At 35.4% G+C, this 1,153,433-nt stretch overlaps 4 protein-coding genes and 1 pseudogene across 25 annotated transcripts; 3 read left to right on the top strand and 2 right to left on the bottom strand.

Annotated features, from left to right (window-relative positions):
* PONPYGV1R-PS1872 (vomeronasal 1 receptor ponPygV1R-ps1872 pseudogene) lies at positions 81,078-81,807 on the bottom strand (annotated as a pseudogene).
* PPFIA2 (PTPRF interacting protein alpha 2) lies at positions 200,231-693,539 on the top strand. Of its 22 annotated transcripts, none has more exons than XM_063711627.1 (31): positions 200,231-200,481; positions 281,700-281,753; positions 499,909-500,010; positions 511,361-511,525; positions 516,699-516,773; positions 543,608-543,724; positions 565,175-565,396; positions 573,554-573,700; positions 574,727-574,861; positions 580,289-580,372; positions 580,628-580,759; positions 582,322-582,384; positions 586,838-586,929; positions 591,368-591,503; positions 596,240-596,460; positions 601,782-602,019; positions 604,892-604,921; positions 608,285-608,415; positions 610,161-610,315; positions 623,918-624,011; positions 650,499-650,580; positions 654,862-655,062; positions 665,551-665,613; positions 666,823-666,852; positions 668,428-668,603; positions 672,475-672,572; positions 681,575-681,750; positions 682,643-682,711; positions 686,247-686,406; positions 687,596-687,687; positions 689,974-690,200. In XM_063711627.1, the coding sequence occupies exons 1-30, from the start codon at positions 200,233-200,235 to the stop codon at positions 687,652-687,654; spliced, it is 3,756 nt and encodes a 1,251-aa protein (XP_063567697.1). In that variant the 5' UTR covers positions 200,231-200,232; the 3' UTR covers positions 687,655-687,687; positions 689,974-690,200.
* On the top strand, positions 257,532-259,126 carry LOC134759469 (collagen alpha-1(I) chain-like). The gene has a single exon (XM_063711973.1). The coding sequence runs from the start codon at positions 258,138-258,140 to the stop codon at positions 259,107-259,109; it is 972 nt and encodes a 323-aa protein (XP_063568043.1). The 5' UTR covers positions 257,532-258,137; the 3' UTR covers positions 259,110-259,126.
* ACSS3 (acyl-CoA synthetase short chain family member 3) lies at positions 692,873-870,266 on the bottom strand. Its single transcript, NM_001131409.1, is given in 16 exon segments — positions 692,873-694,780; positions 695,971-696,146; positions 696,236-696,335; positions 713,727-713,849; positions 716,049-716,130; positions 727,119-727,182; positions 730,211-730,306; positions 747,325-747,428; positions 776,992-777,143; positions 799,811-799,906; positions 799,983-800,063; positions 809,054-809,194; positions 810,466-810,600; positions 814,631-814,819; positions 840,001-840,145; positions 869,926-870,266. Coding segments are annotated over 16 exon segments (2,061 nt in total). The 5' UTR covers positions 870,237-870,266; the 3' UTR covers positions 692,873-694,714.
* Positions 870,267-1,009,087: 138,821 nt separating this feature from the next.
* LIN7A (lin-7 homolog A, crumbs cell polarity complex component) lies at positions 1,009,088-1,152,115 on the top strand. The gene is made up of 6 exons (XM_002823547.5): positions 1,009,088-1,009,698; positions 1,059,986-1,060,104; positions 1,101,144-1,101,215; positions 1,103,524-1,103,733; positions 1,137,694-1,137,912; positions 1,151,781-1,152,115. Exons 1-5 carry the CDS (start codon positions 1,009,617-1,009,619, stop codon positions 1,137,910-1,137,912), a joined length of 702 nt encoding a protein of 233 aa, XP_002823593.1. The 5' UTR covers positions 1,009,088-1,009,616; the 3' UTR covers positions 1,151,781-1,152,115.
* The last annotated feature ends 1,318 nt before the right edge of the window (positions 1,152,116-1,153,433 follow it).

Raw genomic sequence — 1,153,433 nt, 5'->3', positions numbered from 1 at the left:
GGGGGTACGGGGGAGGGATAACATTAGGTGATATACCTAATGCTAAATGACGAGTTATACATATGTAACAAACCTGCATGTTGTGCACATGTACCCTAAAACTTAAAGTATAATAATAATAAAGAATTCTTATTTAAAAACATCATAGAGTAGATCTAGTTTCAGGCCAGCTGAACCCGTGATTTTGACACTTCTGATGTCCAAATTTTTTTCTCTTCATCTCTCAGCTCTTTTATCTGTGATATTTTACAAGCTTGTAATTTAGGAGTCAGATCTGTATAAGGAGTACAGATTTAGGAGTCATCACCAGGTAACTCTTAATTGTTTTCTTGGGAAAAGATGAAATCATTCATGAGAGGGTCCAAGAGAGAAGAGGACCTCGAAGAGAATCCCAAAAAACTCCAGCGTTTAGGTGGAAGAGAAGCCTAACAAGAACAGAAAGAACTACCGGAAAAGGAAGAGTACAAGGAGCACAGAGGACATAGGGAAAGCTGAGCATGCCATAGATATGCACTGTCTGGTTATTTGACTTATAGCAATTTCCTCATTTCCAGGAGTAGTCTCTGTACTCAGGAATGGCCATTTGGACCATAGGATGCTGACTTCTGGCCACAGCTGCATGTTTTACATGGCTCCAATTGAGTCAGGCTGGCCCCATCAGACTCCCATTTCTTTTTTGTTGTTGCTGTTGTTTGTTTATTTATTTATTTTGAGGCAGGGTCTTGCTCTGTCACCCAGGCTGGAGTGCAGTGGCGCAATCTCGGCTCACTGCAAGCTCCACCTCCCGGGTTCATGCCATTCTCCTGCCTTAGCCTCCTGAGTAGCTGGGACCACAGGTGCCCGCCACCACGCCGGGCAAATTTTTTGTATTTTTAGTAGAGACGGGGTTTCACCATGTTAGCCAGGATGCTCTTCATCTCCTGACCTCGTGATCCACCCACCTCGGTATCCCAGAGTGCTGGGATTACACGCCTGAGCCACTGCTCCTGGCCCAGATTCCCATTTCTAAGACATTAAAATTTAGAACTGAGAGACACAGAAACCACAGGCTTAGTTAAAACAAACAAAACATGCTAAATAGAAATAAAATAATGGACAATTCAGGAAGTAAAGACAATTAGAGTCATAACAGCAGAAGAGAAAGACAGTATCTGTTGGGGAGCGGTAAGGAAGAGAATGGAATGCTTTTGCTCTACTTTGCATTGATTTAAAGTCTTAATGATTTGAGTATCTATTAATGTATTTGCCTCCTCATTCTTGTAAGATGAACTGTCTTCCTAATTCACAGAGAAAATGAAATTCACAAAGCAGAAAATTCCTCAATTCCTTACCACCAACAAGAGTCCTTTTCCTTCTTTGCGTTGTTTCACAATGGAAAAAAAAAGGAACTCTCTGGTAAATTTCTCCACCATAATGTTATAAATAGGTTCCAACAATTAAATAACCTAATATGTGGGGTTACTTTATTGCAAAACTAGTGAGATGCAGTCTGAGTCTTCAGTTACTGATACTGAATTCCAGGGGTCTGTCTGCAAGGTCCCAATCCATCTTGTTCTTGCTGCAGTTTGTCACCATCTAGTAGTGGCTCTTCACCCTTGTGTAAATATGTTCGAAAATGATTCTAGGACCTAAAACTGGCTGTGACTTCTAGGACAGCACTTATCATTCCAAGGCTGCTCCTAGTTATTTAGACCTTCACCTATTGGGACTACTAAATACTAATAACACAAAAATCTTTTCCACTGTCTGCAGTTTTCTTGCCTGTTTACAACCCCCTTCTATTGTATTCCCTTCCTCCCAGAAAATGAAAGCTTTGATCTGTTCCAGATTAAATGGAGCTGGAATGGAAGCTAGGGGCTGATTGCCCTGTGTGTTACACTATATGTCAAATTTCTCCTATCTTCTCAAACGTGTTCCTTAGGATTACCATATCCTCAATGCATATTTAGCACACTGCTGAGTACATTGTAGGATGTCCATTCAATTTTGTAAATTATGTGAATGGATGGATACATAAATGAATAGATGGATAATCTGTACAAATTGGAAGAGGCCATTATCCAGAGTACAAGAGGACAGATAACTTTTAGGGAAGAGGAACTTCTTTCTCTATTGAAACATGTCTATTCTTCAGGGAAGGAAACAATATGCCTTGGCATGGATTGTAATATATGTCACATACCACAAAGAAAAAAGAAAATCAGATAATAGGTATTTAATGTTCTTTCTTTAAAAGTATTTTTTTTGAGCAATTTTAGGTTGACAGTAATAATGAAGAGGAGGTACAGAAATTCCCCATGTGTTCTTGCCCACACTGAGGCAAAAATCTCCCCTACCATCAAAATCTCCCACCAGGGTGGTTTAATTGTTACAGTTGAGGAACATACATTGTTAAGGTTCCTTTAAATTTTCAGGATGGTGTCCTGGGTGAATAAAGAATTATAATAATTGGGAATATGTTTAAATGTTTACTTCCAATTTTCATTTCCATGTGAATTAATTGAAGTAGTTTGATACAATTTTCTTATTTTGGAACAACCAGCATTATTAAAGTAAGTTATCATGGATTGAACAGCTGCAGGTTTTAAATTGAGCATGACTATTAAAGCAATGTTTCTTAGGCTTAAAAACACAGTGCTTTATTTACATTGCTATTATTTAAAATGGGGCTCTGTTTGCTCAAAACCTTTGGGATTTTTTTTAAGTGTTAGTCTTTGACTTCTGCTTCTTTCTTTCTTAAAACAAACAGAGAACAACAAGCAAGAACAATTCCTATTTTCTGATTCTTTTGGAAACCCAGAAGCAACTCTCTAGAATAGGCATTTTATTATATGTCTGATAGATTACTAGTTCACCCCAATTTTTTTCATGCTGTCTGCTTTTATCCCCTGTTATTCTTAAAACATCCTGGAACCCTATTTCTGTTTGATACATTCTTTTTAATGAATGGGAAAAAAAAAAGAAAAACTCCTTGAAATGTGTTTTCAGATTGTCAAGGGTTGGAGATACTTTGATATTTAGGGAAATTGATGAAAAGAAGTTTAGCTTTGTTATGTTAATTGTACTTGGCCTCTATATTTATATAACAAGACAAAGTTATCCTAGGTAATATTGTTTTGTTTACCTTTATCTTTCTTAGAGGAAAAAGATGGAGATAAGGAAAGAAGCTTGCAATTTGAAAAAATTTAGTAATATTGGAGACTCTCTAGAGGCTCAAGTGATCCTCCCACCTTTGCCTCCCTAAGTGCTGGGATTAAAGGCATGAGCCACTGCAGCTGGTCCACAGTGTTGTCAGGAAAGTCTAATCTGCAAGATCTTTGAAATACTTTAAAAATGAGTAACTGCTCTTTGACAATAAGGTCTTAAAAGAGGTAGATATATATGATAAATGGAAGGAAATTAGGCAATATTAAATGAATGTTATTAAGTTTTAATATTAAGTTTTATTGTGATTTAATATTTAATATGATTTGTGGAGATTTTCTTATTGTTCTAAAATTAGATTAGGCTACTATGATGACATCTCGTGCTATTTATCAGTATTTCTGGTTCTCCTTTTTCTGGATACAAGGAAGAATTGCATCTTTCAGCTTTTTTGAAGATGGGCATGGCCATGTCACTTTCTTTGGCAAACAAAGTGTGAGCAGAAATGGCATGTATCACCTTTGAGTAGAAGTCTTTGAGGAATAAAACATAATTTATCATGTTCTTTTCTTCCTGTAGTGGCAAACCACAATATTTCAGGAAGTGGAATCTCTAGCAGCCTACAACCCTAAAAGAGGTTAAAGTACAGAAAAACAACTTGCTGACGCAAGATGAATGTGTAGCATGAGTGAAAAATAAGCCTTTGCTTTAAATTACTCTGATTTTGGCTTCATATAAAAATTAGTCGATTTTCACATACACAGGAATTAGCACAAGGAAGTAGAGATCCTCCATAAAAACTAAAAAGTAATATATGATATTCACTTATGAGCTGATGGCTGGATAAAAGGCAATATATTTTATATGGTAACTGTGATAGCTAATACTGAGTGTCAACTTGATTGGATTGAAGGATGCAAAGTATTGATCCTGGGTGTGTCTGTGAGGGTATGGCCAAAGGAGATTAACATTTGAGTCAGTGGGCTGGGAAAGACAAGCCTACCCTTAATCTGGGTGGGCACCATCTAATCAGCTGCTAGAATGACTAGAATATAAAGCAGGCAGAAAAATGTGAAAAGATTAGATAGGCTTAGCTTCCCAGCCTACATCTTTCTACTGTGCTGGATGCATTCTGCCCTCGAACATGATTATCCAAGTTCTTCAGTTTGGGGACTCAGACTAGCTCTCTTTGCTCCTCAGCTTGCAGACGACCTATTGTGAGAACATATGATTGTGTAAGTTAATACTGAATAAATTCCCTTTGTATATGTAGCTATCCTATTAGTTCTATTTCTCTAGAGAACCCTGACTAATACAGATTTTGGTACCAGGAGTGGTTCTAGAGGAATAGAATATTAAGGATGGAGTTCCTTTTGTTGGTTTTGGTTTTCTGGAGTTGGCTGCTAAGTATGATTAGACCCCAAAACGCTAAGGACTCTACTTCTAATATTACGGAGAACACTGATAGTTCTTGGCATTAACTGTTTAAAGAGTTATGCAATATAAGTGCATTTAACACTCCTGATTCACTGCTCATGAGAGGCAAGGAGTTTAGTGACTCTGTACGTAATGCCTTTGACCATATGTGGAGAACCAAGGAATATAATGAAGCCGGTTGGTTGCTCCTAAGTTCAGTGGACAAAGTGATGAAAGGAAATGATGAACTCAGGGATTCTAACTCCTGACTTTAGAAGCAGATACTGATCCTCAATTCTATTAAGACTGCCCTGAGTGAGAGTCTCATCTCCTGTAAAGAAAGAGCTGAAATTGTGGGAAAACAGACACATGCTCTTATCATGCGAGTGGCTGACCTGCAACAAAAGGTGCATGCACAGCCTCATCAGGTGTCTACTGTTAAAGTGAGGGCATTGATTGGAAAAGAATAGGACCCTGCAACTTGGATTGGGGATGTGTGGGAGGACCCTATGAAGCTGGAGACACTGAGTTTGTAAACTCTAATGAATGTCTTTTGCCAGAAAAACAGCTGCCCCATCCCCAGTAGTGGCAACATCCACTCCTCGACCCATGCTGCCATCAGCCTTTCCACCGTTGTCTGAGGAGATAAACCGTGCACTGATTGAGGCAATAGTTATGGCCTCTCCTGAGGCAGTCGCCAGGCAAGATAATGTTGATTCTCCTCAGGAACCACCCCCAACACACCTGTTTGCTTCTAGACCTATAACTGGACTAAAGTCCAAGCGGGCCTTTAGAGGTGAAGTTGAGAGTGTGACCCATGAGGTGATACAGTACACTTAAAAAGAGCTCCATGAGTTTTCTAATTTATATAAGCAGAAATCTGGAAAACAGGCATGTGGATGTATATTAAGGGTGTGGGATAATGGTGGAAGGAACATAGAGTTAGATCAGGCTGAATTTATTGATTTGGGCCCACTAAGTAGGGACTCTGCATTTAATGTTGCAGCTCGGGGAATTAAAATAAGTTTCTAATAGTTTATTTGCTTGGTTAGCTGAAATATGGATAAAAAGATGGCCCACTATGAGCAAACTGGAAATGCCTAATCTCTCTTGGTTTAATGTAAAGGAAGGGAGCCAAAGGCTTAGGGAGATTGGGATGGTGAAGTGGATTAGTCACTTTAGACTTACTTATCCCAGCTGGGAGGGTCCAGAAGATATAACCTTGACCAATGCCTTGCAAAATAGAGGGCAGCACCTGCATCTTTGAAGAGCCTTGTAATAGCTCTTACCTGTATATCAGATCTAACAGTGGGAACCACAGTCAATCAACTACAAAATTTAAGTACAATGGGAATAATTGGATCCTTAGATGTCAGGGGCCAAGTTGCGGCACTCCACTGTCAAAGGCAAGGTGGACATAGCTACCATAATGGACAGCAGAGGCAAAGTGGCACCAGCATAGTCTGACTAGTGTAGAGCTCTGGCATTGGCTAATTAATCACGGTGTTCCTAGAATTGAAATTGATAGGAAGCCTACTGCATTACAACTTAATATATATAAGCAGAAAATTTCCAGGTCAAATGGACAAAAGGCTAATTTGAATTATAAAAAAAGAGGAAGCCGTGTCCTTTGAGGAAGAACCCCACTACACTACCTACAATTTATGCTGCTAATCTTTGTCCCACCCTACCCCAAAGACAGCTGTGCCTTTTTACTAGGGTAACTGTCCACTGGGGAAAGGGAAATAATCAGACATTTTGGGAACTACTGGATACTAGCCCTGAGCTGATGTTAATTCCAGGGGATCCAAAATGTCATTGTGTTCTTCCAGCTAAACTAGGGGCTTATGGAATTGGTATGGTTTGACTGTGTCCTCATCCAAATCTCATCTTGAATTCCCATATGTTGTAGGAGAGACCTGGTTGGAGGTAATTGAATCATGCGGGCAGGTCTTTCCCATGCTATTCTCGTGATAGTAAATAAGTCTCAAGAAATCTAATGGTTCTATAAGTGGGAGTTTCCCTGCAAGATCTCTCTTTGCCTGCTGACATTCATGTAAGACTTGACTTACTCCTCCTTGCTTTCTGCCATGATTGGGAAGCTTCCCCTGTCACATGTAACTGTAAGGGTCCATTAAACTCTTTTTCCTGTATAAGTTACCCAGGCTTGGGTATGTCTTTATCAGTAGTGTGCAAATGGACTAATACAGTAAATTGGTACCAGTAGAGTGGGGTGTTGCTGAAAAGATACCTGAAAATGTGGAAGTGACTTTGGAAATGGGTAACAAGTAGAGATTGGGACAGTTTGGAGGAATGAGAAGGAGGGAGGAAAATGTGGGAAACTGTGGAACTTCCTAGAGACTTGTTAAATGGCTTTACCCAAAATGCTGATAGCAATATGGACAATTAAGTCCAGACTGAGACGGTCTCAGATAAAAATGAGGAACTTATTGGGAATTGGAGTAAAGGTGACTCTTGCTATGTTTTAGCAAAGAGACTGGCAGCATTTTGCCACAGTCCTGGAGACTTGTGGAATTTTGAACTTGAGAGAAATGATTTAGGGTATCTGGCAGAAGAAATTTCTAAGTAGCAAAGCATTCAAGAGGTGACTTGGGTGCTATTAATGGCATTCAGTTTTATAAGGAAAGCAGAGCATAAAAGTTTGAAAAGTTTACAGCCTGACAATGTGATAGAAAATAAAATCCCATTTCCTGAGGAGAAATTCAAGCCAGCTGCAGAAATTTGCATAAATAATGAGAAGTCGAAAGTTCCTCACCAAGATAATGGGGAAAATGTCTCTAGGGCATGCCAGAGGTCTTCACAGAAGCCCCTCTCATCACAGGCCCAAAGGCCTAGGAGAAAAAAGTGGTTTCATCAGCCAGACCCAGGGTCCTTGTGCTGTGTCCTGGCTAGGGATTTGGTGCTCTGCATCCCATCTGCTCTAGCCATGGCTGAAAGGGGCCAGTGAAGAGCTTGGGCCATGGCTTCAGAGGGTGCAAACCTCAAGGGTTGGCAACTTCCATGTGGTGTTGGGTCTGCCAGTGCAAACAGTCAAGAATTAAGGGTTGGAAACCTGAACCTAGATTTCAGAGGATGTATGGAAATGCTTGGATGGCCAGGCAGAAGTTTGCTGCAGGGGTGGGGCTCTCATGGAGAACCTCTGTTAGGGCAGCATGGAAGGGAAATGTGGGGTCAGAGTCCCCACATGGAGTTCCTACTGGTGCACTGCCTAATGAAGCTATGAGAAGAGGGCCACTGTCCTCCAGACCCTAGAATGGTAGTTCCATTGACAGCTTGCACACTGCAACTGGAAAAGCTGCAGACACTCAACACCAGCCTGTGAAAGCAGCTGGGAGGGAAGCTGTACCCTGCAAAGTCACAGGGATGGAGCTACCAAGACCATAGGAACCCAACTCTTGCATTAGCATGACCTGGACGTGAGACATGGAGTTAAAGGAGATCATTTTGGAGCGCTAAGATTTGACTTCCAGCTGGATTTCAGAATTGCATGGGGCCTGCTGCCTCTTTGTTTTGGCCAATTTCTCCCATTTGAAATGGTTGGATTTACCCAATGCCTGTACCCCCACTGTATCTAGGAAGTAATTAACTTGCTTTTGATTTTACAGGCTCATAGGCAGAATGGACTTGCTTTGTCTTGAATGAGATTTGGGACTGTGGGCTTTTGAGTTAACACTGAAATGAGTTAATACTTTGTGGGACTGTTGGGAAGGCATGATTGGTTTTGAAAGGTGAGGACATGAGATTTGGGAGTGGCCAAGGGTGGAATGATATGGTTTAACTGTGTCCCTGCCCAAATATCATCTTGAATTCCCATGTGTTGTGGAAGGTACCTGGTGGGAGGTTATTGAATCATGGGAACAGGTCTTTCCCTTGCTGTTCTTGTTGTAGTGAACAGGTCACAGGAGATCTGATGGTTCTCTAAGCAGTAGTTTCCCTTTACAAGCTCTCTCTGTGCTTGCTGCCATGCATGCAAGACATGACTTGCTCCACCTTGCCTTCTGCCATGATTGTGAGGCTTCCCCAGTCATGTAGAATTGTAAGTCCACTAAACCTTTTTTTCCTGTATAAATTACTCAGTCTTGGCTATGTCTTTATCAGCAATGTGAAAACAGACTAATTCAGGAGGTCAGGTAATTAATGGAGCTTTAGCTCAGGTCCAACTTACAGTGGGTCCAGTGGGTCCAGTGGGTCCCCAGACTCATCCTGTGGTCATTTCCCTAGTGCCAGAATGCAAAATTGGCATAGATATGCTTAGCAGCTGGCAGAACCACCACACTGGCTCCCTGACTGGTAGGGTGATGGCTATTATGTTGGGAAAGGCCAAATGGAAGACATTAGAGCTGCCTCTACCTCAAAAAATAGTAAATAAAAAAAGATATCACATCCCTGGAGGGATTGCAGAGATTAGTGCCACCATCAAGAACTTGAAAGGCACAGGAATGGTGATTCCCACTACATCCCTATTCAACTCTCCCATTTGGCCTGTGCAGAAGATGGATGAACTTTGGAGAATGACAGTGGATTACTGTAAGCTTAACTAAGTGGTGACTCCAATTGCAGCTGCTGTACCAGATATGGTTTTATTGCTTGAGCAAATTAATACATCTCCTGGTACCTGGTATACAGCCATTGACTTGGCAAATGCCTTTTTCTCTTTTCCTGTTCATAAGGCCTACCAGAGCAATTTTCCTTCACCTGTAAGGCCAGTAATATACCTTTATTGTCCTACCTCATGGGTATATCAACTCTCTGGCTTTCTGTCACAATCTTATTTGGAGAGACTTTGATTGCTTTTTGCTTTTGCAAGATGTCCCACTGGTTCATTACATTAATGTCATGATGATGATTGGATCCAGTGATCAAGGAATGCAAACACACTGGACTTATTGGTGAGACGTTTGTGTGCCAGAGGATGGGAAATAAATTCGACTAAAATACAGGGGCATTTTAACTCAGTAAAATTTCTAGGGGTCCAGTGTTGTGGGACCTGTCAAGATATTCCTTCTAAAGTGAAGGGTAAATTGTTGCATTTGGCCCTTGCTACAACCAAGAAAGAGGCACAGCGCCTCGTGGGCCTATTTGGATTTAGAAGAACACACATTCCTCATTTGGGAGTGTTACTGCAGCCTATTTATTGAGTGACCCGAAAGGCTGCAAAGATGGCTCTGCAACAGGTCCAGGCTGCTGTGCAAGCTGCTCTGCCACTTAGGTCATATGACCCAGAAGATCCAATAGTGAGTGAGGTGTCAGTGGCAGAGAGGAATGCCATTTGGAGCCTTTGGAAGGCCCCAATAGGTGAATCACAGTGGAGGCCTCTAGGGTTTTGGAGCAAAGCCATGCCAACTTCTGCAGATAACTTCTCTCTTTTTGAGAGGCAGCTCTTGGCCTGTTACTGGGTTTTGGTGGAAACTGAACATTTGATTATGGGTCATCAAGTCACCATGTGACCTGAACTGCCTATCATGAACTGGGTGCTTTCTGAACCATCTAGCCATAAAGTGGGTCATGCACGCAGGATTCCTTCATCAAATGGAAGTGGTATATATGTGATCAGGCTCGAGTAGGTCCTGAAGGCACAAGTAAGTTACATGAGGAAGTGGCTCAAACGCTCTACTCCTGCCACTCTGCCTTGTCTCTCCCAGCCTGCACCAATCGCCTCATGGGGATTTCCTTATGATCAGTTGACAGAAGAACAGGAGACTAGGCCTGGTTCATAGATGGTTCTGCATGATGTGTTGGCACCACCTGAAAGTGGACAGCTGCAGCACTACAACCCCTTTCTAGGACATCCCTAAAGGACAGTGGTCAAGGGAAATCTTCCTAGTGGGCAAAACTTTGAGCAGTGCACCTGGTTGTGCACTTTTCATGGAAGGGAAATAGTTAGATGTGTGATTACATAAAGATTCATAAGCTGTAGCCAATGGTTTGGCTGGATACTAAGGGACTTGGAAGAATCATGATTGAAAAATTAGGGACAAAGAATTTTGGGGAAGAGGGATGTGGATGAATGTCTCTGAGTGGTCAAAAACTGTGAAGATATTTGTATCCCATGTGACTGCTCACCAATGGGTGACCTCAGCAGAGGAGGATTTTAATAATCAAATGAATAGGATGACCCATTCTCTGGACACAACTCAGCCTCTTTCCAGCCACTCCTGTCATAGCCCAATGGGTCCATGAACAAAATGGCCATGGTGGCAGGGATGGAGGTTATGCATGGGCTCAGCAACATGGACTTACACTCACCAAGGCTTACCTGGCTACTGCCACTGCTGAATGCCCAATTTGCCAGCAGCAGAGACCAACACTGAGCCCTCGATTATAGCATCATTTCTCAGGGTGATCAGCCAGCTACCTGGTGGCTCATTGATTATATTGGACCTCTTCCATCATGGAAATGGCAGAGGTTTGTCCTCACTGGAATAGACAGTTACTCCAGTTATGAGTTTACCTGTCCTGCACACAATACTTCTGTCAATATTACCATCCGTAGTAGACTCATGGAATGACTTATCCTCTGTCATGGTATTCCAAACAGCATTGCCTCTGACCAAGGCACTCACTTTATGGCTAAAGAAGTGCAGCAGTGGGCTCATGCTCATGGAATTCACTGATCTTTCCATGTCCCCCATCATCCTGAAGCAGTTGGGTTAATAGAATGGTGGAATGGCCTTTTGAAGTCACAATTACAACGCCATGTTGGTGACAATACTTTGTAGGGCTGGGGCAAAGTTCTCCAGAAGGTCGTGTATGCTCTGAATCAGCGTCCAATATATGGTACTGTTTCTCCCATAGCCAGGATTCAAGGATCCAGGAATCAAGGGGTGGAAGTGGAAGTGGCATCACTCACCATCACTCCTAGTGATCCACTAGCAACATTTTTGCTTCCTGGTTTCACGACATTATGTTCTGCTGGCCTACAGGTCTTAGTTCCAGAGGGAGGAATGCTGCCACCAAAAGACACAACAACTATTCCATTAAACAGGAAGTTAAGATTGCCACCTGGACACTTTGGGTTCTTCCTACCTTTAAGTCAACAGGCTAAGATGGGAGTTACAGCTTTGGCTGTAGTGATTGACCTGGACTATCAAGATGAAATCAGTCTACCACTGCACAATGGAGATAAGGAAGAATATGCATGGAGTACAGGAGATCCATTAGAGCGTCTCTTAGTATTACCATGCCCTGTGATTGAGGTCAATGGGAAACTACAACAGCACAATCTAGGCAGGACTACAAATGGCCTAGACCCTTTAGGAATGAAGGTTTGGGTTGGTCCACCAGGATAAAAACCATGACCTGCTGAGGTGCTTTTGAAGGCAAAGGGAATACAGAATGGGTAGTAGAAGAAGGTAGTCATCAACACCAACTATGACCACATGTCCTGTTGCAAAAACGAGGACTGTAATTGTCATGAGTATTTCCTCCTACTTTTGTTAAATACATGTTTGTGCATGTATACATTTGTACGAAGAAAATATCTTCATTTTATTTCCTTTTTCCTTTATCGTGTGATGTAATATTTATTGATTTCATATCAGCATTTAAGTATTGTTAACTTTTTGTAATAGTATTTGGGCTGGGGACTGGGGCATTTCTGGTTGTATGAAGGATAGTTGTATTATGTTAGGTGTAATTATGACCTTATTTTTGTCTTTATTTGAAGATTATGTTTGATGTCGAGACGTGAATGGGTTCAAGTTGACAATGGGTGGACCTGTGATAGTTAATACTGTCAACTTGATTTCATTGAAGGATGCAAAGTATTGATCCTGGGTGTGTTTGTGAGGGTGTTGCAAAAGGAGATTAACATTTGAGTCAGTGGGCTGGGAAAGGCAGACCAACTCTTAATTTGGGTGGGCACCATCTAATTAGCTGCCAACATGGCTAGATATAAAATGTGCCAACATGGCTAGATATAAGATAGAAAAATGTGAAAAGACTAGATTGGTCTAGTCTCACAGCCTACATCTTTCTCCTGTGCTGGATGCTTCCTGCCCTTGAATATCAGACTCCAAGTTCTTCAGTTTTGGGACTCAGACTGGCTCTGCTTGCTCTCAGTTTGCAGATAGCCTATCATGTGAGTTAATACTTAATAAACTCATACACACACACACACACACACACACACACACACACACATATATATATATACACCCTATTCGTTTTATCCCTGTAGAGAACCCTAATAAAGTAACAATCAATGTTATGTTATGTTTGTTATGTTAAGTTATGGGAAAAAATATTTGGCAAACCTGTCTTCAAAGGTAACATGAGAGGCAGATCATGTACACAATGAACTCTTACCTTTAGGGGATGAAGTTGGAAGACAGGCTACTAATGTGTATGTTGGTCGTTGACTGCGTTTGATCAGTTGTTGTAGGAAGCAATGAGACTAAAAAAGGATTTGCTGGGTTTGCAAGGAAGAGTTAACAGCACTAGAAACTGCAGAAACTTAAGGACATGAAATCTTGGCAGAGACAACTAATTTTATACTCAAAAGAGTGGAGATAACAATGAAAAACACGTTGAACAACAACAACAACAAAAAACTAATTAAAATTCAGTCTTATCAGTCTTATCTCTACACATCTATTAGAATGGTTAAAATCCAAAACACTCACAATACCAAATGCTGGTGAGGATGTGAAGCAATAGGATTTTTTTTTGTTTTTTCGAGATGGAGTTTCACTCTTGCCCAGGCTGGAGTGCAATGGCACGATCTCAGCTCACTGTAATCTCTGCCTCCCAGGTTCAAGAGTTCTCCTGCATCAGCCTTCCAAGGAGCTGGGATTACAGGTGCCTGCCACCACGCGTTGCTACTTTTGTATTTTGAGTAGAGACAGAGTTTCTCCATGTTGATCAGGCTGGTCTTGAACTCCCGACCTCAGGTGATCTGCCCGCCTCGGCCTCCCAAAGTGCTGGGATTATAGGTGTGAGCCACCGCGCCTGGCCAGCAATAGGATCTTATTCACTGCTGTTAGGAATGCAAAATGTACATCCACTTTGGAATACAATTTGGCAGTTTCTTAGAAAACTAAATTTAGCCTTAATGTATAATTCAGCAATTCCACTTCTATGTATTTACCCAAATGATTTCAAAATTTATGTCCACACAAAAACCTGCACATGAATGTTTATAGCAATTTTCTACGTAATTGACAGAAATTGGAAGTAATGAAGATGTTTTTCACTAGATGACTGGATAAACAAACTGTTGTACATTCATACTATGAAATATTATCTAGTGATAAAAAGAAATAAATTATCAAGCCATGAAGAGATGAAGACACCTTAAATGTATTTTGGTAAGTGAAAGAAGCCAATCTAAAAATGCTGCATACTGTATATTTCAATTATATGACACTCTAGAAAAGGCAAAACTATAGAGACAGTAAAAAGATCAGTCATTGTTAGGGGTTCAGCGAACGGACACTCACACAAACAAACACACACACACACCCATGACAGCATTTTAGCCATTAAGATTTTGAGCATGTATGGACAATAATTTCAGTTTTGACTGGAATTTACTCTGGCTATTTGAGTAGCCTTGAAGAGGATGAGGCTTTGTAATTGGCTTTTTGCTTATTCTCAGGAAGGCCAAGGAAGTACTAGTTAAAATGAGAATGAGAATCTAAGACTGTTATACAAATAATTTGCATAATTATGATTGCTAGTTTCATGTACATTTTGGGAATCTTGAGGTATATATTTCACTTCTTATTACTGTACTGTTTTTTAAAATAAATATTTACTCCTTGGAGTTTTTGTGTATGTGAGTATATGTATATGTATGTGTGTGTGTGGAGGGGGAGTAATGTATTTATGTGTATTTGATTCAGAGTGCACGATGGTAAAAATTATGAAAAGTCTGTGCCAAGCAAATCACACTGAGGAGAGAGCTGAAAGAAAACTGGACTTTGATTGCATAAGTACACGTAGATATTGTAGTATGGTTAGAAGAAACCATACTTTGGAGTCAAGCAGACTGAGGTCTAATTTAGATTTTGCTACCATAAGCCTCTAAAGTTTTGTTAACTTTAAGTCTTGATTTACTAATCTGCAACATAGGATTAGTAATTTATAGCTCATAGTATTACTGTGATAATTAAAAGATGATGTATGCAAAAGGCTTGGCTCATAGTAGAAGCTCAGAAGTAGGAACCATTGAAAGTGCTTGAAAAAACAGTGGAGCAAGTGAGAAAGTAGATCTAGAGAAACACACCCTTGCGTAGGGGACCATAAAAATCTTGGTCCAAGCTCCATGTAAATTCTTAGATATAAATGAATGACATTTTCTTATGTTTAGTCTTCATGAATAAATATTTACTAAGCAATTTTGCATTCCATACTACTCTAAGGTATATGTATTCAAAAGCATCTAATTCTTTTCTTTGTGATGTTTAGAAGAAGGTTGAGAGAGTGATTATTCATAAATCTAACAAATAGATGATACATAACAAACAGTAACAAAAAAGGGAGTGCACATTGACAAGTGAGGCCAGATTGCTATGATCCAGGAATGTTGGCAAAATCCAAGTGGAAGATGAAAGATTTGATCTCCATTCTCAAAGAGGAAAATGGCTTAGATATGAGAATGTAGGACCAGAACACAGTGGAGGAGTAGGTGACTGATATTTGTTGAGTGATGCCATGTTTCAGGCAGTATCAGCAAGTATCAACATATTTTGATAGGGTCTGATATAATGTTTGCAAGCAAACAGATGGATAGATGGATTATATTGCTTTATCAACAATAAAATATGGTTATTTTCATTTTAATAAATTTATATTTGTTTAGATAATTAGCACTTTCTTTTTGTTCTGGATATCGTATGTCCTACAACATTACAATACAATTTTATCATTATATCCTGTATAATATTGAGGAATGCCAGTTTGCATGGGGATCATTGATAATGAGCAATTTCTGTTTTGTCTGTCAAACATTTATTGGAATATTACCAAAGTCAGTATAAGTAATTATTATAATTTATTCTTACAGTGCTTGAACACATTTACATGGCTTTCATTTCTATATTCTTTAATGAGACATCTTCAAAAGGCGAGTACATGTAGGTTGAGAAAAGTTATTGATTTTCCACATCATGAGTTTTTTTTCAATTTTGTGTACATAGTTGCTTAATACTACCTATCAACGGTGCTATAAAAATACTGTTGGAGTCTCTTTTTGCATCCTCTTGAAGGAAGATTTTTGTAACTGTCAAATTAATTTTCTATAAGATGCATGTGACATACTGTCTTTCACACGAGGCTTATACAAAATTTGTTTAGATCATCAATGGTTTTTCTCTAATTGGCTTAGCCTATTATTTTTACATGAGGTTATTTGGTTGTTTAAGTTTGTAGTTAAAAGCTGTATCTGTTTATTATTAGATGTTCCTGGCAGTTGGCCAACTGTCTCATGTCGTATATATTAACATTTTAAATTAGTCACAATATTTACTGTTAGTTAAGTGTCTTAAGTAAAAAAATAGAAAATATATCCACTGCATATATTTATAATATAGGCACATGTAAAGAAGAAAATGCGTTACTCATAATTACATGACAGGGATAAGTACTATTAACCTTTACATGCATTTTGAAAGTTAGATAGAAAATAGATAAATAGATGAAAAAATTACACTAAGAAGTTTAATTTTCTTGGTGAAGTCACATTCAGACACAGTTACTGGTGTAAGCATTAAAAGGTTAGCCTTGCAACAGGATTTATCATCTAAATAGGATCATCCCCCAAAATCGCAGTCAAGAAAGCAGTAGACATACAGCTTTAAGCAAACATAAATGATCAAAACTGAATCTAATCTTATGTCCCCAAGAGGAGATGGATGTGTGAATATTCCAGTTGTAGTGGCAGATACATAATTTTCTAAATCCTATAATATTCAAATTCTCAGATAATACAGTTAGTAATCTGGCTTTTAATGGTATTATCATGTGATCTTTGAATTGCCAAGGTTGATAGGAATGAATGGCCTATCCAATAATATTTGGACTATTATTCAATAATTTCTTTCTAAAAATATGCTCCTACAAATGTGGAGATGTGCAGGTGCTACCACATGGATGTAAGACAGAAAGAGAACATGTAATACAGAAAGAGAAGAAGCCATGTAGGGTGGATAGCTATGAGCCTCCTCTTCTGCTCTAAGCAGAGCCTGTCCACTTTTTTCTGCCTTTCATGTGTATTACTGTATTACATTGTTTTGAAGAATGGGCTTTTTTGCCAGCAACAAATATTTGAAAATTTTTGCATATATAGTTCGAATAGCTTTTACCAGTTCCTAAGTTCTCAAGATTTATTTTCGTTGCTGTTGTTCCACTTCTTTTATAGAAATTTTGTGGTAAATGTCAATTCAATCTCTTTTCCAGTAAATATACTTCTAAACTCAAATTGGTGTATTTTTAACATGGTATATGGATGAGATAATGAGCCATGGAAGATGAAAACATGTATATACTCTTCCCTTCTATTATTTGGGGGAAAACTCACACCACCATAAATTAGTGTTAATAACATATTCATCTGGGGCTTCAAGGCATTCACATAGTATTTTAGGCATGGGAAAAGGGTGATCCTTTTCCTGCTCATGGAAGAAGTTCACAGTCAACACTCCTATAACAAAAAACAGGTCAACAAGAGAAAAGGATAATACATTTACTACTGTTACGTGTACATGTGTGCATGGGAGTCATACAAAAAATGAACTCAAAGAGGGGCCAAATAGTTGAGGCTTAAATGTCCTCTTCATAAGGGAATAGGAAGTGGTTGGTGTACAAGGGAATGATTTTCAGGAAAAAGAAATAGACCCAACGCTCAGACAATGGTTCATTGGAAAAAAGTTTGTCTTATTATGAAGACAAAAATGTTTAGTTTATCTCTTGGAGCTGCCTTCAGATTAGATGGAAAGTCTGTCTGGGCATGATAATGGCTTCCAGTGTCTTCTCTTCTCAGAGGATGAATGTTTTCTGCGTATTTAATGAAGTCCCAAGGGAGGAAATCATCAGACAAGTGCATTTATTTTGGAAAGAAGCTTTCTTGGCCAAATAAGAAAATTCCAGAGGGTCCCTGCCTCTGCTTGGAAAAGGGTAACAAACTAGGTTAGAGGGACCTTGATTTTGAGGTAGCTTCTAAGTCCTCTCAGAATGCTAATGTGCCAGTCTTTGAGGCATTGCTTTCTGAGTCCCATCAGTATATATATGTGTGTGTGTGTGTGTGTGTGTGTGTGTGTGTATGTGTATATAGTTTGTAGTTAAAAGCTGTATCTGTTTATTATCAGATGTTCCTAGCAGTTGGCCAACTGCATATACATATATATATATATACACACACACACATATATATTTATATATATACAAACACATATATACTTATATATAAGCATATATAAGTATATATGTTATATATATAAGTATATACTTATAAGTATATATGTAAGTATATATAACTTATATACTTATAAGTTATATATACTTATATAACATATAACATATATACTTATAAGTATATAAGTATATACTTATAAGTTATATAAGTTATATATATATACGTATATATTTATATATGTTATATATAAATATATACATATATTTATATATGTTATATATAAATATATACATATATTTATATATACATATATAGGTATATACGTATATATAAATACATATTTTTATACGTAAATATATATATTTATATATATTTATACACACAGATGTATATGGTTCTCATAATTTTTATCTGTGATTTTCCCTTTTTTGTCTGAAAGCATTTCAAATTTGTTCTGAATTATCTTTTTTCAATAATAATTCTTTTCTGTTTATGTAATTTAGACCTAAACACTTCTATTCTATTTTAACTACTTCCATTTTCTGGTCTGACATATTAAGAACTTAAATGTCATCGCTCCCATCTTCACAACTAGAAAAACACGAAAAACATTAAATTTCTTAGAACCATTAGAGAACAGAGGTCACAGGGCAAACCACTGCCCCCACAACTGGAGAGACACACAAGAACAGAAAATCCCAGTTTACTAAGATTAGAAGCTATTGCTTGAGCCAGCAACTGGTAGGAAAACTTAAAGGGTGTTGAAGACATGCTGGACACAACATGGACCAGCTTGAGAGATAAAAAGTCCTTAAAGAGGACTCACACTTTCATGAGTTTTACCTCCAGGAGTTCCACCAAGTTCTCTTAAGATGAAGGCAATAATCTCCTCATGCTTCTCTGGCAGGGAAAGGAGAAAAGTAATCATTTTTAAATATTCTGAGAGCACTCTGTTCTTAACAAAGGCTTGCCTTCAAGGGAAACTATTTTACCAGAGCCTAACCTATTTGGCCCACAATGGAGCATAACTGACCTGGGGGAAGGGAAATATCCAACTTCAGCCCTGTCTAGTCTTCCTGTCTCACCTAAAAGGGCTGAAGATAGCTGAGAAAAACTTATGCAGGTCACATCCCTGGGATGGAAGCTCACTGAAAGACTGAGAGACTAATCATGGCACACTTTACCACCAAATCAATCAGGCTTCTGCATGATAACAGGGGATTATAACGGAAAGAACTGCCAGCCTCAAATGTTATTTAAGAAAGAGCCCTGAGAATGATGGTTTCCAGCTTCATCCATGTCCCTACAAAGGACATGAACTCATCGTTTTTTATGGCTGCATAGTATTCCATGGTGTATATGTGCCACATTTTCTTAATCCAGTCTGTCATTGATGGACATTTGTGTTGGTTCCAAGTCTTTGCTATTGTGAATAGTGCCGCAATATCATTCTTAGCAAACTATCCCAAGGACAGAAAACCAAACACCACATGTTCTCACTTATAGGTGGGAATTGAACAATGAGAACACTTGGACACAGGAAGGGGAACATCATACACCGGGGCCTGTTGTGGGGTGGGGGGAGGGGGGAGGGAAAGCTTTAGAAGATATACCTAATGTAAATGACGAGTTAATGGGTGCAGCACACCAACATGGCACATATATACATATGTAACAAACCTGCATGTTGTGCACATGTACCCTAGAACTTAAAGTATAATTTAAAAAAAACAAGAAGAAGAAAAAAAAGAATGAGCCCTTAGGAAACCCAAGGAAGCAGAGAGGATAAATGTAGGGACTCTAGAGGAGACTTTGGACTCTGACTCCAAAGTTATAGCAGAAAGCTTAACTCTTACCCAGATCAACATAAAATCTCACACTAAGGCCAATTTATCTGAGTGTCTTTTCCACTAATAACATGTTTAGCTTTCAAGAATAAAAATTAACAGGAATGCTAAAAAGCAAAAACACAATCTGAAGAAACAAAGCATGTATCATAACCAGACTCAAATATGGCAGAGATTTTGGAATTACTAAACCAGGAATTTAAAATAACTATTAATAGTAAAAAAATGTACAAATGATGAGGAATATAAGCAGCGAGAGGGAAACAAAAATGAAGAATATCTTTGAAGGGCTTTTCAGTAGACTGAACTCAACTAAGAAAATAACTGGTGAGCTTGAATATGTCTATAGAAACTTCCCAAACTGAAAATCAAAAAGAGAATTAGATTAAAATTTGAAATAGAATATCTAAGAATTGTGGGACAATTACAAAAAAAAGTTACATATGCATAATGGAGAAACTAGAAAGAGAAGAAAGAAATGGAAGTAATATTTGAACCAATAATGACTGAGAATTTTAATTAATAGCGCACACCAAATCACAGATCAAGAAAGATCAGAGAATACCAAGCAAAAAAGATATCTACCAATCTGTAGGTAGGCATATTCCATTCAAATTGCAGAAAATCAAAGACAAAAATATAATCTTGAAGGAACCCACAGGAGAGGATAAAATACCTTATCTATAAGGACTAAGAATAAGAATTACATTGGACTTTTCCTCAACAGACATGCAACTAAAAACAATATGAATGACCACCAATATAGACTTATATATTCAGCAAAATTATCCTTCAAAAGTGAAGGAGAAATAACGACTTTCTCAAACAAACCAAAAACTGAACCTATTTGTCACCTACCGTGCAAGATATATTAAAATATGTTTTTCAGAGAAAAAACAATATAGGTGAGAAATTCAGGGCTACATAAAGAAGGAAGAGCATTAGGGAAGTAATAAATGAAGGTTAAAAATAAATTTTTAAATTCATCTAATGGATAATAACTTGTTCACGGTAATAATAGCGACACCTTATTGGGTGGTTATAGCTATGAATAAGTGAAATGAATGAAAGCAAGGTAGTAAGGAATAGGAAGGAAAATAGAGAATTCTTTGTCATAGGTTACCTGAACCACTCCTTATGCAGTGTGGTGCTATTTGTCTCCCATACAAATGTTCATCAAACAAAGGAAAGCTGGAGACATATACTTCCTGACTGCAAATTATGTTATTACAAAGCTATAGTAATCAAAACAGTATAATACTGGCCTAAAAATAGACACATACAACAATGGAACAGAATAGAAAGTTCAGAAATAAATTTGCATATATACAGTCAGTCAACTAGTCTTTGACAAAAGAGCCAAGAATACACAATGGGGAAAATAATAGCTTTTTCAAGAAATGTGTTAGAGAAACTTGATATCCAAATGCAAAAAAAAAAAAAAAAAAAAAAATTTGATCGTTATCTTACATCATACTCCAAAATCAACTTAAATGAATTAAATATTTTTTTATTATTATACTTTAAGTTTTAGGGTACATGTGCACAATGTGCAGTTTAGTTACATATGTATACATGTGCCATGCTGGTGTGCTGCACCCATTAACTCGTCATTTAGCATTAATATTTTTAAACCTAAGACCCCAAGTAGTAAAACTCCTAGGAGAAAGCAAAAGGAAAAACCTCTATGACACTCATCTCCACAATGATTTTTTGGATATGACAACAAAAGCACAGGCAACAAAAGCAAAAGTAAACAAGTGAACTAAATCAAACTAAAAATTTCTTTTCAGCAAAGGAAAAAAATCTACAAAATGAACAGGCCAACTATGGATTGGGAGAAAATATTTACAAACCATATATCCATGAAGTGGTTAGCAGTCAAACCATAGAATTAAACTCATACAACTCAATAGCAAACAATAAAACAAACAAAAATAGAATAATCCAATTTTAAAATGGGCAGAGAACCTGAATAGACATTTTTTTCAAAGAAAAGTTACAAATGGTAAACAGGCATATGAAAAGGTGCTCAACATCGCTAATTGAGAAAATGCAATGCGAAACCATGAGATATTAACATACACTTGTTAGGACGGCTATTATCAAAAAGATGAAAGATAAGTGTTGGTGAGGTTGTGGAGAAAGGAAACCCTTGTGCATTTTGGATGGGAATGTAAATTAGTACCACCATTGTGATTTACAGTATGAAGTTTCTGCCAAAAAAAAAACAAAAAACCACACAATGAAACAATAGAACTACCTATGATCCTGCAGTCCCACTTTTGGGTATATAGCCAAAAGAAATGAAATAAATATGTGAAAGAGATAATTGCATTACCATGTTCATTGTGGCAGTGTTCATAAAAGCCAAGATATGGAATCAACCCAAGTGTTCTTTGACAGATAAATGGGTAAAAAATGTGATACATATATACACAGACACACATATATATATACAAAATATTATTGTGAAATATTATTTACTCTTGAAAAAGAAGGAAATCCTATAATTTATAACAACATGGATGAACCTGGGGGACCTTATGCTAATGAAATAAGCCAGCTACAGAGGGAAAAATAATGGACTATTTCACTTTTATGTGGAATTTTTAAAAATCAAACTCATAAATGGAGACCATCCTGGCTAACAGGGTGAAACCATGTCTCTGCTAAAAATACAAAAAATTATCCAGGTGTGGTGGCACGTGCCTGTAATCCCAGCTACTTGGGAGGCTGAGGCAGGAGAATCACTTGAACCCAGGAGGCGGAGGTTACTTTGAGCTGAGATCATGCCAATGCACTCCAGCCTGGGTGACAGAGCGAGACTCCATCACACACACACACACAAAAATACTTATAGAAGCAGAGAGTAGAAAGGGGGTTACCAGGAGTCAGGGATGGGAAAAAATGGGATGATGTCAGTCAAAGAGTACAAACTTGCAATTATAAATTGAGTAAGTTCTGTAGACCTAATGTACAGCATGTTCACTATAGCTAATTATAATGTGTTACACATTTGAAGTTTGCTAAAAGAGATCTTAAATATCTTCACCAAACCCACACAGGTAACCAAGTGAAGTGATGGATATATTAATTAGCTTGATTGTGTCAATTATATTGCAATGTACAGATATATTAAAACATCTTGTTAGATGCACAATTTTTACTTGTCAATTATATCTCAATAAAGCTGAAAAATCAAAACCAAATGAAAACAAGACATAACAAGACAGCAATATCCACTCCTCTTTGAGTTTCCGGCTGGCCAGCCTTCCCTAGAAATTTTAGACTTGCCAGTCCCCACAATTGCAAGAGTCAATTTCTTAGGATAGATCTCTCAATATGTATGTATGTATATGTCCTATTAGTTCTATATCACTGGAGAATTCTGACCGATACAGCAAATGTTAAAAATCATGTATGTATGTATGTATGTATTTGTTTATTTATTTATTTTTGAGATAGAGTCTCACTTTGTTACCCAAGCTGGAGGGCAGTGGCACGATCTTGGCTCACTGCAACCTCTGTCTCCTGGACTCAAGTGATGCTCCCACCTCACCCTCCCCAGTAGCTGGGACTATAGGCACCCACCATCATGCCTGGCTAATTTTTGTATGTTTTCGTAGAGAAAACGTTTAACCATGTTGCCCAGGCTGATCTTAAACTCCTGAGCTCAAGAAATCCTCCTGCCTGGGCCTCCCAAAGTGCTGGGATTTAAAAGTTATTTAGGTGTAAGTTAAATTATCTCTAACATGAGAATAATAAAAGACACCTAAATCATAGTATTATTATGAGTATAAAATCAGAGAGTGCAATCAAATCACTTAGAAAAATATCAGACAAATCATAAGCACTTTATAAATATTAGCCTCCATTCTTTTTACAGTATTCTGATTTCTAAAGCTAAAAAAAGTCCTAGTATAAGTTTATTATTTTAATCTCTTTCTATATCTCAATCTATTTTAATGTGTAATAATTTCACTAAGCTTTTTCTATAGCATGGCTCATGATATGGTTAAATTTTCCAGATACTGAGGGACTGATTCTCTTTTGACGTGTTCATTGATTATCTTAACTCCTCAGGTAGACTGAACTCACATTTTAAGTCTTGAAACTATTGAGCGACTATAATGATTGTCTAGATAATGTTCACAGAAAATCTATGATCGAGGAAAAAAATGATAACGGACTCACATCTTACTCCAACAAGCCTTTGGCCATTTTAGTCAAAAGTTTGGCTTATTGTTAAAAAATATTTAATGAACATCTACCGTGTGTCAGGAGTTGTTTTACCAGCTGACTAAATAGCAGTAAGCAAAGCAAAGTTCCATTTTCATAGAGGCTGCATTCTATATGGGGACTTTGTAAGGACTTTTGCTTTCCTCAGAAGGAAATCAGTAGCTATTGGAGGGTTCTGAACACAGGAGATCTGTGTGTGGAAGCATAATTGGCAGTGTGTCCTGCTTCCATAATGAATAAGTTTGCCTGTCTAAATTTTACTTATGACATCGTGTCTGCCTGTTATAAGTAAAATAAACTCTTTGCACTCTAGATAAAGCAACAAACAAAAATTGGTCACCCTTTCTAGTTCTAATCCTCCAAATAAATATAATTTTTTTTGCACAAGTTACAAACTCCTTAGCAAAAAACAATTTTATCCCTGACTTGCATTGCTAATGTCTGAATATATGTGATGATTTTATCTAATCCCCACATGCTTGAAAACTGTTTTACTATCTTGAACAGATTAATTAATATAAATTTGGTAAACATACTCATCCTGCATTTTTCATTAAATCCTTTTTTTATTTGATTAAAATTGCATGATGAGGAGAAAGAAAAATTGATGGAACAATGTCCTTGAGTAAGTGTTGGAGCTTTACGATGTGTGCTGGTGCATAGTAACAACCAGCTTCCTGGGAAAAACCCCTGATTTGTAGCATTTGCAAATATTTGTGGTGTAAACACTCCCTCCCAAATTTGTGTTACTTTGTTTGATTTAACAATGACCATAACCAGGAAAGGTAAATGAATGTATCTACATAAAAGTTCTTATTTATCCAGAATGAATTCTTTCCCAGCATTTTTTAGGAACATGTAAACGTCTGTCATCAACATTACTGGTACAATACTCACCTCTGCTAAGATGAAGCAGTGTGCATGCTCGCATCTTCTTTTTTTTTTAAGTTCCAATAACTTTCCTCTCCATTCAAGTAGGAATAATATAATATAACATAATAATAAAGCTATTATATTCATAATAAAGGCTCTAAGAGAATTGAATGAAACAGAACCATTAAATTCAGAGTCATTTCCACTCCAGCAAATCAGAATCTAAATTGATTGAAATAAAGCATCACAAGCTAATTTGGGGATTCTTGACATATCGGTCATTTCTAATGTGGTGCAAAATTTATTCAATCATCTTCCCTCAGTTTAAAATGAACATCATGTTTTATGTTTTGTACAACAGTAGTAGAATTATAATAAATTTAGATGCTGATTGAAACAATTTCTGATTCCTATTTTTATGAATAGAAATTTTAACTACTGGTGGTAACCAACTCTAATGCTTTATTTTATTTATTTATATTCATTTATTGAACATATTATACTCCAGATGTTGTATGTGTCCCTGAGATAAAATGGTACACCACATGGATATAGTCTCAACATTAGAATACACTGGGGATTACAGTCTTACTATTTCATAATGGGTTTTAAAAGAACACACAAAATGTATTGTTTATGTGTGTTTTAGGAAGATAAAGAGAATATTGGGTCATGTTACAGATTGAGCTTCCCAAGAGTGATATTCTGAGGAAGGATTTGCATGTAAAGTTTATTAAAGAGTATTTTCATGCCTGAGGAAGAAGGCAAGAAAGTAATATTGCTCAAAGTAAGATTTGCAGTCTCAACAAAGGCTTCTGTCAACCAGGAAAATTTTAAAGTTGATATGACTCTTCAGGGTTTTCCTGAGTTGAAGCAAGGGAGTGAGGCTTTAATGGACCTGCACAGATCAGTCATTAAATGCATGGTGGTCTGGGAAGGGGCCATGGCCATCCGTGAGGAGACTCTCTTCAACCTAGGCGATTCTCAAAGCAGACTATGTGATGGTTAGTTTTATATATTACCTTGTCTGTGTTATAGTCTTGTTATGCAAACACTAACAAATGTGTTGCTGTGAAAGTGATTTCAGTTGTCCTTATGTAAGAAAGATTACCCTGGATAGTCTGGTCGAGCCTGATTCAATAAAATGAAAGACTTTTAGAACAAAACTGAGGCTTCCCTGAGAAAAAAGACATTCCACCTGTGAATGTCAGCTTCAGACTATGCCCAGAAGATCTGGCCTGCCTTTCCTGACGGACTGTCCTACAGATTTTAGACTTGCCTTGACAGCCCCCACAATTGTGTAAACTATTTTCTTGAGATACGTGTGTGTGTGTATATATATGTGTATATACATGTATGTATATGTGTATATATATACACACACACACATATACATACATACTGCTGATTGTTTCTCTGGCTCAATCCTGACTGATATAGGCTGACAACTGAGAATTATCTACTAACAAAACATAGATACACACACACACACACATACACACACACACACACACTACTGGTTCTGTTTCTCTGAATCCTGACTGATATAGGCTGACAACTGAGAATTATCTACTAACAAAATGCCCAGTAGCCAGCTGATTAATCCTTCAGCCCAGAAGGTGTATCTGAGTTAGATATCACAGGGTTGCCTACCTAGTAGTTAAATTACTTCTTGTTTTCTGTCTCTTGCATTCAAATTCATACTTTCCATCACTTGCCAAAAGGAGAAATATGAGGGAAGACTGAGAATAGCTATTATGCAATTATACTAGATAAAAGTTTCATATCCAGGTTGCAGAAACCCAATTCAAACAGACTTCAACTCACATAAATTGAAAATCCGGTGATTCAGGTATGGTGAACCTAGGGGCTCAAATAAAATGGTTTTTTAAATTTTCATCCTTTATGTTTCTTCTCTGCATCCATCTATGTTAACAATATTCTCACAATTTGCTAGATCCTCCACTGCTCATGGCTTCATCAGCCTCTTACTAGCAAGTTCAATGCAAACAAAGAAAACCAATCTGTGCATCAAGCATTCTGATGGTAGAATTAAGTTTTATTTTTCATGCTTAGATGACAAGACTTAACTCTGAACCAGTCACTATGATCAAGGAAGACAGAATATACTGATTGGCTAACAAAACCTGAGTCATTTGCCTACTATTGAAGATGGAGGTTTTGAATTTAAAGAAAGGGCAGCACCTGGAGCCTTGGTGGGCAGGTGATTGTAAGACAAATGCCTACACCTGGAAACAATCATTATAAACTAGAACAACATCCTCTCCAGCATAAAAAGATGACAGGAAAGTGTGTCTGTCTCAGCCTGAACTCTAGAAGAAAAAAAATAGATCCTTTATTCATAATAAATACTGTTCAAATTTAGCTAACTCAAATCATCCTGGGTGAAACCAAGAAATTAATATTAAGAGTGGTCTTGGCCAGGCACGGTGGCTCACGCCAGTAATCCTAGCACTTTGGGAGGCCAAGGCGGATCACGAGGTCAGGAGATCGAGACCATCCTGGCTAACACAGTGAAACCCCGTCTCTACTAAAAATACAAAAAAAATTAGCCAGGTGTGGTGGCACATGCCTGTAGTCCCAGCTACTTGGGAGGCTGAGGCAGGACAATGGCGTGAACCCGGGAGATGGTGCTTGCAGTGAGCCGAGATTGCGCCACTGCACTCCAGCCTGGGTGACAGAGAGAGACTCTATCTCAAGAGAAAAAAAAAAAAAAAAAAAAAAGAGTGGTCTCAGGGCACCCAGACAAAGCAAAACCAAAATTTATCTGTGAGGAATTCAAGGTTGCTCAGTGTTTCAAATATGAAGCCCAAATGAAGTGAACTCACTCTTAAAAATTACAAAACTCAAGAAGAAACAACTACATATGAGTGAGAGTCAGTCAATACAACAAATCACAGAATTACACATGGGAAGTTCAAATAATAGAATTACCAGGTGTTTATTATTAAATAAGTATGTGTAAAATAAAGACAAAATTTAAAGTAAAACATTAAGGTCGGGCATAGTGGTTCACGCCTATCATCTCAGTACTTTGGGAGGCTGAGGTGGGAGGATCGCCTGAGCTAGGATTTCAAGACCAGCTTAGGCAACTTGGTGAAACCCCATCTCTACAAAAAATAACAAAAGTTAGCTGTGCGTGGTGACATGAACCTGTGGTCCCAGCTACCTGGGAGGCTGAGGTGGGAGGATTGCTAGAGCCTTGGGAGGTCAAGGCTGCAGTGAATAGAGATTGCACCACTGCACTCCAGCCTGGGCAACAGAGTGAGACTCTGTCTAAAAAGGAAAAAAAAATGACAATGTTTCATTAAAAAAGATGTATTTTTAAAGGAACAAAATAAAACTTGTATAATTGAAGTATATAGTAATTGATATTCAAAGCTCAGTAGATGGATTGAACAGCCATTTAGTCACAACACAAGATAGAATTAGTGAATTGAAAAATAGATTGGAGGAAGTTACCTAAAATACAGAACTGAAAATTAGAGAATTTCTGAGAAATTAATATAAATAGACATTTCAATGTATATTGAATAGAAATTACATAAATAGAAACTAAAAGGAATGAGAAGCAGTAAGATTTGGAGGGATGATTTCCTAGTATTTATGAAAGACATTAATCCTCATATTCAGAAGCAAAATTGGTTCCTGAGGAGGAAAACCAAAAAATCAAAGTCGTACCTAGACCCATTGTAGTAAAAATTGAGAGCATCAAAACCAAAGAGATCTTAAACTCAGAGGGAAATCAGATCAGTTACAAATGAAGGATAGCTTTTAGACAGTAAACTCTTCTTCTTAAAAGCAAAAATCAAAAGAAAGTATAAAAATTAGCTTTAATGTGCAAACAGAAATACACTATATACATAGAAGTATATTCAGTGGTGTGCTGGAACCAGCTTTCTGGCTTATAAAAACAAATTGTTAAATATTTAAAAATTTTGCAAGGAAGTCATCAAACCAGCTTCAAATGTGAGCCACAAAATAGAAAAAAAAAATTCCCAGGGACAAAAAGAACCAAATATATTCTCCATAATATTAGCTAAGAATTTTCCTGAATTGATCAAAGACTATTTCATATTCCAGAAACTCAACATAACTTAAGCAGAAAAAGCAAAAGGAAACACACTTGCAGACACATCTGAGTGACAATTCAGAATGCTAAAGGCAAAGACAAAATTATAAATGCAGCTGGCGGGGAAAAGGAGAAAAAGGAGTGTTAATCAGTTTAAGACTTTTAACGTCACAAATGGAAGCCATGAGACAGTGGAGTAATATCTTCAAAATTGATACTATTTAGAACTGTATGCTAGTTATATATTTGCATTTTAGATAACCCTATTTTAAAAAATACTACCTTTTAATTTGAACTAAGGGCTATATATTTTATACACTTTAAAAAAATAGAGATAAATTATATGATTATTTTGGTGTCACACTAAGCTTAGGGTGGGGTTTGGATTTTTAAAAATAATTTATCTCTTTATAAAATATGCTGACTTATTTTTTAACTTCTCTTTTAATTTGATTACATATAATATGTAAGTATATATGGTATACATAATATATAAGAATATATTATAATTTATAAGCATGTATTATATATGCATAATATATAGAGTTTTACCTCTAAAGAAATCATTGAATAAAAATCCTGTAATTATGTTCTCAAAGTAAATATAATCTCAAATTTTATGTAAGCTTTTTAGATTTTGCTACAAATATCCTAAAATGTACCACTACATAATATATTTTTAGTATAAAGAAGTAAAGAAGGTGTACAATGAATGATAAAGAATTCAGTTCTTTTTTTTGTTAAATCCTTATATCATCTGAAAATACAAAAGCAACCTGAGGTTGCTAGCTAAAAAAAGTATTTATCGCATCAAATAAATTTGGCTTATTTGAATCCCTAACGCTTTCTGGAAGTCTTTCTATATCTACAGGCTTTAACCAATTGGTCAACCTGGTAACTGGAGTGATGTATCCTACAGAGTAAATTCTGATGGGCATTATGAACACATTATACCATCTTCTCTCCATATCTCATTTTTGTCTTTAGCTCTAAATTGCACTTTTCATGATAAACTACTGCTTTTTAATGATCAATTATGTGCATTTCATGATTGTTTTTTACTAATCCTCTGGTTAAAATTGCATATGGAAGGAATTTCTGAGTAGAACTATGGTACTCAATTCATATTTATATTCCCCTTACTCTGAGAAATCTAGAACATGAAATCTTCAGTGTTTATTTGACCTTAATTACTTAAACATAACAAAATCAGTTTTTTGGAGATGAGGTAATCTATTATAACTTTCAGTAGGACTTTGCCCAACCCTAGGCTTAACCTAACCTAAAAAAAGTTAATAGTGTATAATTTATTCATATTTTTAAAGAAAATCATAAAATGCTTAATTTTTAATTAAAGTTAAAACATTATTTCCTGACTAGGTTTAGCTAAAATATAAAATTTTATTAGAAGCATTGTCTAATTTCACCAGATATAGAAAAGTGATATTAGCATAAGGAAAGTACTGGAGTATTGAAGTATGTTTTACATAAGAAATGTTTGAAAATAAGTAAAGATATTTAATGTGAAAAAGAAATAATTAAAAGACATAATAGCTGTCATCAAAGATTTGAGAGCTTTCATATGGAAGAGAAATTAGTATGGATTATAAGAAGAAAATTTTTAATTACTTTATGGAAGAACCTTTTTACAACCAGTCATTCAACATTGGAATCAGCTACCTCAAAATGAATAGTTTAAATGATGGCTGAATATCTGAAGTTATGATATAAAAAATTAGATGAGGTATAGAATTATAGATCAGCAAGCATATGTAGCAAGTATAGCAAATTTTTGGAGTGTTTGCTCTACTAGAAAAAATAGAAATGATACAGAAAAATAACGTGGGGCAAGATAAATTTGTTTTTTAAGTTATAAAAAAGCAAGATTATATGTTAAGAAGAATGATAGTCTGGGAGGAAAGGGAAATACAGCAAATGGAGAAGGAGAAGGAGAGAGAGAGAGAACAATTGTAGGATAAAATGTCTATACTATGAAGCCAGCATGGTAAAGTGTGCCTGCGCCTGTAGTGTCATCTACTACAGAGGCTGAGATGGGAGGATCACTTGAGCCCAGGAGTTAAAAAAAAGAAAAAGAAGACAATAAAAATAAAAAGCAGATGGGATGCAGGGCACAAGTGACAGATATATCTTTGATAGAACTGCAAGGAGTTCATTTCCTGTGATTGGCAGAGAATAGGAGTGGGTGCAGTAGATGGAGGTACACCATGGTGAAAGAACGAACATGCTCTAATGGCATCCGAATATCTATCTGCATCCTATTCCCTGAAAATTCTGAAAAGGTCTAATTTTAAAAAATTTTTTATTTCACAAAAGAGGAATAAAAAACATCCGAAAACTTGCCAATATTTACTGAATATATGTTACATTCGAGATATTCATAAGAAACTTTACTTATGTTATTACATATTATCCTCATAAAGCCTCTAAAATAAAGGCATTATTGTATTGTTTAGGTACTACATTAAAAGCCAGAGAGCTTAAAATCTTTGCCTACAATAACACAGTCCTAGAAGTGACAAAGTAAGAATTTAGAATAAAAGTGTGACTGGCTTTAGATTCCATGTTCTTGCCATAACTCATCATTGCCTGAATACTGGAAAATCACATGCAAGAAACCCCATTCAAACTGATCTCAAAGAAAAATGAATACTAATATGTTTTTGAAATTTTTCCTAGGGCGTGAGTTTCATGATAATGACTTGAAGAAATTATTATAAGTTCTCTATTTTCAGTTTTCAAGAACTTGAGACCACATTGGCATTCTGGAAGTATTTAACAGACAATTCCTAAGAGAAAGAATTTAGAAGCTAATATGTATTTTTACTGTTCAATTGGTCTTAATTTGCTAACTCCATCATTTTGTTGCACAATTTTGATGCCTAATAGTTATTCATAACTTTTGAAATTGCCAACACACCATATGTTTAATGTCAAATGGCACTAACTTCACAAAGTTTTGAATTTCGGGTAAAATATCTTGCATTTTAAAAACTGTGCAGGCCAGACACGGTGGCTCATGCCTGTAATCCCAGTACTTCAGGAGGCTGAGACAGGTGGATCACTTATAGCCAGGAGTTCGAGACCAGCCTGGGCAATATGGTAAAACCCTGTCTCTATGAAAAATACAAAAATTAGCTAGGCATGGTGGTACACCTGTAGTCCTAGCTACTCAGGAAGCTGAGATGGGAGAATCATCTGAGCCCTCGAGGTTGACGCTGCAGTGAGCCATGATCACATCACTGTACTCCAGCCTGGGTGACAGAGTGAGACGCTATCTCAAAAATGAAACAAAACAACAACAACCAAAAAATAACAGTGCTGTGTGAAAAATTAATTACCTACATTGTGTAGAATACTAGTAATTCTTTTTCTATTGGTCTACAATAAGAATATCAGTTGTGCATTCTGTCATTTTATTAGTACATGGTCATTTATAAACCAACAGCTAAGCTTTAACAAAAATTGATTAATATTTTTTCTGCAAATTATCAATAATTTTCTTTTGTCCTCTTAAGTGCATAACATATTCAACATCTGTGAGCTTTCTTCTGTAATGTTAGCACATACATATATGATATTATTTGTATATGGGAAATTCAAAAATACTTGAGAAATCATTATAAATTGAAGAAAAGAAATCTCTACTCTGCTTTGCCTAATTATTATTAATATTGATAAATCTCAGTAAAAAAATCAGAAATATATACATCATGAGAAGAGATTTTGCTATATGTAAAGTTAGCAGGTTGCAAAATAATTTAAAACAAATAACAGAAAGATGCTTACTAATATTATACATAACCCCAGACCCTCACTTTTTTTAGTAATCAAAACAAGTAACCAAGACAGAACAGGCCTTTGAAAATGTTAAAATGTTAAAAATGCTAAAGTTTCTCAAGAATAAAATGTTCATATATATATGTATATATATATATAGTGATATATGAGACCATATATAGTGATATATGAGACAAGTAGACATGTTTTCAAAAACACAAGCTATAACAATTAGAAACATTCATATAAATTATTTTATGCTAAACATTCTAGATGACACATTATAGGAAGACTGGATTATGCTGATTTTTAGAAAAAAAGAATATTGATTTTTGTTCTGGCAAGCAGTTAGGTGGATCCTTTTCAACTTATCAGGATTTTATTTTTTACTGGGCAGTGTATTTCAGTTTTATTTTTACTCCTAGGGTGTAGTCTCACTCTTTGCATTGTCCCTACTCTTAAGATTTAGACTTTCAGGGGTCTAAATCTTTTCTGGGTGATGGTGATGCTATGGAGAGCTCCTGATTCTATTTTGTTCAATAATATATCTCTACAACTTTCATTTCCAGCTATGTTAGGCTAATTGGATTTGTACTAGACCTATTTAGAATAATAAAGATTTCTGAAACTAGACAAAATACACGAGTAACAGTTTTCCTGAATTGAGGATCACATGTTAGAATTAAAGCTGCTAAAGTGGCTGAAAAGTCAAGGTTGATGATGATAATCCAGTATTCTATGTGGGGGTCGCCAATTGGTCTTTCATCCATGGCTGGGCTACAAATACAAAGGGTAAGACCTAGTGCTGCAGGGCTGAATTATGATGCCAGTTATTACACCACAATATTTCAGCTTGACCAGATTGAATCAATACAATTATTCTCAAACTTTTAAAAAATAGGAGCAGTAGGAATTCTCTTTACTCATTCTACAAGGCCAGTATTACCCTGATAGAAAAACCAGACAAGAACACAAGAACAAAAAAATAAAACTACAGACCAATGTTCTTGATGAACATACATGCAAAAATCCTCGGCAAAATACTAGCAAATCAAATTTAGCAGCACATTAGAAGACTTACTTACCATGATCAAGTAGGATTTATCCCAGGGATGAAAGGGTGGTTAAATAAAAACAAATGTATAAATGTGATACACCATGTTAACAGAATGAAGGACAAAAATCATATAATCATCTCATTAGATACAGAAAAGGCATTTGACAAAATTCAACATCCATTCATGATTAAAAAAAATCTCAACAGATTTAGTATAGAAGAACTCTACCTCAATACAATAAAAACCATATACACATGACAAGCCAGTAGGTAGCATTATACTTAAAGGTAAAAAGATGAAAACTTTTCTTCTAAGGTCAGGAACAAGGCATGGATGCCCATTCTCACCATTTCAATATACTACTGAAAGTCCTTGCCAGAGCAACTAGGCAAGAAAAAAATAAAAAGTATCCAAATAGAACAGAAAGAAGTGCAATTGTCACTGTTTGCTGATGACATGACCTTATACATAGAAAACCCTAAAGACTCCAAAAAACTGTTAGAATTAATACATGAACACAGTAAGGATGCAAGATGCAATCAATATACACAAATCAGTTGTGTTTGTATACGGTAACAATGAATACTCTAGAAAATAAATCAAGAAAACTATCCCATTTACAATAGCTACAAAAGTTATAATACTTAGGGATAAATGTAACCAAGGAGATAAAAGATCTGTACACAGAAAATTACAAAGCTTTATAGTAGAATGATTTATAATCCTTTGGGTATACACCCAATAACGGGATTGCTAGGTCAAATGGTATTTCTAGTTCTAGACCCTTGAGGAATCGCCACACTGTCTTCCACAATGGTTGAACTAATTTAAACTCCCACCAACAGTGTAAAAGCATTCCTATTTCTCCACATCCTCTCCAGCATCTGTTGTTTCCTGACGTTTTAATGATCATCATCTTAACTGGCATGATGGCATCATTGTGGTTTTGATTTGCACTTCTCTAATGACCAGTGATGAGCTTTCTTCATATGTTTGTTGGCTGCATAAAAGTCTTCTTTTGAGAAGTGTCTGTTCATATCTGTTGCCCACTTTTTGATGGGGTGGTTTGCTTTTGTCTTGTAAATGTGTTTAAGTTCTTTGTAGATTCTGAATATTAGTCTTTTGTCAGATGGATAGATAGCAAAAATTTTCTCTCATTCTGTAGGTTGCCTGTTCACTCTGATGACAGTTTATTTTGCTGTGCAGAAGCTCTTTAGTTTAATTAGATCCCATTTGTCAATTTTGACTTTTTTTGCCATTGCTTTTGGTGTTTTAGTCATGATGTCTTTGCACATGCCTATGTCTTGAATGGTATTGCCTAGGTTTTCTTCTAGAGTTTTTATGGTTTTAGGTCTTACATTTAAGTCTTTAACCCATCTTGAGTTAATTTTTGCATAAGGTGTAAGGAAGGGATCCAGTTTCAGTTTTCTGCATATGACTAGCCTGTTTTCCCAACACCATTTATTAAATAGCAAATCCTTTCCCCATTGCTTGTTTTCATCAGGTTTGTTGAAGATCAGACAGCTGTAGATGTGTGGTGTTATTTCTGGTGTGTTCCAATGGTCTATAAAGACACATGCACACATATGTTTATTGCGACACCGTTCACAATACCAAAGACTTGGAACCAACCCCAATGCCCATCAATGATAGACTGAATAAAGAAAATGTGACACCTGTACACCATGGGATACTATGCAGCCATAAAAATGATGAGTTCATGTCCTTTGCAAAGACATGGATGAAGCTGGAAACCATCATTCTTAGCAAACTAACACAACAACAGAAAACCAAATACCACATGTTTTCACTCACAAGTGGGAGCTGAACAATGAGAACACATGAATATGCGGGGTAGGGGGGTCATAACACACTAGGGCCTATCAGGGTGTTGGGGGTCTGGAGGAAGAATAGCATTAGGAGAAATACCTAATGTAGATGATGGGTTGATGGGTACAGCAAACCACCATGGCACATGTATACCTATGTAACAAACCTGCATGTTCTGCCCATGTACCCCAGAACTTAAAGTATATATATAAAAAAGAATAAGTTTAAACGGTAAGAGAGTAAGGTAAATAAATTATGCAAAAATATGAAAAAAAAGAAAATTACAAAACTTTGATGAGATTGAGAAAGATACTAATAAATGGAAAGCTATTTTGTGTTCATTCGTTGTAAGAGTTAAGATTGTTAAAATGTTCATACTATCAAAAGCAATCCACAGATTCAATGCAATCTCTGTTGAAATTCCAATTTCTCACAAAAACAAACAAAATTCAAAAATTCATATAGAACCAAAAAAATAACTAAGGCAATTTTGAGCAAAAAGGACAAAGCTGGAGGCATCATGCTAATTGACTTCAAACTGTATTACAAAGCTATTGTAATTTTAAAAGCATGATACTAGAATAAAAACAGACACAAAGACCAATGGAACAGAATAGAGAGCCCATTAAAATGCATGAATTTACAGTCAACTGAATTTTGACACACACAAAAAAATTTGGTAAAGTTTCCAAGAACACGCAATAGGGAAGAACAGTTTCTTCAATAAATGATATTGGGACAACTGTATATTCACAGACAAAAGAATAAAATTGAACTTTGATCTCACATCATATACAAAAATTAAATCAAAATGGATAGAAGACTTAAAAGATCTGAAACTGTGAAACTACTAAGAGAAAATGAATGGAAAATTATGACATTGATGTAGGCAATAATCTTTTGGATTTGTCCTCAAAAGCTAGGCAACAACAACAAAGAACTAGACAAATGGGATTATATTAAATTAAAAGGTGACTGCACAGCAAAGAAAATAATTAACAGATGTGATGGTTAATACTGTGTCATCTTGATTGGATCAAACGATTCAAAGTATTGATTCTGGATGTGTCTGTGAGAGTGTTGCCAAAAGAGCTTAACATCTGGGTCAGTGTTGGGGGAAGGAAGGCAGACCCACCCTTAATCTGTGTGGGCACAATCTAATCAGCTGCCAGCATGGCTAGATTATAAGCAGGCAGAAAAATGTGAAAACAGAGACAGGCCTAGCCTCCCAGCCTATATCTTTCTCCCATGCTGGATGCTTCTTGCCCTTGAACATCACTGGACTCCAAGTTCTTCAATTTTGGGACTCGGAGTAGCTCTCCTTGCTCCTTAGCCTGCAGATGACCTATTGTGGGAACCTTTGATCATGTGAGTTAATAATGAACTCCCCTTTATATATATATATATATATATATATGTGTGTGTGTGTGTGTGTGTGTGTGTGTAATATATATAAAATATATAAATGTATATATTATATATAAATATATTATATATAATAAATATATAATATATATAAAGGGGAGTTTATTATATAAAATATATATATACTTTTGATCATGTGAATTAATACTTAATAAACTCACCTTTATATATATATTTCATTAGTTCTGTCCGTCTAGAGAGCCCTGACTAATACAACAGGGAAAAGAGGCAACCTATGCAATGGAAGAAAATATTTGTAAGCCATTCCTCTGATAAAGGGTTAATATCCAAAATATATAAGGAACTCAAACAACTGAATAGTAAAAAATAATAATAACTCAGTTGAAAAATGGGCAAAGAACATGAATAACCATTTCTCAAAAGAAGACATATAATGGCCAAGATATATATTAAAAAAGGTTCAACATCAATAATTATTAGGGAAATGCAAATTGAAAACACAATATCACCTCAAGCTTCTTAGAATGGCTACTATAAAAAACATGAAAAATAAATGTTGTCAAGGGTGTGGAGAAAAGGAAACCCTTATACATTGTTGGTGGGGATGTAAATTAGTACAACCATTATGGTAAATAGTTCCTCAAAAAATTAAAAATAGAGCCACCATATGACTTCTGAGTGTATATCCAAAAGATTTGAAATCAGCATGTGAGATATATCTGTATTCCAATGTTTACTGCAGCAAAATTCACAATAGCCAAGTTATGGATTCAAACTAAGTGTCTATAAGCTGATTTAAAAAAAAAAAAAGGAAAAAATTGTGGTGTATATACACAATGGAATGCTACTGAGCCTTAAAATAAAAAGGAATCTTTGTGGCACATATACACCATGGAATACTATGCAGCCATAAAAAAGGATGAGTTCATGTCCTTTGCAGGGACGTGGACAAAGCTGGAAACCATCATTCTCAGCAAACTAACAAAGGAACAGAAAACCAAATGCCACATGTTCTCACTCATTAAGTGGGAGTTGAACAATGAGAACACATGGACACAGGGAGGGGAACATCACACACTGGGGCCTGTCAGGGTGTGGGGGCCTAGAGGAGGTGTGTCCAGAGTTGGTTCCTGCCAGTGAGTTTGTGGTCTCACTGACTTTAAGAATGAAGCTGTGGATCTTTGCGGTGAATGTTACAGCTCTTAAAGATGGCATGGACCCAAAGAGTGAGTGGTAGCAAGGTTTATTGTGAAGGGCAAAAGAACAAAGCTTCCACAGCATGGATGGGGACATGAGCAGATTGCTGCTGCTGGCTGCAGTGGCCAGCTTTTATTCCCTTATTTGTCCCCTCCCATGTTCTGTTTCTGTCCTATCAGAATGCCCTTTTTTTCAATCCTCCCTGCAATTGGATACTTTTAGGATCCTGCTGATTGGTGCATTTTACAGAGCGCTGATTGGTGCATTTTACAATACCCTTGCTAGCTAAAGAGAGCTGATCGGTGCATTTTACAATCCTCTTGTAAGACAGAAAAGTTCTCTGAGTCCCTACTCGACTCAGGAAGTCCAGATGGCTTCACCTCTCAATCTCCTCTCTAAACAGGACACCCCAACTGCTGTTGGTGATTGGGCAATGACCACTCTAGCTACTTCCTGCTGGATAGGGGTGAAGAGGGGGCCCTGCAGTTATAGTGTCCTCCAGAGGGGAACTCTTGAGGCCAGTGGGTTGGTCCAGGGTCCTTCATAGAAGTTGTGGGTTGGGCTCATTTGGGGTTCCATTTGTAAGACCATCTATACCTTGATGGCCTCAATGCTGGAGGAAACAAATTTGACAAGGAGGTTAAAAACACAGGGCCTAAAGGTGAGTAATAGCAAGATGGCTGTCATGGGACCTAGAAAGGGGAGAAGCCATGTCGCCCAACTCCAGAGGTTGGTATAAGAGTTTGAAAGGCATTGTCTGATTTCACAAGCCTTTTCCTGTAAACGCTGGGTGGTGTCTCATACTATCCCTGACTGGTTAGTGTAAAAACAATACTCTTCCCCTAAGAAGGTACAAAGCCCTCCTTTCTCAGCAGTGAGGAGGTCTAGGCCTCAGCAGTTTTGGAGAGTCACTGTTGTCAAAGAGTGTATTTGGGATTGTAGAGTAAGGATAGATTTTGTTATTTCTTGTAAACTGTCTGAGAAATCCTTTGAGAGTTTGTGGCAGTAGGATAATGAAGTAGATAAACTGGCTATTCCAGTGCTTTGAGGGGCACTGATAGGGCCTGATTTCCTGGGGCAATGTCAATGTTGGGACTTAGGAAGACTAAGGTGCAGGTGCCTGTCCAGTTGGTGAAGAGGCAGATATAGGTTGAAGTTCCACATAAGAAGAACATGTCTTGGCTGTGTAGACAGAACTGGTTGTGTATGTTAAAAAGGGGTGTGAGTTTGTTGTTTTCATTTTCCCATACTCCTAGAGTACTTGCCAAGGTAGCTCCAGTGAGTGGCTGGAAAGGCGTGTGGGGAGCAAACTGAGTGGCTCCCTGTGTTCTATTTTCCCATTGGAGAAAAAATGGTTTTGTATCTACTAGGAACCATTCAAGAGAGTGATTGAAAGAAGGTATGAGAAGGCATTCATTAGTGGTGGGGGTGCTGCTGCAGGGGTCCAAGGGTGAATGGTCATGCAGGGAGTATATTTGCCATTACAAAACCCAGACTGTTTGTTAAGCAGGGAGGAGGTGATGATTTTTGGAGGCCCTGAGAAGCAGACAAGCCATCTGAATGGAACTGTTTGGGTGACTTGGAAGTTATTATGATCAGTTAGGGCTTGAAGTTGTAGGGTGTAATTACACTGATGGGATAGTAGGTGCCCCACAGGCCTGATAACATGTTGTGTTGGATGCATAAAGGGGCTTGGAAAGTTCAGGTGGTATTCGTGGTTGCAGGGCCATGTATGGGCTTTTTATTGCTCATGTAAAAGGTGAGGTTGAAAATGTAAGAGCATAAAAGCTGGATTTTGCATCCTGTTAGGGTATTTTTGGTCCTATCAGAGATGGGAAGTCAGCTAATGATTGCATATTTAGAAGTTGGAAAGGGTCTCTTCCTTCATAATGGGGGTGGTAGGTTAAGATAGTAAAGACCCAGTTTTTTGCAGGAACAGGAGTGGCAACGTAAGCAGTGGCTGATAGAGAGATACAAAGCCAACAGTTGTTTGCCAGGGAAGGACTGGACTGTTTTAACAGAGAGTGGGTTAAGCTGAGAGACTTGTAGAGGAATTAGGAGCTAGTGGAAGGGGAGAGGCAACTGTATGGGGTATCCAAGGAATCAGAAGGGATAGATAGGCAGAGAGTAAGTAGGAAGGTAAAGAGGTTGCCCTGGAAGGTGAGATCATTTTATACAGTCTGAGTTAAAGGTAGGAGTAAATTGCTGTCGGAATGAAGGATGATAGAAAAAAGGTTGATGCAATTAGGATTTGTGTCCTGGCAAAAGCTGCAATACATAGTCCTGCTGCAAAGAGTATGGTTAGTATACTGCTTAATAATGTGATGAAACAGTAAAAGGATTCTGTTAAAGGGTCAAGGAGAGTTGTTAAAGATTATGTAGGTTTTCACTTATCTATTTTAAGTAAGAAGGGGTTTTTCCTCAGGATCAGCTGTAGGAGCCTTTTCAGTCTGGGATGTTTCCTTCTGAAATAGGAGGCACAAGTCCTCCAATGGTTCACAGTTGTATCGAGGCTGGTCTGGCTGATCTTGTGGCTCCTGAGCTGACGGTGCTGCAGGTTCTTCAAGCGGTGTCCAAAGTTTAACTTGGGTGTGGTTAATCCAAGATTCCACCCCTGCCACCTTAACTGCAGTGGGGGTAGAGAGGATTACCAAGTATGGTCCTTCCCACAAAGAATCCATTGATGGGGAGGTAGAGTGGAGGGATTTGACCAACACTGGATCTCCCAGTTGAAATAACTCTGTCACCTTTTCTCTGTGACATCCTTCAGGTAGGTTTTTAAAGTTTTGTTGATATTTTGCCAAAGAAGTTATATCCTCTAATCCTAGATTAGACCAAGTTGGCCGTTTCCTGATCAAGTAGGAAGTCATTTGTGAGTAAAGGTCATCCATACAGCATTTCATATGGACTGAGCCCTATTTTGTGAGGAGAACTTCAGATTCTCAACAAGACCATGGGCAAAAGAGTAGGCCATGGGAGATGAGTTTCTTGTATTAGTTTCCTTAAGTGCCTCTTGAGTGTTTCTTTTGCTTTCTTGACCTTCCCTGAGGATTGTGGCCTCCAGGTGCAGTGAAGGTGATATTGTATCCCTAGCACCCAGGAAATTCCCTGAGTTATCATGACTTTAAAAGCTGGACCATAGTCACTTTGTGAGCTTTGGGGAAGCTCAAATCTAGGAATTATTTAATGAATTAGGACTTTAACCACTTCCTGAGCCTTCTCTGTCTTGCAGGGGAAGGCTTCTATCCAATTTGTAAAGGTATTAACACAGACCAACAAGTATTGAAATCCCCTTGACTTAGGCATATGGGTGATGTCTAATTGCCAGTCCTCTCCTGGATAGTGTTCTATTCTTTGTTCCCCGAGAGGTGCCTTATGATGGACCAAGGGATTATTCCTTTGGCACACCTCACAGGCTTTGACTACTTGTTGGATGGTCTGGAGGAGATTTGGCCCTGTAAATAGGGCCAAATTTGATGAGTGTTCTTAATACCCATATGAAAAGTTTGGTGGAGAGTCTTAAGGATTTTCCACTGCCTGGCTTTGGGTATGAGTACCTTTCCCTTTTCAGTCATTAACCACCCTGAGGGGAGAAAACTATGCCCCTGTGAAAGTCCCAATTCTATTTAGGTCAGGGAATACTGGGGTTTAATCTCTTGGAGAGGGTTATTCCATACCAAGGGTCTTTCCATAGGTATTTCTAATGGGAGGTTCTTCCTGGCAGCAATTTTGGCCTCAGTGTCTGCACCATAGTTTCCTTCTGCCTTTTCTCCTTTACCTTTTTGATGCCTTTGGCAGTGTAAGACTGCCACCTCCTTGGGTTTTTGCACTACGTGCAACAACTCCATGATTTCCTTGTAGTATTTAATGGGAGTTCCCCCAGAGGCTAGTAATTCCCTTTCTTTCCATATTGCAGCAATGGCATGTAGGATTAGAAAAGCATACTTACTATCTGTATACACATTTATCCTTTCCCAGTTCTAAGGCTCGGGTAAGTGCCAAACATTCTGCTAACTGGGCACTGGTCTCTGGGGGAAGAGGCTTAATTTCAAGTACTGTTACATCACTATCTATGGCATAACCTGCCCTTCATATCCCATTCTCCACAAATGAACTTCCATCAGTATATAGGTTAAGGTCAGGATTAGCTTAGGGGACTTCTAAGGCTCCTCTTGGGCAGCATAAATCTGGGCTACAATTTGTTGGCAGTCATGGTCTATTGGTTTTCCATCCTCTGGGAGAAAAGTGGCAGGGTTGAGGGCCACACACATGTGTATTTGAAGCACTGATCCCTCAAGGAGGAGTGCCTAGTATCTAAGAAGGCAGTTGTCTGATAGTCATGAATTTCCTTTGGCACCTACTATACCATTTACATCATGAGTAGTCCAGACAGTGAGGTCCTTTCATTGTATTATTTTGATAGCCTCTGATACTAAGAAGGCCACTGTACAAATACCCATAAACAGTGAGGCCAGCCTTTTGCTACTACATCAATTTCCTTAGTTAGCTATGCCACTGGTTGTGGGGTTGTCCCATGAGTCTAAGTAAGGACTCCAAGAGCTATTCCTGCTCTCTCTGTGGTGTATAAAGAGAAGTTTTATCCTGTGGGAAGGCTTAAGGCTGGAGCTTGTACTAGGGCCTGCTTTAAGGTGTTGAAGGCTGTTTCTGCCTCTGGTTCCCATTCTATTAGACGAATATTTGCCCTCTGGGTAAATACTCCTTGATTAGAGTATAGTGTGGCCTGGCCATCTTGCTGTATCTGGGGATCCATAGTCGGCAAAAGCTGGTGATCCCAAGGAACCCCTGCAACAGTTTTAATGTCTTAGGGTGAGGACAAGCCAGTATAGGCTGTATTCATTCTTTGCTAAGGGTCCTGGTTCCTCTGGCTAAGATTAGGCCTAGATATTTGCTTGTTGCAGGCAGAGCTGGGCCTTTGATTTAGACACCTTGTACCCTTGATTAAGTAGAAAGTTCAATAGATCTAGAGTAGCCTGCTGGCATGAGGCTTCCGAACTGGTAGCCAAAACTAAATCATCCACATACTGAAGGACCAGAGTGCCTGGACTTGAGAAATGGCCTAGATCTTGGGCCAGTGCCCAATTAAACAGATGAGGGCTATCCTTAAACCCTTGAGGCAAGACCGTCCACATAAGTTGGGATGTGTGGTCTGTGGGATCCTCAAAAGCAAAGAGAAACTGGGAGTCAGAGTGCAGGGAAGTGCAGAAGAAGGCATCCTTGAGGTCCAGAAGAGTGAACCATTCTGCTTCCTCTGGTATTTGAGAGAGAAGGGTATAGAGGTTGGGTACAGCTGGATATAGAGGAATAACTGCCTCATTGAGGAGTCTAAGATCTTGCACTAGTCTCCACTGATCTTTCGGTTTTTGTACTCCTAGAATTGGGGTGTTGCAGGGACTGCTGCATTTTCTTACTAAGCCTTGAGCTTTTAAATGTGTAACAACATCCTATAATCCTTTATGAGCTTCAGGCCTTAAGGGATATTTCCTTTGATACAGAAAAGTGGTGAGGTCTTTTACCCTGATTTGAACAATGTGGGTATTTTTTGCCTTTCTGAATTGTCCTTCCAATGCCCAGACTTCAGGGTTGATTCCTTCCTCAAATAGAGGACAACAAATGGGTAACTTGTTTCCCATATTCGTGTAGATAATAGCCCCAGCTTTGGCTAATATGTCCCTCCCTAATGAGGGTGTGGGACTTTTAGGCATAACGAGAAAGGCATGTGAAAAGAGCAAAGTCTCCAATTACAACTGAGGAGGTGGGAGAAATACCTGGTTACAGGCTGTCCCAGGATTCCTCGGATGGTAATGGACCTTGAGGACAGCTGTCCAGGGCAGGAGATTAACACTGAGAAGGCCACACCAGTGTCCAGGAGGAAGTCAGTTTCCTGACCCTCAATGGTTAAACATACCCGGGGCTCAGTGAGGATGATGACATGAGCTGGCGCTTGCCCCGGACACTCTCAGTCCTGTTGTTGGATCATCTAGTTAGGAGCTTCTGACCCAGAGAACCTTTGTCCTCTGGGGCAGTGCAGCTTCCAGTGATTGCCTTGGCATAGTGGACATGGGTGAGGGGTCAGCTTGTTTCTCATTGGACAATCTTTTTTAAAGTGCCCTTGCAAACCACACTGATAACAAGCCCTATCAGGTGATTGGCCTGCTCCATTTTCTGTCCCCTCTGAACCTCCAAGGTTTGTTTGCCTGAGGGCCATGACTAAGGCTGTGGCCTTTCTCTTTTCTACCTTTTCCTTTTCGGCCTGTTCCTCTTGGTCCCTATTATAGAACACCATGGTTGCCAGGTTTAATAATGCCTCCAGATTTTGTTCAGGGCCCAGGGCTTGCTTTTGGAGCTTTCTCCTGATATCTGCAGCTGATTGGGTAACAAACTTATCTTTTAGGATCAATTGACTCTCAAGAGAGTCAGGTGACAGGGGAGCATATTTTCTTAGGGCCTCCTGTAACTGCTCAAGGAAGGTAGAAGGATTTTCTTCCTTTCCTTGAGTTATGGTGGATGTCATTGAATAATGCATGGGCTTTTTCCTAATTCTCCTTAGTCCTTCTAGAACACAGGTCAACAGATGTTTGTGGCTCCAGTCCCCATGATCTGGGTCTAGGTCCCAGTGGGGATCAATACTGGGAATGGCTTCCTGGCTGGTAGGGAATTTGTCCCTTTCTTTAGCTGTCATTCTATCATTTACTTGACTAAGATACAAGGTATCTCCAAACTCTCAGGGTGCAGCTAAAGCTGCATTCTTTTCATTAAAGGCCAGGGTTTGATCTAACAAAAGCATGACATCTCTCCAAGTGAGGGTGAAGATTTGCCCTAGACCCAGTAGGACATCCACGTACCTATCAGGACCATCTGAAAACTTCCCCAGGTATGCCTTGATCTGCTTTAAATCAGAGAGGGAGAAGGGGACATGTAGCCAGGTTGGGCTAAATTCCCCTCCCCCTACAGCTTGAAGGGGACATAAATGATAGCCCAGGAGTTTTTGTGGTCCCTTGGAGATTTCTTTACTTCTTTCCTTCTGGGTGGGGGAGATTAGAGGAGGCTTATCATTAATAGGAAGGGGAGCTGTAGGGAGGCTAAGATAAGGAGGTAAGCTGAGAGATCCTCCTGTGGAATGTAAATTGCAAGATTTGAATAGTTGTGGATTATCCTTCAATGAAAAAAAAAAAGCTTGGACATAAGGTATTTCACTCCATTTGCCTTCCCTCTTATAGAAAACATCAAGCTGCAGGATAGTATTGTAATTTATACTTCCCTTAGGTGGCCATTTTTCCCCATCAGAGAGAGAATATTGGGGCCAGGCTGTAGTACAGAAAAAAGTAAGCCACTTCTTTTTCAGGGTTTGTGGGTCAAATTGGTCCCAATGGCTTAGGATGCATTTCAAGGGTGAGCATGTTGATGCCTGAGTGTTTCCCATCTGAAAGAAAAAACCACCCATGGTTTTAATTTGTTTGTTTGTTTCCTGCCCAAGAACCCACAATGGTCCCTGGACCCTGCTTTTCAGAATAGTTTCACTCACTGAAGCAGCAGCAGAAACACTAGTTTTCCTCCTAGACCACAAAGAGGACTGAAGAAGGTCAGATTTAGTGACCCCTACCAATGCATCTTGAAAACCTGCACCCTTGCCTTTCCTCTTAGGCCACAAAGAGGACTGAGAAAAATAGGATTTAGGGATTTAGTAGCCCTTACCGACGCATTCTCGAAACCTGTTAGAGTCCTAAGCATTTTCTTCTGTTGGTATTGGCACCTTACCCTTGTCCTATAAATATGATATGCCTCAAAATGGAGTGGAGGGCCATACCTTGAGAAGGAAGGGATCTCCAGGGTTGGAAGAGTGATGCTTTTGTCCTCACTTCTCATCATATGAATAGGAAGGACATCCCCCCCAATTTTGGAGTCTATAATTTCTGAGGGTCCCCATATCCTAGCTTTGGGAATAGCCTTTGTTAGGCCTGCTAGTCTGAGGAGGGATCCTAAAATTCCAGATAGTCCCACCCTGATGAGGCTTTGGGCAAAAATTATGTCTTTCTGATTGGTGAGCTCAGGTGCCTAAAGAAGGGAACAGAGTCCTGAAATTTATACTAGAAATCATTCTTATAGGAGAAACTAGAAGAGCACCAGGGTCAGGGAGTGGTTTTTAGAAGCAGGACTAGCTTTGGAAAAGAGAGGTGGGAGGAAGTTTTTCTGACAGTCATTAGGACCCAGGAGGCAAGGATCAGGCTAGATAGAATAGATGGGCAAGTCTCACTTGGGTGATGTAACTCTGAGAGTTCCGCTCATGGCTGCAGGGTCAACCAACTTTTTGTCCAGACCCCAGAGGTGAATGGCTTTCCTCTCTGTTGACCCTCGTTCGGCTCAGCTCGGAAGTGACCCAAGGAAAATTGGTTCCAGGCAAACCAACACTCCTGACTCCAAAGAGTTGGGGGTTGTTAGAAAGCCCTTTCCCAGAAAGTCTGACACCCATGTCTTTAGTCCAGCAGCCATGCTAGTCACTTTTAACTGGCTGAGAGATGCCTGGTGTTTACCCCCGAACTCTAAGAAAAAAAAAGCACAGAATAGCAAGCAAAAGGGGTCTGATGGTACTCACCATGTGGTGCTATCCTGGACAAGCCCCCAAGATGTGTCCAGAGTTGGTTCCTGCTGGGGATGCTTGGTATTGCTGACTTCAAGAATGAAGCTGCAGACCTTCACAGTGAGTGTTATAGCTCTTAAAGATGGCACAGACCCAAAGCATGAGTGGTAGCCAGGTTTATTGTGAAGAGCAAAAGAACAAAGCTCCCACAGCATGGAAGGGGACCCAAGTGGGTTGGCACTGCTGGCTGGGGTGGCCAGCTTTTATTCCCTTATTTGTCCCCGCCCATGTTCCATTTCTGTCCTATCAGTGGGCCCTTTTTCAATCCTCCCTGCGATTGGCTACTTTTAGGACCCTCCTGTTTGGTGTGTTTTACAGAGCACTGATTGGTGCACTTTACAGAGCGCTGATTGGTGCGTTTTACAATCCTCTTGCTAGCTACAGAGCACTGATTGATGCATTTTTACAGAGCACTGATTGGTGCATTTTACACTCCCCTTGCTAGCTGCAGAGTGCTGATTGGTGCATTTTACAATCTTCTTGTAAGACAGAAAAGTTCTCCAAGTTCCCACTCAACCCAGGAAGTCCAGCTGGCTTTACCTCTCAAAGGGACAGCATTAGGAGAAATATCTAATGTAGATGATGGGTTGATGGATGCCGCAAACCACCATGGCACGTGTGTACCTATGTAACAAACCTGCACGTTCTTTACATGTATCCCAGAACTTAAATATAATAAAAATAAAATAAAAATAAAAAGGAATCTTGCCATTTGAGACATATGGGTGAATCTGGAGATTCAGAAAGACAAATACTGCATGCTCTTTCTTATGTCAAAACCAAAACAATCAAATTTACAGAAGCAGAGAGCACAATGGTGTTTTTGAGAGGCTGGGGGATGTGGGAAATGGGGAGATATTTCTCAAAAGTTACAATATTTCAGTTACGTGGGAGGAATAAACAATTAGTATTTGAGGTGACAGATTTGCTAATTAGCCTGATTCAATTATTCCACATTATATAAATATATTGTAGCATGACTTTGTGTGCTATAAATATAAACAATTATAATTTGTGAATATTCAATACAATTATTTTAAAAGTCAAGGAAAATATATTGAAAGAAGCACAGCAAAATTCTATTTTTGAAGCTAAATGATAGAGGTAATTGAGTTTATTTTCCTGTACTATTCTGCATGTTTGAAAATTTTATTAATATGCATTTATAAGGAGACAAGATGTCCATGAAGCTATATTTCACTGTCTTTGAAGAGAAAGGATTTTTAAAAGTCTATTTTAAAACATAATGTCAATATCCCCAATCATCCAAGACAGGAACTTGAACTCAGTTTACATGTAATATTGATGTGACACATACCTTGTCTGGCAGAAAACAGATGGCATGCTCAAAATGATTAGCTGATGAAAGTTTAATGGCTATACTATTCAGAGAGGTGAGTGTACGGGGAAGTAAACCAATGGATGGTGAAGCCTAAGGGACTTATGGAAGCCATGAACACCCTTGGCCTGAAAGGACAAGGGCAGGAAATGGGTGAGTGTTACTGGAACCTATGAGAGTTGGAGCCCTGGGAATGGACCAGGGACCAGGAGCCAGGGCTGAGGAGGCAATGCACATGCAGAGGAGACATAATCTAATTGCCTGCTGGTGTCTTCTGATGCCCAGCTGGAAGTCAGTGTCAAAAGAGTCTGCAGTCTGCAGACTTCAAACTGCAGGAACACACAGCTGTGCAGAGACAGGTAGAAAATGAATGTGATTGGGGGGTGAGAAGCCATGAATGGAGAAAATGATTAATTTAAATGTTTATTCCACTAAAAGTCTAATTCTGATTGGGAATAAATTCAGGTAATGTAAATTGAAATTTTATGAGTATATTAGTCAGTGTTCTCTAGAGAAACAGAAAGTCCTGGATGGTAGTCTTGGAAGTACCATTGTGTAAAGGATAGGCAAACCCATAACTGGAGTAAGTATCTATTCCAGTGAGGACAAACCTCTGTCTTTTTTATGACAGAAGATGTCCAAAATAATCAACCTGCCACCAGGTAGTTGGATATCATCCCTAGAAATGGTGCCATATGGAGGGCTCAGTGTTGGTCTCTGCTGCTGGCAAATTAGGCACTCAGCAGTGGCTGTAGCCAGGTCAGTCTTGGTGAGTGGAAGTCCATGTTGCTGAGCCCATGTGTAACCTCCATCCCTGCCACCACGGCCACTTTGTTCATGGGCCCATTGGGCGATGACAGGGTTGGCTGAGAAAGAGGCTGAGTGGTGTCCAGCGAATGGGTCATCCTATCCACTTGATTATTAAAATTCTCCTCTGCTGAGTTCGCCTATTGGTGAACATGAGATACAAATATATTCAGTTTTTGACCACTGGGAGAAGTCAATCCACATACCTCTTCCCCAAATTTCTTTGTCACCAATTTTCCAATCATGCTTCTTCAGAGTCCCTGACCATCCAGCCAAACCATTTGCTTCAGTCCATGAATCAGTATATAATCGCACATCTGGCCATTTCTCCTTCCATGCAAAGTGCACAGACAGGTGCACTGCTCGAAGTGCTGCCCACTGGGAAGATCTCCCTTTACCAGTGTCTTACAAGGATGTCCTAGAAAGGGACAGTAGTGCTGCAGCTTTCCACTTTTGGGTGGTGCTTGCATATCATGTAGAACCATCTGTGAACCTGGCCCTAGTCTACTCTTTGTCTGTTAACTCCTCATAGGGAACTCCCCATGAGGCCATCAGTGCATACCATGGGAGAGAAGGCAGGGTGGCAGGAGTGGGGACCTTGGGCATTTGAGCCACTTCCTCATGTAACTTAACTTGTGCCTTCAGGACCTACTTGAGCCTGGTCGTGTATATACCACTTCCATTTGATGATGGAATGCTGCTGTACAGGACCCATTTTGTGGCTAGATAGGTGAGAAAGCACGCAGTTCATGATAGGCAGTTCAGGTCACAGGGTGACTTGATGACTCGTAGTCAAATGTTCACTTTCCACCAAAGCCTAGTAACAGGCCAAGAGCTGTCTCTCAAAAATATTTTAGTAATCTGCAGAAGATGGCAGGGGCTTGCTCCAAAATCCTAGAGGCCTCCACTGTGATTTGCCTATGGGGACTTGCCAAAGGCTTCAAACAGCATCCCTATCTACCACTGACACCTCAAGTAACATTGTGTCATATGGCCCAAGTGGCAGAGCAGCTTGCACAGCAGCCTGGACTTGTTGCAGAGCCTTCTTCTGTTGACCCTGCTCAAAACTGGCAGCCTTTCAGGTCATTCAATAAATGGGTGGGAGTAACACACCCAAATGAGGAATGTGTTGCCTCCAAAATCCAAATAGGTCCACTAGGCATTGTGCTTCTTTCTTGGTTGTAGGAGGGGTGAAATGCAGCACCTTATTCTGTACCTTAGAAGGATATATTGACAGGCCCCACATGACTGAACCCCTAGATATTTTACTGAGGTAGGACCCTGCATTTTAGTTGGATTTATTTCCCATCCTCTGGCATGCAAATGTCTCACCAATAAGTCCAGTGTGTTTGCTACTTCTTGCTCACTGGATCCAATCAGCATAATGTCATCAATATAATGGACCAGGTTGATATCTTGTGGAAGCAAAAAGCAATCAAGGCCTCTTCAAATAAGATTATGACACAAAGCTGGAGAGTTGATATACCCATGAGGTAGGACAGTAAAGGTATATTGCTGGCTTTGCCAGCTGAAGGTGAATTGCTTCTGGTGGGCCTTATGGACAGGAATGGAGAAAAAGGCATTTGCCAAGTCAATGGCTGCACACCAAGGTACCAGGAGATTTGTTAATTTGCTCAAGCAATGAAACCACATCTGGTACAGCAGCTGCAATTGGAGTCACCACTTGGTTAAGCTTATGATAATCCACTGTCATTCTCCTAGGTCCATCTCTCTTCTGCACAGTCCAAATAGGAGAGTTGAACCGGGATGTAGTGGCAACCACCAGCCCTACATCTTTCAGGTCCTGGTGGCACTAATCTCCACAGTCCCTCCAGGGATGAGATATTGTTTTTGATTTACTATTTCTCTAGGTGGAGGCACTTCTAATGGCTTCCATTTGGCCTTTCCTAACATAATAGCCTCAACCTACCAGTCAAGGAGCCAGTGTGGGGGTTCTGCCAGCTGCTAAGTATGTCTATGCCAATTATACAATGTGGCACTTGGGAAATCACCACAGGATGAGTCAGGGGACCCTCTGAACCCACTGTAAGTCAAACCTGAGCTAAAACTCCATTAATTACCTGACCTCCATAAGCCCCTACTTTAAATGGTGGATCACAATGATTTTTTGGGTTCCCTGGCATCAAGATCAGCTCAGAGCCAGTGTTCAGTAGTCCCCCAAATATCTGATCACTTCCCTTTCCCCAATGCACAGTTACCATGGTAAAAGGCCAGAGGTCTACTTGGGGAAGGATGGGAGAAAGATTAACAGCATAAATTTTCAGTAGCGTAGTGGGATTCTTCTTCAAGGGGACCCACCCTCATCTTCATTCAAGGGGTTCTGGGTCTATAAACTGGCTGAAATATGGAAATTGGTTGATGGGGGTGTGATTCTGTTTTTATAATTCAAATTGGTCTTTTGTCCATTCGACCTGGAAGTTTTCTGCTTATATAAATGAAGTAGGAATGAAATAGATTTCCTATCAATTTCACTTCTAGGAACACCATGCTTCATTAGCCAATGCCAGAGATCTACACTAGTCAGATTATTCTGATTGCTGCTTTGCCTCTGCTGTCCATTATGGTAGCTATGCCCACCTTGCCTTTGACAGATGAGTGCCACCACTTGGCCCCTGTCACGTCAGGATCCAATTATTCCCAATGTATTTAAATTTCTAAGTTAGTGACTCTGGTTCCCACTGTTAGATCTGACATACAGAGAAGAGGAATTATGGGCTTTTCAAAGATACAGGTGCTGCCCTCAAAAATCTATTTCACAAAACACTGGTCAAGAGGATATCTTCTGGACCCTCCCAGCTGGGATGAGTAGGTCTATAGTGACTAATCCACTCCACCATCCCAATCTCCCTAAGCCTTTGGATCCCTTCCTCTACATTAAACCAAGGGAGCATTTCCAGCTCGCTTACAGTGGGCCATCTTTTAATATGTATTTCAGTTAACCAAGCAAGAAAATGATTAGAATCTTTTTTTATCTCCCCAAGTTGCGACATTAAATGTGGAGTCTCTACTTGGTGGACCCAAGCCAATAAATTCAGCCTGATTGAACTCTATGTTCCTTACACCATTTTCCCACACCATTAATATACATACCCATGTCTGTTCTCCAAATTGCTGCTTAAATAAATTAGAAAACTCAAGCAGTTCTTTTTGAGTGTTGCACACCTCCTTATGGGTCCCACTCTGAACCTCACCTCTAAAGGCCTGCTGGGACTTTAGTCTAGTTGTAGGCCTGGAAGCAAACAGGGATGTTGGGGGTGGCTCCTGTGGAAAGTCAACATTATCTTGCCTGGCAACTGCCTCAGAAGAGGCTATCACTATTGCCTCAGGCAGTGCAGGGTTTTTTTTTTTCCTCAGACAAAGATGAAAAGGCTCTTGGCAGCATGGGTCGGGGAGGGGATGTTGCCACCGTTGGGGATGGGGAAGCTGTTTCTTCAGGCAAAAATGATTCATCAGAGTTTACAAACTCAGTGTCCCCAGCTTCATCAGGGTCCTCCCACATGTCCTCATTCCAAAGTGCACAGTCCCATTCTTTTCCAATCAATGCCCTCACTTTAACAGTAGACATCTGGTGAGGCTGTGCAGGCACCTTTGGTTGCAGGTCAGCCACTCGCATGATAAGAGCTGGTGTCTGTTTTTCCACAATTTAAGCTCTTTCTCTGCAGGAGATGAGACTCTCACTCAGGGCAATCTTAGTAGATATGAGGCTCAGTATCTGCTTCTAAATCTAGGAGTTAGAATCCCTGAGTTCATCATTTTCTTTCATCACTTTGTCCACTGAACTTAGGAGCAACCAATCAGCTTCATTATGTCCCTTGGTTCTCTACATATGGTCAAAGGTATTGTGTATGGAGTCACTAAACTCCTTGCCTCTTATGTATGGTCAATCAGCAGTGTCAAATGCATTTATTTTGCATAACTCTCTAAACAGTTCATGGCAAGGACTATCAGTGTTCTCCATACTATTAGAAGTAGAGTCCCTAGCAATTTTGGGCCTAAACATATTGAGCAGCCAACTCCAGAAACCCCAGAACCAACAAAAGAACTCCATCCTTAATATTCTATTCCTCTAGAACCACTCCTGGTACCAAAATCTGCATTCATCAGGGTTCTCTAAAGACACAGAACTGATAGGATATATATACATATGTTTATTAGGAGTACTAACTCACACCATCAATAGGCTGTCTGCAAGCTGAAGAGCAAGGAAGCCAGTCAAAGTCCCAAACCTGAAGAACTTAGAGTCCAATGTTTGAGGCAGGAAGCATCCGGCATGGGAGAAGGATGTAGGCTTGGAGGCTATGCCAATCTAGCCTTTTCATGTTTTTCTGCCTGCTTTATATCCAGGCCATGCTGGCAGCTGATTAGATGGTGCCCACCCAGATTAGGGGTGGGTCTGCCTTTCCCAGCCCACTGACTCAAATATTAACCTCCTTTGGCAACACCCTCACAGACACACCCAGGATCAATACTTTGCATCCTTCAATCCAATCAAGTTGACACTGAATATTACCATCACAATGAGGTTCCCAGAAGTTTCATAGTATGGCCAGTATCTGTCAAATTGCCTAGGGTAAAATTACTTCTCTTATGTTATAATAATATTTGATCGTTATGTTTGTATTTTAGAGCATATTAATGTGTCTTTATTTTCAATTTGTGCTTTCTCTTTTGTTTGTGAAAATTTTAATAGCATCTTTACCTGTTTTTTTATAGCTGAGTCACTTACAAAAACTACCCAAAGCTAAAATAATTTTTAATTTTTGATTCAATTGATAATTTTTAGAATGCTGTAATCAACATATCCATGAAAAAAATTGCATGTACTTTGTAAAATATATCATGCACGTGGCAAGAATTTTAAGAAAAGAGGGTTGGACACTATATTTAGAAAAAATACATGGATCAAGGTCACAGTATTGTTTTTAGTTTTAAAACTGCAGTGTGACCATGAGAGACCAATGAATTTGGTCAGGAACATTTTGAGAATCATAGTCCCATTAAATTTTGCACCTGCACTGCTTAAATGAGGGGCAGAAAGCTACAAGTCAAGATAGGATCTTTGCTGATCTGACCCAAATATTTGTGTAGTTTTGCCATGTTAAAGAGAAATTGGCTGGGTGTGGTGGCTCACGCCTGTAGTCCCAGTATTTTGGGAGGCCAAGGCAGGCAGATCACCAGGTCAGGAGTTCCAGACAAGCCTGGCCAAAAAGGTGAAAGCCCGTCTCTACTAAAAATACAAAAATTAACTGGGCATGGTGGCAGGTGCCTGTAGTCCCAGCTACTTGGGAGGCTGAGGCAGGAGAATCGCTTGAACCCAGGAGGCATAGGTTGCAGTGAGCCGAGATCGCACCACTGCAACTCCAGCCTGGGGCAACAGAGAGAGACTCTGTCAAAAAAAAAAAAAAAAAAAAGAAGAAGAAGAAAAAGAAAAATAGAAATTGCACCAGACCAGTTAAACCAGACCAGTTAAACCATCACAAAAGACTCTATTCAAGAGTTTTACAATAGGGGAGATAGACAATTGCTGTATAAGAGAAGGGCTGAACTCAACTCTACTGAAGCAAAAGGTAGAAGAGTGAAAAAGTATTGAAAGACTTGGAAGGGGTGGGGATTAGTCAATGTGATTAGACCATCTGTGTTTGCTAATTAGCACTAACAGTAGTTAGGCTTCTGCCTGCCCAGGGAGACTGGGAGGTGGGAACCCTATCTTTCTTGATGATTATCTTTCAGAAGGATGACTCCAAGGTACTTGAGAGAGACATTTCTGGGTTGTAGCAGATTTCCAGCTTAAAGGGACAGAGAAGAAATGTACAAGGGCAAGTTTTCCTATAGCAAATGTCCTAAGAAGGGAGGTCAGGGCCCTACATCCAGGAAGAAACCTTATCTAAAGTTTAGTCGAGCTGTGAGGAATGTTAGGGAAAGGCAATCTTGGTCAACTATATATGAACGTTCTAATTATTAGGCCTGAAATGAAGATTTCATAAGACAGCGGTACATTTTGTAACAGATGTTCTTAATGTGTTTAGGGACAAGTAACTTATTACCACCTCAGAGTTAACCCTCTGTTCTAGTTCTAGTTCTTTGTTCTAATTCAAAACATCACACTTTCATAAAACTATGGCTCCCATTTAAATGGAAAAATGCTTTGAGGTCTGTTTATCCCAGGTTGAGTAAGCAGCCAATCTGTATTCTTACATAATGAGAGGCAATGAGCAGCCCAACTGTTGAAGAAAGTAATAAATTTGTCTGTTAATAAGAAACGAACTCTACACACAAGGATTCTTTGTGGGAAGGTTGGCATAACTAACTGCAAATTGTTGTAAACTAAGGCATAAGCAACCACTGCATGACAAAAAATTCTTTCAGGCAATTTAGTGAAGAATATCTACATCTATCATGATTGATATGCAATTTACATTCCAAAAGGCTCTAGCCCTTTTTTGGCTTAAAACTTTATACTTGCTGCTTCTTGAACCCAGCACTTTTGTTTTATTTTGTTTTGTTTATTTCTGGGCAACAGTACAGAAGGGAATTTCTTGGTATAACTGTCTAAGGAAAATGAGGTCTGTAAAATCCCTTGGAAGAGAGAAGCAGAAAAATGAGTGGTATTTTTGAACAAAGAAAAGACAAAATATAAGATTGTCTTTTTCTTTTTTCTTTCTTTCTTTTCTTTTCTTTTTTCTTTTTTTGAGATGGAGTCTCACTCTGTCATCCAGGCTGGAGTGCAGTGGCGTGATCTCCACTCACTGCAAGCTCCACCTCCTGAGTTCACACCATTCTCCTGTCTCAGACTCCTGAGTAGCTTGGACTACAGGCACCCGCCACCGCGCCCAGCTAATTTTTTGTATTTTTAGTAGAGACGGGATTTCACCATGTTAGCCTGGATGGTCTCGATCTCCTGACCTCGTGATCCAACCGCCTTGGCCTCCCAAAGTGCTGGGATCACAGGCATGAGCCACTGCACCCGGCCTGTCTTTTCTTATATATGACCGAAAGGTTGGAATTGAAGATATTTTAAAATAAATATAGTTTTACAAGATAAAAGAATACCTCGTTAGGTACAGAAATTATTTCTGCAAATGTCTGTGATAAAAAATAAGAAAGCAAACAAAGGACTATGATTGGAAACTTGCAGAAAGCAGGGAAAAAAAGCTATTTTCTGAAAAGACTGAGATCCAGTCCACATCTCAATGAGAAGAAACAGAACAATGATATCGGAATCAGTCAAAAGGTATAGCCTCATATTATTTATAATTTTATGGACATTCAGACTTAAGTTAATAGACTATTATTTATAGTTCATTCTGGTATGACAGCACAAATTTGAAAAATATCTCTCATGTATGTATATATATGAGCCTTTTCAAACTAATTCTTCTCTATCTGTTACTAAATTTGAAACTATTCAAAGTGAAGCTCTTCAAAGCTTGGCTCTAATTCCACTCTTAGCTTCTCACTATATATATATACTCTGAATCCAGTTACACCTATGCCTGCAGTTTATTTACCACACAAAGGAAGTTGACTAGGTGACTCCAATTTATATATCTGATCCAGGCCTCTTATTTAAGTTCCAGAGTAAATAACAACAGTTTACCTGGTGTCTTCTCTTGGGGGTCTGAAAAATTCAACACATTGGAAGATGAATTAAAGGAAAATGTAATCTTTTCCAAGTGCTACCTATCTCATGACAGGCAGCCTCCAAATCTAGTATTTTATGGTGGCACATTACTTTCCATCTTATATATTTTTGAGGCTTCTTCCATCTATCCATCTATATTGCCACCACCATTCTCCAAGCTGCCATCATTTAACAGTTGCACGACTTCAGCCACCCAGACTACCTACATCTCTCTCCCTTGTTCTTTCCTCAGCTATCTGCCACCTACTGAAACCAAAATATTCCCATCTCTTATTTTGCTACAGCTGGAGCAATCTTTCTGGAATGTAGGTCCAATAATCACATCCACCTCCTCTTTCAACTTTTCAGTAGCTTTTCTTTGCTTTTAGAATAAGTCCTTTACAAGACATGCAAGGTCTTGCATTGTTCAGCTTCCACCTATCTTGCCAGCCTTATCCCATTCCAAGTTGCCCCATATTTTTTCTCTATAGCCACATTAGTTTTCTTTTCTCCTTCACTGCTTCACTAACATATTATCATGTTCTCACCCAGAAATTTGTCCTTGTTAGTTCCTCTACTCCAAATGTTTTCTCCTAAGAAAAGAAAAGAATTTTTATCTGAGAAATGTAAGCCCTTTCAAATTATCAGGTCCAGAGAGGCATTAAAATGAGACAGTCCTATTTCTGCTCTTTTAAGCTACGTAATCATCTATTGAAACTTCTTGCTATTGCCACAAGTAGCTATGAATTAACCTAATAATGCTGCTCTATAGCTTAATAATGTGTAGCTGTATCAGTCCCTTTTCACACTGCTGATAAAGTCACACCCAAGAATGGACAATTTACCAAAGAAAGAGGTTTATTGGACTTACAGTTTCATATGGCTAGGGAGGCCTCACAATTATGGCAGAAGGCAAGGAGATGCCATTCACATCTTACGTGGATGGCAGCAGGCAAAAAGGGAGCTTGTGCAGGGCAACTCCTGTTTTTGAAACCATTAGATCTCATGACACCCATTCACTATCACGAGAATGGCACAGGAAAGACCTACCCCCATAATTCAATAATCTCCCATTGAATCCCTCCTATAACACATGGAAATTATTGGAGCTACAAGATGAGATTTGGGTGAAGACACAAAGCCAAACCATATCAATAGCCAATCATGAATCAATGTTATTTCTGTAAACCAATGAAAATTCTTGATCACTTCATATCAGCCTACTCCCTGTCCTCTTCTATCTTTTTTTTATTTTTCATTTTTTTGCCTGAAAAACTCTTCATGTAACAAAGGACAAATGGAGCTCATATCCAAGGTTACTTGGCTCTGAATCTTCTGGGCAGCTGTCATCACTTTGGCTCAAATAAATTCTATAAATTATATTTTGTGCCTCGGCTTCTTCCTTTTAGGTTGGCACTCCCTGGATGGTTATATAACCCCTTCCTTCAGTTCTTTGTTCAAATATCACTTCCTTAGTGAGACCTTTCCTGATTATTCTATTTAAAAACTAGTCACCTACCCCCAATTTCTGCACTCCCTATTCTAGCCTTTATTATTTTAGTTTTTTAGTTTTTCTCCATAAAACTTATCATCTTGTTGCATATTACATATTTTACTTATTTTGTTTATTTTCTTCACAAATCTATTAGAATATAAATATCCTGCTGCAGGAATTTTTCACTCTGTTTCTTTTTAACACTGCAGAACCTAAAAAATTACCAGGAACATAGTGAAACCACCTTTGCAAAGATTCTGATAGTAGGAGAAATCTGACATAACTGGATCCATCTTCTTTCTTATCTCATAAGCTGTCTTTGCTTATTCCAAGTTAACTAAGCAGGATTTAGTCTATACTTTAACTTTCTTTTCTTTTTTTTTCTTTTTTTAAATTTATTTATTAATTTATTATTATTATACTATAGGTTCTAGGGTACATGTGCACAATGTGCTGGTTAGTTACCTATGTATACATCTGCCATGCTGGTGTGCTGCACCCACTAACTCGTCATCTATCATTAGGTATATCTCCCAATGCTATCCCTCCCCACTGCCCCCACCCCACAACAGTCTCCAGAGTGTGATGTTCCCTTTCCTGTGTCCATGTGTTCTCATTGTTCAATTCCCACCTATGAGTGAGAATATGCAGCGTTTGGTTTTTTGTTCTTGCGATAGTTTACTGAGAATGATGATTTCCAATTTCATCCATGTCCCTACAATGGACGTGAACTCATCATTTTTTATGGCTGCATAGTGTTCCATGGTGTATATGTGCCACATTTTCTTAATCCAGTCTATCATTGTTGGACATTTGGGTTGGTTCCAAGTCTTTGCTATTGTGAATAATGCTGCAATAAACAAACGTGTGCATGTGTCTTTATAGCAACATGATTTATAGTCCTTTGGGTATATACCCAGCAATGGGATGGCTGGGTCAAATGGAATTTCTAGTTCTAGATCCCTGAGGAATCGCCACACTGACTTCCACAAGGGTTGAACTAGTTTACAGTCCCACCAACAGTGTCAAAGTGTTCCTATTTCTCCACATCCTCTCCAGCACCTGTTGTTTCCTGACTTTTTAATGATTGCCATTCTAACTGGTGTGAGGTGGTATCTCATTGTGGTTTTGATTTGCATTTCTCTGATGGCCAGTGATGGTGAGCATTTTTTCATGTGTTTTTTGGCTGCATAAATGTCTTCTTTTGAGAAGTGTCTGTTCATGTCCTTCGCCCACTTTTTGATGGGATTGTTTGTTTATTTCTTGTAAATTTGTTGGAGTTCATTGTAGATTCTGGATATTAGCCCTTTGTCAGATGAGTAGGTTGCGAAAATTTTCTCCCATTTTGTAGGTTTCCTGTTCACTCTGATGGTAGTTTCTTTTGCTGTGCAGAAGCTCTTTAGTTTAATTAGATCCCATTTGTCAATTTTGGCTTTTGTTGCCATTGCTTTTGGTGTTTTAGACATGAAGTCCTTGCCCATGCCTATGTCCTGAATGGTAATGCCTAGGTTTTCTTCTAGGGTTTTCAAGGTTTTCGGTCTAATGTTTAAGTCTTTAATCCATCTTGAATTAATTTTTGTATAAGGTGTAAGGAAGGGATCCAGTTTCAGCTTTCTACATATGGCTAGCCAGTTTTCCCAGCACCATTTATTAAATAGGGAATCCTTTCCCCATTTCTTGTTTTTCTCAGGTTTGTCAAAGATGAGATAGTTGTAGATATGTGGCATTATTTCTGAGGGCTCTGTTCTGTTCCATTGATCTATATCTCTGTTTTGGTACCAGTACCATGCTGTTTTGGTTACTGTAGCCTTGTAGTATAGTTTGAGGTCAGGTAGTGTGATGCCTCCAGCTTTGTTCTTTTGGCTTAGGATTGACTTGGCGATGCGGGCTCTTTTTTGGTTCCATATGAACTTTAAAGTAGTTTTTTCCAATTCTGTGAAGAAAGTCATTGGTAGCTTGATGGGGATGGCATTGAATCTGTAAATTACCTTGGGTATTATAGCCATTTTCACAATATTGATTCTTCCTACCCATGAGCATGGAATATTCTTCCATTTGTTTGTATCCTCTTTTATTTCCTTGAGCAGTGGTTTGCAGTTCTCCTTGAAGAGGTCCTTCAATTTAGCTCTCTGTTTGTCTGTTGTTGGTGTATAAGAATGCTTGTGATTTTTGTACGTTGATTTTGTATCCTGAGACTTTGCTGAAGTTGTTTATCAGGTTAAGGAAATTTTGGGCTGAGACAATGGGGTTTTCTAGATATACAATCATGTCATCTGCAAACAGGGACAATTTGACTTCCTCTTTTCCTAATTGAATACCCTTGATTTCCTTCTCCTGCCTAATTGCCCTGGCCAGAACTTCCAAACCTATGTTGAATAGGAGTGGTGAGAGAGGGCATCCCTGTCTTGTGCCAGTTTTCAAAGGGAATGCTTCCAGTTTTTGCCCATTCACTATGATATTGGCTGTGGGTTTGTCATAGATAGCTCTTATTATTTTGAGATATGTCCCATCAATACCTAATTTAATGAGAGTTTTTTAGCATGAAGGGTTGTTGAATTTTGTCAAAGGCCTTTTCTGCATCTATTAAGATAATCATGTGGTTTTTGTCTTTGGTTCTGTTTATATGCTGGATTACATTTATTGATTTGTGTATATTGAACCAGCCTTGCATCCCAGGGATGAAGCCCACTTGATCATGCTGGATAAGCTTTTTGATGTGCTGCTGGATTCAGTTTGCCAGTATTTTATTGAGGATTTTTGCATCAATGTTCATCAAGGATATTGGTCTAAAATTCTCTTTTTTGGTTGTAACTCTGCCCAGCTTTGGTATCAGGATGATGCTCGCCTCATAAAATGAGTTAGGGAGGATTCCCTCTGTTTCTATTGATTGGAATAGTTTCAGAAGGAATGGTACCAGCTACTCCTTGTACCTCTGGTAGAATTCGGCTGTGAATCCATCTGGTCCTGGACTTTTTTTGGTTGGTAAGCTATTGATTATTGCCACAATTTCAGCTCCTGTTATTGGTCTATTCAGAGATTCAACTTCTTCCTGGTTTAGTCTTGGGAGAGTGTATGTGTCGAGGAATTTATCCATTTCTTCTAGATTTTCTAGTTTATTTGCGTAGAGGTGTTTGTAGTATTCTCTGATGGTAGTTTCTATTTCTGTGGGATCGGTGGTGATATCCCCTTTGTCATTTTTATTGCATCTATTTGATTCTTCTCTCTTTTTTCTTTATTAATCTTGCTAGCGGTCTATCAATTTTGTTAATCCTTTCAAAAAACCAGCTCCTGGATTCATTAATTTTTTGAAGGGTTTTTTGTGTCTCTATTTCCTTCAGTTCTGCTCTGATTTTAGTTATTTCTTGCCTTCTGCTAGCTTTTGAATGTGTTTGCTCTTGCTTTTCTAGTTCTTTTAATTGTGATATTAGGGTGTCAATTTTAGATCTTTCCTGCTTTCTCTTGTGGGCATTTAGTGCTATAAATTTCCCTCTACACACTGCTTTGAATGCATCCCAGAGATTCTGGTATATTGTGTCTTGGTTCTCGTTGGTTTCAAAGAACATCTTTATTTCTGCCTTCATTTTGTTATGTACCCAGTAGTCATTCAGGAGCAGGTTGTTCAGTTTCCATGTAGTTGAGCAGTTTTGAGTGAGATTCTTACTCCTGAGTTCTAGCTTGATTGCACTGTGATCTGAGAGATAGTTTGTTATAATTTCTGTTCTTTTACATTTGCTGAGGAGAGCTTTACTTCCAAGCATGTGGTCAATTTTGGAATAGGTGTGGTGTGGTGCTGAAAAATATGTATATTCTGTTGATTTGGGGTGGAGAGTTCTGTAGATGTCTATTAGGTCCACTTGGTGCAGAGCTGAGTTCAATTCCTGGGTATCCTTATTGACTTTCTGTCTCGTTGATCTGTCTAATGTTGACAGTGGGGTGTTAAAGTCTCCCATTATTAATGTGTGGGAGTCTAAGTCTCTTTGTAGGTCTCTCAGGACTTGCTTTACGAATCTGGGTGCTCCTGTTTTGGGTGCATATATATTTAGGATAGTTAGCTCTTCTTGTTGAATTGATCCCTTTACCATTATGTAATGGCCTTCTTTGTCTCTTTTGATCTTTGCTGGTTTAAAGTGTGTTTTATCAGAGAGTAGGATTGCAACCCCTGCCTTTTTTGTTTTCCATTTGCTTGGTAGATCTTCCTCCCTCCTTTTATTTTGAGCCTATGTGTGTCTCTGCATGTGAGATGGGTTTCCTGAATACAGCACACTGATGGGTCTTGACTCTTTATCCAATTTGCCAGTCTGTGTCTTTTAATTGGAGCATTTAGTCCATTTATATTTAAAGTTTATATTGTTATGTGTGAATTTGATCCTGTCATTATGATGTTAGCTGGTTATTTTGCTCCTTAGTTGATGCAGTCTCTTCCTAGTCTTGATGGCCTTTACATTTTGGCATGATTTTGCAGCGGCTGGTACCGGTTGTGCCTTTCCATGTTTAGCGCTTCCTTCAGGAGCTCTTTTAGGGCAGGCATGGTGGTGACAAAATCTCTCAGCATTTGCTTGTCTGTAAAGTATTTTATTTCTCCTTCACTTATGAAGCTTAGTTTGGCTGGATATGAAATTCTGGGTTGAAATTTCTTTTCTTTAAGAATGTTGAATATTGGCCCCCACTCTCTTCTGGCTTGTAGAGTTTCTGCCAAGAGATCCGCTGTTAGTCTGATGGGCTTCCCTTTGAGGGTAACCCGACCTTTCTCTCTGGCTGCCCTTAACATTTTTTCCTTCATTTCAACTTTGGTGAATCTGACAATTAATGTGTCTTGGAGTTGCTCTTCTCGAGGCGTTCCTGTATTTCCTGAATCTGAATGTTGGCCTGCCTTGCTAGATTGGGGGAGTTCTCCTGGATAATATCCTGCACAGTGTTTTCCAACTTGGTTCCATTTTTCCCGTCACTTTCAGGTACACCAATCAGACGCAGATTTGGTCTTTTCACATAGTCCCATATTTCTTGGAGGCTTTGCTCATTTCTTTTTATTCTTTTTTCTCTAAACTTCCCTTCTCACTTCTTTTCATTCATTTCATCTTCCATCACTGATATCCTTTCTTCCATTTGATCACATCAGCTCCTGAGGCTTCTGCATTCTTCACGTAGTTCTCGAGCCTTGGTTTTCAGCTCCATCATCTCCTTTAAGCACTTCTCTGTATTGGTTATTCTAGTTATACATTCTTCTAAATTTTTTTCAAAGTTTTCAACTTCTTTGCCTTTGGTTTGAATATCCTCCCATAGCTCGGAGTAATTTGATCGTCTGAAGCCTTCTTCTCTCAGCTCGTCAAAGTCATTCTCCGTCCAGCTTTGATCCGTTGCTGGTGAGGAACTGCGTTCCTTTGGAGGAGGAGAGGCGCTCTGCTTTTTAGAGTTTCCAGTTTTTCTGCTCTGTTTTTTCCCCATCTTCGTGGTTTTATCTACTTTTGGTCTTTGATGATGGTGATGTACAGATGGGTTTTTGGTGTGGATGTCCTTTCTGTTTGTTAGTTTTCCTTCTAACAGACAGGACCCTCAGCTGCATGTCTGTTGGAGTACCTGGCCAGCCTTGTGAGGTGTCAGTGTGCCCCTGCTGGGGGGTGCCTCCCAGTTAGGCTGCTCGGGGGTCAGGGGTCAGGGACCCACTTGAGGAGGAGGAGGCAGTCTGCCCCTTCTCAGATCTCCAGCTGCATGCTGGGAGAACCACTGCTCTCTTCAAAGCTGTCAGACAGGGACATTTAAGTCTGCAGAGGTTACTGCTGTCTTTTTGTTTGTTTGTGCCCTGCCCCCAGTGGTGGAGCCTACAGAGGCAGGCAAGCCTCCTTGAGCTGTGTTGGGCTCCACTCAGTTCGAGCTTCCCAGCTGCTTTGTTTACCTAAGCAAGCCTGGGCAATGGCGGGCGCCTCTCCCCCAGCCTCGCTGCCACCTTGCAGTTTGATCTCAGACTGCTGTGCTAGCAAACAGCGAGACTCCGTGGGCGTAGGACCCTCTGAGCCAGGTCCGGGATACATTCTCCTGTTGTGCCATTTTTTAAGCCCATCAGAAAAGCGCAGTATTCGGGTGGGAGTGACCGATTTTCCAGGTGCCGTCTGTCACCCCTTTCTTTGACTAGGAAAGGGAACTCCCTGACCCCTTGTGCTTCCCGAGTGAGGCAATGCCTCGCCCTTCTTCGGCTCGTGCACCCACTGACCTGCGCCCACTGTCTGGCACTCCCTAGTGAGATGAACCCAGTACCTCAGATGGAAATGCAGAAATCACCCGTCTTCTGCGTCACTCATGCTGGGAGCTGTAGACCGGAGCTGTTCCTATTCGGCCATCTTGGCTCCTCCAATATATACTTTAACTTTAAAACAGAAATGATAACAACTTCTTCCCACAACTAATCTGCTCCTTGCTTGGAGACTGAAACCACCTTCATAAAATTAAGAAAAGCCACCAGGCTAGAATTGTGATAGGGTCTAAATTCTGCTAAAATATAGACATACTTAAGGTCTAACCAACTATTGTCTTTTCTGCTAAGATGGAGATATAAATTCCTACCAGCCATTGTCTCTTCTGCTAGAATGTAGGCATAATTTAACCAGTCACTGTTTAACCAGTCACTGTTTTATAACTTGCCTTCTTTTTACTAGGTACCTCTCAAAAGTCACATAGCCAATAGCTGCAAGATTTATAAACTCCCCAGTTTCACTTATAAGTAACATTGGTATGTAAAACCTAAGACTAGCCTGGAGATATTTTTCAGACTTTGCATTCTGTACAGACCAACTGGCAGCACATGGACCAGTAAACCCCTATCTAGAGACTGAGTATAAGAAGAGAGCTCCAATCTCCTATCATTTCATCCTTGACTCAACCAACCAGCATTCTCCATTCCCTAGCCCCCAGGCTCACCAAATTATCCTTGAAAAACTCTAGCCTCTGCATTTTCAAGGGGGCTGATTTGAGTAATAAGCTTCTGCTTTTTCACTTGTCTAGCCATGCATTTTTTAAACTTGTTCTCTACTGCAGTAGCACTGTCCTAGTGAATTGGTTTTATCTGTACAGCCAGTAAGAATAACCTGTTGGATGATTACAATAGTGTTAGATATTCTCCATTTACCATACTAGATCTGTTCTATACCTGTCTGTTCTGTGCTTGCTATGGAAGGCTGGATTGAATATCTGAACTCCCTTCACTCTGGCTATCTACTGTCTGAAATTTGCTAATGAGAGGCACTGTCAGAGCATCAAGGGAAAAGGAAACGTAAGTTAGGTATTTGTTGCTCTCGCAGCACCTCCTTAGCAGCTGTGTTTGTCTATTTAAAGCCACAGCTGTCCCATAACATTTCAAACGTTTTAGGATCCCCAGGTTCTGGTAACTGCTTCCTTGCTTCCTGTTCTTGCTCTTTAGGGATAAGTCTTCTGTTTTGATTCCTAGGCTTTCACCTTCTTCCTTTGAGTCCCTCAGTCCTTCCTACACCTTTGTAGTTTGTCCTTCACCAAAATCTCCTCAGTTACTCACTTGAATATGCCATCTATTTCCCAGTGGAACCTTGACTGATACAGTAGGCATTCAATGGTAATTTTTTTAAAAGTGTCTTACAGGAAAATCAGATGTTTAAAATAGTATGTATCTGACATATTGTGAATGCTCAATAAATGGTACTTATTATTTGGCTAAGATTTATTATCAATATTGACATCCTAATACAATTGCATATGGCATTTTGTATACAGTATAACATTTTGACAAATACTAATAGCACATAATCTATCATTTTGTTACATATATCTAGCCTTTCCAGCTTCAGCTTTTTCTTCAATAACTAGGAAATAATATAGTAATAATTTTTTTAAGATGTGGCTCTTTATGATTAATTTATTATCATTTCATAAAAATTCAAGTACATCTTCAAAAACCTACTATGGTAGTAGAAATACATTTACTTTGTTTTATGTTAACTGAGTGACTTCTCTGTGTACAATAGTGTAGTTCAAAGATAGCTCAACTCATGATGCAAGCCAGAAGACAAATTATAGAACAAGAATTCTAAAAATAGCCAGTGATTACCTGTCAGCTCTCTGAGTTTCAGACTGCTATGAATGGGCTTATTTTTGCTAAATTCAGGCAATAGTCACAAAATCCAAATAGCCAAATCTGAAGCTGTGGGGTGTTCAACAACTAATTTAAAAGTAGGCTTTAAATTCTGTGTTGCTTTAATTTATGCTAGTGCATATAATTTTTAGGAGGGTAAATATGCATGATGCTATTAATGATTTTAAAAAATTATCTGCTGATAAATAGGCCAGCATTTCAGTCTTCTGTTTGGGATTCTTCTTAGGCTCACACCTAAGCAAGATGTAGTCTCTATAATGACCACATGGCATTCCAGAAGATTCTTAATGAGCTGGAGCAGAATTACTGGGAAAATAATTACGCCAATGTCTACACAGAGTCCTGTGAGCTCTCTGTTGCCAGGAAGATAAAACTCAAATGAGGAAATAGGCTTTGGTCAGATATAAACTCAAAAAGAAGTAATAATTTTTATTTTTATGGGCACATTATGTAATTTATTTCAAACCATAATTATACTTTTTAAACTGCATAATTAGTAATTTTAGTTCAATACTGTAGTAATTTGCCTTATCAACAGTACAAAATACATAATACCAAGTCAAGCTGATGTTGTTAAAGGCCAAATATCCCTTGGGTCATATAAAATAAATTCAAATGGAATCTACTTTTCTCTCATTTATACCCACCATAACTGTGAAAGGTGAAAAAGCTTACATATTCCATGAATTCATTTAATTCAAATTTTTCTGTGTCAACTATCTATGACATTTATCTTCCAGATTTATATTTAAGCTGTTTGTCAGACATCTCTTCACTCCTGGCATATAGTGTGCAACCAGCTGTTTTCAGTTTTTATCCCTTCCAAGCCTTTTGGCTCAGTGACAATATCTCCCCTCCAAAGATCTGCAGACCCATATCCACACTGCACAATTCCAGGGCCTGCTTAGTGCTCCTGCAGAGTTATGCAGGATAGGAAGTAGGATTTCCCTGTGGATAGGAAAAAGAGGTAACTTGAAAACCTTACAAAAAAGGTTTGCTAAGAATACCTCCAATGTTATTGTGAAATTAATGTATCTGACTACAACTACAAAGAAGTCCAAATGAATACCCTTAATATCACACCACAAAAGAACACTTCTGGGAATGAAAGGCTATTACAGTTCCCCAGTCCAATGATAAAAATGACCAGAAGTACAATTTGTTCACAGATCACTTAGGATAAGGAACTGCCTCATTATGCTTCAGGGAGTTCAAATATGAACAACATTTCCCACTCTAGAGTAAAATAAAGATTGCTCTACTAAATGTTGTGGGTGTTCATTTTAATTTGTCTACTCTAGCTGCATTTTAAAAGGCTTAACCATGAGGTTTTTAAAACCTAAGTTAAATGTGAACACAGACACAGGGAGGGGAATACCACACACTGGGACTGGTTGAGGGGGCAGGGGAGGGAAATCATCAAGAAAAATAGCTAATGCATCCTGGGCTATTGACTATCTGAACTCCCTTGCACTCTGGCTATCTACTGTCTGATGGGTTGATAGGTGCAACAAATCATCATGACACACATTTACCTACATAACAAACCTGCACATCCTGCACATTTACCTTGGGTCTTCCAAATAAAATAAAATAAGAAAAAAAAGGAAAACATAAAAAAGAAAACAAAACAAATCTAAGTTCAATGAAAATCTATGGAAGGTTTTAAAGTTAATTTAAATGTGTTGGTATTTAAAATAGCTTAAAAATGTAGTCATTAAGAAAATCTGACATTTTTATTAACTCAAAAACACTTTATTAGTGAGATCACTTGATTTTCTCCTCACAGAATTAGGATTCCCTACTTTGGCTATTCCCACCTGCCAAATGATAGGCAAGTCAGTGAGGTAGCAGTTGGGTACATCCCTTCTGCTGTACTGTATGTCTTCATGCCTCTGCCTCTTTGTGCTATAAAGGGAATGGTAGATTGACTGGAAAGTGCAAAGAAAAATGAATAGATGATCTCTATGGCGCCTTTCAGCTCAAAGAGTCTGAAGCCTGAGATTATAAATGAAATTACTCATTTAATTCCATTTCTGCCTAGAGAATACTCTTCGTATATAACCAGCCATTATAATAAAATTAAGTGTTAGAATGATTGCTAGGTCAGGCATAGTATAACACTTAATTCCATAGATATTTACTGGATTCATAGACTGTGGCATTTTTCTCGCCAGTGATTCTTTCCACATTTTTACTTTTACATAAAAATGTTTATCAAGGTAATATGCACATACAGTTAATATATAATATTAAAAATCCCGCTCGCTACTGCTAATCCCCATTGTCAATCACTTCTTACTCTTTTAGCTATCTGTTATGATAGTTACCTGCATATATTCATGTAATATGCTAATGCCATTATTTAATTTATAACTTTGCATAACATGTATTGACCTCCTTTGATGGCAGATAAGGACATTCCCTTTTTTCTATGCAATATGGAAATCATAATTTTGAGTTATTAATCAGTGTTTAGATTATCATTACTGTGTAAATATTCATTGTTGAAGATCATTTATGTTTTCTTTTTAAAATATATTTTCATGCAGTTAATTTGTTTTGCATACAAATTTTTTTGTTATGATGTAACATAACATCTGATATAAGCTTACAATGGCAAAGATATGAGAATAAGAAGGGAAACACTGAAGAAGGCATACCAATAGAAAATTTAAAATGTTGAAAGTTCATGATTTTATAAAGCACAGGAATTATATTTAACCATCTATCTCCTAAATTATATGTCATCCCAGTATGCATAGCTTAAATACATTTTGAGAAGGAAAATTGTCTGCTATCTATATTATTATTTATTTGAAATAGTGATTCATTTTGCTAACAAAAGCTGTTCTAAGTTAAATATCACTTGTTTACTATTTTTATCAGGGAATTCAAGAGGTCGCATAAAAAAAGAGAGCATGGGCTTTCAGTGACTAGGAAAGAAACTATCTGTATTTTTAAAATTCCTTGTGCTGCTCTCTCTCACCCGTAAGTGCTCCTTCTCCTTTGTTAGTTTTTCTATGTTATACTTCCCTAGACCATAGCTGTACAACATGAGAGCCTCTAGTCACTTATGGCTCTTTAGATTTAAATTGGTTAAGATAATATACAATTAAAAATTCAGTTTCTTAGTTACACTAGCTACACTTCAAGTGCTCAACAGCCGCATGTAGTTACTCTACTGCACAATGCAAATATAGGACGTTTGCATCATTATAGAATGTTCAATTGAACAGCACTGCCTTAGAAAAATATAGAATTATTACTCATGAACAAATAGATGGCTTCTCTCTTGTGAGGGGATTAAAGTACAAGTTGAACTTACAAAGGCTACCTGACTCTCTTTTCCTATTAATAACGGCTGTTTGAGCTCCAAAACAAAAACTTGAAAGAAATATTACCTTTAAAACAGTCCATTAGGACTTCCTTGTTTTTATAACTCGACCTGTGATTCAATCTATAATAAAGGCCAAGACGTGAGAGAAACATGGTACATTAGAGGAAGAGCAACATGTTTCATATTTGGAAACATGGCACATGAATGGAGAGTATTAACATATTGGGGCAAGTGAAGGGTTAGGATCTGAAGGAATATGTAAAACATGTTTAGATGTTAATTTTAACCCCAGGACAGTAGAAAAGATGTTCCAAATTTTTTAAGAGGGAAAGTGCATAAACATTGTGTTAAAAAAGCTTTTGATTTTATGAAAAAGGAAAGCTAGAAAGATGATAAAATTTAGTATCAATCTTATCTAGATTCATATTATTTTTCTGTCTGTCACAATCTAAATGGTCTAGTACAAGTTAATTTCTTCTGGACAAACAAAGGCATAACAATAAGCAAGAAAATGTGGGTTGACAGCAATATCAATGGTTCACTTTATTAGTTATTAAAATATTCTGTGTATCTGAGTTTTCATTTACAAAATGGAGTTACTATTACATCATAGATTTGTTAAGATAAATGAATAGAATGTGAAATGTAACATGCCTAGTTGAATGCTTGACATTTCATAGGAATTTTGTAATTTGTTACTGCGTAGTCTTTTTCTTATATGTTTACACTGAAACTATCAAGGGACATGAAACAGAAATTGTGCAAGTCAATACAGTATTTGATCCCATAGTTCAAGATGAGGTATACATCGTTTAATTGTTAGCAAGTATAAGAAATTTGAGATCTGGAAATGGCTTATCAATCACCCAGTGACATATCTGAGTACAGCAATATCAGAATAGAATTAAACACCTAGTAATCAAGTGGTAGCAAGCATAGTGCAGGCATACCGACCACCTAACTTAACAGCTACTCTGAGACCCATCAATACAGCATTAGGTGTGGCCATAACAAATGCAAAGAGGAAAGTTCATTTTCTTCATATTATAAACATTTTTCAGTTAGTATTATGGTTCACTGGGATACTACAATTGTTCACAGTTGTACTGCTAATCTTCAAGAGATGTTTGTAATTTGTATTGTTTACACCTGATTGTAGATATTATGAAGACACTTATTTTAATGCTTGTATGCATAAAAAGCTTTCCTTCCAGAGTATCATATAACTTTATTTTTCACTTTGTTCAGGTATCTGCTCAAATGTTATCTCTTCCCATGGTACCTCCTTGCCCATAGCATCTAAAATAGCTATTTTCCAAAGGCTTAAGTTTTACTTGAAGGATCAAATTTTATCTTTGGCAACAAATGTTGTCAGTTGTTTTCTTGAAGTGACAGGCTTACTCCATTCATTTTCAAGTAATTATCTGCCAAGTACCTAAGTCTGAATAACCATAGTTTATCTGCCAGTTGTTTCATCAAGTGAAAATGTTGTTTTGATAATAAAACTGCTAGTTCAGCTCTCAATTCAAATAACTGTACAAGTTTTCTTTTGCTTGAGACAACCATAGTATTTTCGGTATGCAGCAAAAATATTTTATGCATTTATGCATACTTCACACAGAATATTAGGAAGATGTACGTTCACTAATCAATATTTAATAAAATTAATAATTTTTACTGCTTCATTAAAGACATTCTTAAGTGGAACTGACTTTTTTTTGCAAGTACATTCCAGTAAAGAATGCATAGATTAATAGCACAGTTTGGTAGCAATGTCTTCTTTCATACTAAAGCACCAATAATTTTACCTACCATTACTTTTTCACTATCTAAATAGCCTACAATAGATACTTAGCACAGGGAATAATATTAAAGTAGATTATACAATAAATAATTTTATTTATAATTCATAAAATAAATGATAAAAATCTAAGCTTTCAATATACCTGAATATTAAATGAAAATTATATAATAAAGAAATATGTATATATATTAAAGAGATAAAACAGAGGCACAGAATTTAGAATCAGAAGGAAATATAATCACATAAGATATTTTAACATTATAAGAGATTACTATTTCCAACAGTATTCTCATAAATTGTAAATAACTTGAGTAATGAATCATATTGTAGAAAAACACAAGTTACCACAAAGTTCCTAGTTGAAAATATGAAAAACCTGAAAAAAACCATTAACCATGTAGCTTAATTATCTTCAATTTCTTCTGGACAAACAAAGGGGCAACAATAAGCAAGAAAATGTGGGTTGATATCTATAGCAATCATTCACTTTATTAGTTATTAAAATGTACACGAATAGAGAGCTTAATTAAATTTAATGTATAGTGCAGAAATAGACATATCCCTTTCATCATCATAGCTGACATATATTGAGCACTTGCAATAAGCCAGACACTGTCCTAAGCAGTTAACATGCCTTAAACCAAAATCCTGAAAACAATCCTGTCAAGGAGCTGACCCATAGTTGCATAGTTGTACAACCTGGATATGGTTTGATCACTAGGTAAGAATATTTTCTACGATAAAGTATTTTAAAAGAGTAGAAGATGGATAAATTCATTTATAATATTGATGTGAAAACTGGTTATATGTTTTTATATGTTTTAAATTATTTAAATCCTCTTTTGATTAGATTATTAAATTTAAAATGAAATAAAACTATTCGAAAAAAGTAAATGAAACCCTGATAACTATTTAACAGGTTCCAAAAGTATAGTTATACCCACACCTCAATATTTTCAAGAAAATTAATTATAGAGAGAATAAAGATTTAACTGCAAATATAATGAAAGACATAAAAGTGAATATACAGCCAGATATTTGGGGGATGGAAAATTCTAATTATCCTGCAAAGACTGTATTTAAATGAGAACTGATGAATTTGATTACATGCACATATAAATCATGTACGGTGAAACAACACACATAAATAATAAAAGACAAATTACAACTTTGGGAAAGTATTTGCAACATATATGACATGTATTGTATGGATAAACTAAATATACATAAAGAGCTTCTATCAGTAAAAAGACAGCCCATGGAGACTCAAGAATTAGAGATTTATAAAAGGTCAGAGGCCCAGTGTGGTAGCTCATGCCTGTAATCCCAGTTTTCGAGGATACTTTGGGAACCTGAGGTGGGAGTATTGATTGAGCCCAGGAATCTGAGACCAGCCTGGGCAATATAGCAAGACCCCCATCTCTATAAAAAATTTAAAAATGAGCTGGACATGATGGCACTTGCCTGTAGTCCCAGATACTCCAGGAGGCTGAGGCTTGAGCCCAGAAGTTCAAGATTGCGGTGAGCTATGCTCACGCCACTGCACTCCAGCCTGGCCAACAGAGCAAGATCCTGTCTCAAACAAACAAAAACTAAAAATAAAAGGTCAGAGACAATGGCCAATAAATATCAGGAAAACTTTTAGTGTTACAGAATCAAAGATGTGCCCACTGAAACAACATTAAGATCTTGGTTTTTACATATTAAAAAGCCAATGATTAAGAGTAATGTCAAACATGGGGAAATGAGTACTTCTGTTGTCAGAGCACTTAAATTGGTAGGAATTTCCATAAGGAAATTCGCTGTGTATCAAAAATTTTCAAAATGCCCATACAAATGCCCATGAAATTCGGTTTACCATATTTTATGCTAAAGCATATACAAGTTTATACATATTGAAGCACTATTCATAATAGTAAAAGTTAGAATGTAAATGTATATAAGTTAGAAACTCTGTTTTAAAATGATGGTATATCTGGATACTCTGCCATTTCAAAAAATGTTTTGTATTTTTATTTGCTAACCTAAAACAATATTGATACGTGTGTATATCTCTATAGATTAACCTGGCAGTTTAGGGGTTAATCTAGTTACCTTAAATTTTTCTTTATTAATTTATGTTCATATTTTCTGTAATTAGATTTTATTCATTTTATATAGATAAATAGTGTTTAAAATATTGAAAGATAAAAGTTAATTTGTAAGGATTATAACTGTACTTATTACTGACAAGAGATAATGTCAGTGATGATTAAACTGGTGTAAACTCTTAAGAATATTAGATAACATTTGTTAAACATTTTTCATTTCCAATTAAAGTTTAGACATATAATTTAAGAAAGGTGAAGATAACCTATAACTATTTATGCAGGAGCTGGGAGAACTGATAATTCAGATTATTGTCAAATACACCTCTCTGATTTTTTTAATGTTTCTCTTCGACTGTTTTAAAATTTCTGTAGCAAAACCTCTTTTTCATACATTTAAAACAAACTTTGAGCCTTTCCATTATCCTTTAAATTCTTATATCAAACTCAAACTTCTTACCCCTAAATGGCTACAAATAATCTGACATGGTACTGGATCAGATTCCTAACTTGAGCACTTCACCTGGAAATTTCTGAACCCAAAGGGTACATCTGACTAGGAGTTAGAATATGTTCTCCCAGAAGCAGAATATGCATGACACAGTTTATGTCCTAGAAGTTGCAAACTGATGCTCACTTGTCACATCCATCCGAGAGGTACCTTTTCTTTGGTTCACACAAAATCGCAAAAATATTAAATTATTAAACAACAACTTTAAAATGTTTGATTTTATACAAAACTTTAAAGTTGGGATTCCAAGCTTCATGCTTGCTATCCTGCATGGCAACATCTTTTGGAATGGAGCAGCTGCAGGGTGCCCTAGATGTGGTCTTCACACTCAAATCTGCAACACAAAGTCTGCATTGCTCATATATATTCCTTGCCTGACTTCTTTGTAAAATGTGAATTTGTGATCACATCTTTAGGCATGTCCAAAGTCTTACCTGACACAACATGATTGCTCAACATGCCTACTCTACTATCAAATTTCTGTAAGGACTTTTTTGTTTATATAAGGTTGAAAGTAATGGCAAAACCTGCAATTACTTTTGCACTAACCAACAAAATGACCTCTATAATATTTCTAGGCAGATAGAAGATATGTATCATGTGAGAGATTAATAATTTCATTATCACATTAACGAAGATTGGATAGGGAATAGAGTTCCGAGTGCAGGTGGCACATAGGATATTTAAGTGTTCATAGAAGTTGCAATCAGAAGCAACGGGTACCAATTTTCACAGAAGTCTGCGATTGGGCTGTGGAGAGGAGAATAAAAATGGACATTTCATAGGAAGCAACAGAAGTAATTTACTTCCGAAGTTAATGTAAAAAACTTTCCTTACCTGAAACAAACACTTAGCTGCAGTTTATAAAGCTATTCACATTGACTTTTGAGCAATTGAGCCTGTTGAAGACTCAATATGTGCTTACATATACCTCTTTTTTTTTTTAAAAAAAGAGACAAACATGTGCTATGTTTGATATTCTAAGGTAGTTTAATCTCAAAAGTGCTTTTTAATTCTTGTGCTATCCTTGATAATTTTGAAATCCGTTGTTATCTCTTCAAGACAGATGTTCTTAGTTGATTTTGGGCATTGTTCCAACAGCAAACGTGACTAAACTTGTAATGGAAGCATTCATTCAGCCCCTAATAAGATGTGAATTAAATTCATATTTTAAAATTCCTCATATTTTTTTTCTATAAATTCATTCAACTTTTTGAATATTGTCTCAAATAATTTTGGAGCTGAGATTTACTACTGTTAGCACTTATCTAAATGGTCTGCTGCCCTAAGTGATGATAAAAACTGGGTCAGAGAATTTAGATCTAATTTGGGGAAAGAGAGTATATGCTCCTTTTACTCACTCAAAAACATTTATTAAGATTGGATTATATGTTTCTTACACTAGTCTTTGCTGGGGGTTTAAGGTGAAGAGGACATGGTTAATGCTTACAAGAAACTGGCAACTTAGCCAGGCAGAAAAACAGCTAACTAGTACAATGTGATAACTGTACAAATAATCTGAGGCAACCGCAAAGGGAACACAGTGGAAGGGTCGATTAATATTGCCTTGGGAATCAGAGAGATTCCCCAAAAACAGAGCGAGAAGTAACAGTGAACTGGACTTTGAAAGAGGACAGTGACTTTATCATATAGGAAAAGGATATATGAAAACAAATATCAGGTTCTGGGGGCCATAAGTAAACTCACAACATTAGAAAATAATTTTGAGGAAAGATAAGGCTGCCAAAGGATATTGGAACCAGATGGTGAAATGTTTTAAATTGAGGCATTGTCCAAGGAAAATCAAGAGCAACTTGGAAATATATACCAAGAGTCTTAGAAGTTATATACATTTTGAACAATTTTATGTTCAGGACTTTATTATAAGAAAATAGTGTGGAATAGACAATATACTGTAGTAGAAAGGATGTTTCTCACAGCATTATCTAGAATACAAAAAATAGAAAATAGCTGAAATGAATAGTGATAGAGGACTGAAACAGGACTAAATAAAAGGAATCATTTCCGTATTTCACCATTGGATATGATGTTTGCTAGGGGCATATACAGAAATCTTTGTCCACTTAAAAGGTAGTTTTCTATTACTAGTTTTCTGAAGATTGTTATTATTTATTTAGGTTTTTTTTTTTACTAAGAATGCATGTTTAATCATGCTTAATATTTGTATTTATTTATTGAGATTATTATCTTTTTTCTCTTATGACTCAAGTAAAGCAGATGAAGAGACATTCAGAGGTTAAATTATTTTGCATTACTTGTTAATAATGAATTGCTAAATAAGATTTTCTTCTGTTTTACTGAGAATATTTCTTCTATGATTATATATCAGATTGGTCTGTATATTTTCTTTCTCATACAGTTATTTTCTGGTTTTGGCCTCAATGCTATGCAAGCTTCGTGAAGTGTGTTGGACTCACTCAATTTACCATCCTCAGAAAGAATCTGCATGTAATTGAAATGATCTTTTTCTTGAATATATTATAAGACTCATCTTTAAAAATACTCTTGACCTTTAAAACCTACCCAGTAGGTTTGGATGTGTATGTTTATATGTATATAATTTAAAGTATTAATTTAATTAATTTAAAATTTTCCCTTTGTAACAAGAGATGTAGTCCAAAGAGATAGGAATAAACGTTTAGCAAAATATGAACTACATGGATGTATTTTTCTTCTATTCCTCTTTTCTCTTGAGTAATATGTGAGTCTTAAATGCTTACTTCCTACAATCAATTTTACTTATAACACCAATCAATGTGCCAGTGACAATAGCCCATGCCACTTTTTATGCCAGCTGATGTCCATACAATATATAATTTTATCACTCTCCATGATTGCCAAAAATTGAAAAAGTTATTTTATCACACACTGAACTGACAGTAAGAGACCAGTGGCCATTTTAAGCGATAGTCTTTTGTTTCTACAGAAAATAAAAAACTATATATTTGATCCAATTGAAAAAGGCTTCCACTTCTACAGATAGTATAAAGCTGTACCTATTTTTTTTTTTACTGGAATTGTAAATCACTTTACCATCAAAGTATCAAAAACTTCTGAATTCTCTTTTTGACAGCACCCTGGAGGATAGATAGTGAACCATCAATAATGACAAAAAGAAAACTATGCAGGGAAAGACATTGACAACCTGCTCCAGCCACCATAAGATGAAACCGAACTTTGTTAATACTTAGAGTATTGCTAGGTATGACTCAGCTGGTGATGTGATTACGCTTTGTGTCCCCACCAAACTTTTTATTTTGAATTGTAATCTCCATAATCCCCACATGTCAAGGGAGAGGCCAGGTGGAGGTGATTGAATCATGGGGGCAGTTTGCCCCTTGTTGTTCTCATGATAGTGAGTGAATTCTTACAACATCTGATGGTTTTATAAGGGACTCTTGTCCCTTTGCTCGGCATTTCTTCCTGCCACCTTGTGAAGAAGGTGCCTTTCTTCCCCTTCACCATCCTCCACGATTGTAAGTTTCCTGAGGCCTCCCCAACCATGCTGAACTGTGAGTCAATTAAACGTCTGTCCTTTATAAATTACCTAGTTTCGGGTATGTCCTTATAGCAGTGTGCAAATGGACTAATACAGCTAGTATATGCCAATACAGCATATCATCCGAGTTTCCTGATTATTCAGGCACTTACCCTGGCTGATCGGTTCTCATAACACACCATTAAATAGTATTATTGTTTAAAACTCTTTTGCTTGTTTTTAATTGATATGTTGTTAGGATCTAGGTACTACGTGATGTGAGACAGAAGGAGGAAATTTTGTGAGAAATGTCTGCTGGCAGTGATTGATAGACTCGATGAGGAGAGGAAACACAGGATGGTTTATGCTCAAACTTGCTCCCATTTTCTACTTTGGAAATTTCTAGAAAGAATACCATTGTTTAAAAGTGAAGATGAATGTTTCAAAGGGATTTAGGAAATACAGCGTATAGACAGTGCTGTCTCAGGACTTAGGGACCAGTGGGATCTCGAGTAGGCAAAAGCATTATTTCAGTTTCTGTGAGGAGCACAGTGAAGTTCTGGCTCCCTGTGAACTGACACATCTTTAGTGTCCAACAGAGCTTTGCGTCAAGATGCAAATAAGCAAGACGTTAGAGGATGTCGTTAAGATCATATACAATACACATTGGTGATCTCTAGAAATAATTGGAGTTTGTGGAAGGGTGGAGTGGGTGCTGTGGTTCTAAAGTCATTTTCCTAAGGATAGAAAGTAGCAAAATGGACAGTAATAGTAACCAAATTTGCATAAATACCAGTTACACAAATATGAATGGATGATACCTCATGATTTGATCTTAATATCAGATGGTGTACAGGGAGAGAATATTTTAGATGTTACATTGGGTTAAGGAATTATCTCATATTTGTAATTTGTCGAGTACTAAGACAAATAAACAAAAACAGCAAAAAAAAAGTATTTGTTACATCTTGTTTTTTATTTTTATGTTTATTTTTTTATTTTTTTATTTTTTTATTTTTTTTTTAGTTTCTGTCATTTATTTCTTTTTTTTAAATTTTGTTATTATTCTACTTTAAGTTTTAGGGTACATGTGCACAATGTGCAGGTTTGTTACATATGTATACATGTGCCATGTTGGTGTGCTGCACCCATTAACTCGTCATTTAGCATTAGGTATATCTCCTAATGCTATCCCTCCCCCCTTCCCCGACCCCACAACAGTCCCCAGAGTGTGATGTTCCCCTTCCTGTGGTCCATTTATTTTTTTTTTTTAGACAGAGTCTCACTCTGTCACCCAGGGATGGAGTGCAGTGGTGCGATCACAGGTCACTGCAACCTCTGCCTCCTGGGTTCAAGCAGTTCTCCTGCCTTAGCCTCCCGAGTAGCTGGGACTACAGGCATGTGCCCCCATGCCCAGCTAATTTTTTGTATTTTTAATAGAGACGGGGTTTCACCATGTTAGCCAGGATGGTCTCGATCTCCTGACCTCATGATCTGCCCACCTTGGCCTCCCAAAGTGCTGGGATTACAGGCGTGAGCCACTGCGCTTGGCACACTTTGTCTTATAATAGGGAATTTAACCAAGTTACATTCATGATAATAGGGAAAATTTTTGTCCCTGTTCAGGTTATTTATTTTATGCCTAATATATTTTCACATTTTCAACTTTTGCTTTATGTTTGAAACCATCCAACTTCATATTTTTAAAGGTAATTTTACTGGTTATATATTCCTATGGCAACACTAATTTACTGTGAATATTTGGAAACTTTTTTTCGCTTCCTTCTGACTTCCATTCTTAATCTTGTTGACATAACTGCTTAGAAATGAGCTGTTTTCTCTTTGCAAGTGATATCTTCTTATTTTAGATAAAATGTGCTTCCTGGATATGTATTTTGTTTTTTATATAAAATCAGTTCAGGAAACACAACCATTATTTCTTGAAATATTGCCTTTTGTTTAGTATGTGTTTAATATATTTTTTGAATATTTTTTACTTTTCCTACTTACTTTTTTTATTCCCTGCTTCTGGGATGCCAGTCAGATGCTCACTAGACTTCTCATTCTGTCCTATATAAATATTAATGTCATTTTAATACATCTCTTTAGCTGCATGACATATTTTAGTCATTTCTTTGGATATATATTCCAGTTTATTAATTCTCTTTTTGACTCTTTGTAATCTACTGTTTAAGCAATTAAATGGTTCTTTTCATTTTGAAAAATTACATATGATTATTTCTAGATGTTAATTCCTCATTGTTTTGTTATAGACTAAATTAAAAAATATATTTCATCTGTAGCTGTTCTCTAACATCTGCAGTTTCTATATCTCTAAATTTTTGTGTCTAAACCTTTTTAAAAATTTTTACTTTTACTTATGGATACACAGATAGCACTTGTCTATTTTTATGGGATACATGTGATATTTTTATACAGGTATACAATGTGTGTGATAAAATCAGGGTTATTGGGGTATTGATCACCTTATGCATTTATTATTTGTGTTAGAAACATTACATTTTCACTTTATTATTTTAAAATATACAATAAATTATTGTTAACTATAGTCACCCTATTGTATTACTGAATACAACATCTTTTCATTTTTTAATCAAACTCTTAGTTAGTGGGTGGACTTCTTTTGGTGACCTTTGATAATTTGGTTATCTTTGATATATTTTATTTCTTTATTTTATCCATTGAGAATCTAGCATTACAAAAATTGGAAAATCTTTCTTTCAGAGAGGATTTGCTTCTGCATTTGCTGGCATCCAAACTGAGATCATTTCAGCCTTCAGAGATTCATGGTCAGTGGGGAAATCACAGACTCTGCTGCCCTACTTCATCCCAACTGAAACTGAATATCCATTCAGCAGTGTTATCAGTGGTAAATGTTCTCAGAGCAACCCATTTCTTTAGAGCTATGTACTGTTCCAGCACCAAATCACACTTTTTGTCTTCACTGTGAGGAGAGTAATTAGAGACCTCATGACCTCTTACAAAATCAACTGTGCCTCATGATAAAATTCTATTTAGGATGTACTATAGTAGACTTGTAGTCAGAATGGTCTATCAACACTCCTAGTCACTGATAATGTGGGAAGCGGAAGGCCACATTAACTATATATAAACATTTATCATTATTTTCTACTGTAATCTTTATTGCTAGAATCTAAAAATTATTGAGAATGTTGGTGAGCTATGCTTCCTTCTTTACTGGACATTATACTTTGCCTCTTTTTCAAAAATATAAAAGAATTTTTGCTTTATGATTTCATTTATATACAGCACAAAACAGGCAAAAGTGATTTAATCTCTTAAATATTAGAATTGATGTAAACCTGTGTCTCAACAATTTCAATCCTACAAATATACTCAACAGAATTACAGCCTTAGGGACAGTGACTTAGAGGGGACACCAGGGGTTTCTAGCGGGCTGGCAATATTCTGTTTCTTGATCCAGCTATCGCAACAGAGGTGTGTTTTGTTTGTAAAATTCCACTAACTTGTGCACTTATAACTAGAATGTTTCTTTAATAAAAATATATTTCACAAAATAAATTAACTTTGGAAGAAGCAGCTGGGGAATAGGTTGTTCCTGTGAATGTATCTGACCTGCTGCTTGATTCTGTACAGGATAAAACTTATGTAGCCACAAGCCTAGATCATGAGTCCAGACATGAAACCCGGGAAATAATAACAATATTGTATATTGTAAATTGTGATTTTTTCATGAAGCTCAGCAAAACAGTATCCCTAATCTGTTTTTTCTTCTTCTATGATGTTTTTGCTGCTCCATTGAGCAACCATAGACTTAGGAAAAGAGATCATTGCTAGCATGCACAGAAGCAGCCGAGAAAAATTAAAAACTAAATATATTTGGGAGTTTCTTCTTAGTATTCTACCCACCTGGAGTTCTTGGGGCTTATTGAGATGGCTAGAGATGCTCAAGAGGACACTCAAATGGATATACCCTGTCTAATCTATGAAGATAGAAAATAGATTTGCATTCAAAATCTCTGAGGAAATGTTTCAACCTAAAACATGTCATTGTCTCGGGGATTGGGGGCACCTTTAAAAAGAATGAACAAGTGGCTACAATGAGGTGCTTGCAGGTCAAACTTATGGACCTCAATCTTCATTTAGTACAGTAGAGGAAGAAATAATGGGGAAGAAGAGAAAAAATGCCCAATATTCTAACTATAGTCTGAGATATGTAGATCATGTATATTGCCAAATATCTGGTGGTCATTCTGCCAGTTTCCATTGACTAGTATTTTCAGAGCCAAAGGCTTCTGCATAAGATCATGGAGGTGTGGGCTAAATTTATCATATCAACTGAAATCCAACATTATCATTGAGAAATATTTGCTTAAGATTTTTGTTTTGTTTTTTGGGGATTTTAATTAATTAATTTTAGATACAGGGGTTGCATGTTCTTATTTGTTACATGAGTACATTGCATATTGGTGATGATTGGGCCCCTAGTGTGCCCATTACCCAAATAGGGAACATTGTACCCAATAGATAATTTATGAACCCTCACCCCTCCCCCACACTTTCTTCTTTTAGAGTCCCCAGTGTTTATTATTTCCATCTTTATGTCCATGTGTACCCATTGTTGAACTCCCACTTAGAAGTGAGAACATGCACTATTTGGTTTTGTTTCTCATTCCCCTTGGGGCAATGGCTTCCATCTTCATCCATGTTGCTGCAAAGGACATTATTTATTTCTTTTTTTTTTTATGGTTGTGTACACTTTACCCTGTTTAAAATTCTTGGAGGTCACTTTTTAAACGTGGTAAGGAATTTTGTTTCCAGTACTTTTTTGTTGTTAATTTTATAGGTTATATTTTACTCATTGTGAGAAATTTGTGTGATTTAATATTTCTTTGGAAAATATATAAAATAGGAAAATAAGTTATAATCTTCAGGTTATCTAGGAAAATATCATTATCATTTTAAACTATCTAATTCCAGCACTATACATATTTACTGATATATTTTCATTTACTCTGCTTATTGATAATCTATTTTCATTTAGGAAATATATCTTTAAAATAAATGTAAATGATCAATCTAGAAATTCAAATAAGTTTAAAAATTGGAAATTAGAGAAAAAGACATAAAATTTTAACACCCTGATGTAACTACTAATACTTTGATGAACCTTGTTCAAGATCTCTAAGTATACACACGTGCACAGACATACTATTTTCATAAGAGTATATTGTGTAATATCATGTTATATGTGCTATTCTATAACTACATTTTCCCCTTAACAGTATGTTCTAAACTACACAGAGGAACCCCTTTTAAAATAGTATCTCAGAATTTTGAAATAAAGATAAAGCTCAAGGGAACAGTTGAGACAAAGTTGAGATATACAGATAGAGTTGATGAGAATAAATCTATTCATCTTTTCATTAGTTTTTTAAAATTTATGTCTTTATAAATTATCACTTTTCATTATTTGGTTTATTCTCATGTATTCTTGCATACATGTATACATCAGGCATTAAAACTGCTATTGAGAGCCCATGATTTTTAGTGCTAGAACTAGACATTGGAAAATAAATGCAGCCTTGCCCTTGAGACATATCAACCCAGTTAAGAGGAAACAATTAAACATATTAGCAACCTATACAGAAAACACCCGGGCTACAAAGAGGAGTTAGCAATTCTTTCTGAGAGGAAAACAGTCCAAAAATCTTAAAGAAGAATATCTGATAGTATCTGTTAGTCAAGTAACAGCAATTTATTAGATTCAGTAAATCAAGGGTATAAGAGTATTAAATTATAGATAATGGTGGTAGAACTAAGTTAACCTAATTAGTGAAACAGTTAAACAACTAAAAAAGACATTTTTTTCTAATCAACAATAGGGAAAACAAATAATCTCATTAAAAATGGGCAAAGGACATGAATAGACAATTCTCAAAAGAAGACATAGAGATGGGCTACAAAATGACTGACTAGATGCAGCCAGTGAGCACTGCTCCCACAGAACGAGATGAAGTTAATGAGTAAACCAACATAATTTGGGCAGATCTACAGAGAGAAAACACCAAGAATAGATAGAGAGGTGATGCTGATGTCAAGGCTGAAGAGAGAGGAAGCTAGGAACCCTGTACAGCCCTAAACAACTCCTGGGGAAGGAGTGAGTGAGGAGAATGACAGTCTACTCCTGTGGCAAACCTCTGGGATCTTAACTATAGCAAACCTCATACACCCCAAGGATGTATGCCCAGGAAGTAGGTAGACATCAGGCTTTGGCTAGTGCAGAGCCCTAGGGCTTTTGTTCTTGAGGCAACTCCAGTAAATTGCAGCCATAGGCACTCATTCCCTGGAGATCCCCATCTCCCTCCTAGAAGCTCTAGCCCCAGGTGACCACAAAGGCAGGAGAGAACAGCACAGTCTTTCCTGTGAGACTGGGGCGTGTCTGTCCTGCAGGCCCTTCTGCATGCCAGCCCCTCCCAGGGATCCTGCCTAGCCATCCCATAGGAGCATGGGCACAGTGCAGCATCCAATGCCCATCCTGAGTGCTTTGCTCCATCTGAGTACTTTTCTGGTGACCTAGGAGCACTGCAGATACCCCAGTGTAGCTGGAGCCAACTTCGTGCCCCAGGGATGTAATGTGCAGCTCAGGAGTGCTGAGTGGAGATCTGTGGCCAGCAATCAAGCGAGGGAGGAGCCCTCAGTCTAAGAGCACTGAGAAGGGTAAGAAATGGGGATTCAAGGGCTGGTGCAGGAGCAGGGTATGCATTCTACTGCAGGGATAGTCCAGAAAGTATGAGACCTATCTCCCTGCCACAGCCTCTGCCCTAGGGAACCCCATAGCCCAGAACACCTAGTAAAAGAAACACGAGCATGGCACCAGTGATCAGAGGGGGTTCCCTGAAAGCCCAGGAGAAGAGCTGATGAGGGAATCATATCTCCCCTCAGCCCCTGCTACAGAGCATACCAGCAAACACAAGGAAATACAAAAGAGCCACATGGCTAAGAGCCTTTCTACTGGCCATTACTCTTAAATACCATTTAGTGTATCACGGCCCAAATCACAACACCAAAAATTATTCTGCTAACATACACCCCTGAAAACAAGTGTAAGAATTCACCCACAAATAAAGATCCCGTATGAACCTTGACCCTCTGAAAACATTCAGAAACAAACTGAATTGACTATGCTCAGCTTACATCCCAATTAAAGAAACACTAGTCCCCTCAGATAGGAAAGAATCAGCACAAGACTCTGGCAATTCAAAAAACCAGGGTGTCTCCTTATCTCCAAATGAGCCCACTAGCTCCCCAGCAATGGCCTTTAACCAGACTGAAATGCCTGAAGTGAAAGGCACAGAATTCACAATCTGGATAGCAAGACTTAACTATCATAAATATATAAGCACCCAACATTGAAGCACCCAGATTCATTTAAAAAAAGTTCTCCTTGACTTACAAAAATACTTAGATAGCCACACAATAGTAGCAGGAGACTTCAATACTCCATTGAAAGCATTAGACCAATCATGAGGCAGAAAAGCAACAAAGAAATTTTGGACTTAATACTTGAGCAATTGAACCTAATAGACATCTATAGAATACTCCACCCAACAATCACAAAGTATACATTTTCCTTATTTGCACACAACATATTCTGTGATTGACCACATACTTAGTCATAAAGGAAGTTCCAATAAATTCAAAAAACTTAAATAATACCAAGCACACTCTCCAATCACAGTGCAATAAAAATAGAAATCAATATCAAGACGATCTCTCAAAATTACACAAGTACATGGAAATTAAATAACTTGCTCCAGATAACTTCTGGGTGAAAATTGAAATTTAAGTCAGAAATCAAAAAATTCTTTGAAATTAACGAAAAGAGGGGGACAACTTGCCAAGATCTCTTGGATGCAGCTAAGGCAGTATTATGAAGAAAGTTGTAGCCCTAAACAGTTTAATCAAGAAGCTGGAAAGATCTCAAATTAACAATCTCACATTGCACCTTGAGTAAATGAAAAAATAAAAAAATAAAAGCATACCAGAGGTGGGGAAGGGTGTGAGGGTGAGAGGAGTGAGTGAAGAGAGGTTAGTGAATAAGTATAAGCTGACAGTTAGGTAGAATAAATAAGTTCTAATGTTTCCTATCAGACTAGGATGACTATAGGTAACAACAATATACTGTATATTTTACAATAGCTAGAAGAGAGGACTCGACATACTACCAACACATATAAATGGCAAATACTTAAGGTGACGGATACCTCAAATATCCTTGCTTGGTCATTACACATTCTATGCATGTAAAAAATCCTCACATGTACCACATAAATATGTAAAATATTGTGTATCTATAAAAGACTTTTTTCCAAATTCAATTCATTTCCAGTGCTATATAACTCTTTATATTATCAATTATATCACATGACCTCTTGCTATGATGGTTAGATTAGATATTCATTTCAGTAAATACAAATATGTCTTAATTAAAATGCCTTATGAGACAATGGAATGTCACATTTTTAAATGGAATTTCAGGTTGCTATAGTGACTAATAAAACTGTCACTATTTATTCTAAATAACATAAAAAGCATCCTTAAAGATAGTAAATCGTTTTCAAAATAGCCTAATATCACTTAATATCTTTAGCTACTGATATTAAATTGAATTACATTAACAATTAGATGAATATTTCATGTGTGAGAAATTGCAGAGTATGTATAGGAAAAGAGAGAAAATAGAGATATCCTTAAAAAGCCTTATGGGTTAGTTGAAGACAAATGTTTATTGTACTTTCTGCAAAAGAGGAGACAGTTTCTCTTCACAGATCAGATCATCTGTTAAATTCAGATTATCCCATAACAATAACTTTTGTTGTTGTTGTTCCCATGGAAGTCTGCAAACCATTGAAGCATGAGTGTGGTTAAGTGAGGGAAACAGAGAGCATAACACATTCTGGAACTATGTGGCTCCTGGGGTCAAATCCCTGCAGGAATCCTTGTCTCTTTGTTTCAGACCTTGTGACGTGGGAAATAAAAGGCCAACTATAAAAGAGTGCAAGTATTTTTAAAAATGTTTTATAAAATGTAACTAATGCAGTATAGAATCTTAGAGTCTTCCTGATGTCTTTTGAAACATGCTCTAATAAAATTTTAAAACATGTAATCATGCCCTTACTACTTGGTAGTGGCAGAGATTCCCCAGTATATTAAAAGAAGCAAAGTCAGGAGCTTATGATCAAGAATCCCTTTAAGAGTTAAGAAGAACGCCAGCTAAAGATCTCCAAGGCAAGTTCAAGGCCTAAAAGCAAATTTCAAGTTTTACTAGTAGACTAATGGACACCATCATGCTCCTTCTTATTTTTAAGGAAGCAGCATAATTGCTATATTATCCTAGTTGATATTTCTCTGGCCTCAGTTTACTTATCTATAAAATGGAGAAAATATCATCTACAGCAAATGAGGAAATGATTTCAAGGATTTTAGCGCCGTGCCTAATAAACTTTGGTTCTCTTCTTTTGCCATTCTTTTTTAAGCTTTTAATAAATCCTACCCTGTCATAGAAATTTACAAAAGAATGTTTTCAGTTATGATTACAATTTTGCAATAAAGGAAGAGTTAAAAATTCTTGCTTTTTTTTTTTTTTTTTTTGTCCCCAAAGGAGAAGACCACCCATGGCAAAGCTAAGTAATTGATTTTGTCCATAAAAAGATGCAAAACACATACGTGTGCATGTGTCTTTATAGCAGCATGATTTATAGTCCTTTGGGTATATACCCAGTAATGGGATGGCTGGGTCAAATGGAATTTCTAGTTCTAGATCCCTGAGGAATCGCCACACTGACTTCCACAAGGGTTGAACTAGTTTACAGTCCCACCAACAGTGTAAAAGTGTTCCTATTTCTCCACATCCTCTTCAGCACCTGTTGTTTCCTGACTTTTTAATGATTGCCATTCTAACTGGTGTGAGATGGTATCTCATTGTGGTTTTGATTTGCATTTCTCTGCTGGCCAGTGATGGTGAGCATTTTTTCATGTGTTTTTTGGCTGCATAAATGTCTTCTTTTGAGAAGTGTCTGTTCATGTCCTTCGCCCACTTTTTGATGGGGTTATTTGTTTTTTTCTTGTAAATTTGTTGGAGTTCATTGTAGATTCTGGATATTAGCCCTTTGTCAGATGAGTAGGTTGCGAAAATTTTCTCCCATTTTGTAGGTTGCCTGTTCACTCTGATGGTAGTTTCCTTTGCTGTGCAGAAGCTCTTTAGTTTAATTAGATCCCATTTGTCAATTTTGGCTTTTGTTGCCATTGCTTTTGGTGTTTTAGACATGAAGTCCTTGCCCATGCCTATGTCCTGAATGGTAATGCCTAAGACACATGCACACGTATGTTTATTGCCGCATTATTCACAATAGCAAAGACTTGGAACCAACCCAAATGTCCAACAATGATAGACTGGATTAAGAAAATGTGGCACATATACACCATGGAATACTATGAAGCCATAAAAAATGATGAGTTCATGTCCTTTGTAGGGACATGGATGAAATTGGAAATCATCATTCTCAGTAAACTATCGCAAGAACAAAAAACCAAACATCGCATATTCTCACTCATAGGTGGGAATTGAACAATGAGAACACATGGACACAGGAAGGGGAACATCACACTTCGGGGACTGTTGTGGGGTGGGGGGAGGGGGGAGGGATAGCATTGGGAGATATACCTAATGCTAGATGACGAGTTGGTGGGTGCAGCGCACCAGCATGGCACATGTATACATATGTAACTTACCTGCACATTGCGCACATGTACCATAAAACCTAAAGTATAATAATAATAATAATAATAATAATAAAAGAAAAAAAAAAAGATGCAAAAAAGCTTATGTTGCTCAAGCTGGTCTAGAATTCCTGTGTTCAACTGTTGCTCCCACCTTGTTCTCACAAAGTGCTGGGATTACAGAGATATTCATTTCTTATTAAATATATCTCTGTGAAAATATTTTGCATGATAATTTGAAATAGGAACTTGGTTTTTAAATATACATTTCCTGGATTAACTTTGTTAATTAACATTAATTTTGGCAATACTTGCTATAAAGCATGTGCTTTCTTAGGGAAGATAAAGTTTGAAATATGATCAAAAGACAAACAACAAATCCAGCCAAGCATTGGAAAGAATTGCTATGAGAATGAAAATGTTATTTTTACACTAGGGCTTCACATTATATTAATATTTTCATAGTATTAAAATGAAATAAAATAATCTCTGTTAGACAAAAGTGACCTAAGAAACAGGTGAAAAAATTTAAAATTTGTATATATGGACAATTAGTCCATGTTAGTTTCGGTATTCTAAAGGGAAGAAAAGCTCTTTTCTTAAAAATTATTTTCTGGGCATGGCACCGTGGCTTACACCTGTAATCCCAGCACTTTGGGAGGCTGAGGCAGGTGGATCGCTTTAGCCTAGGAGTTTGAAACCAGTCTGGGCAACAGGGCGAAACCTTGTGTCTACAAACAAACAAAAAAATACAAAAATTAGCCAAGCATGATGGCACGCGCCTGTAGTCCCAGCTACTTGGGAGGCTGAGGTGGGAAGATCACCTGAGCCAGGGAGGCAGAGGTTGCAGTGAGCCTAGATCTCACCATTGCATTCTAGTTTGGGTGACAGAGCGAGACTCTGTCTCAAAAAGAATTATTTTCTGCAATGTTAAAGGTAATTATTCAGACATTGTGAGGTGATAAAGTATAGAGTATAAAAGTCAGATGCTAGAGTTAGAAAAATTTGAATTTTAATCCCACGTCAGCTGCATACATATTGGGTATATTACTTAATTTTTGTAACCTCCAGTTTTCTCAGCTGAAAAATGGAGATAGTTAACTGTAAGTAGTTAATTAAATAAAGGAGATAATACAAGTGACAACTTTAGCAAACACTGCATATTGCTGATGGTAAGCAATCAATAATTGTTATTATTACACTTACATTTCTTTTTTATTTTTTCATACAGTAGTAAGCTCAATAAAATTAAGTATGTAATTTACTTTATACATCTATGTCCCTTGCAGCATTAACTTGTAACTGATGGAAGTAGAGCCAGAAAGAAGGCTTCAGGAAAAATACAAAATTTTCATCTCCGCTTCTACATTGATCTGAATGAGTATGTATTCGTTTTTAATAACCATTAGAAAAAGATAAAATATGTACTCATACCTTTCCTAAGGAATATTATAGTATATTACATAATTAGCTTTTGGCCTAATATTATATTTAAGTTATTTAGGGTACTGGGGGTGAGGAGAAGGGAACGAAATGCCTATGATTTCCTTAATTGAATACCTCAGTTTTAAAAATATCTATACATCCTGAGTGCACATATATTGAAGGCAAAATACTCTACACTTACTCTATAAGTGCCTTGAAGAACATAATAGTAATATCCAAAGCTTAAAATATCAAAGGTAATTTCACCACAATATTGAGATATTTCTAAATACCATGTACAGATGGTGTCAGACTTATGATGGTTTGACTTACAATTTTCCACTTTACGATGGTACAAAGCGATAGACATTCAATAGGCTCCTTGACTTAAGATGAGGTATGTCCAGATAAACCCACCCTAAACTGAAAATATTTTAAGGCAAAAATGCACTTTCAATATAGTATATTTTCAATTTAGGATGGGTTTATTGGACTGTCACCTTATCATAATTGAGGAACACCTGTAATTTGTAATTAAGTACTGATACCATGTAATATAAGTAATTATATAAGGTCTTCTCTAGATTCATATAATAACGATTTTTTCTCTGCATTTATATGACTTAGCATATAAGGGGAAATGCTTACAAAATGCAGAACACTTTAATCCATAAATTATTTTGGAAAAGGCTTGGTAAGAAATCAGAAAGCTTTTTAAGTAAGGGTTTACCATGCATTGTTTACTGCAGGTGATCTCTCTCAGCATGCATTCATCACAGTGGTTTACCTGTATTTCTATTTACAGTGCTGTGTCCTTTAAAAGATTTTTAAGCCTCAGAATGAGTTTGTGAGTTATATCATTAAATTTGTAAATTTCTTTTCTCAAACCAGATTATATATTCCCAAAGCATAAAGTTTCTTTTCACCTAACTTTAAATGAACATCAGTACCTGATACTCATGGCTGCTTGATTGGAGTAAACTAAATTGAATGAATCGCGTACTCTCCTCCTCAGGAGCTTTCATTACCAGCAGATACTAAATTATAGAGCCCAGATTTAAAATGCCAAACTTTGGTGGCAAAATAAATAATCCCTTTCTCCCTACTTTTTTTTCATTAGAAACAAAATAAACTTATGCCTACAAATACTAAGTCATATCCATTTCTATAGGACCAGTTATCTAGTAAAATTTGGTAGAAAAAAGGTTACCAAGGACAGGAGAACGGCTATGTCCGCTTGTGTTTTGAGTATAATTTATAGATCTGGATAGTTTTGTTAATTTTATTAATCTTTAAATTGCATTGTGCTTTATTAGGCCTGATCCCTTGCATGTAAACTGAATATTTACACCTTACCCTGAATTGGATTTGCATCTCAATTTAACCGTGTGTGTGTGTGTGTGTGTGTGTGTGTTTAACACAAGAAACCTCATAAGCCAACTACAATTTTTATTGATGTTTTTATCATGCTGTTTCCGGCAAGGAGTTCTTCATTATTTTTATTATAATACCTAACATGTATTTGACACTTCTACTAAACTCTCCACAATTATCCAATGTGAGTGTACTGTTTCCTGATGGACCATGGCCAAGAGTATTAAGGAAGTAGCTTAAAGGGGAGATAAGCTACGGATTGCAAAGGATTTCCATTTCTTAAAGGAGTATGCTTTTATTCTGTCTGTAATAATAGGGCCACTAAAAGTTTTTAAATAGATGAGTCCCATTTTCAAATTTTCATGCTTATCCTAATAGTAATACCCCTGAGCATTGTGGCAGCTCAATACATCAAAAGATTCTGCAATTTCAGAATTGAGCTTACTCGGGTCCATTGGTTTAATACAATAAAAAATGAAGAAACAACTAGCTTGCTTACATGAGTTTACGGACTGCTGTCAACCTATATTTAATCCAGATGAGGCAAGATATATGGAAGAAAGCTTATCAATATTAATCTCCCCTCAAAAATACTTCAGACTCCTCACACAAACATTCATGAACCTCTATTATTAGATTACTTTGACATAGCAGCCATTTCCATCCTTTCCTTGTCCTACTATCTCAAAAGTACTATCTGTCATGCTTTTGGTATTTTTACCTTCATCAGATTTGCGATAGTGTCCTTGTTTCTGAGGTGAAATCTCAGGAAGCTCTCAATGATCTCTTTTCATGCAATTTTTCTTCCTTTCTTTTATCAAAGGGGATCCTAAACTCAAGGTCATAAAGTTAGAAAGAGGAAAAGCAGAGGCTTAAAAATTGATTACCTGTCTACTGCTTTCTTGCCAAAGGCATTGGTCCTACCATGATTTTTCCTGCCCTTTAGGACTTGCATCTCTCTTGCTTCTTATTTAGTGTTTTCAAATTTCTTTCATTCTTTTTTTTAACTTTAAGTTCTAGGATACATGTGCAGAACATGCAGGTTTGTTACATGGGTATACATGTGCCATGGTGGTTTGCTGCACCTATTGACCCATCCCCTAAGTTCCCTCCCCTTGGCGCCCATCCCCAACAGGCCCTGGTGTGTGTTGTTCCCTTCCCTGTGTCCATCTGTTGTCATTGTTCAACTGCCACTTATGAGTGAGAACATGCAGTGTTTGGTTTTCTATTCCTGTGTTAGTTTGCTTAGGATGATGGCTTCTAGCTTCATCCATGTCCCTGCAAAGGACATGAGCTCATTCCTTTTTATGGCCACATAGTATTCCATTGGTGTATATGTACCACATTTTCTTTATCCAGTCTATCATTGATGGGCATTTGGGTTGATTCCACGTCTTTGCTATTGTGAATAGTGCTGCAATGAACATATGTGTGCGTGTATCTTTATAATAGAATGATTTGTATTCCTTTGGGTATATACCCAGTAATGGGATTGCTGGGTCAAATGGTATTTCTGGTTCTAAATCTTTGAGGAATCCCCACAGGAAGACCCTGAAACGGCTGATCACTGAAGGCTATGTACTGACCTCACACCTCGGAGTTGGGGTAACAAGTCAAATTCTTCATTGAAGTGAGACTGGTACTTCACAGTGTCCATCACAGAGGTAAAAGATAAAGTCGCTGAAGTTAGAGATTGTCCTTGGAATCATGACATAAGAAGCTGAATCCATTGTTTGTCAATTGCCAAGATAAATTCAGATAGAAAAAGTGAAGACAACATTGGGAGGACACATTTAAAGGCGTGAAAAAATCACGGGCATCAAGGACAGAAATGGAAACATGTCTTAGAAAAAAGAAAGGACATATTTTTTTCTGAAAAATAAGATGACTTGAAGATTGTGTAGAACTGTATTTATGTTAAAAAAAAAAAAAAGACAGGAGTAGAGTAAAATGAGGGTCAGAGGCTAAACGGGGGTCTATAAACCCAAGGTCAAGAAGTTAGTAAGAGGCGTAAAACTTCGTTGCCTATCTACTGCTTTCTCGCCAAAACATTGTTTCTATCATGACTTTTCCCGCCCTTTATAACTTGCATCTCTCCTGGTTCTTACCTGATCTTTCAAATTTCGTTTATAAATGTTGCAACTCCAGTAATATTTTTGCTAATTTACAAATGTCTTATTCCAGTCTCCATCCCTCTAACCAGTATTTCTGCATGATTCTGAATAATCATCTTGTTCATCTAGTTCCACATTCACAACTTCAGTTTGAACATCAGCTTCAAAGCTTTGTCTTGTTTCACTCATGCCTGTGTCCATCCTCTTTCCTAAAATATGGTATGATATGGTTGAGGCTCTTCTACTTCCACCTCCTGGGAAGGAAGAGAGAAAATAAATATTTATCAATCATCTACTTTGTGCCTGGTAGAGTAGTAGAGTTTCTACAATAGTTGTGTCTTGTTTTTTTTTTAATCATAAATCATAACAATGATAAAAGTTATGCTTTATACCCTATTTTACAGATGAGAAATCTGAGATACAAAAATACTAAATAAATTTGACCTACACTATAAACTTTCTGCTTATAGGAAGTTACATCTCAGATTAAAATGATAAATGGCATGACTATTTCTGTCATACCATGCTGAATCTCATATCCTGTTGGTGAAATTTTAAACTGGTATTTCTTTGCTATCATTCCAATTAGGCTTTCATTTCTATTACTTCAGTGAAAGTATTCTTGTCAAGGTCATCAGTGACTTGTGTATTGCTTAACCCTGGTGGTAAATTCTCAGATCTCATTTTATGTGACCTATCAGCAGCATTTGACAAAGTTAATCACTATATACACCTTAATATACTTCTGTCATCAGTTTTCTGGACACCCCACTCTTCTTTTTTCGTACCTCTCTATTCACTCTCTTTTTCACTAGTCTCTCCTCTACTCCTTGACCTTTTAATCTTTAAATGCCCAAATTCCTTAATTCTATTTTCTTCTCTACCTACATTCACATCCTTTTGGCCTTATCCTGGATACTCCAACTTCTCTCAGATTTGTATTTCCAGCCAAGACATCTATTTCAAACTCCAGATGTGGGTATAAAACTGTGTACTTGACATGTTTACTTAAATTCTAAATAGGTATTTTAAAACTTGAATAATCAAACACATCCAAAACTATGCTCTTGATTTTCTTCAACTAACTTTTCATCCTAGAGTTCTCATTTCAGGTGATGGCAACTCAAATTTCTAGTTGCTCAGGCCAAAAATATTGGAGATGTCTTTGATTTTTTGAAAATCTGGATATACCACATACATTCTCTTAGGAAATTTTTTTCTGTCTACCTTTCAGATGTTCCAAAAATCCAATCATTTTATACAAAGTCCAGCATGAAACCTTAGGCCAAATCACAATTAACTCTCACCCGAATTATTGCAAGTCTTCTTTCTGGACTCCCTGCTTCTTTCCTTGACCCTTCGTGGTATATTCTCAACATAGTATCAGGGGTGGTCTTTTACAAACATTAGTTAGATCATGTCTCCTATCTGCTGAAAACCCCATTTTATTCTCAGTAAGAACCTCAAATCCTTACAATGACCTACAAGTTCCCGTATGATCAGTGCCACCACAGACCACTATTTTTCTGATTTAGTTCCTACATAATGACTCCTTCAACTACAATGGCATTCTTTGCAGAATATATTTTGCTTTGACTGCTCCTTCTACTTTAAAAGTCCTTCTACTAGATATCTGCATGTCCAACATCTTTACCTCCTTCAAGTATTGCTCAAATAAGTTTTCAATGAAATTTAAAAATGCAACCTGCCTCTGTTCAGCAGTTCTCCTGATCCTTTTAAACTTATTAGTACTTTTCCTTTCTCCAATAGTGCTTATCACCTTCTAATATGCTATGCAATTTACTAATGTGATTGTGCTCTTTACCTAAAATGCAAACTCCTTGGAGGCAGTACTCTGTTTTCATTCTTCTATGTATTCCAAGAATCTAAAACAATATCTAGCACAATATATTTTCAATATTTCCTGAGCGAATAAATTATTTCACACACCATTTTGGTATTGTATTCTGACATTGAAAACTGACATATTCAACAGTAATTAGATTTCAAGGCGTATATACTCAAAAGAAATATTAGCGCACAAGGAGACATACACAATCCAAAACATCTAAAGAATTCTTACAGCTTGATAGCAAATAATCAAATTAAAAAATGGGCAAAGGACTTGAATAGATATTTCTTCAGAGAAAACATACAAATGACCAACAGATGCTCAATATCATGCAAAGATGGTCAACATCACTAATCATCAGAGAAATGCAAATTCAAACCGCAATGAGATATCACCTGTTAGGATGGCTATTATCTAAAAACAAAAGATAAAAAATGTTAGCAAGAATGTCGAGAAATTGAAACCCATGTACAATGTTGGTGGGAATGTAAAATGGTGCAGCTGCTGTGGAAAACATTATGGAGGTTCTTCAAAAAATTAAAAATAGGACTATCATATGAGCCAGCAATCTCACAATACTTTTTATATCACTTTCAAATAAACTCGGTTTATTCTCAGAGAATATTATAAAAATAACACCAGATTCTCTGGTCTGAAATAATTTACAAAAAGTAGAAACATGAGTAATCAACTACATGGATGAGTTGAAATGAAAATAGCTAGCAATACAGTTGAATAACACTTAGAATCAACTTATTTGAAATATGGTCAAAATATTTTGGCCACTAAGAACTCTCATTTGGCTTTCCAAATGGAAATGTTCAGTTTCCTGCTTTTAAAATATTTCTGTGAGTTTGAAAATTCAGCAGTATCTTGGATTCTGGGTTTTGTTTTACCTCATAGGCATAATAAAAGTGTGATTAAGATGGTGATAATTTCCTGTGTTAGCTATGACACTTTCTAAAAGCAAGAATTTTCATGATAATATTATCATGAATGTGAGCACCAGAATGCCATGAAAAATAAAATTAGAATAAAATAATTGGCATAGTGTAGGAAAGAGACTAGAGTTTATCTTTGTTAATAGTAATATTTTTCTTACTGGAAGAGCCTTATGAAATATACATCTACTATTCAAAACAGTCCCAAGAGAACAGTAGAAATTTTGCATTTACAAACATACTTATGAATACATGAGTAATATTATGCTGTAAATTTTATAGTAGCAATTATAATTACTTTGTAATCAAAGGGTGGATGATAAATGTGGAAAATAAAATTTTTGGATATGAAATATTTATTCTTTCCATAATGGGATTGAAAGTTTATTCTACCACCTCCTGATTCTTCACCTTGTAAAAGGACTAGATAAGATGAAGAAGAGAAAACAGTTATTTCTACTAGTAACAATATAAATGCCATCAATATATACTTAGTGAAATTTCTAGTAAGGATATGGTATGATTTTATTAAGTATGTCATTTTTTTTTTTTTTGAGGTGGAATTTTGCTCTTGTCTCCCAGGCTGAAGCGCAGTGGTGCAATCTTGGCTCACTGCAACTTCTGCCTCCTGGGTTCAAGCAATTCTTCTGCCTCAGCCTCCAGAGTAGCTGTGATTACAGGCACCTGCCCCCATGCATAGCTAATTTTGTATTTTTAGTGGAGACGGGATTTCACCATGTTCGCCAGACTGGTCTTGAACTCCTGACCTCAAGTGATCTACCTGCCTCGGACTCCCAAAGTGCTGGGATTACAGGTGGGAGCCACCGCTTCTGGCCAAGTATGTACGTTTTTATGTAAAAATTTCCATCTTGATTTTAGTCCACTAGTTAAATAACAATTATTTCATTTTTAAAATAAATTTAAATCTTACATTTCACACATGTCAATACCAAAAATATACGTTTGTTCATTGTACTTTACTAGAAATGTTTGCCACAGTTGGCCTTAATCTTTATTATAATGCAATTAATTTAGATGACAGAGTTAAGCAAGTCAGCATTAAAATCATTTATTGTGTGTCTAAAGTATTGTCCTGTGTTTAAGCTAAATATATCAAACTCAAGTTCTTATAATATGCTATGAGTTCTTATTATTTTATCAGCTCAAAACCCTCTATAGCTTATTACAGAGCATAATCTACCTGATTATTGATAAACAAACTACTGATTCTTTCTTATATTGAACATAATTCCATTTTGGAGCAATAAAAAGACTGCAGTCCAATTGAAAAGAGAGAAGAAAACCTAATCATAGTGGTTTAACTGATTTGCATGCTCTGAGATGTTACCAACTGCTGCTCTTAATAATAAATGAAGTCATCACATTTAGCAATCTGGAAAATAAATGGAAATAATTATGTTTTCAGTTTTGATTTAACTGAAAAACAGCTAATGGGAGGGGGCTCAAAATTCTCCCAACTGAAACAAGCTATAATTCACTGACAACCAGGTCAAGTGTGTATTTTTCACAGTGGCCTAATTTATTATATGTATACCCACTGAAGTGAAGAAGACCTCAGAGGCCTTTAAGGCAGAGGCCCAAGAATAAAACTGAAAAAGCTCTGTATTCAAACAAACCAGATATCATTTAAAGGCACTGTTTTGAGATTACTATTGAATTCTGGCCTTGTTTTACATTAATAACCAGCATTTATTCAACACTTAATCTCTAACTTGTTTTCTTACTACATTAAATGTCACATATAATCCCCAAAATATAACTGAGAGAAGGTGGATTTCTTATCCCTATTTTAAACATAGGGAAACTGAAAGGTATTTACCTGCTCAAGGACACACAGTGACAGATTTTGGATTTCTAGTCTTTCTAATTCAAAATCTTAGTTTTTTTTTTTTAATCTCTGTGATACTGATACTTCCTATGGGCTTATTATTAAATTCACTATTTATATAGAGGAACTAATATTTACATTGCATATTTGGTTTAAGAAATATTTTCAAGAGAAACAAAGCAATTCTCTATGTCTTCATATAGCATAGAAACCACAGTCCAGGACCACGCATATTTAAGGTCTCAATAGCACACATGACATCACTAAAAGTACCTAATAGATAAGCTACAACATTTATTTTATCTGATCTTATAAGTTAGTAGTTGGATATAAAATTATACTAACATGCATACACATATATTAACATTGCATACATACAATGCGCAATTGTGGTGTTGTGTGTATGCAAGGCTAGTGGGTACTATTCATGTTGCATACTATGTAACTGAGATGATGTGCTATTACATAAGTATCTAACTACTGTATACATGCTTCCAGAAATTGGTAGAGTTTAGATTTTAAAGAGTTATAATTTATTTATATTTATTTATTTTCATTTTTTCGGGGGGAAGACAGAGTCTCGCTGTATCACCCAAGCTGGAGTGCAATGGCACGATCTCGGCTCACTGCAACCTCCGCCTCCCAGGTTCAAGCAATTCTCTCAGCCTCCTGAGTAGCTGGGACTACAGATGCGCACCACCATGCCCGACTAATTTTTGTAGTTTTAGTAGGGATGGGGTTTGCCATGTTGGCCAGGAATTGTAACATTTTTTAAAAATATATTTCACAAAGCAGAAAATTATTAGAAATTAGTAATTCCCCCTTCTAATCACAGTACAAAAATATAAATTAAGCACAATGGAATTCTTCATAGAGCCTTAAATAACTCTGCTCAAAGATAAACCAAAGGAAATATATCATTGTAAGGTGTTAGATTTTTTTCTGAGGAACTAATCAGAGCTTGAAAATCAATCTGCTTGATTTTGGAATCCGGCTTTCTTATTGTTCCTTGTTGTATACCTTAGTTTCCTATCTATGAAATGGGGCTAACAATAGCACCTGTCTCATAATTATTGTTAAGAATTGAGTGAGCCAGTGTATATAAACCTGTTGTCATGGTGCTTGTGACATAAAATAGTTCAATTAGTGTTCAATGTGTTAACACATTTTAAGACAAAATTGCAAGTATGGTAGAAGTAATTGCTTGTCTTTAAAATAATTTTTACAAGTTAGTGAGGAAAAAAATAACATGATGAATGGGAAATAGACAAACAAAAGAGGAAATATCATTAGTACTAAAATGTATAATTTTAAAAATTCTATTTAAGTTGCACAATGATACTAATGCAAAATAAAGGAAAATGAAAAATCATGTTCTATGCATCCATTAAATAAGATATAGTGAATAATATTTATATGGGAAAATGTGATATACAGTGGTTTATCCTTTATTAATGGTGACTTTGTAATTGTACAACTGTATTGGATGTACATTAGGCAATCTGTATCAACAGCTATTTTAGGTTAATTATCTTTGATCAGTAATACCAATACTGTGAATCTTGTGTAATGAAATAACACCAATATGAAAACAAATGCACAAATAGACTCTAATATGGAAATTCTTACATAATTAATAGTTTATTTACATAAGAATATTGTATACAATTCAAAACTAAGCACTATAAAATTTACATTAAAAAGGAAGATACTTATTTTAAGTTGAAAAAAGGAATAGATACTGTTAAGTATGGAAAAAAGGACAAAAGAAATCTTAAAGAGGAACAGCATCACATCACAGTGTATTAAATTGGTAGCATTTTGAGTGACTTTATTTATTGTTCTTTCTCTCTTCTGTAAAATGATTATAATATTTTTGTAATTTCAAAAATTGCTTAAAATATACATTATACCATATGAATGATATTAAATAAATTGGTAATTATGTACATTCGTTTGTATTGGAAAGTCATATTGAGAATACACTGTAGCAGACCAAATGAGAAATATAACCAGAATTGTCTGAAAATTAATTTTTTAAGCCTCATAAACAAACACAAGTTTAAATCACAGTTCTTGTCCTGTATTTAGGTATAAATTGTTATAAACTGAAATTATTAAGAAATACAGGACTGTCATATGAGCTTGAAGTAGAAGGATTAGACAGGAACAACAAGGTATATATATATATAAAGTATTTCATATATGAACAATAAATAATGTAAAATTATATGTTATTATTTGGGAATTCTGTAATGAAATAATTGCTACCTTCATCTAGAGTGTATCACAAATCAGGCATTATATTCCACCTAAATTTTAAAGCTTTAAAACACAGTATCTTTTGAATAAACTTTTGGGAGATATAAGGGGAATGATTACGCTCAATTTAGGAGTTCAGATAATACTTCTAACAGAAGTTGATATCTTAGCCAAAACTTGAAGGATGAGGAAAATTTGCCAAACCAAAAATGCTGAGGCAAATAATACAGCATTATAATAGAGAAGAGATATTGAAGAAAGAAATATCAGTGTATTTGGAAAGAGATGAGGCAGTTCAGTATTATTAAAATGTAAATTACCAGGCAGGGATATTAAGAGAAGAAAGCAGAAAAATAACCAGGTCATGGGAAAGCATGTATAAAATATTTAGAAATATAAGCTCAATAGTTCTTGCCTCACTTTGGGTCACAGACCTCTGATTACCTGATGACAGTAATGAACTCTCTTCCCCTTAACATTGCATACATAAATAAATGCACTCAATTATTTTTCATACAATTGTAGGGAGTTCACTGAACACCTGAAATCTGTTAATTGATTCCCTGAATCCTGTGACAGATGAAAAACAAACTATAACAGAAAAATAAAAAACTGGGCTCATTAATGAGGCAACAATTATGACAGAATAAAGGAGCTATGACTTCAGTAAATCCTTCTTGTTTCAATTTTGGAAATATATTCCAACTGAACCCACCACTTCACATTTCCAATACCCCCAACCAAACGGAAGCCACTGTTTAGCTATCTGCTTATTTCACTGTTTCCATTCTGCCCCCCCATAATCTGTTATTTGTATTGTAGCCAAGGTGATGCATCTAAAAAAGATATCAAATAATGGTACCCACTGATTAAGACTCTAATGGCATTTGTTTTTCCACTTAGATTAAACCCATAGTAAGTACTATGTCCCCAAACTCTTGTGCTCTGGCCAGAGTCAACTCCCAACCTTACTTGGAACCATGCTCTCCTGCTGTATCTACTTTCTAGCTCATTGGATTCTTCCTCCCCTTCACCTACCTAGATTCGTTCCCAACTCAGGTCTTCGCATCTACTTTTTCCTCTGCCCCAAATACTTGCCCCAACTTTCTCATTCATTCCCTATCATTAAAATTCCAGCTCAAGTGTGACTCCTGTGACAGGAATTCCTTGACAACCCAGCAAAAGTCTGCTACCTTTAAGTCACTATTTCAATAATCTATTTTTATAACAATTACTAATAGCTGATATGTCATGATTATTCAGTTATGTACATAGTGACTCTTCTTCTGTCTTTCTCTACATGCATCCCCTAAGTAGAATTTGACTGTTTTTCTTCTCAACATCCCTAAATGCTCAGCACATAGTAGGTAGTCAATAAATGTTAGATAAGTCAATTTCTCTGAATAATTGTGACTCTTAACTATTCGGTATTTAGATCTAAGTAAAAAGAAATATTAGATTGCATATATGTCCTGAACAAATGTGTTAAGTGAATGGATTATATCTTTTAGCAATCATTTTATGCGGACATTTCTGAGAACAAGAAATCTTTGCAATAGATATAGTTCCTATACAGACTTAAGCAATTTTATCTTAAAGTTTGCAATTTCTGTACATCTAAAGGGAACTTAAAATTATCTGTATTTTTCTTATCTGGGTCCTCTGCCAAATTTTTTTCCTGCTTATTTGAAGTATAAAACAAACATTGCTGAAAATTGTATCGACACTACTACCTATTGTGAATAATGCTGCAATACTACATAGTCCGTTTCAAGTATTAGAAACTAATAAAATAAAAATTCAAAATTGTACTAATTTTTAGAAGTCAAAAGAATATTTATAGTGTCACTTCTATTTTCTTAAAACCGTTATTTAATACAAGCAGGATGATCATATGTTTTGGTTTGCCTGTGACAGCCCTAATTAATATCTGTCCCAATTACTCATACTTTCGTTCTCAAAGTATTTCAAAATAGATGACAAATTCTATGCTCTCTGTAACTATGGGTAATATTAACTTCCATATTATTTCATATAATATTATCTGTTAAATGGTGAACAGGATAATAATAATTTATTCTATAGGCTCCTGCAGAGATTAAATAATTTAGTGTATTTAATGTACATTTAGTGTACATTAATTTATTTAACATAAATTAATTATCTGTTAAATGGTGAACAGGATAATAATAATTTATTCTATAGGCTCCTGCAGAGATTAAATAATTTAGTGTATTTAATGTACATTTAGTGTACATTAATTTATTTAACATAAATTAAATAATAATTTAGTGTATTTAATCATAGGCATATGATGCATATGAAATAAATATTAGCTACGATTATCTAGTTCAGATGGAAAGGCCAGACTAGCAGAAGCTGCCCATTTATGTGGAAGAGCAAGCATTGAATGAATTCAGAATCACTGTTCCATCAAAGGTATCTTTTCATATTTAGTTACATTTTATTTTCTCCCGATATTTTCATGTTTCCTGGTTTTCTTCTGTAAATTGAAGCCAGATAAACACTCAGGCCCCATGTAGTTCTTTAAAATTATTGCTTTCCTCATAGGTGTTTTTTTTTTTTTTTTTTTGTATTTGACTACACTAGGAACAGGCTATGCCGAATAAAATAATATGACAAAACAGCATGCAGACATTATTTGGTCAGGAACACAATTTTCCCTTCATGTTGGGAAAGAATTGGATTTTGGAATATGCAAGAACTGGAAGACTAAGATAATGTGATTGCATGTATTGTGCATTAACTACCCTAACTCTTCTAGATATCTAGTTTTATAATATGTTTTCTTATATAAATCAGTTTCAGATGTAATAGACTCACACTGAAACACCAAAAGGCTGTATTAGTCATGCATTCATGAACATTGACTTGCATTTTATGATAAGAAGTGTTTTGGGATTGCTTTCTTTGTGATCTTCAAGACATTAAGCAATATTTAAGGCCTACAACTCTGTTGTTGTTCTTTAAGGGATACATGATTTTATCTCTGTGACTTATATATGAAGATTTCAGTCATATTAAATTTGAAGATGTTTAATTTTCCAGAAAATATCTCTAGTGAAAACAATTGGTCAGGAGCCCCTCATTTATAAATATGCCTGTGTGGAAGTTTATAATTTATTTTTGAATGTTAAATTACCAAAGTATTTGTAACTTGATTATTTTATTTAATTTAAATTAATGTTACAATTAATTTTTACTTAATTTTTAAATTAATTTTTACTTATAAATTAATTACAAAAATCTTTGGAAAACAGTGTTGATTTATATTTGCTTTTTATTAAACTGTACTGATATCCATTGATCCTTGGTTTATGTCGCGATTTAGGTTTAAATATATTCTTCCATAAGCAGATCATTTTGGGAAATCTACGGAACCATGTCAATCCTTGACAGAAAACAGAGATCCCTAACTCCCAAATTTGACTCAGGAAAAAAGAAAATTTTACTACTTATTTTTAGTTCACATTTCCTCAGATAATTGTCTTTCATGAGTATATTCATAAGAAATGTTTTAATATTATTTTAATTTTTAAATTGTTGTATTTATTTTTTATTGTGTATATATTATATGCAATGTGATGTTTCAATATAGGTCTATATTGTTGAATGATTAAATCAAGCTAATTAACATATCCATTAACTCACATACTTATTATTTTTTGTAATGAGAACATTTGAAGTCTACTCACTTAGCAATTTTTAAGTATACAATATGTTTTGTTAATTATACTCATCGTAATGGACAACAGATGTCCAGAACTTATTCCTCCTGTCTGACTGAAACTTTGTACCCTTTGACCAACATCTCCTCATCCTCTCTGTTTGGCCCCCATCCCCTGGTAACCACCGTCCTACTCTCTGCTTCTATGAATTCACATTTTTTAGTTTCCATATATATGTGAGATCATACAGTATTTATTTTTCTGTGTCTGGCATATTTCACTGAGCATAAAGTCCTCCAGTTTCATTCACCTTGTCACAAATGACAGAATTTCCTTCTTTTATAAGACTGAATAGTATTCTATTGTGTGTATATACCCATTTTCTTTGTTTATTCATTCACTGATGGATACTTAGTTTGATTCGTATCATGGCTATTGTAAATAATGTTGCAATGAACATGGGAGTGCAGATGTCTCATCAACATACTAATTTCAACTCCTTTGTGTATATACCTTAAAGTTAGATTGTTGGATTATATAGTAGTTCTAGTTTAAAATTTTTAAGAAACTCACCTTCTGTTTCCCAAATTGGCTGTACTAATTTTCATTTCCACCAACAGCATATAAGTGTTCTTTTTCTGCATCCTCACCAACATTTATTTTTTCTTGTGCCAACTGTGCATTGAACAAAGGTCTAATATCTAGAATCTGTAAAGAACTTAAACAGTTCAACAAGCAAAAAACTAATAACCTCATTAAAAAGTGAATAAAGAATATGAACAGCCACTTCTCAAAAGAAGACATACAAGTGGTCAATAAACATGAAAAAATGCTGAACATCACTAATCATCAGAGAAATGCAAATCAAAAACACAACGAGATACCATCTTGCACCAGTCAAAACGGCTATTATTAAAAAATATTCACAATAGCAAAGACATGGAAGCAACTTAAATGCCTATCAATGGTAAGCTGGATAAAGAATATGTGATACACATACACCGTGAAATACTATGCAGCCATAAGAAAGAATGAGACCACGTCTCTTGCAGCAACATGGATGGAGCTGGAGGCCATTATCATAAGTGAACTAACGTAGGAACAGAAAACCAAATACTGCATGTTCTCACTTAGAAGTGGGAGCTAAAATATGTTCTCAAATGGAAATGATGAAGGTAACAATAGACACTGGGGTCTTCTTGAGGGTGGAGGGTGGGAGGAGGATGAGGATTGAAAAACTGTCTATCGGGTACTATGCTTATTACCTAGGTGACAAAACAATCTGTACACAAAACTCCTGAGACATGCAATTTACCTATAAAACAAACCTGTGCATACATTTTTTTTTAAAAAAAAGAGAGCGAATAGAAATTTTTAAGACCATTGCCTTAAAGCTGTTACAATTTTTTTTAATTGGGAGGTCATTAGGCTGAGATGACCCCAACACTTTGGGTTCCTATATAAGCAATCCAAAAGCCCAATGTAAACAGTAAAACAAAACTAAAGACTTTGCCAATCAGAAACCACCAACTAACCTCTAACTAGAGAATTTCCACTCTAATAAATCAAATATATTTTCTTAAAAGCACATTGCCCACACTATTGCAGCAGAGCTCTGTGAACTTATTTTGATTTTGAATGCTGCCCAGTTTATGAATTGTTTTTGCTCAGATAAACTCTTTAATATTTGAAATAAATAAATAATAAAAACGTTAATAGCAGATGTTGGAGAGGTTATAAAGAAAAGTGAAGGCTTATATATATACTGTTTGCAGAAATGTAAATTAGTTCAGCCACTGTGGAAAGCAGTTTGGATATTTCTCAAAGAACTTAAAACAGAGCTACTATTTGACTCAGCAATCCCAGTACTGGATATATACCCATAGGAAAATAAGTTGTTCTACCAAAAAGACACATATATTCGTGTTTTCACAGCACTATTCACATGGAAGAGACATAGAATCAGCCTACCTGCCTCTCAACCGTGGATTGGATAAAGAAAAAGTGGTACGTATACACCATGGAATACTACACAGCCATAAAAAAGAATGAAATCATGTCCTTTGCAGCAACATGGATGCAGCTGGAGACCATTATCCTAAGCAAATTAACACAGGAATAGAAAAATAAATACTACATGTTCTCACTTATAAGTGGGAGGAAAACATTGAATACATATGGATATAAAGATGGGAAAAATTGACATTGAGAACTACTAGAGGGGGGAAGTAAGGTGGAGGATGAGGGCTCAAAAAGCACCTATTGGGTAATATTATTTTTTAACTTATAAAAAGGATCAAGGAGCAAATACGATGCACTTAAATATTTCATTGTTGTGCAAAAATACATTCTTATTTTAGTCAAATTCATCATCTGTTTCAGTGGCTTGGATTTATAATACTTCCCACAGAATAAAACAGAAAGTAAAGATAATTTGCCATTTAATTAGTTGTGAAATACACAGAAATCCTATATGATTTTAAAGAGTTGGGGAATGATGGCTTGTGAAGGGGGGTTGTTACTGTATAAAACAACAATCTGATGACTGATATTGTGGAAATGACTGAGAACATGTTAACCAAGACAAAAAGAATTTCTAAGAAATAATATTTCTGATATAGTCTGTCAAATAGTAATTTTTACACTAGATTATATTTATACATCCAATACAATTCATAGCTTATTTATTATTGAATGGATTACTAAATATAGCACTACCAGTTTATCAAATTCACAGCTGGGCTGTTTTAGTTATTGACTCCCTTCGACATTAAAGAAGGCTGGAAAACAATTGCTGAACCTCTATACATTCATTTTTACTGCATTGTCTGAGACCAGTATACAAAGTTGCTATAAGCTGGTTTTAAGACGATTACTATTTTGGATCATTCATGTATTCATGTATTAAATAAATACCGTGATAAATATAAAAGAAGCAGGCACTTATTGTGAAAAACTTTGGAAGTTCATTATTGACAGAATAATATGTTTACTTCAGATAATATAAAATACTTTTTGAATCAAATAGCATGTTAATATTATGGGCTTAACAAGTTGGATTTAGTGTTTATACTCTATCAAGTTGATTGACATTTCTTTTAGCTTCTTATAGAAGGGACTGATTGTTAACAGAACTAAGTAAATATCAACAAATAGTTCCCAGTAAAGCATTACTAATAAATTGCTAACATTTACTAAGCTTTTACTATCAGTGAGGCTATGTGTTAAAATGTTCTTCACAATAATTCTAGATCAGTTGTTAGTATATGGTAAACTACGGTAGCAAATGGCGCAAAAACAATGACTCAACTATATAGTCAAAGGGGATTATTCCTGTTTCATAGGCAGCTTTCCTTCATGGAGAGAAAACATGCTCTTCTTAACAATCTTAATTTGAAAGAGACAAACATCACTTCTATTCAGATTTCATCAACAAGAACTAGAAACATAACCACATCTGACTGCAGTAAGAGCTGAGAAAGAGGGCCCATTAATGAATAAATGCTTCCTAGCAAAACTTGATTAAGAAGGGGAGAGCAGATTTTGTTGAAGAGATAACCAGCCCTGTCTAATATATGTTAATGTTACTCACATTTTACTGATGAGGAAACTGAGATATAGAATCATTAAAATCTTGCCCAAGATTACACAATAATTAGTGGCATATTTGGGATTTTCACTGAGAATGCACTGCCTTTTAATTTCTCTTCTCTTCTCAACTGCCATTTTAGTTAATGCATGTTGAATGGCAAGCTGCTTGTTAAATTCCCTTAAAGTTTTCCCATGCTTATATTTTGTGTTTCTTGAAGTAGCATTTAAACACTTAATGGCAGAGACTCTGCCTCCTTCTGTTTTTTTTTTAACACTTTAGTATTTTTTTGTGACTCTGAGATTGCTTCAATTCATAATTAATGTTCAGTAAATTTTATCTGAATGTCTGCTTGCAGGTTAATGTCCAACCCAATTTAGAAGCATAAGGCATGATGTAGGCATTAATGTAAGAAAGGAGTGAAAGTAATGGTTGAGTTGTGTCTTGACAAGCTTTCATAAATAAATCACAATGTAGCTAGTATTAAAATGTTAGCACAACCTTCATTCTAACCAAGCAAATGATGTACATGAAGTAAAACACAAGTGAGCATTTTTTAAGTGTCATTTGAAAATATCCTTTATATATACGCAGTTAATATTGCATGAAAATAGGGAAACGGTTGCTGCAGAATGCTTGAACTTATTTTTGAATGTATAAAGGTCTGAAGTAAATAAATAATAGCTATACTTTTATGTCAATAAAAAAACTGTAGAAAATATTTGTCCAACCCAAAGTAATCAAATTCATTATGGCAGGTATTAATAAAAAGACACCATAGTTAAAAGTGCTCTTATAAAAGTCAGATACAGTTAACTTACTAAATATTCTCTAAAGATATTTTATATAACATTTCTCCTCTAATTTCTGTAGAATATTTTGAGAGAAAATCCAAATAAGGATATGTATAAAATATGTTCAGTTGGAAGGGTGAGGTCAGATAACAGATATGATCATGTAACAATTGTAGAATTCATGAACAATGTTTAAAAAAATATGAACTACTCTAAAATTTCCCAGGTGGATTTACATGTTAAAGATAAAGAGATAAACTTTGGGATTAAATATTGCATTTGAGAGGACACCTGGAAAACTGTTGTCTTTATAAAACAAATTTAAGTGGTCTTTATATTCATACGTTTAAATGTCTGGTCACTGTTCTGGTGAGCTCAAAATTTTCTTCTTCATTGCTTCCGAATCTTCAGCACACTCTTTCCCCAATTCAAATACTTATATAGGACCTTTATATTTTTTGCCATTTTGCAAATTACATTAACTAAATTTTGTATTTAAGTCAACTTGCTTTTTTCTTAAGGAAACTTATTTAAAAATAAAACTCTACATCACAACTTTAAATAAAAAAGCATCAGTCTCCACAAATAAAATGTAATGCCTAATATAAATAATTTTATTTTTAATTTATTGAAATTAATAAATTGTATTAAATTTATAATTGAACAATTATAAAGTTTTTGCCAGTTCAGTGTTACTTGAAAAAATATATTGTCAATTATACAAAGGTATAGACAATAGGTAGCAGAGTAAGATGTTCTTTCTGAAGTAATTAGAGAGATTGAAGAGAATACTTGTCTTACTACTTGGCTTAATTATTTACTATTGTGTTTTCATACATAAAATCATCTTTTGCCAACAGTGGTATTATCCTGAATATTGGAATGCATCAAGAAAATGCATGCAAGGTTTTTTTTTGGTATGGAAAGCATCAGTGTTTTTTAAAACGTTTGATTACATCTTGAGCTTTTGTGTTGCTACAGAGACCAAGAAAATTGGTTTGCTTAACAGAAATACAGATTTTGAGTTTTTCTTATAGCCATCCTCTCTGTCTGCAGTATCTTCACTACCATTTCTGTCTTTTAAACACTGCTGCATCTTTTAAATCCAAAATGTAGTGCCACCTCTATGAGGAATCTTTCAAGATCACAGTCAGAAACATACACTTCTTCTTGACTTATAGTAATCAAGTAATCAATAATCCTGTAATCCCATCTGGTTTAGTATATATCTTAGAGTTTTCTCTTTTTAAAGAAGTACTACAATTTTAGTTTAGGAGACTAGGAGGTATTGTACCAGTTAATGGCCATGATTTTAGAGGGGCGGTGAATATGAATGGCAATGGTGACAGACAATGAATGTTTCAAAGTCTAGATTCTTAAAAATTACAGCTCAAATCAATTACACTTAATTTCTATATCTTGGTAAGATCTTTGACGTAGTAATAGATGAGTATGATAAATGTTAAGAATTAATTTTGTATTAATGTCATATTTTAAACTTTGACTAGAACAGGAAACACAGTTTGAAGAGAAGACAAATAAGACAAATAGTGAGAAAAATCATTTTAAAATGATAGTAATCTTTAATGATATTTTAGATTAATGAATTTTTATGCTGGCTCACAAAACTAAAGCTAAATTATATGCCAGTTGGTTAATTATTTTTGCTAAACTCAATCAGATTATTTTTGGTATTCAAATGAAATTGCTCACATTGCTCACAATTTGTAAATTATAAATTTATTGCTTATGCTTCTATTCATCTCATGCACATTAACACTGAATAAAACTAATGTTTTAAAAGAAAAGAATAATTAACATCCTTTAAATTGTATTTATAGCTTTAATTATTTTCACAAAATTGTTTTATTATTCAAAACCTCTTGTTTTGATTATATCAAAGAAAAAGACTTCTCAATACACAAATTTCTTAAAATGAAGAAGCATAAAGAATCTCTTGAAGGTAATGAATACGTTTATTACCTTGGTTGTGGTGATGATTTTGCAATGTATAAATATGTACAAACTCATCAAATTGTATACATTAAATGTGTGCAGTTTTTGTGTATTAATTATACTTCAATGAAGCTGTTTTAAAAAAAAGATAAAAAAAGATTGAACCATATAACTATATGAGATAGAAGATATAGATTTTGCATAGGTTTAAGAAATTGAACACATTTCACTTAATGATTGACATCATGATGCTAAAAGCTTTTCTTACTTAACTGTGCTTAGAAAAGTAAGTACAGAGCTGGTCAGGGTGGCTCATGCCTGTAATATCAGCACTTTGGGAGGCCAAGGCAAGAAGATCATTTGAGCCCAGTAGTTCAAGACTAGCCTGGACAACACAGTGAGACTCAGTCTCCATAAAAAATTAGTAAAAAAAAAAATTAACTGGATGTGGTGGTGTGTGCCTATAGTCCCAGCTACTTGGGAGGCTGAGATGAGAGAATTACTTTATCCTAGCAGGTTGAGACTGCAGCAAGCCATGATTCTGCCATTGCGCTCTACCCTAGGTGACACATAGAGACCCTGTCTCAAAATATAAATAAATAAAAAATAAATATGAACTTGATTACATTGTCTTTTTATTTCCAGTTTTATAGAATAACAGATTCTTCTTCTCTAATTTTAGCATTAAGTATTATGTTAACTATATTTAATTCATTCATTTATATAATTTAATTAGGAGTCCATTAGTACTGAAAAATTAAGCATGCAAAAAATAAATTAATGTAAGCGTTTTAAGAGAGATCAATAATATGGGAATAAATAGGAGAATCATAGGTATCCTGAAAAGTAGGTTTCTGAAGATATAATCTCTGCACTAATTTCCTATTTGAAAACCACATCCAGGGCAACAACTGCCTCATTATTTGAAGGAAAAGGAAATAAGATTTAAGAATACTCATGTTATAGAATAAATTAGTAATTATTGTGCAGAAAGGAGATAATTTATTTAAAAATTCTTCCATCTTCAAGAGTAATTCATCATGTCATGACACACATTTAAAAAGATTCATGGTCTTGTCAGCAAAGCCTTACAAAGCATGAAGGAACTAGAAGGGAAGTCATTGTGTATCAGCATAAAAAATTTAACCAGACTGAGTGTTTCTTGGACTTGCTTATGCTTAGTCTTACAGATGAAGCATGTGATGAGGATGGGCTGTTTAGCTAGGCGCTTCTTCAGCTGGGCTTACTAAGTGTCTACGGGCCAAAGGAATGGTTGTCAGCTCCATATTTTCAAAGCCTTTTGATCATACCTAACCTTGTGTTCATGTGTAGGTGTTTACTTTTAAATTGAGATACACGTATGAATAATTAATTGTGCTAATTTAAAGTATATTGCTAGAGTAATTTTAACATAAAAATGTTTACGTATTACTATGTCAATTTAACATCCATGACCCAGATCAAGATACCAAGCTCCAGAAGGTGCCCTTGTACTGAGATCCATCCCAGTCAATACTTTCCTCCAGAGATACTCAGTATTCTCCTATTCAACAACATTGATTAATTTCACCTGTCTTCGAATTTCATATGAATTGAATCATACGGTATATATTATTTCTTTTACTCAAAATTCTGTCTGTGAGAGCCATCTATGATGTTGTGGTTATCACTAATTTGTTCTTTTTTAGTGCTGTATAGCATTACCATGAATTTGCATGTGCATAATCTGTGTGTTTGTTCTCTTGGTGGTGGCCATTTATGTTTTTACAAGTACATGGCTATTCTAAATAAAGCTGCTAGGAATAAATCATATGGTACACATATGCACTCTTACGAATATCTAAAAATAGAAGTCATGAGTCTAGGGTAAATGTAGGTTTTACCTTTGCCAAAAGTTTGCCAAAGTGGTTGTAGCAACTTATACTAACACTTGCAGAGTGAAAGAGTTTTACCTATTCCATCTCTGTTACAACATTTGGAATGTTCATTCCTTTTCATGTTAGCTACTGTGATGGGTGTTTTATCATTTCAATTTTAATTTCTTTGATAATAAATGATGTGGAACTTTTCATGGTTATTGAACCACTTTTGTGAAGTGCTTGGTCAGTCTTTTGGCCATTTATTTTTTGAAATTAAGTTATTTATCTATTATTGTTTAGATATAGTTCTTTATGTATTCTAAATATGAGTCCTTTCTCAGGTACATTTATTCTAAATACTTTCTTATATTCTGTAATTATAAGAGTGTCTTACTTATGAACTCTGTTGATACTTTTTGAGTAACAAACATTCTTAATTAAATGTTGAACAGTTTGGCAATTTTTAATTATTTTTGTATGTCATGTTTAAAAAATCTTTGCCTATCTTATAGTAATAAAGATATATTCCCATGTTCTTGTCTAGAAGTCTCATGGTTTTACATTTGCAATTGAATTGACTATGCAAATTGAATTTCTTTTGGATTATGGTGAACGTAAGAATAGAGATTCAATATTTCTTATTTGTATCTAATTTTCTAGTACCATTATTAAAAAGACCACCCTTTCCTCACTGACTGTCATTGGCCTATTTATTTATAAATAAAATGGCCTGGTATGTATAAGTCTACTTCTTAACTATTGTAGTTATTGTTTTATTTGACTATTCTTAGGCCAATACCACATTGTCTTAATTATTAAAGCTTTATAACCAGTCTTGTAATCTGATGGTGTAAATTCTATAACTTGTTGAACATATTCAAAATTGTCTTTGCTATTCAAGTATCTTTGGGTTTCCAAAAATAAAATTGTATTAATTTTTCCAAAAATACTTACAGAAACTTTGACTGGAATTTTATTAAATCTATAAACTAGTTTGGGAAGAATTTCTGTTCTAGCAGTATCGAATCTTCTAATTTATATTTGCCTCACTTCATTTATTTAAGTCTCTTTGTCTTTCTCTCAGCTCTTCTTTGTAGTTTTAAGGAAACGGGTGTTATCTTGCATTAGCTTTAATCCTAGGTATATTGTTTATTTATTATGGTAAAGTATGCAGAAAATTTATTATTTTAAGTGTATAGTTCAGTGGCATTAAGTCTATTCACATTGTTGTGTAACCATCACCACCATCCATCACCAAAATTATTTTCATCTTATAAAACTGAAACACTACAACTCTCCATTCTCCTCTTCCACGGCCCCTGGAAATTACTATTCTACTTTCTGTCTCAATAATTTTGACTTCTCTGTTTTTCTGTGGCTAGCTTGTTTCACTTAGCGTAATGTCCTCAAGGTTCATATATGTTGTAGCATATGTCAGAACTTCCTTTTTTAAGTCTGAATAATATTCTATTGTATGCATATACATTTTGTTATTCCATTTATCTATCAATGGACACTTGGGTTACTTCTATGTTTTAGCTTTTGTGGAATAATGTTGTTATGGACACGGGTGCACAAATATCTTCTCAAAACTCTGCTTTCAGTTTCTTTGAGAAGCAAACCAAATGCCCACAAAAGTGGAATTGCTGGATCATATGATAATGCTATGCTCATTTTTTTGAAGAACTACCATAATGTTTTGATAATGGCTGTACCATTTTACATTCCCATCAGAAAAGCAAAGAAGTTCTAATTTCTTTATATCTCTGTCAACAATTAATTTTTGTTTGTGGTTTTGATTTCATTTTTGTAATGCTTAGTGATATTGAGCATTGTTTCACATACTTTACGTCATTTGTATATCTTCTTTGGCAAAACACACATTCAAGTCCTTTGCTCATTTTTTAATATGGTTGTTTGTATTTTTATTGTTGAATTGTCAGAGTTCTTTATATATTCTTAACATTAATTCTTTATTAGATAAATGACTTGAGACAATTTTACCCCTTTCTGTGGATTGCCTTTTCACTCTGTTAATAGCATCCTTTGATATAAAAAGTTTTTAATTCTGATGATATTCAATTCATTAATTTTTTTTTCTTTTCAGCACAAAAGCCTCTGCATTAGGTTTCATATCTAAGAAATAATCAACAAATCCAATGTCATTGGAGCTTTTCTTCTATATTTTCTTCTAAGAGTTTTATACTTTTTGTTATTACATTTAGGTCTTTGATCCATTTTAAATTAATTTTTGTATATAATGTGAGTTGGTACAATTTCATTCTTTTGCATATTCTGGTTTTTCAAAATGCCATTTCAAATAGTGTTTAAGATTTTACTTTGCTTCCCAGTTATTTATTCCAAGTATATAGAAATACAATTGGTTGTTGTATATTGAACTTGTTTCCAGATACTGCAAAGTTTAATTATGAATGAGATTAATTTTATTTCTAGATTATCTTGAAATTTTTATGTATACAATTACATCAATTGTAATTGAAGAGAGTTTTACATGTCATTGTCCAATTGCAATATTTTTTTTCATCATTCCCACTCCTTTTTCTTTCACTCCTGGGCTCAGGAATTAAAATTTTTACCACAAAGTATAATGTTAGCTATAGGCTATTTGCACATTACCTTTTTTAAATTAAGAAAAGCCATTCTATTTCTAGTTTACTGGAAGTTATTGATCTTTAAGAGGTGTTGAATTTATCAGAAAAAAATTTTTAATTCAGTAAAAAAGCTGTATATTTGTTTATTCTGTTAATATGGTAAACTTTTAAACTTTAAACCCACATTGTATTCCTGAAGTAAACTTCATGTAGTTAAAGTTTATTATCTTTTTAATATATATCCTGAATTCAATTAGCTTATATTTTGTTCAGAAATTATATCAGTCTGTTCTCACGCTGCTGATAAAGACATATCCAAGACTGGATAATTTATAAAGGAAAGAGGTTTAATTGACTTGCAGCTCCACATGGCTGGGGAGACCTCACAATCATGGTGGAAGGTGAATGAGGAGCAAAATCATGTGTTACATAGAAGCATTCAAGAGAGCTTGTGCAGGGGAACTCCCACTTTTAAAACCATCAGATCTTTCGAGACTTACTACCACAAGAACAGTATGGTGGAAACCGTGCCCATAAGTCAATTATCTCCACCTGGCCCTGCCCTTAACATATGGGAATTATTACAATTCAAGATGAGATTTGGTTGAGGAAACAGTGGAACCATATCACTCCACTCCAGCCCCTCCCAAATCTAATGCCTCACTTTTCAAAACCAATCATGCCTTCCCAACAGTCCCACACAGCCTTAAATCATTTTGGCATTAACTCAAAAGTCTGCAGTCCTAAGTCTCATCTGAGACAAGGCAAGTCCTTTCTGCTTATGCGTCTGTAAAATCAAAAGCAAGTTAGTTACTTCCTAGATATAATGGGGTTACAGGCATTAGGTAAATACAACCATTCCAAATGGGAGAAATTGGCCAAAATGAAGGTGCTACAGATCCCATGCAAGTCTGAATCCAATGGGGCAGTCAAATCTTAGCACCAAAATGATCTTTGACTCCATGTCTCACATCCAGGTCACACTGATGCAAGAGGTGGGTTCCCATGATCTTGGGTAGCTCCACCACTGTGGTTTTGCAGGGTACATCCTCCCTCCTGGCTGCTTTCCCAGGCTGGCATTGAGCGTCTGAGGCCTTTCCAGGGGCACGGTGCAAATTGTCAGTGGATCTACTGTTCTGGGGTCTGGAGGATGGTGGCCCTCTTCTCACAGCTTCATTAGGCAGTGCCCCAGTAGGGACTCTGTCGGGGGGCTCCAACCCCACATTTCCTTTCTGCATTGCCCTAGCAGAAGGTATTCATGAGGGCCCTGCCCATGTAGCAGACTTCTGCCTGGACATCCAGGCATTTCCATACATCCTCTGAAATCTAGGCGGAGGTTCCCAAACCACAATTCTTAACTTCTGAGCATCTACAGGCTCAATACCACATGGACGCTGCCAAGCCTTGGGGCTGACACCCTCTGAAGCCACAGCCCAAGCTGTACCTTGACCCCTTTTAGCCATGGCTAGAGCAGCTGGGACACAGGGCACAAATTCCCTGGGCTGCATAGAGCAGGGGGACCCTGGTTCCAGCCCATGATACCATATTGTCCTCCTAGGCCTCCAGGCCTGTGAAAGAAGGGGCTGCCTTGAAGGTGTCTGACATGCCTTCAAGCTATTTTCCCTATTGTCATGGCGATTTTCATTTGTCTCGTTGTTACACAAATCTCTGCAGCTGGCTTGAATTTCTCCCCAGAAAATGGGTTTTTCTTTTTTACTGCATCATCAGCCTGCAAATTTTTCAAACTCTTATGCTTTGCTTCCTCTAGAAAACTTTGCTGCTTAGAAATTTCTTCTGCCAGATACCCTAAATCGTATCTCTCAAGTTCAAAATTCCGCAGATATATGGGGCAGGAACAAAATGCCACCAGTCTCTTGGCATATTAAGAGTAACCTTTACTCCAGTTCCCAAGAAGTTCCAACCTTTACTACAGTTCCCAAGAAGTTCCTCATCTCCATCTGAGACCACCCCAGCCTAGACTTCATTGTCCATATCACTATCAGCATTTTGGCCAAAGCCATTCAACAAGTTTCTAGGAAATTTCAAATGTTCCCACATCTTCCTGTCTTCTTCAGAATGCTCCAAACTGTTCCAAGCTCTGTCTGTTACCTAGTTTCAAAGTTGTTTCCACATTTTCAGGTATCTTTACAGCAGCACCCCACTCAACCTGTACCAATTTACTGTATTAGTCTGTTCTCATGCTGCTAAAAAAGAGATATCCAAGATGGGTAATTTATAAAGGAAAGAGGTTTAATTGACTCACAGTTCCACATGGAAGGGGAAGCGTTACACTCATGGTGGAAGGCAAATGAAGAGGAAAATCACATCTTGCATGGCAGCAGGCAAGAGAGCTTGCGCAGGGGAACTCCTACTTTTAAAACCATTTGATCTCATGAAACTTATTCACTACCACAAGAACAATGTAGTGGAAACTGCCCCCATGATTCAATTATGTCCACCTGGCCCCACCGTTGACATGTGGAGATTATTAAAATTCAAGGTGAAATGTGGGTGGGGACACAGCTAAACCATATCAGAAATTTTGCTTCTATACTTATTAGAGATACTGTCATATAAATATGACAATAAGTTTTCTCATTTTCTGAAACAGTTTATATAAGAATGGTATTAATTTTTTATCAAGCAATTTTTAAAAATCAGGCATGAAATCAACTGGATCTGAATTGTTCTTAGTGGGAAAGCTTTTATTATTATTATTATTATTATTATTAGTTAAATGTATTTAGCTGCAATAGGACTATTCAGAATTTTTATTATACCAGTTTTGGTGGACTCTTTTCTTAAAAATGTGTCAATTTTATCTGAATTGTCAAATTTATTTGCATAAAGTTATTTATAAAACCCTCTAATTGCCTTTTAAATGTTATCAGGATCTGTGGTGATGTTCAGTTATTTTATTTCATTTGTTTAACTAGGTGTTTATTACTTTTATAAATCTTAACTATCAGTTTATTACTTTTATTGGTCTTTGTAAAGAGAAAACTTTTGACTCTGTGGATTTTCTCTATTGTGCATCTCCTTTTCTATGTACTAAAACTGTGTTCTTCAAAAATTTGTATGATGAAACTCTAACCACCAATGTGATGATATGTGAAGATATGGCCCTTGCTCAAGTCTCTTATATAAAGTAGTGTAGTGTTTGCATACAACCAACATATCTTCTACTACATACTTTACATCATCTCTAGATTACTTATAATACCTAATACAATGTAAATACTATGGTAATAGTTGTTATAATTTATTTTTCAGGGAATAATAAAAAGAAAAACATCTATACATACTCAGTACATATGCAATATTAATGCTTTTAAAATACATTTTTTATCTGCTTACTTGAATTGGTGGATGTGAGACCCATGGATATAAAGGGCCAAATGCATACATTTTTATATCTGTATCTATAAGTCTGTCTATGGAGATAAATCAGATAATAATAAAATTTGGGTAACATATTAAAGATAGATGAATCTGGGTAGAGGATTTATTATGTCCTTTGTACTTTTCTTATTCTGTATTTTCTCTGTACATTTCTAATTATTTCCAAATAAAACATAATAAGAAAGTTGCATTCTGCAGTTATTATACCACTTTTTCTGTTATTTAATTCTATACTCAAATTTTTAATGTACTTAATATTTTTGGTTTTCTGTTCTTATTTTATTATTTATTCAAAAATGTGAGTTAAAAATCTCTATTTTCATAGATTTATGTACTTTTATTTCTTGAGTTTTCAGTTTATATGTGCAATCTATATTATTAAATCATGCACATTAAAGTTAAATTAATAACAAAAATTACAGTAATAATTTTTATACTACTTTTTTGTATTAATATAGCAACAGCAGCTGAGTTTTGTTAGTGTCTTTATGGTGTATATTTTTCCCATTCTATTTTTTAAAATTCTGTATATTCATTTATTTGAGTATAATTTTTCAAGAATATAGTTGAATATTTAAAAATAATTTTAATGTTTTAAAACTAGTCTAATAAACCTTATAATTTAGCTATTGTGTTCAGTCCATTTAAATTTTATTTAATTTTTGAGATATTTGGATTTAGTATACCATTTACTATTTGTTTTGCTATAATTGTCTATCCTCTATTCTTTGTTTCTTTATTTTTCTTTTATTGCCTTCTTTTAGATTAATATTTTTATTATCCTATTTTTAAATTATCTGATAGCTAAAAATTATATTATTTTAATGGTTGCAACAGATAATGCAATATAAATCTTTGACTTAATAATAGTCTAATTTAATATTTTTTCCTACTTCCTGTAATATGAAAATTTTTAAAGCAATTGATCTTCATTTACATGCTTCTGCCTCTGTGTTCCACTGTCATATACATTTTTAAAAATATCTTATAGCCACATTTTCTGCAAGTAATCAAACATATTTTCCATTTACTCCATGTCTTAGTTTTGTTTATCTGAAAATGTCTTTGTCTTTCTTAATTTTTGAGGGATAATTTTAATGAATATAGAATTCTAGACAGGGAGAGTTTTTTGTTTTTGTTTTTGTTTTTTGTTGTTGTTTTTACCAGTTTCAACATTTCTTTTTATTGCCTTCTGGCTGCTGTAATTTCTTCTTCTTAGATTCAGTCATCAGTCTTATTGTTTTGAAATGTGAGCCTAGGCTGAATTTGAATACATTAAGGTTAAAATTTTATGTAGTGAGTATAACTGTGAATATAAATGAGATTGCCTAGGGAGAGAGTAATGCGTTAAACAAGAAAGCGTTGTAAGTTTTGAGGAACTAAATAGACAATAGTCAAGTAGAGAATGATAAGCAGATCCAGAAATAAAGTCCAGAGAAGTAAGAAGAAAATTAGGAAGTGTGGTACCATGGAATCAAGAGGAAAAAAAACATTTGAAGAAGCAAAGTAAGCCAAAATTATAAAATATTTGTAAAGTATCAAGTAGCATGAGGATCAAAGGGCAAGTTTTGAATTTGTCAACATGAAGCACACAGATTATCAGATAATTAAAAGTCATTGAAAAGTAAATTCAATTTTTTTCTCACCTACTCAGAATTGGTTATATAGGGAGTTATATTTCTATATTTATCTATCCATATCTTTATACCTATATCTCTATGTAGATATATATATATATATATAGAGAGAGAGAGAGAGAAAGAGAAAGAGGGAGAGTGCCCTATTATACAATTGTTAGGTCAATTTCTCTGCCATCTTCGGTTCTTCATATTCCTTGTAATTGTCAGATTTTGAACTGTTAACACCTTAAATTTGGATAAAACTTTAGAGTTCACCAAGTATTTTCTCCTCTTTTGTCCAAATTCATGCAACTAAGCAAAACTGCTCTCTGGAATTGCCACATATCTACAATTGCTAACTCAGTTCTTCTGATTCTTCTTCTAGTGCCGTTCTCACTATACTACAGGGGAAATAGTAATGCACTTTTAGTCAGACTGATTTAATTGTACTGGGATTCTTCAGTTGTATTTATTTCTACATATGTTGTAATTTGTACATAAAGAAACACATAAAATCTTTTTCCTTTCATGTGTCATAATTTTTTTTAAAAAAGACTCAATATTAATTAGTCAAATGATGATTGAATCCAGTGGATAAATGTCTTAAAAGAATCCTGTGATCATTTTTTCTACTTTTTTGACAAAAGAATATTTTATACTGTATATATTTGTGTCCTCTTTTTTATTAGTATTAGAAATGTAGATTCTTTTATTCTGTTTTTTTTTAAGTGAGGCATACCTGAGCATCAGAAGGAAATTAAACATATCGCTTTGTGTAACCAAGAAATTGAATATCTGCATTTCAAGTACGCATATCTTTTAGTGAACAGCTTTAAGTTTCAAAGACATCGTTTATACTTCAAGGTTTTATATAAATCCACACTGGCAGAGATCCAAAAATAAATAGCATGATTAATAAAGAAAAATTCTTTCTATTTCCCCACAACCACTGTTGCAGGAAAAATTCTCTCAAAATGTGCTGTTACCCCTACACAACAACAATCAACACAGAAGACTTCTGTGACCTCAAAATACATGGTGGTTTCTCCTGACCAATAAGCAAGCAATCAGTTCTGCAGCAGATACCAACTGGGTGTCTTCCAGTTCAATTCTGACACTATCTACCTGGTGATAGCATTTTATCCCACATGTTGAGGGTGCAGTCTCACGAGACTGCTCCCACACATTACCAGTGGCAAGTCCAGGCCTCTGCAACTTCTGACCAAGTGGCTTCACTTCGGGATTCCCAGGACTCTTATCTCTGAGTTTGATTAATTTGCTGGAGTAGCTCACTGTACTTGGGGAAACTCTGACTTACATTTATCTGTTCATTATAAAGGATATTATAAAGGAAACAGATGAAGGGATGCATAAGGTCAGGTATGGGGGATGGGGCCTGAATTATTCCTCGCTGGTGCATCCAGGGACCTCCATATATTCAGCTATCTGGAAGCTCCCACAACCCAGTCCTCTTGGATTTTTATGGAAGCTTTTTGACATCAGCATCCTTCCGGAATGACAGTCCTATGACCCACAATTAGAAAGGTGGGGAAAAGTTAGAGTCCTGCCTTGGAGCAGAAGAAAGGAGGGTAAGAGAAGGTCAGAGAGGTTCCATTTCCTGGGACCTGACACACCCAACATTATAACAAAAGGCTGCAACAGAGGCTATGTGAGTTATGAGCCAGGAACAATGAAATGTATATAATAACACCACAACTACATCAATTTCTTGTTTTATTATTTTTTTTTGCCACGCACGTAACGGCATTTACATGACAACTGAAATATCCTCTTGAAAATTTCTTTGAAACTTGAAAAGTTAAGGTATGATCATATTAAATTTGAAACTTCACTACTGAATATTCATCCAAAAGAAAGGAAATCACCTATTCGAATAAGCCTGAAGAAGTTATAGAATATGGATCTTCGTCCCTCTGCAACCCTTAGGATAAGGGTTTTCTTATAAAAGGGAGTGGGGAAATTGGTCAGAGGCGTTTGAACCAGAGCAAGTTAATCTTAATTAGGGGCTGGGTAAAATGAGGTTGAAACCTATTGAGCTGCATTCCCAGACGGGTAAGGCATTCTAAGTCACAGGATGAGACAGGAGTTCAGAACAAGATACAGGTCCTAAAGACCTTGCTGATAAAACAGGTTGCAGTAAAGAAGCCAAGTTACCCTATATGGTCTAAAAAGGGGAGGCATGAATAATCCACCCCTTGTTTAGCATATCATTGAGAAATAACCATAAAAATGGGCAACCAGCAGCCCTCGGGGCTGCTCTGTCTATGGAGTAGGCATTCTTTTATTCCTTTGCTTTCACTTAAAAAAAAAGGAAAAAATACTATTTGACCATAAAGAAGAATGAAATCCTGTCATTTGCAACAACATGGATGGAACGAGAGAGATCATTATGTTAAGTGAAATAATCCAGACATAGATACATATTGCATGTTCTCTCTCATATTTAGGAGCTATAAAAGTTGATCTCATGGAGATATAGTGGAATGAAAATTACCAGAGGCTGGAAAGGGTGTGTGTTTGTTAGGGTAGGGGGAATAAAAACAGGTTGGTTAATTGGTACCTAGATAAAAGAATAAGCCCAAATGTTTAATAGCACAGTAGAGTGAGTATAATCAACAATATAGTGTATATTTAAAAATTGCTAGAAGAGAGGATTTGAAATGTTCCCAACACAAAGAAATGATAAATGCTCAAGGTGATGGAAATCCTAAATATTTTGACTTCATCATTGCACATTCTATGCATGCATCAAAATATCACATTCACCCCATAAATATGTACAAATATTATGTATCAATAAAAATACCATCTTATAACGTATTTTAATAGGCATTTCTCCAAAGAAGATAAGCACACCGAAAGGTGCTCACTTTTATTAGTCATTAGGAAATAAATGCAAATCAAACAACAATGAGATGCCAGTTAAGATCCACTTGAATGGCTGCAATAAAAAAATCCAAATAATAACAAATGCTTGCAGGACATGGAAAAATTAGTACCTTCATCTATTGTTAGAAGAGTGCAGTCACTTTGGATTTGGCAGTTTCTAAAAATGTTAAAATTGTATAACTATATGACCTAGCAATTTCATTACTATGTGTATCTCCAAGGAAAGTGAAAATATGTACATTCAAAACTTGTACATGAATGCTTATAGCAGTATTTTTCATATTAGCCAAAAAGTGAAAACAACCCAAATTTGTACCAACTGCCAAATGAATAAACAAATATATGTGATATATATACATATACACCCACAAACATAACAAAATATTTGGCAATGAAAAAAGGAATGAAGTACTGATACATGCTATAATATGGATGAAACTTGAAAGCATTTATGACAAATGAAAGAAATCAGTAACAAAATACCACATATTATATGATTCAATTTACATGAAATGTCCTAAATAGGCAAATATATCGAGAAAATAGATTGGAAGTTGTCCTTGTCAAAGGAAAATTGCACTGGACGAGTTAAACAGCCAAGGAAGACTTTATTCAAGACTATTGCAATAGGGGAGAGAGACTGATCTCAACTCTGCCCAAACAAGAGGTGGGAGGGGTGACCTAGTGGGAAAGTATCGTAGAACGTTAGTGGGAAAGTTGGTCAATGTGTTAAGGCCATCTGTGTTTGCTAGTTGGAGCTATTAAATTGAGGCTTCTCTCTCCCACAGAAGCTGGGAGGTAGTGGTGATATCTTCTTCAATAATTATATTTCAAAGAGAAGACTACTGGATTATTTTACTTTTCCTAAGTTGTAAAACTTGCAAGAGGCTGGGAGACTTATCTACATTTCAAAGAGACATGGACAAATAATAAATAAAATATATATATATTTTATATATTATAAGATGGTAAGTACTACGGAGAAAAATAAAACATAGCAGAGGAAATAATGACTTAGCAGGGGCTGCAATTTTTTAAATGACAGTCTGGAAGCACATTTTGAAAAGAAAACATTTGAGCATATTGCTGAATCAGAAAACATAAACCAAGCACTTCAGGTAAAGTGCATTCTAAGTAGAGGGAAAAACCAGTTCAAAGGTCCTGAGGTAAGAAATGCCTGAGTTTGAAAATAGCAAGGGGAGTCAATATGTCTTGGAAAAGGTAAATAAGAAGAGTAGTAGGAAGCGAAATAAGAAAGGAAATGGCTTATGTTGGGCTTTGTAGGCAATTTAAAAGTTCTGGTTTTTAGTCTTTATATCATGGGTAGACATTATTGGAAGGTTTTGAGGACAGAAGTGGTATGATCTGTCTTACATTCTTCAAGGATCACTCTCACTTATATCAGGATTCAATTTTCAGGGAGCAAGGGTGGAAGCAGGAAGACATGTTATAAGGTCACTGCAAAATATAGGCAAGAGATAGCAGTGGTTGTTAGGAAGTGTTGAAAAGTGGTCAGAGTTTGGATATATACCAAAGGTAGATGTATATGGATTATATGTGAAGCATGAGAGAAAGAGAAGTGTTAAGCATAATGCCAACGATTTTATTATATGAATAACTGGAAGGATAAATTTCCTTTAACTGACACGGAAAGAATGTAGGATAATGGATTTGGGAGTAAAATGCAGAGTTGGTAAGAGCCACACTAATTTGAAATGTCTATTAGACATCCAAATGGAGATGTTGGGAATGCAATCACATCTATGAAACTGGAATGTAAAGAAAAGCACTGAGTGGATTTACATTTGAGAGTCATTTCTGTAGATATATCACTTTAGATATGTAGATATTTCACTTTAGATATGTAGATATTTAGATATATAAACATATATAGATATATCTCTCCTTCTCCCCTTCACTTGGGGCCAGATTTGCATTCCAGTCTGACAATTTTCCCACTTTTCCCTAGCTACCTCGCTCTTTCTTCAGAAAGATTTCAAGAAGTGTTGCAAGCAGGATCTGAGCTGGCATTGATACCGAGAGGCCCAAAGCATTATTATGCTCTCCTTTCCTCTCCCTGGTTCAAATGGGAACCTATGAACCCAGGTAATAAATGGAGTTTTGGTAAAATATGACTCTCAGTGTGTCCGGTAAGTCTGCACACCTATTCAGCAGCCATTTATCAATTTCTGAGCACATAATTGCAATTTATATACTTGGCAGTAGGAGTGACTCCACATTGAATCCTTTATCTATGGAGTAAGAGGTACTGTACTGGGAAAACCCAAATAGAACCCTTTAAAACTACCTCTTCATCCAACCCTATCCAAGAAAACTATATTTTTTTGGGATATATAGTGAAGATTAATGCCACCATTACAGACTTAAAAAGATGCAGAAAGGCCGGGCGCAGTGGCTCACGCCTATAATCCCAGCACTTTGGGAGGCCGAGGTGGGTGGATCAAGAGGTCAGGAGATCGAGACCATCCTGGCTAACACGATGAAACCCCATCTCTACTAAAAATACAAAAAATTAGCCGGGCGTGGTGGCGGGTGCCTGTAGTCCCAGCTACTGGGGAGACTGAGGCAGGAGAATGGTGTGAACCTGGGAGGCGGAGCTTGCAGTGAGCCGAGATCCTGCCACTGCACTCCAGCCTGGGTGACAGAGCAAGACTCAGTCTCAAAAAAAAAAAAAAAAAAAGATACAGAGATAGTGGGCCCTGATCATATATCTATCTAATTGGCTATTGTGGCCCCTACAGATGCAAGAGAAATTTTAAAGACTATTGCAGACTTTACCAAGTAGTAGCCCCAATAGCAATTGCTATGTCAGGCATAATGTCATTGCAAGAGAAGATTGATAATAACTCAGGCACACAGTATGTGGTCTTTTATTTCACAAATGCATTTTTTTTCATCATACCAATTTTAAAGGACATCAGAAACAGGTTTCTTTCACATGAGCTAGACAATATGCATTTACAGTTTTACCATAGGGCTATGTTAACTCTCTCACCCTGTATCACAATAAAGCCCAAAGAGATTTGGATAATGAAGAAATCACAGAGCACCATACTGAACCATTACAATGATGGACCTAAGAGTAAGACGTTAACTCAAGTCATTTCTTATTCAAAGTGACATAGTAAATGAAAAATGGCTTGAGTTAATGTCTTACTCTTATTGTGCTGCTATAGCTAAATAACATAGACTGGATAAATTATAAAGAACAATAATTTATTTTCCCACAATTCTGTAGGCTGAGAAGTCCAAGATCAAGACACTGTCAGGTTCAGTGTCTGAAGAAGGCTGCTCTCTGCTTTCAAGATGACACCTTGATGCTATATCCTCCGGAGGGAAGGAGTTCTATGTCCTCATGTGGCAGAGGAGCAAAGGAAAGTGAATCCACTTTCACAAGTCCTTTGTATAACAGCATGAGTTAATTGATTAATAGATTAAGACCCAAACACTTCTTAAAGGGCCTATCTCATAACACTATCACACAGACAACATGTGAATTTTGGAGGGGATACATTCAAACCATAGCCCCATACTAATGAACCCTGTCAAGAAAAGTTACTGGCAGTGGGTAAGGAGAATATGGATTGTATTATGGATAAGGCAGGATCACCAACCTAGGTCTTTTAAGTAGCTAAAGAAGTAGCCATATTTTGCATTAGTTAAGTCCTGTTGGTCCCCTTGGTTTCTTCTGCTTTCCTTTCTTAATCACTGATTATAATTAATATTTTAGGTTTCAGAAGGAAGTATTATTGAATTGATGTGCTGTGGGACTTTATATGTCTCCTGTATGGGAACACACCTATCACCTAGGACAAAGACAGAAGTGTATGCTGAGAAACAAAGGGATGAACTGTGCTATGTATCTTCTATTTGTTCCCTTAGATTCAACCTCTACCTGGCTCTTCTTCCTCAAAGAAGAACTTGCATTGACTGTTTCAGCAGACTCACTTGTCCCCTGACTTCCAGTTGAATTTGGACAAAATAATCCCCAGCAGATGAGTAGTGGGAAGGAAGACAGAAACATTAAGTATGCAGCACAGCAGCTCTTTCCCTAGAAGTTTCTGTATGAAAGGTGGTCACACTCCTAACCTTTTAAATAGCCTCTTTAAAAACAAAAAAAAACCCTCCTCAGTTGATTCAAATTGATTGTACTTTCTGTTTTTGGTGTCAATCAAATTTGTTAAAATCCAGAAAATTATCCACAAAATTGTTCAGTTTACTTGAAAAAAGAGAAATGAGGATTATAATACAAGATGTCACAAGTGCATCCAGTGAGATAGAGGTAAAGGAAAGCTTTTCTTAGCAAAAAGGAAGAGGTGCATTTAAGCTGTTTAGAATGCTTAGAAACATTGTTCATTGGCTCCAAAGAAGCAAACCAAGTCGTCCTCAGTTCATTGGTGGAGATGACATTACTGGGAAAGTGTCCTTTTGAGAGCATTTTATCTCAATTATTACAGTCCTAAAGAATGTTCAGTGATAAATTTTGTCATAGAAATTTAAGTACCTGTGCAAAAATTTGTAAGCCTGCATAGCAAGAGATGTGTAAAGAATGTCAAGGGATTCCTTATGGATTTTAGAAAGTCCTTGGAAACAGGTCTTATCTAACACATGTAAGCACTAGCCTCCTCTGCTTGATGTCTTCACAGCCCTGTTTAGTTTGGGCCTTCTAAAAGTAATTTCATCCTGATATCTGCAACTTTCACACCTTCTGGGACCCTGACTTACACACTATCTATTATGTATTTTTGTTTATTGTGGCCTAATTCCAAAACTATATGTCCATGCTAATCATATGGTCTACAGCATAATACTTAATATGAAAATAACTGAAGGAATTTTTTTAGCCAAAGAAAGTAATCTGAAGCTTATAAGCTTTGAAATTAATTGCTAGCTTAAAGAAAAATGAATACAATTTGACCTAATAAGGTCAGCTATAATATAAGGTAAGTTCTTCCACTGAAAACCAAGTTTGTTTTCAAAGCAAGTAAAATTATGTTTATATTTAATGTGTCATTACTGTATTTAGCACAATATCCAATTATTTTAAAATTAATAATTCTGTTTATAGGTTTTAATCCCTAAATGTAAAACTGAAACTCAATTAAAAATTTTTTAGTGATTATTAGGATGATGTTCCTTTTTGATTAAATATATTATATTCACTATTTTATCTTTGAATTTAGCACAATGAGTGACCTACTTTCATTGAATTACAATCAACTATCAGTTTTGATTGAATGAATGAAACCTAGCTAAAGAAAGTACTAAAAATATTATATAATGGATCCAGGACTTTGTATTATAATCTTATGCAAAATCTAAGCTGAATTTCAAATAATAGAAAATGCATTCAATGTGAAATTGTTGATAATTCTTGAATTTCTTTAACATTTTTTAGAGTTATAAAATACAGGAAAAAATTTATGGTTCATTTTAATGACAGAAATATGAGATATATTCTTGTATATTAAGTAAAATGATGAATGGTTCTGATATTAAAATTAATAATCACAATTCCCTGGAATGTGTTAAACCAATCCTGTTTTCCTTAATCTCTCTAAGTCTAATAAATTTTGTTGGTATTGCCCTTTTTTGAAGTCCAAATCTTTCAAATTTGATATGCAAGCCATCAAGTTTAAAAGAAGAAATATTTATTCCAGGATTCAAGGTGACCTTTGTTCATTGTGATATATGTCTACATATATGAATGTGTATACTTATCGAATCAAGCATTGAGAAATTTCTGTTCGTTTATAGTGTCTACGAAATTCTTGTTTATACAAACTGTGTCCATGTCATGACTTTATTGTCCACAAATCGGAAAGATAAACTATTTAGAATTCAAATAAAAGGAAGTATCTAAAATTAACAAGGCAATCATCTAACAAACACTGTAAACTCCTTTTTTATTTTAATGAACATTGTTAAGTATCATAGAGGAAAAAAGAAATAGAGACTCTAACCCATGTAGTTTAAATACTTTCATTCAAATACAGGTGGTAAAAGTACAGTTTCCTCAAGGCAGTCTAAGTACAGTCAGCCCCCCATATTTGCAGGTTCCACATTCAAAGTTTCACCCACATGGATACAATCAACTACTGATTTAAAATTTTTGAAAAAAATAAAAATAATACAACAAAAATAATAGAAAATTTTAAATGATATAGAATAACAGCTGTTTATATAGTATTTACATTGTAAGAGGGATTATAAGTAATCTAGAGATGATTTAAAGTATAGAGGAGGATGTGCATAGGTTGTATGTAAATACTATGCCATTTTTATATCAGGGACTTGAGTATTTGTGAACTTTGATATCCACTGGGGTCCTGAAACCAATCCTCTGTGGATATCAGGGAATAATCGTATATGCCTGCCATCCTGGTTTAATTAAAAAGCTGTCTCTTTTATTATCAAAGGTGGCCTTAATAGTTCAACAAATTATATGGTCACCCTAGAGATAATGCAAATAAACCAATAACTAAAGTAGAAACGGGCAAGCAATTAGTATCAGAAAATTGATACAAAGCATTATCATTGGAATTCATAATTGGGTGAGTTCAATTTTCCCTGGTGATCAGGGAAGTTTTCAAAGAATTGGCAATTATGTCAGATCTTAAAAAATAAAGAGTACGATTTTAATGGAGATAAGATGAAGGGCAGATAGTTTATTTAAAAGATGTATTTAATGTTTAAAATCATCCACATTAAGGATAAAATGTAAATTAAAACCGTAATTTTTTTATAACAAATGTAGTTTTCTTACTGAATGTACACTCATTGTTCAGTGAGAAAATGTTTCATTTTAGATTTATCTAGTTTTAACCTTCTTCTGTTTAGATAATCTAAAAGAAGTCTTCAAGAGACTGATATACTATAGAAAAAAATAAATGCTTAGTCTCTCATGTGTTTTAGACTTTCACCCAGAAGAGTATTTATTGCAAAGTATTGGTAATATTTTCATGTGGTCTAAATTTATTTTTTTTAAATAAGAGTAATGCATTTATTTATTTATTTATTTACTTTTATTGTCCTAGATTTAGGAGGTGTAAGTGCTTGCACATTTTTTCACAGGTACTTACATTTCTCTGACAAAATTTATTGCTGAACATCCAAAAATGGATATATTGTGTAGTGGTGAAGTCTGGACTTTCAGTATACTCATCATCCAAATAGTATACATTGTACCCAACAGATAGTTTCATAAATCACATCCCTCCCACCCTCCTACCTTTTGGAGTCTCTGCTATTACACTGTGTATGTCCATGTATACTCATTGTTTAGCTCCTACTTGTGAGAACCTGTGGGTTTTTACTTTGTTTCTGAGTCATTTCACTTAGGATAATGGCTTTCAGTTCCATCCATGTTGCTGCAAAAGACATGATTTCATCCTGTATTATGGCTGGGTAGTATTCCATTATATATATGTGTGTATGTGTGTGTGTGTGTGTGTGTATATATATATATATATATATAATATTATATATTTATATCCATCATTGTTCTGTCATTATCTATCTACATTATATATCAAATATATAATATATATTTATATCTATCTATCTATTATCTATCTATCTATCTGTCTCACAGTTTTCAATCCAGTCATCCTTTGATGAACACTTAGGTTGCTTCCATGACTTTGCTATTGTGAGTAATCCTGTGATCATTATACAAGTGCTGTTGCCTTTTTGATATATTAATTTCTTTTTTGGAGGGGTAGATATCCAGTAGTGGGATTGTTGGATTGAATGGTAGTTTTATTTTCAGTTATTTGAGAAATCTCCATATTGTTTTCCATAGAAATTGTACTAATTTACATTCCCACCAACAGTGTATAAGTCTTCCCTTTTCTCCACATCCTTGCCAACATCTGTTGTTTTTAGACTTTTTATGAATAGCCATTCTGACTGGTGTGAGATGGTATCTCATTGTGGTTTTGATTTGCATATCTCTGATGATTAATCATGTTGAGCTTTTTTTCATGTTTGTTGGCCACTTGAATGTCTTCTTTTGGAAAATGTCTGTTCATGTCCTATGCCTACATTTTAATGAAGTTATTTGTTTTATTCTTGTTAGATTATTTGAGTTCCTTGTAGATTCTGCACATTAGCCATTTTTCAGATGCAGAGTTTGAAATATTTTCTACCATTCTGTAGGGTTGTACATTTACTCTGTTGATTTTATTTTTCTGCACAGATGCTTTTTAGTAAAGTCCCACTTATCTATTTTTGGTCTTGTGTTATTTTTGAGGACTTAGGACTTAGTCATAGACTCTTGGCCTAAGCCAATGTCCAGAAGAATTTTTCCTAGGATTTATTCTTGAATTTTTATAGTTTCAGGCCTTACATTTAAGTCTTTAAATAGTCTGGAGTTAATTTGTGGATATGGTGAGAGATAGGTGTCCAGTTTCATTCTTCTGCTTATGGCTATCCAATTTTCCCAGCACTACTTATTGAATAAGGTTTCCTTTCCCCAGTGTATATCTTTTTCAACTTTGTTGAAGTTGTGGCATTATTTCTGGGTTCTGCATTCTGATTCATTGATCTATGTGTCTACATTTATACCAGCACCATGGTGTTTGGGTTACTATAGCCTTGTAACATAATCTGAAATCACAGCAAACATCATATTGAATGGAGAAGAGTTGAAAGCATTTCCCGAAGAACTGGAACAATACAAGATGCTCACTTTCAATACTCCTATTCAACCTAGTACTGGAAATCCCAGCAAGAGCAATCAGACAAGAGAAAGAAATGAAAGGGATCCAAATTGGAAAAGAGGAAGTCAAATGAGATCTGTTCATTTAACATATGGCCTCCTACCAAAGAAACCCTAAAGACGCCTCGAAAACACTCCCAGCTTTGATAAGTGACTTCAGTAAACTTTCAGGATACAAATTCCATGAATAAACTCAGTAGCATTTCTTTCTCTTTTTTTTTTTTTTTTTTTTTTTGAGACGGAGTCTTGCTCTGTCACCCAAGCTGGAGTGCAGTGGCACTCGCTCACTGCAAGCTCCGCCTCCCAGGTTCAGGACATTTTCCTGCCTCAGCCTCCTGTGTAGCTGGGACTGCAGCCATCCGCCAACTGCCCAGCTAATTTTTTGTATTTTCAGTAGAGACAGAATTTCACCATGTTAGCCAGGTTGATCTCGATCTCCTGACCTCGTGATCCGCCTGCCTTGGCCTCCCAAAGTGCTGGGATTACAGAAGTGAGACACCGCGCCTGGCCTAAACTCAGTAGCATTTCTATACATCAATAATGATCAAACTGAGAACCAAATTAAGAACTCATTCCCATTTATAATAGCTACAAATATACCCCTAGGAGTGTGTTTAACGAACAAGGTGAATGATCTCTACAAAAAGAACTACAAAACACTGATGAAAAAAATCTAGATGACACAAATTGTAATATATTTTAATGCAATAAGTTAAGAACACTGTATTTTTCTGCTCCAACAATACTTCCAATATAGCTTGTGTGAAAGGATAGTGGCTAGGTGTTACAGAAAAGGAGGAGTTGAATTAGAACTATGTTTAGTTTGGGTTAGATTTGATGTATTTTTGAGCTTCATTCTCATTCCTGTAGAAGGTTCTCTTTTTCTTTTCTTTTCTTTTTTTCTTTTCATTTCCTTTCTTTTCTTTTCCTCCTTTCTCTTCTTTATCTCTCTTTTTCTTCTTTTCTTTCATATCCAACAGTTATTTTAAGTTCATGGGTACATGTGCAGAATGTACAGGCTTGTTACATAGGTAAATGTGCATCATGGTGGTTTGCTGCACAGATCATCCCATGACCTAGGTATTGAGCCCAGCATGCACTAGCTATTCTTCCTGGTGCCTTCCCTCCTCCCACCTCCCATGCCCCCACATTCCAACAGGCCCCAGAGTGTGTTGTTCCCCACCCTCATGTGTCCATGTGTTCTCATGATTCAGCTCCCACCTATAAGTGAGGACATGTGGTATTTGGTTTTCTGTTCCTATGTTAGTTTGCTGAGGATAATGACTTCCGGCTCCATCCATGTTCCTGCAAAGTACATGATCTTGTTCCTTTTTATGGCTGCATCTATTTCATGTCGTATATGTACCACATTATTTTAGCCAGTCTGTCACTGATGGGCATTTAGGTTAATTCTATGTCTTTGCTATTGTGAATAGTACTGCAATGAACATACACATGTATGTATATTTATAATAGAATGACTTATATTCCTTTGAGTATAAACCCAGTAATGAGATTGCTGGGACAAATGGTATTTTTGCCTCTAGGTCTTTGAGAAATCACAACACTGTCTTCCACAATGGTTGAACTCATTTACACTTCCACCAACAGTGTAAAAGGATCCCTTTTTCTCCACAATCTTACCAGCATCTGATATTTTGACCTTTTATTAATAACTATTCTGACTGGTGTGAGATGGTATCTCTTTTTTTTTTTTGAGATGGACTTTTGCTCTTGTTGCCCAGGCTGGACTGCAATGACGTGATCTTGGCTTACTGAAACCTCTGCCTCCCAGGTTCAAGCAATTCTCCTGCCTCAGCCTCCTGAGTAGCTGGGATGACAGGTGCCCACCAACATGCCTGGCTAATTTTTTTGTGTGTTTTTTTTTAGTAGTTTTTTTTAGTAGAGATGAGATTTTACCATGTTGGCCAGACTGGTCTTGAACTCCTGACCTAAAGTGATCCACCCGCCTCGGCCTCCTAAATTGCTGGGATTACAGGAATGAGCCACTATGACCAGCCTCTCATTGTGGTTTTGACTTGCATTTTCTCTAATCATCAGTGATGTTGAGCTTTTTTTCATATGTTTTTTGGCCACATATATGTCTTCTTTGGAGAAGTATCTGTTCATATTTTTTGCCCACTTTTAATGGGGTCATTTTTTTCTTGTAAATTTGCTTAAGTTCCTTGTAGATGCTGGACATTAGACCTTTGTCAGATGAATGGATTGCAAAAATTCTTTCCCATTCTGTGGGTTTTGTTGTTTACTCTGCTGATAGTTTCTTTTGCTGTGTGGAAGCTCTTTAGCTTAATTAGATCCCATTTGTCCATTTTTGCTTTTGTTGCAATTGCTTTTGGCATCCTTATCATGAAATCTTTGCCTGTGTCTGTCCTGAATTGTATTGCCTAGATTTTCTTCTATGGTTTTTATAGTTTTGGGTTTAACATTTAAATATTTAATCCATCTTGAGTTGATTTTTGTAGATGTAAGGAAGGGGTTCAGTTTCAGTTTTATGCATATGGCTAGCCAGTTCTCCCAGCACCATTTATTAAATAGGGAATTCTTTCCCTGTTGCTTGTTTTTGTCAGGTTTCTTGAAGATCAGATGGTTGTAGGTGAGTGGTCTTATTTCTAGGTTCACTATTCTGTTCCATTGGTCTATGTGTCTGTTCTTGCACCAGAACCATGCTGTTTTGGTTACAGTAGCCTTGAAATATGATGTGAAGTCAGGTAGTATGAAGCCTCCAGCTTTGTTCTTTTTGCTTAGGATCGTATTGGCTATTTGGGCTCTTTTTTGGTTCCATATGAATTTTAAAATAGTCATTTCTAATGCTGTGACGAATGTCAATGGTAGTTTAATGGGAATAACATTGAATCTATAAATTGCTTTGGGCACTATGGTCATTTTCACAATATCAATTATTCTATCCATGAACATGAATTAGCTGGGCATGGTGGTGTGCACCTGTAGTCCAAGCTACTTGGGAGGCTGAGGCAGGAGAATCACTTGAACCCGGGAGGCAGAGGTTGCAGTGAGCCGAGATTGTGCCACTGCACTCCAGCCTGGCGACAGAGGGAGACTCTGTCCAAAAAAAAAAAAAAAGGAGAAGAAAGAAAGAAGACAGGAAGGAAGGAAGGAAGGAAGGAAGGGAGGGAGAGAGAGAGAGAATATTTATTTATATATGAAAAGAGAAAGTTAAACCATCTTTCTTTGCAGATGAGATGATCCTATATCTGGAAAACCTCATTGTCTCAGCTCAAAGATTCTCAGCTCAAAGATTTCCATTTGTTTGTGTCGTCTCTGATTTATTTGAGCAGTGGTTTGTAGTTCTCCTTGAAGAAGTCCCTTACTTTACTTGTTAGCTGTATTTCTAGGTATTTTTGTGGCAATTGTGAATGGGAGTTTATTCATGATTTGGCTCTCAGCTTGCCTGTTGTTGGCGTATAGGAAAGCTAGCAATTTTTGCACATTGATTTTGTATCTTGAGACTTTGCTGAAGTTGCTTATCAGCTTAGGAATCTTTGAGCTGAGACAATGAGGTTTTCCAGATATAGGATCATCTCATCTGCAAAGAAAGATGGTTTAACTTTCTCTTTTCATATATAAATAAATATTCTCTCTCTCTCTCTCCCTCCCTTCCTTCATTCCTTCCTTCCTGTCTTCTTTCTTTCTTCTCCTTTTTTTTTTTTTTTTTGGACAGAGTCTCCCTCTGTCGCCAGGCTGGAGTGCAGTGGCACAATCTCGGCTCACTGCAACCTCCGCCTCCTGGGTTCAAGAGATTCTCCTGCCTCAGCCTCCCAAGTAGCTAGGACTACAGATGCACACCACCATGCCCAGCTAATTTTTGTACTTTTAGTATAGATGGGGTTTCACCATGGTGGCCAGGATATCCTTTATTTCTTTCTGTTGCCTGATTTCCCTGGCCAGAACTTCCAATACTATGCTGAATAGGAGTGGTAAGAGAGGGCATCCTTGTGTTGTGCCAGTTTTCAAGGGGAATGCTTCCAGCTTTTTCCTATTCAGTGGGTCTGTCACAAATGGGTCTTATTATTTTGCAGTATGTTCCTTCAATACCTAGTTTACTGAGAGTTTTTAAAATGAAGAGATGTTGAATTTTTATTGAATGCCTTTTCTGCATCTATTGAAATAACCATGTGGTTTTTCTCTTTCCTTCTGTTTATGTGATGAATCACACTTCTTTATTTGCATATGCTGAACCAACCTTGCATCCTGAGGATAAAGTCTACTTGATTGTGGTAGATAAGCTGTTTGATGTGCTGCTGGATTCAGCCTGCCAGTATCTTATTGAGGATTTTCGCATCAATGTTCATCCAAGATATTGAAGTTTTCATTTTTTGCTGTGTCTCAACCAGGTTTTGGTTTCAGGATGATGCTGGCCTCATGCAATGAGTTAGGAAGGAGTCCCTCCTTTTCAATTTTTGGGAATAGTTTTAGTAGAAATGGTATCACCTCTTCCTTGTGCCTCTGGTACAATTCAGCTGTGAATCCATCTGGTCCTGGTCTTTTTTTATTGGTAGACTATTTATTACTGTCTCAATTCCAGAACTCATTTTTTGTCTATTCAGGGATTCAGTTTCTTTCTGGTTCAGTCTTGGGAGGGTGTATGTGTCCAGGAATCCACCCATTTCTTCTAGATTTTCTAGTTTATCTACAAAGAGGTGTGTAGAGCATTCTCTCATGGTTGTTTGTATTTCTGTGGGGTCAGTGGTAATATTCCCCTTATCTTTTCTCATTGTGTTTATTTGAATATTCTCTCCTTTGTTCTTTATTAGTGTAACTAGTGATCTATTTTTTGTTTTTCAAAAAACCAGTTCTTGGATACATTGATTTTTTGAAGGTTTTTTAGTTGTTGTTTTTATGTGTGTGTGTCTATCTCCTTCAGTTCAGCTCTGATCTTTGTTATTTCTTGTCCTCTGCTAGATTTGGGGTTTGTTTTCTCTTGGCTTTCTAGTCCTTTTAGTTGTGAAGTTACATTGTTAAATTGAGAAATTTCTAGCTTTTTGATGCAGGCATTTAGGGCTATAAATTTCCCTCTTAACACTGCTTTAGCTGCATCCCAGACATTCTGGTATGTTGTCTCTTTGTTCTCATTGGTTTTACAGAACTTCTTTATTTCTGCCTTAATTTCATTACCTACCCAAGAGTCATCCAGAAGCAAGTTGTTCAATTTCTATGTAGTTGTGTGGTTTTGAATGAATTTCTTAATCTTGAGTTCTAATTTGATTGCACTGTGGTCTGAAAAATTGTTTGTTATACTTTCAGTTCTTTTGCGTTTACTGAGGAGTGTTTTACTTCTGATTATATGATCAATTTTAGAGTAACCACCATGTGGTGATAAGAAGAATGTATATTCTGTTGTTTTTGGGTTGAGAGTTCTGTAGATATCCATCAGGTGTATTTCATCCAGAGCTGAGTTCAGGACCTGAATATCTTTGGTAATTTTCTGCATCAATGACCTATCCAGTGTTGTCAAAGGGATATTAAATTCTCCCACTATTATTGTGTGACAGTCTAAGTATCTTTGAAGGTGTCTAAGAACTTGCTTTATGAATCTGGGTGCTCCTGTATTGGGTACATATATATTTAAGACAGTTAGCTCTTCATGTTGAATTGAACCTTTACTATTACATAATGCCCTCTGTCTTTTTGTTATCTTTGTTAGTTTAAAGTCTATTTTGTCAGAAACTAGGATTGCCACCCCTGCATTATTCTGTTTTCCATTTGCTTGGTAAATTTTTCTCCATCCCTTTATTTTGAGCCTATGTGTATCTTTGCATGTGAGATGGGTCTCTTGAAGACTGAATACTGATGGGACTTGTCTTTGTATCCAGCTTGCCGTTCTGTGTCTTTTAATTTGGGCATTTAGCCCATTTACATTTAAGGTTGGTACTGTTATGTGTGGATTTGATCCTGTCATCATGATGCTAGCTGGTTATTTTGCAGACTTGTTTTTGTGGTTGCTTCATATTGTCACTGGTCCACGTACTTCAGTGTGTTTTTGTAGTGGTTAGTAACAATTTTTCCTTTCCATATTTAGTGCTTCCTTCAGGAGCTCTTGCAGGGCAGGTCTGGTAGTAACAAAGTCCCTTAGCATTGCTTGCCTGAAAAGGATCTTATTTCTTCTTTGTTTATGAAGCTTAGTTTGGCTGAATATGAGATTCTGGGTTGGAAATTCTTTTCTTAAATAATGTTGAAGTTTGGCCCCCCAATCTCTTCTAGCTGGTTGAGTTTCCATTGAGAGATCTGCTATTAGTCTGTTGGGCTTCCCTTTGTAGGTGACCTCATCTTTCTCTCTGTCTGCCCTTAACACTTTTTCTTTCATTTTGACCTTGGAGAATCTGATGATTATGTGTCTTGGGGATGATCTTCTTGTGGATATTCTTGTAGGGGTTCTCTGCATTTCCTGAATTTGAATGTTGGCCTGTCTTGCTAGGTTGGGGAAGTTCTCCTGGTTGGTATCCTGAAGTACATTTTCCAAGTTTGTTCAATTATCCTCATCTCTTTCTGGCACCCCAATCAGACATAGATTTGGTCTCTTTACATAATCCCATATGCCTCAGAGGTTTTGTTCAGTTCTTTTCATTCTTTTTTCTCTATTCTTGTCTGCCTGTCTTATTTCAGAAAGATAGTATTCAAGTTCTGAGATTCTTTGCTTGTGAATTAATGCTTGTGATTGCATTGTGAAGCTCTCATGTTGTATTTTTCAGCTCTAACAGGTCGGTTATGTTCCTTTCTAAACTGGCTGTTTTGGCTATCAGCTACTGTATTGTTTTATCATGATTCTTAGCTTCTTGGCATTGAGTTACAACAAGCTTCTTTAGCTCAGCAAAGTTTGTTATTACCCACTTTCTGAAGACTACTTCTGTCCTCTTAGCCACCTCAGCCTCAGCCCAGTTCTGAGCCCTTGATGGAGAGGTGCTGTGGTCATTTCGAAGAAAAGGGGCACTCTGGATTTTTGAGTTCTCTGTGTTTTTGTGTTGATTCCTTTTCATCTTTGTGGGCTTATCTACCTTTAATCTTTGAGGTTGCTGACTTCTTTGTGGGCTTGTGGTTGTTGTTATGTTGTTTTCTGTTTGTTTGTTTGTTTGTGTGTTTGTTTTTCTTTTAACAGTCTGGCCATTCTTCCATAGGGACATTGCAGTTTGCTGGGGGTCTGCTCCAGACCCTAGTTGCCTTGCTTTTTCCTGTACCTGGAGGTATCATCAGTGAAGGCTGTGAAACAGCAAAGATGGCAGCCTGCCCCTTCCTCTATAAGCTCCGTCCCAGGGGAGTACTGATCTGTTGTGAATCCCAATGCACCTATAGGAAGTGGCTGGAGACCCAGGTTGGGAAATCTCACCCAGTCAGGAGGAACAGGATCAGAGACCCATTTAAACAAGCAGCCTGGCTTTTTGGTAGAGCAGCTGTGCTGTGTTGAGGAGTCCTTCAGCCCCTGATTGGTTTGGGCTCTCCAAGGCCCACAGGCTAGACTAGCTGAGAAGTCCAAATGGCCAAGGTGGCGGCCTGCTCCATCCCTCAGACGCTTCATCCCAGGGAGAAATTAGAGCTCTGTCAGCCTGGTAGAGCACAAGTCGGGGTGGCCAGAGTCCCTGGCTGGGAAAACCTGCCTGGGAGGATCTGCCCCATAAGGAGGAGTGGATTGGGGTCCTGCTCAAAGAAGCAATCTGGCCATGCCTCGACACAACAGCTGTGTCATGGTGGGGAACTGCCTCTTGTCAGCTTGGACTCTCCAAAGCATGCAGGCTGGAACTGCTGAGTCATCTAACCAACCCAGGTGGTGACCCCCGACTCCCCAGGGCACTCTCTCCCAGGGAGAGATTATAGCTCTTCCCCTGATAGGTGTGGGCAGGTGTGGCTGGAGGACTGGGCTAGGAGATCCCACCCAGTGAGAAGGAATGGATGGGTGCCCCACTTGAAGAAGCAGTCTGGCCATGATCTGGCAAAGCTGCTGTGCTGCGCTGCTCTGGGGACCCTTCCTAATCTGGAAAATTTGGACTCTCCAAAGCCTACAGGCAGGAATGGCTGAGTCGATCAAACAGCAGAGATGGTCCCTGCGCCTCCCCCCAGGGGCTCCCTCTGGTCTCAGGCATGCTGTATTCTGTTGCCAGTGGCTGGCTGGAATTCCAAGCCAGTGGGTCTTATCTTTTGAGGTGTTGTCGAATTGGGGTCCACAGAATGATGCTGCTCAGCTTCCTGAATTCTGTCCCCTTTCTGAGGGTTCAGACCTCCTGACTTGCCTGAGTTGTAGACAGTTTTTTTGGGAATCCCAGGGCTGGAGTACATATAGCTCCTGAGTCTCTGTGTGTGCCTGAGCAGCTACTTTGCCAAGACTCCACACAGCTTTGTGTGTCAGACCTAAGGCTCTGGTGGATTGGGTTCACAAGGGAATCTCCTGACCCATGGATTGCAAAGATCTGTGGAAAAAGAATGGTTTCCAAGGGTTGCACAATCACTCACCACTTCCCCCAGCTGGTGGTGGGTGTTCCCTTGGCTCCCTGTTGCTCCTGGGTGGGCAGTTACCTCGCCCTGGTTTTTTTCATTCTCTGCGGATAGAGTTGTTTCCCATTGTAGGAATGGCTTCCCAGAACTACTTTTACTGTTCCAGTAGCAACTTACTCTACTCGTGATACAAAGATACAAAGCAAAGGGACTTATTATAAAATAAAGATGTTTTATGGCATCAGAAACCAGAAGTATTTGGTGGGTAGTGGTGGAGAGAAAAAAAATGTATAAAATATTCAGAGCCAGAAACTAATTTTTGAAAACATTCTTCCAATCTTAAAATGTGTTTATATGTATACCTAAACACTATATATATATATATTATATATATATATACACACACACACACATATATATATATATATAGAGAGAGAGAGAGAAGAGTAGTCTCACTATAGGTTTATGGGGCATAATAATACTGAGAATTAAGTCTGAAATCAGTGACCAATTAAACTTATCATCTGTTTACTTCCAGTTTTGTCAAAGCAAGATGGTACTCCCTGGAAGACTTAGTTTCATTCCAGGCCTCCGTGACTTCCTACTTGGGTGGTTCATCTGCTTAAATGACCTCCCAACCTACTCCAGGAAAACTCAGCAGCCAGCATCTTCATGTGCTTTCTGAGTTCCATCTCAGTTCATGAAAGAACTTTGGAGAGTCAAACTCTAGCTACATTGCCTAACCACGAAGTATGATCACTTATTCTGCTATGAGCACTCCAAGACTGATGTGAGAGAGAACACCCGTGAGACAGTTTTATTCCATACTTCAAACAGGAAATGGAGTAGGATATCCTCTCTGTCTCATTTATTTGACTCTCCCTTCCATGTAAATTCTAGAAAGGAGAAATTAGAATACAAATTTAACTAATTTCACTTCCTTCTCTATCTCTTTCTTTATTATGCTTTCATAATCCCATGAGACAGAGAAGGACTGGCTTATTGCCATCCTCTGTGTTCCAGCTTCATTCTACTATGAACAAAAAGCCTTAAGGACTAGCAGTCAAAGGACAAAGTGGTATCTTCTCGATGCTATGGCTACGCCCCTTATGATTGTCCCTTAAAATATTAAATTGGCACTCAAAAGGCCTGATAATTTTTCCTCTCTCCATAGAGCCAGGTCTTCAAGTCCAATGTTTTGCTAAAGAGAGTAAGGCCCTACCCTTTTTTTCCCTAGAAGTAATAAATTTCCTGGCTTGGCTCTAGAGATGGGAAATGGAAAACCAAACATGATTTAAAGGGAAAATTAAAATGCATTTCGGTCACTATTTGCAAAAGATTAACCACAATACACAAACTGTGTCTTTCAATAGTTTTTCTTTCCCCTACCTTATTCCCAATCCTTGTTTTCAGGTGGGAACACAGAAGAATGATGTAAATAAACCCTAGGATACCTTAAAGGGATACAAAATTAATATTTTTAATTTAAAAAGTGAAAATTTGTCCCACCCATCATTAGTACCCTTGAAACAATATTAGTACCTTCAAATCTAATTTTATTTTCTGAGACAAAGAAACTCTTCTGAACGAAGTTCAGGAAGAAACCATATTTATGTGAGTATTGAAACTCTTATGCATGGGTAAAAACAATGGGAACTATATTTTTATCATCACTCTGATAACTTACAGCCTAACTTTCAGACGATAACTCTGATTCATTTTAATACATATTTAACTAAGCGAAACTTATGTTGGTTATACTATAGCAAAATTCTGTCATTCAGGTTTCTAAAAGTAAAGTAACAATAACAGCCTTTAGTTAATCACATTTCCTATGATAGGAAGAAAGGGAAATAATCTGCCTTATATTAAAAACACTTTTTCAAACATTGCTGCTATTTCTAACTATCACACTTCTATAATGTTTTTGCTTCATCATCATAATAAGGTAGTTAAATTTCTTCAGTCAAAAATCTGGAAGGTAGGTGGTCAGGGCTATCAAAGCTGCTTAAGGGTGTCATTAGGAAACCAGGCTTCTTCTGTTGTCATTATCTTCCATCTTTAACATACAGCTTTCTTCCTCATGGACTTGAGAAAGCCGCTGTACTTCTGGTCATCATGTTCACATTCTAGACAGGAGGAAAAAGAAAGGGGGAGGTCAAAGACAAAGCCATTTTTCAAGCAACTTTGACTTTTCATTCAGGAAGTACAGCTTGCAGTGTCCTTCTACATTCTACTGGTTGCATCTGTGTGTCCTGGCCGACTTTGTAAGACAGTTGAAAAGGATACCGGGATAAAGTGTTCAGCTTTCCAGTGTCCAAAGAAGAAGAAGACAGGAGAGGCTTTCAGGGAGTTGTGAGTGAGCCAACTGCCAGCATCTGACACACTGACGTGAGGTTATCTTTCAGCATGAGTTCAAAAGTAAAGGAACTTTGAAACTATCCTTTCCTATCTACATTCATAATTATAAATTACATTGTAATTCTAAAACTTCCTGTAGAGCAAATGTTTGTGATTTTTGAATAAACATATTAACTAGTAATGTACACTTTTTACATACGATGTAGCATCTAGTACAGTCAAATATTAAGTTTGATCTATCGTGACAGAAGTTTCTTAAGGATTGGGATAATAATTCTTAGTCAAAATCATGGTAAGCAGATAATATTTTCAATTATAATATAAAGCCATAGTTTGCATTTATTATTTCCCCAAAAAGCAAAAGAAACATTATTTTTCAACTGAAATTCTATTTAAACCTCAGTGAAAAAATCCTTTTGTCATCACATCAGAAAGAATACAAAAATAGTAAAAGGCAAGACTTATGAATGAGAATGAAGCCGATTCAGGAAAATGTCACATTTAACTCTTTTCTACAGGTAATATTCTTAATCATAAGTAGTTTAATGTATTATCATAGATCTGATTATGTACTGTAACTATTTCAGGATAAGCAGAACTATGATAAGGGTCAGTTGGCATTATATTGAATTTTCATTTAACAAAATAAAACATTGTGGTCACTCCTAAAAGAAACCTAGCACCCATTAGCAGTCTCTCCCCAACTTCTTCTCAAAGCCCTCCCCTCTCGGCCCTAGGAAACCACTAATTACATTGTATTTTAAGGGTTTCCTTATTCTAGACATTTATTAAAAATTGACTCATACAATACGTGGTACTTTGTGACTGGCTTATTTTACTTAACATAGTGCTTTTAAGGTTCTTCCATGTTGTAACATTTATCAGTACTTCATTTCATTATAATGCCTCATAATATTTATTCCATTGTATAGATATACCATAGTTTATCTATTTATCAGTTGATTAACATTGGTCTTGTTTTCACTCTTGCCTATCATAAATCAAATGCTGCTATGAGCATCTGTGTACATGTTTTGTGTGTATGTATGTTTTAGTTTTTCCTGGGCATATACCTAGGAGAATTACTGGGTCATATGGTACTCTATGTTGAATCTTCTGAAGAACTGCCAGACCATTTCCCAAAGCTGCTGTAACATTTTAAATCATACAAGCAGTGTCTGAGAGTTCCAGTTTTTCACAAGGTAAATATTTAAATTTTAGCTTTTCAAATTTAAAAAGTAATCTTAGAAATAGAATAGCACTTCATAGCCTCCCAAACTTATTACTAACCTCAAACCCCTATTTATTTGCGATAGTCTGAACTGACCTAACCAGTTTCATCACCTGCTATAATTCTAAACAGTATGCAATATTTTGTCTCCCATTCTCTTAGGCTTTTATTTGATTTACTATCTATTATTCCTAAAAATAATCACTGTTCTGAGATGTGGTAGGCTGAATAATGATCCCCAAAGATAACCAAGTACTTATCCTTGGGAAATTTGTAAACTTATATAGCAAAATGGACTTGCAGATGTAATTAAAATGGGAAGATTATCCTAAATTATGTAGATGGGCCCTAAATGAAATCCCAAATTGGGATATAGAGAGAGATTTGATGCAGAAGAAGGCAATGTGACCACTGAAGCAAGATGGTACACAGGTGGCTTTAAAAATTGAAGAAGGGGCCATGGGCCAAGAAATACAAGCAATACAGCTCTAGATGCTGGAAAGGTCAAGGAAGGAGATTGTCCTCTACAGCCGCTGAAAGGAGCATGACAATGCCAACACCTTGATTTTGACCAAGTGAAACTGATTTCAGATTTCTGACCTCCAGAATGTAGGAGAATAAATGTGTGCAGTTTTAAGCCATCATATTTTTGGTAATTTATCATAGCAGCCAAGGAAACTACTACATCAGGTAATATATTTAAATTTTAGTAGGATTCTTAGGGGAGCTGTACTGCATTACCTTATAGGACAAATTCTAATAGTAATATCATACATGGAGTATGTAATTGAAGGAGATATCTGAGGGTAAACAAGCTTTTTATGTTCCATCAAATCACACATTCTATATGATAGTTTATTCTTTAAGTTCCATAACTGGGAAAGTACAAAAAGATCTTTGTATGGATGATAGGATTCCAGGGGAAGAAACCTACATTCTATCAACTCAAGGATCCTGATTTACCCTCATTGCTTTTCTTTACTTAAAGAAAATCTATGAGCACTAGGGCTATGCTCTTGATTCTCCTGTGGATTAAGTGGAAGAAAGTATAGCTAAATGGTTTACAAATTCAGGCTTTGATATTGATAGTCATTAAATTGTGCTAAAAAGTACAGGTTGAGCATCCCTAATTTGAAAATACAAGATCTAAAAGGCTCCAAAATCTGAAACTTTCTGAGTGTCCACATGACACCTCAAGTAGAAAATTCCACACTTGACCTCATATGACAAATGACAAATCACCATCAAAATGCATATGCACAATACAGTTTATTCAGCTTCCCAAAGGAAAAAAAAGGAGACCTCCAATTTCCCTTTAGCTGTGATGTATCTTTTTCAAACATGCCAAGATTTCACCTACTCATGCACACCCACAACAAGTAATAAAATGGCAAGTGTGTGGGTTTGACATGCCAAGAGCCAGTTCCCATGATGCCCTGCATGGAAACAAGACCTATGTGCATTATTCACTGGGTGCTTTTGCTTATTCTCTGCTCTGTGGCATAAAGATATTGTTGAAAATATCAAGAAAATCTATGGATACCCCTATGGGTAACAGAAATAAGGAAAAGTTAAAGCATTTATGTTTATCTATAGCACAGAAAGTGAAAGTGTTAGACAAAGTGGACAGTGGTGTAAGTGTGAAACATCTTACAGAAGAGTATAGTGTTGGAATGACCACCATATATAACCTGGAGAAACAAAAGGATAGACTATTGATGTTCTATTTGGAAAGTAATGAACAGAAGTAAATGAAAACTTTTTTTAAAAAACTTAATAAAACTAAAAAGGAAGATCTTAATCATGTATTGAAGTAGTAGATTCATCAGTGTTGCAGTGAACATATGCCACTTAATAAGCTGATAATGAAACAAAGATCTACCACAATGAACTGAAAATTGAAGTGAACTGTGAAAATTCAACAGGGTGGATGCAGAAATTTAAGAAAATGAATGACATTAAATGTTTAAAGATTTCTGATGATGAAGCATCTGCTGATCACAAAGCAGTAGAGCAATTCATTAATAAGTTGAACATCATTGCTGATGAAAATCTGATGCTGGAAGAAGTGTACAACGCTGATGAAACATCAACTGTTTTGGCATTATTTTCCCAAAAAGACACTAGCTATAGCTAAGGAAACAGACCCTACTAGAATTAATGCCAATGACAGAATAACTGTGCTTGGATGTGCTAATGCGGCAGGCATGCACAAATGTAAACTTGCTATGATAGGCCAATGCTTGCATCCTTACTGTTTCCAAGAACTCAATTTCTTACCAGTCTAATTATTATGCTCATAAAAAGGCATGGATCACTGGGAACATCTTTTCTGATTGGTTTTATAAACATTCTGTACCAGTGGCTCATGCTCACTGCAAGGAAGCTGGATTTGATGATGACTGCAAAATTTTGTTACTCCTTAACAAGTATTCTGCTCATTGTCTAAAATTCTCACCCAAAATAATGTTTATGCTATGTATTCTTTCTCAAATATGACTCCATTAATTCAGTCATGTTACCAGGGTATGCTTAAGTCTATAAAGATTAAATATAAAAACACTTTCTTGAAAATCATGCTAGCAGCAGTAAACAGAGGCATGGATGTGGAAGATTTTTTCAAAATGAGTTTAGCATATAGGATGCTGTATAGACTGCTGCCAACATTTGGAACACGGTGACTAAAGACACAGTTGTGCAGGCCTGACACAATCTCTGGTTTGTGACTATGTTCAGTGATGATGATGATGAATAAGGTGGTGACTTTGAAGGATTCCATATGTCAAGTGAGAAAAAAAATGCTGTCTGACCTCTTCAGATACGCAAAAAAATATACCTTCAGGGTTCCTCAGTAAGCTGGAAGAAGTGAATATTGAAGTTTTTAACATCAATAATAAAGCTTCAGTTGTTCTTTCATTGACTGATGGTGAAATTGCTAAAATGGTTCTGAATCAAAGTGATCATGATAATAGTGATGATGAAGATGACATTGTTAACACTGCAAAGAAAAGTGCCTATAACGTGTGATGAGCTTATTGAAGGACTAGAGCAGTGTGCCTTTATAACAGGTTAAGAAACCATGTCATTTTATAAAATCAAAAAGAGAATTCTAAGACAAAAACTCTTGTTAATGTGGCAGATGACACATTTTAAAAAGCTACCCGGTAGAATGCTAGACATCCTTAGAAGACTCACTTCCCGGTCCTTCAACTCCTTCTGATGTTTCCATTCACCTAAAACAATAAAATACAATATATGGTAGCTTTTTAGTCAAAACACAGCTTTGTAGGTAGAGGCTGAAAGCCTGCCATTGTTTGTTGTTGGTGTTAACAGCTGCTATTCTTGTGATGCTACTGCACTGCTTAGCTACCCTGAACACATTATTTTCTCACTGTATTAATTGTGTGTCTCATTTTTTACTGCTAAGTGTTTATGACACTTATGTGTGATTAAGTGTAATAAAATTATTGCTTTTCAGTAGCATAAAAATTCAGAGTCAGGGGTAATGGTGATACCAATCAACCACAGATTGTCGACATGGGTGGCTGAGATAGTGACACTTTTGCTTTCTGATGGTTGAATGTACACAAACTTTGTTTCATGCAAAAAGCGATTAAAATATTGCATAGAATTGTCTTTAGGCTCTGTGTATAAGGTGTATATAAAACATAAATTTATTTTTTGTTTAAACTTGGGTACCATTTCCAAAGCACCTCATTATTCATATTTAAATATTCCCAAATCTGAAAAGAAAATCTGAAATTCAAAACATTCCTGGTCCTAAGAATTTTGGATTAGGGATACTCAGCCCATATAGTACATATATATCAGAATTTATTATGTAGAAATTTAAGAAGGTAAGTTTTGTAAGGTACTCAATACAGAGCCTAGTGCATGGTAAACATTCAAGAGTGGCTACTAGTTGTTGTTATTATTATTATTAACATGGTCATGGCTTAGCCAAACAAACCAAACAAACCAAACAAACATTAGGTTTATGGCCTTGGATAAGTCATTTGTCAGCTCTGTGTCTCAGTTTCTTCCTGTATAAAATGGTATTAATAGGAGCAACTGAATTAGTTAATAAATGATAATTTGAAGAGTCATTCCTATCACAGTCTGAGTAAACATAAATTCTTCATATTATTTATTAAAGAATTGCTTTCACTAACCTATCTTCCACATTTGAGAGTCTCACTCTTTCAGTTATGGAGTCATGTTTGTTTACAGGTGGGTAGAGAAAACCTGGATAAGCTGATGTTGTGTTTCTGTGTCTTCCAGCCTGTCATATCCCTTTTGTCACTACACTATTCATGCCAAACAGTGATGCCCAGCTCTCATAAACCAACAGGGAAAAAAATCCCTGTTAGATGGCCTCTTTACTCAACTCACTCAAACAGTACTTGGTGATAAAGGGGCTTCTGTAATTCTGCATGCTTCCCTGGGGACAACATTCCTATTTCCACTTGTGTGCAAGTTTGTTTCTACATTTTAGAAAGTTGCTTTGTTTGTGATGATGACTCCCAGCCAAACACCTGATGGGGCTCAGTTTACAGAATCCAAGCTCCAAATTTAGGTTAGATACAGGGGAGGAACAATGAATGCAGAATCAAGACCAGAAGAAACAAATAATAGCCTAAATTTTATAAACAAATTTTCTTCAGAAACGTTCAGACCAATTTACACAATTGGATTCAGATAAACATTATGTTGATAACTTTTCTTAAGCACGTCTCACTTTAAAATTATAATCATATTAATATTTGCTCTCAACAAAAATATCCTAGGATGGATGTTATTAATCCCATTGTGAATTTGAAGAAACAAAAGCTGAGTTAAATAGTTTAGAAAAAGCAAGACACAAGAAGGGAGAAGATCAGGACTTAAATCTTTGCCAAAGCTCATCACCCAAACAGCAGGTGGATGTGCCAATATGCATTAAATCCCTTTCCAAATGTTAAACATGTAAGTTGTTTCTAATATCCGGCTATTAAAAGTAATGGCACAATGAATAGATCAGTGCATTAATCTTTGTTGGAAATTTTATTGCCTCTAAATAGATAGAATACTAGGAAGGGGCACACTAGGTCCAAAGGGTATGTAATATTTTTAAATATATATTTTTTTTAGTACATGAGATGAAATTGCTTCCCAGAAAAGAACAGGAATGAGTGCCAAATTTGTGTATTTTCACCCACATTATCAGTCTTTAATCTTTGAGAATTTGATAGATAATATAAAGTGTTAATTTATATAATTACATTAAAATGAGATTGAAAACTATTGTTTCTTAGCCATTTATATTTATTCTATGAATTTTCTACTAGTATAGATATATTTTTTAAAATTGGAGATATTAGTGGGGTTTTAGCAATTGATTTGTGGGCACTCTTCGTAGATTAAAACATCTTTTTGACTCTGACATATTATTGCATTTCCCTTGGTTAGTTTTTGCTTTTAAATTTGTTTATGGTGGTTTTATTGTTTTTAATAGATAATTATGTCTAATACATATAATAAAATGTTCATTTTCCCATTATAAATTATCTTATTGTTTTTGGCTTTTCTCCTTCCCCGTAATCACATTCACATGTTTACTTTTAAGCCATCTAACCCTTTTGCAGTAATATACCTCACATATAATTCTTCAAACTTCTTGGTATTATTATAGAATAATAAGGTTAGGATATAACTTTATCTTTTCTCAGAAAGCTAAAAATTTTAACTATTTTAACTCTGTTATATATAGATCTTCTCCTGTCACTTTCTTTTAGAACTTTTAAACCTCTAATAGGTATTATCCTGTCCTTTTCATTTTGCATTTTTGTACTATTTTTGTAAATGTTAGCATTATTTTAGTTTCCGTATATTGTCTGTGAGGAAACTGAGGATCCTATAAAGACAAATGGTGAACTGCATCATGGAGTTGATATGCGGTATGGCGGAGACTGGATTAAACCCAAGTTTTCAAGCTCTAAATGCTGTATAGTTATCATCATGCTGATCTTGCCTGTTTTATTTTTCCTCCTTTTTTTCTCCTCCTCTTAATTCAGATAGCAGATTTTTTTCTTATATTTTAGTGATAGTGCATAGTAAATGCTGTCTGACATCTTCTTACATCTCCAGTGGTGCTATATTTCTAGAGTAAACTTTCTGGTATATTTTTAAGGCAATGTCCCCATTATGTTTACGTAGTCTTTTCATTAGCCTAAGGCCACTTCCATGTCTCAATACCCCTGCCGGTTTCCTTACTCTGGAATAATAAGTGCTCTATTCCAGTAGTTTGCTGTGCAGCACAGATAAGATGTGTGCTTTCCCTTTGGAATCTCTCATGGTACACCTGGATGCTGCCAGAACACTCCTCTCAGATCTTCAGCTTGAGGACAGTTCAATGTGCAAAGTCTTTGCCAAATTTCCATTTTCTGGCAGCCTATAGCTAATGTGGTTCTGCAAGATTAAGGAATGATCTCTTATCCTTCTCGTTTTTGCCTGTTCTTTCAACTCTGAAGGGTGGAATTTTTTGGAACTAAACGGTAGTTTAGTTCCCTGAACATTTGGAAATAAACGGTATTTCATTTGCCAGCCTCAAAATCACTGCCCCAGTTTACAGTGGCATTCCTATCCCAGGGCTGGCTTCCTTATTTGGAAATGTTCTCACCGGGGCAAGCTACATTACTGAGTGCTTAGCCTCCAGGTCAAATGCTAAAAGTACAGAGGGGGCTAGTAATGACATGAAACTGAAGAAAGCAGGTTCACAGTTTTGGTGCAAATCCTGTCTTTCTGAGGTCACTGTACAGTGGGACTGTACCCAAACCTTATACTCGTGACCTTCCTATGTGGCTGTGTTTGGTTTACTTCTCAAAATATGGGGCAGGTCAGAGTATTTGCTGAATCTGGCACATCTGTGTGTAGCAGAGGAAATTATTCCCGGAATGTGGCAAATCACAATCAGTACTCTCTCTTCTACAGCCCTGGAGATTTATATGCTTGTGATTTCATGAGTAATTTGAGAATTGGAGGTGAATGAGTCTATCATTGGGAACTGTTAGTCATCAACATAAGACAAAAACCACAAACTTGTTTAAAAATCTACTATCACACAAACTTGGAAAATTTATACACTTGTGACACATCACATCCAACCCTCTTCCTGAAAATGCCTGTTTTGTAGCACATGATTTCAGGGAAGTTAATGGAAAAGATCTTTCCGTTCCCTTGTCTTCAGGCTTTGTGCTATTTCTGTATCTCTTTCTCTTTGCAGAAACCAGCACTGTGAAGCAATTGTGAGACACATAGTAAGTGGTTTTAAGTTGTTTCTAATTAGATTTTCTTCTCTTACTGTTTTGCTCCATAGTTTCCATCCACTCCTTCTTCATTGCTATGCGTTTCTTCATGAGAATCCAGACAAAAGCTACAGTAGCTCTGAAAAAGGACTGAATTATTTTGTATTTATTCTTCTACTTCAATTATTTTTAAGAACCGCACATAATGAAGTCCAGTGCTTCTTATCTTGGGTCAACAACTTTTTGTTCAAGAGTATTTTCTACTTTGTTTCTTCCTCCTCACTCAAACATGTTGTGCAATTACCAATACAGACAATTTCTCATAACTTACAGGGCAAATTGTTACAGGTAGTTTCAAAGGCTTGCCCATAGCTGTAAACATGATACATCAGTGGTAGAGCCCAAAGTGGATATAAGGATGTTAATCTTACGTGCTTATAGTTTAAAATTCTAATATGCCCACTGTCTCATTGGGGGTTATTATTATTCATAAATAATAATTATAAACTAATATGAAATATATTTTTGATGAACTATGATATTGTATAAATTCTTCATAAAGCTAATAAAATGTTACCTTGATTATATTCACTTTTATAACAATTAAGAGGAGTAATTGAGACAATAAATGTAAAGTGGTTAGCAGTGCCTGGCACATAGTAAGTGCTAAATAAGACTTCATTATCTTTATTTATTAAGTGGCTAATAGGTGCCAACTGAGCTGCTCTTCACAGCTAAGGAAGCCTTTATAGCAAATCATTTAATTATCTAAATTTCTTTTTGGCTTTTCTATATTCCTTGTGTCTATTTTATCTACCCAGTATTATTTCATTTACAGTATAATTTAAATTGCAGTATATCATTAAGTAATTTAGAATTTACATATTAGAGAGTGCTGGGTTTTTCTTCATCTATTTAATTTCCTCTAGTTGTATGCTTCACTGAAATATCCAGGTCCAGAGTTCCATTTGTTGAAAAGCAAAAAAACACACTCTCATAAGTCTACTTGTGATTGTTTGACATAGCCTATGCTTTAAAAAAGTTTAAAAATAAAGAAAAAATACTTTAAAAATGTTTTTATGCCCTAATATTTTTTACATAGTGAGTATATAAGAAGGAACCCTGTAATTGAAAATAAGCAACTACAAAAGGAAGACAGGCAGTTACACAGATGACTGCCATAGGATGGGTCAGGAAGGCAGACAGACACAGTCACTACAGCAGCAAAATACTCTTCAGGTCAATACATGTGACTGGGGTAACATGTCGGGGGAGGTCTGTATGTTTAAAACGAAAGACAGTAATGATCCATTTCACAGATACAGTTAGGGTTTTGTTGTTGTTGCTGTTGTTTTAAAATGAAGAGTTCCTAACAAGTTACCTGTAGAAAACTATTGGGCTGTGTCTCCCTTAGCAGCCTAGGGTGAAACTGATCACCGCAGTGATGTTTACTTTGTGTTCACGGATGTCATATTTATGGTTATGGTTGGGATGCCCAGAAACAGATCCTTCTCTTCATTGTCTTCAAAGACAGGACTTTCTGATGCTATGTTCCTTGCTTACAGGATGGCAGCAGTAGTTAATCCTCTCATTTTTCCAAAGTTAGCCTTCTGTTTCTTCTGGGTGATTGTCATGTTGGTCTCTGTTCTTCCTTTGTTCCAGGTAAATAATTGGGAAATGAGAAGAAATTGAACGTATGTGGTTTTATTTATCATCATTCTGGGCTTTCTGTCTACTCAATGTCCTCTTCTGCCCCAACATAAAGCAAAGCCCAAGTCAGAAGAGGTATTATGTCTGGACAGGAAGAAAGAAAAATCAGAGCGGCATAATGTGTAGGATTTGACATATCCCTTGAGGGGAAGCAGAGGCCCAGTTTTCTTTGAGAAGGAAAGGCTGAACCAGCCAGAAACACCCACTTTCTGCATTGTCTGGCTGCCTGCGAAATGCAGATGGAAAAGCTTGACTGCGTTCAGGAAGAAGCAGCTTCTCCCCAGGTATCCACACTTACCTGTGGTTAATCAACCTTTCTTCAGTACCTCGTGTTTCTATTTTCCTGCTCCGTCTTGTGTCCCCCTGTAAAGAGATTCTCAGTTATCTGTAGTTCAAACCCACTAAGGTGTGATTTGATAGTGTTTTAAGGGAAAGGTTTTCAGAGTAGGTGTGTCTGACAAGAGACTAAGAGAGAACTTGAAGCTACTTAAACACTTTATGTTTAATTAGGACTGCCACCGGTTACTTGTTAAAGAAACTTGCCTATCTAGTTTAACCAAATAGTGGTATAGGTGTAATTGTGCCATCTAATAGAATGACCACTAGCCACATGTGGCTATTTAAATTTAAATTTAAAAATACATTAAGCATTTATTCCTCAGTCTCACTAGTTGCATTTCAACTGCTCTGTATGTGGCTAGTGGCTAGTGTATTGGGCAGCACACAATATTGCAGGAAGTTGCATTGAGCAGCATTAGATGTGGGTAGTCACATGCTGGTGACACTCAAGGTACTTCTAGATTCTTACCAGGTTATTCGTTATGTACAGATGTCCAAGAATCCTCAGCTCAAAGTGACTGTTCCTTCTCCAGGCCTCATGTCAATGCTCCACGCAGGAAAGAGGGAAAGAGCAAGAAAAAGATGATAACAGCTCATTCCCTTCCCACTTTCTGTTTTTCAGAAAAATAATAGCTTATTCAGAATTCCCAACTGTTAAATTACTTCTTACAGCACATGAAATGAAAATTGGTTGCATGGCCTTCCCTGACTGGGAGGACCGGGGTAAGTGAGTATTTTTAATTGGCACATGGCTACTACAAACAAAGTCAGAGTTGTGTTGGAAGACAGAAGGGAAGAATCAAAACTGAGTAGGAAACATCAGAATCTGAAACACATGGGATACCTTTTTTATAGCATCAATTGTGCTCAATTTAAAATATGTGCTTTGAATTTTTGGTAAGTAAATTTTAAGTAACTTAAAACGGTGCATATTTAAAGAAACACGGATATGCTGTACAGTAGAATATTTCCAAATTACAAATTTTTGGTAAAATATGATGATACAAAGAAATGTTGTCCCTTGGCAGGGCCAGTTTAATATATACCTCCACATACAGTTAGGGTACTTAGCCTTCTTTTGCCACTGGGGGGATTTGGGTTTAATAGTTTGAAGGAAAAACATACATTAGGTGCTTCTTTTATTAGAACAGTTCTCATTTTCATGGGAGGCTCTAGGCAACTGATAAGTCTTCAGGGTCTCAAGGAATAATGGGATCTCTCACACTGTTAGAGCTGAGAAGCTTTTGGTTGTTTGGGGTCGTGTGGGTTTTACAGCTTTTTGCAATCCCTCAGATAAACCCAAAACAATTGTGTATAAAAGGTACATTAGTGCCTCATCTGCCTTACACAGCTCTTTAAACTCTTCCTAAGGTCTTCTTAAAATGAAAAACTGGATTACATTTATTGATTTGCGTATATTGAACCAGCCTTGCATCCCAGAGATGAAGCCCACTTGATCATGGTGGATAAGCTTTTTGATGTGCTGCTGGATTCGGTTTGCCAGTATTTTATTGAGGATTTTTGCATCAATGTTCATCAAGGATATTGGTCTAAAATTCTCTTTTTTGGTTGTGTCTCTGCCAGGCTTTGGTATCAGGAAGATGCTGGCCTCATAAAATGAGTTAGGGAGGATTCCCTCTTTTTCTATTGATTAGACTAGTTTCAGAAGGAATGGTACCAGCTCCTCCTTGTACCTCTGGTAGAATTTGGCTGTGAATCCATCTGGTCCTGGACTCTTTTTGGTTGGTAAGCTATCGATTATTGCCACAATTTCAGAGCCTGTTATTGGTCTATTCAGAGATTCACCTTCTTCCTGGTTTAGTCTTGGGAGGGTGTATGTGTCAAGAAATTTATCCATTTCTTCTAGATTTTCTAGTTTATTTGCATAGAGGTGTCTGTAGTATTCTCTGATCGTAGTTTGTATTTCTGTGGGATTGGTGGTGATATCCCCTTTATCATTTTTTATCATTTTTTGTTGTGTCTATTTGATTCTTCTCTCTTTTTTTCTTTATTAGTCTTGCTAGCAGTCTATCAATTTTGTTGATCCTTTCAAAACACCAGCTCCTGGATTCATTAATTTTTTGAAGGGTTTTTTGTGTCTCTATTTCCTTCAGTTCTGCTCTGATTTTAGTTATTTCTTGCCTTCTGCTAGCTTTTGAATGTGTTTGCTCTTGCTTTTCTAGTTCTTTTAATTGTGATGTTAGGGTGTCAATTTTGGATCTTTCCTGCTTTCTCTTGTGGGCATTTACAAAATTCAACAACCCTTCATGCTAAAAACTCTCAATAAATTAGGTATCGATGGGACATATCTCAAAATAATAAGAGCTATCTATGACAAACCTACAGCCAATATCATACTGAATGGGCAAAAACTGGAAGCATTCCCTTTGGCACAAGACAGGGATGCCCTCTCTCACCACTCCTATTCAACATAGTGTTGGAAGTTCTGGCCAGGGCAATTAGACAGGAGAAGGAAATAAAGGGTATTCAATTAGGAAAAGAGGAAGTCAAATTGTCCGTGTTTGCAGATGACATGGTTGTATATCTAGAAAACCCCATTGTCTCAGCCCAAAATCTCCTTAAGCTCATAAGCAACTTCAGCAAAGTCTCAGGATACAAAATCAATGTGCAAAAATCACAAGCATTCTTATACACCAATAACAGACAAACAGAGAGCCAAATCATGAGTGAACTCCCATTCACAATTGCTTCAAAGAGAATAAAATACCTAGGAATCCAACTTACAATGGACGTGAAGGACCTCTTCAAAGAGAACTACAAACCACTGCTCAATGAAATAAAAGAGGATACAAAGAAATGGAAGAACATTCCATGCTCATGAGTAGGAAGAATCACTATTGTGAAAATGGCCATACTGCCCAAGGTAATTTACAGATTCAATGCCATCCTCATCAAGCTACCAATGACTTTCTTCACAGAATTGGAAAAAACTACTTTTACGTTCATATGAACGTTGAAAACAGCCTGCATTGCCAGGTCAATCCTAAGCCAAAAGGACAAAGCTGGAGGCATCATGCTACCTGACTTCAAACTATACTACAAGGCTACAGTGACCAAAACAGCATGGTACTAGTACCAAAACAGAGATGTAGATCAATGGAACAGAACAGAGCCCTCAGAAATAATGCCGCATATCTACAACTATCTGATCTTTGACAAACCTGAGGAAAACAAACAAGCAATGGGGAAAGGATTCCCTATTTAATAAATGGTGCTGGGAAAACTGGCTAGCCATATGTAGAAAGCTGAAACTGGATCCCTTCCTTACACCTTATACAAAAATTAATTCAAGATGGATTAAAGACTTAAACATTAGACCTAAAACCATAAAAACCCTAGAAGAAAACCTAGACATTACCATTCAGGACATAGGCATGGGCAAGGACTTCATGTCTAAAACACCAAAAGCAATGGCAAAAGTAGCCAAAATGGACAAATGGGATCTAATTAAACCAAAGAGCTTCTGCACAGCAAAAGAAACTACCATCAGAGTGAACAGGCAACCTATAGAATGGGAGAATATTTTCGCAACCTACTCATCTGACAAAGGGCTAATATCCAGAATCTACAATGAACTCCAACAAATTTACAAGAAAAAAACAACCCCATTAAAAAGTGGACAAAGGACATGAACAGATACTTCTCAAAAGAAGACATTTATGCAGCCAAAAAATACATGAAAAAATGCTCACCATCACTGGCCATCAGAGAAACGCAAATCAAAATCACAGTGAGATACCATCTCACACCAGTTAGAATGGCAATCATTAAAAAGTCAGGAAGCAACAGGTACTGGAGAGGATGTGGAGAAATAGGAACACTTTTACACTGTTGGTGGGACTGTAAACTAGTTCAACCATTGTGAAAGTCAGTGTGGCGATTCCTCAGGGATCTAGAACTAGAAATACCATTTGACCCAGCCACCTCATTACTGGTTATATACCCAAAGGACTATAAATCATGCTGCTATAAAGACACATGCACACGCATGTTTATTGCGGCACTATTCACAATAGCAAAGACTTGGAACAAGCCCAAATGTCCAACAATGATAGACTGGATTAAGAAAATGTGGCACATGTACCCTAAAACCTAAAGTATAATAATAACAAATAAATAAATAAATAAAACAAAAAAATAAACAAATATAAAAAAAAGAAAAAAAAAGAAAATGTGGCACATATACACCATGGAATACTATGCAGCCATAAAAAATGATGAGTTCATGTCCTTTGTAGGGACATGGATGAAACTGGAAATCATCATTCTCAGTAAACTATCACAAGGACAAAAAACTAAACACCACATGTTCTCACTCATAGGTGGGAACTGAACATTGAGAACACATGGACACAGGAAGGGGAACATCACACTCTGGGGCCTGTTGTGGAGTGTGGGGAGGGGGGAGGGATAGCATTAGGAGATATACCTAATGCTAAATGACGAGTTAATGGGTGCAGCACACCAGCATGGCACATGTATACATATGTAACTAACCTGCACATTGTGCACATGTACCCTAAAACTTAAAGTATAATAATAATAAAATAAAATAAAAATGAAAAACTGGGTTTGGATTTCTTAATGGGATGGTGGTGGAGAGGAAGCATCAATCTAATTTTTCTGCTTTCTAATTTTTCAAAGTATACTTTCAAAATGTGAATATCCACTTACAAGTGAGTTTGCTTTGAAAGTGCTGTGGCATATTTGCTCTATAGTAGGATTCTTTGGCAGTGGGGACTCCTTAATGACCATAGACATAGGCTTACTGTACCACAGGGGTGGCCCCCTCAAGAAAGGTTTTAGTGGAGGTTAACTATGATTTTGCAGAATAAATGACCAATAATAGTGTATCGATTTTCCATAATTGCCCTGACCTTCTCTCCTACATCCCAATATTTTTAATAAAACAAAATGGGATTTTGGTACATCTTGATTCTTTGATGCGTCCATCCTAAAATTTGCAAATTAGCTACAAATATTAAAGACAGAAGTAGTCTTACACTTTTTCTTTGTGAGTAATTTTTTAATCTTTAATTTAATGGTTTTAAATATGTAATATTTAACATTCCTCCAGATATACCATTGTGTTTTATAGCTAGGACATACTCCTATGTGCTTATGTGTTACTATGCTCATCATCCTTCACGAAAGCAAGAAAAATAAAATGAAATAAAAAAGACTCTACTCTTTCCTTTACAATTACTTATAAAGTCAGATTAATATGAGAGCATAGATAAACACAGCCAAATGTAAATTTTCACATAGGGCTCACAGCAACAAGTGAATAAATTGATATGCTTATGTCTTGGACACAGAAAACCAAGGCAGCAGACTTTATATTTGGTTTTGCTGGAATGACAAGATTGGAAAGAAATGTAAAAGATTATTAAATTAATTTTTTGAAACTTTTTAAACAAAACTATATTGTACATATAAAAGAAAGCAAGTCATACTATACTGCCTGATTTACTATTAAAAGGTAAACACATTTTTATAACTACTACCTCTATCAGAATATAAGAGAGACCCGGCGTCTCGAGAAGCCTCTCTCATGCCTTCTCCTAGTGTTGCCTCTCCACAGGTAATTACTATTCTGAATTGCATAATCATGATCTATGTTTGTCAATTTTTTTGCATTTTATAGGAAGGGACTCATACAGTATGTGTTGTTTTGTGCCTAGATTCTTTCAAGCAACACAGCACATCTGAGATTTATCCATGTTGTATGTAGCACTGATGCAGGTTATTTCTTCTTGATCACTTTGCAAGCCAGAAACCCCTGGTCAGTGATGCCCTGCTCAGGCCTCACTCAGCCATGCTGGCGTGCCCCAGCTCACCTTTGTTATAGCTTGTACCCACGTTTGGCAGTTCCCGAACTTGTACTGTGCCCAAGAAGAATGAGGATATGCTGGACACTGAAGGGTGAGGAGGGCCGAGAAAAATTTTATTGAGTGACAGAACAGCTCTCAGCAGAGAGGGGACGCAGCAAGGTAGGGGAGGGAATCCCCTACCCAAAGATGGGAAAGTTCCCCTCTATGGCTGGATCTGGGGTCTTTTATCGACTCAGAATGGGGGGTGTGTGTGCTGATTGGTTTGTGAGTATGCAAAAAGGGTTAAAGCGAATAAACCACTCAAAGATGTACATGACAGTGTAGAAAACCAATTAGGAAAGAGTAGGTATATGTAAAATAGGTGAAGGGTGGAGATCAATCAGAGGAAAGAGGAGGACAAGTTCTCAATTCAGTCCAAGGGTTTAACTTGTAGCTTGATTTTCAGGCTTTAAACTGTCTTTGGCTTGGCGGTGATGTTTCACTGGGGACCCGCCCCTGTCTGCCTAGGCATTTGGCTGCCTCCTGTCACTATCAGTAGTGATTTGTTCTTTTTCATTGATGTGCAGTTCTCCATTTTAAGGATGTAACACTTTTACCTTTCTACTGCTGATGGTTGAGTTGTTTCCAATTTAGAGTTCTTATGAAGAGTGCTGCTTTGAATATGTAGCACTAATCTCACATTACAAATTTCTGTTCACTTTTTAATTTTATGTGTATACTTTAGAGTGGAACAGTGGAGATGCAAGGTATAGCTGACTATAGTCAGCTTGTTAGATACTGCCAGTTTTCCAAGAAGATTATAACAGCTTATGCGTCATCATCAGTGTTTGAGAGTTGAAGTTATATTCCTTGCCCTCACCAACACTTTTCATTGTTGGCTATCTAAGCCATGCTTTTGAGTGTAAGATAGTATCTCATTGTTAATCTGCTTTTCCCTGATCAATTGGAATATGCAACAGCTCTTCATATTCTTAAAGGCCATTTGTAATTTCCTCTTTTGTGGAGAGATGTTTTGTCATTAGTCTCCTTTTCTAAAAGGGTCATCTATCATTTTCTTGGTAGATTTTTTTTTGAATTTTAAAATATTCTGAACATCAGTTATCTTTTAGAAATAAGTATTACAAATATCATCTATCTGAAGCTTGGCTTTATACTCTTTAAATTTTTTTTATAAATAAATGTTATTAAAATTTATTGAAGATGTGGAAACATTGCTACCACGCAGCAGAACTTAATAAAGATTCCTGTAAGAAATTTTATATCTCATTCATCAGTATTTCTGAGTTTTTTGTTTTGTTCTGTTTTTGTTTTTATTTTTTGTTTAACCAATCTGTGCCCATAAATTTCTATAAATCTGTCCTATAAATTCATTTTTCTCTCCTGTTCAAATGCTTAAACATTTTTGTTTTCAGATAATTATTTTATTTGTGAGTTAAAATGGCTTATTTGTAATATAAAAATATTTACTGTTTCAAGCCGCAATAAGGAACATGCTTTATTTGCCGAGCTGGCTGATAAGAATGAGGAAATTTGCAAGACTCTGGAGGTCGATGGGTAACTGAATTATATTATAAAAAGAAACCATGAAACAATGAAGGCTGGCTGACAGGTTCTAGAGTTTGAAAAGCTGTAGCTTTAAATGTTGGAGATGCCTGTAGGAACGAGAAAGTTAGGGGAAAAGGGTGGAACAGAAAGTGCTTAGATTTTTATTAATTTCTGCTGTATGGCTACAGTGAATCTCCCAATAAAGTCTACATTGCAAGCTGTTGCTTCCTAGAATTGTATCTAATTTAGGGGAAAATGTGCAAAAATTTCTGAAGATGATGCATGATGGGCACAAGTAAGTACAAAGGTGATCATGAGGACCCCATCACATCTGTGAAATCCACAATTCTAATGTATCTACACAGTGCAATTTTCAGGTGTATTTTCAGTTAATTATAGAAAAATCATTTATTATTCTTTATAATATCATACTTTACAATGAAAAGTTAGCCCAATTATTTTAACTGTTTTTTCTCACTTTAATAACATTTTATTTAAATTTTCTATGTGCCGTTTATTTCAGAAGTTGATATAGTCTTGCAGCAATATGTTTATTAGAATAAATAAAGTGATATCATATTTTCAACATGCTATAATTCTCTAAATTGTGGCCTTGTAAGAATTATGCCAGAATATATCCAAACTGGGTTAGTCATTGTTCTCTTTTTGCTCAACAAATTCATGTTATTGTTTCGATTTACATTAATAATAGAGATAGTAAATTGCCATCTGTGTTTACAAAGTAGGTTTTGTTTCATTTGACACATTTTAGCCATGCCCTTGGTTTTTCCTCTCACTAACATAATTTGGCTGGGGGAATCTAGTTTTTATTGTTTCCAGAAAAATTAATACTGATAAGAATTGATAGTAATATTGATAATTGCCTGCCTTAAATGTTGACATGTATTACCGAAAAAAAAATGAATACTGCACCCTCAGAAGGATACTACTGGTGCTTTTACTCACAATCAAAAACTGTATTTGTTGCCGTATACCACTAGATTTTCTTCTCCTGCTTCATTCTCTGTTTTCTCTCCTGTAGTATTAGAAAGTAATAAAATTCACCAAACTACTATTCTTGAAAAACTAATCCTGCCCTGACAAAAGAAAGACCTTAGAATAAAACCAATCCTGCCCTGACAAAAGAAAGACCTTAGAATAAAATTTCTATAAAGAGAATTTCAAGACTTCTACAATTTTGACTGCATGCAAAATTCACGTAACATTTACATTCACAAAGGTCATCCACGTTGTTATTATCATGGGTGATAACTGATCTAATTAGAAAGAGTGCCAATGCCTCTGCAGGTGGAGAAGGGGTGAGAGGATTGACACAGAGATTTTGAGTGTCAAAAGTAGAGTGCTGATGTAATACTTTGTTTAGACTTTCAACAAAGGTTTTCAAAATCAAGAACTTTAGATGTTGTTAATTCAGACATTTTATAAAATGACAGATAACTTATTCTGTGTGGGATCTTCTAACCAAAAAATTAATTTTTGCCTTTGCCTGGCTGTCAAGGGCTGATTAGGAAGTATAGAAGTTGAATAATAAAGGAGTTATATTTTAAATAGAGGAATTTTTGTCTGCCACGTTCCAGCAGGAAAAAGAAAAAGAGGACAGGCATGGTGGCTCATGCCTGTAATCCCAGCACTTTGGGAGGCTGAGGGGGGCGGATCATGAGGTCAGGAGTTCAAGAACAGCTTGTCCAGCATTGTGAAACCCCGTCACTGCTAAAAATTAAAAAAAACAAAAAAATTAGCCAGGCATGGTGGCGTGTGCCTGTAATCCCAGCTACTCAGGAGGCTGAGGCAGGAAAATTGCTTGAATCTGGAAGGCGGTGGTTGCAGTGAGCCGAGATGCTGTCAGTGACTTCATCCTGGGAGTCACTGCATTCCAGCCTGGGCGACACAGCAAGACTCCTCAAAAAAAAAAAAGAAAAAGAAAAAGAAAATTCTACCCTATCACAAGTGGGGATTAAGGATTTTTTTTTCCTAATGGATTACCCAGGAAATCAGGCACAATGCTCTATAAACATGTAGGAAATGTGTATTGAGCACCTCTGTGATACAGTATGAACCTAGGACTTCAGGGAAATTCTTTATACATGCTGCCTTCCATGTGTCTATGAAAACAAAAAAAAAAAACCACAACCTAAAATTCCTGGTAAGCATTGGTATCTCCTGTTGGAAAAGTTATTCTGCATTCAAGGAAGAGGGTTTCAAGATATTTTTACTTCTTCCATTAGCCTGGATACAATGTTAATGATTAGGTGACAATTATTTTTGTTCTTATTTCTCCTCAATTTCCTTATAAACTGGTATGTAAATTCAGCAGGCTTATTATTATTATTATTACTTGTTCTGTATATTTTACTGAATTATGGGAAATGTGTCACATAAGAGCAATGTGCAGTGTGCACAGTTCTGCTGAATGTTTTTCCTGCCATCTGCCTCAATTCTTGTCTTTGCTTCTCCTACCTTGCTCTAATAAGCAAGAAAACAGAGAAAGCAGCAGTAAACTTGGTAGTTTTTCTTTCATCCTCTTGTTGACAATGTTTATTTTGACATCAAATATCATCAACACTAATACAGATTACTAGGAGGCAGTATGTAGTGCTGTGGGAAAAGAGGGCTTTGTAGCCAAGGGTTTGAATCCTGGCTTTGCCACTTACTCGGAAATGTGGAATTAGATAAGTCATATATTTCTCTGTGACTTAGTTTCCATTATATAAGATAATGATAACAATACTTAGCATAAGGTGCTGTGTAATTAGAGATAATGTTCTTAGAACACAGCAGGCATGATTTAAATGATAGCTAGAAATCAAAAGAAAAATCTACAATCTCTTTCCTTAAGTAGCTTGGTATATATTGGGAGATATATGGAACAAAGAAAATAATTCAATATGTTCGTATATAATTTTTCCAAATGATTAATCAGGATAATCAGTGCTAGAGAATTTTAGAAGCCAAGTGAAAGATTCAGTAACATTCATAAACTAGTGCCCTTTTTTCAGCCAAAAGCACCACAGTGAAATCATTGTCTTAGGCAGTTCCCCTTAACAGCAGTTGCTGCAATACACCAGGAGTGGCTATTGGAGGTTAGAAAGATATTGCAAAAATTTAACAAGCTGGAATTGTACAGACAGATAATGCTGTTCACGTTGGAATTAAAAGCACTTAAGGACTGAAGGGAGCAAGCAGCACAAATAGGTAATTCGCTCACCAAATGTTAAACAGAGATAAGCATAATGTTCTTCCATAGATAGATAGGTATCATCACTGATTTGAAATAAATTAAATTGCATTGAGCTACCTATTAATCCAGAGAAAACCAATTGGAGCTATGAATAAGAATCTTTCCAAATTATTTCCCTAGCCACTTCACACCCTGATGCTAGGGTTGAATTTAATAAAACAGGACCAAAGAAGCTGTGTCAATTGAAGCATGTAGCTTAGCTGCAGAGCTGAGAAAGGGTATACACAGCTTTATCCAGGCTGTTTCACAGGGATATATAATATCCACAGAAAGAACCTCAGGATTTGCTCCCTTCTAACACCCTAGCCCTCCCCCCACTCAAGGCCTCCTATATTCACAGATATAGAAAAGATATATATTCTAATGCCCAACAGAGTAAAACTAATAACTGCATATTCTATATTTGCATAATACTTCATAGTTGTCAAAGTGCAGCGATACATATTTTCAGTAAGTTTTTATTGGCTCTTTCCTATATTTCCAAATATATACTTTAAATATGTATTTCATTTTCTCAAAAGTTGCAATCTCTGTGTATTAAATTGAAAAAAGAGGCCAGGTGCAGTGGCTCACACCTGTAATCCCAGCATTTTGGGAGGCCGAGGTGGGCGGATCACCTGAGGTCGAGAGTTCAAGACCATCCTGACCAACATGGAGAAACCCTGTCTCTACTAAAAATACAAAATTACTTGGGCATGGTGGTGCAGGCCTGTAATCCCAGCTACTTGGGAGGCTAAGGCAGGTGTATCGCTTGAACCCGGGAGGCGGAGGTTGCCGTGAACTGAGCTCACCCCATTGCACTCCAGCCTGAGCAACAAGAGTGAAGAAAAAAAAAGGAAAAAGAACTTTAAGAATGTCTCTATTGTCAAATCATTTTAAAGATATCAGATGAATGATGGAAATACAAAAACGGTGGTCAGAATAATTCTATCTTTTGGCAATATTTTGTTTAAAGAACCAAAATGAAGTATTTGACGTAGAGCCTTGAAGGTTCCGGGCAGTAAGGAAAAACAGTAAATATGTCCTCAGTTCAGCCGCTTGAATGCATCAGTTTAGTATTAATATGGTTATACAAGTCTTCACAGAAAGGGATTGGAGTTTCCAGAACTCTAAACTCAAACATTGAGAATAAAAACTATTATCTGAGTATTAAAAGTGACCCTTACATGGTGTGTTCGAGGACATATGCCCAAGTCAGCAAATGTGAACTGCTCATTATCAACTCTAATAAATATGAGCCCTGCAAGTCACAGTCTATCCCCCAGTGGTCCTGACAAGGAGATAAATAATTGTAAATCGTATGTGGATTTTTCACTTCTTCTATTATAAGAAATCAGTGGTAAAACATAATAGGCCCAAAACAAGTTAACTAGTAGGGTAGCCTTTTAGTGTATGTGTGGCAGAGGATGTAAGAGAAGTAAAAGCATCAAAGCATATAGTATAGATAGAAAGTTCAGAGATAAAAAGCTTGGAAAATCAATTTTTAAGTCCCTTAAAAGCACGCACATTCCAAAGCAATGATTTTTGAACATTCAGTTAATACTATGTTTTCTGAGAATTTAAGCTTCCTATTGGGGAGGGCACAGAAATAATTAATTAGAGACTAGTCATGAAATCTCCATCTTTTGTTCTATTCAAATAAGTAAATTTAGTTTAAAGTTTACATGAGACGATGTTCAAGAATATTTTAATATGACAATATCATAATAATAATGCTTAACATATTATTAAAATGCGAATGCTGTCTAATGTACCTATTTTTCATATGTCGAGCGAGATCGTAGCAGAATCTGGAAATTTTAAAGTACCAATTTACCAAGTGAATCTTGCCATATTTAATGTAAGAGTTAACAGTTACCTTTTACTTCAAAATGAAAAATCATGAACAAATATAAAACTGGATATGACACCATGTCAGTAAGCATAATCCAAGACTCTCTTTAAAAAAAAAACCCAAGAAATATCGGCACTCTGTGTTAAAGTCAGAGAATATGGTTTTAGGAAATCCAAAGGAAGAGAGAGTTGTGAGAAACAGTATTTATTAACTGTGTCAAATGTTTCTGGGAGCTTAGTTTAGAGGAAGCCTGTCAAGTGCCCATTTGGTTTAGCATCATGAAGTCCAAGGATGGGCTTGATTAGAAAGTGTTGATGTGAATTACGGAATGAGAAGGAGCTAATGAAATGGAGATATTGCAGGTAGTATATCAATAAGATTGGCTATAAATGGGAAGATATGGAGTAGTAATTGGTAGAGTATATGGATGGCAGGAAGGGCTTAAAAAGATGGATGAGACTTGAGTACGTTTACATATTTGTAATAATGAGGCAAAAGAAGAGGAGAGGTTGATAATAAAAATATGGTTGAGAAAAATCAACAAAACAGGAAAAGAGCTCTAGAGAACAGGCATATATGTGAAGCTGATGTGATATTCAATTGTAAATACTCTGTAAATAATACATTTATACATGTGTGAAGCAAGCTAAAGTGAATCAGAACCAACAGAAAAAAAAACTTATTAACAGGGGATAACATAATAAGTTATGAAGGCAAACCTTCAGTAATTTGAAATGAATTTCATTACAAAATGCATTAAATAAATGAAAAGTTGATCATAGTAGTAATGGGTTTTAAGTTTTATGAAATGCTGCTATAATTAGGTTAGAATTTTCAAGCGGAATTTAAGTGATCATTGTTGGAGATGCGAAATATTCATGGAACCTGTAACCAAGATGTTATTAAAGTGTTCAGATAAATATAATTCTGGCACAAAATAATAAGCTTTCATTTATAATTCTGAATCTCTATAAAATTTGCACCCAAGTGTTTTTATAGAATCTAATATTCTAACAATTTTTACAGTTTCTGAATAAGAACTTTTGAAAGTCAATTTAGCTTGAATTTGTTTTATATTTGAAAACCCATAAAACTGGATATATAGATATGAAATGAAAAATTAATCTGTTTAAACACTTTAATTCCATTCTGTCATTACTTCGTCTTTTATACAGCAGTGTAACTCCACAAAGTTTTATTTTATTGTCTATAGTTGACTGTGTCATTCTGTCTGTCCATTACTTATGCCTACTACTGAAGTCAATATGTTTATATGCCACAGCAGATAAAGGCAAGGTTTCTTTATTATTGAGGTACATAATGTGATGACTCTAGTGAAAACCTAAAAACAAAAAAATCCTCTATATTCCATTTTAGAAATGTGACATATTAGACAGGCATGGTGGCAGATGCCCGCCTGTAAGCCCAGCTAAATCAGGAGGCTGAGGCAGGAGAATTGCTTGAACCTGGGAAGCCAAGGTTGCAGTGAGCTGATTGAGCCACTGCACTCCAGCCTGTGTGATGGAGACAGACCCTGTCTTAAAAAAAAAAAAAAAAAAAAAAAAAAGAATTGTGACTTTCTCATCATGTAACAATACAAACATTAGTCCATGTCTTTTCTTCAAGTGAAACTGAATGAGATACAACTTTCAGTACATTAACAAGAGAAAAAATTTCATAGACTAGCCATCTGATTCTCCATGACTATTGGTGATATATTCTATTCAAAGGTATTATTTACCTAATATGTCCAAACATTTTTAATGAAAGAGTTCACTTCTCTTTAGATAGAATCACAATAATTTAACTTATGTTTACAGTTATATAGATATAACCATACAATATGGTTCACTTCATACTTGTGAAAAACCATATGGACAGAAACTAATATTTTTCTAATGCAGTGAAAGAACGGATGTGAAAGATACTATATCTGCACACCTATTAAGAATAAAGATGGCTTTTGAATTTATACATGTCTTTTAATTAAACTGAAATATTTTAATGTGTTATTTCAGTTTAATTACTAAAAATAACTCCAAAAAATGACGAAAACTAAAGGAGAATAATTTTTTCTTTGTTTTAGTCCTTTTCTTATATACTAATTATCCATGTATGCAAGCTCTTTGTAAACTATAAAGCCCTATACAAATACATTTTTATTGATTTTTCTAGATCACTAGAGTGATTCTATTTATCAAAACTTGTGACAATTAGGAGAGCAAACATAAAAGATGGGTTTTATAAAACTGTAAAATTTTATTTTGATTTGTCATAAAGTTTCATAATGATACACCTACACATCCCAGCCCCAAAGTCTTTTTGTGAGCAAATATGTCTTTAAAATTGAAGTAGAATATTCTAACAAAAAATGCTAATTAACCAACTTGATGGTTTTATTATCCTTATAATAGACTGGGTGCTATGTAACATATGAATTGTAGCTGATCCTTTTTTGGTTCAAAAACACTTAATTTTGTTTTGAAAATCCTAATTACAGAATGACTCAGTGACTTAGCACAGAGCTAAATAATTGTTTTTGTAATGAACAAAACAAATATTCTCAAGGCATATTTTTGTTCATCAGTACTGACTTGTCGTACAATAAAGGTAAAGGCAAAAAAAGTAACTTGAAAGATATTTCAGTATGACTTGGGTTACAGAATAATTAATTCTTCCATTCTACACTATATTAAGAGAAATGTCCTATCTTAGATGAACTCGAGTGTGAAGTATACAGGAAAATTAATTGGTATAGAGGAGAGCATCTATCCTAAGAGGAGATGAGGAATGAAGGGTGCTTGTGAACCGAAAGTGACTGGGAATGGTGATGGCTTCCAAAGGGCAGAGCTTGTCAACAGGAATTTCTGGTCCATAGCAATGCTTTACGCACCAGGCAAGGGTCATTTTCTGGCTCCTAGGGCCATCTAATTCCCTGCAGCACAAAGAGCTGCTGGTGTCAGGGATCAGGAGCCACTCTAGGAGAATAGAAACTGAAAATACTAGACAAAGTGTCTGGGCACCCTGGGCACCAGCCATGTGGTTAGAGTTTCAGGAAAGAACTCCACCTATAAAGAGAATTTGAGAGTGCAACAAAGAACTGGAGTAGAAAAGACAGAATTTGGGGAGAAGGATGAAGCTCAGAGAGCTCCATGATATTTGGAAATCTCTTCAAAGTACTAGCTTCAAAATATGCCTTGATAAGCCTGATTCCAGAGTCTACGTTGCTGATTTCCCACATATTTCACTGGAGGAAGTGAAATATACAATGCCTATAACTGAGTTGTGAAAAGTTTTCAAAAACTTTAAAAAAAGAAATAATTGTACAAAATCTATACTCTAACCAGAGTGTGTGTGAACATTTATATGCATATATTTTTAATATGAAATAAAATATATAATAATATATATAGAATCATGTAAAGAATAAAATCAACAACATAGGGGGTTGAGATCTGTTGGTTCAGAGAGGAAATCAACATCAAAATGAGCAAATCTCTATAAAATAATAACCAAAGTTAAAAATCCATGTAGATTTCTGCTCTGGTCAAGATGAAGTTATGAGACTAGATGTACCTTCCCATCCTAACCACTAAAAAATAAACGTACAAAATCTATAAAACAATGGTATTCAAAACACTGGACATTAATCAAGGAAGCACAAAGATCCCTAAAAGTTGTGGGATAAATAAGATACATTCTTCCCCAGCTTATTGCCTTGATAGAGTTTTTGTGCTGCGCTGCACAAAGACAGGGTACTAAGTAGAGCCTGGCATGTCCCCTAAGTTGAGGTGGATGGAGTCCGGCAGGTCAGACACCTAACAGGAGAGGGTTCTACGGTGGATTCCCCTGGAGTATTCAAGAGAATACTTATCAGCATATGCCTACAAGAAAACTACCCAAAGCTGGAAAAAGAACTACACAAAGTGATGGGTAGGTTCTTGATAAGCACGACATAAAATACAGGAACCCTCAAGTAAAGATTGATACATTTATTTACATAACAACTTAAAATACTCTGTGAAAAAAGGCAAAAGGCAAATAACAAACAAATAAAAATATATGCAATACATAAGACAGATGAGGATCAGCTTCCTTATTATGCCAAAACTCTCATACAAATTAAGAAAGAGACTAATAACTTGATGGGAAAATTAAAACACTGTAAAACTGCAGTTATATGTGTAAAAATGACAATTTCAGGATTGTTTATAACTGAAAATGTTCTATATCCTAGCAAGAATGGAGGCATTAAAATATATTTTGTTACATATATGTTTTGTTTCTATACTATTTTGATCAATCAGAACTGAATAAGTTTGAATCCTTCATTTGCATAAATCCCAAATATATATTGAAATTTATGCAAATAATGATTTGCATAAATAATAACCCAATATATTCTATCAAGAACAAAGCCATTAAATCTATTTAATGTGTTACACAAAATAGATTTAATGGCTTTGTTCGTGATACAATATATCGGGATATCATTTAATATATAGAAAGAATAAGGGAAATCCATACGTCTTAATATGGGCAGAAGAACAAGACAGGTTATGGTGGAAATAAGTCAGAATTGTAGAATAATAATATCATATGATCCTACTTTTATAAAATTAAAATAAATACATTGTATGTTTATGTAATACAAAAAGAAAATAAAGTGATACAAGTCTGTGAAAAGACTTATCTAATGATTAACATAAGAAAATGACATGCCAATGACCAATAAATCTATGAATATATAGTTATGTTAAATGACACATTAAAAAAAGTTGAAAACATCAGTGTGGACAACTGCTAAGTAGAACAGAAACTCTCAAATATTTGGTTTTAATACAACAAGATTGAACACCTTTGGTAATCAATAAGGCAGCAAATATTAAAACTATTTATTTTCTTTTTTTTTTTCTTTTTTTGAGACAGAATCTCGCTCTGTCACCCAGGCTGGCGTGCAGTGGTGTGGTCTTGGCTCACTGCAACCTCTGCCTCCCAGGTTCAGGCGATTCTTCTGCCTCAGCCTCCCAAGTAGCTGGGACTACAGGCCTGCACCACCATGCCTGGCTAATTTTGTATTTTTTAGTAAGAGACAGGGTTTCACCATATTGGCAAGGCTGGATTTTGAACTCCTGACCTCAAGTGATCTGCCCTCTTCATACTCCCAAAGTGCTGGGATTACAGGCGTGAGCCACTGCCCCCAGTCGAAACTATTTTTTTTTAACCAGAAATTCTGCTTGTAGAAATCTATTACATAGACAAGTGAGGAAGAACAGATGCGTACAGGTAGCCAGTACTTACAATAGTCAAACTAACGTGAAATAAAACTGTAAAATAAGACCCAAACCTCCCCAGATCAGAGAGACTCCCTGTGGCTAATAAAGATGCTCTAAATTTAACAGCATAACCAGGTAGCAGAGCAGGAAGAGATAGAGTCCTGGCATATACTTGGGTTCCTAGCAAAAGCGGCTCTTGACAAACATTCTGCTTTACCTTGCAGAGTCAGAAGAGTTCTTGTAACCAGAGACAAGATAAACTCAGGCCAGAAACACAACTTACTGACCATTTGAAATAAGTACCTGACAGAAACTTCTGGTTTGGGGCTTAGAAGCAACTCAATTAGGGCTTAACTATTTTGACCAATCAGAATTGAAAGGTTTGAATCCTTCATTTGCATAAATGAACCTGGTTAAGTACTTAGGTGAGAACTTTTCCTATTTAAACCAGACCCTTTCTTTGTTCATTTACATTTTCACTTGTGCTGAAGGCTCTGTCTCCCCAATCTGCAGATTTTTTTTTAATGGAAAATAAAGCTCTCCGTTTTCCTTCCACAGATCTCATGGACCCTTGTTAACACCAAAAACAAGTTAATGACCATTCATAAGAAACTACTTTAAAAATTAAGGTTTTAAAATACAATTAATATTCTTCAAATTTTTAAAAAGATGTGGTATAAGGAGAATTTTTTGATGTCACTTTGCCTCTCCCGTCTCTCTCCACCAAGTTTTGTGCTACCTAGACTTGTAAATAAGCTTTCTTGACCTCTGGACCCATAAGCTTTCTTGACCTCTGGCCTCTTATTGAGTGGAAGAGGAAGATGAGCTAGGGTTCTCTGCTCTCCCCACTCCCTGCTGGGCCACTAAGATTAGAGTGGGCAGATGATTTTCATTTCCTGTAAAACAGGCCTATCTACACAATTCTCTCTGATGTCAAGGAACGCTACACATTAAGCCATTGTTTTTTTAAAATCCAATACATTACCTTCAAAATAAAATATGTGTGCATATCTATTTCTATGTATCTATCTTCTCTTATGCATATGAATATACCTATCTATATCTCATTAACTTTCAATTCATTTATTTATATACATACAACTAAAATAGTACATACATTTACAATTATTTTTAGTTGAATTTTGTACATAGATAATATAACTCTTCCTTGTAGCTAATGAGCAATTGTCAAAAGTCTGAAACTTATATCATCAAATAAAATTACTAAATGTGCTTTATGTTTAGAAAATATAAGGTTTTGGTATTTTTAAACAGTGTTTACTTTCTTATGAATATGAAGAAAGATTTCTCTGTATTTGTGAGAAATGTTTTTCTTTTGGGCTATCAGACTGAAGTGATAAGTTTTACCTGGGAAGCTACTATTTTACATGTGTTAAATGAAAGAGTATATTTTATTTATTTCTATTTTACTTAGGAAGCTCCAATATTGTTTAATATAAGTAGTTGATATTCTGAAACCCTCTCACTTATTATTTCTCCCCCAAGATTAGAGGCTCCTTTAAAATACTGGAATATGCTTTATACGAAGGACATAACACAAATTAATAGAATCTCTGACTAATGCATAAAAAACTTCTAATGTAACCATGGTTTCATCATTGAACATTTCTATTGTTAGTTCCCTATTCTAGTGGGGAAAGGCAAAACAGCAGGACCTTTTGATATCAAGATAATTTGAATGTGAAATGATAGAATATAATACAAAACAAAGATAGCTGAACTTTATGTGAGTATGGGTTAAAAATAATTTTTTATTTACAAAAGGTAATATAGATTCCTATACCAAAGCAATGCCTCTAATTTAAAGCATTATTTATTTTGAAGAATGAATTACATGATGACACATTAGGGCAAACCATCAGTACTGATGCTTAAATGTGATTACAACTATTAACAACTATTATTGCTAGTCAGGGGCAGAGATCACTTCGCTTGAATTCCTTGCTGATAATTTATTGCTAAAATGTGATATAAAAGGGATAGCTACAATCAATGGACCTGTAATTTATATATCTGTGATAGATATTTAAGGTTAGGGTATTTATTGTTAAAATAATATGGTCCCTAAAATGTGGTATAAAAAGGATAGCTGCAATCAATGGACCTGCAATTTATATATCTGTGGTAGATATTGTCAGGTTGCTATGTACAAAGACAATAAAGAAGGCAAACCAATGGGAAAAATATCAAAGATTCAAGTTGAATCAATAACAAGGACATTTTACAATAAGGTCTTATTAAGATAAGCTTTAACATTAATAAATGTTAAATTAATAAATTTTACCAAGGGTAAAATTTGGTTTTCTCTCTTTTTTTATTTCTAACATGTTTATTTTAAAGTCCTTTGAAAAGGTTTCATAAGACATGGTAAAAAGTGAAGCAACAAGAACATTTGTGTTGTAGTCTTCATAACTTAATTTGCTCTTTGCAAGCTAAATGTTCTCACAAATTCTTGTCATTTGGGTAATGTTTATATTAAACTTTCATACCAATTAGCTTTTAAGCAAAACCTTTTCCTAGATCATCTATATTTTCTCATTTTTTTTCTTTTGACGTTTATTTTAAGTTCAGGGTACATGTGCAGATTTTTCATGTGGGTAAATTGTGTGTCTCTGAGATTGTGTGTCTCTGAGGCACATGAATAATCCTGTCACCCCAGTAGTGAGCGTAGTACCTGATATGTAGTTTTTCAACCCATGCCTTGTTCCACCCTCCCAACTCAAGTAGTTCCCAGTGTCTGTTGTTTCCATCTTGGTGTCTATGTGTATTCAATGTTTAGCTCCCACGTGTGAGTGAGAAAATAACAGTATTTGGTTTTCTGTTCCTTTGTTAGTTCACTTAAAATAATGGCCTTCAGCTGAATCCATGTCACTGCAAAAGACATATTTCATTGCTTTTTATGGCTGCATAGTATTTCATGGTGTATATGTGCCAAGTTTTCTGTATCCAGTTCACCGTTGATGAGCATCTAAGTTGATTCCATGTCTTTGCTATTGTGCATAGTGCAGCAGCAAACATATCAGTGCATGTGTCTTTTTGTTAGAATGATGTATTTTCCTTTGGATATATACTCAGCAATGGGATTCCTGGGTAGAATGGTAGTTCTAAGTTTTTTTGAGGAATCTCCACATTGCTTTCCACAGTGACCAAACTAATTTACACTCCCACCAGCAGTGTGTTTTCCCTTTTCTCTGCAACCTCACAGGCATTTGTTATTTTTTAAACTTTTTGTTAGTAGCCATTCTGACTGGTATATGATAGCTCATTGTAGTTTTCATTTGCATTTCTCTAATAATTACTGATGACTATTTTTTTCATGTATTTATTGGCCATATAAATGTCTTCTTTTAGGAAGTATCTGTTCATGTCCTTTGCCCATGTTTAGTGGGGTTGTTTTTTGTTTGTTGAACAAGTTCCTTATAGATTCTGGATATTAGATCTCTGTCAGATGCATAGTTTGTGGATATTTTCTCCCATTCTGTAGGTTATCTGTTTACTCTGTTGATAGTTGTTTTTTTTTTTTTTTTTTTTTTTTTTTTTTTTTTTTTTGCTGTGCAGAGCTCTTTAGTTTATTTAAGTCCTACTTGTCAAGTTTTGTTTGTGTAATAGCAGGGAAATTATAAAGCGTATTCCAGGTTCACATGCAGTTACCTTTCTTGTAGTTGGAAGAAAATAAATGTTCTAAAAAGGAGTAAAATTACAAGGGACATTGGCTCCATTAGTAAATAACATTTAACAATATTATATGATGGTGAAATTAAATTGTACATCATTTACATTGATGAATAAAAATGTGACATAATAGATTTAATCAGTAGTTGTAATGTGAAGTCTAAACTTAAAACCCTCCAGAGCAAAATCTTCAAAGATCATAACTTAATCTTTCTTTTACCTGCCAAACAAATGGTGAGGTACACAGCAGAGAATACTCTTTTTCTCAACAATTTTTCCATTAGTCTCAAAATTATATTCAAATACAAAAAAACCTCTCACCTTACTCTCAAAATGCCACATCAGATTTCCCAGGTAAAATGTATTAGATTTTTAAAAAATGTGTATACATTTTATAAACTGGAATATGACAATGATGATCTAATCATAATCCAGCCCGGTGAATAACTTCTTGAAATAGATCCCAACATGACATTTGAAAATTTCCATAATATATTTTGAGCTACTATAGATTTTTCATATCAATTTTTTATTATCTAATCTTGGAAAGTGTTTTTTATCTAATCATAGATGATTCTAAGCCACCATATGAAAATAAAAGTAATTTAATAGTATGGCCTTCTTAATAAGAATTTTTTTTTTTTAGTTCACAATGGTATTACAAATGGTGTCAATTCATGTTAGGCAAGAATTGGCATTACAATGAAGTTCATATAATAGTTTGAAATTCCTTACATGTGAGTAATTATTTGCATATGAAGGAAATAGAAATTTACAAATGTATTTCTACCTCCATCCACCATAACTTCTATTACCACTTCCCTAATAATACTTGAAATTATTTGAAGACAATAAATTTAGCTAGTTTTATTTTCTTCCACAAAACCATAGATATGTATACTATCTGCATAAATACATGTATACAATTATTTGTAATCTAGAATACAAAGATAAGCAAATAAGTTTTTAAAATCGTGTGGGGTTTTTTTTTTTTGCATTTTTAAGTTATTTTTTTAGAATCACTTTACTCTTTTCTTTCAAGGATCTGAATGTAAAAATGTATTGGTAGCACTCAATTTAAAGGTGCCATTTAATATGACGACATTTTAATGCATTTTCCTTTTACAATAATTAAATTGTAAAGTGCATGGCCAGGATGGCTTCTGATATGAAAAATTTGCACTACAGTGATATCATTTAAGAATTGATTTATCTTAGAAAACTGACAGCATAATGAATATAATGTCATTAACCTTGAAACCAAGACTTATAAACAGCCACAGTTGACAAGGAACAAAGGTCACCATCTGAAGGTTAACCTCAATATCTTGATCTAATTTCTAAAGGACAAACTACTTCATCTAACACTAAATCTCCAATTATTACAAAATGATAACTGTAAGTTAGTCTAAACTAAATCAACTTGTCGATCTGTAAAACTCTTTTGTCCTTTGAGAAGTAATTGACAAAGAAAGATAATATTGGATTGTTCTTGTTGATGTCCATAAACGTTTACAGCCCGTTAAGCTAGTGGTATTTTGTTAATCTTAGCCAGATTTGCCAATGGGGTCAGTCTTTCCTAAAACGTGCCCTTTCTTCACCAAGTATAGGTTTTTATTAAAGTTTCTCAAGTAGATGACATCATTGCAACCCAGGATCCTTGAAATAGCTTTCCCACTTAAATAACTTAGTGTCTCCTGGTGACAGAAAGCAATTAAAAATTGAGTCTTTTGAAGGACTTTTAGGCAGAAGTACTGATGGCAATTTACATGACTAAAACATAATTCCAGTAAAAGACAAGAAAATAAAAAAGTATGCATATTACTTAGGAGGCTTTTCAAGTAATGTGAGTTTATAAGATAACATATGGCAAGACTTAACTTTTCCAAATATAAATGTACATGTAGGAAATAACAACTCTTATTCTTATGAACATAAACTGTAGAGAGAGGTGGAGGAAGAGAGGGAGAGATGCATAGATGGATAGGTAGAAAGATATTATATTAAAACAACAATTGTTTAAACCTGGAGTGATTGAGTGTGAACATTTTATGAAGATGGTAATTGATTAATGGGAGCTATCATTCTTTAGCTGCATGCTGATTTTACAATGTTATGACAGTGCTCATTTTATTAGTCATAGTTTCAATTATTTGTCCAATTTTCAAACGTGCTTCATCCTCTATATATGGTCTGAATTTAAAGGACATTCATATGGAATATGATAATTTATTTGTTATAATTAGAACATTTGATATAAAACTAGGACATTTGATTTGATTTCTTGTGTTCTAGCTTATGAAAATTAGAACATGTGATAGAACATTTGATATATAACACTTCTTACAGAAATATTAAGTTTATTCTTATGGTAAGAATGATAAATTAAATTAAATTAAATTTTTCCATATTAGAAAAAGAAACTCCTAGTTCTATTCCTAATACAATTTTAATATTCTGATGATATGAGCCCAAATATTCCAATTATCTTAGAGAACTTTGCTTATCTTCCTATAACATGACTTTTGCATAAAAATTTCATAACATTTAACATAAAAATAGTATCTTGTGAGGTAATCATTTTTGGTAGCCCATGTTTTATTTAAGATTTTTAAAATTGTCCCTTCTAAGGACTTTCAAAATCCCAATACTTGAAGATAAAAATATTTTCTCATAACCATTATCCTTGATGGTATCTGATGTTGGCTGAAGACTATTATAATATTCCATCGAATAAATGGCAACTTGGTGAAGTAGGATAAACAAATAAACAAATAATACTTACCTTGAGGTAAAGAAAAGCAGTCATGAAAAGTTATTCAAGTGAATAACTTGTCTTTGCATATTTCTCTCTAATATCAACATTTTATTTTATTTTTCTTGACTAAGTCTGGTTTGTCAACTACTCTATTGCATTATTAGAGTGCTGTTTCATCATGTACAATTTCTTATCTTTTAAAGTAAAACTAATACCTCAGAACAATTTAAGTAGATATTGCTTATATCTACAGATAAGGTGCTCATCGGAATTAAATGATTATTACAATAATTGCTTAAAGAGAATATATCATATTAATTGCTGTATTTTCTGTGTCCGGCACAATAAATATTTGTTGAATGAAGTAATTTTTGTTTTAAATAGGAGGAAATTTTCCATATATCTAAACAATATATAGCCCTAAATCAATTATATTAATATTTTGCCATGTGTTTTATGCTTTTTAAAAGAGTTTCATATAGCTTTGTGAGAAAATCAATATTACCTGAGGAAATAATTTCAGCTGGTATTGCCTTCTCACAAGTCGTTTTAGCTTCCTACCATGGGATTTAGGTATGAAGTCCAAAAAGGGTAAATGTAATGTATTTTCTCCCAAAATGAACATACAAAGCATTCTTATACTTACTTTAAAAATCTACCCTAAGCAAACACTTAAATCCTGATAAACAGGCAATGAAGATAACTGTATTAGAAAGCACTTATGAATGTATTAATAAACTAAATTTTTAGCTTAGTTTATATGTTGGCAGCTTAAATGTTAACAAAAATTCTATATAATTTAGTTATGTATTTTCTGTATGAAACTGCATAATTGAGAGGTTAGAGGAAGGTATGTTTATCTATCAAGACCATCCCTGACTTTCATCTACTTATACAAATTAGCTTTACAGTGACCTCTAATTTTTATCTCTGCTGCAAATATGAGGTTTTGCCTGGTTTCTCGGGTCTGAAATTACTGATGCTAATAATAGTTGGCATTTATTAAGCCTTGTATACGAATGATCTCCTTTAATCCTACATCCATAGATGTAGATATTATTTTATCCCTATTTTACACATATATGGGTGATACAGAAAGGTTTAATAATTTGCTTAAAGTCAGCTAGCATGTGATGTGGCAGAGACAGGATTTGAAAACAGGCAGTCTGCATAGATGATGCTTTCAGTACTACGTTCTATTCTTTTCATACCCTGCCAGAAATGTTTGAGGCAGGTATCCTATCTTGTTCTTGTACCCCTTCATGGGCTGGAATCCTGTTTCTGTCTATAGCTGAGTAAACCTCACATACTGTCAGGCAACCCAGCCTGCAGCCCCTACTTGCCTGCTTAAGTCTCAGATATTATGTGTGGACATGATGATTCAAATGCTCTTCTTGCTGACATATTTATGTATAATTTACTGTTATACCTCACTGGTGCATCTTCCTATGTTTCCTGTCCCAAAAGCCTCTTTATATCCCAACCTCCTCGTATACTTACTGAATTGCTTCAAGATTAGTAAAGAAGGTTAAATGGCTTATGCAATAATATGGCTTGAGATATTGCGTCCCAGTGGGATATAAAGGAAATTATTGAGAAATATTTTGTAGTTAAAATTCAACAAATCTTACCATCATACTAGTTATAGGGCCAAAATTTATAATTAAGTGGGGATTACAAAATTATGAATTTTAGTTACTCGGAGGATGGATATGGCATACAGGAGGACACCTGGAAGGAGTTAAGGATAAAAAATTACAAAAACTCCATAACTTTGGTTTTAAATACATTGACTTTGAGGCAAATGAGAAACATACAAAGAGAGATCTTGTGGTATCACTATGTCTACAAGTTTGTTATTTCATTATACATGGTATTTTGATTTTTCTTTTAATTTTTGAATATCTTCTACAGTAGGAGTTCAATAAGTTGCATTAAGAGGTAGACAATAGGTATTCAGGAAGTTCATTTTAAATTGAATTGTAATGATCAGACTAAGGTGTAGATTGACATCTAATTTTGCCAATTTCAAGGCCAAATCATCTCAAATTAAATGTGCTATGCTCAATTGTTAATAATTTTTTTTTAAATCAACCGTTGCCACTAAGGCAAAACCTGATTTGCAGATATATTCAGTTAATCTCAAGATGTTCTATAATAAATTAAAAAATACTCAACAAATTTTATTTGTGCCCTTAATAACTTTGAAGTAAAATTATAAATCAGTCCAAAAGTTTCTGGTTAATAATGCTTAAGCTTTAATTGCAGGTAACTTTAAGGTGTTTTAATAAGGTATCTTACCATACAATCCTTTTCACAAGGCATTTTGAAGGAAGAGATTATGAGATTTATTTCTGATAAATTTATTTAGGAAAAGTTATATTGTTAATACCTGTGACATCTAAAATACTTGATGAATTAATAAATTTATATTTTTAGAAAGAAAAAAAAGTTTCTCTTTGTTTCTCTGCACTTTGTGTCTGCTTTCTGAATTATTTAATTAGAACACTGAAATCTAATTGGACAGAAATTAATCTTTAAAATTGACTGCCTTCATTCAAACCCTAGTCACAGGGCAGCAAATAAATAAAACAAAAAAAATTTTAAATGGACTTTCTGGTTCTACAAGAGCTAGAAGTCATTAATAAAATTTTGTGTCTACAAAATTTCAGAATAATATTCCAAGTTATTTGCTTGTCAACCATTAAATGTAGAAGCATCTTAATATAAAGCCATGCATGACTGTAAATAAATCCAACAGGAGCATAAAGAACAGTTTAACAAAAGTGTATTTTGCATTTAAGCTTCTTCTTGATGTAATAGGAACAGAGGCAAAGTGAAGCGAATTTTAAAAGTACAATATTTGTGAAATGTTTCTAGGGTCAAAATTCTCCCTGTCCTTCCTTCCCCACAGGGTTTGTGGTTTTTAAAACATTATATAATAATTGATATTTATAAGTGATAAACCATAATACTGACGTATTGTCTGATGAAAATAAGGTCTGTGGTAAATATTTTTAAATGAGTGAACACTAGAATGTAAGGTTCGTGTAAACAAGAATTTTCTTTTATTCTATTATTTATTGCTGCTTCCTAAGTATCTATAATATTGCCTGGTATATCCTAGATGTTCAATAAGATATAGAGAATGAAAGAAAGGAAATGCAATCACCATTTTACTGAAACTCCTCTTAATAAATATAATATGTTCTTTCTAAATCCAAATTATGTTTTCCAATTTTTATCTTACTTGATTTTTCAGGAATATTTCACACTCATCACCATTCCCTACTTCTTGCCATGATTGCACTCTTTCCTTCCTTCCCCTCCTCGCCTCTGCCTACTTCTTGTTAGAAGCATTTCCTAAATATTAGTGGTCACTGAGGTTCTGTCATCCTTTCCTCATGTCATCTGATTCTACACCCTCTTAATTATCAATGATCCTCTCTTCCATCATTTCAAATGCCAGTAATGATTTCCAAACACTTCTTAACAGTCCAGATTTCTCTTTGATAGATTGGTATTTCAACTGCTTTTGAATATCTCTAATTAGATGGCTCACGGTCAGATAATAACGCTTAACATGATCAAAGGTGGATTCATTTTGCTTCAACCCAGATGTACTCATCTCTGTTTCATATCCCATTGAAAGGTGGTTCAATATTTATATCACCTATCTTTTGTTTCTTATCTCTCAATTTTCATCCTGCCTCTTGCAAAATATACACCACATGCCCTTGATTTAAAACTTTAATAGGCTCCCTGTTACCCACAGGATACATCTTAAAACACTTTAACAAGATTTGCATGTCTTGCTTAGCTTTTTATTCTTTTCTTTCAGTCAAAGCCTCCCTCACCACTCTGCTATAGCCAACTTGGCACCATCCACCATTCCTTATGCAAGCCATAGTTTATCTGCCTGTAGTTATTTGTCCTCACTTTTACCCTTTCATGCCATTCATCCACAAATTTCCTTGGTAACACATTTTCATCCTCATTTCTGATCTTCCACAAATAGATTAAATATATCACCTCCATTATTTTTTTTTTTTATCACAGTGTGGGACTCCTGACTCCCTACATAGCTGGTTCCCACATGATGCAAGGAAACCACAAATTATAAATCAATACATTATTTATATTATCAAATAAGTCTCAATACCCAAGACACATTTTATAATCCCAAAACTCAAAAATTTGATTGGTATAGTAAAAGAAGAGAAAATAAAGCAGAAACACAAATTTATGCTGTAACAAATATTTGCTAACTATGGTAAAATGATCACTAAAATTTAATTACATAAAATGTGAGTTTGCATAATTTCAAGATTAATTAAAAGACCATGATGAGATTTTATTGCTAGCTTGCCAGGAGTCCCAAGCTCCCTCTATCCAAATCTATCCTGGATCCAGTTGCAGGTTGGCATTATTTTGTGATAGTGGTCTGCCGCAGCTTACGTATCTCTGAGATGATTTGAGGTTCTTTGGCTGAATAGGACTTCAGAGATGTCAGGAAGTTGGCTGACGTGTTTGTTTAGCACCTGCTATTCATTTTTTGATTTTGTTTGTTTGTGACAGTTTCTCACTTTGTCACCCAGGCTGGATTGCAGTGGCATGATCATGGCTCACTGCAGCCTCAACCTCCCAGGCTCAAGCAATTTCCCCCCCACCCTGGCCCCTCAAATAGCTGGGACTACAGGCACACATCACCACACCCAGCTAATTATTGTTTTTTTTTTTATTATTTTGTAGAGATGAGGTTCTGCTATTTTGCCCAGGCTGGTCTTGAACACCTGGGCTCAAGCGATCCCCTCATTTCAGCCCCCCAAAGTGCTGGAATACAGGCGCAAGCCACCGCACCCAGCCTTATCTTTTATTTTCTTTTTATTTGCTTGTATTTGTTTTTGGACTAATTCAGGGAGTTCTGAGAAAATATTTTGGGACATAAGAACCCAAGTTTTGCATTCCCACTTCCCAAAATAAAGTGTCCTGTGGGACATCACCTTGATACAATGGAAGCCTCCATGTTCATTACCAGCAAGTACATCCCAGAGGTCACAGAAAAGAAAGGCTCACAGAACAAATTAAAATGATCCAATGATGCATTTTCTCAAGTCTACTAAAAACACGTAGAAACAAGGGAAAAGAGATGGAGTCGGTTAACACATGTAGGATAGGGTACAAACAGTGTGGAGTAACCGTACTACCTAAATTCTGGGATCCGCAATGTTTTTATGTCTTGTTCCTCTCTCTGTCCCATTAGCCTTCCACATGAATGGTGTGGTTACAAGGCCCATAATTGAGGGGACTTGAAACACCTGCTAGGGGTCAAACGGGCAGAAGACATCCTGGGTCAATGGTACACAATCTATTAGAGAGACGCAGGGACAAATACATCTGGCTGGTAGATGTAGCTCTGTAATTAGCTGGATGAATAGTGATGGGTTTTATTTGTGTTACTTGGGCAGAAGATATATATGGTTATAATTAGTGTCACCTATGGATGGCCAAAGACCTCTTGAATGCTAATTGTTCATGTATATCTACTGTATCCTAAATACTTAGAATCTCCTGTGTATTTGTTATCAGACATATTCATATATAATAAATACAAATATATACACAAATATGTACTACTCACATGTCTCATGAACATTGGATATCCCTGGTCTTTCTGTGCTTTTCTGTCTATGTTTAACACACACATGCCCTGATTTTTATTTTATACTTTACAATTCCCATGAATTCTGCCTATGTCTAACAACATTTTGCTTACTAGCTACTTATCCGTTCTTGAAATATTTTAAAAGACTTGGCCCATCTTTTACAAACTACAAACTTATCTATGAAAATTGAATATTTGAAATAGCAAATGCATATTTCACAAAGGTAGCCTGCTGTGTCTGACTTTATTTTCTAAAAATGGCAGCAACAATACTTTTTACCATGCGATTTGGTGCTACTCTCATTAAGAGAAGGGGATTTATGTTCTTCCACTTGAAACCAGGTGGGTTGTGATGGCTGTCTCATAATATGAGTATGGCAAAAATTACATGTGACTTCTAAAGCTTAAGTCACTGCATGTGACCTTGTTCACTACTTGCACTTCTGCCTTGCTCACTACTTGCTCTTGAAGACTTATCTTGTCATGTGTGACTATCCTTGGGCTGCCATAATTGTGAGGAAGCCCAAGCTATCCCATTTTGCAGTACAACATAGGGAATCCATAAGATGACACACATACACAGAGAAAAAGAGAGATTCCTGGACAGCTCCCACTACGTTAGTTGACTCTCACCCCTACACTTCCCAGTCTAGTCACTGTCTGACTATACATGCATAAGAGATTCCAAGCCAGAACTACCTAGGCGAGCTCTGACCCCCTTATACCATGATTAAGAATAAAGTGATTGTTGTTTTAAATTACCAAGTTTTGGCATGATTTTTTACTCAGTAATGGATCGGTAGAGTATCTAACATTTTCCCACCTGGTCTTGACTTATCTTCTATATCTTATGCCTTCATATTCATAATATATGAACTTAAGTTCACCCTATTTATGGTGGAGAAGAATATAATAGCCAATTGCTCAATGAATTATATAAATTTTGGAGAAATTTTTCTACATAATTTCAACTGTCTAGGACTTCTTAAAATTAGTACTAATTTGGGATTGAAGTTGCTGACTTCTCTTTATTGTCCTTGTAAAGCATGCATTTGCATTCTTCATTGTTCAATGAATCTTTAAACTATGTCCAAAGTGAGGATTACTCATATCAGTTATTCTTGTGGTTTAATTTACTGTCCATGACTGCTTGCACATGTCTTTGAATGGTAAACTGTAAGGAAGGGGTCATTGTCATGTTAGTGACTTTTTCCCAGTGATTTCTCATCTAAAAAACAGTAACACTTACTGATCTCAACTTCATACAGTTTATTTGTGTTGCTAGTTAATCAAGTAAAACGTTCACTAGGCATCAACAATGCCAATGGTCAAAGTAATTTAGTAATCATAAATCAGTTTGAGTCATAGCTGAATGATTTATATTTGATAGAAGTTAAAAAGTAGGTATTATAAGTCATGCAGTACCTGTCCAGCTTCTTCAGGTAGTTGAGGTGGAAAATTCAGGAATTTATACTACTGAGTTTTTATTTTACTAATTTGTATGATTGAAATTAGACTAGTACTCTCAGTCTAAAACTTTGTGATTTTTTAATTAAAAAGTGAGGGTCTCTAAATTGGAGTAGAGTGAAAAATGAAAACCTTTATTATAAGCTTCGTGTTAGAATAAATATTCTTTCTGTTTAAAAACAACGATTAATTGTATTTACATCATTTCTCTTCCCTTTTTATCAGACTTTTTATAAGTGTATGGTCACCAAGTCTGAAGATGGACATGAAAAACTTTTTCCTATGAAATTTTATTTTCCTTTAAAAAAGAGAAAATATTTTAGAAGGCATTGTCCATTTTTATTGTTTGTTGTTTCTCTCCTAGTGCTCTCAGATTTAATGTCAGATAGTATTGAGTGATGCAAAACAAAATTCCCTGAAACTTGTCTTCTCCTACCATACTTTGACTTCAAAATATAACTAACAGTCTTTGCTTTTTGAGAACAGTAAGATATCCTTGGTTATGAATTGAAATGTCAGTAAATATTTGTCAAGTTGCTAGAGTTTACAGTAATCTCATATAAATGCATAGATAAAAGCTGATTAATATAGCCTTTCACAAAACTTCATCTTGTGAGAAGTGATGCATGGAGGCACAAGAGTCAGTAACAATGTGCTTAGCATAGCTTTAATATTCTGCAGTTTGCTTTTTTAGACAGGTAGGAAGAATAACGTGTAGCATAAAATCATAAGAAACATGCTAAACTTACATAATAAACAATGCTTATCCTTTGTAATAAACAGAATTGGGTGTTTTTTTAATCCTTATTTTCAATTAATTGCATTTAATATGTTTCTTAAATTTACACATCACAGAAAGTTAAAACATAACATTCTCTAACATACCTTTCATTTCCATTATTATTTTCACAAACAATATATGGGAGAAACTGGCTAAGATACAATCAAAACCTTTTTATTTTTTCTGTACTTAAGTCTAGACTACTTTCCCAGTTTCTCTTGTAATTGGATGTTGCCATGTGAGTTATTCTTACCAGTGGAACTTGAGAAAAGTCTGGTCACGTGTGGGCCAAGGTTTTTTATGAGGTGAGTATGCTGCCTCCACCCTCTTTCCCCTCCCACTGTCTGGCAAAACCCAAGGGGATGGCAAGGCACAGACAAGAAAGGAGCCTGAATTACTATAAAGGAGACAGCAGTCCACGATCAATTCTACCTTGGTATACTGAGAAAGTAAAGAATAAACTTCATTTGAGTTTGACATATTAAATATTTGGGATTGTTTTGTTGCCCACCCTAATAATACAGTGTGATAATACCATATGTCTTTATTTTTAATGGCAATACAATTTGTGTCTTACAAGACTATTGTATGTAAAGTGTATTATGATAGTTTCTTCTATTATCTGTATATAAATCCATCTTAAATTTTAAGTTAAACTTTAAGCATAAATGTAGAAAATTTAATTTGTTTTTAATAATGTTAATAAACTATTTTCATTATAGGAAAATATTTTGGTAAATAGCTAACTATACAGTTGAAATGGTGTAATATTGAGACCAACATGTCTTTTACAACTAACATTACTTGCATTCTATTTGCATGAAAATTATTCTTGTACTTAAAAGGTAAATTATTGCTATTTACTAAATTTTTGTTATTTTAATGGCCCATTTTAATTACCCATTTTTTGGTGCCTGATATCATTAAACTTCATCTTTACAAGTAAATCCACCCTTGATTTAAATAAAAACAAGTGACCATTATTATATTTGTATATTATTATATTACTAATATACCATGTGATATTCAGACTATCTAGAGGGATAGGAGGAAAGGATTACCATAGTAAAAATAAGTTGTATAACAGATTCCATTTAAGGAGTTGTATTAGTCAGGGTTGTCTAGAGGGACAGAACTAATTGAAGATATATATATATAAAATATATATACACATATATAATATATATATAATATATATACACATATATATTATATATATACACATATATATAATATATATACACATATATTATATATATATAAAACTTAATACTTAGTACTTCCCATTTATATATATAAAGGGGAAGCTCCAGATATATATGAAGCTCTCTCTGCATATATATATATATGTAAAGGGGAGCTTATTAAGTATTAACTCACGTGATTACAAGATCCCACAATAGACCATCGGCAAGCTGAGGAGCGAGGAAGCCAGTCCGAATCCCAAAGCTGAAGAACTTGGAGTCTGATGTTAGAGGCCAGGAAGCATCCAGTATGGGAGGAGCTGTAGGCTGAGAGACTAGGCCAGTCTAGTTTTGTCACAGTTTTCTGCCTGCTTTATGTTCTAGCCATGCTGGCAGCTGATTAGATGGTGCCCAACCAGATTAAGGGTGGGTTTGCCTTTCCCAGCCCACTGACTCAAATGTTAATCACCTTTGGCAATAACCTCACACCTCACAGACACACCCAGGATCAATACATTGCATCCTTCAATCCAATCAAGTTGCCACTCGGTATTAACCATCACAAGTCCATCCCCTGTCAATCTGAACCCATACACATCTCCTGAGATCACACATGATCTTCAAATAAAGACAATAGTAAGGTCATAATTATGCCAAACATAATGCAAATATCCTTCAGAAAACCAGAAATGCACCAATCCCCAACTCAAAATACTATTATATAAAGTTAACAATACTTAAATGCTGATATAAAGTCAATAAATCTTATGTCACATGATGAAGGAAAAAGGAAATACAATGAAGATATATTCTTAGTACAAGAAAACATGCACAAACATGTTTTTAACAAAAGAAGGAAGAAATACTCATGGCAGTTACAGTCCCCCTTTTTTGCAGCTGGTCACGTGGTCGTAGCTGGTATTGATGACTATCCTCTTCCACTACTCATTCTGTATTCACCTTGCCTTCAGCAAGCACATCATCAGGTCATGGTTCTTTTCCTGGTGGAGTCACCCAAACCTTCATTCCTGAAGGGTCTAGGCCATTTGTAGTCCTGCCTGGATTGGGCTGTTGTAGTTTCCCATTGACCTTAATCAAAGGGCATGGTAATACTAAGACACACCCTAATGGATCTCCTGTATTCCATGCATACTCTTCCTTATCTCCATTGTGGAGTAGTAGACTGATTTCATCTTGATAGTCCAGGTCAGTTACCCCAGTCAACATTGTAATTCCCTTCATAGCCTATTACCTTAAAGGTAGGTGGAGCCCAAAGTGTCCAGGTGGCAATTTTAACTTCCAGTTTAATGGAATCGTTGTTGTGTCTCCTGGTGGCAGAGTTCGTCCCTCTGGAACTAAGACCACTAGGCCAGCAGAACAGAATGTCACAAGAACAGGAAACAAAAATTTTGCTAGTGGATCACTAGGGGTGATAGTGAGTGGTGCCACTTCCACTTCCACCTCTTGATTCCTGGATCCTTGAATCCTGGCTATGGGAGAAACAGTACCATATATTGGACACTGATTCAGAGTATACACCGCCTTCTGGAGAACTTTGCCCCAGGCCTGAAAACTATTGACACCTAGTTGGCATTGTAATTGTGACTTCAAAAGGCAATTCCACTGTTCTGTCAATCCAGCTGCTTTAGGATGATGGGGAACATGGTAAGACAAGTGAATTCCATGAGCATGAGCCCACTGATGCACTTCTTTAGCAGTAAAGTGAGTGCCTTGGTCAGAGGCAATGCTGTATGGAATACCATCACAGTGCATAAGGCATTCTGTGAGTCCATGGATGGTATTCTTGGCAGAAGCTTTGAGTACAGGATAGGTAAACCCATATCCGGAGTAAGTGTCTATTACAGTGAGGACAAACCTCCGACCTTTCTGTGATGGAAGAGGTCCAATATAACCAACCTGCCACCAGGTAGCTGGCTGATCACCCTGAGGAATTGTGCCATATTGAGCGCTCAGTGTTTGTCTCTGCTGCTGGCACATTGGGCACTCAGCACTGGCTATAGCCAGGTCAGCCTTGGTGAGTGGAAGTCCATGTTGCTGAGCCCATGCATAACCTCCATCCCTACCACCATGGACACTTTGTTCATTGGCCCATTGGGCAATGATAGCGGTGACTGGGGAAAGAGGCTGGTGTCCACAGAATGGGTCACCCTATCCACTTCATTATTAGAATCCTCCTCTGCTGAGGTCACCTGTTGGTGAGCACTCACATGGCATACAAATATCTTCACAGTTTTTGACCACTCAGATCCATCCACATACCTTTTCCCCTAATTTCTTTGTCACCAATTTCCAACCATGCTTCTTCCAAGTCACTGACCATCCAGCCAAACCATTGGCTACAGCCTATAAATCAGTACGTAATTGCACATCTGGCCATTTCTCCTTCCATGCAAAGTGCACAATCAGGTGTAGTGCTCAAAGTTCTGCCCACTGGGAAGATATTCCTTCACTAGTGTCCTTCAGGGATGTCCTAGAAGGGGGTTGTAGTGCTGCAGCTGTCCACTTTCAGGTGGTGCCTTCATACCATGCAGAACCATCTGTAAACCAGACCCTAGTCTTCTCTTCCTCTGTCAACTGATCATACGGAACTCCCCACGAGGCCATTGGTGCAGGCAGGGGGAGAGAAGGCAGGGTGGCAGGAGTCGACACCGTGGGCATTTGAGCCACTTCCTCATGTAACTGACTTGTGCCTTCAGGACCTGCTCGAGCCCGATCACGTATATACCACTTCCATTTGATGGTGGGATGCTGCTGTTCATGACCCACTTTTTGGGTAGATGGGTCAGAAACCACCCAGTTCATGATAGGCAGTTCAGGTTACATGGTGACTTAATGACTCATAGTCAAACATTCAGTTTCCACCAAAGCCCAGTAACAGGCCAAGAGCTGTCTCTCAAAAGGAGACTAGTTATCTGCAGAATATGGCAGGGTCTTGCACCAAAATCCTAGAGTCCTCCACTGTGATTCACCTCTGGGGGCCTGCTAAAGGCTTCAGACAACATTCCTTTTTACCACTGACACCTCAAGCACTATTGGATCTACTTAGTCATATGACCCAAGTGGCAGAGCAGCTTGCACAGCATCCTGGACCTGTTGGAGACCCTTCTTCTCTTCTGGACCCCACTCAAAACTGGCGGCCTTTCAGGTCACTCAATAAATGGGCCAGAGTAACACACCCAAATGAGGAATGTGTTGCCTCCAAAATCCAAATAGGCCCCCTAGGCATTGTGCCTTTTTTTTGGTGTAGGAGGGACCAAATGCAGCAACTTATTCTTCACCTTAGAAGAATATCTCGACAAGTCCCACACCGCTGGACCCCTAGAAATTTTACTGAGGTAGAAGGTCCCTGAATTTTAGTTAAATTTATTTCCCATCCTCTGGTAAGAAAATGTCTCACCAATAAGTCCAGTGTTTGCTACTTCTTGCTTACAGGATCCAGTGAACATAATGTCATCAATGTAATGGACCAGTGTGATATCCTGTGGTAGTGAAAAGCAATCAAGTTCTCTTCCAATAATAAGTTTATGACACAAAGCTGGACAGTTGATATACCCCTGAGGTAGGACAGTAAAGGTATATTGTTCATCTTTCCAGTTGAAGGCAAATGGCCTCTGGTGGGCCCTATGGACAGGAATGGAGAAAAAGGCATTTGTCAAGTCAATGGCTGCATATCAGGTACCAGGAGATGTGTTAATTTGCTCAAACAGTGAACCCACATCTGGTACAGCAGGTGCGATTGGAGTCACCACTTAGTTAAGCTTACAATAATCCACTGTCATTCTCCAAGGTCCATCTGTCTTCTGCACAGGCCAAATAGGAGAGTTGAACAGAAGGAATGCAATATTATTTTTGATGTACTATTTTTCTTGGTAGAGGCAGCTCTAATGCCTTTCATTTGGTCTTTTCCAACATAATAGCTGTCACGCTACCAGTCACAGAGCCAATGTGAGGGTTATGGCAGCTGCTAAGTATGTCTATGCCAATTATACATTCTGGCACTGGGGAAATGACCACAGGATGAGTCTCTGGACCCACTGGACCCACTGTAAGTTGGACCTGAGCTAAAACTCCTGTAATTACCTGACCTCCATTAGCCCCTACTTTAACTGGAGGACCACAATGACATTTTGGGTCCCTTGGAGTCAATGTCAGCTCAAGCTAGTCTTCAGCGGTCCCCGAAATGTCTAATCATTTTCCTTTCCCCATTGCACAGTTACGCTGGTAAAAGGCCAGAGGTCTCCTTGGGGGAGGATGGGAGAAAGATTAACAGCATAAATTGTTGGTAGTGTAGTGGGCTCCTTCCTCAAGGGGACATGGCCTCCCCTCCATTCAAGGGGTCCTGGGTCTGTAAACTGGCTCATATGTGGAAATTGATATAGAGACCATGATTCTCTGTTTTTTGTAATTCAAATTAGTCTTTTGTCCATTCAACCTAGAAGTTTTCTGCTTGTATAAATTAAGCAGGAAAGCAGTAGGCTTCCTAAAAATTTCACTTCTAGAAACACCACGATTAGTTAGCCAATGTCAGAGCCTTACACAAGTCAGACTCTTCTGATTGCTGCTTTGCCTCTGCTGTTATTATGGTAGCCAGGCCTACCTTGCCTTTGATGGTTGAATGCCACCATTTGGCCCCTCTTTAGGATCCAATTATTCCCACTGTATTTAAATTTTATAGTTGAGTGACTGCAGTTCCCAATTTTAGATCTGACATACAGAGAAGAGCAATTACAGAGCTCTTCAAAGATGCAGATGCTGCCCTCACAAATCTATGTCGCAAAGCACTGGTCAAGGGTATATCTTCTGGACCTCCCAGCTGGGATGAGTAGGTCTAAAGTTACCAATCCACTCCACCATCCCAATCTCCCTAAGCCTTTGGATCCCTTCCTCTACATTAAACCTACGGAGATCAGGCATTTCCAGCTTTCTCACAGTGGGCCGTCTTTTAATCCATATTTCAGCTAACCAAGCAAATAAACTATTAGAACTTTTTTAACTCCCCAAGTTGCAACAATAAATGCAGAGTCCCTACTTAGTGAGCCCAAATCAATAAATTCAGCCTTATCCAACTCTATGTTCCTTCCGCCATGATCCCACACCCTTAATATCCATTCCCATGCCTGTTTTCCAGATTTCTGCTTACATAAATTAGAAAACTCAGGCAGTTCTTTTCGAGTGTAGCACACCTTCTTCTGGGTCATGCTCTCAACTTCATCTCTAGGGGCCCCCTAGTGCTTTAGTCCAGTTATACATCTAGAAGCAAATGGGTGTTGGGGGTGGGTCCTGAGGAAAATCAACATTATCTTGCCTGGCAGCTGCCTCAGGGGAGGCCATCACTGTTGCCTCAGGCAGTGCAGGGTTTATCTCCTCAGACAAAGGTGGAAAGGCTGACCACATCATGGGTCAGGGAGCGGATGTTGCCACTACTGGGGATGGAGAAGCTGTTTTTCTGGCAAAAAAAGATTCATCAGAGTTCACAAACTCACTGTCCCCCGCTTTATCAGGGTCCTTCCACAGATCCCCATTCTAAGTTGAACGGTCCCATTCTTTTCCAATCAATAAAATCACTTTAACAGTAGACACCTGGCAAGGCTGTGCATGCACCTTTCCTTACAAGAAATCCTGTATATATACATATATATACACATATATATGTGTATATTTGTATATATATATACACACACTTATATATGTGTATATGTGTATATATATATACACACACATATATATGTGTGTATCTGTATATATATATATATATATATATATATATATATATATACACATCCTATTACTTCCGTCCTGCTACAGAACCCTGATTAGTACAGATTTTGGTACCAAGAGTGGTTATAGAGGAACAAAATATTAAGAATGGAGTTATTTTATTGGTTTCGGAGCTTCTGGAGTTGGCTGCTTAATATGATTAGACCCCAAAATGCTAAGGACTCTACTTATAATAGTATGGAGAACACTGATAGTCTTGACATGAACATATATACATATATATACATATATACATACATGTATATATACACATCCCATTACTTCTGCCCCACTAGAGACATATATATATAATATATACACATATATATATTTCTGTCCCGCTAGACATATATATATCTATATACACACATATATATATGAGTTTATTAAGTATTAATTCACATGATCACAAGGTCCCACAATAGACTGTCTGCACACTGAGGAGTAAGGTGAGCCAGTCCAAGGACTGAAGAATTTGGCGTCTGATGTTCGAGGGCAGGAAGCATCCAGTGCAAGAGAAGATGAAGACTGGAAGGCTAGGCCAGTCTAGTCTTTTCACATTTTTCTGCCTGCTTTATATTCTAGCTACACTATCAACTGATTAGGTGGTGCCTATCCAGATTAAGGGTGGGTCTTACTGTCCCAGCCCTCTGACTCTAATGTTAATGTCCTTTGGCAACACCCTCACAGACACACCCAGCATAAACACTGCATTCTTCAATCCAATCAAGTTGACCCTTAGTATTAACAATCACAGGAGTGTATAGACAAAAAAACTCATATTTACAAAAAAATGTTAAGAAGAAGCATTAGTACCTGTGGCTACTATAATATTATATTCTGGTGTGGACTACTTTGATTGATATTAGGCACTAAGACTAATAATGGCTTTCACTACTTCTACTTAAATCTGGTTGACTATTCAGGAGACAAGCATATCTCATTTTAATAATTCACTGGGCATCAAAAACAGTAGAGTCAGATTTATATTAGTATGGGAGATGTTTTTTCTTTGAATAAAAAATATTTACCCGTTCTTTTTTTTTTTTTTTTTTTTTCCTCTGTGCTTCTTTAGTTCCCAAATTAACCAGATGTATCTACACAGTGTTTCTCAGAGTGGGATCCCTGACCTAGCAATATTAGTACCACCTGGGAACTTATTAGGAATGTAATGAATCAGATGTAATGAATCAGAAACTTGAAGGATAGGGCCCAGCAATCTGTGTTGTAACAAGCCCTTCTGGAGTGTCTCTTGTATGCTAAATTTAAGGGCCACTAAACTAGCGGAACTGATGCAGGTGGTAACTCTTCTCATGTGAATTGGCTCACCTAATGCCTTGTGCAAAATTGCTACTTTAAACAGTCTTTCTCAGTTGCAATATATTATTTACACTCTTTGCAGTGAAGTTAGCAGTGATAATGTCAAGTTTCTCAGCTGAAATTTACTATGAATGCTGTATCTTCTTACCAAAATATCCTTTAACTTGTGATATTTTTTTCTGCCTCCCATTATCAAGGTTTTTCTTTCTGTGATACCTACCATGGGTTAGCCTTTAACTATGCTGTGTCAACTGTATGTGGGGATTATACTTACAATTAAAACTTGTATTTGACATACGAATGGGACTCAAGGAAATCAAAACTCTTCTTGGAAACAGTAGGAACATCTGAGCCAGTAATTAACAAACGTTGATTTCCAAGGAAATTCAAACCAAGGTTTAATAAGGAAGGAATTATTGTAAAAATAGACATAATAGCTATATGTAAAAATAAGAATATCTCTCATGTATAAGGATTTTTATGTTTTGTGTAGAATTCTAGAGAGTGAAAGTTATGAGTACTGACATATGATTAGTATGTTGAAGCTATTACAATATGAAGTTTGTCTGAAAATAGACTAGGCTATCCTATGAGGTGAAGAGTTTCCTGTAGTTAGGGGTATTTAAGCTACATCAAATTGTGGGTTGATTGGGTGGTCTAGACCCTTCCTCCTCAAACTGTAGTACCATCTGGGAGTCATTAGAAGGGTAAAATTTCAGGTTTCACCCCATTCCTGGTGAATCAATATCTACAACTTAACAAGATCCATGGATGATCCATATGCACATTATGTCTGAGAAATAGTGCTCCAGTTGACATCTAATGAATTTTCATATTATTTTTATACTTCTTATAGGATTATGTTGTGTTGTAAAATTTAAATAACAGTCTAGAATAAAAGTTGGGTAAATACATGAGCTTGACCCCACTTTCCATTGTAAAGTCGCTAACTGAATTAAATACTTCCCCCAGAAACAAAGATTGTTTCTTGGATATTGTAGTTAATTTTAAGTGAACAGTTATTTACATACTAGTTCTTTGTTAACTTTGGACTCTTGGCTTTACACAAAAGTAAAACACGCCTTTTGGCTTTCGTGTAGCACACTCAGAATATTTTCAGTAACCCCCCAATTATATTCAGTGTTTAATCCTCCAATTCCTTCATGCATGTCCTCTTCATTTTCACCAAATCCAGGATTCGTGACTCTCCCTCACAGAAACGTTTCCTTTCTGCTCAGAGTAGGTACTGATTTTGTCTCCTGCCTCCTCAGTCTGTAAGAATGGACAGCAGCAACGGAAAGAAAAGAGGGTAGGTAAAGGGAGGTGGAGATATAAGGGGGACTGGAACGCGATGGAGAGACCAGACTCTGCTCAAAGCTAAAATTTACTAGGGCAGGGTATACTTAACATACAATTCTCATTACCAAAACAATATGAATGAAGAACTGAAGAGGCAATGAGAAATGACAGATGCCGCCACACCCTAGATTGGCTCAGGTCCCTACAACCATGACTACCATGCCCTGGCCCAGTGGGAAGAAAGCTGCTTAAAGAAATGACAAGCACAGAAGACCGGGGAGCCAAAAGGTGCCCAAGTCCGTTCCCATCCCCACCAGCGCAGGCTGACACAAGCGAAGGCTGTAGAGCCCATTGTGTGAAAGAAGCCCCCGCGGGGAAGCCTGTGCCCCCTTCCCACTTTGCCCATCCCTGGCCCTCGCCTTCGCAGGGGGCACTGGGAGCAGAGTGAGCCTCGGCAGCCCGGGAGCGGCTCTGGGGGAGACGAGTGTATCCGCGGGCGCGTGTGCGTGAGGAGGAGAGCAAAGACGTGATTACTTCAGAATTTATTTAAGGGCCGGTGGAAACCACTGCAGCAGCTTCCAGGGGAAGCCCTTGTTCCAGAGGAAGAGGAGGTGGTGGCTGCCAAGGAGGAGGAGGGGAGGAGACGGAGGAGGAGGAGTAGCAGCCACTGCACGAGGCAAGTGAGGAGAGAAGATGCTGTAGCGTCCTCACCGGCTCCCAGCAGGTTGGTTCTCCCGGCCAACTGAAGCAAGCAAAGAGCCTTGCAAAAAGGCTGGGAGGAGAAAAATAGGTGTGTGTGTGCTGTGGCGGGGGGTGGAGGGGGGGGAAGGGGGGCAGGGGGACGGCGCGGGGTGATGCTTGCTTTTCCAGAGAAAAAGCGCCTCCTTTAAGTGAAACAAGACACGGGAGCGCGGAAACAGGCTGGGGGCCAGGAGGAGACCTGTCCTGCTTTTTGCATCCCTAGGGACTCGTTTTCCTTTAGGTTTCTAACTCCCAGGGTTAGCCTTAAACTCCAGAGGGGCTCCAGGAGGGGAGACTGGGTGGAGAACTTCTCTCCCAGATACTTCTCACGCCTTTTCTCCAAGCTCTCTTTTGGAGGGACGCCCCACACACCCCGGGTGGCTCGGGCGCGGAGGGGGAGCGGCGCCGCTTGGTTAAGTTTCTGAAAGTCAAACCCAGTCCCGGGTCTCCGGTCTCCGCCCCGGGGCTCCAGCTGCACGCGGGGAGCTGCGGCTGCTCTGGCAAAGGGGCCGCGGCTGCTTTAAGAGCCGCCTCCCCCTCTCTTCCTTTGACAATGGTCTGAACCGAGCTCTGCTTCCCAAAGCAAAATTTGTAATATGCCATTTTTCCGATGGACGCTTCTCCTTTTGGCTGCTGAAGGAGCCACGGGAAGATGCCGAGCTCCTGCCACGCCACCGGGCCGGGGCACGTTCCGGGAGGGCGCCGGGGCACGCGTGTGTCTGAGCTGCCTTTCTCCTCCCGTTGCTAGGGAAATGGTCCAGGAGTGCTGGGTGTGAGCCTCCCTTCTCCTCAAGCCGGAGACTGCGGTTGTCATTGATCAATTGAAGAAGCAAGGACCCGAAATCACAGACATTAGGTACAGAAGCTGTCTTTGAGTTTTACTGTCTCCTTTCGCTGTATTTTTTGACCACCTCCCCGGCCCCACCCCGCCCCCAGGGAAGATGAGATGCAAATTCTTCCTTGTTGATTACTGTTAGGTGCCTTTTGCTTTCACCTCATCCTCTCCATCTCCTATCTCTCTACCTCCTGCCTGCTTGGCTGTGTCCTGTTGGGCAGGATGAACAATTTAGTGTGGAAATGATGAAGTCAACTTCTTCAAGGTGGTGGGGGGTGTGGCTGAGAGAGAACTGTCCAGTAGTGTGGGGTGAGCTGGCTCTTTGGCTGTCTGTAAATGCACTAGGGTAAAGAAAGTGTAAAATGTGTCCATTAAAGGTGATAATCATATTTCCCGAGGACAGAGGCTTTCAAAGAGTTAAATAGGAGGGAGAATATTCATGTAATGTAATCAGACAATGGCTAAGATTTCTCTCACTGAATTACTCCTTGTAGGTTAACTGAGGTGGAGCTGGGATGGTTCTTAAGACTAAATATTTTCAGAAGAAACTCACTATGGAGAATAATTACATTCTTACCTCTAGTAGGGCCGAAATCCTAGTGATATGATTAAATAAAGTCATTTGTTGACAGAAAAAAGAAAAAAAAGCTTTTTGTAGCACTCTCATATCTGAAGAGGTACTGCTTGGATGGCATATATTGTTAAGGAACACATTGGATCTTGAAAGCCCTTGAGTGAGGACTCCAGTGGGCATTCAAACTTTTATTTTGAAATCTGAGAAATTTAAAAGACAGTCAAGGTTATGTGCTAAGAATAAAGGAGTTATTTTCCTGACTTAAAATTCTTCCGGCTAAATTTAAGCACTGGGATAATTAAGCCAATCAGATTTATTACTTTTTTTCTTTCTCAACAAAATTAACAACGTCTCTGACTAGGTTTCAAAACCTTCAGTAATTTAATGAGGAAAGCATCAATATCTAGATGAAGATAACATAATTTATATATCAAATTGACTTTGAGGGGGGAATGATGAAAAAGCAAATATGAAGGCAAATTGTTAAGATGCCCTTTCTGGCTTTTCAGAAATTAGGTAATGAATGCAGTTTTTAGTATTGAAACTGATTATAAAAGTTAAAAGTGATGTATCTGGGTGAAATGCACTAGACATTGAATGACCATAGCCTTCCCGACTGTGCAAGCTACTTCAGATGTCATCCATTCTTTAAAAGGGTGTTTAACTCATATTGAATATATATCTTTAATTGCTTTTAATACTTAAAATGTGCAAAATATGCATTTAAGAAATGTTATACTGCATTTTAAGGTTTATTCAAATATTTTGTAATTTATGTTAGAATCTGAATTCTAATGAAAGAAACTAAGCTAGCTCATGAAAGTGGCCTTATTTTTTTGTAGACTATTTTTTTCTGATTTTGATAAGAAGACTTTGGATTTACTCATTTGGGTTGACTGTAAAGTATAAGCAGCATATATTCATCTTATTTCCTAAGTAAATTTTGCATGATTTGATTTTTATAAATTGAATTTGAAGAGTTCAAAAGTATCTACTAGAATTAAACCTTTAGACAGAGCAGCAGAATGAGTCATAAAGGTAAAATATTGTTTCTACAAAGATTAATGTTGATCACTTTATAATAGAAATTAATACTTACATTTGTAATTGCCCTTTATATGTTTTGCTGTGTGTTCTCAGTCAGGTAACCTATTATATCTTTTCTTTTTTTCCCCTAAGCATAGATTATTGGCCCTCTTTCATGAAAGAGATAACTAAAGTTTTAACATGTAAAGTAACTTGTCCTGGTTCACCTGCCTTAGGAGTGGAATCAAATCAAGTTCTTTTGAGTGTAGATTTAATAGACTTTCTAAGACCCTAAGCCACTTTTCATCATAACATCTTTTGACTAAATCGAAGACTACCTTTAATGTTGATTTAAGACCCTAAAGTTTGTGAATGTTTATGTCCCATGGTAACAATGAGGGATTGTTAGGATATTATATACAGGTGAAAATTATACTGGGGTATTCACTGCTGTTATGCTTTGCCTTGGAATTTAAAGTTGTTCTAAGTGGTTCAGGGTGGAAAGGGATTAATAACTTTCATTCAAGAAGGACGTAATTTAAAATGTGGATTTAAGAATTTAAATCTATAGGTAACCCTAAAATTTAAACCCTTTAGGGTTTAGGTAACCCTAACCTTGTGAGTGTTTGGGCACAAATTGTCACGATGCTATGATTTGCTCTCCCAGTACTTTGTTTTAACCTTGAATGTCAAAAGTAAACACACTGACTCCTGGTAATCATTTCTCAGAATGACATAGCTGCTCAATGTGTAGATTTCATGCATGGCCTGCTAACTAATCGTTTTAAATAATCAAATGTGTTGGAACACTTTTTGTTGTTTTCCAATTCCTTTTCAATTAATATAAAGAAAATTTGGAGCAGCTAAAAAGAGTCTCTATTTTCCATCTTTGTGATAAGTCTTTGAATGAAAATCAAATTGAGATAAATGCAAGAAACAGTTTTATCCATTAAGTGTGTAACAGTAGTATCAAGTGTGGGTATCGGGGTGTGTGCTTATATTCATTTTATGTGTGTTCTCTGTTATATATTTTAGTGTGCCTACAAAATTGAACAAATTAAATTCCTGCCTTCAGGTAGCTCAGTGTTATGAGCAATGAGCAAAACTTCAAAGCATTTAAAACTTTCCTAATATTCACTGACCCCCTTAATTTTTTAATATAGGTTATCAGTCACAAAATACTTTACTTACATACTTTATAAAAGTTTTTCTTAGTTTTCAGGAGTCCCTGACCAGATCATTCACAGATAATTGAATTTCGCTCCTCAATAACCCGATTTATATGAAGACTCACATAAAAAGTAATTAAATATTGAGCTGTTAAATCTTGACATTCTATTTGAAAATATCACCAGAAATATTTTCCCCAAGGACAGGAATGTATAGGCAGAAAAATTAATTAACCTTGCATTATAAAACCAAAGAATGCTTCAGGATCAACAGCCAAACCTGCCTTTCTTTACATCAGCCTTTTGCAAAACCAAGCCGTCTGATTAATAGCTGCTGGCCATAGTACAACAACCAAAATTGAGATGAGTTTGACTTTTCTTTGAAACATTAGCTAGAGGATGAAAGAGAAAATGAGATAATTTCTGATTTTTAAGATGCCACATAATTGTTCAATCATGCACCTAAATGTGTTTTGTCTATTTTAAATCAAATTTAAAAGTATTCTGAAAACAGTTCATTTATTTCATGACTGAGAACTTGTGATTGGCAGCTGAGATGTGAAGTTACTACATTAGCTAATATAATTTATGACATCTGTTTTGCAGAGTATTTGAAAGAGTGCTAGTTTGTATTGTTTGGATGAAAACCAGACCATGCAGTTAACAGGAAAAAGGGAATATTAAGTGTAATGATGAGTATAATGCTCTAAACAAATTTATATACCTCAGTTTATTTCATAAGGTTTTGGTCTAATTCAGTCACTATCACTTATCTGCTCTGGGTAGACCACGTAGGAATTCAGGGAGAGAGCATATAAAAGTAATAAAACGGAAAATATAATGTCAGAAAGCTTAAAACTAGTCAGTTTGAAAAAAAATCTTTTGACTAAAAAACAAAGTAAAAGCTGATTATTATATCACATAAGTACTGAATGATTTGTAGATTTTCTACAAGAGTAAACATTAAATCGTTGAATTACCTAAGTCATTCAAAAGTCATTTACTTCCTACCCATTAAATGCCAGACACTGTGCTTGCCATTAATAATAATACAGTAATAACAAATAAGGGTAACATAAAAGTATTCGCTGTAAGAGATTTGTAAACTTGCAGATAAGAAAGATGATGAAATAATAATAGAAATCACATGTTTATGTAAATTGAATTAGGTGGGATAAATCATGAACAAGAATTTTGAGAAACAGGTGAAACCAAGTTGCATATGGGAGGTGGGATAAATGTGATGTCATGGAAAGAGAAAGCACTTAGGCTGAAGGAAGTAAATGGACCATATTTCATTGAGGTCAAAACATTTTGCTTGGTTGGATTTGGGGCAACAGGTAGGGGAAATAGAGACAAATAGGCTAATAAGCTGAAAAGTATTTAGTGAATTGCTCTCCAAATGACATTATTGGAAATCATTTCTTTACTAAGACTCCTTCCCACTTACTTTCTTTAAGCAATGATGTGTGAAGTGATGCCCACGATTAACGAGGACACCCCAATGAGCCAAAGGGGGTCCCAAAGCAGCGGCTCGGACTCAGACTCCCATTTTGAGCAGCTGATGGTGAATATGCTAGATGAAAGGGATCGTCTTCTAGACACCCTTCGGGAGACCCAGGAAAGCCTCTCACTTGCCCAGCAAAGACTGCAGGATGTCATCTATGACCGAGACTCACTCCAGAGACAACTCAATTCAGCCCTGCCACAGGTATGCTTCCTGGTAGCCTTTGTTTCTCCTATTGTAATTGAACATTCGATAAGATTCACTTTACTCCCACTCTTAATGTTACTTTTCCATTTAACATATATGATACACACTTTTCGATGAGAACAACTTAGGAATAGATGATTAATTCACTTGAAACCTTGCCTCAAACAAAATCATGGACTATTGATGGTGGTTGGGGGTTTGTGTGAGAAGCAAGAGTTCTTATCCGGTCTTTCTTAAAAATTGTATTTGTGTGTTTTAGTGGGGTAGAAAACCACTTGTTGATCAGGTTTTAATGACCAGAATGTGGAGATAGTTTTATCTTTCTTACCTTTTAAACACAATATTGACATTTGGAAATATGTATTTTTCGTTTTCAGTTGTGTGGTCTTTGAAAATGACCGTACTTTGGAAGTCTCGTGTCCAACTATTTTTTTTTTTTTTAAATGCCTAATATCTGCTTTAAAATTCTTGGAATTACTAATATATTATCCTCTCCCTTGAAAAATAAACACTTTAACTGGTTTCTTTTTATTTTTAAAACATTTTGAAGACTGGTAAAAGGGAAAAAGTTAAGCCTCACTAACTTAACATTGTTAGATTAGCTATATTTAAATATATTTCTGTCAATCTTTGTATTTTACAGAAAAAAAATTCTAAGACATTTTAAGAACTGCCAGCCTATTTATATACAAAGTTAATAATGAAAGTCAATATACTTGTTTAAGAAACTCATAGGCTGGCCGCAGTGGCTCAGGCCTGTAATCCTAGCACTTTGGGAGGCCAAGGTGGATGGATTGCCTGAGCTCAGGAGTTCAAGGCCAGCCTGGGCAACATGGTGAAACCCCATCTCTACTAAAATACAAAAAATTAGCTGGGTGTGGTGGTATGCACCTATAGTCCCAGCTACTGGGGAGGCTGAGACAGGAGAATTGCTTGAACCCGGGAGGCAGAGCTTACAGTGAGCCAAGATCACACCACTGTACTCCAGACTGGGACAGAAAGAGACTCCACCTCCAAAAAAAAAAAAAAAAATGAAAAGCATAATTGTGCCTCTTTTAGGTATGAGAAGAAACATAAAAATGAATGGGATTTTTGATAGTCACCCCCATTAAACTAAAACTTTCTTTTAAATACAAGGTTGATTGGCCCTCTCCTTAAAAGACAGTATACTAAATGTTAAAGAGCTGAATTCTCTCCACAAAGTTATGGCTTGTAGCAAAGATATCTTTATAAATATTGAAAACTATATATTCAAAGTTGATAAAATTCTAAAGCTATCTGTACTATTAACTCATAGAGATATTTATGACTCTCAAAATGGAAAGGATCACTAAGAATCCCCTGTCACATCCTGATAGGTAAACCCATAACCCTGTGTGAATAACTGCCATTCCAGTCCTTTTCATTTTCAGTCAGTTTATCTTGTGCTGAGATGAAATAATGTTTTTAATAACTCTCACTTCTTGGTACCCTGGTTTGTGTCATCACACAAAATGTTTTGACTCATTTCAAAAGGCAGCTAGATAGCTACACCAAATATTATATTTTTTAAGGAAGATGTTTTAGTCTTTGCAATTGCTCTTCATAAGGTGATTTCTAGAACTATCACCATCATGCTTACTCTCTTGGAGGATTATTTGGGTTAGTTAATTCTCTTGTTAAAGTGGTCCCAGAACCAGTCACACTCTTCCTTATCTACTGTAACAAGTGGAAAATGGGGCAATCATTTCTTCTTCTGGATACAGTGTTTCATTAGCTTACACTAGGATTTTATTATATTTGGAGACAAGTTCAACATACCTTCAATGTGTACTGGGACAGCAGTCAATTGAAGTTTCTAATTGACTTGCATAGATGCTGCAGTATGTTTCCATTTCCCTTCCACTCTTCTTGGAAGTTGATTCTGATCCTACATGTAAGACTGCATGAATCTCTCTTACATTTGTCTTTCTATATTATATTCAAGCTTGAAGTTTTCAGTTTAAATCCTAACCTTACCAAAATACATCTAAAAGTAATTTGGATTTTTAAATTTTTCCCCTTCTGTAAAAAAAAAAAAAAGGTGACTATTTTACTTAAAAATGTTGTAAAAATAAAGCACTAGAACAAGATACTTCAGGAAAAAAAGGAGAAAACTGAAAAATATTTTTATACATAACTGATTGTGGAGGTAAATCTCTTTGTAAAGGTACAAGAATGAAAATGTTTTATTTCTAGCTATTCAATTGCATGGAGTATCTAAATTATGATTGCCTTTAAAATGTTGTTTTAATTTTTAAATATACCGCCCAGCCTTTTATCTAAATCCCTTGGGGCCAGTTGTGTTTTGGAGCTCAGAAGTTTTCTGATTCTCTCTCTCTCTCTTTCTCTCTTGCTCTCTGTTTCTTCTCTCTCTCTCTCTCTGTATGTGTGTGTGTGTGTGTGTGTGTATGTAGCATATTATAGAACAATCCTCCTGAAGGACTATGGGCAGCACCCATATTTCTGAATATTTCTGAAATTTTTCTGAAGATAATTCTATGAATATTCATACTGCATGGTAAAAAAAAGACTGTAAATAGTCTCATGATAAGTATAGGTCTGATTTTCCCACCCGTCAAATTCATTACATATTCACAAATCAAATATCAATTTCAGAGTGTATGGATTTTGGAATTGTAGATTAGGGATTATGAGCCTATACATTTAGATGGCTATAGTTCCATTCTAAATTAAAAATACTTTGAGGATATCTTTTTCAATATCAATTTGTATGTTGCTATTATAAATATCTTAGTATACCTAGAAATCCACAGGTCCTTAGACAGTGATAATCATCTTATTTTTTTTAAGAAAGTGTTTAATAACCTACTCTGTATCTTTAGGGCTATAACTTTTCTATAACTAATAGAGGAATATTCTTCATCAATTGCTATCATTGAAACTTTATGAATATTTTGTAAATAATGTGCCACTGTTTGGTGGCATTGCACTTGACATTTAGCTGGAAGGTGAAAATAACTAACATAAATGTGAGTTTTGGGGCAGAAATAAAGCATGTAAAATTGAAAACCACTAGAGTAACAGAAAAATGAAAATTATTTCAGCAAACACACGGTAGAATTGAAAGCAGAGATAAACTTTATGACATAGATGTCTTAAATTGCCTGTTCAGTGCTATTAGATCTTGGTGATTGGAGCTTTACTTTAGTCACTTTCTCTCCTATTATTTCTTTATAAAAGAATGCAACAATAATTTTTAACAATTTTAACCATGTAAATTATTTTATAGTCATATTGTTTAGTTTTTCATTATGTCTTTGGGTATATCTGTGTTTAAAAAGTGCTGATAATTTCACATCATTCTACACCTCCAGGCCTGACGTTTCTAAGCTATGCCCTCAATTATCTAACTTATTAATGCACAGATCCATTTGTATGTTCCACAGAACCTCAGATTCAACATGCTCCAAACCCAGTCATCATCTACCTCCAACTCACAACCTAGGTGTGCTCTAACTCCTTACTTAGACACCTTAAGGGTCCTTATAGTTGGTGCTTTCTTCCTCCTCTAAATTCAGTCCTCAGTGGGCCACACTTTTTGTATCTCTTAAATAATTCTCAAATCTCTCTACTCTTCTGTTTTTCTTGGCACCTGACCCTGAAATTCTTTGCTGCATCTCCTAACATTTCTAGTGTTGTAAATATGTCACATTATATGCTTGAATAATATGACACTGTTTGGTGTGTCCCAGCAAACTCCATTCTTTTTCCTTCATGCATGTTCATCTCTTTACCTATAATGTTCTTCCTCAATGTCTTTGACTGGTTAATTTCCTATCCCAGCCAAAAGTTTATCTCTTTCAGGAACTCTTTTCTGAACCCTAAGTACGTTTGTTCTGTGTGCCTTATTCTTATCATTTATCATATTGTAATTAAATTATCTGTTTATGTGCCTATTCCCCAACCTAAACTATAAGCTCCTTGAGAAAAGGAGCAGATCTCAATAATGCAAAACCCTCTGAAGTGCCAAAGTACTAGGCCCATAAAAAAGGCTTTTAAAGTAAATGCAGAACTAAATATGTGTGCATTTTGATGTAGAAAGAACAATAAACTTGAAATAGGAAGGTCAGGTTTGTACCGTGACCCAACTACACATCACCAGTTTGAGTCGGAACTTCAGATTTCCATGCTACAAAAAGTGTTTAATACTAACACCTCATAGGGTAACTTGTGATGATTAAAGAATATGAGACAAATAAAAACTAATTAATGTATAAAAAATTAAATATGGAATTACTTGCATTTGTTTTATCCAGAATGCTAAAAGATGATCATTTCTATACATATATGTGAATAATCATTAGGATAATTAGGATAATTTACTAGGAATATTGACAAAATAATCCTACACATTTTTGAGAATGGGGGAATAATTATCAGTTATTCATATATTTGTTAAGAATGTTTGGAGAAGAGGTAAAGGGAATGTGCTTCCTATTGCAAAATGTCATATGTAAAAGTTTAAAATTTGTTTTCATCACCTTTTTTAGCACACATTGAGGGTCCACTGTGCATTATTAAATAGCTACATATGTTTGCAAAGGGGATAGGGGAAAAAAGTTTGGCTCTCAGACAGTTTAGGGAATAGAGTTGCTTGGAAAAAAATACATAAATGGGTCCAAATAAATAAATATAGTACTAGAAGATTATAGAAGTACTGAAAGTATTTGAATTATGAAGTTGATATGTGATTCACTACTAAAAGTTTCATGTGGAAAGTGATATTAAAGAGGTATTTTTGAGAAACGATTGGTAAAGATTCTGAGATATTCCATGTGGGGCAGTAAAGTTGTGCAGATAGAACTTTGCTGAAGGACATATGGGAAACCAAAATTCAGCATATGCTCTACTTCCCAGGCTAGGCTTAGGGTCCCTACTTTGCACAAAGAAGACTCTTTGGGGAATCTTGTTTGTTTTCTTTTAAAAGATTAAGTAGCAATCAATAATGAAAAAAAGATTTGTTGATGAAAGGTTATAGGATGAAAGTGAAGTTCTATATAGTGGCTGTGAAATGTAGGCTGTTATTATCTGTGGTGCAAAATAAAGACAGGAATTTCTATGTAGGATAATCTGGAGAATTTTGGGTGAACTGATGACCAGATCATGAATAAAAATTATTCTACAATCTTGATTTTGGATGGATTACATAATATTCATCAGTTATCCATTGCTTAAATAATGCTATATAACACCACAAAAACCTCAATAACATACAAAAATATGAGTTTGTGGAATTCGGCTGATCTTGAATTGGCTGATCTTGGCTGGACTAACTTTATGTCACTGGCTAGCTGAAGGTTGGCTGTCAGCTTTATGTCAATTGGCTGTTGTGTGATTCTGATCCAGGACAGCCTTGGCTGAGCCAACTGGGGCCATTCACCTCTATGCCGTGTGTCTAATCCTGCAATGGGCTAGCCCTGGCAGGTTCTCATGATCATGGAAGAGGAGTAAGAGCCAAATGGGAATAAGAAGATGCTTCTTAAACTTCTGCTTAAGTCATTTTTGGTAACGTCCCTTGGCCAAACCCAGAGAGAGTGGAAAGCAGAACAGAATTACATGGCAAAGGGTATGGCTACAGGATAAATGAAACACTGAGATTATTACTGCAACTGACCTACCACAAATGTTACTAAGAGAGTCATTTAGGTCATTTTCATGTTAGAGAAAGCTTATTGTGATAACATTCTTGTGAAGTATGGAGATTTGAAATAGAAATGTGACCAGAAAACTAGAAAAGATAATTGAAATGTAAAAACTATTGAAGAGAAAGAATGGTCAGGAATGGGTAATGTCCTGAATGGCCAAGGCTTTGGACTTGAGTCAGAAGATCTGAATTTGAATTGAGGCTCCTTCCTTTATTAGCTGGAGGACCATTGGAAAGTCACTTGACTTCTCTCAAACTCTGTTTCCTTAATTGAAAAGAGTAAATAATATCTACTCTTAAGAGTGATTGAAAGGAGGTATGAGAATGTGTTTCAGAAACCCTGAGCATTTTAAAATACCAGGTTTTATATGTATAATTTGGGATGTGCTGGTGTACATCTTGATGAGAAATTAAAAGAGGCTGCTTATGGAGGACATATATATCTTTTGACATTCTAAAATTCAAACTATTTGAGTAAATCTTATAGAGAGCAACAGATTATGCCCTGACAGCACTTTTATTCTGAATGCATACTACCTAGGTATAATTGGACTTGCTACTTACTAGCTCAATAACCTTGGTCAAAGGCTTACTTCAAATAATGATAGAAACTGCCTCATAAGATCATTATGAGGAACAAATGAGTTGGAACATGTCAAATGATAATTCCGTGCCTCACAGGTAGTACATACTCAATAAATGTTAAGTGTAGCTATTGTTGCTGTTATTATCATTGTAGATATTGTCATCATTATCTTTAGCCAACCTTAACTGCACAATTTTACTGGGTAATAATGAACACTAGCACAAATCGAGAGCACTAAAAATCCTTACTCTCTTCAATCTTTATCAAATTTTAAAGGTACTTTTGATTTATCTTTTTAAAAAGTTCTTAACTAAATTTTCCTAAATTTTCCACTTCCACCATGGCCAGTCACACATGTCCCTTGATTTCATCAAACATCCCTTCCTATTGTGCTGCGATTATAATTGAATTGAGCTCCTTTGTTTTCTGTGAAACCTAATACCAGCACACTGTTTTATCCCTTACCTGTCAAAGAGAAGAATGCTCCATCTTTTACTTCCTGTTATAGCCATCCTATTTTCTTAATGTGTATTTCTCTCTACTAGTTATTTTTTCTTCTGGCCAAATAAAATCATATCTGCTTGCAGTCTGTATTGCTCATTGCTTCTTTTTCTTTTTTAACCCTTACAATCAGGCTTCTATCATCATTGTTTTCCTAAAATAAAGTACACTCATATATGTCACCAATATTTTGCAAATCTAGTGATGCTTTCATATTCTCCATGTCCCTTGAATTCTTTGTGTTAAGCAATGCTATTAATTATTTCATGTTGAAATTACCATGCTCTTAATTCTCCATAGACATTCCCTTTCTAGGCTAGTAGGTATGTTGTCCTTCAATGCTCATTATTTTCCTCCCACACACTTATCTATACCCATACTTGTCTTCATTTACTTACATTCTCCAGTCTTAAGCATTGCCCTTCTGGTATATGAATACTTATCTCTAAATCCTTGAACCCTCCTTTTTACCTCCTCTTTTGATTATTTTTTCCCTTTGTCTCTAGTGTCTTCAATTACTTTTCCTTTAAGCTGGCTATTTTGCAAGATGTTCAAATATATTTCTGAAAATTAAAATGATGACAAGTACAATTAACAACAAAAAAGTCCCTTGACTCTGTGTTTCCCTTTAGTTTTCAACTTATTTTTTCTTTTTCTATAAACTTATTCTCCAAGTTTATTCTCCAGACTTGCTCTCACTGTCTCAATTTTTTCAACTTCTATACTGCAGTCTGATTTTTCCTCTAACTCCCTGTTCAGAATGTTCGCTGTCACCAATAACCAATTAATAATTGTAGTAGGTTTGTTTTTATTTGACACTGCACTTCTCCAAAAAATAGATAAATGAATCTTATACTGTTAACTTTCATGATACGCTCTTAGTTCTTAAATATTTTGTTTTATTCCTCTCAATTTTTTTTCTTGTGGGCAATTCCTTATGTAGTTACTTCTTAAATGTTCAGTAACAAAGATAAGATTAATTGTAATAGCTAACATTTCTGAACACTCCCGCTATGCCATTCAGTGTTTTATTTAAGCACCCAGATATTAAAATGGGAGTGTTTCCCTCTCTCTCGGAGATGAAGCTAATTAAGTGAGGCACAAGACTTTATTTGCAGGAGATGCTAAGATATAGTCCAACCAGTAAGTTGAGTCTTAACTCAAACTCCACATTCAGACTCTACAAAGATTGAGTTGGAAAAGCTAGAAGAGAAATACTTTTGTTTTGGAGAGCTGTTTGTTTGTTGTACATAGTCTACCACTCCATGTATGAGAAATGAGAGCAGTTCCTGCTCACCTTAGCCAAGTGAGAAGAGCTTCAGGAAAAACATTCAGAGAGCTTAACAGGTTTCCTCTAGAGAGTAAAGGATATAGAGTCTGAAATCTAAAAGCAGCCACAGTGGCTGTGGATGCCCATATAGCAGATGAAGGAGTTGCAAGGCAGGCAAGTCCTCATGGTTCTCCAAGGTCAAGAAAAAGGTTGGCAATGTTTGAAGAGCAACTGCGGTCCTCACAAAGGGAGCTTGCTTAGGGTTATCTTAAGCCCATAGGTGAGTATACTCGCAGAAGCCCAGGTTCCAAGGTGGTGAATTATGAGCAACAAATTTGGAGGATTGATTCCAGAGAACAGACAGAGGGGATCTTTGAGAATGCCACAGATGCACTCCAGAAGAAGAAAAAAAAGGTCATTGCTTCCACATTTGCCATTCCAGAAATCCCAGACAGTGGTGACACAAGGGTCAGCCACATGCCACTGTGGTCTTTCCCCTTCAAGTTTCTTTTCACAGGCCCTGAGTCTGAAGTGGTCGGAAACAGTCGCTGTGAGTGGGTGAAGTGAGAATAAAGAGAGACCACCAGACTCCTATCCTCCAGTGCAGACTTCAGGGCTTGAAGTAAGCCTGAACCAAGTGTAAGGGGAGAAACTTTAGGTTAGATGGGACCTTAGGGCTATGTCTATTTTATAATCCTATTTCGAACCAAAACTATAAAATCATTAGTCCAGACTAGACTTTTTCATTATAAAACAAAAGATAATTAATTTATTGTCTAATCATGCTAGAGAAGCTAGGACGGCTGTCTGAAATTTTGTTTCATATTAATTTCTTAACTTGAGGGAATCAGAGGAGGTAAACTGGTTACTAAATTCAGCTTATTCATTAATCTGGGTAGAGGTATCATCTCAATTAATATTCCGAACATTCCAATGAGGCCGTTATTATTACTATTCCCATTTTACAGATAATAAAACCAAGGAACAGAGAGATTAGGTAACTTCTTCAGCACCACACAATTTGTAAGTGGTATTCACCAGGATCCCATTAATGACATACTTTTGTTTGTACCCCGAGCCCTCTTCTTCATCTTGTTATGTTCATCTAGATTAAAAGAAGTATTAAAGTCCTCTGGAAACCCTGTTTAAGAGACATGGACAATAGAAAGCATTTCTTGTGGCCAGGCGCAGTGGCCCATGCCTGTAATCCCAGCACTTTGGGAGGCCGAGGTGGGTAGATCACCTGAGGTCAGGAGTTTGAGACCAGCCTGGCCAACATGGTGAAACCACGTCTCTACTGAAAATACAAAAAAAATTAGTGGGGCATAGTAGCAGGCACCTGTAATCCCAGCTACTTGAGAGACTGAAGCAGGAGAATCGCTTGAACCCCAGAGTCGGAGGTTGCAGTGAGCTGAGATCGTGCCATTGCATTTAGCCTGGGCAACAAGAGTGAAACTCTGTCTCAAAAAAAAAAGGAAGCATTTCTCATATTTCTCATGACTACCTCTAAGTTTTACTAAGGCAAACAAATTATTATTAATGAAATTTGAAATGATTATTAGAATTCATATAATTATACTGAATTTAATTACTTAAGGATCCCCAGTCTGATATTTATGATACTATAAATTTACCTTTTTATGCACTGAGCATACTTTATAGACTATAAGATCCTTTTTATCAGCCAGAAACTGTAGGTTACGTGAAAGGGTATTTAACTAGAAAGTAGAATACTTGGATTTCAGCTTCAACTTTTGCTAAACCCTGTGACATTGGAAAACCACTGAACTTCTGAGGTTTCTATTTACTTACATACAAAAGAATTTACTATTTTCTATTGTCTTACATACAAAAGAATTATAGTCTCTCTAATCTGTTGTATTATTTTGCTAATTTTAAATGATTATGAAGGGCAAACATTTTAGATGTATTAATTTTATCATAACCATTTCATAAATAATTACTATTTATTCAACAAATACTTTAGGGCCTACTCTGTGTCAGGTTCTATGCTTATGGCATAGAGTTGCTATCTATATTTTATTTTGTCTTGTCTGATCAATTATGGTTTCTAGGAATATATAATGGCAAATAAGAACGCACTGCCTAAATTCTGCTGACTGTCACATGTATTTGTAAATTCACTGAAACTGGCTGTTATTTTTAGTGATCTTATTGCCTTTTATCCTCTACTGTGATGAACTGTACATGTTCCTAGAAAAGGTGAACCTTTTCCCTTTTGTTCTAGATCTCATCCCCCCTTGCTATTCCTGGACAAAACTTTTGCATTATTTTTCCTACATTTTGAATCAGTCCATCTCTAATAAATTATAACTGAAAGCATTAAAATATGTACTTACATTTCTCTTATTTTTTTTTAAAAGCTATTAACACCCCCCCACCACTCTACCAAGATGCCACCCCACCATTTATCTTTCCCTTTACAGCAAAATTTTTTTTTTTTTTTTTTTTTTGAGACAGAGTCTCACTCTGTGGCCTGGAGTGCAGTGGCACAATCTTGGCTCACTGCAACCTCCGCCTCCCGGGTTCAAATGATTCTCCTGCCTCAGCCTCCCCAGTAGCTGGGGCAACAGGCACGTGCCACCATGCCCGGCTAATTTTTGCATTTTTAGTAGAGACAGGGTTTCACTGTGTTAGCCAGGATGATCTCCATCTCCTGACCTCATGATCCACCCACCTTGGCCTCCCAAAATGCTGGGATTATAGGCGTGAGCCACCACGCCCAGCCTTGTTTGTTTTTTTAATTGCCTACATCTGTTCTTGTTTTTCTCCCCAAATTTTCTCTTGAATCAACTCCTGGATTCAGGCATTCAGCCTGAATTCACCCTGAGTGGAGTGGATTTAAGAGAACGTGAATTTAGATGAACTTCATCTAAACTGCTCTGTGAAGATTAGCAATATCCCCCACATTGCTAAATGCAACGGTCACTTCTCAGTCTTTATTCATGCTTACTTTATCAGCAACTTTAGACACAGTGGATCCCCCTTCTTTCTTGAGACACTTACCTCATTTGGCATTAGGACAGCCCACTTGCCTGGTTTTCCTCCTTTGTTTTTGGCCACTTTTCCGTCTTTATTATCGTTCACTTGCCGTCTTCCTGGCATCTTAATGCTTGATTACTCCAGGGCCCGGATCCTGAACCTTGTCTTTTTCTGTCTCTATTGACACTATTGATAATCTCATCCGTCTGCTGGCTTTAAATATCATCTAAATGTTGATGACTTCAGGATTTTCACCTCTTCTCCAGACGTTCCTTTGACTTTCAGACACTTATTGTCTAATGTAGAAACTTAACGTGTACAAAACTGAGTTCATGATCTTAACTTAGTCTTTGACATCTCAATTAATAGCAACATCAATCTTCCATTGGCTTAGGCCCAAAACTTCAGTGTTTTATTTCTTCCATATTCTCTGTGCAATCTAGCAGCAGTCTCTCAGTGTTTCCTGCAAAGTATGTGCAGAATTGAACCACTATAAGCACCTCTGCAACTCCAGCCTAGTCAGAGTCACCATCTCTTACCCGAATTAGATGAAATTTTCCTAACTGTTCTCCTTGCTTATGTCCTTGTAGCTCATCGATATAATTCAGAGCCATAAAAGAGATTCTGATTCGGATAAAAAGTAAGTCAGAGTTTGTTTCATATCTGCTCAAATCTCTGAAATAACTTACCATCTTAATGGAAAAGCCTAGGTCTTTAACCAGGCCTGCAATGTTAACATTTGCAATTCCCCTTTACCTATCTGATAACATATCTTACTGTTTTCCAGCTCACTCATTCTATCCCATCATCCTGGTGTTCTTGCTGTCCAATGGGTCAGGGATTCAACTGCCTTAGGGACTGCAGTGGTTGCTCTCTAGGCTTGGAAAAGTTGTCCCCTAAATAACCATATGGCTTGCTTTCTTTACCTTTTCAGGTCTTTATTCAAATATTTACTTAGTAAGACCATGCCTGATCATCCTGCTTAAATTTATGAAATTATTACATCCCTTTTCCTAATACACCCAACCTCTCTTCTCTACTTTTCCTCCAAAGCACTTATAACCACCTAGTATAGTGTATATTTTATTTCTTTATCTTACTTTTCTCTTTCTTCCTCCATTGGGCTCTATGCTCTCTGAGGTCAGGCAGGGGTGTCCAATCTTTTGGCTTCCCTGGGCCACATTGGAAGGATGAATTGTCTTGGGCCACACATAAAATGCAGTAACACTAATGATAGCTGATAAGCTAAAAAAAAAAAAAAATCACCAAAAAAATCTCATAATGTTTCAAGAAAGTTTACGAATTTATGTTGGGCTGCCTTCAGAGCTATCCTTAGCCACGTGTGGCCTGTGGGCCCCAGGTTGGACAAGCTTGAGTCAGGGGATTCTTTTATATTTGGTTCATAGCTGTATTTTCTGCCTGCAATATCTAGCATTTAGCTGGAGTTTAAAAAAAATACTAAATAAATGAAAACAAAGATTATTCTTTTTCTTGTTGTATACATTCTCCATATCTACTCTATGCTTGTTTAGCAAATCATGCAATCATAAAAAACACTGTCATATATTAAAAATCTTAATGAAAACAAGAAAACATAATTCATGGAGCCTTATGGCTAAAGTGTCTACAACACGAGTGTCATTATGTATGAGACCAGCATTAATGCTGCACCTCAAATCCCCTTCAAGAATGAAGTGGGTTTTATATCAAGAGGTGGTGGTGACATTTTGAATATGTTACAATCATAGCACTGAGGTCAGAATGTATATGATTTGCTTTGAAGGAATTTTTAAGAGATATTGACACAATTTCTGTGGATTTGAAATTCCATTTTTTTCCACATTCTTCATGTTTTTTCACTAACTAATTTATTTCTTAAACTAAGCCACTTTTGACACAAAAAAAGTGTATGGATAGTTATATGACTTCATAATACTGCTACCACTATTTATTATCTATATCTGACTTTCAGTTTGTGGAAGGACAAAATGAACAGTAGAATATTTTGATTAGTTTTTCACTTTGGAATAGTTTATATTTGAATTATTCTATTTTTTTTTGGCCTGCTCTTATTGTTATTCTGTCAGAAGGAATGATACCAACAGAAAAATAGTCATTAGTATTATCAAAATGAGTTTCTATCTAACCTGAGATTTTTTTGCTAAAATTTATAGTCTAATTTGTTCTACTTAATATTAGCATGTTTATGATTAATTTATTTTTATGAATCTTTGATGAGAAATTCTATATGCAGTAACAGAAACACTGAAATTCACACTATTTACTTTTCCTGAATAGTTCACTTCAGAGCTTTACAGCTTGAGGGTAAGGTAGCAACAACCATCACGATTCCTCAGTTTGTGAAAAAGAGAGTTTAGAACTGTGGTTGTGGACATCTTCTTTTAAAACATGACTATCACACTCTAAGTAGATCACACACCTTTGCATTGATCTCTGCAATTAAATTGGTTTACAAAATAGTATCTCTGAATTAGCTAAGGCTGCCTGGCTCAAGTAATACTTGCTGTTTGATTACTTAAGAGTCATAACAATTAAGTTATTTAATAAAAGACTCATAGGCCAAAGGTACATAGGGCTTGAATTTTAAGTTACAATTTGCATTGCAATCAGAGTTTTATTTGTGACACTAATAATTTTAAAAATACCCATAATAAGGCTCTACTATTTTCTCTCAAATATGATTGAATTTATTGAGTAAGATTCTGAATGACTGGCAATTTCTTCCTTGGGCCTTGAATTAGAACAAATTTCCCCCAAAATGAATATTTTAAATCACTTTTCCTTTTCAAAAAGTGGGATTGTTGGCCCTGGAACTTGGAATAGGTGCTACAGGAAGAAAATGAAATCTCATTGATCTTGGCTCCCGGCTCTGCTTTCCCTCCTAGGTCAAGAAGCCCCAGGTTGTCTTCCAAGCAAGTACAAAGACTAATAGTTATTCCTAAGATATTTGCCAGAAGAAGGTTTCTGTTTTGAAGAGGTTTTGTTGTTGTTGTTGTTGTTGTTTGCTTTTTTTTTATTATTATTATTATACTTTAAGTTTTAGGGTACATGTGCACAATGTGCAGGTTAGTTACATATGTATACATGTGCCATACTGGTGTGCTGCACCCATTAACTTGCCATTTAGCATTAGGTATATCTCCTAAAGCTATCCCTCTCCCCTCTTCCCACCCCACAACAGTCCCCAGAGTGTGATGTTCCCCTTCCTGTGTCCATGTGTTCTCATTGTTCAATTCCCATCTATGAGTGAGAACATGCAGTGTTTGTTTTTTTGTCCTTGTGGTAGTTTACTGAGAATGATGATTTCCAATTTCATCCATGTCCCTACAAAGGACATGAACTCATCCTTTTTTATGGCTGCATAGTATTCCATGGTGTATATGTGCCACATTTTCTTAATCCAGTCTATCATTGTTGGACATTTGGGTTGGTTCCAAGTCTTTGCTATTGTGAATAGTGCCGCAATAAACATGCGTGTGCATGTGTCTTTATAGCAGCATGATTTATAGTCCTTTGGGTATATACCAAGTAAAGGGATGGCTGGGTCAAATGGTATTTCTAGTTCTAGATCCCTGAGGAATCACCATACTGACTTCCACAATGGTTGAACTAGTTTACAGTCCCACCAACAGTGTAAAAGTCTTCCTATTTCTCCACATCCTCTCCAGCACCTGTTGTTTCCTGACTTTTTAATGATTGCCATTCTAACTGGTGTGAGATGGTATCTCATTGTGGTTTTGATTTGCATTTCTCTGATGGCCAGCGATGATGAGCATTTTTTCATGTGTCTTTTGGCTGCATAAATGTCTTCTTTTGAGAAGTGTCTGTTCATATCCTTCGCCCACTTTTTGATGGGGTTGTTTTTTTTTTTTTCTTGTAAATTTGTTTGAGTTCATTGTAGATTCTGGATATTAGCCCTTTGTCAGATGAGCAGGCTGCGAAAATTTTCTCCCATTTTGTAGGTTGCCTGTTCACTCTGATGGTAGTTTCTTTTGCTGTGCAGAAGCTCTTTAGTTTAATTAGATCCCATTTGTCAATTTTGGCTTTTGTTGCCATTGCTTTTGGTGTTTTAGACATGAAGTCCTTGCCCATGCCTATATCCTGAATGGTAATGCCTAGGTTTTCTTCTAGGGTTTTTATGGTTTTAGGTCTAACGTTTAAGTCTTTAATCCATCTTGAACTGATTTTTGTATAAGGTGTAAGGAAGGGATCCAGTTTCAGCTTTCTACATATGGCTAGCCAGTTTTCCCAGCACCATTTATTAAATAGGGAATCCTTTCCCCATTGCTTGTTTTTCTCAGGTTTGTTAAAGATCAGATAGTTGTAGATATGTGGCATTATTTCTGAGGGCTCTGTTCTGTTCCATTGATCTATATCTCTGTCTTGGTACCACTACCATGCTGTTTTGGTTACTGTAGTCTTGTAGTATAGTTTGAAGTCAGGTAGCGTGATGCCTCCAGCTTTGTTCTTTTGGCTTAGGATTGACTTGGCGACGTGGGCTCTTTTTTGGTTCCATATGAACTTTAAAGTAGTTTTTTCCAATTCTGTGAAGAAAGTCATTGGTAGCTTGATGGGGATGGCATTGAATCTACAAATTACCTTGGGCAGTATGGCCATTTTCACGATATTGATTCTTCCTACCCATGAGCATGGAATGTTCTTCCATTTCTTTGTATCCTCTTTTATTTCCTTGAGCAGTGGTTTGTAGTTCTCCTCGAAGAGGTCCTTCATGTCCCTTGTAAGTTGGATTCATAAGTATTTTATTCTGTTTGAAGCAATTGTGAATGGGAATTCACTCATGATTTGACTCTCTGTTTGTCTGTTATTGGTGTATAAGAATGCTTGTGATTTTTGTACATTGATTTTGTATCCTGAGACTTTGCTGAAGTTGTTTATCAGCTTAAGGAGATTTTGGGCTGAGACAATGGGGTTTTCTAGATATACAATCATGTCATCTGCAAACAGGGACAATTTGACTTCCTCTTTTCCTAATTGAATACCCTTTATTTCCTTCTCCTGCCTAATTGCCCTGGCCAGAACTTCCAACACTATTTTGAATAGGAGTGGTGAGAGAGGGCATCCCAGTCTTGTGTCAGTTTTCAAAGGGAAGGCTTCCCATTTTTGCTCACTCAGTATGATATTGGCTGTGGGTTTGTCATAGATAACTCTTATTATTTTGAGATATGTCCCATCAATACCTAATTTATTGAGAGTTTTTAGCATGAAGGGTTGTTGAATTTTGTCAAAGGCCTTTTCTGCATCTACTGAGATGATCATGTGGTTTTTGTCTTTGGTTCTGTTTATATGCTGGATTACATTTATTGATTTGCGTATATTGAACCAGCCTTGCATCCCAGGGATGAAGCCCACTTGATCATGGTGGAGAAGCTTTTTGATGTGCTGCTGGATTTGGTTTGCCAGTATTTTATTGAGGATTTTTGCATCGATGTTAATCAAGGATATTGGTCTAAAATTCTCTTTTTTGGTTGTGTCTCTGCCCGGCTTTGGTATCAGAATGATGCTGGCATCATAAAAAGAGTTGTTTTTTTCTTTTTTAAATCTGTAAGCCCATGTTAATATTGATGTTAACTAGAAGAAATTGTTTAGGAATTTATGTGATTAGAATTTGACACTATCTTGTTCTATTGTAAATTAATTTTCATGGATTATTCTTAGCTATGATTTTCTCTTTTTATGTCCACTTTTAGTGTATTCTGCTTCAATTAAGATATGTGATATAGTTCAAAATTTTTTATTAATTCTTATGAGAGTTTATAAGATGCATTGATATGTTGCTGATCGATAGTAGATTAATTGACCAAGTTTTTTTTTAAAAATTGGTAACTGAATTGAAAGTTTTCCATGATAAGAATATTACTTCATGATCTATTTCTAAGATAAAGGAGATAAAATCAGTTCTAAATATCAAAAGTATATTATCTTTGTTAATTTTGTATATAGAAAAGTTTATTTTAAAATGCTTATTAAAAGGTTATTTAAAAGTTATGTTAGCCAATTGTCTGATCCATCATGCCATCAGAATACAGTACTATGTACTATATTCCATCTGGACAAATAATCTGTGGCAGTTGATGTTGCTTGAGTTAGAAAATCTCTTCTGCTAGTATTCCTTTTATAGAAAATGTGACTTCTGAAATCATAAGTTTTAGTAACTGTCAAATATATTCAATTTGTTTTTTTAAAAATGTAACTTCATTTTGCATTTCCACATCTAAAGTTCTGTGTTAGAATAATAACAAGTTTTATTGTCTCATGCTATAATTATAGAATTTCTACTTCTTGCAATTCTTTTATTTTTAGCATATATTTTCAGGCTGCTATGAGTTTTATTTGACTATATCATGTGTATAACTTCGTGGCCAGTTGAGCCTTTTATCATCACGAAGCGACCCATTCATTTCTGGACTGTGATTTTCCCTTGAATTCGATTTAATCTGATTTTATTACTAGTAGTAATAGTATTATAGCAGATTTCTTTTCTGTTAATGTTTGCATTGTGTGCCATTTCTATATTTCTACTTTCAATGGGTCTGTGTTCTTATATATGTTTCCCACAGATAATAAACAGTTTCTTTATTTTATTTGTATGCAGACTGATAATCTTTCTCTTTAAATTATTTGGTGTCTTTATAATTACTGTAAATACTTGTATATTTGTATTTAGTCTACTATTTTACCAAGGGATTTCTATTTTTCCTGTGTATTCTGTGTTTTTTTTTTTTAAATCAACCTTTCATGCTACCATTTGAATTGCATTTTTTTCCTCTGTTATCTAGAAGTTTTGTACTCTTGCTGTTCGTTTGTTAACCTACAAATTACAATGTACATCCTCAGCAAATGTAATGTTAATGTATACTTTTCCTGCCTTATACGTCCATGTGTAGGATGTGAAATATATTATTATATTTTTATCAGGCAATATTCCTTTAGATTTATTCACACATATACCATTTATGTTACTAATTATTCTTTCTGGATCTCATTCTTTCTGGTTTTTCATCTGGGATAATTTTTCTTCTACTTGAAAAATAAACTTGAATATTTCTTTTAGTGTACGTCTGCAGATGAGTTATTTTCCTGGTTTAAGTTTTTCAGAAAATATCTTTACTTCACCTTTATTCCTGAAAGGTATTTCTACTGGAGATAGAATTTTACGTTAGTGGTTATTTTCACTTGGCACTAAGACATATTATTTTATTCTGACTTTCATTGTTGCTGTTGAGAAGGCAGTTGTCAATTTAATTGTTTCCTCTTTGAGAGTAAACTGTCCTTTCTTTTTAATCTTTTTGGCTGCTTTAGAGAGTTTTATTTACAAGAAGTTTTACTATAATGTACTTAAAATGTATTTGTCTTTATTTTCCTTTTTTTCTTCTTAGTGTCCATAGAGATTATTAACATTGTGACTTACTGCCGTTTATTGGTTTGGAAAAATATTTACTTTGGTTCAGTAAATACTGCCTCATCACATTCTGTTTCCCCCCTCATTTTGGAATGCCACTTCCTATATGCTAGTTCTCACTTTATTTTCTATTCCTCTTACTCTTTCTTCTATATTTTCCATCCCCTTATTGCTCTGTGATTCATTTGGAATTTTATTTTTGTACTGACATTTTAGTTCACTAATTTTCTCTGCTGTTTCTAATTTGCTGTTGAATCTATATATTTAATCTTTTGTTGTGATTACTATCTTTTAAAATTCTTTTCCATTTGTTTTGTTTTTAATTTTGTTTAACAGTTGAAACATGGCCATTTTAAGTCTTTCTGATAACTTAAATATAAGGAATTCCTTTTATCTGTTTCATTTTTCTTTTGGTGAATTATTGTTCATTTTTGTCTAGTTATCTCATGTACATTGTTATTTTTGACTGTGTGACAGTCGTCTTATTTGTAAAATCATCAGTGGAAGTCATTTTAGTTCTAGGAGAATATTATCTTCATCTGGAGGGAACATTTATTTGTTTTGGCCAGATGTCTGGAAAAACAATGATCTTAATTACCTCAATCCAGATAATCCCTGGGAAGATCTGTCATCCAGAGATTATTTCTTCTAGGGTGCAGTTCTTGGGAGTCTCACCTCCAAGTGAGGAAGATTCATCAAGGCTACTGCACCTTGAAAGGACTTGATCTCAGTTCCCATCTCTTCAGCCTTGTGAAGTTGCCAAATGTGCTGAGCCAGCCTCTCCTTTTTCCACAACTAGGGAAAAAGCAGGTCCAAATGCCTGAGAGCTTAGTTTTCCCTAGATCCCAAACTCTAAAATCTTCACTGTTTTTTTTTTGCCTTTATTAATTCACTTCAAAAGTGAATTAAAATTTATTTAAAAAATTACCCAATTTTTCTAGTTGTTCTTATCAATAGAGCTGGTCCAAATTACACAGTCTGCCATTCCTGGAAGAAGTCCGCAACTTTAAAAAGCATGATAAATGTAGTAGCCTGATACCAGCATGGGCAACAAAGTGAGACCCCCTTCTCTACAAATTATTTTTTAAATGAGCCAAGTGTGGTGGTACATGTCTGTAGTCCTAGCTGCTGGGGAGGCAGAGGCAAGAGAATCCCTTGAGTCCAGGAGTTTGAGGTTACAGTGAACTGATTACACCACTGCACTCCAACCTGGGTGACAGACAGAGATTTTGTCTAAAAAACAAAGAAAAGATAGCTTAAAATGATTTTCTTAAAATAAATGTGTCCATTTCTGTGACAAAATAAGCAGTTATCATTTTCAATTTTTTTTCTGGTGTACTCCTAGTCTTGTTATATATTCCTGTGAGTATTCTAGATGTCAGTAATTGTCCCAACGGTGTTGAAAAACTCTTCCTTCCTCCGGCATTTCCTCCTTCAAATGCATCCCCTTCACAGCTGCAGAGTTATCTGTTTAAAATACAAATCTGACTGTGCTACTGCCTTTATTAAAATACGTCTATGTCCACAAAGAAACCCAACAGAATGAATAAACCAATTCAGCAAGGTCATAGGATAAAAGATAAACATACAAAAATAAATTGTACTTTGGTACAGTATCAAAGAATGAACAAAAATGAAGTTAAAACAACTCCATCTATAATAGCATCTAAAATAATGAAATACTTAAGAGTAAATTAAACAAAATACATGCAAGGCTTGTATAGTGAAGACTTTAAGAGAAATGTAAAAATATCTAAACAAATGTAGAGACATTCATGTTTTAAAATATTCAATATTATTAAGATGTCATATATGCCCAAATTTGTCTATAAATTCAACACAGTTCTATTAAAATGTCAGCAGGCTTTTATACAGGAAGGGATAAGGTGATTTTAATATTTATATGGAAAGACAAAGGACCAAGGATAATTAAAACAATCTTGAAAAACATTAACAAAATTGGAGAATTTAACATTTACTGATTTCAAAACTTACTCTAAAAGGACAGTAATCAGGTTAGTTTAAGGATAGACATATAGAGCAAGTATAATGATAGAGAGTACAAGAATAACCCCTTATATTTATGGTCAATTGATTTTCAACAAATACACCAATTCAATGTGGAGAAGATAGTCTTTTCAACAAATTAGGCTAGGATGATTGGCTATTCAAATGCACAAAGACTAATTTAGAACCTTACCAGACATCATACACAAAAATTGACTCAAAGTGGCCCACAGACCAATATGTAAGAGCAAAACGATACACTCTTCAGAAGAAAATAATAGGAAAACATTGTTGAAACCTTGGATTAGGCAAAGATTTCTTAAACATGGCACTAAAAGTACAATCCACAAAAAAAATTATAAATTGACTTCATCAAAATAAAAAAAAATTATACTTCAAAATAGTAAGAAAATGAAAAATATTAGGATAACTAGGAGAAAATGCTTTCAAAACATATCTCTGTTAAAGGACATATATTCTGAATTTATAAAGAACTCTCAAGTCAATAAGAAGAGGAAAACCCAATTAAAAAATGGGTAAACAATTTGCATAGACATTTCACCAGTGATGGTAAATAGATGTCAATAAGCAGGTGAAGATATGCTCAATCTCTGTAGTCATTAGGAATTTCAAATTAAAACCGCATTTCACACCATCTAGAATTTTTATAATCAAAAGATAATACCCAGAATTAGAGACATTGTGGTGAATCAAGAACTTTCATACATTGCTAATTGGCATGTAATATGATACAACTACCGTAAAAATAATCTAGTAGTTTATTTAATTAAAAAAAATTTACTCCTAGAAATCTAACCAAGGGAAATTTAAACATATATCCTGTTCACATATATCCTGTTCACAAATGTTCATAGCAGCATTATTCATAATAACAAATATCCCTCAGGTGGTAAAGAAAATATTGTGTATTCATGCAACGAAATGTTATTCAGCAATAAGTAACAAACTATCAGCACTACAAGGAATGAGACTTTAAAAATCATCATGCTAAATGAAGGAAGCCCATCATAAAAGATTACATATTACATGATTCCTTATTCATGAAATATCCAGAAAATCAGAGCTATAAGATGGAAAGGAGATTAAAGTTTGCCTAGGGCTGGAGGTGGGCATAGGAAGTAACAGCAAATGGGTAGGGATCTTTTTGGGAGTCTTAAAAGTGAATTGTAGTGATGATTACACACCTCTATACATTTATTTAAATCATAGCATTCTACACTAAACACAAAGGAATTTTGTGATATGTAAATTATTTTTCAATTAAGCTGTTAAAAAATAACTTTCCATGGCTCCCAATCACCTAGAGAAGTTTTCACAAGCTTGACTGAAAAGCAGAATTGCTCACAATGCTTGTTGACAATTGATATCTTTTCTGGAAATTTTGATTTTATACTTTTAACAATCACCTTAGATAATTCATAGAATTACATTTGTAAAATGCTAATATGGAAAATAAATGATTAAGCTTCTTCTTATGTCTTCAAGCCTGACCTCTAATCTGCCTCTCTCCCCCTTTATATTCTTCTATTCTGTCACATAACTTAAAATACAAGTCTAAACTGGTTATTAATGATGGCTTGCTTAGTGTCATTATATGCATTTTTTTTCTCCAAATGCGATGTAATCTCTCAGAGCAAAGAGATTTTTTCCTTATATGTGCATATCTTCCCAAACTACAAACACAGTGCTGTGTGAGCCTTTATCTAGACTTAATAATTGTTAGGTGTTTGAAGAGGTTCACCTGGGGTTAGAGACAAACTCCAACTGTGAGCTCCACAGCACCTATCACTTTCACCACAGCATTCTCAGATTTGGGCACAGTATGCACCCTGAAATAGGAAACAGTGGTAATATGAGACCATGATTATCTGGGACATGTGCTGATTATCTTATGCATTATCTGTGCTCATTGCTCTTACACATTTTCAGAAGACACAGCCCTCAAATCAGAAGTTTTAAATAAAATATGTATGTAGCAGGCACATTATCTAGTTTATGAGAATACAAAAGATAGACATGTAGGTTATCTTCGTGGCAATGTAACGTGTAGGTTACAGGATAAAATGTAGCTTATCCTGATGGCTTATAGAAACAAAAAAGAGAGATGAAAAATGCTTCTCCCTTTCAGGAATGCTTAGCTTATTTGAGGTGACTGATGATTAAACCAATATTTACACTACTATGTGATAGAAATACTACAATGATAGAAGTATGACAGAAAATGAATAAGAGCAAAGAACTCAGTGTAGTAGAATAGGAAGAAGCATCTGTTGATCAATATATTCATTGCCTCTTTAAATATTTTATTTTATCTTCATAAGAGTTGTAAAAGCAATCTCTTTAATTCCATTTTATATATAGATAAAATCTCAGAAAAGTATGTTTCCTATTCTCACATTACTGGTAAGTGTCAGAGGCAAGATTTAAATTTAAGATTCCCTCACTTTATTTTATTATTTTTCATTGTGGTAAGAACACTTAACATGAGATCTACCCTCTTAACAAAATTTTAAGTGCACAATACAGTATTAACTATAGGCACAATTCTGTACAGCAGATCTCTTGAACTTATTCATACTGCATAACTGAAAATTTACATCCAATGCAATTCTAAAACGCAATCTTCCTTAAAGCATTTAAGATTTTAGAGTCAAAGAAAGTCAAGAACAAGGATTAAACACTTGATGCGTACTAGTTGCTTTATATTTCTGAAGAAGTTATTTAACCTAAAACCTAAAAAGAGAGATATTCTTAAGAACTATGTCTCACACTTTAAAACTGGAATTTTATGTACTTTACCATCATAAACTTAACCATAATATATATATTTCTACTATATAGAGACAATAAAAGATTGCTATATTAATTTATAAAATATTTCAGTAATAAATTTATCAAAAACACAAGGCCAGACGTAACTAAGAAAGTTGTTTTCTTTTTACTGGTCTGCTCTAAGTTAATTTTCAACACAGTTTATAATACCTATTTTGGTGATTTTCTACTTTGAATTACATATTGACTGTGTTTAATTTTGGGTCTGTTCTTGGAAGTTGTTTCCTTGTACTGCTTTTTTTGTGTGCTTTGTAGAAAATATTCAAGTTTCTGCATCTATAATTACTTAAAGTTCAATTTAGGTCGATGGTCTTTATCATCTTTTACACTAAGAGAAAGACGCTATTCTCAAAATTAGAAGCATACTATATGTAATTTTATACACTGCATTTTCACTTAATATATCATGAGCAATTATCTATGTCATTAATTTTTTATTTCCTCTTTTTCCTTCCTTGATATTATTTTGCTTTTTTGCTTTGGCTGTTGAAATGGGTTTTGTTGCCTTTTCTCTTCTGCAGTATATGTAAGAAACACACATTGTTTGTAACTAAACTAGTGGAACCTGTTGTATGTGTGTGTGTTTTTTTAAAAAAAAAAAATCATCCATATTTCTTTATTTGGTATAATCAGGAAAGTAATCATTCCATTTTCTGGTCCAACATATAAAGAGTAAGAATTGAATACTTCTCTGTCATTGCTCTTTTCCCCACACTGGACTTTCAAATTTGTATTAACATAAGGTGTTATTTATTATTAAAAACTTTTATAGCAGCATGATTTATAGTCCTTTGGGTATATACCAAGTAATGGGATGGCTAGGTCAAATGGTATTTCTAGTTCTAGATCCTTGAAGAATTGCCACACTGACTTCCACAATGGTTGAACTAGTTTACAGTCCCACCAACAGTGTAAAAGTGTTCCTATTTCTCCATATCCTCTCCAGCACCTGTTGTTTCCTGACTTTTTAATGATTGCCATTCTAACTGGTGTGAGATGGTATCTCATTGTGGTTTTGATTTGCATTTCTCTGATAGCCAGTAGCAAAGACTTGGAACCAACCCAAATGTCCAACAATAATAGACTGGACTAAGAAAATGTGGCACATATACACCATGGAATACTATGCAGCCATAAAAAATGTTGAGTTCATGACCTTTGTAGGGACATGGATGAAATTGGAAATCATCATTCTCAGTAAACTATCGCAAGAACAAAAAACCAAACACCGCATATTCTCACTCATAGGTGGGAATTGAACAATGAGAACACATGGACACAGGAAGGGGAACATCACACTCTGGGGACAGTTGTGGGGTGGGGAGAGGGGGGAGGGATAGCTGTAGGAGATATACCTAATGCTAAATGACGAGTTAATGGGTGCAGCAAACCAGCATGGCACATGTATACATATGTAACTAACCTGCCCATTGTGCACATGTACCCTAAAACTTAAAGTATAATAATAATAAAATAAAATAAAATAAAAAAACTTTTATACGGTATTTTTACCGCAAAATCTAGTCTAAAGTTGCATTCAGATTTGAAATTAAGCTATCAGCAATTATTTAAATACTGTTTAATAATGTTTAATTTGAATGATTCTATCATTCTTATAGTCACCATTTGTCCATTTTTATATTTTACATTTGATTTCATCACTTTGCCTGAAGGAATGTATTTCTAGGTAAGCATTTTAAGAAAGATACTTGAGTGGTGATACATTTTCTGAGCCCTTACACATATGATATTTTCTAATGACTTAATATATTGTCACAGTCCATGTTATATTCACATGTTTCTCATATCATCCTGTGACATAGATTTTAAGAATTAGCTTTCATCTTTTCATCATGCTTTCTTTAATACAATTATTTAGAACTCCCCACCCACCCCTGCACTGCTGACTCTTTAGTGACTAGAATCAGAACCAGAATTGATAGCTCATGTTTAAGAGCTTGCTGAACTCCAGGCATAGTTTTAAGGACTTTACGTGTATAACAAACTTAATCTGAACCAACATTCTATGACTAGAGGTACTATTATTATTCCCCTTTTACAGGTAAGGAAACTGACATAGAAGGATTAACTCACCTTCTCTAGTTTGCAAAGATGGTATATGGCAGAGTTCCAATTCTGCCCAAGGTTGTCTGTTTTCTGAACCTTCACATTAACCAGCATTCTAAATTGATATACTCATATACTGATATATAACTTTTAATACTATTTCAACCTTATATATTTTTAATTAACTGAAGTGTCTTTAAAAGCAAATGTTCAGATTTTTATGGTGAGATATAAGCACAGTAAGGCTCTTTTGTGAAACTTGAGAGAGAAAATGCATTTGCTCGCAATGTTTGAAGTTTGGGTTTCAAGTTATGTCAACCCACTGAACCTCCCTGTGTCTCAAATATTTATTTTTGAAAAGTAAATGAGACCCACATTCATAGCCAAGAGAAATTACAAAAAATGTGCTAAACCTTCAGATTGAGGTATTTCACACTGTTATGTGCAGAAATGGAAAAAACACTGGAAAGTTACATTTCCATCTCAATCTCTCCAGACAGACCAGATATAGCCTTCCTTTAACTGCTGAGTTCAGACAAGAAAAGAAGAAAATGGGATGAAAGAGAACAAAGCATTTTGAGCAGCCAGCATAGGACCCATAGAACAGCATCCAAAACAGGGCTTCTGAAGACCAAGGCTGAGTTTCAACTGAGCCTTGTAGTAGGGTAGTGTGTAGCAGTGGAAGTGATGTTAGTGTGTAGAAGCTCTGGCAGTTGCAATAAGAGCAGCAGTACCAGGATGGCAGGAGCAACAGAGATGTAACAGTTTTAAGCAAAAACTACTACTTTTTTTTAATAGAGATTCTCCATTCTCTATAAAGGGTACTAATGCACCTAACTCAGACATTTCTAGTTTTTTTTTTTTTTGTCATAACAAGAACTCATTTATACTTCTCTTTTGGTGCCTTCCAGACTAATTCTCGTGGAAACAACTATTACCCTGTAGTTAGATTAACTCAGGTTTAGGGTAATAACATTTAATTGGAACATGGTGAACTTTACATAAAATATTATTTACAAATCTCCTAATTTGTTATCTAACATATAGCAGACATGTCAAGGTTAGTTGCTTTTCCATTTGAGGACAGAATAAATTCTGGTCCAAGTGTTTGTTTTGTGAAACCAGAAATAATAGCTCTGTGTCCCCACCCAAATCTCACCTCAAATTATAATCCCAATAATCCCCACATGTCAAGGGTGGGAGCAGGTTGAGGTAATTGGATCATGGGAGTGGTTTCCCCCATGCTGTTCTTGTCATAATGAGAGAGTTCTCATGAGATCCGATGGTTTCATAAGCATCTGGCATTTCCCCTGCTTGCCCTCACTCTGTCCTGCCACCTGTGAAGAAGTTGCCTGCTTCTCTTTTGCCTTCCGCCATGATAGTAAATTTCCTGAGGCCTCCCCAGCAATGTGGAACTGTGAGTCATTTAAACTGCTTTCCTTTGTAAATTACCCAGATTCAGATATTTCTTCATATCAGTATGAGAGCAGACTAATACACTTGGATTTGAATAGTTCTTAATATTCATTTAATTTAGCCAGGCTCAATTTATCATGGAAAATGGGTATATTCAAAATAGGAGCATAATGTGTAAAACTTTCTCTATGCAAAGGAGGAAAGGAACATATCGTATTAGTTTTCCTTTTGCTGCTGTAACACGTGATCACAAATTTAGTGGCTTAACACATTTATTATCTCACAATTCTGTGGGTCAGAAGTTCAGGTACGCCTTGAGCCAAATGGGTCTTTTGCTTAGACTCTCACAGAGCCAAAATTAAGGTGTCAACAAAGGCTACATTCTTTTCTGACAGTTCTGGGGACAAATCCCTTTCCAAGCTCATTCCACTTGTTGGCCGAATTCAATCCTTGCGGTTGTAGAACTGAAGTCCCGGCTTTCTTACTCGCTATGGTGGGCAACTTTTCAATACCTTAAGTGGGCTGCATTCATTCTAATTTTTCCCCATCTGTCTTCAAACCAACGATGGTCTGATCAGTTCCTTCCCTTGCTTCAGATCTCCTTACTTTTCCTTCTGCTGCAGCTCTGAGACTCCAGCTGGAGAAATGTTGCTACTTTTAAGGCCTCAGGTGATTAGACCCATAATCCAGGATATTCTTCCTATTTTAAATTCCATAACCTTAATTATATTTGCAAAGTTCCATTTGCTATGTATGTAACATATTCACAGGTTCCAGAGATTACTGAGTAGATATCCTTGGGGGGCTGTTCTGTTTACCGCACTTCAGCCTACTTTTAAAAATATCTCCAATAATAAAGTATGTGCTGCATATCTGAAACTATTCACAATATCAAAGTCAGGAATTCACTGCAAAGTACAGTGTAGGATACAGAAAGACAATTGTTTTCAGTATGTCCAACCTTGTCACTAGGGCTTGATGCATTTCAAAAGTATCCAGAGGACTTGCTCTAAAAATAAATCCTGATTTCTTGAATGTTTTATCATTTATGAAATTTTCCTGTGTGACCATGGTTAGTGTGCCTTCTAAGTGCTAATTATTTAAATGAGTCCATTTATTCAAGTTCAGTGATGAAAAGGCTAATGTAGTCATTCTAAAAATGTAGATATAACACTATTTGGACACTGTAAAAAATAGATTTTGTAAAAAGTTTTTTTTGTTTCTCTTCCTAATTTTATATTGTAATACATATTTAAGTTAATAAAATTGTTAACAGTTTTTTGGTCAAGGGTCCATTCACTTCCAAAACAATTTTGATATTTCGTAATGAAAGTATCTTGATGTTTACATATATGTAGTCCATAATTATACGTTCTTTTGGTATAAATATGTGGTTTTATTATCTTTTCAGAGTTGACTACAGATAGATGAGTTGAGAATTTCCTTAAAAATGTCCTTTCTTCCTCCATCCCATTTACCCATCCATCCACCTATCTCTCAATACCATCTATCACATTGCTGAATTTTGTTAAATAGGTCAGAATGTTTTGAAATAAGTTTACTCTTTTTCTGGTAGTCACCTTAGAATTCTTTTTCTGGGTTATCAAATTCAACTGCTTTACTGAAAAGCAGTTTTAATGGCAAGGAAATCTGTCTTCTGCGTTTGTTCAATATTTTTTCTTGTTTCTGCAAAACAACAGTAATTTTATAGCATTTTAAATGTTCTCATTTTTAAAAATTGTAATCTATAGGAAATACAAGGAAAATCTAGATATAGTTACAGAACAAACTATAGTTTTTATTAAAATTTAGATAATAGAAGCTGAGAGAAGGAGAGGGAGATAGCAGGTAGAAGGAAGTATAGTTGTACTAATTTTCTCATCTTGCACTGTTTAAAATTATGCTGTAGTGGAAAATAACAGAAAACCTGGAAACATAAATGATTGAAAGTGGGGAGTGAGACTGAGCATAAAGATGTTTGGGGAAGGAAGATTTTTACTTTGTGTTTATATTGAATTATTTTTTGCCATTGACATTTTTAATATTATGTTTATGTGATTGAAAGTCATGACTATTTTAAATAGCCCTATAAGAAAAGATACTCTTAACCATTCTTAGCCTTTTTGCTCTTGGACTTGGTGGAGAAATATCAAATACAAACAACAAACAACCAAAAGTGAAGGCAATAATCCAAACCAGCAGAGAGCTATGTCAGCCTTTGGCAGTATTTTCCCATAACCTAATATCATCCCTTTGTGTTATTTCTTCTTATTGCATTAGAGTTGAATAGTATTCATTTACTCATTCATCATATTAATCAACACATTTTATTATGCTCCTAATATGTTTCAACTTTGCATTTGTTTTAGTGTCCTTTGCAGTTAACAGTGAGATATTTTGTATGCTATCTGATACAACCTCATAAACCTGTGAAATAGAAATAGGTAGTAACTTCACCATAGATGGAAGAATTGAATTTTGGAGAAGTAGTTTTCACAGCGCCATGCAACTAGTACTAAGTATCAAAACTGGAGATTCAGACATACTCAGCTAAGCCTAAGTTGATTTTTCTCAAAATGTATTATATAAATCTCTTACATCAGGATCACCTGAATGTTTCATAAAAAGAAAAAATGATCCTGGCTGTAACTACTCCAGATCTATGAAAAAGAATATCTAGTAAAAAGGAGAACTTGTTCTTTTATAAACCACAGCCTTTCAAATTTTAATGTGCATCTCAGCTGGAGACTTTGTTAAAATGTAGATTCTGTTTCAGTAGGTCTGGGGTGGGGCCTTGGAGCCTTCATTTTTAACAAGCTCTCAGATGCCTCTGTTTGACTATTTGAGTAGCAAAAGTAGAGATACCCAAAGAAACAGCATAAAAACAAGGAGAAATACTTGAACTATGTTAATAGGATTAAATGGCAATGAAATTATATTACTTTTCTATCATTCTAAGTTTTCTCCTTTTGGTGGTTAGCGAAAAACTCTTTTGTAAATTAATCTTCGAAACAGCCAAGAAGAAGCGAACAGAAGAGCTAAATAAGCCAATAGAAAGTTAAATACAATTGAAAAGAATTTATTTCTGACTCCTAGTACTATGAATTCAGAAGGTACTCATGAACCTTTAGTTATATAAATAAGCTTGTGACAGAGAAAAATAGCATTGTTTTGATTTGATATGACATGGTCTGAAATGTATGGAAGGAACCCAGAATTCCTTGGCCTAATGCTTTTCAGGCACCATTAAATTGGGCTGCATCAATTAGCTTTTGCTAGAATATGTTGCCATAACAACAAAAGCCAAATCTCTGTGGTTTGCAACAAAAAAGATTTGTTTCTCCTTTTTGCACCATATTGGCCATCTTGGCTTTGGTTCTGTCCCACATGTCTTCTTTATTCTAAGACCCAGCTAAAAAGTAGCTTCAATCAGAGACATGCCATTCTTGAAGCAGTAGGAACTAAAAAGAGCAATTGGCAAGTCATTCAATGGTTCTCAGAGATTTTGTTGCATCACAGCAGTACTTCTGCTTACATTCTGTTGGCCAAAGCTAAGCTTAAAGGCAATGGTGTAGAAAGTTCACTTACCCCAAATGCAGATACTACAGTTCACACAATAAGAGGCAGTCCATATAATCTTTTCTGAGCGAATAGCAATACATGGGCCATCTGTGGGTTGTTTTGTTTTGTTTTGGTACTTAGTGGTAGTTTCTCTGTTGATTTGAATTGTTTGTAGTTCTAGGGAAAGTGATTACTGTTTTACATTAGAAACTTCTCAGAAGCAAAGCTGGTGTCTAACTCAACTATGAACATTCCCAAACTTATACAGTGTCTAGCATATTACCCTCCTTCTGCAAGTTTTCAGTAACTCAGGGTGGACAAAATCCAGGTTTCAGTGACTTTAAAAGAAGAGGAGTAGGAGAAAAGATTTCAAGTATAAAGGGTTGTTTCAAGGAATTTTACTAAAAAAAAATGGGAAGAGATAAACAGGTGGTAGCTGATGAGTAAAGTGGGGTTAAGAGAAAGAAAGTTTTCTTTTCCTCCAGAGAGATATCAGGATGTTTTCAAGGACACATGCTGATAGAAATAATCTATTTGAGAACCATACATTTGTGATTTATGAGAGAGGGATGAGACTTCCTGGAGTAATGTCTTTGGGTAGTTTTAGAGGAAAGGTATGGAATGGCTTTAGTAGAAAAATACAGTATTTTTTCAATGATAGTTAATGAGATGTTATAGGATATCAGTAGAGATGGTAATAGATGGGAAGATGTGATTGGGGAGTTGGTGGAAGTTCTCTTCTGGTTGACTCAATTTCTTCAGTGAAGTAGGGAGCAAGGGCATCCATTGAAAGTGAATATGAGAGAGGACTTGGAAGTTTGAGTCTAGAAGAGGTGAAATAGTTTCCTAAGAGAGTGAAAGAAAATATGATTAGGATATAGAGTATGATTACGGGAAAGCACTCTAGGTCCTCTTAAGGTTTTTTATAGTATTCATTACTCGAAAGCACTCTAGGTCCTCTTAAGGTTTTTATAGTATCTATTATTTACCTATTGTCATTTTTCTTTTTTACCTTGTGCTTCCATTCTTTCTCCTTCCCCTTATTTCTTGATTAGATTATTCAAAGGGTTGTCTGCTTGTTTCTTTCAACTTACTTTTATTTCCTTTATCATCTCTACAATGTATGTTTTCTTATTTATCAATTTATATTTTTATCATTTAAAAATACTTTATTCTACTTTCTCTAAGTTTATATATTTTTTCTAACTTTATGAGTTAGATGTTTAACTCATTTATTTTAAATTTTTCTCCTTCATTAACATGGATTTTAAGACCTTAATTTTTTTCTGAGAACTCTTTGGTTTCCTTCTAATAGGTTTGGATAGGTAGTGTATTAATATTCTGCAGTCTAAAAGAACTAAATAATTGATTAACTGTTTTTCCTTTCCAACTGATGGGAATATGTTTTGTTTCTTTTCTAAATTTATTAGTGTTTTCTTTAATGCACTGTGATCAGAAATTGTGGTCTCTACTGGCTCCAATTTTTAAATTGTTTCTTGATGTGTCTTCTATTATGGTAAAATGTATGTATTTTCTAAGGGAGTTTGGGGAAAAAAATTTACTCATTGTATAGAATTTGATATATAGATTATGTAGACCTAATCTTATTATGTAAGTTTTTCTAAATTATGTATTACTTTTGTTCCCTTGATCTGACATAACTGAAAAAAAGCTGAGTTAATTATATAGGCAATTTGCAACATGTGTATGAAAAAATGTTCAACGCCACTAATCATCAGAGAAATGAAAATTAAAATCACAATGAGATACCACCTTACACCAGTTAGAATGGCTATAATTAAAAGTCAAAAAATAACAGATGTTGATGAGGATGTGGAGAAAAAGGACCTATTATACACTGTTCATGGGAATTAAATTAGTACAATTTCTATAAAAAACAGTATGGAGATTGCTCAAAGAACTAAAAATAGAACTACCATTGGATCCAGCAATCCCACCACTGGCTATCTACCCAAAGGAACAGAAATCATTATATCAAAAAACACCTTCCCCCTTATGTTTATTGCAGCACTATTCACAATAGTAAAGATATGGAATGAATCTAAGTGCCCATCAATAGATGACTGGGTAAAGAAAAATGTGGTATATATACACATATCATGGGATACTGCTTAGCCATAAAAAAGGATGAAATCATGTCTTTTGCAGCAACAAGGATAGAACTGGAGGCCATTATCTTAAATTAGGTGAAATAACTCAAAAAAGAAAGTCAAATGTTCTCAATTATAATTGGGAGCTAAATAATGTATGCATGTGGACATAAGAGAGTGAAATAATAGACACTGGAGACTCAGAAAGGTGAGAGAGTGGGAGGGGGTTGAGGGATGAAAAGTTACCTAATGGGTACAATGTGCATTATTTGGGTTGTGGTTACACTAAAAGCACAGACTTCACCATGAAACAATGTATTCATGTAACAAAACTGCATTTGTACCCCCTAAATTTATAAAAATGATAAATAAATAAAAGGCTCAAAATTACATAAGCAATTTAATAACATCTTGTCATTGCTTATAATTGTAGAGCTTTTACGTTATCAGTCAGGCATAACACAATGTTATTTGGAAACTTTATGTAGAACGATTAACAATCACTATTAACAATGTCAAATACGGCCTTTTAAAAGAAGATATCCTATAAATCTTTTAATGTTGTTTCTTAAGATTATTCACATTTAGAGATAGAGCATTGTAACCAAGCCAAAAGATGATTGGGAATATTCTCTTATGAAACAGTGATCTTTCCCTGTTTTACTTTTCTTATATTTGTAGATAGCTTGATTATTTGAAATGAGTGAAGTAATAATCTTTTGAAATATCCCAAAATGTACTTCAATCTCCAACATTTTAGTTGATAATTTAGATAAAATTAACAGATAATACCATTTACAATTTATTTTATTTACAGTCATGAAGGAGAAATGTATCTTAATTTTACCCTCTGATTTATGCTTTCAGATATAAAGCAACTTAAAGGGGAATTATCCCATTATAATATGCAGAGTTTTCTCAGTGAGCTTGCTTTGTAGACAGAAATTCTAGAGTATCTTTATATTCTATAATTTGCATTACAATAGATGTGTTTGTAAGAATTTAATGAACTCAACTGGAAGCTTTTCAATGTGTATAGATAATTGTGTTCTATAAAGTGATGACATCGTTTTTTATGAAAGAAATGTAATTATTTTCATGGACACCTGGGAAGTGTGTTAGAATTAAAATACCAATGACAGAATAGGTGACTATAATGACAGCTAAGAATGTATTTCATTTATTTTCCCCCAAACCACAGTATGGATAGTCTTTACAGAGTTACATATTTGGTCATTGTTTTCATGAATCTTAAGAAAGTTCATTGACTTTTGACTTATTAACATTCTTTCAGCTGTCTGTGTCTGAACTAATTGTATATGTGTCATGTATCATTTCATTTAATCCTCACCATAAATTATGTGGCAGCTTGTGCAGGTTGGCTGTGCATTTTCTGTAGACTGGCAAACCGTGTCCCCTTTATCTTTTATATTTAAATACAGGCAGGAAGAGTGCAGTGAACTGGTTAGCATTTTGATATGTTAATTATAGGTTTTAAAGGGTTTGCATGCAGTTAATAGAGCAGAGAAATATGAAGCAGCAAGGTAAAAACACAGACTATTCTTAACACTAGGTTTCTGAATATATTTGCTTATATGCTTGAATATGTGCACTTGTGCCTTTAGACTTTAAATTGAAGCTAGGCAGATAATAGGAGATTAAATTCTTAGGTTATGTCCTGTTCTTTGGTGTTATATATTGCTAACTGATGTGTTATTCATATATTTTCTGAACCTGACAAGTTGAACAGGTAATTAATATCTTTTATACTTTGCAAAATGCATCCTCATGAACCTTCAGAAGAGAAATTTTGAATAAAAATCATATTGTATGAAGGCAGAACAATGTGCTTAGATAAACATCCCTTGAACTGTTTTTTTGTTTGTTTGTTTTTTTCAGAAGAGGAGTTGTCCTTAGGAGAGTCGAAATGAGGTGATTTGGAACATAAATTTAATATTTTGATAATATAAAACTTCCTTTGTAGGAACTGCAACCTGCCTGAGGTAGCGTACTGATTTGCATTCCAGAAGGCAAAGGGAGGAAAATACAGGAACTATTCCTCAAGGGATTTTGCTGTGGGAAATTGAAGCTTAATATGGAATTGAGATAGGTTTCCTATCTCCTATCTCTCCTGGGGTTCTAAGATGTCAGACAAACCTTTGTTGATTAAGGAGAAATTACTTTTTAAATTTTAGGAAGAAACTACAAAAGCATAACTACGTGTAATTTTAATAATAGAAAGGTCAATGTCAGATCTAGCCTATTTAGATTTGGGGATAAGATACTAGTAATAAGTACATTTAAACTCATAAATATATGACTTGATGGACAGTAAATCTCATTTAGAGAAAAATCTCTGTCAGAGACAAGTTGATATATTTGACATCAAGTTTTTAATGATGATTGTCATACACTACCTTCTAATATTATGGCAAGGTACATGACTACTTGATTTTTTTGTTAAGATTAATCTTGGCTGGGAGAAACATGGGGCTTGGGGAAGAGAGTGAGGAATGAGTCACATTGAATACTCCTAGGTTATATCTACTTTATATATTGCATCATCTGTATGAAGTTGTACAATAAAAAATATTATTTTAGTTCTAAATGCCCTGAAGAAAGTGTCCTATGAGACACTGATTTTTTTTTTTTCTGGACGCTAATAACAATTAGAAATCAGATATCTAAACTAATGTCCTACACCACCACTGCAGATATATTATGATTTTACAGCACATTGTTTTAAATAATAATAATAATATCTATTATGTGCTTATAATATATCAGACACTGTTATATCTCACTGAAATCCTTGCTAAACCCTTATGAGGTTGATGTTATTATTACCTTGTTTTTTCTAGATGTTTAGAGAGAATGCTTGTTTTATCCCAGATCAAACAAACAGTTAAAGATGAAGACAATTTTATGTGACTAAAAAATGTGTGGATGCTATGGTATCAGTGCTCTGTCATGAAATTATGACAAAAAAGGTTGAGTTGCTTTTATAAAAGGCTTGTAAAAATAATATTTTTCTCATCATAAACTTTTAGTCACTCTCAGGTTGAATTAGCATGTGTAGGTGGTGGAACAGGGGTGAGGGGGGGATATGCTTTATGCTTCGTGAGACCCCCAATTCTTTTGAAATCATGTCTTAATAGCAGATAGCTAATCACTGGGAGAAGTTGTAGAGATAAAATTGCCACTAGATGTATGCATATGTGTATGTTTGTGTGTGTGTGTGTTTGTGTGTGTGTGTATTAGGTGTTAATGGAATACAATTTCTGAACAATCACTCTACTAGATATAGAAAAAATAGTAACCATAATCCCTTCCCAATTGGAGTTTATAAACGCATTGAGGAATGCAATAAGCTTAGAATACATGCAAAGCAAAATATATAGTCCTAGAGAGTAGAACCATCATTAAAGAAAATTGGTCAGGGAAATTTTTCTAGGAAAACCTCTGGGATCAACATGAAAGATTCTCCAAACTTGGGCCTTTCTTCACCCCTTTCTTCATTTCACTAGAGGCTTTACACTTCTCCTTTTTTGTAATATTAATGTAGTTTCTGATAGCTGCAGCTAGGCAATAAAAACGGCCAGCTTTTTTTTTTTTTGGCTAGGACGTTATCATTCATCCATTTCATAATCACCTGCCTGTCTGTTGCTGTGCTTCCCAACTTAAGATTTATGGTTCATCTTATGTGCCAATTTTAATTGATTTGGTATTGGAAACATTTCAAACATTTCAATTTAAATGCTTTTGAACATGGAATATTTAATCATTTTTATGAGCTTTCATTAGTTAGGGATCTTTGGTTGTAAGTAACAAAAGTTGATTCTGGCTAACTAAAGCCAAAAAAAAAAAACAAACAAAAAGAATTTATTAAGTGTATACAAGTTAGCTCAGTCACAAAAAGGAAACCCAATAGTTATATTCCAGAAAAAAATGGGGATCAAGGATTGAGCAGGAACTAAGGGACAATTGATAAGGTGTTTGTACATAAGATGAATTACCTCTAATTGTTTTCCACCTTCATGGAACTCTGTTCAAAATTTACTCCCAGGTCAGAGAACTGAGGCTGCCTAATTTGAGTCACAGGGCCATACCTTGGCTAGAAGGGTGCAGTTCTTTAATTGGTGGTCCTATTGTGTATGATGAAGACAGGTAGCATCCCAAAGAAGTTGAGGTCTCTTTACCAAAAGGGGCAAATAAGTGCTGTGCAGGGAAACCAGGGAAAGTGACAGATGACATTCTAACTGAAGTTTTATATTCTATCCATTTTAGGTCCACTTATGTGTGTAGCTCTTGGCTATACAAGAATGAAGTTAGTATGTGCATTTGACATGCAGATCCGAATGTATTTAGTGTCAGTAATTTAAAGCAATTTTTCCCCCAAAGCATTTTACTGTATAATCAGTAAGAGCCTTTTACAGAAACATTTCTTTTCCTAATTAAAGAATTCCATTGAGAGCAAGTGTTTCTGCACAGAAGAGAGTAACAATTAGGGAGTTGATTCTATTTGAAATTTAAAACCTGGGCAGATGTAGGCCATACTTCCTCACCAGTTATATTACAGGTAATTTCACAAGAATTTACACTTGACCTCTTAAGGTAGGGAATGCCAGACTATGTTTAAATTACATTTTTTTTAAATTTACTAACTGTAAATACAGATAGAATGGATACAATTTTACAGGTTATTTCACAAGAATTACACTTGACCTCTTAAGTTAGGGACTGCCAGACTATGTTTAAATTACATATTTTTTAAATTTACTAACTCTAAATACAGATAGAATGGATATAATTTATTAATAAGACAAACATAACCCTTTAACTGTAAGCAAATGGAATAAATGTTCCTTTACACTGAAATATTCTATGTATTTTTAAAAGCTTATTTATGTAAATTAAGCTAAGTATGTCATGATGTTATTTATCAGCAATATGTTGCTTTTTTAAGGTCAGTGAACTTAAACAACACATTTTGAAATGTATTTGTTTCACCTAGATATTAGAATATGTATATATTATTGAAATTTCAGGAAAGAACTGAATTTTTCATCTGTGATCTTTTTAAGATGTATGCTTCAATGCTGTTTTAATTATAGATTTAATTAAACTAAGATATATAAAGATGTTCAGTTAAAACTTTTTAATTCCTCCAAATGCTTCACTTTGGCTTAAATTTCTTTTTGATGTCATTGGTATCTCAACATATTTAAAAGGAGGAAGAAGAAGTATGACACAGGAGACGAAAATTAGGCTTCTGTTTCAAGGACATCTCCTCAGTCAGGGGTAATCACCCCAGAGAACTTTTTAATAGCAAAGAATCAGGAAGCAGAATTAAGATCAGAACTTGCATATAGGAGAATTGACATCAGAGCTAGGATATGGACCATTTAAGGTAGAGCTGGAAATGTAAGAAATTCTCTTTCAAGAAAACAAGATATGGCTTTGCATTGGAACATAAAAATATTTTTGAATTATTAGAAACATTGGGTATAGTTACTATACATTCAACACCACCAACAACAGAGGGCTGAACCCACTAATAAATATTTCTATGAAGTCCAGTACTAACATGAAGTGGAATATTTCTTTCAAACTAATAGAAGTCACAAGATACCAGTATTGTTAATGGGAATTCATATGCGATGTTATTTTTAAATTGCTTTATAACTATTTAATGATTATCTTCTAAGAAGAGTTTTTTGTTCTTTATTTGTCAATTTAAACATAAAATATTTTGCATTGGATTTGGTGGAAATAACAATTTATGGAGCTATAGTCATCTTGGCAGTAGCTGACCACTGTGGGTAAAGAAGATACGGCTCACTTGCTTGAAATTATTATCACTATTTCCCTTTCCCAACGTGCTGAAATTACAGCTAGAATAAATGCCAAGCCAACGTCAGACAGTGAGCATGCATCCTCTTTGCATCAGCCAGCTGTCTCTCATCCTCTCACAGTTTTGCCATTGATAGGATGACATTAAGATTCAGGACTTAAACAAATGAACATAATCTGTAGAAACTGTTCAAATATTTATAGCAGCATTTTCTTCAAATGTATTAAATGGGAAGTCACTTTCCATACATTTTAGAACTCTGTCCTTGTCTTTTATCTTCAAAGAGATTTTCCACTATACAAATCTCTAAAATTGAGAAGTTAGACCAGATGGTTTTTGAGAGCCCGTCTGGGTTCTACAAGTATAATGCACATACTTGTAGCACTTGGTGCTTTTGTTTCTTAGGGTAAGAGCTGAACACATTACAATGTTCTTCAAGGCCCTATATAATCTGTCATGACCCCTTTCATCTAGCTTCAGTTTCTACCTCTCCACTCATCCTTAACACTTCAGCCACATCCCACTTCTCACACATTCTAGAACACTCTAAGGCTAGTTCTGTCTTGATTCAAAACTCCTCTTCCCTCAGATAACTGAATGACTGGGACTGTTTCCTCAGGTCTCTTCTGAAATTTCACATTATCACAGAGGACTTCCTTGGCCACTTGATGTAAAAGAGTAATCAATCCCTCTACGTATATCTTTCTCTGCCTTCCTCTAGCCACAAAGCCATGTCACTACCTGACATATTAAAAATGTTTAATATTTATATTTATTATTTGTCACCCTTCTGTAGTGGATGATGTTAGTTTTATGCCCAGATCTCTCTAATGACCACTCAGGAATGTTCCTGTCTCCCTTGGAAGCATTACCCTCAGGCCAAATAGGAGGTGCCTCTCCAGTGAGGGACAGGAGTACAAAAGTCCAGCCCCCTTGCCTCAAAGTATAGCTAACTGTGGTGCAGTTTCTACTTCAGATTTTCTCCATGGGATCAATTTGACAGTAGTCTGAAGCTAAGTCCATGTTCTTGCTTAGGTTTTTTTTATTTTTTGCCTTGTCCTGCTTCCCCATTCCCCTCCTCCTGAGAGCACTTTGCCATTGAATCACATATACAAGAATCCACATCTCAGATTCTCCTTACATGGAACTTGTCCTAAGACACAATCCTGAAAGGTAAGCTTCTTGAGGTTAATCTGTTTCTTTCATTGACTACCGTCTTCCTAGCACCCAGGACAGTGCCTGGCATATATTGGTGCTCAATTAAGTAATTTTGAATGACTGTATTAGTTTTGAAGGCCCTAACTATTTTAGGAAGAGCAGCACACTGGTTTATTTGAGCTCTCATTATGCATCTGGGTGAAGATAGTCATATAAACAAATAACAAAGGAAAATAAGTACATCCAGCAGCTTTACCCACTTCACTTGCAAGCATCTTACAATTCAATTTAAAAGAGGCTCATTAATATAAATGTACTATTATTATCCACCAGTGTTGGATTTCCTGCAGTTCTATGATAATTTAGGCCTGAAGTTAGCAAACTATGATCTATAGGCCAAATCTGGACATCACTCATAAGATAAGAACACTTGTTACATTTTTAAAGGGTTGAAAAGAACAAAAGAAGAATACTGTTTCATGCCACGTAAAAATTATATGAAATGCAAATTTCAGCATCCATAAAGTTGTATTGGAACTCAGCCATAATCATTCATTTATATAATGTGTATGACTGCTTTCTTGGTACAAAAGCAAATTTGAATAGTTGGAACAGAGAGTATGTAGCCTACATAGACTAAAATATTTGCTATCTGGCCCACTACAGAAAAAGCTTGCTGACACCAGATTAAACTCCCATGTTGTCCCACTATCTCTCAGATTCTTACAATTACATTACTTCAGATCATGAAATGTCTTTAGTTCAACAAGGCCTATGATACCATACCTTGTCATTTTTTTTTTCTGACTTATTCTATTCAGAAAAATCTTTTTTCTTTCCTGGTGGGAACTTCCTTTTTCTGGTTCCCAGCTGCTGCTTGTCTAGCTGGTAACATTTATTTATCCAAAGCATTTGCACCTCTTTCTGAGCACATTTTCTGTCTTACCTAGGAAGACATTTTTAGCACAAATCTGCTAACAGAAGTAATAATGTTAAAAAGTGAAATACATGAAAATGTAACAAAAGCCTCCAAGAAGTTTTTCTGACTTCACAGGTGTAAGTCCAGTAACAAAACTACGTTTAAAGCATCACTTCTAACATGCATTTTTAGGCATTTATTTTTGCTTTCGTGTTTTCCACTGACAATATGAAGAGAAGAGAATGCCCTATGTGTGTGCTCGTGTGTGTGTGTGTGTGTGTGTGTGTGTGTGTGTGTTGGTACTTTCCAAGTATTTTACTATCTAGTTGAAGAACTTTTAGGTGAGAAATAGAATCTCAATCACCATGGATTATACTTGATATTTTAAATAAATATCATGAAAATTTTATGGACTGTTTGGCAATTTTACTATCTCAGTTAGTATTTAGACTATAGTTCTAAAGAGTTGAAAAGCATGAGCTTATTTCCTATGTAGGCTAATTAGCTCTATGCTCTTCTTTGGCAACACAAACTACAACTCATCCAAATGTTTTGCTGATCCAGCTCTTTGTTCACATAGAAAATAAGGCAATACAGTGGATGAAATCAGTAAAATTAATTTTGTAGCTTTGGTTCACATTCTAGAACAAACTTTATGTATTTAGATTATAATTTAATACTTATAAAAATTGTTATTCTACATTATATGTAGATAAATATAAACTTAATGGTAATAAATGAACAATTAGCCATTATTATTAGTTATGATCTTACCTATTAATATTAAAACAAAGTATTACTGAAACTATATCAATATTACATATTAATTTATTTACCTAATAAATATATTAAATATTTGTTACAGAAAATTTAATAAAGAAATTTATTCCAGTTCTAATTAAAGTTTTTAATTGAACTGTGAGTTAAAATTTAAAAAATTTGTTTATATATTAAGGTCAGTCATTTGTAAGAAACTATAATTGTGTTCACAATAATAGTCCAAATTTGATTTTAATTATTTAATTTTTAATAGTAAAAAGGACAAGATAATATGAAATCAAGGGAGCATATGCCATTAGCTTTTCTAAATTTCATGGGAATATACTTTTATCGTGATTGTACAATTGTTTTATGTGATATAGATTTCCTTGACTAAGTTTTATACATCCAGCTTGCAAAACATTCTAAAATTACAAATATATTTCTCATTATTCACCCAAGCATTAAAGTTTATATTCATGGAAACTGAGAGCAAATGTATTCCTCCGACCATTGTTATGGACCTCACCTTAATCTTACTGGGGGAAAAAAGCTGAGAAAAAGCACGTGAAGCTTGACCATATCCTAACCTGCTCATATCCAGTAGCTTTTCTTCACCTGAGGCTTAACCTGATATCATCTGAGAAAATGTAATTTTATTTGTAATCTCCTACTTAAAAAATAAATAATTCTGTATACAAACCATAGAGCACAAGCACAAATTTAAGAACACATACCGGTTTAGCTATTAATACGTTAGTATTAACATGTAGTAGATTCAGCTATTGATATAATTAAATTCTCTTAAGATTAATAAATGGGAAAAGAAGTGAATGAAAATAAACAGTTCACACAGTCTTACCAAATGTACAAAGAGTATTCCTAGGACTAGAATCCTAGGTACAAATTGTGTTATTTCTATTTTGTACTCTGTATATTGAGAAATGTGAATATATGTTCCAGGGTTCTTGTGCCATCTTGTAAAATTAGGACCAAGGAGTACATCTATTTCTTTAACAATTTGACCTCCTCTTGTCTGCCAGTTTAATATGAAGAAGAATGACATAGGGAGTTTGGGACAAACTTTCCACTTCATTAACACCCATTGACTATTTACAGATAATTATATATCAAATCCTCTACCACTACTTCCTCGAAATGTTAAGAGCTGACATGTGCTGCTAGTACAATTCCATATCAAGCATTAACATATATGTCCTCATAAATAGAGCTTTTATTTGCATAAAAGAATACCCTTATATTCATTTTGGTTCATTGCTAAAGTCAAAGGGTCTTACCACAGTTGTAATTAAAGTACAATATCTCCATGAAATCAACCACATATGTTTTATGAAAACTGTTTTTGCAAAACATATTATGGGATATTGTCTGAAGGATACTCAGACCCTCTATTTCTTCAGAGTCTAACAAAATAACCACTTTCATATCTTCCCAGCTTCAAAATATCAACATATCCAAGGCTGGTCTTCTGCCTTTTCATTCTATAACCACTCTGAGGGTGTGCTTATCCATTCCAGGGCGTTCAATATAATTCACAATGTGGCAACCCCAGATGTTTTATTCCTCCTCAAGGAAGACTCACATCGGCAACTGGTTGTTTAATATCTTCCTTTGACATTAAATAGGAATATCAAGCCTAAAATATTTATAACTTGAATACCTAATTCTCATTCACCTTCTAAGAAACTGCTCACTCAGCTGCCTTTCATACCTTTGTAATAGATCCCATTCTTTTAGTTGTTTAGGCCAAAAGTTCGAAGTCATCCTAGAGTTAATTTTCTTTCTTCCCCAAAATATGTCAGCCAGCACTTAATCATCTTTGCTCTACCTTCAATACATAGAATTGAATGCATGAAAGTGTGTATGAATGTATCTACTTATTATATGTATATAAGGACATATTTATGCTTCTATACATATTTACCATTTGGTCTGACCACCTCTCTCTCTCTGACCACATACTGCTTACCTCTTTGTTTTCTTTTCTCCAATTACACTGGTCCCCTGGATGGTCCTCAGAACTCTTCCTAAAATAGTCTTCTTCCAGTGATCTTCACAGATCATTCCTTCATTTCATTAAGGTCTTTTTTCCAAATGTCACCTTATTATTGAGATCTACCCCTATCATTTTGCATAAAATGAAATCCTCTATCTTCGACTTTTTCATCAACGGCATTTACTACTAACAGACAAATTGTCACTGTTCACATTTCTCTAGAATATAAGCTTTATAAGAACAAGGATTTAGTTTTGTTCTCTGCTATTTTCTCAGTGATGGGAATAGTTACAGACACAGTCAGTTTTTTTGATGAGTGAATCAGGTTAACCCAAGAGTAAAATTAGACAGCAAGAAACTTCATAGCAGTGACCTGAACAATATGCTATAGGATAACTACATTAGCAAGCCTATGAGACACCACTAGCACACTGGGACTTCCAGAACTAGGAGTGATTGAATTGGGGTTGCTGTATAACTGTAGAAATTGGCATTCCTGGGTAAAGGAAATGGTGTCTCTTTTATTTTCATTTTGACCCTGCCATAATTGCAGACTATGGAAGCTGTAGAAGAGTATTAGTTATATGAAAGGTACTAAAGCATTTTTTTCATATACAGAAACAACATTATTTGTAAGGTTCTCTTTGAGACCTATCAATAGAAATTATTAAGCACTTTGTATCTAACTAGAGATCATACTCTTCCAGACTATATAGCAGAAGCACTCTTCCTGGCTTTGAGTCCCAATTTTGTTACTCTTAGCTGGGTGGCCTTGGGCAAGTGTCTTAATTTTTTGATGTGTCAATTTTCTCATATGTCAAAGAGGAATACAAATAGTACCAGCCTAATAAGTTTGCTTTGAAGCTTAATTAAATTAATGTGCTTAAAGCTCTTAGCATTCAATCAGCCCCCCCAAAAAAGCTGTATTATTATTGATCATATTTTCTAATAATTTTGTACTAAAGTATTAAAATCATTTCAAAAATATTAATCATGGCTATGTATCACACAGGTAAAAATTTGGCATAATATTTAATTGTATTATGAGCAAAGAAGACAAATAAAATGAAAAAAGTTAATCATGACATTTTAGACTTTGAGATGTAGGCTCCAGCCCTTGCCTTTAGAACAGTTAACTAATAAAATAAAGCAAGCTTTCGTTATTTAGTGAGACTCCAGTCACACCATCACTTCTCTTGGAGTTGTGGTTGAAAATATCAGAACATTTAAGGAGAGCTTGAGAACTGATGGGGTGGCAGTTCCATGATCCAAGTTAAAGACAGAACAATTGAAAGCGTAAGAGTCTTTTTTTGTGCTTGATGTAAAAAAAAAAAAAAAAGTGATGTCCCACTTAAAAAAAAAAAAATCCTTTTATGTTATTGTTAGAGTCAGAGTGAAGGGGCTGAGTCACCCAGTAAGCCACCTGTTGTTAAATCACGATGTTTCAAACTATCTACCTTCAGAATATATTTGAGAGTGGGCCGTTCATTAGTCATGACTAAAAACACCAAGCAATTCTAAAATGCAACCTATACACATAGCCTCTATAACTGATACTTATTACTAAACTCTTACTCTAAGTTTATATTTAGGAGCTTAGGAAACCCTGCTTTTAATGTGCAGCCTTATAAACCAAAATTAATGTCAGCTGGGAAATTCACATTTGCAATTAAGGGATTTTAGCATTTTTCCTCCCATACAGAAAAAATATTCTTTGTGAGGTTCTCTTTGAAACATATCAATAGAAAATATTAAGTACTTTGTGTCAAATTCTTATAATAGCACATTTATATAAATCTCAACATTCAAATTTATAAAATGATTTCTCTAATCTTGTTTGTAGACTTTTGTTGAAAATTCAGGATGAAAATGAGACCAATATTATGTGAAACTCAAATTTTGCTTTATCTTTCAACCAGCATAGTAGTTATTGAATTAATGCCTTTTTAAAAAAGTGGTACGAAGTTGTTTTACACTGAACATATTAGTATAATTGATGTTTATTCTCCTTTAAAATAATATGTTTTAAAAATGTGATATATCTATAAGTACAAAATGTATGAGAATGACTTTTGTAAAATATTCTAATATAGTCCCCTTTCCTTTTGCAAAATGTTGAATTATTATTTTCTCATGCAACTGAAAAATTTTGAAGAATTTTTTTTTCATTGTATCAGATGTGTAAGAAATGATTATTTGAGCACTTACAGTAGAGTTTTCCTTTGTTTGCTTTGGAACTTTGCATTGGGACACTGATAAGGTACCATACTGGCTTGCTGAAGGACATTTGGAAATATTCCTCCTAATTTAAAAAAAAAAAGTAAGTATAGCCCATCCCAAAAGAGAAGCTTCACCACAGAGATGGAAAGATACACTTGTGTGCCTTTTAGTAGAGTCAAGCTGATGTTGGCACTAATAAGCAAGTCTTAAGTAGAAAACCATTCTTATTTGTATTCATTCAGAAACAAAACCTATGTGGAAATGGGACAATTCTGAGTGGTAAGTGTAGAATTGCCCACTACCAGGTATAAAGGTGTTATTTCTATAGCACAATAATTATACTGGGATCAATTGAAAAAACAATGGGAGATAATAGGGAATCTAGAAATGACTACATAGATAGATAGATAGATAGATAGATAGATGGATAGATAGTATTCTATAATTAGTTCATATAGTTTAGTTTATATGGGGATTTACAATGCATGAAAATCTTGGCATTTCATTTCCGTGGGTTAAAGGGTGGATGTGTGTGTTTCTATGTGTATGTGTGTGTTTATAATGATCAAAGCCAATTGAGAGAGATAATACTTTCTATTTATAGCTCCCATAACAATTAATTATATGTTGGTTGAATATTTCATATCCTTTTTATTTTTATTTTTTGGAACAGAATCTCGCTCTGTTGCCCAGGGTAGAATGCAATGGTCATGGCTTATTGCAGCCTCAAATTCCTGGGTGCAAGCAATCCTCCCACCTCAGCCTCCCAGGTCACTGGGACCACAGATGTGCACCACACCTGGCTAATGTTTTTGATTTTTAATGGTGAAGAGGTCTCTCTATGTTTCCAAGCTGGTCTTGAACTCCTGGGCTCAAGTGGTTCTCCCGTCTCGGCCTCCCAAAGAGCTGGGATTTCAGGTGTGAGGCACTGTACTTGACCAAAGATTTTACTTCTAAGTAGCAAAACCTTACTAGTGTTTAAAGAAAATTCAAGTGGATATACATACAGATTGAGCACAGCTAATGCACAATTCTGAAATCCCAAATGCTCCAACACCCAAAACTTTTTGAGTGCTGACTGACGTCACAAGTGAAAAATTCCATACCTGACCTCAAGTGACAGGTTGCAGTCAAAACACAGTCAAAACTTTGTTTCATGCATAAAATTATTTAAAATATTATATGAAAATATCTCAGTTCTATGTGTATAAGATGTATATGAAACATAAATGAATTTTGTGTTTAGACTTGGGTGCTGATCACAGATATCTCATTATGTATATGGAAATATTCCAAAATCCTAAAAAATACACAATCTGAAACACTTCCGATTTTAGGTATTTCAGATAAGAAATACTCAAACTATATTTATACCTGCTTGTATTATACTGTACATCATTTACATGGCATTGTAATTATTACATGTTGATTAAACAAAATTTAAAACTTCTTTATTAAATGTTTAAATCTAAAACATTACAACAGTTTTTGGAAATATAAAATATTTTATAAATACAATATATAGCATGTACATGTGTGATAAGTATTAGATGTACATTGTGTGTGTGTGTGTGTGAGAGAGAGAGAGAGAGTGTACAATTTTCATAGTCTTGGGTGGAAGGTGCCCATTTTTAAAGTTAATACTAAATTTCCCTTCAGGGAAAACAGATTTTGCTATAAAGCAACTAAAGATATATGCCCCAAAATATATAAAATACATATAAATATTGGAAAAATATTTATAACTGAGAGTAATTTTACTATAGATATTAAAGTCTTAATATGTGAATAGATCTTAGAAATCAACAAAAAATAAACTTTCCAATAGAAGAACAGGCAAAGGCCATAATTTATTAAAAAAGAAATTATATATTATCCCCTATTGAATTGGCAAGTATTGATAATTTCAATATGGCCAAGATTTATATAATGTTTATTTAAGAAGAAACTGGTAAAATATTTTGGGAAGACAGTATGGCAATATGAGCCATAATTTAAAATATGTATATTCTTATTTATTTAGCAATTTAATTTACAGAGATTTATCCTGAGAAAACAATCAGGGAAGTGAAAAATATCTATTTAAAAAATAAGAGACAAACTACTGTTTATAGTAGTAAAAAAGTATGGTGCTAATATAAGTATTCAACACAGGAGATTTGATAATCTAGTGTACTGAAATGGTGGAACACCCTATAGCTGTTATAAATTTGCTACAGGGATATGCTTATTGACTTTGAAAGCTCTCATAATATATTTTTAATTAAAAAAACTTGCTAGCAAATAGCAGAAAAAATTAACTTTGTAAAATATATATTATGTATTTACAAATATATTTATTTGTGAGTCTATGTGTGTGTGTATGTGTGGTATGCATGTGTGTGTGTGTGTGTGTGTGTGTACCAGCCGTTTGTTAATGGTAGTTTATGGCAGTCATTATCTAAATAACGGTTTATGCTCTCATGGAGTGTAGTTTCCATAATGGAAAATCCAACAATAAACAAGCAAAAAAAATAACAAAATAAATCAAAATTTGATGATGGATCTGATAAAAAGAAAGGAATAATTCCTTTCCTACATTCGGGGAAGTGGTGAGCACTTTAAAAAAGAACTCTGGAATGCTGTCTTTGAACTGAGACTTAAATGAAAAGGAGCCATTTATGAAAGGAGCAAGGAGCAGAGCCTTCTAGGAAGAGGGAACAGTAAGGGTAAGGATTCTAAGGCTTGAATAGGCTTGCAGAACTGGGCAGAAAGAAGCCCTATGTGAGAAACCTGAACAATAAGAAAGATGAGAGAGAAGGTTTGAAACATTGGCAGTCCGATGGCTCTGGCAGGTTATTAGTTTAAAAAATAAAATAAAAGGGGGTTTTTAATCTGAGTACAATTTATAAATGAAGCAGAGCTTCATTTTTATAGTAACAAAACAAGAGAACAATTTTATCTTTAAAATTACCTTGCCTTGAGAAAATTCAGTTAGAACCTTTAGCGTTGCCTGCCTGAAACAACACTGTTTTGTCTTCCCTAAGAGTTTAATTTAACATGGATTCAGGTTCATTGAATCACAGCTAATTGTAAAGATTTCAAAATTAGCAGAAATCTTCCATTAAGGGCCCAGTGATTATGTTTATTAGTATTTGTGGCCTGATTTGTTACTAGGTAAAGAATGCTATTACAGTGTAATCTCATGCATTTTAACAGCTGTGTTATTCCTACTCATTTGAAGAGGGCTGTAAACTGAGTCTCTTATATTAACAGAGATTCCCTAAACAAAGTAGATAGTAACAGTTTTAAGATACTTCACAGAACTAGTGTAACTATCCAATTAGTTTAATGCTATTGCATGTCACTATTGCTTCATGTTAACTCAGCTACATAAATCTCAGTTATAATTCTCTTACAAGTAATACTTTTTTTTCAAAATAACTTAAGAAAACTTTTTGCATGAAGTTCACTAACTTACAAGTAAATTCTAATTTCATTCTTTAAAATTTTACAAGAATTGGTGGATGGGTCTCCATATCTTTAGTTTGGTTTACAAATAGATGCTGAACATCTGAAGCCATTTTCTATTTGGTTTTAAATTATATACCATCCTCTGTTTTTAAAATTTTTCTTCAAATTAAAAACATAAAAATAAACACAATGTATATTATTACTATACGTTTCTACCTGATGTTTATTGAGACTTTTCTCTTTAGCTTTAACTTATACTAAAGTTCTATTAGAAATCAATAAATTCAAATGGAAAGTATTATACATAAATCAAAAATATAAGCATTTTTGTATAATAATTTTTAAGGTTGTGGAAGCAACAAAAGTAACACAATAAATAGCTTCATAAAAATAAAAGTAAAGATAGTTACAAAGTTCTCTGCTACAGTAGCACAATACTGTAATGCATTTCAAATTTAATTGAAAATATGAAATATAGCCTCCCTAGATGGAACCATATTTTTAAAAGTGCTCAGTGCTTTCCCACATGGATAAGACAATACTTATGCAGTACATAGTGTTAAACTTTTACGCTTCCTTATTTGTATTACATATTGTTTTAGAAAGTATTTTGTGAACTCAGTATTGGACAATGTCTAATCTTCTAAGTTGGTCCCATCCTATTCCTGAAAATTAGTATTAACTTGTTTCATAAACTTTTTAGAGCAGCATTGCCCAGTAGAAATACAATGTGAGATACACATGCAGTTTCAAATTTTTGAAAAGTCCCATTTTGAAATAAAAATAAATCAAAGAAATTAATTTTAATAGTATATTTTTGTTTAAATCAATATATCCAAGATATCATTTCAACACGTGGCAAATAGCCACATTTCATGTGCTAAATAGCCATCTGTGACTAGCAGCTGCTGAATTGGACACTGAAACTTTAGAACATGAAAATGTGTGACTCAAACGATTTCCTATAAACTATAGTTTCTACAAAAGAGAACCTATTTTTCAGTAAAAATGATTACTGCAGTGGAAAATTCAACTGGCTGATGAGACAGTCATGCATCATGACAAAATAATCAACTGAATCACCTTGTTTGGTTTGAGTTTTTGCATTTTTACCTTTCAGTAAGGGTCTTTGGCTCTGTGTGGACAAAATCTTTACTCCCCAAGAATCTATTGTATTAATTCACTGGATATTGTGCTTGTATCTTTTACATACCACCTGTTGCAATGTATATTGATTTGAGGTTCATAGGATTATCTTCCTTCTCCCTCCAACTGGACTATGGACACTCTGTGAGTAGGTACTGTATCTTCCTTTTCTGTTTTTTTTTTTTTGAGACCGAGTCTTGCTCTGTCGCCCAGGCTGGAGTGCAGTGGTGCAATCTCAGCTCATTGCAAGCTCCGCCCCCCGGATTCATGCTGTTCTCCTGCCTCAGCCTCCTCCGTAGCTGGGATTACAAGTGCCCGCCACCACGCCCGGCTAATTTTTTTGTATCTTTTAGTAGAGATGGGGTTTTACCATGTTGGCCAGGATAGTCTCGATCTCCTGACCTCGTGATCCGCCCGCCTCGGCCTCCCAAAGTGCCGGGATTATAGGAGTGAGCCACCGCGCCTGGCCGTATCTTTGATTTTTGTAACAATACACCAGGTAGAGGCTGAACACAAGATGGGTTCTTTTTTTTTTTTTTTTTTTAGGCAGAGTTTCACTCTTCTTGTCCAGATTGGAGTGCAATGGCACAATCTTGGCTCACTGCAACTTCTGTCTCCCGGGTTCAAGCGACTCTCCTGCCTCAGCCTCCCAAGTAGCTGGGATTACAGGCATGTGCCACCATGCCCAGCTAATTTTTGTATTTTTAGTAGAGACAGGGTTTCACCATGTTGGTCAGGCTGGTCTCAAACTCCTGACCTCAGGTGATCCACCTGCCTTGGCCTCCCAAAGTGCTGGGATTACAGGTATGAGCCACCGTGCCCGGCCCACAAGGTAGGTTCTTAAGAAATATTTATATATTATGTTTAAGTTGCTATCCTCAAGTAATGTCTCTTGGCTTTTTAATATAACTTATAGAAAAATTCAGAATTGTGGGTATTAAAACTTCCCAAGGCAAATGAACCTTGTATGTGCACGTATATGGGTAATTTAATTTTCCTATTTTAGTGAAGTCTGCACTTGTCTTTTATTTTATCTGTTCTCATTGATGCTCACTTTCTGAAGGGCCTTGGGTGTTTGAGGTCACTCCAATCAAAGACAAGTTTCATTTGCTATCATTAAGTTTTATTACATATTTCACAGGTGTTTTTCTCATCATGAAGTTGTTTTATAGTTGTTTTGTGTGTTTATACCTTAGCTTCTCTAAGATATTATAACTTTTAAAATCAATGACCATTTTATTTTTTACTCAACCTTCTTCGTAACACCAGACAGTATTTTGGGCACAGAATAGGTACTGGGTTCAATAAATACTTGTTAATTGAGCTATAATATTTTTGCATGACAATTATGTTTAATATTGAAACTCTACTACACAACAACACAGTTTAACCTGTTTAATGTTATAATTTACACACCCTACTTCACTATTTAAGTGTACATTGAATGTCTCTTTCATTCTTGAATTCATTCATTTCACATATTGAGTGCTGCAAAGTCCAGGAAATGTACTAGAACTAAGCATCCCTTAGTGAATACAAGAGACAAGATCCTATGTCTGTGTTATTTGTGTTAGCAGAAATACAAACAACAAACAGGTAAACAACAAATAGATATAAAATAATTTTATCTTAATTCAATGAAGGAACAAATGGTTGAGGAATAGAATAATAAGTCAAATCAAGATACTTGAAGTGAACAAGGACTCTGTGAGTAGGCAACATTTAAGCTGAGGTCTGAAGGATTAATAAACAATTGCCTTATGAAGAGCAGAAGAAAGAGTGTTCCAGAGAGAAAGAGTATCATGTGTAAGACACAGCTTGGTACACAGTGGCATTAGGAAGATGCTTGGTGCATCTAGGGACTCAGTGAGCTCGTGAGAGCCATGAGTGAGGTGAGGTGGAGGTGAGGTGTAGCCAAGGCACGGGATTATGTTGGGATTTTTAGGCCACAATAAGGAAATTGGGCTTTATTTCAAAAGTATGGAGTAATGAAGGGCATGATCCATACTAGCAGAGAAGTCTGCTGAAGCAAGTGGAGAAGGAGGGCAAGAGGGTGAATGTGATAACAATGAGGGACATATTTTAGTTTCTGTGATACAAGTTAGTGGATTGGGACAGCTGAGCAGCAGTAGTGATGAAAAGAAGATGCTATACATTGGATTCTGTACATTGGATTGATAGGACTACTTAAGGGATAGGACTTGGGGATTGAGGAAGAATAAAAATCAAGGATGACTAGCAGTTTTTCTGCTTTTGTTGGAATGATTTTTTCAGATAGGAAAGTCTAAGAAGGAGAAACAATTGGGACTTAATAAAGAGAATTTTTAAACTTATTTAGTATGAGGTGTCTGTGAGATGCCTAATAAGATGTCTGATAAACAGATTGCTATAAAAATCTGGAGCTCAGAGGAGAATTTGCAAAAGTACAAATATGAAACTCATTGACATTAAATAGCCTTTAAGATTATGAAACTGGATAGAAACCCCTCGAGAAGAAGTGTAGAGAAAGAAGACAAGAGGTCTGTGGACTGAACTCTGGGGAACACCAGCGTCTTAGTCTACTTGTGCTGCTGTAACAAAATACCACAGACCAGGTGGCTTAAACAACAGACATTTATTGCTTATAATTCTAGAGCCTGGGAAGTCCAAGATTAAGGGCTGGTAGATTTGGTTCTTGGTAAAGGCTCTCTTTCTGGCTTGCAGATAGCTGCCTTCTTGCTGTGTCCTCACACGGGGGAGGGAAGAAGCTCCAGTGCCACTTTCCTGTTTCATATGGACACTAGTTTGATAATAGGGGCTTCACCTTCATAATCATATCTAAACCTAATTACCTCCAAAACACTCTGTCTTCTAATATGATCACATTGGGGTTTAGGGGTTCAAAATATGAATTTTTAGGGCACACAGCATTTAGTCTATAACAACTGGAATTTAGACTTTTGTTTGACAAGGAGAAACCAGAGAAGTAAGAATAAAGCCCAAAGAGCCTAGTGTCATTGGAGCCTTCCCCTGCCAAAATCCTTTCAGTGGCTTTCTGTACATTTTAATTAAAACCCAGAATTCTTACTGTGATCATCATCCCCACTGTTTTGACAAATAGAGTGTAGACTTCAGTAATTGCTACTGACATTTAATGAAGTGGATTAAAATAATTTGGTGATATAGACAAGATTGATTTCACTGGAGTGATGGGATTTGAAGCTAGGTCAGAGTGAAGTGGGTAACATAGTGGAGAAACTAGTGAAGACAACATTAAAAATTTGGCAGTCAATGGCAATAGAAAAATTTATAGTAACTGGGGAAAGAAAATGGACCAAGAAAAGACACATTTAGGCTGGGAAGTGCTACAACACATTTGTATACTGAACGGATGCATGTGTGGAACTACATCAGCATAATCTGTGCTGTGGCACTAGATACAAGCAGCCACAGTGTCATTGATGGTGGGGGTAGGTCTCAGAACGAGAACTTATGCCCTGGGTGTTTGCTGGCTGCCCTGTTTTCCTCACTCCTCTCCAGCAGCCAGCTGCTAGGAGCAAGTGATGAGAAATGCCAGCTTACATCCCACGTTTTCTCTCACTTTTTCCAGTCTTCAGCCTACTGTTGTTTCTCTTTCTCTTTCCTCACTTACTTAAATCTTGTAAATCTAAGTTGCAGCCACTTTCTTCTTACTTTTTTTTTTTTTTTTTTTTTTTTTTAGTCTTCCCATAAAGTGTATAGTTTACTCTTATGGGTTGATTTAAATGAGACAAAGAATTCAGTTCAAGGTTAATCGGAACAGTTGTGTGACTGACGAAATGAAGCACAAATAATAAGCTTTTATTTGTATAGTTTTAATGGAGAACTGTATTACTATTTTTTACAACATACTGACAGAAAGAATAATAGAATATTAGGCACTGATTGATATTTATTTATTGAGCACTATGTCTCATAAACTAGTGATTTATGTAAAATGTGCTTTTTAAATTTCACAACCCATTTAGTCAGTCATAATTTTTATCTTCATTTTACAGATAAATAAAGAGGTTACATAACTTAATTAAGATAATGCATTTAGAAAGTTTCAGAGCCATGATTTGAGCCCAAGTAGCCTGACACAAAGCCCAGGCTCTAACTCCTAAATTCTACTGTCTCTAACCCCATAAATTCTTCTTGTCTCAGGGATCAAAATTATGTGGATGGATGTATTAACAGTGTTCCAACATTGTGTGGTTTCTTCAAGATGGTGCCCTCCTAACTCTCTCTAAATGCATGAATCAGTTTGACCCCAGCCCTAATATGAAGGCAGCTGGTCAACTTCCCACCTGTAATGAGTGGTAATAGCAGCAGTTATAGCAGCTACACTTAGTTATAGGTGACATTTGCTGAATGATGACTAAATGTCAAGCGCTGTAGCATTTCATTTAATCTTTCCAACAATCCTTTGTAGTGTGCACCATGATGGCCTGCATCTCACAGATGAGAAAATGCAGTTCACAGAGGCTGACTAATTTGCCATATAACCTGTATGTGCAGAAGGAAGCCATTTCATTCTGGAACCCAAGCTGTCAGTCTTAAAATCTTGTACACCTTTACTTATTCAAAGTTCTTACAGAATTTACTCACTTCTCCATGGTTTATTTCTTCTTTATCTTCCAAACCTTTTAATCCAAATTTGGGTGCAACTTGTCAGTGACATTAAACAAAATTTTTTTATAGTATATAAATAAAAGAAATTTAAACTATGAGCATTCCTAGTAAAGTTTATCTCCACATAAAATTTTTATTTTCACTCAATTTTTATAACCAACTGATTTATTTATATCCAACTAATCAATATTTATATCCAACCGATGTTAGTTATTTTGGTTTTTGTTTTCTCCATAGTCTTTCTTGGTAATTGTTCTCTGGAATATTTCTGTGATAATTTTTGGTTATCATTTTATTTTTTTATCCTTCTAAACACTGTATGCAGTCGATGTATAAATTCAGACATAGTGCACAATGCCAGAAGTGGAACTAGTAATCTTTAAATAATGCTAGAAAATTGTTTGGAAACACATTTCCCAGAACCATATGCTTTGGAATTTGTTAAAACAAAACAAAAACCAAACCTATTCTGGTCAGAGAGGGTTTCCAGGTTCCATATTTTATTCTTATAATTCATCATTTAATTTTCTGCATGTTATGACAAATTTTATATTTGGTAGAAAAAAATCTTTGTAAAGCATGAGAATGGGAATTTTAAGTTTTGTTTTTTAATTCGAAAGCTGTAGACATACAGTTGTAGAACTCTGCATTTGATTAGCAACTAATTTAAAAGTATTTTCATTTACATATTTTATATATAACATTGTATTTGATGTGTCTCAGTGAAAATAAACACTAGAAGAGATAAAGGTTTGGTCTTCATCAGTATATATCATTGCTAGTGATTATGACTCTATGAATGGATGAGATCATCCAAAAGGATTACAGAGTATGAAGATATATGGTCAAGGATTAAACTCCAAAGAACACCACCATTTCAGGGGAGGTCAGGTGAAGAGGTATCCATGAAGCAGTATGAGGACAAATGGTCATAGGATATGGGAAAGTCCAATATTTTCATGAAAGATGAAGACAAGTTTCATGGGTTAAAATTTCAAGGATTGAAGAGTCAACTATATTATGTACTATGAACATCCAGTAAGAATTTTATTTAGCAGTATATTAAGGTTATTTTACTCTTGGCAAAATAAGATTCAATAGAAATGTGGATGCAGAGACAGGTTAGGAATTGAATAAGTTTAGATATGGAGAAAGATAAATGTGTATTACTCTTTTAGTTCTACATGGACTAAGATAGGAAGATACTTGGAGGATGATTCAGGGTTAAGAAATACATATTCACAGAGAATAATTGAAATTGCTTAATATTATAAGATAGAGATCAACCATGGTGATGAAATCCACTAAAAGCAAACATTTAGGTTTATGGCATAATCTTAGAATGCAATAATTTGTTTTTTCTTTCATTTAGATTACACTTAACTAACCTAAATATAATTCAAATAGTCAAGAAAGAAGCTATTTTTTTTGTTTTAGAGAGGATATTTTATGTTTATATATCTTCAATAAGAGCTTATAATATTACTATGACTATGAAGAAAGCAATTTTACCACTACATAATTTTGGTTACATAAAATTTTTATGATAAATGGTGAAAAAACCTTTATACTAAGAAGCAAATATCTCTGCAAAAAGTCATGTTTATACAATATTGAAATCATGAAAATTTAAAAATGCTTTTGATGTATTAATATATTTATCAAAATAATTTGGTATAATGTTTACCAGAGTAAAGTCTTTACTCAACACTATCAAATTTTTAAACTCCTACAGAAACAAATCAATTTTAAGTCACCATTAAAGTGATCTTGCTTTATCTTTTTTTTTCTTACATATTATTTTTATTTTCTTTGAAGTCTTAAACAGGAGGAAGGGTTTTAATTCAATTACAGTTGGCCTTTAGAATCCCTGGGTTTCACATCCCCAGTTCAACGAATGGAAATATTTGGAAAAAAATTACAAAATAACAATAAAAATGATAATAATAATACAATATAACTAATTTACATAGACTTTACATTGTGTTAGGTATTATAAGTAATCTAGAGATGATGTAAAGCATACAGGGGGGTGTGCATAGGTTATATAAAAATACTACATCATTTTTTCTATATTGCCCAGGTTGGACTTGAACTCCTGGGCTCAACAATCCTCTCTCCTCAGCCTTCCAAATATCTGGAACTATGGGCCTGGCCCACCATGCCCAGCTTACTACCTCATTTTATATAAGAAACTTGAGGATCCACAGATTTTGGTATCCATGGGGGTCCTGGAGCCGATTCCCAATGGATACCAAGGGACCATTGTATTATTTTGTCATGTTGGCAAAACTGCCTGTATTATCTTTCATGAAAGTTGCCTGAACCAAAAGAATAGTCAAATATGTGATGTATGACAGTTATTTACCTTAATAGTTTGGCACTACCACCCCCAACCAAGATCATTTGAGTCTTCTTTTAGATCTGGAAATTTTAAACCATAGATCCTTCCTTTCCTCTTTCCTTCCCTCCCTCCCTCCCTCTCTCCCTCCCTCTCCCTTCCCTCCTTCCTTCCTTTCTTCCTTCCTTCCCTCCTTCCTTCTTTCCTTTTTTCCTTTCTTCATCCCTTCCTTCCTTCCTTTTTTCCTTCCTTCCTCCCTTCCATTTTTTCTTTTTTTTTTTTTTTATTAAGTATTTATTGATCATTCTTGGGTGTTTCTCAGAGAGGGGGATATGGCAGGGTCATAGGATAATAGTGGAGAGAAGGTCAGCAGATAAACACATGAACAAAGGTCTCTGGTTTTCCTAGGCAGAGGTCCCTGCGGCCTTCTGCAGTGTTTGTGTCCCTGGGCAGTTGAGATTAGGGAGTGGTGATGACTCTTAAAGAGCATGCTGCCTTCAAGCATCTGTTTAACAAAGCACATCTTGCACCGCCGTTAATCCATTTAACCCTGAATTGACACAGCACATGTTTCAGAGAGCAGGGGGCCAGGGGAAAGACCATAGATCAACAGCATCCCAAGGCAGAAGAATTTCTCCTAGTACAGAACAAAATGGAGTCTCCTATGCCTACTTCTTTGTACACAGACACAGTAACAATCTGGTCTCTCTTTCTTTTCCCCACATTTCCCCCTTTTCTTTTCAACAAAACCTCCATTGTCCTCATGGCCCATTCTCAATGGTCGCTGTCTCTTCGGAGCTGTTGGGTACACCTCCCAGACAGGGTGGCCGGGCAGAGGCTCTCCTCACCTCACAGACGGGCGGCCGGTCAGAGGCGCTCCTTACCTCCCAGAGGGGCGGCCGGACAGAGGCGCTCCTCACTTCCTCCCAGACAGGGTGGCAGCCAGGCAGAGGCACTCCTCATCTCCCAGACAGGGGGCCGGGCAGAGGCGCTCCTCACCTCCCAGACGGGGCGGCCGGGCAGAGGCCCTCCTCACTTCCCAGACTGGGCGGCGGGACAGAGGCACTCCTTACTTCCTCCCAGACGGGGTGGCAGCCAGGTAGAGGCACTCCTCACCTCCCAGACAGGGCGGCCGGGCAGAGACGCTCCTCACTTCCCAGACGGGGCAGCCAGGCAGAGGCGCTCCTCACTTCCCAGACGGGGCGGCCGGGCAGAGGCGCTCCTCACTTCCTCCCAGACGGGGTGGCAGCCAGGCAGAGGCACTCCTCATCTCCCAGACAGAGGGCTGGGCAGAGGCGCTCCTCACCTCCCAGACGGGGCGGCCAGGCAGAGGCGCTCCTCACCTCCCAGACGGGGAGCCCGGGCAGAGGCGCTCCTCACCTCCCAGATGGGGTGGCCGGGCAGAGGTGCTCCTCACTTCCTCCCAGACGGGGCGGCCAGGCAGAGGCGCTCCTCACTTCCTCCCAGACGGGGTGGCGGCCGGGCAGAGGCTCTCCTCACCTCCCAGACGGGGTGGCCGGGTAGAGACGCTCCTCACTTCCCAGATGGGGCTGCCGGGCAGAGGTGCTCCTCACTTCCTCCCAGACGGGGTGGCGGCCGTGTTTTATCTTTTACTAATGTTTGAGGACATGAGTAGATCACATGAAATGTGCTATACTCTCTATATCTCAGTAACTTCTTACAATTTCTTTAATCCTATAATGTTTTATTTCTAAAATTTTTCTGTGGTTTTATAATAGATGCATGGCCTAATTATGCATATTACTTGATAGTGAAATATGTGATCTAAGGCTTTTCTGAGTTAGTAGAAATGTCTGCTTTCAAAGCTACTCATAGATAGTAAAAATCTTAGCTCTACCAATGCTTATAATAAAGTCTGTTGTGCTAAAATACATTTTATTACAACATATATTAATTGTCATGGAATATACAATAGATAATTCATATTCAGTCTACTCAAAACCACTACTTTAAAGGAGAAAAATCAATGAACCTTTTTGTTTCCACTAGATGTGTGTGTTTGTGGTGTGTGTGTGTGTGTGTGTGTATAAACGACTAGATAGGTTGAAATTAGTAACACTTCTAAATTGTGCATCTCATACCTACCCTTCTACAGGCATAGGGAATGGCCAAAATATATGGAAACTCATTTGCAACAAAGGGTTTACTTCAAATGATGAACAAAATATTTATTTCCTGAGGCTTCTAATTCTTCATGTTCTTTCCTCTGGCTCTTTATTCACAACCACTCTTCTCTTAAGTACATTTTGTGCTGTGATAACAGCATTAACATAGGCTAATTTATAAATAAGGGAAATTTATTTTTTACAGTTCTGGAGGCTAGGAAATCCAAAGTCAAGGGGTCCTCATCTGGCTAGGGCCTTCTTGCTATGTCATCTCATGGTGGAAGGTAGAAGGGCAAGAAAGCATGTTTAAGAGTGAGAGCATGAGGGGGCTAAACTCACTTTTATCAGAAACTTGCTCCTGCAATAACAGCGCTGATTCATTTATGAGGACAAAACCCTCATGGTTTTACTACCTCATAAGGGTCCCACCTCTTAATACAATCACAATGGTAATTACATTTCAACATGAGTTTTGGAGGGGACATTCAACTCATAGCAATTCTACATGAATAAATCTTCTTTCTTAGAAACAAAGTTTTTCAACTCCTGGCCTACCGAATCAGAAATTCTCAGAGTAAGTCTTGGAATCTTTACTTTTGTCACCTTAATGTTTCTGTTCTTGAATACTTATATCCATGGTGACATTTATATTACTACATTTTAAGTGGCTTCTTTAAAAATATTGCTCAACAAATGTGTCTGTATAGGATTATTCTTATCACATTGGCTATAGTATTACTGCACTCAGGTTCCAAACATGATATCTAATTTGTTTTTTTAAAAATTAATGTTGGATATTTCCTTGATTGATCATTCTAGCCTGACTTGAATTGAAATAGTATATTCATCTAGGCATTCAACTCTACTTATTGAGAGAGAGCCTATCATATGCAGACGCTGATCGATCCAGGTGCCTGTAAATAGACCAGTGAACAAAGCAAAGTCTTGGTCTAGAGGAAATGTTCTGAATAGTGAAGGAGACAGACATATGAGAGCATTTGTAACATTTTGGAAAAGTTTTTCTACTGATTGATTTTCAGTTTACTAAGGAAAACTATGCTATCTTGTAGTTTCTGGATGAATGTTATTACTAAAGAATTTGAATTGTCCTGCTCTGAATAATGTAAATCTAAATAAAATAGTTTGACATATTCCTGTATAGATTTTTTAGCTGTAGTGGCTTATAAAACTTTGATAATCTTAAATATGACTTATTTAATTTCCATGGCTTTTTCCCCTTTCCTTCCTCAAATAAATTATATATACTTCTCCAGTCTGAGCTGATAGTTATTGCAAAGGAAAAGAATTATAAATAGAATACTTAATTTTATTCTCTAAATAAGTTTTTAAATAATGTATCATAAATTTGTGTAATTTCTCATACTGTGTGACATTTAATGAATCAGAATAGCCTAAAGGGCCTAAAAAAGATTTACTGAGAAATATGTCACTTGGAGTGTATACACTTTCTGATAATTCCTTTCAATTGAAAGAGAATGGGAAAGATGTTTTACTTTTTATGCTTAATTCATTACACATTTTAAACATATTAATTAAGCAAAATTTAGAAATTCAGGGAGATCTACATTTTCTAGTAATCCTGCCATTTCTCTCATTAGGCATTTTCTGTCTATGATTCACTTCAACAATGACAAAGAAGCTGCTAGACTCATAACAAACCTGAGTTTAAGATTAATATTCTCTAACTTCACATGTCAAAAAAACCTATTTCTCAAGAGAAAGAAATTAAGGTCAAAAGGTAGGACTCTATTTCTTTTCAAGTGCATAAGGTTTAAGGATCAGAGAATATCTTTTCATCTAGTAGAGAAAAATGTAGCAGGGGATCATATAGGTCAAGACTAATTGGATTGCATTTTAATAGGTTAACTTATTTTCTGCCTATCACCAAGGAAGTGTCAAATAATCTTTAATTCCTTTACTGGGTGAAGAATTCATCACATATCTTAATAAACTGCTCAATCAAAAGCAAAGTATGAACAACTGAAAACACAGCAATATGTTTAATAAAGAAAAAGTTTCGCTGAGGCCATTTTGCACAGGATGAGTATAAGAGACCCTGTTCAATGAGGTCCCCGTTCAATCTGTAAAAAGATTGTCAGATTTGTTAAACTTGGCTTATGTCTTTGCTTCATAAGCAAGACTAGGTTGCTTCATAAGTGTGTAAATTAAATATGCAAGGTTTAAATATGCAAATATGCAATATGTCAGTCTTTTTCCTCACCCTTCACTGGGTCCCAATACTTCCTGATGAAATTATGCTACCACATTCTTCATGACTGGATGATGAGAGTTAAGAGCCTGCAGCCACAGAACCAGTAGAGGAATTGACAAGACCAGATTTCTCCTCCTGCCAATATGCAAATCAAAATTTAAACAAAGCACATCAAGTCAGTATTTCACTGTCTACTACTGCTGTTACTATTGCTATTCGTGCTACTGCCACTTAACCCTTCTTTGCATTTGCTGTGTGTACACATTTACCTTCCCAACAATCATCAGAGGCAGGTACTATTGTTACATAAGTTTTATATGTGGGAAATTAAAACCCAAAACTCTTAAGTAACTAGCCCAAGGTTACACATCTGTACAGTGTCAGAACCAATATTCAAATCCAGGCATCCTAGGCCTAAAGCTCATGTATTAATACCAACACTCAGTTACACAACACAAAAATCACAATATGTTAATATTAAATTAGTCTCTGCTGATTTTCTGATTGCAAAATTCTCAATAAATTTGTCTCATTTTGGGGGGACGCTGCTTATTCAGACAATTATATAACACAGCACTGAGAATTAAGAAATGAGGTCAGGGAATTGCCAAAGGAAACCAGAGTTGGGAAATATAAAGTGCAAAAACATTCAGAAGAAGCAAAAACCAATTGCTGTATAGAGATGATCATTTGAGCAGAAAAGTTTGCTAATGAAACTGTATTTTTAGTTTTTGGCTGGTGTTTTTCTGAACAGAGTAAGGCTGAATCATTTGCAAATGCTTATGAAAAGGGAAATAATTTATATTGTTTTTTAAAAAGTATCTTGTATTAGGCCATTTTTGCATTGCTGCAGAGAAGTACCTGACTGGGTAATTTACAAAGAAAAAAAAGTTTAATTGGCTCACAGTTTTGTAGGTTTTACAGGAAGCATGGTGCTGGCATTTGCTTGGCTTCTGGAGAAGCCTCAGGGAGCTTTCAATCATGGCAGAAGGTGAAGGGGGAACAGGCACTTCACATGGCAAAAGTAGGAGCAAGCAAGAGGGGATAGGGAGGTGCCACATTTTAAATGACCAGATCTCACAAGAGCTTACTACCACAAAGACACCCTCAAGCCATGAAGGATGTGCTCCTATGAGCCACACACCTTCCACCAGGCCCCATCTTCAGCACTGGGGCTACAATTCCACATAAAATTAGGGTGGGGACAAATATTCAAACTATATCATTTTACTGCTGGCCCCTCCCAAATCTCATGTCCTTCTCACATTGCAAAATACAATCATGCCTTCTCAAAAGTCCCTCAAATTTTTAACTAATTCCAGTGTAAACTCAAAAGTTCAAAGTTTCAGCAGAGATAAAGCAATTCCCTTCCACCTATGAGCCTGAAAAATAAAAACCAAATTAGTTATTTCCAAGATTCAATGCAGTTATAGGCATTAGGCAAACATACTCCAATAAGGAGAAATTGGCCAAAAGAAAGGGGCTGTAGACCTCATGCAATTATGAAACCAAAGAGATTAGTCATTAAATTTTAAAGCTCCCAAATAATCTATTATTCCATATCCCATATCCAGGGCAAACTGGTGCAAGGGGTGGACTCCCGAGGCCTTGGAAAGCTCCACTTCTGTGTCTTTGCGATGTTAAGCACCAGGCTGCTCTCACAGGTTGTTGAATGCCTGTGGCTTCTCCAGGCACAGGTTGCAAGCTGCTGGTGGATCTACAGTTCTCTGATCTGGAGGGTGGTAGCCCCTCTCTCACAGCTTCACTATGCAGTGCCCTCATGGGGAACCTGTGTGGGGGCTCCAATCCAACTTTTCCCATTGGAGCTTCCCTAGGAGAGGCTCTCTGTGGGGACTCTGCCCCTGCAGCAGGCTTTTGCCTGGGCACTGAGGCTATTCAATACATCCTCTGCAATCTAGGCAGATAGCACCAAACCTCATTCACTCTTGTACTCTGTACGCCCACAGGCTTAACACCACATGGAAGCCACCAAGGCTTCCAGTGGCTTGTGCACTATCAGTGTCTGGCAGCACTAGCAGTATCTGGAACCCTTTGATCCAAGGCTGGAGCAGGAGCAACCAGGATGCCAAGAAGGCTGCACAGGACAGTGGTGGCCCCAGGTCTGGCCCATGAAACCATTCTTTCTTCCTAGGTCTCCAGGCCTGTGATGGATGTGAGGGGCTGCCACACAGTTTTTTGAAACGCTTTTGAGGCCTTTTTCCATTGTCTTGGCTATCAGCACTTGGGTCCCTTTTAGTTATGCAAATTTCTCTAGCAAGTGGTTGCTCTTCATCCTGCTTGAATTTCTCTCCTGGAAAAATAAAAACTCTTTTCTTTCTCTATCACATGGCCAGGGTGCGGATTTTCCAAACTTTATGCACTGTTTTTTTAAACAGAAATTCCAATCTTAGGCCATTTTTTTTGCCCCTGTATCTGAACATAGGCTATTAAAAGCAGCCAGACCACATCTTGAACACTTTGTTAATTAGAAATTTCTTTCATCAAATACCCTAATCATCACTCTTTAGTTTAAACTTCCACAGATCCCTATAGTAGGAACAGAATGCAGCCAAGATCTTTGCTAAGGCATAACATGTGTGAACTTTGCTTCAGTTCCTGTAAGTTCCTCATTTCCATCTAAGACCTTGACACCTGGACCTTACCATCCATATTACTATTAGCATTTTAGTCACAGCCATTTAACCAGTCTCTAAGAAGTTCCAAACTTTCCCTTATCTCTTTGTATTCTTCTGAGCCCTCCAAACTCTTCCAACCTCTGCCTGTTACCCGGTTACACAGTCACTTCCACATTTTTAGGTATTTTTATAGCAGTGCCCCAAACTCCTGGTACCAATTTTCTGTATTAGGCCATTCTTGCATTGCTACAAAGAAATATATGAGACTAGGTAATTTAAAAGGAAAAGAGGTTTAATTGGCTTTCTGCAGGCTTTACAAGGAGCACGGTGTGGGCATCTGCTTGGCTTCTGGAGAAGCCTCGGAGAGCTTTCAGTCATGGTGGGAAGTGAAGGGGGAACAGGGACATCACATGGCGAAAGCAGGAGCAAGCGAAAGAGAGAAAGTTAGAGGGGAGGTTCCACACACTCTTTGATGAGCAGATCTCATGAGAACTCGCTATTACCAAGACATCACCAAGTCATGAGGGATCTGCTCCCATGATCCGAACACCACCCACCAGACTCCACCTCCAACACTGGGGATTACAGTTCGACATGAGATTTGGGTGGGGACAAACATCTAACCTTATGATATATAAGACTATATCATATTATCTCTTATACACTTTATAATGCTTCCTGAAAAGAGACTTAAACTGCCTCATTTATTCCAAAACACTAGGTAAAAATGAGTTGGATAGATGTTTTCATTATGTGGTCAGAGATATTGACTAAGGAGTACTTATCACAGGAAGGGGAACATCACACTTCAGGGACTGTTGTGGGTTGGGGGGAGGGGGGAGGGATAGCATTGGGAGATATACCTAATGCTAGATGACGAGTTGGTGGGTGCAGCGCACCAGCATGGCACATGTATACATATGTAACTTACCTGCACATTGGGCACATGTACCATAAAACCTAAAGTATAATAATAATAATAATAAAAGAAAAAAAAAAAAGAAAGTATTTCAGGTTTAAAAAAGTATAAATCATCTACTGTGATGATATATTCAGCAACTAAAAATTAGTTGCTTTTTAAACATTATTGTCAACTTGGCCAAGCTATTTATAAATAATTAAAAATAATTGCTTTTTCATCATAGAATTTTATATCTTTATTGATAGTTATATGGCTTTAGGGTATCAAAACTCTGCCTAGAATTTATCACCGCAAAAATGTTTTTCTTAGAAATTTAATGATTCTTATACATTCAAAATTGACCAATACTATGAAAATATGTGTGGAAGTAGATACAGTACAAGTTATGTGTACAATTTTATGATTCATATTGATAATTGTCAACATCAATCAATTGATTGATCATTTAGTGTTGTTTTTCTAACATCGCTTTGCTTTTAGAAGTGTAACTAGAATTATAATACCAGACCAAAAAATCCAGAGCGAGAAAATTGCTTATTTCTTTTATGGATTCATTGGTCTAAAAAGATTCAACCTGTAAAATATTTTTATTTTATAATGAGCACTTGTATGGTGAACATAGAAAACTCAATGATAGATTAGAAATATATGAATATTGACTCTAAAATTAGTTATTTATTCCTGTGTAAATAATTACCTGAACACTTACTGGCTTAAAACAATGTATATTATTTCATAATATCTGTGGGTAGGAATTTGGCACGGTTTAGCTGGGTCTTCAGACTCCAGATCTCTCACAAGCCTGCAATCAAAGTATCAGCTAGGGCTGACATCAGCTCAGGCTCAAACTGTAGGAGGAGCAACTTCTGAATTCACTTAACCTGAGCTTGGCAAGCTTCCTTTCCTGGCTAGTGGTTGGCACGAGACATCAGTTTCTTGCTACCTTGATCTTCCCATAAGCTGTACAGTGTGGCAACTTCCCCCAGACAGGTTTTGTGTGTGTGTGTGTGTGTGTGTGTGTGTGTGTGTCAGAGAGAGAGAGAGAGAAAGAGAGAAAGTCAGTCTATAGTAACCTAATCTCAGAAGAGACAAGAAGACATCCCAACACTTAACCATATTTTTACTAGGCCTAAACATCTACATGTAAGAGAGGGAGATTACACAAGGGTATGAATACCAGGAGGTAAGAATGACTGGGAACCATTTTAGAGTCTTCCTATCACAATTACCAAAGACATTCTAAAGAATATTATAAAATAAAATGTATCTTTTTCTTCTTTCTCTTTTGGACAATTTCTTCCTTGCTAAATACTGTTTCTTGGTGTTTCCCCTGGTCAAAAGTTACTTATCTCCTTTCCACAGCTAATTAAAGTTTGCTTTTAGCTAACTATTATCCATTAATCGGTCCTTGTTGAATTAATCTTATGTGAAAGACACTTGGCAAATGCAATCTGGACAATAAAAGAATGACTAACTTAATGTACTTCCTCCTAATGAGTTTGCAGTGGAGGTTCAGGCAAAATCTGTTGAAATGATTCACTTAGTATTGGTGACTAATTCCAATAAGGTGTTATCTTGTCATTGTGCCTGAGCATTCAATGCCACAGAACAGAAAGCAGTATATAATAAAAAGAATTTCAGGTACTGAAATAGGATACCTTAAGGCAGAGTCCTCCCACACACAGGAAACTGCCCACTGAAACTGTCTTTCCATTTATTTTTCTCGAATCAGCATGTTTATTGAAACATTACAGAATATAGAGAGGTATGGATAAACCTATGCTAAAAGAATTAGGATTTATATGGAAAGAAAGCACATAGAATGATAATATCAGGCAATATATATATGAAAATAGGTATAATGGAAGTTCAGTGGATGGAGAGGTCTCTCCTGCCTGGGCTGGTCAAGAAAGTTTAATTTGGTTTGAATCCAAGGTATTCTTACATTCAGGCCAAGCCTGTTCTGGCTTACATTTTTAATTACCGCTTGTGGTAGGCTGCATAAGGAACCCCCAAAATGTCTGCATCTTATATCCCAGGATGTGTGGCTATGTTACCTTTGGGACATTGTGGGTGTGAAAACATTAGGTTAAGAATCTTGAGATGGAGAGATAATTCTGAATTAGCTAGGTGCATCCAATGTAAGAGTCCTTATAAGAAGGAGGCAAAAGTGTTAGTGTTAGAAAAAGAGATGTGAAGATAGAACTAGAGATTGAAATAATGCTCTTTGAAGATGGAGGAAGAGGCCATAAGCCAAAAAATGCATGCAGCCTTTAAAAGCTGGATAAGGCAAGGAAATGGATTCTCCTCTGAAGTCTCCAGAAGGAACATAGCCCCTGCCAACACCTTGATTTTTAGATTCTAACCTTCAAATCTGTAAAATAATAAATTTGTGTTATTTTAAGTCACTAATTTGTGGAAATTCATTACAGAAGCAATAGGAAATTAATATACTCTTCACATGGAATGGAATTTAGTAGTTTACCCATGAGCCACATTGCTTTACTTTTCTAGCAGTCCTCTTAGGTCAAGCACTTTAAGATGCACTGCCCACTGTGCAGCTCAAATCTGGTCTTCAGGAATATTCACCTCTGTGTGTTGAGGGGGGAGGAGGAGTGGGAAGGTGAAGAGTGAGACAGGAATAGACTTTGGTGCCTAAGTGTAAAGATGCCAAAAATCCTGAAATGCAAATTCAGTATACTTTCCATGAAGAAATTTCCTGCTTAATTTGCCAATAATGCTGTCATTAAGATACAATGTTTATCAATTCTGGCAGAATCTGTTTTACAATATTTTCACATGGCTTGATGTAGCTCCTTGCTTAAGGATATGGAAATACTGGTCATCACCACATTATTTTTGGCCTTTGGACCAAAGCTAAAATTGAGAAAGATTCCAATGTTAATATTGTGTTACATAGCCACTGCACTATGCATTCAAGATTCACAATCCAGTTTAAGGGATACTGGAGGCAAAGGGATGAAGACTTATCTACCATTAAAATGCCACTATATTCTTGCTTTGAGTGGTACTGTACTGTGTTCACTGAAACCAGTACATATCAGAACCAGGGGAGCCATGTCCCTGCTTTATGGTAACTGATTTCATGGAGCTATGAAAGGTAAAGACAGTTAACACTGTACTGTGCTAAGTAAGGACTGTCTGTATTGCTGTTTTGATTGTTGTCAAGCAAAAGAAATATCCAAACTTTGCCACTGCGCTAAGCCCAAGGAACTTAACATTGTATGCACTTTGAAATTCTTACCTGGTGGTGTGGCTCATTTGAATGCTGTCAGTTACATTTGGGAGGAGGTACAAGTAATGAAAAATATGTCCTAGAAATATTAAGGAAAGGAGAGATAAGGATATAAAATATTCTAAATTGATCCCAGTAAATGAAAGAATATTATAAACTTTAAAGCTTTATTTTAGTTATATTTTTGGGGGAGGGAGCTTGAGTGGATGAAAAGGAGAACAAGACTGTAGAACATATAATGACTATAGAATGTTCTGTCATCGACTCTAAATCTCCAGCTCTATGCTGTGCTCTACGACTCCTACATTATGCTATAGTCTCAATTACTTGAATAACATAACATCAATGCATTTTATGCTCTGATTTCAGTTGGTTACATTTCCATTCAATAGTATTATTTGGTATTGTAAACATTTATTCATAATAGAATCCTGGTAGCATCAATTGAAATGGAGCTGCCCAGAAGAAAAATCGATAAATCATATGTTCTTTTGCTATTTCTAATTAACATTATGATCATCACTTATTTCAAAAACTGAACTAAAAAATAAAAAATAAATTTGAAATTCACTTATTATGATTTAGAACTTGATGAATTTCTTTCCCAAAGAAAACAGCAATGCAAAGGGAATTTTTCTGCGTGTTTCTTAGATTCCAAATTAGACTTCCTTTCACAAATTTTGCATATCTGATTTTGGATAGTGTTGCTAATTGCTGTTTTGTTTTTTTTTTTTAATTTAAGATCTCATCTCTCCCCCTAGCTCTATCTAATTCCGCCAAGGCTATTATTTCCAAAATTAATGTATGACCATAAAATACTTAATATTCAGCTGAAAATCCTATGCCAATTTTTTCTATAAGTGTGAACTTGAATTTGAATATAGATCGTCTGTTTTCTTGCCAGCTTATTATGATTACCTTGAAACTGTTTACATTAATTGGCTTAATACCTAAATTCTAGTTAGGGAGAGATATGGTTAAATAAATATGTATTAGGAATATCTATTATTAGAAGTATCTATTTTAAAAACAGATAGATATATATAGATATTTTGTAAACCACTTGCCCTGTTTTTGCTTTCAGTTCACGAAAAATTCTGCCTTGTGGTTATTTATGAATCAGACTGATAAATTGCCTTAAGGTACCACAGTCAGTGGAACTGCAGTTATTAACAGTTGGAAAAGACAGTATTTTATTCTTCCCTCTTATAAAAATCACTTCAGATAGGCTAATCTCCAAGTTTTTTTTTCTAACACAGTATTTTAGGGTACTATTTACTGAGTTGAAAATAAAACCTGATTTTTAAAATTAAAGTATATGGTATTATATTTTTCTAGTTATTTGCTTGCATTTTGTGTCAGATAGGAGAAGATCTAAGCATCATGTAATTGAAGACTTAATTGTAAATTAGAATTACAGTAATTGAGCCTCCGATCCACCAAACAAAAGTGAGTCTCCCATAAATTATGTGTATCTAGGATTATAATATTGATATTCTCATTTAAATGTTTAATTCTTCTTCTCAGTGGCTATAGCACGTTTCTAACCTACTTAAAGCTTCCCACATCATGGTATATAAACCTGTGATATCAAATAACACATTTAAAGAGGAATAAATTTGTATGGGTTTATGATGTACATGTTACCCAATACATAGTTTTTAATGTACAGCAAAAAGAGTACTCATTTTTTTATTAGGAAGAATGAAAATAATATGCTTTAATATGACTGGTGAAAAATGTATAATAACCAAAGCCATGGAAATGCATAAAAGTTATAAGACTATGTGGGGAAATAAAATGAATCTTAGGGTTCCTTCCCTTTCAGGCAAAATAATCTCTAGAAATCTGATGGAGATTTATACCTAAGATTAGTCTATATTTGGGTCTTATTTACATGTATTCTAATGCTTATCTGTTTTAACATATATCTTTATGTAATCTGTATCCATAGCCTATCTTTATTTTACACGTGTGTAACTAGACTGTGCCTATGTGTTATTACATGAATAATAATAATTAATATTAATTGTTAACTGTAAGTTATCAATAGGTAGCTTTCCATGAATTATCAAAACTAATATTAATTATTATAATAAATATTCCAAACCTTTCTAATTTGTGTACTAGGACATAGATTGATTTATTTTATGTAAAGAACATAAAACAATTAGCCTAAGATGACACAGATAGTAAGTAGTAAAGCCAGGCTTGAACCTGTTCTGTGGATCACTAAGCTGTCTATTTTTGCATGTGTCTTACATTTTGCAGGCTTGAAGTAAAATTGGAGAGCTGTTGACTACCCCTCAGGCAAAGTTTCTTGGGACAGTACCTCTGTTGTGCTAGAGTAGAACCCTCCCTTCGGTCTGAGGGACTCAGGAAAGCCTCCCCAGAGGAGATGGTGCCTAGACTGAGTTTCAAAGGATGAATTACATTCACCCACAAGGTAGGGGTGGCTTTCTAGACATAAGAATCTGTGGTGCAGAAACATAAAAGAAAACACTTGTCACAATAAGGAAGTGCAGGATTCATTATGATAAGAGTGCAGGGTTTCTTTTTTGGAAAGTGGTAAAAGGTGAAGTGAGAAAAGTAGTTCAGAAATGTATGATGATGATGGAAAACCACATGTACAGAGGTTTGATTATCTTTCCTTCCTAGAAATGGGGACCTTACTTAAGTATTTTGAGTACGGAAGTAACCTGCCTATATTTGCATTTAAAATACATCACTCTGGGGCAGTGGTTCTCCAACCTTAGCCTGCATCAGACTCACTCAGAGGGCTTGTTAAACAGTTTCAGATGCAGCTGAACTCAGGTAGGGCCCAAGAAATTGCATATCTTATGAGTTCCTGGGTGATGTTGCTGCTGCTGCTGGTGGTAGTCCTCAGGCCACACTTTGGGAATTGATTTGAAGAAAAGATGATATGAAAGTGAGAGTGGAAAAAGGAACTCAACAAAGACACTATTTTGGAAAAAGCCAGGGGTCAGGGGAAAATAAAATGAGGTTTTGAACTAAGCTAGTAAATTCAGTGGTAAATGAAAGAAGGCAATCAACTAAGCAGATATTTATAAGGAAAACTAGACTGGATTGGTATATGGATACCAGAGTAAGGGAAAACTCTATTGACATCCATAAACCTAGATTGGATAACTAACTGCTTATTGAAAACATCAACAGGAATAGGAGATTGGCAGTTGGCCATGGCAATGGCTGATAAAGAAGATGATGTCTTATTTGGATATAGTGAGTTTGAGATAGCAAGGATGCATCAATGTGGAAAAGTTGGAAAAGAGAAATTGATTGAGACTGAGTCAGGAATTAGCAAAACATTCCCTTTATCGCCTCAGCCATATGGAAAGGAATGGACAAGAAAAAGTGACACACAAAATTTATGAAGTGGAAAATGTAGAACCTGAATCTCTGGCACTTTCTCCAGAAAGCCCTATTCTATGCACTATTGAAACACTTGTGCCTTTGCTACACATTGTATTTCCTAGTTAGGTTTGAGTTCAGAGAGAAGACTTTGAAATTAGAAATATATAGCCAAGATTTTGGGAATTTTACTTTTTGGCTAAATCTAATGTTCTCAGCTCTTACATTTACAGATCAATCAAGGATAACCATTCTCCCATCAGAGGATATCAGCCGCCTCAGAATTATTCTGCCTGCAATTTGTTGCATTTCTTTTTCAGATAGTGAATAAGTATTTATGTTTTTTTCCAAGTCACCATATGCATGCCAGGAAGTTCTCCCTATTCTTTTCTCACACCTCAATTCATTCAAGAGAGTGTCATTGTTAAAAATCATTGCCTCTGGAATCAGCCTCTTTGGTTTGAACACTTATTAGCTGTGTGACCTTTGTTAAGTCATTTAAACTCTGAAAGACCCAGTTTCATCATCTTGAAATGGTGGAAATAATAATGGCTAAGAGAGTTAGGATGTTACCTAATGCGGCAGTAGAGCTCTTAGCATGGTGTCTGTTTCAGTAAATGCTTAATAAATGTTAATTATTATGTTACTCAACCAGTTCCTGGAGACACTTACCCAGTATGCATTCAAAAATAAAGTACAATCTGGCAATATGAAATACCCAAACTAATTGTCACACTATAAAATTTAACACCACAACCCTTGTCTGTTATAATTTTAACAACACATTTCTCAAAATTCTTCCTCATGTTGTTCTGCAGATTTATGTGCTTTTGGACTGAAAAATCCTTAAAGTCAGAGAGCATGTCATAACTCTGAATGCTATGAAACCTGTGACCTTGATTTACTCCTTATTGTGTCCTCCTATGAAGAGTACAGTGCCTCAGCCACAAAATTTACTCAACTGCTCTTTTTTGAAGGAATTAATTGTGTGGCTTAAGGAAAATTCAGATTCAGGCTGGCCTATACTCAAAGTAAAGAAATAGATATTTCCCCTTTTTTTGTTTTAAAGAATAATTAAAAAGGACACCTTTTGGCTTACATAGGAAAGATTTATAAAATTGGTCTGTGTGTTTCCTGCTTATTCTATGCTTCCCAGGAAATTTATCCTGTAATGTTGCCAAGGAAACACTAACTGCTTAAGTCTGGTTGAGGAGGAAGATGCCTCATTAACAAACTCAGCTTCAGTATTTGGATGCTTGCCTTAAGGAGCTGGTATTCAGTGATGAAAGATTGTTTCCATTAAGCCTTGTGTGAAAAAGTGAATGATTTGTTTAAAATAAATTTTATCTTCTATTACTTATTCCCAGTACTGTGAACCAACACACTATGAGATGTTACCTAAAAATAAACATTATTGATTTTTAGTTTAACATATTTGAACCATTTATTAATGCCAGACATACATGTTAGGTCAAATTTTCAAGCATTGATTTATTGATTATACAATGATTAAGGTGTCAGACCTTTAATTGGAAGCATTGGCAGTATTTAGCCGGAGGATGAATTTAATGTATTGTTTATTGACTATTAAATAATTTTGCATTTTTCCTTCTGATGCACTAGAAACCATGTAATATATAGAAACTTAGTACCTCAAGAGATGAGAAAATACAGAGTGAGGAGTTTTTCAGGAGAATGTCTCATTAGTGATATATGATGGAACAGAAAATACACTGGGCTTGGAGTTATAACACTTGGGATTTCAAAGCTTCTTTCGAGCATTCACCAGCTGTGTGATTTGGGGCAAGTCATTTATTAGTTTATTCACTCAGGCATTTTATAAAGATTTATTGTGCAAACATTATTGCTTTGAGCCATGCTTTCAAAGTGATACAGTTATACAAAAATAAGACACACTTCACCATATGTACTCTGAGATTCAACTTTTTATATATGTAAAAATAGTATCACATAATTTATTCATTCATTCATTCAGTAATTGTATTATTCAATAAGTATTTATTGAGTCTCCACTGTGTGGCAAGCTGTTCTATAGGCTGATGATAGGTGTTCACCTCTTGCTGGACTCTTGACTACATTGTTCTTACACCTTACTTCTTTAGGTTTAAGGGTGGTTACAATGTCTAGCTGGTCCTAGTTCCTGTGTACCACCATTTCTCTGGACCCTGTAAACTATCCATATCTCTATAAATCATACCTTTATTAAATTGTTCTTCTGTATAGTCTCTGAGTTTGTCAGTTTCTTCAGGTGGAACCTTGACTGACTTAGACAATTAGTTAGGGAAGGTCATTCAGAATTTTGGTATGTAAGCTAAGATCTGAATGAAGTGGGTGAGTTAAATAGGAGGATATCTACTGCTATGGTTTTAATGTTTGTCCCCTTCAAACCTCATGTTGAAATTTGACACCTAATGTTGGAAGTGGTACCTACTGTGAGATGTTTGGGTTATGGGACAGATCCCTCATGAATAGATTAATGCCCTCCCTTGGGGGTGAGTGGGTTCTCTCTTTATTAGTTCCCATGAGAGCTGGTTGTTACAAAGAGCCTGGCACCTCCTCACTCTTTCACACAGCTGACTCCCCTTGGCCTTCTGCCATAGGTGGGGGCAGCCTAAGGCCCTGCTCAGATGCAGAAGTCCAATCTTGAACTTTCTGGCCTCAGAATTCTGCACCAAATAAACTTTTTTTTTCTTTATTTTTTATTACCAAGCCTAAGGTCATCCTTTATAGCAACACAAAATGGACGAGGACATCTAGAAATGAGCACCCTAAGAAGCAGGAAAAGCGTGGGCAAAGGCCCTGAGATAGAAGCCAAATTTTGCATATTTTTTGGAATAATAATGAGGCCATTGTGTCTGAGAAGGCAGGATGGAGGGAGAACGGCAAAAGATATGGTCAGAGAGATAGCCAAGAGCCAGATCATACAGGGCATGGCAGAGCATGGCAATAAGTTTATGTTTTGTTTTAAGATTGCTGGGAAACCATTTAGGGTTTTGGTCAAGACAGCAATGTGATCTAACTTACAATTTAAATGTATAGTTTGGCTACTATATGGAGAATATATAGGGGAGAGGGAGATAACAAGTTCATGGACAACAGTTAGAAAGCTATATATATATTATTTTTTTCAGTTTATGTGATAGATATTATTGATATAGTACAAGGGATTAGGATGACAGGAATGAAGGTAGTGAGATGTAGTCAAATTCAAGTATAATAATTTTATATATACTTGAATTTATATATAGACTTAGTGGGGTTTGCTGATGGATTTGGACCTGAGCAACTGGGTGAATGGTGATGTCATTTAATAATGACAGTGGCAATCACTGGGATGGGAACCTAATTTAAGGGAAGAGTTGTGATGGAATCAAGAGTTTAATTTTTGCATTATTGCATTTTACATGGCTATAATACATCTAAGTGGAGATTGAAGTGGCAGTATGGATCTCAGAGGATAAGTTGAAGCTGAAGATAGAAATTCAAAATTTATCAGCGTGCATTATATTTAGAGCCACAGTACTAAATAAAATCATGTAGCGGGTGAAAATAAATGAAAGCCAAAAGGGAAAAGTATTTCAATAAAGATGGAGTAGTCAGCTGTGTCGACTGAAGCTTAGCGATCAAGAAATATGATGACAGAACATGAAAAATTAAATTTGAATGATAGGATATCATTGGCAACCTTGGTAAGAGGAGTTGCAGTGATGTGGTGGGCACAACAGGGCATATCAACAGAAAGTAGTGGGAGAGGGGAATTTTGAGAAACTTTTCTATAAAGGAGATGAGAGAAATGCTTGATTTCAATATTTTGAATACAATAAATATTGTCAAGTTTTAACATATATATAATACTTCATTAAATACTTTAAAGACTTGAAATAATTTTAAATATAACCATTCGATAGAAATGGTCATTTTACTATTTCACGTTGATTCCACTGATACTGATTTTTTAATAGACTGCTTAATGAACTCTTATGTACTCTATATTGAAATATGATAACTTTTCCCAAAGAATCTATAAACTAGTCCCAAATTACAAATATGCGTGCATTAGTTTGCTAGGGCTCCTGTAACAAAATACCACAGACTGAGTGACTTAAATAATATAAATGTATTTTCTCACAGTTCTGGGGCCGGAATTCCAAGATAAAGGTGTTTGCAGATTTTATTTCTTCTGAGGGTACTCTCCGTGGCTTAGAAATTGCTGCCTTCTTCTTGTGTTCCCATATGGCCTTTGCTCAGTGTGCACACATCCCTGCTATCTCTTCTGCTTCTTATAAGGACACTAGTCATATTGGATCAATCTTCTTAATCACCTCATTAAAGACCTTACATTCAAACACAGTTACATTCTTAGGTACTGAGTTTTAAGATTTCAACATTTGAATTTTCAGGGAACATAATTTAACCCATAACAATGCATAAATCTGAAATTTTAAAATGCCCATAATTGAAAATTATTATAATGTTTTAAGCATTTTCATATTACGTTAAGTGACTTTTCGAACAAGTGAAAGCTTAAAACCTGATATTAACTTTAAATATAACTCTCAGGTTTGAAGATATCTTGGGTCTTGTGGCATATGCGATGCGAGAGTCAACTAACTCTTTAGAATTTTATTTGTTCATTCTTACTGTATTCGATAGCCAAATTATTTTATCATATTTTTATTTAACATAATTGGCTGATCCTGCTCTTCAAGGATAAAAATAAGAATCCAGCAACAGCTCTGAGAAAGACCTGAAATCCTAATATCCTTTTTTTTTTCACTTGCACACAAAGGAAGCAAGACTTACAGTATCTGAACTTGATGGCTTATGCTGAGAGCCACATTATTAATCCCTATAGCTCCATCATTCAAAGTGTTTGTCAAGGGAAAAATATGACAATTCTTGGAGCAGGAAGCCAGGGAGCAAAGGTGCAGGGGAACAACCAGTAGTACAAATGCAGTGCAATGTAGACTCCTCAAGTCTGAGAATGCCCTAAGTCTCACTCTACTTAGAGCTCTGACACTGATCACCTCACTCTTCCTGGAGCTCAACCTTCCCAAGCTTTAAGACTTCTGATTCACTGGCTGTCCTTGGTTTACTAGGTTTTCATGCCGGGACCAGAACTTTCCAGTGTTGAAAAACTGACTCTGCACAGCTATGTTAAGGACTGGCTAATAACCCCACTTAGGTTTTTCACACCTTGGAGAGGAAAATGAAGCTTTCATTATCTGAAATGATGTTTAAGAAATGAAGTTTCTTATATAATTAATAGATAGGAGTTTATTTCATTCGGCATTGATGATAAAAATTCATATGATTGAGGATACCAGTGTGAAGCAGCATGCAGTCCCTGAGCAACCACATGGGGTAGGTGCTTGCTGCACTTCTACAGATTCGAGTGATAAGGAGACGATGAATCCAAATGGATTTATGTTTGTTACTTACACAGTCAGCATAAAGAAGGCTACCATTGTTTCAGCTCCTCAGGTCCCTAGAAAGGCCAGGATTCAGATGAGACAAGTGAGGTGCTTAGGGCACAAAATTTAATAAGGTGCTCACTATCAATATTATACAACTGCAGGTCAGCAGTTGTATGACCCTAAGAACCAGCACCTACTTAAATTTTGCACTATAGGCGCCTCACTTACCTGCTCTAATTCTGACCCTGGTACCAATTTCCACTGGACAACACTGAACTGGATGGGTCAAATGATAGGAAACAAGAGAAGTGGGCTGTATGGTTAGGGAGGAGCCAATTCCATACTGCACCTAAGTGGTTTGATATCCTGAAGATGGACCTGGTGTAGGCAGGTGTGAGGTGGGAAGTCCCATGCCTCACTGGTGTGAGGGAGGCAAATAAGAAATAGCTATGGAAAAGCTCCTCACAAGACTGCCTCCTTTGTCATGTTCTGAGAGGGTCACGGGATATTCCACCAAGATTTACCAGCCTATGGTTTAGCCTTACCTGCATCGCCAACATAGATATGTGCAGTGTCACCAGGGTACCAGGGTGAAACTGTTCACTAGGACTGGTAATTAAAAAAAATACAGGTTTGGAGTCCTACATATATGTTTTATAACCCATTTCTTAATAGCTCTATGATACTGTATGAGTTATGTAAACTATCTAACCTTTTAAGTGAGAAAATAATTAACTAACATAAGTTAATTATGGCGTTAATGTCTACAAAGCACTTATAAGAGTACCTGGCACATAGCAACTGTTCACTGAGTAGTAGCTATTTTATTAGCTATTAGATACAAATGATGACCTCAACATGGTATGCAATATGGTTAAATAAATTCTGTAGCCTAGTTAAAAATAAGATTATGTTTTGAGTGTTTTAATCAAACAAATAATATTTTTACAATAATAAGTCAAAAAACTTTCTAGGAAGTCAATGTTTATACTATTTGATGTCCCCTTTTGTTGTTATCTATATAAAATATATTGAAATAAGAAAATAGACACATTTGTCAAAGATTTTACTTATACTTTGCAGATAAAATATTCAACAACCATCAAAAATATTGACTCACTTTTAGTTATTATTTGAAAGCTATGTAGTAATCATATGTCCAAGAGTTCCTCAAGTATTTGTTTTATCTATTATTTTACAACATAAATGCATCCATGCACACTTATGTTCATTATGCACACCTGAGAAAATTCCTATTGCATGAAATGATAAGCCATGTTTAACTTGGAACTCTCTCCAAGTAGGACACTCTTTTTCAACTTACACTCAAAATAGAACATGAACTCAAACATTTTTTTACAATTAAATGATTTACGTTCAATTTACAACATACCCATTTAGAGATAAGAATATACATCTGTATACTATTTAGAGCCATTAATTCAAAATTTGTTTTAAATTCAATGTGTTAAAAACTACAAAATTTATTGCCCTTTTCATTCATCTTCTACATTCTTCTTTCTCATTTTTTCTCAAGACATGACAATCCCAAAAAGCTTAAAATTTTAAAAATCTGAAACTTGGCACAACTTACTTAGATAAGAAATCTTAATGATCAAACTTTACAAAATATGAGAAAATTCATTGACTAAATTGCTAAAATACTTGTTATCCACATCAGTTTCTGTATTATCCGTCCGATAGCTTCATTAAAATTTGTATCATTAATATAACTTATATGCCTTTCTGCAAAGAAAGACATGTATTAACTCCAAATGCACTTGATATCTTTTTTTTTCATTTTAAGTATAATTGGAAATAACATTTTACATGAACAGAAACTTGTTTCAGTATAGTCATAGCAGAAATATTATCAAACAGTGCAAGCTGTGTGTTTTCTGTAAATCTAATATTTTAGTCATTTTACTACCTAATGTTGTTCATTCCATGAGATTTTAAGACAATTTTAAGTTATGTTTTATCTTTGGATTTGATAAGGATATTAATATTCCTTGCCAATTTATACATGTGTTTGATGTTTTGTTTTAATTATGCAAAGACAAAATTTACTTAAGTGACAATAAGAATGCTAAAGAACATGTAAGATCAGATAATTTAGGTGAATTGATTTTTTTTATGTTGGGCATAATGTTGGAATAAAGCATTTGAACAGGATGGAGAGGGTAGGCCTTTTACAAATAGACCCAAAAATGCCGATATAATTAGGATATTTTTACTTTTCAGAGCCAGAAATCTATCTTAAGCTGAATTGCAGGCAGAGAGAACATCTCATTTCAAACATTCCTCAAATGATACAATCAAGGACTTAAACTCTACCATTATGTTTTTCAGATTCTATATTGCCTTAATTCTCTGGCGGGTCCCTACAATATTTGAAGCAATTTTTATTAGCCTCTTTTGTAGCTAGAATGGGAGAGGGAAAGGAGTAGTTCCTCAAAAGGATTCTAGGTAGAGAAAAAATATATATACATTTCCATTAGAAAGGAGACCATTTAATAATTTTCTTGGTAAGTACTCCTTGTCATTTGTGACCTTTAATAGACTATGCATGAACAAATTCATTACCCATTATGTTCCTGTTCAAAGTTAGCATTTCAGATAGAAACAGTTATAACACCATCCTTCCCTGTCCCCTTCCTTGAATGTTTCCATCACATGCTCATCCCAGCCCCATATTGTATTATTAAGAGTCCTCGCTTTTTCAATATAAGGGGAAAATCATCTGATTAAGTCCTAAGTGAATTAGTAGCATAAGTCCTTTTAATTATATCAAAGTATTGGCCTTTTTCCTCATCATAGGCGTTTAAATTTCTATTACTTCAATCAGGACTTAATTATCCTTCTTCTTTGCTTTCTTAATGCAACTATATTTCCCCCTTCTTCATCCCTGTCTTTCCAACTAGATGCAAACAGATAAGAGGTGATCAGAGTCATAAGAAAGAACATTTTTAGCCAAGAAGTGTAACCATTCGTTTTAACCCAAAACTCCTTTCCAGCAGCCTTTTAGCAGAGAGTTGTGTTTTTTTCATTTGGGAGGGATGCGGGACGGTTTACAACTTAAATCGGTTGCAAACACTAAAAACCTGGGTGATTTTACTTTAAAACCTAGAATTGCAACTTCTTTTGAATAAGTCATATAATCGTTAGTAACCCGGGAACCAAAGCCTTAGAACTGATAAGGCTGAGTTGTAGTTGTCCCTATAAACAGGTTACAGCCTCTACAGCTTATCACACCATTACCTGTTTCTCCATTTATAAATTTAACAACTATAGTCATTACTCAAGCATGACCTTCTGTAGTTACCTATTAAAGATTAAAAATCGATCTTTTTATATTTTTATACTCTATGTGTAGAAATAGAGTAGACCATAGTTATAATTTTTAAAATTTGCAACAACATGGATGATCCTGGAGAATATTAGGTAAAATCAGCCAGGCACAAAAAGAGAAATGTCACCTGTTCTTACTCATATGTAAGAGCTATAAAAAAAATGATCTCATGGAGGTAGTGAATAGAATGGTGGTTACCACAGACTGGGAAGGCTAGTTGGGAGGTGGTGAAAAAAGAAGATTTGGTTAATATTTTTATCTACAGTTAGATAAAATGAATAAGATATAATGTTCAGTAGCACAATAGGCCGACTATTGTTAACAATAATTTATTGTATATTTCATAATAGTTAGAAGAGTATATTTGGAATGTTTCCAAAACAATGAAATGATAAATGTTTGAGGTGATGGACCTAAATTTGATTATTATACATCAAATACTTACATCAAAATATCATACGTATGTCATAAATATGTACAACTATTATGTATTCATAAAAAATAAAAAAATTTTAAATTTTTTAGGTTAAACATTTTCCATGGGTTTAATATTTTTGAAAATAATACGTTAAACTGAAGTTTTCTTAAATTTTCTTTTTTCTGCTCTCACTTCAGCTCTTCAAAGATGAAACATCTGCATATTTAAAAAAATCTGTTTATATGTTTTTCTTTTTATAGACTGTCCAGAGTTGGAGAGAATATCTAGATCATTAGATGTAGACTATTTGTATAGTATTACAGTGTCCAAGATTGCAAAAAAATAATAAAATACCTGACGTGCCCTAACTTTGCAGCTAAATAAAGTATTACACTGTGGGACTGGGGGATTCTTCATACTGTTGAGTAGCACTTTACAATCAACACCTCTCCCCTTTTCAGGATATCGAATCCCTAACAGGAGGGCTGGCTGGTTCTAAGGGGGCTGATCCACCGGTAAGTTAGATTCTTCATTAAATTTAACTGTTGACGAATTGAATTGTGTACACACCAGATCATCAGTCGATTGCTTGTATATTATTTGTCATATGCAGGTACTTTTTTATAAATACAGTTATTATAGAAACTAATAACAGAAGTATGAAATTGCTTTGAGGTGTGGTCTGGTGTTTTTATTAAAAAGTTTTAACAACTCATAAAAATTATCTCAATTTATTGGCTTTAAAAATAGGAATAAAATCTTTATTAGAATATCTCAGTAATTTATGTTCTACTAACTGGAGAGTTTATTTTTCTAAATATGAGTATAGTATTTGGGTTGCAATATATTTTCTAGTTACTGAGAAAAATTATGTCTATGTGATAAATAGTATTGACTCTTGATATTGTTCTTTTCTACTTAATTCAGGAAGCTTCCAGGAAATTAAAGTTTATAAAGTGTTCTAAAGTTTCTATGAATTATAATTTATAAGCAGTAACAAAAGCTTGATGTTCTATTATTGGAACATCTTAGTCCTTTCTGTGATATCAGATTTCAGAAAACACTGATAGAGATGACATCCCTATGACTTCATGCTTGAGATCCAAAATAATTTCAAAGAGTATATCTAAAATAATAAGACAGATTCAACTTATATCAACAAATAGTCAATGCATACATTTTTATCATTACTTGCTTTTTATTTAGCAAAATGAAATTTAATGAGGAACTTGCAGAACTCAGTGTTATCATTTTTTAGCTATTCTTCACATAGGCGTGTAGGTGAAGTACTTCAACTCCATTAAAACACCTGTGAGTTGTTCAAGAGATAACTTTCTGTTCTAGGTCTTTCTCTCCTGTCTCACTCTGATGTGTCTCATGGTGTTATCTAATTTTCATCAAGTTGCTCCTAAAGTATGGCTAAAAAACATATTATAGTCCTTTTCCTTCTTTTTATTTTTATCATAAGTATTTATGTGGAAAAATGTATTGGCTGCAGACAGCTGCTTATATTTATCCCCTAGACCTATTACATTACAATGTAAGGCAAGATGAAATGTAAGTCAACCCGGAAAGTATATTGACAGGATTAATGGCCAGTCTTTTACTTAAGTATTGTAGGTGAGTGCTTATGTGATGTAATTTTACCCTTCTGCCTTGCACAGTGCTTGCCCATAGAATTCAACTTACATCAGAAAAGTAGATCTACTACTTTCAAAGTACTTCCCTCAACTGTTCACTGATTCCTGGAAGAATTCTACAGTTAGAGATTAGTCGGTTTCAAAGGATTTGTCCCTTGTTCAAAGCAAAATAAAATATCTGTCTTCTGCCAAGTACTGATAAAGATCTTATCCATTATTTACATGTTAAAATAAATTAGTTTGTCATACCCTCTAAGAAAGCATGTTTCTAAACATGAAAGATTGAATGGGTATGTGGCCTAGTTGTTGAAAGAATCCTTTTGCAGGGAGAAAATAAAGGTCACAGAAAGGAAAAATGGTATCCTGAAGGCAAAGCACATCAATGTCATTCCCCATAAATAAAAGTGAATAGGCATGAGTTATACAACTTTATCTCTCTCTCTCTCTCTCTCTCTCTATATATATATATATGTATATATAGTATATCAATCTATATATGTATACTTAGATAGATAGATAGATTTTTTTAAAAAAAACAACTTATAATATTGTGAAGAAGATAGGAGTTCTTTCTTGGCTGTGCTATACCATGATGATTATTTTATACTTATGGTTTCTGAAGTTTCAATGATTGTGCTTATTTTATAACATTTTGTAGAGTGGAAAACATTATGAACATTTCAGAGTGCATAAGGGCTTAGGCAATCTAGGGGTTCATTAGTACACATTAATTCAGTGTCTCCCATTGTTAAGGAGCTATCTAGAACATACTGCCGGGAGCTATGTAATAGTCATTTTCTTTAGCCCTTATTATCTAAGGTATGTAGGTATCTAGCCCAGTAGTATCTAGGGTTACTTCCATCATTTAAGAATAAAGCAATGAATGAAGCTATTGTTTTTGCCTCCAAGTTAGAAAACTGAAAGTCAGATTAAATTATACATAATCTAAATAAATTTCAAGTTTTTAAAATAATTTTTTCCTTTTTAAAATTAAAAATAATTTTTTTGAGACGGAGTCTCGTTCTGTCTGTCACCCAGATGGGAGTGCAGTGGCATGATCTCGGCTCACTGCAGCCTCTGCCTTTTGGGTTCAAAGGGTTCTCCTGCCTCAGCCTAGCGAGTAGGTGAGATCACAGGCGTGCGCCAACATGCCCGACTAATTTTTGTGTTTCTAGTAGATACAGGGTTTCACTGTGTTGGTCAGGCTGGTCTCAAACTCCTGACTTCAAGTGATCTGCCTGCCTTGGCCTCCCAAAGTGTATTTTTTCCTTTCTTTAAAAAATGTCATTTTAATAGATCATCAAAATACTATTGTCTACTTCAAAAGCTATGCTTTTTCTGGAAACCATTCTATGATGATGTTTTCATTGGTAAGAAATTCAAAGTCTTATATTTTTTCATTTATTGAACAGAATACATCAAGTATTGAGTGAATGATCTCTCATAAGGATGCATAGCTGTCGAGTAATTTCTTTGTCAGTATAATAGAAATCTCAGAGTTATCTTGAAATGTTAATGGTATGTTTAAAATTGCAAATTTTGCTGTGGGTACACATAAATGTTATTTCTGAAGCATTAGAAAAAAGAGTGAAGTTTGTTATTTCAAATGGTAGGGCATATATAGAAGGTTGTGTCAAATTTGCAAATGTCATTATAAGTAAATTTGCATATCTGGTAAGAATAAATTTGAGAACTCTAGGAGAATATTGTATTAATATTTTTAACAATAAGTGTTAAATAGATTTTATTGAAAATTCAAGCAGTCTCAGTTTTAATGTTAATAAAGAAAAAGAAAATCACTCATTCATGGTTTTCAAGGGTGATTCAAAATTTTACAAATGGCCTGTTTCTGAAAAGGATTTTAATTCAGAAACTGGAAATTAATTGTAGCAGCAAACACAACTTGCAGATTTTTCCAAATCACATGATTATCTTAGAAAATAAATGCTTTTATCATTGGAGAAAAAAATAGTATCTGTTAAATATTAACTTAAAGCTGTCTTTGAAAATTACATGAAAAGATATTCTATATTTGGCATATGTTTCCCATTCATAAAAATTGGATCACAGATTAACCTCCAGCATGACAGCATAGAATTTATTTACATAGAAGTACAAAGGAAAAGAAACTAGAGAATCAAAATTAAAAGTGTAAAATTCATTATTAAATTAAATAGTGCTTTGTAAATATACCACTTTGTCATAGTGTTTTATGTTTTAAATATGAGCAATATTAAAATGTAAAATACTTGGGAACTGTAAAGAATCAAAGTGCCCCACATTGTCAGCCAACCCCTGGCAAGGCCAGGGTAAAGTATATCCATGTCTGCTACCGATGGCCAAGAGGACTTTGAATACTGAAGTACTGGGGTGCAATGCATGAACTCTGTTATATATCTCTAAAGCATGAACCTGCTATCTGGAGAGCTGTAGTTGTGCAGATCAGTGTGTAACCAGCGGTGTGAAGGATCCCTTCCTGTGTTGAACCCATGAGCCAGTAGGAGAGAGGTGTAATTTTTAAGACAACCCCTGCCCTGGTGCCAGAATTGTCTGTAGACTGTGGACTAGGTATAAGTCAACAGGTAGGATTTAGTGGATCAGCTTGGCCATATGAGTTAAGTTTAGTGATAACAGACTCAAGCAGAGTCTGTATATACACAATGAAAGGTGTTTCTCTTTGCAATTTGGCTTAGGAAAATATTTTGATTGTTATGTAGCTATTTACTTTCTTATTATTTCTGACGTTTTTTAAGGGCTGATATTGACAAAAATCTAATAAAGAGACTACATGAGACATTCCAGAGCATGTTTCATTGTAACATACATTGGTCAAATGTGAAGATGTTTCATTGTATTTTACAAAATGTTATTATCAGGATTTAAATTAAATCTACTTCATTGCCTCATGTAGTAATTATAGCAAGAATACCACTGAAGGTATTCAGTTTCTTCCTTGTTTTCTTTCTATTTATTTCTTTGGAATAATAATATCTATACATTTTGCTCCCTATAGAATTTAATACTTTTAAATGTTCTAAGTTTTTTTTTTTCCTAAATGCTAATGGTTCTCTTTATTTCTAGAGTGTGGTGAATAAGTGATTACCCATCTAATTCATAACCTTGGGCTTGATATACACACTGTCCTGAACATTCTTAAGCTCTATTAGTTTTTTTTTTCCCCACCGAGGAAACAGAATTGTACTTTCTGTTCTCATTTTAATTGTCTTCCTGCTGGTCCTTAGCAATTTAGATAAACACACCACAGAATTTAAAACAATTTCCATTTTCTGAGTGTGCTGTTTAGACCAAATTATATATATTTTAAATTGTAAATGGTCTTAGAGTTTAAAAATCTACAAAACTGATTTTAATTTGATTATTCAAAAGTGACAATGTTCTACTCATTTACTTCAACAGATAAGATAATAAAATAATATTAATCTGAATCGTGTCCTAATTTAAATTATTTCAACCTTATTATATGTCAACCTTATATTGTTATATTATTTCATTTTCCTATTTGTTTATTTCAAATTCAATATATATTTGAGTGTACACTATGTGCTAGGCTATACTATAGCATTTGATTAGGTTTTGGAGACACTGTGATAAACAATACACAGTTACTCATTTCAGAATCTTACAATATACTTGAATGGACAGTTTGGCAAAAACCAATTATAATATCATGTAAGCAAAGGAGAAGATGAAAGCAAGTAAGAGTATCACATAATCCAATTGATGAGAATAGAAAGGGGCTGGAGAAATAAGCAAGGCAAATAGAAAAAAATAATTTCTTTCTTGCCAATTGTAGAATGAATTGAAGTTTGCCAAGTGATGAGGGGACCATGGTATATTAAGCAGAGGAAACAGCATCTGCATAGTAAAAAATGAGAAAATAACATCATGTAGTAAAGTATAAAATAACCTGGGCATGGCAGATAAAGGTGAGATAGAAGGCTAGAAAGTTAAGCCTGGGCAAGAATATGATAAATTACATGGAAGGAATTTGTACTTTATACTAAAGACCAAAGGGAAGCATTGAAGTCTTTAAACAGAAGAGTCAAATGAGATCTTCCCTTTAGAAACATTTTCTTGTTACCAGTTGGAGAGTGAATTAGAGAAAAGACTAAAGCAAAGAGACCTATGAAAAGATTTGCAGTCATTCTTCCAAAGGATAGTGATGAAAATGATCATGGTGACTTTTTTTGTCTATCTCCCTAGATTATAACAATAACTGAGGGCAATATCACAGGAGAAACTCAACATTATTTTTTTAAAAATTAGATGATTAATAAAAGCCTATAAGGTGACAATAAGAATGGAGAAGAATGGATTGACACATGAGATACTGAGAACATGGTGAACATACAAGAATAGGTGGTTGTTTGGAAGCAGACTGAGGCCAATTGAGAAGTCAAGGCTGATATTGGAACTTTCTGGTTTGGCAATTGAGTGGATGAAGGTACCATTCATCATGACAAGAAACCAACGAGATAGAGCATTTTCAAGGGGGAAATGAGGGATTCAGTTTTAGACATGTTAAGTTGAGCTGAGTTGGGAATATCTGAGTGATTTGGAAATGTAAAGGTGAGATCTCATTTAAAGCTATTTATTTGGACATGTAGAAGACCTAATTAAAGCTATTGGAGTTGATGACATCATCCTCCCAAAAAACACGTATATAGAGTTATAAGATAAGAGAGTTCAGAATAAAGCCTGAGAAAGAAAAGCACTTAAGTAAAGGTCAGAGGAAGAATGTGCCTCAAAAGAGACAAAACAGAGATGGGTCCGAGGATGGGATACCAGAAATGTGAGAATTATTAACGCCAAGTTAAAGAGAGGATGACAAGAGGGTTATTAGCAGTTTCATGATGTTGAGAGTTCACAAACTATGTTCGTTGTATTTAACAAGAAGAAATTATCTTGGTGAGAGTAATTGTAGTAGAGTAATTTAGGTAGAATCAAGTTTCCAGGGGCCTGAGAGATTAAATGGAAGACTAACAACTGTATTCAGTGACTGTAGAAAACTATTTTAAGAGCTTGGTCATGCAGGAAGTCAGAGGAAGCAATAGCCAGTAGAGGAGATGGGGTTGAGGCACAATTATTTTAAGGAGATAAGATTTGAGTGAGTTTTGTCATTACCTGTGTGCTTGGTTTAAGCATTTCAGAACCAAAACATTTCCAGGTACTAGTAAATTCCAGATTGTGGTCATAGACATGGGTGATAAAATAAAGACGGACTGAGGCTAATTGGAATAGATGATATTAAGGAAACAGGAGGCCACAGTGTTGGATGAATCATTTTTGTGGGCCCTGCAATGTTTTCTATCTACATTCAGGCCCTTGATGGCCCAATCTATTTCACAGCATAAGTTCTGCTTAAATAATAATAACTGAAAAATTTATATTTCCAGGTTAGATCACTCCCTTGAACTTCAGATTTGTGTATATGACTAAACATTTGACATGTCCACTTGTATATCTGATAGGAATTTAAAACATAACAAGTTAAAAATTGAACTTCTGATTCCTTCTATCACTCTTACAAACCTCCTGATATTTTCCCCTCTCAGTTAAGGGCTACTTCATGCTACCCTTCTCAAAAGCCAAACACTTAAAGTCATAATTGGGCTCTGTCTTCACAATTTATTTAGGATCCTCCAAAACTACCACTGTGTTTAAAGCCACCATTCTTTCTCACCTGTCCAGTCTCTATGAACCAAGAAGGACAGGTTTTATGAAATGTAAATTGCAATATGTTACATTTAGCCTTAAAGCTGTGTTAGCTTCCCATCACAATAAAATTCCCAAAGCTCATGGAGTGGTTTCTGAGACTCTTCATTACTTCCTTCCCTTACGATGATTCTAGGAACTCACCTTCTACCTTTTTCTCCATAGTTCATCCGCTTAGGCTGCACTAGCCATTGCTGTCCCTTTACCCAGGCAAGTTTATTACTGGTAAGGGACAATACAATTGCCATTTTTCCTTCTTTGTGCCATGCTGTTCCCTCAGATATCCTCATAGCTTACTGCCTCACTTTCTTTAGGTCTTTGTTTCATTGTCACTTTAACAGAGTTTTCCATGAACACCCAATATTATTTTTTCTGACCCTATAGGATGATTGTTTATATTTTTCTACTAGAATATAAACTTTACGTAGTTACAGGCCTTGTCCCTTTCTTTCACTATTATAGAATAAAGATTTATAATACTTGGCATATGAGTTCCTCAATAACTATTGGTTGAATGAATGAATTAGAACAAATGTTAATGAGCACACGATTTACATGGACATATTTGTGTGCTCACAATGATAACTCTAGCAGCATACTGCATGGAAAAGGGAGATTGAGGTTATTATAATAATTCTGGAATAAAATTACAAAGGTGAACTTCAGACTATAGTAGTGGTAGTAAGAATGACAATAGCAAATGAAAAAAACTTACAAAATCAGTATTAATAGAATTTTATGGTAGGGAAAAAAATAGGACCCAAGGAAACCTTTAAATGTTGACTGCTGGAAGAAATAACAGTAGAGAAAATCAAAGGGACAAATTTAGAATGCCGTATGTCTTAGTTATGTTGTTCAACATCATTGGAATAGAAACCCTATGAGAGCAGAAATTTCTGTCTGATTTACTGCTGGACCACCAATGCTGGCACATAGTATGCCTTCAATAAGTATTTAATAAACATAAATTAAACAAGAATGATGATGATAACAGGTCTCAGATTGTAATAGTGTGAACCAGTAATTGAAAACTTCAAAAGATGCAGGAGTTAAAAAATGTGAAATGAGGTTTCCATTGTTGAATCAAAATTATCCTTAAAACCCCAAAACACAGTGCCATTGATGATAAGTATCCCCACATTCTTTGGAGAAGTGTTAGACATATTCACCACAGACTTGTAATAATGTCAGCATCAGTCCTTCCACTATGAATCACCACTATTATCCTCTCTTAGAGAAGACCAGATGACTCATTAGCAGAGAGCTGTCAGCTGGTAGGGAGTACTGCAGGGTTTTTACTCTGTGGAGAGAAGTGTGTGCTTCTCCTTAGCCAAATGAGGGCGGACCCAAAGCAATGACTCACAGAAAGAAGCAGTGGTATTTTCGTATTTCGATATTTTTTCAGCAGTATATCATCAAGTACTTCCATGGGTTAGATGTAAGGTAAGGGAAGAAATAAATTAATGTGCATTCCTTGGAGTTTGCAGACATGTATGGCCACTGAATCAGATGTTTGTTTCTTCTCCAGTAAATTTGGGAGGTGGAAGTCTGGTTAAGCTAACCTAAATTAGGCCAGTGAGAAGAATAGCAGTAAGAGTGGTCTTTACAACAAGAATTTGGTGTGTCAAAGGTACATGAGCTTCCCATGGGCCAGACTGATGAAGTAGAAGAATAATAGAACCCTTTATATGATGACTGCCTGCTAGGGCAATGGGATCCAGTATTAAGAATTAATAGGATGTCAGCTGTTCTGCCAAGAATATAAACTGAAATGTGAGGTGGTGGCAGGAGGCAAATGGTTAGTCAGAAAGCAAATAGCCATTGCCTATGTCAACGATCTGTGTAGCATGGGATGTCCCCATGGGAGGACCTCCAAAGAATCCTCTAATGAGTCCCAGTTTAGAAGTCCAGTATTTTGGCACCTGGAACATAGAAGTCACCAGTCTTATAAAACTTTGCCTTTTTTCCCGTAACCCGCTTCATATCCCTACCCCAACCTAGAATAAAGACCTGTGAAGCAGATAGAATGCAGGTGAAAAAGTGGATCATCTTCCTCTTTTCTAGTAGTTCAAGGTGGGGTGATCAGAAAAGTTCTGTGTTAAATAAGTAACTTAAATTTTGGTGGTAGGCTGTACTGGACATTCTGAACTCGAAAATGCTCTGGATATCCATGATGAGATTTATTATTGTAACTCTAAGTGACTGGAAAGTTATGAATCTGCTCAAGCTGAAGTCCAGACATGTAGAGGGAATATATGACAAAGCCTGTTTAATGACACGATTGATGAAAGATGAAGGTATTATTTATTTGGGATTTGTTACTTGTTTGTAGTTGCTTGTTTGAATTGAAGTCATTTCATTAACTAACCTCATTTACATGTTAAAAAGACCATGCTATTTTTAGTTATTAATGATGAGGAGGAGTAACAGGAAGAATAGTCAGATGGTGTGAGCACCAAAGTAGAGATGGTTCTACTTTAGAATGGAGGAGTAATGGGTTGGAAATTCTAATGGTTTTCAAGAAAGGTGCTAAGACTACTTTCTGAAGTTAAGTGAGCTGAGGAATTTGGAAAAGCATCCTATTGGTGCAAACTATGAAGCCATTTAAATCTATTTTCGTTGAGGTAAAGTGATGTTGGGCTCCTTCAATAAAGTGATAAAATAGGAAAGATAGTTTTATGTAAAATAGAGGTTTCAAAGGCACAGTGAAAAGTTTGAGGGGAAGATATAGTGGAAAGCAGGTAAAAGAGAAAAAGCACAGAACACTAGGATAAACATGCTGGAGAGGCTTGGTGATGTAGAACGGTTAACATTTTGTATATCCCCCAAATATGATAAAGGGTAACTGGTAGGAAAGTTTCCAAAATAATTAGTGTCAAGTGTACACACAGAGTCAATTCAGACTACAATTTAATGAAAGTTAATAAAATTATAGAAAGTATACAATATTGTGTGCAAACCATATTTTATATAAACCTTTGATTTCAATTTCTTGTAATCCTTGCAAAATAGCATAAGATGTAGTGGCATAGAGTGTGGACTCTGGAAAGTCAGCCTCAATTTGATTTTTGACTCCACCTCTTGATAGCTGTTTGTAACCTTGAGCAAATATGCTTTCTTCTTTGTGCCTCTATTTCTTTTTCTTTTTTTTAAATTTTTTATTATGCTTTAAGTTTTAGGGTACATGTGCATAACGTGCAGGTTAGTTACATATGTATACAAGTGCCATGCTGGTGTGCTGCACCCAGTAACTTGTCAATTAACATTAGGTATATCTCCAAATGCTATCCCTCCCCCCTCTCCCCACCCCACAACAGGCCCCAGTGTATGATGTTCCCTTTCCTGTGTCCATGTGTTCTCATTATTCAATTCCCACCTATGAGTGAGAACATGTGGTGTTTGGTTTTTTGTCCTTGTGATAGTTTGCTGAGAATGATGGTTTCCAGCTTCATCCATGTCCCTATAAAGGACATGAACTCATCATTTTTTATGGCTACATAATATTCCATGGTGTATATGTACCACATTTTCTTAATCCAGTCTATCATTGTTGGACATTTGCATTGGTTCCAAGTCTTTGCTATTGTGAATAGTGCTGCAATAAACATGCGTGTGCATGTGTCTTTATAGCAGCATGATTTATAATCCTTTGGGTATATACCCAGTAATGGAATAGCTGGGTCAAACAGTATTTCTAGTTCTAGATCCCTGAGGAATCGCCACACTGACTTCCACAATGGTTGAACTCGTTTACAGTCACACCAACAGTGTAAAAGTGTTCCTATTTCTCCACATCCTCTCCAACGCCTGTTGTTTCCTGACTTTTTAATGATCACCATTCTAAGTGGTGTGAGATGGTATCTCATTGTGGTTTTGATTTGCATTTCTCTGATGGCCAGTGATGATGAGCATTTTTTCATGTGTCTTTTGGCTGCATAAATGTCTTCTTTTGAGAAGTGTCTGTTCATATGCTTCACCCACTTGTTGATGGGGTTGTTTTTTTCTTGTAAATTTGTTTGAGTTCTTTGTAGATTCTGGATATTAGCCCTTTGTCAGATGAGTAGATTGCAAAAATTTTCTCCCATTCTGTATGTTGCCTGTTCACTCTGATGGTAGTTTCTTTTGCTGTGCAGAAGCTCTTCAGTTTAATTAGATCCCATTTGTCAGTTTTGGCTTTTGTCGCCATTGCTTTTGGTCTGCCTCTATTTCTTAAACCGTGTGATTATGATGAAAACAGGATCTTTTACAAGGTGGTTCTATTTAATGAGCCAGCAATGTAGAGTGCTCCAAACCTGCCTGGCAAATGCAAGTCCTCTCTAAATGTTTACCACTGTAACTGCTATGCTTTAGAACTATTTAAGCATCTATATTTCAACACAATCAAACTACTTAGAGGGCACATGCAAATGTAGTTTTCTGTAATCAAAAATTTAAATTATGTTAAATATAGAAGTGAGCAAAGAAATAGGAACTTTCAGACTAACACCTGAAAGACCTGAAAGTTAAGTTTATGATAACACTGAGAGTTATGTGTTAAAAATGTGGGAAGCATTTTGGAAACATCTTAACATATTCTTTCGTCATTCTGATGATTAATGTGATAGAAAACATTTTAGAAATAATTTTTTGCTGTATCTGTCAAATTATTTCAGAAGCTATGAGTAATGAAACAACTCTGAGTTAGAAATAGAGTCTTCCTTTTGATGTACTGTAAATTTTTTTATTTTTATTTTTATTATACTTTAAGTTTTAGGGTACATGTGCACAACACGCAGGTTTGTTACATATGTATACATGTGCCATGTTGGTGTGCTGTACCCATTAACTCATCATTTACATTAGGTATATCTCCTAATACTATCCCTCCCCCCTCTCCCCACAACAGGCCCTGGTGTGTGATGTTCCCCTTCCTGTGTCCAAGTGTTCTCATTGTTCAATTCCCACCTATGAGTGAGAACATGTGGTGTTTGGTTTTTTGTCCTTATGATAGTTTTCTGAGAATGATGGTTTCCAGCTTCATCCATGTCCCTACAAAGGACATGAACTCATCGTTTCTTATGGCTGCATAGTATTCCATGGTGGATGTGTGCCACATTTTCTTAATCCAGTCTATCATTGTTGGACATTGGGGTTGGTTCCAAGTCTTTGCTATTGTGAATAGTGCTGCAATAAACATGCGTGTGCATGTGTCTTTATAGCAGCATGATTTATAATCCTTTGGGTATATACCCAGTATTGGAATAGCTGGGTCAAACAGTATTTCTAGTTCTAGATCCCTGAGGAATCGCCACACTGACTTCCACGATGGTTGAACTAGTTTACAGTCCCACCAACAGTGTAAAAGTGTTCCTATTTCTCCACATCCTCTCCAGCACCTGTTGTTTCCTGACTTTTTAATGATCGCCATTCTAACTGGTGTGAGATGGTATCTCATTGTGGTTTTGATTTGCATTTCTCTGATGGCCAGTGATGATGACCATTTTTTCATGTGTCTTTTGGCTGCATAAATGTCTTCTTTTGAGAAGTGTCTGTTCATATGCTTCATCCACTTGTTGATGGGGTTGTTTGTTTTTTCCTTGTAAATTTGTTTGAGTTCTTTGTAGATTCTGGATATTAGCCCTTTGTCAGATGAGTAGATTGCAAAAATTTTCTCCCATTCTGTAGGTTGCCTGTTCACTCTGATGGTAGTTTCTTTTGCTGTGCAGAAGCTCTTCAGTTTAATTAGATCCGATTTGTCCATTTTGGCTACTTTTGCCATTGCTTTTGGTGTTTTAGACATGAAGTCCATGCCCATGCCTGTGTCCTGAATGGTAGTGCCTAGGTTTTCTTCTAGGGTTTTTATGGTTTTCGGTCTAACATTTAAGTCTTTAATCCATCTTGAATTGATTTTTGTATAAGGTGTAAGGAAGGGATCCAGTTTCAGCTTTCTACATATGGTTAGTCAGCTTTCCCAGCACCATTTATTAAATAGGGAATCCTTTCCCCATTGCTTGTTTTTCTCAGGTTTGTCAAACATCAGATGGTTGTAGATGTGTGGCATTATTTCTGAGGGCTCTGTTCTGTTCCATTGGTCTCTATCTCTGTTTTGGTACCAGTACCATGCTGTTTTGGTTACTGTAGCCTTGTAGTATAGTTTGAAGTCAGGTAGCATGATGCCTCCAGCTTTGTTCCTTTGGCTTAGGATTGACTTGGCAATGTGGGCTCTTTTTCGGTTCCATATGAACTTTAAAGCAGTTTTTTCCAATTCTGTGAAGAAAGTCATTGGTAGCTTGATGGGAATGGCATTGAATCTATAAATTCCCTTGGGCAGTATTGCCATTTTCATGATAATGATTCTTCCTATCCATGAGCATGGATTGTTCTTCCATTTGTTTATATCCTCTTTTATTTCATTGAGCAGTGGTTTGTAGTTCTCCTCGAAGAGGTCCTTCCATTGCTTGTAAGTTGGATTCCTAGGTATTTTATTCTCTTTGAAGCAATTATGAATGGGAGTTCACTCATGATTTGGCTCTCTGTTTGTCTGTTATTGGTGTATAAGAATGTTTGTGATTTTTGCACATTGATTTTGTATCCTGAAACTTTGCTGAAGTTGCTTATCAGCTTAAGGAGATTTTGGGCTGAGACAATGGGGTTTTCTAGATATACAATCATGTCATCTGCAAACATGCACAATTTGACTTCTTCTTTTCCTAGTTGAATACCCTTTATTTCCTTCTTCTGCCTGATTGCCCTGGCCAGAACTTCCAACACTATGTTGAATAGGAGTGGTGAGAGAGGGCATCCCTGTCTTGTGCCAGTTTTTGAAGAGAATGCTTCCAGTTTTTGCCCATTCAGTATGATATTGGCAGTGGGTTTGTCATAAATAGCTCTTATTATTTTGAGATATGTCCCATCAATACCTAATTTATTGAGAGTTTTTAGCATGAAGGGCTGTTGAATTTTGTCAAAGGCCTTTTCTGCATCTATCGAGATAATCATGTGTTTTTTGTTGTTGGTTCTGTTTATATGCTGGATTACATTTATTGATTTGCATATGCTGAACCAGCCTTGCATCCCAGAGATGAAGCCCACTTGATCATGGTGGATAAGCTTTTTGATGTGTTGCTGGATTCGGTTGGCCAGTATTTTATTGAGGATTTTTGATATTCATCAGGGATATTGGTTTAAAATTCTCTTTTTTTGTTGTGTCTCTGCCAGGCTTTGGTATCAGGATGATGCTGGACTCATAAAATGAGTTAGGGAGGATTCCTTCCTTTTCAATTGATTGGAATAGTTTCAGAAGGAATGGTACGAGCTACTCCTTGTACCTCTGGTAGAATTCGGCTGTGAATCCATCTGGTCCTGGACTTTTTTTGGTTGGTAAGCTATTAATTATTGCCTCAATTTCAGAGCCTGTTATTGGTCTATTCAGAGATTCAACTTCTTCCTGGTTTAGTCTTGGGAGGGTGTATGTATGTGTCGAGGAATTTATCCATTTCTTCTAGATTTTCTAGTTTGTTTGTGTAGAGGCGTTTATAGTATTCTCTCATGGTAGTTTGTATTTCTGTGGGATTGGTGGTGATATCCCCTTTACCATTTTTTATTGCATCTATTTGATTCTTCTCTCTTTTCTTCTTTATTAGTCTTGCTAGTGGTCTATTGATTTTGTTGATGTTTTCAAAAAACCAGCTCCTGGATTCATTGATTTTTTGAAGGGTTTTTTGTGTCTCTATCTCCTTCAGTTCTGCTCTGATCTTAGTTATTTCTTGCCTTCTACTGGCTTTTGAATGTGTTTGCTCTTGCTTCTCTATTTCTTTTAATTGTGATGTTAGGGTGTCAATTTTAGATCTTTCCTGCTTTCTCTTGTGGGCATTTAGTGCTATACATTTCCCTCTACACACTGCTTTAAATGCATCCCAGAGATTCCGGTATGTTGTGTCTTTGTTCTCGTTGGTTTCAAAGAACATCTTTATTTGTGCCTTCATTTGGTTATGTACCCAGTAGTCATTCAGGAGCTGGTTGTTCAGTTTCCATGTAGTTGAGTGGTTTGAGTGAGTTTCTTAATCCTGAATTCTAGTTTGATTGCACTGTGGTCTGAGAGACGGTTTGTTAAAATTTCTCTTCTTTTACATCTGCTGAGGAGTGCTTTACTTCCAACTATGTGGTCAATTTTGGTATAAGCATGGTGTGGTGCTAAGAAGAATGTACATTCTGTTGATTTGGGGTGGAGAGTTTTGTAGATGTCTATTAGGTCCGCTTGGTGCAGAGCTGAGTTCAATTCCTGGATATCCTTGTTGACTTTCTGTCTCATTGATCTGTCTAATGTTGACAGTGGGGTGTTAAAGTCTCCCATTATTATTGTGTGGGAGTCTAAGTCTCTTTGTAGGTCCCTAAGGACTTGCTTTATGAATCTAGGTGTTCTTGTATTGGGTGCATATATATTTAGGATAGTTAACTCTTCTTGTTGAATTGATCCCTTTACCATTATGTAATGGCCTTCTTTGTCTCTTTTGATCTTTGTTGGTTTAAAGTCTGTTTTACCAGAGACTGGGATTGCAAACCCTGCCTTTTTTTGTTTTCCATTTGCTTGGTAGATCTTCTTCCATCCCTTTATTTTGAGCCTATGTGTGTCTCTGCACGTGAGATGGGTTTCCTGAATACAGCACACAGATGGGTCTTGACTCTTTATCCAATTTGCCAGTCTGTGTCTTTTAATTGGAGCATTTAGCTCATTTACATTTAAGGTTAATATTGTTATGTGTGAATTTGATCCTATCATTATGATGTTAGCTAGTTATTTTGCTCGTTAGTTGATGCAGTTTCTTCCTAGCCTCGATGGTCTTTACAATATGGCATGTTTTTGCAGTGGCTGGTACCGGTTGTTCCTTTCCATGTTTAGTGCTTCCTTCAGGAGCTCTTCTAGTGCAGGCCTGGTGGTGACAAAATCTCTCAGCATTTGCTTGTCTGTAAAGTATTTTATTTCCCCTTCACTTATGAAGCTTAGTTTGGCTGGATATGAAATTCTGGGTTGAAAATTCTTTTCTTTAAGAATGTTGAATATTGGCCCCCACTCTCTTCTGTCTTGTAGAGTTTCTGCCCAGAGATCAGCTGTTAGTCTGATGGGCTTCCCTTTGTGGGTAACCCGACCTTTCTCTCTGGCTGCAGTTAACATTTTTTCCTTCATTTCAACTTTGGTGAATCTGACAATTATGTGTCTTGGAGTTGCTCTTCTTGAGGAGTATCTTTCTGGTGTTCTCTGTATTTCCTGAATTTGAATGTTAGCCTGCCTTGCTAGATTGGGGAAGTTCTGCTGGATAATATCCTGCAGAGTGTTTTCCAACTTGGTTCCATTCTCCCCATCACTTTCAGGTACACCAATCAGACGTCAATTTGGTCTTTTCACATAGTCCCATATTTTTTGGAGGCTTTGTTGGTTTCTTTTTATTCTTTTTTCTCCAAACTTCTCTTCTCACTTCATTTCATTCATTTCATCTTCCATCGCTGATACCCTTTCTTCCAGTTGATCAAATCCACTACTGAAGCTTGTGCATTCGTCATGTAGTTCTTGTGCCATGGTTTTCAGGTCCATCAGGTCCTTTAAGGATTTCTCTGCATTGGTTATTCTAGTTAGCCATTCGTCTAATCTTTTTTCAAGATTTTTAACTTCTTTGCCATGGGTTCGAACTTCCTCCTTTAGCTCAAGAAGTTTGATCGTCTGAAGCTTTCTTCTCTCAACTCATCAAAGTCATTCTCCATCCAGCTTTGTTCTGTTGCTGGTGAGGAGCTGCATTCCTTTGGAGGAGGAGAGGTGCTCTGATTTTTAGAATTTTCAGTTTTTCTGCTCTGTTTTTTCCCCATCTTTGTGGTTTTGTATACCTTTGGTCTTTGATGATGGTAATGTACGGATGAGGTTTTGGTGTGGATGTCCTTTCTGATTGTTAGTTTTCCTTCTCACAGTCAGGACCCTCAGCTGTAGGTCTGTTGGAATTTGCTGGAGTTCCCTCTAGACCCTGTTTGCCTGGAGCAGTGGAGGCTGCAGAACAGCGAATATTGGTGAACAGCAAATATTGCTGCGTGATCATTCCTCTGGAAGTTTTGTCTCAGAGGGGTACCTGGCCGTGTGAGGTGTCAGTCTGCCCCTACTGGGGGGTGCCTCCCAGTTAGGCTACTCAGTTGTCAGGGACCCACTTCAGGAGGCAGTCTGTCCGTTCTCAGATCTCAAGCTGTGTGCTGGGAGAACCAGTACTGTCTTCCAAGCTGTCAGACAGGGACATTGAAGTCTGCATAGGTTTCTGCTGCCTCTTGTTTGGCTATTCCCTGCCCCCAGAGGTGGAGTCTACAGAGGCAGCAGGGCCTCCTTGAGCTGCGGTGGGCTCCACCCAGTTCAAGCTTCCCGGCCACTTTGTTTACCTGTTCAAGCCTCAGCAATGGCGGGCGCCCCTCTCCCAGCTCCATTGCCACCTTGCAGTTTGATCTCAGACTGCTGTGCTAGCAATTAGCGAGGCTCCATGGGCGTAGAACCCTCCGAGCCAGGTGCAGGATATAATCTCCGGGTGTGCCGTTTGCTAAGAAAGTGCAGTATTAGGGTGGGAGTGACCTGATTTTCCAGGTGCCGTCTGTCACCCCTTTCCTTGGCTAGGAAAGGGAATTCCCTGACCCCTTGTGCTTCCTGTATGAGGTGATGCCTCGCCCTGCTTCGGCCCACACTTGGTGCACTGCACCACTGTCCTGCACCCACTATCCGACAATCCCCAGTGAGATGAACCCAGTACCTCAGTTGGAAATGCAGAAATCATCCATCTTCTGCATCGCTCACGCTGGGAGCTATAGACTGGAGCTGTTCCCATTTGGCCATCTTGGAACCGCCCTCTGATGTACTGTTAATTTATAAGTAATCTATAAGGAAAAAGGTATTAAAAGAAAGGCTTGTGAAGGAAAATCAATGTTAATGAAATAGGGCAAAATATGCGAAATAAATATTAATGTATATTCAATTTCCTCATCAAATTATTTAAAGTGCAATATAAATTATTTTACTTTAAGTGTTTTTGCTCCCCAGAATTCCATAGTTTTGTCAAAAATGGAAATATCATTTTAACCATAGAAATTGCAAATGTTTGTGTTTTGTTCTTTTTTTCTCCCTTCCTTTTCTATTTATGTTTATTAGACATACATTTGTTTCTTTGTATATAAGTTGGAAGGCATTTTTATACAACCCTTAAACATATGTAAAACATATGTAACATATTTTTATATATCATATATGTATATGTATGCACATATAATATACACACACATATATACGTATATTCTTCTACAGCAAATAGAACAGTTTTCTTGATCTTTTAAATTCTTAACTAAACAGGAGACTGGTTTCTAATTAAACTGTTCTCATCTAACACAATAAAGTTAAACTATTTTTACTTTTTATCAAAGATAGATGTTTTTCTGGAAAAAAACAGATGAATGAATACAGCTTTATACATATAATTACTCATTAAAATGTGAAAAATATGAAGTAAAGATAAAGGCTTATAGAGAAAGCATTTTAGTAATGACTGTTGTACACTTAGTACTATTCTTAGCACTTTATAAAAAATAAAAAATATTGACCCTTTACTATAAATTTTTGCACTCTAATTCATTAGCAATCATTTTTTTTTCTTTTCTTTTCTTTTTTTTTTGAGATGGAGTTTTGCTCTAGTTGCCCAGGCTGGAGTGCAATGGTGCGATCTGGGCTCACCACAACCTCTGCCTCCTGGGTTCAAGCAATTCTCCTAGCTCAGCCTCCCAAGTAGCTGGGACTACAGGCATATGACACCATGCCCAGCTAATTTTGTATTTTTAGTAGAGATGGGATTTCTCCATGTTGGTCAGGCTGGTCTCGAACTCCTGACCTCAGGTTACCCACACGCCTTGGCCTCCCACTCCCTGGGATTATAGGCGTGAGCCACCACACCCAGCCAGCAATCATTTCTTTTTAAAATATGATTAACAAGTGTAAAAATGAGTACATAAATGAATGATTAATTTTGCATTATATGGAAATAATCATGATAATTTGGGTTTGGGGAGGTTATTTTTATTTTTTTGGAAGACTTGTTTTGAGAGGTAAATGTTGAACCAGGTCTTAAATAACTAATTTGCATTAAATTAAGATCTTCATTATGAATGGAAATAAATCAAGGATCTTTCTTTTCTTGGTCCAAAAGTATTTCAATTCTACAAACTTTAGCAACTACAAAAGCTAGCTACTGCAACTGTTTAAGGTACATCAGTTTGCATTTAATTGCCAAATTTATTTAGAAAATAAAATTGAAATTGATTCTTAGAAATCTTTTTCAAAATTATTTACTTTTTCTAGGGAACCCTAAACATCCTCCCTGTGACTGTGTAGCCTAATAGCCTGTTCAATCTCAATTAGATTAGGGTTGATACTTGCTTAGTCATTCCAGAAAGAATGAAGATGGCTCTCTAAGAAGGTGAGTCTGAAGGCCAATCTCCAGGATAGCCCAAGGCAACAGGACATGTACAGGTCCAGGGTAGCTTCCGTTGCTTCTCCATGGACCCCAGTAAGTTGGTACTGCATTCTATCTCTTTTGGCAAGATAAGAAATGAGCTAGTTTTCCAAGGATCCCTGTTCTGTCATTAGTATTCATTAAACTCAAGTGCAGGGGACCCTGCGCCACTGCACCGAGGTACAGTGGAGATCTCAGCACCCAGGTTCTGAGATCCTGAGGGGCTGGGTGAGCTTCTCTGGGCCCCTTAGTGAGCCAGAACAGCAGCATGCCGGGTGGAGCTGAGCACACTGACCCCTGCGCCAAACTGCCCGCTGCCCACCCCACTCACCCACCTCGTGCTGGAAGCATCTGTGGGAGCAGCCCTAATGCAGCTCCTCAGAACCACTGGCTGGTCTTCCAGAACTGTCCCCTGCACTCGAGTTGGGGCTGCAGCCAAGCCAGGGCCAAGGCCACCATCCTCCGGGTCACGCTTGTCACCTGCCCACGGTGCTCCACCAAAGATCCAGGCCCTTGCCAGCCACATTCACCTGGTCGGCTCCACCCCTGAACCAGAAACCATGTCGGGAGGGGAGAGGTGGCGGGGGAAGGGCAGGCTTTGTAGGAAATTGCAAACCTCTTTGGCTTGAGATTCTTCCTTTTCCCCTCTCTGAGTCTCCAGAAGATTGGCGGCAGCATTAACCTTCCCAGGGGAGCTGCGTCTCTGTGTTAAGGAGCACTCATCTGGAAGGAAAATAACTTGTTCTAGCTTTTCTTCTGTAACTAGACAGTCTTTTCAAATGCTTATAGTCAGGGAAACATTAATCAGCAAAATGTGAAATTTGTGCATTTTTTTCACTTAACATTAATTATAACCACTACAGGCACTTTAAAAATGGATCTGAGTGTATATTCATAATAAATTAAAGTTGAGATTCTGCAGAAATATTACTTACAATTAAAATCTATGTTGATTCAAGAATACCACATAATAGGAATATGCCCTAAAGATTTTATGATAGGCTATTACATTATTTTTCAAAGAGATATTTTAATCTATTAAAGTACATTTAGAAGATTTATAAGTATTATAGGAAGAGAAGAAGAGTTAAAATTATACGTATTAAATATGTAATATTTTACCAAAAGAGTTCACCAAGGTTCTCTGAAAGTAACTAAATCATTTATTTAATAAATTCTCTAGATATTCTTATATTTAACTCATAGAAATAATTTATATTTTGATTGAAGCATGGTGAGAACTTTTATAGAAAATCCTATTTTTAAAAATTTTTCTTTCCTTTATCACAGATTACAATGGCTAATCTACATGAATGACTATTTTTCTTCTATTGACAACTCCTCCTGCAAAAAATTATTTTTATTTATTTTCTTGAGTTATAGATTTAGAGGGTACAAATGCAGCTTTGTTACATGGACATATTGTGCATGGCGAAGTCTGGATAAATCTTCCTCATACACCTATTCAGAAATACTAGATTTCACCTAATTTAAATCACCATTCTCTAACAGGTCAAGAATTTAAATAAAAACTGATTACAACCAACATCATCATTCTAACTTTTAAACAAAAGCATGTAAGAGATTACATTAAATATAAGTAGAAAAATGGTCAAGATAAAATTCAAGAATGTTTTTGAAACCATGTATTTACAAAAAAATTCTAAAATATGACTCTACAGACAGCTAGATCCTACAGACAATAACAGATAAGAGAGAACAAATATGATAATTAAATAAAGGTTGAAACTAAAATGATAGAAAAGGTATACCATAAAATACTAACTAAAAAGCCTGCATAACTACATTAATGTCAATAAACATGGTCTTTCAAAAAATAATAAATATAAAAAGAGAGCTTTCAATATTGAAATTGGTGTACCAGGTAGGTAGAAAAATTTTTAATGTTTATTCATCTAATAACATACATTTAAAATATACATACAAAAATTAACAGAATCAAAAGGAGAATAGAAAAGCCTCAATCATGGTAGAACATTTTATTTTACTTCTCCCCAGCTCTGATTGGACTAGAATATAAAGTCTGTAAAGATAATAATCTGAGCAGTGTGATAAATAAGCTTGGCCTCGGTGATACTTTATTTCCCCAAATTGACCAAATGAAGGCCATATACAGATAAACACAATAATTGTCGAAGAATTGAAATCATATAGAATACATTTTCTTTTAACAGCAGAGTTCAGCTAGAAGTTAACACTAAACATGAAAATTTTAAAAATAATAGGTGCTAAAATTTCGGAAAACAAGATAGACACTTCTAATTAGCCCATTGGCCAAAAAATAATTCAAGTACAAATAAGAATTTTTTTTGATTCATTTTGAGATACTACATATTGACACATGTGGAAGGCAGTTAAAACCCAACTTAGAGAGAAACTTATAATATATTTTTTAAAATATGTATTAGAAAAAATAAAGGCTAAAAATCAATTATATAAACATTTAACCTAAGAACCTAGGGAAAAACAAGCAAATAAAACCTAAAGTATATAGAAAAAAATAATGGTGTTAGTAGCAGAAATTAATAAAATATATTGGAATATTTAATATAGAGGATAAACAAAGGCAAAAGTTGATTTTTGGGGGAAAATTAACATTGACAACTCTGGCAGATTCGTCAAATAAACAAGTGAGAAGGTGCAGATAAACAATAGCAGAACTCAGTAAAAGTATATCACTATAGGTCCTACAGACAATCAAAGATAAGACGATATTTTGAACAGAATTTATACTGATGAATCTAAAATTGTAGATGAAATGGACAAATTCCTAGAAAAACACACTTCAACCAAGTTAATTCAAGAAATAAAAAATTCAGGTGATACTTCACATAAAAGAAAGAAAATCTTCAATTAAAAATCTTCTCTCATAAAGAAAACTTCAGGACCAGATGGCTTCACCAGTGAATTCTACAATCATTTAAGGAAGGAATTATACCACCTATTAAAAGCTGTAACAGACAATTAAAAAGAAGAAGCACTTCCCAAGTTGTTTTATTAGGTGTATTAGTTTTCTATTGCTGTGTAACAAATTGACACAACCTTAATGACTTAAAATAACAATCTCAGTTTGTGGGAGTCAGAAGTCTGGGAACATCTCAGATGAATCCTCTGCTTAGTGTTTAATGGACTGCAGTTAAGGTGCTGGTGTGGCTGCTTTCTGATCTGGAGCTTACGGTCTCCTTCGGAGCTCATGTTTATTTTATAATTAGTTAATTAAATGAAGCAATACACAGAATATGACCTCAGGAGATAGTTGGGTTTATTCCATAAATGCTAGGTCTATATACTCATTATATAGCCAGAAAAACATGCTAGGAGGAAGACTTATGAAGCAATTCTTTTTGTTTTGTTCTTCTGTGCAGAAATTTAATTCTATAAACAAATCACCAAGATCCATACATCATTGATAGTAATTAGTTAGGATTTTATGTTAGTAGGTTTTAAAATATTGATTAAGTGTCTCGCAGTTTTTACTTATAATTATGTTTTGTTTATTTTACATTTGTTAATATTGAGACTTACTATCTCTCAGCCTAAGAAAAGAAATCAGTATAAAATAGATGTTTTTTTCAACATTTTATATAATACAAGGTGTTATCACTCTGTATCTTTCCTTTACATTTACATTATTTTCTCATATTTTATTATTATTTTTTAAATTCACAGATTTTTAAAATTTTTTTCTTCTTCGCTAGTACTTTTCATTCTACAGATGATTTTTTTTATTTTTTTCCATTCCTTGAATACTCCAATTGTTTACTGGATTTTTTTGAGTATATGCCATGAGAGTTAAATTAAGAAATGTTCCCATATTCTTAGCTGATAACACAAAGTATATACACTTATACACACATATTACTATATTTATATGTTTACTCATATCTATAGTATGTATTCACATATACATATATTATATACAAACTATGCCACTGAAATGATACTTGTTTGGCTGGCATTGTGAAGGAAACAACAGGGAGCTATGATTAAGAAAGGAAGGAAATCAAGGAAGACTTCTCTGAGGAAGTGATTTTCAGAAGATGGACCATCTGAAGATCAGGGAGATGAAATAGCAGAAGAAATTCAGTGGGTTAAATATTGTCCCCTCAAAATTTATATCCACCTAGAACCTCAGAATGTGACCTTATTTGGTCGTTTGGTTTTTATAGATGCAATTAGTTAAAGATCTTGAAATCATCCTGGATTTAGGTTGGGCCCTAAATCTAATGACTGGTGCAGGAGAATGCCATCTGAAATGGAGACAGAGATTGGAGTGACACCTCTACAATCTATGGAATGCCAAGGATTGCTAACAACCACCAGAACCTGGGAGGGAGGCATGGAAGAGATGCTCTTTTGGAGCTTTTAGAAGGAAACAAATCTACTGACAACTTGGTTTTGGACTTCTGGGATCCATTTGTGGTAATTTGTTACAGCACCACTAAGATACTAAGACAAGGAACAAAGGATCTAACTGTGACAGAAATGTAGTGAGCTAAAGGCAAAGTGGCATAAAATGGTATTGGAGTGAGAGGCAACAGCTAATCATGCTAGGTCCTGTAGGAGTCTGGATTTTATTCCAAGTACTATGGAAAGTGATGGAAGTACTATGGAATTACATGGCAAGATTTATGTTTTAAAAATATTATGCTGGTTGCTCTTAAAAATTAAGTGAAATAGAACAAGGACTGATCCAAAAAGAATCCAGTAAAGGGCTAGGCTAATACAGGAGTTCAGGTAAGAAGTGGTGGGAGTTTGGTTTAGGGTCATAGCAGTAGGGAAGTGAATTGGGTTGAGATATATTATGAAGTTAGAATTGAGGACTTGCTGATGGATTGGATTTGTAAATTGAGGAGAAGTAAAGATGACTCCCAAGTCTGGGGAACTACTGGATAGATGCTCATGACATTTACCAAAACAGAGAACATAAGAAAGATTTGGGTGGGGTTGGGAGTGGGAAGAAAAGGGGAATGTTCTTTAGTTTGGCGTATGTGAATTCTTCATATGGATTGAGATGTAAATTTCAGGGATAACAGTATGTAAATAATATATAATGATATGGGAATAGTGAGACCATCTACAAAGAGCGAGTAGAAAGATGGGAGGAAAGAAATCTAAGACCAAACCAACATTGAAGCAAATTAGAGGAAAAATGTGCAATAAAGGACACTAAATAAGTAGCTGTCAGGAGGAAAATGTATGAATCTTATATTATAGAAGGAAAGACAGGGAAGTGGGGAACCACATTCTATTGCCCCACAGTAATTGATATAACTGATTTATTTTTATGTAAATGAGGATTCATTAGTCAAATGACTGCGTTCAGGACTTTTTACCTAATTAATATCTTAGGGAAAATTTTCCTGAGCAATACATTCTGAGTAGCTCTCTGAGATTTCTGTGTCTTTAGTCTTTGTGTTGTTTTTTTTTACTATGTAAGATGAGATGGAAATGAAATTCTGAAGCAAATCGCCAATGATAACTTTGTAAGGCCACAATTCTGGTTCACACTGCTTTTTATAGCTTCATGAGCCAAAAGCCTCAATGGTATTCTGTTTTAAATTTTGTAGCCAGTTTATCTAGTATGACTTTTTAAAAATAGCATTTATATGTAAAATCCAAGTGAAGAGTAAAGAAGGCTATAAACAAATAGCCAATTTCAAATTTGGCTCATCTCCAAGGTAGAACTGGTCTTTCACAGTCATCCTACTTTTAGACTCATAGAAATGTAGAACTAGAAAAGACCTTACAGACTGTATAACTGTATACCTTACTTTACAAATAAAGAAATCAAAGTTCAGAAAGAGCAAATAACCTGCCTATGGTCGTATCTTGTTATTGGCAGAAATGGAATTGAGATCACTAGTTTTCTTTTGGCTGGTCAAAACTGTCAACTGTGGAAACTCCTCTTTGTAATTAATCACAAGGGGATGCTATCTTCAAAAGGCAATAATACCAAGGGAAAGAACAAAACAGATAATATTTCTTGAATATTGTGGTTATGTGAGATAGGAATGAAGTCCTAAGAAATGACCCAAGAGTTTAGTTCCAATTTTATCACTTATGAGCGCTTTGATTTTAGACAAGCCACTTATTCTCACAGAGCATCAGTTTTCTCATCTGTAAAAATAAACTTGCATTTCACTGTTATGTGAGGATTTGTGATAATCCTTTGGTAACTATAATTAAGACTTTAAGACTCTTGTAGCTTTCAGTCATAACACCACTGAAGTAACACAATTTTGAATCATTACATCAGAAGCTGACCTTGAGTGAAAGTGTCAAGCAGTGGGAAAGAGAGAGTAAAAAGAAAAGAAAAGACAAAAAGAAAATAGCATGTTTAAGTTTTGGTCATGTAAGTGTAATACAATACAGATACATTGACTTTCAACTATTTACTCAAATTTTTTTGAAAAAAAATAGTTTTGTTAATGTTTCTGCCTGCAGCAAGAATAAATCTCTGTTTTACATCTTAATAGATTAGAAGTTTTTCCATCTCTCTTGGTTTTTACCCATGTTACTACTCTCATTTCTCTCCCAGCTCCTTGGGGAACTTAAACCTTCAGATATTCATTTTCCCTCCAGCAGTCTCTTCCTTTCCATTAACTCCCTTTTCTCTGCTTTGGAATGTCCCCTATGCTGAAGATCCTTTTATGAAACTATAATATCCTCCCAGTTGGGGTCTACAGCTTTACTATATAGCCAGATTCCTCAGATTAGTACATTATATCTCTTGCTACAGTCTCTCAACTATGATTCCCTCCATTTTATGTGAAAAGGTTTTTAACCTCCATCTAAAACAGAATGCTTGAAAATTATATCTGTATCTGTAATAATTGAATCCAGTGACCTAATTTCATTCTTCACTTCTCTTGCCCTCTCTGTAGAATTTAAAACTGTTCTGTTTCTGCCTGGAGACTCCTTTCTCCCACTGTATTCAGTGAGCATGTCTTGAAATTCAGTCTTTGGCCATATGCTTCGCTTCGTTCCTACCTACATTTTTACAGTCGTCAAGAACAATCATAGCTTCCACTGCAGGTAGCTAAATCTAAAATCTCTGGCTTCAGGCCAAATATTTCTTTTGATTCTTAATCTTCCACTTGGAATTAAAGAGGAAAAAATTGATTATTTGAGAAATATTGCATCGGTTTCTAAACTGAAACCCGTGCCTACCCTGCAACCTCAGCAATCATTTCTGAATACCTAATCTAGTTTTACCTCCCTAAATTATACATTTAATTTCATTCCCCTGCTCCAGAACATTCTCTTTCTCTTATTTCCTATAGGATATAAGTCTATACATGGTAGATTTGCTCATGCATTAGGGATTTTATTTGAAAGCCTTAAGAAAAAAAATGAAAAATAGTCAAATTATTTTTTAAAATCCTTTAGAAAGAAGGCATGTTAAAGACTAATAGTACAAGTTATCCAATATATTTAATTTTTTTACTCAGGTACAATAGAGAAAGAGTACAATCCACATTTTTAAAAATACACAATTTTGCCGGGCTCGGTGGCTCACCCCTGTAATCCCAGCACTTTGGGAGGCCGAGGTGGGCAGATCACGAGGTCAGGAGATCGAGACCATCCTGGCTAACCCGGTGAAACCCTGTCTTTACTAAAAATACAAAAAACTAGCTGGGCGCAGTGGCAGGCACCTGTAGTCCCAGCTACTCAGGAGGCTGAGGCGGGAGAATGACGTGAACCCGAAAGGCGGAGCTTGCAGTGAGCCGAGATCGCGCCACTGCACTCCAGCCTGTCCAGCCTGGGCGGCAGAGCAAGACTCCATCTCAAAATAAATAAATAAATAAATAAATAAAATAAAATAAAATAATTTGATTAGTTTTGAAAAATGTATGTAGTTCTTTAATCACCATGACAATCAATATAGGAAACATTCCCATGGCCCCAAAAATTTCCCTGGGCCCCTTTTGAGTCAGACTATAGTGACACTAATACCATAGCAACCATTGATCTACTTTTTGTCATGATAGTTTTGACAATTCTGGAATTTTATATCAAAGGAATCACACAATCTGACTTATTTCACTTAGCACAATGCTTTTAAGATTCTTCTATGGTTTTGCATGTATCAGTAGTGTAAAATAGTTCCTCTTTATTGTTGAATAGTTTTCTATTATATACATATACCACAGTTTGTTTATCCAGTTGCCATTTGATAGATATTAAGGCCATTTCTAATTTTCAGATATTATGAACAAATCTGCTCTGAATATTCAAATATATATTAAAACCTCTTGAGCAGATACCTACAAGTAGAATTTCTATGTTTTCTGATGAGTGTATATTTAACTTTGTAAGAAAATGGCATACCGTTTGCCAAAATGAAATGTCATTTGGCATCATCAACAATCCACAACCTCAGCAGCACTTGGTATTGTCACTCCTAATTTTAGTCATTTTAGTGGCTATGTCATATCTTATTCAGTTTGCACTTTCCATTTCTTGTTAAGTAATGACATTGAACATGTGGTCATGCATTTATTGGCTGTCTATATGCCCATTAAAGTTACTTTTTAATCTTCTTGTTATGGAAGTTTCAGAGTTCTTTTATGTAGTGAGTGGACAAATCCATTATCAGATCTGTGTTTTATAAATATTTTATCTGAATCTGTTGCATGCCTTTTTATTTATTCTAACAGTGCCTTTCAAAGAGCAATTTTAATTTTGATTAAGTCCAATTTATTTTTTTCCTTGTTTTTGAGGCCTATATAGAAATTTTTGTCTAAATAAAGATGACAAAGATTTTTTCCTGCTTTTTCTTTTAGAATCTATGAATTTAGCTCTCACATTTAGACCTATGATCTGTGAATGATTAATTTTTGTGTAAGGCATGTAAATATTTTTTCTCATATGGCTAGCCAATTGTTCTAGTTATATTTCTTTAAAAAAAACTATGATTTCTTCCTTAAATTACTATAGTACTTTGCCAAAATCAAGTGACCATATGTTTTGGTCTGTTTTGGACTCTCTTCTTTTCCATTGATCTGTAAGTCTATCTTTTTGCCAATACTAGAGTCATTATTACTGCAATTTTATACTAATCCTTGAAAGAGCTACAATTTTGTTCTTATTTTTCCTTATTGTTTTACTTAATAAAGGCCTTCACGTTCTGAGTAAATTTTAGAATCAGCTTGCCAATTTCTACATAAACAAAAAAAGAAAAAACCCTGCATGAGAGTCACTGAGATTACATTGGATATATAAATCAATTTAAGGAGAATTGATATCTTACCCATATTTAATCTCCTGATCCATGAATGTGGAATATCCTCTCATTTATTTAGGTCTTTTTAAATTATCTCAAAATTGTTTTAATATTTTAATTTTCAATTTTTGTTGATAGTATATCAACTTACTATTGATTTTTTATATTAACCTTGTATCATGCAATCTTACTGTATACACTACTAGCTCTAATAGCTTTTTTTACATAGATGAATGTCAGCTGTGAAATTTTATACTTTGTTGTGTTTCATTTCATTTTAATAATTTTCCCCTTTTAAACTGAGCAAGTTCTTTTCTATTCCTAGTTTGCTAAAAGTTTTTTTGTGTGTGTGAATTGATTTTAATTTTATTAATTTGTCTTTCTTGCTTTTTATTGATTGAGAAAATAATGTGATTTTTCTTTTCCAGTGAATTGTATAAATTGATTTCAGTTGTTGAACTAACCTTACTCCTTTACTAAAACATAATGGGTCATGAGATATTATACTTTTTCTGTAATTCTGGATAAAAGTATATTCTATATTTATAGAGTTCTAGATAGAGTTTTTTTTTTTTTTCCTTTTGGTTAAGTGTTGCTCCCTTGTCTTCTAGCTTCCAATGCTTCTAACAAGAAGCCTCCTTTAATTTTTAATCATAGTTCCTCTTTTTCTCTTGATGACATCTTCAAGATTTTATATATATATAATATATATTATATTATATATGTTATATATTATATGTTATATATTATATTATATATGTTATATATTATATGTTATATATTATATTATATATGTTATATATTATATTATATATGTGTTATATATTATATATTATATATACTATATGTTTTATATATTATATATATGTATATTTTATATATATGTATTTGAGACAGGGTCTTGCTCTGTTGCCCAGGCTGGAGTGTAGTGGCACGATCTTGGCTCACTGCAAGCTCCACCACCCCGGTTCACGCCATTCTCCTGCCTCAGCCTCCTGAGTAGCTGGGACTACAGGCGCCCACCACTATGCCCGGCTAATTTTTTGTGTTTTTAGTAGAGACAGGGTTTCACCATGTTAGCCAGGATGGTCTTGATCTCCTGCCCTCGTGATCTGCCCTCCTCAACCTCCCAAAGTGCTGGGATTACAGGCGTGAGCCACCGCACCCAGCCATATTTGGTTTTTAATAATTTTACTATGATTTTTCTGGTTATGCTTTTCCTCTTATCATTCTTAGAATTCTCTGAACTTTTTGAATGTATGATTTGTTCTTTTTTCATTATTTTTGGAAAATATATTTGCAGATAAGACCATTTGATACCGTCTTACAGCTTTTAGATGTTCTGTTTTCTGTTTTTCCATTTTGTTTCTCAATATGTTTCAGTGTGGATAACTCCAATTAACCTGTTTTCAAGTTCACTGATTCTTTCCTCTTCTATGTCTAGTCTGCTACTAAACCCAATTAAGGGAATGTTTAAATCTCTGATAATTAATTTTTAATTTCTAGTATTTGTATTTGATTCTTCTATTTATAGTTTCCAAATTTGTGTTGAAATTCCCCATGTGTTTATACGTGCTCCCCCACCTTTTTATAATCAGTTCCTTCAAATTATCCATAATTGTTAATTTCATATCTCTGCCTGAAAGTGTCATCATCTTGAATTTCTATATTTCTGGTTCTATGGACTATTTTGTTGCTTTACACTAGGACTTTTTTTCCTTCCTCCTTTTCTCCCTGCTTCCCTCCCCCAACCTTCATCTCCCTCCCTTCCTTCTTCCATTCCTTCCCTCCTTCCTTCCATACCAAACATTGCATTGGTTAAAAAACACAGAAGACACTGAGGTAAATATTTGTATTCCTGAATGTCCACTCCCCTTTATCTCACAGGCCAGTAACTTGGAGTTTGAGTTAGCAGAAGGTAGTTGAGCTTGATTTGGGCTTTAGCATCACTATGGACACATTCAGTGAAACACAGGCTTAAAATTCTTCCATTTATGGACTGCTCCTATGTTGTAATTTGTATGAGTATTGGAATGTCAGAGGGTTTGTCAAAATGTTCCTGTTCCATTTTTAACTTTCAGAAGACTTTGCATGCCTGTGTTGAAAGAGGAGTGAGGGCTTTCTCTTTGCATTCCTGTGCCTTCCCTAGCAATAGACTATTGTGGCTTCCTACTTACTGCCAGTCTCATGGTGGGAGCAAGGGAAAGGGGAGACTGGAACTTCATAGTTCTCCTCCAGCCCCAGTCTTATGCTGGCTCTCTGCACCAAACCTCAGCACTGGGTCTTTCTTCATTTCCCTTCCTGTTCTCTAGAGGGTCTAGGGTGCAATCAAGTTTTCTAGCCCTCCTTCAAGACAGCTGACCTCTGCCTTGAATGATTGGGTGTTTCTACAGGCTGATTTCCTGCCTTTCTCTTGTAGCAATACACTATATCATTGTAGAATTCTGGAATTAAGTTGGTGTCTTACTCCTCTCTCAGATGGGTTTTCCTACTGTAAAGTGCTGGTTGGAGGAGTAAGACTTCTATACCTTTCTTCATGGCAGCTGACCTTGGCCTAGGAGGAAGGGGTAAGAGTGTCTCCTGTCTCTTTGCCAGTGCAGCCAATCTTTGCCTGAGTCTTATGGAAGGGTTTCCTGTCTCTCTCCCACAGGCAGATGGCTTTGGTTATCAAAGCAGGACTAAATGTTGGATGCTAGACAGGATCTTGCCCTTCCCCTAGCAGCAGATTGTCTTGTTCTCTTTTCCTACCTATCTCCAGGAGTAGCTGAACCCCTCTTGTAAAAAAGCTGGTGTCCAAGCAGGTGCAGGCTCCCCTTGGAATGGTGCCCTCAGGAATTCTGACTTCTCATGATAGCCCACGCTAGGTCTTAAGAATTTTTAAAATGTTAGTTGCCTCCCTCCTACCCACTTTTATGGCTGCTTTCACTTGGCTCCATGTTCTGCTGATAATTAAACAGTTTGTGTGTCCTGTCTTTCCTCAAAGGAGCTTGTCAACCTTTGGAATTTTGTTCATCTCAGAGGGACGTCTTAAGTACTCAGCTTTCTGAATGTTTAAGAAAAAAATAATACCTTTCAGGATTACCTACCTCTTTCTCATTTTTAGCCTGGGATCAATATTCCCTTCAAACTTTTTACATCCTAAGTACAAATAAAACTCTTATCTGTTTTTTTTTTTTCAGTATTAGTGCATATTATTCTTCCTTTAGGTGGTTACCAGAGAAATAATTTGGTTTATGCTGAGGGGTGGTGTAAGCAAATCATGTAAAATATTGAACATTAAGTTGGGCCTCAGCAGGGTGAGATGTAAAACTCTAAGAGTCTTGAAGGAACTGAGGGACCAGACAGTCAGGATATATGATATTTGAAAAATATGATGAGTAAAATTAATATCACTATTCAATTTCTTTTTAAAAGTTCCTTCTTTCTCTTTCTTCTCCTTCCTTCCTTCCTTCCTTCTCTCTTTCCCTTTATCTCTCTTTCTTTATTTCCTTTTCCTTCCAAATACCTGAATTCAGGTTAATAAAGTGTGCTTAGTATATGACTCCTCTGTACTTAGTTTAATATTAGAAGGTTTAAATATAGTATTTCTATGTTATATTCTAGCTTTCCTTTATTTCCAGAGAAGAATTTCTGTTCCAGCCAAAATTTTATTTTTACTATTCCTCCCTCTGTGTTTTTGTTTATGGCTACTATGCATTTTCCTATTCAGTTTTAACACTGAACTTTTAAAACCTCTAAATTCTTAATAAATGAAATTGCTACCAAAATGTTTTATACTTTTAGCATTTAAAAAATAAAAATCAAATGAAAATAAGTTTTCAGTAATAAATGCATTTTCACTGCTCATTTAGCCACTTAAAATCATGCTCAATCTGTATCATCATTGAGCACTATGCTTATATAGAACAAAACTGCTTCCTGTTGTAATTTTTAAATAAAGAGCACCACCTTGTGGGAACACATGCTTAACCATGTTACAGAAAATGGAAAACAAATATTAACAGAATAATAATGTTTTAAGTTACTTATAGTTTATTTATTTTAAATTAGTGTAGAAAGAAAGCACCACACTACTTCTGAAGAGAAAACTATAAAGGTAGAAAATAGAATTTGAAAATTTTGTCAGTTTTTCATGTTGTGACTCAATACAAGTCTTCTGCAAAATTGTACTTGCTAATGATTACTTTTTTATAAGTATTAATTATCTTAGAACTGAGATTTAGCTTAAAATAACAGAGCTATCAGGAACTATGAATATGACCTAATCTAGAAAAGCTTCATTTTAAAAATAAGGAATCCAAACTTAAGGGGATATATTTAGTGTGTTCACCAACTTACATATAACCAGCGATGTGATAGCTATATTCATGTAAACATCATTTCTGTTTGCCTGAGTGAGTCTTGATGGATTTTCAGACAATAGAATATAGTAATGCATCATTTACCTATACTGAGGTATAGATTATTTAGCAAAAGTAAATTTTATCATAATGTAAAAGGTATAATACAACACACTACTGTGTCCTTAAAAATGATTATTTTTATAGAATCTCTCTGTGGTGTATTATCTGTATTTTTAACAGCATATGTTTAATGCACATAATATTTCATGGAATTTTTAACAGCATATGTTTAATGCACATAATATTTCATGGAATTTAGTTCAAAAAACCTTGACATTTTTGTTGGTCAAGGTGCTGGTTCTTTTAAATGTTTCCCATTTGACATCAATTCATCTCAGTTTGCTTTCAAAAACTGGGGAAAAGTTTGTTGCTATTCCTCTTTTAATGGGAAGCTCAGAACTGGAAAACAGCCCTTCCCCAAGCAGAAAAGAAACGTTGATTTTATCTCTTTTAAAATCACTCTATGCTTTAGAATGCCAAATTACCTTACTACTTGCAGACCTCAAGTCATATCACTTTTATATGAAAATATCGCAGAATAATAAAATATTTTATAATGAAATTATGTATTGTTTTAAACATGGGATTTTGTTGAGCTAGATTTTCCCCACCTGATTTTGATAACCTACCTTCAGGTGACTCCAAATTCAGTTACTCAGTCTGATAAGAAACCATCTCACTGTCACATCATCTAACCTGTATATCGTTATTTTTTCCCAAAAGCCATAACTCACATAATCCTGCCCGCCAGGATTGTTTGGTTATAACAATATTTACCTCTCTATTCTTATTACCAAATGTAATTCAAATAAACATTCTACTTCGACTTATTTTCATTCGTAATTTGTTGCATCTAATGAAAGTATTCCAGAGTCTAAAGAACTAGAAACTGTAGACTTATTGGACTTTCTGTAATTACTAGGAACCATTATGCAGGATAATTAATAGAAGTTTTAGGGAAGGTGTCTGCAGAAGTATTTTAGTGGTTGAGGGGTCTTTGGTGTTTATTTTTCAGTTTCTTGATGTCTATTGAAAACCTGTCCTTCAGAGAGATGATATGTGACAGTTATTCTGAATGAATTTCAAATCATAATCCCTTTGACTTTTAACCACCTGAATTGAGTGTTGAATGATAGCATATTTTATTTTTATAATGATATTTTAAATAATTTGGATATGTATGTTTTAAGAATAAAATGAACATATTTATGTAATATATATACACACAACACATATATGTAAAATATATATGTGTATATATAACATGTAATAATAAATGTCATAGATATACACACACTATATATAAAATATACATTATTATATACACATAAAAGATATATATAATTTATATGTGTGTATATTACATATATTATTACATATGTTATATATACACTTTTTTACATTTGTGTATATATAACATAAATATGTTCATTTCATTCTTACAACACATATGTAATACATGTTATATACGTATGTAATATATACATACATATACATATATGTATATAATAGATATATAATATCTATTATGTGTGTGCATATATATATATATTACATATATTATTTTACTTTTATAATAAGGGACAATGCTTGCTTTATATCCATTGTCCCTTACTGTAACTCTGTACTAAGGACATTACACAGCATTCTTTAGTACAATAGTTGCAACATGGAAGGAACTGCATGTATTTTCAGTTTTTATTAACATTATTATTAACATTCCAAGAAAATTCTTTTGTTACAAATAGGAACATAGGAGGTGATAAGTTTTCTGACAGATGTAAAAGCTGAGGCCAGAGAGATAAAATAACTACATAAAATCTTACATAACTCTGCATAGAAGTTGTTCTATAACTGGAGCTAATCTGCTATTTTTCCTACTTTTTTGTTTTACCTCTTTAACTTTTAGATATGTAAGCTTTTGCGAGTATATATGTGTATAAGTCTTATTATAACAGGGTCTTTGAGATAAAATATATATAATTGAAATCATATATAGTTGAAATATCAATACATTTATCTGTCACCTATCTATCTATATATGTATATGTCTACATATATCTATCAGTGATATACATCATTGAAATCATCTCCATTATTTGATACTGCAAGCCTGGGATAACTAGAATTGTGTCATATGATAGGATAAAATATTCAATGAATTTAATCAGTAACACATCAATGCAAGAAGATAATATGAAAGTGTGAAAATATAGTATGCAAGTATAAAAGTGGGAGAATAGTAAGAAGTTCAGTTAGACTAGAGCAGAGTTTTCCTGAATGGATAAGCTACATTTTGATGCATAACAAGACACCCTGACACTTAGTTCTCCTTAGACACTTAGTGCTTTAAAATAGTAAATATTCATTTCACCTATGATTCTATGGGGTGGCAATTTGAGATTGGCTCTACAGGGCAGTTCTGCTGATGTGAGCAAGGCTCAGGTGAACTTGGCTGGGCTTGTTTATATGACTGTGGTCAGTTGTCAGATCAAGGAACCTCGCTGTTCTAAAATGGTTCAGCTGAGATGACTCATCATCTTGTGGGGTCCTTCATCCTCCAACAGGCTGGGCCAGGTGTCTTCAATAGGCAGCAGTGGCCTGTGGCTCAAGACTGAGAGCAGTGACATGGAAATGTATTGAGACACAGATTGAGAACTCATACAGCCTCACTTCTGGGGCATTCTTTGGGCCACAGTCAATCACCAGACAGGTTAGATTCAAGGGGTGCGTACCTTGGCAATGGGCAGATCAGTAAAGAACTGTGGTCACTTTTGTAATCTGCTGTAATCTGGATTGTGCCCATGGAAGTGGAAATGCTACATACGGTGAGATAATAATCAATGAGATTTGGAATCTATGAAATAAGTGACAAAGGGAGAAAAGCCTAGTTAAATTATTTTAACTGGGTGACTTAGTTAATGGGAAATAATAAAATTTATGTGGTTAAATACTTGCAGTGAAGTTGACCTTGATTAAAACCCATTCCAGACTATATTTAACACCTGTTATATATTTCAAAATAGCTGGAAGAGAAGATTTGAAATGTTCCCAACACAAAGAAATGAGAAGTGTTTGAGGTTATGGATATCCTTAATTGCCCTGATTTGAGTATTACACATTATGTACATGTATAAAAATACCACATGTATCCTATAAATATGTACAATTATGTATCAATAAAGAATCGATTTCATTTTATCACCAATTCCCTTCCCTAAAAACTGGCCTTATGCAAACAACTTAATTTTTTTTAAGGTCTCATGTGCTTCTTCATTTGCAAAAAAAAAAAACTGTAAATGATCATTGCTAGCTCATTGGGTGATTAGGAGCATTATTAAATAATGCAAGCAAAATAAATAACTATGTACTTAGTGTGGTAGGGGCTCAAAATGGCATGAGTTTATTATTATTAGGATTTATATTTTCTTGGTAGTATTATGAATAGTATCCTGGTTATAACAAAAGCACATCTCAGAAGGAAAAACTCACTTGAAATTAATTCTGTTTTGGACAAAGTTTAATCGTACTGTCAATGGAAATGGATGAAGGGGCACTAGCAAATTTAAACTGGAGTTTTAGATAGAAGTCATAGATAAAGATCCCCATATCAAGAAGATAGTTGAAAAGTTGTGAATAAAGAAAATATGAAGCAAAAGTCTGTGCAAGGAAAAGAGCAAGCAGCCAAAACTAAATATTGAGGAATTTTGAAAATTAAATTATGATTATTTGGCAAGTGTGATTAGATATGTAGGATAAGATGATATTTTGTTGTTTGTCGTTCTGAGTTCTGGCTTATCCTGTTTCTAGCCACTCCTATCATCACCAACTATTAGAATCTTATTCCTCTACAGACTTCTTTTGTATCCCCTGCTTTCTGTGTTTGTTTATCTCAGTGCAATGTATCGTATAGGTAAAGAACTCTTCAGGGAGTATTTTAATTGAATAACAATAAGATGCAGGATTCATCATATGAATCACTCCAAAATTTTATGATAGTCCTTCAAATATTACACAGACATTAAATTTAGATACATACACACGTTTATGTATAATCATATTCATATTTGAGGTTCATTAAATATAGCTAAGTTTTCCCAAACTTCAAATATTTCAAAAACTAACACTCCTTCCTCATAGGTGAGTATACATTTAGCACTAGCAGGTATAAATAATAATAATTTCAATTTATATAAGAAATTTTGGCATCTTCTGCTGCCTTCAAAAGCAAACTTACATTCATTTTATTAAGGTGATGTGTTTTGCTTCTTAAATGGAGATTCTTTCCTGTATGGCTTACTATAGGGCAGAGGTTGTCTAGGTTATCAACAACCTTGTCCTCACGTATATAATTTAGTATTGTGATATCAATGCGAACTCTGCAGTGAAATATTATATCGTTATTTTCAGTCCTATTCAAAAGACATTGATTTACCAATATATTATGTGAAAGATGATATTGTTTATCAGTTAAGAAAACATTTATAACTTTTGTGAAAAACACATATATCTCAGCTTTATTTAAATCCAAAAACATTTCACCTGTTGTAACTGCATAATACATTATATTTTATTGCTGACTTTAGGAATACTATATATATATATTTTTACCGAGTAGATATTCTTTGTAATTGTAATTGTGGTTAAAAAGAATGTGTGTGTTTGAGTCATGCTGGAGGTGGGAAGAAATGTGGGTGGTTGTGTTTTATTTTTCTAGGCTGTGGGTGGTATTTTGATATGTTGGGGATATTTCTAGGCTTGGGAGTGAATGTTCTATTGTAGTTTCTATTTTCTTTTGTCAGAGATGTGCTAAATGTTGTTTTTCTTGGAGATGGTATTTGGAAATTTGATCCAGAGCAACATGTTTTAAAAGAAAAAAAAGTAGGGGGAAATTGATACTAGTTAAGCATACTCCTACACTACTCATCTGGTAGTTGTTATTGCTTCTCCAGTTTTATTTTGTTTCTTCATGAGGGAGATACTGAGTGATGAACAAGATTACTGGCTTTTATATTTGACATACTAAAGACTTTGGACAATTCCCTTAATAACAAGTACTTCCTTCAAAGGAAGGAAAAGAAAAGTGACAGGACACTAGAGAAGAAACATGGAAAGACATTTCTGAAGTATATTAAAGTGGAAAAGAAAATTTATGACAAAACAAGAAAATCTGAAATTACAGTCTCTATTTTACCATACTAGGTACAGAACCCCAAGAAATCCTTATGTACATATCCCAAATTTATAAAGTGATCATCTTGCATTTATCTTATATTGATCAAACAAACATTGCTTTAAGATTCATCCTCAACTCTCTACTTTTCTGTCTTCATAAAAATCATCTAACTTATGGCTCTATTTGTAGCTATAATAATTATCAATTTCTAGGAAGATAAACTTATCTCTTTATCTATAAATATTTATATTATTTATTCCTTAGGGTTTTTTTCTGAGCTCTAGATCTACTTTACTTGGATGGCACATAAGACCTTGAAGTACAAATTCGTTACTACCCTTATTTTTCTCCTACATTCTATATTTTAGTAAATAGTTCTACTATGCAGTCAGATGATCTTGAGTAGATTTTGAAGTCCTACAGGGTGGTGATAAGAATTGATGCTGAAATAAGGAAGTTATCCAAGAGTTATCCCAGAGTTAAAGTCAATAGTAAATGACAATAACTAACTAGGGAGGAATGGGAAAAGGATGAGATGACAACAAGAAGGAAGAATAATGAGGAATAAATAGTGATGTATAAATTTCAAAGCAGAGGACATTTGAAGCAAGAACTAGGAAAAATAGTTTGGTAATGGGGAAAAAGAATACAAGTTTTCTTCTGTGACTGAGCAAAAGATAGTGTATAGCTCGTGGGAAGGGAGTAAGTATTTTATCATTATATCTCGTTTAAAATCTATACGTATACCTTTTAAAGATATGTATGTCCTTTTTCTTTGTTTTCAATAAAACCACATAATTTGAAACTGTTTGTGCCTTTTTGTGGAAGAGGAGACCATGGTATATGGCACATGATACATGTGCAGGACAAAGAAAACCTATGTCTACTGTTGTCTCTTTTCCGCATTAGCCTACAAGCTTTGAGATGACTGGAGCCAATTGCCATCAGTTGCCATTGCTAAACATCTTTCATGGCATATAAATACTCAGTATAAATGGATGAACAATATTATTATCTAGTACTTGATTCCTACCCTTAGAAGGCTCGTAGTGTAACAGAGGAATCAGGCAGGTAAGCAAATGCTACAATGCTGTAAGTTCTGAAAGATTATTTGTATGAAATGATTCCCTGTGAGGGGAGGTAGGGGTAGAGATGGCCATACCTTGAGCTAGGTATGGAAGAATCCAAGTATTTGACAGGTAAATAAAGGGAAATACAGTTTAGGAAAAGGAAGACCAATCTAGAAAAAAGGAAATTGTTGGCTGGGCACGGTGGCTCATGCCTGTAATCTCAGCACTTTTGGAGGCCAAGGTGGGTGGAACACTTGAGGTTGGGAGTTTGAGACCAGCCTGACCAACATGGAGAAACCCCATCTCTACCAAAAAAAAAAAAAAAAAAAAAAAAAAAAAGCCTGGCGCGGTAGCGCATGCCTGTAATCCCAGCTACTTGGGAGGCTGAGGCAGGAGAATCGCTTGAACCTAGGAGACGGAGGTTGCGGTGAGCCGAGATCACACCATTGCACTCCAGCCTGGGCAACAAGAGTGACACTCCATCTCAAAAAAAAAAAAAAAAAAAAAAAAGATATAGAGTAATTAAATTATAAGATGTGTTCTTAGGAAGTAAGTTATACAACAGTGAATGGTTAGAGGGAGAAAATTCCATTTTAAGGAAAATGGAACAAAGGTAGTTTGACAATTTTGAAGGGTCTTAATAAATTTCATTCTACCCAGCACTTTGGGAGGCCAAGGCAGGAGGATCACTTGAGGTCAGGAGTTTGAGACCAGCCTGGCCAACATAGTGAAACCCTATCTCTACTAAAAATACGAAATTTACTTGGGCACAGTGGTACATACCTGTAATCCCAACTACTCAGGAGGCTGAGGCACAAGAATCACTTGAACCTGGGAGGCAGAGGTTGCAGTGAGCTGAGCTTGCGCCACTGTACTCCAGCCTGAGCTACAGAACAAGACTGTCTCAAAACAAAAAACAAAACAAAACAAAATCTCATTCTAAGGATTTGGAAAATAATCTTGTGAGCTGTCTCTTTTCCTTTACTTTTTTTTTTTAATATCAGAGAGTTATAATTGATATAATCAGATTTATGTTTGAGGACTATTAACTGGTGACAATAGAGATTAATGTCTAGAGGGATAGAACAGAGGTATGAGATAGGATCAAAAGCTATTATTGAAAACTGAGAAAAAGATTATTTTGTAACATATTTGCAGATTCTTTCATATTTAACAGTGAGTGTTACTTTTGGCAGAAACAGAAAAAAAGATTAAAAAACATAGAAATCTAAGTAGGTGTAGAGATTAATGGTAAAATGTTTTGCATAAATAAATACTAATACAAGACATCTTTGTTTCTAAAATTCAAACATTTCACGTGTGTGTGTGTGTGTGTGTGTGTGTGTGAGAGAGAGAGAGAGAGAGACAGACAGAGAAAGAGAGATCGCATTTTCTCAAAATGGCCACAGTAGTATCTCTTATTCCACATGTTCTTCTTAAAGTGTGACTTTGATACTCCTTCCAACTTGATCTGAGAGAGTTTGTGACGTTGGCAGAAATGATGTTAGGAGACTTCCAAGGCTAGGTTGTAGGCAATCTAGCTTCTACTTGGCTTTTTTTTTTTTCTGTGAGGGAGCTCAAACTAACACATACAAAGAGGCCGCATGGACAAGTCAGGTGTGGTGCTGTTCCAGCTAACAGCAGAGCCAGAGTCCCCAATGAAAGTCAGCACCAGCCACCACAGATCTGAATAAAGACACCTCCAGGTGATTTCAGCTGCCAGGTCTGAGGTCATTTCATGATTTCCTGGTTGAGGCTACAGACATTCTTGCACAAGGGTAAGCCATCACCACTGTGATCTTTCAAAATTCTTGACCCAAAGAATCCACAAACCTAATAAAATTATTATTTTCTGTCACATATTTTTATACAATTATAGTAAGTGAAACAGTGAGTGTGTGTATATATTCCTTTAATAGAATAATGTGTGTATTGATGAGTGACAGCCTTTATTTATTTTTGAAGTCAAAGCAACAAATTTAATAATTATACTGCCTAAAATGCAAAGAGAGTTATAAAGAAAGTCACCAAGGTTCAGGAGATTCTTACTCTAAAGTATGCCCACCTTGATTTATATTTGGCAGATAAGCAGTAGAGATTCTAGAAGGAAAGGGGACATTTCAATAGATTTTCCATTTGAAATTTATTAGAATAAAATGCAAACACTTTCATCGTTGCTCCCACTGTCTCACATCAGAAAATCTGAGCCAATCATGCAGCAATAAAATCCTAATTTTGTATCACATACTGAGAATGCAAGCAAGATGTTTTAAAATAATGTCTCCTAGTACCTATTAATGACAATGAAGATATGTTGGAAGTTAGAGCTATTATGTAGTGTTCTTTGATAAAGACAATATTTAGGGCAAATTTTAAAGGACACATTACCCATACTATTGGGAAACAACAAAAGAAGGAAATTTGGAACACCAGAAAAGAAGAAAAAACAAGCAAGGATGAAAATATGGGTAAATAATATCGACTTCTCTTTACCTCTGAAATTTTCAGAATTATGTTTAATGGTTGAAGCAAAAATGATCACAGTGCCTCATGTGGTTCTCAAAACTAATTATGATAATTCAAGTAATGCCTCTGAAACTTGTATTATAATATGCAGCATTGTTCCTTCAAGAAAAATTATTCTACTTTTCACAAGAGGTCAATACAGAAGCCTCTGGTGTGATGAACTGATTTTAACCACACAAAATTAATGTTTAAGACATGAAAACAGCTCACTTGCAGGAAGACATTGACAGATTTTCTAACTCTGCAGAATAGCAAAGTTACAACTGGATTGGGATGCTTCATCAGTTCAACCAAAGGCCAGAAACGTGCTCTGTACTTTAAAGAATACAAAATGAAACAGCTCAAACATTTTTTTCATTCCACAAAATAAACTTACAGAAATCATTCTCATTTCATTACAAAAATAGGATTAGTCACTTGAAGCAGGAACATTTCGAGAAATAATGGAGGGGACTTCTTGCCTTATCCACATTTTTAAACCCTTAGCTCCAAAATTCATATTGCAAGCTACAAAAAGATGCCAATCTTCAAACTAACCGATTATACAGAGCAGCCCTTAAGAACAAAACCTGCTATTGCAATGTTACAGACATTTCTGGAAATGCAAGAAGTTCTTTTATTTGGATCTATATTGGGTGAGGCAAACAAAAAATGCATTACTGGAAAAAATTAATGTAACATTTTAACTTATATTTTAAGCCATTACAAAGTTAACACCAGTTTAACTAAAGAGAGTGCTTTTGAATAGCTGTTCACCTCCAAGCATTGCCAAAGCATTGTCTGACAGAGTTTTAAGTACCTGGTCTTCTCAGTTTTGGCACATATTTTCTTGAGCTCCTAATATAAATATAAGCAACCTCTCTATTACCCACCTTCCTCTCCCCCCTGCCCCAAACACAAAACAAAAACAAAATTACCTTAAATACCATCCTAATAAGGAATTATGGCTAATTTTATACTCTCCTATCTTGTCTAATATTCTCCATTTAATCTCATTATCTACTTATATATAATTATACAATTTTCACTATATAAATGTGATCCTTAGTTTGTTTCCTTTGCTTATAAAATTTCTCCTGCCTGAAATGTTCTATTCCTATATCTAACTTTCCTTTCTCTGCCTGGAAAGCTCCTCTTTAACTTTAAAGAAGCAATTTAGAAGTTGACTCTTTGGGTATTTTTTTTTTGCTGTCCTGCCTAGCCTAGCCATGATTATAGTGTAGTTGTCTTGCCTGGGTCCCCAGGTGAACTTCAGAATATGTTGTATCACATTGTCTGCATGTCTGCCTCTCAAGAACAATGTCAGCAACTAAATGGTGGGGACAATGAAAAATTTATCAGCAAATCTCTAGTACCCAACCCTGTACCTAGCACATGACTCCAGCATGTGGTTCATTAAATATTTCAATACTCTTTCTGTCTAATCATCCCTAAGCCTTTCTGCAGGCTACTCTTGTATCTTTTGGATAAGAAAGAGAAATCCCAGGTGTATTCAAAGTGTATGAGATTGTAAAATATTTCCTTTTCCTATAGTTCCATTAAGGTGGAAGGACATTGTAATAAAAATAGCCACAGTCAGAGATTTTGAAGTTAGACAGAAGCCTGAGCACAAATGCCACATTCATCACTTACTAGACGTGATTATGATCAAGTTTTTACTACATCAAAAGGGTGGGCATGAATATTCAATGTGATAATCCAAGTGGATATAACGCAGAGTGATTCAACAGACAGTAATCATTACTTTTCCTAGTCAGGCAGAAACTAAGCTGAGATTGCAGTATGGGCTCCAATGCCACTGAAAATCAGTATACTGAGAACTACACTAGAGCCCTATCAGAATGCCAGGGTCCACAGGGCTGGGAACAGAAGAGTACAGCAGCTCAGAGTATCCATGGCCATGTAATCCCCTCAGGACACAGATTGCTTTTGCCAGTTAAAATGGGACCCCTTATACACATCCTGGTTTGCTTTTTTGGCTCAGACACCAAAAAAGCTACTGCATTTGTAGCTTACATATTTCCTTTTATTCCTGACAGAGGTGAGACTTTAAACATATTGTGTAATTCCTACCAGGAGTTAAAGAAAGGTAATGATAAAGCAAGGGAATTGGAAAGGCAAAGAGGGCAAGAATGAAGCAGCAAAGAATTTCAGCTCAATATAGAGTTTTTCCTTCATTCAAACTATTACATGTATGTATGGACTTGATCTCTTTGTAAACTACTTTTGCATTTTAAGAATTTTAATGCAATGTACACTTGAAAATTTCGAGATAGGAGATGATATTTTGTGTCTCTCAATATCTACAACATATATATATATTTACATATATACATATATAGTGGGATTCATTATATGTTTTTCAAATTATATAAGGATGATTTTTAAGGGAAATTGAATAATTTCATCTGATGAAGTAACAAAACTAGCATTGCCAAATATTTACAGAATGATTTGGGGTGATGTCTGTGATTAGTATAATAAAAAAATATACAACTGCAGTTTATGAGGCTGTTGATTTCTTTACCTTCCTTTTATATTGAGAGTATTTCATGGTCTACGAAATACTTAAAATTATAAAACACAAACCAAGTTCTCACTTCTGCATTTTCTGTTAATGAATATTTTCTAAAGTTGTATTTTGATAAGAAGTATATTTAAAAATACCTGCCCTTTGTATATGTTAATCGTTTATAAAAGTAAAATATATGGAATAAGTGAACATAGTATATTTCCCCAAGAACTGAAACAAATGCTATACACTTAATACGTATTTAATTTGTCCTTATTATTGATATTAACAGCTAAGATGTACTAAATGGTTATTGTGTGCCAGATGCCATGCCAAGTCACTAAAGGCATTATGTCATGCCACTACATCACACATTACTAACCCATGAGGAAAATATGATGATTACTATCACTTTATACTTGAGGCAAGGTGTTTGGCGACTGTAAGTCCAATAGGTCAGAGCCAGTCTTGCTCTTGGGTATATTTGCAAATGATGAACTCGCTTACAGAAGCATGAACACTGAATAGTAGACACTGTGGAAATTATGTTGCAACTTGGTTGAAATGGTATCTTCCAATTTTAAGGTTCTAGAATTCTTGAGTTAGATCCACATGTATCAACAGAAGAAATGTTTTAATAGAATGAAAAACTTATACTTTGAACTTTCCTTTTTCTCTGTATTTCTTTTTTTTTGTATTTCTATGTAAGAATTTATAACTTTATACAACATTTTAAATTGTTTTCCCTTCCTTTTAGTATATCATCAGACCTTGGGGTTAGGTAAGACAGAGGATTAACAAAAAGAACTGGGCTCAGAAAAAATTAATTTTCACAAGACCATTCGTTCATTCAATGTTCCAGAATTTAGATCCTGACTCTCGAGCGGTATTTTTTTCATCAGACAACACTGACAAATTCAATTCCATAATCCAAATTTTATATTTACTGTAATAACTGGAAATGTTCTGTTAGTGTAACATTGCTAGTAGCATTAAAATCAATATCTAATAATAGGAATCAGGTTAAAAAATTTGATAGACTTTCTAGCCAAGCATTATGGCTCACACGTGTAATTCCAGCATTTTGGGAAACTGAGGCAGGTGGCTCGCCTGAGCCCAGGAGTTTGAGACCACCCTGGGCAACACGGCAAAACTCCATCTCTACAAAATATACAAAAATGAGCCGGGCATGGTAGCAAGCGCCTGTAGTCCCAGCTACTTGGGAGGCTGAGGGAGGAGGATGGCGAGACTGGGAGGCAGAGGTTGTAGTGAGCTGAGATTGTGCCACTGCCTTCCAGACTGGGTAACAGAGCTAGACTCTGTCTGGAAAAAAAAAAAAAAAATATATATATATATATATATATAGCCTTTCCATAGAAATCTTTACATAAAAACGTTGCAGGGCCTGGAAGCACAATTCTTTTTAAAGAAAGCATTATGAAATTATATAGAAAATAATTATTTTCCTTTTTATATTATGTTTGAAATAGATATAGGTTGAGCTACTGTAGAAATTCGCCTTTATCTCTGAGAGCTAAATCAAAAGTCTTAGTTTCTGAAGTTTTTTGATCTTGCTTTGAGCTACTGAAGGTATTAATCTGGGAAAGAATGGAAGTAGTTTATCAGAGTCATCAGGACTAGACTATTAGGCTTCCAAAAGCTGATTATATCAGAGTCCAAAGAGTAATAATAATAAGAAAGTGTGAAAATAGGAAATATTTTTCCTTTTGAGGGGTTTCTCAATACCTTCCGTATCCTCAGGGAATTTTTCATCATATACTTCTTAGGGGAAGTGTAACCTATATGTTCTATAGAAGCTACAAAAATACTGGCTTTTCCAGCCTTTCTTGTAGTTAGGGAGTAGCTGCATCTTTTAGACCTGGCAAGTCTGATGCACCCAATAAGGACTGGAATTGAAAGCTGGTGATCAAAGAAGCATCTGCAATGGGCAATTGTGCGTGTTTCCTCTTGCACCTACAAGAAATTACTATAATTTTGTAGTTTAAAACTACATAACTTTATTATCTTACTTATCTGGAGGTCAGAAACTTGAAATAAGTCTTACTGGGCTAAAATCAGTGTTGGCCAGGCTGTGTTCCACTGGAGACTCTAAGAAAGAATCTACTTGTTTGCCTTTTCCAACTGCAAGAGTCTCCCTGCATTCCTTGGTTTATGGTCCCTTCTGCCACAAACCAGCAGGATAAGCATCTTCAAATCACTCTCTCACCCTTGAACTCCTGCCTGTCTCTTATAAGAAACTTTGTGATTGCATTGGGACCACTCAGTAATCCCGGATAATCTTTCCATCTCAAGATCATTAACTTAATCACATCTGTAAACTTTTTTGGCCATATAAAGTAACACACTTACAGGCTTCAGGGATTCGGATGTGGACCTCTTTGAGAAGCCATAATTCTGCCCATCACAAGAATCGTGTGTAGTGGCTCACGAACAGCAGCAGTGTTCATTTCTTAAACGCAACAGTGACCTAGGGCCTAGTGGGACCATGTAGGGTGCAGTGGAAGTTGGAAAATCAGTGACATTTAGTGTTCTGTGACACGTGTCTTCACTTGATGGATGCTGGAATGAAAGGTTAATGTTTAGTGTGATCCAGGTTCCTCCTAAGCATTTCATCCTTGTTTCTATTTTCCAAGCCAGGTTTCTCAGGTTTTGGGTGGCTCTGTGACCTATTAAGCACTCCTTCCATAAGTTCCTTACTGATTAAATTAATCACAAACCTGAATCTGTGGAAGAGAGGGCATTGAGTATAGATGGTAATGAATGGATGAGAGAGGTGATATTTGAAGATGAAAGATCCAGCCCTCCCCCAACCCCAAAAAATTAAGAGAGTTTCCAACTGTTAAAAAGACTAATTATTGATTTACTGAAAAAATGTAGTGGTCATTAATCAGTTATTTTTAATCTTAAACGCTTTTCATACCAAAAATGTATTTTAAATGATTCCTACATTTTAAGTTTCTACCTAGTTAGAATATAATATTGAAGCTCATTCAATGGAATCTAAATTTTTTTAAGTAATTGATTATATTATACAATTAACAAAATTCATATTATACATAAATAACCTGAATCCTTGTTACATAAACATTTTCAAAGCTCGTATGATCTCATTTATGTTCATTTCTCATTGTGATGGTGCATACTGAGCTGGTTTTACCTTGTCTTTTGGCACATATCCCTTCTGGAAGAGGTAGAAAGGTCAACTAATTTAGATTACCCAGGGCAGTCTGCACAGCATCTCTCTGCCTGTGGTCTTTTTCTTCCATTGTATTGGCTCTGGGCCACTCCTCAGTATTTGAGCACCGAAAACAACAGGAGGCTATAGGCCTTATGTGTAATTGGATCCCTTTGCTCTAAAAAGAATGGCTTCTGAAACCTGCAAATGTGACCAGGAAACAGCAGCTTCAAACAAAGAAGACTCAATAGATATTTTGATTTGCATTCTAGAAATCAGCTGGAGGAAGTGAAAAAAGAAAAAAGAGAAAGTAGCTATTGATTGCTAATCAGTTCTTGCTAACTAGAAGTAGGACACATAGAAAGAAGATGTTATGACTGGACGTGGTGTCTCACATCTGTAATCCCAGCACTTTGGGAGGCCAAGACAAACGGAACACTTGATGTCAGGAGTTCGAGACCAGCCTGGCCAACATGGTGAAACCCCGTCTCTGTTAAAAATACAAAACAATCAGCCAGACGCGGTGGTGCATGCCGGTAGTCCCAGCTACTTGGGAGGCTGAGACAGGAGAATCCCTTGAACCTGGGAGGTGGAGGTTGTAGTGAGCCGAGATCACGCCACTGCACTCCAGCCTGGGCGACAGAGTGAGCCATATCAAAAAAAAAAAAAAAAAAAAGTAAAAGAAAGTGGATTGTGGATTTAGTCAAGATCATGTGGCTCAAACTTCTTTTACAAATGAGGAAAGCTTAAATAGGTAGCTTGGGATCAATTGATGCTTAATACCTTAAATGCCTGATTATATTCATGTTTTACTTAAACCATCTTTGATGATAGAGGTGCTCAGTTGATTAAATGTGTCAGTTCAAAAAAATAATTTTTAAAATCATCTTATGATATCTTAAAATATCCTTTCTCCTGAAATTATATTAAATATAACATTGGAACTTTATTTTAGGAAATGAAAGCCTTATATCAACTTCATGAATCAATGAATGCCCATGGTTTAAAAATTAATAAATAATCATAGCAAACTCTCATATACTTAGGTATTATATTCATTGAATAATTTTATTGTAGCCAATACTGAATTTTCAGCAATCAAGATTTTGTCTATAATTCATATTTAAGATTTTTCATTTCAATTTTATCCTGACATATTATTAAGTCAATTTTAAGATACCATGTGTTAACAAACTCTCGAAGCATTTACTAGATGGAAAAAACATACAATGTTTTCATTTTGTAGTTAGTAGCTTTATAGATGGCCACAAGAGGGCAACCTATGAAAGTAATTGAAATTCCAAGGAAAAACCTCTGCAACGTTTAATATGTGCGTCTTAGGTAACTTGAATCGTGAACTTAGCATTATTGTCAGAATGTATAAAAGAGTTCCATTTCAATTTTTTTTCAAACTGGAAAATCAACTGAGACAAATTAACGTCTACATTGCCCTTTAGATTGTGGTATTGAGAGTTATGTAATAGATATAGCCCATGTGTGACACGGGAATCAGATGACATCTTTCTAGTAATGATGTCTTGGAAAAACAGTTGCAATAGACTGTTAGTACTTTCCTAGGAGAGTGACATTCTTTCTTTTTTAAAACAATTTTAATTTTATGGGTACATAATAGTTGCACATATTTGTGGGGTACATGAGATATTTTGTTATAAGTATAAAATGTATAATGATAAAATCAGGCTAACTGGGAAATCCATAACCTCAAACATTTATCATTTATTTGTGTTACAAACATGTTAAGCCCACTCCTCTAGTTATGTTGAAATATTCAATAACTTACTGTTAACTACAGTTACCCTATTGTACTACCAAACATTGGATTTTATTCCTATTATCTATTATAAATAGATATTCATTTTAATTTGTATCCATTTATCAGCCCCTTTTTGTCCCTCCCCATCCCATTACCCTTGTCAGCCTCTGATAACCGTCATTCTTCTTTCAACTATCAAAATGACTCTTGCTTTTTAAAGATAGTCATGGATTTTGAGACCCTTGCATAATCATTGGTAATACCATTACCTGCTTTCAAGCACATCAAATGAGACCTGAGGCAAAAAAGGATCCTTTATGGATTAAAATAGTTTTGATAGGTAAAATAGATCAATTACTAATTTGTGTATTTCTCTATGACTCAAGGTAATGTAGCATAAAATGATTAAATTTTACATCAAGAGGAAAAAGTGTTTAGAGAATAAAGAATGATTTGGCATACTGAGTACCTCAAAAATCCTTGCTTACCCTAAATTCTCACCCCAACAATCCCCAAAATAATACACATCGTCCAAAATGTACTTTAACTTTTGTTCCTAGGAAGATAATGCAGTAGAGCCCTCTAATTGAGTTTCTGGAAGCAGGTGTCCTTTATAATAGCATCACCTTGTTTCCTGCCAAGAACATAATGTGCAGCACACAATTCCAGTTTTATTAATTTTGTCATTGTTTGCAGTACTTTGCGCATCCTACCAGACATACTGCAGGGTGACTCAAACAGCACAAGAGATAAATTCTATTCATATCCCAACATTGTGTTTATTTGGTTACATGCCTTAATTTTCAAGATTATGCCATTTGTTAAATTTAATAATGTTTTAATAATATTGGATCAAATATATCATGCAATTATATTTTGGATGATGCCTCAGATCATAAAATGTAGCCTTAAAATTTGGGGTTTCATAAGTTGGAATAGGCCACTTTAGAAGAAAATATCCCTTTGATGAACAACATAAAAAGCTTGAAAATAGTTTATTTTCCAACTTACAGAAAGTAATTATTTTAGATAGCTTTAAAGCCCCCATCCCACCCCCTTTTTTTTTAACCTAGTATGAATCCTCTACGTAGTTTAATGTTCCTTTAATTAGGAAATATATGTAAAGTTAATCTACAAACTTGTAAATAACAGCATGAATTGATAACTTGAAGACCTATGAATCAAATTTAGAAAAGGAATAACAAATATGAGCTTTATATATTTTGCTTTTGAAACTGGACATTTCTGTCAACTTAGTAGAGCCCTGTGGTTGGGGTTTTTTAAGGAAATATGACAATTTTTGTTATTGAGAATTATCCCTTTCTCTTTTTGTGACTTAGGCATCATTTTTCTCTCTTTGACAAACACCAAAGGCTATATACTATATCTTATGTATAAATAATATAATATACTATATTTATAATATATTATATTTAATAATATATAAAATAGCTACAGGAAGTAAAAGTAGAAGGAAGGGCAAATAAATCAGGAAATTATATTAATGTTTAGAAAAATGTTGGAGGATAGCAGAGATAATATATAAACAAAATCAATCAATATTGTATTTTAATACCTACAATACTAATTATCCTTAAATTAGATGTCCAAATATAATGGTTGCAAGAATCTTTTCTTTCAGGTTTGTGTCATTAAAATTCATTAACAGCCTTAGAAATCATGATTTCAAAAGTTAAGTATCTTACCTAGTGACACATAATAGATACTACACAATGTATCAGAGCCAAGATTCAACTCATGCCATCAAATTCCTAGTCAGGTCATCACATATATATCATACTATTTATTATATGTGTTTTTTTTTTTTTGTCTTGTGAAAATTCCTCCTTCACAACTCTTTCCAAGTGCTTAGGACATGTCCGTCCAAATCAAACACATTATAGACAACCTCGACATATTTGACTTACAGAGATTAATATGTTTAGGCCCTGATCATGACCCTATTTAAAATCTGTAAGTACATAATTTTAGCAACTAGGAACCTCATGATTCTCGTGAGCTGAAAAGATACATTTCTGACATCCCTGCTGTTCTTTATATACAGCATACTTATATAGTCATACAGATACATATATGTGTGTATATATGTATACACACATATGTATAATTTATATCTATTCATACAAATATATTGTGTATATATAATATACAGTCTTTATATAATAAAATCAGTTTATTTAGGGATCGTAGTGACATTTCCCATACTGCCATAAATTTTTAGTTATGTATGTATTGATTTATTTTGTTTTGTTATTTCAATAGGTTTTGGGGTGCAAGTGGATTTTTGTTACATGGATGAATTACATAGTGGTGAATTCTGGGATTTTAGTGTACCTGCTCCCCGAGTAGTGTACACTGTACCTAATGTGTAGTTTTTTATCCCTGGTCCCCCTCCACCCTCCCCCTTCTGAGTCTCTGAAGTCCATTATATCACTGTATGGCTTTGCATACTCAAAGCTTATCTCCCACTTATAAGGGAAAAAGTACAGTTTTTGGTTTTCCACTCTTGTATTACTTCACTTAGAATAATGGCCTCCAGCTCCATCCAAGTTGCTTCAAAACCATTATTCTGTTATATATATGTTATACATATATAATATATATTATACATATAATTATATATTATTAATATATGATATATATATATATATTTGTCCAGGTCACTATAAAATATATATTTTGTTATATATGTGTTATACATATGTAATATGTATTATACATGTAATAATATATAGTATCATTAATATATTATATATATATATATGCCCAGGTCACTATTTTTATATATATATATATATAATATATGTATATAATAAGTATATACATTTTATAGTGAAATATAAAATAAGTATATATATTTTATAGTGACCTGGGACTGGTTAATGCTAGAGTAACATACAGATTATAGGATTGGACTGGTCCTGAACCTAAGAAGTTAATAATTAAGGAATGGAGTATATAGAGATTAACAGTATGAATCTACTCTGTATTTTCTCAATTTACAAGTTGACATATAAGTAACATAAAGCAAGCATCTGGATTATATATACAAGGTTTTATACATATATATAGATGCCAACTACTCTAAGAAGAGCATCTTTTGACATTAAGTGCTTATAGATGTAAAGACCCACTTTTCAAACCACCTCTTCCTTCCGTTGCACCTGTGCTTTCCTATTCACCATTTCACGTGGCATCTTTTTTTCTGGCAAGGGAAAGACAGATTAATTGCAAAAAACATTTAGTACAAAATAATATAACAGGTAATTCACTATAAAGGATTGTTGGCATAATTTTCTGATAAAAAAATAATGAAAATTATTTTTTGTTGTAGGGTGTTTGCTTTTTTGCAGCTATTTAAGTAGTACCCAAAATGTAGCTGCCTTGTTTATAGGAGATAAAAGAATACTAAGTAAAATTTGCCCTTTTTTCACCCCAGTATCACGCTCTTACTTTCACTGTATCTTAGGTGGAAAATTGTGTGTTAATACTTTATTATTCAAAATAAACTCAAAACTCAAAAATATAATATCCTTAGCTAACATGTAATAATTTGTTCATCTTTCAAGTGTCTGGTTTAAGGAACTTTACCCACACAACTATAAGGATACAATCATGAATATACTACAAATGTGCTCTGAAAAAAGGAAGCGGTGAGAGTCCTACACTCTAAATGTAAGTTACCCCAACATTTTGGGGAGATCACTTAACTGCTTACATTTGTAAACTAGTGATACATCTTTCAGTCTTACACAAATATGTCCCAATTCTAGGTAGTAGATGGATGAGGCCAATGGTATATCATTTTAGGTCATGAAAATTGCCTAAGATATTCATCATTTTAATGAGCATTATTAATACCCGTTTGTATTTCTCATGACACTTATTTGTATTCTATTTTTAATTGATTTTATACATTTTTAGCATCTCTCTTTTCACTGTTTTGGATGTCTCTTGAAAGGCTCACATCTCTAAATAAACTGGCATATTCCTCTTGAGGGACCCTACAAGATTGTTTTCCTAGTCACACTTCTATTTAATGCTATCTGGAAGGCTAATCTTCCATTTGATTAAAATAGATACATATCAGATATCATTGTAGATTCATTATTATGCCTGCTTTTTGTTTCAACTTCTTCTTTCCCCAAGATAGTTATGGAAGAGAATAGCCACTATCTTGTTTCTCTTTCTGAAAAGCAAAACCAAAAACATGTAAACACATTTTCCCCCTTATCATACAGTTAATGTTTTCCTATAATGGGTAAACCTTGCTGTATGTGTATATTCTTACTCACGTCAGTTTAATTTTCTTCTAGACTATAACTTTCCTACCTTTCTTTAAACAAAATCTACTTGAAATTGTTGCTAAAGGACCCTGGTTATCACCAATATGATGATATGTATAGTTTGAGAGGTATTTCAACCAATATTTAATCTGGGGGGTAGGGGCAGAAGGAGGAACATTAAAATGAAAGCCAGGACACATTCTATTCTGTTGGGTTCAGATTTTCCCTGAATACTATGTAAACCTTCTCTGAGTCAGTATCAGTTATTTTCATCTCTGAACTCCTTTCTTTTTAGGTTTCCGGTAGTTTTAAAGCTATGTTCATAAGCTTTACCCAGGCTCTAGGGGTATGTCCAGATGCCTCAAGGATAGCTCCAGTGGGAACTCTGAGTAGGCTGTTTTCTGATTTTTTCTTTTACCTCTGCCTCAAACAAACACATTCCACTGTTATATGCCTTATATCTTGAGCTTCTACATATAAATTTAATTGAAAATTCATTCTTATGCTGAGGAAAAAAACCTGAAAGTTACTGGGCACAGGCTTATGTCAAAATTTTACTCTAGGAAGCTATATCATTTTCCTTATTACTGACATCCAGCACTCCAAATTATTTGGGGTATTGCTATTGAGGCCTGTATCAAATTGCAAGCACATGTTGTTTATTATTATGCTTAAAGTCAGAATATGAAAATTATCATGTGGTAATTTGTCACTTCATTGGTCACCCAAGTTGATATACCCAATTGGGTTGGCCTGGGAAACATCACCTTCTTTCTCATTCCATCTGGATTGCTGTCCAAATTATCCAGATAGTGGAGGAATGTGCTTCAGTCAGGAGCCTAAAAGAGGGCTGCTTCATTGGTGAAACACCACATCCTCGTCTAATGCTTACTGGCCCCTCCTTTTAATATTATTTTTTGCTACTTCCTTATTTTTCTGGTCTTTCATATTGGGATGTTACAGGGTTCAGCTATTGGACCTCTTCTTTTCTTTCCCTATACTTACTCCCTTAAGTCTATATACTGAGGATTCCCAAATTTATATCTATAGCCAGTACTCTCCACTGAAATCCCAGGTAAATTGTACAGCTACCCACTTGACATCTCCTTGTATATGTCTAAAAGATATCTCAAACTCAACACGTTGACAATTGAGTTCTGGATCTTCCCTCCAAACCTGATACTTCTGTAGTTTTCTCTATCTCAGCTGATGACAACCTGATTCTTTCATTTCTTTAGGAACATTGTTGGAGTTATCTTTGACTCCTATTTCCTTCATATCCAAATCTACCTTCAAAATATTTTTGGAGTCCAGATATGCCTCACATTACCTTCACCACTGCCACCCCGTATAAACCACAATTAGCTTTCATCTACATGGCCAACTAGCTTCTTCTCCTCTAACTAACCCTCTGCGTCCACTATTCTCAACCCAAAAGCTAAAATGATCCTTTCAAAATCTTGGTCAATTATTCAGTTATGGCATCCCACTGCTCAGATCCTTCCAAAGCTTCATTCACCCTACTTGCTGATCTTAAACTTAGAATAAAAATCAATGTCCAGTTAATGCCATGCAAGAGCCAACACAATGTGGATTCTTGTTATATCTCTGCTTTTACCACTTACTTTTACCACTTACTACTCCCTTGCTCACTTACTCAGTTTGGATAAACTCCTCTTTGTTCTTCAGTCACACCCTAACTATACTGCCTACCTAGCACCTTTGGATTTGCGTCTTATTCTCTCTGCCTGTTATGCTCTTTGAGCCCTCTATGACTCCCTTTCTCACCTCATATCTGTTCAAATGTTAAATTCTCATTGAGAGGTTCCCTAATTACCTCTAAGATATTTTTTCAACTCCCCTACTCCTTCTCTCTGATTTTCTCCCTGATTTCTTCTACCATGATATATAAATTGGTTATTTATTCTATTGCAAGATAAACTCTATGAAGACAATTTTTTTCCCGTTTTGCTCACATTTCATTCCACACCAATTCATATAGCTTTAGAAACTCAGTAAAATATTTGGTAAATGAATCCATGACTTTTTGAACATCATTTTATTTTTCCCTTTAATGTCTAAACACTGTATTGATTTTACGTGGGTATCTCAGTGACCTTAATATTTTAGAAGATGTCAGAGGAATGTTTACATTTGCCTGAAACCTTTTACTTCAGATTCATACTTCAAGCTCAATTCTGATTACCTTAGATAATCTCAGCCCCACTCCTACCAGATTCTGTCCTCTGCTGAGCCTCTTTAATGTTTACACAAATGCATCCCATTGCATTTCTTCCCCAATGTGTCACTAATGCAGACTTTCACTGCTAATTTTAGGACAGCACAAGATATTACATCATCAGTTTAAAATCAATAGTAGATATCTAAGTTCATACAGTTCGTTAGGCATTCTCTGGCCCCAGAATATGCCTTTCTGGCTGTCTCTCACCTTAAGCTTTGGACATTTGTTTATATCTTTATGGTTCTGGGTTTTAGTTATAGTTTAATTACCAAAATACAAAAAAAAAAGATGCATTAAAACATCCATTATAACATCCCTTCTGGATCCAGAGGAAAATTTTGAACGATGTGAATCATTATTGTTTGGAATTTCCCCGGAATAAACTTTTTTCCTTAAAACTGTAAATTATGATTTAGCTGTAGCATATTTTACTTTTGATACATCTGTTTTGTCTTTTTTCAATAAGCCAGTCTTAATTTTTTAAATTATTTTTTATTTATCCAGTCAACTTATCTCTACTAGAATTGCCTTTCTTCTTCTTCTTCTTCTTCTTTTTTTTTTTATTTTGAGACGGAGTCTCGCTCTGTGGCCCAGGCTGGAGTGCAGTGGCGCGATCTCGGCTCACTGCAAGCTCCGCCACCCAGGTTCAAGCCATTCTCCTGCTTCAGCCTCCCGAGTAGCTGGGACTACGGGCGCCCGCCACTACGCCCGGTTAATTTTTTTGTATTTTCGGTAGAGACGGGGTTTCACTGCGTTAGCCAGGATGGTCTCGATCTCCTGACCTCGTGATCCGCCCGCCTCGGCCTCCCAAAGTGCTGAGATTACAGGTGTGAGCCACTGCGCCCGGCCTGCCTTTCTTCTTAAATGGTCAGATTTATTTTGTTTGTGACCACAAGGAAGTATTGTGAATATTTAGTATCATGAATATTAAACCTTTGCAGCTGAGTATCAGGAATATTAAACCTTAACAGCTGAGTAGCTAAAGCTTACATTTTCCAATGTGTTTGCATTTTATCTAACTGGGAGAAACTCTAAAATTTCCAGAAAAATGTATTTAGCATTTTATTTGCAAAAATAATGAAGATATAACTTAAATTTATTGTTCCAGAAAAATTATTTATTTATATTCCCAACTAGGAATTAACAGATTTTTTTACTATCTTGCAGTAAATTGATACCAAGTGAAGATATTAACTAGTCCTACTCACTCTTGAATGGGCACATTTTTGAAATCAGGTCATGTCCAGGTAGGAATTTAGAGAAGAAAAAACGATACTTACATCTTATGGCTTTTAAGTGGACTGCTTTTGTTGGGTTGTATGACAACTTGAATTGAAAAGTTACATATCTAACGTGTATGATTAACCACACTTTATAGATCTATTTCACTAATCACTTGAGTGTCATTGGACTCAGGACCAGAGCTCCTAAGAATAAAAGGCACATTTACCAATTCACATGTTCCCAGCCCATTACCAGAGAGGGATGTTTTACCTCACTTGTAGTCCAAAGAGAAGAATGTTGTAAGTAACATATAGGACAAAAAAAAATCAAGTTTCTAAGGCCGTTACTGAGTGATGATTTAACCCAAAGACAGTGTGGTGATCTTCACAAGCAATTTTTGTGTTTTATTTTTATAATAAGGTAGATAGAGCATTTTAATAATTAAGAATGACTTTAAAAAATAACTGTGTTTGTCCTTTGAATTGTATTCCAATGCTTAATATAAAGCCTAGACTATTATAGGTACTCGACTAATAATTGTTGAATTAATGAATGAATAGAAGTGCCATGGGCCGGGCGCGGTGGCTCACGCCTGTAATCCCAGCACTTTGGGAGGCCGAGGCGGGTGGATCACGAGGTTAGGAGACCGAGACCATCCTGGCTAACATGGTGAAACCCCGTCTCTACTAAAAAATACAAAAAAAAAATATCCGGGCGTGATGGCAGGCGCCTGTAGTCCCAGCTACTTGGGAGGCTGAGGCAGGACAATGGCGTGAACCTGGGAGACAGAGCTTACAGTGAACCGAGATCGTGCCACTGCACTCCAGCCTGGGCGACAGAGCGAAACACCATCTCAAAAAAAAAAAAAAAAAAAAAAAAGAAGTGGCATGGGTATCAAAAACAGGTTTTAAAGTGAAAGTTCTTTTAATTATTCAGAAATAATACATTAATGATTAAATTTCAGTTTTCTTTTCTCTACCTTTTAAATTTAATAATCATTAGCTAAAGCTAATTATTACCTACATTAATTTATTCAATAAATATTTATTGGCAACTCTATGCCAAACTGGTCCTACATACTAGGAATGAAACAGTTAATAAAACAGAAAAAAATATATTTCCTCATTGAATACACACACACACACACATACACACACACATTTACACACAGTAAAAATGCAATGAAGAAAATAAAGCTGGTTAAGAAAGTAGATAGCTGTAATGTGGGAGTGGAGGCATGCCTTTTTACACTGTTTAGACTGGGCCTCTCAGAAGTGTTGACAGATGTTTCTGTTTGCACAGACACTTAACTGGTGGAAGGAACCATTGGGTGGACTGGAGAGAAAGCAAGGCAAAAAAAATCAGCAATTGCAAATGCCCTGAGAAAACATACTTAATGGAGGATTTAAAATCACAACTCATGAATCCCTTTATCCCTTGCTCTAGTTCTTGTCCCTCCACACCAGCTCTACTTCTTTTCATTTTCCTTTCCCCACTGTCACATGCAGTTTCATTTACTTTTTACATGTTTTTCTGCACTTCTCCCCACTACAGTGGAAACTCTACACAGAAGCGTATTTGTCTATTTTGTTCACTGATGTATCCTAAATGCCTAGAATAGTGTGCAACTTATAGCTAGTACCTAATAGGTCTTTTATGTATTGACTGACATTATGCTTTGTGAACTGCAAGGACACCCATGTTGCCTGAGGATAGTGTGTAAGGAGATAGTGTGAAATAAAGTGAGGACAGAGAGAGGACTGGGGTCAAATATTGTACAGCTAATAGGCTGTGGAAAAGACTTTGAATTTTCTCAGAAATGTGACAGGAAACTATTGGAGGATTGGGATTAGGAAAATGGAGTGGCCTGATCTACATGTTTACAGATATCATAGGCTACTGTGTGGAAACAGGAGAAACACAATTCAAGTTCTCTAGGAGCTCCAAGTTGAAGGGGCAGGCACAATAACATGTGAATAACTTGCCTACTGCAGACCTTAAAAGGGATACAACAGATCTACAGACTAGTGGTGGGAAAATAAAAAGAACCATTCCTCTAGACTGAAGAGATGACATGACAGAGGCGACGTTGGAGCTGGGTCTTGGATAAATGTGAAAAGATAATTTTGGACAACAGAAAAACAATTAAGAAAGAGACAAATTCAACACAATCTACTGGGCAAAAATAAATTTAGAAAGGTGAAGTTTTTTTTTTTCTTTTGAGTGACTAAGAGGGTGGCAATGACATAAAGGGCTTTACATACATTACTTCCTTTAATTTTTGCAATGCCCTAGTAAGTTAAAAACCTACTTTAATTCCCACTTTTTAGAGAATAAATCTGAGGCTCAGAGAAGCTAACTCAAAGTTTTGTTCATCTAGAAAGCAGAAGAGTGGCAATTTGAATTTGAATCTCTTTGACACTAGAGCCCATGCTTTTAACTGTTATACTGGGTTGTTGAGTTAATAATAATGCAATCAGCATTCAGAGAAATATCTGACTCTTTGCACCTAATCAGTTCAATCAAATTAATATTAATTTTGCATGACTATGACTGCCAGTGTGTATAATGCTGTCTAAAGCACTGTAATCATGTTACTGAATGTGTGCCCTTTCAATATTAAAGGAAAGCATTTGTAATAAGAATTTCTGCATTTATTATGAAATATTAATATTTATGGTTCTTTCATTTAAGTAAATGTGTGGTGAATGTCAAGCATAGACAAATTAAAGAAATTAATGTATGTCCATAATTTACCATGACATAATAAATTTAATTCTGTATCTACATGGCCTCCTAATCAGCAAGCTGCAAAATTGTGATTTGATCATAGTATTTTAGGTGTTTACATTTCCAGTTAAGTGGTTGTGATACATGACGTTCTTAATAATTCAGTGTCAATATGTAAAAATGAAGTTTTGCTGAGGTCATTCTCTAAGTGGTGTTTAACCCCTTTATTTCTTACTAGTCATTTGAATTAATAGTATACTTGTTAGACTTGCCTAATAATATAAAACTGGTCACATGGCCTGGAATTAGAAGAGACCATCAGCATAAAAAACATAGAATTTGATGGAGAAAAAGGTAAAAGGACCTCTCAAAAGGAAATATTAGTTAGCAGATTTTGTGGATAAGATTCTACTAGATCAATTTTTCAATCTTGCTCACATCATGATAAAGACAGAAAATCATGTAATTTCTACAATATACTGATATAGACAGAGAAGGATGCTCAAGCCTTGAATTGAATCCTTCACTTCTTAAACATCCAAAATTCTCTCCCTCAACATTACTCTCAGCTGATATCCTGGCTTCTTGATTTCCCGAAAATGTGCACAGACTCCCATCACCACAGTTACCAGCATGTAAACCCACATGCTCTGCCTTTCCATCTGTTATCAAAGATAGTACCATTCTTCACCAAATCCAGTCTCTTCTCTTGTAGATTCTGTCTCTTCTCATCTACTCAAGGACATTGCTCTAGTGATTATCCACTTTTCATCCTACATCATCAATTTTTCATCCTCTGCTGGAGCCTCTCCCTCAGCACAACATGCTCTTATTCCTATTCCTCCTTTCTTTGCCAGGGGCTGCCCATTTCTTTGTTTCCCTTTGAAACAATGTGCTAAAAAACTGTTGCATAAAAATATGGATTCCAATTTCTCTCCTCCCATTTCTTTTTAAATTTAGTTCAATCAGGCTTTTTTTCTTAACCTTCCAATAAAGCCAGATTACATTGCTGAATCTGATGGTCAGTTCTCAGTCCTCATCTTAGTTGACCTTTGAGAAATATTCAGGTTAATTACTGGATTAACGTGAGCAATTTAGGTCACACTGCTCTTTTGGTCTTCCTCCAATATTAGCAATTGCTCCTACAGATTTTTCTTTGCTGGTCTCCCAGGACTCTAATTGTTGGAATCCACTAGGGCCTCCAGCTTGGACCATTTCTCTATTTGTATTCACTTTCTTGATGACCTCGTTTCAGTCTTTTAAATTTCAGTCTATATGCTATTGTGGTGTCCAGATTTGTATATCCACCTGGCTATGTGACATCTCTATTTAGATGACTAATAGAAACCTCAAACTCAACATGTGCAAGAGTGAGCACTTGAATTTTTCCTAAACCTATTACTCCCGCAGCCTTCCCCATCTCAGTTATTTTATCCTTCCATTGCATAGGCCAAAAACTGGAGCAACTGCTCAGACCAAAGTCCTTGCAGCTGTCTTTAATACCTTTCTATCTTTCCCAACCCGTTTGCTCCATCAGAAAAATCTGAACAATTACATAAAATTAAAGACTTAATCAGATAGCCAGTCACCTAAAAATTGTTTTATGTATGAAATCAATTATTTTTTCATATTCTGCACAGATTTAAAATCCATGTCACACAAAGCAGTACCAAGATGTAATTTTAATTCGTACGGTGGCTTTGTAATCAGGTAGATCTAATTTCAAAGGATGTGACTTTCCAACTTATTAGTTATGTGATATTAGACAAGTTGCATAATTTATCTAAGACTCCTTATAAATAATTGAGGAATAAATAGAAGGTTTATCATTATTATCATTATTATTACTATTCTAGAAGATTTACTAGAAGATTTTATAAAGGGCAACCTCATGTTTGGCATACAATATTCAATAAATGGTAACTATGGGATCATTGTTATTGCTCTTAGTAGAAATAAAACAAGACAGTGATTGGCTTTGTCTTTTAAATAAAATTCTTGGAAAAAGTAAAATTAAGGAGAAAATAATGTATTTGCTACCAAGTTAAGAGTGGCAGTAGAGATCTTGATGAGTAAGAAATAAGGTGGCCTAAACATTGTGTTAGTCTACTCCACAGTTTTGTCTAATATTGTCTTGTTCCTGTAAACCAATAATCTTTCTCATCTTAAACATGGGATTTTGAATGTAATGTCCATTCATATAAATTACTGGGTTTTAAAATTTTGTTCTATGATTCCATGCTACCCATGTAAATGTTATCCTAAAGCCCTTGCATATAATTGGTTATTATCCTGATTCTTCTTTTCTTCTCATCTTATCATTTACATCTGTTTCTTCTGAGATGTTATAAATAAAATGTATGCTAAAGCATACATTGAAGAGCACGAAAACATCTGCTTTCTGTTTTTTAGACCATATATTTCTTTCCATTAATGTTATATTTCCCCCAATACTCTGCGAATATGTGCAGGGGGATTAGCATTCAGTGTGTGCATTTGGGCAAGTGGATGCATGTAGGTATGCAAAGGGGCATGTCCCTATATTTAAAAACAATCCATAAAAGTCTTTTTTTTAAAACAATTTAACCTACTAGACAGTACGAATTCATAGAAATAATACGGTTTGGTAGTTAGAATATCTTGATTTGGTCATGGTTTTGCTTGTTCATTCAGTCACCAAAATCTAGCCTGTTAAGTACCAAGTAGTGCATTCAGCCCAAAGTTTAAGTGTTAGATGTACCACATACTAACTGTAATAATCTGAGAATAAGAATAAGTATTTTCTAATTGTCAAGACTATTCAGCAAGTCTAATGAGGTAATTAATATTAAAATGCAACTCACACTCACAGAGAAGCAAAACAGCCAGAGGAAGATGTCTTTAACATTTCCTAAATAGTTATTGAATTCCAACTCCATGCTATGCATTGTTCTAGTCCTTAGCAGTGTTACACTAGAAGTTCCATAGATTCCATAACTTTTGCACACTAAGGAAACTTCTCTCTCAAACTGTGGCTAGGAATTATGCTTGTAGATTTAAAAAATCCAAATTATGTATGAGAGACTGAGAATTCTTTGTATTTTGATTTAATGATTACTCCATAGTGTATCATAGAACTTATATGGACGCTGAACAGTAAATAAAGTGGATAATTTAAATTTATCCAGAGAAGAAATATTTTGTTGAGTCAGAAATGCCTAAGAATTTTCACAGTTGCTAACAAAAAGTGGTTGAAATTTAACATCAAAAGTGCACTACATAATACATAGATGAGCATGGAGGGCGTGTGCAAGTTTAAGTTCAATATCTAATAATCTGTATGTGGTTCTCATGTCATAGAGTGGGCCCCAAATTGCTCAAGTAATTCTTTTTGTGTTTATAAAAGTCATGGTTTTAAAACTCCTCCAGGTATTACTTTAAAATCTGGAACTATGTAGATATCTGGTATCCAGAGTGATAGGTGAAGAAATAACATTCCGCTCTGGAGCTTTAATGTAATTTCTATAAAACTAGTTGATGACATATATTTCAAAACATGAAATAAACCTAACAGCATATAATAAAATGATTATGTTATAAAATTAGAGTTCTTCTAATCAACTAACATGTCTGTCAAAGGACCAACAGAAACAAAATTCTTTATCCTGAATTTTTTATGATTTAACATTATAATTTAAGCATAAACGTCATTATGGGCTATCACCATGATAATACATGTAAAAATTTGTGAAAAATTTGGTTTAAGCACAGAGAAAAACAGTTAACAAATAAGAAGAAATAAAATATGGAAAGAAAACACCATTTTAAATTTGTGTGTGTGTATGTTTGTGCACGTGTATATACGTAGATAATGTTCACACATATACATACACACATATATATGACACATCTGTGTACATTCATATACATATTTTATGAACTTATCTAAAAATAAATCATCAAAATGTGAATTTAACCAGATTTACTAATTTTGTCTTATTATAAACAGAAGTTTTAAATTTCAATTTTGACATGCCTTTTTGTTCACTTGCCTGTATATCCTATTATCCCAATGGAGTCTAAAAAATGTCTTCATTTGTGTGTGACATCCTCAATGAATGGTGAATTAGCTAAAATAAATTTCTTGATCTTAGAAGAAAGACTCTGAGGTATTTGAAGTTTTTTTTTCTTTTTTCTTGGGATCCTCTAATCCAATATCTAACTGCTAAAATTGACAACACTTGCTGAATGGAGCTTCTCATTTGGGTGCCAAAAAATTCAGAGTTTGTCTCCCAGTTCACCTGCAGAATCATTTCTGCTCTAACTGTAGCTGTTATCTGGCACATCATAGCTCCTCAATAATGATTTGTTGAACAAGTGAGTCAGTGAAAAAATGAGCACTACGATCCTATGCATAGCCAGCTGTGGATTGTCTGGAGGTAAAAGCCCAGGAAGTAGAAGGCCCAGAAGTAGGATGTATGAGTAAACTCAGGAGGACAAGATGGCTGACTAGATGCAGCCAGAAAGCGCTGCTCCCACCAAGAGAGACCAAATTATTAAGTCAGCCACCATAATTTGAGCAGATATTTGGAGAGAAAAAGCTGATAGTGGGTAGAGATGTGACTCTGAAACTGAGGCTGAATAGAAAGGAAGCTGGAAGCCCTACTTAGGGTACCTGATCACTAGGGCCAGTTTCCAGCCACTAATGGCTCATGGGAAAAGGGTGAGTGAGGGAAATGAGATTTGGTTCAGTTTCCCCATGGACCTCTGGGAACCTAGTGACAGGGGACCCTGCATCCCCTATGGACATGTGAGATGTCAGGAGATTTCTCCAGGGAATAGGCAGAGACAGGCCTTGAGATGGCATGGAGCCCAGGAGTTTTTTTGTGCTGGCAGCTCTAGTGAAAAGCAGCCATAAAGGCCCATCACTTGGGCCCGCCTCCCCGCCCCCGAGAGGCATTGGCCCCAGCTGACTTCCGAGCCAGAAGAGAGCTGAACTTTCTTTGCAACAGATGTGACTGGGGCATATCTGTTCTGCAAGCCCTTCCACATGCTGTCCCCTGACCCCCACAGGGCCTGTGCCTAGCTGCCCTGCAGGAATGGGTGCACCCCACAGCCTCCACAGCCTTGCTGAATGTGTTGCTGTATATGAGTACTTTCCAGACAGCACAGGAACACAACAGATACCCTGGCACAGCTAGAACCCAACCCTGAACCACGGATGTCCTGATTCCCCAGGGCTGCAGTGAACAGCTCAGTGCTGTGGCCAGCACTCTGGCAGGGGAGGAATCCCGCTTGCAGGAGAGGAAACCCCAGCTCAGAACACTGAGAGGGGCCAGTTGCTGGGTCCCGGGCCCCAGGTAGGAGTGGGGCGTGCCTACCTCTGAAGAGCTGGTTCATAAACGGTGTGGCATAGCTCCCTAGTCACAACCTTTGCCCAAGAGAGCCTCGTGGCCTGGAACCCCTACCAAAAGAAACTGAGGCACAGCGCTGGTGATTGTAGAGGGCTCCCCACAAGGCCCGAGAGCAGACATGGTGAGGGAGCCATCTTTCTTCCTCAACCACTGCATAGCACACCCGCGAATGCTAGGAAGTAGAAGAGTCGGGGACTAGGTATCAGCCTAGCTACCAGCCATTACTCTTAAGTGCCATCTACAGGATCACAGCCAAAACTACAGCATCAACAATTATCCTGTTAATATATACACCTGTGAAAACAAGCGCACGCATTCACCCACACACAAAAATCCTGTACGAAGGCCTGGTGCTCTGAAAGCATCCAGAAACAAAGCCAAGTGACTATACTCAACTTATACCAAAGTTAAAGAACATCAAAACTCTCTGATGAGAAAGAATCAGTTCTGGAACTCTTGACAATTCAAAAAGACAGTATCCCCTTCTAACAAGTCCACTAGCTCCTCAGCAATGGTTCTTAGCCAGTCTGAAATGACTGAAATGACAAACATAGAATTCAGAATCTGGATGGCAAAAATCTCATCAAGATTCAGGATAAAGTAAACCCATCCAAAAAATCCAGGGAAACTAGTAAAATTATCCAAGATTTGAAATATGAAATAGCCATTTTAAGAAAGAACCAAACTGAACTTCTAAAGCTGGAAAACTCACTGCAAGAATTTCATAGTATAATTTGAAGTATTAACAGCAGAACAGACCAAGCTGAGGAAAGAATCTCAGAGCTTAAAGACCAGTTTTTGAAGCAACTAAGACAAAAAGGAATTGAGAAAAATGAACAAAACCTCTATGAAATGTGGGATTATATAAAGAGAATAAATCTATGACTCATTGGCATCCTGACAAGAAAGAAAGAAAATAAGCAATTTGGAAAATATATTTGCAAATGTAGTCCATGAAAATTCTCCTAATCTCACTACAGAGGTTGACATGAAAATCTAAGAGATACAGATAACCCCAGCTAGATAAGCTGATCATCCCCAAGGCATGTAGATTTTTTTAACAAAAAAATCTTAAAGGCAGCTAGAGATAAAGGTCAAGTCAGGTACAAAAGGAACTTTATCAGACTAGCAAAAGACCTCTTAGCAGAAATCTTACTTTCCAGAAGAGATAGGGAGACTGTTATTAGTGTCCTTAAAAAATCAACCAAGAATTTTAAATCCCACCAAACTAAGCTTCATAAGTGAAGGAGAAATAAAATCCTTCTCAGACAAGCAAATATTGAGAGATTTTTTTTCAACTAGACCAGTTTTACAAGGGATCCCTAAAGGAGTGCTAAACTTAGAATCAAAAGAACAAAACCTGCTACCACAAAAACACATTTAAGTACATAGCCCTCAGGTACTATAAAGCAACTGTAAAATCAAATCTACATAGCAACCAGCTAGCAAAATAATGACAGGATCAAAAATCACACATATCAATATTAACCTTGAATGTAAATGGGGTAAATGTTCCACTTAAAGGACACAGAGTGGCAAACTGGGTAAAAGACAAGATTCAACCTTCTGCTTTCTTCCAGGGACCCATTTCACAGGTAACAACACCCACAGGTTCAAAGTAAAAGAATAAGGAAAGATCTACCATGCAAATGGAAAACAAAAAAGAGAAAGCATCCCTATTTCTATATCAGATGAAACAGACTTTTCACCAATAAAAATTAAGAAGGAAAATGAAGGGCATTACATAATATTAATGAGTACAATTGAACAAGGAGACTTAACCATTCTAAATGTATACACACCCAACATTGGAGCACCCAGATTAATAAAACAAGTTCTTCTTGGCCTACGAGAAGACTTAGACAATCACACAGTAATGATGGGAGACTTCAACACCCCACTGACAGCCTTAGATTGTCAAAGCAGAAAAACAACAGAGAAACTGTGGACTTAAACTCAACATTTGACCAATTGGACCTAATAGACATCTACAGAACACTTCACCCAACAACCACAGAATATACATTATTCTCATCTGCACACAGAACATATTTTAGGATTGATGACATGCTTACTCATAACGGAAATCTCAATAAATTAAAAAAAATAAAATCATACCAAGTACATTCTTGGATCACAGTGCAATAAAAATAGAAATTGATAGCAAAAAAATCTAAAGTAAACAAATATATGAAAATTAAACAATTTGCTCCTGAATAATCCCTGGGTGAACATTAAAATAAAAAAATTATTTGAAATTAATGAAAATAGGTATAAAACTTATCCAAATCTCTAGGATACAACTAAAGCAATGTTAAGAGGGAAGTCTATAGCCCTAAATACCTTCATTAAGCAGTTAGAAAGAGTTCAAATTAACACTCTAACTTTGCACTGAAAGGACCTAGGAAAAATAAAAAGAATAAACCAAGCCCAAAACTAGCAGAAGTAAAGAAATAATTAAAATTAGAGAACAATAAAATTGAGATGCAAAAATGTATTTTAAAAATTGATGAAACCAAGATTGTTTTTTGAAAAAATAAACAAGATTGACATACCACTAGCTATATTAGCAAAGAAAAAAATAGAAGATCCAAATAAGTACAGTCAGAAATGACAAAGATGACATTACAACTGATCCCACAGAAACACAAAGGATTCTTGGAGAGTATTACGAGCAACTCTATGCACACAAATTTTAAAATCTAGAAGAAATAGATAAATGCCTGGAAACACATAATTTCCCAAGATTTAATCAGGCAGAGATTGAAACCCTGAAAAGACCTGTACCAAATTCTGAAATTCAATCAGTAATAAGAAACCTACCAACCAAAAAAGCCCTGGACGAGATGGATTCACAGCTGAATTTTACCAGATCTATAAAGAAGAACTGGTACCAATCCTACTGAAACTATTCCAAAAAATTGAAGTGGAGGGACTCCTCCCTAACTCATTCTATGAAGCCAGAATCAGCCTAATACCAAGATCTGACAGAGACACAACAAAGAAATAAAACTACAGGCCAGTATCCCCTATGATCATAGTTGCAAAAATCCTCAACAGAATACTATAAAACCGAATTCAACAGCACATCAAAAAACTATAACCACAATCAAGTGGGCTTGATTCCTGGGATGCAAGGTTTGTTCATAATATGTAAATCAATAAATGTGATTCATCACATAAGCAGAATTAAAAGCAAAAACAATGTGATCATCTCAATAGACACAGAAAAAACTTTTGATAAAATTCAACATCTTTTCATGATAAAAACCCCCAACAGACTAGGCATCAAAGGAATATACCTCAAAATAAGAAGAGCCATCTGTAACAAACACACAATCAACATCATACTGAATGAGCAAAAACTAGAACCGTCCTCTTGAGAAATGGAACAAGACAAAGATGTCCATTCTCACCACTCCTATTTGACATAATACGAGAAGACCTAGCCGGAGCATTCAAATAAGAGAAAGAAATAAAAGGCATCCAAATGTGAAAAAAAGTCAAAATATCTCTCTTCAATGATGATATGGTTCTATACTTAGAAAACTCTAAAGACTCTGCCAAAAGCCTACTAGAAATGATAAGTGACTTTAACACAGTTTCAGGATACAAAATCAATGTTAAAAAATCAGTAGCAATTCTATACATCAATAATCTTTAGGCTAAAAGTCAATTCAGAACACAATTCCATTTACAGTAGCCACAAAGAAAATGAAATACATAGGAATTCAGCTAACCACAGAGTTCAAAGTTCTGTACAAGAGGAACTGCAAAACACTGCTGAAATAAATCAGAGATGACACAAATAAATGGAAAAAACATTCCATGCTCATGGATTATAGGAACCAATATCATTAAAATGGCCATACACCTGAAGCAATTTACAGATTCAACTACTCCTATCAAACTACCAATGTCATTCTTCACAGAATTAGAGAAAACTATTCTAAAATTCATATGGAACCAAAAACGAGCCCAAATAGCCAAAGCAATCCTAAGCAAAAAGAACAAAGTTGGAGGCATCACACTGCTTGACTTCAAACTATAAGTCTCCAGTAACCAAAACAGCATGGTATTGGTACAAAGACACATAAACCAATGGAACAGAATAGGAAACTCAGAAATAAAGATACCACCTACAACCATCAGATCTTCGACGAGGCTGACAATAGCAAGCCATGAGGAGGTGACTCCCTATTCAATTAATGGCGCTGGGATAACGGGCTAGCCACATGCAGAAGATTGAAACTGGGGCCCTACCTCCCACCTTATATAAAAATTAACTACAGATGGATTAAAGGTTTAAATGTAAGACATCAAACTATAGAAATCCTAAAAGAAAACCCAAGAAATACCATTCTCAACATCGGCATTGGCAAATAATTTTTTGCCGAGTCCCCAAAAGCAATTACAACAAAAGCAAAAATGGACAAATGGTACCTAATTAAACTAAAGAGCTTCTGCACAGTGAAATAAACTATCAAGAAAGTAATCAGACGACCTACAGAATGGGAGGAAATATTTGTGAACTATGTGTCTGACAGAGGTCTAATATACAGAATCTTTAAGGAACTTAACAAGCAAAAAACAAATAACCTCATTAAAAATGGGCAAAGGAAATGAACAGATACTTTTCAAAGGAAGACATACAAGTGGCCAGCAATCATAAAAAATACTGAACATCACTAATCATCAGAGAATTGCAAATGAAAACCACAGTGAAATACGATCTCACACCAGGCAAAATGGCTATTACTACAAAGTCAGGAAACAATAGATGCTGGTGATGCTGTGGATAAAGAGAACGCTTATTCACTATTGGTGGAAATGTAAAGGAGTTCAGCCTCTGTGAAAAGCAGTTTGGAGATATTTCAAATAACTTAAAAGAGAGCTACAATTCAACCCAGCCATCCCATTACTGGGTATATACTCAAAGGAAAATCAGTCATTATATCAAAAAGTTACATGGACTCATATGTTCAGTGTCATTTTATTCACAATGGCAAATACATGGAATCAACCTGGTTGCCCACCAATGGTGGACTGGATAGAGAAAATGTGCTCCATATACACTATGGAATACTATGCAGCCATATAAAAATAATTAATCTTGTCCTTTGCAGAAACATAGATGGAGCTGGAGGCCATAATCTTAAGTGAATTAGCACACAAACAGAAAACCAAATACTGCATTTTCTCACTTATAAGTGGGAGCTAAGCATTGAGTACACAGGGACGTCAACATAGGAGCAATTGACACTGTAGACTACTATAGTGGGAAGGGATGGAGTGTAGCGTGGGTTGAAAAACTACTTATTGGCTACTATGCTCACTACCTGGGTGCAATACACTCATGTAACAAATCTGCACATGTACCCCCTGAATCTGAAATAAAAGTTGAGAAAATAAATCATAAACTCAGGGTTTTGGCTATCTGCAAAGGGTCATTTTTGCTGCATATTGTAGAATTCATGATATAAAGCTAAGGGTACAGATACTGTTAGAAGTGGATAAATATGAAGATAGATTAAATAGAGATAGAGAGATTATAGACAGATGATATAGACAGATAGATAGATAGATAGATAGATAGACAGATAGATAGATAGCTGGATGGATGGATAGATAGATAGACAGGCTAGTGATGTTACATATTTAACTAGCGTTCATATATTATCCATATAAATTTACTAGGATGTATTGTCCATCTGGGCTGCAAATTTCATTCCATATGGCATGAATTTTAACTGAATGTTTGCTTGGAAAATGCTTTATTATCCTGTAGTGCTACCATGCAAAGTGTAATATCTATTTCCTCCCCTCGCCTCCTCTCTCCTCTCCCTTTTCTCTCTCATCTTCATCTTTCCCATTTACCTACTTTCATCTTTCTCTCTCTTTCACCACTATGTTCTTCTCTTCCTTCTTCCCCCCGTTGTTCTTTCAGTATGACCATTTTCCCCTGACCATTTATCAGAAATTAACATAAAATAAGCAGCCTTTTCAGTGTATTTATTTAAATCCCCAAATTCTTACCATTTTAGCAAAATTTTGAGCTTTACCCACAAATGAATGAAAGAAAGGCTATATCAAATTGCTGGTCTTAATACAGAATATATCTCACAACTATTTCTTAAAACAAAATTATTTTCCAGGGTTATAAAAATATGTGAGTTGAATTTCCTGATATAAAAGCATAGGCTCTAAGTATTTTTTGAACATTGATTAACACCAAGCTGATAACATGCATTTCAGATGGCATAGGAGTAATTGTTCCTAAGGGCACAAGGGTGTATTAGATAATTTTTTGGGGTCTTCTCTTAATTCTATTAAGAACAAATGTCTGGCTTCGGGATTTTTAATTTACTCCGTTTTAAGTTAAGTATAGTTTAGTCATACTTTTACTGTTTCATTTTCAATTCCTTTCTGTAAAAATTCAGGTGGTTGGGATAGCTAATATTAAATTTCCTGAAGCTCAACTTCATAATTTACCTCTCTTGAAAAAGACACATCTTAAGAAATTTTTGGTAGTGGTCTGTCTGTAGCGATTAAAATGGGTATGTTATTTACCCTTCACGTAAGGTGGTAGCCATTGCCTGAAAACCAATGATTGATAACATAAGCACATTAAATTTTATTTGAGGTGTGATATTGTAATATATATATATATAATTTTCAATTGAAATAGTTTTATGATAAATTGAAAGCAATCAAACTAAGAATGAAGTTTCTTCACAACCAAAAATAATCTTGGAAAGCTATTTGGCAAACTAAAGAAAGATGTTAAAATATACTAACCAAAAGTGTGAAAATGTGACTCAACATTTCATATCTTTTTTTTTCCCAAACAGTAATGTTCTAATTTTATTTGATTTTATAGGAAAAAGGATGATGACCAGATTAAGTGTCTTTTACTAATTTTACTTGAAAAAACTGTTTGTAAATACAAACACACACCTAGCACAATTACCTCTTATGTCCTGAAATGCTTTCAGCCATATTTTCCCAACCATTCCATGCCATTTCATTTTGTTTCAAACATTGATATTCTTTTTGGAAAGCCTTTAACCTCCTGCTTTTGCCATGGTCACCCTGACATATGCCTGGAGTTCAGTGGTTTCCAGATGAACTCAGTATACGTTACATCAAGTCAATGGTTAGCATTTGTCAAACTACATTGCAGTTGTTTTGCTACTTAACTACCTCTCCTTAGCTGGTATCTCTCCCACAAAATTTAAAGTTCCTGAAGCACTGATATTGTATCTGATAATCCTGTCCCCAAAGCCTGGAAACAATACCAGGCAAATTTAAGGCATTTGGTAATTAGTCTTTGATTAATGCATAGTTGAATAAATAAATAAACGAATAAATGTGGAAGAGAAAGGAAAACAGTAAGGGACAGGTGTAATGGACAGGGCTTTTTTTTTCTTTAGTCAGAATAGTGATTCTGTCCTTGAAAAAGGCATTCTACTTTCTTAAATATCAATGTTCTCATATGTAAAATCAATATATTACCCAGGCCAAATGACAGTGTATGGCTCAAATTAAATGCCATGTGTCCATGTCTGACACATAAGTACTGAATGTTAGTTCTTTTTTCCTTTCTATATTTTCAGGTAATGTAGCCCATGAAGTCACCCTAATTAATAAGCCTAAATTAATGTCCACATTTGTTTATATTCTTTAGAATGGATTTGATATATATAATGCTCTTAAAGTAATTTTTCAAAAGGTGTATCTGTTTTGTTCCTCCAATATAATAAAAGCTCCTCAAATGTAAACATATTTTTGTGTTTACCATGAGTACGAAGGCCATGGTAAACACAAGACTAACTTCTGGTTTACCAACAACAGTCTTTGTATCTATTGTCTGAAATAATAATTGATCGTTCTTCTTTTCCCCTCAAATATGTGCCAGTTATACTATAAATTATCCACTATATGTGATTAATAGCCATAGCTCTCTAGGGGTAACTGTACTATTTTTAAAAAATGTTTTATTTAACAAAACATGTTTAAAATCAATTTTGCTAAATGTAAATATCAAAAACTATAATTTTAAAATGAATGAATAAGACTACATATATATAAATTATATGTTTGAATTGACATATTTTCATTTTTCTAAGTAACTATTCCAGTGAATGGTTTGAGCAAGTCCCCATTTCCAGAACTTTTATGGTGACACCTTTCTCTTTAATTACCAATTCATTTAAAAAATTCAATAAAATCTTAAACACAAACTTATGAGGAAAGAATTAGTTTTTTAATTGAGTAACTGAACATAGTTTGTAAACACTGTATTTACTTATTATTTTATTCTTGTGAAATTTGGAACTTCCTGAAACCCATTATATCAAATAGCACTAGCAATTTGGAGAATATGATTGCTTTTGAGAATGTATTCTTTGTATTTTTCATGTAAATAAAGGTGAAGAAAAGGCTGGGTGTGGTGGCTCATGATCAACAATTTGGGAGGCTGATGCAGTAGGATCTCTTGAGGCCAGGAGTTTGAGACCAGCCTAGGCAAACATAGCAAGACCTTGTCTCTATAAAAAATAAAATAAAATAAATAGTCAGGTGTGGTGGCACACTCCGGTAGTCCCAGCTACTAGGGACACTGTGGATCACTTGAGCCCAGGAGTTCAATGCTGCAATGAGCTGTGCTCACATCACTGCACTCCAGCCTGGGCGACAAGAACAAGACCTTCCCTCTCTCTCTAAAAAAAAAGGTGAAACAGAGAATGGAGACAAATTAGGGTCTTACTACCTTAATTTTATTTAAATGTTACAGAAGACTTTGAGCAAGGCAATATTATCCCCATTTCATAAGTGAGGAGATTGAGGCTTATTGAGGAACAATGAACTCAGCGTGGTCACTGAATTTTTTCCTTCACATTCTGAGCATATGCTGAAGTTTTGAATTTCTAATAAGACTATGGCCAAGCTGATTTTTAATTTTTGATTAGATTGATTAGAAATGATGCTTAAAGCAATTACTTAGCCATATTGTGTAAGCAGCACATTCATTGAGTCAACATTTATCAACCACCTGAAATGTATTTGATTGCAGGGATAGATGTTTGATAATTATTTAAAATTAAGGTATGAAGACTGTCCAAGAAATACAAGGACATGGATATTTGCAAGGGATTCATTTTCTTCTTCTATATGTACCCTTTTCTAAAATTTATTATTCTGAGAACAGTGCTGCAATTAAGGAGTTCTGTCTGCATTTAAATCAATCTTCTCTTTCAGAGTGTATATTTCTCATGAATCTTAACTGTGTTGCATTACCCCAGGGTCTCAAAACTTCAAGGACCAAGATAAGAAACCACTCAAATTATAGATTTAGGTGTTAGGAAAGTGAATGACTTTAATAGCTACATAACAAATCCTTTTTGAAAGCCAGATGTTTTCTGGTTGTTAGCTTTCAACAAAATTGGAGGTTGACTTAATCAAGGTATTTAATGATTATTATAAAATATATTTTTATTCTAGTATATATGCAGAAGAAATTAGAAAATTTGAGTAATATTGCTGATAAAAACCATAACAACAACACAACCTTTTTTCTTTTCCATCTATTTACTTCTGGGAACAGAGTTTCTCAACAATAAATCTACGAAACTGATAATTAGGACTCTGTCTAATTCTAATAGGACGTTTGAATTGAAACATAAGCTAGTTTAAAAAAGATAAAACTCCAGTTGTATCATACAAACATACATTTTTTGTATTATCCAGACATAATATTCTATTTTCTATGTTTATCAGCATTTTAATATATTTATTCTGTTCTGGTACATTGCATGGTAATAATATTTGTGAATGCTACTCATTTCAAGAGATAAGTTTTAACACTTACAACCATATAGTCATTTAAAATTTAAAAATAAAAATATTTTAAGTGTATATTATATATTTTTGCAGCAACAAAATATAATATTACTGACAAAATACTTTAAGGCACACAGTATAGAAAGATAGTACAATATAGTAAAATTATGTGCAGGAGAAAACGAAAAAAGTTGAAGGAATAAAAGGGATGGTATAAAATTTCAATTTTTAAGAGCTCTTTAGTTTTTTAATAGAAGATGGGCATTAAATTGCTAGATGATCTTTATTCCATTTGATGCATTTAAATGAGTATAATCTGTCAATACCTACAAGGTACTGTAATTTAAATCTCTTAAAATATTTAAATTTTGACAAAGAGAGACTTCATAGTTTTTCAAACTGTATGCACCTAAGGGTACAAACCAACCAGGTTTGGAAAGTACAGTACTAGATGAAATGTTGGGCATGGAACTTAGCACAGCTCTGAGCCTACTCCAAGACTGTTCAGTTCCTGCCCATCAGGACTTCTTGGGCCTGGCTGAATGGGGCTTCCCTACAGAAAAAAAAAAAAAGTGTCAGATGTCCCTGACTAAATTTAATACTTATTATTTCCTTTAGGCAGTTAACATGAGGTAAAGGGATGTGTTTTTTAGTGAGACAGACACTTCTCCATCCTCCAGCAACTCCAACTCTCATGGCTTTCAGAATGAGAATGATGGGACCGTACCTTGATATACAATCTTTGGCCTCAACCACGATGGACAAGGAATAATTCTACATCTTGAAAATTTTTAGACCTGGACAACACCTTCCCTATTGCTACCAGGCAGAAGAGAAAATTGAGTTGTTTCCAAATAGACATTCAGAATTACGAGATAACATTATTATCAAAATAATCATAGGGAAAAAATGTTCTGGAAAAATTGTATACTTTGGCAATTTCAGTAATGTTTAGAATAAAGCATTGTACTTAAAATAATTATATATTAGTAGTACTATTTCTCCCTCCTACCTCTTTTAACATTAACCTATACTATTTTCCTCTCCTCCCCCACCAAAGAAATATGAAAAAGAAAGTGTATTCTTATTGGCTGGAAAGCTTCATAATTCTCAGCTAAAATAAAATAGTTTTCTGGCTGATGCAAATGCAGCAAATACATGAGATTATATTAAGAATATGTGATATTTTACCAAAAACATTTGATTTATGAGTTCCTCTACAATAACAAGGTATCTGGTGAATTTTCTGATCTCAATTGTGTTAGACCCAGTTTACAGGCAAACATAAAAGTACATGGAGTTTATATTTGCATCGTAAAAACCTATTTGACAAACATTTTTTTTTTCTTAAAACTTGGCTCTTAAACCTTGAAGTTTCTGTTTGAGAGATTATTTCTACTCATAGCTCTGTGGGGAACATGAGTTACATGGCCTCGCTAACCATAAGAGGAAGATCCTAACACCTATCTAGAATATTTCACATATATAACTTATTTCCACAGCTAGTAAATCTATATAGTCATTTAAAAAATTTGATGATCACTTGAATAAATCCCATGTGGACTAAGATATCAGAAAGGAAAATATTAATTTGAAAAAATTGAATAATATAGCTGCTTAAAAATTACTGGAAAATAAAACATAAATTTTCAAGTTTGCTCAATAATAATTAGAGTTATAGTCAAGGAAATACATAGTTTCAGCAAATCATAAGTGATTTATGCAAGAGAAAACCATTTTTACAAAATAATCATTGAGTGCTCTAAAAACAAAAGGATGGGAGCATGTCAAGGGACACAGGAGACAACCTGAAATAAAGGAGCTACCAATGATTAAAGCTGGGACAATATGAAAAACAAATTCAATTATGTAATATTAAATTTCAAACCAGAGTGTAAAGTAAATATACATGAGTCTATACTGTTGTAAGTAAATAACTGAAAAAGTAAATAATTGAAGGAAAAGAGGCCAGCCATTACAGAAGAAATCTATTTAATATATGTAGGTGCTCTCTCTTCCAGGGGGCCAAGCTTAATTTCCACCATTTCTTACCACCCCTGTTGAGGGTATACTACTTTCCAAATAATAGAATATGGGAAAGGGAAAATAATAACTTTACAGTAGAGAAACCAGGCAAAAACTTTGTTTGTCAAATGACAAACATCATTAATAATGTTATGTGGATGTCATGTACCACTAATATGATGTGATTGAGGACACTTCGCCTCTGTGGTGTGCTTATCCATTCATAGCCCAGTGTAATCAGGATGAAAACAGGCAAAAATGTATGATTTCATGGGATTAGGGGATATTCTATGGTACATTTGGCCAATTCTTCTCCAGACCATCAAGGTCATGAGAAACAAAGAAAAGCTGTCACACACCAAAAGAAACTGGAGAGACATGACAACTAAGTAAATATGGTATCCTGAATTTGAACCTAAAATACAAAGAGCACATTAATGCAATACTAGTAAAATCCAAGTAAAGTATTGAGTTTAGTTAATAATAATACACTAACAACAGTTTCTTAGTTTTGACAAGTGTCCCATAGTTAATGTAAGATAACAGTTAGAAAAACTGAATGAAGGATATACAGGAATTCTCTGTACTTTCTTTGCAGATTTTCTATAAATCAGAAATTATTCCCAAATTAAGATTTTATTAAAATAATTTTCTGGTTTATTTAGCAGTTTGCTAGTTAAATAATGACCTACACACTTAATTTATCAGAATGTAGGAGTCCCATCTAAAGAATTGAGGATCACTTTTCTGCATCCTTTCCATTGATGTTATAAACTCCATGCATAATTGGAGAATCAGAAATACTAATGAATAATAATTTAGGTTGTAAGTGTAAATCATTATCCTTTACAGCCTTCAGGTTTAAAGTAGGTGGTTTTTATTATGTATGACTATGTCATCTTAGATACATTCACAAAGACACCACTTTTGACTTATTCTGTTTCCTATCATACTGAAGTCTCCACATTTGAACCATGTGTAAATGGAACATTTATTTTTACCTCTAAAAGTTGTCAAGACATCTGAATATGATCTTTTATACAAATTGAAGAATTTGTTAAAGATACACAAAAAGAACATATTTTGCAACAAAACCTACATGTTTGCATTCAATATTTTTGGATTTTTGAGTTGAAAATCTTCATGTGTATTAAATATTTGTTATTAATACTTGTGTGCATATATGTATATGAAATAAGATTGTGATTATTTAAAACAAATAAATATGTGGTACTTTTTGAAGCACTGATTGTCAAACATAATGATTTTTTAGCTAAGATGGGGGAAATGAGATAATAATAATTACATTCGTATTCATGATGTTCTATAGCAGTTCAGAAAAGTGGAAAATATTTGGTACATTTTATTTGATAGTACTCCTAGTATATACAGTCTTACTGAATTGTATGCAATTGCCTCTCAATGTCCGGACCAGCTGTAACAGCTGTAATATACTTTGATCTATAAATTATAAAAGAACTCCCTTTAAAAAAAAAAAAAGGCTTTGTAAAAAAAAAATTACATCTTGTTGAAAAGTCTGGGAGTGACTAAAAGATTTAGAAAGATACAGAAATAAGGGTGATAAAACAGCAATTTATTACTAAATAGAGCTTTAAACAGTATATGAAACATGCTTCAGGTTAGTCAGAAGAGGTCCTCTGAATACACTGTGCATGATTCCCTGAAATGAAACTGTATGTTATTGGTTAACCAGGATATTTAGCATAATCACTCTGCTAGACTGTGGTGGAGGGAGGTGATTATCACTGAGAACAGATGGGCAGGTCCACAGCACTGCCAGATTCTGCACAAGCTCCATTTATCGTTGGTTCTTGCTTTTTTGCTTCTGTGTTTTTAATTTTTTTAAAAAAACATTGTATGTTCTAGAGAACTAGCTTCACAAAAGGTCTGTGGCTGATGATCCTTCAGCTAAGATTTCAAATGTAGAAGAACGATTCAAAATGCTATCACTGTGTATCTAAGAAGGATGGGGCAGATTTCATTTTACCCTCTAGTCTCCCTCAATGCATGCACGGATTTATCTGTACGCTAAGCTCTCTGCTCTGCATCTGTAGCTCCTTGTGGATTATATTGTCTCAGTGATCAGAAATGATTTTCTCGGATATGAACACCGTTTCTGGCTCCCCTAAAGTGCATCCTCCTAATGGGACCCGGTTTTACACTTTTCAAGTAAGTGTGCTTTAAATGGCTTCACTACTTAGTAAGTTAATGTATTGTCAAACTTTTAACAAAGTGCTATATAAAGGAAGAAAGACTTAAAAAGGGTGGAAGTATTGAAGAAAATGTATGGAATGAATAATGTGCATGTCAGTTTAATCTACTTTAAACTGTGGGTATAGGATGGCATTAGGAGTCTCTGTGAATTAAAAATAGTGAACACAATTTCCCACAGGAATTTTTAAATCTGCTACAGTGTCATCCTTGAAGGTTTATGAGATGTGTTGTGTCTCCTGATATTGTTATTTATGGTTATAATATGGTAAACATTGTAGAGTTACTTTCCTTGTGCATTGCAGAAAGAGTAAGGTTAAAACACATTTTATGAACTTTGCAAACTAAGTCCTCTTGGCTTAGAAAAATATTTTGCATTTCATATACACAGTTTAACATAATTCCCATTATTTAATTTTCTTATGTGTATAACATAAGGACAATAAATAATACAGGATGTTTAAGAACCAAGGTTTAGTATGCTTTCCAATTTGAAATAGAGTAGAAACTCATTAAGATGGAAGATTTTCTGTGTTATCGAAAAGTCAAAATGATTTATAATATAAATGTGAGTTACAAAGCTGTTACCTACTAAATGTATTTCAATTGCCTGTGAATAAATCAGCCATCAGTCTAGAAAATGGCTAGGTCTAAACTAGATCAGATTCTATCTTCTTTTTATCTTCAAATTGTGCCTTTCATTACTAAGGTTTACTTTGTAATTCAGTCATATCATCGTTACATGAAAAGGGAACATGAAACTCTTTTCCCTGTATATTTTACATTATGGAAACATAAACAGCCTGACATTTAATTATTTTGGCTGTATAATTATACTATACTTGGAGAAAATAAGTATAATGGCCTAGAGAATTAATATAATAAAGGTGGTCAGAATTTTTTAAAGGGATCTCTAAATAAATGCACATCTGAATTATAAGTCTCTTGCCTTTGCAAACTGTAGGCAGTAGATATAATTACTCTTTCTCTCTCCCCTTTCTATACTTCTATTTTTAATTCTGTTGCTTCTTCTGTTTTACACTGATGTCTACTGATAGTGCAAGTCTGTGGTTTTACAAAATATATTCTCTTCCTACTGGTGATCTGCTTATTGTGGCAGTGATTCAAAATGCAAGTGCCCTGGGGCTGTTGTACAGAATTATTACTTTTTTTTCTCCTCTGTACACTGAGATATGAACACCTCTTACAATATCCTGCAGCTTGCTCTTTGGGTAGCATTTGACAGTAGGTATTCTACTTCAGTCTCTTAAAGTTTAAGGGTCAGTTCATTCCATATGCTTGGTCATGACAGAGGCTTTTTACAATTCTTTCAGTAAAGATCTTACTGACACCTTTCTTGGCAGGTGACTTTCTTTGAAAACACACTGCAACAATTTTTAACTATCCCCTTTTTGTTAATAATAACATATTCTTGTAAAAACAATAGGAATTAAGATATAAATTTTACCAAACATAAACTCTGTTCTTCTACATTTTTAATTTCCTAAAATATTTGATCCTGAGGTCTATAACAGACAATATGTGTTTAAGTTTTGATGTTTATCTTTTTATTGCTATTGTTGTTTGTTTTTGCCTTTGGTGGAAGAAAGAGAGAAAGATGGTTTTTAAAGCACAAAGATTAAGGTATATAATGGTCAACTCTTGGCTTTTTTTTCCAAAAGAAAGTATTAAATAATTATCACAATTATACTGAATGATTATTGAATTATATATTGATTATAAAGAATTAAATGATTTTCTTACCTATATACATTAACCCATATTGAGGCAGCATATTTTCTTTGGTTGAAATGCTATAAAAACAAATGAGATGCTGTAAAGTAACAGACCATTTGTCAAAAACTGTATCTTGGGAAAATGATTAAATTTTCAAAAATGGTTGTCATTATGAAATGGCGCAAATGTACTTCTAAAATGATTCTGCATCAAGGAGTTGGGATTTTAATGCTTACTTCCTTAAAATAATTCTAGCACAGGAGTTAACATATGCAAATATATTTAAGAGAGCTTAGCATGAATAATACTGTGTTTTAGCTCCATATTCTCATTAAACATCCAAACTATCCTGTCATTTTTTTCTGACATGGTATGCTATCACATTTTAAGAGTAAGATTTAGAATGTATTTGACCTGAGTAGTTCAAAGGTGAAAAGGCAACAAATAAGAAGTTGAAGGATATTCTTAGTACAAGACTTCGCTCTTCATTGCATCTTTAATTTAGACAAACACATTCATACTTCTATGCAAACACATATGCCTTTTTTAATAGAATATGTAACACTTAATTTAAGCTAATTCCCTTAAGTGTGAATCATCAGTTTTATATTACTGTGAATATACTTGTGCCTGCAGTTTTCTACTCAGAGGTGCCTGGACCCTGGATGATGCCAGCACTCAATTTGCACTGTATGTCTAATGAATGACTTCTCATCAAAAGTCAAGTTCTAGAGTGTAGTTTCTAAAATGCCCTTTAATTGACAAAAGTTAAAATTAGAGCTACTAGAGGAAAATAATATTTGCAGTATTCTTATGCATTAGAAGTGTCAATTTGTAGGACTCAAATATATACAAATGGAAAACCTACTTTAAAACAAACTATATATGTTTGTTTAAAGTATATATATATATATAAATATATATATTTATTATATTTATATGTTTGTTGTTATTTATGAAAGTTTTCACAGAGAACCCATGAATAAAAAATGTAAATGTAGAATAGAGAAACCTTGTGAGCCTCAAAAGACTGTTTCTTAGCCTGGTGGGGTTTATATATCTATAAACACAGTGAATTTTGTTACCTTTATGTCCATAAAAATGATGTCTCAACATGATTCTACATTTATTCTTTCATAGCTTTATCTTTGTAAATAACACCATCTATTTGCTCTACTACCCCTACTGAGTGGTTAATCATGACTTCATGTGTTCCTCCTCCCGGATGTCCTGGCCACCACCATGACTCCCCTCATTTCCTAGAAATTAAATACCTTCACCCACCTGTTTTCAAACCATATCTGCACAGTCCTAAACTTTCATGGGAGTTTGTCAGTAGTTGCTAGCGACAGTAGGGAAAAAATTTTTATTTTATTTTATTTTTATTTCTAGACAGCATCTCGCTCTGTTGCCCAGGCTGGAGTGCAGTGGCCCAATAAAAGCTCACTGCAGCCTCAGCCTCCCAGGCTCAAGCGATCCTCCCGCCTTAGCCCCACAAGTAGCTGGGACTATAGGCACACACCACCACACCCAGTTACTTTTTTAATGTTCTGTATAGATGGAAGTCTCACTATATTTTCCAGGGTCTTGAACTCCTGGGCTCAAGCAATCCTCCAGCACTGGCCTCCCAAAGTGCTCGGATTACAGGAATGAGCCATCCCACCAGGCTAAGAAACATTCTTTTGAGGCTCACAAAGTTTCTCTATTCTACATTTACATTTTTTATTCATGGGTTCTCTGTGAAAACTTTCATAAATAACAACAAACAGTGTGTTACTATCACATACAAAACAAAACGAAGTTTGCAACCCATCCCTTCAAACCAAAGGAATAATTTCTAATAGAAGGCATTTTATCTCCTGGGCCCATAGAAGAATTATTTCTGTTTAAGATATATTTATTTATTTGTTTAGCCATTGAATCCTAGCATTAATAACATTATCTGTCAGAACTATGTATAGAAGTGGCTAACTCTTCATACCTACTGAAAACAAGAGAAATAAACTTTACTATAGGTTTGGAAACATAGTAACCTCCTGCTTCCGTGCTTAAAATACTTCTCTTTTCCAATCATTCTGGCACCAGACACTGGTTTTCTGGAAGACAATTTTTCCATGAACTTGAGAGGGGGAGGGGTAGGGACGGTTTCAGGATGAAACTGTTCCATCTTTGATCATCAGGCGTGAGATTTCTGCAAGGCAGGTGCAACATAGATCCCTCACATGCACAGTTCATGTTAGGGTTCACACTCCTATGAGAATCTAATGCCACCGCTGATCTGACAGGAGGCAGAGCTCAGGCGGTAATGTGAGTAATGGGGAAGCAGCTGTAAATACAGATGAAGCTTTGCTCACTTGCCTACTGCTCACCTCCTGCTCTGCAGCCTAGTTCCTAACGGGCCATGGACAAGTACCACCAGTTGGGATCACTGCTTTAAATGATAGAAATTATCTTCCCAGCTTGGCATAAAAAAGACCTTCCTGATACAGGACAGACCCTCTACTTTCTTTCCTAGAAAGTTGTTTGCATGCTTTTCTGTGTGATTGTCTTTGCCTCTTCACTCAAAGTGCCCACTGGAAAATTTTTCTTAAAGACTTATCTCACACGCTACCTCCTCCATGAAGCCTTCACCCATTCCTGCACACTGTATGAAATGCCTTTTGTAAAAAATCCTCTTTATTTGTTCATACTGCTACCAAAACAAATTTTATGCTTCGTTATAATCCCCAAGACCATTTTATTAAGCTGTGTTCCTCATACATGGAGAACAATAATATGTGTGTAAGGTGGAAAATATATTTCAAAAATAAATGATTTACCTATTAAAATTTAACACAATAAGCAACAAATTATTTTTCTTTTAACTATATAGGCAGTTAGTGAGACATAACTATTTATTAATAAGGAGAGTATCTGAAGACGAATAAATGTAAATTTGCTTGTGTACCACACAAAGTAAGATTATTAAAAATATGTAACAGATATATGAGTGACCAAGGAAAATTTTTAATTTTATTGTTTTTGAATATTTCTATGGTGGCTAGCCAAAGCCTTTTTGAGGATTTTTAATACCTCTTTACCATTTCTATTAATTGGGGTTTTTCTTATTTTACCAAGAGAACTTTAAATTTTTATTGTATATAGTCTCACACTTGGCAGATAGGATTAGCACCTGAAATAGGAGACTAATATGTAAACTGAAAATCTCAATTGCATGAAGAAATTTTATTCAAAAAGATACTTAGCTGGGCATGGTGGCTCATGCCTGTATTCTCAGCACTTTGCGAGGCCTAGGCAAGTGGATCTCCTGAGCTCAGGAGTTCAAGACCAGCTTAGGCAACACAGAGAAACCCTGTCTCTATCAAAGATACAAAAAAATTAGCCAGGCATGGTGGTACACACCTGTGGTCAGAGCTACTTGGGAGATTGAGGTCAGAGGATCACTTGAGCCTGGGATGCAGAGGTTGCAGTGAGCCAAGATCGCACCAGTGAATTCCAACCTGGGTGACAGAGTGATACCCTGTGTATTAGTTCGTTTTCATGCTGCTGATAAAGATATACCCAAGACTGGGAAGAAAAAGAGGTTTAGTAGACTTACAGTTCCCTGTGACTGAGGAGGCCTCACAATCATGGTGGAAGGCAAAGAGGAGCAAGTCGTGTCTTAAGTGGATGGCAGTAGGCAAAGAGAGAGCTTGTGCTCTTCTTTTTAAAACCATCAGATCTCGTGAGACTCATTCACTATCATGAGAATAATAAAGGAAAGACCCACCACCATAATTCAACCACACCCCACTGGGTTCCTTCTACAACCTGTAGGAAGCGTGGGAGTTACAATTAAAAATGAGATTTGGATGGGGACAGAATCAAACCATATTTTTCCACCCCAGACCCATCCCAAATCTCATGTTCTTACATTTTAAAACCAATCATGCCTTCCCAACAGTCCCCCAAAATCTTAACTCATTTCAGCGTTAACTCAAAAGTCCACTGTCCAAAGTCTCATCTGAGACAAGGGAAGTTTCTTCCACCTAGGAGCCTGTAAAATCAAAAGCAAGTTGCATACTTCCTAAATACCGTGGGGGCACAGGCATTGGGTTAATAAAGCCATTCCAAATGGGAGAAATTGGCCAAAACAAAGGGACTACAGGCCCCATGCAAGTCTGAAATCCAGCAGGGCAGTCAAATCTTAAAGCTCCAAAATGATCTCCTTTGACTTCATGTCTCACATCCATTCATGCTGATGCAAGAGGTGGGTTCCCATGGTCATGGGCAATTCCGCCCCTATGGCTTTACAGGTACAGCCTCCTTCCTGGCTGCCCTCATGGGCCAGTGTTGAGTGCCTGTGGCTTTTCCAGGTGTACAGTGCAAGGTGTCAGTGGATCTACCATTCTGGGGTCTGGAGGAAAGCAATGGTGGTTCCCTAGTAGAGACTAACCCCACATTTTTTTCTGCACTGCCATAGCAGAGGTTCTCCATGAGGATCCCACCCCTGCAGAAAACTTCTGCCTGGGCATCCAGGCATTTCCATACATCCTGTGAAATCTAGGCAGAAGGTCCCAAACCTCAATTCTTGACTTCTGTGCACCCGCAGGCTCAACAGCATGTGGAAGCTGCCAAGGCTTTGGGCTTCCACCCTCTGAAGCAACAACCTGAGCTGAACTTTGGCCCCTTTTAATCACAGCTGGTACAGCTGGGACATAGGGCACCAAGTCCCTAGACTGCACGTGGCAGAAGGATCGTGGGCCCGGCCCATGAAAACACTTTTTCCTCCTCTACCTCTGGGCCTGTGATGAGAGGGGCTGCCACAAAGGTCTCTAACATGTCCTGGAGACATTTTCCCTATTGTCTCAGGGATTAACATTCAGCTCCTTGTTACTTATGCAAATTCCTGCAGCCGGCTTGAATTTCTCCTCAGAAAATGGGATTTTCTTTTCTATAGCATTGTCAGGCTGCACATTTTCAAAACTTTTGTGCTCTGTTTCCCTTTTAAAACTAAGTGCCTTTAACAACACCCAAGTCACCTCTTGAATGCTTTGCTGCTTAGAAATTTCTTCCACCAAATACCCTGAATCATCTCTCTCAGGTTCAAAGTTCCACAAATCTTTAGGTCAAGGGCAAAATGCCACCAGTCTCTTTGCTAAAACATAACAAGGGTCACCTTTGTTCCAGTTCCCAAAAAGATCCTCATCTCCATCTGAGACCACCTCAGCCTGGATTTTATTGTCCATATGATTATCAGCATTTTGGTCAAAGTCATTCAATAAGTCTCTAGGAAGTTCCAAATTGTCCCACATTTTCCTGTCTTCTTCTGAGCCCTCCAAACTGTTCCAACCTCTGCCAGTTATCCAGTTCCAAAATTGCTTCCACATTTTCAATTATCTTTTCAGCAATACCCGACTCCTGGTACCAATTTACTGTATTAGTCCGTTTTCACACTGCTGATACAGACATACCCAAGACTGGGAAGAAAAAGAGGTTTAATGGACTTACAGCTCCACATGGCTGAGGAGGCCTTACAATCATGGCGGGAGGCAAGGAAGAGCAAATCACATCTTAAATAGATGGTGGCAGGCAAAGAGAGAGAGCTTGTGCAGGGAAACTCCCATTTTTAAAACCATCAGATCTTGTGAGACTCATTCACTATCATGAAAACAGCACAGGAAAGATCCACCCCCATAATTCAATCACCTCCCACCAGGTTCCTCCCACAACACATGGAAATTGTGAGAGTTAAAATTCAAGGTGAGATTTGGGTGGAGACACAGACAAACCCTATCACCCTGTTTCAAAAATAAATAAATAGATAAATAAAATTGGAAAGAAAATAGAAAAAGAAAAAAAGATACTAATGGTAATTAGTATATGGATAGCACCATATCTCTGTAATCAAATGAGATTGAGGTAATTCTGGCTTTTCATCAAAGAACAAGATTTTCTACATTCTATCATTTTGTTGCTACCTAAGAGTCTGCCATTATTTTTCTATTATTTGGAGGACCATATAACTTCTTATGGTTGATAAATTTTAAATCCATCTGGAAATACCTCTCAGAATGCTTGGCATGTGTTATGTGTTCAAATAAAATTAATGAAGACAAAGTAACAATTTACAGATGATACAAAATACCTCTTAGCTGCAAGATTACCTAGTAATATAGGCAGAGTTTCCCAGCCAAGAGAGAGAATCAGTATTTTGCTCTGTCACCCAGTTGTATGCATTCATGCTTATGAATGGCAGAGATAATACAAGAGATGTTTAAAATAACTGGAACATAACCTAGAGACAGGAAATGGCTAAAAATAAAGTATGCAACCTCCAAAATATAAAGATAGCTTTAACTGTCATCCCTAAGACCTTGGATTTGGATTCAAGAATTTTCAGTGAGGAGTAAAAAAAAAGCTTGGATTTGCTGTTAGAATACTGGATGTTTCCTTGGTTGGTATTTGGACTAGAACAGAGGGAACAATTCAGTAGCTTTTAAAAAAAATGCAGACGAGTTGTCGTGATTTCCCACTTTAGAGATGAAAAAATGAAGGTCCATAAAGGTACCCAAATCAGCATTTAATAATGCAAAGAGGGAGTAATATAGTTTCTGTCTGAATCCAGAGCTATAAAACACAAAAATCCATGCTCTTTCCATTATATTCTGCTGCCTAAACTGTTAATTATTACATGCAGCAACAAAAGTATTCTAAACTATGTCATTTCCAATACTGTTTATCTATGAGGGCAGACATTTACAGAAATTTGTCTCCATAACTTGAAAACATTGCCTGACTGGATTTTTAAATTTAAGGCTTTTATTTAACTACACCCCCTTGTTTAATCTTTTCTGATAGTATTTTCCTAGTTGCAAATACATATTTATTATAATCAAATTGCCAATAAACTTATATCCTGAAATGAACTGAAAGATATAAAGGGCAACTCAAGGAAAACATCTGTCATAAATACACACCTTTGTTTTTTTAAGAATGTTCTGTATATCAGTGATAGCAACCATAGAAATCAATGAGTAGCCTTTGGGGCTCCAGATAGGAAGTTATAACTCTTCCATTTGCAGAAGTCTCTACCTAATACAAGTTAGCTAGGCTGTATGTTATATGAGGGCAGGTGCTGCGTCCTTATTCTCATTGTTAATTCACAGACATCAAGCAGAGTGCCAATACAAAACCATGATTAGTAAATAGGTGACGAATTTTATTACAAATTAAAAAGAAGAATGTCTTACTTGGTGTCATATAGTCATTGCTGGTATTCTGATATAGTGCAACCTCCTTAAAATCACATAAATGCTTTTAAGATTCTCAGGTTTAGGCATACAAATGTATTTCACTTATACCTAGCTAAAATAGCTCTACGTTTCAGGTATCATCTGGAGGGGAAAGAAATTGGAAGTAGGTAAATGACTTGGCAAGTTCTTGAGATAAAGTATTTAATACATTGAGTACAGTCCAGGTGGTTAGAAAGAGCCCAATAAAGCAGCTACTGAAACAGTGGTTTCAGTGGTATGGTATGGCCCATAGATCACACTAGAGTTGGCAGGGATGTGAGCTAATAAAACAGAAAGTGAAACATATTTAATAGGTATAATAAATATAATTCAAAATAATTTATAAAGTTGCGGAATATTATAAGAGGCAAAACAGGAAAGGTCAGGTTTATCTTTAATATTTCTAGTGAAGGAAAGATGAATATGGAGAAGGAACCGTTTGGAAAACTATAGTAAGTTCAGTTTTGAACAGATTGATTAGACAGCTGGAAACACAGGTTTGGCTCTCAGGAAAGAGGTCTGTCTAAGTAGTAGATGTTAATGTGCGAGACATCTGGTTACTGGGTAGAGGAAGCTATGGAAGTAGATGAAATGGCTTTAGCAGAGAATAAGGAGATTGGGAGTAGGGTGGGGCATGGACACATTCACTTACACAGAATTATCATTATTTTGAGTGTGTGTGCTTGGTTTACTTTGTAAGTACATTTTGGAAGTTGTTTTCCTTATCACCCCTCCTTGAATATTACCCCTGAAGCTAATTAAAGTTAGATACTCCTGACTCCCAAATGTGTGTATTAGCTTTATTTTATAAATACTTTCTGGAAGCTTATATTCCCATTCAACCCCATCCTGGAATATTATCCCTGAAACTTAATTCAAGATAAATTCTCCCGTTCTTATACTTCCTTACCATAATAAAGATATGTGTATTGCATTATTATACTACACTTAGTTTTTCGCTTGTCTCTCTGCACCACTAGACTGGGAATTCCTAGAGAGCATATAATTTATTTCACTTAACTGCTCACATTTTTATTGACACCTAGCATAATGCCTGTCATATAGAAAGTTTCTATGCTTTTTGAATGAATAAATGAATTCCTATTTAAATTTTAGACTAAAATTAGTTTGCTAACTTTGACACACCTTGTTGTGAGGCACCATTATGTCAGACTTCAACAATGTTGAGAAAAACACTAGTGCAGAGAAAAACTCTGCACTCAAGGATCTTAGAGTTACCCCAAGGAAAACTATCAAAAAGTCACAATAGCATATTATTCTGTTCTCTAGAGTAGACAGATAAACCGAAATGCTTTGACTTTAAATGTACGTACAGACAATATTATTATAAATTGGGTAATTTCAATTACATAATTCTACTTCCAAATTTACTTTTAATTCTAGTTTGTATTTAACTTCGCTACCATTTTTATTGCTTTTTCCTTTTATATTTTCAAAATATTTTACAAATAACAAGAATTATTTAAAAAATTCATAATAGTTAAGAGCATTAATGTATTAGTCCATTTTCACACTGGTATAAAGAATACTACCCAAGACTGGGTAATTTATAAGAAAAGATGTTTAATTAACTCGCAGTTCTACATGGGTAGAGGGGCCTCAGGAAACTTATAATCATGGTGGAAGGGGAAGAAGGCACATCTTACAAGTGGCAGGCAAGAGAGAGAAAGTGTGAAGGAAGAACTGTCAAGCATTTATAAAACCATCAGATCTCGTGAAAACTCACTATCACAAGACCAGGATGGGGGGAACTGCCACCATGATCCAATCACTCCCCTCCCTCGACACATGGAAATTACAGGTCCTTCCCTCTACATGTGAGGATTACAATTCAAGATGATATTTGGATGGGGAAACAGATCCAAACCATATCAATGACCATTGGAATTAAATACATTATTCAAAAACAGGTTCTACGATTTGCTAGAGTGTGACTATAAGCAAGTGAAATTATTTCTCTATTTTTACTTTCCTAAACCATTGGAAAATAATAAAAATGTTTAGGTCGTAAGGTTATTCTAAAAGCTCAATGGAATATGTATGGAATCTTGTAAAAGTATTTACTTCCAGTAAAGATGAAACTCAAGATTAACTATTGTTTTAATGATGAAGGTACTTTTTAAATAATAGCATAATTTATTTCAAGATTACAAATAATCTTTTTATTGGCTTATCTTAAATTTAGAGAAATGTAATGTTAAGTGAGCACAGGCACTACTGTAAGTATTTTATACATAAATTAGGGAAGCTTAGTAAAATATATTGACTTGTCAAGGTCCTTGTAATATATACATTATTTTGTGCTTATATAATATAAGTTTTCAGAATACTGATACTAAGTATCCTTTTGAAAGTATTCTTGTATTTCTTTTATAAATGCATTTCTTGTGTATTTTTAAATTGTATTATATAATTCATTTTGAAGTTTACCATATTGAATCTTTGTTATGACTTTTATTACCATCTTAGTTTTATATTCATAAATATGTACGTTAAAATTACCAATTTCTGAATTTAGCTAATTTTAAAATATAATTTACTGTATCTACAAATTAAAAGAGAATAGCTGACTTTGTATGCTAAGTGCTGCATACAACATGTAAAGATTTAAATACATTTGTATCACTGGGAGTCAAAAGGGTCAATGCTATTACTGGCATGTTAAAAGAATATCACAAACCAATATTTTAAGTTATATCAAAAAGCAAACCTCAGCAACTTTAAATAGAAAATTGGACAATGACACTAGGAAGCAATGAACCTAATTATTGTATCTTAAATATTCTTGATTGTTATTATTTTGGTGAAGAAAAGACACATGATTCATAGAAAACATTGTATTTATTGGTTGTTTTCTACAAAATAAAATTAATGCAAAAGCAACAGTTCTGAACTACAATGTAATGTTTGTATATACAGTCATACAACCACTTAATGACATTGTGGTCAGTGACAAAGTGCATATATAATGGTGGTCCTATAAGATTACAATGCAACTGAAAAATTCCTATCACAAAGTGACATCATAGCCATCATAATATCATAGCCATCATAACATCATACATATCATAATGTCATAGCACAATGCATCATGCTGATGGTGATGCTGGTGTAAACAAACGTACTGTGCTGCAAGTCATATAAAAGTATAGCACATACAATTATGTATAGTACATAATAACTTGATAATCATAGTAAACATCTATGTTACTGGTTTATACATTTACTATACGATATTTTAATTGATATTTTGGAGTGTACTTCTACTTATTAAAAAAAAAAACTTAACTGTGAAATAGTCTCAGGCAGGTACTTCAGGAAGAATTCCAGAAGAAGGCACTATTATCATAGGTGGTGACAGCTCTGTGGGTGTTATTGTTCCTGAAGACCTTCCTGTAAGACAAAATGTGGAGGTGGACGACAATGATGGTGATGATCCTGAGCCTGTGTGGGCCTGGGCTAATGTGCATGTCTGTGTCTTATTTTTTAATTTAAAAGTTTAAAAAGTAAAAACAAAAATCAAATAGAAAAGAAGCTTATAGAATAAGGATATAAAGAAAGAAAATATTTTTGTCCAGCTATACAATGTGTTTATGTTTTAAGCTAAGTGTCATTACAGAAGAGTCAAAAAGTGAAAAAAAAAAAAAACCTAAAGTTTATAAAGTAAAACAGTTACAGTAAGCTAAGGCTAATTTATCATTGAAGGAAGAAAAATATGTTTTGTAAATTAGTGTAGCCCAAGAGTACAGCATTTACTATGCCTGCAGTAGTGTACAGTAATGTTCTAGGCCTTCACATTCACTCACCACTCACTCACCAATTCACCCAGAGCAATCTGCAGTCCTGCAAGCTCCATTTATGGTAAGTGCCCTATACAGGTGTACCACTTTTTATTCTTTTATGCTATATATTTACTGTATGTTTTAGGTAGGCCTTATATATATTTTGATATACAATTACTACTATATTACAATGCCTACAGTAATCACTATGGTAACATGCTGTACAGGTTTGTGGCCTAGGAGCAGTAAGCTATGCCATATAGGCTAGATGTGTAGTAGGTTACGCCATCTAGATTTATGTGTTGTGTCATGATGTTTACATGACAAAATCACCTAATTACACACTTCTCAGAACACAACCCAGTCATTAGGCGATGTATAACCGTAGTATACTTTATGCTGTATTTCTGTCTTCTTTGGCACATTATTATTCTGCTCTTTTTAAGATGATCCAGCTTTGAGGTTATAATAGGACTATAAGAAGCCATAGGTGTAGTTGGTTGATGTTACACAGATGCTGAAAATGAAGCCATCTTTGATATCCTAAATAATATATGGCATCATAAATAAAATATTATACATTCACTGTATTTCAAGCATTATAATTTATCACTGACTACATTATTTGTTTTAACACGATTTTGTTTAATGTTAAATATATAATATATAAGGAATCACATGTTTTAACAATAATATAGTTCAAATATTTGCATACACTGTTCTTTCATTCAGGAAACACTTATCAAGAACTTCCTTTAGATGTGAAGTATATTTTCAGGGAGCAGTTTTTGTAAAGCATAAGAGGTTAAAACAAATATTTTAATAGACAGTTTTAAGATGTAATTATATTGTGCTAAAAGAATCAGTTAATTCCAAATGTGTCAATTGAGAAAGAATTTGAGGAAGAATTTTATTCTTTAAAAAGTCATGAGGAATTTTGAAATAATTATATTACATAAACATAAGTAAAGAAGTATTTTATTAATACATACATACCAGCCATGGTTTATGGCTGGCCAATGGGCCATGAACTGAGGGACCATTCTAGACAGAGCTTCTCCATGGCAGACATTCCCTAGAATTTTCGTTTTCTTTACCTTCTTGAAGTTCTAAAACATGCTGTGGACCCTAGGCCTCCAGATCTTTAGTGATGCCATTCCCTGTCTCCATGTTGTGTTATGCACACATAGACACACTCATTTAGTACAACCCATTGGTGATGGTAATTATGAAGAAGAAATACTCCGTCAGCTAAGAGCCTTGCTCTTAGAACAGGCTAGTTTCTGTTTCAGCATGTTTTACTGGAAAAAGCAATGGCCAATTTGTTTTAATAAATCTTAAACATCCTATATTTATTTTTTAAATATTCTTCCAGGTTATTTGCATGACAAGAAGGAAAATATGTATTTTCTCTGATCTTTACTGTATTTATTGATAGAAGGCAGAGAATGCTGAAGAAATTGAAAAGGGTGAGGTTAAGAGCTAGAACATAAACCTTGTAGTGACTAATGCTTCATTTTCTTAGGGAAAAAAAAGGAAAACAGAATATGGGTAAAGAGATGTAATAAAACTTGATAGAAAGCATTTTGAAACAGTTCACATCAAATGGCTTTATCCTAATCACTGTACCAAAAGTAAATGGCACAAGAATGACATTGCATGCTTTAGGAGAGTGGGAAATATTGGAAATAATGTCTTTTTTGGGGATAATAGATGTTAGCAGCAATGAGAGTCAAGGTGCAATTGGAAGCATAGATGTGTAGCTGTCTTTTAAGTAGATTTCTATGATTATCTTTCTAAACAGAATTGAAATGGAAATACGTATTGGCAGATGCCACAAAATATTAAGGAGGCAAGGAATTCAAGGTTTTAATGAGTAATGTTGAACTGACTGAATATAGGTTAGTCTTTAGGTAATGAACATAGGAAGTGATATTTTTATTGAAAATATATTTCACTTCTCAAAAAAATAGAAAAACTCCCTGGAAAATTATACTTTGCATAATGTTATTATAGTACCATGTTACAGACATAAATTCCAGGAAAAATGTATTTTATTCAATGATTATTCCCAGGACATTTCATCATATGTGGCACTCCAAAAATATATATTTGAAGATTTTTTTTTACCTTGTAAAATATTGTAACTGAAATAAAGTTAATATATTTTGCACTGTTAAGTAATCCCCAAATTTAACTTTTACATATATCTAATAAGAAAGAGTAAGTAGCAGTATAAACATGCGTTGAAGGACATGTGAGCACATCAACCATTGTAGATAACGATGAGAGGGACAGTCATAGTTCTTTTTATAAGCTAAACCAAAGGTAGGAGAATTTGTGCTTTTGTAGAGAAAGGTCAAATACAATCACAGGCCTAGAAAATTAGCCTTATTTTTAACATTGCATTAATCTAATTTTATTAATGTAGCCAGTTAGTATATTACATTTTCAAAAAATATAGGGAAATATTTAATATGAAATGCTGCCAATATAATTTACTAAGTGAAAAATAGATCTTAAGAAGAAAGGATGAAGAAAATCACAGACATTATGTAGCCTGAGGAAAAGAACATGGAAGAGAAACTCAATTCCATCTATTCAAAAGCAAGACTCTTTGATTTGAATACATTATTATTGTTCACCATGTCTGGTGAGAAACCTGTGGGAATACATGAAAGTGAATGAAAACAAGATGTTTCAATTGGATATAAATATGAATTAATGAGTATTGGAGTAAAATAATCACTAAAAATGGAATCTTAATCAAATCTCGATATTGAGGATTTTCTAGATGAGGCAGACTACAAAATGCAAGGAGCAGGAGATATAAATTTGGGCCTTATATCTAAACTTGAAACATTAATATGCAAATATTGAATTTCCCCAAGGTTCAGTTTATTTTTAAAGTAATAAAAATAGTAAATATATTTCTCAAGGTTGAAGAGAAAATATATTGGAAGGCATTTTATACATTTTAAAACACCGTTCAGTTGAGGCTTGCAATTGAAAGCAGCAGAAACTTATGGGCACATTAAACAAAATAAAAATGTACTAGAATGATACAGAAACACTGAAAGAAAACCAAAAACATCAGGGTTGTTTTTTTTGTTTGTTTGTATTGTTTTGTTTTGTTTTATTTTGTTTGACTCACGTGACTGTTATGTACAAAGTTCTATTCTAGTTACTGGATAGATTACGGCAAGGAAGTGAAACATGGAGCTTATATTCTAATAGGATAAAATAGATAATAGCAAAATAAATAGGATGATGTATAGCATGCTGGGCAGTGATAAAAGCTAAGGAGAAATAGGGAACATAGGAAGTGGGAAGGGAGTGTTAGAGTGTGCAGTTTAAATGATATGGGGAGGAGAGGCCTCACAGAGAAGAGGACCTGCGCATAAAGTCCTGGAGGAATCAAAGCAGCTTTTGAGATCTCTGTACTAGAATGCACTGAAGGGCTGTCTCTTTACAATGTCATCCATCACTAGATAGTTTAACTGTACTCACAGCCCTCTACTCAAGGCAGAGAAAGTGTGGCTGGCCCAATCTGGACCTCGTTTAATCATGTATGTGCTGTGATCTGCTGGCCTTGTGCCTGGCTTGCCCAACCCCTGTCCCAACACTGTCCCACTGTCCTACTATAACAAGGTACACCACAGATTGTGCTCAAGGAGATTTTAGATTTCCTTTAAGACCAAAAAGAAAAAAAAAAGTGTCTATGACATCTCTACAGTCCTCACTTCTTCTAACACTTTCTTTCTGTGCCATCCTTTCCCCATTTTCTACTTCTGTGTGTTAAAATCTCACTGTTTCTTCGGAGTCCGGTGCAATATATGAATGTGTCACAGTCCCTCAATTTAGGTTCACCATTACTCTTGTTGAGATTGCATATAATGTTGTGCTTACCTCAATTATAATAATTACCACAAATCTGATTTAATTATGCATACCTGTTTTCCCATGATTCTGTGAGTTCCTTAAGGAAAAAAAATACACTTTTTTAGGTGAACAAATTGTGGGTGTTCAATAAATGTCTAAATATATAAAAGATATATGTAATTATCTCAAAGGGCACAAAGCACATGTTGTACCAAGCTTTATGTTGGCGATATATTCATTAAAGTTGACATTGTGTCTGTAGAATATGAAGTACCTAACAGGATATAATTATCATTTATGCATGTGTGTAGTTGTTGATGTTTTTGCTTATTTGGTGGAGAGAAGTTATAAGTGAGGGAAATAATTTATTACTGTAAGCATTTTAACATAAAAGTTTTAAAATATTTTAAAATTTAAAATAAATATATTTATTTATATTTAATGTGTATTTAATATCAGGCTACCTGTACTTTATATAAATACTATATAAAATATAGATGTTCCATTTCAATCTGTTTGATGTTCAACAATACCCTGCTATTCAAATCAGCTTCAATTTTCTTTTAATAGCAAACCATTTTCCCTAAAGTTATTAGTATTGAATCCTTATAGCATTTGAAGTCATACAGAGCTGAGTGTTAATCATTCTTTACCACCTTGTGGACAAGGGATTTAATCTTTCTAACTTCACTTTTTACATCTGTAAAATGGGGTAGATAAGAATACCAACCTCAAGGGATTGTCATCAAGGTGAACTGAGGTACTGCATATGTAAAGAACCCATCATGGGGCTTGACATGCACGAACGCAAAACAGGTGTACTTACAGCACTATTTTATTAATATTGTTACTAAAGTATCAAATATTTAAATGAAATACTTTGTTTCTTAATAATATAATTAATTGTCACTGTCAATTCAAATTCTCTCTAGAAATTGCCTGTGAATTTCAGATTTTATTGGCTGCATTTTATTTTATCTCTTCTCTCTCTTGGATCAGAGTAAAAGATCCTTGGAATTGTTACAGTGATTCTCGAACTTCAGAATGCATAATTATCCCAAATGCAGACTACCAAGACTACCTCCAGAGATGATGCAGAAAATATGTAGGAGAAAATGAATTAGCATTTTTAATCTGAATCTGAGGTGATGCCTATGCAAAAATATCACAAATTAGAAAATAGTGTACAAGAAATGGAGTATTTTTAGCACTACAAACGGTACTGTCTATGTGAAGAATGGTGAATGGAAGGTTAAATATTCACAGAGCCTTCCTTCAGTTATAAATAATTATATTTTAGAAAGATGTGCTTTGACTTGTGTGATGAAGTCATTTAATTATTTCCTTCATAAGCCAGTTTGTAACTCCAATTGATGTATGCATTGTGAGGATACCAAACTACTTTTTTCACATGAAAATAAGCTAATTAAATTGTGGAACAGCCCTCTGTAATAATGACCTTTAGCTTATACCTCCTTTAGGGCATATGTTTGTCCAGGAATTTCCAAACTTAGACTTAATATATTGCCATGTCAGGAATGATACTCATCTCTTCCTAAATGATGATTTATCTGTCACTGAGAATCTGTTTAAAATGAAACAAAAGCTTTAAATTATCCACTACAATAAATGTGATTAGTTTTTTACAATTCTGATTTCAAATTAGAGCTTGATTAAAACAATTAATGTTCATTACTAGAGGGGTATTATGTGGTTGCTATTCCTCGAGTACACAATCCCTCCTAGTGGATTTGGTCATTGTCTTTTTGCCTTTAGCTACATCTCAATAATAAGGCCTATTATGAGTGTCACTTTTGCTTTTATAAAAGTTTGAAATTACAAATTGATACAAAAAATGTAATAGTAGAAAAGTCATAAAGAAAGCACTTGTTTATGACCAGCTAAATATTCACTAATAACTTGTCTCAAGACTTTTTTTCAGTTTAGCTTCACTTAGAAGAAAATTGGTAATCTTATTCTAATATTGTAAAATGAGCATTATTTTAAAATGTATTTTAACTATTACGGGAAACAATACTTTAAAGTACCTGAATTATTGATATTGATTAGTGTCTCCCTCTCCTGTACTTTGTGCTTCATTTAAGAGGTGTATCAATCACGATACAGACATTTATGATATCTAGCAAAATCAGCCCAGAGCAGACAATATTTCCTGAGAGGCATCATGATATGGCTAAAAGGGTGTGAGATTTGAATCAGATGGACAGATATGCTGCCATTTACTAACCATGTGACCTTGGGCAAGTTATTTAATTACGCTCTCACTATAAAATGAAAATAATAAAACCTATCTCACAGAATTGTTATAAAGATTGGAAATGATATAAAGAAATTTTATGAAGATTAGAAATGATGTAAGCTACTAAGTATTAGCCTTTCTATAATAAAAATGTTGATCATCTTCCTCATCATGAAAGTTTTAAATAAAAATAAAAGAATAAACTCATTAAAAGTTCTTTTTAAAAGTGAGATATTTTACTATAACTTACAGTTTCCTTCTAAGCAGAGGGATGTTAATTTTAGTAAGCTGGTTGGGATAATTTTTTATGAAAGACAAGATATTCTAATGTTCATCATTATGGTGATGGTGATGATGATGATGATGATAATAATACCTAATTTGGTTGATAACCTCAAGGATAACCCCCAAACACCCTCACTTCCTGATATGTCTGCCTTTGTGTAGACCCCTCCTTCATTAATTTAGAGGTCACCTTGTGTGAATATTATATGGTGCAAGTGACAGTGCGTGCCTTCTGAAATGAGATCATGAAGGCATTTCAGCTTCTACCTACCTCTCTTGAAATTGCTCACAAACCAGCTACCATGCTTAAAGACACTTACACAGCCCTGTAGAGATGCCCACATAGAAAGTCACTAAGGCCTCCAGTCCGTAGCCAGCACTAAATTGCTGGTCCTGTGAATGAAACACTTTGGAAGTGGATCCTCTAGTAATAGCAAGATTCCAGATGACACTTCTCAAGCTGACCACTGGCTGAAACCTCATGAGAGATCCCAAGGTTGAACCACTCAACAAAGCCATTCCCAAATCCTGAACCAGAAAAACCGTGAGAGGCTAAATATAATCACTGCCATAAGCCACTAAATTTTGGGATAATTTCTTATAAAACAATAGTTAACTGATACAACTGCCAAAGTTGAAAGTCAGCTTTGTTGTCACTAAACAAGTTCACAGTAACCAATTATGTTCATCTATATTTCATTACTGCTAACACAGCCTTTCTAGCTAAACCAACTTGCTCTTCCTCTCCACCCAATTTATCTTTGCACCTCACTTTACCTAAATACTTTATTCTCATAAATACTCTAATTTTAAGGCATCAATATCTTTCACATTAAATCAATTTAATGAAACTTTCTTGCTGAAAATATTTTCTAAAAAGTTTACATTATATACTTCTATGTTGTTTGTCAACAGGTATCCTACCTTCTCTTCTTTGAATTGTTTTGAACAACTCACTCATATGGTTATATTTCATATTATGGTGGTTTAATGAACGCTTTCTTGCATTTGCCAATGGCTTATTCTTATTAGGAAAAATATGTTTGACAGTTATATCTACTTGCTAATACTGTGCACAGGATAGGAACCTTTCATACAGTAGGGAACCAATCCAAAGAGAAAATGTGGAGGAAAACAATAAAAGAATAAACTTTTTAAAAGCTCTTCTTAAAAGTGAAATATTTTACTATAATGTCTGGTTTTCCTCTAAGCAGAGGAATGTTAATTTTACTAAGTTCATTATTTGGGATAATTATTTTATGAAAGACAAGATATTCTAGTGTTTATCTGTTTTGGAAACATTTTCTGTTGAAACAATTTGAATTCCTGTTAAGTAAATCTACAAAGGAGAATAGCCTGTTTAATAAAACACTTTATTATCCTGAGTAACAAAATTAGATAAACATTTATTTTCTTATCTCTACAGCTCAATTAATTTATACTTGAAATATTATATGTATGTGAAATTCTAGTATCTTCAGCTGTATTATAAAAAAATTCATGCTGAGTCTGGATGTGTCAAAAACAAATGACTGGATCAACAGCATTTGAAATTATTTTGAATAAATTACCAATCCCACCCTCCAAAAAAAAAAAAATAGCAGGGAATATTTTCAGATGAAATCATACTAGTTGAATAACTTGTTTTAAAATGCTTTCCAATTTCCTAAAATATGACATATGATTATCTAAAAGTTTTCAAAATCTTTGGTATAGTTCAGCAATAAGAAATACTTCAAGAAGCTACTTATAAAATTTGTATGCATTCTAAAGACATTTATATAGTCTTGATAGAGATTTATTTACTTTTGGGTTTGTGATATTAGATGCTATCATAAACTCATGGTAAGAGTAAACGTGCTATTGTTAATAAACAAAACAAAACAAAAACCATTAGTCATGCACCAGACCCAGAAAAATAGTAAAAATACAATAAGTAGACCTTATCTAAAGGGTCAGCAAAGGTTGTTTTATTTGGTAGGATTAAGTTCAATTACATATGTTAAAAATCACAAAATGGCATTGACTGAAAGAAGTTTTGTTTCCCACATAAAGACTGCTGGATACAGGAAGTTCAAGTTCAGTTGCAAGGGAGGCTGGTGCAGCCATGTGCCTGGACTGCTTTTCAGTCTTCCCTTCCTCACTCCATCTGGCTAACATCTCTTTATCCTTCAAATATCAGATCCAAAGTCATTTTCTCAAGACATCTATGATAGGTACTGCTACTTGCCTCCAAATATCCATTCTTTTCTTCTCCTTCATTGAAGGACACCCTACTCTTAATCAGGCACATTTCACATGACCACACCAGCTTCCCTTCAATTGTAAGGGAACTTAAAACTGAAGGGAAGCTGGTGTGGTCATGTGAAATGGGATGGCTATGGTTGGCTGTATGACTAAGTGTTCACATGCTAATGTAAGGGAACAGGTTATAAAAAGCTTTCCTTCTACTTGCTAACTGGAATGCAAACCTGATTGCTGGGGCTCAACCAGCCATCTTTGATTATAAAGTGGAAGCACATGCTTAAAATGGCAGAAATAAAAGAGAAGGAGTATGGACCTTTGTCAGCTTGCAGCTTCTGTGCATGACCTTGGACCACCTATATTCGGTAGTCTTTTTTATAAAAGAGTAGTAAACTTCTTTCTCGTTTCTGTCACTCTTATTTCGTGATGCTTACATATGCAACTGAACCTCATCATAGCTAATATAACAGCCTTTCCTGACCAAATAGATGTGATCATGTTCCTCTGTTTTATAGGTTTATAACCCCATATTTTTTCTTTCATACAGGTTATCTCAGTATATAATTATACATTTATATATACTGGTTTTTCTCTTTTTTAATGGAACTTTCCAGAGAGCAGAGCCCATGTATCTTTCTGTTCACCTTTATATCGCCGATATCTATCGTAGTGCTGATGACGAAATAAATGTTTCATAAATACTTGTTAAATAAGGTGTGATCACATTGCCAATATTTATAATCTAAGACTCATAAGCTTAATTGGGACTTTAAATTTCTCATGAAACAGTTTGAATAAAAATTATTATCCAGCACTATGCTTGCATTGGTTGGCTGTTCAGCAGTAGTAATGAATTTGTTACTATCTGCTTTGTCATAAAACCTAACTGATGAGAGGAGTGGTGAGAATCATTTGGTGGAATGATTACATTCACCATCTATAGTTTCCAGATATCTTAAATACATATATCTTCACTTTCAGAAACTATTTCCATTGCGGATAAGGGGATATTGAAAAGTAATGATTAAATGTGCATGTACAAATCAACAACAAGATAGAAATGTAACATTCTTAGGTGATTTAAAAGTCAGTGGTCTCACAAATATTGCATTTTAAATTTTAGAGTTCATCTGTTTGAAATGATTATATAACCATCCTCTACATAAATTGCAGAGGTGTGAGTGTGTGTTCTTTTGCTTCACAGAAAATATTCTGCCAGTTTTCAGAACCAAGAGAAACATCAATTTATTTAGCATTCAAAGTAGTTTTAATACAATTCCATGAAAAGAGGAGAAAAATCAATGTCTTTTTGGTTACATATTATCTAACCCTTGGTAACACAAAGGCATACAGCAGCAAATGATTAAACTTTGCATCTGTTAAGAGCAAGGTGAACCATGAAAGTATCAGTTAAATTAGGACTTTGTTTCTATAAATACACATGTGACTAATTGCATGCAAGCCCTATCAGAAGAGTGGTGGGTTTTTTTCCCAATAATAATAAAACATCTATAAAAACACCATGGTAACTACAGGCAAAATTTTATTTACACCTGTGTTGTTCATGGGAACTGAAAAGTCAAGGGGTATTCTGGAGATATGACTAAAAAGGTACTTAGTAGGTTTTGCAATTTTTTATTGCATTCAATTGGTCTTAATAGAAGGATGCAATCTTTTACACCAGGGATGGTGAACATAGTGGCATAGAAATAAAGATCACCTCTTCTGAATCTGATCATTTTCTATTTTATGGGATTTTTGTAAGCTCTTTCTTTAAAAAAAATAGAAGGAATATCAAAACCCTGATGAGCCATCTGAAATATTAAGGAGAAAGACAATAATGTTTCATGTAATTTTAGTACTCAAGTATAATCTAATTCTTTAAAAAATGATCATCTTTTGCTATTAAATAGAATCTTATCCAGAATTTCCCATCAATTCTCTGATTAAAGAAAAATATATTAGCAAGCAATACATTAACAGATGGTAAGGCGTGGCATGCAACCTTCTGGCTGCACAGAAGTAGATGATAAAAGAGGAAATGTGAAAGTTATTTCTCCTGGGTGTCTACAGAAAATGGTATGCAGCCCCTGATAACTATTTTTGTATTGTTACATTAGAAAATGTAGCATTAAATGTGTAATTGAGTACCATCTGTCTAGCTGCAAGCCAAAATTATGATCTCAGATCTGGACATATTAAGTAAAACTCTAATAACAGGGTGAAAGTCAATGATTCAAATCCTACTTTAAGTGTTTCCAGCATAGAGCAGTTTACAAATTGTTTCTTTTTTCTTTCAATTATGATATTAGGCTGTCTTTAGGTTACAAAGAACTACTGACCACAGTAGGACCTTGGAGTCGATAAAAGCTTCTTTAACCACAACAAATATTTTACAGATAATTTAATATCATTGAGGACTAGGATTAACTGCTGTTCTACAGGAACATTTTAATTAACAATTTTGAAGCCCCTGGCATCTGTGATTAAAGACAGGCTGTTCTCTTTGGGGGAGTATACATTCTTAGTTGGGGAGATAGAGGAGCACTTCATGATTGTAGTGGTTAAACCAAATATCAGAATCGCAAGATGAAAGCACTGAAATCTGAGTGTGGAGATTCACATTTACCGGAAATAACCTAGAAATAGAGACTGCCTATGGAACCTAGTTACTGATTCTACAGTTTCTTCTTTGAGAATGTACTCTTGCTAATACCAAATGTGGTTTGAGAAGCAGAAGAATGGATGCCTATAAACATTTTTTTCAACATAGATGGTTAGCATTCCAGAATGGTGATCTAAGCTCTAAGCATAAACCACTTCTGTGTTGTTATTAGCAAGAAATTGACTATTTTCTCACCACTGCAGAGAATGTGAATGACAGCTATGTACCCACTCTGTGGGGTATCATTAATTTAAAAAAATACAGAATAAGTTATGCTACTGTTTTGTGTGGTGCCCCTTCTTCTGTTAAGTCTGTGGCCTTCACCCTACATGTTGAGAGCTTATAGAAAGTATACACATTATACACATGCTGTTTCTGCCAGTTAATCTGCAACATGCTCTGAAAATCTGAAGTCATATTTGACATTTTGGACATGTCATTTAATTAACTTATTATTGTCTTCTCTGAAACCAATGAAGCTGTATTAGTTCCAGTGTTGCAAATGAGTCTCAGTCTCTCTCTCTCTCTCTCTCTCTCTCAATATTAATACACTTGTGTGTTTTTCTTTCTTTGTTGCATTAAAATAAATCACACTCACTTCTTTTTAGTACACAAGTTATCCCAAATTTTGTCAGTGAAACCTCCTTCAAGTTGATCCATGTGTCCTTTGACATACTTCCATTAGTCTTTGAATGCGTATTTTCTGAACACATACGCGCGCACACACACACACACACACACAACTATCTCAGGCTCGCCTTCTTTAGACCTGAAATCAACCAGTTCTTCAAAGTATCTCAGTTCCTTTTAATGGGAAAAGGTGTTTAAAAAACAGATCTGAGCAACAGGATGTCCCATTGCTACTAGAGAACTATCACTAATTTGTAGTGCTCATTGGGCATAACTCCAGGTTGCTGCAGGTTCTATTTGGTTTGCACAAAAGAAAGCAAATAGCCCAAGACACAGGCAAATAGGTAAAGTAACTACATTTATTCTAAAGTTTATTAAACATTTGAACATGTGATATGTGGTAGGCACTGTTTTTGGCATTGAGTATACAAGTAGAGTGACTGTTCTAATTGAGCTTATACTGTATTGGAAATGATACATAAAGAAAATAAATATGTATTTATATGTAAAATTAAAACAATACATAAAGAAATATATATTTATTATATTACAATATGATAGTGATAAGGAGGAAAACAAAGCAGGACAAAAATGCTGAGTATATGGGAGAAGTTGCTATTTTATAAAGGGTGGTCCAAGGAAGGCTTACTGGGAACTTGACTTTTGAGTTGAGACCTAAAGCAGATGAGGACATGGGTCAAGCAGATTGTGTGTCAGAGCGGGGATAGGAGTAGGGAGATTAGGAGAAGTGGAGTTCTCTAGACAAGGAGCAGCAAATATGAATCTCCTGAGGTGGAAGATTGTTTGACATGTCCTAACAAAGCAAGGAGACCAGTATGGCTGTAGCAGAGTGACAAGGTGATCAGACAGATCTGCATATCTGTTATGTCCTGGGGGATACCCTAAAACAGTTTCTCTCTTTAGTGCTCTTGCATATTAAGACTACATGATCCAGCATTCGGTTTACCACTTTGGCTCAGATATAGAATTAGACAACATTTCATTTGGAATGCCACTTCAGTATATGAAAGAAGTAGATGGAATACACTGGATTTCTCTTTTATTCAATTCTTAATACCTACAATGTGTCGACAAAAATTGTTGCTTGTCACATTGGACAAAATTATTCTAGGCCCAGAAAAAAAGTGAAAAACAGTTATAGTACTCTGTAAATGTTTTCTGAATATGTGAATGAGTAGATTATTAAATGGATATAACTATTTCAAGGTTATAAAACAGAAGGTATGAGGTTATTTTACTTTAGAAACACATATTTTGTGTACCCTGTATGTTCTGTCCTAAGTAGTTTACCCATGCATATTAACCAGTTGACCTTTATTATAATCCAGCATGCTAGGTTATTTGCTTGTTGAACTACTTCTACATGAGTAACTTGCTTAAGATGGCACAATTTGTAAGTGAAGAGCTGGGATTTCAACCCAAGGAGTCTGCTTCCCAGTTCTTGAACCAATGTAATAGACTCTTCAAAGAAGCTGCTCGGTTACATTGCTGGTGGCAAAGTCAAATGGCAGCAGGGAAAATTGGTAGGATGAATATGAATATTTTCCTTCTAATATTCTGCCTGTTTTTGTTTAGTAGTTACTGGGATATTTTTTCCTTCTTCCTTCCACTCCCAAGACAAGTTTAATGCCAAGAATGTAGTCCAGAAATGTTAAAAGCAGTAATGGGCCACCACAATTAAATTCAAAATCAGAGTTGATTTGGAAGAATATTTTAAAGCTTTTTACGTGCGAAATTTTCAATCCTGTAATCATTCTCCACATAGGCATACTCTAATTAGATCTATAAATGCTGGTATCATAGCTATTTCGTGTAATCATAGCATAGTAGAGTAGGGAAAAAAATTCTCAGTATGAAAAAAATCAAATGCATGTTGTTACACCATGATGAATAGAATAAATATTCTAGATGACTTTTTTACTAGGAGATGCAATTAAATATGACCATATAAATGAAAATACCTTGTGAATCTAGATTTCAATGAATCTAGCCAGTCAAAACTTTAGAAGAATATAAACCAGTAAGAGATCATATCTTCAGTTAGTTTTGAACCGGCTTTCTATGATGGGATGATATCTCCTGGTAGACATGGTGAAACTGTTTTTATAATCCACATTACAGTTACTATTTTGAAATTAATATATAAATTTGTACCTATAAATTATATTAATTGATATATTTTATATATTATAAAATATATTTTTATATAATTATAAAATTATTTAATTTTTTAAATGAATGAGGTAAATTTCCCCCTTTTTAAGAAAAATGTTCACAACTGACGAATGTTAAAGACTGCTTCAATTTTTAAAACCAAGGTTACATAAAAGACACACAATAGATTTTAAAACCAAGGTTGCTTAAAAGACACACAATAGATAATTTTTAAGGAGTCATGTATATTATACTTCTCTTGTCAAAAATAGCAGCAGCCCTTACTGCTCACAAACCAACTCTCATCACCTCGCCCAAACACATTTCACGATTTGGCAACACAGCACTTGTCTTTCTCTAAATTTAGTCTGGCGATAAGTGAAGGGGGAGGAGAAAAAACTTTAGTGTGGATTTTTCAAAGGAATAAATGGGGCCAATGAATTTTGAAAAAAATATTATCAACATTTGAGGAAAACATACAAATCAATATTAAATGTAATTGTCAAGTCAAAAACAGCATCTCTTATTCTATTATCACTGGATTTAGTCAAAACTTATCTTTCATTACATCATCTTTGATTCCCGAGATAATATATATGATGTTAACCATATGGTTAGCCATCATATATTTGAGAAATAGGAAGTAGTAATGAGCATAGATTGGAAAATAAGGGGAAGGGAAAAGAGTGAACACTTGCTTTGCTGGGTTTTGAAATAATTCAGGATAACTGGCTAGCTTGTGTCTAGATTTGGAAAAATGGGAGAAAGAACTTATAGGTATGGCTCATTCTCTCAGTTATCAAACTCAGGGTTTAAATTGTGGATAGTTTAGAGTTCAAATGCCCTCACTGCCTATTACCAGCTTTGTAACCTTGGATGGTTGACATAATCATTTCTAACCTATCTATAAAAAAATCAGTAAAAGGAACAATAATAGCACTTACTTCCTATATTTTGTGTATTAAATAAAATTTTAGCATATATAAATAAAGCTCTTTGCAGTATCCTTGTATTGATTAAGTGCCAGTAAGTAGAAGCTATTGGTATTATTATATAGTTCTTTCCTAATTCCACAATGAAAATGTTCCAAACTTGTTTAATATTCTAATTTTGTTTATTATTTGGTGTTAAATTTAAAATATAGGACACAGTATTCCTCTACAGTGTAATATTATTGTTATAAATGTTTTTCAATGAATGCATTTTGAAAAATCTGCAAGTATACCTGGAAAGATATTAGCAACTAGTTTTGTTTCTCTGAACAAACTAGGATTCAGTGATTTTCCATATTGGAAACTAAAGGCTTTTTTGTTGGAATACTCAGAGTTTAGATTATTTCATTTTTTGTTCACACTTTCAAATCATTGTAAAGTAAATGCACATTACTTTTTGTTAGGGAAGATAAAAGTTACATACAATTCTCATCTTAAAACAGCATTTTTATCTCTCACTTGTACAGCAGAACCAATATGGTATAAAGTTTCTTCATATTGTAAGAAATCTAATGCTAGGTATTGATCATGTCTTTTATTTGTTAAAGAGAAAAAAAGCAACTCTATTATTCAATGCATTCCATTGGGATAAATAAAATCATTGTGAGCTTTTTACCATTTGGCTCCAACCCAAATAAATCTGAAATATGAACACCTAGAAAGAAGATATGATTCTCACCAACCACACTACTTTAAATTTTCAGCAATATCATTTAAAAATCATGATTCAAAATGAATGCATGTTGATAGCTAAATTAAATAGTTTAAATACTGTTTTGTCTTTAGCTGTCCTATTTGAATACCATTATGAAGAAAAGCAGAACAATATCTAATATACTTTTATCAAAACAGTGATTTTCTATTTTGGCCACATACCTGTTTTAATTCTTTAAATAAATATGAATATTTATCTTTATTTAACAAAAGATACCATTTTGAAGAAATTAATCTGATTTGTTTTAATTTCTCCATTATACCATGTAGCTTTTGACCTCTGACACTGAGTAACGCTGTAGAGAATAGGGTAGAGAGTCTACTCCTCTCCATCAAGATGGGGGATGGAAGAAAGGAAGGCCAGGCATGAAGCTGATGTAAGACATATTTGATAAAAAGAAAGGCATATCAAGGTGGAGGGAGGGTTTCTCATCATGCATTCTTGTTCTGTATATGAGACAAGACATTCCCTTGTATCCCCTGTAGGATGGAAAGACTTATGAGTTCTCAGATCAAATCTCCCTGAGAGGACACGCTGAAAGCTGCAGATTTGAGTGCCTGAAGGCCTGCAATTGGGCCAGCCATGGGAAAAAGCAACTTAACCCAGCAGTAAAGGTGGAGGGCAGGCCACCCATTCAGGAATCTCTGTAGAGCTAGCGGCTTAGCTAAGGAAAATCTAACTGGCAATGGCGACCAGGCTTCAACAGAGATCCCAAGTTATATTAACCCCAGACAAATGTTTGAATACAAGAAAGGAGACCCATCATCAGACAAACAAGGGACAGTGCCTAGGTGACAGAAGAGGCAAAAGATAGCACATTCTAGGCCTCTGACTCTTGTCCTTTTTCATGAGCTTATATATGACCTGTACCGTGCACTGTCATCTCAGAGAGTAGCCAGAGCAGGAGATATGGAAGTCCTTTATCTCAAGAAACTGTTTAAATTATCAGATTGGATTAAATTATGTTTTATCCACCACCTAGTGGGTACAGCTTCTTGAGGAAGTTTAGATGAATTGCATATTACACAAACAACTCAATCTGTTCATTTAAACCTAGTGTTAGTCAGATTAGGGACATGATTACTGCAATGCAATTCTAACACTAACTACCTGGAATTAGTGCAGACTTTACAGGTTAAGGACACAGGCATCCACAAGCCTCTGCTCACTTCGGACACCAGTCGAAAGCTCTGAGGTTGCCAGGCCACCTACATTTCTGATCAAGTGTCTGTAAATGTGAAGGTTTACATTTTCCACTGAGGTTCAATAATTCACTAGAACAACTCATAGAATTCAGGAAAGTGCTATATTTACAATCATAGTTTCAGTAGAAAGGACACCACTCAGGACCAGCCAAATGAAGAGACACATAGACCCTGGAATGGGAGGGTCCCAAATTCGAAGCTTCTTTGTTATCAGGATGTATCACACTCCCAGCACATCAGTGCATATCATCAACCAGGAAGTTCACTTCAGGTGTCCAAAGTTTTTATTGGAGTTTTATCATGCAGGTATGATTAGGTGAATCATTGGCCAAGTGATTGGACTCAATCTGTAGACCCCTCCTCTCACTGGAGGTCAGGAGTTTAGGCAAATATTACATGGATCAAAGCCCCAATCGACTAATCACATGCTTCATATTTTTGACATGACCATCTCTTATTCTAAAACTACCTAAAGGCCCAGCAGGAGTCACTTCATTAGCACAAAATCAGGTATTAATAATAAAAACACTCCTATCAATTATAAGGGTCTAGAAAGTCTCTCCTGGCCGGGCGCGGTGGATCACGCCTGTAATCCCAGCACTTTAGGAAGCCAGGCAGGTGGATCACGAGGTCAGGAGATCGAGACCATCCTGGCTAACATGGTGAAACCCCATGTCTACTAAAAATACAAAAAAAAAAAAAAAAAAAAATTGCCAGGCAAGGTGGTGGGTGCCTGTGGTCCCAGCTACTTGGGAGGCTGAGGCAGGAAAATGGCATGAATCCCGGGAGACGGAGCTTGCAGTGAGCTGAGATCGCGCCACTGCACTCCAGCCTGGGCGTCAGAGCGCCACTCAATCTCAAAGAAAAGAAAGTTTCCCCTGGGGGGGAAAAAGATCAGACAAATTATTATACAATAATTACATATTTTATAAACTGCATTACTATTATAATTTTATTCTTACAAAATGCAGTTGTTTCCTGAAACAAACTTATACCATAAAACATTTCTTACACTACACATATATGTACAGTTGAGTACTGATATACATCTATGTCAGTGTATAAACACAGATATACGAGAAAGTGTTTGTAGTAAGTGGAATGGCATGAATTGCACATGTATCTTGTATAAATACAGTCACACATGTTCTACAACAACAAAAACAGGGGACACAAATGACCACTGAAATCTTACAGGAATCCATTGCAATGAGTGTATATCCCCCTAAGAGAATGTGAATATGGAAACTTAAAAAATGTGTGCTTCTCATGAAGTGAGCACTCTGTAATGCTGAATGTAATCCTAGTTGATAAAGACACTTTTCATACATTAAAAAGTACATGTACTTTTCTTTTTGTGTGTGTGTGTGTGTGTGTTGGAGTCTCACTGTGTCACCAGGCTGCTAGGCTGGAGTGCAGTGGCACATTCTCGGCCCACTGCAACCTCCGCCTCCCGGCTTCAAGTGATTCTTCTGCCTCAACCTCCCGAGTATCTGGGACTACAGGCACCCGCCACCATGCCTGGCTGATTTTTGTATTTTTTTAGTAGAGACGAGGTTTTACCGTGTTGGCCAGGATGGTCTCGATCTCTTGACCTCATGCTCTACCTGCCTCAGCCTCCCAAAGTGCTGGGATTACAGGCACGAGCCACCGTGCCCGGCCAAAAAGTACATGTACTTTTCATAAGACAAAGCCCTTATGGCAGGGCAGGTCATTTACTGGGTGCTCTTGCCTAGGAGGAGTGATATATTCTAACTCTGAAGAAAAATGCCTGGAGTGAACATAGTGGGACTCGGTATTTGATCTTCAGACTGGTGCTTCCCTGAGGGACTATCCAGGGTGGTTTTGAATACATTGATTTTTGCCTTTTGAACTAAATTTAAAACCTAATTCTCTCCCATGGAGAAGATGTGCTTTCCCTGTAAATATGCGTATGTGACAGGTTTGAATACATCAAATTCTGGTCTGTCTCTGACAAGTAATTATTACAACGGAAAGTAAATAGTTATAGATTTGTCCTAAAGTGAAGTGATCAGATGACAGATAAAGAAAATATCTGTGGCATTATCCATGACATTTTTTGGGGTCACAGCTTAAAATTTTTATAAGATATGAAAGCTGTTTCTAGGCATTTGATTTCTCTATTTTCATTTCTTAGGGCAACACAATCTCAGTTATGTTAAGTAACATCTATTTGAGGATTCCTGGGAGTTTAACACTGTGTTTAGGAGTTGGTCTATAATTTTATAATTGGAGAAAATGAAGTGGTGGCAAAACACACAGAGTCCTCATTAAAATATTTTTCTCAGGCTATTGTAAATACTTTCAGAAAGGAGTGTATGCAGTTGTATTAGTTAGTGTTCTGTAGAAGGACAGAATGAATTAGATAGATGATAGATAGGTAGATAGATAGCTAGATAGACAGATAGATAGATAGGAGTTTATTATTAACTCACATGATCACAAGGTCCCACAATAGGCTGTCTGCAGGCTGAGGAACAGGAAGAGCCAGTCCGAGTCCCAAAACTGAAGAACTTGGAGTCTGATATTCGAGGGCAGGAAGCATCCAGCACAGGAGAAAGATGTAGGCTGGGAGGCTAGGACAGTCCAGTTATAGGTCTAGAAGCAAACAGGGGTGTTGGGGGTGGCTCCTGAGGAGAATCAACATTATCTTGCCTGGCAACTGCCTCAGGGGAGGCCATCACTATTGCCTCAGGCAGCGCAGGGTTTATCTCCTCAGACAAAGGTGGAGAGGCTGATGGCAGCATGGGTCGGGGAGGGGATGTTACACTACTGGGGATGGGGAAGCTGTTTCTTCTGGCAAAAAAGATTCATCAGAGTTTATAAACTCAGTATCTCCAGCTTTATCAGGGTACTCCCACACATCCCCATTCCGAGTTGCAGGGTCCTATTCTTTTCCAATCAATGCCCTCACTTTAACAGTAGACAGCTGGTGAGGCTGTGCATGCACCTTTCCTTGCGGGTCAGCCACTTGTATGATAAGAGTTTGTGTCTGTTTTTCCACAATTTCAACTCTTTCTCTATAGAGAGGATAAGACTCTCACTCAGGGCAGTCTTAGCAGATTTGAGGCTCAGTATCTGCTTTTGAAGCCGGGAGTTAGCATCCCTGAGTACATCATTTTCTTTCATCACTTTGTCCACTGAACTTAGAAACAACCAACCAGCTTCATTATGTTCCTTGGTTCTCCACATATGGTCAAAGGCATTAGGTATAGAGTCACTAAACTGCTTGCCTCTCACAAGCAGTGAATCAGGAATGTTAAATGCATTTATTTTGCATAACTCTCTAAACAGTTCACACCAAGGACTATCAGTGTTCTCCATACTGTTGGAAGTAGAGTCCTTAGCATTTTTGGACCTAATCATATTAAGCAGCCAACTCCAGAAACCTCAAAACCAACAAAAGAACTCCATCCTTAATAGCAGTTCACTGTACAAACACACTATTTTGGTTACTTTGCATTTTGGTAGAAAGGTCCCTTGCAGTAGAGCAGGCTCGCTTCTATTTCAGTTATGCTTCAGAGAATTTGTGTGCAAGTGTCTCCCAGAGCATCAATTCCTTCTTTGTAAAATGATGAGTGTGGACCAAATAGTCTCTGAGTTTCCTTCAGCTTGAAAAAATCTATAGTTCTGTAAATTTTCTCATTTCAAATGCTGTGCTTTTGAAGTGCTATTTGAATGATCAGTTTCACGAATGTTCAATGAAGATGAATGATTTCTATGTACAATGTTAATCAGAATTAATAATACGTTCAAAATAATTGTTTTTCATACTTATGTCTATTTTTGCAAAATGAGTGAGTGATGTTTGATGTCATTCATACAAAAATCTTTAGAAGCCAATTTTTTATTCCCTTTTAAATAAGAAGATTTATGTTGAATACTTTTTGTTGTTTTTATATACTTGGACACAATGATTTGTATTAAAGGTTTTTTTGTAAATGACTCATCTTCTATGATACCATACTGCAATGGCAAATATCTCTATTATAGCGTAACACATTTTATTACAATTATTTTTGTACTTTTTCCCCTCACAAATGCTGGGACCATATGATTCTCATCTTTATAAAAGCATCTGTAATGTCCCTGCTGCATGATAATTGCTTTATATCTTTTAAATGCACAAATTAATGAATAACGACTGACTAGTGTATCATCATAGATGCTAAGATTTAAGACATTTATATTTAGAGTAAAGCAGTTAAATTGGCTGATTTTAATAGTGTGTGTTGATTTCTTCTGGTGAGCTGTAATCTGTTTTCTCAGCAGACTTCCATGCTGAGTGGAGGGGTTGTTCTTGAGTCATGTTATGTCACATATTATGTCATATATTTAAAAGATTAGATGTGAGCTAAGAAGAGGATTTTGGATTTAATTCACTAAAAAGGAAACCAGATTGCAATATTATGGAGTAAACTCGTTTTTTCACAAGCAAGTTCCACAAGATTTCCACTTGAAAAGCAAGTGGAAACAGTGAAGTTGGACTACCTGTTTAAGAAGGGTAATTATGAAAAAGAGAAATCTAAGACAGTAGAACAGAGATTGTACATATATGAAAAGCACGTGTTAGTAAATCCTTAAGTGCTGTCAATAGTGTATAATGTTTGAAGGTCAGGCTCAGGATCCAGTGGAGACGCCAGAAGAAAGGAGGACCCAGACTAAGTAGTGGAATCACAAACCAGAGGAGATAAAAGACAGAAGCAATGACATAGACAAACTGATATACTTGGGCAGGAATATATGGTGAAGTTTCTTAGGAAAGATAATTTAAAAACAACAAGAACATATATGTAGAAAAGAGGACAAGATGGAGACATTCACTCCTAAAAAAGAAAGACAAAAAATGAGGGCCATGACGTCTCTATTTAGACAATGTTCATTGTCTATTGCCATTGGTAATGAATTGCAAGAATATCTTTGCTTGCCTGATATCCTGAAAGAATGAATGTTATATTATGCTATTGGAAATATCCACTGTAAGTGGTTATTGTACATTCAACATACTGTCTTACAAAATGCCTACATGTTCTTGAAATATTCCTCAGTGAAACTTATTTACCTATCATCTTCAGTTCTAACTACATAAGTTTTCAATGTTTTCCCCTAATAGTGTTTTCCCTGTGACTATCTGTAGAATAAAAATAATCACTTGGCAGTAAAAATAATAGGGTACCATTTTCAGAATTATTTTCATTTTATGTTCTGGCCTAATTACTTTTGGCTTAAATTATAATTTTATATTCAAAGAACATCAAGACAATTAACCCTTGGCTTAAAGTAGCATAATTTATTCTTATAACTTACTACTTTTAGATGTATTCAATTTTTATGTTTCTTTCACTGGATTTTATAATTTTCTTTTTGTACCCTCTAAGTTACATTTCTTTTTCTGGAATGCTTAGCAACAGACAATCTGTTACAGACCTATAAAACTAGATCTGAAAAACATAAAGTCCTATTTTTTTAAGAGACAACAAAACTTTAGAATAAAAGAAGTACTGTCAATATTAACTTATTAAATGATTTTTATCTTTGATGATATCTTTTTTCTGACATTAGCAAAAAAATATGAACATGGAGTATTTGTTAAGGTTAAAAGAAAGTCTAGTTAGGATTTTGTTTGGTAAAACTTAATCAAAAGAATACTCCAGGTAGATGCATAGATAAAGATAATAAGCTATTCAGTGCAGACAAGATAAATCAACTCTTATCTTAAGCGTTAATTTTTTTAAGAACATATGGTAAAGTTTGAACCAGACTCAGAAAACAAAAACCAAGCAAGCCTAGAAAGTGGAGACCCTTTGAGAACAAGTGGCTTTCACATAGGAAACCGAAGTTGGCAGCTTGCATCTGTTACTAATTCCATCTGAACCCTATGCTATAATTAAGAAAATGTGATTTGTAAAATTGCCCCTGTCAGCACTCCAGAGAATATAAAATTTATTGGTCAGAGGGAGGGTAAGGAATAGGAAGATAGCTATATGAGCCCTTTGGACAGGAGTTTTTCTAACATACCCAACAGATTTGCTTAACGTTTTTTTTTGGGGGGACTCCCTCCTGTATTACCCTGGCATATCACAATCTCTACACTTACCTCATTAATTCATTACTGTATTTCTATTTGCTTCACATGAGAGATTGTAAGTTTTTGAAGCATGAACTGTGTCTAATTCTTACTTATACTATCATAGTTGCCTATCATATTAAAAAGCCTCCAAAATTGTTTTTCTAAATTATTAGCTATGCTAATTGAAATGTTATGTCTCAAACTGGTAAGATTAAATTTGCTGCAATATTGTAAGGGAAAAGTGGAACATAGGACACAGCATATTCTGTTCATGAATTTTGCTCTTTGCCATCTCATGTCATATACACAGCCTGGGTCTTTCTTTCTTCCCATGTAAACTACAATAGGAATAGATGCTGTTATCTTAAATGAATCATAGGAAAAAATTTGGAATGCTATTACACTTTTAAACTTAGTGAGTTATGTAAATCATTGCATAAAATAGCTAAGATTATATATAAATACACACACACGTACTTACACAATTAGTTTTTCATTTAGGAACAAAGCTCATTGATTTAAAATGTGGGCAGAGAGTCTTTTGCATAAAAGGTGATTTGTTGATGTCTATTCTTCCCCGATCAGAAATTTCAGCAGATTAAAAATTATCAGCTGTTTTCAGATAGATTTATTTCTCTAAATTTATAAATTTAAGCTTGTATGTTCATTAATAACTTATTCCCATATTAATAGAATCAGAGGCACCTGTGCTAGAGCTGAGAAATAGACATACATCTCTGCAATTCCAAATATGACCTTTTTCTTCTATTCCATGCTTTTCTGTGTTTATAAATCTAGGGTTACATGATGTTGAAAGGCAGTAAAGGCAAATTTTTGAACACATTTAAGCTCAGTTAAAATATTTAGACCAAAATTTTAAGATCTGAAGAAGTCTTCTGTGAGAGAGAGTCTGTTTCTCTGCCTGACACACAGATTCTTACGGGACATTTATTAAATAAGTCAATCCAGTTTTTATTTATGAAAGAAGTAAGTCATCTTAATGAATTCTCCTAGTTCTTTTTTAAAACACATATGACTCTGCTAGTATTTCTATAAAAACAATCAGATGGTGAGGTCATGTAAGAATGTAAAACTAATGATGTATGATTACATACCACCTTTCACATATAGTTCTACATCTAATGCTAAATTAGGATTTGTTCTTTCTCTCTTTTGCCTGCTCTCTCTGTCTCTCTCTCTAGCTCTCTCTCTCTCACACACACACAGACACACACACATACCCCCCACCACAATTCTGTTTTTTTAAAGACATGCCCGTACTTTTGATAATATTTTAAACACCTTTACCACACTACCTCTAGTATCTATACCATTTGGAACTTATTTTTGTCTCTTTTACATTCCAGTCACAGTACCTGTATTGTTCAGGATCACAGGTATACGTCAATTCAAACTTCAGTTTAATAGACAAGAATAAGAAAGAAGGCTCATAGCTCTTCAGTGTCTGTTAGTGCAAAGTGTAATAACGTGTTATATCTTGGATGGAGGAGGCCACATGGGTCAGCCCACAAATTAGGATTTGAACTTTCTATTTTGGCCAAATGAGTCCACTGAGAGAGGATGTTAATTTATTTGAAACGTTGTGTGTCAAATTATTTGGGTTGGGGGAAATGAGCCAGAAGATTGAAAAAAAAAAAAAAAAACCAAAAAACTAAGTATCACGTAACAAGCATTGGGTAAGAAAAATAAATGAAATGTAAAATCACTTAATAAGTATCTTGCATTTATAATTTCAAAGAGGTTTACAACATCTCACCTAAATATAAAAAAGTTTTCCTTTTGATGTTTTTGAGAAATCCTTAACACAATAGCAATTGAACTCATTCTTAAGTCTATAACGGAGTTACTAAGAGAAAGAGTCTTCTAATGGTATGTTTATAATTATAAGGGTATAATTTTTAATGTGCTTATAAAATCTCATTAGATCAAAGTCATCATTTTGATTATGCAACATGAAAACATTAACTTAGCTTTGGAGTAAAAATTATTTTTCTTCCAATAGAATACAATAAAATAAAATTTGAGTCCTTTGAAGGACCCATAACACACAACAACTCTGGAATGACAATATTGTGTCATGTTTTATTGTCCTATAATATCCTTGCTAACTATTATATGTGCACACACACACATGCACGTGCACACACATGCATCCACACGTGCAAATGCACACACTGCTTCCACCACACCCACATTCCTTTTTAATAATGAGCATCAAGGTCCTTTAACCTTCTTATTGTTGAAATATGATTAGCTGATATTACCCACATTTTCTATCAGTTAGAGTACCTTGGAGCAATTCTTAACTCCTTTAAAGAAAGGAAGGGTAGTATTTTTTCTGTATGTTTTAAAATTGTTTCAGCTATTGCACGAAGTAGGTCTTTTTCAAAAAGTTCAATGATTTCTTAATTTTGAGGGCTATTAGCTCTGAAATGAATTTAAGAAAATAGATTAAGCTAGGCAAGTAGCCATATATTGTAGTTCAAGAACTTATCAGAATAAGTATTATACTTCTTCTAGTTTAGAAGGGACTATATTTTGGCCTTTTCAATACACAATACACTCTTCTAGAAATGACACTAATGCCATTGTGTGATATAGAACAGAAAAACACACGTATTCATAACATATATTATAGTGTGTGCTTCCCCAGGCCACTCCAGCCAGAGTGGAAATTAGAAAGTAGTAATCCCTTTTTCACTAGCTCTGCCCACACCTGCCATTACAGGATCACAAATACTTAGCCACCTCTTCAAGTATTTTTCAAGTCTCTATAGATATCTTGGAAGTCCTTCTAAACAAATCCTTTAACTGACTGTTAACTTCTTCTGCTGTCCCGGCTTCTTTGATGTGCCTTGTTCTACAGCTCTATGATCACATTGGGATGGGCTGTCTCCACTACCACCAATGTGTGAGGGCCATCCTATATTCCATGTGAAAGCACGGGAATGTTCTCTCCAGGTAGTGTAACTATTATTGATTTATTTTTATTTTGGTTGTCTGAATTTTCTAATTATTGTCAGCAAGCTTGTATCAAATTGTAATGTATATGAAAGTATAGTTACCCTAGGATAAAGAAATGTAGATCACAGTAACTACTGATCAATCTTCCATTCATTCTAAGTACTGGCTTAAGTCCAAGCTCCACAACTTGAGAAGTACAAAGAAAATGTGGAAAAGCATGAATATGATTCTCTATATATTTCAACTTAGTTGCTAGAAGAATTAGGCATTATGCAATGATATTATTTACATACTAGACAGAATGAGTCATCTACATCCCCTTTGAGAAATGAGCCACAACCTGGGAATTCAGAAAGTTTTATTTGATAAACTTGATATATTCTTATCTTTTTAGGATGATTTGAGTATAAATGGAGTATCTTAAGAATAACAAGAATAATGCAAAAACTGTTTAAACATTGCTTTCCCTATTATAATGGTAGATTTGAGACAGGACCACCAATTCCAGAGAGAATCCCCTATAATTGTGCCACCCAGATCAGGCCATGGCATGCCTTTAGACACCTTTCCTGAGTCTCAGATTGTATTAGAAAAATAATTTATGGCCAGAGAGTTTGTAATTATATTTTAGCATAAGCACTAATTCCCTCAAGACTATTAATACTTTTAAGTAAATTACACATTTAGTGAGCTAAATGCCATTTAATTTGAGAAGGCTCAGTTATAATCTGAAAGTATTTAACTCTGAGTAATGACCTAGCTTAGTGTATTTTTATGAATTAGCTTAAATTATAGAGAAAGGAAATTTCTATACCTATTCACCTATACAAAGACTAATTTTAATGACAGCTGGTGAAAACTGCTGAAATAATGCTGATTCCCAGAACAATTGATAGCTTTAATGATGAGATCTTTGAATAAGAAAGCATTCACTGTAGCTATTAAATAGCTTCCTAGGGTTGACCAATTTTAAAGATACTTCTCCACTTTGGTCAATGGGAAAGAAAATATGCAGGGATTTTAACCAAAGTAAGTTTGAAATGGGATGCCTCGAGTAGAAAAGATATAAATATCCCTTTAAGATATGGGGATTTGGGGAGTCTTTACTGTTTCAGAAACTGGGATTTGGGAATATCATGATGAATAAAAGATCTTATCCCTCCACCCACACAGTTCAGTCAAATTTCTAGACAAATTTTTATTTAGAAATTATTTAGAAATTACTCTTTATATTATTATACATATACATATGTATAATATGTGTATTTATATGTATATGTGTGTGTGTGTGTGTATAGATATAAGATCTATATCTGTCCTCTCTAATGCATAGCTATTGATCAGGGAGAGAAATACAGTTCAGTAAAAGCATATAAGAATGAGACCTGATAAATACTTCCTGTTTAATTCCTCCTTTTACTGCTGATGGTCTCATTGAGGGAAAAAAATGCCAGTCATTAAGATAACATAGATCACTTCTATAAATATTTTTAAAAATATTTTCAGCAGTTAAGAAATTAACAGCTTGACTTTTATTGAAACTAATATTGAATTTTTATTGAAACAAAAATTAATTAATTTTATACACTCTTGCTAACAAAAATGCAAATAAGTGAAAAAAGTGAAAGATGTTCAGTCCTCATGTACATCTTACATTTTAGCTTCTATTAGATTGATGGTGAACTTCAGTAATAAGGATCCCAACAATGGCTAGCCCCCAGGTTTTAGGCTATATGTGGAATTTTTCTCTTAAATTGGTTGGTTATCATTGGTAAAGTTTTGCTTGATTTTTTTAATACTCCACAACCACAGAAGTTAATGTAGGGGGTAGATATATTGAACTATAATAACTTATCAAAATGTTGATTTAAAACTTGCACAAATTTTCCCATTTGTTTGATGTCCAGCACCACTTTTCAACTTACCTAATCTCGCCTTCAGCAATTAGCCTTCACTTGTAAGATAGCCTATTAAGTCCTATCAATATATGTTATATTAGTTTGTGGAAAACAGTTCAGAGTTTTGCATCTTTTAATGTGCATGAAAAAAGGGTAGGACATTCTGTAGGTGGTTATAAAAGCAGAGTTAATTAAGTTTGACATGTATGTAGTTTAAAATGTTAGGACCCCAATAAACCCATTTGCATTATTCATGATAAGAAGTATTATTCAATTGACAGCCATAAACTTGTATGTATTCATCGGATTAATTTTGGTAAAATGACCACCATGCATTTATCAAGGAATATTATTAGGCTACCATCACTTCAAAGTATTGTTCTAATTAATAACATTTCATTTTGATGAATAAGTAAAGATAAATGAAAAGTTGGAATACGTAATATAACACACAGTATTTACAGTATTTGGAAATAGTAGCCAAATGATCCAGGAACACCCAGTCCAGTGTTTCCCACGTATCATGGCTAGTTACAGACCAGTGATGTCAGAATCACCAGAGATGCTTTTAAACAGAAACATTTCTTAGTTCCATCCCAACTAACACTTAATTTAGAGGATGAAACCCCAAGGGTCTCTATTTTTAAAAACTCTGAATTATCCTGATGGGCACAAGGTTCAGAAGACACTGAATTTGACAGTGGCCTATTATATTTTGTTAGAGCCATATTTTTAAGTGCCCAGAAGAAGCATAATAGTAATATGTATCAAGTCTGTACCTTTTTATTGATCTACAGACATGAGTTGTGGGATTCTGTATGTTTTCTTCTCTTCATTTGCATTAAAATACTAGATGTTTTAAAAATCTCAACTCTATTAATTTACTAACTTACAGGTTTGTGCTCTAATTTTATTCTTATACTCTATAAAAAGAAATTGTAATTTTTAATGCTTTGTCATCCCAAATGGTGAAAATATTAATTTAAACAAACCTATGACTAAATATTTCTTTTCTCCTCATGAAAGTCTGTCACTGTTTGAAAATTGTGCCTATTAAGATTTATAAATTATCAATTTCAAGAATTACAGGGTAATAAAGCGTAATATCTACTGGGAAACACAGAAAGGATTAATGTGCCAACATCATTCGTTAATTAAAGTTATATCAATAAAATATCATTTGACTAAGAGTATAAGTGAAGATGTTTTATATACATTATTCTATCTTATGCTATATTACATACCACATGTCTTAAATTGGGACAAAAACCTTCCATTTTGAAATCATGAACTTAGATATCTAAATCAATATTACTTTATATGAATTTCCTACAACATAAGGTATGGGATATTAGAAAGACTATTAAAAATGTTGTCAAATACATTAGAAAATACTAGTTTTAGAAGCGTGTGTGTGTTTACAGATTTCTTAGAGCTTTTAATCTTCTAATCTATATAGTGAATACCTTGGAAGCAGATATAAAATATAGCACTTTCAGGATTTGTGTGACCACAAAACTCTGTGTTCGTACTTAGAAGTGTTCTCTTTGAAAAAGGCTGTTGTAAATGCAATAAACCTTTTTGAGATTTGATCACAAACTGTACTCTGAGATCCTATTCCCCCAAAAATGTCTATCTTTAGAGAAAGAGAAGACCAACACTTATTAGAAGGTTGACTCATCTCTGTTACTGAGAGTTTGAAATGATCTCACATGGTACTGAACAAGAAAAATTTTGGTATACATTTCTGAACAACCTTCAGTTCTTGTACTGAAATAACTGTATACCTTTTTAGTTCAGAAAACATTTATATTTCAAATCCCAGAACTATAAATGTCCACCTGATCTAGGATCAAGAATTGTGCTCCCGTAATTGGAATACAATCATTGTTCTTCCATGAAACTATTCACTATACCTCAAACTCCCCTTGTTGCTTTGAGGACATGAGCAAATTGAAATCAATTCTTTTCAAATATCTGATTAGAAGATTTCTTGAACATTTTGTTCCTGGATCTGAGAAAGAGATAGTAGATTTTGTTGGATCTTGAAACTATTAGATGTAAATCTTGGTCAATTTGGAGGCCATGTGTTCCTCCATTATAACAAGAAAATTGGAAGAAACCATTGTACAGAGAAAGAAAATAAAGATTTAGGTAGGAGCAGAGTTAAAAAGTGGAAAGTGACATTTCGGTTCCCAGTTCCAGTTGTCCCTAAGACCCAGACACATCCCAGTCTTTGAGTTCCAAGACAAGCGCCATTATCCTGAAAACATATCCCACTTTGGCTTAGGAAAATTTGAGTTGCCATCACTTTTTACTAATTAAGTATCTAAAATTACATCTCTTCTATACAACTGATCAAGTCCTACAAATTTTGTCTCCTAGGTAAATCTTGACATCACTTGTGTCCCCTTCTTCCTGCTGTTGCCATTTTAGTTCAGGCTTATCATGTTTACTTCAATTACTGAAGCACCCTTCAACTGAGTCTCCTAGTTCTAGTGCTCACCTCTTTTAATTTATATTGTGATATTTAGTATAAATTGGATCAAATCCCCATTTCTAGCAAAAAAAAAGTTGTATTAAATCAATTAATTTATTTTTGCCTTAGCATTGCCCTTAAAACTAAAACCAAAATCTTAAATGCCATGAAGACCATTCTTAATCTGGTTCCAAGTCACTTATCCAGCTCTTACCACCTACTCCATCATCACCATCAAAACAGACACTTTATATCTCAGTTATTTACTGTTGTTGACCAAAACTCCAAAAGATGGAGGCTTAAAACACCACCTTATCACTATTTTTTCTGACCAGGGAGTTGATTGGATAATTCTCACTCAGAGTCTCTCAGTGCAGTTCCAATTGGAAAGCAGATGGGACTAGCATCATGCAAAGTCTTTGATGGGCTGGTGTCAAGCAAGGATGGTTTCTTCACTCACATGTCTAGCACCTCAGTGCTCCTCTAGGGCCCCTCTCTTCAGCAGAGTCTTGTGGTTCCTGAACTTCTTACATGAGGTCCAGGATTAGGGCAACAAGAAGCAGAAGGTAGAAGTTGTTAGGTAATTGAAGTGCTATGCTTGTGTCTTTTATGCTACCAACTTCTGCCACATGCTATGGGTTAAAGCGCTCACAGGGCCTGCTAAGATTCAAAGAAATGAAGTCCAGTCTTCATCTTGATGGGAGTAGGACAAGCTAACGTTCAAAAGAGTATGCAAAGATAGGATATTTTCTGGTATCCAACTTTGAAAAATACAATTTACCACCATTAATATTACAGGCACAGTTTTAATTATTAATGTATTCCTGAGTTAATTACATTCTAATGCTTCTTGGTTTTTTTCCTATTTTCATTTCCTTTGCTCAGAATGCTTCAATTTATTTCCCTTATTTATCTGGCTAACTCCTATTCATTCTTCAAACCTTAGCTCAGATTACAGCTCACCTAAGATACCTTCTCTGGCCTCTCAGCCCGTGAGATTAATGCTTCTTCTCTGGAATTTCATGTATCCATGTGTTCCTGTCACACCACACTCTGTACATGAACTGTGTGGCTCTTTCATTAGGGGGAAAAAATCAGTCTTTGATTTCTGTGTCCTCAGTGATGAGCAAAGTGAATGGCAGAGGACTCAGTTACTATTTATTATATGGAAAAAATGTGAATTACTCATTTGATTTTTAATAGGCTACATTACAACTACTTGTTTCGTTGTTGATGGACTGAGTGTAGGTGGCATAGATCTGTAATATAGTTTCTCTGGGTAACCTACATCATCAAAAACGATTAAAGCTACTTTACTGGTTAGAGTGAATGGGTTCATATCTTCTAAATAGGAAACTACTTTTTCACTTGTGTAAAATTTAGTCAAAATTTGAATTTAGAGTATTAATTGAACTGAGTTGTTTATTTGAATTATTATCATTTTGGAAAGCTACACACATGAATTTTTGATATTTAAACCACCAAACATTAAATAACAAAAGTTTCATATTTTTCATTATATTGTTCAAACATAAAATAAGTTTTTATTGATATAGTCATGATTGATAACTTAGATACTAGAAGGTACTGTTTCTTGACATTTCAATTGTAACATGTTTGGCAAGTCAGAAACCTATACATTGGTTCCAGAATAATACTTTCAATTTAGTTGCATCTATATTTACAAAGTAAATACCTGTCTCTGTAATTAATTGTTATGACTAAGTCTTTTCAAGAAAAAAAAAATGTGTATATTACACAGTGCAGTTTACACTTAGAAGGGGACACAATGTAATATGAAATCATTTACTTAACCAGAAGGTTTTCTTACTTTCTCCTCCTGCATAGAGTTCTATGCTTATATATTTAATAGTGTTGATTCTTCAATCCATAATTTCTGAGGTTCTGATTAACCTTATAAAGTAATTTTGCCATTTATTTCTAAAGTTCAATAATTTTCGTTATTATATAGTATGATTTTGGTTACTATAATAGTGATAAATATTATTGAAATTATATAAATTGTTTTTAAATTAATTATAAGTTTTATCTATTAAAATTATGTAAGTTAAATAATTAAGTTCTTAAAATTAAATTGGTCACACTGAAATTATTTCTTAGAATTTTTGTGTTCAGAATATTCATCTAGGCCTCAGTATAGGCATTTATTTAAAAAGCATCTTGAATAAGAGAGAAATTAAAGTAATTAATCCAGTTGTAGTTATCTAATAAAAAATAAGATTCCACAATATCACCTTGTTTCCTTGTTCTTTTTGAGAATGAGTGAATAAAACAGATTGTAATTAAGGAGGTGGTAAAAAGATACATAAATATGCTTATTTGGAAAGACATTTATATATACAATACAAAAATCACTTCTAAAATAAGAATTTCACACACTCAGAAGTAAATATGATAGTACAGAAATAAGTAACTATAAAAACATAAGATTTCAAAAATAGATTACTGTCATCCTTTGCTATCCATGGGGAGTTTATTTCACCCCTCAGAAACCAAAATCCATGGATGCTTATCCTTCACTATACTTTAGATGATCTCTAGATTACTTATAATATCTCATACAATGCGAATACTATGTAAATCATGCAGTGTAAGTGCTTTGTAAATAGTCGCTTTGTTTTTATTTGTATTTTAAATTGTTTTATTGTTATTTTTAATTGTTTTTTCCTGAATATTTTTAATCTGTTTGGACATGGAAGGTGGACTGTACTTTCTAATGACAGAATAGCTTCCTTTCAAAATGATAGTATTGTAAAATAAAGAAATTAACTAAATTTAATAATGCAGCACCTGATAGTAAAACATATAGTCCATATTTCATTTTGGATATGGCTTACCCCAGAATTTCATTTGCCATTCATCTCTTCATTCAGTTATACCATAAACTTTATTGAACATCTGCTACATGCTAAGTAAGTCCTGCTGTCTGACCTTGATATGTTGGCAGCAACACCAAATTCTGAGTGTACATTTCTAGCCTGATCATTTTCCACTCACTGTAATCTGTGTTTATCCTAGTCATGCCAATAAAGTTGCTTTCTCTATCTTTTCTGTTCTTCTACTTGCCAAATTCAATAACTATTTTTTACTCTGTGTCTTATTTGATCTCAATGCATCATAATGCACCATTTATCACCGTTGATAACTGCCTCCTTCTTGAATTCTTTCATTAGGATTCTAAGAAAGCGCTATCACCTAGTTCTTCCAATTTCCTTCTGAGACCTCTTCCCATCTCAGATTCTTCCTCTTTTTAGCCATTAAATTTAGATTTTTTTCCCAGGGTTCAGTCATTAGTCCACTGGTCTTCTCCCTTAAATGATTTCCCCTTGTATCTTTATTGACATATTTGCCTTTGCTGTTTTAATGGCACCTTGAGTTTATTTTGATTAGTTCTACTAAAGAACTAACCTCAACATCCCCTATGCACATCAATATCAGCATAAATCAAATGTCAAACTAAAAATCACCATTAGATATTTTAATGCTGTTCTGCAGAGATGCCTCAGCCAGAAACCTGAGTTCCTTGAAACCAAACTCCCAACAGGAAATCTGTTTCAGATCCTCTACTGTTTACTTCCACAGCCTGTCTTACTTAGACCTTCAAAATATATCACTTGAATCCCCTATCTTCTGTCTAATTGGATCACATCACTTCTATACATACCCTGTCAAAGATATCCAGTTACTATTTTTTCAAATAAATTGTCTTTATGCCTTGACAAATGTTTTTCCTGGATCTGGAATGCCTTAATTTCCCAAGTGCCTAGCAAATTCTTATTCATTCTGAAAGTCTTAGCTCAGATGTTTCCTTCTATGTGAATCTGCCTGTGAGCCCCTCGACCTCTAATCCCCGGATTTTCCCTGGTCCTTAACCCCATACAACTCTATTATAACACTTAGTGCATTGTCTGTAACCTTCTTCATTTGTACATTTTCCCAGGTAGACAGAGTTTCGAAAGGGCAGAGATTTTTGTCATTTACTCTAAGTCTCTAGTGCCTCCTGCTAAGTAATTGGTCAATTTATTTGAGATTAAAGACAATATTTAGACTAAACTGTTTTTGTAATAGGATATTTAAAGGGTCCTTTCAGAAAGAAAGCTATCTTTGCTTTGGAATATACCTTAAAAATCTTAGTTTTTTCTTTTTGTTTTTGCTAAGATAAAAATTATTTGGGGATTGTTTAGACAAGTGAGGGGAAATAGAGATTAAAAAAATAGCTTTATATAACATGTTAATTGGGATATATGGATGTGGAGAGAGAATAGAGACCCCAGCAGGAAAATGACCAGACAGACAGCAAAATGACCTGCCAGTGATCAGAAAACATGGCTAAAAAAGAAAATCTTAAAATAAGAATGCCTTATATTCTGATTGCTATTATTTATGCGTATTACTCTTTGATCTATGATTATTGTTTATTACCTAGTAAGCACACAAAAGCCTTATGTGAATGATGTTTTGAGAATGTCTAATGGAATGGGACATATTCAAGGATTTAGTGAGATAAGAACATTGGAGCAACCAGGTTGTTGCAAGAAGGAAAACTCCTGTATACTTACAAGCATCAAAGAGGAATGCATTAGACTTCCCATAGGCCATGATATGGGGACAGCAGTTAGTATTATTTAACTATCAAAATGAAGAAGACTCTAGTTGACTTCTAGGTCATATTTTTAGAGAAACCAAAAGTTCTATCCATTCTTGTGGTGTCTCTAATGTGTATCATTATGTATCTTAAAAGTAGATTTTTTTCTTAGAATATACATTAATTATCTTCTAATCAATTCAAAGATTTTATTTCTAATTATAAATGATAGTGACTGCTATCTTTCCAATAAAACATATAACTCTTATTCAACATCACAAAAGAACCGAAGGCTCTAGGAAGATAGCAGCAAAGCTAGAACTGTATATAAATGAAAGTAATAATAAATATACATGCCAACGCTCTTCCCAGAAAGGCAGATATCTCTAAGGGATATATTCAGGTTGGGACAGATGGGAGAAATGATTCACTACTTGTGTGGAGGCAAGCTATGGCTCAGAGACATTAATTTTTACTATTTATTTCTCTTGCAGGAAACTAAACTTCCTTATATTTTTGCTAATAAAAAGCTTACCAATGAAAGCTTTGAAATAACACAAATATTGTCTTTGCATATTTAGTTGTATAGTTCCATAGTAAGTACCTGCAGTTTCTTTGTTTAAAATCATAATGTCTATTCCAATTGGGCAAAAAGAATACATTTTTAAATGCAAAATAAAATCTGCTTAACATTTATTTAACATACTTATTCTGTTGCATTCTTTTGGATATTTTTATCATATGGCATTACATTGAATTTGGGAAATATGTCAAATTCTGAAGGCTACATGCATTTTTACATACAAACTTTAAATATTATAAATGAGGCTTTTGAAAATTCATTTATAGATGAACCACTGACTAACATTAATATATCCCAATTTAAGCCAGGTGGGATGGTGCATGTCTATAGTTCCACCTACTTGAAAGACTTAGGTGAGAGGCTTGCTTAAGCACAGGAGTTTAAGTCCAGTCTAGGTAACAAATTGAGACCCCCATCTCTACAAAAACATATAAAGGAAAACATTGTTTTGAATATATCAAAGTTTATTATTCTCCAGCTTTGGACAAACCTAAAAATCAGAATCTTGATGTAAAAATTTAGAAATTCAAACAAGCAGACTTCTTAATGGCCTTTTTTGAAATATTAATTAAAACAGAAAATAAACTTGCTCTTGCTTTCTTTTGAAAAAAAAGAAAAGTTATTGGAAGGCCTTAGATGATCAAACATTCCCCGTGTATTTCCCTGTGTAAATTCCAATGTTGCTGCTAATCCCCTCTTACTATAGGCAGTAAATAGAGCTTAGAGTTTAGAAAAATAGCCTTTGGAGTCAACCAATCTTGGGTTCTATCTCCTACTCTGGTGTTTCTTGATTATATAGACTTTGGAAAAATTACTGATCTTTTCTAAGTTTTGGCTTAGAAATTAAGATACATAGTAGCAATAACCTCATACCATTGTTTGGAAAGCTGATTGAAATTCAATATACAAAGCACTTTCTATAGTACCTAGCATGTGCTCAATGAATGTTAGTTTAGTGACTTCACTCATAAATCCTAACAACAGCTATGGGAGTCATGAATTAAAGTTTTCATTATTTAAAGGAAAGTAAGTATTTGAATATTCTTCTCATTATTTTTAAGTGAGGATAGTTCTTTGCCAGAAAACCACATTAGTGTTCTAGTCCATTTCCTTGTTTATTACATATTTTGTAGGTACTGGTTATGGTTGCTCTAGAGAACAGTCATTATTCCTATTTTTCTGGTTAAAATATTAGTCACATGGAATTTTTGTAGAGTGTTAACAGTTTATGGTGGACTTGCACCCAATTCCCCGATTATCTTTGTTTTTTCTCTAACTCTTTGTTACTTCTTCAAATTAAATGTAGCACTGATTCATTTAAAGGTTAGTCAATAAGTTCGAGACCAGCCTGGCCAACATGGAGAAACCCCGTCTCTACTAAAAATACAAAATTAGGCAGGTGTAGTGGCGCATGCCTGTAATCCCAGCTACTCAGGAGCCTGAGGCAGGAGAATCGCTTGAACCAGGGAGGCAGAGGTTGCGGTGAGCGGAAATCATGCCATTGCACTCCAGCCTGGGCAACAAGAGCAAAACTCTGTCTCAAAAAGAAAAAAAAGAAAAGAAAGAAAGGTTAGTCAATAAGTTAACAGTTGTTATCCTACAGTGAAGTGTGCTGAATTTTGTTTTAGATTGAGAGATTGAGGCTGGACTTTTGATATCTGAATTCAATATTATATAAAATGTATAATTAATCAATAGGAGTTTTGGGTAATAAAATTGGAATTCAACTGAAATTTACACAATATAACTTTGATTTCTAGTTAATTTAAAGTGCGTGTAATTCATAAATTGAACACAATTTCCATAAAAGATAAATGCAGTTTGTCACGGGCAAATAATTTTCCTGCCAACACCAAAATCTAGGTATTGGAAAATATTATTTTCTTTTCCCTTCCAGTACACCCACCCCTTGCATCTGCCACGCTTCTCACTGCCAGGCTTAGAGCATGATTAGGAACTGAGAAGTAACGTCCTGCTAATTCTTTCCCTATTAGCGAAGAAGACAGGCAGAGAAGCAGAAGTTCTCTGGACCAGTGGTCCTCACACTTTCTGGGCCCAACTACTGCAACTTACCATAAATCCATTGCTTTCTAAGCCAATGCTCTTTTACTTCCTAAATCTAAACACATAAAAAACATGATCTATCTAAAGAAGAAATATTTTTTAAAAGCCCAGTTTCTCTGAAATGTTAAAAAAAAAGATGTAAGAGAAAGTCAATGCATAATAAATAGCACATATTTTAATACGTAAATGTTCAGGCATGACCAAGCATAGTGAATTCATTAGATGCTTTTACTTATACCTAAGATCTCTGTGGGTGTGATAGATGAGGTATATTATATTGACAAATTGGGCGATTGGTAGTGGGACTTTCCGAAATGTTTTTAAATAAAATAAATTTATCCTAGATGTACAAGGTAATTCTATGGCGGGGAAATTCATGTATGTTAAAACAGTGTAGAAGTGACTTTCCTTTTACTGGAGCTGCTGGAGTAACTGCACAGCAGCATGCACTACCACAGCCTGCATTTGCCTCTAGTAATTGCAAGCTCTACACTGGGCTGGAAAGACCCCATGGGAATGTGAGAGTGATTTAGATATTGCACACAAATTTGGAAAAAAGAGGTGGTGAGCTGTAAACGCTATGAATCCCCTGAACACCCATGTGTACAAAGAGGTTCCTGTGGCTTGGAATATAACTTAGGTTGTACGGTCTTGGAACTTGGCCTGAAGAAATTCAGAATCTGGAAAACACCACAGCTTTACCTCTTTCTCAGATGATTTTTTTTTTTTTTTTTTTTTTGAGACACAGTCTCACTCTGTTGCCCAGGCTGGAGTGCAGTGGCGTGATCTTGACTCACTGCAACCTCTGCCTCCCAGGTTCAAGTGATTATCCTGCCTCGACCTCCTGAGTAGCTGGGATTACAGGCACACGCCACCACCTCTGGCTAATTTTTATATTTTTAGTAGAGACAGGTTTCACCATGTTGGCCATGCTGGTCTCGAACTTCTGACCTGAGGTGATCCGCGTGCCTCGGCCTCCCAAAGTTCTGGGATTACAGGCATGAGCTATGGTGCCTGGCCTCTCAGATAATTTTTATTAGTGGTACTCTGCAGATTCCTGTGGCATCAGTGGATTGATTACCATTGTGGTGCTGCTACCTTGTAGTTTATAAACTCTTCCTAAGCAATGGTCAGTATTCTCTGCCACCATATTCTGAGTATTGTGCATTTCCCACCGTTGTCAGAAATTCACCAGCTGAGCAGGACCCCTAATCCTAGTCTTTATTCTGCATTCACAGGACTGCAGAATTCTAGCCATGGTGCAACTACTGTTTTTGACTGTCCTTTTGCAGGACAAGGATATGAAAATTCTGGATCAGGATTCTGAACTGGCGTGGGAACTGGAGGAATATTGGGGTATTTGTTTGGCAGCAGTATATCAGCAGCACTCTTTTTAGACATGTGGCACCACCCCCCATCTTATCCTCCATTGTACTCTAGCACATGGAATAATCATCCTACTGTTTAGTGGAGGCCCAGGTCAAACTCTGACCCAAGAACAAGAACTGCCTCAGGGTATGGTGGTATCAGAAGATGATAAAATAGAAAACTGAAGGAAAATATTGGTTGCAAAATTTCTTATTTTTCTTCACTTTATATTTAAAGAAAGTGCATCCTGTTAACAACTGTGGAAAGGGAATAGTAAAAAGTTGTGTTCTTTGAGAGTTAATATATAACCAAATACTTGTCTATTGTATGTTAGTGTAGCACACATATGTATATCTCAGTTTTTAAAAGTGTTGATTACTGTGGAAGGCTGAAAATGTATTGTTTTATTTCTAAAACCTGTGAAGCCATAAGAAACATTAAGAATGAAAGTGTTGTACCGATAGAAAGCAGACACCAAAAAGTTCTATCTTAGGTGGTTTTAGTTGATGAGTCATTACCTCATTGAGACAATAATATTCTATTTGGTGTTATATTATTTGTAGTTGGCTATACTTTAAGCATTTAACTGAAACTTTGTACTATTAATTATGCTACCTTATGGGTTCTGATTGCTTTTGAGCTCAGGACTTTGAATTCTTCAGTAATGATGACGGTGATTTGGAAGCACCTTGTATAGGAAAAGATAGAAAATAAGCATCTAGAAGGCTGTTGTGAATGATTGTGTGCTGATGGAAATGCTTGAAACCTCCATATTTCATCAATTCCTAAGAGATAATATTCAAATACTTCAGCAGTGGTCTTTTAATAGCAAAAGCATGCAGTTCTCTGTGGAATCTCAAGAATAGTGGTAACAGTCTGTTTCAGTCTTACATTAAAATGGAATAATTACATAATTGTATAAATTTTCATGTAGAATCAAATTTAGGTACAGTCAGATAATTATAAACAAAGTGAATGTTCAAAGAGACATTCAAAAGCTATGCTGGAAGCATGTTGGGCTGCCCCATTAGCTAGAACAGCTCCTTTTCATCCTAATGACAATAGTCATTTGCATAAAAACTGCTCTGGAGACTGGGCATGAGGTACACTATCACTCCATTAAGACCATGCTGCCTGAGCACATTCTCATCTTGGGGATTATAACCATCAGTTCTGGGGAAGAGAATGAACATTCTTGTAGGAAACCTGGACCTTATTTCTTTATCTGCTGCGAAAATCAACATAAAAATAAAGATCTCTTTTTTAATAAGCTTTTATAAGAATACTTTTAGAGTTACAGAAAAATTGTGAAGATAGCACAGAAAGCATATACCCACACCAAGTCTCCCTTGTTATTAACATCTTACATTAGTATGGTACATTGTTCAGAACTAATGAAGCAATGTTGATATATTATTATTAACTAAAGTCTAAGCTTTATTCATATCTCTTTGGCTCTTTCCTAAGGTCCTTTTTGTGTTCAAAGATCTCTTCCAGGATACCACATAATGTTTATCTTGGCTGTTTCTCACACTTTGCTTGTTTTTGATGACCTTGACAGTTTTGAAGTACACTAGTCACATGTCGGGAAGAATATCCCTGAACTTGTATTTGTCTGATATTTTTCTCATGATCAGATTAGAGTTATGGGTTTGGGGAAGAAGACCACAGAGGTAAAGTGCCATTAACATCACATCATATGAAGAGTACATACTGTCAATATTACATATCACTGTCGATTTTAATCTTGATCACCTGGCTGAGGACGTGTTTGTCGGGTTTCTTCACTATAAAGTTATATTTTTCTTGCCCACGTCCATACTCTGTGAACTCATTCCACTTCCGTTTGTCTTTGAAAGAAAGTCACTATTGACAGTCCACCTTTAAAGAGTAGGGAGTTATGCTCCACCTACTTAAGGAAGAGTATCCATATAAATTATTTTGAACTCTGAAAACCTTTGTAAGATTTCTATATTCTTCACATTTATTTATTTATATCATCATTTATTTATGTGAGTGTGGATTCATGGATATTTGTTTTATCCTTTAAGTTGTAATACAATACTACTTTATTTCTGCCTTTTTTTGTTGCTCAAAATTTGCACACTTTGGTCATTAGGAGCTCTATTCACTGCTGTCCTTTTGACAGACCTCATCATTTTTTGTGTGTGTTTATGTGTGTGTTGGTGTGTGGTTTATTTTTTGCTATGTTGCTGTTGTTTTTAGCACTTCTGGCACTACAAAATGTCCAGGTTTGTCTTGTATATTTCCCAACCCAGTCCTAGAATCAGCTATTTCTCCATGGATCTTTCATTTCTTTTATTGGAGAATAGTGTTAGAAACAAACAGCTAGGGTCTAGGTATTGTCAAAGCCAAAACTGTGCCTGGCAAATTTAAACAGTAAAAGCAGTAAAAGGAAAATTCATTCAAGGCAACTGCAGACATGGAGAGAGGCCACAAGTTAATCTGAGCTTAATTCTCCTTAAAACAAATGACGGAAGAAATTTTAAGAGCTGGGATAGGGGAATCCTAGGCCACTTTAGTTTTCTAATTTTCCTTATCCAATGGAAAAGTAAACTTTCTCTGATCTTCATGACTGAAGGTAGTTTTATAGCTTGAACCATCATGCCCCAGGAAGTTAGGGGCTCATTCTCCCAGAGCCTGGGAGATGAGGAAACTATTTTATGATTACATTGCAAAGGAATGGCTTCCAGATTCCTGAAAAAGACATTCCTGGCTATAAAGCTGGCTAGAGGCTGTTTAAAAGATTTATATCTCAAAGGAACATAGAAATATTTATATTCACAAATTTTCTAAGGTAAAAGCTTTAGAAAAGAGGTCAGGAGCCTAGAGTCAGGAAAAAGTCTGTTAAAATTTAGTCCAGCTGAGGGAAACTTTAAGGTTATATTAGTCAGCATTATCTTTGTTACTGGGGTCCCATTACTTCTAGGATCACTCAGCAGATGCAGCAAAGTAAACACATGTGCATTCTAACCCCTGTATATGCACATATTTATAAAAACTTCTACGTATCTATTTTATTTGTTTCTGTGTCTGCCCTGTGGTAACAAATTACCACAAAATCGGTGGCTTAAAACAACATAAGTTTATTCTGTCACAGACTGGAAGCCAGAAGTCCTAAAGTGAGGTGCTGGCAGAGCCATGCTCCTTTCCCAAGGCTCCTAGAGGAGAATATAGTCCTTGCCTTTTTCAGCCTCCTGTGGCTTTAGGCATTCCATGGTATCTGCACTCACCCCAATCTCAGCTTGCATGGTCTCATTGCCTGCCCATTTGTCCCAAAGCTCTCTCTTGCCCTGTCTTAAAGGATACATGTGAGTGCATGTAAGGCCCACCCAAGTACACGAGAATAAACTCTTCTCAAAATTCTTAGTTAAATCACATATTTTGCCATATAAGGTAATGTTCATAAGTTCCAGGGATTAGAACAGATACATTTTTTTTGGAAGTCACCAATCAGCCCACTGCAGTATCCATCTACATCTATATTAAACTGAACATGAGTTCATCCTGATGTTTCTAACCCTAAGCCAGTAATATACCAATCATTCTAGTCTTCAAAGCTTGCTTGTCTGTAACTTCCAACTCCAATATGAGAAGCCTGGCTCCCAGCATTAGTCACCATTTACTTAATTGTCCAATTCCATTATACATGTATAGTGGTTTCAGAATTGTTCACTTGTAGCCTGGAACAAGTCAACTCCTGAGCAAGACAACTCAAGAAATAAGTCTTTTTAGTCCAGCAGTCTGATCATAAAAATGCCAAATATTCAAGGAACTATTAGTAGATTTTTTTATTGCTTTAAAGACCTAATTTGCCTAATTAATATAATGATAGAGAACTATTTGTTGAGCAGTAACAATTTTTTCACAAGTTTTTTTTTTTATTTTTCAACAAAAGAAGAGAACGCATTTTCCAAATTGGCATAGAACATGTAAAATCACCTGGGAAATCACCAAAACTGATTTAATTTGTTGCATATTTCTTCTTAGAGTTTATGATTTTCCTTTGGTTCTTGACTTCCTACCACAGAAGACAACTCCTCTCATGAGTCCTTCTTATGGAAACATCAATTTTACGTAAAATTATCTTGCATTAGTAGGGACAGCTGTTGAGGAGCAGCCCATGAACAGAATTGTCAGATGCGAATGAGCCACGAACAATTTCCCACAGCTGAATTCATTTGAATAGCACTCATTAAAAAAAGAAAATGCCTGCCAATGAACTGTTTGTAATATGGGGAAAAATGTGGAAACAGCCTAACTGATTCTGTGTAGGAGCCTAAATAGTTTTATTCTTATAATAGAAGACTATTTAACAACATGTATCAACACTGATAAATTTTAAAGCTTAATGTTATGTTTAAAAAGTAAGTTGTTTATGCAAATGTTTAAACACATAATGATAATATATGTTGTTTATGAGTATATACTTCTTATGTATATAATGTGCAAGAATTTGCATGGGAATAATAGATTCCAGTTTCAGGATAGCAGGCACCCCTGGGGAAAAAGATAAAGAGAAATGGAATGAGGAGACACCAACTTTAATTGTTTTTGTGACGTATTTGTTTTCCTAAAGAGAGATCTAAATATAATATAGCAGTACGAAAATACTTCTTAAATCTTAATGACAGATATAGGGTATGTCATTTTATTTTCTACTCTTCTCTATGTTATTTTCATTTAAATAGGCCAAAATAGCTTAGAATTCTAAACTGCAATAATATTTGAGTATAGATAATTAATTATTTAAGTATATGAATTTTTGTTTTGAATACTCCATTTGTATCAATAAAACAATGCCAACAATGTATATCAAGACTATATATATGCAATCTTCCCTTGAAATATTTTTTAAACTCCTAAAGAGCTATCTTTATTTAAAATTTAAAATTGATAAATTCTCCCTGTCCTAAAGTTTCTTCTCTTAATAAAAGATACATTTTAAAAATTTATTTTAAAATCAATTTAATCTCTGCTTAGTTCTTTGGCTGACAAAGCATTTTCCCATATAAGAGACCAAGCCCAGCCTTTGTGGTGAGTTTACAGGGAATATTTACTTTCTGTACACATTTGTATGGTTAAACATGCAGAAACTCTGAGAGGTTAAATCACTTTCCCTAAATCAGTTGTTGAATTGATATAAAACATAGCTCTTTCCATTCTTAATTGCTAAGTCTTATGATAAATATTTCTATTTAAATATTAAAGAAGACTTCAAAAGGTTTATTTCTCTATTCCCTGGTTTGGTGTTTTTATACCCTTGTTAACTGTCATTTTATTTTGGTTTGTTTGCTTTGATGGGGCAAGAGAACAGGAGTTGGTGAGAAGTATAGAATCTGCCTGAAATTGACTATAAACACCAATATCTATTGGTCTCTCTCTTTCTCTTTCTCTCTCTCTCTCTGTTTTTCCACATTGTGGGAATTCATGCCGATAAACAAACCCCTCTTCTGGAATGCTAATTATGCCTGGATGTTTAAAACCTTAGTTAAATTTGAGTTTCTTTAATCAGATTTAATGGAAAGAAATTGAACTTAGTGAAATCTAATTGAGGGAATAAAACTTATTCTAAGCAATCACACCTAACAGCAATGAAAATGAGAAAATAAGAAATATAGAGTGTGTAAAAACATTAATCTAAGTGTGGTAGCATCTAAATGTGGAGTGCTTGAGTTTGAGCTCAATGAGGGACTACTTAGTTCTGTATCTAGTTGAGTTATTCCTCAAAGAGGTTCAGTGACACTGTATTAACATTTAAGATTAATGAAAGTTCTTAATTTTTACCCCAAATTCTACTGCCCCTCTACAGCAGTGGTTCTTAAACTTTAGCATGCATAAGAATCACCTGGAAGTTATTAAAACACAAATTGCTGGGCCCCACTGATTCATTATGGCATGAGTGGGGTAAGAGGATTGCATTTCTAGCAAGGTCTGTTATGATGCTATTGATGCTAATTGTGGGACAACCACATCAGGTTTTTCTCCTACATCACTTGTTTCTTCTCAAATTTCATTGCTGGCTTATTTTCCTCTCCAGACATCCTAAGACTGGAATACTGCAAATGCAGACCTTGGTTATTTGGTGATCTCATCAAATGTCACCCAACCTCATGACTTTAAATATCATTTTGTAGGCCAAGGCTCTCAAATGTATATTTCCTGCCCAGATTTCTTCCCTGACCTTCAGACACATATATGGAAATGTCTACCCACCCTCTCCATTTCTATTTCTAATAGGCATCTCACTTGACATGTCTTAATGTAGAACTCTTGGACTTCATCTCTCAACTGCTCCCCCCAGAGTCTTCCCCATCTTAACTGATGACAATTCAATTCCAATGGATTAGTATAAAATCTTAAAATCATCCTTGAGTTCTCTCTTTCACACAATACAACCCATATAGAAATCTGACCACATTTCGCCACCTCTGTTGCTGCCACCCTGGTCTGAGCATCATCTTTCATCTGGATTATTACAATAGTCCTCTAACTACATATCCTAAACCATGCTTCCACCCTGGTCCTTCTATGGTCTGTTCTCAACACAGCAGCCAAAGTGATGCTAAAACTCAGTTTTTGTTATTATTGCCCTCAGAACCCTCCAGACTACCTGTCTTACTCCAAATAGAAGCCAACATTCTTAGAATGACCCATGGACACAACTCATGCTCTGACTTCACCTCATACTAAGTTTTCCCTAGTTCACTTCACGTTGTCTGCACCAGCCCCCATCCTGTTCCACAAAACAGACAGTACATTACACCTTAGGGCCCTTGTATTTACTGTTTTCTGTAATAAAATACTTTTACTCCTGATATCCACATGTTCACTTCTTTCAAGTCTTTGTTGAAATAGCATCTTCTCTATGACACCTACTGGGACTTCCCAACTTAAAATGGCAATACCCCTTCCCTCATCCTCAGCATTTCCAATCTTCCTGAACATCCTCTATTATATTTTCCAAAGCATATATCTTCCCTCTGTTACATAAAACATATTTATTGTGTATTTTTATTGTTTATTTCTATCTGCACTAGAACCTAAACTCCATTATGTTTTGTATAATAATATATCCATGTATTAAGAATAGTGTCTGACACCCATAAACATGCATGTAATGGAGGAGTGGATTGATCATCAAGATCTACAACTTCTTTTCTTTAATATTGTCATGATAATATCAACATTTGTTCTTTATTGTCAATATGCAATAATTATGCTATGTATTCACCATACCTTATCATTTTTAATGTTCACAACCAACTATTGAGGTGACTATTTTTATGCTTATTTTGCCAGGGAGGAAACAAGTTCATTGGGATATAATAACTTTCTAACACTACAACCTAGTGGGGGTAACATTTGATTCAATTCAATCCAAGAGTTGTGCTCTTACCTACTATACTATGAAGTTTGCTATTCATTTCTTGGGACTTTTGCTTATTATCAGACTGCAAACATGGATAATGTGAGTCTAAGTTTGACAAATTGATCCACTGTTAGTGTCCTGAACAAAATCAAATATTTAACCCCAAAAGATTGCGGGGAAGGCACTGATCTAGGGAATATTCAGTAAGAAAATGTTACATCTTGAGATCCCTTTTAGCCAGCCAGTTCTCTTCTCCCTTAGAGCTCATCTTTTGTTCTGATTGAACATTTGCAGAGGTCAGACATGGGGCAGGCCAGGTATGGTGTCAGGCCCTGGAAAAATTGGTAAAACAAAGAACTCATTAACAGTCTAATAGGAAGAAGGGATTCTTAAAATACATCTTGATATGCACTCTAGTTGAGGCATGTTGACATTAGAATACGTGGTCTATAGAGAACATCTAAGTTTACCAAGAGTTATAAGGGAGGCATCTCAGGTATTAGGTTAGATGAGTGGGTGGTCCACAAAACATTGGTGTGAAGGGCAAGAGGGAATCCAAGTACACTCAGTTCTTTTATTTGGCATTGCATGGCAAAGGCACACAGTAAGGAAGAATTGATTTTTCAGTTCTGTATTTTTGGTTGCCTTTGATTGTAATTAGGGCCATACTTTCTTTTTGTTCACTTCCTCCCTTAACTCTTTCTCCTCTTTTATTTGTCTCTCTTTTTCACTTATAAGTGTTGAAATAAGGAGATGGTGTCTCCATTGCCAGTAGGGAGGATTTGTGAGATAATGGGAAAAGTCAAATGTCTAAATACTGAAATTCATATACTACATAATTGTCCCAGCAGAATTTTTTTAAACTTTAAACACATCAAATAATTATCTTATGTTGCCTGGTTTCTCTACAAATGTTCCATATTAAAGTTTTCATTTTGCCAATACATACATAATTAAGTAATTATGTAATTCTTTCTCCTTCTGCTTCCCACTCAGACTTTAGGGCTGTATTGTATTCTATAAAGAGTATATACTTAATAAATCAATATTTACTAATGTAAAACCATAAACCTGTCAGTAACTGGTGGGGAACTTATCATGAATTTTAAAAAATGTTTACTTTCCCATCAGTCTTAACTGCTATATTTGAAATATAGTGTGTTTTTCTAGTTATGTCATGTTAACCTAAAAAAAAAAAATTCTTCATTTCCTCTTCTCAGCTCAGAGAAAATTTTCTAATGGAGAAGTTATTTTATATTTTTCTTCAAAACTATATATATATATGTATATTTATGTATATATATTTGTGTATATATGTGTATATATACATATATACACATAGCGTGTAATATATACATATATACACATAGCGTGTAATATATACATATATATACACATAGCGTGTAATATATACACATGCATATATTAATTGAATAATTGAATTAATTGAATAATCTGCAATAAACTCAATAAATATATTTATTACTAATTGGTTAATCTTCAATAGTCAATTTGCCATTCACTTTTTTTGGTTTCCCTTTGGGAAATTGAATAAATTGATTTTTTTCAATATACAATTTAAAATTTTGGAACTTTAAGGAAAAGTTTTCTTTTTTTAATTTTCTGTAATAAAGATATTTGGGGAAACAATACTTGCCTTTGGTTGGTATCTAAAATAATGTTGTTGATACAAGAAATATCAACAAGCGTGGCATTTGAATGGTTTGGAAAATATAATTGAAAGCTATTATTTTTATGGTAAAGCACCATAAAAGTTTCAGATAAAAGTACAGGCTATATGTAATATTAAGTATTCATGAGTATGTTAGAGTGAAATTTGGAAATTACACTGAGCCAGAGATGATTACTGTGTAGGTAGTTCAGAACAGATGATACATTTATCTTTTTTCACATTAATCTTCAACTAATCTGATATGGAAGTAAATAATAGTTGTCAGCTTTGTTGTGATTTTGATGAATTTTAAGTGCTTTGGTAATTAATTCTCATAGTGTATTCTTTGCAGGCTGAGATGCTGACTATATTTATAACACTCATATATACACTGAAGACTTAGATTTGATGATGCGTGAAAAAGAATCTGAGGAACAAATTTGAAAATGTGGCTTTGCTTGTTTTTTATGACCTGCCTGATTTAATGAAGTGGCTAATAGCACTGTTAGCTAATGCTTTCTTCCTAGATGTTACCTTGTGTTATATTCTGGTTTTATTTAGAAAAGGTATATATAAACAGTTACAACAAAGGCAGCATGAATGAAGGAGTTTGCCAAGTTATAGTTATAACAAGTGAAATTTTCACGCAATTCCTAAAAATAAAAGAAAATAAATTCCTGTAAATTTTCCTGTTTTCTATGATGAATATCTTCTTGCTCCTGAACTTTCATTTCCTCATATAAAGCAACACATAAGCGTCATAAAAGAGATCTCAGTCTCTTTTAGTTTGAAACCCTCTCACTAGTTGTGTGTGTGTGTGTGTGTGTGTGTTTGCTGTGGGGTGGTTCTGTTTTATAAACTTTTTTCCTTCCTCCCTTGCCAAGGTAGTATCTAGAAGGAGAGAGAAATGTATGTATTTTTGTGTTATTGAGTTAGATGTTCTTCATTTTAGGTGTCTCAACCTGATCTCATGGCACCTGCTACAGTGAGATTCTGCCTTTCAGGATATTGAGCATCATGACCTAGTGTCCACTGAGATATGGTGGGTACCATCTTGTCTTTCAAGTGTTGTTCTGAAATCCAGTGCTGGTGACAGTAGATCTGGCCTTTGCCAATAATCAAGAGTTCCCAAACTCCGGAACCCTCTTTTCCTGAATCCAGTCCTCTTGAAGTCCACCAGCATTCTCAGAACTTCTTGTGCATACCCTGCTGTCCATTGCCCTTAAAATTTCAACTACACATTTCATACTCCAAGCTGTAGTGTACCAGGCCATCTGAGGCTGCTCTCATGTCTACTCAACTAGGCAACATTTCACCCAATATAGGCAATTTTGCCTATATTGAGACATATACATATATATACCATTATAATCCAAGAAGATCTTTGCTATAACAATAAGTTCAAATTTATTGTTCACATATTTGAAACCTTCTTGTTTCATGGTGGCCATAGCACCTGCTAAAATGGGAACTTCTCTGAAGACGTTAGAACTTGCCAGGACTATACTGGGGGAAGCAGGAAACCTCCCCCTAATTATCCATTTCTCCAATCAACTGAATCTTTCAAACTACTTCATCTTCTCTCTCTCTAGAATTTCAACACTGAGTGGGGAGCAAGCCATATGCATATCAGCACTACTCTCTTTTTTCTCATCTTCTTGCTTCCCTCCTCTACTTCTGAAAGAGTTCTTGTGTGGCAATTACTTTATCTACTCTCACTTTTGACTTCATGAACTGTCTTCTCAGCTTGGTTCTTGATGTATATAAAGTGTGCTTGGGTTGTTTCTAGAAAAGTTCTTTTTCTCCCTCTTGAAAGCGTGCCTTGCTATGAATTTTTGAGTTAAATTTGAAACTCAAAGTTTAACAGTAAATTATTAGTGTTTAGGGTCCCTTATAGTCTTTTTTAAAAGAATAAAAAGTAAAAAGAAACCAATATAATTTCCAAGAGGGAAAATGCATTAATAGTGTTTCAAAATATTTTTTCCCGATACATAATATTTGTACATCTTTATGGAGTACATGTGATATTCTGTTACATGCATAGAACATGTAATAATCAAATCAGGGCATTTAGGATATCCATCACCTTGAGAATTTCTCAATTTTATGTGGTGGGAACATTTTAAGTCCTCTCTTCTAGTTGTTAACATTTTGAAGTATATGATACATTTTTGTTAACTATAGTAATAGTCACCCCACTCTGCTATGGACTTTTAGAACTTATTCCTTCTATCTACCTCTATGTTTGTACCCATTAATCAACCTCTCTTTATCTCCCTGTTTTTACACACACACCCTTTCCAGCCTCTGGTAACTGCCGTTCTACTCTCAACCTCCATGAGAGGAAAATTTTAGCTCACACATATGAGTGAGAACATGCAATATTTGTCTTTCTGTGCCTTGCTTATTTCACTTAACTTAATGACCTACATTTCCATCCATGTTGCTGTAAATGACAGGATTTCATGTTTTTATGGCCAAATTGTATTCTATTGTGTATATATATCACATATTCTTTACCCATTCATTTTTTTATTTTGGTAAAGAAACTAGCAAAGGAGTGATAATTTAAAGACAAATAAGGTATTTTTGTGCAAATTTACTAGGATGATACAGTGACTTCAGGAAATATATATATTTTCCTGATAATTCACAAATTATCTCATATATATACACATTTGTATACACACAAATGTGTATATATATATGTAGATAGATAGATAGATAGATAGATTTGTGAATTTAGAAACGATTACAATCAAAGAGGAGTTTTGGTATAATATTGATAAGTTCTAATTCATTGTTCACATATTCATAACTCTAAAACTATTTCTTATTCAGAGCAATTTTTGCCCCCAAATTCAGTTTCTGCCCCCCAAAATTCACAAGTTTTCAAAGGTGGAAAATTTCTAGTTGTGGAAAATCACTGCAGAAAGTCTGTAACTCAGTATAATCTACCAGCACTTAATTTGGCATAAATTTGATATCTTCTAGGTTGTACTTTTTTAAATAACCTAGGCCTAAAGAATAGGATAAGAAAGGCATTGAATATACAAATTATTTAAAAATATATGCATAAATTTGATAAATTATACAATTGTAAGTAATCTTTGGAGAATGTGAGTACCTTTATGGAATATCCTTTTATACTAAAATGTTGTGATGTCATCCTTTTATATTTAAACGTTGTGATGTCATTTGTAACCATTATATACTTCAATACCTAAATACATTTTGAACATTTTATCCAATGCCCTTTCCATCATGGTTAAACATTTCATTTTATTAAATCCCTTTCTTCTACCAAGATATTGGTAACACTGGATATGAAACTGAGCTCTGAAACTTTACTCAGAAAGTTAAGTGCCCCTCACCAACATTATGATACAAAGTTGCACTGTCAGCTGCATTTTGGCCAAAAACCAAATACATGAGAAACACATTACTAACAACAACAAAAAATACTAAATGATATTTGTTAAATGGAGATGCCTTCTTGGTTGAGATAAAGGGGATTTTATTCTATCAGTGAAAAACTGCTTCAGTTAATATGTTGAGAGGGGAAATGCAAATAATAATTTTAAACACATTTTTAGGCACTCTGCTTAAGACAAGGAGGTTATGGCATGAGGAAAACAAAGAAACAAATAAGAGTCATAGCTCTTGCTTTAAAAATAAAATGGGAATCAGGATAAATTTAATCATAATAAAAAGAATTAGCTGCAAATATCTAAAATTCTGCAAATGGGATAGATTGTAATCAGAAACAGTTACGCATCTGGTAACTGAAAATATTCAAGGAGAAGCTAAAAAATTTCTTTTGTAGGTAGAGTAAAAGAAATTTCTAACTGTGTAGTATTTTATCTATATCATTAATGGTTCTTTGCATTTTCTACCCAGAGCCTTTTTGTTTACAAGCAATGGAACCCATGTAAACTAGATCAAGAACAGACAGTAAATTGTAAAGCTCTGAAGGGCCTCACAAAATCCAAGGATGGTAGTGAAAGGGACTACTTGACCTCATGGCAACTGGCAAGATTTTGGGAGCTGAGCTGCTCTGATAATCTCTCAGGGACTATATGATTTTCATCTCACTTTCCTTTTTTCTCTCTGCTCTGCCCTATCCTCCTATTTCTACAAATAGACTTAGTCATCAGCTTGCACAAATCTGAAAATGTCCACCCCACAACCCAAGGGTATATAATCTTCCAGCTGCAAAGTCTACAGCTTGCTAGTGGGAATCATGAAATCTCTAATTTGACTGAATTTGCTCATCTGTTAAAGCCAGGCCACCCAAGTCAAAAGTTTTCTGTATAACAAATGTCACAGCTGCTTTTATTTCCAAAGACAATTTTTGATTCAAGTAACTGTGGCCAGAGGTTGTGGTTTGGGGTTGCAGCCATGGATTGCATTGAGATCATGCTGAACTTTTAGGAATTGAGCAGCTCATTTATCAAGAAATATGTCCATTATACTTATTTTCTAATTAATATCAAATTAATTCGAAATTATTTCCACAAGTGATTTAATAAACCTTGCTCTTTGAATTTCTCATTTTCAGATTCTACTGTCGTCATTATTTCTTACCAGTACCATTATTATTAAAGCCTTTGAGTTCATCTCTTTGCCTCCAGTCCTACTCCAGTCAAGGGTACCTTACCTGTGTTACTCTCTTGTTTAAAGAAATAAAATAATCTTTAAAACCTCCTCATTACCCTTAGAAGAAAATCTATCCTTTAAATATTCTACAATGTTCCTGGGACAGTAGACCCTGTCTTCCTTTCTCCTCATATCTTGCTATATCCTCACATGCCAATATCTCAATCGTCCTTATCACTTGTTCATTATTAATTATCATCATTCTCTTCCTCATGATTGTTTTGTTTTGTCCTTTGTAAGTTGACTAAATGTGATCTATTTATAGCCTAGAGGATTCTTCATTTTTATTCAGCATTCCACGTAAGCTTTAATTCACCCAGGAAGTCCTCTCTGATCTCTTGATGTTGGGTTTTGTTTCCTTTTTTGCGTGTGTGATTTCATGGTACACTCCATTTATACTATTATCGTACTTCCACCCTAGTGATTTAATTATCTGTCTCTTCCACCATTCTTTAATTTTCTGAAGGGCAGGGCTATTATCATTCATCTCGAATATGTAGTGCCACATTGAATTCTAGACACATTAAAGCTAACTACTTAATAGGTATTTTGGGATGAATAAATTCTGTACTATCTATGCCAATTTAATTTACTGGCATGGCTTCTATTCGCTGGGTATAAGTAAACTGGTTGCAAAGTAATTCAAGTTATTGCATTGAAATTATTTTTGTAACTCAGACCAAAGAATTGAAACTTCCTGCATCTTAAATTTATAAAAGTTTAAGAGTACATTAAAAAGTTTATAATGATGTTGTCTGTCAAACAACTTAGATAATTAAAAGGGAAATCAGATGACTTAATATATTGAAATCTGAGTTTTCTTAATTATGTAAATACTGCATACAAACATAGTAAGATTTCTGCTTAAAGTCACAATTCTAAATCATTTTAAATTTTAATCACAAGCCTGACTTCTATCTCTAATGAGGACAGTATGTCTAAAACATTGCAAATACATAATATTCCAAATATGTACAGATTTCTTTTTAAAGACATATATTAATATAATGTGGGTTTTTTTTCTCTTTTTTATCCTCCTCAATTTTTTCTGGGCTTATCCAGGCTTACTACTTACTGTGTACTACTAAGGAGACTGTACTCTTTTCAGCTGATGTGCTGGCTTTTCAACTAGAGATTGTGGCTGAGCAGGAGTTGAATAGCTGTGGACATTCCGAGTGGTTTTTCTGTTCATTCCGGTTGCCACACTTCGCTCCTTTTAAAATAATAAACTTGAACAATTTTTTTTAAAGTTGCTCTACTGGGTCATGCAGTTCACAAATTCCAGGTCTATTCACAAAGCTTATATTGCTGACCTAGGTTATTACATCACTAGATTGGTTCTTGCATTTCTTTGGCTCTTAGGAGAGAGTATTTAAGTTCTATTCACCTTCTGACAGATAGAATTCTGACAGAATTCTGCCTTCTTTTAAAATTTCTTCCTGTCTTGAAGCTCCAAATTTTCAGGATACTAAAATTGTATTCATTTGTATTCTGAATATCTGTCAAAGCTTTGCTTAACTCCATAGTAGTTAGCAAAATTGTCTGTAAAGAGCCAGACAGTTGATATTTTGAGCTTTGGGAGGTCATAGAGTCTGTGTCAGCTACCCACCTCTGCTCTTGTGGCTCAAAGGCAATGACAGACAATGCATGAAGGAATGGGTGGTCATGGCTGTGTTCCAATAAAGCATCTTTATGGACGCTGAAAGTTGAATTTGATATAATTTTCATAAGTCATGTAATCTTCTTTGAAAGTTCTTTTTCTTCTTATTTTAGTTTATAGCATTGTATGTGTTGGTCTACATCGTTTTTTTTTAAACTTTTATTTTAAGTTCAGGGGTACATGTACAGGTTTGTTACACAGATAAACTCGTGCCCTGGGTTTTTTTGTACAGATTATTCCATCACCAAGGTATTAAGCCTAGTACCCATTAGTTATTTTTCCTTATCCTCTCCCATCTCTCACCCTCTACCCTCCAGTAGCCCCAATGTGTCTTGTTCTCCTCCATGTGGACCATTTAAAAGTATAAAAAACATATTTAGCACCTGGACTGTGCAACAAGTAGTCAGCTGTATTTAACCAGAGGAGTTGGAGTTAGCCAACCCCCACTGGAAAATTACAATTTCTAAAGGCATTCAGCTGACATTGAACAAAAAATGGCCTTGCTTGCCTTTGTATTTTTAGTGCCTGGAGCAATCCTGGTATATGGATCTCTCTCTCTCTCTCTCTCTCTCTCTCCCCCACCCACCCCGCCACTCTTTGTAAATATATCTCTCTCTTTCTCTCTCTCTATTTACTTGGAATAAATATACAGCTTATATTCTCCTTGGGAGGTTATTTCTTCCTGGTGGACTATTGGATTGGGTTTTTCTTCTCTCATAGAAGATTGAAAATAGCAGAAAAATATAAATTCAAGAAAATTAAGATGTTACTTTATCACTTGATGCTGAAAAAGTAAATAAAATATTAGCAAATAGACTCAGGTCTTTTTGATTGACTATATAAATCTATGATGACTTTGTTTTTATACTTCATGGCTTATATCTTAATGTAACACATAAAAGTACGTATTTTGTAGTATTTTCTTTGTTTAATGTAGTCCATCAAAATAAGAATAATTCTCTTGTTGGTTGTCAGTTTTATCTTTTCTCTGACACATTGACTCTGAGAGACTGTGCCTTTCTTGATTCCAGATGAAGTCATGCTAATTGCATTAATGAGTTACAAATTAAGATGTTTGATATGAGCTTTCATTTCTTCTTCTAAAATTGGGTCTCTAGCTACAGTGCATTAATTTTAGAAAAATAATCTCATATTAGAATATGATACATTTTACTGACACTAAAAATGTCATAATTGTCTCTTTTCATAGCTGTTAATCTATTTTTTATACTCATTGATTTCTATATAATTGTAGAGTGCTCAATGACTGTTTTTTACATAAAATATAATTTTCTGTTGTTTTTCATGCTGCTGATTCTGTTGTGTGGGTGAGCACTGCAGTCCCATGATTCTGAGAAAAATAAAGCTTGGCTTTAGCACATTTTCTCTACTGCTGATTATAGCGATAATTATTCTGATGTTGCTATGGAAATGCTTTTCACAACACATTTGTAGATTGTTTCTAATATTGGTGTTATTTTTCTGTGTATTTATTAGTAAATAAATTTATAAATTCGTGAACTTAAATTATATTTTGTGGTCATAGACAATTATAAAGCATTGCTGCTTAGGGATGAACACATGTACTTAATAATTTGAATGGAAAGCCAATTCTATTGTCAGGAACTCCTTTTATTTCCCCTCATACCTAGAAGTTGGTTATATTTGCCTGATTCCACTTATAAATCATCCAGGTTTGAGATAAATTCAGTCTCTAGACTATATAAGGTGCATATGGATATTTTCTTCAGTAGAAAGCTGATACTTTATCTAATTCTATTCTGGAACATGGAATCCTGTGCCTTTTACCTAATCATTTTGTTGAGCTTCTGAATTCCTGTTACCGATATCACTATCTGAGTTCTTGATTTCTCCCAATTGACCTGTCCGCTTCAAGATGTACCCTCAGATCCTCTGTCTACTGTTGGTGACTCCCCTAATTTTTGCTCACTTGATCAATGGCACTCTCTCATTCATTCAAAAAATACTGAATATCTGCTAAGGGATAGGTACTATTCTAGGAACTGAAATAATGAGGTGAATAGAATAAATAAAAAACCCTCTTTCATGGAACTTACATTCCAGTAGGAGTGATTGGTGGTGACTATAAATGTTGTCTTAGTTCGTTCAGGCTGCTACAACAAAATACCATAAACTGAGTAGCTTATAAACAACAGAAGTTTATTTCTTACAGTTCTGGAAGCCAGGAAGTCCAAGATCAAAGTGTCAGCAGATTTGGTGTCTGGTGAAAGCCCAGCAGATTTTCATTCATAGGTGGTGCCTTGTGTCCTTATATGATGGAAGCAGGAAGCAGGCTCTCTTAGGACTCCTGTAAGGTCACTAAACCCTCATGACATCATCTAATTCTAATTACCTTCCAAAGACTCCACCTCCTAATACCATCACATTAGGTGATAGAGTTCCAACATATGAATTTGGGGGGAACATAAGAATTCAGTCCATCAGAAATATATAAAAAATTGTAATTAAATAAGCATTAAGCACTAAAGAAAAAAATAAAGCAGGGAACACTGAAGGTATGAGGAAAGGCTTACCTGAGAAGGTTCCATTTGGACATAAAACTCAAAAAAGGAAGTAAAGAAGGAACTATGCCTATATTTGAGTAGGGGGAGGGGAGGATGTGTTCATGTGGACCTTGCTAAGATTAGTCAGAAGGCTTTGAAAGAGACTAAGAAAAGTGGAAGTCAATACAATGAAGAGACAACTTCTTCAAATAATTTTACTCTAACTAGAAGCATAAAATGGAGCTACCTGGGGTGTATATAGTAGGAGTAAATACCTAGTGTTAGAAAACGGAAGATGAGAATATTAATAATATGTTTTCTTAGGATGATTGAAATTGTGGCATAGTGGGAATGGTTCAGGAAAGAAAGAAAAGTAATGATGCATCAGATGCCCAATGCTGGTTTCTTAGTCTGTTCCTGTGTCTTACTTTTACAGTGCTGACACCTATTAAAATAAAATATTGATTAGCTGAATTCTTGAAGGCAAAGAAAATGACATGTTTCAAAGACTAAATTAAGACACAAATATTTTTATTGTATCATTGGCATGGATTTTGCAAAATTAATCCTCCTTGCCGTCACCACTTTACAATTATATGAAGTTCCCACCATCTTGGTATTGGTATTATGTGACCCTATTGATTCTGATCAAAGGCTAATTTAAATTCTCCCAGATACTAATTCTGTATTTTAACTTTTAGGTCATACCTTCAGCTAGAAGCATAGGTACAAATCTGTTATGAGAATTCTAATATATGAGTAACTGTATCTACCAATTAAAATAGATATCAATGATATGCAAACTAAACCTACTCAGAACCACTGGGTATTGAGGAGCTAGAGATAAATATTAAGCAAAAATGTTAAATATTTTAAAAATTTGCTTCTATCTTTACAAATCAACATTAATCTAAAAAGTCATAATTTTCTATTTCCACAATCATAAAATATGAGGATATATTAACAAAATTGTCCATTCAGCTATTGACATCCTGTAAATAATTAGTTGAATGACCAAATGTTTGCTTTATACCAATCCTAGTGATTCTTTGATAATATAGTTTTAGAAATGGCCTCATTTAGGACTCTGTGTTAAAGCAACAGAATCCCAACTAATACTGGCTTTAAACAGTAAAGAGATTTACTGGTGACTCAAATCCAGAAATAAGGCAGGATTCACCAGTGGTGGTATAGGTCTTCAATCATGTCATTAAACACAATTGATTTTGTTTCCCTGCTCTTCAGTTCATGATATTATTTCCATCGCCAAACAGGCAAAACTCACAGCCACAGATTGGCTTGCATTAGCAATCAGGGCCACATACATCCTTATTCTCAACTATCAGGAAAAGGACCACTCTGTTTCTAGCATTCCAAGTAAGAGATTCACTGAAATCACATCCCTATGCTGACATTTGATATTAGGGGAATAAAAAATGCTGTCTCAAGCTAAAAGAGTTATCTGAAGGTAGGAGATTAATTGGCTTTCCTTAAACTACAGGGGTGCATGTAAAAGGCTAAATACCTAGTCTAATATCTAAGTACTTGGAAAGGAAAAAAAGGATTCATCAATGTCCGCTGTTGAGACCTGAGACCTGGATTTTTAATAAGGATTTTTTGATTTTCTAATTTTACATTTTTTAACCCATGACTAGATTACTTAGACAAGAATAGTGGGAAAATTTCTAGGAATTTTGTTGTGTATCTATAGTATTCTAGCCAAAAATACAATATGTTCTGATTACTGAATTTTATAAATGAGATATGGTTCCTGCCTTTATGGAATTTCGAATTTCACTGTGAAGAAAGTCACCAATGAGCAACAGTTGTTTCATGTCCAGTGTTGTAATGGAGTTAGTAAACAATATAAGGAGAACATATATAAGGGTTCTGTATTAATTTCCAGTGCTTAGAAATAAATCACCACACATTTAGCAACTTGAGACAGCACACGTTATCACAGTTTCCTTGGTTCAGGAATCTAGACACAATCTAGGTGAGTCTTCTGCTCAAAGTTTCAGAGGCCAGATCTGAGTCCTCAGCTGGAGCTCAGAGCCCTCTTCCAAGTTCACAGGGTGGCTGCCAGAATTTAGGCCCTTGTGATTGTAGTACTGAGACCCTCAGCTCTTAGGGGTCACCTACACTTTCCTTCAAGTTCAGCAGGAAAATTTCCCTTACCTGCAGGGTGCTTCATATCTTTTTTCAAAAAGGCTTTTCACCTGATTTAGTCAAACTCATCTAGAATAATATTCCTTTTGATTAACCCAAAAGCAAGTGATTTCATTACATATGCAAAAATCTTTTCACCTCTTCACCTTGGTGAGGGGCAAATCACAAGTTCTGTAACACAAGAGGGACTGTATAGAAAGTGAACATCAGAGGAAAAAATAACAGTGTCTTGACCCTGTCCATAGGATCTATCCATCACAGGAGCCAAATTGACTCTATCTAAAGGGGTAGAGAATTACTAAGGAGCATGTCTTAGTCCATCTGGGATGTTATAACAAAATAGCATGAACTGGGTAACTTAAAGACAACAGAAATTTATTTCTCACAGTTTGGATGCTTGGAAATCCAAGATCAAGGCACCCTCAAATTCAGTGTCTAGTAAGGGCTTGATTTCTGGTTCACAGATAGTTGTCTTTTTGCTGTGACTTCACATGGCAGCTTTAATGGGTGAGGAGTTTCAGACCTCTTTAATAAGGGCACTAATCTCATTCATGAAGGATTTGCCCTCATCAGCTCATCACCTCACAAAGGCTTCATTTCTTAATGCCATCATCTTGGAGGTTAGGGTTTCAATATATGAATTTTAAGGGGATATATTTAGACCATTTCATTCTGCCCCTGTCCCCCAAAAAGGCATGTCCTTCTCAAATGTAAAATGCATTCATTTCATTTCAATTACCCCAAAAGTTTTAACTTGTTCTAATGTCAACTTAGAAGTCTAAAGTTCATGTCTCATCTAAATATTATCAAAATCAGATATGGGTGAGACTCAAGATATAATTCATTCTGAGGCAAATTTTTGTCCAGTTGTGAACCAGTGAAATTAAACAAATTACATGCTTCGAAAATACAATGGTGGGACAGGCAAGGAAAGACATTCCCACTGGAAAAGAAAGAAATAGGAAAGAAGAAATAAATGATAGGTCCTGAACAAGTCCAAAACATAAATATTGTGGAAGAATCTTCTTTGACTCAGTTATCTGCCCTTGAGGCCCACTGGGGCAGAGGTCTCCTTGTGTACACAGTGGGGTAGATGCTCCATCTTCTCAGCTTTACCGGGCAAATGGACTCTAGGGCTCCAGGCGTCCCTGCTTGGTTTTGCTGGGTCCAGCCCACACCAGAGCTCTTCTGTGCTGGAATAGAACTCTGGTTGCTCTACCAGTCTAAGGTCTTGAGGGTAGAACCACCCCTATGGCTCCATTGGGCATTGACTCAGTGGGGACTGTCTGAAGTGGCCCCACCCTCATGACAGTTCTCTTCCTGGGCACTGATGTTCTTCATGACTTCCTTTGAAAACAAGTTGGAGGCAGTCATTCCCACAGCTTTGCTGGGGGCAGCAGAGGCATCATACAATGTGTAACATGTGAGTATGGTAGTGGAAAATAAGAGAACTTTTTTAAGACAGATAAAGGAGGGAAAGGCATCTAGATAATCAGATGGTCCGAAGTTCTAAAGGTTCAGTTTTGTTCTAAGAATTTTTCATTGTTTATATGTTTGGAAGGTATGGGGAAACTGATGTTTCATTAACCATGGTAGTAGATGTAGAAAAAAGCAAGACTGTGACCAAGGTTTAGCAGCTATTGGTGGGTTAATTTGAGTTTAGCAAGAGGTATGGGTGGAAAAGTTTAGTCTAAGGTCTTGTTAAGTTAGTAGAAAATATTCGTGTTCTAAGCGTTCCTCACATTGTAGAGGTAAGCTCTAGGTTTTTTTGGCAGCGCAGTGTACAGATACCACCCTTAGGAATGAGAAGTGTAGTTTAGTGAAGATTTTATTAGAGGGTTCTATTATCTAAAGAAATAATATTTCCTAGAGGCATGTAGATGAAAAAAGGATGCAGTATTCAATAATTAATAATAATTCAAATGTTCTAATGACAAAAATGTGCAAAGTTAGGTGCATGCATGTCCATGAATATGAGTAGCAGAAGAGGTAGACAGTAAAGAACATTTATGTTGAAATACTTTTGTTTTTTTAATCAGGAAGATACGTTTTGGAATGGGTCAACCATGTGAAGATTAAGACATCTCACAGGGATAAGAATATAGGGGGTGGTCAATTCTAAGAAAGATGTAGTTTGTACAAGTGTCCTAGGAATAAGGAACTATTTACTAACTAGAAAAATGCTAACAAGCTCCTGTGCCTAGTATATGTGAAGTCTGTGGGACTGTGAGAAAATGTTTAGCTATTTAGCAAAACTGTTCTTCTTTCTTGCTGGGCACTTGGCTATAATGTATATCCCATCCTCCCTTTCTGTTAGGAGCAGCCACATGACAGATTTGTCACCAATGAAATAGTGGCAAGAATAGCATACATCGGTTTCTGGCCTGGCCAAAAAACAATCTCATGTAATCCTCTGATAGATGAGTGTTGATCCTTCAAGCAAACTAGAAGCAGCATGTTAAAAGATGGCAGAACCTCCATCAGCCTGGGTCCTTGAGTGAGTGTGGGGAGAAAATTCCCCCAGTCCACTAATTAGAAAAACCTCTATGGAGATTTCAGGATTTATTTGTTACAGAAGCTACCACTACCTTAACTAATACACAATATTGTCTCTGTGAGTGAGGATCATAGCACAGTGATGCACTCTAAATAAAGTTTTTGCAGTCAAAGCAAGCTGGAGGAAAACCATTCTGTGAAGAATCAAGGTAGGTAAGAGAGTTATTTGTCATGGAAAAGGGCTTCTGAGGAAAAATTTGGATGGCAGGGAAGTGATTAGGTTAAAATTTGGTGAAATGAAGCACTGAATATTAGTAGTAGTGCTGTAATTTTTATAAAGATACATTTGCAGCAGTGTAGGATGACTTATACCACTGAGCTAGCAGGAGCCTGATGACAGAAAGCATGTGTAATTTCTCATTCAGAAATTTTCCTATTGTATACTTACAGAGATGTAGTGCTGATTGATTCAACTTTTTGTATTTAAAACGCTCTGTATAAGCCCTTTTAAAACTTTTTTTTCAGAGAGTGAATCTTCAGAAAGAATACTCTTTTAATATATCATATTTTTCTGATCATGTAAGACATATATAGTTGCATCCAATTTTCCTTATATTATAGTGTATCTATAAAATCCACAGTAGATGGTTAATATTTCTAAAAAGAAGGTGTTTGTACACATAGGAGAGTACTTATTTATTCCCTGTTAAGGTGTAGGCAGTGGAATCAAGAAGAAAACAGTAGCCTACAACAAATTATTTTGAAGCAATTCAATATCTAGCTTTAAATATCTTGCATAATGAATGGTTCTTGTCTAGTTTCAGATTTTTTATATTTTTGCTTCTTTCACATCTGTGGATTTAATACTTTCAAAAAGCTGTTATGGAACAAGTATATGTACAATGCCATATTTCAAATATATTATTTGATTTATCTTTATTCCCATAGGTAAATGCATGTTATGATCAAGTTTGGTTGGAAAAAGAACAATTGCAAAAATTAATCCTTGCTGCTATCTTTATATAACAATCTACAATGTAAACTTTCTAATACAAGATTGAGCAGTCCTGGATGCAATTTAGTTTCATAATACAAGATCATTGATTTTTACAAAAAATGTGCAATGATTTTTTTTATTCTTATTCTTTTTTTTATTATACTTTAAGTTTTAGGGTACATGTGCACAATGTGCAGGTTAGTTACATATGTATACATGTGCCATGCTGGTGTGCTGCACCCATTAACTCGTCATTTAGCATTAGGTATATCTCCCAGTGCTATCCCTCCCCCCTCCCCTGACCCCACAACAGTCCCCAGAGTGTGAGGTTCCCCTTCCTGTGTCCATGTGTTCTCATTGTTCAATTCCCACCTATAAGTGAGAACATGCGGTGCTTGATTTTTTGTCCTTGCGATAGTTTACTGAGAATGATGATTTCCAATTTCATCCATGTCCCTACAAAGGACATGAACTCATCCTTTTTTATAGCTGCATAGTATTCCATGGTGTATATGTGCCACATTTTCTTAATCCAGTCCATCATTGTTGGACATTTGGGTTGGTTCCAAGTCTTTGCTATTGTGAATAGTGCCACAATAAACATACGTGTGCATGTGTCTTTATAGCAGCATGATTTATAGTCCTTTGGGTATATACCCAGTAACGGGATGGCTGGGTCAAATGGTATTTCTGGTTCTAGATCCCTGAGGAATCGCCACACTGACTTCCACAATGGTTGAACTAGTTTACAGTCCCACCAACAGTGTAAAAGTGTTCCTATTTCTCCACATCCTCTCCAGCACCTGTTGCTTCCTGACTTTTTAATGATTGCCATTCTAACTGGTGTGAGATGGTATCTCATTGTGGTTTTGATTTGCATTTCTCTGCTGGCCAGTGATGATGAGCATTTTTTCATGTGTCTTTTGGCTGCATAAATGTCTTCTTTTGAGAAGTGTCTGTTCATATCCTTTGCCCACTTTTTGATGGGGTTGTTTGTTTTTTCTTGTAAATTTGTTGGAGTTCATTGTAGATTCTGGATATTAGCCCTTTGTCAGATAAGTAGGTTGTGAAAATTTTCTCCCATTTTGTAGTTTGCCTGTTCACTCTGATGGTAGTTTCTTTTGCTGTGCAGAAGCTCTTTAGTTTAATTAGATCCCATTTGTCAATTTTGGCTTTTGTTGCCATTGCTTTTGGTGTTTTAGACATGAAGTCCTTGCCCATGCCTATGTCCTGAATGATAATGCCTAGGTTTTCTTCTAGGGTTTTTATGGTTTTCGGTCTAACGTTTGAGTCTTTAATCCATCTTGAATTGATTTTTGTATAAGGTGTAAGGAAGGGATCCAGTTTCAGCTTTCTACATATGGCCAGCCAGTTTTCCCAGCACCATTTGTTAAATAGGGAATCCTTTCCCCATTGCTTGTTTTTCTCAGGTTTGTCAAAGATCAGATAGTTGTAGATATGCGGCGTTATTTCTGAGGGCTCTGTTCTGTTCCATTGATCTATATCTCTGTTTTGGTACCAGTACCATGCTGTTTTGGTTACTGTAGCCTTATAGTATAGTTTGAAGTCAGGTAGCGTGATGCCTCCAGCTTTGTTCTTTTGGCTTGGGATTGACTTGGCGATGTGGGCTCTTTTTTGGTTCCATATGAACTTTAAAGTAGTTTTTTCCAATTCTGTGAAGAAAGTCATTGGTAGTTTGATGGGGATGGCATTGAATCTATAAATTACCTTGGGCAGTATGGCTATTTTCACGACATTGATTCTTCCTACCATGAGCATGGAATGTTCTTCCATTTGTTTGTATCCTCTTTTATTTCCTTGAGCAGTGGTTTGTAGTTCTCCTTGAAGAGGTCCTTCACGTCCCTTGTAAGTTGGATTCCTAAGTATTTTATTCTCTTTGAAGGAATTGTGAATGGGAGTTCACTCATGATTTGGCTCTCTGTCTGTTACTGGTGTATAAGAATTCTTGTGATTTTTGTACATTAATTTTGTATCCTAAGACTTTGCTGAAGTTGCTTATCAGCTTAAGGAGATTTTGGGCTGAGACAATGGGGTTTTCTAGATATACAATCATGTCATCTGCAAACAGGGACAATTTGACTTCCTCTTTTCCTAATTGAATACCTTTATTTCCTTCTCCTGCCTAATTGCCCTGGCCAGAACTTCCAACACTATGTTGAATAGGAGTGGTGAGAGAGGGCATTCCTGTCTTGTGCCAGTTTTCAAAGGGAATGCTTCCAGTTTTTGCCCATTCAGTATGATATTGTCTGTGGATTTGTCATAGATCTGAAATTGTGGCAATAATCAATAGCTTACCAACCAAAAAAAGTCCAGGACCAGATGGATTCACAGCCGAATTCTACCAGAGGTACAAGGAGGAACTGGTACCATTCCTTCTGAAACTATTCCAATCAATAGAAAAAGAGGGAATCCTCCCTAACTCATTTTATGAGGCCAGCGTCATCCTGATACCAAAGCCGGGCAGAGACACAACCAAAAAAGAGAATTTTAGACCAATATCCTTGATGAACATTGATTCAAAAGTCCTCAATAAAATACTGGCAAACCGAATCCAGCAGCACATCAAAAAGCTTATCCACTATGATCAAGTGGGCTTCATCCCTGGGATGCAAGGCTAGTTCAATATATGCAAATCAATACATGTAATCCAGCATATAAACAGAACCAAAGACAAAAACCACATGATTATCTCAATAGATGCAGAAAAGGCCTTTGACAAAATTCAACAACCCTTCATGCTAAAAACTCTCAATAAATTAGGTATTGATGGGACATATCTCAAAATAATAAGAGCTATCTTTTTTTTTTTGAGATGGAGTCGCTCTTTCGCCCAGGCTGGAGTGCAGTGGTGCGATCTCAGCTCACTGCAAGCTCCGCCTCCCATGTTCACGCCATTCTCCTGCCTCAGCCTCCAGAGTAGCTGGGACCACAGGCATCTGCCACCATGCCTGGCTATTTTTTTTTGTATTTTTAGTAGAGATCCTTGTTAGCCAGGATGGTCTCGATCTCCTGACATTGTGATCTTCCCACCTTGGCGTCCCAAAGTGCTGGGCAACGATTTTAACAAAAGGCTATGAACATTTCAAACACTGTTCCTTTGGATGACATTACTTTTCAAAGTTGTTCTCAAATAAGAAAATGTTAGCATATTGCACTTCCTGCACATGTACACTCTACTTACCACTGTGGATGATACATTGCAGACGAATCTTTTCCAAAGAATAAGTGTTTAGTAAATATCAGAATAAACCATTACCAGCTCAATTAGATGATAAATACGTCAAGTTATCACTCATGACAGTTACTATTTTAAACTGCATTTGTGAGGGGCTGTTAAAGAGGGCATGCAGAAGGCTCGAAAGTCACCTTGATCTTTTGGTAGTGATCTTTAGACTGCACTTTTTTTTTTTTTTTCTCGTGACTCCTGAAATTTCTAGAAACAGTCAAGAATGCATTGTATTCCATTGACTCTAATCATTGAGTTACAGTCTAGTCATTCTTTTGTGAATATTTCAGACCTCACTTTTGTAAAAACATGGCATAATTTTTGGAATTATGATTCCCTAGCACTATATACAAAACAGAGCAACATATAAATAGACATTTCTGCTATTATGTTTTACAATGTTTATATCATATGACACCTCCCTTCCTCACCCCCCCTAAAAAAAATCTGCTATAATGAATTCCCATTGCAGTTCTAATAGGAACAAAGCCTCTCCCTGGGCTACCAGGCACTGCATGGTATAAATCCTGCCTACTTACTCTCTCTCTTCTCTTGACACATGCACTGTCACTGATTCTGTGTTCAGCACCCTGGCTCCTAGAATATACCATACATTTCTCACCAACAGAAATGTGTGGGGATGCTCTCAGGAAGGGTGGTCACCACCTCCTGACCCTCTTCCTCTCAGCTGTTCTCTTAACTGACTACTTCCTATCCTTCGGATCTCAGTCACCTTGTCTGTCTTGTTATGTACTATTCTGCCAGACCTGTCAAAGCACCTGGCATGTAGTAGGTGACAAGTAATATATGTCAAAAGAAGAAACGAAGAAGAAAAGAAGAAAGACTCAAAGTGAAGAAAGGAAAGAGCAAGTGTTTATTGCATACTTTGTGAGTTACAAGTACAGTAGTCCCCACATATTCATAGTTTCACTTTCAGTTCAGTATTGTGGTTTCAGTTACCTAAGGTCAGTTGTACGGCTCAAAAATATTAAATGGGAAATTCCAGAAATAAACAGTTTATAAGTTTTAAATTGCTACCCACCATTCAGAGTAGTGTGATGAGATCTCACGCCAACCTGCTTCGTTCTGCCTGGGACATGAATCCTCCCCACGTCCAGCATATCCATGCTGTCTGCACTACCTGTGCGTTAGGCATCAACATCATCTACTCCTTACATCCAGCCATCAACATCATGATAGATCAGTGATCCAGAATCACCTAAAGCAGATGATCCTTCTTCTGACATATTGTCAGAAGGTCCAAGTAACCCAGTGTTAAATGCCTACATCTTTTACCTCATTCCATCTTATCACATAGACATTATATCATCTCACATCATCACAAGGAGAAGTGTGAAAACAGTGCAATAAGATAATTTTTGAGAGAGAAACCACATCCACATAACTTTTATTATAGTACATTGTTATAATTGTCCTATTTTATTTTTGTTAATCTCCTACTGTGTCTAATTTACAAATTAAACTTTATTACATGTACATATATACAGGGAAAGACATATATAAAATTTGGTACTACCTGTTTTCAGACATTTACTGGGGATCTTGGAATGTATTCCTCCATGGATAATGGGGGACTGTATATAAACTCTGAAAATTCCATTTTAACATTAATCTTTCTTCATTATTATAAGTTCTAAATAGCAATTTGTGTTGTTTGCTTCTATAGCTAAATGCTGTGAAGGTTTTAGGAGCATGTTAGTTACACAAGGTCTTGAGACATTTCTTTAAGTACACAATTCCATGCCATTTGATATATTGTAGGTCACTTAATGGTTCATTATAGTAATGGAAGCAACATCACTGTAAACATTTGAAGATACAGACCTGCAACTAACTGTACCTCTATAGCCTGTCCTATCGCATGCTTATGTAATGTGGGTCTCTCTATAATTACATAATCAGTTTAAATAGTTTTTACTAATGTAATTTTCTTCTCCATTTCCTATTAATAGCTTGTCATGGTTGATTTACCTGATGTAATTAATAATTTGGGAACTACATTGTGACTGCTGAAAGACAGCATTAAAATTAGTCTTTAAGTATTTTCAAGTCTTTTAATATCCTTCCTTAAAGACAGATTGAGGAGAATAGAATCAATTTGAAGATAATCAGTTCCAGCACAATATTCATATAACCTATAGTTATTTTAATGGACCAATGTAAAAGTTTATTCAATTAGTTATCTCATGTATTTTTAATCTTTGAAAGTTATATTGTTACTTTAATTGAGGTAATTTCCATTTAAAAGATAGGAGATTTAGGAGGAAAAGTTTTTAAAAAGGGAAGAAAAGTTTCAAAGTATGTTATATGACAAAAATAATAGAATACATTTGTTTATTTTGTATATTATTGGCTTTACACAATTGATTTTTCATTCTACCTTTAATGAGTAGATCAAATAGGCTTTAAAGGTTTGTTTTATCTTAGGGTTTATTCTATATGACTCATTTATTCAGTAAAATATTTGAGCAGCTTTAACCTGACAGACAATATTCTAGTTAACCTAAAATATTATGTCATTAATTTACTCAGTAAATATTTATTGAGCTCTTATTACATACTAGCCACAGTTTCACCATCTGAGACAATAGCAATAAACGAAAGAGTCTTTGCCCTTGTGGAAATTATGGCCAAGTAGGAAAAGAGGCAATTACTAATAGATAGATAGATATTATAAAAATGATAAGGCAGGGAAAGTTTGTAGGGAGTTCTGGGGAAGAGAAAGAAATGCTTAGAAAGGTGAAGGTGTCAGTAAGAAAGTGCTTACCATGATGGGTTGTACTATCTAAGATGAATAGCTAGGGATGTGAGAACATGAGAAAGCGTGGAGGAGTGGTCTGCAGTGGATTTGGTACTCCTAGCTTTGAAGAATTACTGAATCTTGGCTATTTGAGGGAGTAAAAGCATTGGAAATAGAGAAAATTAGTAGACAGAGAATGAGATGTTTAAGGTTGAGATTATGGAATTGGGGTGTACTTATCATTATCAGCAGGACATAGATATGACCTTGAAAGTAGATGGCTGAGATATGATTCAGGATCAAGTCATTGTAAAAGAGATGGTCAATATCCTTTCATATTGGTATTGGATCATCAAGAATTTTGACTGGAATAGTGAAATTGGCCATGATCCAGGTGTTAAAATCTTTAAGGAAGTAAATCTGGGGCATTTTTTGTGTGTATGTTTTTTTTTTTGTTTTTTTTTTGTTTGTTTGTTTTATTATACTTTAAGTTCTAGGGTACATGTGCACAACGTACAAGTTTGTTACATATGTATACATGTGCCATGTTGGTGTGCTGCACCCATTAACTCATCATTTACATTAGGTATATCTCCTAATGCTATCCCTCCCCACTCCGACAGGCCAATCTGGGGCATCTGTAAATTATTGCAACAAGGAAAGGTAGTAGGCAGTGTCACTTGAGAGTAGCAGCCTCAAAACTGTAGGTTTTCAGGAAAGAGAAAGGCTAATAGCTTGTATGTGGTAATGAAGAGTAAGAATTCCTAAAGTCGAGGCTGCATCAGGTACCTAAGAGAGTTTCTTAACTAACCAACATTTCTGTGTTATTTGGTGAGTATAGTGGCTTGGTGCTCAACACCATACCAATCTTCTTTCAATGGTCCTTGAAGAATTGCAGAATATGGAAAGCTACAATCTACATCTTCAAGATTCTCTTGCAACTAGTGTTCTCAATGTGATTGAGGTTCAGTCAATCTTAACCCATCTCAGAAAGCCATATTTCAGTGGCTCCTGCTCTGTCTGCTGACAAGCACAGTCAAAGGCATGTGGAGTTTTTCTTGGCAGCATTAGCCGAGGCCTCAGCACCTCATCAGCAACTTTGAGGATCTTGAGAAGTGTGTGCAATGATTTTCACTGGTGCAGGCTGTAGAAGACATGCTGGGTTTCTGGAGCTGCTCCGGCTATATGTCTTTCCTCATTGTTGCAGTAGTGTTGGAGAACTGAAGCTGGTGGGTTCCTAACTGTGAAAGAGACAGTAATTCTCCTGGATCCTTGTTCTGCTGGGTAGCTTTAGGATTAGTTACTAAATGTTTGGCTTAAAGTCTATTTCGTCATCCCTACCAGTGATTTGGTAAGACATTTAACATGTGTGACAAATTTCCCACTAGTTTGAGGGGATTCTGTTGTCTTCTACAAAACAGTCAAAAAAAAAAAAAGCTACAATGTGGGGTTAAGGAAAAATGCTGCATATTTTATTTTATTTGTCTTTTAATCATGAAGCCTTCTCTTTGGTTCTGTAGAATGCAAGAGCAATTCATTAAACATATTTTCCTCTTGGTTTCATGTCTAACATTATCAACATCTTTCATGAATCACCTAGTTTCCTGGGGTACTTTACTAAGTGATATGACAAGTTATCTGTGTTTCTGGTTCAGATATTTCCTTAGTTAACCTTCCAAAAAAGTTAACATAAGAGTGGGCACATTTATATAAAACATAATAAAACAACTTTATTAGTTGGCTGAGGCTGCCATAAGAATGTACCACTGTGGCTTACACAACAGAAATTTGTTATCTCACAGTCTGGATGCTAAAAGTCTAAAATCAAGGTGTTTTCAGGGTTGGTTCCTTCTGAAGGCTTTTGCAAGAATCTGGTCCATTCTTTGAACTTTTGATTGCCTCAGATTCCTTGTCTTATAGATGACCTCTCCCTGTGTCTTCATATTGCCTTCCTGTGTATGTGTCTGTCTCTGTCCAAATTTCTCCTGCTTATAAGGACACAGTCATATTGGGTTAGGATCCAACCAAATGACTTCATCTTAACGTCTGCAAAGACCCTATTTCCAAATAGGTTCAAACTTAAAAGTACTAGGGTTAGGACTTCGACATATTTGGGAGAGGACACAACTTAACCCATAACAACAAAGTCAAATTTTATTTTATGTATCAAATTATAATTGGAAATGTCTGGTAACTGAAGGCTAAGTGGATAGAAGAGTTGATAAATGAAGACAGGAACATTATATGTTACATCTGATTTAATCTCAACAAGAACTCTTTCAGGAAGTATTATCCTCCTCTTACAAATAAGTAGAATCTATCTCTTGGTAGTTACATAACTTGGCCAACTTTAAACAAGCATAAAGACAGTATTTGAACTTTGAAATGGTAAAACTAATCTATCTGAAACAAATCCAGTATGCTTTTCCACTCTTCTACTCTTCCCCAAATAGAAAAGCTATATAAGAATTATAAATCTGGAGAGCATCTTTTCCTTAATTCCCACAATCCACGTGGAAAAAATATAGTATCTTTAAAACCATTTAAACCATGAGATACAAAAAAAAAAAAAAATGGGCATGCTGTGAGTTTAAGGTCTTTCCAAGTATACAATGTGCCGGTATAGTGGAAATTCAAGAAAGAGTTTTGGTAAGAGATGATCAAATGTGAGAAAAGAGAGAAAAGAATGAGACTCTAGAAATCTATTTGGGGTAGAATTTTTAGGCTTTGGTGATATATTGGATGTACTCATGAGAAAAATGAATATAGAATGACTCCCAGATTTCTGATTTGAAAATAGAATTGTTAAATAATCCAGTGTTTATCAAACAATATTCAAAAAGAGAAAATGTGGGGAAGGTAAGTTTTGAAGACATTGAATTTGAATTGACTTTAAAACATCCAGATGACACTCACTGAGAAGGTGTAGTATAGGCATCTAAGCTGATGAATAAAGCAAGTGATAGTCTTCAGTAGCCTAGACTGGCCATCAGAGTAGTTGAAGAGCAGCTAAATCCAAACCCAAGTCAGAAAGAGAAATTGATGATAAAACTAAAATAATTATAGCAAAATCTTTAGAATTTTTGCTATTTACGTTTTTATTAATTTGTGTAAACACAGCATATTTATCAATATAAATTATATGCATTTAGATTTGTATGTTATTTGCATTTATCAGAGTGTGTTTATATCTATGTTGGGTAATCTTCAAGATTTCAGAAACGCAGCAGGCTTTTTATCCTACAGGAAAAGTTTCTTTTGATTTACTCTTTGGTGCATGCAGCTGGTAGGAAAGAAAGGGATAACCTTGTACTCAAGTAACCCCCATTACTTGAGTTAGCATTAATTACTTCAGCACCTCTCAAATACTGTTCATTATAAATAAAGTGTAATTTTAATTGGCAGTTTGTTTTTTATTATGATGATTTTATATATCTTCATTTTTCAGTGTAAAAATACCAAAGCAAACCAGTGATATAAAATTCATGGCAATGCCAGTAATAGAAACACATACTTTCTCTCTCATTAAATTTATTTTAGCTGTATATAATCTTAAAGATTGAATATAATAGCAGAAAACAACACTTAAGGAATGCAAAAAAGTGGATAAGAAGAAAGTCTCTAAGAATCCACCAGAGATTCTTCTCTATAATAAAAGCATAAGTGACAGCTTAAATGATAAAATGTCATAGAATGATAAATGAGTTAATTTATTTCTACCAATCTTTTATCAAGGAAAGCACAGTGGATTTAAACAAGGAATAAAGGTAGCCCATGCAGGATAATTTAGTATATTTATTTTTTAAAAGAAACATCAACTTTATCATTGTATAAAAGTAATTATTTTGAATGGTCATATGTGTCAAAAAAAAGTATCGTTTAGTTGTATCAGAATTGTATGATTTACGAATACCAAATTTCCTTAAAGTGTTTTATTTCTAATTTCAGCCTTAGTAAATGAGTTTACTTGCATGTGGATACAGTATAAGACAGTGCATACCTCCAAAAATGTCCTAAAGTTACATGTATGAAAATCCTAATTTTTTTTAAAAAAGCACTTCCAGAAGCATCAAAATAAAATAACTTAACTTACAGTTAATTCATTTGCTCAGATGATTACAGAAGAAAAGTTACAGGTGTTGTCATTATTTAGCAACTTAATATGTGAATTGCACTATGATAGAATGCAACAGTGAAGACCTTAATTCTGAATTTTACTTATTACTTAAATTAATTTTCATTTAGCATAAAAGAAAGATAAGGTGTTTTAAATGCTAACATCAGTAGATGTTCACGTGGGTAAGGTTAATAGGAAAAAGGACATTTTCTGAGCAATTCTGCTCATTGCACTGACCCTATATACTGTATTTGTTCAGGGGAGGAACTTGACTGGGATAGAAGAGGGCAGAATCAATGAATAAATTTTAATTAAATTCTGGAAGTTCTATTGATGCAGAGATAAAAGATTTTTTGTCTATTGTAACAATTCCAAATCAATCTGCTCATGTAGTATTAATTCAAGAATTAATCATATGGGTAAATAAGAAGATAAAAAACAAATACTTGCATATGACTTTGTGGTTTCTTTGCTTGTTCATTTTTGTAGAGCAATGTGGTTTAATTCTGGCACTGAGGGGAAAATCATATATAAAGCAGGTTGCTAATTTATTGCCATTTAAATGTCATACATGACAAATCTGGATTCATTTCATAATTTGCTAATGGAAAATATAGAGAAAACATTATTATGACACTGATCTTCAGAGAAAGGTTACCCACCTATGTATGCCTGATTGTTCTACCTTCATTGTATATTGTTGACCAATTTCAAGTGGCATAGATTTTTAAAACTACATAAAATCATTTTTAAAAATAAAAGTAAACTGTTACACAAATATTAATTTCTTAGTACGGTGAACATACCATAAGATGTCAACGTTAGAGGAAAGAGGGTGAAAGGTACATGTGAACTCTGTGTACTATCTTTATAGCTCTTCTATAAATCTAAAATTCTTTCAAAATAAAAAGTTAACCACTGTGTTGATGGGAACTTAGGTTGGTTCCATATCTTTACAGTTGCGAATTTTGCTGCTATAAACTTGCAGGTGCATGTTTCTTTTTCGTATAATGACTTCTTTTCCTTTGGGTAGATACCCAGTAGTGGGATTGCTGGATCAAATGGTAGTTCTACTTTTAGTTTTCTATGGAATCTCCATACTGTTTTCCATAGTGGTTGTACCAGTTTACCTTCCCACCAGCAGTGTAAAAGTGTTCCCTTTTCACCACATCCATGCCAATATATATTGTTTTTTGACTTTTTAAATTATGGACATCCCTGCAAGAATAAGTTGGTATCTCATTGTGGTTTAACTTTGCGTTTCCCTGGTAATTAGTGATATTGAGCATTTTTCCATGTTTGTTGGCCATTTGTATATCTTCTATTGAGAATTGTCTATTCATGTCCTTTGCCCCCTTTTCGATGGGACTATTATTTTTTGATTATTATTATTTTTTCTTGCTGATTTGGTTGAGTTCTGTGTCAATTCTGGATATTATTCCTTTATCAGATGCGTAGTTTGTAAATATTTTCTCCCATCCAGTGGGTTGTCTGTTTACTCTGCTGATTATTTCTTTTGCTGTTCAGAAGCTTTTTACTTAACACCATGGAATACTACTCAGGCATAAAGAGGAATAAAATCATGTCTTTTGCTACAGTTTGGATGAAGCTGAAGGTGATTATTCTAAGTGAAGTAAATCAGGAATGGAAAACCAAATATCATATTTTGTTCTCACTTATTTATAAGTGGCAGCTAAGTTATGAGGCTATAAAAGCATAAGAATGAAGTAATGAACTTTTGGGACTTGTGGGGAAGAATGGGAAGGGAGTGATGGATAAAAGACTACATATTGAGTATACAGTATATTGCTCTAATGACAGGTGCACTGAAATCTCAGAAATCACCACCAAAGAACTCATCCATGTAACCAAAAACTACCTGAACCACAAGTATTTTGAAATAAAAATAAGCAATAAAAAGTTTAAAAATCAAACATTTTTGAGAAAAGCTAAAATTATTTTTAAGTGCTATAAAAACTAATGAGTTAACTTTAAATGGAGATTAGAATTTAGATTAAAGAAAAATTCTATTTTAAGCTGGGTCCAGCATCACAAAGTTTAGAAGGTAGAATGCTCAGAGAATGTAAGTAATTTGTTTTGGCTGCAGGTACATAAAAGATAGCAGTAGGAGATGGGAAGGGAGAGGCAGAGGCCAACCAGGACATCAGGTATGTTTTGTGTCAGCATGAGGTGTTTAGATTTTGTAATGAAGACACTGGGGAGCCGTTAAGGGATTTTAAGTAAAGGATGATAAGACAGCATCTGCTAAGTATTAGACACATTGTTATCTAACATGCTGACATTGACGGACACTACAGAAAAAAACTTAAAAGTAGGCAGAAAAAAAAAATCACACAGTACATCTCAATAGGCCTTGAGAGATTCCGTTTACTGGAGTAACTGCACCTCTGACTTATTTAGTGCTATGTGTTTATATGCTAAATGCTTGTCATGCCTTGTGTCATATAAACTGCACAAGAAACCTAAAAAGTTGTTAGACTATTATCTTTTTTTTTTTCAAATTAACAAAAAGAAGCATTCTACTGCCCAATTTTGCAAAACTAAGAGTAGAAGAAAGGACTCTTTCTTTGAATAGGCACTGTCTGCTTCCTGTAGAAATGTTTGGTTTATTCAGTTAGACAATCAGCTCAGGACTTGGAAATGTTGGGTTCTTAAAGGACTGCTTACCAGGTGTATATTGAATATATATGAAGGAAAATATGTATATTCATTCATCATTTAACTTTCTTTTTTGCACCAAGCATTGATTATGTTCCATATACTGATGTAGATGCCAAAGGTATGAAAGTAAACATCAGGGTTGTTTTTTGTTTTTCCCCTCACAGAACCTACAGTATAGAGGAAATAGCTTGATGCAACTTTGAATATATTTTTATGTATTTGAAATCTACTGGTAGATATAATCCTGTACAGTGCTTTTTAAAAATGTACTATTATGTGAAATATTTTCCTATGTTATCCAAATTTGCATGATTATAAATTGCATTTTAATCAATTTTACCTATGGATATTATTGTTTATAAATCTTGATGTTCATTTCTAATTATTTTCTTATAATGTTTTCCTTGAAGATGTATTATTTTCTTAACAATTTTCCAAAAGTTTGTGCTAATTGACACTCCCACCACAAAGTGTCTGTTGGCAGTGGTGAGAGGTTTCTTTTTTCCTTTGTATATGCATTTTCAAATGTAAATGATATCTCTTGACACTATTGGAAAATGCCCAGATATGGGTCAAAAATGGTCACAAAATTGACCCAATATTTTTCAGAATCATCTCTGTATGCTAGGGAGTTTTCAACTTTCATTGCTTTGCTTGAAAATTAACAGATTTTTTTGTTATGTATCTTGCAATGAAAATCTTATTGAACATGGCTTTCTTTTCCTGGTAAATTATTGTTGTGGATATAACTTCACCACATCTACCCAGCTGCCATTTGAAGATTAAGGAAAGGATAAAGATGAAAAACAGGGAAAACTATAAAGAAAACTAATTAGAATGTTTTCTAATTAGTTGCACATCAGCCTCCCTGGCTGATTCTGAGTTTAATGTTTTATGTGAGTGAACATGATTTCAGACATGGCCTTATTTTTATGCTTGTTAGTCATGAATATTTTGTTTGTAATAGCAATTTCTTTGAAGATTTTTTCTTTTATGATGACTATACAAAATCAATACATCACTATATTAATTTTTTAAAAGCAGTTAAGAGTGAGAATTCTTCCACCCACAAATCAGAAATTTCCACAGATTATTCTTAACTCAGGGTTATCATCTGTTTAAATCCCTGCTATGCATGCCACACACATTTGTGACTTTCCATATATCCTTCGTTGTTGCTAAAATTGGTACAATCATAAAACTTATCTCATGATGTTGTCTTTAGAATTAAAGAAATAAAATCTGTAGAGAGCTTTGAACAGTGTCTCATACCTAAGTAATTAATACATTCTAGATATGATATTGTATATACCTGTTTTAAAATTTATTTCAGCTTTATGCTCTGCTGATAAAGATTACACACTTATCAGATTCAAATGTAAAACGAGTTTGAGTTTCTATGTGATTAACTGGAAAAGTTAATATGAAGACAAGTTTGGTAAAGTTCAAATTACAGCAGCTCATGAGAAATGTATGATTTCTGTGGGAAGTGTGATTGGGGCTCACACACACATACAGACACACACACATTTGTATGCATCTGCCTGCCTCATCTGTTTATTTGTATATATGTTATTAAGGAAATATATGTAATAGCTGCTTGGAAAATATTGATATATAATAAATATATAATAACTATTTGGAAAACAGTAAATTTTTGGATTCTAAAATACAATTGACATTTTGAATATGTGTAAAGATAACTTTTGGAATCTGCCAACTGAAGAAACCAAAATATGAAGCATAAGAAATTAAGCAGTTGGAGTGGTGAGGTTGCTTTTATCTTTGAAATGTGTTTGTTTCTTTTCTCCTCTTCTAAATTCCAGTTGCCTTTAACATCTAACAGATAGCATAGAATGGTTCTGAACTTTCAAAAACGTTCACTTTTTACTTCTGATGAAGAAAGGCAAGGTTGAGTTCTCACCAAAATGATGTTGAGTCCTTTGTATTCAGGGAAAGGGGAGAACATTTTCTTTAAAGATGGCATCTAAGTTCCTTTCTTGTTCAAGCTAGATTCCCAGAATTCCAACCTGTTCTAGGTCCACAGAAAGCATATGTGGTTTTAGAAGTGAGTAGAGGTGATCCACAACTTTGAGTTGGGGACAGAGAGAAGCTAGACTGAGTCTCATGCCAGAGGACTTTATATAGTTTGAGTCCACAGAGGAAGTCAGGAATCAAGAGCAAAAAAATGGTTAGGTGGAGTGAGCAGGTTCAGAAAGCAAGACCTCGAAGTATTTTCCTGAAGCAAGAAAATATGGGTGAAGAAGACAGAGCTTTCAAGGGCACCAAGGCCCCTAAGCTCCTTGGGACAGAGAAAATACCCTATATAAATGCCTGCAAATAAAAGCTTGTTCACTTGGGCTCTATACCTGGTATTTCACCCTGGTCTCAACTTTTAGACCAAAAGTTGTAGGAGGGTGAAATAGGAATCCTTCAATAATAAAACCTGAAGGTCTTTTATCATCAAGAGGATGGCTAAACTGGAAAACCTTCTTTCTCTTACCATTTTCTAATTTCTGTGTAATATTTGGAAGTCTGTGAGCCACTGAGAAGGGGCATAATCTAGAGTTTCATCATCTACACATCTAAACATCTCACTGATAATAATTGGACAAAAGGTTCTGCTTTGGTTTGGATCCCAATGAAGTAACGTTATTTCTATTCTTTAAAGTACCTGTGAAAGTAAACTCTTGCTACTTATAATTCTTTAAGTTTTTACAAGGCTTTTTTTTTTTTTTTTTTTTTGAGACGGAATTTTGCTCTTGTTGTCCAGGCTGGAGTGCAATGGCGTGATCTTGGCTCACCACAACTTCCGCCTCCTGGGTTCAAGCGATTGTCCTGCCTCAGCCTCCCAAATAGCTGGGATTACAAGCACGTGCCACCATGCCCGGCTAATTTTGTATTTTTAGTAGAAACAGTGTTTCTCCATGTTGGTCAGGCTGGTCTCGACCTCCTGACCTCAGGTGATCCACCCACCTTAGCCTCCCAAAGTGCTGGGATTACAGGCGTGAGCCACCATGCCTAGCCTCACAAAGCTCTTACCATAAATGTTATCTCATTTGATCCTTGCAGATAATACACGAGGGATATAGTATTTGTACTATAAACTTTATTTCAGAGATGAAGAAGCATACATATATTTATATATTGCATACATATAATAAAGTTTAATGCCCCACCCTGAAGTTTAATACAATGTGACTTCTAGAATTGAGGTCTAAGGAACTTAGCACTTATTGTGTCAGAAGTAGGAGTAGGCACTCTTTGGTATTTTTTTTTTTTAATGTCTAATACTAAGCAAACAAATAGCACATGAATTTACGTTTAGAAACCTTTGGTTATGTGAGAGGGTTTCAGATTCAAAGTTAGATGTTTTCTGCTCTAGTGCCCAGACCTACCAGTCTATGTGACATTGGACAGGTCCCTCCAGTTTCTCATAAATTTTTCTCCATCTAAAACTGATTACTCTTTGGGTTTTGAACAAAGGAGAGACAAATATGTTTTATGTTTCAAAAGGACTCCTCTAGCTAGTATGCCTAGTGTAGACTAAAGGAGACAGGGACAGAAGCAAAGATCAGTTAGAAGGTTACTACAGTAATTGAGAGGAAAGATAAGGATGATTCAGACCATCATGGTTGCTAGTGGTTATATGCTGGATGTGTTTTGAAAAATAAATCCAACAAAATTTTCTAATAAACTGAATAAAAAAAGAGAGGAGCTAATTGAGATTTCAAGTTTTGGGCCTTGATAATATCTACAGAGCTTGGAGTACTGGATACAAAAAGTTACTTAGGAGGTACATATAAAACTCAATTAAAAACAATTTCCCAGACATTTTAATAAGAATTGTATTCTGGGTTTTAGTTGTATTTATACAATTTCAAGCTCATAAGATATAGATTGAAAAAAGTACTGCTTTATTATGTAAGAAATGGGAGATTTTCTTTATAACACCCACAAGAAAAGAATTAATAATGATAAATATGCAGTTTCCATTTAGATATAATAGAACAACTGCAGTGTAAAAGACCTAAGCGGATTTGTTTGAAAAGAAAATCAATATGAACAAATGATAGCCTGTGTTAAAGATATATTGTCTTACGCTTATCTGTGAATGGAAGTCTAGTGTCTAGATAAGCATTTCTGTCAGCCAGCATTGCTCATCTGAACCATAGAAAAAATAATACCATTTGAATAACTATTTTCTCAATTCTCTTAAGATAGTACATAACTATCACCATTCTGTATGTGTATGAGAGAAGTTAATTAGTATATAATTGGATGCTTTAAGGCATTAGGACTTATTCTCTTGTGTAACCATGTTTAAGAAGTGCTGGTATAGATCAGGGCCACATCTGGCCTGCCACCTGTTTTTGTAAATAAAGTTTTACTGGAACACAGCCATGCCTGCTGTATGCATATTATCTGTGTTGCTTTTGTGCTGTAACATCAGAGTTGAGTGACAGGAAAGAAACTATATAGTCAGAAAAGCCTAAATTATTTACTATCTGGCCCTTTACAGAAATAAAGGTTTCCAAATGATAGGCTGAATCAATAAAGATAATTTGCCTACTTTAGACCATCCTAGTTATATAATACCTAGAATATTCTGTCACATTTTCCGCAAAAGATCTTGATAAAAATTAGTTTCAAGAAAAAGATAAACAAAACAGTGTAGGAATAGGAAACTTAATATATGTGTTTAATTCAATTCATCAAAAGTTAGTTGTATCCTTTGTATATACCAAATACTGTATTTGGTTTGGGGTAAAGAAAGAATGAGCAAATATCACGTGTTCAGTGAATTTATATTCTAATAGAGAAAATACATATACATAAATGTAATGCTGTGTGGCAGTGTTAAGTTAGAATTATGTACAAAGTGCTGTCTAAATGTAAGTTAATTCTGCTGATGGAAGATTGGGGAAAGTTTCATGCAGAGTATAAGTTTGACCTGGCCTTTAAAGAAAACTTGGAAAATTTTCAGGCAGACAAGAAAGAAAAGAAGTATTCTAATGGAAGGATATGCATAAGCAAATAATAAAAGTTATAATTGAGGTCTTTGTAGAAAGGTGAGTACAAAAAATATTTTATAAGCCCAGTGTAACTTTGCATATAACTTCTGACATCCTCATTCTGGTTCCTTCCACCAGCATGGAAACATTTTCGTGATACAGCAGCTGCTAAATGACTTATTGGTACTAAATCCTTACTGTACATCAGGGACATGAGAAAATGGAGGCAATCCTGTTGGATGCTCTGTGCTTCAGCCCAGCTCTGGTCTTCTTTTGGTCTCATTCCTTTCCACTAGAACAGATGTTCCTGAGGCCAAGAGTCTAAATCCAATTCAGTATCCCATTACCTCTTCTACACCATCTCCATGTACCAGGAACCCTGAAAATCCCTGATCCAATGTTCTGAGCCTATTTCCAAGGACTGAATGGGCCTCCTCCTTTGTCTGCCAACCTCATCTCTGACATGTGTATCCTTAGGACCGTAGAGCCAAAAGGAGACTGCTTGTAGTTGGTAAGCTGGTACATGTGGGTCAGGGCATACACATGTACAAGAGGGACCTCATTGTGTGGAACAGAGGTGGAGGAAAAAGAAGGGGGACAGCACTGAGCCTCCACTTGCACTTTTGTGGTAGACCTTCCAAATGTCATGGACAAGCCTGCAGCCAGAGGCAAAAAAATAACAATGAACTGCTAGATATTGCTCCAGAGCTGCATATAGATTAGGCTCACTTGCAGAGGAAGCAAGAGCTCAATAAAACACCAAACAAAAACCATCCTGGGGAAAACACTTGGAAAGGAAACAGAATAATGGATTCTGACCTTTTGATTAATCACCAAGATTTTCTATCTCTTTGCCAAGATGAAGCATTAACAGCCCCTCTACCATTACTTTCAACATATTCAAGTGAACCTCTTATTGTCCGCATTCTTTTGAGTAGTTTGGCTCTTCCCTTTTCTTTCTTTTTTTTTTTTTTAATTTAAGTTCTGGGATACATGTGCAGAATGTACAGGTTTGTTACATAGGTATACACGTGCCAGGGTGGTTGGCTGCATGTTTCTCTTAAACCTAGTTGCACCTTAAATCATTTGGAGGAACTTGTCAAAAATACTGATTACTGGGACGTACAAAGACTCACTAAATCAGAATATATTTGGAAGTGAGAATGTACCACTATTACATGCATCAACCCGTCATCTACATTAGGTATTTCTCCTAATGCTATCCCTCCCCTAGCACCCCACCACCTGACAGGGCCCGGTGTGTGATATTCCCCTCCTTGTGTCCATGTATTGTCATTGTTCAACTCCCACTTATGAGTGAGAACATGTGGTGTTTAGTTTTCTGTTCCTGTGTTAGTTTGCTGAGAATGATGTTTTCCACCTTCATCCATGTCCCTGCAAAGGATATGAACTCATCCTTTTTTATGGCTGCATAGTATTCCATGGTGTATATGTGCCACATTTTCTTTATCCAGTCTATCATTGATGGGCATTTGGGTTGGTTCCAAGTCTTTGCTATTGAGAATAGTGCTGCAATAAACATACGTGTACAGGTGTCCTTATAGTAGAATGATTTATAATTCTTTGAGTATATACCCAGTAATGGGATTGCTGGGTCAAATGTTATTTCTAGCTGTACATCCTTGAGGAATCACCACACTGTCTTCCACAATGGTTGAACTAGTTTACACTCCCACCAACAGCGTAAAAGTGTTCCTATTTCTCCATGTCCTCTCAGCATCTGTTGTTTCCTGACTTTTTAATGATCACCATTCTAACTGGTGTGAGACGGTGTCTCATTGTGGTTTTGATTTGCATTTCTCTAATGACCAGTGGTAAGCTTTTTTTCATATGTTTGTTGGCCATATAAATGTCTTCTTTTGAGAAGTGTCTGTTCATATCTTTTGCCCACTTTTTGATGGGGTTGTTTGATTTTTCTTGCAAATTTGTTTAAGTTCCTTGTAGATTCTGGATATTAGCCTTTCATCAGATGGATAGATTGCAAAAATTTTCTCCTTTTCTATAGGTTGTCTGTTCTTTCCATAGTTCCATGATCTCTGAGCTTCAAGAATTTATGAGAAAGAGAATTTTGCGTTGATTAAAACTTTTAAATATATGGAAAATACCTAATTTATTTATCATTAGTTCATAATTAAATTATTTCTCATTAGCTGCACATAAAAATATCTCAAAACAAATAATAATATATCTCCAATATATCACTAACTTTAATCATCTTATTTTAAATATATTGTTTTGCTCAAATTGCTTTTTGTATTTTTTAAATGCTACAACAACCCAAAAGATTTTGTTTTTAATGAGTTTTAAGACTAAGCATTACTTGGTTTGCCCCAGTTTTTCATTGTAGATTCTGCTTAAAATAGCTTTGCCTTCTTTATACATATGCATTTACATGGCTATTTAGGCTTTTAGGTCAATTTTTAAATGTAAAATTTATAAGTAGAGAAAAATAAGCAATGTGCTCAACTTATTAGGGACCAGAATTAATTACTGTACAAAGACTAGGTTTTAATTCACAGTTTATCTCTAAGGTTATAAAAAATTACATAAATGACTAAAAAGTTTTTTTTTCTTTTATTTCCTCATTGAATGAAACTTTTTTTTTTTTTTTTTTTTTAGCAAAATAACAAAAGGATGAGTAATCCTATGTATCTAGACTTGGCTAGATAGAGCTGCACTGGAGAATTTGACCAGAGTCAAGTTCTAGAAGACTGTGTGTGCCATGCTAAACCACTTGGTCTTATGATGTGGTCAGTGGGAAAACCATTTGGTCTTTATCATGTGGACAGTGGAAATTTGGCAGAGTTTTTGTTTGTTTGTTTTTTGTTTTGTTTTTTTGGACAGTGTGGATGAGCAGATCTGGGTTTCAGAGATATTCTTGGAATAGTGAAGGACTATTTGGAGGGTGAAGATTCTAAAAGGAAAAATAAAAATAAAAATAAAAAATAAAAAATAAATCAGTTAGAAGGTTGTTAACCACAGTCCTCATCGGAGGAATTGGCCCAGACCAGGGCAGTGGCAGTGGGAGGGAAAGACAGAAAGGACTCATCAGAGAGAACGAAGTGTTATTTATGGGAAGTGGGAATGTTTAGTCTAGAGAAAAGAATCCAAACACAAGGTTTTGAAGTGAAGAGTTTTTGTCTGGTTTTGAAGTGAAGTTGAATTCTCTTTCTCTTCCTCTGTCTCTCTTAAAATTTCCATAGACATATGGCTTTTGATGGAGGGTGTGTTTTCTCCTAGAGGAGGCATTCCAAACAGGGAAGCAGTGGAGTGGTACAAATTGCATTAGATTATAGATGACAAGTCTAGTTAAACTAGATCTTAGATTTTATTTAGATAAATGATTACAAATAAATTAGATTAACTTGAGTGAGGATAAAAGGAAAGAAATTATCAGTAGTGTGTTATTGAGATGAATGTAGCAGTGGTATTAACATTTGAGTAGTACTTTCTGCTCTTCTGCTCAATATTATTTTTTCTAGACTACAGTCTAAACCCCATCACCTTTTTCCCCTAGCACAGTTCCTAGCACAAAGTGGCTACTTGATGTAATTTAGGATGAACGAATGAATCATCAATGAAGAGTATTAGGCAGATATGCCTATATACATTTTCTCCCACTACATGTTTCCCTTAAACTTAGTTGCACATTAAATCATTTGGATGAACTTGTCAAAAATAGTGATTACTAGGACCTACCAAGACTCACTAAATTAGAATATCTTTGGAAGTGGGAGAAGTATAGACATGAAATATCACATACTAATATTTTCAAAAGTTCCCAGGTAAACATGCAGCCAGAACTGAAAACTGATTTTACATTGCACAAATGTTTCTTAATCTATAACCAATTTTCCTTTGTTTTAGGGAAAAGGCTGATTCTTAAATGGCAAGTTTGCAGTTCCATATCATTTTTATGTAGGCAGCAACTGCTAGTAAATTTTCTTGCCAAATAATTTCTGGGGAATTAAGTTCAACTACTTACTTGGTTCTCTCAGAGTCAGTATTAAAATTATCAGTGGTGAAATGCTTGTGGTGGCAGCAGTATGATCTTCTCATAATGAGAAAAGGGCATTTGAACTATTTTCTTAAAATTATAAATCAGGTCAAGGCATGGTTTCTGTGAAAATATGGTGTTCCACTGGAAAACAGAGAAGTGTTCTGAAAACTGCACATCCCTTTTTCTGAGAGAAAATGCCCTATTTTATGAAACTCTCCCACCGCCAGGGCTCGGATATATTCCTCTTCAAAGCCACATTAATATCTCCTAGCTGTGTGCATCCTTGGCTTTCAATTTCTCCTTTGACCTTTCTTAGCAACAAATTGACAATAGCAGTGTTAGGAGCATCACATATGCCTAAGAGCCAACTTTCACCTTGAAAAGAATACTGCCTTTAGCATATTCTTTTTAAAATTTCATTTAAAAATAAAAATACTAATGATAAACCTCTAACAAAAGTGTAAAGTTTTAGTAAATATGACCACATAAAATTAGCTTTATTAGCTGGCCAGCATTATTGGGTAAGAATAATACATGCCTCAAACATTTGCAAAAATCAATAATGATGTGTCTATTCATTTACTTTTTCAGTCGTGTGATAAATGTGTTTTGATAATCTAGTAAGTGCCAGGTACTTTTAAGGCTCTGTAATACAACAGTGTTCGAAATAGAGAAAAGTGCCTGTATCATGGAGCTTACACAGTATTCAGGAGGCATAGACAATAAACAAAAGAGGTCAAGCAAATATATTATATGCTAGATAGTAATACGTGTTCTGATTAAATGTAAAGCAAAGAAGGGGTGTCATACATTTAAATAAGGAGATCAGAGAATGCCTTGATGAGAAGGGGGCATCTAAATAAAGGCTTGACTGAGGTGAGGGAATAACTATCTTGGAAAAGGTGAAGGGAACATCAAGTGCAAAGGCCCTGAGGTAGAAATAATCCTGGCATACTTAAAGCAAAGAGGACAATTCAGCTATATGCGAATGAATTCAGATTTTTAAAAATCAGTGACAAAAATCAGTGGAAGGGAATTCAAATCATGTAGGACATCATAGGCTAAATGATGACTTGGCTTTTACTGTGAGTGAGGTTGGAAGCCACTGGAGGCTTGTGAGCAGAGTGCTAACAGTGGGGCTGATTGGACTTTGGTGTGAACAGGATCTCCTGGCTACTGTGTTGAAAATAGACTGAAGTAGGGCAACTACTATTTTTGGCAATGGTTTTGACCTCTTCCCTGAAGCAGCTTTATCTGAGTTAATATGATTATGAGGAGCAGAGGTCAGACACAGAAGAGGCAAGTCTATTTACAAAGAGAAGCTGCTGCTGAGAAATCAGGGTTGAATTAACAGATAAAATTCAGGAAAGCCCATGGTTTAGAGATACAAGTCACATAGCGGATCAGGATAGGATCGTCATTAGCACACATGAATGCATGACTTTTTGAGACGGAAACTCTATGTCTCTGGGATATATGTGCTTTAACATACTCTAATACCCAAATAACACAAAAATCTGATTGTATTAATTTAAATTAAATTTTAAAAACAAATAATTTGTTATAGTTTTGAGGACTTTAAAAACTGGGCTATTTCTACTGTGTATCAATGGAGGAACTTTCTTGGATTGACAAGATGTTGGTTGCTGTATACCCAAAGCAGTGTTATGCCTGGGATCTGTGCCCTTTGCTCTGGAAGCTCTCCAAATTAAAGTGGCTAGAGTTTTAGGTAAAAGGTACAAATGAACTCAAAATCCATAAACACTCACAGAAATGATTTCATTCAGCACAATTTATGAAGTGTTTTTTGTGTTCCTAAGCACTTTACTATATGTGGAGGCTAAAGCTGGGAGGAGGTAGTGTAGTACCAGGCTCCATAGGATACGGAGGGTATCTTGCAGTAGTTATGATGTCAGAGTTTGGGCCAGAGAAGCTAAAATTCTAACCCTAATACTTGCTGTGTTTGTGACCTTGAATAAGTTACTCAACCTTTGTAAGCCTCAGTTTTTTTATGTGTGTCTTGTAACTACCAAAGGGTAGGATTTTGATTTGAATATGGCCACACCTAGTTTCAAAGGGGGAAGATAAGTGCATGTTCACTATGTGCCGGGAAAACATGAGGCCGTGAATATTTGTCAATGGTGAAAATAACAACAGATGGCTCCCTGCTTTGAGGGACTGGTCAGCGTTGAGGTGGCTGAAGTAGTTGTCAGTGCATGAGGATCATGTCCTTTAGTTTAGGAGTTCCTGGAGAGGACTGAAAATAGCAACACAGAGTGTTGGAAGAGTGGCGTTTTGGAGAGATTATCAAGTAGATACTTAAGCATAGGAAATCATCGGGGACCCAGATACAGAATCTCACATGAAAAACAATTTCTTTCTTTTCTTTTCTTCCTTTTTTTTTTTTTTTCAGGAAGCACTGACAAGATGTCTGGCTTTAACCCATACTGAGGTAGTATGAATGTTTTATACCTCCAGGTGAGAGAGAGAGAAAATACTGTGACCTGTGGTCTCTACCCATTTACTAACCGGCTAACCTTGAAGAATTTTTTAAATTCTACTGAACTCCACTCTCCTCATCAGTCAAATAGAGAAAATGATACTTACCTTATAGGCATCTCAGATTTAAATGGGGTCTGACAAAAAGTGTTTAGCCCAGTACAAAGCTATCCTGGTAGGGATTATAAGTGGTGACTCCTCTCCCCTTTGTCCTCTTTCTCTGTTCCTCAAAAATATAATTATTATTAGCTGATCCTATACCTCCATGATGAGAATTAACTTAGGAAAGAGTGCATACTTCCTGAAGGCATTGCTTCTGACCACGGCCCCCCTGCTCAGATGTAGGGTAAAAGAGAGGAAGAAGAGAGAATGAAAGAGATAATAAGAGTTAATAGCCCCTTTTTTGAGATTATCATCAATTTTCTTAACTGGAACTAAAGAAAACAAACAGTTGGGGATTCCCTCTAGTTTTTGTAGTGGTTGGTCATAAAAGATAGAGAGTAGATGTGGAATGGTGCACCCTTTGAAGACACATCACAGGGGCATGGTACAGAGGCAGATGTATGTCCTGGCAAAGGATGCTCTGTGAGTTAACTGCAGGGACGGCAGAGCCTGCAAAGATTAATGTGGCAGAAGTATTGACATTCTTGCAGCAACCTACCTGCTAGTTTATAGTATTGGCTTATGCCCAGCAGGCCAAAAGTGCCAGTAAAAACAGAATATTGATTTTTTTTCTATTGCTTAATGCACAGTTCTTTTCTTTACCTCACTTTCTCAATGGGAAACATGCATTTTACAATCCCCATGACGCCGGGCGCAGTGGCTCACACCTCTAATCCCAGCAATTTGGGAGGCCAAGGTGGGGGGATCATGAGGTCAGTAGTTCGAGACTAGCCTGGCCAACATAGTGGCCATCTCTACAAAATATACAAAAATTATCCAGGCATGGTGGTGTGTGCCTGTAATCCCAGCTACTTGGGAGGCTGGGGCAAGAGAATCACTTGAACCTAGGAGGCGGAGGTAGCAGTGAGCCGAGATCACGCCACTGCACTCAAGCCTGGGTGACAGAGTGAGACTCCGTCTCAACAAATAAATAAATAAATAATGAATAAATTAATTAATAAATTAAATAAAATCCCCATGGCTGTATTCCCTGAAAGGATGCAATAAGAAGGACACATCCTCTCTGTGCTACTCTTCCAAAAAATTCACAGTGTAATCATGAGTAATCATGAAAAAATACCGGAAAAATCCAAACTGAGGGACATTTTACAGATTATGTGACCAGTTCTCTTCAAACATGTGAAGATCATGAAAGACAAGGAAAGACTGAGGAATTGTCACAAATTAGATGAGACTAAGGAGACCTGATGAAATACGACATCTCATCTGTATCCTGAATTGGATCCTGGAACAGAATAATATTAGTAGAAAACTTGAAAAATCTGAAGACAGTCTAGTTTTTCATTAATTTTAATTTATTTGATAAATGTACCATGATTATGTAAGATGCTAACAGTAGGTGAAGCTGAGTAAAGAGTATATGAGAACTCTTTGTAGTATCTTTGCAACTCTTTTATACATCTAAAATTATTTCAAACTAAATTTGAGAAAAAAATCTGTGACACAGACTACAGCTTGCTCTCTTGCACCATGCCAACTCTGTAAATTTGCGGAACAGCAGCCCTTAAGGTTTCTGGTTTGTTATCAGCATTTAGGATACTGTGCCCTCCTCCTTGTCTGTGTCTTTTCCAAACCAATTTAATTGAAAGGCCTGGGAAAGGAAAAATTATGGAAAAGGAAACTGAGCAGTGCTCATGGAAGGTGAAGGAAACTCTTTAGAACTAGAACTTAGGTTATATTTCAGAATATCAAAAAAAGACAACTATGAGGGCTAAGTGTGGTGGCTCATACCTGTAATCCCAGCATTTTGGGAGGCAGAGGCAGGCAGATCACCTGAGGTCAGGAGTTCGAGACCAGCCTGATCAACATGGAGAAACCCTGTCTCTACAAAAATACAAAGTTAGCTGGACGTGGTGGCATGTGCCTGTAATCCCAGCTACTCAGGAGGCTGAGACAGGAGAATCACTTGAACCTGGGAGGCTGTAGTGGCAGTGAGCCGAGATCGCACCATTGCACTCCAGCCTGGGCAATAAGAGGAAAACTCTGCCAAAAAAAAAAAAAAAAAAAAAAAAAAAAAAAAAAAAAAGACATCAATGAAATAGGGATGTTACTTAGATAGAGACGACTAACATGGGGAAGGGAGGAGACCCTTTTTCTACTTCTGTCTCTATTATGTGTTCCTATGTTAACTCGTATACCAAAAGTATATAAGAAAACTTTTCCCTAATGAAGAGACAATTAATAGAAAGGAATAATTTACAAATAATCTTGGAAAGATAAAAAAGGAAGACACTAGTCTCAGAAATTTAGAAGCATCTCGTGAGCCACAAATAATCATAAAATGATCTGAAAATGTGGGCTTGGTGCAATTCCTTCTATTATCATTTTAATTTATCACAAAGAACAATCAGTAAGAGGATTATTTCTGTAGTCACACCTGTCATTGGTGAGTTAAACATTTGGTTGTCTCTAGGGTGGTGGCACTGCTGGCAAGCAGCTCATATGCATGAAGAACCAAGCATGAGTTAGGATATATATGTTGACCTTTATGATTTGGGAATTTTAATTATGACAACTTTTTATTACTGATTGTTGACTTTAAAAAATTGTAAACCGTTCCTCCAGGTAGATGGAGCTTCAGTAGGGCTAAAGCCATTTTAGTGTCTCTCGTGTCTGCTTTATTTGCTCTGGGGCATGTCATACTCAAGAATAGTAGACTGTGGTCTGTGGCATAGGATATCCAACTTCTCAGGTTTATTTTTATGCCTCAAAGTAGGCTCCCATTTTTAGCATATTAAACCATCCTTCTGGTTTTACTCATATAAATGTAACAAAATTGACCTCCCATGCTATACATTTACTCAGCATATTCCTTCAGTTTTATTTCTACATGTTGAATTTTCCCATTCTATCCCAGAGGGTTAGAGCCTAGAAACATTGGACTCTCTGATCTTGTATATTAAAGCTGACAGAGTATACAGAAAGTATTGTTATTGATTCCTTTCATTCACATGGATTTATGATTGTTTTGCCACATTTACCTCATCTGTTTCTTTCCTCAACACATTTTGCTGACATATTTGAAACTACAAAGCAGAAAATATGATCTATCACTCCTAAAGTCTTCAGTGTCTCTCTTCAGTGACTTCAGAAAGTCTCATGAGGACTTTCTCCTATAATAACCCCAATACCATTATTACACCCAATACATTTCACATGATATAATAACATTATCTAATATATCGGCAATTTTCTGCAATTGTCTCCAAAAATATTCTTCTCCTTTATAGTTTTTTGTTAATTCACTCCAAAATTAAATCAAGGATCACACATTGCTTGTGGATAATTTAAAACTTCTAAGAGCTCTTTTCCTAAAAATGATTTGCCTATTGAAGGATCCAGCTGATTCACCTTTCTCATATCCATTTTAAAATGCTTATCTCCTTCAAATAAAAGAGAGAAGTGGAGGAGGGAGGAGATGCATCACTTTCATTCATCCCAAATTCTTTTATTGTGCATTGCTCTAAGTTATAAAAACTCCTGGGTCTCCAAACAATATAACAAAACACTGCATTGTCATCTGTGAAGTAGTTCTCAACTAAGTCATAATATCACTTCTTATCTTTGTCATTATACTATATATTGCCAATAAAATTTACTTCCTGTCTTTCATATTTAAAAATTAAACTTTATAATATGTTTTTAACATTTTCAATTAATAATAATTTATGAGCATTCAAACACAAAGGAACATTTTAAAATTGGAGCCTTATAATATTATACTTTCGTTTTGTTTTGTTTTGGAAACAGGATCTTACTGTGTTGCCCAGGCTAAAGTGCAGTGGCACAATTATAGCCCACTGTAGGCTCAAACCCTGGGGCCCAAGTGATTCTCCTGCGTCAGGTTCCTGAGTAGCTGGGACTACAGATGCTCACCATCATGCCTAGTTAATTTTTATTTGTATTTGTATTTTGTGTAGAGATGGGGTTTCACTATATTGCCCAGGCTGATCTTGAATTCCTGGGCTCAAGCAGTCCTTCTGCCTGAGTCTCCCAAAGTGCTGGCATTACAGGCATGAGCCACCATACCTAGCCCTACACATTTTAAAATCAAAGTATTTAAGTGTATTTATTGCAGAGAATTATGTTAGGTGATCAGTAAGTGGCTTTAAGTTTAAAAATGTTTTCTGTATTATAAAAAAAGGAACTACAATTTAGGCAAAATAAAAAATATAAATTTTCTATCTTAAAGAAGAATTTATGTTTTTGTTTATTCGTGTAAAATGGTGAGGGTAGAATAGCAAAAATGTTATGATTCAATTTGTATATGCCAAAATTTACATTATATCAGAAATTCCATACTTGGCATTCAGGTAAACATAGAATAACAAATTTTAGATGTTGATTTACAGATGTGTGAGGAGGTACAGTTGCTAAATTTCTGTTAGGAGATGATTGAACAAATATGTTTGAAGACTGATGTCCTAAATGACACTTTTTCTTTTTTTTATTTTATTTTATTGCTATTATACTTTAAGTTTTAGGGTACATGTGCACAATGTGCAGGTTAGTTACATACGTATACATGTGCCATGCTGGTGTGCTGCACCCATTAACTCATCATTTAGCATTAGGTATATCTCCTAATGCTATCCCTCCCCCCTCCCCCTACCCCACAACAGTCCCCAGAGTGTGATGTTCCCCTTCCTGTGTCCATGTGTTCTCATTGTTCAATTCCCACCTATAAGTGAGAACATGCGGTGTTTGGTTTTTTGTCCTTGTGATAGTTTACTGAGAATGATGATTTCCAATTTCATCCATGTCCCTACAAAGGACATGAACTCATCATTTTTTATGGCTGCATAGTATTCCATGGTGTATATGTGCCACATTTTCTTAATCCAGTCTATCATTGTTGGACATTTGGGTTGGTTCCAAGTCTTTGTTATTGTGAATAGTGCCGCAATAAACATACGTGTGCATGTGTCTTTATAGCAGCATGATTTATAGTCCTTTGGGTATATACCCAGTAATGGGATGGCTGGGTCAAATGGTATTTCTAGTTCTAGATCCCTGAGGAATCGCCACACTGACTTCCACAATGGTTAAACTAGTTTACAGTCCCACCAACAGTGTAAAAGTGTTCCTATTTCTCCACATCCTCACCAGAACCTGTTGTTTCCTGACTTTTTAATGATTGCCATTCTAACTGGTGTGAGATGGTATCTCATTGTGGTTTTGATTTGCATTTCTCTGCTGGCCAGTGATGGTGAGCATTTTTTCATGTGTTTTTTGGCTGCATAAATGTCTTCTTTTGAGAAGTGTCTGTTCATATCCTTTGCCCACTTTTTGATGGGGTTGTTTGTTTTTTCTTGTAAATTTGTTGGAGTTCATTGTAGATTCTGGATATTAGCCCTTTGTCAGATGAGTAGGTTGCGAAAATTTTCTCCCATTTTGTAGTTTGCCTGTTCACTCTGATGGTAGTTTCTTTTGCTGTGCAGAAGCTCTTTAGTTTAATTAGATCCCATTTGTCAATTTTGGCTTTTGTTGCCATTGCTTTTGGTGTTTTAGACATGAAGTCCTTGCCCATGCCTATGTCCTGAATGATAATGCCTAGGTTTTCTTCTAGGGTTTTTATGGTTTTAGGTCTAACCTAAACAACACTTTTTCTACTTTGCTTTTTCCCAAATTTCTAATAGTAACTTTTTCATGTTTATTTTCTTATTGACTCTGCTTCTTTCTCTGAGAAAACAGCATCTCTGAACATCATATCTCCCCACCTGCCTTCATCTATGTTTCTATGTTCAAAATACTGTTATTTTTCCCAATGTGTGTACATATATATATATATGAATGTTAAACAGGAGGAAAATCTATGGGGACCAGTATAAGCAAATGCTTAAGTGGCATAAAGATCAGTCAAAAAACAAGAATAAAGCAGGAAAAGACTGATAAGACTGAACAAGAAACAGTGTGCCGGAATGGCAGAACAGGGCTCTGTAAGAAAAGAATCTGACTGTTTGAAAGTCTTAGAGGTATGAAGAGATTTTTGTTGTTGCTTTTCCTCCTGCAGTCAAGGCTGCTTAACATCTATTTATGTCTAATGAATGTGAATCTGGCATCCAGAACGCCATAGGAGCTAAATACACAAACTTCAGCAAACCTCTGTTTGCACTTAGTGCTCTTATTTTTGCATTTTCTCAAACATAAACATTCAATTGAGAAGAATGAGTATGTTGGCCGTTTAGAAACACTGGTGGTGGCAAAATGGTGAGAGATACTACCATGGAGAAACATGATGCTGACAGCCTGCATGCATTTCTCTCAATTTGGCAATTAAGGACTTCCACTGAGGCAAATGTTTATGCTGAGATTGTAACGTTTAGATTAGCTATTTTCAGTGGGTTGCATTTCTAGAAATATCCTACAAAGTGATATTCCCAGGAAATAATTAAAAAGCAAATTCAGAATTTTCCAAAGGCTGACCTTATAGCTCCTAAAACTCCACGAGTAGACCTATCTTTGGATTGGCAAACCTAGTAAATTTGAATTGTGTATTTCCAACCACTGAATTAGCTTAATTCGACATCAGCCATGCGGCCAATACTGCTAAGGTGTTTATTCTTAGCAGAGGAGGAATGCTAGGTCTTATAATGGGGAAAATGTTACAATTGGTTAAGTGGATACATACAAAAGAAAGATTTTAATAATAAGAAAAAGTGATATAAAATAGACATATATAAAATATATTAAAAAATATATGATATATGATATAAAAATAGACAAATGGACAGAGAGAAAGAGAACTTTCATTTCTATCTGAGGGAATATCCAACTAGCCTTCTCTATAGTGTTAGAACACAGAATGGATCTTGAAATACATGTAGCATATAAAGAGTAAGTTATGCCATAAGAGTTATGACAGACTTGTCAACCTCCACTCATAAATGTTTTGAATTAAATGTGCTGCATAGACATATTTCAAATAACAAATACAATACTTCCACTATTCATGTATAGCTTGTACACTATAGGGTACTCTGGCTAAGATTATACTTGATAGAAACTTTTCAAACACAAATATATGGAGCAGTGACTAATTGCATCATTTCAAGTGAAAATGAAACATTTCTCAAAGATAGATTTATTTTTTATTTTCTGTACTGTGTGGCAGTGGAGTATAGTAGCTAAGAGAAAAAGTAGGGAAAAGCCTAATTTTTAAAAATACATTCCTTTTCTCCCAGTTCATAATCAAAACTGTCTAATAATTTTTGTCTGTGTTTTTGTTGCTTTCAGCTGGTGCATTGAAACATGTGCAAATGCAAACATTCAAATAAAGCAAACTAAAAGTAATGTCCTTGATCATAGGGAATGCATCTTGAGTTTTACTGTTCCTTTCAAAGCATTTTGTAAAATACTTAAAAAATAATGATCTATTATGAATATTTTTACCTATTAATAATATATATACACCCATATGTATTATTAGATGTATATATAGATATAGAAATAGATATTAAAATGCTGAGCAACTAGGGAACTAAATTTTAAACTCTTTCCAATGCTTTAAGGATACTTTGCCTGAAAATTAATGAAATACCTGAGTCATTAATAATTTCAATTACTATAGTTTATTATTTTTGTATCTCTCAATGTTACCAAGTCAGCACATATTGAGAATATGGTAAACGGTATATCTGATCCAAGAAAAGTTGGACATTGGTGATTTGGCCTAATTTGTCGAAATAGGAAAGATGCTTGTTTATGTGACTAATCTGCAGTCATAGAATCATTGTGCTGTGCCTAATTGTATACATATATTCCACTAGGTAGCTTATTCATTCTAACACATCAAGACCCTGCCCTTTTCAGACAGATTGTTGTGAGAAGGTTAAAAATGAAAGGACCATCCATCCCTTCAGAGTCACGTGTTCTCGTATGGGAACTAGACAACTGCACAAACAATTATAGCATCATAAATATATGTTCTCATCAATGGGAAACCTGTGGAGAGGTTTCCAAATTTTGTCTGAAGATCATAGGCTTCCTAGAACAGGGGGTGTGCCATCAAAGCCCTAAAGAATGAAGAAGAGTTTTCCAAATAGACAAGGCAAGGAAGAGAACCTTAAATAGAAGAAACAATGCAAAATTAGTAAAATCAGTGTCTTAAGAGTAGGCTGTAAGGCCCGTGGGCTTTTGAGTGAGTGACAGAATTCACTCAAATGCTATCAGGTGCCATGATAATGGATATTGTGACAGAAAGAGAGGGAGATATCTTTGTGTTGTTCCTTTGTCTCTCTGTGGGTGTGTTTGTGTGTGTGTTGGGGGTAACTTCAGTGAAATCCCCTGTTATGACAGAGCAGGGAGGCATAGGATATGATCTTTGAAAACTCTCCTAAAAATGGCAAAATGTCAGGTGAAAAGAATTGTGGTGGTAGAGAGAGGAAACAGATGAGAACGTAGTACACTTTACTCACTTGTCAATAAAAATTGGAGTTGTTCTGGCTTTATTAGGGTCATATTCTGTATATGACAAATGCTTCATGTTTGTCTGATTCTATTCTCCAAAGGCAAATATAAAAAGAAACCAGAATAATAAAATAACAAGGACAGATAATGAAATATACACCATCGAAACTACCTAATTGTTATGTATAGTAATGTTACACAGGAAAACTACTTTCTCTGGTTTAAATAAAGGAATTATCAGCCACAACTAATGAATCCACCAAGTAACTATATTACATGGCTTTTTAAATCAATAATTTAAAAGCAATAATGAATAAAAAATTAAATGGAAATGCAGATGTTAAACATAAAATCAGATTATGGGCTTCATTGTCCTCACACACATTTCAAATTACCTTTAAGTATGATATATTTATTTTGCCTTCTATAGTCATTTATATTACTTATACTTTCTGTGTAGTTTTGTCAGCTTTTTCAGATATCACACTGGCCATTAAACATCTGTCATTTTCATGACATTATGCCCACACTGTTTGTTTCTTGCCTTAAAGAAATAACGGGAATTAACTGTGAAAGAATCCTAAGAGTGGGCCTGATAGAATTCTGAAAGCATGGGTGTGAGGTATCAGCCATGGAAGCTGATTATTGCCACTGCTATGTGGCAATATCGGTACCTATAGATTGGCGGGACTTGAAGACATACAGCTTACTCCTAGAATCACCAGTGACAAGGCCCTCCCACCCTAAAAAATACAAGCTTTGAGTTTGTTCCAGTAATTAATAATAATAATAATAATAATAATAATTCATTGTTAACACTTACCAAGTGCTCATACTTGTCTAAGCACTTAACCTGAATAATTTAGTTAAATCTCACAACAACCCAGTAAGACTGTGTTTGTTTCTGTTATCTGTGTTTTACAGATTCATAAGATAAAACATGAAAAAGGTAAACTAAATTTCCCAAGAACACACAGCTAAAAAAGATGGAGCTGGAATTCAAATAACAAGCAGTTGCTTCAAGAGCTGGAGATTTTAACCTCCTTGCTACTTCGCCTTTCCAGGGGTCACCTTTCTCCCTCATGTAAATAGACAGATAATGAACTCAATCCAGTGGATATTCTAGGCCAGCCCAGTCAAGGCCAGTTGAGGTTCCAGATGCTCCAAAGCTTAACACATTGTGCTATGCATGATCATGTGTTTTTCTTCCCTAAGGGAAGCTTCCTAAGGACAGAAATCACACCATGTTTTGCAAAATGTAAATATGCATTGAGTAAACAAAGGAATTAATGTATTTTTAAAAGAAATCTGGTACCAAGGCTTTATATGATTTATTATTTGACTATAAGAAGGGCATGGAGTTGATTGGCATATGTTTTCAGGTTCAATTAAGATCTTATATTTTTCTTTTAGTTTCACTTTTATTTCCTCGTCAAAAAATTGGAGTTGACAGTTACGTAAAAATTATTTCTTGAAGTGAACTAAAAAATGTTATCATCTATTATTATTTTAATGATTACTATCAGCCAAGAATGGATAAGAGTACTACTTTTCTAAACTGAAGTTGTGTAGCTAATGTCCTACTGTTGACGATATGAGTTATGTGGATAAAACATGGCATACTTATTAGTTTTAGGGTGTAATGACAAGCTGATTTAAATATCCAGCATCTAAATTTGAAAATCTTTGTGCAAATTTATTGAATAGATCTATCACTAAAAATCTGCAGTTAAAAAAACTGGCATATGTTTATAGTAAATAGAATTTTTTCCTAAGGCAATTTGTACCTGAAAATTGTATCAATAATATAATTTCTAGAAATACCGTGTTTTTAAATGTTTTACATGTGTTAATATCCTAAAAGTTTTCTGCATGGCATATTAGTTTATGTTGCAATGTTCATGTTATAATAATAAAATGACAGTAGAAGTACAGTGTTAGTGATTAAACTGAACTTTTGTTACCAGCTACCTGGGTTCAAGTACTAATTCTGCCACATAAGACAGTAAGGCATGTAAGGCACTGAGCAAATCACTTAAACTCTTTGTGCCACCATTTCCCTACATGTAAAATGAGATCATCATAGTAGCAACACCATATGGTTATTGTTTATATTCAATAAGCTGATACATATTGAGTGCCTAGAACAGTGCTTGAAATGTAGTGAAATTATATTTACTATTATTAATCCTATGTGTTACATTTCATTTAAAAATTAATTTATAACGCTAAAAATGTATGATAATGTATCAGAGATTGTGTACAATGAGCTAAATGAAATATAAAGTGAAAATAGGAATGTTCTTTCAGAATGACCTCATATATGCTGGAATTGTCTGTGTTATAATTTAATAAATTTAATTGCAGATGGGGAACTTAGTCTGTTTTAATTGAACTTGCCAAGTCATTTAGTTGCAAAAATTATGTCACTTATATTATTATACATTTAACATTCAATGTTCCTTAAAGGGTGTCAAATTATTTGCAGTTTCAGACTTTCGTATTTTGCAATCAATAATGACAAATAAAAATTTACATTTTATTGTCTCATAGAAACTTGTATTTTAAGTGATTTGTTTACTATTTTGTGACTTGTGTTATACATTTCTTGCACAAAATTTGAAATACCTTTGTTAAAACAAATTTTCATGTGAACTGGTTATTCATTTGTGTTCTAGCACACAACATTTAGATCTAGGCTGAAGTTAATAGAGCACAGAGTTTTAAGATAAATATTTTTCATTCACAAGAGGGGTGACAGATTTGAGGTGAGAGTTGTATATCTGAGTTATTTGGGGAAAGTACTCTTTTATTTCTTAGCACTAGAGGAAAAATATATTGGAAGTGACACAGGTACAACTAACTTATAGGTTAAGGATTTGTAAAATATATATATTTATTGAGTATGTAATATGTAAAAATAATTATGTAAAGTGTATCAAGGAGTTAAAAAAAAGACTAAATGATGATGGAAAAAAAAACATAACCTGTAAAAAAACAATATAAATAAGAGAACAACTAAAATAAAATGAGGTATCTTCTTAAAAGTGCATATATTGACTAGATAATACATTGGGTTCACATTTATGGAAGTATCACTTTGAATTAGAAAGTTGAAGACAAGCAAAAACTTCATAATCCCTATACTCATTTACTAGGCTGGCTTTTTGAAATATAGCTCAAGCTAATGATTTCCTTTTGGCCTTAAAAATAATTTGAATCATTAATTTTAAAGTAGTTTTTAGCCTATAATTTTCACCTACCATATAAAATAAGCATTTTCTTATGTCTCTAAATATCCTTGAAATAATTATATTGTAGCTATATATTATATTGTTAATAATTTTATCATATCACTTACTGAATCACTTTCTTTGAATTACTGATTCAAAGAAAGAAAACATTTTAAAACATTTCGATACATGTAGTTAAATTTCATCTCCAAAATTAGTTATATGAAAATCATCACAACTTAGAGCCTTGATAGAAATATGGGAATTTAAAATTAGCAATGCTATTTTTATTTTAATGAAAGATATTTGACATACAAAGTTTTAAATTATGCCAAAGTAAGAGATTTAAAAGCTGAGATTAAATTTGGTCAAATGCTTCTCTTGCTAGAATAAGGAGCTGGCCTATTATGTGTATTCTCAATTCTAATGGTTATTCATTTCCATAGTACTCTAATGAATATTGCTATTATGTGAATTCATGGGAGTATACTTAAATTACAGAATGTGAATTTTAATTATATAAAATCATCATGGCAAATGAAGCCTGGAAAAATTTTGAATATTATTGTACAACATGAAAATATTAATATCTTTGAGGGTATTTCTGCCTCCCACAGTCACCATTAATCCCACTTCCTCCAGAGTGTTCCTAGAACACTTTGCACACATCTTCATCACTAGCCTCTGTCTCATTGTATTTAACTATTTACGTGCTTTGTTTTCCCCACTAGGTAATCAGCATCACTGTGGTTAAAACTACCCCTTCTTCCAAAGTGTCTACCATAGTGCTGGACTCAAAATAGTGTGGACTATTTTTTTTATTTGTCCATTACAGCCACCTCAAGAGTTTTCAACTTCTATTCTGTCAGCATTTTAGGCTTTTTATTTGGTCTTTCATAGGGCAGAAAAATGAAACTCTGAAAATACCAGGATATTGTAGAATTATTAATAAGGAAATGACCTTCGCCCAGGTAATGCCACATTATTTTTTTGTCAGTGTCCTTTAAGAATACAGCACCATCAGTGAAACAGTAGGGCATTTTAAAAGTGATTCCCACCCGGAGGGATACTTCAAACTTCTGCACAAGGGCAAGAAATAATTTACTTTTATAGGTCACCAAACCCCCCAAAAAAAGGGAGGGGGAGAAGGGTGATTCTATAAAGTACTTTGAAATGATTACATTTCTAATGTTATAAGTTCCCAAGTGTACAGCAGAAATTTCATTAAAATTGAAATATATATCTTATGGAATTGAAAATATTAAACTTCAGAAACAGAACCTTCTATGAAAGTTGTTTTCCATTTTGATTTTTAAATACCTTATATAGTTTTTTCTTATGGTTTTTCATGACAACTGTATTAAGAAAAAAATATATAGCATAAAATTCACCTTTTAAAGTGTATAGTTCAGTGTTTTTTAGCTTATTCACAGAGTTGAGCAACCTTCACCACCATCTAACTTTAGATCATGTGCATCGCCCTCTTCCCTGTATCTATTAGCAATTATTCCCCACTTGCCCCCACCTCCAAGGCCCTGGCAACCACCAGGCTACTTTCTTCCTCTATGGATTTGCTGTTCTGGACATTTCATATACTGTAACTGAAATTTTACAATATGGGGTCTTTTGCTTTCAAGATTAATCTTTGTTATAGCTTATAAATACTTTATTTATTCATATTGCCAATTAATATTCCACTGTATGGCTGTACAAATATTATTTACCCATTCATTAGTTAATAGATATTTGGGTTGTTTTCATTTATTGGCTATTATGAATAATGCTACTATGAACACACATATAAAAGCTTTTTTATAGACATGTGTTTTCATTTACCTTGTATGTATAACTAGAAGTGGAATTGCTAGGTTATATGGTAACTCTAACATTTCAAATAAATGCTACACTATTTTTCAAAGTGACTGTGCCATTTTGCAGTTCTGCCAGCAATGATGAATTGCTTAATGTAGGGTTCTACATAACTTTTTAATATGCACAGTTGTTGGGGCAGAATTATTCTATCTCACATTTATAAAACACAATTCAATTTTTATCACAAATAATATGTATCATAGTATATCCTGAAATTGTGTCTTCTTAAACTGTAAGCAGAATTTCAGCACTGGAATAGTTTACTCTTTGTGATCCCAGCACAGTACATATATATATATATGTTCTGGGATACATGTGCAAAACCTGCAGGTTTGTTACATAGGTACACATGTGCCGTGGTGGTTTGCTACACCCATCAACCCATCAGCTACAGCTATTAGGTATTTCTCATAATGCTATCCCTCCCCTATCCCCCATCTGCTGACAGGATCCAGTGTGTGATGTTCCCCTCCCTGTGTCCATGTGTTCTCATTGTTCAGCTCCCCTTACGAGTGAGAACATGCAGTGTTTGGTTTTCTCTTCCTGTGTTAGTTTGCTGAGAATGATGGTTTCCAGCTTCATCCATGTCCCTGCAAAGGACATGAACTTATCCGTTTTTATGGCTGTATAGTATTCCATGGTGTATATGTGCCACATTTTCTTTATCCAGTCTATCATTGATGGGCATATGTGTGGGTTCCAAGCCTTTGCTATTGTGAACAGTGCTGCGGTAAACATATGTGTGCATGTGTCTTTATAGTAGAATGAATTATAATCCTTTGGGTATATACCCAGTAATTGGATTGCTGGATCAAATGATATTTCTGGTTCTAGATCCTTGAGGAATTGCCACACTGTCTTTCACAATGGTTAAACTAACTTACAATCCCAACAACAGTGTAAAAGCATTCCTATTTCTCCACATCCTCTCCAGCATCTGTTGTTTCCTGACTTTTTAATGATTGCCATTCTAACTGGCATGAGATGGTATCTCATTGTGGTTTTGATGTGCATTTCTCTAATGAACAGTGATGATGAGTTTTTTTTTCGTATGTTTGTTGGCTGCATAAATGTCTTCTTTTGAGAAGTGTCTGTTCATATCCTTTGCCCACTTTTTGATGGGGTTGTTTCTTTCTTGTTAATTTGTTTAAGTTCTTTGTAGATTCTGGATATTAGCCCTTTGTCAGATGGATAGATTGCAAAAATTTTCTCCCATTCTGTAGGTTTCCTTTTCACTCTGATGATAGTTTCTTTTGCTGTGCAGAAGCTCTTTAGTTTAATTAGCTCCCATTTGTCAATTTTGGCTTTTGTTGCCATTGCTTTTGGTGTTTCAGTCATGAAGTCTTTGCCCATGCCTATGTCCTGAATGGTATTGCCTAGTTTTTCTTCTAGGGTTTTTATGGTTTTAGGTCTTACATTCAAGTCTTTAATCCACCTAGAGTTAATTTTTGTATGAGTTGTAAGGAAGTGGTCTAGTTTCAGTTTTCTGCATGTGGCTAGCCAGTTTTCCCAGCACCATTGATGAAATATGGATTTCCTTTCCCCATTGCTTGTTTTTGTCAGGTTTGTCAAAGATCAGATGTTGATAGATGTGTGGCATTAATTCTGAGGCCTCTGTTCTGTTCCATTGGTCTATATATTTGTTTTGGTACCAGTACCATGCTGTTTTGGTTACTGTAGCCTTGTAGCATCGTTTACAGTCAGGTAGCATGATGCCTCCAGCTTTGTTCTTTTTGTTTAGGATTATCTTGGTTATGCGGGCTCTTTATTGGTTCCATATGAAATTTAAAGTAGTTTTTTTCTAATTCTGTGAAGAAAGTCAATGGTAGTTTGATGGGAATAGCATTGAATCTATAAATTACCTTTGGCATTATCACGATATTCATTCTTCCTATCCATGAGCATGGAATATTTCTCCATTTGTTTGTGTCCTCTCTTATTTCCTTGAGCAGTTGTTTGTAGTTCTACTTGAAGAGGTCCTACACATCCCTTGTGAGTTGTATTCCTATGTATTTTATTCACTTTGTAGCAATTGTGAATGGGAGTTCACTCATGATTTGGCTCTCTGTTTCTCTATTATTGGTGTATCGGAATGCTTGTGACTTTTACACATTGGTTTTGTATCCTGAGACTTTGTTGAAGTTGCTTATCAGCTTCGGGAGTTTTTTTGCTGAGACTATGGGGTTTTCCAAATATACAATTATGTCATCTGCAAACAGAGACAATTTGACTTCCTGTCTTCCTATTTGAATACCTTTTATTTCTTTCTCTTGCCTGATTGCTGTGGCCAGAACTTCCAATACTATGTTGAATAGGAGTGGTAAGAGAGGACACACCTCATACAGCTGAGCTCTGGCTGGCATCTGGTGGGTGCCCCTCTGGGAGGAAGCTTCCAGAGGAAGGAACAGGCAGCAATCTTTGCTGTCTGCAGCCTCCTCTGGTGATACCCAGGCAAACAGGGTCTGGACTGGACTTCCAGAAAACTCAAGCAGACCTGCAGCAGAGGGGCCTGACTGTTAGAAGGAAAACTAACAAATACGAAGGAAGAGCATCAACATCAACAGAAAGGACATCTGCACAGAAACCCCATCCGAAGGTCACCAACATCAAAGACCAAAGGTAGATAAATCCACGAAGATGAGGAAAACCCAGTGCAAAAAGACTGAATATTCCAAAAACCAAAATGCCTCTTCTCCTCCAAAGGATCACAGCTCCTTACCAGCAAGGGAACAAAACTGGACAGATAATGAGTTCAATGAATTGGCAGAAGTAGGCTTCAGAAGGTGGGTAATAACAAACTCCTCTGAGATAAAGGAGCATGTTCTAACCCAATACAAGGAAGCTAAGAATCTTGAAAAAAGGTTAGAGGAATTGCTAACTAAAATAACCAGTTTAGAGAAGAACATAAATGACCTGATGGAGCTGAAAAACACAACACCAGTACTTCATGAAGCATACACAAGTATCAATAGTGAAATCGATCAACTGGAAGAAAGGATATCAGAGATTGAAGATTAACTTAATGAAATAAAGCGTGAAGACTAGGTTAGAGAAAAAAGAATGAAAAGCAACAAACAAAGCCTCCAAGAAATATGGGACTATGTGAAAAGACCAAACCTACGTTTGATTGGTGCACCTGAAAGTGATGGGGAGAATGGAACCAAGTTGGAAGACACTCGTCAGGATACTATCCAGGAGAACTTCCCCAACCTAGCAAGACAGGCCAAACATTCAAATTCAGGAAATACAGAGAACACCACAAAGATACTCCTCGAGAAGAGCAACCCCAAGACATAATCATCAGATTCACCAAGGTTGAAATGAAAGAAAAAATGTTAAGGGCAGCCAGAGAAAAATGTCGGGTTACCCACAAAGGGAAGCCCATCAGACTAACCACGGATCTCTCTGCAGAAGAGTGGAGGCCAATATTCAACATTCTTAAAGGAAAGAATTTCCAACCCAGATTTCATATTCAGTCAAACTAAGCTTCATAAGCGAAGGAAAAATAAAATCCTTTACAGACAAGCAGATGCTGAGAGATTTGGTCACCACCAGGCCTGCATTACAAGCGCTCCTGAAGGAAGCACTAAATATGGAAAGGAATAACCAGTATCAGCCACTGCAAAAACATACAAATTGTAAAGACCATCGACTCTATGAAGAAACTGCATCAACTAACGGGCAAAATAACCAGCTAGCATCATAATGACAGGATTAAATTCACACATAACAATATTAACCTTAAATGTAAAGGCTAAATGCCCCAGTTAAAAGACACAGACTGGCAAATTGCATAAAGAGTCAGGACCCATCGGTGTCAGGAGAACCATCTCACATGCAAAGACACACATAGGCTCTATTCAGGAGAACCATCTCACATGCAAAGACACACATAGGCTCAAAATAAAGGGATGGAGGAATATTTACCAAGCAAATGGAAACAAACAAACAAACAAAAAAGCAGGGGTTGCAATCCTACTCTCTGATAAAACAGACTTTAAACCAACAAAGATCAAAAAACACAAAGAAGGGCATTACATACTGGTAAAGGGATCAATGCAGCAAGTAGAGCTAACTATCCTAAATATATATGCACCCAATACAGGAGCACCCAGATTTATACAGCAAGTTCTTAGAGACCTAGAAAGAGACTTAGACTCCCACACAGTAATAGTGGGAGACTTTAACACCCCACTGTCAATATTAAATAGCTCAATGAGACAGAAAATTAACAAGGATATTCAGGACTTGAATTCAGCTCTGGACCAAGTGGACTCAATAGACATCCACTCTGAATCAACAGAATATACATTCTTCTCAGCACCATATCACACTTATTCTAAAATTGACCACATAATTGGAAGTAAAACACTCCTCAGACAATGTAAAAGAAAGGAAATCATAACAAACTGTCTCTCAGACCACAGTGCAATTAAATTAGAATTCAGGATTAAGAAACTGACTTAAAACCACACAACTACATGGAAACTGGACAACCTGCTCCTGAATGACTACTAGGTAAATAACGAAATTAAGGCAGAAATAAAAAAGTTCTTGGAAACCAATAAGAACAAATACACAATGTAGCAGAATATCTGGGACACAGCTAAAGCAGTGTTTAGAGGGAAATTTATAGCACTAAATGTCCACAGGAAAAAAGCAGGAAAGATCTAAAATCTAAAATGAACAACCTAAAATCACAATTAAAAGAACCAGAGAAGCAACATCAAACAAATTCAAAAGCTAGCAGAAGACAAGAAATAACTAAGATCAGAGCAGATCTAAAGGAGACAGAGAAATGTAAAACCCTTCAAAAAACATCAATGAATCCAGGATGTGGTTTTTTGAAAAGATTAACAAAATAGATAGATAGACTGCTAGCCAGACTAATAAAGAAGAAAAGAGAGAATAATCAAATAGACACAATAAAAAATGATAAAGGAGATAACAGCACTGATCCCACAGAAATACAAACTACCATCAGAGAATACTATAAACACCTCTACACAAATACACTAGAAAATCTAGAAGAAATGGATAAATTCCTGGACATATACACCCTCCCAAGAGTAACCTAAGAAGAAGTCGAATCCCTGAATAGATAAATAACAAGATCTGAAATTGAGGCAGTAATTAATAGCCTACCAACCAAAAAAAGCCCAGGACAAGATGGATTCACAGCCGAATTCTGCCAGAGGTACAAAGAGGAGCTGGTACCATCCCTTCTAAAACTATTCCAAACAATAGAAAAAGAGGGACTCCTCCCTAACTCATTTTATGAGGCCAGCATCATCCTGATACCAAAACCTGGCAGAGATACAACAATAAAAAAAAAAGAAAAGAAAATTTCAGGCCAATATTCCTGATGAACATCAATGCAAAAATCCTCAATAAAATACTGGCAAACCGAATCTAGCAGCATATCAAAAAGCTTATCCACCACGATCAAGTTGGCTTCATCCCTAGGATGCAAGGCTGGTTCAACATATGCAAATCAATAGATGTAATTCATCACATAAACAGAACCAATGACAAAAACCACATGATTATCTCAATAGAAGCAGAACAGGCCTTCGATAAAATTCAACATTCCTTCATGCTAAAAACTCTCAATAAACTAGGTATTGATGGAATGGATCTCAAAATAATACAGGTGATTTATGACAAACTCACAGCCAATATCATACAGAATGGGCAAAAGCTGGAAGCATTCCCTTTGAAGACAGGCACAAGACCAGCACAGATTTTCACACATGGCCATCACTTTCAAAATATTCAATGAACAAATGGTGGAATTTATCATTTTGTAAAAATATGTGTTCCTGACCTCTTCATAATCATTCTCTGTCAAAGGAACTTTGTCAAAGGCTTTCCAGGTGAAAGCCTTCCAAATAATTGAAAGTAGCTCTCTCTCCTCCTTTCCTCTCAATCCTGAGGTTTTGTCTGTCTTTTTCAGACCAAATTTCCTTTTTTTTTTAAATTTTATTTTAAGTTCCAGGGTACATGTACAGTATGTGCACGTTTGTTACATAGGTAAATGTGTGCTGTGGTGGTTAGCTGCCCCCATCAACCCATCACCTAAGTATTAAGCACAGCATACATTAGCTATTTTTCCTGATGCTCTCCCTTCCCCCGCTACCACCCAGACAGGCTCCAATGTGTGTTCCCCTCCCTGTGTCCATGTGTTCTCATTGTTCAGTTCCCACATATCAGTGAGAACATATAGTGTTTGGTTTTCTGTTCCTGGGTTAGTTTGCTGTGGGTAATGGCTTCCAACTTCATCCATGTCCCTGCAGAGGACATGATCTCATTCCTTTTTATGGATGCAGAATATTCCATGGTGTTTATGCACCACATTTTCTTTATCCAGTCTGTCATTGATAGGCATTGAGTTGGTTCCATGTCTTTGCTGTTGTGAATAGTGCTGCAATGAACACTCGTGTGCATGTATCTTTAAAATAGAATAGTTTATATTCCTTTGGGTTTATACCCAGTAATTGGATTGCTGGGTCAAATGGTATTTCTGGTTCTGGGTCTTTGAGGAATTGCCACACTGTCTTCCACAATGCAGACCAAACTTCTTAACAGAGAGCATTTTCACTATTGAAATGTGAATTTGTTTTAGTTGACTGAATTATTTTACAGTTCATATTTATGTGATATAAATATAGATTTATTGTATTTTTCTTTATGAACTTAATTTTTATGTCACATTTAATCAAGTGTCTCACAAACTAGGTAACTGGCAGAGAGAAAATAAATACAAATTTTCAGGGATGATTCTGCAATGGCTTGAATTGCTTTTAATATTAATTCAGTATTGGAGCTTAACATCTATAAATATTTCATCATATTCAACTTCTGCTTTCGACTGTGTGGCAAATAGGAAAGTCTAAGGACTTCTCACTACAAAAACCTAGACTAAATGCAACACAAATGCTTTTAAACTCTCAACATCACTTTCACGAAAAACCAAATCATTAAAAACCAGCAGAGTGTATTCTGAAAGCTGGAGCACCCTGTAGATATTCGCTGATTCCAGGAACTAGAAACTTGAGGAATGAAAGGAGGTCAAACTAAAACTTCAGCATAAGTCCAGAGCCTCTGAGGAGCTTCACTCTGAAAGAGATAGACTAGCCTAGAAGAAACTTATCATCAACAAAAAGACATCAGGATGACCATTAATATAAGCTTGAGCTAAGGTGGAGGGAAAATAAAAAGTTACCACATTGCTGTCCTTAAAAATGATCGTCACAAGGTCAGGTGATTGAGACCATCCTGGCTAACACGGTGAAACCCCGTCTCTACTAAAAATACAAAGAATTAGCTGGCCGTGGTGGCGGGCACCTGTAGTCCCAGCTACTCTGGAGGCTGAAAACGAGAATGGCATGAGGAGGCGGAGCTTGCAGTGAGCCGAGATCCCGCCACCGAGATCCCGCCACCGCACCCCAGCCTGGGCGACAGAACAAGACTCCGTCTCAAAACAACAACAAAAAGATCAGGGTTCACATTTTTAACACTTTCAACTTAAAGTAGTCCTTGATTCATAGTGCCTAGCAGAAGGAAAATATATATTCTCTCTGAAGTGCCTTCAGGTGGACCTTACAGAATTCTCAACAGATTAAAATAACCAAATATGAGCTTGCAAGTCAATATTTAAAATCACAGGAAGAACCATGTTTCTTTGTGCTGGAATCAGAAGAAATAATAAATAGCAAATTGTATTCTCTAATTTTAAAATTACAAAACACATTATATAAAATAAGTTTAAAATGTTTACAGAATAACACTTTGAAAATAAGGAAACATATATGCCATGTTTTAAGATTCATTCACCAATAGCTTTATCAGGAACAAGTTTTTTGTTCTTATTTTTACTTAAATAAAAATGCTTACTAATCTGCATCAGCTTTAATTACTAAATGTGACCGTTTTACCATGGTCCTTTAACAAATACACAGTCTCTATTTCAGGCCCCATGTAAGGAGCTGGCAAAATAACGAAGGCCAGAAAGTTTTAGCTCTGTTTCTCACAGTTTACCATCTAGATACAGAGGTTTGTGTGACAGAATAGAATTAAAGCTTCTAGTATTCTGTCTTAGTGGGATCTGAAGATTGACTATCCAAGATTATTAACAAAAATCAAAGAAAGAGTAGTATGAATAATTAAAATTGGAAATAATTCACCTAGAAATCTCATTAATTTTAAAAGACCATTTTATTTTTGATTTGTGTATTATTCTATTATAAATAATTCACATTTTCAACATCTATCTAGATTTTTCAACCAGTCAGGATCCCTCTTTTGTATCTGCTAGTGACTTTATCACCTAAATGATTCTAAGAGTGATCTATACAAAACAATAGGGCAAAATTAGCAAACTTATAGTTCTTTAGACGAAGGCTAAACCTTCTTTGATTCATGGAAAAACATTTAGAAATAATAACAATTTTTGCTTATGAAGTATAATACAGGATTTTTAAAGAATACAATCGAAAAGCAATAATTATATTTCACAGCAGTTAAGTTATAACAAAATGATACTGGTGCTAGTATGTATTTACAAATTTGGGATTGTTTAAAAGAAAAATTTTAAACTCCACAAGAGGGCCGGGCGCAATAACTCATGCCTGTAATCTCAGCACTTTGGGAGGCTGACACAGGCGGATCACTTGAGGTCAGGGGTTCAAGACCAGTGGGGCCAACATGGTGAAACCTCGTCTCTACTAAAAATACAAAAATTAGCCGGGTGGGGTGGTGCATGCCTGTAATCACAGCAGTTTGGGAGGCTGAGGCCAGTGGATCACTTGAGGCCAGGAGTTCGAGGGCAGCCCAAAAAACATGGCAAAACCCTGTCTCAACTAAAAATACAAAAATTAGCTGGGCTTGGCGGTGGATGCCTGTAATTCCAGCTAGTCAGGAGGCTGAGGCGCAATAATTGCTTGAACCAGGGAGGTGGAGGTTGCAGTGAGCCGAGATAGCACCACTGCTCTCCAGCCTGGTTGACGGAGTGGTGAGACTCTATCTCAAAATGAATTAGTTAATTAAAATTAAAAAATAAAGAATACAATTCTACACGAAGGAAATGTTGAGAATATTTTCTTACCTTGGTGTTAAACATTTTTTCCTATTTAAAAAAAAAAAGATTGGAGTTCTTACTGGAAATATAGTTTTTCTCTTGAAATATATTGTTAAAGAAAAATGTGAGAAGAAAGAACATCTGAATACACACTTTGACACATAGCCGTTTTTCCATTTCCCCAGGTAACATTAGTTTACATAAATAAAAATGAGTAAGGAATGCTATGGACCTGCAGTCAGATAAGGTGATTATCTTATGTTGATTTCTGTGCATAACATGGACAACAGTCAATCATTCTAATGTAATTTATTGATATAAGTAAATAATAAACTAAGTCATGGTTCTGCAGTTGGACAATTTTTGGTAGCAGATCTTTCTACCTTGGACTATCAGCTATGCTTTATATTTTGAAGGAGATGTAAAAAATTTACAATTCCAGAACAGGATGGCCAATAAAATTCATCTTGGGTGCCAGTTTGGGTTATTAAGTAGCTGCTGCCTAAAGTCCAGCATCAAGGATTATTATGGGGCTGCTTCAGGAAAAATGTCATGATAATTTCATGTCTCAGGCGAAGGAGTACAGAGTGTCATCACACATGTGGTTTATCTAATGAAGCTGTAGGAAGATGGTATAAAATAGCAAAAAATCAATTTGTTATATATCCAGTTATATATTTTGCTACCAACATGGAATTTTTTTGTTTGTTTATTTGAGGTGGAGTCTCACTCTGTCACCCAGACTAGAGTGCAATGGCTCAATCTCGGCTCACTGCAACCTCTGCCTCCCGGGTTCAAGCCATTCTTGTGCCTAAGCCTCCCTAGTAGCTGAGATTACAGGCGCCCCCCATCATGCCCAGCTAATTTTTGTATTTTTGCTGGAGACAAGGTTTCACCATGTTGGCCAGGCTGGTCTGGAACTCTTGACAGCAGGTGATCCACCCACCTCAGTCCCCCAAAGTGCTGGGATTACAGGCGTGAGTCACCACGCCCGGCCCTACATGCAATTTTATGTACATATCTGTTTCTGTGGCAATTCAATACTTATAACACTTGTTTCATAAATAAGTAAATAGCTACAGGATAGAGAGAATTCAAGAGTTATTCCTACTTTGAGTCTTTGCAAACTGCTTATGAACAATTGCAAAGATTAAGATAATATGTGAGTAATTTTATATATTTTTTCTTTTCGAAAATTGTATTTTACAAAGTGGTTCCCAAGAAAGCAGAGTCTTCTGAGATTCTTTCTGCTTCTACTGACCAGCAAGATACTCATAGCAAGGGAAGTCCCCTAGGAACAGGAGAGAAAATGGCATATTTTTAATGTGAAGTATCATTTGTTTTTAGGTTTTGTTTGTTTGTTTGTTTGTTTGTTTGTTTCTGGGGAAGGAGATGTTAAGATGATCATAAGGATGGGGATGGAAAAATTTCCAATGGCAACAATCAATAAATGCTATTGATGTTAAAAGAATTAAGTGTCCATAAGCATACTGGTTACTAAAAAGTATATTTCAGGGTTACATTACCTTGATGAATTTGGTGAGGTCCAGAGTCTGGCCCTTAGCCTGGCAAGTCCAGAAATTTAGTGTTTTAAATTTCTTTGAGTGGTTGCTAAACTAATAAGAAGGAGGATAAAGTTAATAATGTCATTCACCTGCCTAAATTCTTTCCATGGTGCCCGTTATTGCCTTTTACCAAAGACCAAAATAACTAACATAGATTACCCTCCATTCCATCCAAACTGAACTACTGTTGTTTAAACAGCTTTATTGCAACAACACATACCATTTTATTCAGCCATTAAAAATGCAATTCATTGGCATTTAGTATATTCGCAAAATTGTGCATCCTTATCACAATTAATTTTGGAATATTTTTGTTACCCCAGAAGGAAATCCAGAGCTCCTTAGCTCTCACCTCCTTCAATCTCTCCAACTCCCCTAGCACTAGGTAACCACTCATTCATTTTCTGTTTCTATATATTTGCCTATTCTGGACATTTCATATTAAGAGGATCATACAACAACATGGTCCTTTGTGACTGGCTTCTTTAACTTAGAATAAGATTTTTCAAGGATCATCCATATTATAGCATGTATACTTCATTTCTTTTTATTGTTGAATAATATTTCCTTGTGTGTATTTGTTTCAAAAAAAACCTCTTCATATAATTAATGTATACAATTTCGTGAGTTTGGACATATGTATACACTCATGTTGCAATCGCCACAATGGAATTCAGGTAATAAACATGTTCATCACCTCAAAAAGTATCCTTATGTTCCCTAGTACCTGTGAGAAAGGCTATTTTCAAAAATGAAAAGAAAAAGAAAACAAATGCTGGCAAGGTTGTGGAGAAATTGAAACCCATATTCACTGTTGGTGGAAATGTAATACGGTACAGCCACTATGGAAAATAGCATGGAGGTTTCACAAAAAAATTAAAAATAAGATGAGCATATGATCCAGCAATCCCTCTTCTGGGTATATAACCAAATATATTAAAATCAGAATCTTGAAGAAACATCTGCACCCCTAGGTCCTTTGTAACATTTTTCAGAATAACCAAGAAATTAAAACAACCTAAATGTCCATCAATAGATGAATGGATAAAGAAAATGTGATATATTCAAACAATAGAAAATTATTCACCCTTGAAAAAAAAAAAAAAAAAAAGAAGAAACCCAAGCGAGGCACTGTGGCTCTTGCCTGAAATCTCAGCACTTTAGGAGGCTGAGGCGGCAGGATCCCTTGAGCCCAGGAGTTCGAGACCAGCCTGGGAAATATAGGGAGATCTCTTCTTTACTGAAAAAAAATAAATAAATAAAAATAAAATTACCTTTGAGTAGTGATGTGTATCTATGGTCCCAGCCACCTTGGAGGCTGAAGTGGAAGGATCCCTTGAGCTCAGGAGGTAGAGGATGCCGTGAGTTGTGAGTTGTGATCATACCACTGCATTCCAGCCTGGAAGACAGAGCATGACTCTGTCTCAAAAATAAATAAATAAATAAATAAATAATAATAAAAAAAGGAAAGACAAAAAAATGAAGAAGGAAATCCTACCATTTGTGACAACATGAAAGGACCTGGAAGACATTGTGCTGAAGGAAATAAGTCAGTTACAGAAGGACAACTACTGCATGATTCCTCATGTATGTGGCATCTAAAATAGTTACAGAAATAGAAGTAGACAACAGAACAGTGGTTACCAGATGACGGGGGAAGGGGTATGTGGGTAGCTGTTGTTCAATGGGTATAAAATTACCATTATACAAGATGAGTTTGTTCCAGACGTCCACTGATCAACATAGTGCCTTTGGTTTACAATTTAGGTATTGCGTACTTAGAAATGTGTTAAGAGTTCAGATATCATGTTAAATGTTCTTATCACAGGAAATAAAACGATATGAAATAAAACAACAAAAAAGTATATGCATTTTAAAAATTCATTCCTCCACTGTTGGACATTTGGATTGTTTCCACCTTTTACATATAATGAATAATGCTGCTATGAACATTCATGTACAAGATTCTGTGTGGACATATGTTTTCAATTTTCTTGGGTATATACCTAGTAGTGAAATTGCTAGACCATATGATAACTCTATGTTTTACCACTTGAAAAACTGACAAACTGTTTTGCAAAGTGGCTGCACCATATTTTACACTCCCACCAGCAGTGTGTGAGGCTTCTCTGCATCTTTGCCAATGCTTGTTATTATTTGTGTTTTTGATTATAGCCATTCTAGATGATGTGAAATTGTATTTCACTGTGCTTTTGACTTTCATTTCTCTGACGATTAATGATGTGGAAGAGCTTTCCATGTGCTTTTTGGCTATTTATCTTTAGAGAGCTGTGTATTCAGATTATCTCTTCATGTATAAATTTGGTTATTTGTCTTCTTACTAAAGAATTGTAATAGTTATTTATATATTTTGACAACCAGTCCTTTATCAGATATATAGTTTGCTCATATTTTGTCTCATTCTGTGGATTGTCTTTCACTTTCTTAATGATTCTACTCGAAGTGTAAACATTTTTAACTTTATGGTATATTAATTAGCTCTGGCTCCCATAACAAAATACCATAGACTGGATGGCTTAATCAACAAAGATATATTTCCTCACAGTTCTGGAGGCTGGAAACCTGAGATCAGAGTTTCAGCATGGACGGGTTCTGCTGAGACCTCGTTCTGGCTTGCAGATGGCTGCCTTCTCGCTATGCCCTCACATAGCAGAGAGAGAGCTCTGGTGTTCCTTCCTCTTCTAAAACGGGAAGTAATCCCAGCTGGAGGGCCCTACACTTATGACTTCATCTAAACCTAATGATTTCCCAAAGTTCCCATCTCCACATACCACCATGTTGGGGATTAGGGCTACAACATATGAATTTGGTGACACAATTCAGTCATAGCAGATGGAGCCTGGTCTATTTTAACTTGTCTTGTATGAGCTTTTGGCGTCACATTTAAGAAACCATTACCTAATCCAAGATTGCAAAGATTTACCTCTATGTATTTCTGTAAGAATTTTATAGGTTTAGTATGCTTAGGCTCTTTTGGATCTTAGAAAGTTGCTCATGATGCTCCGTTTATCTGGAAGAATTTTCATTCAACATACATTTTGCCTGGCTCTTACTCATTTTTCACATTTCATCTTAGATGCCCCCTTCACACACATACCCTCCTACAGGGGTGCATGCTGGGCACCCTGGATATAACCCCATCACAGCATTTATCACATTTCATTGTAATTATTGTTCACTTACTTCTATTTACTATGTCTTTTTCACCATTGTACACATTGTATTGTCTGAAAAATTTCACAGGCTCTCCTACATATTAGGCATCCAATAATATTTTGTGAAGTAAATAGAGAAATAATCAAAGTGTCAGTTTTTAAAATTTGCAGAGAGAAATGCGTTGTCAAAGTGAGCTGGTATCCAAACTAGGCTGACAAGGGCAAGTTCCTTCTCTACAGTAAATGACACAAAAATTTTGAGTACTTTAAAAATATCCCTCAGTATCTATGGAATTAGAGCATGTTACATTATTTGAACGTTTGATGACACCATGTCATGTTAGTGTGTCCTAACAATTCCAGAACTCACATACGCCCCTATTGCCAGACAACTACAATCCTTAGGCTGGGATGTGCTTTCACAGAGAGAGTGGTTAGAAGAGTCTTTCCAGATTTCTCTCTCATGGTTTGCTTCTTTTACTCTATTATTTAATGCCTTCATCCCCCCCACCCCTCAGTGATAAACTGCTTTAGCTGTATATTGATATATTATAACACAAAGTGCTATTTTCTGAGCTACAGTGTGCAATTTTAAATGTTGCACACAGTAAAATTCTTCAAGGCAGGAAAATATGTTTCAATAGATTTTACAATTTTTATAGCACCCACTACAGCATTTCAGCTCAGTGAACAGCAAACAATGTTGTAGCCCAAATATTTTTGGTTATGTAATTATAACTGATTGCTAGAGATGTGATTTTGTTTTGTTTTGTTTTGTTTAGAGTTAGAGCTTTGTTGAGCTATGTTGGGAGATTTAAATATTCAGCTCGAATGCTATTTTGTGTGTCTCGGAGTGTTTGCCACAGCAGGTGTTACCTAACCAGATGCTAAAGCCTTTTAAATTAATATGCAGCATCTTGTCAAACATGCCTCCTGCTTTACACTGTCAGAGCTGTTGAAAATTGGCTTTTCCTGCCAAAAGAGTTTTTGGTTGGCAATGACTCAGCGCTGACATGCTTTAACTACAATGCTTACTGGGCCAGGTGATTGTACTAATGTACTTAGAATGTCAAGTTTTAATAAATGTACAAATGCATGAAGCATCAAATAAGCATAAATATATTTTGGGCATTTATAGAGATTGAAGATACTTTCCCTCTCCTCCATGAAGATGAGTCAGAATTAAGGACAAGAGCATTAATTGGCTGAAGAAGTAGGTTGGTTCCTCTGTTAGAATTGCTTCCTGATGACCTCCCTCTCTCTTCTTTCATATACTTGATACAATAAGACCAGAACAAGGTTTTGTTTTGTTTTTTTCTATTTGGAGAAAAATGAAGGGGAGATGGAGCAAGTCAAAGGGAAAGGAAACTTGGAGTGAGTAACTTCAGTCTTGGTTCTAAGCCATTGGGTTTGTCTCTTTCTCATTCTAGTAATATTATGCAGAGGGACAGGATTTGGGAGCAAGGCAGCTACTCAAACTTACAGCAGGAGCCCAAAGGGTGAGGTGGGAGCTTCATTCAATAGGAAGCATCCTTCTCACCTGGGTCAGGGAATCTGTGAAAGATTTCAGGCTTTAACTCTGGATTCTGGTCAGACTTGTAGGCAGCTGGGCTCCACTCAAACAGCATCTCAGAACAAGCAATGCAAGGGTTCATTAAAAAGTTCTCAAATATGTTTTATACTGTCATTGCATTTCAGACACCAGAAAACATCTTGAGAGATGTGTGAGCCCTGGGTTAGTGATAATAGATGCAATCAGAGAGATGAGGAGAGGATAATAGAAGATAAAGGACACACTAACATGACATGGTGTCATCAAATGTTCAAATAATGTAACATGTTCTAATTCCATAGATACTGAAGGATATTTTTAAATTTTTTGTATTTTATTGGAGACAGGGTTTCACTGTGTTGCCCAGGCTGTTCTTGAACTCCTGAGCTCAGGTAATCCGCTCACCTTGGCCTCCCAAAGTGCTGGGATTACAAGCATGAGCCACCACGCCCGGCCAGAGACATGTTTAAGAAAGCTTTTAAGAACTGTTTTATGATATCTGGAGAATTTCCTCATAGGCTCTACCCTTATATACATTAACATTATAGAATGTCACTTGATGTGTCTTAGGTAGTAGTAATGTAAATTTTTGATCAGCAAGAATTACTGCAAGAACACAGGAACAGAGGGGTACAATAAGATATTTTCTCTCCAAAAATGTGCTGAGTATTTTTACTTTATCATACTAATGTCAATCACTTCTGCCATGCTAGTTTGCTAATGATATAGTAGAACTCTCTCCTTTTTATTATTATGCTTGAAGATAATCCTCTTGTCCCTGATATAAAATTAGTTTCAGTATCAGTGCCTTCCAAAGAAAAAGGGCAATGAGTAACAATGAGCCTTGGGTAGGTAAATCTGGAGTCATATTTCAGTTACCATTAAAGAAAAAAACTGCATGGTTTTTAATATATATATATTTATGTATATTATTTATTATATTTTATTTATTATATTTAATATTATTTATTATATTTATTATATTTAATATTATATATATTAAAAATTATATATATTTTTAATAGATGAATGGGCCCAAGAAGGCAAATGTGACTAGGGCCCACAGAAGCAATGCAGTGCCAGCAGAACAGCCATTGTGGGGATACTGAGAAAACCCTACCTTGCCTCCAAATACGTTGCCAACCAATCTGTAGTGACCTCTCCAGGATTTAAAAACCATCTGTAGTGCCGCCTCTCCAGGGTTTAAAAGCAAGCTGACTCATCTCTAGCAAACTATTGTCAAAGAAAGCCTAATGCCTGGGGCAGCTCTCTACGTACATTGAGAAATTGGCGTCCACAAAGCAGAGTGGGAATAAGATATAAGATAGGTACATTTCAGTAGGAGCATAGTGAATGATTCATGGCTTGATGGACAGACAGTCTGAGACTGCTTGACAATTTTGATTTCCACAAACATCCACTTTTTGAAAGATTCTAAGTACCTTGATTAGAAGATTTTGAAAACAAAAGTTACTAAGTACCCAAGTACACATCTACCAAGGGAATGACTTTTGTAGCATGTTGGATTTTAAATAGGCTTGCATCCCCCAAGTCACCATGATACATTAACATAGTCTTCTATTAAGCAGTTTTAGGAAAAAGACCAAAAAGCTCTCTAATTAGAATAAAGATACATAAAAATTCAAGATTCAAGGGGGCACGAAATATAATGCACATGGAATTTAAACCCCGTTTTTCTTTTAACTTGAGCCATCTTACCCAATGATTTTTGTGAAAATTCTGAGTCCAGTTGTGCCTGTCACATTGCATTAGTTATGCGGGCGATTCTACCTTCAAGCTGTCTAGCCCAGGGCTGACCATGAGACATGGGCTGTTTTGCACAGTAATTTTGGATGACAGCATTCCCTGGGCTCATGTGAGACTAGAAGGCAATTATAAAAACAGAGGTCATTAACACTGCATTTGGTTACATAATAAAATAAAAATATTGCATATACATAGTGATATAATGATGAAGTATTAATTTCTATATGCCTTTCTTCCCAAACTAAATGATTTCCAAGCTGAATTTCTAAAGACTCTTCTGAATTTTTACCAGCTAATATACTAAGTGTAGATATAAAATTTGAGAAATATATTGTCTTTTTATTGCTTTGTTTATATCTCTTAAATGTAATGCTTCTGTTATTAATCGGTTCTAGAAAGTATGTCCTGTGGTTTGGGGAAAAAATACATATCTTTTTACATGTAAATTTATGTGAAATTATATGCAAATAAAAATAGATTTAAAATCCAAAGCTTTCCACTGAGTGTTACAAATAGAATTGCTAGAAGAATTATTAAAGTTCAAAGGAGGAAACACCAAAATACAGCAAATGAGGGGCATAGCCTAAGGAAGTCATTATAAAAAAAGCATTTTGAAGCAGTTAATTTTGTCTAATTGAAATGCTGGATGGTCAAATCAGCATGCTTCCATGCCATATGCTTTCCTGAGAGCTATTTTTGATTTGCACAAATGGTTGAAGAATAAACTTAAAAGATGCTTTTTTGTGGTTCGTGAGGGTGTTGTCAGTGTTTAGTGAAGCTGAATTCCAACTCACCATTTATTTTTCCTCTTCTCTCTCAAACTGGTTTGCACTCAAGATTCTTCAAGGCAGGATTTACTCAGATAGATGGCTGCAGAAATAAGGCCATTGTCAGTTCATTAATTAAGTGGCCCACAAGATTAGAAAATGCAGTTTAATTGAAAGGTAAAGAGTATTAAAATTGTAATCAAGATGAATGCATTGTCACAGATTTCTCTGGAGACTGTCTGGTGTCATTGACTTGAAATTGAAAGGCTGAATTTTCCTCTTATCATGCAGCTTCTCCTAACCAGCTTTCCTGAGGTGAGGACTTACCTATTAAATCAAAGCCTTTCAAGCATTTAGTAAATGAGAAAATAGGTCATTTTTTCTCAATTAAACCTCCTAAAGTAAGCATACCATCTGAAATGAGTCAGAGAAGTTAGAAGTTGTTTTTTTTTCGAGCTCTATTATGTTTATTATTAAATATCAGAAAATGAGTTTAAAGATGAACCTATATAAAAATAGAATGCTCTGTGTCTGTCTGAGAATGGGTAGCCTGATAGGCTATGGTGATATACCAGGTGGAAAAGGCATATGTTAAAAACAAGAGGAAAGTTGACCAGAAGAAATTATACACTCTTTAATTTCCTGTCTAGGTTACTCTTATGGAATGTAAATAGGCACAAGAACTGAGTGAATCTATGCTTTGCCCCTGTATTTTTCACTTTGGAAATAACATATGCAGAGATCAAAACAAGAGAAGCCTCTTTTCTTTAAACTCACTAAGAACAACGTATTGACCTAAGGCCTATCATTTGAGATATTTGCAGCACAGACACTTGAATTACTCAAGCTCATCCTTAGCTTAGAAGTCAGCACAAAAGAGTGAAACCACTGATAAGATACAAGACAGCTTATCTTTGCTCTGGGATATGACAGGTTTCAGAGATGTTGGCACCAGCATTGCCATATAATAGAATGGGTTTTGATGGAAACAATCTCTTCTACTTTTCTCATCTGTGTTCTGGGAATAATAACACTGCTATAATGATTAAACGACATAATAGATGTAAAGTTCCTAACAATGTACCTAGCATATAATTAGTAATTAAGAAATGATAGCTAAGCAAAGAGCAAGGCGCAGTGGCTTACACCTGTAATCCCAGTGTTTTGGAAAGCTGATGTGGAGGTGGGAGAATTGCTTGAGGCCAGGAGTTTGAGATAAGCTGGGCAACATAGCAAGACCCCTGTCCTTTTTTAAAGACAGGTGAGACCCTGTTTTTAAAAGAAAAAATGATGGGAGCGGGGAAGAAAATAAGTAAAAAGGTAACAACTGGGAATATTAGCTGAAATAGAAGAGCTTTAAATTTTATGTAATTTAAGAGACTTGTAACAAATTTAGGAGTGCACAGAAGTTAGATGTCCTGTGTTGGTGTAAAAGAAATGATACTTTCAAAATTTTAAGATATTAACAGAAAAAAAAAGTTATTTTATTTTCCTCTTTTTTTAAATAAAGAAACTATTGCTTTACACCATGAGCTGAATTACTATTGAGAGGGATAGAAATGGCTAGAAAAGATTAATTTCAGAGAAAAAGTAGTTTGAATCATTAATTCCCTGAATGCATATAAACATATCAAGAGCAGGGACTTTAACTTGCTTCTTTGCTTGTCATCTTCCCAGCACTAAAAACGGAGTCCACTACATAGTGAGTGCTCCTATAAATGTGTTTGTGATATGCCTGAGGACACACTAAGAAAGAGAAGGGCACCCATCCCTTCGCGCTGAGGGTACTGTTGTGGCACTGTGTGGTCTAGATCTTGACTGTTCTTTAAAATTCCAAGGGACAAAATATAGAGTGGGGAAAGTCATTTTGCTCTTTGGAAAAAGAAAGTATTTGCCATGCATAGGTTGGTGAACAAAATAGTCTGAAAAGTTGTTGAGTATGCTTAGTATTTGGCGACCGATCTAATTCTCTTATCTCACTGATTTTAACACACTTAGCTCTTTCTACAGATTGCTTTTAATTCAGACTTGATGAAGTATGAATAAAGTTTCCTTCTAACATTGATTTCTCACTACTTTAAGCTTCTGATAATACTCTCTGTTATACATTGTATTCTGTTTCTTACCTTTTTCACTCAAAATTATATTTTTGAAATCTTTCCATGTTACTATACAAAGATCTAACCTGTTTATTCTTCCCTTTGCATAATATTCCATCATGCACATTTACTATATTTAATTCATACATTTTTCTATATATGGAAATCTAGGTTGTTCCCAGTGAATTCCTTTCTGGGAATCTTGTGGAAATACTGTTCTAAAAACATAATTGGAGAAATGCTAGACTAGAGAAATACCATATTAGTTAAATACATACTTTCACTTTAAGAATGAATAAGACCAATGTGATAGATCCAATGAACAAATGATAAATTTAAATGCATGAATTATTCAGAGCAATAGGCCTAAAGCACTATGGAATAGAAAATATTTTCATTATTTCTCCTGCCACATTCATTTTCTCTCAGGTGCATAGGCTCTCATTCATTCTAGTATGTTTGCATTCAACACAAATATTTATATCACAAAATTATGCTTTCATGATAGTGAGCTTCAGCACTAGAGCTAGCCTATTCCTAGGTGGGAGGTATACTGCATATCTCTTTGAAGAAACTACCAGCATCAGAGAAGATTTTCTGAATAATTTGTTGAATTTGGCAGTTTCCAGGTAATCGCTATATTATATATGTATATATATATATACACACACACACATATACATACATACATATATATGAGTGAAAAAGGTAAGAAACAGAATACAATATGTAATACAGAGTATTATCAGAAGCTTAAAGCAGTGAGAAATCTTAGAAGGAAACTTTATTCATACTTCACCATGTCTGAGTTAAAAGGAATCTGTAGAAAGAGCTAAGTGTGTCTGAATCAGTGAGATAAGAGAATTAGATCAGTCACAACTACAAAGAGCAAAATGACATATATATGTATGTGTATGTGTGTGTGTGTATATATATATATATATATACGTTAGAAAAGCATGGCAGACAATAATGTCATTGCCATGTAGAATATAGTATATTTCAATATAGACAAAACAACAGCTACAAAGTAAAAAAGAATATTGTATCTGTTATATGTTAAGCAAATTACAGTGATCTCACTTAGAAAAATTTAAAAAAAACCTCCAATAATATCTTCTAAATTTATTTTGGTATCAAAGTCCAAAGTCTGAGGAAAGTAAGCCATTTATTTATTATCACAACAAGGATTTATTGTTTACTTAATTTTCCAGGAACTATGCTAAGACCTAAGGATATAAAAATACACTAACAACTAACAACCTTGCCTTAAAGGATTGTACTGTTTAGGTGGAGGAGACGAACACATAATTCAGTTATTATAAAAACAATACAACTAGGTATTTTAAAGCATTAAGAAAGCTAACTATTGCTTTTAAAAATGAATTAGTTAGGCAGAGGGATGATGAAGAGTATTTGAGGCACAGAAGGTAGTTTGTAAAAGAAACAAGAAAAAAAGTTGAAAAAAATGAAAAGGTAGAAATGGAAACAGGAAAGAGAAATGTTTGACAGTAGTTGCAGAAGATAGACCATCTAAGAAGGAGGCTTTTGAGGGACATATGACTTCTAAAGGGCATACACTAGTATCACTCTGTGTGTGGCACTTTGGTGATGGGTTTTGAGTGCTGGTTAATGATGGAGATCCCTGATGGGCCTCAAATGTGAATTCTGAAATTTCTATAAGGTCAACTGCAACAACTGTTCTATGTTATCTTCATATCTTCAGCATCTAGCACAGGGTCTGATATGTGGTAAGTGTTCAATAAATGTTGTATGAATGGCTGGATAGTTAGACGGATGGTAATCTCAGAATGCTTGAGACATTTGATAAGAGACTCCATTTTTAGCCAGAAGGAGGCAGTGTTGCAGAAATCTAAAAGTTTTAGAATCAAAATGGGTCATATTGAGCTGTGACCTTGAACAAGTTATTCATCACTGCTAAGCTTCAGTGTCCTCATCTGAAAAATAGGCAGTCGATGGAATTATTCATGTAAGATGGTTAGCTTGGGGCATGGCAAAACAAAGTGCCAACTGCTCAAAGTGGTATTAATAGTTGCTATTGTTCTGTAAGTAATAAAGCTGATTAGTTATGAAAGGGTCATGTTTTGGGTGGTTTGAATTTTGAAAGTTAAAGTTGGTTTAAATTTGATATGTTTGAAGGTAAAAAGCACTGAAAGTTTGATGACCTTGGGAAATATAATTTTTCCAAAAATTGAAACACAAATCAGAAGGGAAAAGCCTATGGTCAAGGGAAACAAACAACTTATCATAATCACCCAGTATGAGTTAGATTGTCTGGGTTCAAAGCCCAGCTCCATCATGGACTAGGTGTGTAACTTTGAACAATATACTTAACTTCTCTAGGCCTCAGTGAGATTTTAGTAGTTTCCTATGGTGTGTTATTAGGATTGATGAGGTAATTAATATAAATTGCTTGGCAGAGGACCTGACATACTGTAAGTTTGCAATCAATGTTAACCCTATTTGCTGTTAGCGGTATCTTTGTAAGATGATGTAAGGCTCAGTTCATGTTCACGGTAAGGAGAATAGGTATAGGAAACAGAACTGTCAGAGGAAAAGTGTTAAAATGTTTGGTGGTTAACTCCATGTGAGATATCTGCCTCTACACAGTCTCAGATACATAGAACATACTTGTCTTAACACTTGTTGCTCTGTGTGGAAGGTATACTATACTTCGGACCTTCTAGTTCCCCACACTCTTGGACTAATTAAGGGGGATCATGCAAGATAATTGCAGTTGTGTTAGTTCTTTTTCACGTTGCTGATAAAGACATACCCGAGACTGGGTAATTTATAAAGAAAAAGATGTTTAATGGACTCACAGCTCCACATTACTGGGGAGGCCACACAATCATGGTGGAAGGTAAAAGGCACTTCTTACATGATGGCAGCAAGAGAGAATGAGGACCAAGTGAAAGCGGTTTCCCTTTATAAAATCATCAGATCTCAAACTTACTCACAATCAGGAAAACAGTATGAAGGGAAACTGCTCCCATGATTCAATTATCTCCACCTCTTCCTGCCCTTGACACATGGGGATTATTACAATTCAATGTGAGATTTGGGTGGGGACAGAGAGCCAAACCATATCAGTAGTAATATTATTTAATGTTTCAGATAAGGAAAAAGGGTACCTCTAAATGTACTCCAGATCTGAATAATATAAACCCAACAAACAACTAGGTTCAAAATGAAATAGTAGAAAAGCACTAAACTTGCAGTGGAGAATGATGCTCAGAGCTAACTCACGACCTATGGCTTGTGAGTTTTGTGAACTTACACCTACAGCTTACCATTATTCAGTATCCTCAGCTATAAGATGGGAGTAAGACCTCCTCCCTAGGTATTTAGAGAGCAAGATGGTATAATGAATGTGGAAGTAGTGCCTGAAAGTTGCTAGGAAGTTAATAAATGTGAGACTAATCTTAATACATGGAGTCACTAGCCTACTCAGAATCAGTGCCATGATAACAAAAAAGGCTGAGCTTTCTGTGGCCTATAATATCTTCACTAATTTCTCCCCTCTGCTTTAAAAACTTGATTGTTTTAGTGCACTTACAGGTTTATATTTTCTCTTATTTTCAAAGCACAAAAACATATTTCTCCACTGTAAAAAGTTTGGTGATTGACATACTTGGGTGGAAGCCAAAAACCAAAATTCATTCATAATTTCACCACCTAGAGATATCTAATGTTAAAATTCTAATAGATGCATACATTTTTTTATAATTAGTATGATGTTAAATATACAGATTTTATGTTTTATCTTAGTCAATGTTTATAATATATGTAAGTATAAGATTGTTTCCGAATGCCTACATGTTAATAATGTGCAATAAAGAATCTTCAGGTATCACTTCTTTTCTCTATCAAAACTATGCTGTATATGAAGAAAATTTTATTTTCTAGAGAAAGGTTTATTGTTTTCTATTTGTTTTATTTCCATTTACCACCTAAATAATATGCTCAGAGTATTAGCAAGATTTAAGCAGGCAGCAATCAGTTGAGAAAACATTTATCCCTGTGTCAGCCAAAAAGCAACAATAAATTCTATCATCTAGAATCTAAGCCCTGAAGCCTACTCTGAGATCTTTGAAGTACTCACCTGGGCTGAAGCCATTTAGAGAAACTAAGCAAAATAAGTGATTTAAGGCAAACAAAAATATAAACTCCAAACCTTCCCCAGCTTTGCATAATCATCATATTCATTTACTTTTTATTAAATTTGCCTCCCTGGAGGTTAGGTTAACTAAACATGTCTCCTTCATTTTATTTTTTTTAATCTTCTGAGTGCCTTCTCAGCATGGAGCTAAGTTTTCCCAAATAAATATTTGATAAGCATCAATGTTACTACTGAAAATCACTCTAAAGGATTTGGTGATAACATGGATCTGTTTACTATATTTAAAAAAATAAATATTTGTTTATAAGGTAGAATAGCAGAATAGTTAAATTTTTTGGTCTTCTTATTAAATAACCTTTTCTGTGTGTTAACAAACTCTCCACCTATTGGTAAAAATACCATATCATATGATCTCTAATCCCATGTAGGGGAAGGAGGCCAACGAAGATTCCTTCACAGTGTCATTAACCACATGAAGGCAGAATTACTCCAGAATCCCCAATTTTTTGGTAACAATATGACCTATTTCTATGAACTAAAAATAAATACCATCTGAGCTCCCACTATGTCTTAGACACTGGTGGTGTAACCGTAAACAAGTCAAAGCCCCTGTCCACATGGAGCTTACCTTTTAGAAAGACTGAGCAATATGCAGATTAATAAGAAAATCTTAGATAATGTTGTCAAATCTTAGGCATATTTATTATTTTGTATAAAAAAAAGGTAGATTTCCCTGATTCATCTTGTTAACAAATAAATTTGTTAATCTCAAAATAGCACGTTTAGCAGGGATTTTTGCGGTTGTTCTGAAGATCCACTGTACTCTGTATAAACATTGCTGTATAGGAATTAAAGTGTAAGATTTTGGGAGCTGTTCATAAAATTAGCCAAACTTAAATTTACTCTAGGAATAAGTTATCATATTAACGTTAGGCTCAGTGTGATGTATCGGATATATTTTAAAATATACTTTATACACCCATCTAAGCAGTGTATTGTAATCAAATGCCTATGATACATATTATGGATTAGCATGTTTTGAATAATGAATTTAAGATACTTCGTAACAGCAATATATGTCGACCAGTCAATGGGGTCATTTTTCCCCATTCTTTTCATTTTGAAATTTATATTTTGAATTTTTTTTCTGCTTTTAGATCTTGAATATTTCTTCAAATATTTTTATTACTTTTCCAGGAATTTGCTGCACTGACAAAAGAATTAAATGCCTGCAGGGAACAACTTCTAGAAAAGGAAGAAGAAATCTCTGAACTTAAAGCTGAAAGAAACAACACAAGAGTAAGTGTGTAAAGCAGCCTTTTTGGAATTAATTCTATTTGTAGTTCAATGCATTACATCTAACACACATATAAGAAGAAAATATAAGCATTTTAAAACATTAGAATTACTTTAAGCAGATAGTAACTCACAGTTACTTAAAGTAAAGGAGGATATACTATAAAACTCAAAATAAAAAGACAGGAAACCTAAATTATAGTCACAGCTACTAAATCACTATGTTGCTTTACAAAATGTTCACATTCCTTCTGGCCTTTACTTTATTTGACTTTAAAAAGAAGATCTGGATTTCAATAATGGGTTTCAAACTTTCAAAAAGTTGTTTTAGGGGTAGGGTAATCCCTCAGAGGTTGGAAATGGGCAAAAGAGGAGAGTTTTGGAGAAGAGGAAGAGTTTAAATTAAGGGCTGCTACAAAAGAGTGACCTGGGTTTGGTCCTCACCTCCTCCCAGCAAAATATTTTTTTAAAAAGAAAAAAAAAAAAAGGCCGGACACGGTGGCTCATGCCTGTAATCCCAGCACTTTGGGAGGCCAAGGCAGGCGGATCACCTAAGGTCAGGAGTTCGAGACCACCCTGGCCAACACGGTGAAACCCCATTTCTACTATAAATGCAAAAGTCAGCCAGGCTTGGTGGCACGCACCTGCAGTCCCAGCTACTTGGGAGGGCCTGGGAGGCAGAGGCTGAAGTGAACCAAGATTGCACCACCACAGTCCAGCCTGGGCAACAGAGTGAGACTCTGTCTCAAAAAAAAATAATAATAAATAAAATAAAAAGGAAACAAAAAATAGTGTCAAGAAAAAAAAAAAAACTCAAAAAAAAATCTGCCCATTAAAAGAGGAGTGCCTTTATGTTTTAATAAATTTCCAAGGGAATGTCTAGTCATGATATTCTGATTTCATGAAACTCATGGAATTTGCTAGATTCTACTTCTGGAAACCCATGTATTTTCATCAAGCATATGACATGCCATGTAACATTAAAGTTCAGAATTTGATAAAACATGCTGTATTTAATTTGAGAAAAAAATCACTAAATTTTATAAACATGTAAATTACCACATTACCCATAAAGGAGTACAGTTTACTAAAAGGAAGTAGAAAAAAAACACTTTTATGTGGATGTAAGTTCAATTTAAATACTAAGTTGGTGAAAAATAGTCTAAATGTTATAGCTATAATAGATCGATCCTGAAAAAAATTAGGTATAGCTAATGGCTTATTCACTTTATGAGTCTTAGAGAGTAATATAAAATACAGTTCTGCTACCTGGGAGCTTGTGCCTTTAATGAGAGATAGGGTTGCTTGCAAAATGGTTACATGACCAAACTGAATTTATGTCCCTATTTATCAAGGTCTTATTTTATGATAAAGAGAATTCACATACATGCATACATTGAATTGGTTTTCAATGAGACTCTGATGAACCTGTCTAATGGATTGCCTCAAACAGGGCGTAACAAGGGCAGTTTAGATCATATTATCAGATATCAGACAATTTTTTTCTTTTGCCGTCTTCGTCTCTATATATTTCCTATCCTTGATTTTTTTAACTTAACACTGTGTTTTCATGCAAATTTAAAATTTATTTATACCATGACATTTATTCTGCCCTATTCCACTGTGTTATATTTTAGTACTTTAGACTACATTCCTTGATTTAACACAGCACACTCAAATGTAAAAGTAGGAGCAGAAAGCTGAGAATGCAGGGAAATACAAAGCTTTGGTTAGGTTTATAACTAATGCTCACATTTAAAATGCACCAGTCACTCTTTTATTAGCTGCGTAGGTTCATCTAGCCTTCTTTCTTCAGCCCGTTACTCTTTTCTACACCCCTCTGGAGATGTTATAATTATCTCCATTTTACAGACCAGGTAAGTGAGCTCAGAAAAGGTCAGAAAACTTGCCAGAAGTCACACAGTTAGTAAATAGCAAAGAATGAATTTGAAAGGTAAGGCAGTCTAAATTCAGAGCCTGTGCACTAACCATGAGGCCATCAGCATTATTGCTCAAAGACTTACTACAGCTAGAGAGGACATTTCTTAACAGTCAGACCACCACAGTATCTAATTGTGATGAATTTTAGAGAGCTAAGAGATTTGGTGACAAAATCCATACAGTTTTCATCATATTGAACCCCATGAGAACCAGAAATACCTGAGGCTATTGTCTTTGCAAAGGAGTCTTGGATAATAAAGGGAGGAAGGAGAGCCACATGTGAAGTACCTATTCAGGAGTCAAAATTAGAAAAATACAAAGTTCCTTTAAAATAACAATAACAGATATTGAAGCCATTGATTTCAACCATGCATAATAGTTACTTTGAAAATATGAATAAGGCTGGAAAATACATTTCTACCTTCTTTAAAGCAGTGATGTGGAGGATTTTTGTTGTTGACTACATCAAGGAAAACAGATTTATGAAAACTCCCTTGTACACAGTATTAATTATATAATAACTCCTTAAGTTTCCAGAGCTGAAAATCAAATATGTCTCTCTTCCCACCAAATGCCTTATCAAATGTTGCTAAATAAAACCATTTTTATAGATTTTATAGTTGTTTCTCTTTCTAGATGTTGTGCTTTTCTTGTTGCTATAAATATCTGTGTGCTGGTCATAGAGACAAAGCAACAAGCTAGTGTTTCCTTCTCACATGTAAAGAAACTTTAATTGGTGTCAGATTGTGAGCAAATTTAAAGCGTAAGTGATAGCTGGGCATGGTGGCACATGCCTGTAACCTCAGCTACTCGTGATGCTGAAATAGGATAATCGCTTGAATCCAGGAGGGTGAGATTGCAGTGAGCAGAGATCGTGTCACTGCACTCCAGTCTGGGCGACAGAGGGAGACTCCATCTCAAAAAATAAATACATAAATAAATATATAAAATAAAATAAAATATAAAGTGTAATTGAGCATTCCAATTTCCAAAGTTCTGATCAACTTGTGGCTCACTTTACATCGAGTAGTTAGCATATGTTCATGAACTGAGCTAAATAACATAAAAAGCCAGTCCATGAAACCATGTGTGGATGGGGTCATTTGTATTAATTTTGAATATTATCAAAAACAATAGATCAGAAAAAGTCCTTCTGCATAATGATATTTGAATGAATTGTACCATCTCCCAAAATAGAAAGTAGAAGTTCCAGTGGGAATTGAACGAAGATAGAGAATAATAATAATATAATAGCTAACATTAAAATCTAAATGTTTTTATAAAAGTTTTACATGTTTAACTCACTTTATTCTCACAGCAATCTCATTATCCCTATTTAATTCAAGAGAAAACTAAGGTAGTAAGTAACTTGTCCCAGGCCTATAAATGGCTTATAAATGAAACACCCAGAGGGTCCACTACTTCCTTCTCAGTTTACCCACAGACTATGGTATTTAAGAAATCCTGTTCCTATGTCACCCATAATTCACATGTGATGCAAAGGTATTATGTTTAAAGAAGAACACAGTTTGTTCAAATTTCTTTTTTTCTTTTTTTAATTCTTTTGAGACGAGGTCTCACTCTGTTACTCAGGCTGGAGTGCAGTGGCACAATCATGGTTCGCTGCAGCCTAGAGTTCCCTGGACTCAGGTGATCTTCCCACCTCAGCCTCCCAAGTAGCTGGGACTACAGCCATATGCCACCATACCCAGCTAATTTTTGTATTTTTTGTAGAGATGGGGTTTTGCCATGTTGCCTGGGCTTGTCTCAAACTCCTGGGCTCAAACAATCGGCTCGTCTTCACCTCTCAAAGTGCTGGGATTACAGGCATGAGCCACTGTTCCTGGCCTTTTTAAATTTTTGTAATTCAATCCTAATTTATTTTGTGTTAGTCACGTGGAAAGTCAATGCGCTATGTTTTTATTCTGAGGTCAAAGCTGAAATGCATGGCCTGGCCACGTATTATGTTTTCTCCACAGAAACACCTCGTTGACATTGCAAAAATATGAGTGAATGAAAGAAAACCAGTCATCACTTCAGTTGTTCTTAAATCCAACTGCCTAAAATTATTAAATTAAGAATATCCTAATAAAATCATTATAATATTATAAACAATTATACAAAAATAGAAATTTCAAAAAATTGTAGTGGATATTTATAGAAACATACAAACAAGCTTCTGTTCAATATCTTTATACTGATAAAAATGTAGAAAAAATATTGAAACAAAATTTGTTATTCCTAAAACTCCTCTGACCATACTTTGGAAGTATATATTTACAGAAGGTTATATTTATAGAAAATAACTTATTCCTGATGTTATTTCAACTCAAAATGATCAATAAGATATGTTTTGACAAAGTTGTCTGAACTAATGAAGAGGTAAAGAAAAACTGGGAATTTTTATATAGTTATTGCCTGTGAATGTCAGCATGAAGAACATTTTTATTGTCAGAGTTGTTTCAACTATTTTTGTAGCTGAAGATCTCAAAGGATGTTTTAAATTGTTCATAATGTTTTAGAATGTAACTATTGTGTGACTTTGAAAAATGTTATGGTTTTGAGAAACAGTATTCATATTAAGTTATGATTTCGAGAAACAGTATTAATATCTAGTTATAAATAATAAAGCTGTAACCTAATCTCATGGATCATAAACTTAAAAAGAAGACTTAATTGCATTTGAAACATTTCTTATCATGCCCTCACTTTTGTTTTGAGCCAAAGGAATTATCTTAACAGATATTGAGATACAATTAGACACCCGTCACTACTAAAGAAAAATTTTTTCTTATTGACAAATCTCTGCCTATACAAGTTAATAATATCATCCAAACGTATTTCGTCAGTGGGTAGAAAATACAGTCCAATTCAGAAAAGGAAGACCTTCTCAGCTGAAAGCAGATAAAGATTCTACATGTGTGTACATGCATGTGCATATATAGTTATTTATGAAAGTTCTATGATAGGATATGATCAGTACAAGAGTAAATAGGATAGGACATATGCCCTCCCAACAGCTATTTCAATTTCATAACCAAACATGGGTGTAAGAAACATATGGGATTTTAAACGATATTTGAGGGTAAAAGATACGGAGTGGGTTGAGTATGAAGGCAACCAATTTAAAGGTTTTTGTTTTCAGATGTTAATGTCATGCTATATGACCATATTACAGCAGCCACATTAGTCTACAGGGAAGAATGTGTTTCTGTTTCAGTGCCATTTATAATTGGAAATAACTGTTCACAAGGTTGTGTTGAATTAAGATCTAATAGGAAGTTATATAGTTTTAGAAATCCTTACAGAATCATAGTAAAATAAAAGATTTAGATTACCTAGGCCATCTTGCCTTTCAAGGCAAAACTTAATCCAAAAAATTCCCAATGATGCATGATGTGTGGGTTTGTGTGTGTGTGTGTGTGTGTGTGTGTGTGTCTGTGTATGAATATATGATACATATGTGTTTATACACATAGAGGCTGTGGTCATTTAAAGAAAATTCCAACGTAGGATTCATGGCCATTCAGATAGTCTCTACAATCCTTTGAGTATACCAAAGAGTTCCATTTGCACTTTCTGTGAGAATTATTAAATATTAGGCTAAAGTTGTAGCTCCCAGTGAAGGTGTGTAATTAGTAGATTGTTAATGGTATCTTAGCTAAGTATCACTTTTTGTACTCTTAATTCATTTACTTTTATTTGTAACCTTAAATTAGGCCATATATATATGCCAGATGAGAACATTTTTGTGCATATTCTTCAACCTGAATAATTTATGTTTATCATTAACCCAATTCAACAAGTATAAAGCACATATTATGTAGAATATTTTCCTTGGTATTGGGGATAAGTGAGATCGTTCATCCCTTAAGGAGTCTGTTTATATTAATAAAAACATATTTGGTTTTTATTATCATGTAGATGAGAGTTCCTAATTGCACAAAGCAGAGTATATAGCTTGGCTGTTTAAATCAAGACATTAATTAAGGCATATAAGAAATCTCTAAACTGAGCTTTCAGACAGTCTCTAGGACCACATTTCTTAGCTTTGTAAATTTTTCTCACAAGCCCAGTCCCAGAAACACGCAGCTTCTGCCACTACCCCTTCCCAGCATGTTTCCTCTCTGCCCCCTCAAGCTAACTGCCAGGGTGGTCAGGTCTGGTTGACTGATGTTAAGTCACAGGTCTGCCACCTAGTGGTAAACGTTCCCAAGAAATGATACTGGGAAGATGGGATTCAGATGGTGAGGAACTATCAAACCGTCAGGGGGAGGGGTAGAAAATGGGGATAATTAATGGGTAAAATATGGTAACAAGGTACAGAAAACAGAAAAGAGAATAATGTATTAATAATATACATTATATATATATATATTCACACACAAACATGCATGCATGTGTGTATATATAGTGTGTGTGTCTGTGTGTGAGCATGTGTGTGTGTGTGTCAACAAAAAAGGAATGATCCTCTTTTCTCCACTAGTCACAGGTCCTAGTTGGCAATTATAAATTCCAATTATAAACCTTGGTTTCTGGACTTACATACATGGCCCCATAGCTATTCCAAGAAAGAAACTCTATCTTACTTCTATCAGTAGTTCTGAGGATATACTAATTCCAGGATGATAGCATTCCTACTTAGCAATGTGTTATGTCCAAGCTTGAATTGTGCTGGGTCAACTGGCTAGCCACATGTAGAAAGCTGAAACTGGATCCCTTCCTTACACCTTATACAAAAATTAATTCAAGATGGATTAAAGACTTAAATGTTAGACCTAAAACCATAAAAACCCTAGAAGAAAACCTAGGCAATACCATTCAGGACATAGGAATGGGCAAGGACTTCATGTCTATAACACCAAAAGCAATGGCAACAAAAGCCAAAATTGACAAATTTCCTCAAGGATCTAGAACTAGAAATACCATTTGACCCAGCCATCCCATTACTGGGTATATACCCAAAGGACTATAAATCATGCTGCTATAAAGACACATGCACACGTATGTTTATTGCAGCACTATTCACAATAGCAAAGACTTGGAACCAACCCAAATGTCCATCAATGATAGACTGGATTAAGAAAATGTGGCACATATACATCATGGAATACTATGCAGCCATAAAAAAAAGATGAGTTCGTGTCCTTTGTAGGGACATGGATGAAGCTGGAAACCATCATTTTCAGCAAACTATCGCAAGGACAAAAAAACAAACACCACATGTTCTCATTCATAGGTGGGAATTGAACAATAAGAACATTTGGACACAGGAAGGGGAACATCACACACCAGAGCCTGTCGTGGGGTCAGGGGGGAGGGATAGCATTAGGATATATACCTCATGCAAATGGCGAGTTAATGGGTGCAGCACACCAACATGGCACATGTATGCATATGTAACAAACCTGCACGTTGTGCACATGTACCCTAGAACTTAAAGTATAATAATAAAAAATAAAAAAAACAGTCTTGGCTCATTTAACCATTCTATAAGATCAGCTACTTCCAAATGATGTAATAGTGTGATAAAATCAGGGGTCCCTGGGAGCATCCATCCATTGCATTACTCTTTTCACTGTAAAATCAGGGTTTTTTTGTTTGTTTGTTTGCTTTCTTTTTTTGTCTGAAGTAATGTTGTATATGATAACACGACTATAAGCAAAAACTCGGTAAGATGGTGTTTCTGGTAGAAGTGTGGCCATTAGATAAAGCAAATCTACATCCAAAAAGGGGGTTTATTACAGTGAGGAAAAACTGCCTTCTCTTTAATAGAAAGGATTTGATGTAATATGCTTGCTTCATGGTGACTAGCTGGTCTCCAGCTGTACTTTATCATGTCAGGGCTCAAGTTAGATGGCTGCAGCTTGCCGCTGGGCCATTCAGCCATGGTGGTATCTCCATCAGTCTTAATCGTGGGAAGTCCATTTTGTCAGGTTTATAACCCTGAAAGCATGGTCACTTCTTTATGCACATTGAGAAATATGACATGGTGGCAAGGGAAATAGGCTGATATCTACAAGGTGAATCAGTTTGTCCACCAGGTTACTGAAGACTCTTACAGAGTGAGGACCAGAAAATTAGTCCTAGCTCAGAGGTAATATTCAAGAAATTTTGATATTTTATTGTCCATAGTACTATGACTCTAATAAATAGTTGCAAATCCTTTGGGAGAAGGTTTTCTGATTATCTATCATGATATGACAAACTATCCAAAAACTTAATGACACAAAACAACATTTCAGTATGCTAGGAAGGAGATATCCAATGTTGTAGGTAACCAGGGAAAGCCTCATTGAAAAGTGGCATTTGAGTTAAAACATGAAAGAGAAGGTGAAGTGAGATAGTCATACAGATATCTGAAAGAGAATGTTTTAGTTAGAGAAAAGAAGAAGTACAAATCCCCTGTTGTGGGGACATGGACGTTTAGCCTGTTAAAAGCAAAACTAACAAAACTAAACAAACAAAAAACTGCAAGGCAGCCAACGTAGCTATACCAGAATAAGCAAGAAGAAAAATAGGAGATAAGTTCAGAAAATTTAGATCCCTTTGGGATGCATAAGGACTTTGACTTTCACTTGAGCTCAGTAAGAAGACATTGAAAATTTGAGCTGAGGTATAAATGACCTAACTCACATTTTAACTGAAATAGTGTTTTGAGAATAGCCTGAAGATGAAAGGCTGAAAGGAGGAGGACCAGTTAAGGAGCCATTATAATCCAGGGGGAGATTATAGGTCTTGGACACAAATGTAAGCAGTGGATGTAGTGGCAAGTGATCAGATTCTAGAAATTGAGGGAGCATGAAAGAGAATGCTTACAAATACTGAACTGTTAACTTTAAGCTGGGTAAAGAGACAATGAGGACATGAGGGTAGGGAGAAGCAGTTAAAAGTTCCACTTGCCAAATGTGAAGAGTGTGATCAAAAGATTTAGGTAGTCTCTAATAACAGATATCCTTTATAGCATCATTATTGTGTTTCTTTTCCTAGAGGGTGGGTATTTTATATTTCTGAATCTTACACTGTATTGTGCAAAATTAGATGCCAATATGTTTATTGAATTACCATAATATGGAAGATGACTCTAATTTACAATTAGGAAAAAAAACAGTTTTCATTGTATTGTAAAGGTTTCATTATTTTTGTCATCAGATTGAAGGATAGATGTACATAATAATGTTAATTAGCCTAAGCTTTTAGGAAATAATGCCAATTAACCATGGACACAGGCTTAGCTTTCATACAGGCCAAATCTGTATGAGATATATAAAACTATATGAAGTATGCAAATTTAACTCATTTATTAATATTTCAATTCACTCAACAAATATTAATTGCATACCTATAGATGTTGGGAATTGAGCTAACACCCAAATCCAGAGAGGATCAAGAGGATTAAGGCAGACGCTGTGCCGACTCTCATGGAGCTTTTATTGCAATGGGAAAGTAGAATGAAATTTGGTAGAACAATTTGTTTAAATTGCACATCATAAAATATTCTGAAAAAAATTAGTAAGAGATTGAAATAGAGACTTTTGGAGGTGGAGAAAAGGAGAAACTTACTTTAGACAGTAGTGAGCAAATGCCTTGTTGAGAGATGATGTTTAAGCTGAGACTTAAAGAATGAGAAAGAGCTGGTTAAATGAGGAACTGAAGAAGGCGTGTTTTAGGCAGAAGGTACAGCATAAGCAAAGGCTTGACATACTGAGGAGCTAAAAGTAGGCCAGAAGTCTGGAACATAGTTTGCCAGGGAAAGATTGACATCAGATGCCACCGGAAAAACAGACATTATTAAGTTCATGCAAATCTCCACAACCTATGTAAAACAGCTTGGATTTATGCAATAGATACATGTAACTATAGAATTTGAGAGAATAGAATACCATAATGTAATCAGAGACTGATAAATTTTAAAGGGCTCCTTTAAAATTTCAGGTCATTTTCATACTGAAAAACTACTGCTACTATTATTATTATTATTACTATTATTATTATTATTATTATTATTATTTTTAGTAGAGATGGGGTTTCACTGTGTTAGGCAGGATGGTCTTGATCTCCTGACCTCATGATCCGCCTGCCTTGGCCTCCCAAAGTGCTGGGATTACAGGTGTGAGCCACCGCGCCCGGCGATTATTTTGACCCTTAAATGTGACTCTTATCTACTGATTTATACATGTTTAGTGTCTCAGATACTGATGTTCTTTGTGCCCAATAATGGCAAAGTTTTCTGACATTTTGAGTCATAATTAGTGACAGCAAATGTAGAAAAATGAACCAAAAAATATGATACTAATACGTGACACTGAATCTAACAGTGGTATAGTGAAAACCAACATTTTTCATTACAGTTAAACTTTTAGAAAATATCTTGAAAAGAAAAAAAGAAAGTTGTTTTCTTTATTCTTTCCACTTTCAGTGTCTTATATCTGTTTTTAAATCTCTTGTTTGGGTAATTTCTGCTTTATTTTCTTCTTTATTTTGCATAAGTAGACACCACTTGTTAGCCTATGCTTTTCACTATGCTTCCGAAGACCTTTCCTATAATGCTCACCAATGTGTGTGGTTCTTCACTAGTAAAATTATAATAACTGAAAATAATCAAGCAATTTCTGATTTTCTTCTCATGTATCTTTGTTTTTTAGCAGTAGAACTTCCTTTTGAAATGAAAGCAAATATGAAACCCCAATTCACAAAACATTTCAAAGCAGAACTCCTCTGGCAAAAGCTAAGAGTGTAGAGCCTGAAACAGCCTGGAAACTCTTCAGGGACTTTCCCTCCACCTCTGTCATGGCCCCAGAGGCTACCCTGGGAAATCATAGATTTAAAACTATATCCTTAACTTCCTTTCCTGAACTGACAATTGAGAATCTCAGTTACTATGTTCTAATTGATTGCATATATTTTTCTATAATTAATCTAAAGAATAATTATGAATAAAACCATGTGATTAAGTTAAAGTAATTTTATAATGATTATGCTCATTTTATTCAATTCAAATAATTTTAATGGCCATATGTAAATGAAATAAATTTTGACTTTCACTATCGTCCTCTAAAAAGATCATGATGCATCAAGCAATGTTCTTTCATCATTATCATACATATTTTGCCAAGTGTTCTATTTCTGCTGAATTCATACTGAAATTATTACATTTGCTAAAGGACTGCATCACGTTTGCATCACATTTTTAAATTCAGTAACTTGTTATATGATCGAATACAATTTATCTTTAATGTATTTTATAAACCCTGTTTTAAACAGGTCTGTGCTTCTTTGTTGCTGCTTGCAGTGTAACCTGCAGCTAACATTAGATACTATGTAAGCCTGCAATAATTTAAGGGGGAAGTCATTTGTAAGTATTTATGACTTGTATTCATAAGATAATAGCATTTTCTGTTAAACCCAATAGCTATTACTGGAGCATTTGGAGTGCCTTGTGTCACGACATGAAAGGTCACTAAGAATGACGGTGGTAAAACGGCAAGCCCAGTCTCCCTCAGGAGTATCCAGTGAAGTTGAAGTTCTCAAGGCACTGAAATCTTTGTTTGAGCACCACAAGGCCTTGGATGAAAAGGTATAGTATGGACAAAAGAGTTCAAGCTTAACTACACTTCTGTCATCAGCATCAAGCTCTTTGTCTTCATCCATTGACTCACCTGACTCCTAAAGTCAGTCAGTTGAGGAACACTTTTGAGTTTTTCGAAAAATCATTTTTTTAAAGTGAAAATGGATTACTGTGTGGATGTTGGTAATATTCATAAACATCTTCTTTTTCTAAACCACTGAATCTATGGCTTATCAGAATTAGACTTCTATTATGGTACATTATAACCCTACTTCAGATGGCATTCAAAATGTTATATCATTTAATATTATTATTGAGCCTCTCTCTCTCTCTCTCTCTCTCTCTCTCTCCCTCCCTGCCCCCACCCCCACCTTGGTCTTTCTTTATAGATTCCAAAATAAGAGACCACTAACTGAAAATTATATATAGTTTGAAATGCAAATTGGATGTACTTTAACTTTTAGACATTTATTTTAGAAGCATCTTATTTTCTAATGTCTCTAATATTGTAGTTTTAAATATTCATTTGAAGATTCTCTGCATGTAACATCATAAGGTATTAGTAGAAAAACCTGTGTTTAGATATTTTTAAAAGCAGCTGTAAGCTTCTCTTAGCTGTTACTCAAATAAGTTCTACTGACATATATAAAGCAATATGATGATAATATCCTTAGGAGATTAGGAAGGCTTATGACGTATTTCAATTTCGTGAAATTTCAAAGACTGAACTTTTAAAAATTAATAAAGCTTTAGGAGTTAGAGTGGAAATTGGGACACTTCATTGTAAAGTATCCGACAAGTTCTGAGCATTAAAATCCAAACTAGGGATTATTTCCTAGTTATATCTAGTTTTTAAGCATGCAAATATTTTTGTTCTATTTAATATTTATATACATTTATATTTTTATCATTGGTCTGTCAGATGTTCTGAGAACAGGGGATTATGTGGAGTGTGTACGTAAAGATAACTATAATTCTGTCTTCTAGAGTATTAAGAAGAAATTGTATCTCATTTTTATTTTAGCAATGAGAGGCAACTAGTATAAGAATTATTTTGAATAAAACAGAAATGAATATTATATAAAAATTCTTGCTAAATATGACATCAAATAATTATTTAATATTCAATATTTAGTTTCATATTATATTTCCTCTCTTTTTATAAAAGTGCTAAGAATTCGCAAGAGTTTCTATGTATAGAATTTTTAGTATGTGTCAGACTCCATGGCAGATGTTTGACACACAGAGATAAATAAGATATTCTCATTATGACTGAGAAGTTCAGAGTTAGTGCTAGGAATTCACATATCAATGAAAAACAATTCAAAACAGATGTATTTCCATCACAATATGTAGCCACAGAAAAGGTTGTGACTGTGTGAGTAATTACAAAGACAAGGATGTCTTCAAGAAAGGGTGGCATTTGATCTAGGTATTAAAGACTGATTAAGGGTTTTTTAAGCAGAGAAAGATACTCTAAGCAGCAGGACCCACACAGAAAATGACTCAGAGCTGTAAGAAGAGAAGGACCTGTTCAGAGAAAATTCAAGAGTTTTAAGTGACTAAAATGAAGGTACTGGAGAATGTATGATTTGAGATGGTCCCTATAAGCATTCCCATATCACTTAAGTGAGGGATGCTTTTACAAAAGAATGATTCTTTATCAGAATAGAGGTAATAAACAGCATTTAAGACAAATAACCTGGTCATGTGAGTACATTTAAGAAAAAAATGGTTGTTGTACAACGTAATCTAGAAATAATTTACTTTATAGAAGTTCAGTGGGTTTAGCATAACTATATGAGTTGTTCCATCGTATGGCCCTAGGAGCTATAATAATATTTATTAATTCACCATAGGTATTCTGAACATTGGTGAGTTCAGGGACAACTGGACTAATTATCAACAAGTAATGCTCAGTGGCCTAAAGAAGAAATGAGTTGGGGCTCTGGAGTCAGACAGATCTGGATAAGTGACTTGACCATTCATTCTCAAAGCATCAATTACCTCTTATCTTGAATTAAGATAATCCTAGTACTGACCTCAGAGTCGTCATGAGGATTAGATATGATCTGATATGCAAAGCTTTCAGCCAGTGCTTAGCATATGGCAAGTCCTCAGTGAACATTTATGAATATTATTATTAGCAGGAGTAAACATCAGCATTTGATAAAACTTTCAAACCAAGTAAATATGTTGGTTTTACTGTTGATCCAGAGGCTTGTTTACAATAACATTTCATTTAGTTATCGAGGGACTCATATGTGTCTAAGTGCCTTCATAGACAATTTCCCTAAGAGTAACTCACAGCTTCTCAAAGGGATGAGGAGGGATGTGGATATAGATATATAAACAAATAATACTATATGTATATATAGAAAGTCAGAAAAAGATGCAATTAACCATGCCTTGGGGACAAGAAACAAACAACTTTATCATAAAGGGATTAGTACATATGCAGAACTAAATAAACTCTACAAGGATTGAGCATAGCTATAGATAGTTGCAGTGATTCATAATTTTCATCATTAATGTGCAATTATTTATACAGCCACCAAGTTGTAGCATAGAATATTCATAATTAGCTAAGACCATCAGTAATTTTGAAATTACTCTACAATATATTTACCAATTCCGTGGGTTGGAGAACATGAGAAATATACTTGTGTTTTTCAATTACTCAGAAATCATTGACTATTTAAAAATAACATATCAGACATGTATAAGAAATGTAAACCAAAACAAATTAAATATATATGACTTCCCTATATATTTTTATTATCAAATATCTTAGTGTCAAAAATGAATTAGAGCTTCTGGTCTGAGGAGATTTCCACAAGGATATTTTCTGTTATAGGAGTTATAATTCCCCAAATGCAGCCCTGCCTTATATTAATTTCTGTTTGCATTATTGATATTCACAGCATTAATTTTTAAATTTATAACATAACTCAAAATATATTCAGAATTTTTTTATTTTCTTGTAAAACAGTTTTAGATTTATGACTTTGTGGACAACATAATCTCAATTTGTAAACCACTATTCTAAATATATGAAAGATGATTATTTCATTTTCATATTGTTGGATAAATTCGATAACTTTTACTCCTTAAAAACTCACTATGATGAAAATATAAATGCTTAACTTGTAGTAAATAGAAAACAGTTTGGAACAGTTCTAAGAGTTTAAGTTTAAAAAAAGAAAGAAAGATATATTAACCTACCATGTAGCCTAGATTCAACCATTTTTTATATGATGTGAATGACTTTTAGAAAGATTTTAATGTGTCAGTATTTTAAAATATGGTAACTTCCTCTCTCTACAGCAGTTTAAGTGTGATATGATAAATGTTGTGTATGGAGAGATTATTAACATATTTAGATTGCTTCATATTGCTGTTCTCATCAACTAGGTTTACTAGGCCTTCTTCAGAACACCCGTATTTTACAGTTGGTATTTTAGAATATGGGAATCCCTGTTAAACATCACACGTCTGTTGAAACGTTTTTTGATATATGCATTCCACACATCAGCTGTCCTGCTCATTTTCATGGCTTCGGGATATTTGCTTCTTTTTCATGTATTCAAAATTCATAAAAAAGTATTCTCCAAATCAAATCATCAAAGATTTCCTGCTATGTAACTAGTGTTTGGTTATTAATCAGCATTAATTCTATGTATTTTGTTAACAATTGGATATTTGTCTAACAGGAATGATACTTGGCAGTTAATCTCTAGCTCAATATGATGAAAGATCCTGTGCAACTCTTTTAGACATCAAGTCTCCATTTATGTGTGAATTACTGTTTTTAGACAATTTGAGCATAACAAAATATAATTAATATTAAAACCCCTACTTGGATATTTTTATTGCTGATTCAAGGTCTATTTCAGGAATTAAATGCATCCATTCATCTGAATATACATGGTATCGTAATACAATACTAAAACGAGATTTAGATTCTTAAAAATTCCTAATTGGATTCTAGGTTAATAGGACATTACTGACTTTTTGTTTGTTTGCTAACTGGAAAAATAATATTATAATTCCAATTTAATTTTTTATGTATTTGGGTTTTTACATATTTTATAAATTTAATCTATATTCCCAGTTAAATCTTACTAGAGGAGAAAAATACCATTTATTAAAATATACTGTCAGTAAGTTAACAAAATGAAAGCTCATAGGAATATAATTATATGTTAAAACACATCTTAACTGCACAAATACTGTAGCATTCCCATGAAAAATCTATGTTAATTTATAAATAATCGAAAACCCACCATGAATTGCATCTTAAGTTAAAGCTATAAAATTTTTTGATTTTTTAAGGAAAATTAAACTGCTATAGTCATTCATTTTAATTCAGCAATATTTCTTTCTCTGAATTGTTTTTTATATATATATATATCAGGACATATATATAGGTCTAAACATATAACAACTAAAACAAAGTTCTAAGAAAGGAAGAATCAAAGAAATACTTCTTTGAGTTTCAGTTATGTAAGAAACAAGTACAAATTATGACTTTCAAACTAAAATATACAGAGATTTTTGTTCTATAAAATACAATGGTTTAACCTTTGGTATCTGGAAGCTAGTTGGAAATTCCAAGATACTTAATTAGTTTACAATTCCTCAAAAACAAAGTAGACCTCTAATTAATAAAAAACAGAGAATCAAAGAACATTTTTCAGGTTCTAAAAGGCCTTTCCTTCAGGCAAATAATTTTTGAAATTAGATACTAAGTACCAAATGAAAATTCACTTGTTATTTTACAGAAGTAGAGAAAAAGGTGGGGTATTTTTTTTTTCCTATTTGTCATGCTTAAACAGTGACTATTTTTTAGATGAATTCATAATATACTTTTAAACTTTGTCTCCACTTACTATGAATCAGAATTCAGAGCAAGACAAGTCAATCTCCAACCCCACCTGAAGCTCTATCAGGGAACTACCAAAAGGATTTGCTTACAAGGAAATCCCCTGATACAGTGACAATATGAGGTGACAATGCATTCATTGTATTTCTGCCAGATTTAGTATTCTGAGCACGTAGGGATATAAATACTTTAATAATTTGCCAAATTGACTGTCTCTGATTATGTTAATTATGGATTCAGCACAGTTTAATATGTATGGGATGTACATTACTGCACATATTTTGATTTTTCTTCTAGGTAAGGGAGCGACTGAGGGTTTCTTTAGAAAGAGTCTCTGCACTGGAAGAAGAACTAGCTGCTGCTAATCAGGAGGTAACATGCCACACTTTCTCCTCTTTTGAGGTGCAATATCGCTGACATTACATCCCTTGTGTTTCACGTCACTTTTATTATAACTGTCACAAAAAATAAATTACATTCTGTCTATGCCATTGAACAAGGCTTGTTGAAATTAGTTGCCAGAGTCTTGTTTTCTGATTTTTGGTTATTTATATGTGTCACTACTAGACCAAAGGAAAATTATCAAGAGCTAGTGACATGTGAGCCAGTGAGATGAAGATTTAGAAAGACTGCAGGCAGAACGTCAGTCCTTTCAAGAAGGAAAACACAGCTCAAAATTGGAATACATATCAAATAACTGTTAAACTTAGAAAATGCTACAAATAAAAGTGAACTCTTTGGAGAGATATACTTCCCCTCAGGTCCTGCCTATTCTTATCTTCTAAAAGCACTGTACTCATATTTAGTGATGTCACTGAATCCACTTCTACTATTCACAACCCCCAAAAAAGTATTTTCAATCATCTTTTTAAGATTTAAAGAGTTATTTTATCTTCAGAAGATTTTACTTCTCTTGGGTTTTAACACACAAATTATCTTGGATAATTAGGCATATAGAGAGAGTAAATAAATTTGTTTATATATACATGTATCTATCTATGTTTATCTCTCTCTCTATATATGTATATATGTAATAACTGAGATATAAAACTATATATATATATATATATTTTTATTCCTGAAGTATTATTATAGTCTCCTATAGACAGCGTGGTACATTTTATTGATATTACATAGATAAAATAAAATTTTACATATTATATATATATAGAGAGAGAGAGAGAAGTTTAACCTGTGTCAGCTATTAAAATAGTCCCATCTCTCTTTTTCTCTGATATTTATAAGGCTACATTTTTCCTACAAGTTTATTCCAGTAATGTAATATTGGTATTACTAGTATTGGACATACTAATATAAATTAGCAAAATCTTCCTACTCTTAAATAACCAAGGGTAGAGGGGAGGGAATAATGAAGAGGGTTGATTAATGGGTACAAATTTTCAGTTAGATAGAAGAAATATGACCTAGTGTTCCATAGATTTAGACCAGTAGGTTAATCATAGTTAACACTAATCTAATATACATTTCAAAACAGCTAGAAGGCAGAATTTAAATGTTCCTAGTAAAAAGTAAAGATAAACAGTTAATGTGGTGGATATTCCAAATAACCTGCTTTGATCTTTACACATTATATGAATGTATCAAATTATCACAAGTACCCCCAAAGTATGTACATCTATTATGGATCAATAAAAAATAAGTAAATATAAATAGATTTATAAAAATATATGAGGCTAATATCAGCAAAGATAAGTCTTATAAAGGGATTTATAACAAGATAATGTTTACATATACATTATGCATACAGACAAATACACATTTTCAAACCACTCAATAAATCTTTTCAGTACAAACTCCTTTGTTTTTTGTTTTGTTTTGTTTTTGTTTTTGTTTTGAGAGGGAGTCTTGCTCTGTCACCCAGGCTGGAGTGCAGTGGTGCGATCTTGGCTCACTCCAACCTCTGCCTGCTGGGTTCAAGCTACCTCGGCGTCCCAAGTAGCTGGGATTACAGGCATGTGCCACCACCCCCGGCTAATTTTTGTATTTTTAATGGAGATGGGGTTTCACCATTTTGGTCAGGCTGGTCTTGAACTCCTGACCTCGTGATTCGCCCGCCTCTGCCTCCCAAAGTGCTGGGATTACACGCATGAGCCACCGCGCCCAGCCACTCTTTTGTTCTTCAAAATAAGCTAGATTAATTAAATGAGTGTATATATGCTTTTCTTTGTCCCAGCCATAACAATTTAACCTTTAGAAATAATGGACTTTCAGCTAGTAGGAGAGTAAATTCTATGTGAATTAAAGGCTAGTAGTGTTAAAACCATAAATGATGAAATAGCCATTTTTAAAAAGGAAAGAAAGCTTTTTGATGACCAGATTCAGCTTAGTAAACAGGATGGTTTGGAAAAAAAAAAAAGAAATAAGAGATTGGTACCTCTCAGTCATCATAGAAGAAAAGAACCTCTGGAATAATAGGTAATGACAAGGAGTATGCAGTCTTTTAAAGAGATGGGTTTGATAAATTATCTTCAGGATGGGGTGTACTTGTTCCTGGAACTATCAGGAAAAAAACGTAAAACGTGTATTCATATTATATTTTATTAATGTTAATTGTGATTTTTATGTGTGATAAAATATACATTCATTTTGGATGCATTTCTCAAAATATTTCATTGATAAGGGCAAACAAACAAAAAGTTTGGTGGCTACTAATATAAAAGCATGGCTTAATATGACCATGATAGAATTTCTGTTTGTCATAAACAAAGGTGTGATGAGACCACTTGGCTAAAGTAAGCTGAAATAAAAGTGTCCCATAGGCCAGGCGCGGTGGCTCACGCCTGTAATCCCAGCACTTTGGGAGGCCAAGGCGGGTGGATCATGAGGTCTGGAGATCAATCGAGACCATCCTGGCTAACACGGTGAAACCCTGTCTCTACTAAAAATACAAAAAATTAGCTGGGCCTGGTGGCGGGCGGGCGCCTGTAGTCCCCAGCTACTCGGGAGGCTGAGGCAGGAGAATGGTGTGAACCCTGGAGGCGGAGCTTGCAGTGAGCCGAGATCGCACCACTGCACTCCAGCCTGGGCGACACAGCCAGACTCCGTCTCAAAGTGAGGCTCTGAAAATTTGCTCCAGAAATAGCAACTAAGTAGTTACTTCAATTATACATAAAATTGAACAGCAGCCCTTGAGAACAAAAGTGGAGGAAAGATTTATGACTGCTTTCTGGAATATAGTTTTATCCCTCAAGTACTATTATAGTCTCCTATAGGCAGTGTGGTACATTTGATTGATTTTACAAAGATAAAATAAATTTTTACTTTTTAGCATTCCTGTGTATCTACTGCAGACTTTTCTGAATGCCATTTGTTTTGTTTAAAATCATTTGTACAAATAAGAGTCACTTGCATAAGTAAAAATCATGTCTGTTAGTAATTATTGTGCTCATTATTAACTTCCATTTTGGTTTTGTTGTTGATTTTAGCTAATGTCCATGTGGCTTAACTCGAATCCCTATTTAGAAATTCACAAGCCCAGCGATAAAGAAAATTTACTTTAGTTTTCTAATAATAAATAGCTTATAAATAGTGATTCTTTTAAGAGAGTAATTAGAAAAGAGTCAACTTTAACTTTTTAATAAAATTGATATTTCAAAATGAAATACAAAAAAATCAGAAGACACTTGCAGTTTGAGTTGTTGATTCTCTATAGTAACAGCAATTGGTATAAGAAATCACTGTAAGTAAAGCATCATGTATTGATGATAAGAAGATATATTTAGAAACCTAACAAAATACATTTAGAAAAATTCATACTATTAGCAGCTTTAGGATAAGATCTAGGTGACTTTTGAATGTTGGAGGTAATAACTGAAGAAGGAAAAGAAAGTTTAAAAAATTATTAAGAGCCGAACAAAAATATATAATATAGATGAAAATAATCAGGAATCAGAGCAAAAGTCCCGCGTATGGCTAAATGAGCAAGGAGCTGGAGAAACTTTTATCTGATACATCAGATTTAACATTTTTTTTTTTTTTTTTTTTTAGACAGGGTCTCACTCTGTTGCCAAGGCTGGAGTGCAGTGGCACAATCAAGTCTCACTGCACCCTCCACCTCTTAGCCTCAGGTGATCCTCAAACCTCAGCCTTACGAGTAGCTGGGACTACAGTTGCATGCCACCATGCCCAGCCAAGTTTTTGTTTTGTATTCTTTGTAGAGATGGAGTTTTGCCATGTTGCCCAGGCTGGTCTTTAACTCCAGGGGTCAAACAGTCTGCCCAACTCGGCCTCCCAAAGCACTGAGATTTCAGGCGTGAGCCACCTCACCCGGCAACGTTTCTGATTTTAAATTAAATTTAAAATGTATTTACAAGTGTCCCTTAACATTCAAATCTATTTGTTTTCTGAGTTCATATTGCCGTCTTGAAGAGTAAGGGTGCTACATTATGATGATCTGCTTTGTTCTTGAGTTTCTGGTTGTTACAGTGACAGTTTAGATATAAAATCTTATCCAAACATTTTTTTCTAAATTAATTCAATTCCCAAATTCAGAACGGAGAGTTAAGAGAAGAGATTTAGATTGTGAATGATATCTTGATATATTCATACATACACATATATGCATATGTAGAATCTGAAAAGACCATACAGTTTATTCTATCATCATTATATTATTTTAATAGACTTTATTCTTTCATCTATCTATCATTATTATATATAAAGAGAGTCTCTCCCTCTCTCTCTCTTTCTCTCTCTCCTCCCCCCCACCACCACCACTTGTCTTATTCTCACAGATGGGTTTGGAGTTATCACCTCCTAATATCTTTTCTTTATATAATCTCTTTCATTGATCCCTCATCTGTTCTTCCCAGACATCCAGGAATTCAACCATGACTTCTGTAGAAAAGAAACTAAAATCTATAGCTCAAGGTTTATATACTCTTCTGAGCTCCACAAAAGATTTCAAACATCCCTTTGGCATTTCCACAGGGCTTTGTTAATGATTGTATAGATTTTTCTCTCCTACAAATTTCCAGCAGGGGGGCCAGTGGGAGCTGAAATATAGCTCAGGGTTTGCTAATCCAGACATGCACCAGAGGACATAGCCACCTATAAGGAGTATATTTTCTAATTTACACAAAAGTGCCTTATGCTCTGGTGGGTCTGAAATGCCACCTAGTTTTACTGATGTCCTCTTAGATTCTATATGGCACATTAATGTAATAAAGTGAGTTGCCTCATTAAAAAGAATACAAAACTACTATATGTTCTTTTCTGGAAAAAGCCCCAAAACATTCTGCTATGTAAAAAGAATGAAGTTGCATAGAATAATCTCAATATTTTTCAAATATGAATAATAATAATAGTTCATTATGACAGGAATAGAAAAAGTTTTAGATATAAGTGCCAAACTGTTATTATCTGTTTTCTCCATGGTTTGCGAGTATATATACCATATGTTTCTGTAGTGTTTGAAATTTTAATAACTTTTCATTATTCTTATAAACAAATAAAATAATAAAGTTGTTTTAGAGTCAGATTTTATTGTCCATAATGACATCAATACTAGATCATTTTATGGAGCACTTAATAGTAATCATAGTTAATATTTATTGCTAAATACATATATGTCAGTACACTAATGCTGGAAGGTACATACTACTGTTATTTTGCAGATGAGACCAGAGAAGTTATTTCTCCTAATGTACTACTATTCCCTCCTACTTGAAAATGTATTTATCTCTGAATTTGTCTTAACTCTCTGCTTTCAGGTTGTTTCAATTTATGTATATAATTGTGTCTATAATATTCCCCATATCTGTTTACTCTCATCTTTTTCCATATGTATTAAAATTACAATATTTCAGGTCTTCATGCATTCTCACCTGAAATATTACAGTAGGCTTTTATCTGTTCTTATTGCTTATCTCTTTTGCTGTGTAATTCTGCAAGATTAAACTTGCCAAGTGAAGCCCCAATTATGATGATTATTTTTGTAATATGTTCTCATCTGTAATATATACTTATATGATATATGCCATATTAATACACTGATAACATAATGATCTATTATGCTATATTAATATATGTTAACAATATAGTGATATATGTTACATAGACTTGTAACATACCATCAAAAATTTCTTCAGTGTTCCTAACCTACAGATTCTACTTTAACTCCATCACCCCTACTGCTCTGCCTGAGTCATTCTAAGGCCTTAAGTCATAGAGTGTATTGTTTTTTAAAGAAGCCAACATTTTTCCTAACTCTAAATCTTATTTATGCTAAAGTCTTTCCTGGAATACTTCCACAACCCCAAATCACTCATTGAAAACATATTTCCTCATTTAAGCTCAAGCTCAGATGTCACCTCTTTAATGAACTATTTTATAATTCTTTGCCAACAGGCTCATTAATTAATGGCTAAAGCTCATTACTTCAGCCTGTATTATGACTGTTCAACAAGTATTAGGGTTAATTTTATACTTGTGTAAGCCTATGTAGTTCGTTTACTGAGAAAATAGACTTCATCTCTCTCCTTTATATTTTTTTCACTCAGTAACAGTGATATGAACCTCTTGATCAATATTTGTTTGTCAAATTGCATTATATACACTTCATTCTGACTAGTGTTTTCATGTTGTTCTTTGACTATTCTCTTAATGAACCATTTGAACAACATTCATTATGCTCAATAAACAGCAATATGTTGATCATATGTATCAAATGAACAAGTTGTTTCTTTTCAATTTAATTAATTAATCTCTACCATGTGCAGAAAATTTTGAGTCTCTTAAAGGAAGAAATGGAAAGAAAGAAAATAAATTAGGTATTAAGTAAATTTTCATGTAACTTGCCCTCTAGTGAAAGAGATAGATGTATACACATATAACTAAGATGTAATTTAGTGCAAAACTAACTAAATACAAAATACAGGCACAAGAAAAATACAGAAGGGAACAGAGAAGAAGGGTATTCTGTGCCAAAGGATCGGAGAAGACTTCAACCTAAAAAGACAGCATTTGAGCATATCCTTGAAGGAAGGCTATGATTTGACTTCAAAACTGTGGGAAGTATTTCAGGCTGAGGAGACAGAATGATTAAGAAAATCTGAAACTGCTGTTTCAAGAATAAGGAATGTTGCATTGATAAGTGTCAGGGTGTGAAAAGATACAGAAGAGGAGGATAAAGAGGTTGATGGGATCCAGATTCTGAAGGGCTAAAAATGTGTAGATTTTATGCTTTATGAAATGAGAAAGCACTAAAAGTAATATTATGGGTTTTTTTCTGTTTTGTTTTGTTTTTTTTTAATTTTTGGTAAAGTGAAAACCATTAAAGGTATGTTTTTTCTTTTGTTTTTTTTTTTGTTAATGTTTTGTTTTTGGTAAAGTGTAAGGTTGACGTGGCAAAGAGCTAGAAAGTTGGCATAATTTGATGCGTTTGGTTAGCATAATAATATAACATGTGATTTTAATCATGGTACTTTAACAAATACTTGTGGGCATCTTCCATTTGCCAGGCATTTCATTAAGTACTGGGTATAAATATATTAACAAACTCATATTTGTAAAAAGTTAGTTCTAGCCCGGCGTAGTGGCTCATGCCTGTAATCCCAGCACTTTGGGAGGCCGAGGTGGGCGGATCATGAGGTGAGGAGTTCAAGACCAGCCTGACCTACATGGTGAAACCCAGTCTCTATTCAAAAATCATCTGGGCATGGTGGCACGCGCCTGTAATCCCAGCTACTCGGGAGGCTGAGGCAGGAGAATCACTTGAACCCGGGAGGCAGAGGTTGCAGTGGGCCATGATCACGCCACTGCACTCCAACCTGTGTGACAGAGCGAGACTCTGTATTGAAAAAAAAAAAAAAAATGTTAGTTCTGCTCTGAAGGCCAGTATGTGAGATAGACCTGTTAAAAAGTAATTGTAAGTTGGGTGTGGTGGCATATATGTGAAATCCCATCTACTCATTACACTGAGGCAGGAGGGTTGCTTGAACTCAGGAGTGTGAGATCAGCCTCAGCAACAAAGCAAGACCCTATCTATTTGTTAAAAAGCAATTATAATGAAGAGTTAGTATTTAATGTGTACAGAATTTCAGTTTGGGAAGATGAAGGAAGTTCTGAAGATGGATGATGGTAATGGTTGATTAACAATGTGAATGTACTTTATGCCATTGAGTAGTACTTAAAGGGCACACTTAAAAATGATAAAAAAATTAAGTATTTATCTTGTTTTATCACAGTAAATGTAATTATAATACAGTATGACTAATGTGAATATAAAAGTAGGTACAAGGTTTAGTAATATTACCAAAGGGAGGAATTCATTGTAAGGGTATGAATAGGAAAAACAGATGGTGCTACAAAAGTGACTGTAAAGAGCTCACCAGATGGACTTGGAGAAAGAAAATGGAAGCAGGTAGAGGTAGGATTGGGGAGGAGGCGACAGAGAGAGGCAGATCTGAGTGAGGCGTAGCTAGAGCTGGGCTTTGTCCTGCAGACAGCAGTAAGCCAACAGCATTTTTAGGAAGAGAAGAGATATGTTGAATTTTCAGTTTTATAGACCAATAGTATCTTAAAAAGTTAAAGGTAAAAAATGTATTAGATGGTCAAGGTAGTGTGTTTAACGATAGATTTAAAAGAATCTTCATGATCTTAAAAGAATCAAGGGGATGGTGTCAGAAAATACAGTGCTGAGTAGACCACAGGTATTACTTAGTGTGGCATTTCTTATGTTCTTTTAGTAATGGCAAATATATATTTTAAAAATCAAACAAAATATTGCAAATAAATATATACATAATGAAAATGTGTTATAATTTTAGGCCTTTTTGAATGGCCCCACTTAGGCAGATTGGATTGTTAACGATGAACACATATTCCAGGCCATTGTCCTAAAAAAGTGAGCCCAGACAATTTAGACACAGAAAATACAATAAAGTCTTTATTTTTTTGCAGAGTATTGTTGTTATTGCTTAAAATTGGAAAGCCACAAAAAAAGCACTATAAAGGGAAATACAAGGGGGAATAAATAGATTACATCCTAACAAATGTGTTCTCTTTTATCAGAAACCTGTACACTTTCAAAATTATTTAATTAAGCCAGACGAAATGGATTATTCAGAAGCACTCGTAAAAATTCAATTGACAGACTAATTTGCAGTGAATACACAGCCGCGCTTATTTTAAAAGCCTTTCCACATGATTGCATTATATATAAAAAGAACTGGCAAGTGTAGTTGCAGGCTGAACTATATTTTTTATTGCCTTTACTCTGTGCATACTTATTCCAACCACTGAATTTACCAACTTTCAATTAGAATTTTCCAAGGAAATTAACAATTATTGTACCTCATCTACAACCAGTTTTATCTCTGAAGTCTATTTTCCTAAGGAAAAATTAAAGAACTTGCATGGGCATATTAAGTACCATTCACATTTAGAAAAATATTGCATCAGGATGTTGAAAGGAGCCAGAGGCAGCAACACACATTTTGGGGGCATTACAGACCCATGGATCATAGCCATTGCATCATATACATTATTCCATGTAATCATCCCCCAAATCCTTTGAGGTAGGTTAACAACTAGTATTCTGTTAAATGCATGGAAATAAATGGAAAACTGGAAAAGGTGAATAGATACAGGCAAAGGTGGAAGCTATTCTAAAAGCAAAAGGCTGGAATGAAGGAAGGAGAGATATGAGACTCAAGCAAGTCAAGAGTCACTGAACCAAATGAGAGATAGCAATAGTGAGATAGCAAGATATTGAGAGAGAGAGAGAGAGTTTTAAGCATAAAGATTGAAGGTGTTCAATGTTTCATGAAGGCATGGAGGATTATGTCTGATATGAAATAATTTCACTTATAGTTAGGAGGTCACTGGAAATGTTTACGGAGATAGTTGCAGTAAACTCTAATGAAAGTACAATAGCTGCGATTAAAAGAATGTATGAGTTCAGATAAATGAAAGAAGGTAATACTCTTTTGAGAAATTCAGCAACGAAGGGAAGGAGAGAGTATATGCTGAATGATTCCGGACAGTATTGAGTGATAGCCTTATTATAATGGGACAGAATTGAAAATGCTTATAGCCATTGAAAACAAAGCCACAAATGAAGGACATGAAATTATGGATGGCAGCACAGTGGAGGATAACTATAATTTTAAGATCAATGGAGAGTAATAGAACTCCTTCCTCTGAGAAATGGAGGAAGGAAAATAGAACATGTAGTGTAGTGATGAATGAAGATATTGATTTGGAGAGGATTTCTTTTTTATCAGGGATTCTTCTCAAGGAATTGGTTTATCTGCTGAGGAAAGTGAGAACAGAGTTATTTTTTAGGAACTAAGGAGACTGTAAACGAGACAACATAGAACATAACAAGGAACTAATAAGACTAAGCAAAGCAATTTTAGTATGGGATGGTAGACTCAGATGAGGTTCTCATTAAGTTACCCCAGCAAATTAAATAAAAGCCAGTATTTCACAGCTCTTACCAACTGAAACAACATGGATTCTCCAATGGTATTTCCTTATTTAAATCTATAAAGTTATTTTATTCATCATAATTCAAAAGGAAGAGATACAAATATTGAGCTAAAGTTGTCTTTGATTGTTTGGCCACTTAGAATAAAATCAGTGTTATAACTTCTCCCTAAAATTTGACACGGGTAAAAATTAGGGAACTTCTGAAATCCATGAGTAGTTCAGCTATATTTGAATAGTTCAAAAGAAACTTAAATAGCTGATAATTATGCAGAAAAACATGGAGAAAGTAGGAGATTTGCTGAACAATATTAAGGAATTTGCTTAGAGGGAAGTGATAGAAATACTCATCTGAAGTTATAGGATCATTTATTGGAAAAATTAATCAAGTGACTCAGTCAGTTTTCTCTTCAAATTAAAACTGCCATATCTGTGAGTAGAAAGCTCCCGATGTAGAAAAAAAGACCACTGCAAAAGCTCTTAAGTTAAATTATTTCAGAATCCTAAAAATAAGAATCATTTCTTTTGAGGGGCCTTTGCAAATTATTCACTTTTGTATTTTTATATTATCTTTCTCATTTTTGTGAAATGAAAGCAGGTTTAATTTTGTATGTCTATCACTGCTTTATAAAAATGATTACTCTCATAATGACTTTCTAATTTTCCACATGTTTATGCATGCTACATATTCTAATTCCACTGATTAGCTTATTTTAAACATTAGGAATCATATTAGTAAATTCCATGACCAATTTTCAGTTAACATTCAAACAGAAAGTCAGATAAAAGAGTTTTTTTGTTTGTTTTATTAACAATTGAAACAAGTCACCATGACTAAACTTACCAGATGACAGTATGTGTTTAATGACAACAGTGTTTGCATAGGACAGCGACACCCTTGGAGCTCTGAACTTATATTCCTTAAAGATAATGTGAAACTATCTGATGGTATGTTTTAAGCTTGGCTGCCAACAGTTGTGAGATTCCAAAAGACCCACTTATTGGGAAAGTATTATTCCTGTTGGAAATGTATCATTTTTGGTTAGAAAATTGTATAGATTTTAATTTCCTGGAAAAGTTGAATGATGGTTGAACAATGGATTTTTTAAAAAATTTTAGATTGGTAAACTAAAAGTTTCAGTATTGTTAAACCAGTAGTTATTTACAAAGACCTATGATTTCTTATTATACCTCTTGATTATCCTTTATGATGATATTGTATTATAAAGATAAATGAATAAACTGTAAATTGTCCAAGTTATTATCATCAATAGAAAAATGTATTTTTTGCTGTTAATGATTGTACTGTTATAATACAAAGAATCTTTCCCAGACAAAAAAAACAAGGTGTTTTATAACAATACATGTTAAAATCCAACAAAGAAGATAGGTAACAAAATTGCTGTTTGCTACTTCCACTAATTTTACTAGTTCCAAGTCTTGTGTGACACAATTATCTAAAATAGAAGTTAAAAGTCACCTACTGTGTATAAGACATTTGAAGTTTGTTTGCAAATCTTTCCAGACTCTCTCCTATTTTGATTAGAATATTTTCTTTGGTGAAAGCATAAGGTTTTTTTTTTTATTTGTGGTAGCAGACATAGTTGTTTTATTTTTGCATGTGGAGATTTTGAATGCTTTTATTCTCTATTAATAGCAAGATCATGTTTGATATTAATACTTTGATCATAAGCATCATAAATTGACCTATTTTATTTTACCCATATTTATTCTTATTATTTTTTAAGCTAACATTTTGAGAAAGATTACTTATTGCTTAGAAATTTAGATGAAATATTGAACTTTGGTGAGAGGCAAGATAAAAAGTTAAAAATAATTAACTTTAAGTCAGAAGATTCAAGATTGAGTTATAGATCTATCATTTACTAATTCCATAACACCTGGCAATTAATTCAACTTCTCTGTGCCTCATTCTTTTTCATCTGTGAAATAGAATATATTAGTAAATTTTGGACCTATCTTTCAAAGAAGTCATGATATTTGGATGAGACAATATACAGGGAAGCACTTTGTAAACTTGACATACTGAAGTTGTATTGCTATTATTGGACTCAAAAGTCAACATTAGTTATTAGTTGAGCAAATGAAAATACTTTTCTGTTGATACTTTGAATGTGATAAAAAATGAAATGATAGTAGTACTTCGTACTTTATATTATACCCATGACTACATTTCCTTTTATTTTGTATTTTGAAATCTTCTTCTGTTGAATAAACAAATACCTTATTTGTTCATAGAATAATTCTGTAGCACTATATTCATTTTATAAATGATACTGCAATTCACTTATTCACATGTTTAATAAAAATCGTAGCATCTGCAATTTTAGAGGAGATTACTGTGTGCTTGGTACTACACTAAGTACTGTAACCATATCCCGAACCCACACACATTTTTTAGTTATCATAACTAACGTATGAGAAAAGGATGATTATTACTAGCATTTTGAAAGTTAAGAAATTGAGTCATATAGAACCTAAGTGAATTGTTCTGAGTGTTATCACTAGTCGACAGGGATCCAAATCCAAGATGTCTGACTTTCAATTTGGGTGTAGCTACTATGTCGCCTAGCCTTTCTCCCAACAATATTTCCTCCTGTATAATGCACCCTAAAACTTAAAGTATAATAATAATAATTAAAAAACTGGTATAGTTTCCTCATCTTTCAGTAATTTGAATCCATCATGATATCTTCATATCTATTATATCCACATTAATTATCTCAAAATTTATAACTTCATTACACTGAAAGAGACATAAAATATGTAAATTAATAAAGCATGTATTAAATCAATTAATCAAATTAAGCTACCTTTAAAAATGCCAAATACTTTGATAAAATTTAACATTTAACTATACATAAAAGATTAATTAAACCATCCAGATATTTACAGTTTTTAAGATACATTTGATTATTATATCACAGTATAGACTTCAGTATAATACTAATAAATAGCATGAGAATATTACAGTGGCCACTATGTTTTAAATATAGAAAATGTGACAACTCAGGTCATATTAAACAAGATGAAAGGGTTTCTGCAGTACCTATTTGTTCCCATGTCATTTTTAACAAGAAAGTGCAATAGCTCTCAAGTATTAAAAACTGTGGAAGTTCCAAATAACTGAACTCTTGGAACACTAAATAAGTAAATAAATAAATAAGATGGATGAAAAAGATATACATTAATTGCCTTAATTTTTTAATTGATAACTGACTGCTAATGATTTTACTTTTAAAAAACTTGCTAGCAAAAAACAAATATAATTTGATCAGTTGGTATTTACCATATAGTATTACCTGAGTTTAGCCAAACTGCAACATCTGAGGGCACAGTCCTCCATGGGACCTCCCTCACTTCTGATACCAACTGCAAGTTCAGGAAATTCTCAGATCCACCCTTAGGTTCAATAAGTCACTAGAAAGCCTCACAGAACTCACTGAAATCCATTATATTACAGTTATATTACAGTTAAACAGCAACTGGTTTAATTTCACAGTGTCAGTAAGTGGTAGAACCAGAATTCTACCGCACTAATCATGATCTGAATCCGTACTTTATACTGTCTACTTGGTGGATAGCAAGCCGTGTTTTGGATGCCAAGGGCATATCAGTAACCAAAGAATAAACTGCTTTCCTTAAAGGTCTTATATTAGAAATACATAAGTTAAAAACTATTTTTATGTACTGATAAATTCGATGCAATAAATTTCACCCCTATAGAAGGAGAATATTACAAATGCAATTGACATTTCATTTTAAACTGTTTTTTTCTGTGTTCTCTCAACTGTTTCCACTTTAATATTAACCAATATCATTATACTATCTGAATCTCTGCTCTTTAGACATGAGTAGACAAAATAGCATGTGAAAAAACACATTATCACTATCAAATAATTTCATTTTCAGGAGTAATTTTTTCTTTGTACTTATGTGAAGGAAATTAGAAACAATGTATAAACCTAAAAATCAGGAATTTTAATTATAGTTCTGACTTTAACTGTATCCATTTGAACAATTTTTTTTTCCTTAAAGAGATAAACAAGAACCAGTAGACCAGGTATCAGCAAACTTCTGTAAAAGTCCAGCTAGTAAATGTTTTTGGCTTTATGAGCCAGATGGTCTCTGTCACAACTACTCTACCATTGTGGAGTGGAAACAATCATAGACAATGTGTAAACAAATGAGTTTGGCCATTTTCCGATTAAAATTTATTCATGGACACTGAAAAGTGGATTTCTTATAATTTGCACAATATTATTCGCTTTTAAGGTTTTTCAACCATTCAAAAATGTCAAAAACAATTTTTAGCTTGCAGGTCTGACAAAAACAGAAATAAGGAGCAATAAAAGTATGAAATATTTTATGGAAAGTGGATAGCTTTGAGTAGTTAATTAGCTTTGGCAAGTAAGGAAATCGGTAAATAAAAAAACCTTTATTCTAAATAGAGTATTTACTTGGTTCCAGTAAATATATTCTACTCCGGAAATAGAAGGCTAAGGAAAGAGGCAAACCTCCTCCAAAGAGAAGCTATAACGCCCACCAAGTGAAACTTACTTTCTCCCTAAGTCATTCTGCTATTCACTAGCTTTGTAACCATAGGCAATTTCCTTTTTCTTTTTGCCTTAATTAGCTGAACCATAATAATAACTTATAATGATGTTGTGAGGTTTAAATGAATTAATACATTCAAACAACATAAAACTATGTTTGGCATAAAGAGTCTTTTGGTAAATATGATTATTATTGATTTTGGTAATGTCATTGTGGTCTTTTTAGATATGATACTATCCATCTCCTTTAAAGATAATTGAACTGAGATTTAGGGAGGCAGAGTGTTCTGTCTACAGTGAGACTGACTAGATGGCAATTTCTTGGAGACAAATAGAATATAATTATCACTATTCTCTGTAAATCTAATTTTCTTTATTCATAATAGTAATGGTGTAAAGACCACATAAGTTCTGCTTCCTTCTCATACTGACATATTTTGATATGTGCATATTTAAAAATCACATAAAAATAAAATGGAAATGGGTACAGATAAATGTAACATGATAATTACCATTAGAACTCAAGTAAATTGATTACTTTAAAAGGAATTGGCCAGAACAATGGGTTTAGTAGGCTTTTGTTGTTTCTAAGAAAGGAACTAAATGAATAAATCCTTTTTATTGTCCTGGCTTGCTTTGTTATATGCAAGATTGACTAATGAATGTTGTTTCTGCCTTCTACATTTTTTTCAAGCACTTTTCAAACACTTTGAGACACTTTTCTTTTCCCTAAAACTCTCTTCTTTGCCATAATAGAACTAAAATAATAGATCTAGGACACAGCCTATAATTTTGACACTTTTGCCATGATTGGAGAAAAAACAAAAAAAGCACATGTGTACTTACAGTGTTAACCATGCATGGCTGAAGAGGTCAAATTTCATGATGCTAGAGGAAGAATATAGAAATCAATAAGTCCATCTTCAGAGAGATTCATTTCAGTGTAACATTTTAAAAGACTCAAATTGATGGAATTATAGTGTGTTTGGATTATTAAAGCAGAATGTTAGTTCTAAAACATTCAAATATTCCCGAAAGCAAATGGTATACACTTGAATAAACAGAAGACAAAGACGTGATTAGAATAGGGTAGATTTATCTTTTTTAAATTTAATACTATTAACAGTGTTTGCTCAAAGTATTTTTATACTTCTTAGCATACATAAAGTAAATGAAATATAAACTTTTAGTCATATATTAACATTTCATTTTATTTAAAAATAAATATTTATTGAGACTTTTGAAAACAAATACTCTCATTCACAGAGCATGTTTCCTGCTTTGTAAAATGATCATGTACGCACACATTGGATTATTTAGTTTGCATTCACTCTCTTAGCCTAACTCAGTATCTTTAATTTTGCTTTTCCTTTTTATTGTAGTTGGGGAGATAATTAATTACTGCAGTCAGTTGTCATTTATGCCCTTAGCTGAAACTAAACCAAGTTAGCAGATTTTGATACCTCTGACTTTAGAGGGCAAATAGCCCTGTGGGAGTGATTGTGAGGAATGAGTATGAATCAAGATAGCCTCCATTCTGTACAAAGAAGTACTTTACAATAATCAATACCTTCAGTAAGTTCTGTTTGCTGTTTTCACTGTGAGACACCTATTTCCCTTTTTGAACAGGATTTTTCTGTCTTGTTCAAGGAGGTGAGAAGTTATTAGCAATAGCATCTTCCTTGGTGATGGAGATTTTGCCATATTTTCTTTATGAAATTCAGAACTTTTAACGCAATTACTGCCAATACTGTCAGCACTCAACACTGAATTGTTGCAGTTTCTTTATCCTTGGTAGTGCACTTCTCAGTATTGTTTACCTTAATGAATACTCTCTACCCTTCCTTATTTATTTATTTGCTTATATATATTCTAAATTGAGTCTTGCTTTCATGCAGCGATTCATACAAGTGGTTAAGAATGTGTTTTCCTACCACTAACACTTTTGAAAAACCGTTTAGAAATTAGTGTTTGCTTTCATTCTCTAGATTAATTCTTTCACTTTCCTGTATTAACAGCTTCCTTGGCTATTTTTCTTACTATTCTTCCATATTATGCCACTCTTAGTTGCTAACCTAGTAAAATAGCAGTCTTGCCTTAACAATGTCCACTAATTCTTCTGACCAATATAAGTTGTTTTGTATATTCTGTAGCCTTTTACATGCCTCTAATGAAGATGCTAGTACTTTATTATCATTTTAATTATTAGGGAGCTACGTAGATAAATGATGCATTATCAAGCATCAGAAAATGTATTGACTGAAATACTGATTAGACAAAAAGAAGAGAGATGTTAGTACAAAGTTGTAATTTTCATTAGAATTACATGTTAATAACAATGACAAAGTATAGCTATTGTCAAAATTACTATTGTTGAATATTATAATTCTAAGTTAAATGGATAGTGTAAACATCTCCTGCAAAAAAACAAAACATTCTACCTAAGAATATATTTGATTTTTTTTTGTTTTTGCTATTGGAATCATTCTGTTTTAAACTTAAAACTAAAAATAACAGTTTTGCATTCCAGTTATTGTTTTAGGAAGATTTCTTTTTAAAAAACCCTTTACATATTAATTTAAAGAGGATTTTTTAATCATTAGAAACTAACTGAGCTTGAATTCCATGTGTATTTAGGTATAAGAAAGACTAGTTTAGATGTAAAATTTGGAAATAGCCAAATTTATGTACTTTTTATATAATGTATTTTCAATTAAAAGTCACCAGAAACTTACTGGTAATGTGCATTTAAATTTTAGCACTTAGGTAATTGGTCTATATAGGAATTGGGAGTACTAGTCAGCCAAATTTGGGGTGGGAAGCTTAAAATAAAGAAATGTAGAATATTCTTATTCGTCCAATAAATATTAGTTGACTGAGTGGAAGTATTTTGTGCAGTAAAAATTCTTACATTTTTTTTTACCTGAACCAAGATAAATTCTCACAATGCAAACCTCTGATTCTCACCTCAAAGCAGTTTGATTATTCACTGGAACAGTTTGGTTTCACAAGCTTTCAAAACCTGCCCATGGTTAATGAAAGCCATTTAAATTGAATGTTACATGCAAGCTGATCAAACTGCACAAACTACATGAAGTTGCTCTCCATTGGTTTTAACATGCTTCAGTGTTGCTTATAAACCTTATTTCCAAACATAGAGCTAGAAAAGGAAATAGTTACTGGCTTGGGTAACTATTTAAATTTAAATAAGTGTTTTAACCTTTATGGTTTCCCAATTAATAAATAGCAACACAAATGCAAACTATTGTGACTGAAAGTTGCTTAAGTTTAAATTGTAAATCCCTACTGTTTTACTAGTTTTTTCTTGTTTGTGTGTGTGTTTCAACTTCATTATAATCTAAGCATGGAATTCAGCTAGAAGTAGAATAAGTATCTGTGTAGAAGCAAATTATGTGTTGGTGTAGTGAGACTTCAGTGTCACCCTTGGAATTGTTAATTGAATTTGGGATAAAAATAGATGAAAAGAATCTTTGTTAATTAGATGTGGGCACTATCTGGAAGTTGTTAAATAAGTAGAGACAAATATTAATGTAAAAACATGAGAATGAAAATCCCTGTAGAAATAGCATGAAAGATTTTATGTAGACGTAGTTTATTTTAAAAAGTAGTTAAATTTTTTTCAGGGTAACTTTAAGTGCTTATGCTATGTAACAGTTATAAATGAAAATAATCAATAAGGTAAAAACCATGACTTTTTTTATTTTGGGGAATATGTGAAGACACCTTTTAAATGTTTTTGAAGACATCTTCTAAATTGTTTGCCAACGCAGGTCAGGAAAAGCCCCCTGCAATCAGACCACAAACTTGTAGTCCTGACCTTGATAAATATTTAAATTGTGTATGCAATGAATCATTTCACTGATTACCAAAAGGCATTACAGCATAATATTTTTAAAACGTTTTGAAGGAATCAGACCTGAATCAGAAATCTCTCTGTTGTGTCTTTTTCTGTATGACTTCAAGCATATTACATATTTCCTCTGTGTTAGGTGCCTCATTTGTAAAATAAAAATACCAAATTTACAAGGTTACTGTAAAGATTAAATGAGGTAATATATGTAAATTGCTTTATATCATATGGGGCATGTAATAAATGTTCAATACATAGCTATTATTATAGCTAGAAGTTCTTAATTAGAAATTTAATTTCTCAACTCCCATTTCTTCGTGTATATTAATATTTCAGAAATATAAAGGAAAATGAAGTGAATACTAAATCAATTTACATTGCTTTTCCTTTTTTATTGGAGAATTCTATTGGCAGAAATTAGTTTCTTAGATACTCTTAGAATTCCATTTTTTGGTCCACAAATACCGATTCATTCTAAATCTAAAGCAAATACACAATGTGCTTCAGTGCATGTGAATCATATTACCTAAGCTGCAGTATACTTGCGAATACATTTTAATATTATATTTTAAGACGCAATGAAATTGCCTATTACTTTGAGTTTACAAAACATCTCTTGATGACTTTCATTAAACTGCCCTTCCATGATCCTGCTGCTACCCTCCTTTACAGTTGCTTATGCCTTCTACTTTATCTGCCTCCTCACTCTAGAGCAGTGACTTTCCTACAAAGCCATTGCAGTATTTCCCATTCTTTTATTTCTTTATTTCCCCAGTGAGCTCTACCCAGAATCCTTTTTAACCTTGAAGCCTATAATATGAACATTTGAAATACCTTCAAGTTCTTATATTCCTCTATGTGGATAACTAATTTTCTTCTCCATGTATACATCCTGCGAACCTTTCTGTCCAATTTTTCCAACTCCTCATAAGCTTTTTTTTCATTCATGTAGCCTTGTCATCATTTGACATTCTACAAATATTTCTAGAGTGCCTCCTGTTTGCCAGTCAGTGTCCTAAGAACTGAGAATAAGTAATGAATCAGAAACAGTTTCTAGTCTCAAGGCACTGTGTCAAAATGGTTGGTGAGAAAACTAACGTCCAGTTGTGATAGAGTAATCACTTGCATGACATGAGTTACTGGGGATTACTAAGGAATTCTGTAACTCCTTGGGAAGATATTGTCCCCGAATTCATCTGAAAGACTTAAAAAACTAAGTGACTAAGAGGCAGTTAAAGAGGAGCAAAGGTTACCCAGGTGAATATAAAAACTCACAGCCAAGACGGCACTTTTTATATGTGTGATGCAAGCCTTTCAGTAAGCTAGAGCACGCAATATGAATAGAAAGATAAAATTGAAGAGGCAAGTGGAAGTCAATTCATTAGTCATTGTCATTACATAACAAGTGCTTAATGTACATCAAATTTGACTAAGTATTTCACAAACAAATACAATATAAAGTAGATATTATTTGCCCTCCATTTGATATAAGAAGAACCTGACCTTGAGGTTAAATAGCTTGTACAAGATCATACAACCAGCAACAATTACATGGGCCAGGATTCATCCTCAGCCTTTCAAGCATATTTAAGGAACGTTTCACTTCCAGGAATCACCTTTCAAACTACTTGTACCTGATTATTATTAGGTTGGTGCAAAAGCAATTGTGGTTGTTGCCTTTAAATATAATAGTCTTAGGGTCTGATACTAAGAAATCTCAAACCTGGAAAGAAAAGATAATGTAGATGCAAAGTTTATGAAAAGAAGCAAATTTATATCATGTACTTAGCACAGTTTCTGGCACATTATAAGAGCTCAATAAATAATTGCCATTTTGTTATTGTAGTCTTACTGCTTCCTTTTTTTTTTTTTTTTTTTTTTTTGCCTCCTTAACTAGAATGTAATCTCCACAAGAGAAGGAAACTGTCTGCATTTTTCCCAGTATTTTGTGATACTTAGAACAGTAATCAAATGAATATTTGTTGAATAGATGTCTTAATATTTATTAAACCCTCAAGAAATCCTAAAATTTTGGCATAAAAAGATATTTAATAGTCTTTGTTATTTTCTCCCAAATCATATTTTCTTCATGATAACGTGTTTCCTTAAGTTTCCAGGGCATCAACTTGCACTGATTTTTTACCTCTCTTTTAGGGAGGACATTTTACATCGTTGAAAGAACTCCCTGAAATATTGTTATAAATCTCAATATTTGTTTTCAGTAATTATTTACATTTTCTAGAAAGTTATTCTCCCAGATATCCACATTGCTGTTCCCTCTTGCCCTCAAGCCCATACTCAGAAATCACCTAATTTGTAATCAAATTATACCTCACAGCGTTCCTCACTTGGTTTGATTTTCTTTTTTCTGTTATCACCATTTAAAAATATGCTCTACTTATTTTTGTTTATAACTTATTTTCCCCAATGAGAGTACAATTTCCATTAGGAAGGATTTCTGCCTTTTCCCCCCATTGTGTTTCCCTAACGCCTGGTATGTCATCAGTGCTGAATGAATATTTTTGAAATAAATGAATCTCTCCAGGATATCAAAGAAAAACATTTGTTCACAGGCAAGGAGCTAGAAGAGAGTCTGTTGCAAGACATAGTAGTGTTCAAGCTGGTAGAAAAAAAAAATGAGGGCTAAAGAATTTTGCAGACTGGAGGCCCAGCCACCAAGACTACCAGTTGTCTATTGTGTAGGGTCAGAGCTTGTCAGAGCCAAAATCAACCTGACAGAGGCAAGGATATGAATGAAACCTAGAAGATTGGCTTGAAAATATAACGTGTTTGCGAGTGCCTAGAAGGAATGGGTCAGGCTGTTATAAGCTTATGAGCAGCCAGAAAACACAAATAAGGATCAAGATAAAGCAATAAGCCAGAGAGAAAAAGCACACAGATGCCTGAGATTTAGTTGAAGCACTTTAGCTTTGCTAGTCCCATCATTCCTCCACTTTTTCCAAGTACTTTTTGCCACAGGAATATTAAACAACTTACAGTGCTAGGAACACAAAGCAGTAGAAACACAAAATGCCTGTGAGCTTCTACACACCTAACAAAATCTTCTACCATGTTTGTCTGGTAAATTCTTAGCCATTCTCCAAAATCCTCACTTAGGTATTGCATGCTCTGTATTGTCTTCCATGTTTCCTGCTGCATTTGCAAGTCACTTTTAGTTGCAAGTGACAGAAAACCATTTCAAATGAGTTGGGGCACAAAAGGGGAAATTTGGGGCTTGGCTCATATTACTAAAATGCCAAAGGTAGGAATGATTTAAGGATGCCTAGAATCAGGACCAGAAGCAATTTGTTAGGGCCTCATCTCTTCCTTGTGTTTTCTGCATGAATAGGAATTAATGGCAAATAATACCCCTTTCATATTCTACCAGCTTACCTTCCTTAGTAGATAGAATCGTTTCCCATAGCTCAGCCAGAAACATGTAAAGTAATAATATTCTGATTTCCCTGGCTTGGATCATGTGCCCACCTATTTGCCATGGGCTCTTGGTTCCTTCATTGACAGTCTCTGTGGAATTAGAATAAGAAAGGAAAAGTCTCCAGTGAAAATATAAGATGTTATTATCAAAAGAAATGTGAAGGGATACCTAAAAGCAAATGTCAACAGACACTTGATAAATGATGATTGAACAGTAAAAACAGTTGTGAAATATTTATCTTGAACAGGGTTCCATGAGCCTTCAGTGGGTTGCTAACTCACTGAAAATATATGCAAAACTTTGCCTCCATATGAATCTGTCTAGGGAGGCATCCAATCTTATGACACACAAAGGATTCCAGCAAAGATATCAGCCCTTGGAAATAAAATGTTTATGCTTCCTATCCCAGCCCGCTTTTAACTTCTGATTTAGTAGACCCCAAATATAAAAGCGGAGCCATTTGAGCCAATGTTACAAATTAGGAAGTATAAGGATATGGAGTTAAGTTTTATTTGACTCTTACTTCTTAGTCCATTTGTGCTGCTGTGACAAAATATCTGAGACTGCATAATTTATAAGCAATAGAAATATATGTATCACAGTTGTGGAGACAGGAAAGTCCAACATCAAGGCATCAGCAGATTTGGAAGGACTGCCTTCTACTTCCATTATGGCACCCTGAAAAACGCATCCTCACATGGCAGAAGGTGGCTAGCAAAAGGCTTAATTAGCTAATACTCTTGAGGCCTTTTATATTGGTACTAATTCCATTTATCGTCTCCTAAAGACCTTACCTCTCAAAACTATCACATTGAGCCCTAGGTTTCAACATACAAATGTTGGGAGTTGGAGAAGGGCATATATTCAAACCATAGCAGTTCTCCCCATTAATCTTTCTTTATCTTAATCTGATCATTTGTTAAATATGAATCATACCCCCTTAGCAGATAAAAATAGTTTAGCACAGTGCTTGTACATAGTGGGTTTTTCAGTACAGTTATATAAGAACTGGGTAAACAACAGGACTTGTACATAAGTGGTTCCTCCTACTCAACATGTAATCATATTTGGAGTAGTGTCTTAGTCTGTTTTGTGTTGCTATAACAGAATATCACAGACTGGATGATTTTTAAAGAAAATAAATTTATTTCTGAAAGTTCTGGAGGCTGGGAAGTCCAAGGCATGACACTGGCATCTGGCATGAGTTTTTATGATGCCTTATCCCATAGTAGAAGGATGGAAGGGTATAAAAGCATGTGAGATGATACAGAGAGAGGATGAGGGGCAAACTCCATCCTTTTATCCAGAACCCACTCCAGTGATAAATAACCCACTCCAGAGATAACAGCCTTAATCCATTTATGAGAGCAAAGCCCTCATGCCCTAAAAACCTGTTAAAGGTCCCACCTCTTAATACCATTACAAAGACAATTACATTTCAACAAAAGTTTTGGAGGGAACATTTAAACCATAGCAAGTAGTCCATGTTGTTTAGCGGTGAGGCATCCAGACCTACGTTAGTTTTCTTGTAGGCAATTTGCTTGGGCCCTTCCTCTGACAACATTCCCTTTCAGTGAGAGCCTAGAGAATATTTTGAGACCATTAGCTTCTTTTCATTCTATTTATTGTCCCAAGCTGGTTCCCTAGCCATCTCTTGTGTTCACTTCTCAAACCAGCTAAGAGAATTTCCTAAAGAAGTCTGTGCTACCTTAGGCTCCAGTCATTTATTGGTGACCTCTCCACTCTTTAAAACAGATTGAAGAAAATGCTTAACACCCAAAGGGGAATTTTTAAAAGAGAACTACTAACTTTCCCCCTTTCCCCAGTGTCAAAAATAGTCCACTTATTAACACCCGCAGTTAAATCAGGTGCTGAAGCTTTGGTTTCATAACTACCCGGGATAATTTGTTATTGGAGAAAATAGCATATTACAGTGGTAGAGAATATAGAATATGTCACATTTGTTCTTCTGTATCAAGAGCCAACATTTTTAGACTTGATTCATTTTTACAAAACAAAGTTTGCATGTTAGTGGTTGAAAATTATGTCATTTTTGGAACTAATTGTCATATATACACTGTAGCAAACTTGAAGTTTAGAATTTTAAAAATCATAGTGGCTCAATTACATTTGTACTTTTTTTCTTAATGAATTTGATTTTTAGACTATTTTTAATGGGGACATTAATTCATCTTTTCACTGATTCATTCAATAAACTTTTATAGATGGCCTGCTTTATTTCAGGCACCAGGACATAATTGAAAGTCATCTGTTTATTAAACAAATGTAAGCTAATCTGTAAGCTGAGAGTTAAATTTGTTCTTTAAATATTTTTTAAATGTCTCCCTTCACTTCTGAGTAGATTAATAATAGAACAAAGCATATAATTTTTAAATGGCCTGGTACTTTGTATTAGCATTTCTGTTAGTCATAGGTGTTTTCTTAGTGGAATGTCAACAAATTATACCTGAATATTTTAAAATTTATAATTCAGAAAATCTCATTATGTATCAATTGTAACATAATATTTATGCAAAAAGCAACAAGTTAAGAGTGTAATATAAAAATGATATATCTAGGAGCTATTTTATTCTTCTTGTCATTCCTTTGATGTAATCTATTTCCATGTTGAATAATGTGAAATGAATGTTTCTGAAGTTTTGTGTACACTCCAAATCTTTATCTTGTGTTATTTTTTGAATTAATTAGGTTTAGATTCTTTGTTTTCCCATATCTATGTATTATTTAATTCAACACATTTTTAGTGAATACCCTGCACATAATAATTTGATGTGCTACTTCATATGAAAATGCTGTTTTCAGTGAAGCGTACTTTTGAAAATTATTTTCTCAGGAGATATTATTAGGACTTGTGTTAGCTAAATAATAAGCAAATGAGGAAGTGGAGAAATGGAATAATAAACTTTAATGAGTGCTACATGCACAAAAATAAATAGGGATATATTGTAAAAAGTGTTTGATGACAACACACATTCACTCTGAGGAGTTGTATCTCAGCTGTTTTTAAAGCTGGGATTGTGTCCCCTGTGATAGCTGAGGAAGAATGTTTTAGACAGGAAGATCATCAAATTCCTCAGTTCTGTGTAAGAAAGAGACAGGTATGTTTGAGGAATAGAAAGGAGGCCAGTGTTGCTGAAGCAAAGGGCTCAAGTAGGACAGTATAGACCTTGTTAAGAAGTTTAAATTTTGGCTAAATAAGCTGGGAAAACATTAGGTTTTTTAAACAAAATTTTAAAGTATTTTATTTTGTTTTAAGACAGAGTCTCGCTCTGTCGCCCAGGCTGGAGTGCAGTGGTGCAAGCTCAGCTCACTGCGATCTCCGCCTCCCAGGTTCAAGGGATTCTCCTGGCTCAGCCTCCTGAGTAGCTGGGATTACAGGCGCCCACCATCACGCCCGGCTAATTTTTATATTTTTAGTAGAGACAGGTTTCACCAGTTGGCCAGGCTGGTCATGAACTCCTGATCTCAAGTCATCTGGCCACCTTGGCCTCCCAAAGTGCTGAGATTACAGGCGTGAGCTGCCGCGCTGGGCCAAACATTAGTTTTTTTAGAAAGCTGAGGGGTTACACAATCTAATTTAAGTTTGAAAGATGTACCTGGCTGCTTTGTGGATAACAGATTGTAGATGAACAAGAGTAAGCGTGAGGGAGCCAATTATTTGGTGTTTACAGTTATATGAGAGAGAAGAACATATACCTAGAGAAGGATGTACCAAATGCTCAAATACCAGAGATCATATAGCTAGATCAACTGATGTCATGGACACATGGTGGTAATATGGCATTGAAATAGTGTCAGGTAGCAGGGCAAACACCCAACCCCTTGATATCGTGTTTTTTTCAGTTAATGATTATTCGTCTTGTGACATGTTGGTCTTGTAATTTCCACATGTAAGTTTAATATTATTCAGATCTTATTGTGCATTAAATACTATGTACATTTATTTCTCCCAGAACTAATATTGACTAATATCTGAGTTGATAATACAATAAAATATGCCATGGAATAAATAAGTTATAGCATTAATATAATGTAAAATATTTTCAAAGTTATATATATATATATATATATATAGCAAATGTATTTTAAAACATCATTTTAAAAAGACTGAAATACTATTTTTCACTCTATTACTAGGATCACTTATGCTATAAGTACTCGAGAATTTGTTTTTTAATTGAAATAATTAAAATCAATGTCATTAAAATTGAGTTGAAGGTTTGCAAGAATAACTGCTTTCTTAATTTGTGTTTGCAAATTAACTAAATTTGGTAAAATAATGGACATTAAAATTATAATAATAAGACAAATTTAATACATGCTCATGACAGCATTACAAATTTTTTTTTTAAGTTCAGCTAGGTATCTGCTTATATTAAATTGCAGATGGGCTATCAGTGTAGGCGAAATTGCTATGCTCATAATTAGTGTTTAACCTTCAATCTTTTAATTTATGTTTCTTGTATACTTTAAAAATACAGACCAAAGAAACATTTTTATTACATCCTACAAATTAATTTAAAAAATAATTTCTGAATTAACATCACGTGAATACAAATATATCATTGATTTTAGATACATTTCCAACTAGAAAATATTTTCTTAGGTAAATTTTACAGTGCTTTAACCTCTTCTTAGTAGAGATATTATGAATTTTTGTAAATATTATTCAAAATGGTGACCTACATTTAAACATATATTTTGAATAATAATTCAGTAAAATGTAATGTTCACTTTCTGGTTATTTGTTTGTGTTCGTTAGTTCTTAATCACATTGAAGTAAATTCATTTTCTTTTTATATTTTGTCCTCTATTTAGACTTTAAAGGCATAGTGCTTTTATTTTGCAGATTGTTGCCTTGCGTGAACAAAATGTTCATATACAAAGAAAAATGGCATCAAGTGAGGGATCCACAGAGTCAGAACATCTTGAAGGGATGGAACCTGGACAGAAAGTCCATGAGAAGGTATGACACACCCCACATGCTCTTACATGGAAATGTTTACTTCTTATAGCATTTGTCAGGAAATATGAAAACCACATAATGAACATTCTTTTAGTATTTGTTGATTCTTTGGTCAAAGGTTCAAGGTTTATGATGATTTCCTTTCTCATTTTTTGTTCTTATTTTGATTCTCTTAAATATAATACATATGTGTGTATGTTGTGTGTATGCATATACACATATTTGAATTTTTTACCTGCTCTTAATTGATTCTCTTTAAAGTATTTCAATTATATAGAATTGAATTCATAATATGTATAAAGAATATAATTTAAAGTACATATACACACATTGTGTGTGTATATATGGCATATGTATCTATCTGTACATTATATAGGCAGGACTATTTTAAGTGCAAAACAACACTTTTGAATTGTAACTGATATAATATACAATTGGTAATTTATTTGTTGTTTATGACTGCAAAAATTGTTGGTAATCTTTTATTTGATTAGTATTTTTCTTGCATTGTTTGAGGCCTCAGCAGTACTCTTGTTAATGAGAGATAACATAAAATGATATGTAAAGTCATGGGACTTTTACATTTTTTATAATGGAATGATTCTCCTTTTGGGTGAAGTTTAGTCCCACACAAAAGAAACTAGCGCTCTGTTGCTCCACTAGCAAAAGACAAAAGGTTTCTGTGCTGGACCACTTCTTTCCAACAGAAGAGGAAGAAGGTAAGTTATTGGTAGGTCTAGAATCAGATGAAAATTACATAGAGGCATTCACACATCCTGTGTTGGAAACTCAGGAGAATCATTTGCCTGTAACAAGTTATATCTTTGGATTCTTAAGCTCCTAAATGAAGACCACATGAATCAGCTAGCTAAATTGCTGTAATTGAAAATGTCAAGAGTTTCTAAAACCTAGCGATTAAGAAGCAAGTGACTGGACAAAACAATAAATAGCACTAGAATTCTTACTATAAATTAAGTTTAGCATTTCCTCACTCATGTGGTTAGAAAAAATAGAGGGACTTCTTATGTTTCTTCCTTCAAGTAGAAAAGCAAAATAAAGTAGGCAAATCAGATGAATTTCCAGAAAGAAGCTTCAATTCTGGTGGCTGACAAATGAACAGATCTTCATATAAGACCACGAATTTAGCCTTTATCCATGTATTTTATAGAAATCTTAAGCTAAATATAAAACATAAACTACAATTTGACGTATTTCATCAGCTGTATCTGAGATTAGAATAACATTATTTATCTTTCCTTCAACTAAATAAACTGATACTGCTTCAGTAGATATACCACCGAGCTCTTTAATAAGGCATTTTCACTCAGCACTCATTTTAAGAAACCAACATGTAATTTGATATTGCTCTTTCATTTTAATTATGTCATTAGTAGTATACCTCTCCTTAGAGAATTATAGAATCACAATTGGCTGGTTATAAAAATGGATTTTATGGTCATTTAGTCTTTTTCATAGAAGGCTACAAATTATTGTTTTCTATAATAATGCTGTATTTATGCTAATCTAGTCCAGAAATGAAGAAATATACCTTTGTCAGACATGAACAACTTCAGATTTTTTTTTATCCCATAACAGATTATTTCATACTTAAAGTGTTCATCTTATGGAGGAGGAGGGCAGGGAATGCTCATACATATATATTTTTTTCAAATATTTTTTCATCAAGGTATTGTTAGCAGCAGCAAATCCATACAGGTCTGCAGCAACCTCTATTTATGCTTTCTCAGAAGAAAGAAATTGACTGTGGGGCATGAGGCAAAGGGAGAGACCAAGGCAAGTTTCAGGGCAGGAAAGTTTTAAAGCAGGAACAAAAGAAGATAAAGTACAGCTGGAAAAGAGCCAAATGGGCAACTTGAGAGATTCAAGTGTGCAATTTGACCTCTGAATTGGGGTTTTATACACTGGCGTGCTTCTGGAGTTGTGGTACTTCTCCCCTGATTCTTCCTTTGGGGTGGGCTGTCTGCATGCATGGTGGCTTGTCAGCACTTGGGAGGGGCCGCATGCACAGCATGTTTACTGAAGTCGTATACATGCTCACTGGAGGCATTTTTCCCTTACCAGTTGAGTGTTCCTAGAGGAATGTTCTATTCTTATACCAGTTAAATGCCGCCATTTTGCTTCTCAGTGCACATGCTTGAGTCCACTTGCCCAGCTCCTGAAATCTTATCTGGAAACTGCTGATCACCAGATTCAGATGTTTTCTATTTATTAGAGTCTGTCTTCCCTGGCACTGGCAGCAACCAATAATTGTTTTACAGAGAAAGTTTAACAACCACCTGACCATCACCTATTGGTTGCCTAACTACCTACTCTAACAATACAACCACTAAATATTTGAATATGCAGACATTAGAGGATGTAAGACAGTTTATGACAGATTATTTTTCAGGAACTGGTTACAGAATTAGGATGAGGATTTATGCATAATCTATATTTGTCTCTATTGATCTTCACAGATATAAGTGCACATATGGAGGATTTTGAGTCATTGGTGACCCAAAGCAATTGTCTTTAACTTTTTTTGACTTCCAGTTCTTAGTGAAGGCATTTCAGCCAGTGGAGAAAAGAAATTATGTGCCAATGCTAAGTCATTCACTTCTTGTGTTGCTGTAACTAAAGGTTTTTAAACATTATGATTACTGGTATTCATTTCCTTTTTTCAGCTTCCTTGAATTTCCAAAACAGTGATTTCTAAATGCTTTAGAATAATTATATATTATTATCATGTATAATATCATGCCCATATCTTTTGGTATAAACCTAAAATACGTACAATATGTCATATATATTTAGTCTAAATTTAAAAATATGTAAACATGTTTCAATTTATATTAATCCTGTGATTGATTTCTCAGGATGTTCCAATAAAGTGTTGTAATAAGAAGTTTTATTTATGCCACATTTTAAAATTTATTTTTATTTACATATTTTTGAGACAGTCCAGGCTGTAGTGCAGTGGCATGAACTTGGCTCCCTGCAACCTCCTTCTCCTGGGCTCAAGCAATCCTCCCATCTCAATGTTCCAAGTAGCTAAGACTACTGGCGCAAGCCACCATGCCCGGCTAATTTTGGTATTTTTTGTAGAGACAGAGTTTCACCATGTTGTCCAGGCTGGTCTTGAACTCCTGAGATCAAGCAATCTGCCCACCTCGGCCTCCCAAAGTGCTGGAATTACAGGTGTGAGCCATCGTGCTCAGCTATACCACATTTTTTTACCTGACATTTCTTGATAAAACATAAAACAGTATCCTGATTATTATTTTCATTGTCCTTATATAAATACTCCCAAGTTACACACATATAATATTATAGAGCATTTTTCTTATCAAAATCATCCTCCATGATATGATTATTCAAGATATATTAATGCCATAAAACAAGTTGTCAAAGGATTGTAATTTAAAGCCTAATACTTATTTTTATTTTATTGAGAACTTTTAAAAGGTATATTCAAACAAAAGAAAAGAAATTATTATTTTGGCAGATTATCAATGATGACTGTAGTGTTAGTGTGTAAATTGAAAAGTGGTTGATCAGGACAAAAATGTAAAACTATTATTAGATACTAATAGAACTAAGAAAGTGACTTCTAAATCCTAGTTGGAAGGATTACCCTTTGTTTAGGGCAGTTAATTTGCTTAAATTACACAGTCAGGGTGGGTGATTAGCCCAAAGAAGATGTTTTATGTCAGTGGATTGAGAACTCTGTTGACAAAATAGTTGACAAAAATAGTCTCATAAAAACACAGCCTGAAATAGGCCTTATTATTCATGGAAAAGTCTGGTAATTATTATCAGCCTTTTTAAAAGAAAAAAATAAAAAGAAAAAATACACTTAACTGAAACGAGTTTAAATATTTCTGTGTGGTCTTAAATTTAACTGATTGTTTGAGAAGAATATAAATATTCACAGGATAATACAAATTTTCAGAACACTAAATTCCACCTTTTCAGAACCAGGCTCTAATAACTTTTTCCTATTTCTTTCTAGATGGAAGTTAATTGGTGAATTTTAAAAAGTAAACATGCCACTCTTGTAAAGGAGATAATAATGCTCATTACTTGTATAATCTGTGCTTCTAATTATTTTTTCAGCTGCAAATATTTGCTAAGTGATGTGAATCAGTAGAATATTAGATATGTTAGAGTTTCAGAAGATATAGTCTGTAATAAATTTGGTAAGAATCTACAATGAGAAATAAACATGCCCAAATTAATATCATAAAACATGATAAGTATTGTGGTATCAAAAATAATATTAGAGTTTAAAAACAAGGTTAATTAATCCTCGTCGAGGGGTGTCAGAGAGGCAATGTGGAATAGCGATTTGTTTGAAGTTCCCATCTCTGCCAACTACCAGCTGTATGAACCTTACCCTTTAACACCCCTGACTCTGAGTTTCAGATAAAATAGTCTTGCCAACTTACAGAGTTGTAAGAATAGAAACACTATATTCAATGAATTACATCATCTTAGGCATATTTTATACAAGCGATAAATGCTTATTCTATTTATTAATACTATGTTTTCAATCAAATAAATATTTAGTGGCAACCTTATTAAAGGTGCTAAGAAATGGGCCCTATTCTAGGTGGTAGGAATATAATGATGAATAAGACAGTTGAGGGTACAGGCAATAAACAAATATACACAGTGTAAAAGGGCATAGATATGATCAAGGGACCCGTACAAGGTGAATGGTGAAGACATTAAAGAAGGAGATCTTTTTAAGATGGTGGGATTTGAACTGAGGCCTGAATAAGTACCAGGAGTCAACAATATGAAAAAACTTGCACAAAACAGTAGTCACACTTAACTATATGCAGTGAATTTTTATACGTGTCATGTATTAGTGACTGAGACACTAGTTCTTCAGAGATCGAAGGGTGGAGTTGACTGATCCTTCAATGACCATACAACAAATGAGGCACATCCTTGGCATGTCACATGAGGTTCTTCCCAAGCTGGCTGGCCTCTTCTTGCCTCCCAGGCCTGTTTGCTTATCATTCCCACTTTGAGCTTAATTACTAAGTGAACTAAGTTAAAGCTTCCTTTTTTAAGTTGTTGCTCTTATTCTTCTCTCCTCTTTGAATCTGACATTTATTCGTGACTGTTCTCTAAATAAAATGCAACATAGTAATTTAAGCAACAGTAATATGAAAATGTGAAAGCTGAATAAATGTAAAATCAGAAATAGATTTTTGTTTGCATGTTTTCAGTTCTTTAGTTCTTGTCAGATAGAAGAATTATGGACAAAAACGTACATAAAGCAAAATGAAGAATCAGTGGCAAGAGTAATCCTCAGATCAGTAAATTTAATAAATAATTATCTAGTATTTTCATTATAGAACTATTGTTCATGAAGAATATTGAGCCAAAGTGATAAAAATGGAATATGGGACATGCCTTTATCAAAATTAAGGGTTTTGTGGACTTTTAGCAATACAATGCTGTTTTAGAATGAACAACCAATGACAAAAATAGGTACTTAGAACAAGCTGTACGAGCAATGTGATCCTCAGTGAAGACAAAGGATTTCATTCCATCATGCTATTGTGAAATATTGAGATATCATAGTGTGAAGATTTGCACACTCTCATGCAAACCTGTCAGCTGTCCAGTTAAAAGTTTGGCTTATCAATATCTCATCTTATTTTAAAATACCAATAAACATCATTTATCAAAAATGCCATTCCTTTAATCATTCTCAGTAAGTTCTAACTAAAAGTCATCATCCACAGGCATGTCTTCAATATATTGACTATATTTTGTTCATTTTTATGTGTTCATCAATACATGTTAACTACTGCCAACAACCATTCTTTCAAAGATTCAGTCTTGTCAACTTTAGCTCATTTTATGCATTATTGATTCCCTCTCTCAAAAATAGTTATAATTGGGCTTATTTACAAATGGATTGCACTCACAGAATATTTTCTTCTGCGTATCGATCCCATATTTTGTATTCTAATTCCTTACAAAACATAACAACTTGAATGTTTCTCCTTTATTCTTCAATTGAATTGTCAAGCAGTGAAACCCCAAACTGAATGGAGTTTATGAATTTGCGAACTTGGAAAGAGCAGGTCTAAAGATATACATGGGCTGGACTGGCCCAGAGGTCCAATGATTGGCTAGAAAAGAGACCAAAAGAGTAGGGTTAGGATCCTCCATGGCTTACCCATATATGCATGAAGTTGTATCAATTTTCTAGAAGCTGAGTTGGAGAGGAAGCACATAATGAAAGGTCTGGAATCTTCTATATGCAATGGCAAAAATAAAAGTCTTCTAATGCTATGTGGAAACTCATTAGGTTCAAAACAAATTGCTCTGGGTGCAGTGACTGGGTTATTGTGTGTTAACTGAGACCTTATTAGATCGAAAGATGAAGTGAAATCGACTCTGCTGTCTTCAATAAGAAGTATCATTTATATTAGCTAGGATTTGAGGGACGCAGAATTTTTTTTTTTTTTTTTTTGTGAAGAAGGATATTTCCAAAGACTTTGAAAGACTGACTGACTGGAAATTTGTTCATTTACCTTTATCTTATTAACATAATTGGAGTGTTCATTTCGTGCCAAGGAATCTGTTGTCTTTTGGTGATGGACACACGAATAAGTTATTTTTCCTCTGTTTTGTTTTGTGTGATCTGTTAAGCAAGGCTAGGAGAATTTTTAAGTTTTTCATTCAGAAGTTCCTCAATTGACCTAATTGTATTTTTTCACTTTGGTAGAATTTATCTATTTCATCATTTCTCATGAAATACAAGCTCCCCAGAAATTTAGTGGGTGTTTGATGGGACCCACTCACCCAACAAATGAAATTCCCAGGAGAAGTAGATTAGGAAATATTGTGTACAATTTTTAACTGGTATAAGTACTACAGTATTTATATTTTAACTCTTAATATTGTCGAGCGTCAAGAAAGAAACACAGTATGTAGTGTTTCCAGAGACACTCTTTACCCACAGGGAAATAGAGTATGCCAGAATGAGAATTCTACAGGATATGCCTTAATATGGAATTAAGGAATGCTGGTGCTTAACCTTTAAAGTTAGCCAAATTATTTTTCAAACTTGTCTTGAAAACTCATTAACAAAGGGGCCACGGGTCTTTAAGAATGAGATAAGTAACCAGTATAAAGTCCTTTACGTGAGTTGTTTTATTTGATCTCTGTAACAACAACCCTGTGAGGTTTGCAGAGCAAGGATCAATTGCTCAAAGCAATGTAGCTCATGAACAGGGGGATCAGAGATAAACAGGTAACAAGTAAGTAAAGAATAAATGTGAACTATGGAGGGAAAAGGCAGCATAAAAACTACCTGATTTTATGGATTTAAAAATATAAGATTATTTACTTTGAGCAAAGTCTTAAACCTGTCCATGTTTCTAAGAGGAGGGAAGAGTTTATTAGACTGAGCATGAGGCTTACAAAAATTTCAAAAAAGCCTAGTCAAAGAAAACTTTGTTACACCGTGTGTAATGTCTTCAGCAAACATTTAATCAAGTATATTTCCCCAGCAAAATTTACTGCTCTTTCCTTTGCCATCATTTTCTTTTCTTTGTCTACTCCAATGGTCCCCAAAGTTTTTGGCAACAGGAACCAGTTTTGTGGAAGACAATTTTTCCACCAACTAGGGGTGTGGTTGGGGATGGTTTCAGGATGACTCAAGCACATTACATTTATTTTGCACTGTATTTAAATTATTACATTGAAATATATAATGAAATAGTTATACAACTCAACATAATGTAGAATCAGTGGGAGCTCTGAGCTTGTTTTCCTGCAACTAGATGATCCCATCTGACAGTGACAGATAATCAGGCATTAGATCCTCATAAGGAGTGCACAACCTAGATCCCTCACATGGACAGTTCACAATAGGGTTCACAGTCCTTTGTGAACCTAATGCTGCCACTGATCTTACAGAAAGTAGAGCTCAGATGGTAATGCAAGCGATAGGGAGCGGTTGTAGATACAGATCAAGCTTTGCTCACCCATTTACCTCCTACTGAGAAGTCTGGTCCCAAACAGGCCACAGACCAGTACATGTCCATGGCCTGGAGTGTGGGCACCCATGGTCTACTGTATTCTTATAATATACAAAGTTTCCCTAACTTAAAAAAATTATCTTTTGGCCCCACATTTTAAATTCCTTTACAAACCTACTTCAATAAGGTTTTGCCCCACCATAGCACAGAAGCCACTCCTGCTATAGTCATCACTAAATTTTTATTGCTAAATACAAGGCCAATTCTCAGGCCTTGCTATAGTTGATGTCTCAGCAGTATATGACGTAGTTAATAGTTTTCTTCCTTCATATACTTTCTTCACTTGCATTACAGGAAACTACGTTGTTTTCCTCTTACTTACCAGTGGCTACATCTCCATCTATTTTCCTCCCTCTGACTTCTTAATGTTGGAGCATCTGTCCTCTGAAGAACAGATGATAAGTTTGTCTTGGCATGACAACTCCCAGTTTCTTCTCTTCTTCTCTTTCTTTCTTCACCCCAGGGCTCAGCCCTCCACATGTTCTCTACCTACACTCTCTCCATGATTCCAATCAATCTCATCCTATTCATATGCTAATAATTTATGAATCTTTACCTCTAGTTCAGACCCTACAACCAAACGCATATATCCAGCCACAATTGAACATCTCCACTTGTATATCTAAAAGACATTGCACACTTAAAATATCAAAAACTTACCTATTTGATATCCCCCCTTACAAAATTTGATCCATCATCTCCAGTTTACATGATGAAAACTTTGCCTTTCCAGTTGCTCAAGCTAAAGAATTTGGAATTACTCTCACATCCTCCCTATGTCTCACACCTCCCATCCAACTATAAAGAAATTTGATTTACTCTACCTTCAAAATATATCCAGAATCCTACCACTTACATTGATCACTCTATTTTGAACCACTGTCATCTCTCAGCTGAATTATTGTAATCAATCACCTTTTATGAGGTCTTTCTGCTTCTCCCATGGGCCATCTCCAGTCTATTTTTAAAACAGCATGAATCAGAGTAATCTGTTCATTTTCATTTTTAAAAAATGTCTACGGATATATTCTAATTATGCATATTTATATGGTTCATGTGATATTTTGATACAAGAGTGATGTTTTAAAACATATATCTGAACACATCCATCATCTGCTCAAAATTCTGCAACTTCTTTCCACTTACACAAGGCTCTACATAAATCTCACTGTCTTTATCTTCTGACTTCATCTCCAAATCCACCCCAGCCACAGTGGCCTCCTGTTGACTTTTGACTTCCTCTTTCCTTTGTCTGAAATGCCTTTCCTCCAGATACATGGCTAACTTTCCCACTTCCATCCAGCCTTTGTTCAAATGTCATAACATATTCTAACATAGTAATGTATTATAACACAGTATGTGTTTATATGCTTTACTTATTTATAATGTCTGTAATGTATTGTCTGCCAGCCCAGTTAGAGAATAACTTCCATAAAGGTTAGGATCCTTGTTTTATTCCTGATGAATCTCAGGTACCTAGAATAGTTCCTAGAACATGATGAACACTTAATACGTGTTCAAGAATAAGAAATAAATATCACACTGTTTTAATGATTAACTTTATAAATCTTGATTCTTAGAGCTTAAGTATAATATCAACTTTTCAAATTCCATTTTTCAACCCTGTTGAGGTTGTAGGGGCCAAGGAGAAAATTTTCTTCCACCCTCCAAAGGTTTGCTGAAAATGAATTGAGGGATGGCAGATTAATATGAAAAAAGGCACACAAAACTTATTTTAACATGCATATGGACATAACTGCCATTTACAATGTATTAGACTGGAAGAGGGGCCAGAGGGCTGATGCTTAAATATTCTTGACATAAGAGATATGTATGGATTCAGGAGGCAGACATTTTGCAAATGATTCTTTTTGGAAGCTGGGTGGGACTGACAAATTAAAGGAAAGTAAGGGGAAAGACTGTGCAGGAACAAATATTGTTTTATTATGCAGATTAAGTCCCCTGAGTAATCTCTGGGAGCTGTCCTGTGAAGAACAGATGATAAATCTGTCTTGGCATGACGACTCCCAATTTCTTCTCTTCTCTAGTGATTAATCTGACAGGATCCCTGAAGAGGGGAATCTTAAGACAACTACATTCCTTGTGGAAAGAAGTGTTTTTAGTCAGATAAGGAAATTCCAGAGAGAGAGAGAGAGAAAGGGAGGAGAGGAAGGTCAGAGAGAGATCTTGGTTCTAAGGGTTATTTCTGAGGCCTTTCAGTTTTCAAAGCCCTCAACAAGCCAAAGTCATATTTGGGGGAATCGTTTTCTGTGCCCCAACAAGATTTTTACTGCAATTGCTTAAATTAATAAATTAACTTCGGGAGGTTATCACCTCTATTGTATATTGTTTTACCATGTGTACATATGGCTTATGTCTCCATTCATTTATGTATGATTTTATGTTCTTCAATAAAAGTGTTTAATTTTCCCATAGAGATCTTATAGATGATTAGATTTATTTCTAGGCATTTATAGTTACTGTGATCATTATCTCCTTTATATGTTTTTCCTAATAAATTAATACTGGCATATAAAGATGCTATTGATTTTCCAATACTGATATGGATTACAGCAAACTTGCAAACCTATTAGTTCTAAGAGTTTGCTATACTCTTGGTATCTTCTAAGTAATTACACAGATTGGGAGGATTTAATTTTCTCTTCTCTTCCTTTTCAGTTTTCATTTATTATTATTGTCCAAGACTTATAAAGCTTGTAAAAGTGTAGACTTTAATAATAATGCTATTCATTAATGTGATGCTTATCATAGTAACTTGTAGATAGCTTTTATCAGGTTTGAAATTTCATTTACAAGTTTGCTAAGAAGTATTATCAGAATACAATATACTCATCTTTGAAAAGTAGTGGATTTCATTGACAGATTTTTTTTTTTTTTACTTTAACTTCTGGGGCACATGCAGAATATGCATGTTTGTTACATAGACATACATGTGCCCTGGTGGTTTGCTGCACCTATCAACCTGTCATCTAGGTTTTAAGCCCCACATGCGTTAGGTATTTGTCCTAATGCTCTCCCTCCCCTTGCCCCCAACACCCCGACAGGCCCCGGTGTGTGACGTTCCCCTCCCTGTGTCCATGTGTTCTCGTTGTTCAACTTCCACTTATAACTGAGCACATGCGGTGTTTGGTTTTTCGTTCCTGTGTTAGTTTGCTGAGAATGATGGCACATATTCTTTTGGAACTATTTTTCTTTTCCTAGGGATAAACAACTTGATTTTTTTTTTTTGTATGCATGATTCTCTGACAGAATTGAAATTTTTAAAAACAGAAAAGAAATTAAACTCTATTGTACTTGATTAGTGTTCATTATTTCTATGCCTACCATTAATCCTTTACATACATAATTTTTGTGACCTGGATACCGGTAAGTTGAGCTCTTTTTTGACTATCTAAAATATATGAGAGCCCAAGTAATCCAAATAACAGTAAGTCTGGTACCAGCCTCTTGGGGCCAATGTTGTTCTGTCTAAGTTATCTAAAAACTTTCAAAACTTGATCAGACCAAAAAGGAATTTTTTTGTTTGATTGTTTGTTTTTGTTGTTTGTTTGTTTACAATTCATGAAAAGATAACTGGAAAATGTGATAAAGTAACAAGTGAATAAATTTTTTTAAAGCTGCTATTGCATGTTGTTAGCCCTCAAAGTATCACTTTTGAAACAAGTGTTCCCTCAAAATCAAACACCATCCATGCACCATTGCAATAACCCACTGTCATACAGGCCAAATTAAACCATCCTATGCCAATAAATGGCCTAGTTTGGAAGTTCCACCAGCAGTAGTGACAACCTCTACCAAAGTGATTCTTCAGGAAGAATTTTCCATTCTCCAAGTTTTACCAGTTGAAGTTTAGGTTCATACTCATGTTCCCAAATTCATCAAGATGGCTGAGCCAGGAAGGTCTTCCAGATTCCATGCCAGAACCACCACTGGGTGTTGGACCATAGTTCAAGTTCATACTCTTACTTCCCTCATGGTAAGTTCTCTTTGTGGACTCTTGGTACTCCTTGTGATCTAGTCAATTGTCAGTCTACCTGAGAATTAAGAAAAACATTGAACTTCACAATTGAAAGGGGAGCAATCTGTTTTTTCCTCTCCTTCCTGAAGTTTCCTGGTAATTATGTCAAATATCTTCCTCCTCCACTCTCTTAATATCAAGACACAGTAGAAGAGACACTTTTTGTCAGGGTTCTATTAAATATTCTTCCTTGGGATGTGGGAGCCTACTTGACTTATATTTACACATCTAAAAGGACTACTTGGTAATTCATCCAGGAAGAAAGATTCACTCTAGTGTTAATTCTGTATTTTATAGATGAACAACAACAATAGCAACAAAACATTTGAAAGCTTTCAATTTGATGACTTTCTCTAAAGAAAAAAATAAACTCAATATACACAAAATAAACTCAATATACACACTTCTCATCTCTTCAAACTATACAGATTAAGAATTTGACAGATGGATGTTTTTCTCTATCAATCATTAACATGTTTATTTCATGCTGTAATGTGGGACCTAGCCGTTTTTTATATTTCTTATAATTATTAACATTAATCATGGGAATATTCACTTAACTGCAATGTAACAGGATCACCATGAATCAGTCTGACTGCTATAAGAATGAAAATAAGAAACAAGGTTAGAAAAAAAGAACCAGTTACAAGATTATTACAGTAATTCAAAGGAAAGTAGATGACCCAGACAAGGGTGACAATGGTGGAGGTCATGACAGTGGGTCACATTCACATATTTCGTGAAAAGAAAGCCAGCAAGTTTTTCTCATAGATTGTATAAAAGATGGGAGAAAAGGAGAGAACTCAAGGATGACTCCACTGTTTTTGGAGAAAGTGAAAAACTGAAGTTCTCACTAATTGAGTTGGGGATGAATTAAGGCAAAACATATTTGGGGCAGAAGCACTTTCTGAACACAGGTTTTAAACATATTGAGTTTGGAAAGTCTGTTTGACAGCCAAGTAGGAAAATTGTATTGCAGTTGAATGTACAATAATATATAAGTTAAGATTTAAACTTTTAATAGAGATAAAAATTTTAGGAATATTATTTTGGTAGGTGAGAAAGACAACAAACATATGTTGTAAATATATAATATGGCAGGGGTGAAAGACCTTTCTGATAAAGTAACAATTGAAGAGAGTTCTACAAAGACATTATTAGTCATCTTTGACGACCCCCTACTTCACTCCACAGGTGATCTGATCTCATCCAATGTTATAACTGCTTGCAGAAAGCATCCATATACTCACTACTCTTTACTGTGGGCTTATACAATAGCTTGCCTGACACCTTTATTTTGACATCTAATTAGTCATTTCAAACTTTGTTTTCAAAACCCAGTCCATGATTTTGCCCCATCCTAACCACAAATCTGCTTCTCCTACAGATTTTCTCTTCTCAAAAAATAGCAACTCCATCTTTCTAATCGAAGACTACAAATCTTGCTGTCATCCTTGAGTCTATGCTTTTTGTCACATATCATATTCAATCCATTCAAAGAATATGACCCCTTTTATAACCTTTAGTCCTATTACCCTGGTCTAAGCCAACGTAATCTTTCACCTCTTAATTCATTTTCTTAAATTCCTTTTTTTTTTGTCCTGTCTTTTATAAGAGGACTGAGGAATCCATTGAAAATGTAAGTGAAATCATGTCACTCCTGTGCTCAACACCTTCCTATAGTTTTCATATCACCTTGAGCAAAAGCCAGTCTTAAAATGATCTCAAGAACACACATCATATTTCCATCTATATCCACTCCCACCCTCTTGCTTTATGTAGTCCAGTCCATTCTAGCTGCACTGGTCTCCTTGAAAATCCTAAACCTACTTGTGTCGCTTTGTCTTTGATCTTTCTGTTTCCTCTGCCAGATAACTGCATGATTTATGCTTGTATTGCAGGTTTTAGCTCAATGCTTTCTTTTCATAATCAATTACCCTAGTATAAGCTTGACCCAAATACTGCATGTGACATCATTACACTCAAGTTTTTCATTGTTTATTGAAAATTCAAATCTAACTGTACATCCTATATTTCATCTGGCAACCCTAGCTGTGAGGATATTGAACAAACAAGCAAAAATTGTCCATTACAGATAGGAATGGCTTTATCTGAATTACAGGGTTTATGATGAGAGAGTAACAGTTTACTTCCACAGTTTTACATGTTACTTCCCTGTTAAAACACCTTTGATGGCGCCTTGTCATTCTATCTGGTACCCAAAGTTTATTCTATTCAGTATGGAAAAACAAAGGCCACCGTAATCTATGCTGGCCCTCCCTTTCAAGTCTCATATTTTACCATTTCCTTATAGCACATGTTTTCTGCTCTGCATACAGGATGACTTACAATTATTCTTCAGGGATGTCCCCCTCCCTTTGCTCATGTTATTTTCTGTTCCTCGAGTAAGTACTCCCCTCCTTTCCTTTACTTGAAATATAATAACTCATCTTTCAAGACCCAACTCAAAGAATATCACAAAGATATTCTCTGCTCTCTGCTCCCACACATAAATATGAAGCAAAATAAAACTTTATGATAATACTTTATTGCAATGCATATACTTGCTTATTTGTGTATTACTTCTTTGCTTGATAGAATTGCCTTGATGTCAGAAATGTATTATCACCTTTTAAAACATTCAAAAACTTATTATCTTCCACCTGACACCAAAGTAAGTGCTTAATAAATATTGATGAATGAGTAAATATAAATATATATTTTAAAATTTAACATGAGACTTCATTGCATTTGATCATTAATAATTTCAAATACATACTTGTACTGCTTTAAAAAATTGAAAATCTTTATGACCTTCTGTTGGAGATTGATATTTTAGAAATGACACCAATAGCCCAAGCCATAAAGAAAAAAATATGATAAACTGGACTTTCTTAAAATTAAAAACATTTGAAATTCAAAGAATACCATCATGAAAGAAAGTGAAAAGATAGCCTACAGAATACAGAAAAGCTATTTTCAAGCCATATGTTTCATAAAATACTTGAATCAAAATATATGTAAATAATTCATGTAAATCAACAATAAAAATACATGTAAATCGATTAATATGAAGGCAAATAATTTAAATAGACATTTCTCCAAATAAGATATACAAATGAACAATAAGTACATGAAAAGATGTCCAACTTCATTAGTTATTAGGAAATGCAAATCCAAACCACAAGGAAATATCACTTTGCACCCACTAGAATAGATGAAATAAAAAGATAGACAATAATAAGTTTTGGTGAAGATGTGGAAAATTAGAACTCTCATACATTGCTGGTAGGAATGTACAATGGTGCAACCACTTTGGAAAACATTTCCTCAACATGTTAAAGATAGAATTTTCATATGGTCCGGCAATTCTACTCTAGGAATCGATCGAAGAGAACTGAAAACATTTGTCCATATAAAGACTTATACACAAAAGTTCACGGCAGTTATTTATAGTAGCCAAAAGGTGGACACAATGTTAATGTCCCTCAACTGATGAATATATAAATAACATGTAATATATCCCCATGATTGAATACTATTCATCAATGTAGAAATGAGTTATGGATAACATGCTACAGTACTTGAATGAAATTCAAAAACATCATGCTCAGTGCATAAAACTAGTCATGAAAGAACGCATGTTCAGCAACTCCACTTCTGTGAAAAGTCCAGAACAGCAAATCTGTATGACAGAAAGTAGTTAGTGGTTGTCTGGGGCTGGGGGTGTGTGAGTGATTGCTCATAATTATGAGATATCCACTAAGGGTGAAAAAATGTGAGATTAACTTATGTTGATAGTTGCACAACCCTGTAAGTATACTAAACTCCACTGAACTTTTTATGTTTAAAGGGTGCATTTTATGGCGTGTAAATTATATGCCAATAAAGCTGCTTAAAATAAGTATTTACTTTTAATACAGCCATTTGTCATTTAAATTAAAGTGCCACAATTTATTTTAAAGGTAAGTCAAGTTAACAGTGGTTTGGAACAAAAACAATATCTTTTTCTAAGATATAAATCACAGTTTTAATATGACTTTTTATTCTGATATTATTAAGACACACAGTAAGCTCACCCTACAATATATTTAAAGTAATGAGAATAAATAAAAGATTATATATTTTCTACAAATACAGGTTTCATAAACACTACAGAATAAAAATTGAGAATTTTAAAATCTTCTCATGGGTAATCCCAACACAGTAGCATAAAGACTATGCAGTGAACATTTACTGCTTAATGGAATTTAAAAAGTTAACATTTTAAAAGTGTTTTATTTTAATTGCCTGATTACTATCTATAGTTAATTCAATTTCTCTTACCTTGAGCCCATTTAAAAGTATGCAATTTTCTTGTTAAGTTCATTAACAAGATTTTAATGGAGCGCAGGTGCACAGAATTGGAAAAAAACATTTTTCAAATTAGAAAATAAATATCGTTCATTTGCACTGAATAAATATTTACCAATATTATATATATATATGAAATATTGAATGAAATTCAAAAACATCATGCTCAGTGCATAAAACTAGTCACGAAAGAACACATGTTCAGCGACTCTACTTCTGTGAAAAGTCCAGAACAGCGAATCTGTATGACAGAAAGTAGTTAGTGGTTGTCTGGGGCTGGGGGTGTGTGAGTGATATATATATATATATATAAAATGGTGTATGGATGCTTGGTACCTGCTTGGTACATGCCTATACCATGCATCATGTATAATTTTATCCTGTTGATTTATGTGTTCTGATTAGAGGCAATATGGTAAAGGGTAAATTAACTGAACTGGGAATAAAAGTTCTGCATTTTAATTCAGATCACCTCTATGTGATTACCTGAGTCTCAGTTTCTCCAAAATTCTTTAGAGCTCTAGGATCTTAAATATGATTTTTCAATTCTATTAAACATTTTTCAAAATAAAAATTTATTTTTCAAGGTTTTTAAGCAAATTTATTAATGTACAAGTAACATACAATTTAAGTGCACAATTCTGTCAATTTTGATAAATATATGTGCCTCCGTAAACACCCAAATCAAGATAAAGAACATCCCCATAAACCTTAGAAGTGCTCGCATGCCCCCTTGATTTCAACCCCACCTCCCCCATTCCAACTCCCAGTCCAGGCAACAACCAATCTGTTTTCCTGCCATTATAGATTAGAATGATCTTTTCTAGAATTTCAAATAAATTGAATCACACATTATGTACTCTTTTGTATATAGCTTCTATTTCTCAGCTTAATGTTTTTGTGATTCATTCATTTTATTGGAGAGATCAGTAATATGTTTGTTTTCATTGTACAAACATATCAAGTTATATTTGTTTACCCCAAGAATACAATAGTTTCTTCTATTTTTAAGAAGTGTTTTTGAATTTAATTATTTAGTATGATTGCATTGTACTTTTATTTATAGTATGTAAACGTTATTTCCAAGGAATCCCTGTTGGTTACTAAATTATCTGTTAAGATACAAGTTGAATCTACAGACCTAATTCTTTGAAGATATCATTCCATATCTGAACATAGAACTACTGTATTTTGGGTGCCAAACTATTTAATAAAAGGGGTAAGTGCTGTTACGAATATGTGGGAATGTTGGAGTGCGTACTGCAGTTCATTAATCACATCTCCCTTTAGAGTCTCTATTCCCCTTTCTGCTGGAAATGTTGCTGGTTGAAGGATCAGAGCTGAACATTTCTCTGGGAATTGCTCTTAGAGGGAGGGAATTGTGAACTTCTATAGTACACAACTATCTGTACACTGAACTCAGAAAGGCTAGTTTATAATCATGAGGCAGCACCCAAGATCTGGATTAGGAAAGAAGGGTGGAGCCAATTGCCAGTCAGTTATTTCCAAATCTGAGATAACTGAGGTATGATAACTGATTTTAGAGGGGTTTTGCCATAATTTTAAATATCTTCAAATCTTGTATACAGTCTACAAGTAACTAGACCAGTGTAAGATTTATTAGAACTTCTACCTTCTCACACTGAGAAATTCCTCTAGTCAACTTTAAAAAGGCAATTGTCTCTATCTTTCTCCTCTCTTTTAATTTTGATTCGCTCAGCTATTTCTCCACACTCTCACATTGTATTAGGTTATTGGACTTACAGTACTTCTTGCCATTTGCCTGCATTTCCTTTCTCTGTGTTTTATCTTTCTCACTGCTTTTATGATGCTTTCTGTTCTTCTCATTCTTCTATAGTCCATTCTGCTCTATGTGTCATTTGCATTCCTAAATATCATGAGCTATGCAATATTGTGCAATAAAAAAACACAGGGCTTAAGGGGGTAATGAAGTTTATGACACAACACTAAAAACTTTATCAGTATCACATTAAAATAAAAGTAAAAAAGCTAATAAAATGGTAGCACAGTTTTACACCTGTTAAATAGTTGGAAATTGCACAAATACAGTGATAAGTATTTTTTTTCCCCCGAGAAAGAGCTGAAGTTTGCTTGTGGAAGTGTTAGAAGACTTAAAGGCTTTCATTTCTTGTGAAGTGGTAGAAGGAAAGGTATCTGAAATCAGAAAGTTGTAACACAGGTGTCGATGGGCAAATTTATGAGGTACATGGGGCATTGAGGTCAGTTTTAGATATTTGAGGAATGGGCATGTGTGCATTTTATGTGTTCCTATGTGGCTTGTTTCAGCCAGGTGTGGTTTTCTGTATTTAGCCAGTGCTTCTCAGGAACAAAATTGCATATTAAAAAAAATTTGCATTACATTGAAATTGTTTTCTAATATATCTATCATGTTGAAACAAATTCATGTTTTTAAACAAGTGCTTAAAACATGAGCAGAAATGACTGTACTTTCTGTATTTTCTGTCCATACTTTCTGTTTCTACTTATGTTCTTTTTCTCTTAGTTATTTCTTCCAAATTGCTGCACTGTCCTCACTACAAAACTTCTCCAACGTAGCTAGGCTGAGGAGCATACTTTTATTTATTTATTATTATTATTGTTACTATTATTATTACTATTGGTCAGAGCCCCGCTCTTTCACCCAGGCTGGAGTGCGCTAATGCCATCATGGCTCACTACAACCTGGACCTTCTGGGCTTAAGCAACCTGCCCACCTCTGCCTCTCTAGATGCTGGGACTATGGGTGTGTGCCACAACACCTGGCTAATTTTTCTATTTTTTAGAGATGGAGTCTCCCCATGTTGCCCAGGCAGGTCTCAAACTCCTGGCCTCAAGTGATCCTCCCACCCCGGCTTCCCAAAATACTGGGATTACAAGAGCGAGCCACCGCATACAGCCCGTACTTTCTTTTCTTTTCTTATTTATTTATTTATTTATTTATTTATTTATTTATTTAAAGGCTGTAAGGCTCTGTTGCCCATTCTGGAGTGCTGTGGCATGATCATGGCTCACTACAGCCTCAAACTCCTAGGCTCAAGCCATCCTTTTGCCTCAGCCTCTTGAGCAGCTAGCACTACAGGTGCATGCCACCACACTATTTTTTTTTTTTTTTTTCTAGAATGAGGCCTTGCTATGTCACCCAGGCTGGTCTCAAATTCATCACCTCAAGCAGTCTCCTGCCTCAGCCTCCCAAAGCACTGGGATTAAAAGAGTGAGCCACAACACCAGGCCTTTTAATTTTTAATTGACAAATAATAAATGTACATATTTGTGAGATACAATGTAATGTGTTGATATATGTATACAATGTGGAATGATTCAATCAAGTTAATATATCCATCACTCACATCATTTTTGTGGTGAGAGCACTTAAAATCTACTCTTCTAGCAATGTATTATTTATTATTAACTGTAGTTGTCATGCTGTGTAATAGACCATTATTCTTACTGTATAATTGAATTATTTTCCTCTTTGACTAACATCTCCCATTAACTCATCACAGCTATCCTTTTTTTCCAGCCTCTGGCAACCACCATTCTTCTATCAACTTCTATGAGTTTGACTTTTTTAGATTCTACAGATAAGCGAGGTGAAGAAGTATTTGTCTTTCTATGCCTGGCTTATTTCACTTAGAATAATGTCCTCCAGGCTCATCCATGTTGTCACAAATGATAGAATTTCCTTCTTCTTAGAAACTGAATAGGATTTCATTGTGTATGTATGCCACACTGGCTTTTATCCATTCATCCGTTGATAGACACTTAGGTTGATTCCGTTTCTTGGCTATTGTAAATAATTCTGCATTGAACATGAGAGTGCAGATATCTCTTCCACACACTGATTTCAATTCCTTTGGTTATATACCCAGAAGTGAGATTTCTGGATCATATGATAATTTTGATTTTTTGAGGAACTCTCATACCTTTTTCTGTAGTGGCTATACTAATTTACATTTTTACTAGTAGTGTACAAGGGTTCCATTTTACCACATTCTTATTCTCTTACCAACACTTATTGGCTTTTTGCTAATAGCCGTTCTAACAGGTATGAAGTGATATCTCATTTTGGTTTTAATTTGCATTTTCCTTATGCGTTGTTGGTATTGAGCATTTTTTCATGTATCTGCTGGTCATCTGTATGTCTTCTTTTGGGAAATGTTTATTCATGTCTCTTCCCTGTTTCTTAATCTGGGGATTTATTTTCTTTCTATTGAGTTGTTTGAGTTGTTTATATATTTTGGACTTTAGCTGTAGGGCATACTTCTGAAGACATACTTTCAGAAAACCCTGGTTTCTAAGCAGTCCTTTTGGAAAAAAGAAAAATCAGCTCTCAAAATATTTAACCCCTTTCAGCCTCCTTCCTGTGAGTTGTGTGCACACATGATTTTATGTTAATAGCAATATATAAATAAAAACTTTTCTATACTATATACTTGTTCCAGCTAGGTCGGATTCACAGCAGGAATAATCTTTGATAAAAAATATTTGGTAAGTTATTCTTCTGGGCATTATTGAAAATAAAACTTAAAAATTTACAAGGGATCTTGAAGAAAAATTTTAAAATTGCACACCTTATAGGTCCTTACCTATTAATTAAAAATAATGTGTGGTGTTATAGTATTGTAAATTAATAATAAATTATATATCTAATTGATAAAATAGTAGCTGACACTTAAATGTTTAGGAAACATCTGTGTTTTATGGTATGTTTTATACATAGAGAGAGCATAGCATAGTTTCCATTTCAAATACATCTATTAAACTGTTTGAAAATTACTGATCTACCTTCATATTTTAATGTCAATTAACAGTTTCCTTAGAAACTTAGTTTTTCGGCAAAACTAGTTCTTTTCAGAATTTCTTATTTCTCAGTATGAAAGCAGTGTCAGTTTAATTTAAGTTTATTTTAAATTTTAAATTAAAGATGAAAATTCTTAAGTGCCATTTCTTTTTCTATTTCTGCAGCGTTTGTCCAATGGTTCTATAGACTCAACCGATGAAACTAGTCAAATAGTTGAACTACAAGAATTGCTTGAAAAGCAAAACTATGAAATGGCCCAGATGAAAGAACGTTTAGCAGCCCTTTCTTCCCGAGTGGGAGAGGTGGAACAGGAAGCAGAGACAGCAAGAAAGGATCTCATTAAAACAGAAGAAATGAACACCAAGTATCAAAGGGATATTAGGGAGGTAAGTGATTCATGCCACTTTCAGTATTTGATTTCTGAATGCTGCTTCTGAGATACTGTTTCCATAATTTCCCATAATGACCATACACTTTTTACTTCTCAAAAGACCATACTTTGGCATGCATTACATTAGTTATGAAACTTGTTCAACAGGGCAAACATAGTTTACTTCATGAGTGTTTTAAATATATATGGAAAGAAATTTGTGCTATCAAGGGTCAGATATAACAAAGACATTCTGAAGCTGTTAATAAAATTTTTTAAATGTAAGCTTTTAATTTTAAATAACTCTAGATATGTGTATGAATCATGAATTGCTATACTCTTAGTATATAGGAATACTACAAAAATATTTTAAATTGTTCCATTGCTTATTTTGGTTTTGTGTCATGAAGGTGAATGTATCTCTGTTAATATACATATACACACATATGTATAACATAACCTTTCTTTGTCTATATATTAAATTCCTGTTAGACATAACATCCCTTTTTCTACTTAAAAAAATGAGTACTTTAGTCATTTCTCAGTCTCTTGGCTAATATCAAGTGAAGAGAGTACTTTAAGTTACTACAAAAAATACTAGGAGATGTTTAATTTGTAACACTGTCAAATCATTTTACCTGCTAAGGTGAAAGTTTAGAATCTTTTCACTTTTTCACCTTTTCAGTCACAACTAAAAAGAAAATTATATTTGTGGAAATTGCGTTTTCTGACTTTTTGCCTTTTCTGTTTTTACATATTCTTTTAAATGTATTTTTCTCTTTTAAAAATATCTTTTGTATATCACTAGTTGTTCATCAAGTTGGCCCTATTCTATGTGCCCAATTCTTTTCTTCCCATTCTCTCATAAGCCAATTGTATCTTACATTTCCCTGACTGTTCCACCAAAACTCTTCTCATAAAAGTCATTACTGACCTCCATGTTACTGAATCCAAGGTTCGATTCTCAGTCTTCTGAAGCACTTGATCCATTTTCCAGAGAACTTCTTCACTGGGCTAATAGCACATTATCCTCTCGTGGTTTTCATCCGTATTTACTTGCTTACCTCATCGCAGGCTCCTTTACTGCTTCTATTTCTCCTCCCCCATCTTGGAGTGTCTTCCCTTCTCTACCTACCTTTATTTCCCTGGTGAATTTCTGCAGTCTCATGGCTCCAAAAGCCACCATCATCTTAGGATTCCCAATTAATATCTCCAGCTTGTCCTTCTTTCCTGATTTCCAGATGTTTCTCTCTCAGTCACTAAGGGATATCTCAAAATTAGTATTTTCAAACTCTTTTCTTGATATTTTCTCAACAAACCAGACCCTCCTGCAGTCTTCCTTATCCATTATTTTTATTTTATTTTATTTTATTTTATTTATTTATTATTATTATACTTTAGGTTTTAGGGTACATGTGCGCAATGTGCAGGTTAGTTACATATGTATCCTTATCCATTATTATTGTTGCTCAGGCCAAAAATCTTGAAGTTGTCCTTAAGATCTCTCGCCTCACACACTTGGTTTGATTCAGCAGTAAATCCTGTTATTTACAATTTCAAAATATTCATAATGGGACCTCTTCTCAGAATCTTCATGGCTTTTTCTTTTTCTACACAATCACTTTCTCTCACTGGATTATTTCAATGGTCGTCTGTTCCCTGGTCTTCCTGCTCATGCGTTCAGCTCATCTCAGTCTGTGCTCAACACAGCAGCTTGAGCAGCCTGCCTATAAGTCAGTTCATGTCACTTTTCTGCTTATAACTTTTCAATGACTACCTATTCTACTTACACTATTATCAAAACCCGTACAGTGGTCTACAAGCCATGTACAGTCTCTCTGCTACCACCTTTCTGACCTCTTGGAGATCATCTACTGTCTCATCCTAACATGCTCTGCTCAACTGGAGTGACCTCGTAAGCAAGCCAGACCTGTTTTGTTACATTTTCTTTTCTCTCTGCCTTTTGTTCCATGTTGTTTTCTCAGTGAAATGTCCCCTGACCTTGTTATTTACACATATACACTCTCCTTCTTCTTTTGTTTGCTTATCCCACAGGACTTTCTATCACCTGACACAATGTATATTTTACTGATATACTTGGTTATCATATGCCTCCCTCCCCAACTATCCGTAAACATCTATAAGGGCTAGGATTTTTTTCTTGTTTTGTTCACTGCTGTCTTCAGAGAACCTGCGCAGCTCTTTATTGTATAATAGGCACTCAAAAAATCTTTGCCAAAAGAATAGATATTTATAAGTAAATATCAGAATGTGTGAATGATACCAGAATATGTACTACGACAATGCCTGCTAGCAAAACAAAACAAAACAAAAAAGAGATAGATGAATCATGAAGTGGTAGACTGCTCCACTGCAGCACAGATAATGATACAACTTTTTATGAATTAATAGTTCATGGATGCATCTCTTGTCTTCACTACTCCCCACAATTCAAACTCAGAGAATTCATAAAGTAAAGGCGGTTTAACCCCTCTTCTGTATCACTGTTAAGGAATTACTAGGATTTCTGGCTATCAAATCACCGGGCTCACTTCTTGATCTGTTGTTCATTCTCTCCGTCTCCATTCTCTTGGTTCTGGAGATTTAGATGATTTCCTTTCATTTTAGTACTCATTGCTCTATTAATGCTTATCTAATCCAGCATCACTTACAGGTAAGGCCCAACATCCAACTCCCATTTTCTTACTGCCTATTTAAAAATAACTCCTTGATACTAATAGCCTCTGAATGTAGGTGACAAAACACCCAGTCAGATGGAAAATGTCACTCCTATGATGCCAGGTGTTCTTTTATTAAGAATCCATTCTAATGGGCAAAACGTTCTCCTTTCATGTGGAATTATTTTAAAATACAACTACTCTTATCAGCCCCATCGTTTCTACGTATATATTTTAGAAGAGTTTCCTGAGAAAAGAATATCTCTCATCATCCACCTTTGAAGGGAGGTTGCAAACACAAATGTTTTCAGAGCCATGCTGGCAATGGAAAAGTGTAAAGTGCCAGGTGCAAGACTGTAGGAACTGATGGCGTTGATGAAACCTGTGAAAGGGCCTACACTCAGCCTGAGTTACTGGATGCATCACTTTTTTTTTTTGGTATACACACGCACACACACACACACACACACACACACAGCACTGTGAAAGCTAAATAAATTCTGAAATATTCAGGTCTCAAGACCCAGGCCCATGGTTTATGAAGGATTTTTTAAGGACGAGTCACATGTGAAAACTATTACAGGTGTATTATATGGAAATTCTCAAATTCCTCACAACTGGCAAAAGGGGCAATGCTAATCATTACCTCCATTTTTCTCAGATGAGACCCATAAGGTTCAGTGAGGTAAAGTAACTTGCCAAAGGTCTATGTAGTTCCCTCCTCGGCAGCACGGAAGAGAAATAAGATCAGCATGGCTTCAAAACCTGTGCTTCTTCCACTATGAACTGCTTCCAAAATCAACACAGCATAATAAATAATTCAGTGATAGCAACTCTCTTAAAATGCAGCTACAGTATAACTGTCCTCTAAATAATCAATATTTGGATCTCTTTTTCAAGAAGAAGGAAGATGTGAAAATCACGTACTTAAAAAACAAATTACTTAGCACTTAAAGCTTTTATTTTCCTGAATAATATTTTTCTGGGTTATGGTCACACAGAGTCAACTGGATTGCAAGTTTCTTTTCCTTTTCTTAATTATTCTTTAAAAATATTATTTATTTATTTTAGAGAAAGAGTCTTGCTCTGTTGTCCAGGCTGAAGTGCAGTAGTGTTTTCAGCTCACTGCAACCTCGAACTCCTAGGCTCAAGCAACTTCTCACCTCAGCCTTTGGAGTAGCTAAGACTACAGGGCACACGTCACAATGTCTGGAAAACTTTTGTGTTTTTTTTAGAGAAAGGGTCCCACTATGTTGTTCAGGCCGGTCTCAAATTCCTGGTTCAAGCAATCCTCCCATCTCATCCTCCCAGTGGGCTGCAATTATAGGCATAAGCCACGGATTGCAAGTTTCCTAGTAGAAAAAAATAAGCTCCTTTTTCTTGATACTCCTATAGCATTGCTAGCATAGTATGATTTATAAATTGTACAGGTAATAAATGTTTGTTGTAATAATTGAGTAAAAATTAGGAAATAAGAAAAAACAACCATATAATGAAAAACGGAAAGATAATTTGCTTTGCATGTAAGGACATTCTAAGGTATCTAAAATTAACTATTACTTTGAATAGCAAACACTGCAATTAGTTTTGCACCAATCTAATTTATAAATGTGTTCCACTGATGGCTTCGGAATATACTTTTGTAATTTTTCTTTGTCAGAAAAGAAAGCTATCCAAAATTTACTTTCATTTTACATTTTGTCTTCAAACAAAACTCCTTAAATTGATTTTGACCTACGAAGAATACGTGAGTTGGATTAAAGCTAGACACAGCACTCAAATTAGAAAAACAGACAATCTCATACAAATGGATTATCTCTCCAGTTTTTAATCAAAAGGATTATTAATTGTGTATGGATAATGATATATCAAATACATAGCTGTGCCAGTAGCTAAAATTTTCAGTGGAGTATTTTAATTACTTTTTTTTGTGAATAAAACCATCTTGTATTTCCAACTTCCTATTAACAGTTCTTCAGAATTTCACTATGTGATTAAATGAATTAAATACATCTCAGTGTTGCCTTTTCTATTATCTGAAACATGTAGTTATATTTTTCACTTTAATAGATCTAAATTACCAGAGAGTTATATTTATTAAATATGAACAAAATCCAATTTATACATGAACTTCAGGTCAAGAGATCATTGAATCTTTATTTTTTCTCATTTTTTTGTAAGTAGCAAGTTTTAGGGACTAGAAAAAGCTTCCTCTTTTAGAATTTTTCAAATGACAGAGGGAAAAGCTATTTCTCTGACTTGTAAATCCAGTTTATTTTTGGCAACATAGCCTGCAGTTAAAAATTGAATCTTCCACATGAATCACTGAATCAAAAAATGCAGTACCAAAATTACAAAATGCAAAAATTCCTGCATGTAATCTATGTCATAGAGTGAGATCATCTAATTGTGTACATAATAGTAATTAATAATAAATAACAGCTATTATTTATTGAGGGTGTTTTCTACATGAGACACCATACAAAGCACTTCCTGATTCTTAACAACAATGCTATGTGCTACATGTTAGAATCTCAACCCACACAATGTATGAAGAAGGTGAAGCACAGAAAAGGTGACCAATATTGATCCCTTATAACAGAGTTAATAAGTGTCCCAAACTAGCATTTGGAGCAAGTATATACTACTTCAGTGCTCACGTTCTTGAGAAATGCGTGTTTGCCTTTTATTGATTTTATTGCTGTTAAAATTTAGTAAGAAGTTTATTTATACAGGTTAGCTTTAGACTTTTCTCTTCAGGCCACAAAATTTTCCCAGAGTTCTGTTTGCAAATGAAACTGACGGAATACAATATTAAGCACTCTGAAAAGATCCTCTAAGATAAAAACTCTACCATCATTGAGATAAAAAAATATGTAAAGTAGAAAAAGTCAAAAGTGAAAATAAAAATCTTTTTAAATAGTAGGCATTATTTGGGATACCTAAAATCTAGGGGTATGTATATAATATTTCTTAAAAATTAGTGGGGCTAATTTTTGCTGAATTCATAGATTAAATTTAAATTTTTATGTTTGCACTTTAATGTCAACATAATTAATCAAGTAGCTTTTGGCTGGGTCTTGATGGTCAGTAGGATTGAGCCAGACAAAAAAGACAGAGCACATTCCAGGTAGACATGATGTCACAGAGTGCATTAGTTTTGTAAAGCTGCCATAACAGATTGCCACAAACTGGATGGCTTAAAACAACCACAATTTAGTCACTCACTGTTTTAGTGGCTTTAAGTCTGAAATCAGTGTTTCAGCAGGGCCATATTCTCTCTGAAGGCTCTAGTGAGATTTCTTCTTCATCCCATCTAGCTTCTAATGGTTACTGGTAATCATTGGCATTCTTGGCTGGTAGCAGTACAACTCCTTATAACTCCATTCTCTGACTGACTTCCGCCTTCTTCCCCGTATATCTCTTTGTCCCCAAATCCCCTCCTTATAAAAACACTAGTCATTGGATTTAGGGCCTATCCTAATCCTGTGTGACCTCATCTTAACTTGATTATGTCAACAAAATCCTATTTGCACATAAGGTCACATTCACAGGTTCAGAGTGGACACGAATTTTGTGGGGATGTTATTAGCCCCAATACACTGAAGTAAGGAAGTATCAGGTCACAAAACCACTTTTTTTCTAGGCTTTGTAGCTCAGATTTTACCCTGAAGATGGAGGGGAAGAAATAAAAGTATTGAAACCAAAAAGCAATATGATCATTTAGAAATATCTCTCGGGCAGTAGCGTGGAGGAAAAGTAAGGCGAATAAAAGACAAAAAATACAAGAGAGAGAGCTAACTTGTGGGTGAGCAGGAGACTAGGGGCAACATGATGAGTTTCATGGTGGAGCTATTACTTTTTTTTTTTTTTTTTTCTTGAAATGGAGTCTTGCCCTGTGGCCTAGGCTGGAGTGCAGTGGTGCAGTCTCGGCTCACTGCAACCTCCACCTCCCAGGTTCAAGCAATTCTCAGGCCTCAGCCTCTCTGAGTAGCTGGGATTACAGGCATGCACCATGACGCCCAGCTAATTTTTTTTGTATTTTTAGTGGAGACGGGGTTTCACCATGTTAGGCAGGCAAGCTGGTCTTGAACTCCTGACTTCAAGAGATCTGCCCACCGTGGCCTCCCAAAATGCTGGGATTACAGGTGTGAGCCATCACCTCTGGCTGATCTATTACTTTTTAATTAATTTTAATTTTATGTATATACAAAAATTTTCAAAGTCAAATAATGGCACGTATAAATATGGTACGTATATAAACACACACAGCATCTCACTTCAAGTTTTTATCCCATTTCCCTGAAATTCTTAATTTCAACCCTTTTATCCACTACTTCTGGTATTTTCTCTCTTTATTTAAACAAAATTTATGTCTTGCTATTATATTAGATTAGGACATTGCCTATTTTATTCCTATTTTACTTTTTATTCAACCTATCCTTTCATTAGAGTTATCATCTGAAAAAAAAAAGGAAAGAAAATTGGAAGAAAGGCTGTCTGCTTATCTGATTATTATATGTGACAGGACTGGCTCTGGACCCTGTAAGAGAGTGACAAAGGCACTGATTAAGAATAGGTGATGAAATGATTCTGGATAATAAGATATGGAAACTATAGCCATTTCCTCAATTCCAGGACCCTTATACAAAGAAGCTTCCCACATTCTCAGGAAACCATTCCAGGCCAATGAGCCTCACTTCTGCACTTGATTTTCCCCCAACATCTTGTCAATAAAGTAGGTTATCTAACTACCAGTAAATTTCCATGTAAGCTGTGAGTAAGGTAAAATTATCTCCATAGTACTATCTATAAATTCGATTATTTAAAAATTACTGTTTAAAATATTATCAATGCCATGATTTTCTCCACTTGAACTTGATTTTTTCCTATATTTATGTGTTCATGGACTTCTTTAAACTCTTATGTAATTGAAACATATATAACTAGGTAAATGGCTAAGTTTCTAAATCAGTTGGTAAACTTGTAAATAAGATCCAAATGTACTATTTTTTTTTTTGGCCTGCCCTTTTAACCACAGAGTTCCTCTTTCTTAATGTAAAGGTAAGAATACGGATGGTATTTGTAATCTATTTGAAGATTGCTTTACAATTTAGAACTGTAGCCACCATTTTAACAATTTTATGATTTACAACTCTACTCATAATTATACTTAATTTTACTGCATAGTGAACTAATTTATCTGCCACTTGTCTTACAAGAATGCCAGTTCTACAGTAGACAGTTTCAAAAGCTACTCCATTGCATTCTTAGACAGCAGAAAGCTTTTGGTTAACTGAAGATACAAAAATAATTCTGACAGCTAAGTTGGGAGCATGCACCTGCAATCTCACATTCGTTCAATGAAAAGAAAGGAATGAGTATTTACTTCAAGAATGCAATAGTTTTTATGTTTCTTTTTTATTTAACTAACAAGACAATAATTAAACAATCTGAGAATCTGATTTGCTTTTTTAAAATTATTTTAATTGTAGGCCATGGCACAAAAGGAAGATATGGAAGAAAGAATTACAACCCTTGAAAAGCGTTACCTCAGTGCTCAGAGAGAATCTACCTCCATACATGACATGAATGATAAACTAGAAAATGAGTTAGCAAATAAAGAAGCTATCCTACGGCAGGTTCAGTATCTCTGTCTTGGTTTTTTTCTGGTCCATGTGTTCTCATCATTCTCACAAAACAAGGAGTAAATAAAATAGGGTACTTCTTGACAGATGTTTGAGTAATCATTCTCTAAAATTTGAAATTCTCTAGCAAAACAAATACGATTTTCAGTGTGAAATTTACTTTCTAGAAAGATAAATTATTTATCTTAATAATAATACAAATAATGACTCTGATTTACTTTTCATATAGGCATGAGCCAGAATCTGTGCTAAACAGTTTTCATGTATTACCTCACTCAATTCTAACCACCACCTATGAATTAGGTAGCATTACTATAGTAAAGACACTACAGTTCAGAGACAGTTAGACTTTCCCAAGATCATACATCTACTAAACACCAGAGCCGATAATGGAATACTAAGTTTATTGGGCTCTAGAGCAGAAACAGGAAAACTATAGCCGTGGGCCAAAGCTGGTTGGTTGCCTGCTCTTGTTAATAAAGTCTTATTGGAAGACAGCCATGCCCAATCATTTAATCATTGTCTATGACTGTTTTTGTGCTACAACACAGTTGAGTATTTGCGATTGAGGCCATATGATACACGAGGCCTAACATTTTTACTATCTGACCTGTTACAGAAAATGTTTGTCAATATCTCTAGAGCCTGGATCATCATGCTACATTACCTCTCCCACTCCAGTCTAAATACCATGCTTTTCAATATTTTGCTATGGTGATATATCTGATGTCTTAGTACTGAGCTATATTCCCTTTGTTAAAATGTATACTCATGAGTAATTTCTTTCCTTTTTGCTGCCAGTGGTAAGAGCTTTTGCATTGTTTTAATGTGCTGAAATTTATGAAGGAAACAGATAAGCAATATATGAAAACAAGACAACAATCGATACTTTGCACATTTAGGTGTGGTAGTGGCTGATTTAAATCTAGAATCATGGCTGAAGTACAAAGCCCCTGGCGACTGGTGTTTGCTATCCAAACTCTGACTCTTTAAGTGTCTCTGCTCCCATTCCCATTTCAGATGGAAGAGAAAAACAGACAGTTACAAGAACGTCTTGAGCTAGCTGAACAAAAGTTGCAGCAGACCATGAGAAAGGCTGAAACCTTGCCTGAAGTAGAGGCTGAACTGGCTCAGAGAATTGCAGCCCTAACCAAGGTACTGCACTAGAACAACTGGTCAACCTAGATATATTTGTAGAAAGGACTGGCAATCAAAATGAAATGTGTAAAGATTTTCTATAGGCTTTATGAAAATTAAGTTAATTTAATATTTATTATATCGATCTGTTATTAAGTCAATTTTTTTCTTGTCATACATATTTATGCCAGCAGGAATAATTGTTATACAAATGTGATGATCCCCCTGCCTATTTAAACATTAACAAAACAAGTAAAATTTCATGTCATTGTTATAGTTAATTTTCCATGGTAATATTTGTATAATAATCCTGGAGATAAACAAAAAAAGATAATGTTATATGAGACATAACAATTTAACAGGCTTCACATCAGTTGCTATTAGAAGTATAGAGAATATCATGACTTCTTGATTCCTCTCCAACTACAGTATAAAACTTGTTAGAAGTGGGAAGTTAGACTTATAAAAGTCTGAGGTCTAAAACAATTAAAAGTCAGAAAGCGGTTCTATAGTTGTAATTTCTTCTGAAAATTAAAATCAATAATACTCTGAAGAATGTTCAAAATTTTCTGTGTAATATGGCCGGTAGATTCTGCAACTATCTGAATATTTTAGAATTTTACAAGCATTATAATGTTAAAAAGGACTATTCTGACCTCTGACAGTCAAACGGAAATGGCATCATTTCAAAGTGTATATATATGTCACAAGTTATATAAAACTACATTTTGTCACTAAAAGCGTGTTTGACATTTAATATGAATTCAAAAATAATCACACAATTTATATTTTTACACAATCATTAATATTTGCTAAGTTTTCAAGGCCACTACAATAAGTGAGTATGATAGGTATCTGGACTTCAAGTTTAAAATTACACGATTAGGATTTACCCAAAATAATTGATGCAGCAATGAAGTAGACACACACATCTGATTTTCTAAAAAAGCAAATAATTAAAAACGAACAGTGGACTGATCTTCCTCTTGGCTAAAATAGGACAATTAACCAGATAATGAAAGGCAAACCTTTGACGGTGTAGAGCAGGATTAGAGAGCATTGAAATAGTTGCTGGTTTACAGAGTGTTGGAGTAACTAGTGGGATAAAACTGATTAAGATGGGATTATAATTTGGATCCTTCTGTAGTCACAAACCATGCCAGTAAACCACTCTGGCAATTTCAGAAATGTGTGATTTCTAAGATAAAGATAAATTTATCATTTAATTTGAAAAAAATATTTAAACATGTTGGTATTATTTCATTTTTTTCTTGCAAACACAGATCTTAAATGACTATAACTTAGACTAAGATATGCATAATTAGGCCTTTCCTCTAAAGTACATAAAGAACTTTCAAAAAGAGTTATCTTTTTCAATTGCACTGTTTTGGGGGATTAGATGAGTGACTGAATAAGAAAAATAACTTTTGTAAAATTGTAGCTTAAAATAATTATCAATATGATCTTGACTAAAACACAGGAAAATCTGCAATTTCCCCCAAGTAACACAATTTACAATTCAGAAAATCACTGCCCCACATTAACCTTTGATAGACTGAGAATAAAAACAATTTAAAATATAATATTTGACATCAAAAATACTATATTAAATATTCCCAAGAATTATTGATTTAGAATATATAAAAATAACTGGAATTAGGTGTGTTATATTTTTTCCTCTTATCTTGTCTAGTCTGTTAAATAGATATATGTATATATATCTTGGGCACAATATTACCTTGGGCACAAAAAATAGCTCCCCTCAGCTTTCTCCTCCCTTTACTGTCTCTGAACCTCTTTGATTTCATTTTTCAGACAATTGGAATTCTTCCAAAAAGTCTTCAAATGCTCTAATTCACTCTCCTTTTTATCACTTTCTTTTCTGACTGGTGCTATGTCAACAACATATTTCAAATATATGCTTTTTATATTATTACCATATTTTATTCATTATGAAAGCTCCTTAAGTACTGAGATTTTATCCTGAACACATTCCTTTTGCCTGTCACTTTTTTTTTTTTTTTTTTTTTTAACATTTGAGGATCACTCTTTCATTTCTTCTCCCAAGTTTTGTGGTTTCAACAGCCTTGTACTTTTTCTTGTACTCTATTCTCAAGACCTTTAGGGTCTATCTTTATATCTGTTTTTTTTTTTCTGTTTCAATTTGTTTCTGATATTTCCTTATTATGGATCACCACAGTCTTTTTCTGTTCATTAACCTTTTGACTACTCACTAAAGTAAAAATATTTGTCCTTAGCTTAAACATGGGTTCCTCCTCCTATATTTTGAATGATATTCTTAATAGCCCCTCAAACATTTTATTTCACCAATATACTTTTTCCTACTTTACTGTCATCTTTTTTTCTTCTTTTTTCTAGGTCTTTCTCTTTAAATTTAATTTCTTCTCCCTTTCTGAGTTTATTCATGTTCTCAAAACCATTTCTGCCTGTAGTTCATCCTAAAACTTTAGTATATTTTAAATTTTCCTATATCATATTAAGGAGTGAAACCAAGATAAACAGTTTTTCACCAAGGAGTATAAAAAATAGCAGACTGTTTCTATGTGATCTTTGTATTTACAATAATTGCTAAAACTGTAGTTTTCACATAGAATGCAAATTAGTAGTGTTGGTTGAAAATTGGTCCCAGTATATATTATTTAGATGGGATGTCTGAATGCATTCTTTGGTTGATAAACTATTTTTCACCTTCTAATATGTGTGTGTGTGTGTGTTTGTGTATGTGTGTGTTTGTGTGTGTGTGTGTGTATAGGCAAAGCTTATTTATGGCTTTTAGAAAGTCAGAATGATTGATTAATGGTTATGGATACAACTAAAACTTTTGCTTTGGCGAGTTTATACACAATTAACCAATAAAGATTACTTTGGGCTCCCAGTCTTATGATTTATTATATCTACTTTTTAATTAAAATGCATATTCCTTTAGCAAGGACATAATTCATCCCGAATGAGGTATTTTATTTATTTCTAGTACCAATAAAATGTATCAGCAATAATAGTAATTTAAACAGGACCAAATTCTTATTTTATCTCTGAAGGGAATTTTCACAATTTTGGTGTTTTGTGTGTTTTTTCTTTTTAAGTTTGATGTGTTTTTAATAAGTAAACAGAAACAACTAGAAGTTTTAAAGACCTCTAAAAACTTGTATTTCTGAAGACACAGTTTTGGCAGCTGAAATATTCATGTCTCAAGTGTCTTGAGTCAGTCATCTAATTAATTTAAACACTACTAACTGCATGTTAAAATGTAATTTTGAAGGATCACAGATACCTTTATAAATTTAGATTATATAATTTCAACAACATTTTGATCCACTTACTGTATTCTTAATAGAACTCTAAAATTTAAATAATATTATAAAAAAAATTCTGGCATTTGGGGACCATGGTAACTCTGTGTAGCTTCTAAATTGGAAATTTGAGGATGACTTGGAGGAAAGAAATTAGTTATCTGTTATGTCTTTATTATCTTCCACATATATAAAATAAGAATATCGGAAGGAAAACCTTACAAAATGTAAATGTTGAATTGTAGTTTGCATAAGCACACCAGAATTGAAATGTTAAATGTTTGCTTTCATAGATTAAATTTGAATTTATTGCATAAAATAGTATATATGCATCTGAATCAAATGAATAGGTTACTATTTCTTTTCAGTTACTGCATGACATATTTATATATAATTCTATATTGGCATAAAGTGAGTTTCACTGTTTTAGAATGAGCTTATAAAATGTGATAGAATATGCTCTGGAGTTAAATTTGTAGTCCTGACATGGAGTCCTTTAAATGTAATAATTACTTAACTTGCAATGATTAAGATGTTGATGTAACTTCATATGTAATTCTTGCATAACATACTAACAATTTTGCTATCAGCAATGTCACATGTGTTGAACACTCTGCACCTGTGGTAACGTGACGGTCACCTCCAAGACATGTATCTAACCTTGGCACTGGACAAACATGAGCTTACGAGGAAACTGTGCTGCCTATTCACTTTAGGCACTATTTTGTTTCCACAGCAACAAATCAATGCAGAAACAGTTTGGGATTGGCCCCTAGTGTCATTTAGGAGAGTCACAAACAAGATTTCTTGTTCTCACAGCATTGTTGTCAATTGATAATTTGAGGACTTTCAGTCATTTTCATTTAAAATTTCTAATTAAACCTATCTGAGAGTAAGCCATTAAATTCTAGACCAATATCTGAGAGTAGACCTTTAGACCAGTATCTGAGACCAAGTATCTGAGAGTAGGCCATTAGATTCTAGACCAATGACCATAGTGTGCATTCAGAGACCAGAAGTCATTTCATAAGTTTTCCTGTTGCTGAGGAAACTCAATCTTGCTTGAATTGGGGACTACTCACAATAACCCCCAGGCTTAGTTTTTTAATCTTTTTTCTACAGAGCAAGGTTTAGAATAAATTTTGTTCCAAATTAATTACACCTGAGTCATTGTCTAGCATATTCCTCAACATTGCGAAACTACTATTTCCGTTATTTTTAAGTAATATAGACAAACAAACCCAAATACAAACTTTTAACAATCTATCAGAGACATATTCTGGTGTTTGGTTTCTCATAATTCCAATTATTATATAACTCTTTCAGAGTTTATTTATTCATTCTGTAGTAGTCTTTCATTGCCAGCCATCACTAACCTTTCATATCTTAGGTTGATAGCTTTTTATTTTAGTATATTATTGTTTTTTATTTAAAACCATCAACTGCATCGTGTTCACCAAATATCAATGTAGTTCTTTCCACATAAAATTCTGTCTATTAAAGTATTAAATTTGCTGTCACACTTTTCTTTTAAGCATTCTGTGCTATGTTCTGTTTGGTGTCAGTGTCTTTAGTTCTGATTTTTCAATTTTGTCCCTCTCCTTTTCCTTGACTCGTTAGTCTGATCCAACCTCTTCTACCTCATCTGATGATTATCAATATGTTATGGAAGCTAAACTACAAGAAATGATCTCCATACGTAGGAAGGTAGTCCTACTGGACTTTACTTTCTATTGCTAAATAGAATCCATCTAAGTTTTTATTTTCATTTATAAAAATTATGTTACTTTTATTTATTGATAATCAACCATCTGTGCAGTTCAGTGCTTCAGGAGCTTAAGATTGGACAATGGCAGGTTTGTGTTCAAACCATGCACAGTCTGCATGTTACATTTGGCTGATTTCATTGCTCATAAATAACTCCAATGTTTTGCTGATGCTTGGATGTAACAGGCCTTTGTAGCTGACACATTTCAAGCAATGCTGTTCAGCTGCCTGTTTGAAGAAAGTTTGTTTTTTGAAAACTATGTTTGCAGTTGGTAGTAGCTTGCTTTACATTTTATTTCAATTTATTTAGAGGAAAAGCGTTAACCAAATCTTACATTTCAGGTGTATTCTTCATATTTCTTAATAGGCTGAAGAGAGACATGGAAATATTGAAGAACGTATGAGACATTTAGAGGGTCAACTTGAAGAGAAGAATCAAGAACTTCAAAGAGTATGTATATTAAGAACTATTACCCCCCAATCATTGGTTTATGAATTCATATTCTGTATATAAGAAGAAAGCCTTTAACTGAGTATGGGTTATATTTAAAACTTACAAATATGACCTGTTGACTTTGAAGAAAATGTTTCCACCACTTTAATCAAAACAGATGTAAAATTAAATTCAATTTAAAACTAGCAACACTATAAAAATAATCTCAAACAGTTTTTGAATGGATTTTTATGTCATTTTTTAAAATGTAAGGCTAGGCAAAGAGAGAAAATGAATGAGGAGCATAACAAGAGATTATCGGATACGGTTGATAGACTTCTGACTGAATCCAATGAACGCCTACAACTACACTTAAAGGAAAGAATGGCTGCTCTAGAAGAAAAGGTAAAATGATAGAAGGGTAAAATCACATGAATATTTTGCAATGCTCATGTTTGTTTTATATACAGCTGCAATCATTGTAATGGTCAGATGATCCATTTACTTAGTTTTTAAAAATGCCTGGTGTATTCTTAGAAAGGAATGCATATTTTTTTATTTAAAAAAGTGTAAGATCAAATTTGGGATGAATAAAAAATTTGCATGATGTATAAATCTTTTATATTCACATGTTCATATGAGGCAAATGTATTAAAATATGCTGTGCTTTTATGATGAAAATATTTTATTTATCCTCTGCCTGGTATGCAAAATAGAAAAGTGATGAGACACAAGTCAATACTTTTTTTGGGGGGAGGTGATTTGAAATATTCACGTGTCAAGTGACTGATATCTACACACCAGTCTAAAAGTCAAAATGTAAGTGAGTTTATATCATCAAAAGAACTAGTATCAATCCCAGTAGCGGGTTTAGAAACCCAGTATTTTCAGCTGCATTATTTCAGAAATAGTGCTTCTGTACAGTCTGCAATGTGATTTACAGTTATATATGTCTCATTGATAGTTGGCAGCTACCAGACCAGCAAGAGTTATGAGAGCTGGTTACCAATTCCAGAGCATAAATTAAGGTAGGGTATAAAACCCAGATGATCACATCATTTTAGAAATCTAGATTGAATACCAATCACTATTTTAGCTAGACATTTTCCATTAGTACATAAAATAAACCAAAATAGGAAAAATGTTTTGACAAAAAGTTAAAGTAGTTTGATTAATTTACCCATTAGAAAGTAATAAGACATGACTTCCTCTCATACAACTTCAAATACATGGCCACTATGCAATTACTACACTCTTAGTTTAATTTTATTCTATAACTTTGAAAAAGAATACATTATTTTAAATAATGCCTTATAGTGCTTGTGTGTTTTGTAGAAAAATAAATAATTTTTAACAACAAAAATAATTTTCTGGCAAGGTTTATTTTAAGTATCTGTGATGCCAACTGATTTCCACATGACTTTGTGACATGTAATATTAGGTTTCTGAATAGCTAGAGTTTGTTATTTCTCTAATAATTTAAGTATCATTATAAATTGTTAATTCCACATTGCAGTAGATGTCCAGAAAGTGAAATTTTTAAGAATATGATTTCACAATTTCTTCTTTCTTCAGACAATAGAAGTGAGTTCTTCTGAATTTTTTATAACACCTCTAAGATTTAGCTTGTTGCTCACTTTTTCTTATTTGAAGAATAACCAATAGTTTCTAATTTAAAATGTGGCCTGAGGAAAGGCAAACAGAAATAGCTTAAAATCCAATATTTATTTCATTTTTTCATTCAAGTGTTACAAAATAACATTTCCCGTTTAAATTATGTATTTTTTTAAATGTGAAGGTCTCACATTTGAAAATTTCATCAAAGCATGGTTTCCATGGAAACCAAGAAATACCTGTACTAAGGAAGGAATCTGAGAGGATTCTTGAGTGATAAGATATTAATCAATATATATTTAAGTATTTTCTGTTTAATTTATTAATTATTTCTGCTGTTTTCTTTTCTTTAGAATGTTTTAATTCAAGAATCAGAAACTTTCAGAAAGAATCTTGAAGAATCTTTACATGATAAGGTATAATGGAAACTTACGTTTTGGGCCCATTTTTCTATTTTTATTTTCTATTCCACTGATGAATGTTTTGTTGTAAAATAAATTTGAAAAAACAATTTTAGTATGCTATCTTTGTAAAACGATTTTAACTTTTTTTATACCTGCAGAAAAGTGTACATAGAGAGGAAGAGCTTGATGAATCTTTGTAACCCATATTCACCAAAAATTAGCACTTCAGAAACTCCCCCCAAATTAGTCTATACTCACACTCTTCCATTAAAGGATAATCACTATCTTGACTTATAACATTAAAAAATGGTTTTGTCTTGCTTTATGCCTTATATAAATAGAATTAAAATATATGCACTAATTTATGTCTAGTTTTAGATATTCTTTCAGCAGAAATACATTAAATACTATTATATATAAGAATTATGCTAAGTTATATATGTCCAAATATAATCCTAGTTCCAAAAGAGCTAAAAAAAACTAATTGAGGAGAGAGAACACAGCCCTTACAAACCAATGAGTATGCAGGGTAGCAGATGCCAAGTGCCAAATTAGTGAAGTAGGCAGTAAGAGCTACAGGTAGGAAAGACCATGATACATTGCTGCTGTGAAGAAGACTTCAGGAAGGAGGGACTTGACTGAAGATTTAAGGGAAAGTAGGACTCTGATGCCAGGCTTTCAATCATAGTGCATGTGGCATGATCACAGGTGCTTGGTGGGGTTAGGGGATGGGTAATGAGTGTGACATTTTAAATAATAGGCACAACTATTTGGCTGGAATCAATTATTCCTGTTGTAGGGTACATGGTAGAAGAGGAAACTAAGGGCAGACTGTGAAATTTTAATGGTAATTGCTAATAGTATTTTTCTTCTTCATTAGCCTTTAAAGTTATTGTTAGCAATTTTATCTTATTTTTTAAAAGAAGATAGGATTGCTAACTTAAGAAGTGATCTATAACTGTGTGTTGAGAAAAGACAGAAGAAATGGAGAGAGAGAAGGAAGGGAAAAAGAGAATGAAGGAAAGAAGGGAGCGGGGAAGAAGGAAGGGAGGGAAGGGAAGGGAAGGGAAGAGGGAGGGGGGAGGGAGGGAAGGGAAGGGAAGGGAAGAGGGAGGGAGGGAAGGAAGGAAGGAAGGAAGGAAGGAATGAAGGGAGGGATAGTATGGGATATAGAAGGTATTGGAAAAGATGAAGAATAGAGGAAAGAGAACAATTATACCTTTAACCCTACTGGATGCTGCATATTATGATGCAATTAAAAAGAGTTAATGGGTGCAGCACACCAGCATGTCACATGTATACATATGTAACTAACCTGCACATTGTGCACATGTACCCTAAAACTTAAAGTATAATAATAATAAAAAAAGAAAAATAATAACTAATTCTACAGTCAAGGTGTCCACAATCTCCTGAAAGATAGGTCTTTAGAACAATGTAATGTGGGACCTGGAAGATAGTATCTGATTCTTTCTGAGGTAATTCACAAAGACAACACAGAGATTACATTTTTAGTAGCCTCTTAAAGACATATGTGATCTTAATAAAGGTAGAGAATTCTAGGTAGAGGATGAATCCTCTGCAACAGCACAAAGAAAATCAAGATGATTGATCTGATGAATCATCAGAAGTTTACTGTGACTGGTATGTATTTAAAGAAGTAGTTTTTGAGCAGATTGTGAATTTTGGACATGATGCTGTTATGCATGTTATGTTATCCAAAGCTCTGTGTGCTCTTGGCAATATCCCCAGAACCCACTCCCCCACCACCTACCGAAGCCTTGTAACTCCAACAATCTGCCTAAGCAACCAAGAGTACTAATCGTGCCATGCTTTGCATCCTTGCTTATGTCAGTCTCCAGAGAGAGTAAATCCCAGATCACATCTCATTTCTGAACTATCATCCCATTTAGATGGGCACATTCACTAATCTGACCACATCTTCTATAATTCCTCAGATTTCCACTAAACTAACTGTACTCACAGTCCATTATCAGCAAAACCCTCTGTAGGCTCAAACTCTTTTCTCAGTGTTTCCCTTTCCATCTTTATCTCTAAAATTTGAAGTTTCTAGGTAGCTTTCCTTTCTTCTCTCTGATTCGCTCCTAGTGACTTCATCTGATCTCCTGGATTTAAACACCATCTGTAAATTGAGCACATCCAAATTTAGATTACCTACTGGGTCCTCTTCCCTGAGAGAGTTTATATATTCTAGTGCCAACTCAATATCTCCATTTGGACACCTAGGTACCTCAAATGTAACATGCCAATCTATTCTTACCCCACTCCCATACATCAAACACCACCACCATCTAACCTAACACACCAGCAGTCTTCTCAGTCAATCATAATTACAATTTCTTTGTTTCTTTCTGTTACTCAGGCTAAAAAACTTGGACTCAGTCTTGACCCCTATGTTTATTTCATATCCCACATCTAGTCCGATATCAAATCCTCTTAGTTCTACTCTCACAATATAGCCAAAATATAGCCATTCTTACCCTAACACCATTCTTGTCCAAGCCATTACTCTCTTGCCTCAAAATTTCCTCTCTTTTCTGCCTCCCAATTCAACTTGACAATCTATTTCACAGCCATTAGAATGATCATGCCACTTCTCTGCTAGAAAATCCAGGAAACATAGCAAGACCCACCTTTACAAAAATAAAAATTAAAAACAAATTAGCCAGGTGCAGTGGTGCACACCTGTAGTCCTCCTAACTACTTGGAAGGCTGAGGCAAGAGGATTACTTGAACCCAGGAGTTCAAGACTGCAATGAGCTGTGATCACACAACTGCACTCCAGTTTCAGTGGCAAAGTGAGACCCTGTCTTTAAATAAATAAATACATAAATAAAAGAATTTTAAAAAAATCTTTCAATTGTTGCCTACCTCATGCAGAGTAAAAGCCAGAGTTTGAAGTGGTTTACAACCTCTTTTAGGACTGCCGTTCCTGAGTTCTGCAATCATACTTTTAAAAAGTGTCCTCTACTTGTCAATTTAACCTCTGCAATCCAGCCACACTGGACTCCTTACCCTCCACTCCATTTCCACCAAGAGGCGTATGCACGTGCTGTTGCTTTTATCTGCCATGCCTTTTCCTAAGAGTCTCATTTTTTAATTTCTCCTTTATTTAGGTCATTGTCCAAGTATCACTTTATTGAAAAACCCTTCCATGACTCCCCTGTTTTCTCCTTTCTAACAACATTCTATATTCCTATATTCCTACTTGTTTATTATTCATTTTTTCTACTAAATTCTAAATTGCATGAGGGCAAGACATTTGTCAGCTCACTACTGTATCTCAGGTGCCTGACACACAAGAGGTATTCAGGGCACTTTTGTGAAAATAATGAACAAAGATATTTACAAATCAATAAGAAACTATTGAACATTTTAAAGCAACACATTAGTTTATTGTACATGTGTATTAAAATTATATGTCTAGCAGATAAATGTGTAGGAAAGAGACTGAAGCTGGTAAAAATCATTCAGGAAAAAGATAAAAAGGGCTTAGAGTAGGATGGTAGTGAGGTAGTGAGAATAAAAATAACAGAGAAGAGAAACGTTGCAAAGGCCACACTGACAAAAAAAAAATGTGATGAGAAAAGAAGTTTGAGTAAAGTAAAATATCAAGCACTGGCCACTGGGAAGGGGAAAAACAGTAACAGAAAAATCTAGAATGATACATTTAGACCTGTATAACAATATAAAAGTTATAATCATTAAAACCAAATTGAATGCTTAGATGAGCAGTTAATTAAAGCTCTAAGACAACCCCTATCTTCATAAATTTACAGACCAGAACCTATAATGCCAATATGAGAAAATTATCATTAAGTACAAATAATTGTGACAATATCAAGCTAATCGGTTATTAACTTTATTTTGTAAGGTGCACTCCAGCCTCAGTGACAGAGTGAGGCCCTGTCTTTAAATAAATAAATAAATAAATAAATAAATAAATAAATTTTTTTTAAAAAAAATCCTCCAATTGTTGCCTATCTCATGCAGAGTAAAAGCCAGAGAGTTTAGTTTCCTTTTTATTTCAATCCAATCATCTTTTTCCTTCACCCATATGTCCTTTAACCCTTGTAGAATAATGGAAATTCTTTATTTACTGCATAAATAAGACATTTTCTTTATTTTCAAAACTGCATATGATTTCTACTCAGCATTTTTAAGTGACGCCTACATAGCTGGTCATAATTGTAATATTCCCATGAATTTTCAAATATTCAGGATTAGTGAATGCCAGGGATTGTAGATAAATTTTTATTAATTTCTGCTACCCACATTTTTTATTACAAGGGGAAAATTCTGGCATGCTTTATTATTACGTGTAATAACCTTTAATACAAATGTATCCTCAGTTTTTCCTTTTTAAAAAAACCATTAAGACTCATTTATCATAATCGCTTGCTGATATTACTGGCATCTGAGTAACACTGTTTTGATTTTTTAGGAAAGATTAGCAGAAGAAATTGAAAAGCTGAGATCTGAACTTGACCAATTGAAAATGAGAACTGGCTCTTTAATTGAACCCACAATACCAAGGTAACATTAAACTAAAAGCTTATGTATAGTTCACTGAAAATCAACATGAATTCCCTTATAGTTTCATATGTCCTCAACTAAAATAAATCAGTACTTCCTATTGCTCACTAGTCATTACCATGTTTTGACTCTTCACTGATTTAGTTTTTACATTCAAAAATAACTTTTTAACTTAGAAATTATTTCTGTAGATAATCAATAAAAAATTAAAATATTATCTTTTGTGTTCTACATTTCATTATATATATAGAAATATATTAAAAGATTCTTAATTGAAGAAATTGAACTGTGTACAGGGAGATTGCATCTCATTCAAGAAGAGGCGTCAGCCCTTCTCTTTATATGTGTTCAATACAGAAATTGAATTCGACATAAAATTTTCTCTATGTGTTCAGTGTAGAAACATGCAGAAATATGTTCAATGCTTATTGTGACTAAACAAATATTATTGATTATGGTCACTTAGCAGCTATTTCGGTAAAGTAATTGCAAAAAAAAAAAAAGAGGAAAAGAGAAATCAATCAGATAAAAAAAAAAAGAAAAAAAAAACTTCAAATAAATTTAGCCATACTCATCTACTTTGATTCACTATCTCATCTTAAGAAAAATAAGCAATGGATGGCAGCTTACTTGATAGATCATAGATAGATAGATAGATAGATAGATAGATAGATAGATAGATAAACAGATAGATAGATAGATCTATATGTTAATAATTCACACATAATTTCCTTTTGTGTTTGAGATGTTCTATTTAAAGTTGTTAGAAACCCTAGAAGGACTCACTCATTTAGTCACGTATTTACTAGGCAACACAGAATAATAGCAGCCGTTTGAAACTTTCCACTACCATAGGCTTTTAGTAGAAGTTCATCTTTCTTGGTGTTATGTTCATCTTTAGAAAGTTAACTCCACCAGAGGACGGGTTTGTATTTGTTTTGATAACTACCATAATCTCAACACCTAAAAAACTACCTTGCATATAGTATGCTCTCAAGATATATTATAGAATGAATAAATGAATATCTGGTAAAGCATTTTTCAGATGCTCAAATAAAAATTCAAATTAAAAAAATCCTGAAGTGTCTTAAACTCTTTTCAATATAAATGTAAGGAAAAACAATATTTAATATTTTAAGTACTTCCATACTCAATTGAATATGAGAAAAAGTTCGGCAGGCATAAAAACACTCAAGGAACTTTTACATATGTAAGTCATTAATTGAGAAAATCATTCTTATTTTTCACATTTTTAATATTCTGATTTTTACATATGAACTGAAATTATTATTTTAATGTTATGTGTTCACATGGTTATGATGATTATAATGAGGATGGTGGAGAAGGAGAAGGAGAAGAACTGATAAAATATCAAGGGAGTCAATGCATAGAATAAGCATGATCAAATCAATAGATTAAATATATTTGATTAAGAATAAATGGTCATTTCCTTGTTTTTTTTAACCTTATGTCTCAAAATACAGAGTTTCAAAGTGTTGTCTAAAAGTCTGTCACTGCACTGAGTCATTATGGGCAGCCTAACAATGTGACATTTATCTACAATGAAGGATGATTTGGCGTATATAGAACAATTATTCTTTGATCAACAGATTGTAGTGGAAGGAACCCTAGACCAAGAATAAGACAATCCACATTCCTAGGACTCACAGATAATTACAAGCTGCTTCATTTTGGAAAACCTGTTTTCCTTAATAACCTTCTAAATAAATACATATTTGTACCTAAATATGCATAAATGATATTTTTCTGATTATCTCATAGGCTTGGTTTGCAGATAAAATAAGACAAGTAAGCAATAGGGATTATATGTATAGTAAATCATATCAAAAGTATAAAGTGTTATAGAAATAATTAAGGTAAGCTAGCTAAACAGATAGAACTTATAATAAGTTACAGGATAACTGAATATTTATTAAACAACAATTATTTATAGAACATTCATGCTTCTGAGGACAAGTAATTTCGTAAAAACAATAATGGAAATAGGAGGTGCGTGAGAACTCAATCTACTGAGTTTTGATCTAATAGGTGGGGAGGTGAGGAGAGATAAGCTAAGGTGAGTGAATAGCAGTGACTACCCTTCTCTCTCAATATCTCATCTAAGAAAGTAAAATGAGTTCCAGAATGACTAGAAAGGGCTTGATTTGGCTCAACTCTGAAAAAAGGTAGACTCTGGGTAATTGGAAAGGACAACAGAGAACACTCCAGGAAGCAGAGCGATGGGTAACAGGTTTTCTCTAAAAAAATTCTTACCTGGCTTATTTATGCAAGTTCTTTAATGAGATTACATGCAAGAGTCACAGGAGATTTAGGGGAAGCTACAGGGTTCATTCCTTAAAGGAACTGATGCCTGTGCCTTTCAAAATACTGAATAACTAGAATGATTTAAAAATTGAACTAGTATGATAATATTGCCTCTGTTTTCTCCTGTTAAAGAACTAGCTCAGAGAACTGGAAAAAAGAGGAGAGAGATGAGTTTGAGGATTGTTATAATAAAAAGAATACTAGGAGCTAGAAGAGTATATGGCAATAGCACTTTTAAACTGAGACCTTAAAACTGTTAACCACGTGTTGAGACTGTTTACAGGAGAACACAAACAAACAAACAAAAACAAAAGCATGTTCAAAGAAATGAAAAGAAAGTGTGAGTTACTGGAATTGAAAGACAGTCAGTAGAGCTGTATGAAAAGCTAGGCAGAGAGTACCTTAAAATGAAACTGGAAAGTGGCAAAGGCCCAAATTATAGAGGGCCTTTAAGGACTTTGAATAATTTTAAGCAGGAAATTGATATGATTAGATCTGTGTTATGCTTTTTTTTAAAAAAATAAATTATCTGGAGCTGTGAGATAAATCAACAAGAAAACAATGCTCCTAGGATGATGAGTTATAATGTTAGAAACTTCACTCTGATGCCTAAAGGGACATTAAGGTAAGCAGCCACAGGAAAAAGGAACCCAGACTGATCACAGCAAGATAGTTTAAGCCTGTCTTATAATCATTTCATTTATTTATCATCTTGCCAGATATTTATGAAGTGCTTATTATATGCTAGGAACGCCTTCCTGGACATAGGAAGGTGACTAAAATCTGATCTTTGTTCTTCATGAAACTTAGAGCCTCTGCCCAAGAGATAAAGACAGAGAGTTGTGTCCTTTATGAATATGGCCTAGTTGGTTATTTTTATTTTTATGTAACTTATCCATGATAAAACCTGTTTACTTGATTAAGTCTCAAATATATTGCTACAAAAACAATAGCTGTCACCTATTTGATGGATAATTTTTTAGTTCATTTGTTCTAATGCCCCATTTGGCAAAACAAGAACGTTCTTAAGTTAGTGTCTTCTGCTGTTGCAAACACCCAGACCTCACCTCCCCTTTTTAATGTTACCAAATATTTGGAAGTGCTTGTCGTTGTTCACAAGAATAACTGAAAAAGAGAGTATAGTCAATCAGCAGGAGCCTCAAATTCAATAGAACTAACAGCTTTAAATATATTTCCTACTGATGATAGATCTGTTATTTCATTTTATAGGACAGCGTTATGTCACTGTTATTATCATCATTATTGTAACAATAAAATGAATTTGCTATAAATCCACATGTAAGTAATATGCCTGGAGAAGCCTTTTCTGCACTTTGATTATAGGGTAATTTATTACCATGTTTATTGAAAACTAGTGTAATGATACTTTCCAACTAAAATTTTCCGACTCTTTCATCTTTAAGCAGATTTAAGAATCAAATGTGCTTATGAAAAGATTTTTCTTCATCCTTTTGAAACAATGTCTTATTAAAAACTTTAAAAAATCCTTTTGGTAGTATATCCTATTTTCTTTTATAAAAATAAGACCATAAGCCTTGGGTCCATCTAAATTTAAGCATTTTGTTGATTCTCTAAATTGAACAATAGAATGTGAAAAATAGAGAATGTGAATAAATTTCTCCAAAAATTTTAAGATTGGAAAAGTTCTGGGACCCTCAAATTTTAGACATTTTTAGCTAGATGTATAAGAAATATTTAGAACAAATACAGTAATCAATAGCACATACTGTGATATACACAAAAGAGCTCAAACTAAATTGCCAGAATTTAACCTAATGGATTTTGATTATCAGTCTTATTATGATTCATTTTATTACTGCATTTGAAAATGATAATAAACAGAAAGGTTATAAGTACTGTATATTCTAAAAGAAGAAAGTGCACTTGACTTTCAGGAATGGACCTAAGACTGCAGCTTCTGACATAAGTCTCTAAAGAGGCCTCAGAGAGTCATGCCAATTTTTCAGTTATCTTTCTTGAGGTTTATTTCCTTGAGGATTTCTGCTTTATTGCCAGTTAAACAGAAGATAGTAATTTCCTGGTAAGTTTAATTTTTGAGATTGGATTATTTTATATTTTTCCTTTTTTCCAGAACTCATCTAGACACCTCAGCTGAGTTGCGGTACTCAGTGGGATCCCTAGTGGATAGCCAGTCTGATTACAGAACAACTAAAGTAATAAGAAGACCAAGGAGAGGCCGCATGGGTGTGCGAAGAGATGAGCCAAAGGTTAATCTTTTAACTTCAACTCTTCTCTAGTTTTATTTAAATAGATCATTTCATTTTTTATAGAATTTTAACACTGAGATAATTAGAAAATGCTAGCATTTTTATTGATTTGAAACACAGAGTATGACATTTTTAAAAAAACTATAAGTAACATAAAGCCCCGACTATGGGCCCAAAGTTGAATAAGCATTTCCCATGTATTTATTCATATAACATTATGAAGTGGTTACTACTTGTATACTAAGTTCAGACATAAAAACACTGAGGCTCAGAAAAGTTAAATGTTCAACATTGCACAGGTAGCAAAGTAATGGAGTCAAAACTTGGGCCTGTATTTGTGTAGTTCCCAATACTATTAGTAGTGTAATATTAACTATTATACTACATTGCCAAACACGCAGTCTTTTGATTTTCTTGGGCACTTGAGCAATGGCATTCATGTTGTTCATTCAAATTAACTTAATTAAAATTAGTATTTTAAAAACACTTTGAAGAAAATGTACATAGACTATTCCTTGTGTTCATAAAGAACTATTAATGATAAGGGGCAGTGCTAGCCTTCTGTTCAGTCAATAACTTAATTTAAAATTTGCAAGCTGTTTGTTGAATAATATAGTTGTATTTTATAGAGAAGTAAAATAGTCCTTTGGTGCCTAAGTATAGTTTATTCTTTCAGCCACTTTTATGTACCCCAAATACTATATAATCCATTTGTCCATATTTGTACACAGGCCCTTGAAGACTTTTGGGTTTGAACTGGCACCGGTATGTCATGTATTAATTAATCTATCATAGTAGGCATTCAATATCTGTTGAATACATGAATAAATAAATGAGCAAATGAAGACTAAATTAAGTTAATCTCAATTCTTTTCTCATTATTATGTGACAAATTAATTAGTGCTACTTGATACCAAAACAAATTATAACACAAATACTAATTCTGGTTCTCAATTCTTAACTCAATGCTCAGGGAAGTATCATGTGGTCTTCCATAGAAATCATTTTATATGATCACAAAAATAAAAACCATTTTTTAAAAAGCAGAATAAAAGAGATCTAGGATCTGTCTTTTATGCCCAGCCTCCTCATACATTCAGATAACAGCTTGAAAAACACTGGTCAATTGCTTACTTCAAATGGAAGATTTCTTATATCCATTTAAAAAACATAACCATGTAAATTAGCATGCCTTGGACTTAAAAATTACAGGTATACCTTGTTTTACTGTGCTTTGCTTTATTGTATTTCACAAACATTATGTTTGTTTGTTTGTCTGTTTTTTACAAATTGAAGGTTCCTGATAACCCTGCCTCAAGCAAGTCTATGGATGCTAGTTTTTCAATGCATGTGCTCACTTTCTATATCTGTCTCATATTTTGGCAATTTTCACAATATTTCTTTTTTTTTTTTGAGACAAGATATTATTCTGTCACCCAGGCTGGAGTGCAGTGGCACGATCATGGCTCATTGCAGCCTTGAATTCCTGGGCTCAAGCAATCCTCCCATCTCAGCCTCCCAAGTAGCTGGGACCACAAGCGGGCACCACTATGCCCAGCTAATTTTTGTATTTTTTGTAGTGATGGGATTTCACCATCTTGCCCAGTTTGATCTCAAACTCCTGTGCTCAAGTGATCCACCCACCTCAGCCTCCCAAAGTGCTGGGATTATAAGCGTGAGCCACTGCACCTACCAGTTCTCGAAATATTTCAAACTTTTATTATTATTATTATATCTGTTATGGTGATCTGTGAACAGTGATCTTTGATGTCACTATTGTAATCATTTGGATACACCACGAACCATGCCAATATAAGATAGTGAATTTAGTCTATATGTTGCGTGTGCTTCTGCTCCAACAGCCATTTCCCATTGCTTTCCCTTTCTTTGGGCCTTTGTATTCCCCAAGACACAACAATATTGAAAGTAGGTCAATTAATAACCCTACAATAGCCTTAAGTATTCAAGTGAAAGGAAGAGTTGCACATCTCTCGCTAAGTCAAAAGCTAGAAACAATTAAAGTTAGTGAGGAAGACATGTCAAAAGCTGAGTTAAGCCAAAAGCTAGGCCTCTGGCATCAAACAGCCAAGTTGTGACTACAAAGGAAAAGTTCCTGAAGGAAAATAAGAAACAACACGCAAATAAGAAAACAAAACAGCCTTACTGCTGATATGGAGAACGTTTTAGTGGTCTACATAAATTTGATCATTTAGTGATAAACAATCAAAGCATGCACAACATTCCCTTAAACCAAAGCATAATCCAGAGCAAGACGCTAACTCTCCTCAATTATATGAAGACTGAGAGAGGTGAGAAAGCTGCAGAAGAAAACTTTGAAGCTAGCAGAGGGTTGTTCAGTTCATAAAGTTTAAGGAAGGAAGCCATCTTCACAACATAAAAGTGCAAGGTGAAGCAACAAGGGCTGATGGAGAAGCTGTTACAAGTTATTCAGAAGATCTAGCTACAATAATTGATGAGGATGACTACACTAAACGATGGGTTTTCAATGTAGATGAAACCACCTTCAATTGGAAGAAGATGCCAGCTAAGACTTTCATAGCTAGAGAAGAAAAGTAAATGCCTGGCTTCAAAGCTTCAGAGGACAGGGGTGAATGAATGCAGCTGGTGACTTTAAGTTGAAGCCAATGCTCATTCACTATGCTGAAAATCCTAGGGCCTTCAAGAATTATACTAAATCTACTCTACCTGTGCTCTATGAATGGAACAACAAAGCCTAGATGACAGCACATTTGTTTACAGCATGGTTTACTGAATATTTTAAACGCAGATTTGAGACTTACTGCTCAGAAAAAAATACTCCTTTCAAAATATTACTACTTATTAACAATGCACCTGGCCACCCAAGAGCTCTGACAGAGATGCTCAAAGAGATTGTTTTTTTCGTGCCTGCTAACACAACATTCATTCTGTAGCCCATGGATGAAGGAGTAATTTTGGCTTTCAAGTATTATAACTTAAGCAATACATTTCATAGGGCTATAACTGCCATAGGTAGTGACTCCTCTGATGGATTGGGGCAAAGCCAATTGAAAACATTCTGGAAATGATTCATCATTCTAGATGCCATTAAGAACATTTATGACTCATGGGAGAAGGTCAAAACATCAACCTTGATCAGGTTCAATGGCTCACACCTGTAATCCCAGCACTTTGAGAGGCTGAGGCAGGTGATCACCTGAAGTCAGGAGTTTGAGACCAGCCTGGCCAACATGGTGAAATCTCATCTCTACTAAAAGTACAAAAATTAGCTGGATGTGGTGGTGCACCTCTGCATTCCCAGCTACTCTGGAGGCTGAGGCATGAGAATAGCTTGAGCTCCGGTGGCAGAGGTTGCAGTGAGCCGAGATCAAGCCCCTGCCCTCCAGCCTGGGCAAACAGAGCAAGACTCCCTCTCAAAAAAAAAAAATCAACCTTAATAAGAGTTAAGAAGACATTGATTCTAACCCTCATGGATGACTTTGAAGGGCTCAATACTTCTGTGGAGGAAGTAACTGTAAATGTGGTGAAAATAACAAGAGAACTAGAATTAGAAGTAGAGCCTGAAAATGAAACTAAATTGCTGCAATCTCATGATAAAACTTGAACAGATGACGATTTACTTTTTATGAATGAACAGAAAGTGGTTTCTTGAGATGGAATCTACTCCTGGTGAAGATGGAATCTACTCCTGGTGAACATTGTTAAAATGACAACAAAGGATATAAAATATTACATTACATAGTTGATAAGGCAGTTTCAGGGTGTGAGAGGATTGATTCCGATTTTGAAATAAATTCTACTGTGGGTTAAATGCTATCAAACTGCATTCCATGCTACAGAGAAATCTTTCATGAAAGGAAGAGTCAATCAATGTGGCAAACTTCATTGTTGTCTTATGTTTAAAAATTGTCACAGCCGCTCAACCTTCAGTAACCACTACCCTTATCAGTCAGCAGCCATCAGCATCAAGGCAAGACCTTCCACCAGCAAAAAGATTAAAACTCACTGAAGGCTCAGATGATCATTAGCATTCTTTAGCTATAAAGTATTTTTAACGAAGGTATGTTCATTTTTTAGACATAGTGTGATTATACACTTAATAGACTTCAGTAGAGAATGGGCATAACTTTCATATTCATTGGGAAACCAATAAATTTGTGTGACTCTAATGTGATATTCACTTTGTCAGGGTTGGCTGGAACTAACCCTGAAATCTCTGTGGAGTATACCTGTACAGCATTTTGAAATATTTTAAATAATATTTTGTTAGAATTGATGTAAATAAATGTTGGGAAGAGAATTCCTGTGTAATTTCTTATGTGATAATATTTGTGGTCTGAGCTTATAATAAGAAAATATAGGAAGACTAATTAGTTTAAGTCATGAGTGCTTGAGTACAAATAAATAGATTGTTATATTTGGAAATAAGGAAAAGTATTACAAACATATGCTTTAAAGTAATTGTTACCTTGGAATATGATTGAACTATAAATCATATAGAAGTTTATCATCTTTATTTCTACTAAAATCTTGATATTTATGCTGACAATCCCTCACATTACTTAAGATGTCAAGGAACTATTTTATGGAAGCAAATAAATTAAAATGTTAATAAATGGTTCAGTTTTTGCAAGGTCCGTTGTAAAAGCATGCCTGTTGTTGTTGCTGTCTTTGAGATTAATGCTTTGAAAATGAGCAATATGATAAATATTCTGCATTTTTCATTCGCCATTCAGGTGAAATCTCTTGGGGATCATGAGTGGAATAGAACTCAACAGATTGGAGTACTAAGCAGCCACCCTTTTGAAAGTGACACTGAAATGTCTGATATTGATGATGATGACAGAGAAACAATTTTTAGCTCAATGGATCTTCTCTCTCCAAGTGGTCATTCCGATGCCCAGACTCTAGCCATGATGCTTCAGGAACAATTGGATGCCATCAACAAAGAAATCAGGTAACTTCAATTAGTACTGATGATTTCAAGAAATTAGAAGACTTTGATACTGTACTAAAAATGTAATTACTAGATCAGAAGCATTAGCATTAACTGGGAGCTTAATAGATCTGCAGAATCTCAGACCTCACCCCATACACACTGAATCAGAATGTGTATTTTCAGAAGATTCCCAGGATATCTGTATATCTCCTTTATAATATTAGGACAGCCTTTGTAAGGAACATACATGAAACATATAAGATTAATGACGTCAGTGACAATACAGAAGAATAAGTTAAAGGCAAAACTTTCTCCAGTGAATTTTAAAGCACTTTTTAAATTAAAATTTACTACTTAAAGGGAAAGTATGTGTGGTAATCACGTACATTCTTCAGATACATTACATACTACAGTAAAGGTACCAAATAGTATGCAAATTAATGTGCATTCAGATCCCTTAAAATATATAAACATTGGAGTGAAATTAATTTACCATTCTTTTTGTCAATTTTATGCCATTTATATCAGGGACAGCGTGTTTCTTGGAAGTTTATTAACATTAACAGTTTTAGAGGCTGGAAAGTCCAAGATGAAGGTATCAGCAGGGTTCAGTTTTTGGTAAAGGCTCTCTTCCTGGCTCCAGGGAAAGTGAGGCAGGCAGTGGGAGGCAGAAAGAGAGTGGGGGAAGAGAGAGAGAGAGAACATTAATATATTAATTCTATGGAATTAAGCCTCTCTCTCTCTCTCTTTCTGCCCCCCACTGCCCACCCACCTTTCCCTTTTCCTGAAGCCAGGAACAGAGAGCCTTTACCAAAAACGGAACCCTGCTGGAACCTTGATCTTGAACTTTTCAGAACAGCAAATTAATTTCACTCCAATTTTTAAATACTTTTAAGGGATCTAAGGGCCTTTACTAAAGAAAGATTTATGGAAGACCTCATGTAACCTCAATTACCTCCTCCAGATCCTATTTTCAAATACAGTCACTTTGGCCTTTACAGCTTAAACCTATGAATTGAAGGTGGGAGATAAAATTCAGTTCACAGCAAAGCAAATGCTGAAAGCAGGATAGAGTCCTCTTCTCTGCTTGGAACACTTGAGAAAAAAAAAAGTTAATGCCTTTAAATGGGATAAACCAAACATATTACTACTATTCTTAATAATAAAAATTACATTTCTGTATTAATATATTGCGTGAAAATTCAGATTTTTTTTTTATTTAAATAGGGTCTCACACTGCTACCCAGGCTAGTGTGCCATAACTCAGATCTGGCTCACTGCAGCCCACAACCTCCCAGTCTCAAGCAATTCTCCCACCTCAGCCTTCCAAGTAGCTGGGACTATAGGCATGTGCCACCATGCCTGTCTTTTTTTTTTTTTTTTTTAATTTTTTGTAGAGACAGAGTCTCCCTCTGTTGCCCAGGGTGGTCTTGAACTCCTGGGCTCTAATGATCCTCCTGCCTTGGCCTCCCAAAATACTGAAATTACAAGTGTGAGCTACCACACCCAACCTCAGATTGTTAATCTTAGTGCTTGTGGCTGTTTAATTGTGTTCACTGTGCCTAAAACTTGTGTTTGAAGTTGGGCTGCTACCATATCTTAAACTGAGACACAATTCTTATAGAGTTTTTTATGATTAATATTCTTATATCAGTGAAAATACATTTTTCACATATTAATGCTGAAGTTTATAACAAATTAGGCTGATCATTAAAAATCCCCTAGCATTTTGGGGACATATGTGTGAAAATTTTCTAAGTAAATGGGGACCAAATCCATTTGCATTCTTTAAATATAAAAGGCTTACTATATCTGTGAGACATAATTTAATATTATAGCCTAACAAGTATCTTTATTATATTTTCATTTCAAAGGCAATAAAACATATGGTGATATGAATTATTTCATACTAGATATGAAAAAAATGTTCTGTTGATATATAGTATCCTAATAATAGATGGTTTTCATTACAATTGAAATTGGACAAATTAACATTTCAAATATTGAGAAATGTTGGCACTCTGATACTTTCATTTTAATTTAATATATGGTTTCTTGAATTCCAATGACATCAGCTTTTTCTGTCATTTCCTTGACTAACCCCAGTGATGAACCCAATTGTGTCAGGTAGATTTGTGTTCTTCTGAATATCAACAAACCATTCTTAACTTGTTTTTTCAACTGGTGAACAGGTTTTAAGTCTTTTAAGCAATTCCTTTCTTTTTCTTTCTGGCTCTAGCTAAATCAGTTGGCTTCCTTCTACTATTATTCAAACTACCCATCATCACCCTACTGCACTTTAGAATAGTTTTTTACCTGTATGACAATAACCATTATTATCTGGTTTCTTTGTAGTATGCTAGTTCTCCATATACCAACCTAACTGCAGCCAGAGAAGACTTTTAAAAACACAAATGTGTTTATGTAATCCCCCTTTTTCTAACCATTCAATTGTTCTTAGGATACAAACCACACTTTTTAATATGGCCTACAATACCTCACCTGTCTCACCATTCTCTAACCATTTACCTTGCCTACTTTCTAGTTCCTTGATGTTCCATGCCTTTCTTTTGTTGTGTCATCCCTTTCTTCTGGAACATTCCTCTCATTCCACACCCTCTACCCTAACATTTCACTCATGTCACCCTTACTCACCATGGACAGCTCCTCCATCACTTCTTCAAGGAAGGTATTACTGTCTGTCAGTTCTTTACCTTCACTAGATTGTAACTTTTATACAGGAGCAAGAAATGTATCTGGCTTTGCTCACCTTTATTTGTAGGTCTTAGCACTTTGCTTGATATTTAGAAAGTGCTTCATAAATATTTGATTACTCTAAATAGAAAAATAATGTAAAACATAAATATTAACTGAATAACGGAATAACACTTTCTGAGGCTGTTCAGCTAATGGTCGAATTTACCAAATTAAGTTTGAAATCAAGTCTATATTCTTGTGATATTTATTTTCACCAAAGAGATCAACACACCCTCCATAACAAGCTATTTCTCTTCAGTGACTCTTAGCTTTGTAACATTTGGGTGGTAATTTCTAGTAACAATCTTGGCCAGTAGGTTAATATAGTTGTTTATTTGTAAGATTTTAAAAATACATGAAATGAGATTATATCACATTTAAAAGAAATAGTCATCTTGATTCAAATCAGGTGAACTGCTAATAACAACCAGAATTTTTCCGTGATTAAGATTTTTCTTCTTTCATAAACTAATCTAGCCATTAAAAAATGCATGTTTTCTGTCTTCACAGCTCACTGATTCAAATTACTTCAAACTCATTTGCCACAGCAATGTTCATTCATCTGTGCTTTTATAGTTAGCTACTATTGTCTGTTAAATTAAACTTCAGTCTACTCTCTTACCCAACTTGTTCCTCTAGGTTTGGCTCTCTTGTACAATTTATAGAATACCTAAAATTAATAGCCAGAATTTCTGTGTACAGCATAACCATGTTACATCTCACCAGAAAAAATTCCTAGGAGTCATTTTTCTACTAAGTACTTTAAATGTACAAAATGTCTTCTTTTTTTTCATTTTTATTTTTTGAGGGTGAAGATAGTTTTTTCTTTCAAATGTATTTTAAGCTATGTTACTATGTACTATGTTACTTGATTAAACCTTTCTTTGGAGTTCTGACCTTGGGGTGAAGTTAAAAAATGCATTCATGAAAACAAACTTTGAAAGTAACAGAATTCATGTTCTTTTTCTAAGTGAAAGATTATAATTAAGTGTAAATGTACCTCATAATGTTTTAACCAAAATGAATCTTTGTGAAACATATTTGATTAGATTTTAAGTCCATATTTTGTAAGATTTTTAAACAGCCTATTAAAATCACAAAGATCACTTATTCCAATGACATGTAAGTAGACTACCAAAGTACTTTCTGCCTGGCCAGCGAACACATACTACTTAAAAACTGGAAGAGTTACAGAATAGTTAGTAAAGACACCAGCAGTGAGTTAATAATCAAAGAGCTGGTGAACATATAAAAACAGGTGAGTAAATGTAGCTCAACTTCCCACAGTAAACGTAGACCAGAGAAGTATTTCCTATTGAATAAATTTAGCAAATAAATTACATTCTCCATTCTAAATATGTAAAAAGAAAACTTTGAAGTGATCATAAACTTGAAGGTACAGGTTTTATATAAGAGGGGATCCCAATAAACCATTTGTAATCAAGAACAAAATAGCTCAGGAGAATTTTACAACCCCCTCATCAAACTATACTGGTACACAGTTTCATTATAACAACATACAAAATGTATATAGATTTAATTCAGGATTCAAATAGCATTTTTACACAACCTGGCTAAAGCTCTTTCTTATTTGTGCCTTTGTAATAAATAATTTATATATATTTTTTTCTCACTCTGCCACCCAGGCTGGAGTGCAGTGGCGCTATCTCGGCTCACTGCAAACTCCGCCTCCCGGGTTAAGCGATTCTCCTGCCTCAGCCTCCAGAGTAGCTGGGATTACAGGCATGCACCACCATGCCTGGCTAATTTTTGTATTTTTAGTAGAGACGGGGTTTCACCATATTGGCCAGGCTGGTCTCGAACTCCTGACCTCATGATCCACCCGTCTCAGCCTCCCAAAGTGCTGGGATTACAGGCATGAGCTACCACTCCCAGCCTAGTTTTGCTTGCAAGTTACTTTTTCATTATTTATGTATTCATCATCTATCTATATAACTATATTTTCACATTATTACCTTTTCTGGTACTTATTTAAAGGAGGCTTGGCTAAGTATTAATATTAAGAAAAGACTCAGGGTTTTATTTGGCTAATTATGAATGACCATTTATTGAGGATACTATCATTTAAACTTTTTCATTAGGTAGGAGGTAAGATTCAATGACTTTGAGTCTTCAGAGGGATATTTACACGTAATTATAATCTTTCACTTTTTCTAAGCTATTGCTAGTCCTTTGCCATCTCAAGGCTGAGTTTCTAAAGTCTCTTTTATTGGTTCCTGAGGTCAAATGTAAGATTAGGATTAATGGTAGAAATTAATTAGGTTCAAGATTTTTAAATAGTTTTAGCAGGTGGTAGTATACAAAGAGGGTAAAACTGAAAGTTGTCAGGAAAAAATGTATCATTTAAAAACAATTTTCTAAATTGCAGCCAGGAAGTCCCTGGAATTTACTGAAAGTTACACTATTTAGAGAAAAAAAAAGATGAAAAAATTAGATTTGATTTAAAATGTTCAAGAATAGTTTCTACTGATTTATTATGTGAATTCCAATGATCTTTACAGCAGCATATAATGGATCCATATTAAATTATATATGGATCATAATTAAACTGTGTCTTTCAGGCTAATTCAGGAAGAAAAAGAATCTACAGAGTTGCGTGCTGAAGAAATTGAAAATAGAGTGGCTAGTGTGAGCCTCGAAGGCCTGAATTTGGCGAGGGTCCACCCAGGTACCTCCATTACTGCCTCTGTTACAGCTTCATCGCTGGCCAGTTCATCTCCCCCCAGTGGACACTCAACTCCAAAGCTCACCCCTCGAAGCCCTGCCAGGGAAATGGATCGGATGGGAGTCATGACACTGGTATGGTGATGTGTCCAGAGAACATTTGCCTCCTGTTAAGATTAATGATGCTTTAGCTAAAACTTAACTGGGTGTTTGTTCTTGTCTAAGTACTTTCTGTGTATTTTATTATTTCTTTTCTTATTCACAACATCCCTATGTGATCAGTACATTTATGAATCCCATTATGAGATGAAGAAATGGTAACCCACACAGGTGCTGTAACTTTCTAAGGGTCAAATAATAAGTCAATGGTAGAGCAGAGATCTAAATAGCACATTATACATGTCAATGAATTGATGGGCATAGTGGCTCACAGCTATAATCCTAGCGCTTTTGGAGGCTGAGGCAGGAGGATTACCTAGACGCAAGGATTTGAAGACTAGCCTAAGAAACATAGTAAGACCTCATCTCAAAAAAAAAAAAAAAAGAGAAAAGAAAAAGAAAAAAAGAAAAAAAATTAGCTGGGTGTGGTGGTGGTCTGAACCTGTAGTCACTGGTACTTGGGATACTGAGGCAGCAGGATCCCTTGAACCTAGGAATTTGAGACTGCAGTGAGCTATCATGGCAACACTGCACCCCAGCCTGGGCAACAGAGTGAGATTCCTTCTTGAAAAAAATAAAATAAAATAATTTTTTAAAAAATTGAAAGACTTAAACCATTAAGTACATTTTTATTGATAGCATACTGAGGAAATCACTTTGGACTCTGTGTGTGTGTGTTTTTAACATAATAAGTAACAAAACTTAGTATTATAATTGCTTCAATACACCAAGATAGAGTTTTATAACTTTTCAATATATAATATAAATTTATTGCATTATTTGTGTTAAGAGCCATAAAAAGCAACAGCTACTAATTCCTAATTTTGTTTTAGACTTTATATCCACATTTTCACATATATACATTAATTCCGTATTTCATTTATCTTTATATTTGGGATTAGAAGATGGAAGCCTAAATTAGGAAGTCCCCTGAATGCAACTGAGAAAAAAATCCAATTTCCCCGTTCTAAAAAAATTTTATTATAAAAATATATTTATTAATATATAATATATGTATTTCATTATAAAATATATTTCATTATATGGATTTATATATAATAAAACCCCTGGAAAATATGATTGTGATGACTACTGAATACCATGATGTTAGTCATTTAATTCTCGTGGCAAAACTGGCGGTAGTAGGGCATTATCTCAACAGAGAGTGGAGGTTTTGAGAATATAAATGGAGGGCCCATATTCAACACAGCTAATAAATGGAGCTGGATTTTTCCACAAATTTGCCTAATTTAAAAGCATGTACTACCCTGTCTTTCTGTTTCAGTCATTACCTAGAAATACAGTATGTTGAAATGACACCAATGATGAAGATTAAAACATTCTGAGCTGTTTATGGAGGTAAAATTATGATTTTGTAGTGAATATGCATTGGCATACTTACAATTATGAGGCTTCCAAGCCATAAAACTTATGTAAAAGAAAAATTGTGAATTTTTTAAAAAAGAAGACAGTTACCTCTTTAAGCTGCTGAGTCCACTATTTTCTGCTCATTTCCAAAACTTCCTACTAAAAATATTTTTTAAATAGAATAGACAATGGCCAACCAGAAAAAATGCCCAGCTAATCAGAACTGATTCCACTTGGATACAGCACAAACTTTTAGCCAATGTGCTGAGATATACTAACAAACATACGGAACTACATTGTGATCTGCTTATTTTAGAAATTTAGGAACCATTCATCTGATTTTATTAGTTAAAAGTGTTATTGTCTCTTGCTTAGTTTCTGCCTATATAAGATATGCTACATAGCATTAATGAGCAACTTAGTACCAAAGCTATAGTAAGAATCCTGGACCACAGAATAAAATTTAGTCAGCATTCAAGGCAGGAATACTTTGATTATTTTTGTACTGCTTTTATTTCTGACATTTTTATAACACAATTTTACACTTTTAAGTCTTTTTATAAACATTAGCATCATAACTCTTGATAGTGCTATTACTTTCATAGCAATAAAATAATATATTTATAATCCTTTAGATGTGATTGTGATTGTGTGTGTGTGTGTGTGTGTGTGAGAGAGAGAGAGAGAGAGAGAAAGATGCCAGTGCTTTCATGAATTTTCTTGAACAGTTAGTAATAAATAAATCAGTGGAATATGAATATTATTACATTATAATTAGAGTACTGAAAAAATAAAGCATTTTTAGAAGAGTAAAGAAATATTTAAAGTGTTTAATATCTAAGTCAGAGAAGCAAAAAATGAAATCCAGGAAGTCCTTAACACCTAATATAATTCTGTCACCAATTGTATTTTTTTTAGTAAAATATGGGTAATTTTTTTTAACCTGAAGAAAACGCTTTTGGCATTTGTGGGATGGAGAAAGATTTTAGGATGCCAGAAATTTTGAGATCCCGCAGGAACAGCACATCTGCCCAAAGGAGGCCCAAAGCTCTGCATAGATGGGGCAAAAACAAGAATTTATAAACTCCTTGTATATGCATTGGATCTTCACTCCCAATAGTATTTTCTTGAAAAGATGCAGTCTCATTTATTTCTAGCTAGCTCACTCTTCTAGCTAGACTCACTCACTCATTCCATAGTTTCTCTTTCCCAGGGTCCATGCTTCCTATCCAGTGCCTGTACACATGGCCCCATTATGGAAACAATCATCTGACTTATGTTACCTGAGAAGTTCCCTCTCTAAATTTAACTACCAGGAGGAGTGCTTTTATAATAATTAAAATATGTTTGTTTAGAAAATAACAGAATGAAGAAAAAAATGATAGTCAAGTTGTAGATACTATTTAAAATTGTAACTTGGTCAAATGAATGTTAATTCTTAATTAATTCTGTTTTATGTTTTTACTACTGCCAATCACAGCCAAGTGATCTAAGGAAACATCGGAGAAAGGTACTGTAAATAACTTTTACATCATTACGGATTGAATACTGTTTTATTCTGTGAAAGCTTTAACATAATATTCCCTCTAGTCGAATGTTAATAAAACATTAAAAAGTTGAGAGTATTTAAAGTGTATTGAATTGTTTAAATTTGATTATAATAGAAAATACTTCAAAGATAAAATTGTTTATGATTTCTGGAGCAATAATTAGATTATAAGAACCATAATATACTGTTTTCCATTGAATATTTAAACGAAGGATGGTGTAATTTGATATTTTAATATAAGTATTTATATTTATTAATATAATATAGTACAAATGTTTTAATATTTAATATATAATAAATAATGCTAGTTGTTTTCAAGTATTTTATTATTATTGTTTTGATAGGGTGAGGACAACAGATCGGGAGAAAGCTGTCAAAAAAAGATAGCTTGTTACTCACAGTTCCCAAGAGGAGAGAGTACTCTGTGCCTCAGGACAGCACCAGGGTCAGTCAGGAGGCAGAAGGAGCAGGGCAGAAGGTTTTCTGAGGTCTCTTAGGGAAAGGCAAGACAAGGCAGGATAAGCAGGTTTAGGATGGATAGCTTGATTAATTTTGTCTGGCCTCAGGATGTAGGGACTCTCTCTAGTTGTCTCAGCCTGGCCCACAGGTGATTAGGGCAGAGGAATATTGCCTCTTGGAGAGTAAGAGCCAGATGGAGAAGATGATTTAGAGTATGGGCTGTGAGTTGTTTGGTTTGCATGTGAAAGGTGCACTTATAGGTGAGTGATGTGCTGTTTCCAGGAATTAACTATCCCTAGGGTTAGAGGAGCATCCTCTCCAGATGCCAGAGCATCAAGACTATGCAAAATAAAAAAATATCGTCGAAACACTGCTTTTCTGTTTGGAATGAAATCAAGAGAATAAATATGGAATATGGGAAACAAAATGAACTGAAGTTCTGATTCACAAAATGACATCTTATTAGATAATTGAATAGAGCTTGCAGTCATGGGACATCAGATGAAAAAGATTTCAAAGATTCAAACTTCTATTCAGTGCAAAAATCTATTCCTCAGCGTCTTCGAGATGTGGTAGTCAGCTTACACCCAAACATTGAAACACTCCTGGAACCAGATAACTTTTATTTCCTTTTAAAAAAAAATAAGGGAATCTATATTATTCTTACATGGCTTGAAAAGATGGAATTACCATTTTATTTTCCTGGGCTATTATCTATCTTCCTACAGCCTCTTCTCCTTAATGTTACCAGTTTATTCTTATTTACCAAATTTACCAAGTATAATGTCCTTATTTTCTTTGACCTCCATCACCTTAAAAGGACTATATAAGTTTAATGGGTGTAAGAAATAGAAAGGTAAGATGGAAGGTTCTATACAAAAATGTAGTCTCAAATAATTCGGAAGTAACCACATAATTTGTGGGAAAAGTCATGGAAAGAAGGACCACAAACTAAAAAAATCTTGTGTATCAGGGAAAGGAGTTAAATAAATGATGGGATTTACACTTCAAAAGACTACAGTAAGAAAAGTGTTATATCACTTCCATTTTATTGATGAGGAAATTTAATATTACAGCAGGTAAGTAATCAGCCTATTTATTCAACATTTAAGAAAAATCAGAATTCAAATCCCTCTCTGATTCCAAAACTCTAAGTGATATTCAGAGGAAAGTTTTGTACATGATGTTTTTTAGAAGCTGTTATTGGGAATAAGTATAGTTTGGCTGGCAGGGAGGACAAAGAGGGTATTTTTTAAGATGTTTCAGAAGCAAAATTCTGACAGCAAAAATGGCCATGCTTAGCAGAAACAATCAGAGAATAGTCGCGGTGGGATCACAGAACTGTGAAAACACTAACATGTATTAGGAATAGTTCAGAAACACGCTTAAGAGTTTAGCTGGGTTGTGGGATTAAAAAGGTTTTCCACAGCATCAGAATCAATCCGAAAGCAGTTGTTGAAAAATATTCTCCTGATGGCAATATGCTAGTAGAATAGAGCAAAGGAATTATATAAAAATGCCTACCTACGTAAGCTGTTAAAAGGAACCTTAGATTGCGTGACAAAAGTCCTGACAATTTCATGAAGTTCCTCAAAGGTACAAGGTCTTTATTATAGATAAACACATTTATGCATAATAGCTTTACATAACAACAAACAAAATATTTCCCTAGAACTTTAAAAATTTTTGTTTAGCCATACTAAGAACTTTTTTCATCAGAACTCTAAAGCCATAAGTCTTTAGCTGTGTTTTCTACAATCCTTATCTCTCCATATTGTGATACACAACGATACACAACGATGCCATGAAAAATATGCAGCATTGTTGTAAAAACTATGTCTCTACAATTAACTTGACATTGGAAAAAATTTTAAGTTACAGCTCTATATCTTGATCTCTGACAAAATGTATAGTATCCTGAGTCATTCTGGATTCTGTACTAAATTGTTCTTTAAGGAAATCCCTCCCATCTCATCTTCTTTTGGTTTTCTGTATGTCTTTGCCAGTTTTCCCATCATGGTAGTAAAATGAAACAATTTGAAAACATTACCATCTTACCTTTTATTATTCTCACTTTAAAAAGAGTTTTTTTCTTACAAACCACAACTCATATTTTAAATACCCTGTAATAAATTCCATTAGGCTGACTGATTTAAAACACTTTATCTGATAAAGTTATATTTTATCAGCTTATTTCAAAAATCCCTACTTAAAAGATGTCTTTATTATGATAACCTGAGTATGTATAATGCTATATTTTAGTGAATTGTTCAAATGTGTGTTTAATACCTTTTTGTAAAGAGTTTATATTCTGATGTTATAAAGTATCATAGATCAATGTCAATAAACACTATAGATCAATAGTCAGCAACTAGTTGATTTATGGCAGGAGTGTCTAATCTTTTGGCTTCCCTGGGCTACATTAGAAGAAGAATTGTCTTGGGCCACACATAAACTACTCTAACACTAATGATAGCTAATGAGCTTTAAAAAAAAAAGGTCCAAGCATAAATCGTTTTAAGACAGTTTATGAATTTGTGTTGGGCTGCATTCAAAGCCATCTTGGGCTATATGTGTCCAGCAGGCTGTGGGTTGGAAAAGCTTGATCTATGGTGTTTATTAATCAAACATTTTTGTGTAGTGGGTCTATGATTTTTTTTAATTTTAATGTGTCCAATTTAAATATTTGTGAAAATCAAACTCTTTAATGGGAATTTATATATGTAAGACTTAAATGCCCCAAGTTTTGTTGTTTTACTTTGTATTAAAATTACTCGATAGCCTTGTTCTCATGATTCTCCATTTGTGTCAATTTCAACTGAAATTTAGAAAGGGTTTATTTGAATGTATTGTTTTTGCTTCTAGATTGCAGTTGTGGAAGAAGATGGTCGAGAGGACAAAGCAACAATTAAATGTGAAACTTCTCCTCCTCCTACCCCTAGAGCCCTCAGAATGACTCACACTCTCCCTTCTTCCTACCACAATGATGCTCGAAGGTAAGACTCTGCAGGCACGCTGCACATTAAATGCCCTCCTTCCAAAAATATTCCTCTTCCTTCATTGTTGTTGAATAGACTGCTTAACAATTTACATTATTTGAGCCAGAATTCTCCAGCTTCCTTTTCCCAGTATCACTTGTGAAATAACCAAATTTCAATTTTGATATCAAATTTGTATTTCTAAAGTTAACTGTATCTTTGTGGTCTTATTATTGGTCAATATAGATAAGAATAACTCTTCTATTTTTTAGTGGATATTTTCTATTAAAATGAGATCAGGCTAGAGGAAGGACTTACTAGAAATATTAACAAAAACTAAGGAGACTGTAGGACAAGATCATAAATTTGGATTGCAATATAAGCATAATTAAAGTCTGAAAAGTATGTGATTGTGCCTTTTAGCAGACAGGTATGTGCATCTTGTGGGTACTGCTGCTGCCAGCAGTAATAACTCCTCAGTCAGAAAGCTATTAGAAAATAAAAAAGTCCTTGGCTAAAATATTAAAGAAAAAGATAAGTCTAGATGGAGAAATAATGTCATTTGTTATCACAATTCTTTATACTGTCTTATCCATATGCATAAAGCACTGCAAACAGATCTCTATAATCACTGATAATATGAATATACCTAAGCATGTAGTTTATATCTGAAATATATCTTCTCCAATTGTCTCATCAATTGCAGCATCTGTAGACACATAATTAATATAACCAAATACAATGACTTAAGGATGAATGCTTCAATAAAAAAATCTGTCTTCTAGATATTATGTTTTACAATAAATGCTTTTAAAAGTAGGGCTTTCTGTGTTGGCAGTCATTTCTTTTTTCTGACTATTTTTTATTGTTAATGTGGAAAAATCAGTTACTTCAGCTTCAAAATATTACTTCCTTCACTCTCCAAAAAAAAGAGTATATTTCAACATATAAAAAGCTATTGCTTGAAGGTTAGGGAATGTGAGTTCAAATTAATTCACATGAGTAAGTAAAAGTAAGTAATTTATCATGGTGTTATAAAATTAACAACTATAGAAACTAATAGCAATGTCTATTGATCCCCTCCTATTAATACAGTGTCAAATATATTGACCAGAAATTGAACCTCAACCAACTGCTTCAAAAGCATTTCAGTTTAACATGTATTTAAAATAATATTTGAGAACTCTAATTAGGAAAACACATACATTGATCACGAGGGTACATGGTTTGTTGCTTCCAGATTGCACCCAGATGATTTTAAATTAACTGAATTTGGCTCCAAAACTGAGAGAGGGAAAGATGGCTAGAGGAAAATCAAGTAAAGCTGTAGATAGAAGAGCATCTTCAACTTCACAATTAGTTATATTTCAGTTCCTTGCTGTAGGTCATTGTGTTTAAGATTAGAAAAACAGACTCTGAGAAATAAATAGACAATGGATCAAGTGCTCAATAATAGAAGGCCATTTATCATACAGTTAATAACTCAGCCTATATTCACTAATTAGTTTGAGATTATACCAAAAGAGTAAAGAAAAAAAAAGCCATTTGGAGCAAAAATGAATTTCTCTTATGGAAATTTGGAGGTTCAGGGCCCAAAGGCTGAAAAAAAAGCTGCATTTAATATCTTAAAAGGAAACATGGGAAGATAGGGGAAAAAACGACATTACAAGTCTGCTTGTTCCTCCTTTGGTGCATTTGTAAAGGAAATGACTTTTGTGTACCTTGTGGATGTTGCATGTATTTTCCTCTTTTGTGTTTTGCAGTAGTTTATCTGTCTCTCTTGAGCCAGAAAGCCTTGGGCTTGGTAGTGCCAACAGCAGCCAAGACTCTCTTCACAAAGCCCCCAAGAAGAAAGGAATAAAGTCTTCAATAGGACGTTTGTTTGGTAAAAAAGAAAAAGCTCGACTTGGGCAGCTCCGTAAGTATGCATGTGTTAAGACTTTCCACTGCCACTCATTTTAGTCATGTCACAATATCCATCTATCTTTCATTTCATTTCATTGCTCTTCTTTTCATTTCTTCTCTTTTCTACCTGACAAAATTTATATTTTGATTAGCTTTAAATGTTCAATTTAGCTGAATAATGCTTAATAAAACTTACAGTGAAAGAGTATTGCGAACTTTTCAGTCATTTTATTTCTCTCTTTATAAAAATAGCTAGAATTTACTTAATGCTAACTCTTGTGACAGGCACAGTTAAATAGCTAGAATTTATTTAATGCCAACTCTTGTGACAGGCACAGTTACCTACAAAGTAAATGTTATTGCTATAAACCTTATTTTATTAATGAGTAAATAATGTCTTCGTAAATCGCTTAACTGTGATATTCATCGTGGTGCCAATGTTTCAAAATCAGTTTAAAACCATTCAGTATGCTGCCACTTAGAGCATGAATGTGTATAAAAGCTTAGCTATGTAGATTTAAAAGTTTTTCTGTTGAAAAAATTAATAAGCCAATAAAATATTAAAAAGAATTTTTTAAAAGTTAGAATAAAGCTTTATAATATGTTACATAAAATGTAAAGAACGTGATTTTTTTTTTTTTGCTTAAAACTATCATAGCTTCCCTCTAATAAACTCTATGGTGTATAGTTGAGGGATGAGTGTGGGGAAAAGAATAGGGCAATAGATATTGTGTTGTAATTAGTTATTGTCAGTGACTAATAGAATAAAAATATAGATCAGTACATTTGAGATGATACTACTTAAATATATATTTAGAAATAAGCAGATATACATACATGATACATACTTACATAATTGTCTGAAGAATATGTGATATTTCTGAAATGATTATATATACGTTCACTTTTTGGGGGTTGTCTTTCTAAATATTAATTTTTAGAGTTATATTATTGGGAAAGAATTAAACTCCTACCTGCAGTGGTAAGAGCTGAATGGAATGATCCAAATTTCTTGGTACATCCTTTGGTTTCTCAAATAGAGGAATAATTATGTGCAAGGAATACCCAACTCCAAGACTCAGTTTTCTGCCCTACCATCAAAAGAATTTCCGATTGCCATATTCGTGTTTGCAGACTTATGACTACAGTATCCAAAAATGCCTTTCCTGGCTTCCACAGTGTGAAACCCACACAAAGCATCAGAAGCTACAGGAAACTGATGTGCGGCCAGTGTGTGATTATATGTTCTCCAGCAAAGGAATTAAATCTTTTTGTATTCCTCTTTCTCAGTAGAGGAACTCTTTAGGCTATACATAATATTATTGCATGAGGAAGAAAGAGAGATACAGATTATTTTGTATTTAAAATATACCTGCCAGACATTATTTTAAAATTTGTTTTACCTTATTTGACAACTAGTGGTTGACCAAATGATCTGTCATATCCAATATATTACAGTGTCAGTCACTATAGTGTGGGTGGTTAATTATTTTTGAGTATTAATTTTGCTAACATCATAATCACATTTATGTATATTTCAACATATATATTCATCTTAGTTGCCATAATTGACACTTTACTTTTAAAATGTATTTAATTGTCCTTATCACTTAAAATTTTCTATTTTTATTTCATATTTAACTTTGATGAGAAATTCCTAAATCATTAGAAATTTTGCCAACAATATTCTATCAAAATCAAGGTATGCAAGATATGTTAAAGTCTAGAAAAGTATAGAACCTTCGAGAAACTTAGCCTTTATTACTCATTTTCAGTGACAGTGTGTTTTAGGTCAGAGCAGATAAGAATTAACTCAATTACTATTATATTCTCATCAAACCCACCAAAGTCAGAAACTAGCAATAGTTAATTCAGGTCACAGTTTATACCTGGGAAAGTTTCTGAGCTCTGAGTAATATTGCTTTATTTCATAGAACAGCAGAGGTAGAGTGTAAACAAAGCCAGAATCAGCAGCATGTTAAGGACTACAATATGGATGAGGAAGACAGGAGCAAAATGCTATACCTGTGAAACTAGGTAGAAGCTACATAAATGGTGAATCAAAGCTTCCAGGAAAAAGAACAAAGTCTTTATTGAAAATAAGACTTGAAGAAATAAAAATAAAACATAGGTATAAACAGGATCCAGAAAACCGTATTTGCACCAAAGGAAATGATACATGGGCCCCACTGATACTTTAGTTAAGGGCTATGAATTTTAGGTCTGCTTTGGTCCTAGAAGGGGTATCCAAGTTGTGATGGAAAGACCATGCAAATTTTTCAAACCCAGGGACTACAACCTAGTACTGCTTATTCATGCATCTGAGGAACCTAGGGAAACATCTTGAGTGATTATGATTTTAATGTCTTGATCTGGAAAATTCTAAAACACAGGAGCATTGCCAATGTTCTTTCTTCTACCAGTAAAAATAGAACTAGAAAATAGAATAGTATGCCAGGGAAGGAATTACGTCAAAGAGATAGTGATGTCAAAGTACCAAATTTGAAATTCTGAACCATGTGCTAAGATTTATAACTCTTAAAAGGTTTAACTCAAAAGAGCAGAGACACATGACTTAACTTGAAAGTAGCTATACTACATGTCTATAAAAGAAATATGGTGTGGAAAGGGAAAGCTGTGTAAATGAAACTATGAAAATGTTTCCTTGGTTCTGTCAGAAATGATGAACAGCAAAGGAGGTGTTTGTAGTAATTCACAAAGGAAAATATTTGGAGAGGATATCTTGTTTGCTTTATATAATACTTTGAAATGCTAGGGTAACAACATAAACTTCAGATAGGAAGGATCAGTCGATGTGATTGTATGGATAACTCCTACCCATGAAGAATCAAACTCAATATGTACAGCAATATGTCTGTACTTACTAGTGTGTTACTAGTATAGACAATATCAATATGGAAACCCCAAAACTCAAAGGAAACAATGTATTGAAAAGCAACTGAATAAACCTAACAGAAACCAAGCAAAATTATTTTATTTTAAAATTCTCTTATGACATCCTTTTCAAATGGTTAGTTCACTCAAATTACAAAAGTAGAATAGAAAAAGCTGTGGTACTAATAGGAGATTTCAAGTTTTTACATATCTTTTGAAAAATTTATTCTGTTCTTACTAGGGTTTACAGTTCTTGTTCGGATTATTATTACTTATAATGTAGGAGCAAGATTTCCAAACTGAAATGTCTACCAGTATATGGGCAGAAGATAAATAGGAGGGGTGTAGACGCCAGTGAATCAGAGAGCCCTTCCATGTAAAGCATCCAAATTCCATTTGTAAGTACTATTCAGGAAAAATAAAGCCTAATATGAGCCAAGTTTACCTGAAGGCCACAATTGAATATAGGGAAACTCACCTAACAGAGGAAGCATTCCTTCTAGCTTACTTGGGGAACTGGTTTTAGAGTCGTTCTATCTATTTCTTTGTATTTTTGTTCATTGTCTTTTTTTTTTTTTTTTTTTTTGACAGAATTTCACTCTGTCACCCAGGCTGGAGTGCAGTGGCACAATCTCGGCTCACTGCAAACTCCGCCTCCCAGTTCAAATGATTCTCCTGCCTCAGCTCCCCTAGTAGGTGGGATTAGAGGCACCTGCCACCACGCCTGGCTAATTTTTGTATTTATAGTAGAGATAGGGTTTCGCCATGTTGGCCAGGCTGGTCTCTTAACTCCTGACCTCAGGTGATCTAACCTCCTTGGCCTCCCAAAGTGCTGGGATTACAAGAATGAGCCACCGTGCCTGGCCATTCGTTGTCTTTGTATGTCACAAATCTCAGGATGAAAAATTAAATAAACAAGTTGGGTTTGTATCCCCATGACAACAGGACCAATATGTACTTCTGCTGACTTCCTGGAACATAGATTCGGGATGTAATAGCATCCTGCTAAGACTTGACAGCACAATGAGCATGATCTCTCCCCACCCCTCAATTTATGCATCCACATGCAACGCATCTCTGATATTTTCATTATTGTTCAAATATGCTCATGTCTAATTTACACTGTTAAAAGCTATCGCTTGATCTTACCATTATCTCCAAATATTGACTTATCTTTACCCTGCATTTAATGTACAAGACTGAGTTGTTCACAACTACTTTTTTCCTTCCTCATCTGTCAATCACTTTACGACCTACCACAGCATCAATTCCAAACACACTGCTACTGAAACTCTAGAAATAGGTGCAGTCTTAACTAACATGGAAAGGTAGTTAGGATACCAAAGGCTGTGTACTGTCAAAGCAATTCCAGAGGATGGTAACACACAAATATATTTATGATGATGTGGATTAAGGAAGAAGCAATGTATCTGAAATGGGAGTTTTCTGCCTAAAACAGATATGAAATGATTTGTTACAAAAATTGGAAAGTGAGAATATGACAAATAATAGAAGCAAGTGGCATTGACATGTAAAAGCAGTGGCAGGAATGCCATCCATCAAAATAGGCAGACAATTGGAAAAATCACCAAAATCAAAGTGAGAATTATAGAATCTATATTGTTACTTTTGTTTAGTAATGTATAAATTTACAGAAAATGAATGAAATGAAGATTTATCTGATGTGAATAGAATATGCAAATAAGTGGAACCATTCAAAAACTCATTTTTGTTTCTGTTTACTTGAAGAGAAAGAGTTCAACCAGAATATAGGCATTACCAAGAGGGCATTTATGACCCAGAGTTGAGGAGACTTTTTTCTCTTTATTTTTTGGTGGAGGGAGAGAAGACATAGATAATCCAAAATAATTTATTTATTCCTACTTTCAGTGAATAGACATATATTGAACCACTCTTAAATGCAGAGTACCAATTATGGACTTTAGGAAAATGACTAAGACATGCTGTTGGCATCGAGGAATTTTCACTTTAGCAAAGATAGTATGTAAACAAATACAAACTTTATACTTAAAACTAAAACTTCACTATGTTTTTGGCCCAGAAAAGTTTTGTCTGCTACATTGTCTGTGCTGTCGGAACTAGGAACAGTGGCTATGAACCCTAAAATCTGTGATCATGCATAAATAATTGCAGTCCTGACTAGCTTGACTTTTAATTTTATCTAAAGGCATTAATCTATTTTGAAACAAAGTAAATTAACCTATGTTAAAAATAGCCATGTCAGACTAATGTCCTTTGTATCTTTGGCAACTTTACTTAGTAACAGATAATGAAAGGTGGTGAGCAAGCCAACATCATGACATCCCTGGGGACAAGATGTCAAAATGGGGCCTGAGTGATGGAACAGTTAGGTGGGATTTGTAACTGGTTAAATAATCCTTGCCCACTGATGAGTGGAGTAACGTCACCTAAGATCAAAGTTTCTAGTGGCATGATTAGGACTCACTCTGTACTTGATCAGTACATCCAAAATCACTTGGATATGAATGTTTCCACAGCTCAGGTATCTGATTGATGGATTACTAATAAGGGGAGGAATCCCAAGTGAAAAGATTAGTATTACCCCTAAACGCTATCCCCACCACCAAAAATAAAAAGAATGGATGTAAGGGGGATCTAAATTCTCCTACTTTAAAAGTATAGCTCTTGGAAGCAAGTTTTTAAAGAAAAAAAAAAAAAATTCACGTGACTCTAAAGTCAATATTGATTAATAAGTTTAGGCCACATTAATAGACATAAGAGTTGATTTGAAAGTTTTTTCTATTCTTCTACTCTTCTATGATAAAAGAACAGCCAAGCAATGGAATCCATCCTGGTTACTGTACTTTTAAAGGCACATCATCAACATGGAGGAAGGTTGGAGGAGAAAATTAGGCACCTGTGGAGGATTGGAATCACGTTCAGAGAACATAAGTAAATGGTGTGTTTTTTCCCTTTGCTGACCTACCACGTAGCTGATCACAAAATTTGAAGAGTTGTTCTGTATAAGTGCTATTGTCCTTTTCATTGTAAGTAAGGATACGAAACTAGAACCAAAGTATTAAAGTTGTACAAAATTATTCTTCATCTCAATGTAAGAAAGAACAGTGGGGTGTCAGAATTCTATACAAAATGGGCTGGCTTATGAGGTAGTGAGTTATTTGTCACTTGGAAATTGCCGAGCAAAAGCTAGGCAAATACTAGGAAGAGCTGTTGTGGAGAGGATCCAAGCATTGGAAAGCTGATTGGACTGGATGATCTTTAAGATCTACTTCAACCCTAGGAATACTGAATCTATGAATCTCCAACATTTAAGTATTTTCTCTGGCAACTTTTCTTTATACCACTCATACACCATAAAATATTTACTATGAAAATAAATTTCTGCTTTTAAGATTACAGACTTCTAGAGCTAGATGCCTAAAGATTCTGGAAGATATGTGAGGATCATGTAGTTGTCCACATTCTATACATATAGAAACTGAGATGATTTCAGAAGGCAGAGTAGCTACTTAGTGAGAGAGTTGATAGTGAATCCTGGCTCCTACTTCCTGGTCTGATGCTCCGGAAAGGAAACTCTTGGGACTATTTCAATCAAAAAATACTTCATTGAGTTCCTATCCCTGTGGAACATGTGTGGGCACATAAAGAAATTAAAAATATGATTATTCAAGAAGTATAACATCTTGAGGATATCCCATATAAATGAATAAGTAATAACTCAAGGCAACAATAAAAAAATCACACAGAAACATTATAATTTTTCTAATACAAGATAAAGACATAATGTCTGCAGAGAGTCCTGGGTTAATCTTTCTCTCCCTGTATATGTTTGATTCTACTAGGATCATCTTAGTACAATCTTCCTACGTATTTGAAAAGGTGTAAAGGTAGAGTTTCAAACGGGACCTATCTTTGAGAAAAGGGTATTGAAACTATGTGAAACAGCAAGCTCCATAGAGAATGTCATGGAAATGGTGTTTTCTGTGGTTAAACAGGAAGTGGGTACTGGCTGGGTCAGAAGTGTGATGCCAACTTATGAAGCAAAGGAAATGATTAGGACTGAAGATCAAGTTACCCAGCCACAGACAGATTGGAACTGCAGAGATCGGGAGGCAGCATCTTGAAGCAGAGCCAACCACAGAAATAAGATGATCTGAGTTCCAGGGTCAAGCATCCAAGCAGAAGTGAGAGTTAAGGGTTAGAGCAAACGAGCTGTGTTCTCCAGCGGCAGTTTGTCAGCTTAGAAAAATGATGATGGTGTATGGAGAAGAGACAGAAATATTTAAACATTTACTATTTCTGGAGAAATTATCTGCTCCATACCATCTTAACATACTCATTTGTTTGCCACCTGAGAAACACCAGCTCTTTCGAGTCTTCAGGGAGCTCTATTAATAATTACTATGAAGAAAAAAGAACACACCTGACCAACTTAGCTGATGTCAATAGTGAATGGTTAGGATAAAGAAGAGGCTACTGACAGGCATAACAAAAGATGAAACAAATCTAAGACAAAGAGATGTTCAAGACAAGGGAGTGATCAAATAGAGCCCAAACAACAAAGCTGTGAAAAAAATAATGAAAACAGAAAAATATGTTAACTACGAATAAGCAGGATTCCCAATTGCGTATATAAAAATGCGTATATTATTAGGTTAAGGCTACTTTAGCAAGTTTCCTTTAAATGCATATGAAAAGCAATATACACATTTAAAGAGCTTTTTTGCCTCTAAATGGCGATTCTTTTATGGTTATCTGCCAGTTTGTACTATAATTGTCTGAACTCATTGACCTACTATAATAGGCTTAATAAAAAAAAATATCACAGTGACAAAAACAGCTTCAGCAGTACACCAGCATCATTTCACAAGTACAGTCATGCATTGTTTAATGATAAGGATACATTCTAAAAATTGCATCCCTTAGGGGATTTTGTTATACAAACCTAAATAATATAACCTATTACATACCCAGGCAGTATGGAATAGCCACCTACACACCTAGACTATAGGTATAGCCTGTTGCTATAAAAACTCCACAATATGTGACCGTACTGAACACCATAGGCAATCATAACACAATGGTTAAGTATTTGTGTACCTAAACATAAAAGGTATAGTGAAAATATGCTATTATAATTTTATGGGAACACTGTCATAAATGCAGCCCATCATTAACAGAAAGGTCTTTATGTGGCACATGACTGTATTTTTCTACATCTAAAATTTGGGTGTCTGTGTCGGCCTTTACGCCAAAATTTAGATTGTTCCTTGATGCTAAGGAATCAATAGTTACAATGTAAATTCCACAAAGTGTCCATTAGAAATGACTCATGCTCTCCATAGTGAAAGGGTCTTTCTTTAAATAAAGTAGTATTTAGCTCCAATTATGACTGTATTTGTTACATACCCTTTATGAGCCAGGCACTGTGTCTAAATACAGTCTCCAGATAGCTAACAGACTAACAGATGTTGAACAATTAAGTAAGAATTTATAAATTCAAATGTGTTTAAATACAAACCATGTGCTATTTATTAATGATGAAGACAGGTCTACTGAAAGAAAGATGAAGCCACCAATCATCAGCAGATTGTAGTAGTTAGAGATCTCTTTTTCACACAATGACAGAGACCTCTGTGGACAAATGGAAGGACAGAGGCCTTGCGATATGGGTTTGGCAAGCAATTTCTACAGACTTGTATCTCAAGGGCCAATATGAAATGAGTGATTTTGAATGAAATTTAAGGACCGGGAAATGGGGAGATATTTGTCTTTGTTGACCTAAATACCAAATAGAGATGCTCTCTAAAAGAAAAGATGTTTATTTAGGAATAGAGCATTGCGATAAGAATATGTATGTCTCCCAGGTTTGAGTAATTCTCCTGCCTCAGCCTCCCAAGTAGCTGGGGTTACAGGCACCTACCACCATGCTTGGCTAATTTTTGTATTTTTAGTAGAGATGGGGTTTCACTATGTTACTCAAACCCGGGAGGCAAGGTTGCAGTGAACCGAGACCATGTCATTGCACTCCAGCCTGGGCAATGAGAGCGAAACTCAGTCTCCAAATAAATAAATAAATAAATAAATAAATAAATAAAGTCATTAATTCATGTGTAGACTCCAAAAAAAAAAAAGAATATGTATGTCATAGTAAACTATAAACTATGTGTATATTCAGGGAAGGAAACGAAGACAAAGATTTTTAAAGGCAAAAAATGAAGAAGATTACACAATTTTTTGAAATAATTATCTTTGGCTACTCAAATTAATAACAAGGGTGCCACCAGTCAGAGGTTGGACAGGCAATTGCCAGACAGATATACCTATAAAAATATTTTTTGCATAGGATTGCAATGGCCTTCGTGCAAGGTTGTGGCTTTTGTAGGGTCTTTTGTTGTTGTTGTTGTTGCTATCATGCATAGGAGCATGAGAATCCTCTGTTCATGGCCTTCCCTGGCTCTACTTTCCAGGATTTTCTTAACAATAGTGACTCCATTTTGATTCTAACAACTTTCATATCTTCACAATCCAAATGAATAGATACCTTCAACTAGTTCCATCCACAGATCTAGGCATGTGAGTCTCCTTCCTGAGCCCTGAGCCCTGAGCCTTCGGAAGCCCTACATTTTGTAGCATCTTCCTTGAAAAATTTTAAGACTTCCTCTGTTGTCTGGGAAAGTTCAGGGCTGGCAGTGCCATCTGGGCAAGGCACCCCCAGCTGAGACCTGGACCCGGGGTCTAATCACTGGAAGCATCGAAATGTTCTTAGTTACCATTCAGACACTGGGACCAGAAGGGAAGTAGTGCCATCTGGACATGTTGCCCGATCCAGCCACACCGCAGGAGCCTGGGTCCGTTTCTCCCCTTCAGGGTTTTCTTTGACACGCTACATCATGCATGCACTCGACCAGATGCCCGCGGGAGCCTAGTGAGTCGCATCTATGGAGTCATCCTGAGCCAGTGGTCTGACCCTGTTTTCAAGAGGGTGGTCTGGCAATTGGATCCCTCGCTCCCACTGGCAAGAATGGTATTGTATGAGATTGAATCAGTAGATCGTTGTCCCACTGATTTTTTGGTGGTTCAAAACCGTTTACACAGGAAGAGGGGCTGGCAAAAAAAAATCCTTGACTGTGCCTGTCACACCTTAGGAGTGGTCTTGCCCTCAATAATTCCAAGTCCTCGAAGGCCTCACAAAAGCAAAGATGCCTGAGTGATAGCCAAGAAACTTCTGAGGGCAAGAATGCTGCCTTGCTCATGCCCAGCCACTAGGCGGACCCTGACAAGGTGATAAACAATTTATTATGTAAGTAGTCCACTAAATCATGGAACTCAAACCTTCAAGCCCAAGCACTTCAGGCCATGAAAGGGGTGGAGTTCATTGTGTTCTTTCCACATAGTTTCCTAATAGACCTCCTGAAGAATGAGTAACCCCTAGTTTCCACAGGCCAGTGTTTCTCCTCTGAGGCACTCGTCATTTTGAGAATGACAATCTAGGCCAGGCATGGTGGCTCACATCTGTAATCCCAGTGCTTTGGGAGGCCAAAGTCAAAGGATCCCTTGAGGCCAGCAGTTCAAGACCTGCCTAAGCAACATAGCAAGACCTCATCTCTACCAAAAATGGAAAAACTAGCCGGGCATGGTGGCACACATCTATAGTCCCAGCTACTTGGGAGGAGGATGGGTTGAGTTCAGGAGTTTGAGGCTGCAGTGAGCTCTGATGGCACCACTGCACTCCAGTCTGAGAGAGACTGAGACCCTGTTTAAAAAACAAAAAAGAAAGAAAAAAAAGAAAAAAGAAACAAGCTGCAGGTTCTCTACTTAATGAAGGATGTTTAGAATCCTTGTCCCCTGTCCGATATGTGCCAATCATTATAATACCCCAAAAAATGCACCCTCCCTCAACATACACAAACATTTACATTCCCTCTGTGGATGTACTGTATCCGGGTAGAAATTCTGGTATATACTGCTGGCCAACATTGACATAATATAAGCCACAAATGTGAACCACATATGTAATTTTAAATTTTCTGGTAGCTACATTAAGAAAAATTAAAAGAGATAGGTGGGATTAATTTTAATCCTATATTTTATTTAACCCAATATAGAAACAATAATCTCATTTCAACACATGATCACTTAAAATTTATGAATTACATATATTTTTCTACCACATTTTCAAAACCTGGTATGTATTTTACACTTACAATACATCATTTGAATTAGGCATATTTCAAGAGCTTAATAGTCACATGTAGGGGGTGAATAAAATATTGGTATAGATAAATAGATATTTCTGAAGTTCACATAGCCATAGGAGCCCACTGATGCCTAGATAAGAATGAGACAGACTCTCACTGGATTTAGATAATCATCCATAGATTAAAAGAATTAGTAAGCTGGTTTGGCTAAGGTCACCCTTACCAGTTAGTTGATCAAGTATGTGGAAAGATAAACATTACATGAGTGAAGCAGCTAGGTCAATTCTGTGAAAAAATGTCCTCCCTCAGAAGTGTTTTAATTGGGCTGAAAATATGCACTTGCTGGGACTTTTCTCCTGGTTAAGCACACTGTCCTGAATGTGTTGCTTAAAAATAGCTTTACTTACAATGGCCTTACGTCCCATTTGTACTTGGCATTTTTGAGTAGGATGTAGTTCCAGTTATCTATCAAACGCTTTGAAAAAAAGATACTAGATTTTGCAATACTCCGAGTATTTCTAAGTTCTTCATGCTTTTTATTTTATATTTATGAGAAAATAAAATGTCTAGATTTAACTCACAAAATATTCCTAGATTTTTCTTTGCTTTTATTTCAAGTTTTATTATTTAAAAATGTGATTTTTTTTCTATTAAAATTTTGGGTACATGAATAAATTTAAATCATAATTTAAATGTTCTTATATTGCTCAGAAGAATAAAAGCCTGATTCATATAACCACCTGGTGGTTTAAAATGTTTCATTGTTTATTGAATATGTCTGCCTCATCAATCTCTATGTCCCTATATGGACCATTCAAGAATTTTATAACTTTTAAGTGACTCATTCATTTTCATTTACATTTCAAGAGAACATTTTTATTATTATTTGAAGACTATGAATAATAATTTATTGATATACAGTAAGGCAAATATACAGATGAGAGAAATAAAATGAAAATATTCACTCACTTTACATAATGGAAAATTTCCCATTTGAAAATGTTTCCCAAGAGTACTTTAGTCACCAGTGGAAGGCTTTCCTAATCCATACCAGGAAGAAAAATCTTTCATAATAAAAAGAGATTTAAGTACCTGTATTCATTAAACATGTGCATAATAACTAAAACAAATTTTGGCCCTCAAACTCCACATCTCTGAATTAGATCTATACAGCAATAAATATGTTTTTAATTAAAGGAGACTTTTAAAAAATTATATAGTTCAGTAAAAAGGTTATCAGGAATGAGATTAATTTATTTATATCAATGTTCCAAAGTTAGTATTATCCAGTACTATAAATTATTTGGTAAAATAAGTTATTAAAAACAGTAACATCAAAATTTGCTTCTGGCACCTTGGTAAGATATTTTACTCTGCTAAAGAGAAACCATATCTTGGTCAAGTCCTGCAAATGTTAAGTAAGGAAGTGTCCGCTACAATGAGAGAAGAGCAAAAGTTGTCTTCAATAGTTATTTACTGATATAGTGATGAAATTTCTTGCATAGTCTTTGTGAGAGTTTATGTTAGCTTAAATCTTTCTACCTAATCTTGACCTTAACTAGAGTTTAATTTTCTTTTATTAAAAAAGTATATACCTTAACTCATTTGAAAATAGTGAGCATTTTCATTTAGCTCAGCTTCAGAACATAGGAGTAAGTCCTTATTTTTCAATTACAATAGATAATTTAGGAATTAATTTTGTAAGTTTAGAAATCCTGTGATATGTGTTTAATGTACATCATACTTTTCTTTCTTCTTCCTTTTATTACAAAGTTATATAAGGTATACATATTATATATTGACACTAAATGAGAACTTATGACCTACTGAGTGATAACTATTTTTATCAAGCTCTTTTGAAGAAATTTAGACTTTTTTCAAAAAATATTATGAAGTTTAAAAAACAACACAAGAACCTGCCCAGAACACATCAAGTTCTAGAAGTAAGATTTATAGTGAAAGACATAGGAGTCAGCCAGTAGAGCAGAACAAATTTCCAGGAGCAGTCTATGAAGAGCTCTTAGAAGTCAGCAAATGCTTCTCCATTCTCTCAACTTGTAATAGAAAACATATACTTGAGTTCCTACCCGATTGGCCATCATTTATCCCATTATATGTGAAATATTGCAAATACTTCATGTGTTGAAAAAATAAACAAATCTCACACACTGCATAGATATTTGCTCTTATTTTCCATAAGAAAAGTATAAAAACAGACTTTAAGACTTGGGGACAGTATATTCAAGTGTCTTGTCAGTGAACAGGCCACATTTATTATGTTGCCACTGGGTGCAACAAATTGTTTCCCCATAGGTACTGTTTTGTTTTGTTTTCATTTTCTCAGTGTATGTTTATGAATGTACCCATGCCATTTTATGCATGTTGGGTTAGTAATATAAGGAAAATTTTAAAATGTGATACTAAACAGTTGCTCAACTAAATCTTTAACAACCTGACTTCAGAATTGACACAACCTATGCAACATAATCTGAATACTTAGTTACTTCTCTTCACAGGAGGCTTTATGGAGACTGAAGCTGCAGCTCAGGAGTCCCTGGGGTTAGGCAAACTCGGAACTCAAGCTGAGAAGGATCGAAGACTAAAGAAAAAGTAGGTTTGGGGATTTTTCCCTCTTTTTCTAACTTGTATCAATTCTTTATTATTATTTATAGGGAATTAAAAAGAGAGTGGTTGGAAACAAAAGAACTATATTGAAGGCAGTATTTTCCAGATACTACCTAAAACACTCAGGGCTTATGTTTCCTGGTTATAATGAGCTACTTTTTAAAAGAGTATAAAAATATTTGGCCTGTAGTGGAAATAAGCAGTTTCTTCAACGTGACCATCCGTAGATTTGTTTCAAAATCCTTAAAAGTAATGCAATACCCTACTGATGTTCAAAATTAATACCTGATTGGTTTGATAAAATGAGATTATACCATCTAGCTTTGTTTTCTCTCATGGCAATTATAAGTATCTACTCTTTGAAATGGAGTAAAGGAGAAACATTTCTCTGACTGATTGAATATAAACTTATTTTAGACTCAGAGCAGATTGTTTTGCATCTGTCAGGAAATTGATAGTGTATCTTTTCATTCATATATAATATGGGACATTTAAATGACTTGCAAAATTGGCCAATTTTGAGTTGCAGCAGCTGTTGGAAAGCAAGTAGGTCCCAAAATAACATTTTAAAAATACATAGTAACATTTTCATTGACAAAATGGCACCTTTAGGACATGTTCTTTAAATGTAAATCAATTTCTCTTTATTCCAGAATCTATTGGTTGATTATTTCTTTTCCTTCTTCTCAAATATTTCTTACATTGTGTTTTTGGTTTTCACATTTTCCTTCTTTCCTATGAAAGAATATTCACTGCTCTCATCATCATTTTGTAACAGATAGGCTCTTAGGATTATAATATACAGGCTAATCAATTGACTTCATATTTTGCCTTCTCACTTGCTTTGTAAATGTTTACTAATGATGGGGAAGTATATACTTACAAGTTGCAGAAAAACTCACTGACCTAATTGTTTATTAGTTTGCTAGTTACTAAAAATTATGTACATATATCCCAATTCAGTAGGAATATTGTCCAGAAAAAAAAAATGACCTTGAGAACATCATTATTTCTACAATACAATCAAATGCTCAGCAATAATCAATAATATATATTTATTCTTTAGTTACTGATCACTCAAAAATATATTTAAATATTATCATAATCTGTTTCAAATGTCTTCATTTTGTTTAGTCCTACCAATTAATTATATACTCTATTTCGTGACTATTTATTGAGAAAAACATTCTTCTAAAAAATACTTTCCTCTGTTAAGTTTTTTAAATGTTGGCAGTTGATTTCCAGTCTTAAAATATATAAATGATCAAAACCCAGCCTGACTAATGGACTCAGTTTATTTCCCTTGAAAGTTAATTCTCATTTCTCCCAGAGAAATACTTGACAAAGAATGGCAATCTGAACAGGTTTCACAATTGCATATAAGTCTGATACTGAGGCAGTGCACTGCATACTTCATTAGTTGTTGATGGAGCCAACTGAAATATCTTTTTAAATAGCTACTAAAGTTAAACATTTCAATTATACAATGATTTAAAATAACATATTTAAAGTTTAGTTGTCATTAACCTTATACACTGTTGGGTTGATTTGATAATAATTTTATGGACTCGTTTCTCAACTACTAAGTACCCTCACAGTCAGAAAAAAATACTAGTTCTTCCCTTAAATATGTTACCATGCTTGACTTTGGGTTTTATTTTGCAACATGTATTGGCAAAATGTAACTGTAAGATGTGTTATGTAGAATACTTGCTTTTAATATTAAGAAGAATAATAAGAACATTCTATAAGGCAAAAATGACTAACATTTCTTAGTACAATTATTTCCCAAGGATTAATGGTATTTAGGTTCAAATGGATTTAACAAGGCAAGTCAGAGTTAATTAATGAAAGCACAAAAGTATTTCCCTTATTATTGATTATCCCATAGCAATAGCCCTATGAGCATAAATATGCAATCAGTGTTGAAACGACTTATATGAATAATTGTTAACACCTATTCGGAATTTGCATGGCACTGTGGCTTGATTTCTGGATTACCAGAGAGTAAGTTTTCTTCATATAATGAGTTTTATTAGAGATAGACAATTTACTTTTAAATTACATGGTTTCAAATTTTACTTCTATTGAATTTTATGTTGTTAATTATTAATATTATTAAATGTTGACAGCCTATTCTTGGATTTTTCCAAGTGTTTAAAATTTCATTTAAACAATTCCAATTTTCTTTCTTTTTAAAGAAACTGTATCCTCTTTCAGTGCACTTTAATGAGTTACACTGTTTTCTGTGTTCCGATTTCATGTTTGCTAGTCTTCTATCAAGATGAAAAATAATTTTAAGCAAATTTTATTTAAAAATAAATAAAAACAATAAATGAAGCAACATTTTTCATAATGTTGAACACTCTAGATCGTATGTACACAGTTGCAACCTGTGCTATCCTATCAGTTGTTTCTAAATTCTATCCATTGGACTGGCAAAATGGTGTTTCCAAGACTTGGTACTTAACAGAGCTATGCTCACTATCCCATAACTCATAGCAGAGATTCATTAGTCTTTGTGAGGATAGCCAGAACTAGACAATATCTTACTTTCAAATTTGCTAGGATAGCAGCTATTTAGAACTGACAGTCTGTAACTTTAAATTTAATTGGGAGAAATCTCTAGAGGAGTTAATTATGGTACATTTTTTAAAAAGCCATATGGGGGAGTTACTTTCAGAGAGCAGCATTTAAGACATTCCAAATTTTTGCAAAGTTCAGAAATTTGTAACTTGGCAGTCCTTAAACAAAGGTTTAATTTGAGGCACACTTACCATCCAGTAAATTTAACACACATAGGTTACAACAACTTACAAGATTTGTTTTCCTACTTTAATCCTACTTTTTCTTTGCTTTCTGGTCCAGGCATTAGTTTTGCTTATATTTCTCTCTATTGTCTTATTATGAGAAATAGGAAATCAACAATATTGAATCTGCTAAACCACCCACTAGTCATGAAAATCTTGTCTTGTCCATCTTTACCTTCCTGAGAATTATTTTTTTTTAATTTTATTTATTTATTTATTTATTGTTATGCCTTCCTGAGAATTATTAAACAGTTGCTGTGGTTGTTTCATCAGAGTAACATGCAACCTCAGCCTAAAGTCAATCTATTGTTGCTCTGCCTAGTTTGCCTTTACTATGCCTCATCTTTGCTGTACTTTTCTTTAAAGCATCAATTCCATAAATTTCTCCAGCAGGCTTATGTAGAGTATAGTTAACCTATAATAATTGTGTCAAACTAAAACTCAGCTAGTAATTCTTTGAATGCTTCACAGTAATTTTCTTGGTTTTCCCTTTTAAAATTTGAGCAGTTTCTCTGTAGGCTCCTGACATTTAAGGGGTGAGTCACTTATTCTCAATATTTGGTTTCAGTATTAATATTATAATTCTTCATAGTTTATTCAATATGGACTTCGTCTGGGGATGCCATGACTCTCTGAGATCTTCTCCATCACTCTCTGTTGGATTTCTTTGAACTCCAGGCACCTCTTCTTATTTAACAAAAATATCTTCTCTTTTACTATTATGTTTAGAACAACCAGACCTGAAAACTTCACCCTTTTTCTTTCATACCTTTTGCCCTCATATTTAAGAACGTATTTCCCATTCTTAGCTCTCCAGCGTATGTTTTAACCTAAAAGCTTCGAAGTTCAGGATAGCTGATTAAAGCCAACCAACAGGCCAGTAATGGTGACTCATGCCTGTTATCCCAGCACTTTGGGAGGCTGAGGTGGGAGAACTGCTCAAGCCTAGGCATTTGAGACCCAGCCTGGGCAACAGAGTGAGACCCTGTTTTTACAAAAAATAAAAATACGTTAGACAGACATGATGGCATGTGCATGTAACCTAGCTACTCCTAAGGCTGAGACAGGAGGATTGCTTGAGCCTATGAATTCGAGGTTACAGTGAGCTACAATCACACTGTATGGAATGATAGATGGTCCCTTAAGATTTAAAACCTACACGGGCCGGCCCCCCAAAATTCCTGTGTTTCTGAATAAGGTTCAACTCACCAAATTGTACTTAGAGACTATATTTGAGTATTTTAGGGCACAATAAATAGAAACTCTCTTCTTTGCCTAAGTTCAGAATTTATTTGTTGACTGACAAAATAGTCAATTAGAAATCAAACTGTCAGCCATATTTCCAGTAAAGCTGGTAGAACATGGCTTAGGTAAATAGTGGGGGAAAAAAGCATAACTGGAAACTCTAAATAGTTAAATCTACCTGACCCAGAAAGACTTGGTTAGTCACAGACTTTCAAGTTGCACAGGTATAAGCCCCACATAATATTAAAAATAACATTTATGGTATTATAATTTGATAAATTTGTTACTTTAGAATCAAGAACTATGAGCTGACAAGGGAATTAATAAAATTTAATGTCATCAACATTCTTTCTTAAGCAAGTTCTGAATCATCAGTGTTAATTATATGTTTATTATATATCTCATTAAATTTCTTACTTTTCTCCCCTGGAATACATTTAGTTGTCAGTTTCCCATGTCAGCATCTCTAGAAATGTGATGATAGGGCAAGTGGCAAATTCCTTAAGTCATTAGAGACCTGCAAATATATTTTACGCCTAACATCAGTTGATAATTACCTGAAACATATAACTATTGGTTAAAAATAATTTGTCCTCAGACCTTTGAAGTTACGGCTCTTCTTGCTTCTAGTTATGGCTAATGATCAATTGATTGCCATTCTTTCGTATATAACATGTAGGATTTCTTTTTCCTCTCTCTCTGAGCGTTTTATTTATTTTTGCTTTATCTTTGGTGTTCAGAAATGCCATAAGTAGGTGTCTATTCAAATGTTTTGTTTCATTTTTCTACTTTATTCTTTCAAACTGAAGACTTGTTATGCTGGACTATCTGACAACTGTTACTCTAGAGGATTCCCATTTCTACACTCAATTTTGATTCCAAGAAGCTTAGTCTTGTAGAAACTTCTGGGATTAAAGATGAGGATGTCTGTTTCAACAGTAATTCACCTCTCTAATTCTTAAGATCATCCTGAATAGGCAGTGAACATATTAAAATTGACAGAATATCCATCGAATTGTTATTTATCTCCAGCAATATAAATGATGAAATATTTAGCTTAATTCTTTATCTGTTAATGTTTTCTCTTGCCTCTTAACATTATATAGTTTTTTTAGTAAAGCATATATCCATGCTGAAATCTTCTCTATTTTTTAAGTTGAAAGATATCGTACGAATGTTAATATACTAATTTATCATTTTCAATCTTTAGTTACAATATAGATAATATATTATTATATATTGGACTTTTCTATGTATTCTGAATGGATAACACTGCTAAAGGAAAAATAGATTTCAAATGTGAATTAATTTTTCAGTATCATTAAAATGAAATTAACACCCCAACTCAGCTATCAGCAGCATCCTCTCTCGAGAAGCAGTTTATCCTTGGAGCAAAGCAGTCACAATTACTACCAATAAATCTTTATGTTAGAATATCAAAGACATAAAAGTTAAGCTCTACAGATTTACTTAATTTATTCCCATCACAATCCTGAGGGTCTCCTTCAGTGTGTAATCTTTAATATGTTTTGAGACTGCACTTTTAATCTTTGGCATTTGGCAGGTTCAGAGTGTACATATCTGTAAGCAAAATAAATGATATTGAAAATATTTATATGTAAAAGTATCACAGAAACTCCACAATATTCTTTCATTTAATACATATTCATTAAGTGCCTATATGCCAAATTAAACTTATGAATGAAATGTATTCCAGAACTTAATTTGTAAGATGTGTTAGAAGCTCTGAGTACATTTTCCCATCTAAGTATTCTATATACACAGAAAGTAAAAGTCTGTGCTTCCCCCACAAAAATTTGTTTTGTAGGCATGCAGTAGGAACTGTCTCTGGGTAGATAAAGCAAAAAGAAGGATTCACTTTCATGATATTAGATTATCTCACAGATTACAGAAACAACAGAGCCAGGATATCCCACAGATTCCAGAAACAATAGAGCCAAGATATTCCCAAAACTTTGACAATAAGAGATCATGAGAGATTTTCCCAGCCTTGTCACGAACACATATATTCTCCTTCATCCCATTCCAAAATTGAAGTCCGTAGATGAAATCTTTTTATGGCCTAGTGTGGAACAGATATTTGTTCTTGGATCAGTTTGTTTATTTTAGTCGAGGGTTTATTTTGTACAGACACAATTACTGTGGGAAAATTCCTCGGCAACTAATTCAATGAATATAATAATATACAACATTTTAGAACCTAAAACCCATGCTTTCAAAATTTCTCTGGAAAAATGTGTCCCAGTTTCCTACTTGGAACTCCAGAAGCCTGTCTTCTCTGTTTTCACTAAAATAGAGCTGCTGTTGCTTTGCCATGTGATCATGCATAGCCCTACCTACCTTCAACCAAGGACAGTTATAAGAATTCCCTGAATGTAAGTAATAATAATATCCAAAGGATAAGGGTCAGAATGCACTGAAATTTGTTAGTAAAAAGAAAGCTAAAGAAAACCAAAGTGCTCTCTTTTAGATATATTTAGATATATTTGATCTATTTAGAGGAAGGAAAACAGCACAAAAGGAATAGAGTTGCTGTTTTGAGCCAGCAGTGCAATGTTAATATATTAACAAAGTGAGTAGAACAGAAGCCCTGTGCTGGCTCCATAATTTCTGCCAGGAGAAATTATTTTTTTCCATTTTTGATCTGGAAAGAGTAAAATAAAAATTAGTAAATGAAAAATTAAAATCAAGATAGTTACATATACTAGAACATAATGTCATTTTCTAAATAAATTCATATCATTTATCATAATTGATGTAAATCCTGGATTAATATTAATAGAACATGAAAATGATAATTTTTATTCTTTTGCTCAGTATGTCCCAAGAAATGTTTTAAATTACTGATATTTGAATTAGATAGTTCTGTTCTTCAAAGAGCTTGCAGAGAGATGGACATGAAAACTAATTAATGCATTTAAGTATTTCAGGGTTCATGATCACTTTTTAAAGTCTTTGTAGAGAATGAGAAAAGTGCCAAAAACTCAAAGCCACCCTAATGTTCTTATTTACAAGACATTCTCCCAGCTAAAGACAAATAACCAAAGGGGCTTCACAAATGGATTGATGATGACTAAGTGAAACAGAAGGTGGCATAACCCAGCACTTTCACACATGGTTTAAATAAGAACATCAGATTTGTCAAAGTGCGAAACTAGAAGGCATAGCTCAGTTTTTAGATAAAGAATATGCTTAAGGATGATTTTTACAGAGGCATCCAAATCTGACAAGATGAAATTTTATAGGGGAATTTTTATAATACTGCAGCCAGCTTTAGGACTATACTTACTGATTTCTTCTATATAGGGGAACATATATAATTTACCTGTAGCTCCTAAGAAAAAACTTTCTACCAGGTAGGCACATGAGCAATGCCTGACAAATAATTTAATGTTTTTCAATATCCGTAAAAGCAGTAACAGGGTCAAAATTCGATGCACTTACCAGATTGTAGCTGGGTATTGTGTTCATTTCTGGGAAAGATACTTAAAGTGGATATATTAAAACCAGCATATATTCAGAGGAACATGACCATACTAGTGAGATGACACAAAGCCATATCTTCAAAGACTGGTAGAAATAGGAATATGTGGTATATACAGAACAAAGATATAGATGCTGCCAAGAGAATGAACAACCAAATGTGTTCTTTATGGCCTTGTGATAAGACCTTGGGCCAGAAGTCAGGGGTTAGTACAGATAAATTGAGCTGACTGTAGGAGAATTATTAGCAATCACAGAGGTAGGAAGAAAGAATTGACCACCTGGAAAGGGAATTGTTCACCATAATTATGTCTAATATAGACCTGACAGGCACATGTACATAATAGGATTATTGCATAGAGGATTCAACTTTTGGCTGAGAGTTTGAACTACCTGCTTTTTAAATTGTCCCTGCCCTGAGATTCTGTGATCCTCTGTAAAATTCAGAAGAGAACTGAACAGAGGAGAATCTTTGAATTTTTAACATATAGATGCTGGCATATTGTAAGTATTTAAAATACATTTCTCAAATAATTGAATGCATAAACAGAAGCTGGATAAGGAAAGAACTCTAGGATAAAGAAGAAAACCTGAGAAAATGTAATAGGAGTTAGGGCAGTGATTTCTACCCAGGTGACCAAACCTGAAACCTGGGTTTCTTCTGTGCTCCTGTTCTTCCTTGTCCTAATTCTTCCTCTACACACATCCATGTACTATTACCAATTGCATTTTAAAAAAGAAATCTCTCAAATCTGTTGATTTTCTTCTTTCCAGCTCAAGCCATCATACTACAATAGTCTTTCTGCTTCTAGTCTTGCCTTCCTATAATCCATTAGTCATGCTTAAGCTAAACAGACCTATCTAAATCTTATTTTTTAGCTGCCTAAAACCCCCTCAATCACTCCCTAACAACCCTAGGATTAATTTCAAATGGCTTTATGTAGTCCATAAATCCCTACATTATCTGCTCCCTGTGTATCTCTCCAGCTTTATCTCTCTCTGCTTCCCATCTTGCACTTCATGGTGTTGATATACCTAATATCTATTTGTTTTGTTCCTGATTATTCTTACCTCCTTGTGTGCATATATTCTGCTTCATTTTTTTGTTCATCCTTTGCATGCTAATTACATTATCTATTTTATATGTAATATCTACATAATAATCACATTGATTAGTTGTAATGGGCTAGGCAATGCACTGTTCTATGCATTTTACATACATTATCTCTAATATTTTTCACAAAGCCTTTAATGTAAAAACTGCTATTTTATTTTATGCATCAAGAAATACAGCTTTCCAGGCACTGTGTTATACAAAAATGTAGATCTCCAGAGCCCAGTTTTCCTTGGAATTATTTAGTATCTAAGAATAGGGCTGTGATTTATAGAATATGTAGTCCAATCTCAACTGCACTTAGAATATCCTATATAACTTTTAATGGTCTATATAGGGAGTGAATGAAGAATTCCCCAGTCTCTTTATACTCTGGAAAGGGTAGCATATTTTTTTCCTCTAGAGAATAATTAGTTTCTTATCTGCCCCTACCCTATCCTTAAAAATGAGCAACAAAAGTATTCAAACCAGTCATGCTTTTAAAGAGTGGGGATAGGGAGGATTTCAAAACACAAGATGTAGCTGTTTTATAAAATTGACTTTTTCTGATATAATTAGCCACACATAATGTTCCAATGTTTGATATAATAAGATATAATAATGCTAATGTTCCCTAATAAATAAACCATGTAAGGAATTTAAATGTGTGCTTGAATCAATCTAAATTATTCATTCCAGTAAAACTTACAAGAGACTGTCTAATAGCAAGAATAATTATGGCTTTTTAAATAAAAAAATCAAAATAAAGTATATTTAAATATAATGCTTACATCTTAATATAGAATTTTCCACATCCTGTTAATATAAAATCTCATATAAGCCTTGTATAGTATTTTTTATAAGATCTTTGGAGATTTAGTTTCTTCCCATAGTTATTTCAAATGAGCCATTCATGAAGCAAATGTCTCTTGTCTCCACATTTCTAAGAAGGGTAGTAATTACGTGTAGTCTCTCTCTTGCTGGGATTTTACAGATAAAAAGTTCAATACAAAAAGACTTCATATATATACATATATATATATATATATATATACACACACACATACACACACACATACATATATATATACACATATGTGTGTGTGTATTAAGTATATTTTTGTACACACATACACAAACATAAAATTAAATATCTTTAGTTCAGATTATCCATAATTGAAATTTTAATTTGAGGCTTAACTGTATTAGGTTTGCTAGGCAGATGAACAACAAAATTCTTAGAGCAATAAAGATTTCTTAAACTCCTTTAAGTAGTCTCAAATACTTTAGTTATTTGAAGTCAATATTAACTTAAAGAAAAGTTATTTTTAATGTGATGATGAACCACATTTAAACTTCTGAACCATTTCTTTCATTTGTAAGAATCACTAGAAACATGCTTAAATATTTTTTAAAGGCCCCATCATCTGTCTTTAAGTAGGAATTTTAAGCAGTTCTTAATGTCACCCTCGTATGCTCTGATATCCACATAGATCACCCATTCACAAACTAACCTTTTGGTTTTACAACTTTATTGCTTCCATTGTTGTTCACTACCCCAAGTCAGACACTCTTCATGGTCCTATTCTGTATCTTGTCATCACTACAAATCATGCTTCTTTCAAACTTACCAATTCAAGCATCTCATTTCTTGCTAATCACAGTCTTCCCACCTTTGATCTTGCTTTATGAACTTTTTCTTCTATCATCTTTATTTAACCTCTATTCTTTCCCAGTGCATTATCCCCTTTCTCTTTTCCCCTCTCTCCTTGTTTAGCTTACATCACGTCCATAATTTCAACACCCTCAAAATTTGTTAAATTTCTTCACTCCACTTTCATTTGGTCACATCTACATATAACAACCACACCCAACGATGAATTTTCTTTCTCCACGTGTACATTTTGGCACATCTGTGCTGTTGGAGAAAATTACAGCAGAGAAATTAGAAATAGTTTCGTTGTGAAATTCAGCACTGCCTAGTAATCCCAAGAGTTTTCTTTCATTAGTGTTGTTCTACTCTCTGCAACTCTTGTTAGAGACCTCCACTCTCCTCAAACTTGTATCTTCTGCTGATGAGTTTACATTCTAGCTTAGAGAGACAGAGAGACAGAGAGAGAGAGAAACCATCCAAGTGCCCTGAATTGCTTGATGCCAAATATACACTAACACTTGCCCCATCTGTCTTATTGTAGAAAACTAGGCTATTCTTTTACTCAGATCATCCCTTTCCATTTTCTTAGTCATTTTGTGTGGAATTCTCCCTTGCTTTCAACTTCTGCTCCTGTCTTTTTTTTTCTCATCAGCATTTAAACATTCTCAACTTTCACCTATTAAAAAAAAAATCTTTATTTGTTTTACTTTTCCATTTCAGTTACCAGCCATTAACTACTCAATTTGGTGTTAATCACTAATTTAAAAATGTTTCTTAATCACCAACTTGAACTTTACAAAGCAAGAGTCAATTATATTCCAAATATAAAACTCATTTAATGAATTGTTTCCTATTTGAAGTTTTCAATCCAGAATTGACTAGTTTATAACAGAAGAAGGTTCATTCAATTGTAGGAGATCTGGAAGATCAAGGTGAGGAAACTGAAAAGTTGAAGGCTCTCATTTTGAAATATAAGACATATGTTTGCTGGTCATTTCTTCTTCTCCTGCCTGGATATACGCTGATGTTGGCAAGGAAAACATAATGTCAATAATTGGATCTGATCTCATTCATTAGATGGTAACATAATCTATTTTTTTCATGTTAATTAAAACTTACTTGCCAATTACTCACAATGGTCTTTCACTGAAGAATATTTATTCTTGACAGAATCTCTCTTACTATTAACATAGCCTTGACACTTCTGACATGGAGAGAAAAATAATGAGGCTATATGCTACTATAAATAAATATCTGTAGGAAAGAATGTATCAATATTTACAATAAGAAAAATTAATCAGAAAAAACTTCTCTGCAAATATATATTACCTCCTATGTGAAGTTTATAATATATTAGCACAAAATATGGGTCATTTATAACTATAGATTTTTGTCTTTTGCAGAACACATTTGTTTGAAAGTCATGAGGTGAAATTCTTAACATTCTAAAGTGATATGGCTGCTTGAAATTGTTCTTAACTTTATTTACTAAGGAAGAGAAGAAAGCTCATAAAAACTATGAGAAATCAGATAATTTATACAAATTGATAACAAAAATATTAGAAATTTGTGCAATGTTTTTTGAGCAGTATCTTTTAAATTTGTGTTTTCTGTTTATTTTCATATTTTATCTTATATTTTATATTTTAAGGTATTTATACTGTGTAAGTTTTCTATTCTAAAAAATGATCAAGGAACATCTAATAAATATTAATGTTTCACTACGTGCAAATTTAATCAACTTGTTTTATAGGGAAGTGATTCCTAGATAGCTAGTAGGCTCAGAAAGATTATGTTGTCCATAGTGATAACTAGTCCCAAATATTTTTGGCAATTTTCCTGGAAAGCTCAGAAATTGCCTATTTTTTCAGAGCTCATCATAGAGTTCACAGGTATGTTGACAAGAAAACCATTTTAAACATCTAAAAACTGTCTCCTTTTGGTCTTAATTTCATTTCTGTGGGGTGTATGATGTGAAAAATATGATAAATTTCTTGGGACAGTGTAGTGCCAGTGTTTATGAACATTTATGTTTTTGTTTATGTGAAAATTTAAGGAGCTTGCCACAGATGCTGTGGAGTTAAGGCCAAAAATACGCATTTTTTTCAAAGTGCCGATTTAATAAAAAGTACACGGTTTCTCTGAATGAATGCCTTGAGAGGAGGCATGTGCAGGGTGTTCCATTGCACATCAATCTTTTCTTTATAATAATTGTGCGATAAAAAAGAAGATGCTCTAACTTGCCTAATTTCTGACAGGAATTTCTGCTTTCTATTTTGTTATACTGAACATGTTTTATGAGTTGTAGTAACAATTTTTTTTAATAATTAGGCTATTATGCTTGTAATATATTTTTAAAACAATACTCTCATGGATTTTTGTTGAATTATTTAACTTCCATATTTTCTCAATGCCTCTACTACATCCAGGGAGCAAGTGGGTTCTTCAAAAGCTATATGTGTATCAGTGTTGTTTTAGTGATGATTTCTGGTAATATTGGTGAACCAATATAATTTATGGATTTTTCCCCCAAAACAATATTTATAAACACCTATTCAAATAATTAAATATTTCTACCACTGAAAGAGCCACAATAGGCACAAACTTGATGTTTATTTAGCCAGTCAAATAGAGAAGGAAGCAATATGGCCACGGAAGAAGAGGAATAGAACATTTTTACATTTTCTTATGTTCTGATTACTAGCCATATGTATTTACCAAAATAGTAATTATTATTACAGCATTGGTTGGAATAATAACATTATGGGTCTGGAGTGGACTTTACACATTTCTATTACTAGGGATTATGTTGAGGAAATTGAAGATCAGAATCTGCTAATAATTTTGACCAAATTGTGTATGAGAAATAGAATCTAGATTTTCAGATCCTCAAACTAGGAAGGACTTTCTTCACTTCAAGTTGCTGCCCATTCTAATGTCTGCTGTTCTTTTTTCTTGGGCCTTAGCAGTAGGCTTATAAAACTATATAAAAATCTAAGTGCCGATTAATAAGTTATTGTTTCTACTGGTAAAATAGCATGGAAGTGGCCTGAGGTAAAGAATGTCCTTTACGAAGATTTCTTGATTTCCTCCTGGGATGTACTCGAGGCTGGGAAAATGTGGTCATGCATGTTTCAGAGTGGCTCATACTCAAGACATAGACTTATTGGTCAACTATTAGAACTACCCTCAGCCTGACTATGCTTTTCGACGCAGTGAGTATGTGTGTCATGATGAAATACAAAATGGCACCATGTCTTTCTCATACCTGAGCTTTCTCACATCTTAAATAATGCTCTTGTTTTATTCCATGGTTTTCTTTGGATTGAACTGTATCCATTAACATTTGTGTGCTTTTCTTTTCCATCCGTCCTTCTCCATCTCATGAAAAGCACATCTGGGTAAGTTGAATCACAATGGCTGCTGAACATGTTTATTTTCAGCGCCATCTTTTTTTTCTTTTTTCAAAGTATTACTCTTTGAGTTGTAACACAAGCTGCACTGCCTCTGACCTGAAATGAAAATCATGAAGCGTATTTATTTCCACACAGTAAAAGGAATCATTGGTTCAGAGAAATGTTCACATTTTAATTAATTATGTGAGGTTTTGGGCACTTGTATTTCTTCAGTTTTATTACACACACGTCAAAAGACATTCTAGACTGCCTTCCCCCTAGTTTTCAAGTAATTCCCTAAAGGGTCAATGTGGCAAGCAGCCAGGCTCAAGTCATACTTTGAGACCACTCAGGTACTACTAATTGTGCTGCCTGTCTGAATTGCCTCCACCTTTTTTTTTTTTTTTTTTAAGACAGAGTCTTGTTCTGTTGCCCAGGCTGGAGTCCAGTGGCGCGATCTCGGCTCACTGCAAGCTCCGCCTCCCGGGTTCACACCATTCTCCTGCCTCAGCCTCCCGAGTAGCTGGGACTACAGGCGCCCACCACCACGCCTGGCTATTTTTTGTATTTTTAGTAGAGACGGGGTTTCACGTGTTAGTCAGGATGGTCTCGATCTCCTGACCTCGTGATCTGCCCGCCTCGGCCTCCCAAAGTGCTGGGACTACAGGCGTGAGCCACCATGCCGGGCCGCCTCTACCTTTCTTAATGCTCCGCTTGTGTTATGTTCAAGAGACAAACTTATTTATCAATGAATAGAATGGCACATATCTGAAAAGGGTTAAATGCTGTTCTTCCCTGGAGAGCTTTTACATATAGAGAGACAAGAATAATCCTTGGTTTTGGTTGAATGTGTGTTGTTCCCATTGTTTCCTGTACTACTGGTTGATTTCTAAAGCTTTAGAAACCTGAATTACTCAGATAATGGCTTCAAATTTTAAATCCTTTTCTTTGAGCTAAAATTAGAGTATTTATCTATTCCTAACACAAATTTGACTTCAAAGTAAAAAAGTAAAATAAAATATGCATAATATTTACACTGGTGTAGACTACTGCATTTGTAACATGGTGAGCTCATTAAAACCCTTTGGACTGAGAAGAAGGTATTGCTTTTAAATTTAAAGCAGTGTTATTTTTTATCAATAAAATGACTGCAATGAGATACAATTATCTAGGAAACTATTAAACGTATTACTAGTTGGCTATATAAATATTTTGTATGCCAGTACAAATTCTTGTACTTTGTAATATTACTTTATTAACTAGTAAGGTTTATATTATTTTAATATAATTTTAAGCTACAGTTGCCATTGCCAAAATGACTTAGTGGTGTAGTATTTGCGTCAGTTAGGATGTTTTACAATATTGAGGAATTAAGGAAAGCTCTAGTAAGGTGTTCTTAAAAATGCAAGGCAGGTTTTGTTTAGAGTACTCATCAACCATGTTGGCCAAATGAATATTGTAAGCTCTTTTTGAAATTAACAAATATTATAGACATTGAGTTTTAAAACACAGTTTTCATGTCATCGTATAAATTCTATCTTCTGTTTTCTAATGATTTTTAATTTTTCTGAGGAAAATAATTTCAAGAAATAAAACTTAATTCCTCTGAGTCCTTATTGAATGAAATATTGAAAAACAATGAGTGAATGATGCATTTTTATTAATGGACTGTAAGAAACTGATACAATGGACTTCATTCTACAATTCAGTTTCTTATTGTCTTACACATGCTCCTCGAACTTAAACATTTTAGGACCTTACCACCATTTCCCTAGTACAATTACTAAAAGAGAGCTTTGAATAATATAATATCAGGGAAGATAGTACAACATAGTGAAGATGACATAGGAAGATGTGAGGAGAAAACAACACTGAATTAGGAATCAGAAGATAGAGTTTAAATTCCATCTTCCCCACTTACTTGCTACATGCCCCGGAGTGACTGACATATTCTTTGTACTTACTAATATTATTATCTACTTGTCTCCCACACACTATGAGAGAGTATCTGTACCTTCAGAAGCATACAAACTATAAACTTCCAAACTGAGTAAAAAAGGGCTTAAAATTAGATGAAACACTAGAGCAATCTAATCTAAGTGGTATTCATATAACCTGAAAAATTACAATATTCTCCAGTAGGTCCCCAATTACTATTAGGAAGTGACCAGAAAGTACAGACTATGGTGTCTTGCAAAAGTGAAATTGTTTAATGGGGAGTAATATAAGCCCCTCTCATTTTCAATAACATAAATAATTGTGTGATTCAATCATATTTGTGTGTGTGTGTGTGTGTGTGTGTGTGTGTGTGTGTGTGTCGGAGGGGTGTTTATACCTTTTTAATGGCTTTGAAAATACTTAAATTCAAAATACAGTAAGGAAGGAGATTACATAACTCCCAACTCAATTCACAAATACATTTCTTTCCTGAGACTATGCCCTATATTTCAGAGAAGCTTGAAGATAAACGGTTTAAATATGAATGAATTTTAGTTTCAATGTAATGAAATTATTTGAAATCTAAACAGCCTAGCATGTTTTACTGGAATCTGAATAAAATACTACTTAAATATGTCATGGATTTTCATACATTTTCACCGAATGTGAAAATATGCAGTAATAGGATACACAGGCACACACGCTTGCACTTGCACATACACAAAATCACAGTATGCTTTGCTTTCACATCAAGTCAAATTTAATGTTGAATTTGAAACTCTTAATTTTATGAAGCTAAATATGTATAGTTAGGTAGTCAATCCTCTGAAGCAGCTGATTGGAATTTGTATCATATTTCTGTTTAGAATAATTATGTTAACTAAGATATACATGTTCAGCTTGCAGATGTTAAAAAAAATAATTGAGTTGGCACCATACTTTGTTCGCATTTGCTGACCAGAATTTCAACTAGCTTCTCAAATACATAGTTTTAGTTTTTACAGACTTAATCAAGTATGGATTCCTGAATAGTAGTCCATTGTTTGGTTGAAATTTGAGGAGGTTACATCCTATTTACCCTCTTGAATGCTGAATTTTAGTGAAACAATATACATTTTACAATTAATAATAGTGTGAAGTCTGTGTACATTTCCTGCTACTATTGTGTAAGGAAGATTTATTTTCTGTGATGCAAAATTAAGTATACTGCATTGTCACATTATTTGACTTATATTTTATTCTTCATTCTTATCAAGCCACATATTTATTTCTTCTGGTTTTATCAGTAAGTACTTGTTATGTGCCATAGTAAATCAGTAGCTCTGAAGGTAAATTTTTCACCCAGAGAATTACTTTGTATGGTTATTACAAAATCAATTGAAATGAAACGAATGGCAACAAATTCAACTTTTCTATCTCATTCATTTAAACTAGGCTAACTTTTCTCTGGCCAAGATGTACAACCTGATATTACTAGGGAATAACAAGAAAAGAAAAGCCATAGTTCGTTTGTTCTTTTATAATGCTGAGAATTGAAATGTGTGACAATAAGAAGGTAAAGACCTTATGTATTAACCAGGAAGTCAAATAAATGTATGCCACTTCTAAAAACAAATGAACCATAGGAAAAGAAAGAAAAGTAGGAGACCATTATTTTATTTTACACTTACAATAAGGAAGGTGCTATTATCCTCATTTTTCAGTTACGAAAAATTTCAGAAATGTTAATTGGCTAAGAGATGGCATGGAGGTTAAGAGAGCTGACTCTGTGGACAGATTATTGGGGTTCAAATTCTGATTCTGCACCTCGACGGTTCCATGACTCCAACTGGCCTCTGTTCTTCGGTGTTCTCATCTGTAAATGTGTGTTAATATGTATCTTATTGGATTATTATGAAAATTAAATGAGTTAATACACATTAAAACACTTAGGATAGTGCTTCACAGGTAGTAAGTGATAAATGCACATTAGTTATTGTTTTGTGTGATCCAAAGCCTAATTTGTCTGCATCCAGAACTTTTGTTCTTTCAAACCACTATATTTCATCTTATAAGAATATGAACTGGTTCAGATGAATAGGAGAGCACATTAGATGTATCTCAATTATAGCACCTACTGTATTAAATTGTAATACAATTTATTGAATTATATTTAGATTACATTTTAAATTTTAAGTGAAAGTATAATAAGTACAAGAATAATAGATACAAGTTATGGTATTTGCATAGAAGAGAGAGCTAATTCTGCCTGGGAGAGGACTTAGAATCTTAATAGAAAAAAATAAAGCATGAGTTGTGTCTGAAGGATAAATTAAAGTTGTTATGATGGTGATGTGAAGAAGGATGCTCTTGGCAGAAGAAAAGGACATATAGCAAGACATGGAGGGGTAAAATAGAATGAGGTATTTGGGTAATAGCAAATATTTCAGTGTTGGTTGAGCAGAAAAAGCCAGGGAGACAGCCAGATCGCGAAGCGAGTTTGTATAAGATATTTGGCCTTTATTTTGAGGACAGTGGGGGAGGCTTTAAAGCAGGTGAGTCTTACAAAAAGATTTGTGTTTAGGAAGGTCTCAGTGGAGGTTGGAAGGGACAAGTTACCAAATGAGAGATAGAAAGATTCTAGGAGCCCATCAACATCATCATCAATTGATGAGGGCTTAAATAAAAGCTTTGGCAGTATTCAGTCAGTCTACAATATGTCTTTCTGAATGTTAGATAGAACATTGTAATCTTTTCTGCAGCCAACCTGGGTAACTGTGATGCAGAATTCTTTTTAAGATGCAATGAACGGTTGGAAGTTATAAAAATATAGAATACTTTAAAAATGCCCTATAATCAAGGATCCTAGGTGATTGTCAACATTGTGAGTTTTTTTGGATTACAATTTAGCAGTCATTCAAAAGATGTTCTTGACTAGAGCATCCAGAGAAAGATGCATGATACGGTTGAAGAACAAACTCTCATTTCCAGGATTTTATTCTCTTGGGTTGGAGATGAGGCCCCAGGCACATGGTAGTAACCAATGATCTCTATGGGTGAGATTGACACTACAGGCTTCCAGATTTTAAAGGAGAAGAGGATAATTGTAGATTGGGCTGATCACAAAATATTTCATATAAAAGGGAAGCCAGGAGTTAAGTAAACACAAGGTTGTTGATGGTTGAAAAAGTAGCGATCAACTTATCAGCTCTGGGAAATGGTATTTGCAAAGGTGGAATTGGTAATGCACAAACTGTGAAAGTACTTTTCAATTCTGGTTAGAAGGAAAGGTAATTAGATAATTAAATCAAGATTAAACCAGGAATCTCTTTGTAATGAAGATTAAAAATAATCCTTTAGACATTTGAGGAAAGACTGGAAGGGGCTATAGAGGACAGTGCTATGATTATTTAAAGTAAAACCTGGCCAGGCACAGTGGCTCATGTCAGTAATGCCAGCACTTTGGGAAACTGACGTGAGCAGATCACTTAAGGCCAGGAGTTCGAGACCACCCTGGCTAACATGGTGAAACCCAATCTCTACTAAAAATAAAAAAAATTTAGCCAGGCGTGGTGGCACATGCCTATAATCACAGCTACTCAGGAGGCTGAAGCAGGACAATCGCTTGAACCTGGAAGGCAGAGGTTGCAGTGAGCCGAGATCACACCACTGCACTGCAGCCTGGAAGACAGAGTAAAACTCTTCCAAAAAAAAAAAAAAAAAGAAAAAAAAAAACCAGTAAGAAAGAAGCTCACATTTACTGACCATTACCTTTTGTGTGAGTCACTTTTGTAATCATATTACACATATTTTCTTACGAAACCTTTGTAAAAACCCTATTAGATGGGTTATCAGCTTCATGTTCCACATGAGGAAACTGAATCACAGCAAAATACAGTGACTTGTTATGGATGCACAGCCCAGAGGAATCAAGCTCAAGCAGTTTGATTTTGGGAGCCACTTTCTCACCCACTCTACCATAAAGTCTATCTTCCAGGCAGATTTTTTTTTTCTTTAATGTCAGTGTAAGAAGCCTGGAGAGAAGGACCAATTAAAGGCTGAGAAAAAAAACTGTGGTAGCAGTGACAATAGAAAGTAAAGGAAGATACCTTAGAAAGTATGAAGGGGAAAATGACAGGCATCGAATAAAAGGTGAATGAAATGGCCATCATGAGTGACAGAGGGGACAGTGCTGTATGGTATTTGGACAGTCATACCACAAATTGGCATCCCAGAATAGCATGCTAAAGTGAGCGGTCTGTGAATAAAGTCTCTTTTCACTGACAGAGATAAACCGTCCACAGTAGGAAGAATGAGGAGGAGACATACTGTTCCCTATGGTCTGTGACTTTTTTGAGTAACTAATGAATTTCATTTTTCAGAATTGCAAATATAAACACTAACAAATTCAAGTTTTACCATTCCAATATCGTTGCCAATAGGATAGTATGGAAAGGATTGTCTAATAAGTAATTTTAAATAGTTCAGACATGGCTCATGCCTGCAGGAGGTTATAGTGTAGAGGAAATAAGGCTGTGTACATACAGTGAACTACCTACCAGAGTCTTGCACATGATATGAGTGGCATCACTCAAGGGATAGAGAAAATTTGAATGGTATGAATTGAGGAAAGGCCATTCCAAATGGAGAGAAAGTCAGTAGAACAGAAGAAGTAAAGTGCAAAGAATGGTGAGTATCCACTGCAGCTAGAGAGAAGAGATACAGTAAGTAAATCTGGAAATACAATTTAGGGGCAGATCAAGAATGACCTTAAAGGCCATTCTTTCAATAGTAAATTAAAAGCCATTATAGAAATTTGAGTTATATAGTAAGCTAATAAATGTTTACTGAGTTATATAGTAAGCTAATAAATGTTTACTTTAAGGAGGTTAATCTGATGGTAGCACACACAATGAATTGCTTTGGGAAAATAAGAAAAAAATGGAGAACGGAAATTAGTATCTATTGAATACATATTGGCTGCTAGGTGCTTTTGTAAGTATTATCTTATTTAGTTCTTATAAATTGAGATCAATTTATAATCATCTTCAAATATAGGAAAATTAAGTCTCAAAAAGATTAAGTACATAGCCAAAAAACACATAGCTGGTAAGAAGTTAATTTGGCATGCATTCCTTCATTCAGTTATGATTTATTGAATGTATGCTGTGTGCCTGAATCCCCATTCCAATAACCTCTCACCATTTCTACTGCCACAGCTCAGGACCAAGCAACCATTATCTTCTGCTTGAAAATTGAAACGACCTTCTAACTTGTATCCTTAGATCACAACTCTGGCCTGACTCAAGTCCGTGCTATCCTCAACAGCCAGAAATGTCTTTATAATGTACAAATTATTTTATGTTTTTGTGCTTAAACCCTCTGATGGCTTCTTGAATAAACTCCTCTTCAGCTCTCAAGGCCCAACATCATCTTGCTTTTCTCTTGTCTACGTCTCCAATTTCATCTTCCTCCACCACCAACTCCCGAGTCCTTCAATTCACTCCAGTCACACTGGCCCTTCTTGGCTTTTATCAGTTGCTCAAACATTCAATTCCACTCCTTTAATAGGAATTTTATACTATGTTTCTGCTTAAAACATTCCCACCATACCCCTACTGCCTGCCACTTTTCAACATACATGTTTCTACTCAAATGTTGCCTTGTCATAGACATCTATGTCCCCAGAACACTATAAGCATTGCCTACTTTACTGCCTTAGTCTATTTTACCTCCTGTAGAACATATATCAATGGCTCAACTTATTTTATTTATTTATGTGTATATGTGTTTATACAAATCTTCCTTCCTCACTGGAATGTATGGTCTTTGAGGTCAGAGATTCACTTGGCTTTATTCTTTGCTTGCTGCAAAAGTTGGCACGTAGTAGGGTCTACACAAATCAGATGACTGACCCCCTAATCAACTCAGACACAGAGCATACAAAGTCTCTGCTGTCAAGCCCATGGAGTCAGGGATCACAACTTGTGAACCAACAAATTCAATAAAACATAAAAGATACTATAGAGAATATTGCTTAGTACTATGGGTCCTATGTATGAAAGTGGTAAATAATGCCTCCAGGGCAAGAGAAGGATGGATATAGAAAGGAAGCATTTTTGTTGAATCATGAAAATCAAAACAAAATATGTGGGGAGATAAAGCAGGGAGGCATGTGATGGCATGCAAATGCAAGAGATGTGAGCCAGAGACTCTACTCGTATACCAATTAGACCACAACGACAATCGCTAAGGAGAAACTTAAAACCTAAGAATGAAAATCCAGGCATTTCCATCTGGATTTAGTCATTTAACCAAAGTTGAGCCCGCTTGCTTAATTAGTCTGTATTAAAACTTGGAAATCTGTAGCCTGGCCAATGCTTCTAATTTATATACATTTTTTAGACCCTATTGATTTTTTATCTAGAAATTCTTGAGTCTAGTTATTTCTTGATTTCACACCCTTTGTTTGCTCCTGTCTTCAGTTCAGGCATAGCAAGTGCAGACTTCCCTCTGCACATTTAGATATGGACTTGCAAATTATTCACAGACCTGAGTGCTCACCACATGTTGGGCCTCCTAAAATGGCACTTTCTAGTCACAGTAACTTATTGATATCAATAATAGGAGAACCTGAGGCCTATGGAAGATACCAACAGCATTTTTATTGAAGAGTGTTTCTTGAAAATGCACAATGATTCAGAAGTTGTACTGAATCAAAATAACTGTTTCTTGCAATTAGTACTTTTCTTGTTTGTGTTTTGACACAAGTGATAACACCTCCATGCCTGACACTTCCTCTAAAAGGAAGTACAGCTGATGCCCTCTAAAATCTATTCTGAATCTTAAACCTGAAATGTATGCCCCCAAATTTAGTGATGTACAAGTGATCCTTTGGGAAAAGATGGTCAAATATTTGATTGACTGAATTATTTTTAAAAACACACTAAAATTATTCTTCAGGCCAACAGGGAAAGAGAGTAATTTTCAGTTAACTTTGTACTGGGGTAAGTGATCACATTCTTTTTCTGGAAGAACTGTCACTTGACCTTTAAAAAAAGTTGAATTCTGGCTACAAAGAAAATCCATTCCAGACTAAATCCCTTTCCATACATTGACAGGTTGAATGGAGAACAGCAGTATATCCAAAAGACTTGTTTGTGCCAAATCAGTTTGTCATTTAGGATTTCTTATACAGTTCAGATCACTATTTTTCTGACAGTATCTCCAAAACTTGATGAGAATAAGCATGCCCTTATGTAATTAGTGCTACCCTTAATAATCTATTAGCATATCATCATGTATTAAATTCAGTTATTTCCAACTATTATAGCATTGCCCACTTTGCTTTATTTTTCTAGCATTGCTTCTCTCTCAAGCCAACATGCCTAGATATATGCCTCTTATAAATTTTGCATGGTGCCAATTATTTTATAATTAAAAATAATAATGCAAGGCAATATTGCTTTGGAAATTTCAATGCTGTTCTTTTTTACATAATTGATGCTTCTCTCGGGTTAAGGAAAAGCACATCTGGAGTTACCATCATGTAGTACACAGTCCTGGTGTAAAACCTAGCCATCCCCCCCATCTGATCCGTTTTTCCACAGTCTCAAGTATGTCAGCCCTAAGACAGATGCTAGAGATTTTGCCCTGACAGTTGGAGACCAAAGGATTTGAGCTCCCTTTTCTCATTTTCTTAGACTGCTATTACTTAAGTCATCCTGTTATTAGAGTTTGTGATTTAAACAAAACAAAAACCAAGAAAATAAAACTTTTTCAGTGGCCAGATTGCACAATAATTTCCCAAACAATGGTGTTATCAATACTTCTGTTCATAGAACAGAACTATTTGAGCACATTGGGTTGCCTCTTAACCAAATTCTCACCAGGAATCCCAAACAGATCAGACTCTTGGGATCAGCTAGAATCAGTACTATTGTGAGAAAGTGGGAAATAAAAGCCCAAGAGGAAGTAAGATGCAAGAAAAAAAATTTGTTCTTTAAAACATAAAATGTTGTTCATGGTTATAAGGTAAAATAGAAAAAACTATTTGGACTACAAAAACAAAACATTATAGGACACAATTTACTGAAACAAGAAGCACCTAAATATAAACACTGATTGGCATTTTGTTTAACATTTACAAGTATTTATTTAGTACCTGTTCTGTTCCTGACCTTGTTCTAGACTTAAATTCATCTCTGAACAGAGCATATGAAAACACAGACCCTCTCTGAGCTTACATTTTATTGGCAGATGACAGAATGAGGAGTAAATAATATACTATGTTAGAAGGGCAATACCTTTGAGAAAAATAAAGCAAGCAATGGGGATAAGAAATTCCTTACTGGAGTTTTCAGGTGGGGTTTTCAGGGAGTAGGGGAGTAGACATTCAGAGAACAGGTGACATTTGAGTAAAGATTTAAAGTAGCTGAGAGAGTTAGCCATGTAGAGATAGAGGGGAAGAGAATTCCAGGTGAGCTGCCAAGATCCTGAGGCAGAAAAGAGGTCTGGGTTTTTTCCAAAGAACAGCAAGGAGGCCAGTGTTGCTCACTGAGGTGAGAGTTTATTCAGAGAGATGGCACGGGTAGGATAGATTGTAGCAGCTGTTTTGGCTTTTATTTCCAGTGAGACAGGAAGTGATTGGAGAGTTATGAAGAGAAAAGTTACATGATCAGACTCAACAGGATCACTCTGGCCTTTCTAGTGGGATTTTTATTAGGGAACTAAGAAGTTTCAAAATGAAAGCATTCTAATATTTAAAAACAGCTTTTGTACAACTCATATAATACAATTCTGAAAATGTTACGTGCTCCTTAGGTTATTAGTGCGTATTTACTTGCTTTTTTACTATGTGAAGCAAAAACTAATTGTAAATGTAAATTTATTTCTTCCCTTTTAATGTCACAAACCTGTGACATAACTAGAAGTGTCTCTTTCCCTATTGGATGTAACATTAAAACTCTTACAACATGCTTTAACTGTGTGAAGGCCTACCCTAAATTTTCTTCCACATATTTCATGTTAAGTTCCATACCTCCCCATTAGTGCTTCTACTGCTTAGAATGCCATCCCCACCTCTTTCCTACCTGCCCTTCAAAGCCAGCTCCATTGCCACAATGCCTTCACAACACCTTCAATGGCTATTAACCCCTTTCCTAAAATGACATACTTCAGAAGGTACATCAGCAAGTTTTCATGTTAGCAGCTGTTTGTGTATTGTATTGTATTATATTGTATTGTATTGTATTTTCAGACAGTTTCATGTGTTTGTTTTGTCCATCTAACAGGGTATATCCTGGGAAATTAGACCCATATCTATTTTCCACACCAAACACAAGTCTCAGTCCACAACAGGTGTTCAATAAGTACCTAATAGGTTATTTGTTTTTGATCCTTCAATCCATTTCTATACATATATCTGTCACAGTGAGGCTAAGTTATTTGAAACTGGTTTTCACTAAAGGAATGTCACTGGGAGACCTGAGGGAATGAGGAATGATAGAGCAAGCCAGGTGAGGAAGTGCCTCTACTTTTTTAGATTCAGAGCACGGGTGTCGCTGTTCCCTTTCCCAGGTGCTGAATAGCTTACATGCAGAACTTAACAATTCTTCTATCCCCTCAAATGAAACGGCAGTTGATTTATGTCTCTTCAGCCACTATAACTTAAATTTGCATTTTGCCGCTTTTTTAATGCCTTTTTGGTAGCATCTATTACAAACACAGAAAACCCTGTGTTGAAAGGCATTTTATTCATTATATATCTTAATGTATTAATATAGTCTGCCACAGTAACTAATTGATTAATAGTAGAAAATAATCAAATTATCCATTTGGGAGTTCATAAATGATTTTCGTGAAATATTCCTAAGTATAAAACATACACATTCAAAATAAAGCAATTATTATACCATGTTTTTATCATCTGTGTGTAAGATGAAAGCATACTAAAGAGAATGTATTTTCCAATATATTCCTGGCCAAGTATATATCAATTTATATCAATTTGAATTTCAATGAAAGCGCATAGCTACTATCTCAACAATGAGTGATCTCAAATTGGTTTTGTAAGTGGATGTCAATTCTAAAAATCAGTAAGAGGGTCAGTGAAATTATAGATGCATTTTTCAGGGTTCTTTTGCATCTTTTTGTTAACAAAACAACCATTTATTGTTATTAAGATATTTTAATTTCATTAAAACAGTAGTGAATATAGATAAAAACAAGTGTACCATTGAATTTGACACTTTACATTGCTTTTGAGTTTTAGAAATCAATTTACCTTGGAGTTTTCTCCAAATGAGATGTAGTTTTATAGTCTAGACAAATAACTAACTCCTAAGATAGACCCCTGGACCCACAGGGCATACTAAAATCAACCACATCACTAGAATGTGACTAAAAGGACCAAATTTATCTTCTGCCTCTCTATATAAGCATTTGCTTTGCCATGGAGATAGTGAGGCAAAGAGGGCAGGGCAGATGGATGATGCCACATTTAGATTCCATAATGCATACTTGAATATGAACATTTGGGCCGTTTTCTCATTAAAGGGATAAGATATTTGCTGGTAATATAATTCCACTTCTAATTCCATTAGCACTTAATGTTCTAATTTTCATGAATAAATGTTGGGGAAAATTACTTTTCTATGTCAGTGCTTCTTTCCTAATAAAGTCAATGGATGATGTGTGTGTGTTACTCAAAGGAAAAAGGAATTCTGTTATTCTATATTGTATCATAAAAAATCTTGTAAAGGATGATTGGTTATTTTAAAATATTATCATTAAAAATAATCACAGCCATATTTTTCCATATACCTGCCTAATAATCTTTGCTATGTACTTCAGGCATGAACTTCTTGAAGAAGCTCGGAGAAAGGGATTACCTTTTGCCCAGTGGGATGGGCCGACTGTGGTCGCATGGCTAGAGGTAAGAGAATGAAACTAGGAGGCACTTAAATCAGTCACTACTAAGTTGATAGTTTTTTTGAGCCAGGTAAAGGTAAGTTTCTGAAATCACAGCATCCCCTTAGTCTGGAATTGCTCATAAGGGACTATTTGCTTACTAGGGAATAAATTTGTGATTACTCTGACACTTTTTCATGATTGTAGTAGAAGAAAGCATGCAGTGGGATAAAAGGAAGTGTCTCTAAATCACGCCCTCTTCATTTCTAGAGCAAGAGAAGAAACAAAATTTTATTGTTGCAAGAAAACATCCATTCCTATCTATTAGGCCAAGGTCCTTCCTCATTAGCAGGTTACAGAGAAGACCCTCTCCATATTCGACACTTCTGTAATCCAAGATAGTAAGATCACATAGATGTACAGAGAGACATTCCTTTGCCTGTAATTTAGTTCCTGAACCTAATTCTCTAAAGCCTAGGGACCAGCTGGGTTTAGACACTTGGGATTAAACAGAAGACTTACCCCTAATTCCCTTCTATGTCCAAACTGAATGCTACAATAAAAGAAGAACTATTTTTAGCATTTCCTGTACAACATAGTGTTCTGGAAAAATAAGGGAATATCTGAACAGGGTGGGAGGCAGCAGAAACCGACTTTGACATTGACAGAACTACATATTTGACTACAAAGGGCTCTTCGTGTCACTTAACAGTACTGTTCACTGCCCCTTCTATTCAGTTCTCTATGTGAGCTGCTAGTAGCTGCTAGGATATGCCTGTGTCAGGGCAAAGAAGAATCCAGGCTTTCCTTGCCTGCCAGAGGTAATTATACACGTTGTTTTAAATGGTCTTGGATTATAAAATTATCTGTCTTCATTTTATTGTAGTCAGAGCTAAGTAAATAAGTAATCAATAAAGAAACATTAAAGCCCATTTTAGTTTTAAAAATAGACTTACATAGATAGATCTAGAAACATGCTTTGTATTTTTTCTTGCACTGAATGAAAAATGCCTGTATTTTGCTTTTACTTTATTCTTTCACATCAGACAGGGAAATTTAGCATATTACCCATCAGATATTAGCTATCAGCTGCTTCTTTCAACCGTGTCTTTAAAATTACTATATTTAAAAAATCAATCACAAGACAAAATGCTTAAGAAATCACACCTCAGACATGATAGCAGTTCTTTGTTCAGTTTTTGCTCCGATAAAATGAGCTGCAGTTTGACAGAGTTCGCTGCTGTTTTGGCAAGCGATGAACAAATCCTTCAGATAAAAAGAAAAAAAAATACAGATTTACTGACATTAAGGTGATAGGAGATGACAGACAGTGAAGTTTGTGCTCATTAAACCTATTGTGAGTACACAGAAATTGCCTATAATGTTATTCCTAATGCAACTTAAATTATAAAATGGAATAAACAAGATGAATGAGCTGAGTGATCCAATGAATGAAAGCTTTAACTTCATCTCCTTTCAATCCTCCTTGAGTGCACAGCCTGTTAAGAATTTTGTGTAGGCGAGAATTCCATGCTTCACACGCCATTTATCCACATCAAAGACTCTTTAAGGTCTAATTATGGATGACATTGGTAACAATGTATTGGCAGGCATTTGGGTGATGTTAACTAGTGTGGAAATCCAAATATCTTAGAAGACAAGGGTAAAAAAAATCATTAGGGTCCAAAGAAGATATGTTTAGATGTTTAGTTATTTTGAACAGTTTGAGTTTATAAACTAGTGAAGTCCTATCTTCCGTCGTATACAATGTACCTGTCAAGGTCAATTATTTGTGCCTAACCTGCTGGAAGAAAGCATAATCTGTACAGTCACACACTGTACTTAGATCTGCCCCTTCTTTTCTCTTATCTCTATCACAACCCAGTCCACACTGACTCAAAGAGTTTCGTTTGTTGGCATTTCTTTTTTTTTTTTCAAAAGAGACAAACAGTGTTTTAATATTGTAGAATTTTTAAACTAAAAGGATGTTTATACTGGTTAGCTATTGCTGTTTACAAATTACCCCCAAATTTGGCATTTATGATCTCATGACTTCTATGGGTCAGCAGTCTGGGAATAGCTTTGCAAAGGCCTCTGCTCAGAGTCTGTCACAGGGCTGCAATCAAGGTATCAGCCAGGGCAGCAGTCATCTCAAGGCTGGACTTAGGGAGAATCCACTTCCATTCTCATTCATGTGGTCAGGGTCATGACTCAGTTTGCTGCTGGCTGTTGGCCAGAAACATGAGTTCCTTGTCATATGGAACTCTCCATAGGGCTCCTGAGATCTGACTTACTCCAGAGTGAGAGCTCAGAGGGAAAGAGAGAGCGGGAGGGGGCTAGCAAGAATGAAGCCACAGTCTTTTTATTGCCTAAGCTGCAAAGTGACATCCCATCACTTTTATCATCAGCTATTTATTAGAAATAAATCACTGGGCCAAGCCTACCCCCAAAGGAAGGAGATTATAGAAGGGAATGGACATCAGGAGGTAGAGAGAAATAATCAAGCTTGATTCCTTCATTTTACAAATGAGGAAAATATGGCTGAGGTTTAGATGGGTTACATGACTCACCAATGACTGGAAAGGAATTAGGGCTCAGGTCTTCTGATTTGTGGTCCAGAGCTCTTGGCACTGGATTTTGCTGATTTATAGTTTTTCTTCTTTGTCTCACTTACTTTTTCTCACTCTCACAATTCTCTCCTTTGTTCAATCTATTTCAACAAATAGCAAAAAACATCAATCAATCTTTTGGACATTCAAAAACAAATATGTAAGCTGCTAATTTTTTGTAGTTTTTTCTACTTCTTACTCATAACTAATGATGGGGGCGAAATGGGAGAATATTCCTGTTTTAAGTGATGTTATTCAGGTGCTGAAATATAATGCCCGTGATTGGCATTCACTCAGTGCTTGAGATGTGCATGAGACCTGTGCTGTGTAAATAGCACTGCTGGTTTAATTGTCTTTCAAGAGTCTCACAGAAAAGTTGAAAAATCAAAATATCTAATTTGTTTTCTTTTTTGAGACAGAGTTTCACTTTGTTGCCTAGGCTGGATTGCAGTGGCACAGTCTCAGCTCACTGCAACCTCCGCCTCCCGGGTTTAAGCAATTCTCGTGCCTCAGCCTCCCTGGTAGCTGGAATTACAGGCACCTGCCACCATGCCTGGCTGATTTTTTTTGTTTGTTTGTTTTAATTTTAGTAGAGACAGAGTTTCACCATGTTGCCCAGGCTGGTCTCGAACTCCTGAGCTCAGGCAATCCAGTCATCTCGGCCTCCCAAAGTGCTAGGATTACAGGCTTGAGCCACCGTGCGTGGCCTCATTTTTTGTTGTTGTTTTCTTTTGTTTTGTTTTGAGGCAGAGTCTCATTCTGTCCCCAGGCTGGAGTGTAAAGGCCTGATCTCAGCTCACTGCAACCTCCGCTGCTCAGTTTCAAGTGATTCTCCTGCCTCAGCCTCCCGAGTAGCTGGAGTTATAGGCACCCGCCATTATGCTCAGCTAATTTTTGTATTTTTAGTAGAGATGATGTTTCACCATGTTGGCCAGGCTGGTCTCGAACTCCTGACCTCAAGTGATACTTCCACCTCGGCCTCCCAAAGTGCTGAGATTATAGGCATGAGCCACTGTGCCCAGCCTTAAAATCTCTAATTTCTGATGCATTATTAATTTTGTTGCTTTCTTTAGTTTTTCAATGATTTGAGTTTTAACTTCTTTCTTAGCACATCATTTCACTCTCTAAAAGGCATTTTCATATATAGCATCTAATTAAGTTCACACATCTTTCACATGGTATAGGAAGGTAGGTGGAAATGTGGCTTAGCTACACTGCATGCTTTGATCAGAATCACATGGCTGGATGTGGCACAGCTGTCTCTTTCTGTGACAGAATCTCTCTTCACTCAGAATTCCAAAGGAGCATTATAAATTGAAGCCACTCATTAAGCAAACATTAATTGAGACCCTTATCAAATGTGGCTTGTAGCCATTCTGGTCCCTACATACAAAGGGGAACTTGGTGCCATGCAGTCATTACTTTTACCACTAGTAATATGAATTAGTTAAAATAGAGTCTCTGGAGCTAGCATGTCTCAATTCCAAATCTTGTTTCTATCCCTGCCTCCCTGGTGTTTTTAAATACATCATTTAATTTCTCTGTGCATCTATCTCCTCTGGGGAAAATAATGATAACATTTTATCTCATGGGGTGAGGTCATGTATGTAAGATACATAAAATAATTCCTAGCGTATGAGACACTAAAATGATAACTATTATTATAATTTGTTAATGTATTTTTTCGTATCTAACAGCTTTGGTTGGGAATGCCTGCGTGGTACGTGGCAGCCTGCCGAGCCAACGTGAAGAGTGGTGCCATCATGTCTGCTTTATCTGACACTGAGATCCAGAGAGAAATTGGAATCAGCAATCCACTGCATCGCTTAAAACTTCGATTAGCAATCCAGGAGATGGTTTCCCTAACAAGTCCTTCAGCTCCTCCAACATCTCGAACTGTGAGTCAGTTTCTGCTCCTCCCCTTCCTCAGTGCTAGGCAAATAGCCGTGTGTCTAAGTCTACAGAGCAAAATTGTGACAACACACATTTCAAAGTCAGCTTGAATTATTTTCAAGAGATTTAGCTTGCTCTTTATTAACTTTGCTGCTACTTTTAATAGGTTTTCAAATGAGGAGCTATGATTCATATCAGACATGAAAGCTAGTATAGCAGACTTTTGAGCTAGCATCTGAAGTTTAGATTTTTCTCCCAAGCAACAAGATCCTGAGCTTACTCTTTTTTCAATTCCTTCCTTCCTTCGTTCCTTTGTTCCTCCCTCCCTCCCTCCCTCCCTCCCTCCCTTCCTTCCTTCCTTGCCTCCTTCCTTCCCTTCTTCCTTCCTTTCTTTCTCTTTCCCCCAGGTAATTTCTCAGAAGATAAGATATAAGCATTAGTGCTTACTAAAGATGCAAGGCTTAAGTGACTACATATTTTAGTTTTAATATTTTTTATTTTTATAGATTCAGGGGGTACATGTGCAAGTTTGTTACATGGGTATATTATGTAATGGAGATTTTGGGGCTTCCAGTGTGCCCATCACCCAAATAGTGAACATCGTATCCAATGGGTAATTTTTCAAACCTCATCCCTACCAACCTCTTCCCTTTTGGAGTCTCCAGTGTCTGTTATTTCCTTCTACCTGTCCACATGTACCCATTGTTTAGCTCTCACTTACAAGGGAGGACATGTTGTATTTGATTTTTTTGTTTCCAAGTTATTTCACTTGGGATAATGGTCTCCAGTTCCATTTATGTTGCTACAAAAGACATTAGTTTACTCTTTTTTATGACTGCATAGTATTCCATGGTGTGTACATACATTTTCTTTATCCAATCATCCACTGATGGACACTTAGATTCATTCCATGATTTTGGTATTACGATTAATGTTGTGATGAAGACATGAGTGCAGGAATTATTTTGATATAACAATTGCTTTTCCTTTGGGTAGGTACTAAGTAGTGAGATTACTTAGTTGAATGCTCATTCTATTTTTAGTTCTTTGAGAAATCTCCATACTGCCTTCCATAGAGGTTGTATTAATTTACATTCCCACCAACAGTGCATAAGTGTTCCCTTTTCTCTGTGCCCTTGCCGACATCTTTTTTTTTTTTCTTAACTTTTTAGTAATAGCCATTCTGACTGAGGTGAGATGGTATCTCACTTGGTTTTAATCGCATATATCTGATGATTAGTAATACTGAGCTTTTTAATATGTTTGTTGGACACTTGTATGTGTTCTTTTGTAACTCACTATTTCTTAAGAAGTTTCCATAATTATGAAATTACGTGAGTTTGACGTTTTACAAATACCAAATGGAATATCTGGAATATCTTTTTCTTTCAAAGTCTGTTTGTTTTTCAGTTATAAATTCCTAATCATCTCATAATTTTTTACCTATCCTAATCCTAGAAAAGAACAAAATGTGACAAAAAAGGCATGCATGAGGACAAATTCCCAAAAACTCCCAAATAGTATTTAATTATTTATTACATTACTAAATTATATATTTTGTTTATAAAGTATATTATTTCTGATAATTACTAGATTTCCCAAATCTCATATCTTATACAGCATAATAAAATATGGGAGAATGAGATAAATTTTAGCAATAGGTAAAATATTAAAAAGTCATATTACTTTATTGCAGTTTTCAGGCAGAAAAGTAACTTAAGTATAACTTTTTATACATGATCTTAAACAGTTCTGAATAGTTTGTTTCATTTCTATTTACACATTTTCCTTCCCAGTATACTAGATTCTAATGCCAGAAATAAAAGGTCAAATTTAAAACGCTTATATAATTCTTACATAACTCCATTTTAAGTTATTCCTAAATGACATGCAGGAAAAATATATAATTTTTAAAACTCTTACCTATATTATTTTTAAATAGATACAAATGTTTTTCACTATACCTGGATTATGACTCAAGCTAAAAGACAATTTAGAATACAGTAGCCCCTTGAACAAGATAGGAGTTAAGGGTGCTGACCACCCACACACAGTCAAAAATTCAGCTAGAATTTTTGGCTCTCCCAAGACTTAACTACTAAGAGCCTACTGTTGACTAGAAGCCTTACTGATAACATAAATAGTTGATAAACATGTATTATGTGTGTTATATGTATTATATGCTCCATTTGTACAATAAAGTAAGCTAGAGAGAAGAAAAATATTATTAAGAAAATCATAGGGAAGAGAAATGATATTTACTATTCATTATGTGGAAGTAGTTCATCATAAATGCCTTTATCCTCGTCGTCTTTATGTTGAAAGTACGCTGAGGAGGAGGAAAGGGAGAGATTGGTCATGTTGTCTCAGGAGTGGCAGTGGCAGAAGAAAGTCTGTGTATAAGTGGAATGATGCAGTTCAAACCTGTGTTGTTCAAGAGTCACCTGTATATTTAAAATAAGAAACTGAGAAGACCATTAAAATAGTTATTGTAAATTGAATTTAAGTCTGATGAAGAGTTTGCTGAGTAATTTCCAGCTGAGAGAGAAGCATCATAAATGGTTTATATCCACATTTTCCTCCCAAGAGCAAATGCAAACAAAATTATTAAACATTATGAATCTTGCAAAAATAAATTTGAAGTCCCAACTTCCAGGTGAAAAATATGATACATTTTATTATTTTTATTTACCAGTGTAATTCATTTCTTAATGAACAATAGGAAATTTAAAAACTATTTTTCTAAAACTATTTAACCAACCTGAAGGAATTTAAATTATACCATATTAATTAACATTCAATTGTTTAAGGAATGGGGAGAAGTAAAGAAAGCTTTATGATCTAGCCTCAGTTCACCTCGAAGGCTTTATTTCCCCAGGTCAGGAACTACTTTCAGTTTTTCAAACGTCTTTCCTTTTGGTCAATTATGAGCTTTTGTAGTTGGTCTTCCCTTTGCCCAAAACTTTCATCCTACTTCAAGGTCACCATATTTTCTCCAATCCATTATTCATTTATTGATTCCTTTATATATTTCCTCTGAAAAGCTTTTGCTGAGCTCCCAAAGCCTGGGTTTGGTTTCCTTCCTGAGTTACCACTCCATGTACTTATAAACAATATTTTACAGTTCTTCTTTTCTTGATTTATCTCACACTAGACGAAATAAAGATAGTATCAGGTTTCCATCAACCCCAAGCCTTAACAATAGTGCCTGGCAAATTTTAGATATTATGTACATATTCACCTTAAAATAATCATTGTATAGATCACTCTACTCACATATTTTGTATACTCTGCTGAAGTATAAGAAACATGTGTGGCCTTGAGATCAGAAAGGGAAACTCTACTAAGGAAAATAAGCATGTTCACTAGTAGATTTAGTACAGGATTGTATAGATTAACTCCAAAATGTACAATAGAAGTGAAGTGTGATGGAGCTTCAAGAAAGGAGAAATCACTACAAGCTGGATAAGGCTTCAAACAAAAATGAACATTTGAAACATAAAAAAATTGTTTATAGCATTTAAGTTTTATATGTTTATTGAACTAATACATGATCCTGTAATAACATTTGTAAAATACAGAAAAATACAGAGATGACAACAAAATAATTTAAAAACATTAAAAAATACTGATTTTAGAGATAATCAATGTTAATTTTTTCACTATTGAAAACATTTGATGAAGATCCTGTCATTCTTTTTTCATTATCTTTTTATATAAATGGATTATTTCACATAATATATTAATTTGTACTTTTTTGGAAATTTAGTAATGTAGTGTAAGTATTTTCTTCATTTTATTACATATGCAGTTGCAACATCACTTTTAGTTGTTGAATATGTCGTTTGTAGAAATGTGATAATTTATTTAATCAAATTCCTAGTATTGGACGTTTTGTTGTGTGTAACACAATTTGTTGTTGTGTGTAAAATATGTGCTTGTAATTATGTTGTTGCATAAACTGTGGTTATTTCCATTGCTATATTTGTGTATAGGGAATGCATATTCTTAACACTTTTAAACTTTAATTGTTAAATCGTGTTGTGTTGCTATTTTTTCTCCCTTTGTCAACATTGGTTATCTCCTTGATTAATTTACATTTTAAAAATCACTACTAAATGTGCAATTTTTTATATTCTTATTAATCTGGTATTTATATTAATTTTCTATTCATAACCTTTCCAACTTATCTATACTATTATAGGAATATTTATCTTTTTACTAATGTGTAATAGCTCTGTATTCATGGAATATATGTGCCTCTTGCCAGATACTGATGCAAACTCTATGACACAAGTTAGGTTGTGTCTCTAGGCTTTAAAAATATCTACTAAATGTTTCCTCTTCCTTCTACTCCATCTACATGGAAGCATTTACTCATTTCTAATATATTTCCAATACAATTTGCATTGCAAATGAAAATTCCACATAAATTACTATTGATGAATCCACTACATAAAGTCATAACCTAACATTATGTATTAGAATTCACACTTACAAAACACAAAGGCAGATTTTTTTTTTTAACAAAGTTATTCTATCATGTCTCCAAGAACACTACAGTTTGTTTAGATCATACAAGGTATTTTGCACACTGAGGTTTGGGCTTGGGTTCCTCAGCCAGATATTTCGTGTTTATTAACTGAAGTTCTGAGGAGAAAAAGACAAGGTACTCGGGCTTTTGGACTTTTTTTTTTTTTTTAAACTTTTATTTATTTATTTATTTATTTATTTATTTATTTATTTATTTCCACTACTTTATTTGATTCTGCCTCCTTTCCTGCCTAGATGTAATGGGCTAGACCATCAAAAAGGAAAATTTAAATGTCACATGTATGATTACTTTGGGCCAGCCCTAAGTTTCCAGCTTTCTGTTTCTTTTCCCCAAGCTACTATTACTATAGAACGTCTCTTACCTAGTAGGATGGAGATGGAGATACCAGTTAATTGAAATTTGGTTGAAGAAGGATGTAACAAAAATAAGGGCATTCTTTGAATACTTTATCTCAGGTAAAAATTATAGAAATGCTCAAGCATTGCAAATTTAGATGGAGCACCTAAAACTTTTTTTGTGTATGTTTCCAATGTCTGGAGTTCCACATTATCCTTTTAGATAATCTTATCTGGAAACATGTTTAATTTCTCTTGTTGGTGTTTCTTTTTAAAGTGATGAATTCAAGATAACTCAAAAAGCCATTTGAATGAGGAATCCTTCTGGACATTTACAATGCCTTCCCCAGACTTTGACAAAATTTTGTTTTATTGATAGTGTGTTTCAAGATTTGCCTATCTCTGGTTTTTCCAACTAATTCAACTTAGTATTTATATAGGAGCCAAATTTGTTTTATATTTTGCTTTATGCAACATTTATTTAAATTGATGAATTAAACATTTTAAAAGCAAGTGCAGTGGAAATAAATAAGTTTTAAACAACGTGATTTTTGATAACCATATAATTCAACAAGATTGAGCATAAATGTAAGGCGTAAGATAGGCATTAGTCAGCTCAGTGTAATAAAGAGACCTACAGAGTATTTCTTGAATTAAAGATTTGCTTGAATGGAGATTACCTAACAGAATATCTAATATAATTACAGTAGTAGCCAACATCAGCAGAATGCTCACTGTCAGGGACTGTTCTAATTGCTTTACATGTAATAGCCCGTTTGACTCTCACAACTACACTATGAGAAGGGTACTTTTATTATAGTTGTTTCACAAATGGGCAAAACTAATGTAAAGAAGTAAACTGACTCACCTAAGGTCATACTCCTATGGGGGTTTGCTCCTAACAAGCACATTCTCCTGCTTCTGCTTCCTCCACTCTATCAGTTTTCCTTCTTTTTATAGCTGTCTTTTAGTCTGTTTGATTCCTCTTTTCATTATTACTTACCTCATAAGCCCCAAACTTTATTGAAAAGAAGGTGTGGTATAATTGTCTTTATAGACCTCAACCTTTATTGAAAAGAGAGTGAGGTGTAAATACCATTCTTATTATAATGAGAAGGATTTATCTTATAATGAGAGACAAAAATTCAGATAGGGGAGAAATGTGGATCCAGGCCATTTTAATGTGAAAAGTAATTTCAGGTTACTACTTTGTAATTCCATTACAAAGTAAAAAACACTTTAAATGACCTAGGTAGTAACAAAAGTTACTTTAACTAGGTAAGATTTAGGATTATTCTGAGGTCTGGCTGCTTTGCTTATACTGTATCTCCGACAGCAAGCCTACTCATTATTTTCACCTGATTAATTTTCACGAGTTATTTCTTAAGTTCATTGTAATATTTATTTTTCTGTCTTAACTCTTTCCAGAATGATTTAATTAGGTAAGTTCTTTAATTCTGATCATTTTTTAGAAATTCCCTTCTCCTTCTCCCTTGATACTTTCTCAAAGTTCTATTCCACGGGTCCTAAGGGGAGACAAGCAAGATAATCTCAAGCATAAGATTTAAAGAGGCTCTCATTGTCAGATATCAACCCTGAAAGTGAGTGTTTCCTTAAATTATAGCCTCCCAGGACCTCATGTGCCTCATCCTAGTCCCAGCCCTGTGTAAGAACATGTTGTATCATAATGTAAACTTTTTAGTGTTTCTTTCTATTCTGGAGCATGCACTTTTAGTCCCACTTAAGAGGTGCAGAACCTGAAATTTAGAGGGGTTTAGGAAATGTCCTAGAGTAGTCATTAGTAAGTGCTACTGTATAACTCAAGCCCCTTGATTCTAATTTGATAATATAATTGAAATTTTATAAATTTCATGTTAGACTCAGATGATATTAGCCACAAAAAAATGACTATTGGTTTGCATTTTCTAGCTCACACATTTTTGGGGGAGATTGCAGCACAGACTACTGAGGGCAGTGAGTAGATAATTTTAAGGGGATCTCAGAGAACCACAACCAAGTTATACAATATTTGTTTTTTATGCTTTTCCAACCTACTTTTTGTACTGTATCCTCAATCCCAGGGCACTCATATCTTTATGCCCTTTGGTTGCTCAAAGTTTCCCAATCTAGCTATCTTGTAGGGATGCTTTTCTCTGAAACTCTCATGCTCTAAATTACTGCCTCACAATGTACTTACATGCAAGTTCCATCCCTAAAGTGGTGGTGGAGAGAGAGCAATCTGATTGAATAACTGACTTACTACATATGAGCTTGCCTATAAAATAAACTTGTTAAAACTTCAGTTAATGTCTACTTAATTAGGTTGTGTAGAAACTATTTCTGTTGGCTTTTTACAAGAATATAGGGCTGGCAGTGGTCTTCACAAGTAAAACTGCATATCAAACAGAAACAACTAACATACAACTTCTGAAAGTTTGCCAGTCATACTTTAGAAAATTGCCCTGGGTATATGCTTATTTTGTGAGGAATGAAACAGATAAAACCATAGCTTCCAGCATGTTCCACATCCCAGAATATGGTGACAGACTGGCAGACACAGACTTAAAGATAACCTGTGAAAGATACTATGCATGTATCTATTCTAGTATGAGATAAATAATACAGGTAGTTTCTTAAAGAAGGAATGAGATCTTCATTATTTGGATTACGATTCAAAGCAGAAGCTACACAAATCAGTGTAAAATTGATTTTACACTGTTCTGCAAGCTTAGGCCATTTAAGATTGGCTTAAATGAATTTCTTCTCAGGTAATCATTGCTGAAACTCACTTTGAACCAACAGTACACCCACTCAAGCAAAGCACCATGATAACTGGGTGTAAAGGGAATGTGACAGATGCGTGTAAAGTGCTCTTCAGCACAGCACACTCCTCCTAAAGTCAATAAAAACAATTTATTCCAAGTAATGTAATGATTTATATACTCATATGCAACTTTCTGTTTATAATGAGCATCATTGTTAGAAGCAGGGGATACAAGGAAGGGACTTTTAAGGACATAAATGACTTTTATATTCTAAATTTATTTAATAGGTGTACACAGATTTGTCTTATAGAAAAAACATCATCTGTACTCTAAATTCCAAAACAGTAGAAGAAAACAAATTCTACACACATATTTGATGTCCAGCCTGTGGAATTTTTATGTGCATCGAATTTGCTTATAATTATGAATCTTTACCACCCATTTCCGTTTGTTACTTAAGTATATATACAATCAAATGTCACTTAATGCAGATATATGTTCTGAGAAATGAGTCATGAGACAATTTCATTTTGAGAATACCATAAAGCATAGTTACATAAACCTAAATGGTATAGACTATTGCACACCTAGGCTATGTGGTATAACTTATTACTCCAGGGTACAAACCTGTACAGCATGATACTAAGCTGAATACTGTAGGCAATTGTAACACTGTGGTAAGTATTTGTGTATCCAAATATGTCTAAACATAGAAAAGGTACAGTAAAAATATAGTATAAAAGATAAAAAATGGTACACATGAATAGGACACTTAGTGAATATGAAGGCCTAGGACATTACTATATACTACTGTTTACTTTATAAACACTATATACTACACACAATTCATAAAAAAATCTTTTTATTTCTTCAGTAATAAATTAGCCTTAGCTTATGGTAGCATTTGTAATTTATAAATCTTTTTTTGTTAACTTTTGACTCTTTTTTAAATAATACTTAGCTTAAAACACAAATACATTGTACAGCTGAACAAAATTAATTTATTTCTTTATATCCTTGTCCTATAAGCTTTCTGCTATTTCATTATTTTTTCCGCTGTTTAAGCTTTTTCATTACAAACTAAGACACAAACACACAAATCACTATAGGCCTACACAGGGTTGGGACCATCAGTATCACTGTCTTTCATTTCCATATTCTGTTCCACTGAAAAGTCATTGGGGCAGTAACACACATGGAGCTGTCATCTCCTAGGATATCAATGCCTTCTTTTGAGATACCTCCCAAGGAACCTACTTGGGGCTATTCTACAGTTAATCTTTAAAAAACAAAAGTAGAGGGAGTACACTGTAAAATAATGATTAAAAAATCATGGTGTGGTAAATACATAAACCAATAACCCAGTCATTAATGATCATTATCAAGGGTTATGGGCTGCACATAGTTGCACGTGCTATACTTTTAGACTACTGGCAGTGCAATAGGTTTGTTTACACTAGCATTACCACAAACATGTGAATAACGCATTGCACTACAATGGTATAATGGCTCTGATATCACTAGGTGAGAGGAATTTTCAGCTCCATTATAATCATATGAGACCATTTGTTGTGCATGCACCCCATTCTTGACTACAATGTCGGTATGTAGTGCATGACTGTATATATGTATGTATATACATATATAAGATTTCACTTACATCAAATTATACTCATCAATTTATATGTAGTTACATTTGTTTTTAATACAGGAAAAGTCACGGTATTAGGTGAATGGCAGAAAAACCCAAAGTGAATTATGGTGATGACTTGTAATGTTTGGGTAACAACTTTGCTACACCAATTCTTTAAAAATTGGACCCTCCCCAAAACAAGTAGCAGATAATACATAGGATGTAAATTTCATTGATGTGCTTGGAAAACCTTGCAATGTTCATAAAGAAATGATGGAATTTGATGGCAAGTGGTTTCCAGGGGCCAATACCTTCAATGATATGCCTGATCTGTATGTTACTAAGTGGACTTTGGTTTCGAAACTGTACATTATTAAGTGTATAGAACTAATACCAAGGGGTGTTTTATTTAGAAAGCAAATGGGACTTTATAATAGAACATTGCCTGCTAGAGAAAAAAATTTATTTTACACTATGTTCTTCTCTATAATAGTATCAGATACTGATGAAGAATTAGGAAATATATGGGTTTTATAATTTGACAGTTATTAGTGTGGCTGAAAAATACATTTTATTAAATTAAAAATAGCATTTCACTTCTTTCTCAACTGCAAGAATTCAGGGACACTTACTGTTTACTGAATCACACACACTAAAAAGAATCTTTTGGGAAAAGCTGATGCTGGTTTCCAGATAAGTTATGATAATGCTTCCCGCTTTATATTGACAACCATTTTTTTTCCTTCGAAGGATATTGATAATCAAAATTATGTGAAGGAAATTTTGATAATAACACAACAAAGTGCATGTGCCATTGTTTTCTGAGTAAAAAATTAAAATTACATTATTCTACAGTTCAAATTTAATCAGTTCACCATTATTACAAAAATTGATCTGATAGCCACGTACCATTGAAATGCAAATTTTGATGATGCTCTTTTTCTGATTAATAATTGCAGAAATGTCATTTTAAATCTACACCCCCAAGAGCTTCACAGAATGCCTCTTTCTAGTTAATCTTTTTCAGTAGAAGAAACAGGGAGCTCTGAGCAAACCACCCATGCTATCTCTTTCATGCACACGGTAGGGGCAAGGGCACTGTGGTATTGCTGTGTTGCTGTTAACTCACAGAGGTGCTGCCTTTCTTCTTTACCACTGCTTGCCTCCCATGGATTCCTCTGCTTCCCTCTGGGCCTCCTCACTAGCCTTCAGGCAACGTTTGGGTGACTCACGAAGAAATGGAAAATCTTGCAGCTCCAGCAAAAACGGTTAGTCTTAATGGCTTTGTTGAACCTGAAGGAAAGTGACTTCGCTGCTCTTTGGATGAGGAAACTAATCTGTTTACTATAGACCAGAGTAATAGGGTGTGTTTTTATAGTTACATGCAATGATAACTAACATTTTTTACAGTTTTCTTTTACTGTACTCTCTTGAAATTTTTAAATGAAATAGTGTTAGATTGTGGCTAATATCATAAGAGCTTATAGTACACAAACAATAAGGAAGAAAGTAATAAATAGTATTCATGTTGCAACATTGGAAGTTTTTGTAACAAATATTTAGTATTGGACATATTCACAGGTAACATGTTTCTAAACCAAATTAAATTGGTAATAGAAAAGATTAGATTGAATATTCATTTTTAAGATGATCATGTGGTTTCTTGTGCTTTACCATCTTAGATAGAAGCTTGACCAAAAAAAAACCCCAAAAAACCAAAAAAGTGTTATGTTAATTTGGTACTGAAAAGCACAATTTTAAAGAATTTATTGGGGACTCTTTAATTGTCACTTTTAAAAATAAAATGTTATAAAAATCATTTTTTCATGTAAAGTAACAAAGTTGGGCATATCATATATTTTATCTTTATCAACTTCTTTTTAATTTAATGTCTTTTCAGTGTTATCCTTATTTGAAAATTGATTATCTACAAGTTTGTTAAGGATAAAAACACCAATGTCATGTACTAATTTCATGTTTAGTTTAGTTTGTTGTACTTGGTTTTTGTCTTGTTTTGTTTTGTTGGCTGTTGTTGAAATCTATTTGATTATCACAAAGCTTTGTTGGAGGGATACAGTCAGTTTTTTCACTTCACTAATTTACTTTGTGTAAGATTTCTCTATCATATATACACATATATATTTGTCATCAGAAGTTTTTATTATAGCACATTACATTTTAAAAATTACACTCATTTAAGAATTAAAAAAAGGTTTGTAATGACCAAATCAAATGTTCACAAAATTATGAATTTAACATTTAAATTAGAATTAATTGAAAATGCTGTAGTTGCTGCCTAATTGCCTTTGAACTGCAAAATTGGTCACTGTGGGTCTATGAATGTGTATATTTATTCTGCCTGTTATACAAAATATTTTGTATAACAATTTTGCTTCTGCTAGAAAAATTTTACTGTATTGATTTGAAATTAATTTATATTTACCTGCTTTATTAATCATTTCCTGCTGCTAACACAGAAAGAATCTGAGGAAGGAAGCTGGGCCCAGGTAGGAGATTCATATGCTTTAAGACCCTTAATATCGTTTAGTAGGCAATAAGAATATAAATTAAGAAACTGTCATAAGTCATAATATTGTAAACCTTCACTTAGTTCAATATTAGGCTGATCTGTATAGGTAAATGTAGATTATGTTTAATACTTTATATGTCTTTTAAATTACCACATTTTTAAAATAAGATGATTGATGTTTCATACCTTACCTCTTTTAAAAGGGTACTTTTTTTTCTTTCTCAAAAGGATGATCCAAAACTTAAATTCCTCTGAAATCACTCCTGTATATATTTAATCAGGAAGCATTCAAGTTGGATCTAAAGGGGGAACAAAGAGAAAGAAAAGACTTATTTGAGTTGCACATGCCTTCAGATATAATGCAAAGTGTATGAAGAGGGGTTGGAGGAGCAAGTGTTGGCGTTGCAGACCACAGAGTCATTAGCATTTATTGAGATGTTTGTATGAGACAGGTGTCTATACTTGGAACAGACATATACTTTTGCAAGGAAGCTGTGCATTTTTTCTACATTTCCACATTTTGGATGACCAAAAGAGAAAATTTGTGTTATATTCAATCTGATTGAAACCTTTCAATATAAGAAAAAATTTGGTAGTTATATTAGGACCTGTATTTAAACACACAGTAGGATTGTATTTGATTTTGATTTTGATAAAATTTCATCATTCTTGAGAACACACAAAAGAAGAGGAGCAGATAGATTTTCCCTAGAAATGCATATTAGAATTGAGAAATTAGGGCATAATAAGGAACTAAATGGGAATTCTGTAAAAATAATAGACAGTAATAGTTCTTTTAAAATATTGGTTTAGTGGTAATGGTTGATTTGGGTTTTCATTTTAGCTGTTTTGAACAGTATTGGTAAGAATAGTTTGTTTGTTATATTAAAGAATTAGGTTATCTGTCTTAGTTTTTGATCCTTCCCTGCTTCTTTTAGAGTCTATCTTGATTAATTTCTAGAAAAGACTGATTCTTTCCAATGATTTTTTGGAAAGCTGACGACCTGCTTTGCTAAGTAACAACAATGTCCATACAAAGCTTCAAAATTCTGTCTCTCCAAAACATTTATTCCTTTCTCTGTTTACTGAGGTTTCCATTTCACATCAACATTTGCCATTACAATATAGCAATGGCAGTAGTGGCATTGATAAGTGGGAAATGGCAATAATGGCATTGAGAAGAGGGAAATGACAGATACAAATAAAATAAAACCTATCAATTTAAAGACAGAAACTTAAAGCTCAGAGTTTGTATAATAATTTCTGTATTAATAAAATACATACTTGGACAAAATGTAATTCCTTTTGAGAATACAAAGTAAATAGCCAATCATTTTCAATAGGCAGATAGTTTAATAAATGTATGCAGAGTTCCATTTTATACCAAATCAAATCAAATGCTGTCTGAATATTATTTTTGCTTTGTTTCCACATATCATAATAATTAAATATCAGTTATAATAATAGGTAATATTCTCCAATTACCATCTTATCTGATTGGTTAAGAAACTTGACTGCTATAAAACAATTCTAGTGTCCGGTTTTTCTACAGACCCTGGCTTATGGAGATATGAACCATGAGTGGATTGGAAATGAATGGCTTCCCAGCTTGGGGTTACCTCAGTACAGAAGTTACTTTATGGAATGCTTGGTAGATGCAAGAATGTTAGATCACCTAACAAAAAAAGATCTCCGTGTCCATTTAAAAATGGTGGATAGTTTCCATCGGTAGGTGTTTTTTCTTTTTTTTTTCCCAAAGAAAAATTAAAATGAAACAATATATTACTTATACTTTAGTAAAACAAACATGGACATCTAGAAGATAGAAAATATATGTCATTTGAAACATCATTTGTGTACATCTACTTGGAAAAATATTTTCATCCAGCAAATTGCAGGGACTTTCTAATTTAGAGCTATGTGCATATTATGTGCCCAAAGTTTATGGAAATATATGTGTACAAAATTCTCCTCATAGAGCATACGTCTATTTTTTGTGAGATTCTTTGAAAATTGCATGTTGGTAATTTTATAGCTGTATGTGTTTATATTAGAAAATTAGGAAGAATAAACAAATATTCATAGTTTCAACTCTACACAAATATGTGGTTATAAATTTTATAATTTAGGAACATTCTAGGAAAAACTTTGAGAAGAAATTCTTCTTCTAAGACATATTTGTGCTTTTTTATTTTTCTATGTCTTTTTGTGAGTTTGCTTATTTGTATGTTAATTTCAGAACAAAAACAATACTGTGTTAGATAACTGTGAGGATGCAGATGAACAAAAGACAATGTCTTTTTTCAAGTTGTTTACCATCCAGCAGATAAAAAGGGGTCTGTTATAATACCATATCATAAATGCTATTTTTGTGTTAGGTGAAACAATGTCAGCTGGATTTTGGTTGTTTTTTTCACATAAAGTTGATTGTGGTGATAAGTTAATAAATATAACCGTAGATGATTTTGGCTTGGGAGACTGTATTTGCTTCTCTCCTGTCCAACATTTAATCAGTGACTGGAGTGAAGATGGTATAAAAATTAGATATGTTGATGACATAAAATTAGGATAAATAGAGGATAATTGGGGCTTTTGATTCCAACTTATGGTGATATTTTGAATTTTAATGCAGTTGTTGACACTGTTGAATTAATGTGGTAAAGATAAATATAACAGTGTTTTTTTAAAAACCTATTAAAGTGCTGGATGGAGAATCCATAATTTAACAGAAAGTTGTGTGAAAAAGATAAGGAATTTATCCTTAGCACGAAACTCTCCATTTTGGTTAATGGCTTGACAAGGCCTGTTTAGACTGTGTTTATTGGCAGGGACAAAAAAGTGCTACCATACGGTGACATAACAAAAAGAAATTGCATTTATTTATGGGTTTCAAATTGTTATAAGGTGGTAGAAGTCCAGTGGTAAAGTTGAAGTAATTAAATACATTTAAATTGGATGAAGGAAGACTTTAAATATGTTTTCTTAGGTTTTAATATTATTATTATGTGATAGAAGAATTATTTTTTCTCTGTTGAGCATGTGATTTTTTAGTTAACACAGATGTAGATCCTAGGTGAGTGACTTCAAGTTACTAGAAGAAACAACTTTGTACCACTCTCAGCTGCCTTGTAGTGTATACATTGTGGGGTAGTGAGTGAGCTCCCTGTCACGGGAAGTTTAGGGCTTCTTATTTCACGTGGTTGCATTAGATTTTTGGGGTCCAGTTTTTCCATTCTTCACTAGATTGACTTTTAATACTGTTTTATTACTTTAGTAAAATGTTTTCTATAATGATCAAGTTAAAAAAAATACTCAAATGACTTGGTTTTTTTTGTTCTGGGAAATGCCCAAGCTTCATTTTTAAGTTATGCTAATCTCCAACTTAAAACAAGTAGTACCTGACTATATATTGCATCCTATGGTCTTTTCGGCCCAGTTTTCCATCTGACAGACATTTTCATAATATTATATGTCCTCTGTATAGTACAATTTTGTATTCTATATCAAAACTTGGCAGAAACTGACCAAGAAGCATTGTTTTAATCTCAAGCTGCCCAATATCTGTGATAGTGATTATATCAGTATTATCTAGTATATCACTGAATTAGTTTGCTAGGGATGCCACAGCAAAAGACCACAGATGGGTGTCATAAACAACAGAAATTCATTTTCTCACAGTTCCGGAGGCTAGAAGTTCAAGATCAAGGAATCGGCAGGTCTGGTTTCTTCTGAGGCCTCTCTCCTGGGCTTGCTGATGGTCACCTCTTGGTGTCCTCACATAATCCTTTCTCTGTGAATATATATTCCTGTTGTCACCAAGTGTCCAAATCTTTTTTTAGTAAGGTCACCAGTCAGTTTGGATTAGGGCCCACCTTAATGGCCTCATTTAACTCAATTAGCTCTTTAAGGGCACTATCTCCAAATGCAATCACATTCTGAAGTACTGAGAATTAGTGCTTCCACATGTAAATTTTAGGGAACACAATTCAACCCACAACACCTGCCTAATGCAATTTTCTTTCCATTTTTCTCTGATTCTGAAATATTTGACTCAACATTGTTTTTATTAAAATGCGGGGCTTAGAAATGCATCTAGCAAGTAAGTGTAACCTGGCCAATGTGTATGTCTAAATTTGCTTATATTCCTAAACATGTAAAGTATCACTGATAATCAATTATCTTTACTCTTGAAGTCTACAGATTATTTTTTCCTATCACATCTTCTGCATCTTTATACATAATGTCACTAAACCTTCTCATTTTCTCTCTCAGTACATGCCTGGTTTATCGATTTTCCTTTCAAGCTCATGGCTGTTGTCCCTATTTTGGCAGAACTGAACCCTGAATGATTTCTCTGTCTTCTCTGATTACTTATTTCTTATTTCCCCATCTCCTATTTTGCTATGAGATTATTTTTCCTTGAACAGAAAACTTTTTTTTTTTTTTTTTTTTGAGATGGAGTCTCACTCTGTTGCCCAGGGTGGAGTGCGGTGGCACGATCTGGGCTACTTCAACCTCTGCCTCCCGGGCTCAAGCGATTCTTCTGCCTCAGCCTCCTGAGTAGCTGGGACTACAGGCATGCGCTACCACAGCCAGCTAATTTTTGTACTTTTAGTAGAGGCGGGGTTTCACCATATTGGCCAGGCTGGTCTCGAACTCCTGACCACGTGATCCACCCACCTCAGCCTCCCAAAGTGCTGGGATTACAGGCATGAGCCACTGTGCCTGGCCAAACAGAAAACTTTATTGTCACCTCTTCCTCCTCCGAAAATTGTCCAATAATTCTGTATCAATTATATGTATTTCATACTTAAACACAATTTAAGGCTTTCCTTAATATGCCCTATTCTCCAGGTATAATTGTATTCCTCCTTACTTCCTAGAATGGGTTTTCAGCTCTGGAATGTGTGTCTCGCTAACCACACCTTTAAATTTCCATCTGCAATCTTTTGTTCATGATGCTCCATTTTCCTGAGTCAACCTGTCTCTGCTACTTGATAGTTTAAGGATCAATCAGTTTTCTGCTCATTCCACATATCCTTTTCATTCAGTTCCAATATCTGCTGACCTGTTCTTCTTACATACTTCTGTATCATTTAGAGTTATGAGCTACTCATTTTAGTATTTGGTCCTCTATCCTGTTACCTAACTTACTTATGTTTTGTGTTATTTTTCTCATCAGCTTAAGAAGAGAGTATCCATTTCTTATAAATTCCTTACTGTCTCCATAATGGGGACTTGAAATTCTTTTCAAGTGAATAAAATATTAATTTTCCTGCACCTAATGTAGGAATAGCTAAATGAAAGACAAAGGCACATAGATGAACCATATAATCCGTGATGATTTTAAAACTATGTTTTTTCTTATTTTGAAAACTTTTTTTCTATTACTTCGAAACATTTTGTGCTTAGAATAATTATAAATGTATTTCCCTCCAATACTGAAGGATTTGACTGCAAATATAATTTATTAACTTGTTGCCCTAAGAAGCAGTGCATAGTGTTGACTATGGCTAATCAGAAAACTTTCTCCACCTGCTGAGGTAGACTCACTCACTGTGGTTTTTTTTTTATTTTTATTTTTTTTTATTAAAAAAAGAACAAGTTTACAATATGGAATTATGTGCTTAAAGAGGTTGAATTATGACAGAAAAGAACTAGAAAGAAGACGGGAAGCAAGCCAACATGAAATAAAAGGTAATACATCTTTCTTTCATATGAAATGCCTTTATTCTGGGGTTTTTAGCTTTCATTTTTATTAACCTAAAATGTTATATGTGTTACAATGGTCAGTAAGTAGCATAAGTATTTGGCTAGAATTGTTACTGTTTTTTTTTTTTTTTTTCCATTCTTTTCTAATTAAAATACAGAAACGGGTATCACCATATTATAGGGTGAATATCCCATTTGGGGAGTAATCTTGAGTTTTTGAATTGAGATTTATTTATGTGAACCTATTAATTATACATTCTGCTTGTACTAAAGATGTCTCCATGTAGATATTTTTGTCAAACTTTTAATGGAACATTCTCAGTATGATTCAGAGAAACATGGTATATCATTTTTATGGCAGTTCATCTTTGGTTTATATCATTTTAATTTTATTTCAGTGCCCCAGCAATTTTATTTTTGTAACACTGTATAGTTAAAGAAATTATATGATGATTTTATGCAGGAATGATATAAGGATTTTCCCCTGTAAACCAAACTAGTTCATTAATAATTTTAGCTGGTAATATTATCAGGAACAGTGTAAATTGCTGCAATTGTTATGTGCAGAAAAATGTTTTATTTGAATAACAAGAAAAGACACTCCATATTGCAGGTTTGTTAGAAAAAATACTGTATTTAAAAATTAATCATCTAAATGTTGAGAAGTACCTTAATATACCCGAGAAGGGATAATTTCAACAGAGAAGTACCTTAATATGCCCAAGAAAGAATAATTTCAAAAGAGAAGTACCTTAATATACCTGAGAAAGAATAATTTCAAAAGAGAAGTACCTTAATATACTCAAGAAAGAATAATTTCAAAGAGGAATATGTTAGATTCTGTTTTTAGAGACCATTCTATTTTTATTATTGTTGTTGTTGAAGGAAAAAAATACATGATTGGATATAAGATACAGGTAAAGGTATTTTTTGGTTTAAATTTAAAGGGTTCAAGTGCGGTTTTCTTACATGGATATATTTGTGGTGGTGAAGTCTGAGTTTTAGTGTACCCATCCCCTGGATGATGTACATTGTACCCGTTAAGTAATTTCTCATCTTTCGCCACCCTCCCAGCCTCCCACCTTTCTGAGACTCCAACTCCAATGACTATCACTACATACTCTATGTTCACCTGGACACATTATTTATTGCCCACTTGTAAGTGAAAGCATGAGGTATTTGACTTTGTTTCTGAATTGTTTCACTTAAGATAATACGTGGGCATTTTTTTGCTAAAAATAATCACTCCACTTTAGTTGTTTAAAGAAGAAAAAGGCCGGGCGCTGTGGCTCACGCCTGTAATCACAGCACTTTGGGAGGCCGAGGCAGGCGGATCACGAGGTCAGGCGATCAAGACCATCCTGGCTAACACGGTGAAACCCCATTTCTACTAAAAATACAAAAAATTAGCCGGGCGTGGTGGCAGACGCCTGTAGTCCCAGCTACTCGGGAGGCTGAGGCAGGAGAATGGCGTGAACCTGGGAGGCAGAGCTTGCAGTGAGCCGAGATTGCACCACTGCACTGCGCTCCAGCCTGGATGACAGAGCAAGACTCCGTCTCAAAAAAAAAAAAAAAAAAAAAAAAAAGAAAAAGAAGAAGAAGAAGAAAGTATTAAGGAAAATATAACCAAAGCTTTTAAGGAAAAGTTTGGATATTAAAATACTTATTAGTTATATTTCCATTTCCTGTTATCCAAGAGTTGATATGTACAAGCATTACATCAAATTTAGTGGCTGTTTCTACATTACATTAATGGTTCTAGGGTAGGCATGAATCTCTGTTTTCATCTTCACTTCTTTTAAGGCTTAATTTAGATAAGAAAATAGTATATATTACATTCTCCAATATTAACGTTTAGTGCTGTTTTATTCTTAAGTTTATTTAGGTTTCTATAATTTACATTTTGATAAACAATGTCAGAAATTACTTTTATCTTTGGCAGGTCTTGGAAAGTACATTAGTTCTAATGGAACGGGCTTGAATGCATGTGAAAGTGATTGGTTAAAAATAGTTTTCTATGTATGTCTCATCGGAGAGTAGACAGACTCACAATGGATTTCTTGTAACACTTCATTTGATGCATTACTTCAAAGCAAGAAAGTGTTTTTCCATTATCAAAATCGAGTTGTTTGACTTCGCTTTCTTTGGGGGCCCCAGGAAACTGCAGGTTGTTTTCAGTGCATTGCTGTTCAGTTGAATTGAAATTTGGGAATTAATGGACCAAAGATAGGCCCCAGAAGGAAGTTTGCATGTGACCACACAATGAATGTCTTAGCACACAGATAGATTTTACCCATGGGATACCACTTTGTAGTTTCCTTTCTGAAGTATTTTTATCCAATTAGATTTTATTATGCCTCAGCTCACCACGTGAAATGTTTCACATATAGATAGATCTAAAGGAGAGGAATTACCCAGTTGGCCCCATACCAAATGTTATATTAGTATCTGGCAATTGCTGATTAGAGTGTAGCTCTGAGGAAAAAAAAACTGCCATGATTCACTATGATCACACACAACTCTATCTGATAAATAGCTGTGAATGAGATCATAAATAGCTTGTTTCCTATGACTGATCTGGCGACATTTACAGGAATAATTCTCAACAGTGACTAGGCGTCTCTTGTTATCTGAAGTGTGAATTAACCCTGACCTTAATGAATAGTTTTCTGAAGTGAAAAGACCATGTGAATATCAAGAACCTACTAACATTTAATTTGTTGCTAAGAGGCAGTCAACACTGATCTCTAGCCATTTATTGTTTAGGTCAAGAATATTTCTACACAGTTTTAAAGTCAGTGCATACATTGCTTGGAAACAGATTTATGGAAAGGGATCTAACTTTAAAAATGAAAAAAAAAGAAGTATTTTGTTCTGAGGAAGAAACGTTTGAATTCATGCTTTATTTGCCTTTACCTCATAAACAGATCATTTTAAATATTTGATCACTCTTAACTACAGGTGTGACGATGGAATTTTTGACGGGCACATATTTGCAGAAATATCACGACCACATAATATGTCTTAGACTATCAAAATATAAACCTAAGTCTAGAAAAAAAAACAAATACTCCCTATTTACAAATCTAGTGCAAAGAAAACTGGATTTGTTTTTTATTATTGAGAGCATTGTCACGTTCATTTTTAAAAAACGGTGTGTTTAATAAAATTAAGTGGAGAACTGTTGCTGCCACCCACAAGCACTTGCCTAGCTTTTGGGATTCAAGTGTAGGGTAACTAGTTGTTAGAATGAATCAGTAACTATCAACAGCAGCTGATTATATAGCCAAAATGTGGTGCTAACCAACTCACATCCCATTTTCTGACATCCGAAAACCTCAATGGAATAGGCTAAGGAAAACTTGGAGGAAAAGCTACACTTCAGAACTGACTCAGAGAGACAATTAACATGTTATAATATAAAATGTCCTTATGTAGTAAAGAATATTAAGGAAATCATTTGCTTTGCTGAAGACTGGGGCAGGGGAGCGGGGAGAAAGAGGCAAAACTCTGAGGGGAGGACAATAAATGTCCTACTTCTTGCAGAAATTCATTCTGCTTTGGATGGAGCAGCTAATAGTAATAAGACTGTGGGATGCGGGCATTCCTCTCATATTCCTTATTACCTAAATCCAAAGAAATATCTAGGATCTTTCTTTTGAAATGAGATCATTCTATCCACAAAAGGAGTTAAGTAGAGAGATGTGAGGCAGATATATGTTCAGCTTCCAGATTCATATACAAATGTTTTGCTAGTACTGTGGATTGGCACAGACAGAAAGGACACCAGCTAATTTGAAGAACTTCTACTTCTGGTAGATTGGAATATATTAAGTCAGACCAATCTTCTGCCAAGAAGAAATAGAAAGCCTAGATAAATCAATAAATGGTAATAAAGAGCTATTTGAAAACAGTAGAAACCAATTAAGAGGGACAGGACTTGAGAGGTTATGATCTTGGAAAAGAGAGAAATGTAAGGACATGGTAAAACTGTCATTCTCTACTGTTTTTCCTCTATCTGACAGAGAAGCAGGGAACGGAGTGGGGTGGTGGTGGGAAATGGAATTTAGAAGTGCCAAAAATGCTGGGCCTTCAGGAGCAAAGAATCTGTAAAACATAATAATAATAAAATAAGTAAGACTGACCGTTTATACAATACTCCTCTAGAGACATTTGTGGACTTCTAAGAAGGATGGAATTATAATCTAAAAATTGAACAGAAAGCCGAAGCCAAAGGGTAATAAATCTAGAAAGAGAACTGTTGTATTCTCATGATAATACAGTAAAAAAAATCAAAGGTCATAACCACCAAATATACTTTAATTTGAGGTCTCTGATAAAACACACCCTAGGACTAAGGGTAAACTTAAACAGATCAGGCTATTTATTATGTCTATTAATGTTAAAAATAAGTTTTATTATGTATATTTGAGGTTTAGAACATATTACAGAACACATATAGGTAGTAAAATGGTTACTATAGTGAAGGAGATTCCTAAGCTTTATTTTGAAATGCTGAAATTGAAATCTAGCATTGATTTATCTCAATCTTTAATTGGAATTAAGTTGATCTGCCCTTATTATAACTTCAGAAAAATATAAAAGTCCTTACAAGAAGAAGTTGACATTCAGAGCCTCTGCAATTTTTCAATCATATTACGTGAGAGCCAATAAAAGAAAAACTCAGACATGTCAGATAATGGCCAAAATGAGGAAAACCACGATGATAAAATCAGAAAAAAGAAACATATCCATAGTTGACCCTGACAGTGTTTATTAAAAAATATGTAAGGAATATGTGACAAAATGGAGAATTTAATATAGTTGGAATCAATATGTTTAACAAATAATCAAATGGAAATTTGAAGAAGTGAAAAGTATAAAGACTTAAACTGAGAACACAATAGGTGGTTTAACAGTAGAAGTGAGTTTAGTGAAATAAAAGATCACTTGAAAGCATCTAGCCCCACATATGACAAGAAACAAAAAGGATGAATGATATAAAGCATCATTAGAGACATATTGGACATGGTGAGGTAAGAGACAATAAGAAAGAAGCAATATTTGAAAAGATACTGGTGGAGACATAAAAAGAAAATAATTGAAATGATAAACCACAGACTCAAGGTTCTCGATGGACCCCAAGTGAGATTAAAAATAAAAGGGGAAATAAAAACACATCTAAACACATTACAATAGAGCTACTGAAAATCATGACTTCCCACACCCCAAAATCTTAGAATCTGCCAGAGTAAATTCCACAATAATTTCAAAGGCGCAACATAATATAACTGATATTGCTCAACTAAATAATGCTAGAGGAAAATGGAATTATAACCTTAAAATGCTGAATCAAGCTAACTTCTTACTTTGAAGTATGTCCATCAATATTAAAGACAGAATTAATAAACTTTCAGACAAACAAAATCTGTGAGAGTATTTCATCAGAAAAAAACAAATAGAAAAGAAATATTAGAATAAGTGATTCAGGCGGATGGAAATGATCATAAAGATAATAAAAAATGCACACATGATGGAGGAGAACTGAAAAATGTATGGGTAAATGTCATAATAATAGTAAAAACAATAACATCTGCAGGGCTTAAAGTTTACATAGAATTAAACTACATAACTATAATGCAAAAGGCCGGAAGGGAATAAGTGAAATTGTTTGAAAGTCTTTGCATTATCTAGAAAATAATAAAAGGAATAATTTATAGTAGACTCTAGTAAGAACACATATTATAAGCTTTAAGTGTCACTACTAAAATAATAATATAAAGTGTAAATATAAAAAGCTAATAGAGGGCCGAGCATGCTGGCTCATGCCTATAATCTCAGCACTTTGGCAGACCAAGGCAGGTGGATCACCTGAGGTCAGGAGATGAGACCAACCTGACTAACATGGTAAAACCCCATCTCTAGCAAAAATACAAAATTAGCCAGGTGTGGTGGTGCATGCCTGTAGTCCCAGCTACTTGGGAGGCTGAGGCAGGAGAATCGCTTGAACCTTGGAGGCAGAGGTTGCAGTGAGCAGAGATCATGCCATTGCACTCCAGCCTGGGCAACAAGAGTGAGACTCAGTCTCAAAAAAAAAAAAAAAAAAAAGAAAGAAAGAAAGAAAAAAATAGCTAATGCAGTGGTAGAATAAAATAAGAAGACAATAACAGTCAAGAAAGAAAAGGAACAAAGAACAGATAGGACAAATAGAAAGATGGTAGAATTCAACACAAATGTCAAAGTAATAATATTAAATGGGCAAGAGCTAACTACTTCAATTTAAGGACAGATTAAAAAACAATGATATGCTTTACACGATGGACACACTTTCAATATAAGAACATAGAAAACTTATTAGTAAAGGAGGTATACACGCAAATACTAACCAAAGCTACTGTGATTCTTCTAATATCAGAATATAAACTTTAAGGCAGGAAACATACTAGAAATAAGTTGGCTATTTTCAAATAATAGAAGGAAAGATATAGCAAATTAGTATACATCTAATATGTAGATTTAAAATATGGAAAGTAAAAACTGACAAACCTTAAAAGTAGCATATGTTTTCAGTTCATAATGGGTGTTACTGATTAAAACTACAATGAGACACCCCATGTATTAGTTTGTTGGGGCTGCTGTATCAAAGTACCACAGATTGTGTGTCTTAAACAACAGAAATGTGTTGTCTCACAGTTCTACACACTAGAAGTTCCAGACCAAGATGTTAGCAGTCAGTTCCTACTGAAAAGAATCTGCTATTTGCTTCACCCCTGACTTCTGGTGATTTGCTGGCAATCTTTGATATTCTTTGGCATGTAGGAACATCACCATGATCCCTGCCTTCATCGTCACATAGTGCTCTCCATGTGTGCATGTCTATTTCCAAATTTTGCCATTCAAGAATGATAACAGTCTCATTGAATTTGGGCCCACTCTGTTGACTCATTTTAATTGATCATTTCTATAAAGACCTGATATCCAAGTAAGGTTGCATTCTTAGGTACTGGAAGTTAGGGCTTCTACATGAATTTTGGGGAACACAATTCAACCCATAATACCACACACCTACCATAATGGCTAAAAAAAAGCAAGACAAGAACAAAAATGAGAAATACAAAGCATTGGTAAAGATGAAGATGTTCAGACATTAATAATGCAAGGTTAATTGTGAGAGTGGAATTTGCTTAGCAATATCTGCTAACAAGTAAACAGATAATTCTATTCCTTGTTATTTATTCTACTGCAACATGTAAATATACAAAACAAAATACATGTGTAACAATATTCAAAGTAGCACTATTTATTGGTTTTTTTTTTATTTCAATAGGTTTTTGGGGAGCAGGTGGTGTTAGGTTACATGAACAAGTTCTTTAGTGGTGATTTTTCTGACATTTTGGTCCACTCATCACCCAAGCAGTGTACCCTGTACCCGATGTGTTGTTTTTTAATCCCTTGCCATCCCCCACCCTTTCCCCCTCAAAGCAACACTATTCTTAATAACCCAAAGTGGAATCTACTCACATGTCCATCTACAGTAGAATGGATACATTGCGGCATAATCATGCAATGGGATGCTAGATAGCAATGATCATGAACACACCACTGCTATTTGCTAAAGCATAGATAAATTCCATATTGAATGAAAGGCAGACAAAAAAGTACATATTGTGTGATTTTATGTATGAAAAGCTAAAAAAAATTAAATCAGGCAAGGCGATTCTGTAACGAAAGTAGTCAGAATATTGGTTACTATTAGGTGAGAATGGTTCCTGAGAAGGTGCATGAGGGGACCTCTGTGGGTCTGTGCTATCACTTTATTGCTTCAAAGTTATACACAAGAACATTTAAGTTGGTTATAAATGAATAAAATAAGATAAATAAGGATTTTCAAAGACTCATCAAAATAGTTATTTAAAACATGCTTTTCAAAGGCTTATTGAAACAGTTATTTAAAACAGTTAAAGTTGAAGAATATTTCCTGAAAGATTTTTATACTTTTTCTGAAAAAGCTAGGTACTTCATTAGAAAGAAAAAAAAAATGGACAGGAAAACTTACTTTTACTTTAATAGTAATTATAGTTTCTTTTCCCTTTCTATGGGTAGTAAAAATGTTTCAATTTTTTTTATCATATCCCCTTAAGTTTCTTAAAATTCTTTTGTTTCTATGGACAATTTTAGTCCTTTGGACTATTTTACTCATTTTATATAGCATTCTGCCACTTTTAATGGGAAGATATTGAAGAAAATAAATGATAAAACATAATTTGATGTTTTTATCTAAAAAAAGAAACAAGACATTTTTCTCTGAAAGTTTTATTTTTAGAAAATAAAAAATCAAAGAAATTTTTTCCTCAATAGAATACTACTTTCAATAGAGCAGAAACAATTTTTGGCATTTGACTGAGTTCTTGAATTTTGCATTAGCATGTAATTGGGAAAAATGCATTGAAATATAATAGTAAGGTAAGTATCCACCTGTTGATGCCTTATATTATTTTACCGTTCTGTTCTTATATATTACTTCAGGTGAAAAAAAATCTTCTAGTCTATATGCCAATGTTTAGGTAGTGGTTAATAAACACTTCTGATGAAAGACAGTATTACAATCTCGTCTGCTGTTTACTGAAGAGGTGTGTATCAAGACACAAATAAGAAATGTCTCCCTCTGATGGTAAAAATATTGAACTTCAGACAGACACCTACGGCTCTAGTATGAAAACAAGAAACACAGACGCCGTGTTCTACGCGACTGAAGTGCTGTCATTTTAGCTATAACAAACACTCTGAAAAAGAACAACTTTTTAAATAGAGACTCGAAAAAATTAATTATTAAAACAGTAACTACACACAAATGAAGAGAGCCAGATTCATTAGAGTGTGGATAAATCAGCATAAATGAGACCTGGCCAGATACCCATGGCTCATTTCAGCCAGTGGTTCTACTATGCAAAATACTGCATCCTAAAATGATGCATCTCTTTTCCTAGACGTGTTGGTGTGGAGCAATGACCGAGTTATTCGCTGGATACAAGCAATTGGACTTCGAGAATATGCAAATAATATACTTGAGAGCGGTGTGCATGGCTCACTTATAGCCCTGGATGAAAACTTTGACTACAGCAGCTTAGCTTTATTATTGCAGATCCCAACACAGAACACCCAGGCAAGTCACTTTCTGCTGTAGTCTGAATGTATTCTGGTTTATATAATGATAAACTAAACTTTTAGAAAAAAATTGGCTGTGTATTCATGATTGTTAATGAAAGTTAACTCAATGTTTGAAATATGTCACTGGGGTTTTAATTTCAGGCTAGCGGATTTCTAGCCAAAAAAAATCATACAATTAAACAAGAAAGGGATTTCAAAGTTATGTGGCCCAATCTCCCACCTGAATGCCTGATTCCACTAAAAGAAATCCCTGACAGATGGCCATCAGTCTCTGCCTCTCTGAGAGGCAGTCATTTCTATTTACATGTATGAATTATATAGACTCTTAGCGTTGGATATGCCAGTGATTCCCAAAACTGGATAATAATTTGAATCAGTATAGTTCCTTATGGATAAAAAATAAAACCTTCAACCCACATCATAGTCCTAAGACTTCAGTTATCAAGAGATCAGGCATAGGAATCTTTATTATCAAAACTTCCCTCAAATGATAATCGTTGGCCAGGTTTGAGAACTACCTACATAGATTCGATAAAAATTTGGCAGTCCAGTTTCACTTTTTATTTTGTTTTTACATATTTCATAGATTAAACAAAATACTCAATTGAAATAAAGTAACGAAGTGAGACCAAAGCCTCTTGACCTCAGATGTTTATGCAAGACTGTCTCTCTACTGTTCACAGAAAAAAAAAAAAAAAAAAGAAGCCCTTTATTTTTTTTTTTGTAGTTAAAATTTACAATGGCTAATTACAGACATGGAGGGCTAAAACCTTCAAAACCCATAAATAAAATATGGTTTATAATACATTATCAGATAAATATAAGCTACATGATTTTTAAAATAAAATGTGATTTCAGTGATGGTAACTGTAATTTGACGTCAACAGGCAAGGCAGATTCTTGAAAGGGAATACAACAACCTCTTGGCCCTGGGAACTGAAAGGCGACTGGATGAAGTAAGTCCACCTGTTATTCAAAAGAGACCTGAGACAGTAAAAGAAAAATAATAGAACATCTTTGTTTTTAAGGAATACTGCTTGGAAATTAATCAAATGACTGTACTATGGTTAGAATCAATAATTTTCTCCAGGTTTGTTGTTAAATATTCAATCTTATTACTTAATTTTGGAAAGAGCTATATTAATTCATAAATATTATCATTTCAGCAGTTAGAGATACTAAACAGTAATTTAAAAAACTTTTTTATGAGTTGTGACTGCAAAATGTTGGGCAACATTATTTTAAAAAATTAGAAAAAAGTTAAAACACTAATGTTGATGAATTCAGCTTTTTAATAAAGAGTGCATGTATTTCTTAAATATCAGTATATCTTGCCAGGAAATTTTAGAAAATGAAAACGAGGATAAAACTTGCTTCAATAAATGGAAAGCTTTTTATTATTTTATATATCGATACTGAGTTTTCCTTTGAAACAGATTAACAACATTTTAACAGTCATAGAATTTGAAAGCTATATTGAGTATAAGAATCGCTATATAATATATGCATATTAAATTATTTGGAAAATAATAAACATGTAAGTAGCCTCCCAAGATGAATAAATACAAGGGATATCAGCAAATGCTGTGAACTGTAGACATTTTAATAGTCTTTCCGAGGTTTTCTACAGGGTCTTTCTGGAAGAAGCGGGAAGAAAACCTAAGCATGAAATAGAAAATAAAGAGATGCATAATTCTGTGTTGCAAAGTGCAGGTGTTTCTTGCTACAAAGACAAGCTGATTAAAATTATTTTGTGAAGAACTCAGCAAATCCAAATATGGACCAATCATTCTATATTCAAATAGTCAGGACAGATAATCTTGGTATTATAAAATCCACTCTGTCCTTTATGGTGGGGATTATAGAGAGATAAGTTCTACAGTCTTGAACTCAGCTAACTTCTGATAAATTCATGCTCTTATTCAATCAGCATAATGATTAATATTTTTAAAAGCCTAGTCTTATAAGTTGCATGACAGTCTTTTAAATCCTTACTAGAAATTATTGATTCAAAAAGGTAGTCTTATAAACTCATACACCTTAAAATACAATTATTCTTACTTAAAAGTTGCAAAAATTTCTAATAAAAAATTATTGAAGAGTTGTCATATTGCTACATTCTCTTAGGAGCTGTCCAGGTGTGGGGTAGCTTCTTAATAGTAATGAACTAGAAGAAAATCTGTTGAGCCAATTAAATGAGATACGACTCTTTATCTTTAAACTATGCTGCTGCTTTTTCTTATTTTTAAAAGCACAAAATATAATTTTGTCATTTAACCCTCTAGTCTCTTTTGTTCAATTTTATTTTATTTTTTTAGTGTGAGTCAAAAATAGCCAACTTTCTTAGAACAGTAGTGGACTTATTTCTGAGGTTTTGCTGATCACATTCAGATTCCACTGAAATAATCTGAGAGGTGTCAACAAGCTTATACAGATTTTGACCCCAATTCAAAGAATTAACCCTATCTCATGAAAACTTTTCCCCATGATGTTGTTGTTTATAGTTCTATTAACTTTCTGCGGTAACAATATGTTGAAAGAACAGAAGTCAGGAATCATAATTCAAACGCTCAACACTAAAAACTGACGCTTTTTTTTTTTTTTTTTTTTTTTTTTTTGACAGAGTTTCGCTCTTGTTGCCCAGGCTGGAGTGCAATGGTGTGATCTCGGCTCACCGCAACCTCCATCTCCTGGGTTCCAGCGATTCTCCCACCGGAGCCTCCCAAGTAGCTGGGATTACAAGCGTGTGCCACCACACCCATCTAATTTTGTATTTTTAGTAGAGACAGGGTTTCTCCATGTTGGTCAGGCTGGTCTGGAACTCCTGACCTCAGGTGATCCGCCCGCCTCAGCCTCCCAAAATGCTGAGATTACAGGTGTGAGCCACCATGCCCGGCCAAAACTGGCTTATTTTTAAGCCCCTAGCTACGACACTGTAAGGAGTTGTGTAGCTCTACAGTGTAACACAGTGTTTTATAAAACTGAAGACTATGCTTATTGCAAAAAATTCTCCAAGAATCAAGAAGTCGTACAGGCTGCAACTGTGAAATTCTGTTTCTTTTCTACATTTACACACATTTGGAGATCTAGGGCAATGAAAAACACAGCAGTTGAGAAGAGTAGCAGACATCTCTTAATGTGCAAAATGGCTACCACACTGAAACAAAATGTAGATTTTAATGATAAGGATTGAAACAGTGGATATATGTTATTATATAAAAATGATTTTATTTTTCCCTGATTGACTTTAAATGTCCCTTAACTAATATAGCAGTCTACAAAGACTACCTTATAGAATTATTCACTATAACATAGCACAAATTACTATGTTGAGTGAATATAGACTTATTATTCCAAATGCCAGAATGAAATCAAATGAGATATTAGGATACACAACATATACTTGGCTATAACTTCATGGCATAGATAGTCCTTCCCTAGGTAAGAAACAATGAGATGAGAAGATGACCTATGTGGAATGATTCATATTTTCCTTAGAATTAGACACAGGATATTCATTAACTGCTGAATTATATATTGCTACTTGCCAATTTGGAGGAAAATAATTGTGTCTGTAAAAGTACTTTGTGTATACAAAGAGAAGGAAGAGATTATTTCATTAAGGCATAACAAAATCAGCTACCAGAATTAAAATGTAATCGCTATACTACATTCTAAAATGTGGATTCACCCTGAGATCTGTTCAAGTAGAGACACTAGCCTATGTGGGGTATGATGTTGCTTCCTGATAGTAATGAACTAGAGAAAAAGTCTACTGGGCCAATTAAATGGGATGTGACTCTCTGCCTCTGTGTATATTAAAATACACATTACTAAAATGTAACCAGGGTAACATTATGCTTTCAGTGGTACCCAAAGACCACATGTACTTATTGAAAGGATGGTGTCCAGGCTACACAGATTTTTCAACAAATTGCAAGTTAATTCTGTGTCACCTAAAACTTCACAAATCACATATTTAGAGTTTCTTGTACAGATATTATAATAGGCTACAGTGTCTCATATTAGCCATGCCATCTCAAATATAGATTCCCCAAAATAAATACCTACATTGTATTTGTTTACATAGAAGTCATTTCATTCAAGTGTCTGAGTTAAATGTAGTCTTCTCAACAACTGATTCAATTAAGTATATCATCTCATTCCATAAAACCAGTAGGCATAAAGTGGAACAATATTTATTTTGGAAAACATTGGTGGCTTATTTTAGGCTTTCAAGGATATTTACGGTATAGATGTCAGACCTTAAATTTGAAATTGTATGAAAAGTTTTATTTAAAAATTTATATATCAAATTTCCTATAGTCTTGTTTTGGAATCATAGAACTATCTTGATAAAGCATGATTCCATATGTATACTTGACAGACTAAATGTAAATAATCTATGTTACATGTTTCTAAGCACACAGCTTTAAGCACATGGACTAGTTTACTTGTTTTCATAATATCACCTTATAACTGTACTGGCAGAGTGATGACAAGAACTTCAGACGTGGATCAACCTGGAGAAGGCAGTTTCCTCCTCGTGAAGTACATGGAATCAGCATGATGCCTGGGTCCTCAGAAACATTACCAGCTGGATTTAGGTTAACCACAACCTCTGGGCAGTCAAGAAAAATGACAACAGATGGTACAGTAGTTTTGCATTGCTGCTTATCAAGCAAAAAGCTTGTTTAGCCAAAGCTAGTATAATTCTCTGACCTTGCTTTCTAGAATTATTTTCTTGAGTTGGTTTGCTCTGCTTGAAATTTACTTTGCTCTCATCACAAACCAGACTCATTTTTACACTGCTATTGCATGAACTCATGACACTTTATTCACATTTTCAAAATAATTTATAACATCCTAAAAAGAACAATTTGGCTAATGTCCACCTCTAGGAGGAATAATAAACATCTGCAGGATTTGTGTTTCTTTAGTCTTCTATTCCCCAAATTAATAATTTGTTAAAGTTAGAGGTTGGACTTGGACTAAAGATCCATAGTAAATGGAAATTAACTCCACTGTCTCCCTACATGTTTAAATACTGCGAGTTTTATATGTCATCTTAGAAATTCACTCATCAGATATTTTTCCCTCTAACCAAAGCAGAAGCCCTTAAATAAACAAGCCATGAACATGAGAAGAGAATTAAAGAAACACAAAACACAGTAATTTCCCAATTACTATTTCCTTCTGTGGACATTAGACTTAGGCTATCTAATTTACAAAAGAAAAGTCATTCCAGAGGAGAGACAAATTTGAAATAGTAGTCACAAAATTATTTCTGTTTGGGAGGCATTAAAGAAAAATAGTCCCACGCTATTTGTTAAGATAATCACCTAGCATCATTATTTCTTTTCAAGGTCGTAGTTATTATAACTGAAATTTAGTTCCAGCGTAAACTGTGATCTTGATCTACATTTCTTACAACTTGTTAATATGGTGGAATATGTCAGCAGAATTCGTGAGGAATTTAACATCATTACAATTAGTGTAGAAGTTCTTCAATACTTGGAGAGGAAAACAATCCACTATAATGAGTTCTCTAAGAGCAATCTCCGTATCAAAATCAGAAGCACCCTGGGGAGCTGCTCTTGTTACAGATTTCATCTAAGGAGGAATACATAACAACTCAAAAGCTCAGGTCAATTACATTGGGATAAATTTTCATTAGGAACTTGATCTAGAGAAGAGGAATGTGAGTGGCTTATATCTGAGAGAAAGAAGGTCTACTAATATGTTCAGAATCCCTGTATGCAGGGAAAATAAATCTTTCTCATCTGAAATCTTGTACTCAATCATCCAAGTCCCTCTAAAGCCCTTTTCTCCATTTGCAGTTGCTTCATCAAGACTGCAGAGGTTAGACAACTCCACTGTTCGCACATACTCATGTTGACAAGCCACTCAAAGGAGGCAGCACTGACCTGCTGTGAGTAGTTTCCCTTTGGCTGACAAAAAAAAAAAAAAAAGACAAAAAAATGGAACCTACATAGACTAATAAATATACACTATACTCTTTGGTATGCCCTAGCGGTACAGAAGTGAGATAACCCTTTTGAATTTCTTCAGGAGAAAAAGAAATCTTTGTATTGTAACACTTAGTCTAGCATTTCCTATCACCATCTGTCTCCTATGGTTTAAGGTCTGCCTGTTGGAGGCCTATCACTGTATTATTACACATCAGTGGGTTGCCACTACACTGATTTCTACTTTTTTAGTACCATTTCCTGTTGAGTAACTTAGCATTTTATTGATAATAATTCAGCACTTTAAAAAAATCCTATCTTTTTAAGTGTATATTTTATATAAGGAAGCCAAGGCAGCAGATAGGGATTTAAGCAAGTTCACGGAGTCAAATAGCAACAGACAGGAAAATGATTTAGAGATGGTTTCATATTAAAAAGTAGAAACGTGCCGAGGCAGGTGGATCACTTCAGATCAGGAGTTAGAGACCAGCCTGGCCAACATGGTGAAAGCTCGTCTCTACTAAAAATACAAAAAGTAGCCAGGCATTGTGTTGCACTCCCATAATCCCATCTACCTGGGAGGCTGAGGCAAAAGAGTCACTTGAACCTGGGAGGCAGAAGTTGCAGTAAGTGATCGTGCGACTGCACTCAAGCTTGGGTGACAGAGCGTGACTCCGTCTTAAAATAAATCAATAAATCAATAGTAGAAACTGTGAAAAATTCAAACCTTTATTACATTGTTTCTTATCAATCTGATTTACACTTGCTAAAAACAAATATAAATTTTAAGTATTTAAGACTTACGGGAACAAAATAAAATTACTTTATAAGAATGGAGGATAGGACCAGCACAAAACCTTCCTATGTAACCATAAATACCAAGCATTTGATTTTAAGGAAATACCAATTAATGAAAGCTACTTTAAAATCCATATAAAAATGAGGTTTTATTGAAAAACAGTCTTAATAGTAAAACTGTGGTTTCCTAGATTTATAAATGTCAAATGTTCATAATTTTTTTCGACCTAAAAGTATGCTTTACCAAAATATTTAACCACTTTCAATGAATCAATATTTTGGAAAAATACTTTTTAAGAGTGATATTTAGAACAAAATGTGTGCACAGGGATAAGAGAAACCAGTTATAGACAGAGGAACAGCTCGCCTTGTGCTGTTTTTCATTGCCATGAACTAAAAGCTCCACACAATTTATTGTTAGTCTTTTGGGCTTAAGATGGGAGCAGATATGCTGCCTTATTTGGATCACTATTTGAAGCTGATAAAATAGAAAGCATCCCGATAAGAGATTTAATTTCAGAATGTACAACCCTTACATTAAAATTTTAATTATGGTATATAATTTGGCATCTAATTAGACATGATTTAAAGTATATAATAATTTGGCTAAATAAGAGGTCTCCCAAAATACTGTTTATAATAGATTCTACGTATAGCATTATAATTTCTTCAGGAAATGAACACTTCACTAATTTACAAATGACTATTTAATATGTTCAATAGTGCTTGCTTCTTAGCTCTTAAGTGATGGGTAGAGTTACTCTATTTTTTGTGCATGACATTCTAGTTCATATTTCCTAGTTTTTACCATTAATTGGGATAACAGTATTCATTTACAATAATTCAATCAAGGACAATCATTTTTTGTTTTGGTGAAACAATAACACTTTTGTTATTAAAATAATCCAGAGCATACTACTTGCTGTTTCTTTTGTGTCAGTAATAGCAATTGTGAGCTTTTTCTAAGTACATTACGGCTGAAAAGAATCAGCAGTGCCATGCTACTGACACAAATGTTTAAAATAGGTGACTTATTATCATTATGTTTTTGTAACAAATAAAGGTATTTTTTAAGAACTCTAAAATATATGAACTAGAATATAAATCTACATTATGAAATAGGTCAATTCAACCCAATTTATTAATTAGCAAGTCGTAAATTTTTCAGAAGGCATGCTAACATTTTGCATAACTACCTTTGTTTACATTACTGCCATACTTTCCACAAAGTTGAGCAAATCCTATTATTTGTTAAGCTCCCCTGCACCAAACTGGAGAAAAGCAAATGTTAATTACATACGGCTGTTGGCTACATCCTAGATGATTTCCTTCTCATGATCTTTTAGGACAGGAGTAAGCAGGCTGCGTGGAGGTACACCACAGAGGAATAGAATGAGATTTCCCAGTCTGGGACTTTTCAGTGAAATAATGCTATCCATTGTATATTTTAGATGGCGTCTTTTCAGTCTACTCTACCTAAAGTGCACTACCATCTAAGAAGACGAGCAGTGAAAACCTTTGTGAAAACTGAATTCTAAGGAAATAATGACGTCATGACTTATTAAAAGCTGAAAAATGTGATTTTTGGGGGGAGTCAGATATTACATTTGATTAGTTTACTACAATTGTAATAAAATGCTTAAGTCATTTGAATAATAAACATCATCTACATCATAAACTCTGTACAACAGATGCTTTTATGAAATGAAGCCAGTTGTTTTTCATGTTTTATTGTAATATACTAGGCATTTATGTATTACTGTGCATTTCTTTTTAAATGTGTAAGTCTTATGTAAATGGATATAAATATGATTTTTTAAAAAATAAAATATATGGTTCATGGAGTCTCGAGTGCAAACATTTGACAATTCCAAGTACTGTTTGTATTTTACCATTCCATCATTTTTACAGTTTTTGAATTGTTAATAGTCAAATCAATATGTTTCCTTGAAGCATGTTTCATGCTTCAACGTGTTTCTCCTTCAAGTCTGTCAATACTTAAGCTGAACAACCTGCCTCTGATCATGTAAAAAAGAATGATTTAACCTGGAACCGGAGCCAAAAATAGAGCTTTAAAGGCAATCAGGGATGTCCTATATCTTTAGAAATAGCACTGTGATGGCTCGATCTCCTTTTCAATACAAAACAAAGCCAAGCTGTTTACAAGGGTCAAAAGCAATTATTTAAAAATTTATATTAAAAAACCATAATCTTCTCTTGTTACCTGTGGACCAAGAAAAAAAAAAAGAAAAAAAAAAAACTTCTTTACTAAGAACCACATGTTCATTCAAATATCTTGAACTGCCAGCCAGTACTGGACAGTGAATGTCAACCACCGCAGAGTCTGAGGCTCATTTCCACTAGAGAAAACAAAACCCAAGATACCTTTCCCTTTTGTCAATGTAACAGGGCATTAGCCAGACTCATGTCTAATGTTATAAGCTTTTAGCCGAGATGGCCTTGTTGCGACTTCCCTGAAGTCAGTTTTATCAGAGGAAATAAATGAAAGACAGAATGATTAACATATATAGTGTATAAAAGTATAGAAGAGTAATCTCTTCCCTGTGGCTTTATTTGGTGGTGTTACTGTTGTTTATTCTTTGTTTATATGGGAGATTCAAAGTAAAGCCTATTTAATAATACCATTTATCTAACTGCTGATTTTCTGCTGCTTGATCTTATTAAGCGCAAGAACTGTCATTAATAATTTCTTTTCTGTATTTTAATTTGCTATGTTTGCACGTACATTACATTTGTTTTGATGTCTATTTTTATTTAACAGATTTCAGTCAAAAGGTAATGATAACAGAAACCCTTTCCATTGTCAATAAAAAAAAATAATAATTCCAGTTCTCTGTTTAAGCTTTGTTTTCTAGTCACATAAGGCTCGACAATTACTTAAACTATCAGGAAATGTGTTCTTTGGGTGACCCAAATATTTAGCTTCAAAACTGAGTCTGCCACAAGAGGGAGATCTAAACTTGCTTATGGGAGTGATCTTAAATTTTTCTAAAAATGGCCTGAGTAGGAACAATGAGAAGGAGCTTTCTAAGCTTATCTAAACATGGGCAGCTTGATTCATGGAAATGAAATAAATAGAATATAGGAACTACGACATTGTAATGCCATAACTAGATTTGTATCTACTATTATATACCACTCAATCACTAAAATCAATTTCTTTCTTTTAAAGATCAAGTTAGAAAGATTAATCATCTATAATAGACACTAACATATAGTGATGCAAAAGATCCAGCTGTTTCCCTCAAAAAAGCATAAAATATGTTTTAATTTATAAGATAACTTCTACTAGATTCTAAAATCCATTTAATGGATTAAGCTCAGAATCTCAACACGTTACCCTTTGATCATCAACCTTATAAATTTTCACATTTTTAATGTTCAGGACCTTTCAAATACAATTTTATATAAACAAAACTGGTTTTTAAATGTAGGATAGGTCTCATTTAAATATGTTTAATATATTTTCACAAGCAAAGTAATTCAATGAATTGGAAAATACTATAACTTCTGAAGGCACTTTATATTTTCATTTTCCAATAACTTACAGTAAGAAATCCTATGAAAATACCAAACGAAGACCTCACAGGATTTATTCTAGTGAGTTTAAGTATGCCTGCATTTTTTAGTGATATTACATTGTTGTTTTTAAAGATACTCTTAATTCAGAATATTTAAAGTACTATCTAGCAAAAGTGATTTATGGTTAGTAGTAAAACAGAATAATTTTTTTCTCCCAAATTTTAAGCAGTCTGATGATTCAAGTGTATCTTTCTTGTCCTATTTTTTCATCACATAAAAGTAACAACATTCTTTGATCTTGCAATTCCCCAGTGAGACACAGGAAATAGCCACTTCCCCAGTCTCAAGCACTGTTTTCCATTCCCATCCAATTGGAAAATAACCCAAGTCTGCTTGCTGAGATGTCGCTTCAGATTTGATTACCAGAAAAAATGTGCAAGAGAACCGAAGATGCAACCTTTACCTAATTCTTGGATCTGCCTGAGTTTAAACCTTGCAAATGAACAATGATACACATTCAGGTAAATAATTTGCCATTTCAAATTAACTGACTCTTATTTGAAAAAAAAATAAGGAAACACATTCTACTCCTAAGACATTAAAATGAGTTATTAATGAAGACCACAGTTGTGACAATGGATAAAATGTACCAATGAAAGAGGCAATTCAAGGATCCCAACAGCTTCAAATTAGAGAGTGTCTAGGTAGCTGGTTTAATTCAGTCTACTAACATAATTAAAAGGAAAAAGTATATGAATATATTTTTCCAGGTGTAACAATCAAGAAGGCAATTTAAGTAAATAGGAATTTACTTTGAGAAGCCATTTATTTTGCAGACTTCAGTCCAAAAAAAGTCAACATTTTCAGAATTTTTTATATAAGTTGTAGGTCATTTTTATAACAATAAACCTTCTTCTATCATCTATTTATCTCTCACATACATTTCATATATCCTGAGTATTATGTTACAACAATCTGCTCTTGATAGTTATGTTCCTGATAGATTAAAAGATTGAGAAATACTTGAAGAATGATCAAAGATACAATGAGCATGGTATACTTTTGGGTTAAAATGTATTCTTTGATAACTGATGTCATATAGATCCCTAAGTAAATCAAATATTTAATTTCCTACATCTCTCTACCTTAGTTAACTGGCCCATTCCTATAAGCTTAACAAAAACTCACTTTACAATTATTTAAAAAAAAATTTAAGAGATTTTTAAAAGTTAAATGGAAAGATACTTTTGGACATTACAATATTTTTAATGAGTTATTATTTTAAAATTAGAGATTTCACATAAAAATCAGGATTCTTTGTTTTCTCTTTAAAAAACAGAGGCTCTTGCAACAGGAGACCTGCCTCCTTTTTGGGCCATATACTGCTGGGTCCACTGCTCCTTGAGGTGTAGCAGGTGATCTGCAGTCTTCACCATTTTCTACTGTCCTTTGTCCCTCAAACCTAGTGGCTTAAGTTCACTTCAAAATCACCTAGACATTACACTACCTGCCTGGAAACCTTCTTGTCTTTAACCTAATGTAAAAACCTTAATGTTTCTTTCTTAAGAGTTTTCCTTGCCACTCTACCCCATTTGGACATCGATTCCTTGTTTCCACAGGAATCTGGAATCATTTGGATATACATAGTCAACTAAGAACCTGAGACATGAAGAGGGGCTCACAGGAGCCCTCATCTCCATGAAGAGATTGGTCTAAATGATCTCTTTGTTCTCTGCCAGGCATGTAGTTTTTTTGTTGTTTTTGTTGTTTTGAGATGGAGTCTTACTCTGTCACCCAGGCTGGAGTACAGTGGGGGAACTTGGCTCACTGCAACCTCTGCCTCTTGTATTCAAGTGATTCTCCTTGCCTCAGCCTCCCACCACCACGCCTGGCTTATTTTTGTATTTTCAGTAGCTACAGGGTTTCACCATGTTGGCCAGGCTGGTCTCAAACTGCTGACCTCAAGTGATCTGCCTGCCTCAGCCTCCCAAAGTGCTGGGCTTACATGCTGAACCAGGTCAGACATGTGGTTTTCCTTGCCTAAGTAACAAAAGACCTGAAGGTATAGCTATAACCCCAGTTCTGCTTTCCCTCAGAAAATGTATAGAAAAGCCCTCCTACCTAGATAATAATTTCATCTGTCTAGATGATTACCTAAACTTCCCATTTCATCTATTTTATTTAAAACAATGTGAGCATCTAAAGAATACTAGAAAATATCTAAAATTTCTACAAGAAAAATTTTAATTATTTTCTGACTTCAAGTTTTAGATTTTGGATCAAAACTACAGATTCTTGGTTTCAGGAAGGTGGCTCTATATTAGTGTTGCTTTCAATTAAAGTGTTCTTCTTGGGAGGTACAACTTTAAAAATAATACACTAGATAATGCTTTTCCTAAAGCAGTAGATGACATTTAATAAGCCATGTTATAGATAACTAATAACAATGCTAACAGGGTCATATCAAACAAAAGGCACAGGTCTTTCACATGTTTTCATTAGATTTGTTTAGGCCAAGTTTTACAATTCACATTTCAGTTTGCAAGTAATTTCTACTGAAATATTTATTTCTGAGAAACAACTCAAATAATTTAATTTCATTTAAGAAATTAACTCAAATCAACTCAAAATAGGAATAAGACAAACTCTTTATGCTTGCTTCAGCATTTCTTCTACGTGGCCAAAAATGCTGGGGTCTTCAATTGTAGAAGTTATCTGGAAAAAAAATTAGAGTCAGGTGAATACTCTTCCTTGAATTTCTTCTACTCTTTCTATAATTAAACAATTATATGCAATGTTGTTTTCCCCATTGTCTTGTAATATTCATATGGAAAGTTTGAAAATAGGGAACTTTGAGCCTAATATATTAATACTCATCTGTAGCTTTCCAGAGTAAAAAAATAAACAGTTCAGTTAGCAAAACTATTGGACCTAGATGGTATTTTCTTTAGAGTTGGAGTTCCTCTTAAGAGTCTTCTATATATTTCTGTAGAAAGAATGTTTCTTTTTTGTCATTTGTTCACGTAACCACTCCTTACTGTTGCATTGCCTTTTATTATCTTAATGATAAAAATAGATATATCTTTGCATACAAAATGTACACACAAATTAAAAGAAAACATATGATTGAATCAGCCTAAGATTTCCTAAAATAATTACAAAATTAGCATTTATCAGTTAGAGCATTTTAAATATCTACTGCCGCCAGCCTCAATTATTTTGCTTTCTCCTTCACTAATTGCCATTAATTACTATAATAAGGAAAATGTACCTTTTAATTCAATAGGATTAAGTTTCCACAAATTTGTTTGAATTTAACTGACAATTACTAAGAGAAAAAATATTTTGGCAGGCAACAGTGGCTCAGGTCTGTAATCCCAGCACTTTGGGAGGTTGAGGCAATCAAATCGCTTGAGCCCAGGAATTCAAGACCACCCTGGGCAACATAGTGAGAACACTACCCCTATAAATACAAAAGAAAAAAATTAGCCAGGCACAGTTGCATGCACCTGTAGTCCCAACTACTCATGAGGCTGATGTGAGAGGATCTCTTTAGATCAGAACTTTGAGGTTGCAGTGAGCTATGATTGTGCCACTGCACTGCAGCCTGGATAATAAAGCAAGACTCTATTTCTAAATTAAAATAAATAAATAAAAATATTTTCACACATTGGTTCTTATCATCAAAGCATATGTTCTTAACTAATCTGAGTTTCTTTCCAAAACCTTCATTCCTACAGAAAGAATGGCTATATAATCTCTCCCTTAATATTAAAAAATAGTACTATTATGTGTTTTCTAGGGATGAAATTCATATTTGAGAACCATTTTTAAGAGCTTTCCTGATGCCAAAGAAATGAAAAAAAAATCTTAGAACCCAGGATTAAATATCTTTGACAATTTACCTTGTATGGCTTGCCATTGACAATGGCAGATAAAGCTGATCGGGGGATCTTGCCAGATCTGGTTTTGGGTAGCTGTTTGACAAACACTGCATTTCGAAAAGCAGCCACAGGGCCAATGTTCTGTCTAACGTGTTTCACAATTTCTTCCAAAACTTGCTCCTCTGTTGCATTTATATCTAGAGAGAAAGTTCAGATGGTAAGCACTGAATTAACCTTAGTTAATTATTCAGGTCCCAAGCAATCAGGGAGAACAAAGATCTCTCACCTTTTCTCAATACACAGAGTGCTAAGGGAACATGACCTTTTAAGGGATCTTCCTTGCCAACAACAGCACAGTCTGCCACGGTACCATGGGAAAGGATTGACTGTAATAAGGAAAGGCATTCATTTAGCATATACATATTTACCATATATGTACATTCAACATATGGATATAGATACAGATATAGATATACAAACACATATAATTTCAGTTGGGGAAAAAAGTGCATGCAAGACAAGCCAAAAATCCATGGCTACCTATTGAAAATTCATGAGTAATTTACATCATTACTACTGAAGTGAATGCTTAGAATCCCCATGGTAGTCACTAAAGGTTGACAGTCATTAAGATAAATTGCTCAGCTAACCCAGAAAGTAAGGAAATGGTTTCTTTGTCTCAGTCGTTTATTAATGAAGTCAGAGAAAATGTGTAGTGGATACCATATGTAAACAAACCTCTGCAAACAGGCAGTCTCATGGCGATTTGGTCTTAATGCTGGCTGCCATAGGCATACCTTCTAGAGGAATCCAAGGCTGCCCTATGGCTAAATAATAACTTTATTTCTGAGTCTGTTAGTGAACAATGAAATTCCTTTAGTGGCCACCCATCCAGAGATTATTTTCCAGGACTTGCAAGAGGCTGGATATGGAGAGAGGCCCTGACATCAGATAATCCCCACTGTTGAGGAACTATATTCATATTGCTCGCTTTAAGTTCACAAAGCTGGTATCTATCTGAAATAAAAAAAAAAAACCCCATAGAGTTGAGTAACCACATGAAATACAGATGCTTAGGGTTTATATATATATATATATATATATATATATAGAGAGAGAGAGAGAGAGAGAGAGAGAGAGAGAGAGAGAGAGAGATCTCTATATATAGAGAGATATACATATATATAAATATATATATATATATATCCACCATTATAGTATCATGCAGAATAGTTTTACTGACCTAAATACTCCCTGTGTTCTGCTCATTCATCCCCTCCCTTTTCCCTAATCTTTGGCAACCACTGATCTTTATATTGTCTTCAAGGTCCTTTTCCAGAATGTCATAATTGGAATCATCACTCAGTATGTAGCCTTTTCAGATTAGCTTCTTTCACTTCAGAGTGGATTCTGAAAAGCACTATATATATATATATATATATATATATATATATATGAGTATTTATATATATATATATATATGAGTATTTATATATATATATGAGTATTTATATATATACACACATATATACGTATATATATACACATATATATATACGTGTATATATATATATATATATATATAGTGACGGGACTTTTAAAAATGCATATTCAAAATGTTCTTTTCTTAAAGATTAATAGTTATTTCGGTGACCCCAATAATCGTTATTTCAGTGACTCCCTAGCTCTAATAGCTAGAGAAAACAGTGAGCAAACTTTTAACCAACAGCACATCTGGCAGTCCTTGTTCTTTCTTCTATTCATTCATTCAATGAATATTTGCTAAATGACTCCTGTGTTGCACCCATTCACTGGGCTCAGGGGTGATCAAAAATAGTCAGCGTATTGCTTCAAGATGCTTTCAGTCTAGTAGTGGAGACAGATATTAATAAATAATTATGAATATCTATTCTAAATGTCTAAATACAAAAGTGATAAGGGCTCTCGGGAATATTTTTTTATATGAAAGATACAGCAAAAGCAACCAATTTTGCAGAAAGATATGGGCCTCAAAAACTTTTTCTTTAGGAAATAACAATGAGTAGATCTGAAGGATGAGTAGATATTAGGCAAGGAGAAGGGGATGGGGCAAAAACCTTGGGGAAGGACTTCATAGGTACCATTCATACCTCAAAGAGACCAGTGTGGCTGGAAAGCAGAGAACAAAAAGAGTGAGGATGGAGGCGTTGGAGCTACAGAGGTGGATAGGTATTGTGCTAGGAACTTCCAACTCATTTTAGCAGTCCTGGGAAGGTGATACATCATTTTCAGTAGTTGAGAAGGAGATGCAAGATCAGAGTAGATTTAATCTTGGCGTTTTATGTTTGTTTGTATGTTTATTTGTTTGAGACAAGATCTCACTCTGTCATCCAGGCTGGAGTGTGCCGGCATGTTCAAATATCACTGCAGCCTCAACCTCCCAGGCTCAGGTGATCCTCCAACCTCAGCCTCCTGAGTAGCTGGTTCTACAGGTGCACACCACCATGGCTGGCTAATTTTTTTTTTTTTTTTTTTTTTAGAGATGAGGTTTTGCCATGTTCCCTAGTCTGGTCTCAAACTCCCAGGCTCAAGCAATCTACCTGCTTCGGCCTCCCAAAGTGCTGGGATTACAGGCATAAGTTACCACACCCAGCTATGTTTATTTTTTTAAAGTAGTTTTAGATTCATAGCAATATCAACTAAGAAAGTGGGATTCTCATATACATCTTACCACTACATATACACAGCCTCCCCCATTATCAAAAATTTGTACCAGAGCAATACATTTGTTGCAACTGATGAACCAAAATTGGCATACCATTATCATCCTAGTTCATAGTTTACATTACTACATTATGGTCTACTCTTGTACGTGCCTGAGTTTTGTCAAATGTGTAAGACAGGTATCCACCATTATAGTATCAGGCAGAATAGTTTTACTGACCTAAATACTCCCTGTGCTCTGCTCATTCATCCCTTCCCTTTCCCCTAACCCTTGGCAACCACTGATCTTTATATTGTCTTCAAGGTCCTTTTCCAGAATGTCATAATTGGAATCACTCAGTATGCAGCCTTTTCAGATTAGCTTCTTTCACTTCAGAGTGGATTCTGAAAATCACAGACTTATTTTAGTTTCATCGTGGAAAATAAATAAAGAATTGTTGAGAGTGGGTGACACAGCTTATATAGGAAAACCACCTGAAAGGATACTACAGTAGGCTAAGGTCATAATAGTAAGAATAAAAAGATGTGGTGAGATCAGAGAGACAACTTTTACTGCCAGATATATGTTTTAGTACTTACTGTAGTCAGTCATTAGTCATGAAAAATAATACTTTGCTGTACCAGATAGGATATAGACTTGGAAAGTTAGATGCTATGAATTCTGACTTGGTATTCCCTTAACGAGTAAAGAACATCTCTTTTTCTTGGCTAACCAGAGTTTTAATAGTCAAAAATTATTAATGTTTATTGGTGCCATGACTCTGTGTACCTGAGTTCCTAAAATGCCAAGGTATCTGTTCAAATCACTGTTAAAAAATAAATCACCCACATATTTTGTCACCTAACCAATATGACTAGAGTTTTAACTAAATTTAATGTCAAAACATCTAGTTTGCCACTCTTTCACTTTGTTATTTTAAATTTTACTGAGTTTTTGTCCTTAGTCTTAGTGTTTTTAGAAGTGGATGGGAAAATGTTGATTGTTTTTCTATAAAATCAAGGAGTATTTTAAAATCAGAAGAAATATACAACAACATTTCCTATAGTATACTATTAGAGTTTCCCATTTTTGCCTACTGCAGATAAATTCTTAAAAATTGTGACAAGCAAAATCATTTTCAAGAATTATGTGTCATATCTAAGTGACATCAAATATTATTCATCTATCAGTTTTTAAAATGCCATAAAGGAAGAGTGGTAGCTTTTTATGTTGGCCCCACAAATATTATTTGCATGCCAAGTGATGATTTCAACAACTGAATCATTAAAAGGGAAAGCGTTGAAATATGTCTTGGCAACATTCAAGGGGCAGAAGCCAACCAAATGTCCTATGGGGGGAAAATATCAAAAACCACATTAATGCATTCCCTCCAAATAAAATCTACGAAGCATCTGTGATTAACTGGCATTTAAGTACCTAAAAAAGTGATGGAACTTAAAAGGCAATAGTCTCACCACAATTGAGTATATAAATGTTATGAGATTAGGACTAGTAAATTCCTGTCATCTGTTGTTTCTTAGGTATTGCCAATTTAGCATAGATTTTAATGAATTTAAAATGTTTTAAGGCTTCACTGAGCTGACCTACACAGGTTTTTCAATTACATTTTTAAGAATCTTAATTTAAAAAATTAGTTTAAATCAAACACCCTCATAAGATGGGAGGAGCCAGTTTGCAGTGCACTATTATCTATGCAATGGTTCGAAGAAGACGGATTTTTAAAAATTTCCTCTGACATTGGAGTAATCTAGGAAACTCGTCAGAGAGATTCCAGATACTCATCAATATTCATGTGAATACGCAGGAAATATTCAGCAATGTTGCAACTACTTAAATCCAATAGTCATTTAATGCTTGCTAGAATTGAAATGGCAAGGCATCTTAGTTGGATACACAGTCACTTTATGGAAATATATTCATTGTTGAAAAATCATTCCTAAAATAGCAAACAAAATAGCTAACTTGGAAAACAAACAGTGACACTTTGGTTAGAACAACCTTCAAAAAGGCAAAAGGCATGTGAACAGTGTCCTAAGTAGGCTTTAAAGGCAGTATGTTAACACCGGATTTCCAAGTTCCCACAAATATTAGTGGGATTATTTAACAAACCTACACTTAAGCTACAAGTGAAAGAGTGAAATTAGAGAGCCCAATTTGTTTCCTGTACATTTCTTTGTATGAAAAGGCCTGAAGATTTCTTCACATGAGAAGCCACAGCGGTCAAAGAGAACTGAGCAAGAACAATCATATTAGCTCCTGTAAATTTTAGCTTACAAGTGCAGAACTAGCAGATTTTAGACACAATTTTTCTGAGAACTCCTTAACCTCCACCAAAGTTTCCTAAATGTCTAGCTCGATGCTGGGCTTTCAAAAACTAATCAACACTTAAAATAGACTTGATTATTACTTAATAGTTAAAGAGGGCTCTCATTTTTACTTGGATCTGCAAGGATACTGTCCTCTTAAATTGACAAAAAGCTATTCTAGAGCTCCATTTTCTTATGATGAGAACAGAAAAGAACATAGAGTTTCCTGAAATATTTTTGATGTAATAATTTTAATAGAATATCTGCTTGATTTAGGTACTATAAATTTTATGGTTTTGTTGTACTTGAAATTCTTTTTCTAAAAAAATTTATTGGTACAAATATTTGTACATAGTTATAGGGTACATGTGATATTTTGTTACATGCATAGAGTGTGTAATGATCAATTCAGGGTACTTAAGGTATCCATCACTTCGAGTATTTATCATTTCTATGTGTTGAAAATGTTTCAAGTCCTAATTTCTAGCTATTTTGAACTATACATTGTTGTTAACTATAGACACTCTACTTTGCTACTGAATATTAGAGCTTATTCCTTCTATCTAACTGTATATTTGCACCCATTAACCAATCTCTTTTCATGTCCTTTCACCACTTGACACACACATACCCTTCTCAGCCTCTGGTATCATTCTACTCTACTCTCTGTTTCTGTAAGATAAACTATTCCAGATCCCATATATGAATGAGGATAGATATTGTCTTTCTGTGTCTGGCTCCTTTCACTTAACATAATGAAATCCAGTTCCATACAAATAGCTGCAAATGGCAGGATTTTATTATTTCTTTATGGCCAAGTATTATTCTATTGTGCACATTTACCATATTTTATTTCTTCATTCATCTGTTGATGATCGCTTAGGTTGATTCTGTATCTTTGCTACTTGAGCAGTGCTGCAACAAACATGGGGGTAAATGTAGCCCTTTGACATGCTAATTTACTTTCCTTTGGATAAATACCCAGTAGTGGGATTGCGAGACCTTGTGGTAGTTCTACTTTTATTTTTTCAAAAAATCTCCATACTATTTTCCATAACGGCTGTACTAATTTACATTCCTACTAACTGTGTATGAGTTCCCTTTTCTCTACATCCTTGCAAGCATAATGACTTTCTAACAATAATTTATACACTTTTTTGTCTTTCTAATAATTACTTATAAAATGTTTACTTAGGGAAACTGGAAAAATGTAGATATTTTCACTGTACATAAAAACAATATTCAGTCTATTTTTTTTCTACAAATAAAACTTTCATTGGATTAAGACCCTCAATTCCTATTCCAAAAAGTTAAAATGGAATATGGTATTCACCACTGGGAACCCTTGTCAAGTAGTTAAATAGTAAGGTTTGGGCACTTTAATAAGAGCTGGATATATCATCAAACATTACAGAAGGAAATAATCAATTTGCTAAGCAATTTTGCTAGGAACTAGTAAAAAGTCAGTATAAAGTATCAGTTCACAATTCTCTAAGAGATTTCAAAGACAGAGAAGACAAATCTGATTTAAACTGAAATAGAATTTTCTTATTAAATATAAATACTTAATAAAAACTTAGTCATTTAATTCATATATAGAGAGGAGTTAACTTAAAGATTTAAGGTCTGAATGGTTTCCTGTTATGCACCCTAAATACTCCAAGACCCAGTGACAAAGTTTCTGTTAGATGCCAATAATTCTAGCATGTTTTTCTCTTTTTCCATTTTAACTGCCTATTTTCTGCCTATCTCATTCTGCTGTTACATACAGTGAGAAGAATTTCAGTAGAAGCATTAAAGCACAACATATCTTTGAATAGGTTGACACTCCTCTTTTCATTCTAAAAATAAAAACAGACTAAGGTTTTTGACTAATAATAATAACTATGCATACATAATTTTCATATTTTGATTGACTGAGTCTGCCAGAAATGCAGGTGAATATTGGAAGTAAACTCTTAGAAGGAAGAAATTAAAAGTTCATGCAACCAGAACCATCTTTTGCCAACACTCCAAAAGACATGAAGCAAAAATTTCAATTTCAGGTTATCACAAAATTCAGAGTCGTTTAAAAACAAGATAACATTATAATAGCACACAAAGGTCAAATGTTCTAAAATATTTTGTAAAGTTCCTTCCTTTTACTCAAAAAAATCACATTTAAGAAACACATGCCAACATGACAAGAAGTATTAAGCTGTTAAGTTTGAACTGAAGATAGGTACAAACTTTTTTAATTTTTATTTTTTTAACTTTTATTTTAGATTCGGGGGTACATAAGCAGGTTTGCTATAGAAATAAACTCACGTCACAGGGGTCTGTTGTACAGATTATTTCATCACCCAGGTGCTAAGCCTAGTACCCAATAGTTTTTTTTTTTTTTTTTTTTTCTGATCCTCTTTTAATTAGAGAAAGAGGAAATAAACCTTTGACTCTGCATACTCTGATCACAGTGAATTGTTAATCATGTTACTTTAAACACTTTCTTTCATTCAAATTGTAGTTTGTTTGCTCCATTCAGTTTAAAAACTATTCTGGGATTTGCTTCTAGAAAAAAATGAAGTAACTTATATCTTCCACAATAACAATGAAAAACTCTGGGCTAAAATATGTATTAGAAGACTCAGTCAGAACATCAGAACTTGAAATACAATCTGGTGATGAGTTCACTGTCATTTGGGAGTTTGGGGATTTTGTTATTTTTGTTCATTTGTTTGCTTTACTTTCTGTATAATCTGGCCCAAAGGCTAAAGCAGCTCAGCATGTGTAACTGACAATGAGTACAGACAGAAAAAGCCCTAAGAGCCTGCTGTGTCTGGTCAGAGGCCTAGGAAAATAAGTAGGGGAGTCATAAAACAGGTTTTGTCCTCCCTACTTCAGATGAGTGACAACAAAGAAGCAGGGCCCAACCCCTCTCTCTACAGAGCTGTAGCAAATTTGTTACCTCTCCACAACTTACACTAAGTAAATGTCAGCAATTAAGGTGTGCCCCTTCCCTTCTCCACACTAGCTGTACAACAGATCCTGCAGGAGGCAGCCCTGGGTACTCTCCTACCCTAAACGAAGAGAAACCAGAAAGGATCAGTGCCACTTGCTCTCTGCTGCTCCTGAGAGTGGCTCGCTGTTGACTTACCCTGGCATGTGTTAGGCAACTGCCAGCAAAGAGACAAGAGCCCTTCCTCTCCCCAGAGGCACTGTTCCTGTAGACATTGCAGGAATAATCCTGGTAACTGTGGGGAGACAAAGCCCTGACTCACTACCCATAAGAACAGCAAAGGAGAGTTTTGTGAGCCAAAGAGGGAAGAGGGACCTCTGGTTTTGGTACTACAAGTAAGAAGCTTTGAATTCACCACTCCATTCTAACAAGTAGAAAGTTAAACAAACTGAAAAAAAAATAAATAAATAAAATAAAACAGAAACAATTCTTCTTAGATTTGTCAGAAAGGAAGTTCACAGGGAAAACCACTCCCCCAAAACTGTAGAGACAGACAAGTAAATAGAGAAAAACACAATTTATTGGAGCAGAAACCTCTACAGGAACAAGTGCCAAGGTTGGAAAACCCGAGCTGTATGACAAAACACTGTGTTCCTCTTTCCAGGGCCTACCCTTAAAAGAAAATATTCTGTAACAGAACCTAACTGCTGGAATTTTCTCAGAGCCTAACTGACATAGGAGAAAAGAAATATCCAATTCCAGCCCCCTTTATTCATCCTATTTTTTTTTTTTTTTTTTGAGACGGAGTCTCGCTCTGTCACCCAGGCTGCAGTGCAGTGGTGCGATCTCGGCTCACTGCAAGCTCCGCCTCCCAGGTTCACGCCATTCTCCTGCCTCAGCCTCCCGAGTAGCTGGGACTACAGTCGCCCACCACCACGCCTGGCTAATTTTTTGTGTTTTTAGTAGAAGCGGGGTTTCACCGTGTTAGCCTGGATGGTCTCCATCTCCTGACCTCGTGATCCGCCCATCTCGGCCTCCCATAGTGCTGGGATTACAGGCGTGAGCCACCGCGCCAGGCCTCATCCTATTTTAAGAGGGGAAAAATCTACAAAGAACTGATGAAGTTCACAGTCCAAGGATACATGTTCATGAAACAACTAAGATTTAATCATAGGACTACAGAATACTTCTCCTCCCCCTGCATCTTACCAATACACCAGCAAAGGCCTACTTACTGAAGTTCTTTTTATACAGTACATCATGTCAGTATTTCAACAAGCAATTACAAGGCATACTAAACGGTAAAATAAATAAATAAATAACAACAACAAACCACACAAATACACACACACACACACAGTTTGAATAGACTGAAGAAGCATTAGAAACAGAGTTTCATATGACAGGAATATTGGAATTATCTGAACATGATATTTTTTAAAACTATGATTAATATGTTAAGGGCATTAATGGAAAAAGTAGACAACTTGCAATAATAGATGATTAATGTAAGCTGAGCAGAGAGATTGAAATTCTAAGAAAGAATTTTTAAAATGCTACAAAGCAGTATCACTGTATCAAAAATAAAGAATGTCTTTGATGGGCTTATTCGTAAACTAGACATGGGTGAAAGAAGAATCTTGGCACTTGAGGATGTATCAATAGAAACCTCCAAAACCAAAAATCAAAGAGAAAAATGATGGAAAAGAAATCTCCAAAGAGAAAACAATATCCAAGAACTTCAGAACAAATACAAAAGCTGTACCAAACACATAATAGCGGTAATGGGAGGAGAAGAAAGAAATAGAAGCAATATATGAAGAAATAATGACTGAGAATTTCCCCCAAATTAACGCTGACACAAAATCATAGATCCAGGAATTGCAGAAAACATCAAGCAAGATAAATGTAAAAAAAAAAAATCCTACATGTAGGCATATCATATTCAAATTTCAAACAATCTAAGATAAAGAAAAAAATTCTAGAGAAAGCCAGAGTGGAAGGAGAAAACCTTACCTATAGAGAAGCAAAGATAAGAATCACATGTGACTTCTCCTTAGGAACCATGTAAACAAGAAGAGAATGGAGCGAAATATTTAAAGTGTCAAGAGGGAAAAAAGCACCATTAATTCTAGAATTACAGAATTCCAGATTGCTATGTTGTGGAAAATTATCCTTCAAAAATTAAGGAGAAATAAAGACTTTTTTAGACAAAATAAAAAAATTGAGGTAATGTGTTGCCAGTAGACCTGCTTTGCAAGAAATGTTAAGTTATTTAGAGACAAGGAAAGTAATATGTCAGAAACTTGTATGAATAAAAATAAAGGAAGAGCATCAGAAATGAATAAACAAAAGTAAAATTTAAAAATATATTTTTCTTGTTCTCAATTTACCTCACAGATAAGTTTGTTCAAAATAATAATAGCAACAATGTGTGTATATGCACATGTATATATGCGCATGTATATATGCTTATGTATAAGCAAGTGAGTGACAGCAGTGATACAAGAGCTACAAGGGAGGAATTAGAAATATTTTGCTATTATAAGGTATTTGCTCTGCCTATGAAGTAATATGTATTATTTGAGTCTGGGCTTGGTTAGTTGTAAACATATATTGCAAACATCAGAGCAACCACCAAAACAAGTTAGAAGAAGTATATTTAATATGTTAAGAAAGGAGAGCAAAATGAAATAATATAAAATGTTCAATTATAACCACAAAATGCAGAGAAAGAAAGAAATAGAAACAAAGAGTAAGGGCAACAAATAGAAAACTGTAACAAGTATGGTAAATGTTAATTCAGTTATATTAATGATCACTTAATATCAATGATCTAAATATACCAATTAAAAGGCAGAATGTCAGAGAGTAGATCAAAAACAAGACTCAATTATATGTTTTCTGAAAGAAACCCATTTTAAATATAATGATACATATAGATTAAAAGTAAAGGGATGGAGAAAGTTATACCATGCTAATTTTTATAAGTAGGAGTAGTTATGTTAATTTCAAGCACAGAAGGCTTCGGAGCAAGAAAATGTATCAAGACTAAAGAGGAGCATTACATAATGATAAAGAGGTCAATAACCCAAGAAGGCATGATGATCCTTAGGGCATCAAAGTATGTCAGGCAAAACTGATAGAATTGGGAGGAGAAACAGATGAATCAACTGTTATAGTTCAAGACTTTAACACTCCTGTGTTGGAAATTTACAGATCCACTGGGCACACAATCAGTAAGGACATAGTTCAGTTCAACAGTACCATCAATCAACTGAATAAAATTGACATCAATAGGCCACTTCATTCAACAACTAATAATTAAGAAGAAGAAAAAAAAGTCCACACTCAAATAACACTTCAAAGACAGAGCAAGTACCTTATAATAACAAAAATTCCTAATTCCTCTCTTCTAGCCCTTGTGTCACTGCTGTCATTTATTTTGCTTATACATAAGCATATATATGTGTTTGTGCATATATGCACACATATTGTTGCTGTTATTAGTATGAACAAACTGTTATTTGTGAGATAAATTGAGAACAAGAAAATTAAAATGTTTTATTTTACTCTGATACGGTTTGGCTGTGTACCCATCCAAATCTCATCTTGAATTGTGGCTTCCATAATTCCCACCTGTCATGGGAGGGATCTGGTGGGAGGTAACTGAATCATGGGGGCAAATCTTTTCTGTGTTGTTCTCATGATAGTGAATAAGTCTCACAAGATCTGATGGTTTTCTAAAGATAGTTCCCCTGCACACTCCCTCTTGCCTGCTGCCATGTAAGACATGACTTTGCTCCTCATTCTCCTTCTGCCATGATTGTGAGGCCTCCCCAGCCATATGGAATTATGAGTCAATTAAACCTCTTTCCTTTATAAATTGCCCAGTCTCAGGTATGTCTTTACTAGCAGTGTGAGAGCAGACTAATACAACTTCATTTATTCATTTCTGATGCTCTTCCTTTATTTTTGTTGATCTAAATATCTGATTTATATTTTTTCCTAGTCTCTGAATGAAGTTGTTGAATGAAGATTACACATTTTTTTCAAACTTAAATGGAACGTTCACCAAGACAGACTACATTTTGGGCCATAAAACACACCTTAAAAATGTAAAAAGAATATAAATCGTACAACATCTGTTCTGAAGTAATAACGGAATTTAACAATCAATAACAGAAAGATAGGTGTAAAATCACAAATTATTGGAGATTAAACGACACACTTCTAAATAACACGAGTCAAGGTATTTCAAGAGAAATTTAAACATATGTTAACTAAACAAAAAATTATAACATCAATATTTATGGGATGCAGCAACAGCATGCTCACAGGAAAATTTATAGCACTGAATTCACGTATTAGAAAAGAAGAGAGATCTAAAATCAATTATGTAAACTTTCACCTTAGGAAACTAGAAAATGGAAGACCAAATTAAATTCAAAGAAAGCAGAAGAAAATAAATTATAAAAATTAGAGGAGAAATAAATTAAATTGAAAATAAGAAATCAATAGAAAATACCACAAAACCAAAAGCTATTCCTTTAAAATATCAATAAAGTCAATAAACCTCTAGCCAGGCTAAGGAAAAAAAAAAAAGGAAGAGACAAATTACTAAAACCAGAAACGAAAGAGAACATATTACTATAGATCATGGACATTAAAAAGATAATAAAGAATATTGTGAACAAGTCTATGCCCACAAATTTGATTACCTAGATGAAATAAACTAATTTCTTGAAAGACACAATCTGACAAAAGTCACACAGGAAGAAATTGACAATCTGAATAGGCCTATATTTATTAAAAATTAGATCAACAATTAATAACCTTCCAAAACTGAAAGTACCAGGTGAAGATAGGTTCTTTGGTGAATTCTACCAATTCATCAGTTAATTCTACCATTTAAGGAATAAATTAGACCAATTATCTACAATCTGCACTTCCAATGACAGAAGTCATGGGAATATTTTCTAACTCAATCTATGGAACTGGAACAACGCTAGCCCCAGAGAATAAGTTAGAAAATATTCCCATTGTATTAATACTAAAATAAGACAATTAAAAAAATCTATAGACAGAGGCTGTCATGAGCACAGATGCCGAAACCCTCCATAAAATATTAGCAAATAGAATCCAATCATGTGTGAAAAGAGTTACGTACTATGACCAAGTGGAATTTATCCCAGGTATACAAAGCTGGTTTGAAATTCAATAATCAATGTAATCCATCACATCAATAGGCTGAAGAAGGAAAACTACATGATCATATCAGTAGATGCAGAAAAAAATAAAAAATTTGACAAAATCCAATACCCATTCATGATAAAAATATTAAGCATACTACGAATAGAGGGGAACTTCCACAATTTGGTGATGAACCGTCTACAAAAAAACCTAGAGCTTACACCATACTCAATGGTGAGAAATTCAAAACTTTCCCACTAAGATCTGGAACAAGGCAAGGATGTCTACCCTCAACCATATTTTCAACATCATACTGGCTAGTGCAACAAGACAAGAAAGACAACACCAAACTAGGTAGTGCAATAAGACAAGAAAGCAATATAAAAGGTATACAGACTGAGAAAGAAGATATAAAACTGTATTTGTTTGCAAACAACGTGATTGTATATATGCAGAATATCCAAACAGACAAAAGCTTTGAAAATTAAATTGACATTGAAACCACAGTCCACAGTAAGTGGGTAAAGCTGTGTAGTCTGATCCTAACTGGGCTGACCACTTCCTAAAATAAATAGCCACAAGAACAGAAATGCAGAAGATTTAAATAGGATCCAGAACCTCATGATGTAATATTCAAAATACTCGGGATAAGATTTAAAATAGACATTTATCAAGAAAATCTAAACATCTTTTAAGAAAAAAAGACAATCCCTAGACCCCAAACTCAAGATTACCCAAATATCAGAATTATCAAAAAATTTAACTTAAATATTAAAACTATGGGGAAATAAACGTCTAAATTTACCAGTGCTCCTGTAAAAAGCCCTAGCCTCCTGAGACTCTTCAAACTTCTGAAAAATTAGACCTATAGTCATTTGCCTAATGAATTGCTCAGATCTTAAAGGATAATAAAACTTTAATTTATCTGTCAAGGCCGAATGTGTATAGTCCAGACTAGATCCCTAGTATAAACTCCCAAGAAGCTGGGGAGATTGGCTCACTATCTTCTTGGGTATTTACCTGCTAAAAAGAGATTAATTCCCAGGAGTTAGAAACATTTCAACGTTGTAAAACTGGAGATGCACAGTGTGGTCTGGCTCTTGGGGCTATTTTACTTATATATTAAAGAATTAGAGATTTGATTAAAGACATTATGTTTTTAAGAAGAGCCTTCAGGAAGGATGGCTGCCTCCCTCCCTTTTAAGTAGAGAAAAATCATTTTTTTAACTTTCATTTATGGAGAATCTGGCTACTCATGTAGGAAAAATTGCCATTGGCTTTCATTGGGTCATAATAAGACCTTGGGTAAGGTGGAAATAACACTCTTATTAAAAAAAAATCTGTCAAAAGTGAATATTAAAAACCAAACAATAACCATGGCCCAAGAAGAATGGGCAAAAACTCTTGCTATGAATGGAATCATAGACGTTCTCACAAATTAATAAAAGCTACAAAGAAAGAACCAAAATAAGTTAAAAGAGAGAAGGAGGAGAATGAAATAAGAGAATGAAAGAGAGAAGAATCAAAAAGAATAATAATAAACTGGTAGGCAGATATATAACTATATCAATAATTAAATGTAAATTATCTGAAAACACTAAATGATGAAGATTGCCAGATTGGATAAACATAAAAACAAATATATGCTGTCCATATGAACTAAGTAGGTGCTGTCTACAGGAAACCCACATGAAACATAATACAGATAGATTAAAAATGAAAAAATGAAAAAAGATCAATGATTCAAATATGATTCAAAGAAAAGAATGGCTATATGATTACCACAACAGTAGATATCAGAATAAGGAAAATTACTATTGATTAAAAATATTAATAATAATAACAGTTATTATTAATTATACGAATCAATGTACAAAAACAGTAATTCATTGCAATCACGTAAAGTTTGTCCCAGGAATGCACGACTGGTTCAACAGCTGAAAATTATTTAATGTAATTCACATAACATGGTTAAAAAGAAAAATCACATATTCCTATTAATAGAGGCAGAAAAAGCATTTGATAAAATTCAAAATTCATTCATAATTAAAAATAACACTTCAGCAAATTAGAAATACAAAAACAATTATTCAGTTTGATAAAGTGTGTATTTACAGAAATACCTACAGTTAGCACCATTCTTGCCTTTACCCTAAGATCAGGATAAAGAAAAGGGTGTCTGCTCTTACCAGTCTTATTCAACATCCTATCCCAAGTTCTAGCCAGTTCCAAAAAGCAAGAAAAAGACATAAAAAGCATTCAGATTGGAAAGGAGGTAATAAAACTGTTTTTATTCACATGTAACATAATTGTTTACACAGAAAGTCTCAACAAGTCTACCAAAAATACCACTAGAGCTAGCAAGCAAGTTAAACAAGATCATAGGTTACATATCAGTCTGCAAAAAGGTCAGTAGTATTTCTATCCACTAGCAATGAAAAATTTCAAACGAAAGTTTTTAAAAAATGTATAATAGCTAAAAAATTAAATACTTAAATATAAACTTAACAAAACTTGTTCAGAATCTGTATGCTAAAAAGTACAAAGTATTAAAGAAACATACCAAAGAAGTCCTAAAGAAAGAAATATACAAAACTCATGGATTGAACTCAGTAAGTTTGAAATAGCAACTTTTCTCCAATCAATATATGGATTTAACACAATCTCAATCAAAATTTATGCATGGGTTCATTGTACCTATAGAAAATTTTATTCTAATATGTATATGGAATACCTAAAGGAACTAGTATAGCTACAAGACTAAGAAAGAAGAGCAGATGTGGAGGACTCCCAATATTCAACTGTAAGATACACTACATAGCTACAGTGTCAAGGCAGTATATTCGTAAAAATATAAACACGTAGATCAATGAAATAGACAAGATATTCTAGAAACAGACTCACTCCAATATTATCACCTGATTTTTGACAAAGATGCAATGGCAATTCAATAGAGAAAGGGCAGTTTTTTCAACAAATGATGCTGGAACAACTGGCATCCACTTAAAAAATTATTTATCAACCTACACCTTGCACTATATTAAAAAATTAAATTTAAATTTAAAATGATATAAATGTAAAACATAAAACTATAAAACTCTTAGATGAAAACAAAAGAGAAAATCTTTGTGATGCTGAGTTAGGAAAGCATTTTTATATACAATACCAAAATCATAATCCATAAAAGAAAAGAATGATAAATTAGACTTCATCAAACTGAAAAGTATTTTTTTTCTCTGTTATGGGCACTTTTAACAAAATAAAAAGATCAGTCAGAAACTAGAAAAAGAAATTGCAAACTGCGTATCAGATAAAGGACTTGTATACAGAATATATAAAGAACTTACAAAACTGAACAAAAAAAAAGAAACAATCAAATTTAAAAAAAAATGGGCTGAAGATTTTGACAGACACCTCATCAAAAAAGATATATGGATGGCAAATAAGCTTGTGAAAAGATGCTCAATATCATTAGTTATTACAGAAATGCAAATCACATGCACAATGAGATACTATTACACACCGAGTAGAATGGTTTAATAAAGAGTAATGACACAACCAAGTTCTAGAAAGAATGGGAAGAAGTATGAACCCTTAAATACTTCTGGTGGCTATGTAAAATAGCACAGTCACAAGGGAAAACTCTTTGGTGGTTTCTCATAACCTTAAACATACACTTAATATACAACCCAGAAAACCCACTCTAAGTATTTGTCCTAGAGAAATAAAATATTTTTTTACACAAACACCTGTATTTGAATGTGTATAACAGCCCTATTTATAATTGCTGCAAACTAGATATAACCCATATGTCCTTTAATGCATGAATGGATACATAAACTTGTTAGTACAGCCACACAATGAAATTCTATACAGCAACATAAGAAGGCAAATTCTTAATAAATGCAACAACTTGGAAGAATCTAAAATATATTTTCCTAAATGAAATAACCCAGTCTCAAAGGTTACAATACTGTATCATCTATTTATATAAAATTGGAGAGAAGACTAAAACATAGGAACAAAGAAAAAAATAAGGGGTACCAGAGTCAGAATAGAAAGGTGACATTATGATGGAATTATCTGACAGCGTTGAAATTGTTTTGTATCCTTTCTGAAGTGATGGTTACAAGAAACTGTATTAGTATAAATACTCATAGTATTGTATAACAATAATGTAGATTTTACTCCATAGGAGTAAGTAATTAAAAAACCTCTTCTGGAGACTTCATGTGACTTACATCGGAAGAAAATTCTCAGGATTTAAGAGCACAATAAAATGTTTAATCCTATACTACTTAAAGACCATGTGCAAACCTGATGATTAAACATGAGTAAATCAAGAAGCTAGAGGCATTCAAGTAGCAAGTATTAAGAAGCAAATGTACACAGGCTGTCCCATAAAGAAAAAAATATATGTAAGTGTTTAAAACTCTTCACTACCACCCAGGGATGTGGGAGTGTAGGGAATATGAATATCTAAAAGAGAAAGTGAGGTGGGAGAGATATAAGAGTAACCCAGCCTGTGCTGCAAATGAAGGGTGTGGTAATTTTCCAAGTGAAATAACCTCAGTATTGTCTTCAGTGCAGCTCTGTGCCTAAGCACTACTTGGAATAGAATACCAATATTCATCAATACCTCTTCAATGGCACCTGCAGAAATTCTGTGGCCTGCAACATTTATTACATCATCCACTCGAGACATAACATACACATAGCCTTCTTCATCCATGTAACCAGCATCCATGGTATCATAATATCCCTGAAAACAAGAAAAAATAACATTTGATTAGCATGTACCGTTAAGTAATGTAATCATTTTAAACTTGGTAAAATATACAATGTAATAGAAATGGATTTACTGTGAACATTTTCTGTTTTTCGTAACTAGACTAGGAAATTACACTACTTTTTATCTGGCAACTGTACTAGAATCTCTTTGCTCCTCTAACAGCCAAGAATAAGTTGAAGTGTTTTTAGAAATGTTTAAGTGTTTGAATATAGAGTTGTAAAGTTTATGAATCCAGTTTCTTTTTTTAATGGAGAAGTAATAGCTCAATACTAATTCTAATATACTTTGATATTGCAAACTAATTCTTTGATACATTTCTTCTTTAATTGTATTAACTTTTAAAAGCTTTAAAGATCCCAATGAATAATTTCCCAAAACAGCAGTAGTTTATTAATATGGGTTAGGATTGGACTCAAGCTTCAGTGAAATTTAATAGTAAGTATGAAATTTAATTTTTAGTCACTCAAAGTAAAACATTTTTGCTCATCTAGAAATGACAGTAGAATAAGAATAATAAGAATAAAAAGTAGAAAAAATAAATATTATTTTTCCTAATGCTTCTGAGTTATTTTGATACCTATGTTTATGAACATGGACTTTAGTACAAATCCTGGAAAGCCACTATTGTGTTTCTTAGACTTTCTGAGACTCAGTATTCTCATCTGTTAAATGGGAAAATGAGTTCTGCCTTCTAAGGCTTCTGTGAAGCATGCATGAAACAGTGTATATAAATGAAAGAGGACAGACTCTGGCACATCATGAGCTCTCAATAATTTTACTGCAATTAATACTTTTATTAATATTAGAGAGGCAATCTAGAGTAGTAGTTAAGAGTATGAACTCTCAAGCCTGACTATTTTGGTTCATCTCAGTTCCATCACTTCTCACTTATTTGAACTCACGGGAAGTTACTCAACCCTTCTGTGCTATTATTATTCCTCAAATAATAGGTTTGAGATCAGGTAAAAAGACAGAGTACAGAGTCACTTCACATAGTGTAGACATAAACAGCGGCTTTGAGGGAGCTTTTACTGTTAAAGGTGATCATGTTAATACTACATGCACATATCATTTGCCATTGTCAGGCTATAACCAATCATCTCACCACCTGCACTCTGATGATTTAACTGTGGCCCGTCATGCAAATAGATTGGGCTTACTGGAGTCAACTATACTGACAAGTCTTCCCTGCCACACTCTATCAGGGGATGTTTAATCTTGGCTATTGAGGTCATTCAATGCTGCAAATTCTTTCTAAAGAAAACTATTTTAATTATTTTCATTTGGTTGATTAGGTTATCTGTCCTTCACTAACAAATAATAAAGATAAAATGCTATGTACTTCCGCAAACTTTTTTAGTGAAATTCTGTTCATTCAGAATTTTGCTTAGTGAAAAATGAGGACCAGGTGTCCCTGTTGGGGTTAGGCGGTGGGGATGGGGGGTGGTAGTAGAGGGACAACAGACAGATGATGTGAGCAGACCCTGATGTGTTTTATTAATGAAGTGCTGTTATAAACATAACACACATCACCACGGCATGGAGTAACAAGTTTCACACAATGACAGAATGTGAAACAGGAAGGCACTTTTTGTTATCCAGGATGCTGGGTGTTGGGCTTTGAGTACACTGTTTCTGTCTCGTATCTGTATTTTTAAAATGAGATTTAAAAATAAAGAGCTCAGAGGACATTCAAAAAGTGGTGTCAAAAATAAAGAAGTGGAAAAATACAACTTCTGGGCAAGCTGAATGGATTTTGCTCATATAACCAGTAAGAGGTTAAAGGGTCCTAATGGCATTATATAATTCTGATTTGTTGCTCTCTGTCTGTTGATACAGAGGAATCCAGTAGAGGAAACATATAGAAAGTCCAAAAAACATCTTTATGTAACAAATAATGTCCTGATACTGAGCACTATTAAACTCTAGGAAAAGCTGCTAATAAAAACCAAGAAATTTCTATGTCTAGAGACTGACAATAAGTATAAAATTGACGTATTTAGATAATTATGAGTTGGGCATTCTTATCCCTGGGAATTGGAAACTGGTCCAGATAACCTTTAAAAGTTTCTTTTTGATCTACGATTCTAGGAGCAAGTTTCTCAATTTAATAGGCAAGAATTATAGAAAAGTACATAAGAAGATAAAAAAGCATATTAAAGTTCTTACAGGAAATTTTTCAAAGTATAAATGCTTGAATGCTTCCTGATTCTTCCAGAGTCCTGAAAAAGCCCCAGGTGGCAATGGTAACCTTATATAAAAACAGAGAAGTTAAAATTATGATGAAAGTGGTAATAAAGACAGGTTGATTAGAACTATTATTTTTCTAGTGTGATAGATAATTACAATTCAAATCCCACATTGAAATATACCCCCTAAATCTGCTGGACAGATCATGTCTAACAGAGGTTTATGTAGCTGACCATTGTACAGCAGAATTGTTGAAGAATGACTTTAGTCTCTGGAAAGTGCACAAAAGGCACAAGTATGTGGAAATCAAATAACTATTAGCAATAAGCATTGCTTCAATGAAAAACATAATATCTGCAAAAAAAGAACCAAAAAACGTGTCACTGAATTACTTTCTTAGAAAACTATTATTTCACCATTGAAAAGTTAATTTATTTTTTGAAGTACCAAGATATTGTCATCTTTGCCTGTCTCTTTGTATAATAGAATATTCTAATTAAACACCCAGTGTAAAAACTTATTTCATAATCAATATGCCTCCCTCCGTTGGGAATTCTCTCTTACTGCTTCCTCCTCTTTTTTCTTCTCATAATCATCCAGACTTATGTGATTTCTCACTTCTATAAACACATGGAAATGCTTCAGTGTAGAAAATATACAGAACTATGTATCTTTTGTTTTCAGCAAATTTCCTCCTTATACTTCTTTCATTTATAGGGTCAAGCAGGTGTTATATGCATGGCAAGGGCTTAACCTCTATCTATCTGCTTGTTTATCTATCTATGTATCTATGTTTACATACATAAATGAAATTCTCATATTTGTTCCTTGTAGGAAGTGCCTACTAACAAAGACAACCACTCAAATTGCTTTCTGAACACAGAAACCTTTTAGATACTTTATTTTGGAATTTTCAATACTGTAAAACATAGGGGCTTTCAAAATCTACCCTCCCATATTTATACAATAAAAACATACTAAATGGAGTTGTAAATTCATAGTTTTCATGCTGAGAAAATTGAAAATGAAGTACAGATGGCTAGTGTCCACATAAGATGACATCTCACACATTCCCCACAAGCAGGATTTTTGGGTATGACAGTACAAAAGAAAGTAGTGTGATCACATGGCCACCTCAATATTAGAACTTCATGGCACTGAATTTTACTCTCACATTCTGTCAGGAACAAAATGCTGTTACAAGTGGAAGCAGCTGCTGATGTCTCCTTGGGCAGCCCAGCAGATATTGCCCACTTCTATAATGTCCAGCCTCCCAGTAGTGATCCTGGGGAGTTCTCCCTTGCTACATGCTCTTTATTTAAAATTATTTTAAGACAGAGGAAATATACTACGTCAGCATTTCTGGACTTCATGTAATCACATAAAATGCACATAAGGGTATTTTGTAACCTGTAAAATAATCCAAAGAAATGCTGTTGTGTTGTTGCTATTGCTGTTGTGATTATTACTGTTTGCCGAATCTGTATGAAGGCAATAGGTTGAAGCCAATAATCCCGCCAGGTTCTCTTAACTGTGCTTATTATGTAAATAATTGTAAATAACCATACATGTAAATACATAACATCACTACATCAGTTTGTTTTAATTGTTAATATTTTACAGAAAAGTGTAAAATCATCGATTTTTTAAGCATTGAAATAGAATATGACTATAACAAATACTAAAAATCAACTTAGCAGCACTTTCAGGATGCTGAAGGTGAAAAAGTGAAGAGGATCTTAGGAAAAAAGTGGCAAATCACATGCCAATATGGGCAAAGAGAGATAACATTAGTGAGTGAAGCAAATTGTATGTAAAATAAATGATAATAAACCTGATGAAGATGCATTCTGCTCGCATATTAAATAAGAGACAATTTTCAGTTGCTCCCAAGAAATATATAATGATATATAGGGTTTTTCTGTAGTTTATGGTGCCATTTTTAACATATACATGGGTATTGGAAATTATTGCTCTACTATACTAAAGAAAAAGAAGAGGTATCTGTGATAATCAATGGCAGCTGACATTTATGATGGATTGAGGGCAATAGAGAGTGGTGGAGTCTGAAGCAAATTACAGTTTACATGCCAGGTACAATGGGAACAGCTGTTTCTTAGTTCCACCTGATTGCTGGTATACAGGAGTGCTGATCCAAATATCTGAACATGTAATATTGCCCATGATGAGAGCTATGCATATCAAAAAATATATATTAAACAGGCATTTTTTCCCATTTTATGTACCCCAAATCAAACATTTTGGTCCACCAGCATCCACACACTATCTGCTCACAGCAGAGACTCCTAACTGTTTGCAATCATAACCTAAATGAGTTAGTATTTAGTGCTCTTTACAACAGCTGAGTGTCCTGGTAGCCTAGTATGTACCTAATCCAGAGTGTATAGATAGGACCAAGAGGATTGTATTTTACAGAAAGAATATTACTAGAGAGAAAGGGAAAATCTCATTCTTTTCAGAAGTCAATTATGTTTGCAACTTCTATTTTTAAAAGAAGATGTCCTGCTAACCTGCATTTCCTCTTGCTTCCTGAGAAAAAATACGGTGCTAGCAATTTGTAATAGAGTATATTCTTATAATTAATTGATGCCTACAGGATGAAAGCATAGGTAGCCATCTCCCAGAAAAAACTAAGCCTTAAGGACACGGGCTTCCAGAGCTGTTGCACAAAACTTTAAATATCTGCACAAAGTTCCTGAAGAACAAGGACAATACACATTTTCATACCATCACTCATTCTTACAAGAAAGGTCTGAGTAAGTTTATATATACCTGTAGACCCTGGGAATTAAGAATAACACACCATGGGGTGCATCAACACTGAGGACTCTTTTGAACCCCCTGAAATTTAGCATAAAACTTGTCTGTATGTTTCCCAGGAGAATTTCTTTGGCTTTCATCTAATTATTCGAAGGTTGGTAACAATCACCAAATATTAAAACCTCTGTTCAATGAAAAGCCCAACCTAAAATGTACTTCAGTGGTAAAAATAGGCATCCTAATCATATCAAAAAGTACCCTTAATCTTAATTATTAAGAATAGAAAATCTCAGTTCTTCACTTTCTCTCTGGAATTAAAGCCACTCTTATAGATGGACATCGTATGTCTAGGTGGTTCTCTTTGGATTACAGAGGTGATTGCTATTAAATATGACACTTGGTGCTGGGAAATGGCAGTGAGGAGAATAAGAAAAAGAGTGAGAAGTGGGAGAAGTAAAAGAGATAAAATTAAAAGAATGAGGTCCCAGAATAGTGAAAGGATAAAAGCAGATGATGGTATCATTCAAATCATCCTGTAGAGGCATCTAACAAAGAATTCAATATATGCAATATGTGGCAGACATTTTGTACAAAAGAAAACACGAGAAAGGAGTAAGCTCAAAGAATTTGACATGCAGAAAGTGATCTATGATTTTGATCTTGAAGAATAGGTTCATGAAGCTGAGAAAGGAATAAGAAGGAAAGACACTTCATGCTGTGTGACCAACGTACCTAAACACTTCCTTCCTTTCATGTGTTCCTTCATTTCATTCATTCTTTCCATTCAGTCAGTTAATCAGCAAATAGATACTGATTTCTTAAAATACGTAAGGTATAGCAATAAGGGCTTAAAAATGAAGTGAATAATGAGTGCACAAGTATAAATGGTCTGCTCAATCTATTCAACACTTACAGTGTGTGTGTATGTGTGTGTGTGCATGTAAATAGTTCTCAACATTATGAATAGGTGTGATGGTTAATTCTATGCATCAATTTAGCTTGGCCAGGGTACCCAGATATTTGGTCAAGCATTCTAGGTGTTTCTGTGAAGGTATTTTTTAGATGAAATTAACATTTACGTCAGTAGATTTAGAGGAAATCAGATTATCCTCCATAATGTGAATGGTCCTCATCCAATCAGCTGAAGGCCTTAATAGAAAAGAAAGTCTGATCTCCCAGTAGGAAGAGGGAATTCTGCCTTCAGACTCAAACTACAACTTTTCCTGGGTCTTCAGCCTGCTGGCCTGTCCTGCAAATTTTATACTTGCTAGCCTTCACATCTGCACGAGCTAATTCCTTAAAACAAATATTTCTTCCTCTCTATAGATATGTGTGTATGTATATACATATGTGTGTGTGTGTATGTGTGTGTGTGTGTGTATGTGTACATCCTATTGGTTCTATTTCTTCGGAGAACCCTGACTAGTACAATAGGACATGTTAAAGCCAAGTTACCAAATGTGTTTTAAAAACAAAGGACGTAATTGGATCTTTGTTCTAGGAAGTGTGCTAAAGCTGGTGTGATGAACTGGATAACGAGAAGCCACAGCAAGAGAATGAAAATTAAGTGTGAGGGCCGAAGAAAAGAGAAAAATCAAAGCTGACTCTGAAAGTTTCTATAGAAAGTTTCTATTCTAGATGGAAACAAAGTTTCTATTCTAGATCAACAGTGATGCCAACACAAAGAGCACAATGTAGTAAAAGCAGTATTTTCAGGAGAGGTGGCATTTTGGGATTTGTAGAAGTAGAGAGGTGACAGATAATTTGTTTAGATACTTGGTTTTAGCAACCTGTGGCATCATAAATGGAGCTATCAAGTAATATGTCAATAAATACATGTATGAAATCAGAAGAGAGATGAGCCTGGGTGGATATATTGATATACTCACCGTGTGTAGCTAGGTAATTACAGAAATCTTAGAAATTGGTGAGATGATTCGCGGAGACAGTATAAAAGAGGAAAAATAGTTCTACGGCTAAATATCAGTGTTAAAGAAATATCAAAGAAAAAACTCCACTGAGGAAAAAAAAAAAAGAAAAGAAAATCAGAGATATTATGAGAACCAGGGAAAAGTAGTATCTAAGAAGCCACTAGAATACAGTTTTAATAATGACCTAGTATGAAACAAGGTTAAATGAACTGTAAATTTTGTTTGAAAGCAGATGCAACAGTGATCATGGAACTTAGTAATTAAGATGTTTTGAGTTTTCTCATGATTGTCATTTCAATGGAGTGGGGAAAGCAACAGCTGGAGTGATTAAGAAATAAACAGGAAGTAAGTAGAGACTGTAAGGTTAGACTATACTTTTTAAAATTTGTGGCAATCGGAAGGAGATGTATATGTCAGTGGCTTAATGCACAAAGGCAGGTTGATTTAGTATGAGAAAGATTTGAGTGGAAGTAGCCAGCGGAGAGAGAGGATGGAGATTTGAACAGTAGAGAAGAAAACACCAGAGGAATTATTCAATTGCCTTGTTTATTTATTCATTTATTTATGCGTTAACACAAACATTCATTTTCTTCCTTCGGTCAATATTTGTTAGGTGTTTGGTATTCCTCATGCACTGTGCTACACATTAACAATACAAGGATATAAACTATGATCACAGACACATGGAGATCCTAGCACTTTGTGAACTACAAGAAAAAGAAATTTAGTATTTTTAGAATACTGATAGGGAAGATAGTGAATGATGTCTACTCCGTTAAGTTAATGAAGCGACATCAAATGCAAAGATTCAAGTGTTCATCAGGTGAACTTTACAGAAGGTAGTTAAACTCTGCCTTGCCAGTAGTGCTTGGAAGAGACGTTTTTATCCCCATCCAAGGTGTGGACCTGCTGGAAATAGCATGTGTGTTTGTCCCAAGTTATTTTTGAGATGCTCTCAGAAAACTACTTCATCATTCACAAGTCTAACTGAGGATCAGCCTGAAAAGCAAGATATGAAATAGCAATTGGTAATTGATAGGATAAAATAAGTGCATGCTTTCTGTTCCTCACTAACAAGTTGTGGTATCTTAAAAAATCAGATGTGGTAATTTGAATATTGAGAAAAATCTCTAAAGAAAGACTCATAAAGGAAGACATACAATATTCCTAAAGAAAAGGGGAAAAGAAAAAAGGATTCATAACTGGAATCATGTGTTTTTAATAGACACACACATACAGAAACACACACACACACAAAGTAGTTCCCCTTTATCCACATGGAATATGTTCCAAGACTCTCAGTGGGTGCCTGAAAAACCACGGTAGTACTGAACCCTACATCTAATAAGATTTTTCCTATACATACATAGCTATGATAAAGTTTAATTTATAAATTAGGCACAGTAGGAGATGAACAGCAACAACTAATAACAAAATAGAACCCTTAGAACAATATGCCAGCATCACTACTATTGTGCTTTAGGGCCATTGTTAAGTAAAATAAGGGTTGGTTGCACACGAGCACTGTAACACCTAGACAGCCAATCTGATAACCAAGACGGCTACTAAGTGACTAACGGGCAGTAGTGTAGAAAACATGGATGCACTGGACAAAGGGCTGATTCACATCCTGGCAAGACTAAGCAGGACAGTACAAGAATTCATCACCTATTCAGAATGGTGTGCAATTATTTATTTCTGAAATCTTCCATTTAATAACTTTGGACTGTGGTCGACCACAGGTAACTGAAACTGCATGAAGTGAAACTATGGATAATAGGGACTGCTGCATGTGCATACACACACACACACACACACACATATATATGCATATATATTTACATATATATTTTACATATATATATTTACATATATACATGTAAACATGTGATAAGAAAATGTGATCAATGAAAGAAAACATGGGGAAAGAAGCAATAAGATCCAGATAGACATTAGGTGCATATGAGCTACAGCAGATTTTTTTTTGTTGCAGTATTCCAAATTAACACCTTTCTTCTTATTGCTAAGGATTATTACACATTAAGTGAAGGTCTTCCTTCTGGAACAATGGGTGCACTGGAGCTTTTTTTCTAAAGTTACATAAAAGGAATATTTTTTTCTGTAGTTATAAGAATGTAAAAGTGCCTTGGATTGGCAGAAGGAAGGGAAAGATGCAAAAATACTAAGAAATGAACTAGTTAATACCTATACTCATCCTTCAAATTCGAAAGCAAATGCTATCACCACGTGATACCTTCCCCAACTCTGCCAGGCAGAGTGAAAGAGGGAGTTTTGGTACAACTCATCCAATTATGAATTGAGAGTCCTCTTAGAGAATTCCCTTTCCTAAAAGACCATTCTGAAGGGGAAAGGTGAATAATTGAGGCAGCAGTGACAGCCACGTGGGAAGGGAAGCACTAGAGTGCTGAGCAATCCTTAAATAGCTAGGGCAGGACAAACGATGTCCATCACCCTGGAAGATAATACATTCCTGGCCAATCGAAATATTACACTCCTAGATGCCTCCTATCCTAGATAAAAGATGGTCTATTTTTCACTGCTCCATCTGGAATTTCCATAGCAATAGAAATAAATTGAAGCCTGTTCCCTAGAGAGATCTGGGTTAAATCCCAACTTTGTACTCTCAGTATTTCCTATGGGGTCCTTAGGATTTTCTCAAGATTTTCATATGAAGTTATTTTTATCTCCCCAGAAGAGATTGACCATAATTTTTTTCCCTCAGGGCAGACAAAAGACTGGGCAATAATGTGAGTTCTAGCTGTGCAACTACTAATGTTGCATACTTTGTCATGTCTAGAATGAGGAGGATAATGTCCGCCCATTGCCTAACTCATAGTGTTGTTATAAGGCTAATAAAATATCACACTCAAAACTATATGAGATTTAAAAAGGAACAGGATTATAATTATGTGACATGCTTAGTTATACTCAAAGGATACCCAGATGAAAAGAAAGCTTCTTTGGCTCTTTCCCAAGATGGCAACGCAGTGACTGAATCATTCACATGAAGCTGTAAATATGTGAACAGGCATCGTTAACCATATCTGAAGAATGAAAAATTGTCAGGCACTAAAGTAAAAGCCACTCGGACAATTGCATACAACTCCCTTACACCCCACCATGGCTGGCAGGACACAGCACAGGGTGAACAGGCCACACTTCCAATAGCAACAATGGATCAGGTCAGAGAAAAATGTTTGTCCATCAGAGAGAAAGAGCCAGAGACCTATGGCTTTAATAACAGTGAGCACTGTGCTAGGAAGAAAGGCAATTGCAGTTAAAATTTTCTTTCATGCCCTGCTCTCTGTTGCCTGGAAATTACTGACTCATAGTTTTATTTCTGCACTTTGGAGCTCTGGATGCAATTACATGAACACCTTCTAAAATTCATGAGTATTTTGTATGCATAGGAATTCAGATTCCTTAACTTTCTTACTAAATTAACTGCCTGGAGTAGGTTTCCAAATCAAAAGAATTTTCTAACATTCATGTGGACATGAAGTTCTCTCTTCTACTAGAAAGATAAATTCTATGATTGTAAGTAATCTAATAAAACACTAAAATTGCAGGATTCCTTTTTATTATATCTTAAGGCCTATAGTAGTTTAGGAAGTGCTAAAATGGCCAACTTCTAGTTAAGGGGTCCCCAGGAGAACAAAGCAGTGATTTCCAGAATGTCATAAAGAAGAATATAGAAAAATCTAAGTGGATCAAAAGGTTCTTTGGTTTTTGTTTACTTGTTTGTTTGTTTCCACATATTACTATTTCTAAATAAGAACCTACACAAATGAGTCTTAAGATCTATAATGTGAAATGTTATAGATGTTAAATATAGAAACATCCTACACATACTGCAGGCAGCCATTGGGATATGTGAATCCTTTTTAAGTTGATAAGTTAGAGTAGAATGGCTGCTGGCAATGTGGGTTTCAAAAGGAAATTCTTGCTCTTATAGATAAAATGAGTTTCTGAAAAAAGGTTTCACAATCTGTTTTGTTAAAGAGAGAGCAGGAGAGAGAAAAATCTTGGTGGTAACTTTTGTTTTCTGATTATTTCTACCTTACTTTCTAATACAAAAAGATTTATAATATATTCAAATATCTAGTTTCACTGTTAACCTAAGAAAGGAATCAAATTCTACTGTTTGTCATAACATATTACATCATCAAGTAATTTATAATGAAATCTCAGAACCCTGGATCTGTACAATAAAATTCTTTTAGGAATACAGAGGGAAAAAAATAATTGTGAATTGGTAACAATCTAAACCGTAGAACGCTTTAAGGCAATAGTTGTTACTTTTAAGTATTTGAAATAACACTAATGGCTATAAGAAAAAAATTACAGTTTATGTGGGACATTGCTATATTTTATTATCTCTGAATGGATGTGGGGTGAAGCAGCCCATAATTAGAGTGACAAAACCCATGAGGAGTTTAAAACTGTGCTGGCATCAAATGCCACCTCTGAGATCTTGCAAAAGGTTGTTTTATGAAATAGATGACTCACAAAGTTAGGAGGTTACATAAAAATGTATGCTGCTAAAGTGCTTTGAAAAGCTCTCAAAAACTATTTAATTCCCTAAGCAAGCTAAACATCCACCCACAAACATGTTCAAATTATTAATTTCTTTAGCAGCCCTTCCCTTCTTCCCCTGCTGCTTTTCCCTTGAACAGGTCAAATTTGAACCAGCTCTATGTTAACACAGATTCTGGCTCAGAGAACTGTGAATACAAATGGTACGTTCAATATTTAATTTTTTCATCTTGATGGTTATGTTGTTTTAAAATGGAAACTTTTAACAAAGTAATATAGTGCTTACATGTTTACTGATAAAAGTGTGATAAGAATTACATCATAACTTGTATGCTTTCTATTAGCTTTCTATATAGTTAAAATATCTCTACCTGAAGAAACATCCTCTTTTTAACTACTGTTTTTCATGTAATTTTAATATAATTTAAAATATCTTCTTTACAGGAAGCAATCTTATACCAATCTCAGAATGCCAAGTAATAAGAGTTCTTTTGACTTCCAATAGAAATAAATAGGAGAGCGAATCATTTTTAAAACTTGATTTTCTGTATTTATAGTAGCTCAACCTGGTGAATTCTACTACTTAAACTCTATCAGTAAAGATGTCAATATCATGTTAATCAGAGGGACTAAAGCAACCTCTCTTTCAATTATTAAAATGTCACATACTGTGAACCTTCTAACTTAATCAACTTCCATTTCTGCTTCCACTAAAATATAAATTTTAAAGTACACGTCTTAATGTAATTAAAGTAAATTTAAATATTTTCACTTTAAATGGTAGCAGTTTTGCCTATCAAATGAGCAATAATTTTTAAAAAATGTTAACAAGAAGATGGGATATTTGGTAAGTCAGGAACTTTATAAGATTATACTGTTTGACCCAGTAATTATACTTCCAGAAATCTCTTCAATACTATTGCAATTATAAGAAAAGCAGAAAAAAAAGACCAAAAAATGTTTAATATAGTATTATTTATGATCATAAAAATTCAAAAAATGCCAAGAAGCTTATACTGGGGATAAAAATTTTAAGAAACAGAGTAAAAATTAAACATGCTTATGAGACAAGGTTAAGGGAAAACAGTAATACAGAAAAATAAATTGATTCACCATTGTAAAATGTTTGTCAAAAAGTGGAAAGTCAAATCAGAAACCGAAAATCAAATACTGCATGTTATCTTTTATAACTGAGAGCTAAATAATGGGTTCACATGGACATAATGATGAAAACTAGAAACTCTGGGGAGTCCAAAAGGTGTGAGGGAGGGAGGCAAGGGTTGAAAAACTGCCTGTTGAGTACTATGTTCACTATTTGGGTGATGGGTTCACTAGAAGCCCAAACCCTAGGATTATGCAATATACCCATGAAACAAACCTGCAATTGTACCCCTGAATCTATACCAAAAAAATGTAGAAAGTCATGTATATTATGAAGTTAATAATGTATTGCTGAGAGGTGAGAGTACAGGAACTTTATTTACTTATTCATATTTTTTGCATGTAAGTTAACTTTATCATCTATACATAACCTGTAAAATGAAAAAAAGTTATTTAAAAATATGCAAAATTTGTGGTTTTTGAAAACTGCATTTAAATTGGTCGTATTTTATGGGGCTTCTATGTTTAAATTACAACACAGCTGACACAGTTCTTAAGCAACACACAAGTTCTTTCTACAACCTCCTCAGCAGCAGTAACACTGCAATGACTCCATTTTTTCTTAGTATATACACCAGTTTTTGCCCTTTAATATAGTAGTATTGAAATTTTTGCTTACTTTACCACAATATTTCCTAAACACCGAGCCTTCAGTTTTTGCATGTTGTCATCCAAAATCATAACTACAAAGTAAAATATAAATATTCGAATAAAAATTCATAATCTTAAAGCTTAAACATTTTTCTATATTTTTATATTCAATCCAAAAAACTCTAGCTTAAGAGAGTAATCTTTTAATTCCTGTGAGACCACGAACAAATATAAACTAAAATATCTTACAAAAAAATAAAGAGCACATGTATTTGATTCCTAACAACATCAGAAATTTTCCTTCAGAATATCCCTTAAATGAAGACATCATATTTCAAACGTGGTAATTTCATCTCTATGTCTATGTCCACTAAATATATCCTTGTAATCTATTAGAAGCATCAAAAATATGTTCAGCTTTTTAAAAAGTAAAGGAAATGAAGTTTTCAAACACACCAAAAAATATTACACACAACAAAAATAAAATACTTACGAGCACCAAAAACCCCTTACTCTCATTTAAAGCTTAATATCCACTTAGGAGCTTTAAATTTGGTCAATTTAATCTTCCCAAATTTTATCTCAATACTTTCTGTGCTGTCCTGATAGAATCCTAAAAGAGTTTAGGAGATTAAAGCTTGTATCCACATTCAGTAACCCTTGGTGCAAACTAAATATGAAGATAAGTCATCATCTTCTAGGCTTTAATAGATTATTTATGTGGCCTCATTCATCCAGGTAATTCTACCTTAAGCAGATATGAGAAAAGAAGGTTGTTGCTCTCAGAAAAAAATTAATCGTTCCCTTCTTTGTGTTCCTGGAGCACTTTGTTTTAAAATTCTGTATTGACAGTTAGTAGAAGTATCTGTATCTAACTAGATTGTGAGTTCATGGAGGCCATGGCTAATTTATCTTTGTTTCCTTAAATCTCAGTACAGTGGCCAAATCACTATATGCCCTGGGCACATTCTGTAACCCGTTCAGTTTCCCTGTCAATGAAATGGGAGAAATTTCTTTCTCATAGTGCTTATGCAAGAAGTATTTTAAAAATGTATGCAAAGTGACAAGCTTGCATAAGGTACTCAATAAATGTGTTATATTAAATTAAATGTTTTTTAAACAAAAAGGATTTTCTTTTCTTTCCTAAAAGGATCCTGCCTTTTTTATTATTATATTATTTAATATTACATTATGATTTTAATCTCTAAACAATCACAAAACATAAAAATTATCAGTCATAAAGTCACTGGTTCCTTGATTATAAATGTTTAACCTGTACTGTCTGCAAGCCAGTTGCTTTCAGACAATGAGAAACTTCTGTATTGAAGTTACATGAGGGAACAAAGCTTAACTATTTCTTACAACTAGATATAAAAATGGTACTGAAATACTAACAGAGAAATGTGTTTAACATCTTCCACCATCAGAAACCCCTAAAAATGGCTCAACACAAAACATTTTTTCTGATAAAAGGAGCAGAGATGACAGACTGTTCAAACAGAGGATTTCACTAAATCTGGGTTCACTTTTCCAGGGCTGGAGAAGTCACTGACTTCACAGAATATCTATTTCTGCCTGGAATTAAAAAAAAAATCTAAAGTATCTTTTTATAAATATATCTGCTAGGTTAAACCAAATGATCCACTTTTTTGTAACTAGCCATTGTCCTAGAAGGAAAATCCAATATTTTTATGTTAGAGAAGCAAAAGACAAATCTCTGAATTTTGTAGTTTATATGCAAATAAGAAACATATGTTAGGAATCATATTTTGTCTCCCAAAGCTGGGTTTTCTTCATAGGTCTAGTAAGCCAAATTGTGTGACCTTAAGCAAATTACAAAACCTCTGTGCCTCATTTTCATTGTCTGTAAAATGAATGTGTTAGTCTAAATCAAGTCAGTCCTCTGACTTTTCTGAAATATTAGTAGCGCTACTAGCTAAGACATATTCTGCCTTTCTACTGGTAGGCACTGTGTTAATGCTTTATTGCATAACATCACAAAACAGAAGCCCTGGAAAGCATATAAAAAATATTACTCTTATTTAGAAATAAGGAAACAATGTTCGAAAAGTTATGTGGTTTGTATAATTTATACACCCAGAGAGAGCCATCCAGGGTAAATTGTTTAATAATAATGGTTACTACCGTAAATTTAAAAACAAAAATTGACAGGATATTATAGCTTTAGTCACATAAAGCCAGCATCAAAGAAATGTTTTCTTTTGGGATCCTCCCCCTTTGTTTTTATTTTTATTTTTACATTTATTTATTTATTTTTTGAGACAGAGTCTTGCTGTGTTGCCTAGGCTGGAGTGGCACGATCTCAGCTCACTGCAACCTCTGCTTCCTGGGTTCAAGCAATTCTCGTGCCTCAGCCTCCCAAGTAGCTGGGATTACAGGCGCACACCACCACACCCAGCTAATTTTTGTATATTTAGTAGAGACGAGGTTTCACCACATTGGCCAGGCTGGTCTTAAACTCCTGACCTCATGTGATCCGTCTGCCTTGGCCTCCCAAAATGCTGGGATTACAGGCATGAGCCACCACTTCCAGCCTGTTTTTATTATTAAACAATAAGGTTTAAAAACTTTGTCCTTATTCCTAAATTAAAAGGCAGCATGTGTAATATATAATAAGAAATTGCAGCTTTTGAAATGAAAGCAAGCAAATTCTGAGGACAATGGTTTGCATTGTCCCCAGCATCTAACCAGCAGTGTTATCTTAAGAAAATTATTCAGTCTGTTAACCAGTTGGTTAACTCATCTCTAAAATAGTAATGATAGCTCTGAATTAAATATACTTCAGCATGAAATGAAAAGACATATATAAAGTACTGGGCCCCCAGCAGCTGTTTCGTTCATAGTAATTTCACACCCATATTCCTAACATATCTTATGAATGATATTATTTTTGTGGTTATGACAGTCATTTAGAACATATCCTGGAAATCCACAACATATTTTTGATAGCAAAAATTAAGGCATTCATTTTTAATACAAGGCATTCATTCAACCAAATTCTAATTAAGCCCCTAGTTTGTTTCATGCAACATAATACACACTAGATGCAAGAAAATGCCAAATTTATTAACATTACATATTATCAGGGTCATTCCTTACCATTGTATCCTGGAACACTTTTTCCTGCTTGCCCTGGTGGAGGTGTTTTAGAATTGCCTAATCCAACACATGATGCGGTAATTGGAGATCCAGTCTCTGGAGAAAGAAATATTATTTATCACTTCATGTTTTAACTTGAAATCATAATATTTCTTGAGTGCATGCACACTCTACCCCACCCTAGTTTGGCATACAATGTAGTTGCGTTAGGAATAGATGAATAGTGCAAATGTATTATTTAAAAATTTAAAGCTATCTAGTAACTTATAACATATCCACAGTATTAAAACTTAAGAATTCATAATTAGAAAAATTTACATAGTAGTGTTTCTTCTAAAGAAAAGAAAGGCTGCTCTAGTGTTTGTAATTGTGGATCAGCAGGCATGAAGAATGGAAAATTATGTGACTTGGACGGTTCCATAACACACACTAAAAGCTAAAATGATCACTAGAAAAGATGCTTACTCTTGACTCACCTAAATTTATTTCATTTATCATTGTTAATTACAGCTGTGTCAACATATTTTTGTTATTTCTAGCTCATTCTCTGGAATAAGTAACCCAAAGATTTTTGAAATTATTAGGTTGATGTAAAAGTAATTGCGGTTTCTGCCATTACTTTTAATATATGGATAATATCGTCATTTAGCATTAGGTATATCTCCTAATGCTATCCCTCCCCGCTCCCCCCACCCCACAACAGTCCCCGGTGTGTGATGTTCCCCTTCCTGTGTCCATGTGTTCTCATTGTTTAATTCACGTTGTGCACACGTACCCTAAAATTTAAAGTATAATAATAAAAATAAAAAAGAAGATTACACACAGAAAAAACATTTTAATAAAATGTCTTTATAAATTAAAAAAAGTATATATATACGGATAATATCATGCTCTAATTTCCTAAGAACTACACTTGCCTAGAGAACCTGCATCTAAAGCTGAATTTGGCAATACTTTATCAAGTTGTTCAGTCTGCTGTTCCTGGATGTTAGAAGCCCCAAAACACAGGGAGGAAGATGATTATACTCTGCTGACTATTTCATCAAAACCACGAACTTTCTCACAACTAGCCTGCAATGATGGACAAAAAGGCTAAATTTGTTTTCTGTGTCTCAAGTTGTAACAGACAGAATATTAGCTATTACCTGATAACCACAAGTTCTGAAAGTGGTTATTTTTAATGGAGGGATGCACTTATTAATATTGATAAAAGCAAGTTTGGAGTTAACACAATCTTTTGAATACAAAATATATATGTACAAAAGGGCAGGAAAATAGTATTTGGATAGTGAAAAGTTTGGGAATTACTTGCTTAGTACTATACACATAACCTACACATACATATACCCAAGGAATTAACTGCCAAACCCATCATATCTAAAGTAATCCAAAAAAATTAAAGGCATCCATCTTCTGAAGTACTCAGAATGTGTTCCTTCTACCATGGGCTCTACCATAATTTATCACATATTGATATGACTTTAGAATGATGGGAAGAATTTATTACTGTTCTTTACCTTCCAGAGTAGTTCATTTTATTATTCACATTTTATGGATGGTGGCTCAGCTGGCATCAATAACAGAGGATGAACTCTTGAACATCAAAACACAGTTCCTAAGTCACAGTCTAGTGCTTAAGATGCTAAGCCGTGTGGTCACTGCTGAGGATCATCGGCAAGTAACCAGAGCAGACATTTCTGATGTTTAACAAAGAGTTCTAAAGTATTTTCCAAGCATGACAAAAAAAAAGGTGGGGGGCAGGGGGGAAGGTATTTTGTGAAATGGCAATCCATAGCCATCTAATACTCCTGCCGATTTTCCCCACAACATAATCAAAGCAAGGGAGGAAATCTGCATGGTCAGAAGTGTTAACAGCATTTCCCCCTCTGTTTTTTCAGAAATGTCCAGGTGCTCACCTCAGCTATCCTTCGAAATGGATATGAGAGACCAGAGCAGGGTGATGACAGGAAGCAGTCTTGTAGAGTGAGGTGCTTAAAAGAAGGTACACAGAACAAATAAGATGATAATAGGAAGAGAAGCTTGTCAGACACATTAGGAAAGGAGATACCACCTTCAAGATGCTTTTGTTACTTCTACTATCTGGTGCAAGGAAGCTGCTACAGTAAATCTATTTTAGAAGTATTTCGTATTAAGTTTAGTTTGTCAATAGGGATACACCAGTTACCTAGAGTTCAAACTCTCTACAGTTCTTACAGTGTGGATTCTCATGAAAGACGTTATCACTCTGTTGTTCCTATCGCACTGGGAGAAGGGGGTTGTAGGAAAAGAAGGTGAGAGTATAACCTAGTCTTAAATAAAGCTGCAAGGCAGCAAGAAAGGATTAATGAAGCATTGTCCATCTTCACTCCCTAAGTAAGCTGATATACGAACCTCCAGAGATTCCCAAGCATCTTTCTATGGTAATTATTTATTTATAACCTTTATTCTTCATTTTCTATACATTATGATTATAAGACAACTATGAAAAGCTTATTTTTCTATATAATTAATTTGAGTCTTAAACTTTAGGGTGCTGAAAATGATTATTCATTCAGGTTGCCTAAAGTAGATAATATATGTTTGTACTTTGAACACTAGTAATTCAAGTGTTTTGTTGACTTTATTTTGATTGATTCATTCAAAGGATTAGAAAAAGAACTATTGCTGGCTGGGCATGGTGGCTCGTGCCTGTAATTCCAGTACTTTGGGAGGCCGAGGCTGGTGGATCACCAGAGATCAGGAGTTCGGGACCAGCCTGGCCAACATGGTGAAGCCCCATCTCTACTACAAAGACAAAAATTAGCCAGGAGTGGTGGTACGCGCCAGTAATCCCAGCTACTTGGGAGGCTGAGGCAGGAGAATTGCTTGAACTCAGTAGGCGGAGGTTGCAGTGAGCCGAGATCACGCCACTGCACTTCAGCCTGGGCGACAGAGCAAGACTCCATCAAAAAAAAAAAAAAAAAAAGGAAAGAAAGAAGGAAGGAAGGGAAGGGAAGGGAAGTGAAGGAGCGGGGTGGGGAGGGGAGGAGAGGAGAGGGGAGGGGAGGGGAGGGGAGGGGAGGGGAGGAGAGGAGAGGAGAGGAGAGGAGAGGAGAGGAGAGAGAACTATTGCTAGTGACTTGTAGAAAATACAGTCAGACAAAATGGCAGCTCCTAGGACTCTAAGCATATTAAGGAATCATAGGTAGAACAAAAGTGAGCTGAAAAAGACCGTAATTGTTGTTACAGATACTTTGGTTCTCTTTCTTTGTACCTCTGAACATCCTGGGACGCAAGGACTGACGCATCTTCAATATAAAGATATACATATTTCCTTACACACTTATGCATACAGACAAGATAAGCACTCTTGCTCTCAAACTGGTCCATGTGCAGAATAGGCTTCTGATTAGTGACAACCCCTAAGCATGCTGCAATCCTTAACTGAAATCCTATGAACTCCCAAAGCCCCATTTTAAGGATGTTCTAAAAACATCTGCTTCACACTACCCGGCCTATAATTAAGTGGCTAGCAGTTATTTAGGGAGACAAGAAATCTAGATGTCATGTTGTAATTGGGAAATAGCTACAATAAACAAACCAGAGCATTCTCTTTGTAGAAGAGCATTGGATACTTCATTTAGAGAAATCCTTACAAAAGCACCTAACCTTAGAAACACAAAATGTTCAGCAAATCACCAGCATAGTTTCTTTAGATAAGAGACAGCTAGGAAGAAGATGAACAGAGAATTGAAGGGTGTGAAGAATGTCACCTTAGCACATTTGTACTCACCCTGCGTTAGAAGCTAATAGAGAAATTTCCTTGCTTTTAATAAAGGACAAACTTCATGGTATCTTTACTGCATGTCTTTACTGACTCACTCTACTTTATTATATAATAAGCTGTTACCTAAATGAATTTACTTTAAAATTTATAACTCTGAAGTAAAAACAGGGAAGACAATTAGATACATATTTTCCAATATGAATTATGCTATATACCAAGAATCGAGTGCTTTTAATCTATATAATTGCATTTAGTCCCACTACTACAAGACTACAGGGAGAAAAAGGAGTATTCTTTTTACTGATGAAAAATTCTGAGGATTAGCCAAGCAAATTTAAATAACTTGTTCTAGTTTTCATAGTTCTTTCAAAGAAGGAGAAGAATGGAATAGACAAGTACCACTGCCGAAGCTCTCAAGTAACAGACAGAGGATGAGAAAGGAATAAAATCACCTAGACTGTGTCTCAGTAGAGGAAGAAAAATCCCTATGGCAGGAAGTGAGCCCAGTCTCCCATACTTGCAAACAGCATTACTGGTGGTACAAATCACTTATTAGCAAATAGTTTTTGAGCAGCTATTATGTGCTAGGTGCTGTTGTTAGAACTGGAGATACAATAAACAAAAGTAGCCAAAATTTCTACCCGCGTGAAGACCTCCCAATTTCTAACTGGGGAGATAATGAACAACATATTATACAAGAGTAAAACATGTGGTGTGTAAAAGAGTGATAAATACTAACAGAAAAAGGAAACATAAACCGAGTATGAAATGTCATGGAGAGGGTTTTCAATTTTGTATTGAACAGGAAAGACCTCCCTGAGAAGGTGACATTTGAGTAAACATCTGAAAGAAGAGAGGACATGTGACACATAGATATTTAGGGGAAAAGAATATAAGAGAAGGGAAACTCAAGTTCAGAAGTCCTGAGGTCAGTTTATACCTAGAGTGTTTGAGAACAGTGAGGCAGCCAATGTGACTGAAATAGAATCACAGAATTAACAAAAAGTATTAATAGGAAATAAGGTCAGAGAAATAGTGAGGAGGCAGATCATGCAGGAATACTTCAAAGTCATCCTAAGACCTTAGTCTGAGTGACACTGTAAGCTAATGAGGGCTTCTGAACAAAAAATTAATGAATCATAACAATGTAAATATAATTTATTTAAATAATTACACACCATTCAGGTTCTATGTCCATGTTTAATTTATTTGGGCTGCAAGAGAGATGTGTAGCAGGAAATGCAGAGACAGACAGAGGCTGTATTAGAATAACTAGTTAATAGATTTCTGTGGCTTTCTAAACATCAGGGACCAATTCACATGATAATTCACAAGACTGACAGAAAAACTAGGGCCCAGTTGGGTGGCAGATGACAGACAGACTGTGTGGGTAGATGGTCCACATAAACCAAAGATAATCCCTTTTGTTATGTAAGTGTGAACATGTATAAAATTGATACATTTCTAAAAGAGAATTTAGCAGTTCTTATAAAAAATCCTTAATCTACCCATTTTGACATGATGTGATTATTACATACTGCATGCCTGTATATTTTGTGCAACCTATAAATATATACATCATGTACCCACAAAAATTGAAATTAAAAATTAAAAAAAAAAGAGGTTCATGACTGCATTTCCAGCATTTTGGGAGGCCAAGGCAGGTGCATTGCTTGAGCCCACAAGTTTGATACCAGCCTGGGCAACGTGGTGAAACCCCATCTTACAAAAATACAAAATACAAAATACAAAAATTAGCCAAGTATGGTGGTGCACACCCAGCAGTCCCAGCTAGTGGGCAGGCTGAGGTGGGAGGCTCACTTGATTCTGGGAACTCAATAGCCTCATAGCACCACTGCACTCCAGCCTGGGCAACAAAGTGAAACCCTGTCTTAAAAAAACAACAACAATGGCAAATTAATTAATTAAATTAAAAATGAATTAAAATTCCATCAAAGCCAAATTTAAAAAGCCTATGTGAAAAATAATTATTCTTGCTGCACTTTATACAAATAATTAGGCCAAGTATAAGACTAAAGCTTATTTTTACCAGCAAATCAGTCTTATCATGATTTATCTTTAGTGAAAATGGGAGACTGGAGAAAGAAAATTATTTTTCAAGAACTACGGTATACCTGCTATTAGATTCCAGTCTCATCAGTTGTTTTTGAGTTTTTTTCTGTAATTTAGACTGACCTTGATTATTCCTGTGAACCAATCAGTGATCTCTGACTGCAGCTCAGAAGAAACAACAGAGATGGGTAATGTAAAATTCCAGATTAGTATTCTAATTCTGGGTATATATTGGAATCAGCTAGCAACCCCATATCAGTTTGGTCCAACAGTTGCCTTCTTATTTAGTTTACTTGGGATAGTTTTTACTTATTTTGCTTTACTATTGTGGAATATATTGCTGTTGTACTCTATGTGTAGGAATGCAGGATAAGCTTACTCAATGTTCTCTTAAATTGAACACTTTTAAATCTTTCAGATATCACCTTTTGATGGAATCCAAGAGTTATGAGTGGTCCTCAACATACTGATGCTTTCTGACTAAGGTCCTCTCTAACCTGAATACAAGAGACCCTAATAGGCAGGAATATCACCCTATTCAGCCTGAAGAAGTTACAGAAGATGGATTTTAATCCCTCTACAACCCTTAGGATTAGGGTTCTCTTATAAAAGGGAGGAGGAAAATATGTCAGAGGCATTCAAACCAGAGCAACTCCATCTTGAATAGGGGCTGTGTAAAATAATACTGAGACCTACTGGGCTGCTTTCCAAAGTGGTTAGGCATTCTTAGTCACAGGATGAGATAGGAAGTTGGCACAAGATACAGATCACAAAGACCTTGCTGATAAAACAGCATGAGGTAAATAAAGCAGCTGGCCAAAACCTACCAAAACAAAAATGGTTATGAAAGAGACCTCTGGTCATCCTCACTGCTCATTGTATGCTAATTATAATGCATTAGCATGTTAAAAGACATGCTCACCAGTGCCAGGAGTTTACAAATGCTATGGCAATGTCAGGAAGTTACCCTATATGGTCTAAAAAGGGGACGGACCCTCACTTCTGGGAAGTTCTCACCCCTTTCCTGGAAAACTCATGAAACATCCACCCTTTGTCTAGCATATAATTAAAAATAACCATAAAAATAGCCAACCAGTAGCCGTTTGGGCTGCTCTGCCTATGGAGTAGCACTCTTTTATTCCTTTACTTTCCTAATAAACTTGCTTTCACTTTACTCTATGGACTTACCCTGAATTCAATCTTGTGTGAGGTCCAAGAACCCCTTCTTGGGGTCTGGATCAGGAGCTCTTTCAGGTAACAAATTCATCACAGAATACTGTCCGAGTTGTTTTAGTCAACAATACTTGGAGCACCAGAATCCCTGGCTGATTTCTACCTATGATCCACAAAATCATGAGATATGGTTGTTGTTTTAAGCTGCCAGGTTCTGGAGTAATTTTTTTTTTTTACATAGCAATAAATACTTGGAACATTTCCCATTAAAAATGTTATATAACCTTTTTAAAAAGATTTAGTGCAAGTCTCAAAAAAAAGTGCATGTAGTTAACAAAAAACATTCTCCTAGCCTGCAGTTGAAATCAGTCTGTGTGCCTGAGAATCATTTGCATCGGCAGGACCAGCAGTCCAGTCCCTGACATTCTGTGCTTGGGAAATGTTTGCTGACTAGTAAATGCATACTTCTAACATGATTTTAGGCTCCCATGATAAAGATCAGGGACCCAAAAAAAATAAGTAGCAAATCACAGAATGTAATCCCAAAATGAACCAGAGAGAAAAGAAAAATAGAGGACTCCAGGAAGAAAAAAGCTATATGTTACTATTATAATTCCTTTACAACATTTTCTTATTCCAAGAATGATATTCAAAGGACAGTCATTCAATAAGTATTTATTGAATATATTCTATTCACTAAAAGGTATTTCTTTTGGGGAGAAGGGGGTGTTGAGGGTATAAATACATGCCAAATAGAAATTGCAGCATGTATAAAGTTTCAGAAGTTAGACCATCAAAGGACTGTGAGTTATTCAGCAGAGCAAAGCTTGCGGGAGGCAGGTGTACTTAGGGAGATGATGAGAGACCAATGAAAGAAGTAAACAGAGGGATGAAAATCCCATGTTAAGAAATTTGAATATTGTTCCAGGAACAATGGGAGACACGGGGGGTTTCATAGAGGCAATTCGCTTAGAATTGCATTATAGAAAAATCTCTTCAGTTGCTAACTGGAGCACTAAACTGATGATCCCAACCTAAAGCAATAAATCAGATAGATGTGGATGGTCTGGTGCAGGTGACTGGCAGTGGAAGATAGGCCAAGTTTTAATTATACTCAAGATCAAAAGGTCTTGGTGATTGTCTGGATATGGGGCAAAAGCAAGAGGGAAAAGGCCCAGTTAACCCCCAGGGATATGGCTCAAAAGTTAAAGAAAACTAGATGTGCACAAAGGTTAAGAGGAAGATGTGGTGGCAAGTTCACAAGTCCAGCTCTATAAATGAGAGCTCCCGCTGCACCTGGCAATCTGCCATTCTGCCTTTACAGAAACTACATTAAAACAATATGGATTTAGAAGTCGGTAGCCCATGCTGCGAGTGGAAGACTTAGGAATAAATCAATGCAGCAACCTAGTACTGCTGAATCATATTAATCACAGCATCATGATGGGCATAGAGGCAATTTGTAAAGAAACCATTCTCCCCACCTCTGAATCTTTACAGTGAACTATAAATAACTTGAATAGGTAGCAGAAAGAAAGCAGAAACAGTGAGATGTACACTAGTGAAAGAAAATCAATTTAATCTTTGTGTTCAGGAGATGGTAGGATTTTAGTTTAAAATACTTAATTCGAAGAAACCTAACTTTTTGTACAGGAAGAAGACCATTAATTCGAGCTATGAGACACTGGTCTTATCCTACTCCCTTACCAGCACATTGCCTCTAACTGTGGAGGACTCAAGGGAGAAGCCCATAAATAATGCTGTGTTTAACTAGATAAGAAACGCTGAGTTAATGAAGGCGTGAGATAAAAGCTATGGGGAGAGGACCCAGGACAGCACAGAACTAATGTCAACTAGCTAGTTGACTCAAGGAAAGTAAAATCTCTACGGTTACATTTTCTGAAACATAAGTTCCGCTTTTACAGTCTAAGTTTTTTTGAATCTGAATTATTTACAGGCCAAGATTCTAAAGATGGCCTTTACATTAATGAAGGGCTATTTATAGAAAGGAAAATAAAAATAATATTTTTTGAGTGCTGACTATATGCCAGGAATTCTTCTAGGTTGTTAGTACATATTTCACTTTACTTAAAGCTTTTAATTAGTCCTGAGGAAACTTAAGACCAAGGATTTGCCCTTGGCTATAGAGTAAGTGGCTGAATTGGGATGTAAAGGCAGTCCTACTGGATTCTGCATCACTTCTTGCTACCCACATTGTTTCTCCAAGGACAATAGCCACCTGCTGTTTTCCAAATTAAAATTCACAGCAAAAGAGGGATGGGGAATTGTTTTGTGGGGGCAGTAGGCCCAGTGCAGGGGTTTACATGTAACAGGGGGAATCAAATTTTCAGACAGTAAAGTTTGTCAAGGGAAGGTATAGATAACTCTTGTTCTTGTGAAGATCTATAAAAACATGACATATTTTCACCTTTCTAATGTGGTTTATACGTGACCCTTGCCCAGATACGAGGAGAATTAGAACAGATATTTCAAAGGCCAAAACAACTTTATATTATTAATCGATTTCCCAGCGTTTAGTCTCTTGCCAAAGCATTGCTACTGATATAATAATGAGCACAAATAGTGATTCTAAAACACAATTCTACATCTCTGAACTAATTTGTGTAATTTTTTTTTAAATGATGTTCTTTTTATATTATAATGCTATAAAGATGAAATGTCTGATTCAATGAGGGTGTTTGCTTTGGGAATTCATTCTCAGGTGGATTAGCAGTTGGTAAACAGCTATTCACTTTCAGAAAGAGAAAGCCTTATTAAGCATGCCTTACATTTGACAAAAGGTTATTCTTTCCACAAACCAAATTCATGTAGCTTACTCCTAAGCTCCGGCTTTTCAAATTATCAGTAAAAATCACCTACTTTAAACTAATGAAGACTACTCTAAATGAGAAAAAATGCTGTTGCCAGGCAACAATAATGACATAGGGCTCCTTTTCTTTCTCACCAGATGGATGCTGTCACGCCATCTCTAGTTACACGTTGCTGAGATGACACTGTGTCTATATAACTGCTTTTTCCCCCATCACAACTTCTCATGCTAAATTTACCAAAAAATATCTTTTCTATGAATGAAAGAAAAAAAATAAATGTATTTCTGACCATTAAATTGTGAAAAACAAAGATGTATCAGACAGTAGTTAAGTCATTCATATTACTGAAAGATTATTTGCATTCTACTATTTGAAAGTAGCCTAGGGTATCTCCTGGGCAACCCGGTTCATGGGGCCATGTTTTGCCGGTTCAGTACAACCCAGCTCTTTGAGCTCTACAGTTTGCATTTCACACTAGCTCAATCCATTATCTTTGAAACACAGACATGTACTTTAAAGAAACCCTCCCGCCATAGCGCAATTTTGATAGACTCAGAAATTACTGAGTAAAATACAGAAGCAGAGAATAACAAGTAGTTAAAAAGCAAAATCCAGAAGGCAGCATTTGATAGCACATGGAAATATTTTGCTCCCTGATCTGCAGACAGAGGAATATTTGCTAATGGCTATTGGTACCCAAACCACAGAAAACAGGTTTTTAAATAATTCAAGATGGAGTCCTCAAGTCACCAAGAATGTACTTTCTTCATTGTCACATCAGCCACATGGGCCTCTTACGCCTAGATATGCCTAGGAATGTATTTTGCAGTAAATATACAAGATTTTGCACAGGACACAAGCTAAGTAAATTTGAAGAAAGTCGCACATCTAACACACAGTTGTAAAATGTTTTAAAAAGTGAAAGAAATAACAAGAGGCATAATATTCTTAATGCTGATTCCAGGGATATAAAATTCCCTTTTATAGCCTAAATATAGAGAACTGCAGGCTGACAGATTAAAATCCAACTGCAATTCAGTATATCAACATGGAGACATGAAAGAAAAATGTCTGAGAATTCAAGAGTAACAATGGAAGAGGATGATCAAGAAAAAAAGTGACTTAGACTTTAATACCTTACCTATCAAATCCTCAAATCCTAGTTAAGTGTTTTAAAATTTGTTTACTTAGGAGGAATGAGAAAGGGCTGTAGTTCTGCCTGTAACATTTCCCACAGAGATCTCTGTTATCAAACTCAGTAATTGTTCTATTTTGTGGTTTTGATTTTTGTAAATAAAATGTATTGCTGTCTTAAAAAATTTCTGGGCTAGTGAATCTTCTCCAGATATCCCTAAGAATAAGGATTAAATTTGATCAACCTCATCAACTTTTGTAGTTTAAAGTCTTGTCTCAGTTGTCTGCTGTCAGGAATTCTAACTTGCCAAGCTATGCAAAAATAAGAAATCATGTCAAGCTGCCCTGACACATTTTAATAACATAGTATTAGGGTATGTGTACCCTTAGAATCAATAGTTTAGATTTAGGAGCTGGCATGACTGAAGTTTGCAGGAGCCTTTGGGTCCACTTTAACAAAATCCAGAATTATCAGATTATTCCCCAAAGGAGGAAGAGTTAGGCTGTATATAGACTATAGTTACTTCAGAACTGCAGTTGCAATTAAAACTAAAGCAGTTCAGTCAATTATGGAGTGAAATACTCAAATTCCACCAAGATAGACGAACTCCACAAAGATGGCTCAAGGCAGATAAAGTAAGATCAAACATTTCAATCATCACCAATGTCTCAGTTCATTAGATAACTACTGTTTTCTCATTGAAATTCCTCCTTAGAGTTTAACAAATTATGTGAATTATCTAAGCATTTTATTCCTCCATTAAAGTGATGAAAACAAACAAACAACAAAATCACCTAGTGCTGCTCAAGTTGGTGGTCATTACTTGATTTCAACTATGTCATCAGTACCTGGACATAAGGACACTTGAAACACTTTCAATATAAGCTCTAGATCTTCTGATGGTAAGTACACAAACAGTGTCCTGTCAACAGGTAAAAATAATCTGAATTTTGTTGAACTAAATCCTTCATTAAGTTGTCCCTTATAAAAGCCATTGTGGAAGTTGAGTATTCTATCTTTGTAGCTGTCATGAATTAACTGAGTGAAAGCAAGAGAAAGAACAAAGAGTTTTTATCTAGGATTAAATAACATTAAACATTGGGACTCCAGGATGTTTTGTTACAATCATTTCTAAACCAACACCATATCTTATAGCAAATAGGAATGAATGAAGGAAAGAAGAAATAAAAGAAGGGAGGGAGGGAAGAAGGGTGGAAGAGAGGTAAGGAGGAAAGAAGGGAGGAAGAGAGCGAGGGGGGAGGGAGGAAGGGAGGGAAGGAAGGAAGAAGAGGAGGAAGGAAGGATAGAAAAAAATAGATCTACTGTGTTTAGGATTTAATAGTAAGTCTCTGAACTTTAACAAATCTTTTTTTTGTACTAGCTCTTTTACTCATAAAAACAATAATTCCTTTACAGTGATCTTAAATCACAAAAAAAAAAAAAAAAATCCCACGAAGGCCACCATGCACTGCACTGACAGTTCTTTTCTTCTAAAATTGTGCTTCCTGTCTGACCTCTATAACAATATAGCGTTTTATTTGGGGATCGTGCAGCCGAGGATAAGGAAGTTCTGGCTGTTCATTTCTTTTTTTTGGCACATGGATTACCATATTTTAATGAAACCATTATCTTTTTGTTTTCCCTTTTTAAATTATGATTATAAAACCTCTGTTTCTCTATCTCTGGGTAAAAAAGAAAATGAAAAATTCAGTCAATAATCCAGATGTTTTTAATCTTTTTATGGATGAGTTACTGTGAAGATAATACATCTGGGTGAATGACAATTTGGCTTTTATACAGATTTAGAAACAAATAGAGACAACTCTCCTCTCTAAACTTGACAAGACCAACCTCCTTCATGAGAGCATTAAATATTTACATTATTATACTCCAAAGCAAGAGATTCATGCTTCAGTGGTGCTGAACAGCACCAATTCTTTATTAAAATGCTCCTGTGAGGGGTGGAGGGTGCTAATCTGTTCTTGTATTTTCCACAGATTAGTTCTCAACTTAGATTATTAGATATTATTTGAATCAGATATAAAAGAATGTCTTTTTAATGAAATAAAGAGGATGTTAGTCACTAAAATCAGTTGGTACTAATACAAGTTGCACTAGAGTAACAATAATAATGTGTGATGGTTAATTTTAGGTGTCAACTTGACTGAATTAAGAAATACCTAGCAATCTGTTAAAGCATTATGTTTGGTTGTGTCCGTGAAGATGTTTCCAGAAGAGACTAATATGTGAGTCTAAGTGGACAAGATGAGAAGATCTTTCCTCAGTGCGAGTGGGCACCATCCAAGCAGGCAGAACCAGAAAGAACAAGAACAGAGGAAAGGTGAATGTGTGCATCCAACTGCTGAAGTTGGAATACACTCTTCTTCTCCTATCCCTGGACAACAACTCCAGGCTCCCCCATCTTTGGAGTCCAGAACTTATACAAGTGGCCCCCTGAGTTCTCAAGCCTTTGGTCTTAAACTAAGAGTGACATCATTCATTGGCTTCCCTCATTCTGGGGCCTTTGGACTTGGACTGAGCCATGCTACCAGAATTCCAGGGTCTCCAGCTTGCAGATGGCCTATTACGGGACTTCTCAGCCTCCATAATCATGTCAGCCAATCTCTCTAAAAAGTTTCCTCTCATATAGCTGTATCTATATCTACAAATTCTGTCCCTCTGGAGAACGCTGATTAACAAAACACAGTCATATAAATGAATTGACTGCAGTGTCCCTTCTTACAACTCAAGTCACAGGAACTGCTTAATTTTTATTCATACATTTTAGTTACTTAACATATCCCTTACTAATTTCAAATTACACATCACAGTTTCTAAGCAGCTCATTTGTACACATGTATCAATGTAATCAGAGAGCAAATTCATGAATTATTTATACACATATGAATTTATATGAAAGGCCCATAAAAGTGTGCAACTATGTAAAAAATATCAACTTCTAAGTCAATAACAAGAAAAACGGACCCTGTAGAAAACTTGAAATTTGAAATAAAGCAAAGTATTATTTGGTTAAAGCTAACCTTCTCTTAAACATTAACATGAGTTTCCTAGCACACTTCTTGGGGAAATAAATGTACCACCATCTATTTGACATACAAAACTAGGAAACTCATGAATGCACTTGAAACACCAGATGTTTTTCTTTTTGTAAGATTTCATAATAACTCATAACATACTTGCCCTTTTCCCCGGAATCAAACATCAATTTGATAGCACCTTAAGAAAGAATGGTTGAAATTTTATTTTATTTTATTTTTATTTTTATTTATTTATTTATTTTTTTGAGACAGAGTCTCGCTCTGTCACCCAGGCTGGAGTGCAGTGGTGCGATCTCAGCTCACTGCAAGCTCCACTTCCCGGGTTCATGCCATTCTCCTGCCTCAGCCTCCCGAGTAGTTGGGATTACATGCACCCACTACCACACCTGGCTAATTTGTTTGTATCTTTAGTAGAGACGGGGTTTCACCATGTTAGTCAGGCTGGTCTCGAACTCCTGACCTCGTGATCTGTCCACCTTGGCCTCCCAAAGTGCTGGGATTACAGGCTTGAACCACCGCACCCAGCCCTTCAGTATCATTTTATAACTACTTATCACAACATACAACTTTGAAAATGATAAATTGATTTTTTTCTATGCAAATGAATAGAGATCCTAACTAGTTTCCTGTTAGTAGCCAACCTCTGCATCACCTATAATGAAATTATTTTACAAAGCACCAAATGATCTAGCGATCTAGCTACTAGCTACCTATCTACCCATCCAAATATATTTGTATAGTTTAATAGGATGGAATACCAAACAAAGGCTGTAAAAACAAACGGGATGAGGACAATGGATATGGAAATAATCATTCATTTTATTAGGAAAATCCACATGTTTTCCATGGCAATTAACTGTCACTCCAACCTGATTACAGTGACAGCACATTGACACAATGTAGCTATTAATTCCCTTGGAACAATACATTAAAGAAAAATTGCAAATTCTCATGGAACTCAGTATCCATGAGGGACCTCATATGCTTGTGTCACAGGCTTCAGTGACCTTTTTTGTAAGCCTGAATACACTAACTACATACATCCACACAGGCTATTATATATAAAGGTGTCTATAAGAAAAAGCAAAAGAATTTTATAATTTTATTTGTGAATGTGCTAGTTTTCTTCAGTGAGTTTTGGCACAGTCACCTTCAAGAGGGAAAAACAGAACTCTTCTGCAAGTGTTTGTGTCAGGTCATGTTTGTATGGGAAATAGTCCCCCATTTTGACCAGATAAGAGAAATTATCTTAAAGGTGACAAAACATTTTCCAGTTCATGACCAAGAAAATAACTGTTAAAACTTTCCTGGCTAATAGGGGATACATAAATGCTGTAAACATTCTTCTTGCAGATGCAATAATTCTTCACTTGTTTTTATGTATTTCTACACATAGCATTGATTGTTCTTGAAATTCATTCTTATACTTTGTATTTACTAAAGAGTTACAAATCTGAGTTTAAATAATTTTCCCCTTAGTAAATAAAACTGGAGGGAACAGAAAGCTTCTTTCTGATTTTCATCTTATGTAAGGAAAGTGTCCTCTGCTCTGATTATTCATTTTATATTTCATATTACAAAGGATGTGTAGAAAACATTTTTTTATTTCTTTTCTTTTTTTTTTTTTTTTTGACAGAGTCTTGCTCTATTGCCCAGGCTGGAGTTCAATGATAGGATCTTGGCTCACTGCAACCTCCTCCTCCCGGGTTCAAGCAATTCGCAGCCTCCTGGGTAGCTGAGATTACAGGCATGCTCCATCATGCCCAGCTAATTTTTTGTACTTTAAGTAGACATGGGGTTTCACCATGTTGGCCAGGCTGGTCTCTAACTCCTGACCTCAAGTGATCTCAAGTGATCTGCTGTTTTTGCCTCCCAAAGTGCAGGAATTATAGGCATGAGCCACCATGCCCAGCCAGAAAACACATTTTTAAATAACAATATTCAAGGACATAATATAAAAAGTAAAATTTGTCAGAATCAGAAATTTCTGAAGTATCAAATACTGAATTTTAGGCTTAGTCATTCAGTTAATCTTTTACATGAAAATAATTTTTACAGTCAGAGCTAAGTTTTTGCAAAGTAATCTTACTAATTTTTAACCCAAATTTGATATTCTGCCCCAGATGCAGAGAAGGTGAGAATACTGAAAATATGTATATAAAAAGGTTGATCTAATTCATTGAACTAAGTGGGACTGAAATAAAATATGTACATATGAAGGTTGTAGGGCTCCCATGACTCATAGCTGCTTTCAGTGAGTCAAATTTTTTTAAATCTCTGTACTTTGTGAGGAGGTAAATGACTTCTAGACAATGTACCCATTCTCATATATATAGCCATCCCTCAAAAGAAGAAGCAGAAAGAGTTATTGTTGTGGTGGTTGTCTGCTTATTCCAAAGTTTATAGTTGATCCATTTAATATGAAAATTTGTTTCCCAGGGAACACTTAGAGGGAGGACTATAGAGAATAAACAAAATAACTTAAATGAATAAATTACATATGTAATGACAATTGTTTTGAAGAAAAATAAATTTCTCTGCCTTTAATGCTGGGCAGAATATATTAGATATTATAGAACACAAGAAGGTGGCCAGAGAGTCCTATGAGAGGAAGAGGGCTTCATAAAAGGACTCTGGGAGCAGTGTGCAGGGTGTATCAAAAAGCAGAGAGAACAGAGATGAGTGATTAGGAAACTTTAAATCAGGACAGAGGACAATGCAGCTGCCAGAGCTCAAAGGCAAGGGGAATACTGAAGGTGGGATGAACCCAACAGACACTTCAAAGGAAAATCTGAGACTTAGTAACTTACCAGATATAAGAAACAAAGAAGAGAAGATAAAGAGGTCTTTAGGGCTTTATACCTAGGGACCAAGAGAATGGTGGCATCAATGTCACTTATGAAGACATTATTAATAATACAACAATAAAAAAATTGCTTATTTTTACTGAAACATGAACCACTTGAATCCTGAGTTTGTGTCTGATCTGCTGGTCATAGCTCAAAAGTTTCCTCCAATCCTTGCAGCCTTTTGGAACATTTCTTTAATATTTATGTACATGCTAGGAAAATGCTCACCAGTTTGCCACCAATGGTCTAAGACAGGTACTCTGAAGACATTTTTGGACCATTCCAGGGTCTCTACATCACATCGTTCTCCAGCCACAAATAATGTTTTGAACCTGAATATGAGATAGTGAATTCAAATTATTCCTGGAAAATAAATCTAAATAATTGTATTTACATTTTAAAAACATTATTTAACCACACTCATTATGTCAGAGGAATACAGCAATATAACCAATACATCAGACTGTATAATGATGACAGTCATTTCTTGTTTGGGTCCAAATGTAACCAAACACACATCACAGAATTGGAGTGAGGTACTTCCAAAGTAGAAATCACAGCTAGTGCTTTTCAGTTTTTAAAAGAGCAATTGAGTTCATCTCTGTAAACGATCTGCCATGTTCATCTAATGATCAAAGATAAAATATATTTCACCTTGACATTGTCCCTGCTAATTTTAGCTCCAAATTTGATTGCTATATTCTAAGTAAGGATATACACAAAAAATACATACATAAGTATCGGCTAAGGCAGCAAATATTCTTATAAATATGAATTTGTTCCTTCTTGTGTGATCCTATGATAAAGATTACTCTAATTTCAAGTATATATTTTTCCTATCCCAAGGACATATGTAGGAGAAATAGCTGGTGAAGAAGTAAATGCCATTGTGGCCTTGGAAGTCAAAAAAGGTTCTTCAATCAAAAGGAATACAAGAGTACTAAAAGATGAAGGAGAATAACCATCTTTGGCAGAAAGCACCATACTGCAGAATGGAAAAAATGAAATAGAAAAATACAATTGTGTTGACCCCATTAGTGGTTCATTGAGAGCATGGGTGTTTGTGTTGTTTGTTTGTTTGTTTTTTTTTTTCATTTTCAAATGCCCTCAGGACCCGTTTATATGTATATAAAATGTGTGTGTGTGTGTGTGTGTGTAAGAAGAGTTAATTCATTTATCATCAAAGTAAAACACAAACAGTTGACAAACAAAAACCTGTCTACTGATCCTGAACAATGTAGTATATTTTACTATTCCCTTAATTTTTCATATCATTTCATAAAGATTCATGGAGATTCAAACACTTCCACTCCTATGTTCCAATAACATTCTGTTTCTGTCTTTGCTATGAACATGTATCTCATTCTAGACTTCTTTTGTTTTTGTCTATTTCCCACACTGTACTATGAGCTCCTTGGGAACATGTATCTTTATAACCCCAAGACCAATCAAAGTACATGAAATTTTTAGATATTTAAACATTTCTAGATGCTCAGAATGATAAAGTACAGAGGTGGGGTGTTAGCAAAATTAACACCAGTTTGACTTATTCTTCTAAGTGAAAGAAGAGTCATGTTGGTTTCTTAGAGTGTGGAAATTGAGAAAAAAAGAACAGTGACCTGAGGAGAGCAAAATTCTGGAATTACTATTCTAGGATATTTTCAGTGCACAACATAAATGTGAAAAGACTTGGGGGAGGAGCCAAGATGGCCGAATAGGAACAGCTCCCGTCTACAGCTCCCAGCGCGAGCGACGCAGAAGACAGGTGATTTCTGCATTTCCATCTGAGGTACTGTGTTCATCTCACTAGGGAGTGCCAGACAGTGGGCGCAGGTCAGTGGGTGAGTTCACCGTGCGCCAGCCGAAGCAGGGGCGAGGCATTGCCTCACTTGGGAAGCGCGAGGGGTCAGGGAGTTCCCTTTCCAGGGGTGACAGACGGCACCTGGAAAATTGGGCCACTCCCACCGGAATACTGTGCTTTTACGATGGGCTTAGGAAACGGTGCCCCAGGAGAGTATAGCCCGCACCTGGCTCAGAGGGTCCTACGCCCACGGAGTCTCGCTGATTGCTAGCACAGCAGTCTGAGATCAAACAGCAAGTCCGCAGCGAGGCTGGGGGAGGGGCGCCCGCCATTGCCCAGGCTCGCTAAGGTAAACAAAGCAGCCAGGAAGCTTGAACTGGGTGGAGCCCACCACAGCTCAAGGAGGCCTGCCTGCCTCTGTAGGCTCCACCTCTGGGGGCAGGGCACAGACAAAAAGACAGCAGTAACCTCTGCAGACTTAAATGTCCCTGTCTGACAGCTTTGAGGAGAGCAGTGGTTCTCCCAGCATGCAGCTGGAGATCTGAGAACTGGCTGACTGCCTCCTCAAGTGGGTCCCTGACCCATGACCCCCGAGCAGCCTAACTGGGAGGCACCCCCCAGCAGGGGCAGACTGACACCTCATACAGCCAGCCAGGTACTCCAACAGACCTGCAGCTGAGGGTCCTGTCTGTGAGAAGGAAAACTAACAGAAAGGACATCCACACCAAAAACCCATCTGTACATCACCATCATCAAAGACCAAAAGTAGATAAAACCACAAAGATGGGGAAAAAACAGAGCAGAAAAACTGGAAACTCTAAAAAGCAGAGTACCTCTCCTCCTCCAAAGGAACGCAGTTCCTCACCAGCAACAGAACAAAGCTGGACGGAGAATGACTTTGACGAGCTGAGAGAAGAAGGCTTCAGACGATCAAATTACTCTGAGCTATGGGAGGATATTCAAACCAAAGGCAAAGAAGTTGAAAACTTTGAAAAAAATTTAGAAGAATGTATAACTAGAATAACCAATACAGAGAAGTGCTTAAAGGAGCTGATGGAGCTGAAAACCAAGGCTCGAGAACTAAGTGAAGAATGCAGAAGCCTCAGGAGCCGATGCGATCAAATGGAAGAAAGGGTATCAGCCCTGGAAGATGAAATGAATGAAATGAACCGAGAAGGGAAGTTTAGAGAAAAAAGAATAAAAAGAAACGAGCAAAGCCTCCAAGAAATGTGGGACTATGAGAAAAGACCAAATCTACGTCTGATTGGTGTACCTGAAAGTGACGGGGAGAATGGAAACAAGTTGGAAAACACTCTGCAGGATATTATCCAGGAGAACTTCCCCAATCTAGCAAGGCAGGCCAACATTCAGATTCAGGAAATACAGAGAATGCCACAAAGATACTCCTCGAGAAGAGCAACTCCAAGACATGTAATTGTCAGATTCACCAAAGTTGAAATGAAGGAAAAAATGTTAAGGGCAGCCAGAGAGAAAGGTCGGGTTACCATCAAAGGGAAGCCCATCAGACTAACAGCAGATCTCTCGGCAGAAACCCTACAAGCCAGAAGAGACTGGGGGCCAATATTCAACATTCTTAAAGAAAAGAATTTTCAACCCAGAATTTCATATCCTGCCAAACTAAGCTTCATAAGTGAAGGAGAAATAAAATACTTTACAGACAAGCAAATGCTGAGACATTTTGTCACTACCAGGCCTGCCCTAAAAGAGCTCCTGAAGGAAGCGCTAAACATGGAAAAGCACAACCGGTACCAGCCACTGCAAAATCATACCGAAATATAAAGACCGTCAAGACTAGGAAGAGACTGCATCAACTAATGAGCAAAATAACCAGCTAACATCATAATGACAGGATCAAATTCACACATAACAATATTAACTTTAAATGTAAATGGACTAAATGCGCCAATTAAAAGACACAGACTGGCAAATTGGATAAAGACTCAAGACCCATCAGTGTGCTGTATTCAGGAAACCCATCTCACGTGCAGAGACACATATAGGCTCAAAATAAAAGGATGGAGGAAGATCTACCAAGCAAATGGAAAACAAAAAAAGGCAGGGGTTGCAATCCTAGTCTCTGATAAAACGGACTTTAAACCAACAAAGATCAAAAGAGACAAAGAAGGCCATTACATAATGGTAAAGGGATTAATTCAACAAGAAGAGCTAACTATCCTAAATATACATGCACCCAATACAGGAGCACCCAGATTCATAAAGCAAGTCCTGAGTGACCTACAAAGAGACTTAGACTCCCACACATTAATAATGGGAGACTTTAACACCCCACTGTCAACATTAGACAGATCAACGAGACAGAAAGTCAACAAGGATACCCAGGAATTGAACTCAGCTCTGCACCAAGTGGACCTAATAGACATCTACAGAACTCTCCACCCCAAATCAACAGAATATACATTTTTTTCAGCACCACACCACACCTATTCCAAAATTGACCATATACTTGGAAGTAAAGCTCTCCTCAATAAATGTAAAAGAACAGAAATTATAACAAACTATCTCTCAGATCACAGTGCAATCAAGCTAGAACTCAGGATTAAGAATCTCACTCAAAACCACTCAACTACGTGGAAACTGAACAACCTGCTCCTGAATGACTACTGGGTACATAACGAAATGAAGGCAGAAATAAAGATGTTCTTTGAAACCAACGAGAACCAAGACACAACATACCAGAACCTCTGGGATGCATTCAAAGCCGTGTGTAGAGGGAAATTTGTAGCACTAAATGCCCACAAGAGAAAGCAGGAAAGATCCAAAATTGACACCCGAACATCACAATTAAAAGAACTAGAAAAGCAAGAGCAAACACATTCAAAAGCTAGCAGAAGGCAAGAAATAACTAAAATCAGAGCAAAACTGAAGGAAATAGAGACACAAAAAACCCTTCAAAAAATAAATGAATCCAGGAGCTGGTTTTTTGAAAGGATCAACAAAATTGGTAGACCGCTAGCAAGATTAATAAAGAAAAAAAGAGAGAAGAATCAAATAGATGCAATAAAAAATGATAAAGGGGATATCACCACTGATCCCACAGAAATACAAACTACCATCAGAGAATATTACAAACACCTCTATGCAAATAAACTAGAAAATCTAGAAGAAATGGATAAATTCCTCGACACATACACCCTCCCAAGACTAAACCAGGAAGAAGTTGAATCTCTGAATAGACCAATAACAGGAGCTGAAATTGTGGCAATAATCAATAGCTTACCAACCAAAAAAAGTCCAGGACCAGATGGGTTCACAGCCGAATTCTACCAGAGGTACAAGGAGGAGCTGGTGCAATTCCTTCTGAAACTATTCCAATCAATAGAAAAAGAGGGAATCCTCCCTAACTCATTTTATGAGGCCAGCATCATCCTGACACCAAAGCCTGGCAGAGACACAACAAAAAAAGAGAATTTTAGACCAATATCCTTGATGAACATTGATGCAAAAATCCTCAGTAAAATACTGGCAAACAGAATCCAACAGCACATCAAAAAGCTTATCCACCATGATCAAGTGGGCTTCATCCCTGGGATGCAAGGCTGGTTCAATATATGCAAATCAATAAATGTAATCCAGCATATAAACAGAACCAAAGACAAAAACCACATGATTATCTCAATAGATGCAGAAAAGGCCTTTGACAAAATTCAACAACCCTTCATGCTAAAAACTCTCAATAAATTAGGTATTGATGGGACGTATCTCAAAATAATAAGAGCTATTTATGACAAACCCACAGCCAATATCATACAGAATGGGCAAAAACTGGAAGCATTCCCTTTGAAAACTGGCACAAGACAGGGATGCCCTCTCTCACCACTTCTATTCAACATAGTGTTGGAAGTTCTGGCCAGGGCAATTAGGCAAGAGAAGGAAATAAAGGGTATTCAATTAGGAAAAGAGGAAGTCAAATTGTCCCTGTTTGCAGATGACATGATAGTATATCTAGAAAACCCCATTGTCTCAGCCCAAAATCTCTTTAAGTTGATAAGCAAATTCAGCAAAGTCTCAGGATACAAAATCAATGTACAAAAATCACAAGCATTCTTATACATCAATAACAGACAAACAGAGAGCCAAATCATGAGTGAACTCCCATTCATTTGCTTCAAAGAGAATAAAATACCTAGGAATCCAACTTACAAGGGATGTGAAGGACCTCTTCAAGGAGAACTACAAACCACTGCTCAAAGAAATAAAAGAGGATACAAACAAATGGAAGATCATTCCATGCTCATGGGTAGGAAGAATCAATATCATGAAAATGGCCATACTGCCCAAGGTAATTTACAGATTCAATGCCATCCCCATCAAGTTACCAATGACTTTCTTCACAGAATTGGAAAAAACTACTTTAAAGTTCATATGGAACCAAAAAAGAGCCCAGGTCGCCAAGTCAATCCTAAGCCAAAAGAACAAAGCTGGAGGCATCACACTACCTGACTTCAAACTATACTACAAGACTACAGTAACCAAAACAGCATGGTACTGGTACCAAAACAGAGATATAGATCAATGGAACAGAACAGAGCCGTCAGAAATAATGCCACATATCTACAACTATCTGATCTTTGACAAACCTGACAAAAACAAGAAATGGGGAAAGGATTCCCTATTTAATAAATGGTGCTGGGAAAACTGGCTAGCCATATGTAGAAAGCTGAAACTGGATCCCTTCCTTACACCTTATACAAAAATCAATTCAAGATGGATTAAAGACTTAAATGTTAGACCTAAAACCATAAAAACCCTAGAAGAAAACCTAGGCATTACCATTCAGGACATAGGCATGGGCAAGGACTTCATGTCTAAAACACCAAAAGCAATGGCAACAAAAGCCAAAATTGACAAATGGGATCTAATTAAACTCAAGAGCTTCTGCACAGCAAAGGAAACTACCATCAGAGTGAACAGGCAACCTACAAAATGGGAGAAAATTTTCGCAACCTACTCATCTGACAAAGGGCTAATATCCAGAATCTACAATGAACTCCAACAAATTTACAAGAAAAAAACAAACAACCCCATCAAAAAGTGGGCGAAGGACATAAACAGACACTTCTCAAAAGAAGACATTTATGCAGCCAAAAAACACATGAAAAAATGCTCACCATCACTGGCCATCAGAGAAATGCAAATCAAAACCACAATGAGATACCATCTCACACCAGTTAGAATGGCAATCATTAAAAAGTCAGGAAACAACAGGTGCTGGAGAGGATGTGGAGAAATAGGAAAACTTTTACACTGTTGGTGGGACTGTAAACTAGTTCAACCCTTGTGGAAGTCAGTGTGGCAATTCCTCAGGGATCTAGAACTAGAAATTCCATTTGACCCAGCCATCCCATTACTGGGTATATACCCAAAGGACTATAAATCATGCTGCTATAAAGACACATGTACACGTATGTTTATTGCAGCATTATTCACAATAGCAAAGACTTGGAACCAACCCAAATGTCCAACAATGATAGACTGGATTAAGAAAATGTGGCACATATACACCATGGAATACTATGCAGCCATAAAAAATGATGAGTTCATGTCCTTTGTAGGGACATGGATGAAATTGGAAATCATCATTCTCAGTAAACTATCGCCAAGAACAAAAAACCAAACACCGCATATTCTCACTCATAGGTGGGAATTGAACAATGAGAACACATGGACACAGGAAGGGGAACATCACACTTCGGGGACTGTTGTGGGGTGGGGGGAAGGGGGAGGGATAGCATTGGGAGATATACCTAATGCTAGATGACGAGTTGGTGGTTACAGCACACCAGCATGGCACATGTATACATATGTAACTTACCTGCACATTGCACACATGTACCACAGAGTCTAAAGTATAATAATAATAATAATAAAGGAAAAAAAAAGTATATGAAAAAAATATATATAAAAAAAAAAAGAAAAGAAAAGACTTGAGAACAGCCAGTTGTTTTTTATGGACACAATCAGTGAGCTGGGAGGCTAAGCAGGGGTAGCACAGATTGGGGTGTGATACAAGGGATGGGAAATCGATGCTGGAAAAGCTGTCTGTAAACTCTAGACTAGGCGGGAATTATAGGAAGGCAAGGCAGTAATAACCAGAATAAAAGAAAAATACAAGGAAAAATAGTGAGGTAGATGACTTGAAGTCACTTAAGAAAAAGTTTGATGAAAATGAAGGCAAGATGAGAAAAATAGGGTGTCACTGTAGACAGAAGGCAATTTCAAATTTAGAGATCTTGAAAACGTGTCTGTTCTGAAGGATGATAGCGTTTATGGTAGCTGAGAAGGTCTAACAGTGAAAGACACGGAGGGAAAGAGGAGTATTTTCATAGAAGGATTCTCTTCAAGATAGTATTAAAAATCACTCAAGTATCATAGCAGTGGAGAGTAAAAAGAAAGTCTGTGACTTGTTGATTAAAAAGGCTAAAGGGAGGTCTGAAGAGTGGGGAGAGGGTATTACAAAGAGATAGCATGAACTTCAATAGAAGATGGGCCACAAAACAAAGAAAATTTTCAAGTTCTCATGCTACCAATTTTATTTTAACATCTTCCCCAATTTTTATAGATAATCTTGGCCCTGAAGGTGCATTTGACCGCAGTAGTGAGAAAAAAGTAACAGTTTAATTATTCTACAGAAAATAGAGGTTTTAAACAGCTATTGAAAATACACAATAATTAATTTCTGAGTATAAATGAATCACTGATAAATGATGTCTATCTGTGAAGTGCAATCACCTAGAATTATTCATGGTAATTTTCATTTATAGAAGATGATACCTTTATATCTATAAGGGTGTCAAAAAGGTTTTAGTTAAATTGTGATAAAACATCCAATGTGCTGTTACTAATCCACATTCATTTTCTGAGAAAATAAAAAAAAAATCTGCTAATATAAAGATATTCAGAGAATAAAATTATCTTATTACATTTTATTTTTTTGCAATAATGTAGTTGGAGTCATGAGGATGAACTAAATTGGTGATATAGTTAGGATATCTGTTCCCTCCAAATCTCATGTTGAAATGTGACCCCCCAGTGTTGAAGGTGGGGCCTAGTGGAGAGGCTTCATGTCCTCCCCATCATAATAAGTGAGTTCTCACTTACTCTACTTATTCATATGATAGCTGGTTTAAAGAGCCAGGCACCTCCCCTCTTCCCTCTTGCTTCCTCTCTCGCTATGTGAGATGCCTGCTCTCCTTCAGCCTTCCACCATGATTGTAGGCTTTCTGAGGGCACACCAGAAGCAGATGTGGCATTGTGCTTCTTGTACAGTCTGCAGACCCATGAGCTGAAATAAATCTCTTTTTTATGTAAATTATCCAGCTTCAGGTATTCCTTTACAACAATGCAAAATGGGCTAATACAATTGGTATGGTCCAATGGAAATATAATGTGAGCTACAAATCCAAAAAATATATCTAGTTTAAAATTTTCTAGTAGCCACATTCAGAGAAAAAAAAAGAATAAGGTCAAATTAGCTCTAATAATATATTTTATTAAAACACATATATCCAAAATGTTATTATTTCAACATGCAATGAATATAAAAATTACTGGTGAGACATCTTCCAGTCTTTTTTAAATACCAAATCTCAAATTGGACTTGTCACATTTCAAGAGCTCAATAGCCACGTGAGGGTATTTCAAGAGTTCAATAACCACATGAGGCCAGAGGCTACCATATGGGACAGTGTAGAGGTAGATCATGACTTTCTGAAGAAACAACAGAATTCTTACACTGGCCTGGATGAAGAAAAATTTTAATTTAATACTACATACTCAATTCCTGCTCAAATAATTATGCTAATAATTTATTCTGACATGGATCTGTATGCATGCACATGTGTAGGTATGCAAGTATCACGGCATGCAGCTAAGACAATCTATTACTTAATGTTTTATAAATAAACTGTTACCTCAACAGATTTCCAAAATTTAGAGTATGATTGGTTTAATAATTAGGCATCTTTACAGGACTGCACATAATGGTACAATCCACTGTCAAAAATAATATTTGAGTAGCTGCCCACTGGTATATTTCTCAACTGCATATTCAAAATTATCTATCTTTAGCACAATAAATGCCAAAGTTAAAATGTACATGTCCTGATATAGACACAGAAGCATCATTTTATATTTCAGATAAGAGAACAACCTATTACTAGTCTTTATTAAGAAATTATTTAGCAAAGACTTGGAACAAACCCAAATGTCCAACAATGATAGACTGGATTAAGAAAATGTGGCACATATACACCATGAAATACTATGCAGCCATAAAAAAATGATGAGTTCTTGTCCTTTGTAGGGACATGGATGAAATTGGAAATCATCATTCTCAGTAAACTATCGCAAGGACAAAAAACCAAACACCACATGTTCTCACTCATAGATGGGAATTGAACAATGAGAACACATGGACACAGGAAGGGGAACATCACACTCCGGGGACTGTTGTGGGGTGGGGGTAGTGGGGAGGGATAGCATTAGGAGATATACCTAATGCTAAATGGCAAGTTAATGGGTGCAGCACACCAGCATGGCACCTGTATACATATGTAACTAACCTGCACATTGTGCACATGTACCCTAAAACTTAAAGTATAATAATAATAATAAAAAAAGAAAAAAAAAGAAATTATTTGAATAATTTTTGTGAGTACCCTCTAACAGTATGCAATGCTGCTAGGGTAATCTTTAAACCTTTGAGAACAAGGAAGGGGGATAAAAAGTAAGGAAGAAAATGGGAGAGCAAGGAAGAGAATGAATAAGAGGCAGAGACTAGGAAAAAAAAAAGGACACAACTTTTTTGACAAATTACATCTCCATTTGCAATATGAGATAAAATTTAAGTAATGAAATGTATATATTTGTAATTTGAGATTAAAATTTGATGATCAAAAATGACCTCATCTGAGGTAACTGTTATAGCAGAATGAAAAAATTATTTAAACATTAAATTATTAAAAGTAGGTTAACGTATAACAAAGATTAGTGTAAAGTTTTAATGTTTAAAATGAGGTTCATATACCTATAACTTTAAATGCTATGTAAAAACAAGACAAAATGAAAAATATAAAGGCCATAATGTTGATAATCCTAGGACTGAAAAGTAGGGCCATGTTTTTAATCTTATGTTATTCAAACACTTTTCTGATATTTTAGAAAACTCCTGTGATGAAAGACACTACACATTTAGATAACACATTAAAATTTATAAAATGATAGGTTTGGCTGATCCCAGCAGTGTAGGCAAAGAGCAACCAAAACGAATAATTTTACAGGTCTTAATATCACATTTCCAATGCCTGTTAAGCCATAAATTAGTTTAAAGAAATCTAGATGGTTCAAATGCCCATGTCTTTGGCTTATATATGAAACTAGAGATCGAGAACTCCAAAAACATTCACTACTAAAAACGTGATGTACAACATCGTCAATTAAAAAATTAAAATACAGATTTTTAGCAAACCAAGGGACACCTGATATCTTGATATTACCAACATTTTTGCAAGTTGTAATTTTTTTGACTATCCCCTAGTCTCTACCACATAAACTACAATTAATCTAAGTAATTGATTATAATAATAAACCATGCATTAGCACTGAGCTCTTATCTGATGGCAAATTTCACTATTATATATTTTAAAACTTAGTATTTATTACTATGTTTTTGCAGTATATTCCTATTGCTTTTATTCCTAAACTTGTTTACTGTTCTTTTTAATATCATTATTATAGCAATCGTCATTCTGGCACTAATAAATTGAAAGGTACAATATTCCACAATGGATGATAAAAGTGGTTTCGTCTCTGAAAGTCAGAAAAATCCCTTCCATTTCCATTAAAATCACTTTACTATTTATTGAATGCAAAGGAAAAATTGTGAGATCATTAGTGGTTCAGAAAAATGCCAAAGTCTTTAATACGGATGACTTCTTTCCCTAAATATGCTAGAAACTATCCATTTATTTTTGTATTAAAATTCCTCAAACTATCAAAAAGTTATTGTTATTTTATCAATTACAGACTGCTAATTGTATAATACTAATGAACATGAACAGAATACAAATCTAAATAAAATTTAAGAATAAGATATAATTAATGAAACAATATAATATCATAAATATGTAATCAAATATAATTTAACTCTCAATTCCTTTTAGTAAACAAAACTACACTAAGTGATCTGTCCTTTTTGTAACCATGATAATAATTGAAACAACAAATCTTAGTATTTTTATAGTTATCTTAGCCATCAGATATCTTCTTATTGTTTCAAGAAGTATAGTGATTTGTAAAAAAAAAAAAAGTAACATTTTCAACAGCTAAATTCCTCATTAATGACCTTGACAGTATTTTAGTAATAAAACAAAGGAATAAATGCCTACAGTGGAAAATTCAAAAATATATTTTGTGTAAATATATATTTTACAAAAGTTAAAATTAGACATTTTTGTAGAGTAATTTGGGCCCTCTGGATGGTAAATTTACCTAAGTTAATTATATATGTTCTAGATCTGACTGTACAATATAGTAGCTACTAGCCACATGTGGCCATTTAAAATTTAAATTAGTTAAAATTTAAAAAAAACTTACAATATAAATTTCTCGGTAATACTAACCCAATTCAAGAGTTTAATAATCACATGTGCCTATCATATTGTAGAGATTAGTTTATTGGAGAATGCTGTCATAGATTATTATTGACTATTAAATGTGTAGATAATTTCTGATGATAGTAACACATGGAAAGATTTATCTGCTTTAAAATCTATAATACTATAAACAAAATAATAATATTCAGAATAGAAAAAAAGGAGAGGAGAGAAAATGAATGGGCATGAGACCTATGCACCTTTCCCTAATTTTATATAAAATTGAACACAACTCAAGACTAAAATGAAGCTGAAAATTAAGCAAAAGGGGAATGGAAAAATGATAATGTTGTCAAATTAATTTTGGTCCAAAATAGAAATGAATAAAAAGCTAAAGACAAATCTGATGAAGAATTTTCAGGGAATAAAGTAACGGCAAAAAAATAAAAAATAAAAGTGAATATTTCCTTCAAGGTCCATAAACTACCAAACAAGCAAAAATTACTCTTCACTTGTGCCAACAGATGTTAAATAAAAATAGATTATTTCAGTGATGCCTCATCGACTTCTGGTTCACATGACAGATTATCATTATTTTTTGCCATCAATATACCTGTGGTTATCTTCCTTTTCCCTACATTCAATTTTCTTCTATTTGCTCCCCATTAGAATTCACTTTTAAAATGTAAAGACGCCAGTGTTAATATTACACATGTATTTGACTCTTCTGTCAATGGCTGACTAGCATTTTGCCCAACAATTTCTCCTCTCTTTCTCATCTCTCTCTCTCTCCCTTTTTCAAGTACAACTCTGCATCTCTCTCTTTTTCTCAAGTACAACCAAACAAGCTGGAAAAAATATAAAAATGAAATAGCTTTTGAATACATCAGAGAACTCAAAGGCAATAGCACTTAAGGCATCAAAAGGCCAAAAAGAAAAATGTAGACAGATATAAGACTGATTGTCTTACTGCTTTCCTTCTTGGGACACTTGCTAATTGGAAACAGTACTTGAAGATCTGATAAACTGAACAAAAACTATGTGGCTGACTGATAGGCATTGAAACTAGATGGTAAATCCAGTCATAATAATTTCTTGGGAAAGGAAAATCAAAGATTAAAATTCACAATGGAAAAAAGGTGACATAAAACACCCAGGTATTCAGTTTGCACACCTGAAGAGGGATACCTAATAATGGAGGTAAACTGGAAAGAAACCAACCCTCTCAAATATTGGAGTCTAGCTTCAAATCAGCTGCATTCCTAATTGAATAGAAGTGATCTTTCCTTAAGACAATTGCCTGTCAGAATCACTCTGTGGGGATATTAAAACATCTGGTATCTCAATATAGCTATTTTCTTTTTTCTTTCTGTTTTTTTTTTTCCTGAGATGGAGTCTTGCTTTGTCGCCCAGGCTGCAGTGCAAGAGCACGATCTTGGCTTACTGTAAACTTGCCTCCCAGATTCAAGCCATTCTACTGCCTCAGCCTCCCAAGTAGCTGGAATTACAGGCACCCACCACCATGCCTGGCTAATGTTTTGTATTTTTAGTAGAGATGGGGTTTCACTATGTTGGCCAGGCTGGTCTCGAACTCCTGACCTCGTGATCCACCAGTCTTGGCCTCCCAAAGTGCTGGGATTACAGGCATGAGCCACCGCGCTCGGCCAAAATAGCTATTTTCTTATAACAGTGATATAATGGAAGATAAGACCATATGATTAAACTCTCAAGAGAAAAAAGAGACATTAGAAAGACACATATAAAATCAGTTATTTTTGCTATAGACTCAAATATAACTTGGATGAATATGTTCAGGAAATATATGTAGAATATTAGCAGAGAACTGGAAATTATAATAAATAATCAAATGAAAATATTTAAACTGAAAAATGTTAAGAAATTATAAACTCAGTGAAAGTTTAAATACAACTAGAGGTCACAGTAAAATCATCTAACTGCAACTGTGAAAAAAAAAGCAGAAAAATCATCAAATAGAGCCTATGAAATATAGGTGATATGGTAAAAAGTTCTAACATATGTGTCATTAAAGTATCAAAGTTTAAAAAGGGAAAATAAAGTAGAAGAAGTATTTGAAGAGACGGAAAAGTTTTGAAAATAAGTGAAAGATATCAAGCCACAGATTTAAGAAGCAGTCTGCATCACAGGAAATTGAATTCATAACTTAAAAACCTTCCCATAATGTCACTTCTGGAGTTTTATTTGATTTTTAAATACTTCAAAACATTTAAATAAAATTAATTGTACATAAAATCTTCCAGATAATAGTGGGGAAAATGACTTCCATGCCCATTATATGAGACGAGCAAAACCCTGAAACCAAAACCAGTAAGAGTATAAGAAAGGAAAATAAGAGATCAATCTTGACTAAAAATCTAGATTTTAAAGAAATCTCCAAAAATAGAAAGGAAGGGGGGAATAACAGGTGGAGCATAGAAGATTTTTAGGGCAGGTAAAACCATGCTACAGTGATGGATACATGTCACAATACTTTTGTTAAACTTCATAGAATGTTCAATACCAAGAATGAAAATATATTTAAATTATGGATTCTGGATGATAATGGAGTATCAATATAGGTTCATCAATTTTAAAGGAGATACAGCCGTAATGTGAGATGTTCATAGTAGGGGAGGCTGTGCATTTATGAAAACATAAGATATATAGAAGCTCTGAACTTTCCACAAAATTTTGCTGTGATCTAAAATTGCTCTAAAAACAAGGTCTACCAAAAAAAAAATCTTCGACAAAATGTCAGCAAATTAAGTTCAGCTATATTTAAAAAGCATAATATATTAACCAAGATGTGTTTATTTCAAGATTGTAAGAGTTATTTGACACTTAAAAAAATCAGTCACTATAATTCACCACATTAACTCCTAATAGAATAAGAGAGGGAAAATTCATATGGTCACCAGAAGATGAAGAAAAAACATAGATAAAATCCCAAACACCAAAAATAGAAACTTTGTTAATTTGATAGCTTTTCTCCAAACAAATAATACATTAATAACAAAAAACGCTAAAATCATTTTCCTTAATAACGAATATTGAAAGCTTTCTTCCTGATAATCTGGATGAGACAAAAATGAGCTTTACCACCAATTCTATTAAATACTTTACTGGAGGATCCTAGGAATAAAGTAAGAAAAAGAAATAAATGGCAAAAAAGAAGAAATAAAATTGATACTTTTCTACATGACTCTGTACATAATACAATCATACATATATACATTAAAACTACTACAATTAATAAGTGACTTAGGGAAGATCTTTAGAAATTGGTCATTATACAAAAACAGTTACACGTTGTTATATCAGGACCAAACAATGCAAATGTAAACAATACCATTGACCATAGCATAAAAATAAAATTTCTTAAATATAAAAAGATATGCAAGATTTTCACACAGTAAGCCAAAAATCATTGAGAGAAATTAAATTCCTAAATAAACAAAGAGATATACTTGTTAACATGGACTTTTTCACTGTATCAATCTGTAAATTCAATGTAAAGTTTCTCTCTCTCTCTATCTCTACGTTTTTGTGTTTGAAACTGCTAGGCTGATACTAAAATCTGTTTAGAAATAAAGTGGGCCAAGAATATTCAAAACAAATTTGAAAAAGAACAAGCCTGATATATTAATAGTAGATAAAGATCTGTTATAAATCTATAGTGATAAAGACAATGTAAGAGTAATGTGAATACAAACAAGTAGGCCAATGGAACAGAATAGAATCAAGAAGCAAACGAGGTATTTGTAGGCACTGTCATGACAAAAGTGTTACTGCACAGCAGTGAGAAAAGGATGGCCATTTAAATAAATCGAAATTGATCAAATGGACATACATAAGGAAAAAAATAAAACTCAGCCTCTTACTTCATGTCATACATACAAATCTATTCCAGATAGATTATAGTTGTTAAGTATGAAAGGTAAAATGAACAATAAAATTTCTAGAAAATGAAATACAGGAAAAACACCTATGTCTTAAATAAGACTTGAAAAGCAGTAATCAAAAAGAAAACTATTGATAAGAAGGCACATCTTTTTATCAGAAGTCACCACGGTGATGGTAAAAGGAAAATTTAAGTCAGAAGCTGGAGAAGATTGTTTATAATACATATAAATCAGTAAAGGACTTGGCTCCAAAATAAAGCATGAAAAGCTCCTACAAATTAACAAGAAAGAGAAAATAAAATTTGCAAAAGACTTGAATAAGCATGTTATAAAAGAGGATCTTCCAATGGCCAAAAAATTATTCAAAGGTGATCAACTTCATTCAACCTCATTAACAACTTTGACATGCAAATTAAATGATAATGAGATATCACTACATGACAATCAGAATGGTCAGAATTTAAAATACTGAAAATATCATGTTCTGGTGAAGACATGGAAACTCTAGAACAATCACACACTGCAAGTGAGTGTGTAAATTGGTGAATAACCTTGGAAAACTGTTTGACATACTCTGTAATGTAGCCATTATACCTTATATATGCTCAACAGCAATATATGTGTATGGACACCAAAAAGACATGTATTATTAATGCTGCAAGTGTATAAGAGTCAAAAAATTAGAAACAATCAAAAAAGCATTCGACTGCTGATCTGATAGAGAATAGAATGGTGGTTGCCAGCAGCTAGGGTGGGTGGAGCAGGAGAGGGTAGTTGGAAGGTATTGGCCAAATACTACAATATTTCAGTTAAATAGGGGAAATAACTCCAAGATGACTTGGGAATAACATGATGACGAAAGTTAACATATTCTTTTTGAAAAATGCTAGGGGAATAAATGTAAAGTGTTCTCACCACAAAAATGGTAACTATGTGAGGTAATGCATGTGTTAATTAGCTAGGTTTAGTCCTTCCACAGTGTATCTGTACTTTGGAATTGAACATCATGTTGTACAGAGTAAATGTATGACTGTATCTGCCAACTTAAAAAATAAAAGTAAAAATTATTTCAACTGCAAAATAGGTAAGTAAACTGAAATACTCATGAAGAGTGATCTAATGAGCAATCAAAATGCAAGAACCACTTTGACGCACAACCTTATGGATGAAGTTCAAGGCATTAAGTAAATGAAAGAAGCCAGGTATCAAAGATACATTCTGTATGATTCCATTTATATCAAGTTCAAAAAAACAAGCAAAACTAATATACAGTGATACAGGTCAGGGTAAGGCATATTTTTGGGAAGCCAAGAAGAGATAATGGTTGGGAAAGGACAAAAGAGAGGGCTTCTGCAATGCAGGATATGTGCTATTTCTTGATCTGGATGTGTTCAATGGATATGTTCACTTTGTAATAATTATAACTTTTAAAATTCTGATTTATGTTCTTTTCTGTATGTATACCTCAATAAAAGTTAAAATATAAATGTATACATAGTTCCCTATTAAATTACTTCTACTTCATATGAAATATTTTTTAAAGTAATGACATAAACTTGAAACCATAAATATTATTTTGATATAATATATGAAAATTATCATATTCCTAAGGCTAGATCAGTTTCATTATTTACTAACCTATCAGAGATATATATCATCTTTAAATTTTTAGGTTTGTTCAATAACCACACTTTTCAATATCTTTTATCAAGCATATCACAGAAGAGATACTCTGAATATCTCTAAATTCAAAAAAATACTAAATAAAAAAGTATAAGTTTTTTTAGCCAGTGAATATAATTTACTTCCCTTTAGCGGTATCCTATTCTCAAATTTGCTTAGCAATAATGTCATCCTTCTAATTTGCTTTCCTGCTTTCTACATCATTAGAGGATTTAAAACCACTCCAGATTTGGGCACATTCATATTTATGTAGCCTCAGGCTTACCTGTGTAACCTTGAGTCATACATACCCAAATAAGATAGCAACCATTTCTCTGCTATCAGCCTCAACTTGCTTTCTCAATTTAATAAAAAACTTCCTCCTGAACTAAAATTTTTATTCTAAGCGCCAGAGGGATAAAAATAAACTCAAACAACCCTTGTTGCTTTAAAATATAGGAAACAGATAGAGGTAATGCTTTTTTAACTTGTATAAATTATAACTTTTTATTTTTTCACAAAATGGGTTTATATTATTTACTTGTCTGATTTGACAACTGTTGTGGTAATTGGTAGCTATATGAAAAAAATGATTTAGTAATAATGAGAGCTGGATATTTGAAATGCTTATATGCAACTCCACCACAAACTCAAAGACAGCCAGACATACAAGCATTGTCATTTTATCATTCTAACCGGAGTGTTAGCTCTGAATGTGAGCTCATATTTGTGCAGTAGATAGGACATAGGTATCTCTAAGAGCTTTTAGAAATAAATATTGGTAACTTTATGAAGAAATTAACTTTTTGCTTGTACATTTTCTTGTTTAATTTTATTAATGGTGGTTGCTAAAGTTGGAAAGTTATATGTTGTACACTAGATCTCTAGACTTGTTCATCCTACATACCTGCTACTTTGTATCTTCTGACCTTTTCATCTGAATATCTGTTCATTCCCCTTTCTTCCAATCCTGGTAACCATGGTTTTCTTCTCTATATCTGTATTGTTTATTTTTTTTGTTGTTTTAAAATTTAACATATAAATGAGATGATGTAATATTTTTCTGTGTCTGACCTATTTAACAACGTAGTGTCTCCAGCTTCATCTATGTTGTGGCAACTGGCAAAATCTCATTCTTTTTTAGAACGAAATGGTATTCCATTGTATATATGTACCACAGTTTCTTTATCCATTTGTTTATCAACAGACACAGGTTGTTTCTATCCCTTTGCTATTGTGAATGATGCCACAATGAACATGGGAATGCAAATATGTTTATGAGGTGGTGACTTCATTTCCTTTGAGTATATACCCAGAAGACGGATTGCTGGATCATATGGTAGTTCTATTTTTAATTTCTTTAGAAACCTCCATACTGTTTTCCAAAATGCTGTAACAATCTACATTCTCAAGAACAGAGTACAAGAGTTTCCTTTACTCCACACATTTGTCAACATTTGTTATCTTTTGCTTTTTGATAATAGCCATCTAATGGATATGAGGTGATATCCCATAGTGTTTTCATTTGCATTACCCTGAAAATTAATGATGTTGAACACCTTTCCATATACATGCTAGCTATTTTTATGCCTTCTTTGGAGAAATGTGTTTCCAGGTATTTTGCCCATTTTTTGAACAGGTTATTAGTTTTTCCATAATTGAACCGTATGAGTTCTTTATAAAATTTTAGATATTAACCCTTTATCAGATATATGAGTTGTGAATGTCTTTCCCACTTCATAGGCAGCTGTTTCATTTTGTTAGCTGTTTCCTTTGCTGTGCAGAGCTTGTTAGTTTCATGTAATTCCATTTATTTATTTTTGCTTTTGTGGCCTGAGCATTTGATATGAAATACGGAAAACCATTGCCAAGTCCAACAGCCAGAAGCTTTTCCCCCATGTTCTCTTCCAGAAGTTTTATTATTTCTGGTCTTATACTTAGGTCTTTTATCCATTTTGAGTTGATTTTTGTGTATAATGTAGGTTAAGGATCCAATTTCCTTCTTTTATATGTGGAAACCCAGTTTTATCAACACCATTTATTAAAGAGACTATTTTTCCCTATTGTGTCTTCCTGGTGTGCTTGTCAAGACTTAGTTGACCATATATGTTTGGATCTATTTCTGGGCTCTCTGTCCTGTGCCACACTGATCTATTTTTCTGTTTTTATGCCAGTAAGCTACTGCTTTGATTACCATAGCTTTATAATATACTTCTAAATCAGGAAGTGTGATGCCTCCAACTTTGTTGTTTTCTCAGAATAGCTGTGCCTACTTGGGGTCTTTTATGTTTTCACACAAATTTTAGGATAATTTTACTATTTCCGTGAAGAATGCCATTGGGATTGTGATAGGGATTGCATTGAATCTGTGTATTGCTCTTGATAGTATGGATATTTTAATAATATTAAATCCTACAATCCATGAGCAATGGGCTATCTTTCCACTTATTTGTGTTTTCTTCAATTTCTTTCATTAATATTTTATAGTTTTAATGTAAAGTTTTACAGTACCAATATAGTTTTCCACCTCCTTGGTTAAAATTATTCCAAAGTATTTTATTTTATTTTTTCAATGTTATTGTATATGGGGTTTTTCTTTATTTCTTTTCAGTTAGATCATTATTTGTGTAGAAAAATGCCACTGATTTTTGTATGCTGATTTTGTATTCTGCAATTTAGTGATTTCATTTATTAGTAATAACGTTTTTGTGGTATCTTTGGAGGTTTTTGCATATAGGACCACATCATCTGCAAATAGAGATAATTTTACTTCTTCTTTTTCAATTAGATACATTTAATTTCTGTTTCTTGTCTGATTGTTCTTGCTAGTACTCCAGTATTATGTTGAATAGAAGTGGCATGAGTAGGCAGTCTTGCCTTACCAGATCTTAGTGGAAGCTTTCAGTTCTCTCCAGTGATTATAATGTTAGCTGTGGGTTTTTCATAAAGCCTTATTATTATAAACCTTCCTTCTATACCTAAACTGTTGAAGGTTTTTATCAAGAAAGGATGTTGGATTTTGTTGAATGCTTTTTTTGTGTTAATTATGATGATCCTGTTAATGTGATGTATCACACTGATAGATTTACGTACGTTAAATCAGTTTTGCATGCCATGGAAAAATCTCACATGAACACAATGTATAATCTTTTCATGTGTTGTTCGATTTGTTTTGATAATACTTTACTAAGAATTTTTGCATGAATGTTCCTCAGAGAAATTAACCATAGTTTTCTTGTGATATCTTTATCTAACTTAGGTGTTAAGATGATGCTGGCCCCATAAAATGTGTCTGGAAGTATACTTCTAGCTTTATTTTTCAGAAGAGTTTTAGAAATATTGATATAAATTATTCTTTGAATGTTTGGTAAAATTCAGCTCTAAAATCATCCGGTTTTGGGCTTTTCTTTGTGGGAAGGGTTTTAATTACTTCTCAAATCACTTTAATTGACTCAATATTGGTAGCTTATATTTTTCTAGGAATTTATCCATTTTCTCTAGTTTATCCAATTTGTTGGCATATAATTCTTCGTAATATTCTCTTACGATCCTCTTTATTTTGAGAAGCCTGTTAGAATTTCTTCACTTTTATTTTTGATTTTATTTATTTCAGTCTTTTCTCTTCTTTTCATTAAGAGTTTGTAAATTTTGTTGTTCTTCAAAAAGTGAACTTTAGTTTTATTAATTATTTTTATGGTTTTTCTGTACTTTATTTGATTTATTGCTGTTCTGATATTTATTATTTCCATCGGCTAATTTTTGGTTAGTTGTTTATTTGTTTTGCATTCCTTGAGGGGTAATGCTAGAATATTTATTTGGGGTCTTTCTTCTTTCTAATTGTAGGCATTTACTGCTATAAATTTTCCTCCTGGAACTGCTTTTGCTGCATCCCATAAGTTTTGGTATATTGTGTTTCCATTATCATTTGCCTGAAGATGTTTTTAAATTGTTCTTTTGATTTCTTCTTTGACCCATTGATTGTTCAAGAGCATGTTGTTTAATTTCCACATATTTGTGAACTACACAAGATTACTCCAGTTATTAACTTATAGTTTCATATCATTGTGGTCTAAAATTATACTAAATATTATTTCAATCTTATTAAGTTTGTTAGGGCTTTTTTTGTGGGCTAATATGTAATCTATCCTGGAAAATGTTCTGTGTACACTAGAGGAAAATAAGTACTCTGTTTCTGTTGGAAGGGAAGTTCTGTATATGTCTGTTAGGGCAATTTTGTCAAAAGTTCAATTTAAGTCCAGTATCACCTTATTAATTTTCTGTCTGCTTGATGTATTCATTGTTGAAAGTGGGATTTTGAAGTACCATATTGTATTGCTATCTATTTGTCTTTTCATGTTCATTAATATTTGCTTTATATATTTAGCTCATCCAATATTGGGTGTATAAATATTTACAGTGGTTATCTTAATGAATGACCCTTTTATTATTAAAAAATAACCTGTGTCTCTTGTGACAGCTTTTGATTTGAAGTCTATTTTATCAGATGTAAGTATAGCCACTCCTGCTCTCTTATGGATACCATTTACATGGACGTTCCCCTTCCATCTTTTTACTTTCAGCCTTCATGTGTCCTTAAGGCCTAAGTGGGTCATTTCAGTGAATCTTGTTTAATCCATTCAGCAACTACATGATTTTGGTTAGAGAACAAAATCCATTTACAGTCAAAGTTATTATTAATAGGTAAGAACTTACTACTGCCATTTTATTTATCTTCTCGTTATTTTGTAGCTTCTGTGTTCCTTTTTTCCTTTTTTGTTGTCTACCTTTGTTATTTGATAATTTCTGTAGTGCTAAGCTTTGATTCCTTTCTCTTTATCAATTGTGTATCTGTTGCAGATTTTTGTTTTGTGGTTGCCATGAGGTTTACACAAAACATCTTGTAACCAGCAAAGGCTCTGGCTGTTTGCCGCTTGTAGGAAGAAACCAAAATCACAAGAACAAAGTGTGATAAAAAGAGAGGAGTTTTAATTGTCTGTGCTAACACGGGGAAAAGTGGGTGGAATTCTTCCAAAATCATTTCCACTTTTCCCTTTGCCAGCATGGATAATAAAGCCTCCTCTCTTTTTATCACAACTCACTCTTGTTATTTTGGCTTCTTTCTACAAGCAGTGAGCAGCTGGACCCTTTGCCAGTTACAATTTTTGGTGGTCTGTATGGGGAGAGAATTCTGGAGGTGTCTGTTCTTTGTCAGTATTCATGTCCTGAAGCTTCTAATAAAATACATGACCAGATAAGTGAGCATGATGTGCATTTGACAAGCATTTAGGTAAATAAATGTGCATAAGGAATGGTTGGATAAAGTGGAAAGGGAAAGAGAATGGAGGTTCACAGCACGTTCTAGAAAATGCATTTGTAGTTTGACTCAATGCTGTGTCCTGATACTGGGGAGAAAAGAGGAAAGAAAGAAAAACAGTTTTTAAAATGCAGTTTGAAGCTAAGCTGCTTGGTTACAATCTTACAGATACAATGTACTTTTTTAAGCTGATAAAAACTTAACTTCTGTTGCATACAAAATCTCTAGATTTTCATGCTCCTCCTGATACACAATTTGTTTTGATGTCAAAATATGCATTTTTTTACATTGTGTGCTTCTAACCAACGTATTTGCTATTATTAATCAATTAATTGACTTTTAACCTTCATACTAGGTGTATGTATGATTTATGTGCCACCGTTACCTCTAGAAGAAAGTTTTATACTTTCATATGTATTCATGTTAGTGATAATCATCCCTTTGTTTCTCCCTGAAGGACTTCCTTAAATATTTCTTATAAGGCAGGTCTAATGATAATGAATTCCTTCAGCTTTTGTTTATTTGTGAAACACTTTATTTATCTTTCATTCCTGAAGGACAGCATGTCTGGCTAGCAGTTTTGTGTTTGTTTTATTCTTATTCCTTTCAGCGTCATGCCATTCTCGCCTGGCCTGCAAGGCTTCTACTGAGAAATCTGCTGATGGTCCATGGAAATTCCCTTATATGTAATTTGATGTTTTTCTTTGTTGCTTTTAAAATTCTCTCTGTATATGACTTTTGATAATATGATTATAATGTGCCTCTTTAGATTAATCTATTTTGGGATCTGTGAGCTTTAGGGATCTGAATATCCATATCTCTCCCAAGACTTAGTCAGTTTTCAGAATTTTTCAGAATTTATCTCATTAAATAAGCTGTTAGTCCCTTTCTCTGTCTCTTCCCTTCTTAAATAACATAATGCAATACTTCTTCACTTAATGATGTCCCATAAATCTCATAGGCTGTCTTCACCCCTTTTCATTCTTTTTTCGTTTTTTCCTGTGAATGAGTCATTTCAAAACACTGATTTTCAAGTTCACAGATTGTTTTTCTGCTTTATGTAGTCTGCTATTGAAGCTCTCTATTGTGTTTTTTTTTTTTTTTTTTTGCTTAATTGATTGAAATCTTTGGCTTAGAGACTTCTGATTCTTTTTTATGATATCTATTTCTTTGTTGAATTTGTCATTCAGATCATGAATTACTTTGCTGATTTCATTGAATTTTCTATTTGTATACTATTTTGTCTCTCTTGGTTTTCTTAAGATCATTAATTTAAATTCCTTTTCAATAAATTTATAAATTTCTGTAAATTTGGGGGTCAGATACTGGGAAATTCTCATGTTCCCTTGGTGGCATCATGTTCCCTTGCATTTTCATGTTTCTGGTATTCCCACATTAATGCTTGTGCATCTTCTGGTACAGTCTCCTCTTCCAAACTTCAGAGAATGACTTTCATAGGGAAAAACTTTCACCTGACGATGGGCCGGAGGGCATCGGTTGGGCAGAGTGCAGTGGTTCTGGTACTAGGTGGGTGCAGTGGTGTAGTCTCCATACAGCTTCTCCAGTTGAGATCAGTGTTAGTGATGACTACAGATGCCTTACTGACCTGGGCATGAGTTTGTGGCAGTGACATTGATTGTGCAGGCTATTATGATAAGGGCTTTAGAGATCCTACTGTTCTTGTCTTTCTAACACTGGGAAGTCTTAGCTGAAGAGGCCTTTGTTGATATTGGTTCTGACATGGTTCACAGGCAGTCACAGTGACACTGGGATTCAGGGCATAATATCTATTTTAATTCCCTTGGGCCACAGAAACATAAAAATAAAATACTCTGGCATTTCACTTATACAATGTAAGCTGCCTTAATTCAAGCCCACTTTTCGACTTGAGTAAACTATGCATCTCTTCTTTTAGTTATAGGATAGTAAACTAATTCAAAGAGGTTCAATGAGATTGATGTTGGCATTCTCCTTGAAGATGCAACTTGCTATAATTATCTTTGATTATGCATCAGATTAAATAAAAATGGAGGTCCATGACCTGGCACAGTGGCTCATTCTTGTAATCCCAGCACTTTGGGAGGCTGAGGCAGGCAGATAACCTAAGGTCAGGAGTTTGAGACCAGCCTGGCCAAAATGGTGAAACCCTGTCTCTACTAATAATACAAAAATTAGCCAGGCATGGTGGCAGGCACCTGTAATTCCAGCTACTTGGGAGGCTGAGGCAGGAGAATCACTGGAACCTGGGAGGCAGAGGTTGCAATGAGCCAAGGTCATGCCACTGCACTCCAGCCTGAGCAACAGAGTGAGACTCTGTCTCAATTTAAAAATATAGATAGATAGATAGATAGATAGATAGATAGATAGATAGATAGAGATATATCCATAAGCCAGCAGTAAAATACCTAGACTATTCAAAGCACATTATTACAAAACAAAAATAAAATATTTTTCTTCACTTTGTTTTTTCCAACTTGTATCTTAGGTTCAGGGGTCACATGTGCAGATTTGTTACATGGGTAAATTGTGTGTTGTGGTGTTTGGTGTACAGATTATCAAGTAATCCAGGTAACGAGCATAGTACCTGAGAAGTAGTTTTTTGATCCTGATCCTCCACACTCTACCCCTTGTGTCTATTGTTCCCTTCTTTGTATCCATGCATACTCAATATTTAGCTCACACTTAGAAGAGTAAACATGCAGTATTTGGTTTTCTGTTCCTGCATTAATTTGCTTAGGATAATGGTCTCCATCTCCATCCATATTGCCGTGAAGGCCATGATATTCTTTTTAAGGCTGTGTAGTATTCTATGGTGTATATGTACCCAGTGTTCTTTATCCAGTCCACCATTGATGGGCATTTAGGTTGATCCCATGTCTTTGCCAAGTTTCCTGAGGCCTTCTCAGAAGCTGAGCAGATGACAGCATCATGCTTCCTGTACAGCCTGCAAAACCATGAGCCAATTAAACCTCTTCTCTTTATAAATTACCTAGTCTCAGGTATTTCCTTATACAATGTGGGAATGGACTAATACAATGTCCTTTGCCCATTTCTTAATGGGATTGTTTGGTTTTTGTTTGTCGAATTGTTTAAGCTCCTTTTATATTCCAGATATTAGATCTTTCTCTGATGTGTAGTTGGCAGATATTGTCTCCCATACTCTACGTTGTCTGTTTACTCTGTTGATAGTTTCTTTTGCTGTCCTGAAGCTTTTTAGTTTAATTGCACTTGTCAGTTTTTGCTTTTTTTGGGTGTATGTTTTTTTTTGTTTGTTTTTGTTTTTGCAATTACTTTTGGAGTCTTCATCGTGAAATCTTTGCCAGGGCCTATGTCTAGAATGGTATTTCCTATAAGTTCTTCTAGGGTTTTTATAGTTTCAGGTTTTATATTTAAGTCTTTTATTCATGATGAGTTGATTTTTTATATGGTGAAATGAAGGGGTCTGGTTTTAACCTTATGCATATGGCTAGCCAGTTATCCTAGCTCCATTTATTGAATGGAGTCCTTTCTCAATTGCTTATTATTGTTAACTTTGTCAAAGATTAGATGGTGGTAGATCTGTAGCTTTATTTCTGGGTTCTCTAACCTGTTCCTCTGGTCTATGTGTCTGTTTCAGAGGCAGTACTATGCCATTTTAGTTAATGTAGCCTTGTAGTATAGTTTGAAGTCAGGTAGTATAATATCTCTGGCTTCGTTCTTTTGGTTTCAGATTGCTTTGGCTATTTGAGCTCTCTTTGGTTCCATATGAATTTTAGAATAGTTTTTTTCTACTTCTGTGAAAAGTGTCATTGATCACTTGATAGGAATAGCATTTAATCTGTAAATTGCTTTAGACAGTATGACCATTTTTACAATATTGTTTCTTCCTAATCATGAGCATGGAATGCTTTTCCATTTATTTGTGTCATCACTGATTTCTTTCAGTAGTGTTCTGTAATTCCAATTGTAGAGATTTTTCACCTCCCTGTAGGTATATTCCTAGGTATTTTATTCTTTTCATTGCTAATGTGAATGGGATTGCATTTTTTATATGGCTCTCAGCTTGGATATAATTGGTGTATAGAAATGTTATTTATTTTTGTACATTGATTTTAGATCTTGAAACTTTACTGAAGTTGTTTATCAGATCTAGGAGCCTTTGGGCAGAGACTATAGGGTTTTCTAAGTATAGAATCATATTATCTGCAAAGAGAGATAGTTTGACTTCCTCTTTTCCTTCTGGATGCCTTTTATTTTTTTCTCTTGACTGATTACTTTGTCAAGGACTTCCAGAACTATGTTGAATAGGAGTAGTGAGAGTGGACATCCTTGTCTTGTTGTGGTTTACCAGGGGAATCCATCCAGCTTTTCCCTGTTCAGTATATTGTTGGCTGTAGATTTGTTATAGATGAGTCTTATTATTTTGAGGTATGTTCCATTGATGCCTTGTTTGTTTGGGGTTTTAAAATGAAGGGATACTAAATTTTATTTATATCATTTTCTGCATCTATTGAGATAATCACATAGTTTTGTTTTTAGTTATTTTTATGTGATGACTCATATTTAGTGATTTGCATATGTTGAACCAACCTTGCATTCCAAGAGTAAAGCCTACTTGATCATGGTGGATTAGCTTTTTGATGTGCTGCTGGATTCAGTTTGCTGGTATTTTGTTGAGAATTTTTGCATCTATGTTCATTAGGAATACTGGACTAAAGTTTTCTTTTTTCATTGCATCTCTGCCAGAGTTTGGTAGCAGAATGATGCTTGCCTTATAGAATGAGTTAGGAAGGAATCCCTCCCCATCAACTGCTTGAAATAGTTTCAGTAGGATTGGTACCAGCTCTTCTTTATGTTGGTAGAATTCACTTGTGAATTCATCTGGTCCAGGGCTTTTTCTGGTTGGTAGGTTTTTTTTATTACTGATTCATTTTCAGAACTCCTTATTGGTTCATTAAGGGTTTCAATTTCTTCTGGGCTCAATTTTTTCTTTATTTTTGTATTATTATTATTATTTTTTTAATGGAGTCTCACTCTGTTGCCAGGCTGGAGTGCAGTGGTGCGATCTTGGCTCACTGCAACCTCTGCCTCCTGGGTTCAAGCAATTCTCCTGCCTCAGCCTTCCAAGTAGGTGGGACTACAGGCCCACACCACCACGCCTGGCTAACTTTTGTATTTTTAATAGAGATGGGGTTTCATCATGTTGGCCAGGATGGTCTTGACTGCATGATCCACCTGCCTCGGCCCAAGAGATTGTATGTTTTCAGAAATTTATCCATTTCTTCTAGGTTTTCTACTTTGTGTGCATAGAGGTATTTGTAATTGTCTCAGGATTTTTTACATTTCTGTTGAGTCAGTGTTAATGTTCCCTTTGTCATTTCTGATTGAGTTTATTTGGATCTTCTCTCTTTTTTAAATAGTCTAGCTAGTGGCCTATCAAGATTTTTATTCTTTAAAAACTCAACTTTTGGTTTTATTGATCTTTCATATGGTTTCTTAGCATCTAAATTTTTTTCAGTTCAGATCTCATTTGGTTGATTTCTTTTGTCTGCTAGCTTTGGGATTGGTCTGCTCTGGTTTTTTAGTTCCTCGAGGTGTGACATTACATTGTTAATTTGAGATTTTTCTAACTTTTTTGTGGGCATGTAGTTCTATAAAGTTTCCTCTTATCACTACATTAGGTATGACCCAGAGAATCTGGTATGTTGTACATTTGTTTTCATTCACTTCAAAGGATTTCTTGATTTCTACCTTAATTTCATTGTTTACCCAAAAGTCAACGAGGAGCAGATTGTTTAATTTCCATGTAATTGTATGATTTTCAGACCACTTCTTGATATTAATCTCTATTTTTATTTCATTGTGGGCTGAGAGTGTCACTGGTATTTTTTTTTAATTTGTTGAGAATTGCTTTATGGCTGAGCACATGGTCGATTTTAGAGTATTTCTCATATGCAGATGAGAAGAATGAATATTCTGTTGTTGTTGGGTGGAGTGTTCTGTGGATGTCTGTCAGGTCCATTTGATTGAGTGTTGAGTCCCAAATATCTTTGTTAGTTTTCTGCCACAATGATCTGTTGAATGCTATCAGTGTGGTCCTGATGTCTCTATTATTCTGTGTTTACCTAAGTCTCTTTGTTCTTCACTTTTTTAACATATTTAATTTGGACTATAATTTTTCACATTTTATCTGTATATATGCATTCAAATACTGCCCCTTCATTTAACCCATTCTTCTGTTTTCAAAAGACAGATGCTAGTATACCTGTATCCATCTATCTGTGCATTTTAAGTCAGAATTGGCATTTTACCTTTTAAGGAAAATATAACAAGACTGATTTTAAAAAGAAATATTTTGGTAATATTTGAACTGAAATTAACATGATATAATATTTTAAAATCTCTAAGCAGAGTTAAAATTCCAACTATTTCAAAATTATATTTAGACAAGTTATTCTTAATAACACTCTGAATCTTTTGGCTCTTCCTATAAGAGTATTGCAGTACCAGAAAAAAATATAATGTTCACTTATTCATTTTGATTGCACTTTCTAATGTCATTTGCCCTGTGCATCCCAACGTCACCTTGTCAGAGAGTACTGCTTCCCCAAAGCTGCCCCAGGGTCCTGTTGACGGATTGCTCTAATTGCAGTTGGTGCTGTAAACAAGGCAGCTACTCCATGCTCTGCAAGCACACGGAAATAAGCGCCAGCATCTGGTGTTCCCACAGGCTTCCCCTACAATGAGATTCATTTAAAATGTCACTGGGTAAAATGTCTCATATTTCACTGACAGTTCAATAGATATACCTTTAACACAACAATATTAATAATATGGGGTTTTCAACAAATCTTAGTTTTAAAATATTTCCATGTTCTATCATAAATAAAGCAAACCAAATACCCAGGCATAAGAGAGACTGTTTGCTCCATTATAGTATCCTAAAACCTTCCAAATTACAATTTTTTCTTCATCAAGTTTTGAAAAATAAAGAATTAAAAATACGTATCACATTCAAATTAAGAACATAAAACATTCTTGTATTTGCCAAAAAAAAAAACTATATACGGTTGTTATGAATTTTGAACTTTAATGTATTTTTCATGATCACTATTAAAAATGACAACAGTATTTCTCAAAACATTTGAGAAAAAAGAAAAATCTGAAAAAGCAGTGATTCCTGAGCAATGACCTTTTCAGTTAAATGTCTCACTCCAAGAAAAGCAACTCCTATGAATTAAAAATAATCCAATAAGATGTGCCAAAGTGCTTGTTTTCCACAGGATCAAAATAACATTGTATATGTTCAATGGAAAATCATGCATAAAAATCTCACAATTTGGCAAGCCATACAATTCAAAAGACAAAGAAAGGTTTAGTTGATGTTTCTGAGAAGTGGAAAATAGGCAAGTTACTGAAATAAGTCAGTAACTCTCCAAACGTTCTAACTAACCCATGAAACCTATCTTGGCCAAGTCACATCCCCTTCTTCCGTAATCAATCCTCATCACTGCTACCTCTTCCTGTGTTTCTAAAGCAAGATGCCTGGAATGTTAATATGTTTTGGATATATATATCCAAAACCCTTTTGTGGAAGTTGGAGGTAAACATGGCAACAGGGTTTTTTAATCTTAGATCATTTCTTGAAACCTTAAAAGGGTTAAGATGTTTTACTAATTTCTATGAGAAGGGTAACTGTATCTAATATTCCCTAAACCTCCACGATTAAATTCTCGATCTCTGTTTCCCATGAAACTCTGTAAATGACATGTAGGAAACACTGAACTAAGGTAAAAAGAGCAAAGGATTTGCTAGTAGCAAACTCAACAATGTCCCCAAACAAGGAATAACAAAAAAATGATGATATCATGACAGTTAGACCTATGAATTTTTTCTTAATTTAGAAAAAGGAATGGCCTATAAATGAGGTATAAGATAGTTGTCCAATAATTTAGATTCAATACTCATTGATTAGATCATTGATAGGACACTATTTTTTTATTATTTTTAAATGGTTTTCTTTAATATTATTTAGTGTAATTATGTTCCTCTTTTCTTAAAAAAAAAACTATTTCAATCTGTTTTATGTTCTATTGCTTTCTATTTTGCTCTTTTAATACCAAAAAAGTATTTCCTGCAGCTGGAAATTCATTTTTATTATCACAACTATTTAGTCTAAAGCACTATTTCAATTTACTTCATTACTCTTCATACAAATCAACACATGCAAATAATATAAAAAGCTGCAAAATACAGCCTGGCAACACATGTACATAATTTCACTCACAAATTTTGAAGGCTTTAGTACATCAGTCTGAAATGAGTCTGCAACTTTATTCCTGCTAACAAACAAGGTAAACATTTTATTTTTACTTTTTTGATATGTCTCAGGCACTGATCAGTTCCTTGAGCATGACACTGTGACTTAGAAAATGTGATCTCACCCAAGTGAAAATGATTTATTAATTGACCTTGTGCAACTGACTTACCCTGTCTATGCTTCCATTTACTTGCCTGCTAAATAAGAATAAATCATTTTGCCAATATTTTCTCAATAAGCTAAAGGCACTGAGATAATAATGTAGGATAATTTAACCTCCACTGAAGAAAGATATTTTATAGCCAACTGAAATTGAATTCCACGACAGTGCCAGTGTCACGAGAAAATAATTACTCATTAAAGGGTGATATATTAATATCATAATTAAAATGATATACCATGTAAGACTACCTACAAGGAGGACACAGTATTTTACAGTGCCTCCAATAACTTATGTTTAATGATAATAAAGGCAGATCAAATATTAAAAATACAGTCCTATACCATATAGCAGTGTTTTAGATAATTATGATACCATATTTTTTGCTTTGTTTTTGTGGTTTTTGAGACAGAGTCTTGCCTGTAGTGCAGGCTGGAATGCAGTGGTGCAATCTTGGCTTACTACAACCTTGACCTCCTGGGTTGAAGCAATTCTCCTGCCTCAGCCTCCTGAGTAGCTGGGACTACAGGCGTACGCCAGAAAGACACAGGTGCACGCCCGAAATACTACAGCAGATGAGACAGCCCCTAAAGAATTAAGGATTCCAGGGACAGAATAACTGTGCTGGGATGTGCTCATACAGCAGGCACACATCAGTGTAAACTTGCTGTGATAGGCAAAATTTTGTCTGCTGTTTTAAAAGAGCAAGTGTCTTAGCAGTCCATTGTTACAGTAAAAGAAAGGGCATGGATCACCAGGGACTTTTTTTTTTTTTTTTTTTTGAGACAGAGCCTCACTCTCAGGCTGGAGTGCAGTGGCAGGATCTCAGCTCACTGCAACCTCTGCCTCCCAGATTCAAGGGATTCTCCTGCCTCAGCTTCCCGAGTACCTGAGATTACAGCACCTGCCACCATGCCCAGCTAGTTTTTGTCTTTTTAGTAGAGACTGGGTTTCACCATGTTAGCCAGGCTGGTCTTGAACTTCTGAACTCAGGAAATCCGCCTCCCTTCGGCCTCTCAAAGTGCTGGGATTACAGGTGTGATACCCTAGTTTTACTGTGCTTTTTCTATATTTAGATATATTTAGCTATACAAATACCACTGTGTCACAATTGCTTGCAGTATTCAACACAGTAACATGTTGTACAGGTTTGTAGCCTTGGAGCAATAGACTATACCATATAGCCCAGCTATGTAGTAGGCTATACCACTAGGTTTGTGTAAGCATACTCTATGATGTACACAGTGATAAAATCTCCTAAGGATACATTTCTCAGAACATATCTCCATTGTTAAGTAATATATGACTGTATTCGTAAAAAAACTACATCATACTTTTTATAATAAAGGATTTTAACTTCTATTGCAAGTCTGACTCTGTACCAAACTAATTTTCATCAATATTATACTTATGGATTAAAAAATCATGATAATGTAGCATTACTATTAGAATAGTAAAGAAGTGACTCATAAAATCCCACAATGTTCTTTCATAAGTTATTTGAACATAGAAAAGTTCAATTGCTTTGTGTTTTACTGTCCATCCCCCAGAAGATAATTCAATGTTATGAATAAAATGTTTTCCTATTTAAAATTACCTTAATATTTACATACTTTAGTTTTTTCTTTCTTAAGACCTTCTATTCGATGTCAAATTAAATTAAAACAATTATGTTATTAAAGAAATTATGTGTTTCAAAAATAGTTTGATGATTAACATATATATTAAGCCCTGAATAATGTAAACACTTCAGGTAACACAATGCAGCATAGAACAGGATCTTTCATCAGAAACTGTTGTTTACATACAAACAAATAATAACAAAGTGGGCAACACTGGCATATTTATTTATTTAATAAATATTCTGGGAATGATTTTGTGAATAAGCCGGATAAGGTACTGCTTTAATGGAACATACACTCTCATGTGTATGGGATAATATTATTAGAAATTGCATAATATATGCTGCAAGCTATTTGTGTCCAATAAACAGAAAGAATGCAGTATTAAATAGAGGACTTATATGTTCTCAGTACCTACCACCACTAGCAGCTTCAGAAAGCTGAAGCAAAGCCTGAAAGAATCTTTTATTATTAACACTAAATAAAAATGACTCAATGGCTTATTGATTTTATTTAAAATTCTCTCCTGCCTTCATGCACATGCACACACACATAGACAAGCATGCACACATAAGCAATAAAATCTCTTCACAATGCTTTTTAAAAGTAGCCAGTAACACACTAAGCATACTGAACTGCCTAAGGAAAAAGACATTGATTCCAGAACTTGGTTTTCAGTAAGGGGAAATAACCCAGACAATATTCAATTTAAAAATAAGAAGAGTCTAAGAATGCAGGGATTTTAAACAAACAACATACACACCAAAAGCAATAATGCAGCCAAAAATACCAGCTTTAAAGCTCCTCAAACTCAAATCAATGTGGTTACCAGTTGTTTATTTAATTCCTTTCTCCCAAACTAAGTCTACATTATTAGTTGCTTCCTACATAATAAAGGCAGAAAGGGATGTCTACAATGACGAAGCCAAAATTATAAGCTTTCAGCTGTTAGAAATTATAAAATTTAACCTCAGAGATTTATAAAACATCTATTGCTAATATTAGCAAGATTTATAACGTGGCTAACAATGGTACAAAGCACAGAAACCAAAACAGTTACCAAAATGCCTTAATGTTAATATCCATATATACTTTTCTACCAGTTATGATTCATTGTATCAATATGTATTGTAGATGACAAGGCCCCAGTTAGAAAACCAGTTACTGTCGCACCTTCTCACATATTTGCTACTGAGGTTAAGTTTTCAATACAGGAAAGCAGTGAAATACAACCACTTAGCAAAATAAAGTTATAATTAAACATGAGTTTAATCTTTGGGCAAAAAATTTGCTTTATTATTAATCCTATGATTAATCCTATGATTCCATTTCTTCAGGTCTTGAGGTCAAGACCACTTGTGATTTCCCAGACACTGATATAAAACTTTTTGAGTCAACTGCAGTTTTGCCTCTTTTTTTTGTGGCAGGATTAGAAATACATTGTCTCTTTCTGAGCACTACTTTTAAGAAATGTCACCCAAGGCATGTTTCCACAGCAGTTCTAAGGTGAAGACAGCAGCACCCTTTATCGACTAGTAGCAAATTTTATTTCAGCAGACAGGTGATGCAGAGAGTTGTTTTGTTTATTTCAGGAGAGTGATAAAACTGGAAATAGCATTTGTTGAGTTTCTACTATAGGTCATGTGTCTTTATCAAGGGATGAGTGCTTGGGACAGCAACATTTAAACTTAAAACTCGTTAAAACATAAGCAATTATCCAGGATATACTATTTAGTGAAAAAAATGCAGAATAGTATGCATAGCAGTTGTACAATTCCATTTGTATTAAAAGACATTGCTCATATATGAATTAACTATTATAACATATAAGATTGACAACCTTCAAGGGAGATAAATTGTAAAGCTGGAACAGGGGATGGTGAAGTTTCCAATGTTTACCCTTTCGTATGTTTTAAAGTATGAAAAAAGAGGGTGTACAATCTCTTCAAAAGTGGGCCTTTTCTTTCTCAATGCCCCTTTCCCTATAACTCACATTATTTTGTTCCAATTTTCAAAACATTATGTTGCTTTAAAGCCAAATGGGATAATTGTCCTATGCCTTAAGATCCTCAGACGAAGGACTTTGTGTTATGGCAGACGCTCCTTTAATAATTGAAAACTTACTTATAAATACAATCTGATTCAGATCAGACTGACTTCCTTGATTCTTACTTGCTAGAGATGTACCATCATTCTGTTGGCCTCACCTGTAAGGACAGGCTGCCATCTTGCCTTTCTCCATCTTATTCACACCACCATCTAACACTACTCAAATCCAGTGGTTACTAACCCTAAATGTACAGTAGAACTTCTTGGGATGATTTTGAATGAAACCAATGTCTGGTCACACTTCCAGAGATTCTGATTCAATTGGCCTTGATTTGGGCTGAGCACTGTTGTGTTTTAGTTACTCTAATCTGCAGCCAAGTGATTCTAATCTGCGGCCAGGATTTAGAACTGATACGTGGTCCTTCGATAGACGTTATCTCAGACAAGGCTATTTTTCAATACCAACCTGCCTGATTGCCCTAATGGATGAGCCTAGAATGTAACACTAGCTGTTTCTAATTTTCTCCATTTGCTATAAATAAATGAGCTAAATCCAAGTGTTAACAAGTGAATATAATGATAATTGAAATCTGATTATGACCATATACAGAGGAAATCACTGGGGACAAATGCTTCATTGTCCTTAATTATTTATGCCTTGCCCTATAAACCAGACTCTAGACTGGACATAAATGTCATGATTTATAGGACATAGCACCCTGAGTACAACTGACCTTTCTCCAAAGATGGAAGGATTAGCTCTGACCCAGAAGCTCTTTCTGTGTTACCCAGAGAACTTTAAAGAGTATCACTCTCATCCAGTGTTTTCGTTGGTTGTATCACTACTTGAGAAGATTATATGTTAATTTCACAGACACGGAGTTCCTGACCCCAACTTCAGAGGAGTTCATGGATATTCTGAAATTAAATTAAGGTATGTACATATGTTCATTTTCCTATGGAAGAGGAGTCAATAGCTTCTATGGGATTCTAATAAGCGTCTATAAACAAAAATTGTCGAAGTATATGAAAGCCTCTCAAAACACAAAATGCTCCTCAAAGATTTTCTATTGGTCTCAGAAACAGCTTGGAGGAAGCAAGACTGCAGATGGTCATGTAGAGACCATAACATCCCTTCATTTTCTGTTCCACAAGATAGGTAAATTGCCAAGACTACCCTTTTAATGCACTTCTGTTAAAGAGCTATAAATACTCTCAAAGAACCAACAATTTATTGGTCAATCTGAGGTCTCCAACCAACCTGCCTTCTTTCCCCACTCCCCATTACTTTAATCATATGGAATCACCATTTTCATAAGTCAAAGCAGTCAAGTATCAGCAATGTCACATGGTTCAGATTAATACTTTCTATCAGTTTGCTGTTTTGACAATCCCTCTTCACTATCTCCTTGTGGTAGGTCCCACTTAGTTGCAATTCCTCAGGCTTGAGTCATTTCCTTTCTTCAATCAAGGATACAACTCGGTGTCCAGGCCTGAGAAGGTGAGACTTCTCCATGGCTAAAGCTCCAAGATACAAATATCTATAAATCTATTATTTTTGAAGATATGTATGTGCTAAGGTCTGAAACATGCCTCCCAAAATTCATGTGTTGAAAACTGAATCCCCAGTGCAACAGTGTTGGAAGGTGGGGCCTTTTGGAAGATGTTTATGTTAGGAGGGCTCTGTTCTCATGAATGAACAAATGGTACTAAAACAAAAGGGTTTGTGGGAGTGGGTCTGTTCTCTTGTCCTTCTGCTCTTCTGCCATGTGAAGATACACTGGTCCCCCTTTCTGGAGGACACAGAAACAAGGCACCATCTTGGAACAAGACACAGAACCTTCCAGCACCTTGATCTTGAATGTCACAGCCTACACAACTGTGAGAAATAAATTTCTGTTCTATATAAATTAACCCATCTGTTGTATTGTTACAGCAGCATAAAACAAACTAGGGCAGGGTGTGTATCCTAAATGGTCTAGATCTATCCTTATGGTTTGGTTCTTCTCTTGTCTTTTCCTAGCTCTGAGAGTTGACAATTTGGGGTCTTATAATGAAGCCAACCCCCAATGAATAAGCCATTGTTTCTATCTAGCAGATAAGAGTCTATCCCCTTAAAAAAAAAGTTTACCTTTGGAAGTATTAATGTCAAGTAAATGAAGCAGAGAACTGAAACTGCTAATTCTGCAGATGCAGTGCTGAGCAAATTAGGGACTCTGACATATTTAACATTCTCAGTAGTCACAGAGAGCATTTACCCCTAGTATAGCTCATAGCTCATTGCTTCTATCAGGACTGTTTTCGTCTCTGAGTTATTTCATGCTGATGTGCAGTCACTCTGCTATCCTGTACTAGAGGGACAAATTAAGGCTTTTCTTATTCACTGTGATTAATGAGACTTTGCTGTAAGCAGAGAAATTAAATGGGTTCTTGCTTAATCACACTACCAGACTTCTGCCCAGGAAGTGAAGTGTGGCTATTCCATATGCATACTACAATTCAACCTGAGGTTGCACAAAACCTGGTCCCTCCATAACATCCAATTCTTTGCCCAAAACAACCTTCAAACATGCTCAGATTTCTCCATGTCAAAAATGAAACAACAAACTTTCCCGTGAAATTGCCCTCATAAAAGGGGCTAATGACACCCTGATCACCAAAGTGCTTTTCAGTTGTCTTATTAGTCTTTTCTCTGTAGCACTTGGCACTGTTGACCCTCATCCTCTGAAAAACCTTCTCATCACCTTTCTTTAGTACACTTTGCTTTTCTGATTCTCCTGTTGGCTCCAATTTCTAACTCTCAATTTATACAGTTTCTCTTCCTCAGCCTCAAGAATTTCCTGTTTCTATTCTCAATCTTCACCTGAGTTACTTGATCAAACCTTACTTTGCAATGTCATACGAACATCTAAGTACAACCTTCAAACTCAGTATTATCAAAACAAAAAGTATTGCTTCCCTCTCCACCAGTTGTTCCTCCTACTGTAGTACTTCAGTTGATAACTGCCATTATATTGGTTGTCCTAGCTGAAGACATCAGAGCTATTTCACCTCCCTTTTCATCTCTTACAACAGCCACCTGACACCCTAACCTCCTCCTTAATGTTCTGATCACTGATATTCTAGTCCTGGCCATGTATCTTGGACTACACAACAGTCCAAGTCCAATTGGACTTCCCAATTGTCCCTCTCCAGATTATGGCAAGGGAATCCTGCTTTTGAATCCAGGGAAGCTTGTTTCAAATCCCAGCTCCAGCCCCATTGTGTCACTGGCAAATTTATTTGCTGTCTCTGTTCTTAGTTTCTACAGCTGTAAATGGGGTACTTAAAATATCTACATCATGGGTTTGTACTTAAAATTAAAACAATGTATAAAAAGTGCTTAGAAGAGTTCTGATCACTCAACACTCAATCAATAATAATTATTATTAATTGTAACTGTCTCATTCACAAAGTTCTCCCTATCTACTAGTTGCAAACATCCCTTAAAAACCTAGTGCCGATTTTTGAGACAGCATGCAAGAGTTAAATGTAGAGTATTTATCATAGGTGATGACACCATGTAGTTTACAAAGAAATTGTCATCTTCTACACAGTGTAAGAGTTTGTTATTTAGGTGTGTCTTGATTTGTTTGCTTTCTGTACTTTATATTAATCTTTTTTGTTTTTGTTTTTTGTTTTTGAGACAGAGTCTCGCTCTGTCACCAGGCTGCAGTGCAGTGGTGCAATCTCGGCTCACTGTGAACTCCACCTCCCAGGTTCACACCATTCTCCTTTCTCAGCCTCCCGAGTAGCTGGGACTACAGGTGCCTGCCACCACGCCTGGCTAATTTTTTTTGTATTTTTAGTAGAGACAGGGTTTCACTGTGTTAGCCAGGATGGTCTCGATCTCCTGACCTCGTGATCCGCCCGCGTCAGCCTCCCGAAGTGCTGGGATTACAGGCATGAGCCACTGCGCCCGGCCTCTGTACTTTATGTTAATCTTAATTCCTTGAATATATTGTCAGAGCCTTTGGTGGAAGGCCATATCTGATATTTATTCTGCTTCCCCATCACCTTCTAGCATGATTTGGAGCTGACAATAGACATTAATAAATATTGTTGATGGAGCTATGACAATAACTGAGCTTGCTAATTCCAACATAAAACATAAACATACATAAAGAGAAAAACAAAGTCAAAAATAAATATTTTTTAACAACTAGTCAAGGGAGAAATCTAAAAGATGCTAGCATCAGCTTTATGATCTTTTCCAATTGGGAAGATCAAATTATATAGCCTGAATCAGAGTAATAGCTGAGTCATCATTTTTCTCATTCTATATACACAGAAGGCAGATTGCTATATGCCAGATTTTTTTAAATGTTATTTCCCATTACATGAAAGGGAGAAAAGGACTATGATGTGTCCAGTTGAATATACTAGTTAGCAGAATCATGGCTACTTGTTTTAAAAGGAAATAGCATATTTCTGTCTTTAAAAGAAGCAAATCCCTGTCCTTGAAAAAGGAACAAACAAATTAGAGAAAACTGGTTAATATAAATAAAAATACAAAATTCTTGCAAAGAGAAGATAACTACATACATGTAGGTAAAATTACACTGTGAAAATGAAGCCTGGGAGGGGTTAAGTATTCAGAAGGTGTACATGTGAAAAATACAGTATAGGATGACTTAGTGGAGATTACAGATACAGGGAAATACAGAAGTAATTGAGATGTTCATTGAAGATACTTTGGGAATGATTTAGCAAGAGTATTAAATGCAAAAAATAACTTGCGAGTAGTTCTTACCCTCAATATTTTCAAACATGAGACTTGCATATTTGGAAATGGCTTAAAGTTTTAGTCCACATATATAAAGTGATAATGATTACTCTTATTTACACATGTAAAAAATGTACAATCACGTGTTGCTTGATGGTGAGAATACATTCTGACATATATATCTTTAGGTGATTTTAGCATTGTGAAAACCTCACAGAGTGTATTTATACAGACCTAGATGGTGAAGCCTACCACACACTGAGGCTATATGGTATCACCTCTTACTCCAAGGCTACACATTTGTACAGCATGTTACTGTACTGAATACTGTAGACAATTGTATCACAATGTTAAGTGATTGTGTACCTAAACATGTTTAAGCATAGAAAAATAACAGTAAAAATATGGTATAAAAGATAAAAAATGCTACACGTCTATAGGGAACTTACTAGAAATGGAGATTATAAAACTAGGAGTTGCTTTGTGTGAGTCAGTGAGTGAGTGGTGAATGAATATGAAGGTCTAGGACATTATTGTACACTACTACATATTGTATAAACACTGCACAGTTAAGCTACACTAAATTTCTAAAGAAGTATTTTTATTTCTCCAACAATAAATTAAGCTTAGCTTACTGTAACTATTTTACTTTATAAATGTTTTAGTTTTTTAAATTTTTGACTTGTAATAAGACAGCTTAAAACACAAACACATTGTACAGCTGAACAAAATTATTTTCTTTGTTTACGTGTTCATTCTATAAGTTTTTTCCAGTTTAAAAATTTCAATTTTTTAAAAAACTTTAAACTTTTTTGTTTAAAAACTAAGACACAAACATACACTTTAGCCTAGGCCTACACGGGATCAGTATTATCAGTATCACTGTCTTCCATCTCCACAATTTGTCTCACTGGAAGCTCTACAGGGGCAAGAATGGAGCTGTCATCTCCTATGACAATAATGACTTCTTCTGGAATACCACCTGAAGGATCTGTCTGAGACTGTTTTAGAGTTAACCTTTTTTAATATGTAGGAGTATGCTCTAAAATAAAGATAAAAGGTATAGTATAGTAAATATACAAACCAGCCACAGTCGTTTGTTATCATTATCAAGTATTAATGTGCTGCACGTAATTGCATGTGCTATACTTTTACACCATTGGAAGCACAGTAAGTTTGTTTATACCAGCATCACAAACGTGAGAAATGCAATGTGCAACAACATTATGATGATAGGAAATTTCCAGCTCCATTATAATCTTATGGGACCACAATGTATATGTGGTCTATCATTGACCAAAACATTTTTATGTAACACATGATTGGACTTTATAAAAAAATATTTTTGAAATGTTTCAACTACTTTCAACTATACTATCCCATTTGATTCCTAAACAAATAGAAAGACTACAGAGTTCATTTCTATAGCAATCATTCTATAAAGAAAGGTTAGTGGCAGCAGCAGTGGCCCATCTGGAATGGTTACTGTGGAGACAACTTTCCAAGCTGGTGGGATAAGATCCCAGCCCTCCGGGCCACAGCTGCAGCCACCCAGCCATCCCTGTGCTCTCAGAGGCCCAGGAAGCCCCTGTCCCCACACAGGCTCGGAAATGCCTGCTCCTGCTGCATGGCTTCTCCCTGCTCCTGGTGCCTGCTCTGATTTCATAGCAAAGTTGTGGCCTTGTCCAGGTGATGTCACAACACAGCCGAGTGTGTGCACACCCAGGATACTGCAAACATGTCAGCCCCCTACCTCCTTGGCCCCCTCTGAACTTTGGGTGCCAACGAGCACAGGAGGGGGATCAAAGGGGGCTGAGGATGGTTCAGCACAGGCCTGCAGGTGCCCCTCAGTATGGACAGCCAGGGTGCCATGGACAACATGTTAATGACAGCAGGAGGTAGACAGGCTTCTGGGTGGAAAGGGGTGGGTCCCCAGTGAAGCCCCACCTTCAAGGCAGGGACAGCCTGAAACCTGAGGGCAGGGATGTCAGTTCTGTGTGGGATCCCAGGCCCAGAGTGAGAACTTATGGTGCTTTTTCCAGGCCATCCATGGCCGCTAATAGGCCAATCAGCATGCACTTTCTCCCTTCTGAAGCCCATAAAAACCCCAGACTCAGCCAGACTCACAGAGTTGGGGGACAGCTCGCCTGCAGATAGGAGTTATCCATTCCAGAGGGCTGCAGACTCAATGGGACGACTTGCCTGCCAATAGGAACTGCCCACTCTGGGTGTCCTCTCAGCTGCAAGCTGCACAGATATTGGGATGACCTGCCTCCAGATAGGAGCTACCCTCTCCAGGTCTCCTCTTGCCTGTGGACAGGACCTACCCACTTCATGTCTTCAGAGACCTGTACTGTTGCTCAATTAAAGCACCTCTTTGCCTTGCTCACCCTCCAGTGTTCTTCATACTCATGCATCCTTGACATGGGACAAGAACTCAAGGATTCACCGAATGGCTGAACTGAAAGAGCTATAGTACAAACAAGGCTGAAACACAGCCCCCATCCCTGCTTGTCGTGTTATGGGTGACAAGAAGGAGAAAAGAGCTGTGGCCCTTTGAGCAGCCCAGACCTGGGGGCTCCCCAAGCCAGGGCTGTGACAAACTTTTTGGGGCTCTGCAGTTCCTGGCATCTCCAAGCTTCCATGTGCCACCATGTTTCCCTCATCCAGACACAGGTCCGTAGTGGCTCCTGGAGCTGCCCAACCAGCATTAACAACCATTGTACCTGACTGTGTGCAGTGGCTGGACCCCACACTTGCATGCTCACACACCCCTTGACATTTTGGTCCTGGCTTGCCCTTGGCAGGCATGGGATCAGGCCAGTAGGACAAGCTGAGCACAGCCTGCCAGGACAAGTGGGCAGAGCGAGCCCAGTAGGCTCAAGTAAAACTCAGGACAAAGCATCACCAGCTGCAGAGGCTTCTGGCTGGAAAAGCAACATCCCAAGGGTCCTGTGACATTAGGGTTATCTAAACTCTCCATTCTGTCTATGAATTTAAGAAAAAGCATTCAATAAGAGATTATCAAGCTGAATACTATGAAGTTTTCAAACTTTTATGCAAAGTTGAAAAACTAGTAATGATAATGCCCATCAAAAAAATAGAAGTGAAACATTAAAGTGCTTGGTAATGGTGAACCAGGGAATTCTCTGTGTTATTCACTGATTAAAGCCTTCAAGTTCACTTTTATTTAACTCACAAGTCCTACGCCTAAAGGATAGATCTGCAAGGGGAGAGACCACCGAGTTTTCTTCTACATCTTCTGCTCATTCTTCAAAATTGGTAGTAGCTGAATCAACACATCCCTGTTTGCTGATTTTTTTTCTTGGTGCTGAGAGGAGAATTAATGGGCTCCAAAGGGAGCTGCCTCTAGTGCTCTGATTTGAATTCTTCAATGTTATGAGGACAAACAGACTTTGAAAGAAGAAATGTGGAGTAATATTCAAGCATTTAAGTGACTGGATTACAGGAGAATTTACGTTTAGTGTTTGTATGTTAGAATTCTATTCTGGGAAATAATACATTTGTGTTTTTGAATAATAACTGTAGCTTATAATATCCAGAACTGATTATACTATTATATCCTGGGAATTATTCTAAATATTTTTTCACAGATTAACCAATTGAATGCCATAGGTATTATTACTACTGATAATTATAGTTCAGAAGACTAAGGCAGAAAGCAGTAAAGCAGCTTGTTTGAGGCCAATTAATAAACAGAAGTGTCAGAAATCATACCATGGCAGCCTTAACTAGTATGCTTCCTCTCAAACACTAAAAGTGTTCACTAATTTAAAGTGAAAGTTTTCTTCAGTAAATATATTTGAAGAATCAGCATTCCCTAACTATGAAAAGAAATTGGAATAAATTCCAGTTAAAAAATAAAATGTTACCAAATAATATGTTTATTCAAGAAAACCAATTAAAGTGAAGAAGATTCACAAAAGTGAAAATTGAGAGAGTATGTGTCAACCCTTTCATTTTAATGATTAAAAAATGAACTACTAAAGAGGTTTAATTAATTTGCTTAAGTCATATAGGTACATAAAGGCAGAGTAAGATAACCACACATATGTTAGTATTTCCAGTCCAGTGACCATACTCCTGTACCATCATTCAGAATTTTAAATCCTCAACTTTCTCTAATTCAATTTATTGCCTGAGAAGGCACAGTATGGCATACACCTTCAAAGTTAATTGTTGAATTATTAACAAATGGCCATCTGCCCTCGCTAATCTAGTGAACATACTGAAGAATTTATTGAAAAGGCTTGTTGCTGTGATGTATACCATATGTGAAATACAAACAAATGTAAAATGAGAGCAAAGTTATATCCCTTGACTGGAAAAAAAGACTGTTATTACATAAAAATGACAACTGCTATATCAAGACCAATTATACCAACCAGTTTATGGCTTACTCTCAAGCCAGATTTAAGGAGAAACAGTAACTACTAACATTCCATTTTAGACCTATGTAATACTCTAGCCAAGGAACAGTAATCTCATTTCTTGCTTAACCACACCACTGTCATTGTGGAAGCCTGGGCTTACTGTATCATGAAATTGAAATATGTGTACAACACACACTTTTGCACATTGGTACACAGCAAAGATAAGGAGAAAGGCAGGACACAGAAAGATTTATTTGCCTTAGAGAAACAGTGTTGGATTTTGATTCTGCAGATGACAGTCTGGTAAAGGGAAGAAATACTAGAGAGAAGAGAGAGGCAAGGGAGCATATCTCTGTATAATCACCATTTGCCATCACACACACATGCATGCACATACACACTAGGCTGTTAGCTAAATTTGTTTATACATTGCATTCCTATGTGAAAAGATTGCTTGTGTTTTATCCCTTCTCTTTGGCAAAACCATCCTACCAAATATCCGTTCTTGTTCATACATGGTTAGGGTTAGATCTACTGGAATCAGTGCTCTATTAATGAAGTAGATTTCTAAAGAAGTACCATTCAATTTTTTCCCCTCAAAAGTAAAGACTAAATTATTCAGAATTGGTTTCCATATTTTAGCTGGTCAATCCAATTTTCCTTCAAGAATTGCATACTTTAAACATCTCATACTGCACTGACTGAGCTGACCAGGTGTTCTGTATTTAAATATGTCCAATTCCATTGATAAAAGTCAATCTCTGTCTATAAAATATATATCCTGACTTATTCCTTTGTTATTTGGTACCTTTATTATTCCTTCCTGGTTTTAGGTATATTTTGTTCCTCTTTTCCTACGTTCTTGAGATAGGAGCTTATACTCTTGATTTGAGTTTTCCTCTTTTCTAATGTATGTATTTAGTGCTATAAATTTCCCTCTCAGAAAATAAACTACTTAAATACAGGTGTTCTGTATTTAAATATGTCCAATTCCACTGATAAAAGTAAATCTCTGTCTATAAAACATATAACCTGACTTATATAAGTTGCTCATGCAGTCCTGTTGTAAAAAAAGGAAAATTTAAATTACTCTTACTCATTGATAGAAAATATCTTTATGTATAAATCAAGTTTTCTCTCTGATACTGTCATTCATGCATTTATTTAACACATATGTATTAAATACTGAATATGTGTCATTAAGGCAAGGAGCTGAGAATTGATGGTGGACACAAACTCAGATGACTCCTTCCTTAGTAGAGTTAGAGGAAAGAAGGGCAAACAAACACATCAAAGGAGCCTAAAGACTAATATGAATCTGCAACTTTTATACAAACCACCAAGGGAAAATGCAATGTGCTAAAAGACCATGATCAAGGGATTTGACCTAATCAGGGAGGTCAAGGAGGGCTTCCCTGAGGAAGTGACACCAGCCGAAATCTAACAGACAAGTAGCATATATTTCAGGCAATGTTCCTGGGACAGGAATGAGCATAAGAATAACTGCAGGGAAACAGGAGCATGTGGTACATTAGACAGGAGCATGTTGTACCTTAGAAGGAAAGAGAATGATTAGGATTGAGAAAATGGCCAACACTTTCAAATGCTGACAAGTACAGTGAAGACTGAAAATGCCCATTGACTTTGGAAAAGTAGAGATGACTGGGGATGTTAGGAAAAGCTGTAGCTATGGAATGATGGTGACAGCAATTGGAGAAGATTGCAGAGTAAATTCCATTTCTTAATCAGGAACTTACTCTGCAATCTTCTCCAATTGCTGTTGAAGCTATTGAGTGTAGACAAGGCCTTAAAGAGAGAATGTTGTAGCTGTCAGGAGATAAGGGATTAGAGATTTTTGTTGTTGTTTGTTTTAATGAGGTAGTTTTATGAATTTGTTTGAAAATGTGGTAATTATCAGGAAAATAAGCAGATTTACATGCAGTTGTAAGAAAAAATACAGAGATATACCATGTACCCTTTACCCAGTTTTCCCCAGATGTAAAAACTGCAAAACTACAATCTGTTATCACAATCAGAATATTGATACAGTCAAGATACAAACCAGTTCATCTCTACAAGGATCCTTCATGATGCCCTTCATGGCCATATGTGGCCATTGCTGATTTATAGAGACACAATGAATATTTGTATGTTAATCTTGTATCCTGAGACTGGGTTGAACTCACTCATTAGTTATGGGATTTGTGTGTGTGTGTGTGTATTCTGTAATCGTCTATGCAAATAATCATGCCATCTGCAAATAAAGACAATTTTATTTCTTCCCTTCTTGTGTGTATGCCCTTTCTTCCTCTATATTTCTGTTTATTTTTATTTATTTATTTATTTATTCATTTATTTATTTATTTATGTATTTATTGAGAGGGAGTCTAGCTCTGTTGCCCAGGCTGGAGTGCAGTGTTGCGATCTTGGCTCACTGCAACTTCCACCTCCTGTGTTCAAGCAATTCTCCTGCCTCAGCCTCCCGAGTAGCTGGGACTACAGGTGCGCACCACCACACCTGGCTAATTTTTGTATTTTTAGTAGAGATGGGGTTTCACCATATTGGTCAGGCTGACCTTGAACTCCTGACCTCATGATCCACCTGCCTCGACCTCCCAAAGTGCTGGGATTACAGGTGTGAGCCACTGCACCCAGCTTCCCTATAGTTCTTTATTAAACGAGCTAGAACTTCCACAGATATGTTGAATAGAGGGTGAGAGTGGAAATTCTTGCCTTGTTTCTTAACAACAGAGGAGAAACGATCAGGCTTTTATGATTAGGTATGATATTAGCAGCAGGTTTTTTCATAGGTGATCTTTTGTCAGGTTGAGGAAGTTCTTTCAATTACTAGTTTTCTGGTAGCTCTTCATTATGAATGAATGTTGAATTTATTAAACAACTTTTTCTACATCAATTAATATGATTATATAATTTCTCTTTAGCCTATTAATATGATAGATTACCTTGATTAATTTTCAGATATTGAAGCAGCCTTGTACCTCTGGAATAAATTCCACTTGGTCACAGTGTATAATTCCTTTTATATATTGTTGAATTATTGAATTCAAAATATTTGCTAATATTTTGTCAAGAATTCTTGTATCTATATGTTTATGAAGGACATTCGTTTGTAGTATTTTTTTTTGTCTTTGACTTGTTATTAGGGCAATAAAAGCTTCATTAAATGATTAGGAGAGTGTTCCCTCCTCTTCTATTTTCTGAAAGAGATTGTGCAGAAATGGTGTTGATTCTCCTTTAAACATTGGTAGATGGCACACGGGATACAGAAATACCAAACAGCCCCCTGCCTCCTCTTCTATTTTAAACATTGGTAGAATTTTCCAGTAAAATCATCTGTGTCTGGAGATTTCTTGTTGGGAGTCTATTTAATTACATATTGGATTTTCTTAATAGTAATAAGGCTATTCTAGTAATTTATGTTTCATTTGGTGAGTTTATGGTTTTTGAGGAATTAGTCCATTTCATCTTCATCTAAGTTGTCAAATTTATGTGTGTTGAATTTCTCATAGTATTCCCTTATTACACTTTTGATGTCTGCATGGTCTTTAGTGATATCTACTGTTTCATGTGTGGTACTGGTAATTTGTGTTTCTGGCTCTTTTCTTTGCCAGGCTTGTAGAGATTTGTCCATTTTATTTATCTTTTCTAAGAAATAGTTCTTTTTTCATTAATTTTCTGTTTTTATGTTTTCAATGTTATTGATTCCTGCTTTTACCTTTATTATTCCTTCCTGATTTTAGGTATATTTTGTTCCTCTTTTCTTAGGATCTTGAGACAGGAGCTTATATTCTTGATTTGAGAGTTTTCCTCTTTTCTAGTATATCCATTTAGTGCTATAAATTTCCCTCTCAGAACTGCCTTAGTTGTGTCCTCCAAAATTTTCTATGATGTACTTCCTTTTTCAATCAGTTTGAGATACATACACTCAGAGAAGTGTGTGTGTGTGTGTGTGTGTGTGTGTGTGTGTGTGTTTTCCTGGATATTTCCTATTTGACCTATGGATTATTTATTTAGAAGTATGTTGATTAGATTCCAATTGTTTGGGGATTTTCCTGTTAACTCTTTTTAATTTTTAGTTTGAAAATACCATGGTCTTAAAATAGACTTTGCATGACTTCAAATATTTCTAAATTAGTTGAAGTTTGTTTCGTGGCACAGGTTTTGGTTTAACTTGGTAATTATTCTGTGGGCATTTAAAAAGAATGTGTATTCTGCTGCTGTCGAGAATAGTTTTCTATGAATGTCAATTAAATCTTGTTGGTTGATGATGTCAAGTTTTTCTACATCTTCACTGATTTTCTGTCTGTTGTTTTATCAATATTAAGAGAGGAGTGTATCTAATGATAACCTGAAATATGTAACTGGAATGTACAGGCACACATCATATCAGAAGCCAAAACATAGAATGGACATCAGTCAACATGACATATTTGTGCATGAGCTGAACATCAGCCTTGAATACATGTCAAGAGGCATGGAAAAAAGAGGACACTTTTGATAAGTACTGAATAAGTAGATTCAACAAACTGTAATGACCAGCAGAGTGTGAGATGCAAGGAAAATGAACTTAAGAATCACTTGCAGATTCTCAGCTTACATTACTGCATGAATGGAGGTAACATTAACAGAAACACAGACTGCACTGAAGGAAATATGGTTTGCAGGGTGGGGTGGAGATACAGAACTCAGTTCATGTCATCTTGAGCATAAGATGTGCACAACTATTCAGAGATGTCTAACAATAGGTTAGTACTCAGCAGGAAAGGCAGATATAAAAAGGGGATTTAGAAGCCATGATTTAATTAATGATCCTCAAATATAAACTGCTTGGAGATTATCCAGGAAACGTAAGCAGAATAAGAAAATAGAGCAAAGACTATGACCCTGCTAAACTCTAACGTTAAGGACCAAAGTTAAAGAAACAAAGAGAAGAAAAGAAGAACAAGCTGTCAGGATGGAAGGAAGAAAACGAGGAGTAGAGTATAATTTAGTTCCACAAGTATTTCTTAATTGTGTGGTGTGTGCTATGCACTGTGCTGTGAAACTGGCTTTTATCCTCTTCTAGATGATACCCTCTTCTAGACGTAAATGTATCATTTCAGTACAGTGTGGCCAGCTCAGTGACAGACATATGCTCGAAAGCAACAAGACCACAAAATGGGGCACTGCACACAGCCCAAGAACGTGAGAGGAAACTCACGTTATAAGAAATTATAACATCTAAGCAGAGTCTACAAGGAGAGTAGGAGTTAACCAAGAAAGGAAAGACAGAAGGAAAGTCACACCAGAAAAAAGAAACAACATGAACATTAGCAAAGGAACCTGGAGCTCAAGAGAGAAGAAAGGATCACCTAAAGGAATGGTCAGCAGGGCTGAACTCTAGTAAGAGAAAAAATAAAATCAGATTAAATAAGGCCCTTTGACTTTGTCACTTATGAAGTCACTGGTGACCCCTGCTGCAGCAGCTTCTATGAAATGATGTGAACATAAATCAGACTACAGTGAGATGAGGAATGACTGAAACAATTTGAGGTTCAGGAATCTGGGCAGGATATTTTTTCAAGGAACTTAGTGGAGAAGAAACTAAGATGGCATAGTTGAAGCAGGCAAAGGTCTAAAAGACTTGGTTTTGTGACCAGAGAAAGTTAAAGACATTTATAAGTTGTGGAAAACAAGCCAGAGTGCAGAGAAAAGGTTTTAAATTGTACCTTACTTCAGTCAATTATTCACACAACAAATGTTTATAGAGCATCTACACTCTTCTTGAGCAAATCATTCCAACATAGAAACAAACAAACAACCCTCCATCACAGTGTTAACCTCATGTTTTAAATAAACTTGAGAAACAATAAAAGCCCATGGTAAATAGCACAAAATATGTATGTATCTCAATTCTAAAGCAGCTTAATACTTATAACCATAAATATGTTAGCATCTTTGGCTTTGTCATATTTATGTAAGCAATGCCACAATTCAATATAACTATTCAGTGTAGAGGTTTATTTTGTTTACTTCAAGAGAAATAATTTTTTTAATTAAAAACATTATATTGCAAAGACAATAGTATGAAATGATTTGTCAAGATTATTTTGTTTTAATTATTACAAATACCTAAATGCATGTTCAGTATGCAGGATATAAAAGCACTATACAAAAGATGCAGAGTAGTATATGAATTCCCAAATGCACATCAAGTCTGCAAGATATAAAAGCATGATACAAAAGTGTAGAGTAGTATATGATGGTTTAATACTTGTGTCAAAGTCTACCTTAATATTTCTTAGCATTCAGAGACAGAAAACCAGCCAGTTAAAAATGAAAGAACACAAATAGTCTTTAAGTGATGATGAGGCCTGGAGTATTCCAGAAATATTGAGAATGGCCTCTCATGTTTTCAAATTCATTGACTTGCAGAAATTTAAGAGTGCAAATTAACTTGAAATCATTTAATACTATTCTCCACACCCCACATATAAAATTCCCTTTACTTCACAATCCTTGTCTGGTATTGACAGAACACTTATGTGAGAGAGAGCCTTATATTTGAGAAGTTGTCCATTTGTTCTACTGACAAGTATTTAAATTTGTCTCTGATTATTCCCAAAATATAACCCTCTGTAACTCTGCATTTAAGACTACATAATTTATATGTAGCAACTTTTTAAACATCAAAATATACTTATAATATCTGCACTTTAAGTGTATTATTTGTCAGACTAGCCATTCCCAATTTCTTCACCTTTTTTTTTTTTTTTTTTTTTTGAGATGGAGTCTCACTCTGTCGCCCAGGCTGGAGTGCAGTGGCACGATCTCAGCTCACTGCAACCTCTGCCTCCCCGGTTCAAGTGATTCTCCTGCCTCAGCCTCCTGAGCAGCTGCGATTACAGGCATGCACCACCAGGTCTGGCTATTTTTTTCATTTTTAGTAGAGACAGGGCTTCACCATGTTTGGCAGGCTGGTCTCAAACTCCTGACCTCAAGTGATCCACCTGCCTCGCCCTCCCAAAGTGCTGGGATTATAGGCGTAAGCCAACACGCCCAGCCCACCTCTTTCTTGTATACATTATTTCCATGCTACTCCCTTTTTTCAGATGCTTTCTAGTAATTTAGTGATTTTTTTATCATCTCAGTTAAACTGAATACAAATTTTCAAATGTGGAAGAGTAAAGTAAGATTATATCATTGCACATGGTGAGTATTTTTTAAAAACAGCCCTACCAACAACTTATGTTTAAGTTATGGACATTATAATACCCAGAGATTTGGCTACATAAACTACAACTAACCCAAGTTTTCACTATTTTATTTCTGTATTTTTTAATTTAAATATAGAACTGTAAAGATTTATGTATTTTTCTATCTTGTTAAATTTGTCCCAAAAGTCCAAGGCCATTTTGAATGATAATTTAGCAAACTACCATATTAGTTATCCCTCCAAGACTTTGATCTTCTACAGATCTGATAGGTATGTTTTCTAAGTCTTAATACAATACATTGATAAAGTTAAATGGAATAGGCATATAAAGGAAATTTCCTATATGCAAAGAAATCTTATTCCTATGTGACGCTGATATATTCATCGAATTTTTAAACAGTTATTTATTCAGCTATAAATCTGGTCAGTCTCTATTCCTATGCCTTATACACAGAGCTTTATTAGAAACCAAGGAAAGTATTTATTTAAAATTGAGACAACATGACTTTGGAAATCCATTAATCCTATGAAAATAAAAAAGGTGAATCTACATTGCTTCCTTTACGATAACTATTTTCTAGGACTCTAAAATCAGTATCAGTTTGCCAATAATTTCTAGAAATCTGTTAGGGATAGATATAAAGCTTTTTTTGTATGTTCTTCAGAATTTAATTCTGACTGTTCAACAAAATTTAAATAACTGGCTAATATTTCCTACATATCCCTTTCCCTTTTGAAATTATATTTTTAAGTGGAAGAAGATATAATAATGTCCCCTGTCCCCACCCCAATTTTTCTGATCCTACTCAGGAATGCTTCATGAAAAGTTTTAGTAAAATAAATATCATTTATATGTGGTATTAATTTTACTTTATTACCTCATATAAAACTGTTGTGTTCCCATGGAGAAGAGGCGCATAGCAGATATAGGAATGTCCAACAACCCAGCCTAAGTCAGAAGCTGCCCACCACACCTAGAAAATAAGATAATAAAATGCATATATTTTATTCAGAGAATGTCATGTAATGTAAATTTAAAACCACGATTACCTCTCCGGGTTGAAGTCCATATATGGAAGACATTGACCAGTTTAGCATGACAGCGTATCCCCCAGTGGGCCTAATCACACCCTAAGGAGAGAAAAAGTTAAGTTAAAATCAATAAACAATGTGTAAAAACACTCTCTATCTTCATAGCATCCACTTTAAAAGTTCCTGGTCAAAAGTATTTTATATATTAGCTACAAGTTTCTTTGGCTTTTATAAAATTATCTTCGAATCATTATTTCTTTGGGTCCTTCAATAGTCAAACAAAATAATTTGTCCTCATTAGTGCCATTTTTAGAATCCATTCTCACATAACATTATTAGTCTTCTAAAGAAAACATGATTTCACAAAATTATATGCAATACAAACTTTTCTAATGGCACCACACATTATCAACACTACATTTTCAGACGTATTTCCAGAACAAAAATTAATGCGAAGACAGGTAAAATGTAGTTATATGCCTCAAATGCAGACTAACATAAGGACCTCTATTTCTTAAGATGATTAAATAATAATAGCTGCTTGGAGGAAACAAAGTCGTATTCTAACTGGAATCTCATTACAACGCTTCACTGAGGATCATGCAAGCACACTTTAAAGCTGAGAAATTCTTTAATTATGACCTCTAGAACTCTTAGGGATGAATTCCAGTGAGTTGAATCTAAGGTTAAAAAATTTGTCTTTTATTTCATTTTGGGCAAAAGTAGGGATCATTATATCATTGTAGTACAGTTTTCACCAATCAGTTTCAAGTAGCTCTCCCCAACACTGGGAACATATTCAACCTCAATACAAGATTAATATTTGAACACTGGGTACAAATGTCACCATAAATAAGAACTAATGATAAATTTAATAATTAAGTTCATTTATTGTTTTAAAAAACATTAATCATCATTGGCCCAATAAGACATAACCGAGTGAATACTCAGAATGAGTAGGTGAACACCTGCTAAGAGATAGAAGGTATATTCCACTCACATGTATTTTGAAGCATCTTTTAGTACAACAATTATAACTGCTCTATGCAAAAAATAATTGTTTTTTATGAAAGGGCAAACATGGATCTAATCAATAACTGTGCTATTAGTTATGCTTTTTTGGCATAGCTCTGCACCTTAACACACATACACAAATCAGGAAAATGAAACAGAAATTGACTTTCCGTTAGTTACTAAAATTGCTGCTCTCCTCAGGTGCCACTAATAAAACATAGGTATCATGCTGTGGAACATTATTGTATTCACCCGTAACAACACCTGGTCTCTTAGCAAATATCAGATGCAGTGTTGTTGGTATTTGAGAGCTATTTTCTAGATTGTATGACATGGTTAGCATGCAGCTGGCCCTCTTGATCTCCATGGGAACATTAGAAATTCTAAGCCCCCCGCCAGTAGACTTCACACATGCACCTTCCCATGTAAACGAAACAGTTATTTTTCCACTGTATCCTATCCTATCGTCCATGCACTTTGCTAGTTTGTTCTATCGAGAAGATCTTTTCCTGTGGCTCAACAGATTGATGAATGTGATATTAATCAACTTGCAAACACTTTATAAAAACTATTCATTTCACAGACTAGAAAAAGTAGTTTTTTTGTAGACAATATGCTGTCCATGTGTTATGACAGATGGTGATACTTAATATCAGTAATAATTTCAATTAAAAATGTTTTAAAATTTTCTCTCCATCCTACATGTCCCTGCATCCAGAACCCATTTTTATCAGTAACTCTAAATATTATTAAAACTAGGTAAATGTTTAGACCATATGGTACAGAGGGTAAGATGCATTGACTAGAAATGATGACAGGAAATAAAAAGTGAGGGAAGACATAACTGAGTAGTAATTCAATTGTAAAACCTGAAAGATAAATGTAAAGTATAAGTTGTCAAATTTCTGTTTACCTCTCAGATGAGTACTTCTTCAAATGACATTTACCAATGTCACTTTGTCTGTAAATTAGTGAATACTTAAACCTATCTGACCAAAACAAAGAGACTTAAAAATGAGACCATGCGTGAAAAAGCATTTAAAGTTGTAAAGACTAAAATTTAATATCTCATTAACAGTATTATTTCCTTAGTTCTAGCAATTATTGCTTTTTATTTTACCCTGTGCTCCTATTAGTCAAAAGGCATAAATGTCAAAATAATTAGAGGTTGCCATCAAAGATTCTCATTTAAAACAATTAAAATGAAGCTGAAGGAGTGAGAAGAGCCATGATTTCTGTTTTTCAATAGTCTTTGATACCCACTTACTTTTATTTTTTAAAGACGAAAATGAAAATATAAAAAGAGATGAATAAAGGATTGCAAAGGTATAACCCCATTTTCCCAACACTGTCAATTAATTAGATGCCAGAATTAATAGAAGGAAATCCTTAAATGCAAAGGAGGAGTGATTTGAGTTTAAATGTTAAAAAGAAAACCATTGGCCTTTTTATTTTAGTGTGCTAAATCCTAGTGAACTTTCTGGAGGAATAATGATGCCAAAGGAGAATTGTGAAGAAACAGTGGCCTAGGAAAGAAGGAAAATAAGTGGGAAAAACTTTGGATCCGTCAGACAAGAATAGAATGGTTGTAATCTTTAGACTACTAAAATTATATTTTTATAAAATTATGTTTGTAAACTTGGATAATAAATCTGTGTATAACTGACAAAAAAAAATTTTAATCAAGCATCTTTTTACCATTTATTAATCTAGACTCTAGATCTGCAATTTTGTCTTGCCTCTCAAATGCTCAGATAATACAGTTTCAAATTTCTGAGTATTTGATATGGTGCAGAAAAAAGAAATGCATGGTTTCATATTCTCCAGGTTCACCTTTTACAAGAGGTTTGAAAGTACAAAAAACACAAAGGTTACATTTCAAGAGAATTTCTTTAGCATAAATATTAATTTGTGACAAAAATAAGATGATAAAGCATTTTTGTTTCCTATTTATAATCACATTTTCCAGGTAATGATAATTAAAATGCAAAAGAGAAACACCATTCAGCTTCTGAAAACACATAAATTATGCTGCAGAAAACAAATCATTATACTATAACTAAGCAAATTAAGTTGGAAACTAAAAACGGCACTTTTACAGTATATCTGAATATGAAGTAAAATTACTCAATACCAATGCTTACCCCTAAAACACAAACCTTCCTCATTTTAATCTTTTGAATCTCTATTATTTATTATTACCTTCTATATGTACTTTCTTTTTTTTCCTTTGAGCTGGAGTCTTGCTCTGTCACCCAGGCTGGAGTGCAGTGGCACGATCTTGCTCTCTACAACCTCCGCCTCCCAGGTTCAAGCGATTCTCCTGCCTCAGCCTCCCAAGTAGCTGGGACTACAGAGGCATGCCACCACACTCAGCTAATTTTTTTTTTTTTTTTTTTTTTCAGTAGAGACAGGGTTTCACCGTGCTAGCCAGGATGGTCTCGATCTCCAGACCTCGTGATCTGCCCACCTCGGCCTCCCAAAGTGCTGGGATTACATGCATTTTGCACTGCACCCGGCCTCTCTATGTACTTATACTCTACTTACCTTAAAAGTAAAGTCACTAGATGATCTAATATATTCTCATAAAAACCCTGTAACCTGCCAATATGCTATTCTGATCTTTTGGTAGGATCGGTCATAATTCTTAAAGATGTCTGGGGAACTTGAAAAATATCCAGATGGGACTAGCACTCTGTGACGTGAATAAAGACATGAAAGTGAATCCTATCTCAGACATAGCAATGGAAGCAATATGAAGGTGCTCTCTTTTGGGAGGGCGGGACAAATATAATGTTTATGGTGTTTAAAAAATTCAATCAGTGCAAGTAAAAGTAAAGGCTGAATGTTAGTTACTCAGAAATGGGACCACAAAGTTACCACAGATAGTTCTTTATAATTTCCAGCTTACTGAGCTACTTTTGAAGACAAGTAAATTCACAGATTGTCATAAATGGGGCCATTAAAGTAAAACAGAAAACATGTTGGTATAAATGTTGTGTGCAGTTTTGGCTGCCACAACTTGAAAAGGAAAAATACAATTGCAACAATAGGTGTTATAGAAGAGGAGGGAAGCCTGAAGTGTGTGGTAAGATTAAGAATTTGGGATTCTTCATTGTAAAAATGTAAGTTTTTTTTTTTTTTCAATGGTCTTTAAATATCTGACAGGCAAATCCCAAAATACTGAGAGTAGAAAAGTTTAGAGTACCTGACAAAACTTCCTATTTCCTACATTAAGTCCCTCTATCATTTATTTTGTAATAAAGAATCATACAAGGCAAATATATATATATATTTACACATGTAAAATGTCTATTTACATACACACATGTAAATATATGCATGTATCCATGCATGTGTACATATTTATATGCTTATGTATATGTATGTATAAATATATATGTATGTACATTTGTGTGTGTGTGTATCAATTCAGCCTGACAAGAAACAATAAAGGGGGAAAATAAATTTTACTTGAAGGAAAGAAAAGAAACCCATCACCAGATGATGGCAGGCGTCAGAGAAAAAAATGAATGGTTCTGATCGTTTAAAAAAATCTAACGCATCAGCACTAAACCTTGTTTTGATACTGGTTTGATAGATGGCACCCCCTATTTCTAGAGTAAGCCTCCACCCCTTTTCTAAACCCGATGAACTCCAATGTCTTCACCAGGAGTACTTTAAGACATTGCAAAAATACCACCTCTTCTGTGAAGTTTCACCCCATCCTATTATTTGTGTCAAATGTCTTTCAGGTCCTCTTTCACAGCCTTCAGGGCCTGCAAACCTCATCAGAGGACTGGTATCCCCACCTAGTGCTGTGCCTTCTCCACCACTTTGAGCACAGTGAGGACAACATCTTTGTATCTTCAGCACAGTGTCTGGGGTAGAATAGGCATTTAATACATTTGTTGACTGTCTAAATGAGTGAACAGTTGAGTGTATAAACCCGTGTGAAAAATACAATTATTTTAACAAATACTCTTTGTTCAGGAGAAACCCTTGACATTTGTAGAACTTAGTGAACCTTGAATCTTCTTAGAAGGCATAAAAAGTTTCTATTTGGGATATTTCATCAAACATGAAATATCTTGTTACAGGTTTTCAGATGCTTCTGAAGCTACGTCCATGGAGGATATTTCAGCAGTTGTATAATTTTTTGTCGATCTGAACAACTGTGAGCTAAGGGGCAAGGGTGCAACCAGTTCAGCACTTTAACTGCAAGAGCATACCACAGATTAAACAAAAAAGTTCACTGCTCTTTTTTATTTGACTTTCACTCTCTCTTTTTTTTTTTTTCTGGGGCAGGAAGTAAGTGCACACCAGGACAAAAGGCCTTATCTACCACTTTCTTGTCATGCTTTCTTTTCAATCTTTTCCTTTTGATTTCTTTCCCCCTGTTCTCTTTTGACACTGAACTTTTTTCCTTTTTTTTTTATTATCATGATCCCTTTATGATATCAAACTGAACAAGATAAATATTATAATCACTAAATCTCCCATACCTGAAAGGACATCTCATCCGGATGAGGGATTCTTTTATCATGTAGTGCTTTGAACTATGTCAAATATAGGCACCCAAACCAAACAGAATAGAAGCCCACAACAAAACAGAAATGTATGCAAAGAAGCTCAGATGTGGTTGCTGGAATATTTACAGCAGCTAACAGATTAACCTGTAATACAGCAACTTGACAACTCCAGGGTTGGCAAGTGCTGATATGCAAATATGCCTTAAAAGTATCTACAAATCCTAACCAAAGAACAGACTGCCTTATGTGTGTTTTATATTTGAGAAACAAGCATTTTTAGGCAGAAGAGTTTTACGAGCTCACAACATTATTTTTCCTCATGAAGATCAAGGATTGAGGAAACAAAACCATATGATGACATCATATTTATATCTAAATGCTCCATTAATGCATGTGTGTTTATTTTTCCTATACTTACATTCTGTGGATCCCACATTAAGATTTTAGGTACTATTAATCCTGATTATACCTATGAAAAATGAAACAAGAATTGTATGAATAAGGAGGTGTCCAAGAAGCTGACTTACTAGAGAAGTAAGAGATCATTCAACAAATATTCTGCTCTACCTAGGTCAAATTTTAATGTTAGTGCTATAGTGGATTCAAAAAGGATAATGTATATTCTCAGTGATCAGAGAACATTCATTGTTATAAAAGTAAATAAATAGAAACTAATATGTATAAGACAGGTTAAAATAAGTGCCATAAAAACTGATATCTATAAGATAGGTTAAAATAAGTGCCATAAAGGTCTGTTGGTAATGTAAAATTTAAAGCAATTTCAACCCTTAAGTCCACTGGAAGGAAGAGGGACCTAAAGAGATAACTACCTTCTTTTGCCATTCTGTATGTGTTAACTTTGCAAAGCCCACTCACTCACACTATTTAATCACCAGTCCTGTACCCCAATGACCTACAAGGGTCTATCTCCAACCCCATATGTGTAACTCTTGGGCTCAGACTCTCATTACCAACTCTTGACTGGGCATCTTCATGTTAAATGTCCTGAAGACACATCATGCTCAGTATGTCAAAGACTTTTAGTTTCCCTAGCCTCCAACCATCCTTCTGATTCTATTTCAATGAATATTCAAAAGCACCCTAATATGTTCTCAAAGTCTTAGACTCCTAACTTTGAACCAAATCTGATTCCTCCCTATTAAGCATGCTGTCCTGTGTAAAGTCCCAAACTAATTAAACAGCCTGAAAACTAATTTCTTTGTCTCCATTGTGTGTAGTCACCTATCTTCCCAACTAAAGGATCACCTTCTATCTTACATCACCTGTGTTCATACCTAGTTCAATCCCACTAGACTAGAAGGACTGTACTTTACTCATAGTTGTATCTGTTCTAGCACAGGATGAGCACTCAATACAAATACATTACATTGAGTCAAATTCACTGTGATGCAGAAATCTCCATGCAACTCAAGCCCTCTCAAATCTATTGAAATAGATTGTCTCAGGATGGTACATTAGGAGGAAAATTAGGATGATAGAAATATCAAAGGATCTTCCATTTAGGCACTGAAAGGAATCCAGAAAAGAACCTCTAAGAGAAAACCTGGGCCGGGCGCAATGGCTCATGCCTGTAATCCCAGCACTTTGGGAGGCTGAGGCGGGTGGATCACGAAGTCAGGAGATTGAGACCATCCTGGCTAACACAGTAACACAGTGAAACCCCATCTCTACTAAAAATACAAAAAAAAAAAAAAAAAAATTAGCCAGGCGTGGTGGCGGGCACCTGTAGTCCCAGCTACTCGGGGGGCTGGCTAAGGCAGGAGAATGGCGTGAATCCGGGAGGTGGAGCTTGCAGTGAGCCGAGATCGCGCCACTGCACTCCAGCCTGGGCAACAGAGCAAGACTCTGTCTCAAAAAAAAAAAAAAAAAGAAAAGAAAAGAAAACCTGGAATAGCAAGGTTCCATCCTTATTTGGAACCCCTTTTCAATATAATGCTCTGTGTATTGCTTTTATTTGATATCTACTACACTGGCAAGTCAGCTTTTAATTTCTGAAAATCTTTTCTTCTGCCCCTCCCATAAGATCCTATTCCAGGTCACAGTGAATTTCAGTGACTTAAAGTCTTGAGGTAGCACAAATGTTTTTATAAGATTTCTTCAGGCTTTTAAGAAACTAAATTTTTTAAAAATTAAGTTATACTGTGTTTTCAGGGTCAGGAGTTTTCTCTCATGTTGACACTTTTATATTAGATCATAACTTTGCTGAGTCCCCTCTTATTTTATAACCAAATGTTCACTTGGACTCTAGGTGGCTAGTATGCAAGGCAGAACTGGAAAAAGTGGAGGTTGAGAATTTTGTCGAGCAGATTATATGGCATGCTTCAATAAATAAATCTTCCAATCTTCAATATGCAGAAATATTTTTCAAGTCATTAGAGTTGTAACAAAATCATAAAGCTTCAATTCTACAATGAAACAAATATCTTCATGTGCGTGCATCTACATATGAATTCAACCAAAATTTATTGAGCACCAACTACATACAGCACAATGGTAGACCAAAATATACCAAAACATAACCTGTGTCCTCAGAGAGAATATATTCCCCTACCAAAAGTGTTCCTTTTCACAAGTAAGGTTTATATGGAACATCTTAAATTTCCTTTTAAAAAGCTAACTAATCAAATAGAACCACTATTCTAAGATGACTAAGAAATGAAGTTTTCAGAACACTGATGCTACAGTAATCTAACAGTAATAAAGAAGCCACTGTCCTCAAGGATGAGAATGATTATGAAAGTCCCATCCCCTACTAAAATTCTACAATTCAATGAATATTAAACCACCTAATAAAGATGAGTAAGGAAAATGATACTGTTATCTTTTATAAGGGTCTATGAAGAAACAGTGTTATTTGGAGATACCAGGCAAAAGTGGTATTTGTTGCTATTTGACACATTAATGAATATTGATGCTTTCAACTTTGCTTTGTAAAAACACATTTCATGGTAAACAGATTTAAAAATCCTTGAGTGTCTTCCATGCTGTAAATCAAATAGTTCAATACTTTGGATAAATTGCCTTTGTTCAAACTGCCTAGGCCAATTCTCAAAATCACATTCATAGTAAAGAATTGAATTCCCCTAGATCAAAAAATCAATTCTATACTGCATGAAACTTATACCTCAATCTAAAAGAATAAAAATATTTTATTTAAAATATATTTTTATATAATGTTATTAAACCAACTGATATTCAATCAAACATCTACTAAGGCAATTGCATATTTCTAGCATTTGAGACAATTCTGGAAGAAATGAGAGCAAAATATTTGATGTCAAATAATAAATGTTTTTATATTTAGCACTAAGCACAAAATCTCTTTAAGATATAAAGTAACTGTGTCAGGTGAGATCACACCACTGCACACCAGACTGGGCACAGGAAAAAAAAATAAAAGCAAATGAAGTAACTCTCTAAACTTCAAAGTAAAGTCTGCAAACATTTCCAGTCAGTGATCAAACATTCTTGGTGCAAAGTAAATCTACTGCTATAGATAGTTATCTCTAAGAGAGTGAGTACCTTAGGTAACCCCGTTGTGCCAGATGTGTAAAGAATGTACAATGGGTGTTCTGAAAGAACAGGAACACAGTCATGTGACTGGGCTTTTGCCATCTCTTCATCCCAATCAAGGTCACGACCAGGAGCCAAAGGAACCGCCTCCTACACAGCAAAAATATAAGAATATGTACTGTAATAAGGAGATTAAGAGAACAAAAAGTAGCTAAATCTATTTAAGTCTGAGCATCTGACTGAAAATCTAGGCCTATATGGCACTAAACATCAGATTTATGACTAAAAAGTTCAAGTTCATGATTTAACATAAATGTTTATAAAAAGTCCAAAAGTTTTATATTCACTTCAACTAAACTGACAAAAAAGCATGTTTCATTTAAATCTAGAGATATCCTTTAGAAATTCAGTATAATGCAGTAATGTTTCCATCAACACTTGTAGCTTAAATAACAATGTTTCATGATTTTATAGATGTATGTATACTAATAACTTTATAAACTAATTTTTATTTTTCATAGCCTATTTATTTTACTTTGCATTTATTATCTTTGCAATGATGTGTCAGCCAAGCTATTAAAATTTCTCTTCATACAATGGCCTTAAGGAGTAATACCACAGCTACCTTTCCAAATAAGAAAACATTAAATCTTCTTCAGCAGTAGGGAAGAATTCTACTATTGCTTTTTGAAGACTAAAATCCAGTTTTGAAATTTAGTCAGAGTCTGTGATGTATCTAAAATACGATCCAAGTTTTCCTCCTTCTAGATCATTCATTATTCTGGGAGAAATCTTTTTTTTTTCTTTTTCTGTTTCAAGAACCAGGCTCTGTGTTGTAAACTTTGTGATAATAGAGTCATGAGTTAAACAGATACACCTTTAAAGAAATTAAATAGACTTCTTTAAAAACAGTGGCAATGAAATGGCCAGATGGGTGAAAAGCAGGGAAGTGGCTGATGGAAAAGTTACTCTGATGGGGAATTACAGCTATTTAAGTAGAGTTAATGCCCATTAAAAGCCTAGTTTTTTTCTTAGATGTTAGCTGAACTCAAGATCACACATCAGGAAGTTTATAATTGGTGAACATGTTAGCAAAAGCACAAGCAAAGTTATGTAACACTCAATGAAAGTTAATGAGATCTACTATCTAGAGATGTATGTAACCATTTCATTAAATTGATTCCTGAGATAAGCCCAAAGATTGAAAAATTTAGAAAAGACAAGCCAGTAAAGACAAGCCAGTAAAGACAAGCCTTTCATGAAGCCAGTAAGTCTTATTCATATTTTTTTTTAGAAATAACAATAACATTCAGCAGTATACTTAATAGCTTATAAATCAAATGTCTCTTTTAAATGGTAAAAACTAAACTCATTCTTAGCATATTACCATAAGCAAGAACCAAATTCAATATTCAGATTACCATATTTGGACGATTATAAATGAGAATTTTGTCTGGTTTGTGTTGTCCTATTTTTAGCGCTTCTTCTACAAGTGGTACGTACTCTACCCTCCTTCCAGGTTCAATGCCAAATGATGCTGTAACAACCACCTTGGGCTACAATTAAAAAATAATAATGGAGAGAAAGCTTTAACAATGTTAATTAGGTAATCACAATATTTTAGTTGCAGACTGGCAATTTAACATTTCTAAAGAAATGTCTGAATGATTCTGTTTTATATTGAATGGTCCAAAAACCAGTAAAACCTTTGTAATTGCTATAGACTTAATCACTTCTACATAAATCTCACTTACCTGTTCAAAACTGCATACTCAATGATGTTTTTGACTCATATGTATGAAATGTATAAATCCCTTTCAAATAATTCATTAATCCAGGTGGATTTGCCATAAACTAGTACATTGCAAATCTTGAGGCCCCTTACTTGCAAAGGCCCCAATAAGAGCTGGCTGCTGCTGAGGTTGTAGTAGCATTTCATAGGTTTTCTATATATTTCTCTTCTAAATGCCTAAAGAGATTACAGCATAAAAAGACCCAAATCTCCAATAATTTCTAATATTTTTTCTCATTCTAAATATATATTCATGATCACCAAATATTACATTAGGTTATTTTCTTAAAAAGGCTCCCAAATGATTAAAGTTTCAAGCCCCACAAAGCCTAGACCTGCCCCTGTCCTTAAGAAACACTTTATACTCTTTACCTGCCAACTTGTTAAGTCATTCTTCAAGACAAACACAGGTGTAGGCAAAAGGTATCCCTGGTGGGAACCACAGCTTATGTTAACCTCTCTTTTCAGTACATTCTGGACATGCCTCAAATGTTCAGCTATAATCAGTGTTCATACATCTTTATTACTGCACAGTAAGCTCTATAAGGCCAAGTTTGGATGTCATTTATTTTTGTGTTTCCTATACCTAGCACAGTGCTTGGCATGTCATGAGCTTTCAGTAAACGTTTGTGGAACTCATTAATTTGCAGAAAAATAAGTCCTCATTTTTTAAGTACATTGTTTCTTCACCAAGAAATCCAAAGCAAAAGAGACAGATAATAAATTATTCAGAAGGCAGATAATTGACCCAAGATATTGCATGTATTCCTGAATTCTGATTTCTAGTTATAATACATTTCATCTAGGACAGGTTTTTACTGTACTAAATATATGCATATATAGTATTGCCTGCTTTTTGAATATAATTTAATATTCATGGAACTGAGGCTCAGTGCAATTACATAGTTTGCCCCAGGTTACAAGTGGCGAAGGCAGAAGGAAGGCCAGTTCTGTCTGATTGCAGAACCTCTTTCCACCATATCAAGCTGCCTTAAAACAAAAAGGAAAAAGAAAGCAGAAAGTCTTGTTTCCTTTTATTATACTTTCAAAGGTCAGACATTTGAATAAAATTCACATTTTAATATCTATAATACTCACAAAAATAGCTCTAGATAGCATTCCTTAGAATTCTGAATAAACAAAAGCAAGCTACATATCAAATTAGGAGCATATATAGAATATATCAAAGCTTGAATAATTTAATAAAGTAAAAATTAGACTCTTCCTCTGAAAAAATAATTCCTTTCACATTTCTATTAACAGTCTTATTGGAGATTTTATTACATCTAGACTGACTTGTTAGAATACATCCTTTCCATCTTCTTCTGTTAAAATAAAACTTTTTCTTTAGCCTATTTATTTGAAGATCATGACATCAAAATCATTCCTAATTTCAATTGCACACTAATTTTACCCAACTATCTCAGATATATATATCTCCGTCTTCTCTCCTTACATTTGACCTGCTCAATTGCCTTGTCCATAAAAGCATTTATTGCATAAACCCCTTAACAAAGGAGTATTGGGGTGTATGTGTGTGTGTGTGTGTGTGTGTGTGTGTGTGATGGATGAAAATTCCTTAAGTGGTACACCGTAAGTTTTTTAAATCCTTATTTTTTTACATGTTGTAATTTCCCTATATCTTATCAAAATTTTTTAGTTTCATTTGCAGGTCAGCGACTGTTATTTTTTCCCTAGATTTACTTAATAGGCACTAACTCAACATGTTTAAAAAAAAAAAAAAGATAAAAAAGGACTCAGATGGTTTGTCCACAAATCAGCTTTCTTGTTTTAATAACTAATCTATTACAAGATAAAGTGAGATATGCAAAGACTCACTCTATATCTAGTACTCAGGGGCCCTTCAGTATATATTAGCTCTCTTCCCATTAAGAATGTCTTATCTTGGGCTTGTAAAACTCTAAAGGTCAACCATTTCTTGCTCTGATAAGCACCTTCCTTCCTTAATCTTCCCAGAGTCCTTTTTCCCCTTCATATTGCCCACTGTTTCACAAACAGACCACCTATCAAAGGTTTTTATTACAGCTTCCAGCTTCACTCCTACTCACATACTGCAAGACCTGCCTCTTCTTAACATTGCTTAAAACATGACACTTGCCTGTTCAAAAACTTTTACTCACTAACAGAATCCAGTTCAGACAAAACCTGCCTTTGCAAGCTCACCCTCTCTCACCTTTTAGTCACACTGGTCTACTTACTGTCCTTCCAAATGAATTTTACCATTTCCTGTCTCTATTGCTTGACTCAGATTCTTTTTCTGCCTTTTTGGATCCTACTATGTCATTCTCTTCAACTAGCTGAATCTTAGCCAAGATCTAACTCAAATCTCACCTCCTTCAGGAAGCCTTCTTTGGCCACCCCGACTGAAAGAAAATGCTCCTTCCTCTAAATCAGGGGTCTGCAAACTATGGTTGTGAGCCAAACTCAGCACACAGCCTGTTTCTATAAAATATTATTGAAAAATACACACCTATCGTGTACACGTCTAAAGATGCTTTTGTGCTACAGCAGCAAAGCTGAGTAGGTGCAATAGAGATCATGTTATCCATACTGCCTAAAATATTTACTATCTGGTCAATTACAGTTAAAATTTTTCTAACTCCTGCACTAAATTCATAGATTAATATTAGTTAACATTTTTTAAATGTGTACTATATGCCAGACGCTGTGCTGTTTTAGATTAAATAGCTCAATGATATTTCACAACGGACTCACTAAATTGTTATTTTTGTACCCCATTCTAACATGTATACTTCCTGGAAGTATATGGATTGTAAAACTAGTTATATATCCCATCCATTTGATAAGTATTACTTATTATCCAGTTGCAAAGACAGTATCAGGAACATAGCGGGAGCTTAATAAAATATATGTTGAATGAACAAATTAGTTATTAGTCCTTTTCTTGTATGTCTTATACACCCAAATATATGACAAGCTAAGCTGGAAAGCATACACCTTATCTTATAGTTTATATTCCCCAAGGCACATAGCAAGATGTCTTTCACATAGGACTGACTTTAAAACAAATGTGTGATTAACAGATGTATGTGAAATAGAAAACATTTTATTTATGTATTTATTTAAATAGCTTGAAGTCTGGACTTTTAGGGTACCTGTCACCCAAATAGTGTACATCATATCCAATAGGTAGTTTTTCATCCCTTATCCCCCTTCTGGGTTTCCAATGTCCATTATACCACTCTATATGTCTTTGCATACACATAACTTAGCTCCCACTTAACAGTGAGAACATGAAGTATCTGGTTTTCTGTTCCTGAGTTGTTTCACTTAAGCTAATGGTCTCCAGTTCCATCCAACTTGCTACAAAAGATATTACTTTATTCTTTGTTATGGCTGAGAAGTATTCCATGGTGTGTGTGTGTGTGTGTGTGTGTGTGTGTGTGTGTATTTTATTTTATATATTATTATATTATATATTATATATTTATATATTGTTATATATTTAAGTATTATTGTATTGTATATATTATGTATATATATATATCACATTTTCTTTATCCACTCTTCAGTTGATGGTCACTTAGGTTGATTCCATGTCTTTGAAATTGTAAATTAAGCTGCAATAAACATATGCATGTAGGCGTCTTTTTGATATTTAATATAATGATTTCTAGAAAAAGTATATATCAACCATCCTATTTGAAGGGAGGATCTAACAAGTATAGATCATTCTCAGATGATTCATCCACAGATAAATATGACTAAATTATAGGTAGCTACTACCAGATTTCCCAAAATAAAGCACTTACCTTTACATGATCAATGCGACTACTTAGTTCTTTGGAAGCAAATCCTCCAAATATGAGACTGTGGATGGCACCTATCCTTGCACATGCCAACATGGTATACATCGCCTGTGGGATCATGGGCATGTAGATAACCACAGTGTCACCTTTCTTGATGCCATGCTTGACCAAGACACCAGCCAGCTTGGAGACCTATGCCAAGACCATTAAATCAGTAAAGTGTTTTTTTGTATTATTTCACTAAACTTCTAACTTAAGGCAGTAATACTAGAAGCTGATCACCTGCTTGGTAGTAGATTAAAGGAGTCTGAGTAACACATATTTGATGATGATGATAATGCTTTAGACGGTGAGAGTAATAAGAATTGTATTATAATCATTGATTATAAACCAACCTACTATTATTATGTCACATAAACTTTATGACTTAAGATTGCTTAACCATTCATGTCACAACATTTTTACTGAGCAACTATTATATACCAGACATGGTATGTAAGAGTTGGGAATGTAACACTGATAAAAGAAAGACACAGAATTGCCCCTGTAGAGTTTATATATTGCAAAAGGTGAATCTGTCAGGTGAACAGAAAAACAAAATAATTACAAATTTAGATAGATGTTGGGCAACTGTTAAAGGAAACAAGTATATATTAATAAAGAAAACATATCATTAAACACTAATAAAGCAAAAAGGACAAATTTTACTGTATTATTATTTACATCTAAAGATTAGGTAATAAGGTTCAGAGCTAATAAACAGCTAACCAAGGTCAGAGAACTAGCAAATGCTGTAACAGGACATGATCACAGGTCTTCCGACCTCATATTCTTTGCTCTTTCTACTGCCTTTATAGTTTTTTTTTACACTAATTATTATACAAAATGACTTTCCTCTGTATTTGGATACAACATACACAGTTCTTTTTTTTTTTTTCTGTTTTTGAGACCTCAACATATAAATGTCTCTTCCCCGTAACATGTTTTTGTACTTTCTAGCAATAAAGACAAAACAGATTATAAGCCCACACATGATAAAATTTATTGCAAGAATCCTTCCCATGGGCAATTATAGGGGGCTGTGGAAAGTACTCCCAGACCTTAATGAATAAGTAGCCAAACATTCTTTTACTTAAAATATATATATTAAGTATCTATTATATGTCAGACACTGTTTTCAGATACATCAGACAAGTAAACAAGACAAGACAATAATCTCTACCCTGCAAGTACTTATATTTTAGCAGAGAAAATACTCACAATAAGCAATAAACACAATAAATAAGTAAATTATCTATTATGGTAAAAAATACTCAATCTTATGGAGGAGGGAAGTAGAGCAGAGTAAAGAGGATTCAGAGTGCAGGGGAAGGAGTGGATGTAATTCTCACCAGGAGCTCACTAAGAAAGCAACAGTTTCATAAGACATGTAGAAGGTTGAAAAAAAGTGGATATCTATGAATGTACTATCTTAGGCAAAGAGAACATCAGTGAAATACAAACATGTAAGAGGTAAAGGAGATCATATGTGATGCGATCAAGGAACAGCAAGGAAACCAGGGGCCTGGAGAAGAAACAAGTGACAAGAGAGTTGTCAATCAGGTCAGGGGGCTAAAGGGCCTGTAGGGGCATGGTGGGCAATTGGAAGGACCATGGCTTGCCTTTGAATGTGATTGTCCAACACAATGAACAGAGGAGGCTTGGGAGAAGAAATTAGGCCACATGTCTATTTATGGTTCCTTTCATTTTTGTCTCTCCTACTTTCTGGACAAGTTTAAAAAATTCTAAATCCTGGCTGTTTTTCTCTTTTCTATTTATTCACTTCCTCTGTATAGATGGGGAAAGGTGTGGTGAAGGTTAAGGGATGCGGTGAAAGACAGAAAGAAAAAAAAAACACGATTTTAGTGTTTTATTCTACTTTATATTGCAAACTCTATAATTGCGTGCTATGTTTCAAGAACTTCAAAGACGCTGGCAGAAGATCATGAGAAAGAGACACCAAAGTAATAAAAATCATGAACTTGAATTATATATGGAACTCAAAGAAACAAGACAAAAATTGGAAAGTTATATCCAAACATCTCAGTGTGCAACCCCTGCAGAAAGTGACCATGCTTCATGATCACATTACTGGGTACGTCATTTAAGGTACCACACTGAGAGAGACCAAGGAGAATGGCTAGTCATACCAAAGCTGTGACTTCAGCATCTTGAATTCTGCCAGCTGAATAAAAATGACATTCAACCAAGGCCCACATTACCAATAATTCAGTAACTTTATAATCCAGTCTCACTTTACAGTGTTGCTGGAAGATGCTCACAAATTTTCTGTCCTCTGAAAGAAATGAGATTAAAAAATAACTAAGATCAGAGAAGAACTGAAGGAGACACAGACACAAATTTTCCTTCAAAAAATCAATGAATGTAGGAGCTGGTTTTTTGAAAAGATCAACAAATAGATAGACTACTAGCAAGGCTAATAAAGAAGAAAAGAGAGAAGAATCAAATAGACACAATAAAAAATGATAAAGGGGATATCACCACCGATCCCACAGAAATACAAACTACCATCAGAGAATACTATAAACACCTCTACGCAAATAAACTAGAAAATCTAGAAAAAACGGACAAATTCCTGGACACATACACCCTCCCAAGACTAAATCAGGAAGAAGTTGAATCCCTGAATACACCAATAACAGGCTCTGAAATTGAGGCAATAATTAATAGCCTACCAACCAAAAAAAGTCCAGACCAGACAGATTCACAGCCAAATTCTACCAGAGGCACAAAAACGAGCTGGTACCATTCCTTCTGAAACTATTCCAATCAACAGAAAAAGAAAGAATCCTCCCTAACTCATTTTATGAGGCCAGCATCATCCTGATACCAAAGACTGGCAGAGACACAACAAAAAAGAGAATTTTAGACCAATATCCCTGATGAACATCGATGCAAAAATCCCCAATAAAATACTGGCAAACCGAATCCAGCAGCACACCAAAAAGCTTATCCACCATGATCAAGTTGGCTTCATCCCTGCTATGCAAGGCTGGTTCAACATACATAAATCAATAAACGTAATCCATCACATAAACAGAACCAAAGACAAAAACCACATGATTATTTCAATAGATGCAAAAAAGGCCTTTGACACCATTTAACAGCGCTGCATGCTAAAAACTCTCAATAGACTAGGTATTGTTCGGATGTATCTCAAAATAATAAGAGCTATTTATGACAAACCCACAGCCAATATCATACTGAATGGGCAAAAACTGGAAGCATTCTCTTTGAAAACTGGCACAAGACAGGGATGCCCTCTCTCACCACTCCTACTCAACATAGTGTTGGAAGTTCTGGCCAGGGCAATCAGGCAGGAGAAAGAAATAAAGGGTATTCAATTAGAAAAAGAGTAAGTCAAATTGTCCCTGTTTGCAGATGAATGATTGTATATTCAGAAAACCCCATCATCTCGGCCCCAAATCTCCTTAAGCTGATAAGCAACTTCAGCAGAGTCTTAGGATACAAAATCAATGTGCAAAAATCACAGGCATTCCTATACACCAATAACAGACAAACAGAGAGCCAAATCATGAGTGAATTCCCATTCACAATTGCTTCAAAGATAATAAAATACCTAGGAATCCAACTTACAAGGGATGTGAAGGATTTCTTCAAGGAGAACTACAAACCACTGCTCAACGAAATAAAAGGGGACACAAACAAATGGAAGAACATTCCATGCTCATGGATGGGAAGAATTAATATTGTGAAAATGGCCATACTGCCCAAGGTAATTTATAGATTCAATGCCACCCCCATAAAGCTACCAATGACTCTCTTCACGGATTCAGAAAAAACTACTTTAATGTTCATATGGAACAAAAAAAGAGCCTGCATGGCTAAGACAATCCTAAGCCAAAAGAACAAAGCTGGAGGCATCATGCTACCTGACTTCAAACTATACTACAAGGCTACAGTAACCAAAACAGCATAGTACTGGTACCAAAACAGAGATATAGACCAATTGAACAGAACAGAGCCTTCAGAAATAACACCACACATCTACAAACATCCAATCTTTGACAAACTTGACAAAAACAAGAAATGGGGAAAGGATTCCCTATTTAATAAATGGAGCTGGAAAAACTGGCTAGCTATACATAGAAAGCTGAAACTGCATCCCTTCCTTACATGTTATACAAAAACGAATTCAAGGTGGATTAAAGACTTAAATGTTAGACCTAAAACCATAAAAACCCTAGAAGAAAACCTAGGTAATAGCATTCAGGACATAGGCGTGGGCAAGGACTTCATGACTAAAACACCAAAAGCAGTGACAACAAAAGCCAAAATAGACAAATGGGATCTAATTAAACTAAAGACCTTCTGCATAGCAAAAGAAACTACCATCAGAGTGAACAAGCAACCTACAGAGTGGTAGAAAATTTTTGCAATCTATCCATCTGACAAAGGGCTAATATCCAGAATCTACAAAGAACTTAAACAAATATACAAGAAAAAATCAAACAACCCCATCAAAAATTGGGTGAAGGATATGAACAGACACTTCTCAAAAAAAGAAGATATTTATGCAGCCAACAGACACGTGAAAAAATGCTCACCATCACTGGTCATCAGAGAAATGCAAATCAAAACCACAATGAGATACCATCTCACACCAGTTAGAATGGCGATCATTAAAAAGTCAGGAAATAACAGGTGCTGGAGAGGATGTGGAGAAATAGGAACACTTTTACACTGCTGGTGGGAGTGTAAACTAATTCAACCATTGTGGAAGACAGTGTGGCGATTCCTCAAGGATCTAGAACTAGAAATACCATTTGACTCAGCAATCCCATTACTGGGTATATACCCAAAGGATTATAAATCATTTTACCATAAAGACACATGCACATGTATGTTTATTGCAGCACTATTCACAATAGCAAAGACTTAGAACCAACCCAAATGTCCATCAATGATAGATTGGATTAAGAAAATGTGGCACATATACACCATGGAATACTATGCAGCCATAAAAAAGCATGAGTTCATGTCCTTTGTAGGGGCATGAATGAAGCTGGAAACCATCATTCTAAGCACACTATCACAAGGACAGAAAACCAAACACCGCATGTTCTCACTCATAGGTGGGAATTGAACAATGAGAAGAACACTTGGACACAGGGTGGGGAACATCACACACTGGCGCCTGTCGTGGGGTGGGGGGAGGGGAGAGGGATAGCATTAAGAGAAATACCTAATGTAAATGATGAGTTAATGGGTGCAGCACACCAACATGGTACATGCATACATATGTAACAAACCTGCACATTGTGCACATGTACCCTAGAACTTAAAGTATAATAAAAAAAATTCAAGACCTTGTGTGAAACAAAGATCTCAAAATGGTAGGTCACAGCCAAATGTGACCAAGATGTATTTAAGTTGGGGCCATATCACATTTTAAGAAAATGAACCAGCATATTAAATTTAGTAGGTTTCACATACAAATCTAGATCTCCAGTTTCTCTAGAAAAATTGTAAAGTCTAGCAGCACCAAGCCTGTGTTCTTGAATAACAGCAATCAATTGAACCAGATGATCAGCCTAGTGGTTTGCCATAGAACTCACTATTCCCAGGGGCATTTATCATACAGTTTGCATTTTTTTCATTCTGAGTTTAAAATATATTTTTTACCTCTTATTTATTTTATGTTATATGCTTACACCATAGTTCCCTAACCATACATAAAGTGTGATATATACCGACAATTGATTTTTCTCCCATCCACCCACTTCTGTAGGCATCTGAGTTGTCAACCTCTGCCCTGAAAACAATTTTGTCAAATTAGGCTGCACCAGGCCAGTGTAACCACTAGATGGAGTCTATTTGGCCTTGCTTGTTTCAGCTGCTCCTCAATGTTTTGATAACCTTATAACCACACCAGAGTTCGTCTACAGAAAAAAGGTTTACAGAATCAATAGTACGATTTTCTTTTCCAGTAGTTTTCAGGGCCAGATGTCACTCTGATAAAATTTTCCATTATAATTTGTAAATCTAAATATATATGTATGAGAATACGTATGGGAAAACATATGAGTTCATAATCACTCAAATAAAGTATTGGAACTCCAAAACAGAAGGCATTTGATACTGCTATTTCAGGGTTCACCTAGTTTTTATCAACCTCAGGTGGAAAATTATCAAAGAAAAAAACAGGTATTATTTTTATGGAATGACATATTCTTATCCTACCATAAATGTCTGCGTGTAGAGTTACAATTTCTATTATTAGCAAAAGGGAAAATATTTTAATACAGGTTGTTTATAATAAATAGTTTTTCAATTGAAGAAAAGTTAACCATGTGCTGTTCACCCAATTCACATTCATCTTTGCACGTTCTTAAATTTGTTTTTTAATTTGTCAATAACTTGATGGTTTTATACAAGGATAGACCAGTAAAATTGGTTTTCAGTCGACATCAAGGGCAATACAGATCCCAGGGGAGCAAGGCCAGCTAGCATGAGAATACTAAGCTACCAATGTGTGAATAACTGGGCTGTGAAGGAAGCCTAGAGGAAATGAAATAAATGTATTTATTTAGATATAACAATGTGTGACTCTTCCCACTAGAAATTATATGAATCATTTTGGTACTAATTTAAAGCCATTTTAACACATAAATGTCCTGTCATTGGTTCAATTTATGTAGTATCAGCTGTATGTCCTAAACTGAGGTTAAGTCTACAGATACAAAAATGAGAAGGAAATGGTTGGTCCTTAAACCAAAGAAATTTGGAGTCTGGAAAAAAAAATCACATATAGGAAAAATAATTGTAAAGAAAATGCAACAACTGAAATTTATACATTATAAAATGGTATGCACATATATTTGGTTTATATATAACATAAATATATAATGCATCAGATAGAAGTAAAAGCTTTAAATTTCAGTTATAAAATGAAAACATATTGCTATGAATAATGAAAACTAAATTAATAAAATATTTTATGTTATCATTCTGGAAAATCTTTCAAAAACAGTCTTTGGGGTAGTATAACTTTGTGACCAAATGTTCATAGCTCAGATATAAAGATTAGTCAAAATTGGCCAAAAGCTATGTTCTACAGAACAAATTAGCACTTGCTTCACAAGTGTGCTCACCTAAGGAAAATCATGCTTGTGAGAAAAAAGATTGTTCTAGTTTTCAAATTGTAATAAAAATGTAGTGATCATGGGCAACTTCAAAACCACATCAAAGAAAACTGTATGAAAAAGCAGACAAGGAATGCATATTTTCAAAATGCCACAATGTTACACTGCAAACCCTGGTCTAAACAGTAACAAAAAATAAAACTAATTTAAAAACCAACTATAATATCTGAGGAAACAGATTACTAAAAGTATGGATAAATGAATTGTTCTTTAGAATATGTATAATTTTCATAGAAAGAGTTATATAAAATACTTGCACCTTGCTTTTAAACATATTATGTTAATCATACACATTTTTGTTAGTTTTACTTGTACACATACAGGCAGCCATTGAAAAGATTAAAATTTTAACTATAATGAATAACTTATTCTTTAGTCCATGCATTAACTATGCATTCAGGTAAATATCTGTGAAAATAATCAGTTATTCGAAAACTGCTTAAGATCTGGAATGATAGTAAAACTATCTTTTTTGGAAGAGAATTTTTCAGGAATATAAATATTTTCATATATCATAAGAAACTTCTAGAAATGTAACATTTTTAGACAGTTACAATTTATTAGATACAGCATTGAAATAATTTTCATTTAATGATGCTATGCTAAGCCAATTTATTTTGAGATATGTCTCTTAAAACCAGGAAAGTTAGAGATGTTATTTAAAAAAGAAAAATCTTTCTTTTAAAGATAAAAACATTACATTTACACTTACAAGTAAAATGTATTATTATTTATCTAAAACACAGAGGAATACTTATTTTACATTTAAGAATGGCATTGTATTAAATTTTTCAAGAAAAATTACAAAATGCTATCTTACATTCAAAATAGTTATCTGATAATGGTCTAGAAAACATTTACTAGCACATTTCTTCTCAAATAATTTTCTCCAAATGAAAGAGTAAAATACCATTACTCTGAATTATCATTTTTCTCATTACCAGTTTCTTCACATGTGGGTTTCAATCAATATTTAGTCATTTTCAGACTATGTATTCACAAGCAAAGTGAAATAGATAATTATTTAATCCCTTTAGTTCAAGCTCAAAATAATCAATATTTCAATAATCTTTTTGCTTTCAAGACTACTGTGATTTTCAGACTGTAATTTCACAGAAAATTAGTTAAATCCTGCATTTCCCTATGTATATGTGCTCATAGTCTTGATAAGGAATATTGTCTTCCATTTCTTTGATACTTATGTTAAAATTTACAAGAAAATTATCAGAATTCATCACATCTTGTAAAGCATATTTTGTTAATTTTAAAACAGTATTTCTGTGTAACAGTCAGGCCATTGTGGACAGTGAAAATAATTTTATGTCAAGGAGAAGTCCAAGGTCTAAAAGAATGGAAAATGTAATTGATGCCTGTTACTAACACACAACAGGACTAGGCTGCATGCAATAAAAAGGAAAGAAAATACATAGACAAAGGATAATTAAGGATTGCATCTACTTTTTACCATTTTAACATCTCTCCACTATAGACATTAATAATTGGGTAATTGTAACTTCCTCCTGCTTTAACTCACTGGAGAGTTTCTGCCAATATCTCTAATCATCACGGCATGTGTCATTTGGCTGAAAAAATGAAGGTTGTTTAGTATAGAGAGAGAAAACATTCAGGATGAAGAGGGTTGTGAGATGAACTGGAAAGGTACGAAGAAACAATATTAGGTATGATACAGAGCCTTGTTATGCCCATCGAGTTTAGACTAACCCGAAAAACAATGTGTAATAATTGAAAAAAGTTCATCCTCTTTAAAAGTAAGTGCTTTCCATATTCTTAAAATGTGATGATTATTGCATAAACTAGAATCAATAATGTAATGATTATTGCATAAACTCGATTATTGCATAATAGGGGTAAAAATAAATAAGTTTATTTGAGAAATATTAAGAATGGGGCCACAGTTTGGGTTTTAGCAACTGATTGGAAAGTGATGCCATTCACATTGGACATGTTTAAATTTGAGATGCTAGTGGAACAACTATGTATAGACACCTACTCGGCAATCCTGCATATGATCTCAACATCAGAAGAGAGATGTGGGCTGATGACACAGAACTGAGAATAGCCAGCGTTGCCACTGGGAGTAACCATCACACACGTGGCAAAAAAGGCCATTGGCGCAGATGTAATCACCCAGGCGGGATGTGTAAAATGGAAAGAGAAGGCAACCTAGAAGCAGGTCACTACCTGCTTCTAGGTACAGGCAAAAGAAGCATTTAAGAAGGGACAGGCAAAAGAAGCATTTAAGAAGGATAATTAGACAAAATGAACACAGGAAAGAAAGGAAAATGAGGGCAGAATGGTATATAGAAGTAAGTGAAGACTGGCAGAGAATGGACAAAAATGTTAGATATAATAAAGAGAGGAAGTAAAATATTGAATACCTCTTGGAATTAATAAGAAGAAAGCATTAATTACCTTAGCTAAATGAGGCAGTAGCATATTTTAGAGGGTTTTGGTTATGTGTGTGGTAAGGAAGTTTAAAAGGCATTTTTCCGAAGTTAATCAGTGAATAAAAATAGATAAGAAACTAGCTAGTAGTAGAAACATTAATACATTTGTTTTTTGTTTTTTTTGAGACGGAGTCTCGCTCTTTTGCCCAGGCTGGAGTGGAGTGGCGCGGTCTCGGCTCACTGCAAGCTCCGCCTCCCAGGTTCACGGCATTCTCCTGCCTCAGCCTCCCAAGTAACTGGGACTACAGGAGCCCGCTACCACGCCCGGCTAATTTTTTGTATTTTTAGTAGAGACGGGGTTTCACCATGTTAGCCAGGATGGTTTTGATCTCCTGACCTCGTGATCTGCCCGCCTTGGCCTCCCAAAGTGCTGGGATTACAGGCGTGAGCCACCGCGCCCGGCCCATTGATGCATGGTTTTAAGAGAAAGAGCCAGCAGTGAGATAGGTATAAGATAGAGTGACAGAACAAGGACCCTAAAAAGAATTGATAGAATGGCTCCAGGAGACCAAAGAAAGATTACCTTCTGTTTTAAAAGGAGGGAAAGAGAAAACAATGGGTGTGGATACAGGCAAGTCTGTAGGTCTGGTGATAATAAATTTATATAATCACTGCTAGGTTTGAATCAACGTACCCTGTTAAGCTTGAGGCACAGAGGCAGGAAAGCCAAAAGTTTAAAATGGCCTTTGGAGGGTAAACGAGAAACTTATTCAAGAAACGCTAAAGAAAAAAAGAAAATGCAGCATTGAAGCCCCAGTGGACACTGGAGACCATAAATTTATATTAAATCTATATTTGTAGTTATGTGATTTTTCTTTAACAGGATTCAACGTATCAGATACAGTAATGAAGATAATAAGAAACTGGATTGATCCAGGTCTGGAGTTTTGCCACAGAAGTGAAATGGAACAACGATATGCAGGAGAAGTGAGGATACTGGTAAGAGATGAGTTGTGTGGTTAAACTAAAAAACCTAACCTGGATAACAGAAAGGTGAACACAGAAGAGATCCTTACCTAGTGACTACACCCCACCAAAATCTTTAAAACTAGTATTTCATGAGGCCAACAAATATATTAAAAAGTGCTCAACATAACTAATCTTTAGAGAGATGCAAATCAAAACCACAATGAGATGCCATATCACACCAGTCAGAATGGCTATTATTAAAAAATCAAAAAATAACAGGTGCTGGTAAGGCTGTGGAGAAAAGGGAACACATACACACAGTTTGTGGGAATGTGAATTAGTTCAGCTACTGTGGAAAGCACTTTGGATATTTCTCAAACAACTTAAAACAGTAGTACCATTTGACCTAGCAATCCTATTACTCGGTATATACTCAAAGGAAAATAAATATTTGGTAGAAAATAAATCATTCTACCAAAAATATGCATGGACTCGTGTGTTCCATCATTGCACCTCTATTCACAATAGCACAGACATAGAGTCAACCTAGATACCCACCAATGGTGGACTGGATAAAGAAAATGTGGTACATATACACTATGGAATACTATGCAGCCACAAAAAAGAACAAGATCATGTCCTTTGCAGCAACACGAATGCAGCGGGATGTCATCCAAAGCAAATTAACACAGAGACAGAAAACCAAATATGGCATGTTCTCACCTGTAGGTGGGATCTAAACATTGTGTACATATGGAAATAGAGATGAGAACGATAGACACTGGGCACTGGGGACTATAGAGAGGGGAGGGTGAGAGAGGGGTGAGAGGTGAAAACCTATCAGGTACTATGCTCATCTGAACAACAAACCTCAACAACACGCAATTTATCCATGTAATTAACCTGCACATGTACCCCCTAAACCTAAAATAAAAGTTCAAAAAAATACCTGTGGTATTTAAATAGGTATTGTGTCTAAAAATGCACGCTATCTGAAAATGTAGTTTTATTGCACTGTATAAGAATATGAGAGGTTTAAAATAGACACTCTAAAAGTTATAAGCCCTAATTTACATATATTCTCTATCCTTTCTCCACCTTCTGTCTACCAAAAAAGCAAAACTGTAGGATCCTCTCATGTATCTGTTTCCAGCCAGCCTTCACAAAGTCTTCCTTTAATCTTTTGGAAATTATATCCATGATTGCCCCTTTCCCTCCACTGTTCACCCCAGGATTCAATTTATCCCACTTCAGGAGATATTTAATTGAATCTGCTTTTCTCTAACACTAACATTTCCAATAATTTTTAATTCACATTCATTTATTTCCCTCCCTTATGAGTACTGCAAGAATATTGATTTTTTTTTTTTTTTTTTTTTACTGCAAATGCATTGTATTTCAACTATATTATATGTTAAGCAGTTGGGTGGCCAGACTGGAACCCAAACACCACTCAGAAAAGTACCATTGATAGATATATAGAGAAATAGAGTACAAATTCCTATTTAAAATTTTTCAAATGATTTTTTATTTTATTTTTTAAATGATTTTTAAAACATAACACAATTCAAAGTTGATTACTTTCTGTACACTTCCTAGAGTATTTGTAAAGAAAATATCCCAAGTGCTGAAGAAAGCTTTATTACATATAAAAAATATGTAACCCACCTGGACTAAAATGAAAAAAAATTCAACTATCAAAGAGGTAACTTTTCAAAGTTATGCATTCACATATACAAGCATTCTGAAAAATCTAGCATAATTTTGTGGCTAATGTACACACTTTCCCAAATGAGCATTTAAAAAGGTACAGAATCTACCACACTCTATTAAAAAAGACTATTCAATTCAACACAAGTTTATGTAAGTTATCTAGATAAGGTTATATTCCTTCAGTGAACATAATATGATAGTATGATATTAATAATTGCCTCACATATTTGTTTATACAATAATAAACATGCAAAATGTGAAACAAAGTTATTACTTTAAAACTATCACTGTTGTCTGCTATATACACTTCATTAAAGGGCTAGTGAATAATATTTTTTAAAGAACATTAATTTCTACGTTAATGAAGGCCAGATTCCTTTTCTCTTGATCTAACAAATTGTTTATTGTAGTGTTTCTCCAAGTAGAGTCTGTAGAGACATTCTCAGGGCCCATGAGTTCTCCATGAGAATTTTTTAACGTTGTGTTTTCATTTTGATACAATTAAAAAATAATAGGCTGGGCGCGGTGGCTCACGCCTGCCTGTAATCCCAGCAGTTTGGGAGGCCAAGAAGGGCAGATCAAGAGTTCAGGAGATCAAGACCATCCTGACCAACATGGTGAAACCCTATCTCTACTAAAAATACAAAAATTAGCTAGATGTGGTGCCACACACCTGTAGTCCCAGCTACTCTGGAGGCTGAGGCAGGAGAATTGCTTGAACCGGGAGGTGGAGGCTGCAGTGAGCCAAGATCACGCCAGTGCACTCCAGTCTGGGCAGCAGAGCAAGACTCCATCTCAAAATAACAATAATAATAATAATAATAATAATAATAATATAGCATACTCTGGATTATCTGAGCACTCATGCAGTTTCACTGTTTATTTTTGTAATCTCATGCAGAATAAGTAAAGGTCAGATAAGGTTATGGCACACTGTATAATCAAAGGCTCTATGGAAGTTCAATTACTAATATGTGACAAGAGAATTGAGGCATCACAGGGAACATGTCACCGAACTCAAAGCCCCAGGGTCACAGCAACAAACACACTTTACAATCAGTCATTCAGCTCCAGTAAAGCAATAAAATTCATTATAGTAAATTAATATTGTCATATTGAGCTTGATTGGCTTTGTGGGTTTGTTCTTACCCTGCCTATAACTCAGATTTGGATTTATGTACTAAGCTGTAAAAAGAGAACATTAAGGCCTAGGCTTAATAATACACTAAAATAAAAATAATTTAAGTCAACACCAAAAGTGTGTAAAAATGTTTTGCCTTTATGAAGCATTTATATGCCTAACTATTTCATGAAAAAAAAAAAAGCCAAATTGGTTTCTTAGAGGCTTTTTTCTCTTAAAGAAAGACAAATATAAAAGATGCAAAAGATGTCAACAGGAATCCTGCTGCATTGTTTAGATCAATTCTGCCGTGATTATTTAATCAAAGTTCTAATTAAACAAACACCCCCAGCACTTCCACCGGCAGTACATAAAACATGACAACTACCCTGACTACACCAACCACACTTCCCAGGATTGGGCAATGTTCCTGTTAACCTTTACGGTTTCTTTGATCAATACATCCGGAAAGCCAATCAATATATGTGAAGGTCTCATAGAGAACTTGCCAAATATCCCAGGAATGGTACAAGGACATGAGATCATTGCAATAGCTGGGTCAGTTTTAACAACATCTACATCGCTCAACCAAAAGGGCCGTACACATTTAAAGAGAAGAAAAATTCACAAATACAGTGCATACGCTAGTAATTAATTAAAAAAAACAAACATAGGTCATCGTATGTGCCAAGAATTTATGATAAATATTCTAAAATATATCAAATTTCCCATAAAACCTATACATGATAAAGTTAATATTATTCAGCTTTGTAATGGAAATGAAATGCTTTTAAATCAAGTATGGCATGAGAAAATGAACAATCAATATCTCCAAGGTCTCTAATCTTGACAGTAATTCTACTGAATGCAACCCATATTGATTTATTCAAATTCATTTACTTAACTATTACATATATCTACACAGTGCACAAATGTGAGCATAAAACTTCCAAATGAATTAAAATAATTTAGTGGCATCATTTTTCATAGCTACATATTTATCTATTTCAAAAAACCTTATATGAAAAATACTTTGTCTTATATACTCAAAATGTGATTCTAATATATTAATTTGCATCACTTTAGCCACTCAGTGTCCTCAATTTATGTTAGTTAGCTTTATCCTCTACTTGTTATGAAAATTGTGCTAGGTTAAATGATTTTATAGTTTCATATGTTAATTTTTAAAGGTCAGAAACAGAAAATTGTTGATGCATTCAGCTGTCTTTACATTGCGGTATAACAGGTACAAGTGCTCATTGTGACCAGCTCTCCTCACTTCCACTTGTAAGGACATTTTTTTTTTCTTCTTCTATTCTCTTCCTACTAAACTTTGACTGCCTGTCTCCTTCTTTTATTCTCCAACAATCTTTCTGTATTGTTTCCTACTTAATTTGTCTTGTTGTCCTAGAACTTAAGCCAACAAAAGCAGTCGGTTTTGTTCTCAGGGTGCACATTTTCATTATTAACTATGTCAAATCCACCTCTTGGATAAATGTTCTGCAGACCTTCAGGGGACACCTGTGGAAGAGTCACCTATGTGTGGGGCACACACTTCTATTTTTATTACTTGACCCAGCTTCTACATCACCTCCACAGTGAAGTGTTGTGGGAAGTCAGGGACCCCAAATGGAGGGACCAGCCGGAGCCACGGCAGAGGAAAAAAAATTGTGAAGATTTCATGGACGTTTATGACTTCCCTAATAATACTCTTATGATTTCTTATGCCTGTCTTACTTTAATCTCTTAATACTGTTATCTTCATAAGCTGAGGATGTACATCACCTCAGCATCACTGTGATGATTGTGTTAACTGTACAAATTGATTGTAAAACATGTGTGCTTGAACAATATGAAATCAGTGCACCTTGAAAAAGAACAGAATAACAGTGATTTTAGGGAACAAGGGAAGACAACCATAAGGTCTGACTGCCTGCGGGGTCAGGCAGAATAGAGCCATATGGCATAGACAGCCTATAAATGGACGTGCAAGTAGGGAAGATATCACTGAATTCTTTTCCTAGCAAGGAATATTAATAATTAAGACCCTGGGAAAGGAATGCATTCCTGGAGGAAGGTCTATAAATGGCCACTCTGGGATTGTCTGTCTTATGTGGTTGAGATAAGGATTGAAATACGCCCTGGTCTCCTGCAGTACCCTCAGGCTTATTAGGGTGGGGAAGAAACCCCACCCTGGTAAATTTGAGGTCAGACCGGTTCTCTGCTCTTGAACCCTGTTTTCTGTTGTTTAAGATGTTTATCAAGACAATACGTGCACAGCTGAACACAGACCCTTATCAGGAGTTTTTGATTGTGCCCTTTGCCTTGTGATCTTTGCTTTGCCTTTTGCCTTGTGATCTTTATTAACCTCAGAAGCATGTAATCTTTGTTCTCCTTTTTGCCCTTTGAAGCATGTGATCTTGTGACCTACTCCCTGTTCTAGCACCCTCTCCCCTTTTGAAATCCTCAATAAAAACCTGCTGGTTTTGTGGCTCAGGTGGGCATCACAGTCCTACCACTATGTGATGTCACCCCTGGTGGCCCAGCTGTAAAATTCCTCTCTTTGTACTCTTTCTCTTTATTTCTCAGATTGGCTGACACTTAGGGAAAATAGAAAGAACCTATGTTGAAATATTGGGGGTGTGTTCCCCCATTAGTGAAGCCTTCTTTGAACTGCTGTGGCCAGGTTGGTCCTTTCTCCATGCTACAAATGCACAAAGCTTTGTTGTTACATTATCACACTACCATTCAGTAGCTTTTGTGTATTTCTCTCTGGGCAAACTATAAACTCCTGGAATTCAGGAATCATGTTTTAATTCATCTTTATGGCCCCACTGCCTAATTCAATAAATAATACACAATAAGCATTCAGTATGTGTCTAAGGAATACATCACTGAAGCCTTTGTTCTTAATTTCTAGCATGCCACCTATGAGACTTCAATTTCAGGTATTATTTATTTCCCTGGACTTACAATTTATTGACATTAACAGGTTACAATTATTTACATGTAAGATCTGATATTTATTTTGCCTGTAAAATGAAAGAGTACTTGTGGCAGGAACTCCTAACTCCCCATTAAGATGCCTCCACCTACATTACTTTCTCCAGCCTTCCTAGCAGCTGATGGCCAAATGGGATGTGTGTAGAAAGCATATGTGACATTTCTCTGTGTGGATATTAAAATAGCATGTCCATTCCTCTATATCCTCCTCCACCTTCCCAAGAGTTGGGACATACATATCTTTGCCACAGCTTCAATGATGCAGATGAAGGCAATGAGCTAGAAGAATGAAGGTACAATAAGACTTCATAATCTTGGGTCATGCCAAGCTAAACCTCATGATCTTTAGATTATTATAAAAGACAAATGCATTATTTAAAAAATCAAGCCACTATTTTACTGCACATCCTTATTTTAGCAGCTTAGCCTTTGACCTAACATTTAAAAATTTGAGTGGAGGGGGGGATAGCGTATCAGTTATTAAGTAAATGTTTAATTACGAAAATCATCCTTAAAGTGTATGTGTGTATGTGAAAGAAAGAGAACTAAAATACTTACAACAGATAATCTTCTTTTCCCAGAATTCTACTTGAAAATTATACAGAAACAATTTCTTAGAATGCTCACAAAAGACCTGAAAACATGGGGAGGATGCAGGGCATTTACAGGTAACTGCTGCATAATTGGTTCAATCAGACTTCTTTCAAACACACTGGATGTAGCCGGGGATCCAAGACCAGGCACATACGCAGAATAGCTTCCAGAATCCCACGGCACAAACTGTATCTATCCTATCCCTTAATTTCCCACATGTAAGTAAATACTGCTGTTCTAAGGGGATTTATGTTATGGGGTGCCGATTCATTTGTCATCTCCTTGTTTCCAATCTTACCTACTACACTCTCTTCATCTTCAGAGATGCCAAAGTGATTTCTTTGACAATATGGAGCTTCCCATCATCCTTGGAATTATATACAGTCTTGACCATGGCCTGCAAGGTTCTATATGATCTGACTCCTGGATACTCACCTAACCTCACTTTCTACCATTCTCTTCTCATGAGCTCTGAGTCCTCATGGCTTTTCCAATGGTCTGAATCTACTCTTGTTTCAGAGCCCTAAGACAATTTTCACTCAAATATTCACATAGTTCCTATCCCACTCTTTGAGTCTATGCTCAAATGTCATTTCATAAGTGACAAGTACTTTCCCTGACAAGCCTATCTCAAATGGCAGGCGAAGTCCCTCTCTAGCCTTTTATTGTTCTTCACTTATACCTAATTTATATTGTATTATCTTTTTATTCATAGTACATATTCCCAACTAGAATGCAATTTTCTTAAAGATTATTTTATGCGCTACTGAAACCCATGGTGTCTCTAGTAGTGTCAAATATATATTATGTGTTCCACAAGCATGTTTTCAATAAATAAATTTCACACCATGATCATTCTAGTCCAAGAAAATAAATTCAAAGCAGATGGCCTGCAGATTTTCAGATAACTTTCTAAAAGACCAGGGTTTAGCCACCCTGAAGATAATTCAAATCTAGTAAGAACCTATCAATGAATGATAAATGCGTTAAGCAAATGCAGGAATAAAAGCCATGGACCAGATTTCCAATTTCTAAAATGGCGAAGTAAGGTAAATGTTTTAATCAGGGCTTTAAATGAGACAGCACACAGACCTTCAAAGTCAGAAAATGAACTAAAATGAGAAAGATTCTCACCCTATTTAAAGATAAACATTCCTAATATATAAAAACAAAAATCACAATGTGATGGCAAGTGATACTTTTGGAAATAATCATTTATCTTAGATAATGATTAGATTTTACTTTCTTATAAATGAATTATTAAATGTTTATTCACAAACTCATTCACTACATAATATGACTCCATGTACTATGAGGCCTACATTAGCTACTGTGTAGGTGAAAAACTGAATAAAATATTACCCTTATTTCAAGGAGCTTTTTCTCTGGTAGGAAGATCACGTAGGTACCCTAATAACTGGATTTAAAAAGCAATAATGAACCAGTACATTAGGAGAAGGTGTAAGCAAAGTGCTCTGGACTTCAAAGAGTGGTAAAATAGTTTCTGGTATGGGGGGGAGTGAAAAGAAGTGAGTTTATACTTCCAACAGCGGTCTTGATTTCATGGACAATATAATTTCTAAAGATCTGGCTGAGAATATTCAAGGGATTGGTTGTATTGTTGCTCTTTTGGATTGAGTTTGAAATAATCTTAGACACTTATAATTGTGAATAAATGGGGAAACTAGGAAATACTAAATTGTTGTTTCATCATTTAATAATTCCCTATACTTTCTATTAAAATTTGTCTACTGCTTATCTTCTTTACATTGAGTCCTCTCAAAATTTAACCTAAATTTTAGTAAGTTGTAAAGTACTTTAAACCAAAGTTCCAGTTACAATTTTGATAAAAATTTAAGTCAGTATTTAGCATATACTCATCTGTTTAAAATGAAATACAAGGCTTTCTTCTTGTGTACATTATATGTACACAAGCATTATACAATATATACATTATATATGCATTATACAACATAGCTCACAAAAACATATGGTTGGGTCAGACCACTTAAAATAAATGTAACTAGAACCTTTTAACATTAATAAATGCATTAACACAGCATCATCTTCTATAGATCCTTAAACACTGGCACTGTGCTTCCTGTTGCATAATATTCTACTGGCAAGCTTTCATTTCCAAATTTGCTTTCAAAGGCTGGCCAGTAGAGACTGAGAGAGTGTAGACCTTAACATTAATTATTTTTTAAACAGGGGTAAATGTCTTCTCAACTTTAGATTCCTAAAATCATTTAACTCACCAACAGCTCACTAAAGAATCTTTATTATTTTTGTTAAGGTTTTCAAATATTGGTAAGGTCTTCTCTTTAATTGTGAGAATGTCTCTCTCCAAAACTTCAAAACATGGCATGCTAACAATCCAATAGAAAAATTAATGGACAAAAGATATTAATGGTACTTCAGAAAGGAGCATCAGCATTTGGTCAGGTGTGGTGACTCAAACCTGTAATTCTAACACTTTGGAAGGCTGAGACGGGAGGATTGCTTGAGCCCAGGAGTTTGAGACCAGCCTGGGATAGAGTTAGATATCATCTCGGCAAACATAAAATAAAACAAAATAAAAGACAAATGTCCATTAAGCACAGGATAAGAAGTTGAACTTCATTTGTCATCAGGGAAAAAAAAAATTAAATCACAATGCAATACCACTATGCATTCACTAGAAAGGGCAAAATTCGAAAGATCTGGAATTGTCCACACTGTGTTGACAGCTGGCATTCTCATAAATTGCAGATAGGAATATAAATTAGTGCAATCACTCTGGAAAATTGTTTGGCACTATCTACTCATGTCCAACGTGGGCATACCCTATGAACAATTCATCTCATTCCTAAGCACATCCCCAACACAAATGCATAAATATTGTCAATAAAATTTGTGTACAAATGTATTTCTAGCAACATTATTTGTAATAGTCCCAAACCAGACATTACCCAAATAACCAAACTACAGCCTGTTGCAATGAAATGCATGAAACTCATCACCAGAAAGTTGAGTGAAAAAATCCAGACACAAAAGAATACATTGTATAACTCAATTTGTATAAAGCTCAAAAGCAGGTAAACCTTTAGATGTCTGAATAGCAACCATGTGGGGGCTGAGGATGACTAAACAGAGGCATAACAAGGGCCTCTGGGGGCCTGGAAATATTCTGTTTCTTTGTTGCTTACATGGAATTATTCTGTTTGTGAAAATCTAACAAAATTTATTCTTGTGATCTGTTATCCTATCTGAATATATATTATATATCAATAAAAGTTCAAAAATTGCATGCCAGGAAAAGAAATGCATGAAGGACTATAACTTCTATCTCATACTAGCATCATTCCCCTATTTACCAAGCATGGAAAAGGTAATTTAACTTACAGAGACATACTTTTTAGTGGCACTGACTATAATATAAATGAAGTTTTTATTGTTTATTTAGGAAATTTAAGGAAAGGAAATAGATAATACAAGCCACTGCATCCTTTCCCCTGAACAAAGACAACCATTGACAGGGCTGAATTTCTGCAAGTCCTGGTTTTTGTGTCTTAAGTGTTTGCTTAAGGAAATACTGATATGACAGCCAAAAAAGTGTCAGATTATCTTACTCTGACATATGTCTGAGTAAATGGAATACATACTTTGAAGAAAATATCCTACAGGGCAGGGGTCAGAAGGAAGAATTCTCATGGGACATGGCCCTTGATTTCAGAATAATTTTCTCCTCTAAATTATTTGACCGTTATAATTACAACTACTGCCATAGTTATGTTTCAAAAAATTACCTTTAGTTAAGATAATAGGAATTTGCAGTTTTAATTAAATCAGGAAAATTTAACACATAATTGGTTTTATCAATTTTCCCAGTATACATGTATTCATGAAAATTGCTCAAATGCCCTTCAGGGGTCACGTTCTTATTTAGTGAATAAATACATAAAAATTCATAATTGTTGAAATAAAAAACAGAGCACACTTGCCACACGCAGAAGTAAATTCAAAATAAAATTAGTGATGGTGAAAATAAATATAAAGATACTTTAAAATGACTAGTACTATATATATAAGATATACATACACATACAAATACACTCTCACACATGCCTTTTATTTCACTGAGGCTTAATATGATAAGGACTAACTTGAAAAGAGCTAACAAGAGCAAGGACACAATAAAAACATACATGTCCTCTAGAATGCAGATCTTCTGAGTTATAAGTGTGGGAAATCCAAGAAGGATATATTCATCTTGAACTACCAAGTTGAATGTAAATAAATTAAAATCCTTCACAGATAGAAATGGAATTTACTTGGAAAGATAATCCAATTCCATTACTGATACAATTTAAATCTAAGACATTCCTGCAGTAAAAGAAGCTAGAGTCACTTAGAAATTTCAAAAAGTATTTCATTCATTTATTCTTTCATTGACTCATTCAACATTCAACAACTATTCACTATATGCAAGGCACCATTCTGCAAACAAATACAAAGTCACTGCCTTCATGGAACTTATATTCTAGAAGAGAAAATGACACTAAAAAAGACAGACAAATAAAATGTAAGGAATGATACTGAGTAATAAATGCTAAATTAAAAAGAAAGTGAAAAAATGAATTTATGAAGTGGTGTGGAAAGGAACATTTGTATTTAGTATGATCAGAAAACATCTCACTGAGAACCTAACATTCAGGTAACATGGACCATAAGATATCTGGAGGAAAAATTATTTCAAGCGGAGGGTAGGCAATTGGGATAATTTTAGGCATTATCTCTTCCAGAAATCTCCCTAGACTCTATTTACCCCTGGCTGAGTTGGCTGCCTTCACATGTGTTCCTACAGAATATAACATTAACCCCTATCATGACCCTTATTCGGTTATATTGAAATTGCCTGTTTACATGTTTTCTTATCTCTTTGACAATAGGAAATGGGTTCATTTACTTTGTATCTCTTATTCCTATCAGGGTTTGGCATACAAAACAAATATTTGTTGAGTGAATGATGGATCTTGAACTAGGCCCAAATCTCTGTACAAAAACCTTAATAAAGGGTTATTTACAATATTTTCAGATCTATAGAAAAAATGATAGTTTTAGAAAACCTCTGCTTCTGAATCATTCTGTAAAATTTTCAGATCTTTCATGTTACTAAGACAAGGTAGCCGGTCTTGTTGGCTCATTAATTAAATAAGAAATACAGACTAATTTAATCAAGTATTATCTAGCCAGAAACTTCTGGTAGAAATGAAACATGGGAGAGTAAAACAAGTAATGTACAAAGGCACTTCTTTTTGTTTGTTCTCAATGGAATTACCCATTAAATCTTTCTTTCTCTGTCTTCTCTACTTAATAAAATAAAGGCCACAGGGAATCAGAAGCAAGTAATCAAAGTGGCACACAATGCTTCTCTCTTTCCTAACAATTCTTCCTTTAGTACTTTAGAGAAGAAAAGCCTGGGGAATCAGAGGCTGTCAGCAGGTGAGAGAAACTGTCCTTTTAACTACTTTGATGTCAGGCTAAACTGAAACCAGGGAACAAGCACAAACACAGAAAGGGTTTGAAAGATGAGTCAGCAGAAAAGCTTCTAAGCAAAATATATGTGTATAATTGTCATATACACTTATGTAATTAATTAATTGAAAACCAACAACAGAAAATGAGAATGTCAACAACTCTTCTTATTTTAGGTTTCTCTAAAGCTTTTTCCTTGACTCCGATGTTTGATTATGTATCAAATTAAATATGTGGATATAGGTAATATTTTTACAATATGTAAGTAAACTTACGTATTTGTATACCAGTAAGAATTTGCCAGTATTTTCATGAGAGTGCAGCAATATGCCAAAATCACAGGCACAATTTTTAATCATAGACTAAACCTCTTCTAAGCTGAAAATGCAATCCTAAAACAAAACACAGATTATAATAGGTTTTCAGGAAATCGACATTATCTCTTATAATGGAACGCAGCCTCATAAGAATAACAAGCTCATTTGGTAACAGAGTGCCTTTTTAACTCACCCCAATGTGAGAGCTGTCTCTGTATACCTAATCCCAAAAATACAGTTTTCAGTTACAGACCAATAAAAAATACCAAACGACATATTGCAGCATTATTTTGCTTTTTTCTGTCTTGAGCTTCCCAGCATTTGAACCCCATTCTTATTAGACTGAAATTCCCCTTGTTTGCATCCTAGAGGGAGACAGGGCCCCAGTTCCTACTATTAAATCAAAAGAGGACAAGCTATTTCTTAGCCACCGCCTGGTTATTTAGGCAAGTTCCCTAAGTTTGGCCAACTAGTGCTGTATGGTAGACACCTCCACAGCAATGACTTGACTTGACCATACCCTGAGAAAGACCCTGTATGACAGGCACACCTGAATATGTGTTCAGAGTTCTGAGCTAGGGAATACAAATCCAGGAGTGGCCAATCCACACATCTATTCCTTATTTCTGAGGAATATGTCAGCCCTATCCCATCTAGGATTTGTTTTAGGTTAAATGGAAGTTGCCAGGTGGAGACTGTTAGGGGGATGGTGCTAAGTGAAGATGCTATAGAAACTGCATGCTTTTTGCAAGTCATGCAGTTATCCTGCCCAGCCTGCCACCAGTGGCCTCTCCCCTGGATGCAAGGCTCCAGTAAAACCCCATGTCTTGTATGGGGCTCTGGGTCTCTTCTTTGGCCTCTTGAACCTGGTGCCATCCCCACTGGAGTCAATAGGGGTTCAGCACGACAGATGTTCCTACTCTTTCAATCTAGAAGATTGAATCAAGGCAGCGAGTCTAGTTATTGGATAATTTGTGGGTTCTTCTTAACTCCTTACTTCTGCACTTTCTCCCTTAGGGTTTACCATTTTTCTAAGCCTGGCTCTTCAGTCCTCCCTTTTCATAAGGTCTTTTTTTTGTGTTTAAATCAGCTGAGGTTGGAATTTGTTGCTACAACCAGGATGATACCCAGCCTAGCAAACTGGTCTGACTCTTCTCTCTTATTTGCAACAACTCAGGACTGGAAAGGTGATTCTTTAGTCTGAGTTGCCTTTCTTGAAATTTCTTACAAGGCAAAATAAGAACTTGCTGATGAAAAAGAATATAATTTCAAAGAGTCACGCAGAGTTGACGGAACTTTCTAAAAATAGAATGGAACCCTTAAATGGGTTCAAAAAGCAAAAGGAGAGAATGCAATCTTAAAAGCCTTCATGTCAAAGCAAATGCCTCCAAACCCTAGCATTACAGACTCTGCTCAACTTCAGTTTCTCAACCAGTGGCAATCTTACCACTCAGCAGACATTAGCTATGTGTGCAGACATCGCAACTCAGGGAGGTGGGGTTGTGTTAACAGCATCTTTAAGGCGGAGGCAGGGAAGCTGCTAAATGTCATGCCAGGTACATGGCAGAACCCACAACAAAATATTATCTGATCCAAAATATCAATAGCGCCAAAGTTGAGAAATCCTGCCTTGCACAATTACCTCTCTTTAAATCATTTTTAGTAAATGTTCCACAGAGCTTGAATAACTTTCCCGCAGTCCACAATTCCCAAATACTTTTTATAATTACTTCTGAGGCCTTATTTCTACCCTAATGTTAATAAAAGAGAAAAATCTCATAACTCATCACTTAATGTCATGATCCACCTAAGAACTGCACAGATGGGAAAGAACTCAAAAGAGCAAATAAGCCAAAGGTATGAACATGTTCAAAGAGCTACAAAGGCCCAGGAGTATCTAAGGCAATAACAAGACATCCAGGGTAAAAGAAAGGGATGTGTGCATGGGTCAAGAATTTTGGAAAATGAAGCTTGGAAGGAATGCTATGACCAGATTTCAAAGTGTCTTAGACACCACAGCAATCTAGATTTTACTCTCTGAATAACAGCATTTTTTAACAAATAGATTTTTAAGTGGCATAGAGAAATATGTTGTTTCTTAGGAAGAACACCCTAGTGATCATCTAACATGAGCAGAGCCTGGTGACAGGGAAGGCAGTTAGAAGACTGTTTCAATAGTACAAGATCTGGGGAGCAGCCAAAGGTGATGGTAATGTGGATGAAGAGCAAAGACCAGAGGAAGACTGACACATATTCTCAGGATTTGCCATCCTCTCCCTATAAAATGAGCATCATTTAGCACTGTGAAACATAAATTGAAGGCTATAAAAACTGTCTACATGAGTGAACACACCTGTATTCATTTCCAATATGTATCAAAACAAAAACATGACAACATATTTCAATGCATTAGAGAACTGAAGACTCCACAATGAGAATGTATGCTATTTAAGTAATTTCTATATGAATTCATATATATATATATATATAACGTTTATGATATTACCTGCTCCAGAACTTCTTTATAGGTAAAGGTTGCTTTAGTGTTTGTAACAGGACTGTCATAGATGATAGCAATCTTATCCCCTTTACCATTTTCAATATGACGATCAACGGCATTATAACAAACGTTAAGCATTCCTTCCACAAACCTGAAAAATAATTGAAAAGTAAAAGTGAATAATTGCTTTAAAAATATATTGTCACTTAATGAAGTTATTATATTTCTAGTTTGATAGAACTGGCCTTAAAACAATGTTTCCTAGTGCATTCTATGTCAAGTAATGACAGCTGTAAACTAGATATTTAAGATGGTATACAGTATACTTTTTTATTTCAATAAACATGTATTTATTTTGATGTGCACTAAAAAAATACATACCTCACACTTTCAGCTGGCAACTTTGTGGATTTTATTGCTTAGGATAAAACTAGAGTATAGAGCACCAAAATCAGTCTTTTTAAATAGATGAAATAAATTGTATGTAAATGCAGTGAAGAGGCATTGGGGATTGTGAAAGGGCAAATGGCAGATATGTGACTGAAGTTTTGGTACCTGCTGCAAATAGAAAAACTTCCTGAAAAAATCTATTCTGCTCTGAAAGAGCTATATGTATTTTTTATTTCAGTTAAATGTGATGCCTTCAATTTCACAAAGAATAGATAAGCTCTTTTCTGCATGTTTGAAATGCTTCATAATTTGAATAAAGAAGGGACATGCATATAAAATATTTATTTTTAAAAGCTTTTGCAATTCAGTGCTTTTCATCTCTTAATTGATCAATGTTTTCCTTTGAAAACACAGAAATCATGTAGATACATGGAATAATTTTTAAGGAAATATAACTCATTTTTCCAAAAGCCAAAAGAAAAGGCTTTACATATGCCACATTTTTAGTAAAATGGGAATTAGAATAAAATATGCAAGTACAGTAATGGTCCACTTCTTCCAATGTCAGACTACCAAATATAGTAACAATGCAAAATAACAGGAAAATATATTGAAGCAAATAAAAAAGCTCTTGTGAAATAGCCGAGTATAACTTTCAGGTATTCACTCAAAGAGTCCCGTGTGAAATGAAGCAGTGGATTAAAAGCAGCTATAGATACAGTGGCAGCATTAAAAAATCATAGCCACAGAGGCCGGGCTCAGTGGCTCATGCCTGTAATCCCAGCACTTTGGGAGGCTGAGGTGGGTGGATCACGAGGTCAGGAGTTCAAGACCAACCTGGCCAAGATGGTGAAATCCCGTCTTTACTAAAAATAGAAAAAATTAGCCAGGCATGGTGACAGGTGCCTGAAATTCCAGCTACTCAGGAGGCTGAGGCAGAGAACTGCTTGAACCCAGGAGGTGGAGGTGGACGTTGCAGTGAGCCAAGACCACGCCACTGCACTCCAGCCTGGGTGACAGAATGAGACTCTGTCTCAAAATAATAATAATAATAATAGCCACAGAAAGCAGTAGGAGGAAGAATCATTTAATCAAGGTCAAATGACCCTATGTATTTCAATAATAGCAAATTTGACTACCTACAGCATAGCACAGAATTAATTAATACAATGATTCTGAATTCCTGCGTGACTGATCTCATGTTTGTTCAAAAATATTACCTCTTCCCAGCGCCCTACTCTTAGCAAAAGTATTTTATCTCTTCCCTCGGCCCTTCCTCCATGAGTGGAGACTCTGTCTCTTGATTTGGGGCTCATCCATGTACTTGCTTTGGCTAATGCAATGTCAGCAGACATGATGCAAGCAGAGGCTAGCTCTCCTGTACCACTACCTTCTCCAGGAGAACAGCCTCCCAGATATAACTGCTCCGTCCTCAACATGGCACCAAGAATGAACATCTGCAAGTGGAAACAGAGCCCAAAGAAGCAGGGAGCCCACCCCAGCTAGATTTATGTCTTGAAGCAATGATCCTAACTGCCCCCAACCTAGATCAGCTGATGCCTTGACCACCTGCAGACACATGGAAATAAACTCTTAATAGTTCATGTTATGGAGATTTTTGTGGTTCCTGGTTATACAGAATAATTGTGGCCATAAACATCTAACACACCAACAAAAAGGTAAAGTTGTCATTCTATGGCAGAAATAAGGAAAGAGGTTTAACAGAATTTCCCACAAAAATCTTTATATATATATGTATTTGCTCCTGAAAAAAAAAAAAACCACATTTCTGACAGTGGAACTATGTACTTGCTAGAACACTTCTTGATAATATCATTATTCTCTTCTCCTTTATCTATGACTTCTATTCTACCATTCTTGATACATGAATACAATTAGGTTCATGATATTTTACCCAAAAAATGGGCTTCCCTCAATTCCACAGAATTTACTTTGTCATTTATTCGCATTATTCTTCTCCTACTTCTTTGCCAGATCTTTTTCAATGTTTGTTGCATCTTGTTTTCTCTGCTTCATCTTTTATTGGCTGGGATATCTCATGTTCCAAATGCATCCCTTTGCTCGCGCTACAGTTTCTCCCTGGGTGATGTCCATACTCTTCCGGTTTCAACTTCCACTTTGATCTCCAGCCCTAACCTTCTTTTCTGAGCTCCATACCTTATAGCCAATAGTCTGCAGGACATCTCTACTTAAAAAGAATAACCTGTCTAAAATTATACTCATTTCACTCCACCTCCACCCCCACAGCTCCATCACAACTGCAGACCTGCTCCTCCTCCTGTTTCCTATATTTCAAGGAACTATGTTGCATCCAGTAGCCTGAATTAGAAACTCCAAAGTCAGATTTGTACCATCACTCTCCATATTCATTTATATGTAATGTCACATCTTATAGAGCCTTTATTGTCTCTGTAATGGTTTGGTTCTCTCACTGATTACAATGAGTGCATCCTAATTAATCTCCCCGTTTTAGACCTGACCCCATTCACTCAAGGCATCTCCATATGCTGCTATAATGGCTTTGTTCATTGTAAATATTATGTAAATATGTCAATGAAAATATTTCAAGTAGTGCTCAAAATTATTTAATATATTTCTCTAAAGTTCAAGATAAAAACTATATACCTCTAGATCAGCAGTCCCCAATCTTTTTGGCATCAGGGACTGGTTTCATGAAAGACAGTGTTTTCACGGAACTGGGGTGGGGGAAGGGTATGGTTTCAGGATGATTCAAGCGCATTACGTTTATTGTGCACTTTATTTCTATTGTTATTACATTATAACATATAATGAAATAATTATACAACTCACCATAATGTAGAATCAGTGGGAGCCCTGAGCTTGTTTTCCTGTAACTAGACAGTCCCATCTTGGGGTGATGGAAGACAGCAACAAATCATCAGGCATTAGATTCTCATAAGGAGAGTGCAACCTAGATTCCTCACATGTGCAGTTCACAATATGGCTTGTGTTCCTATGGGAATCTAATGCCACCCCTGATCTGACAGGAGTTGGAGCTCAGGCAGTAATATGAGCAGTGGGGAGCAGCTATAAATACAGATGAAGCTTTGCTCAGTCACCTGCTGCTCACCTCCTGCTGTGTGGCCCAGTTCATAACAGGTCACAGACTGGTACCAGTCCGTGGCCCTAGGGTTGGGGACCCCTGCTTTAGATGACATTCAAAACCCATTGATCTACTCTGTTTCATTGCCACTCATCCAACTTCACAACTCCAGCTGTACTGATTACAAAGTTTGCAGTTCCTTGAATTCAGTCAGCTTCCACTTCTGTGGCTGTCCTTCATTTTACCACCACTCTCCCCAAGTAATTCAAAAGCCCTGTGTAGCTGTGTATGTTCCTCCACCATAGCACTTATCACATAGTTTAACTTAGAACATTGCTCCACTCAGATGTTTCCTTCATTACACTGTAATCTACCTGAATGCAGAGACAATGTCATATTCTTCTTGTAGTCTTAAAAAGAGTCTTAAAGACTACAAGAAGAATATGACACTGTTTTAGATCCTAAGATTACAAGGAGAATATATACAGCACTTGCCATGTATTAGTCACTCAATATTTGTTTGATGAATGAATGAATGAGGATGTTAGTAAACTTTCAAGAAGCATAGGATTTAGGACCCAGATAGAGTAACTAGGGAAGTTTTCACTCTCCATTTTAAAGTCAAGAGAATAGAGATAAGAATAATACCCAGGGCATGTGGTTAGGAATTGGAGAAAGCCATACCTGAAACCCAAGTCTAGATGTCTAAACTGGTGTTATAGTTGGCAACATCATATTCACTCATTCATTTATAGATGATTTTTTTTTCTCTGCTCCAGTTCAATTGATTCTTTTCTCTGTCATCTGCATTCTGCTGTTGAGTCCATTCCTGAGTTTTCATAATCATTATTGTATTTTTAAGTTCTAAAATTTCCATTTGGTTATTTTTTATATATTTCATTTATTTGCTGATGATTTCTACTTATTTATGGAAACTTTCTAAAAAAATTGTTTTGAGTGTGTTCATAATTGTTCATTGAAGCACTTTTATGATGGCTGCTTTAAAATACTTGTCAGGTAGTTCCAAACTCTGTATCATCTCAGTGCTGGCACCCATTGATTGTTTTTATTATTTAGAGTGAAATGTTCCTGATTCTTGCATAAGACATCATTTTTGGATCTTTGTATAATGAGTAAATCATATCTAGACATCTCGGGTCTTATATTACAAGACTCTGCAGATTACTGAATAATCTGATTTAACATATGCTCTTTGGGTGATGGTTATGCTGAAGCCCAGACTTCACCACTATGCAATATATGCATGTCACAAAGCTGTACTTGTACCTTCTAAATCTATAAAAATAAAAATTAAAAAATAAACAAAAATAATAATCTGATTTAAATCTTCTGTTTTAGCAGGTCTTCTCTGACACTGTGCTGGTGGGCAGGGAGCCACCTCATTACTACCAGGAACAGGTATAAGTCCCAATTAATCTCCAGATTTCCTTGATACCACATCAGCTGGGGGATGGCTCATGAATGATGGGTCAGGTAATAATTCAAGCTCCCAAGAGGTTTTTACAACCTTTCATCCTAGATGAAAGGAGAAGGGCACTTTGTGACTGCTCCCCCATACCCTTCATGTCCTGCCACATGGCTGGGTGGGAGGACCTTCTTACCTCCTTACCTTAGCCAGAATGAAAGTTTCAGCTCCCCACATAAACTAATCTGACCCCACCGAGGGAGGAGGCAATGTCTGGGGCAGCTTGCTGCACCTTGGCAAGAGCAGAAATCTAGACTCTCCAGCAGGCCTTTACTGGTAAGGATGAAATTGAGGCCACAGTATTTTTCTGGAGTGTTTGGCTGGATTAGGACAGCACACACCTAAAAGTTTTCTGTTTTGCCATGCTGTCCCTTTCTTGGTTCTGTAATCAGAGAGAGAAAGTTTTTATTGGGGCTTTTTAAAATCTGTGCCTATTGCTGCTTCTCGGTTGCCAGCTTCTTAAGAACCCAGTGTGGGTTACAAAAAAAAAGAAAAAAAAGAAAACCCAGGGAACTCATGGCCATGCCATTCCTCACATTCCCAATTTCCTAGCTGGTTGACCTTCTCTCTACCTTTCAGAGTATTCTTATGTGTGTTTGATATACAACATCCTAGGTTTTTTATTGTATTTAGCAGGAAGTATATTTTCTCTGTCTTGTCTTGAAAACAGAAGTCTCTAAATAACACTTATCAATCTTTTACTCTAGTCCAAGATTTCATATCATATATGTTAACAAATTTAATTTTAAAAAACCTTTCCCTATGAAGCAGGTATTATTATTAATCCCATTTTACATACAAGGAAACTTATCCCAGCAACTTGCTCACGGCAGTCTGATTACAGAACCAAACCCTTAAACATACAACACTACTTCTGTGAACAATACTCAAAAAACTTGAACTTGGAATTTTTTTTCAATTGTTGGCAATTTTAGAGTAGTTTAATATTGAAAATATTAACATCCTAGGATTTTCTTTTTTAAAAGTACCTTTAGATAATTTTTTTTTTTAAAAATAAGAGTACCTTTTGGAGGAGGCAATATAAAGATCCAAATGAGGGTAGGTTCTGCAGGCAATGTTACACAGAACTGCTGCAGGAGATAGCAAATCAGCATGGTCCAGAGGCAGTTACAGGTAATGAATCTACCAATATAAATTGGCTAAGCTTAGAGATTGGTTTACTGCAACTGACTAGACCAAGTGACCTGCAAGAAGCTGCCCAGCTCAAAGATTTGATTATTCTACTATGACAAGTTTCTTATTTCTTTTTAAATAAAATCATTTCAGTAAAGGGCGATTGAATGCCTTCTATGTGCTGACTCTCCACTGTTCCTTCTAAATTCGTGGGCAGGTTTTAAATGGTTTGTCTCCCCAGATTATAAAAGTAACTAACGCTCACTGTAAAAATACTAAAAAAATATACTTTAGAGTATTTTCTATTCTTTCTATATACAAACATACTTATTATGTAGTTTAATAGTTTGCCTCTGTGATGAGGACTGCATTACGAGTTTTTCCCAAGGGCCTGAGGAATTCTCAAAAATTGTGGCAATGATGGCATAATATTCCATTCAATGGCTGTTCAATAATAAAATTAATCCTGTGTTGTTACTAATTGCCTTTCACAACATTGTCATTATTTTAAATGATCCTAGGATGATGTTTCTTGCAGACAAATATTGGTCACACTGCTTTCTAATTACATTAGCAGGCTACGTTCCCACAATCAAACACATGTGTGCACATTAAAATTGAATAATCAAATTGCTTTCTGGAAATACTGAATTAATCTATATTATCATCAGCACTCCCTGAATCTAACATGAGCATCTAACTCCTCTCAATGCAGGTGACTCTCAATCTTCTCCTTTTTTTTTTTTTTTTTTTTTTTTTTAGATGCAGTCTTTCTCTGTTGCCAGGCTGGAGTGCAGTTGTGAGATCTCAGCTCACTGCAACCTCTGCCTCCCAGGCTCAAGCAGTTCTCCTGCCTCAGCCTCCTGAGTAGCTGGGACTACAGGTGTGCACCACCAAACCCAGCTAATTTTTTTTTGTGTGTGTAGTTTTAGTAGAAATGGGTTTTCACCATGTTGGCCAGTATGGTCTTGATCTCTTGACCTGGTGATCTGCCCACCTCGGCCTCCCAAAGTGGTGGTATTACAGGTGTGAGCCACTGCACATGGCCAGTCTTCTCCAATTTGAAAAGTGAAACATAGTTTTAATTTTGGTTTCTTTGGTTACTATTATTAAGTCACACATACCCTCCCCACTTATGCTCCCTGCACCCTCACCTGCGCCTGTGCACATGCACAGACATCACACAAACTTTTCTGGGCCTAGAGTGTAACTTTCTGAGATAAGAGGAGTTTCTCCATAGAGGATCCTGTACAAGATTTAAGACTTGTGGAACAGGAACAAGGCTCTATATGACTTCCGGAAAGTCTAGAAATCCTGATCTCATTGCCTCTTCTTCCTTAAACAATCATAGGAAGAAGGATTTTAGTAACCAAAACCTCCATTAACTGACAAGTGAAAAAGGATCTTTATTCAGATTCTGAAATGTACTTCACTCAACTACCGATATCTTGACACTCAGATGAGTGCATATGTGTCTATAAGTGTGTGTATATATATATATGCAAGAATATGTGTATGTGTATATGTGTGTGTGTGCATAAAATAGAAGAGAACATAAAGCCAGGGTATGGGGACAGCATATTTTCAAAATATTTAACAAGGGAAAGACATATTTGCAATATTTAAAGTGTTTCTGCAAATTAATAAGAAAAAACTTAAAAATCCAATAGGCAAACAATTTCAGCATGATATCCACTGATGAAAACAAAATGAAAATGACCAGTAAGTATAAAAAAAAAGATGCTAGACCTTATTAACAGTCAAGAAAATTAATATTAAAATTATAAGATGTCATTTGCCCCTCTGACTTGATATTTAAAAATCCTACATAGTTATAGTGAGAGTGAAGAGAAAACAGCACTCTCGTATAATGTTGGTGAGCAAATAAATTTGTTCAGCAACTTAGAAGGGCTCAAAATCAGTATCTATTAATATTTTAAATACATATTATGCATCATTAAAGGAATGCAATGTATATGTGATATATACATATATCAATATGAAACAATGATCAAAATTAGCTTTTTACACAGCCAGAGCAAGCTGCCTGTGTGTTTATCTATGTTTTGTATTATATAAATGCACAAGCATTATGGAAAAATGCTTAAGAAAATAATAGTGGTGAACTCCAGGTAAGAGAAAAATTGGAGAGCAGTAATAGAAAAGGGATAGTCTGTATTTTTATGTAATAAAACTTCTGTGTTATTTGAGTTATTTGAGCACGTATTTACATACTGAATGGGTGATTTAAATATTTTTAAATAAAAAATATAAATTTTAATGCTCTAGCTTGCTTAGCTTTTGGTTTAACTGACACATCAACTTAATAATCAGCATAATTATAATCAAATAAAAATATTTAAGTAAAAATATAACTTTAAATTTTTCTTCTGGTAAAAAGAAGCATTTCTTCCATTTATAACAACATTTGAACTCAGTTTTATGAAACTAAAATCTGGGCCATAAAAATTTTGCTTCTGCCTTTTATTTTCTCAACAGAATCAACCTCAAACAGCTGAAAAGTCAATAATAAACGGCTACACAGAACCTTCAGATCACAAAGAGAAATTGCTATCAATCATTATTCCTGCTGCCTATCATGATTTTGGTTGCCTTCCTTCTAGGCATTTGTAAGACTGCACTTTCATACCCACTTGAAATGAGGCATGGCCATGTCGCTTTCTGTAGCCCAGAGCCTAACAAGAGAAGGAATGCAAGCAAAGTAGTCTCCAAAAGCCAGTGGGTACTTACTACATATCCTCCTCCCTGCCTCCCTGCCACAAAAGCCTGTGACATCCCAAATGTTGACTGTACTGTCAGCCTATATCTCTGAGTGAGGATGGATGGCCTGGGGCAAATCTTCCTAATAATCCAAGATCAATTTGTAGGATGAGTGAGAAATACCTGGGCTATGATGTACTAGGAAGATTTGGGGGTTATTTCTGCAGCATATCCTAGGCTATTCTGTCTGATATAAAATTCCTAAGATCTATCAGTTTCAGCAAATCCAAATAAACTTTGAAATTGCCGTATTTCATAATTTAAGAGGCAGAGGGATACATTCCAGGGCAAATGAAATGGGAAGAATCTCAGCTCCTGTAAATAAGTAGTCACTACAGAAATGTTAGATGTCCTTGTAAAGAAGTCAAAGATGCACCTTCATCATGTGAGCTCTCAGAGACAGGACTGAGGGCCTCCCCAAAGCGATCTGTAAAGAAGATAGCTTTTAAAATTCCTTCTGGACTTCTTATTTTACATAATTTTCTATTTTCTCCTATAATCACACCTGTGAATAGCCACTGCACTCCAGCCTGGGCAACATGGCGAGACCCCATCTCAAAAAAAAAAAAAAAAAAAAAGGTAATTTTGTATTTGTCCTTGCCCCTCGCTCATTAATGCCTGTTAACTCACATCCAGCATAAAAACCTGGACTTAGCCCCTTGAGGGAATCTTGCTTGAATCTGATTCGTTCTCTTCTTCACCTTAGCCTACCCTGAGTCTTCGCTGTCTTTCCTAATGTTAACTTCACCCATTCTATGTTTGACTGTGGCCTTGTTTATCAAATAAGTGAGACTAGGGCATGTATTTGGTTCACACATTGAGCTAAGTCAGTGAACGTGTGTGGATATCTGAAGGGTTTTTAAGAGGTAGGGAGCCTGTCCTCCATGGTCTTGATCTCTGGGTGCCAGAAGTGGCTAGTAGCAAACGTTCACATGATTCTTCTCTTCCCATCAATTTTTTCATCACTGCCAATTTCCATCCTTCCCTTTTCTGAGAGCTAAAAATTTTTAATTTAAATATGTATTTACTATTCAAATATTATAAAAGGGAATAAGACTGATACTGAAAAAAAAAGTCTTCTTTCAGAGTGAATGATAGCCTTTTTTCAGAGAGTAATGGACAGCTTTTAATCTGCAAATTTGGTTACTGAGCTACAGAAAGTTAAATTAGTAAAATCTAAAATGTTTCTCTCAATTCCACCATCCTCTCCCATTCCAAGAACAAAGCTTAATATATTTTTAACAGTGTGGCCTATAATATGAAATTCTCAAAAAGTGCCATATCGCACTTTGTATGAAATAACTGTTGAAAGCTTCCTCCAACACAACCATATTTAGTAGTCATAATGTTGCAACTTTATCTGTGCTCTCAGTCACTGATTTCTGCACTTTGCATGTATTTATTACTAAATAACTGAAAAGTTCAGGTTTATATTTACTTTCTATTATGAGCTTCCTTCTTAGAATAACATTACAATTTATTTCCTTGATGACCTCCTATATACATGGGTCTTCATCACAATTTATAAATACATAAACAATAAAAAAAAAGAACTTCAGGCTCTTTTTCTAAAGTAAAATCAACCAAAGCCAACATATTGGAAACAATTCAAAGATGAAGGCTACATTTGATTATCTATATACTAAAAAAAGGTGAATATATAATCTTTATAAAAAAATTCATTATCTCATAAGAAGACTACAACAGATTAGAATCCCAAATATTAACTATAATAATTTTTCTATTCAAAAGTGTTTCTATTGAATAAATTTCATAATAATTTTCTATTGATTAGACCAGAGACTATGAAGGAAGGAGAAACATGATAACTGGGAACATGTTCTCCGCTCTCAAAACGAAGACTGGTTTGCAATAACTATGATAAGAAGCAAAATGTGGCAAATTTCCTGACAGAGGTACAAACTAAGCATGATGAAAGCACAGAATAAGAAAGAGATTAATTCTAAACTAGGGAATGTGGTAAGGAGCTGATGGATGTGAAAAGGAATGTAGTACAATGTTAAGGCCTGAGCTTTGAGGCCAACAGACTAGAGTTAGAATCTTAGCCATGTCATTTGCTAGTTATTTAAATGACTGCAGACAAATTAACATGTCTAAGTCTTTCTTGTTTCATCTATAAACCTCAGGGAAAAATTTTAAAGAACTGTATCAAGACAATGCTATGAGCATTTAACACAAATTAACTCACTTAATCTTCATAAGGACTCTGTGAGGTAAATACAGTAGGTCTTCATTTAATATCATCAATAGGATTTTGGAAATGGAGACTTGAAGCAAAATGACATATAAGGAAACTAATTTCACCACAGGCTAATTGATATAAACAAGTGTTAACTTCCTAGGGCATATTTCTGGTCACAAAAACATCATCAAATTTCTAAATAAGAACCCAAAACACTTCTAATATTACACATTGAAATAAATGTGAGCTCTCCATACATTTAAAAAAGATAAATAACAACCACTAAGAGCATTATTTACCCAATTATTCAGTTCAGGGTTGTGGGCGGCTGGAGCCTATCTCAGCAACTCAGGGGACAGGGCAGGAACCAGCCCCAGACAGGACACCATCCTGTCACAGGGCACAGTCTCACACACACACACACACACACACACACGCACACTCTCTCTCTCTCTCTCTCTCTCTCTCATACTGGGACTATTTAGATATGCCAATTCACCTTATGTGTACATCATTAAGATGTGGAAAGAAACCAGAGTACCCAGAATAATCCCACCCATACATGGTTAGAACATGCAAACAACACACACAGACAGTGGCCCTGCCCAAGAATTGTTCTTTTTTTTTTTCCACTTCAATGTTACAACAAAACAAAGTTGAACAAAATGCCATTATTCAAGGACCTACTACATCCAATAATCCTCATTTTACATATGAGGAAATTGAGGTAGAGACAAGTTTCCTACCTGAGGTCCACACACAATGAGTGACACACTGGTATTAGCGTTAGTCGGGCTCTGAGTCTCAACTATTCTGTGTTAATGTGTTAATGTGAGAGTGTTCATGCCTTCCATGATCATAATTTTATACACATTTCATTGGCTCCTTTCAATAACCCCATCAGACAATTACTATTATTACACACATTAACAGATGAGCAGACTGGCTAAGGTGAGTTAGGAGGGCATAGCTCTATGGCCACAGGTAGAATGGGCAGGAGCAGGACACAAGTAGAGGGTGATCATTTATAGTGTTTTGAAACAATGAAGTGTGTTGTGATAACAAAGATGGAAGCAGGGAGGTGTTTGAGAAATATGGAATACTGTAAAGGAAAATTTTAGAGGCAAACAGGAAAAGAGTAAGGAAAACGAATACCAAAGAAACCAAAGTTTTAGGGCTGGGGTCAGCAAACTCCAACTCACATGCCAAACTGGTCCACTATGTGTTTGTGCAAAGAAAACGTTATTGGAACACATAACTGATTTATGTGTATTCTCTGTGGCTCTTCTTGCTCTACAACAGCAGAACTGAGAGGTTGCAATGGAACTGGTCTGACCTGCAAAGCCAAAAATATTCAATCTGGTCCTGAAAAGAAGAGCTTTCCCACTCCCTTCTCTAGAGCAGCCCTATCTAGTAATTTCTGTGACAATGGAAATGTTCTATGTCTCTGCTGCTCAGTAGGGTAATGACTAGCCACATGTGTCTAACTAAATTTAAATTTAAATTAACTGAAATACAATAAAAGTTAACATTTAGTTCCTCCATCACAGTAGCCATCATACGAGTGCTCAATAGCCACATTTGGCTAATGCAACTGAGAAACTGATTTTTAAAGTTTAATTAAATTAAATAACTTTAAATTTCTACTATAAAGACACATTTACACATATGTTCATTGCAGCACTTTTTACAATAGCAAAGACTTGGAACCAACCCAAATGTCCATCAGTGATAGACTGGATAAAGAAAATGTGGCACATATACACCATGGAACACTACGCAGCCATAAAAAAGGATGAGTTCATGTCCTTTGCAGGGACATGGATGAAGCTGGAAACCATCGTTCTCAGCAACTAACACAGGAACAGAAAACCAAACACTACATGTTCTCACTCATAAGTGGAAGTAGAACAATGAGAAAATATGGGCACAGGGAGGGGAACATCACGCACTGGGGCCTGTCAGGGGGTTGGGGGAAAGGGGAGGGATAGCGTTAGGAGAAATACCTAATGTAGATGACCAGTTGATGGTTGCAGCAAACCACATGGCACATGTATACCTATGTAACAAGCCTGACTTTCTGTGCATGTATCCCAGAACTTAAAGTATAATAATAACAGAAGGAGAAAAAGAAAATGGTATGAGTGCATGTCCGCTTTTAAGTATCCATGTTCTTTTTTGTGTAATTTTGTGTCCTCCCAGACTCTCTGCTTTCTGTAGGCAGGGACCACGTGCTAGTTCATTAATGGCACACAACAAATGCTCAATGATTATTTTAAAATAAAAGCTTGTAAGTGTGAATAAATGTGAAATGTAATATACTCTCCTGACACATTCTCGTTACAACTTCTCTCCTGACACATTCTCTTCTGACAAATAATAAAAAGACTCTTATAAGGTAAATAGTCAGTGCTCAGCAAAAACAATGACTAACTCAAAAGACTACTGTTGCACAGAAACAGAGCAGGCTTTAAGTATTTTTAAGACGGCAACATTTTGCTTTATTCACATAGTGATATCCCATCTAAATTACAGACACTTGGCCTTGGGAAGTATCAACTGACTGTTCCAGGAAACTCTCCAAATTGGGTAATTGCTTACTTGGAACAGAATAATAGCCTTATGTTAATTTACCACTAGGGATATTGTTTTTGTGAAAGTACTTGGAAAGCACATCTCTCCATAGCACAGATAATTATTTTAACAGAGAAACCTGATGTAAAGACAGAGGCATTCCTTAGTCCCACCGATCCTTTCTACATGAGTGTGTATACTCAGAATCTGGCCCCATCACACCATCTCTAGCCAGATTGTCCCATCTTGACATGAAAGGACAACATAGACATCTTCAGCCCTGCCAGGTCATCTCGGATTAAAACTAGGTGAATTGCCAATGGTGAGAAATGCAGCCCACAGGAGAAAGAATAGAAAGAAAAGCTTTCAGGAAATCAATGCCTGTTATCTGAACTGAATCCACTGTCAATGAAGAGAAAAGGCATGAATGAATGATCTTAAAGATTCTCCGGTTGTGAGTCATGCCTCACAGTAAATACAAAGAAGTTAAGGATACCTTTTATCTTGTTTATTTGTATTCTAGAGGAAAATGCAGGAAAAAGCAATAAGTTAAGTAAAAGGACATAGGATTTGGTTTAATCTAAAAAGGTGGAAAATGTAAAATGATAATTAGATTATTATTAAGGTTCAAAGTAAAAGATAAAAACATTTAGGTTTCAAAGCATAAGTATATTAAATTCAAATACAGTGCTAATAACATAAACTTAAAAGTAGAGTTTTTAAAGGAAAGCATGCTTCATCAGTCAGTCCTTTTCATAACACTTTAGGGACTCTCTTAGGAACAGTGGTCCCCAATCAACCAATTCAGAAATGTCATTGTAAAGAACCAAACTCCAGACTTTTTAATGATTGCCATTCTAACTGGTGTGAGATGGTATCTCATTGTGGTTTTGATTTGCATTTCGCTGATAGCCAGTGATGGTGAGCATTTTTTCATGTGCTTTTTGGCTGCATAAATGTCTTCTTTTGAGAAGCATCTGTTCATGTTCTTTGCCCACTTTTTGATGGGGTTGTTTGTTTTTTTCTTGTAAATTTGTTTGAGTTCATTGTAGATTCTGGATATTAGCCCTTTGTCAGATAAGTAGGTTGCGAAAATTTTCTCCCATTTTGTAGTTTGCCTGTTCACTCTGATGGTAGTTTCTTTTGCTGTGCAGAAGCTCTTTAGTTTAATTAGATCCCATTTGTCAATTTTGGCTTTTGTTGCCATTGCTTTTGGTGTTTTAGACGTGAAGTCCTTGCCCATGCCTATGTCCTGAATGGTAATGCCTAGGTTTTCTTCTAGGGTTTTTATGGTTTTAGGTCTAACATTTAAGTCTTTAATCCATCTTGAATTAATTTTTGTATAAGGCGTAAGGAAGGGATCCAGTTTCAGCTTTCTACATATGGCTAGCCAGTTTTCCCAGCACCATTTATTAAATAGAGAATCCTTTCAGTAGAGATGGGGTTTCACCATGTTTGTCAGTATGGTCTTGAACTCCGGACTTCAAATGATCCGCTTACCTCGGCCTCATAAAGTGCTAGGATTACAGCCGTGAGCCACCACGTCTGGCTCAGAATTATTTCTGAATAAATAAATGCCAATGAAAGTAATTTAAACGTAAGTCTCAATCCTAGGCCTTGCATTTATAAAACCTCTCCCTTGATATTTAAATCACACTACATCTCCATCTAATGTCCAACCTATACCTTGCACCCCAAAAAAACCTTAAACACACAGACACAAACATAACCTAAACATAGCCTCAAAGATAAATCCAACTCCATTAAATAGACAGCATTGGACATAACTTTAATGCTAAGCAAAACATAAAATTTTTATCCTTTTTTTCCTAGCCTTATACTCAAAATAATCCGAGAACAATGTTACGAAGTACATCTTTATTATATCTTTGCCAATTATCCCACTATCTCCAACCACATTCCTAGATGAAATGTTTTCCATTAACATTTTGATAATTTGAAACTTGAATACAGTGCAGCCTGCTCAATTATCCAAGAGCTCATTATCTAGCTGGTGCTAAGGAAACCCATTATCTCCCTTTATTCTCTGTTTTCTGATTTGTCTTTCCCTTGCCTTCCTGCTTGTTACCACCTCTAACAAAAAATGAGAGGCTGCACAAAGGGATAAAATTAAAATTAGTTGTTTTTTTAATCTATTAAAGGATTCATTAGTTAGAAAATGGCCACTGTTCACCAAAATCGAACACTATGTGCTCTAGTTTTTCACACCTCAACAATCAAAGGCAATTCAGAGTAGAACTGATTGTAAAATAAAATGGATTTTATTACTCTTATTTTCAGAAAATAATAACTAGATAATCCATATCACTTGTTATTACTCTTCTTTTATTGAACAGGAAAATGAATGTTATTTTACTATAAGCAAAATGCCCTTTTTCCTCGCTTGATGTATAATATTGTTTTTTAGAGTTAAACTCTGTCTGGATTCTCATCTTGCGCCTGGAATAATGCCTGGTCCATAGAGGTCATTCAGTAAATATTGGGTAAATGAACAAAATAAAGAAGAAACAAATACATTAACAAATGAATAAACTCCAGAGCTAAAAAACAAAATAAAACCCACTTTTATAAATATAAAATGCTAACAAACATATATGTGTATGTGTATATGTATGTATGCACAGCTCGTTTTTAAATCTGTAACACTGGTATTATGAGGATAAAATAGGATTAATTGGGGAGGAAACGTGACACAACGAGAAACTGATACACTCTCAAGCATAGTAAGTCTGTTTTTTCATCCTAGATCTGCTATCTCTGCATGGCAAGTGAGCATTAGCAAGTTACTTAACTTTCCTTAAATTCTTGAGAACTCAGGATGCTTTTAAGAAGTTAAATTACTATGGTAAGAGGTGATTTTGTTATTATATACCAATATGTTTTGTATCCTGTAACATTTTAACACACACACACAGGCATGCACACTTAGAGTAAAATCATCTTTTAGAATTTAAGAGATTTTGATCTAAGAGTAGTATTATACTATTTCCATCAAATATTGTCTTTGAAATAACTATTTAATTTTTAAAAAACCCTCCTTATTAAAGTATTTTTTACTAATGATAAACTTGAAAATTAATATTTTTATAAATTAAGTAAACCAAGGTAAGAGAAAATTTCATCAAATTAGGTCTAAGCCTGTAATTACAAATTACATTTTCAGACTGCTCTTGAAATATTTTAGTGAAGTAAAAAGATGCTTATGCTAGACATATGTAGGAGATCTTGAGCAGTCAAGACCCAATATTTTTAAATAATAATAAAAATAATAAAATCAGTTTTATATTTTTCTAAAATTCAAGCTTTTAACAGATCAAGATAGGCTTTTACTCTAATATATTAAAATTTCATCATAATTTATGATAACATAAATGCATTCTAATTCGACATTTTTATATGATTGCTATCACTTTTTCATTCTGTGATTTTAATTTTTTTAACATATTTACTAAAAGATGACAATCTGATAACATAATATCAACCCAACTCTTAATCTGAAATCCTTGGAATCTCATATCTGCCTAAGAGGCAACTTTTCCAGTTCATTCTCATATAGGTACAGTCAGCCCTCCATATCCGTGAATCAAAAATATTTGGTAAAAATTAATTTTAAATAACAATATAATAATTAAAAAATACAAATTTGAAAAATACAGTATACCAATTATTTACATAGCACTTAATTGTTTTAGGTATTACAAGTAATCTAAAGATGATTTAAAGTATATGGGAGCATGTGCGTAGGTTATATGCAAATATTACACTATTTTATATAAGGGATTTGAGCATCTGCAGATTTTGGTATCTGCAGGGAGTGGGTGGTGTTCTGGAACCAATCCCCCACATAGGTGAAGTATTTCCCTACTTTCCCTACTTGCAGTATATATGTATTTGTCTTGATAAATGGAAACCCATGGATTATAAAATATCCTCTACTACAGCTTAAAGATCAATGAATGAGCTAAGGAGAGGCAAAGGAAGCCAACTGCCTCAAAATAAAGCTTAGAACCAAAGCTTAGATGACAAAACTTCAAACTCTTTGGTTCCTTGATAGAGGATTTGTGGATTATTTGAGGTTCTGATTGGATAGATAACTCAGGTAGTATCTACCTGCAATTTATATAAAAAATCAGATTTAGGAGATGGATTAGAAGGTAAATCTGTATATGGTGAAGTTTTAATATCAGTTCAACTGATATACAGAAGGCTTTGTGCATTCTGCTGTGAAGATCACAAATGTAATTTAGACCTGAACCCTACTCTCCTATTACTGAGTGGTGATGTATCAAATTATTGGTAGAAGTATCAATAAAGTATGAGATTACATAATAGATGTGAAGTGACAAAATGGAGATGAGTGTTGAGCATTTTTGCCAAATTTGCTTAAAAGAAAACAAGATTGAAATGCTTTTTAGGAAAGAACCACTAAAGATTTTAAGATAAAATCCCTAGAGACATTGAAAGGCGATGAAATCAAAAAGACGTGTGCAAGTTGGCTCTGGGAAAACAGTGAGGACTTACATTTCTCTAAGATAAGAGGAGAGTGGAAAACACAAAGAAACACAGAGAACAAATAAAGCAAAGGGAAGTTAAATCCCGATTAACATTTTTGAGAATGCTACATTGCTCTCATGCTTTTTCACTCTCTAGGTTCTGCTATGTAAAACAGAAGGTAGAGAGCATAATCTCAACTTATAACTGAAATTAGGCTCTACAGTGTGACCCAACTGGGTTGAAAAAACTAAGTCCACCACTGTATGACTTCGGACAAGACACTTATCTTTCTGTGCATTTGTTTACAGTGTTATAAAAATGCATTATAAGAGTTGTTGGGAAGATTCAAAGAGATAATATACATATAGTGATTAACATAGGGCCTGATACAAATCAAATTCTTCATAATTAGTACTAAAACAGCAGTACTGTAGTCTTTGCCATTGTCATTGTTTTGTTATTATTACTATCACCATTATCATTATTGACGATAATACATCAGGTTACAGAAAGGAATGACTCAGTAACAAGCTAGAGAATAATCACGTTAGTTTCCTTCTTATTCTATTATGGACTCTCCACATATATTTTTGACTCATCCCATAAACACTCGAAGGAAGCAGTTAACATTTTTAGATCATCTGTTTTCCAAAGTTTGGCAATGTCTATGGAATAACACAGGTGAGAGGCACTACAACTCATTGTCCTTGCACTGGATTCCTAAAAAATGGGATATTCTTATTAGAACTAAGGGAGCCAGTTGCAATGCAATTTCCAAGAAATATATCTCTACACTTAACATATGCCATTAGTCAAGGTTTCCCCACCTGCATATCTTCTGCTTGCAAATGCAGAAGGGAATTAGGATCAAGATAAAAAAGAATGAAAGAAAAATAAAAAGAAATAGTACACATCAACGCATTTAAAAGTAAATAAAACCAATAACTTAACATATAAAGAAATCCTATTTTTTTATTGAGAGGTTGGAGGAATAAATTTCCAAGTGTTCATAATTAGATAAATTAATTAGGCTATTTGTCATGTTCTTATAAAAATAACATTAAAGCATATTATAAGCAATGAATAATGTGGTCATTATAGATTTTCCTTAAGCCAGAAAACCAACAGAGTAGTTTTAAGGAAAAGATTAATATTGCTTTCTACTGTCCAGGAAACATTTCTAAAGAAGCTGTCAACTCATTTAAAGCTCCCTTCCTCCCACCTTTAGGACTGTCATACACAATAAAAAAGTAAAATTTTATTTTTTCAAAGAACAGCTATTTTTTATTTCATATCTAGAATGTTTTTGAGATGTAGGCCCAAATTTTTAAAACTCTTCTCATATCACTATTTAAAAAGAAAAGAAAAAACTTTAAACAGTTTCAGTGGAGAATGGAGAAGAGTTAAAAAAATTTTAAAAAATCTAAAATTAATTGAGACTATTTTCAACAAGCAATAGAATATATTCAGGAGCACAGGTGCTAAATTCAGCCAACCTGGGTTGAAATCTTAGCTCTGCTATTTACTAGTTTTATAAGTTTAGGCAAGTTTCTTAAGAAACTCTATTTCCAAACCCTTTAAACAAGAATAAAAATTGGCCCTGCGTCACAGAGTTGTTATAAATATTAAATAAATTAAAGCACTTAGTATTGTATCTAGTTCATACTATGGAGACAATAAAAAGCTTAGTTGTTAGCTGTTTTCATAACAGCTGTTTTTATGATAACAGATAATAAAAAGGTTAGCTATTTTATGATATACCTGACAATGTTTATGTACTTTAGCAGACTAAATTATCCCAACAGTCATATAAAGTTATTATTTCCCCCTCAATCAGTAAGGACAGGCTGGATTATGCCATACAGTAACAATTGCAAAATCTCAGTAACTTGCAAAAATAAATGTTTATTTCTCACTCATGCCACTCCATTGTGGGTTCAGGTAGACTCCCCAAAACATTGTCATCTATACGTTTTTGCTTAGCAATCCAAACTGCTTCTATTCTACATGTACTTCCACAACGGCCATGGCAGATGAGAAAGAACTAAGAATTGAAGCTCTGGCAATTAACTAAGTGAAAAGCCTTGCTCCTCTTATTGCAGTGGCCAAAGCTAATGCATAATCACGTCTATGTGGGGAAGACCAATCTTCCTACATACTAGCAGAAGAGAATAGATGAGAAAAGAAACAACACAAAAAGTAGTAATACCCATCACAGTATGCATTTTATAATTCTTCCGTATTATAATTATTTGGACCAAGATATTGTTCAAAGAGTAGAGCCAAGATTTTGAACCAGAAATCAGTTTGTCTTCTCCACTAACTCTCAACATTTTTTCCTCCTAACCATCAAAATTAGGGTATCCAACAAATTCCACTGATAACAGTGGCAAACTTCATCTTTACTTAAGGAGGGAGGGTTGGGAGGGAGAGTTAGAGGAAGGCACAGTCTAGGTATTTGTGGTTTATTATAGAAAAATACTTGCCTCTCAATTGAAAATCAATGAAATTCTATGAAAATAAGAAAAAATGTATGGAGAGAAAGCAAAGTGAGATTAGTGCAAAAGTGGACTTTTCTAAGCTCCCATGCACTCATTAGATTAAAGTTATTTAGCAAATGGTCAATAATACAGAGTGACTAATTTTTTTTTAGTCTCACTAAATTTTTCTACAGATATGTATACTGGCCAGATCTACAGTAGAAATTAAGCATTCTTTTTCTTCCTCCTTCTTCTCTTCTTCTTCTCTTCCTCTTTCCTCCTTCCTCCTCCTCCTGCTCTTCTTTTTCTCCTTCTCCTTCTTCTTCATCTTACCAAATTTATTTTACTTAACTGCTGCATCCACTTAAGAATGACACCTTGAAAGATTATACTTGGCAAGTGTTGTTATTCTACCATAAACACCTTAAGAGAAGGTATTCCTATTGTCCAGAGTCAGGTCATAAGTCAAAGACCTACAGACTTTAATTGCTTTTCCTCCCTCTTAAGGCAATTAATGTTTTAAATTATTAAAGCCATATAATTAAACTCTATGCCTCTCTAATTTAGTGTTTGAAAGAGCTTCTGTTTTTTCCTGTCCTCATATTTCCAACTGGACTCCTTCAAACTCAAAATTCACAAACTTTAATTTTCCTAAGATATTATAAAAATAATACCTATCCTTTCTATGCACTGTTCCTTACCTCATTCAACTAAAACACTGACAAAAACAAACATAATTAATACCTTTAATATAACAAGTTCCCTAACCACATAGTTTAGATAAAGGATTTGAGCTCCACATTCACATATACTTGAAACTGTAATTTAGAGAGGTTATTACATTCATATATATAATTGCAAAGATTCATTAGCCTCCTACACATTTTTCTTACAAAGGTCACATCACAATGGAAAGCAATGATCTCCCTCATGGAGTTGCTTCTTGTTGCTTATGAAAGTAGAATTAAAAAAAAAAAAAGAAGAAGAACAAGCAAATAACTTCAACCACTGGATTTTTTTTCCTTTCAACTAATACTATACGTGGCATGACAAAAGAAAAGTAAGCCACCTTTCAGGAGGTGATAAGAGTGTGGATTATCCCCCAACACCTAGTAGTTGATCAGTCACAGCCGATTGAATTTCCATTGTTCATTGATTGTGCCATTTGCCAGGCAATCCATCCTTGCTTATGTAATTGCAGCATTCCTGTAGTTCACTCTGTTCTGTCCTGAGGGTTCAGCAGCATGACAGGCTGAGAAAATTAGATACGGCACAGTACCAAGCTGCTGACCTTCAGAATATAAAATAAGGCCCATCTTTTAAAACTGGTCTTTCTTGATGAGGTTATTTTGAGAGGCCTTATTTCTAACAGGCAATTTTTCATGCCAACCAGATACTTCCTTAAAATATTTTTAAATCTATAAAATAATGATGATTTTAACTTTTAAATATACCTTTACTGTGTACAACGCTATCAATAAATTCATTTAATTTAGAGTTTGTCAAAAGGAGAAAAATTCTTCCTCTTTATATTACACTCTCACCTTCAAACCAGAATTAAATGTAATTTTAAAAATATCTGACAAATACTGAATTTTCCAAACAGTTTAATATAGCTGAGCATTTGTTTGCCAAAGAGCCAAATTCAATAGGGGGATTAAATTGCTTTCTGGATACATAAAATCCCCATTATATTTGTATTTATTTTCCTTTGAAGCAATCTCAAACTCACAGAAAATTTGCAATTACAAGATAAAGTACTTTTTTTTTCCCTTTGAAACATCTACTGACATGATACCCAAGAACCCTAGAATAATTTAATATGTAATTGTTATAAATAAGGACATTCTTCTAGAGAACCATACTATAACCATCAACTTCAGGAAACTAATATTGACACATTACCACCATCCAACCCTGAAATCCCATTCTGGCTTCTTACTTGTCCCCAAAAATATCAATTATGATGAAAATATTCAGAAACTACCTTTTGCATTTAATTCACATCTCTTTGGTTTCCTTCAATTTAGTAGCCAAAAATCTATTTCAGTTTGGCCAAGATTTGGCAACCTGACTTCTGGAACAGTTGCCTCGATATTTGGAGGAAAAGAAAGATTCTGGCCTTAGCCACTGGAGCCATTACTACTAACCCAGGTCTAGCCTCTACTAACTAGCTGTGTGGCCTTGAGCTTCAATTCCCTCACATGTAGAAAAGGCATGATAATACTAACTTTGCAGCATCTGGGGAAGGAATAAATGGAAATACATGACTCTATTGTATAGTTGATAATTCAGAGAAAGGACTCAACAAATATTAATTATCTTTTCTCTTTTCAGCTGCTTCCTTATCCTCCCTGTCAGACTCACAAACAAATATTGAGATACTTAGCTCACTAGAATCACTGTAGTATTTAAAAAGAACAAACAGATCTACTGAGTACTCTTTATACCAATTCTGAGACTTTTGCAACCTGTTTCTTTCAGTAACTTCTAGTAGCAAAAGCAAAAAAAATAACATAAGAAACCACACAAAGTTCAACTTGCAAAAACAAGGAGTCCTGTTGAGCAGTAGGCTTCAAAACAAGCAAAATTCCCTTCATTCCTATTTCATAATTTCTTCACTTCTGCATTTAAACATAGATTTCTTCTTAAAGGGAGGAGAGGAAATAAGGAATGAGGAAGAAACTATATTTTACTTGACCCAGATACCACCATACTGCCATATATTATCCTGTTTCATCTTCCTGTCACTGTCGAATATCCTCATGGAATGTTTTTGCCTACACCAGTTCACTCTGTAATGCGCTATTCTGGCTTTGGCCCTCATCTCACCATTGATATCATATTATTGAAAGTCATCAAGAATCTCTGAGTCACAGCAGATTTTTTTTTTTTGATTTTCAATAGCTTCAAAGCATCTCTAGAGCCCTTGACCACTATTTTTATCTTTTCTCTCCTTTACAATGCATGACACTAGAATATCTTGCTCTTTCTTTTCCTCTTTCTTTGAACGTCTCATCCACTTCCATAGTTTTTTTCTCCCACTTTTTCCCAAAGTTCAGTCCTTACTATTTTTCTCTTCTCTTCCCTTTCGTTCTCTCTTTCACTTCAACTTTCATAAGCTTCTACCTCTCACCTCTTTAAGATTTATACTAAAATCTATAATTCTACATCAAGCTGTCTCCCAGTTTTCAGCCTTGTAACTTTAATTGCCCCACCAATTCCTCATCTGGACATTTAAGTCAGATTCTTACAGTTACCATGTCTTTACTTCCCTGCATCCCGCTGCCAAAGAGTCACTATGTGTAATTTAATTTTTATTCCTGAAGTTCCTCTCTTTCTACACCTCCTGCTATTATCCTAGTTCATTAGTCACATTATTTTATGTTCTCATTACTCTGTGTTTCCCAATATCCCTCATTTCCCAACCTACCAAGAAATATTGAAATCTGAAGTCAAACTTGGCTTCTGATAATACTTTCATCCTATCACCTTCTTAACAAAATGTTTCCATGGATCATTACTGCCTTACGAGGCACTGCAAACAAAAATGATCACAATGGAAAAGTTAATGGCTGGGACAGGCAAAGTATAATGCAATAGGGGTGAGGACAGTGAGTAACAAACAAGCACATGAACCATTTAAAGGGTCAGCAACTGCTCAGTTCCAGCCAAGTGTTGCTGTGCAGGAATACTGACCCATTGCCGACAGACATTCTGGGTTTTTGTTGTTGTTGTTGTTTGTTTTTTTGAGACAGAGTCTCGCTCTGTCACCAGGCTGGAGTGCAGTGGCACAATCTCGGCTCTGACTCCCTGGATCAAGCAATTCTCCTGCCTCAGCCTCCCAAGTAGCTAGGATTACCGGCACATGCCACCACATCCAGCTAATTTTTGTATTTTTAGTAGATACGGGGTTTCACCATGTTGGCCAGGATGGTCTGGATCTCCTGATGTCGTCATCTTGCTGCCTCAGCCTCCCAAAGTGCTGGGATTACATGCGTGAGCTGCTGCGCCCTGCCCATTTTTTCTTCTTTAAAAAGAAGACCAAGGGCCAGGCACGGTGGCTCATGCCTGTAATCCCAGCACTTTGGGAGGCCGAGGTGAGCGGATCACGAGGTCAGGAGTTCAAGACTAGCCTGGCCAACATGGTGAAACCCCATATCTACTAAAAGAAATACAAAAATCAGTCGGGTGTGGTGGTGCACATCTGTAATCCCAGTTACTCAGGACGCTGAGGCAGGAGAAATGGTTGAAGCAGGGAGATGGAGGTTGCAGTGAGCGGAGATCACGCCATTGCACTGCAGGCTGGGTGACGGAGTGAGACTCCATCTCAAAAAAAAAAAAAAGACCAAAAGCTGAATTTTTTACAGGAAATTTAGATTTTTATATTCCAATATTTAAATGCTAACAAATTAAGCAAACAAAACTTGTAGGTCAAACAAAGCCTACCTGCAGGCTTTCAGCCATGCTGTGACCTGTAGCCTAAGAAGTAAATGCAAATGCCTTAGCTTGCTACTCCAAGCCTTCTAAAAGCAGGCTGAAACTATTTTCTGAAAGTAAGTCCCAGCAACTCAGACAAGCCACTAAAAGCCAACTGGTCTACTATAACTATCCTCTAAGGACACTTGGCTTTTCTTACCTCTATGTTTTTGTCCTCTTGTTCCCTGAACATAAATGACTTTCCTCCTAAGTCCTACTTTAAGATTCACTCTAAATGCTACCAGTTCCCCCCAAAACTTATTGGACCACATTAGCTCATGGGAGTATTTCTTTCATATTCCGAAGATAATCATATCTAGTTGTATGTGTCAGGGACAGTCGTACGCAATTTACAAGCTTCTCTCACCCAATTTATAATCCTTAGAAATAGATACCGTCATGATTCTAATTTTGCAAATAAAGGTACTGAAGCTTTCTCAGGGTAAGCGGCAAAGCTACGGTTGAACTCAAGCCTATATTGACCCAGTGAAGAAGGAAGAATAGGAAATTTACATTTTGGTCATGTATTATGTGACAGGTATTATATGCCAGGAAAAAATTTAAAAATCCTTAAGATAACTCAAAAGACCATTCACAATATGGCTCTCTCCTTCCATCTCAAGATAATTTTCTGTCATTTCTTAAGCCCCAACCACGTAAACCTTCTTTACGTTTCTGGAACTTACTAAACATGTCTACCTCATGGCCTTTGCATATGCTATTTTCTTTCCCTGGAATGTTCCTCCCCACTTCTCACATGTCTAACTCCTACTTATTTTGATCTCAGTTTAAACATCATTTCCTCTAGACCCCTCTCATGATCCTTCTAAAGAAGACAGTATCATATCCCCCAATAAAAATTGGATTACCTAGCATCTACCGCAACTCTAAATAGTGTTCATCATGTTGAAAACCAGATATGCATGTTCTCATTTATAAGTGGGAACTAAACACTGGAGACATACAGATATAAAGATGAGAACAATAGACACTGGGGATTCCAAAAGGTGGGGAAGGAGAGAAGAGGCCAGGGTCGAAAACCTACCAGGCACCGTGTTTACTATCTGGGTGATGAGTTCAATGGAAGCCTAAATCTTAACATCACACAATACGTCCATATAACAAACCTGCACATGTACCCCTGCATCTAAAATTTAAAATTAGTCTCTTTTGTAATAATTTAATGCATGTCTTTCGTGCTGCTGTGTGGTGAGTTCCTTCACTATCTCTTTCATCATTTTCTCTGTACTGTACATGCAGTGGGTGAATGATTGATGTCCTTTGATTCTTAAAAGCCATTTTAAGACTTGGCAGGATTAAACAACCTTAATCTCAGCTAGTAAGGAATTGAGATCCTGCATGTTGAGAAACCCACAGTATTTCAACTACAGAAATGTTAGCCAAGCTTAAGTTATTTTCTAATAATCTGCATTTAGTTAGTCTTTTCCTTTTTGGTTCATAGTCACTGTTAATACATACTGATTTCTAAACAAATGGTATATGAGAATCCTATCATTGAATGTTGTTTAAATAAAAGTAAACTAAAATTGGATTGCAATGCTTCCATAGAAAGAGATAAATTGATGGCCCAGAGAGTCAACCACAATACATAATAGAAAAGTGAATTGACTAATCCTTCAGAGAGTGGCAGCTGGATTTCAGTTTCAGGATAGGCAGCAGGATGTCTATCCAGAGAAAATAACCAGAAACATCCACTTTGTTGTTCCAGGATTAAAGAAATTACTATGATTGCAGTTCTCCACTGAAGTCTCTCTAATAGAGACTTTATTACCCAAAGAGCCAGGTGTTAACAATATGGAGTAACCACCAAACTGTGAGGAGAAGCCAATTATGTATAAATCCCTAAAGCACCTACCCGTAATTTGGATTTGTTTTTTGAAGGTCTTAGAAATTACAGGACTGGAAATGCATTTAATAGAGTCATTCACTACAATGGAAGTTCCCTTCCATATATCACCCTTAAAGATTTCTTCTCCATGTCTATACTACCGCACGCATAAAATATTGCATAGCTTATGTCATTGTGAAAGCTAATATGCACTACTATTTATATGTTGAGACTTTTGATAAGCCTGTGGGTTCTGAGGGGAGTTTACTTTTTTGAACAACAAACAGACAAGCTTATAATGAAGAATCCCTCTTGCCTCTGGGAAGCCAAAGGGCATCAGAGACTGTGACTACACATATGCCGGCTCCACAGAGGACAGAACAATTAGCTATAGCAATCTCGCTTTGTTTTGCTTAAGCATTTGGCTGTTAATATCTCCCTTCTCCAGATCCCAGCTTCAAAGAAAGTAAGTAAAGCTCCTTCACACCAAATTGTGCCTAAACCCACCTACCACCTCCCAAAGAGGTATTTTGTTTTATAGCAACAAAAATCATCAAAGCTATATATCCAGTTAGTTGACTCTCACTTTAAAAATGTATATGCCAGCTCTGCCTTAGATCTTGGGGATTTAAAGCCAAACAAAATAAAACAAAAGTAAATTCAGTCTGCTCTTCAGTTTGGCTTTGTGGAAAATTGCTACCCAATGAGGACTATCTTCATTTAGGTATCCAATGCAGTCATAGATTCAAATTGAAACTACTGACTAACTGAAATTTAAGATTGGTCTCCTACATCTACTTCCCTCCCAACCCTGCTTGCCCAACCAGAATTCTTGTAAGATTGAATCGCACTGCTGAAATAAATAGAGTCAAAGTTTTATCACTTATTCACTTTGATTTTCTGGGCATGAGTTTAAGACTGAAAAGGTAAAGAATTCAGACACAGTGTTATCAAATTGTGATCTATAAAAATATAGTGACCCTTTCACAAAATTTCTCATTAAAGACGTTTTATACACACCATTTTCGAAAATGTAGACGAGCAACTAGATATTACAAAGAAAAAGCAAATTATTGAAAAGGAAATCTCCTGGTCTTAAGCTCTACTTGCTGGGACATTGACACTCACTTCCAAAGCTCTCTCCTTGGCCTTTGCTTATCCCCAATTGTCCTCTCAAATCACTCCAATCTGTCCTTTCTCCTCCATTCTTATTGCCACTGCCTTAGGTCTGGCCCTCACTGTTTTTCATTTAGAATATACCTGTGGCTTCTTAACTGAATTCTCTGCACATTAGTTTTATAATGGAGATGGCCACATAAAATCATTTATAGTACCATATTTTATGACAGATATTTGTACACAGAACTTTGAGAAACAGTGATGCAATAATCTCTGTGCTTTCATCTGAGGAACACTAGGAGAGTTTCCTGCTCCTAAGATAATTATGGTCCAAGAATACAAAGAGAGCTGTTCTTCCTCTAACATGTATAGGGTCTAGTGTATAAAGACATAGTCTTCATCCTTTACTAAGTTAAGCCTCCAATTATTTCCATATTTGCATTTCAGGAAAGTGAAACACAGAGAGATTAAGTCACTTGACTGTGAACACAGTCAGTAACTGTGAGAAGCCGAACTCAAACCAGGTAGTCTGGCCCCAGAGTCCATGCTTTTAATCTTTATGACTTCTAGAAAGCAGGGACTAGGTTTTACTCATTGTTGAACACCCAGTGTCTTGTTCACTGTCTGGCACAGAAAAGAGGACTGACCAAATACTATTGAAAAAATAATTGATAGGAAGGGGCAAGGTGCTCAGATTCTAAAGGGAACACCATGTCATCCCCACACACTTATGAGAGGACTGGGCATGGTGGAGACACAGAACAGGCTCTTGCCAATTCCATTCCAGATTTCTTGCTCTAACCATAAAGCCATTCGTCCACTGCAAACCTGACCATGTCATTCCCCTCATCTCATTGCTGAGCAGTGTTTTTCAAACTTTTACAGGAAACATCCTCTCTAATGGCTGGCAGATGAGAGCAATCACACCCCCAGCGGGCAGACACATAAGGAGCCACACTCTCAGATTATCACTGACTGTGCTTGACCCTCAGTATCTTAGCAAGCTTGATATTTATTCTACAATGTGTCCGTGTTTGTTGTAACACACACAAAAAAATGCTTGTAACTTCTTATAATTCCAAGTGCAAGTAGAAGACTACTCCTACCATGACTTCTAACATCACCTGGCCTATATCTATCTGTATTCTTTCTGGGTACCCCATACCGCAGCTTCATATACACAACAGGCCTATGGATCTGATCCAAGCTACTTAGCACAGTACATAAATCCCTTCCCAACCTAGCCCCTGACTCACCACTTCCCCTCCCACCTCTCCAGCCAACACAATCATTGGCAGTCACTCTCTCAGTCACGGTTCAAGCTGTTGTTCACCGCTAGAACTTTGATAATTAGGGCCTTGTCGACTTTGAGAAGACATACCCGTCCTTCCAAACCCTTCTGGGGTGTGATTTTATTGAAGTCTTTTTTCAACCCTCCCTCCCCATAGTAGGAGGATACTTAGTTATAATTCCCTAGTTTATTGCACGACTTGCTTTGTTTACCTAGTATCTCCCCTACTAGACTGTGCGGTCCCTGGAGGCAGGATCTTGTTTTAGTTCTCTTAATATTCCTACTGCCAAGCAGAACTTTGCCAGTCAGGTAAATCTTCCGTTTATGGGACACTGGGTTCACAATAGGTAACAGGGTCTCTCAAGAGCAGAAGGCAAGAGAGCTGACTATGAAATTGAAATGAAACAGGAATTGAGGGGTCTGAACACATCTCCAATTTCAATTTTCTTTCGTGATAGAATGCCAGATTCCAGGTCCCAGGGAGGTCCTGGTGCCCAAAAAGTTACCAGGGATGGGTGATCAGGGTTGGCACAGAAGTCACTCACCAACTGGTAGAGGGCGAGTGTTTGTTCTCCAGCGTTTTGGTCCAGGGCTTGTACCAGCTGATCTGCTCGGCAGCTTTGCCCCAGAACCTCTCCGGGTCGGTCACCGACGCTGCGAAGTGGGTCTTGTACTCGCTGCCACTGCCGGAGGACAGCGCCCTGCATCCCCGGCCCCCGAGACCGCCCCGCGGGCCCGGGACCACTAAAGCCCTGAGGGCCGCACTGGCTCCCCGGGCCGGAGAGGACCCAGGCAAGGGCCCTCCGAGCCCCCCGGCGCTGGTGACTTTATGACATTGCAGCCAAGACGGTTTCATCTCCGCCGGCCACCCGCGGTCCCCGAGTGTGCGACAAATAGGACTCTCGCAACTTCCTGGGGCCTGAGGGAAGCGAGTAGGGGGCGGGGGCAAATTCCGAAGTAAGCCCGGAGCCCAGAAGTTTGGAAGCCACACTAGAGTCGCCGGGAAAAACTGACCTGGAGCGACCAGAGAAGCAACAGGCTAAAGTGGGGGCCCCGGGACAGGGGTGTCACAGCGCCGTTGCAGCAGGTTAGTTGCGCTGCTGCACGAGATGCAAACCCCAATACGCACTTCCAACCCCGCAGCCTTCCCGGAAAAATCGCGCTCAAACTCCAGAACGTCCTTCCGATTTCAACACACAAGTACTCCTAGGAGGAGGCCAACGGCCCATCTCTTTCAATTTTCAATCCAGCAGTTTGTACACGGCTGGTTTAATCTTTGGAAGGTCGTTGGTGGAGGTGGCATCGCCTCTGACCTGCAGGAAACCAGCAACTCGGTGCGTTGAGGCAAGGCTCTTTGATTGTTATTTATTTATTTATTTTTCAAAATCAGCTCAGTCCCTGGTTACTAAAAACACAAGCAGCTCCAGGGCAAGGACTGCTCCGGGATTTCCTGACCACTGAGAGGGTAGGAGGAGTGGAAGGAGGTTGTGCCAGACAAATTGGGAAGTGCTTATTGGGGTGATTGACAGGCCACAGGGAAGGTGACCCCACTGGGATGCGGATTCACCTGCTGACCAGACTCTGCATGTGATCTAGACAGAGAACAGGTAGGACTTGTTACATTGCCTCCCTTCTAATTTGCCTGCTTGGAGTTTCTGTGGCTTTTCTAATGAGAAAACAAAACAAACAAATAAACAAAAAACAAAAATAGGAAGTAAGTAAAGATGAATCAAAAGAGGAAACTGGGAAAACGTAAAAAGAAAGGTGGTATATAGTACTATCTAGGTTTAACATTCGTCAAGCTCCGCTATTATTCATGCTTTAGCGAGATTCAGATGCAATCTTTTGCCTAAATATTATGCCAAACACATTCTGCCTTGGTGTGACAGTATTTGCAGTTTTAAATGTAAAGATACGTATTTCCAAATCTGAGGTGAGAAATAGTGGCTTGCCCCTGACCTTGGGAAGGATCATAACTTGAGAATCTGTAAACAAATGATTCTGCAGGAAAAGAATAATGTGGAGATAGAGGCTAAACAGAACAGAGGTAAGAGTAATGCAAAACAGAGAATATTTCTTTAAATAACCACCTCCCTTTTCACGGAGAGGCAAGGCACTAGACTTTTCCCTGACAACTGCAGTCTACTTTAGTCCTTCCAAAAGTCTCAAATCAAATAATGTTGGATGGCCAAAGACACAGTCACCATTTAAATCCAGAGAAAGTTACAAAGCCATTTAACCTCTTCGTCCTCTCCAGAACAACAGATTTATTATTGGCACCTAGTATGTGTTCACATTGTGCTGGGCACTTTAAACAAATGTTAGCTTCTGTAATTCTCATAAGAGTACCAAGAAGTGGGAACCATAATCCCATGTTTACAAATGGAGCTAGTATAGAGATAGATCGACTTGCCCAAGGCCACGCAGCTAGCAAGTGAAACAGTCAGGATTCAAACTTTATGGATGCCCAGTACTTCAAAGCCCAGATGCTTTGAATTACAGATAAGCCGTGATACAATTTACTAACACCTCAAGGTGGAGGGATGGGGAAAACCCACTCTAGTCCTGTCACTCACTCCAGGATACTGTGCAAATACGATCATTTTATTTCTGTGCCACAACTTGAACAAGGAAGGGAATCTGACTCCAAAGTCCACGATTTTAATTCCAGGCTGAGTATCTTCTACTTTAAAAAAAAAAAAAAAGATCTTAGAATTCCAATAAAATATGACAAATTGAATAGCCACATTCGTTCTTCTCCTTAAAGAAACTCCACTGAAAGAGAATCAAAGAGGGCGGTGGTCATGGTAAAAAACCTACAAGGATAAAGAGAACAGGAAAAGAAAAGAAACCAAATGAAAGAATAGAGAGAAGATGAATCTGTGGAATATGACTTAAAAGCGGGAGGAGGAGCTTGTGGAGGAGAAAATGGATTTTCCTAAGGAGAATCCATTTTCTCCTTAGGAACTTGGAATGTCTCAAGTTTTGGAGGTGCTGGGTTCCTCTGAAGGTTCAGAAGGAAGTACGAAGTTCAGAGCTTAAAAACAAAAAACTGATTACAAGATCACATGAGGCAAAGTTAGACCCCCGTATCGCCAGATGAAACCACTTTTTCTGGAGCCATCAGTATACCATTTTTTCTTTTGAAAGTAATTGTATACAATAGATTGTTACTGTAAGCTCCATTTCAGGCTGAAGGGAGAGCATAAGTGTAGACACAATCCAGCAAATGCAGTGGGCCTGGTTTGGAGAGTGTTCAGTGTACAGGTAGAGCAAGCAAAGCCAGTGGAACTAGAAGATTGTACTGGACAAACAGCCAGACAGGTGAGTGTAAATAGTGTCAAATGCAAGTCAGTACCTGAGGATAAACTATTAGCCTTTAAATTAAGACACCAAGAGCCGGTTGATTGGTCATTAAGCATATGAAAAGATTAAAATCATGAGCCATGAAGTCTCAGGTTGAATCTTATTACACTACTGCCACTTATTAGGTGTGAAAATTTGGAAAGTTAATTAAGTTTTCTGAACTGCAGTTTCTGCATCTGTAATCTGAAGCTGACAATCTTACTTCACAGGATTGTTGCAAGGTTCAAATATGTGTAAACTGCTTAGCATTGGGTCAGTAGCAAGCCAAGCTAATTTAGGACAGCAGCCAAGCCAGTGAACAACCAAATAATCGAAAAATTCAACCCTGCAAATTAACATACCTAAAATGTAACAATCAGAACCTTTCAAAATAAACAATTTTAATTTAAGCATGCATATAAATTCTGTATTATTTCAAAAAATAAAATTATATTTTTAATTAATCTGAGGTACAGGGTAATCACAATCTTTTCAATGGTTAAGCATGCTAAAACTCCAGCTTATTAATGCATAGTATTTATTTCATTGTATGTCTTAATGGTATAATTAATATGCTATTCAGGATGGCATTTTAAAACATCATAAGCAGATTTATTGACAAAATTATTTAAGAGAAGTATTCTAGCAAATGGAAAGAGCAAAATAATGGAGACAGTGCAGAGAAAGATCAGAGAGAATAAAAAGGTGTGGAAATTTGCTCAAGAAAGAATGAAGGAAGGGGAGAAAACTGGAGTCAGAATACTTACTGCCTGCTGAGGCAGGCGGATCGCCTGAGGTCCAGAGTTCGAGACCAGCCTGGCCAACATGGTGAAACCCCATCTCTACTAAAAACACAAAAATTAGCCAGGTGTGATGGCGCAGGCCTGTAATCCCAGCTACTCAGGAGGCTGAGGCAGAAGAATCGCTTGAACCCAGGAGCCGGAGATTGCAGTGAGCGGAGATCATGCCACTGCACTCCAGCCTGGGCCACAGAGCAAGACTCCATCTCAAAAGAAAAAAAAAAAAAAAAGAATACTAATGCCTAAGGAAAAAATGCTGAAATACAAAAGAAGAACAAAGTGGAATTATAATTAAAAGAGAGAAAAGATATAAGGATCCTACAATCCAATTTTTCCCACTTTACAATCTTTACCAGGTTTGATCATCACTAGTAGAGGTTAACGTTTTTACCAGAGACAGAGAGAAAGAGAAAGAGAAAGTAGTTAAATTGTACACAATTTTAAAATAATGCATTCTGCTGGCCACAAAATTTATATTTTCACCTAAATATTTTAAGAACCAAATATCTAACTACAAGTATTAGAGCTACTAAAATGTTTGATTGTGGCTGGGCACAGTGGCTCACGCCTGTAATCCCAGCACTTTGGGAGGCCAAGGCGGGCAGATTACAAGGTCAGGAGTTCAAAACCAGCCTGGCCAGTATGGTGAAACCCTGTCTCTACTAAAAATACAAAAATGAGCCAGGCGTGGTGCTGAGCACCTGTAGTCCCAGCTACTCGGGAGGCTGAGAAGAAGAATCGCTTGAACCTGGGAGGCAGAGGTTGCAGTGAGCCGAAATCATGCCACTGCACTCCAGCCTGGGCAACAGAGCGAGACTCTGTCGCAAAAAAATAAAAAAAGGTTTGCTTGTAACGTCCATGCTTCTGGTTTCTCGAATATTTTGAAAACTTAGCAAGTATATGTGGAGGGGTTTGCATAAAGTACTTCATCTGTGCAGCAGGGCTGAGCTGAAGTTTGCCCCTGCAGAAACACTGCAAGTTTATTATCATTTAGCAAAGGGTTTCTGGAAAATATACTGATTTTCAGGGCTTAAAAAATAGTTTTTAAATGTCTAAAATGAAATCGTACATAGTAATAAAATTGTAAACTCCTATTTTGAAACTTTCTTTTTATTCCCAAATAGTAACTGCAGTTAAAAAAAAAGAAGAAGAAGAAGAAAAAGGCCGATGAAAGAATCATTTTAAAACATGTAACATTCCAATAGATGGGAAGGCATTCTACAACTCCAGTTCATTCTAGCAGCCAAATATCCTCCACTAATCTTATTTTTATTTCTGAAAAAACAAAACAACTGAAAGTTATTTCTAATTAAAAAACATATTGGCCAGGCGTGGTGGCTCATGCCTGTAATCTCAGCACTTTGGGAGGCCGAGACGGGCAGATCACCTGAGGTCGGGAGTTGGAGACCAGCCTGTCCAACATGGAGAAACCCCGGCTCCACTAAAAATACAAAATTAGCCAAGTGTGTTGGTGCATGCCTGTAATCCCAGCTACTCAGGAGGCTGAGGCAGGAGAATTGCTTGAACCAGGGAGGCAGAGGTTGCAGTGGGCCAAGATCATACCATTGCACTCCAGCCTGGGCAACAAGAGCAAAACTCCATCTCAAAAACAAAACAAAACAAAACAAAAACACGTATCTAGTTACTTCTATTTGAGAAAAACCTGAAGGGAACAACGTAGGCAAATGTTTTCAATAAAAATTACTAATATTTTAATCAAATCACCCAAATCCTTAAAAGGTGATTTTAACTCTTCTGCAGAGATAATTCCAAAAGAATTATCTTGTTTCTGTGTCTGTTTCATGTTCCTAACTAATATCACTGTGTGGTACTCAAATACTGGCAATATAACTTTAAATACATAAGAAATTATCTCATTATCATGGTAACAGATTATGAAAAGAAAAAGAAATGCCCTTTGTCATAATATTTTTCATAAAGTGTAGTTGATTGCCTAACAATTTAGGTTGCCAATTTATATATGTGTGTGTGTGTGTGTGTGTGTGTGTGTGTGTGTTTATGTGTTTAGGGTAGGATATATCACACTTTCTTCATCCAGTCATCCACTCACGGATATTCTGCTTGATTCCATATCTTTGTTATTGTGAATAGTGTTGTGATAAACACACAGATGCAGGTATCTTTTTGATACAGTGATTTTTTTCCTTTGGGAATATAGGCAGTAGTGGGATTGCTGGATCAAATGGTAGTTCTATTTGCAGTTCTTTAAGAAATCGCCATACTGTTTTCCAGAGAGATTGTACTATTTACATTCCCACCAATAGTGTATAAGTGTTCCCTTTTGTCCACATCCTTGCCAACATCTGTCATTTTTTTTTCCTTTTTAATAATAGTCTTTCTGACTAGTGTAAGATGGCATTTCATTGTGGTTTTAATTGACATTTCTCTGATGATTAGTGATGTTGAGCATTTATTTTTCATATGCTTGTTGGTCATTTGTATCTCCTCTTTCACACAACATATGTTCATTTCTTTTGCCCACTCTTTAATGGGGCTATTTATTTCTTGTTTGTTTGTTTTGTTGAGTTATTTGATTTCCTTATAGATTCTGGTTATTAGTCCTTTTTTCAGATGCATAGCTTGAAAATATTTTCTCCTATTCAACAGGTTGTCTATTTTCTATGATGATTCTTTATTTTAATGAGCAGAAACTTTTTAGTTTAATTAAGTCCTATTTGTCTATTTTTGTTTTTGTTGCATTTACTTTTAGGTCTTGGTCATGAATTCTTTGCCTAGGCCAATGTTCAGAAAAATTTTTCCTAGAAATTCTTCTCGTATTTTTATAGTTATAGTTTCAGGTCTTACATTTAAGTTTTTAGTCTGTCTTGAGTTAATTTTTGTATATGGTGAGAGAAAGACATCCAGTTTCATTCTTCCACATATGGCTTTCCAATTTTCCTAGCAACATTTATTCAATACAGTGACCTTTTCCTAGTGTGTGTTTTGTCAAGTTTGTCAAAGATCAGTTGGCTGTAGGTATGTGGCTTTATTTCTAGGTTCTCTATTCAATTTACTGATCTATGTGTCTGATTTTATACCAGTATCATGCTGTTTTGCTTACTACACCCTTGTAGTATAATTTGAAGTCAGGTAATGTGATGCCTCCAGCTTTGTTCTTTTTGCTTAGGAATGCTTTGGCTATTTGGGCTCCTTTCCGGTTCCATATGAATTTTAGGAATTTTTTTAATTTTGTGAAAAATGACATTAATATTTTGATAGGATTTTCATTGAATTTGTAGATTGCTTTGGTTAATACAGTCATTTTAACAATATTGATTCTTCCTATCCATAAGCATGGGATGGTTTTCCATTCATGTCATCTACAATTTCTTTCATTAGTGTTTTCTAGTTTTCCTTGTGGAGATCTTTCATCTCCTTGATTAAATATATTCCTAGGTATTATATTCTTCCTGTTTTTTAGTTTCTTTCCCACTATTTTAAATGGTCAGCATTAATTTTTACAATTCTCTATGTTGTGTATTTTTCATTTATCATTTCCAATACAGGAGGAATAATTGTTTAAAGACTTTTAGAGAGTTCAGATCAAATTTGTTGTATTTATTTTTGCTAATTTGACTCCACAAAGTGCATTAAAATCTTTGACTTTGTGTGTAAGCATTAGTTGTGTACATAAAGAAAATAAAACTTTTTCAACAAATGGAAGGATGTCCACTTTGTAAAACTGCATTTGTGAAAGATAAAATTTCTCAAGATCTCAGTTCTTTGGGTGACTGCATATGCGGTGATGACTCATAACAGTTTTTTATTGATCTTGCAAAAAGACTTATGTTGTCTGTTGTAGTATTTCAAATACCAAAATTATAAACTTGGGTGCACACAATTACCAACCATACTGGCATGCATTTATACACTTTGCTTTTTAACTTATTTCTTTATGTATATGGTTCATCTTCTTAAAACTGTTATACCTGTGCAAATGTTGTTAGTATATCTTAGTGTTTATGCTTCCAAAAAATGTGTTATTGTTATCTGTTTTATTGCTTAAAGTGGCTTATAATGTGTTCTGTAGGTTTTATTTTAATTTTATATATTTTTTTATTATACTTTAAGTTCTAGGGTACATGTACACAATGTGCAGGTTTGTTACATATGTATACACACGCCATGTTGGTCTGCTGCACCCATTAACTCGTCATTTACATTAGGTATATCACCTAATGCTATCCCACCCCCCTACCCCCACCCCACAACAGGCCCCAGTATGTGATGTTCCCCTTCCTGTGTCCAAGTGTTCTCATTGTTCAATTCCCACCTATGAGTGAGAACATATGGTGTTTCGTTTTTTGTCCTTGGAACAGTTTGCTGAGAATGATGGTTTCCAGCTTCAGCCATGTCCCTACAAAGGACCTAAACTCATCATTTTTTATGGCTGCATAGTATTCCATGGTGCATATGTGCCACATTTTCTTAATCCAGTCTATCATTGTTGGACATTTGGGTTGGTTCCAAGTCTTTGCTATTGTGAGTAGTGCCGCAATAAACATACATGTGCATGTGTCTTTATAGCAGCATGATTTATATTCCTTTGGGTATGTACCCAGTAATGGGATGGCTGGGTCAAATGGTATTTCTAGTTCTAGATCCCTGAGGAATCGCCACACTGTCTTCCACAATGCTTGAACTAGTTTATAGTCCCACCAACAGTGTAAACGTGTTACTATTTCTCCACATCCTCTCCTGCACCTGTTGTTTCCTGACTTTTTAGTGATCGCCATTCTAACTGGTGTGAGATGGTATCTCATTGTGGTTTTGATTTTCATTTCTCTGATGGACAGTGATGATGATCATTTTTTCATGTGTCTGTTGGCTGCATAAATATCTTCTTTTGAGAAGTGTCTGTTCATATCCTTTGCCCACTTTTTGATGGGGTTGTTTGTTTTTTTCTTGTAAATTTGTTTGAGTTCATTGTAGATTCTGGATATTAGCCCTTTGTCAGATGAGTAGATTGCAAAAATTTTCTCCTATTCTGTAGGTTTCCAGTTCACTCTGATGGTAGTTTCTTTTGCTGCGCAGAAGGTCTTTCGTTTAATTAGAGCCCATTTGTCAATTTTGGCTTTTGTTGCCATTGCTTTTGGTGTTTTAGTCATGAAGACGTTGCCCATGCCTATGTCCTGAATGGTATTGCCTAGGTTTTCTTCTAGGGTTTTTATGGTTTTAGGTCTAACATTTAAGTCTTTAATCCATCCTGAATTAATTTTTGAATAAAGTGTAAGGAAGGGATCCAGTTTCAGCTTTCTATATATGGCTAGCCAGTTTTCCCAACACCATTTGTTAAACAGGGAACCCTTTCCCCATCTCCTGTTTTTGTCAAGTTTGTCAAAGATCAGATAGTTGTAGATGTGTGGTATTTCTGAGGGCTCTGTTCTGTTCCATTGGTCTATATCTCTGTCTTGGTACCAGTACCATGCTGTTTTGGTTACTGTAGCCTTGTAGTATAGTTTGAAGTCAGGTAGCATGATGCCTCCAGCTTTGTCCTTTGGGCTTAGGATTGACTTGGCAATGCGGGCTCTTTTTTGCTTCCATATGAACTTTAAAGTAGTTTTTTCCAATTCTGTGATGAAAGTCATTGGTAGCTTGATGGGGATGGCATTGGATCTATAAATTCCCTTGGGCAGTATGGCCATTTTCAAGATATTGATTCTTCCTACCCATGAGCATGGAATGTTCTTCCATTTGTTTGTGTCCTCTTTTATTTCACTGAGCAGTGGTTTGTAGTTCTCCTTGAAGAGGTCCTTCACATCCCTTGTAAGTTTTAAGTTGTATTCCTTGTTATTTTATTCTGTTTGAAGCAATTGTGAATGGGAGTTCACTCATGATTTGGCTCTGTGTTTGTCTGTTATTGGTGTATAAGAATGCTTGTGATTTTTGTACATTGAGTTTGTATCCTGAGACTTTGCTGAAGTTGCTTATCAGCTTAAGGAGATTTTGGGCTGAGATGATGGGGTTTTCTAGATATACAATCATGTCGTCTGCAAACAGGGACAATTTGACTTCCTCTTTTCCTAATTGAATACCCTTTATTTCTTTCTCCTGCCTGATTGCCCTGGCCAGAACTTCCAACACTATGTTGAATAGGAGTGGTGAGAGAGGGCATCCCTGTCTTGTGCCAGTTTTCGAAGGAAATGCTTCCAGTTTATGCCCATTCAGTACAATATTGGCTGTGGGTTTGTTATAAATAGCTCTTATGATTTTGAGATATGTCCCATCAATACCTAATTTATTAAGAGTTTTTAGCATGAAGAGCTGTTGAATTTTGTTGAAGACCTTTTCTGCATCTATTGAGATAATCATGTGGTTTTTGTCGTTGGTGCTGTTTATATGCTGGATTACATTTATTGATTTGCATATGTTGAACCAGCCTTGCATCCCAGGGATGAAGCCCACTAGATCATGGTGGAGAAGCTTTTCGATGTGCTGCTGGATTTGGTTTGTCAGTATTTTATTGAGGATTTTTGCATCAATGTTCATCAGGGATATTGGTATAACATTCTCTTTTTTTTGTTGTGACTCTGCCAGGCTTTGGTAACAGGATGATGCTCGCCTCATAAAATGAGTTAGGGAGGATTCCCTCTTTTGCTATTGATTGGAATAGTTTGAGAAGGAATGGTACCAGCTCCTCCTTGTAACTCTGGTAGAATTCAGCTGTGAATTTTTCTGGTCCTGGACTTTTTTTGGTTGGTAAGCTATTAATTATTGCCTCAATTTCGGAGCCTGTTATTGGTCTATTCAGAGATTCAACTTCTTCCTGGTTTAGTCTTGGGAGGATGTATGTGTCGAGGAATTTCTCCATTTCTTCTAGATTTTCTAGTTTATTTGTGTAGAGGTGTTTATAGTGTTCTCTGATGGTAGTTCGTATTTCTGTGGGATCGGTGTTGATATCCCCCTTTATCATTTTTTATTGCATCTATTTGATTCTTCTCTCTTTTCTTCTTTATTAGTCTTGCTAGTGGTCTATCAATTTTGTTGATCTTTTCAAAAAACCAGCTCCTGGATTCATTGATTTTTTTTAAGGAAATTTTGTGTCTCTGTCTCCTTCAGATCTCCTCTGATCTTAGTTATTTCTTGCCTTCTGCTAGCTTTTGAATTTGTTTGCTCTTGCTTCTCTAGTTATTTTAATTGTGATATTAGGGTGTCAATTTTAGATCTTTCCTGCTTTCTCTTCTGGGCATTTAGTGCTATAAATTTCCCTCTACACACAGCTTTCAATGTGTCCCAGAGATTCTGGTATGTTGTGTCTTTGTTCTTGTTGGTTTCAAATAACGTCTTTATTTCTGCCTTCATTTCTTTATGTACCCAGTAGTAACTCAGGAGCAGGTTGTTCAGTTTCCATGTAGTTGAGCGGTTTTGAGTGAGTTTCTTAATCCTGAGTTCTGGTTTGATTGCACTGTGGTCTGAGAGACAGTTTGTTATAGTTTCTATTCTTTTACATTTGCTGAGGAGTGCTTTACTTCCAACTATGTGGTCAATTTTGGAATAGGTGTGGTGTGGTGCTGAGAAGAATGTATATTCTGTTGATTTGGGGTGGAGAGTTCTGTAGATGTCTATTAGGTCCTCTTGGTGCAGAGCTGAATTCAATTCCTGGGTATCTTGTTAACCTTCTGTCTCATTGATCTGTCTAATGTTGACAGTGGGTTGTTAAAGTCTCCCATTATTATTGTGTGGGAGTCTAAGTCTGTTTGTAGGTCTCTAAGGACTTGCTTTATGAATCTGGGTGCTCCTGTATTGGGTGCATATATATTTAGGATAGTTAGCTCTTCTTGTTGAATTGATCCCTTTACCATTATGTAATGGCCTTCTTTGTCTCTTTTGATCTTTGTTGGTTTAAAGTCTGTTTTATCAGAGACTAGGATTGCAACTCCTGCCTCTTTTAGTTTTCCATTTGCTTGATAGATATTCCTCCATCCCTTTATTTTGAGTCTACGTGTGTCTCTGCACGTGTGATGGGTTTCCTGAATACAGCACACTGATGGGTCTTGACTCTTTATCCAATTTGCCAGTCTGTGTCTTTTAATTGGGGGCATTTAGCCCATTTACATTTAAGGTTAATATTGTTATGTGTGAATTTGATCCTGTCATTATGATGTTAGCTGGTTATTTTGCTCGTTAGTTGATGCAGTTTCTTCCTAGCATCGATGGTCTTTACAATTTGGCATGTATCTGCAGTGGCTGGTACCAGTTGTTCCTTTCCATGTTTAGTGCTTCCTTCAGGAGCTCTTTTAGGGAAGGCCTGGTGGTGACGAAAGTGCTGGGATTACCTAGCACATATTGGCCGGGCATGGTGGCTCATTCCTGTAATCCCAGCACTTTGGGAGGCCGAGGCGGGCAGATTACCTTTCTCTCTGGTTGCCCTTAACACTTTTTCCTTCATTTCAACCTTGGTGAATCTGAAAATCATGTGTCTTGGGGTTGCTCTTCTCGAGAAGCATCTTTGTGGTATTCTCTGTATTTCCTGAATTTGACTGTTGGCCTGCCTTGCTATGCTGGGGAAGTTCTCCCGGATAATATCCTGAAGAGTGTTTTCCGACTTGGTTCCATCCTCCCCATCACTTTCAGGTACACCAATCAAACGTAGATTTTTGCTTTTCACATAGTCCCGTATTTCTTGAAGGCTTTGTTTGTTTCTTTTTACTCTTTTTTTCTCTAAACTTTTCTTCTCGCTTCCTTTCATTCATTTGATCTTCAATCACCAATACCCTTTCTTCCACTTGATCAAATTGGCTGTTGAAACTTGTGCATGAATCATGAAGTTTTTGTGCCAGGGTTTTCAGTTCCATCAGGTAATTTAAGGTCTTCTCTACACTGTTTATTCTAGTTAGCCATTCATCTAATCTTTTTTCAAGGTTTTTAGCTTCCTTGCAATGGGTTCAAACATTTTCCTTTAGCTCGGAGAAGTTTGTTATTATCGACCTTCTGAAGCCTACTTCTGTCAACTTGTCAAAGTTATTCTCCATCCAGCTTTGTTCCATTGCTGGCAAGGAGCTGCGATCCTTTGGAGGAGAAGAGGCACTCTGATTTTCAGAATTTTCAGCTTTTCTGCTCTGGTTTCTCCCCATCATTGTGGTTTTATCTACCTTTGGTCTTTGATGTTGGTGACCTACAGATGGGGTTTTGGTGTAGATGACCTTTTTGTTAATGTTGATGCTATTTCTTTCTGTTTGTTAGTTTTCCTTCTAACGGGTCCTTCAGCTGCAGGTCTGTTGGAGTTTGCTGGAGTTCCACTCCAGACCCTGTTTGCCTGGGTATCAGCAGTGGAGGCTGCAGAACAGCAAATATTATGCCTGATCCTTCCTCTGGAGGCTTTGTCCCAGAGGGGCAGCCACCTATATGAGGTGTCTCCCAGTTAGGCTACATGGGGGTCAGGGACCCACTTGAGGAAGCAGTCTATCCATTCTCAGAGCTCAAATGCCATGCTAGGAGAAGCCCTGCTCTCTTCAGAGCTGTCAGACAGGGACGTTTAAGTCTGCAGAAGTTGTCTGCTGCCTTTTGTTCAGCTACACCTTGCCTACAGAGGTGGAGTCTAGAGGCAGTAGTCCTTGTTGAGCTGTGGTGGGCTCCACCCAGTTCGAGCTTCCTGGCCATTTTGTTTACCTACTCAAGCCTCAGCAATGGCGGATGCCCCTTCCCCAGCCAGGCTGCTGTCTTGCAGATCTATCTCAGACTGCCGCACTAGCAGTGAGCAAGTCTTCATGGGTGTGGGAGCCACCAAGCCAGGCATGGGAGAGAATCACCTTGTCTGCCAGTTGCTAAGACCTTGGGAAAAGCACTGTATTTGGGCGGGAGTATCCCGTTTTTTCCAGGTAGTCTGTGACAGCTTCTCTTGGCTAGGAAAGGGAAATCCCCCAACCCCTTGCACTTCGGCTTTTTTTAAGCCCTGAAAATCAGTATATTTTCAGCCTCCCAAAGTGTATACACATTTAAAGCAGTATGTAGAGAGTGAGGCAACACCCCGCCATGCCCTGCTTTGGCTTGCTCTCTGTGGGCTACACCCACTGTCCAACCAGTCCCATTGAGATGAACCAGGTACCTCAGTTGGAAATGCAGAAATCACCTGTCTTCTGCATCAATCACACTGGGAGCTGCAGACTGGAGCTGTTCCTATTCAGCCATCTTGGAATACCCCTCTTTGTTTCTGTTTAACATTTCTCTACTGCAGATAATTTACATGGGAAAGACATGATCTTGATAATATAAGGAGGCTATATTTTAGAAGGGAGGAGGAGAGAGAGAGAGGGATATCTTTAATAAGTGACTGATATTTTACTAAGGTTAAGATATTTCTTAGGCAGGCTCCATGCCCTGGGCCTAGAATAGCCATTGACAGTTCTCCAGTTTGTAAAATTTATCTGTTGTGACAGTAAATGAGGGACAGTTGGTATCATTTGACCACATTAAAATTGTTTTGGTTTGTATATGACCCAACCAGCTCCTTAAAAAGTTCAAAATTGGTTTGAGATGTTAAAGTTTTATGTCATTGTTGGTAGATGTTTGTATAGGACCCAACCCACTCCTTAAAAATTTCAAAATGGGGCTTGAGATGTTAAAGTTGTATTGTCATGGTTGGTAGATACTTCCCAAAAGTAGAATTCAAAAGGAAATGAGCAAAGACTGCAAATGGTTGAGAAATTAAGTGCCTGTTTAGCCCACAAGTAAAACTATTAATAAAATAAAGATTCTAAAAGAAAGGGCTTCCTGAACTTGAATTAAGGGGGGATCCAATACTGAAGTTCCATGAAATTAAAATGGAAATTAAAGGTGCAGTTGTCTCTGTTTTGGAGATGTTGGTCACAAATGTCAGAATTAGTAGCAAATGGTTTTGGTAAAGATTATAATAAGGAGGGTTAGAACCCCAAAACTTTACAAGTATAAATAAGATAATATCTCTTCTTTTCTTGAAATCCATCCAATCGCTCTTAACTGAATTTAGTGTAAAATCTAAACTTCTTTCCATAGTATATAAAGTCTTCATAATCAACCCACTTCTATCTATCAGACTGCATGTCACAACCACAATATGCTCCAACATCACTTGTTTAGTTCTAACTCCCATGTATGTCAACCTTGTTCCCACCATGCAGACCTTGCCCTTACTGGTCCCTTCATCCCTCTATCTAAAGTGCTCTTCTCCTAGATATTAGCATGGCTGATTTCTTCCTATAATTCACATCTTAATTTAAATATCACCTCCTTACAGAAGTCATTGATTTGATTGTCACTTTGTTTTATTTTCATCTTAGTCCACACATCCTTATTTAGAATAATATTTATTTACTGTGTTACAGTGTGCTAGTTCTTTATTTCCTATATCTGACCATTTGAAGATAAACATCATGATATCTGGCAAAAAACTGTCTGTTCTCTTGACTTTTGTATTCATATATACCTGATATGGCTTGGCTTTGTGTTCCCACCCAAATCTCATCTTGAATCGTAATCCACATAATCCCCATAATGCCCACATATCAAGGGAGAGACCAGCTGGAGGTAATTGAATCATGGGGGTGCTTTTCCCCATGCTATTCTCATGATAGTGAGTGAGTTCTCACGAGATCTGATGGTTTTATAAAGGGCTCTTCCCCCTTCACTCAGCACTTCTCCTTCTTGCTGCCTTGTGAAGAAGATGCCTTGCTTCCCCTTTACCTTCTGCCATGATATCAGTAAGTTTCCTGAGGTCTCCTAGCCATGTTGAACTGTGAGTCAATTAAGCCTCTTTCCTTTATAAAATACCCGGTCTCTGGCAGTTTTTATAGTAGTATGGGAACAGACTAATACAATACATGACATAGAGTTGACATTCAATAGCTCTTTGTTAAGGAGACTACCTGAATGAATGAACATCATACACTGAATTAATCATCTGGGCAAATATCCAAGCAGATAATAAGAAGAGTCTGGGAGCAGATGAAGATAAAGGAAGGCATTCAACATCTGAAAGGATTGGTGGAAGTCATTCAGGGCATGATCATAACTAGCAGGCTGAATCTTTCATAGGTAGAAAATCACAAAAACAGACAATTCTGAAACCTAACATCAGGAGAAAATCTTCAAGCATACTAGGGCTATTGAATTATTTCCAGATAGCATAGATGAATCAGTTAATAATCCATTCCTTAGGTTAATCAATTTGAATATTGTATTAACTCTTTTATAGGATAATAAGTTTTAGTTTTTGTAGCTTACTGATATGAGCCAATCAAAATCCTGAAATATATAATCCTGAACTTTATAATTCCAAATGTTAAATCCTGAAAATATGATTCTGCAAAAAAATCTTAAAATATTTTTAAAAGACATTTATTTTTATTTTTAAAGAAAGATGTATTTAAGAAACATGTTAAAACCTACAGAACGGGAGGCAGTTCCAAGATGGCCAAATAGGAACAGCTCCAGTCTACAGCTCACAGCATGAGCGACACAGAAGGTGGGTGATTTCTGCATTTCCAACTGAGATACCAGGTTCATCTCACTGGGGCTTGTCAGACAGTGGGTGCAGGACAGTGGGTGCAGTGCACTGAGCGTGAGACAAAGCAGGGCGAGGCATCGCCTCACCCAGGAAGTGCAAGGGGTCAAGGAATTCCCTTTCCTAGTCAAAGAAAGGGGTGACAGATGGCACCTGGAAAATCGGGTCACTCCCACCCTAATACTGCACTTTTCCAATGGTCTTAGCAAACGGCACACCTAGAGATTATATCCCACGCCTGGCTCAGAGGGTCCCACACCCACAGAGCCTCACTCATTGCTAGAACAGCAGTCTGAGATCGAACTTCAAGGCGGCAGTGAAGCTGGGGGAGGGGCACCCGCCATTGCTGAGGCTTGAGTAGGTAAACAAAGCAGCCTAGAAGCTGGAACTGGGTGGAGCCCACCACAGCTCAAGGAGGCCTGCCTGCCTCTGTAGACTCCACCTTTGGGGGCAGGGCATAGCTGAACAAAAGGCAGCAGAAATCTCTGTAGATTTAAATGTCCCTATCTGAAAGCTTTGAAGAGAGTAGTGGTTATCCCAGTACGGAGTTTGAGATCTGAGAACGGACAGACTGCCTCCTCAAATGGGTCCCTGAATGCCAAGTAGCCTATCTGGGAGGCACCTCCCAATAGGGGCAGACTGATACCTCACACGGCCATGTACTCCTCTGAGACGAAACCTCCAGAGGAACTATCAGACAGCAACATGTGCAGTTCAGCAATATTTGCTGCTCTGCAGCCTCCGCTGCTGATACCCAGGCAAACAGGGTCTGGAGTGGACCTCCAGCAAACTCCAACAGACCTGCAGCTGAGGGTCCTGAGTGTTCAAAGGAAAACTAACAAACAGAAAGCACATCCACACCAAAACCCCATCTGTACGTCACCATCATCAAAGACCAAAAGTAGATAAAACCACAAAGATGGGGAAAAAACAGAACAGAAAAACTGAAAATTGTAAAAATCAGAGTGCCTCTCCTCCTCTAAAGGAATGCAGCTCCTCACCAGCAACGGAACAAAGCTGGATGGAGAATGACTTTGAGGAGTTGAGAGAGGAAGGCTTCAGACGATCAAACTTCTTCTAGCTAAAGGAGGAAGTTCAAACCCATCACAAAGAAGTTAAAACCTTGGAAGAAGATTAGATGAATGGCTAACTAGAATAACCAATGTGGAGAAGTCCTTAAAGGACCTGATGGAGCTGAAAACCATGGCATGAGAACTACGTGAAAAATGCACAAGCTTCAGTAGCCGATTCAATCAACTGGAAGAAAGGGTATCAGTGATTGAAGATCAAATGAATGAAATGAAGTGAGAAGAGAAGTTTAGAGAAAAAAGAATAAAAAGAAATGAACAAAGCCTCCAAGAAATATGGGACTCTGTGAAAAGACCAAATCTACGTCTGATTGGTGTACCTGAAAGTGACGGGGAGGATAGAACCAAGTTGGAAAACACTCTGCAGGATATTATCCAGGAGAATTTCCCCAACCTAGCAAGGCAGACCAACATTCAAATTCAGGAAATATAGAGAATGCCACAAAGATACTCTGCAAGAAGAACAACTCCAAGACACATAACTGTCAGATTCACCAAAGTTGAAATGAAGGAAAAAATGTTAAGGGCAGCCAGAGAGAAAGGTCGGGTTACCCACAAAGGGAAACCCATCAGACTAACAGCTGATCTCTGGGCAGAAACTCTACAAGCCAGAAGAGAGTGGGGGCCAATATTCAACATTCTTAAAGAAAAGAATTTTCAACCCAGAATTTCATACCCAGCCAAACTAAGCTTCATAAGTGAAGGAGAAATAAAATCCTTTACAGACAAGCAAATGCTGAGAGATTTTGTCACCACCAGGCCTGCCTTACAAGAGCTCCTGAAGGGAACACTAAACATGGAAAGGAACAACTGGTACCAGCCACTGCAGATACATGCCAAATTGTAAAGGCCATCGATGCTAGGAAGAAACTGCATCAACTAACGAGCAAAATAACAAGCTAGCATCATAATGACAGGATCAAATTCACATATAACAATATTAACCTTAAATGTAAATAGGCTAAATGCCCCAATTAAAAGACACAGACTGACAAATTGGATAGAGTCAAGACCCATCAGTGTGCTGTATTCAGGAAACCCAGCTCATGCGCAAAGACACACATAGGCTCAAAATAAAGGGATGGAGGAAGATCTATCAAGCAAATGGAAAGCAAAAAAAAGGAGGGGTTGCAATCCTAGTCTCTGATAAAGCAGACTTTAAACCAACAAAGATGAAAAGAGACAAAGAAGGCCATTACATAGTGGTAAAGGGACCAATTCAACAAGAAGAGCTAACTATCCTAAATATATATGCACCCAATACAGGAGCACCCAGATTCATAAAGCAAGTCCTTAGAGACCTACAAACAGACTTAGACTCCCACACAATAATAATGGGAGACTTTAACAACCCACTGTCAACATTAGACAGATCAACGAGACAGAAGGTTAATAAGCATATCCAGGAATTGAATTCAGCTCTGCACCAAGAGGACCTAATAGACATCTACAGAACTCTCCACCCCAAATCAACAGAATATACATTCTTCTCAGCACCACACCACACCTATTCCAAAATTGACCGCATAGTTGGAAGTAAAGCACTCCTCAGCAAATGTAAAAGAATAGAAACTATAACAAACTGTCTCTCAGACCACAGTGCAATCAAATTAGAACTCAGGATTAAAAAACTCACTCAAAACTGCACAACTACATGGAAACTGAACAACTTGCTGCTGAATGACTACTGGGTACATAACGAAATGAAGTCAGAAATAAAGATGTTCTTTGAAACCAATGAGAACAAAGACACAACATACCAGAATCTCTGGGACACATTTAAAGCAGCATGTAGAGGGAAATTTATAGCACTAAATGTCCAGAAGAGAAAGCAGGAAATATCTAAAGTCGACACCCTAACATCACAATTAAAATAACTAGAGAAGCAAGAGCAAACAAATTCAAAAGCTAGCAGAAGGGAAGAAAAAAAAATCAGAGCAGAACTGAAAGAGATAGAGACACACAAAAACCTTCAAAAATCATGAATCTAGGAGTTGTTTTTTTGAAAAGATTAACAAAATTGATAGATTGCTAGCAAGACTAACAAGAAAAGAGAGAAGAATCAAATAGATGTAACAAAAAATGATAAAGTGGATATCACCACTGATCTCACAGAAATACAAACTACGATCAGAAGAAGTTGAATCTCTGAATAGACCGATAACAGGCTCTGAAATTGAGGCAACAATTAATAGCCTACCAAACAAAAAAAAGCCTAAGAACAGACCAGTTCACAGCCGAATTCTACCAGAGGTACAAAGAGGAGCTGGTGCCATTCCTTCTGAAACTATTCCAATGGATAGAAAAAGAGGAATCCTCCCTAACTCATTTTATGAAGCCAACATCATCCTGATACCAAAGCCTGGAAGAAACACAACAAAAAAATAGAATTTTAGTTCAATATCCCTGAAGAACACTGATGCGAAAATTCTCAGTAAAATACTGGCAAACCAAATCCAGTAGCACATCAAAAATCTTATCCACCATGGTCAGGTTGACTCCATCCCTTGGAGGCAAGGTTGATTCAACATATGCAAATCAATAAATGTTATTCATCACATAAACAGAACCAACAACAAAAACCACGATTATTTCAATAGATGCAGAAAATGCCTTCAACAAAATTCAACAGCTCTTCATGCTAAAAACTCTCAATAAACTAGGTATTGATGGGACGTATTTCAAAATAATAAGAGCTATTTATTACAAACCCACAGCCAATATCATATTGAATGGGAAAAAATTGGAAGCATTCCCTTTGAAAACTGGCACAAGACAGGGATGCCCTCTCTCACCACTCCTATTCAACATAGTGTTGGAAGTTCTGGCCAGGGCAATCAGGCAAAAGAAAGAAATAGAGGGTATTCAATTAGGAAAAGAGGAAGTCAAATTGTCCCTGTTTGCAGATGACATGATTGCATATTTAGAAAACCCCATCGTCTCAGCCCCAAATCTCCTTAAGCTGATAAGCAAACTCAGCAAAGTCTCAGGATACAAACTCAATGTGCAAAAATCACAAGCATTCTTATACACCAATAACAGACAAACAGAGAGCCAAATCATGAGGGAACTCTGACTCACAACTGCTACAAAAAGAATAAAATACCTAGGAATCCAACTTACAAGGGAAGTGAAGGACCTCTTCAAGGAGAACTACAAACCACTGCTCAACAAAATAAAAGAGGACACAAATAATTGGAAGAACATTCTATGCTAATGGATAGGAAGAATCAATATTGTGAAAATAGCCATACTGCCCAAGGTAATGTATAGATCCAATGCCATCCCCATCAAGCTACCAATGACTTTCTTCACAGAATTGGAAAAAACTACTTTAAAGTTCATATGGAACCAAAAACAAGACTGCATTGCCAAGAAAATCCTAAGCAAAAAGAACAAAGCTGGAGGCATCACACTACCTGACTTCAAACTATACTACAAGGCTACAGTAATCAAACAGCATGGTGCTGGTATCAAAACAGAGATATAGACCAATTGAACAGAACAGAGCCCTCAGAAATAACACCACACATCTACAACCATCTGATCTTTGACAAACCTGACAAAAACAAGAAATGGGGAAAGGATTCCCTATTTAATAAATGGTGTTGGGAAAACTGGCTAGCCATAGGTAGAAAGATGAAACTGTATCTCTTCTTTACACCTTATACAAAAATTAATTCAAGATGGATTAAATACTTAAATGTTAGACCTAAAACCATAAAAACTCTAGACAAAAACCTAGGCTATACCATTCAGGACATAGGCATGGACAAGGACTTCATGACTAAAACACCAAAAGCAATGGCAAAAGCCAAAATAGACAAATGGGATCTAATTAAACTAAAGAGCTTCTGCACAGGAAAAGAAACTACCATCAGAGTGAACAGGCAACCTACAGAATGTGAAAAAATTTTTGCAATCTACCCATCTGACAAAGGGCTAATATCCAGAATCAACAAAGAACTCAAACAAATTTACAAGAAAAAAACAAACAACCCCATCAAAAAGTGGGCAAAGGATATGAACACACACTTCTCAATAGAAGACATCTATGCAGCCAGCAGACACATGAAAAAATGCTCATCATCACTGATCATCAGAGAAATGCAAATCAAAATCACAATGAGATAAAATCTCACGCCAGTTAGAATGGCAATCATTAAAAAGTCAGAAAACAACATGCTGGAGAGAATGTGGAGAAACAGGAACACTTTTACACTGTTGATGGGAGTGTAAACTAGTTCAACCATTGTGGAAGGCAGTGTGGCAATTCCTCAAGGATCTAGAACTAGAATTACGATTTGACCCAGCAATCCCATTACTGGGTATATACCCAAAGAATTATATATCATGCTACCATAAAGACACATGCACACATATGTTCATTGCGGCACTATTCAGAATAGCAAAGACTTGGAACCAACCCAAATGACCATCAGTGATAGATTAGATTAAGAAAATGTGGCACATATACACCATGGAATACTATGCAGCCATAAAAAGGACGAGTTCATGTCGTTTGCAGGGACATGGATGAAGCTGGAAACCATCATTCTCAGCAAAGGACAGAAAACCAAACACCGCATGTTCTCACGCATAGGTGGGAATTGAACAATGAGATCACTTGGGCACAGGGTGGGGAACATCACACACCAGGGCATGTCAGAGGGTGGAGGCCTCAGGGAGGGATAGCATTAGGAGAAATACCTAATGTAAATGATGAGTTGAAGGGTGCAGCAAACCAACATGGCACATGTATACCTATGTATCAAACCTGCACGTTGTGCACATGTACCCTTGAACTTAAAGTATTAAAAAAAAAAAACAGAAATAAAAAGCCACCTTGTGTAGACAATGATAGAAGTGGCAGATGCTCAGCTAAACAGATCCCTCTTTTACGCTTTGTCTTCCTGAGATTAGATGCTTTAAGAATTGATTTAAACCTTTAGTTTGGTCTGCAAGCAATACTGTTTTGAATGATACATAGACCATAATCAGTAATTAAATTAAAATTTTAGCTTTAAAATATCCAGCAAAATCTCCTCAAACATTAAGATTATATTTTTGAGCATTATATAAACTGTAATAGAAAAGTGACAAACATTTACTCCTACATAGTTCTTTATTATCTGTCATATGTGTATTGTCCATTGACTTTAGCAGTGCTACAGATAGTTGTACATTATAAGATTCTATGGAAGATAAATAAATTTGATCTTCAGTATTGTATATACATTTTGGGTAATGTTCAAAAGCAATTATTTTAATTGTCTAGTAATTAAGACATGTAACTAAACTCCTTAATTTCTATGAAACCCAAATAATTATGTAGAGCAAATTAAAGATTTTTGTAGTAACAATAAAATTAAATCTGTTCTAGGGACTTGGTTATGTTACATACAATTGAATGCTAATCATATTTTATTGGTATTTTTTAAACCCCCAAATCTGCTCTTTTCTTCACAAATATTATTAGAAAGTAACATTAAATGACTTATTATAATATACATGTTAATGAATCCAACAATAAAAAATCATGCAAATGTTTAAATTACTGCAAGTTTACTTTTGGTAATTTGATCAAGAATTTCTGCAAGACCTGGATCTAGGAAACATGAATTTTGTAGGCAATCATCTTTCTTTGCCTCTCAAAAATACATGTAATCATCTAAGATTACAGAGATAATAATCAGGGAGCTTGCCAAAGAAAGGGCACAACTCACTTCAAATTTCCCTTTAGAGACAGAACATTTATTTAAAAAGTAACATTAGCATCAGATGCAATTAAGGAAACAAAAAGATTTACTAAGAGCAAAAGAGCAAAATATTTGAACTCCAATTTAAGGTCATCTGTAATCTCCCCTCATATTAACAAAAGTGAAACAAGAAATCTTTTAACCATATAGTGGAGGCACATTAACAGAATTTCAGGTTCAGAACATGTGAAAATATTAGCTAGGAGGAGAGGGAAATTAAGAAAGGAAACTTAAAAACATTTTAAGATTGTATTAATTTCTTCAGTCACTACAAAAGCCTTTAATGTGGGCCTAACATATTGTGATCCCAGAACATCAGAAACAAAAGGGTAAATGTAACAGCGAAGACCAGGAATACATAATTATAATATACAGTTTAAGAGCTCAAGCTGAGTCCCTGATTTTAGTCCTTGCTCTGTCGCTTATTAGCCATGTAGTTTTGGTCCAGTTTTTCATTCCAAGGCTTAGTTTCCTCATGTATGAAATGGGAATAATAACAGTGATTCTGCCTGGAGCTACTGGAGGGCTAAATGAGATAATGCATATAAAGTGCTTGGTACAGTGTGTAATTCAGTCAGTACTAAATAGGCGGTTATTTTCATTCATTCATTCAGCATATATTTATTAGGCACCAGCTATATATGAGGCATCCTGCAGCTAATGGGAATAGAACAGGAGCAAGACTATTGTCATGGAACTTACAGTTTAGTCGGAGAGAAAATTAAACAATCAATTAAAAGAAAGTACTATGGAGTATGGGAGCACAGTCATGATTCTTGAAGAAGGTAGGAGAGGAAGGTAAGCCAAAGAACGCTTCTTGGAGGAGATGATTTTTTTTTCTAACTTTTATTTTAAACTCAGGGGTACAAAGTGCAGGTTTGTTACATAGGTTAATGTATGTCACGGGGGTTTCTTGTATAGATTATTTCATCACTCAAGTATTAAGCCTAGTACACATTAGTTATTTTTTCTGATCCTCCCCCTCCTCCCACCCTCCGCTCTCCAAAAAAGCCCCAGTGTGGGTTGTTCCCCTCTATTGGCCCATGTGTTCTCATCATTTAGCTCTCACTTATAAGTGACAATATTCAGTATTTGTTTTTCTGTTCCTGTGTTAGTTTGCTAAGGATAGTGGCCTCCAGCTCCATCCATGTCTCTGCAAGAACATGATCTCATTCTTTTTAGGGCTGCAGAGTATTCTACGGCATATATGTACCACATTTTTAAAATCCAGTCTATCATTGATGGGCATTTAGGCTGATTCCATGTCTTTGCTATTGTGAATAGAGTTGCAATATGTGTGCATGTGTCTTTATAATAGAACGATTTATATTCTATTGGGTATATACCCGGTACTGGGATTGCTGGGTCAAATGGTATTTCTGATTAATTTTAAGCTTAGACTGCAGGAGTAGACTTGGGTCAAGTAGGAAATGAGGCAGAAGCATGTTCCAGACAGAGGAAACAGCATATGAAAATGGCTTTAATCTTTTTTCAGTGATTCAGATGGATGTATTCTTTTCTCATCTTCATCTCCAGCTATTTTCATATGCTGTGACCTCTGTCTGGAACAATCTTCTGCCTCTTTGTTCTCTCCCTGCCAATCCCACCTCACCGTATGCAGTGGTCAATAACAGTCAGGTGAAGTAGTCGTGACTTATAAGGTCCTATTAGTGATTTATAAGCCACAGAATGTAATACAGAATTTATCTTTAGGGTAACAGAAACTAATTGAAGGTTTATGAATGCATGTGCCTATAGACATGTGTGTATGAATATTGTTTCCTGGAGGTTACTACTCCCTTCATTGAATTTTACTTAGAGAACATCATCATGCCTTGGGAAAAGGAAGGGAGAAATGGGTCTTCATGGGTTGCTGAGAAAATAGACCCACAGATGGAATGGTTCAGAAGCTGCAAGTAATAGCATTAATTTAAGTGGCAGATACTCCCATGATCAGTGTGAAAACAGTATCTACTGTGATACTACACTGATGGATGTGTACCCAGCAGCGTATAATTAAAGGTAATATGCAGAATGTGCAGTCCAAACGATATAGTAATGGCAGGAGTGACATGAGAAGCACAATTGTATATTGAGAAAACTCACGTAAGCCTTTATGCTAAACTGTGACCTAAGAAATGGACCATGTGTGTCAGAGATAGAAGAGAAACTGGGAAAGTAATTTTTTTTTTTTTTTTATGTATTGCAACACAGATAAACCTCAAATTCCTCAACCCCTGTCTTATTAGGCCCTTCATTATCTAGCCTCTCACTAGCTTCCCCTCCTCATCTCTTACCACATTCCCAAGTTGCCCCCTGAACTTTCAGGTTCCTTATTGACTGGTTCCTACCCCCTCTGCTTACACACATTGCTTCATTTTTTTTAGACTATTCTTTTCTTATTTGCTTTGCTAATTCCTACTCAAAGCCTTCATATCTTTGTTATTTGCTTCTTCCAGGAAGCCTTTCCTTTCCTTTCCTTCTTCCTTTCCTTTCCTTTCCTTCTTCCTTTCCTTTCCTTTCCTTCTTTGTTTCCTTTCCTTTCCCTCCTCCCTTCCTTCCTCCCCCGACTTTCTTTCTTTACTTCTTCCTTTCTTTTTTTGACAAGGTCTCTTTCTGTCACCCAGGCACAGCCACTGGGCTCACTGGGACCACAGGTGCACCACCACACCTATATTCATACATATACATACATATATATGTATACACACACACACACACGCACACATATATATATATACGAGATTTCACTACCTTGCTGGTCTCAAACTCCTGGACTCAAGTGATCCTTATGCCTTGGTCTCTCAAAGTGCTGAGATTACAGGCAAGTGCCACTGCAACTGGCCTGGAAGCTTTTTTTAGGTATAATAGGTACCTGTGTTATGTTCTTCCACTCCCATAGCAATTATCACACTTCACTCTCTGCTCCAATAAACTACAACTCTGTGGTCTCTCTTACCTTCCTATCCGTGGTGGCTAGCTCATACTGTTACATAGTAGGTATTGATAAGTGTTTGTTGGTGACTGCATCTGATTTGCCAACTGATTTACTAAGTGGATGAGTGAATGAGTTATTGAATAAGACATGGAAACAAAACCTCGAGGGCACTCAGCGAAGGAGGATGCAAGAGCGGGACACTGTATGTTGGTATTTATTTTTATAAAGAGCTTATTGCTCATTATTATTTCAGTTTCACAAAACCTTGGTAAATTGATGTAACAATCCAATTTTATAGGTAAGAAATTTGAGCCTCAGAAAAGTTAGTGTTGTACTGAAGACTAACTGATGGTATGTAGAGGAAATTGGATTAGAACCAAATCAGAAAAGGCAAGATTTTGAGATAAAGAGTAAAGCACAAATACAAAAATATTTTTAAAGGGTTGTAGAAGATAGATTACTTCATAGAATCATTTGTATTGATATTTGAAGTGAAACAAATTTGATCTTCCTTCTGGACATGATATTATGACTGTATTTGTTTAAGGCTTAGAAATATGGGAGTAAAAATACTATGGCTTAACTAGGATTTGAACCTCAGGTAAAGCATGCACTTTTCTATTCAAGACATATGGTCATGATTTATTTCACTATGAGGAAGCTGAAAATCAAAAATTCTGCTCCAGATATCATGGATCTCTGATGAACAAATATTAGCATTTTTGACCAGCAGCATTTGCCCAACTTCTCTTAAAAGAATAATATAATTAGGAGGGGAAACAAAACAATTAAATCCCTAATATATTTAATGAAGAATCAGTTAAAATTAATTAGAGATGACAAACCCCAAGCTTTACTGCTAGAATTTTAAGAGAACAAGAAATGGAAAGTTCTAAATATGAGTGTTTTGAAAATACAAAGCAATGGGCCAGGCTTTAAGATCTTGTAAAATAACAGAATACAAAGTTAAAGAATATTTATGTGTCAGATACCTTTGAAGATGTTAAGATATAATGTTAGCAAGGTTTGACTGGAACTTCCTTATCATTAGATCTTGCCATCATAAGTTGTATATCTTATTACCCACAAATGTAATAATTTGTTTGCAAGATGATTTCCTAGGAGATTTTAGTTTTATTACAATGGTTTATTGTTATTTTAATATTAACACATACATTTTGATGCTGATTTACTTGGGTGTTATGGAATGCTATACTTAAACTTGGTGGACTTTTTTTAGAAAATTGGATTTAAATGCACTCCAATTTAACTGGGTGGCACTTAACTGATCTTGTTATAATTAACTCAATTTTTTAACAGTAGAATTAAGTCAACACATATTCAAAATTATTCAGATTCTTGTGGAGTTAGGAATCAATGAATTAATATCAGTTATGATAAGTAAAAACAGGAGTGAGTGTAACAGAACATCTGTAAAACATAATATCATCTCCATATCAGGAAAAATCTGAATTTAAGCCAAATCTCCTGAATTTCCATATAAGACTGACCAAACCCTAACCAGTTTTTTCACCAATATCTATGTTTTCTTCTTTTTTGGCATGGTGCTGGACTACATTTCCAGCCCCTCACATGGCGAAGCAATGAGTCCGAATCTGGTCAATTTAATGTGGGTCTAATATGCTCTCTGGGACTGGCCCCTAAACCCTTGAATGAGATCCTCCAGATCCTTTACCTTCCTGTCTGCTCTCTGTCTGCGAGAATCCAGGACCTTAAAAAAGCATAAAGCTACATGAAAGGAGCTAGATCCCTGAATCACCCTCAGGAGTAGAGTCCATCACTACCCATATCAGATGTGATGTGAGTGAGAAATAAATCTTAATGTTTGAAGCCATTGAGATTTGGGAAGAATTTGTCACAATGGATAGTTTAACCTGAGTAATACCGAGGATACGAGAACAACTCCAAATTTCTTGTCTATGCTTTCCTCTCTTAGCTACCACTCAATATGCTCAATGTTGCTGAATATTATCACTAATTATGTACCATATAATTTAAACAAAGATGAATTTGATCTGGATATTACTAGGAAAACTACTTATCAATTGTTTTCACCATTTTTACAAGAAATGTGAGTCTAAATTAAAAGTGTACAATGCTTTCCATAGAGCTACAATATTCTTCCATTGCCTCATAAAACACTAAAACTGGCACAAGACAGGGATGCCCTCTCTCACCACTCCTATTCAACATAGTGTTGGAAGTTCTGGCCAGGGCAATCAGGCAGGAGAAGGAAATAAAAGGCATTCAATTAGGAAAAGAGGAAGTCAAATTGTCCCTGTTTGCAGATGACATGATTGTATATCTAGAAAACCCCATTGTCTCAGCCCAAAATCTCCTTAAGCTGATAAGCAAATTCAGCAAAGTCTCAGGATACAAACTCAATGTGCAAAAATCACAAGCATTCTTGTACACCAATAACAGAAAAACAGAGCCAAATCATGAGTGAACTCCCATTCACCATTGCTTCAAAGAGAATAAAATACCAAGGAATACAGCTTACAAGGGATGTGAAGGACCTCTTCAAGGAGAACTACAAACCACTGCTCAACGAAATAAAAGAGGACACAAATAAATGGAAGAACATTCCATGCTCATGGGTAGGAAGAATCAATGTCACGAAAATGGCCATACTGCCCAAGGGAATTTATAGATCCAATGCCATCCCCATCAAGCTACCAATGACTTTCTTCACAGAATTGGAAAAAACTACTTTAAAGTTCATATGGAACCAAAAAACAGCCCGCATTGCCAAGTCAATCCTAAGCCAAAAGGACAAAGCTGGAGGCATCATGCTACCTGACTTCAAACTATACTACAAGGCTACAGTAACCAAAACAGCATGGTACTGGTACCAAAACAGAGATATAGACCAATGGAACAGAACAGAGCCCTCAGAAATAATGCCACATATCTACAACTATCTGATCTTTGACAAACCTGAGAAAAACAAGCAATGGGGAAAGGATTCCCTATTTAATAAATGGTGCTGGGAAAACTGGCTAGCCATATGTAGAAAGCTGAAACTGGATCTCTTCCTTACACCTTATACAAAAATTAATTCAAGATGGATTAAAGACTTAAATGTTAGACCTAAAACCATAAAAACCCTAGAAGAAAACCTAGGCATTACCATTCAGGACATAGGCATGGGCAAGGACTTCATGTCTAAAACACCAAAAGCAATGGCAACAAAAGCCAAAATTGACAAATGGGATCTAATTAAACTCAAGAGCTTCTGCACAGCAAAAGAAACTACCATCAGAGTGAACAGGCAACCTACAGAACGGGAGAAAATTTTTGCAACCTATTCATTTGACAAAGGGCTAATATCCAGAATCTACAATGAACTCAAACAAATTTACAAGAAAAAAACAAACAACCCCATCAAAAAGTGGGCAAAGGATATGAACAGACACTTCTCAAAATAAGACATTTATGCAGCCAATAGACACATGAAAAAATGATCATCATCACTGTCCATCAGAGAAATGAAAATCAAAACCACAATGAGATACCATCTCACACCAGTTAGAATGGCGATCACTAAAAAGTCAGGAAACAACAGGTGCTGGAGAGGATGTGGAGAAATAGGAACACTTTTACACTGTTGGTGGGACTGTAAACTAGTTCAACCCTTGTGGAAGTCAGTGTGGCGATTCCTCAGGGATCTAGAACTAGAAATTCCATTTGACCCAGCCATCCCATTACTGGGTATATACCCAAAGGATTATAAATCATGCTGCTATAAAGACATATGCACACATATGTTTATTGCAGCACTATTCACAATAGCAAAGACTTGGAACCAACCCAAATGTCTAACAATGATAGACTGGATTAAGAAAATGTGGCACATATACACCATGGAATACTATGCAGCCATAAAAAATGATGAGTTTAGGTCCTTTGTAGGGACATGGATGAAGCTGGAAACCATCATTCTCAGCAAACTATTGCAAGGACAAAAAAACCAAACACCGCATGTTCTCACGCATAGGTGGGAATTGAACAATGAGAACACATGGACACAGGAAGGGGAACATCACACACTGAGTACTGTTGTGGGGTCAGGGGAGGGGGGAGGGATGGCATTAGGAGATATACCTAATGCTAAATGACGAGTTAATGGGTGCAGCACACCAACATGGCACATGTATACATATGTAACAAACCTGCACGTTGTGCACATGTACCCTAAAACTTAAAGTATTATAATAATAATAATAAATAAAATAAAATTTTTTTGCTCATTTTTAATAATTTCTTCTCCCACATACTCCATATTCTCTGCTAATATATTTCTACTGGACAATTTCCTATTATAGAAAAAGAACAGTTTGGGCTTCAAAGGAGTCTGATTTAATGGAAATCTGTGTTGATAGTTAAAAGCCATATTATGAAATCATATCATAAAATACATATTCCAATTAGAATTAATCCTCATCTAAATTTATCTGATGAAATGAATATATTTTCTACTTTCTATTACAAAACAAAATTACTTGCTAGCTGCTGGGCTGATTCATTTTTAGCAATATAAAATTTCTCCTTCTTTAAGTGTACAAAAAAAATTTTATCACAATGGCTAGCAAAACTAGTACAATTAGTTTGGAAGTATTGTACCTTATTTTTACTAATTATATCCAGAACCCAAACATCAGAATAGCAAGGAGTTTCTGTTATTCTGAAGTAGCATGTTTGGCTCTCTGATTTTCATGGGTGAATGAAATGTTTCTCTTAATTCAACATAAAGGGAAGTGAACATTTTATATTACATTTCTCATTTTACAGATCAGAAAACAGATTCAGAGTGGGAAGGTAACTTTCCCAAAGATCCACAGCTAGTAAGAGGAGGAGCTATAACTTGACTCATGTGTGACTAGCTCTGATGGCCTGAGCTCTTATTGACCATGTCCGTTAGCCAGGATTTCTCAGACATGAAAAATTGCCGAAAATTGAGGATGTTATCTGTGGATCACCAGGGATGTATGGACCCTAGATTGGAAAATACTGCCATTAACTACTAAACACAGTTTCTTATCTTGGACTAATAAGACCATAAACACAAACATGTTGAAACTGCAAGGCAGTTGCATGACTATAAAGGAATCTATCCGACTGTCAAAAACATGTTTATACATACATGCATCTCTATCCAACTATCCATCCATCTATTCATCTGGTTATTGATGAATCTGAATTGGTGGGGTACAAAAAGATTTTAAGTTTTCTCCAATCCCTGCTTTTCCAATACCCTTTGGTCAGTCTTCAGACTTAGGTTGGAAATACCTATAATGCCAAACTTTAAAAGGAATAAAAGAGAAAGATAGCTTTAAGAATATTAATTTCCATATACTCAATTTCATATACGTTTTTTCCCGACTGATCTGTCTCAGAGTGAATCTGTGGAAGAAATTAAGGTAGTTTTCCTTCTTCCACATTCCTCTTCCTATCTCTTTTATCCTGCTTCACAAAAGAAAGGCACACACCTCAAAACGTCTCCAGGCATAAAACAAAGTTAATATGAAATATTAGTCTAAGAAAAGAAATCACTTTTAATAGATAACCAAGGAAACATAAACTATCTTAGGAGTTGTGTTTTCCCTATCTGATAGATATTTCTGTTAAAAGTGAAAGAAAAGCATTTAAAACAGATTGGCATTGATAATTAATATTTAAAGACCTCACTTCTCCATCTTCCTACAACTATCAAAGAATGTGTTAATTTTGAGAGAATTCCATCAGGGGAAAGCCAACAGCATATTATTAAAGTTTTTGAGTACGGAAAACAGCTTTTTCTGTGTATCTAAATGTAAGCAGTTCTCTTCAGCTATTCTCAACACTCACCCTTGGGACATGACATTAGCTGAAAAGAAAAGCTTTGAAGAGTTGAAGCAGTGTAGGTTAATGAAGTAAATTTTTTAAGTACAATTTGAACATGTTTTGAGATGACCAAAAACTATCCATGGAAAAAGGCCATGGATGAAATTTTTATAAATCCTTTCTGATTTTCTATGCATTATGCAACAAGGTAGTTAAAATCTATTTTGTCAAGTCACATCAAGAAATATTTCTTCTAATTCACATGATGAAGACTAAAGACTATATTGCATAAGTCTTAGCTATTCTTCAGCTAAACTAGATATTAGTGAAAGAGTAATAGTTACAGACAATTGTCATTTGATAAACCCTAGTAAAGCCATTTCAGAATACTTCCTAGATATGGAGAAAATAAATGACTTTGACCAGTACGTAATAGATTCTTTTGGGAATCAGTGGCTTTCAAATTCTTTGCTTTTGACAAAATTGAAGGAGGATCTAATTGAGCTATCCATTAATATGTTATTAACAATCATTATTATAAATTACTATGTTATTTTTTGCTTATAACATAGAAGGACTCAAATAATTAAGTGATACTTATATTAAAAATACTGTGATTAATATCAGCATATTTATGAAAGTATTTTTCACCTGTATAACTACAAAAATGAAAAATAGAATTGAATTAATGCTGACTTTGTTGCATTCTGACATTAAGTAATATGCATCTCTGCATAGCTGAACTAATTCTTTTGGATATTTTGATCCCATTAAAAGTTATTTCTAAAAAATATTATTTATATATTTCTAATACAATTTTACTTTTAAAGTTATTTTTATTAACATTTATAAAATGTTTAAATTGTTTAGATAAACTGTGTTATCTTATTGAAATAACTAGGGAAGGGCACGGTGGCTCACACCTGTAAACTCAACACCTTGGGAGGCCAAGGTGGGTGGATCACCTGAGGTCAGGAGTTCAAGACCAGCCTGACCAACACGGCAAAACCCCATCTCTACCAAAAATACAAAAATTAGTCAGGGATGGTGATGTGCACCTGTAGCCCCAGCTGCTCGGGAGGCTGAGACAGGAGAATCACTTGAACCCGGGAGGTGGAGGTTGTAGTGAGCCGAGATCGTGCCATTGTACTCCAACCTGAATGACAGAGAGAGACCCCATCTCAGAAAGAAAGATAGAAAGATAAGAAAGAGAAAGAAAGGAAGAAAGAAAGAAAGAAAGAAAGAAAGAAAGAGAAAGAGGGAAAGAAAGAAAGGCAGGCAGGCTAGGTTCAGAAAAAATATTAAGCCTATAATTTGAGGAAATATTTAATGAATCCACTTTATTTTCATAATTTCTCTAACACTCTTACCTCTACACAGATAGGCACAACTCTCCATGTTCGCTGCATGTGAAACATTAAACTGAGCAATAAGATACCAATGTTGGCTTCTATTTTCTGGGAATGTTACTTCTTGAGGCCTTCTCTCTTGGATTTGGTAAGCATGATGTCCCCACTCTTAAAGCAAAGAGGGGGAAAGCCACATTGCTTTTCCATGACCTAGTAATTCACAATTTGGAATTACTCTCTTTATTCCCTGGAGTTCTGCTTAAGTGGATTTGAGGGTGAGATGGAGACTAGGTTAATAATGGGGAATGGCTGAGATGTATGTCTACCCTGTAATCAGCTTCAAGGGGATCATATCCTCTCAGGCATTCTTTATAATGTAGGGAATTGATGTCTCTTTTTTCTAAGTCTTGAATTTTTATTTGTTGAATTTAAAACTATTAATAAGAAAATTACTACTCAGCATACTCATACAGAATGAAGCACATATTTTAAAATGTGTATATCAAGCTATTGTAAAACCATAGAAAATATCCTCAGATTCAGGAGTCTGCAGCCTCCAACTTAAGGTTCTATGAGCACAAAGCTTTCCAGCTTTTAGACAGGTGCCATCTAAATCCAAAACAGCCTGTCAACTGGAGATCACATCAGTACCACAAAATAAGTCTATGCTGCTCTTCATAAAACACATTTCACTGAAATCCATTTAAAAATCTTAAAAACATATACCTATTTCTTAATTATCTGTCATTTTATTTCAAAATTTCAGGAAGAATCATGAAATAAAATTATTACAATCAGAATTGTAGATTAAAATTAAAACACCTTTTAGGATTGATTCTTCAAAACTTTATGGCAAAAAATTCTAAAACTAAGAGAAGAAAACACAAAAAGGGAAATATAATAATTGTCCCAATGTAATTATATTTTATAAAGTATTCAACAATCTAAATGAAAAAATCATTGCAAAAGTGTCCAGATATTTTCTAAAATTGATGATCTAACATTACCTTTTGTTTGTTTGTTTTTTATCATTGTCTAATTTATTACCAGCTTAATTAAATCATTGAGGCTGGAAATAATGACTCCAAGTATATGAACACAATGAGTTTTAGAGATACATCCCAGTCTCCCACAGTATAGATACAATAGCATGTCTAGACATATATGTGTATATACATATATATTCAGAGTAACAATATATTCAGCCCAAGAAATATCAATAAGAACCAAATCATAGAGAACAGTTTGGCAATATATAAAGAAACCTGGAAACTTTCCAACAGAACACTCACAAATCTTGCAGTTTTTAACATATGCAACATTATCCTCTCAGGGAACTACTATTTAGACTTGATTCTAGCCTCATATGTGGAAAGAGAAGAGATTTTAATTTTTATGTGTGACATTTTGTCTATATCTAACAATGCATAAATATAGTAACCACTCAAGGCAACACATATAAGATTGAGCATGCCTAATCTGAAAATCTGAAATCCAAAATACTCCAAAACCCAAAACATTTAGAGTGCAGACATGACACCACAAGTGGAAAATTTTATACTTGACCCAACCATATGAGAGACTGTAGTCAAAACTTAAGGGCAAACACACAACTTATTTATTAATCCTAAGGGAAAACTCCTCCTATCCCCCTTCAGCTGCCATGTATCTTTTTAAACACACCCAATCTTCTCCATGCCAAACACGCTTACAAAAGATAATAAAATGACATGTGTGGACAGACATGGCAACCACAGGCTTCCCATCATGCCCCACATGGGGCTAAGACCTACTCATTGTGGTTTTTGTTTGTTTGTTGCTCATTCTCTGCTCTGTGATGTAAAGATATTGTTGATAATGTCAAAAAAGCCTGCAGATATCCTGCTAGTAATGATAAGAAAAAGAAGAAGTATTTATGATTATCTATAGCACAGAAAATCAAGCTGTTGGAGAAACTGGATGGTGCTATTAAGTGTGAAATGTCTTACAGAAGAGTATGGCGTTGGACCCCCACATATGACCTGAAGAACCAGAAGGATAAACTGTTGAAGTTCTATCCTGAAAGTCATGAACAGAAGCCAATGAAAAATAGAAAAAAACTGCATAAATTTAAAAATGAAGATCTTGATCACATACTGAAAAAGTGTATCCATCAACATCATAGTGAAAACATGCCACTTAATGGTATGCTGATCATAAAACAAGCAAAGATCTATCATGATGAACTGAAAATTGAAGGGAATGGTAACTATTCAATAGGATGGTTGCAGAAATTGTAAAAAATACATGGCATTTATTTTTACAGTTTTGTGGTGATAAATCATCTGCTGATCATAAAGCACCAGAGAAATTCATTCATCATTCTGCTAATGAAAATCTGACCAGGAACAGGTCTATAGTACTGATGAAGCATAACTGCTTTGGCATTATTATCTCAGAAGGACACAGACTACAGCTGATGAGACAGCCTCTACAGGAATTAAGGATGCCAAGGACAGAATAACTGCGCTGGGATATGCTCATGCAGCAGGCACACATCAATGTAAACTTGTGATCAACCAAATATTGCGTTCTTGCTGTTTTCAAAGAGTGAATTCTTACCAGTCCATTATTATGCTGGCAAAAAGGGATGGATCACCAGGGACATATTTTCTCATTAGTTTCACAAATATTTTATACCAACAGCTCATACTCAGTAACAGGAAGCTGGACTAGATAATGACTGCAAAATTTTGTTATTCCTTGGCAACTTTCTGATCGTCCTCTAGCCAAAATTCTCATCAAAAATAATGTTTGTGCCACGTACTTTCTCCCAAATTTAATGTCATTATTTCAGTCATATAACCAGGGCAACTTTAGGTCACTGAGAGTAAATGTGAAAACACTTTGGTTTTTTTGTTGTTTTTTCTTTTGAGACAGAGTCTCCCTCTGTCACCTAGGCTGGAGTGCAGTGACGCTAACTCTGCTCACTGTAACCTCCACCTCCCAGGTTCAAATGATTCTCTTGCCTCAGCCTCCTGAGTAGCTGGGATTACAGGCACCCACCACCACGCCTGGCTAATTTTTTTATATTTTTAGTACAGACGGGGTTTCACCATGTTGGCCAGGCTGGTCTTGAACTCCTGACCTCAAGTGATCCGACTGCCTCAGCCTCCCAAAGTGCTGGGATTACAGGCATGAACCGCCAAGCCTGACCAAAAACACTGTATTCAATAGTATGCTAGCAGCCATTAACAGAGGCATGGGTGAGGAAGATTTTCATAAGGTGTTTAGCATGAAGAATACTATGCTGCATATATTGTTTCCACTGCTTAGAACACAGAGATTAAAGACACAATTGTATGTGCCTGGCACAACCTCTGGCCTCTGACTATATTCAGTGATAATGATGAGCAAGGTGATGACTTTGAAAGATTTTGTATGTCAAATGAGAAAAAAGTCTGACCTCATTTCATATGCCAAAAAGATACCTTCAGCGTCATCAGTAAGCTGGAAGAAGTGGATATCAAAAAAGTTTTTAAGATCAATAATAAGACTGCAGCTGTTCATTCATCAACCAATGATGAAATAACTGAAATTGTTCCAAATCAAGGTGATCATAATAATATCGATGGTGAAAATGACCTTGTTAACACTGCAGAAGTGTCTAGAGACAACATGGTTAATATGTGTGATGGGCTTACTGAAGGACTAGAATAGTGCACATTCATAAGAGAACCAGAAATAATATCAGGTTGTAAAATCAAAAGGGACTTCTAAGACAAAAAATATTGTTAATAAGGCAGATAAATCTGGAGGAAACATTTTTAAAAGCCATCCAGCAGAATGCCACCTCAACCTTAGAGAACCCACTTCCTTATCCCACAACTACTTCTGATGTTTATTCTCATCTATATACAAAAAACAAATGTATGGTAATCTTTTAATCAAAACATGGCACTGTAGGTAGAAACCAAAAGGTTACCTTTGTTTGTTGTTGCTGTTGTCTAACAGCTGATATAGGTATTCTGGCAATGCTACGGTGCTACTAACTTACACTGAGCACATTATTTTTTCACTGTATGAGTGGTTTGTCATTATCTTTTTTTTTTTTTTGCTGCTAAGTATTTATGTGTGAATAAGTGCAAGAAAATGATTGCTTATGGGTAGCGTATAAATTCAGGGTCAGGAATGACGGTGATGCCAAACAACCACAGATTGTTCACATGGGTGGCTGGGATAGCACCACCTTTGCTATCTGATGTACACAAACCTAGTTGCATGCACAAAATTATTTAAAACGTTTAAAATTACCTTCAGGCTATGTGCATAAGGTGTATATGACATAAATAAATTTCGTATTTAGACTTGGGTCCCATCCCCAATATATCTCATTATGTACCTGTAAATATTCCAAAATCTGCAAAAATGCACAATCCAAAACACTTATTGTTCCAAGCATTTCAGATAAGTGATACTCAACCTGTATTTGTTAAGATATTGGTATTGCCCAAGGGCACAATGCATTATTTTCCACATGTAATTTTCTCATTGAAATAAAATCTGATTCATTCAGTGGTGACTTCAACCTTTGGCAACTTGAACACCTGTAAGAAATCTGAGAACTTTATAGGAAGTGAAAAAAGTTCTGGCCCAACAAAATAATAAGCATTTCAAGATTTGAGCATCTTCTTTATTGGCTGGTCCTTAAATACACATTTTTGGCAATCATGCTTATCTTATTTTGCTGACTATGTCAAGTTAAAAGGAGGAGAATTGAAAGCTTCACTTAGGAATTCATATATTCATTCCATAAAATTTAAAAACTTCCCATGTGCTCAGCAAGGCACTGGCAAACTAAAATATTACATAATAACTAAATAACAATAAGGGGAGAGATAGAAAAACAGTAATATTAATGCTAAGCCAAAAATCGATGGTCATGAAAATGAATCTAAATTGTTAAGAGCGAGATTATGCTTGATATTTTTTGTTTATAAAAGCACGTAGGTAACTGTTTACTTAAATAAAATGCTTATTTTATTTTCATTTTATTTTTATTAATTGTAATGTTAATTTAAATATAGACCTCAGGTCTATAGCTGACTTTAAAATACATGTTATTAAAAATGTCACGTTTGATACTTAAAGAAACAACTTGTCACCTAGGAAACTCACTTACTGAAAGCAATGCATTTCACAACAGCAGCTGTATGACTGTAACAACAAGCAGGACCTCGTTGTTTCTTTAGAAACTTTAAGGATTTATTCTCATAAAAAAATCATCCATAAAGACTAGTACAGCAATTTAATAAGCTCAAAATTAATTATGATTACATTATGTCTCAGAAAATGAACATTATGTAATGAGGTACAGTTAGAATCCCTGGGGAAACCATGGTAGTTATTTTCAATTGGCTATTTCTATTAGATACAGGAATAGCACTGAGAGGCTTTGAAAATTTAATAGCCTCTGTCCTCTCTAGAAGACTAAATCAGTAGATTGAAATGAAATGTTATGCTGGATTTCAAAATAGAATATTCTGAACTGTATACACAAATTAATATTAGTGACCATTCAGAAAAGCAATCAAACATTGCACATGTTAAACCAGCCATGTAGAATGGTATGGGTTCATAAGTTCAAGGTCTTCGTGAAATACTGGGAAGGGCAAATAAACATTTGAATCCAAACTAAAAATACAACCCTTAGGTCTATAGCTGAGTGCATTTTCCAGTCTGAGTTGCATATGCATTATCACATTTTGTAATCACGTAAAATGTGCAGGTTCCAAAAATAAACAGAAATGGTCACCTCTTAGTCAAGTTATTAACAACCCAGTGGAATTCAATTTGGGTAAAAAACAAAATTGGTAGCTTTGTGTCTGACCTCCTACAGATCTCCTTTTTTTTCCCTGCACAACATATCCCATATTTTACCTATCAACATAACTCAATGATTATCATTACCAAACACATCTATACATGATCATTTATATATTTTGAAGCATGAAGTTGACAAATTGTTTCTAAGCAAATGTTTCACATTTTACTTGCCATTTACTGATTTCTGGGACTTCCCCAGGAAGAGCAGTTTTGAATCAGTAATCCCACATTGTCATCATCATGTGTCTATAAAGGCATTCTGTTAGGTGTTCTTAGCACCCATTTTACTATAATGAGAATTATAAGTCCAAATTAAATTAAAATAAAAACCTTACTGGATGTTTCATTCACCCATTTGTAAAGCAATTGAATAAATGAAAACCCACCAACGGTTCTATATATTCAAAATCCACATGTTTGTAACATGGCCCTTTGTAGTTTTTGATAGCTATCATGATTTCTAGATGAAAAATGTTAATGTTAATTTTTGAGGGCACTTCTCAAAATGTGGTGGACTCAACAACTTTATGGATTTATGATTCTTGATATGTATCAGTTTTACTTTCCATTCATTTGGTACTACAAATCTGTGGAGGTGTTTTAAATAATGAAAATAGCTTTAGTGTTTTAAATAATGAAAATAGCTTTTAGACTATTTTCTTAAATTCTAAAAAGAAACTAAAGAAGAAAACCTGTTTTCCTGGGCACAATTATTGAAATGTCAAAAAAACTGATCTTTAGGCATATTACAATTGGGAAAAATAGAGCTTTTTTTCTAGCAATACTGTATAAAATCACCAGATGTTATCTCCTAGTCCCTGTAGAAGGTTTCTGTTCTCTTGGTAGACAAAACATTTAAAACAACAAAAAAATTATGCTGTACCACAAAGGAGGTGTTTCCAATCACTAACTGCTTTTTTTTTTTTTTGTATTCTATTGTACTTTTTTTCATTTTAGTCTCTTGCTTCCACTTTTTACTGATTAATAAAAAATTTGAGGCCGGGCGCGGTGGCTCAAATCTGTAATCCCAGCACTTTGGGAGGTCGAGGCGGGCAGATCACGAGGTCAGGAGATTGAGACCATCCTGGCCAACATGGTGAAACGCCGTCTCTACTAAAAATACAAAAAATTAGCTGGGCGTAGTGGCCGGCGCCTGTAGTCCCAGCTACTCGGGAGGCTGAGGCAGGAGAATGGCGTGAACCCGGGAGGCGGAGCTTGCAGTGAGCCGAGCTCGCGCCACTGCACTCCAGCCTGGGCTACAGAGCAAGACTCTGTCTCAAAAAAAATAAATAAATACAATAAAATAAAAAATTGATAGCGTATGTAACATTGTAAGGTTTACAGCCAAAAAAAAAAAAAGCCTAGAAGCAACCACTAAAAAAAAATTTTCTTCTTAAAATCTCTCCCCAGACATAAAGCCCCTAGCCTGTGTCAAATGTCTGACTGATGCTCATAATACGATAATGGTACTTCTGAATCAAAACTCAGCTTTGCCTCCAAGAAACACAGCCCAAAAGGCAAAATTAAATGTGCTGTGTCTAAATGGATCTCGCTGATCATTCTTGTTTTCCTCCAAGAACCTCAAGCTGTGGTTTATCGTTTTCCTGTGGAATGTACTGTGAAATACCAAACTAACTTTAACTTATCTGTTACCTTGGGGCTTTCTTTACTTTACTAGAAAAGCAGCAGGATATAAAGAAAGAATTCTGGAAAAGTATGCCACCTAGAACTGTTTCCCAAGCCCTCTTTTGAAGAGAAATATTGTTATGTTCAAATATGTCAGAGAAATAACTGATTAAACAAAGATAAATGTTTTTGTTTATGTGCTTGTTTGAAATGTCTCAGAGCTTTTCTTATTATAATGTGTTTTGGTAAATCTGTCAGATAAAAATATAAATAATAGCTTCGTTGAATCATTATGCAATGTATACATAGATCAAAACATTACATTACATTGTACTCCATAAATATATACAATTATTATTTGTCAATTTCCAAAAAAGGTGCTATAAACAATTATTTTACTTCAGTATGCATATTTTGTTAGTTTCTTATCAAGATTTGTATTCAAATGAACTGACTTTGGGAAATGTTGACTTCACGGATGCTAATGTTAATCACCAATTTTAAAGAATCATTTGTAAAAAATTTAACACCATCATTAATGATGTAATTGTTGGTTTTTAGTGTGATATTAATGAATGATTAGAATTGGAATCTTTTTTCTATTCTAATTCCTATTATAATATATTCTAAGTATGATACATATCATCACATATTTTCTCAAGAGAAATATCTATTTGAAAATATCCAAACAAATACCTAAATTTTTACATTTTACACAAGATGTGGTGAAATCTGTGACATGGTACAATTACTGAAGTAGACTTAAACAATTTTCTGCTGAAGCATGCAGAATGCTAAACTACAGAGTCATCATTTGGGCTATCTAAATAAATTTGTGTCCCTCATTTTAAGGATATTCCAGTTCAGGGAGGTGAAGTCACATGTCCAGAAATAGAAAAAAATGTAAAAAGAAAAATAAAACAATAACAATAAACAAACAGAATAACTGTGGCATAAACAAGAGACAAGTTGTTTCTTTCTCCCATTCAAGGGGTCCAAATGTTTCTATTCCAGGCTCCTTATTCTTGCTTCTGTGCTATAAGGGGCTATCATTTCAAAGTCCACCTCAAGGGCCCCAATAGCTGCTGAAGCTTCAGCAGTTAAATGCTCATTCTAACCAGCAAGAAGGCAGAGAGAGAGAGAGACTGATTTAAAATGGCTCTATTTGAAAGCATTTCCAGGAAGTTTCATACCTTATTCTCCTTATATCCACTAGCTAGGATTTAGACATATGGTCAAACCTAAAGCAAGCAAGTCCTGTGCCGATCTAAAAACAGAAAATAAAGTAAGAATAGTGATTGGTAAATAATCAACAGCTTCTGACATCCAGAAAGCTACTTAAGGCAGAACTTGAGGGTTAATTTGAGCTTTTTAGAATTCCTGTTCATTCTTTTATTACCACATGTCCACTTTTATGTGAATATATTCAGGTTCTCCATTATTAAATTATCCAAGCCCTACTTCAAGTCTCTCCTACCTCATAAAGCTTTTCTTAACTGTCACACTTCAGAATGATGATTTATCTTTCTGGATTTTGTTGCAGTCAATCTATACCAAAAATTCTGGGTTGTATTATCTTTTTTTTTTTTTTTGAGATGGAGTCTCACTCTGTCACCCAGGCTGGAATGCAGTGGCGTGATCTTTGCTCACTGCAACCTCCGTCTCCTGGGTTCAAGCAATCCTCCTGTCTCAGCCTCCCAAGTAGCTGGGATTATAGGCACCCATCACCACGCCCAGCTAACTTTTGTATTTTAGTAGAGATGGGGTTTCACCATACTAGTCAGGCTGGTCTCAAACTCCTGACCTCAGGTGATCCACCCGCCTCGTCCTCCTAAACTGCGGTTTGTATTGTCTTGAAGGCACTTCTGTTTGTATGCAGCCTCTCTCTAACTGCACTGCAATTTTCAAGAGGACAGGAAGCATGACTTGACTATGGGGTTGTGGCTGGCCTCAGCTTTTGATTTGTGGGATCCAATGGCTTTTGAGTTCTCATCCTACTTTACTGGATGTGACCCTGTTGACTACTGCTGTATACAAAAATCTCACCCCATTCCTTGGCTTCTGTGGCACCACACACTAACTCTTCTTATGGGTTCCAACTACCATGGTAGCACAATGTTAAAACATTGTGTACCTGCAGTCCCTAAAAGAAGAGATCTTGAACTTTGATAACCCTCAATGCCCACTCTTAGAATGTTGTAGTAGGTCCAAAGTTTGAAGACTGTTGACCTATGGACTGGATCTAGTTCATAGACATATATTTTCTTTTGACTCACACAAGGTCTTCAAAAGAGTAATTTAGTTGTCAACATTTAAAAATTAGGAGAGGTCATATTAACGACCTCTTCAGTATCTCTTGAAATTTCTGTATCTCTTGAAAATTTAAAGATACAGGAACACTAAGCCAACATACCCATGTGCTATTAATAGTTTTGAGCTGGGTACCTGTCATCCTCTGGAGAAAAGCAATGCTATGTATTTACTGAATCTTATTTATTTTTTCTTTCTGAGCACAGAACTAGATTGCATTTCCCAATAAATTAAGTATGGCTGTTTGATTGAGTTGAGCCAATCAAATATAGTTAAAAGTATGTATGTCACTTTGAGGAATGACCACAGAAAAAATTGCCTATAAGATGATCAATAATCACTTTCTTCTCCTGTAAGCCAGACTCATACAAAGGATATAGTTGGAAGACTTCAACTATAGATGAATAGATGTAATAGATAATGGGGGCAGTACATGGAAGGAGCCTGGACCCCTGAACTATTTATTTATTTATTTATTTATTTATGAGATGGAGTCTCGCTGTGTCACCCAGGCTGGAGTGCAGTGGCGCGATCTTGGCTCACTGCAAGCTCTGCCTCCCGGGTTCACGCCATTCTCCTGCCTCAGCCTCCCGAGTAGCTGGAACTACAGGCGCCCGCCCCCAAGCCCAGCTAATTTTTTGTATTTTTAGTAGAGACGGTGTTTCACCATGTTAGCCAGGATGGTCTCAATCTCCTGACCTCGTGATCTGCCCACCTCAACCTCCCAAAGTGCCGGGATTACAGGTGTGAGCCACCGCACCCAGCACCCCTGAACTATTTATTACATGGAGCAGAGTTCCCATGCTAATCTTCATTGTAACATAAAAATAAATAAATGTTTATTCTGTTAAATCATTGGGATCTGGGGAATGTTTGTTACAGCAGTTAATCTGACTAATGTACTGTCTTTAGACAATGGTAGGCAGTCTAATTCACTATGATCTACACCAAGCCTGATTTATCTAATACCTGTAAGCAGCTGACTCTTTGACTCCTAAATTCTGCCTGTAGAGTAGTCACAGAGTGAATTTTGAGGACCAAATTTAAAAGGAATTTGACAAACTGAAGCACTTTAAAAGACAGTTTATCAACACCAAGACTACTTATCAAAAAAATTATTAAGAATTATGTATGTATAGCTTTGAAATGGAAGTTGTAGAAGATACTTTAAACAGTTTTCAAATATTTGAAGGGGTTTATACAATGAGGAATCGAATGTGCTCTGCATAGCCAAGAGGGTATAACTAGAACCAACTGAGTAGAAATAAAAACTGAAACACCATCCTTCAGGGGTCTTATAGAGACTATTCTTATATCGGGTTAATAGGTTGAACAAGAAGACACCTGATTTCCAGAAAAATACCCAGATTTTATTAAGTTGGCATTATAAGAATTACTCATATTTGAGTGTGTATACTTATTATTGGTTCTGCTTTGCTTGAAATATACTTTTTTGTTTGGTTTGGTTTAGTTTTTGTTGTTATAGTGAGTTTACAATGCTTTGTTTATACTAAGTGATCTTCAGCTACATTATAGATTCATTTGCTAATATGAACATAAAATAAAACTGCCTTGGTTTAATTACTTGGTAAAGTAATTAAAAATGAATGGGTCCTAATCACACTGGCATTTTCACTTTCATAGTCTCTAATATTGAAGATGGCTACATGAGCTTTTAGTTTCTTTGTATGAAGGCTCTTAAATAGGTCCAATGACTATTCCATTTATAACCACCTTTAAATTTTATATGATTTTTTACAGAATCACAGATAATATATTTAAATGACTTTCCTAAAATAATTTACCTTAAATCACTAAGTATATCCATATATCTGTTCTTCTTTGAGCTTTCTCTTATTTCTTTTTTATTTAGAGATGATGCCTTCTGCCCAGGCTGGAGTGCAGTGGCTTGATCATAGCACACTGCAGACTCCTGGGCTCAGTCACTGAGACTCCTGGGCTCAAAGGATCCTCCCACCTGGGCTTTGGGCTTCCCAAAGCACTGGGCATGCTACTTCACCCTGGCCTGAACTTTTTCAATCTATATGCCCTAATTTGAAATAAAAATATAAAAGATACAGTGGAAGTTCCCTGGGTCCCCTTTCCCAATCTTATTCACCTCCTTTTTCCAAAAATAATCAGGAACCTAAATTTGAAATTGAGCATCATTCCCATTATACTTCTGAATTATTACTATATAAGCAAATATCAATAAATTACATATTATTGATTTGCCTGGTATTAAAATACATTTTAATATATATTTAATATATGGAATATGTATTTATTCAGTATATACAGATGATATTTATATTAAAATATAAATATTAAAATAATTATACATATTTGTATATATTTTAATAGCAGGGAAATCAATAATACATAATTTATTGATATTTGCTTATATAACAATAAGAAAAAGCAAATTATATTATTGTTATATAATTGTATCATATAACAATAACAAGAAAAAGCAAATTGTCTTCTATGTGGTATATATGTATACCCAATTGTATTCTATTTCTTGTTCAACATTATGTTTTGTTTTTAAAAAGTAAGTTCATTTCTGTTACATATATTTTACTTATTTTTCCATTTAAGCATTTAAACAATTAACTAATTTGTGGAATAGCTAATCTATTTACATGGTTTCATAGTCAGTAAGCGAAAAATGTTACAGAGTTAAAAGTCCTCCTCCCACCTCTGTACTTTAGACACCCAGTTTCCACCCACCTCAGTCCCCCAAAATAGGTACCCATGGTTACTAGTTTCTTGTGTATCCTTCCAGAAATGTTGTAAATGCATAAACAAATGGTAGTGTGGTATACACACTGTTCTGTACATTGCTTTTATAACTTAATTATATGTGGATTATCTTTTCATATCAGTGCATAAAGAACATTCTTATTTTTTCTAAGTGTAGTATCATGTTTCATCTTATGAATGTCCTCTAACATATTCAACTTCTGTTCTTCTGATAGATATTTAGGTTGTTTCTGTGTTTTAGCAATTTCAAATAATGCAACAGTATATAACAAATATATACATAATTTTACATGTATGAATTAGCTATTGTAGTATAATGGATTCTGTGAGCCAAGAATTCAGTCTTAGTTTAGGTATATTCTTCTGTCTCAATAACTCTTACAAGGCTATAATTAGGGGTTGACCAAGTCTGTGTTCTCATCTGAAGGTTTGACTGGGGGCAAATTTGCTTTCATGCTCACTCATGTGGTTGTTGGCAAAATTCAGTTCCTTGGAGGTTAATGGACTGAGAGTCTTAGTTCCTCACTGTCTGTTGGGTGGTCTTACTTCTTACTTCTGTGTCAGATGAATCTCCCCATAGGACCACTCACAACATGCCAGTTTGCTTCTTCCAGAGCTATTAATAATTCTGCCAGAGGGAGGGTAGTGTGATAGACAGTTGGATGATAAACAGATTATAGATAAATTAGATAGATAGAAAGATACATAGATAGATAGATAGATAGATAGATAGATAGATAGATAGATAGATAGATAGAGCCCAAGTCATACTCTTGGTAACCTAATCTTGGAAGCAATATCTCATGGGTTTTGCCATATTTTACTCATTAGAAATAAGTCAGTAAGTCCAACACCCACTCAAGGGAATGAAAATTATACAAGGGTGAGAAAATCCCCAATGAGGCAGGATCACTGGGGCCCATATTAAGGGCTTCCTAAATGATTATATTTATAGGACAAATTCTTGGAAATAAGACTGCTAGTTCAACAGGTATATACATATGAATTGTAACTGATATTGCTAAATTGCTCTGCACTCCCAACAGAAATATGTGAGAATACCAATTTCTGCATATGTTAATATTTCTATTGTATTATTGAACTTTAATATTTTTGCCCATTTGAAGGGTGAAAAAACATCTATCTATATGTATTTTCATTTGAATTTCTTCTGTCATAACCAAGCTTGAGTATTTTTCCATATATTTAAGAGCCATTTGTATTTTCTATCAATTTTGCCCAATTTTTTATTGGGTTATTAGATTTTGACATATCAATGTTCAGGAAAACCTTATGTCTTAAGATGATAAGCCCTTGGTCAATATTGTGAGCTACAAATATTTTTCTCACTTTATCATTTGCCTTTTGAGTTTTCTTATGACTTTTTGTTATGGAGAATTTTTTAATTTTAATTTTAGTCAAACTCATCAATCTTTTCTGTTGCAGTTTATTTTGAAATTCTACATATTTTCTTCTAAATTTTTTTCTTTTTTATATTTCATCTTTGATTTGTTTGGAATTTATCATAATATAGTGTGTGAGGAATGGATCCAACATTGTTATTTTTTAGTTGTCCTGACACCATTTTCTAAATAATCTATATATTTTTTCATTGATTTGAGATGTCATCTAAAAAATTACTAAATTCCCTTATGTATTTAGATCTATTAAACCTAGTAACATTAATAACAGCTATTTTATGTATGTATATTTATGTATGTATCTATGTGCACATGTCTATGTGTATGTATAGATAAAGAACCCTGCACCATGAAGATAATAAAATTGATTACATACTATAACATAAAGAAAAACTCGGTGAATATCTCCAAGTGGAAATACTGCACTCAACATTGTCTGATTACAATGCAATGAAAATAGTAATTAATAATAACACCAGAAAACCAAAAGCCTCTACCAACCAAATATTAAAGATAAAAAGCATTTAAAGCTCTTGGACAAAGAAAAATTATAAACAAAATGTGCTGAATATCTGAAAGCCACAATAATAAAAACACTACATATCAGAACCTATGGCATATAGATAAAACAATTTTCAGGGGAAAATCCATAGCAACAAATACATGTCAGTAAATAAGACTTAGAATATTGAATTAACACATCTTTCCTCTAGTGTATTTGAGTTAATATCTTTTTCCTGCATGCTTTTAATGGATTTCTTTTTTTCCTTTTTTCTTTACAAATGTTGATGCTACACTAATTGATGTTTAGATATTTATAACAATAACAACTTCTGGGTGCCTGGATTGATATACATTACTTGGATCTTTTACCTATTAGCCCAAAGATGATTTCTTTATCACTGCAGTACAGTGAATTTGCTAGGACACTGGTATATTTCATTATTGCTTGTTCCTAGTTGTTTTTTCTGGCACAGAGTTTGCCTTTACGGTATGTAGATTTCAAATCTTCATTTCAGGAAAGTTTTTTTGAATTATACCTTTAAATATTTTTTTCTATCCATTAATTTGGTTTTCTTTTTCAGAGATTGCCACCATGAATCATATCTTGGGCCCTCTATATCTAGTAGGTCTCTATTTCTATGCTATAGTATTTATTTTTCTCATTTCTATTTTTCATGATTTCGATTTCCCTTTTTTTCCATTTTTTTCTACATTCTTAAAATGATTTTGCTCTTTTTTTCCTACTTTGATTTTGAGCTCTGCTGTCTCATTTGACTTCTAATATTTTTTGTCTTTTTTTTTGTCCTTATAAAATATATGAACATAAAAGTCGTGTTTGCTTTGGGGCTTGTGACATGAGTTGAATAACAATTCAAAATAATTTTTAAGTTATTAACTGAAGTAATGTCTTCTAGATTGGTATATCTTGCAGTATTTACATTTCATCTTATGTATTATATTTATCTTAGCTTCATTATTTTAATAGACTCATTTGTCTTCTGTGATATTTCAAAGAATACTTATTGAAAAAGCATTCCCTTTTGAGAAGTGTATGCTTTTTCAATAAGTATTCTTTGAAATATCACAGAAAACAAATGAGTCTATTAAAATAATGAAGCTAAGATAAATATTTTATAATACGTAAGATGAAATGTACATACCTTCTCAAAAGAAGACATTTATGCAGCCAAAAGACACATGAAAAAATGATCATCATCACTGGCCATCAGAGAAATGCAAATCAAAACCACAATGAGATACCATCTCACACCAGTTAGAATGGTGATCATTAAAAAGTCAGGAAACAAAAGGTGCTGGAGAGGATGTGGAGAAATAGGAACACTTTTACACTGTTGGTGGGACTGTAAACTAGTTCAACCATTGTGGAAGTCAGTGTGGCGATTCCTCAGGGATCTAGAACTAGAAATACCATTTGACCCAGCCATCCAATTACTGGGTATATACCCAAAGGACTATAAATCATGCTGCTATAAAGACACATGCACACGTATGTTTATTGTGGCACTATTCACAATAGCAAAGACTTGGAACCAACCCAAATGTCCAACAATGATAGACTGGATTAAGAAAATGTGGCACATATACACCATGGAATACTATGCAGCCATAAAAAATGATGAGTTCATGTCCTTTGTAGAGACATGGATGCAGCTGGAAATCATCATTCTCAGCAAACTGTTCCAAGGACAAAAAACAAAACACCATATGTTCTCACTCATAGGTGGGAATTGAACAATGAGAACACATGGACACAGGAAGGGGAACATCACACTCTGGGGACTGTTGTGGGGTGGGAGGAGGGGGGAGGGATGGCATTAGGAGATATACCTAATGCTAAATGGTGAGTTAATGGGTGTAGCACACCAGCATGGCACATGTATACATATGTAACTAACTTGCACATTGTGCACATGTACCCTAAAACTTAAAGTATAATAATAATAATAAAAAAAAGAAAAAGCATTCCCATAGTTTCTTGTTGTATTTTTTCTACTATTTCCTTCTACCACTTATTTGACTTTTAGTATTAAAATAGAAAACAATTCTAGACAAGTATTTATTTTTATAAAAAGACATTGGCATTTATAATTTAAAATATTTATATAATTGCATTGCTATAGTTTTATTGTTACAATAATCTCAGCATAATACATTTTCAAATGTTATATGGTTTAGGAAGATCTCATCTGAAACTTCCAAATATAATTAATTGTTACTTGGGCAAGAGAACATTAGAAAACCTCACACTATAAACCCTCTATTTATTTTTGACACTTTATTTTTTTAAGTTGACACATACAAATTCTTTATGTTTATCATATATAACATGTTTTGAAATATGTATCCATTGTAGAATGGCTAAATCTGGCAAATTAACATATGGATTATCCTATATTTATCATTGTGTGTGTGTGATGAGAACACACAAAATCTCTTCTATTAGCAATTTTTTAGAATACAATAAATAATTACATTCATTGGTAGATTTTTTACTAATATTTTTTGTATATTCCTCACAGAGGTCACTTCTTTATTATTTTTTAAATGTATGGTAAAATTTTAGGCCACAATTTTCACCTGCATTGTAATTATGCATTTTTCTGGTAAGTATTCTTCAATTGTTAAAATTTTTGGCATTCTTTAGAGTTGCAGGCTATGTACACTGTATGTTCCAGTTTTCACACACTAAAGATTGCTTCATTGCTGCTGCGACAGAGACAAACTGCTTCCTGCAGTTATGGCTTGTTTCTGTGATTCATTTTGAGGCTATGCCTCAACTTCTCTTTAGAATTAAATGAGAACTTGAGGGCATTTATTGACATCTATGGTGGCAAAGAAAGGATTTGACTGTTAGAAGTTGGGAATAAATCTTACCTACAGGATTTTTTTCCCCACTCTGAGATCTAGTGCCACTGGATCCACTATGTTTCTTATTCGATTTATTCCATGAAGCTCTCGTCTGACCTCAATTGCTTTAGGAGGATTTACATAAAATATTAAATCTGAGAGTTATGTTTAGAGCATATATTTGCCAAAAATAGAATATGCAGGTTTTGGTAGATTGGATTTTTGATCCCACTTATTCACCTGTCCCCACCTCCACCCTCTTGTCATAGACAGTATTGGCCTGGGGTTTGGCTATGTGACTTGGTTTTGCCAATGATGTATGGGTAGAAGTGACACTCTGCCAGATCCAGGCTTAGATCTCGACAGTCTCCAAGTTCCCACTTCCATTTTCTAGCCTCTGACATTACCATGCCCTGGCTAGTTTGCTGGTCCAGGGAGGATAAGAGACACGTGAAGGATAACTACCTCAAGTGACACAAAGGCATGAACGGAGACGCAGAGCTGTCACAGTCACCACAGCCTGAAGCAGAGTTGCACAGATGAGCCCAGCCAACCTACAGATGTGGTAGCAATAATAAATGACTGTTGTTTTAAGCTGCTGAGTTTTATGTTTGTTATGTAGCTAATGAATGCATATATTGTTTAAAATTCCTTTTTGCTTTTAAATTATTCTTAGAAGTGACAAGAAAGAGATAGGAAAGATTTATATGATGTACCCAGTCAGATTGATATTTAAAGACCAGCATTTTAAAACAACTTCTTCATATTGATTTAGGTATATTTAATTAGTTCATTTTAAAGATTGTGGTAGTTTATTGTATATTACAATTTATCCACTTTCCTCTTTGCTGAATTTTTCCATTGTTAGTATTTTTAAAGGCTTCAGTGACAGCTTAGTTTTTGAATCTTCCCAAATCCTCACATAAAATCAGGAAAAGCATTTAGTTAACAAAACCAAATCCACAGGCAATTTTTATTAAAATACTAGGTGACAAGGTATATTGAAAGACACATAAACACATTGGGAGATAAATCAGCAGTAGCCACAAGATCTGTGCATGTATCTATGTGTTTGTAGTGGTGGGTGCCAAGAAAGGGGGAAAGAGAGCAAAGCTGTGAGGGCACAGATGGGTGTGAGAAGAGAAGAGCACCCAGACAGCCAATAGGTATCCACTGGAAAGCACTGAAAGACAAGAAAACCCAGAACTACAGCAACTACAGGAAACTACAGAAGAGGCAGCTCTGCGAAGTTAGAAAACCCATCTGAATCAAACGCCTTTTAAAAGTCCAGGAACATGAATTTCACACAAAAATAAACAAGACAAAAATATTAAACCTGAATTCCATAGGTAAAAATAGAATAAGGAATGAAATACTCATGCAATGAAAGGACCCCAGAAAAGACATGCTTTAGATACATACATACACACATAATATGTATCTACATACATAGGTAAATAAATACCAAAACTACACCTACTATTTTAAAAGGAACTAAAAGACACCAAAAATGACTTAAGAAATACATACATGAAAAATACAACATGAAATTACATTTAGAAAAACTCAGAAATAAGGTGATAACTAAAAAGCTAATCAGATTTTATTTTTTTAAGTACTCATGAATATTTTGTATCTGTAACTTCGAGCACATGTACCAGAGTTTTACTGAGGGACCTAGAAGCGCAATTAATTAAAGTGTGCACACATCTTAAAGTTGCTAAATATTGTCAAATTGCTATCTAAAATTGTTGTGCTAGTTTACATTCACATTAATATCTTAGGAGAATTAATAGTCTACATATATTTACTCACATTTTAATTATTCGACTGTTTCAATTTTGCCAATTTATTGGATGTGAAATAGTATAGAAATGTTATTTAAATTTTTAACTCTGTGATTATTAATGAGGTTTAGCATTTTTTATTTTGAAAATTTTTATTTCATTTTTAATTGACAAATAGCTGTATATATAAGTAGAGTACAATGAGATGTTTTGATACCTGTATACATTGTTAAATGGTTACATCAGGCTAACTAGCATATCCATCACCTCTCATATTTATCATTTGATATAGTAAGAACATTTTAAAGATTTAGTATTTTTAATACATTTTTAAATCATTTTTAGTGAATTATCTGCTCCTATGTTCTATATTTCTTATATATTAGAAAACAATATCTTGTGCATTTTCTTTTTTTTAAGTTTAAGATTCATCTTTTAGTTGATAGTTCCCTTTTTGAAACAAAACTTGTAATTTAACGTGGTATATTTCCACAAGTTTTCATATATGTTTTGTGGTATTCGTTGCGCTTTTTTCTCTGCCCATTAACAAAAATAAATGTCCTATACATTTTTTAACATTTGGCAAAGCTTTGGTTTTTAAATTTGAATCTTTAATCCACAAGGAATAGATTTCATTTATTTTTGCTATGTCGCATCCACATTGAAACCAATTTTTCACTGGATTTCAGATGAGCACATGAATCTCTATGGCAGCACCCAGAATGAAGATACTGAAGTGAAGAGTGTGCTTATTTTCGAATTCACTAGCTATTGCCAAATTACTCTCCTAAGGAATTTTTCAAATTGACACTATCACCAACAAAGTATGAGTTCTGCTTCCTTACGAGTGTTATGAATCATTAATTTTTGCCAGCGTGACGAGTGTTAATTGTTGTACCAATTGTCACTTTACAAAATCTTTTTTTTTTGGAATTCGTTTCCTTGAGATATATTACACAATTACTCATTCAGAGTGGATGGTCCACTTTCTCTGTTTTCACGAGTATGTGAATCCCTGCTTATTTCTTTCAGAGTGATATCTAAATATCCCCAAAGAATGTGTTAAATACTGACTCCTTCTCCCATGGTTACCTTGTATGTAAGACCCTGTTTTAAAGGTGATTGAGGAAAATAAATTTACAATTATTTATTTGATTTTCCTTATCCTCATGCTTAAATATTTATGTTAATGCTGTCTTACATCTGTATGAGCACTCAACAATTTTAGAGAGTTCTAACATGTATTTCAACAAGCATTTAAAACTCAGATTAGAGTTTCCCATAACTACACATAATAAAGTAATACAATGTTTTTTTCGTGCTTATGAGTCTCTTTCAGTTTCTTAGTTACCTATTACGTTATGTTTCATCAAAAACGCTTGCATATTTATATCAACATTCCATTTACCCCTTAGATTATTCATGCCTGAGTGGAGTGTCAGCTGCAGAAATAGGAGGTTTAATGAGTTTCATGGGGATACCTCATTCCAAGAGCAAAAACTGGAAAAGAAATGAAACTCAAATGCCTGCATACTAATATCGTCCCTTGTTAGAACTGATCTCAGGAGCACAGATGATAGATAGTCCCTACCCAATATACATCTCCTTTAAGTGGGCCTTTACTTCCAATTTGGTGTTCTTTGTATAAGTCAATCTCTCACAGACACTGCACTAATGCTTAATATATAAGCCACAAATGCCCAAAGGAAAAGGTTACCATTACTCTGCCCTGAATACTGTGTTACTCTGCACCTGCTCAGCTTTTCTTTTAGACTATTGCTTTGTTCTCTTGATCTTTTATTTCTCAAGATCTTTGTTGTTTGTAATAGAAATAGGACATCATAAAAATAAACATTTAACTTATTAGCATTCTGTGCATCCTTCGTTTTTGTTTAAAAGAGAACTACAATTTACCATGGTGAAGATAATGCATTATAAAGCACTTTTTAAAACATATTTAACATATAATATGTAGTCCTAGTCTATTATAATGGCAATAAAAGTTAAAGAATGAAATTGAAGGTTGATTGAAGCACATGAAAAATGGAGAACTAAGGCAATTATTCATGCTTTTAAGATAAAAATTCTAATATATGTATAAATAAAATATTTTGATTCTGTATAATTTAGATACATTATATTGGGTATGGTTTCTGTGTGTGTGTGTGTGTGTGTGTAAGCATGCACATGCAGCATAATAATACACAATTATAATCTTTGCATTCTAATGATTATGAAAATTTTGTTTTAAATTTTGCAGAAAAGTTAAAGACTTCCAAAAGGACCTGAATTTCTTAAGCCAGGTGAGGTTTTTGAAGAGATATTTTCCAATGGTATTTAGGAGAATTTTATTAATTTTTCTGAAACATAGGAGGAAATGTTGTTTGATTCAGTTTTAAACCTCACTTTGAACTATTGTCAGCATGTTCTGATGGGACATACTCTAGATTTCCTAATTTTCTCAGATTACAAAGAGAATAAGTTAAAAGGTGCTTATCCCTTCATACATAAAAGAATACTCTGAAGTGTTGTCTAGTGACAATGAGAAGACAGGCAGGAGGGACAAACAGAAATGAACATCAAAGTAACTACTAATTTATGTAAGGCATTTTACAGATTATTTGTGTTTTTATTGTGGTTGAAGTTATCTATTGCCATTCCCTCTTTTACTCCACAGAATAAAAAAAATATTCTTTCTTTGCAGAAAATCATGCAAGAGAAGGTAGAAACTTGCTAAATGTGTATGGTTAGTTAAGAGTCAGAGTCAAGGTTTAAACTTTATAAGTTCTGTGATTACAAAGTCAATATCCTTTCCCATAAACTATGCAACAAAATAAAATAAAAATGGAATTCTGATTAAGGGTGATAAAATATGCAAATGTAGCCAATAAAACTATCAGTTTGCTCTTAGTGCTATTCTATGTTGTTGAGAAGGCATGAATATATTACCAACATCATTTATCTAAAGAACACAAGTGCTTGAAGAATTTTTAAATATTGAGCACTCTAATAGGCTCTATAATGTAAATAATTCACAAAATTTTTTATGGTTTGATTTAGATATCATTTATTGAGTTATTATTTTTTGCCAGCCATGAATCTAGTATCACATTTCATCTGTTCAACAAGCATGTGAGGAAAGTATTAAGTAATTTTTTAATAGAAGAAAATACTAAGAGGTTCATGGACTGATCAGTATCACAGAGCCCTTCAGGGACTTAACTGAATTCAATCAAAGACCTCCAAACTTCTAATCCTCTATACTCTTACTGTTTCCATACCTCCTCAAGCAGACTGTTCAATGCATCAAATATAGAGAACACTCAGGAGCCCAACAATTATTCCAAGTTAGATATATGGAACAATTATTGTGATCATTCATGCTTTCAAAATTCCTTTTTTAAACAGAGTAACCCAAGTACTTACATTTCAATACATCCAAATAATTATCTCAATCCTTTCTTTCACTTCACCCAAAGAAACTAAATTTTAAAAACTCACCATCAAAATGTTATCAACTAGATAAAGAAATAATAAGAAGCTGTTCTTTAAAATTCCTTGAATACGCTGATAGTAAATTCTATGATGTGTCCCATTATTATTAAGGAAGGCCATCTACTTTATCAATTAAGCACCATGGCTCTGTAGTTCAGACTTACAGTATCCAAACCCTAGTTCTAGGACTTATTTCCTTAGGCAATGACATAAGATTTCTGAATCTTGTTTTCTCCATGTGTGTAGTAGGGATAAGAATATGCCTATGACTCATTTAGGATGCTTAGTTATAAGTTTCACAAAATTCTACTCAAACCAGATATAACCAAAATGTGTTGGCTCATGTAAGTAGAGAGTTCAGAAATTTCAAGAACGCTTTCATCATTGGCCTTGGCTTCATTTTTTTAAGGTTTGTGCCAATGCTGGCTCACCAAGGGGAAGCCAAATGGCTGCAATAGTTGTGAGCCTCATATCTCACACTATTCCTTTTAGAGTAAAAGAGACATACTCTTCCCTCAACCCTCAAATACAAGGCCCCAAGTTTCATCCAGATTTACCTACCTACAGGCACATACCCACCTTTAAAAACATGTCTACAGCTTATCCGGTAATCCAAGTGCTTTGGGAGGCTGAGGCAAGAGGATTGCTTGAGGCCACGAGTTAGAGATAAACCTGGGCATCACAGTCAGTCTCTGTCTCTGCAAAAAAAAAAAAAAAAAAAAATTATATTAAAAAATAAAATTAGTTGGTGTAGTGATACATCCCTGTAGTCCTAGCTACTCAGGAGGCTGAGGTGGAAGGATGGCTTGAGCCCAGGTGCTCAAGGTTGCAGTAAGCTATGACTGCACCACTGCACTCTAGCTTGGGCAACAGAAATAGACTCTGTCTCAATTAAAAAAAAAAAAAGAAACAAAGAAAAAAAAAAGGTTCTATGGCAGAAAGAAAATAAGAATGGGAAGGAGTATTCTTATTTTGGTTTAGACCAAAGTGTGCATCTGGAGTAGGTTCAGTGTTAAACTACATAGTGACTTCTCAATGGGGGAAGAGACAGAAATCATGGCTGGGGATGCCAAAATCAACATCCTCTGCAGGCTGCCTTATAAGAGTGGCTGTAGAATTGAAAGAAGTAACATGTGTAATGCACTTAGCAGAGATTCTGACACAATAAAAGATAAATAAAAAATAATATTTCTCCTCTACTATTTTTGCTTTATTTGCATTTTATTTGATGATTTTATTAGTACACAATCTAAAATATAGAAAGCAAGATTATATGCCGTAACTTAGAAAAAAATTGTAGGATATTTGTTCTACATAACTGAATTAGAGCATTGCCATTTTATGTCCTGAGTTTGGCTTGTACAGACAGCCAAATCATATATCTTGGTTCAAACAATTCTTTGCTATTATCCTCCTTCGTTTTTCCCATGCAAAAATTCATAAACTAACTATTCAGCAACAGTTGATCTGGCAATGTAAACTACAGTCGAGCAATTTCATGAACTACTTTATCAAATGAACTGAATAAACACTTCTACTTCTCAAGCTGCATGTGTTCCTGATACATTTTCCAATGCAATATTTTTTGGCTCTATACTTAAAGGGATTAAAAGAAAGTGGGTGATTTTTATTAAAAAAAGCACATTTCAGAAAATTGAAGGGATGAAATCTTCCTTTTTTATAGTTACTCAACTACCTATTAAGGTACTGAGCCACCGCGCAGTTTTATTTTCTACTCTTCTGACACTCATGCACTGGCAAGACAAAATGTTCACATATTCTAATGAACACATCATGTCTCTTTTTTCCTTGTCTTGTCATTTCCATTTCCCCTTATCTCTTTTTTTAAGAGGTTCTGTGTCACTTCAATCAACTCAGCTTTCCATAATGATAATATTAGATAATATTTATTGAGTGTCTATTATTGGTCAGAAACTGTTTTAAGTATTTTATGTGTATTAACTCTTTTAATCCTAAAAATGATGATGTTACTTATAAAAACGATTTTTACACTCCCATATGTAGTAACACACATTATTGGAACCCCTGAGTACACCTACATTTTATAGCAATACATTTTTAAAGAAGTTATTTTTATAATTGGAATAAATCACTATAAGAATCAATATTTATATCATCCCCTAAAACACACACACACACACACACACACACACACACACACCCTACTATGCTCTATGTCCAGAGCTCTTCAACTAGCATGAATTTCCATACACAGGAGCCTCGTTGTTCCTGAGTTTATAGCTTCAGATTGATTTACATACAAAGACTGCCTACCTGTCTCTGAATCACAGTTTCAAGTTCCTGAAAAATAGAATCTAATGTACCAGCTGAAGTTAAATGTCTATGAATGATTCACCCAGCTATACCCAAGAGAAAGAATCTCATAGTTCAAAAAAAGGATAAAATATATCATAGACATATCACTTTTGCTATTAGTAATAAGAGCCCTTATAAAAGGAAGCAATACTATATCAGAACTTAGTGGGACTGGAGGGAAATGGAACATACAGAGATCGGCAGAGGTTGGACAAGGGGAGAAAAGACACTCTACAAATACAGTTCCCTATCTTTATGTCTAAGGGCCTGAGCAAGCGCTTTAATAATGAGCATGGGAAATCAGTGAATCATTTATAGTTGGTTACTTAATTACACGTAACTGTGTAGCAAACTTTTTTTCTGTAGTGCCAGTTGAATCGTTCTCATTCAATTTCTCATAATTTTAATCAAGGAACGCTTTCTAATGTTATTTTAGACTCCTATGAGGATAGGGACTTTCATGGAAATTGTGGTTAAGATTCTTATACTTTGAGAGGGCAGAACACACAAGTAGCAACACTTATAGACTACTGCAGTAATAAGACAGTGCCCTGTGGAAGTAGCCTGCCATTATACTTACTCCTTTTTTTTTTTTTTAAATGTCCTTTATACAAGCAAACAAGTGAAAAGAGAATGAAAACAAATAACAGCACTACTACCAATAAAAAAACTAAGAACTCTTACACAGAAGTGCAATAATCAGTTCCCAGGACATGATATCTATAAAAATTTCTTTACATCTTTTCATAGAAAGTAACACATTATAAGTGAATTGTCTCATCAAAAGATATTCATGAGCTTTTTCTCCTAACATGTTTGATTCTTCTCTTCATTGTACTGAAGAGCACCATAGTTTCTGTTGTTAACCTGAGGAAACACAAATTTTCTTTCAATAGGCTAACTAGTTAATATCTGTAATGTCCAATGCATATATTAACATGTAGAAAAAAGAGGAAAGAATAGGACTTAATATTACCAACTCAAATTCAATCGCAAATCAAGAACCTGAATCGTATCTTATACCCAAGTTCTTCTTAAGAGGCAAGTTGCAAAAAGATGGCACTTAACATTGTCCTTGTTTTAATTTTAACAATTCTAGATTCTGTGCAATAATATCTCCTTACATCATTACACATTTAATATGTATTTCCCTGATGACTAATGATGCTGAGCATGCTTTCATGTTTTAATTTTTGGACACCTGAACCTCCTCTTTTTTGTAATGTTTTTGTCTTTTTCCCATTTATAAAATTGAGATCTATCTTTTTCTTATTGGTTGGTTTACTTAATCATGTTAACTGATTATTTATTGAATAGGGTATATATTCTGTAAATGAGTTATATGATGTATGTATGTGAGGCAATTACCTTATTTTAGTCAGTGGCTTATCTTTCCACTCTCATAATAATGTCCTTAGTGGAACATATATCTTAATATCATAAGAAACAGTTTATCAATGTTTCATTTTATGGTTTGCTTTTTGTGAACTCTTTCAGAAATGTTTGTACACATCAGGCACATGAAAACTTTTTCCTATTTTCATTGTGGGAGCTTTATTATCTTGCCATTTACATTTATATCTATGATACATCTCAAATTATTTTTTATGTGTAAAGGTTAATGTTACTTTTGAATATCTGGTTGACCTAGTATCATTGATTGAAAAGACAATAATTGTCACAACAAATTTCAGTGGTGTTCTATTTCAAAACAGATGAACATACATGTGTGGGCCCATCTCTGGACTGTCTATTGTATTTTATTAATCTATACATCTATTCTTGCATCAGTACCACACATTCACAATTACTGTAGCTTTATGATGTGTCTTGATATTTGGTAGTATTAGTAGTCCAGATTTATTCTTCTTTAAAATGTCTTTGACTCACATAAATCCTGTGCATTTCCTTATAAATTTTAGAATTTTAATTTTAATTTTAAAATACTAGGATTTTGATTTGGATTGTGTTTAATCCATAGATCAATTTGGGTTAGGTTTTAAATCTTTAAATAGTGTTTTAATTTTCGATGGCTACAGAACAAATTACCACACATTTAGGAAACCAAAACAACACACTCACTTATTATCTCACAGTTCCCATAGTCAGAAATCTGGGCACAATTTATCTGGATTCTCTGTCCAGGGCTCACAAACTTTCAATCAAATTGTTGGCAGGGTCTGGGGTCTCAGTTGAGGCTCGTGGTCCTGTTGTCAGTATTTGCTTCTGGAACACGTAGAACTCATGGCGACTTGCTTCTCCACGATCAGAAGAGTCTCTGACTTTCTTCTCTGTCATCAAGACCCTCTTTAAAGGACTCACCTGATGAGTCAGGTTTTCCTCAATCACTCTTTTGCTTAACTCAGCTTCAGCTAATTTGGGATTAGTTAATTATATCTGCAAAATCCCTTCACCTTTGTCACTCAACAAGGCATAATTATGTCTGTGATATCCCATCACCTTTTCCATATTCTAACAGTTAGAAGAGGTTGAAAGTCCTGCCTACAGTCGAGAGTAGATTATGCAAGATTGTAAATCATTAGGGTTCATTTGAAAATTCTGCCGACTAGGCTGGGCACAGTGGCTCACACCTGTAATCCCAGTGTTACGGGTGTGAGGCCGAAGCTAGTGGATTGCTTGATCTCAGGAGTAGGTGGATTGTTGGAGCTCACTAGCCTTGGCAAAATGGTGAAACCCCATTTCAAAAAAAAAAAAAAAAAAAAAAAAAACAAGAAAAGAAAGGAAAGAGAAAGGAAAGGAAAAAGAAAGGAGAAAGAAGAGGAAAAGAAAAGAGAAAGAAAAGAAAGGAAAAGAGAAAGAAAAGAAAAGAAAAAGAAAGGAAAATAAAAGAAAATAAAATTAACTGGGCATGGATGGTAGTGCATGCCTGTAGTCCCAGCAACTCAGAGGGTTGATATGGGAGGATTGCTTAAGCCCAGGAGGTTGAGGCTGCAGTGAGCCATGATTGCGCCATGGCACTCCAGCCTAGGCAACAGAGCAAGACTCTGTCTCAAATAATAAATTAATAAATACAATTCTGCCTACTACAAGTAGTGAGTCTTCTAATTCAGGTACATGGTGTTCTGTCTGTTCATTTGTTATTTTAAACTTCTCTTAGCCATATTTTGTAATTTGTATTGTAGAAGTCTAGCACATCAATTGGAAGATTTATGGTTAGGAGTTAGATATTTTTGTGCTGTTATAAATATTTTAGAGTTATCCTGTTTTTAGCATAGAGAGATACAATTTAGTTTTGTGTATTAAATATGATCTAGCCACCTTGCTAGATTAATTTCTAATAATTTATTTGTAATTATTAATAGATTTTTATGTATACACAATCATATCTTCTGTTTCACCTCCCTACTATCAATTTTTATGCTTTTTTCATGATTTTTGCACTATATAGAACCTATAGTACAATGTTGAATTGGAGTGGTTATAGTGGCATCCTTGTCTTGTTCCAACCTAAGGGGAATGTGTTGAATATTTTGCCATTAAGTATGATGTTAGCCATGAGGGGATTTTTTTTTTGTAAATATCTTTTGCCCAATAACAAAGACTTCCTTTCATTGCTAATTTGTAGAAAATTTTTAATCGTTAATGTTGAATATTGTCAAATAATTTTTATGCGTCTATGGAGATGATCATATTATTTTTATTCTTTATTATCTTTGTGTGGTTAAGTATATTGATAAAGATTCTAATATTAAACCAACGTTCCTTTCCTGAAAGAAAACCTTCTTTGTCATGATAACACATTGTATATTTTACATATAACTTTGTCTGAATCTTTAAAATTTTTAGGGGGCTTGCTTTCATGTCATGGGAATAGCTTTTTTTCTCCAAATACAAGATTTGTGTACAGACTGAGGATAAACTATGAGAAACAAAAGAAACAGAAGAAATAGACAAGACATCCAGCTTTTCTTCTGGCAAAGATAAGCTTTGTGTTTTCTTTTTTTAATTTTTTTATTGTACTTTAAGTTCTGGGATACATGTGTAGAACGTGCAGGTTTGTTACACAGGTATACACGTGTCATGGTGGCTTGCTGAAGCTTTGTGTTTTCTATTAAGCCATTGTTACAGTAGCTTCAGAATCTCTGTGAATTTAACATTAGTATCATGAAACTTGAGATCTGATAAAGACAATCTAATCTAAACCCCTCATTGCCCAGGTGGTGAAAAAAGGTCCCTTAAATCTCAGTTTAAAGGTGATTCCACAACATCAAAATAGTGTTATCTCATTAGTTTGTTATAAAATCACCAATCGCAAGTAGATTCACTTTTATATATAATGTTTTTAAGGACTAGAACTGTTAGCTGTAAGGGAATAGAGAACAATGTTGAGATTAGTTGGCATATTGGGATAATTTTTGAATTACTACTTTAGACAGAACATATTATGTTAGCAGTAATATGACATTTTGTTTAAAAAATGAGTATTCTGCACAGCAAGTGAAACAAGCAACAGAAAAAAAGGTAATGCATGAAATGGGAAAAAATACTTGCAAGCCACATATTTGATAAGGGGTTAATAGCCAAAATGTGTGAACAACTCTTACAACTCAATAGCAGAAAAGCAACGCAATTTTTAGATGGGCAAAGGACCTGAACTGACACTTCTCCAAAAAAGTTACAAAAATACCAACAGATATATGAAAAGGTGCTCAACATCACTAATCAGGGAAATGCAAATTAAAACCACTAGAAGATATCACTTCACACCTATAACAATGGCAATTAAAAACAAGAGATAATAAAGGTTGGCAAGCATGTGGAGAAAAGGGAACTCTGGGAATGTAGATTAGTTCAGTCGTAATGAAAAGCGGTATGAAGTTTCCTAAAGCGATTAAAAATAAAACTGTCGGCAGGGGCAGGGGTGTGCTGGCTCATGCCTGCAACCCCAACACTTTGAGATGCCTAGACTGGAGGATGGCTTGGGCTCGGGAGTTCAAGAGCAGCCTGGGCAACACAGCGAGGCCTTGTCTCTACTAAAACTAAAAAAAATAAATTATGTAGGCATGGTGACATACACCTGTGGTCCCAGCTACTCAGGAAGCTGAGGTGGGAGAATTGTGTGAGCCTGGGAGGTCGAGGCTGTGGTGAGCCATGATCATGCTACTACACTCCAGCCTGAGTGACAGAGACTCTGTCTCAAAAAACAAACAAAAAAACCCTGTCATATGACCCAGAGATCTCTCTTCTTAATATATATTCAAAAGAGATGAAATTACCATTTTGTATGTGCATTTACAGTTCATTGCAGCATTATTCACAATAGCCAACAATCTAAATGTTCATGGATGGGGGTAAAATAAAGAAAATATTATATATGTATATAATATTCATTTTATATATATCTATAATGAAATATTATTCAGCCTAAAAAAAGAGATCTTGCCATTTGCTACAAACATGGATGGATCTGGAGCACATTATGTAAGTGAAATAAACCAGACACAGAAAGAAAAATATTGTATGATTAAACTTATGTGTGAGATACATAGATAGATAGTTAGATATTTTAAAATGTCAAATACACAGAGATAAAGAATGAAATAGTGGTTACTAGGAGCAGGTATGGGGGAAAAGGAAATGAGGAAATGCAGGTCAAAGAACGCAAAGTAGCAGATATGTAGGTTGAACAAGTTTAGAGGTCAAATGTACATGAGGATAAAGTTCATAAAATAGTATAGTATTAATAATTTTTGTTAAATAAGTCGATTTTAGCTGCCCTTGTACTTATGTGAGATGAAAGATATTAATATATATAGTATACTCTAGTAACTATTTTACTATTTATATTGTATAACATCATGTTGTCAATCCCAAATATACATAATAAAATTTATTTTAAAAAATAAATAGGTATTTTGCTTATTTTCACATTATATTCAGGTACAAAAATAACATTATCAGTATTAAAGGCATACCAATTAATATGAAAACATAATAATAATTCTACCTTAGTTAAGTGGCGTTATCATAAATAACATACACATCATTTGAAATTTCCATTTCAAAAAATCATATATCCAAGCCTTCAAGTGAGAAACATCAGCAAACAATCTATCTTTAGTGTTCAAATTTCTTGTATTTTAAAGCATGAAATTTTACTGCATATTATTCTTTTAAATTCACACTGTTTTTAATTTCATGCAGTGCTTTAAGTATTGAGCGTCCTGAAGCTCTGGTATTTTCCTGTTAAATGAAGTATTTTGAACAAAGAGCTGGTTCCTTGAAATGTATGTAGTTAGAGTAGACAGGTAACCTACAGAATGGAAGAAAATATTTGTAAACTATGCATGCGACAAAAATCTAATATCCAGAATCTATAAGGAACTTAAATTAACAAGCAAAAGACAATCCCATTAAAAAGTGAACAAAGGACCCGAAGATACTTCTCAAAAGAATACAGACAAGCAGCCAACAAACATATTTTAAAAATGGTCAACATCACTAATCATCAGAGAAAAGCAAATCAAAATCACAATGAGATACCATCTCACCCCAGTCAGAATGGCTATTATTTTAAAAAGAACAGATGCTGACAAGGTTGTGGAGAAAATGAAACACTTATATACTGTTGGTGGGAATGTAAATTAGATCAGTCACTATGGAAACAAGTTAGAGATTTCTCAGAGAACTAAGAGTTGTACTACCATTTAACCCAGTAATCCCATTACTGGGTATATACCCAAAGGAAAATATTAATAAATCATTCTACCAAAAAGACATGCACTTGTATGTTCATTGCAGCACTATTCACAATAGCAAAGACAAAGAATTAACTTCGGAGCTCATAAACGTGGACTTGGATAAAGAAAATGTGGTACATATACACCATGGAATACTATGCAGCCATATAAAGAACAAAATTGTATCCTTTGCAGCAACATGAACACAGCTGCAGGTCGTCACTCTAAGCAAATTAACATAGGAACAGACAGACAACCAAATGCCACATATTGTCACTTATAAGTGGGATATAAATGTTGGGTACACGTAGACATAAAGATGGGAACAACAGATCCTGGGGACTACTGTAGTAGGGAGAGCAGGAGAGGGGTTAAGAGCTGAAAAACTACCTGACAGGTACTATGCTCACTAGTTGGGTGACAAGATCATTTGTACCAGAAACCTCAGCATGATGCAATACAGCCATGTCACAAACCTGCACATGTACCCCCTGAATCTAAAATAAAAGTTGAAATTATAAACAAAATAAAAAATAAAAATAAATTGCTTTAAGCAAGTTAATTAGCAGTTGCTTTTTCTTCTTTATTGAACAGATGTTTATGTATTTTGCTTATTTTAAAATTCAGTGTTTGTTTCATTGTTGATCAATAAAAGCTTGCTATTATAAAAGTTTTTTTAAAAATGTATGCTGTTGCATTTCATTAAATGAATTGTCTAAGTAAATCAAGAAAATAAAATTTAATTTTGCTGACTTAATAGAGAACATTTTAGTGCTATGCAATACAATACTGAAAAACCAGATTACTCACTTGGACTTTTACAAGTTATATTAAGTAAAATTTTCCTGTGGGAAATATTATCACATAGAACACATACTAAGATGTTTGCAATTACTATTAGGTCTGTAAAACCTAATTTGTAGGAATGTTTTCTTCATTAGTTGGAGATACTTTGCCTTGAGCTGCTATTTCTCCTTTTTATCCCTACAACTTCAGAGAGTTAGATACTATGGGAAAAATAAAGAAAATGAAATGAAATAACTGTTTTGAAAAAGAAAAAAGATATTTATTGGGGAATAAAGCATTGCAATGGAATACACATAGTAAACCATGTGTGTTTTCAGGGAGGTAGAGAAAGACAAAAGTTTTTAAAGGAAAAAAGAAGAGGGTTACATAATTGTTTTAAAATCATTATACTTGGCTACAAAAATCAATAACAAAGGTGATGTCAGTCAGAGGTTGGACAGGCAGTTGCTGGGCAGATGTCCTTGCAGAAGTGTTTCTTGTGTAAGATGGCAACAGCCTTTGTGCAAGGTGTGAATTCTGCAGTCTTTTGTGATAGGTTGTTATCCAGCATACAAACATGAGAACCTCTCTTCACCACCTTCCTTGAAAATAACGATTTAACAAAAATATCTGACCATTATTTTTTTAGGTTAGCTGTTTTCTGGTCATTATTTCCTATGCTCATTTAAAATTGTGGAACCACATTTGGTGAATCACTGCCTTCAACCACTTGCCCTGCCTCTACTTTTTTCTTCACATCTATTCTAATTGACTCCTTTTCTAAAGTCTTATTTGATCATCCTGGTTGAAAGATTTCTCTCTTCTAAACTAACATAGTATTCTGATACATGGAATATATTTTTCATTGTCTGTTATTTTGACCTGTATCAAATTGCCATTTGAATAGTCAAAAATGTTGGTAATTTCATATTATTTAAATTAATATATGCTAAAGTAGTTTGTGTATGCTTTTAAATGTGTGATTCATTCTATTCCCGCATGTACTCCTTGTATACTAGATTTTATTATATATAATTAAATATATATCACTTTCTCATCTGGCATGTCAATTCCTAATGTAAAGGAATGTCACATTTTTGTTTTTAATGAGGAAGAGCACAAAAACAATTTTGTCGAAAGAATAGATGAGCAAATATGACCACAGCAGTAAAGAAGAGGTCAATTCAGTTATTACATTAACAAATAAAATTAAGGTAGTTCAACCATTTTCTACTTGTAACACGGAGGTTACAAGTAGCCAGAGCTTCTGTTATAAAACATAGAAAAGAGAGAAGCAGTATAAAATGTTGCTATATGCTGTGTATTTTTTAATCCAGAAGCACAGATATTCATTCATTTATTTATTCATTCATCCAACAGTATGTAGTTATCACCTATTATGTTTTAAAAATTATATAGGTGTGGGAGAGACAAAACTCATAATGTCAAATATGTATTGAGATTTAATATGCCAAGCACCATTCTAAATGCTTTTCACATTTTAACTCATTTTATCCTCATAAAAAACCTACCAAATGTTACCCACAGTTAGCAAGTGGTGAAAATGGAACACAGAGAATCTAAGTAACTTGCTTAAGGATACATACCTCAGAAACAGTAGAGATGGGCTTCAAGCAATGCAATCTAATTCCAAAGTCCATTCTCATAACCTGTAACTACTAGCTAGTCCTCCTGAAGAAAAGACCTACCTACATGATCCACTAGACTGAGAACAGAAATTATTCCTTCTTTGTTTTTTGTTTGTTTGTTTGTTTGTTTGTTTTTGGCAGTGGGGAGACAGGGTCTGGCTCTGTTACCAAGGGAGGGGTGCTGTGTTACCATCACAGCTCACTGCAGCCTCTAACTCCAGCTTAAGCGATACTTCCACCTCAGCCTCCCTAGTAACTGGAACTGAGACTATAGATGCGTGCCAACACGTCTGGCTATTTTTTTTTTTCTTTTTGGAGAGGTGGGGTCTACCTATGTTGATCAGGCTAATCTTGAACACTTGGCCTCAAATGATACCTCACCCCTCCACCGCCTCGGCCTCACAATCACACCTTGAATTACAGGCATAAGCCACAGTGCCCAGCCAGAATTTGTTTCTATTGTTTTCACTCCTCCATTCTGAGAACCCAGACCAATGCCAGATACATTGTACACACAATAGTTGTTGCTGAATAAATGAATTAATGCTCACCAAGAACTCTAGAACTAATAAGGTAAGTTAAAACCTGTAATAAAGATATTTTTTAAAAAGTATTGTGAAAGATCTCAGAGTGTAAGATTTAATTTGATAGAATTAGGTGGAGTTTCATGAGGGAATAATATGAACAGTGTTTGAAAGACGTTAGCTACAAGAGTATCCCTGGTATAGAAAACAGCATTGCAAAAGCTCTGAGTCTTGCAATCAGTTAGGTTCTGCTGCTGGATATTAGTAGAATATAACAGGGATGAGAAATCTGTTTAAGATTCCCTGGCATGAGAATACGAAGGGTGATGTATCTCAGTCTCAGGAGAATGTGTTTAATCCTATGGGCAATGGAACAGCTGCAGGCTTTCTTTCTTCCCTTCTCTCTCAGTTTGAATGTACATTTTTAAAGTTCTTCAATTCATGAGCAGTTTTTTTCCGCCTTATAGCCAGTCCCCACTATGCTTCAGCTAGATTTAGCAAAAAATCAGTCATTGAAAGAATATGTTTCAGATATTAAAACGATATAACAAATTATTAAACAAAACCTCCACAAAATCAAGGAGAGTGACTAGTAATTTAACTGTTTGTTAGAATACAAAAACACTTTCAGAGGAAGATAACAAAATGCACAGTTTCTGCAACTTTGCTTCACAATGTCTAACATGCAACAAAAGATGCTAGACTTCAAAGAATGAACAAAATATGACCCATTGTCAATAAATTTTAAAATTCAGTAGAAAATCACTGGAAATGGCCAATATATTAGAAATAGACAAAGTTTTTAAAGACGCTATAATAAATATATTTCAATGAACTTAAAAGCAGACTGGAGGTAACAGATGGGCCAGTGAACTTGAACATAGATCAACTGAAATTTTACAATCTGAAGAAAGAGAAAAAGGTTATAAAAAATGAGCATAGTCTTATAAACTAAGTGGTCTGACATGCAGGTGAATGAAGTTCTACAAAGAGAGAAGAATAGGGCAGAGATAAATATTGGATAAATTTTTCAAAATTTTCACGATTTTGATGAAAAACAAGAAACTTAGCTAACTCCACATAAGATAAATACAAAAAGTACGTCTAGGGACATCATAATCAAATTGCTAATGAATATCAAAGATAAAGAGAGTATCTCAAGTAGCAAGAGGGAAAAAAATATATATATATATACTACATTTAAGGGAACAGCAGTATGAATTGTGTGGACTTGTTTCTCATCAGAACAAAAAATGAAGAAAATGGAATTACATCTTTAATGTCCTAAAATAAATCAGAATTCTATGTCTACCAAAACTATTCTTCAATGATAATGATAAAGTCATTTTTTCAGATAAGCCAAAACTGAGATAATTCATCCCAGAGATCCACACTACAAGAAATGCTTGAGACTTTAGATTATAAAATGTGATTGGACAGACTGTTATTGCTCCTTTATGTATTTCTCCCATTTCACATCATAGTAACTTACACAAGGTCGGTATTCAAAAAATTTTTTTTAAATCTATATTTGTAATTAACAGTTTTGCACCAATTTATCTGAACTATCAATACTTAATTTTCCAACTTTACTTTTGCAATTTTTGTTTTCCTAATCCAGTTCTGTTCTTTCTGAAATTTGAAGATTTTGATTTACTTGTACTCCCCAAAAATTTTACTAAAACTAGGTCGATATTTACTGAAGGAATGAGACTTGTGATATGTAAACAGGAATTCTGAATAACCAACAATTTTGTTTGAAAGTTTTACAGTTTCATTTTATTACTGCCTAACGTACTTAAATAATTGCCTTTTGTTTAGCGACATTACACATTATCATGGTATAACGTATTTAATATCCCTACCTTTATATTCTAGACACAATACAATTTAAAAAGCATTAGTGTGCATTTTGCTGGGATAAGCTTTTAACTATGGCCTGCAAGAAATAATTATGGGAAATACACTGCCGCTATGTGTTTTTTTTTTGTCAATAATTTTTTGACAAAAATTATTGCAGCCCTAAACCTTCTATTCTTTATTTTAACTATTTTAATTTCCAGAACTAGAATACAAACTCTTCATAGATATAATGGAATTTAGATCTGCTTGGAATCCTTTGGTACAATGCTTTCTACCTTGTAGCTGCTCAGCTACTGGTGAATTAAAGAAAGAAATAACAAATTTTATAAATAATAGAATCATTAGTCTAGTGCACAATCTTTTAAATTTGTTGTTTGAAAGTAGATCATAAAGAAATTGGATTGTTTGCCACAAAATCTAATTATTTATGTTGTTGACCTCATAGTCAAACGCCACCAGATTGTCTGTACTTACTGACTTCCTACTGCCCATTCTTTATTTCCACTGCTCCCAGTATTCCATGAAAGTCCATTCATCAACATCATAGTGATTTCCATCTTACTGAATGAAGTTGCTTTTTAAAAAATTTCTCATCATATTCCAACTCATAATACCAATACCGAACCTGATAATTGAAATCCTTCTTTCTTGAGCTTTCTATGATATCACATTTGCCTAATTTTTATCCGCATTCACCAATTCTAGGTATTAAATTTTATTTTATGCCTTTTTGGTTATTTGTTGAATTTGTTATATTATTTCATAATGCATTGATGATATAATCACATTTTAAAAGATCAATATATCCTTGAATTACTGTGAATAATATTGAATAACTCTATGTGATTATAGAAGGTTATTAGTTTGTTGATTTTTTAATTACTTTCATAGGCTTTTTTATTCTACATATTCATAAGCAGATTTGCATCAATGAGAAAGAGAATCTTTATTTGAACTCAGAAGCATTTTAACATTGAAAATTATAGAAAACAATTTTCCATTTTTCTATTCTGTGGTAGTTTATACATTTGGTGTATCTAAGATACAGTTTGTGAACTCTGCATCCCCCACTCCCATTTTCCTTGATGCTTTTTATGAGAAAGCAATGCGAAGATAAGTAACTAAGCCATTGCTATGTTTTGGTTTTTTTTTTGGAAACTGAGATTGTAAAATATTTATAGTGATTTAAATCTGCTATGGCAGAAAGGATATTTTCTCTCTGCTAAAGTCTCTGCTCACTGAAATATATGAATATACTTTCTGTAGCATCTCTTCTCTACTAAAGTTAATGTTAAATTAAACTTTTTCATGAACTAATCTACTTTTAAGTTAATTAATGTTCAAGCATCCTATGTCTATTCATTGTGTAATTAAAATTTTAATAGTTAAATTGAGTTTATGTCTAGGGAATCACCAACAGTGATAACTGGATTACAAGACATTTTGTAGAATAATGAAAAAAATAAAATGAATTCAAGGAAAAATGCAGCAAGCAATCTATTTTAATATCTTCAATATTTAGAAAAGTGAATCACTAAATTAGTCTCTTCTTTTTTTAAACCAAAGACTCATTAATTATTTATAAGCCTCATGAACTATTCTGTGACTTATTTTACAAGTTTAATTAAATTAATTTGTATGGTATGATCAAATCAAAATTTGACTCTTATACTTCTTTAGCTTTCAAATATAAAATAAAAGCCTTCCAATTAAAAAGGAAATGAGGAATAATACTAATATTTATTAATGCAAGTTAAAAAATATCTCAATAAAAAGTATTATCCAGTTCCTAATTTTCATGGTTTTTTTTTTTCTTTGATTATTATTATTATTATTATTATTATACTTTAGGTTTTATGGTACATGTGCGCAATGTGCAGGTAAGTTACATATGTATACATGTGCCATGCTGGTGCGCTGCACCCACCAACTCGTCATCTAGCATTAGGTATATCTCCCAATGCTATCCCTCCCCCCTCCCCCCACCCCACAACAGTCCCCAGAGTGTGATGTTCCCCTTCCTGTGTCCATGTGTTCTCATTGTTCAATTCCCACCTATGAGTGAGAATATGCGGTGTTTGGTTTTTTGTTCTTGTGATAGTTTACTGAGAATGATGATTTCCAATTTCATCCATGTCCCTACAAAGGACGTGAACTCATCATTTTTTATGGCTGCATAGTATTCCATGGTGTATATGTGCCACATTTTCTTAATCCAGTCTATCATTGTTGGACATTTGGGTTGGTTCCAAGTCTTTGCTATTGTGAATAATGCCGCAATAAACATACGTGTGCATGTGTCTTTATAGCAGCATGATTTATAGTCCTTTGGGTATATACCCAGTAATGGGATGGCTGGGTCGAACAACCCCATCAAAAAGTGGGCGAAGGACATGAACAGACACTTCTCAAAAGAAGACATTTATGCAGCCAAAAAACACGTGAAAAAATGCTCACCATCACTGGCCATCAGAGAAATGCAAATCAAAACCACAATGAGATACCATCTCACAGCAGTTAGAATGGCAATCATTAAAAAGTCAGGAAACAACAGGTGCTGGAGACGATGTGGAGAAATAGGAACACTTTTACACTGTTGGTGGGACTGTAAACTAGTTCAACCCTTGTGGAAGTCAGTGTGGCGATTCCTCAGGGATCTAGAATTTTCATGTTTTTGGTAATAGGCTTTAAATGATGATCAATACAGAAGACCCACTCTTTTTCAATCTGTGGCTTTCTGCATGTGAGCTTTTTATTCATCATGGTTTCATAGTACCTCCTCCAGACCAGGTGCTGTGGCTCACACCTGTAATCTCAACACTTTGGGAGGCCAAGGCAGGAGGATCGCTTGAGGCCAGGGGTTCAAATCCAGCCTGGACAACAAGCAAGACTCTATCTGTAAAAAATAATAATAATAACAAAAATTAGTCAGGTGTGGTGGTGCACACCTGTAGTACCAACTACTTGGGAGGCTGAGGTGGGAAGATTGCTTGAGCCCAGATGTTTGAGGTTACAGCTAGCTATAACCATGCCTCTATACCCCTGCCTGGGCAACAGAGTGACACACTGTCTCTCTCTCTCTCCTCTCTCTCTGCTCTCTCTCTCTACACACACACATACACACACACACACACACACACACACACATATATATATACTGCATGCATAGTTCGAACTATCATATATCATATATCATTACTTCTAAAAGTTGTTACTTTCTGCTTGGTTAAGTTCCAACACTATATTTTGGTTACAAGTTTGAACACACCATATTTCACAGTTTTTATTCTAACCTTCCATTATTACTTGAATAATAGTTTACAGGCACTGTGTGGAATCTGCTTCTAGGAGTAAGCTAATTATTTCTGTCAAAAAAACTACCCTAGAGGTTATTGAATTAATAATTTTTATGATGCCTACATTAATGCATTTTTATGTAGCTCACCTCCAGCCACATAAACCCAGTCGTCCATTTTCTTATTAATGACTTGATTGCTTATCTAAAAAGTTTGATCCTTGTCTCCTTTCAGGTCTTTGTTTAAATGTTACCTTTTTGGCAAGACCTTCCCTGGCCATCTTGTTTAACAGTATACCTCCAATATACCCTACCCACTAGCATGATTTATTTTGGCCCATAGCCCTTATCACCATCTCATGTTCTATATTTTGTTTTCTGCCTCACCCCACTTGGATGTAAATTTCACATAAGAGATATTACATAACTTTGTTCATGCTCTAACCACTGATACTAGAAGAATTTCTGGAATGTAATAGGTTCTCAGTAAATATTAGTTGAATAAATTTTTTTAAAAATCCTAAAATGATGTGGACATTATGGAAGAAGGTATATATACATTTTCGGGTAAGCTTCAAGAGCACTTAACATGATTTGCCAACAAAAGTAAGTTTATATGAGTTTCTGGACTCCCTCATAATATGTATACAATTGTGTAGAGCATACTATTTAGCAGAATCTTAAAACAGAAAATACGAATGAAGTTCTTAGTACACGGGATTCATGTTCACAGGGCAGATATTAAACAATCAGTGAAATGATCAGGTGAACATGTGCTGTAACGAGTAGGAATATGCTAGAAGCTAGAAAACAAAATCGGATGTGCTAGTAATAGGTTGTTTCTGTTTACCCTGGTGTCTCATTCAGTCATCCTCATAGTGACTTGCTTCTCATTGCCAAGAATACTCTGCAGGAAAAATATAAGGCAGTCTGTCTCTATTGATTTCCCCCCTTATCTTTTGGCATGTATAATACTCTGGGAAATAAAGACTCTAAATATAGTTGGTTGCTGTACTATTTAAAATGCTCCTCAGTGTCTAATGAAGCAAAGTGCTCTATAACTGAGTAGGTATGGGCATCATTGCCAGAGCAGCTGGAGTCATAGCTCATTTTGGCACTAGTGACTGATGCAGGGTGAAGAAAGTAGCAATATGCCAGGTGGAGATAAGTCACTTAGCTGGCTGATTACATCAAATTGCTTCCAATGTAATCAGCCGGGACACATTTACAAAATTGGCATTTCAAATCATTATACGGAAGTTGAATTAATCACGTAGGTATATGGCTTCTTATTAGGTGTTCAGTATGTGTTCATAGCAGGCACTTAATACAAATGTTAATTATAATGTATGGAGGAGGAAATAGAACAAATGAAATCATAGCTGATTTTTTGTAAAGTTAGGCTTACCTTTACATTATGACTAGAATATTGTCCTAATCAAAAACTCTGTTAGCTTTAATAAATGTTTTTGATTAGCCTAAAATCTGACTGTTCCAGATTGCCATCTATTATTTCTGAGTTTTCTCAGAAATAATAGATGGCAATCTGGAACAGTCAGCACCTGATTTTCCTTGTGTCAATCTCCATTTAGAGTCAATCAAAATTAGATTACAACTCATTTTTAAATTTCCTTAGTTCTCCGTTGCTCTGTGTCTGCCAGCTCCTGGATCCAAATTCAGCTGTGTTGTGTCCTGCATACATTCCTCTTGATTAAGAGGCTCTATTGGTTGGTTGTGACAAGGTTTTACACAGTCCCTTGATCCCACAGAGTTCATTTAAACTGTCTTGCCATTTTCACATTTCATTACATACAGAAAATGGAAATGGGAAAGATTGCAGTATAGTATAAATCATTTTTTCTAATCTTTGAAATGATGACATGACAAATGGCAATAAAAAATGTGTTTTAAATCCAAGCAGAGTGACATTGACATTAACACAAATGTTAATTTACAGTTTAAGCAGTTCTAAGAACTGAATGATTCCTTTTCTTAGGGACTTTAAGACTGGCAACATCAAAATTAGAGACTCTCTGTATAACATCGTCCCTCTAGCTAACAATGTTGTGCACTTAAAAATTTGTTAAGATGGTAAATTTTATGTTGATTGTTCTTACCACAATAAAAAAAATATTTTAATCTCAGTCACTGTCATTAGATGTATAATATCATTATATTTCTATAGACTCTTCTAAGATAAATATAGTATCAATTTTAAAAAAATAATAGATGGAAATTTTTTTTTCCATTTCAAAACAATTCAGGTAGAGAAACTTCTAAAATATCACCCCGGCACACACATGTGTGCGCACACACACACACACATAAATGGGGGAAAAAAATCACATCAAACTGTTAACTCTTGTTATTTTAGGAAAGATTATGACTTTTAAAATTTGACTTATTAAACCAGAAATACTACTTTTTGAAATTTAAAATATTTAACAATATAATTTTAATCACAAAAAAGAATAAACTCTCTCTTTAAAGAAGTCAGGAGGCCCCTAGTTTTTATTGAGCACATTAATGACACTATAAATTATTTGCCTTAAACAAGGAAATGCACTTATTCTACTATGTTTATTTCTTGGGTGATTTTGTAGTGGAGTGTTGACTTCTTTTTCTATCTCATATCCTACCAGCCATCTTATTTGGGAAGAATTCCCCTGATTTAAGTAGTGAGAAAATTCTACCTCCTAGTACAGAAATGGAAGCATCTAGATATCTCATCTCCATGACTCTCGTGGCTGCCAGATCATGATGCTTGACCAGTGAAATGCTTCAGCTTCAACTTTGAATTTTGAGGTGGTGATGCAAAGATGCAGCTCCAATGGACTCTAGCATAGCAATATTGAGAGAGTCTTGCAGAGGTGCCGAGAATGGTATCCTTAGCATGACCTTGGTTGTGTTCATTGATGCCTAACCTTTCGGTGCATGCTTATTTTCTCAGACTGAATCTTTAGCTTTCCTATGAATTTCTGAACTAATCATTATTCATCCAGAAAACAATTTCTGCTTAACTTCTCCAGAGTCGGCTTTGCTGCTTACTACAGAAACTCTGGTGAAGAAATTGGTATTTGGGAATAGACCGTAGGCAGTAGATAGAGAAATGAGGATTCTTGCCTAAAGAGTACTGAAGGGAAATAAAAATCTGTAACTATCAACAGTTGGAAATCTAGCAACTAGCAACTAAGGTATACAAGGCATGAGGAATTCAAGACTGTAAGACAGGTGGCTATTTATAGTTGTAACAGAAAGCTTAGAGAGAAAGAGAATGAAACCACGCTGTCTTACCCTCTAGTCCCATATGGCTAAATATACCAGGGATATTGAAGACTTGGTGCTTAAGAATAATAACGTGTAAGTCTGTCATTAATAATTTTATATTGCTTATATGTTGAAATTATATTTTGGGTACATTTCATTAAATAAAATATAAAATATAGTTTTATTTGTTTACTTTTACTTTGTGGCTACTAGAAAATTTAAAATTGCATGTAAGGCACATATTTGCAGCTCATATTGTTTCTATTAACAGCACTTCCCTAAACCATCAACATGAGGGCCAGTCTGAAACTCTGGTATTTTCTATTAATGTACTTAAAAAATAAAAATTAAAACTTAAAAAAAACCAAAATATTTCTCTTACAGCATTGATACTGAATTAGCCAAATACCAAAATTTGATTGCCAAATTATAATATCACTGAAATCTTGGTCTTGCTAATTCTCTTACATGAGCTATACAGCATTGACTGAGAAAGGGTGAGGACACAAAAGAGACGGGTAAATGAGAGAGGTTCTGGAAGACTTGAAATACTCTCATTCCTCAATCCCACTATCCTTCTATTGCCAGACGAAGAAACTCCTTCCCATTTGCTTAAAATACTGCAACTTCCTTACATGAATGTTATCTGGGAAATTAAGCCAGTATCTTTCATATCCAACGACGGAACATCTTTCATTGTTTCTGTACTTCCTGCTGAAGCCATTATCAACATGGCTTCAAAATTATAGCCTCGCAGGCTCAAAGAATTTCAGAACTTTGGTTCTTATGTCCGCAAATGTGTGGAAATATTAATGAAAATAAATTCTGAAAGTATTTAACAAAGGAGGAAGTAATATTATTTAAAATTGGGCTGAAGGTATCAATATAAACACACCTCCCAGAGATTCATGATTCCGTGTGTTACCTCAAATATTGGGTCTAATTATTGGCTCCCCTAGAGTGACTTACCAGTTACCCACATTACTGTGCCTTGGTGAAGACTGTTAATAGAAACACAATGTGAGCTGCAAATATGTGCCTTGCATGCAATTTTAAATTTTCTAGTAGCCACAAAGTAAAAGTAAGCAAATAAAATTACCTTTTATATTTTATTTGATGAAATGTACCCAAAACATTATAATTTCAACATATAAGCAATATGAAATTATTGATGACAGATTTTACATCCTATTATAGGATGTAATAGGAGAAAGGGATTTGCTCAGACTTTTAAGGAATTGGTACACTGAGCCAATGCTAATTCCCATTTCCCACACTGCCATTGCAATCACCAGTAATAATGGGAGTTTACTGCAGTTGGAAAGTTGGTGGAGTTTTGACCCAAGTCTGCCACTTGGGTAAGTGAAGTAAAGCCTAGTTGATAGGGATTTTATTTCACAAGTTCCTAAAATGATTCTGTAAATTTTATTTCTGTTAAAAGAAACCACAGTCTATTTCTATTGCTTGTAAGAGAGGGCATTCACTGGCTGATGTAAATTTATAAAAATTAGTAATTTCTTCCATTTATTGGAAAGGGTACCGATGTTGATAATATGTCTACTTTTAATTTCAGCTTTTAAACTAATAACTGTATGACTTTGAGCACCTATCTTCTTCACCTGTAAAATTAAAATATTTGACTAGTATTTAAATTGCCTCCAAGCTTAAAATTTTTTATTCTTCACACCGTAACAATCTAAATGTAGCAAATGTCTCTAAATTAAATTTGTTTCAACCCAATGGTTTAACAGCTCCCACACCCTATAATCATGTGTCAATAGAATTAGAATTATTGACAAAGCCTCCTCTAAACCTGAAGATATTTTTATATTTTTCTGCTCGTACTTGTATCCACTGAAGTTCTAAAACATAAAGCTTCATTTACTGATTTGCCTCCTTTAAAAAGTGTTCCCTCGTCGCCCTTTTTTTTTTTTCTTTTTTTACCTTGTGGCTTACAGCCTTTGATTGTTAGTTTACAATTACAACAAAGTCAACTTCTCTAATCTACAATATAACATAATCTCTAGGCAAAGGAGGAAGACAAATATAAAATGAATAGTTTTACAAAAATATAACAACAAATGTGGTAAGTGCCACAAAGTTTAACAGGGTGTTATGAGAACGCATAATAAAGCACCTGGCAGATAACTGCCTCTGAAAGAAGCAACAGGATTTTCAGAAATGTACTAAAGATGGAATCTGGTAGCTAACAGATACAGGGCTGTTCTCCGGCTGATGTGTTTAATGCAGATCAAACTGAAGCACAGAGTAATGTGTAGTATGTCAATCTGCTGACATAAGAAGCTTTATTAATCCTGTTTTTCTCTTAGAGTTCTGGAGTCTGAAACCTCAAAGGGCTTAGGTCCAGGCTTTCTCCCCTCACCAGCTCCAATTAGGTGTTCGTATCTCTTGGGAAAGATTGTGATGAAAAGGCAAATAAATGCCTTCAGGTTACTTCAAACATCAAGCTATCTGCAAAACTCTGCCTTACATGTATGCAGCATCTCCTTCTCCCAGTTAATCTTCTTTTAAACTAAGAGATTAAAAGTTTTAAACTGCAGGAAATAAACCAGAGTTCTTCTCAAAAAGCATAGAGTCCTATAAAAATCCACTAGTCACAAAGCAGAAACTAGATTTTCTCGTAGGCTACTGGCCTCGTTTCCTTTGACACTTCAGTTTAATTTAGGTCCTGGGCATGAGCTTGTTTTCACAAAGGTATTTATAGAGAGAAGAAAGGAGAGAGAAGCTTAAATTTGAATTTCATCAATGCCTTCTGAGATCAGGGCTTTTTCCAAGGAACATGAATGCATTTTCTTCAGACTGGCAGCTTCCTAAATGCAGTCACCTGGGGAGTAAGTGACAGGCCTGCAGCAAGGAGGTGGGGTTATAATTCTATATTGTCTTCTGCATGGACAAATCACCTAATCACCTAAGCCTCAACTTTCCAGGCTGTAAAATGTAGCCAAGAATGCAATTATTGTGAAGAATGGATGAGATACATATGTGAAGTGTTTAGTACAGTGCCTGATGAATATATGCTCAATAAATGTTAGTTATTAACATAACCATCATCACTATTTTTTAGCAGACAGCCAAAACCAGAACAGTGGTTGAAATAAGAGTAAACGAAAAGATAAGAGACAAAAAGAAGCATATTCATGTCACACAGTAAGCCTTGGAAAACATTTTAATTTATATAAGACCTATGTTCATCTGCATTATTCATTTTAATCACTCTTATTGATTGTGTATCTTTGAATTGACCTTTTAAAATTGTATTACAAAGCAGCACGTTACAGTACTTAAGAGTAAGGTCTGTGGAGTGAGAATGCCTGGATATGAATGTAGTTTCCACCATTTTAAAGCTCTGCTATTTCAGACAAGTTCCCCCTCTAAACCTTTGTTTTTATATCCTTAAAATAGGAGTAATAATAGTGCCTCCCTCACTGGCTTGTTGTCAGGATCAAATAAACTGATGCATGTAAAGTTCTCAGAACAAAGTCTGACACAAGCTAAGCACTCAAGAAATGTTATTTCAAAATACTGCGTGACACTTAATGACAGGGATACATCTTGAGAAAAGCATCATTAGGCATTGACTGTGCAAACCTCATAGAGTGTAGTAGTTTCACAAGCCTATACGATATGGCCTACCACACATTGAGGGTATATGGTATATAGCCTATGGCTCCTAGGCTGGGAACCTGTACAGTGTATGACTATACTGAATACTGTAGACAATTGTAACACAATGATACATATTTGTATATCTAAATATAGAAAGGTAATAGGTTGTGTCACAACCTTAGGTTGGCTACGACGTGGTAGGCAATAGGATTTTTTCCATTCCATTATAATCTTAGGTAAGCACCATCTTATATGCACTGTGTCATAGGTTTTACATCTTCCTCAATGATCAATCATGTTCTCTCATTTCCCATCCTGTAAAGCCTGTTTAAGGATTTCGCTCAGTGTGTTAAGAGTCAACCATCATTCTCCGCAAACTATCGCAAGGACAAAAAACCAAACACCGCATGTTCTCACTCATAGGTGGGAATTGAACAATGAGAACACCTGGACACAGGAAGGGGAACATCACACACTGGGGCCTGTTGTGGGCTAGGGGGATGGGGGAGGGATGGCATTAGGAGATATACCTAATGTAAATGACGAGTTAGTGGGTGCGGCACACCAACATGGCACATGTATACATATGTAACAAACCTGCACGTTGTGCACATGTACCCTAAAACTTAAAGTATAATTTAAAAAAAAATAGAGTCGACCTGTCAATTATTTGAAAAAGTGCAGGCTAAATCAAATTGTGTTGTCAAATCCAAAATTTTCAGGATTCATTTGAGCAATGTCATGGTATTAGTCAGGGTTCTATTAGAAAAAAATTGTTTTTAACTCTCTGATATTTAAGGCAAGAATAAATTTAACACAGTGAACTTAGTGATTTAAAAATGCATAGAAAGGGCTGGAGGAGCAGCAATCATAAAGAACACTCGCTATTACTCGATCATAAAGAACACTCAGTTTCATCACCAGCCATGAGAGGATTAGGAAGTTTCAGGAATCACAGGAAGCCCTCCACCATGGATCTCAGCTCACCATAGCGCCTGATGAACAACTTCCAGGGGATCCGGAGGAGCTGCAAAGCATCACATCTGTTGAAGCCCAAGACATCTCTCCACTGAATAAAGAATAGTGGTTTCCACTTTTAGTTCACCTTTCAGACTTTGTAACCTCTGCTTGGTGAACTCTAACCAGGAAACCTGCTGGCAAAGGATTCTGGGAAATGTGTTTTCTAGGCTTCTAGTCACTGTGATTTGAGGACAGCCAGAAAAAGAAATAAGGGTGCATGTTGGCTGCTCTCAAAGAAATAATATGCAGCAGTCAGTCCTCTGGCAATTTAGCATCTGTATAAATCATTCTGTCTATATTTAAACATATAAACACCAAAAAAAAAAATAGCAACAGTCTAAAACCTAACATATTGGAATTATTTCTTATTCAAAAGAAATTTACTCTCTCAATACAAAGAAAAGATCACAAATTCTATCAGTTATTTTACCCAAATTAGTAAAATTTCAGTTTGGTAACAATCCTTTTTGATAAACTTTAACCTAAATGCTAAACTGTCAGGTTATCCACCACTAAAATACTTGATATAAAAAATTACATAGGTTAATATACACAAATATATTCATAGCAAATCAAGCAAGAAAGCATGCCTGAGTACTATAGTAATTTCTGCCTCTAGATATAAAGCAATAATTAATATTAAGAACTTCCCTTTCTGGTGACTATTCTATATCCTCAGCTGGCACCTAAGGTGCTATGGTTTTTTCCTTGGCGGAGTGCCCTAAACTTTGATGATCCTACCTGCATTCAGTTGCTAGAGTTGTCCCTTAATTTCTCCGATGGTAGATGAAAACAGTAAGAGTTTTCCACATTCCACCCGACTGTGTAGCAGTGACCTTCTTTTCCCTTAATAATCAGGATCATTTACCCCAAACTGTTCAGTACACCCCTGATTTGCCTGTTAGTTCATTTATATGACATATTACGATGGCAATCTCAACTTCTAGTTGCATAGACATTTAGTTTTATTCCATGGTAGAAGAATTCCTCCATTAGGAACAAGAGTCCAAAGTTGTTAGAACAGGAATTAGGATATTAAGAGTAAAACAAACCACCATTATTTCTTCCACTGGTTCCAGACCTATGTGTTCTCACTGTACCTCAAGGTGATAGAGTACCTTGTAAAACCAGTGAATCTCATAGTGTTAGTTTACTCTCTCACTAATCTCACAGCAAATGAATTTATTGGTCAGAAACAATATTTGGGATCCAATGACAGTGATATGGTTTGACTCTGTGCCCCCATCCAAATCTCATGTTATAATTTCAGTGTTGAGGGAGGGACCTAATGGGAGGTGCTTAGATCATGGGGGCATATTTCTCCCTTCTAGTTTTCATGATAATGAGTTTTCACAAGATCCGGTTGTTTAAAAGTGTGTAGGATGGGTGGGCGCAATGGCTTATGCCTGTAATCTCAGCATTTTGGGAGGCCAAGGCGGGCAGATTGCTTGAGCCCAGGAGTTTGAAACCAGCCCGGGCAACATGGCAAAACCCCATCTCTACAAAAATTAGCTGGGTGTAGTGGCACCTGCCTGAAGTGCCAGCTCCTGGGGAGGCCGAGGTGGGAGCATTGGTTTAGCCCAGGAGGCGGAGGTTGCAGTGAGCTAAGATCGCACCCCTACACTCCAACCTGAGGGACAGAGCAAGACCCTGTCTCAAAAAAATTGTGTAGCACTTCCCCCTTTGCTGTCTCTCCTGCTCCAACATGGTAAGACATGCTTGCTTCCCCTTTACCTTCTGCCATAACTACAAGTTTCCTAAGGCCTCCCAGCCATGCTTCCTGTACAGCCTGCAGAACTGTAAGTCAAATAAACCTCTTTTCTTCATAAATTACCCAATCTCAGGTAGTTCTTTATAGCAGTGTGAGAATGGACAAATACAGATAATGAGTAAGGCGTTCAGTGAATCCAAGGATGATGTTTCTGACAGAATATTATGGGACTGGGAAGGAAAATCCATACCCACAGTGTCTATTTCAGTGATTTCAAATTGGGACCCTTAGTATGACATAAAAATCCAATGTAATCAGTTTGCCACCAGATGTCCTGGAGAATGGTACCATATTGGCGACTCAGCTTTCATCTCAGCTCTTGGCAAACTCATTACTTAGCAACTTTCCTGGCCAGGTTAGCCTTGGAAAGGGTTACACTCGTATGGTTTAACTCTTGCATAATTTCCATTTGAGCTGCATTGAACACCTCGTTCTTGAATTTATTGAGCAAACAGTGGGGTGGTTGTTAAAAAGGACTGATAATTGACCAGGCATGGTTACTCATGCCCATAATCCATTACTTTGGGAGGCAGAGATAGGAGGACTGCTTGAGGACAGGAGTTCAGGACCAGCCTGGGCAACATGGCAAGATCCCATTTATACAAAAACCTTAAAAAAAAAAAAAGGCCAGGCATGGTGGCACTTGCCCCTATAGTCCTAACTACTCAGGATGCTGAGGTAGGAGGATTGCTTGAGCCCAGGAATTCAAGGTTGCACTGAGCTGTAATCATGCCACTGCACTCCAACCTGAGTGCCAGAGCAAGACCCTGTCTCTAAAAACAAAAAGCATTAAGGCAGCCTGACTTCCAACACCCACAGAGCAGGTCACCTTGTCTATGTGATTATTGAGACTCCTCTGCAGTGTATGCCCTGTGCCAAGGCTGTGTATGTGAGATACAATTGTATTTGCACTAAGTAATGATCCAAGAGGTCTTTTGCTGATTTCCCATTTACCTCTTCCTCTGACTTCCTTGTCATTAATCCTCAAGTCAGTTTCCTTTCATGTTTATGACTATTCAGGAAATCTATTGACACCATCCATCCATCCACGGGTATGTATCCATATGTCTAGTCATCTCCACTACCATTGAAGTGCACTGCTCAAGTTTCTGCCCCTGCTGTCTTCTAGAGCCCCAGTGAGTGGAGTTGCTATGTCATAGTTGTGTAATTGTTACTTGTTGCAAATCTATTTTTAATGTGTAAACCAGCCTTAATTTTTTTTGCTTTCTCATACAGTTGGCTATAGAAAACTTCCCATGAGATCACAGGTACAGACTGTAGGAATGGTGGGAATTCATGTTGCCTGCAGACTCTAAAGGGGCTTTTTCTCAATGGCAGGGGTGTGTAAGGTGTAGCAACTTAACTTCTACCTTGTAGAAAATGAGTTAATGTGGCATAGACCACTGGAGAAATTTCACCATGGTGGCAGGTGCCCAAATTTTCATGGGGAATACTTCCCACCATCTGGCACATTATATGTCGCACCAAAGCATCTAGGGTATTTGTTGATTCTTGCCACCAGATCCTAAAAAGATATCATCAGTTTAGTGAACCCCAAATCCTATGGGTTGGGGAGATGATTCAGATTCCTGTAGAGAGGTAGAAAATTAAAATAACCCTGGTAAGTGAAAGAAAACTGCTACCAGTAATCTCTTCTAATTGACTTAACTTCAAAGACAGGTTATAGTTTTTCATGTATGTGAACTAGTGTTTTAGGAAATATTTAACATTTGGTGATAAAGGAAAATATTTTCATATCTAATAAACAGATTTATGAAACAAAGCAGATGAGTAAAATATATAATAGGAGCATTATGCTAAAAGACACATAAAATGACAAGAAGTAATAAGATGAGATCATAGGATAGAGGAAATAAGATGAGTTCATAGAAGTAAAAATGAATTTAAGAGAAATACAATGAAAATGAGGCATAAGTATAGCTAAAGAAAAAAAAGAAGTGATGATTATATAGAATACTATGGCAATCTATTCACAACCTACTTTATTATCACTCATTTTCTTTTTAAATTAGCAAGTATGAAAGGGAAAATATCCACTGTACTTAAAGTATTTATTACTGGTACATAAGAAAAATAACATTTTGCTACAGTGCTGATACCAAGAAAATCATAGATCTTATTCAAAATTTAAATGTGGCCAATATTCATCTTTATCTAGATACTTAAAACTCAAATATGCTGATTCTTTATTTTTATGTTTTCTTCATTTCATTGTTCTGAAAAAAACCTGAAGTATTTCTGTTGAATAATTCAATATCATTCTCTCCTAGTAAAGTTAGTTACCTTCATGCACTGTTATAAGTAAGAAAGATATCACTGATTCTAAAAATAACTTTCTTTGCTTTAGATGAAACCTAATAAATACAAAACATATATTTTCTTCCAAATTTCTTCTAATTTAGCATTATTTACTAATTCCTTTAGCATCTTGAATTTTTCATTTTACTATCTTTATTTTATGGTATTACCTTACCTTTATTGCCTCACCTTTATTTTATTATAATGTACATGTTCACTGAATTTTAAATTTTAGAATCCCTTTTGAAGACCTTGGTGGGACCTTTAAAAAAAAATAGAATACATTTCCAGGTCTTTAGTTTTACTAAGGCTAAGTGCTAGCCACTACACATTCTTAAAATAACAATGCTAAAACTGAAAGAGAAGTATAATTAAAAGTATGTATTGGCCAGGTGTGGTGGCTCACGCCTGTAATCCCAACACTTTGGGAGGCCAAGGCAGGCAGATCAGTTGAGCCTAGGAGTTTGAAACCAGCCTGGGCAACATGGCAAAACCCTGTCTCTACAAATAATACAAAAATTAGCTGAGTGTGATGGTGTGCATCTGTGATCCCAGCTACTCAGGAGGCTGAGGTGGCAGAATCACTGGAAGTTGAGGCTGCAGAAAAAAGAAAGAAAGAAAGAAAGAAAAAAGTATGGAGTAGGCATTCACATTGTATTGGGACTATGTTGGTTATAGTGCAAAGCAACAATGATCATTGCCATGGGGTCATTTATCATTTAAATCATAAACCACTCTAAGTCCCTTTTCATTTTATATACCTTTACATTTAAAATAATTGATCTTATATATTATTTTATAGTTTCTTTAATATTTCATAGCTTATAATACTTCTAAACATAAAAGGTTAAATTGCTAGCATTCTCTTCTTAGGGTTTTCTTTTTTCACATTTCTGCTCTGTTATTTTTTAAATTATAGCTTTTTATGAGATATAATTCACATACCATAAAATTAAACCATTTACAGTGCACAATCCAGTAGTTTTTAGCATATTTACCAAAATCTAATTTTAGAACAACCATTACCACCTAATTTTAGAATATTTTTGTCACACCCAAAAGAAACCCCATAGCATTCACTACCCATTTCCCCTTTACCTCAGTCCCTAGAAAGTACTGTCTATTTTCTTCTCTATCATTTTGCCTATTCTGGACATATCCCATAAATAGAATCATTCACTATGTGGCCTTTTTGTCTAGTTTCATTCATTACAATGATGTTCGAGGTTCATTTGTGTTATAACATGTATCACTACTAAATTATTTTTATGAACAAATAATATTGCATAGACATATGATGCTTTGTTTATCAATTCATCAACTGATATTTGGGTTGTTTCCACATCTGGACTATTATGAATAATACTGCCATAAATACTCATATGCAAGTTTTTGCATGGACATATGTTTACAATTGTCTTGAGTATATACTTAAGAGTGGAATTGCTACATCATATGGTAACTCTGTATTTAACATTTTGGGAAAATGGCAAACTTTTCCAAAATGGTTGAACCATTTTATTTTATGATTTTTATTATTTATTTATTTATGTATTTTTTTGAGATGGAGTTTTGCTCTTGTTGCCCAGGCTGGAGCGCAGTGGCATGATCTCGGCTCACTGCAACCTCCACCTCCCGGGCTCAAGCGATTCTCTTGCTTCAGCCTCCTGAATAGCTGGGATTACAGGCGCCCACCACCACACCTGGCTAATTTTATATTTTTAGTGGAGAGGGGGTTGGGTTTCACCACGTTGGCGGGGTTGGTGTGAAATTCCTGATCTCAGGTGATCCACCCCCCTCGGCCTCCCAAAGTGCCCGTATTACAGGCATGAGCCACCGTGCCCCATCGAACCATTTTATAATCCTGTCAGCAATGTATATGGATTCCAATTTCTCCACATCCTAACCAACATTTTGAACAGATTGAGTATTCCTTATCTACAATGTTTGGGACCAGAAGTGTTTTAGATTTTGGATTTTTTCAGATTTTGAAATATTTGCTTATACATTGTGAGAAATGTTCAGGAGGAATCCCAAGTCGCATCACAAAAATTAATTTATGTGTACATCTTATACACATAGTCTGAAAATAATTTATACAATATTTTAAAATAATTTTATGCACGAAACTAAGTTTGTGTACATTGAAACATCAGAAAGCAAAGGCGTCTATCTTAGTCACCCATGTGGATAAACTGTGCTTGTGTGGCATCTCCATCATTTCTGAGTCTGAATTTATATGCTACATATAAGCAATCATTTTCTTACACTTAATCACACTCAAGTACTTCACAGTAAAAAAAAAAAAAAATGACATACCATTCATACAGTGAAAAAATAATCTATTCAGGGTAACTAAGCAGCACAGCAGCATCGCCAGAATACCTGTATCAGCTCTTAAAGAACAAAACAACAAACAACAGCAGGCTTTCAGACTCCACCTACGGTGCTGTGTTTTGATTATAAGATTATTGTACATCTTATTTTTAGGTGAGAACATCAGAAGCAGTTGAGCAACCGGCACATGAGGAGGCATTCTGCTGGATGGCTTTTAAAAATGTTTCCTCCAAAGTCATCTGCCTCATTAACAACAGTTTTTATCTTAGAAATCTTTGATTTTACAAACTGAAATTATTTCTTGTTCTGTCATGAATGCACACTGCTCTAGTTCAATAAGCCCATCATACATTTTCACCATGTTGTCTATAGGCACTTTTTTTGCAGTGTTAACATCATCTTCATCATCCCTATTATCACAGTTACCTTGATTCAGAACCATTTTGGCTATTTCACCATTGGTCATTATGAACAACTGGAGCCTCATTATCAATGTTAAAAACTCTTCAATATCCTCCTCTTCCAGCTTACTGATGGACTTTGCATATGTAAGGAGGTCAGACATTTTTTCTCACTTGACATATGGAATCTTTCAAAGTCACTACCATATTCATCATCATCACTGAACATGGTTGTAGACCAGAGATTGTGCCAGGTCTGCACAACTCTGTCCTTAGTCACTGTGGCCCAAGCCTTGGCAACAACTTATCTGGCATCGTTCACGATAAACACCTTATGAAAACCTTCCACACCCGTATCTCAGTTCACTGTTGATAACAGGCTGTTCAAGGAAGTGTTTTTATATTTAATCTTGATTGATCTAAGCATACCCTGGTCACAAGGCTGAATTAGGAAGTCACACTTCGGGGGAAGGCCCTGGCACAAACATTATTTTTGATGAGAATTTCAGCTAGAAAATGAGCAGAACAGTTGTTAAGAAATAACAAAATCTTGCAGGCATTATCCAGTCCAGCTTCCCCGCAATCAACACAAGCCTCTGGTACAAAATGTTTGTGAAACCAATGAGAAAAGATATTCCTGGTGATCCATGCCTTTTTGTTAGCATAACAATGGACTGCTAAGATACTCACTCTTTGAAAACAGCTAAGACAAAAGTTTGCCTATCACAGCAAGTTTACACTGATACGTGCCTGCTGTATGAGCACATCGCAGCGAGGTTATTCTGTCCTTGGAATCCTTAACTCTTGTAGGGGCTGTCTCATCCGCTGTAGTCAGTATCATTCTGGTATAAGGAGGCCAAAGTAGTGATGTTTTTTCAGCATTATAGGCTTGTTCCTGAGTCAGATTTTTATCACTGATGACCTTGGCAAACTTGTCAATGAATTTCTCTGCTGCTTTGTGATCAGCAGATGCTTTACCATCAACAATCTTTTAAAACGTAGTAAAGTAGTGCTGTGTCTTTTTTTTTTTTTTTTTTTAAGACCATGTCTAGCTCTGTCACCAGTCTGGAGTGCAGTGGCGCCATCTCAGCTCACTGCAACCCCCGCCTCCCTGGTTCAAGCGATTCTCCTGCCTCAGCCTCTCAAGTAGCTGGGACTACAGGTGTGTGCCACCATGCCCAGCTAATTTTTGTATTTTTAGTAGCAATGGGGTTTCATCATGTATGCCAGGATGGTCTCGATCTCTTGACCTCATGATCCACCCACCTCGGCCTCCCAAAGTGCTGGGATTACAGGCATGAGCCACCGCGCCCGGCCAACTGTGTTTTTTCTTAAATTTCCACTATCGTCCTGTTGAATATTCACAATTCTCTTCCACTTTCAGTTTATCACAATAGATTTTTGCTTGTTTCATGATTGGTGTACCATTACACATGTGTTCACTACAACACTCATGGATCGACACTTCCATTATATAATCAAGATCTTTATTTTTAGCTTTATGCAGTGTTTTTCTATTTTTCATTAATGTCTGTCCATCACTTGCGATATGGAACTTCAACAGCTTATCCTTCTCTTTCTTTAGGTCATACAGCTACATGGCATATGTCATTCCAATACCATACTCATCTGTAAGATGTTTCATACTTACACTGCTGTTCAGTTTCTCAACCAGCTTGACTCTCTGTGCTATAGAAAAACATAAATGCCCTCTCTTTCTCTTATCACTGTTATCTATAGGGGTACCTTCAGGACTTTTTGACATTTTCAACAACACCTTTACACCACAGAGGAGAGAATACACAAAAAAACACTGTGAGTAATGCAAGTAGGTCTTGGCCCCACTTGGGGCATCATGGGGAACCTGTCATTTGGTTTGTCCAACCTGCACACATGCCATTTTTTTACCTTTTGTGGACATGCTTGTTGGGGAAAACTGGGCAGGTGTGGAAAAAACATACCACATCTGAAGGCAGCTGCAAAGGTCATTTTCCCCTTGAGGATACTGAATAATCTATGTATTGTGCACCTGCATTTTGACTGTGACCAATCACATGAGGTCAGGCGTGAAATTTTTCACTTGTTGCATTATGTTGGTGTTCAAAAAATATTGGATTTTGGTGAATTGGTGATTTCAGATTACAGATGCTCAAACTGTGTCTTTTATTTTAGCCATCCCAGTGTATGTGATTTGGTATCTCATTGTGGTTTTGATTCAATTTCCCTGATAACTAATTTGAATCTTTTTTCATGTGTACATATTTTTATTTGTTTCTATTTTGCAGATATGTCTGTTTACATCTTTTGTTTGTGTTTTAGTTGGGACTTTTATCTTTTTGTTGTTGACTTATAAGTCTTCTTTACATATTCTCAATTAAGTTCTTTATTATATCTATAATTTGCAAATATTTTCTCCTATTCTTTGAGTGGTCTTTTTACTTTATCAAAGCTGTCTTTTGAAACCAAGTTTTTCATTTTGATGACGATGGATTCACCTACTTCTTTGTGCATTTGGTGTTCTATTTAAAAAAGCATTACCTAATCCAAAAGTCATGAAAATTTATTCTTATGTTTCCTTCTGGTAATTTTTATAGTTTATCTATTATATTCCTGTCTCTCATCCATTTTGAATAATATTTGTATATAGTATATGGTAGGGTTTAACTTCATTCTTCTACATGTGGAGATCCATTTGTTCTAGCATCATTCATTGAAAAGACTATTCTAGTTGATGTCTACATTTGTTTGCATGTTAATCTTCTATGAAGTATGCATATGTTTAAAACAGTGTATAAAGAAATATGCTGAAAGTACACATATCATTTTAAATAAATTCCATAATCTTTTGACAAACTAAAAAGTTCTAGGCTAAAATTTTAATGAATATCTTATCTTCAGTGGAATAATATACTATCAAGGTTAGTATAAAAGCTATTTTCCATCACTATCTCTGACTCTTGGCAAGTTAGCACTATTTAGAAATTCTTCTGTTTTTCCCTTTTATTCTGTTTTCGCAACTGGATTGTGGCCTAGATTTACCAATGAGAGGCATTCATGTGAGAAACAGAAAGCTTAAGAGAGGCTAAAAATGTCTTATTGCTCTTGGGGCATCAGTGGGATATATGTGAGCTTCAGCAGATATGAAGTTTTGAAACGGCTTCTGGGAATTATCCTAAAAATTATCTGCCTTTGGCCTAGAGGCAGCTACAAACACACACAGTGAATTCTTGCTTACTGCAGTTGCCTGACTCTCAGAAAACTTGCAGTGGACCTGAAAGTTAAGGTGGCTTTTCTCAATCTCTGCTCTTTCAACATATTCAATGGTTTCCCAATCTTCTAGCTCCTTGTGTTAACTATTTTCCTTCTTGGAGTACTCAGAGAGTTTGTTTTTGCTAATTAAAGTGTAAATTTTATATATATATATATATGTTGAAGGATATGCCACACACATATTTTTAAGTATTATAGAATCAAAATTATACATATAAGAGATTCTTTAAACATTAACTGTTATAGGAAGCTATCAAAATTTATTTTCCTTTCTCATACTACCATGTCCCTTGCATTGATATTGCTGTAGCTTCATCTGAGATATTTACAAAAGAGGAAATATTTTCACTCCTGCTTTTTACTGAGGCCACCGTCTTAGGGCCTGTGGCATAATAAGCTCTACTTTCTACCTCCTGAAAAACCACAGCCCATAACATTTTCTTCTTGCTTTCATCAGATGTCTGTCTCCCCATGTACAATATGTAGGCTCTTCTCTGATTTCCTCTGGGAGAACCGGGTCTTTGAAAGAGGATATATAGAGAGAAAGGTCTTGGTTCCTATTATTTATCTTGTAGAAAAAGTTCACAGAAGGTTATTTTCTGTTCTTTATGTTTCTTGTCAGTGGTCTAATTCATTATCTGTAATACATTCTGGTACTACAACTGAGGTATGTAGGTAAGTAGATTGATAAAGATGATGATATGGGTACAGAAAAAGGCTACCAATTCCCAAGAACCAACTTCGTGCCAAATACTATAGGAAGCATTTTCATAATAATAATAGCTTATTGTTTTTAGTGCATAGTATATTTAGGGCACTATGCTAAGGGGTTGATAATCATTATCATATTAAATCATTAAACAATTCTAATAAGGTAAGTATTGTGGTCATTTCTATTTTACTGATGAAAAAAACAGACTTTAAAAAAGTAAAAAATATTATAGCAGTCAGAGTTACTATGTACTAATAGTACAACTAGGTTTCAAACCCAGGTCTGTGTGGCTCTGTAATTCATAATTTTTTATACTAATTGATTCTGAGACCTATATTTGTGCAATATATTTAAAGAGTCTAGAGTTCCCTTCCATACTTTTTTTTGAGACAGAGTCTCGTGCTGTCGCCCAGGCTGGAATGCAGTGGTGCAGTCTCGGCTCACTCCAACCTCCACCTCCCGGGTTCAAGCAATTCTCCTGCCTTAGCCTCCCGAGTGGCTGGGACTACAGGTGCACGCAACCATGCCCGGATAATTTTTGTATTTTTAGTAGAGGCAGGATTTCACTATGTTGGCCAGGCTGGTCTCAAACCCCTGACCTCAAATTATCCACCCACCTCGGCCTCCCAAAGTGTTGGGATTACAGGCGTGAGCAACACAGTTCCCTTCCATATTATTCCAATCCATCTTCCATTGCCACAGGCTGTTATTTTTTCATAAGCAAATAATACAGAGCTACATTTTGCTCATAATTCTTCAATAGTTCCCCATCACCTACATTGCACAATCCATATACTCTTTTTTTTTTTTTTTGGTACTTTTTATTTATTTATTTTTTTCTTTTATTATTATTATTATTATACTCTTATCCTTGGCTCAAAAGGCACTTTGCAATTTAACCTTTTAACCTATTGAGTCTTAGTTTCCTTTACTTCCTCTAAACTTCATATTATCCTAACATGTTTTTCCCTCAGCCTAGAATGCTTATAGAACAGGCAAACTACTAAGGGTTCTCAAGTCCTGCCTCAAAATATCACATTCTCTGTAAAGGTTTTATTGATTTGATTTCTTCCAGAAAACTTAGACAGAGCTTCGCCTCTACTCTCATTGCTTCTTATGCATTTGTGTTAGCTAAATATCATGACGAATATCAAAGAGTATAGTCCTGTCTCCAACTTTTGGTAAAGTTACTTAATTTCTCGGTTCTTCACTTGTCACTTTGGGAACAATAACAGAAACTCTGTCATAGGTTTCTCGTGATGATTACATAGGAATGCCTACGTACAAGACTCAACAGAATGCCTGGCACACAGGAAATGCTCATCAAAACATTAGTTATTACTTTCGTACTTTTATGACTAATATAAAATTAGCACATTGTAATTTTATTTATTTTGTGTTATAGCATTTCATTTTATATCATTCTACATTTTTTACAGTAAACTATTTTAGATACAGCTTGTACTTATAATCAGAGAAAATTCTGTGAATATTTTAGGCATGGCTTATAGAGGAAGATCCTGTTTAGATGGTCACCAAAGCAAATTTGAAAAAGCTTTTAGACTCAAAAATGAGTAATTTGTTATGATGATGTACATTTGGGTTTATATTTAAATAAGTATGACTGGGAAGAAGTGAAGTGAACCAGCTGAGCCTCTCTAGTGATGACAGAGAAGAACCAGATTTTCAACAGCTCAGGTGCTTAAAAGGTAAAGGCACTGGCCCTCTTTTGAGAATAGCTTAGTGGAGCCACACATGCTCTTTGCCTGTCTGTTGACTACCATGATGTGTCAATGAATATACACCTCTTCACTGAAAGGAAGAAAATGATACAATGGTGAGTAACAGACCATTGAGATAAATTTCTAATTCCTGCTCCTTCTATTAGATCAGCCCATACTCTGTACCCAGAGTGACAGCCAGCGATAAAGTGCCCTCACATTCTTAACCTGAAAATGAGTACATGTGAATGTGCCTTGTCATTATCACCCCAAAGCCTAAAAGGACCTGAGATGATGGTGGAGCCAGGTCTGTGATCTGAGTAACATCACTAGGTATTCAGAATACACTATCTTTTTACCTCCAAGTTCTTAGCAATATCCTTATCCCACATGCATGTAAACCCAAAAGTATCTGACACAGGTCTCAATCAATTTAAAAAGTTAATTTTTCCAAGGCGAAGGACATACTCATGACACAGCCTCAAGAGGTCCTGATGACATGTCCCAAAGGTGATTAGGGTACGGCTTGTTTTTAGGGAGACATAATACATCAATCAATATACGTAAGATTTACATTACTTCAATCTGGAAGGGCAGGACAACTTGAAGCGGGGGGTGGTGAGGGTGAGGGCTTCCACGTCATAGGTAGATTTAAAAATGTTCTGATTGGCAATTGGTTGAAAGAGTTGTTATCAATAGGAAGGAATGTCTAAGTTAACATAAGGGGTTGTGGAGACAAAGGTTTTATCAAGCAGATGAAGCCTCCAGGCTTCAGAGAGAATAAATTATAAATGTTTCTAATCAGACTTATGGTCTATGTTGATGTTAATACTGGTTGGGTTTTCTTGAATTCCAAAAGGGAGAAGGGCATAATGAGGCATCTCGGACCTCTCCTTCCCATCATGGTCTGATCTAGTTTTTCAGGTAAATTTTGGAATGCCCTTGGCCGAGAGGTTGGGTCCATTCAGATGTTTGGGGCAGGGGGAGCCTTAGGATTTTATTTGTGGTGTGCATGAGATATTGAATGAGAGAAAAAAAGAGAGAAAGAGGAGAAATCAAGAGTTAAATGAAGGAAAAGGAAGGGAGATTTGGAGGTTGACACTGCTCCCTTTTACTGACTACACCATACCCATTTTTTTTTTTCTGCTGCCAATATCTCTAGATTTTCTGCTAAAAGTCTTTTGTTCTCTTTTTGCATTATGACACCCTGCTGCACTCAGCTTCTATTGTAACACTTTTTTCATACTCAGAGCTGTTATAGCAGACATAACTAAAGCTTTACTGGACGGACAAGAAGAAACTATATTCTATTAAAGTTAGGAATTTCTGTGTGACCTGCACAGGTCTATTAAATGTGAGGAGCAGGGATGAGAGTCTCTTTGTCTGTTTTGAAAGAAACATTTCAGAGGGGAGAACAAATGTTCATGCTCGCCTTTCCTGTTAAGGCAAATGGGAGGCATGATGTTGAAATAGCAACCTTATTGATAAATTAATGAAATTACTTTCAATTTAGATCCTCGAGTAACCATGACGTGTGGAGCTCCCAGGCTAACCCTTGGTGACATACAACACAAGTGAGAAGTAATCATTATCTTAAATGACTAACATTTTTGTATTCACTACTGCAAATAACCTTCTGTATAATACTGAATATGACTATTCTGAATCATGCAAATACACTTTTCCTTTAGGTACATTGAACCTGAAAGAGACATTAGGCCTCTCAGTCCAATGAAAGACCCTATTATATCAACCTCTTTGTGATTAAACAGAGAAGAATAAGTTTCTAGACATGTATTCCTCATCAGGCTGACTACTTTGGCTATGCAGGTCATTGCTACAGTGAGTTTTAGTCTGATCATACGTTATTGGTCAGCTTCTCTTTCAGTATATTGACAGAAATTCTTTACCAACAACTATGCATATGAATTACAAGGAAGAGTTTTTAGGCTCCATATCCTATTTGTAAGTAATAATCTAGAACAAAAAGGTGTCTCCAACCCTTTTGGCACCAGGGACTGGTTTCATACCGGCAGGGTTGTGGGCGTGGATAAAACTGTTCCACCTCAGATCATCAGGCATTATTAGATTCTCTTAAGAAGCACACAACCTAGATCCTTTACATGGCAGTTCACAATAGCATTTGTGCATCTGAGAATCTAATGCCTGTGCTGATCTCACAGGAGGCGGAGCTTAGGCAATAATGCTCGCTGGCCCGCCGCTCACCTCCTCCTGGGAAGCTGAGTTTCTACCAGGCGGTAGACTGGTACTGGTCCACAGCCTGGGGTTGGGGACCCCCGATCTAGGAGATTGTTGGTTTATGGTGGATGGCAACCAACAGTAGAATAGCCTTTATTTCTATCTGTTTTAACTCTTCTCCTGATGAAAAGTAGCTTCTAATGACGCAAAGACTTTATCCCTAGTTCAGCACCCTTCTAACAAGTAATTTTATGTCCCCCAAATAATGCTATCAATTGCATTTTGTTTGGTTCATCATATTCCTAATTTGACTCAATTACAGCCAAACTCCTAATATCTGATACATTCCAGAGTTCCTTTGGCTTCAGTTTCATGGAACTAAAGATTAGCTGGAACTACTCATAGATTTTTAGGAGACTGAGCCTGTTTTTCCTTGTATTATTTCAGGAGACTCAAGGGTGTGACGGGGCAGAGCGGTTTCATTATTTTCCAGGGGTGTGTTTATAGTTCAAAACTAAGTTAAATACACCAGCCTGGCAGTGGTAATTACTTTCTTAAAAAGGAAATCCTAAAAACCTTAGCATTCTTCATTTATTTATTTATTTATTCAACAAATACTTATACTATTTAATATCTTTAATAATTCAGGCAGTTTTCTATGTGCTGAGGGCTCTGCCCTCATGGGGATACCCAGGTAATAAACAGAAAACTAACTGAACTGAAAATGTCGGAAAGTGATAAAGGCAACAAGTGAAATATAGTAAATAGACGGGCTATGCAGTGCTTGGGGGGCCCCCTTAGAGTGAGTGTTCGGGGAGACTTCTTATCTTATAAGTGTGATTTAGAAATATTAGTGCTCTCCTTCAGGTGAGCTCATACTGTAATAGGTGCTGCACAAAACAAAAACAAAAGTAGCAGAAGACAGAAAACTGCTCACAAAGATGTTAGTGAATTTGTGAAGAACCAAATAGTAAACCAAATCGATTCCAGACAGAGAACCTGATCAGCTCCCTCCAGTTTTCCACCCACCCCCACCTTCCGTCTCCAATATTCAAGCCTTGTCCAAATCCAATCAAAATTTTGCATCCAAACGAGATGGGTTCAGGACTGTGATGAATCACAAGACCATCTGATTTTCTGCTTTTGGCTCTGAGTGATGCTCTAGTTATGGAGACATATAAAGCCTATTCACTTCAGATCTGAAAATGTCATCAGCATTGGGTTCACTAAACATCCTCATTTTATCACAGTGCTTTTACGAAAAGGAGAATTATTCTTATCAAAACTAAATTTTAAAAAGAGTCAATGACAAGAAGCTCAAGTGCCTTGTAGTACCAAAGACACTTTGCTCTGTGTTGACAGCAAATGAAACAGCTCTTCAGAAAAACTAACAGTGTGCAGTTTAAATGGTCAACAAGCCTAATATACAGTTGGTTTGAGCTTCTCATTGTTGTCGAGGGCAGTTAGTGAGCCTCAGTGCACAGAAAGTTAGAAAATCTCCCTCTGTGCTTCTCATACATGCTAATACAGACCGTAATACTTTACAAGCTGGACAATGACTTGGCTGACACCTGTAATATGAAAGAGTGAAGGAAAAGGTAACCAGGATTTATTCAGTGCTTTTGATGTGCTACTCAGGCAATGTGCTAGATACTTTACATGTATTTCCTCATTCCAGGTACGCTTTGATTTCCAATGTGCCATCAAATTCTACCCTTGATATACAACCTTCAGTTATGTTCAAGTAATTCTGCAACATGTACTGGGATATAGCAGTGGCTCCATGGCTGTAGATATAGTTTATCAGTACAGGAGTGGAGTGTGCATACCCTCACAAGAGAAGTAAATACATGCTCCTAAAGGGAGCTAAAGAAGCACATTTACAGAGTTCTCTTCTAGAAACTATATTCAGGAGATGAAGAACCCTACATTTTCATGGTATTCAAATTATACATACAAAACCTCTTTATTAAAAAAAAAATAGAGAAGGACAAATGAGGAAAGAAAGCAAAAAAAAAAAAAGGATTCTATCATCTTGCCTATTTTTAAAAAAAAACAACCCTTTTTATATATTAAGATTAGCAAAGAAAAGATAATGTCAATACTGGGAGAAAATGGAGGGAAAAGCTAAATACTGGAACATATGTGAAAGTCTCTCTGGCATACCCCCTTAGGCTATGACATAAATTAAACCATTCCCAAGGGTTGCCTACAAGAGTAGACAGTCTATTAAGGCAAGGTTTAGAGACTAATTTATTGTCTGTGTTTTTGTTGTCTCTTTTTGTAACAAAAACGTATTGGACTTCCCCCCCCCCCATATTTCCATTTGAACCAAGTTATAAAAGTAATCTAAATTGTATATTAGCCATTTTACATCCTCATGAAATCTTTCAATATGACACAGTTTAAAGTGAATGATTTTGTGAGGTATGTTTAGAATAGTAAAGCTGTACCAGGAAACGTGAATCGCATTTTTGACATTTATCCATAAATTAATTCCTCAAGTACTCATGCGTATGTAGAAATTGTTGAATTTTCTTCACCGGTTAATTATTGATCAAAATTCTATTAATATTTACATACATCATTCAGGCATTGTTTTCTTATGTGCGTTATATCTCGAGAAATAAAATATGAGCCTCTAGGGTAATTGAAAAACCTCTATATTTTACAATTATCAGATAAAGTCTAAGGTGATAAATAATGCCTTTAAAACACCCAGGAAGCCATTATTTCTAAAAATAAATTGTAAACTAAGCATGATTTTATTTTGCGAGGTTTCAAAGCTATAAATCAATTTATGGTTGCCACTATTAATTTAACCTATTGTTCTTTCACATTCCCTATTTCAAAGGAGGTGATAATAATAACCCCTCTGTATCTCATAGGGACTCTTATGAAAATAAATGGGAAAATATATGTGAACATTCTTTGAGCTACTTTAAAGAGAGTGTGTGTGTGTATATATGTGTGTGTGTGTATATATATATGTATATATGTATATATGTATATATATGTATATATGTATATATATATAGCCAACATTGTTTTTGAGGAACTATAGAATGAACATTTAATACAAATTTTATTTTAAATACATATAAAATTTCATAAATATTTTCAATTAAAAAATTAATTTACCACACCTCTGATTTAGGTAAATCAGAATAAATACTGTTGATTTTTTCCTCTTCACTGTCCTTTTGAGTTCATGATTTTTGAACACTTTAGTAAGTCCTCATGGGCCAGGATTCACCGGTATATTTTCTGAGCTGTGGAGCCCAAACCCAGAAACACCCACATCCTCCTTTCCTGTTTTACAATTATAGACAGTTAAGTCAATGGCTGTGTGAAGTTAACAAATTGTATTCTTAGCATCAATTTCTAAAAGTCATTGTGTTATTATCTTTAACATTAATTGTGCGGTTTTCAATCCATTTTGCCCATAAATACAGAGGAGTGATGATGCACATTATAAGAAATAACAGAAAATGCATTGATCCCTCCATCAGAATCAGCATTTTTATGCAAGAGGGACAGTTGTGGGAATTGTAAAGATGTAGCTGCAAGTGGGTTGAATTTATTTTTTTCTATGGCTTTAGCATATTAGAAGGGAGTTTCAGCTGGGTTCAGCCCCCAGTTGAATTATGGTTTCATGGTTTCAAGGTCATCAATAGTCGGAAAATGAATACAGATTAATATGGGGAACTGAATTTAATTCTTATTACCCTGGAGAAATAGCACTGGGAATGGATGCTATGCCTGCTTGACTAATAGATCCTTCTTCTGTTCTCCCAAGTCACCTTGTCTACAGAAATATTTTCACTTGGACAAATAAATAATCCAGACAATGACATGCATCTTTTTAAAAGACCAAAAATAGGGATTGTATGATTTTACTCCTAGCAACTAGAATGGTGGTGAAATGAACAAATGCAGTAGAAAATATGCTTATGTGAATAAATGAATTACTTGGAAAAATATTCATTAACCACTTTAGATATCAATTTTGAAAAATGTCCTTTGGGTATATGCCCAGTAATGGGATTGCTGGGTCAGATGGTATTTCTGGTTCTGTATCTTTAAGGAATTGCCACATCGTCTCCCACAATGTTTGAACTAATTTACATTCCCACCAACGGTGTAAAAACATTCCTATTTCTTCACAACCACACCAGCATCTTTTGTTTCTTGACTTTTTAATAATTGCCATTCTGACTGGCATGAGACGGTATCTCATTGTGGTTTTGATTTGCATTTCTCTAACGATCAGTGATGTCGAGTTTTTTTCATGTTTGTTGCCTGCATGAATGTCTTCTTTTGAGAAGTGTCTGTTCATGTACTTTGCCTACTTTTTAAAGAGGTTGTTTAGGTTTTGTTTGTTTGTTTTGTAAATTTGTTTATGTTCCTTTTAGATTCAAAGGCATATAAATCATTCTATTATAAAGGTATATACACACATATGTTCATTGCAGCACTATTCACAATAGCAAAGACATGGGATCAACCCAAATGCTCAACAATGATAAACTAGATAAAGAAAATGCCGTACATAAGCACCATGGAATACTATGCAGCCGTAGAAAGGAATAAGATCATGTCCTTTTCAGGGACGTGGATGGAGCTGGAAGCCATTAACCTCAGCAAAGTAACACAGGAACAGAAAACCAAACACCACATGTTTTCACTTATAAGTGAGAGCTGAACAATGAGCACACATGGAGACAGGGAAGGGAACAACACACATTGGGGCCTGTCATGGGGTGGAGTGGGGGGAAGGGGTGCATTAGGAAAAACAGCTAATGCATGTTGGGCTTAATACCTAGGTGATGGGTTGATAGGTGCAGCAAACCACCATGGCACACGTTTACCTATGTAACAAACCTACACATGCTGTACATGTACCCCAGAACTTAAAATAAAAATAATTTTTTAAAAAAGAAAAATGTCACTGTTCTTATAGTCTGAGGTCAGATAAAATTAGAAAACAGAGGCTTGGAAAGGAATTTCAGAGAAATGGTGGAATTTGAATTGATTGCTTTGTTGGGGAAGAGGGAGCATCTTATTAGGCTATTTTGTTACACACAAATAAAGCAAATTCTCTAACTCCTGTTTCTGCTCTTGAAGAAAATTGGGACAATTAATTGGTCCATTTTAATCGGAGCTATAACAGCTCTATTTCTGAAGACTTGTTTTTTTCTTTGTCCAAAATATCTCTCTCTCTCTTCTTTCTCTCTCTCTCTCTCTCCTCTCTCTCTCTCTCTCTCTCACACACACACACACACACACACAGAGGGGAGAGAGAGAGAGAATTGGTTTAGCAGGATGATTTGCAGTAGCGAAGTATTTGTTTTTGTAAAGATCATGTATTCTTCTTTGGACAGTTACTCGGAAAATAAAAAGCAGAGCCTTAGACACTGAGGATCAGAATTATTTCATGTTTAACCAGGAGTAAATGGTGGATGCAGCACTTAAGAGGGCTCTACATGTTACAAACACTAGTCAAGCCCCAAGAAAGTCTCCTTCACATCTCTTGTCAAAACAAAGACAACTGCTGTTAGTAGGTTTGGAGGCTTATGAATGATGCTGCTGTTGAAGTTGAGACAGTTGAGGAGATAAATTGAGTGGTGAAGAGTGGTGAACGGAAAGAGAAAACATAAATTAACTAACTTGTGGAATCCCTTTTCTTAGGCATACAAGACCTTGCCTAACAAGATACTATTACCCAGGAGTGCTGAGTGTCCATTTACTCGCCTCCTGTTCCAATGTGCAGCCTCAGCAGTACTTTCAAAATGTGCAGTATTTGTGAGAGTCACCAATGAAGGCTGAAAAACATTTTATGATACCATTCATATTTCTCTTAAATTTGAATTCACATTGGTCTGTATTTATACTCTACAATATGGTAGCTGCTAGCCAATGTAACCGCTGAACACTTGAAGTGAGGATGGCCCAAAGTGCTGTAGGTGCAAAATAAACGCTGAATTCTGAAGACTTACTGGGAGAAAAAAAGAATAGCATAGATCTTAATAATGTTTTATATTGATTTTATATTGAAATGACATTGCTTTTAGATATGTTGACTAAAATACAATATATCATTAAAATTTTTCCTCTTATTTTTACTTTTTTAATTTGTTTAAAATTACTTATGTGGCTCACATTATATTTCTACTGGACAGTGCTTGAATAGACCTAATATGGGTAAAGTGTGATACCAAATCTTCACAGAAGTACTAAGCTGGACACTGAACATTGGAAATCAAAATAGTTATATTTTATAAAAATATTTAGTAGGATTTAACTGAAGTTTCAAAAATGGTTGATTTTTTTCATTTTATTAAATTAGTTAAAAAATTGTCAAGGGGAAGCTCATGAAATAGTGCTAAACTCATCTCTAAAAAACAAATATGTACTTCTAGAATTGTAGACAAAAAGCTAGAATCATTCTTTGTGCTATACATGGGCGTATTTTGACCTCTTAGAAAGAAATGTGGCTTCAACTATGCCAACAGTGTAAATATTTTTTTGACATATTTCATAAAATGAAAACACCAAATGCCACATTATTATCACTCTCAGACACACTATGGAAATATCAAGTATGTGCTGTTAAAACAATATATGCTAGAGGAATTAAAGAAAACAACAGAAGGTTCTCAAATAAGGAGTGAATAGTGAAACCACCCAAAATTCAAGAAGCATTGAGAAAAGGGGATACTTAAAGCTCTCATTCTGTTTTGGGAGGAATTTGCGGAATTTCTATATTTCATATATTTATCCAACTATCATACCAAACCATGATCTTGTTAAATGAAGTTCATTAGTCCATGCCTTGACCCAGAAAGCTTAAGTTATAAAGAACCTACCTTAAGCACAGAATTCTTCCTTGACAAATTCCATAATACATCTGAGAATCTCATGCAATATGTATAAGTATGGGATTGTACCTTTGAAATAGTACAAAAATTGTATATTGTTGTGGTGAAAATTTGAGGTTTCAAGGTTTATTAATATTTTTAATCTACCTGTAATTTTATACAGGTGGTGCTCAAAATTGTTGTATATTTGCTGCATAAACTTTAATTGCAGAGTATGCTTATCATGTATCAAAAATCCCCACTGGGCTTGTTATAAATAATTGGATAGGGTATTAGACATACTAAAACAATCTTTTAAATGCCAAGAACAACAAAAAAATAGTGAACTATGGTCTTTGAAAGAAATAAAATCAACCTTGAGTTTGTACTATCTGCCGTTGTTTGGTATAAATTGTTGCTTGCCATAGATAATGTCAGCAATCAATTAAAAAGGTAAGTAATCTAAGGTTGGCTACTTCAATTTTTGACAGAGTAAGGTACACTATGTAAAAATTTAGGGAAAATGTTGTTTCTAAACTTTAAAAATGCATGAGAAAATGTCAACAAAACTGATTTTCTAATAAAATAGGAAGAAATTAAATAAATGAAAAATATCTGCATGATGATGAAGAAAAAGATTCATGTACAAACAAACTGAAACTAATTTCTATATTAAAAAAAAAAAATGTTTTCTAGGCCGGGCACAGTGGCTCACTCTTGTAATCCCAGCACTTTGGGAGGCCAAGGCGGGCGGATCACGAGGTCAGGAAATCGAGACCATCCTGGCTAACATGATGAAACCCCGCCTCTACTAAAAATACAAAAAATTAGCCTGGCATGGTGGCGGGTGCCTGTAGTCCCAGCTACTCGGGAGGCTGAGGCAGCAATCAAATAAATGAGCAATATTTGCATGATGATGAAGAAAAAGATTCACATACAAATAAACTGAAACTAATTTCTATTTTTAAAAAATGCTTTCTAGGCCGGGCACAGGGGCTTATACCTGTAATCCCAGCACTTTCAGAGGCCGAGGTGGGCAGATCACGAGGTCAGGAGATTGAGACCATCCTGGCTAACATGGTGAAACCCCGCCTCTACTAAAAAAAATACAAAAAATTAGCCTGGCGTGGTGGCGGGTGCCTGTAGTTCCAGTTACTCCGGAGGCTGAGGCAGGAGAATGGCGTGAACCTGGGAGGCGGAGCTTACAGTAGCCGAGATGGCGCCACTGCACTGCAGCCTGGGCAACAGAGTGAGACTCCGTCAAAAAAAGAAGCTTTCTATTATAAATTTAAGGTATGCTCCTAATGCAGGAAGATTTGAGTCATACCGTTCTATTTTAAATTTTCTTTATACTATTCTAGCATTGAAGAATTAGGAAGAAGTCAAGAAACATGTATAGTTTTAGATGATGCATTATGAGGGTAAAAATCTTGATATAAGTAATATAAAAGTATATAATTGAACTATTTATGTGATAGTTTCTGTAAAGTGTTCATTTTTCAAATGTTACCCTTATTACAATGTTTGAACATATAATTTTATAGAGTAGTTCCAAATATAAATATTGCTTTATAGCTTTATTAGCAATTTCAGATACTTTTTCAAAATGAAGTTATTAAAACAAACCCTAAGCATTATGATGATTCAGAAAAGGTTGCCTAATTTTGTCTTACTGTCAAAAGAATACAAATTATGTGAAAGCCATGATTATAACAATATATAAGTAACTTTGTTGACATGAATGCAATAAAAATAATATATAAAATAAATACTTAATGACTGATATATATACACATGTTTTGCTTAATAACCATTCAAATACTTTACTCTTTTTAATGAAGCAGCCAAGAACGTGTTATAATAATTTAAATTTTGTCATTTAAAACGTTTTTTCACCTTTAATAATAAAGAATTACTGAAGTTTAATACATATTTTTCAATGTGTTCATTATAAAGGGATGCTTGTTAAAGAAGAACAGTGTACTATATTTCATGTAGTAGTCTGAAATTCGGATTTCTAACTTGTACCTATTTAGTCATATTGTATGTGAACCTACATTTGTAATGTTCTCCAGGTCCCACAAATATCAGTTGTAAACCTGGTGGTGATATTTGCTCTGAAGGAAGTGACCATTTCCATTTTTATTAAACATGTGAAAAAAAGACTGTCAAAGTACAATTTTCTAAAAGATAAAAATGTAACTTAAAAAACATAAAGTGAGCTCACATTAAAAACCTTGAGGAGGAATTAAACCAAAGGATAAATTGGTTTAAAGTAGTATAGAAAAGACCAAAGTATGTATAGTTACAGAAAGATAAAAAATGCTGAAATTATGTTGCTAAATTAAACGCAAAATGATTTAGTGTGCTCCAGGACCAAAACAAGTAACCTTTAGGGTTATTTTTTTCTATAAGATAGAAATTATTTGCCACTCAACTAGATAAAAATCATTTGCAATTTAACAGCCTTCTGAAGGTTAATATCTTACTGCACAGAGTCTTGTACTTTATCAATAGTAAATAGTAAATCAAATGAAACTGTATAATCTTAGAGAATTAGTTAAACCTGCGGCAGACCTGTTAGTGCTTTTTTAGGCCTCAAGAAGAAGATGCAGTCATCCTTTTACATCCTAGATTTTAAATACTTTTTCTTAGCGAGGGAAAGGAAATAAAGTATGGGAAATTCAGTCTTAAGTTGAAGTGAGCAAGGGACTCCTTCCTTAAATGAGACTTGGATAGCAAGCCAGGGCTCCAATTAATACACAGACTTGAAAATATTCTATGTGGTAAGAGTAACCTGGCCCCAGCCACATAGAGGCAAGATAGAAACCAGGCCAGGAGGTACCCTGTGACTGGGACTCTTCGAGGATGGCCCTGGACTAGTACTCTCCCAAAGCAGCCTTATATCATGATAACAGTAATTTATTCTGTGTTTTGATCACCTTTCTATATCTCTAGCCTTTAATGGAATACTGCCAAGTCTTGTCTTTAGATGTGTGTGGGAAATTAAAGCAAGGGTCCATTCCATGTTTGGGTGAGGTATTTTCACTTATGGCATGGAGAGAAAGGGGTGAGACTGTTTGTCCTCACACTGAGGCCAGTATGATGGTAACAGCAGTCAGTGGCTTAAGGGAGGACAAGGGAAGGAAATCTATATGAAATTATTTATTAACATTGTTGGGTGCATTAAAAAGAGGAGTCATATAGGTCCAGCTTGGCCAATAGCAGTGGCAGATGAAGATCAGGTCATATGAAAAACTAGGGAGGAGCTTACCAGAAATATTTAGAAGGGGACCCTGGAAAAGACTGGCTTTTCCCTTTGGATATATGAATGAGGGCCCAGAGCACCTATACTTGTTGAATTGTAGTATCATTGAGGTAGGAGACGAAGCACTGACACCAGACCAAATTGAGGAGTAGCTAAAACAGGTCCTGGATGGAAGCACTTCCCCACAAGATATCCCCACCAGCCTGCCATGTCAGTTTACCTCTGCCACAGCAACACCCAAAAGTTATTACCGCTTTCCATGGCAATGACCCCAAAGCCTGGAACTTACCACCATCTTCCTAGAAATTTCTGCATAAACTACCCCTTAATTTGCATATAATTTAAGGTGGATATAAGTAAGAGTGCAGAACTGCCTCTCAGCTGCTACTCTGGGTTCCCCGGCTGTGGCTCAGTCCTGCTCTGCTGCTGCTGTACACTGGTGCTTCAATAAAAGTTCCTGTTTAGTACTGCCAGGCTTGCCTTTTAATTCTTCTCTGGGTGAAGCCAAGAACACCCCAATTTTGCAGTTTGTCTCCCTTGCATCACAATGATTGCAGGTGTGAACTCTAGAATCATATGACCTGGGTTCAAATTCTAATTCCACCTCTTAATAGCTATGTCAATTCTGAACATATTACCTAGCTTCTTTATTCTTCAGTTTCCCCATCAGTAAAAGAGGGGTAAGGCCATATCTACCATACAGGGTTGTTATGAAAATTAAATGCATATCTATCTATCATCTATCTTCAAATAGTGTCTGTTATATTGTCTGCTTTTTGATTATTTTTCTCTTGGCATAGGTGCCATTTCTGACACCCTGTGTTCACTTTTGAATTGTAGGAGTGACAGCCTGCAAACTACATTTCCCTTACTAGTTAAGTTCAGAGACTAGAAAGTAAGAGGAAGAGAGATACCATTTTCCTACCTTTGCAGATGGCCTCAGCAGAAATAGCAGCAGTGTCAGATGAGCTCCTCAGCAGCAGTGTGGCTCCCAGGTGCTCAGTAAACTGCAATACCAGCAGGAGCAGAGCCACCAGCCAAGAAGTGGCAAGGTGGACTACAGCCCAGGAGTCATAACAACTCCATACCCATGAATAACTCCCTGTGCTCTTTGGTTCACCTAGCCCTTCCAACCACTTTATAACTAATTCCCTGCATTAAATCCCCCTGCTGTTGAAATACCTAGAGTGGTTCCTGTTTTCCTTACTGATGGATACAGCTATCGCTATTACTACTCAATTAGAGTAATCTTGCTAATATTATCCTCTGAAATATTACACTAGACCAAAAAGTCTAACAATTTAACCTTCATACCCATTTTTCCACTCCACTATTCTAATATGTTTCCCCACAGACTTTGTCCTTGGCCCAGAATTATATAATGAGTGGTCAATAGTTGTATGAACTGGTGTTTCATCTAAATACTCCCCTGTAGGTTTAGCTCTGTCACTGATCAATGGCCTAACGGGAGGAGAGATTTAGTTCATTTGAAGCCAGTCTAAGAAAGTTCACTGGAGTTCTATTTTGGAGAATAGATTTAAACAATTATAAAAATGTATAATCAATAATAGGAGAGCTGCTATGTCCTACCTAAAGCAAACATGCCTAGAAACATTGTGTGTGATGTACCTTTAATACTTTGTTTTTTTTCCAGCTCTGTACTGATTACCCATGACTTATAACAGTTTGAAGGAGAAAATATATACTACACAGATAACCTTGTTTTACAGCTGAAGCAAAGTTTATTTTCAGTAGCCGTTCTGCCTTGGTAAGTGAAACTTTGATCAATGAATTTAGTATCCAGAACTATAAGTTCACAGAAGAATTTGTGAATATGAGGACTTAAAACTGAAGAATAGTTCAAAAAATGATCCAGAAAAGATAGAACTGATATAAAGGGAAAGTATCTGGCTCAGAAATTGACTTAAATGATGTAAGAGATTAGTATGATTCACATTAAGTTTCCTTAATTTTTCTTTGATTCGTATTCTTCTCTTTCTTTAAAGATATAGTTCTGTGTTTAAATTGTCATATCCATCTTTCTTCATTGTCCTCTTTTAGACTCTGGAGAAGACTATCGTTAAACTTGTCATCTCAGTATACTGGCTTTTGCTGGCAAGCAAAAGACTTCTCATTAAACAGTTATGCAGATTTGTAGCTGGTTGTGAAAAATGTTAACTGAAAAATGTATTTACTTTGAATGACTCTTTCAATCAGCATACTTCATCAAACAGCTTCCTTGGCTAGTTATATTAATTTATTTTAAAAAGCCAAGAAACCTAGTTTTATTAATCTAGTTTTTCTTTTTTTTTTTTGAAACAGAGTTTCCCTCTATTGTCCAGGCTGGTGTGCAGTGGCACAATCTTGGCTCACTGCAACCTCTGCCTCCTGGGTTCAAGTGATTCTCATGCCTCAGCCTCCCTAGTAACTGGGACTACAGGCATGCACCACCACGCCCACCTAGTTTTTTTGTATTTTTAGTAGAGACGGGGTTTCATCATATTGGCCAGGCTGGTTTAGAACTCCTGACCTCATGATCCACCCACCTCGACCTCCCAAAGTGCTGAGATTACAGGCGTGAGCCACCATACCCAGTCTAACTTCTTTTTATTGATAACCTATAGTACGTAACTGTACAATATGTGACCAAAAATAAATAAGATCAATACACAGGTATGACATGTAGAACCAGAATCACTGTTACAGTTATACCACTTACAATATCTGATTAGTCTACATGAGATAGTCTACCACTTTCTGAGAGCTGGAAAAAAATACAGAGAACTGCTAGAACATAATTTGAAGAGCTGTTGACTGAAAGACAGTAGAACAAAATTAAAATAACACTGGTTTTATAATCATACCACTTAAAATTAATCCCCAACTTTTTCCTCTCAAAAGTTTCTTTCTCTCTCTCTCTTTCTCTTTCCTCCTCCTTCACTCTCACCTTCATTCTCCCTTGCACTCTGTCCTTCACTTACATACTCCAGCCACATATACACCCTTAAATCAGGTGCAGCAAACTATGCAATGTGGGCCAAACTTGGCCTATCGCCTACTTTTGAAAATAGTTTTGATGAAACACAGCCACACCCATTTGTTTACATATTGTCTATGGCTCTTTTTTGCTTCAAAAGCAGTTTAGTAGTTGTAACAGGGACCATATATCTGCAAAGCCTAAGATATTTATGGTCTGACCCTTTACAAAAAACATTTGCTGGCCTCTGCTTAAGGTTATAGTAGAAGCTCAAGAAAGATCAGTCCCCTCCCTTTAGTTTGAAAAAATATGACAGAACACTTAGTACTGTGATCTCCAATAAAATAAACCAGGGCTCCTTGGAAAAATAGCTGATTATATGACTGGGAAAGAAAATACACAAGATGAGCCTGGAGCAGAGCATTTTGTAAAGCCAGAAAGTAAAGAAGTGCTAAAAAACAAAAACCAAAAAAATAACAGAGATATGTCAACAAGATGAAGGACACAAATGAAAGTGCTCCCAATGGCCAAAGCTAGAGCAATTCAAGTACATTAATAAATAAACAAATAAAAATGGTATTGGATTATAACTTAAATTTTAAATTAATGTCCATGAGTCTATGCTGATATAAATGACTGACTGAATAAAGAAATAAGGGGGTAACAAACAAATCTCTAGTGCAGAAGAATTTCAAATAATTTATGTAGACGCTGCCCTCAAAGAGGTGGAACGTTACTGTCCACTCCTCAAGTGTGGGCAGTGCATGCTCACTTTCTTCCAAATAGTACAGCATTGAAAAGAGGAAAAAAGAGTAACTATAGTGGAGAAACTTGACAAACACTACCTCAGCCAGGCGATCACAGTTAACATCAACAGTGATAAGTCAGGTTGATAGTACACACCCTTGATATTGTGTGGTAAGACGGGTACCTTTCCTTCCTCCACAAAATATGTGATACAGGTCTGATCATGAGAAAACTATCAGACAAATCTCAAGTGAGAGACATTCTACAAAATATTTGACCAGTACTCCTCAAAACTGTCAAGGTCATCAAAAACTAGGAATGTTGGAGGAACTGTCACAGCCAAGAGGAGGCTAAGTAGCCATAACTACGTAACGTGGTTTCCTGGATGGAATCCTGGACAGAAAAAGGTGGTAAGTAAAAACCAAAGAAATGTGAAGAAATTAGGAATTTTAGTGAGTGATAATGTGCCAATATTGTTGTCATATTTATTGTAACAAAGTTATCATTCTAATATAAGATTATAATAATAGGAGAAACTAGGTATGGGGTATATGTGAACTCTCTGTACTATTTTTGTGATTTTTCTGTAAACCTAAAACTATTTTAAAGTATAAGTTTATTTTTATATTTGGCAGAAAACATCTGAAAAGTTATTACATTTCATGACAGTTTTCTTACAGATTCAGATGTAGAAATTATTTCGCCATGGATCTAACAAAGAAAATTAAACAAGTTCCAAATATGCTTATTCTCTTACAGTAATATTCTATGCTTAAGTGTTTTATTTGAAAACTTTTGAAGATTTGGCATTTACAACTAATGGGCTCCTATCCCAGAAATGCTAGAGAAATACAAAACTCTATTTCAAGTGGAAAAGACAAAAATAGCAAGAAATAACAGTCATGCTCTGAATATAATAAAGTCATTCAGAGGTTCTATATAATAGTAGTATAAAAAAGAAAGAAGGACACAGTTAAAGGGTAAAATCTACTGGGAACATGTTTAATTCTAGTATTGTATTTTGGAAACTACCCAAAAGCAGTAAGAGAGTTAGCACAATGTCTGGGAAATTATAGTGAGCAATACAATGGCATAGCAGTTGATTTGTATATTTAGATAAAAAAAATCAACATAAGAAAGAAAACTATTTTTTTCTGCATTTGAAGGAAAAAATACTCTAAATTAAAAATGTATTTCCTAGGAAATAGCTATCTCCAGGTAGCAAATGTGCATCAAGGACAATTCTATGCCAAGAATAAATCTAAAATTGGCATACAGTTCATCCCAGACATTGCTAAACTTTGAATGCTTTAAAAAGTTAAGCAAAGAAATCCAAAGCTGTCATCTGAAGCATTTTAAATTCATGACAACATACTTAGTTATAAAATGACAGTTCTAAGACAAATTAAGCCATGATGGCAATCTTTCTGAAAGGGAAACTGATATTACAATAGGGCTGTGTCAGGTCATGTCAAAATAGGGTGTCATTGGCACCCTTGGCCTCTGATGCTAAAAGCAAAGTGATAAACCCCCAATTCAATCCTCAAGAAATCTTTTTTTAAATACGTACAAATAGAAGAAAGCAAGTCAATCATTTAGATCAGCAGTCCCCAACCTTTTTGGAACCAAGGACTGGTTTTATGGAAGGCAATTATTCCATGGATTGGATTCCAATTATGGAACGATTTCTGGATAACACTGTTCCACCTCAGATCACTCAGAGCATCAGGCATTAGTTAGATTCTCATAAGGAGCAAGCAACCTAGGTCCCTCATATGCACAGTTCACAATGGTTTTTGTGCTCCTATGAGAATGTAACGCTGCCACTGATCTAACAGGGTGTGGAGCTCAGGCAGTAATGCCTCTTCCCACCACTTAACCTCCTGCTGTGCATCCTGGCTCCTAACAGGCCACAGATCAGTACAAGTCTGTGGCCTGGGGTTTGGGGACCCCTAATTTAGATGACTGATGATATTTCCACTGAAAGACACATTTTTGTATCTTAACTTAGAATATAGTTAACCACAGATCAGTGTTATCAAAGGCTTTCCCCAATATAGTAGAAAAATATTTAAAATCACCTTTCCTTTGCCTTGAAAACACTTTTTAAAAACGGATAGTTCCCAAACAACTCAAGATAATTAAATGATTTAATCTATCTATTCCATAATGCTAGATCAGAAAATATCTGTTATATAGAAAATATTTGTTAGCTTATCAGTGCTATATATTAATACTTAAATATTGTGCAATTAGGAACGTAATTGTCAAAATAATTTTTAAAATGTGATTATGCTGACTAAATTGAGCATATAGATTCTCCATATGTTTGCTTTAGCCTGATATCATTGTTTGGATCTTTGAAAAAAAAAACTAATATTTCTATCAATGAAGAGTAAAATAGTGAAGGAGAAAAAAACTTAGACCAATTCCTTTAATTGCTTGATAGTTATTCTGTTTAACTTCTCGGCTAAAAGGGAAGGAATTAATTTTTCTTGTCCCATTATAGCCTTAGTATAGATCACTTATCAACATTCATTTACTTAATAAATATTTCTTGATTACAAAATTTACATCAGTCATTACGGTATAGCTGTGGGAATACAACTGTAAGCAAAATCAGAAAGAGTCTCTGCCTTCATAGAGCTTATAGTCTTATAGAAGAACCAATATTAATTAAATAATCACATGAATAAATGTGAAATTGCTCTTGGAATAACTGCTAGGAAAAACGGTGAATGGTGCTATGTGATTTAGTTGGAGAATTAGAAAAATCTCCTGGGGAGTCACATAAGATATAAATAAAGAATAAGTAAAACTTTACTCAACCAAGGGCAGAGGGAAAATTTTCCAAGTAGAGAGAAGAACATATGCTAATATCTTATGGTGAAAGAGAGTTTGGGCCATACATGAGCTTTAAAAATCATAGTAAGAAAGTTTATCTTTTTCCTTAAGAGGATACAAAGGTATTTAAGAGTTTTAACCAAAAGTGACATGACCATCTTTTACATTTAAAAAAATGTCATGTAGTCTACAATGTGGATAAATGATTAAATGGGGCTGGCCTCGATGCAAGTAGATTAGTTAAAGGGTTATTATTATATCCTGGAGTCAGATAATAAGTAAACCATGATGTTTTCTATGGAGCCAAAAGGTGGATGGATTTGAGAGTTACTTAGGAAATAATATGCATTGCACTTGGTAATGGATTGAATATGGAATAGGGGAATAAAAGAGAGAAACAGAAACAGGTGCAAAAATTAGCCTCTCAGTTTCTGGCTAATAAAGTCTCATCAATATTTTGACTATTCATTGAGATAAGAAGATCATTAAAATGTGGGGAAAATGATGTGGAGTAGAATTTATCCATTTTGAGATATTAATAAAGCACTGAGACATTCACGAAGAATTTGCACTTCCATAATGGCAGAGTAAAAATCCCTGAAAATAGGTCATAAAATAATGCTGCTCATAAAAGCAATGAGAAAATGGGAAAACTGGCAATAATAGACAAAATCAACTGTTTAAAAACTGAAAATTAACCAAAGACTTGCAACAATCACAGCGATTATGCGAGAAAAATGGCTGAATCTCAGTAAGAACAATGAACTTTTTGACATTTTAACTTGCACTACTCCCATTACCCTCTTTCTTATTCCATAGCAGCATTGAAATCTAACAGGCTAACAACTATGTTAGTGGTCAGCCAGCAGTCTACCAGCCAATGGAGGGTTTGGAGCTTCCTAAAAGTGCCATCCCCAGAGAAATGTTACCATTTGACTTTTCTAGCAGGTTCTAGGTAAAGCTCCATTCTTAGAGCTTGCCTTTATTTGACCTAACTCAAACCTCCCTCTATGTGAGTATTGTCTCCAGGGAAGTTGTAGAAAATAATGACAATTGTTTAACATTGCAGCTGACTGAGGGAGTGATAGCAGTTGTAGCTAGCAAGAGGCAGACTAAGAAGGGAAAAAGGGAATGAAATGCCCACTGGGGGATTTGAAAAGACCCAACATATTCTTAAAAATCTAGAAGGTCACATTCATATGAAGGGCTGTGCATATATCCAGGAATGACCTGAGAAAATTCTAATCTGTCACATTTGGCTGATGTTGATGTCCTTTCCAAGCAGGAGGTGGAGACTAAGGCAGAGTTTTAAATATGTGCTGGAACATTGAAGGTATAGACCACAATACAAACAGTGCAGCTTGACAAGTATTTGGAAACTTATTGTTTCAAGCCTCTAAGGAAATCTCTGTGTATTTATTAACTGATCACTAAGTTAACTGAGAAGAAATTTCACTGGCTGGAACAACAAAGAAGACGGATTTTACAAAATTAGTCCAAGAAAGTCATCAAACAAGCAATGCCCTTTGCTTTGCTCAGCATCAACGACAAAAACAATGACAACAAATGGCAACAGTAACAAACCCTGGGTAGTGAGGCATTATTTGATTTCAGAATTATGACATTATGTTATTTTACATGTCTAGTGTTTTAAATTGAAAAATCATAAAACACACACACACAGAGGAAAGCAGGGCCTGCACACATAAAAAAAAGCAGTCAGTTAAAAATTGACCCTAAGAAATTCAGACTTTGGACTTACTAGACAAAGACTTTAAATCAACTATTGTTCAAAGAACTAAAAGAAACCAAATAGAATATGAGTGAAGAAACAGAAATTATTTAAAAAGGCAAAATAGAATTTCTGGAGTTGAAAAGTACAATAACTTCAATACTCAACTTTCAATAATGGATAGAACAACTAGTCAGAAGAACAAGAAAATAAGAGACTCGAAAAACACTATAAACAAACTTGATCTAATAGACATCTACAGAACACTGACCTAGTAAAAGCAGAATGCACACTTTTACCAAGTATAAATGGAACATTCTCCAGTATAGACTATCTGTTATGCCATAAAATAACTATCAGTATATTTAAAAGGATTTAAACCATATGAAGTTTGCTTTCCAACTATAATGAAATGGAATAACAGAAGGAAGGAAACAGAAGGAAATGTAAAATTCACAAATAAAAGGAACATAAACAGCATGCTCCTAAGTAACCAGTGACTTAAAGAAGAAATCCCAAAAGAAATTACTTCGAGATGAATGAGACCAAAAGCACAACATATCAAAACTTACAGGATGCAGCTAACATAGTGGTTAGAGGTACATTTATATCTACAAGTGCCTGTATTTAAAAAGAAAAAAGGTCTCAGATAAATAACCCATCTTTCCATTTTAAGAAACCAAAGAAAAAAAAGGCAAGTTAAACTCAAAGCAAGAAGAAGAAAAGAAATAATAGATATTAGAATAGAAATTAGTGAAACAGAGAATAGAAAAACAGTCATCAAAATCAGCAAAGCCGGCTGGGCACGGTGTTCACACCTGTAATCCCAGCACTTTGGGAGGCCAAGGAGGGCAGATCACGAGGTCAAGAAATCGAGACTATCCTGACCAACATGGTTAAACCCCATCTCTACCAAAAATACAAAAATTATTTGGGCATGGTGATATGCATCTATAATCCCAGCCACTCGGGACGCTGAGGCAGGAGAATCGCTTGAACCTGGAAGGCAGAGGTTGCAGTGAGCCGAGATCACACCACTGCACTCCAGCCTGGGGACAGAGCAAGACTCAGTATCAAAAAAAAAAAATCAGCAAACCCAAAAGTTGGTAATTTGAAAAAAATCAAGAAAATTTGTAGAAATTTTAGCTGCATTGTCTAAAGAAAAATGTGAAAATATTCAAATTATTATTTAATACTAAAATCAAGAATAACAACTACCTAACTCACAGAAATAAAAAAGATTAACAAGAAATATTACAAGAAATGGAATGCTAACACATTAGGTAACATAGATGAAAAGGACAAATCCTAGAAATACAAAAACTATCAATACTAATTCAAGAAAAAATCTGAATAAACCTATAACTAGTAAAAAGTTTTAATTAGCAACTAAAATATTTTCCACAAGGAATTCCAGGCCCAAATGACTTCACTTGGTAACTACAAATGAAAAGATATTCACCTTCAGGTATCGCAACACTTAATATTATCAAATGACAATAGTTCCCAAATTGATCTATAGATTTAATACAATTCCCATCAAAATCTCAGCTGCCTTATTTGCAGAAACTGGGGCTCAGAAAATAATACCATGAAATGAGGGCCTCAGCAGCGACCTCAGAAGCAAAAATTTTTCCTTGACCTTCTCCTGCCCTCATGAGTCTCAGTCCCATTCTTCCCCAAGACTAGCCTTAGAAACTAATTCTCTCTTCCCAAAAATGAACCATAAAACTTAAAAATATTACTCTAATTTTTCCTCTCCCTTTCTGTGCAAAAACTGGATGTAAAGAAATTATCTGTCTTACTTTGTTTGACTACAGATCATAAGACCCCCATTCCAGAGAAGAATTCCCTGTACTTAGAAGAAAGGAATACATGCTCAGAGAGGCCAAGACAAATGTAGAGACACAGGCCTTGCTGGGTTTCCCCACTCAGTCCATGAAAATTAGATCAAACCCATTTTATCCAATCACATTTCTACATAGCTGTCCATACTCTGTTGATTCTAAGCATCAAAAGGGACAATTTCCCCTGTATCTTCAGTTCTTTATTCTGAAGGATCCCACATATACATGATAAATAAATTTGTATGCCTTTTCTGCTATTAATTTGCCTTTCAAGAGTTGATTTTTCAGCAAAACTGAAGAGGTTTGCTGTCCCCTAGAATTCTAACATTCATATTGAAATGCAAGGGACAAGAATAGATAAAACAGTCTTGAAAAAGAACAAAGTAGGAGAAGGCACACTTTTTGATTTCAAAATTAACTACGAAGCTACAATAATCAAGAGAGTATAGTACTGGCATGAGCATAGAGATATAAATAAATGGAATAGAAGTGAGAGTCCAGAAATAACTCTTTATACTTATGGTCAACTAATTTTCAACAAGGGTGCCAAGACAGTTCAATGGGAAAGAATAATTGTTCAACAAATAGAATTAGAAAAACTGGATATTCATTCTTTTGCATCTGTAATAGACAATGACAATAACAGGTATTGAATAGCATGTGCAGAAATTGAAATATTCTTAAATTACTGATGAGATTATAAGTGATACAGCAACTTTGGACAAAAGTTTAGCAGTTCTTCAAAATAGTAAACATAGAGTTCACATAAAGAATGAAGACATACCCCCTACCTCACACCATATACAAATATTTTATGTGTGTGGACACAGACCTAAATATAAGAGCTTAACCTTTAAATATTTTAGAAGACAATGTAGGGGCAAATCACTTGGATTAGGCTTTCTTAGATGTGAAAACAAAAGAATAAACAACAAAAGAAAAAGATAAATAAATTGAATTGCATCAAAATTAAAAATTTTTGTGTTTCAATGAACATCATCAAGAAAGTAAAAAGAAAACAGAATAGAAAAAATATTTGCTAATAACATATCTAATAAGGGAATTCCAGTATTGTAGAGCTGTTATTACAGAAATAACCCTTTATACTATGGTCAACTAATTTTCAACAAGGGTGCCAAGACAGTTCAACAGGAAAAAATAATTGTTCAACAAATGGTATTAGAAAAACTGGATATTCATTCTTTTGCATCTCTTGTAGAGATAACTACAATAAAAGACAAATGTCTAATTTTAAAAAGGTAAAGTATTTGAATAGAAATTTACCTGAAGAAGATATTTAAATGGCCAAAAAACGTATAAAAACATACTCAACCTCATTGGTTGTTAGGGAAATGCAAATTAAAACCATAGTGAGATACCACTTCACACCTACTTCTATGGCGAAAATAAATAGATGACAAAAACAAGTGTTGGCTAGGAGGTGAGAAACTGGAAGACTGGGCGGGGTGTGGTGGCTCACACCTGTAATCCTTGCACTTTGGGAGGCTAAGGCAGGCAGTTCACTAGAGGTCAGGAGTTTGAGACCAGCCTGGCCAACGTAGTGAAACTCTGTCTCTCCTAAAAACACAAAAAACTTCCTGGGCATGGTGGCACATGCCTGTAATCCCAGCTACCTGGAGGCTAAGGCACAAGAATCGCTTGAACCCAGGAGGTGGAGGTTGCAGTGAGCCAAGATTATGACTTTGCACTCCAGCCTGGGTTACAGGGTTACAGAGCAACTCTGTCTTAAAAAAAAAAACAAAAAACAAAACAAAACAAAAAAAAAACCACACACACACACACACATACACACAAAAAAAAACACAAAAGAAAAGAAAGAAAACAAACTGGAACACTCATACATTGCTGGTGAGATTGTAAAGTGGTGCAGCTACAGTTGGAAAACAAATTGTACCATGCAATTCAGCAATTCTATTCTTAGGTATTTGCCCAAGAGACAGGAACACCTATGTTCACACAAAAACTCATACATGGGCCGAGTGTGGTGGCTCATGCCTGTAATCCCAGCACTTTGGGAGGCCGAGGTGGCAGTATCCCTTGAATCCATTAGTTCAAGACCAGCCTGGGCAACAGAGTGAGAGCTTTGTCTCTCCAGGCATGGTGGCCTGCACTCATAGTCCCAGCTACTTAGGAGGTTGAGGTAGGAGCATCACTTGAGCTCCAGACATTGAGGCTCCAGTGAGCCATGGTCATGCCACTGCACTCCAGCCTGAGTGACAGAGTGAGACCCTGTCTCAAAACAAAAAACAAAAACAAAATACATGAATATTCATAGCAGCATTACTTATAGTAGCAAAAAAGTAGAGACAACCCACATATCCTCCATTAACTGAAAAATGCATTTTAAAATGTGGTTTTTAAAAATGCAAAGGAGGCAGGACATGGTGGCTCATGCCTGTAATCCCAGCATTTTGGGAGGCCAAAGCAGGAAGATCACTTGAGGTCAGGATGAGACCAGCCTGACCAACATGGTGAAATCCCATCTCTACTAAAAATACAAAATGATTAGCCCAGTGTGGTGGTGGGCATCTGTAATCCCAGCTACTCGGGAGGCTGACGCAGGAGAATCACTTGAAACCGGGAGGCGAAGGCTTCAGTGAGCCAAGATCGTGCCACTGCACTCTAGCCTGCGTTACAGAATGAGACTCTGTCTCAAAATAAATAAATACACAAAATATAATAAAAAATAAATAAAAATAAAAAGGCAGAGGAATTTTGTTTAGTCACAAACAGGAACAAAGTACTGGTGCATGCTACAACATGGATGAAACTTGAAAATGTCACAGTAAATAAACAAAACAAGATGTAAAAGATTTCATATTGTATGATTCCATTTACATAAATGCACAGAATAGGTAAATCTAGAGAGAAAGTTAGTGGTTTCTAGGGGTTAGGGGAAGTAGGAACAGGAAGTGACTGCTAAAGGGCATGGTATTTCTTTTTTAGGAGGATGAAAATATTACAAAATTAGATACCAGTGACAGTGGTAAAACTTTGTAAATATACTTAAAGCCACTCAGTTGCACACTTTAAATGGATAAATTTTATGGCATGTGAATTATATTTCAATAAAATTGTTATTAAAAAATGTTTAGGCCAGGCACAGTGGCTCACGCTTGTCATTCCAGCACTTTGGGAGGCTGAGGCAGTTGGATCACTTGAACCCAGGAGTTTGAGACTGGCCTGGGCAATATGGTGAAACCTTGTCTCTACAAAATATACAAAAATCAGTCAGGCGTGGGGGCGGGAACCTTCAGTCGCAGCTGAGGTGGGAGGATCACTTGAGCCCCGGAGGTCAAGGATACATTGAGCCGTGATTGTGCCACTGCACTGCAGCCTGGGCAACAGAGACCTTGTCTCTAAATAAATAAATAATAAAAAATTAAAGGATAGAATAATAAATTTGAATAGTTTACAGGAAAGATAATTGTGGGTACAAGTTAGCAAGTTTTAATATGTTGGTAGAATGTTTTATTAATGGCATTTCAAAGTAAAATCTCTCTTAAAGAATATAAAAAATAAAGTAGGGGAGATGGAGCTCAGGGATTGTATGAAGAAATGGTTGCAGACATCTTAGAGGTATTGCATAGATGTTCTTGGTTTACGCTGGTTTAAAGCTATTATTTTAGAAAATAAAAATATGTTAAAAGTTACTTTGTAGCAAGGCAAGAAATATTAAGATAAAAAGAGCCAGGTGGGATTAAAGGGTATGGTCTTTTGCTGTTTCTCAAACTTCTTAATGCCTTCTTTTCAAAGGCATTGGAATAACATAACAAAGCATAAAGACAGTGAAAACTAAAAGGAGCCATTCACAGTAATTGAAATAGCCAAATGTAAAATGCAAATATGTTTTAAGATATTGGTTCTGCTTTGAGAATGCTTGAAGGTTTTTTAAGAGAATCTAAAGATTGGCATGGTTCATAGAGATAAAGAAAAGAGATTTCAATGAAAAAGAAGCAACATTCCTTTCCATATAGGTGGTGCATTTAAACCAGTAGGTAATTCTTATAGCCAATTATTTGTGTCTGTGAGAAAAGCTAAAGAAACTTTTGAGTGTGTTAGTTTTTAAAAGAAATACATTGTAACATCAAATAAATCCATCTCTAACTTCATTGTTTTAATTATGGTGTCTCTATCTGCATTGTCCATATTAGAGTTTTATTCAAAGAAGTAGTCATATCAGTTCAAATCCTGGTGATAAGGTAAACTGCTGGTATTTAAACAATTGCCAACCTTGAATACTAATATCAGAACTATAAACAAGGAACAGACTGGGATGGTGATAGGTGAGTTAGCCTTTGAACAGTGAATAAAATGCTGCTATGGTCCCTGATGGGTTCCTTAGTGTCATTTTTTGAAAAGAAGAAAGGTGGGGTTTGGAGTCTGGCTTATTGGAGAAAGCGGTCATGTTCCTTAGCCTCTCTCTGTACTAATTTCCTTACCTGCGAATAGAAAACAATACCTTCATAAAGGTACAGGAAAGATGAAATAAAATAATGTTAATAAATATACTTTGTGTACTTGGCACATACAGTAGGCCCTCAATCAATGTAGCTATCATCACTTCTGTAATTATCAAATCCTATTTTACATTATAAGAATGAAAAGCATCAGAAAAAAAGCAACATTGTGGTGACATTATAGAATGTCCAAATATTTATAAATCATTATGATAAGCTTTGGCCAACACACTTTGATGTCTTAGCAACTTGACTCATATTCAGATGAGGTTGATGAAAAAATAATTATCTCTATTTAAATATAGTACAAAGGTACAGTGTTTGTGAAACAGTGTTTCCTTCATTTTCCAGGTTAAAGTAAAAAGGAAAGATTCACTTCAAAAAGATAATATAGCAACTGGTAAAATGAGAAAAATGAATGAAAAATATCAAACTCCTCCTGACCCTCTCTCCTTCACAGATGAAAAGTAAAACAGATGAAAATGGTTATTTATCAAATGACTACTTGTCACTTAAATTAAGATATACATATACTCAAATGCACACGAATATTTCAAATTTATGTAGGATATACTTCGTTCTGACCATCCTACACAGAATAGTTAGCTACAGAGTTGTATCAGTCTCATATATTGCAGCAAATATTTATGAATATAATGTTCATTCTTCCCTGCTAGATAATAGGTGTCATGAATTCAGTATATGTTGCTCACCTATTAGTATATTAGGTGCTGAGTATACTAGGTATACTAGCGTATTAGGTGCTGAGTATAGCTATTAGTATATTAGGTGCTGAGAATACATCTGCCACCACTGTTTCAGTAGGAAGAATACAGCTTGCCCTTATTTAATCGGAGGCAAGGACTCTGATATCATGATAACAAAGGGGTAAAAGTATAAATAGCTGGTGGTACAAAAGGAATGTGTGTGTGTGTATGTGTGTGTGTGTGTGTGTATGTGTGTGTGTATGTATGGAAGTGAACCCGGGGGCCTCATGGCAGAGCACCTGCAAGAACCATTCCTTTGGTGATTCTAACCGGGATTGGATATGCTATTGAGGTGTGGCCAGGAATTATGACAGGAAAGGCTTTTTGGCCAATGAGCCAAAAAGATTTATTCAGGAGGACTAAACTGGTAGACCTTAGTGATAAGGAGTTACATTACAGGTATATTTAACTTTTGAGCTGGGCTTAGAATGTAACTCTCACTTAATCTGCATTTGATACCTAATAGCATAAGACTGATTCCTGTTCAGTAGGGCCTCCAAAGGTAGTGACAGACTGGAAAGATAGGACACGGGCAGCCAAGGTAATCTTTGTATCTTTTCCAAGAACAGTGTGCGCATTGATCTGCTCAATCAAGATTTAGATTAAAATCCAGTAAGCATTACCTACTGTGTGTCAATGACATTTATCTCCTTACCTCTTCCCAGGAAACTATTTATTTATATTCATTAAGTTTACAGAGGCTGATTTATGAAAATAGAATGGAGTAAATTCTTCAGGCAAACAAAAACATTTTATAATTCTTATCCATCATTTGTTCTTTATTAGGAATTTTATAGTTACCATAAAGTCAGGAGGAATAGCAAATACACTTCAGTACACGCTAGACCCTATTTCAGACAATTTACACAGATTATCTCATTTGATTATCACAACAATCCATTCCATAGGAGCAATTATAATCCAATTTTACAGATGTGGAAATGGAGCAAGAGATATTAAGTCATTTGGTCAAGGTCACACAGCTGCTGAGCCATGGATTTGGGATTCAGAGTCTGATTTCAAAGCAGGGACTCTTAACCTCTAAAGTATACTGTCACTGAGCTCTATGGGTCACATGAATCACTCACTCACTACCCAGAGTTTTGCCTTTGTTTTGCCTTAAGCTCAGCACAGTATTCCTCAAATTTTAATGCATTTAGAAATTACGATGTAAAAGTATGGATCTTCAGAATCAAGTTTTATGGGTAATATAAGGGATTTCAAGGGCAATTTTTGCCTTCGTAGATAACTTTAGAGTTTAACCCTTTAGAAGTAATCTCGCTGTAACTTGCAAAATTCCAGACAGCCTGTAAAGCAAAGACAATGTAAGTAGAAGCCAGCCATCCCTAACAGGGTGCTTGGATATGCTAATTACAAATAACTTAGGAATTCATTCGGGCTCAGACTTTTTTAGGCAACGCTAGTCTGCTTGCTGTATTGCAGTTAATGTACAAAATTTGAGATATAAGATAAACACTTAGAAATATATTTGTATTATTGATCCATTTGTCCCTTTCCTCTTTCCCTTAATTTCTTCCCATTTATTCATTTTTCATTCACCACTATGTCAGATTTGTGGACAAAACAAAGCAAAACAAAAAATCCAAACATGGCCTTATCCATGCGCAGCTTATGCACTTTAAATGAGTAAGGAGCTTTCACTTTCTCAGCATTCATTTAGCTCATAGAAACATGTCAAGTATTAATCAATGGAACTGAATCTTTTCCTTAAAATTATTTAAAAATTTAAGATGAATAGAAGTATGTCTTGATGTTTATATTTTAGAACTCAAATAAAATTCTGGTACAAGGTGAGGATTATGAGAATCTAGTTTGAAATTGATAAATGCACTTGTCATCATGATATTTTCCTTTTATGGCTAGATAATAGAAATAATGTGTTTAGCTCTAAAAATTTCCATCTGTTGTCAAGCTGAGGGATCAATTGCAGTTGTCTATATTCTATTTTTATATTCTCACATTTTAAATCTTCTGAAAAAGTATTCATGGATTTTTAACATCTAAATGTTCCAATGATACAAATAGAATTAGACAGTGGTTTGAAAACCAATTGCTATTGTGTCCAAATGAAAACTTCTAAACCATGAGCAACACTAGAATATTACTAAATGAATTCTTTTTTTTTTCTTTTAGACTTTTATTTTAGGTTCAGGGGTACACATGTAGGTTTATTATGTAGGTAAACTCATGTCACAGAGGTTTGTTTTACGGATTATTTCATTACTCAGGTATTAAGCCCAATAGCCAACAGTTACCTTTTCTGCTCCTTTCCCTCCTCCCATCCTCCACGCTCAAGACCCCAGTTCTGTTGTTTCCTTCAGTGTATCCATGTGTTCTCATTTTTTTTTTGCTTGTTTTTTTTTAATTTTACTATTATTATACTTTAAGTTTTAGGGTACATGTGCACAACGTGCAGGTTTGTTACATATGTATACATGTGCCTTGTTGGTGTGCTGTACCCATTAACTCGTCATTTAGCATTAAGTATATCTCCTAATGCTATCCCTCCCCCCTCCCCCTACCCCACAACAGTCCCCGGTGTGTGATGTTCCCCTTCCTGTGTCTATGTGTTCTTATTGTTTAAATGAATTCTTAAGTAGGGATTTCAGATCAAGAGGATAAAGAAGTGGAACAGAAATCTATCTCATTCTGAAAATAACACATTTATAATCCCTTCAATGCAATAAGGTAATGCCCTCCTGAGAATATCTCATCTGATGGAGATAATGATGTTACCAAGTTGCAGGAAGATATCTTAATTTAATTTATTTTAAATTTTAAAATGAATTTGGATTTTGTATATCTAGGAAAATGAATGACTCATGGTTTCCATAGAGATAAAAGAAAAATTCCTCAAAATCACCAATAAGCCTATGAACAAATATAATTATACATGCTTGCCATAGAATGTACTCAGACTTATAAAAAATAAGTCACAATTTTAAATAACTATTTTGTCAAAATAGACTTCTTTCCCAAAAAACTTAAGTGAGGTAAGCATTCAACAGTGATTTTAAACACATACATGACATCAAAAGCTTGCTAATTTAATTTGAATGTTTCTTTCACTAAAATATTCAATAACATATGTAATCTGATAGACTTTTTTTTCAGAGCTCTCTTCAGAAGGTGAAGACACAAAGCAAAAGTAGTTTTGTTTATTCCTCTTTAAAGAATGATTTTTTTGCATTTAATAAACATGAAAATTTACAGTTCACAGAAGGTTGTTTCATTTTTCTTTTTGCTATCAATTCCCTCAGGATTTGTATAAATTCTTTCCAAATTTAGTAATGGAATGTCTTGGAAAGTAAAAATTTGGAAAGGCAATATTAATATTGATAAAAGAGATGAAAATAAAAACAAACATAGATAAGGAAAATTTGAAGGTGAGCATAAGAAAAGAATAAGTAGGTGAGAAGTAAAATCAGACTAGTAGTGAAATGCAGATGTTCTTTAATTTACATAAATGTTAATTTTCTGAATTAAGAAAGAAGCAAAAAATAGTATAGTAATTTCAAGCCTCAAATTTAAACACGTCAACCTGGAGTTGATGAAAGGTTAGATAGTAATACCCTTGACATATAATTATACTATAACTCAGCTCTAAATCACATTGCAAAGATGAAGATTCATAAAGAATCGGAAAGCTGCACATTTGAAGTCTCAAGTTCTTTCATTACATGGAAGAAACATCTATAGTCATTGAGAGGAGTGTATCCCAAAGGGCTAGAGAACTACTAAAAAAGAAAAATGACTTGTCAGATGATAATTAAAATTACCTGCAGGTTTAGTATTGTTGGTGTACTACAATCCCAAGCATGCCACAGAGACAGCTGGTAAAACACCTCTTTCCTTACAAAATCTATTTTTCCATCAGATTACTTGTAATATTTTCCATGGAACTATATTTTCAACTTTATATTGAAAAAGAATAGATGAATGACACTGTCTTTATTTTTTTAAATGCCTTGAAAGTCAATTTTATGAAATATATTTCTTCAGTAAACCAAAGAGACAGGAGAAGAAAAAAATTCAGACATGGGTATAAATAATAAGGGAAGAAAACCTAACAAGTATTGAGATGAAGGAAAATTGAAAGGAAAAAACATAAATGCTGCAATTTTATCTCCACTTTTTCTCCTGATAGATGTTGAATACAACAATTAACCTGGCACTAACCTCTACCCACACTTCCCATTGACTCAGTGGGAGCTCTTCACAAAGCTGCAATTATGAGCTGCACATAACACAAAGTTGTTAACCTGCTCATTTACCATCTCTCTTATTCCCTAAATATTTTATCTCATTTATTAATGTGAAAGTTCCACTGACATCAAATGTAGACATTCTGTTTCAAGAATTATATCATGTGCATACATCCCACATGATAATGGTAGATAAATCCCACGTATATGTTAAAAATTTGTCTTAAACACATCTTTGTCTTATATGATCAGTAGTCTGAATCAAAATGCCAGTCATTATGTACCAAAACATTATGATGCTAAAAATCTATGGGGCAATGTAATCCACATAAAGACCTGAGGTAAGGGGGAAGAACTTCTTCCCTTGTGATAATATTCTGTCATTTCTATAGGCTCCATGATATTTACATTTTCTTTAGGCTTTGTCTCTTATTGTAAAATTGAGATTAATGGTAATTATAACAGAACTGACATAAATGACTCAGTGTACGCACCACCATTTAAATCTCCATAGCCATTCTCTCTCTTCATCTAGTTCATTGTTCTCAAAACATTTCAACTAAATGAATATATCATCATTATTTCAGAACTCATCTTGAAATAAATAGGTATCCTTAATAATTCCCCCAAAGCTTCCCGGAATGAACCTCTCATCACTGATGTAGTACCAATATTTTTTTTTATATCCTATTCAGTCAAAATCTCTCTCGCTTTTTTTCATTATTTCATTGTTGTTCTTTATTTACAAATCTGTTAATACTTAAGCCATCTTGAGACTTAATTATTACCATGTTTTTATATTACCTGGGATCAGATAAGCTACTATAATTAGAGGGTATTCACAAAAGAATACAGTTATTTGGGGGTATATAAAGGGACACTTTAGGAAAGGTGTGGGATGTTAAGAAAACGTGGGTCTTCAGAATTTTACACTTAGGCCACTGTATACTTTCCTTTGTATACCATTGATTTTTCTACAGTCAGACTTATAAACCTTCAAAAAAGTAATATTTTTTTTTCATTTCTGCCATAGCAAACACTGAAGAAAACGGTATGGAGGGCCATCCAGCCAATGAGTCAAGCTGTAGTGTGGTGTGAAGGCCTGTCTCTATGACCTGAGAATGAATCTCTTCTCTTCATATTAACATAGAATATCATTAGTTCATGTGGATAATTTTGATGATCTGTAATTATACCTTTTTAAAATTCATCATCATTTTTCTATAATAAGTTTTAATACACTGGCAAGAAGGATCTCCTACCACCTTCCTGCTCAAAAAGCTTTAGACCAAATGAATCTTAAATTCCTTAAGGTAACTCTCAGAGCCCCCTGTGGTATCTTTCTTTTCCCTTTTCTACCAGCTTCTTTCTACTTTTCACAGGTTTCCACTTTCCTTCATGTCTCCCATGTTCCAGACAAGTAGACTGTTTCAGTAATAAAACACATACCATCATTTCCTGACTGTACATTTAGACATTATGTTTAGTTCAACTGAAATGTTTTTCAATCCTACCTCCACCTAAAAACTCTTCTGTTTTAAAAGATCCAGCATAAATACCACCACGTTCATGAAGCTTTCCATGTTCCATGTAATACTTTGTTCATATCTCTTATATATGGTGGTGCTTACCATGTCCTACCCTGTTTTGCAGAGAATTGTGATAAATGTTAAGTTCCTGTAGGGCAAGGGCCACATTTTATTTTTTTTTCTTGTAAATCTCCACAGAACATAGTAGATAAAACATCTTGTACAAAGTGAGCAGTTAATAACTGTAGTTGAACTGATTTTCCATTGTAAAATGTATTTTACATGAAGATTATCTGCTGGGCAATATATGGTTCTTTTACTCATTCTTTATTTATGTATTTATTTATTTTTTGAGACAGAATTTTGCTCTATTGCCCAGGCTGGAGTGCAGTGGTGTGATCATGGCTCACTTCAGTCTTGACCTCCTGGGTTCAAGTGATCCTTCTGTCTCAAACCCCACCTGAAGGAGCTGGGACTACAGGCCGCACCACCATGCTGACCTAATTTTTGTTTTTTTGTTTTTTTTTTTTTTTTTTTTTTGTGGAGTCAGGGTTTCACCATGTTGTCCAGGCTGGTCTTGAACTCCTGGGCTCAAACAATCCACCTGCTTCGGCCTCCCAAAGTGCTGGGATTACAGGCGTGAGCCACTGTGCTGGCCTTCTAATTCTTTTATTCACAAATATTTATTGGGTATCAGTAAAATGCCAAGCAATGAATATGCAGTGGCAAACAAAACATTGTCCCTCTACTTATGGAATTTACAATCTAGTGTAATAACACAGTGTAATATAAAGGGCACTGGACTGGTTGAAACTTGGATTCCAGTCTGAGCCCTGTTCCTTACCAGCTAGGAATAGTGGGGCAGTTGATATAATCTCTCTGGGTCTCATTTCATTTTCCACTGTTGGTTAAATTTGATACTCATAATGAGTATCAAATTCCATTATGGCTCAAAAATGTTTTCATATTTTATCTTGATTCTGGAGCAACATGTTCAGATAGATGCAACTTGTTCAATGATATATATGTCAGTATCAGGGCTGTCTTTCATTTTTTTTTTTTTTTTTTGAGTTGCTGGCTTTCTGTGTGCACCGAAGACAGAATCAGCTTATGTGGGTGCATAGTAAGTAACATCAAATAGAAATAAAGAAGTAAAAATCAGCTTCAAATATCTTAGTAGGCCTAGAATCATGTACTAAACATTAATCATAAAACAATATAGAATTAGCAGTGTACTGCCTTAGAAAAATGATGGCCATATTGGAAAATCCTGACCAGGAATTTTCCTGGAGTCATGACGGTTTCCTCCATCCATGTTTATTCAGTCAGGCAGTCATGATGGGAAAGATCATCTGCTCCAAATCAGTTCAGTGCTCTATGGAGAAATTGAGGCCACTAAGCAATAGTCGAACTATAGAGTGTTATGCATTACTTTGAGGAATATTAAAAGAAGTAATTCACAAAGCTACTCATAGAGTCCATATTTTGGCATTTAAGAGGATTGAGAGTGGAAGAACCTATATGACCAAGGCAGTATCCATCAACTCAGGTGAAGCAGATCCTTCAAAAACTGATGAAACCTGGACCTCGATCCACTTTTATTAACTCTCTCTCTCTATATATATATATTTTATTAACTCTCTCTCTATGTATATATATATAACTTCTATATATATAACATATATACACATTATATGTATATAACATATATATCACTTATATATATATACACATATATGTGTATATATGTAAGTTTTATATAGATATATATATATATATACACACACACTTAAGAAAAACAAAAAAATATGCCTATGCAATATTTATTTCAATATTCTGTACTCTTCTCAGACCTAGTTTGGTCTCAGTACATGGCTTTGTTTCTTATATCACTAAATCCAGGGGTCTTTGTTCAGGTTGGCTCTTATTCTCTCAGCAGCGCTTGTGACACAGTGTCCATTTCTTTTGTATTCCCTTTCTGTGTATGTTATCAGTCTCTCTTAGTTTTCCTTCTACCTCTTGTTTCCCCTTTCCTGGATCCTTTTCCTTTATGTGAACTTTAAATGTAGGATTTCCTCAGGGTTTAGTGTGAGACACTCCCTATTCAGTAGTCTTTCTTTGTGTGGTTTCCTCCTCTCTAGTAATTTCAATTATAATTCAAATGGTTTCCAAGTTTGTACCTCTAGTTCAGGACTTTTCTTAGCTACAGACTCATAGTTCATCAATTATGACATAACCATTTTGACATCTCAAAAGTGTCAAACTTTGGTGTCAAACTTCATAAGTTGAAAACTAACTTTTCTTCCCAATTTTTCCTTCAATGTTTCCTACCGCCATTTATCCATTCATTCATGTCAGAAGTCTAGGAGGCACTTTTTAATATCGAGTCTCCTTTACCACTTGCATACAATCTTACCAAAGGCCATGGGTGTTATCCTTCAAGCATTTCTGGGATCCATCCACTTCATTGAATTTCAATTCCATCTTTGTAGTCCAAACCACTGCACTTTCTTACCTGGATTGCTGAATAGCCTCTTTAATGGTCATTTCGAATTTATACATGCTCCCAGCACCCTGATCCCTCTTCACATTGCATTCAGATATTAAAGAAAATACAAATCTCTTTATTTCACTTCCTCTGCTATTTAAGACTACTCCCATAACTTCCCATTTCTCTTGGGATGAAATCCAAAATCCCTCATGTGGCTTTCAAGACCTGTTATTTTTACCTTAGCTTGGCAGACTCTCTGGTTCTGTTTCCTTAAGCCACATTGACCTTTCTCTCTGCTTTTTGAAAGGGCCAAGTGCTTTCATGCCTAAGGTACCCCATAGGGTACCTGATCTTGGAATGGTCTCTACAACCCTCACCTTTGCTTGGTTAACATCTAATACTCATTCTTCACGTTATACCATAAGTGTTACTGCTCTGGAGATATCCTTTCTGAATCCCAGATTGGTTTATGTACCAGTTACAGGCTTTCTCATTGCACGATGTACTTTCCTCATTTGCATTTATATTATTGAGGAATAATTCCTACAAATACCAATAATTCCAGTCGGATATTGGTGGTTTTGAAAACTGCTCAATGTTTAGTGCTTAGCACAGCATGTGGCACTTAGTATCAACTAGACATGAAATTATAGAGTAAATGAACCAATCTCTCTCTCTCTCTCTCTCTCTCTCTCTATTTCTCCTGAAGCAAATGTCTTTCATAACCACTCCAACATTTTTTCCTAAGCATTAAAAAAGCACCAGTAAGATTTCTGGAGTCTTTAGAAGATGGTGCAGGAAGTAAGGAGTGTTGGAGGAAAGAAAGGAAGGAGCTCATGATGGTGGTCACTGTCCACCATGATTTCCTAAATATACACACCCACCCATTCTGCTCCTGGGAGGCCTTCACTTGTTTTCTTCAAAGACAATAAAAGCAAGCATTGTAGCTGCTACTGATTTATGTAAGGCATAATGTTTTCAGTTCGGTTATTGTTCTACATACATCTTTTTTGTATTTTCTCTTTATTACATAATTATTTGTGATGATGTATGCCAGCAACTTATTTGCAGAATTCACAACTGACTTCAGTATAGAAGCTCAAGAATGAATATTTTTGAATGCACATGGATATACACACACACCCCTAAAGGAGAAAACAAAAAGAAATTAAAATTAAAATACTATTAGTCTTTGGAGACAGAAGTTTATCATGGTGGTTCCTATATAACTACAAATTTGACGATGATTGTAGTTGCAGTATAGATTTTCATGATGGTTCCTACATAACTACAAACTCGACACTGATTGTAGTTGTAATAAAGATAAGGCCAGTAGAGAGCACTATATGCACTAGCTTTTAAAATAGTCTTTGCATTACTAACTACTAATAAAATTTAATGAAAGAATAGTATTTACTGTTTTAAGTTGTACTTAGCTTTTTAATTCAGTTAATGAATCAACATGTCATTTTATTTGAAAATGAAAGTACTTAAACATCTCTTTGTGTTTTCATTGTGTTCCTATACTATTTATTTAATGGAAATAAAAAGTTCAATAAAACAAATTTCTAAAAGTGGCTCTATTGTACAGCATAATGACTACAGTTAGTAATCTATGTATTCTTGACATGAGAGAGTGGATGTAAAATGTTCTCATCACTATAATAATAATATGATGAGTTAATACATATGTTAATTAGCTAGAATGTCATTCCATGATGTATATACTTAAAAACATCATGTTGTACATGATAAATACATACTTTTTTTTTTTTAAATGGAGTCTCACTCTGTCACCACCAGGCTGGAGTGCAGTGGCGCGATCTCGGCTCACTGCAACCTCCGACTCCACTGTTCAAGCGATTCTCCTGCCTCAGCCTCCTGAGTAGCTGGGATTACAGGTGTGCACCACCAGGCCCAGCTAATTTTTGTATTTTTAGTAGAGACAGGATTTCACCATGTTGGCCAGGATGGTCTGTATCTCCTTACCTTGTGATCCGCCCGCCTCGGCCTCCCAAAATGCTGGGATTACAGGCATGAGTCACTGCAAAAAGTGGTACTTTTAGGCTTTTAATTTTTATCTTCCTCCAGACATATATACCATTTGTTTCTTAGTAGAAAATTATTGTCATGATCTCTTGACTTACTGAATAGTCAGCTGGATAGTGCATGATACCACGTATCTCAAATGGAAAAATAGTCATCAGTCTATGGTGACTAGTTTTTTGCTTTTAATCACTTTAGGTTTTACAAATTCAATTAAATATGACATTTTTATAGATAAGTGGTAACAAATGGCATATGATAGAATGCATGCAATGAAACAGGAATAAATCCATCGCAGGTATTATAATCTGGAAGCACAAAATTGAAAATGGCCACTTTGGCACTGGATTATTCAAAACGACAAGGCCATAATTGAGTGGAATTCATGTTTATAAAGATGCTATAAACAAGACTGATTTTCATTCACAGCCCTGTTTGAGATAGCAAAAGCCTAGAAACAACCGGAGAGTACACCTATGACAGACTATTTTAATGAAATTTTATGAAGTAGTTAAGAAGAATTATGTAGATCTATATGTATTGATATGAAAATATCACTAAAATAAAATAAATAAATATGCAAAATATAGTGCACAGTAGAATTCTACTTAGAATTTTAAAAAGATATGTGCACCTATAATATATGTTATATATATTTCATATAATATATGGTATTAAATATACCAAAAAAAATCCTTCTTAACATGGATGACTGTGATTGAGTAGGTTTCTGCAACACCTTTTGAATTGTTTGACATGTGCATTGTCTTATGTTTAAAATTCCAAAACAAAAACTCTTGTTAAGGAAAGAATATATAAGATATATAAAAGAGTTAATAGTTTGTTTGCTTATCTTACCTTGATAAAGATGGCAGAGATTTGCTTGCTGTCTCCACTTTTTGGGGATTTCTTTGATTTGGGGTCTAAATAAAAGTATTTATTCAGGTTGGTTTACCACAATTAATCTATGCAATATTCTGGGTGACAGGAGCCTTGAGATACTAACATAGAGTTAAAACCATCTTCAATTGCCTCGTTTTCTCCCATTCTAATTAAATCCCTAAAAGACTACAATAAAGTCACAACTGGATTTATTATGTGAGTAAATGCTTTAAGCAATAAGCAAAATTAAGAAAACTTTAGAAGAGGAAACTTCTCAGAGATACTGCATTTCAGGAAGTGGATCTGCCTTGTGTAATGGCATAGACTCAGGAATGGCATAAGGAGATTACAGGGTCAGAAAGGCCCACCTGACGGGCAAGAGTGTAAGAGTTCCTCCAGGACCAGAAAAGCCAGGAAACCACAGAAGCTGAGAGTAAGGAACTCAGTTTTAGAGGAGCATAATTTGATCCTCCTAATTAGTTTTGAGAAAAGGGCACTCTATGTTTTAGGCTGGGCCCAGAAAGATGATATTTAAATATAAACTAACTAAAATTATAGCAATTTTTGCTCCAAATTAGAGCATTGGAGGATAAAAACTAAAGAGAGTTTGGAATTCTCTACTGAATGTGCTGTCCATGCTAATTGTGCATTTAGCTCTTAAACTTGCTAATTACTGACATGTATGTTTCCCAGCACACTTAGAGTAAATTCTGTTACTAGCCCCAATTACTGTGCAGTGTAAGAATGTGAAGAATTTGAAGATGGCCTGTTCATCTGTTTCTTCCTAATATCTTTAATTAACTCCATACTACCAAAATTAGAGATAAATTTTGCTGGTGGAAGGAATAAGTTAAGCTATATTTAAAGGGATAGAAGTCAGACATTGAGGTGCTCCTCAAGAGAAAGCCATTTTAACCATGTTTTAAATAAAGCTAGAGTCCCAAACAAACAAGTCCTAGCTATCATTAATGTCCTCTCCAAGTATCAGGTGACAGTGTTGTCCCTTCACCATGGTAAGATTCCCCAGCCACACTGAGACTCTATTATATTCATTTTGCCCCTCCTCTTTCTTTAGTTTTCTATGAAATTCCTTAGATTCCTTTTATTTTATAAAAATAAAAATAAAACACATACAGGAATGCAAAAAAAAAAAAAAAAGAAGAAGAAGAAGTTTCTGGTCTATTTAGCAATCCTCTGATTCAAAGTTGCAAAGAGTAGCTCTCTCTGCTCAAAGGTAAAACATTCTCCAATCTACATGCAAGAAAGTAAATATTTCTAAGTTTCTTCTGGAAGTCAACATAAATTGCCTCCAGAAAGTCATCACAATCCACACTTACCTTTTTTATTTCTGTATCCCTTTAACACATATAAATTTATAGTATCATTTATTATTGATATATCATTTTTTAATTAATTTTATGCTTTTATTTTCCAATTATTTTGTAAACTCCATAAAAATATGAATGTCTCCTACTTCTAACTCCATCCCCGGTCCTGTGTCCTAGTCAGTACATACACATCAAGTGCAGTGCAGATTTGTTATTTTAAAAAATGTTCTATTAAGTACAATGTGACTTTTTCCCTGACCACTCTAAAGTAGCCTCTTTCCCTGCTGTATATTTCATCACAACATCCTATTTATTTTCATCATATACTTTGTGGTATGCTGGTAAATGTTTAACAAGTGGCTTTCTAGAGGGAGGAAAAAAAATTGGAATAGAGAATTTACCAATCCCAATGGTTTAAATACTGCCACCATGGTCAATCAAAAGATACAATGTGATATAACTGAAAGTGATGTTGAGACAAAATGCACATTATTGGGTCTCACATACAGTGTGAATAGGTTTCAACACATCAATGTTCATGATAATCAATATCTAAGATTATCTGATTGATTGGCTAATTTGTATTTCATCTGTCTCTCTTCATCAAAACTAAGTTCCAGTCACAGAATAGTGCCTAGCATATTGCAGGTGCTTAATTTGTTGGACAAAAGCATAACTTTTTACTCAATGTTAAATATATTCAAAATGTTTAGATGACAATGGTAATAAACATGTTTTTTAAATTGTTAAAATTTGTGAGTTCTAATAGTTTAGAAATATCTCCTGAGCAAATGTGAGAAGAGACTGTTTTACTTTTAAAAATTAGTTTGTTTAATATTTCTTGTATTTCTAGGCATTTCCGAGAGATGTAAATATGAATTTGGGATGCATAAAGAAAAACAAAAAACTAAGCTTTGAATTTAAATTTCACTATTAAAAGAACAGTCATAACTTCTAACTGTGAAAACGGAGAAGTGTTATTTCTTTTGGAGAAAATAAAAAATAATAATAATTAGAATTTACTTTTTTTTTTTTTTTTTGAGAAAGTTTTGCTTTTTTTTGCCCAGGCTGGAGTGCAATGGCGTGATCTCAGATCACCTCAACCTCTGCCTCCTGGGTTCAAGCCATTCTCCTGCCTCAGCCTCCCGAGTAGCTGGGATTACAGGCATGTGCCACCATGCCTGGCTAATTTTGTATTTTTAGTAGAGACTGGGTTTCTCCATGTTGGTTAGGCTGGTCTCGAACTCCCAACCTCAGGTGATCCACCCGCCTTGGCCTCCCAAAGTGCTGGGGTTACAGGCATAAGCCACCGCGCCCACCGTTAGAATTTACTTTTAATATTTTAATTTCATCCTAAATATTTTAACACCTAACTCTGAATTAGTAACTCTTCATTCTGAAGTTAGTAATCTTTAATGCAGATGCTATGATACAAATAATTTTCTTAGCATAGATTGTATTCATACATTTTATTGTATGGTTGGCACAAAGAAATTAATGAAAGGTTCATTGTATTTCTGTTCATTAATTATATTACCTTCCACCACCTAACTCTCAATAGCTCTATTTAGGCTTGTTTTTTTTTAATTACACTCCAAAATGAACTGCTGATTTTACCCAAATACACACTGTACCTGCTCCCTCATCCCTGGCTTTTCTCTCCTGCCTGCTATAAGGCCCTTCTCCCTATCCCTGTCTTTTGTAATTCTGACATTATTCTAGATCTAGTTTAGTCGTCAATTTATTCATTCTTTGCACAATACTTAGTCACTAATTGCTCCCTTTCTTGTTTATTGACTTTCTCTTCCTTATAGAATACCAGCCAAGTGAGAACAGGAACTTTTTCTTGTTCACTGCAATACCCCAATGCCTAGTACAGTGCTTGGCATATAATCAGTATATTAAGTGTTTGTTGAATGAACAGACAAATAAGTAGTTATCAAAAAAATAAAGATAAAATAAATATAGTAAGATAGTCTATGATGGTTTTAAAAAATAAACATTTAAATTTCAAGGTATTGGTTGGCACTTCATCTTAATCTAGTGCTATTTTGACAAAGCTGTATGAATTAACCAAGATAACATGTTATCTTGAATCAGTCAAAAACAATTTCTAACACCCAGGCTGAGAGAACTCCAGATTGAAGGTGCTATTTTCTCATATGAAACTGTGCTCATTATACTTCATTTATAATCTAACTAAACACATTTCCTTGGTATGCTAATGCTCTATGCAAACCTTCTCTAGATTTTGTCATATAATTTTAAAAAATTCAATTAAGTGAAACCGACCTTAACATAGCTTTGAATGATTTTGCTAAGAACAGATTTTATATATCAAATAGGCAGTTGTTTGACTATTAACCTATATGTATACAGAATGGAAACAGTATCATAGTTCTTTTGTCCTTTGACCTAACTTCCCTTCGTCCATTCCTCTCTTTGAGTATGTCTCAAGCCAACACACACACAAAATAAAAGAGAGAAAAGACATGTGTGTGTATATATATATAAAATATATCATATATATGTATTAAATATATTTCACATGTATTAAATATATTTATTATTATATTGAGATATATTTATAATATATATTTATATCTCTTAAAAGATATATATCTTAATAGATGTAAACTTATATATCTCTTAAAAGATTTTATATACATATATATACTTATCTGGAACTCTGAAATAAAAGGCTGAAATCACTAAATCTTCAACAACATAGAATAAAGTATGATGAGGCCCGGCGTGGTGGCTCATGCCTGTAATCCCAGCACTTTGGGAGGCTGAGGCAGACGGATCACTTGAGGTCAGGAGTTCGAGGCCAGCCTGATCATAATGGTGAAGCCCCGCCTCCACAAAAAACACAAAAATTAGCTAGGTGTGGTAGCGGGCGCCTGTAGACCCAACTATTTGGGAGGCTGAGTCAGGAGAATCGCTTGAACCCTGGGGGCGAAGTTTGCAGTGAGCAGAAATCACTCCACTGCACTGCAGCCTGTGCGACAGAGTGAGACTCCATCTCAAAAAAAAAAAAAAAAAAAAGAACAGAGTGTGATGTTTCTTAGTGGAAAGCACAGGGGATTGTGAAGCCAGGTGCTACTATTCTTAAGCAAGTTGTGTAACCTCTGTGAGCTTCAGTTTACTTATCTTCAAAATGGCATAAAAATACCTACTTTTCTGGGCTGGAAAGAAAGGGAAAGAGAGACCAACCTAGCACCAAGTCTGGCACGTATAAGTGCTCAATAAGTATTTATTGAATTAGTTAACTCCATGAAAATATAGTTACCATTGAACTAAATTTCTGCATATCATTTAATGAAAGAGTATAGTGATTTTGTAATCAAATAGCTAAGATAAAAGCATAATTACAAATATTTTAACAATTCTCAGGTAAATACACAGCAAAGCAACTGGCATGTGACTAGATCAAGTATATCCCTGCATGTCTCAAAAAGAAATTCACAAATATTATTGGAGAGATAGTATTTATTCATAAAAACAAATTCTAATGGATAATGAATTGTTGTTAATTTTCTACACCTGTGTAGACATAAGCTAAAGGGAATGAACTTTCCACTGCTAAAAATAATAACAGATGAATTTATGGTGATTTATGCTCCCTCTTAATTTCTCTTTTAATCTTGATTTAAAAACAACAACAACCCTACAGAGTCAACACAGAGAAAGAATGACAGAACAAATTTCAAACAGGAAGCTCAAGGCATAAGTCCAGAAATATGCTATGAAATGTTTAGTCCTGAGGATGCATCAGGAAACAAAAAGACAAAGAAAACTCTACCTTCACTGACACCACAATCAGGGATTTGTGTTGGAATGGGTACAATTTATGACTTTTGGGCTGATGAATCAAGCTGCTTAAATACATATTCCCTAATAAAGGATGTTGTAAAATAACTACATTAGAAGTCAAGGGATTTGTATGTTCTTTTATCCTCAGTTACTGAGTGAGGTTTAATAATTTTGTGCAAAAGCTTAGAACACACTCTGGCATCATTGCACTCATCTCAACTTCTTTCTGTTGCTTAATTCAGGGCATGTGAATAACGGTAAAAAACCAAAGTTGTTTTTGCAACCTCTGGCCTCCAAGAGCACTTCCTTTTAATAGTGCTTAGAGTACTTACTGCACAGAAGCTTATGGTTTGCTCACTGTCTCCCAAGCAAGACTGGGCAGAGAGGGGGCCATCTCATTAACCTTTGCATGGTTAGCACCCAGCACAGAGCTTACCACATGGTTCCAGGGGATGTATGCTCATATAAATAAATTTGTATATTCTTTACTGTTTTCAAAGCACAGTCACATGTATGAGTCCATTAGACCCTCACAAAACTCAGTGAGATTACAAGGTAGAATTAGTTTCCTCATATGACAGATCTCTGTGACATTGAATGATATTATTTCCATTGTATGACAGAGGAGGAAACAGGATCAGTGAGAGATTGTGTGACTTCTGAAGAGCACATAACTAAGACTCAAATGTCAAGATCAGCATTCTTTCTTAAATACTTAATAAAAATAAGCTATCGAACTACTATTTTAGTTTTGTTTTTAGGGTCTGTTAAGTCTATATATGGCCAATCATCTTTGGCTTTCCCACATTGGTGAAATGTTGCTTTTTAAAATTCAATTGTAGACTATAAAATGAAAAAGACCTTCAGAAATCCTATCTGTAATCAGAAGAAAATGGCATCAATTATATGCAAATATTTTGCTATAAAACACTTTCTGCCTTTTAGAGTTTATTGCTAGCCCAAACAATTCAGCTCTGTCACAGGAAACAAGATGGAGGCAGCTTTGTCATTTCCAATCCTGCACCCACAGTCACTCCTATTCAGTTTATAGAAGGTTTCTTTATGTTTCTTGATTTTGTAGTCAGGAAATGAATCCCTACTATGACAAGATAGTGAAAGTACCCTTTTTATTGGGGCGAAGAAGTCACAGCCAGTATTTGAAGGCTCTTGTAATTTAATCCTGATCAACTGACTCTAAAGCCAAGTTTTTAATAACACCATCTCCCACTAGATTACAGGCTACAGGAAGTCAGAGACTAAATTGAACTCCTAAATCAAGGCGTGGCACAAGGCAATGTAACTCTTCTATCTCAATTCCTGGCATATATGTTAATCAATCAATAAGTGGCATCTCTGAACCACTGGTTAGAAATCAACATGAAAAGTGCTAGGTACGTATTTTTCAAACTTAGTGATAGACAACCAAAATCAGTTTGGACATTAAGAGCAAAGTTTTTGTTGTTGGGTGGGTGGGGGGGAGTGGGGCATGTTTACAAGATGTGGTATGTAAAAACTTCGGAGAAAATCTGAACACTCTTCTTGTTTCTGAGTTACATTTACTGAATTGGTAATGTATTAACAGTGGCTTGAAAAAGAAAAACTTAGTGATAGAAACTTACCTACATGTTTTTTATTTTGAAGCACTTTTTAAGAGGTTTGCCTTTCTTTTTTTTTTTTTTTTTTTTTCCAGGCAATATACTCAGGTCCTAAAGGAACATCTACTGATGGAACGCTGGCCTTTAGTCAGTTATCTTTATATGCCGTTATAGGTCAACATTCCGAAAAACTTCAACAGAAATTAACTGCAAATGTAATTACATCCCAAACATTTCTGACAATGGAAGCGTTTTCTCTCTAAAAGGGATGGGATTATTGGATTGGCAATTTCTCTTAATCTGAGAAAACTCATCTCCCACTCCCTTCCCCATATCCCCTTTCCATCCTCTCTCTTCCCCTGATATACACACGCACACGCATGCACACACGTATATTCTGACCATTTTATTAGACTGGAAAGTTGAAAGGAAGCAGCCAGCCAGCTACACCCACCCAGCGCTCCCGGGGGTGGAATAGCAAAGTTCTAGGGCAGAGCCTTCCCTCCCAGAGCCCGGCGATGCAGTGGTTCTCGTATACCTGCTCAGCTCCGCACCGCAACTGAAGATCTGCCGCCGCGGAACAGTTGCGTCTCCATCTGGCTACCAACCCACCCAAGCTTTCTTCTCCACCACCACCACCTTCCTTCCTTCCCCCTCCTCCCCCTGCTTTCCGTCTTCCCTCTCCACCCCCGCCCCCAATCTCCTCCTTTTTTTCTCACTACGAGCGGTTGCTGATGCTGAAGCCGAGCGTCACTTCGGCTCCCACGGCAGACATGGCGACATTGACAGTAGTCCAGCCGCTCACCCTGGACAGAGGTAAGGGAGCGGCTCGCTCGCCAGGCCACCAGGTCCTCTCTCCCCTCCTCCCTCCCCCGCCTGCCAATTCCCAACGGGACACTGGACGCGTTCAGGCGGGGGGAGAAAGGGAGCGAGGACGAGCCAGGCAGGCGTTTCGCGCCGAGAACAGGAGACTTTCTTCCCTTTTCTCTCCCCGCTACGTCCCCGCTGCCCCTTCCCACTGTACTCGCCCCGCCGAGGGGACGCCTCCTTCTGGCTCTGGGGTCCCCGCTGCCACTCCCAGCCTCTCGCCCGGTCGTCTCCGGGCCTCTGGCTTTGTTGGAGCGGCTGCGCGGGGACGGCTATAGGCGCCAGGGGCTCGGGGTTGGAGAGGGGCAGAGAGCAAGCTCGCCCGGCCAGAGCCCAGAGGAGACCTGCGAGGCAGCCGCCTGTCATCCTGCTTGGCGCAGGGGCCCGGGAGGAAGGAAGTTTGTCCAGGCGCCGGAGGGCGAGGGTCGGTCCAACTGCTGGAGTCCCGGCGGCCGCTCGGGGGGCGGGCTGGGCGCACCCCGGGGCGGCCGCGCGCACAGTGGCGGGGCTGCAGCAGGCAGGGAGCTGCCCTCTGTCGAAAGGGCAAGGCAGAGTGCGGGGAGCCGATACCCAGCAGCCGAGCTCAGCTCTCCGCGGCTTCGCGTTCGAAAGCGGCGAGGGTCGCGTCTGCTCCCGCCGCCGGCAGCTCCCGGTCGGTAGCAACTCTCGGCTTCTCCCGCGCCAGCCTCTCTCGTCCTCTCCCAGCTAGGTGCCACCGCGGCGCCCGGGCTGCGGAAGGCGCGGGGACAAAGCGCAGGTCGGGTTAAAATTCAACTTCTGACCTGCGACCCAGTGAGTCCTGCTCTCTGACTTGAATGGGGAAAGTGTTCGCTTCCTCCCCAGGACGCCCCCACTAAGCTCAGGGATGGAGTCCTTGCTGATATCGGGGCCTCGCTGGTGCACCCGTGCGGGGTTATACCTGTCCCTGAGTGTGTGGGTTTCCTTCCTGGCTTCCAACGTCCAGTGATGAAGGCGCTCGAGTCCTACGGCTCTGCAGAGTAGGACACCCGCTAGTCCCTGTCCGCAGCCACCGGATTTAGGACCCTGGGCGGCCATTTGGAACTGGTGTGCTCAGAAGAAAATGATTTAGTCCGCTGTACCTCTAAAAATTTTCTTTCTAGAGGATTAAACTGAACGATGGGACAAGGCAGAAGAGCATCCTGCTGGGAGTACAGTAACAAAGCCGGTGAACTCAGTTTGAGGTTTTTAATTTGGAGAGACTGTGGGTGACTTTAACGCAATCTGTTGGCGCCAGAACAGATGTTATGTGGTGCCCATAGCAACCTTTCTTAGGGTAAGAGTTGAGAAATATTAGAAAATGTTGATTTGCAAGCTGGCAAAATTAATAACAGTAGTTAAAGACCTCAGAAATCCATTGTATAATCCATGATTTTACCCACAATATCATCATCTGCACTAAGCAGGATAAATCCATTGCCCGTAAGAACGAAACAGATGGCAAGCTATCAGAAACTATGGGCTTCCCAAGTATTTATGTTTTAATGTAATGAGCTCTTATATTGTCCCATTACAAAATCACAGTCGTTAAACATCCCAAATCAAGTGACTATGTTAGGAGCAAAAACTCCAAGAAGATTGCATACCTGAGTCGTTTTATATACTACCGCTACTACTACTAATAAAAATATTTCAATGTTTGGGTTTTACCTTAGCCCTTAGATGCCCCAGTCAGTTGATGAGAGAAGGTGCTAATCGGACTAAGATTTATTCTTAAAGTTTGCTCTTGTTCACAGCCAAACTCTACTTGTCCTTCTGAGTGTAATTATGTACATGCAGTAGCTCAGGAGACAAGCAGGGTTACCCTGTGGACGAGTCTGAAAAAATTCACCAGCAGCTCATGGAAAATCTATAACCAAGAGATGATGGGTTATTGGCATCACCACTGAGCATAAAGTCAATATATAAAAATATTGTTCTCTGTTTCTTATTCAAATGTGATTAATTGATTACTTTCATTATGAAACTGATGAAAGAAAAGGTTCTAAAAATTTCCCTTCAAAAAAAGGTGCATTTTTAAAGAGGCAACACAGTATTACATATCTGGGTCCTAGCTGCAACTCTGATACTCACTCTGCATACATCAGCCTCTCTGGACATCAGATTCTTCCTGTGCCACATGAGGAGTTTGAATTAGATGATTCTAAGACTGTGCTGCTTTAGCAGCCTATAATTCAATTAATTAGAGTTAGGACTCAGTTTTTGGTCACCTACTGGGAGATTTTCCAGATCACCTCTCTCCCAGGCTGCTTTGGTACCCTTTGATGTGCTCTAAATTGACTTGCTGCTTTGGCCCCGTTAAAGCATTTATCACACTCTGTTGCATTTGTCTATCCCTATTGGATAGAACTCCTTGAGGGAAGAGACCATTTCTAAATTCATCTTTGAATTTTCAGTGTCTGCCATAGTCCCTGACTCACAGTACAATAAAAAATTAATGTTAAGTTGGTGTAAGAAAACTCAAGATAGCAATAACTTAAGCAATGTTAAAATATAGTGATTTCCTAGTGAACTGAGGTGCATTTCATAGATTCACAGTATTTTGACCATGGAAAGGATGATAGTGATAACATCGGCCAGAGATTCTCAACCTAGCTTTCCCCTATACACTTGATGGATTCCCATCAGTAACGATAGCTCATTAAAACTGTGATGTTTAACCAAGAGGAATTGTGGCAGGTGGGCAAAGGAGAGGAAGGGAAGAAGGTGCTTGACAAAGCCTCCCAAGGGCATCCCAGCAAATCTGAATATATAATCCACAATTTTATACCTGCTAGTTCTTTTTTGGTATCTTCATTTTACAAATGAAAAAGCATGAAAAAGTGATGATACGAGATGTTTTCAAGTTGCCCTACTATTTAGTGGAGATTTTTATATTACAATTGAATTATTTTTGCTTGCTACCTTTTGACATCATACATGGATATAGTCTTCAGGGCAAACATTTTAAGCAAACAAATCAAAGCTAGGGATTGAAATTAAGATTTACTGCTTCCCAAATTTGAAAGATATATCTGAAAGTAAGAAACTCAGAAGTCTGCACCTAGCTTCTTGGGTCTGCTCTGGGAAGTAAGCTTTTTCAAGATCTAGGCTGGGCCCCAAAAGGATGAACAAGGTGATTTCAGACTTTCATGGCTCTGTGCCTATCCAAAACTCTTTTTGATCTGCCATGAAGACCTGAGATCAACCCTGTAAAGGCCTCTGGGTGGCTATGGTCATTGTAAGTTCTTATTGACTTTGGTCCCAGTCCTTGATATCCTTCACTTAATGAGTACCTATCATAAGCCAGACCCTATTGTGGGATTGGTACACACTGGTGTGATAAAGAGACATAATTCTACTTTTTGTGGTAATTAGAACCTGCTAGGAGAGGGAGATTAAAATACACACAGAAGCAAATATTCATTTATCACCTACTATATGCAAGATGCTGGAGGAATACCAGAAACAAAAGTTTCTGCTTTTGTGGTCCTAACGAGTCTAATGAGAGAGACGGATGATAAGTAAGGGCTTAATTAATTAATTTAACAAATAAATATTGTGCACCAGACTTATGCCAAACATTGTTTTATACACTGTGCCAGTGCTAATGCACAAAATAAATAAAATCTAATGGCATTTGCATGCTAATGAGAGTCACACAATGAACACATACATATACAACTACAAGTGCCAAGGAGAAGAAATAAAACTGGGTAAAGGAGAGTGCTGTAAATGGGAGCTGCTGTTTCAGATGTGTTAGTAAAGGAACACCCTCCTGAGTCAGTGACATTTGAGAAGAGCCCTGTAGAAAGTGAGGAGGCAAAGTTGCAGATACCTGGGGAAATGTCCTCAGGAGGAGGAAGTCCTGTGCATACTGGGAACACCCAGGAAGGTCAGTGTGAAAAAGTGAGAGAGGGAAGAATATGAAAAATGGGATGTGTAAAGTTGGTAGCCAGGGTTGAGATGATGTAACTCATAATTAGAATTTCAGATTACTTGAAAATTTGAAGTGCTCTGAAGAAAATAAACATGTGGTTGGAATAGAGAATAACAGAGAAGGGCCTGTTTGGTTAGCATTGGTCGAGGAAGGCTCACTGAGAAAGCAAAATTTAAACTATGTTTTGGTGTATTAGATTAATAAGATCCTTAGGAAAAGCATTCTGGAGAGAGTGAAGAGTATACATAAAAGCAGGTCCACAGTCACAACTTGTCTGTCTTTCAGTTTTTACATTTATAACCAAGAAAATGATCAAAAACTGAAATTACCAAGAAATAATAACACATTAATTATGCATCCTGGGGTAGAAATTTAATTATATATGCCAAGAAAATTCATAGATCAGCATTTTGCTTCTTTGTATTGCAAGGCTAAAACATCATATATTATAATTAGATTTTCAGAAATATACTGAGCACTGTAATTTACATGTCACTATGCATAAATCTACATGTTGAATCCAAGTGGTCATAGTAGGAGATATATTCATTTTCAGTCCAATATTTTATGTTAGACAGTGGTATAGAAAGTAGTACATGTCATTTACCCTTGTAACAAAGAGAAGATACTGATAAGGAAATTAGTGAGGAATTCTTCTCTTCCAGGCCTTAAAATGTTCATAGCAACTCTTCTCTACATCAGAGGTTAGTTTGCTCAGATTTAATCTTTAAAACCAGGAATGACCTTCAGCTAAACTCAAGGGAACAAAGCAAAATGCAATCCTTAATACTTAACGCGTGGATATTAAAGAACATAGAAATGCTTCAGGAATTAAGGACCGCATGGATTTAGGGACTTTCTCAAGTATGGTAGCTCCAACTCTCCTTCACTTTTCATCTCAAGGTCAGAGAAGATAATACAAAATAACTCTTCAAATTTTACTTTTGCTTACTCTGTTCCCTTAATTTTAAGCCAAATGGCTCTTGAATACTCATGGCTTATGAAGGAATAATACAAAACCAACTCTTGGAGAAAAATGATTAATTAAAACATTTCTAATACTTTCTTTATGACATGATTAGTAGCTTCCAATCTGCATTTAAATGCTTACATAAGACACAAGGTTGGTATTACTATCATCTAACTTTTCTGTGAGTTAAATTCATTTTGGACAAGTTGCAAAAATGAAAATGGAAATCTTTATTTCTTGGCTTCTAAAATAAGTCATAATTTAAAATATTGATTAAACAAATCCTAGTGTGCTTTTCATTTAAAACAAATCAAACTTTTGTCCTTTAAAAAATCTCCTATAAAACCAAGAACTTTTACTTTGCGGATTTCAACCTCATGGAAAACAAGTATAAGAACAAAAATTGAATGCAAATAACTATCCCATAGGTGTCACATTTGTCATAGAATTTGTGATACATTGCAATTTTTCTCTTTTCCCTTTTCACTTTTCAAGGCAGGCAGAGCTTATTACTTCATGCATCTTCCGATGCAAGCCCTGGGAAGCCTATAGCTTTTCTAATCAGCTTTATTCACTGGTTTTTATAAAATCTGTATTTGCCAGAAAATTGCTTTTGCTTACATTCCAGAGGGGTTTGCTCCTTCTCTTACTCCTAGTTTGTTTGTTTGTTTGTTTCAATTTGACATGGAGAAAGATTAAGGAAGAAGGAAAATAAAAATTAGGTTAGTCTTTATGTCATTTTCAAGAGGTATGCTCTGGTGTTTTGATCAGGGGTAGAAAAGAGGAGGGCTGACTATATTTTATGTCTCTTGTCTTAAATCCTTCCCACAGCAGCAGCCACATGTGTTTTAGTGTACAAACAAGTAAGCGCTTGCTTGCTCTCTCATATTTTCTCTGGGCTCCAGCAAATATTAAAAAATTGAACTGAACTTTTTTATTTCTTTGTAAATCAATGAGTGTTTCCTTTCACACTATATAGTTACAAAACACTCCAGGAGTTTTCTTTTTTTTTTTTTTTCTTTTTGACAGAGTCTTGCTCTGTTGCCCAGGCAGGAGTGTGGTGGTATGATCTCGGCTCACTGCAACCTCTGCCTTTTGGGTTTAAGTGATTCTCTGGCCTCAGCCTCCCAAGCAGCTGAGACCACAGGCAACACCACCAGGTCCAGCTGATGTTTTTGTATTTTTTAATAGAGACAGGTTTTTGCCATGTTGGCCAGGCTGGTCTGGAACTCCTGACCTCAGGTGATGCATGTGCCTCAGCCTCCCAAAGTGCTGGAATTACAGGCAAGAGCCACTGCACCCAGCCTGTTTTTTATTTGATAATTAAAAGTTACAAAGAGAATGACCCAAATCTCTAAAGCATTTTGGTTACAAAAATAAGAAATTTGGTGAATCCTTTCTAGTTTGGTGTGTCAGCCATCCAAGCCCTGAGATGTATTTGGTGTGCTCCTGTCAGTTATGAAATTAATGCTCTTGCTTATGAGTGTTGTTTTTCAGGGATCACAACTAAGGCCTAGCTCTTAAGTAGAGGAAAGGAAACATCTAGGGAGTACTATCAAATAGGAAGGTGTCCTGGGTATTAGAGATGGTGTTATATGCACAATGCCAGTATCTCTTTGAGTTCTTTTCTTAAAGTCATGACATTTGCCTGTTAGGATATACTTTCCATCAGGTCAGAGACCATGTCGGGTTTGTTTATGTAGAACCCAGCACATTGTGTGGCACATAGTTGGCACGCTCTTTGTATTTGTTGATTGAATGAGTGAATGAATGAATAAAATTGGCTTAGCAAGACTTAGCTGTCATGGATTATTCTTAATGCAACAAAACAAAACAAAACAAAAGCCTTCTAACCTAAAATAATGCAAAAGTAGTGGCTACCTTAGGATGTCACTTTGCCTCTCTGTGTATGTAGCTGGCTCCTACAGGTGTAGTGCTCTCCAGGGCCAAGAAAGAATGTGAGGTGTTGGTTTTGATAGTCATAGCCCTGTTTCAGTTGTCTGCATTCACCCTGCTGTTTTACTTATGAATTGAATCGCACAAGCTAATGTCAGAATACAACTGAAAAGGTTTTTTAAATGGGGGGAGTTGCTATAGAATTGCCCTCCTCCACACACATATATATATAAGCTACACTTTTCAATTTTTTTAACCATAAATACATGAATGACAGAACTATGTCCTAATAAACAAATTAAAATGGATTTAACTTGAACTCACTCTGTACTACCAAATGTGAACTTAGCCTTAAAAATTGTATTAATTTCATCCATGCCTTAGTTCTGGTTTATTCAATTGAGATATTTAAAAAAAAAAAGATTGAATTTTGCTAAGTAATATACTAACTGAATTCAAACACTTGTCCAATAAAAATAAATATGCCCGAAAACCACTTGAAAAAAATCATGAGGGATTGAAACTTATTTTTAATTATATTCAAGTATCTACCTGTCTTGGACATAAAGCTAGGGTGTCTAATTTCCATTGATGGTAATTTTCCTTAGAAACAATATAACTAGTCCAAGTCTAACTGTTTGTGCAACTTTTGTTTACTTGCCCAGTGTGGAGATAGTTATATTTCAATATAACATCTTCTGTTTTTAAATGAATCAAAGGATTACCTTTAACTAAAAAAAGATAGAATAATGGGAGTCACAACATGGCTATAAGATTTAAACCCATAAGATAGATGGAGAAACATAGCATGAAATCACACCTGGGTCTATTTAACAATAATGAAGAAAAAATGGGGAACATAGTTGAGGGACTGCTGAAAGTGATTTTTGAGGAAAATTGGAAAAGAGCAGTAATTGCTGATGGACAAATAACCTGCCTTCCAAAAAGATGACAAAGGTGTTTTCGGAAACTATGGGCCATCTATTTGTTGTTGCTTCCTGGCCCATATATATATATATTTTAAAATATATATAAAATGTGTGTGTATATATATATATTTAAAAGAATGAGATATTGGCACTTAGAAGAGAAAGTGGTGATCCCAGAGGCTACATGGAAAATCACTAACAGTAGATCTTGCAGAAGTTCAGACATATGCCATAGTCTCATTATATATTCATGACCCCACAACTCTCACAGACGCCTTGTGGAAAATGTGGAAATACATAAAGTGGATGATTGCATTGTTGGATTTCTAGCAGAAACACTTCTCCAAGGAAGTTTGGTTCATGGTCTTGTTCGGCACTGTTACCAATATTTTGGATGAGCACCATAGAGTATATTTTAACAAACTTTACAGGTGACTAAGCTAGGAGGAATAACAAATAATTTGGCCAACCCTACCAATATTCTAAAATTATTCCTAGCTTGAATGACAGGTTACAATAAAAGAGAAAAATTTAGAGGAAATGAATGTAGCTTTCATTTATTAGATTGAATCAAATTAGAATGCTGATTGCATATTGATTGTACTGGTGTATGACTGGAATAATCTGGTTTAAGAGTATTTTATTTGGAAAAGATTGAGGACTTTATTTATTAGGTTGGTGCAAAAGTAATTGAGGTTTTTGCCATTGAAGGTAATATCAAAGACTGCAATTACTTTTGCACCAACATAATAATAAATTCACCATAAGCAGTGTGATTAAATTATCAAAATATTATAAAAACTCTCTCAAAAGTTAAATATAAAACCATTTAATATTAATAATATAGAAAAACACTAATACACCATATCCTAGCAGGGATTATTTAAAAGATATTAGAATAACTGAATTGGTATATTAATCATGTTAATAATAAGTTTTAAAACATGATGAAAATTAAACTCAATACAATAAAAAATTAACTCAAGATGGATTAAAGACTTAAATGTAAGACCTAAAATCATAAAAAACCCTAGAAGAAAACCTAGGCATTACCATTCAGGACATAGGCATGGGCAAAGACTTCATGACTAAAACACCAAAAGCAATGGCAACAAAAGCCAAAATAGACAAATGGGATCTAATTAAACCAAAGAGCTTCTGAACAGCAAAAGAAACTATCATCAGAGAGAACAGGCAACCTACAGAATGGGAGAAGATTTTTGCAATCTACCCATCTGACAAAAGACTAATATCCAGAATCTACAAAGAAATAAATTTACAAGAAAAAACCCCATCAAAAAATGGGCAAAAGATATGAACAGACATTCCTCAAAAGAAGACAATTTATGCAGCCAACAGACACGTGAAAAAATGCTTATCATCACTGGTCATCAGAGAAATGCAAATCAAATCCACAATGGGACACCATCTCACACCAGTGAGAATGGCGATCATTAAAAAGTCAGGAAACAGATGCTGGAGAGGATGTGGAGAAATAGGAACACTTTTACACTGCTGGTGGGAACATAAATTAGTTCAACCATTGTGGAAGACAGTGTGGTGATCCCTCAAGGATCTAGAACTAGAAATGCCATTTGACCCAGTGATCCCATTACTGGGTATATATCCAAAGGATTATAAATCATGCTACTATAAAGAGACATGCACATGTATGTTTACTGCAGCACTATTCACAACAGCAAAGACTTGGAACCAACCCAAATGTCCATCAATGATAGACTGGATTAAGAAAATGTGGCACATATACACCATGGAATACTATGCAGCCATAAAAAATGATGAGTTAATGTCCTTTGTAGGGACATGGATGAAATTGGAAATCATCATTCTCAGTAAACTATCACAAGGACAGAAAACCAAAAACACCGCATATTCTCACTCATAGATGAGAATTGAACAATGAGAACACATGGACACAGGGTGGGGAACATCACACAGCCAGGCCTGTCGGGAGGTGGGGGGATAGGGGAAGGATAGCATGAGGAGAAATACCTAATGTAAATGATGAGTTGATGGGTGCAGCAAACCAACGTGACACATGTATACCTATGTAACAAACCTGCACATTGTGCACATGTACCCTAGAACTTAAAGTACAATTTTTAAAAAATAATGAAAAACAAATTCACAGCAGTTTTTCTCAACTGAGATACCATTGGTAGTTAGGGCGCTAAGTTTATTTGTCATATAAGAGGTTTAGTATCCTTAGTTCCCAGGAGCTAAATGCCAGCTTGAATCACACTGTGTTAACTGAAAATATCCAACGAATTTCCACATTCCCTTTTTAAAGGCACTTCTATCCCATCTAGTTGAGAACCATCAATGTCCAAAAAAGTAGGATAGTTCAACATTAGAAAATAGTTTACTGTGGCCGGGCGCGGTGGCTCACGCCTGCAATCCCAGCACTTTGGGAGGCCAAGGCGGGCAGATCAGGAGATCCAGGACAGATCAGGAGATCCAGGACAGATCAGGAGATCCAGACCACGGTGAAACCCCTCTCTGATAAAAACACAAAAAATTAGCCTGGCGTGGTGGCAGGCGCCTGTAGTCCCAGCTACTCCGGAGGCTGAGGCAGGTGAATGGCCTGAACCCGGGAGGCGGAGCTTGCAGTGAGCCGAGATCACGCCACTGCACTCCAGCCTGGGCGACAAAGCGAGACTCTGTCTCAAAAAAAAAAAAAAAGAAAAGAAAAGAAAATAGTTTACTGTAACTCTTTACACTAACAGATTAAAGGAGAAAAACCATATCATTTTAGTATATATTGATAAAGGCATGTGATGAAAGATAACATTAGTATCTGATTAAAAAACAACTTTTAGTAATCTCTAAATAGAGGACTTCCTTAACTTTATAAAGACTAGGCATCAAATGCCGCCAATGTCAATTTTTTTTTTTTTTTTTTTTTTTTTTTTGAGATGGAGTCTCGCACTATCGCCCAGGCTGGAGTCCTGTGGCGTGATCTCGGCTCATTGTAAGCTCCCCCTCCCAGGTTCACCCATTCTCCTGCCTCAGCCTCCCGAGTAGGTGGGACTACAGGCGCCCACCACCATGCCCGGCTAATTTCTTGTATTTTTAGTAGAGACAGGGTTTCACCGTGTTAGCCATGATGGTCTCGATCTCCCGACCTCGTGATCCACCTGCCTCGGCCTCCCAAAGTGCTGGAATTGCCAAATATTATATTTAGAGGTGAAAGAGTGAACATTTCTATTCACATCACATCAAACACAGCACAAAAATGATTTAACCAATGTTATAAAACAATAAATAACAAAATATTAAATAGAAACTGTCAATTATTTCCGGATTGATTATCAACTACAAAGCTATTAGATAATATTAGTGAATTTGCTAAAGTTATACAACCTTTCATATGCACAAATCAATGATCCTATTTCTAAATAGTGTCCAAAAAAATCAATCCCTTATATTCAAATAATAAGTTAAAAATTGATGGAAAACTAATCTATAATAAAGAAGGAATTTTAAAAATAGGAATGAAAATAGGAACAAAAAAAGCTAAAATTATATTTTTGAATGCCTTCTGTATGTCATGTTTACTCTATAGGGAGGGAGATACAGAAATAAACAAGAGAGATTCTCTGTTAGTGATTGTGCTTATGTTCTAGTTAAGTCAACAGATAAAATATTTATTTATTTATTTTTTTTTTTTTTTTTTTTTTTTTTTTTTTTTTTTTTCTTTCTTTCTTTTATTATTATTATTATTATTATCATTATTATACTTTAGGTTTTATGGTACATGTGCGCAATGTGCAGGTAAGTTACATATGTATACATGTGCCATGCTGGTGCGCTGCACCCACCAACTTGTCATCTAGCATTAGGTATATCTCCCAATGCTATCCCTCCCCCCTCCCCCCACCCCACAACAGTCCCCGAAGTGTGATGTTCCCCTTCCTGTGTCCATGTGTTCTCATTGTTCAATTCCCACCTATGAGTGAGAATATGCGGTGTTTGGTTTTTTGTTCTTGCGATAGTTTACTGAGAATGATGATTTCTAGTTTCATCCATGTCCCTACAAAGGACGTGAACTCATCATTTTTTATGGCTGCATAGTATTCCATGGTGTATATGTGAAATAAGTAAACAAATAGTATGATTCCAGAGAGCAAAGTGCAGAGAAGAAAAGTTAGCAGTGGAATAGGACTGAAAGCTACACCATGAGATTCTGGAAGGGCTCTCCAAGGAGGTGACATTACAGCAGAAACAACCATGCAACGATCTGGAAGAACACTTTGAGAAGAGGAAAGAGCTAGTGAAAAGATGATCATCTTGGAGGGTGCAAGCAATAGCAAGCAGTAACTAGAAGAAAGAAAAGAAAGAGGAGAATGGAACAGATGGATAGAGGGTGGTAGTCAGGTAGTAATGCCTATTTTACAAGATTGTCCTGAGGATTAAATGAGATAATGGACAGCAAAATACTGTGCAAACTGTAAAGTGACATTTTAATACTATTTTTTTTAAGTTTATATTGCACTAGAAGTCATTTCTAGAGTATTGTATTGTTTGGGAAGTCACATCTTTCTGTATTTAAAAACATACACTCCAGAGCTCATCCTGCCTGGGTTTGAATCACAGCTTTTCTACTTAATAGCTCTCCAATTTCCCTCAAAGTTACTTGAATAAGTCTCAGTTTTCTTATCTGTAAAATGGAAAATAGTGATAATAGCACTGATCCGATAAAGTTGTTGGTTTTAAATGAGTTAATGTGTATAAAGCACATAGAACAGGCCTGACATATAGTAACTACCAAACAATGATAATTATTTCTTTGCTGAGTCCTGGATATCATGTGTTTCCACCCTCCTGCCAAGAGACAAGGACAGAGAATGTTTTCTGCCTTCAGGCTATATGAAGAGGCAAGGGCTCAGTTTATTTTGGTATCTCCAGAAGCAGGAAGTACTTGGAGATGCCTGGAGGTCCAAATAAAAATTTCCCTGTATACTCACCTAATTTGCCATCCTGCTCTTTCCCCAAATCACATACTTCTTGATGTTTCAATTAACAAGTTTTAAATAATTCTATTAGAACACTTAACCACATGAGGTTGAAAATTTTTTCTATATGGCTGTCACCCTAAAAATATGTGTTTTAATATATATCTTTCCATACTCATTGCCTATCACAGTGCTTGAAAGATATGTGCTCAAACATTTGCTGAGTAAATTAGTGGTTTGTCTTCAAATATTGCATAGTTTTAGAGGGTAAAACTAGGTAAATGAGCGAAGGATATAAACTGACATTTTTTATTCAAGAAAAAATTTCCTACATTTATTCTCTTTAAAATTAGACTCAGGCAGTGCCTTCTGGGAATTAATGAACATCATATTAGTGGAAATGGACAGAGAAAATTGAATAACATTTTGTAAAAGTTGTTACAGTTGGATTTTGAGATTCAGTGATAGTTTAGGACAGGAGTTAGAGTTTATGTAGACGTTCAGCTGTCTTATTTTATTCTTCTAATATAAGCTAATCATATACAGATATCAAATGTGTACTAAGTAACTGACTGGGGTAAATATAACCAAGAGTGACTTTTAACTTTCTTTTTAGTTCTATTGCAATGCAGCACATGATGCTGAGAGAGGCAAACGTGGCTTTAGGGGTGTGAGCTTTGGATCCAGATGGCTGAGTCCCAGTCCTGTCTATCCCTGCTTCATCCTAACCATATAACCTTGACCTGTTACTATCCTTTCTGTACTTTAGTTTTCCTCTGTAAAACTGAAAATAATTATAGTCTCTGACATATAAGGTTGCTGTAAATATCAAATGAGAAAACACATGCAAGTGCTTAGAACACGACCGGGTCCATAGTAAGTGCTCAATAATTATTTTATTCTCCACCTCTTCTCCCCAGGGGTGCATTTTCCCCAATGCAATAAATGAAAGAATGCATGGGCTTCAGATTGAGACACATATGGATTTGAATTGCAGTTCTGCCACTTACCATCTACGAAAGCTTTGAATATTGCTACTCTCTCCACACTGTATTTCTTTCATCTTTAATATAGGAATCATGACACCCAGTTTGCATGGTGACACATTCCTTCGATTATTCTTTCCTTTGCTTAGCCATTCAATGTAAAGTAAATGATAGCCTAATGAGTGCCCAGTACCAAGGCAAGGCTAGGGAAAGAGCTAATATTCTAGGGAAGAAGACAGTTATTATGCAGATAATTTAGGATAACATATTTTGAGTAGGATAACAACAGCTCACATACACTGAATATTTACTACATGACAGACATAGTGCTTATCACTTTTCATGTTTCATTTTAATTAATCTTCACAATAAACTTATAAGGTGACAAGCCTCACAACAAACTTTCATTTCAATTAATCTTCACAACAAACAAAATACAAAACATGATTTATATTTTGAAGAATTGAGAATTGAGGCATAAGGAGGCTAAATAAAGAGGAATGGAACTCAGTCTGGTTGATTCTTGAGAACTTAAGCTTAACCACTAGGCTATACTATCAACAGCAAGTGCATAGGTCAGTAATAGAATCTATAGCAAGCTCTGAGGAACATGAACTTGCAAGGAACAATTGAGGCACAGGTGCTTGCAAAGACTTCAAAGAACAGACAGGTAGAAGGCACACCAGGAGAGTATGTTGTATGAGAAAAAAGAGGACGGAACTTTGTACAATGCTTACAAAAGGAACTTACGTAGCAATGTTGGTAAAGCAATTTAAAAATGTAATATATTTTTAAGGTCCAGCACAATTATTGAAAAATAGCAGATGTTAAATAAATGATTGTGCTTGTTAATAGTGGTTATTAATTTCTTAGTACAAAAGGCAAAAATACCCATAGACAGTGTATTAGGCAGGGTTTTTCAGAGACACAGAGCCAGCAAAATATACAGCTATAAATTTAAGAGAGGATTTATCAGAGGAATTGGCTCACACAATTATGGAGGCTGAGAAGACCCACAGGCCCCTCAGAACCAGGAAAGCCAGCAGTGTAACTCTCAGTTTGAGACGGAAAGCCTGAGAACCCCAATGGGTTGCTGGTATAAATCCCACTGAGAACCTCAATGGGTTGCTGGTATAAATCCCAGAGTCCAGAAACCAGAGAAACTGCAGTTCTGACGTCCAAGGACAAAACAAGAAAGGTTTTCCAGCTCCAGTAGAAAGAGTGCAAGTTCGCCTTTCTTCTGCCTTTTTGTTTTATCTGGGCTAGGGTGCCCGCCCACATTAGGTGACGGTGGATCTTCTTTACTCAGTTCACTGACTCAAATTCCAGTCTCCTCCAGAAACACCCTCACAGACATAACAAGAAATAGTGATTTACCAACTACAGTAGTGCCCACCCTTATGCAAGGGGGTATGTGCCAAGACCCCTGGGGGCTGCCTGAAGCCAAGGTTAGTAGTGAACCCTCTGTATACTATGCTTTTGTTATACAGTAATGGGCAGGTAGTGTATACAAGACAAAGGGATGATTCATGTCCCAGACAGAGATGGAAGGCAAGGGGTTTCATTGTGCTACTCAGAGCAAAGCACAATTTAAAATAGATGAATCATTCATTTCTAGAATTTTCCATTTAATATTTTTGGACAGAGATTGACTGCAGGTAACCAAAACCACAGAAATCGAAACTTGAGGATAAGGGGGGATTACTGTATCGGGGTATCTTTTAATTCAGTCAAATTGACACTTAAAATTAACTATCTCAGATTAAATTATAAGAAATTACCAGCAATATTCTGATCCTTCTTCCCAGGCTGTGCTAGTGAACCAAGAGATCATGACTGTGACATTCAGGTTACCTTTCAGTGGCCCGTAATGCACAGACAAAACTTCTTTATTTGGACCTGGAATTTTGACAGGCTCACAAAAGTGAGTGAAAAGTGGTAATAGTGCCCCAAGTCTTCTTTCCTGAGAGTCTTTGCCTCCAGTTGAGAGGAGAGAAAGGCATTTGGGAATGTAGCAGGCCCTGAATTTCAGTCATGAAGAGAGAATCGTGACATCCCTTTAATGTTACTTGTGAATGTCCTAAAAGACATAAACAGACTGTTCTTATTCATCATCATTAAAATACATGCCTTGAGGTTTTAATATGGATTTTAAGTGGCCCAAGTAATGCCATATTTTTCTAGCACTCGATCTGGAAAAGATGTTCTACCTAAGTAAACTTACAGATAACAGATGTTTACTCCTGTAGGCCAACACTTTTATTTTTAACCATTTTTAACCTAAGCATAGGATTTATTTCCTCTCCTAGTTCATTACAGTGTATGTTTTCTAGCAAATGGGCTTTTTGTAAACAGTGGAAGATAAAACAAATAAGGCAGTAGAATTTAATGCACATTACTGAAGGAATGCTGAGATACTTATTTTGTGAACTCAAAGGGAATATTTGCGTCCTTCTAGCCTCTCAGACTTATTCTACTTAGCTGAGTTTGACAGATACATGCCTCTGGATGAACGAGATATTCTGTGACCAGGCAGACACTAATTTCTTCTGATGTCACATATTTTTCAAATATTGCCAGTTTGGCATCACATGGTAACTACCAATAGGAAAATGTTGAAATGGATGTATGTTATAGGCTGAATGTTTCTGTTCCCCCGAAATGCATATGTTGAAGCCCCAGCCCCTAATGTGATGGTATTTGAGGTGGGCTTTCAGGAGGTAATTAGGTTTCCATGAAGTCAGAAGGGTGGGGCCTCCATGATGGGATTATTAGCCTTCTAAGAAGAGGAGAGCAGAGCGTGCTCCCTCCCACCCTCCCCAACGCCTTCGTGCTCACTTGATCTCCCTCTTATTTCTGACTTGTGAAGACAGATCCAGAAGGCTGCTGCTCATAACCAGAAGAAGGCCCTCGTTAGGCAGAATCTGCTGGCACTCGGATCTTGGAAGTGCCAGCCTCCAAAACTATGAGAAATAAACATCAGTTGCTTAAGCCACTCAGTGTATGGCATTTTGTTATAGCAGTCTGCTTTAGTCTATTTGGGCTGCTATAACAAAATACCATAGACTAGGTCACTTATAAACTATAGATATATATTTCTTATGGTTCTGGAGTCTGGGAATTCCAAAATCAAGGTACCAAAATATTCCATGTCTGTTTAGGGCCTGTTTTTCCTGGTTCTTAGAGGACACCTTCTTGCTGTGTCCTCACGTGGTAGAAGGGGCAAGGCAGCTCTCTAAGGCCTAATCTCCAGAGCCCTCTTGACTTAATCATATCTCAAAGTCCTTACCTTCTAATACCATCACATTGGTGATTAGGCTTCAGCATAGGAATTTCAGAGGGACACATGCAGACCATACCACAGCTGGAGCTAAGAGAGTATAACAATCATTACATGATCTTGGCCTCAGCAATCCTCTGTCTTAAGTAGCTGAACAGTTTAGCCATAGGCCAGATAGATGTACATGGATATTAGAACTAGATAGCATTTTCTGGCCAATATTACAACTTAATATTGTACATATTAAGGTGTTCCTGTTTTTTGCTTAGTTTTATTTTTTCTTCTCTGCATTTAGAAATCTCTGTCTTTCATGTACTAACAAGTTTTCAAAACTTCTTCTCTTGGATCACTCTCCATTATTTTCAGAGCTTTAAAGAATATAATTTAATTATGCATATTTTTAAAGTTTCTCCTGAATATGTTTCAAGATGAGATTTTCTCTTTGTAAACTGTAAATTTTCCACATGTGATGGAGCTCTAATCAATTGGCTTATATTCAAATAATACTTTAATGATCTAATGTTGATATGAGCCTTTGCCTATTTTGCTCTGTCTTTTTTGTATTGTTTGTAATGGTGGCCCTAGGGTTTAGAGTATATATCCTTAATTTAACACAGTCTTCCTTAAAATAATATCACTTATAACCGACAATACACTTCCCATTGCTCTCTCCCATCTTTGGTGCTATTGTTGTATCTATAAACCCATAATTATTGCTACCAATTTTACCTTAACCCAGAGGTCACAAACTACAGCCCTGATACCAAATCTATCTTGAGACTTAAAAATGGCTTTTACATATTTAAATAGTTGAAAAACATGAAAGAAGAATATTTTGTGACGCCTGGGAATCATATTGAATTCAAATTTCAGCATCCATAAGTGAAGTTTATTGGAGCACAGCCATGCTCATTTACTCACAAATTGTCTACTGGCTGCTTTCCTGCTACAGTTGCAGAGTTGAATAGTTGGGACAGAGACTGGTCTGTAAACTATTTACTATATGGGCCTAATACTTTTCAACCTCTGCTTGTAAAGCATTGAAGAAAAATAAAAAGAGAAGTTGCATTTTATATTGACTTTCAACTTAACCATTTGAGGTGCTCCACTGTGCACCTGTGTCACAGAGAGATTCTGTCTCTTTGCCCTCTACTTTCCGCCAGGGGTAGACTGCAATTGCTTGTGACTTGATAGTGAATGAGCTTGGTGGTGGAGACGAAGGTGTTTCTCTGTTGTCCTGGTCCAGCCTCAGTCTTAGGAAGCCCCTGTGTGTCTGGGTCTCAAGCGTAGGGCTTTCTCAGGATCCTGCCTTCCTTTGTTCTGCCAGACTAAATTCAGCCTTCTGTCTATGGAGAGTCTTGTGTGGGAGAGTTCCCTGCCCCCTTCCAGTGGTAGGAAATCTATAATAATATACATATACTATCAAAGGATTTCAGGACTAGGACTGTTTCCTGCCCTCTCTTTCCCACCCCATTCCTGGGATAGAGGGTTTTTTGCTTTTATCCTTCTCCCCGTTGTAATGGGTCTTCACCTCTTGTTTTCCGCCCTGATCTGTTCTTTCTAGGAAGCACCCGGTGGAAGTTTGTGGAAAAAAATCTGTGAGTGCTTGCCACTCTCAAAGGTTACATACTCATCCCTGCTCACAGTTGGCCCTTCATGAATTTGTTAAACATTTTAGCTGGATTTTTCTTACTTATTTGGAATAGTACTCAGTGTCTCTTCTTCCCAAGCTCTCCCACAGGTCAGGGAGCCTGTGTTCACTTTCCACCTCCTCTTAGAGGGGTTATACACCCTTTTACTACTACTGTTTTGCAACGTTAACTCATACAATATGAACTATAAGTTATTCTCACCTAGCAGAGTAAGAAACTGTGTTCCCAGATGGGAAGACAGACTTAGAAAGCACTTTTGTAGCATGGTTAATTTTTGGTGCTTATTTGTACATCTCAGCAACTACTGGCATGCATTCCTTAACGATGGAAATACATTCTGAGAGAAAAGAAGTATTAGGTGATTTTATCGTGGAAATGTCATAGAGTGTACTTATAAAAACCTAGATAGTATAGCCTGCTACACACCTAGGCTGTATGGTATAGCCTATTGCTCCTAGGTTACAAACCTGTACAGTCTGTGACTGCATGGAATACTGTAGGCAGTTGTGACACAATGATAAGTGTTTGTGTATCTGAATGTAGAAAAGGTACAGTGCAAATACAGTATCATAATCTTATGAGATCATTATCATATATGCAGCTCCTCATTGACTGAAATGTTGTTATGTAGTCCGTGACTGTATTTGCTTATGCAAACTGTTTTTCTGTTGTTGCTCATATTTCAAATTAAAATCCAATTTAGAGATGAATTTTAAGTAAGTCTCTAATATGGCAGACTGAGCCAACACAAAAACTGTTCCATTACAAATATCAAGATGTGCCAGATAAAATTTAACAATTAAAAAACTGTAGCTTAGATTGAAAACGAGGCAGTATAATCGCCAAGTGTCAGAAATTAAAGGGAAAGTGAAAGCTGGAATGGGAGAGGTGTGAGCTGATACTTTAGTAAAAGTAGAGGAAGGGAGATGAAAAGGGAGCAAGGGGTCCCAGACAGCCCTATGCCTGAGGTCAATACAGAACTGGAGGTGAGACATTAGAGTTGCATTATGCCCATAAGCCAAACTGCATTACCTTGTTTGGGATCTGAATATATGCCACCTACTTGGTTCAGGAATCCACCTTTCAAGGAATGTACATAAGGCCAGGCACGGTGGCTCATGCCTGTAATCCCAGTACTTTAGGAGGCCAACATGGGTAGGATTGCTTGAGCTCAGGAGTTTGAGACCAGCCTCATCTCTACAAAAAAAAAATAAAAAAAAAAAAAATCATCCAGGCCTGGTGGTGCATGCCTGTAGTCCCAGCTACGAGGGAGGTTGAGGTGGGAGGATCACTTGAGTCTGGGAGATCAAGGCTGCAATGAGCCGTGATTGTGCCACTGCACTTCAGCCTGGATGACACAGGGAGATGATGTCTCAGAAAAAAAAAGAAAAAGAAAAGAAAAAAAATAAAAGAAGGAAATGTACATAAAATGAATTGTAGGCCAAGGCATACTGGAGATGGTAAAATGAAAGATAGCACTCTTAAACATTTATTTACACTGGTTTCTCATAGAAGAAACAGTCCCTTCCAAAAGAGTGCTCACAATTAAACATTAAAAACACATGAGGAGGAGCCAGAATATGGGGTGAATCAGTGTACACAACAAACCAACACGTGAATGAGGCCTGTGTTTCAGGCAGAGGGAACAGAAATCTGGAGGGAAAAGGTTATGTTTGAAGAGTGGAGAGATCTTGATACAAAAGTCAGAGACTATAAAATAAGCATATTTATAATTATTAAAAGTATGTATTGTGAAAGAATAGAAACTATAAAGTAAGAGCATAACACTGAAATAATAATAGGTAAATTTGAAAAAAGATTATTTAAAAATATAAGAATACTGAAGAAAGTTACTTTTACAAATAAAATGGCATCACATTTTATATTAAAGTTTAAAAAACAAACATTTTAAATTACAATACTATTTTTATGTACTCACAGAAAAAAATAGCACCATTTTCATTTAAACTGATGCTATAGCCTTATTTCTGAAATGACTTTTGAACTTAAAAGGAAGCTATTGTGAGTTAAGTATTAAAACAGCCAGTTTATGTTTGGCGTTTATTTCCTGAGACATTGATCTGGTCGTCCTTTGCATTCAAATCTTCAGTGGCTTCCCATTGTCTAATATTCTTAATATGGCTGGCCTGCTGGGTTTTATGGAATTGGGTCCATGGTTTCTTTGCCAGTTTGCCCTTTCACCACTTTGTAAGTATTTTTGCATTTTTCCCATTTATAAGCATACCCTTCTCCTCTTGAATTTGTTGTTGCCTTGCCCAGAAATGATTTTCCTTAGATAATAACTTACCCTGAGCTTCATTCAGTCTCTACCCAAATGTCACTGCCCTAGAAGTATTATCCACCATATCTAAATTGTCTTTTCCCTACTCCCATCATTCTTTATTCTGTATCCCAGCTTAATTTGTTTTTATAACATTTTTATTAACTGACCATATGCCAATGTTTATTTGTGTATAGCCTTTCTCCTCTACTTATGATGTCCCAAATGCTAGAACACAGCCTGGTACATTGTAGGTTTTTATCAAATATTTGTTGAATAAATAAGAATTACCTCAGAGTCTTGGTGTGTTGCTCTCTCTGCGGGAAAGCTCTTCCCTTCTTCTTCTTCTCTTTATCTGGCAAATGCCTACTTGTCTTCTTGGCACTCAGTTTCCAAATCCTCATGAAATCTTTTCCTATTCCTGCAACCTAGGTTATATCCTTCTGCTTTTACTTCCAAAGCACCTGTATACTCTTTTGTAAATGCATTCACTTATCATCCGACAAATTCTTATTGAGGGCCTAATATATTTCAGCCTCTGTTCTAGGTTTTGGGACTGCAGCAGTGAATACAACAGACACAATCTCAACTCCCAGGAAGCTTCTATTCTAGAGAGGTGGGGATAAGGGGCAAACAAGCAGGATAATTAGAGAAGCATGGCCCAGTCAGAGGAAACAGCAAGTGTACATGCCCTGAGGCAGTCATGTTCTAAAGTGTTGGAGGAACAGCAATGAGCTCAGTAGAGCTGGAGCAGAGGGAACAAGGCAAAGGACAGTAAGAAATGAAGTCAAACAGAGAGAGAGAGAGAGAGAAAGAGAAAGAGAAAGAGAGAAAGCAGGGGGTGCATGAGGCTCAGGGTTACTATTTTAAAGACTTTGGCTTTTACTCTAAAATACTAAGCCACAGGAGGGATTTTGTGGATTAGTGACATGATCCAACTTATGTTTGAATAAACTCACTCAGCTATATTGATCATAGAATGTAAAGAGTAGACAGAGAGATTAGTAAGAAAGTTATTGAAAGAATTCAGGTCAGAGATGGTGGTGGTTGGGATCAGGCTAGTAGCAGAAAAGATAATGACAAGTGGTCAAATTCTGGTTACCTTTGGAAGCCTCAGTAAACAGGACTTTTTCGCCCTCAACTTTTATTTTAGAATCAGGGAGAACATGTGCAGGTTTGTTAGAAAGATATATTACATGTTGCTGAGGCTTGGAATATGAATGAATCCATCACCCAGGCAGTGAGCATAGTACCCAATAGGCAGTCTCAATTCTTGCCCCTCTCTCTCCCTCCCTGCTCTTGTATTCCTCATTGTCTGTTGTTCCCATCTTTATGTCCATGTGTATTCAATGTTTAGCTCTCACTTACAAGTGAGAACATGTGGTATTTGGTTTTCTGTTTCTGCATTAGTTTGCTTAGGATAATAGCTTAATCAGCTGCATCCATCCAGTTGCTGCAAAGCACATGATTTTGTTCTTTTTTATGGCTGCATAGTGTTCCATAGTGTCTATGTACCGTATTTTCTTTATCCAATCCACCATCGATGGGCAACTAGGTTGATTCCATGTGTCTGCTATTGTGAATAGTGCTGTGATGAACATAAGAGTTCATGTGTCTTTTTGGTAAGACGAATTATTTTCTCTTGGATATATACCCAGTAATGGGATTTCCGTGTTGAATGGTAACTCAACTCTTAGTTCTTTGAGAAGTCCCCATACTATCTCCAGAACGGCTGGACTATTTTACATTTCCACCAACAGTGTATAAATGTTCCCTTTTCTCTGTATTTGACTTTTTAACAAACACCATTCTCACTGGTGTGAGATGGTATCTCTTTGTAGTTTTGATTTGCATTTTCTGATGATTAGTGATGATGTGCATTTTTTCATGTTCGTTGGTCACTTGTATGTCTTCTTTTGAGAAGTGTCTGTTCATGTCCTTTACCCTGTTTTTAATGGGTTTTTTTTTTTTTTTTTTTGCTTGTTGATTTAAGTTGCTTGTAGATTCTGGATATTAGACCTTTGCTGGATATATAGTTTGTGAATATTTTCTCCCATTCTGTAAGTTGTCTGTTTATTCCCTTGATGGTTTCTCTTTCTGTGTAGAAGCTCTTGAGTTTAATTAGGTTCCACTTGTCAATTTTTGTTTTTGTTGCAATAGGTTCAAGTGATCCTCCCACCTTAGCCTCCTGACTAGCTAGGACCACAAGCACTCACCACCACACCCAGCTAATTTTAAAAATATTTATTTTTTGTAGAGTCAGATTCTCACTATGTTGCCTAGGCTGGTCTTCAGCTTCTGGGCTCAAGAAATCCTCTTACCTCAGCCTCCCAATGTGCTGAGATTACAGGCATGAGCCACAATCCTGACGATTAGAAACTATTAATAGAGGTTGCCCATAGTCTCACAGTTCTGTGTGAAAAGTTAAGTCATTGCCAAGTGATGGTACCTATTTATTTGATATGACTGTGGGCAGTTTTAGTACAATGGATGCTAGGCTTAACATCTGGGCAGCTACCAATATGAAGAAAGTCATGAAAGATAACATGAAACATGCAGGTTGCAGATTAATAAGCTTCCTTTGATGGGAGTGTTTGAGAGTGTTTGAAAATTCTGAGTAAGGAAGTGAACTAATCTGAGTGGTGTATTTATTAACTAATGTGAAAATTGGTTGCGGGATTGAATGTGTGGGGAAGATTCGTGCTTTATAAACATTACTCTGAAAGATTTTATTGGATGGTCCTTGAACAAAAGTTTCATGGTAAAATAAATTAGAAAATAATGGGTTTCCCAAACACTGGGTTAAACAAACTTGAAGGTGTTTCTTTACTGCAGGCTACAATATACTTTGTGAATCTCCAAATGGTATGTAATATGCAGACGATGAAACTCTGTTCACGGAACCCGATCATTCTTTGGAATAGTTTGAGGATATTGACTCTATTATTGTAGTTATCTGGATGATCTGACCTTAACTTGAGGCGGAGTAATGGGAATAAAAGGAAGAAAGAGATCTTGATGGCATGCTTTATTTACTAATATGAGGTGAAAATGAGGAAAAGGAAAAAGTTAAAGAGGAAACATGTTGGTCCATGAAGTTGATGAGTTTAGCTCAGCACTTAATGAGCTTTAAGATGCGGGGGAAACAACCAAGGGTAAATTGGGACTCTGATATATGAAAAGTGTTCTAAGTTAGAGGCAAGTTTCAGAAGCATAGACGCCAAATAATATATAATGATAGAGAATAATCTCAAAGTAAGTAGAGCATGAATTAGCAACATTACTGAAGTAATAGCTATAGATTTTTTTCAGAAAATAATGCAGAATAGAACCAAAGACTACTTGGAGAAAAGCTGTGGCAACAAACAGTTGAAAGTAAGTATGTTTTATTTGACTAGCATCGTTGTCAGTGTTCAGACTGAGACATAAAAAGAAAACCTAATAAACTCAGCATATTTATTCACTATGGCAGTAAAGTGTGATGCTTCCTTCTGAAATCCTGGCATACTTGGGGTACTTGAGCAGTCGGTGATTTTTGACAAGCCAGGAATCCCTCACTGTTTTAGCTTTCTCTTTTCTCCGGCGGGTATTGCCTCATAATTCATTGCGGACACATCAAGATCACAATCCCAGGCTGCCGTTTCCTCGTCTCCACATTCTCAGACATCTAACTTTTTTCTACACCTTGTAAACCACCCTCCTAGAAGCAGCATTTGTTTCTTAGAACTGTGCTTGTCTGCACTTGCAGGCGTATCATGGAAAGTGTAGGAATTTATAGAATGGCTAAAAGGCTGAAAAGCGTCATCACCAGAAACAAAACCTTAAAAAAAAAAACAAAAACGGAAAACCGAGATTACATAAAAGTCAACACAATGTCCTTTGTTGTATTATATCCTTTGCATAATTAGATCTATTTAATACTTGTTAATTTATGGTTAGAAGGAAATGCATGTAGAAAAATATGTAGATGCATTTTCAAGGTCAGAATATGGAGTCTGGAAGAGAAATAAGGAACAGACGGTAAGCTCATAGGAAAATTAAGTCAGCCAGCTTTCCCCAGATGGTCACCTTTATGCTGTTTTTTGTAGCTTGTGAATTAGGCACCTGTGTTTTCTTCAACTCACTCTCTGCCATGTGAATTCTTGCATTTGACATTTTAATTGCAAATAAAAACAATAAATCCTGAACATTTTTAATAAGAAACATGAGTGTTTTGTTCTTATTTTTAATTTGAATGAAATTAATGTTTTAGAATTTCTAAAATGCTTATGCAAGTATGGAGGTGAGCTCTCATACAGGATTTCTTTTTGCATTTTTCTGGAGACTGGCATGGGTAACCTCTAAGATCTTTTCCATTTTAACATATGTATAACATATATTTTCTATAGAGTGTTTTCTTTTTCTTTTCTTTCTTTCTTTTTTTTTGAGACAAGTCTCAGTCTGTCACCCAGGCTGGAGTGCAGTGATGCGATCTCGGGTCACTGCAACCTCTGCCTCTGGGATTCAAGGGATTCTCCTGCCTCAGCCTCCTGAGTAGCTGGGATTACAGGTGTGTGCCATCACACCCAGCTAATTTTTTTATTTTTTATAGAGATGGGGTTTCACCATGTTGGCCAGGCTGGTCTCAAACTCCCTACCTCAGGTGATCCACCCACCTCAGCCTCCCAAAGTGTTGGGATTACAGGCGTGAGCCACCATGCCCAGCCTAGAATGTATTTTTAAAAGGAGATCTGTGATTAATGATAAGAATAGCCACACTGATTTTATATCTAATTCACTTACAAATGTTTCTTGAATGTAATCATTACATTAGGTATTATATATTCCCCCAACCCCCATACATGAGAAGAACATAATGCCTTTTATATAACTAATGATTTTCAGGTAAACAATGTGTTTTTCCCAGTCACTGCTTTCAAACTTCTTTGGCATTTGAATTTGCATTCCATTATGGAAATGTCAGATAAAGATAGTAAGGCTGCCCTGAATCGGTGCTTGATAAACCAGCATAATAATTTCCTGTTTCATTTGCATTGTGTATATGCATTAGTAAGTGTTGACACTGAGATGCACATAGAAGAGAAGGAAATCCTAAGACTTATTAAATTTTTTCTTATCTGTTAATAAATATAACAGAAAAATAAATATGTTTAAAGCATTAATAAAATGTGATGAAGTACTTGCACCTGAGTTAACGTATTCAACGTATGTATTATTAAAGATAAGATAAAAATACTCAGTAAATTATGACAGGAATAGTTCATATTAATACCACTTGAAAAATAGTGCTTTCCAAATAAACTTGTTTATGTATGAGTAATTTGTCTTGCATTTAAAAAATGTGAATTAAGTACTGGGATCTTACTTATCTTGTTCAAAAGATAAAACAAAGCTAAGCTTATTTAATCATCTCTCAAATGGAACGAAACCAAGCTATTTACTATAAATTCAAAACTTTGTTGAACAAGCCATTTCAAGTTTATTGCATTTGCTTGTTTATTTTGAGTCAATTAGATCCTAATGACTCCCCAACTAGAAAAGATACAAGAATAATTTTCAGGAAATCTAGTGGTCTAAGATTAAATTTGTTTTCATTTGGCAAGGAAATACTATGTTATTTGATCAAATATTAAGGTGCTATATCTCTTTCCATGTAATTAAAAGTCTTGTTTATAAATTTTAAAATTAATTGCTTATGCTTAGAGTCTACAACCCAGCCTCCAAGCTTGCATTTCCAAGCCCCACCCAGTGGCATGTACCTGTATTCCCAGCTGCCAGGAGCCTGAAGTGGGAGGATCTCTTTAGCCTAGGAGCTCATGTCCAGCCTGGGCAACATAGTGAGACCTCATCTTCTCTCCACCAAAAAAAAAAAAAATAGACAAACTTCCATCTTCTAGAACCTCCTTAAAATCACATTTGAAATTTTTCTGACACATTTTCATGTATGTAAAGATTGAATTTTGATTATAGAGTCAGTGAACATATGTACTGAATAGCACTGAGCAAGGCAAACTTTCCCCAAAATATTTCCTCCATCTTCTGGACAGGTGTTTTAACTCAACAAAGGAATGAATAGAATCTGTTTTTAAAAATTAATTTGTACTTAAAAGTATTTTCACAGAGAATAATTCCTGCTTTGATGGTTTCATTGGTGAATTCTGCCAAGCATATAACAAAGAAATACTAACAGTTCAACACAAACTTTTCCAGAAAATACTAGAAAGGGATCACTTTTCTCATTTTAGTTGTACAAAATTACCCTAACAAATACCCAAACCAGACAAACACAATATAGGAAAATAAATCTAAGATAAATATTTCTCATGGATATGAATGTACAAGTGGCTAACACAATCTTAACATCTCAAATCCAGCAGAAGATACACAAAAAGGATACACATACAAAAGATAATGTATTCTGATCAAGTGGAGTTTATTCCCAGAAGGTAAGTATGGTTTAACATATTTTAAAATCAATCCAAATAATTTACCATAACAAAAATCATATCATCATCTCAATAGGTGTAGAAAAAGCATTTGAATAATTCCATATCTATTCATGATTTTAAAACACCTAGCAAAGTAAAAATAAAAGAAAGCTCTCTCAATAAAGGGTTTCTGTAAGAAACCTATAGTAGATGTCATACTTAATGGTAAAAGGCTGAATTCTTTACTCTTAAGATTGAGAACAAGGCAAAGATGTTTGCCCTCATCACTTCTACTTAGCATTTTATGAGGTGTCCTAGTCAGTACAATAAGGTAAACAAAAAAAAAACATAATATAGATTTGAATGGAAGGAGTAAACTGTCTTTATTCACCAACAATATGATTGTCTATGGAGAAAATCCTGTGGGATCTGCCAAAAAAGCTACTAAAATTAATAGGTGACTTTAGTAATAGAAGAAAATATAAGGTTATCTTAAAAATATCAGTTGTATTTCTGTATAATAGCAATAAACAATTGGAAACTAAATTTAAAAGGTAATATTTACAATACCATCAAAACAGGAGAGTACTGAGTCAGATTTAACACAATATGTGCAAAAATTGTTTACTAAAAGTACAAAACATTGTTGAGAGAAATTAAAGACTTGAACAAATGAAATAATATATACCATTGTTCAAGGGATTGGAAAACTGAATATTGTAGAGATGTCAGTTTTTCCCAAATCATTATTAAAAGTAATGGCAAAAACTGCAATTACTTTCACAGTAACCTAATACACAGATGTAAGACAATCTCAATTAAAATGCCAACAGGTGTTTTTTGGGTTTTTTTTGGTAAAAATTGTCATTAGATGTAGAATTTACAAAAATGCAGAGGACATAGAATAACAGAATTGAAAAGCAAGAACAAAGTTGGAAGGTGTTATGGTAAAAATATTTGTGTTCACTCAAAATTTGTATGTTGAAATAATAACTTCCAAGGCCGTACTATTAGGAGGTGGGGCCTTTGGGGATGCGATTAAGTTATGAGGGTGGGGCCCTCATGAATGGGATTAATGCCCTTATAAAAAAGATCCCAAGTAGCTTCATTGCCACTTCTGCCACGCGAGGACACAGCAAAGGATGCCATCTGTGAGAAGGTGGACCCTTGCCAGACACGGAATCTCCCAGCACCTTAATCTTTGACATCCTAGCCTCCAGAACTGAGAGAAATAATTTTATGATTTACAAATTACCCAGCCTGGTATTTTTAATAGCAGCCTCAATGGACTAAGACAGAGAAGGTTCACACTACTACTTTATTTCAAAACTTACTACTGAGATACAGTAATTAAGATATAGTGTGATTTTTGGTATAAGTATTGATATGTAGGATCAATGAAATAGAATACAGTCCAGAAACAGGCCCACAAATATGTGCTCAATTGATATTGAACAACTGTACCAGAGGAACTCACTGGGGAAAAGCTAGTTTTCTTCAATAATGGTACTGTAAAAATTGGGTAACCAAATGCAAAAAATTGAACCTCAATCCTTTATACTATAATCAAAAATTAACTCAAAATGGGCCAAAAATGTAAATGTAAGACCTAAACCAATATTATTTTAAAATAGAGAGTATAAGAGAAAATCTTTGAGGCCTTGAGTTAGTCCAAAACTGCCTAGGTTAAATATAAAAAGCATGTATCATAATAGAAAAGGATGATAAATTAAAAAGTATTAGTCTTTAAAAGATAACATTAAGAAAATTAAAAGACAAGGAGAAGATTAGGAGACAATATTTGCAAAACATGTCTGATGAAGAATTTGTATTCAAAATATATAAATAACTCCTGAAACTCAACAATAAAAGAAAATAACCTATTTTTTAAAAAAAAGAATGAAAGATTTGTATAGATACTTCACTAAAGAAGATATACAGGTGGCAAATAAGCATATGAAAAGATAGTCAACATCATTAGTATTTAGAGAAAAAAAGCAAATTGAAACTACACTGAGATAATTCTATTAGAATGTTGTTTTTAAAAATATCACCTTTTGTGTATGAGCTTTAAAAAGGTAAACTTTATTCTCTATCATTCTTGTCTCAAGTACAGAAAAGTAGAGAAATGGCTCTTCTTGCATCAGTAAGCTCTCTTATTAGTCTCAATACCTTAAGTCATCTCTCTCCAGTAATTATATTTTACTTGATAATAAATTCTCATATATGTGTATAGTTATTTAACTCTGTTAAGACATACTTCCCATATAATTATATATATTAAAATGTAGCATTTATTTAGGTCATTTTAATGACTCTTTCCCCTGGGTCAAATTTTATTACGACTCTTATTATACATATGAATTTCATAACCATTTAACATAGATATAGTAGATATGTGAGTATTGATTTAGAAAATGTTGGAATCATTCTTATGGTTGGTACACGTTTGTGTATATAGCAATCTATTTTTAAGACTAAATCTAAGTCTATATTTCTTAAATCTTAACTAAACAAATCTATATTTAAGACTAAATTGAAAAAGCAAGTCTGGAAATTTTAAATTAAATATTGAGTAGTACAGTGGGAAAAGATCTGACCTGGGATTCAGAGTATCTTTGTACTGGTTTTAACTTCATCACTGATATCTCAGGCTAAGTACTTAGAAATGCTCAATTTTTAGATCATGGGCAATAACTTTATCTTACTTGGTTTCGGTTTGCTTATCTATAAATTTATGAGTACTGATTTGATTATCATTGGGGTAGCTTCAATTCGAATTGTCTGTTCTATACAGATTGATTAATTTCAGGCACATAGAAGAATTTAAATTTGGCTGTATGTCTAGAACACTTTTAAATAATTATTTGTCTTTTACCTTCTTCTCTTTATTACTAGTTTACCTTGAAACAGGGATCGTCTTTATTTCTTCCTACTCTTTAAGCATTCTTCATTTTCCATTCTCCTCTAAAAAGCCAGGTTGGTGTAATACTGTATTGAATCCATTCTCCCTAGAACTCACATTGCCCTCTATCTCTTTTTTTCATAGCCTTTTTTTGTGTTCTATTAATTTAATAGCACTCTTGATAAATGAACCATCCTTTTAGGCAGAGCATTTATTCTTTAGAGCCAGAAAAGATAAACTAGTCCAAACACTCATTTTATAGATGAAGATGCTGAAGCTGAGATAAATTAAACAAATTTCAAAAATTTCAGTTACAATTTTAGGACTAGAAACAAGGACTGTTGACTTCCAAGTCCATTGGTCTTTCCTTAATGTTATAATGCATTTTCCAAGTAAGTGGATGACAATGAAAGGAAGATTTGAATCAAGATAGTAGGTTAAGCACATATGTCCTTATTGCCTCCCATTCCAAACATCATAGCTGTCAAAAAGATATAAAGCAAATAATAAATGTTAAAAGGCACTGGAGATAAAAAGGATGTTACTGCACACAAAACATTTTGAAGAATTTCTGAAAGATAGCACACAATAAAATCCGACTGATGAGTGAAAATAATGGTAATAATCACCCACAGTAAAATTTATTAAGCATTTACTGTGTGCCAGGCACAATGCTAAGTATTTTCATGTATTCTCTTATTTAATCCTCAACACACACACACACACACACACACACACACACACACACACAGACCGCACTCTGAGGTATGTTCTATTATGATCATTGTTTCACTGAAAATAAAACTTAGGTTGGTTGAATTGTCTGAAAAGACACAGTTTGCAAATGCTGAATTGAGATTGGATCCAGGAAGTCTAAGCTTTGAGACGCCCTCCTAATTATCTGTCCTGAAAACTTAGCTTCCCCACCTTTCTAGTTCCTAGCTCCTTTCTTTTTTGTTTGGCTTTGTTTTTTTCCGATTTTCATTTTAGGTTCAAGGGATGCATACGCAGGTTTGTTACATGGCTACATTGCGTGTTGTTGGGGTTTCGTTTACAGATAATTTTGTCACCCAGGTAATCAGCATAGTACCCGATAGATGGTTTTTCAATCTCACCTCCTCCAACCCTGCACCCTCAGGAAGGCCCTGGTGTCTAATGTTCCCTTCTTTGGGTCTGGCTCCCTTCTAATCACTGTGTCAGGATGCCACAGTGATTAGACGGGAGCCAGACACAAAGTGTGGTTCTTAGAAAAAGGAACCCCAAAGCATGAACCTGAGAAAGCAAGTGCAAGGCAAACCCCCCCAACCCCCGATGAAAGCAAGAAAAACCATAAACTCAAAGACATCAGGTGAAAGAGAGTCCTAGATCAAACACTTGATAACTGAATTGGAATCACTAGGTGAATCCATTCTATCTTCTCTCACTTCTCTACACTGAGAAACAGCAGCACTTGTTGCTAGTTAATGCCCCAGCTTTTTCTCTGAAGTACGATATGCAAATAGTAGAGTGAGAGCTGAGATAGGAAAAGAGGCATAGCAATATCCTCAGACACTTTTCAAAGGCCCGGAGTGACTGGATCGTCACACCCAGTGACAAACCACCTCTTCAGTTTTCCTTGCAGAACACTCCATTCTTTAGCTACCTGCACACCTAGTCCTAGAAACAGGCTCTTATTGTTAGAAACTGTATCTACTGACAAGGGAGTGAAAATACCAATTTTATTATGGAGGTATACAATTTAATCTAAATCTTTAACTACAAATATTAAATAAAAACAAAAAAATACTAGCTCTTTGAGGACTTCCATCTTTATGAAAGAACTTATCTAAAATAAATTATCCCCAAGAATATAAAATTAATGGAATGATTTGATTATGTGCTTTAGAAAATAAATACCAGAGACAACCAGGAAAATAATAAGCTACTATGAAAAAGAGACAATCATAAAATGAAAGTCTGAAAATAAAGAAATAGAAAATGAAATACTAGGAAAAAGTTAACACAAAAATACAGCAATATAATATTAAAATATCAGTCAAAATAGAATTCAAGCCAAAATTAAATGTGAAAGAGTGATATTTAACTTAGAGAAATGTTACCAGGATGTCATTAGCATCCTAAACCTAGAGCCAACTATATACCTAGCCCCATAGCTTTGAAATACATGTGTATGAGGCAAAAATTGTTAGAAAAATTAGCAATTCAACCAGTTTCTCAAAGATTGCCAGCTAAAGGAGATCAAATAAAATAAGGCTATTTGAGACTTCAATAAATCATTTAACAAGCTTTAGCATATATATTATATATGTTTGTGTCTGTATTATCTATTATTTTTAAACATCTGTGGATGATTTACCATATGTAACTCCAAAAACGCTATTAAAATCCAAAATGAGAAATAACACTAGTAATTTTCTCTGACAAATATATAACAAAATTAAAATATAAAGTGCAAAAGTATAATCTTCTTAAAACCATATCCTTTGGGAGGCTGAGACAGGAGAATTGCTTGAATGTGGGAGGCAGAGGTTGCAGTGAGCTGAGATCACGCCACTGCACTCCAGCCTGGGTGACAGAGCCACACTCCATCTCAAAAAAAAAAAAAATCCTTGGAAATTTTAAAATTATAAATAACATTTACTTTAAAAGAAGATATCAAAATTAAATGGTAGAAAGAAATGATCTCTATATGAAAAGAAGCAAGATGTCACTGGATTGGAATTGTGAAGAAATGTAGGATCATTAAAAGACACACACAAACACACACACACACACTCGGCTAGTCAAACTATAAAGAAAAAATACAGATAAAAGCAAGTAATAGTAAGTAAATGATCATGGAGCAAAAGATGTTTCAAAAAACTAATTGCTGAATCTTTGAAAAAAAATGTGAATAAAAATTTCCACACCTGATCTCATATATGCAATCTTTGTTTCATGCACAAAACTACTAAAAATATTTCATAAAATTACTTTCAGCTACATGTATAGGTATATATGAAGCATAAAAAAATTCATGATTAAAATTGGGTTCCACCCCCAAGACATCTCATTATGTATCTATAAATATTCCAAAATCAAAAATATCCAAAATCCGAAACACTTCTAGTCACAAGAATTTTGGAGTAGGGATATTCAACCTGTATTCAATTGTGTATGTATACCACATTTTCATGTATTATTCAGTCTTGAAAAATAAGGAAATCCTGTCACCTGCAACAACATGATGGATCTGAAAGACATGATGTTAAGGGAAATAAGCTACATAGGAAAATAAATACTGCATGATCTCATTTATGTGTGTAATAAAATTCATCTCATAGTAACAGGGACTATCATGGTAGTTACTAGAAGGTGGGGGCTAGGGAGATTTTGGTCAAAGGATACAAAATTTCAGATAGAAAAAATAAGTTTAAAAAATTTATCGTTAAACATGGTGACTTTAATTAGTAACATTGTATAGTGTTCTTGAAAATCACTAGGAGAGTAGATTTTAAGTGTTCTCACCACAAAAACATGACTAGCATGTGAGGTGATGCATATGTGCATTGGCACAGTTTGGCCATTCCATAGTATATGCATGTTTCATAACATCACGTTGTATATAATGTGTGTGCAATTTTTTTTGTTGATTAAGAATATATAAATTTTACAACTATATACTCTTATTTAAGCTAAAATTATTAATTTAGTTATATTATTTTGAGTTATTTTCATAAGTTTTCATTTTAATTTTAGAAAAATAAAAGCTTAGTGATGGTCTTGCCCACATAGAAAAAAGTTTAAAAGATTGTTATAAACATAAAAAAAAACTGAAGTCTAGGACTAGGACTTATCCTTACTCTATAAAATCCCAAAATGCTCAAAATCACTAATCATCAGATAAATACATATTAAAGCCACAGTAAGATATATCATACATCAGTCAGAATGGCTACTATTAAAAAGTCAATAAATATAACAGATGTTGATGAGGCTGCAGAGAAAACAGAACATTTATACATTGTTGATGGGACTGTAACATACTATAGCTTCTATGGAAAACAGTATAGAGATTCCTCAAACAACCAAAAACAGAACTCTACTACTATTTAATCCAGCAATCCCACTACTGGTTATCTACAAAAAGGAAAAAAAAAATCTTTATAACAAAAAGATACCTGCAATTGTATGTTTATCACACAATACAAAGATCAACATAAGTGTCCATCAGTGAATAATTGGGTAAAGATAATGGGGTATATATACACCATGCAATACTATTCAGTCATAAAAAATAATGAAATCATGTCTTTTGCAGCAACATGAATGGAACTGGAGGCCATTAAGTGAAACAACTAAGAAACAAAGTCAGTACCACATGTTCTCACTTATAAGTGGGAGTTAAAATAATATGTACCCATGGACATACAGTGTGGAATAATACACATTGGAGACTTGAAAGGATAGGAGGGTGGGTGATGAAAAATTACTTAATGGGTACAACATACATTAGTCAGACAATAATAGCTACACTAAAACCCCAGGCATCACCACTATTCAATATATCCATGTAATAAAATTGCACATGTGCCCCTTACATTTAATTTTTTATCTCTCAGTTGTTAGTTTATTGTATCATTATAAGATAAAGTACTCCACTTGGTTTTTAATGTTTTAATGTTTTGATAATGTTTAAATATTAAAGCAGTATGTTTCTTTGATGGCTACTCTGTTTGTCATAGATAGCTTTTATTATTTTGAGGTACGTTTCTTCAATGTTTGTTGACTAGACATTGAAGAAACGTACCTCAAAATAATAAAAGCTATTTATGACAAACCCACAAACAACATCATATTGAATGGGAAAGAGGTCAAACCACTCTTGAGAACTGAAACAAGATAACAACACCCACTCTCACTACTCCTACTCAACATAGTACTGGAAGTCCTAGCCAGAGCAACAGGCAAAAGAAAGAAATAAAAGGGATCCAAATAGCAAAAGAAGAAGTCAAACTATATATCTTCAGTGACAATATGATTCTATACCTAGAAAATCATAAAGACTCTGCCAAAAGTCTCCTAGAGCTCATAAATGACTTAAGTAAAGTTTCAGGATACAAAGTCAATGTACAAAAACCAGTAGCCTTTCTATACACCAACCATGTCCAGACTGAGAGTGAAAACAAAAACACAATCCCACTTACTATAGCCACAAAGAAAATGAAATACCTAGGAATACAGCTAACCAAGGAAGCAAAAGATATCAACAAGGAGAACTACAAACCACTGCTGAAAGAAATCAGAGATGACACTAGTAAATGGAAAAACATTCCATACTTGTAGATTGGAAGAATCAATATCATAAAAATAGCCACAGTGTCCAAAGCAATTTACACATTCATTTATATTCGTCTCAAACTACTAATGACATTCTTCACAGAATTGGAAAAAAAACTATTCTAAACTTCAAATGGAACAAAAAAGAGCCCAAATAGCCAAAGCAATCCTAAGCAAAAAGAACAAAGCTGGAGGCATCACACTACCTGACTTTGAACTATACCATAAAGCCACATTAAACAAAACATTTTGGTACTGGTACAAAAAAAAAAAAAAAGACACATAGACCAATGGAACAGAATAGAAAACTCAGAAATAAAGCCACACACCTATAATCGTCTGATCTTCAAAAAGGCTGACAAAAACAAGCAATGGGGGAAAGACACTCTCTTCAACAAATGGTCCTGGGTATAACTGGGTAGTCATATGCAGAAGATTGAAGCTGGACTCCTGCCCTTCACTATATACAAAAGTTAACTATAAATAATATTTTATACTGCCCTGTAGTGATAATGTTCTCAACAAAATAGATGTACTATTCACCATAACAACTTCTGCAAACATCAGGCTTTACTTTGCCCTCTAATTACCCCTTAAAGATGTAGATAGCACCACACTAACCTCATCATACAACTCTCAAAGTAATGAAGAAAACGGATGACAGCATGATATAGTAGTGATAAGGTAAAAGAGGAAACATTATTAAGGAGCTTTACAGCAGAATTATATATCAAAGTGTCAGTTTAGATAAAAATATTCATCCATTTGCTAGTATAGGATGTATTTGAGGACAGGAAAAGTTAAATTTGTAGTTTCTTTATAACAAACTCTCCAAAAACACCCAGACAAATTGATGGGGTGTCTCTTCAGCAATTTCCTGTTAGGTTTTCTCTTCCAATTCCCTGAACGCTATAAAAGGGAACTGGGATTTACTGATAATAATTACAGGGAAAAATCTCTCAATTTTTACAATGCGCACAGATGGAACACTAGCAATATAAAAGGTAGTTTGTTTTTTATGTACTAAGTTAGGGAAATATTACAACTGGTATATATTTGTGACTTGCATTTTAACATGCCAGCAATAATTATTTAACTCTTATTGAGAGATCATTAGACCGATAAGAAATTAGGGAAGAAAGGGTAAAATACATAGACTTCGAATTAAATTAAACTTGAAGCTCTGTGAAAGGTGTTCTGTTTTTTCACCTATCTGCATCTAAAATCAATTGAGGTCATAGATGGAATGTAAATAAGGAACAGTGTGGATGGACAGGATGGGAAGCCAGCAGTGCACTGTTGAGTTATATCATATTGCTAATCTGTAACATAGTGGTTTATTTTATTCGTACAGCTGTACTTCTAGTGTACTTAATTAGGTAGTGCCTAAGTGCCCATCATATTCATTTTCTAAAACAATTTGTCTGCATGTAAACTGTTGTAGTTTGGATAATGTACTTTAAAATATCTTCCGCAGAGAGCTTAAAAAATGACTTCCCTAAAAATTTTCATAAGTGCTAATAAAATGAACTCCAATCTATTTTCAAGTCATGCCCTTCGGTTCTTTTCTGCTTCAATTAGACAATTATATTTAATTATTATAAAAAGATAGAGTCCAGTTCCTTAAATCCTCATCTTCTTAGAATTCATATTTGTAAGAATTCTAAATGTTGTTAAATAGAGTTTGACATAGTATCATTGTTAACTAGTGAATACAAATACTTACATAAATAGAATATGTAATTTTGACTTAATACAATCAATTCTATTCAACAAACAATCTTGCCAGACATAACACATACTCTAAAATCAACTATACAATCTGCCATAAAAGAATCCTCAGCAAATTGAAAAACCAGCATCATATCAACCACACTCTCAGACCACAGAACAATAAAAATAGAAATCAATACTAGGAAAATTGTTCAAAACCATACAATTACATGGAAATTAACCTGCTCCTGAATGACTTTTGGATAAACTATGAAATGAAGGCAGAAATCAAGAAATTCTTTGAAACTGATGAGAACAAAGATATAACATACCAGAATCTCTATGACACAGCTAAAGCAGTGTTAAGAGGGAATTTTATAGGGCTAAATGCCCACATCAAAATGTTAGAAAGATCTCAAATTAACAGCCTAACATCACACCTAGAGTAACTAGAGAAACCAGAGCAAACCAACTCCAAAGCTAGCAGAAGACAAAAAATAACCAAAATCAGAGCTGAACTGAAAGAAATTCAGGCATGAAAAACCAGACAAAAGATCAACAAATTCAGGAGCTTGTTTTTTGAAAGAATAAGATAGAAAGCGTACTACCTAGACCAATAAATAAAAAAAGAGAGAAGATCCAAATAAACACAATTAGAAATGACAAAGGGGATGTTACCACCATCTCCACAGGAATACAAAAACCCGTCAGAAAGTACTATGAACACCTCTATGCACACAAACTAGAAAACCTAAAGGAGGGAGGCCGAGGCGGGCAGATCACGAGGTCAGGAGATGGAGACCATACTGACTAACACGGTGAAACCCCGTCTCTACTAAAAATACAAAAAATTAGCCGGGCGTGGTGGCGGACGCCTATAGTCCCAGCTACTCAGGAGGCTGAGGCAGGAGAATGGCGTGAACCTGGGGGCAGAGCTTGCAGTGACTGGAGATCGCGCCACTGCACTCCAGCCTGGGCAACAGAGCGAGACTCGATCTCAAAAAAAAAAAAAAAAAGGAAAACCTAGAGGAAATGGATAAATTCCTAGAAATATACAACCTCCCAAGATTGAGCCAGGAAGAAATTGAATCCCAGAACAAACCAATAGGAAGTTCTGAAATTGAATCAGTAATACACAGCATACCAACCAGAAAAAGCCCAAGATCAGAAGGCTTCATGACCAAATTTTCCCAGATATATAAAGAAGAACTGGTACCATTCCTACTGAAACTATTCCAAAAAAATTGAAAAGGAGGGACTCCTCCTTAACTCATTATATGAGGCCAGCATCATTCTGATACCAAAACCTGGCAGAAACACAACAACAAAAAAGAAAACTTCAAGCCAACACCCTTGATATACATAAATGCAAAAATCCTCAACAAAATGTAAACAAACTAACTCCAGCATCACATCAAAAAGCTAATCCATCATGATCGAAAAAGCTTTATCCTTGGGATGCAAGGTTGGTTCAAATGTACACAAATCAATAAATGTGATTCACCACATAAACAGAACTAAAAACAAAACCCATATGATCATCTCAATAGATGTAGAGAAGGCTTTTGATAAAATGAAACATCACATCATGTTAAAAACCTCCAACAAACTGGGCATTGAGGAAACGTACTTCAAGATAATAAGAGCCATCTATGAAAAACCCACAGCCAACATCATACTGAATGGGCAAAAGCTGGAAGCATTCCTCTCAAAAATGAGAAAAAGACAAGGATACCTTATCACCACTCCTACTCAACATAGTACTGGATTAGCCAGAGCAATGAGGAAAGAGAAAGAAAGAAAAGGCATCCAAATTTGGAAGACAGGAAGTCAAACTATCCCTGTTTACAGACTATATAATTCTATACCTAGAAAACCCCAGAGACTGTGTGCAAAAGCTCTTTGATCTGATAAACAACTTCAGCAAAATTTCAGGATACAAAATCAATGTGCAAAAATCAGTGGCATTTCCATACACCAGCAACATTCAAGCTGAGAGCCACATCAAGAATGCAATCTCATTCACAACTGCCACAAAAAGAATAAAATACCTAGGAATACAGCTAACTAGGGAGGCAAAAAGATCTTTACAATCAGAATTACAAAACACTTCTCAAAGAAATCAGAGATGACACAAACAAATGGAAAAACATTCTCTGCTCATGGATAGGAAGAATCAATATTATTAAAATGGACATACTGCCCAAAGCCATTTACAGATTCAATTATATTCCTATCAAACTACAATTCTTCACAGAATTAGAAAAAAAAAACTATTTTAAAATTCACATGGAACCACAAAAGAGCCCAAATAGCCAAGGCAATACTAAGCAAAACAAAAAACAAAAAAGCCACAGAGCCGAAGGCATCACAGTTCCTAACTTCGAACTATACTATAAGGCTATAGAAACCAAAACAGCATGATAATGGTACAAAAACAGACACAGAGACCAATAGAACAGAATAGAGAGCCCAGAAATAATGTTGCACACCAACAACCATCTGATCTTCAACAAAGCTGACAAAAACAAGCAATGGAGAAAGGGCTTTGTATTTGATAAATGGTGCTGTTATAACTGGCTAGCCATATGCAGCAGATTGCAAGTGAACCCCTTCCTTACGCCACATACAAAAATCAACTCAAGATGGACTAAATACTTAGATATAAAACCTAAAATTTTAAAAACCCTGAAAGATAATCTAGGAAATAACATTCTAGACATAGGTTCAGCAAAGACTTAATAATAAAGATATCAAAAGCAATTGCAACAAAACCAAAACCTAACAAGTGGGACCTAATTAACTTAAAAAACTTCAGCACAGCAAAAGAAACTATCAACACAGTAAACAAACAACTTACAGAATCAGAGAAAATATTGGCAATATTTTGATTTTGCAAATAATAAATCAACATTTAATATTTGACTTAATGCAATCAATTATATTCAAGAAACAATTTTTTTTATTTTTTTGAGACAGTCTTACTCTGTCACCCAGGCTGGAATGCAGTGGCACGATCTTGGCTCACTGCAACCTCCGCCTCCCAGGTTCAGGTGATTCTTCCTCCTCAGTCTCCCAAGTAGCTGGGATTACAAGCGCCCACCACCACGCCGGCTAATTCTTCTATTTTTAGTAGAGATGGGGTTTTGTCATGTTGGCCAGGCTGGTCTCAAACTCTTGGGCTCAAGTGATCCACCCACCTCAGCCTCTCAAAGTGCTGGGATTACAGGATTACGCATCTGGCCCCAACAAACAATTTTTAGGTGTCTGCAATTGTCATGATTCTATGCTGGACACCAGACTTGATAGGAAACAGGTGTTCTAGTATTTAGCCTAACAAGGGCAGGCAGTAGATTGTTCAACTTCCTTCAGATGTGTAAAAACAGATTACATTTTTGGGAACAAGAAAAAATAAAATAAGCTGATTTCACTGGGATTAGGAATAAAGCTATAGCTGGCTGTAAAGACATAAAAACATAAGTACAAGATTAAATACCAAAGTGAGGTAAAAATACAGAAAAAAGGAAAGACAAATATAATAAGGAGGAAAAAAATGAAAGCTGAAACAGAAAGGAAGGTAAAACTTGATTTCATGATGTCTCGGGTAGTGGTAGGCAAATCAAACTTCAGTTTTAGCAGTTTAGGAAAGAAAATAAGAAGGATTTTAAAAAAAGGAAAGAAGAAAAAGAAAAAAATGCTAAATATAGTTCCTAGGAAAACTGGGAACGCATTACTGACTTTAACCACATAACAGCAATTGTTTAACAAAGAAGGCTGTATCTTAAGCTTTGTATACCTAAAGATTTGTTTATTGGGTAGGTAATCAATTTCAAATGAAATAAGTACCTCCAGAGAATCTCTTAAGAACCATAGTTTTTCATTCTGTATCATATATTGTTCGTTGCAGTAGGTCTGACAAACACTTTGAGCAGTCAATGCCAGGATTTTGTCATTCTATAAATTCATGACTCTAGTATTGTCAGACGTTTTTGTGATACACTTCAGTGTTGTCCCAAATCCCATGATCATTTAGTTTTTGATAACAAATATAAAGTTGGGTATTTTCAATAGCACACTGAGTAAATTTTTAAAATTTGAACACATTTAACTTGAAGTAGTTCTTCTTTGGGTTTGCCAGTTAGTCTGCATTTGAGGAACATGGCAAGTTGTTGGCAGATTAAAGCAGAGATGAGGGTCAGATGAGTAGGACATATCGATTGTCATGTCTCATTAGTAACTTCTAAATTGACAGTTTCCTTTCATATCGCAGTGATAGAAGTACAAAGCATTATTTACCATTTATTTTATGTTGGTACACATGCGCTGTTGTTGTATTAGATTTTTAAACTGAATATTATTTGGTAAAATTTTTAGGCACCTCAAAAAACTAGTAATAAGTCAGTAGCTAGTGTTATTTACCAGAACATCACTGTTACTGTCGCTTGTCGCCTTGATTACAGTGTTCCACCGACACTAGCTTTGTCTGACCTTCCACATGTAGGCTTACTCCCTCACTTTAGCATCTCTGCCCTTTCTGTCCTCCTGTCTGGATGCTCCTCCTCTGGGTCTTTACATGGCTGACATTTCCAGTCTCAGTCCAAAGATCATTTCCCAGACCTTTCCCAGATTGGCTTCCATGACGATCTTAATCAAAAGACCACTGTAGGTTACTCCAGTGTCTCTACAGCATCAATATTATCCCGGAAACCTAGAAAAGCACCTTTAAAGTCACCTGCTCCCCTGGCAGCTAGCTTGTATTTGGTTGAAAGCCACAGATAGCCAAGTAGTGAAGCATATATTTTTTCTCACAGACAAGAATCATGGGGTTGGACAGTTCAGGGCTAGTACAACAGCTCAGTGAGGACATTAGGCCTGTGTCCTTTCCTTCTTCCTACTCCACCATCCTTAGCACATGGCAGTTATCTTCGTGATCACAAAATGGGAGTTTTACCTCCAAGGCACTTCAAGGCATTATATCTGTCAAAAGAAAGGGGAAAGAGGAAGGGTGCAAAGATGAAAATGTTGAAGGCTTATGCCAGCAGTTTGTCCATTTCAAAGGCCTTCCTGGGAGCCATACCCAGTGACTTTACACTTAAAACAACTTGGCAAAATTGTAGTAGAGTCTGGAAAAAGAAGTGCATTCTCTTTTCAGTTTCTGTAGTAGAAGATGGCAAGCGATTAGAGGGTTGTGGATGGCTTTGGGATAGATAATTCATATTGTTAGCTTGAGTGCTCAACACATTTTGTGGAATTAGTGAACAGTAACTTAAAATGACCCAGCTGCATCATTTTCCACGTTCCAGCTTTGGATGTGTCATAAGTCAAATTCCACAGTCTAAATGTCAATCGAGTTCATGAAAACTCATCATTAGAGAATGAAAAGATAATTGAACTCCTCTAGATCACTGTAAGCTCATCCCTTTTAAATTCTAATATTTTTAAGTTCCAATATTTTGTTCTTGTTTTTGTTTTGTTTATAATGTTCCAGCTATTTTGAAGGAAGTCTTTTGACAATGTGGCACTTTAGTGTCAGGCAATTGATGATGATGTGATCATCTTTCAATGATCCACTGTTATCACTATAAACACATTGGTAATACTATAATGTAATATGAGGCTTTCAGCAGTGTTGTAACTGTTTACCCAAGCTCACAATGGTCCATGTTGCTGTATCTAAAAAATAAATTTGCCATATCTTTATTATTTTATTTTGAATCCATTTTCTGTGGCAGGGTAGAGGAATAAACAAGAGCATAGGCACTGGAGTCAAAACACAGCTGGTTTTGGATTCTGGCCTCTCCATTTGTTAGCTGTATAGCTTTGGGCCAGATGATTCATCTTTCTGAGCCTTAGTTGTTTTTATTTTTCTTTAGCTGTGCAGTATAAATAATAGTAATCTCTTGATATAATAGTAAGGATTTTACATGGTGATCTAAGTAAGACAAGTAAGCACTGAATAAATGATGGCCATTAACTCATTTTGTTCTGGACCATGTATTAAACTCAGTGACCTGTAGAGTGCATTTGTGAACCACTTCCTGCATCAGAATCATCTGAGATGAGTATTAAAGGAACAGATTTTAAGGTTCCACCTCTCCCTCTCTTTTTTTACATCTCAATTTTTAATATCCCCTTATCTGTAGCTTTGCTTTCTGCGGTTTCACTTTCCAAAATTTCAGTTACCCTGGGTCAATCGCAATCCAAAATTATTAAATCGAAAATTCTAGAAATAAGCAATGCATAAATTTTAACTTGTGCACCATTCTGAGAAGTGTGATGAAAATCTTGCACCATCACACTCCATCCTGCCTGAATCTTCCCTTTGTCCAGGGTATCCATACACCACCCACCTGTTAGCCACTTCGAAGCCATCTCAGTAATCAGCTCAGCTGTCACAGTATCACAGTGCTTATGTTCAAGCGACTCTTATTTTACTAATAATGGCCACAAAGTGCAAGAACGGTGATGCTGGCAATTTGGATATGCCAAAGAGAAATCATAAAGTGCTTCCTTTAAGTAAAAAGGTGAAACAGATCAACTTAATAGGGAAAGAAAAAAAAGTCAGATGCTGAGGTCACTAAGATCTACTGTAATAATGAATCTTCGATCCATGAAATTGTGAAGAAGGAAAAAGAAATTCACGTCCGTTAAGCACCTTAAGCTGCAAGTTATGGCCACAGTGCATGATAAGTGCTTAGTTACAATGGAAAAGGCATTACATTTGTGAGTAGAAGACATGAACAGAAACATGTTTTGATAGACAACATTTGAGTTTAGTACTAGCTGTGGTTTTAGGAATCCATTGGGGATCTTGGAACGTACTCCTCGAGAATAAGGGAAAACTCCTCTAAATGGTCCAGGGGTAAATTTGTATGTTAACTGAAATTTAAGAACTTCAAGCAAGGACTTGCTGATCAGATTAGCTTAGAGAAGGAGAGGTTCCTGGAATGATTTTAAGTGTTTGGATTCATGAGCCACATCTCAAACGGAGCCCAGATTCTAGAGCTGTATTGCCTAGATTCACTACTTACAAGTTCTTTCCTTAGAGAAGTAATTTTAACTCTATGGATCTGAGTTTCCTTCTCTATAAAACAGGGATGATAATAGTACCTACCTCTGAGTGCTGTTAAGAGAAGTAAAATGTTTAGAACAAGGACGTAGTCAACACTATATGTGACAGTAATTAGTATTAGAAGTAACATTATTATTAGAATTCCCTGTGTACCTCAGGGCTCGACATCAGTGATTCACAACATGACTATAGATTATAATCACTGGTGCCTGAAAATCCTAATTCCCAGGCCATGCCCCAGACCGAAGAAGTAGAAATATAGGTATATATGGGGAGGTAGGATCCAGACATCTGTGTTTTTAGGGCTCCCAGGTAATTCCACTGGGCAGTGAAGGCTAAGAACAACTCCAGTCTATCATTTAAATGCTCTCCAAGTGACTCTGATCATCATTGAATACTACTTGTCAGAGGTATACTGATGAATAGAATAAAGGTGAATCTTTATTGAGGAGAGAAAGGTTAAGAACTCAGCCTCTGACTAAGAAAGCCTACAGAGTACAGAGCTGTGGTTAAAGTACTGAATGTCAAAGAAGCTTCTAAAAGTAAAGCCATGATTGAAAAAAAATTAGTAGGCACAGGGTTTAGAATCACTCAGATCTAGATTCGAAACCCAGATTTCCTACTTGTTAGTGAATTACTTAAACTCTGTATAAGTCTCAATGTTTTCATTAGCATTATAAGGATAAAATGGGTTAAAAATGCAAAGCTCTTAGCGTACAATGACCTCCATATCATAGGTGTTCAATAAAAGTTTACTACAGTTATTATTGCTTTTAGGAGTAAGGATTAATGGAATGGGGAGTGTGAGGGAGAGCAAAGGGGCAAGTGTAATACGCAAGTATTTGCCTTATGCATTGGGAGAGTGGTATTTATCAGAGGTGGCAGACAATAGGAGCAGTAGGTTCTAGGAAAATAATCTAGGAAAATAATCTTTCTTGCTTTCGTTGTGCTTACCTGGCAGACTCCCCAGTTCTTATCTAATATTCCTCTTGATCTGAGTTATACTAGTAAACCCATACTTCTCTGTTACTAATCAAATGTGGTAGAAGAGTTTCATAAAACAAGCATCAGGAGGTTCTGAACAAGAACCTAAGGGAACTGTTATAAACTACACTTTATTCCAGTGGATTTAAGAATAAAAGTATGTTGCTGACTCGAAGCCTTCTTTTGCTTCCTTCTGGAACCTAGCCTTGCAGGTTTCTGATATTCTTATAGAACTTAAGGGAATCAGAATTCTGTTTAAAACTCCAGCCTCATATCCGTTTATCACTCCCACCTATTTGTTTCCAAAACGGCTAGGCCTGGCTGGAGGAACTTGATCTCTCCCATTTCTGGTTTTCAGACTTCCGTTGGCTTTTACCACCTGCTATGTATCCCTGACATTATACTGAAAGATTCCCTTGGAGGGGTACCCACTAGATGGCTTAAGGGGTACCCCAAGATGGTTTAGGCTCCATTGGACACTGCTTTTTAGCTCTCTCCCTCTGCTCAGACAGAGAGGGCAAGCGGGTCTCCGAGTTCATTGCCTATGCCACGAGGAAAGAGATGCTAGTCTCTCTTCTTTCAGGCATGCTCACTAGCTACAACTGTTTCTGTCAGAGCCTTCCTTACTTAGTTGTTGGAAGATAAGCAAAAGACCCAGTACTGTGTCAAATTAATGATTTAACAATTCTTGAATTTTCTCTCATCTCCCAATGATTTTTTATGAGGACTGGGAAAGGCCTGTGGTGTAATAGAAAAGGGTTGGCTCAGCTTTTACAAGTCTTAATGGAGACATGTCTGGTTTCTTTGATGGCTCTGTTTTGAACAATATTTTTCTCAGCTTTTGATGGTCTTGGAAATTATATGGAAGCTAAAAAACAAAAATTAAAAAAACAGCAACTTGTTTAGCAGATTCCACTCCTAGAGATTTTGGTTTAATTGATCTGTGGTAGTAGGTCAGGTTAAAAAACTTCACAGGTGATTCCAATGAGCAGCCTTTGCTAAAGACCTCCTTAACACTAATTGCTGTCATCTGTGGGCTTTTATGAATAATTCTGAAACTCCTCAAAGAATCCCATTCAGCACCATGTTACACACTGTATTAAAGAATAATAGAGAGTACAAGGGTTTCTGGAATTCTGGAATGAAAGAAACCTAAAAAAATCATTTCGTTCACTTTTCTCTCTCTGGGGTCTGTAAACTAGCAATTACTAAGAATCACTTTGAACATGTGCTTAAAACGCATATTCCGGGGCCTTATCCTCACACCTTCTGAATCAACATCTCTCAAATGGGGTAAGGATTAGGCACCTGCATTTCAATAAGCTCTTCTGGGTGATTCTTAAACACATTCGTGTTTAGAACCAATAATATGTAGCAGAGGTTCTCAACCCTGGCTGCATATTAGAATCACACAGGGGCTTTAAAATTACCCATGCAAACTAGAGCAGTGGTCTCAACCTTGGCTGCACTTTAGCATCGCCTGAAGGGCTTTAAAAAGCCCCATGCCCAGCCCCCCACTCTGTGCCAATCACATCAGAAACTCTCCAGGTGGGACCGACCTAGGCATTTGTGTTTTTTAAAGCCTCTCTAGTTGATTTTAATATGCAATTAAGGTTGAAAACCACTGTTCTGGAGATTCTGGTTTAATTTGTTTGGTATAGGTCTCAGGCATTAATAACTTCTAAATGCACCCTAGATAATTTCAATGCACAGCCCAGGTTGAGAACTACTAAAAATATTCAGGATAGTATCATTTTCAATTTTGCTGGACTTCACCCAGTGTAGTCTCTAATACTCTTCAGCCTGCAGATTTAGGCTTGCCTTTTTCTCCTAGTCCAGATCCAAGCAAGGCTTAACCAAGGCTGATAATAATCTGGAGTTCTAGATTCACGAGAAGTTACAGGTTCACACAGACACAGACCTCTAACACCTGCCTTCCTGAGCCAGTCTCATCAATTAATCCCTCATTCATTCAACAAGTATGCATTAAACTCTTGATATTTGTTAGGTATTCTGCATTTTAGGAACAGGGGATGATACCTGCCAAGACACAGGGACGTGGAATTCTGTGGATGCAATGAATAAGCTATTTTGTTTCTGACATCTGAAGAAGTGTATACATTCACAGAGATAAAGGAGGGAGATGTACATGAAAACAGAGGGTAGTAATTATTATAATAGATGAGTGAACAAAGAACTGTGGAAATGCAGACACGATAGCAACTGAAGCTGCTTCAGAGAGTCAGGGAAGACATTGTTGAGGAGATGGTTTTTAAGCCAAGTCTGTCCTTATATGGCCTAAAACACTCACCATGATGTGATTTCTGTCTACCTCATCTCTCGCCACTCAACTCTTGCTACTCTCACCCTGTTTTCAGCTTTAGCTATAATAAACGCCTTTTATTTCTTTGAATATCCCACACTCTCTTAACAAGCCTTTGATCTGCATTTATTCCCTTTGTCTTGAACATTCTTCCCTCCTTCTCCACTTACACCTCCTACCTAGGACTCTGCTTAGCAGTTATTTCCACAAATAGATCCTCCCTGACTTCTTTGATGATGATAAATGTCTTTGTTATACATCCATGGACAATCCTGTAGTGCTTCATTTATAGAACACACCCACTTTATTGCATGTCTGTGACCCCTGCCCCTCAAGCCTGTGAGTTCTGTGAAAGCAAGAGAAAGGGGCTATCTCCTTCACCGCTATCTCCTGTGCATAGCCCAGGGCTAGCACTACTGCATGAATGAATGAATTGCATTTCAGGAACAGGTGATGACGTGTGCCAAGACATAGGTGTGGAATTCTGTGGCATGTCCTAGAAATAGCAAAAATTTGGGATGGCTCCACTGTAGGATGGACAGGAGGAGGTGTTCTGAGATGAGCGAGAAGTCAGCTGTTAAGGGCCTTATATGTAACCCTAAGTGCTCTGAACTTTACTCTGTAGGGAATGGGAAGCCAGGGAAGGTTTTATGTGCAGGAGAATAATAATTAGGTTTACCATTCAGGATAATTACTATGGAAGCAATGTGGCAGATGGACTGAAAAAAGAAGACTAATTTAAAGGAGATCAGTTAGGAGATGTTCCAGTACTGCAAGTGAGAAATGATGAAGACTTCCATGAGAGTGATAGGGCTCTTTACAAAAGGCAATTCCAAGATAGAATCTACCACACTTGCCGACTATCTGTATGCAAGGGGAGTGTGAAAAACACCATAGTTTTGCTTGAGAGGATGGCTTGTTTGGGGGAAGAAATTTTTGGAAATATGGAACAAAGGAAAAGAAGAGCGAGATTTAGAGAAAAAAAAAAATGAGCTCTGAGAGTTCCATGCATCCATGGGCATCTAGGTAGAATTTTTGTCTCTGTTGTTGTTTTAGAGATAGGGTCTCACTCTGTCTCCTATAGGGGCTGGAGTCCAGTGGTGCAATCATGGCTTACTGCAGCCTAGGTAGAGTATCTTCTGCAGTTAGAAATGCATAAAATCTCAGCTTGGTACCTTATTGATTACGGAAGTGTCTGGTTTTGTCCAATTGACTATGTAGACTTCCTGTTTATGTACTAAAAGACAGACTTTGGAAACTGGCAGTGTCACATTGATTTAATGATTTGTGCTACTTTGGCCCACGATTGGCAATCAAAATGACTACTTCAAAGACAGTCTCCATCAAAGTCACTGTTTGTTATTTTATTCAGTTACATACTTACACCTATGCTAACCCCACCCAGATTCTGAGGTGCTAACAATTTTATTGAAGGTGGCTGTGCTATTATATTTCTTTCTCATTAGATTGCGAGCTTTGAAAGGGAGTATCATATTCTTGTTAAGCTGGCACCAAGCATTAATAACAGAAACTCAAAATACTGGATGGATGAGTGAATGGATACATTTATAAGCTGATGGCAGGGATGTGGGACGCTTTCTGGAGCTAGGCACTTAGGAATCGAAAACCTCATGTCCTATAACATAAATGCCTAAGTGGCTTTTCAGTGAGTTATTTACTGTAGCGACAAGGGTAGAAGAGATCACCCATAAGTATTTTTAAATGACCCTTTATTGAATTATTTTCTCTTGGCAATATGAAATAATCTAGGGAATTTTAAAGTTTATGTCTATAAAAGACTACATGTTTCTTGATACATTAACCTTTGATGTTGTTAAGTGAAAGAGAAGCATTTAAAATAATTGTTATTGAAAACTCTTGCTTAGTACTGTTCTAAAGGCTGGTAGATGGGCACATGATCAGACTTTTATTTTAGGAAAATAACTTTGTGGACCATTTGAAGAGGCTGGAGGAGAAGAAATAATTCCAATTGGACAGAGGAGAGATGACGAGGGTCTGAAATAATGCAATGGCAGTGAAATGGAAAAAGTGCATTAATTTTAATCACTATAGTATACCATACCCCGAGGATACAATGGTAACCAAACTAGACAAGTTCCCACCCTCAAGAAGTTTATAGACAAACTGCAGAGATACACAGCAATCCATTCATCATAGTGATACATGTAACGTTGTAGCTATGACAAACTGAAATGGGAACGGAAAAGTTGAACTGAAAGGAAGCACCTCAGAGGTAAAATTGATGAATTAGTTTTGTTATTGGAGTATCAGAATAAATAATAGATGTGTCCAACTCTTTACTGACATCATATTCGAATTCATTTGTATGACACAAATTACATGAAATCCCATCAAATAAAATGTATGAAGTGACAAATGTGTGGAACAAATTAAAATGACCTTTTACCAAAAGGTGGGACCAATAAGCTATGAATATATGTTCTGATTATGCAATTTAATTCCACTTGCTTTTCAATGTCATCATCCAACTGGAATAATGGTACTTTGAGCTGATGAGATACAATTTATTCTATGTTTCTCTATTTTCATTTTTTTTCATTCAGATGTTGCAAGAGCAATTGAATTACTGGAAAAACTACAGGAATCTGGAGAAGTACCAGTGCACAAGCTACAATCCCTCAAAAAAGTGCTTCAGAGTGAGTTTTGTACAGCTATTCGAGAGGTATGGCACTAAAATTTTAATAACTAAATTCAGCCATATGTCTTCTTCATAGAAAACATGTCTTCTCTACACAAACAGTTGAAATTGTTAAGATTGGAACTACATTTTAATTTTCTGTTTTTAGCTACTTGGACAGATGATAAAATATAATTTAGCCTGCTAAATTAGATCCAGCCAGGATTTATACATTCATATAAAACCAAATGTTGATCTTCTGGTACCAATGAAGGGACTGCCTAGCAGGTGACTGTTGCATGTAGTTTATACTATTTAGTGGTCACATGAAGCCACCTGGAAATTCAGGTAGAAATAGTTATCATTACTGGGGGCTGAGTTTGTCTAAAAAGAACATCTAACTAATTCTCTCCCAGGTAAATCTGAAGTAGTAACCTCCTACTGACTAAACATTACTGTCTAAGGCAATGGAAAATATACAGATAGGCTGGTATGCCTTTCTAGCAAATTTACATTGTAATCCTTTATTGAGTAATGGTTTCAAGAAGACTAAGGTGAAACAAATATGTTGAAATGACTATTTGAATTTTGTATTGACTTGTGGTGGGATGGACCATTCAACTAATGAATTTAATTGGTTGCAAGAGAAGCCACTTGAGATCTACAAGCTATATTGTTTTACTTGGTAACCCATTACTCCTTCTCCATCAGGAACCAGGTAATAATTCATTAGTCAGATCCTAAAGTCCATAAATCCATTTGCCCTGCCAAAATCCTCAGTGATGAATTACCTACTGTTATTCCCTCCAAAGTCGGTTGAAACCAATGGCTACCTAGAGAGTTTATTGTAGCGTAGGGCAGGCACCTCCAATGAATGCTTGTGTTACTCCACCTTTCTCTTTACAACTCTTTTTGTGGCTAATATATATTCTTTTGCCTCAACAATACTAGTTTAGTCACTAGGCAGGAAAGACCAAGGTAAAGACATACAAAACTTCTCACTACAGATTTAAACTGGTGCCTATGCAATGCATGTAAAATTTGACCTTTGCTGGAATTTGTTGACTTACGCTGTGCTTGTGCTAAATATTTATCAGGTGAAGTGTTCACTATTTAATTTTTGTTAATATTGAACACAACCTAAGTACATAACCGTAATAACGTCTCTAAGTTTTAACCTATGAATTTGATTGAAGGCTGTAAGGAAATTTCTCAGCATACTGATTCTTTGGCATTAGCTTCCCCTCAGTGGGAAAGGTATAAAATATCTCAAAACTGCATGAGCGTCCTCTTGATTATAGTTGTCACTCCTGTGCTCACTCTGTAGACCAAGGCCAAATTTCCTATACCCTGTTTTCTTCCTTCACAGAGTGCCATTCCCCCAAAATTTAATGACCAATTTTTTTCCTTTTTAGAGATTCTACCATCTCTTCTATGTCTTAGAATTCTGCTTTCCACAGAAGTAACCAAAGGATAGGATACATAAAATCTATACCTCTGCTCACTGAGTATGTGGCTTATGATGAATTCAAAGTCTCTACCACCATGGAACTCACAGTCTAGTGGGAGAAAACTATGATAAATAAATATACAATACAATATCAGAGTGACAAGACTGGAGAGAAATAAAGCAGGATTAGAGGGGTCAGGTTGAAGCTCTATTATTTAATATGGTCAGCAACAAAAGCTAATTAAAGTAATGGAACAGTCACACAAATATCAGGGGTCATAGTGTTCCAGGCAGAAGAAATCACAAGTGTGAAAACCAAAAGCTAATATGTGTGCAGTAGAATAAGCAAGGTAGGCTCCCTAGTAGAATAAGCAAGGCAGGCCATATAGTAAGAACATCGGATTTCTTTCTAAGCATGGTAGGAAGCCTCTGGAGAGTTCTGACCTGATTTTATTTGCTTTTTGAAAATGTGTGTCTGGATGCTGTGATGAGACTACAAGTGTGAGTACAAAAGTAGAAACAAAGAGAGACTAGTGATAAAGTAGTGAGTAGATTGAGTGAGAGATGAGATGATAGCAACTTGGACAAAGGTGGCAGCACTGCAAAATGGGAAGTTGTCTGATTCCAGATATATATTTTTGAGAGCAAAGTCAACAGAAATTATTAATGAACTGGATGGTGATATGGGATGTCAAAGAAAGAAGACTCTATTGAACATCAGGTTTGGGCTTGAACAATTGAATGAATGATGTATAATAAGGTGGACTAGTTTTGCAGAAGACTATCCAGGAGCTCTGTTATGGACATAGTAAGTTGATGATGCTTTTGAGATATCCAAGCAGAGATGTCTAACAGGCATCTAAGTCTGAAGGCTGGGGGAGAAGTTGGGTTTGGAAATGTAAATGTGTTGTGGATATCTGTTCAAATAAACACACCAGCCTTTTTTTTTTTTTAGAGTTTGCTAAGGAAAATGAGAATGAAATTAAAATGGAAAATAAATATGAGGGCTTTGTATAGGCATTATAAATACATCTAACAAACTCTTCCTCTGGTAAAGTGGGTATGTGCGTCATTGGTAGTCCATAGAAGTCTATAACTGATCCATAGACAGTTTGACATTTTCACAGGGAAAGCAGATGATGTAATTTATCCACCTTACATTTTTATAAATTTGAACTAGTAAGATTAATTTTATATTCACAGTAAAGTCCTTAGTAATAATTTTGTTCTTAAAGGCAATGCATGTTATACAGGAATTGTAAAAGATTACTTCATCTTGGCTAACATTTTATGCCATTCCTATGATATTGTTTATATTTGCTAAGTTTGGAATTTTCTTTATTATTCTTATTGTGTTTATTTATATTTACTGTGGGAAATAATAATAGTAGCAATATATAAACAACAATTCTGAATAATATTATGAATCTTTCTAGTGAAAAGTTCTTCAATTAAAATATAAAATATGAATGCATGTTGCCAGGCAGGTGAAACCAAATGCCAGTAAAGAAAATTGCAGCTATAAAGTATGATAATAAATGTCTCAAAGTTACATTTTAGTGAGCTTAGAATACTTCCTCTTCTGGTGTCTTGGGTACTGACTGTAATACTGGCAAAAAAAAAAAAAACTTTGAAGTTTTAGTTTTTTATTCAAATAATGCTCAGAATCTTTGTGGTTGTCTGAGTTTTTCAGAAATATTTGCCAGTTAATACTTTTCCTTGTGAAAGTTATTAATGTTTTCATGCAAAACAGAGAAAAGAACAAAAATGACAGTGGCATCATTCTTAGTTGCACTCACCAGAGCAAAAACAGACACAGGTCACGCTTTTGCCAACAAGATTGTAAAACATAAATTATGCTCAAAAAAGAAAGCAGGACAAGCTTTTGCCAAAAATATTTTTATTACCTTACATAAGTGTAACAGTAGTTATTATTATATGTTGAAATAATACCATATTTTCTTTACATTTGGATGAAACCACTGAATCAGCTCCTGGCATATGTGCAGCACCTGTATGAAGAGAATAGTTTGATAAAATTTTATTTTTTTAACTAGAAATAGATGGTCTTAAAAGAGATTTGAAGCTCCCTTAACTATTTTTTTCTATAACCTGTAAGAAAGCATGAAAATGTATGCTGAGATCAGTACTGAAGGAAGACCATCTACATACACAACTAAGAAAGGCATTCCTCTATCAAGAAATAACTTACACTTGAATGCAAATCCTCACACATCTTCATTCACAGAATACAGATAGTGGTAAGCAACACTTTTCTTAGTCATGTTTTATTGCTGAAGGATCTCTAAAGATCCCTGATCAATATTTAAATTGCATCTAATCTGTGCAAGTGATTTTAAAGAACATGGCAGAGAAATGGGCTGACACATGATACTACTTTTCTATAATGAGATGTGCTGGCTGATAAGAGCACATTTACACAAGTTTTTGAATGAGAGATGAAATAAATATTTTATGGTACCGATATTCTCAGTAAAGATCGTTTCCGTGATTTCAAGTGACTTCAAGCTTTAGCTGTATACTGTATTAATTAGCTAGATTATCCTAAACTTATTAATAGGGTTGAAATATGATGATTATGAAATGTTGATTTTTTAATAAGAGAATTCCCTAAGACAACTGAATTGCAGTGCAAATAGCTCAATTGTCAAGAATTAGACTTTGCCCCAAAACTTCATGTTCTTTGCACCTCAGAGAAAGAAATCAGTAAATGTATAAGTGATCATATTTTAAGAAGACATCTAATACAAACAATACAAAGAATACAGAGTACAAAGGAATTCTTGTGGCAACCAAAGTAATAAAAAAATTAAAAATCTATGTACTATCATCATCTTCCAAGTTGTAAAATATTCATACTCCTGCTTTTCAGGATGATGTGCTCATTGACCTGGAGGATGATGTGCTGCTAACAGTGGTCTGTTGTAAGGACTTACTCTCACATTTATAACTGCTAAATGCAGGTTTGAAGCAAAAACGCAGAACACAATGTCATAACCACCAAAAACTGCCTTCTTTGGCTAATCACCAAGTTGAATGTTAGTATTTTCTAAAGTAGTAGAACTATAGAATAAGAAAATAAATCAACCCTATATGGAATGACTGTCATTTTCTGATAATAGGATTTCAAAACTGGGCCAGTTCTCTACTTCTTTGTGCATGCTACAGTTGAATTTCTCCATCCTCTCTAAAGCTATCTATGGTTATGATAACTGCTTTAGCCAATCACATGTGAGTGGAAGAAGCTATATGTTCCACTTCTTCATGGGAGCCTATGAGTAAGTAAATGATTTGCCATGTTCTCTTCCCTTTGCTAGACAACTAGTAATGTTTTATATGATAAATTATCAATCAGTCTGGGTTTAAGAACAAGAAAATAAAAAATATAGACCTTAGATAACCTTTTATGAACATGTAGTCTGAGCAAGAAATAAATCTTTGTTACTCTAAATCTCCAAGATTTAGAGATTATTGCACATCAGCATTACCCAGGCTCTCCTGACACACATTGATACACAATGATCAAACCAAATTTACTTTGGCAAAAGGTTATAAGCAGTATCAATCCTTTAATTGCTGTAAAACAAAATTAATGTTTTAAAACTATGTTGTATAAACTGTGATACATCTTTGAAAACTTATATGAAATTTGTAACCAATATAAGTACCTATAGCCACTAGACGGTTCACAATTTTTAAAATTTTGAGAAACTTAGGTCACAAATTTTATTTACTTCTTGATTATCTCTCATTTTCTCCTACTTTCATTATTATCTTTATAAAGGGATTTTTTTTTGTCTTATGAACTTAAAGATATAATCAAGATAGGAGAAATATTTGGAGTTTATCCATCTACTGTTCAAGTGCTCCTGGTCCCCAATGAGAATTATTTTTTGAAGGGAATGGGAATTTTCACCACAATGCCTCCCAAGAGGGCTATGTGGGAAAGGTCACCGTGAGACATTCTGTCAGATCAGAGACAGAAGCTAAGTTCGTAGAGTAGTGTTGTGGTCAAATTGACCAAAGTTTGAATCCCAACTTGGCTACCTATTTTTCCCTTCTCTAAAATTGTATTTTTTAGTTTAAAATAGTGGACTAATACCACCAGTCTTGCACTGATCCTGCTAATTAAATATCATGTATGTGCAGCTACCTAGTACAGTGTGTGGTAGCCAATAATTACACAATCAATGGATTTATCATTATTAAAGAGTAGGATCCCACAGTATCCCTAAGTATGGTGTTTTGATAAGTTAGGGAATGAATAACAGACAGAAGGAGACATGGTCGTTTCCATAAGCTGAATCGAAGGAAACACACAAGACTGGTATATTTATATTCATTACCCCACCATCAATAATTAAAATAAATTGAGCTATTGCACCCTAATTCCACAACCATATGAGAAGTAGCACTATGACACAAGTTTTTGTTCTTGATGCTTTTCAAATTAACGTCTATTAATGTCTTAATCTACTGTGTGGATGAAAACATAGAAGGAAAACTTAATCAGCTTTATGAGAGAGCCACTGCTTGGTTGGGTGATACAAATTAGATTCAGAATTACCCTAAGAAAATACTTACTTGGCTCATTAGTGACAATATGAGATAAAATAAGGATAACAGGAGAAAGAGGAACTGGGAGAAGAAAGAATGGGAGAGAGTGAAGGATGAGAAGGAGAGAGGGAGGGAAGAAAAAGGGAAGAAGGAAAAAGAGAAAAACAGAAGGAGAGAGAGAAAAAAGAAGGAAAGAAGGAAGGAGGGAGGGACGGAAGTAAAGCTGATACTGAATCATAGCTTTTTGTAACATAATGGAAAAGTGCAGAAAGAATATTGGCAATGGATTGTGACAAATCTGGATTCACATCCTTGCTTGACCACATCATTTTGTAATCCAGTGCCAAGTCACTTAATTTCTGTGATCTTGGTTTTGCTTATTCTCTTTTTTAAGATAAAATAAGACAATAATAACTACATAGGGTTGTCAGAAAGGTTAAATAAAATGAGATAGCACATTACATACCTTGACTAATACAGCACCTAGCTTAAAGAGTTGACGATTAAGAAATGGTAGCTATTGTGGTAAAAATTTTGATGGATTAAGTGATAAAAAGCTAAAATTAGAAATATTAGTTAAGAATCACCATTGTCATTGACTATTTTTCTGAATGGCCTAGCTACTAAAATAAGTCAAGAAAAACATAAAATAGGTGTAAGTGTTAGAATGAAAGAAAAATGATAATACTATTATTACTCACAGATATGATCATATATGTATAAAATCCAAAAGAATCTTTAGAGAAACCATTAGCATTGCATTTCTTTATATAATTTCATTCCTATATATTCAATAAAATATGTACATATGTATGTCAAAAAAAGAAATATTAGTTAAGAATAAGAAGATAATAGTACTGTAGTTCTTGATCATTCAAAAAATGCAATATTTTTAAATAGATGGCTCCAAATTTTCAGATAGATGTTAACACATTGTAGTGGTTGTAGAAAAAGGCAACCAGCATAAAAAGAGATCTGGATACCTTGTTAGATGACAAGTTAAGAACTTGGTGATATTAGCCACATAAAGAGAAAAGTAATAAGATTACTTGTGCATAAGATTTACCACCCAATAGTTGATGGGATAAAGGGCAAGAGAATTAACCATGCCAGAACACTGGATGAAAAATGGAAGAATCCAGATAACAAAGGATAACTAGAAATATACAACTATTACAAATGGGCTCATTTGTAATACAGGAAACAGAAACTTCCTATGTAACAACAGCAGAGATTAGATGGCATATTTCAGATCACATTAGAAAAGGGATATTTTAGTTAAAGATCATATACAGACTTTATGTTGTAGGTTAAGTAAGAGCAAACATATATATATATGTGTGTGTGTACACATATATATGTATATATATATATATAACTTAGCTTTATTTTGTTTTCTTTGCTTTTTGTGCAAAAAATTGTTTACGGTAAAATATGTTTTTTGTTTTTTAATGTATTTAATGTTTTAATATTTTTATTGTTTTAAAATATTTTAATGTTTTCCTTTAAACATGGACAGAGTAGCATGTATTTTTTCACATAAAGTTACTATCCTTGTACAATGACATCTGGAATGGCATTGCATTCATCAGAATTAATGAAAATGCATCTGACATTATGTTTGTGCATATCTCTTTCTGTTCACATTAAACTTAGCTTAAGTTGGCAAATGTCAGAGAAAAGAAAGCTGATGGCTCCTACATTTCCTTTGATTTTATTTGCATTGCTAAATGTGATGGGACACAAAAGCCAGACTGTTTCTTGTGTGATAAGTTTCCTGCCAATGATAGGATAAAGTCAAGAAAGCTTATTTCTGAGCATCCTGAAAATAAATCACACAATATAGATTTTTTTCCCCTAGAGAAGAAGTCCAATTTTAAAAGGATGGAAATTTACCAAAACTTATATTTGCCCTAACATGAAACTTTTGACATGTTTCCAATCAAAAGAAACCATAAATAACTGGAGAAAGCTTTATCATTTCAAGTACTCTAGAAATGCTTGAGCTGGTTGGTTGCTTAGAATAAAAAAAAATTAATAGCACCTCTGTTCACTTGATAGAACCTACTCTTGAACTCTGGTATTTTGCCAATATTTCAAAGCCAGTTATAGTGAAAATAACAGCTGTGTCATTCCCATTTGGCATGCAACTGGGTGAAAACTATGATTGTTTCAGTAAAACTCTGATTTTTATCTCTCACCGGAATGTCGATGTGTGTGTCTGTGTGTGTGTGTGTGTGTGTGTGTGTGTGTGTGTGTTGCCTCCTCCCAACAGAGTTTCTTTATCAAGCGAAACTCCTAATGGAACAAAAATCTTGATACTGCAAGTACATACGGTGTACATATGGAGTTTCTTGATGCAAGATCCAGCGTAATTAATCTGGTGAAGACAGAGGTTCCACTTTTCATAGAGACATATTGCCCTCACCATCAGCATGCATTCGTGTGAAAGACGCTGATAATTATCCTAAAAAGATGCTTTGCCTGCTCTGTTAAAAGCAACCTAATAATTTCACAGACATAGCCAGAAATCTAGAGTTTCAGAAGTTTTTATTTAGGAATGAAGCAAAATGTATTATTTTTACTATCAGAAGTTTTTTGGCTTTCCAATGAATAAGTGTTAATGCGCTTGGCTGAACTTGGGTCAGAAATTTCATTTTATCTATTTTTTAAGTAAAGGAGAGCTGAATCTTAAAACAATTTGACAAGAGAAGTTTATTCATGGATGGACTTCCTTGTAGATGTTAGGTCAAAAAAAAAATGAGGCTAGTCTTTCAATTTCAGATTTTCTGGTCTAGTAGGTGGCTCTGGAAACAACTGTCATTTTGGAGGAAGAAATTAGAGGTAAAATCTTGTGACCTTTCCATTGACGTGAAAGTGCTGAAAGAAAGACTTTAGTGAGGGCAAGGGAGTTGAAAATGAGAAAGACATGTCAGTTTATCCATGGAGAAGATCTACAAACATCTGTAAAGACTACAAAACTCTTTTAAAGGTTATTTCTGCTTAGACTACATAAAATTGAAAGGATTCAAACATCTTCCCTTGCTGACAAAGGCTGCATTGTTGACACTAAGCTTTCCAAAAATAATTTCATTTGACTTGAGGACAAAGGGTTTCATAGAACCTGAATTCGCCTTGAAGTATCTTGGAGAAAGCTCAGGTGTCTTGACAAAAGTCTACTCTGCTCTGACTGATAGGGAATTTAATTCTGTTTGATACTGAAAGCTGTGTGAGCTGCAACTTTGAGCACATAGTGCTGTTAAAACAGATGAAAAATTGTTTGGATACTAAAAATAACACCAATATTTTCCTATAAAGGAAGGATCAGTCTAAATTTTAACTTCTTCCTTTTTTTTTTTTTTTTTTGGCTGCTCCATAGACACAGCAGGGCTATCCCATAGGCAAAGTGTTCCAGAGTAGCCTAAATTTTAACTTCTTACTAAGCCAAATAAAACAGCCTTCTCATTGAAAACTATTTTAAGCAGAATTTATGTTTTCTTTTTTTATATGATTTGGTTAGTAATTTGCACTTATGTTTTATTTAAAAAGAGGTCATCAATTTTTACAAGAAAAATGAGTCACATAATTATTTGTAAAATGTGAAATAACTCAATGTCAAATGCAAACAAATAAATAAATGACATGAACATTTACACACGAGTGGATTTTTCTTGGGATAACTTCACAAACTTCATTAGATTTTCTAGTGTCCATGATATCTCCTCTCTCTCCCACCCCCTCCTGCCCCCAAATAAAGACTAATTAATAAGGGACTATAATATCAGTTGAGAAACACTGCTCCACTAGGTAGTCAGTCCCCTGTGATCCTTCCGGTTCTGTGAATCTGTAGTTACATAGCAAGCAATCTATGTTTTTCTTCACATTGACTGCATCTACATGAAAGGCCGAGCATGTATGGATACTTGAAATATGTAACTGTGTGAGACCGTGTGAATGGGGTAAGAAAGACAAGTACTATGAAGATTTTTAAATCAATAAAAATAATACTACAGAATAAATGTACTTGTGAGAGGTGAAGCCAGCTGGACTTTTGGATCGTGTGGGGACTTGGAGAACTTTTCTGTCTTACAAGAGGATTGTAAAATGCACCAATCAGTGCTCTATAGCTAGGATTGTAAAACACACCAATCAGTGCTGGGTGGCTAGCTAGAGGTTTGTAAAATGCACCAATCAGCACTCTGTAAAAATGCACCAATCAGCTCTCTGTGGCTAGCTAGAGGTTTGTAAAATGGACCAATCAGTGCTCTGTAAAATAGACCAATCCACACACTGTAAAATGGACCAATCAGCACTCTGTAAAATGGACCAACCAGCAGGACATGGGTGGGGACGAATAAGGGAATAAAAGCTGGCTACCTCCACCAGCGGCGGCAACTCGCTCAGGTCCCCTTCCATGTTGTGGAAGTGTCGTTCTTTCTCTCTTCAGAATAAACCTTGCTGCTGCTCACTCTTTGGGTCCGTGCCACCTTTAAGAGCCGTAACACTCACCACAAAGGTCCATGGCTTCATTCGTGAAGTCAGCGAGACCATGAACCCACCAGAAGGAACAAACTCCAGACACACTTGTTTTATTCAATTTTCTGAGAATATAATTTATCATTTTACCAGAGGGATTACAAAAAGAGAATGACTACATCACCCATTGGAAACAGAATTTTAAAGTATAGTTATAGTTCTATTTCTGCAGCTTTCTCTGAGTAAAGACACATTTTTAATGATGGGTAGAGAGTGTTTTTGTAACATCAACATGTCACTTTCTGGTAGCAAGTACAGGAACCATCTTAGACTATAATTGCACTAATGGGTCAGTGATCTTAAGGATATCTAAACAGACCCTTACAAATCATCTATAATGACTCTGAAGGCTGTTAGTGTCATTATTGGGTAAATACTCAGCCCAAGCTTTTCTATTTGCTATTACAAATGATAAAATAAACAGTGCATGTTTCCAGAAGCTTATAATTACATGTACTTACACAGTAGTTCAAAATAATAGAGTCCTTGGAGAAGATGTATTTTATATCAGTCAGATAGAGTGAACATTCTGTCTTCTGTTGAGATCACAGGACTGGAAATCAGAACTTCTATTTTTGGCACCACGGATGACAACTGTTTTTTTTTTTCTCTTCCCAGTGCACAAGTCATTTAACCTTTTCTTGCTTCAATGTTGCCAACATAAATGGAGAGAAAGAAGTTCATTTGTACAAGCCATCTAAAATGAATGTTAAGTTACAAATGGACATTTTTAAGCCAGTTTGCTGTTATTCCCTGGGGATAATTTGCATGTAAAAAAAATGAACTTAGTATCATTCATAATTCAAATATATGCAGGGCGATTACTAGCTTACTCTCTTCCTTTCTTCTTCCCTCTCTTCCTTCCTTTCTTCCTTTTTTGTCTCATAGGGAAATATTGATTTAGGGCTGAAAACTGATCCCAGCTTTTTTCATTATTTCGTTGTTTTTATTTGTATATAGTCTGATTGCAGTATTTTTTCCTAAAATGTATTTATTTTAATTTTATTTGTTTAAAATGTTATAAAGAGATAACCATACTGTTGAAATACTTGGGGAATGTTCTCTTTCACTTACTATAATGCTGCTAAGATTCCATAATTTTTGCATTGTTGTGGTTCATTCGCTTTGGCTGCTGTGTGATATTCCATTGTGTGAAGATATCACAGTTTATAAAATCACTGTCTCTTATAGCTGGACATTTGAGTTATTTCCAGGTTTTCACTATTGTGATTGGTACTACTATTAACATACATGTGTCTCTGGTTAGATGACCAAGGCTTCTCTGGGGTATTTGTGTACATGTGGAATTTCTGGGTCATGAAATACAAGAATATTCAACTTTTTTTTTTTTTTTTGAGACAGAGTCTCTCTCTGTTGGCCAGGCTGGAGTGCAGTGGCATGATCTCAACTCACTGCAACCTCTGCCTCTTGGGCTCAAGCAATTCTCCTGCCTCAGCCTCCCAAGTAGCTGGGATTACAGGCATGTGCCACCACGCCCAGCTAGTTTTTGTATTTTTAGTAGAGATGGGGTTTCATCATGTTGGGCAGGGTAGCCTCGAACTCCTGACCTCAGGTAATCCGCCCTCCTCGGCCTCCCAAAGTGCTGGGATTACAGGCATGAGCCACCGCGCCCGGCCAAGAATATTCAACTTTAAGAGACTATGCCAAACAGTTTTCAAACTTGATTAGTCCAATTTATACACTGTCAAACAATGTATAATTGTGGATCCATATTACCTCCAACACTTGTATATGAGACATTTAAATTTTCACCAATGGAATGTACAATGCAATGGGGTCTCATTGCAGTTATCATTGGTGTTTACTTGATCAGTCGATTGTTGAATATATCCTTTTAGCCATATGTGTTTCTTTTTTTGTGAAACATCCTTTCATGTGTTTTTCTACTAACTGGGGCTTTTACATATTCTTATATAGTCTTGTTAGTAGTTGTTTTGGGGTGGTTTATATAGTGAATATATTCTCTTCCTTTGTAACTTGTCTTCAAGGTATCTTTCATGAATAAAATTCTCAATTTTAAATGCTCACATTGCTCTTGTTTAAAATATGCTTTTTGGGTATCTCACTTCAGAAATCTTTCCCTACCCCAGTGTCTAAAAGATATTTACCTTTATTGCATACTGAAGTTTTCCTAGTCTGTCACCTTACTATCCATCATAGTCTCCATATAGGAATCTGTTTCTAGGTTCTCATCCCTTCATTACTATTTAACTCATCTGTGAGAGCCAAGGGAATGAGTTTGGGGAAGAGGGGTGGCACATAGTTTTGATCCTAGCTACTTGTGAAACCAGCTTTTGTCTCAGTGGGAGATTTCAATTTGTTTCTGTCGCTCTCTCTCTCTCTGTCTCTCTGTCTCTGTCTCTCCCTCTCTTTCTCTCTCTCTCTCTCTGTGTGTGTGCGTGTGTGTGTGTGTGTGTATAAAAATAATAAAACCAAGGAACTCATGGATAAATGTATAATGATGAGTATGTGCCTTAAACTAAAGGTCATGTTGATTCCAATTCTATTCTTTGCACATGAGATCCAAAGGGGGCAAAAATGTAATAGAATACAGCCTACTGCTCTCAAAACAGTTAGAACAGTTTCAAATCTATAATTTGTGGATCTCTATCTATTTATCTTATTAAAGTTAATTAAACTTTTAAGTAATAGTCATCTACCTTATTAGACTGAAGGTAGAAAATGTCTATTTTAATCATAACAGAAAATTAGTACCTAGCATGATATCAGCCAAATAATAAGCATTTAATAAATATTTGTTGGGTCCATGGAAGAATTCCATAAGATGGCTCATTTTTATTAGTAGGCAAACATATCTTTGATTTTCATAAATCTTGAATTATCAAATGGGACTCTGAGCTTGTAGAAATCGCAGACAAAACATGCTAACATTTCTAGTTCAGAATAATATCTTACATTAAAATGGCTTCCACCCTTGAAAAGTGATCTGTAATTAGAGCCAAATTTTCAGGGTTCTTTATGTATTTGCATAAATATGTACGTTCTTATGAATGTGCAGATATGTAACACATGAGTTTTCATGTAGTAAATGTATAAAAGTTGGTAATGTATACAGGGTTAAAAGGAACCACAGAAAGCACCTAGTGCTGTGCTTTCTTTACCTTTGGGAAATCACAAACTTCTTTGTGAATCAGGTAAAATTATGGGCTTTTTTTTTTCCAGAAAAAATGTACATGTGCAAATATTTTTATTAAAAATTCAGGGGGTTGGTAAATCTGAGACTGATCCATTTGGTACCTTCACCTACTGTAAACCTAATTTTATGGATGAAAAAATAAGATACAGAAAGTTCAAGTGGTCTTTCAACCTAGTTAGTGCCTGAGTTAGCACCAGAACCAAAGTATCCCAGGTCCCAGTCTAGTTCTAGTTTTACTTGTTATGGATAATAGCTAAAACAGAACATTCTGGAATGTGGGAATAATGAAACATTATTTTGTTTTTATTTCGTTTGTTTGTTTGTTTGTTTTGAGATGGAGTCTTGCTCTGTCACCCAGGCTGGAGTGCAGTGGTGCCATCTCAGCTCACTGCAAGCTCTACCTCCCAGGTTCACTCCATTCTCCTGCCTCAGCCTCCCGAGTAGCTGGGACTACAGGCGCCCGCCACCATGCCCGGCTAATTTTTTCTATTTTTTAGTAGAGACAGGGCTTCACCGTGTTAGCCAGGATGGTCTCGATCTCCTGACCTCGTGATCCGCCTGCCTCAGTCTCCCAAAGTGCTGGGATTACAGGCGTGAGCCACCGTGCCCGGCCGAAACATTATTTTAATGCTTGTCAGTAATGAGTTAAAATAGGAAAATTGCACCATGATTCCCATCTCCACAATACCTATTCATATATGTTCCATTTGTACCAACAACAATGATTTTTAAAATGTATGCCTTTTTGTCCTTTCTTTGCCTCAGTTAACACAACACAGTATATTGTCTTTTGGTATTCTATTTTCTCATATATTTGTTATTCAAGTTTTCAAGAAAAATGTAAAAAATTTAGTTACTAATCATTGTATAATTGGCATTATTTCATCAAAACAGTTATGACATTTTCAGAAAATTTCAGCCGTTTCTGGAATAATTTAGTATTTTTAAGACCAAACTTTAGCAAATGTATTTCTGGATCTACCACAAATATGCATGTCTATTTAAATGTGCCCATAGTTCTTTTCTTAGTAAGTTAGCACTAAAGGCAGAAAAACCATATTCAACCAATAGCCACAGAGTTAGGAAGAAAGCCTATTTTCTTAAATAGAGAGAAAAGAAATCTGTGACATGGAATCTTGTTATCCCAAACTACCTTGCTTTTCCCATGTCAGCCTGTTCACCATATAATAAGTGACTCCCAGGCTTTATTAAGCCTGATACTTGGAAACTTTTGAACTACATTTTCTATTTCCCAGATCAACAGTAGGACATCTCAGACGTATCCTACTGCCTAAAGTCCAGCCCAAGAGTACTTTGCTGCCTATTACCTATTTGCTAGCACCTAGAAATGCAGCTACAGAACCCAGCCCTACCAGTTGTTGGGCAAAATAGCAGTAATTTAAGAGGCATCTTTCCTAGTGTTTCAGGGAGTGTGAAAAAAAAAAAAAAAAAAGCAAACATAAAAATCAGATAAACGAGTAACCAACCAAACAATAAAAAAAAAAAGAAACCATTTACCTTAGAATAGTCCATGTGAGGGATTAGAGACCCCCCAGTAACATACTTCTTCCTCTTTTCAATCTTGCTTCTGGAAAGATGGGCCAGTGACCAGTGGCATTAATGACAGATAAATCATTGAGGTCTAGATAGCCAACAAAAGCATAACCTTGTTGACAATGCACAGGTGTACATTTTCCATGTTAAGTGCAAAGATATTCCTCTCTTATTTCAAATCAGCATGTTTTATTTTTACTTTCTTTTTTTTTTTTTTTAGAGACAGGGTCTCGCTCTTTTGCCCAGGCTGGAGTGCAGTGGTGTCATCATAACTCACTTCAGCCTCAAACTCCTGGGCTCAAGCAGTCCTCCTACCTCAGCCTCCTGAGTAGTTAGAACTACAGGCTTGTACAACCATGCCCTGCTTAATTTTTAAAAATTGTTTGTGGAGACAAAGTCTTGATATGTTGCCCAGGCTGGTCTTGAACTCCTGGGCTCAAGTGACCCACTCGCCTCTACCTCCCAAAGTACTGGGATTACAGGTGTGAGCCACTGTGCTTGACCTGTTCCTCTGTTTTAAGGTCAGGAAAGGAGAGGGGGGATTAGGCTTTCTGGAACACCAAATAGATTAGGTTATTTCTCTTTCACTGATTTCCCTAACGTTTGCTTCACACCTCTTCCTACACAATTTTCAGGTCTTACCAACCTGGGGCTCTCAACAGGCACAGCAGCCACAAAAAGAGAACAGTGCCACACACATCTTTCTAAAGAATACTCAGGGCTAACTGTTCTGAGGAATATAAGCCCATATGGAGACAATGTGGAGAAGTTTACTGGCAGTCAAGCAAAATTAAAGAATTCTACCTTACAGTGCATCTGATCAAAACAATATTCTGTTAATTTTCCTCTGTGACCACCTGCTTAGCTGTCAGTTGTTGTTGACTCCGTATTTTAGAAAGTGAATTGCAACTGGATTCTATAAAAATTTCTTTGAAAATCATTTGATCTCTTCATATATGGGACAGTAATTATTTTGTCTCCAGGATAGAGCCAACTACTGCCGCATGTTGAGAGAATTGAGAATGCTAGACATTAACTGAGTAAATTAGACTTTCCTAAACAAGCTATAAAATATGTCCTCCTCCAAATGTGACAAAGAATTTTGTCAAGTATATTTCAATGAAAATTAAAAATTAAAATAGCCAGATGACAAGGTTGGAGGAAATTTAAGGTCTTAGAAAATTATGAATACACTATAATAGCTCAACAGAACTTCTCAATAATAAATGTTTTAAATGTTTGAAGACAGTCCCATGAGAGGGCAGTAATTTTTAAATTACTATGGTTGAGGAGTTTGTAATTATGAGTGTGATTCAAATCACATTATTGATAGTTCATGAAAAATATCTTGTCAAGCATAAGCAATTATTCAAACAATAGTTAAGAGGAAGAGATTCATGTAGAATATTCATTTGCCTTAATTAATTTTGGCTCATCATTATAGCTGAGGGAGGACTTTTTCAAGATCTCCATGACTTAAGGACTGCAAGTAATAGAATTGCTGAATCATGCTTTATATTCAAATTTTCATCTTAGAAATGATAAACTTGGGTAATAAAGAGTTGACTTAAAATGTTGATTTAATCACAATGGCATAAAAATAAATGAAATTGATTATTGTTCCAATTATGGCTGTATAATACTTTTATTGCCAGGTGCAAAGAAAAAAAATTGAAGTGTCCAGTATTTGAAGATATAACTATACAAACATATTTTCTTCAACTTGAATTTCTATATAATGAAAATTGAACTCTGTTAAGCTACAGCTTTAAAAAATTGTCAAAACAGTTATGCTGTCTTTAGTTAGCTAAATAGGCATAATGATATCTAACAGTGAGAAAAATACTTTAAATATCAACTAATATTCATATATTTTATAAAATATTTCTATTTTGTAGAAGTTAAAAAATGTTTTCCTCATTGAATTCCTAGTGATAAAAAGGCTTACATTCATCTATTACAAGATTCTAGAAATATTTTTACCATCAATACTTATATTTAGTTGTGAAAGTTGCTTTACAATAAATGCTTAATTCAAAACGAGTTTACAAGCAAAATATTTATGAATTAGTCTGTATCTGGCTGTTTTGTTTATTCAATGCAAAATATTCTGATATTTAAAAATATTGGTTTTCTTTTGATAAAGCAATATTTATAATGGTTAGAAAAACATGCTTATTGAAGTATATTTCAGTGTGTTTGGGATTGATATACATAATGACAACTAAAAAAAAAAGGTAAGATGAGTAGGTTACCTCAATGCAATAGCTAATTTGAATATATAAAACTATTTAATTGGATTTAAAAGCAGTTGCAATATAATTAAGCTTGTTGACTTGCTTTCCTAATAGAGAAATACCTTTTACAGATACTATTTCAGACACTGCAATTCAATATACATAATTTTGTTTTAATGTAACAAGTTATTTAGGAAATACACTCAGTATATGTTGTGTGTTAACTCCAAGGGACATTTCCTACTACCCATTCTTTTCCATTACCTCACCTTTGACTTGGTCTTTTAAAACAAAATAACCACAGATATATTCTCTTTTCCACCTCTCATCCCATTCTTTATCCTTGAATGTTGCAGGAAGAGGAAAAAAAGCTGAATTTGATGGGTATATTTCCCGCACTATTTTCAGCCTGAGATGTCTTAATTTTGTCTAATACTGACTCCTTCAAAAATGTAGCAGTTACTACTTTTATGACCTTGGGGCTTAGATCATTTCTATTTGAATGCTTTTTACATTTACAGCAGAATTTTGCATTGACCTTCCTCTGAGGTGTACAAATAATTCCTTAGCATCTTTGCTGTTTAAATAATATGAACATACTATATTGGAAGTTTTCACATACAAAGGTAAATTTGGCCCAAAATGTGTGAATGTTAATGTACCTACCATAGTACAACAAAATATCTTTCCCTATGCAAAGAAATATTAACTTTCAACTTGCAGCTAGCACCTGGAGGAGCACTCTGATGTTCTTGACTCCACTATACATAGTCTGGCCATAGTCTTGGCTCAACAGTTTTCTCCTGTTCATAATTTCTGGTTACAAGAGACTTTGTCTACCCCTTTCTGGTCTCCCAGTAATCCATAGATGAGGGTACCAAACATATAGTAGGTATTTGTGATGGCAGTTATGATTTAGTGTATCTTTGGAACATTTATTCAGTCCTCCATGATGTTATAAGAAGAACAGAAGTGATGAGTCCTCTGTGCTCCCCATTTCTGTTCATCTTACCACTTCTTGTTCTCCATGCTTCCCAGGACATGCCCAACATTTGTATGTCTATCAGTTCTAATCATGTGGCCTTGCACAATTCACCTTTCCTCTTATTGAAAGAGAGAGTATACTTGCATTGTAATAACTGAAAATTCTCAAGGATACCAAGTAATATTATTTAATCCACACTTAGGGGAGTCATTCATTTTGTATTCATCCAAGATGTAAATATTTATTATTAAATTCCCTGGAAAATGGCAGTGTTTTAAGGAAGGACCAGCTTTTTATAATATGCATGGACGCACTAATTGTGATAATGATGGAACAAGATTTCCCCTAACATATTCTTTGTCATGTTGTGCCTTTATCACAGGGAGGACATACCATGTGCATTGAGATCCTAAGAGAAGCCCCACTCTATTAGGAATTAGGGAAGTTTCCAGAGCCTTGCAGCCGGCAAGTTTTTTCTCCTTAAGTTGAATATACCATGTATTTCTTTTAACTTTCCTCATATGTCATGCTTTCCAGTCCTTTAAAACATCTGGCTAGCTTTCTCTCCATGATCTCCAAAATTCATGAGAAATTCTTCTTGGAAGTATCTGACTCTATAATTTTATATTTTGTATGATAGGTTTCCATGCAACACTGTTAGGGTAAGTCATGTTCAGTTACCCAATTGTTGAGCCGGAGTTGAGAGCATTCAAGTGTTGCCTTCTCTTAAACTAAAAAGACTATTTGCAAAAAAAGAAAAAAAAAAAAAAAACCATAGGCATAATGTGGTTGAGTTATGCTCTTAGTAGTTATATAGACATTTAAATCTCTGACAATACCTATACTATTTTTGGACATCTATTTCTTAGAATCCTCAAAGATACATGTTATTCCATGAAATGATTCCCAACAGTTTTTAAATTAAGTATATGTCTATTCTGAGGTCTCCTGAAGTGTGATAAAAAGAAGTCAGAGGGTGCCAATGGACGTGGTTTTCTGCCCACACTTCTGCAGATCTTTGCCAAGCCTCTCCTGTGGTGCTCAGATGGAGTGCAGTGCCTTCTGCCTGAAGATGAATCCACCCCCAGCCAACTAAGCAATCCAACTAGGCAGTTTGAGTTGGTTAGAAGTGTGATAGAACATGTTCATGGGTCCACAGAACTCCCCCCACTACAGAATCTTCTCAAGTCAGATAGAAATGCAATATTTTTGTGTGACCAGAAAACATATGCATCTTAAACTATCAACATGAGTTCCCACAAGGCGTTCACTTGAGCTGCCTAGAATTGTGTTCATTCGTCTCATGAACTACACCACACAACCATATATATATATATAATATATATATATTAGATACTTTGGTTTAAACTGCTACATGCCAATGCCTTTTCTCCACCTAGCCAAAACTTAGGCCACCTTAGCTTCACCTCCTACTTCACTTTGCAACTTCTTGCTGGCAATTGTGTCATGGTTTAGATTACATATTGCCTTCTTATCCATCTTTCTTAAGTGTCAAGTGCAGAGCAGTTGAGATGCAGTGGGTCCAGCTTTTAACACTGGAAAAGTCTCTGCTCTAGGATTTCTGTGAGGGTGATCCTGTTTTGCTACCTGAGAGTAGTCATATCTGATATGGGCTCCGCCTGAAACCAGCCCAGAGGCAAGTACTGGTCTTTAGTGATCTTATCTGCTACATAGTTTATCTTCAGTTAATTAAAGCTTAGCAATGGGCTCTGCTGGGCAACTGGGCAGGTAACATTCCTGGTTTCTGAATTAATTACTTCCTGAAAACTTTGACCTGAATTACATCAAAAGACACGTAACACATGGCTGTGAAGAAAAGAGTTAAGTACTGCAGCTTCTTTCCTGTTTTTTCTTGTTGTTGTTGTTTGTTTGTTTGTTTGATTGATTGATTTTTTGAGACAGAGTTTTGCTCTTGTTGCCCAGGCTGGAGTGCAATGGCGCAATCTCAGCTCACTGCAACCTCCACCTCCCAGGTTCAAACAATTCTCCCCGCTCAGCCTCCCAAGTAGCTGGGACCACAGGCATCCGCATCACACCTAGCTAATTTTATATTTTTAGTAGAGATGGGGTTTCTCCATTTTGGTCAGCCTGGTCTCGAACTCCCCACCTCAGGTGATCTGCCCGCCTTGGCCTCCCAAAGTGCTGGGATTACAGGTGTGAGCCACCGTTCCCGGACAGTTTATTTCCTCTTTTACCAGCAGGACAGATGTCTCTTTATCCTTGGGCATGCAAACAGTGACATGCTGGAAGAAGTTTGCGAATGATTACCTTGGTACCAGGCAGATGGCCTCTCATAATGATTATTACACACTTGTGGGAGGCAACTTAAACATTATCAGAGAAAAGAAGTGCTACCAAGGTGCAGTCAAGTTGATAATCATCCATTATTTCACTATAGGAAGCTGAAATAGCTGCTTCCAGCTTTCACTTTGCTTTGCTGTCAGTGTAGTAACATTTCAGGGATAAGTATTTTTATGTGGACTCTAAACCTTAACTATAATTAAATGAAGATGGAAATACTACTGTGTTAAATTGACAAGATATAATAAATGCAGCAGATTTTTTATACATTTCTGTGTATTAAGGAGATGGGTTGAAGTAGTACTAGTGAGGCACAAATTGAAAGTACTTGATGTTTAGTGATATTGGGCTCTTAACACAATACATTTTTTTAAGAGAGAAAAACATTTTTTAAAGTAAACAATTGAAATTTACTATAAGACATTACATCCTGCTCTAGGAATGGGGTTATTTACGGTTGGTATTTCTGTGAACCCTGTCATCTTCATGATGTCTCATTATTATGGAGCATAATGTTCATACAGAAAGCGTGTCAAAAGAAAACTCATAGAAGACTTGCATAAGAGAAAACTTATCCAAGTAGATTGAAAGCTATCTGTTAGAACATGAAAAAAAAAGGAATACAGCAGATACTCCAGAGCTGCTACCAGCAGTCTCTTTCACCTCTCTCTAACTGGTAGAATGATTTTGTTCAGGTTTATACCCCCACCTCTTAGACCCTGTGTGACTCAGGGAAGGGGTGACTCTATCCTCGGCTAGGTAGGTCAGTCTGACTGGTTTAATCTAAGGCAGGTGTCATGGTCTAATTTCCCTTGTCAGGAGGGAGGATGTGAAGCTGATCCAGCCAATGGGGCATGAGTGGAAGTCCAAGGGTGACTTTCTGACAAAGATATGATGGCTATTAAAAGAGACATGGGACTAGACACAGTGGCTCTCATCTATATTCCCAACAGTTTGGGAGACTGAGGTGGCAGGATTGCTTGAGGCCAGGAGTTCAAGACCAGTCAACATGGCAAGACCCTCTCTCTACAAAAAATGTAAAACTTAGCTGGGCACAGTGGTACATACCTGTAATCCCAGCTACTTGGGGGGCTGAGGCAAGAGGATGCCTTGAGCCAGGATTTGGAAGCTGCAGTGAGCTATGACAGCATCACTGCACTCCAGCCTGTGTGACAAAAATGAGACTCTGTCTCTAAAATAAAAATAAAAAAAAGAGACATGGGAACCAGTAATGCCCTCTTTTCCACTGGGTGTTGTCTTGTCTGCATGTGGTTTTTGGAACTGCGGCAGTCTTTGGAGGATGGTGAGAAGAACAAGCCTCCAAAGACACAGCTGGCATTCTAAGAATTCCAGAGGTGTAAAAACCTGGTGTCCTTCATGAAAAAATGGTCTCTGAACTAATTCCTTAGATTTTCTTTACCTTGAACTTTCATGTTATTAGTTTTTCTCAGTGTTTGAGCCAGTGGTTCCCAAACTGTGCTGCACATGGGAATCACATAGAGTGCTTTTGAAAGTCTCAATGCCCAGCTCTCAGCCCATTGCAATTTGATCAGAATGTTGGGGTGGGAGCCAGACATCACTATGTTTTAAGAATCCACAGGTGATTCTATTATACAGCAACATTTGGAAACCATATGGTTTGAGCAATTTTGAATTATATCTTTCATTTCTGAGTTTTTCATAACTGAAACAACAAAACTTAAACTAAAAAAGAAAATCCAGACTGAAAACATTATTTGTGCCAGTAAGCTCACTGGATAATAAGACAGAAAAAAAAAATTAAGAAGAGTATAATAGAGTCAACAAAATGCTTTCATAGTTTTCAAAACGAACTCCAAGTCAATTACTTAGCCATCAGTTTGAACCATATTCAAATGTAATCAAGTACCTACTACTTTTGATAGAGTAGTCTCACTGCTTATTTCCTTTGATAAAGCTTTGTATCCATTAAATATCCTGTAGTATAATTTATGTAAAATAATTAAAAGTGAGAGACTCCTTTCATCTTTATTAAATTTAGTCTTTGAAGAATATGTCTACATAACAGAAACAAAGATTAGATTCTATTATATCTAATTTCAAGAGAGGAAGATTAGTTATCTTTGTCACTTGTTACAAATCCCCCCACCTGCACACAACACATGCACACCCTTTTTAGAACACCACTGCTGAATCCTTGATTAAGGCCCTTTAATACCTTACCTCTTGTCTGACCCATGAATTATAATTTAGGAAACTATCTAAGAAATGGCCCATAGTGATTTAAACTCCACATGGGAGACATAGGCCACAAACCTGACAGCTTATTGTGAATCCTGGTAACAATTCTTTGACTCACCCAATTTACAGAAGAAACATTCTCTATCCTCTGAAAGGCTGTATGTCCACTTATTTTGAGGAGGGGAACTTATCATCATCTACCTCTCCAGATCACATAGCGATGTCTTAAATCCTTTCCCTTATCTGAGATACAGAAGGAAGCTGCCTGTCCTTTCTCACATAAAACACTATGCACTGGATCCATCATCTTGCAGATAATCTGTGTCACCTTTCAGCCCCAAAGTGGATATTTCGGCACTGTAACTCCTGACCATGTTTGTGATCACACTACATTGTTATCTAACATGACAGCTGCTAAACTACCGGTTTCAAGGAAGACCTCCTTGATTTCTCACAGCTATTGTTAATCTCATCCCTCTTCTTCATTGCTCAGTTGTTAGATGTAGGCCTTGATTTCCTACTTCATCTTTAAGTAAGATTATAAAAACTGGGTAGATATTACATAAGCAGGCATCCTTATTCTTATCCAACAGCAGGATAGGCCACTCAGTTTAAAAAACAAACCTCTTTTTAAAATGACAGATGAATGGGCTTTGCATTTCATAGGTCGTATCAGTGTAGAATTTTTTAAATTTTGTAATAGACAGAGATAACTTGCTTAACAGATGAGAAATGTGACTACACAATCTTATTCCTTAAGTGAAAGACTTTTTAAAATATGCATTTAGATAGGCAGTAAGAACATAAAGAAGACACCATAAACTTTGAAACAGGAATGGAATCAGAAGGTTGTTTTTCTTTAATGCTGAGCTATGCTGACAATTATCTCCAATAAAAATGAATGAGCAATGTGAGAGGAATAATCAGTGTCTGAGAGATTCTTTGCATTTACATGAATTGATAGCATTTACCAGATTGAGGGTGAGTACTAATGAAGCACTTCAACCTAATTAAAACTTTCTGAGCTTTCCTTTCCCCCTTTACAAACTAACTTAGATTTTTATAGGATTTAATTTGAAGGTGATGGAAATACAAAGGCAGATTTTTGCCATCCCCAAAGACAGGTTAATAATGTATTCAAATTCACATCTTCTTTCACTTTGATAAAACTGACCTACTTTCCCTTTTAGAGAGAAAATGTCTTATGAAATATTATTCACATTAAAAAATGTTGCGTTTTGATGCCTTTCTTTTTCCATACTATAATTGAACCTGGCATATCACTTCCAAAAGTTAAATGAAGTTTAGTTCATTTTCAGGTCTGGGCTTTTTAATGAGTTAGCATCTCTGCTACTTGAGACAAGCCTCATTCAGTGCTTTGCATGCCAGGGAATTTTTCTGACAGTAGTGATAATGGTGCAGATGTTTCTCTTTACAGGGATTTTCCAACAATGTTCCTAATGAAAACACATGTCTACTTCCTGGCAAATAAAAAAAATCATTTTTCAAAACAAAAAATTCAAATGCTTTCATCCTAAAATGGCAAATGTAAACAGCCATTATTTTCTCCACATCATTTTTGCTGGTTTTTTTTTTCAGCAATAAAGTGATTCATTTCTTTTTTCTTTTCTCATCTTGATATGGAAACAACTTTAACAAAATCTTATGCAGATCCCAAGTGAAGTGGAGATGGTTAGAGCAGTGGGGTCGAGTCTTGCGAATTGAGTCTTGGAGTTGATTTGCCATGTCATCTTAAGCCTTATGTCTGGGTCAGCTGATTTCATTTCAACACAGAAATAATCACAGTTGCTGCAAGTATTATGCCCTTAAACTTATGAGTGTAACTTTGTCTTTTGATACTTCTATAGATACAAACAATGAAAAGATATCTGTATAAATCATGTTTTAACAAATCTTTTTATTTTAAAAATTACATGAAATTTCACTCAATTCAGCGAGGTTTCTGCAAAAACAAAATTCCAGATACATTTTGAGGGTTGAGTAAATATTTGGTGCTTCCTTTTCTTCAAAGGAACATTTTAATGTTGTTAAAAAAAAAACAAATAAATAAGCCTTTCATCATTCGTTAGCTGTTAAAAAAGAGTTTCCAGCTTATATGCAAAAGATATGTCCTTAACCCTATTGTTAAGCATCATAACCCATACCACCAGATGGGGTATAGGATAGGGTGAGGACCAGAGATGTCTGTTATATCTATAACTTGTCATTAAAAAATGCTTTAAAGTTATTTTTCTATGTTAAGAGGACTATGTCAAAATGCCACATCATATAGACTACATCAAGATTTGTTTTCACATGTTGCTACCAATGAGGTCATTATGAGTCTTCTTTCTCTCCTCCTTGGGTGACAGTGCCATTATGGTCATTAGGACATATAATTAAACACTCATCAGAATAGAAGGTCAAAGGGCCTGGGAAATCTGGATAATTCAAGCCAAATAAAATCTATGGTTAATTGCAGCTTGGCTAAGTTTATGTGCACCTTTGGATAGGTGATTATGTGCTCTCTTTCTCTCTTCTTTAAGCCGACACATTGACTGCCTTTTTGTAGATCAAACCTTAGAACTTGATTTCGACTCTACCTCTATAAACAAAGTATGTTTAATTATGCATATTTACTGCCTCTATATCAATTACCTAGTTTAATCTACAAGAAAGCAGAGAAGTAAATCATTATTTGTGAGAGTCTATTCAGTCGTTGAAATAATGAACTTGAAATAGAACTCTAATAGAAATCAGCCTTAAGTCAGCATCCTCAAAATCTTCTTCCTTTCCTTCCTCTTTCTTTCTATCAAAGCTGCACATGCGTGAGAGCTAGGGCCCATCTTAGGCTACAAATCAAAACCTAGTGATTGTTTTATAGTCTCGACATCCATCTTGTGAAATTAATTATACAGAGCCAAGCGTGGTGCATTTACCATAACTTGAATGTAACAGAACACATGAGAAAAGATGTAATGGAAAACTCCTCTCTGTGAAGAGTATAGTCTGGCATTTTGGTAACAGTGAGTCAGGATGGTGTTAGTAAAGGTAAGCCCAATCTGGAATCTTTAATTCTGTACCTTCTTTTTCTGCAGAAAAATTTGAGTCATCTAATGTATGCACTCAACTTCCCAGCTGAGGATGAACAAGGCAATGCTCTGCCTTCCTGTTACAACAACTTGTAATGAAGTGGGCTTTTTGCCATCTATTTAGTGCCTTATTCATCACATTGTTGTGCCTTTTCTTGGTGATTTTGCTGTTTCAAATGGCCCCTCATCATAGTGCTGAAGTGCTATCTACTGTTTGTCAGTACACGAAGTTGATGATATGCCTTAGAGAGAAAATACGTGTTAGATAAGCTTCGTTCAGACATGCATTATAGCGCTGTTGGCCTTGAGTTCAATGTTAGCGAATCAACAATATGTATTAAATAAGATGTCTTTAAACAAAAAACATTCATAAAACAGTTATGAATTGATTGTTGGTGAAAATGTAACTGAGATTCAGAGAAACCTAACCATGTATTTTCTCTAGAAACAATGGTTCAGAATTTGCTAATTTAGTCTTTGCAGGAACTTTATACAACATTACTGCAAATAAAAAGAATCACTGGTAGTCCTTATTTTCAATATAATCAATTCAAGAAAAGAGGTCAGACCTAGGTATACAATTGTATCACATAAAAGGTTAAGATCCATAATTTTAAAGGATTCCTGGAAATTGTGAAATATGATGAAACTCTTTTTGCAGGCTTCACAGATTACCAAATTGTGCCTCACTCTCCGTCGGGTTAGTATAAGCTGAAGGATTTGGTGATAGTTGAGACAGTTATAACCTCAACTATCTAGTAAGTTCTCTGGAAAATAACCAAGTCATCTATTTCTCTATTTTGAGGTTTATTTTGAAGGTCACACAACTATTATCTTAAAAGTCTTTAAATGATTCTAATACCATCACATTGATGGTGGCTCCTTTAAAATAATGTAAAAGAATATTTAATTAGTGGGGAAAGTATTCACAATATTTTAAGTGAAAAATCAGGTTACATACAATCTGGTGCAAGACTGCCTTCAGAGACAACTCTCAAAGACCGGCTTCACAGAGCTGCCTGCTCCAGGAACTTGTCATCTTTAAGTCATGTCTGTTTTCTGACCAAGATAATTGCTTAGATTGGTTTTATATCCTCTGGGCTGCCAAGGGCAGCTAGTTGCCCAGCAAATGTGAGATTATCTGCAGGTTATGAGCAGATCTCCTCTGGGCACCTCGCTCTGTAACCAAGGATCAGTGGCTCCCTGGGACATCAATGTTGACTAATTAAGACAAGGAGACAGTCAGGACAGTAAAGGCAGTGGCATCTCAGGGTGTATCTGCTTCACACTGCAGAGTATCTGCACAACTAAACCTTCCTGAAGAAAATTCACTTTAGTCCAGACCTTCATTCACAGCCCAGTGGTGGTTGTAGCAGCCCTGGACTCCAGGCAGAAGCCAACTGCCCCATCTGTCGGGATTACATGAATGACCCCGTCACCATCAAATGTGGACACAACTTCTGTCACTCCTCCATCCAGCAGCGCTGGGTGGATTTATAGGACAGTTCCCTTGCCTGTCCGGTGTCACCAGTGCAAAGAGGGGCACTGCAGGAGCAACACCCTGCAGGGAAGGACGACTGAAACTCCCAAGATACTCCACATCACCGGGAACAAAATGAAGAGGCAGGCAGCAACGTGTTGTGCAAGGAGCACTATCGGATCCTGACCCTTTTCTGTGAGGAAGACCTAGAGGTGCGACGTCTCCTGTGTACTCAGCCCTCTGACCACCAGGGTCAGTCACCACTTGAGGCCCAGAGAGAAGGCTCCCTCTCATCACCAGAAGAGGCTCAGCAGTTACATTAAGTATCTGGAAAGGAAAGTTGTAGACAGTCCAAAATTAGTAGCCACTCAAGATAGAAAACCTTTACAACTGAGAAATAGGGTGAAAAACCAGATACAGACATCCTTCTCTAAATGTGAGCACCTGAACCTATTTGTGGATCATGAGCAAGAGGCAGTTCTCTCAAGGTTAGTTGATGAAGAGAAGAACATTCAAAAGAAACTTAATGCGAACATAGCGTTTTCAGACGACATTTCCACAATCAAAGATGTACTAAAGGAGGTGGCAGAAAAGAGTGCCATGTCAGAAATGAAAGTGCTGCTGGGCATCAAGAGTATCTGCAACAGGCATGAACGCCTGAAAACTTCAGCTCTCTATTCACTCCTGTGCAGTTTATCCAGTTGCTCTGGGTTCCAGAATGATGTAGTTTATCCAGTTGTTCTGGATCCTGAAGACTTTGATTCCTGCCGGCATTACTGAGAGGCTGAAGTGGTCCATTCACCACCCTGAATTAACTGTTGAGGGCTGTAAAGACTCCCTCTTCAGGAAAGGAAAGTGATCTCTATCAGAACAGACAGATGCTGGACAACGGAGCTACAGAATGGTAACTCTGTTGCTTGAGGCACTATTTTAGTCATCCTTCTGCTAAAGGAAAAGGCCAGAGTAGTTGGCATCTATCCGGACTATGAGTTTGGCAATATTTTGTGTTGCAATTTGAATGACTTGTCTCACATCCATTCTTTCATTGATGTTAATTTTTCTGAAATACTAAGCAGCTTTATTTCAGTATTGAACATGATTCTAAACCTCTTGCAATCTGTGCAGTAACAGATTATGAAGGATGAACTTGGCATTGCTTTATTTTCTGCCTGTAATTTGTGGACAGTAGGTAGAATATTGTACAACTATCCATGAACCTAGCACTAAAATTTTTAAAAATCTTCTTATGACTTAAACACACATATAAAATTATATAGTATAGGCTCTTTTTTGTCTGGTTTCTTTAACTCAAAAGTATTTTGAGATTATCTATGTTGTTGCATGAGTCAATAGATAATTTGTTTTTATTGCTGAATAGTAGTCCATTATATAGATATACCACAGTTTGCTTATTCATTCACCCACTGATGGGCGTTTGGGCCACATATTGTCTCTCCACGGGGGATGTGGATTGCTTCTTCGCTCATCTCTTGCCCTTATTATTGGCACACGCTGGGCTGCCAAAACTCTACCAAAGGGGCAATACACCAATATCTATCAACACTGGAAATGCGTATACTTTTGACTCAGTAATCTACTTCAATGAATTTATCATAAAGAGATGTTCTCACACTTACAAAACACAGATATTCAAGGTTTTTTCTTGCTGTACAGATTGTAAGAAAAAAAAGCATCTCATTAGAGGATTGATTAAATGAATTATGATGCATCCAAATTGGAGTAACATGAGGCTTTAAGTAGAATAAGCATTAATATGTACTCACATGTCCTAATTTCCAAATCGTGTAAAAAATAAAGGAAACAAAATATTAGATTATGAAAAGTATGTAATGATTGGCTTGATTTAAAAAACTAACAAACAGATTAAAAGTAAGTATGATAGATTGTTAATAGTGGTTGTCCTTTGGCATGGAATTATAAATCATTTTAATTTCTTGCTTATATATATCTATATTGTACATATTTTCTATAGTGTATAGGAATTACTTTTACTTTAAAATCATTTCTTAAAAAATTAGGGTTTTATTGTATTTGTTTTCCCCTAAATATAATCCATTTAAAAAGGAGTACATGTGAGTTATTTGATTTTTTTAAAAAGATGCCTTGGCTCAATAGGTTCAATATGATTAAGGCTGGGCTTATAAATGACATAAATAGATGTCAGAGCCCCTCAAAATTCTCTTATTTTCTCATTCTCAATTTCTCCTAGAGGGCAAAGTATACACAAAGGCTTCTTCTGACAAAGAAATAACTCACAAATTATATTTTATAGCCTACATTTTCCCTCTGAGCTTTAGACCTGCATATTCAGCTGTCTATTGAACATCTCCTCCTAGAGATCACAAAATGACTCAAACAACATTGTCTGAAATCAAACTTATTAACCCACATCTTTTACCATGCCATCAAACTGGACCTCTTCCTATCTTTTATAACCTGAGCCTACCATCATCAAATTACATTGTTTGCTCCCTAATTATACTCACTGTTGTTAACATCTCTCACCTCCCAAACTATAGTCTTGTTTTTAACCTTAATTCATTTATGATGCAGTATTAACTGTGTGTCAAATATTATATGGAACACACTTAAGCTAGAAATTTATTCATTGTTTATCTGAAATTCTAATTTAATTGGGCATCCAATATTTTTATTGCTACATCTAGCAACCTTATTATTGGCTATAATAATTTTAATTCAATCAACTGAATAATCAGGTTGGCTCTTATTCACTGAGTTAAATTTCTTCCTCAGAGTTCATTTGATTAGCTGATATGACTCCTATGACAATTACAATGTGTCCCTAATTGTTCCTGGATAATATATTCACCTGATAAAGACCTGTTTTAAAAAGTGAACCTTATTTTACAACCCTTGCAAACTTTTAAGTACACTAGTAAATTTCAAGTCTGCTGAGCCAATATCTAAGCACTTCGCAATCCTTCATAAAATTTCACATCAACATAACCCAAACAGTAAAAATTAAGGTACATTTGAAGCCCCAAACCTTGTTTGAATTTTACCCAAAATAAGCAAATAAAGATAATTCAGTCACTTTGAATGGTGCTATGCTAATTGAAAATGACATCTTCCCAAAGTTTTGCTCAGGCATTTCCTGTCACAGACGATTCTGACTGTGTAAAAAGGACAAGACAGGGAACAGCTGCCTTAAGGGAATTCTTTTTTGAACAACTTAAAAAAAAAAAAAAAAGAAATTTCTTCTTGGTGGCTTGGCCACCTGCCTTGTAGAGTAGAAACACCCTGTTATTTGTGATCTCATTTTTTCCTTGAAGTTATTAAATGATTTGTACAAGTTATTTAATGTGAACTACTTTATTAAGGTTATATATGTTAAGAGCCACTAGGAAATATAAACCAATTATAAAAATAAGTAGGGAAATTAAGGTTAATAGCATAGCTTTAAAATTAGTCATTCTTCAGTTTTATAGTTTCACAACTAATTATTCTGCTTTTATATAATAGAATAATTGGTTCTGAAACTATAAATTTGAGCAAAGTATATTCTATTTACTTTGGAAAATTAAGTGTGTGGCATGGTCATTTTAATTCACCTAAAACAAGTGATATAAATAGCTTCTGGACATTTGAAAATTGGTAGAGACTTTTGAGGACTGTGCTATATTATGTACCTAAAGTCCTGATGCCTCCCTACTGAGCTCCCACAAAGCCAGACTCAAATAAAAGGATGGGCCATTTACTGTCAGGCACAAGGAGACATTCAATCCTCTCTGTTAAGTGTTTCTAGAATACCATCCTAGAGGGTCTCGCCATCCTTTACTCATCATTTAAGAGGTAGAGTTTTGGAGACGTTTACTCATGTGTCCTTCTCGTTAAACTTAATCTATAAACATCATTTCAGAAAAAGGCCCAGTTTCTTTGTAACTTGGCTAGGCAGATGGTTAGATATTTAAGGCCATCACTGTGTCCAAAATCCTTCTCATCTTCATCTAATCTGAGCACTGGAGATGACTTGCAACTTGAGACTACATTTTTCTTCAATCTGGTAATACCATTTTCACAGAAATTGGCTTTAAGACATGAGATTGGTCATAAATTATGAATAATTTCAATTTGACTTTTCTATATCTGCAGTCTAGTTAATGTCCTTTAAAGTAAATCATAAATGGCATGTATCACATTGAAGCAAAATGTCTGAGTCATGTAGTTGAGCTCAGAAATATGCTTGTGGGCTGTAAGAAGTAGACATGAGGTTTCAGTGCTATTAAGATGGTATTCTATCCAGGTGCCCAGCAGTGCTCAAATCCTCTTCCACATTCTGCCCTTCCTTCTCAGGGATTACTACCAAAGGAAGCCAGATACAAGGGCCATAACCAAATGGGAAACAAAGTACCACTTTGTTATCAGCATGGAAAGCACTTAGATCTTCTCTAGTGAAGCTTTTTCTGATAAAATATAGATTGGAGAATGAAGACTGGGCCCAGATGCCTAAGTAAACCATCTCTTTTACTCCACTCTGAATCTAAGATATCTGGCTTGGCCTAGAAGGTGGAATATAAAATGAGAAGACTAGCTATATCGGCTCCAAGCAGGAACCCCCACCTAAGTTCTTGTGACGTGGATGCAGAAAGAGAAGAAGGTGTAGCTCACAGAGCCAACCTTTGAGAGACACTATCAATACCACTAGTAAAGCCATGACCTTGTACAGTTCCTGCATGCTGATCAATCACATGGGAAGATCTTCCTTCCATAAGGATATTGGGGCAACCAATAAACAGGTGTGCAGAGGCTAAAATGTGTGCCAGTGGGCAGGAAGTTTTTAATCCCAAAGTATCACATTTGCATCACATTTGTTTTCTATTGTCAAATTCAGTGGAGTTTTTTTTTGTTTTGTTTTTAGTTATAAGTATTGCCATCCTATTAATAACTTGGCTGTCAGATACATCTTGTCAGGATACGACTGAAGTAGTAGGCTCTAGAGGTAGGCTGATTTTGTTTCTTGAAGACAATAGTGATATATTAATGAGTGTTAACTGAAGTTTCTTCTTCAGTGCTGAAAGGAAGCACTTTGTAGCCAAAGGCACTTTACACTGCATCAGCATGGTTTAAAATACCAATGAAAGTAATGGAGCTAACAGCCTACACGAAGGTCTTGTATGTCCTTTGTGACTAAAAACTGGAGAGTTCATTTGTTTTCGTCCTTGTTTGAGGACATAAATAGTATTTCACGTGGTACAGTTACCACTGAACCTAGGAGGAATGCTTCCTCTCCAAGACCTTGACCTATTCCTAGAGTTTGTCAACTGGTAAAACCAATTTGCCACATTTATTTTACCAGTAATACTATCAAATATCTGCTTTAATGGTGGAGCCCTCTTTTATAACTCATTTCGACCTAATAAAGATGTTGTCCTTTGCTTCTTTATACCTGTCAGTATTTTTTCTTGTCCGACGGGTGACATGTTTTCATCAAAGTTGATGGCTGCAGAGAAATGTAGAAAGATAGTACCCTGGAAATTCTATCCTTCTTGGATTTTCACTGGATCGATTTGAGCCTTGACGATCTTACTGTAGTAGACATGACTTGTAAACAGTCTGTACCATTGCCATTTAATTTTTCTTTTTTCTTTTTTTGCAAAAAATGGCTGGCCGCAGGCAGTGAATTCCATACCCTAAATTTTTTAGTTTATAGGAGTTCTAACACTACAGTTTTGAACAATATTTTCCACAGTTACAAAAGCATATAGAAAAGATATATGAAAGCTATATGGATAGCTATAGCTTTAAATATATAAAAATTTATATGTGGCTGCCAGGTTTTCAAAATGAAAGGAGAAAAGACAATAAATAGATATTTTTAAAACATCTCTTCCTTAGTAGATGAATCAGTTATTTTCACAAAACTTCCTAAAATAAGAAGACCAAATTGTTGGTGACTTAAGCTCTATTTCTATTTTATTCTAGTCACATCAAGTACAGTATGTACATTTACATCAGGGCACTTAATTTTGCAGGCATGGACTCCATTCCACTGAATGCGATTAAACTTACAGCCTCAAATGATCCCCAAATTCATTTTAGATACCTCCCTTGGCCTAAAATCTGCTTTCAAGAAGCCTGCAGTATTATTATATTATGATAAATACATTATGGCTTAATATTATGAATGTTGTCCAACTACCCAGGTGGCCTATAATTGTAAAAGAGTGTGGGGAGCTAAATTTTTATTTTTAATATAATGAAGATTTTAAAATATTTTAAAGTCAGATACCACATCAAATAATTTTTCTTTATTCATCTCTTATCTGAGTTTCCCAATCAGAAAAATCAAGAAATCCATTAAAAATGTATAGATAGCTATAGATATTAATCTTAATTTTTATGTTTTTTCTTATTAAAAAACCATTCTGACTTGCTTTTTAAGAAAAGCCATACACTTAACAAGGCTTAATGCACCTTAATGTGCTAAGATTTAGACCTCATCATTTTCCCATGTGTCCTTTCATTTGCTCTGATAATACCTATTATATGTCTTTTCACTTTTTTCCCTCTTGAGATAACTTGGTCTAATGTCATTTTGTTGTTGAAGCATTTACTTTTTTTTTTCCAGTCATTGATAGAGAGGGGTTTATATGATGCTAATTGTAATTCTATTGACATTTTAACAGCCAACCCATCTATAACGAGGCACTACAAAATCTCTGGAGCATCCTATGTTTTAAAGAGATGTTCTTATCCATTAAATATATCTACTGTTTTCCATGCTGATAAACTTTGTGGAATGAGGATGAATGTCATGTTATTATTATATGAAATACATTCTTAGGTATATATGTCTTTACGTTTCAAACCCCTACTTTTAGCTTCTGAAATCATGATTAAGTTTCTGAATATTTTCATCTCTTTAAAATATTTTCTGCTTTCCTATGTCTTAAAAAATATTTTTTGCTTTTTAAAAAGTCAGTCTTTCGAAGTATAATTTACAGACAGTAATAGTTCTACTTTTTAGTGTGTTGTTCTAAGAGCTGTAATAATCACATGCAATCATGTAATCATTACATGATTATGAATATATAGAAAGAACAATTCCAACATTCCCAAAAATTTCATCATACTTGGTAATCTGTTGGTCCCCACCCTTAGCCTCTGGCAGCCTTTGATCTGCTTTCTATCCGTATTGTTTTGTCTTTTTCAAAGTGTCACATAAAATCATTATAATGTCTGGCTTTTTTTTTTTTTTTTTTTTTTTTTTTTTTTTGCTTAGCAACATGCATTTCAGATTCATCTACACTGTTGTATATATGAGTAGTTGTTCCTTTTTAAATAAATTTTGTAGAGATGGGGTCTCACTATGCTGCCAAGTCTTGTCTAGAATACCTGGGCTCAAGTGATCCTCCTGCCTCAGGCTCCCAAGGTGCTGAGATTACAGATGTGAGCCACTGTGCCCAGCCAGTTGTTCCTTTTTAATGCCAAGTAGTCCATTGTATGGCTATACCACCAGTTAATTATTCATTCACACCTGAAGGCTATTTGGGTTGTTTCATTTGTGCCAATTGTGAATAAAGTTGCTATAAGTATTTCCATATTGTTTTTGTATGAATATAACTTTTTCTTTATCTTGGATAAATAGCTAGAAGCAGATGAGTGGATCTTACAGTAAATGTGGGTTAAATCTTGCAGGAAACTGTTACTCTGTTTTCTCAAGTGGCTGTACCATTTTGTATTTCCACTAGCAATGTTCAAGAGTTCTAGTTCTTCAGCAGGGCGCAGTGGCTCATGCCTGTAATCCCAGAACTTTGGGAAGCCGAAGCCGTCGGATCACTTGAGATCAGGAGTTCGAGACCATCCTGAACAATATAGTGAAACCCCATCTCCATTAAAAATACAAAAAAATTAGTTGGGCGTGGTGGTGGATGGCTGTAAGCTACTCAGGAGGCTGAGGCAGCAGAATCGCTTGAATCTGAGAGGCAGAGATTACAGTGAGACGAGATAGTGCCACTGTACTCCAGCCTGGGTGACAGAGTGACACTCCGTCTCAAAAACAGAAAAAAAAAATTCTAGTTCTCCAACATTCTCACCTACACTAGATATTGTCAGTATGTTTTTTTTTTAACCTACACATTCTAATAAGTGTGTAGGTGTATCTAAGTATGGTTTCAATTTGAATTTTCCCAGGTGACTAATGATGTTGAGTATCTTTTCATATTTGCTACCCATATATCTTCCATGGTAATGTACCTGTTCAAATACTTGACCCATTTTTAATTGTATTGTTTACTTTTTGGCTTTTGACAGTTCTTTATAGATTCTGGGTATGAAGCCTTTATCAGATATATGTTTTGCAAACATTTTCTGCCAGTTGGCTTGTCATTTCATTTTTTTAACAGTGTTTTTCAAAGAGTTTCTTTTTTTTTTAACTATGATTTTAGGCTTTTTGGTTTGTAGGCCCTCATATTAATAAATTTGCACTAATTTCTGATGGACAAAATTATAAGTTTCAGAATTGGAAGGAACAGAAGAAAAGAGACCCTAAAGATAGCATAGTTCTATATAACATTTACTTGAGGAATATAGCAATTAGGAACTTTCTTGGCTGAAAGTAGCAGAAAGTCCAACTGTAGTGGCTTAAACAAGAATGCTTTTCTTCGTTATAACAAATTCAGAGATAGGCAGGTGTTTTGCATGCATTTAGAAGTTCCATGTAATCAGAACTGACATCTGTACACTTCCTTGGTCCTTCTCTCTGAAGCTGAAGGTTGCCACTACAGCTGATAATATCCACACACAAGACAAGTAGTAGAAGACAGGGAAAAGACAGCACTTGCACCACGAGAGCAACGCTTTCCCAGCAGCTTCTCACCTGCTTCCGATTGAATTGCCATCGGACAGAACTGGGTCATATGGTCAGACAATACTGGAAGAAGGGGATTGAAACTGAGGATTGTGTGAGATGAGTCTGTCTAGTGTCTGCCTCAGCAGAAAGTTTTAAATAACATCAAAATACAAAAGGCAATAAACCTCTACTATGAAAGTAGAAGAGAGAACAATCAAAATCTAGCTTTAAATTCAAAGTTTTTTCAAACTTGCTGCTGGCTAAGCAACTAAATTCTAAAGGCACTTTTCCAGTTGCATCTTGTGTATATATATAATAGTAATAATAGAAATAATAGCAGCTATTAGAATAAAAGCATAATAAGAATAATGGGTTATGGTTTATGAAGTCACATACTTTATCTTCTTTGATTGCCTCTTTGAATACAAGCTTTTACGTAATAGACAACTAAGGTACACAGATAGTACATTACTTAAAGTCATGTAGAAAAGAGATCCAGAATGAGAAACTCACAAAAAAGGCTTGTCATCTCTTACCTACGTTTCTGTACCAATTAGGGTTTTCAAGATCAAGACGAACTATGCAATGTAAAGTTTATATTGTGATAATGTTTGCATGACCTGTGTATGTAAACTTGGTAAATAAATTAAAGTGAAGCTTGTACTTCATTTATACTTGTTATTCTCTCAGGGATAAAATTTCCATCCAGAAAAAGTATTCTATTTTCATTTAAATATAAAGAAAAATAAAATGGAAATTTTTCACTTAAAAAACTGGAAACAGCCCTTCTATAGTGAAAATTAATATTGTTTCAAACATTAATTAAAAACAACCATTATTTTTTACTTTCATAATTTAGTCCGGGTGCCTAACACATTGACTAGAATTGCTCCTAAATAAATGTTAGCTGAACAAATGAATAAATGAACTTTCTGAACCAATTCACTATAATTTTATTGCTTTTTTAAGTTAATCTTTTTCAATTTTCAGTAGCTTGGAATAAGTTCTAAGCATGCAAAATGCTATTGAATCTGTGCAATTTATTCAAGGTTAGGAAATCAATAATGCTGAGATATAAGGTAAAACCCCTATGAGTTTCTATCAATTATTTCGCTTACAGTAGGAACTAAACCCATTTTACCAATAAAATGTGCTTACAAATGCTGTAGCTGAAGTTTGTCATACATTCTGGGACCCAAAGGATTCAGGAGTCTATGAGCCCCACCTATAAGCCCCTCATTAAAGCACATACAACTATTTTCTGTTTTCCCTTTAAGAACTCTCTCAGGGTATCTGGTAAAATACTTTGGCTTTCCATGAAAACTTGCTTCAGATTTTTACAAATACTTTAAAAATTGTCTTTGAAAAGTAAGATAGGCATGGATATATTTTGTGCCTTAGGAAATGAGAGGCTAAGGAAGTTCATAAGGTGACACAGCTAATGGAAATAGAATTAATATCTCCAGGATTTGACCTGACTCTACAACCAGATCATGTCCTCTTCAGCTCACTTTTGAAAACCAGCTAATCAGAATCTATTGTGTTTTGTAGACAAAAAAAAAAAAAATACTAGCAATTATATTGGATTCATTCCACTAAATCTTCATATATTATAATCATAAGGAAGATTAAAATGATATTTCACTCTGGACTAATGAATTCATTGGTTTCAGAATTGTCACATTGTATATTTGCAGCCCTCACTTGTTTAATGGTAGCCACTATATAAAACCTAGATTCCTTTATTCAAAATATAAAGAAATGCTCGTAACACCTGCAAGTTTTTTTTCACACTGATGCTGCCAAAATAGTAATGATCTGATGCTGTTTTAATATAAGAAAGTCTGACATGGTTGAAAGAGGAAAGCTTTTGAAGGGAGATAGAGATGAGTTGCTGTACCAAATCTGCAACGAATTAGCTGTGTGGTCATCAGTATTTTCCTACCTCTGTGTCTCAGTGTCTTTGTGTGTAGAGCGCCCAAATAAGAAGTTAGGAGAATCAACTGAGCTCACAGATATAAAATGCTTAGCATTACATTTGGCCCATGGTGATTTCTCATTAAATATATATCAAAATTATAGTAATTTACTCCAACAAATATTTATTGAATGTTTTACAAGAGCCTTTACTCAGTGCTATCCCAGTCTGTTTTTACAGCTTACCAATCATTGCATATAAGAAGAAAAGGTATAGCTTAATTCCTTAGATCAGGATTTCTCAATCTCAGCCCTATTCATATTTTGGCAGATAATTCTTTGTTCTATGAGGCTTGACTGTGCATTGTAGGAATTTAGCAGCATCCCTGGCCACCACATGCTAGATGCAGTAGCATCCCATATATGACAACCAAAAATGCCTCCAGACATTGCTAAATGTCTCCTGAAGGGCAACATTGTCCCCAGTTGAGAACTATTGCCAGTTGAGAACTACAGCCCTTGATCAATTCTATGTAAAGCGTGTTCACAAACTGCTCATCTTAGGAGATTTTCCCCAAAAGATCCATGGTCAAACAAGATGAGAAACATCAAATGCCAGCAACAGTCTAACAATGATAGCTAACTTTTGGAAACATACTAAACATGGCAAACTGTTCTTATCTTACTTAATCTTATAACAGACCTAGAAGTTACTTACTATTTTAAGGCACATTTTTAAAATGAGGAAATTGAGGATCAGAGAAATCAAGCGACTGACAAACATCATACAATTAAATAGTACAGCTATGGTTTGCTTCCAAGCCATCTTCAGAGTCTGTGAAATTATCTACTACACAGTATTGATCCTCGAATATCCCACTTTCTAATTCAAAATCAATTTGGAATCTTAAGGCTAATTATTCTTAATTTGTGATATTTATTAGGTACAGGTATTTATCTCCAGCACTTACAAAATTACCTTTTGTTTTATTCAATTGATGACAATATTCCAATTATTTGCTAAATGATTGTCTTCATAAACATCCTTGAATGCAGGCAAAGTCACTTTCCCTGGCAATGTTAACCAAAATAACTTCAAACAAATTCAGATGACCAGGAACTGTGGAAAGACTCACTCTGCTTGAGGGAGGCAGAAAACATTTAATAAAGGAGACAATATTTGAATTTGACCTTTTATCATCATATTAAATTTGGATGAATAAGAGTCTGCCAAGTGGAAGGGCATTCCTAGCAGAGTAAACAGCATGTGCAGAGACCTAGGTAACTTGGAGAGTTCAATATGTTTGAGGAATGGTGGGGGTGGAGAAAAGAAAACAGGAAAACAGAACTAGAGAGAAAGCTGAGTTCGGCATTATTATCTGTGGCTTGACTCCTGTAGGTATTTGCCCTTATCACCTTTGCAGTAAGGGCAGCAGACAGCCAAGAGCACAGCAGGGACATGGTCAGGTAGGTACCTGATGATCACCAAAGTGTATATTGTTTGATGGCAGGGAGACCCAATTAAGTCACTAATGCAATGTTTTCAGCAAGAGATAATGAACTAGGGTGGAATGAAGGGTCAGATTTGAGAGAGTTTATTACAAGAGAAGCAGGGCAGGGAAAATCCTCCTCTGAAATGGGCTATTAGAGCAAATAGTAGAATTTATTTTTGGAAAGGCTGTCTCTATGAAACAAAATAATGCATTTCCAAGGAAATAATCTGGAAGTACGTTTAGCAGCTGTTCAGGTAACCTGGAGAATTTGCAGTAACATATCTCAGATTCCATAAATGATCTTCTGGAAACTTGTTCCTGTCCCCATTCAGATTTCCCATAGAAATTGAACACCTCATAATTGTTAAGTGGAGATTCAGAGCTAAAAGTTAGATTCTGAATTGCACTGTTCCCTTTTTAGTACAGACTACTTTGTCAATTTCCTTCTAACCATGTCACCTGGGAAAGATGAGTCGGCGTTAGTGGAGATTCAACCAAATGTATTTGAGAAATTATGAGCCAGTCAAAAATGTAGGGAAGAGATTAGTCCCAAACACTCAACAAATAGTTGTTGAATGGGTGAATTAATCAAATGTTGGATTCACTTATTTAATTTTTGACTTAAGCATGTAAAATAAGATTAATATAAAGGAAGAAAAAAACCTTTCAACCTTCGATTGCAGTTTTTGCCTTTCCTTTTTTACTGAAATAGCTAATGGATCACTCCCCAAAAATACTCTAGCCTAGTACCAAATGGACTTTTATTGCTATGCATTATGCAATAAATTTTTACGTATACTATTTAAATCCAAAATGAACATATAGTCCAACACATTTAACCTTGTTACTTTTTTCCAAACATCTTCCTCAAGGCATCCTTTAAGTTTTTTTTTCTGTACTTTAATTTAAGATTAAGCAATTTATTTTACCATAGATACAAAGATTTTATAATCCCATCCCTGGAAGTTTACAAGAAACAATTTTTTCTACTACATTTTAATGATTTCTGTAACTGTATCTAAAATCACAATGAGTAATAATATCTGCTGTTTAAGGGGTGCTATTAGGTACATTCCTAAACATCAGACCTATGTTATTTTGCAATAGAGAAGTTTCTTCCTACAGTGAAAATATAATTTTCTTTCTGCAATAAAACAATTATTATTCTTAATGTTCTTACACATTCTTCTTTTTATGTGAACATTTTAGGTGTATCAATATATGCATGAAACGATAACTGTTAATGGCTGTCCCGAATTCCGTGCGAGGGCAACAGCAAAGGTAAGGCTTGAGTAACTTTAAAAATATACTTGACCCCAGTTATCTAGTAATTGATTGTGCGCGTGTGTGTTTCAGGTATTCTCGTGTGTACACTGTAAGAGAATTTAGACATCAGTGGCAGCCCAGAGTCTAGAACCAGTACTACTTCTCAGGTAAAAATCCTAATGGAAAATTGAACGTTTCTGCTGCTTCTGTAGCTTAAGAAAGGAGAATGATTTCATTAAACTCACTTAATGTCCATTTGGCACAAGCAAATCTACTGGTTCATTGTGTGAAATACTATATGATTTTCAGACACATTCTTCTGATCCAAAAGAACCTGTATCGTATTCAGTGCATGAAGATTTATTTGCACCGGTCTAAAGATTTGATTTCAAATAGACAGGAAAAGAATTCACCTGACACCCACTGATCTAGCATACTTCCGTGTATTCAGCTGAGCAGTGGGTAACTTGCTGAAAGGATGTGGCATAGACCTATAGAAAACGCCTGTCACCTTTTGTGGTAGTGACCACATCTGCCCTTTAAAGACTCAAATCCAGAGATTGTAGAGACCCTACTAATGGAAATGTTATACCGATAGGATCGGGAAATTATCAGGAAAATAGGCCATTAGGAAATACCAATTTTAAACTAAAATCACTGATGCAGCTCTTCTTTTACAAACACACAAATGTTATAATAGAAACAAGACTTGCTTTTAAAAATACTTTATTTTTCTAATAATGTATAAGAAATAACTATTGAAAATGAGTAGAATTTTCCATTTAATTCCTTTGTGTTACATCAACGCTTGTTTAGTTTCTCTCTTGATTTTTTAGTTTTTACTCTGTAACTGAACACTGTAGATTTGTAAGATTTTTTTGTTTTGTTTTGTTTTGTTTAAACTCAGGGAAAAAAAGAGGGTGTTATTATCATTATGTCATGCTTTGCTTGTACTGAAGTGGAACACACACAGAAAAATGATCCCTACGTGGTTTAATTAAGGGGAAAGTGAATTGTGTAGTGTTTTACCATTCTCATTTCTTATTCATGTAGAACAGCAGGATAGCAGCATAATGTTGCAATAGCACAATATTTTCTGGTTGTTTCTGGGCTGTCTGCATTGCATCCATGTCAGCCATTAAAATCTATGCATGACAATGAGGTTTGCATGAGCAAATGCATGTAGCTAAAAACAAGCCATTGTTTTCATGTCATTCACTACGTTTCACTAAATGCAGACAGTAGCATAATGCTAAATTGATGTGATAATGCTGTGTGTGGAAAAGAATGTACAGTCGTTGGGAATAAATATTTTCACAGTGTTGAGTAAGTCACTTTATAGCAGGCATCTAATCAACTGTGGTCAAGGTGAATTAATAAAAGTGAAAGATAAGCAGGCAGAGAATCATTTCTTGATAGAAACTACCTAAGTGCTGTTATTTTATTTCTATGGGGTTAGTGGGAACTAATGGTAAGTTGTTTTCTTGAACTTATTTAATGAAATCAGTACATGAATTTTAAAACAAATTATGTCCATATTAAATGATGTTTTGTATATCTAGGTATAAAACCATTGACTTCATATTGCCTATTTTGTTATAATAATTGAAATATTAATGTATAATATAGGAAGAAAAATCCTGTTCCAGATAAGATTTCTCAGTATGGAATAATAATATGGAATATTGGTATAAACTAACAATAATCTGTTTGAATCTATTATTTTATTTTAGTTTTCATTCTCTTTAAGACATCCTTAATTTTTTAAAAAAGTTAAATTTGCTAAGCTTTTGGGTTGGCAATAGCAAGATTACATATGTATTCAAAAGTATGTATACATACAAGTGCTCTTCAATTTATTAAAAAAAATACTTATGAACTTTTATGTGCAAGCACCAGATTAGACTGTGTGTCATACAAAAGAGTGCAAGACACCATCTCTGCTCTTAAGGTGCTCATAGTCAACACATGTATAAAATAATTATGATAGTAGATAGTACATATAACAAAGTTATTTGGACTCCAGGAATAGGAAGAATTGCAGCTAACCAAGGTAACTGGAAAGGATTTTTATGAAGACAGGAAAATTCTGTCATACCAGATAAGCCCTAGGAAGCTGGAAATAGATGAGTGGGACTTTACCAAAGAAAGAAATCCTAGATGGCATCTAAATGAAGAAAGTCCTCTGCTTTTTGTGTTCTTTCTTTCACAGGAGAATACTATAAAAATATGAGAAGTTGCCTGAGCTACCCACTGCAAAGCATATGATTAGCCTTTATTTCCCTCATTTTATTACCAAAAGACCATCTTTTTTTTTTTTCAGGCAACAGTTGCAGCTTTTGCAGCTAGTGAAGGCCACTCCCACCCTCGAGTAGTTGAACTGCCAAAGACTGATGAAGGCCTTGGTTTTAATGTGATGGGAGGAAAGGAGCAAAATTCCCCCATTTATATCTCTCGCATCATTCCTGGAGGGGTGGCTGAAAGACACGGAGGCCTCAAAAGAGGAGACCAGCTGCTATCAGTGAATGGAGTGGTATGTTTATAAAATAACCAGAGATTTTCTCCTTAAGCACATTCTTTTTTTCTCCCCTGCTATTACTGAAGTCAACATTGAAATCCTAGAACAAATATTAATTTTATGTCTAACCAGCTTTCTAAGCATTGATGGATATTAAACCTATAAAAGCTGCAATCTAATTTTTATGTCTCATTTCATTATGTTCAGTTACGATAAATATCAGTGAGTTGAAAAAACATCCCAGGAAATTAATCCAACGAGCCGCCTTTCTTCCCATAATACTCCAAGTAACATTTACAAGAATACAGTAATTTCAAGATACTTTTTATCCTAAGTTACTATAAGCAAATACATACATTTTAAGAATAAAGATATAGCCCCTTACTTTGTAATGTGTGTGGGTTTTTCATTTTAATTACAGAGGAAGGGTAATTTTAATGTTTATATAATAACACATATGAAAAAGGCTAATGCACTCAAAAAAAAATTTTTTTTTTCAGATGGGGTCTCACACTGTCCCCCAGGCTGGAGTGCAGTGGTGCCATCTCAGCTCACTGCAAGCGCCGCCTCCCGGGTTCACACCATTCACCTGCCTCAGCCTCCCAAGTAGCTGGGACTACAGGCGCCCGCCACCAAGCCCGGCTAATTTTTGTATTTTTAGTAGAGATGAGGTTTCACTGTGTTAGCCAGGATGGTCTCAATCTCCTGATCTCGTGATCCACCCGCCTTGGCCTCCCAAAGTGCTGGAATTACAGGCGTGAACCATCGCGCCCGACCTCAAAATTCTTGAAGCCAGATCTACAGCTATAGTATAATAAAAACATATTAGCCTTTCTCCAAAAAAGAATTTGATTAACTTACCTATTCATAATATATGCTTTCATTTTTAAATGAAATTAGAGTAAATTAAAATATGTAACATTTTAAAGTGAAAGTATGAATATACATTTTCTCATAACTTATATTCTCCGGATGCCACCACTTCCACTTGTGATAAGGAGATGCTAAAGAAATCGCTTCCTATGAAACAAACAATTTTCTCCCTATAACATCCACTTATATCAAACATAAATTACCTAAAAGCATACATTTCAGAAATATAAACAGAAACTTATCAATGTTACCTTTCTATTAACCTAAGATCTTTTTTCTAAGAACTTCAGGATTTTAATATATAAACTCGATTCCAGTTATTTGTGGCCAGATTGATTTATGCTTGGGACACAATATCCAAAATCAAATGCAATTGGAACATGATATTTTATTGGTAACTGTGGAATGAAATTCTTCTGTGTTCAGATCTTGAATTTTATTCATTTGTTTCTTATTTTTAGACTGACTAGTAGTTTCATAGAACCCAAAACTATTCCTTCAACTCTGCTGTCCTCTAATGTATATCAAAATTCTCAACCCATGAATATTTTATATCACTTAAGCATTCCAATTACTATTTACTTTTTTCTATGTAATAATGTTTTGAGATAAGCTTTTCATTGACCTTTAGATAACTGTGACTTTTTCAAAGCATGTTTCAAGTGATAATTTCGGAGTCGAACTTTCTGTAGAGGACTCTAGAGCTAGGTCACACAATTGCGTCACACAGAGGCTTATGCCCCAGAGTATGAACTTTCAATTTCTCTGAATATATTATATCAATCAAATAAGGTATAGATTTAAAAACAGTATGAAAATTTTAAAAAACTCAAAATATATTAACAGTAATTATAATTGTGTAAAGTAAGAATAAATATATATATATAATAAATTTAATACGTGGTTGACTTTGAACTTTCTTATAAGAGAGCTAAATAGACTTTGTTTAACATAAACATTTGCAGGGAACACACTGTACACATTTCATAATTACTTACCCATTCCTTGCAATGATGTTTTGATATACCTGGAAGGTGGCAGTTACCTTATCTGGAATCAAACACATAAGGTTCTACCACTCAATATTCATATAATTATGGATTAGTATCCCCTAAACTTGAATTCCCTTATCTGAAAAAAGGGAATAGTAACTAATTTGAAGGGCTCTGATGAAGAATAAAATGAGGCAAAATGTTTGTTGAGAGCTATCCTGTGTTAATTTGGTCATACAAACCTTTGACAGCTAAATGTAGCTACTGGTGAAGGTTGAGGTTGGTGAGGATTAACAACCTCCCAGTGATACTGCTTTTGCTAGTTAGGTTAAAAGTAAGTCTTATGGCAAACTCTGCTACATATATAGGCATATGTTAGCAAATGTTTATTAGCAAGAAGGCATTGTTCAACTCACAACCCCTTCCATAAATTTGATAAAACCCCAGGTCTCTGTCCATTTAGGTGTTCTAATCATAACCTTAGAAAAAGGTTCACGTGAGGCAGATGAGACAACTTTGTTACCCTTATATTCAGCATCAGACAATCAGAAATCCTATTAGACTGACAGCTGAAAATAGGGTAGTTTAGTGATCAAACTTTGGTCATTAATCCTATGGTATAGGCCACGGGCCTCCCTAAGATTTTTATATCATCTTCATGCAAAGGTGAGGAATGTCTCCAAGATTATAATATCCCACATATATTTAAACCTCTCATTTTACCAGTTAAGTTCCATTTATAACATTTATCTTGCTAGTTAATGGGCTACTAATTTCACCAAAGAAAATCTATTTCTGACATATTCTTGCCAATAAGTAAAGCATCATTTTTTCATTGAAGTAGGTGCAACAGCTACTCGTATAGTGGCCACCTCTAGAGTGTTACCTTTCCAATATAATGCTGGCTAACTACCCTAGACTGGTTTATTAAGCTCCTAAAGTTGAAGGTTAAAGTATTACACATTCATATAGTCAAACTATATATTATAAACTACCTATTTTAAACTGTTTAAAAGTAAATTATGTGCTCTTTAACAATGCCTAATATTGAACAGCTGTTCATCAAAAAGCAGTTTTCTGTAAATAAGAGACTTCATGACCCAGTGACTTGTTCATAGTCAGACAAATAATAGTTAATCCAATTCTAGAACTCTGGGCTTCTAACAAACACTGAGCCCAGCGGTTTTATCAGTGTAAATAATTCTAGGCAGGTAACAATATTTAATGAAAAAAAAATTCTGTAATGGAAAGGCCAAAAAAAGAAAAGATTAGCAAATGATTGAATGATTTATATTTTTGCCTTTAAATAAGGCACCATTTCAGGAGATTAAATATGGAAGATTTTCAGAACACGCCATTCTAAACTGAAAAATTATGAAAGGAAGTGCTTTGGAGGGCTAAAGCAAACCTTAACTACTGTAGTATAAGTTCTCTGAACTTTAAATTATATATATATTTAAGCAGATCCATGACATATCCTTTTTCTAAATGCAGGCAAAATATAAAACTAGACAAACAATCAAAGATAAGCAGGACATCACATCAGATGTCTTTTCAGATGTTTAAATGTCCATGGAATAATTTCTTTACTTTTTAAATAGGACAGAAATATATATACACACACACAGAACTATTAACATGGAATGTTAGGTTATAAAGTGTGATGGAAAGGGGGGGAATCAATAAATAAAAATAAAGACAAAATGCAGCAATTGAACAATTGATTTTTTTCCTCCTAGCTTCTTAGAAGTCAAAAACAGATGGAAACTCATGTCAGCTCAGCAAACATTGGGAGAGAAAATTTTTCTATCCCTAGGCACCAAGAGAAATTTCCCATGGGAATGTTACAAATGAGACATTGAACCACCTAATACAATTCCATAGAAAATACAGAGGCCTTTGGTGTATGGCTACTTCTTATGTCAATCCTCAGTGAAACCTTACAACTGAATGCTGAATTAAAATTTAACATTAATAGGAGGTCAAAATGTTACAGTAAGAATTTATAGCTTTCTAATGATCTCCTTTTCACCCTTTTATGCTCAAATGTTTTCTCCACAATTTTAAGAGAGAACTCAAGGACTATTTATAAGGGTTGCAGCCAATGTGGAGCCAGCGGCAACCATAAATATATTTAGTGATAGAGTCAGGATATAAAAAGTCTCAATAGAATGGTACAATAGGCCTATTTTAATAAGAATCTTCACGAAGTCCTGCTCCTGTGCCCCCAAAAAAACTAGCTACATATATGCAGAATCAGGAAGCAATAGCTAAATATCAAAGCTTGGGGAAAAAAATTTTAGGGAATTTCAATGTTGATTTCAAGAGGAATATAAAGCAAGTTGAGGGAGGGGAACAAAACATAATGTGATTGTAGGGGCTCTGATATAAATATCTTTTATAGAACACAGAAAGAGATTGGTCCAGGGTGCTGTTTGTTCTTTCTTTCCTTCCTTCCCTCCCTCTTTTCTTTTCTTTTCTTTTATTTTTTCTTTCTTTCTTTCTCATGGTCTCAGTCTGTCACCCAGGCTGGAGTGCGGTGGTGTAATCTCAGCTCACTGCAACCTCTGCCTCCTGGGCTTAAGCTCACACTCTATTGTGCTCATTCCATCCTTGCAAAGAAAAATAAGCTCATCCAGAGAAGAGCAACCTTGTATATGAGAAATATGTTAAAGAAGGACTTGAATTGTTTATGGTGGAGAAGAGAATATTTAGGGGAATGATGACTGTCTTCAGCTATCATCCATTGTATGGGGCACCAGATGGCAGAACCGAGACCAGTGTGTAAAAGTCATGGGGTAGTCATCTTATTATAATAAAGAGCTTTTAAACACTGAAAGCTCTCTAAATGGAGAAAGACTAAATCATAAGGCAGAATGTGCTCATCATTTGAAGTTTTAATCAGAGATTAGGAGACCACCGGATCAGAGTATTTCAAAATATGAGTACCATGTAAAGAGTTGGAATGGTTGGCCCCAAAGTCCCTTCTAAGTCTGTGACTATGTGATTCTATGTCTTCCAATGGGATTTTGCTGAGAGTACCATATAACCCTCCCCTGACCAACACACACACGCTGCCTTACACTCTGAGGTAGATGAGTAGGCTCTACCTATGCTCTGTGTACCCTATTCATAAGACATTTTTTCTGAATGGAAAGATGAGAAATCTAACACAATATATGTTTTATTTATTTAGTAATTTATAGTTTTTTTAACAGTATTTACATTATGTTCTCTCATTTTTTCCCCCAATGGATACACACAAAAGCACACATGAACTCACATCCAAATACACACACACACACACACATATGCACACGTGCACGCAGGTGAGAAAGTGGATTTCAACCTTTACTACAATCATAACTGATGCTTACCAAATGTAATAACTGGTTATGTTAAAAATAAATCCCACTGAAATCTGAGTAAGCTCTCTGAATTGTACCAGTTCCAATTTGCTGGCTTAATATGATTTTGTAAGATGTTAATATTGGGGAAAGCTGGGTAAAGGATGCATGTGATGTCCCTGTACATTACTTTTCAACTTCCCTTAAATCTATAGTTATTTATTTATTTTTATAAAGCAAGAAAGTCCAAAAGGTGATATTCTACTGGTACTGATGGGAGAGAGACAGGTGAGGAACAGGAAAGAAAAGGATAGAAAGATAAAATATAAGCATGAAGACTTAAAAAAATATGGCATACTGAAAAGAAGCTCTCATTTGCTTCTGAAATGCAAACATTGTCTTAGAGCACCATTGGTGGGAAATTGCAGCTGAATTTACCTAGCTTTATAGTTAAAACTAAATAAAATTGTCTATACAGTGTATACAGATTGCTAATTGATTTTTAAGTATAACAGATGAGTGAATAAAAGTTTAGGGATGGGACAGAATAAATTGTTTTCCTGCCATCTGGCTTTTTTTCCATTTTATAAATACCTATATCAAGTTGAAAGTAAGTACTCACAGCCCAAATTACTTATGCAGAATGGCTGTCAGGTGTGGGATGAAGATGAAATAAAAATTAGAACTGTAGATACGAGCTCTGTGAAGCTACAGCATCCCAGAGGGGAAATCTCTTATTTATCTGTTGTCGGAACAAAGAGAAAATATAAACAAAAAGTTTTTTTAATTGCTATGAACTACACTGCAAGATTTAAGTTCCATAATAAAATGCATGTTCCGATGATGGCAGTAATTTGTATTCATTGCCTTATCCCCATTCTTAGAACAGTCCCTGTATATAGTCAAAGCTCTATATATATTTGTTGAATACCAGACACTGCTGTAAGCACTTTACATAATGAATTCGTTATTTACCCATAATGATCCTCAGTGGTAGGTGTTATTATTATCAGTCCCATTTTACAAATGAAGAAACTGAGGAAGAGAGAGATCAAGCAACTTGCCCAAACTCCTACAGCTACTAAATGGCAGAACTGGAGATTCTAACTCAGGCAGTCTGGCCTTATTAATCATAATTTAAGGTAAATAAATATCTTAGCCATTAATAAATTAGTACTTTCATGTACAATGTAGAAAAGATCAAGGTTTCTTAGCCTTTATGGGTTTGCGTAAGTAAATTTTTGGTGGAGAGAGATCAGTTGTTTTTCTTAACTACTCATAAAAGACTTTGACCTTTAAAAAGTTAAAAACCACTTCTAAAGATATTAAGGTTTTGAAAAGGAATTTACTCTGATTCAAATGGCTCAGTACTCTAAGTCACCGCTGCAGATGTGTGAAGAGTTTGGTTTGAATGTGTTTGAATTGTTCTGTATCTGCATCATTCCAGTTTGCACCAGGCACTTTGCATTCTCGGCTAACTGAACAGCCCTGGTCCACAAGCACTCTCTAAAGCCACTTGGCCCTTAGAGGGGAGCAGATGCTTGCATGAAGAGGGGAAAGACAGAAGCTCAGTCTTCAGTTCCCCTATAGGCCTGGTGCACAGATCCCCAGCTTAATTCCAGCTAAGAGGCCTCAAGTAAAGCTATTCCCACAATCTCTCTATTCCTAGAAGTTGTTAGCAGATGCTTTACCTTTCTCAGAAGCTGAGTGGGGGACTGTTTAGGTTATAATTAAATAGGAGTGCAAGCTGAAATTTCAGTTCTAAGTGCTGAAAATTTTTCTTCTCAGCATGACATCATGTGACACTTCACTCACATTTGTGAAGAAGCCAAGAGAAGTACATTTATGTTGTTTTATCCCAGTCACTTTCAGAAGAGCACAAACAATGCAGCATGATCTGGTATATTTTGCAACACTGAGCAGGCAGTATTCTATCCCCCTTCATTCTGAGTTGGCTCACAATAAGAGATCTTTTAATTTAAAAAGCAGAACAGGGAATTATCGTGCTATCTCAATAGCACAGGTAACTATAGTTCACAGGTTAGGACAGCTACATTCCCACCTGGTGATTTCAGCCTGCAAGAATGGGCACCAGGTCTCTCATTCCTTCATAGACCAACTTGAGCTTTGAGCATACATGAGATTGTGCTGATAGTGTATCAGTGCCAGAACACACTCACAGTTAGTCGGTGCTAAAGGGCAAGTCTCTAAATGAGGGAAGCATTCCCACACATGGGATCAGACTGACCTAAATCTCTATTTAGATTGCTGGTAATGGGTATTTGACTATTCAGTTTAGTTACTGGTGCAGTCTTTCTCATAGTTATTTTTACCATTTATTGTTTGTGTTTTCCTTCTGTTTGTGCTGTTATTTTAGCAATGCTTTTCTTTCATTCAACAATTATTTGTAGAGCAATTATTATGTGCCAGCTACTGAGCTAAGTCCTGGATATGGAGCGGTAAACAAAACAAAAAGGGTTATAATCTGGTAGAGAGTAAGAACATGATGATGATGATGAAGATGATGATGATGATGATGATGATAAATACATACATATAAATGTAACATATCCACCAGTTATCCCAGCCTAAGGGAAATGCTCCCAGTGATTTTGTTCACGTTCACACTGGTCACAGTAACAGGATTTTTAACTCTGTTATATGTATATTAGTTTCCTATGGCTGCTATAACAAATTACCACACACGGTGGTTTTTAAATAACAGAAATGTATTACCTCACAGCCCTGGAAGCCAAAACTCCCTAATCAGTTTCATTAGCGCCAAACCAAGGCATCAACAGGGCTGTGCTCCCTCTAGAGGTGCTATTGGGGAATCCGTCCCTTGCTCCCTTCAGCTTCTGACTGCAGCATTCTTTGATTTGTGGCCACCTCATTCCAATCTCTATCTCCATGGTAACATTATTACCTTTTCTCTGCGCAAATCTCCCACTTCCCTATATAAGGATACTTGTGAGTTCTTAGGGCCCACTGAGATAATGCAGGGTAATCGCCTCATCTCAAGATCCTTAACCTAATTGTATCTGAAAAGACCTTTTTTCTATAAAAGGTAACATTTACAGGTTCTGGGGAATAGGACCTGATATTAATATCTTTGAGAAATTATCCAGCCCTCTACAATGTGTAAATTCATAAATCTAGAGTGCTTACAACTGTATAGGGCTATGGAATGGGACCAGTTGTCCACATACCATGGGCACGTTGGTTTTCTAGTCTCAAAACAGCACAGAATATTTTCCTCTCTACTCCTGGTTCTGACAATGCAAGTTCTTTCTTCCCTTTTCACTTTCAGACTTTTCTCCTTCTACTTCTGCCTATCCAGTCAATAAGGCCATTCAGACTCCTCTTCCTTCTTCCCACCCCCCCCCCATCTTGCCTGGTCTTTGATGAGAAAAAAAAAAAAAAAGTACGCGAAAACATGCAGCCAAAATATTCTGCTGCATAGCAAAGATCTTCCGATATTTTTTAGTCCTTTTTTACTCCTAAGGTGTGGGCTGAAGGAAGCAGAATGGGAGGGGAAATACACAAAGAACACGAATATGACACGGCTTTATAATTAAACACTGTGATAAGTGTTACAGAGGGGAAAGAAGAAAACAAGGAGCCATGTAATGGAACAAGATAAGCTACTTTTAAAATATATATATACATATTTATTTATTTATTTTTTGAGACAGGGTCTCATTCTGTGGCCCAGGCTGGAGTGCAGTGGCATGATCTTGGCTCACTGCAACCTCTGCCTCCCAGACTAAGCAATCCTCCCACCTCAGCCTCCTGAGTGGCTGGGACCACAGGCACATACCACCATGACGTCTAGTTTTTGTATTTTTGATAGAAACAGGCTTTCACTATGTTGCCCAAACTGGTCTCAAACTCCTGAGCTCGAGCAACCCACCAGCCTTGGCCTTCCAAAGTGCTGGGATTGCAGACATTGAGCCACCATGCCAGGAGCTACTTTTAATAGTGTTAGAAATGGCCTCTTTGAAGGGTGACATTTAAACTGAGATTAAGGAGAAGAGTCTGTTATCATAAGAAAGAGCTTGTGTGAAGGTCTTGAGATAAGGAAGTCCATGATTTGCCATGTAGGAGTGGCTGAAAGAACAAAGTGACTAAAGTATACATAGTGGTTGATAAGATGAGGCTGAAAAACTGATTGGGAGCCAACCAATGGAGTTTTAAGGTTGGTACCCAACAGTTTTCATTTTACTCTAAGTGCATTAGGAATCTGAAATGAATTCTGAAATCTGATGATATGCCAAGAGTCTCTAATACATCCTGAGGCTGTTCATTACGAAATGAAATGTATTCTACTTTTTTTTCTGTTAGCTTATTATTATTTTTTGTATTGAAATTTTCTTTCTATATCCTTAAATCACTTGACTAGGATATTGCATATGATAACAACTTGAGAGCAATTTTCCCTTTTTTTCTGTCATCATATTTAATGAAAATTACAAACTTTTACTTTATTGTCAATTGATATTTTCAACATTTCAAAAGGGACTCATTCAAATTCAAGTTCTTATGGTTTCTCAGGAGTTAAGGTTATTCTAACCATAATATGTTTATTTACTCTTTGAGACTCTATTTTGTCATATGTAAAGCAAAAAATAGCAATATCTTTCTCACAGGTTTAATCCAAAGATTAAATAAGAGAAAGTATGTAAGAGTGTCTGGCATTATGCTGGATACCTTTTAAATACCCAATAACTATACATTTTTTCTTTTAAATCAGATAATAGTCTTTTCTTTCTGATAATTTTATCTCCCTATAGAGTTAGACTCTCCGCCCAGTTTATCTCCTCTGCTTTTTATCTTCAAGAGACAATAAAAGTCCCCCAATAAATACTCTAATTTCAGAAGCAATTGGATCCTTGTCATTGGTGGGTTGATTATGGGCAAGTCATTGGAATTTTTGGTGTCTTTATATCTGCAGGACTGATGTAACAACACCTGTCCTGTCTACCTTTCCTAATAGTAATTAGGCTAAAAAAGAGAAATGATAAATACAGCATTAAAAGATGAGACTTATGCTTCCACAATTACACAGCATTTTTGCTGTATATTATTATTAAACAGACTTTCACCAAACTTCCAGATGCATCTGTCCATGTTTCCTATTGCAACATTTTTCCTGAATTTACAAAAACAGAATATGTAAACCAAGTAATGATCCTTCTTCTGTTCTAGCTGAGAAATGTGTGGTTTATCTCAAATGAATAGAATATTTGTCTTGAAATCCTGTGCTGGTCCAAAAAAGCAACATTTATGTTTTGTGGAACTCACCAAGCCCAATTACCAGTGATTGCTTTAAACATTAGTGAAAAACCAATGATTCAATTTAAGCCTAACTTGGGAGGAACATTCTTCTAACTTATTTATGCTGGTCTACAGACTGTTGGCACTAGCCTAAAGCAAGGTTGGAATGTTAATATGCCACAGCTACATGAGTATACCTAGTGAAATGCAAGCCAAGGGTAGGTCTAAGGGTTTATATAATTTTCCATAATGGATTTATATCTTGTTCTGTTTTTAATTATATTCTCAAAAAAAGACACGGATACAGATGGCAATCAGATGACATGTCACAAGCCACATGTGATTGCTGACAGGTTCATGTGAGATAACCAAACTTTAACTCAAATGTTGGTTGCTGAGTCTCAGATATGGGAAATGAGTCTCAGCAATTGTGGTATTAGAACTACATCTTTCTAAGTTCAGCCAGGAGGTATGGGCTGTTTCAATAAATTTGCGAATGCATCACATATGATCATAGGCCTTTCCTACTTGGGTTTCTTTCTCTACTCTCATAGATACAAAATCATTAGTTGCTAATTTTATCACAGCCAACCTTACTCTGAAATGTAAATTATTGACCTTGCCCTTCAGTGACACCAAATCACTTCTCAAAAGAAGTCATGTTTTCTATTTACAGAGGTGCCTATTATCACCAACAACTGTGTAAATATATAGCACATCTTAAGCTTTAAGAATATACACCAATAACTGTGTAAATATATAGCATATCTTAAGCTTTAAGAATATAAATTTGAATAAGAACCAAAGCATAAGACTTTAGATCCTGAAGTCAAAATCTTTATATGTAGTATACAAGATTTGATCCAGCATCAGCCTGAACCTATCTTATCACCCAGCACTACCATTTCAACATAGATTTTTCATTCTGAACTAATCACTGTATATGCGGTAGTCCTTACATACTTAAAAATCGAGTAAAATGTGACATCAGAAGAGTTGAGGATTCTGGGCAGTCTCTGAGTTTCTACCTCTGAAAGCCTTTTTGCAAAAGGCTTTCCAGGAAGTAGGAGTGGTTAAATTTGACTATTTTAGGGTCCAGAAGGAGATTAGATAAGTGAGCAGAGATAATCAAGAGGGAATGATGGCAATCTAGAGGAGAAATGCCCCATTACAATTCTAGCCGGTTATTGCCATTTGGTACTGTGGGCAGTGTAGCGATAATTCAGAATTTAAAAATAAGCAAACAACACCTTCTGCCTTTGTAGAGGAAATGGTATATAGTAAGAAGCATTTTAAAGGATAAATAGTAGTTATCTATGGAATGTTAGAATGAATAGGTTGATGGAGGGCGTTCTAGGCAGAGGGACAACATCTACAGAAACATATAAGAAACAACACGTTTGTAGCTAAAGAGTAGGGTTGAAGGGATGGGCTTGAGCCACGTCATGGAAGACACCATAAGCCATCACAAGGAGCCTGGACTTAACATTTGAAAGTGGTAGGAAATTGCCAAAATGACACGAATTTATATAGGTTATTCTGGCAATTGCCAACATGCGGGCATAGGGTGTGTGAAGGCATGGAGGAAAAGCTGGAGGTGGAAGATCAACCAGGACACTCTTAGGAGTTCTGGAGGGACATGGTGGAGGTATTAACTGGAAGAGGGGCAATTTGGAGAGAAACGAAAAGATTTGAAAATGACTTTGGATGTAACGGGACTATAAACAAGAACTGGTGATTGACTGGATATGTGAGGTGAAGAATAGGGAGTTACCAAGAACTCTTGGGTTTCTGACAAGGATCTTGCCTCTTGTTGACGCAGCAGAAAAAATGGTTCAGGTGAGAGTGAGCAGCTGAGTACTCGGAGGTTGTGTTGTCTGTGGCTCAGCCATGTGAACATAAACAAGGGCATAGGTTTTAATTTAGTTTTGCCTTTTCCAAGATGTAAATTTAAAGTTAATTACCTGAGCTCTATCAAACTGACAGCATTTCAAAGTAGAACACTTAAAAATTATATTATGTAAACTTTTCACTCAATTACATTTGTCAACCAGGATTTCTCACCCTTGAAATTGCTGATATTTTGAATGGGATAATTCTTCCTGGGGGAGGCCATTCTGTGCATTGTAGAATGTTTATCCTGGCCAGTAACACCCTCCCCGTCCAGTCACCACAATAAAAAATGTCCCCAGACCTTGCAAACTGTCACCTAACAAGCAAAATCATCCTTGGTTGAGAATCACTATCTTAAACTAAATTAGTTCATTTTCATGAAAACAGTTCCAAACCATAGCTACAATATTAAAATCTGAAAAAGGCACACATTGTACACTGTGCCACAAATATGAATAGAAGGACTTCTACCAAATCATAGCATCAACATGTTTGTAGCTAAAGAGTAGAGTTGAAGGCAGGGGCTGCAGCCATGTCACAGAAGCTACCATAAGCCATCATAAGGAGCCTGGACTTCCCATTTGAAGGTGGCCATTTCCTACCACCTTCAAATGGTAAGTCCAGGCTCTTTCTGATTCAATAAATGAGGAGCATTCTGGAAAAGAGATTTCATCCAAGGCTTGATCTCCATCGAATGTTCTGTGTGGAGGAGCACCAGAGTGATCCCAATTACCACGCATGACAAAGGCAAAGCAATTGACAGCTTGCCATTATTAAATATGGTATTGAATCTGTCTCTACAGGCAAACGTTGTTGTAAGAATATCACTTTAAAATCTTCAGTCAGACTGCTAATAAGATTTATTAACCATGGTACCATGTCTGGCACTGGGAAAGGAACAGTTTAAAGAAAACGTAGATCATACCCTAAGGGAGCTTACTTTGTTCTAATTATCCTAGAAACACCAAGTTAAGTTTTTCATAAGTAGAAATGGATGCACTACTCCTAATTGCCTTAGCTTTAGCTTTGAGTGATTTTTAGAAATATTGTGCCAATATGTCATGAACAGAAATATGCCAAAGCCTCACCACTCTTCTTTTTTGCCTAAATCTAGAAGGCACAGTATCTATTTGACCACTCAGTAAAGTCTGTAACCAAAACCTGCAGGGTACCTGAATACCGTCTGTCTCTCAGTTTTACAATGGATCTGAAATGAGACTGGCCACCAGGCTAGAGTGTGCACGCCACTCATCCTGAAATTCCCCTTACTTTTGTGGCCATGATCTGTTTACATTTTGAAAATCTAAATTACATGATAATTATTATTTTGCTATGCACTCTAAGGCAATGTAAGAGCAACTTTAAATATCATTGCCCATGTTATAGCAATTTAGACACAGCTAATTACCACAGGAACCTAGGGCACACACCGTTTCACCTGAATCGTGTTTTATTAGATGAAATTGGCAGGAGGGATAATGCAAAGCTGTATGATGTTGGTTATCAGACCACACATCATGTTATGGGACAGAATTTGTAATCGCTTAAAATATATTTTCCTTCAGTTGTGTCGGATATAATTTTGCATATATTGGCAGTGTTTCACAAAGAAGCCCAATCACTTTCAGTCTGCTTGGTCTCTAATAAATTTGTTTACTTTTCTAGAAAAGGATTAATAATTATGTGCAACTTTTAGTGTGTCTATTTTTTTAATAAAACAAATCAAATATATCCATTAAAATTCCCCTGATGCATTATCAATTACTTATAGGAATGTGAGACCTATAGGAATGTGAGACCTTGGGTCAGACTTTTAACTTTAGCTGTCCTTGTTTTGTTACTCTGCCTAGATCCAAGCACATTCATCTGCTTTCAGTAATATATTAACTGCTCAGTGACTCCACCAAAGCCTTAGTTTGAGAGATGTTAGATAGGGCAATAAATTGACAAAATATACATGAACTTGTATCTAAAGCGCCTGTGTAGCCAAACAAGGCTATATAACATTGCTTGGCCAGTTTCAATAGTCATTCACTCAGTCACTCAATAAGCATTTATTAGGCATCTACATTGTACAGTTTGAAGCAGTCAGGATTCTTTAATGAAAAAAAAGAGACAGAAAAGTCCTTACCTTTGTGGAGTTCACATTCTAGTATGGCAGATAAGCAATAAGCAAAATAAATAAGGAAACCCATATAGTGTTAGAGATGGCAAGTGCTAAGAAAATTAATCAGTACAGTGTAAGGTTAGGGGATGCCTTGGCAGGGAGAGTGTGGTGCCGATCAGAGTAGCCTCAGTTAGGGGGTGATATTCAAGGTGGAGGTCAAAGGAGATAAGGGAGTGAGCCACACCTAGGGAAGAACATTCAGATCATTCTCCTGTGACCATCAGAGGAAAGCGTCAACACCAAGTCTTTAAGGTTTGAAGGGCACTGGCATTCGAGAGAAGCAACGAAAAACCAGTGAAACTGGAGTGGACTGGAGTAGAAGGGAGGAGGAAATGAGTTCAGTGTTAGTAATTCACTTTCATTTTCAATTTTTAGTTTTTTTCTAATTAAAAAAATCAACTTTTAAAAAATATATCTTCTACTCAATTATATGTGCCATTGTGTTAAAATGGTAACTTTTAAATCCCCAGACATTAAGTTTAGAAATAAAGCAAGCACCCCCAAGTGTAGTAACAACATTGGTAACAAAAGTAATGGAAAATACTTCCTTCCAGGGCTTCTAAGCCAAGCATTTGCAGAGCACTCTAAATGCACCTGGGCCCTTTAGTTCTCAGTAAATCCTTATATGGCACAAACTCAATGTCAGTGGTGGAGTTTGGTGAATAATTTGCTAACTTATCTGAACCTTATTGCTAAAGGTTCTCATTGCTAAAAGATGATAATATAAGAAGCTACTTAGTTTTTCTGTTTTAGTGTTTAAATGGCATAACACAGTTCCTGAACATGTAGTAAGTACTAAATAAATGTTAGTGCTTGTAATCATTGCTAGTTTATAATCAAGGCAGCAAGCCATTGATTTAAGCAAGCGGGTGAACGGAGGAAGTGAGGAAGGTGAAAGAGCCATCACAAGGAAGGGCCCAGACACAAGAAAAAATTGTTCTCCTGTTTGGACCTTCATGGATTAGCAAATGGGGGTGAAAATACACACAGGGGCCAGATCACAAAGGGTGAGGTACACTAGGCTGAAAGACTTCAGCCTGTATCTGCAATACAGGCACATGTAATTATTTTAAGCACGAGAGTGCATTTTGGAATGATTACTATGATTGCAATGTGAAGAGTGGTTTAGAAGTGGCCAGAATTAAAGGCAGGGCCACCAGATATGGATGTAAGTTAATATTTAGTGAGAGAAACATGGATCTCATTATTATCTATCTCATTATGATCTATTATGTAGAGAATATTGATGTTTCTTTGTTATGACACATTATTATTTGGGGAAGGGGGATGAGATCAACAGTAATTGTACCAAAGAAGAAAAACAAAGCCAACTCATTTCATTTTCAGAAAAATTCCTAGGTCAACTGATTACTCTCTGTGGAATCTCACATCTATCAAGATTGAGATCACTGCAAGTTTGTTTGTTTGTTTTTAATCTCAGGAGCCATTAGATGAAAAGCAAAATTTTAAACATTAAGTATTTCATAATCCTTCCTCATGATTTTTCCATTAAACATTATTCCTTGAAAACATGGATTTATAGCCTATATATTGAACCATGAATGATCTGCCATGCCATATAACTGATATGCTGGCCCCGACAAATGAACAACTGAGAGGAAATATAGGAAAGGAAAACTTGGGTTTCAGCAAATTAACAATGTCAGGAGAAAAACCATTCAGTCATGATTGTTCAAACAGAATATCATTGGCATTACATTGTGACTGAGGCTTTGAAGCTCCCACAGACTATACTTCTACATTTGTAAATTTTGAGGTAATTTTGCTAAAATCCCTTCATTTCACCTGAGTTACCCAGGCAATTATAGAATTATAGTTGTAGGGATTTTTGCTTTTGTTTTGGGGGACTTATTGTGCCCAAATTACTTGAAAGTACTATTTAAACAAAATTATCCTTTGTCCCACCTTCTTTGGTTTGTTCTAGAAATGACCTTTCCTCTCGTGATCCTTATGGGATGATACTGGGCTATTGTATTTAAAAATATATAATAAATATGTAAATGCATTCTTAGCAAATTTTTAAATAATTCAGTGTGGAAAGACTAAAATCAGATTTTTTTAAATAGTCGCTTTAACTGTTTTCCTCAATCCGTTCCAGCCCCTCTCTCTCCACGCATAGAAACACCATTGTAGTGGGCATACATCTAAACGTTTCTCTTTGTATTCAAGCACACACATACAGCACATACATACACACACACACACACACACACACACCACATTTATTTACTTATTTATTTTTAAATACAAACATATGAGACAATGTAGGGCTGTGATTCAGAGGTCAGCCTCCAGACAATGATTTGTTACCTATTAATGTGGCCATGGAAACTTACTTAACCTTTCTGTGTCTCAGTTTCCTCATATATGAAATTGGGATGATAACATTACATAACTTGCAGTGTTGTTATGAAAAGTCACTATTTTGCTACATTTAAAGCCCTTGAAACAGCACCTGATAGTAAATACTCAATGAATATAAGCTACTATTATTATTATTATATGTAATTTTCTTAAATGCACTGCTATTTTTACATATACTTATTATCTATGACTTGCTTTCTTGGTTAATAATGTCTTGGAGATTTTGCCTCATCTGTACATAGACCTTTTTAAATCTTCTATATAATATTCTATATATGGTTCATTTAACTATTCCCCTATTGATGGACATTTAGTTTGTTAACCAAATGGTTTTTTGTTTAATTTTGTTTTGCTATTTTGAGCACTGCTTGAATGAAAATCTTTATGTATATGAGTAACTATTTTTCTCAGGTAGATCCTAATATATGCAAGCCAGGATAGGAAGATATGGATATACTTTATTTTAATAGATATTGCCAAATTGACTCAAAAAGCCTATATCAATTTATACTTCTATGTTTTATGAAGATTTAATTTCACCAAATCCTTGGGGATACATTCTTTTTTTAAGCACGTGAATGATTTTGATCTCATTTTAGATTTAATCTGCATCTCCATAACTGATAGTAGAGTTGAGCATCTTGTAGCTGAGAACTTTATGTGAAGAAGCTAGTCATACAAAATTCTGGCAGGAATGAACTAGGTATAAGCAAGAACAAAAAACGCCCAGAATGATTTGAATATGAATGATGGGGAGAGTATTAGACATAAGGTTATAGAGGCCAGCTGGGAGTGTAGAGTGAAGGCCCTTGTAAGCCATCGTAAAATGTTTGCTCTTTATTTTGAGCGAGAAAGTGACATAATAGAGAATAAGCACTGTTTGGGATGGGCTTTGAATGATGGGTGGGGGATTATTAAAACAGAGTGGAGGAAGGACATTCTACACTGAGGGAATAAAACTGAGAGATTATAGAAACATGAAAACACATGCTGAAATCAAAAGCATAGTGTTGCTTCTATCCTGAAGATCAATATTAGGAAATAGAATTGGACCTGCCTGTACATGGGAAGTGCTTTGCATGATACAGGATGTTTTCATTTTCATTTCTAGAAAATTGAAAAATATGTATGGGCTAATTCATTTATTGGGTACATTCTGTGAGCCAGGTTTAGTACTTGGCACTTTACACGGGTAATCCATATAAACCTAAATGACTTCTATGAAGGAGATGTTTTGTTTGTTTGTTTGTTTGTTTGTGACAGAGTCTCACTCTGTCACCCAGGGTGGAGTGCAGTGGCAGGATCTCAGCTCACTGCAAGCTCTGCCTCCTGGGTTCATGCCATTCTCCTGCCTCAGCCTCCCGAGTAGCTGGGACTACAGGCACCCACCACCACGCCCAGCTAATTTTTTGTATTTTCAGTAGAGACGGGGTTTCACCGTGTTAGCCAGGATGATCTCAATCTCCTGACCTCGTGATCTGCTCACCTTGGCCTCTCAAAGTGCTGGGATTACAGGCCTGAGCCACTGCGCCGGCCCTGAAGGAGATGTTATTAATGCCATTTTGCATATATGGGAACTGAGAGGCTCAGGGAAATTAGATAACCTTCTTACAGCAGTAATCTTCGACCTAAGCTTTAAAGTCAGCCCTATTCAGATTAGCTAAACAAACATTGGATGAGTATTGTGCACTGTGCTAGGTATCAGAGATAAACCATCAATGTAGCAAGGTCCCTGCCCTCAAGGACAGCGCCTATCATAGTTGTGCTCTTTCTACTCATCAATAGATTTTAAGCAAGGGCACACAAAAACTAAGCAACTCAGCCAGGGGTGGTGGCTCACGCCTGTAATCCCAGCACTTTGGGAGGCTGAGACAGTAGGATCACCTGAGGTCAGGAGTTTGAGACCAGCCTGGCCAACATGGTGAAATCCCATCTCTACTAAAAATACAAAAATTAGCCAGGCATGGTGGCACATGCCTGTAGTCCCAGCTACTTGGGAGGCAGAGGCAAGAGAATATCTTGAACTCAGGAGGGGAAAGTTGCAATGAGCCAAGACCATGCCACCGCACTCTAGCCCGAGCAACAGAGCAAGACTCCATCTAAAAAAAAAAAAAAAAAAAGAAGTAAAGTAACTCTGGCTGGAATAGGTAGAAGCATTTAGACAAGAGAGAAGCTGGAGGAAATCCAGGCAAGAAATCATAAGAAATAAGAGGGAGGAGAGGATGAGATGCAATTGTGGTAACTGATGCATTAATATCAACCAGTATTGGTGGTTAATTGGTTGTAGGTTGAGGGAAGATGTCCCCAGGAGGGTCCAACTTGGGTGGCTGCATGACTAGTGATAGCAGGAACTAGAGAAGAGGGTTGAAAAGAATCTTTGGAGGTTAGAGCCAGTTAGAGCATTTAAAATAAGCAAAAAATCTTAGTATAAATCAATGGTGACAAAAGCAAAGAATATTCTGTGGGTGTACATTTAATTGGAAAAGACATTTATATGCACAGCTACAGAGATATTGGACAATAAACCTGAAATAGCCTTTAAATGTTGACTTCTCCTGCAAGAAAGCATCTGCAATGTTGAATCTCTCCAATTAAATTAAACGTTATAGCTATTATTAATGTTTTATTATTCATGGTACACATCAACACAAATGTCCATGCCATTTTACACTTTATAGGAAACACATTTGACAGTGCCAGGCTCAGAAAACTTCTGCCCAGATTTGCTGTATTTCCCCCTGATGTTTTATATTAAATTGCCTGGGCTTCTAGGATTGTAAAACAGGCTAGATATTTAAAGTGTATCTTTTGAAGGATTTGGTTGAATAATTTCAGCAATCTATTGTTGTCTCTATGATACCACTTGAAAAACTATGATTTCTGTGAGCTCGCTAGAGTAAGATACTTACAGAAAAAAAAAATCTATTCTGATTGATGGAATTCTAGGAGATGTCATTGCCCGTGATACTTGCTGTCATCTTGGAAGAGGAGATAGGATGATGTATTCCTTGCTTGGGGGAGTAAGATTTCTCAAAAACTTCCTACAGGCTAAGCCTTTTTCTAGGTTGCAAATATTTTATAGAACCCCCTAGCTTCAGCCTTGTTTCCATTACTGTAACAGCCCACCTGTCATAAAAGTCAGGGAAAACAATTTGAAGGGTGGGCCTTGTTATTTATTCTGAGGGATCTCAGTCAGTATCCCAGTACACAACACTGCTTCATAAACATTTTAAAGTCTTCATCTGATTCTGGATACTCTTTCTAAGCTAGTTTCACATTTTAAACCAGGCTGAATCATCCCTGGGATTCTGCAGTGGCAGAAGGAGATAATGCCCCATGGCACTAAGTCTGCCATTAGGGTCTTGGCAGAATTGCAGAGTGGGCAAAAATGACTTAACTGCCCTCAAACCTGTTTCAAACCTTTCTTATCACTCAGATCTCTCCTTCCTTTCCCCTTCTTCTTGCTGGCAATGATGCATTCTCTGATAAAACCCCTTCCCTTCCTGGCTATTGATTTTTGAAAAAAATTTATAAGGAAATAACATTTAGGGTTTCTGGGTATACAATCATATTATCAGCAAATAGCAGCAGTTTGAGTCCCTCTTGACTGATTTGGATGCCCTTTCTTTCTCGTTTGATTGCTCTAGAGAGGACTTCCCGTACTATGTTGAATAGAAATGCTAAAAGTGGGCATCCTTGTCTTGTTGCAGTTCTCAGAGGAAATGCTTTCTACTTTTTCCCATTCAGTATAATGTTGGCTGGTGGTTTGTTGTCAATGGTTTTTATTACCTTAAGGTATGTCCCTTCTATGCCGATTTTGCTGAGAGTTTTAATGATAAAGGATGCTGGATTTTGTCAAAAGCTTTTTCTGCATCTATTGAGATGATCATGTGATTTTTGTTTTTAATTCTTTTTATGTGGTGTAGCACATTTATTGACTTAGGTATGTTAAACCATCCCTGCATCCCTGATAAGAAACCCACTTGATCATGGTGGATTATCTTTTTGATATGTTGTTAGATTTGGTTAGCTAGTATTTTGTTAAAGATTTCTGCATCTATGTTCATCAAGGATATTGGTCTGTAGTTTTATTTTTTTGTTATGTCCTTTCCTGGTTTTGGTATTAAGGTGATACTGGCTTCATAGAATGATTTAGGGAGGATTTCCTCTTTCTCTATCTTGTGGTGGAATAGTGTTAATAAGATTGGTATCAATTCTTCTTTGAATGTCTGACAGAATTCAGCTGTGAATCCATCTGGTCCTGGACTTTTTTTTTTTGTTGGCAATGTTTTTTATTACCATTTCTGTCTCACTGCTTGTTATTGGTCTGTTCACAGATTCTATATTTTCCTGGTTTAATCTAGGAAAGTTGTACATTTCCAGGAATTTACCCATCTCCTCTAGGTTTTCTAGTCTATGTGTGTAAAGGTGTTCATAGTAGCCTTGATTAATCTTTTGTATTTCTGTGGTATCAGTTGTAATATCTCCTGTTTCATTTCTGATTAAGCTCATTTGGATTTTCTCTCTTTTTGTTTAATCTCACTAATTGACTATCAATTTTATTTGTCTTTTCAAAGAATCAGCTTCTTGTTTCATTTATCTTTTGTATTTTTTGTTTCATTTCATTTACTTCTGCCCTGATCTTAGTTATTTCTTTTCTTCTGCTGGGTTTGGGTTTGGATTGTTCTCGTTTCTCTAGTTTTGTGAGGTCTGACCTTAGATTGTCTATTTGTGCTCTTTCAGACTTTTTGATGAAGGCATTTAATGCTATGAACTTTTTTCTTAGCTCCACTTTTGCTGTATCCCAGAGGTTTTGATACGTTGTGACACTATTGTTATTCAGTTCAAAGATTTGTAAATTTCCATCTTGATTTCATTGTTGACCCAACGATCATTCAGGAGCAGATTATTTAATTTCCATGTGTCACAGAATCCTTGGGGTGTCACTTTTCTGGCTGGAAGCCTCTGTGTCCAGTGACGCCTTTGCCCATATTTTCCTCGGGCCTGCTGGGCTTGTTCCACACATTCAGCCTGGCAAGTTGTGCTCAGCTTCTGCTACTCACCTGGATCCCATGCCTACCAGGGGCAAGCCAGGTGCAGAGTGGTGAGGAGTGTGTGAGCAAGTGAGCATGGAGTCCGGCCACTGCACAGAGCCAGGCATGCTGGCTGTGGCAGGGTGGGCTGCTCTAGGCGCTGGCACAGAGGCCAGCTCCCTAGAAGGCTGTGGCTGGACCAGGTGTACCACAAACAGCTTCCATGCCTGGCACCAGGGACTGAAATGGTGCCTGGAAGCTTGGAGTAGCCAGGAACTGCAAAGCCCCATAGAGGGTGTCACAATCCTGGCTTGGGGAGCTCTTAGGTCTGGGCTCCCCAAAAGGCTGTAGCTCTTCTCTCCTTCTCATCACCCATAACGTTATGAGCAAGGGGCATGTTTGAGCCCTGTTTGTGTTACAACTCTTTCAGCCCTGCCATTTGGCAGGTCCCAAGTTCTTGTCCTATGTCCAAGAAGAATGAGGTATGTAGACAAGTGGAGAGTGAGCAAGGTGAAGAGGTGCTTTATTGAGCAACAGAACAGCTCAGAAGAGACCCATGGTGGGTAGCTCCTCTTTGCAGGCAGGTTGTCCCATCTTCTGCTCAGCTCTCAGCAGAGAGGAGACCCACAGTGGGTAGCTCCTCTCTGCAGACTGGTCAACCCATCACCTGCATGAGTCTGGCTGAATCTCGGGTTTTTATGGGCTTCAGAGGGGAGTAAGTGCATGCTGATTGGTCCATAGGCAGGCCAAGAGAAAGCACCATAAGTTCTCACTCTGGTCCATTGAACAGGCAGCCCAGCTCCCGGGCTTCAGGCTGTCCCTGGTTTGAAGGTGGGGCTTCACCAGGAATCCACCCCTTTCCACCCAGGAGTCTGCCTGCCTCTTGCCACCATTAACCTGCCATCCTTGATGCCCATGGCATCCTGGCTCTTTGTGCTGAGAGACACCTACGGTCCTGTGCCGAGCCACCCTTAGGCCCCCTCAGCTTTCCTTCCTGATATGGTTTGGCTGTGTCCCCACCCAAATCTCATCTTGAATTGTAGCTCCCATAATGTCCATGTGTTGTGGAAGGGTCCCAGTGGGAGATAATGAAATCACTGGGGCAGTTACCCCTTTTATTTTTATTTTGTGTGCGTGTGTGATAGAGTTTCACTCTTTCACCCAGGCTGGAGTGAAGTGGTGCGATCTTGGCTCACTGTAACCTCCACCCCATGGGCTCAAGCAATTCTCCTGCCTCAGCCTCCTGAGTAGCTGGAATTCCAGGCGCCTGCCACCACATCCAGCTAATTTTTGTATTTTTAGTAGAAACGGGGTTTCACCATGTTGGCCAGTCTGGTCGCAAACTCCTGACCTCAGGTGATCCACCCACCTCAGCCTCCCAAAGTGCTAGGATTACAGACATGAGCCACTGCACACAGCGCCTCCATATTGTTCTTGTGGTAGTGAATAAGTCTCACAAGATCTGATGGTTTTATAAGCAGTTTCCCATTTCACTTGGCGCTCATTCTCTCTTTGCCTGCTGCCATGTAGCTTTGCGCCTTCTTGCTTTCTACCACGATTGTGAGGCCTCCCCAGCTATGTGGAACTGTGAGTCAATTAAACCTCTTTCCTTCATAAACTACCCAGTCTCAAGTGTCTCTTTATTAGCAGTGTGAAAACAGACTAATACTTTGGGCTCATCAGTGCCCAAAGTCCACAGAGGGCTGAGGTGTCAGGGGGTTGGCTTGTCAGTGCTCCCCTGAGTGCACACACGTCTGGCCTGGTTGCAACAGTGCCTGCACTTGGTATCAACTTTGCTCTGAAATCTGAGCAGGCACAGGCACCTGGGAGAGGCCAGGCAGCAGGAGCAGGCACTTCTGAGCCTGCAAGGGGAGAGGGGCTTCTTGGGTCCCTGAGAATGCAGAGATGCCTGGGTCTGCACCTGCAGCTGGGCAACTGCAGCTGAGCCCAAGAGGGTAGGGCTCTCACCCCTCCAATTTGGAAGGGGTGGGGCTTCCACCTGTTGCTGGCTCCCACTGGCTCCCTAAAGCCCACAGCCCTGCAGCACTTCCCCCACTGTAGCTGGTGTCTTCGCAGTGTTCACTCCAGACTGGCTGCAGCTGCATTCACATGTATTTGCATTGTTGTCTTATTTTAAGAAATTACCACAGCCACCCCAATCTTTAGCAACCACTACTGTGATCAGTCAACAGCCATCCATATAAAGACAAAACCCTCCATCAGCAAAAAGATTGTGATTTACTGAAGGCTCAGATGATCATTAGCATTGTTAACAATAAAGTATTTTTAATTTAAAAAAAAAGAAAATTTACCAGGCACTACTATGCACTGTGCACATGTGCAACATCTTGTGTCTTGGGTGACTTATTATCTTAGTTTGCCCAGGCCTGATGCATTTCCTGGGATTTTCAGTGCTAAAACTGGAACAGTCGCTATCTGAGAGGGGAGAGGTCACACTGTTAATAAGCAACTTGTCTAAGATTCAAATCCAGATCCTCCTGACCCCAATCCCTGGCCTTTCTGCCCTGGCACCCTGGCTCTGCTAAGGCTTTGGTGGTTTAAGAAGTCACAGTGAATTTTAGTGGCTAAGATGTATTTGCATTTTGTAAGTGGAGCTGTAATGGGGTGAGTATGGGGGAGGTAGTTCTTGGTGGATATGTAGGGGATGGTGGTGATCACCACTTCTACAACCCCTTCCCTATCCTAATGCAGACCTGGAGGCAAATAATGAGAAGTGGCAGTCACAACACTCTGCTTAGGCATATGTACACTTCTAAGCCTTTGCTCATTGGGGGTGTAGTGTCACAGAGTGTCATGGGTTGGGAGAGCACGGGGGTGCACAGCCTGCATCTCAGAGACAAACCAGTGTGAATCACAGTTGGTAAGTGTTCTCTATTATCCCTGCTTCCTGGGAGAAACCCACCACTCAAGAATTAGTAGACTGATTTAAAGGTATCATTTTCGAGGAATATTTTCCCAGGCAGCTTTGTTCTGTTTTCAGACCTCTAAAGCTCACGTTTGTACTCCTGAAGATGGGTGTGTGTGTGTGTGTGTGTGTGTGTGTGTGTTTAATCTTCATTCCAACAACCATCAGGACTTTTCCCTCCTTTTGGTGCAGACATCAAGGATCAAGCAGTTACTATAAAGCATTACCACCGGGATGTAGTAGCTGCATTTGTTTCCAATTTTAGTCTCTAGATCTGAAAGGCGGGCTGAGGTCAACCAAATGTTAGATTTGTGAATATCTGATTGCTAGAAGGCACTGATCTTTTTCTAAAGCTTTTTGGCTCGTTTTCAGTTTTCTGCCCCCAGGCTTACTGATAATACTATGCATTCTCCACTTGCATGGTTCAAAAATTCTTCTATTTCTAACTGCTCTCACAGGATAAGAATATGTATAATTATATACACTTTTTTTCCATTAACCTCCTTGCTCTTTTGTGGTGTTTAGTTATTTGATGATTTTCCCCTCTCAAGTTCCCTCACATTATGCATGCTCCTATTAGGTAAATCTCCTGCACGTTCCTTCTTTACCTAACAGAGCATGACATTGTTGAGGGACTGAGAGGAACAGTTTTAATGAATAACTAATGATCATTTGTAATTAGCATATCAATTGTATGAATGGAAATGATGCCACTAAATTACTTGAGGATGATTAACAGCAGTGGATTCACCTAGATAGTTTTAAACATTCTTCTAACAAGCCCCATACACTATTAATTTACTTGGCAAACTTTTGCTTCCCAAATAATTTAAAGAAAACTTATACTTACATCAAAGGCAAAATCATATTTTGTTGCTGTTGTTGTCTGCAAACATCTGAAGCCCTAAGCAACACCATCAACAAGAAAATAGTTCAGCAAAGAACTAACATTTGTTGGACCCTTTGTAAATCCTAGACACTGTTCCAAGTGCTTTATGTATGTTAAATTTAATGCTCATAATAATCCTATAAACTAAAGTACACTATGATGCCCAATTTACAGACAAGGAAAGTGAAGCTTTGAAATATTAAGCAGCTTGTCTGTGTTCACAGAGCTGGTAAGGGAAGAAGCTCAGATTCAAACCCAGGCAATACTGGTTCCTTAGCCTATGAGACTTTATATTTTATATTAATGTTATATTCATTGACTAAGTATTTATTGAGTTCATAATAAATGCTGGACACAGAGATAAATAAATTAGACTCATCCTGCTCTTGGACAGTCTGGTGGCAACAGAGTGACGGTGAACTGATAAATTATAGTGCACCTGTGATAGTTATTAGCATAAAGCAAGAACAAAGTACTATGGGATATCATTAGCATATTTTTCCAAGAGATAAATGTGATACTTTTAATACATTTGCCACTTTTCTTAATCAAAAAAGACTACATTTAGAACAGGAAAATTAACACATTTGAAAAAAGGGAAAGATAAAACATCATAAAATTCTTTTCTGAATAATGTATACTACATTTTTTCCTTTACTGTACATACATATTTAGGATGGTTTAATTTATAAATGAGGCACAGTAAGAGATTAACAACAATAATAGAACAATTATAACAATGTACTGCAGTCAAAGTTATGTGAATGTGATGTCTCATTCTCTCTCTCAAAATATCCCATTGTGCTGTACTCACCTATTTTTGGACATTGATTGACCATGGGTAACTGAAACTGTGCATAAGGAGGCATTGTTGTATATCCTGTAGCTTATTCAAAGATATTTCTTTCTTAATTAAATACTCAATCAACATTGTTTTTCTTTAAAGATCAAAAATGCCAACTATAGAGCTACATCAAGGCAAAATCATAAGACTTCCCTCATCTAACCAACACTTTTTTCTGTAGTAAGTTTGTAGAGAAACCCTTAAGATGACTTTTACTATTTTGGTTAGTTCTATTTGGGTTTAGAGTAGTGTGTCCAAACACAAATCTACATGTCTGAGACTGGCTGGCTGGATCAGAGTTTTGTATTTATATATTCCTAGGTCATATTGCTACAGATCTTAATATGGCAAGGTTGGGAAGAGCCTAGGTCTCTATATTTAAAAAGTTCTTCAGTTGACTTCTATGTACGTCAAGATTTAAGAGTGACTGGCCTAAACATCTCTATGAGTAAGGAAAACTGCCAATATGATACTTACTTTTTCTTTATTATTTTATTTAAGATTAAGGATTGGTAGGTAAGAGCCTCGACTCTAGAAACAGATAAAGCTCATTGCAGGTTGATCTGTTTGACTTACTACCTGGTGACCTAGGACACATTTCTTAATCTTTTCATTACCTTTCTAACAGATACGTTGCAAGGATTAGAGAAAATGCACAGAAAACAGCCTTTTACTTAATAAATGGTCAGTAAAAACTACAGTATACATATACACACATGCATGTTTACACACATTTATATGTATGAACACACACACTCTTAAAATAGAATGATAGTAAAAGAACTTCATGGGGAGGCGGAGCTTGCAGTGAGCTGAGATCTGGCCACTGAACTCCAGCCTGGGTGACAGAGCGAGACTCCGTCTCAAAAAGAAAACAAACAAACAAACAAAAGAACTTCATGGAACAAAAGTAAAACTATCATAAGAAAAAAATAATCACTGTTATCTTTATGGGAAAGGAATAGGTCTTTGCTGGGTTATGCTGGACCTTTTCAAAGTTGAGAATCATAACCCCCTAATCCTAGTAGTAGTGAGTCCTTCAGGTAGCCCCATGCTGCTCCTTCACTCCAGCTCACATCTTTGAGCTAGGAGTTGACAGATCTTTTTCTTGCCATTAGTTCCTATCCTTTTGCATCACACAAAAATGACACTCCATGTATTTCATTTCGGGATTAGTTAAGCTAGAAAATTAGCATGGGGTTATTGAAAGGGCAGTCATCAAGAAAAATGAGTTCTAATCCAGACCTACAACTAACAGACTTATAAAATGGAGTAAGTCATAGCCAGTCTTGGTGTCTGATTCCTTACGTATTAAGATATAAGGACATATATGAGATTATTTCTAAAGGTCTTTTTAGGTATAATGTTCTGTGTTTCTGAGCTATCTAATTCACTAAGGTATAATTACCTAATACCCTTGATGTCGTTTACTCCAAATGATGATAACATCATTTGGCCTTTAATCTAAAGGAATGACTGATGTTATTTAGGAGTCTATGCATAAACCTGGCTGTAGATATGCCTTGAATAACTACAAGGTCTAGCCAACTCTTGTTGTCCCACAAAGTGTTTAAGTAACTTACCCATCAGAAAACCGGATCAAGATGATGTCTATGTAATTCCCATAGAGAAAAACCTGCCTAAAAACTTGGCCAGTTGATGACTGATGGTGCACAGATTGCATGATTGCTTCCCAGGGCAGGCATTGCTTCCATCTGAGATCTAGCCAGGGTCAAAATTTAACCCTCTATGGAAGCAGGAGAGAGAGCACATGTCATGAGCAAATTCATGTATGTAGTGCAATTCAAATTCTCTCTTATAAGGGATGATCCTTAATCAACCAGGAAGTTGAGCATACCAGAAATAAGCTGCCATTTTAATATCTCACAGTGTATATGAATAGAAAAACTATTGAATGAACAGAATGCAGGCATGTTTAAAACTTGGTTGAGTCTGGGCGCGGTGACTCATTCCTGTAAACTCAGCACTTTGAGAGGCTGAAGCAGGCGGATCACTTGAGCCCAGGAGTTCAAGATCAGCCTGGCCAATGTGGCAAACCCTGTCTTTACTAAAAATACAGAAAGTAGCTGGTCATGGTGGCAGGCACCTGTAGTCCCAGCTATTTGGGAGGCTGAGGCACAAGAATCGCTTGAACCTGGGAGATGGAGGTTGCAGTAAACCAAGATCATGCCATTGCACTCCAGCCTGGGTGACAGAGTAAGATTTCATCTCAAAACAAAACGAAGCAAAGAAAACCTTGGTTCATTTACCAGCCATTGATTTGCTAAACTTCAATCAAATTAACTAACTTGAAAGCTGCCTAGAGCTTACTGCTGTATGAGATTGCTGATGAAACAAGTATGCCTTTGGTTATCTACTGAGCTATTTTTTTCCCAGCTTCCTAAATGAAAATATATTTCTTTGTATATCAGTATTATAGGAGATCCAGTTTGTATGGTTTTTATATCAGTTTAGTATTTTATTAGCTTGTATTTATTGTAATACAACTATTTGAAGGCTCCATATATATATACAACTATTGTATATAATAACTAATGTATATAATAGTGCATTTGTGTCAGTGTGTGTATATATATATATATACATTTTTATTTTTGAGACAGAGTCTTGCTCTGTTGCCTAGGCTAGAGTGCAATGACGCAAACATGGCTCCCCGCAGCCCCGACCTCCTGGGTTCAAGCCATTCTCTTGGTCCAGCATCCCAAGTAGTTGGGACCACAGGCACGTGCCACTCGCCCCAGCTATTTAAAAAATAAAAATTCTTTGTAGAGATGGGGTCTTACCATGTTGCTCAGGTTGGTCTTGAACTCCTAGGCTCAGGCAATCTTCCTTCCTGCCTCAGCCTCCCAAATGGCTGGGATTACAGGCATGAGCCTCTGTGCCTGACCTCATATTAATTTTTATGTTTGTTGTTAAAAGATTTATCAGCTAAAGATAGAAGCATTTTTGGGATGGGAATGTCCAGTCTTCATAGTGCATTTTAATTCTTTTCAAGTGTGCTCATGGCCAGCCTAGGCATAATTGTGGAGTAGGTAACATTTCTTTTTAGGGGTTTTTCTGTTTTAGGCTATACTTCTCTTTGGTCAAAATATTTCCTAGGTACCTACTATACCCTCAGGCTGTTCTCATCACTCCTCACCTTCTAATAAAATCCAATTTTACCAGATGTCCATTGCAAGGCCTTGTTAAATTAATTTATGCTAATGCAATAGGTACAACAAAACTCTTAAAGCAAGGAGATAAAACCTAAAAATACAGAATTTCAGGTTTTAAATGGAGGAGGGGGTTTCACTTTAAAATAAGAAATCTTTTTAGAGCTCTTAAAGTCATATAAGAACCACCTTCTCAGCCTATGTAGGAAGCTGGTACTACAAGTTTTCAGTGATTGCTCAAACTTACACTGGTTCTTATAAAAGACAACTCTGAATCAGGAGTGCTTGTATATACAGCTTTGATAAAAATAGCTTAACTGTTTATAAATAATCTATCACATTTCAAAATATGTCTTAAATATTTAGCTAGAAATGATGCATACTTTCAGTAAGAGTGAGACACAGACTAAGTCAAAAGCAAGAATAGATGCTGAACTTTCAGGGCTCAAGGAATACCTGTGAATGGCTTGCACATCAACATTTATACCCTAACTGAGTAGATCTTTTGGCTTCTTTTTATTCATGCAACAAGACTTCTGTGGCAAGATGGTTTGATTTCTTGTTCTTACCTTAAAAGGGAAAGCAAGAAGAAGAGAAAACTGCCTTAATCTTACTACAAAGTTATACTGACGGACTAAAAGCACTCCAGAGATAAATAATAGGTTAAGGAGACAAGTATATGTACTCAAAAGTATTTACAAAGTAGGCAAAGCTAGTGGGAAAAGAAAGGCCACAAAAATAATCCTTAAGACAAGAATTAAGATATCCTTCTGAAAACAATTAAAAAGCAAAGTTGAGGAGTGTTTGAAATAAAAATTTTTCAAGTATGCTTATATTTCTTAATATCTTTCTAAAATTCACTTCTTAGCTGCTTAATTATATAATTTGTAGGATGTTAGTAAAGCATTTCAGTAGCACAAATGAGGAATTGTGACACTGCCCAGATCTCTCATAGTGGCTCTGTGTCCTGGTGGGAAGGACAGTAGAGCCAAACCAAGAGACCTGTTGACTCTGTTGAGCCTTAAAGAGAATCTGAGTCCTTGTCTAAACTGAAGATAAAGCATGAAGGCAAAATTTCTGGAATTGAAAACTGTGGAGTCTGCTTTTGATACATTGTTAACTGTGTGGGAGAGGGCAGAGCAGGGACTGGAAGAGGATAACCTTGTTGGTTTTGCAGGGCCTGGTGTGTGGTGCACCAGCCAGCCGTATTTCTCTCAACTCTTCACCATCACCGTGAGAGCCTAATGGCCCACACACATTAGTACCACAGCCGTCCTGTGGCAACTAAATTGCAGACACAGTGCCAAAACAGAGATAATGGGCCTCTAAAGGTCTGGCCTAGAATCTCCAATCCTATTAAATAAAAGCAAATAGAACAAAAGCCACGAAGAAGTCTACAGACTGATTATCTGGCCTAGAAAATGGGTGAACCATTATTATTAAAACATAAACATGTAAGTTTTAATATTAAAAAAGAAATTAGAGAAGGGTATATAGACAACCAAATCACCAAGTTTTCCTTTCAAAGGAAAATTCTATGCATTAACAAATCATCATGGGACCAGTTATAAAGAAATTACAAACATACTGAAAATAGGGTTTATATTGCACGATGCTGTCAAAGTTTACCTTCCTTTCATGTTTTCTCAAGAAATGTAGTAGATTATAATTCATAGAATAAATGCTTAATAAACATATTAGTTGAGTGACTAAGCCAATGATCAAATGATCCCTTAAGTCTCCAAATCTGCAGTAGAAATTATGAATCTGAAGGTATAATTCAAGGGTGCTTAAGATTTTCACTTCCTTTATTTATCTGTAACTCAATTTAGTATCCATTTTGAGTTTCCCTTCTGCTTGGATTGTGAAAATGTAATGTCAAACAATTGGGGGTGGCCTTCTCTGCCTCTTCAGTGTGACTCCTAGGTGGTCTGACACTCTTTAACCTTATCTCAGTCTCCATCTATCACACTGCACAGTGATTTTTTTTCTCTGTTCTTTACCCAAGAAGCAAGGCAAAAAGGCCTTGGCAGTTCAATCCTGCAAATTAAGGGTTCTGTCATCTGCCCTGGTGATTTGCTCAGAGGGGCAGGAGCCAGGGTTTCCTTATGTAGGATCCTATAAAGTCTAACTACAACTTTCTTCTTTTTGCTTCTCCATCATCCTAACCTTGAGAATCTTCAGAAGATTGGGAAAAAAGCAGCATTGTGTTTACTTGGGGGAAACATAGTTTCTCCAAGTATTGTCTATGCCATGATGTTCAAAAGACTGTTTTGAAACTCAAAAGCCAAGAATTGATTTGTTTTTTGTTTTCTAACATATCTATCTTATAAGTATGTGTGTATATTTGATTGTATCCTGAATAGATTTTTCTGAATATAAAATTATTCACTTATAATAAGGGCTTATTCAATGCATAACGATAGTGCCCTCCAGAAAAATTTCACCAGTTTTTGTTAAGTTATTAGCAGTCTGAGTCCAATTTTTTTGGTCTGTACACCAAATTTAAAAGTACCTATTTATCATTTTTAAGTTAAAAATGAAATATTGGCCAGGCGCGGTGGCTTACGCCTGTAATCCCAACACTTTGGGAGGCTGAGGTGGGCGGATCACAAGGTCAGGAGATCGAGACCATCCTGGCTAACATGGTGAATCCCCATCTTTACTAAAAATAGAAAAAAATTAGCTGGGCATGGTGGCGGGCACCTGTAGTCCCAGCTACTCGAGAGGCTGAGGCAGGAGAATGACGTGAAACCAGGAGGTGGAGCTTGCAGTGAGCCAAGATCGTGCCACTGCACTCCAGCCTGGGCGACACAGCAAGACTCCGTCTCAAAAAAAAAAAAAAAAAAATATATATATATATATATATTTTATGTTAGTCTATACTTCTTTGATTACTAGGGAGTTTGAATATCTTTTCTGAGGTCTATTGGCCATTTATATTTTTTATTTTTTGTCCATGCATGTCAATTGCTCATTCTGCTTAGAACTTTATTGACTTGTTAGAAGAATGAAGGGCAGGCTGGGTGCAGTGGCTCATGCCTGTACTCCCAGCAGCTTGAGAGGCTGAGGGAGGTGGATTTCTTGAGGTCAGGAGTTCAAGACCAGCCTGGCCAACATGGTGAAACGCCACCTCTACTAAAAATATAAAATTAGCCGGGCGTGGTGTTGCACACCTTTAATCCCAGCTACTCGAGAGGCTGAGGCAGGAGAATCACTTGAACCCAGGAGGGAGAGGTGGCGGTGAGCCCAGATCAGGCCATTGCACACCAGCCTGGCCAACAAGAGTGAAACTCTGTCTCAAAAAAATAAAAAAGGGCAAATAAACCAGAAAAAAAAACCCTTTTGCGGTAAGTATATGACAGTCATATACTGAAACTGTTTTTCTGTTTTATTTGCCTTTTTTTTTTTTTTACAGTGTTTGAGACATAGAAACTTACACTGTGCACATATGATTTTATGGTTATGTTTCCTGTGGCATTTTAAATTAAGAATTCCTTTTCTATTGAAAAATGATTAATGTTCACCTTTTATTTTAGTTACTTTATGTTTTTATTTTACATTTAAATTTTAATTAATTTGTTATATTTAGCACAGTGTATGAGATTGGGTCTCCATTATTTTGTATTATTTAATTTAGTTAATAGTCCTTTTCTCCTTTGGTCTAAAGTCCACATTTATAATAAATAAAGCTTTCCACGTGATGACTCTCCTTCTGGACTCTGTGCTATGTTCTACTATCTTTTTTATATGCACAATAAGATACCACTTTAATCATTGTAGATTCTTAATAAATTTTAATATCTGATAGAGAAATTTCCTCTGTTACTATGTTTTAATTTTTTTCAAAATTTTGTTGACTAGTGCATTTGTTCTTCCAGATAAAATTTGGAAATTTCATTCCTAATGTCAGCATTATAATTTAGATCTTCATTGCTTTTCACCCTCGTAACCTGAATCCCCACGCAGTCCATTCTGTGACCTGGTGCACCCTAACCTGCTTATAGTTTAACCACAATGTAATAAATAATAACGATGATGGTAAGATAACTCATTTGCCATGTTTTCTTAAAATTTTAAATTTTGGGTTCTTAATATGATATTAATTTCAGATTTGTCTCTCAGGGAAAAGAACATTGAACCTCCTCCCTTTAAGAAGTGTCATTGTATTTTCAGAGTGTGGAAGGAGAACACCACGAGAAAGCTGTGGAACTACTCAAGGCTGCTAAAGACAGCGTCAAGCTGGTGGTGCGATACACCCCAAAAGTTCTGGAAGAAATGGAGGCTCGCTTTGAAAAGCTACGAACAGCCAGGCGTCGGCAGCAGCAGCAATTGCTAATTCAGCAGCAACAACAGCAGCAGCAGCAACAAACACAACAAAACCACATGTCATAGGTGAGAAGTGACTTATTCGATACAAGGAGTATATATATATATATATATATACATATATGTATGTGTATATGTACATATATGAATATATTTAAAATATGTTTTGGATATATTCTAAAATATATTTTCTTAGCTGAAACAAAATCATGAGATTTAAATAATCCAAACAAAATAAATCAAACAAAAGACAGTGATCTAAAAGTATATAAGCAAGATAATTTATGTGCCATTCAGCTATATTCTCCACAAATATAAGATAATTTGGAAAATGATATACATTGAAAGGGGCAAGTACAGGCTCTAGGATGCTTTTATACAAATTAAGAAAATGCAGCCTCTGTGCAAACCCAGATCCTAAGGAGAAGAGTGTGAGCTGGATTCCAGGCCTCACTCACCCTGTTGGCCAGTTGCCTTTACACAGTGTATTAACCGCACAACCTTATAGTGCTGACCCTGGAAAGATCTCCTTTAGAATACTGAGATACAATTTATTGGAAAAGTGCCCCACTGAAAAGAATGAAGCTGAGACCTGCCACTGTCTGTGCTCTAAGAGATTCTGAAGTTCTCTGCGGATGCTCCTTTAAAGTGTGTCTAACATACAAATGGCCAACAGCGATATGAAAAAATGCTCAACATCTCTAATCATCAGAGAAATGCAAATTAAAACCACAATGAGATATCACCTTATACCTTTTCATTTGGCTATTATCAAAAAGATGAAAGATAACAAGTGCTAGTGAGGATGTGGAGAAAAGGGAACCCTTGTACATTGTTGGTGGGAATATAAATTGCAACAGCCAATTTGACAGACAATACGGAGGTTCCTCAAAAAAGTTCAAATAGAATTCCATATAATCCAGCAATTCTGCTTCTGGGGAGATATTCAAAGGAATTGAAATCAGTGTGTCAAAGAGATGTTTGCACTCCCATGTTCAATACAGCATTATTACAACAGCCAAGATATGAAAACAACTGAAGTGCTATCAAGGGATGAATACATTTTTTAAATGTGGTAAGTATGTGATAGGTATCTATATCTACCTACACACACACACACACACACACACACACACACACACAGACATGTACCATTTAATATTTAGCCTTTAAAAAGCAGAAAATGTTGTCATTTTTGTCAGCGTGGATGGGCCTAGAGAACATCATGCTAAGTGAAATAAGCCAAGCATGGGCAGGCAAATACCACATGATCTCACCTATGTGTGGAATCTGAAGAACTTTAATTCATAGAAGTAGAGAGTAGAATGTAGTTTCCAGAGGCTGGGAGGTTGGGGGGAGGAGGGTAGACAGAGAAAAGGGAAAAGGTCTTAGCCAAAGGTTACAAGTTTCAGTTAGGTAGAAGGGAAATAAGTTAAGATGATCTATTATACAACTTGGTAACTATAGTTAATAATACTATATTGCATATTTCAAAATAGCTGAGAGAATAGACTGTAAATATTCTCACCACAAAGAAACAATAAGTATTTGTGGTGACAACTTTGGTAGCCTGATTTGATCATTCCACAATGTATACACGCATTGAAACATTGCATTATAATCCATAAATATATAAAATTATTACTTGTCAATTAAAAATAAAACTTTAAGAAAGAGTTTTGAAAAAGTTGTAAAGTAGAAATAAAATGTGTCTAAGATTCTCCCGCCTTTTTCTAAATTCCACTTTGTGACAAAGAGCACTAAATCAGGTTTTGCTGTATATTATCAAGAAAATTGAAGAAAAAAATGTTGAGACCCCATCTTTGAAGTTCCTACTATGCCCTATGCCCTTATCACATTTTATCCCTAAACCTCAGAAAAAAACCTTCAAGGCAAGTATCAATAAAAAGTTTTTTAGATGAAAATATGAAGCTAAAATAGCTTCAGTGGATTTCCCATGACTGCATTTACAGAAACATAGAATTCTTTTCCTTTTTACTCTACCAGGTTTTCATCTGCCAACATCAGATATTCTGGAGTTATATAAATTTTCCTTGCTATCTTTTGGAGAAGACAGTTCATATTGTTAGATACCTTTACACTATGATGTCTGCGAATGTGTATTTGAAGTGAACTTCAAATATTCTTGGAAAAATGATTGTGGGTAATAGTGGTTTTAGGTCATTCAACATCAGATTACTATTTGCACAAACAGAAACATTGGATATAACATGAGGCTTTTAATTGTTTGTGACACTTGTGAAAAGAGGAAGCTACAGGCCGGGCGCCGTGTCTCATGCTTATAATCCCAGCTCTTTGGGAAGCCGAGGTGGGTGGATCACGAGGTCAGGAGTTTGAGACCAGCCTGGCCAACATCGTCAAATCCCATCTCTATTAAAATTCAAAAATTAGCTCCTGTAGTCCCAGCTACTTGGGAGGCTGAGGCAGGAGAATCGCTTGAACCCAGGAGGTGGAGATTGCAGTGAGCCGAGATCGAGCCATTGCACTCCAGCCTGGGCAACAAGAGTGAAACTCTGTCTCAAAAAACCACAAAAAAAATGAAAAGAAGCAGCTACACAGAAAAGGGGGGAAAAATATGGGATTTGTCCTACAACAATCCTGGGAATTCAACAATCTATCTATCTTTCATAGGCTGCTATTTTTTATTATATATACCATATTTTAGTATCTTTATCTAAAATTGCATTCTATCCTAAAAAATGCATTTATTGGGGGCCGAGTGTGGTGGCTCACGCCTGTAATCCCAGCACGTTGGGAGGCCGAGGCAGGTGGATCACAAGATCAGGAGATCGAGACCATCCTGGCTAACATGGTAAAACCTCATCTCTACTAAAAATACAAAAGATTAGCCGGGTATGGTGGCGGGCTCCTGTAGTCCCAGCTACTCAGGAGGCTGAGGCAGGAGAATGGCGTGAACCTGGGAGGCGGAGCTGGCAGTGAGCTGAGATCGCATCACTGCACTCCAGCCTGGGTGACAGAGCAAGACTCCGTCTCAAAAAAAAAAAAAAAAAAAAAAGAAATACATTTATTGAACATTATTTATTTGACACTGTTATAAGCAAGGCACTGTTTAATGAGCTGCAAAAATGGCATGAAAAATGCAAAGTTTTTGCCCTCATGCCTACATTCTGGTGGCAGGAGATAGTTAATAAACAAATAAACAAGTAAATAAAAATATCCTATTGGGACCAGTACTTTGCAGAGTAAAAATAGGGGGTTTAAATAGAGAACTGCTTGGTGGCAACTTGAGTGTGTGATCAGAGAAGATCTCTCAAAGGAGGTAACATTGCAGATGAGACTGAATCACAAGAAGCCAGGAAAAGAGACTAAAAAGAGAAAGAAATAGCCAATGCAGTACCTCTATGACAGGCATGTTTGAGGAACAGAAAGAAAGCCCGAGTAGTTAGAGAATAGTGAGTCAGAAGAACAGTGGTGGTGGCTATGGGGTCGATAGGATAGCTGGGGACCAGGTCACAGAGAGCTTTGTGAGCCACTAAGGGAAGTTAGATTTTATTGCACTGGAAGCCACTAAAGGTTTTTAAGCACAGGAGAGACATGGTCTGATTTATTAAAAAGATTACTCTGGCTGCTGTGAGAATAGATTATTGCAGACTGAGAGTGGAAGCAGAGACCAATTAGGAGGCTAATGTATAGTAGTCCAGGCAGGAAATACGGTGACTTGGCCTAGGATGATGTAGTTGAGACAGAAGTCTATAGACAGACAAGGATGAGTCATTTTGTCCACATCCTTCTTCTCTGTTATCCATTCCAAATGTAAAGCCACTTTACATTTGTACTTTTAGAACTCTTAAAGATCTCTTCTGTGGTAATGACAACGCATTATTCCTTATTTAAACATTTACACTCTTTTTGCTACTCATTTTTCTCTCATCCTTGATAATATAGACTTATACCAATTCTCCTAATTGATTTGCCACATTGGTCCATAGTAAAATTGTGCAAGTATTTTGAAAGAAATATGTTCCCATTCAGGCTTCTGAGGTCTTACTAAAGACTTCCAATATTATGCTCATTCAATCATCTTTAAAAGTATACGACTTGGCCAGAATTATTTGCTGGGCCATATTACTCAATTCCATTTCTCAGTTCCATCCATCTTAATTAAATCTCCATCTTCGGGCCAGGCGCGGTGGCTCATGCCTGTAATCCCAGCACTTTGGGAGGCCGAGGTGGGCGGATCACAAAGTCAGGAGATCAAGACCATCCTGGCTAACTCGGTGAAACCCCGTCTCTACTAAAAATACAAAAAATTAGCTGGGCGTGGTGGTGGGCGCCTGTAGCCCCAGCTACTCAGGAGGCTGAGGCAGGAGAATGGTGTGAACCCGAGAGGCGGAGCTTGCAGTGAGCCAAGATCACGCCACTGCACTCCAGCCTGGGTGACAGAGAGAGAGACTCCGTCAAAAAAAAAAAAAAAAACAAAAACAACTCCATCTTCATTAAATTTCCTATGGTTTCACCACCACAACTAGTATTTTTAGTAAAAAGCATTTATTATACAAACTATGTTTTTTCTGGCATGAGATATAGTAGAGTTCGATTTAAGTGAACATGAAATTTATATTTGTGCCTGCCAAGATGGCACTTGCAATACACACAAGCATGGCCCCTTGAGATAAAACTGTAGTGACCATTTCAGGTACAAATAAAATATATCCAAGTCATGTCATTCATGGATTTTATGGTGACTTCAGTCAAAGAGACTTACATTAGCTCTGAATTACATTTTAATTAATTTGATTTTTAAGGACTAAATGGGATTGTCACACTTGCTAATTCTTACTACAGTTGCTTCTGAGAAAAGTTTGAAGCTAATTTGAACTATTAGACTTTCAGCATCTCAGGTTTTTAAAAAATTTAACCAGTCAAGCAAAAACCAAGTAAAATCAAAATACGTGTCTGATATTATCTTATTGTTTATCAGATGAAATGCAATTTCTACTCTGAAATTAGAAATAATATGTTTTTTTATCTGAGATGGTAAAAGTTATAAAGCATCTAGCAATGGTAAATAGTGAATACAAATGGAAAAAAGATTTAATGCAAGTACTGTGCAGGAAATTTGTCTCTTATGCTTACTTTTAATTGTAAAATCTCTTAAAGTAAAAATCAACCATCTTTTCCCCTAACTTCTATATTTGATAATATTGAAGGATACACATTACATTTTCTAAAATGTAAACAAATTATTGCTGTACAATAATATGCTAGAAATGTAAACAGAGAATATAAATTAGGGTTTTATTCATGATATACCCACTTTTTTTGAGAAAGAGTTGTATTAGTTCATTTTCATGCTGCCGATAAAAACATACCCAAAACCAGGAACAAAAAGAGACTTAATTGGACTTACAGTTCCACATGGCCACAGAATCATGGCTGGAGGGGAAAGGCACTATTTTTTGTTTGTTTTTTGTTTTTTTATTACAGAGTCTCTCTCTGTCACCCAGGCTACAGTGCAGTGGCGCGATCTCAGCTCACTGCAACCTCTGCCTCCTGGGTTCAAGCGATTCTCCTACCTCAGCCTCCCAAGTAACTGGGATTACAGGTGCCTGCCACCACGGCTGGCTAATTTTTGTATTTTTAGTAGAGACGAGGTTTCACCATACTGGTCAGGCTGGTCTCGAACTCCTGACCTCAAGTGATCCACCCACCTCAGCCTCCCAAAGTACTGGGATTACAGATGTGAGCCACCATGCCCAGCCTGAAAGGAACGTCTTACATGGTCTCGGCAAGAGAAAAATGAGGAAGAAACACAAGCAGAAAACCCTGATAAACCCATCAGATCTCGTGAGACTTATTCACTATCACAAGAACAGCACAGGAAAGACCAGCCACCATGATTCGTTTACCTCCCCCTGGGTCCCTTCCACAACATGGGAATTCTGGGAGATACAATTCAAGTTGAGATTTGGGTGGGGACACAGTCAAACCATATCAGAGTGTTATATTTATTTACCTTTAAGTACCTCAGTTTTTAATTGTGACTCCATGTATATCATATTTCACCCAGATTCTCAAAAAATAAAAATAAGAAGAAAGAGGAATATCTCTGGAGATATCAACATTCTGAGGAAGTCAAGACCAAAATCTTGTCCCTGACCTCCATGGCTGGATCTAGGGTGGAGAATTCATTCCAGTCAAAACCAGCCTGTATCTTACTAAATTTACAAAGTTGCTGGCATTTGCCGGTAGCCTCACCAAATCTCTTTTCCTCCTACTCTAAAGACCCCCCATTTTCTTTATTTTGCCTACCTTTAAAACCATTCTCTACCTTCTTCTAGCATTATCACATGCATGATCCTCATGATCTAATCCAGGGAATTACTACCAAAACTATCAGCCCAGTCGCTGAGAAAACCAAGTTCCAGGGGATGACTCCAATAAAATCGAATGCAAGGAACCCAGAGTTTCCAAGCAGAACACCGGACAGAAATAATCATAAAGCTGACTAACACTTATTAAACAATTAGTGTGTGCCAAGAACTCTTTTAAGTGCTTCATATATATTAAATTACTTAATCTTTACAATAGCCTTATGAAGATTAGGTACTATGTTTTATCTTGTTTTAAAGAGTAAACTAATTAGTACAACCACTATGGAGAACAGTTTGGAGGTTCCCACTGCAGATATCTGCACTCCCATGTTTGCTGCAGCTCTGTTCACATTAGGCAAGATTTAGAAGCAACCAAAGTGTCCATCAACAGATGAATGGATAAACAAAATGTGGTACTTATACACAATGGAGTACTATTCAGCCATAAAAGAGAATGAGATTCATGCCAGGCACGGTGGCTCACACCTGTAATCCCAATACTTTGGGAGGCCAAAGTGGCTGGATCACTTGAGGCCAGGAGTTTGAGACCAGCCTGGCCAACATGGCAAAACCCCATCTCTAGTAAAAATACAAAAAAAAACCAAAAAACAAAAAAAAAAATAGCCAGAGCTGGTGACACACGCCTATAATCTCAGCTACTTCGGAGGCTGAGGCACAAGAATCATTTGAACACAGGAGCTGGAGGTTGCAGTGAGCCAAGTTCATGCCACTGCACTCCAGCCTTGATGGCAGATCAAAACTCTGTCTCAGAAAAAAAAAAAAAAAAAATTCAGTAATTTGCAATAACATGGAGATCATTATTTTCAGTGAAATAAGCCAAGCACAGAAAGACAAACATCACATATTCTCACTTATTTGTGGGAACTAAAAATCAAAGCAGTTGAGCCCATGGAGATAGAGGGTAGAAGGATGGTTACCAGAAGCTGGGAAGGATAGTGGAGGAGTGGGGAGGGAGGTGGGGATGGTTAACAGGTACAAAAACACAATGAATGCATAAGGCCTAGTATTTGACAGCACAACAGGGTGACTATAGTCAATAATAATTTAGCTATACCCTTAAAAATAACTAAATGAGTATAACTGGATTGTTTGTAACACAAAGGATAAATACTTAAGAGGATGCTTACCCCACTTTCCATGATGTGATTATTATACATTGCATGCCTGTATCAAAATATCTCATGGACCCCATAAATATATACATCATGTGCCCACAAAAATTAAAAATTAAAAAATTTTTAAAATAAAGTAGGAAACTGAAGCATATAGGAGTTTTTCAAATGTACCTAACATTTCACAGCTATTATAACAAGTAATAGGGCCATGATTCAAACCCAGGAACATGGGCTTTAAAGCCTCTTGCTCTTATTTATATTGCCACCCTTACTTTTCCTGACCCCACTTCACAGACATATTTGTGAACTGTCTGGGGATTCCGTCTCGTGCAGTTATCCAAATCACCCTGATCGATTACCTTTAAAATAGTACCCCATACTTCAAATTACTTCATCCTCAAAGATACATTAGCTTTCCATGGCTACCATAAAAATTACCACAAATATAGTAGCTTAAAATAACACAAATTTATTGTTTCCTGTAATGCTGTAGAATTCAATGCTCTTACTATCAAAATTCCAATGTCATTTTTCACAGTAGGAAAAAAAAATCCCAAAATTTGTGTGGAACCACAAAAGACATCAAATAGCCAAATCAACTTTGAGCATAAATAACCAGACTGAAGGCTTCACACTACCTGACCTCAGGGTCTATTACAAAGCTATGGTAATCAAAACAACATGCTATTGACATAAAGACAGAGACATAGACCAATGGAACAAGCTAGAGAACCCAGAAATAAATCCACATATTTACAGTCAATTGATTTTTGACAAAGGTATCAAAAACATGCAATGGATAAAGGACAATCTCTTCAATCAATGGTGTTGGGAAAACTGGATATCCAAAGCAGAAGAATGAAATTGGACCCTTATCTCATCCCATAACAAAACCAACTTAAAGTGATTGGAAACTTAACTGTAAGACTTGAAACTGTGAAACTACTAGATGAAAATAAAAGAAACGCTCCACAACACTGGTCTGGGCAAAGATTTATTGGATACATTCCCAAAATCACAGGCAATAAAAGTAAAAATAGACATACAGGATTCTACCCAACTAAACAGCTTCTTCACAGCAAAGGAAACAATTAACAGATTGAAGAAATAACCCATGGATTAGAAGAAAATATTTGCAAACCATACATCTGATAAAGGACTAATATCCAAAATATGTATGGAACTTAAACAACTCAACAGCAAGAAAACAACCCAATCAAAAATGGGGAAATGACTTAATAGACATTGCTCAAAAGAAGCCTAAGGTATAGCCAACAGATGCATGAAAAATGCTCATTGTCACTAATAATCAGGGAAATGCAAATTAAAACCACAGTGAGATTTCACCTCACACCTGTTAGGATGGCTTTATCAAAAAAAGACAAAGCCAGATGTGGTAGCAAGCACCTGTAGTCCTGGCTACACAGGAGGAAGAGGGTGAGGCAGGAGGATTGCTTGAGTCCAGGAATTTGAGTCCACCCTAGGCAACACAGTGAGACCCCCATCTCTAAAAGAAAAAAAAAAGTAAAATTTTAAATTTTAAAAAAGAAAAAATATAACAAGTGTTTGCAAGGGTATGGAGTAAGAGGAATCCTTGTGCACCAGTGGTGGGAATGTAAATTAATACAGCCATTTTGGAAAATAATATGGAGGAGGGTCCTCAAAAACTAAGATTAGAACCACCATATGATTCAGTAATCTCACTTCTGGGGATATATCCAAATGAATTGAAATTAGCATGTTAAAAGGATACCTGCAGTACATGTAGATTGCAGCATTGTTCACAATAGCTAAGATAAGGGAGCAACGTAGGTGTCCAGCTTCAGCTAAATGAATAGACATAACAGAATACTATTCAGCCTTAAAAGGGAGGGAAATCCTCCATTTGCAACAACATGGATGAACCTGGAAGACATTGTGCTAAGTGAAACAAGCCAGGCACAGAAGAACAAACACCACATGTCTCACTTATAAGTGGAATCTAAAAAAGTTAGACTCGGCCAGGTGCGGTGGCTCACACCTGTAATTCCAGCACTTTGGGAGGCCGAAGCAGGTGGATCACGAGGTCAGGAGTTTGAGACCAGCCTGGCCAATATGGTGAAACGCTCTCTCTACTAAAAATACAAAAATTAGCCAGGCGTGGTGGTGCACCTGTAATCCCAGCTACTCAGGAGGCTGAGGCAGAAGAATAGCTTGAACCCAGGAGGCGGTGGTTGCAGTGAGCCGAGATCACACCACTGCACTCCAGCTTGGGCAACGGAGGGAGACTCTGTCTCAAAAAAAAAAAAAAAAAAAAAAGTTAGACTCGTAGAAGTAGAGAGTAGAACAGTGATTATCAGAGGTAGAGGAGAAGGGTGAACAGGGAAAGAAAGAGGAGAAGTTAACCAAAGGGTATAAACTTTCAGTTAGACAGGAGGAATAAGCTTTAGTGATCTATTGCACAGAATGATGAGTTAAATAATAATGTCTATTTCAAAACTGTTAAAAGGATAGATTTTAAATATTTCCACCACAAAAAATAAGTATGTGTGGTAATAAAATGTGTTAATTATTTTATCTGGTTTTATCATTTCACATTTTAAACATATCAAAACATCAATTCAATATATTTGTACATCACAAATTTATTTGTACATCACAAATGTATACAATTATTATTTGCCAATTGAATATACAATTTTAAAAATATATCCTGTAATTCTGTAGGATAGAAGTCCAACACAGTTTTACTGGGCTTTAGGAGGCTCTGGGGGAAAATTCATTGCTTCCTGGGCCCTTCCTCCGTCTTCAAAACGAGTAGCCATAGTGGAGTCCTTCTCACATTGCATTTCTCTGACTTCTGCCTTCATCACAACGCTGTTTTCTGTCCTCCTCTTTCACTTTTGTTGTTGTCTTGGTGCTTGTAAAACTGTTGATTTAATTTATTTCTATTGATTTACATTTGATGTTTGTGTATGAAAGTGACACTTTTTCATTGCAAAATTTTTAGACAGTAGAGAAGTATAAAGAATAAATTAACCTTTCAGCTATAATCTCACTTCATTTTAGTACACATTGTTTTTTCTCCAGAAATGTTATTTCTATATATGTATGTTTATATGTATGTGTTTATATATATATATATGCTTATTTTCACTCATATTTTACATGCTAAATTATAACCTGATTTTTAAAAATTAAACAATGTGGTTAACATTAGTAGACTTAGGTCTACATTTTAAATATCTGTGTAAAGTTTTAATGTCTAGGCATACAATAATCAATCTCTTATGAATGGACATTAAGGTCATTAACACTTTTATATCTTGTTGGATTTGATTTGCTAACTTTTGTTGAGGGTTTTTAAATTTATGTTCATGAGAGATATTGGTCTGTAGTTGGTTTTTTTTTCTAGCGTCTTCGTCTGGCTTTGGTATTAATGTAATGCTGGCCATATAGAATAAGTTAGGGAATATTCGCTCTGCTTCTATCTGATATGCTGAAAGCAATTATAGACAATTGGTATAACTTATTTCTTAAATTTTGGTAGAATTCTCCAGTGAACTTATTAGGGCCTGGTGCTTCCTGCTTTGGAAGGCTACTAATTATTGATTCGATTTCTTTTATAAATATAGACCTATTCAAATTATCTATTTCTTCTTATATGAGTTTTGGCAGATTGTGTCTTTTTTTTTTTTTTTTTTTTTTTTTTGAGACGGAGTTTGGCTCTTGTTGCCCAGGCTGGAGTGCGATGGCGCGATCGCAGCTCACCGCAACCTCCGCCTCCCAGGTTCAAGCAATTCTTCTGCCTCAGCCTTCCCAGTAGTTGGGATTACAGGCATGGGCCACCACGCCCAGCTAATTTTGGATTTTTAGTAGAGACTGGTTTTCTCCATGTTGGTCACACTGGTCTCAAACTCCCAACCTCAAGTGATCCGCCTGCCTCAGCCTCCCAAAATGCTGGGATTACAGGCGTGAGCCACTGCGCCTGGCCCAGATTGTGTCTTTCAAGGAATTGTCCATTTCATCTAGGTTATCAAAATGGTGGATATAAAATTGTTCATAGTATTTTTTTACTATGCTTTTAAAGTCCATGGTATTTGTAGTTATGTGACCACTTTCATTTCTAATAGTGGTAATAATTTGTGTCCTCTTTTCCTTTTTGTTAGCTTTACTAGAAGTTTATTGATTTTATCAGTCTTTTTATTTTATTTTTTTCGTGATGAGGGGTCTTGCTATGTTGTCTAGGCTGGACTTAAATTCCTGGGCTCACACAATTCTTCCATCTCAGTCTCCTGAGTAGCTGGGACTACAGGCATGCACCACAGTGCTTGGTTTTTACTGATCATTTTAAATAATCAGCTTTTGATTTCATTGATTTTCTCTATTAATTTCCTATTTTCAATTTCATTGATTTCTTCCACATTAATTTTTATTAATGAAAAATTAATCTGCATTAATGTTTATTATCTGTTTTCTTCTGCTTACTTTGGATTTAATTTGCCCTTTTTCTAGTTTCCTAAGGAAGAAGCACAGATGATTGATTTTTTGGTTCCCATAACTTATCAAAACATTTTTATTTTTTATTTTTACTTGGTTCAAAATATTCTTTAAATTTCTCTTGTGATTTTTTTCTTTGACTCATCCCTCTTCCACTTTTAATTACATTGGATTGAACTAAATAATCCAGGGTAATTTCCCTATTTTAACATAGGCTTATTAGCAACCTTAATTTCACTTACAACCTTAACTGCCCTTTGTCATGTAATTTAACATATTTATAGGTTCTGGAGATTAGGATGTGGACTTAACATTTAGTGGATGAGGAGGCACTATTCTGCCTACCACAATGGCTCTTTTAAGAGTTAGTAAGGCAATTTGATCAACAAAACACACTAATATGGAAAAGAAGCTTTTGTTAAAAATAAATTGTTAGTCAGTTAAATTATAAATCATGACTGAGAGCAATACTAACATTTGTTGCAGCTGGTTCTTCCAACAGGCATGTCAGTGGCCCACATGTTGAATGCCCAGTGCTCTCTCAGGCTGACTCCTGCCCTGGATAGATGAAGAGATCCAAGACTTACCAAAATTCACCTGTTCTGAGTCCCATTCCTTCAGGACATGTAGTTATGTTATCATTTAATTCATTTAGAACTCAGCCTCTAGGCCAGGCACGGTGGTTCACACCTGTAATCCCAGCACTTTGGAAGCCAAGGCGGGCAGATCACCTGAGGTCAGGAGTTTAAGACCAGACTGGCTCACATGGGGAAACCCCATCTCTACTAAAAGTACAAAAATTAGCCGGGGGTGGTGGCACATGCCTATAGTCCCAGCTACTCAGGAGGCTGAGGCAGAAGAATAGCTTGAGTCCAGGAAGTGAAGATTTACTTCACCTCAAATTAAAAAAAAAAAAGAACTCAGTCTAGATCTCTGGTCACTTTGTAGCTAAATGACCTTTAGGAAGTTATTCAATCTAAGATTCAGTAAAATGGTCTGTTGTGGAGATTAAATATGAAAAAAATATGTGAAACTCTTAGCAAAATATGTGACACTTAGTGAGCACTCAATAAATTTTCATTAGTGATAGAAGTAGTAGTCGGAGTGATGATATTGTAATAGTTAAAATCTTAACACTCATGTGTTGTTATATAATATCTCATTGGTGACTCCTGAGGAAACACAATGGCTTTATGCACGGTTTTCAGTCCACTCAGTAGGCCCCAGGGGAGGTTGGGCACATCTCTATAAAGCATGACAGCTGGAGAGTGTTGACTCAAAGTAAACAGAACAATTTTTTGTTAAAATCTGTTTTCAATATGGTGCTTGGCATTCACTGAAATGAAAATATCTGCAGCTCTGAGAAAGAAAGAGGTAAAAATCACTGTTCTCTCTGAAAGAAATGACCCTCTAATAGTGGAAGAGTGGCAGGTCTGGGGGAAGTATCTGGCAAGCCTACTCCCCAAAATCTGACCATAGAGGCAACTGCCTACTCTGTTCCACGTGGTGTCAGGCTGACTTTATGAAGAGAGACAGATTTAATGTCCGCGTCAGAGAAGGAATATTGGTGCTTCCAGCCTAGCAGAGAGAGGTTTTGCTGGCTTCTACCTCAACAAAAGCACTACTAAAAGCCCTAAGAGCCGTAACATAAATGTTGGTTATTCTTTGCCTTCATGAGGAAAAATAGAATCATCTGGAAATGGAAGAAAGAAATGTTTCCAAACTGGTGTTCTTTATTTCATTTTAGGGAACAACTGTGGCTTTTCCATCCTCATTTGATAATTACTTCCTTTGCAAACATCAGACGAATTTTTTCATATGTGGAAGATGGTGCATGAATGATAGCACCCAAAATAATCCTTGCTGTTCTCACATAGCATATGCTCTTTTGATATTTTTAGCATATTGTAGTTGACAAATGAATACTAATCACTGATTTCTCTTCATTCTTTTTCCCTTTCAGGCCCTTGAGGGAAAGCTACTTGATCAAACATCTGATAGTCACAAATTTGAAACCGTGCTTCAGAATCCCAGCACATAGTAAAAGACAACACTGATAATTATACCTGTCAAGAAGCTGTGAACACATGGTGTATAAATTCTTTACCAAGGCAACTCGACACCTTCTTTCTCTGGGCTTGAACCGCCACTGCTCACGTGGGCTTTACATACATTGACCTTCCATTCACTGCAGTGGGAATTCTCAGTGTGCAGAGGGAGAGGTTTTCTAGTATGCAAACTGAAACAGTGTAAGAAGAATAAAGTCTATGACTTTTAAATAAATCACCAGGGCCAAGATTGAGTGAATCTTGAGTCCATAGCTTTTCCAGATATTAGCAAACCCCTCATTAGGCTATAATTCAAACTGCATCAGTTCAAAGTTGTTGCCACTTAACAGAAACCTACACATTGCCCCTTACCCTCACCTGCTCCACAGTCCATAGTGCTGAGTTGTCTGAATTGGAATTCCAGTTAATTGCAAGTTCAACCTCTGTTTTCCTCTTGAAAATCGCAAGGTATCATACTATATTTATATTTTCTTCAGGTTCTAGAAGCAGTCAGCTTTTTCTTTTGTTTCCATGAATTTTATTATGCATTAATAGAATGGACCAATTTTAGCTCAACTTTTAGTTTGTTAGAAGCAAGTGTAGGAACTCTAGCACTGTAGTTTTTAATTTAATTATTGCTTGTATCTATTATTATTAATTCCAACAGAGTATAATGTATATTTATTCTATAAAATATATATTATCAGAGTGCATTTGTTACAACTTAGGTTCTTTTCTTATCAAGTATTAAGAATCTAGTAAGAGAATACTAGCAAAGGACCTAGCCCCGTGAACGGATTCTCATATGTCGTATACATAAACCCACTCTCAATATTTTTTGTTGAGTTTTATACTTTTTGATTGATAAACATTGAAGAAATCTAAACTCCACTTACACTGATGTGCTGTCACAGAAGCCTATTTCATATTTTAAAGCTTAGCAAAACTAAATTATATGTGCATATATATTCAAATATTTGTGTCACACAAAGTTTAGGTCAATTTCCCCAAATATAAACTAGATATTTTTGGCACTCTAAGATAAACAAGTATTATTTCTCTTATAATTGGGCAGGTGGAAACCAGTGATATCAATATTATGAATGGCAGATGCTGCTTCCTCTAGAAAAAAAATAAATAAAACCACCAGCTTTGTTAATATATTCCCATAGATAAATAGACAATGAGATATCATCTTTCAGAAAATATCATTCACTGGAAAATAATGTTAGAACTACCTTTACAGGTCATAATTTTTGATTTATGGTAAATCTAGGCATCTAAGTCTGATTTTACTTTATGAAATAAATAGGAAGCAATAATTGTTTGGGCATTTGAATACCTTAAGCACAGAAATGAACCTAAGAAAAGAATAATTGCTCAGTTGAAGCATTCAAAATAGATCAGGAAACCAGAGGCAAATATTTGAATATTCCCTTTTCTCAAATACAGAAATTGATTCCCCAAGATACAATATAATTTGACATTTCGGATAATCCCCCAAAATAGAAATGTATGAAGCTTAGTTTAGACTGTCTTGTTGAAAATAAAACAAAACCAATCAAAAC

The sequence above is a fragment of the Pongo abelii genome, chromosome 10, assembly GCF_028885655.2.
Source record: "Pongo abelii isolate AG06213 chromosome 10, NHGRI_mPonAbe1-v2.0_pri, whole genome shotgun sequence".
In the NCBI taxonomy this organism is placed as follows: Eukaryota; Metazoa; Chordata; class Mammalia; order Primates; family Hominidae; genus Pongo; species Pongo abelii.
This window is presented reverse-complemented; position numbering and strand designations above follow the sequence as displayed.

Coding starts and splice junctions, on each gene's coding strand:
- PPFIA2 (XM_063711626.1), top strand. CDS start 200,233: ATGATGTGTGAAGTGATGCCCACGATTAACGAGGACACCCCAATGAGC. Junction 602,020..604,891: donor GGATGGGAGTCATGACACTG/GTATGGTGATGT, acceptor TGCCAATCACAG/CCAAGTGATCTAAGGAAACA. Junction 672,573..681,574: donor AAGCCAACATGAAATAAAAG/GTAATACATCTT, acceptor CTCTTTTCCTAG/ACGTGTTGGTGTGGAGCAAT.
- LOC134759469 (XM_063711973.1), top strand. CDS start 258,138: ATGGAGTCTCCTATGCCTACTTCTTTGTACACAGACACAGTAACAATC.
- LIN7A (XM_002823547.5), top strand. CDS start 1,009,617: ATGCTGAAGCCGAGCGTCACTTCGGCTCCCACGGCAGACATGGCGACA. Junction 1,009,699..1,059,985: donor GCCGCTCACCCTGGACAGAG/GTAAGGGAGCGG, acceptor TTTTTCATTCAG/ATGTTGCAAGAGCAATTGAA. Junction 1,060,105..1,101,143: donor TTTGTACAGCTATTCGAGAG/GTATGGCACTAA, acceptor TGAACATTTTAG/GTGTATCAATATATGCATGA.